Source organism: Eublepharis macularius, chromosome 10, assembly GCF_028583425.1.
Source record: "Eublepharis macularius isolate TG4126 chromosome 10, MPM_Emac_v1.0, whole genome shotgun sequence".
Lineage (NCBI taxonomy): Eukaryota > Metazoa > Chordata > Lepidosauria > Squamata > Eublepharidae > Eublepharis > Eublepharis macularius.
The window spans coordinates 20,282,931-21,436,363 of NC_072799.1; the positions used below are offsets into that span (position 1 = coordinate 20,282,931).

At 43.5% G+C, this 1,153,433-nt stretch overlaps 2 protein-coding genes across 4 annotated transcripts; both read left to right on the top strand.

Annotated features, from left to right (window-relative positions):
- Positions 1 to 41,167: 41,167 nt before the first annotated feature.
- Positions 41,168 to 142,973, top strand: MMRN1 (multimerin 1). 2 transcript variants are annotated; one of them, XM_054989843.1, is made up of 8 exons: positions 41,168 to 41,929; positions 73,609 to 73,728; positions 85,622 to 85,728; positions 104,786 to 104,902; positions 107,358 to 107,531; positions 122,101 to 124,089; positions 136,175 to 136,321; positions 139,164 to 142,973. In XM_054989843.1, exons 1-8 carry the CDS (start codon positions 41,391 to 41,393, stop codon positions 139,583 to 139,585), a joined length of 3,615 nt encoding a protein of 1,204 aa, XP_054845818.1. In that variant the 5' UTR covers positions 41,168 to 41,390; the 3' UTR covers positions 139,586 to 142,973. The 2 variants fall into 2 exon arrangements, with proteins under 2 accessions (XP_054845818.1, XP_054845819.1); XM_054989844.1 differs by having other exon boundaries at positions 107,361 to 107,531.
- Positions 142,974 to 296,907: 153,934 nt separating this feature from the next.
- On the top strand, positions 296,908 to 925,317 carry CCSER1 (coiled-coil serine rich protein 1). 2 transcript variants are annotated; one of them, XM_054989817.1, is made up of 10 exons: positions 296,908 to 297,157; positions 458,854 to 460,219; positions 462,078 to 462,265; positions 513,356 to 513,449; positions 556,316 to 556,436; positions 700,126 to 700,336; positions 781,625 to 781,702; positions 825,152 to 825,235; positions 916,622 to 916,699; positions 925,024 to 925,317. In XM_054989817.1, the coding sequence occupies exons 2-10, from the start codon at positions 458,896 to 458,898 to the stop codon at positions 925,102 to 925,104; spliced, it is 2,259 nt and encodes a 752-aa protein (XP_054845792.1). In that variant the 5' UTR covers positions 296,908 to 297,157; positions 458,854 to 458,895; the 3' UTR covers positions 925,105 to 925,317. The 2 variants fall into 2 exon arrangements, with proteins under 2 accessions (XP_054845792.1, XP_054845793.1); XM_054989818.1 differs by having other exon boundaries at positions 556,361 to 556,436.
- The last annotated feature ends 228,116 nt before the right edge of the window (positions 925,318 to 1,153,433 follow it).

Here is a 1,153,433-nt window from a genome sequence, read left to right on the forward strand (position 1 = left end):
GCTTCCCGAACCACAGCCAAATGCACCGAACCAGGCTTCTTCCGAACGCTGGTTCGTTTGCCATGGACAATCACAAACTGCAGGATCGCGATTGTGCGATTGCCAATTTTGTGGGTTTTTGAAGTTCGTAATGCGGTTCGTGCCCATGTCTACTTTAGACATCCCAGGCTGTTTCCCTGAATGGAAATGCCTCATGTCCTCCTGCCTTTCCTGGTGCATCAGAACACTTCCAATATCTCAATGACGCCAAGGTGTCCTGTAAGAAAGAGCCGGCAGCTCTGTTGAGTATAATCGTTATTCAAACACATACAAACTGTAGCCTTAAAGTCCTACTTAGGGCCTCTTCTTATATCCCCCTGATGGTTCTGGGAAGAGTTGCTTGGCAAGAGTTCCCATTCTGCCAGTATAAGTAGAGGATCTTACTGTGAGATAGATCTCCATGACGGCACTCATTTCCAAGTAATGTATGTTTAGGAACTGACAGACAGTTGTATTGAATTTGTCTGTTCACACCAGCTCTGCTACACCGTTCCTTCTTCCCGCCTACATCCTCCTTTTAAAACAGTTACTTAACTGAAAACCCTAAATGCCACTGGAAAGATGATTTGCTTCTTTCTGCTCTGCTCTGTTCCAAACTAACAAGCTCTCTGGGGAAATGAGACAGTAATTGAGTTCGTTGGTTTGCCAGTGTCACTCTCTCTAGGGGGGAGGAAATTATTCCTTAGTGTGCTGCAAAAGAAAACTTCAACTAAATATCTAGATTCTACCATCTTCATATATAATCATTTGCAGTACTCCTTGGCCCAAATAACAATTCCTGCATGTATAAATTGACATACATGAAACCTTCCAAAATGTAAAATAATATTTTAAAATGCCAGTTTGGTGTAGTGGTTAAGAGAGGTGACACTCTAATCTGGAGAACCGGGTTTGAGTCCCCACTCCTTCACGTGAAGCCAGCTGGGTGACCTTGGGTCAGTCACAGCTCTCTCAGAGCTCTCTCAGCCCCACCCACCTCACAGGGGATAATAATAACATACTTTGTAAACCGCTCTGAGTAGGCATTGTTGTCCTAAAGGGTGGTATATAAATCGAATGTTATTATTATTATGTGTATTTTACATACAACAAAGAATACAAACATGGATCACACAATTAAAGTTTGATGAAATAAAAAAGGATAATATGTATATTTATCATATCATTAATTCATAGCACGTTCACCTAACAGTTTTAATTAGGGCTGACATTTTGTTAAAAAACTATTGGGACCCAGGCAGGTCCGGAGGCAGAACCTGGAATATGTCAAGGAATGGAACCTGGAGGACGTCAGCAGGAGCAGAGTTAATAGTAATTTTTAAAAAAAAAATCCTGAAAGTAGCAGAGTACAAAAGGGTAGGTTGAGTTCTAGCTTGTCAAACAACACTATGGCTGAATCCACATTACCTCCGCGCGTCCCAGCATTGCACTAAATGTTCGCTAAACACCCGGAAGTATAGCGTCTTTCTAGTGCGATTCAGAAATCGCACTTGAAAGACGCTATACTTTCAGGTGTTTAGCGAACATTTAGTGCAACACCGGGATGCGTGGAGGTAATGTGGATTCAGCCTATGAAAGTGGGTTTAATTGAAACTCTCCACAATAGAACTGACCACTGCAGTGGTACGTCACCGGCCCCTTGCCATAATCATCTCAACAGAACCAGAGAAAGTGGCTCAGAAGTAGGATATCTGTTTTGAACGTACAAGGCCCCAGGTTCAGTCCCCAGTATTTCCAGTTAAAAGGACCAGGCAGTAGGTGAAGTGAAAGACTCTGTTTGGGAGTCGCTGCCTTTCTGAATAGATCAGATGGACCTTAAGTGGCCAAGAGTCAGACAGTATAAGGCAGCTCACCTGCTTGGAAGATGAAAAGTCCCAGGTTCTATCCTCAACATTGTCCGTTAAAAGGATCAGGCAGTAGGTAATGAGAAAGGCCATTGCATGAGACCCTGGAGACCCTCTACCAGTCAAAGAAGGCAACACTGACAATACTGATAGACCCATGGTCTGATGCAACGTAATGCAGCTTCATGTGCTAAAGCACAAACATGTGCAGAAGTAAATTGGAAGAAACCAAATGCTAGGGCTGAGGAGAAGCCAGAAGCTAGACCGCTTGCTTCCTTTCCACATTGCTTACATTTGCCTGCTGCCTACATTCCGTGGCGCCATGAGTGCAGCACACATGGATACGCTGCAGACACCAGTTGGAGGGGGGTAGATTTGGAGGGCAGCAAGTTTTAATTACTTATTTAGATATTTATTCCCCTATTTTTCTTCCCCAATGGGGACCCAAAGCAGCTGACATTGTTCTCCCCTCCTCCATTTTAATCCTCACCACCACCCTCTGAGATAACTTAAGCTGAGAATGTGTGATTGGCTGAAGGTTACCCAGCGAGTTTTCGTGACAGAGTGGAGATTCGAACCTGGGTCTCCCAAATCCTAATCTGACGCTCTAACTGTGACACAATGACTGAGATTTTCCTACAGTACATAGGAAATCCTCTCTTGCCCTTGTAGGAATTCATTCCTGCCTGTACTCCCTCCTGGTCTGAAGGCCAGAACAAGCCTCACCAGGCCCAGTCAGCCTGAAAAGAGAAGGAGGGGTTGAGGTGACAGCGGCTTCTCATGATTCCAGTCATAATAATCTCAAGGACACCCAGACAACCTGCTCTGGCCCAGGTCAGTAGTAGAGTATGGAGAGGCCAATCGGAAAGCTTCATCTCATCTGCAAGTCTTTTGATAGACAAAAAAATGGAGAATAAAAGACAAGGAAAGTGGCTCAGCCTGGCTTTATTCAAATGTGAGGACTCATGGAGCACTTCAGTGGCACCCTTCAGAGGCACTCTTTTAGTTTTGTAAAAATTGACTTAAATTTCAGTCTGACAAGTTTCAGCATAATTGATACAAGGGGTGAGGAGTGGACTGTAAAGTGCCCAAAGAGAAACCTACCTACCTACCTTCCTCAGTTTTCCCCTCATCCCCTCTTCTTTCCCTCCAGACTTTTTCTTTCTCTTTCATTTGCTGCTGCTCTACTTTGCCTTTCTTTCTTTCTTTCTTTCTTTCTTTCTTTCTTTCTTTCTTTCTTTCTTTCTTTCTTTCTTTCTTTCTTTCTTTCGTTCGTTCGTTCGTTCGTTCGTTCTTTCGTTCTTTCGTTCTTTCGTTCTTTCGTTCTTTCTTTCGTTCTTTCTTGCTTGCCTGCCTTTCCATTCCTTCTCCCCAGAAAAATTCACCACAGGTTGCAAAAAATGAAAAAGCAGTGGCCATTTCAGTTCACCCAGCCCACTGTTGTCTGCAGTCCTCCTAAGCAATCCAAACAGAATGCCTAGAACCCTTGAGGTAATCTCACGAGATCTTGCCATTTAAAACGTTTTATTTTTACTCCTCCTTTTCTTAAGATTTTTTCAGCAAATATGGGTTCCTCCCAGATTATAAAAACAGCTCTCTCTTTTGTACCTGGCCATGTTCAGAATTAGATATACTGTGAGATTCTGTGCAAACACAGAAAAAGCAAACAGCTTGCTACTGTTGTATCTTGAACAGCATGACACGCCAGCTTTATATACAATGAACAGGTTTTTATTCAGCTCTCCCTTGGGCTCAGCCTGCATTTGTAGTCAGCCTCAGAGACTTTCTACACAACATATCTTACACGGGGACGCTCAAGTGACTTACTTTCTGTGTGGTCTTATATTCAAGTGTACTCTGTCTCCCTAGCAGTGCCTGTGTATCCACAATGGGAGAACAAGTGTAAGATCTTTCACTTGAGTGTCCCTGTGTAAGATGTCTCAGCGGCCTCAGCAGCCATCAATTTACCACAGCAGCCCTGAAGGGCTAAGGCTGAAGGACATGCAAAGCAGAAAGTTGTCCCCTAGAGGCTGCTTGTATGCATTACAACAGCGTCCAAGCACAGAATTTAGCATCCTAAGAAGCTCAGCTTTCAGGTTTTTCAAAAAGCAAGCCCCTAGTCCTTATGGCACAGAGCGCTTTCTTGCTTTAATATGACCTTGTACCTGTCACTTAACACCACAGACACTACATAAGAGGAGCCTGCAGGCACAGTGACTCTTCAGAGGTTTCCTCTTGCTTTATAAATAATAGTAATCTTATCATCAGTGTAGGCTGTTATATGAACTTGTAACATCCTTAAGTCAGAACAAGCAGTGATCTTTAAACCACTGCATTAAACTGATGGTTTTCTGGCTTGGAGGTACCAATCAAGTCACTCCTGCTTTGACCCTTTATTGTGAAATAAGTATAGATCATCTCTCCTGTCATACACTCCATAGTCAGATCACTGACGTCTGTGAGGTTCACCCCACTCACCCCAGCCAGGCTGCTATTCTATGATTCGCTTTAATCATTTCCAGGCCCTGCAGTGTAAGTATCATGACGGCTTCACACAACAAAACATCGGAGGCAGACTTTACAAAACCTGGGCTAAGGATCAAGGACTGGACCCGCCTCTTCCATGTTCTGTCAGTTGATTTTCCTCTATCCAAATAATGAGAAGCTATCTGAAAGCTTTAGCAGAACATTGAGTGCTTCGTTTCTAAAATGGCAGCTCAAAAGTAGCTCAGATGTTCAAAGTTTCTAACTGTAAATGCTTTTATCTCATCTCCTGGAGTGAGGGGGCTGGAAATGATTACTCATAGGTACAGGAAAAGCAGGGGATGATCCAAGCATACAAGCCACCTAAGAGATGTCTTGGGATAATACTTTAGAGGTTAAAGGTAGGTAAAGGTAGTCCCCTGTGCAAGCACCGAGTCATTACTGACCCATGGGGGGACGTCGCATCATGACGTTTTCTTGGCAGACTTCTGTTACGGGGTGGTTTGCCATTGCCCTCCCCAGTCATCTACATTTTACTTCCAGGAAACTGGGTACTCATTTTACCGACCTCAGAAGGATGGAAGGCTGAGTTAACCTTGAGCCGGTTATGTGAACCTGGCTTCCGCCACGATCGAACTCAGGTCATGAGCAGAGCTTGGGCTGCAGTACTGCAGCTTACCACTCTGCGCCACGGGGCTCTTCCTACTTTAGAGGTTACAAAGGAACGAAGTACAATACAAGAGAAGAATCCAAAGGATTCCTTTCAACATTGCAGTGGGTGTTGAGATAGCAGTTCTCAGTCTGTAAGCAATTTTGCTTGATTTGAGAGCTGTATCTCTCATGTCTCCTTGCAAGAGGTTTACAGAGTGCACTTTTCAGATGGCAGTGCAACTGCTGGGGGAGCGAAATGTCTCGGCCTGGAAGAAAGGTACTCTGCAAAGACAGTTTCTTGTGGTCTAATGCTTGGAATGATTAGGATCTGGGAGGTACAGGTTTGGAACCTGCTTGTCGGGTGACCTTGGGCCAGTCATTCCCTCTTAGCCTGATTTACCTCACATGGTTGTTGTGATGATAAAACGGAGGGTGGGGGGGGGGGGAAAGATGTTCTAAGCTGCTTTGGGTCCCCTGTTAGTATTTTCAGTAGTGGCTTGTTGGCGATTCCAAAAAGTTAGAAAAAAATGGAAGGAGTTTCAACAATGCTGATAAAACGTTGCTAGCCTTATCAAAACTCTTGGCTTCCCTAGAAATTAGTGTTTTATTCAAGTGAAATCATCAAACAGTGCCATCCTACGAAGATTACTCCAGTCTGAGGGCCAAGCTACACATGATGAAAGACACTTGCCTGGCAAGTGGATTGAGTGGAGGGCAAGTGAACAGGGAGAAATACACTTGCCATTCAAGTGTCATTCGTCATGTGTAGCTTGGCCCTAAGCTCCATGTCTTTAGACTGGAGTAACTCTGCATAGGATTACACTGGTGTTCTCATGCTTTTGGCAGGAAATAATTTCATCTCATTGTCACGAACTGCCTTCCTTTTTTTACTGCATCTGGTTCTTTTACCGACCTGTGTTTGTAGTTTTAGCCTGACGGTTTTAACTTGTCAGTTTTATCTGATATTTATTTTAATTTTGGATTTCAAACCATATTAAAGACCTTGTGGTAGAAAGGCGGTGTGTATAACAGCACAATTCTGTGTCCTAAAGTTACTCCAGGGGGTTTAGTTTGAAGCGTCTCAGCATAGGATTGTGGAGTAAATGTTTTAAATACAATAAATTAAATGAGGATAAAACACCGGATTAGCTTCATTAATAAGAAAATTCAGATTTGAAATTTGAGTTTTTAACATCTGTATATGCTGGATGTCTGTAATTCATCCCTCTTCTCCAGCTTTGTGGATACAACCCTAGAAATCTTAATAATTACGAAAGACAGCTTCACACGCAAGGCTGAAAAGTCATTTCTTTTTCCAAAGTAATGTTTACCAGCTCCTCTCAGTCTTTGTAAGAGTAAAGCCCATTGAGAATGGAAATGCCAACAGGGGCGATTCCTTTATAGATCTTTTCATCGGAGGCTGCGATTGAGAGAGACGCTCCAGGGTTCCTGGAATTGGATCCACAACTTAGGAACTTCAAAAGAATGACTAACTATGAAAAGATTCTCTAAGGAGATTTTAAAATCAGATTGCTTGAAGGTGGTATTGATTCTTCTAAAGGCGAGATACCTGTCTGAACACTTTCAAGAATAGAGATAAAAGTAAAAATGCTGGGATCATTTTTTCCCCTGGTAGTTCTCTCATTCCTCATCCTCTCTTGGGCAGTTGGACTGGTGCAGTTAAAATACATCTCCTATATATCCTAATAGCCATTTGTGATTTCCTCACACAAATCCAAAATCTGCATAACTGGACCGCCCAGGGTACTAAGAGGCCACGGATCAGCGACAGACTATCTGCTCTGCACACAGAAGGTGCCAAGTCCCATCTTTGGAAGCACAGGCAAGTCAATGACTGACTCCTATGGACTGATAACCCCCTTTCCTCCCTTCACACCTTTAAAAAGACACCACAGCTCAGCTGTGAATAGAGAAAGGGCTGAAAAGGAGGGAGAATGTGGGAGTTTAGCTTGCCCTTCCTAAATTGGCTGCAAGTGGAGTGTTCACAAGGATGACCCACCCACAGTCACTCTCAGATGGAACAAAGGATGTTTTCCTTTGAGTCAGATCCAAGGAGAAAGCCCCAAGAGCTTCAGGAACTGTGCTTGGAAAGAGCACAATGTAGTATGGAAGTTCCAGCTGGATGCACAGGGCAGGGGGGACCTGTGGGTGGAAGCTGTCCTTGGTAAGTTAGCCCAAAGAAAAAGAACCCTCTGCTGTTGCAGCGGCTCCTTTGCTCATCTTCCTTTGCCTCCTCCTGAGTCCTGCTTCCTACTGTATCAAAGGGAGGGGGATATGAAGGCACTGAGTAGGAGGCAGAGAGGGTCTCTAGATGCCTTGTTAACACGGCCACTTCGTCAGGCACAATGAAGAGGGTGCTGGTGCACTGCAGCTTGCTCCCAGCCATTAGTGGCAGAGGAGGTAACTGATGTCCCCTCCTGGATCTATGCCATTGCTCACCAGATCCAAGCACCTGGGGGCTCAAATGGATAGAGCCTCCAGGTGGTGGCTGGAGATCTCCCGGAATTACAACTGATCTCCAGGTGATAGAGAACAGTTCCCCAGGAGAAAATGGCTGCTTTGGAGGATAGACGCTATGGTATTATACCATTCTGAGGCCCCTCCCCTCCCCAAACCCCTCCCTCTACAGGCTCCACCTCCGAGATCTCCAGCAATTTCCCAGCATTGACCTGGCACCCCAGGGCTTAAATTGGCCCACTGTGGAGTGCAGGAGCTTTCCAGGGCCCTCCCAGCAGCACTCCCAGGCACCACAGTGGGCAAATCGAGCCCATTTGGGGCCCAAATTGGGCCCACTGTGAAGCGTGGGAGCACTCCAGGGCCCATTGTGCCACCCCAGCAGTGCTCCCATGCTCTGTAGCAGGCTGATTTCAGCCCCAAACAGACCTAATTCAGACCACTGCGGAGCATGGAAGTGCTGCTAGGAGGGCCCTGGAGAGACCCTGCCCTTCACAGTGGACCAATTTAGGCCCCAAATGGGCCGAAATCAGCCCGCTGCAGAGCATGGGAGCATGAGGACCTGTGCAATGCCATCACTTCCTGGAAGTGACATCATCACACAGTCCGGGAGCATGTGTGCATGAAGATAGCAACCAAGGAAAGTGTGGGGTCTCTTATCTCCCGCCTGGAGGGTGAGGGGACCTGGCAGCCCTAGCTCCTAATGTCTCAATATTTTCTCCATCTTACTTGGCATTGCCACCCAAAATGCATAATTACTGCTGATAATTCTCACAAATATTAAGACCATAAATATTTAACCTACAAGAGTTAAGTATATTCCTGCATTAAGAAACAGGCTATAAAATGACAATAAGAAATGTTTTGCGTACCACTTCAGTGGATTACATAGAGCAGTTTTTCTTCATTTCATTGCTTGAATGTTCTGTATTGATTCTACTTGCCATATTGATTGCTTAATACGTTTGGGAGGCAAATCCAGCCACAGCTCTGCAATTTTTAATCCTATTAATTCCAAAGAGAGAGAGATAAACATGCACTTAACCGTCCTGCTGAGATTTTGAAGTGTTTTAGAACGATTACAGAAATTCATCTAAAGCACCATTCGAGTTTAAACTGGAGATTCTTGCTTTGGCCACACTTCAGTGGAAGTTCAAGGGAAGCAGAAAGATTTCGATAATAATAACAATAACATTTGAGTTATATACCACTTTTCAGGACAGATTAGTGCCACACTCAAAGCGGTTAACAAGTCAGTGTTATTATTATTATTCGAACAACAAACAGCCTGTGAGGTAGGTGGGGCTGAGAGAGTTCTGAGAGAGCTGTGACTGACCCAAGGTTACCCAGCTGGCTTTCAAGTAGAGGAATGGGGAATCAAACCCGGTTCTCCAGATTAGAGTCCTGCCGCTCTTAACCGCTACACTAAGCTGGCTTGCAACATTTCCCATAGGGGTTTTGAACACATGTAGTGCCAGGGGTCTCAGACTGGAGGTGAGGATAATCAGGATCTAGCACTTCAGTTCATGCACCAACAAGGCAATGAGTTTTTGAAAGGAATCATAACTTCAACTGTGTTGGCCAGAGAAGCCATCTGGGGAGCATGAAAAGCACAATCAGCTGATTCAACACAAGGTCAGATGAGCCAGAGATTGACAACCTCTAATCTTCACCTGGCTCTCATGCCTGCTCCAATGTCTTCAAGAGAGAAGAACCTGCCAGACTCACGACTTGCGCCCCAGAGGAGCTTGTTTACCTGCATGTTTAGTTCCAGCTCATCAGTTGCCTCTGAACCTAATCATTCCTCTCGCTATCTTCACCACTGTCTTCTGGCGTCCCAGCTGGAGGATGGCTTGCTACTTCTTACTGCTGAGGTCCTCCTAATCTTAAGCCTGACAGTTGCCACCAAACAAGGCAGCTGTCATTGGGGGAGGGGATGTGCCTCACTGATAGAGCATCTGCCTTGCATGCAGAAGGTCCCAGGTTCCATTCCCCAGCATCTTTCTATATAAAAGGCAAGCCGTATTGGCGACCACTCACTTTTTATCAGGGCTTTTTTTCAACGGGAACGTAGTAGAATGGAGTTCCGGCACCTCTTAAAAATGGTCACATGACCAGTTGGCCATGCCCCTGATCTCCAGACAGAGGGGAGTTTAGATTGCCCACATATTTTGAGAGAGAGAATTATTTTCGCAGAGGGCGATTTAAACTTTAAAAAACTCCCCTCTTGTTCCAGTTGACCCAAAGTGACGTCATTGTGTGGCCTTGTTCCACCACTGAGGGCCAAGCTACACATGACGAACGACTCTTGAACAGCAAGTGTATTTCTCCCTGTTCACTTGCCCTCCACTCAATCCACTTGCCGTTCAAGTGTCATTCGTCATGTGTAGCTTGGCCCTGAGTTCCGCCTTCTCTTTTCCCAGAAAAAAAGCCCTGCTTTTTATCCTGGTGCGCCTGGGACGTCGCTGATATGGCTGTTTTTGTTTCTTTTGGATTTGGTGTGTAGTCATTGGTTTTGGTCTGCCTCGTATTCATGGCTATCATTTATTATTCTCTTGTTTCTGTTTCTGTTCATGTTATTTTATAGACATTCATATACACACTATTTTAAGCTATTTATACAAGTCATATGCCATTAATGGACAAAAAATGCTGAAAATTCATACTTTTATGGGGGAAATTTATGAGAAAATAGGAAGTGCAGAAAAATAGATTTGCCAGACTATTTCTACTATTACTTTCACTTCTCATAAGGGAGAAGTGAAAGGGGGAAACTCAGATGAGGAATATTTGAATCAAACCAGCACATTTGTGAAGTTTGGACTTATCCTTATTTCACCTACAATAAAATGCGAAGGTAATCTGGAGGGTAACACTTGAAGAATTTCAAGGATAGCAAAAATAATTTTGATAATACTGGTGGAATTCCTATATGTGGGTCCAAACATTCGCTAGTGATACCTCCGAAATTCACTGCTTAGGCTGGAATATGAATTTTCTCAGCTCACGATGGCAGCTGATTTTCAAAGCCGCCAGCATTCGAAGTCAAGGTTAACTTTCCTTTAAACCAGTGAAGTTTACTGAGGGGACTTGAACAACAAACAACAGGGAGAAGATGAATAGTATTAATAAACTGGAAGCGTCCAGAAACCTCACAGAAAACTGGCCTATGTCTGGAAGGTGAAAGATAAGACTAACATAATGACTAGTATTACCACTGTAATTTTTGTCTCACGATTTGTTGCTTCTATGGCAAACGTACTTTAAGGCTTTCTTCAGGCATGCACTTCATTCGCGACCTTCCTCAGGTGATTATGTTTCATGAGAAACTAAATGCTAGGTTTGAATAATTTCAGTCTCCTAAGGAGAAGCTCAAGGCCAGAAAGATACAGCGGAGGTGGGGTTGTTGAACTACCGAGGAAGGCCCTGTTGTGTAGCAACAATCTTGAAAAAAAATATATACAAGTCTGTAAAGACTAACTGGCCTAAGGTCCCCCAGCAGGCTTCCATGGCAGGCTGGGTCTCCCAGATCCTAGTCTGTCACTCTAACCAATGTATTATGCTGGTTCATGTACAAAAAAACCTGCACACAAGCATTAATCAATTTTCAAATTATTCTTTTCAGTCTTAACCCCTCCTGTGTCCTCCCCCCCCCCTGAAAACAAGCAAATTGGCTGCAACTGAAAGCAGTCTGGTGTTTGCTGTCTCACGGCAGGGGCATGAAAACAATGGGGACATTAAAACAGCTCTGGTGCAAGGTGGATCTACTGGGCTTAGACCAAGGTTTGCCACACCCATTGCTATCATTGCCATAGCCAGAGGTCCAAGCCGAATGGATCTTGTAGCATTGCCAACACTGCAAGTGACGCTGGCTCAGCTGGCTCCTGGCAGTCAGTGGCTCTCTAGGGCAACAGCCCTCTGGGAGCTTTCCTCTAAGGTTAAAGGGCCACTACACCCCAATTTACCTTGACCTGGATAGCCCAGGTGAGCCTGATCTCATCAGATCTCAAAAAGTAAGCAGGGTCGAACTTGGTTAGTAATTGGATGGGAGACCCCCGACGAAGACCAGGGTTGCAGAGGCAGGTAATGGCAAACCACCTCTGATAGTCTCTTGCCATGAAAACCTCACCACGGGTCTCCATAAGTCAGTTATGACTTGAGGGCACCACACACGCACGCACACCCCTACTTACAGTGCAGTACAGTGGCAGCAGAAGTAGTATAAGGCACGCTGGAGGAAACCATGGTAGGGACGGAACAAGATTTCCTAGCCCAACCCATAAAGATAGTTTCAGGTAGGGAGCTGTGTTGGTCTGCCGTAGAAGAGCAAGTCTAGTAGCACCTTAATGACGAACAAGATTTCCAGGGTATAAGCTTTCAAGAGTCAAACCTTCCTTCCTCAGCTACCTATCCATGCAGCTTTGATTCTCAAAAGCGTAGACCCTGGAAATCTTGTTGGTTTTTAAGATGCTATTGGACTTAAATCTTGCTCTAGCATAGTCTAGTGACTGGTGAATGAAAACCTCATTAAAATATTATTGTTGCGCAAGTACACTAAGAACATGTTTACCAGCTGTTCCCGTCTTCATTTTCAGGCGCTTGTTCCTCATAAATCGCTGCCTCTGCATTTTGTGATTTTGTGGAGATTTTGTGGCTGTTAGTGGGCCTGACTGTCCAGATAGGAAGCGCTGCTGAATATGATTGACTTGCAGCAGTTCTATAATAAGCACAAGAAGATCCATTGTGAGATTAAACAGGCTTTAATTTTTAAACAAGGAAACTGCTGTGCCTTCCTGCAATTTCAGCTGTTGCTCTGGGGTTAGAGCCGAACAACTATGCTGTATTTCATTTCTATTTATATTCATTTAAATGTTTCCAAGTGATTTGGTTCTCCGCTTGGTTTGTGCTGTCTATACATGTACAATTTTTATGTGCAATCCAGAGGGTTCTTAACTCGCAACGTACAGCATTTATAACTGCGATAGGCATATCATGCCAACTTATTGATGCACAAAGCATGTTGTGCATCATTTTATGGGGAAAATTCAGCCAACATATGAATTTGCCTTCTACTGAATCTGACTTTTGGACACGCCAAAGTCAGTATTGTCTATTCAGAATGGCAGCTGCTCTCCAGGGTCTCAGACTGACATCTTTCAGTCAGATTCCTTTACTTACCACCAGATTCCTTTAACTGGAGACGATGGAGATTGAACCCCGGGTGTTCCTGCATGCCAAGCACATGCTCCGCCACTGATCCAAGTCCCCTCCTAGTGCAAGGAAACCGCAAATTGTACAAAAAGCTTCTGAGTCCAGATGACAAAAAGAGAAGAACAAAACTCAGATCAGGAACGTAAGGGTCAAAATGGTAGGAATGAGAAAGTCAGATCCCTGTTTGTGGCAGCTTGCAGAAACGGTTTCAGCCCATTTCCTACAACGATACGAAGGGCCTTTCGAGTGGGCTAAGCTTCAGATCAAGCTGTGCATATAGATTTTTGGTTTCTTTACACATTTGGAGGTTTTGCCTGAATCTTCTAAATACTTTTTGTCAATAACTAGCTTATCATTAAGCACAGACAGGTCTATTGTTGAGCTGTGCTCACAACATAATAGAAAGAGATTTACATATTTGTTTCACAAACCTGGCAGGGCAGACTGTTCTTATAGAAGTGAATTTCAAAGAAGGGGGGGGAGTGAGCATTAAGGCAGCAAAGACTGAGAAGGGAGCTGCCCAACGCCTTTGCCCCAGCTCCATCCCCTCTTGCCATGGCCCACTCTGTAGCCCCAGACTGTGAGGAGGGGATTTTGTAGGGTTGTTTGGGTTGAGTTTGTGGGGTTCCCCCCTTTTTTTCCTTCCTTGCTGTTGAGGGGATTTTGTAGTCACTTTCGTCCTCCCCCTCCCCCATCCTGCTCATTCTGTAGAGAGTGGCCAAGCATAACTTCCTCAATGGCTTCCCAGACTCTTTCAAAAGAAGCACAGCGAGCCACAGTGCCACCTTTCCCAGTCACCCAGGAAGCCCGCTGCTCAGTTGTGGTGACAGTTGGTTTAGAAGTGATTCCATTTTGTAGCACCCAGTCCTCTGAGAGAGGCACAGCTTCCGTCCTCAGAAGCCTTAAAGGGGCGGAGCAAAAAGGGCAAAAACAGCACATCACATCAGAAGTGGGAGATAGATGCTCTCCAGGCTTAGAGCCCAGACCCAAGCTGTGCCTCTAAGGATATCTTGTGCCCTTAGAGGTGACAATATTCTTGAGTATTTATCTAGACTGTTGTCTGATACTACAATAGTCTTCCCCACAATAGGTGTCATGAAGTGTAATCCTAAGCACAGTTACTCCAGTCTAAGCCCATTGATTTCAATGGGTGTAGACTGAAGTAACTCTGCTTAGGATTGCACTGTTGGTCTGACTCTGCATTGACAAAAGATGATGGCTTTATTTGCATGTTTGGATAAAGCAGTTCTCCAACTTGTCTACCTGGTCTGTTTGTCAATTGTCTGCTGTTTTTCTTAGCAGCTTCCCAGGAATTGCAGCTGAAATCTACAACCCTGTGTTTTGTTAATATCATTTTTAGGCTGCTAAAGGTTGTTTGATGCTGACTGTTTGTTTGTTTGTTTGTTTGTTTGTAGTCTACCTTTCTTACTGGGACTCATGTTGGATTCCACAGTGTCAAGTCAATACAATCAGCAGGATGGGCAGCCAATAAACAATGCAGTAGGATTCATACTGTAGAAATCTGGAACCAACCAGAATTCTAAAATCAGAACTGAACAAGCATAAATTGTTAAACAATGCAAAAATTATATCATGGAATCCTACTTGCAGCAACAGGTAGTATGAGCTATACACAGTAGTATAGACCACAGTCTCTAAACCTTTACCCAAGTAGCTTTCGCAATCGTTATGTACAGTACAACCCTATTACTTGTGTAGAAAAGCGCTCTTGAATAATTCAGTTTTGCATACTGTGGAAAACCAGGAGAGCAGGAGCCTTCTGTATAAACCAGAGAGGAAACCAGCCATAGTGGTTCAAAAGCAAGAACATCATCCACATAATGCCTTAATAAAAAGTATTATGTGGACTGTGTTCTTGGTTTTGTCAGCATCTCCTTTCCCCATTATTCTTTTGGTGTTAGGCCACAATCTAAAAAGACTCATAACTGAGAGAGTTTCTACGCCACCAAAAAAGCATTGATGCTGTTTTCCTTCGGCTCCTCCCTTCTCACTTCCCAGTGGTCTGATAATGTCTAAATCCAGTATTTGTGTGGGACTTAGCCACACTTGTGGCAAGTGCTGCTTTTTGAATGGTTTTATGACATTACTTGTTTTTATGGCTTTCTTTTAGTGATATTTTTGTGCTTATTGTTTTTAATGATTTTGTTGTTGTTGTTGTTGTTTTATTTTGTGAGCCATTTCAAGCAAGCAAAAATGATAGCAACAGTATCTATCAAAGCAATCTCCCAAGCTCCCTAAGTATAGGATTCTGTTTAGAGCTGTGAATGGGCTGGGGGCCTCCTGATGCTGTAGTGTTGCAGAAGCTAAACAGGTGTAGCCTTTACCTGTGAGCAAATAAGAGGGCATTGGGAACCACTTCAGAAAGCTTGGTGGAATGCAGACGGAAGAGTGGAAAGTAAGTACGATCTTTTTGTTGATGGCGGTGTTGTGGAATTATTTACAGTACTAACTGAGCCTTCTTTGACTGGTATTGCCCCAACTTGTATAAACTGCTGCATGATCTAGCCTTTTAATGCATTTTTCTTTTTTCTTTTTTAAATCATGGCCAGGTAAGCAAATTTCAGAGAAAGGCCTAAATTCATTATCAGTGCAATCCTTAACCGAGTGACACCCTCCTAAATGCATTAAAGTCAATGGGTTTGGAAGGGTGTAATCGTGCACAAGGTGGCAGTCTGCAGAACACTTTTGATTGGGAGCCTGTGAACGGGGAAATGAGTTCTTCCAGCAGTTTGCTGCATCTTGTTGCTTTCAGCCTTTTGAAGGAAGAGCACAACCCCCTGATATGTCAAGCAGTTATCTCAATATTCATCATTATCTGCAGGGGGCTGAGTTCCAAAAAGAGATGCACTCTTGATGCTTTGAAATAACACCTTAATATGTGCTTGTTCTCTGGAGCAGTAAATAAAAAGTAAGTAAGGTTTACCAGTAAACTCACAGAGCACTCCTAAACAGAATTACAGCCTTCTAAACCCATTGATTTCAGTGGGTTTTGAAGGGTATAACTCTGTTTGGGATTGCACTGCAAAAATATTGATTTTTATGACCTCTTTGCTTGGCTTTAAAATGATAGCAAGAAATGCACTTCTATAAAATATGGAACCACCGGGAGATACAATCTCTGTGGCGTGGCTTTTGTCCTTGATTTATATGTCTGGTAGATGACATAATCCTGCCAGTACAGCAGACCTTTCCTTGGTGAAACCTCATGTAGCTCCAGTCTCAATCATGTCAGTCCATAAAGATGTGAGGTTTGTTCCATCTGTTCATACCTAGAAGGTAGAGAGCCAGGAAGGCAAAGAATAAATTGGATCTCATATCCCTAATGGACTTGAATGGGTGTGTTGCTTTTTCTTCTCAATAGTAGGATCAGTTCATAAAAATTGAAAAGGATGGTCCTGAATCCATATTGTTGCCCTCTACTTAACAACAGCAACAACATTCGATTTATATACTGTCCTTCAGGAAAACTTAATGCCACACTCAGAGTGGTTTACAAAATATGTTATTATTACTATCCTTAGGATAGTCACCCTGTGAGGTGGGTGGGGCTGCAAGAGCTCTGAAAGAGCTGTGACTGACTCGAGGTCACCCAGCTGGCTTCAAGCGGAGGAGTGAGGAATCAGACCTGATTCTCCAGATTAGAGTCCTGCCAGCACTACACCAAACTGAGTCTCACATGGCCTGGCCCAATAAAGTGACATTTACGTCAGATCTGGCCCTCATAACAAATGAGCTCCACAACAAGTAAGTTAGTACTTCTACTGCATCACCAGGAGATTTAGATAACGAGATATAGAACTAGGTATTATCTGCATATTGATGGCATCCAATTCCATAGCTATGAATGAGTTCTTCTAAAGACTTTACATAGAGGTTGAATAACATGGAAGATAAGATCATCACCCTGCATGATAATCCCCACTATATAGATAGCTTGTGGCCAACAGCTACTCTTTGAGTCCATCCCATGAGGAATGACTTAAACTGGTTCTAGGCACATCCCCTGATACCTACTTGCAATCTTAAATATAACTGAAGATAGGGAGCAGATGAAAGGTAGGGTGGTTGGTGGGTAGGAAAGAGAGAAGGAAGCAAGGAAAGAGGAAATAGTATAGGAAAGTGGATACAGAGGAAAATGAGGTGCCCCTGTAAGTACTTACGGGTTCCCTACCATGCAACTGGGCTTGGCCCTTCAGCTGTGTCATAATTTTCCTAGGAAGCAGCTGCCAGGGAGAGGGAAGGAGGAAAAGCAGAGGACAGGAGGACAGATAAAGGTTGACTAGTAGTGAAAAGAAGAGAAGGGAGTAGGGAAAAAAGGAGAGACCCTGAGCCAAGCTACAAGTGACGAATGACACTTGAACGGCAAGTGAACAGACTCATGTGTAGGGCTGATTTCGAGGGGGAATGCGCAGGAACGCAGTTCTGGCAGTTCCCCAAAGAGGTCACATGTCAGGTGGCCCCGCCCACCTGACTCTCGGCTATTTGGGCCCATTTCGGCCTGGATTGGGCCAAAACGGCCTGGATCGGGCCTCTGACAGGTGGTGGATCACTCTCCCACTCAGCAGCAGCCTGATCCTGACCATTTTGGGCCCTTTTCTGGCCCTTTTCAGCCCCTTTTTGCTATTTTGGGCCCAATTTCGGCCCTGAATGGCCAGGATAGGGTCCAAAACAGCCAGGATAGGTGATGTCATGGGGTGTGGCATATGCAAATCAGATATGCTAATGACACATTTCTGGTGGTGTCAAGGGGTGTGGTATATGCTAATTAATTGTGCTAATGAGTTCCTCCAGCTCTTTTTCTACGAAATGACCCCTGCTCACGTGTATTCCTCCCTGTTCCCTTGTCATTCGTCACTTGTAGCTTGGCCCCCTGTTGGCTTTCCAGGAAGTAAAAGAGGGAATAATGGGGGAAGGGAAAATATGCTGCCCTCCACAAGTCCTTGCAGGTACCCTGCTTGTACTTTCCTATATGTTAAAAGTATCATTTAATACAGAAAGTCAACATGTTAGGAAGAAGCCTAAGCTTGAACCCTTTCCCCTATCCAGCTCAAGCCTGCACCACATGCTTTTTTTTAAAAAAAGTGGGAGAATTAAAATATATGATCCTCCAGTTGCAGTGCAGTATTGTCCAATAAGAGGCAATAGTGCTTTAATTCAGTCCATCTCTATGCATTGTTGAATCCCGGGTTGTACAACAGAAGGCAGCTTGGTTGGCTTTTCACACTCTGACTGCCATGTGGTAGGCCATTGAAAGGGCCTTTGGGTCTTGCTGGCTGCTTCAGTGAGTCACACCAGAGCTCTGCCTGCATGGAGACACAAGATGGAAACAAACCACATGGAGGTGGGGGTGGGGTCATGAGAATGGATCATTAAAAAAGGCTTCCTGTGTCGGGTTGTCAAGTGGCCTCTCCCCAGCAGTTGTATCAGAAGAAGCGGCCCATGATCTGAAGCAATTTCATTTCAGAAAAATGAGTACTGTGTGAACACTGTTGAATGACCTAAATCCATCACCTATCTATCTCTAGCTGTAAAGCTCAGGATTAACTGAAAAGCCCCAAGAAAGCTGTTTTTCTTACCAAGTGAGCCACTTTAAAGAAATTACAGTTAACGATGAGATGTCAAATAGAAGCAAAATAACCCTTCCCCCCAATAAAACGCTTTCCAGTTCCAGTGAAGCTCTGCATTCTGAGGCCCAAAGCTGGGTTTGGCTCAGGATGGTGATAAAATAATGACAGCAGCTTATTAGAAGATCTTCAGGCTGGGTATTTTTAAACATCTTGCTGGAGACAAAACCGTAGCACAGGATCTGCTTGCTGTGTACGAGTGTTTACCTCCTACTCCACAGAAAATCAAAGCTGTCTTTTTTATTTCGGGGCCCACTCTCTGTTTTGTGGCAGTTTGAGGGTCGGTTGTTATCCAGAGAGGGTAGATGAGGAGCCTGCGTCAATTGTCCTACCACACCCCTCATCTCAGTCGTTTCCTTCTTTGTAAACAGAGAAAATTGCTAAGCTGTTGATTCTTGAAAGTAATAGTAGATGGGCTGTCAGGAAGGACGGGTAGGAGCTTGCTGTCTGACATGTGACATGGAGGCTGGGAGGGAAATGGAGGGATAAATGGAAAACATATATGTTTATTCCAGTTTGCTTTGAGTTAGTTTCAAAAGAGAAGGGAGACCAAGGGCCGATTTACATGATATGAAGTTGTTATGGCCATCAGGAGATTTGGGATCACCTCTGCTAGCAATTCCAGGATTCCCAGGCATGTGGGGCCCCGATTCTGATCAGGAACGTGGCAAGTGTGCAGAAAAGACTTCTGCCCTTTCCCACCGCACCATTTTCCCAATCTGAAACAGCTCCAGAAGCTTCTATTTCCTCTACTAGGAAACATCTTTCTTTATTTACTTCATTTATTCCTCACCATTCTTCCAATGAGGACCCAAAGATTAGGCTGAGAGTATGTGATGGGCCCAAGGATGCCCAGTTAGTTCTATGGCAGAGTGGGGATTCGAACCTGGTCTCCCAGATCCTAGTATCCAGGGCTTTTTTTTCTGGTAAAAGAGGTGGTGGAACTCTGTGGGTTGCTCTCAGAGAAAATGGTCACATGGCTGGTGGCCCCACCCCCTGATCTCCAGACAGAGGGGCGTTTAGATTGCCCTCTGCGCTGCTTGGTGCGGAGGGCAATCTAAACTCCCCTCTGTCTGGAGATCAGGGGGCGGGGCCACCAGCCATGTGATCATTTTCAAGGGGTTCCGGAACTCCGTTCCACCGCATTCCCCCTGAAAAAAAGCCCTGCTAGTATCACACTTTAACCATTACATCACATTGGTGACACACAGACAACTTGACACAACTGTCATGATGTTGACACACTGACAACTTTTGTGGCACCATCACAGAACTCAGTTATTGGGACTTATTCAAAAAACATGACACATTTTTTTAACTAGTTGGGGGTCTAGTTACACAGCTGCTATAGGGAGTGTAATTCTAAAGCCTGCAGGAGCCCCATTTGCTGAGCATCATGATAGCCCTTGTAAGGAGCTATTTGCATAACTTTGGAGCTGCAAGTGGAGTATTCCGAATGCAGAGAACCCGGACCTGACTTGTTAAAAAACATAGTGTGACCGTACAAAGGATGTCCCAAGGAGGTCTCCCATCCAGGCAATGACCAGACTCATCCCTACTTTGCTTCTGCCATGCTGCTGCAATAGGTGTCCTCCAACCATACCTTGGAACAAATGTTCCCCCCTCTAGTTTTATTTCCACAACAGCCCTCTGAGATACACTATGCTGAGAATGATTAGTCCAGGACTGATCACCCAGCAAGCTACATGGCTGAGCAGATATTTGAACCTGGGTTTCTCCGTTCCAGCAATAATCACTACACCACACTGCCTTTCAGCAGTGCAAAGAAAATCTACATGAAGGGAGTCATGGATCTATGACACGGCACAATGCATTGGCTTTGTTTTCAATTAGGTGTTCTGCTAACTTCTGCAGGATAGCTCAGAGCACTGGTTGTGGGTGAGCTCATGTGCTAGAAATTCACTTTGAATTGGCTTCTCTACAAATCACCTTCCATTTAATCAGGAGAACATGAAAAGACAGTGTTCTACAATTAAACTGAATAAAGTTGTAGAAATAAAAGCAGCTAGCAGCACAGATCTAGTCATTTATTAGTTAAACTGGGTAATCAGGTTTTGAAAAGACACTATAAATGAGATCAAGGAGTGGAAATGTGCCGTATTAGGTTGTTATGGTAACAGGGGGGGTTGAGGGGAAAGCAGAATATATTTATAAGAGTTTACAAGATGTGCTTCCCTGTGTTTTAAGGAGAAAATAAATTAGGTAAACTGTTTTAGTTGGTTAAGTTATCTAACAGGAAAAGGAGAGTGAAGGATGTCAGGTGTCACTGGCCGCTTTCACACGTCTTACGAGCTCCGGTACTTCGCACAAAGCTCCCACAAGGACAGCGTCTTCCTGGCACGATTTCCCAGTTCTCGTGCAAAATTGCGCCAGGAAAACGCTGTCCATGCGGGAGCTCTGTGCGAAGTACCGGAGCTGGTAAGACATGTGAAAATGGCCACTCGTTCTCAGTGGGTTGCACTCCTCTTGAAGAAACGAGACCATAATATGGGGGGCTCTTGGATCCAGGACTACTGCTAGATAAGCAGGTAGCAGCTGGGGCCAGGAGTGCCTTTTACCAGTTTCAGCTGGTTAGCCAGCTGCAGCCTTTCTTGGGCAGAAAAGATCTGGCCACTGAAGTGTGTGCCATAGTTACAACTAGATTCGATTAACGCAATATATGAGGGATGCCCTTGAAAAATGTTCAGAAACTTGATCTGGGGCTAACGAATGGGCACTACATAGCCCCGTACTGTACCACCTTACCCTGAAAGACTTTAAATGCATATGGAATAAAGTGGGCATCAAAGGATGTGCCTTGGACTGGTTTAAATAATTTCTTATGGAACAGACTCAAAAGTTTGCTGTCAGAGATCAGCTATCTTCGGAATGGGAGCTATTTTGCGGGGTTCTCCAGGGTGCAATCTTATCTCCCATGTTATTCAGCCTCTACGTAAAGCCTAGGATAACTCACTCGCAGCTATGTAGTTAGATGTCATCAATCTGCAGATGACATCCAACTCTATATCTTGCTATCCAGGTCCTCACAAGATTCAGTAGAGATCTTAGATCGCTTGAGTGATAGCTGCGGTGAAATGGCTGAAAACAAACAGATTGAAATTAAACCCAGACAAGACGGAATTGATGCTTGTAGGGAAGGCAGATATCCTGAAGGACATTGTACACCCCACTTTCGATGTAGTTCATCTGACCCATGCTGTCAGTCTATGGAAGACAGGATACGTGGAAGCTGACTCCCAACACTTGCAGCAAGAAATCCAGGCCCTTGAGTAAATGGGTTTTATTGAGATATCTGGGCTTCGCCATACATATGTCCATAGGATACACAGAAGCAATTAAAAGCATCTGGCGGTACACAGGTTCCTTGTTAAGAATGACACATTGAATACATGATACACTATAACTACCCCTCCACATGTCCCCCACCCGCTTCGCCCATCAAGAAGAATTGTAATTGAATTGTAGCAGGATGGGAGTATCAGGATGGAGTTACCTCAAGGCCGCTGCGGCAAGCCATCCGAGATAAGGTCTCCACCTTACAGGAATCTGGAAAGCAACAGGGGAACAGGTGCACGAGGCTATTGCAACATCCTATCTATAATGTGTCACAGTATGGAGGGGCTGTGGGCAACAGTCCTGACCCATGCAGACTCGATTAAGAGCCTAGGGATCATACTGGATCCAGCGCTAATACTAGAAAAACAAGTTAAGGAAGACGTTAAAAAATGCTTTCTACAACCTCTCCCTAGCCTGGAAAATGGCTTCTTACTTCAACATGGCTGACCTGGCCACCTGGATCCATGCTATGGTAACATCGAGACTTGATCCAATCCACTATACATAGATCTCCCGTCTAAATTAACTAGGAGACTGTAATTGGTGCAAAATGCTGTGGCTCGACTGTTATCAGGAGCAAGCAGGAGCATGAACATCACTCCTATCCAGCAGTCACTCCATGTGTTTACTACACTTCCCACTTTTATAACAACAACAACAACATTTGATTTATATACCGCCCTTCAGGACAACTTAATGCCCACTCAGAGCGGTTTACAAAGTATGTCATTATTATTCCCACAACAAAACACCCTGTGAGGTGGGTGGGGCTGAGAGAGCTCCAGAGAGCCCTGACTAGCCCAAGGTCACCCAGCTGGCTTCAAGTGGAGGAGTGGGGAATCAAACCTGGTTCTCCAGATTAGAGTCCTGCTCTCTTAACCACTACACCAAACTGGCACTCTAGGTGTACACTTACAATATCCTACCTAGGTGCTCACCTAAAAATATTATATGGCTGTGTGTGATGTGCCATCAAGTTGCTTTCAACTTATGGTGACCCTGTGAATGCAAGACCTCCAGAACATCCTAGCATTAACAGCCTTGCTCAGATCTTGCAAACTGTAGGACATCACTTCCTTTATTGAGTCTAGCCATCTTCTTTTGGGTCTTCCTCTTTTCCTACTGCCTTCCACCTTTCCTAGCTTTATTGTCTTTTCCATTGAGTCTTCTCATGATGTGACCAAAGTATGACAGCTCAGTTTTGTCATTTTCGCTTCTAGGGAGAATTCAGGCTTGATTTGCTTTCTAGAACCCACTTATTTGTCTTTTGGCTGTCCATGGTATCTGCAAAACTCTCCTCCAGCACCACATTTCAAATAAATCAATTTTCTTCCTGTCAGCTTTTTTTGCTGTCTAACTTTCACAGCCATATGTAATAATGGGGAACACCATAGTGGTCCCCAGAGAGACATCCTTATCTAAGCAGCCCCAAATTCAAGCGGAATGCTAGCAGCGAACCCTCAGTCACCACCATGAAAATCAATGCACAACTTCAGTGCACTGACTTTGACATTAAAAGCTAATGAATTTCAGCACATATTTTATAAGTAATCAAATATATATTGCTATATGTTACAGATCCAGTCTATGTGTTCTACCGTATTTCTTCCAAAATGAAAGTGTTGTCTGTGTTCAACCTGATTATGATGATTATTATTTTGCCTGGAAACCACTTCATGGTCATACGTCGAACAGCTTCTGCTTAATTGTCAAGGTGATTTACAGTTCTGTGTTTCATTTAACTGTCAGCTAAATTATTAGATCAGTGTTAAAATAGTAGAGCAGAACCAATAAACAAATCAATCATGACAGTCTTTATGCTCTAGCACAGATTACTTCGAAAGATGGGTAGAATTGTGTATATGAGTGTATGGAACTTTGTATTTTTAATTCATAGCTTGCCCTCAAGCCAAAGACTTAGGGCCAAGCTACAAGTGACGAATGACACTTGAACGGCAAGTGGATTGAGTGGAGTGCAAGTGAACAGGGAGAAATACACTTGCCGTTCAAGTGTCATTCGTCACTTGTAGCTTCACCCTCAGAGCCAAACTACAAGTGATGCCTGACACAGGTTGGACACCTGTCAGCTTCCCTCAAGTTTTGATGGGAAATGTAGGCAGCTTGGTGGAATGTTGGACAAGTGACAGTTGAAAAGTCCATTGGACAGCAGTCGGAGAGCCAAGCTGCAAGACCAGGATGCCTACATTTCCCATCAAAACTTGAGGGAAGCTGACAAGTGTCCAACCTGTGTCAGGCATCACTTGTAGCTTGGCTCTATGGGAAAGTTAAAGTAACCTAAGATAGCCAAAATAAATGGATTAGAAGCAGATTGTTTTTTAAAACACACACACTATCCATCTCTACTTGCAACACAAATAACTCTTTATCAGCAATATTCACTTCATAGTAGATGAAAGGTACCAAAAGTTTACTGCCACAAAGGGCTGGGCATCTGGGTCATCATAACTACACAGTAGGGTGGCTGTGGAGGATTTTGCAGGGAAGAAGCAGCAGGTGAAATGTGCGTTTGTTAATTTCACATCAAACATGTTTGACAGTCAGATAATAATTAATAACATACTCTGTAAACTGCTCTGAGTGGGTGTTAAGTCGCCCTGAATGTTGTTGTTGTTGTTGTTATTTACTGTATTTGAATGGAACCAGTCTGTTCAGTTTGCACCAAATCATTTGAATGCCAGCCGAACAGTTTTGCATCAGGTTTCTTTCAAAGCGATGCAGATACAGATACTACCAATCCAGACTGGTTGGAAACCATGAATGACACTATGGACTGCTCAGGCAACCAACCACCAAAGGACAGGATTTTTTTTTTAAACAGCATTTATTTATGACTGATATTGTGGCTGATTTAACTGTCCATGGTTGCATCCACGCACTAATGCACCCCATTTCCCCCCGCTATACCATTAGAAATCTTTTTGAGAGGTTTTTCGAAAGAAAAATAGATTAGTGCTATTGTGCATTAATCTAACAAACTATTGCTACCTCTTCTGAATTCCCAGGTTTCTTTTTTTAAATGAGTTTCTAGCCCTCCCCTTTTTTACAGCACTATAAGGGGAAAATGGAAGTTGCACATTTTCCCTTGTAACTCTGCAATGAAAGGCGGACTCACTTTTATTAAATAAAAACTGTGAATTCAGGGATCATGGTAGTAGATTATTAAAACGTGTTAGTCCACAATAACATCATAGCAATTATTGCTTTTTTTAAAAGCCCTTTGGTGGCATGGCCATGGCCGCATGAAAGGTTTTCATGGTATTGGACTCTTCGGTAGGAATATAGTGAAGAAAATTGCCAAACAGCCGTGGACAGGCCGACAGTCTACTGACTCCCTGTTCACCAGTGGCAGCTAAGACATGAGCTAAACTGATGGGTGTTGGAGCATCCTGACTCAGTATTGCCATATCAAAATGTTTGTGAATTGGCTGTGTTTTCTCTGGTCTAGGGGTTTTACCCACAGAAGCTATACTCCCATAGTGGTAATTGAACATCAAGGACAATTTATTGCTGTTTAAACAGAGGAGGACACACCGAGTACGGAGCAAGAAACAAACAAACAAAAAGCGATGCAGTGGAAAAAGTAGTTTTATTCCAATATACTGTCCTGGATCATCATAATGTATTAACTACAGAAGGCCACATTCACAGTCTTGACCCAAACTCCATACCGGGGATCTTAATTACCTTTCAGTTTACTGTAGCTGAGAACAAAAACATAGAAGCAACAAGTTTCAAGTAGGTAGCCGTGTTGGTCTACAGTAGAACAGCCGGATTTGAGTCCATTGGCACCCAAGAGACAAACAAAATTTTCAGGGTATAAGCTTTAAAGAGTCAAAGTTCCCTTTCTCAGCTATGTATCTGAAGAATGGAGATTTCATTCTTGAAAGCTATCCTGAAAATCTTGATGGTCTCTGGGGTGAAGCTGGGTTCAAATCCTGCAGTGGAAGCAATACAATGAGAGGCAGTCTTTGATAATATTTTGTATTTTGTGGGTGGCCATGGATTAGGGTTGCCAATGGTTGTTTCCTGATGCTGCTCAGCTGGCCAGCAGGGTGGTGGTGGTGGAGGGAAACTGGGGGGGGGGGGGCATGGGCAGTGTCCTGACAAGCTTAAGTCACTTCCCATGTGCCTAGAATGACATCAGTGCATTGCCAGGAGACAGTGAGGATGCTCTGCCATTTAGCCAAAACTCTACAGTTTGAGTTTTACACACATGCCAGAGTGACCCCCGGATTTCCCTGGCAATCCACCAACATAATTTCCAGTAGCATGGGCAGTGATGTCAATGTGTCACCGGTGATGTAATGACATCACTGGCAAGCCCTCCCAATCCAGTAAGTCCTCCTGTCGGTTGCTGGGGGGACCTGGCAACCCTAGTTGATGACATCACTGGTGTCATTATCAGGGCTGGCACCACCATTGAGACAGTGAGGCGGGGGCCGCAGGGGCTGCAGGGCTGGAGGGGGCACCAGAGGGGGTGCTGGGGGCAGAGGCACACGCCACAGAGCTGGTGTGCCTGCCTTGTGCCACTGCCACCGCCAGCCAGCCCTGTGCCACCACTGCCACCGGCCAGCCCCGTGCCGCCGCCACTGCCACATGCCCCTGGGTGGGCGCAGCAGCCGTGGACCAGGGACAGCAGGCAGCTGGGGCAGCATGTGGAGCACGGGCAGCCTCCTTGTGCCGCCCCAGCCACCCGCTGACCAATGGCCCCGCCTTTACTGAGTGATGATGTCATCACGTGATGACATCATCATGAAGTTCCTGGGCACATGCTATGCGCGTGTGTGAGTGGCCACAGGCGCCAGAAACCCTGGCACCAGCAGTGGTTATTATGCCTCTTCCAGGTACATCCCAGAAGTGACAAAGGGTAGCTCTAGGAAACACCGTAAACTCTGTGGTAAAACTGTAGTTGTGTCTAAAAATGATGTAGCTATGCTGTGTGTTTTTTTCTCTCACCATTGCTTGCAGTGGTAATATGCAACAGGGCTTGCAGGCAGGCAATTTGTTTGTTTGTTATTAAGAATCTTAATTTGTTTGTATTATTAAGAATCTGAATAATACAAACACATTTAAGTACATATACACTTATTTACAAAGCTTTTTAAATACCTAACAAAGTTCTCTATGCATTAAGCAAAGCTTTTCAATAGCATAGCGGATAGGTTGTGTTAATCTCCAGTCTGCTCAAACCACTACCCAAGCCTCTAAGGGTACTGTTAACAGAATAACTCAATCTTGTGTATCCAAAGAGAATATCTCAGAGTATTAAAGTGCTTGTGCATTTGATACATTCAAAAAATATATTGCACAATTACATTCACAGTCAAGACAGTTGCTGACATTTCCATTGAGCTGAATTTTTATGAGCTGTCCTTTCTACCTTATCTGCACCCATGGAATCATGGCATACATAAAGCCCAACATATAACAAACGTTAATTTAACATTTCTGCTTGCTTAGGGCTGGTCAGAACATGGCGGGTTCACAGGTCTTTTCCAGAGAAGGTGTAATATGAGAGGCAAAAATGAGGGTAGAATTTAAACAGAGAAAGGACGGGGTATATAACATGTGAACTGATAGAAGGAAGCATGAGGGAAATAAAGTTTGTTTGGCTCAGGGAAACTGTGGAAGAGGAATGAATGAGGAAAATTTGGGTGATTGCTTGAAGAATATAGAATGGAAAATAGTTTCAGGCATAGAAAAGGCACTCAGAAGGCTCAGAAGTGAGCGAATCATATGAAGCAAAACAACTCGTTGTGAACGATCAGCACAAAGGAACAATGGTAGCCAATGCCTACCCTATAGCAGCGGACTCTAGTCCCATAAACTACAAACTTAATCTGTTATTATCCCAGCTGATCTGTATGAATTTATGGCCTGTTCCTGTTATCTTTCTCTTCACCACATAGTGTTATTGAAACCTAAGATTTCACATGTCTGCAGATAAAGGATGAGAATAATGCTTAGGCTCCAAAGATTTTTTTTTTTTAGGAGTCCTATTGGTCCTAAAGTAAAATCCAAAAAACCAGAACACATTATTTCACATCCCAATGAACCTGAAAGAGCCTCTCATTTTTCATTCCAGTTGCTTTTTCTTTAGAACACAAGCCACATAATATATTTTATTAGGACCAACCAAATATATAACATATGAAGATGCACAAGCTTTTGAGCTCCAAAACTCTTCTTCAGGCTGGATGTTACAATCAATAAATAAAAATGTGGGAAAGAAAAACCCTTCCAGGGATAAGTCCTTAGCCAATCAACATAGAATGTTAAATGCAGAAGTGTTTCAGATATTGCTAGAACCCAGTTACATTGAGATTCCTTGAGCAAGAGAAAATAATATGGTTCCCTGTTTTTACTTTTGTAACATTCAGTTTGCCTAGGGATCCCAGATGGCCACCAGTGGAGGGCATTCTCTCAGCGATTTACCTGCTTGTGACCAGCGGGAGTTTTTCAGCCACCTGGAGATCTCCCACCAATGGCAGGCACCACAGGAACACATGTGGAGCATGCACTCCCAGCGGCCATGACGATGTCACTACCAGAAGTGATGTCATTGCACTGGCTGAAGGAGTCCTTCTGCGCTTCGTTTGGGGCCGAAATTTGCCCCAAATGGGCCGATCCTCAAAGAATTGGTCCCGTGCAGAGTGTGGGAGCACTCCCGCAGCTGGCGCAACGTCATCACGCAAGCAACAAAAAAAAAACCCCACAGAAGGCACGCCAGAAGGGTATAGCGACCTGGAAACCCTAAGTTTGCCCTGAAGAAGAGTTCTGTAGAATTTGAAAGCTTGCATATTGTTATGTATCATTTGGTCAGTTCTGCTAAAAGGTATTATGTGGATTACGTTCTAAAGATAAAACAACTGGAATGACAAATGAAAAGCTGTTTCTGATTAATTGGGATGCCAAATACTGTTTTTTATGCTGAAGGAGTGCAGCTTGTCTTTGAGGCTCCATTAACAGAAGGTATCACTGCTTCTTTCCCATGGCTTCTTCCTTGGTTTACTGGAAAATCTTTTATTACATATATTATCTCTTTAGCTTATATACTAATAACCAAGTGGCCTTGATATACGGATACTTAAGTCTGGAGATTAGAGCCATGAATGGACAAGACAGATCTTCCTACATATCTGAAAAAATGTTCCAGGTTTGCAGAAAAGTCTAAAATCTAAAAAAACAATAACACACCATCAGGAAAACAAATTTAAAAAATCAAAAGATTAAAGGAGCACTTGTAACTTTAACCAGATGCCTTCAGGGGCTGTTGCTAGGCAACCGTAACAGTTTGCCAGTATTTTGGTTTGGTTTCTGTCAGTAAAAGGCAGGGGAAGGGCCCTTTCTGAGGGTGTTTTGGCCTTTGAGGGAGGACTTGTTGGTGCCAGGCCCAGAAGCAACCATGGGGTAACTTGTTACCACAAGGCTTGCATTGCTCACCCAGGCCTGGCTGCTGTCAGGTCTTGCCAGGTACTTCCCCAAACACTTCACTGCATCACTCAGGTGTATGAGTTAAAGTTGTTTTTTATTAAAGAAAGATACCAGTATCAGGATACTATGACAGTGGAATTGGCTGGAATGCCTAAAGGTAGTAAAGCAGGGTCAGTTATAGGGTACTGTCTCTGCTCCTCCTCTCAATGGGAAGAAGAGACTGTTGAAGGTTTTGGTGTGCATTGCCTGGGAAGAGAAAGGAGTTCTACTCAGTCTCTGCATTTAGTCCAAGGTCACTTTCCCAGGCTTCAACAGGTCTTCAAAACACCTTGCCTGAGAGAAAAGTGGTAAGCAACAAAGCAGACAGGATACAGGTTTCACTTTGCACTTACTCAGAGGCACTGCAGCACAATACTACTAATACAGTTGATGCATGGTAGATATGCTGACAGCCTACCTGACAGCTGCTTCTTACTGTTCAACAGAGCACCCCCTGCCCTGCAAAAGCTAGTGTAGTAGACTAACTATATTACCACCTGCATTAACATCAGCCTCTGAATTAACCTTTATACTTAGTTTTTCTCTTCTCCTGTGCTGGCTGTCATATAGATCTGCAGTGGCCAGACAGCTCCCGTACTGACCCAAAGACAGCAAGATGATATCAGACAAGGCTAGGGCCAGTTCTCATTTTGTTCAAGGTGCGCAGGTCATTCTGTTAGGCAGCAGCAGCAGCAGCAGCAGCCCAATGTCAGGATCCAGGCATCATCTTTATTGCTTCTGTAAGTACTGATTAAAAAAAACAAACATACCAGACCAATGCAGTAGATCTCAGGGCAATCTATAAACCGGGCTGCCACCTCTCCTTGCCCCTTCTAGAGCCCCAGTGCCTTTAATAACAAAGGATCAATAATGCAGATAAAGCTTCATCTGCTGAACGGCTGTATTTCACATAATTATTAAAAGCACAGGACAGGAGCCCTCCCTGAAAGATGGTCAGTTTTTGCACCAGCCTCTATAGCTGTCCTTGTTGCACGTGGTAACGTTCCTCTCCAGGCCATGAAAAGGTTCACTTGCCGATTTCCACATATTAAAGGGACATGAGCAGGCCAGTCTCCCCTTCCAGCCAACAGGCAGCATTAGGGAAGATTCATATATCTTTCCGTTAGACATGAGCTGATAGCTCCTCTCATTTGCCATGACTTGATTGGTTCTGTGGAACATGAGAATGAGGGGCTTCAGGGCAGCAGTTTTCCTGACCTGAAATGGTCTTGGTAGCCCTATTTTGCTACCTGTGAAGAGGCCATGAGAAGCAAAATGGAAGGGAGAAGGCTGTCCCGATTTAACAGAATGGATAAATAAACTGTATGAATATGTGTTGATGGCAAAATTAACGTCTTACAGAGATAATAGGCCAATTCTAGAATTTCAGGAGAAACGGAAAGGTTTTTTAAAAATTATGTAGCTGAAAATTAAGAATAGCGAAGAACAACAATCAGTAAAATAGATTAGTGTGTCCAGGGTCTGAGTCCCAGCCCCCAGACTTGCCAGGAGGGAACAGTGGGAGGCAACCGGGAGGCAGTGGCCCTGCCACCCCAGCCAGCAACCAGGTCCAGAACCTGCCTACTCCAGGGGGAAGGGGCGAAAGGCCAAAGCCTCAGAGGGCTGGAGGGAACAGGGAGAGACCAGCCAGTCCCACCCTCCAGGGGGAGGAGAGGGGGCTAAGCAGGCCAGAGGAAAAGGGCCCAGGCAGGGGGAATAGGGGCCCAGCAGCAGCCCAAACAGAGCCCTTACCAGCCAAAGAGGAGAAGCAGCCACGACAGCCCAGAGCCACACCCCGGCCAGAGGACAGTAGCCTGGCTCAGGAGTTGCTAGGAGCCAAGCCCCTCCATATGGAGCTGCCACAGGCATTCTGGGGGAGGAGATGGGTAGCCCCGCCCAGCATCAATGAGCAGGCAGCCCAGAAGCTGGCCAGGACAATTCCTCGCGAGCAAGGCCAGGGAAGCTCAGCAGCACAGAAGCCGGCTGGGGCAGCTCCTCATGAGCAAGGCCAGGCAAGCTCAGCAGCTCAAAGGCCTAATGGGGCAGGTCCTCATGAGCAAGGCCAAGGAGACCTCAGCTGGGGATGGCTTGCATTCAACCCCACCCTGCCAACAAGGCAAGGAAGCCTAGAAGGGATTAGTGATAGGAGGGAAACACCTGAGGGGAGGCACAGCTGGGCCAAGCCAGGAGAGGGAACAAGCCTGGAAGGAGGGCGGGGCGGAGAAAGGAAACCCTATAAAGGGTGGCTAGGAAGTGCTCTGAGGTGGTGGGTGTGAGTAAGGAGTGATGGTGTGCAGAGTGGAGCTCTGGGAGGAGGAGATGATGGAGGACGCAGGGGGTGAACAGGCCAGTGAGTGGACTGAGAGGGAGTCTGGGTGATGTATACTGCCCCTCCTTCCACAGAGCAGGGTCCTGCAGCATCCCTGGTGCCCCTCTGATGTCAGGGCTGGCCCAGCTGGTGCCCTGCCCAGCAGTGGCAGCGACATGCCCTGACATAATTATCAAATTTGTAATCAAAATGTTGAATATAAATGCATTTTAATATATGTATATATTGTTGTATCTTATAAAAAGTGTCTTAAAAAACCTAATGAAAGGGATGGTGGGGAGAAACATTTTCTATTTTATATATTTTGTTATATGTAACTATCTCTGATTTACACAACTGTGTTATATAATTCCTCTTTTCTTTCTGTATCCCCTCTTACTGTTATTTTGTTTTGCAAAATAAAAATAAACTTTTTTTTTTAAAAAAGAGGCCATGAGCAGGATTAGTTCTGTGGGGAGGGTAGAATACAAATTTGAAATAAATAAATAAATAAAATAAACAATTTGTCACCCCAAGCTAGGTGCACCCATGCCTTCCTATGCCTCCAACACTGCCTGAATGGGTCAAAAGCAAATTGGCCCACAGTGGTGCACCAGAACACGCCATGCTGCCTGGGAGCGCACTCTGGGAGACGTGTTCCCCTGCCTCCCCCCACCTCCTGTCAAGTAAGAGGGGAGCGGGGGATCCCCTGCCTCCAGTGGGAGACTAGCAACCCTATTAGCAGCAAAGGAACCTGGAGTTACAGATTGGCAGGCAATACCACAAATAACAGACTGCCGGTGAGAATAAATGCTAGATATTGGTAAGAAACGTAGTTTATACAAGGGCATGAATCCATTACTGAGGCTTTAGCCAAACACAAAATACTTTGAGCTGTTGGTTTCTAGGGGCTTAACAGTACCATCCTGATCAGGCCTATGTAGAATCCTATTCAAATCTATTCAATGGGGCAGTGAAAGTGTCTCTTTTTGTGCTGCATTGTAGTAAGAGTGGCCCCATTTCATACATAACTTTGAAGACATAGAGCGGGACCACAAGTGACGCCTGACACAGGTTGGACACTAGTCAGCTTCCCTCAAGTTTTGATGGGAAATGTAGGCATCCTGGTCTTGCAGCTTGACTCTCTGACTGCTGTCCAACGGACTTTTCAGCTGTCACTTGTCCAACATTCCGCCAAGCTGCCTACATTTCCCATCAAAACTTGAGGGAAGCTGGCAAGTGTCCAACCTGTGTCAGGCGTCACTTGTGGTCCCGCTCATAGAGAAGAAAATTACTGAAGGAAGTCCCAAGTTTGCATGAAAACCTGAAATTTAATGTACATTTGGCCATTTAAAACCTCCAAATTAATAGAAACTACAGCTGTAGATTTTAGAAACAAATGCCCACTAAGCTCTTGGAAGACATTTTGGAGGTTGCTACTCAACCAGAACAATATTGCTGACTGAGCCTTCCAAGCCTTGAGTTTTGTAAAGCAAACCCACGGGTGGGAGCAGGGGTGGACTTGGAGGCTAAAACAGCCATCCCCCTCCCCTGTCATGTCCTCTGGTGGAAGGGGGCAAGCCCAGCAATTGGTTTGCCAGCCTCCAGGTGATGGCTACAGAGTTCCTGGAATTACAGCTATCTCCAGGCCACACAGAGACCAGTTCCTCTGGAGAAAATGGCTGCTTTGGAGGGTGGACTCCATGGCATTATACTCTGCTGAGGTCCCTCCCCAAACCCCACCTTCTCCAGGATCCACCCCCAGTATCTCCAGGAATTTCCCAAGCTGGAGCTGGTAACTTTACCCAACAGAGGCGTCCAGAGAATAACTACTCACACCACTCAGCCCCGCCAAGTGGTGGCGGCCACTGCGCAGCTTGGCCTAATTCAGGTCTGCCCTAGCAGTGAACTGTGCAACTGGAACTGGCCTAGCAACAGTAGCCATCCTGAAATTGAGGGTGAGGCTGACAGGGGAAGGGAAGGGAGGAAAGCTGAAAGCAGGGAGCAGATAAAGTAGGGCTGCCAGTCCCCGACTGGGGGCAGTGGATCCCCTGCTCCCAGCCTCCACCATCACCCCGCCACCACTCACCTGTCTGGTGGGGAGGAAAGGCATGGGGGACGAGCCCGGGAGGCAAAATACCTTCTGGGCAAGCCTGCAGCGGACACTCTTCCAGTGGGGCATGGCAACGTCACTTCCAGGAGTGACATCATCACACCAGCGGCAGGAATGCTCCCGCTCTTAGCTCTGAGCCAATTTGGGCCCCAAATGGGATGATTCTTAAAGAGTCGGCCCAGCACGAAGCGTGGAAACATTCCTACAGCCAGAGCGACAAAGTCACTCTTGGAAGTGCTGTTGTAGCATCAGTGCCACGAACATGTGCCTGCTATGCGCGCATGTGAAGATTTTCAAACTAGAGGGTAAGGGGACCCGGCAACCCTAAGGTAGGTTGACTGGGGACTGGGAAGGAGAGAAGGAAGCAGGAAAGGGAAGAAGCTATGGGAGCTGCCAGGAAAATGAAGGACGAAAGAGCGGGAGAGGGGATACAAGGGAGAATGAGATGCCCCCCAAAAGTCCTCGCAGATCTCCTGCTTATCTTCCCCCTAATAATGAGATTTCATTTTAAATACAGATGCTACCAACAACCTTCAAATGTGGGAGGGCAGATGGCTGGGGGAATACCTTTTATGCAAACATCTTGCACCATTCCTTTCCCGGAAGTCTGGCTGTAAGTTCTCTTTCTCAACCAGCAACTAAATAGTCTTAAGAAATCTTGTACATTTATTCTTTGAGTGTTGCAATGCTGTAAATCATATACTATATATTTTCCCAGACTCTTTAATACATTGAAAATTCTTCACTTCCCTTTTTGTAGAATTGAAAAGGCCTACATCGTTGCAATATGTCATCTTATAACCAACTCCTAGTTGCAGACTATCACTTTCACAATCTCTCTGTCCTTGTGAAATGTAATTTCCACTTTGCCTGCGTCAATCATGTTTGGTTATAATGTGATTATGCATAATACGGAGTACTACGTCTTGAAATAAGCAATGAATGTGTACGCCAGGCCAGTGGTCTCCGTCCTTTCCATACTGAGGTTTCAGTGAGCATGAGGCTCATGGAGCTGCAAATGTGACAGGAAGTCAAGTAACATCAGAGTCATGTGACAGGAAGAGGGGCAAGCTAGAGTTATGAATTCACCAATTTTCAGTGATGGGCTGCAGGACAAAAGAGTTACAGATTGTAAAGACAAGACAAGCTCCAGAAGATTTACCTTAGAGAGGAACAAGCCGAGGTCATGGAGGAATACTTTCCTAGAGTGACCTCATCTTGCAGTCTTGCCAGTTTTCTCAGCATGCATGCAAAGGGAGATGGGAGGTATGGCATCCTTGCTCTCTACATAGCAGGTCCTTCCTATAGGCTGACTCAAAAGGCAGCTATACAGGGGCTTGACCGATCTGAGCATCCTGATCCTTGAGCTGCAGACCACTAAGCTAGGCCACAGTTGTATACCATAGCCACACTTATCCATGCTCCGACCATATTTGGACTTGTTTACTGCAATGCATTCTGTACGGGGGTTGACTCTGAACACTGTTTGAGAAATTAGTACAGAGTGCCGCAGCAAGGTTGTTGATTGCTAATGGACATGCCATGGATTCACTGGAAGCTTTCCACATGTACTAGGGTCCTTGCACAAGGGGAAGTGTGAAAAAGCCCCTTGTGCCAGATCTTTGTTCTAAGTTAAAAACAAACTGCCTATTCACTGGTGCAAATTCCAGGCACTACAGGTATTGCACAAGATCTTGTGCAAGCAGAACTTTTCTATGTCTGTTTCCACTTACGCATCATTAGATCCAAGTAGGCTTGGCAGTCCCCTGGTGAGGTCGGGCATCCCACCATCCCGCCCCCACCTCTCACCTGGCTGTCAGGGGGAAGAAAGCTGTGGGAATGCAGCCATGGAGGTGAAGCATGCTTCCATGTGCTCCAGAGTATCTCACGCATGCCCATGTTGCATCAGGAATGATGTCATTCCTCACATGACATGGAAGTTATGGGTCATGCCAGGAATCGATTGAGTGAAAATCGGTCTCAAATTAGTGTTCGGGGCTGATTTTCATTCAGTTAGCCCCTGGCGTGACCCATTACTTCTGCTTCATGTCAGGAATGATGGGGGACTCTCGGGAGGTAAGTATCCCTCCACACACAACTCCCCCCCACATCACCTGGTTTTGACACCCTCTCCGGGACCTGGCAACCCTAGATCCAAGCCTATATTGTGCCAATCTTGAAGGATTAAAATGGTTGTCAGTTTATTTTCAAGCATAGTTCAATGAGCTGTCTTTATGACTATCTTAACAACCTCTTTCTCCCTTATGAACCTGCCCACACTTTAAAATCAGGATCCTGGAAAATAATCACTTTACCAGATATGAATGACTAGCTTCATAAATTATGGCATTTGATGTTTATGAATAAAATAACAGCAAGCATTTAAGATAAAAGAAATGTTTTAGGCCAGAACTGTTTGCAGAACTGTGGTATCTTTCCATTCATTATTGGAACCAAACAAACAGATCTCACAAAGTATGGCAAGATATTCTACTTTATGCTTAAGATAGCTTGGACGTGTGATTATTAATCAATCATAAATGTTTCTCTCTGCTATTTATGAAATACGTCTTTTTTGATGCATTCTTGTACATCTTTTGTACATTTGTAAAATAAAAAATGGTTTTATAAAGATGCCCTTGTTTCTCCAAGACTCCCAACTGCTGGCCAGGTGGTTGGCAAGGCTTGAAGTGGAAAGGACCTGTGGTGCACTTTCAAACATTTGGCTAGGTACCACCTGCAATCTCATGACAAAGTGTTGCAAGATCTCACTTGCTACTTTTTTGGGTTTGAATTATGATATCTGTGCTTGTGCAGACATCGCTTCTCCGTGGGGGTGGGTTCATTTCCCTGTTTAGTTCTGGAATTTTGGGGCAAGCCTACGTTTGTAGAAAGCTCTCCCTTTTCTTTACCTGGTCCCTGTGAATGTTTTAATCCGCACTCCAAGGCCAAGCTCAGAATTAAATATATGATCATGATTGTTTATGGTGTGCTGTTATGTAAACTGGGTTTTTAAAATCCTGTGTGTGATTTTAAATGACTTTTTAAAATTATAAACTAGCTCAAGTGCGTGCAGGAGAATGGCAGCCTTCGAAGTTTGTTAAAAAAAAAAGTAATTAGGTGTTGATACCTGCACTTGAACTTCGGCAAAAGTGTGTGTGCGTGTAAGTTTTCTGTTGTCATGTTATACACAATGGGTTCAGTCCCACCACTAAGTTTATATTTATTCCAGTAGGAGTGAAGCCTTCCTCTGGTGCAAAGGGTCTTCTCTTGATATGAGTGGCTGTTCCTCTAGCAGACCAAATCTGTGGTTTCTAGCCCAATACGACACCAAAATATTCATCTTTATGCTCGGAAATATATGTCACATGAAAATCATGGCTTAGTAAGTAAGCCAAGCTATACTTGAGGCACTTTTCTCATTTCCTGTGATGATGGTTCTGTTTACCTGTGAGAAGTTAGTCTTGTAAAAGGATTTTGCATTGCAAAAGGGATAGGCGAAAGAGTGCATTTATCTTCCCTGCTCTAAGCTGTGGTGGGACAGAAGGAATTTTTCTGAAAGAATGGAGAAACAGTTGGTTTAACTCATTTTTTTCTGCAGCCCAACCCAACAGCTTGGAGTGGGAAAAGGTAAGGGAAATCACCCGGGGTTCTGATCAACGCCCCCTCCCACCCCCACCTCCCAGTTTTCTTCGTCTCAGCAAGTCTTGGAGGAGGCAACACTGCCAGTATGGGAGATCAGAAAAACCCAATTTCAAGCTGATCAACTAGGGGTCCGCTCCAGATTCCTCCTCCCCGCCCCCCAAAAGTTGCTGGGAGCAGAGCAAAATTCCCTGGCAGGAGATCAGAAGCTGACACACAACTGATCCATCAGCAGCCAGGAGTCAGCATCCAAAGGCTGCAAGTAACTCATTCCTGCAAATATACATGAAGAGGTTGTGCACAGCCAAACAGCCCATCAGTTAACTAGTTGCCTGATTCTCACTGCTGAATGGAGCTGAGCCAAACTGGCAGGTCTTTGAGCATCCATACGGGGAGTCAAACTTTGGGTCCATCTTTCTCCATATTGTCTTCTCTGTCTAGTACTGTATTTATTAAAATGGAGGACAACCTTGAATGTAAGAGCCAAGCTACAAGTGACGCCTGACACAGGTTGGACACTTGTCAGCTTCCCTCAAGTTTTGATGGGAAATGTAGGCGTCCTGGTTTTACAGCTGTAATGGAGAGCCAACCTGTAAAACCAGGATGCCTACATTTCCCATCAAAACTTGAGGGAAGCTGACAAGTGTCCAACCTGTGTAAGGCATCACTTGTAGCTTGGCTCTAAGACGACTCCTTAGAAAAGAGGTTCTGCATAAAAGTAGATGACCCTGAATTTGAACTGACCCTCCTAAAAAAGGTAGCAGTAAAAACAAAGTTTTTTAAATTACTTATTTAATCAATATAAAATGAACAATATAGACTACAGAAGAAAATACTTCTACTTTTTGCCCTTCTTTGCACTGTAACTCTTCACAAGTTGTATTGGATCATGCCATTTCAAATTTAACAAGTTAAGAGTATGATGGTAGGAATACTATTCTGTAGGAATACTATACATATTTGTATATATATGTTTAATACTATACATATGTATAGTAAATATACATATCTATACAATACGTATACATACTATACAGTAGGAATACTATACATATTATCTTAGGCAAAAGGCTACTCATAGAAGCCTTCCTTAGCCACAGAAGTCTTTAGTTATTTGCAGGGCTTTTTTTCTGGGAAAAGAGGTGGTGGAACTCAGTGGGTTGCTCACGGAGAAAATGGTCACATGGCTGGTGGCCCCGCCCCCTGATCTCCAGACAGAGGGGAGTTTAGATTGCCCTCCGTGCCGCCAAGTGGTGCGGAGAGCAATCTCAACTCCCCTCTGTCTGGTGATCAGGGGGCGGGGCCAACAGCCATGTGACCATTTTCAAGAGGTTCCGGAACTCCGTTCCCCAGTGTTCCCCCTGAAAAAAAGCCCTGATTATTTGAACAACTAACTGTGCAAACAGGTAGATGCCATGTAAGTAAAAGGCCTCCATTTATGGAGTCCTATACAAAAAGCCAGCACTATTACACCTGCTACCTTTTTATCCTTCTGCGGATTTCCAGTTGCGTTGCTGGCTAACCCAGTTGTATCTCTGTCTACCCCCCCCCATACTCTTATAATTGTCATGGGATGCCTTCCCTCTTCCCTATCCCTGTAATTAAACTCAGGCCAATTGTTATCACATCTTGTTGAAATGTGCATGAAATAAGGGGTAATTGATTCTGGCCAGAATTGTTGATCTGCCGCCCTTAAATACTGGCATGTCTGGGCTCTGACTTGACTGTTCTATTATGTGTGGCTCTCTTCTTTCTACACAGCCTGGAGAAACCTGTTTCTGCTACCGACATAGCAATTACCCTTTTGTGGAGGTGTCTACCAGGCTTGGAAAACCAAAGCGCTTTGCTTTCAAAAGTACACAGTAACATAAACATAAGTGATCTGGTACGTCTGGGTCAATTGCCGCTGTCTTGGCTTCCTTTCAGTTCTGCTCTGATCATTATTGACTGCTACAGCCCTAAGTTAGCACAGCGGTTCTGTCTGGCTAATCTGAGTTGTTTGTGTCTCCTACAGCATTTGCCTGCTCCTGAGGAGTGCCGTTAATGAGATGCTGTCAGCCGTAGAGATGTAAGCAATCTTTACGCTACCAGCAGATAAATCAGGAGGCGACTTTAGCAGCTGACCGAAATTACTCAGAGGAGATGCTCTCGTTTCAGTTGCAATTGGTCGAAGGGATGCCAAATTTGGCAGGTCACACACACAGACGCCGCCTCCATTTCGTAGTTAGGATAAACTCTGCCAACACTCGATGTTTTTACTCCTGGAGTCAGAGCCAGCCAACGACACTGTGGAATCTGAGGCAGTAAATCTAGTTGGCACCCATACCGCCATGTGCAAATACACATACACAAAAATGTGTACACCTATTTCTACTCAAACTGGTGGGGCTCACAAATTTCTGTGTGACATTCAGACCCAGTATGATACAGTCTCTAGGAGACTCGGGTTCAAATCCCCACTCTGTAGGGTTGCCAGGTCCCTATAACCTCCCAGAAGGAGAAGCGGGGACCTGGCACTTACCTCGTGCCTTGTATGTGTTTGTTTTCATGCATACGCAAACCGTGCACTCACTCCCGGCACTTGCATGATTACATCAGTTCTGGGAAGTAATGTCATCATGGCGATCGTGGGCGCACTCTCATGCTTTGCGTGGGGCTCATCCTGGCCCATTTGGGGCCAAAATTGACCCCAGCGAAGAGCAGGAGCACACCCGCAGCTGGCATGATGACATCACTTCAGGAAGTGACATCATTACGTCTCACCATGAGTGCATCCAGATGCACACTTTCCTGGGTTGCCATGCCAGTGGTAGGCAATCTCCGGGCGGGGGGGACTTGCCACCTCCTGCCAATCACAGCAACTGGGCAACTGGGAAGCCTACCACGCTGCCATGGAAGTTTGCTGGATGACCTTGGATCAGTCACACATTCTCAGTTAAATCTACCTCATAGGATTGTTGTGAGGAAAAACTGGAGGCTGTGAGAACAATGTAAGTTGCTTTGGATCTCTGTTGGGGAGAAAGGTATAAATGAAGTAAATAAGTAAAATAAAGTCATTTTCTTTTATGGTACCCTTTCTCCATCAATTTACCACATGCCAGAAGTAATTATAATCCAAAATGATGACATTTATAGTTCAAAATGAGACCCATTTTTTAAAGTTCTGTAATTGGTCTCAAAATGTATCATTATGTTTTAAAGTAGAAAAAAAAGTCAAAATGAAACAGAACACAGCTTAAATATACTTCCTCTGTTCTGGACTGTGGCTCTAGAAGAGTGGTATATAAGCACAGATCTGTCTAGAAGAGTGGTATATAAGCACAGTTATTGTTATTGTTGTTGTTGTTAATGGTACGGTGGCACTATTTGGGTTTCCCAATTGGGTGTGAAGATTGAAAGACAATGCAACTCACATCTGACTGAAAGACAAAGTGGGGAACCCAGACACAACTTAGATAAACCTTATTGTGTGAATCAGCCTGTTATTGTGATAGCTGAAATAGTAGACATCGCCCACTTATGCAGAAAGGTCTTCTCACGTCGAATAATACAACACCGTCAATATGAGCAGGGCTACAGCAGAACCATGGTGATAGTGAGAGAGACACAAACAAACCGTTAATAATCATGTACCACTCTAAAGTTGTCAACATACTGACATAACTTTATGGAACTATCCAAACAGATTTTAGGAACCGAGCGGCACATTTGACAGATCTCTCGTGTTCTCTGTTGCTGATCAACGCGAAGAGGAAGTTACTCAGCGATTCTTGGTCCCCACCCATCCCCCTTGAGCCGATTTCAGTGACAACATATTTCCATGTTCACATTATGCTGTTATTCCTCATCCTGCAGCTTCCACAAAGACCCTTTGCTTCTCCCTAAGGCATTTTGGCTCCACAGTTCCAAAAGGTCACAGGTCACTGAGGAATCCATAGAAACAGGAAACGAAGCTTCCTCGGTCCAGTTTGAAACATCAAAACCTGTTTCCTTTCTCCACCGCAGATAAAATCACCGGCAGGGCACATTTCTGCAGGTTTGTTGCAAACGCTGCAGCTGATGGGGAAAAGGCGGCACAAGCTTTCTGTGAGGAATATCTGAGAGACATTGCCCAGCGTTTACAAAACATGAGAACGAGGGAGGTATACGTGGTGCTGGTTTTAATGTTCTTGGAATGGAGAAGCACAGGAGCCAGTTCCACAGTCAGGGACCTGGAGATACCTGTGGTCCACGAAGCGGAAACAAGTCACCCTAGCTTGACTTCTAGTGAAACACCGGACTTCAGACATATGGAGGCAACACCTGCACCTCCCACTGCAGAAAATCCAATCTCTTTGGTGAATACAAGCCGTGAGGATGAGGAAAGACGTAGCATTCCTCTACCTACAAAAGAGTCTCTAGGACTGCAAACTCCATTAGCAACACAGGAGAAGAATTCCTCAACCCTTATGAGTCCCAGAAGAGGGATCAATGATAACGGCTTTCCTAATGCTAAGATGCAAGCTCTTTCTAACAGCACAGGGATCCCCTCAAAAAGCCTTCCTAGAAAAGGCCCTCTTCAAAGCGAAGTTCCTAGAAGCCAAAAAGGAGCGACAGGGAACAGATCTTCCAGGCAGTCGGACTATAGCAGCAGCAAAACACCCAACTTTGAAACTACCAGGGGAAAGTAAGTAGAATCCTTTTTTTAATTGCTCATTATTCTTAGAAACATTGTTCAGAGACGTCCCCACAGAATTCTTTTAGAGTTAAGACAGGGCCAGAATTCATGAGCAAAATAGTCCTTTATCCAAGACATTCCAGGGAATTTGTATCTAAGGAATAAGGACCACGTAGTGCAGATACTATGACAGAAATAGTTTGGGGTGAATAGCCGTGTTGATCTTCAGGAGAAAGCAAGATTCGCATCCAGCTACACCTTAAAGACCACAGAAAGCTCCTGCCCTGGCAATCTTGAGGCTCTTTAAGGTGCTACTTGATTCAAATCTTGCAATGATAGAAAGAGCGGCTGGGGTCCCTGCTCATTGTAAATAACTTACTCCCCATTGTCTTCAGTGGGATTTAAAGCAGTCTAATTTATATGCAGAGTTTCAAACATTGTATCAGCAGCACTAAGGATTCTGAACCAATGTTAGACAGCATTCGGAGGAAGCAGTGTACAACAGTTTAATGTCATCTGCAGCACATGGTTGTTGACACAGTTTGAATGCTACATTTCCAGCACACAAAGAGAGCAAAGTAATCCACTGTTTTTAGGGGTGTAAAGAGACAACCAAGGTCTTTTAAATAACACAATCGAATTTCTACAGACAGGGTGGCACAAAGCATAAAGATGTCTGAATTAAGGATCACATAGGTGTAGCAACCAGGAGTCCACCGATGCAGAGTACATAAACAAGCACATTATCTATTATATGCTTTCAATTGCATGATAAGGTTTTAGAACAGTCACTTCCTAGACTCAAACTATTGCAGCATAAATATGTGCACAGCCAGGGCTATTCTGTTGCCAGCAATGGAAAGTGAATGTTCCCAGGTGTTTGATGATGCTTTGCCATGTTTTGCCTGCGCTGGAAAGCTCATGCATTCACTATGAGTGTCTAAGAATGTTCAGGATGGTGCCAGGGCAATGCCAACTGTCAGGACTTCACCCACTCACTTGCGCACATCTTAGGGGTTGACACTGGTATGCTGGCAACCTAATTCTTCAGCATGGGCAGACCAGGATTTCAGGAGTGATGCGCAGCAGATGAGGGGAGAGGACAGGACAAGACTGGGGAGAAACAGGTGAAAAGTGTGGCTGTCTTTTCTCCCACTGTTATAGGAGACATAAAAGATCCATGTTGAAACCCGGGTTACAAGCTGCTAACCCTACTTCAGATCCATTACTACTGAATTTATCTTCAGCAGACAAACTTAAGCTCCTTAGAAGGCTACGAACTGGTTTTCCACTGAAACAGAAGTAGCAAAAAGAGAAGAGCTCCTTAGCAGTGGCAACTGAACATATTTCCTCCTGTTATTTTAAGTAATTCAAGTATTCTTTTCATGTTTGCATTGTAAAGGAACCATTCGTGTGTCCGAGGTTGCAATCCTATGCGCACGGTTGCAATCCTGTCCTATGCAATCCTATCCTACTGAAAAGTGGCCAAGCATAGGATCCAGTAGCAGGACCTGTGAGGTCCCAAAGAAAAAACTTTGGGAAAAAATTATTCCAACAAGCCACATTTTCAATATATTTTCCTAAATAAGATCAATAGTAATGATGCGCCTGCCTGAAGGAAATAGCAAAAATTGACAGAATTAAGCTATTTGTTCAGATGGTGTGTGCAGGAACAATTTGTACTGATCAGAAAGGTGTTGGAATTCTCAACGTTCCCCCCCTTGTACTGTTTTTTATGCTAAAGTAGTAACAATTGGCAAGCATAATATGGCAGAGATAAACTTAACGTCATGAACTAGACTGAGTTTTGGAAGTTTTTTAAAATGGGGATGGGTACGTAAATCCATTTTTAAAAACTCATCTCAAATGTTCGAGAGTGGTATAAACGGAACGCGGTGGAATGGAGTTCCAGAACTGCTTGAAAATGGTCACATGGCCGGTGGCCCTGCCTCCTGATCTCCAGACAGAGGGGAGTTTAGATTGCCCTCCATGCCACCGAGTGGTGCAGAGGGCAATCTAACCTCCCCTCTGTCTGGAGATCAGGAGGCGGGGCCACTGGCCATTTGACCATTTTCTCCTAGGGCAACCCACTGAGTTCCACCACCTCTTTTCCCAGAAAAAAGCCCTGGGTATAAACAAGCTGATTGGAATCTTTTGCTTGCTGCACATAGGAACATGTTTTGTAGATTTGAACGAGCTCCTTGAGTAATAGAATTGGTAGCTTCTTGAGGAAACTGAGGCTGTCATTTCAAAGGTTATTCAGAGGTGTAGCAGAAGGAGTGGTTTACCTTCTCCATCCCTTTGAGTGGGGTTGGGAAAAGAGGGGTGCAAGAGAAACTTCCAAAGCCAGGATCCCTTTTCAGACACTGTTCTGGGGAAACTGAATGCAAATGGGGAAGGGGAAGGGGAATGGCACCCAGCTCGCATGCTTTCACACGAAAATGTGTGGAAAATCCTATGGCTGTACAAGCGCATATGTGGGTAAGATCCAGAATGTTGGAGTAGGATGCAGAGCCTCAGAAAGAGGGCCGACCACAGGGTCACTTGTAAGAGAGTAGGACCTTTACACAACTTCATGTGGATCCCCATAAAGCCAGGGAGGATCTTACTACCACCTTCCTAGTCTGTTCCACCCCATGTATGCACAATATCTCTGGATTGTGAAAAGTGCTCTTGTTCCCAACAATGCAATGCACATTATAGAATTTTTAAATTCACAGCTAAAAATGCACAGCCTCCAACTTTTCAACTTTTCCTTCAACAGCAATTCTTACACCAAGAATCACTTTGTGACCACCACCCCTCCCCCACCGCCCTGCCCTTTTCACCGGTTACAACATTCATTTATTCTGCGATAGCCAGTCTTACTGTTTTAAAAGATGGGAAGGGGGTTTGTTCTTGAGATATACTAGAAAAATATACTCATCCTACAATGTTGTGGCAGTTCAGGGTGTCAGTGTTCATGCATGTGTTGATGTGAATACATACTGTGGTTAAGTGGTTGGGTTGTGAATCAGCACTCTGCCGGTTTGACTCCCATGGCTGCCTTGAGCTTAGTAGGTGGCCTTGGGTAAGCCACTCCTGTCAACCCCCCAGCTCCCCAGCTGTACTGTGAAGATAATAACACTAACTTGCTCTGAGTGGGGCACTAATCTGTCTAGAAGAGTGGTATACATGCACAGTTGTTGTTGATATTCCCTTACTCAGATATTTAACTTCTAAAGGCCTTGAGGAGCAAGCTGAACCCTGAAGTATGACAGTGCCATCAACTCACAAGGGCAAAATTTTAATAAGACATTACCATAAGGCAGAAATAGGGACAGTAGCTCTGTACTGATGAGATTACATGTGCTTAAATCAATGCATGCCCTGGCCTGGATGGCCCTGGTGAGCCTGATCTTGTCAGATCTCAGAAGCTAAGCAGGGTCAGCCTTGGTTAGTAATTGGATGGGAGACCAATGAAGAACAGGGGAAACGGCAAACTACCTCTGTTAGTCTCTTTCCATGAAATCTCCACTGGGGGTCACCATAAGTCAGCTATGACTTGAGGGCTGTCACCACCACCCAGATCAATGCCTGTTAAGGGACAGCAGGCAAGAGCACACTGGCCCCACCCTCTTGTAAGCCCCACCTTCTTGTGAGCACAACGGCCAGGAACGGTGTTCACGATTCTGGGGCCCTGCACAAAAAGCCATGATGGGGCCCCAGAATCACTGCAACCGCCTTCTGGGCCACTAGCCACACCTACCCCCTGCCACTAGGGTCTAAGAAAGGGGTAAGGTGGGTGGGAACTACAGCTGGCTTCAGAAGCCGGCTGCCTAAACCCCAGACAAAGCAGGTGCAAGAGGCTGCTGCTGCTAAGCAAGCTACCTTCTTCCATCAAGAATGTGGGGCCCTGGGTGATTGGTGCACTCTTGTGTGCGGGCTGGGGCAACAGCTGTGCCTGCTTCCAATTGGCTGAGACCATGTGGATAGGCTATGTGGATAGGAAGCATATGCACATAGATTCTGTTCCCATGATACAAATACTGCTGTTAACATTCCCAATCATGGGGACAGAGCCTAGGTGCATACGACTTCCTTCACATCGCCACTCTTTACTTGCAAGTCAGTGATTATGTAGGGATAGGGAAGTGTTCTCACACCCTAAAAACATTGGGTTAGAGCCAGTGCAAATTTCTCAGTGCAGAATCAACCCCAAATGACACTGGAGCATTTGCATACATCACGTGTGTTCCTGGGGTGCCTGCCGGTGGCGGGTGACCTCCAGGGGGCTTGCTACCTCTTGCCAATCACTGGCAAGTTGGTGGGCAAGGATGCAAACCCCCGGGAGTTTGCCTACCACCAACGAGCACCCGGGAACCCTACATTACATGCCTAACTGTAATCCTGCATGCAGATGCCTACATCTGTTTGTAAGCCAGTTTGGAGAGCCAGTTTGGTGTAGTGGTTAAGAGCGTGGGACTCTAATCTGGAGAACTGGGTTTGATTCCCCACTTCTCCACTTGAAGCTAGCTGGGTGACCTTGGGCTAGTCAGCTCTCTCAGCCCCACCCACCTCACAGGGTGTTTTGTTGTGGGGATCATAACAACATACTTTGTAAACCGCTCTGAGTGGGTGTTAAGTCATCCTGAAGGGCGGTGCATAAATCTATCGTTGTTGTTGTTGTTGTTGTTGTTGTTGTTGTTGTTGTTGTTGTTGTTGTTGTTGTTGTTGTTAGAAAGAGCCTATGTGTGTTCAGTTGACGAATGAAACCGGGGACCAGTACCTGGATAAAAGTGGGATTTGTTGAGCTGTACATGCATTCAAAGTAACATGAGAATTATTCAGTACACGTATAAACAAAAATGAGATGTACACAGTATACAGATTGGAGGCTGTGAACAGGGCTTCTGTCTTGAGTTCCATGGAAGAAAAGTGGGATATAAGTCTAATAAATACATTTCCTTCCTTTTCACTGCGCAGAACTGTTATATAACTTGCAGCTGTTAAGTCTGAGCTTTAAATAAAGAGGCTAATTGCTGAAAACATAAATGGCAGCTTAGTCAAAAACACAACTACATCTAAGTACCAGTTTTCCAAACCTCCCTCGCGCAACGAAGATTAATGGGTAGCATCATGACATAGTGTGTGTGGCTGTTCAATGTGGGAAATGCAGCCTTGAGAAGAATCTATGTGGTCTCTCAGAACTCTGTTTAGGAAGGAGGTGAAACTCTGAATGATCAAGGGAAATTTTCTCTCTTTTGGGCCTTCAGCACAAAGGCCCGCTGTGGGGTTGGCGTCTTGTTCGGGAGAGCTGCCGTTCTAATGGGTGGAGGTTACATTTGTTGTGGAATCTGCAAGTAAATATTCCTACTTGTTTCAGCAAGCTAATTACGTCCTTCCTATTGACAGTTCTCTTAAAGTTTATGACGTTTCATCTATCGTGCGAGTTGCAAAGCGTACAAAAACTTCAGCCTGTTACATTATGCTCTCCGTCTGCGCAGATAAGCCTCTTGTTACTGAAGAGCCTTGCTGGGCTGGGAATCCATTCCAAGCTACTCCAGCCAGCTCTGCCGCAAGCCTCTTCGCTGCCTTTCATACGAGGCGCACCTGCCCGATCTAGTCCCATTGGCATAGATGGCACCTTACAGATTGAAATGTCATAAACACTTCAGAAACTTAATGCACACAAAGCCCTGCAATAAACACAGAGGATAAAAAAGGAAATGCACTAAGGGGCCTTCTTAACTTCTGAAATAAGATTGCCACCTGTTGGAAAGCGAGAGCAGTGGACGTTGTTGTTTTCACGCCAAGGAGCCTTAAAATCTGCTCGCTTTCCTTGGTATGAGTGGTATGTCGGTTCACAGGCTTGATTTGAGGCTGAGGTCTTAAGCACGCTTCAAGTGTATGCGTTTATCTTTCCAAGCAGCAGTTGCTTACTACTCCCACGTGAAATCCAGCCATAAAGTAATTCACGGCTGTGCTGTTTATATAATTGTTTTACTCAGGGCTTTTTTTCTGGGAAAAGAGGTGATGGAACTCAGTGGGTTGCCCTAGGAGAAAATGGTCACATGGCTGGTGGCCCCGCCCCTTGATCTCCAGACAGAGGGGAGTTTAGATTGCCCTCCGCGCCGCTTGGCAATCTAAACTCCCCTCTGTCTGGAGATCAGGGGGCGGGGCCACCAGCCATGTGACCATTTTCAAGAGGTTCCAGAACTCCGTTCCCCCCGTGTTCCCCCTGAAAAAAAGCCCTGGTTTTACTTGAGTTAAGACCACTGTATGCCGTTCTTCTCGGTGGGACCCTGATCAGGATGTGGCTACTGGAAGTGCAGTCCTACTGGGCATCCTGCTTTGCCCAACCAATGCAATTTGCACAATGTAGGCTTTTATTCTGATGCCACAATTACTTCTGTTTCAAGAATGACAATTTGTTTTCTGGTTTAAAAAACCAAAATGGTAGTTGGCGTCCCCAGAAGTGAGAGAGTTCCGTTCACCCAACCACCCAGCGTTGACCACCCAAGATTTGTCCTGGCTTGAGGGGATTTGCAAAAGTTCTCTGTCAGCTTTATTAGGAATCATGAGAAAGAAAATTCCATTGTACATCTATGAGTCTGGCAGGGAGCTCCTCCAAACCAACCCTGCCCTAGGGATCTTTGTCTTGGAGGCTAGCCTGATCTTCACAGTCAAGGTACCACAATGTGGTCTGGAAACAGCAAAGGAAAGTGGCTGCCTCATATTGGTGCACTCAGGATGGGGGAAGACTGTCTGCAATGGGTCATCATAAGGTCAGAAAGGGAAAACAAAGCTGGACAGGCGAACCAAACAGCTTGCAGTCTAAAAATTACAGCACGTGACAGAAGGAACAAACGATGACAGACAAGAGTTTTGTAGCTACAAAGTACAAAGTGTCAAGGCCTCAGCTGTTGAAGAAAACAAATATTTTTCCTATTAGTCATGATCAAATCTGTTTGGGGGCAAAAGACCATTCTCTCTTGGCAGACGGTACCTGAAATCTTACCCATAGCTAATTTTCAGGCTACAAGTTCGTGTCTGCATTGTATTCAAGGCCTAAAAACAGGTTATGTTTTTTCCTGGGTCTTCTTTGGACCCATGCAATCAGGCATCGTGTTGCCAGTTCCTGGTGGGAACCAAATTCCCAGGTGCGCATGGGCCCAGTTTGGATCAGGGCTGTGGCAGGCAAGGGGAAGGGGCTGAAGACTCCCCCCTGCACTATTTTCTGAACCTGAAACAGGCCTGGGAGAAGCTATTTGCCTCACTGGGGACTTCGCATGTGGGGGCAAATACAGCCTTCAGGCCATTTCAGGTCAGTCAAACAGACTGAAGCTCCTTGCCAGCTCTGGTTTGAGAAATTCTTGAAGATTTAGGGATGGAACCTGGGGAGGGCAAGTTTGGGGAAAGGTGGACCTCAGTAGGCTATAATGCCATACAGTCCACTCTCCAAAGCATCCATTTCCTCCAGAGGAACTAATCTCTAGCCTGGAGGTCAGTTGTAATTTCCGGAGAAGTCCAGGTCCCAGCTGGAGGCTGGCAACCCTATCTCTTCTCCTTGGTTCTTATTCAAATACTGTTGCTAGCATCACCTCTGCAAATTCAAGGCAATTTTGAAGGCTGTGCCCAGGAAGAGTAGAATTTGAGAAGGATGTAATGTCACTTCCATTGGATGTTCTAGGAATTTCCCCTAATCTCTGTGGTAAACCATAGAAACATGAGTAAAATGTTAAGAGTGTCATTGTGGAGGCAATTTTTTACCACTTTTTCTCCCACTTCTCAGTTGGGTGGAGATTTACCTGCTAGGGTGGACAAATGGTAAAGCCTAGATCCAAAGATCCAAACTGGTGCTAGCAAGAAACTGAATTCATAGCATGGAACTCCATGCACTCCTCTGACTGTGTGGACCTGGAGAGGATCCAAGGAAACCATACCGTGTAGTTAGGCCCTTGGTTATGCATGTATTATTCCTCATGGGATGTTCTCAAAGGGTTACTATTGGAGACCAGCTACCCTCAGTGTGGGAATTATCTTGTGGGGATCCACCAGGCGCTTATCTTATCCCTAATGTTATTCAACCTCTACATGTGAGATCCCCCCATGGGTCAGTATTGACTCGGTGCTTGCACAGGGGGGATAAAGCCTTTAAGAGAACTCATTTACAGCTATGGAATATGCAGATGACACACAGTTCTGTATCCTGCTATCCAAAGCCCCTGGTGATGCAGCAGAGGCACTGAGCCACTGCTTGTCAACTGGCTGAAAGCAAACAAATGGAAATGGAACTCAGACAAGACGGAAGTGATGCTGCTTGGAAAAGCAGAGATCTTGAAGGACATTACGCTTCCAACCTTTGCTGAGCTTCCGTTGACCCTGGCTGACTCAGGGAAGAGCCATGGGGTTATACTTGATCCAGAGCTGCTGGTAGAGCAGCAGGTAAATGCCACTGCAAAGAAGGCCTTTCACAACAGACTAGCACAGAAGATGGCCTTGACAAACCTTGACAAAGCCAATCTGGCTACCTAGATTCATGGTACGGTAACATCAAGAGCAAACTACTGTGTAACACTTGGTGTAGGTCTCTCTTCTAAGTTGACTCACAGTGCGATCCTAAGAAGAGTTACCCCAGTCTAAGCCCATTGAAGTCAATGGCTTAGACTGGAGTAACTCTGTTTAGGATTGCACTGTCAGAGCACCTCATTTACTCTCAGAAGCTAGACAGAGCATGCCTATCACTCCTGTTCTGCAGTCACTCCATTGGCTACCAGGTTCAATTCGAGGTCATGGCTATCACATTCAAAGCCCTTCATGGCCGTGGCTCCTCATATCTGTGTGGTCCTCCTATTTCCAACATGGCAGCTTTGCTCTTCTGGACAGAGCCTTTGCAGATAGTACCCTACCAACAGCTGCCTGCATGCGTGCTTTCTCGATAGTGGACCCCACCTTATGGAATGGCCTGCCTGAAGAGGTCAGAGAAGCTCCCACTCTCCTGGCTTTCTGCAAACTAAGCAAAACTGAATTATTCAGGAGGCCTTTCTACCCAGGTTATAGAGCTGTGTCGTGAGAAGTAGCTCAGAAAGATGCACTGGTAAGGACAGGGTCTATATGCTACAGTGCTCTCTGCTGAAGTAGACAAGGGCCTCCTAGGGAGTTTCCACATTGCAAAATAGGCCATGTAAATTTGTTTTGCTTCGTTTCAGAAAGATTTTCTCTCCATGCATAGATTTCTGCTTGCTTTTTTTCCAGTCTTCTACTACTATACCTGACAGTGAAATCCTAAACAGATTCATTCCAGTCTAAGCTGGAGTTGGGCACGAACAGCAATACGAACCAAAAAAAGCCACAAACAGCCCAACCTGCTGTTTGCGAACAAACTGTCTATGAGGCCCCATTCTAAATGAACAAGTAGTCGTTGCAAGCCTCATTTGTTGTGTTCGTCAGCCGTTCGTCAAGCCAGACAGTCTAGCGCCTTTCAATCAATTCCTCTGGCAACATAGGCATGGACTGTCTGAACTCTGAACTCCTGCCGGCTTTCCTTCTGGCTTGTAAGTTAACCCCTCAAAATAGCTTCTAGCAGACAGTCCAGTTTTTCCACTGTGAAAAGAAAATGACAGGAAAGGGAAGGACCCATGGATCCCAGGGAGATTCTCCCCACCCCTCTGGCACATGGCCGCAGCAGCCCGGCAGCGCCAGCTCTCCCAGTGCAAGAGGGACAGGGAGAATCTCCTTGCCCCTCTCGCACTGGGCAGCAGCAGCCTGGCAGCGCTGGGGTGGGGCAGGGGGTGGGGGCTGGGGATTGTGGGGTGTTTAAAGAGCCCTGCCACTTGCAAGTGGCAGGACAGGGACCTTTAAACTATCAGCTGGCAGGAGACAGGGGGGAATCCCCCCCTGCTGCCTGCCAGCTGATAGTTTAAAGGGATCTTTAAAAGGCCATGAACAACGAACAACGAACATGTTCGGTAACAGGTCAGGTTCATCAGTGTTTGTTGTTGTTCGTGGATGTCAACGAACAACGAACAGCATGTTTGTTTTTTTTCCGTTCATGCCCATGTCTAGTCCTAACTGTTGTTCATTATTGCACTTTGCTCAGTGAACGTCCTAGCTGTTTGGTTATACTGTATTTTCATTGGCATTGTGTAATCTGCCTTGTATCTCAGTGAGAAAGGCGGTCTATAAATAGTAATAACATACAAATGTATGAGATACAAACAGGTACATTTGCCAAAGCAGAATTTCCAAACTCTAAAGTTACAGTTCTGTTGTTTTTTAAATGGAATTTCTGCAAGACTTGAGATCTTTAGTGTTTGGACGGGTAAGGCAGCGTGTATGCGGCTCTACCAGCTTATGAGGTTCTAAATTCAGAGAAGGATGATCCTCTCCAGGTCATCTGCCAGTTAGCTGTGTGTGTAATTGCTCCTTCTATGCCCACCTAGTAGCACAGCCGCATTTCTGAAAATTTTACCCAAGCTTGAAATGGTCTCTGGTGAATTTATAGATGGCTCCCGAGTCCAGAGTTTAAATAAGAGAGAAAAACACTGACAAGCCAAAGATACCTTTGAAGTTTCCACATGCTGAAGAGAGAACCCTTTTCAGAAATCTAACTTTCTGAAAAAGAATCACGGTCATAAAGTATCCCGAGTCTATTTACTACTGCATAGTATAGATCCACAAATAGATCGAACAGTGGGCCAGTCTAGAAAAAAAACACACTGTGCCTGTGGACCAGCCTCTGTGGGAGTCCTCTCTGTCTGTCTGTCTCTCCCTCTTTCCTTATGACTACTTTCAACCTCTCTTCCTTGCTTCTTTGTTTCTCCTGCATTCAAGAATTCCTCACGAGTGCCTCTGTTATATTACAGCTGATGTCATGACAGCCTAAGCATATCTAAGGGGAGGGAATGGTAGGAACTGTGTGGGTTCCTTCCAGGTGATGCTAGGCTGGTTGCCTGGCAGCCACGCATACGCTTCCCGGACACCCACCCCTTCATGTGTGAAGAAGACTCAAAGTCGCTGTAACATGTTACAAAATGGAGCTAATTCTAAAAGAAGGCAGGCAGTAAGTAGCCCAGCCTGTTACTTGAGTTGGCAGCTTCTGCCAGGCAAAATTTGGCTTCAGTGCTGCTGCAGAAATTTTCGATGCAGGGCCTAAATTTAGGCTGTGAAGGGTAAAATTCTCTCTCTCTCTCTCTCTCTCTCTCTCTCACACACACACACACACACACACACACACACAAGTCAAAAAGGCATTCTCATAGAAATGGCAACTGTCTTCTTTCACCTAGTCCAGAGCACAAGTTAGGACACGTGAAACAGATAACAGCCTTGCCAAAAACACAATCACCTTTGATGCCCACCACCCCTTTCTCCATGAGGCCTAAATTCTTTTTTTTAAATTTATTAAACATTTCTATGCCACCTTTCCACTCAAATAGGATCCCCAAGGCAGCGAATGCCAAAACATTAAAACATTTCAGCCCGGATTTAAAATAGAGTATATATAAAATATTCAAAGAATTCAATAAAACCATATTGATACAAATACCACAGGCAGGGAGGAAGGCCAATAATAGTTATTGGGGGGGGACCTCAAACAAAACATTCTTCACCCACTGGTGGAAGACGATGAGAGAGGGAGACAGCCAAATTTCCCTGAGGAGAGAGTGCCTAAGTTTTGACACCACGCCCTGAACTAGACGAGATGGCACCCGTGAATCCATCCTGGGAACGTGCCTCCATTTTGCAGCAGTGCGTTCCCACTGAGCAACTTCTTAAAAACAGTGCCGTGGGTTCTGATTTTAGTTGGGACCACCATGGCGCGAGGGCAGGAGGGGGATCCTGCCTTCCCCATGCACCGCTTTTCTGACCCCAAATGGTACTGGGAGGGGTTATGTGCTTGCATAATGCCTCCCCTGCCCCCCCCTGTCCAGAATTGGGGCCCTGCAGCACTGTTAAAAAGAGTTACGGAGTGGTGAGTCCCTGGGGACATGCCATATCTCCACAATGCAATGTGATTCTTTGTTACCTGGGGCTTTCCCCATAGTCTTTCCAGACAGTAGCTCTCAGCACGAGACCACACATATAAACCAACAAATAGCATGTACTATGGCAGATCAATGAAGGGTGTTTGAAAGTCAGTTCATTCTCACCCTGGGAACTGCTGTTGAGAAAATTAAGCAGAAGGTCTGTTCACGGATCACTTAAAGTCCAACCAGATGGACAGGAGATCATAGATCTCCATCCATCTTCTAAAGACAAATTAGAGTTGGATTACAATGATCAGATCTTCCCAGCATCTTTTAAAGATAAACTATAGCTGTACAGAACCTAACTTGGATTAGGGTGGAAGAAAAGGTATAGTGGGTTTAACCCTTCCATGCCTGCATTGTTCTAAAACCATTCTCCTCCACTGTCATCAGTCTTTTAAAGGAAAAAAGATGGGTATCTGTCTTTCAATTGTCTTTTTTCTTTTAAGGTCTATAACAATCTGGGGGTTGATTTGCAAAACTGTGGAGTGAAAGGATTAAACCTCATTTCTTAACCATGGGCCTTGAAGCAGCAACGAAACTTAACACGGCGCTGACATAATATGCTCATGGATCTCCTCATCTATTTTACATCTTATATGTTTAGCCTTAGGATTTAAGAATGCTTTCGCAACCAGATGACAAACTGGCTTTGGGGTCTTTTGTCACTACCCGGTGCAGCTATCGTTCATTTTCATTTTCATTCCACCCTGATTAAACTGAGTGTTTTGTTTTGCAAAAGCAAAACAAGGGCAATGATCTTTCTAGATCATTATCAAGGAGATTAAAGTTTTATATAAACAAAATTAATTAATAAATATATTTATTTATTGTCTGCCTTTCTCACTGCGACCCAAGGCAGATTACACAGTGAAAGTCAATGACGTTTAATGCAGAAATCTGAAATGGGCATAAATCAGAAACACAAAGATGAAACCTTGCTGAAACAAAGCATAAACAGGGACATCTTTAACAATGCAGAAACTACCCAGTAGGAGCATATCTACATCAACAGCCAGAACTCAACAGAATAACTTGCAGACCTGGTCCTTATCCAAGTCATCGCTCTGAGCCAATTCTTACAGTACAGCCCTATTTCCTGAGTTTAAAAAAGCCCTCTCGAATAATTCAGTTTTGCACAGTTTGAGGAAAGCCAGGAGAGAGGGCCAGATTTCCACCATTGTCGGGCTAAAGTTCATTCAGATCTGGGAATCGGGGTCTCTGCCAGAAGATGCAAAGCAGTGTGGAGCTGGCCCCGTTTGCAGCACAGAGGTGGCAGGTGGAGGTAGTTAACCCTTTCCCCACTCACTTGTTTCCCCTTACAGCCCCTCCTCTGGCCCTTTTCCCCTTTCAACCTGGCAAGTGCACATCTGAATGGAGGGGCACAGGGCAGAGAACGGTAAGCAATCCCCTTCCACCTACTATTTCTCCAGTACAAATCATGCCTCCCTCCTACATCTTTGCAGCTGCTCAGGCATCCACTTGTTATCCAGTTATTGCTGTCTTGAGAATACCTTCTTATTTGTTTTGCAGTCTAAACAATGGCACAAATTAGGCTTTTGCAAGGTTTGTAGAAACTCGTGTCGGAAATCCCTCGGCTTTCTGTTTTTTGCCTTTCTAAAGACTGCTCATGTTCATTTGTGTCACCATGTTGTGAGAGATAGTAACCCAAAAAGAGGAAGACAATTGTATCAAGACAATAGTATACCCTTTTGCCAGATGACTGAAAGGCTGAAATATTTGTGTGTTGGGAAATGGTGCCACCTGCTGGTTAATATTGGTAGCACATGAAGCACCATCAACTAAATTAAATGGTCCTTTAAAAAAACCCTACCTTGCCTCCTCTGTCTTTAACAGCAGAACGACACACAGAAATTAAGCCATGGAAGCTGCTCCCACCCCTTATTCCTATGCTACTTACTCACTGGGTTAGATTTGCTGATTGAAGGGATCTTCCACAAATTCTGTGCATGGAAATGGTGGTGCAGAAATATCGTTCTTTGATTTTTTGGTAAAGCATTCAAAATATGTAAAGCAGACAAAATATCATGCAGGATCCTAATTCGCACTTCCATTGAAACTACAATCTAATATTCACTGAATGATTCTTTGGTTGAAGGAAAGACTGTATGCATGAATGGAAGGATTCTTCCGCAAAGGGGGAGCCCTTTGCTGAACTGAAAGTCCTTTAAGACTTCCAGATCTTTGGAAGTTTGTTTGGAACAAACTACTGTATTGCTTTTCCTAGTGGAATTTTGTTTTCAAGTTTTAAGCCTCTTCTGAACCTGGTGGAACAGAGAAACGAATTAACAAAGGAAATAATTGATTCATCTTTCCCATGGAAGGCTGAAAAGAGTTTTCATATTGTGAAAACATTAGCTAGTCAGGGAAGCTGTTGGACAGCAGAAGGTATTTTGCCACTTCAAACATGGTGTGGAGAGGGAGAATAAATCCCACCCCCATGCCCATCCAGGACTTTTTAAGCTCTAATGAGGCGGAACATGCTGACTTCCCCCTTCTCTTTCCCTTTAACTGATGCTGGCCTTCAAGCTGATTTAACGGCATACTGAGGGAGACAGTCCTGAGCAGGCAGCGGCTGCTATTTGGATGTCCAACTCTTAAATCGGTCCCTTTAGCTGCCCCTATAATAGCAGGTGAAGTTGCTTAGCTCCATGCAAAGCTTCAGTTGCAGAGTCCTGTTTATTAAACCTCCATTAAAGGGACAGGACATCCCCCCCCCCCCCAAGTCAGCCGGCAACCTTATCACTACCTGGTAATGGAAATTGTGCTGCTTTTTATCACCCTGGCAGGGGCCAGTCTGTTTGTCGGGATGGCTGTATTGATAGCGTGTTTACTGCCCTGTGCTCTGCAGGCAGGCAGGGCTGGAGGGAGGCCCTGGGCGTGGCTGGCTAGAGTAACGCTCAGAGATTTGGAGCAGACGCAGGGCTGGCCTGTGGGCTGGTTGATCCAGCAATGCAGCCTTCCCAAGCCTCAGCCTCAATAGGTTGGAGGTTGATCGGGCTCAGCTGCATTTGTGGGCAGGTGTGGAGGCTTCTGAAACTGGGCTGTGCTTCAGGATCCTGCAAAGAAGGACGTCTCCCAGTGCTAGGGTAGCCAGATGGCCTCCCCCACCCCCCGCAAATGGACAGGGACTTCCCTGAGGTGCATGTGCCCGCACGCTCCCAACTCCAGCTGCTGGTGTCACTTCTACAAAGTGATGTCATCACTGGCCCAGCATCCAGGCATGCCTGCCGGTCGCTTCCCCAGCACTCAGGAGGAGGCTGGGCTGGCTGGGTTCTCTTCGGGTGCTCGAGAAGGTGAGCGGGGCAACCCCTTCACAGGCACAAAGGAGGGTCGCTCGTCTGGTGCTCGGGCAGGCAGGTGAGTGGGCCTACCACTTCTGGGGCATGCCGGAGGATTGTTTCTCAAGCACTCAGGTGGGCAAGCAGGCTGGAAATACGGGGAAAGGGGTTGGAGGCTGCACAGGTAGGGTTGCTGGTCCCCCAGTGGAGGCAGGGGATCCTCCACTCCCAGTCTCCAACCCCGCAATCACTGCCCCTGGCCGGGGGGGGGGCAGCAACGGGCCTCCCAAGGCATGCCCCCAGTGCAGCGCGACAACATCGGTGCCAGGAGTTTTTTTTTTAATAAAATTTTTATTGGAATTAGAATCATATAATTACATATTACAATCAATTCCCATTTCCCAATTTCTAACCCCCTCCCTTTCCCCCCTTTTCTTTTGACTTCCAACAGTTTTCCAACCCTTTGTCCCTTTTCTCTTACTCATTTTTAATTCATCTATCTAACAAACCTGTATTTTTCCCTTTAATCTAAGCAATAATTCTTTAACTATTTTTAATACTCTATACCTTATCTTATCTTTAAGTCCCTTCTTCCACATTAGACAAACAATTTGTCCCTTTTTAACATAATTTCGTAGTTTCCTGGTTTCAGATATTTCTATAAGCCTTATACCATATAACCCATACATTTATATAAGTCAACCAATTTGACTTATATTCCGTATATTACTTTATATAACTATCATCAAAAGTTATCAATCAATTTAATCCATATATTTCTTCAGGTAGACTTATTCAGTTTAACATGTTACACGTTTATACCAGAAACCATATTAATTAGTTGGTCCTTATAGTTAATTATTTTCTATCCATATTCTATATGTTTTTCTATATATAACAATCTAACAAAATAGCTGCTTAGACATTTTCACTTCTCTCTCTACCCTCCGGTAAAGTCACCCCCCTCTACATTTCGTCATATTTCAGTAATTCTCGAACTGCCACAGTTCTCTTCCCACCTCCCATTTCTTCAGCACATATTGCTTCAGCTTCCCCCAATCTGTGTTGAACTGTCCTGGGTCCAGATTTCTCAATTTTCTTGTCATTTTGTCCATTTCGGCCATATGCAGCAATTTGTAAGTCCAATCCTCCATAGTTGGCACTTCTTGTACTTTCCATTTTTGCGCATACAAAAGTCTGGCTGCTGCTGTCATGTAAAATAACAGTGTTCTATGTTGGGCTGGAATGCTCTCCATTCCCAAGTTCAGTAGCAGGAGTTCTGGGTTCTTATTAATTTGAAATTGTAGAATCTCACTTATTACTTTTATTATTTCTCCCCAGTACTGCCTGGCTACCTCACACGTCCACCACATATGATACAGAGAGCCCTCATGTTTTTTACATTTCCAGCATTTATTAGAAGTGTTCAAATTCCCTAGCGCAATCTTCTTTGGTGTCGTGTACCAACGATAGATCATTTTGTAAATGTTCTCTTTAATATTAGTACACGTTGTAATCTTCATTGTGTTTTTCCACTTCTTGTAGGAAGTCTCTATACTTCTTCCAGGTTGCATATAGGCTTTTCCGTATATAATGGTGTAGGAACATAGAGTTCACTTTTACTTTGTCATACCATAGGTATGCATGCCATCCAAATATTTTTTTGTATCCCTCTAGGGCCAATAATTTCTTATTCTTCAACGTCATCCACTCTTTCAGCCACACTAGGCAAATTGCGTCATAGTAAAGTCTTAAATTGGGTAGTTGCATTCCGCCTCTTTGCTTTGCATCTTGTAAAACTTTCATTTTCACTCGAGGCTTCTTGCCCGCCCAAACAAAATCTGATATTTTCCTCTGCCATTTTTCAAACTGCTTAGAGTCTCGGATAATTGGTATTGTCTGTAACAAAAACATTACTCTTGGTAACACATTCATTTTAACTGCTGCAATCCTTCCCAGCCAAGACAAATTCAATCTATTCCATTTAATCAAATCTTGCTCAATCTGAGTCCATAATTTTTCATAATTGTTTTTGAATAGATCTATATTCTTTGCAGTCAGTTCAATTCCCAGATATTTCACCTTAGTTGTTACTTCACAATCCGTTATTTCCATTAACAGTTGTTGTTTTTGCTTAGTCATATTTTTACATAATATCTTTGACTTCTTTTTGTTAATATAAAACCCTGCCAGATCTCCAAACTCTTTAATCTTCTCTATCACTTTTGGCATATTCTCCATTGGATCTTCCACAATTAACATTATGTCGTCCGCAAATGCTCTAATTTTATAAGAAAAGTCCTTTATTTTTATTCCGCGGATTTCTTCATCTTGTCGTATTTGTATCATCAAAATCTCCAGTACCAAAATGAATAGCAACGGAGACAACGGGCAACCTTGTCTTGTTCCTTTACTTATAGTCAATTTCTTGGTAGTCTCATCATTGACCACAATTGCTGCATTCTGGTCTCTGTAAATTTCTTTAACTGCTCTTATGAATTTTTCTCCCATTTGTAGCTTTTCCATAGTGGCAAACATAAAGTCCCAGTTCAAGTTGTCAAACGCTTTCTCTGCATCAACAAAGAAGAAACCAACCTCTTTGTCACAACGCTTATCATAGTACTCAATAGCATTAATAACTGTCCTTAAATTGTCTCTGATTTGCCTGCCAGGTAAAAAACCTGCTTGTTCCTCCTCAATAATTTCCGAAAGCCACCCCTTCACTCTCTCTGCCAGTATCTTCGCAAAGATTTTATAGTCATTGTTAAGTAAGGATATAGGCCTGTAATTTTTCACATTAGTCGGATCTTGGCCCTCTTTAGGGATCAGTGAAATGTTGGCTTCCTTCCAGGTATCTGGAATCTGTTGATCCTTTAATACTCCATTGATCACTTCTTTTAGGAATGGTACCAGTTCATTGGCCATTGTCTTATAAAATTTAGCTGTAAGTCCATCTGGCCCTGGTGCCTTTCCCAAATTTGTTGATTGTATTGCCATTTTTATTTCCTCATCCGTTACTTCATTGTTCAATCTATCTCTCCACGCTTCCGAAATTACTGGGAGCTTCATTTTCTCCAAATATGTCGCTATTGATTCTTTATTGACCTCTTTCTTGTTATACAATTTAGCATAAAATTTATAGAAGGCTCTGCTAATGGATGTCTGTTCCAAATACGTTTTATCATCTTCACATATTTTGTTTATTATTTTCTTTTCCTTTCTCTTTTTCAATTGCCATGCCAAATATTTCCCGGGTTTGTTTGCACCTTCAAACCCTTTTTGCTTTAGTCTTTTAAGATTCCACTCCAGTTCTTTATTGTTCATTGCTGTTAGCTGTTCTTGTAGTATTTTAATGTCCTGATAAATTTTCTTTTTCCCCGGTCTCTTCTTTAACTGGGTTTCTTTGGCTTTTATTTTCTCCATAATCTCCTGTCTCTTCTCCTCTTTCTTTTTTCTGGCTCTTCCATTTAAATCCATTAGTATGCCCCTAATTACCGCCTTGTAAGTATCCCAAACCTTGTTGGTTGGTACTTCTTTATTCATGTTGTATTGTATGAAGAACTTTGTTTCTTTTCTAAGCATCTCCATATTCTCTCCCTCTTGAAGTAAGTCCTCATTTATTCTCCATCCTTTCCTTTTGCTCCTTCTCCCCAATTTCCACATTATTGGATTATGATCCGAGCCTACCATCGGCATTATTTCCACTTCCTTAGTCCATAACGCTAAGTCTTTTGAGGCCCAGATCATATCAATTCTCGATAATGTAAAGTGTCTTGCGGAGTAAAACGTAAATTGTCTACTTTTCGGATTTTGTCTTCTCCATACATCTTCTAAGTTTCCTGTTGTATCAGTTCAAAAAACAACTTTGGTAGCAATCCTCTTTTCTTTTGTGCAGTTGATGATTTTTTGTCTAACTCCAGATTCATCACTCCATTGAAGTCTCCAGCAAGTATTATCTGATCATATGAAAGTTGCTTCCTTAAGTCCTCAAAGAAGCTTTCTTTTGCTCCATTAGGTGCATAAATTCCAACTACCAGCACTTTCTTTGAATTCCATACGCATTCCACTGCTATAAATCTGGCTTCCACATCTTTCATTACAAACTTTGGCTGCAGTTCCTCTTTAATGTAAAGCACTACTCCTCTTTTTTTCTTATTAGAGGTCGCTGCAAAATCATTACCCAATTTTTTTTATTTTAAATACTTTACATCTTGTTTTCTAATATGGGTCTCTTGCAAACAAACAATATCACATTTTTGTTTTAATAGCCAGTGAAAAATGCTTTTTCTCTTGTTCGGTGAGTTAAGTCCATTTACATTCCAAGATATAAATTTACACTCCATAATCATAATCTTGTTGCTGGTAAGTCCTTTTCATTGTCTCTTATAAATCGCTCCATCTCTCGTTCCGATCTGATGCGTCTTTTGGCCCCTCCAAATTCAAAGGACACTCCCTCTGGTAGTTCCCATCTGTACCTGATTTTCATGTCCTTCAAAATCTGAATCAGCGCCTTATATTTTTTCCGGTCCAATAACACCGATCTGGGTATTTCCTTCATAATGATAATCGTCTTGCCGTCAATCTCCAGTGGATCTTGAAACTGTTTAGTCACAATCTTCTCTTTCATATTTTGGGTCGTAAATTGCACAATCACATCTCTTGGTAGTTTCCTCTGGGTCGCAATTCTTGAATTTACACGATATACCACGTCCAGGATAGCCACAACTTCCTCCTCCTCCTTCCCCAGGTATTCAGCTAACACCTCCGTCATCTGTTCTTGCGCTGTTTTTCCTTCCACTTCCGGCAAGCCGCGAAATCTTAGCTGCTTCTCCATGTGTTTGCTTTCCGCAACCGCCATTCTCCCCTTCATCAGCCTCATCTCTGTTTGTTGCGTGTCAGTTAAATTCTCCACCGTGCCTTCTACTGCTTTAACTCTCTGCTGTGTTCCTTGCAGTTCATTTTGCATTATTTCCATACCTTTCTTTACTTCTGACAGCTCACTTTTCACTGTCTGTTTAACCTCTTTGATCAGCTCCGGTTTAATGTCCTTAAGTTCTTTAATCACTTCTAAGAGTTTTTTGTCTAGATTCTCTATTGCTGATTGCCACTCTTTTTTCGACATCGTGGGGCTTGCCTTGGCTCGCTCCCACGAGTCCGCCCTCTTCCTTAACTCCGTGGCGTAAAATTAAGCGTCTTTTTTATTTTTTAATTTAAATGTCCCAGTCTTTTTGCAAAGAAAAAACTTTTAAAGAATCCAAAATGTCGGGCGTCTTTTCTCTATGGTTCTTCTATGGTTTTTGTAATTCAAAATGGCTTACTTCCTCTTCCCCTGAAGCCGCGGCTATTCCCCTTTCAAAGATGGCGATTCCCTTCTTCCTGCCCTCCGGCAGGGGCCGCTTCTCTCCAGCAACTCTATTGTTATTACGTACTTCCTGTTTCCCGACTTCCCGCAGTAGCTCTCGCGATGGCAGAATTTTCTCACAGCTCCATAACCGCAAGTATTCAAAACAATAGTCCTGATTCTTTAATAACTCCTTTAAACTTAATCTTTTTTCTGTTTCGACTCTTGCCAAATCTTCTCCCCGTTATAATTAGCCTGTTGCAGTTTTAAAATCAACTTTTAATCTTCTTTACTTTTAACAATCTGTCCCGTATCAGGAGATAGTGATCTTTACCTTCCCATTCACTTTCCGTGGGTTGTAATCACTGTTTCAATCTTCGTTTCTCCTCCACTCCTCTTTCCCCTGTTGAAGCTTGGGTACGTAGGTCTTATGCCAACCGCATTGGCCCCGAAACTGCCGCAGAGATCTTTGCCGACCTGTCACAGGGTGGGACCTCAAGGGTCGTGAGGGGGCCCGTCGCGTAGAGCCCCCCCTCGCCCGAGATCAACGCGCCCTGAGGTCTTGAGCGTTCTTTGCCTGCTCTCCACCTGAGAGCAGTCGGCCGCGGGCTATTTTGCCCCCGCCGGCCGGTTAAAACTGCAGTCCGGTCAGCTCCGCAGTTGGAGCTGCGTCAGACCTCCATAAATCCCAAACCGGAAGTCCAACATCGGTGCCAGGAGTGATGTCATCACACAGGCCATGGGAGTGTTCATGTTGGGCCTCTGCAATGATGTCATTTCCAAGAGAAGACATTCCCCTGTGTGTGAAGACATTCGATAGGTGAGCGCTGGTCTCCCTCTCCCACTGGGAGGGTAAACGTACCCGGCAACCCCAGGTAAAGGAAGGCCTGCTGGCACTGCTGCCAGCTCCCAGGGCCGGCATGCCCATTGAGGCCAGGTAGGTGGTGGCTTTGGGTGTGGGGTGCCGGAGGAAGCGCCGGAGGAGGTGCAGGGGATGGGAGCATGTGCCGCAAAGCAGCAGCCGCCTATCCCTCCCACCCCGCGCCACCGTCACTACCAGCACAAGCCCCAGGCCGGGTGCAGTCGCCGTGGGCAGGCATCTGCGGCAGTGCAGGCAACTGAGCGGGAGAGCTCAGAGGGCGCCCGCCGCAGCGATCGGGCTGGCGGCAGTGGCATGCGCGCTCCCCTGATGATGTCACATGTGATGTCATCACGCAGCACGCATGTGGGGAGGCACCCGGCCAGCCGGCTGTGAGCACCACAAACCCTTGTGCCGCCCCTGCCAGCTCCTGCAGGCCAATGGCTAGCCACTCCTCCCCCACATGCAAAAATACTGGGCATTCATATATAGGTTTGCCAGGTCCCTGTACCCCATACCTATACCATACCCTATGCCTGCCATGGATGGGCAACTGGGAAGCCTATTCATATCTCTGGTGTTTTAACTGTTTTTACCCTGGACCTGCTCGTCAGATGTCAGAAGCTAAGCAGGGTCAGCCTTGGTTAGTAATTGGATATGAGACCTCCAACGAAGATCAGGGTTGCAGAGACGGGCACTGGCAAACCACCTCTGTTAGTCTCTGTGATGATTTTAACTGTGTGTGTCTTTAAATGTTTGGTGTGCTACAGCTTAAGAGTGGGGGATGAGTGAGTGAGATGATTGGTTGAGTGTGGGCGGAGCGAACTGCTGTTTATAGTTACTGAGCAGAGAGAGGACATTCAGTCTGGGCAGAGCAGGCAACCTGTGTGGAAGCCTGAACTGTGTGTGTCCGTGAGAGAACATTCATTCTATCTGAAGCAGGCAAACTGTGTGTGCTCCTGAGAGAGAAAGTTTATAAAGATCTGTGTGACTGTGCCTATGAAAAGAAACTTTAAGAACTGAGAACTATCTTTGAAACCATCACACTTAAGTACTAGTGTGAAACCGATACACTTCTTGTAAAAGTTTGTTTTTGTTTTTTAATCCCAGAGTATCTGTTATTCCTATATCCCATTCCTATCCTCAGGGCCACATAGTCCCATGAAGGAGCCTGACACTTGGACATGTTATTCACGGGGAAATTTAAATTAACTTTTCTTTCTGGAATATAATTCCTGGTGGCAGCAATCTACCCAGATAGTATAAAAAGAGGGTTAAAAGCAAAATCTAACTGGAAAAGAAAGGGAGTTGTAACAATCTCTTTCACTGAAAACCCCACAAGGGGTCGCCAGCGCTGCCATACGTCAGCTATGACTTGAGGGCACTCTCCACACCCCGGACAGCCTGATTAAAAAAACAGACTGTCCAGAAGAAAACCGGACACTTGGCAAATCTACCCAGAGCCCTGTTCTGGGTCCCTGCTGCCAGTCTGTCACTTTGCCTCCTTTGCTGTGCCTTCCCTGGTCCCCCTGCTTCCCTGGCCTTGGTTCCTCAAGCCCTCCGAGCCCTCCGAGTCAGAATCACTGGGCCGGTCAGAGGGGGTCAGGACATTTCTTGTTTCACATCCCAGTTTCGATGGCCATAATGGACGGGATCTTTCTTTTAAACCAGGCTGATCAAGCATTCCTGGATCACAAGAGAACCTCGTGGTTTTAAGACAGGCACCTGATGAGTTCAGAATTACCTGTTATGGAATTAATCAAAGGGCTGAGTTCTGTCTTGATTAATACCCAGACATTCATAAACACTTTATTTATCTGAAAGGGATTTCCTGACTGCGATAGAAACGGTTTCTTATTATATCTCTCTGTTTTGTTAACTGTGTCATTCCAGTTAGCAGCTTCAAAGACAATTATGATAATCTCTGGATTTGCATTATGAATTTGAAAAAGTAGGTTACTTGTAAAACACTAAACTGGCCTTATTTCGAGCCTGATATAGATTTTGAAAGGGGGTTGGGGAGCGTTTGTATCATGCCTTATTCACAGTGTTTAAGACAGAATGTAATATTCTTAACCAGACTAAACTCTAAAAGACATGCAAAGTATTTATAATCTATATCTATAAATGTACACCATGTGAATGTGCCATAATAAGGTCCCAGAGCTGAGACCACAGCCGCATCTGAATGTGGCCATAGGTTGCACTGCAAGTGATCTGCTACAGCTTGCCTTCAGTCACACAGAAATCCTTGTGTGCTGTGGTTTCAGTTGCTGCCAAACAAAGCAATGTTTTTGAGAATCTGCACAGCCCATCGATACTCCAATGTTCAAGCAGAAGCTGTGTTTTACAAAAGCCCCACCTGGACCCACCCATTTTCTAAAAACATTTGGCCAGCACCATGAAAGTGTCTGCAGGCATAATTGTGCCCAAGGGCATCATGTTGGGGACCCCTGATTTAGGTAGTGCTTCCCCCCCCCCTAAAAAGAAAGAGGTCCCAGCCAGTACTCATGAGATGTTCGCCACCTTGGGGTCCAAGCCCGCCAACCAAAAGAGGTACCAGTACTGTGTGCTGGCACACACCACCAGAAAAAAAAGCCCTGGCTTTAAGGGGGGGGGAATACAACTTTCAAGTCTTGATTTAATCTAAACGGACTCCCTTTTGATCGGAGATCTGTCTAGTACAGAAACTACACCTCAGTTTCAGTAAAGAAAACTGAATGCACCCCATTCTCAGACATTCAAATATTTTTCAGAGCGCTTTCATTGCTTTTTCCAAGGTCTGCTCTGGCACAACTGCTTACAATTCCTGCAGTCTTTGTACATCTCCACTATTGACTGAACTTGGATGGCAACATTTTATCCTCCCACCTTGTCACCAGATCTGCAAATGGAAGATAACTCGACTTTCCTACCTCGCAGGTGCACCATGGAACTTAGCCCATTCCAGTGACACTTGCCACTTGCCAAAGAAAACTGGCTGACGGCGTTCTCATTTCATAAGCATAAATCTTCACATGGCTAGCCCTGTGACGGGAACACAAGAGAATGGTGGCATGTTGCCAGCATCAACCCGGGTGGTCCAGAGGAGCTGGAGAAATGCATGCTGAGAACGGCTGCTCCCCAACACATCCGCGCGCAACCAATTAGTGCCTGCGCTGCCAATGGCGCCATATGTACAGAAGGTACAGAAGTCTGGCCAACCCTTAAGCCAACAGACAACCCTCCCACTGGATTATAGCTTCTGAGCCAAGGCTCCTAATATTCTCTTGCTAATGAGAGTTGGGTTTATCTCATTTTCAACCTGCAAGGGGGCTCCTGGGGGAAAAGGGCTGCGTGGTTTTCCTCCGGTACCGTACTTCTCCTAATTATCAGGTCCAGCTTCAGAGGCCGGTGAGCTCGGGTGCTTAGCAAGGGCTCAAGACGGCTGATTGCAAATATATCAGCATGTAATCAATTAGGGACTGTGCTGCCAACTGTACCATATGCACAGGAGTCTGGCCAACCCAAAGGGCTCACCACATTAATAGCATCATAATTCATAAGTAGAGGTCGCAAGCAGAGTCAGTCCAGATCTTCCAGATTTCTCCCATGCCCATCAGTTAACTGTTTCATTGATGGAGGTAGATTCAGCCTCTTTCCCTCCGCTCATAAGTAACGGGCATTGGTGCTTTAACTGGCTTTGATTTGACCATTCACTGCAGTTGCCAACAGGCCTGGAGAACAATGTCCCATCCCTTTAATAGTGGCTTAGTGTGTGGAAATGGGCAGCTGAGGCTTTTCAGAGCATGGAGGTAAACAGCATCACCTGGTAAATAACAGCCCATGTGAGTGTGTAGGTATGGCCGATGTATGTAGGCGGGTAGAGGGCTTTTGACACTCCATGTAGGTAGCAGGAAAAGAGGAAGACCGAAAACGAGATGGCTTGACTTAGAGCCAAGCTACAAGTGACGAATGACACTTGCCTGGCAAGTGAACAGACTCACGTGTATTCTTCCATGTTCACTTGCCATTCACTTGTGCTCCACTTGATCAAGTAAATAAAGCCATGTCCTCCAGTTTGCAAGATCTGAGCAAGTCTGTTAACGACGGGATGTTTTGGAGGTTTTTTATTCATGGGGTTGCCATAGATTGGAGGTGACTTGATGGCACATAACACACACACACACACATGTAGGTACAGGAGGGCTTTCGACATATGTTTGTTTTTAGGGATTTTTAACTGTACTGTATATTGTTTTATTTTTCTTGTAACCCACCTTATGTCCTGTTTTAGAGAAAGACACACTAAAACCCTCTAGAAAGAGAGTTCATAATTATCATGCACCATATCAGACCAGTGACTCTGAGTCTCTACCCGAGACGCCTCGGCACATGTTCACCAAGTGTGGGTAGACGCATTTAAAAAGACAGAGCTGGCGGAGATCGCTCCTTAGAGGGTTTGTTAATTTCATCTTTGCCTACCCGAAAGCTCTGTCAGTTTCACCTTTCCAGTCTAAAACTGTGTGGGATCGCAACCCGAGGGCAGTGAGGAATGGAAATGGGCTGGAGCTGCCTTCCAGAGACCTGGAGAGGTTATAATGACTGAAGTTTCCCTTCTGGCATTTCACAGCCCCTTCACACAGCTCCAGTGTATTGCAAAACCTTTGCCCTGCAGTCGGCTTTGTCTTTTTAAACTACCCTTCCCAGCTAACATAGCATCTCCCCACACGTGTTCTTTACGCTCAGATGTCTCCTGTAGAGAGACTCTGTGTAGCTTAATGGTATCCCTGTATTTAACAGTAAACCAGCCGGCCCTGTATAGATAATGGAAGATGCAAAGCCTACAGGTTAGAATCTGTTCCTGTTCAGGAACTATGCAGAAAACTCTGACTTTCCATATTCACCAAATGGTTTAAAAGGAGGGTTTTAAAAAAAATCTGACGAGATCTGAGGAAGTTCCAGAAGGGACAGAATGTCCAGAGCAGCTGAGAGTGAGTTAAATGGGAGAAGCCGTGAATAAACCAGCGAACTTCCTGATAGTTTATTGAATCCTGGAGGGGGGGAATTTTTTTAACGGCATTTTCCTCCCCCCTACTATTCCAGTTGTCTGGAATGATTTCTCAGCCACACACGGAGGACCTCCTCGGTTCTTCTACCAGAGATCTGTTTAAGTGGAAATGCTGGAGATCACACCCCAAGTTTTATACCTGCAAAGCTCGAGTTCTATCACTGAGTGGCAGTCTCTCACTCCAGCAGAAGCAGATATGCCGCCATATCAATATTCCCCTCTGTTTGTACACAGTTTTCCCATTAACGGTGCACATTTATGGACCTTATTTTTTACTTCAGCAAAATACGTCTATTTCTGGAAGTAGGTTACTACTCTCCTTTTTTAATGCCTTTTTCATTTGCTCCAATCTTGGAGTTTTCTCTGAAATGCAACCCAGGGGTGCTATAATTTATTATAATGATTATTACTCCACGATCATCTTAATTTTATTCCAAGGCTTGAGTTGCTGCTTCTTACATCAGCGTAAGACAAAAGCTCACCTTCAGATGTAGTTTCTTATAGGGAAAGGACATAAACAAAGCCCCATGCTGAAATATTGATTGTGATATACACATACCAATTAAAAAGAGTTATTGTCCTGCTGAAGATCCCCCCGGGTTTTGTGCAAAGAATGGAAGGAACATCGAAGAAATTAAACAGGAAAAGGAGTCTTGCCCTTGGAATTCATTCTTTGACCGCTAAAGAACAACATCTTCAGAGAGTGGAAGTGTTGCAATGATGCGTCTTGCGAGGTTCAGCAACATCTTTGTATCTGCCACCTGGGCCAATGCAGATGATGGTTTGGGATGAAAATGCACAATTAACCGTTTGGCGCAAACCCAGTCTCAGAAGTCCATATGTGCTGGTGTTCTCATCCCATGTTTTTCCAGTCTATGCCTGGCTGTCCAGGCTCCCTCTGTGGCACTGCCTGTTCCAGCACATCACTTTGTGCCAAGAGCAGAAAGGGAGGAGCTGTGGCCCAGCGGCAGAGCTCCTGCTTTGCATGCAAGAGGTCCCAGGTTCGATCCCCAATGTCTCCAGCTAAAAGGATCAGGAAGGAGACAATGAGAAAAACCTCAACCTGAAACCAAGTCAGAGTAGACAATGTTGGTCTTAGTAGACCAATTTTCTGACTTGTGTGTTCTTTTTTCTGGGGAAGTGCGTACATCAAGCATGGTATTATGTGGTGGGAATGTATGGCTGGTAGCTGGAGATCTGCCAGAATTACAGCTGATCTTCAGACTTCAGAGATCAGTTCCCCTGGAGGACATGGCTGCTTTGGAGGGTGGACTCTATGGCATTATACCCCATTGAGTTCCCCAGGCTGTACCCCCAAAATCTCCAGGAATTTCTCAATCTGGAGTTGGCGACCCTATGGGAATAGGAAGGAGCTAGGCTTCTCCTATCCCGCTCCAATGGCATCATATATGTATCTAAATCTAAATACATGTATCTAAATACATGCCTAAATCTCTTCTGGTCTTCCTTTGCTTTCTGCACAGTCAACCAAGAAGACTGGTGGCAGGCCAGCCATTTTGGCAAGTAACCCACAATGCAAGTTGTCCCATGGCTGTCTAGTGTGCAATAGACATATCTCCCCCGTGTCTTGATTTCAGAGATGGGCAGACATTCTCCTTTCTCCATCGCATTCTAAAATAATACTTTAAAAAATGCATCTGCTGGACATCTTTAAGGATGTGGGATGGAGGGGGGACTACTCTGGGATCCCATAGAGCTGAGAGCACCCAACACATTCATTCATATTGCCTGAGGGTAGTAGACAAACCTTCCATGTTTGACCTCCAAGGCAGTAGCTTACAGAGTCAAACAGGGAGCCAATTTTCCCTATCTAATGAGTTGGCATTCATGATTGTTAATGAATTTATCAGCATTAAATATACTAAGGTTGCCAACTCCAGCTTAGGAAACTCCTGGATCTTAGAAGGACAGAGTTTGGGGAGGTGATGAAGCTCAACTGGGATGTGATTCCCAGCTTTGGAGCCCCGGCTCCAAAGCAGGCGTCTTCTGCAGGGGGATTCATCGCTGTACTCTGGAGATCAGTTATGATGCCAGGAGAACTTTAGGCCCCACCTGGAGGAAGGCAACCCTAATACCAACCTAGAGAATACATTTATTATGTCAATATTCTAATTTAATAGTTTAATATTAATTTAGTTTAATTTAGTAGTTTAATATGCTAAGTTATCTACTGACAACATTTGGAGGAGGTGCAAGAAGAAGGTTCAGGACTGTCTTGTCCCAGGTTTTGGGGTTACTGTTCTTCGGCCATGGATATCTCAATCTGTTTTTAAATGGTTTTCTTTTCTGAGCTGGGGGCTTACCCCATTGCCTGCTGATCGCTGGCAATCAGCGGGAGGTGGCAAGCCTTCCAGAGGTCACCAGAGATCAACCCTGGAAAGTGTGCACCGGACAGCTTCTGGGGAGGCACAATGACATCACTTCCTGAAATGATGTCATCGTGCTTGCTGCAGGCGAGCTTCTGCGCTTCACTGGGGCCAATTTTGGCCCCAAGTGGACTAGAATTATTCCCGCACAAAGCACTTATAGCTAGCATAATAATGCCACTTCCCAGAAGTTATGTCATCACACAAGTACTGGGAGCATGTGTGTGCTTTGCGCATGTGCAAAAACAGACACACATAAGGCATGAGGTACGTGCCAAGTCCCCCCTTCCTGCTGGGAGGGAATAAGGACCTGGCAACTCTTGGCATTGACAGGCCTTCCTTGATACCCCTGTTCAGCTTGCTTTCTGGACCCTGGGTATGGCAGCAAAGAGCAGAGACCCATTTAAGAAGCGTACAGAAAGCACATGCTCCTTAGAGCTGCTCCTGCGCATATCCAAGGATGTCCAGACCATACAGGATAAAATGAAGTAAAGGTACCACCTGGAGGTTGGCAACCTAGAGGCTAACTGTTCCACTGTTTAAAGAAAGCGCAATGTTGACTTTTGCGCCTAGAGATCCCTAAGCTTGTAAGTGTGGCTTTTTTTCACTGTGTTGGGTGAGGGGTTCTAGTTTAGTGTTTGAGCTGGTGCTAGGTATGTACTAAGCCAGTTTGGTGTGGGGGAAGAGCGGCAGGACTCTAATCTGGAGAACCGGTTTTGATTCCCCACTCCTCCACTTGAAGGCAGCTGGGTGACCTTGGGTCAGTCACAGCTTCTAGGAGCTCTCTCAGCCCCACCCACCTCACAGGACGGGTGATTGTTGTGCAGATAAAGCTAACACGCTTTGTAAACCACTCTGAGTGTGGCATTAAGTTGTCCTGAAGGGCAGTATATAAATCAAATGTTATTATTTATTCATTTATATTTATTTATGTCATTTATAGTCCTCTTTTCTCACTGAGACTCAAAGTGGATTATACAGTGTAAGATTATTATGTTGTTGTTGTTATGTTATTATTATTAAATTCCTCAGATTTCCTGCAATAGCGTAGGTAATAACAGATACCATTGGACCGTAGATTCAATATAAGACAGCTCCTAATTCTTTCCTTTCCCTACTCTGGTTTCCGATCCTCCAAGTAGTTTTTCCTAATACAATATCATAGCACTTACATTCCCAGCGCTGACGGGGGTTTCCGGTTTAACAGGCTTGGACTTTCTCCTCACTACAGTCGTCTTCATAGCTGTAAAGGCACTCTACAGGAAACATGGGGCTTTAAGCAGGCAAAGTGAGAAAGTGAAAGGAAAAGAAATATTGGCCTCCATCTGGCTGTAGTCAGGAAGAACAATGGATAGCCCCAGATGTACATCCCTGTTTGCAAAAAAAAAAAAAAAAAAAAACCAAAGCACCTAGTTTGATAGGGTTTGACCACACATCATGATGAGGTTTGCATTAGCATGGGCTTGAGCTTCCCTTGAAGACCTTCCTCCGTTTTTAAAAAATAGATTTTTATTAGAGTTTTAAAATTAGATATAAAACATACAAAGACGAAAGAAAAGAAACAGAAATAGAAAACGAAAAACGAAAAAAAACACATATATAGATAGGAATACACACCAATTTTCTATTTGAAAGTCTAACAATATTACATATATTGTATACTAACTCTAAAGTTCCCATAAGTTACTACTTTTCCTTTCCATTCCTACATTTCTCCCTTTCCCCTAATCTTCACAAGCACAGATCATTAGTTCATTTCTTTCTGTTTCTTGCAAAAAGTCAGTAAGGGGCATCCAAATGCTCGAATCTCTTTCCCCTGATTAAAGACGTCAATTTGACCATTTCGACAGAGTCCATCAATTTTCCAGCCAATCTTCTCCTGTAGGTAATGTTATAACTGTCCATAGTTGCTGGTTAAAGTTCTTCATCAATTCATGTCTTCATCAATTGGGATCTTCCTTCTCATGTAAGATGTGTCTCCTCATCTCCGTACTGGAGTGGACCACTGTGATCATATTGCACTGGTCTTGAAACTATTGAACTGGTTGACCATTTGTTTTTGGACTCATGAAAATGCTGGTTTCAATGCTGGGTTCTAACCTTTAGCATTGTATGACCTGGATACCCGTGTGTGTGTGTATGTGTGTGAACAACTCTATCTAGCTGGGAGGTCCACACATTCTCAGTGCAGCTCTGAGATTTTTCTCCTGTTATGGAATAGGCAGCCTTGCATGCCTAAGCATGCAGAACCCTTGCACTCTTTGGCCTTTCAGTAAAGCATCCTTTTCCGAAGAGTATTTGAGTAATCTTTCTTGAAAGTGGCAAGTTGGGTGTTCTGCTATTCTGATTATATAATACTGTGGTATGTTTGAATTAGATGCTGTATTTTAATTGATTCGTGTGACCTTGTAAGCTACCTAGAGTTTGGAAGGAAGGAAGGAAAGAAGGAAGGAAGGACTGCTTAAATGTATGGAATAATCTTACAGGATCAAGAAATTGTCTCTGTTTTGTAGGTGGTACCAGCAGCATAGGGAAGAAACAACTTTTCCAGGTCAATACAGGACATTTTTTGCATCGCGAGGGCATGGAAAACAGATTTCTGTGGTCAGCCATGTGATTTTCAGTAGAGGCTTCCTGATCTTTCAAAATTCTAGTCATTTGTGGCTTATTGATTGTATATACATATATATTTTTTAAAGCAGATCTTTATTTACTACTTCCTTTTCTTGCTTACACAGGAATTGGTGCGCTTATGTTCATACACGGCTGCAGCCCACCATAGTGGTTGACAATGTGGAAAACTATGCCTCGGGCAGAAACAAACTATGTAGTTGGATTAGTGGACCCTGCGGATCAAGGTATGTTAATGTGGTTTATAGCCCACATATGATCTTTAATAAAGACCAGTTAAATTAAGGAAGAAGAAACAGACTGGTGGAAATCTGCTGGAATTCTCCCACCATCTCCCATGATCCAGATGTGTTGTATGGTGAGAGTGCTCCCAAATTAAAATTGGGTTGTGACATTTTGGTGTGCACTGCAGCTCAGCTGTGGCTGACACTTTGCCTTCTTGCACCCAGAGGTTAATTGTCATTTCTGCAACAACCCCCGAAACTTCCATGTGGCTTATATCTAAGACCGTAGTGCAAATTGTCCATGATGAGTGCCTTGGGAAAGGGAAGAAACTTCCTTTGACTCACAAAGCTGAAGTTGTTCTTGCTTTGTATGGTAATAAAAGTAGGGTGTGCACATCCTTGGCTTTCAGTCTACTTTAGGGAAGACTGTGATTCTGTCAATAGTGCTAGAGGCAAGGAAGCGTCTTTGTAAATGATGCTGGCGCACTGCTTTTTCCCGGTTTGTTTGTTTGAGCTGAATATGTCCCTTGGGATCGTGTACGGTCCATTAAAAGGAGGGTTCTTAGGGCTTCTCTACCAACCTTTATGCCTGTTTCACCACCCAGTGGTATGAAATGATTTTGAAAACCTTTTCCTGGATAACTTGCTTTGGAGAAAAGTGTTAAGGACAAACACACGTTTTGTTTCTAAGCTGAATCTCCCACATGCCTGTGGAGGTCAGAAGGGCTCTCAGGCTTCTGTCATTCTTCCAACTATGTAAAATGGAGTTGTTCAGGGGGGGCTTTTCTGTAAAGGTAGTATGGCTATACTGTAACAAAATGGTTCAGGAAGGCATCAGAGCTCAAAAGCTAAGCAGGGTTGGCCTGGGTTAGTAATTGGATAGGAGACCTCCAAAGAAGACCAGGCTTGCAGAGGCAGGCAATGGCAAACCACCTCTGTTAGTCTCTTCATACTGATCGTATTGACTTATACTCCATAATCCACTTTGAGTCTCAGTGAGAAAGCCGGCATAGAAATATGGTAAATAAATGAGCGCAGTGGCAAGCTCAGCCAATCGAGAGAACTATTATCCATAAGCAATGTTGTCATCTGGAAAGAGGAAATTGGGCAGCTGGAGGTGCTGGAAAAGTTGAGGCTTTTGGATGTCGGTGATAAATCTTTATGGCAAGGACACCACCAGTCCAGCGCAAGATCTCAAGGTAGTGAGCATTATAGCATACAATCAGTAACTGAACCCCGGGGCAGAAAAAAGCTCCAGAGAAGCAAGCAAACCAGAGTAAAGGCCTAATTTTGTGCCATAGGTTGGATTCCAGGCTCTTCTGCTCCTGTCGAGGAATGCCGTACGTCCTGCTGCCTTTCCACTACTGGCATCTGTGCCTTAGTGTGGTGGCCCATGTTTAGGATGGTTCCACACTGAGGCCATTCGCCATCATTAAGTCACCACTGCTGTGGCATTCACAACATGTGTAATTAAGTGGAGGATCCATTGGTTGGTGGATTATACAGTTCTGAACTAATTTACCTTCTGGGTATTCCCATCTCCACAGGGGTTTATGTTCCATTATGATTATGAATCTACTTCCCTCTTCGTTGACTGACATCACTGGCAGTATATCTCTGCAATCACATCACCGGGAGTATTGCCTAATGGTAGAAACAAAAATGGTGCTAATTCACAACAGTGTAATGTCGCCATTAAAAAAAATGATAACAAATGGTGATTGTGGCAAGCAGTTGGGAGGATAACATCCGGAACAATGCTTTCCTTTCAAGGCATGCTGAAACTTGCATTGTCCTGAAAGCAGGGCTTTTTTTCAGCAGGAACACAGTGGAACGGAGTTCCGGCACCTCTTGAAAAAGGTCACATGGCTAGTGGCCCCGCCCCCTGATCTCCAGACAGAGGAGAGTTTAGATTGCCCTCCATGCCGCTCCAGTGGTGTGGAGGGCAATCTAAATTCCCCTCTGTCTGGAGATCAGGAGGCGGGGCCACCAGCCATGTGACCATTTTCGCCGAGGGCGATTTAAACTTTAAAAAACTCCCCCCTTGTTCCAGCTGACCCAAAGTGACATCATTGTGCGGTCCTGAGTTCCACCACTGAGTTCCACCACCTCTTTTCCCAGAAAAAAAGCCCTGCCTGAAAGTATGATGAAATAGTAACACAAATGCTTTCCATACACCAGACAGGCTCCTATTCTGCACTTAAGCAACAGAATAGCACAACACATCAGCTCGTAGAAAAAAAACCAGGCCTATCATGACGAAAAACAGGAGAATGCTGAATTCATGATGATGGTGTCTGCAACCACTATTAGACCTCCATATACAAACGATGATAATTGTGCTACATTTGTCTCGTGTGGGATCACTTCTGAGTGCTTGATCCTTACAGGATCAGGTTAATATTTTCTGCTTGGAACCTTAACGTCTTGTTCTTCATTCCCGCGTTGAAAGCTTGGGCCCAGGTTGCTGGTTGAGAATGGGATGTCAAGTTAAGAAATGCCCTTTGTGTGAAGATCACAGCCACCAGCTCTCAAATTCTACGGAAGAGATTTTCTCCAGGCTTTTCCTCACCTGTTCATTCAGCTTCCCATTTTCCACTAGGTGGCAGGTTTGCATACAGATAAAATATGTTTGAAAGTCCAAGAGCAATTTAAAATCTAGTCCATCCCCTCTCATAAACCTCAAAACCTTTTCAATCTTCAACTCTCCTCCTTGGTCTGTGATATTCTCCAACCAAGATTAATAGAAAATTTGATTCCAGAGCCATTCTGTGTTTGAACATGTCTGTTTCTCAGAACATTTTCTTCTTTGAGTTTATTAGTTTGAAATTGCTGACTTTAACTTATGGAGCTGGGGACGACGGATTTACAATCCGCAGCAATCTAAGCAGCTTATTTATTCTAACAGGGATGGATCTATGTTAAAGGACTTTAAATGATAATGATGGAGGGAAAGCCCACTGAAATACTGAGCTGGTAAAAGACTTATCTAAAAATGACATACGACTCACTTTTTTTCCCTTAGTGGCAAATGAAGTCACTAAAGATGTGTATTAGCATAAAAATATATGTCAGATTTACACGTAATGCTAAATATGCTATTTCCTACACCTGTCAGGGCTTTCTATGAGAGCCCATGTGGTATAGTGGTTGAATGTCTGATTAGTAATATGCAGACCTGCTTTCAAATCCCATTCTACTAGAAAGTTTACAGAGTGGGTTTTATGCTAATTTCTACCTTGTAGGGTTATATGGTTGTTGTTGTGGCAAGAGTGGAATAAAAGTGTGATAGACAGAAAGATTATTTTTTAAAATCCTCTTTAAACAGTGCATTTTGGGGCATTGCTAAAATATGAAGAGAGGATGTATTTATTAAAATATTCCTATTCCACTTTTGCAATAAAAATTATTCAAAGTAGCTTACATATCACATCATAATAAAAACCAACAAAGCAAAATTAAATGCTAGACATTTTTTAAAAAATTGCAGAAGACCATGTCATAACTAAAACCAACCAACCAAGAAGTCAAAATAAAACAGCAGAAAAGATACAACCAAGAAACTAAACACAACCAAAAGCTTAGAGAAAGAATCAGGTGAAGAATTCACTGAAAGCACAAGAGGAGAGAAAATTCTCTTTTTTTGATGGCATCCCAAGGTCCGTAATGAAGGTGGCAAGCAGGCCTTTTTAGGGAGGGACCCCCAAAGGTGCGGTTGGTGCAGCAGAAAAGGTTATCTGAAAATGGGGGTGGGGTAGAAGAGAAAGAAGAGTCTCTGATTAATATCCAAGTAAACAGGCAGGCTCAAAAAGTTGTGAACAGCAGTATTGGTCCACACAAAACCCAGAACAAAAAACCAAAACCCATGTAATACCTTTTATTAGGCCCAAGCAAAATGACATGAAACATTGTGAAAGCTTTTGAGCCAGGGCCGGCTTGCCCATTGTGGCTGGCCCGGCAGCCGCCTCAGGGCACTAAGGCGCCAGAGGGGCGCCAGCCCAGGGGCAGGGGCGCGCACCACAGAGCTGCCACTGCCGCCGGCCAGGAGCGCGTGCTGGCAGAGGCAGCGTGGGGCAGCTGAGTGGGCAGCCTCCTGTTCAGTTGCTCTGCGGGTCAGGCCCAGCCAGTGGCCAGGGTGGCCGGCTGCACCTGGCCTGAAGAGCAACTGAACATGAGGGCTGGAAGGTCCCCCATGCGCGCACCCAGCCCTGCGTGATGACGTCACACACAGTGATGTCATCATGCAGTCTGGTGTGTGCGCGCACAGAGGCAGCCCTTAAGCTGCCTCAGGTGCTAGCAACACTGGGGCCGGCACTGTTTCGAGCGCACCAGAACTCTTCATTAGGCCTGACATTACAAATGATAAAAACACATTTTTAAGGAAAAGGAGAAAAAAACCCCGACTTTTTCAGGCTCTTAAGAATTCAGTCTTGTCAGCATTTGGTGTTAGATACTGACCACCTTGTGATTTTATTGCGGCTGGTGTTACATTGCAGCACTTGGATTCTGGGCATGTGTATCATACAGGCACTCTCATCAAGGAAATGTTTGCCAACTCCAGCCTGGGAAATTCCTCTAGATTTGAGGCTGGTGTCTGTGAAGTGGAGAATTTGGGGAGGGATTTCACCCAAAATCTATGGTATTCCTACAGTTTTCCCTCTGAAAGTGCCCTTTTTCTCCAGGGGATCTGATCCATGCAGTCTGGAGATCAGTTCCAGGAGCACTCCCAACCAAACTTGGAGTTTGGCAACCCTATTGTCAGTTCAGTCCCAAAGCCCCTTACGCAAGCACGCAGGTGTCTTTCTTGGATAAGGCAACTTTATTCAGGATCTATCAGTACAAGGTCCTTACTCTAAGATGGTCATTGGCAGAAGTGCTCATTCAAACAGAGACTAACTAGATTTAGGGAGATTTTCCCACCCTGGGGTCCATTGCATTCTGGCACGAACATCCCAGAGCTTCGGGAGAATTGATAAGAGCATTTTAGAAACAACACAGTGTTAAGCCATTTTTGTCTGTGAGAATAGCTACATGTTTCATTACACATCTGGCCTCCAAGGCCATTCACTGCTAAAAATGAAAGCACATAACTGATAACCAACCTTCCTCCAGCACAGTGCACATTAAGAACTCAGTATAGCCAGTAAAACACATATACATTAATGGCAGGGATGCAGGGATTTTTTTCTGGGGAAAGAGGTGGTGGAACTCAGTAAGTTGCCCGCAGAGAAAATGATCACATGGCTGGTGGCCCCGCCCCCTGATCTCCAGACAGAGGGCAACCTAAACTCCCCTCTGTCTGGAGATCAGGAGCCGGGGCCACCAGCCATGTGACCATTTTCAACAGGTTCCGGAACTCCGTTCCACCACATTCCAGCTGAAAAAAAGCCCTGAGGGTGACCTTGTCAATACTTTGAAGAAACTTCACATTCCGCACTCCCACTGCAGCCTCAACAGGGCACATATTTGGAATCCTAAAATCCCCCAGAATGTTCTGGAATCCAATAGGATCCATGAGCCTCTGTGGGTACCTCATTTTAATTGGGCTTCCTTTCCAGTAAGGTACTGAGGACTTGAGTTGATAGTGGCTTCAGGCTGAGTGGTGCGGAGGGCAATCTAAACTCCCCTCTGTCTGGAGATCAGGGGGCGGGGCCACCAGCCATGTGACCATTTTCAAGAGGTTCCAGAACTCCGTTCCACTGTGTTCCACTGAAAAAAAGCCCTGCAGGGCTGTATGCATTCCTGACACCTATCAGCCTGATGGTTGGCTGGCTCTAGCTCCCCACACTTGATGACAAAAGCCTACTTTAGCCTCTGTTTTGTGACGGGGCAGAACCCGAGGCCTTCTGTATGCAAAACAGATGATCTGCCTCAAAGGCTTGCACCATCCCTATTTTCATTTTAATGTCAAAGAAGAAATACCATTAGCCAGGTTTGGAGCTTGCATCCTATGAATGAAAAATCTCCAAAATGTCCTATCATTAACAGACTTGCTCAGATCCTGCAAACTGGAGGACGCGGCTTCTTTTATTGAGTCAAGCCATCTCATTTTGGGTCTTCCTCTTTTCCTACTGCCTTCCACTAGGGAACATGGCCTGAACAAAAATGGCGTCACTGTCACATCTAATTTGGCCCATCACTAACTTTGGCCACTTTAGTGCTCAGCAATTACTCGTCCATATGCTAGAGGAACTGACCGTGTTCACCTATGTTGTTCTTGCTTCTTCTTGGCATGCCGAGCCATCCCCGAGTGAGCCCTACTGATAAGGAATAAGCCTAGAGTACAAAACAAACCCTCGGAAGAAGGTCAGTTGTGCAGATCTCGGTGCTAATGATACGTGGCTCTGGAATCTGGAGTCGGTTTGTAGGGCCTCACTTGAGCAGACGTGTCAAGTGGACATGAATATTTTGGAACCCAATTCCGTTTTCTTAATGGCACACATTTGCCCAGCTACTTATTCACAGTCATGCCAAAGCAGAAAAGCATAATTGTTGCTACTTAAAAATGAATGTTTGCCCCGTTTGCTCTCATGCAAGCTTACTCTCATGCATATATTTTTTCCCTAGATAGAGATAAAGTGAGAATGCAAACAAAGAAATTCTTGCGCAAGGAGACTGAGTGAGATGACTTTGTATGTAATTTGTATTTTTTTAATTCAAGATATCATTTTCTCCCTCTAGTTTCTAATGCAATTTTTTAAAAAAGAAATCAGTACAAACCTTTTCTGCGGCACTTATCACTGTTGACTCATTTCTCTTGCAAGTATCTGTATTCTTCCCCACTGCACTTCATAAAAGGAATCCATTACTAGTTGGAGCAAAGTTCTTGATGCAGCTGCCTGCCCTGGCCGGACACTACGCAGCTGCTTTTGGGCTTTCCGGCCTGCCAGGGCTCACCAGCACCGTCTGCCACCCTGAGTAAACCCTGCCCTGCAGCTGCACTGACGACCAGTCTTGCCTCTGGACATGTGGTTAAGCCTTATGTATAGTTCCCATCCATGCAGGGCCGGATCTAGGGTTGCCGGCGGCCAGGGCAACCCAAGTCCAGCCTTGTGTGTGTGCGCAGCATGCGCGCGCGCGCTCCTGGTGCTGCATGATGACGTCACTTCTGTGATGTCATCATGCACTGCGGAGCGTGCTGCCCTGTGCGGCAAGCCAGCTGCCCCGGCACACCGCGGACTGGCGGCGGCAGCATGGGTGGCTGGGAGGCCGACGTAGCATTCGCCTGCCCCGCTGAGGGGGCGGCCAGCTTGCCGTGGGTCCCCTGTCCTGCGGGGCAGGCGAATGGTGCAGGAGGCCTCCCAGCCACCCACGCTGCCACCACCAGCTCTGCGGTGTGCTGGGGCAGCTGGCTTGCTGCGCGGATGGCACAGACGGGGCGGCAGGCTTGCTGCACCCCCCCTGCTCTCGCAGCAGACGAATGGTGTGGGTGGGCTCCCACTTCCCTTTGCTCAGCCACCCACATGCTCTCGGGGGTTGGCAGCTGCACCTGGTGCCCCCTCTTTGATGGCGCTGGGGGCAGACTACCCCCTGCCCCCCCGTCGATCCAGCCCTGCATCCATGCCCAGGAGCTGCGGTCCTGCCCTCCTGCCCCACATTTATGGTAGTCACAGGACTGGCATCAGAGCCCCCTGCTAGCTCCAGCTCTGGTCATATATCTTACTTGGACAAGTTGCCAGCTCCTGGGGATTTGAGCGCAGTGTGTGAGGAGGGTGGAATTTGGGGAAGGGGGCTCACTGGGCATGTGATGCCACCCCTAGGGGGAGCTCCATTTCTCCTGGACCCCATAAAGTCCACTCTTCTAAGCCACCATTCCCTCGAAGGGAACTGATTTCTGTCGTCTGGAGATCGGACAACAGAAAACTCCAAACCCCGCTTTGAGGCTGATAATTCTCTTCGTAAGCCAGTTGGGGGTTCCTTCAGGGAGAAAAGCAGGGTACAAATCCTTAAAGAAATCAAACCAGAAATGCTGCTGATCATGCCGTATTGAATGAGAGTGCTTAAAGGTATCAGTGGGGCACCGGTCTTGCTTTTTAAATGCTGTATTGCACAGAAAAGAAAGGACACAGTGCAGGTGTGGGTGCAACCAGCTGGAGAGGGGAGACACTGTCTGCTAAGGCCCTGAAGCTAACTGGGGACTGAGCGGACACGCAAGTTTCGTATCATTTGCATTCACCGCGGAGGTGAGAGACAAGGCCAACTTCCATTGTCCCGAGCAACTGGCACGACATGGGCCAGTTTTACATATCTTTAAAATAGCACAATATTCATGGAAGGCTGCCAGCTTCCTCGCGTGATTTTTGATGCCATCCATTTACAAAATGCCATGAAAGTGCCATCATCACTGCCTGCAAACTGATGGCGTCAAAAATCACGCAAGGAAGCCGGCAGCCTTCCGTGAGTATCACCAGGGCCGGTGCATCCATGGCAGGTCCAGCAGCCGGCTCGAGTGCTGAGGTGCGGAGGGGGGGCTTGGGGCTGGAGCGTGCACCGCGGAGCTGGGAAGCTGCCCATGCACTGCCCCGGCCACCTGCTGTGCCTGGCCCACAGCTGCTGCACCTGAGCAGGAGTGTGTCCTGGCAGCGGTAGCACGGGGCAGTCTGAGCAGGCAGTCTCCCAGCCCTCCCGTTCAGTTGCCCCATGCTGCCGCCGCCTGCCACAGCTGCAGGCCAGACATGGCAGGCGGCCAGGGCAGCGCAGGGCCACTGAGCAGGAGGGCTGGGAGGCCACCCAAGCGCCATCCCAGCTGCCTGCTGTGCCAGTGGGGCCGGCTCACAGGGGCATGCTGCATGAAAATGTCACATGCAGTGATGTCATCACACAGTCCAGGTGCATGCACATGTGGCTGCAGCAACACTATTTTAAAGACGTGAAAATGGCCATACTGTTGTCTCCTGTCTGTGCAATTTCTTAGAGATCTCGTGCCCCCGTCTAGCTAGTCCCATCATTACTATGCAGCCTCCCAGTAAAAGATACTTCCTATACATTCCTTGATCAGTGATGGCAGAGCCCTGGTCATTCTTCCACATGGAATGCATCCCAATAGTTTTGACTACTGGGCTGCAGACTTGTGTAATCCATGCCTACTCCAGGCAGGAGTAAGAGGTATGACAGGTGCCAGATGACTGAATGGTAAGAATGAGCAGATTTCTTCCATTTTGCTCGTTCCGTAGAAGGCTCTTCCTAAAAGGAGAATTTCTAAAAAGAATTCCATAACTGGAGCATGTGCTGTCTCCAATTACCATCTTTAAAAATATCATTTGCATCTCCCCCCCCATATTATTTATTTGCATGCATGGTGTGTTATCGATGTGCATGCATATGGCCATCAATAGCTCTGTGCAAAAAACAGGGGTGATCCAAATTCTTTAGGGTATAATGGTTTACTCGCAGGCATATGCACACTGAAACCAAACTCAAAAAAGAGTTTTGATACAGCTTACATAAAATCCTGTTCCGATTTAATTTTTGTGGTGCTTTATCAATGCACAAGTGCATATTAATAAGATAGAGCGGGAAAGACACCAATGAATCGGAGGAAATTCAATCTGATTTGCACATGCAGGGTACAAAATTTGGAAATGTATACCATTTAGAAATTCTTAAAAAATGGAATAATGGAGGATTCCTAATGCATCTGTTCCACTCTGGAAATAAAACAAAGTAATTCAGAACTCCAAAGCCCAGGTCGAAAATGAGGAGAACTTTAGAAGCATCCCTACTGGTTAATATCTTGCCTTGCTGTACCAGGGCTGCGGCAAGAGAATAGGAGGCTGCATTCTTTTTTTTTTTTAATAAAATTTTTATTGGATGGGTTCACATACATTTCACAAACATTTTACAACAAATATACCCCTTTTCTTAATATATGTTATCCCACCCCCCTCCCCTTTCCCCTTGTTGACTCCCAACAGCACTCTGACTCCTTTTCCCCTAGTAACTATCTCTAGTCTAAGTTGCTTTTCCCCTGTTGTTTATGGCAAAGTTTTATCTTATATTTCTAAATCTCTCAATAGTTATCACGAGACCACAACTGATCTTTCACGTCCCATTTCTTTTCTAAATATTTTTTAAATGTACCCCACTCCTCCACAAATTCCCTTGGATCTCGTTCTCTCAATTTCCTTGTTAATTTGTCCATTTCCGCCATGTGCCACAATTTCTGAATCCAGTCTTGAATTTCTGGTAGCTCCTCCTGTCTCCGGTGTTGAGCATACAGTAGTCTTGCAGCCACCGTCATGTGACTCTATCCCTAACATTAACATTTTCCATATTTAACCCCAATAATAACAGTTCTGGGCTTTTTGCTATATTACTTTTCAAAATTGATGACATTTCAGCAAAAATCTTAGACCAAAATAGCTTAGCTTTTTCGCAAGTCCACCACATATGATACATTGAACCTTCGTGTTTTTTTATATTTCCAGCATTTGTTTGACATTTGATTGTTGGCATTTGCTAGCTTTTTTGGTGTTAAATACCATCTGTAGGAGGCTGCATTCTTGCCCGCCACCCACTAACTTGATGATCACCAACACATGCAACTGGCCCCACCAGGCTTTCAGTCTGCGGCCTCGTATCTTACCACTTCTCATACACTCAAAGTAGCATCAAGCCTCCAAAACTACCTACATTCAAAATTGATAAACATGGCTTGCAAGACTAATATATGCTCAAAGTTGGAAGAATTCGACTCTGCCTACAATGGGGGAATGGTTGACAAAGATGATGGAACTGGCTGAGATGGCAAAGCTTACTTCATTGATTAGAAAAGTCAATATGTTCATTTGTTGATGAATGGAAACCCTTCATAGTCTATTTATATGAAATAGATAACAATGATTTGATGATTTCTGGCTTTCTGGATTAAGGGATTTTGACATTATAACAATAATATAATAATAACATTGGATTTATATACCACCCTTCAGGACAACTTAATTCCCACTCAGAGTGGTTTACAAAGTATGTCATTATTATCCCCATAACAAAATACTCTGAGGTGGGTGGGGCTGAGAGAGCTCCAGAGAGCCGTGACTAGCCCAAGGTCACCCAGCTGGCTTCAAGTGGAGGAGTGGGGAATCAAACCTGGCTCTCCAGATTAGAGTCCCACGCTCTTAACCACTACACCAAACTGGCTGTAGTGGAAAAAAGTGAGCTGTTAATCATTATCTAGAGAAAGTGTAGCTTTGACATGATACAAATATTTGTTTTGGAGAAAATTGGAAGCCTTTTTAGTTTACATTGTTTGTTTTGGTTGTTTTTTCTGTATTATGTATCTTTTGTATGTTGATTAGTTGTTTTTGTTTCTTTGTTTTATTAATGTATGTGTCATTGTAGTTTTTTGAGGTTCATTTTTAATTATATAAAACTTTCAATTAAAAATTGATAAACATGAATGACAATGTCCACAAACGTCTTGTGTGGTGTAATGGCCAAAATGTTGGATCCGGATCCAGGTTCAAATCTCTACTCTGCCATGGAAGCTTGCGGAGTAACCTTGGGCCAGTCACTCCCGCTCAGCCTAATGTATCTCATTGGTTGTCATAAGGATAAAATGAAGGAGGGGGGGGGAACGTTGTAAACCGCTTGGGGTCCCCATTGGGAAGAAAAGCAGGACACAAATCACTAAATAAAAAAAATGGACTAAGCTCCAATTATTTCCCCTCATTCCTGATATTAATTTCAGCCGGGCTCCTGATGACTTTATTTTCACTTGCTTTGACATACGGCCGTTCTGTACAAAGCATTTGCTTGTGGTCTTGTACGAGATGAAATCAATAGACTTCAAAAAATAATCCCTCTGTGGCCTATTACTGATGTATCATCCTGTATCACGTCCATTCATCTGAGGCAGACCCCCACTAACATTTTGCTTTCCCCAATCACCTTGCAGCTCTCAGTCAAGGACTCACCAAGCTTACAGAGTCAAACATATGATTGTGACTTCACTGGAGTGGAAGTGCTGTCCTGGATACAGTGGACAAACCTGCCAGCCCAAAGGTATGTGAAGTCCAGGAAACATTAACCCTTATTGATGAACAATCAAACAGGGCTGCAAGGAGAGCATTCATTTATCTAGTGCAGGTCCATCGAGATGAAGCCAGAAAAAAATAATTAGTCACAAGTGATCCCAGGGAAGGAGAGATGAATGCCTTCCAATTAGAATGTAGGTCCACTCGTCATGAGTCTAAGGATGTTTCCAGAATTCTCATTCAAAATCCCCACCAGATTTTGAATTGCCTGGTCTAGTTTCCTGCAGCATTCCTAATTCCTTCATTTCCCCATTTTGTATATACTACAGTCCTCTTGTGTCTTTCTTCTCCCCTCCACACATTATTGAGGCACACATGCACATTCATAAAACAAGGCAAAAAGAAAGGCAGCCTTGCTATGCTCATATGCCTAATTGCATCAGAAAGTCTTTCTCTGCAGGTTTTTTTCTGAAGGGCAGGTGCACTTGTGTGGACTGTGGAAACAGCACAAAAAGCTGGCGTCAAGATTCTCTTTGTGTGCCTTTTTACCAAAGCACAAGGATGCACACGCTTAAGACATCACACACAGAGTTTGTTTAGATAATCATACATATTGTCGGATCAAAATTGCTCTTTGTTTGTGCTGTTTTACCAATTTACATTGGTGATAGAGAAGGGAGGGGAACATGGCAAGGAAGCAAAGAGGCGGAAAACAGCACCAGTCTGGGGATTCATTCAGAAAAGCTCCCTGTTAAACTGGAGTTGCCCTTAAAGTACACTGAACCCACAAACCAATAATGAACCAGTATGAGGGGGGAAACAACCTTTTGAGACTGGAATAATTCAATGGCCAAGTTGCACTAGGGTGATCTAGAGAATGAAGAGAAATGGCTAAGGGCTAGGGGGCAGGTGAAAATCCATTGGAAATTCTTCATTTTCAAGTCAAGCTCCAACCAGTTGCGAAGACCCTTATATGAAGATCCAGCTTCTGACTTATTTTCCATCCAACCAGCTTCTGGCCTCTTTTCCACATCAGTAACTATTAAGAGCCCCATGGCGCAGAGGGGTAAGCTGCAGTACTGCAGCCCAAGCTCTGCTCACGACCTGAGTTCGATCCCAGCGGAAGCTGGGTTCAAGTAGCTGGCTCAAGGTCGACTCAGCCTTCCATCCTTCCGAAGTCGGTAAAATGAGTACCCAGTTTCCTGGGGGTAAAGTGTAGATGATGGGGGAAGGCAATGGCAAACCACCCCGTAAAAAGTCAGCCAAGAAAACGTTGTGGTGCGATGTCCCCCCATGGGTCAGTAATGACTCGGTGCTTGCACAGGGGACTAACTTTACCTTTTTTAACTATCGTGACAGGAAGGGGGTCTGATTCCCTGTGGTTGTGGGTGAGTGGACTTTCCACCAGAGTTCTAATGAGGGTGTCCACCTCTTGGTGAATTGCAACAATCTAAGTATATGGAAGAGCTCTAAAATGGTGGTAGTAGTGGTGGAGGGAAGGGGAGGGGTCTTTGTTTGCAACTTGTTTGAGAGAGTATAAGGAATGCAGAACTTTGTTACAATCAGAGGCAGGTGTTAAGAAGATGCTTTGTATTCTGTTCCTAGCGAAGAGACTTGGAGAAGCAGCTTATTGGGCTGGGAGAACCAGGTGGTTTTTTAAAAAGAGCTTGGGCTGATACTGCTTTGGCCTTGAAGGTGAATTATAAGGAACTTGAAGGGCTGTTGAGAGCACCCACGGGCTCCTAGAAAAGATTGTCCCTCATGCTTTTAAAGAAGAGGGTAAAGACAGAGAAAGGTGGGAGGGAAGGAGGGGGGAGGAGAATTTCACCAACTCCTAATGGAACAGAAGATGAAAAGCCACGCTCTAATAATTCATGAATACTCACTTCAACTCTCCATTCAACTGGAAAACATAGCAAAGACCTCAGGTGCTGTGTTGGGCCCCCAGAGCAATATGGGCCCAGGGAATTCTGTGTCCTCGTTTCCCCCACTTGGTAGCTGTTGCAGGAACAAATGGGGTCACATTGGAGCCTATAGTATCCCCCCCCCCTTTCGTTCATGGTTCTGTAAATAAAATAGTTTTCCATAAAAAGTGCTAGTGAACATGTCAGGGAGCTTGGAAGTTGAATCCTGACTACTCGATACATCAGCCTATAGCAAGGCACCCAAATTGTTGGAACTTTACTCGTCAGTTTAGCTAGCATGCTGGGTAATTTGACCCCTCTAGTGAAAACCTGCCCAGTTCAAGGAATCGTTTAGTAAAGTAATTACTCAGGGGATATTAAATCACGGACTCCTGAATGCATCTTCTTTAAAAATTAATTCACCTATAGCGGATTGACCCTTCTGACTTTTTAAGGTGCATCTTCTCTGAATATATTCCAGCCAGGGGGCATACAATTCAACACGCAACCCCGCTCCTATTGAAGTCAAAGGCAATTTATGGCCTCGCTTTCATTTGGACTAAGATTGAGGCAGATGGCATAATGCCACCCAGGCTATTGCACCAGCCTTGTGTAAAACATTGTTTCAGACACGGAGCCCGATATTTTACAATTGCCCAGTGATCAAACATATGGCAAATGCTCTGTAGTTTAACATTTCATGTGACTGTGATTACTTGCTCATGGCCTTATATGAGCTCCCCTTGAAAAATAAGATATGGCATCTACATACATATTTTAAATGGATGAATATTACAAGAAATGCCATTAGCTGTGGTAGGGAACTCAATCACCAGTGGTAGGGAAGAGGCTGTGATTAAAAATTTATGTGCAGAAATGTAGAAAAATCAGTGCCGTTCATATCCAAGGGGAGGGAAGCTTTAATACCGGCAGTGGTGGAATCCCTGTGGAAACAAGGGTCTCTTACACAGGAGTGAGAGGAAGCAGATATTTTGGAGGAAGCTGGATAGAGTTCTGTTCATTTGCCATGTTTTTGAAATTTAGCCAACGTGGATCTAACAGGTTTTACAATTTGTGTCTGGGGTTTAGCTATAAATTCTCAAAGAAGCAAAACTGTAACTTATACGAAGAAGATAGGTATTATTAAAGAATGCAGAATACCCAAGCATCTCTATGAAAAGAGGAGAAAATAAGGGCTGAATGGTAAATTTGACTGGGGGCAACAATCTAGAGACGGTTGTCTTGAAATGCCCAGAGTCTGAAGGCAGAACTCATTGGGTATTTAATTTATTTATTTAGCGCATTTATATCCCGCCTTTTCTCTGCAGGCTCCAGGTGGCTAAAAAGCTAGCAAGGACACCAACTAGCAATCCAATTAACAAGATTAAAAATGGATGGAATTAAAAATGCATAGAATTTTAAATGCACGAAATTAAAAATACAGCCAAATCTGCCAAAATAGTTTAGCATCCACTAAATGTTCTCGGAAATAAAACTGTTTCACATGTCTTCCTTAATACAGTGAGTGAGGGCATCCTCTGCAGGAGCTCTCTCTCTCTCTCTCTCTCTCTCTCTCTCTCTCTCTCTCTCTCTCTCTCTCTCTCTCTTTCCATTTCAGTGAAGCCTCCACCTGAAAATGTGGCAGATACACTTCTGAAGTAAGGCTGGCTTTAACAAGCATCTGGCTTGGACTAATGCTTGTCAAAGACAGCTCAGGTTTGTGGGTGGCTGCACTCAGATCAAGACGCCTGGGAGGTCTCAGAGTCTCTCTACATGAGACATCTGACACGTGAAGAACACGTGTTGGGAGATGCAATGGTAGCTGGGAAGTGTAGTTTAAAAAGACAGAGCCAGTGGCAGGACAAAGGCTTTGCTATACGCTGGAGCTGTGAGAAGGGGATATGAAATGCCAGAAGGGAAACTTCAGCCCAATATAACTTCTCCAGGTCCAAGCCCGGCTTTGGACGGCAGCTCCAGCCCATTTCCATTCCTCGCTGCCCTCTGGTTGCGATCCCACACAGTTTTAGACTGGAGAGGTGGAATTGACAGAGCCTTTGGGGAGGTGAAGATGAAATTAACAAACCCTCTGAGAAGTGATCTCTGCTGGCTCCTTCTTTTTAAACTACTCTGATGTAGAGAGGTGAAATTAACCAAGAGGCGAAGATGAAATTGACAAACACTCTGAGGCGCAATCTCCGCCAGCTCTGTCTTTTTAAATTACGCTTCCCAGCTAACATTGCATCTCTCTACATGTACTGAGGTAGAGAGACTCTCAGTGGCAGATCCTAAAGCCACTCCAATTTGGATAGATCAAGATGGGTGGCTGTGTTAGTCTGTTTGTAGCAGTAGAAAACAGCAAGGGTCCAGTAGCACCTATATGACTAACAAAATTTGTGGTAGGGTATGAGCTTGATATCAGAAGAAGTGAGCTGTGGCTCACGAAAGCTCATAACCTACCACACATTTTGTTAAGTCTTATAGGTGCTACTGGACTCTTGTTTTTTTTCCAGTTTGGATGTCCCTGAAGATGCGGAGAATACTTTATTTTTCTGTTAACTTGAATGAACTTTATAATATTCTCTGTGTGTGGAAATCTATCTATGCAGGAGATTGAGCCACCTAAAGGTAAGAATGATTTATAAGAACAGAGCTTTGAGGTAAGCTCATACACTGTAGGCAACCAAATCTGTTGGCCTCTCATTCCATTTGTATGGGTTTTTTGGGTGCCAGGAGATCATTATTTATGTTATGACCATATTAATAATAGATGTTATAAAGTTCAGGCGGTGTTTTTATGTTCAAAAACAGTACAGCAATGTTTCTTTCGGAGCATGTTGCTCACCAATAAAACACCACGTCTCACAGTGATGAAAATGGTGTTAAAAGTAGGGCGACAGCCTTGTCAAGTTAAATATTGTGTGTTTGTGTATGGGTGTGTGTGCGTGCACACACAGGAGTAGATAGATTTATATAATGTTTAGGGCATGAAGCTTTGATTGAAAATCAGCTTTAACTGGTAAATGTGTGGGCCTTTAAGTTAAAGACAATTCATTTTGTTTATTTGAGGCTCTTTTGGTTTGGCATGTTATTGTAATGGGGAATGAAAAACGATTAAAGACGTTCATTCTTACACATATATGGTGATGATGTAGTCTATATTTCAGAATGGTGGTTCAGATATACGGAAAAGGATTTTAAACAATGAATGACTGGCTTTCCACTCTGTTCCATATAAACTGGCTCAAAGATCTCTGGGCAGGGGGTGTCCTTAAAGGTTTATCAGGAGATCATCAATTAAAAGATCAATAATGAGCTTCTCTGAAGGAAAATTGCTATCAATCTTCTTGTTCAGTGTGTAGCCATATGGGGACATTGATTATGCTCTAGGGAAACTCTTTACATGTGAGAAGGGAGAACTAACAACCTTGCCCAGCGGTCCATGTAAACCAGATGTACAGCCTAGAACATTCTCTCATTCCCAGAATCCTCTGCAGCACACAGGTTCTTCTTCTGCCGGCAAGTCTGTATAAAAAGGGTTCTCTGAAGTAGAATATTTGGAAACTGTTGTGAATTTTAACTTAAAATCACTGATTAGGCTGTTTTGACACAGAAGAAGTGAGAAATAGCTTTTAGGGTTATGTGTAAATCTTATAAATGTGCATTTTTTCATTGTTCCAGCAAACCTACAGCTTCACTCTTAAGAAAGATAACTTATGGATCATGGGTTTCATGTCCAGAATAAATCCTAGAACAAAGGAAACAGAGTTTGCAACATTTATTCTTTAGAATGCTCGGAGGTTTCTAATATAGATTCCCCCCCCAGAAAAAAAACACAGGTGAGCAGGATCCAGGTTTCGGGGATACCAAAAAAAAGTTGATATCCCTGCTATCCGGGTCAGACTCTGTAATCCAGTTAAAGAATCCCAGATTTATTCTGCCATTATTCCCTATGGGGCATAATGGGGGGGAACTATCTGGGGTCAGTGGGGGGGGGTCATTTTTCAAGAAAACTCCACAAAATTCACAAAGAATCTATTCCTTCCTGACCACTAAATTACCCCACCCCCAGGTTTCAGGAAGATTGGACCCATGAACAATCTGCCTCCAGCCACTCTCCATTGTTTCCTATGGGGAAAACATTTCCAAAGCTTTCCAGGTAAAGGGAAATGTTAAACAAAGGCAACCCCCAGCCAAAAGACAGTCATTTAAAACGCCAGTGGCAGCTTGAAGGGCCCTTTATGAACTCGGGCAGAGCGGGGAGGATAGGATGGGATGGGAATCCACTCTGCCTGCTGTCTCCTCCACGGCTCCACCAACCCCAACCCCAACCCCAACCCCAACCCCAACCCTAACCCTGTCAATGGAGGCAAGCTTTGTTCTGTTGCGGGAGAGCAGGGCAAGGTTGGTGGAGCTGTGGAGCCTCTGCTGAGGCTGCTTGTGGTGGCTTCCTGTGGCAGAATAATACGGTCCAGCAGAATTCAGTTTCCAAGATTCTCCTACATGATCCAGCATAGCCGGATTTTGCCAGATCGGCATACATCCAGTTCTAAAGCCAGATCTCAAATCCTGGATTGCACACCTTTATCACTCTTTTAAAGATAACAAACAATATGGTTTAAGAAAGTGATGTGACACCAACACACAAGATAGCCATACCTTAAATACCCCACATCTCTCAAATCTGAGTTGTGGTAAGTCTACCTTATCTTTTATGAAAAGGCTTGATAAGAACTATAGAAATTACATTTTATCTTTAATGGAGAAGAGGTGACATGTAAGCTTTTTTGTTTATAATCTCATTTACATACTCTAGTGTTTTCTGTATAACTCTGTTTCTAGTTTATTTAATTGGTTCGAAAGTAACTAGAGTAATTTTAAATAATTTTTTAAAAGATAGTAGTGCCTGATCATTGGCTGGGATACAAGGATTTCTCCCATACCTGAAATAAATAAACTTCTGTCTTCTTTCAATTCAGGAGACTGGTACCTGTACTGAATAATCATTGAAGAGACCAATCATCCTTCACACAGCCTCATGGTTTATTTTATTTATCTATTTATTTATTCAATTTATAGCCTGCCCGCCCTGCAAGTGGGCTCAGGGCGGGTTACAGCAACATAATAATACAAAAATATATATTTGGATAACATTAAAATCACGTTCGTCAGTATAGATATATACAATTCCAAATTCCAGAATGGCAGCCCCTTCTTCTCATTCCCAACTAGAATGTAAATGTAGTGGTTAATGCATTGCTTTAAGACCATAAAACAGAATTTTGGTTTTCGTGTGGCAGGTTGGGCATAATTTCATAACACCACCATGTATAGCAACACAAGATACTAGAAATACATTGTACTCTTTCCCTGGGATTATTTGAGAACTGGGGCTGGCATTTCACTGGTATCTGATAGCTCATACATTCAACTTCCCGAGTTGTTGTTTATATGCCAAATGTCAGAAAAGAAAAATTTCCCGTGTACTAACAATGTCTCCTCACTATAGTTATTACAATCAACGATATATTTATTAATACATTTTATATTTCAACTTGTTATATAGTATACCCGAGAACCATACCACATATTACAATACAAAATTAGCTTCAATTATGTAGGCGTCATCTATGCTCCAAAACAATCAATTAAAGTGTCCCATGCTCCAAGTGCTGTAGTTATTACTATTAAAGTGCAAATGCTTTCTGGCAACACCTGACACAAATTATCATACATAGAGTCAATTTCGCCTTATATTTCAGTTCAATATGGGTACAGTCCGAAAGTAATCCCAGACACTGTGAAAGTCACAGATACCATGTAGACCTTGGTTGTATTCTTTTGGTGTACATTGAATATATTGGTGTACATTGAACTGAAATATAAGGCGAAATTGACTCTATGTATGATAATTTGTGTCAGGTGTTGCCAGAAAGCATTTGCACTTTAATAGTAATAACTACAGCATTTGGAGCACGGGACACTTTAATTGATTGTTTTGGAGCATAGATAACACTTACATAATTGAAGCTAATTTTGTATTGTAATATGTGGTATGGTTCTCAGGTATACTATATAACAAGTTGAAATATAAAATGTATTAATAAATATATCATTGATTGTAATAACTATAGTGAGGAGACATTGTTAGTACACGGGAAATTTTTCTTTTCTGTCATTAGTATTTACCGTGTTGCTCTATAACTGCTATATGCCAAATGTGACACCACATTCTTCTAAAGGCAGGTTACTTTTTCTCCACCTTGTCTTGTATCATTCTTTGAAATGCCTCTGATACTGGCTATACAATTACAGATAAACCATTTGATCCAAACCTGCCATGTTCCATTTTACAACTATTGTATTTGGAGCAATTTAGAGAAGTTAAAGGTTTGGGTTTGTTTTTTTAAGGTATGTGAATAAGACATTTTAATGTACATCTCAAAATGCAAAAAACAAATGCAGGGAGCATGAGTTCGGAGACGTGCTTTATCATACAGATGCATTCCAGCAGCATGATGGGGCATAGAGAAGGTTCTCATCCCCTCCACAATGCTGGAGGGGAAAGAGGGAAAGAGATATGGTGCCCTTACTGGAAGGCTTCAGGAGGTGATGGTGTAGGTGCTTCAGTCATGACTGCATGACACTGCAGTACACTGCAGGCATGCAGTTACTGAATGGAGAGCAGAAACTGGCTCTGGCAAGTGATGCCATTCCCTGCCCCCTTCTGAGCACAAACATAATCTGTGTAAAACAGTAAAAGAGTCCAGTAGCACCTTTAAGACTAACCAACTTTACAGTAGCATAAGCTTTCGAGAACCACAGCTCTCTTCGTCAGATGTAGTCTTAAGGTGTGTCTTAAAGGTGCTATTGGACTCTTTTACTTAGTCTTAAAAGTGCTATTGGACTCTTTTACTGTTTTGCAACTACAGACTAACACAGCGAACTCCTCTAGATCTATAATCTGTGTATCATTTCAAAGAAATAAAAGAGAAAGCTCCACCTGAGTAAACATGCCTAGTTCCGCTATCTATTCGGCAGCTGTGCACCGAAGTAGTGTTGAAGCTGCAGCCTCATTGTTTCCATTGCTACCTCCATCCTGATGCCCTCCCATAAGAGCACCACATTCCCTTCCCATTTCAGCGGATCTTAGTGGTAAGAGCAGGAACCCTCCTTGTGCCCCGCCATGTGAGCAGGTGCCGGTGCTGTCCTCAGTGAACTGTTATTGGCTACGGCACGATTTGAGTCCAGTGGCACCTTAGAGACCAGGGAGCTCTGGCTCTCAAAAGCTCATACCCTGAAAATCTTATCAGTCTCTAAGGTGCCACTGCACTCAAATCGTGCTGTTCCACTGCAGACCAACACGGCTACTCACCTAAAACTGCTATTGGCTGCAGCACTCAGTTGTATTGCTCCATGGCAGGCTCTGGACTGTGTACAAAATGGCTCACAGGGCAAGCATGAGTCTGATAAGGAAGGACAAGAAGGTAGAAGCTGCAAGGATTATGAAATTTGCAGCATACCGCAAAGCTAGCCAGCTAGTTGATTTAATAAGGAGGGTGCAGCATGTGATTGATTGTTGGTGGTGGTGGGGAACACCATCATAGTGGCAGAGAATAAATTCGGGGACAAAAGAATAATGAAGGAAAGAATAAAAGAAAATCCACTGGGAATTCCTTTATCACAGGAGAGTAACTGATTCCCCCATCACAGATTATATCGTCACATCACCGCTTGATAAATCCTGTATAATTAATTGGGAAGAATGCTAGCGTTTAACTCGTGTTGACAGCTATGGCCGTATAAAGATAACACAGGCGCTGAAACTGCGAGTGGAGCTTTCTGCTTACGCTGGAGCCCTGCCTGCCACTTTGATAGGTTTGAAGGACAGCTAGAGCTCAGCAGCCCCTATGGAGCACCTAATTGTTGCTTCCTAGCGTTATGGCATGGAGAATGTATTGGAAGCATCTTTAAATGCGAATCTTTGCTAATTACAACTATCAATCTGTGCACATTTTAGATAGACTCATCCACAATCCCCAAGGAATCCATGCTCCAACTGCTACCCTGAGAACAAATGTGGTGTAGTGGTTACTGCCAGGCTTGGATCTAGGAGACCTAAGAACTTGCAGTGCAATCCTGTGCATGTTTACTCAGAAGTAAATCCCTCTGTATTCAATGTTCTTGCACTGGACTTTGGCTATAGCACTAAAATTTGATTTACTTTCAGGTAAGTGCGGATAAGATGTCTCTGCTAGAATGTTGGACTAGGTCTGGAGGGCTCTGAATTTGAATTCCCATTCTGCCATAAAGCCTTCTAGCTTATCTTGGGCCAGCCAGCCTCTTTCAGCCTAACCTACCTCACAGGGTTGTTGGTATGGTAATACCCATTTGAGGAATGGAGTGTTCACCACTCTGAGCTCTTGGAATACAAAATGTGCCAGGTAGATAGTAGAGACATCTCCCACCAGGTGCCTCTCCCAATGACCCTGAACTGCAGAACTATCTTAGGTCAGCTGTTCTGCCAGGCCTAGAGGACAAGGGAAATCATGGCTGGGGATAAGAGGGACTATACCAGCATGTCCTTTAATTGGCTAGGGAAGACAACGTATTTTCTTTCCCCATCTCATTATCTTAGAACAGGAGGAGGCAAAAATTTGTTCCAAGTGCCCAGGGGGGTGTACTTGGGCAGGCATGCTTGGAGCAAACCAAGTCCCAGCAATACTAGAAGGCGATGACAGGCCTAGAAGGTGGCAAAGGGTCTGGAAGCAGATGGCATGCCTATGATCACTGGCCCCAACAGCGCTGCCAGTGCCTCCATCGCTTAAGCAGAGTTCTGGCCTCGGATTGGCCAGTGTGCCATTATCATCACACATGCTGGGGGTTCCTACCCTGTCCCAGAAGAATGCTTGGTACAGCAGATAAAGTGGCAGGGCGAAGACTTACATTTCTGTAGGGAAGGAAAAATGTTATGGGTTTGCACGACGTTCTAGATTCACTGCTTGCATCACTGGTTAAAACCATCTCTGGGAGCAGACTTGAGGGCTTCGACAGCCACATAGGGTGGACAACACATTGCCAGGCAGGGTTTCAAATAAATGACGGGAAACACAGTGATGGTGCCTAACTGAAAGGAACCAAAGCCCAAATATCGATGGGTAATTCACTATCTATAAATTCTCACAAACGTTTGGAAAAACCCTTAGATGGGGCAAATCAAGGTGCAGCGCAGTACCCACTGCCCTACCCTAGCAGCTACAGCCTCAGGTCTGTATATTCTCTTCGGTCATGTTTGATCCATCCAGTGATGGACTGACTATGTTTTAGAACTGGATTCCAATATTTAGACAATGTTTTCTATACAAAATAGCATTAGAGGTTAGAAATCGTCAACAGCAAGACAAATCCCGAGTCCCTCTTTTCTGTCTTCCTGGCACCCTGTGACCCCCGAGGCATTTATCTGCAAACCGCAGCAAGCTCGGTGGTTCTGCTGAAACCAAGATAAGGAGGGTGGGGGACAGAGAGTTGAACTATTTTCCTTAATCCCTTTGTATCTAAAGAAAGGTTTTTCATTTCAATTCAGTTTAAGGTCATAGCTGAGAGCCATGCTGGGTTTTCTTTTTTCCTTCCTTCCCTCCCACCCCACCTTCCTCTATAAGCTGCTTTAATCATCTTTTAATGCAGCCAATTTCAATCATTATGTATATACCAGGCCTGCATTCACGTAACGCACCAGCCATACATGCACTGAATGCCTGCAAAGTGTTTAATAAATGTCCTGCTTTTGCCACTGCCTAGGTTTGTGCAACAGGGTGGAAGAGGCAAGTACCTGGCAGCCAGAACAAGTACTGCGCTGCATTCATTTTAGCGGGGAAACTGTTAATTTACTGAAAGACAAAGGGCATGGCAACAAGAGCTCTTGAACCGTTTCCAATCAGAGATCAAGGGCTCCTGCCAACCCACACATTCATTGGCAGATTGTTGTTTGTTTAGTATATTTTTATCCTGACCTTCTTCCAAGGATCTCAGGGCAGCATTTTATCTTCAAAACACCCCTAGGAGGTAGGTTGGCCCAAGTGGGGATTTGAATCACAGTCTGCCAGATCCTACTTGGACATACTGAACTACAACATCATACTATTTTTCTGTCCTCCACAAGTGTTGCTCTCTGTTTGGATGAACACATTATCTGACTCTTCTCTCATGAACTGAACATGCCGTTTTAAATAACAGGCCAAGCCTCTATTGGGTAGGATCAGCAGAGGGCATGCAAAATTGTAAGACTTGCTCACAGTCAAGTAGATTATCACCTAGGATTGCAAGGTATCAGCTTATGGAGGGCAATCTCCTGGCATTGCCTTGGGCATCATCTAGGGAGAAACTGGGGAGGAGCATTGGCATCAATCTCAGTTTAAACAGAAAGAGAGAAGGGATGCTTTGGCATTTCTTGAAGACTCTATGGTAAAACCAAGGAGTTTTGGAGAAATACCAGAGCATCCCTGGTGTTGAGCTGATGTCACTTCTAAGTGCACAGGGAGTGACGTCAGCATGTCACTGCTGATGTAGGCAGGGTGCCATCATGATGTCGATAGCAAGCCAAGATAATAGAGACCTGGCAACTCTATTATCACTGCGTCATAAATAAACATCCTTGATGGAAGCAATAAAAAGGTTCCGGCCACATGCAGTTTAGTCTTGTGCCCCATCCTTCTGTCCAAGGCTGTGCAAGAATGCATCTTGGCAGAAATCCAATGACACTGAACTGCACGGTACAGTCCAGCGACCTATCAAACAGCCACGAATGGGTCAATGAACAGTCAAGCCAAGCATCAAAGAATCAGCTCCCTTTTCGCAACTCGCAAGCAGGACGTGAGCTAAACACGTGGGTTTTTGAGCATCCCTACAGCCTATTCTTCTCAATGTGCACAAGAACTAGTTAGCAGCAGCCAGGCTTCTTGTAGTCACGTCATGCTCTGAAATTTACCCTAACATGGACTGGACGTGCTCTTTATGCTTAGCTGCGGTACTCTTTATTCTCCTCGTAACTAGAGAAATGTCAAAATAAAGCACATCAATAAAAACTGGCATCGTGTAGCATTCAAGTGGGCAAGTTGTGAAATGGGAAATCCTCATTTCAAATCTCACCTCCATCACAGACGTACCAACGGGTCTTTGGCAAGCCACTCTTTTAGTTTTGGCCTCAGCTCCTTTGCAATGTGGGGCTACAGGGCCTGCCCAAGGGTGCTTACTAAGCCACTGAGCCCTCTGCCAGTCACACACAGAACCGAGCATGCCCTAAGCTGCTGTGCAGGAACCTGGGCAGATAAAAAGGAGCCATTGCTACCCTGTGAGCCAGGTCAGTGGAGAGCCCGGTGGCAGCAGAGTTCTCAGCCACCTGCTCTTCCTTTGTCCCTCCTTTATGGGTGCAGGCATGCAGGCATGGTTGCCAGGCTGCAGCGCCAAACCTCTGGGAAGAACTGAGTACAAGGCCTGGCTCTCTGGCATCACGCTGGTATGCTTACTTCACTTCTAGTAAAATGATGGTTTTACCATAGAGTTTTTGTGGAATGCTAGAGCATCCACTATGTCGCTTCTGATATTTTACCAGAAGTGACATGTGCAGGCCAGCTCACATCCGCCCCATTTCCTCTTGCCTGTGACCAAGGTGCCAGTGAGCAGCAAGGGAATATGCCACGAAGCATATAGCATCCCAAGTTGCAGGTGGGGTGAGGGAAAGCAATCCTAGTAAGTAGACCCTGGCAGTGTGCCTTGAATCCAGACAGCAGCACTGGGGTCAGGGGTACGATTTGGGGTTGCCACTCACGGCTCCCCTGATGCCCCCTGCTCCTCTGGTGCCCTAGGCAGTCACCAAGGTCAACATAATTGGCAGGCTGGACCTATGGGGCTTATAATGACTGTCCTACCTCCTAGGCTTGTTCTAAGGATTACTGAGATAATTCGTATAAAGCACTTTGAATGTTCAAAGGCATTATATAAATGGTAAGTACAGCTTGGGGCCATCACACCTTTTGTATTTAGAAGTGCTGCTGAGCAACACTGCAATAACACAATGCGCACAAATAAATGGAAACCCATTTCAGTACAATGGAAAACACATGGCAAATGGTGGCAATTTGCTACAGAATTCCAACTGTTCATACTTAGTGGGAAGTGCCTGTCTTAGGAGATCAGTTCGGAGTGCTCTCAAGTATCTGGAGTGCAATTTTGTTCCTTTGTTATTAAAAATGACACGGTTCTCTTGCATGCCCCTTGGGCAACCTCTCAATATAGATTTAATTATTCCCCATTCTTATCTAGAGGACTGACTGTGATATCATTGGCGATGGGCAAACTCCCCCCTCCCGGCCTGCTTTAGAATGGGCTTGAGTAAAAGGATTTGAGGTGCCTCAACAAGCAGTCAGAATGAGGTTTGTTTAGCCAAATTCTGCTCCAAACCAGGCTCCAGTGTTCTCACAGCGATGTCAGCTTAACAGGGCCCTTTCTTCCAGAGGAGTTCTTGTGGCAGGTTAAGCTTCAGCTTTGTCAGCTGCTGCAAGCATACACAAACGTATTCACTGATGATTCATTTACAATCTTTGTGCCAACTACTCTGGTCTGTCCCTTCCTATAGGAAGAGGAGGATTGTGGCAGACTGTTCCAAGGCTTTCTCAATAGGGTTTCTAGCCCTTCGCTGGCAACCAGCAAGATCGGGGCGGAGGGAGCAGAGACTTGGAAATGGTATTGCACAATGTGCGACATCACTTCTGGCCAAAAAGGTGGAAGTGACATCATTTCATTGCAGTAGTGCACTAGGAATCCAACAAATCTTAATGGTTTAATCACAGAGACTTTGTTGGACTCCTAGAGTGTCGCCACAATGCTGTGATGTTACTTCTTTTTTCTCAGAAGTGACATCGCATGTTGTACAATGCCATTTTTTCCCACTCCATTTTCTTCCATTGCTCATTCAAACAGCAGTGGGGGTGGGGACTGGGAAACAGGGTTGCCAGCTCCAAGTTGTGAAATTCCTGAAGATTTATGGGGTGAAGCCTGGAAAAGGCAGGGTCTGGGGAGGGAAAGGACCTTAGCATGGTATAATTCCTGGAGATCTGTTGTAATTCCGGGAGATCTCAAGCCACTCCTTACTGGGGTGGCAACCCTACTGGGAAAGATTGGCAAGGAAAACTCCCACTGGATGTGGGTAAGGGGCACTCTGTTTCTCAGCGATAGCTCCAGAGCTATGGAACTACTGTAAGAGGTAGGGTTGTCTCCCTCCAGATGGGATCTGGAGTCCTCCCAGAATTACACCAGATCTCCAGACTACAGAAATCAGTTCCCCTGGAGAAAAGGGCGGCTTCAGAGAGAGCGCTGTACGGCATCACACTCCCGTTGAGCTCTCTCCCCTCCCCAATTACTCCTGGCATCATTCCCAAATCATAAAAATAACAAAAGTTTATATAAAGTGGCTCTGTCTGAAAGAGCTTTTAATTTAACCAGTTGCTATTTTTTGTTTTTATGCTGTTGATGTTTTTTTTAATTTATTATTTATTATTTGAAACTAACTTGGGTTCACTATAATTATTTAATCATTTATCTAAAACATTTCTATTTTGCCTCATCTCCTCGCACTCAAGGTACCTAAAAATTCAGCAAAGTGGCAAGGACAGAGATTATAGCAATCTAATTAAACAAGATTAAATTAAATCGTAAATTAAATTAAAAGGCTCTTGAGATTAAAAACACCCAGAATTTTAAAAAACATACAGAATTAAAAGGGACATAGGCTGTATGTGTGTGAAGAAAGGTGTTATATAAGTATTTGAAAACAAACATTAATGGTGGGAACAACATTGTTGGGCACTGGCTGAATGCTGTCACTGAGAGCCAAGCTACAAGTGACGCCTGACACAGGTTGGACACTTGTCAGCTTCCCTCAAGTTTTGATGGGAAATGTAGGCATCCTGGTCTTGCAGCTGTAATGGAGAGCCAAGCTGTAAAACCAGGACTCCTACATTTCCCATCAAAACTTGAGGTAAGCTGACAAGTGTCCAACCTGTGTAAGGCGTCACTTGTAGCTTGGCTCTAAGGTTGCAAAGTTTGGCATGGGAAATTCCTGAAGGTTTGAAGATGATGTCTGGGGAGGGTGGACTTTGGGAAGGGAAGAGAGCTCGGCAGGAGTGTCAAGCCATAGAGTGCCCCCCAAAGCTGCTACTTCCTCCAGGAGAACTAATGTGTGTAGTCTGTGTCCCCCTGGCAATTATCAGGTATTGGGGGTGTTGGGGGGGGATGCCCTGTTATGATGGTGTCACACTGTCAGCCCAAAACATAGCAAAAATGCTATGTTTAGAGCCAATTCCTAAAGAATCAGCCTGACATGACACTATTGCTTCTGGGTCACACAAGAAATGACATCATTGCAGAATGCTGCGGGTTGTCTCCCATTTCTTGGTCCTGCTTCCTCCTGTTGATCACCTGGTGACCAGCAGGCAGAAGCAGGGATTGCCAGGAGATGGCCGCCATCAGCAAGCACCTGGCATCCCTGCCCCACCTAGCTGTTACACATTTGCAGCAACAGCAGCTAGGACTTGAGTCTGAGAACACTTGCCCTCTTTACCATGACCTCTCATTGGGTTCATTTGGGGAAATGGGCAACAGATCATAGATGAGCCAGATCTTCAATGGTTTCTGGGTTCATTAAAAGTGGGTTCCAGAGGCTGAACTACAGAAGTATACAGTCTGAACCCTTTCCCACAACAGGTCGTGCCCTCTCTAGCTAGTTTGGTATGGTGGACAAGAGCAGTGGGACTCTAATCTGTAGAACTGGGTTTGATTCCCCACTCTTCCACTGGAAGCCAGCTGAGTGACCTTGGGTCAGTCACAGCTCTTCCAGAGCACTCTCAGCCTCACTCACCTCACAGGGTGATTGTTGTGGGGTAATAATGACATACTTTGTAAACCGCTCTAAATGGTTCCTGAAAGGTGGTATATAAATTAAATGTTGTTGTTGTTGTTATGGTCAGTTGCTCAGTTAGAAGCTAGTTCTATATACAGATCCAGAGGAGTTAGCCATGTTAGTCTGTAGTTGCAAAATATTAAAAAGTTCAGTAGCACCTTTAAGATGATGAAGACAGCTGTGATTCTCGAAAGCTCAATAAAGTTGGTTAGTCTTAAAGGTGCTACCGGACTTTTTACAGTTCTGTATAGTTGAAGTATGCAGTTTAGCTGCATACATCAAAAATTTTAGGGGAGGGAGAGGAAGGAATAATCATTTTAAAAGAACTTTGTGATGCCTAGTTGAGATGGGCATGGACCTGAAAAAAATGAACTGTGTGGTTCGTGGTTCGTCGCATTTCATGAACCACAAACTTTCACGAACCTGCCTTGGTTCGCGAACCAGTTTGTTTGGTTCATGAAAAAGTCTCATCCAGGTCAGCAAATTGTCACTGCCAGGTCAGCAGAAGGCCACTTCCGGGTCAGCAGAAGGTCTGTAGAAAGTCCATCCCCTGTTGCCTAGGAAACTGATTGATCGGGGCCAGGGACCAAAAAACGAACCAAATGAACCAGCCTAAAGTTCATGGTAGTTTGTCAGAAATGGGCTCTGATGAACCGCTGGTTCATGAACCACAAACTGGCCTGGTTCGTCACAAACTTTGGTTCGTATTTCGGTTCGTGCCCATCTCTACTGCCTAGTCCTATGCATACATACAAGTTCTATGGTGTTCAGGGGAGCTTACTTCCATGCAAGGACAAGTGTACACTTGCAGGCATTATTAAACACTCCCAGCGAATTAAAAAAAATCCCAGCAAGCAAAGCGAAGGGGTAGAAACTTTCTCTCTGTTGGGGTGCTTTCCTACTTGAATTAAGATTTGTATGCAAAGGACCATTCCATGCTGGAATCAATGGTCTGCCATTTCAACCACTGTTGTATAATGCTTACAGTGGTAGACTGTGGTGTGCAAGATCCAGGTCTGAATCCTCATGGAAGCTTGCCGGGTGATCTTGGGCCAGCACTCACTCCGAGTGGCGCTGACCTCACAGGGTTATCGCTGTAAGAATAAATGAAGGTGGGAAGAATGATCTTATTCACCTCATTGTGAACTGGGTGTCCACTGGAGACAAAAGCATGGTAAAAATATCTAAATAAATATAAATAAAATCTAACACCTTAGGACTCTACTGCCTCATTCTCCTGCATGTGTGAACCAAGTTTAAGGGTACATTGAACTGCAATTTTAATTATTCATTATTCATATTTCATATGCTCCTGCTTCAGTCTCTGTAACGCATGATATTAGCAGAAGTAAAATGGGTATTATTTATTCTGCATATTTCTCTAGATTCAGTGACAACCATGGGGTTTTTGAATTTCAGATATAGGCGTTTTAAGGTCTCCAGAATAATCTCATTTTTAATGTGAGCCATCGTGGGCAGGCTGCCCACGACTAGCAACAGTTTTCTCATCCACACTTGCAAAGTCCTGTTTCAAGAGACTGCAAAGGGATGGTGAAATGCCACTGGAATCTCACCTGTCCGGCAAAAGATCGCTGAAAATCTCTCCTCCTCCCCTGCTTCCATGATTCGCCGCGAAGTTTTCAAAAGTGTTGCAGATCTTCAGTGCCCACCTCCAAATTCCGCAGCAGAGTTTTGAGCTTTATGAAAGGGCAAAGTCAAAGTCCTGACTGAAACCTTGAAACTTCCACAGCATCCCTAACACAAACCCACCCCAAGCCTTAGGATTATCATTCCTCATGACCACCAAAGCCGAGCAATGCCCATCCTGTACTTACTATGCTAGGCTTGCTCATTGCCCTCCCCTTAAGCCTCCGCTCTCGCATTAATCTTGCTGCTCTCCAAATGTTCTTAATGATAAGGGCGGGTGACCCTTGCATTAACGCAAGCATTGGCAAATCACAATCAATTGCAACCTGAAGGAGACACTTATAATCCTCCCTGGATAAGAATTTAAACCATTCACTACCCACCCCCCGACACATACCAATATGGTAGCACAGCATGAGGTCCAGATGGTCAGAGCAGCAAACTCCGGAATCAGTACAAATGATTAGGATTTCGCTGAGTAAGAAATACCGGGTGGGGAACGGCACAGATAGCTAAGTATCAGATGAATTAGTCATGCTGAATGTTTCACTGGCCTTTATTCTCTCCCTGCTCCCTTCTTTTAGCTCAACAGGATCAATTGCTTATTCACAGCAACCAGGCTGAAAGCAACGCAGCTGTCAACGGTGGAACCCTGGGAAACCAACTGCCGTATCAGCAACAGCAGGACCTCACCAACCCAGGTCAGCCCTTGTAATTACGATACTCCATAACACAATCATTGTCAACACTGTTTATTGAAAACAGAAGAAAGGAAATCTCCCCCCACCCTCGCCCAACCACCCAAAGCAATGTGCTGGAGCAGCGAACCCTCTCACAATCTTGTTTCTTTTGGTGGGTCTGCTCAGAAAGGTGGGGAGGGGGCAATACAGGATAGTTACAGGGGGAGGGTTTGTGCAAACACTGCGGTGATTGATGGAGGGGAGTCATATTCCAGGTCACTCTTCCTGCATACACTAACTTCATTACAAAAGCAATAAGGTCAGGTGCTCCACTGGCCTATATGGAATTATTATTAATGTCCGTTTTCATTTGTTGCTGGCACTGTTCGTAATGGTTAATCATCTCTTTGCTATGGTTGCCTACAACCTGCACTCTGGCTGCAAACCTTTTAATCTCCCATTGAAGCAGGAGATGCGGCAGACAGGGGTCTCCTCACCCATTCCCCCTCTAATCTTGTGATCCATACTCTCTCATGCCTTCTATATGCTACACCTGGAATTTTGTTCACTAGTGGGTGAGATAAGAGGACAGATGACCGCTTGGGGGACAAAACAGGAGGGAAGATATGTACGGCTCTAGCAGAACATCATATCTGGTTAAGCCTTTAAAGATCTCCATATGGCATTCTGATAGCAAGGTGGTATCCAGATGTGGCAGGTTCTTCCATGGGGAACTTGGCCCTTTCACGCTGCTTTTCCTTCCGTCTCACGTTTAAAGAGCACCTGAAGAATTTTCTCATCCTCAAGAGCTTTTGAGGATTTGCTGTTGGCTTTGTTTTAGCATTTTCACATTATTGTGTCTATTATTATTACTCATTTTAAATGGACTTTGAAACGGTTTTAATTTACACACACACAAGAGAATAGTCTCTAATTGCACTTAAAAGAAATACATAATCAAAACAGGGGTGGCTAATTTCTTTGAGCTTACAGGGACGCAGGGAGATATCCTGGCAAATCTGGTACCTAGGGCTAGACAAAATGTCATTGTTGCTTTTGTACAACTTTGTTGGAGGGGATCCAGCCCTCCAGCCCAAGTTGTCTAGCAGGTATGAAGTATGACAAGATACCATATCCATGTTATGTGTAACCAGTATATATAACTTATCCAGTGCAGTGCCCCATATTGTTCAGCCTGTACTGTGTTATTGGTTGAGATTTCCAGGAATCCAGCAGAACCCTGTAGGTTATATAGAACGAAATCTATTATATTTTTATACTGTCCTTCCCCCAGAAACCTTGGGACATTACTTTTCTCTCACTTTTTATCTTCGCAACAGCCGTGACAGGTAGGTTAGGCTAAGAAAATGGGACTGGCCTAAGGTCACCCAATGAATGTATGGCCGACTAGAGATTTGAACCCAACATTTTAACAACGATGCTACGCTGGCTGTCCTTCAGGGCTGGCTGTTGTCTACATATTGGATGATGCTCACTCCTAATGCAAGCAGAGTTCCTGTATTAGGTATACGTATCTCCTCCCCTCCCACTACCTAGTAATCTGTGATACAGCAGTAGCTTATTAATTCAAGACTCCCAGCTCCAGCATTGGGAGGAAGGGGGGAATGTATGGATACAGCCTCAGCTTGTATCATTGCACAGAACTTCCACACCAAGACATTCCGCCTCCTCATAACCAGCTTTTTCAGGCAAAGCAAAAGTTATACATGGAGGGATTAGGGGGAGGAGCTGGTGATTCATCTTGCGTGACATGCTGAGGCCTTGTGATTGATTCTTGAACTAATAACGGTCCTCATAGGGTTATCACTTATAAGAACACAAGAAGAGCCCTGCTAGTGCAGAGTGGAGTTGCTAAGTTCAAGACAGAGTTCAGGTGAAATATCCACAGAATTTCTGGAGAAGGCAAACAGAAGTGCACAGGTGGGGCCTGAGTGGGGGCTCTTTCTCTCTAGGGCAGAGCCATATGTCTCTGTCCTAATTGCCAGGGATAAGTTGTGGCATTAAGTGTTTCGGAATAAGTTATCATTGGCACTATGGCAGTTAAATAAATTCTTCGGCTGTGGATAGAATATCATGCATTCCTATAAATGGTAAAACTGAATCCTCCATAGGAGTCTACTAGATGGGGGGGGGGGGGGGAAAGGCTTTTCCTGTGCTCATTAATTTCTGCTAACTATTCAATATACTCTCCTGGAATTATAACTACTCTCTAATGAATATGGATTATTCAGCAATTATTCGCTGCTGTGCTTGTATGGTTGTCACTCATATAACTCTAGATACATGACAAAAATCAAGCTCGTTCATTCCTATTAATAACTCCAGAAACTTTTAGCTCAGTTTCTGGCAGCCACTCCGTGAATTTGTTTCTGGGTTTTCGGCTTTTCCCTTTGTGATTTAATTTACTGACTTTCTTCTTCTTTTGTTCCATTCTTTTTTTTTCCCCCTTACCTAGCAGTTGCACAAAAAATGAATGAGCAGATTAGCAGCCAGGAGATGAAACTGACTTTGCTACAGAAGAAGGTTGACAACATTTCCGTCGTCATGAGTGATGTGAGCAAGACACTCTCCTCTCTGGAAGGCAAAATCAATGAAGATAAGGGCAGGGACTTGCAGGCTTTTCTAAAAGGTAAAAGAAAGAAATTAATGCAATCAGTCACCCACTTAAAAGTGCCAGGGAAAGAGAGGGGAGGAGAAAAAGAGGAAGAAACGGTTGGAAACTGAGTTAAGAGTCTCTTCCCAATTATTTCACCTTCTGCAAAGGGAAATACATTTTCTTTTCTTTTTTAGCTTAAAAATGGCAGATGATGTTTTTGTCCCCATAAAAGCCAACATAGTATGTGGTGCAATCCCATACGAAGTGATACTCTTCTGAGTCCATTGACAAGTGGGCTTTGATACTTTGTTTAGGACTATACTGAAAGCCATCAGTGCCTATGTAGTGCACATTCACCTCTCTCTCAACCCTACCTGTTTGTTTCAGAGCCAAGCTACAAGTGACACCTGACACAGGTTGGACACTTGTCAGCTTCCCTCAAGTTTTGATGGGAAATGTAGGCATCCTGGGTCAAATCCACATTACTCATTCTAAGTCGCATGTTCCCTGCATTCCCCACGCAATCCCGAGTGCCGGTCACATTACCTCATTAAACAGACGCATTTCATTCGCATTTCTCCCGAATATGTGGTCACAGGTTTTCAACGGGAGTTTCACGGTAGCCAAGAACGGGCCAATGCACAATTTACGTGGTTTTTTTAAAAACCACCCCCCTTCCTGTCTCTCCGGCCGTTCCGAATGTTCCTATTGGCTGATTCAACTTGCAAGTGCTCCATAGTCTGCAAAAGACTGTATTTGACTTCATAGCATTGGATTTATTGATTATGCTGTTTCTGAATCAAATCTGGTAGTTTGAAAAATCATTTTGGGGTGAATCCATCCTCAGAACGGACCCGCGAAACTTCCTTTTTAACTGTTTTTTATTTTTTTTATTTTATATTACTGCAATATCGAAATTATGAAATATCGAAATAATGACACTCCAAGGAAGTGAAACTTCAGTAAAATTCAGGCACTGAACTGTCCTGCATAGGAAATGCCCACGAAAGCTTCCCACATGCTTCCAAATTTCCAAAAAAGAAACGGGAGAGAGCCATCAGTGCTGTCAGTGGGGGAAAGAGAAGCATCATTATCTTCAATGATGTTTCTTTATAAGGCAAGATCGAAATAACGGAAAAGTGCGCTCAAAAAAATAAAAAAAATGGGCGGGAAAAAAGGTCCCGCCCCCAAAAGCGGTTTTCGAGCGGCCGTGTGACCGGAGGGACGCGCGAGAAAGACGGATTGGAAGCAGGAATGTGAACGAAGAGGAAAAAATCGCGGATTGGAGGCAAACGGAAGATATCCGATAAACATGCGGGTAATGGGTGAATGTGGATTTGACCATTGTCTTGCAGCTGTAATGGAGAGCCAAGCTCTAAAACCAGGACACCTACATTTCCCATCAAAACTTGAGGTAAGCTGACAAGTGTCCAACCTGTGTAAGGCGTCACTTGTAGCTTGGCTCTCAGTCTTCAGCAGAGGCCCTTGTCTGTGTTTCCCTCTTGAGAAGTGAGGCAAGTTGTGGCCTGAGACAGGGCCTCTCCTTGCCAGAGTCCTGCATATGAATCGTAACACTCTCTCCAGAGAGATTCACTAAATATTTTTGTTGCTTGTATTCAGCCACCAGCTAAGCGATCTGGATTTTCTTGTGCCTTCACTGATTTCTGCTTTAGTTGATGTTTATCCTCCTGTTGGGGGTGGGGGCGGGTTGTCATTTTTAATGATGAGTTTTATTATCTTGTTTTGGTTTTATATTCTGGTTTTATCCCGTTATTTATTACTTTCTTTATAGTCTGCCTTTCTCACCAAAAACTCAAGCTGGATTACACAAAATAAAAACCCACCATCGATGCAACAAAAATCTTTTATAAGTTTCCCACAAACATTCAAAATCACAAGAATAGCCCGTTCATAGAAATTCCCTCTTGGAAAGTTCCATTTTGCACACACTGCGGAATGATACCCATGTGGGAGCCTGTCTGACCTCGTCACATATGTTCTTCTTCTAGTTGGAACATTCTGATTATCTTTTATAAGTTGTAGTTTTTATTGTGGATATTTTATAATTAGTTGCTTTGAGCACTTTTTAAAAAGCTGGGTGTAATTATTCAATAACCATAATATAAATACAGTGGGTTAGATCCAGCCAGCTTTTTCACTCAATCTCATTCAATTCCCCGTCTTACTGCAGTTTCTACCCAACATGGCTTTTCTCTCATGCAGGTTTCATGATCCCTAGCATAGCCAAAGAAAGAGGTCGTCAAAGAGGAACCTTTTTTTACTAGCTGAAAAGATGGGTGGGTGCAAACACATATCTGGTAAATTGGGGTGACTAGAGATAATATATTGGGACAAGAGAACTGAGTATATATGTAACAGACAATGATGCCTCTTTCATACCAGAATCAATTCAGGCTCTTGGAGATCACATGGTTATAATAGTAGCATAGTTTGTTGATAGCAAGTGTGATGGTGTGGGAGATTTTCACGTACTCTGGCTGTACCATGTGATGAGCCACTGTCCACCATATGATCACAGCATGGAGAAAACATATTGCTATGGTATTGCAAACTGTTTTCATGTGGTGAGTGTGATACACTGAGAGCCCCTAAGTCAGGGGTGTCGAACTCGTTTGTTATGAGGGCCAGATCTGACATAAATGTCACTTTGTCAAGCCAGGCCATGTGAGAGCCAAGCCACGTGAGACCCAGTTTGGTGTAGTGGTTAAGAGTGGCAGGACTATAACCTGGAGAACCGGGTTTGATTCCGCACTTCTCCACAGCTTCTCAGAGCTCTCTCAGCCCCACCCACCTCACAGGGTGATTGTCGTGAGGATAATAATACATTTTATAAGCCGCTCTGAGTGAGGCATTAAGGTGTCCTGAAGGATGGCATATAAATCGATTGTTGTTGCTGCTGCTGCTGCTGCTGCTGCTACTAAACTCCACACCCTGTTCTCCAAAATCATTGCTCTACACACAGTCATATATACATTTCAAGGGCTGTCCCAAATAGAGAGTGTTACAGTAATTTAATCCAGTTGTAACAAGTGAATGCACTACAGGGGCCAAATCTCTTCTGCCCAAGAAAGCCCTCAGCTGGCTAATGATTTTATCAATGCTGATAAAAGGCACTCCTGGCCACAGCTGTCCCCTGCTTATCCAGCAGTAGACCTGGGTCCAAGAACATCCCCAGACTACGGACCTGTTCCTTCAAGGGGAGTGCAACCCCCTCCAGAACAGGAGGCACCTTAAATCCCAGGTCAGACCTTCTGCCCACCAGTAGCACTTCCATCTTGTTAAGAAGATTAACCTTCAGTTTATTAGCTCTCATACACTCCAGGCACCTGTTCAGGGTTTCTACAGCCTCCCTGGGGTGGGCTGGAAGTGCAAGATAGAGCTGGGTGTCATCCACATATTGGTGACACAACCTAGCCCAAATCTCCGGATGACTTCCTCCAGCAGTTTCATGTAGATGTTAAAGAACATAGAGGACAAGATGGAATCTTGCAGGACCCCACGGGCTTTTTTAGAAGTGGACACATCAAAGCCTGTTTGAGGGTTGGGGTGATTGCCCCCTCTCTCACGGAGGCATTTACTGTCTCTTATTCCTATTTGGCCAGCCCTCCCCCCAGCGGATTTAAGTAGCCCGAAAGGGCAAGGGTCACATAAGCAGGGGATAGGCCTCAGACTTCCAAGGATCATATCCACATCTTCATACTGAAAAAAACCCTAGAATATCCCAAACAACTGGACAAGTTGGGCACCCTGGCACCATCCAATCCCATCACTGCTTGTGTAGAGTCCAAATCAGAACAGATGTGAGAGGTTTTATCTGCTAAGTGAACAAAACAGTCACAGCAGGCTACCGAGCAGCTTACTTCCTCCTGCAGGCAAGATCACAACAGACCTCCGGCCACCTTGAATAGCTCTGCAGGCCTACATGGTGCAGACACAACGGTGAAGGGAAACAGTTGTTTCTTTGCCGTCATCATGGCCTCGTAGGATTGCCAACTCCAGGTTGAGAAATTCTTGGAGATTTAGGGGCGCACCCTGGGGAGGGTGGGGTTTGGTGAGTGGAGGGGCTTCAGTGGGGTATAATGCCATAGAGTCCAACCTCCAAAGCAGCCATTTTCTGCAGGAGAACTGATGGCTGTAGTCCAGAAACTCATTGTAATTCTGCAAGATTTCATGGCTGGCAACCCGACTGCCATGAAGTATGCTTTAAAATGAGCTTTTGCCCACAACTTACCGCAGTCATCCTGACTGAGTCTTCCTCCTCTGTCGCTCTCGCCATCTCCCTTGTCTTTTCATTGCCTGCAGCTTCTGGGCTCTGACTCCTGAAAGAGGGTGTTTGGGAACAACGTATCAGCACACAGTAGAATCATAGATGGATCGCAAATGAAAATGACCAGGACTGTAATCATCACACAAAGTGCTGTCTACATGTTCCTGTGAAGAAAGTGATGCGAGAGCCACAGTTTTGCCTAGTGCAACGCTCTGATCACTCTATCTCAACAGCTCCCCCACTGTCCGTGAAGGCAGCCTTTCCCTTGGAGACTTTTTATTGAATTTTCATACCATATTATTTCTGCCTTCTCTTGGACTACACTAGCGTTCACTCACTGTATACTGGCTTTCCCTTTGATTGATGCTAGTCATTTACAAATTGAGTTATCCTTCTGACTAAGTTGCCTGGCGAAATTGCTACTATTAGCCTCTTTTATTAGCTTTTCATTATAAGGCTAGGGACTAGACAGGGCTTGACCCTTCCAGAAGTGGAGACTGTGTGTGTTTGTGAGTTGAGATGGGCTACTGAAAAAGCATTTTGTCTCTCCTTTCCTTTCTCTTCTCCTTGTCTCACACACAAGCTGTTGCATAAGCCCTTAGAAATAACTCCTTATTCCTGCTTTTCAGGGCATAGGACTATGTTTTTTCTATATTGTTCTGTCAATCTGTGAAGAACTCTTCTAACAAAACAAAATTGATACCCAGTCTCAACATCCTTTTCTACTGAGCCCTCTTGACCCCAAACGGAAAGTCATTCCCATTTTTCTGCAGTCTTCTCCCCCCACCCCCATTCTCTTCCAGTCAGTTCAAGGAGAATTCCTTTATATTATTTGTTCCTCAGCTACTCAGATCTTACAAAGTTGTTCTGGCTGTATGGCAAAAGGAAATGAAAGAGAAAGATGGTAGAGCTGCAGGCTTCAATAGAGAGACAGTGGGGATAGCGTTATGATAATTAGTTAATGCTAATGAAGTGCTCACCAAATACTGGGAACATTGGCGAAAATGTGACTGTAAATATGAGTTGCTGCTGAGTTGAGGAGTGAGTGCCAACTCAAGCTTTCTTCTCCAGTAGCTACGTGCTGCTTTTCTTCCCTTTGGTCCGTGCTATGTCCTATTTTCAGTCTATCCATAGCCTCATCTTTCCTACCTCTCTGAGTCCTGCATTATCTGTTTTTGTGCTTCCAGGGCCATTTCCACACGGCTTCCCGCTGCTCGTAACAACCCAGAAGATTGCGAAATTCTCGTGTGAGATTTGTGCGACGTCACGTGACGTCACACAAATCTCGCACGAGAAAACGCGCTCTTCCGCGTTTTTTTTGCGATCTTTTGGGTTGTTACGAGCAGCGGGAAGCCATGTGGAAACGTCCCAGAGCTCACCTATGACATTGTTGACCACCTTTGTATGTCCACACACAATTCTGGCCCTTTGCTCCTGGACCACTTAAGCTGAGCAGACTTTTCCCATTTTCGTAATGTGAGGTATGTTGATTGCTGGACATGTAAATAGGTCTGAGGGTGAGGATTTGAGCAATGGCTACTGAATCTGTGAAGAGATATGACTGACTTTTGTTGTGTCTGTCCGTTGTTCCATTTCACCCTCTTACTTTAACAAGCAATGTCTCTTCTTGGTCTTTCATAGCCTTGCAACCCAAGAGCCTCTGAACTAGAAACGCTTGGGTTAAGCTTCAGGTCTTATTCATGCAAAATACATGCTATATCACAAAGCAACAGCTCCTCCCCAATAAATGTTGCTGTTGTCACATAGGCACTGATGTGTCCATAAACTCATTCGTTAATGTATTGATTTTTTTTTCTGTACGTGTATGTGTGTATTTTATTATTTTAAGGGTTTTTTATATTTTTGTTTTTACATATTTTAAGTTTGCTCTGATATTTTTTAATAGTTGATTTGCCATAGGTTAAAACAAGCTACCCTAAACTGCAGTATACTATCATGTCACTTGGGATCCAATCCAATTAATTAAGCTTTGATAACTTCCATTGATTTCAATGGGAATGACTTGTGCACTTAACGTTCCCCCACTGAAATCAATGAAATGTATTAAGTGCTAAATCTGGTTGGAATTTCAGAAATAGACAAATGATACAGATACTCATGTTGGTCTACAGAGAAATCCCAATTTGTTAAGACCAAATTAACCAAAAAAAATAAATTGTACAAACTTCTGAGTTCTTAAAAGGCATGGTTCTCTTTTCCACTCCCGGCGCCAGGGTCTCTAGCGCCTGCGGCAACCCCCCCCCCCGCGTGGGGCTGGCTGGCTGCAGCAGCTGCGGGCCAGCTACATCAGCTCCGCAGCATGCACCTCCACCCCCAACACCCCCTCTGGTGCCTCTCCAGGGCCCTCACACCTGAGGCCACCACCTACCTGGCCTCTATGGGCGTGCCGGCCCTGCTCTTTTCTGCATCTTGTATGGAATACTAAGTCTCTTCTTCTCCACCCTTTTTAAAAAGCATCGATCCCCATTAACAGTTCTGGCAAAATCAAAAACTTGCACACTGTTTGTGTTATTTTGATTGGTCTCAATGAAAGTAATTATGTGATTGTTTTGTTTTGTGGGCCATGCCTTTAGAATTTATCTTATTTAATTTACATCTTTCCCTTTTAGTCTGTTTGCTCCCACCCATCTGCTCTAAATTTCTGTTTCCAGATTGTCTCTCCCGCCCTCTAAATCACATTACTTATTGGCCATACTAATGGGAAATCATGGCTCCAACAGTTTTGAAAAACATTGGGTTGTGTACAACGCATCTCTTCTTTTATTTTCACGGGTGGCAAATGCTGCTCTTGTGCCTTCCTATTTTCTGTCCATATTAGATTTGTGCCATCCATTCTCCCCCTAGATCTGCCTTGGCTTCTGCGTTTCTTTGTGCAACCTTCCACAGTACATTCAACAACGACCTTTTTGTTGCCTAATAGGACCTCTGAACTGCCCGCATCCCTCTCCTTTTCCCCCTCCTGCCCATTAAAAATCAAATACAGAAAAGCCGTGAGAGGGGGAAATACCTTCTGGGGTAGAGGATGGATGTCCAGCTGTGACAGGCCTCCATTAAACTCGATGAAGATACATAGCTGGCAGAACAGAGCTCTCAGGTTGTTAATGGCTGTTAGGGTCAAAGAAACCGGGGCCAAGTCTCTCGTGTTTTCTTGGAGAAGAAGCAGTGCTCCTGGCAGTTTAGAAACAGATTCAATATTTGATTTCCTTTTCTGTGGAAATCAAGAGAAAGGTTGAAACTGTTTTGATTTTCTCTGATTTTTTTTTCAATTGTTTCATAGTAAAGCAATTTTTGAACACCTCCGTGATCAATAGAGTATGGCAAGGGTTTATGGCCAAGGGTGAGACAAAGCTTGCTGGGCGACCTTGGGCCAGTTACTAATGCTCAGCTTTGCCTGCCTCATATTAATAAAAGTTAAGTAAAGTCAAAGGGAAGAGCAAAATATCAGCTGTCAGAGTGAGCTTTGGAGGTTAGAACTGAAGGAGATTGTTTACTGCTTGGCTTGCCTGTGATTGGTCAGGTTGGGAAGTGGTAGAAGAGCAAGATTCCCATCCAATAGCCCCTTAAAGACCAACAAGTTTTCCAGGGTATAAGCTTTTGAGAGTCAGATTACTCTGAAAATCTTGTCGGTCTTGTTGAGACTAGGTATCAATTTCGTTTTGATAGAAGACCCTGTTCACATGAGCAAAGCTGCCGTGGTGAAGCATAGGGGGGAGGTGGCCCCGTAGGTATGCTGGACCAAGGCCATGAAGAATTTTGTAAGGGATAACCAATACCTTGAACTGAGCATGGTAACTAATGGGTAGCCACTGGAGTGACTACAGGATGGGAGTGGTGTTCATGCTCCTGCTTGCTCCTGATAGCAGTTCAGCCACAGCGTTTCCCACCTCCTAGTTAGTCTCCTAGTTAATTTAGATGGCAAATCTATGTATAATGCATTGCATTGGATCAAGTCTTGATGTTACCATAGCATGGATCCAGGTGGCCAGGTCAGAAGCCATTTTCCAGGCTAGGGAGAGATGGTAGAAAGCATTTTTTTTGGTGTCTTCCTTAACTTGTTTTTCTAGTATTAGTGCTGGATCGAGTATGATCCCTAGGCTCTTAACCAAGTCTGCATGGGTCAGACAAACTGCATCAAAAGTGGGGAGTACAATGTCCTTCAGGATCTCTGCCTTCCCACCAAGCGTCACTTCCATCGTGTCTGGGGTCAATTTCAATCTCTTTGTTTTCAGCCATTTCACCACAGCTGTCAGGCAGCGATCCAAGATTTCTATTGAATCTTGTGGGGATCTGGATAGTGAGATATAGATTTGGGTGTCATCTGCATATTAATGACAACCAACTCCATAGCTGTGAATGAGTTCTCTTAAAGCCTTTACATAAAGGTTAAATAAAATGGGGGATAAGATTGTGCCCTGCAGAACCCTGCAAGGTAGCTCACATTCTGGAGATAGCTGATCTCCAACAGCAACCCTTTGAGTCCGTTCCATGAGAAACTATTTAAGCCAGTCCAAGGTACATCCTTTGATGCCCACTTCTGTCTCTAGGCACCTCAATAGGATGGCATACTCTACTGTGTCAAAGGCTGCAGATCGATCCAGGAGGAGCATAAAGGAGGCATGGCCTTTGTCTATGTTCAGAAGGAAATCATCTACTAACGCTACTAGTGCCATTTCTGTCCCATGCCCTGGTCTGAATCCAGAAAGGGTCCAGAGCACTATAGTTATCCAAGAAAGTCTGGAGTTGGTCAGCTACTGCTGTCTCAATCACTTTGCCCAGAAAGGGAAGATTAGAGACTGGGCAATAATTGGCTTCGTCATTTTTGTATAGGGATGTTTTTTTAATTAGTGGACAGATAACCTCTTGTTTGAGAGGCCATGGAAAGGTGCCCTGAGTTAGCGATTGATTTACAACAGATCTTAGTGGTTCACTTATGTGGCCATTACTTGATTTTAAGAGCCAACATGGGCAAGGGTTGAGCACACAAGTCAGGGTAGGTGAAGTCCTGGACTTTTGCCCTCAAGTCCAGTCCTGAAAGTTCCATTGATAAGTACATCTGGGCTGCTTCCACACATATTGGACAATCCACTTTCAATATGCTTTAGTGAACATTTATAACTGATTTTCCATGTGTGGAAGAAAAAATCCACTTCTAAAGGATAACTAAAGTGCATTGAAAGTGCATTATTCAGCGTGTGTGGACCCTCCCCATCACATCTGATTTGGCTCTCACCAAGAAGTTTACGTTCCTGATCTCAATCCAGTCAAAAGCTCAACAGATTGCCTTAGGCAAAAACTGTTATACCCTCAACCTCAGCCTACTAGCTATAACAAGTCACTAATATTGGCCTACACAGCGACTGTAAAGATTACTGAGGTAATGTAAGTGAAGCACTTTGAATGTTGTAAAACTTGCATTTCAGACACTTTATGAAAAGTTTCCAGCTTTCCTTTGCACTCTTTGTTGCTCTTGTCAGCTAAACTGTCAGCAATATTGGGGGTTAATGTTTTGGGGAATAAAGGGATTTTGGAAGATGATATCTAGCCTATTAAACACAATGTACTTTCTTTGAGGGTCACAGCAGGGCAAGAAAGTAAATACAAAATTATGTTATTCTACCCATGTTTTCTGAGGCTTTGTGTCTTGAACAGCCCCCCAGACATGTAGTCTTCCTGAGCAGATTATTTTATTTTTGTTTGAGGTGGGTTTCGCTCTATTAAACAATTAGGGATTGTTTAAGTTTCTGTAGCCAATTAGTACTCATTTAGGGCTTGGCAAGAGATGAAAGAATTCTTTAACTGACCCCCACAGTACAAGTCTTTGCTCAGATATTATACGGCCTCATAGACTTTCTGTCAAATCCTTACTTACACACCAATTGATAAAACTATCTCCCCCCACCCACCACCCTCCTTCACTCATGCTCTTAAGCAGGGCTTTTTTTCAGCTGGAACGCGGTGGAACGGAGTTCCGGAACCTCTTGAAAATGGTCACATGGCTAGTGGCCCCGCCCCCTGATCTCCAGACAGAGGGGAGTTTAGATTGCCCTCTGCGCTGTCTGGAGATTGGGTCGGGGCCACCAGCCATGTGACCATTTTCTCCAAGGACAACCCACTGAGTTCCATCACCTCTTTTCCCAGAGAAAAAGCTCTGCTCTTAAGTCAGGTGAAACTGTGTTTTTGTAATATTGTTATACCATTAATTAGACTGGATCAAATCTTGTTAGAATCAATTTAATGTAGTCTCTTGACACATGTGTTGCCATAGATAGAATGTACAAATATGTGCATTGTTTTATAGTATTTGATGCTTGATAAAACATTATAAAACTTCAATTCATCTATGTTGCCACCTTAATCTATAAAGATTAAAAATGTAGTTGAAGAGATTCAGATGCCTTCCTTAATAAAAGCTAATTCATCTAAATTAGACTTGTTTGTTAAATATCCTAATTTTCTGTTATTCTGTGGGTTCTCAGGTATGGTAGATTAAAAGTCTAAACTAGCAAATAAATAAACAAACCACTGCTGGCTGGGATTCATCTGAGTATGTGCTGTACACTTATGATATCCTTTCAGAAGGACACAAGATGGTCACAGTTATGCTGCCAGTTTCTGCTTGAACTTTCTGTCAGAACCTGTCTGAAGTCATGGTCATAGATCCAGAGGAGTAGCCGTGTTAGTCTGTAGTAGCAAAATAATAAAGAGTCCAGTAGCACCTTTAAGACTAACCAACTTTACTGTAGAATAAGCTTTCGAGAAAGCACAAGCTTTCGAGATGCAGAAGCATAAGCTTTCTGCATCTGACAAAGAGAGCTGTGGTTCTCGAAAGCTTATGCTACAGTAAAGTTGGTTAGTCTTAAAGGTGCTACTGGACTCTTTACTATTGAAGTAATGATGCAATCCTAATTCTGTTTTGCAGAATTACAGGGACTCTTGAGAAGGCTCAGTTTTGAGAATTTGGGTCAGCATGACTTAAGCCCTCCAAATTCCACACACGAACTAGGACCCACATCATATACTAGTAGGGGTCCCGCAAGGACTTGCAGGGGGCATTTCATTTTACTCTCCCCCACCATGTCCTCTTCCCCTTCCCTGCTCCCCATAGCCTCTCCTCTTTTTCCGGTTTCCTTCTCTCCTTCCCACCAACCTTTGTCTGCCCCTCTGCCTTCACTTCGCCCCTAACACCCTGGTAGTCTCTCCCCTGTGCCTGGTTGTGGGGTGCTAGCTGAGCCATGCCTGGTTGCATGGTGGGGAACCTGCAAGGAGTTGCGGGAGGTACTTCACTCTCCTCTGTATCCCTTCCCCACAATATTTCTGCTTTCCCTCCTCTTGGCAGCCTCCATATGTTCACCTTTCCTTACATTCTTCTCTCTTCAAACTCACTAAACAACTTACCTTTTATCTGCCCCCCATTCTTCATCTGTATTGCTTATTTTACTTCATTCATATACTGCCATTCTCTACAATGGATGCCCCAAAGCAGCTTACATAATTCTCCTCATTACCATCACAACAACCCTGAGATGTAGGTTAGGCTGAGAGTGTGTGACAGGATCAAGGCACCAAGTGAGCTGCTTCAGCAGAGTTGAGATGAAAACTTGGGTCTCCCAGATCTTACTCTGAAACTCTAACCACTATACTACACTTTTACTTGAAAGGGGTGGGGGCTACTGTTGAATGGTACAACCAGCCAGGCCTGGGTTAGTCATGCAAGTAATGTGGTATCAGGTCGCTCAGTGTTGCTTCTGGGTCTGGCCTCAATGTAGGGATGCTCACCTGGCTTGGGGTGGGAAGGCAGGCTGGGAGCCATCAGAGCATGCAGCAAAATGGTGTGCACACTCTGGAAGATCCAATGATACACTACCAGTTGAAAACTGGAAGCTACGGGGTCTCAGCAGGGCCTAACTGGCCCCAAACATAATGAAAATGCTATGCTTGGGGCCAATTTTGCCCTGCTGAGCCCGGTCACTTCTGTTTTTCAGCCAGAAGTGACATCATCAGGGCCTTCAGAGTGCATGTGTGAAAAGTCTCTGAATTGTCTCCCCCATGTGCCTGCAGACACCACCCTCCCCCACTTTGGAGGTAAAGAAACCAATGAGTCCTTCCTCAAAGGCCAAAACAGCCCTGGAAAGGGCCCTGCTCTGTCTCCCTGCCTTTTCCTGACAGAAACCAAGCCTGGAAGACTGGCTAAACTGTTAGGGTTGCCAAGCAACAACCAAAGCTACAGGAGCTCCTTTTATCATTTGGGTTTTTTAAAAATCCCTCAATGCATGTGTTTTAGAGTTAAGATTTATCTACAAAATCTGGAGCATTTTTCAGGTGTGTAGGAATATCTGTCTTGTCTGTTCATGGCTCCAATCTCCAAATTTAAGTATTCTCAGATCAGGGTCACTTGGCTATCAGTATATAAGATAATTCTATGTTATCTCTTTCCCCACATTCCTCCAGTCTGCAAGCCCATCAATAAGGTGCTCTGCTTTAAGGCAAACACCAGAAGCAGTGGAAATGTATGGTAACAAAAATCCTTGATGACTAAAAAATGTATGATGTCACAGCCTTGGATAGCCTGGAATGTCCAACATCAGAGTAATCTCACAAGGTGGATTCAAGCCTACAAAAGCTTAGTTCACAATAAAAAATAATATTTAAGCCAACATGTATCTGTTATTTTCCCCTTTTTGAAAAATCTCACTTGTTCACGCCAACCAGACTAACTCTGACAGAAAATATGCTTTCTGAACTGCCAAATCACAAATTCCACATTGTTTTTCAAATGGCTGAGAATTAAAATGTTTTATGTTTTATGATAATCCAGCCTTTCCCCCAGTAAACGAATTGTATGCCAGATAGGTGGAAAGGTCTTTTAAACATTTAATCTAGGATGCTAGAAACCTTGGTTACGTATTCCATTTAGTGATAATTGTCTATAATTGCAGTGACTGACTAGCACATTACAGCTCCTCCCGCAGGACAACAAAACTGATTAAAAGAAAAAGGGTGAATAGCAAAAGCACTATTGAAACTCAAAAACCACTGAGAATCAGCAAAGGAAATCATCCAGTGAAAGAGATGGATAGGACATGATTAAGAAGTAGAGGTGGGCACGGACCGAAAAACGGATCAAAATTTTACACGGACTGGGCCAGTTCGGCATTTGTAAGTTGGTGGGTCCTGGGACATGCCTTTTTTCACGGACGCAATGAACTTTGGCCGGTCTGTTGATCAGTGAAACCAGACATCCTGGCACAAAACCCCACAATCAATTCCCTAGACAACACAGGAGCTCCTGCAGACCTTCTGCTGCCCTTGAAACATACCAATCTTACCATGAAAACCTTGATAGGCAGCTCTGGCTGCCAACCAGAGACTGCCCATTATTCTATATGTGAGCTTTTAGTATATAAGACACAGTGTGGAGCTGTGGTTTCACTTTCCAGCTGGTTACTGGCTCAGAGGAACTGTTTGTTGTGGGAGTTTTTTTCGGATTGTGCCAGAGGGAGGCTTGGGGCTTGTGTTGCAGCAAGGCTCTGGGTGGGAGCAAGCTTATTGGGTTTCCTCGGCTGAGGGCTCATTCTTGTTTCTCCTTTTCCCCCTTTCAATTCTTATTTGCTTGTGGGGTGGTGGGATAGCCCAGGGCTGTGCCCCCCAACCCAGTCTCAGAGCTGCAGTCAGACTCTAGGTGCAAGCTTATTTGTCTTCTTAAGGGCTCTCTCTTCTGTCTCATTCTCCCCCCCTTTCAATTCTTATTTCATTTTAGGGTGTTGGGCTAGCCTAGGGCTCTGCCAATTGCTGCAAGCCAATGCAAGTCAATTGGTGTTTGTGGCTCCTGTTCTATATACTGGAGGTTTCCTGGGGGCAGCCGCTTTGAGGATCTGTAACTTGGATGTCCAAACTTGGATACAATCTTGGCCAAACTTGGAGGGTGGCTGGAGGAGAGCCTGCTGAAGACATGCTGTGAGTTTGGCATCTCTGAGTGCTAAGGGGGCAGTGCTAGAGCCCCTGGAAGTGACAGACCATGGACCAACGAACCAGTTCACAAACCAGAGCGGATCCATGAATGGTCCATGGTCCATGAAATGTAACAGACCATGGACCGATGGTCCGTGGCTTTTTCCCGGTCCATGCCCATGTCTATTTCAATCAGAGCTTCTGCCACCAAACAGAACTAGAAGTAAGAGTTCTAAAAAGCTCATACTAAAAGGGCATAAAAGAAAATAGCTTTGCTTAAATACTGGATATGTTTTTAAAGCTTTGCTGTTTGTTAATGGGATATGTGTATCTCCCTCCCCATAGGTCTCAAGTCCAAAAGCATTAATGAGCTAGTGAACGAGATTGTAAAAGAGCAGATCAAAGTCTTCCAAAATGACCTGCAAGAAACTCTAGCCCAGATTTTCAAGATTATGTCTGGTCTAACTGAAAATCTCGAGAGTACCAAAGAAATGGTCAAAAGTTTGAATGCATCTCAACAAAAATTTGCCTTGGAAATAGAAAATAGACCAGGAAAGATGGAAATCCTAGAGATAAAGACCCAGATCCTGCACACTGAAAAACAGATAAGCATTACTTGTGATCAGCCAATCAGAGATCTGCAGGACAAGCAGGTGGCTATGGAAATTGCCTTGGAGCATCAAAGCTCAAAGAGTAACATTTACTACGAATCTCTGAACAAGACTCTGAGCCAAATGAAAGACGTTCATGAGCAGCTGTTATCAGCTGAAAGGGTCTCAGATCAAAACATCCCTACAGCGATGGAAAGTAAATCAGCAAGTGATAACATTACAGATTACGTGATTGGTCTGCATGAGAAAGTGAAAACACAGAGCTTGATGGTTCTGCAGCTTTATGATGACCTCAGAGTCCAAGACAGCAAGATCAACAACCTCACTCTAGCGCTAGAGATCCAGAAAGACTCCTTACCAGGAGCATTCGAGGACGTGTTAGCCGAGTGCCGGAAGGAATTCCAAACGCAGCTGAAAGGGGCAGAAGAGAACATGCTTACTTTAAACAGAACAATGGAGAACATTGTGTTTCCTTTGGATGATAAGATGGACAAAATGACAGAGCAGATTAATGACCTCTGTTATGATATGGAGATTCTCCAGCCTTTGATTGAGCAAGGAGTGCCTTTTAGCCTCACGTCAGATGATGACCAGCAGATCAAAGTGGAAGCTGTAAACAAGAAGCTGGAAAACTTAACTAATGTTGTGACCGGTTTGAGTTCCACCATCGAGGGACTCACCAGCAGCCAAAAGGAGCTCAAAAACAAAGCTCAAGCTCACAAGGAAGAATCTGAGAGACGTATTGAGGAATGTTTTGTTTTAATGGAAGATGGCTTAAACAAGACCATGATGGTTATCAACAGCGCCGTCGATTCTATTCAAGATAACTATGTGCTGAAGGAAACACTGGATACCTTGAGAAATGAAACAAAAGCCTGCTGTCATGGAGCAGAGAACTCAGAAAGCATATTGACATGGATATCTCAGTTCCAACTCATGAATGAATCCCTTCAGATACTAGTCAATGAGAATCAAAAATCTAACTCTGTTGTAAAAAGGACTCTGCCATTTTTCAATCCTTCATCAGATGAACAGGACAAAATAAGGTTCCCTGATCTTAATCAAGACCGTCAAGTTTTCAACATAACAGCTTTTTCAAATATGCAAGAGCATAACCGAGACACTGGTCACCGGGAAGAGAGGATCTTGAACCCGACAGAGGAGCGTGAAGATCATGAAGTTCGCCTGCAGGCTGTGGAAGCAAAAATTGCCAAGTTTTTGGCAAACAACTGTGTCTCAGTACGAAATGTCAAAGCTGCTTTAGCAGAAAAGGACAAAGTGGTTTCGGGTCAGTTTCAGACTCTGAGTTCCAGAATCAGAGCACTGGAAGTCAAATCCATCCGGGTGTCCGTGAGCATCCCACTCTTAAACAAGACTGCTTATGAAGCGAGAAGCTTGTGTCGAGATATCTCTGGAAGAATTCAAGAGGTGAATGCCAGCATCCCCAGGTTAATGCAAGTTGCTCACCCAGATATTGTGCTATTTCAGAAGGGCTTGCAAGAGTTCACTGAATCTGTGCTGGAGATAAAAGCAGGAACGATCCTATCAAACCTAACCGGGTATATAGACAAGTCCCTTACTGATGCAGTATATAATATTACCAAACGTCTGAAGCCAACTCCTCCAGTTGTAAAAAAGCCAGGAACTGTGAAAAAGCCGACGGTGAACACTACTGCAAGCCAGTCTGGACGGAGCCAGAGAAATACAGATATTTTGGATGCAGGTAATATATTTTAATCATATTGCTTCTATTATCGCTTTTATGAAAGAACCTTATGTTCCAATAGTTTCAGATGGATAGCCGAGTTGGTCTGCCATAGATGAGCAAGGTTCGAGCCCAGTAGCACTTTAAAGACCAACAAAGAGTTTCCAGGGTATCAACTTCTGAGATTCAAGCTTCCTTCATTAGATATAAGTGTTGCCAAGACAGGAGGTGGAGGTACAATGTGAAATGCCGTTTGCTTGATTAAAGTAGGAGAGGAAATGCAGAAAATCAGGATATGTAGTAAGAAATGAATCCTATGTCCCTGTTCAGCCCCGGGTTGGGGGGGGGGGGTCCATTGTTCTGAATTTGTGCATAAACTCAGTTTCAGCAGGTCTCACATTGTTTCTCTGTTGAGGATTGAGGAAGGTAATTCCAGGAGATCAACAGCCCCCATTTGGAGGTTGGCAAGCCTATCTACATCGCAGGATCACATCTGGCAAGACCCCACAATTTCCCCTTGTCTCTGCCCCTCCTTGGAGCTCTCCAAAAAGTTCTCACCAGTGGCAGCATCCTCCCACCGTGCTTCATCACACTCCACGGTCTTGTTGTCTGCCTCCCCTGGTTTCTGACCGAATCTTTTCAAGGGACAGCCTACTGGATCTTATCTCTGCCCTTCCCCATACAAGACTAGGGTTTCCAGGTCCCATTACCCACCTGGTAGGAGTGGGAAGACCTAGCACTTACCTTGGGGAACCTCCTCGCGTTCAAGCAAGTGTACCTGCTACCCGCAGGTGCAATGATGACGACACTTCCAGAAGTGACATCATTGCACCTGCTGGCAGGCATGCTCCCATGCTTCACAGGGGCCAGTTTGGGCCCCTGTGAAGCATGGGAACATGTCTGCCGCCAGGTGCGGTGATATCAATTAAGGAAGAGACATCATCGCGGCCTAGGGTTGCCAGGTCCCTCAAGTCTCCCAGCGGGAGACTGGGATGCTTGCTCTTCCCTGCCGCCACTCAGGATGGTGTGACTGCATGTGTGCAAAGCGCACGCGCTCCTGCCGTGCGTGATGATGTCAGTACCGGGAGTGACGTCATCACGCAGGGTCAAAGGGAGCCCTGTGTGATGACATCACGCATGCCAGGAAGGGCAGAGGGAGCGAGCAGCTCTCTCTCTCGCCACCACTGCCACCGCACCCCTTGTCCCTGTCAGCGCAGGCTGCACAGGGGCAGCGGTGGCAGTGGCAGCGAGAGAGCAGGCCATGGCGGCTGCGGTGAGAGAACAGCCCATGGCAATCATGGTGGTGAAAGTGGCCTGTTCTTGCCACCGCCACCTGCTCTGTCTATGCTGCTGCTGCTGCCTGCTCTTGCAGCGTGGGAGCGCACCCTGCACCTGGGGGCATGCTGCACAACCTGGGGAGGGGGTGCCCCAGGGAGTGCCCCCCACCGGCCAGTTAAGTGGGCGTGGGAGGGAAAGGGTGGGATCAGGGATCCCCCACTCCAGGCAGAGGGATGTCAACCCTATCGCGGCCAGTGGGAGTGCACCTGCTGCACACTGGCCGGGAAGTTTTCTTTGTCTCCTGGGTCCGTTTCCCAGGCCTTTTCTCCCTTGCTGGCCAAGTGAGTGACAGCAGCAGGGGGGGGCAGAGGCTGGGAGCAGGGGATCCCTTGCCCCCAACAGGGGACCTGGCAGCCCTATCTCTGCTGACATGCAGGGGTACTCCAGCGGACTTCTTTCAAGGAAGAGCCTCTTTCTTGTTCTTTCTAGCTAACCTTTACTGACTCCCAGGCAGTGAAGCCACACCTAAGATTGCTTTACAGGCCAAGCCTCATGGTCCTCCTGTGATATAATCTTTTGTGAATCTGAGGCACAGTCTAGACATGCAGCAGAATTAAGTGGTAGAACCCTGAGGTGGTAGAATGGACACTAGACATTGCCAGTGAAAAGAACTAGATTTTAATGCTCCCCATAGAAAAAAACTCTGCAAATTAATAGAGTACACCAGAGAAAAAAGATTCTATCTTAGATCTTTGCATGCAGTACTAGTTTTCAATATACAGAGATTATTAATGCAGGGGGACTTTGAACAATGCCATTGCTCTCCTGCAGCCTGAAGTAATGCAGTCCATTTTATTACCTCTGTATTTTGCTACCATTCTGCTTCAGAATGGCTAAGCCTAAAACATGAGAAGGGATAGTGAGCAGCTCCTGCCCCATCCACATGCACATTATGCCTAAATGGTGCCCCTGAAAACCATTATGTGCCCATGTTTACAATTCCTCTAGCCAAATATCCAGTGGCTGGGTATTTGGCTAGAAACTCTAATAACTATTCCTTCGTTTACATTTCCCATCCAAAGCGTCTTACAAAACCCAGCTAAGCAAGCATCAGGGACATTAAAAATGATAAACAATCTGATTACGAGAAACAGCAACAATAAGTCACCCCTGTGCACTCCACAGCATGAAAACCATCATCTCCATTAGTAACTGTCATAGCCCATCTGAACAACGCAGCCTGACAGTGTTTGGGAAACCAGGCCATTATGGTGGCCTTCTTTATTTCTGAGGGAGAGAGCATTCCAAAGAGCTATTGCCACTGCTGAAAAAATGAAACCACACAGTGACAGACCAGATAACTTTGTTTATGCCAACGGAAGGGAACTCTGAGAAGGTCTGAGAGGGCACAGAACTCATACTTGGAAAGACAGTTCCTCAAGTAGGCCAGACCCAGGCTGTATTGTCAAAACCATCCCCTTGAACTTGATCCAGAAGTGAGGTAACTAGCAAAGCTGTTTCAAGATGGGTGTAATATGTTTACACCATTAGACTTTAATCAATAGACAGATAGCCATATTCTGTACCAACCTGAATGGTCTAACCCAGGCTGTTTTCACACATCTTACAAAATCACACAAAACTCCCAGAATGACGGCATCTTTCTGGCACAATTTCCCATCATGACTCCGGTTTGTGCCACAAGTTTTGCACAATTTTGCACAGCCGGTAAGACATGTGAAAACGGCCATAGCATCCTCCTCCTCTACCTCCTCCTCATCACATTTTATTGTATTTTCAATATAATCAGTGTGCTCCGCATGTATTACGACCTTGTTATAAGTCCTTAGAACAGCTCTGTAAAGTAGTTCAGTTTTATTATCTGCATATTGCAGATGGAGAGAGGGATTGAGGCAGAGTGGCCTGCCTAAGATTACCAACTGTGTTTGTGACAGAGGAAAGATTGGAACTGGGAACCTCTGGATCTCAGCTCCTGCCACTATGCTAAACAGGTCCCTGATAGATTTGCTGCTAAGGTACTTAATCTGGAGTGGGTAGAGGAAGGGAATTAAGCGTGGTTTGCTCAAAACCTATACAAAACTGTTACCCACAACAGAGCAGTCCACTTTGGGACAGGCTGTTACTCTGTGCCAGCAACACAACATCACAATTCAAATGACCTTTTGAAAGAAAGCATTTTGACAAAATGTCATTGTTTTGCACACAATAAGGTAAATTGGCGAATACTAGGGCCATTTTCATTCTTTTCTCTTTTTTTGTTCCCCCATCATCTTTTTCTTTTATTTCTGTTCCTTCCACCTCAGTGCACACGCTCAAGGCAAACCTAAAGTCAAGTGCTTGCAGTTCATCTGATAATCAAGCACGCAAGAAGTTTAAAGTGGATTCAGGCTTCAATAATATTTCCACTTTATTTCATATCTGTCTGCTTACTCATTCTGCCTTAAACCCCTGAAAGCATCTTCTGTGCGGCAGCGAAACAGCGGAAGTCAGCCGCGGCACACAGGGATGAAGTGCCTTGGTCTTTTTGCAGGCTGTATTTCCATCTTGCAGAATGAAGCCTGACTGCGTTTCAGCCAGAGCTGCTCAATCACAATTGGCAGCTTTGCAATCAACATATACGTGGCAAAGAAGATTTTCAGGAGGTCGGGAAGAATGGGTAGATTGCTGTGCTGCTAGGGAGCCTGCCGTTCTCTTGTGCCAAGCAAAAAGAAAGCCCCCTTTCGCCGCAGGTTCTTGTATAACTTGCTAGCCACTAATGAACAGTAAGTGTTTTCTTAATGGACAGTAATAGCCTGTCACGCTAGGCCTATTTGGAAGGAAGTCATACCTACCTGTAAGCTGAGGGCTTAAAGGAACAGTTTGTGTAGGTCTAATTTGGACAGCAAGAAAAAAAAAATCTGTTTAGGGTTTTGAAGCTCAGGTTGCCAACCTCCAGGTGAGGCATGGCAATGTCCAGGATTCCCCTGGAGAAAACAGCCCCTTTGGAGAGTGGACTGTATGGCATCTCACTGCCGTGGAGGTCCCTCTCGTCCCCAACCCTTGCCTTCCTCAGGCTACACCTCCCAAATCTCCAGGAATTTCCCAACGTGGAGTTGGCAACCCTATTTGGAGCTGGCTAGTAATATGCTAGCAATAGGCTTGGTGAAGCTCAGAAGGGAGACATGATATAGGGGAGAGAGTTAATGATATTGCTTTAGAAGCAACATTGCCAACATGTGTGCCTCTTTTTCTTCTTTATTTAAATATTTCTAAATAAGCACATCCTACTATATAAAAGGCTAACCAGGTTTCAGACAACTCCTACCCTGGTGTGCCTCCAGAGGGCGCTGCTGTGGAGGGAAGCCCAGAAGAGGCAGCCTGTCCCTCTGAGAGTACACCATAGTGGGAAGCCCAGGCCGGGATTAGGAATGCAGCAGGCAGCAATGCCCACCCCCCATCTTCACCCAGCTGGGATCAGTAGTGGAGCAGGTGGAAATGCCCACGCCCCATCTTCACCCAGCTGGGATCAGAAGCAGAGCAGGAGGCAATGCCCTCCCCCTGCCTTTACCCAGCTGGGATCAGACACGGAGCAGGTTTATTTATTTATATCATTTATATAATTTATATTCCACCTTTCTCACTGAGACTCAGGGCCATCCCCCCCTTCACCCAGCTGGGATCAGGCATGGAGCAGGGGGCAATGCCCACACCCCACCCAGCTTGAATCAGGCACAGAGCAGGGGGTGATGCCCACCTCCTGCCTTCACCTGGCTGGCATCAGGAGTGGAGCAGGTTGCAATGCCTGCCCCCCACTTCACCCAGCTGGGATCAAGAGTGGAGCAGGTGGCAATGCCTGCCCCCCTTCACCCGGATGGGATCAGGAGGAGAGTAGGTGGCGATGCTCACACCCCTTCACCTGGCCCGGATCAGGAGTGGAGCAGGTGGTAATGCCCGCCCCCCGCTTTCATCTAGCCATGATCAGTCACTGAGGAGGAGGCAATGCCCACCTTCCCCTTTGTAAAGCCCATTGTATTTTTTTCCACAATGGGCTTTGTTACGAGTAAGTCATAATGCAAAATGGTACTGCCTGATTATCAGTTTGAAATCTTCATAACTGAGCCTCAATTGTGTGTAGTTGTTTAAAGAACTCACATCGTGCCTATTTTTGGGTGGAGGGGCTTTTTTCTCCCAAGTTCCAAAGTGTCTTGCATTTTTAAAAAAGGGCGGGAGATCTGAATCGCAACTAAAAAACAAGATTCGGGTCCAGTATCACCTTAAAGACTAACTAGATTACCAGGTTATGAAACCAACATGGCTACTCCCTTGAAACCAAAAAACAAAAACAGACACGTCTTGCCTGGGGCTGGTCTTGCAAGTTGATTTTCAGAGGTCCCAGGCCACGAGACCCTCCCTCCTCTACTGTAGTCCCAAGAAAAATCAGGCCTCTGCAGATTATTAAAATGACATTCCCTGCAGGGGCTGGGTGGCTGCTAGAAAAGCAAGTTGGGTTCAGGAAACCCAGACCCAGCTTGTTTAACAACACTTTGTGCAGCTTAGCCATCAGTTGCCTCTGCTGCCATCCTTGGGATGGGAGAGGTACATCACTAACCTCCACACGGGGCCTGGAGATATCCCAGAATTACAACTGATCACCATACTGTAGAAAACAGCTTCTTTAGAGGGGGGCGGGGGGACTCTATGGCTTTCTATCCCACTGAGGTCCATCCCCTCCTGAAACCCCACGCTCCCCAGGCTTCATATCCCTAAATCTCCAGGAATTTTACAGTCCAGAGTTGCCATAAAAATCCACCCTCCAAAGCAGCCATTTTCTCCAGGGGAACTGATTACTGCAGTCTTAAGATCAGTTGTAATTCCAGGAGATGTCCAAGCCCCACCTGGAGGTTGGCAACCCTACATCCAGACCACTCTCCTGGTAACTCTTTTCTTACAATTACATTACTCTCCTCTAGACAGGAGGTAATAATATTAGCGCTGTATTGAGCACGGCCGATGTTTGTGTATACAACTGCAAAAGATCTCATACTTTAATGGGCATGGAAGATTCCGCAGGCGTACATGATTTTACTGCCACATGTTTCAGAATTCTGCTCATGTGAGGAAACTGACTCTGCAAAACTGCCCTGGGGCTTCTTATAGCTGGGAGGGTTGGGGATTCAAGATTTGACTTCTTCCTTTCAGGGTCTAGGGAGAGAGGAGGTAACTTCAGGATACTTTCAGGGCCTGATCCCAGTCTTTGCTTCTCATTCTGAAGTGTAAAGCGCCACCAATCCCCAGCATGTTCTCCCAGTTTTCTGTGAAGCAGGAACAATGAGAGAGGAACCCTAACATGGGCAAAATAAACATACTAGAAAGCACAGTGGAGAATAATACTTTTTGCTCTGGAAAACAGTTATGAAGAAGTGACATCTCTTTTTAAAGGAACCAGTTGCCTCCAGTCTTCATTCTGTACTCTGACAGGCACCACCCCTGAGCTGGTAGTCTCTACCCCTTTAATCAGAATCTGATTTTTTAGGAGCCCTGGCAACCCCAATGGAGGGAAACAGGGACCACAGAATATCGCATCAGCTTTAAACATACATTCTAACACACACTGTCCCAAACACCCAGGTTGTCTATTGTTGCTTTGCCATTCATTGCCAAAGTGCCTCTTTGAATATGCTTTGCTCTTGTTTTAATTGCAAGAGATTGATCGTTATCCTAATTCAGTTTGACTCTTCATGCTTCAAACTTTGCATATTTAGTGCAATAGGACAGGAGACAGATGAAAGAGGGGTTTTTGTTGTTGTTTGTAATTTAGCGTGGAAGAAAAGCACTGCACACTGACACTGTCTGCCTATTAGAGAACTGAACATTACAAGAGCAGTAGATCCTTAGTGGTGGAGAATCACGGGGCCTTCCAAACCTGACCTCTGGTTAGAGTGGTACTCTGCTCCTGAAGTTCACTGGCCCCTTTAGGTGATGGACAAAAATACCTAGTTAGGTCATAATAGCCCAAAATATCTTTCATCACTGGCTCCCAATTAGATTGCTGAGACAGAAGCAAGACAGACCTTTTATTTGTAAGCTGTTCTGTGGCTGACTATTGTACCACTTTTTGATTGATTGGTCCTGCTCTCTTTAGCCCTTTTCATATTCTCCTGGGATGGAATGAATGCATGGATGGAAAAGAGGAATCACGGCGTCAAGCTTGCCCCACCCCCAGTTGGTTCCTGGGAATAGGAGTAAAGAGCCATAAGTGTGTAAGGGCTCTCTTCATAAGACTGGGAATCAGGGAAAGATATGCATAAGCTGTCATTCCAGTGAATATGCAGAGGACAGGGGCAGAGCTTGCCACTAGAGATGGGCATGAACTGGAAAAAAAGAACTGTGCTGTTCATGGTTCATCATGTTTCACGAACCACAAACCATGAACTTTTACAAACTTGCCTCAGTTCGCGAACCAGTTTGTTTGGTTCGTGAAAACATCACTTTTGGGGCAGCCGAAGGTCACTTCCAGGGCTACAGAAAGCCCATCCCCCCCTGTTGCCTAAGAAACTGATTGATCAGCGCCTGGCTGTCTGCAGTAACAAACCAAAAAATGAACCAAACGAACCAGTGTAAAAGTTCGTGGCGGTTTGTCAGAAAAGGGCTCTGACGAACTGCCGGTTCATGAACCACGAACTGGCCCGGTTCGTGACGAATTTTGGTTCATATGTCAGTTTGTGCCCACCTCTACTTGCCACCCCTATCCTGCTTTTACACACACTCCTATTCAGTCTGTTCCCAGCAAAAGTCTGAAAATGGCTACACATTATCCTTCATGTCAGTTTACATCAGTGACTTGCAACCATACTGTTGCTGTGAGCCCTTAGCCTTCCTATGTCTAAGCACAACAGGAGCACAAGGATTGGGACCGTCATGTGGGAGGGAGGGAGGGAGGGAGGGAGGGAGGGCTCCTGCCTTCCGCCCCACACCATTTTCATCCTCTTCCCAGTGAAGGGACTCGCTAAGCGTGAACTGAGGTCTCAGGCCCTAATATGAGTCAATGACATCATTGCACTGATAGGCCAGAATAGTAAAAGAGCCTAAATGGCGTCAGCCCAATATGCTGCCATCGTGGATTAGGGTTGCCAGGTCCAGGTTGGGAAATTCCTGGAGATTTTGGGTGTGGAGCCTGGAAAGAGTGAGTTTGGAAGGGGAGGGGCCTCAATGGGGTATAATGCCATAGAGTCTACCCTCCAAAGCAGACATTTTCTCCAGGGGAACTAATCTCTGTTGTAATTTTGGGAGCTCTCCAGGTACCACCTGGAGGCTAGCAGCTCTATCATGGATGCCCGTATCCCCATGGAAGAGAGGCAGGCACAGGAAGACACTAAAAGACAATAAAGACACTTACAGGACGACTCTAAAGTCCTCCTGGAGTTACATGCGATCTCCAACCAACATTTCCCATGCAGGAAATGGCAGCTTTAGGCGGTGGATTCTATCGCGGCATCATTTCCCCAATGAGCTCCTTCCCCAAACTCCACCCTCCCCAGGCACCCCCCCCCCCAAATCTCCAGGAATCTCCCAAGCCACAAATGACAACCCTACTTCCTCACCAGCAGCCACAGCAGCTGTGACAGCTGGGCCTCTGTGCCAGGCCTGGTGAATCAACATGGGTCAGATATATAAGGAACAGAGGAGTGAAAAAAGGAACTGCACTGCACTGTAAATCCTCTTTTGTTCAAAGATCTGTGCAAAGAAGGGGACTGGGACCAAATGCAGCAGAAAGCTGTTGTAAATTCCTGCCTCTCTTCTACAAGAAGTCACAAGGGAAGGCAGCAAGTACATGAAAACACACGGGGAGTTCTTCCCAGTGATTAAATGATTGATCGGATGATTGATGGATTATACTCCACAAATGTTGAGCCTGTAAGTGCTCCTGCCGGGCTTACCACATTGAAAAAAACTTCATAACACCACATACCCTCCAATATTTCACAAATGGAAACAGGGGCAAGCTTATATCACCCTGACACTTGTCCCAAGGACACTGCCTGAATGTCTTCTTCCCCCGCTCCACACCAAGATACACAATTACAAACAGCTGAAGCCTCCTCTGCCAGCTAATGCTGTGTCCATTTATGGAGCTGCCATCCCCCCGCAAGTAGTGGGGGATCCCCTCCCCCCCAACCCCTGCCTCTGCTCATCTGGCAAGCAGGGGGGCACCTGAGGGGAGGCATGTGTGCAAAAATCACATACACTTCCTCGTCATGTAGTTAACATAATACCTGCCATGATTTCCTATGCATTTGGCCATTTAAGGCAATCGTGTAATAAGTGTTAGAGAGACATTTGACCAATTGCCAGCTCCATACAGCATCACCCCATTAATTTGAGACTGCCTGTCATTCAATACAGCATGCAGGACTGTTGCCTCAGGATCAGCTCCCCAAAATACAGTTTTCTTCCCCCCCCCCCGCACCTCCTTTTTTAAACATCCAGCTAGCTTAAGAGTTCTGTTGAACTTGAAAGCTTGCACAGTGTTTTGTATCGTTTGTTTGGTTCTAATAAAGGTACTGCCTGGCTTTGGGAAGGAGGAAACTTCCCATTCATTTTGAAGTTTGCTTGAGGCCTGTTGAACATAACCACACCGGAAATGTTGCCAGTTGTATAAAACTCTTTGGCCTTCCACTCAAACAGAAGAGTGAAATGTAGATATCACTGCTGGTTTACATTCTTACTGTGGCTGTGAACCTGTGCCTGTTTATTACCAGTTTGCATGATGGAGCGTTCCTCTATGTTAAGGGGAAAAAATCCCTCCACACAGAAAATGAGCCTGTCAAGAAGAAGAATTCAAGTCTAGCCTTCTCCCTGACTTGCTAAATCTTTTTATTCTTTTTGTTGTATGAAGGAGCATTCAGTCAGATGCGTCCCTTTGCAGTCTGAATGATACAAACCAGACAGAAGTGTGTCTGTGGGAGAAATCAGCCAGAATATGTGGTAGCATCTGAAGGTTTGCGTGTTCGTTTTTTATCAGTTGGCAAACGCTAATTGTAAAGCAGAGCAAGCCAGCATTTCTTCTTCTGTCCTCGGCATTTGAACTTCACTCTTGAGTTGCTGTATCCTGGCCTTATTGTGATCGATGGAACACAATGTGTTGGAGAGAAAATAATTACTTGAGTCATACAGAAACTTCTAGTCGTGTTTCAGTCCATAAACCTCATCAGTCTAAACTCAGAGGAGGGGGGGGGGTGCGCTTTGTAGAAAGAGCACAGAGGTTTGCATTCAGGTTGGTGAACTCAAATTCATCACTGCCGGAGTGCTGAAACAGAACGCAATGGCATCTAAAATGACTGGGCTGGAAATTAAAGATAGCTCAGAGCGCCGGTGAAGTGCTTGTGAAAAGAGGCAATTCCACACATCTGCTGGCAATCAGCACTTATTCTGAAACACCCTTTTCATCACCCACACCTACCTACCTCTTGAGCGTTACTGTGCTATTCTTCCAAGACCCAGAGGCTGTCCCACTTGCAGTCTGGTTGGAAGAACACGCACAGGCTTATTGTAACTGCTTAGGAGTCTTAAGGGCTGAGCTCGTTGAATCGTCTCCGGTAATTCAATTTGTCTAATCCTGAGATGATGGAAAACAGTGTTTTGCAAAGGACAGTTCAAGGGGTTTGGGAGGAGGGGGGAAATTCCCAATTGCCACTGACTCTTGCTTCTAACCATTTACAAGAAAACAAAACGTGCACGCTCCCTCGCAGGATAGGACGCATCAGAGATGCTTAGCACTTTGTTCTGTTGCAGCAGTACCAGAGCCAGGGCCAGAGTTTCTGGCACCTGAGGCCGGGGGCAGCTTCAGGGCTGTTGCCGCCCTGCACGTGCACACACACAGGCACACACCCCCCTCTCCACCCCCCACGTGAGGGCACCCTGGGACAGAGCAGCAGCAGCCCACCCCGGAACGGTCTTTGGGTGCCCTCGCGTCCAGCAGGCTTGTGCCTGGAAGAAGGATTTGCGTCTTCAGAAGCTCATTCAAAGCGCGCACCCTGAGGCGCAGCTGTTTCTCTAGGTCCTTCCCGCTTTCTCCTTTCCCTTCCCCTTTGCTTTCTTCTGTCATTATTCTGTCCCATCCCCCACCCCCAGTCCTCCAAAAGAAACGTATCACTTTTCCTCCGCTCCTTTCCAGTTTGTGAGGTGACAGGCAGGAGATAGGGGGGGAATGCTTGGTGTGCGTGCGTCGTCCCAGCCCTCCCACTCAGTTGCTCTGTGGCGCATGCACCCGCTCCCGGTGCCCCCTCCGGCGCCTCTGCGCCCAAGCCGATTGCCGGACCTGCCTCCGTAGATGCACCAGCCCTGAACAGGACAGACCTTTGAAAGTCAACGTTTCTGCATAACGTGTAAATGAGCCCACTGTACAAATTCCCACCTGTAAAAGGGGAACTGGACTATTCAAGTGGTATATAAATGATTAATAAACTACTATGATTAATAAACTACTAATAAACTACTATGATTAATAAACTGCTATTAATAAACTATGTTGAAGCATGCAGGCACCGGCTGAGTGTTTCCCGGTGCCTTAGGAAGAACTAGGCAAGAAGGGATACCAACAGAATCACAATGGCAAATCATATTTGGGAAACAAAGTACAGAATTGTGGAAAACAGCATTATTTGTATGCCAACAAACGACTGGTGCCTTCTCTCCCTCCCCCATTCAAGAAGGGAGTCTCCTTTAATGTAGGGAGGATTGGAATTAGGAAGCCAAGCTTTACTACAGCTTCCTTGTGTATCTGAATTCAACAGCGACTCAAGTCATTCTTTCCATTTCAACGCAGGTGATTATTTGAGCTGCAGTAGTTCCCCTTGCCAAAATGGAGGCACCTGTGTCAATGAAAGGAAGGGCTTCGTCTGTGCTTGCCGCTATCCCTTCGGAGGAGCCGACTGCAACACAAAGATGATGGAGGAAAATGCTGCTGCCATAGGCAAGTATATGCAGAATCTCTTTCCCTACCTCACTACCTGTTGTCCAGGGATTAAGAGCCACTGGTTTCCCCGAACAAAGGACCACTTTAGTCTGAACAGCAGAGTCATTTTTAAAGCACTGACTTCAAAGCCCTGTGTTTTGATGTGCCTGGCATCTCAAAGTGCAAAATTTGATCTCTTTCACTGGCCTCCCCGTTAAAAAAAGATAACAAGTAGGCCTATGGCGGATGGAGCAAGATGGTTGTTAGCCGAGGTGTACTATCATAAATAGGCCAGAGTAAGCTGGCCATTTTTGATACAAAAGCTGTGAAAATTGCATTATTGGGAAATTACATGTGCAACTAAAGCTGCTCCTTCCATTTTTCAAAAACGATAAAAACTCAGCTCCAGAGAGGTTTGTGCTCATCATGATTATAGCATTTGTGCAACGTTTGCCGTGATTAATTTTTCATCTAGAGAAATTATTCTCTTTCTCTGTGATATGCTGGAGCAATGGTTTTCAAACTGCGCTCCTGGACACCCCGGGCTTCCTCAAAATACAGTTTCCTAATAAGGAGGTTAGTAATGGCGGAGACGTTTTCTTGAAAGCAAGTTTTTCACCAATGTCCGTCTCCTTTGTAATGAACGCGTCTTGGGTTGAGAATGTTCCTGGACACAGTCACAGCCCATGCAAGTCAACAAGACTGCCATATCTAGTGTCCCAGATGAACTGTCTATGCCCCTAAATAATGTATCCAAGATCTCTGCACTGGACCTGGTTTCCCTGGAAGAATTCCTCAGCAGATGAAATCAGTGTGGGATTGGATCACACTGGGCGAATATTGGAAACCACTATTGGCTGTGATCACCCTGTCCTTCTGCTTTTTTGTTTACATGTCATGAATTTCCTCCAGGGTACCATCTGTTATATCGTAGAATAGCAATGAAAGGTAATGTAGTGTACTGGAATGAGTGGTAGACTAGGCTCTAGGAAAACTGAGTTCAGATACCCATTTTGCCATGGGTGACTTTGAGCTAGTCATGCTTTCTCAGCCTAGAGGTTCTCAGCTTTGTGCTAGTCATGTTTTCTCAACAACCAGAAGGTTGTTGCAAGCAAAAAATAGGGCATGGCAAATAATTACCTTGATAAAAATGCACTAGATAGGTGGGCTAGTAATTATGGTATTAGATAGATAGAAGTGACCAAGCATGCTGGCCCACCCAACCCAGTGGTTTCTTATGAGCCTAGAGGTTGACATACACAATTAGAGATGGACACAAACCAGAATACGAACCAAAAAAACCCACGAACCAGCCAGGTTCATGGTTTGTGAGCCAGTGGTTCGTGGAAGCTCATTTCCACAAACTTCCACAAACTGGTCTACTGGTTTGTTTGGTTCGTTTTAAAGAGCAATGCCCCTTTCCCTGCCACTGCAAAGCATTTAAACCCATGGATCAGCTGCTTGTCGGGGAGATCCCTGACAAACAGCTGATCATTTAAACAGTGGGGCTTGGCTGTCCAGCCAGGAGCCCCGGCCAGCTAGCCAAGCCCGTGGCCATCCGGGAGTTCAGACAGTAGTTTCAGACCAGGGTTGACAGACACTTGACTAAGCATTGGTAGAGTGGTTCAGACAGTCACACAAATGATAATTTGTTTAATTAAAACATGGTTTCATGTGGATTCTGAACTGAGGAACTGGTACTTAGTATTACGAAGAGAGGGGGAATCATGCATAACATATAGATTGCCCTCTGGTGTACACCTAAAAATGCATTGTGTGAAAAGCCCCTTAAAATGCAGTTTGCAGCAGCACCAACAAAAACCAATGAGAAATTTCGATCTGGATTTTAGCCCTGATATTCACATAGACTTTTCTCTGCTGAGAATTTCATTTCAGCTGTAACAGTCATGGCGATACTTGCCATAAAAATGAATAAACTAAGATTTGCATCCAGAATATATGAAATGTGTGTTTTATGCCTCTTTCAGCCACTATTTCAATATTTCTCAATCATTTTTACTGTGGTGGAGGTATTGGTTTATACACTAAGGGTGCAGGGAAAGAAACAAAGAATGTTTTTATTTCCCCATTCATTATGAGGCTTTCCAAACCTCTCTGATATTTGTTAAGCTTGTGAGCACAATTCTAGGCTATACCCCCCCGACACACATCACACACACACAGAAATTGCAGAAATTTGTGATAGTGACATGGGGGGAGACGCATGAGAGCTTTTCTTACTAATAATGCAGCACAGTCAAGACTGAAATTTCCTTGCTGTTTCTGAAGAAAAGCTTTTTGTTGGTGGTGGTGCATTTGATGCTAATTGTGGAGAAAATTGCTTTCTGTGTAGTAGTTAAGAATTCATTCCGCTTTTCTTCTTTGGCTTCCAGAGAACTTGTCAGGGGGCCTGGGCCAGGAGGGGAGGGGAAGGGAGGGGACTTTGCAACTGTCCCCATGTCTGCTGTACAGAGTTGATCCTATTTAAATCTGCAACAACTAATGAGGAATAGACAACAAAAGATGGATCTAGATATTACAATGGCATATGGCTGCTGCTGAAAATAGCAACCCTGTGTCTGGCTGTCCCTCTCCTTTCCAAAATAAGTTAGAGCCATCATGCTGATATTACTTCAATATGCTATGAGTTCTCCTGTCCCAGCTCCACATCATTGGCTGCTGGCAGATAGGGAGCTCACAGCATGACGGTGTCATTGTCATGTGGTAAAGTTGATAGACTTTACAGAACTCGATACAGGGCTGCCATTTTCAGTGGCAGAACTGTGTCTATAATAACAGCCAGTTTCGCACAAATAAATTAGATGATTGACTTCTCCTTAAACTGCTCTTTCCTCCACAGATTTCTCAAAAGGATCTTACAGGTATGCGCCAATGGTGGCCTTTTTTGCTTCACACACCTACGGGATGAATACTCCTGGTCCTATTCGGTTTAACAATCTGGATGTAAATTACGGCTCTTCCTATGTCCCAGCAACTGGAAAGTTCCGTGTGCCGTATCTCGGTGTTTATGTTTTTGAATATACTATTGAGTCACGCAGCCCACGCCTCTCTGGCTACCTAGTGGTTGACGGAACAGACAAACTGACTTTCCAGTCCGAAAACACAAATGAAGAGAAATACATGGATAGGGTAGTGAGTGGGTATGCCTTACTGGAACTGAATTATGGTCAAGAGGTCTGGCTCAGACTGGCAACAGGATCTATCCCCGCCAAATACCCACCTGTAACTACATTTACTGGATACTTGCTGTACCGTACATAAATCAGTTGCACATAGAAGCTCTCCTCCACAACGAAAACTCTTTCCTTTTGCTTCTAAGTTCTCCTTCTACCACCGCAATGTGAATCTCATTTAAAGTTGCACCATTTCTCTCAATATGAAATTTGGGACTTCAACTGTCAGAAAACAGAAATGCACAATCTTTCCCATTACTGTAATTCTATAAGGGGGGGGGAGCTTTATTTCCTCCTGCAGTTATTAAAACCCAAGGAGCCCTTGTGGACAGTAAGTGTCAACCCTTGTCTCATTAAGTACAGTCAAACTTCCTAATTTCCCAGCTATACCAACTTATCTTCCACTGGATCATTGGAAGTCTCGTCTCATTAGGTGGATGTTTTCAGCATATCCACAATCTTAGCTAGAATTTTGCACCAGTACTAAAGAAGTGCTACAGTTTATAAATTTTATCACCATTGTGAACCAATTGTGTGTCAGCAATTGCGTGAATATAGGCTGCTCACACACTAATCAGATCAGGACGCCTTTGTTCCCAATTTTTAGAGACAGTTACAGAAAAATAGAGGGCCCACTGGGTAAGGAATGATATTGAGTACATGTAGAATACATAGGCCTCCTCTGGGTCCCAATCCTATACAGAGCTATCCAGTGTGGCGCAGCAATTAGAGTGTCAAATGAGGACTTGGGAGACCCAAGTGTAAATCCTGACTATGCCATGAAGCTTTCTGGGTGATCTTGAGTCAGCCTCTCCCTCTCAGCTTACTTTGTCTACCTCACAGGGTTGTTGTGAGGACAGAATGGAGGAAGAGAGGATTATGTCTACCACCCTCAGTTCTTTGGAGGAAGGGTAGAATTAAAATGTATAAATAAGTTCAAGTCCATAGAGGTCAATGGGTTTCCTAGGTATGTGCAGGCTAAGCCTATAGATGTCAATCGGTTTAGACTGAAATCAGTAGGTTTGGACTGGAGTCATTGTCTAGGATATGTCTACCACCCTCAGTTCTTTGGAGGAAGGGTAGAATTAAAATGTATAAATAAATTCAAGCCCATAGAGGTCAATGGGTTTCCTAGGTATGTGCAGGCTAAGTCTATAGATATCAATTGGTTTAGATTGAAATCAGTAGGTTTGGACTGGAGTCATTGTCTAGGATTGCTCTGCTGGGGTAGCTTTCATTTCCCCCCCAGTATTTAAACCTTCTGGTCTCATTTTGTTCATATCACATTTTGCAATTGGTTACAAATAACAAGGACACAACGTCTCCATTTAAACACTGGAGTTTCAAGGGGTAAAAAACTCATTCACTATTGTAAAAAAATTGACTGATTTCAATTTAACAAATTAATAAATTAATCACCTGGATAAAGTAAGGGTGATACTTTTAGGATACTGGGAAATGATCATTTCTCTTGACTTTTATTTTTAACAAGATTTTGAGGGGTGGGGGGCAGAATCATCCTTAATGCTTTGTATAATTCAAGAGAAATAAATGGGTTGCATGTCGTCAGCACGCTATACCCTTCACAGGGGAGAGCTTTGATGAAAATCTGATTAAAAATCCATGTATTTAATCTGCAGTTAGTAAATTAGACAATTAATAGCATCAATTAAGGGATTAACACTTCTGTCCCGCTGTCAGTCCTGCAGGACTGAATTTTACTGTTATTGGATAAGAAATTTGTGACGATTAAAATGTCGAGCAAAAAATAAAAGGAAAAAGAAAGAAATCTTCCCACCTCTGCTTTTTGCCCATTCCATATTCTTAAAAACTGTGCCTTCTGTTTATGAGACTAATCTTCAACACACCATGAACCCTGAATGTATATATCCTAGCCCCTTCTCCCACTGATGTTCCATATCATACGTGAATTCCCTAGTTTGTCACCAGCCTATCCTTGCATATCACTGAATTTTATCAAATGTCTTGCCCACATGGCCGAATCCCTCCCCACTCCTTGTATGACTTTGTCAGCTTAATAACCTGTTTAGTCCTCTTTATTCCTGCTACAGATAGGGCTAAATGGCATGGAAATTACTCTGCAGATGAAATTCAAATGACCCACCAGAGACAGCATCTTTCTCTTTAAATACGGCTTCTTTTGCCCTTGCTGCCATTAGGATTAAATCCTTCCAGCCAGGTCTCCATCTTCAGGGAGGCTAATTGTTTTCTTCCCAACTTAGACTCCTGATTAGCTTTTTGTTTATTTTCCATTACCAAAAAAATATTAAAATCTCTCTAGGACAGACCTCTGACCTGGTGCCCCTCTGAAGCAATATGCAGGGGAAAAAATCAGTAGCTATCCAGGGTGCACAGATCATAAAAAACCACACCCAGTTTGCTTATACGATAAATACTCGTACATACGTGCACAAAAGTCTCTCTATTTATCATTCCCCTGATGCTTGTTGGTTAAGTATAATCATGTTCCTGATGAGTTTTTATAGATTTGATCAGGGTTTTTTTTCCTGGAAAAGAGGTGGTGGAACTAAGTGGTGCACAAACTCCCCTCTGTCTGGAGATCAGGGGGCGGGGCCACCGTCCATGTGACCATTTTTAAGAGGAGCCAGAATTCCATTCCACTGCATTCCCACTGAAAAAAAGCCCTGGATTTGATATTCTGTGGGTTAAGAGAGGTGTAACATTTTTAGAGGGGCAGATGTGCCCTGAGGGCCATTGCTGTTGTTAAAACAATCATACCTCTTTCTGTTCTGAGTGAGTCCAAATACAGCCGTTTCCATAAGTTTTCAGCATGGTTGGTTTTGAACTGAGGAAAAGCTGATATGGTGGGTGACTCTTGGTGCCTGTGACATCAGCAACTAACCTCCCTCTCTCCATTCCGAGACCAATTTTGCCACTACTTTAACTCTTTTTTTGTAAGATGAAGGGTGCATAAATTCTTATATGCCACTTAAAACAAAACTGCAGATAGCCTACCTGGTAAAATGATGGAGGTCTGAAATACCACCTTGGCATGGCGTAAATTGCTAGTCCAGTATTTGTAGGGTTGCCAACTGCGAGTCAGGAAATTCCTGCAGATTTGGAGGTGGAGCCAGAGGATGCTGGGGTTTGGGGAAGGGAGCTCAGCAGGGTATAATGCAATACAATCCAGCCTCCAAAGCTGCCATGTTCTCCAGGGGAATTAATCTCTGTAATCTGGAAATCAGATGTAATTCTGGGAGATTTGCAGGTCCCACCTGGAAGTTGGCAACCCTAAGTGTTTGACTTGATGCTATGTATTTCTCTAGCACACAGTGCCAAGCCAGTGTGCCTGTCCTCTACGCTCTGCTTGTCAACCATCATATTGTAAACCATTATTATTCACCCTTTCATTTTGAAATATTGTGTGATACGGGCCTACCTGAGGATGGTTTTGTAACAATGAGAAGTTTCATTAATAAAGTAAAAGAAAAACAGGTGGGTCTTTTTGTGTTTTTTAAGCAGATTACTTCTGTTGGAGTGCTGTGCTGGTATGTAGTCAGTGCCTCACTTTAAAAACACATTTACATGCAAACAGATGGAATTACTGGAAGGAAGGAACCACTTTTGTCTGCTCATGTTTCCAAATCTGAGCATGCAGAACATTTCGGTGGACATCATAAATTCTTGGCTAGGGTTCCCAGGTCCCCCGGTTGAGTCGGGGGATCCCCCACTCCTAGCCTGCTCTGCCACCACCTGTTATCTGGTCAGTGGGGGGAAATGTGCATGGAACGGGAATCGGACGTTATTCCCATCACGACAATGAAGATTCCGGAGCATTTTGCCCACATGCACGGTAAGTTTCACCTGTCCGTGCCAACCCTGTCTCCTGACTTGGGTGCCCGGGGGCCTGGCAACCCTATTCCTGGCAAATCCATCTTGCTGTGTCATTGGTTCGAGCCAATCCCTTTAACATTGCCTTCCACACACTGGATTAGGTACATAAGTTGAACCAATAAAGCTCTGTTTGTAGACGCTGGAAGATCTTTACCAGGTGAGTAGTCTTCTCGTCCTGCTTCTGTGCAATACATCCTCTACACGTTTTTGAAGTCATGCCACTGCTGGCCTCATCCAGACAGGGGAAATGGTAAAAGTACTCAAGAATGGAACCAATTAACTTGGGGTGGGGGACTCTCAAGGTCTCAAGCTAGACAGGCGTCTGATGGAAATGCAGTAACTTTGGCTTTCTTGTATTTGGTGGGTAGTTGGACTAAACTGCCTTCTACTATAAGTCTATGGAAATGACTTCTAGCATTGTAGCATCAGTGTGAGTTGCAGTGCCAGCATGACAACCTTGCTTGCCTCCCAAATGGCCCAGTTTATGACTCTGAAGCACACTAGGTTTACCAACCTCCAGGTGGAGCATGGTGATCTCCCAGAATTACACCAGATTACCAGACTACAGAGATCAGTCCCCCTTAGGGATCCCATTCCCCCAGGGGTAGCAGGAGATCCCCCACTCCCAGCCTCCACCCCCACCACTGCTTACTTGGTCGGTGGGGGGTGGAGGCATAGGAAGAGGCCTGGGAGACTAGTAACGTCTTGGGCAAGTGTGCAGTGGGCGTGCTCCCGACAGGCATGATGACATCACTTCCTCAAGTGACATCATCGTGCTCCACAGTAGGCATGCTCTCGCACTTTGCAGGGACCAATTTTGGTCCCCAACAGGCTGAATTGGCCCAACACAAAGCACAGGTCCACACCTGCTGTCGGTGGGATGATGTCACTTCCCAGTAAGTGCAACCCCCCTCCCCCGTCCAGGAGGGTATGGAGACCTGGCAATCCTAGTTCCCCTGGAGAAAATGGCTGCTTCATAGGGGGGACTCTATGGCATTATACTCCACTGAGGTCCCTCCCCTGCCCGAACCCAGCCCTCCCCACGCTGTGTCCCCACATTGCCAGGAATTTCCCAACCCAGAGTTGGCAACCCTACTGGAGCTCACATGCATGATCTTACACACTCGCTTGCTGCTGCAGTGGCTCTAGGAAAGGGGCGCGAGGCTATCAGCAGCTTGATCTAACGAAGCATTCAACAGTGAACATAAATGCAGATCAATACAATCAGTAAGCTGAACCATTATGCAGAAGAGGGTGAAATCAATCACTCTGGGCGCCTGGATCACTCTCTCCTCCTTCCACACTCTTCACTGCCACCTCCTTTCAGAATAAGTGCAAATAGCGTCTCCAGCAGCACCTTCATTTTATGTTTTCCCCAGTAATCCACGAGGGAGTGCTTATCTCTACCCCGAAGCTCAAAAAGGTATCCAAAGGTATATTGCTCAATATATAGCAAAGGAGAGTCTCCTCTGTATATTTGGATAGCCCAATTACCATGGCAACATTTTTATCTGGCTTGGCTTTGACAAGCCCATCCAATTTATTGTGGAGCTCTGCTCTATCATTTTCTCACTGATGCCAAGCGAGCCCTCCTCGAATGCGTTTGCCATCCCTTCACTTCTTGCATTCAATCGGCTAGTTTTGAAGCAAGCCAGGTAGCCCCTTTGGCTGGCTCAACAACAGCGTCAGCTGTGCACATTTTTTTACAAGCCCCTGATAGTGAAGATGAAAGGGATTTACTATCCTTGATCATCCGTTTATACGGGCTCTTAAATTCACTACCACAAAATTAATGGTAAAATGGGTGTAGCAAATAGAAATGGCTGTCACAGGAGGCAGAGCCAACCACAAAATGGCAGGGAGTGAGGTTATACATAAATCCCATAGTAACTCTTCGATATTTCAGGCAAAAGAAGGAGACAGGCAGAAAGAATTGTCCTTCTCTTACCCAGGCAGCTTCCTGTCTGCATGTTGAGAAGAGAGGAAACAGAATTTTTGGTGGACTTCAGTTTGTCCTTCAAGCCAGTGAAGAATTCCAGGGCAGAAATTTTCACCTTGATTTGAAGGTCAGCATGAAGAGACACTTCATTTGGTGATATCTCTAGGGGTTGTTTGATGCCTTCCTAGAATTCATTGCCAGAGTATTCATTGTCCCTTTAAATGAGTAAGCTTAAAAGCGGAAGGGAAGAGAGGACCGCTCACAGCGTCAGACCGTCCTGAGCTAACCAACATGGTGGGGTTCTTGAAGATAAATGTTATGAGCAAGTATGACGGATGGAGAGTTACACTGGGGGGAGTTTGGAATATTAAATAATTAGACATGTCATTTTACAGATTAATATGCCTATGAAGAAGTGAGTGGATGAAACGGGGTGGAGATTCTATGCTGGCAAAACCTGTAGGCGTGGCTTGATGTGGCTTGTCTTATTGCAAAGTTACACGTTGATTTCTGTAGGCGTATGCTACAAAGACTGCCATCCATAATACAATTGATAAAGTGTTGTTAATTCCTTGCGTACATTCTAGAGACTGTAGGATATTGATATTTCACTGTGGCATGTTTATTCAAATGTGAACTTAAATGTGGATTTCTGCAAGCGTATGCTGCAGAAACTGGTACCTACAATTCTCTTGGTATATTACTGAACACCTGCATGCATTCTGGAGAGTATATTAAACTGTCTTTGTACTTTTCCACCAGTTGGATATGTTAACAATTGTATCGATTGATGTTATTGACTGTTAGCACTGAAGCACTTTTGCACTTTATATGTATTATTAAAAGCTTGATATTTTGGTTATATATTGTTTACTCCAGATAGCTGGTTTGTATGTGAGCAAGAGTATTCATTGTGGCAGGATACACAAAGTGGGCTGTTCTTGAGTCACAATTTCTGCAGGCCTCCACAATCTAGCCATTCAGTCCTATGAGAATAACAAGATGGTTCCTTGAAAACATAGCAGAAAGGTTGTGAAGAGAAGTTCAGCGTCCACAGGGAAGGCCACACTCTGTCGAATAGATGGCAAGTAACCCTCCACATCCATTCATGATGCCTTCAAGAAGAAGATGAGGGGATGAAAGTGGACAAGATTTTTGTGGGAGGGGGCATACTATCTGGCAAGTACTGCCAACCCTGAAAGCACCCTAAACATAAGTCTTGAAAGAAATCTATGAGGAGAGAAAAAGAATAAGGACTTCCTGTCAGAGCAGTTTCCATTGGAAAAGTATAATCATAGGGAATATTATCATGGAGGAACTAATGTACCCCATATAAAGTTAATTTCTTGGGAAATGAAGTAAGGTATTCTAGGCTTTCTGGGGACGACTAAGACCTTCTTTCTTCTTGAATACCTTTGGACACATCTGTAGCTTCTGGTGAAGGTGTAGGTGTCACAGCAGTTACAGTTGCATTGATTGAATTTAGAGACAGCTGTCGCCGGGGTTTTCCTCAATATTTCCATCTCTACTGTCCATTCCTTGCAATATGAATGGAAAATGAAATCCTGCCCTCAAGTCATAGTTATCTTATAGTGGGGTTTTCAGGGAAAGAGACTTACAGAGGTGGTTTGCCATTGCCTTCCTCTGCAACCCTGGCCTTCATTGGAGGTCTCCCATCCAATTACTAACCAAGGCTGGCCCTACTTAGCTTCTGAGATCTGACAAGCTCAGGCTTACCTGGGCTATCCAGGTCAGGGTAAATCTGAGAATACAATAACATAAAAAATAGGGATGTGCAAAACTTATTTGTGTTCATCTAGGTTCTTGATCTAAACTCTAACAAACTGTTAGTGCCTATTGAGTTAGTATTCAAAGCACTGATTGGTCTGTTTAGAGTGTTGGATTAAGATCTGAGAGTCTTATGTTCAAATGTCTGTTCAGTCATCAGGCTCACTGGATGACCTTGGGCCAATCTCTCAGAGTTGTTGTGAGGGCAAAATAGGTCTTTGATAGAAGGGTGGGCTTAAAATGCACAAATATGCACAAAATGCAAAATACGCGCAAAAAATGCTGATGTCTGCCACAAATTTGTAGCTAAAAGAAACTGTGTGAAGTGACCCTTTCCTTAGACTTCTGGTTTGTTGTTACAAATCTGGTTCTCTGTGTTCAAATGAATGCTTCAGAAGAAAACAATATTTAAATACAAATTTGTACACAGGAAAACCAGATTTTCTCAATCCCTGGAACTCGCTGCACACAACAAAGCTCTAGCGAGAAAATAAAAAAGTAGCAAGTATTATATTAGCATTGTTAATTATGTGCTGACAGGGTACTTTGCATTTTACAAGACAAAGATAAAGACTCGGTTCCTGGCCTGATGAGCTTGTAATGTAAAAATCAAACTCTCATCGACTGATCATACCATGAATGTATCACCCAGTTACCTAGCAACTTCAGAGACCTGATTAACCCCTTTTTTAAGGGTGTCAAATGTACAACACTTTGGAGAGTGAATTCCCAGATGATTTTTACCTAATCTTACACAAGTCAGCTTCATGCGTTCCCCTACATTCAGCCAATTGTTAATAGGAATGATCCCTGACAGTTACTCAGACTGTGTTATTAACATCCCTACAGCAGATACAAATCAGTTGAAAATAAAGCTAATTTGATTTTTTTTCTTTAGCAAGAGTTCTTTTAATATCACTAATATAGGGAATTTTAGGATGCCCTACAATCTTTTGGTGTAACGTCTTGGAGCCCGATTCAAGCATTCATTTTGCAGCACAGAAGCATACCCTCATTTTCGGCTTGCTTGATTAACATCTGAAATTTGGCATCATATTTATTTACAGATTACATTTCTCTTCTACCTTTCTGCAGTTCGTGGTTCGGTGCCACCGACGAACCCAAACAAACGAACCGTAATGAACATTTCCCGTTACTGAACCGGTTCGCGGTTCATGGTTCGTGGGCGTCAGAATGCGCCCCCCCCCCGTTGCAGTAAGAGAGACCATATTCACAGGGAGTGTTTAGTAGGCTCTCCTCCAGCCAGCACCCAAGTTTGGTCAAGATTGCAATAGGGATCTTGGAGTTATACCCTCTCCAATCCGAGGGCCCCAGGAAACTCCCACTCGAAACAATTAGAGCCACCAGTTGACGTTGGCCCAGCGTACAAGGGGTTGGCCATCAGAACTGCCTATCAGGGTTTGCAGGGATGAGATTGGAGTGCCCATGGCTACAGAACACCCCCTTCCTCTTCCCTCCCCCGGGTGTCTTCTCCCATGTAACCAATGGTAACCAATTTGCAGCTCCATGGTTGGAAGGAAGACCTGCCAATCAAGGTAAACTGGGCTTTGATTCGGGTTTCCAGGGCGACAGAAGGAGTGCAGACAGAGTTCAGGCATTCCCCCAGCTCAATTTCCAAGGGAATTGATTGATGGTGCCTGACTGTCTGGCTTCACGAACCATGGGCAAACGCAAGAAACCGGGCTTCCAACGAACCCTGGTTCGTTGGCCATGGACCCTCACAAACCGCCGGATCGTGAACAGACGATCAGGCGGTTTGTGGGTTTTTTTGGTTTGTAATGCGGTCCGTGCTCATGTCTAATCACTAATCAGGACTGTTCTCATTTTACATCCGTGAACCGACACGGAGAGATTACTTCTCTTGTGAAATTACTTACGGCTGGGAATGAAACGGGGCTGCTCTATAACTTACTTTCATCAGATGGAGAAAGTTAGTCTTCGTGGGAAATGCTACTTTGAAGGAAAAGAATCTATACCTGAGCTAAAGTCTTATATCCTCATTTTTGATGAAGGGTAAATCAACTTTAGATGGTAGGCTACAATGGCTCTCAGTGATTATGGCCAACAGATTTATGGTACATTGAAGTGCACGTATAAGAGCAGACTGCTTCATTCATGTTGTGTGTATAGGGAACTCTACATGATCTGCCATAAGGCATGGCTATGATCAAAGAATACTGCACTTGCAAAGGGTACCACCATATTGAAAAGAACAGTATTGCCTCGGCTCATGGGTATTCATTAGAATGCAAGGCAGGCACAGTGGGACAGGGCAAAATTGTGTTATTTGCCAAAGAGCATTAATTCAATAAACATTAGCAAAATGTAATATCATGGCTCTGTGGAAGCAAGCTTCTTCAAGTGTAATTTTCCTCTACTCTGGGGAAAATGATGTCTTGTCAATCATGGCTAGAACCATCACCTATATTGTAACCAAGCATATATGCTAATAGCCATCAGTGGAAGGGCATGTGTTGTTCATGAAGGCATGTTAGAAGAATCAATGAATTAAACAAACAGCCAGCAAGGATATGAGTATTTACCCCAAACACACAGAAGACTTGCCAGTATACTTGTTATCCCATAGGATTTGAAAGCTACTGTATGTCATACATTGGGCTGGGAACAGCGTCCTCCTTGTTACTCCAGGGGAGAGATTGCAACTTGGAACGTGTCGACTGTTGTGGAGGCCAGGGGATCCCTTCGCATATTCAAGCCTGTGGTTGAAAGGACGTGGATTTGCACAGCACAACAGCACTTTCATTACTTCTTCCCCACCTGAAGGAGGACCTTCCCCTACATCTTGAATGTTTACTATCAGGTTGGAACATTCTTTGGAGTTGAGAACATATTACGGACTACTGGTGGATGTAGACAGAGAGACATTGTTTTGTATTGATTTGTACAGATGTAATTCCACATGTAGTTCTACATTCATTGACTGTGTATTGGTTTAAGTAGACTGTGTATTGGTTAAAGTATTCACTGTGATAGATAAAAATAATTTTTGCAAGTGGCAGTGATTTATACATGATGTTAGAAGGGTGATTTAGCAGTAAGCAGACACTATTGGATTTTGTATACAGTTTAAATTTGGGGGGAGACCCTCTTGGCAACAACAACATACATCTTCAAAGAATAAAAATTCTTGGTAAATCCCCAAAGTCTTCAGAAAGGACTATGAACACATCATATGGCCAAAGAAAAAGTATGTTTTGCCTCTGATAAAACTGACATAGCTTTTGTTGCACCTGGATTTTGTGTTACCTTCATCATAGGTACCTGACTAGAGATGGGCACGATCCGCATTACGATTGAATGGCGATCACGCAATCATGACCCAGTGGATCGTGATCGTCCACAGCCAACGATCCAGTGATCAGGAGAGGCCTGAATCGTTGCGTTCGGGCTTGCACCGGGGATCCAGACACTCAGGTGCCAGCAATCTATTCCCCTGGCAACGGAGCCAGGGGAATGCCTGAGCTGAGTTTGCCCTCCTTCTGTCGTCCTGGAAACCCGAATGGAAGCCCAGCTTTCCTTGATCAGCAGGGCTTCCTACCAACCATGGAGCAGCAAAGCAGTCACAAGTTGGGAGAAGACACCCAGGGGAGGGAGGGGGAAGGGGGTGTTCTGTAGCGATGGGCACTCCAATCTCATCCCTGCAAACCCTGATAGGCAGCTCTGACGGCCAAACACAGGCCTGTGTTGCTGAATGGGACCTGAGGGGAGGCGGCTTGTCGACGCCTCCCCGTGCCCACTGGGCCCAGTGGCCGCCACCAGCACCCATCTTCCCACATAGCTGGGAATAGCAGCGCGGCCCGCTTTGGCCTCCATGATCCACGATCCACGATCTACGGCTCGGGAACAGGAGATGATCGGTGTGGATCGTTAATTCGGGATCATCGCCGGCGCCGATCCACGATCAGCTGGATCGTTAATTTTTTTGGGATCGTGCCCATCTCTATACCTGACCCTGATGGGAACAGGAAAGGGGACAAATGGGAATGTCTACAGGGAGAGGCAGTCCCTCAAGATCAGCAAGGAGGTACCCAGCCGGATCACCTAGCAGAGATCTTTTGATGCATTTACATGAGGAACAGCAGGGGCTGAGCCCAGTGGCACCTTAGGGACCAACAAGATTGTCAGAGTGTAAGCTTTTGAGAGTCAGAGCTCCCTTCCTCAGCTCTGACTCTGTGATTCCCCCAAACACATGCAGTCACCGTGTTGTGTGAACAGTTGCAACAAGCTCTGGTACACATGTGAAAAATCCACTGATCAGTCTGCATGTACTGAAGTGTCTGTGTATGGTAAAGAAATACATGCATTCATTACCTTTGTCCATGCAGCTTGGCAACCATGCACATCAGGAGGAGAATGTACACCCAGTAGTAGTTTTTCTGTAGGCACAATGACTAACAAAGCCTTGACACTGGGTACATGGGAGGGTTGCCAGGTCCATGTTGGGAAATTCCTGGACATTTTGGGGATGGAGCCTGGAGTAGGCAGAGTCTGGGGAGGGGAGAGACCTCAGTAGAGTATAATGCCATAGAGTTCACCCTCCAAAGCAGCCATTTTCTCTAGGGGAACTGATCGCAGTGGCTTAGAGATCAGTTGTAATTCCAGGAGATCTCCAGCCACCACCTGGAGGTTGGCAACCATAATACATGGTGATCATGTTGGCTGCTGCCCTAGGATCTTCTTCTTCTTCATGGGAAGGATTCCAATAGGCCATGTGCTTTCTACTGCAACTCCATTTCAACAGAGAGGCTGGGCACTGGCAAATCCATTTTAACATATAGCTTTCTATGCAGCCTCCATGAGAACGGAGTCAAAACATGAAGCAGCAGGAAATGTTTGTGAGACCATCACTTTAAGTGGGCTGAGTTAGTATTCTGGAGGACCAGCTAACTACAGTGAGGCCCATCTCTTTGAGGCAGAGGTACCCATAGTGTGTCCCCCCTCAGAAGCTGGCTTCGATACAGGCCGCTTCCTTTCAAGGAAGGTTTAGTCACGAAGGCCCTTCATTTTGACTCCAAAATGAAATCTCTCACCACTGAAAAGAAATGTGTAAGCAGCAGCCTCCTACCTTGTTTTCTTGAGGCAAAGCCTGGAGAGATAGCAATTAAAAACCCACATGACAAAACTGATAGATGGTGAAAGAGAGAGAGAGAGAGAATCACTCTCTGGTCTATCTAAATAATCTGACCTCTGTAAATCGCCTTGCAAGGGGAAGAAAAGGGTTCAGTGACCCATTACTGCGGTTCTTATCTCTTTTTTATCATGTAGAAGGCCACAAACATGAGGGAAGGTTATTTATTATTATTATTACTGACAGGGAGATCGCCATTACCTGCTTATATACTACCCAAAGGCAACACCTATTAAGCCTCAGGATACAGGGCTAAATCCTGATTTAGTACAGCAAGCAACTTGTCTGTTTTAGCTGCAGTAGGACTGCAGTAGAGCATTGGTTTAGATGGGATATGCATGTATGGTTAACTCTTAACAACAGGACATCCTTTTAAAACACATTGTTTCTCCTTCAACAACACCCTTTTGGATAGTAACAGATCACCTCATTGTTTGAAAATTATATTTTAGCATTACCAGAACTGTTTGCCATGGGAAAGCGTGTCAGACAGAACAACCGTTCAAGAGAGGAATCTGAGCCCAGACGCCTTGGCAAGCAGGATTTTCCTAGAAATCCAGTTTGGTGTAGTGGTTAAGACCGTGGGACTCTAATCTGGAGAGCCGGGTTTGATTCCACACTCCTCCACTTGAAGCCAGCTGGGTGACCTTGGGCTAGTCAGAGCTCTCTGGAGCTCTCTCAGCCCCACCCACCTCATAGGGTGTAGTTATGGGGATAATAATGGCATACTTTGTAAACTGCTCTGAGTGGGCATTAAGTTGTCCTGAAGGGCGGTATATAAATTGGTGGTGGTGGTGGTGGTGGTGGTTGAGGACAATCTTGGCTGAAGTGCTTCACCACAGACAGCTGGTTATTCTTCTCAGCCTTCTGTTTAGCTGTGGGAGGGAAGGAGTAATCCTGTGGGACATGTGGATTACTAACTCCATATAGTAACAAAAGAACTATGGAGAAGAAAACGATTCGGTTTCATTTTCCCGGCCATGTCGGATGCTCCTCTCCGCAAGTCCGGGAGGAAGCGGCCGAGCAGCCTGACCAGGAGGTTGACCTGCGAGGGTTAACCCCCAGGACTCCCAGTTAGGGGGCCAGGGTCCGGAGCGCTGCGGGAAGAGCCCCCTGAAGCTGATCCAGGGGGTAAATTGCCCGTTTGCTCCTATGGAGGCCGGCAGACTTGCGCAGCGCATCGCGTGCTGCTGGGCCATGGAGAACGGCAACAAGCAGATTTAAGGTGAAAGCCTGTAAGTAAGCAGATCCCTTCTGTTATTCTAAGCGTATGCGAAGGATTGGTGGGAGTTGAAGCTAAAGAAGGTTCGGAAATCTTCCCCTTCATTGAGTTTTGGAACCTAGTTGGCGGACTCCCCCCCCCAAAGATGGCGACGAAAAAGCAGAGCCCCCCGGTGGGCAAATCGATTTTGGCTGTGTTGCTGGGGAAGGGAGAGACTCTTGAAGAGGTGGTTAAACGGTCGGTCGTTGAAGCTATGAAGACCTTTGTTGACAAGCTAAATGAAATCGGACAAAGGGTTGGCTCAGTTGAAAATGAAGTGAAAACCATTAAAGAGGTAGCGCTCGAAGCAGAGAAATCTGCCTGGGAAAATGCAACACTCATGAGAGCTACAAATAAAGAAGTAAAGCTTCTGGAGAATCAATTGATAGGACTACAAGTGGATCGTGCTCAGACAGTATTGCGTTTACAGAATGTGAAGGAGGGGGAAAGTGAAAATTTAAAGGATTTGGTGTCGGAACTTTTGGCATCATTCGCAAAGGCAACTAAAGAAGAGGTAAAAAGCGATATTCTGGAAGTCCGTCGGACATCTTCAAAATATGCAACGAAGCATCAGCTGCCTTGCGAGATTATTATTGATTTTTCATCTAAGAAGACTCGGGGCACCATCTTATACAATTCGATTAATGTGGACTTGGACTTTCTGGGCAACAAGGTTAAGATACTGAAGGACGTTCCATTTTTAGCTCGGAAAAGAAGATCTAAATACAAAAGGTTTGCAGCTCTTCTGAGAAAGCGTGACATAAAATATAAATGGTTATTTCCGGAAGGCATCTGGTTTAGATATAAAGACCAAGCCTACAAGATAACATCGGAAGTACAGCTGAGGGATTTTGTGCTTAATCATCAAGAGTTCGAGCAAGAAGAAGATCCAGAATCTGGAGGGGGGAGTGGGGAAGAGGGAGTGAGCGCAGCTAGTGTAGCTGTTCAGAGGGAATTGAGACCAAGACGCAGGGGGGGGAAGAAGACCTGATCCTGACTGTGGTTTGTATTTTATAAGATCTGCCAATCTAATAGCATATGAGAAAGTTTAACTTTAAAGAATTGTATTATGAAGGGAATTCAATACTTGTAGTTGTAGTTTGTTCTTATGTTGTTTTTTACCTTTCCCCTTGTTTCCTTTTTCCTCTTTCTGTTTGTAGTTTGGTTGTAGTCTAGATGTTAGTAATTAAAAATAAAAAATATTATAAAAAAAAAGAACTATGGAGAAGAAAACAACTGTTATGAAAACATCCTTCTAGAATGCACAGAGAAGATGTTTTGTAGACTCCCAAAGCAGGTACTCCTTGAGAGCAAAAGTGCAAGCATAAGAAGAAGAGCACCCTGGTGGCAGAGAGAGGAAATGGCTGCTATACAGTTGTTGTTGTGGTCTTTGTACCCCTTGGTTGGTCGAGGACACCTGCAGAGAAAACACACAAGTCAAGCAACATTAAGAATTAAAGGCTTTGTCTTCAAACAAGATGCTTAAAGATCCTGACTGCACTTACCTTGCCCCTCACTACGCTGCTGTGTCGCACTGACTATTGCTGCCTGTGTCTCCCTTGTGTGGGGGCTTACTTTTATGTCTGGTTCATTCCTTGGACTTTAATTCATTATTGATACATTAAATATTGTGAAATTTTGTTATATCGTTTGTTATATTGTTTGCCCTTGTATTATATTGTTAGGTTCAGTTCTTGTGAGGGTTGCTCCATAGTTGTTACGGCAGTCAAATTTGGCAGGAGTCTAGAATCCAGCCTGCCTGCCCATCATTTTCCTGCTATGGGGTAGGCTCTGACACCTTTGATGCTGGTGGCAGGGAGAAGGCTTCAGCAGGGAAAAGGCTTCAACAGGGATGGCATGGTAAGACGGAAAATTAAAAAAAAAGTCCAGTAGCACCTTTAAGACTAACCAACTTTAATGTAGCATAAGTTTTCAAGAACCACAGTTCTCTTCATCAGATGCATCTGACAAAGAGAACTGTGGTTCTCGAAAGCTTATGCTACAGTAAAGTTGGTTAGTCTTAAAAGTGCTACTGGACTCTTCTATTTTGCTACTACAGACTAACACGGCTAACTCCTGTGGATCTATGGTAAAAGGGATTCCTCTTTCATTTCTCCAAAGAGAAATCACTGCTCCTCTTTGCAATTTTAGCCCTTGCCATTGTTTTAAGTTACACACCACAGGGGGATGCTCTAGCAGGAGGATAAAAAGTTTGGGAAGACATTGCCTGCCTCTGATCGTCTGTCTGTCTGTCTGATCAAGGCAGATTACATAGAGTAAGACAATACTGTCAATGGCTGGGAAATTAAAAAACAATACAATAGGGTAAAGATAGCAGGAATCTGATGCAGAGCTGAAAAACAATACTGAAACAAAGTTAGCAGAAATCTGAATATTCAGCTTTCTTTCCTTCCTAGCCCCTGGCAATTTCTCCTAGGAAAAAGTCTGTCTGTGTTGCATATTGGCTTCCAATACTAGGCCAGGCCCAGTTAGAGTTACCAGTCCCCCAGTGGGCGTGGGGGATCCCCCGCTAGGGTTGCCATTCCCCCGCATTGTTTCTGTCATTTTGGGGAGTTTTAATCTCCCAATTTGTTTTTTTTTTAAGATTTGAGATTTTTCTGCTACCCTGGTACTCCCTTCAAGTTTATAGTGAAACCTACCCTTGTTTCCCTAGCTCAGTTTTATGGCTCTATCAATCATATGGTCCGTGGCCTGGTTGAGAAATATTGATGCTGTCTGTGCTTTGTGAAGCAGCTCTCAGAATTCTTGGCTGAATTACTGGAGTATGCTATTTGATTTGGATACAACCTAATAATGCCTGAGTCTTGTTCTTTGCTTTTGGCATAGTGGTGTTTCATGCATAGAGAAGAACCTTTTTAAAAGCAGAGCGATGAAACTCATGAATTTCTGGTAAGGATAAGTGGATGTTAGTTGTTTCTTTATTTTTATGTTCATTAATATTTTTATAAACTGTTTCAAATCTCTGCATTTTGCAGTGGGCTTTGTAGGCTTATTTGCATAATATATTCAGGTACACTTTTTATATGCCATTTATATAGTATTCATATATCCAGTGTACATCATTTATATGTGCAATATATGTATAAGGCTGATTTATTGACACAAAAGTAATGTTGGGAAATGTATGCATTTGACCAGAAGAGATTGGCATAAGGAAACAGAATCATGGTTTTGATTTTCATAGTAGTGAAACAAAACCAAAATGGAAATTTCTAGGTCAAAGGAACAGAGGAGAAATTCAAAATCAGCCCTAATTTCTGGCCACATCTACGGTTTTATGATGCACTAGTGTGTAAGCTTATGTTTTTAGTGAAACTCGGTAATGCCAAAACCAGAGAAACTTTGCTCAGAAACATACCTCACTGGATCACACTCCTTTCAGTACAATCATTTTTATGGAAAAAACTTAAGATTAAAATTCACATTATTTGCCTGCCTTTAACAGCACAATTGAGGTGCCATGAATAAAGTGAAATGTGGCATTAGGATGTCAACAGGAGACACCTCAAGGAACGGAAAGAAATGAATAGATTAGCCAACAAGCGTAAAATTCTGTTTCTTTATGCCAATTTTATTTCTGGTAAAAACTTTTATTAAGCATCAAATAAAAATGTAGAAAATAAAATTGTCATTATACACATCACTTCCATATTTTTTCTAAATCTGTTCTTTTCTTTTTTGGTTTTGTTTTCCTTATGACAAGACATAGACGGCTGAGGAGACATGTGGTGCTTTTATCCGGAAAAGAAGAAGCTACGAAGAGAGAAATGTTAACTTCTTTTGTAGAGAAAGAAACAAGCATTTCTGACAGCATATGTCTTGACAAGTAAGAAAAACACAATTTTTTGCTGGTGGACTATAAATCTGGAAAGGAGTAAAAACCAGTAACAGCCTATTGCATTGTGGGTAGAGTACAAGGGTAATTGAGTAGTACTGGCAATTCAATGGTTGATCAAAGTGTATCACAAAGTTTATATATTTGTCTCTAGATTCTTCTTAAATTTGGATTGCTGTTTTTCCTCCTATAAATCTCTTGTGCATTTAATAAATAAAAAGATAACTGTTACAACGTTGTCCCAGGCACTTCCCCCAAACAAAAACACTGGGACACACAACTAGGAGTTTAACTAATTTACTGTCTGATTTACATTATCTATTAAAATATGCTAACATGTTTGAAGAGGTAAGCTGCACTCAGAGCCAAGCTACAAGTGACGCCTGACACAGGTTAGACACTTGTCAGCTTCCCTCAAGTTTTGATGGGAAATGTAGGCGTCCTGGTTTTACAGCTTGGCTCTCCATTACAGCTGCAAGACCAGGATGCCTACATTTCCCATCAAAACTTGAGGGAAGCTGACCAGTGTCCAACCTGTGTCAGGCGTCACTTGTAGTTTGGCTCTCAGCTGCTATTCTTTGGGCAAATCCACCCGGGCTCCGAACTTGGCCCACAATTATGCCAGCCTTCTTTCTCCTTGCCTGCACATACGGTGTGTCAAGGGGTGCCAAACTCCACCCCCGCACCCCTATGCTCCGTAAACTGCTACTGGGTTTGGGACAATGCAGCTCAGCACCAAGGATACTCTTTCTCCAGACCATCATGCCCAGTGCCTCACAGTGCTTGCCAATTCTCCCTACCAATCCTGAATAATCCACCCCATTCCTGCTAACAAGTTATGGCCTAACCAGTTGATCGACCGGCCTATTTATACTCACCCCTAGAGATAGCCTATGTGGCAACCCTATGGGAGGGGGTGAATTATCCTGTTTGTGACTGAGGGCCAAGCTACACATGACGAATGACACTTGAACGGCAAGTGGATTGAGTGGAGGGCAAGTGAACAGGGAGAAATACACTTGCCGTTCAAGTGTCATTCGTCATGTGTAGCTTGGCCCTGACTCACTTCCTTTTGTGTAGTCTCAAGAAGCCAATAACAAATGTGGGTGGATCAAGTATTTGGTTGGCCCACAAACCAGAGCTGGTGAAGAGCGTTTAGTTGGGTGGCTCTTAAATTGTGCAGGCCTTCCTTAATTCACCGGGTTTCCTTGTTTCTATTGTATTTCCATCCATGTCAGCAAGACAATATCAAGAGCTATAATAGATTGTAAATATGCAAATGTCATGATAGCACCGTTAAATAGCGGCCTGTTTATGCAAACTTAGATTCCTCTTAATGGGTTAGATGATGCCCGTCCCATTTAGAGACATGAAATTGTCTTGTGTTATTATGTTAAGAGAAAGAGAGAGAGTGATAAAATATGGGCTTGTACACACAAAACACAACGCTACCAGGGTAGGAGATGCCGATGACTGGAAGCAATTTTTTTTTTGTATTAAAAAAAGACATCTAATTTGCTGCTCTTCTAGTTAAGATCATTGGAAAAAATGCTGACAATGTCAGCCCAGAAACAAAGCTGCTTCTCAACTAACAACCTTAATGAGAAATTTTCTGTCTGGGGTTTGATCTGCCCCCAGCATGATGGCTGCCCTTTTGCAGAGTTGCATTCTGATCATGAGCTCATGTATGCTGATAACAGCATGCAGCCTGCCGGTAATATTGTTGGGCCTGTCTATTGACAGTGACGGTATTGATTGTAGTAGGAACAGTGGCTTCCATAAGCCTTGATATTGCCTAAAAGTAGCAGAGGAAATCTATCATTTTGTGCAGCATATATAGATTTTTGCTCATAAGGCCCTTTCCCATCTTGCGATTCAGACCAAGGATGTTAAAAACAGAATCTTGTTTTCTGCAACCAGGGTTCTGAGACTGAAAAGTACGTATTTATCTTAGGGATTTTCACATTACTTAGTATATGTGTACAGCCTTTAGTGTGAAGGTTTTTTTGAACATACATTCACCCTAATTTTGTCCGCAGGGACAAGTTCATTGAAAAAACTACAGCCCAGACTGCATGGACTACTACTGAATGAACATGTGTATGACTGTGATTCCACATAAGTCCTTTCCCGATGTTACAATTATGCATACTGGGACCCCACAAGCCATGTGTAAGAACAGCACATTTATTTATTTCCTTCATTTATACCCCACTTTTCTTCCCAGTGAGGACCCTGTGTAGCTTGCATCATTTGGTGTAGTGGTTAAGAGCGCGGGATTCTAATCTGGAGAACCAGGTTTGATTCCCCTCTCCTCCACTTGAAGCCAGCTGGGTGACCTTGGGTCAGTCACAGCTTCTAGGAGCTCTCTCAGCCCCACCCACCTCACGGGGTGATTATTGTGCGGATAATAATAACATACTTGGTAAACCACTCTGAGTGGGTGTTAAGTCATCCTGAAGGGCGGTATATAAATTGAACGTTGTTTTTGTTGTTGTTGTTGTTGTTGTTGTTGTTATCATTCTCCTCTCCTCCATTTTATGCTCACAACAACCCTCACAGCCCTGTGAGGTCAGCTAGGCTGAGAGTGTGTGACTGGCCCAAGGCCACCCAGCAGAATGGGGATACAAACCTGGTTCTTCCAGATCCTACTCTGACACACTAACCACTACATCATGTTGGCTTTTCATTCTACCCACAATCCTCCCAGTACACATAGCTTCTACCTTGTGCGAACAGGGACAAAGCATATTTACCATAGCCGTGTTAGTCTGTCTGTAGCAGTGGGAAAGAGCAAAAGTCCAGTAGCTAACAAAAGACTAACAAAATTAGCTAACAAAAGACTAACAAAAAAAGACTAACAAAATTAGTGGTTTTAGTGGTAGGGTATGAGTGCCATCCAATGTAGAGAGTGGAGGGACATTGCTGACACGTGATGGCATAAATCACATTGGAGCAGAGCCATAGTATGAACCCAAGATGGTATGGCTGATGTTGTTGGGTCCACTGATGATGTTGCTCAGATTGATATGAGAGCAAAGTTGGCATCTTGGTTTGTTGCAGACCTTGGTACCAGAGTACATGTTGGTGTTAAGCAGTTCTCCTGCACAGGAATTTCAAAGGGAAATTAGAAAGAGAGACTGCTGAATTGCAACTGATAACGAAGCTCAAGAAGACAATGCATCCACCTCGACTGAATCAAGACAAAGACTTCCTGTCTCATTACCAATGCTAATTTCTCCACGCGCACTACCCCTCTGCATACCCCACCCTATTCGATCACACCTGCCTTTGTCATTCACCAGCTATTATCATTCGGCTTCTGTAAGCACTCCACTCTCCAAGACATAAGGACGGATGGACTCACATTCTAGCTATATCTGAAGAAGTGAGCCGTGACTCACAAAAGCTCATGCCCTACCACATTTTTTTTTAGTCTTATAGGTGCTACTGGGCTCTTTATCATGTGTGTACAGCCTCAGTATGCATGAACACAAAACCTGAAAAATTCAGAGGCCATGTATGTGTATGTGCTGTCAAGTTGCAACTGACTTATAGCAACCTCAGCAAGTGGCTTTCCAGGAAAGTGAGAAGCAGAGGTGGTTTTCCAGTGCCTTCCCCTGTGGAGTCTTCCTTGGTGGATACCCATCTTACTTAGCTTCCAAGATCTGGCAAGATCAAGCTATACCATGTGGTCTTCCTTCCCCAGCTTGCATGTGCTGAAGCTATATATGTATGGTAAATACACACATTGCCCTTGTAGACAAAACATGGCAACTGCACATAGTGAGATGACCATGAGTACTGCCCTCGTCCGCTACTCATGGTTGGTAGGCTCCCAGTACTTCTTATTCTAATATCTGAAAAGGGTTATTATTCATACATAGTCTACATGAGTTCACAGAACATGAGCTGAAAACATACATACTACACATGTGAAAAGGGGTTAAACTTCAATACTTGTTTCCCTGACCATTCTTCCATGAAAACAAGCTGAAGGCATGCACACTGAAGTTATTTCATTCAAGAAGTCTGGATCTGAACAATAACATATAGATAATAAAGGAGATGAATCACCGTTTCTATCTGCTGATGTGGTCACAAGATCCAGGCATTCTCTTCTACCAAGTCTCATGCTGCCACTCTTCCTTTCTCTGACTCATCACCAACTTTATTTCACCAGACCTCTGCAACATATATGATTATATCACTCTTCTCCTTAACATTCTTGTTAAATATCTAAGTAATATTTATAAACAACCATCAGGTGGGTCAGCAGCATTACTGTACCCATTTCACCCCTGGCAAGACTGAAAGACTGCACTGAAAGCCACCAAGTGAGTTGCAATGTGACTTTCCAACTACCACTCTTAGTCATGGTGCTATGCCAGCTCTCTTGCTTTCTCTTTGATAAGCTGTGTGTTGCCTGCCAACAATGTGTAAATAATCACCAACTAGATGTATCTAAAAGATTCTTTCACTAGAGATTAATGAAGTGTGTTTTATAACAAGTGAATGCACAATGCCATCAAAACCAAAGAATGTTAACTGAGAAATTGCAGACTGGGAGCCGGGGTGGAGAGGCTGGGAGACCCTGGAGAAAGGAGCTGGGACAGCATGTGTTCCTTGTAAAGTGGTGATGGTGGAAAGTGCCTTCAAGTCATAGCTGACTTATGGCAACGCCTGGAGTAGTTTCTATAGCAGGAGACTAACAGAGGTGGGTTGCCATTGCCTACCTCTAGAACCCTGGTCTTCTTTGGAGGTCTCTAACCTCCTCTTTGGAAGTCTTCTTTGGAGGTCACTAACCTCCTCTTTGGAGGTCGTCTTTGGAGGCCACTAACCAAGGCTGACCCTGCTTAGCTGCTGCAATACCTTTTAAAAATTAAACAAATCGATTGGTGTTGCACCAAACTTTTCTTGACAAGCATTGCTAAATTTATTTCTTTTCTACGATATTGTCATTTATACAGCAACCCAAGCCGCATGGCAGTTCACAGAGTACAAGGAGATAGAGCCCTTTGACCTAAGGGACAGAACCAAGATAAGGAAGGCCAGGGTTTTTTTTCAGCGGGAACAGGGTGGAACGGAGTTCCAGCACCTCTTCAAAATGGTCACATGGCTGGTGGCCCCGCCCCCTGATCTCCAGACAAAGGGGAGTTGAGATTGCCCTTCGCGCCACCAAGCAATCTAAACTCCCCTCTGTCTGGAGATCAGGGGGTGGGCCCACCGGCCATGTGACCATATTCGCCAACAGCAATTTAAACTTTAAAAAACTCCCCCCTTGTTCCAGCTGACCCAAAGTGACGTCATTGTGCGGTCCTGAGTTCCACCACCTCTTTTCCCAGAAAAAAAGCCCTGAGGAAGGCTGATGGAAGATGGATAAACAGGAAGCACCTCTGCTCACTTCACTGACAGTCTTTCCCTGCAGATGACTGTGCTCTGTTGTCTCCTGCTTTTATTTATTTTATTTTGGTTAGGGTGCAACCTGGGTGGAAGACTTCCTGTGCAACCCTCCACATTTTTTTTTAATTAAATCATTTCAATGCTGCCTTTACACCCAAATAGGAACCCCTGGGTGGAGAACATCGTAACATCAAAATGTTTCAACATTCAAACAGCATTTAGAATAAAGTAAATATACAATAAACAATACAGTGAAGCATATAATTTTATTAGATTTTATTAGATTTTTAATCTGCTCTCTCCGCAAGCAGGCTCGGAGCGGAGCACAACCTAATGATACACAAAAGATAAAAACAACGGTAGCAGTTACATTAAATTAAATTAACACATCATAGTACAGCACACGTAAATAAACACATAACACACATAACACAATACAGGAGGAGGGCCGATGACATCAAACCAAAAAAAAAGTCTTCTTCACCCACATCTGGAAGACAACAATAGAGGAACGGCAACATTCAGTTCCAGTAGCACCTTAAAGACCAACAAGATTTCCATGGTATAAGTTTTTGAAAGCCAAAGCTCACTTTGTCAGATGCAGTATATCTGATGAAGGGAGCTTTGACTACTGGACTCGAATCTTGCTGTTCTACTGTAGACCAACATGATGGAACAGTAGAGGAAGAAAGATTAATCTCGCTGGGGAGGGAGTTCCAGAGATTTGGGGCCATGAGTGAGAAAGCCCTTGCTTGTGTAGCCACCTGTCTCACCTCATATGGCAGGGGCACCAGAAGCAGGGCCTCTGAAGACGAGGGAAGTGAACGGGTAGGTTCATATGGGAAAAGGTGGTCCTTAAGGTATGCCATTTAAACCTTCCAAGGTCAATACCAACACTTTGAGTTGGGCCTGGAAGCAAATTGGGAGCCAGTGTTGATGGAACAAAATCTTGCGGGATGTGAACCAAACCGTCTATTACATTTGGACCACATGGATTTATTATTTATTAGTGACTTCACTTATAACATGCCTTTCTCTCCAACGTGGATCCAAAATGGAATACATCGTTCTCCTGCTCTCCATTTTATCCTTGCAAGGACCCTGCAGGCAGTAGGAGAAATTGAGTCTGTGTGACTGGCCCCAGGTGACCCAGCAAGCTTCCATGCCAGAGTGGAGATTCAAACCTGAGTGTCCCTGACCCTAATCTAGCAGTCTAACCACTACGGCACTCTGGCTCTCAATCTGAAACCTTGTTAAAAATCATATAGAGTGTTTTGGAGAGGGTGGACAGCAGGATAGCACGCCCAACAAGTGAAGCAATTGCCAAAGCACCAGCACAGATGACCCCATTCAGGAGTGAAAGTAAAGCAGTACCTAGTAATGGTAAGGAAGTGACCAAAGCGGTGCCTCCGTTCTGCTTTGAGCGGCCTGAGAGACAGTACTGGTAAGAAATTTGAGTTACTTTCTCTCCCGTGCCCCTTCTAGTACTGTTGGATCTCTGGGCTCTCTGGGAGACCTGTGCTAACTTCAAGAAATCTCCTGTGTCTTACTGGAAACAACAAGCGATACCCAAACAGGAGGAATTAATAGAGAAGATAATGGAAACTGCAGAAATGGACAAATTAACTTCTATATTGAATGGACAAGTGGAAGAAGACTTCTTTACACCTTGGAATCCCTTTTATGAATGGATAAATAATACATGTTCAGAATAGAATCCAACATGATGGCAACAATGTATGAAGTATCAGAACTTACAGTTGTAAATCTTATTGAGATTAATTAGAAGCCTTGGAGAATTATAATGTGGAGTTAAGCAATCCTACTGAAACTGTACTGAACTGTACTGAAAACTTTATTGCTTCTTTTTATCTGTTTTTCTGTCTTTCTTATCTGGAAAAAATAATAAAAATATAATTATTTTTTTAAAAAGCAATCCCCTGTGTGAGATTCCTTATCTTATTTTTAGGACAATGAAAAATAGTCTCCACTTTAGACCGCCATGCTTTTCACTCATAAGCAACAATGGTAGTTACCGGCTTTCGATTTCTGCTCACCACCACCCGAGCTCACATCCTACTGAAGATCTCATTTCCTGTTCTGCATCATCACCTGAGCTTTGAGCTCTGCTCTTGGCAATGGAGAGTTAGGGATGCTTTCCTTTTCCTTTAATGGAAGCTTTGAAATTGTCAAGATATTCACGGATCTTGATCGGAAGTCAAGTGATACGCTTCTGCCTAAATTCTAACTCATCTCTTCCTCTCCCTCATTTTAGAATTTTGCAGGTTTGCAAAGGCATACTTAGAACGTGTACGTGCTCATACTAAAACCACAGTTCCCTTTTTTTAAAAGGGGAAGTTTTGGCCTTTGTGGATTGTGGGAGAACATTTTGCCACAATCTTTATCGCTGCAGAATGCATAGTTTTATGTAAGCCCTGAATGAAGTTTGTGTGATCTTACCGAAGTCTTAAGTAGAGTTACACCCTTCTAAGCCCACTCACTTCAATGGGCTTAGAAGGGTTTAGCTATGTTAGGACTGCACTGTTACTCTCATCTCTCTATTGCCTAGATTATACACAGAAAGCATCATTATTGCATGTGACCTGGAGTTCACTTTCCCCCTAAAGGTTGTACGGAATCATAGAATTCTTGGAATAGTTGATGAGAGACACAAAGCAGGCAGGCAATACCTTTTATTGAACATATAAAAACACGGAAATTGATTCAATAAAAGGTATCTCCTTACCTGCTTTAGGTTTCCCTTTTTCCCTGGGATCCCACACTTTAATAACAAGTCTGCACAAAACAAGAAAGAGCGGAAAACAGATGTAGGAGGAGAGAGAGCCAAGAGATGAAAAGGAAAGCCACCGTTACTATGCTGAACATTGCAAAGCACACATGCAAAACAGGAAGTGTCAGAGGAAAAGCAAGACTTGGCAGCTCTCCGTAAACCAGATGACAAACAGGAGAAAAATATAGAATGCCACAGGGGAAAAATATAAACACAGGAAACATAAAGAAAGCGGGCTAAAGGCAATACTTAGCTGGCAAGGATTTCTGAAAAGACCACTGCTTTTCTAGATGTCATATTGTTTGCCTTAATTAGTTGCACCAATGACCCCTTTATTCCAGCATCCTGCTTCTATCTGTGCCCAGTTCCAGGTGCTCCAAAGGAAATGCACAACATTGCAAGCCAGTGAGTACTTCCAGTAGATTTTCTAGTGTTCCAGTGCAAGCCATGGACTTAGAGTGTCTCTACACAAGACATTTTACACGGGGACGCTCAAGTGACTTACTTTCGGTGTGGTCTTATATTCAAGTGTACTCTGTCTCCCTAGCAGTGCATGTATATCCACAATGGGAGAACAAGTGTAAAATATTTCACTTGAGCATCCCTATGTAAGATGTCTTGTTTAGAGAGACTCTTAGAAGTGTGGGACTCTACTTAGGACTCCACCATTCATTCCTGAACTCCAACAAGCATAAGTAGTTCTAAAAGAGAGAGATGTCCGCTTTTAATGTACTTAAGACTGTAATACTATGAACACTTCCCTGAGAGAAAGACCCACTGAATTTCTTCGAATGTGCCCAGTGGCTTGTTCTTTCCATAAACTACCCCTGTTCTAAGAAGTCTGGACTGTATGTGGAAGTTTTCTCTCTCTTTATGTTTGCTTCTAAGGTGTGTTTCATACCTACTGACTGATATATATGCATGCATTTGAACATATATACATTTTCTATTTTGTTCTCATTTACAGTGCAGTTCTAAGCAGAGTTACACCCCTCTAAGTCTACTGAAGTCAATAGGCTTATGTGACGGAGTGCACTTTAAAGAAGGTTAAACTTGTTTACACAGCCATGAGACAACTAGGGGTGTGTTTTTGGCAAGAGTGAGTGGGTAGTAAGTGGAGACTCCCATTCAAGCCAAGTGAAGAAGAGTTATCTTCCTAGGAAAAGAAGATTAATTAATTTCTGCCCAGTGTCTAAAGTGGGTTTAGTTTTGAGAAGGATCCCGGGTCTGCTGTAAACGGAAAACAGTTTTAAATTAACATCAGGAAACCTGACTTGTAAAAAGAAACTCTGTGAAGAAACATTGTTGCTGTAACCAAAGTATTAAACAAAACACATCTCACTATTCAAAATTAAGAACATAGAAACTAAGCTTCAAGAAAACTATTTTGCCTGTGACTTAAAGAGTATTCTGTTCTACCAACAAATTTTACCTCAGCTCTTTCATTCCCTGATTGTCCTTATTCCATCCGTGTTTGTTCAATAAAGTTGTTGCTACTTTTGAACATTATACAGTCTCCAGTGCCATTTCCAACACAGGGGGAAAGGGCTCCTGCTTCCCCCCCATCAAGTTTCTGGACTGGGCTAAAAAGCCAAAATTATAACTGCTTATCGGGGTGAGACACAAAAGAACTTTCAAACCACCAAAAGAGACACGCTACTTGGGGTTGCTCAGCCAAAGCAAGCGGATTTTGGCGGGAAAATCTGCATCAGAGTGAGGGAGTGAAGGGGAGAATCCGTTATAGCTCATAAGGGTGAAATTCTGTGGGTTAGGGTCAAAGAAGCATTTCCTGAATCTCCAGGTAGGTACCTTATTGCATCTTAAAAGTCCAAAATCTCTGTCTCCTGCTAGGTTTCAGCTTTGGGCTGGAGATGTCAGCTGACCATTTCATTGCCACCAGCATTTCTAAAGTGTTGATGGGTGAGGCTGGACAGCAATGGACTTCCCCCCTCTTGCCTGCTGTCTACTAAGAGAGGGGGAAATGGGGGGAGGAAACCTTTAAAAACTAGATGTGAAGATTTTGTACGGTTCAAACCTGCAAAGTAAAACACATTTCTCTGCAGTTTCCAATATTGCTTCTTCTGGCAGACCATTCCACAACAGTGGTGCCACAACCCAAAAGGCCCAGGGTTGGGCACATGAATGGGACCATGTCTTTCCAGGAGGGGAACCACTACTAATAGTCTGAAAGAGAATGCTAAGTATGCTTAAGCCAGCTTGAAATCAAATTTGCGAGATGTCCATATGTGACACATAATGCAAGACACAGCCATTATTCCCCAGACATGGAACCCTTTAATTCAAATTACCTTGACTGTGCATATGTTTCTGTTTATGTGAACTGACATAGACTTTAAAATGGATATTATCTGTCACTGGTTGCCTGCCAAGTTTTTCACAAAAAAACACATAAATTCTAGGCTCTCCTCTTCTGTCTGGCCTTAGCAGACAAGAAAATAACAGATCAGGCTTTAAGAGACCCCAGTGCAAGGTTCCTTTGACATCATTCTGCAAATGTAGAAAACATTTGACAAGATTTAAAGATTCCTTGTGAGAGCACTCCAGAAATACAAGCTATTTCTAAAAGATTTGGGTTTCTCAAATGATCCAAAAGCCCAAGGGCGATAACAGGATTACAAAGAACAATAAAACCATATTGGTATAGCCAAATCTGAGAGCTGGCATTAATGTAGCAATTAACATTTCAAAAAGACTGGTAAAAACTATTTTAGGAAAAACCAGTCATGTATATCATCTGTGAATGTTGATTCTGATATCCATAGGCCATCATCTCAGCATTAATCTTTTGAGTTGGATTTATAAAAAAAGTTTTGTTTTGCATTTATTGTTACAATGGTTATTTGAGGGGGGAACCAAATAAAAAGCTATTTTCCTGAAAACCAAGAGCATAAAATATCTACTAAATATAAAAGGCAATATCAAAATAAAATGACCCCATCAAGCCTACAGGTGCTGTAGAAAATTGGACACTGCCATGAAAACAGCACCTGCGTGTTTGTTCCTTCTTTTTCTCTGCATAATAAATCACAACTTCAATGTACTCTCAGGGCCAAGCTACAAGTGATGAATGACACTTGCCTGGCAAGTGAACAGACTCACTAGGGCCGTTTCCAGATGGCTTACCTGCCTCCGGAACGTCATGCCATGTTGCGGGGAAAACACGAAATATCGCGTTTTCTCGCACGAGTTTTGCGCGACGTCGCGCAAAACTCGTGCGAGAAAACGCGATATTTCACGTTTTCCCCGCAACATGGCACGACGTTCCGGAGGCAGGTAAGCCGTCTGGAAACGGCCCTGTATTCCTCCCTGTTCACTTGCCATTCACTTGCGCTCCACTTGATCAAGTGGAGCGCAAGTGAATGGCAAGTGAACTGGGAGGAATACAGGCGAGTCTGTTCACTTGCCAGGCAAGTGTCATTCATCACTTGTAGCTTGGCCCTCAGTGTTCTTGCCTCTGCAAGCTGCAGCCAATGAACTGAAGCAACTTCAGGGAAATTAAGTATAGGAAACATCACATCTCTTGTTTTGTTTTATTTGGCATTTTCACAGGGAAGAAAAAGAGGAGATGTGGGTCTCTTATCAACTTCCAGATGGTAGTGGAAAGTGCCATCAAGTTGTAGCCAACTTCTAGTGACTCCTGCAGGGGTTTTCAAGGCAAGAGACTAACAGAGGTTGTTTGCCATTACTTACCACTGCAAAAAGACGTTGGACTTCCTTAGGAGTCTCCCATCCAATTACTAACCAAAGCTGACCCTGCTTGTCTCAGAAGCTCAGATTTGATAAAATTGGGCTAGCCTGGGTTTTTCAGTTCATGGCACTTCTAGATGGAAGAACAAAATACTTCCATAAAATGTTTTAACTTGCCTATGGTGGAATAAAGGGGTCACGGCTGAGTGGTAGAACATCCACTTTGCATGCAGAAGGTCCCAGATTCAGTCCTTTGTATCTTGAGTTTTAAGAAATGGGCCAGGAAGTATGTGCTATGAAAGACCTCTGCCTGAGACCCAGGACAGCCTGTCCAAAAAGATAATAGTGACTTTTATAGGCCAATAGTCCAACAGTCTAAAACAACTTTGTGTGTTCATATGAAGGACTGTTGCTCGGGAGCAACTGCTAAAAACATCTCTTGCTGCACTCTTGTCACACAGACCTGAAGCACAAATGGGACAATTACATGGGTGCTCTTGGCAGATCTGGAAAACTTTGCTAGGATATAGGATAGAAAGCTGTCGCTATGATGCTTCCAGATAGAAGTGTTGAGACTATAAATTATACTGTTTCAGTATGCCTGATACCCACAGCTGGTCCCTGCTAGTCCAACTGGAAACTCCAAAATGCTCTCTCCCCATCCCATTGATATTAGTCAACCACGTTATTGGATGGATGCCCATTCTATCAAACTCCACCAAAACTTAGCATCTTGTTCTTTCTCTCGATTCTCTGCTTTTGTATTAGCCATTATGGCAAAGTAAGACCTCCATGTTTGGAGGCTATGTATCTATGAGTGCCAGTGGGTAAGAGTCTTAGGCCTCTGGTCTTGCTCATTGGCTGTCTGGAGTCATCTGACTGGCCACTGTGGGAAATGTTAGACTAAATGGGTCATTGATCTGATACAAAAGGTCTCTTCTTATTTGCTTATATTCTTGTTGTTTTGACTGAGCCTCCTTCCCTTTGAGTTTCCTTTCTTCTCTAACGAGTCTGGTTTTCACCTTTACATTTAAAATTTTGAATTGTATACAGTGTATAATCATCATAGCCACCATAACGGGCTGAAAACTTCGGGTGGAGATTTCTTTCATTCATTTCCAGCTTGCTGCCCTAATCAATAGGAAAAGATGCAGTCTGGGCAGAGCTTGACATTAGCCAGACCCAAGGAGCCTCTAAGTATTCCTTGAATTGTGACTAGAAGCTAACAGAGATGCTAAAGCCTAGGCTGAAGAGTGCATCCCATATAAACATAAATCACAAAAATGGACAAGTGTTAAAATAAACAGACAACTGGTAGAAAAATTAAAAGACATATATAGTCATTTATCTTCCAGTCTCTTGAACAGAACCCAAACCTGTGCCAATTAAATGAACTGAAGCTGTAACTGTGCCTTTTGTACTTCTTGAATTAACAAAATCAATCCTCATAAATTAAAGTATCATTGATCTATGTTACAATTAGGTCCTATAATCCCTCCACTGGAAAAAAAAAACGCTATCAGTGCACATAGTATCATCAAGCAAGTTCCTACACTGAATTTTAACCATCTTTGGCTACCTCTCCTTCCTCTCAGTGTAAAACTCCCATCTGGAACAAGAGAGGCTCATGTTAGGAGGATACAGTCCTCCCCCCCCCCCTTCCCCATTTTTCAATTTAGGCTGACATCTGCTGGCCTAAGCTAATGGTTAGGCAAACAATGCTGAACCTAACCCAGTTTCAGGAGGTAATTTTTTCCCTTTGTCGTTTCCGCAGCGCTTTGAAAGCCACAACCAAACCACTTAATTACGTAGGAAATTCGCTTGGAATAATAATTTGGGGGGAGTGGGGAAGGCAAGGGACGAACAATAGCGGCAGATGAAAATGACTTTGACATAATAAATTATATGCATTGCAACTACAGTGTGCCATGTTCTTAATACAAAGAGTCAATAGGCATCATCATATATTGGCCAATTAAGGGGGCCATTCAACGGTACCACACTGCGGGGTCATAATGTGCACACGCCCCGTCTTTTAGCATTGCAGTCAGATTAAGGAAAGGGGAGTGGCCTTGTGGCTGGCAATGACCGGTAGAGGTTTGATCTATAATAGGTAATTTAGGACAAATATTTGCCTTTCATTGGAGTGCATGAGACGCTTCCAATAATTAGTCAGTCGGGAGGAAGAACTATAAGTCTTCTCGTAGCAGGCTGAGGAATGGATTGGTTTTGATCAGTACTGCAACAGCTCAGGAGAGATTCCAGTGAAGGCATAAATCCCCCAAAATAGAGAGCATAAAATGCCAAAATGAAAATCATACAACACTATGACAAACAGGAAAACTCATTACAGCCAGGCAGGTTTAGTCCTCAATATTAAAAGCCAAATTAGGACTCGGAGCCCTTGGAACATGCCCCAAAGATATTCAGACATGGCTTCAGTAAGCAGAAATGTCTCTATGGGAAGTACCTACTGTAGTAAAATGGATAGTAGAGAGTTAACTGGAACCTGGTTATGGGATGGAGGAAAACTCTACCCCTAGACTTTCCTTTTCTGTGTTAGTTCCATGTTGGTTGAGAATAAAGCTGTGTTACATTCAGCAGCTCCTGTGAGTACAGCAATTACAAAACCTACGGCCACTTCTTTTCTATCAGGCTTCATCAAAGGTACCTGGCAAGAGATTATGCTATAAAAGGCAGGGGGACAAAATTCCCTGGGCCTCCGGTTAATCTAAGACCACAAGGAATCTATCTGTCTCATTTTGCTCTCATGCTGTCTGACACATGTAAACTTGGGGCTCAGATACAACTAAGAATCTTATAATCATTCTTTTTAACCGTTTGGTGGAGGAAAGTGCCATTAAATTGCAGGCAAGTTATGGCGACACTGTACGGTTTTCAAGGCAAGAGACACTGAGAGGTAGTTTGCCATTGCCTGCCTCTGCATAACAATCCTGGACTTCCTTGTTGGTCTTCCATCCAAGTTAGAGATGGGCACGAACTGCATTACGAGCATCAAAAACCCACGAAAATAGTGATCGCGCGATTGTGACCCGGCGGATCATGATCGTCCACGGCCAACGATCCAGCGGTCGGGAGTGGCCTGGATCATGGCGTTCGAGCTCGGTTCAGGAATCCAGACACTCAGGCGCCAGCAATCTATTCCCCTGGCAACGGAGCCAGGGGAATGCCTGAGCTCTGTCTGCCCTCCTTCAGTTGCCCTAGAAACTCAAATGGAAGCCCAGCTTTCCTTGATCAGCTGGGCTTCCTTCCAACCACGGAGCTGCAAAGCAGTTACAAGTTGGGAGAAGACACCCAGGGGAGGGAGGGGGAAGGGGGTGTTCTGTAGCCATGGGCACTCCAATCTCATCCCTGCAAACCCTGATAGGCAGCTCTGACAGCCAAACACAGACCTCCTGTGTTGCTGAATGGGACCCATGCTTATAAATAGCCATGGGCTGGGAATAGCAGTGCGCCCCGCTGCATTTTCCATGATCCACGATCCAGGTTCGGTTCGGGGACGGGAGATGGTAGTTGCTGTTCGGGAATTCGGGATCGTGGTCCGCACCGAACCACGATCCGCTGGTTCGATAAATTTTTTTCGTTCGTGCCCATGTCTAATCCAAGTACTAATCAGGGCCACCCTTGCTTAGCTTCTGAGATCTGATGAGATCAGGCAGGCCTGGGCCATCCAAGTCAGCTTACTTGACTTGAAATCATAGAGAGAAGATATTTTTTCCAGACAAGCCATGGGTTAAAGTGAGTAATCATGGATTCCTAGAAAGGCCTTTTGCTCTATGAAGGCTTGGTGAGTTCCTTTGAGCTTCTTCCTCTTCTCCCTCCTTCCCACCACTTGTGCTTTCTTGGTCTTTCTCTCCTTTAAATAGGGGGAGTTCAGAGGGAGTTTTTCCCCAGAGAATTGTACTGTCTTTGGGCAGCCCTCTGCAAGAGTGTAGGATCAAAAGGGAAAGTCAATTCATTGTGAAAGATTGTGGTGGGGTATGATTGAAACTTATCCCAGTGAATTCACAGTTTGCTTAGATATGTCAGTCTCTTCTGGAAACCACAAGAATGTAGAAGAAGAACAGACCTGTGGACCAAACAGGGATTATCTAGCACCTTGTTTCCATGAAATAGTGGCTGGTCAAATATTAAAATCAGGTAAGATTGTTGATGAAGCTGTATCAAAGTAAGGAAGGGAAATTTTATTCATGCAGTACTGGAAACATAAGTATAACTGTGTGTTGTTTTATTTTGTTGGCAATTTTGGGTATGAAAATTCCCTTCTGAAAAATGTTGTATGTTCCTGCTCCTAGTCATGGGCAACTGGCCTTGTGAATTCAAGACCACATGTAAGAGACAACTTTAGTCCACTTCTGCTGCATGCTCTCAAACAGTTTAAGGTGGCATGTAGCAATGAATTCAGATGGCTGGCTAGCCTCAGAGCCAGGAACACCTGGGATTTCCCCGTGGCTTCACATATTGAAATAATCATATGAGAAAACCTGCCGATAGCTCCTGTCAGCCTAAATACAAGCAATTAATGTGATCTCCTCCTCTTTTAACATATACTAACATTTGGATACAAATGAAATATGAAGTTCATTTATTCAGACTATTGGTCTATCTAGCTCAAAACTGTGCTCTGGCTCAGCTAACCGTGACAAAGGCTTTTCCCACCCATAAGATCTTTTTGACTGGAGCTGCAAGGAATTGACCCCCAGCTCTTTCTGCACACATCCACTTACACCCGTAGCATATTATCCCTCCCAAGGAACTGAGGGTGGTGTACAGGAACTCGATGGGGTCCCTTTTTTTTTTTACACATAACAACCCTGAGATAGATGAAGCCAACAGAGAGAGTCTAGCTGGAGCTCCGCGGTCCAAGCAGCAATTTGAAACCCAGGTCTTCCCATTCTACCGCTCTGGTCCATTAGTAATGCTTGTGCCTTCCTCCGAGTAATGGCCCATTTCCTACCTGGCAGTTACTCAGAATAAGTGCAATGCTTATAGCAACACCTTCTGACTTTCCTATCATTCCTTGCTTGGTTAGCTACAAATGGACCACTGAGCCAGCACTGTGAACGCCCCAGAAACGTAACAACATGCAAAAACCAGCAGGATGTATTTCAGGCACGTTATTGTCTCTGGGAATGGCAGGCAACAAGCGTCTCGGAACAGAGGATCTACACGGTCCTCTGCTTGCTGCTTGGCAGTTCTAAAATGATTCTGTAAGCCGTGTGTTTATGCTGATAGTGATAATGGGAATTCCCCCCGCCCCTCTCGCAAGCCACAATGTTTTCCCGTCCTTGGAGAAGATCGTAGTATGTAGCTAAGGACAGACTGACTACAGTCTGAAAACTGGGTAAACCATTTTTGTCAGATAAGGCCACCGGTAAACATCTGCATGGAGCAGTTTCTAATAGTGTCATCTAGTAAGAGAGAAGCAGAGAAATATAATAATAATAATATTTGATTTATATACCACCCTTGAGGACAACTTAATGCCCACTCAGAGCGGTTTACAAAGTATGTTGTTATTATCCCCACAACAATCACCCTGTGAGGTGGGTGGGGCTGAGAGAGCTCCAGAGAGCCGTGACTAGCCCAAGGTCACCCAGCTGACTTCAAGTGGAGGAGTGGGGAATCAAACCCGGCTCTCCAGATTAGAGTCCCGCGCTCTTAACAACTACACCAAACCGGCAGTCTTAACATAAACTGGTCCAGAAAACTTACAGTGCAGTCCTAACCTGTGCAGTCCTAATTAGAAGGTATGACTCTGCTTAGGACAGTTTCAAGTAGGTAGTTATGTTGGTCTGCAGTAGATGAGCACGATTTGAGACCCGTGGCACCTTAAAGACCAACTAGTTTTTCCAGCGTATAAGCTTTCCAGAGTCAAGCTCCCTTTGTTAGATACAAGTAGGAATGGAGATTTCTGAGTCCTTATATCCCAGTCAGAAGGTGGGAGGGATGTTACAAAGAAGTAAGGTAGGATGTAGAGGTACAAAGGGAAATGTAATTAGTTTGATTAGAGCAGGAGAGGAAATGCAGAAAATTAGCATCTATGGTGAGTGATGCATCTGACAAAGAGAGCTGTGGTTCTCGAAAGCTTATGCTACAGTAAAGTTGGTTAGTCTTAAAAGTGCTACTGGACTCCTTACTATGGTGAGAGAAGAATCCTATGTTCCTGTTCAGCCCTGGGAGAGGCATTGTTCTGAATTTGTGAATGAACTTAGGCCGATTCCAGACGGCCCCCCGCCTCGCGAAACGTCGCGCATCGTCGCGCAGAAAACGTGAAATATCGCGTTTTCTCGCGCAAGTTTTGCGCGACATCGCGCAAAACTCGCGCGAGAAAACGCGATATTTCGCGTTTTCTGCGCGACGACGCGCGACGTTTCGCGAGGTGGGGGGCCATCTGGAATCGGCCTTAGTTTCAGCAATCTCATGTTGTAATTGTTGCTTGAAGTTTCTCTGTTTGGGAACTTCCACTCTTAGGTCAGCAATGGAATGTCCTAGAAGATTAATATGCTCTCTCACAGTGTAGCGGTTAAGAGCAGCAGGACTCTAATCTGGAAAATAGGGGTTGATTCCCCACTCCTCCGCTTGAAGCCAGCTGGATGACCTTGGGTCAGTCACAGCCCTCTCAGAGTTCTCCCAGTCGCACCCGCCTCACAGGGTGATTGTTGTGGGGATAATATAACACACTTTGTAAACCACTCTGAGTGTGGCCTTAAGTTGTCCTGAAGGGTGGTATATAAATCAAAGCTGTTGTTATTGTTCTTCTTTGAGTATTGTGACTTCTAATGTCAGATTTATGTTCATTTATTCATTTGCGTGAGACTGACTTATTTGTTTGATGTAGAGAGTGGAAGGACATTGTTGGTACTTGATGGCATATAATGGGCAAGCGAATGAATCTGAGAGGCAGGGCTCATTTCGAGGGGGAACGCACAGGAACGCAGTTCTGGCAGTTCCCCAAAGAGGTCACATGTCAGGGGGCCCCGCCCACCTGACTCTCAGCCATTTGGGGCCTGTTTCAGCCTGGATTGGGGCCGAAACGGCCTGGATTGGGCCTCTGACGGGTGGTGGATCACTCTCCCACTCAGCAGCGGCCCAATCCTGACCATTTTGTGCCCCTTTTCGGCCATTTTCAGCCCCTTTTTGCCATTTTGGGCCCAATCTTGGCCTGAATGACCAAGATTGGGTCCAAAACAGCTAGGTGATGTCAGGGGGTGTGGAATATGCAAATCAGTTATACTAATGACACACTTCCGGTGATGCCAAGGGTGTGTGGCGTATGCTAATGAGTTATGCTAATGAGTTCCTCCAGCTCTTTTTCTACGAAATGACCCCTGCTGAGAGGTATGGCTGGTCCTGTTTGGTCCAGAGATAGTGCTGTGGCTTACAACTTTTGATGCATTTCTTCTGTTTATTGATTTCATTGGTTTTCAAGATCGCTCTCCTTTGATGCTTTTGATTAGTGACTGTTGTGACTGTTTGTTATTCTTCATTTTTGTATTGTACTGTATAAATAATGCTACTGTTTAGATCCAAAAAACACTAGAGATGATAGTGCTGGAGGTGATGGTAATGGTTTCACAACAATAACTTCTGTTATCAGGAATGACGCCGATTAATAGCAGCCAATTCCATGACTCTTCCGCATGTGCCCAGCAGCTGAGGATGGATCGCTTTCACCATTAGCAAAATTTCCCCAGGGTGTGTGCTTGTGGAGCCTGTTTGGAGGAAACATTTGGAAGAATTGGGAGGGATGTTAAACATTTTTAATAAGATTAGCAATGTTCCTCAGGGGAGTGGGCTTATGGAATTCTAAAATATTTTCTGTTACAAAGCCCATGTCATAAATATCTATCCACAGTAGTCTGTACGTAGCAGCCAGTGTATGATTCATGAGTATCTTTCCACAGGTTAAAGACTTCCCTATTATCTATGAATTAGAGTCCAATCAATCTCTAGAGTCACTTTATGCAAATAGCTCTATTTGCTCTTCTGTTCTCATCTTTCCGCACTGGTTTCCATTTTTCTCTGGTTGTCTTACTTCTCTCGGAGGCTTAATATTAACCCCAACATACTTGGGACTTCCAATGACTAGGATTAATAACAGAATGAAGAGGGACTTGCTGTGATGCTAGTACTCGAGAGAGACACAGCAGGTTGTTGATGTGTATAGTGCAGGGTTCCATCCTAGTACACCAGAGCTGTCATTTATTTTAAGTATAATATCTGGTGGGCAAAGAACCCCACAGGTACTTGACAGTGACTTTGCAGCCAAGGCCTAAGAGGCCCTGAGCAGAATTCTTAATGTCTGTCAATTTAATACCAACAAAAGTACAAAACTTGTAACACCAGTTTAGATGGAATCCTTGTTTGGGATTTTTTTTCTATATTTTTTCTGGATTAGCCAGATTGGAAAGGATGTGAAGCAGGAAATCTGTCTGTCTCTGCCTCCTCACAGTGGCAGAGTACAGGAAGGGGAAGTGATATCGCTGTTTCACTTCCTACTATAACTTCTTCCCCAGCATCTCATTGTTTCTTGGTGGCCTGGCAATGGATTCTTCATGTTGGGTTCTCAGACTACGGACTTAATTGCAGCTTTCACCAAAGGAAGTGAAGGCCACTTTCAAAAGGCCATTGAAAGCTACTTCCCAAAATCCACTGAAAACAATAAAAATGCAACAGAACACCTCTGATGTTCTGCCTACATTATGATACACACAGAGGGATCAAAAACTCCGGCTGACAATGGAGCAGCTGATAAGGAACCTGATGGCTCGGGGAATGTTCAAAAACACAGTTCTGATTTGCAGGGAAAGCTTTGGGTAGTTTCTGAATAGTGCATCTTAAACAAAGCCACAACTCATGCTTGGTTTACTATGCATTTAAAGAATGTAATGAGGAGGTTAACGATTGATGAGAAACTTTAATTGTTTTATGTTAAAAAATCATGCAAGAAATAAAAATGTCAATTATTTAAAGAATTCCTACTCCACCCCTCTGTTACAAAAGCATCCAAGCTGGGCTTTTAAGAGCTACTACTCCCCCCCCAGGCCAAAATTTCCTCTGCCCCCCTCCCCCCAACACACCATCCAGACCCAGCCTAAAGATCCAGTGAAGACAAATTACATGACAGCGGTATGGGCCCCTAGGGTGTCCCGGGCCCATGGGACTTTGCACCCCTAGCCCTTTTAAGCGCTATTGCTTCTGGGGAAGTACTGATTCATGAAGGGCACTATGAAATGCAGAAAAGGGAGAATAATACGCAGAATGTCTGCTTGGACTCTGAATGAACGTCTCACAGATTGCTGTGAGGCATGCATTCATTGGCATTTGAAGGATCTCCCATCAGTCTATAAAAGGTGAATTCTGTGTGCACGCAGCCACATCTGAGATCAGGGCTATGTGGAAAGGGAGAGAAGATTTCACTTTCCAGCCCCCTCTCAGGTTCCCAATCAGAACACAGCTCCCTGTGCTTTTATTACTATTTCAAGGATTTTTAAAAAATAAGCTGCTCCTTTTTGTCGTGGTTTTCCACATTCCGCCAGCTCGGACTAAACAAACATTTTATCCCCAATGAAGAGCAGGTTCAAAATGCATTGGGCCTTCTCTTTACTAAAATATATTCATCCCAGACATACTACCCGTCATTTTTGGATCATCTTCTTGAAAGAATTGCTTTTTTGCTGGTGGCTCCAATATATAGCTTGTGGGATGCAACAGGGAATTTTTTCCTGAAGTGTAGAGGCTACGGTTGCCAACTCTAGCTTGGGAAATTCCTGGAGGTATGCCTGGAGAGGTAAAGTTTGGGGGGTGAAGGGAGCTCAGTAGGGATACGATCACATTGAATCGTCTGAAGTTGCCATTTCCTCTAGGGGGATTGATCTCTGGAGATCAGGTGTAATTCATCAAGAATTCTGGGTGCCACCTTGAGGTTGGTAATCCTCAGAAACACTGACGGGGGCCAAGTGGACAGAGCTAGAAGTGAGCTAAAATTTTGAGCAACCCCATCTTCTAGGAGATACCAAGCACCGCCACGATGCATTCACAAGCAAGGCGATGAAAATGATGAATTCCTGTGAGCCTTTCAGTGTTTACGGATGAGGATCCATTAGTGATTATGAGTATATGGATGATTGAATTCAAGGTACATAATATACAAGGATGGGACTGTATCCTCTGTTCAAGATATCAAAGCATGAGCCCCCAAATGTAAGGTGAAACAAACAAACAAAAAAGGGGTAACAGTACCAAGTAAAAATAATGCAAAGGGTTATAAGATAGGCAAAATATCTTTTTCCTGTTTATGCAGGCATAGTATTATGTGGTAATCCAGGGAAAAGAGGAGTTGTTAAATCACTAATTGATTTGTGTGAGGAAAGACTGCTGAAACACATTAACACTCCCGAAGTTACCATGGGAATGAAATCAAGAGTTAAACAAAAAGTCGTGTGTAAACATACCCATATATTTCCTCAGATTTATTTCATACTGGGAAAGGGGGAGGAAATTCTTGCTAATCCATCCGTCAAATAGATACAGTTAGCTGTCTTTCTGACAAGGCCATAACGGAAATGCCGCATATAAGACGATTCTTTGACCATTTACAGTGCTGTAATCCCATGGATGTGGACGTGCTTATTATCAGTCTGAGAGCAATACCCATTAAAAGATTTTTACACGTATCTTGCTGGTATGGCACGTCGTATCATAATCCAAGATCACTGTCACTGCTTTGCATGTATGACTAATTTTCACTTCCCACCAACTTTCTCACACAATTATAATACTGAAATTAATCTGAGCTCCTTGCGTTAGCCCCAGCCATCTCTAGATGCCATTACAGGGGATTCCAGTGTCAAATATTTGAAATTTCAATATTTGATATTTGACATTCGGCATCCAATATTTGACATAGCCGACATTTGACAGTCTGTATTTGCTATTCTATAGTTGACATTTGACATCTTGTGTTGACATTCAGCATATGATAATCTTGGGAAAGCTTATTCTGGATCAATTCCACGGGAATGTTATGTAGGGTAAACACAAAAGGATGAGCAGTTTGCATCTTCTGGAAGGAGTAGATTCAAAATGTTTATGGAAGCCATATCCACCTAAAAAACTGTTAACACATTTACAATAGAGTCCTGTGCAGAATTATACCCTTCTAAATCCATTGAAGTCAATGGGTTTAGAAGGGTGTAAATCTGTTTAGGATTGCTGTTCATGGATTACATTTTTACATACAACATTTGGTATCAGAAGTGATATCCAACAGAACATTCATATGAATGAGTTACAGTCTTTAAACCAATAGCCAGTGAAAGCCAGTAGAAGGCATGTTAAAAACTAGCGATTGGTGAACTCTACTTAGCTTGAATCATATAATTATTAGTTTCCTCCAGAAACATTTTTTAAAGATTCATATATTATCAAAAGCTATACATTAGCATGTAATGTGCATTCTTCAAATGTCTGAACAGGCAGTGTATTGCCCAAATCATGTGCTCCACGTGTCACAGTACCTTGAAACATTTCATTGTAGGTATATAAAAACAGCCGCCCCAAATGGAGGAGGACACAGCATCAACTGCTCTGTGGTACTGATACCAGTGGCGAGGAGGGCAGCAATCACAGCTGTGAGTGGCTATCATTCTGGAGTATGTATGGCATGTATCCAATGTCTTTAACCAGAGCCAGAGCCTTCTCAATTCTGGCACCAGCTTGCAGGATTTGTTCTAGTTCTTCAGGGCCTGTAAAACAGAGCAGTTCTGCCAGGCCTATGGCTGAGACAGGCAGTCCCTTATTTTTTGGGCCCCCTACTCCTGCCAGGGTGACTCTGGCAGATCTCCTTCCGACCCGTAGTGTGCGGTTGGTTACAGTTGCTGCATTTTAATCTAATTGGATGCCATGTTGAGATTTTAACTGTGTTTTAATTGTGTTTTGATGGTATTCAGGGCTTTTTTTCAGGGGGAATGTGGGGGAACGGAGTTCCGGAACCTCTTGAAAATGGTCACATGGCTGGTGGCCCCGCCCCCTGATCTGCAGACAGAGGGGAGTTTAGATCGGAGGGCAATCTAAACTCTCCTCTGTCTGCAGATCAGGGGGCGGGGCCACCAGACATGTGACCATTTTCTCTAAGGGCAACCCACTGAGTTCCACCACCTCTTTTCCCAGAAAAAAAGCCCTGATGGTATTTATTGTGTATTGTTTGTTCTGGTTGTAACCTGACCTGAGCCCACTTATGGGGAGGACAGGCTAAATATCCAATGAATGAATGAATGCTACTCCCCACTACTATCCCGCCTTATACGGTGGTGGAACCAGATGCTTTCATGTTGTGCAAAACCTTTGTGCCTTACATTTTTAAAAACCTCATCAGTTTCATGTTATGAAGATGAGAACCTGCCCTTCCAACACCCAATTAGGGGTCAAAATCCTAAGCATGCCTTGTTTGTTTGTTTGTTCGTTTATTAAATTTATAATCCATTCTCTCCACGAGTAGGACCAGAGCAGATAACATCACGTGATACAGTCACAATAGAATCACATTAAAAGACATAACATTCGGTAGACGTAGAACTCGAGGCAGTAGCCCATATTGCTTAATCCAAACCAAAATGTCCCATGAGGTAGGAACTGGTAGCAAGCAGCTACTGATTTGGGGTGCCTGGTCTGATGAATGGCAGTGGGATAGATACAAAAGTGAGACATCACTTTGCAACAGGTCCTGTTACTACTCATTAATGGAGAAAGGATTGGATGGCAAGGGTGCTCCTATTATGAACCCAAAGCTGACTCTACTTACTTTGTCAGCATCATTATGCAAAGTTCCTGGGACAAATTTTTCCTGGAAGCCTGTTTTCTTGTATCAGGTCACAGACTTCCCTGAGCAATTCATCTGACCTGTCATATTTCAACCAGAACTATCAGTGCAGCCACATTTCCTTTATTTATTATTGTTTGTTTTGCTTACAGGCCACAGTACACCACATCATGGAATCTGTAGTTTGTAAGTGCTGAACAGGCAGTTATAGCACATGCGTATTTTGTTCACATTTACATTGAATCAGCTGTTTTAAATATATAACCACAGGAGGATAAAACCTTGATGCAGCACAACTGTGAGCAAGAGAAACAAGTACAAGAACTACATTAAATGTTTTATGTAACAGCTTTCATTAAGCTAGTGAATTGCAGAAGAGTTTGCTGGACTAATGTAGATTTTTAGTAAATCTGCATGTAATATCAGAACACTGTTCCTGAAATCTCAACTTCTGTCTGAAGTTTATTTTAGGCAGAATTCAGAAACAACCCCCACCAACAGTAGTTAACAAGAAGTATAATGTCATGGAGCATAATTCAAATTCACTTTACTAGATAAAACCGTGTTCCAACAAGCCGGGCTTCTTAGCCATTTAAATTTGAGAATACGTTGAGATTATTTCAAACCTGAGACCTTTAATCATTCGCTTTGATTCAAATGACCCACAGAAGTGTCAAAGTCTGTAACAACTATTATAGTGGCTTTGCATTTGGATCCCGCAATTTGGAAAGCCCATTTAGAATCTGATATAGATCCTTTCAAACCTGAGTCTGGCTCAAAATGTTCACCTTTGCCCAACCACTGCTAACCAGCTCTTCCTTCCTCACATACAATGTCCAAGCAACAAAAATCTACCCTCATGAAAAGTGAAGGGAGAACTGATACAGAGAGACTCGGGAACAGAAGATGTTCCTTTCACGGTTCTCATTAACGTGCAGTCACAAATCTCAGTTTCCCCAGCTATCATTTCTGCTGTGCATTATGGAATCGGTACTTTTATTTTGTTTCATGATTCTTTTCTCGGACGGTAATGCAATCACAGGCATCAGTTATGAGCTATGAGGTTAGCTACCTATTATATTTTCACCCCGTCTCTCCTCTAGGCCCTAAGTCCCTCAGGGTAAAACACGTAATTCTCCCCTCTTCCATTTTATTCTCGCTGAGCACTCACTGAACTTAGTATTGTTTTGAAGCTGGGACTTCCCATTTCCAGCTGGGACACACAGCATTGATGCTCGCTGTTAGCCATTCACTACACTGTATTGGCTCAAAGGGGAAAAACACTTAGCAAGAAAATTCAGAAATGTTGAGCCAATCCCAAACCTTACTTCACAAATCACTATTTCATGAACACACTTTTTATTCTGAAATTCCTGTGTCTGGTACAGTTTCTACCTACTTGGAATGAAACTGATTTTTTCCCCCTGATCATACCAACAAAATTGGATAAAAATGTTGCCATTAATACTGATTCCTGTTTTTATGTCAGCTGCGTATAAATGGCTTAGAAACAGGTTTAAATTAAATCAAGAGTTTTTGGCTAAACATTAGGAAGAACTTCCTGACATTAGAGCGGTCCCTCAGTGGAATAGGCTTCCTCGGGAGGTGAAGGGCATTCTTCTTGGGAGGTTTTAAAGCAGAGGCTAGTTGGCCATCTGACAGCAATGCTTATTCTGTGAACCTAGGCAGCTCATAAGGGGGGGGCAGGAAGAGTTACGTCAGTGCTTAGTTCTCATGGCCCCTTCTTACATGCCCAGGGTAAGGCTGATTGCCACCTTGGGGTCAGGTAGCAATTTTCCCCAGGCCAGTTTGGCTAGGGATCCTGACTGTGTTTTGCCATCTTCTGAGCATAGAGTAGGGGTCACTGGGGGTGGGGGAAGGTAGTTGTGAATTTCCTGCATTGTGCAGGGGGTTGGACTAGATGACCCTGGAAGTCCCTTCCAACCCTATGATTCTGCGATTCTATGATGATAAAATGTATATATGATGTTAAAGTGCTGTAAAAGAAACAAATAAATCACGAGCACCAATAAAATGGGCATTGAAAGCCTCACAAGGGCAACATATGAAAACAAAAAGAAAACAGGCAGATTCCTACATCTTGACTAATCACACAACAGCAATGGACTTACTGAAAGTATTTAAATAAGTCATCTTATGAAGCAGAAATCATTCTTACTTATTAATGGTGGGATCCTATGCATTTCTACCAAGTCCAGTTATGTTCCTTGGGGCTTGCTCCCAGATAAGTAAGCATATGATTACAGCCTTACTCCAAAGAACAAAAGCCTCATGAAGTAAAATGAGACTTGCTCCTGAGGAAACCTACTGAAGAGTGCTCTCAAGTGACTTACTTCACATAACTATTGTGAGGATGAACAAGAATCTCAAAAGTATTTTGAACACTGAGGGAAAGAAAAAGAAAGAAAGAAAGTTATCTTGCTTTTCTATCATATAAATTGCATATATAATCAAAAAAGCGGTCAGCTTCAGCAGGCATTAAAGCTGCAAAACATGATTGATTATTAAATAATAGGAATGTTGCAGGAATCCTATTCATTTCAGAGAGCAGGACTAATTGGGTGACTATAGGATTGCCATCAGAGCTTCGCTTATTTCTGGGGAGGCGGCGAAAGATAAACTACTCTTCATATTGTGTTCAGTTGACACTTGTTCATTTGACCTGAGTAAGGAAGGACTCATAGTATGAATCAGAAAGACGCTAAGCAGCTTCATTTGGGGAGAAAGAGAGATCATAGAACTGGGCGAGAGAGCTGATGTGCTCCCAGAAAGATGCCATTGTCTCGGCGAATGCCCTCTGACCCCCCGCATTAGCTCTCCATTTGCTACCAGCAAGCTGGGTTGATTGCAAGTGCGTGTGGCTTGCCAGCAGCCAGCCCCACAGTGGGGAAATAGGCTGAGGCGAGGAAGAAAGGCAAGAGATTTCCAATTAAAAGCACCAGTCTGCAACAGCTGCCCTTCTCTCCTGGCTTCACAACTTCACAAGAGTGAGAGAAACAGTGGGGTTTTCCTCACGCAGTTGCTCTTGACACTGAAGCATTTGCGGGCCTCACTGTCTTTTATAAATGACACCTTGAACAATTATAAAAAGCCTTAAGCTCAGGTAGAGATCTTTTCTTCTGTAAATATCAATGCAATTTCCTCCCAGGCACGTAGGATGAGGCGGCCTTTCAACCCTCCGTTCCTGCTCCGAGCCGTCGTGTTCTCTTTAATTGTTAGCCGAAAGACAGCCGCTCACATTCCCGAGGATTTTGTGGCTCTTAGGCTTAAAACCTCCCACAGCCACCCTCCCCACCCACCCCCCTCCCCAAACAATTCACACAAACATTTAATTTAAAGAACTGACACATTAGCTTCCACTGGCCTGAGAGAATAAATGAATAACACTATATGTTCGTTTGCCATACACCGGCAACGTTTTCTCAAAGATTGTTTTTAATTGAAACCATTCATCATTTTGAATGTAGGATGTATTCATTAGAAAGCAGTGTCTCTGAAAGGGATGGGAGGCTTAGGAGATCAGCGGTAATAGGAAATGAAGGCCCGCCTCACATCGTTACTTCCTCCAACATGGAGATTAATACGCATGACGGGGAAACTGTGTGAAATGTTATGTGTTAACAGCTGTCTGACTATATCTGTTTTACTCTAGGTATGGGCATCAGGGAACTAGCTGGAGGGGAAAGGTGTGGCTTAACTAGGGTTGCCAGCCTCCAGGTAGTGGCTGGAGATCTCCTGGAATTACAGCTGGTCTCCAGGCCACAGAGATCAGTTCACCTGGAGAAAATGGCTACTTTGGGGGTAGACTCTATGGAATTATGCCATGCTAAGGTCCTTTCCCTCCCCAAACCCCACTTTCTCCAGGTTTCTCCAGGTTTCACTCCCCAGATCTCCAGGAATTTCCCAACTTGGAGCTGGCAACCCTAGGCTTAACAGTACTTCTGACAGTGCCCCATGGAAATAATGCATACATTAAGTTTGCTTGCATTTTAAATAACATTAAGTTAAATGTAACTGTTTAGAAACCTCTCAGTATTCCATGTACTATATTGTAAATAAGTTAAACTTGCTTATTTAGATATTTATACCTCACTTTTTTCCCATTGGGGATCCAAAATCCATCAGTTTTATCATCACATCAAACCTGTGATGTAGGTTAGGCTGAGGGCCAAGCTACAAGTGACGAATGACACTTGAACGGCAAGTGGATTGAGTGGAGGGCAAGTGAACAGGGAGAAATACACTTGCCATTCAAGTGTCATTCGTCACTTGTAGCTTGGCCCTGAGAGAGAGAGAGAGCTTACTTACCCAAGGTCACCTAGCAAACTTATTGCAGAACAGATGTTTGAGCCTGGATCTTCCAGATCCTAGTTTGACAGTTAAACACTATACCATGCTGGCTGAAATAAGATGAGAACTGTGCAAGTCCTCTTTTTTAAAAAGCCAATGCCTCTCCATTTCCATCATTTAGTCCCAATTAAGGCAGTTGGTGCCTGCCCCCCAACACGCATGTAATTGCTTATGAGACTGCATAAGATTCTTCATAACTTGACAACTTCATACAGTCTCTGCCATGGGAGGGGGATTTGGTGGTGGTGGAGGGATGGGGAGGGCTCAGCAAATAATTATTGTGTTTAAACCTCATTGAAAAGGGGGGGGGGGTCTTTTCCTTGCAAGAGTTTTCCATTGTCATTCATAATTGTCCATGCCCTTTCCAGTGCAAGCCTGGGGAAATTCTCCCATTAGAGACTGTCTGAATCAGGAATGGACATTCATACATTTTGTCCCACACCTTTTTTCCCAATTCTTGTAAATAGCATGTCAAATTGAACAAAGAACAACATCCAAAAATCTTTCCTGGTACTCTAATATGACTCCATGATATCAGTTGATTCAGATTCCAGTTGTGTTATTTTATACAAATCTTAATATTGCTGAATACAATAATTGCTTTTAAGGAGTTGTCAGAAGTTTCGTTAGGCAACCTTGTTCTTGCCAGCAAAAGATGTGAGAGCTCCCATTTCAGAGGTTTTTATGTTGTTCACATGAAACTCAGCCATTTCTATTTTCCCCAACTCATCCCCCTCTTCCCAATCTGGATTTCCGATTGTCTATGTGTCTATCATCTCATATCACTTCCATGGAAAGAAGAGATCTTCCCACTAAAGCTTAGAACAAAGTATCTCCAATCACCCCACAAAGTCTGATTTGGAGCTCAGCCCAATTAAACATTCACATGCTCAGCTACTTGTTTTAAATGACAAGACCATTTAAATCCGCACCAAAAATCTTAATTGTTCTTAACATTCTTAGATATGATTTACTTGAGCAGGACCCTCTCGATTCTGCTCAAAATTCACTTTACTGGAAATTTGGTGGCAATTTTAATACTGAAAATTCTTTTTAATGCCAAAATATAGTGCTAGAAAGAGCTGTCAAGTCATAGCCGACTTACTGCAACCTCTGATCGGGTTTCAAGGCAAGAGATGAACAGAGGTGGTTTGCCATTGCCTGCCTCTGCAACTGCGGCCTTTGTTGGAGGGCTCCCATCCAATTACGAGCCAAGGCTGATCCTACTTAGCTTCTAAAATCTGATGAGATCAGGCTCGCCTGGGCTATCCATATTTAGGATGGGGGAAAAAATTGTAAGAGACAGATTGGTCCATCCCAAAGATCTAAAACACTAATATCAATTTAAATAAATAGTAACAGGGTAGAGCCCCTGGCTAACATTTACCCAAGTGATGAATGTGAAGCACTCTTTCAAGGTTACTAAATAAGTGCACTGTGTGATTTGTCTGTATGCAATTCATCATGTCAATGAACAGCAAAAAACCACTTACATTGTAACCTGTCACACTATATATTAGACACCAGACATTGATGAACCATTCTGATGAGTCTTAAACAAAACATATTTGAGGATTCCTGTCACATATAACATTCCGTTGTGAAGACACAATCACCTATAAGCCAAATAACTTTAGCTTTACAGTACAATCCTGTGAAGATAGTTTCAGGTGGGTAGCCGTGTTGGTCTGCAGTAGAACAGCAAGGATGTAATCCGGTAGCACCTTAAAGACCAACAAGATTTTCATAATATAAGCTTTCAAGAGTAAAAGCTATCTTTGTCAGATACCAACTGTATCCTACGCAGAATTACTCCATTCAAAGCCTACATGTTTCAGTGGATTTAGACTGAAGTAACTCTGTCCAGGATTGGAAATCTGATTTAAAAAAAAATAAAGATTCCTTTATTTACACTTTTTAGGTCTCTACTTTCTAAGGAACTTTGAGTAGTGATACATAAAACAATAATTAAACATACTGAAGTACGGTACATATTATATCTTGTGAGTTTGCAAATGTAATCCCAACCATTAAAAGACAAGCTATCTAAAAATATCTTGCAACATTTTTTTAAAAAAATGTCCAAAGTAAGGGTCTAGCCACTATTCTAGGAAAAAGGCGCTTTGCCAGTGTGGATCAACCACTGAAATTGCTTCTGGAAAAATTATCCCAACAGAACCACTTTTGTTTTGAAAATGCCATTCCATCAAAATGAAACAGGATGTACCTGCTCCTCAGAGAGGAACAATGAAAAGAGATATTGTTGGCTTTTTTGGTTTCCCTTCCTTAACTAAAACTAAGCCTTAGTACCTGAAATTATTATTATTCACTTCATTTATAGGTTGCCTGTTGCACTGAGACAGCAAAGACATCCAATAAACAATGGAGTAGGACTAAGATTACAGAACTGGAAAATACAACACTCTAAGGGCAATGATACTCAGTGTCTTGGGAGCTATGAATGGCTCTTTGATATGCCACCTGTTGTTCTTCTGCTTGCTATTCACCAATGTGGCACCCAATCCATGTTTCAGAAAACTGGGCAAGGCCATTGCCCAGTAAGGCTTGAGGCGAGCAGATGGTTCACATCTGGAAGCAGCTATCCCTGCAGGATCTGACGGATGGGTGAGCTGTAACCCTCCCTGAATGGCAGCCCTTGTGATAGGGATAAGGGAGCATCCTCTCCAACTGCCCCACCCGTCTCTGTAGCCTCTGCAATCACATTCTAGCATCCAGGTTGAAGAAGAGAGAGTAAAACCACCGCAATAGCCACATCACTGCAACAGTCACACAAGAAAAGAGCAAGCTGGCCACACCGGGGGTGGGAGTTTTATTCCCATTTTCCCATGACCAGCTGGTCTTCCCTGGGTGTCCTGGCAATCTCCCTTTCTTGTCCGACCTGCTGTGCCTCATGCTGAGGAGAGAGTGAGAAGGCAGAGAGAAATCCTTCCCCTCACTTCAGACACATGTATTATTAGTTGTATCTTATTATGTGTGTGTTTGGGGCAGCACACAGGGCATGCAATCATCACAAGGCTCTTTGGGTGGATAATAATTGAAAAGGTGCCTCTCTGAGCTTCACAGAGTGAGTACCACTTGTCTAAGGTAACAAAAGAAAGGAGGTTGCAAAGGTAGAGAACATTGTAGTAGCAAGAGAGGTGATACGTGCAATAAACATTGCAATAGAGTACAATACTATCCCTTATAGAAGCATCTTCTGAGCAGTTCCATTATATTATAATTCTAATAGCTTCAAAAATGCCTTTTCTATTCTGCACAGCCTATGAAATGATAGAAGTGTGGGGTCTTCCTAACCATCTCCAGCAGGCCATTACATAAGATGGGAGCCACCCCAGAGAAGGTACATGATACTGACTTGCTGATTTTTCCCACTGGCAGGATGGTGCTTTCAGAAGGCTTTGCTCAGATGAATGAAGTTGTCACAATTGCGCATAAAAGGAGGTGGAGTCCTGCAGGTATGTGAGTCCAAGGGCTTTGTAGGTGGTGACCAGAACCTTGAACTGGTTGGTAAGTGAACGGTAACCAACGGAGTGTCTACACAATGGTTGTGACATGCACGGTCCGCTTCACAGCTAATAGTAGCCAGGCTGCAGTGTTCTGTACCAGCAGGAGTGTCTTAGTTGTCACTGAGGGCAGACCCATGTAGAGTGCATTATGACAGTCTACCTTTGAGATAACCATAGCATGGACTCATGTGGCCAGATCAGTCAAATCAAAGTAGGGAGCCAACTTCCAAGCTACATGAATTTGAAAGAAAGCCTTTTTTGCAGCTGCACTGACTTGTTTGTCCAGCAATAAATCTGGATCCAAAATAGGCTCTTCACCAGGTCAGTGAGCATCAGAAGTACAATGTCTTTTAAAACCTCAGCCTTCCCAACAAATATTACCTCCATCATGTTGGGATTCAGTTTCAATTTATTCATCTTTAGTCTTTTAACTACCACCATCAAATTTTGGTTCAGGACCTCTGCAGTGTCACCAGGTGGTTTGGATAAAGAGATACGGAGCTGAGTATCATCAGCATATTGATGACAACCTACTTCAGAATTTCAATGGATTTTTCCTGAGAGAGAAGACTGAGCCTTGTGGAACCTCGTGAGGCAAGTCCTACTCTGATGACAACTGGTGTCCTGCAAGCAGCCCTCTGAGTCCTGCCCATAACGAATGATTCAAACCAATCCAAAGCACATCTCTTAATCCTGACTTCTACTTCCAAATGTCTCAACAAGATTTCATTCATTCATTCATTCATTCATTCATTCATTCATTCATTCATTCATTTATAGTCTGCCTTTCTCACTGAGACTCACGGTGGATTACATAGTGTGAGATTATTACAATCAGTATCAATGACATTTCTATACAGTGTCAAGGACATTTCCATAAACAATGCCATAGGATAAATAAACACAAGTTTACAAAGAAATAGAATTAGCAAGGATCCAATACAGAGTTGAAGAATTGCTGAAACAGAACATAATCAATTCTAGGACTGACATTAGATAACATGAAGCACAGATAGTATATAGAAGTACATCTTTAAAGCAACATAATATATAAGGCAACATAGTGAAGTCTATGGTCCCTAACTCATTAGCAAAGCATCTGAGACTCCCTCTCTACAATACCGCCCTTCTATCTAAGTAAAAAGCCTTTTTGAATAATTCAGTTTTGCATTGTTTGCAGAAAGCCAGGAGAGTGGGAGCTCTCCTGACCTCCTTAGGCACACCGTTCCACAGGATAGGGGCCACCACAGAGAAAGCCCATGTACAGGCTGCTGTTGATTTCAGCCATGTGCAGAACTGGGTCTGTACAAGAGACACTGTTGTGATGAGCGAAGCTGCTGTGGAGGGACATAGGGAGGGAGGCAGTCCCATAGGAATGCCAGGCCAAGGCTGTGAAGAGCTTTGTATGTAATAACCAATACCTTGAACTGAGCATGGTAACTGATAGGTAGCCAATGAAGTGACTGTAGGATGGGAGTGATGTTCATGTTCCTGCTCGCTCCTGATAATAGCCGAGCCGCAGCATTTTACACAAATTGGAGCCTCCTAGTTAACTTAGATGGGAGACCAATGCATTACAATAGTCAAGTTTTGATGTTACCATAGCATGGATCCAGGTGGCCAGGTCAGCCATGTCGAGGTAAGATGGTAAGAAGCCATCTTCCAGATTGTAGAAAAGCATTTTTGTGGCCACCTTAACTTGTTTTTCTAGTAGAACCGCTTGATCCAGTATAACCCCTAGGCTGTTAACCGAGTCTGCAAGGGTCAGACGAACTCCATCGAAAGTGAGGAGTACAATGTTTTTCAAGATCTCTGCTGCCACAGTATCAAAGGCTGCTGATAAGTAACATAAATAAATAATTATCATAAATAAATAGAAATAAATCTAGTAAGACCAACATAGAAGCACAGCCTTTGTCTACATCCAAATAAAGATGGTCAGCTAAGCCAACCAGCACTGTCTCTATCCAGTAGTCTAGCCTGAAACCATATCGAAATGGCAGATAGATGAGTTGTTTAAGAAGACCTGGAGTTGTTTTACTACTGCTCTTCCTTGCCATCTTGGATGGAAGGCAATGGTAAACGCCTTACCAAACATTGCCATGGCCAATGGAACTGCTCTGTTTCTCACTTGCCTTGAAAACCCCTGCTGGGGTCACCATAGGTCAGTTGTGACTTGACAGCATGTATGTATATATATATTTGGATATGATGACAGATATGCACCCTGAACATCAAATAGATATGGTGACCTTAACCTTTTGGTCAAACCAATATTAATATGTGAGAGAGGAATCTTGCGTATTTTGGACTGGAAAGGTATCCCCAAACGAAGAGAGCAAAGGATGTAACACAAACCAAGTCACGAATTTGCTGGATTTATTCAGATCAACTTGCACAGGTTACAGAGAAAACTTTCTAAAATCATGTTGCAAGGTTCTAACAAGCCAGACTATAACGTTATATGGAGATAGAGGCAGCACAGCTAAAAGGATGCTCAGTAAGAGACAATATTTATTAAACTAAACTAGCTTGGTTATATCGGTAGATAGGAGCTTCAGCAAAAATCAGAGGGCACATACCACATTAATGTAAGTCATAATGTGGCTCGTATTCTGTCACAAAGGTGATGCCATCTTCTACACTGAGTCAGATACCAAGTCATTTTATGGGTCCATCAAGCTGAGTATTGTCTGCTGTGATTGACAGCAGCTCTCTAGGACCTCAGGCAAGCAACGGTCTTTCCCAACGTTGGATACCTGAGAACTTTTATCTAGGGACTGAACTTGAGACCTTTGGAAGACAAAGCTAATGTTCTAGCATTGCACCATGTTCCCCTCCTAAACAAGTAGAAGCATGAAAATGGAGTGACAAGGAGTTGGGCCCAGATAGTAGAGTTCAGATCATGTTTAAGAGCTGACGGAAGAAGAGTGTGGAAAGACATAATGGATAGGCAGTCTTCTCTTGATGCATAATCAGTGGTGATGGTCTCTCTTGCATTGGTACTCTGGAGAGTACCAAGACTGGAATGGAAGAAATGCAAGAGAGACCATCACCACTGATTATGCATCAAGAGAAGACTGCCTATCTGTGTGTCCATATCAAAAATAAGAAATTCAGTTCCCTGACCTGTTACAGTCAAAATGAGGCCATCGCTCAATCATTTCTTGACCAGTCAGCTTCCCCCTCTCCATGCATCTTTTCTCCCTTGCTGCAGCGGGTCCAAAAATCCATTGGGTTCTTATAACAATATTCATGGGATGGCCCATATCAGCATTGCTGACGGCTGATTAGGCTGGAAAGTGGCCTCACGACCCTGCATTTAGCTGATTAAATGGCCATTGCACAGCCAATTGAATGCAAATGAAAGATAAATCTATAGGACTGTGAGACAAGCCTTGGGAAAGATCCCTGTGCAACAGAGATGGACTAATGGCTCAGTGTACAACCACCTTGTATTCTATGCAACATACATAGTGGGAATAATGGTGTTTAGGATAAGTGTTCTAAGCACTCTATGTACATTGTTTTTATCACAAACCTGTAATTTAAGTAAGTACACAAGGGACCTGTAAGGGCTTGCAGGGCAGGGGGGGGGGTCTTATCACCCCCCACTATTTTATTTGTTCCTTTCCTAGAAGCCCCCATAGCCAATCCCCTTTTCCTCTTTCTTTTCACCTTTCCAACCCCAAGCAACCTACCTTTATCTGCACCCCTGTTTTCAATTCCCCCTCCTTTCCTCCCATTGGCAGTATCTCATCAGGAAAGCTCTGGTGCATTATGCCATCTGCTGGTATCAGCCAGGGGGCCGGACCCAGTTATGCAGTGGGGAACCCTCAAGGACTTGCAAAGGGCAACTCATTTTTCCTTGTATCCCCACCCCACACTATTTCCTCTTTCCTCCTCCTTGGTTCCTTCTCTCTTTTTCCAACTCAGCTATACTTATGATTTATTTACTTGGATTGCCAGCCTCCAGTTGGGGCCTGGAGATCTCCCAGAATTACAGCGGATCTCCAAACTCCAGAGATCAGTGTCCCTGGAGAAAATAGCTGCTTTGCAGGATGGACTCTATAGCATTATAACCTGCTGAGCTTCAGCCCCTCCCCAACCCCTGCTGTCTCCAGCTCCACCCCACCCAAATCGCCAGGAATTTTGTAACCCAGTGCTGGTAACCCTACTCACTTTTCTCCACTGTGAGGACTGAAAGTAGCTTACATCATTTGCCGCTTTACATTTATCTTCACAACATACCTGAGATTAGTATGAGTGCGTGCAACTGCCCCTAGTGAGCTTTCATGGCAGAGAGAGGATTCAAGCATGCATTACCCAGATCATTCCTGGAACTTTAACTGCTAGTCTATACTGGCTTTCATGGTGTGGATGCTGTTAAACAGTAATGAACAGCCAGGCTTGGTTGAATCATGGAAGTTAGGCGGTAGTAAGTCACAGGGTGTTTGCGGCCAGGCCTGGTACCGATGAGCTATCCTTCAAAGACCAAAACAGCCCTGGAAAGGGACCTGCCTTTCACTTGCAGAACCAAAGCTTGTAAACTGGCAATACTGTTGTAGTTGCTTAGCAACAGCCACAGAGGGCATTCATTTCTTAAAGCCACAAGAACTGCTTCTATTATTTGGAGGGGTTTTAACACCCCAAAGCATTTTTTTAACAAAGATTTCAGATTGTTCTGCAAACCTGAGTTTTTTTCTTAGGCTTATAGAAACATCTGTCTTGTTTCTTCATGGCTCCAGTCTCCAGGTTTAAGTATTGACAGGTTTGGCCACATTAAGAGTGAGGTATATTGATTGCTATCATTCACATATTGGAGGTGGGGGAGAGAGTGCTACGGCCAAGACTACCTAATAAATTCTAGACAGATGTGAGGTTTGAACTGGGGACTTTCCTGGCTCATAGGTCTGTCTCTTAGCCATTATGCTACACTAACTTTCAAGGATGAGGGGAGAGGCTGATGACCACTTAGCCTATGGGTGGTTGCTTTAAATGCTCCACAGTGACAATGCTAACCATGTGGACAGCCAATCACTTGTAGGCCTCCAGCCAGCCTGAGCATTAAACACATGGCCCAAGCCATTACATACAAAATGGATTTATTTATTTGTTTATTTATATCCCACTTTCCTCCCCAAAGGAACGCTAATTGGCTTACAGCCTTGTCCCCTTCTCCAATTTATTCTTACAGTGTGGTGAGCCTGTGTTGTGTACTGGTTAGAGTGCCAACCTACTATCTGGGAGTCCCCACACAAATCCCCACACTGCCATGGAAGCTCGCTGGGTGACCTTGGGACACTCAGGCATTCTCAGCCTAACCTACTTCACAGGGTTGTTGTGAGGAAAAAATGGAGGAGAGGAATATTATATAAGCTACTTGGGATTCCCCTTGGAGAGAGAGGTGGGGTATAAATTAAGTAAATAAATAAATAACAACCTTGTGAGGTAAGTTTGGTTAAGGGAGAGTGACTGACCCAAAGTCACCCAAGAGCTTCCACAATCCAGTGGAGATTTGAACAAGGGTCCCCCAGATGCTTGTCAGATGCATTAACCACTACACCATGCTGGCTCTCTTATTCGGGCTTATTTCGAAGAACTGTTACTTATTTAGTATTAACTGAGCACTTACAGAAAAGATGCACCGTTAAGTCCGTAAAGCAATTTTAATTGAATATATTACAAGGATGATATATTCTCATAAAGTACTGTTAACACTCTGACCTGCATAATAGATCACTTCCTTATGGTCTCACCAGGTGCCTCTTGTTTTCGAGCTCTTCAGGTGGCAATACTAATGCTATTCCATAGGGAAACACATGGGCGCTTGCAATATCCATGTTTCTCGCATCATTGCCTGAGTTCTTTCATTCCATGCTGCTGGCGGCACTTTTCTTCTTACTGTACACGGTATTCATTTAGTTGCACTGCACTGATCTGGGAACGTTTTTTCTTTGAGTTAAAGACATACTAGAAAAATCGCAGCTGCTCTATAATGCGTTATCAACAATCCAAAAGGAAATCAGCTGCAGTATGTGAAATGGTGGTCTACGTGCTATGGAATGCCTTAGTGTTCATGCGCATTTACATGCATGTGCACCAGATACAATATGCATCCCCCTCCTACTCAGAGACTAGGGCCTGATTTTAAATGTGACACTGATGGTGCAAAGCAACATAACTGTGCAAGTTTTCACAAGTCTGGAATCTCATTTAAACTAGGCTGCTATCCGTGCAAATAGGTTTGCCAACTGTCAGGTGGTGACTGGAGATATCCAGTCACCATTATGCTACAATAAAATTGGTTAGTCTTAAAGGTGCTACTGGACTCTTTTTGATTTCGCTACTACAGACTAACACGGCTAACTCCTCTGGATCTATGGAGATATCCTGGAATTACAACTGATCACCTGGCCCTAGAGATCAGTTTCCCTGGAGAAAATGGCAGCTTTGGAGGATGGACTCAATGGCATTATACCCTGCTGAGAACCCTCTCATTCCTAAGCCCCTCCCTCTTCAGGCTCCACCATCTTAATCTCAAGGAATTTCTCAACATGGAGATGGCAACCCTACATGCAAACCAGCTGTGTGCACTTGGTTAGCATACTTGAACAATCCTGCTAGGATATGTATCCCTGGCATGCTATTTATCTATTTAAACTTTTTAATGTCAGGCCCTTTCCGCACAGTCTTATAGGGACGGTCCACTCATGGAACACTGGCGGCTTTTACCCAGGAATCCAGACTTCTCCATTTTCAAAATGGCTGCAGGCTATTTGGCTTCCAATTTTGGCGCCTTTTCTGGGTCCACAAAATATTCTGCATTTCCAGAAAAGGAGCCGAAAAAACGGAAGCCATAAGCACGCAAATGTTTTGAAAATGGAGACGTCTGGATTCCTAGGGAAAAGTTGCCAATATCCTGTGAGTGGGCCGTCCCTATAAGAGCATGTGGAAAGAGCCTAGCTCAGAGTCCCCAAGGAGAACAGACAAAATATTAATACAGATTTTTAAAAGCATATTTATAAAACAATAAAAACACCAAGGAAAACAGAAAATGCTTTACTCACTGGAGGAAGCTGGTGATAGGGGGTGGTGATAGAGGGTGAGAAACAAATCTCAGTGAGGAGGGTCTTAAATAATTTCAGTGCTATGACAGAAGGCTCATTCTCAGGTTGGCAGCCATCTAATTTTGGATGGCGGAGACACTCAAAGCTAGGCCTCCAATGTTACCAGAACTGCTCTTTATTATAAGGGGGAAATTAGCTGTAGCAGTCTGTAACTTAATATTAAGCGCGGATCATAACCTATGTATACGGAGGTCCCGATCCCAGACACTCTAGTGAAAAAGAGGCAGACAACAAATAGGTTCCAAACACGTGTATTCAGTGTGGCGTAAGCCTAAACTTGCACAAGCATACAAGAGAACATACAAGATCTAAGAAATACAGAGTAGGAAATACAGAGACGTTCGCATTAGCTGGTTCCCAACGATGATAGGGGGAATACTCACTTATCCTGAAGCGAAGCAGAGACACAGCAGCGAGGGGGGTGGTCCAATGCCAGCACTGGAACCACAGACGGACAGCAAGGAAGTCTGGATAGGATGGCACGTGCACCATGCGGTCTGAGAGGCCGGCTGAAATACCCCAAAACGTACCCTGGGGCTGGTGCTGTACTTGGTGGTTCTCACAGATTAAAACAAAGGGTCTAATGGGCTACTGAATGGCTTGGATGGGCCACTTTGGTAATCAGATTGTGATAAGTGACACCTCAGGAAGAGGGGACAAAAGAGGGAGGGGGAAATCCAAGTGGGCTGAAAGGATGTTCCAGCGGACAGGGCTTGTCCTGATGTCATCCGCTCTGGAATGCGGAGGTTTCTTTGAGATGCATTCTCTAAGTGCTTGGGATGGTCGGCACTTAGTTCTTCTCCGGGGCGGCTCCTAAGATATGCAGAGCGGGGCGAGGGGCTCTCGCTGCGGACGTGGTGTGCCCGCTTCGCCGAAATGGCTTCCCAAAGCAGTCTTCTTCCCAGGGTCTTCTGGCTGCCTGAGAACATGGATGCCGGCTGGGCATAGCTGGGGCTGGTTTGCAGGCTGCCCGGTAGCGAGGGCAAGCTCGGGGACCGGCCCGCGGGAGGCTCCAGGCGGGAACTGACCAGGGAGCGCCTAGCCAGGCTCGCTGGAGGTTTCCCCGGCAGGCGCCCGGCTGCTAGCAGCGGCTTGGGCCCATATGAGGCAGGCTTCCATGGAGGCAGGGGGAACAGCACACAAAACACAGTCCAAAGCAGGGAACAGGCACGGTCCGTGGCAGATGGCAATGCAGGCACGGGGCACACTTGTAGCAAAGTCCAAACATACACTGGGAAATCCAGATACAGGTCAGGGCAGGGTTGCCCAGAAAAAGAGTCCTTTGTGCAGTTAACCAAACATGGAGCCAGTAAACTACACAGTCTGTTGTAGCAGCAGGGTAATTAACACGCAGGCAGGAAACTGACACGTGTATCAGAGCACACACGTGCACGGCAAATCTTTGTGTAGCAGTAAAGCAGCAACGCAGGAAGCTTTAACACAGTTCATAGCAGGCTTTAAAGCAGGAGAGGGGGCCTACTTGGCAACAGCAAACATCATTGGATTGGTCAGGTAGATTTTAAACAGGCATAGGTGTTTTGCGCAGGTAGCAGACCATATCAAGCAGGGCCTGAACAAAGTATATTTGCTCAGGTATATTTTTTTGACTTGTCTGCGTCGTCACTAAATCCACCCCAAGATCATGCAACAGAATCCTGTGGTAAGAGTTCTGAAGAGGTAGAATGGGTGTCCGGCGACGCCGGCCTTTTGTCCACCCTCACCACCAGCCCTGCAGCAGCAGGCACCCCCTTTAGGTCCTGCAGCACAGCCTCTGGCAGTACCTCAGTTGCAGGAGCCCCTACAGGCCTCCAGGCCTCTCCCACCCTTAGGCCAGTTGCAGCCGACGCCCAGGCACAACTCTGGGGAACAGCCTGCAGCCACTCAGCAGACTCACCTGTCTCCTGCAGTTGCCCAGATGGCTACATTTCATCCAAGCTCACAGGAGGTTGCCATCAGCACAAGGCAGGCAGGCGCAGGCTCCAAGATGCCAAGGGAGCCACTGGGGAAGGTTCAGAAGCAGCAGGGGCGAGCCAGGCAGAGAGCAGACCAAATGCCACACCCTAGGTGGGGATGGAGGGGGTGGAGCCAGGAGACTACAGAGTCTACCCAGCCCTCCTATCAGATAGGCTGGGAGCAGGGCCAGTCAGGGAGACGGGGTGATGATTGGGGCCAGAGCCAGGGAGGTGGGGCCAGGGGAGGCCTTTAAATTCAGGTTCCTGTGAAGGCCGAGGAGGATTTTGCAGGGAGAGACAGCTGGAGCGTGCTGCTACTCCCAGGGCAGGAGAAGGAACAAGGTGGTGCAACCCCCTTCCCTGCCCATCTGAGGCCGGAGGACACCTGCCTGGAGAGTTGGTAGGATGGCAGGCCATCAGGAGAGGGTGCCAGTGAGGGAGGATCCTCACACAGTGGTGGAGAATGCAGGCACTGATCCTGTTATGAGGCATCCACTCCACGGCAGGCCTGTGCCGGTGCCTACTCGTGCCGTGACAACCCTGACTCACGAGGAGACTGCAACTCACGAGGAGACCGCGACTCACGAGGAGACCGCAACTCACGAGGAGACCATGACTCGCGAGGAGACTGCGACGGGCGGTCTTTCGGCGGCAACATTTACACAGTTTGGCCAGTGGCTGGTGGAGCACCAGAACCAGTTCCTCCGGGATGTTACCCAGCAGATTATGGGGACCCAAGCTGCCCTGGTCCAGGACCTTTGGCAAGTCTTCAGGTCTGGAACAGTTGGGCTCACCACAATAGGGGCTGCAATTAGGGCAGCTGGAACCCCCTGGTTCTCCTTGAGAAAGCTAGGACCTGATGATGACATTGATGCCTACCTGGAAATATTCGAGAGAACAGCGGACGCAGCCCAATGGCCCAAAGAGCAGTGGGCCTTTATCATAGGACCCTATTTGACAGGGCATGCTCAGGCAGCCCTCAAGGCACTCCCAAAAGCAGAGGGGGGCAATTATGAAACCTTGAAAGCTGCCATTTTGGACCGGTACGAGGTCTCACCGGAAACATACAGGCAGAGATTCAGGTCCATGACTTACCAAAAGGGGGACCGGCCACGGGCCTTAGTCACTGCCTTGCGAGATGCTGCGACTCGGTGGCTACAGCCAGCTACGGAAAGTGAGAAAACGATTGTGGACCAGGTTGTGTTGGAGCAACTGATGGTGATCATTCCACCCCAGGCCCAGCATTGGCTGGCTTGTAACAAGCCAGGGGGCCTGCCAGAGGCCACGAAGCTGCTAGAAAACTTCCTAGCAGCTGAGGTCAGGGATGGCCCCTGGGAGGGAGGACGGCCCGAGAGGAGGGAAGAGCCAAACCTCCAGAAGAGAAAGGCTAGAAGGCCCACAAATGGCTGGGCAAGTAAGCAGCCTCAAGGGCCCCTACCTAGGCCAGCCCCAAAGAGGACACCCCAACAGATAAGAACGTGCTCACAACTGCCCAGGCCTCTACGTTCTGGCCTGGGGGAGTTGGGGCCCAGTTCACAAAGCTCCCTTTTCACCTGCAACCTGGAGGGCCACATGCAGCCTGAACACATGCTGACTGGAGGGGGTACCAGAGAGGGGGCCAAAATACACCTTACCACAAGCCCTCCACGTCCTCTTCCCTTGTTAGCAATGGTGACAGTTGCGGGGCGCAAGCTGAAGGCTATGGTAGACAGTGGGAGCTCTGTATCAATGATTCGCACCCGACTGCTGCCACCTCGGTTGCCTATAATCCGGACTGTGGTGATCACCTGCCTTCACCGGCACACCGAAGAGTACCCGGTGGTCCGGGTGCCAATGAAATGCCAGGGCACAACCTGAGAGGTAGAGTTGGCCCGGGTGGCAGAGCTCCCCTACCCAGTCCTCCTCGGGCGGGATGCCCCGGGATTTCTCCAGATCCTGCACTCATTGACGGCTTCGCAGGAGGCAATGGCTGGTGAGGAGGTGGCAGGGCATCCTGGCCCATCAACGGAGCCCCAGTTGGACCAGCCCCCTCAATGTCCCCCGACATGGGACACTGACCCTGGATTCCTGGCAGCTCAAGGGAATGATGAAACCCTGGAGGCTCTGCGCCTTGCAGTGGCAGTGAGGGAAGGCGAGATCCAGGATGAGCGCCGGGCACGCCGGCTCCCCCGAATTGTGCAGCAGAGAGGTGTGTGGTATAGGATAGCTCAGGGACGGGGGAAGGAAGTACAGCAGTTGCTAGTTCCCCAGCAGTTCCGGAAGGAAGTTCTAGCCTTTGCTCATGACCATGCCTGGGCAGGCCACCAAGGTGTCAAGAACACTCTGGCACGTCTATTGGACCATTTCTTTTGGCCCTCAATGGCAGGAGATGTGAAAGAATTCTGCAAGACATGTGCAGTGTGCCAGCGGACCTCGACTCGACCTCCTCCCCGAGCACCCTTGGCTCCCTTACCAATCATTCAAACACCCTTTGAGAGGGTGGCCATGGACTTTGTGGGGCCCTTGCCACGGACACCAAGGGGTTGCCGCTACCTCCTGGTTCTCATGGACTACTCCACTCGATACCCGGAAGCCATTCCCCTCCGCAACATGAAAACTGCAGGGGTAGCTCGGGCACTACTCCGGTTCTTCGCTCATGTGGGGCTACCCAGGGAGATTTTGACAGACCGGGGCACCCCATTCACATCTGCCCTGATGAAGCAACTGTGCCAGACTCTGGGCATCCAACAGATCCACACGTCTGCCTACCATCCACAAACAGATGGGCTAGTTGAACGTTTCAACCAGACCTTGAAGTCCATGCTGCGTAAACTAGCACATGACAGGCCAAGCCAGTGGGACTTGTATGTGGATCCCTTGCTGTTTGCTGTGCGGGAGACCCCACAGGCCTCAACGGGGTTCGCTCCCTTTGAACTGCTGTACGGCCGGAAGCCCCGAGGGATCCTGGACCTAGTGGAGTCCCGATGGGTCGACCCCGTTCCAGTGGAGGGTATAGATCCGCCTGAGTATGTAAGACGACTACGGGACCAGTTGGACCGGGCTCAGGAAGCAGCTCGGCAGAACCTCCAGGCGGCCCAACAGGCGCAGAAGGAGCAGTATGACCGGGGAACCCGGCTACGGACTCTGACTGTTGGCAGCAAAGTTCTGGTAAGCCGACGGGTCTTACCGCAAGGCCACAGTGACCCCTGGCAGGGACCGTTTCTAATTACCCGGGTTGTGAGCCCCTTGTCATATGAGGTACAGTGTGGACCCCATCGCCAGCATAAAAAGAGGCTGCACATCAATGACCTTAGGGAATGGAGGGAGCGGGAGCCTGCCACATGCCAGTTGGCTGATGATCCTCATGCCCTCCCTGAAGGAGATCTCCCATGGGGAAGTCATGAATCCACTGACACTATGCCCCAACTGGACAAGGACCTGACGTCGGCCCAGCAGCAGCAAGTTCTTCAGCTGGTGGAGCAGGTGCCTGGCATCTTCTCCTGCAAGCCAGGACGAACGTCCTGGGTGACACATGCAGTTACCACTCCCCCAGGGCAAGCAGCCCGAGCTGTCTGGCGCCCTATCCCCCGGAAGCAATGGGAAACGGTAGCCCGGGAAGTTGACGATATGTTGCGCATGGACATAATAGAACCCTCCAACAGCGCCTGGCGCAGCCCAATAGTTTTAGTGCCTAAACCGGATGGAAGCACCAGGTTCTGTGTGGACTACAGAGAGGTGAACAAGGTGGCACAATTTGATGCCTATCCTATGCCTAGGGCTGATCTCTTGATTGACCAGTTGGGCACAGCCCAATACCTGTCTGCCCTGGATCTTACTAAGGGCTACTGGCAGATCCCCATGAAGGCATCCGATAAGGAGAAGACAGCCTTTGCCACTCCACAAGGCCTGTTCCAATTTAAAGTGATGCCATTTGGGCTCCATGGGGCTGCCGCTACGTTTCAGAGGTTGGTTGATCGGGCATTAGCTCAATGTCAGGGCTTTGCCCTGGCATATATTGATGACATAATAATTTTCAGCCCGGACTGGCCATCACACCTACAGCATCTACAGGCTGTTCTCCAGGCACTGCAGGTAGCGGGCCTGAAAGTCAACCCCAAGAAAAGCCGAGTGGGGTTTCGGGAGCTCAAGTACCTGGGGTTCCTCGTTGGCCGGGGACAGCTAAAGCCACTGCCAGAAAAAGTGGCTACATTGGAACAAACGCCTCCTCCCACGACCAAGAAGCAGATGAGACGCTTTCTGGGCCTGGTGGGATATTACAGTAAATTTATCCCCCAGTTTGCGAGCCAGGCGAGTCCTTTATCCGACTGCCTTCGAAAGGGTCAGCCCAACACCATCCAGTGGGACCCCATCCGGCAGAGGGCCTTTGACACCCTGAAAACCGCCCTGTCCCAGGCCCCCGTCCTTCGGAATCCAGACTTTGAGAGACCATTCACAGTCCACACTGATGCCTCGGGAACAGGGCTGGGAGCTGTCCTGTCTCAGGAGGTCGACGGACAGGAACACCCCATCCTGTTTATTAGCCGGAAACTGCAACAGGCAGAGCAGAAGTATGCAACAATAGAAAAGGAGGCCTTGGCGGTGAAATGGGCTGTTGGGGCCTTACAATACTACCTCTCTAACAACCCCTTTATCTTAGTGACCGATCATGCTCCATTGCAATGGATGGCTCGCATGAAAAACCATAACAACAGGGTCCTGAGATGGTATCTCTCACTACTACCATTCAGCTATTCAATCCAGCATCGCCCTGGCCGGCTACATGCCAATGCTGACTTCATGTCCCGGATGTTTGAAGACCTACCTGGACCAGGTCCAGCAACCCCACCGGAGGGGGTGTGTCCGGCGACGCCGGCCTTTTGTCCACCCTCACCACCAGCCCTGCAGCAGCAGGCACCCCCTTTAGGTCCTGCAGCACAGCCTCTGGCAGTACCTCAGTTGCAGGAGCCCCTACAGGCCTCCAGGCCTCTCCCACCCTTAGGCCAGTTGCAGCCGACGCCCAGGCACAACTCTGGGGAACAGCCTGCAGCCACTCAGCAGACTCACCTGTCTCCTGCAGTTGCCCAGATGGCTACATTTCATCCAAGCTCACAGGAGGTTGCCATCAGCACAAGGCAGGCAGGCGCAGGCTCCAAGATGCCAAGGGAGCCACTGGGGAAGGTTCAGAAGCAGCAGGGGCGAGCCAGGCAGAGAGCAGACCAAATGCCACACCCTAGGTGGGGATGGAGGGGGTGGAGCCAGGAGACTACAGAGTCTACCCAGCCCTCCTATCAGATAGGCTGGGAGCAGGGCCAGTCAGGGAGACGGGGTGATGATTGGGGCCAGAGCCAGGGAGGTGGGGCCAGGGGAGGCCTTTAAATTCAGGTTCCTGTGAAGGCCGAGGAGGATTTTGCAGGGAGAGACAGCTGGAGCGTGCTGCTACTCCCAGGGCAGGAGAAGGAACAAGGTGGTGCAACCCCCTTCCCTGCCCATCTGAGGCCGGAGGACACCTGCCTGGAGAGTTGGTAGGATGGCAGGCCATCAGGAGAGGGTGCCAGTGAGGGAGGATCCTCACAATGGGCTGAACCACTTCAGACTGCAGGGATGTGTGTGTGTGTGTGGGTCACCCCCTACAATTTTTTTTAAAACATATCAAAGAGACAGGTTTTAGCCTAGCCATTCTTATGCCGTGATAGTTTTCCACTTAGAGTGTATTATCAATGCAGAGGAACACAGAAGAATGTAATTCTTCCTCCCAAGTCTGCAGAAGAACAGTCCATTTTACCACCTCCCCACTTGGCCACCTTATTCTGCTGCAAGTGTAGAGCAGGCAGTAACTTCTAAGAATTCCAAGAAAGGGGCTGAAATCTAAAGAATGGCCATGCTAACAACACTCAAACTCTTTTTTTAAAAAAAATCACCAAACAGCAGAAGAGAGAGACAGTGATTTATGAGGAATAAGTGCAAGGAAATTGGAGTGGTCCCTGGTAAATAGGTGGTGTGTGCGCAACCAGCTGTCTGAATGGTTAAAAGCTGCCACTTGAGACTTTGCAAGTAGCCACTGCAAGGTAAATGACCATCTGTATCCACCATAGAAAAACCCTTAGCCTTAAAATTAATACAGGGCTCATCATTAATTAAGCCTTTTCTGCAGAGAAGCACACTATACAATTGAACAGGAAATTAGGATATTGATGCAACGAGGAAATTGGTCCTCATTGTGTCCAATCTCGCTCTCAAACATGCGTATCAGAAAGGCTGATGTTCCTGTATACTTCGATAATAAATGTGAACTCCACAAGCAGTAGTAAATGACATTCATCCTTCCTCAGATACATTTGATGCAGAAGCATTTAGATACATAGGCATTTTGCTGTACAGTGACAACATTGGGTTGTTGCAATGGCACAAGAGGAGCTGTTGACCTCGACCACCTCAGCTAATTGGCCATTCATAGCAGCATTTCAGATTTGGATAAAAAGTCAGCCAAAGCATCCTCATTAAAACAGAAAAGCCATTCAGGCACCGTACGCTCTAAACATCTAAACACGGCTCCAGCAGCCGGCCCTTGATGATGAAAGAGAAAGGAAAATCAGATGCGGAGGAGGAGGAGGCAACTCCAGGCTGTCGGTAAAGGAAGTGTTTATGAGGGTACAATCTGAGAGACGTACGGCAGGTTTCTCTAAGCTAATCCAAATGAATGGATCAAAGTGCTCAGACAGCCTATAAAAGCTGTCAAAGGAGCAAACACAGAAACAAAAGCTAGAGAGTGCCGTCGCAAACCCTGAAGAAGGGGAATGATTATAGTGTGTGGCAAGGTCTTCCCTTCTAAAAACCTTTTAATAGTTCTGATTCTCCCCTTACATGGCAGGGGCATATGAAATGTGCTGCCTCTTGCAACACAAACACCATCTCTCTCCTATCTAAAAGCAGATACTGCTCAAAACCGTGATTGCCAATCTGACACCCCTATTCAGAATTAGGGCTTGCATCCTACCATCTGTTTCCAGTAACAAAAGGAGGAGCAGGATTTCCACTAATTTTCCTCACACTCTGCAGATCTTCAGTTCATTCCATGTTGTTCATAAGGGCTTGCTGACCCCTAGGAACATGAGGGGGGGGGCGGCACTCAGTGGGTCTCACTCCACTAATTCTATTCCATTCATGAATCTCGTAGGATACAAGCCATTGAGTCCTTAGTCATATTTAGCAAAGCAGGGGTCAAAATTCCATCAGCAAGTGAGTGTTGGGATTGGACCTTGGAAACCTGCATTCAAACCCTGGTTCAACCATAGTGGTCTAATGCAGATCATGGTATCCCAGTCACAAGATGGGAGTATAGCTACTATGCTGTCCTGGAATACAAATGTCAGAAATTCATAATATAAATACTGGTCTAAGAACTCTGGTACTTTCTAGCATGGCCAAGAATAAGAAGCCAGGGTTGGGCTATGCATGTAGACTCAACACTTGGAGTTCTTCACTTGTTGTGTACCCTTTAACTTCTTCCTATACAGGCAAATAATTCATTTTAAGGATATATGAAATACGTATTTTTTCTTGTAATGTTTTTAATGGTCAAGAAGATCATTTTTGTCCTGCCTATTTTCTTTGGCAAATGGCCAGTTTTTGTTTGCTTGTCTTATGATATTTATTTGCCCTTTAAACGCAACTGGTGCAAAACCTGGCATCAGTTTTGATGGCAGTATTTCAACTGAAATTGGTGAATATGTCTGGGGAAAGGAGAGTATTGTCTTTTTCCCCCTACACCGTATGAACAAAATGCAGTGTAAATAGTTGAACAGGCTGAGTAGACTGCTGTTGCACCCTGAGTGTGAAGAAACCTTGAAAGAACACTTGAATCAAACTAGAGTTGTCACGAAATCTGTAAATTAAGTTAAAACACTGCAATTTTGAGGACAATGTTATGGTGAATACCCACTGCACGGGTGACAAGGGACCTACGAGCAATTGTTGTGTCATGTGTGGCTCCTTCAGTTGCACTACACAGGTCTTCTGAGCATATCCTACATGTTAACTTGATCCAAATTTTGCTAGTAATACGTAAGCAGTGTGAAAGAAGATTTTGTGAGGGAAAGAGAAGGAATAGTGATCCTGTTTCATCATCTTTATTTTTTGTAATATATTACTCTAGAGCGCTTTATGTGGGTCTGCCTTTGTAAACAGACAGGAAACTTCAGCCTGCACAAAATAACAACAACATTTGATTTATATACCACCCTTCAAGATGACCTCTCAGAGCGGTTTACAAAGTGTGTTATTATTATCCTTACGACGATCACCCTGTGAAGTGGGTGGGGCTGAGGAGTGGGGGGTCAAACCCAGTTCTCCAGATTAGAGTCCCGCCACTCTCAACCACTATACCAAACTGGCACCAATAGCAGACAGGCTATACCAACTGGCACCAATAGCAGACAGGCTACTGTTAGGGATGGGAAAGAAGGATCATAGCACCCCAGAGCTAAAAAATCTGCGCCGGCTGCCCATTTGTTTCCAGGCCTCATTCAAAGTGCTGGATCTTTCCTTTAAAGCCCTAAATGGCTTGAGGCCAGGGGACTTGAATGGCCATTCCCAAGGGTTGCCATCAAAATGCAGTGGGGTGGGGCAGCTGCCAGGGCCGTGGCTTCTGGTGGGGCCCCCTACTGCTGATTCCCTACTCATGCATCTCTTCCCATGCCTGCACTCACACTGTTCCACGGCCTCCTTGTGGGTGCTTGGTCACCTCTGCCCCCAGCTGCATATGCTGCCTCACACTGCTGGAGAAGGGCTTGTGGGTGGTATACAAAGCATCAGTGTTCCTGGTGGCTGTGGCAGTGGCACTTCTAGCTGCACCCACTGGGGAAAGGGCAGGCAGGCAGTATGGGTAGGAGGAAGAGCTTGTGAGTGGACAAAAGAAGGATGGATAAGCAGGTAGGTGAACGTGGGTGAGAGGGCAGGAAGAGGAGGCTAGTAGTGGGCATAGGGGACCCCTGGGCACTCTCTGCCCAGGGCTCAGCAAAACCCGGCACCACCACTGAGGCGGTGAGGCAGGCACCACGGGTGCTGGGGTGCTGGAGGGGGCACCAGAGGGAGTGTTGGGGCGGAGGTGCGCGCCATGGAGCTGGTGTGCCAGGCCCACAGCTGCTGCAGCCAGCCAGCCCTGTGCCGCCGCCACCACCATACGCCCCCGGCTAGGTGCAGCAGCCGCGAGCCAGGCACAGCAGGTGTCCAGGGTGCCGTGCGGAGCGTGGGCAGCCTCTGCGTGCAGCCCCAGCCACCCACCGGCCAATGGGCCCAGCTTTGCTGTGTGATGACGTCATCACGCAGTGACATCATAACGCAGGCCAGGGGGGCGCGCACACTATGTGCGTCCACACATGGGGGGGGCTGCGGGCACCAGAAGCCCGGGCACCAGAAGCCCTGGCGCCACCCCTGCCAGCCAGCCAGTTAAGATCTGCCTTTCAAGTCCTGCTTTCTGTCTCTCTGCCGTCAGAAGTGAAGTAAGTGGACAGGGCTTTTTCAGTAGTGGCACCTCACTTATGGAAAGCCCTTCCCCTTGAAGCTCTCCTAGTACCTACATTGCTTTCTTTTAGGTGCCAGGCCAAGACATTTCTGTTCACTCAGGGCTTTGATTAAGGGGTTGAGTGTTTTGAAACACTATTTAAAATACTGCTGTTTTAAGTTGTCGATGGTCTGTTTTTATGGACTGTGTTTATGCTAGGCTGGATTTTTATGCTGGATTTGAATTAATAGCTTTCATTTTTATTATTTTTGTATTGTAAGCCACCACAAGCCAGTTCCTGGAGAGGAGGCATATTTTTCTAAATAAATAAATATCCCCCTACCTCTTCTTCCGATCTAACCAGTATATAACATACATAATCTGTAGGAACGTGGTGCCCTGACCTGAATAGCCCAGGTAAGGCCAGTTTCATCAGATCTCAGAACCTAAGCAGGATGGGCCGTGGTTAATAATTGGATGGGAGACCTTCAAAGAAGACCAGGGTTGCAGAGGCAGGCAATGACAAACCACCTTTGTTAGTCTCTTGCCTTGAAAATCCAGCAGAGGTTGCCATAAATCAGCTATGACTTGAAGGCACATCCCCCTACACGTGCATTAATCTCTCTTTCCAGTCTGATCCAAACTCATGTGGATTCTGCAAGCACAAGAAACAAACCCTTCCTTCCACTGCCTTCCATGCTAAAGAAGTTTTTGGCTTAGGAGCTACAGTAATCTTAAGGAGTGCTGAGTCTGGACAGGGACACACACAAATAGCTAAACTGACAAAGTGGTAATGCTCCTGTGAAAGCTGGGAAGGAATATTGAGAAACAGGATAGAGTGGAATAAGAAGAAGCAGATTTTACTGAGGGGAAATAACATAAGCAGCTGGTCTGGAGAATGAGTAAACTCAAGCAGTTATAATTACAGAGAGGACAGCAGAGCAATAATATCCACCACTGAAATGCTTACAGTAGACATTGCATATTCTAAACATCCACAAACACTGAGCAATGTATTCATTTCAAGAAGGAAAGAGCAAAGGCCCAAAGGGGTAGTAGAAGGAGAGGGGGGAACGGGGGGGGGGGGTATTACGTATCTCTCCATGTGGGTTCGAGGAGAGGTTCAGTTTCCCATGCAGGAATCCAAACCCCTAGTCGGCAAAATACAGAAAATGGAGAGCTGCTGAGCTGCACAGTATGCACCCCACACAGATGCTTGTGTAGCACACAAACCTGAATGGTTTCAAGCCAGTCAAAATTGTACTTGCAGGATTTCAAGCCAGAATACCAAAGTAAATGACAATCTGGGAGAATGTATTGTCGAAGGCTTTCACGGCCGGAGAACGATGGTTGTTGTGGGTTTTCCGGGCTGTATTGCTGTGGTCTTGGCATTGTAGTTCCTGACGTTTCGCCAGCAGCTGTGGCTGGCATCTTCAGAGGTGTAGCACCAAAAGACAGAGATCTCTCAGTGTCACCGTGTGGAAAAGATGTTGGCAGGTCATTTGTATCTACTATTGTATCAACCCCACCCCTCCTGAGTAGATACAAATGACCTGCCAACATCTTTTCCACACGGTGACACAGAGAGATCTCTGTCTTTTGGTGCTACACCTCTGAAGATGCCAGCCACAGCTGCTGGCGAAACGTCAGGAACTACAATGCCAAGACCACGGTGATACAGCCCGGAAAACCCACAACAACAATCTGGGAGAAGTTTCTGACCACAGGTATAGGGCAAAAGACTTTAGTTAAAACGAAAAGATGAATGGGAGGTAGGCGAAACACGGTTTGGCAAAATGGAGGCGGAAAGTGTGACTTTGGGTCCTGAGGTAACTTCCACACGTGAACAAGGGAGAGGTCTCTTGGTGGGGAGTGGGTGTGTTTGGAAAGAGTTATTTTATTGAGTGTTTTTGATAAGAAATTCAAAAAAGCCTGAACTATGTTACCTGTGCTGTCTGACCTATTTGTGAAAAGTGCTCAATGAGGGATAGTTCTTTATTAGCAGAAATTTTGATTCTTCGTGGCTAACAGTACAATCCTAAGCAGAATTACACTAGTCTAAGACCATTGAAATCAACGGGCTCAGACTGGAGTAATTCTGCTTAGGACTGTGCTGTAAATGTCCTTTGATTAATTGCTTGAAGGTCAATATTGCTTGTCTTCTCTCCTGTTCTTTCCCAGAAACTGCTTTTGCTAGTCCTCAATCCTTTGACATGATAGAAACTTTGTTTCTGGGCCTCATGTAACCAGCAGATAAGATGGTTCCCATGCCCTCAAGATGAAGGGGAAAAAGAAGATAAGGCCACAATAATGGAGACTTGGTAACAATACAGAAATATAAGTGGTATCTGGTAGAACAAAGAAACATAGAGCTGGGAAGGACCCCAAGGGCCATCTAGTCCAGCCTCCTGCACAATGCAGAGAAATCTCAGCTATCTCTCCTTCACCTCCCCCGGTGATCCCTGCTCTATGCCAAGAGGACGGCAAAAAACCTCCAGGATCCCTGACCAATCTGGCCTGGAGGGAAATTTCTTCCTGACCCCAAAGTAGTGATTGGCATTACCCTTGACGTATAAGAAGGGGCCACAAGAGGCAAGTACTGGCTCATCCTTTCAGGCACTCCCTCTCTTGATCTGTGTACATTCATATTAAGTCAGAGAATCAACATTCCTGTCACCTCTTCTTAAATACCTCCAAGGAAGGAGAGCCCACCACCTCCTGAGGAAGCCTGCTCCACTGAGGAACCACTCCGTCCGGAAGTTCTTCCTAATGTTTAGCCCCAAACTCTTTTGCTTTAATTTTAACCTGTTGATGCTGGTCCAACCTGCTCGGGCAACAGAAAACAACACTGCTCCGTCCTCTATGTGACAGTTAAATCTTGATTTAACTGGAGAACCATAATTTAAAATTACCACTTTTTGTGTCAATCAAGTAATATTCTAGACAGACGCAAGAAGAATGTAAACGAAAACAAAACATCGTCTGCAGGGATGAATAGGTTGCTCAAAGAAAGAAGGAATTTGTAGTAAGGCTGCTTAAAAAGCAAAGTTATTAAAGCAAAAGATAATTCATGAGACAATTATAACCAGAAGCCCCCTGCTGCCTAGGGGCTGCAAGCTTGGGAAGGTAACACTGAGCTTGGGTGACCCAGTGGCATCGCCTCCCTTGCAAATGCTTTGCACTCCTGTGCTTTGGGTGTCTCCATTTGCATTTTTCATTTGCTTCCCATCAGGATTCCTGTAGAGATCAATAAATACATTACATGTCAGGAGGGAAAACACTGGATTCTAGCTTGGGCATTGGGTTTTGTTTTCTCCCCCAATAGCTTGCAAAACCTGTACAGACAGAAAAGTAAGAAGATCTTTTAAACCAGTAGCACAATAACAAATTTACAAAAAAAAAATCTTTCAGCCTTGGACATGTCTTGAATCCTTCAGGAAAAAGGATTTGATACGGGTAGTGAAGGAACTAAGGGTGATAAAAAGGTCTTGTAACCATTTCTCCATACAAAGAAAGTGCAGCGTCTTACCTTCCGGTGAACAACTCTTTTCCAGACAAGCTGTGCTAAGCAAAATTGAAGGTCTTGGGCAGGGGGGATGAAGAAAACATCCCAAGTTCTATCCAAGTTGACAGGGGCGCAGAGGGCAATCTAAACAACCCCTCTGTCTGGAGATCAGGGGGCGGGGCCACCAGCCATGTGACCATTTTCTAGAGGTTCCAGAACTCCATTCCACCGCGTTCCCACTGAAAAAAAGCCCTGCTTTGCATGAAGAAAACATCCCAAGTTCTATCCAAGTTGACAGGATTTGGATAGCAGGATACTTTTTACCTTTTGTTCCTGAACTCTTACCATAAAGGAAACAATCAACTTGAGTTCCTTGTATAGTAGGACTGAGAAAGGCCCAGGATGGTAGAGAGCCAATCAGAGTAGACAGTTTGGGGTTAGATGGATCAATGGTATCACTCAATGGTGTCATTCAGACTGCTGTACCCCATCCTGAGCCCGCTTGCGGGGAGGGAGGGCTAAACACCGAATAAACTAACCTCAAGTCAACATAAGACAGCTAAGTACAGTTACGTGCAAAATGAAGTCATGCCCTAGAACTCTCTATAGATCTGCAAGAGAAGAAGGAAGCTGTAGAAGAACACCAGAGACCAGACCCGACGTCTTCTAGACTGCTATGAACGGCCACACAGCATCAGAGCACGAAGCAGTGTTTATCATAATAATGTCCACATTTTTCCATATGAATGAATGGCAAACACTCATTCACTCAGAAAAAAACAACAAAATGGGACCTTGTTATGGTGAGAGTGCCAGTGACCCTGCTCACTCTAGTTTTGTGCGATATATTTCATTCCCTGCATTCAATGGGCAGCACTGAGAACTGAGCCCACCAGTCTTTGGTTCATCCTGGTCACTTCTTGTTGATGTAGTTATTCCCTGTGTTCCAGTTCTCGGTCACACTAGAACGGGGTTGGCAATCCCCTGAGCATGTACCAAATTGCGGCACACTATACCATTTTGTTCAACTCGCATGACATGTTCTCCGTCCAAGGCGACTTCTGAGATTTGGCAGCATACCATCACCACTATGTACAGGTCTCATCTCTCCCTCTGCCCAGAGTTTGATAGCCAGCACATCATCATTTTAACAGGTGTTCAAAAAGATGGCATACTCTTCCACTGCTCCATCAGGTATCCTTGGACTTTGGGTTGCCTCTGCCTTTCCTACTGGCCAAAGTTCTAGATTTACGTTGAGGGGGGAGTCATTCAATTTCAGCTGAGGTTAAATAATGAAGGGATTTTGAGGAGGAGAATTGTACTCTGCAGAAGCCCACTTATTAAATGGGTGTGTGTGCGCCTGTACCTCTCTCTCTCTCTCTCTCTCTGTGTGTGTGTGTGTGTGTGTGTGTGTGTGTGTTTTCAGCATTTGCCATGATTACCAGGGAGACATAATGGAGAATAAATTTCAGTAGAATAATTCCTTTTGTTTATCTAGTTGCCTGTAGGGGAAAATTCCTCACAAAAGGTAACAGATGCAAAACAGAGACCTGGGGGGTCACTTCTTCCTCACATGTTGGAATCACAATGTTTTCTCCAAAGAGAGTCTGCTGACACTGTGCTTTCGAGTCAGATAAGAATGGCAACCTATGTCAGTCAAGATCCTGCAGGGCTTGGAGTCCCAACTTTTTATCTTTTGTTCCTGAACTCTTTCCGTACAGGAAACAATCAGCTTGAGTTCCTTGCATAGAGAAGAACAAGCAAGGCATCCCAATGCAGCAGTTCATTTGAAGATGTTTCATACCCAGTCATGGCATTTGCTGAAGTTACTTTTTTCTCAAGGTTCCATTCCTATAAAGATATAACCCTACCACTTACTTTGTTTTCAAGGGACTCTTTTAGTATGGATTCTTATTGTTGAAAGATGGGATTATGGTCTTTTGAATTTCAATCACGCCTTCAAAAGAAGGCATTTTTTTCATATGTTACTATCTTGTGCTCCATGCAATTCAAGCATTTTTAAAAGGCCAATATGAAAGTAGGAGAGGGTCTTTTGAAAGAGAGAATTACTGAATTTGTTAAAAAATCAGCTGTTTGTATTATCCTTGTTATTTGAGTAATAGTGTTCTCAGAGGAAGTTCTCAACCCCACTCTCTGTCCGTCCTCCTCCTTCTTTATCCAGTTTAGTTGCTCACTAGCTGATGTTTCAGTCAGAAAACAAGTCTAAGGGTCAGGCATCAGTTGTCAAACAGCTAAATACTCAAGGGCCAATCACATAGTTCAGCCAAGCTGCTACATTTCTATTGGAGCAATTGTGTTGGATACCATGGAAGATTTCCACTGTTCTCACATAGCCCAAAAACATTCTACTATCGCCCCTCCCATCCTTACCATGTACCTGCCATGCTCAGTGGACAGTTGTTTAAATAGACAATTAGATGACTCAGTAATCATATAATCAGTCATAAATAAATACTTTTGTTTCAATAAAATTCTACCCTTTGATGTTCACCCAAGTAATCCTTAGAGATCCTAATGGCCAGAGCTCATTTAGAGGGGGAACGCTCAGGAATGCAGTTCCAGCAGTTCCCCAAAGAGGTCACATGTCAGGTGGCCCTGCCCACCTGACTCAGCCATTTGGGGCCTGCTTCAGCCTAGATTGGGGCCGAAACAGCCTGGATCGTGCCTCTGACGTGTGGTGGATCAGTGTCCCACTCAGCAGTGGCCCAATCCTGACTATTTTGGGCCCCTTTTTGGCCATTTTCAGCCCCTTTTTGCCATTTTGGGCCCAATTTTTGCCCTGAATGGCCAGGATTGGGTCCAAAACAGCCAGGATAGGTGATGTCAGGGGGTGTGGCATATGGAGAGCAGTCATGTTAATGACACACTTCCAGTGATGTCAAGGAGTGTGGCATATGCTAATGAGTTATGCTAATGAGTCCCTCCAGCTCTTTTTCTACGAAATGACCCCTGCTAATGGCCACCAATCAGCATGAATCAGCAGCATTTTTGCACATGCACAGTTTTGCAAAAGCCTGATGCAAACCAGGTGGGCACAAAACCAAATAGATTGGGTGGTCGACTTGCATCGAATTGAAACCTTCAAATACAGTAAATTCAACTGTCCAACATGTTCATGGTGAAATTTACAGTACTGAGTAGAAAATACTGACCTTGATGGACCAATGGTCTGATTTAGCATAAGACATCTTCATGAGTTCATGTGATGGCAGACTAATGTGCTAATTAAATATGGCAATCCTTGTGGATAAAAAACAAATCTCCAAATGGTTTACATTTCCCCTCCTCTCATCAACACTACAGTATAATATTGTTTGGTTTGTAGTTGCACTTTTGATTTTAAAAAATCAGATTTTAAAAAATTAGAGAGGGGTGCATTTTTTAATTGAAGTTTCTGCTTAAACTAGCAAATCCTACTCCTCCTAAACTAGCAAGTCCAAGTCCTTCTAAAAGATACCAGTCCAGTCTTTTTCTCAAGCTACCAGGCGAGGCAATTGTGCATTCTTTATTCAAACTACTAAATTCAGGCCATGCAGCTATTTACATCTGAATACTGATTTGTTTATAAATAAGTATTGCTTGCATGGCGTGTGTTGCAGAAAAAGATTAATTGCATGACATTTCACGTGTTTCTGGGAGTTAATGCGTCTTAAACTGTGTAATTGTCCCCTTCCGTAATTATAAATCACAACTCTGACCATCAATTTTGCAAGAAAAATCATCCATTTTTCAGTCTGCTCAATAGCCATGCCAAGCTCACATTTCTGTTTTCTGCATCTATAATTCAGCACAGTTTCCTTTTTGTGTTAGTGGGGGAGGGAGGGGGAGAATGTAAAAGAGTATCCACACATTTCATATTTTAATTCAGAGCTCCTTTAAAATATAAAACCTGTGTCGACAGAAGAAGGAATCATTGTGTTCCATTATAATAAGTGTCAACCACTGGAGTTGCTCTACTGTATATTACTGAAAGGACCAATTACATGTCATTGGCTCCTTTCATGCTACAGTTTACCTTGCTCGGAAACTGATGACTTGCCTCCTGCAGATGGGGAGTGGGGGGAAGTGTACAAACACTTCTTTAAAAATAATCATCATCCATTAATTTCTCCTCTGATAACTATCTGATTATTGTCAGACTTTATCCTTTGTTTCATTTCCTATAAATATACTCTAGATCAGGGCTTTTTTTCTGGGAAAAGAGGTGGTGGAACTCAGTAGTGGAACTCAAGACCGCACAATGATGTCACTTTGGGTCATCTGGAACAAGGGGGGAGTTTTTTAAATTACCCATGTCAAAAATGGTCACATGGCCGGTGGCCCCACCCCCTGATCTCCAGACAGAGGGGAGTTTAGATTGCCCTCCACGCAGCGGCGCGGAGGGCAATCTAAACCCCTCTCTGACTGGAGATCAGGGGGCGGGGCCACCAGCCATGTGACCATTTTAAAGAGGTGCCGGAACTCCATTCCACCGTGTTCCCGCTGAAAAAAAGCCCTGCTCTAGATTATATATATACACAAATACACTCACATACTTTTTCTCCTGACCTAAGAGCAGTGGGTTAATGATACTGTGTAGTCTTGCAATTGGCCAGTTGCCCAAGGCAAGAACACCTTCAGGGGAGTAGCTTGTCAAACCTATCAGACACGCAGGTGCACGCTACAAGGTAAGCTAGCCTAGTGGTGGGAGCTGCAATTCTCCTATGATGCTCTTGCACTGCTTTCATTCATTTCAGTGGAGCTTATGCCTGATGGATTCTGCCCTAGATCTTCATTAATGATTAGAGGAGGAACTCCATGTTATAAAAGTGGTGCTGCCACCCAAAATGGCAGCCCTTTTTGTTGAGTTCCAAGCCCCCTCCCCACCAGACATACAACCTTCCACCATGACTCAACATCACTGCACTAAATATTTTCTACCCATTCCAAATATGTTTACCAGGGGGTAGAGAAATGTACAGTACAATGACACAGGGACAAAGGTTTAAGCTTTACTTGATTGTAATGCTCATGGAAGGGAAATCTAGCATACGGCTGCCAATTTCTGTGGCAGCCCCGTGTTTCCTACAACTTAATTTTCTGTCCTAATTGTGCATCATACCTTTTTATTTCCCTTTCGAGATGGCCGATAGCAACAACTCATTGGCTCGGCTATTATGAAATACTTGCTAATTCAATTGCCCACTTCATTTATTAATATATCTACTTTCCTCCACTATCTCTCTTCTGCTTTTCTATTATTGCTGTTAGCCTTATTAGCTGGCAGTAAGTCATTATGTTTCTCCTCCTCCTTCCCCCACCTCTTGCAAGCTGTTACTGATCCTCCGTGTTTATTTTCATTCCCTGCCAGTCGGCTCAATTTTCCAATATAGCTTCATCTTGCTTTTCAGCTTTGTATGCTGGTACACGATGTAGTTTTATAGTGACATAAAAATATCCACCATACCTGACAAAACAGTGCATTCTCGGTACTGTTCTTAGGATGGTCTCACGGGGAAGGAGTTTCCAAAGGTGACTTTTACTGTAGTAGCACAGTGCAGTAAAAGCCGTTGTGATTTATTTATTTATTGTGAAGTGCTGAGTACACATTAAAGTGGTAGGTGATAAAAAGGATGCCCTCCGTATGCACTGAGGCCATCTGCAGAGGTCTTGTTAATGGTGGCCCCTCCACTATCTGAAATTTCGACATGAAAGTCCTAGAGCTAAGATATTCTCCCCTTTTGAATCTTTTCTACGTAACTCACTTCCTCAGGAGCATTGTGCCATCTGGCCATGAAGAGAATTAAAGACATTCCTTTTTAGACAAGAATTTTGGAATTTCTGGTGATGGGTTTATCAGAGTTAACAAAGAAAGAGCCCTGTTGGATTAGACCAAAGGTTTAGCTAGACAAGCATCCTGTTTTCCACAGTGGTTAGCTCAGTGATTCCAGAAAACCCCCAAACAGGGAACAAAGGCAACAGTTAGATTTGTCTCTCGCTAACCATATCCAAACGTACTTACCTCATTACTGATATATTTATTCTCCACTCTCCCACCCCCAGCCACTTAAAGCAGCTTACAACATTTTTAAAAATAGAACATAAAAACATAACATTTCATTCAACAATAAAAAAGCAACCAATTGGAACCTGGGCCCAGAATCCATTGGTCAGCTCTTTCAAGTTATGAGCTGTGAGCCAAAGGCCTAGAGACACCAACTGCATGTTGAGGGTAGTGCCTGGCAACGGTGGGGTCTGAGGAGTGGGGGACCCCAGCAGAGTATAATGCCATACAGACCACACACACACAAAGAAGCCATTTCCTCCAGGAGAACTGATCCCTGTCATCTGAAGATCAGTTGTAATTCCAGGAGATCTTCAGACCCCGCCTGGAGGTTGACAACCCTACAATGGCCACACCCAAGGCTAACTCTGAAGAAAGAAAGAGTGGGGTGGGAGGGGATGGCTTAGAACTGTTGTGTCTGGCAGCAATGATGTTCCTTCTGCTCTCCCATCCTTGCTGTTTCTGAACATGATGGCTCTGTTTAGCTGCTATTTGCCAAATATGAGTTGCTCTGGCTCCCTCCTTCTGGCCTGCAGGAATGGTAGTACATGAAACAAAAATCCCTCCTCCAGAAATGTTGCCGTTTTGATTTAATCTTGTTTGGGCTTCCTTGAAAGTTCTTGGATGTTTCGTTAATTTAAACGACGCTTGCACAGGCGAGCATCCTGATAGATGGTGCCCAGTATCTTCGTTAATGATTAAAGGAGGGACTCGGTGTTATTGACAACTGTGGGGCTGCCACCCCAAACTGCAGCCCTTTCTTGAGTTCCAGGCTCCCACCCCCCACACTGTGTAAATGTGTGTCCTCTAAGAAATTTTGCTCGCCTTTTAGCTTTTGCTGACTTTTGTCAGATTTTTGCTTGAGGAGAAATGCTGGCAGTGGCTTTTGGTGATGTGTCTGCTCACCAGTGAGAGCATCCCACCCCAAAACAGAAGTCCATTTTTCACTGGTGAGCATCATTTTGGGAAGCTCCTTAGCTGAAAGTCAAACAGGTCCAGTTGGTTTGTTATAATAAGTGTTAAATTGGCAAGCAGAATTCAAGATGAATTGGGTTGGCATTCGTGGGTTGGCTAGCTTGCTTGAGTTACCTGAAACTATTTGCTCTGTTGGCATGGTTTGTGCCCTCTGGAATGCTAATTCTTAGTCTAGAGGCTACAGAACTGTTTCGGTCCAAAGATTTTTCCATGCTGTCTATGTTAACATGTCTCCCATACTGTGTCACAACACTGGGGCCCTATTTATAAGTGCAGATAAAGAGAGGAGAATGAGCATCAATAAGAGACACGATTCCTGAACCTTACCTTCCTTGATCCAAAATGGTTAAAGCAGCAATGGACATTGCCAAATCAAGAGCTGGTAACCCTAAGTAACAGAAAGCAGGTGTTCTGTAGCAGAGCTATTCATCTGATTGCTTTACAGTACATTGTGCTCTAGATAGCACAGGGGGTCAGGGAAGGTATTGTTCAAAGCTGTGCCTTACAGCAAATTTATATTTATTTGGGCATTTTATGCTACTTTTCTCCAGGAGAGAACCAAAGCAGCACGAAAGAAAGAAAGAAAGAAAGAAAGAAAGAAAGAAAGAAAGAAAGAAAGAAAGAAAGAAAGAAAGAAAGAAAGAAAGAACGAACGAACGAACGAACGAACGAACGAACGAACGAACGAAAGAAAGAAAGAAAGAAAGAACGAAAGAACGAAAGAACGAACGAACGAAAGAAAGAAAGAAAGAAAGAAAGAAAGAAAGAAAGAAAGAAAGAAAGAAAGAAAGAAAGAAAGAAAGAAAGAAAGAAAGAAAGAAAGAAAGAAAATCTGGGCTGGTTGAGTTCTGCCAAGTTAACTATCATAGGTCCTAGCCATGAGCCAAGGGCCCTTAGGCTCTTTCGCTTTGGCTTGTGCACAAGGACTCCTGCCTTGGGCACTACCCAGGCTAGATACCTGCAGGATGAGGGGAGAAATTGTCAACTGAGATGGAATTCCGTTGTTGCTAGCTTGCTGCAGAAGGAAGAATGTGATCATCTTTGAGTCCCTCCTAACTTGATGAGTTTGAGAAGAACCTTGGCAACAGAAGCACGCCACCCATGGTGGCCTAAGGCTGGCAGATGGGGGAGAAGGAATCGCTGCTGAATTATCTATAATGCTATCCATAAAGGAGACTTAAGCCAACCCTGGTGTTGTATTATTAAACTGGAACAATTAGACAAATCATATTAAACCTTCTGGCTTTTTATTCCTTAGGTATTCCTTGTGGCCCTGTCAGGAAATGCACGGCTGATTGTCTCCCCGCCTTCCAAATACACCGAATACTGATTGATGGTAGGTGTCAGGCAGGCACAAGATGCAAGACTGCTGCTAGTAAACCTTCCCTTAGGGATGTTTGCTTCACTGTTGCTAATTCCTTTCTAGTACCGTCAGTGATCAGATTGAAATCTAGGAGGAAGACTTCTCTCAAAGGAAATCAGTTTTGCCTTCCCTCCTGTCTATTGGAAAGCTTTACAGATCAGATGGTGTCTTTTGCCTTCCAAAATCATGTAACTGTACTTTAAAAAAAAAAAACTAAAGACATTTCTGTTCTTCCAAACCTTCAACAAATATAATCAAAATGTAAGGTAAAAAGAAGACACAAAGCCATCTATGTAAATTTACTTGGCAGTAACTCCCTTTCAAGCCAGCGGGATTTACTTTTCAGCCAATATGTATAAGATCAGCCGACATCATTGTGTATGTGAGTTTTCTTTGAACAACAGGTAGGAAACCATTCTGTTCTGTAGGAGATCTCAGTGTTCGCTGAGGTCCCAGACAAAATGAACAGATGAAGCCAACTTCTAGTGAGTTATACCCTTACTGTGAAATCCTAAACAGACTTACTCCAGTCAGGATTCAGGACAGACAGAAGGAAATACTTCTTTACTCAATGTATAGAACTTGCTGCCGGAGGATATAGTGATAGATGGCTACAGGTGGGTTTAAAAGGGGATTAGGCAGATTCATGGAGGATAGCTTGATCAGCAGCTGTTAGCCATGCTGACTAAAGGGAATCTCCACATACAGAGGTAGGCGGATGCCTTGACCTCTATTCCCTGTTGCTGCCCCCCCCCAGCATAACTAGTTGGCCATTGTGTCAGACAGGATGCTGGACTAAAGGGACCACTGGTCTAATCCAGCAGAGCTCTTCATGATGGCTTTTTTATTGCGGTGCTTTTCATTGTAAGTTATCTCAAGCCGGACTCTGAAGAGGTAACATAGAAATATCCAGGGCTTTTTTTCAGCAGGAACGCTGTGGGACGGAGTTCCGGCACCTCTTGAAAATGGTCACATGGCTGGTGGCCCCGCCCCCTGATCTCCAGACAGAGGGGAGCTTAGATTGCCCTCCATGCAGCAGCGCAGAGGGTAATCTAAACTCCCTTCTGTCTGGATATCAGGGGGCGGGGCCACCGGCCATGTGACCATTTTCACAAAGGGCGATTTAAACTTTTAAAAACTCCCCCCTTGTTCCAGCTGACCCAAAGTGACATCATTGTGCGGTCCTGAGTTCCATCACTGAGTTCCACCACCTCTTTTCCCAGAAAAAGAAGCCCTGGAAATATCATAAATGAATAAATAGCGAGGTGTCCATATTGGTTCCTGTATGTTTTCTCCTTGGTACCTTTTTAGATCTGAAATCTGGTGTTAGGGGAATACTTAAGGCCCCTGTTTTTCTACCATGGTCCCAATTCAAAGGAAGGACCACACAGATTAAAAACTGCTATGTGCTGCAGTCCCAGAATTTCATCTGGTTTTATGGCACAGGCTATGTTGTGCGAACAAAACTAGTTTATAGGATCCAAGGCATCAGATGTAAAGTGGCTGTTCAGCTGCCGTAGGCACCTAATGGATAGTTCCCATGACCAGGGCTTTTTTTCAGGGGGAACGGAGTTCCGGAACCTCTTGAAAATGGTCACATGGCTGGTGGCCCTGCCCCCTGATCTCCAGACAGTGGCGCGGAGGGCAATCTAAACTCCCCTCTGTCTGGAGATCAAGGGGCGTGGCCATCAGCCATGTGACCATTTTCTCTGAGGGAAACCCACTGAGTTCCACCACCTCTTTTCCCAGAAAAATGCCTGCCCGTGACATTTCAGAAGCAGGTCTGTAATTTGCCCTTTCCCAGCATCTCTGTTAATCCACAAAACTGACTCTAAAAGACACACACTGCAAAATAGCTATAGCTACTCAAAAAGAAGGAAAATGGCCAAGGAGAAACCACCATATTTTCGCTTGGTATCAGCTGGAATCATGTCAACTCGTTCTGCATTGCGTAATTACATGCCTTGCTTTTTGCTGGCACAAGTTTCAGGACCATTACACTTCAGAGCAGACCCACATCCAGGAAGCTGTTGTCTGTAATATCAGAGAGCAGAAGCCAAACAGGCAAGCTGTCTTGCTGTTTTATGCTGCTTGCTTGCAGAGAGTGACCTTTTCCACTCCAAACAATCTTTTCTTCCTCTTGTTCTTCCTCTCACAAATAGCTCCCTCCCCTCCCTTTTCCCCTATGACTTATTCCAGTGGTTTGGATAGCTTATGTTTTGAGGCAACCATGGTGTAAACATATAAGGTTAATTGGCTGGTCAGCCCCAAACGGTAGACTGGGACACACCGCTGAGTGATGCAAACCTTGTCGAAGTCTGGTTTGATCAGGGGCAATGGAAAATGGGGCTCTTGGACCTTTAAGAGTTACTTGGTATTTGATAGGTTCGGCTTGTCAAGCAGGGACAAAGAAAATGATTCTGCTAAAGGTACCTTTTACTCCTTTGCATCTGGCCAGCCGAACAAAGCAGGGAATAGACTGTTCTGATTATTGCATCATTTCAATATTTGCTTCAAAAATAGAATATAAAACATATGCTCCCCACTGCAAATATTTGCTTTGTCTCGCTGCTGTTTGGCGCTCTTTTTGGTTCTCTGGGTGCTGCTGCTTCTGTCATTTTCTGCCTCCCCCTCCTTTGCCCTTACTTTCCCTCTACCTCGTTTGCCCTCCCCACTATCTGTGACTGTGGTGGGAGTGTGTGATTTTGCTTGTAGGTATAATTGATGTCATCCCATTGCATAGATAGACCAGCAGGACATCACTAACAAATCAGGCTGTAACCACTCTGACTGAACCGAGTAGCAGTGAGGGCAAATCAGGCTGTGGGCAATGGGATCCAAGGCAAAAACAGAAGGGTGAACATGAAGCAGCAGGCAAAACAATGGGAGGGTGCAGACGATCCTCCAAGCAATGGGGACATGTTCACAAGTGTCATGAACTGCAATAAGCAGGTACGTTTCGACACAAGTATGAACACCAAATTACACCTGTGCTTTGGCTCTGCCCGGCTTGTAGGATGCTGATGCCAGATTGGATCCATCCCAGACAATACTGACAATTTCCACCAATTCCACTTTCCCTCTGCAGACCCTTCTTATGTCATTCCCTAGAGTCCCCTATCCTGCAGGAGCAACATTTCATGGAAATCAGTGGATTGCAGTGAGAGGGGTCAGGCAGGAGCATTCCATTCTACCACTGGAAAATTTCGTCTGGATCTAACCCAATGAATCTCAGACATAGTGCATTGCTTGCATGCAGAAGGACCTAATATCAGTTCCACTGGATTCTAGTGGGCACTGCAGTAAACCAGAGGCTTGTTTAGAAGCCCATATCCTACCAGACATGTACTTGGTAGAAAAGTATGATGCGCTACAGCAGGAACTCAATCTAAGAACATGGAATCTTGAGGTTTAATTGACAGACGGTTGCTAAGAGGTTGTATCTATGCTTTTAAATGCTCTGAGACACCAAGATAGGATGCTGTCTGTGTGTTTCCCTCTCCATGCCTTCACAATAGTTCTCTTAGTGACAACTTACAGATTGTTATTAGCTGTTCTTTCTGTTCTAATTACAGGAACACAGAAACTGCAACAAGGAGAATCAGGGTCTAAATTGTGGCATGAGAAGTGGCTCTAACTGCAAGATCCCAGCCCAGATCCAATACCTAGGCTGACTGGGTACTCGCTATTTGTGGCACAAATGAAGTAACGTAGATAATCTTTCACTATTATTAATAATAACAACAACAACATTTGATTTATATACTGCCCTACAGGACAACTTAACGCCCACTCAGAGCGGTTTACGAAGTGTGTTATTATTATCCTCACAGCGATCACCCTGTGAGGTGGGTGGGGCTGAGAGTGCTCTGGAAGAACTGTGACAGAGCCAAGGTTACCCAGCCGGCTTCAAGTGAAGGAGTGGGGAATCAAACCTGGCTTGCTGCTCTTAACCGCTACACCAAACTGGCTCTCTGTTACACTATCTCCTGATCTCATTTTCAGAGGAAGACTCTTGTTCTCTCACTTCTGTATAAAACAGAAGCAGGGATATCCAGGTTCTAATCCCCACTTAGCTATGAAGCTCAGTAGAAGTGTTTAAGCCAGTCACTTTCAGCCCAACCTACCCCACAGGGTTATTCTGAGGACAAAGCAGGTGAGGGAGAGCCAGGTATACCACGTTGAACTCCTTGAATGAAAGGCGGGAATGAAAACCGGGGGATGGATAATGTAGAAAATTTCTTTAACAGCACAACAGCATGGCATGGAGGGCCTCCATATCACATGTTAGGACGGCCATTGGGTTGTCTGAGAACAAAGGTGCGTGAAATGCTGATTGCACTGTACAATTACACCTGCCTGAAGAAAAACTGGCTCCCTACTTGCCAATGGTGAGCAGAACATGAGCCGAACTGGCAGGTGCTCAAGCATCCAATATCGGTCGTTGCTCAAGATGAAGATACAAAGTGATCCTGTAGCACCAGCCAGTTACTGTATAGGAACAATCCTGCTCAACATGGTGCTTGAGCAAAAAATCATTTGGCAATCTATTTGAGAGCTTGCCTTGTACATCAGAAAGGGAGTTCAATTCAGGTAAACTTGCCTGGTGATTTGTTTTGAAATTCTCAGCAGCCATGTTTGAAACGGATGTCTCCAACCTTAAAACGGCAGATGCCATTTATGCTGCCTGGCTGTAACCAATAATGACAACCAGGAAGATTCCAAGATGTGGTGAACTCTTCACAGTACTTAATCTAGCTTGCTTTTTGCACATATGTGTTTTTCTCTGAGTTTTAGTCTGCTATGACACTGTCACTGCATAACAGCACATTATGTGATTCCGCACACGTTGGATAATACACTTCCAATCCTCCTTATAGATCATTTGGAATGGATTTTTTTGTGTGCGGAACAAAAAATCCACCAAAAACGATTGATAAAGTGCATTGAAAGTGCATTATCCAACGAGTGCGGAGTCAGCCATTGTTTTGAGAGGGCCCTTATTTGCTTAATCCTCCTCCTCTGATGCTCCCCCCTTTCACTTTCCCTCTTTCTGTTCTATTAACCCACTTGCACTAGCAGCTGAGTCCCCGTGCTCAGCAAAGAGATACGGCTGTTTGTAAATACACGATTCCCTCTCTGCCCTATCATCACGAAACAAACCTTGCTGGTTTCCACCACTGCATTCTCCCCTCCCCTTTAGTGTGGATTTTTTACCTTAAAATAAGTCACTGTAGTTTTCCTGAAGCAGATGGATAATAAACCACCCTGACCTAGATTTTTTTTCCCTCCAGTTTTTATAACAGAGCCGGTAAACAGATGTGACAAGATAATGTTCGATGACTGCAGCTCTCTTGACAAGCACTGAGCAAAACACCTGAAACCCGCACTTGTTCTGAATGGCTGATGTTTTGGAATGGGTATAGGAAGTGAACATATCCTTGGTTTGTTTTTTAATGTTAATGGGATAATGAAAGCTCAGCAGAAAGCCATAGGCTCAGCTGGTTGGATGGCCAGTTGCAAAGAAGACCTCCTATGCTTTGAATAGCAATGTGAACAAAGCATGCACTCATGTAAACTGTAGGCAGATAGAAAGCTAGCATGCTGCTGTAGTTAAAGTCAGGGAGGCTCAATCCCCCACCAGTTCAGCTCACATTCTGCCTGCTGGCCTCAAGCAGGGAGCTGATTTTTCAATGAGCTGTTCAGCTACTTTATGAGCACCTTAAGCCTGTTCAGTGGGTTACTTTTTCAATTTATTCAGACAGAGTGCAAGAGGCAGCATATTGCACTTGCACGTTTTTGCAAAGCACAACGGGAGTTGTATCCCCTGCCCATTGGCAGGCCTGTCATCACTGTGTGCTGCTTTAAGGCCAATTGTTTTAAGTTAAGAGTGGGCAAAATAGTCATTCCAGTCATAAATAAACGTGGTACAAGGGTTTTTTTAAAAAAAGAAACTTTACAGCTTCACGTTCCTCTAAGTCTATATATTAACTATATTGACGGCCGCTAGCGAGCTTGGATCAACTGCATTTTGCAAAGCCTGAAGTTTTCAGCCCGCCCCCCCCCACACACACACACACCATGCCCAAGACTTGTCACTTTGTGACACTCATAGAAGCCTGGTACATACTGGGGAATAGAAAGAGAGCAAGATAAGGCCAGACCTCCCCTCTCAGCCAGTATAACTCAGTTGCCTCCATTGCTGCTGACCATTGTATGTATAAGGAGCGCAAATCCAATGTGCATACGTTCGGACTCTGCAACAGATTCTCACAATCTATCTAGGGAACAAACCACAGGAACTGAACCTGTGAAAACTGCATTTCCCCCTATTAGAATGTTTTAGCCCCATTAATGGCCGGTGGCACAGGAACTAAGGTAGGCATGTGGGGAGGGGGGAGAGGTAAAGTAAGCTCTCATACTCTCTCTCCCTTGTTCCCTACCACACACAGGGCTGCATAATGTCCAATCCAGTTCTATCTTTTAGGCCACATGATTCTAGCTCAGGAGTAGACATGGGCACGAACCGCATTACGAACCAAAAAAACCCATGAACCACCCAATCTGTTTGCGAATTGACAGTTTGTGAGGGTCCATGGCCAATGAATCAGCGTTCGTTGGAAGCCTGATTTGTTGCGTTCGCCCGCGGTTCGTGAAGCCAGACAGTCAGGCACCATCAATCAATTCCCTTGGAAACGGAGCTGGGGGAATGCCTGAACTCTGTCTGCACTCCTTCTGTCGCCCTGGAAACCCAAATCAAAGCCCAGCTTACCTTGATCGGCAGGTCTTCCTTCCAACCATGGAGCTGCAAATTGGTTACAATTGGTTACATGGGAGAAGACACCTGGGGGGAGGGAGCGGGAATGGGGGTGTTCTGTAGCCATGGGCACTCCAATCTCATCCCTGCAAACCCTGATGGGCAGTTCTGATGGCCAACACCTTGTACACTGGACCAATGTCAACTGGTGGCTCTAATTGTATCGAATGGGAGTTTTCTGGGGGCCTCAGATTGGAGAGGGTATAACTCCAAGATTCCTATTGCAATCTTGAGCAAACTTGGGTGTTGGCTGGAGGAGAGCCTGCTAAACACTCCCTGTGAATATGGGCTCTCTAAGTCCAACGGGGGCTGTTCTATGCCCAATGAACCATGAACCTTGATCTGGTTTGTCAGCGGGAAATGTTCATTGCAATTCGCTGGTTCAAGTTCATCGTCGGCACTGAACCACAAACCGCTGGTTCATTAAATTGTTTTGGTTTGTGCCCATGTCTACTCAGGAGCACCTCAAATGCAAAAACATATTCATGACAAATGCAAATAAAAATGTACCCAATTATAAAATTAAGATCTCAAAAATGCAGAATACAAAATGAGATGTATAAGATTGAATATAGAATGTTAAGTATAAAATTTTGAGTATAAGTAATTAAGGAGAGGGAGAGGAGTAGAATTTTGTAATTTAGCTGTGCTGTTATATATCACATGTTTCTTTTGTTGTTGTAGCCAAAATCTACTACTTTGTATACTATCAAAGCTTTTTAATGCACTTTCTATTGTCCTTTTCTTTTAAAATAAAATTCTTTTTTAAAAAAATTACCCATGACAAATATACTAGGACTTTTGCCGTTTGCTCTTAAACATACTGAAGAATATTCCTTAAAACCTTGCTATGAATCTTTCATCTATGTGCTGAAATGCCTTTGCAATCCCATACCAAGCCTAACATGTCTCCCCTGCTTTTCTCACTCCTGCATTGCATGCTTCATGTTCCTGATTCCATCTTCCGCACAAGGCGCTGGTAACCTGTCTTCTTGGTCACCCCGTTGTATGAAACAAAATGTTCATTCATCGCTCAGCAAAATAATGAGCAAGAAATCTAAGAGGGCCTTGCATAATTAGTATCATTTGTTTGGCACTGAAGAATGTATTATCCATCCATTCAGCTGTGCCAAACTCGCCTCCGAACGCCTACAATTTTTTAATCGGACTAAACTAGCAATTTCAGCCAGTAGGAGTTTATTATATTCATCTTTCTGTATTTTTTTATTATTTTCTGTCAAGCGGCACTGGCGTAATATCAGCCTTCTGATCTGCAATAGCTGTCACCGGAATAGAAGGGACGAGATGGGGAATTAACTTTTTCAGCCCATGTCTATGCAACCGTATCTGGAGTTGTAGGACGAGGACAATAAATCCCATCTTATTATCTCGAACCTGAAATGTAACTAGGCTAATGACCATATGGATCAGACTAATGTGACCAGAGTTTAATTTAGTAAAGGCATGAATAAAATTGAAAATTCTTTCTTAATTATCCAGCAAAGAAGCGCATAATAACAGAGGGTGCAACAGGAGTCGTCGCTTTTAACGAACTTCACTTCGAAAGGAAGCCTGAGGGAGCTGAAGAAACCTATTCAACAGCGTGTCTGCCCCTTTATTCATAAAGTATCTTTGCATTTTAAAAAGCTTTGGCACAAGTTTGATGAACAGGGCATTTTTAAACTGGCCAGCCAGGTCCATTGCCACCTGTCAGGTCTCCTGTTTTCTTCTCAGCCCCTAACATTAGGCAACGGGCCATTTTACCATTTGCATATATTTCAATTCATTAACATGTAAATGAATAGGAGCTGTGTTTCTTTTTCCTTTCTTACCTCAAGAGAAGTAGCAAATTTAACTTGGCCAAAGCCCATCCCCTCACAAGCATATTAATATGTAAGAAAATAATCCCAAAATGTTTTTAAAAGCAGAATTTCAAGGCACATTTGGAGGTTCGTGCTTGGCCAAATATTTGTTTGTTTGTTTTTCTAAACCATTTGTTAGCCACCTTTCTACTTTACGGCACTCAATTGGGCTCACAGCAGACATAAAATTACATAAGAACCTCAATTTAAAATCACTATATAAAACTCTCAATAAATAGTAAAATTAATTATATGCAGTTCTAAATAAAATGGTCTTCAGCACCCTCCTAAAGACCAAGAGTGAGAGGGCCAGGTGAATTTCCCTGGGGAGGCTGTTCCACAATTGTGGGGCTGCCACCAAAAAGGCCCTCTATCATGTACCCACCAACCAAGCTTCTTTGCCTGATCAGGAGGGCCTCTCCCTGTGATTTATCTTCTGGGCAGGAATGTATGGGAGAAGTTGGTCCTTCAGATACGCCAGTCCCAAGCCATGTAGAGTTTTAAAGGCGAAATCAACACCTTGAATTGGACTTGGGAGTGCATTGGCAGCCAATGTAGTTGCTGTAATACTGGGATCACATGCTCTCGGTAGTTGGCTCCAACCAGCAGTCTAGTTGCAGCATTCTGCACTATCTGCAGCTTCCAAACACTCTTCAAGGATAACCCCAAGTAGAGCACATTGCAGTAGTCCAGTCAAGATGTAACTAAGATATGTGGCTAGATCTGACAGAATCAGGAACAGGTGCAGATGATGCACCAGTCAAAGTTGGTCAAAAGTACTCCAAGCCACCACTGCCACTTGGTTTTCCAAGGTGACTGCAGTGTGCAGCAGCACTCCCAACTTATGAACCTTTCAAGGGGAGTGTAATCCCATCTAAGGCAGAAGAGTTCTCAGATTCCTTGTCTGCCTTTCTACTAATCTGGAGAACCTCTGTATTATCAGGATTAAGCTTCATCTTATTCACCCTCATCCAGCCCATTACTGACCCTAAGCACCAATACAGAACATCAACAGCATCCTCAGAATTATCTCAGAAGGTTCAAGAGAAGTAAAACTCGAAAGTAAACCCAGAAAATTCTTAGGGGGCTTAGTCCGGCCTGAGGCCACAGAAAACACTAATGCAGAACATTAAATAAGTCAGGCTAAGACCATTTGTCTCTCTGTAACCAGCAATGGATGTCCTGTTTAGAATCTGGGCAGATGAAGAAATTCTCCACATTGTGGCCAAAGGTGATAAGATGTGGGACTAGAATTGCCACCAAATTTAAGGCTCAGTCTCAGATGCGATGCAAAAAGGGTTTTAATACAACTAGAAATGTTTCTCAGAGGTTTCTGAGCACCGTAATTATGAGGATTGGGTTTTTTGGATGCTCCATTTGGGATCTGAAGAAGTGAGCTGTGGCTCACAAAAGCTCATACCCTACCACTAATTTTGTTAGATTTATAGGTGCTACTGGACTTTTGTGCTTTTCTTCTGCTACAGATAGACTAACATGGCTACCCATCTTGATCAGTTTAACCATGACACGGTTCCCTTAGGGCCCTCTTACTTGCTTCCCTAGAGTTCTGGAACAACCTTGTATGGACTTTGCAGCTGGTTCCCTGTATGTAGATGGAAGGGGTGTGCATAATGGAACAAATGAGCAGAAAATACACCTGGACATTGCTGTTTTGTTTTTTGTTAAAGCAGTTTCTGGAATGCTGAACCTAATCTGGGGCACTAAATTGTAATGAGTCCCTTCCACTAAAAAGTTTGTGTGATTCATTTCATAATTTGCAGCAGCAGACAAGCACTGGACTTGCCTCTCAGGGCAGCATTTTGTTTTTCTGAAAAGCAATCACCAAGGGAAGAGACCTCTTATGTTATTATTTAGCTCTGGCCGTTTTCACGTCTTTACCCTCGTGCAAAATCGCACAAAACTCACGGAACAAGGGCGTCTTCATGGTGCGATTTCTGCCATCACCTCGTCATGATTCTGTTTCGTGGTGCAATGATGTCAGAAATTGTGCCATGAAGATGCCCTCGTTCTGTGAGTTTTGCGCAATTTTGCATGAGGGTAAAGATGTGAGAAAATGACCTCTATTGGTGGGAAGAGGGAATGAATGCAATACGCTTGAGCGTGTCTCCCCCTCCCATCGCTACCTGGGAAATGGCATTGTTTTCCTACCAATCAGGTCCTCGCAAGGGAAGACCCTCTCCCCCTGCCTATCAGCTTTGGAAACATTTGGAAGGGATCCAGAGGAGTTAGCTGTGCTGGTCTGTAGCTGCAAAATAGTAAAGACTAGCACCTTTAAGACTAACCAACTGTATTGTAGCATAAGCTTTCGAGAACCACTGCTCTCTTTGTCAGATGCATGCATCTGTATACATCTGACAAAAAGAGCTGTGGTTCTTGTAAGCTTATGCTACAATAAAGTTGGTTAGTCTTAAAGGTACTACTGGACTCTTTACTAGTTTGGAAGGGAGACTTCAATCATAGGTTGCAATTTGAAAGACCCTTCCCTGAGAGTAAGCACTATTGACTAACATGGAACTTACATCTGAGTAGACCTGCTGGCGTGCATCTTGGGTTTTTTCGCAGCACTACCTAGGCACTGGTCTGTTCCCACCCTCACCCCACCCCCCAAACCAGGGCTCTGCATTATTGCTGAGAGGAAAAGTGCCACAGGGAGTGGGGAGTGGTCTGTTCAATCAATCAAAGTCAAGAAAAGCCCTGGAAGACTTCAAGCATAGGCTGCAATTTTAAAGACACTTTGTTATTTATTTGTGTAGTGTAACTTAGGAAAATCTCAGTGGGTCAATAGTTTAGAAGGAGGGCTGTGTTCTGTGCAATTTTGATACCATTCAGTGCAAAAAAACCAGCTGCCCCACAGAGCCTGGAAGCCCACATTGCAAAGAACAGGGCTGAAACTCATAATGGGGGGGGGGGGAAGTGGATCAGATCTGAGCTGGCAATGCACCATCTGGGGGCAGGGTGGGGGGGACAGTAATGGTGCATATTTAGTTTGGAGCCCCCAGATCTGAAACTGAAATGGAATTCTCTTCAGTGCACACCTCTAGTAGATGGTCTGTATATAAATGGAAGCTTTTCTGTTTCACTTAGTGTGCTAGGTTGTATGGTCTTGGCAATTTTTTTTATTTTCATTGGCTGTCGCTGTTAGTTGTTTTTCTGGCTCTTTATATATTTAGCAGGAGTTTTATATTTTAACTTGAATTACTTGTGTATTATTATTGTGTTGTACCCTGATAAATTTTTTATGAATTCAGTAAATAAATAAGTAGCCAAATGACAAGCACGTGGAATCAATTATCCTGGAATGTCTGGAATCACCGTCGCAAGGGCGATTTCACACACAATTGCAACAACAATCCGGACTACCACGGAAAATCACCTTGGTGTGGAAGAAACCCAGGTTGAAGTTCCTTGAAACTCTGTGTTATATCTTCTCAGCTGTGCATGTGTAAGTAATTACGTGGTGAATTCACATTAAGGCTGTTCTCAGTTCATGGATTATCAGGACACTGGGCCTCCCCCCACCCCTGCTTGTTGCTGTGCAACAAATTTTGCACAGAGCTACAAAAGATGTATCCTAAAACAAGGTCAATGTTGTGACCAGTAGTCAATAATGTCCATCTTTTGGCTTCTAAATTCTTACAATCCTCTTCCAATCTGCACTTTTCCTATGAGTACCATAGTGAGGTGAGGTGAGCAGACCTTCATCTATCCCCATTGGCCCTGATCTTTCTCCTCATAGGCACCGGGTTTTCTCTCTTACTAGACAGATGCAAAGGTTTCATTCCTCCTTGGCCTTTTATTTGTGGCCATCTACCCATGTCTCCCATGCCTTGCAGGTAAATGAGCAGGCAACTGTTCACAACGAGGAGGCCTCTTGCAGGTTCAAGAAAATTGGTTGCCCGGGAATGCCAACTGCCCTCTGCACCAATGGGAGGACTGCCACTTCCCACATAGTTCCCCTTCCCATACTTTCTTCTGCTTTCTGTCCCTTCCGGTTCATATCTGGGTCTCTGTCAAGGTGTCAGGTTTCTCCACTCTTGTTAGGCTTCTTTCATTGATTTCCATAGGAATGAGGGCATTGGTCATGCTCTAAGTAACAAAACGCCATATTATCTCTGTTGAATTACCTGACAGTGACAAGTGAGGGTAAATCAAGGAGCAGCATGGTATTAGAGATGCCAAATCAAAATGATTGCATCTGGAGCTGTCTGTAAAAAGGGAGTATGCATTTTGTTCAACAGCTGGGTGCGGTGGCACGTGCCTGTAATCCCAGTCTGAGCACGGGAGGCTGAGGCTGGTGGATTGCTTGAGCTCAGGAGTTTGGGGTCGCAGCGGTGTAACGCCAGTTGACAGTGGTTTCTGTTTCATCTTGTTCAACAGTGCAGCTCTCGTGTACTGGGAAAAGGAGTTTGTCTCAAAATGATGTTCACTGGATACAGAGACTCTGTATAGAGCTAGTTACATATTGAAGTTTAACAGTCTACATGTGCATCGCAGCCACTCCAGTGTGGCCGTTCTGTAGCAATGTGATAAGGCCACTGATCCGGTGTGGCCGTTCCATAGGCCATTGTGATAAGACCACTGATCTGGTGTGGCCGTTCCCTAGGTCACTGTGATGAGGTCTCTGATCTGGTGTGGCTGTTCCCTAGGCCACTGTGATGAGGTCACTGATCCAGTGTGGCCATTCCATAGGCCACTGTGATAAGGCCGTCGATCTGGTGTTTCCGTTTCCTAGGCCACTGTGATAATGTTGCTGTTCTAGTGTGGCTGTTCTCTAGGCTACTGATCATGTGAATAAGGTTGACTGTAGCCCTGTACTGATGACCCATCCACATGTTCACTGACCACATAGGGAGAAAGAGCAGGCAAAAGTACACGGGACCCATCCCTTGCTTCTGCATGATCGCTCAGTCATCTGTGAATATGCGAAGGAAGTGTCTACATGCATCCTTCCTCCCAATGACTAGCAACATTTAGAAAGCAGGTTTGCTGGTCACAAAGAGAGAGAGAGAGCTTACATGGGGACCCTTCTTTCATATGCTTGCTGCACCCAGACAAGTGTTTGATCAGGGCCAGTATGCCCATCCCTGCTGTTCCTCCTCACATGGTCAGTCAACATTCAAATGTGTCTTCTGTACAGGGCTAACGTCATATGTCAGTCTGTGCCCAGTGACAGCAAAGATTCATCAGATGAAGAGCTGCCTGCAGGTAGCCCTCAGCCAGTAATTAATCAACTGGCTGCAGCTGACCCTGAGTCAGGAGGAGCGCAACAAGAGATCAGGTTACCAACTGATCAGCAAGCACAGCCTACAGCTGAAACCAAGCCAATGCCGTGTAGCTCTTAAGCAGTCAACAAGTCTTCAGAGCCCACTCCCAGCCCACCCACACCCCTGCAATGCCAATGCTGTCAGAGGCAGGCAGAGTTGCAGGAAAGGAGGCGTACAAGAGTCATGGGGTGTCACCAACTGTCAGCTACTGAGATGGATGAGTAGTTCCAGGATGACTGTAATTGGCTGGGAGTTTAGCTTGTTAAGACTGGGTCTGGAAGCAGCAGTTTGTGGATGCAAGAAGTACACTTGACGTCTGCTCCACTGACCTTGCTGTTACCTGATTTCTGGAACCCCGACCTCTGGATTGGACACCTGACTATTGTCTTTGCTGGAACTCGTGACCCTGGACTGGACTTGGACCTGCTGCCTGGATCCTTTGACTCTGGACTGCACTTGGCATGTCTGCTTTCTAGAACCCCTGAGTTTTGGACTGGACTCTGACTACTCTCTGCAACTTTGCCCTGACTGACTCCTGAACCCCTACCCTGGGCTCCTGGGAGTACTGCACCAGTACAGCTAAGCAGGGCATAATGCCATACAGCCCACCCTCCATAGCAGCCATTTTCTCCAGGGGAACTGATGTCTCTTGTCTGGAGATCAGCTGTAATTCCAGGAGGACTCCAAGCCACACCTGAGGACTGGCAATCCTAGCCATTTATATCAAGAAACTGGTTCAGGGACCATGTCCTGTATCTCCATACATCATGGTTCCAATCCAAATCAGGTTTGCAGTCACTTAGGAAATGCAGAACTTCAGAACATAGTTCTCTACCCAATCCAGGGGTACACCATCCACCTCCATGGAAGGTGTAAGATGTAGTCAAGCCTGAGATTCAATCAGATCAGTACAAAAGCTGCCAAAGACAGATTTCTTTTAGAAAAATGCTGCAGGGGACGGGGCAGTCCCTATGCAGCAGTTAACAACATTGTACCAATCATAAGGGATGGTGGAGGACTTAAAGAGTATATAAGAAGGGCTCTGCCTCAGTTCAGTTGGGTCAGGGAACATTTCTTCTTTATATCACACACTCAGGGACTGCGTAGCTTGCATGCCCGGAAGGCTTGGGAGTTTTCTTGTGTTGTGCCTGGAGGACTAGTTTAAGGATGTCTCATTCCCTGCAGCCTTAAAAGTCAGTCTTTGAGCGTAGCTCAGCTCCATCTGAGAAGTGATTGGCATCCAGGGCTTGGATGAAAAGTAAAGGAAGATCTTTGATTTCCATGGGATTTGCTTAGCTGCTTGAGGAAAGATTCTTGCTCATGGGGCACAGACAGATGACACACACGCACACAAAACCGTTGATTAAGATTGACGGTGGACAAACTCCCTTTGTCTCAAATTGAAGCATGTCACATAAATAACTGTGTGCTTGAATACACATGATATAACTATTTTATAGGTGGTGAAATGAAGGGGAGTAAACAAAAAACAGCTTTGGGTCCATTTTGATGTGTTGTGCCACGGAGTGGACAGATCAGATTCACTGGAGAGATCTGGCAGTAGAACATTTCATGAAAATCCCTAGGCATTAATCCCTTTCCCTAAATTAATTAAGGTTACCTGTTCATTTTATATCAGTCTTAAAAAAATAGGCCTTCAATACACTGGAGATTACTGCTGATCAGGGCTTTTCTTCTGGGAAAAGAGGTGGTGGAACTCAGTGGGTTGCCCTAGGAGAAAATGGTCACATGGCTGGTGGCCCCGCCCCTGATCTCCAGACAGAGGGGAGTTGTGATTGTCCTCTGCTCCGCTCCAGCCCGGAGTTTTCAACTCCAATTTTCAAGAGGTTCCGGAACTCTGTTCCACCACGTTCCAGCTGAAAAAAAGCCCTGCTGCTGATGAGCAAAAGGATTTCTGTCAACTGAGTTTGACTTTCTCAGCTCCCCCCCCACACACACACCTCTGCTACAATGAGAAGGCCCCCTGAAATGCTACTCACTCAGGACTCTAAGGTTGCATTGGAGGTCTGTGGTGGGAAGCGGCAGTAAGTGAAAATCGCCCTACACCTTCTCTCCAGAGAAATCCTCTCTTGCGGGACACAACCATTTAAAAGCCGAGAAGAAAAATTCAACGCATCAATGCTCCTGAAAACAAAAAAAAAATCTACAATCCTAAAAAGAGTTGTGGTTTTTCGTTTTGCAACTTAAACTGGAATTAATCCAAGAGTGGGCCACGGGATTGCACTTAAACGTCTCTCTCTCCTCCCCGCCCCCCACTTTCCTAGTCTGCAAATGAAGTCTGAAATGACACACCTACCAGCCTAGAGGGCAAAAACGGTCTACACCAAGTCCCCAACAGTTTCAGGCTTCAGATATAATATATTAACCAAGCATTATTAACAGATGGCTTAACTGGCATCTTTACAGCTTTCTACAAGCTCCCCCATCCAGCTCTCCCTGAAGTCAGATCTCCTTAATACCTTTCATTTACGGCGCCTGTGCAACCGAGAAAGCGAAGCCCTGAAGTTAAGGTTTCGCAAGTAAATTAGTTCATGCTACTATTGATGATATAGAACAATGGAGTTGCCTCAGTGCTTTGCATGTATTATCCACTGAGCAACCTTTGTGGTAATCTATATGTGGTGTTGATGATGGAACAGGAGTCAATTAGCTGATCGTCAAGAAAGATGAGCGAGAGAAATCACACCTCTCTGCTTCTGGTTATAAAACCTATGGTCATTCCCCGCTAATTATACTGTATGGATTACTTGAGCGCTAATATAAGCTGCATGAAAAAGATAACACTCAACCAGGAGATGAGTGAAAAGGATCTAACCTTCTTAGTCAAGGTCGTTGATAAGCGTAATTATTCTGAAGTGTTTGAAGTAAAGATCTCCTGTGCTATCAAGATTCCCTAGGACATTGAAAGAAATTTTCCTCTTGGTTTTACAAACACTGAAGAACACGTGCTCCTTTGCTGGCAGTCTAAGACCTGCATTATATCTTTTGATTGCTGTTACACCACTTGTGATGGGCAGCTTTAACGTGTGGACAACTTCCTTTCACCATCATAGGTGAAAGCAAGGAGATGTGAAAGTTCTACCCGCAGTGTTGGATCTACAAATCTGGTAATGGGCTCCCTGCCACGAGTATTATTGTTGTTGCTATTGTTGTTTGTTTATAGTCCATCTTTCTCAAACAGATCCAAGGTGGATTACATGTGAATACAATATAATCACAGAGCAAAAATACAATATGATCGACAGTTAGGACATTCGATGAAAACAGATACAATAGGATATGGCAGCCACAAATTTGACAACTAGCATAAAGCCAAACACAGAGATGAAACCTTTTTGAATTAAAGCATCAGTAATTAACATGACATCTTTAGACAACAGTTGTGTTCCTTTGGAATGGCTTGGGGAAGGGGCAGCCAGGAAGACCAGAGGGGGAAATTTTGAAGCAATTAGTACCCTCTGCAATGACCCATTCACAGGTACACAATAGGGCAGAGTCAATATGGAGTCCCTTCTCCTAATGCTGCAATGAGCACTCTCCTTTGGGAATATTTTTGGAGAGGTAAACATACACATACTACCTTGTACCAAGTCAGATCATTGGTTTATCAAAGTCAGTCTTGTCTTCTCTGACTGGCAGTGGCTCTCCAGGATCTCACCTACTACCTGACCATTATAGATGGCGATGCCATGGACAGAACCTGGGACCTTCTACATGCAAAGAAAATGTTCTACCATTGACACACAGCACCTCCAAGGGGTGAATTCATCACCAGGAACAAAAGCATCCACTCATTCAGAGGGAGGGCCATGCATAGATCTAGTAAGAAGAAAGCTTCTATGTATGTCAACATAATTCCTTCCCTGAATGGTTAAGTGGTTAAGAACGGCAGGACTCTAATCTGGAGAGCCAGGTTTGATTCCGCACCACTCCGCTTGAAGCCAGCTGGGTAACCTTGGGTCAGTCATTGCTCTCTCCACCACCTCACAGCGTGATTGTCATGAGGATAATAATAACCCACTTTGTAAACTGCTCTGAGTGGGCATTAAGTTGTCTTGAAGGGCAGTATATAAATCAAACGTTGTTGTTATCATCATCATTCTAGTTAAAGCCACCAGATTACAAACTATAAGTTCTGTATATCACTTGAAACTGTAAAAGCAATGGAGCCATAGCTTCGATTCTGAATTTCTTATCACTACTGTTTGACTTTTAAAGCCCTGCTTTGATGTTCCTTCTCCCTTAAACAAACTGAATTCACGATTCTTCATTTGTGTGTTTTCCCACTCTGATTTTTTGTCATAAAACAGATGCATTTTTCAACCTAATTTGTTTGGTAATAAATCACACTATGTTAGTCATGTAAATAATGTAAGTTGTATATATTAATACTGAATACATTGCGTACGAAAGGCAGTGCATGTGCATTACAACCGAATCTGCAAAAAGAACAGCAGAAAAATTTCAAATAGTTGACAAAAGTATAAATGGATGCAAAAGGAAATAAAACAGGGGACGCTCAATTCATTTCCTATGCATTGCTTGCTTTGTGAACACATGAAGCTAGTTGCCTTGTACTGTATCAGACCACTGGTATATCAAGGGCAGCATTGTTTATGCTCAGTAGCCTCCCCAGGGGCTCCAGAGCAGGTCATTTACATTACCTGGGGAGAACATATAAAGCTACTGTATATTGAACAGAGATCATTGGTCCCCATGATCAGTATTATGGTTGTTGTGGGTTTTCCGGGCTGTATTGCCGTGGTCTTGCCATTGTAGTTCCTGACGTTTTGCCAGCAGCTGTGGCTGGCATCTTCAGAGGTGTAGCACCAAAAGACAGAGATCTCTCAGTGTCACAGTCACTGAGCCCGGAAAACCCACAACAACCATCATTCTCCGGCCGTGAAAGCCTTCGACAATATGATCAGTATTGTCTACTCAGGTTGGCAGCAGTTCTCCTTTATATCACTTACTACCTAATCCTCTTAACTAGGAATGAACCTGGGCCTTCCTTGTTTCTCTGTGCCTTCTCAAACCACCATTGATCTGATTTGAGAAAGTAGGGAGAAATGGTGAAGAAACTATGAAAAAGCAACAAATGAAAAGTGACATCATGAAGAAGCTCAGAGAAGAAACACTGCAGTTTGGCACTCAAAGTGCGGGAAGCTTATGTGTCACAAGACCCTAAATGTGGAATTGCTTGGTGCAGGAAGTAACCACAAACCCCACCCTCCCCAAGGTCTATCCCAAAACTTCAGGAATTTCCCAATCCAGAATTGGCAATTCTTTTCACTGTCAGTGCACAAAACTCTCAGTTTCTTCTAAAAAAAATAATGATAACATCCGATTTATATACCGCCCTTCAGGACAACTTAATGCCCACTCAGAGCGGTTTACAAAGTATGTTATTATTATCCCCACAACATCAAACACCCTGTGAGGTGGGTGGGGCTGAGAGAGCTCCTAGAAGCTGTGACTGACCCAAGGTCACCCAGCTGGTTTCAAGTGAAGGAGTGGGGAATCAAACTTGGTTCTCCAGATTACAGCCCCGCGCTCTTAACCACTACTCCAAATTGGTTCTCAGCCTAAGAGGGGCTTGGCCTCGGCAGCCCTTCCTTCTGCTGCTTTGGCACCTCAGCATAGAGCTGTATGGAGTGATGTCAAAAATTTTAGGGGATGGGGCAGCATTTGAAGACACACCATCTTATATCACACTATCTTGTTTCTTTGTTTATAGTCTTTTCCTATTTCCTTTCTTATCTGGCTTTTGAAATAGAAAACCACTGGTTTTACTTACAGATTTTGATTCCCTGATTTAATTGCTGGTTCTGTTGGCGCCAATTATTTATTATTGTTTATTGGTGGTTCTGTTGACATCAGTTCTGTGTGTTTGTGAGTAATTTTTTAAAAAAAGAAATGGCTTTATGGTTTTAACTGCTGTGGTTTAGAAGTCTTCCCAGGAGCAAATATGTGATTTGTGCAGGGTATGATGATTTCAAACTGAAACAAAATTACATTAAGAAAGAATGCTTTTTGACCACAACCAAAGCAAAAACAAAAACAAAACAGAAGGTTTTGGTTCACTTCTAGTTCTATAAATAGCCGGTTCACCTTCCTTGCACCCCATGATAAGAAGTACAGGCAAACCAATTCTGCAAAATTGATGGACTATCTGCTCAATAAACCATGAAAAACTCAAACACGCTTGACAGTTTCAATAAAAAAAAGTTATCACTTTTTATTTTCCAACTGTGTGCAATCAGGGCAGCATTAAGTGACTGATATTAATGCCTGAAATTTTGTATTTTCTAGCTCTGTAACATTAAGGGCTGGAATCCTATGCACATTTACTTGGGTGTAAATACCACTGATCCCCATGGGACTGACTTCCAAGTATACATGCAGAGGATTAAGCTGTTAGGTTCTTCACTTACAGACTTTTCTTTCCTCTTTCTGCCCTTATTGCATGTGATGTCTCTGCCTATGATGTTTGCTTCTTCAGATCTCTCCCCCTCGGGCACCTATAAGTCTTGTTCCCTTCAACAGCTCTGCCCAGTCTTTCCTTTTTAAAATTACATTTATAGTTTTATTCAGGATTGTTTCTCCTTTACAAATAAACAAGGAAAACAATGTATCAGAACATCAAACAGAGAGGAAAGAGAAAAGAAGGGACAAAGCTCACTCCTTTTTCTTCACTGCCCTCAGACTAGAACTCTCTTCCAGAACGGCTATCGGGTGCCCTCTCCCTCCCTCCCTTCAAATCTCATTTCAAAGCCGGCCGTGTTCATGAAGCTGAACCCTTGAGTTCTCATACCAGCTGAACCAAAGCTGTGTAACTGCTTTTGTGACATTCATCCAGCCTCTCCCATCCCATCCCGTTGTTTTGATCCGAGTTGAAGTGAAGAGGGCAAATTCTCCCCACTCCCCTTCTGCTCTCTGTCTGTAACAAGGATGGCACTATATAAATAAAAATGAATGGACTGAAATGAATGAATAGCATTAGGTCACTCTTTTCAAATGGCAAATGATCCTGTTCTCCTTCTCCAATGTCATTGGTTCCCCCCACTCTTAAAGATAGTCTCTCCTGGTTTGAACTGGTGCAGCAACTCCAGAGAGTGTGGAGTAGTGGTTACAGTGCCAGACTAGGATCTGGGTTCGAATTCCCACTCTACCATAGAAGCTGGTTGGGTGACCTTGGGCCAGCTTAACATACCTTACAGTGTTGTTGTGAGGATAAAATAGAGAGAGGAGATGTAAGCCCTTTATGTCTCTGTTGGGGAGTAAATGAAGGTAGACGTGAGAGAAAATGAGGGGAAGTTGAAATGCAGTTTCCTGTGTTTATAACTTTGTCCTGATTGAAATAAGCGAGCAACTGTTTACTACTGATGGCCCTCGCTTCAGATCAAAGGTGCTGATTCATTATAAAATGTTCTCTGTTCAGGTCCAGTGCTGAACTCCTTTCTAGAGGCTATAAGTGAATCTGCATGGCACTGAAGTCCTTTTAATTATAGAAAAATGTATGTGCATAAAATCAAAGGTGCAGGCTTATTTTTAGTTCCCAGAGGCCTATTTGCATAACATTTTAGGCAATGAAAATTCTTAAAATGAACAGATTAATGCACATCAAAGAGAGAAATGGGTTGAAAGACAATTTACCCTCCTACTTACTTCGAGTTACAGTAACATCTTCATCAGAAACTGGAAACTGAGAACCAACTTCACATTTCACTGCCTGACTATAAATAGATCCATATAGGGATGGTCTCTGTGAGGTTTCTGAATCTTGTGGTCGTGTCCAAGAAGTCTGTTTACATCATATGGATGGAATGTAGACTTGGAACCACAAGCTTTGGTGGATAGACAGAGAGGGAGGAGGAGGAGACAGCCTTGCTTGGACTTTGCCCCAAAATTGGAGAAGGTAACAGCTCATGTCAGCATCTTGTCTATTATGTCAGGTTATTATGCTGGAAAACTATTATTCCTCCTACAGTAAATCACCCACTCCCATGGATCCTCATTATAAATAAGCCTTGCTTCTATCTTGTCTGCCTGACACTGTTAAAAAAAAGGCACATGGGAACTAAAAATTGCCAATCCATGTAATAGCTACCAAGCTTAATTGCTACTTGGATGTAAGGGTTGTCAGCACGTAATTTTGGCCTCGGTGTGGTTTGCCTTTCCCACATCTAGTTCTGTTGCTGTTCTCTCATGCTTGCTTCCCCGTGGAAGTGGAAAGGTTTTGCAGTGTGTTTACTTCCTTCATCCCCAAAGCAGACAGCCAGTCCTGGCTTTCCTCCATCCCTCTGTAGCAGGAAGTGCTTTAGAAGAGCTCAGGATGCATTACCTCAGTGTCTCTCTAGAGTACCCATTTGGAAACAGCTGTCTCTGTCATAAGAGGACACTAGGCTTAGAACAGCTCAATATTTTATGATTGGCCTTGCTCCCATAGCTGCCATTTTCTGGCGGTCCCCATGACTTATTTTCAACATATCAGAATTGCCCACAGGTTCAATAAGGTTCATACAGCTATTTTGGTGTAGTGGTTAAGAGGGTGGGACTCTAATCTGGAGAACTGGGTGTGATTCCCCACTCCTCCACTTGAAGCCAGCTGGGTGACCTTGGGTCAGTCACAGCTCTCTCAGCCCTACCCACCTCACAGGGTGTTTTGTTGTTGGGATAATAATAACATATTTTGTAAACCGCTCTGAGTGGGCATTAAGTTGTCCTGAAGGGCGGTATATAAATCAGTTGTTGTTATTCTAGAGTTGGAAGGGGCAGTACAGACCTTCTAGTCCAACCCCCTGCCCAATGCAGGAACAACCTACAGCATCCCCAATAAGTATTCACCAGCCACTCCTTGAAGACTGGTTGAGTAATTTTGCTTCAAATTTTACCCAATTCAGTCCATGTTATAGTGCCTGCTGCCAGAACTCATTATGATTCAAACTTATGTCATCAGCTCTGTGTAAGATGAACCCTGACCAAAGCTGAAGATGCCTAAATGACAAGTAGAGTTTTCAAATTCAGCATAAGTAACAGATTCTGTGCTGTTCTGAGTAATATTTATTTATTTATTTATTTTCAATTTTTATTCCGTCCTCCCCACATTTCCAACAGGCTCATGGCGGATTACAAAATACATAAAGGTTAAAATATATAAAACAGTTATTATAATTAACAATTCTAAAAACATCCAATTTACATAGTTAAAATACAACATAGAGTCTCAGAAGCTGTGACTTTATACATCACTGTGCCAAAAAGCTGTACCAGACAAATTTCCCTCCTTTTTGCAAGTATCGCAGGTACAAGAGCCTATATATCTCCCCAAAAGTTTATATTTATGTATTTATTTATATCCCCAAAGTGGGTTTTATAATTCTCCCTTCTATTTTATCTTCACAACAATCCTATGAGATAGGTTATGCTGAGAGTGTGTGACTTCCCCAAGGTTATCCATCAAGCTTCCATGGCAGAGTGGTGAAACAGAAATTGGGTCAACCAGAGCCTAGTCTATCACTCTAAACACTATACTACTCTTTCTCTCTCTCTCTTTCTGTCTATGTATATATAAATGTATATATAAATGTATATATATATATATATACACACATATGTGTGTGTGTGTGTATATGTGTGTGTGTGTGTGTACATACATATATATATATACACATATACACACACACACACACATATATACATACATACATACATACATACATATATATACATATATGTGTATGTATATACTTATATGTGTACACATACATACCAGATAGAAAAGCGAACCATTTCCTTACATGGTGTGAGGAAAGACAATGAATTCTAATTGATCCTAATGCCGAACAACTGTGCAACTTCTGTGTACTCCTTGCCTTGCCTTTCAGAGGTTGTAGTTCGACTTGCTACATTGGAGAGATTTGGAGTTTCATCAACACAATCGCCTCATAATTCATGATATGCTCTCTATTATGAGGAGGGTTAATTAGACGGATGTGAAAATAAACCGTGTTATTTCCTGGAAAGCTGTTTTGAAAGTACGGGAGAAAAAGGAAAGGCAGGAAGAGAGACCTCACTGGTTAACGAAAGGCAAGCCAGCCTCTACCAACCACCAGAAATCTCTCTCCTCAGGGCTGCCTATCTGTCTAGTATATTTTATCAAACCTTGTCTAAGGGCACCAAAGATGGCTTCCATTTTATCCACGCAACTATTTTATGAGGAAAGTTACACTGAGATTTTATGGTTGGAACTTCATGGTGGTACAAGGATTTGAACCCCAGTCTTCTGGGTCCTAGTCTGACATGCTAACCACTACACTTCACTGGTACTGTGTTGCCTTGGTATGCAAGCTTACTTGAAGCTAATTCAGCTTCCCCACTGCTTGAAAGTCAGATCTGTAGCAGCCACCAGGCTGCACACAGACCAAATTCTCATGAGCCAGTTGAGATCACCTGCCATTATGTGCAACGGTCAGCTTTCAACTTGCATTAGAGAGTACAGTGCAAATGAACAGGCCTGCTGAAAGCTTATTTCTGCCCATCATAGAATCATAAGACCATAGAATCATAGAGTTGGAAGGGGCCTTACAGATCATCTGGTTCAGCCCCCTGCCCAATGCAGGAACAGCCTAAAGCATCCCTGACAAGTATTTGTCCAGCCACTTCTTGAAGACCACCAATGAGGGGGGACCCACTGCATTCCTAGGCAGCTGATTCCACTGCTAGATTAGTCTTAATATGAAGAAGTTTATTCCCAACATCCAGCTGGTACCTTCCCTCCTGTAGTTTAAACCCATTGTTTTGAGTTCTATCCTCTGTTGCCAACAGCTCCCTTCCCTCCCCGAAGTGACAGCCTTATAAATACTTAGAGCAATCATGTCTCCCCTCAACCTCCTCTTCTCCAGATTAAACATTCCGAAGTCCCTCAGTCTTTACTTGTAGGGCTTGGTCTCCAGGCCCCTGGTCATCCTGTTTGCTTTTCCAATTTGTTAGCATCCTTTTAGAAAAGAGGCCTCCAGAACTGCACACAATACTCCAGGTGGGACCTAACCAATGTGGTATATACTGGGACAATGACATCCTGTGATTTGGTTGTTTTGCCTTTGTTGATACATCCCAAGACTGCATTTGCCTTTTTTGCTGCTGCATCACACTGACTGCTCATATTTAGCTTCCCATCCACCTGTATTCTAAGATCTTGTATACACACTGCTACCCAGAAGTGTATACCTCATCTAGTATGCAAGCTTCACATTTTTATTACACAGGTGGAGAACCAGGCATTTATCCATGTTAAATTGCATCTTTCTGGAAAGAATGCAGTCCAAGTGCTTTAGCAAGTCATCTGGATGGGAAGGAGCATATTTTAGAAGGTCTGGCCCACATTAGTGCCTCTTTCCTTGCCTCAGGCCTCGTGGCTGCCACCCTCCCTCACTACCAGAGGATTTCTCACAGGATTTTTTAAAATTACCACAATCTACTATTCCTCTAAATTCCCAGTTTTCATTTTTTAAAAGTCTCTCACCCTTTTTGATGTGTAAATATAAATGGAAAAGTAGTTAAGGAGTAGAGAATCTTCATTGTGTAGATGCGGCCCACAGTTTCCACTAGTCTTTGATGAGGCCACATTTCACTTGAAAGCTTGTATGAAGATGATCATGATTCTCTTCACTGTTGAATTTCTCCACCAGATTTGATCTATGAGATCCCCGGCATAGACCTTGATGGGATGTTACAGGTAGAGCACAGAAATGTACCCAAGAAACACAAGACCCAATCAGAGTGGCATCCTGAACCTATTAATAGGAGCTGTGTACTGGGAAAGAGTTGATCGTTGAAGATTTAGTGAGTTAGATTTTGAGGGCTGAAAGTTAGAGGTTGGAAGCAGTGAGTGAGAGAAGGGCTACTTTAACAGGACTGTGAATTAAAGCTCTGTGGATCTACCAGCTCTTTGGTTAAGTTCTCCTGTCTGGGCAACTGAGGTGTTACAGTGTGCCAGCAGGGTTTGCTGGGTCTATTGTGTAACTTAGCTGAAGCTCAGTGCTGTATTTATGTCATAAACTTTTTTTTTACCTTTGACTGCTTAATTTGAAATCTAATATCCAACAGCTCCTGGATAACTATTGACCTCAGATATGTGTTTCTTTCTGAAAAAACTTCAGTTTTCTTCATTTTGAAAGCAAACTATCTTGAGTCTGTCAGATTACCTCATTATTTTTCAGCTATCAATTGCTTGGGTTTATACCCAGGCCCAGATTCTTTCCCCTGAACCTTTCTAAGAGCAGAACCACAAGTGACAAAAGGCACAGGTTAGGCACTTGTCAGCTTCCCTCAAGTTTTGATGGGAAATGTAGGCATCCTGGTCTCGCAGCTTCGCTCTCTGACTGCTGTCCAATGGACTTTTCAACTGTCACTTGTCCAACATTCCGCCAAGCTGCCTACATTTCCCATCAAAACTTGAGGGAAGCTGGCAAGTGTCCAACCTGTGCCTCTTGTCACTTGTGGTTCTGCTCTAACTCTCCTGGGAACCAAAGTGCAGTGAGGGAGGTAGAAAACTGTGATGAGAGAAAAACCTTGTAGGGTGGTGTCTCCCCTGTTACCCAAATAGGAGGTCTCCTTAATTGATTGGGGGAATTAGCATTAAAGGAGACAAGAGAGGGGGGGTAATTAGGAATCTTCACCAAGGTTCCCTAAGAGAACACTCAAATAAACGGGCAAACATTCAACAGGAAAAGGTTTTTTATTGACAGAGAAATAAAAGGCAAGCATACAGAAACCCACACAGCGTACACACAGCGCTAACTAAGAAAACAGTGAGGAAATGGGAAAACAGTTTGGGGTGAAGGGCAATAATTACCAGTTTCGGAGAGGAGGAAGTCTGTGGAGGAAGCAGCGAGAATGACCAGCATTTCACAGTGAGGAGAAGAGAGGAAACCCAAACAAGTTTGGGGGTGCACAGATGGGTCCCAGAACACACATTCAGAACACATGGACCAATTATAGGGTGAAACATACCCTGGGGCAAAACTAACATCTTGCTCCCCAAAACAATAACTTAATGGCTTGTCTGGAGGTAGGACAATAAATTGGGAGAGGTGTGATATAACTATCTGGGATGGACTAGAGGTAAAAATATTGCTTGATGACCACCCTGGTAAGTGCCAGGCAAGAAGACTATCCGGTGTGTGAACAGCTTTGATTAGGATAAGTGGGTGAGGGGAGGTGCAGGAAGGCGTTGATGAGGTTAGGCAGGGAGTTTTCTCAAGAAGCCCCACTATTTCTGCTGCTCTCCAAGGCATGGAGGTTCTGCCAGTCAGTTGTCCCCCTCTTTGGCTCATGTCTTGGTAACTTTCCAGTCTCCAGGCTGGCTGGCATCCATTCTGCCTTGGGCCAGGCAGTGCCTAGGATTTCTGGCAAGAGGTTTGCGGGCCCAGCTTGATATGGCCCGGGTCTTCCAAGCAGAATAAACACACTGACGCTTGTTTGGAGAAAATAGGCCACAACTTTATTGATTACAGAATAAAAGAGCCATGGCAGCGAAGGGCATGGATCCCAGCATCGGCAGACCCGCCTGCCAACCGATGACTCTCCACCCTATCAGCCCGCCTGCTGAAAGGGGACACCACGGGATGACGTAAGAGGAAGCCACACTGGGTGGTAGCCTCTGCATGGTCCCCTGTCACCTGAACGCAGGCTTGTTCTGTCAGCCCCCTGAGCTGGGCTTACCACTGCCAAGCCTGGTCCAAGACCCCTTATGGGGATCCCCTCTATGGGGATACAGTGCACACAGGCCCTTCCCCCCCCCAAGGGCTCGGTGCCCAACGCCCAAACCGCCACAGGAGCCCCTAAATGGCTCCCCGCCAAGGCTCTCCTGCTGTAACCAACAAAGCAATCCATCCCGAATATCTTGTAACCAAATGTCCTGCCCCCAGCTGGACAGGTGCACTCCGTCCGGACGATAAAGGGCCTTCAAGCAAAAAGAGATGTCAGGGTGGACAACCACCAAACCCCCCGTTGCCAATATGAATTTTCCCACCGTTTTGGGAAGCCTCCTCCGAGCTAAATCAACCCTATCGTTATCCCAGGCCCCCCGCCAAATCCGATGCTCCAATAATTCGGACCACAAAATAGCCATGTTCAAGTGGCTCTCCCTCAAGACTCCCAAGTCCGTCTTCATCCCCTGGTCGCGTGGGACTGCAAACGCCGGCCCCGATAAGTTTGGGGCCGGGGCTTATGATATTCCATAGCCATAAACTGCCCTTACAGTGTGGAGAGGGGGTCTGACTGCTAACGCCCCCTCCCCCCGGAAATGCATCATAATGCTGTTGTTGTCTGCCTTCATTTTTCTACCAATGAAATTTAGTATATGTTTATGGATGCGTTGAGCATTGATTCTCACCAAATATGATGTCAGAATGGCAGCTATTTCCAGGTCTCCTGTTGTTGCACATTGTAGCACAGGCATGTTTCCTTCAGACATACCCATATACATTTCTGCCTGTGTATATCCTCTCTCCTCCTCATGCTATTTCCAGTCTTCAACTCATCTCCACCATCCATCTTTTCACCTATGAACACATGCCCCTTAGTTTTCTTTTCAATTTTTCCTACTCTGCTGCCAAGAAAGCAAAGGGTTTGTTTTGTTTTACCATACCCACACATACACAAGTTCATGGAGCTGTGGGTGACTACAGTGTCCATTCAGCCAAATACTTATGAAATGTCACATCTGCTACTGAAGTGAAATATATAGTCAAATATGTTCTTACAAATCACTGGAACAGGTTCTAAAGAGAGGTACAAGAGGTTGCAGGAGTGGAAAACTACACTCAGATAATTGGAGGAACAGTGATGGCATGGTGCCAGGAGAATTTGCTCGTCTTTGTGTTTGTGCACTTGCAACCTATCTGTATTACTGTCAAGGAAAGAAAGCACATTAAATAGTCAGCTTCTAGCTTTCTTTTCCTTGGACTGAGCCTCCCTCATGTTGAGTTGACCAGAATACTGAAGTAAAGCTTTTTAGTTGACCGGGATGATGAAGCGAACCCTTGTTGATGGATTGAGAGCTCTGTAAACTTTATAGTTAATGCTCCAAAGCAACAGAACAAAACTCTGTAGCTGAACTACTAACCACTGAATAAGAGAATCATGAAGTTAATGTATTATTAATGTAATGTATCAGTGCTCTAAAGCAATAGAATGATACTCTGTTGTTGAAGTATCAACCATTGAATAGGAGAATTGTGTAATCATTACCTTCTCTGAGGCACTCCAGCAGAACCTCAAAACATATATAAGCCTTGTTTGTAACCTAGCTTCTTGGGAGAACTTGGGATGGGTCTTTTTCATGGTCAGAGTAGTTCAAAAGTGGAATCAGCTGCCTAGGGAGGTGGTGAGCTCCCCTTCACTGGCAGTTTTCAAGAAGAGGCTGGATGAACATTTGTCAGGGATGCTTTAGGCTGATCCTGCACTGGGCAGGGGGTTGGACTAGATGGTCTGTATGGCCCCTTCCAACTTTATGATTCTATGATTCTATGAAATAGGCAACTCAACATGCCTTGGACATTGAGGGGGCGGGGGGCGCTGCATGTTTCTCTATATGTATGTGTAACTCTAGCAATCTGCTACTCTTTTGTCTAAGGCGGGAATGCCTCCTGAGTCTGACTCCTCCTCCTTGTCTCTATGCCCCTTGGGAGATCGCTCTCTCACCTTGAGGTTCTTGAAGGAGAAGGATGTAACCCTCCATGCTCCGCCATGAAGGCCTTGTCCACAAACTCGCACCTCTCAGCCTCGCTGCCCAGTTTCAAGCCGTGGTTTAGATTTAGGGAATGTAACTCTTTAGGATTTTCCCCTTTTCTCCAAGATATTGCTATGGAAGGAATCGACTTCAATAAAACTCTAAGTCGTATCTTTCTATGATTTTGTCTGAAGACTAATTAATGCACGTTTGGGGTTTAAATGCTTCTGCCAAAACAACTCTGTTGTGTTACCATAAAGGTATCAGTTGCTAAACTGTATACGAAATTAACAAAAATCCCAGTACTTCAAACGGTAACACGATAGCCAATTCATATGGTCTAAAGAGGTGTAATGAGGTAGAACTTGTAGAAAAATTAAATCAGGGGAGCAAGATTCAAGTCCAGAAGCACTTTAAAGACTAACAAAATGTCGAGGGTATACACTTTCAACAGTCAAAGCTCCCCTTGTCAGACACAAGTAGGAATGGAGATCTCTGAGGGCCAAGCTACACATGACAAATGACACTTGAACGGCAAGTGGATTGAGTGGAGGGCAAGTGAACAGGGAGAAATACACTTGCCGTTCAAGTGTCATTCGTCATGTGTAGCTTGGCCCTGAGTCTTGTATATCCCAATCAGAAAGTCAGAAGGATGTTTCAAAGAAAGGAGTCAGAATGCAAAGACAGAATGCACAATGTAGGGGGATAACACATATTCCAATGGAAACAACAGCGTTGAAGATGAAAGCTCCGTCCTATTCCTCACTTATTCCTCTCGTATACAACTTTTGTTTGGAATTTGAAGGTTGTGAGCAAAGGGGGCTCATGAAAATCATCTGGCAATTCCTTGACAGATTCAAAAGCTAAATTGAACTGGAATGAATGATGGGTGGATAATCCAAGATAATTCGACTGTTTTGTTGCTCTATTGCAGAATATAACAGGGCAAGTAGAAAGGAAACTAGGGATTCCAAGCCTGATTGTATTCTGGACTACCACATTTGTCTGATTAGATTTGCAAACTACACTTTCTGTTTTATGAGTACTCATAGAGGTACACCCACACAAAAGCATGCACACCTATGCTTTAAATATATTGCCTTCCTCTACTTATCCATCCCCCTTATCTACTCCAAGAAATAGTCGGCAGTTGAACTGGTAGAATAACTTTCCTATTACTGAAAAGAAACACTTTGGGTGTCACAGGAACAAATTCATGCTCAGTTATGGATTTCACAGAATTTTATCCAAAGTTCCGAAGCAGAAAAGATGCACCTATTTTTGACACTGGACAAGTTTTTTTCCCCTGTTGTACTTTTATTATGTGTGGGTTTGGGGTGGGGGGTGGGAGGGGGGTTGTAGAATTCTCAGCTGCTTTGGATCCCTTTGAGAAGAAAAGCAGGGAATAAATATTCTAAGTTACATTTTAATAATACATGGTTTGACTTTCGTGCTTCCTTCTGTGCCTCAGAATGTGGGCCTTCCTTCCTCTCTCTTGGTGCCTGGCTGGGGTGGCTCACTTCTCCCTGGCTCCGTATATACAAGTTTAATCATTTCCCCCCTCTCTTTTACAAGTTAGCAGGAGAATGGAAAGCTGTGAGATTCTTCCTATCCAACTCTGGAGCTTCTGCTCTAACGGCTTTGCTCTGTAGCCAGGCCTTCCAGCAGGGAAGGGAACCCAGCCCTGGTTAAGAACCTCCAGTCAGAGTAGGGCTTCCTCTACAGTTGCCAGGTCCCTTTACGCTCTGGGTGGGAGGTGGGAGGCCTGGCACTTACTGTAGTGCTGTCCTCGTTCCGAGAAGTGACATCATCGCACAGATTACGTGCTGCCCCTGGGAGCACACCTGTGCTCCTCAGCAGGCCAAATTGGGCCCAATTTGACCCAAATTGCACTGCTGCCAAGTACAGAAGTGCTCCCCTGGAATTGGACCTGTTCCAGGCCAAAATCAGCCTGGAGGTGCTTTCCCCACCTTTCCCCCCACTGGCCAGGTAAGTGAGGGCAGGGAATGGGAGCGGGGGATCCCCCACCCCCGAGGGGGGCTGGCAACCCTAGCTTCCTCTCAGCCCTCTTTTCACCAGTTCTTCCTCACTCCAAGCCAGCTTGTGGTTCTCTTTAAGTCTAGTAGGGATGGTCCCTGGCCTACTAGCAGCAGCAGGTAGTATTGCCAGCCTCCAGGTGGTGGCTGGAGATCTCCTGAGATTACAACTGATCTCCAGGTTGCAGAGATCAGTTCATCTGGAGAAAATGGCTCTTTTGGAGTGTGGACTCTATTGCATTATATGCAACTGAGGTCCCTGCCTTCCCCAAACCCTGCCTTCCCCAGGCTCCACCCCCAAAGTCTCCAGGAATTTCCCAACCCAGAGCTGGCAACCCTAGCAGCAGGCCACAACTTTTGGCTTGGCTGTATTTACATTTGGTAAGGCCAATAGAAATGGTGAGTCAGCCATGCCCTGCTCTCATATGAGTGGCCCTGCCACTTGCCACGAGTGCATGACACCATCTAGAGTTAGAGAGCAGTCACAAAGTATTGCTATCTGACACACAACCACAAGCATAACATCAGAATCGCTGGGATTTTTTTTCTCCGAGTGTTTTCTTTGTAATATGCTAAACAGGAGACAAAGAAATTAGACCACAAATTCATGTGCAAGTCCCAATTCAATGACGTTCCCTTTTAAATAGGAATTCAGGCCTCTTTTTTTTTTTTTTTTGAAAAATTTTTATTGGGTTAGAACATTTTTATTTTTACATTACAATCAATTTTCCCCTAATTTTTCGTTTCTAACCCCCTCCCTTTCCCCCCTTTTGTTGACTTCCAACAGCTTTCCCACCCTCTGTCCCTTTTCCCTTACTTCTATTAAATTCCTCTGTCTAAAACAGATATACATTCTCCATTATATTAAGCAGTGCATCATTAACTCCTTTAATTGTTATACACCCAAACTATACGTCTTTAGATAAACAATTTATCCCATTTTCCAGTTTTGAATAATTCTATATAAACCTATATATCATAAACCATAAAAATTTCCCACATTTAAATCAAACAATTTGATTTGTTCTCTATATATTACTCATTTCAACTTTTTATGGTAATTCTATATAACTCCTCAGATACTCAATCAATTTAACTCTTCTATACATTCAGTTTGGTGCATATAAATCTTGTCAAAGAAAGAAAATATTGTTAGTTAGTCAATCCTCATGTTTAAACCTTATCATTAATTATTCTCTATCAGTTGACCTATACATATCTATATATATCTCAATCAATTAATCTAACTGCTTATAAATTCACATTTCTCTTCCTCCCCCGGTAAAGTCACCCCTCTCTTTTATACTTTTATTATATTTCAGTAGTTCTCAAACTGCCACAGTTTTCCTCCCACCTCCCATTTCTTCTCCAGGTATTGTTTCAGCTTCTCCCAGTCTGTGTTGAACTGCCCTGAGTCCAGATCTCTCAGTTTTCTTGTCATCTTGTCCATTTCAGCCATATACAGCAATTTGTAGATCCAATCTTCAATAGTTGGTACTTCTTGTACTTTCCATTTCTGCGCATACAAAAGTCTAGCTGCTGCAGTCATATAAAAAATCAACGTCCTATGATGGGCTGGAATTCCCTCCATTCCCAAGTTTAGCAGCAGGAGTTCTGGGTTCTTATTTATTTGAAACTGTAAAATTTCACTCATTTCTCTTATTATTTCCCCCCAGAACTGCCTGGCTACCTCACACGACCACCACATATGATAGAGGGAGCCCTCATGTTTCTTACATTTCCAGCATTTATTAGAAGTATTCAAATTCCCTAGCGCAATCTTCTTTGGTGTCATGTACCAACGATAGATCATTTTGAAAATGTTCTCTTTAATATTAATACATGTCGTTGTCTTCATTGTAGTTTTCCACAAGTATTCCCATGCCTCCATTGTTATTTCTTTATTGAAATTTATAGCCCATTTCACCATCTGTGTTTTAACTATCTCATCCTCAGTATACCATTTCAGCAATACTTGGTATACCTTGGATATTCTTTTCTTGTCTTCTTTAAGAAGGGTCTGCTCTAGTTCCGAGTTCTCTGTTCGTATGCCCCCTTTTGCAAAGTCTGAGTTGTATAAGTCTCTAATCTGTCTATACTGAAACCAATCATAGTTAGGTGATAGTTCCTCTTGCGTCTTTATTCTAAGTTTAGATACTTCAATCTTAGTTATTTCTTTATACGTTAAACATTGTTGTTCATTATCCACAGCTCTCGGATCTATCACCTCATATGGAACCACCCACAAGGGGGTTCCTTCTTGTAAGTAAGTTCTATACTTCTTCCAGATTGTAAATAGACTTCTCCTTACAAAATGATGCAGGAACATCGAGTTGACCTTTACTTTGTCATGCCATAGGTATGCGTGCCATCCAAAAATTTTTTTATATCCCTCTAGGGCTAATAGTTTCTTATTCTTTAATGTCATCCACTCTTTTAGCCAAACTAGGCAGATTGCATCATGGTAAAGTCTCAGATTGGGCAGTTGCATTCCGCCTCTCTCCTTTGCATCTTGTAAAACTTTTACTTTCACTCGAGGCTTCTTGCCTGCCCAAACAAAATCTGATATTTTCCTCTGCCATTTTTCAAATTGTTTAGAGTCTCTGATGATTGGTATTGTCTGTAACAAAAACATTACTCTTGGTAACACATTCATCTTAACTGCTGCAATCCTGCCCAACCATGACAGGTTCAATCTATTCCATTTGATCAAGTCTCTCTCTATCTGAGTCCATAATTTTTCATAATTATTCTTGAACAAATCTATATTTTTTGCAGTCAGCTCAACTCCCAAGTATTTCACCTTACTAGTTACTTCACAATCCGTTGTTTCCATTAACAATTGTTGTTTCTGCTTAGTCATGTTTTTGCATAATATCTTTGACTTCTTTTTGTTAATGAAGAAACCTGCCAAATCTCCAAACTCCTTGATCTTGCCTATCACTTTTGGCATGTTCTCCAGTGGGTCTTCTACAATTAACATTATGTCGTCTGCAAATGCTCTGACCTTATATGAGTAGTCCTTTATTTTTATTCCTCGTATTTCCTCATCTTGTCGAATTTGTATCATCAGAATCTCCAATACTAAAATGAACAACAATGGAGATAACGGGCAACCTTGTCTTGTTCCTTTACTAATCGTCAATTTTTTGGTCAATTCATCATTCACTACAATTGCTGCAGTCTGGTCTCTATAGATTTCCTTGATTGCTCTGACGAATCTTTCTCCCAGTTGTAGCTTTTCCATAGTGGCAAACATAAAATCCCAGTTTAAATTGTCAAACGCTTTTTCAGCGTCTACAAAGAAGAAACCAACCTCTTTGTCACAACGCTTGTCGTAGTATTCAATAGCATTGATCACTGTCCTTAAGTTGTCTCTTATTTGTCTGTCTGGCAAAAAGCCTGCTTGTTCCTCCTCTATGACTTCCGAGAGCCACCCCTTCAATCTCTCCGCCAATATCTTCGCAAAAATTTTATAGTCATTATTGAGTAGTGATATAGGCCTATAATTTTTCACGCTAGTCAGATCTTGGCCCTCTTTTGGGATCAATGATATATTCGCTTCGCTCCATGTGTCTGGAATTCTTTGATCCCTAAAAACTCCGTTCATCACCTCTTTTAGGAATGGTGCCAGTTCATTGGCCATTGTCTTATAAAATTTAGCCGTAAGTCCATCTGGCCCTGGCGCCTTTCCTAGATTTGCGGATTGTATTGCCATATTTATTTCCTCATCAGTTACTTCACTGTTCAACTTATTTCTCCAAGCTTCCGAGATCTCTGGAAGTTTGGTTTTCTCCAAATATGATGCTATTGATTCTTTGTTTACTTCTTTTTTATTATACAGCTTAGCGTAAAATTTATAAAAGGCTCTGCTAATGGTAGTCTGCTCCAAATACGTTTTGTTTTCTTCACAAATTTTATTTATTATTTTCTTTTCCCTTTTCTTCTTTAATTGCCATGCCAAATATTTCCCAGGTTTATTAGCACCCTCAAAAGCTTTTTGATTCAGTCTTTTAAGGTTCCACTCCAATTCTTTGTTACTCATTGCTGTTAACTGTTCTTGAAGAATTTTGATTTCCTGATGTATTTTCTTTTTCCCTGGTCTCTTTTTTAACTGTACTTCTTTGGCCTTTATTTTCTCCTCAATCTCTTGTCTTTTCTCCTCTTTCTTTTTCCTTGCTCTACCATTTAAGTCCATTAGTATGCCCCTTACAACCGCCTTGTACGCGTCCCAAACTTTACTGGTTGGTACTTCTTTATTCACGTTGTATTGTATAAAAAACTTAGTCTCTCTTCTCAGTGTTTCCATATTCTCACTTTCCTGTAACAGGTCCTCATTTATTCTCCAGGCTTTCCTTTTTCTCCTTTTTCCAAATTTCCACATAATTGGGTTGTGATCTGAGCCTACCATCGGCATTATTTCTACCTCCTTAGTCCATAGCGCTAAGTCCTTTGAGGCCCAGATCATATCAATTCTTGATAATGTAAGATGCCTTGCAGAATAAAAAGTAAACTGTTTGGTTTTAGGATATTCTCTCCTCCATACGTCTTCGAGAGTCTCTTGTTGAATCAACTCAAAAAAAAGCTTTGGCAATAGTCCTCTTTTCTTTTGTGCTTTTGTAGTCTTTTTGTCTAATTCCAAATCTGTCACTCCATTGAAATCTCCAGCAAGAATTATCTGGTCATATACAAGATCGTCTAGGTGCTTCCTTAAGTCCTCAAAGAAGCTTTCCTTTGCACCGTTAGGTGCATAAAGTCCGACTACCAACACTCTCTTTAAGTTCCAATTACATTCCACTGCTACAAATCTAGCTTCCACATCTCTCATAACAAATTTTGGCTGCAGCTCCTCTTTTATATACAACACCACTCCTCTTTTTTTCTTGTTGGAAGCCGCTACAAATTCTTTGCCCAATTTTCCAGATTTTAAATATTTTACATCCTGTTTTCTAATGTGGGTCTCCTGCAAACAAACAATATCACATTTTTGTTTTAGTAGCCAATGAAAAATATTTTTTCTCTTATTCGGTGAGTTTAGTCCATTTATATTCCAAGATAATACTTTACACTCCATATTCATGGTTTTGTTGGTAAGTCTTTTTCATTGTCCTTGATAAATCTCTCCATCTCCCGCTCAGATCTGATACGTTTTTTTGCCCCTCCAAACTCAAAGGACACTCCTTCCGGTAACTCCCATCTGTATCTGATATTCATGTCCTTCAAAGTCTGAATTAGCACTCTATATTTTTTCCTGTCCAATAACACTGATCTGGGCAGTTCCTTCATTATAATAATCGTCTTGCCATCAATCTCCAATGGATCTTGAAATTGTTTGGTCACAATCCTCTCTTTCATATTTCTAGTTGTAAACTGCACAATCACATCCCTTGGTAGTTTCCTCTGGGTTGCAATTCTCGAGTTCACACGATACGCCACATCTAGGATAGCCACAATTTCCTCCTCCTCCTTCCCCAGGTAATCAGCCAACACCTCAGTCATCTGTTCTTGCGCTGACTTCCCTTCCACTTCTGGCAGACCACGAAAACGAAGCTGCTTCTCCATGTGTTTAGTTTCTGCAACTGACATCCTCCCCTTCACCAGCCTCATCTCTGTTTGTTGCGTGTCTATTAAATTCTCCATCGCGTCTTCTACTGTTTTAACTCTCTGCTGCGTTCCTTGTAATTCACTGCTAATCGTTTCCACACCTTTTTTCACTTCTGACAGCTCCGACTTTACTGTCTGTGTAACTTCCTTGACCTCTTTAATAAGCTCCAATTTCGTGTCCTTAAGTTCTTTCATCATGTCTATAAGTTTTTTGTCCAAGTTTTCTATTGCCGATTGCCACTCTTTTTTCGACATCGTGGGGCTTGCTTTAGCTCGCTCCCACGAATCTGCTCTCTTCCTCAGCTCCGTGGCGTATAATTAAACGTTTTCCTTTTTTTTTTTTTAAATGTCCCAATCTTTGCCAAAATTAATTTTTTATATCCAAAATGTCGGGCGTCTTTTCTCTATGGTTTCTCTATGTTATTATAATCCAAGATGGCCTACTTCCTCTTCCGCTGAAGCCACGACCCTTCCACTTTCAAAGATGGCGATTCCCCACTTCCTGTCCTTTGGCAAGGGCCGCTTCCCTCCAGCCACTCTATTGTTGTTACGCACTTCCTGTCTCCCGTCTTCCCACAGCAGGTCTCGCGATGGTGTCTTTTTCCCACAGCTCCAAAACCACAGGTATTCAAAACAATAGTCCGATTTTTGTAATAACTTCTTTAAACTTAGTCTCTTTTAAAATACAACTCCTGCCGAGTCTTCACCTCCTTTTCGCTAGTCTGTTGCAGTTTAAAAGTCTACTTTCTTTCCTCTCTGTTTTTGTCAATCTGTCCCGTTTCAAGAGATAGCGATCTTTACCTTCTCTCCAGCTTTCTCGGGTTGTAATCGCTGTTTCGATCTTAAATTCTCCTCTCGACTTCCCTCCCCGATCGAAGCTTGGGTATGTAGGTCTTATGCCAGCCGAATTGGCCCCAAAATTGCCGCAGAGATTATAGCCGACCCGTCGCAAGGTGGGACCTCAAGGATCGGGGGGGAGACTCCTTGTGCAGAGCCCCCCCTCGTCCGAGATCTAACTCACCCTAGGGTCTTGAGCGTTCTTTGCCTGCTCCCCGCCTGAGAGCAGTCGGCCGCGGGTTATTTTCACCCCTCCGGCCGGTTAAAACGGCAATCCGGTCAGCTCCACAAATGGAGCTGCGTTAGACCTCCATGAATCCCAAACCGGAAGTCCGGAATTCAGGCCTCTGAGGTGGGGTAAAACTCAGCCTACGACTGCCGATCCACATTTCAAATTGTCATTTAAGCAGAAGATTAGGGGCAGTGGATTCCCCACCATGCCATAAACATTGCTGTATGTGCCCATGTGGGAGCAGCTCAAAGGCAAAGATGCAGATGAAGAATATATCCAGAAGGCAAAGAAAACGTTCCTATAGCTGTGACTGAAAAGATGAAGCCTGCGATGATTTCTCCCAGTACCGGCGAGTACCCTCGGCTGCATTTTTCCTGAGCATTTCCTTGGAGAACTCTGCTAGCCTCAGTTGGAGGCCTTGCAGCCGTATGCTTTTCAATTATTCCATCGGAGAACGTAGCGAGTTGGATTCTGTTTATCACTTTTGTACCTGCTACTAATCCCCATAGGCAGAGTAAGTGGGATCTTATCTTTCAGTGTTTTATTAGACTCAGCTTTTTGGTCTCCTCGAGGAATATATAATGAAATGACACCCTGCTCTGCCTATACAGATGCCTGAATAACAGGAGACCTGCTGCTGCTATGTCAATTTGACTCGGAGCTCTCTCATCCCAAAGGCACAAAGAGACAAAAAAGAGTAATGGATCAGAAGGGGAGGGGGCAGAATAGGCCTTAGCCGAACGGCTCTCTCTCTCCACAAAGACTTCACCACGTTTTATGATTCGTCTGTGAATTAGAAGGGATACAGACTGGGGTATGATTCTTCTAGGTAATATAGCTAATTACACATATACCCCACTGTTTTTTTGAGGACCTCAGAGTGGCTTACATATAGTTAATATCTAAGAAAGTACAAAGTGGGCTAATAATGAATACGTCCATTGGCCCATCATGTATGCTGTTATTGAATATGACTGGCTGTGGGTCTCTAGCGCCTGAATCAAAACTCTTTCCCAGACCTGCCATCAGAGATCCTTTTAAACGATACATGCAAAGCATGTATTCTGCCTCAGATGTACACCTCCTTCACTTTGAAATAATGTGTGGAATCATTGATATAGGATAGATTAGGCCCAGTTCATTAAAGGGAAGAAACCATGCGGTTAAACACTGTGCAAAGTTTTGATGAAGAGCTGAATGTGTCCATTCTACTGCACTCTGCTAAAACTCCAGAGTGGATCAGAGAAGCCTGAATATGTATGATCAAAGAATCATAGGCTTCTATGTACCTCATCTATTTGGAAAATGTGGGCTAGAGCAACTCCAGGAGGCAATTTCATGTGCACTGAGCTTCTTGCACAACCAACAGGTGGTGGCGATGCTGCTTGGGGGCATGGGAAGTGGACTCCCCCCCCCGTAATTGCCTGAGCTTTTAATGCAACAAGTGGGCAATGTTTTCACCACCTCCTTGCTGCTCAGACATGAATCAAGCATGTGATGCCGTTGCCTAGAGCTTGGCCGTTTCCACATGCCCTTAAAGGGACAGCATACAAATGGAACACTGGCGATGTCTCTGTTTGCAAAATGGTTGTGGGCCGTTTGGCTTCCGTTTTTTCGGTGCTTTTACTGGAACCGCGGAAAGTGCATTCTCAAAAAAGGTGCCCAAAAAATGGAAGCCAAATAGCCAGCAACCGTTTTGCAAATGGAGACATCTGGATTCATGAGGAAAAGCCGCCAGCGTTCAATGAGTGGGCCGTCCCTTTAAGGGCGTGTGGAAATGGCCCTTCTCAGGATGTTCCCAGGAGGGTGAATCACATACCTCAAGTCTCTAATGCAACGAAGGTGCAGGATTTGACCAATTGCCAGCCACATAGGATGTGATCAGAACATGCAAGGAAATGTCCTGGATGTTCGGGGGATTTTTTAGGAAGGAGGCTATCGGGTTCCAACTGCATATTACGTAGTCACCATGTCAGATACTGAGAGTATTTCTGCAAACGGCTGGATACGACACATTCAAGACGAAGGGGCTGGTGCTGTTCAGAAAATGCTTTTGCCCTTGACAGCACTCAGGGATGCTTTCCAGTGTGCTATGGCATCTAGAAAAGGGAAGGGTCTAGAGGCAGCGTCACACAAACACACAATTTTTGTTGTAACCTTCTATGATTTCAACCACACCTTTATAGCCTTTCTTTGGGGAGATGGGGTTCATAATGACAGTCATATGCATTAGGCAGAAATCTTATTTATTCTGAGAACTGTGATTCTTCCCTACCCCTCCTGAGAAAAAAAGAAGAAAATCCTATTAGAAGAAACTGAGAGAATAGCAGGGCCGATTCCAGATGACTAACCTTAAGTCGCTTCATGCCGCCCTCTTCCGGATCGCGACGGGGAAAATGCGAAATATCGCGTTTCCTCGCGCGAGTTTTGCGCGACGACGCGCAAAACTCGCGCGAGGAAACGCGATATTTCGCATTTTCCCCGTCGCGATCCGGAAGAGGGCGGCATGAAGCGACTTAAGGTTAGTCATCTGGAATCGGCCCAGGTCTGTGATCCCTACAAAAGATTAGACGATGGATAGAATGATATCTTTGGTCCTGGTATTGTCTGGCCCTCTGTTTTGACCTCTTCCAAGAAAGGTGTTACATTAGTCCTTTCTGTAATAAAAGAAGCATTCCATCTGTTCTTGCCCATAACTATTTCTTATTTCAAGTTCTGATCCGTCAAATGAACCTTTGATAGGGTGAGCACATGTAAGAAATATGTTGTTTAGGGGTATTTGCTCACTGAACCAGGAACAACAGCGGAAGTTTGGGACTGAAATCCATCTTTGGCTAGCCAGTGATCATGGCAAAAAAACCCTGCAGCCCTGTGTATGAAGCAATAAAGTAGTTTCCCCCCTCTTTCTCACCCCGCCAGCAGTTTCTGATGCCACAAAGTAAGCATTATATTAAGTCTCTAGACACTCACCATCTTCAGATTGTAGACTGACATATGGCTTAATTATGTACTGTTTTGCACACCCCACATCCATGAGCAGTAGAATGCTCTGGAAGAACATTATTGGGAAAAAGAACCTTAGAAATGTGATGATTTTGTAAAATCTGTTTGCAAATATGTAAGTAGCATGAAACAAGAAGCGTTAGTCCGAAAGCAACATCAGTCCCTCCCCCAAAAGACACCACGGCACCCTTGCAGATCTGACCTTTACTTCTTATCTTCCAGTTACAAAAAACTACAAGCGCTTTCTCTCTCATGTTGGCTACACAAATTATTCATTTGGACCCTTACTCCACAGGTAGATCCACAATGAGGATTTTTGGAAAAGGACATGTGTCTCACTACTAAGAGGCGACTAAGGAAGTTGCTTTTATATACTAAGGTTCCCCAAAGTGGTGCCTGTGGGTACTCTGGCCCCTGCCAGTCATTCCCTTAGTGTCAGCCTAGCTTTTCAGAAAGCGTGGAGGCCACGATATGCCAGCATTTGTTATTGGCTATGCTCATTCAAATGAAATGGTTGTTCACTGGAGGCTCAGGAGAACTAGTGAGCACCTGAGCTTTCCTTAGTCAGTGTGTGGTTCCATTTCCCCTTCAAGCTTTCCTTCTTCCCAAGAGGTCTGAGGAGGGCGGTATTCCATTCAGCTTTGTCTGTGGCAGCCATTATGGGTTTGGCTCTTCTCTCTGTGGCAGCCATTTTGGTGCTCACTACCCCATCTCAAAATTCCAAATGTGCCCACAGGCTGAAAAAGGTTAGGAACCTCTGTTATACAACATCTATGTGTATACCATAGATACCAGGATACCAGGATACCATGATCAATCTATAGGGAGTGGACTGTCACTTTATGCCACACAATAGAACACAGCTGTCAGTCCCTGGCAGTTAGGTCCCCAAGTTCTCCACAGTTAACACACAGGTGTTGCAGTTGAAGTAATTTTATTAGATATCCATTCAGTACAAGGTGCATAGACATTGGAATTGGCAGAAGTGATGTATGTGGGGCTAGCACTGTTAGTTATAGGGAATCTTCCCGCCTTTGGGAAGGAAGACCGTTAACAGGGGAGGGGTCGGGTGAGACATTGTTTTACAGTAGACAGTGAGAAAGATGAACTTATCTTTGGTTCTTAAGAAGGATACATCTCGAGCCAGTTTCAGCTGGCAGTCAAGAACACTGGCTCAGCGGAGCAAGAAAGTGAAAGTAAACATTTGCAAGATAACCTACTGGCACTGCAGCAATAAAGGACTCCCTGTACTCTCAGAGACCAGGGACCAGAGGCTAATATACATTCATGACAGATATTCAGGAGGCATATATAACAATGGCTCTAACAATGCCTGTGCCAGCATTATAAAAAGAGTGAGACTATTCAACAAATTGAGAGCTGCCATTTCAAGGATGTAGGGGTCAGTGGGACCAGTGGGCACCCTGCCACACCTGGAACATTGTTTCATCCCACTTACAAATCTCCCCTGACTTTAAGTTCCAGAAGAGTTTCCATTTGAAGAACAGGACTTTGTTTGCAACTTATTTCTGCAGCCCACCCATTATGCAATTTCTGGTGCAACCCACCCATTCCTCAGCTGCCATGAGAATGGAAAGACCATATGAAGGGCTAAGCACTGGTTTCAAGCAGGGATGGTCATTTTCTGCATTCTGGGGGCGTGATTCCTTCCTGGTCAAGTGGAAAGACAACTTTGGTATGTGCTATGTCAGAGGGGGAAAATATTTTCACCCCCTTCTGACTGCAATCCCAGAATGAAAATCTGGAATAGCCACAGAATTACTTCAATGGAATTGAGCAAGATTCGGGTCCAGTAGCACCTTAAAGACCAACTAGATTTCCACAGTATGAGCTTTTGAGAGTCTCCTTCTTCTGATATGAGGAGTGGGAAAAGGAAGACGTTCTTATAATCCAGACAGAGGGTGGGAGGGCTGTGGTAAATGAGAGTGTCAGGAAGCTAGACCAACAGGGCTATCCTCCTCAAACTATCTTCAGCTGAGTTGTGTCCTCTGGTGTCAGAACGGATCCTGCATATCTATTTGGAAGTCATAATATACCTCAAATGTTCCATAAGGACTAGCAATGAGCAAAGATGATGTTTTTGACTAGCTAGCACAGGTCTCCGTGGGCTGGGATTCTGTAAAGCAAGAGAAGGAGTTGGGGACATCTACCACAGTATCACAAGCACCAGCAATTCCTGAGTTCAAATGTGACAGCTTTGTCACAAATTCACCAAGTGGCCCAAGACAAGCTGCCATGTTCTTTATTTCCCCTCTCCAGCTTGCAATACGGGGATGAGAATAAATAATCTGGTCGCCTTTATAGGGCTGTTTTGTATGCTTGACATGTACTACATAAATGCCAAGTATTACTACTGGAAAGCAACTTACTTTCCTTTTTTTTCTTTTCAAAGAATAAAAAGCTCATTGATTATTAAACTCTACTCTCTTTCAATTTTTTCACACAGTTGGGGCGGGGGTGGGGAAAACCCTGTGCTGGTTCATTGGTCTTCTCTCTTTCTCTTTAACCACTTGAAATTAAAGCTACTATAGTGAGAAGATCTCTGGTCTGTATTGTGAAAGAATATCCCTGACCTGATGTTTTTAGGTCCTATTCGTGATGTGATGTCCCCCCACCCATGGGTCAGTAATGACTCGGTGCTTGTACAGGGGACTACCTTTACCATTTTTTATTAGCAGGGTAGGGGAGAGCACATGGTAACACATGCACAATACCCCCCCTTGATTCTCTTAAGGTTCAAGCTGTAATGCTGATACTTCAATTATTTCTACAGAATAGAAAGTGATTCCAGCCATTGTATAGGTAATCGGTATTTCCAGGCGTTGAGGGGGAAAGAAAAAAAAAACACCTTGTTCATGGTGTGAAACACCAACCGAGCTGTAAAACTGGATTTCCTGTTCTCCTAACCCGATGGGCATCCTGCTGTGCTGTTGTCATTAGAATGTGTTGCAAGAACAGGCTTTCAGACAGTTACCACTCAATGTGGTTTCTAAACAGGCAGCATCACTCCGCTAGTTTAACTAGGACAAAATTGATCCATTCCTTAGCCTTGAGAATGGCTTGAGGAAAAACAGCCAGATTTACTTTTAAGGTACCCACCATGAACCTTTTAGCCACATGCTGCAATTGGGATGTTTTTCTAAAGGCTGAAAATATCATGCTTGCCTTTTTACCCACTAGCACTAAAAATACAGTTCTGTGAATCTCAGTGAGAGCTCTAGATTTATTTGCAGAGTCTATGTTTATTTGACAGCGAATGTCAAAGTATTAGGAAGACATTCCTAAGTAGGTACAAGCCATTTAGGGAGGCAGGGACAGATCCTCATGGTAGCCAAAGTGAAAAACAAACAAATGAGGGAAACTCACTTTCTGAAGGCATAGAAGATTTCAACACCAAAACAGCTGTCTGTAGCTCCATCGCTCATCTATGGCTAAGAGATGTATAGCACACAGAAGCAGCACAATTCCCTGTTCATGAATGATGCAGACAGTGGGCCAAGCTACAAGTGACAAATGGCACTTGAAGAGCAAGTGAACAGACTCATGTGTATTTAAGTGGAGCACAAGTGGAGCGCAAGTGAACAGGGAGGAATACGCGTGAGTCTGTTCACTTGCCATTCAAGTGTCATTCGTCACTTGTAGCTTGGCCCAGTGTTATCCTGTTCTGATGGGATGAGGTTCATGGGGTACCAGTTGAGACCTTGAAAGGACTCACCTGAAGCAAGTTAGTTGCTATTGCAACTAAGTGGCAACGAGTAAAGCAAGCATGTGGCCTAGAGAACAGGCGACAGGTAAGGAAGAACTTTAGGACCAAGGACAGCTCCAAAGCAGCATACAAGTTATTCTGACAGAAAGAGTAACTTGAATTTTTGCACTGCCCTGTATGACTTCAGAATCCCCACTCGCAAGCTGATAATGGAAAGGGAATTTTAAAGATGGTACCATGACATGGAACCTTCCACTCCTGTGTTGCCTAGCAATCTTGCACAGTGGAATGTTTTTGGGAGGGACATTATTCATCAATTCAATAATGAGGAAGAGGGGCACTTGAAGTGTCGATTTTCAGGGATTAGAAACCACATAGCCTGAGTAAATGGTTTGAGGTTTGGGGACTGTTATTGAGACAAGGGGAGCCATGAATTGTGTGTCAAATGCAATTCAATTGTCAAACTTACCTTGTTCAGCTGTGATGCTCAGTTCCTGAGTCTGCCACAGAGAAGTGGCACCATTTTAGAACCCTTTTTTCAAAAGCTATGTGGCCATTTTAGTTCCTGAAAATGGTGCCTGGAAATATAAGCCCCTTCCTACCCCCTCATCCCTCTCCTATGCTGCGGTCCCAAAAGGTTCTATAATGGTGCTGTCCGGACTCAGGGACATACTGTCATCTAGTTTGGCCCTCAGATGTGAGCTGATCATGGGATCTGTTTGGTTGAGCATTGAATGATCTGGACACTTGCTGATCAGGTTTGCATCAAGGTTTTCCCCCAAAATGTTGCATTTGTGAAAATGCTGCTGATTCAAACAACAAATGGTAAGATTTTTTGTTTAAATGCAGCATATATTTATGATTGATTTCTAATTGATTCCACGGTCTGTCTAAACAATTGTCTGCCAGGTGGAGCAGCAACTGGGAAACAGAGTGGGAATAGAACTCAACTGGCTGTGAGAGAATATGCGTGAATGGAAAGCCAATTGTGCAGTACTGCACTGTTGGGCAAGAACAGGCTGAAGCAACCTGCCAAACAGTCACAAATGGGTTGATAAACTTATGAACAATCCGTTGAAAAACAACAACAATCCATTGGCTGTGAGCCAAATGAGCCAGTGTTTGAGCATCCCTAAATGAGACCACCTCCTCTTGACAGTAATCCAATGGCTATTGGCACGTGAGATCTCCAGAAGTACGTTCTCTGGATCCATTTGTTGTGGAGACCATGCCTCGTTTCAGTCATGTTAACTCCTTTGCAAATGTAGTTTTATACTCAATATCCATTCATAAAGGGATTTTTAAAATTCAAGAATCCTTCATTCTTTGCATTATATTTTAATGATTTTGTCTTCACAGCTTTAGGTTGTACCACACCTGGGCAAAATAACCTGAAAACTCCTAACCTGTAAGTCAACATAATACTGTTTGCTTCAGTGTGCAGACAAGTCGAAGCCCTTTAACACTGCCAGCTGTAATTTTGAGCTGCGCGCATGAGATTGGCTTTGGCCATATTACCCTGAAAAGAAATAGCCGGCAATTTGCAGCCTTTCATTAACTGACTGTAGTTCTGCTCCAGTATCTACTTGAACAGATATGATGAAATAGACAAACAGAGCTGAACGGTGCTGAGTCAACCTTTTCCATTTATACAGCCTATGAATGAAGATAAGTTGCATCTCAAGGAATGCAAAGCACCGAATCTATCACATTCCAAGGGCATGCATATATTTGCTTCCTGATTGCAACGGTTAAATTATAAATGAACTATAACAATTTAAGCATCCCCAATGAATTAATCTGATATTGTTTCAGGACAACCCCGATTATTACCATCTCATTTGGTGCATATATGGACATTGCCTTTGTTTCCATTTGTGTAACATAATCATATGATAACATTAATGAACACTTACAATGCAGTCCTAATCAGAGTTATACCTTTCTAAGCCCATTGAAGTTAATGGACATAGAAAGGTGTAACTGTACTTAGGACTGCACTGTTGAAATAATTTACTGTGGAGTCATATATATAAAATGAGCCAATAAGAAAATAAGCTTTAGAAGAAATCAACATTTCTATATTTCACTTTAAAATATCCCCTATTTTTATATTCTTGCTTTAATTCTCAACACTTGTCAGATTCTTATCTGTGTCACAGTTAATTAAAGCTCCATCATTAATTTTAATTATAAACTACCTAATTTTTAGGTGTCTACGTTCCACTGTCATTTTCTATATGGCCCCTGGCTAAAATTTGCAGTTCAGGCTTTCACCTGAATATGTTAGTGAAACATATTTATTTTATGGCAGAGCACTAAAAGTGCATAGGACTGTAACTTGCCTGGTAAGAAACAAAAGAGAAAGTAACATTTAGACAGCAAGGAAGTGGGAGCTAAAAATATTTTTAAAGAAAATAGTGGAAGACGTTGGAAAGTGAAAAGAGAATTGATAAACAGATACCAAAGAATAACATCAAATGGAAGAGGAGAAGGTATAAGTAGTTAATGGATCAAACAGGTCTATGAAATATATTTTATTTATTTATTTAGTTTATTTCATTACACTTATATTCTGCTCTTCCCATAAAACGGGCTCAGAGTGGATCATATCAAAGTATAAAACAAGGTAGCATAATAGATAAAAACAATTCCAATCAGTAAAACACAGTGGCATTCAAATTGCACAATTCCTCAACATCCAAACCCATGGGGTGGGTGGCGAGCTGTTAGATGTTGTGCGGACTGGGGAGAGTATCCCCCTCCTGGCAGGAGACCGATGGTGGGGGGGAGGTCTGCTCACTTCACTTTACACTATGGAGTACAAACTTAGATCACATGAGTAATGGAGATTCTCCTCCTTTTTCTTGACCCTAGAGGAAATCACCTGACCTATTTACCAACAGTAGTTTAAAAACACATTGTATTTTCCAGGGCTTTCAGTTAGATAAGGCTATTGGCTCGCTGCCAGGTTTCTCTTCCAGACAAACAATAGCACATTGGGTAAACACATTAACCCCATAATAACTGAATGTCAGACCTTGCAGCCTCTATTCCAACAAAAAGGCCCTGGGCAATGGGCTCAGGAGGCAAAAACCTTTTTGGATGCTCCCCATGCGCATGATCAGGGGTCATTTCGTAGAAAAAGCTGGAGGAACTCATTAGCATAACTCATTAGCATATGCCATGCCCCTCGACAACACCAGAAATGTGTCATTAGCATAACTGATTTGCATATGCCACACCCCCTGACATCACCTATTCTGGCTGTTTTGGACCCAATCCTGGCCATTCAGGGCTGAAATTGGGCCCAAAATGGAAAAAAAGGGGCTGAAAATGGCTGGAAAAGGGCCCAAAATGGTCAGGATCCAGCCACTGCTGAGTGGGCGAGTGATCTACCACCTGTCAGAGGCCCAATCCGGGCCATTTCGGCCCCAATCCAGGCTGAAACTGGCCCCAAATGGCCAAAAGTCAGGTGGGCGGGGCCACCCAATATGTGACCTCTTTGGGGAACTGCCGGAACTGCAAAATGAGCCCTGGGCATGATGACATCACTCTCAGAAGTGACATCTTCGCACCACACTGGGAGCGTGCACATGCGAAGACTCTCAAAAATGAGTGCCAAGTCCCCCACTCCTACTGGGAGGGTTAAGGGACTTGGCAACACTTCTTGTACAACTTAGTTGAATTCTGTTGTCCTTAGCTCTGGGCTGAGCATTTTGCAATAGTAGAAATATGGACTTCAATGAATCTTTTGAACGAAGTTAGTTTTGCAGGCAAAATGACAAAGGAATAGTAAAATGATACCATCCCATTAGGAGTAAATAACTGTATATTTGTAATAATAAAATGGGTTGGATTGGCCCATGTTGATTTCAAGAACTGGAGAGCCAATTTATGCCCAGGCCATCCAGAACAGTGACAAGAACAAGGGTCTGTCTCCACATGTTCTTATGCTAAGACACTCCCAGTAACAGATGCTAAATAGTATAATTCTAACTTCCTTTGTGCAGGAATAACAAGCCAGGACATCTTCTCATTATGCTTAGTTTTATACGCATGGCTTGATTTAATGATGTACAGAGAATAACAAGATTCCAACATTTTTATTATGCGACTCTTCTGTCCCTCAATACTTTTGCCCAACATATTTGAAGAAGGCATTCTCAGATTGTAAAGCTGACTCTTGACAATTTGCTTGGCCTCATTATTGGCATCATGGTTCACTGTGTAGTTAAAGAAGTTCTGTGTCTGCTGTAGAGGGAGACTAGGCAAGAAAAACTTCTCCAAATACAGAACTTTTTAAAATTGTGGCAGTAACACCATTCAATATTCTAGTAGCACAACTGAAGCACGACTGTTTTCTGTAAGACAGTATACACTCCCGGGAGTGCTGGAGATCTCCCAGAATTGCAACAGATCTCCAAGTTTCAGAAATCAGTTCGCCTGGAGAAAATGGCTGCTTTGGAAGGTGGATGGCATTACATCCACTGAGGTTCCTCCCCTCCTCAAACCTGGCCCTCCTGAGGCTCCATCCCCAAAATCTCCACAAATTTCTCTGACAGGAGCTGGCAACCCTAGTGGGTGGGCAGGCAGAGCAGGGAGGAGTAGTGGGCAAAATGGTGAGGAGGGAGTGTGGGTGGGCAGAGTGATGAGATCATTCTGAAAGAAAAAGGCACGGCAGGAGGTCAAGGGGGAGGTGGGGGAACAATGTTGGGGTAGGGGGTGAGAAGGAGTATGGTGTAGATGAAAAAGATGGGAAGAGGTGGCAATTAGAGGCAAGTGTAGAGAAAAGTGGTTGGGGGTAGGTGTCAGAAGCCAGGGGGCAAAGCAGGGACCATTGAAGACATTTTTCTTTGATTTTCTCACGAGTCGCCAGTTGTATTTTCATAAACCTCTGTCATGTGCCTCCCCTCCCTCCTTTGTGGGCTCTTTGGTAAACTAATAATAACAACAACATTATTAGGAAGGGTAGTTTAAAAATGACAGAGCTGGAGGCAGGGCAAAGGCTTTGCTATACACTGGAGCTGAGCAAAGGGGCTGTGAAATGCCAGAAGGGAAACTTCAGTCCATTATAACCTCTCCTAGTCCAGGCCTGGCTCTGGAAGGTGGCTTCTGTCCATTTCCATTCCTCCCCGCCCTCTTGTTGCAATCCCATGCAGTTTTAGACTGGAGAGGTGAAATTGACAGAGCCTTGGGGAAAGTGAAGATGAAATTAACAAACCTCTGAGGAGTGATCTCCATCTGCTCTGTCTTTTTAACTATACTTCCCAGCTAACAATGCATCTCCCTACACTTGATGAACATGCACTGAGGTGTCCAGTATAGAGAGACTCAATGGACTCTTTACTCCTCCTGAATGTGTGTAAAATAACTCCCTTTTCAACAAACTGTAAAGTTTTATTCTCTCTTTGCCCATCCCCCCACCCCCCCCCAGGAGACTATCCTCTTGCTGCCTGTTGAAAAGTCAGTTGCCATTTTGGTATTTTAAGGTTCTATGATTTAGGTGTGACTTAGGTTGTGCACACTCAGGTTTTATTGGGGGAAACTCCCATTCAACTTGTGTTTAACATGTGACCTGAAGCTCACCTTCAAAACACTTGAGGTGGGAGGGAATTGGCTCGTGTGTGCTCGTGGAAGCAGGAGTATTATTTTCACTCTCTCCTTTGCACTCTGCATGCCTTAACTAGCAGAGGAAGGCTGTGGAGGGAGTGCTATTTATGCTACAGCCAGGTTCATGTGCTTGCCCAGGCATGATCTGGTGATATGGGCAGATTCTGGGCACACACATGGAGCTGGATGCAACACAAATAGCTCTCCACCCTTCTCCACTTGTCAAAACCCATGAGGTGCAAAGGAAAGAATGAAAGCACTCCTCCTGCCGCTGTGTGCGCATGGAAGCCAATGTGCACCCCTCACTGTTTTAATGGTAAGCTTTGGGGCACATGTTAAACACGAGTTGAGTGGGAGTTTCCCCCTAATTAAACTTTGAGTTTGGCTCATGTGTGAAGAGACCCATAGTCTGTACAGAGAGCAAACCCAAAAATTATCCTTTGGGGATGCAAATTCTGGCACTAATCCTGGGGTGGAAGGGATTTCACCACAGACCAGAGCTCTGACTGCTCCTCACAAGACAAAGAGGCAGAGCACCAGAGGGAGGCACCTGAGACATCTCTAGGAGCCTCCTTTGGTGTCCACGAGGGGTCCCAGGAGATTGGGTCAGCGTTTTTGTGCTGGAATACAGACTGCCTTACTCCTTGGATTTGAATGCTGAACCCTCTCTACCTCTAAGCCCTCTGCAGCCCTTGGGTCTCATCCCAACCCTGTTGGAGCATGTGGAGCCGTAATCAGGCATGGCAGCTTTAAGAACCAGTCATCTCCTCAAGAGGCAGGACTTTATCTCTGCCTCCTTGCATGAATATTCAAGGCCTTGACTGGAACAACATTGAAGTTAGGGTTGCCAGCCTCCAGGTGGTAGTGGGACACCTCCTGGAATTACAACCAACAGAAATCAGTTCCCCTGGAGAAAATGGATGCTTGGGAGGATGGACTCTATGGCATTATACCCTGCTGAGCTGCCTCCCCTCCCTAAACCCCACCCTCTCTGGGCTTCATCCCCCCTCCACAAATCTCCAGGAATTTCCCAACCAGGAGCTGGCTATTGCTGGCTTCAACAATAATGACTTCTGGAACTCTGCTTCCAGCAAGACAATCATATAGTTCTCTTGGAATACAGAAAATTTACATAAGTCCTGAAATCACTTGATTTCCCTGTCAGGCATTGGCATAGGCACAGCTGCACAGGGCACTGACAGGCCTGAACTCCAGCTCCCAGACACGGACAGGGACAACACAGGTTCCAGCTCTGTGGAAGGAGGAGAGGTATACATCACCCTTGCTCCCTCTCTACCACTCACCAGCCTGCTCAGCCTGTCAAGCTCCCTTCCGCCTCTGCCTCGTGCTTCCAACTCTCACCATTCTCTTCACCTCTCTACCACCACTCCTTCACAACCCACCCCATCCTCTGGGTGGACTCCCCTTATATCCCTTCACCCATTCCTGGCTCCACCTGCCAGCCACGCCCCCCAGCACTCTAGCCACGCCCCAGGCTGTCCTAGTCAGCCACACCTGGTGTTGTTCTGCTGGCTGCTCTGGCCAGCCACACCTTTGCCTCCTTTGCTGGCTGCCAGGCTCCCTTGGCTGATTGCCTCAAGCTGATTGCCTTGCTCCCAGCCTCACATGGCCCTTGCTATTCCCTTCCAACCTGCTTGTAGGTTGGAGCATGGCCCTGTGCTGCTTCTGCTGCCTGCCCCCCCCCCCCCCCGCTGGTAAGGTTGCTGTTTGGCTGGCTGTCCCTATGTCCTGTGCCCTCTCCCTTTGGTCTGGTCTCCTCCTGGCTGTCCCCACTCCCCCTGCCTTGGCTCTTAGCCTGCCACTGGAGGGTGGGGCTAGCTGGCTTCCACCTGCCCCTTCTGATCCTCTGCAGCTTGGGTGCTTCTTTTTCTCCCTCTGTTGCTGGCCTGTGTGGGGCCTGGGTGACTGTCGGGATGGCTGGGTAGCTGTCTTCCAGCTGCCCCCTGTCCCCTCCTCCCAGTAAGTCTGGGGGCTGAGCTTCAGACCCCGGACATTCCCTTAGACATCCCATATATGAGCAGAAAGAAATCACTGTGATTATCTCTTTCCAAGTGACCTATTTTTAATTATTATTTAGATAGAAACTCCTTCTTGGCAAACCTTTGCACTGTATGGCTGAGACCCAAGTCCCCTATTTCTCTCCATCTATAAAAGCATCACCTCTCGTTTTCCTTTGAATGTACATATTTACCTTATTTCTCTTAGAATGTACCTAGAATTAGAATATTTACCTGTAAAGAAAACTAGGTTGTTCTCCCCCCTCCCCATTTGCCATCAAGAAAAAGAGGAAATCCCCTTAAATCTTCATGTAGATTACTGTTATGTACAGTAATAAAAGAACCCCCTTTGTGGTTGACCTTTTTTGTAGGTGGATCTCATCTTACATTCAGAGTCGTCTTCCTTTCAGTAAATACAAGTAAGTACCTGTGAAAAATGATTCATTATGTTACACTTTAGTGAGTGCATGTGCTAGGGTGAATCTGAGTGTATTTTTCCTAGTAGGGGGTCTGATCTTTCCATAAACTGAAGAAAGAATAAACAATTGCATTTCTCATATTAAACGCAAATGCTTGGAATTGGTTTTGAGAGCACAGATACTAGTCTGTTCTCTTACCCTAGGAGATGAAGTGATCCATTCTCAAAAGGGTTTAGTGCAGTTTCTCAGCAAACAGTCAAGAAACTACCTCTCTATGTTTGACAGTCGACCTTACTAGCGCAAAAAAAAAAAAAGCAGGGGAGGGGAGACCTTATTCTGAATATTTTTACACATTACTGTTGAACCTCTAACATTGCTTATACAGCAGTGTGCTTGAAATATATATATTGTTGCAGGATAAATGGCTATAAGATCATTATATATGATTCATTTTTTCATGGGATTTAAACAAAATTAAATGGACATAATTGCTTCACTTTGCCTATTAAACAGGATTAACTATACTGAGTATTATTATGGAGTGTAACTTCAATAATTAGCATATAGTAAATACTTCTAGCATTATGCTAGTATAGATACGTTCCAGGCTGCCATCCCATCCCTTCGGATTTCAGTATATGAAGGGGAATTCCTACAGCCTTCTGTTCCAACTTCCACTGTGTGTGTGGCTAAGGTTTTTTTTCTCTATTTGACTGCTGGCTGCTATTGTGAGGGAGACTGGCTTCAGGCTGCGAGTTTTCATCTAGTAGAAGTAAATCCTGTTTTCAGACTTCTTGTAATCAGGGAAATTTTCACCTTTACTTGTTGTGGGAGTCCCCTGTCAATTTTAGTATTTTCACCTGTCAATGAGGCTCAAACATCTTGAATACGTATCTTTGCCTGTGGAGGGTCTGCTCTTCCCTCTATTGACCCTGGTAAAATCTTTGCAGGTTTTTTTGTGTTTTTTGTGGGGGGGGGGCATGGTTTCATAAATCCAGAAAACTCCCCCCCCCCTTGCAATCATGTTGGGAAGAAAGCAAAGTGTGTGTATTAACACAAGGACAACAAAGCATCTTGCACTGTGAGGATGACATTTTCACAAAGAATGGATGCCTGGAAAGGTTTTGTATTGTGCCTGCTGGCATCTGCAGCTTGCTATATATTCCTCTGCCCTTCTCAACAGACTCTGTATGGAAGGTCTGATACATTTGTGGAGGCTGGAGACAGGGCCAGTTGATTCAGTCCTGACCCTTCCCCTCTCCAGACAGTCGTTTTCCCTGGATGTGTTGTCTGCACTGGACTTCTATCATACCATCGAACGCTCTCTTAAAACAGTTGTCTCTCTGCTTCTTTACAACAGCACAAATCTTTAAAACAGCTTTATGAAGCAATTTTAGTGGCAGATAACTGAAAGCGAGTGCCATGGCCTGACTCATCCTATCACGCCTCCTGTTCCAGTATCCAACTATAAATCCACAGAGCCTGGAAGCCATCTTTGATGAAGCATCTTGTTAAATTATCAATTCTGATTCATCATTAAACAACTTGGATTTTTTCCCACTCTGGAGTATCCATGGCAGAAACTTCCTCTTCATGAAAAGGGATCCACATGGTCCTTTTAGATAAGTTTTTTTTTCACACTAATTAAAAGGGGGGAAAATTGGTGGTAATTGCACTCCCTCATTATTGGCAAGGTGCCATGAGTGCATCATAGAATGACAGATTTCCTCTCAGCTATTCTGGGTAACGTGTTTTGTGAGTGGCATTAACAAAAAATGGTTAAAAGAATTCATAACCCACGTAATCTGTGTCAGATATATGAAATCAGTGCTGTTATCTTTAAGGAACAATGATCATTGTTTTTCACCAAAGAGGAAGACTAAGGCCAAGAAACTTGCCTGCCTGTCTCCCTATGTTGCTGGACTTCACTTCTCATATTCATTCTCATATCCACACTTCAAATAAAATGCATTAGCACTTCTGCTACCATTTTTCCCTTTTCACACCATTTAGGGTGTGATAACAAGGCTAAGGTTGACAGGGGAGCCAACCCTCTAGTTTTTGCCAAAGACACAACATGGACTATCAGAGCTAATTCAAAAATCTTCACAAGTGTGAACCCTGTTGGGGAGTTTTGCTATCCTCCCCCCTTTAAGTTTACATTGACAGAAATCGCAGGCTGGTGGTTATATGATATGAGATCACGTATCTATCTGCGGGAAAGCAGAGCACAGGAAAAAATGGAGCTTGTTAAAATTCTGCTACTATTCACAGGAAAATGATTCTCTATTGTGTGTGATTCTATGCCCCCATGTGCAATTGCTTTTTAAAAAAATTACATCTTTCTATCTTCAGGATTTTTATTCACAAAAGACCCTTCTATGATTAGCAAAAGACAGTTCAGCATTTTGTCAATTATTGTTGCTTCTAATTCTCTGGAAGCAAATAAAACGGGTTGGCAGAGTAGCTCCCTTACTCATTTCAGTTCAAGCAGCGTCGAAAGCAAAGCTACAATATGTTAATCACTTTTTAACCCTCAAAATGAGGTTGCTGCTGAATGCTGGTAATAGATGAAGTGTGGCAACAAAATCGAAAGCCTGCTTCTGCAGCTTCAGAAAGACTTGGAGGCGCTTCCGGAATCCATAGTGGGTTAGAAAAGGTCAGGAAAGCTTTCTCCCTTGCTAGATTTCCTCCATCTTTTCCCCTTCCCCTTTGGCAACAGTGACAACTGCCAGATTGGGCTGAAGCCTGAAATACAAGTCAACATCATCAATATGTCAGTATGGTAAATCTGATCCTTAGCTCACACAGTCACTGCGTTTATAGAGAAGGGGAAGCTTTTCCTCCATTCCTGCTTCCTAGCAATAGAACTAGTCAAGGCCAGGCCTCATTGGGCCCCCTTCTGGGTTGACACAACACATATTGATGGAAGAAACTGTGTGCCAGTGCTCCAGGATTTAGATTAAAACTAGTGAGTAGTTTTGCTAGGTCTCAGGCTTTGGCCGGGATTCATTCCCGAGGCCTCAGGGCAACAGGCTGACATTTCAGAGCTGTCGGCAAGACCACAAACTTGGTAGCTTCTTCTGCGACTGTAGGGCATTCCTGCTTGTAGTATAATATATAAAAGTGGAGACGGAAGACAAAAATCTGGCACTGACGACGTAGTTTTCATGCTGTTTATTTCTTGTGTTGTAATATTCCAATCTCTTCAGATTTACAGGATTGTAAATACAGACATTCATATACAGGTGGAAGTAGGGTTGCCAGCTGCGGATTGGGAAATCCCTGGAGATTTGGGGGACGAACCTTGAGAAGTTGGGGTTTGGGGAGGGAAGGGACTTCAGAAAGGCAAAATGTCATTGAATTCACTTCCAAAGCTGCCATTTTCTCCAGGAGGATAGTTTAGGTGAGTAGCCATGTTGGTCTGAAGAAAGGAGCTCTGACTCTTGAAAGCTTACACTCTGAAACTCTTGTTGGTCTCTAAGGTGCCACTGGACTTAAATCTTGATTTTCAATAGGGGAACTAATCTCTGTAGTCTGCAGATCAGTTGCAATTTTGGAGGATCTCCAGGCCCCACCTGGAGGTTGGCAACACTAGCTGGAAAGGACCTCAAGACTCATCTAGTCTAACCTTTGCACACTGCAAGAAATTCACAGCTTCCCCCTCAGTCCTCCCAGTGCCTCCTGCTCAATGTCCAGAGGAAGGCAGAAAAACAAACAAACCAGGATTCCTGGCCAATCTGACCTGGGACAACCTTCCTGATCCCAAAGTAGCAATCAGCATTACCTGGGGCACCTAAAAAGGGGGCACAAGAGCCAAGCATTGGCTCACCTCTTCCTGCCCTCCCTCTCCTAAGTTCATACTGAGTCACAGAATTGGCGCTGCTGACAAGATGACCATCTAGCCTCTGCTTAAAAACCTCCAAAGAAGAAGAGCCTACCACCTCCCAAGGAAGTCTGTTGTATCGAAGAACAACTCGAATCATCAGGAAGTTCTTCCTAATGTTTAGCCTAAAACTCTTTTTGTTTAATTTTAACCTGTTGGTACGGGTCTAACCCTCTGGAGCAGCATGAAACAACTCCACTCCATCCTCTATGTGACAGCCCACCGTCTATGAGATGCAGATGACCCAGTTACTCTCATTTAGATTATGTTGATTGGCGAGCAGGGATAAGGAAGGGACTGTGTGTCAGAGGTGCTTTGAAAAGCTGTATTTCAAACATATAATTACCTACACTTCTGTGTGCACCTGCTGAGGTAGGAACTGTTGCTATAGCAGGTAGATATCCTAGTATGACAACTCCCACAGAAAAAGAACTAAATGGAAAGAAATTGTATACAGAATTTTTTAAAAATCATATTAACAATGTTGGGTACGTTCTGTTTCTAACGAACAAGGCTCGTGTATATCTTCCAGCTGCTGTATCTTTGTTGCTTGCCCAAGAGTTTCTTACCTGGAAATGAAAGGTGAAATCAACCATTCACAACTTTCTATCTTGCAAGCAGGATAGGTACACATTCTATGTGTCATTTAAATGACATTAAAACACATACAGTTGCAACATATGAATATGCAAGTTTTTGCTCTGGGACACTTATTTTGAAGTTGTTTTTCCAAAAAAATATTTGTGAGAGGATGGCACCAAGCCATTAACTTAAAAATTCCTCACGTAGACATGATTCACATGGAGCATTTTGATGCTGTAAAGTCAGCATGTGATGCTTTTACCTCATTAGTTTCACCTGGTGAAGTTCTCTTAGAATGTGCCCCCATATGGTAACACTTGGTTTTTATCACATCAGGGAGCTTGGTAGATCTCAGGCCTGTATACTGTTGGGATTGTGTTGGGTGCTCATATTTCGAGGAAATGCTCTCTAAGCGAAAGTTGTGAGGTAAAAGAAAGAAAATCACCTCACTGTGATTTTAGCTCCTCTAAAATTTACTTTTTAATTGAAGGTAAATATGCTAGCAGGGCTTTTTTCATTTGTGGGAGTGTGAACTGTTGTTTTCTTGTCCAGCACAGCACAGCAACCTTTATTGGCATAAATAATACAGACAAAACAGGAGAAATGTTGTGAAATAAATTCATAGGGCATGATCGGAATTGTCTTCTTATTTAGCTATTTGAGCAACTTCCTCATAGGAAAGGTTTTGGTTCATTCCAGGTTGTAGTACTTAAGGATAAAATAAGCTATGATTCATTAATAAGTGTGCGCTTTTGAGGAAGATGCCACTGCTGCAGAAGATTGGTAGTGATTAGACTTAAACATTTTGTCAATATGTATGTTCTTCGAAACAGCGATTGTCAGTCCCTCCAGAATCTTTTAACTTCCATGGGACCCATGACAGGAAGTCACATGATAGAAAAAATTCTTGAATTTCCTCACTGGCATTAAAGCTAGGACAAAGGGAACAGGTGACAGGAACCATAATGTAAACACCAGATGTATTATAGCAAGGAGCAAGTTAGCAGAGGTGCTTGTAACTTAATTCCCTGGTACACATGGGCCTGATTCGGATATGGATGGTAGAACACAGGGAAACGAGGTTTAAACCATTTTTCTGACCTGAAATAGCCCCAGGGGGCCGCTACTTGACCCAATGAGGAGACTTACATGTACTTGAATGGCTACACTTAGGTTTTTCCAAGAGAGTGAACAGAGGCCCTCCGGAGGTCTATAAAACTGGGGAAATGACACCATTGGAGAGGTTTAAGCTCCTACACTCTGGGGGATTAAGTTCTGAACATGAAATTCCCAGTCAACGTTTGTCAACCCAACACTGAGATAATATGAAAACCTTGTAATGTGTGAATTGGCACAGAGTCTGTCTCTTCCTATACCAGGCTTATCTACAAGTACCACCTTTGACAATTTGATCTCTCCTTGCCTCTTGATTAGGAAACCTTGGATTGAACATTTTGTTTAAAAAGGTTAGAGATTGAGATCCTTCTTGTCTTCTCTGAAAAGTGCTCACCCCATTGTGTAACAGGATTTGTTTGGTGTTGTGACACCTTGCGGCAGGTGCTGGGGGGTGGTGGAATCAAATACACTGGGATGGTATCTGAAGAAGTGAGCTGTGACTTACGTAAGCTCATACCCTACCACAAATTTTGTTCGTCTTATAGGTGCTACTGGACTCTTGCTCTTTTCTACTGGAATGGTATACCTGATTTCCCCCACCCCCACATATTACTGCTATGTGTTTGTGCCTTCTCAAGTTTTGGACAAAGCCATCTGTGATTCTCAAAGAAATACGTCTTGGTGTTAAGGTAGGATAGAAGGTACAGAAACATTTGCCATGTTATAAGAACATTTAGGAACATAAATCCATGCTGCTTGTTGAGGCATAACTTACTTGCCCGGGGGATGCAAGCACTCACTGTTTTTAATTTATTTTTTGTTAATGAACACATATTTAATATGCTGGTGGAGCTTACAAGTGGCAATGCTTATTTTCACTTCCATTTTTCTGCCTAATGCCTATTTTAAAGAATTATTTGACGAAGCTCCTGGCAGGCATGTATAACACACACAAATATTAAAAAGAGGACTGCTGACAAAGGTTTGTGTCTTTATCTGGTCTGGTACAAGGTAGCTTGGAAGAAATCTTTTTTTATTACCTAGATGTAATTCCAAGGTTGTCATGTTAACTATGAAAATCTTATTCTAGGCCACTGCAAATAGGGACAATAAATGTCAAGAAACCTATTGACATAAATTACTACAGCTGGGCAGAATGTGCAGGGAAAGTTGTGCATTTTCAGCCATGGGGTGCGGCAGATAGTAAAGGCGCATGATGAACTCCTTTGAAAGCATGGGAGTGCCCTTGAACTCAGACGCCAGCCTATAGGTTACTGCCACAGCATGCAACCATCAGGACTTTCCATCTTTTTGAAAATAGCAGCTCAGGGAAAGCCAATGTTTGAAGTCGTTCACCACATGTATATGCATAGGAAAAACATCAATGGTGAAGCTATCTAGGATGACATTACAAAGCCCATCAGACCCCCTGCTTCAGTACATATAAACTGGTCACCAGCTGTGATCTTGGGAGGGGGGGCGGGACACATTTCCCTGGCATTAGAGTGACAGTATTTATGCCTTCCTCTGAAGTCCCCCCCATTGATCAGCATTAAGTCTTTTGTTGAGTAGCTTCATCCATTTTTGCACCCCCAAAATCCTTCAAAATACCTGGGATTCTTTGCCCCCATGTTGCTACTGGGCCACGAGGTTTTGGAGGTTTTTGCAGTGCTACAAAAACTGTATGACCAGAAATGATGGTGGATGATTTTTAAAAAAAATCAACATGGGCTTTATGGTTCTATAATCTGCTCTCTGAAAAGCAACGGAAGCAACTTTACATACATTAAGGCTTATTACTCCTATTGACTTAAATGGAATTTTCTGTACACCAGAGATGCAGATATGGCTTAGTTTGACTCTATCCCAAAAGGTAGCAGATATTTCTTATTTATTGCTTTGGCTCTTGAGGAACTTGTGTAACTTGAATATTCTCAATAGAGCATAGCAATTTCTAAATCTAATTAACATACATCTGCTGCATTTTCTAATTTCTTTGTTCTGAAAAATGGAAAAATTGGCTAGATAAACAGAGAACTCTTGCAATGCAACTTAAAAAGTTCTGTATAACTTTAAACATTTGCATTGATTGTTCTTCTGGCTTGCTCAGCCCAGTCTGCATACCTAGGTTTTTAACTAAGACTGGGGTCCCCAACCTTTTTGAGCCTGCAGGCACATTTGGAATTCTGACACAGTGTCCACAAAATGGCTGCTGCAGGAGATGAAGCCAGCCACAAAACACCTGCTACAGCTTACCTTCACCCATTTTATACAAACACTTGGGGGGGGGCACCATGAAAAGTGTCAGTGGGTACAATTGTGCCCATGGGCACCACATTGGGACCCCTGAATTAAGGGGGTTACAGCAAATGTTTTAAAAGCAGTTTTTATGGTTTGCATCTTTGAGCAGTTTTATGTGGTTTCTCTGGTACGTATATATAAAGGTAAAGGTGCAAGCACTGAGTCATTACTGACCCATGGGAGGGACGTCGCATCACGTTTTCTTGGCAGACTTTTGTTATGGGGTGGTTTGCCATTGCTTTCCCCAGTCATCTACACTTTACCCCCAGGAAACTGGGTACTCATTTTACCGATCTCGGAAGGATGGAAGGCTGAGTCAACCTTGAGCCGGCTATCTGAACCTGGCTTCCGCCAAGATCAAACTCAGGTTGTGGGCAGAGCTTGGGCTGCAGTACTGCAGCTTAGCTCTCTGTGCATATATACTCTGCTGGTTTTATGATCTTATTGTATTGCATTTGCTTTACTTGGCGAGCTGCCTCAAGATCTCTGGAGAGGCAGCATATACATTTTCTGAGCAAACAAATGACACCTTACTACTTATTTTATGAATCCCTTCTCAATTTATATCACTGTCACGGGAGGGCAGTACACCTTCTTGGTGCGCTGCTCTGTTAGTACGAGATGCCCTGTTCACCTGTAGAAAGAGCCCAAGCCCCTCCCCATGCTGTTGCCTAAGTTTCTAGGTGGATCCTTGTTTTTCTTGTTCAGACTCTAGTGCTAAATTCTAAACATGGGATTTTGCAACTTGACCTAATGGCCTCTTCCAGTTAGAAAGATGCAGAAACAAGGGCTGATTTAAATGTGACACTTGCAAGGGAGACTTGCCTGTCCACATTTACACAGCAGCTTACTGGAACTGGTCTGCTACCTGGGCAGATACCCCAGACACAACTTGGGTTCTCTACAGTCACACAGCAGCTGTGAGGAATGGCTGTTGAAACATAAAGGAGAGTCTAAATGACCTTGGAACAACAAGAAGGGTGGAGGAAAAGATCTTGCCTCCCCCCTCAAGCTGTTTCCAGTTTAGCAAGGGAAGGGGGGGGGGGTCTCTGTTTTTGCTGGAATATTCTCTGCACCTGGAGCAGTAAAAACAGGGAAATGCCTTCCCACTTGTGCTATTTTGACCTGGGAAAATGGCTTGCTTGGGAAGGCAGGAGCTCTTGCTTTCTCTGTGGTTGTGTCTGAGGCCATTTGGGCTTTTTTATTTTTAACAGCCATTCTTTGTAGGTGCTGTGCAGTTGCCGGGAGTCCAAGTCGGGTCTGAGGAACCAGAATACAACTCTTTAAAAACCTGCATGTCTAGTTTGACCCATAGATAGCAGGCCAGTTTGTGCAAGTCATGGGATGAGCAAGTTGCCTTGCTTTGGACTGTGTGGACTGTGAGCTCTCTTGATGCCTGAGAAGCCCCAGGGTATCCAGAACGACCAGGGCTGCTAAAGATAACCATGGTTTGCAATAAATTGAAGATGAAGAGCTATCAGAAAGGAAGAGCAAGGGCCTAGAACAGTTCCCTAGCAACAGGTAGCAGAGAGCTCGCATGTAAATTTGCATTTGTGAATATAAATCAGCATATGCAAATTTGTTTTCCCCCTTTCTTTGAGGGCTTGTCCTCCCTAGATGGCACCCTCGGATTCTCCGTTTCTGGTCTCTGGACTGTCTCTCTGCCCCATCCTTGAGTTCTAGTTCACTGTCCTGGGCCTGCACGGCTGGTGTTCATAATTCTGGCCTTGATTCATTACCAGTGTCATATTTAAATTCTATCTGATGAGAAAAATCGTTTTTAAATTTACTTGTTTATACCCCACCTTTCTCCCCAATGGGGATCCAGAGCAGCTTATGTAATTTTCCTCTTCTTAATTTTATCCTCCTGATGGCCACATAAGGTAGGCTAGGCTGAGAATGAGTAACTGGCCCAAGTCATCCAGTGAGCTTTCATGGCCCAGCGGGCCTTCAAACCTGGGTCTTCAAGAGCCTAGTCAGACACACTAACCACTATGCTATCCTGCTCTGTGCCCTGGTAATTTTGCTATTGAGCTGCATTCTGTGTCTTGGCCCTCTTGTGTTATTCGAGGATCCTCCCAATCGCACTGTCTCATGTCACCTCCCTGTCTTTTCGCTGTTTGCTATCTATATACCTCAGCAAATACTTTCCAAGTTGCACCTTGGTCCTCCGGTGCTCCACCGTCTGTGTGCTGTGTGGCAATGTCCGAGGAGCAACTGCCAGGCATGTTTACAGAGCCCATTTTGATAATGAAACCTGGATCCTGGTTCCTTTAACTCTGTCACAGTCCCCGTTTCCCATTCATTTATTAGTCCATAAGTTGATTCTGTGACTTGGCTTGTTGCAGTATTGAATGGCAGCAGTAAGACCTAGGGTTGCCAGCTCCAAGTTGAGAAATTCCTGGCGATCTAGGGGGTGAAACCTGGAGAAAGTGGGGTTTGGGGAGGGAAAGGATCTTGGCATGGTATAATTCCATAGAGTCCACCCCTCAAAGTAGCCATTTTCTCCAGGTGAACTGATCTCTGTGGCCTGGAGACCAGTTGTAATTCTGGGAGATCTCCAGCCACTACCTGGAGGCTGGCAACCCTAGTAAGACCTAAGAAACATCTACATTTCTCAGAATGTTTTGGCCATTCTGTGACTCTTTCTGGTTGGACACCGGGGCAAATAATTGCAGATGGAAAGATCTCTGGAAGAGGCATACATCTTTTCCTTGGAACATTTCCAGCACTGACAAAAAAGATGCTGCTTGGCCGAACTGGCGACACCATGCTTATATTGAGATGCTCTCGTCTGGATAGGTGGAGGACTGGCCTAAGTGGAAGTCAATATAGACAGGGAGTAGGGTTGCCAACCTCCAGGTAGGGCCTAGAGTTCTCCCAGAATCACAACTGACCTCCAGACTACAAATATCAGTTCCTCTGGATGAAATAGCTGCTTTGGGGAGAGGGGAGCTATGCTGCTAAATCCCCAGGAATTTCTCAACTTCCAAACTAGCAACCCTAACTGGGAATCAGATGCACGTCCGGGCTGCCTCAGAACCTCCAAAGACTGCAAGATTGTGGCCTTGGTCTTCCTGAAGATCACGGTTATCCTTATTTTCCTTTTCTTTGCATGCATGGGACTGATATAACTCCACAACGCTGCTAAGTCGCATTCTATAAAGTGTACTGCAATTACAGGATTGCAAGCACTGGTAACTGCAGGCCTCTTTAGGCAGTAGAGAGACTTTCAGTGTATAAATAAAGGTAGAAGCATGCTGTACATGAAAGAATAATTACAGCTCCCCCTAGAGTTTGAGTGGACTAAACACACAGTTTCACTGTTTATAATAATCAAAAGGCTCACATGCTGTCTCCTCTCCAGCACGTCGGAGAATGCTCATTAACCTTTTTCAGAAGTTCAAGAGAATGAATGCATGAGCAAATGTTTCTTATTTTATTTCTCTGTGTTTGTCAAGGGTTTTGGCACTCTGCTTTTCACTGTCGGTTTAGTGTTTGTGTTGTGTCCATGTGCACTGTATTTGGTTTATTTAGGCAGTGGCATGCATAAATTCAATGAATTTCCACTATATGCAGAATATAGATATATTGTGTAATGCTGATTTATTGATGCATGAATAATGCTGAACAACATGTGCATTTTACGGGGAAAATTCAGAGTGAAGAAACAAAAATGGCACAAAAATAAAGACGCATGGGTTTGCTTCACACAAGGTGAAATTTAATAGAAATGGGTATTGGGGGGTCAAAATGGCAGGGATGAGAAATCTGAAATGACAAGTGAGGGACATTTGTAGGGGTCATATCATTCCCCCTTCCCCTCTATTTCCTCTTCCCCTTCCCTGAAAACCCCCATAGCCTCTCCTCTTTTCCTGCTTCCTTCTCTTCTTCCTGCCCATTAGCCAACTGGCCTTTATCTGCCCCTATCTTCAGCTTTCCCTCCTCCTCCCCCCTTGGCAGCCTCTCCCTGGGAAAACTATGGACCTGGTGCACAGTGGGGAAGCTGCAAGGACTTGCATGGGGCACTTCACTTTCCCCTATATGCTACTTCCCACTATTTCCTCTTTCCGTCCCAGCAATACCCATACCATTACCTGATTCCTTCTCTTCTTCCCAACCACCAACCTCCCTTTTATCTGCTCCCTCAGCTCCAGCTGAATTTATTATTTATTTACTTCATTTATACCTGCCTTTCTCCACAATGGGAACCTAAAAGCCTACATCATTCTCCTCTCTTCTGTCTTAGCCTCACAATCCTAAGTTAGGCCGAGAGTATGTCACAGATCCACGGTCACCCTGTGAGTTTCAGCAGCAGAGTGAGGATCCAAACATAACTCTAACCACTACACATCACTGACTTTCATGGGGTGGCTGCTGAACAGTAGCAAGCAGCCAGACCTAGGTCAGTCATGCAAGTTGCATGGTATTATTTATTTTAAACATTTGTACGCTGCCATAATTTATCGTGCTTCTGTTCAAAAAGCTCTTCCAGGCCTGCCCCCAAATCATAATCTATCCATCCAACACCACCTATTGCTCACTCATTTTCAAGCATGACTTTCAACAACCAAGATGGGTAGCTGTGTTAGTCTGTCTGTCTAGCAGTAGAAAAGAGCAAGAGTCCAGTAGCACCTGTAAGACTAACGAGATTTGTGATAGGGTATGAGCTTTCGTGAGTCACAGCTCACTTGTGACTCACAAAAGCTCATACCCCACCACAAGATGGGTAGCCGAGTTAGTCTGTCTGTCTAGCAGTAGGAAGAGCAAGAGTCCAGTAGCACCTATAAGACTAACAAAATTTGAGGTAGTCACTTCATGAGCTGTGACTCATGAAAACTCATACCCTCCCACAAGTTTTGTTAGTCTTATAGGTGCTACTGGGCTCTTGCTCTTTTCTATTCAAACTGCTGTGTGAATGTTGCTTTCTAGTATCTGTTCAGGTGCAGAGATGGCTATTAACTTTTAAAATGGTGTTACCTACAAATAAAGATTTTTTAAAAGAAGACATTCCTGCATCTCCCCCCCCCCCCCCGCTTTTTGCAGACCTGTAAATCGTAGCTGTGGCTGGCCCCCATGTGCAATTTGCCTACTGACATGTAGGCCAGCTCTTGGCTTTCAGATATAGGGGTATTGTACATTTCATAGCATACACAGGGGTTTCTCCAAACTTTATTTGCCTTGAACCTGGTCATTTCTAGTTCTGCTGTATCCAAGATATATCACCTGTGCTACAATTCAAATACCAGGTCTTTGTCTGAAGGAACTACGATTTGGTAGGCAAAGGTGCTTATGAGCAATTGCCACAAAAGCAGGACTTTTTCAGAGCAAGGATGTGAAAACTTTCCTGGAAATAATACTGTATTAATGATGGTGGTTGAGATATATGATGTGAAATAACAGGGATGGATGGGTGCAAGACAAGAAAGTAAGACAGGAAAAGCTGGAGTGGAACAGATGACTGCTGGTGGAAAAACCAGAAATACAGGACATCACTGGACCAAACATCATAAAGCATTTTTCAGAGGCCTGGGTGTAGCTTTGGGGCTTTCTCTTTGAGCTTAGGGCTAAGGTGTCTGATGACTACCATCATTTCAGGGTCACTGCGTTGTACACATCATTATCACACAACAACAGAATGTATTTGGAAGAAGCACCAGCTAGCAAGAGGTAAGGCTGAATGTGATTTCACGGGTCTAACTAGGGCTGATTCCGCACACGTTGGATAATGCACTTTCAATGCACTTCATCAATCGTTTGAGGTGGATTTTTTGTTCCGCTCACAAAAAAATCCATTCCAAATGATCTATAAAGAGGATTGGAAGTGCATTATCCAACGTGTGCAGAATCACTCTAGGACTTCCTAAGAGATCTACAGAGAATCCAGTGCTGAAAGGTAATTGAGCTTAGAGGTACAGAGGGAGGAGCTGAATCTAGTGGGGAAGCTAGTAGTGCCTCTTTTTGCCCCATACTATCAAAATTATTACTACTTCTCATGCAATCTCTTCCCCCTGCCACCCAAAGGCAGAGCAGAAACTCCTAATCGGCTCTCATGTTAGTATTGTTGTTGTTGATTTATCTTTTGCCTTTCTCACTGAGATCCAAGGCAGATTACATTCTTGAGATTTGCCTGCTAAGGCACAGAATATGTTCAGGATATTTATATGTGAGCACAGAAGTAATAATTTTTATTCATGCCTGCCTGCTTAGTGAATTAAGAATTCCTGTCTTCTTGAAAAGAGACGTGAACCAAGGTTGCAGTGATCAGAAGATAAGCAGGTACTAAACAAGGAACCAGTCAAGGCAGTGAGAGGAGAGTCAAGTGGGTCAGCGGGCATGGGCAATCTGAGAAAAGCCGAGACTGTATCTGAGCAACGTATTGTTCATTCTAAAAAGCCAGGCAAGAAGTAGAATACTAAGGCTAGTTGGAACTCTCTTAGATCCTTTTTTCACCTGACCTGATCCTTTCTGAGCTTGCAGCCACAGCACCGCTGTATGGCCATCTGCAGTGAAGGTGCTGAAGGGTAGCAGAGAGCAGGCCAGGAGTGCTTTGCAGTAACAAGCTACCATGATAGCACAGGGGGGAGTGCGTGTATCACTGCCAGAGTCCCCGGTCACTCTCCCATGGTTCCTTCAGAGTCAGTGGCAAAATGTTAAATGGTGCTAAGGATCGGTGCCAAAGATTTCTAGGAGTCGATTCCTCAAAAGTAGGTTGCTTAATTCGTTCTTTGCAGTAGTCAGGCTTGCAGCACGCAGTCTACATAGATGCCAATTTGTTCTGTAAAATTTCTGAACCTACGAAGCTGGCTTATGCTGTCAGACTATTGACCATCTAGGCCGCTCTCGCCTGCTCTGACTAGAAGTGGGACCTTCAAGGCTTCAGGAAACGAAAAGCTTTCCCCAACAACTGTTACTTATATACCTGAAAATTCCCGGGATTGAATCTGGCTCTCTGGCTTGCATGCAAAACACATGGTCCTTTACACAGCCATCTCCCCTTCCCCTCCTCCAATCTGATATGAGCCTTGAGACATAACAACAGTGGTGAATGGCTGTGGTACGGTAGGCCTGTGGGAGATGCATAAATAAATACTCACAACATAAGACAACATACAGTTATACGTTTCACCCAGGCCCAGGGTACCCACATCTTCTTTATGCTGCCCTTCACTACCATCCATGTGGATGCCAAAAGGTCATATTGCAGTAATCAGCTCAGCAGAGATCAGGTGATACAAAGAGCCAATGAGCTGCAGCAGAAATATATAGTAGATCCTACAAGCTGACATAGAGTCTATCTACATAAGACACTGGGGCACGTGTCCAGCAATTGTTGGGAGATGCAACGTTAGCCGGGAAGGATAGTTTTGAAAGACAGAGCCGGCAGAGATCACTCCGGGGTGTGGGGTGGATTCTCTCACAGCCCTCCTCTGCCTCTGACATGCCAGACTGTCTCTTTTTCCTGAGCTTTTACCCTGCTTAAAACTTTGAATTAACTGAGCCTTGGTAGGGCAAAGGCTCCGGAAGTTGAGCTGCCAGAGGTGATGGAGGGCTGTGAGAGAATCTGTCCCCTCTGCAGCAATCTCTTCCAGCTCTGTCATTTAAAACTATGTTTTCTGGTTAACATTGTGCCTCCTGACACATGAAGAACACATGTCAAAAGTATTGTGCAGAGAGACTCATAGAACCAAACTACAACAGAGCACTGAACTGCTTCCAGTTCACAGACGAAGCCAGGCCTGAACCAATGCTGTGATGAGATTGGTCTCTGTACTGCTTGCAATGAGTGGTGGATGTATTGGGGGCAAAAGGGAGGATGATTTCCTGGTGGAAGAGGAGAAGAACGGGACCGATCTATGGATGCTGATCACATTGTGTTTAACAGGTAGGTAGGTCAAAGTTTATACCAACTGCTGATTTTAGAAATGCTGTTTTGCATGCAGCACTTTATTTTTAGAAACCACTTTTACCATGCAAGTTTTAAAATGTGTAAACATTTGTGGAAATTCTTCCCTACCACTGCCTTCTTGTTCATGCTCCTGAATACTTTTAATTGCACTCTACACCAGCTTCCCCCTGCCCTGTATGATTCACCCTCTGTTACATAATCTCCGTCAGATTTATTATTCAGTACAAGGGAGAGAACTGAGCAGCAAAACTAAGACGTGTGAGGGTTGTTTCAGGTTAAGTACCTCTTAGAGTTGAACAACAGGCAAGCAGTTCAATGAGCTATTTGTGTTTAGAGAGAATTATGTATGTGGAACCTGATTGTCTAGACATGGGAAGGGGTGGGTGACCCTCACCTCAATGAACTCAGTGGAACTGTTATTTGTGTTGATTTCAGTGGAATCAGGATTCACTCCACCTCTCAATTACGATGCTCTGAAAAAATCCATACTTCACCTGTATTTTACTGTAACTGTACAGGCTCCCCCCTCCATCCAAGGCTTGATTCTCTTGCTATTCTTTGAAGACCTTTTAGTACTCCTGTGTGATATACCGCAGTGTCTGAGAGCATACAGCAAGAACAATTTTTGTGTGGATGGGCAAAATGAAAAACACAAAAGCACCGTGAACTGTCAGCATGCTACTAATATCTTTCAATTCAGGAATCCATTTGGAAGTCCTGGTGGGTTTATTATTAATTTGTACAATAAGTTTTCACCAACATAACTGCGGTGCTATCCCGTGTTTGCAAAAAAAAAAACTACTGAGAATATGCAGCACAATCAGAAGATGATGGATCTGCTTAAGAGCAGCAATATTTATTTATTTTAAAAATTTACAGGCCACCTTTCCAGAGAACCTGTTCAAGGTACTCTTAAAGGAAAATGTAATAAAATCATACAACTGCATAAACATCATTCAAATTAACTATTTAAAACTCAGCAAGAACACAAAAAAAGCACAACACATTTAGCAGCCTTAAAGGATAGACATAAAACAGTCCTTAGACTAGAATTTTAAAAACCTATAATTTTTAGTTAAAATCCTTCCAGTTTCAGAGCTTCAGTTTCACAATTCAAAATGCTTGTTCTTACCTAAATGTCTTGGGGGCAGTAAGGCTGCCAATTCCCCCAGTGGAGCTGGGGGATTCCCTGCTCTCAGCTCTCCCTGCTCATTGCTGCTGGAAGTGGCAGCAGGATAAAAATAAAAATAAAGGACTCAGCTACTTACAGGAAGTTCTTACCACAATGTTCTGGCAATCCCTAGAGCTACCTGAAGGTAACAAGGAGACCAGGGCCTGGCGGGACTTGTTATCTTTCCGCCAGGCCTGTTAGACAGAGCTGTTCCGCCAGGCGTATGGTGGAAGCTGAGCTGGGTCCCTACCAGCCAAATAGAGGTGAACGCCCTCCCTGCTAGAGGCATCCACCACCGACCTTTCTTTTAACCAACTACGCAAAGAATTTTATTATGGCGGATTCGGTGGCGGACTGAAATTGATAAACTGATTACTCCTGTGCTGCCTTCTCTGAACTTTTAAATACTTCTATTGTACTGTTTTTATATTGTTGTTTTAATTTCAAAAAAATTAATTATATTATTGTTTTTAATGTGCTGTTTTATAGAATATAATCCGCCCTGAGCCTGCTAGTTTGGGGAAGGCGGAATAGAAATTGAAGGTGAATGAATGAATGAATAAAAGGGTAGATCTAGGAAACAGACTGGTGAAGCCAGAGGTTCTTACCATAGCTTCTGGCTAGCTCTAGGAATTGCTAGAACTCTATGATAAGAACTTCCTGTAAGTAGATAAGGCCTTGTTCTTCTTTTTAATTTTTATCCTGGTCTTCCCCCCCAACCCTCCCACCAGTTGCCAGGCACTGCCTGGTAAACCTAGGGAGGCAAAGTACTTGGCTTGCCTTAGGGTTACCAGTCCCCCAGTGGGGGCAGGGCATCTCCCGCTCCCAGCCTCTGCCCTCCCTACCTCTCTCCTGTCTGGTAGGGAGAAAAGATGGGGAAATGGGCCCAGGAGACCTGGCATGACAAGGAAGTGTTCCAGATAGAGTTCCCAGGTGCCCAACAGTGGCAGGCAATTGCCCCCTTACCTGCTGATCGCCCAGTGATTGGCAGGAGGTAGCAAGCCCCCTGGAGGTTGTCCGCCAATGGCAGGCACCCTGGGAACACACGGCATACATGTGCTCCCTGGAGGGCATGGCAAAGTCATTTCCGGAAGTGATGTTGTCACGCTGGCCGCAGGAGCATTCTCGCACTTCATTTGGGGCTGATTTGGGCCCCAAACGGGCCGAATTGGCCCCATGAAGATTGCAGGATGATGTCACTTCCGGAAGAGAGCTGTGGCTGTGGCTCTCGAAAGCTTATGCTACGATAATGTTGGTTAGTCTTAAAGGTGCTACTGGACTCTTTACTATTTTACTTCCGGAAGTGACATCATCACGTTAGCTCCAGGGTGCCCACGCACAAAGCACATGCGCAAATGCCCTCATGCCCAACACGAGGTAAATGCCAAGAACCCAACCCTCCCAGCAGGAGGGGAGAGGGACCTGGCAACCCTAGTTTCAGAGTGTGTGGGAGCACACTGAGGGGCTCCTGGGCCCATTCCCCATGCCTTTCCCACTGCTGGCCAGGTGAGAGGCGGCGGGGGGCGGGGCGGGGTGGAGGCTTGGAGCAGGGGCTCTCCACCCCCACCAGGGAAATGAGATCCCTAAGCTGGGGCCATCTAGGTCAAGGCAGTATTCTATATGAAGAGATTTTTTTTCATGGAGGGGCATTCCCATATCGTCTGAACATGTTATAATTCCAATGTGGATATACCACCTTGGTAAAAAAGAAACCACTGTCTTCTATAATTAACTAAGCACCGGTCATAAATATATAGGTGACTGCTTATAAGGCAGCTGTCTGGATTGCTACAGGGACACTCATGCCATTATTATGCCACATGGTAAGCGTGAGGATATAGTTAATTGCCTCTGCTTTCCCTTAATACAGTGGCATGATTTAAAAATATATTTTTTTGCCAATTTTAAATCTCTCTCTTACATTTATTAAACAGATCAAAAGAATATACAAATACAACTTCCCTTCCCCCAGCTAAAATTTCAATACAAATGTAAAGTTAATGAAGTCACTGGGGCCCTGAGATGCATAAAGTTAACACACAATCCCTGAACGATCATGGCTCTCTGAAACCTCCACCATCACTTATGGTAAGCTATTGACCAGAAGCCAAGCGCTTTCCCTCAGCTGGGTATGATTCATATCATTAAGAATTGCCACATCGGACTCATTCAACAACCAGCAAAAATGGAAACCAAAGTACACCAACAAATCTCATGTCTCCTTTTTCACTTCCTTTTTTGAATGCATGTCTGTGTGTCTGTGCAGGAACATCAGTTCCAAATAGACTGCTCTGAATCTGGAATAACTAGATGTATGCATAATAAATATTTTGGATTTACATCAAAATGATCTTTCAAAATTTATTTACAGTGTAGTCTTAAATCCATTGCAGCCAATTGGCTTAGATGAGTGTGGCTCCTTAAGATTGCACTCTTCATTATTAATAATAGCCCTTATCGTGGCTTGTATGCTTTAAATTATCATTATTGGCCCGGTTTGTTTAAAAATCAGTATATTTAATGGAAACACAAAACATGTTGAGAATCCAGGGATGCGAAAGGGAAAGAAATGTGCTGTGTTTAGATTAATTTGTCAAGTATGGTATAGAGGTTAGTGTTGGACTAGGATCTGGGTAAGCAGTATCAATTCCCAGGTTTGCCTTGGAAGCTTGCTGGGTGACCTCGGGCCAGTCACACACTATCAGCTTAACCTACCTGATAGGGTTGTTGTGAAAATAAAATAGAGGCGAGGAGAATAACGTCAGCTGCTCTGGGTCCCCATTCAGGGAAAAGGTGGGATATAAATCAAGTCAATAGATAAATAAACTTGGACTGGACTGTTGTGCCAAGTGGTCTAAGATATTAGTAGGGTAGGTAAAGGTGCAAGCACCGAGTCATCTTCCCCAGTCAGCTACACTTTACCCCCAGGAAACTGAGTACTCATTTTACCGACCTCGGAAGGTTGGAAGGCTCAAGTCCACCTTGAGCCAGCTACCTGAACCTGGCTCCTGCCGGGATCGAACTCAGGTCGTGAGCAGAGCTTGGGCTGCAGTACTGCAGCTTACAACTCTGCGCCACGGGGCTCCTTATATCTCAATAATGTTGAGCATGAAATTGTTATGAGCTCTGCATTGTGAATTTGTTTCCAGTATAACCACAGAATAGGTGGATACCATGCTCTCACGGGGCTCTTAAGATATTAGAAACACCATCCAAAGCAGAGTTACACCATTCTAAGTCCATTGATGTCAATGGGCTTAAAAGGGTGTAACTCTGTTTAGGACTGTGGTTTAAGAAATACAGATAGCAATATTTTATGCAATCAAATTTGGAAGGCACTAAAAATAGATACTGATATCAATGTTCATACAGCACTTTTTAAAAGTGTTGCTTCCCATTCGTTATCTCAATAATCCTTATAACACTCTTGTAAACTAGGCTAGTATTATCACACTGACCCCCCATGGGTCATTAATGACTCGGTGCTTGCACAGGGGACTACCTGTACCTTATTAGCCATGAGCCCCATGGCGAAGAGTGGTAAGCTGCAGTACTGCAGCCCAAGCTCTGCTCACAACTTGAGTTCGATCCTGGCGGAAGCCGGGTTCAAGTAGCCAGCTCAAAGTTGACTCAGCCTTCCATCCTTCTGAGGTCGGTAAAATGAGTACCCAGTTTCCTGGGGGTAAAGTGTAGATGACTGGGGAAGGAAATGGCAAACCACCCCATAACAAAAGTCTGCCAAGAAAACGTTGTGATGCGACGTCCCCCCATGGGACAGTAATGACTTGGTGTTTGCACAAGGGACTACCTTTACCTTATTACAGATTCTGGCAGATGAATGATAGTAGTCACTCCTGATCTAAATTATAGTTGGTTGCATTAAAAAGTTAATGGAATGTAAGCAATGACTCAGTTTCTCTGAATAAGAGTCAGCAAGGAGGTGTTTACAGAGTATCAAATGACAAAAAATACGTTCCTGCCCCAAACATTTTACAACCTAAATTCCAACAGGGAAAGGAAACAACAGATGGGAGAGGGGAAAGGAAAAAAGGAAGAGCCTAGAGTAATAGGAACCTCTACCTGCAACTGTGGTCACATATATTCAGGTTTTGTTTAGGAGTTAACCTGGAGACCCATGGCAGAGTTAAGATTTGAACAGAACCCATTCTCTTAATAGGTCAGCTATACAGATATCCTTATTTCTACTCTGTTTTAGGGTGCTGGAAGAAAGGGATACCACTGCGCTGTGGTGTTCTATGACAACAAGTGTGTTTCTAAATATAGGTTTATTGATTTTCGATGCCTCGGGATATGAGACATTTTTTAAAAAAATAGGTTAACTGGAAGTCTTTGGATCAGATCCAACCCAATTTTGTCTGGGCCGAATTTTAATCAAGATATGGTTAACAAAATACTTCCTCATAAAGAAACAAAAGCCGAACCTCTGCCCCATGGGCATGTGTGAGAGAAATTCAACACAACACAGTTTGGTTCAAAGGTGGCAACAGCCCCACTACGCCTGAATAAGTGAACCTGAGGTAACACTGACTTTTTTTCGTGTACTCAGAAGGAGGTTAGATAGGGCAGTAAAATACACATCTGAGCAACACAGCGGAAAACAGACATTGGTTATCTCTGCTCTAAAATAAGGGACATCTGGTAATAGTACATATAGGGCATATCCTGGCTGGCAGCAAACATAAAGTTAATTAATACACTGGACTGGTCCACGTTTCCTCGGCAGGAGCTCGATTTCCTTTCCTTGCTGCTGCTTTCTAGTCAAGCAGGCTTTAAAAGAATAATTTACCCTAGAATCCATTCACTTAGGTACACATACCCAGATCTGAGTCAGAGAGCAGATAATAAATATCCCTAGGTCCCTGGGCTCTGTAGGGTAGAGATCTCTTCCCACTGCATGCCCTACTAAACACCTTCTCATTCACAACTGCTAGAGAAAGGGCAGAGTGAGGGGAGCCATTCCCTCCACTGCCCTCTCCTCAGACGCCCCCCCCCAAACAAAAAACTTGTTACTATAGATTAGGTGAGCCTCACAGGACTGCTGTGCCCACAGGGTTTGTGACCACAAGCTGAATGGAAATGCCACTCCCGCATCAAAGCCCATGTGAAAACGAGTGTGCATTTTGCCAGTCTGCCAGGCACAAAAAGGCTGTCCTGGTGACCTTGACTCTGAGCATCAAGGACACAGATAGATCGGCGGGTTTCATAGTAGAACAACACCCTCTTTCAGGTCCTCGGCTTCATATAGGCCATGCCAATGATATCCCGCCCCCCCCCCCCACACTCTCTCTCTCATTCCACCCTTTTTTGCTGTGGATTAGTTAATCTGGAATAATTACCACTTCTTGGCTGTATACATACAATCTCTACTTCAGATTCGAGAATATTCCCTCTGGCCATCAGCAAAAGAGCACCACTGGCCCGCTTTCCAATCGCACCTAGGGTTGCCAACTGCCTGGAGGAAAGTGTCCTATCCCTTTAATTCGGGCTTTAAAGGATGTTATTTAACCCCCACGCTATGAGAAGTTGCAGTTGGTCATTTCCGCACATTAAGCCTCTATGAAAGGGACAAGGCATTTTTCTCTAGGCCAGCAGGCAACCCTATTCGCACCGCTCACGAATACCGGGTTGATCCGAGCGTCAATAGGGGTAACTAATCCGCGGTGAGCGCATTGGAGTCGAAAAGGAGGTTTCCCGCCCCCCCCCCTTTGGTTCCAAATTTCCCCCCTGCCTTCTGAGTCTTTCCAAAGCGCCCGAGCAAACAAACCGTGGCCAAGAGGGAGAAGAAACGGAACAGGGCGAGTCCTAGTCCGTTTACACCACGGCGCTGCTCCGGATTCCCTCTTCTGCGGCAGACCAGTTCCTCCCCTAGCCGAGCGAGGCGCCAGAAGTCACGGCGCAAAACCCGCAGGAAAGCGCAGCAGAGCAGCCCGACCAGCCGATCCCGCCGCCGCCCTCCGCTGACTCAGAGCTCTGGGACTCCTTCGGGTCAGATCGGCTCCTGGCAGGCCGGCCGTGCGCTCGCCTCGCCGGCCGCCTCTCCCCTCCCGAGCCAGCGAGCCTCTGCGCAAGGCGCCCGCAGCGCGGTGGCAGCGCCCGGCCATCCTCTCCCCTCGCAAGCGCCTCCCCTTCAGTCCCTCCCCGCCTTCTCCTTTTCCCCGGGCTTGCCACAAACAGCGCCGGCTGCCAATCCGCCGCACAGGCTCCGCACGCACACTCGCTCTTGACACAGCCACAACATGAGTGCCTGCCAAGCTGCCGCAGAGCCCGCCCGGCTCGGGGAGGATTAATTGGCTGCCAGTCCCGGATTTGGGGGGGACCTTAAAAGGACCACGCCGAGAAGCAGAGGAGGGAGTTTGGGGGCCCACGAGGAGACTTCCAGCGCGTCCCCAAGCCAGCGCAAACCTCCCCAGAACTCCAGTGGAGGCGCCCGAAGGCGTCCAGCAGCAGCAGCAGCAGCAGCAAGGTAGCAGCCCATGACCTCCGTGCGCCCCTCGGTCGCCAAGGCGCTCGCTTGGGCGCAGGCACATACCTGCGGAGGGGAGTGGGATTTTCGGGGCGGGAGGAGACCGACTTGGGGGGCGAGGGGTTGTCTGGTCCGGATCGCCTTCGGATCTGCGTTTTTCGCCGGCTGGGAAATGCATGTGGCTCGTTGCAGTTTTTCCTTTCCACCCTTTGGGTGGGCGGGACGCGCCGCAAAAGTGCAGCGGGCGGAGAACAGATGGGCTGACAAGTGGTGCAAAGGAGGCTTTTTCGTCTTTTTCGGGGAGGCTGCTTCGAGTCCTGCAGGTAGATCCGGGGCTGGGCAGGCGGTAGTGGCCGCTGATTGGGAGAGGAGCGGCAGGAGGAGGAGGAGGAGAAGCCGGAGAGTCGGTATGTTATTGCACCGAGTAGCCGCGGCTGTTGGGGGGGGGGAGCGGGGGGGGGCAGAACCGCATAGCCTTGTGTGAGCGCGAGGGGCGGCTTTTCCAAGCTCGATCCCTGGGATTTGACCGAGTTTGGCTCTCGCAATCCGGCAGCGGCGGCTGGGATTAAGGAGAAGGCAGGTCGCTTTGTGGCGGTGCTCTTTGGGGAGGGATCAGAGGCTTGGCTGGATTTGGACTTTGCAAGGAGGAGCTGCCGGCTCTTAGACAAGGTTTCTTCCTTCTCCCCGCCTCCCTCAAGAAAACAGCCAAAGTGCTGGCTTTGCAGCATTAGCAGAGAGACTTGGCAGCCTGGGAAGTGGGAGGGGTGGCCCTGGGGACCCTAAGGCAAATGCCACATGCCAACCTGTCCCCCCCCCCCCGCATGCTGTCTGTCACCTCTTCCCTGCCACAGGAGTCACAGTCAGGAGCCATTGGCAAAAAATGGAAATTGTCTGTGCAGTGGAGATGCATAGGGTGGCAATTCAAGGGTGAGCATTGGGATAGAGAGAGGGGGAAGCCCATATAGGCTAGTGGAGTTTTTGGAGGCTGCAGGAGACACAAAGGTCAGCTAAAGGTTGTGCCCTGAAAGAGAGGATGGCCCATCTGAACAGAAGAGACTGGACCACGATGTGCAGAAAACAGTGTCGCTACAGGAACATCAGGTTTTGTTCTTTCCATGCACCTGTTTTGCACAAGTGTTACAGTGGTGGTTTCGATGCTGAGTTTAGACTCCTGTCATTTACAGAAGAAGCAGCCTTTGACTTGCCATGTGTCTCTTTTGCTTTGAATTCTCTTTTATTTAGGCAAGAAAGGGAAGTCAGAGCTGATACAGAAAAGCAAGTTCCTACTAGAGATTTGAATAGGGAGACGGCGTCGCCGGATGATGACGCGCACGTTCCTAGATGGTTCATTTTCACACTCTGAACTGTGATGCTTACCTGCGCCTTTTTCGTGAAGTAGGGGAGAAACTGTACAGTGCCGGAGATAGGATAATTGTACAGTTAATGGTTGGGGGGGTGGCTTATGAAGGCCATTAGGCTTCCAGTAATGCATCATTTTAGCCACAGTGTGGTACTCTCTGGTGATTTCAGAAAAAAACAAGAAGAGACTACTGTACCAAATACTACAGAGGATCAGTTTTCTTTTCCCATTAGAGGATGGAATTCCACTGAATGTCCTTGTGCAACAGATTTCACTCTGCTGGAGCCTTGGGAATACAGAGTTCAGAGATCCAAAATGAGTAATCTATCAAATTCTCCTTCACAGCATTAGTTTCCTACTCAGTATGCGGTAACTGTTGCCACCTTAGCCCCAGAGTGAGTAAGTCTACGTGGGAGTGTTTTTCTGCTGGTCAGAATGCAATTGAAGCCACAGAGGGAGCTGGCAAAAGAGCCATGAGTTCGGGGGCTTGCAGGTAGAGGGGAACAGAGTGTCTAGGTAAACCACATCGGGTTCTAAGGACGGCAGAAGGTACTGGAGGTCAACGGGAGCAAGACGTGGTTGGGGGGATTTCAGGCTCAGCAACTGCTACCATTCACAAAAGTGTTTGTAAATTTGAAGTTCTGCTACACTTTCAGTCTGACAGCACTTATTTTTGCTGATTTTCTTTTTGAGTCATTTTCACAGCAGAATGTGACTACAAAACAATTGTAAAGTCTTCCTTTTTGAGAGGCAATTCAAAGCCAGGCTTGTCCCCCACCCCACCTCCTTCTTCTCTCCTTCTGGTTTATGTTGTACTTGAAGTGTTAAAATTCTCAAGAGGCAGAGGTGGAGGAAACAAGAAGGGATGGGGGGGGGGGAGACTAGGAAAAGGTTTTCCAGCGCTTGCTTCAAACATTTTCTCTTGCTTATGTTTAAAAAGAAGATAAGACAGAAGCGTGTTCCAAAACCAGTTCAGGGCTATATGAAAGTGAAATATTAATGACCTGGGGAAGCTTAGACGGCAGATAACTTTGCACGGCACCGTTTTGGAGGGATTCCGTTCTCTTTATGACTCCTTGTGGTATATAAAATAGTGTCTCTGTAGTGCAAATGCAATTAAAAACTTCAGGGCTGCAGGATTTGTAATTACGGGGATAGTACTATGTTGGCCGGTGGGTCATGATAGCAAACCTAATCATCTTTTCCATTGGAGAACATCTGTGATTTGAGTTGTTTCAATACTCTGGGAGGATGTCTTAGGCCTAATTCCTGTACAAATGTTTGGAAATACCTTCCATAGGGCTTTGATCAAATACTTTTGGTTGGCCAATGAGATGCCACAGAACAGTTTGCTAACTTGATGTTTCTCAGGTGAGTGCGGTCTAGTAGTAGAAGAGAACTTGCCGTTGTCGTCCTTGTGTAGCTCCGAAACCTTTCTCCTCTTGATCACTTCCAGCAGTGTTACATTTTAAATATTAAGATCCTCGTTCATTTTGTAAGCATTCATTCTGTTAATCCCTTTAGTTTCACTGTCGTTAGGAAGTTAGTGCACACTCCGCTTCGTCAGACCAAGTCTGACACCGTTGCTTCCGCCTTCTTCATGTCCTTGTCTAGGGACTTCCTCACCCTCTTGCTATAGCTTACCTTTCAGTAAGTTTTAAAACTTGTTCAGACCTTTTTGCTGTCTTTGACTTCCTGCCACACTCCTAGTCTTTAGTTTTCCCTCCAGCTAGAGCTGTTGTATTTGTATACATCCCTTCTTGGTGTTTGGAGGCCATACACAAGCCTTTCTCCCATTTAATTTTCACAATAGCCTTGAGAGGTGGGTTAGGCTGACAAAGTGTGACTGACCCAAAAGTCATTCCAGGAGGTTCATGGCTGAGTTGGGATTTATATTAGAACTTCTTACAGGCCTAGTCCAGTCCTCAAATCATTACAGCTGCAGTAGGTATCGCAAAGACTTCCTATCTCAATAATGTTGAGCATTAAATAGTTACGAGCTCTGCATTGTGAATTTGTTTCCAGTATAACCACAGAATAGGTGATTCTTTCACACCAAGGTGGAATGGTGGCATTTCTGACCCTTCCCCTCCCCCCCGAATGTACATTGCCGTGCTGAAATACACAGGCGCCTTAGGTATTTTGTGACCCTGATCAGTAAAAAGAGTTATCAGAATAGATCCACTGGATAGAATGGAAAGTGCAATGAGTTGGGGAAAGTGTCTGGCAGATCTCATTAAGATATAAAAATTACATCTGCATATAGTGAAATTCTTGCATATAGTTTAATTTGGTTTAGTTTATTCAGTGTTTAACCCGCCCTCCCCACAAGTGGGCTCAGGACAGGATACAACAGTCTTAAAATACAATAAAATTCAGCAATTAAAATTATATATATACAAAACCCTGATAAGTTGGCTGCACTTTCCTGCCCCCAGCATACAAAGAGGAGGTAGAAAGACACACAAGTTGTACTCAAATACCGGATACCGGTGGGAGGCTCAATGATGGTCCTCCTGATGCTGGCCTCAACCGTAAGCCTGGTGGAACATCTCTTGTCTTGCAGGCCCGCCGAAATGATACAAGATCCTGGCGGGCCCGAGTGTCCACAGACAGAGTTCCACCAGGTTGGGGCCAGGACTGAAAAGGCCCTGGCTCTGGTCGAGGCCAAACGAGCCTCCCTAGGGCTAGGGATCACCAGTAAGTTCTTACCCGTTGAACGAAGCGCTCTCCGGGGCACATATGGGGAGAGATGGTCCCTCAGGTATGCTGGTCCCAATCCGTTTAGGGCTTTAAAGGTTAAAACCAACACCTTGAAACGGATCCGGAATTCCACGGGGAGCCAGTGAAGCTGCTGTAGGATTGGTGTAATATGTGTCCTGTATGGAACACCCAGGGCACGAGCAGCAGCATTCTGGATATGAATGTCTTTCCCTCACTAATATTCTGTTTTCTTCCCAGTGGGCTCCCAAAGCCACTTACATAATTCTCCTCTTCTTCATTTTTTCCTCACAACAACCCTGTAAGATAGGTTAGACTAAAAGTGTATGACTAGCCCAAGGTCATGCAGCAAGCTTCCATGGCAGAGTGGAAATTCGAACCTGGGTCTCTCAGATCCTACTCCAGCCACTTCCTCAGCATTGTGTGATCCAAGGGTTAATTCACCATACATAAAATCGGTATGTGAAAATCATGGCTGGCTGATAGGCAGTTATTCAGATTTGCTCCTGGATTACAAGATCTATTTGGAAAACTTTTATGCCCCCTCTCCTGGGAAACTGCCCAGATGACACCTCAAGTGGTCCAGGGGATAAAATATTGGATACAGACCTTTAAGATGTGAATTCATTTTTCTACTCAGCTGTGAATCTGACTAGGTCACTCTCTGGATTAGTTCTTCCATCTGTAAAATGGGAATAACAGGGTCATAAAGTTGTAAGGACAAATAGGATACAGATGGCGCAGCATTTTGTGGCTCAGATGGATTGGGAGACAACCTAACCCAAGGACACCCGGCTGAGATTTGAGCATGCTGCTCTGGTAAAAAGCCTATATCTGTTTACTGAAGCCCATACCATTACAAAAGTGTGTGCTGCAATAAGTAAAGCAAAGGGGTATGGAATTATGGTGACTGTAAAATGAACACGCGGAGGCTTTAGTTTCATATTCTTTTTCAGACATGACCCTCTCCGCAGAAATATTGTTTATTAAGATATTTACATTTGCAATTCTTGATAGATTTGTCTGTATGTTAAAATAATCTCCCTGCTCACATGTGAGTTTTAAAACCACTGGATTAAGGATTGCAGTCAAGTTCCTCAAAATGTTTGGTCACACGCAACACCTACTAAGGCCTTGTATGATGTTCCCTTTTCTTTACACAACGGAAATGGCACCAGAGGCATTTTTAAAATTCCAAAAATAAGTGACTAGTTTATTTATTTTAGAGGGGAAAGGGCAGGTGAAATCAGGGGTTGAAAATTGCTGAGGCAATATATATATGAGTTAAGAACATGCACAGACATCAGTTCTTATGCTCTTCACAGATACTTAAAGGCTTCTGTTGTGAGGCTTTTGTTCCCTTGTTTTTCCACAAGCACTCTAGTATACTTTCTTTTAGTATTCTAAAAGAAAGTGGTACCCACTTTCTAGTACCCCCAGCCCCTTCACACACCAGTGCTTTCCTTCAGTCATTAACTGAATCAGAAGGCCTCCTCAGGCACTTTCCAACCACACCTGACCAGGGATCTCTTCACTCTCTAGTTACCTCCCTGTTTGACTGGGTAGGGAAAATCTCCTTTCCTTAGAAGATCTATCCCCAACTCGGTCTCCCAACTCTTCATCTTGGATCTCCCTCTCTGCTAGGACTGAAAAACAAACCCTCCTCTTTCCAGCTCATGCTACCCAATCAGATCCCGTGGAGTAGCCGGTCTCTCAAAGCTGTCTGATTTTGTGAGGGATTCACCCTTAACAGTCCTGCAGCCGTGTGTGTCCAGTACTATTTTTAAACTGTGGGTTCTGGAGTCCCAGTTAAAGGAACAAAACCCAGGGACTGTCTTGGGTGAAATCTGCCATGAGCCTAGACTTAGGCCTGTTGGATGTTGCTAGCTTACAAGGGCTAATTACGCTTCTCAGCTAACACACACCTTGGAACCAGAAGTAAAAGGTGGCAGGTGAATGGGATGTTCTAACTGGATGCTCATAGGGGCCCTGAACTAGGGCACAAGATGTGACAGAACCGCCGTGTCTGCTTAGGGGACACCACCACCATTTTAAGGCTTGGCTTTTCTTATTTCAAAAACACCTCTGGGCCTGATTCTGATGGCACCCAGCTGGACAGAGACCAAGATGGTTTTCCTTTAGCTGATGAAGTTTGAAAATGGTGTGGGGATGGGGGCTGTGGAGGAGGCAGGAGCCCTGGCAGCAGTGGAGGTGAGTTAAGCCCCTAGACACTCTAGCAGTACCATCCAAAGCAGAGTTATACCTTCCAACAGGGCTTTTTTCTGGGAATAGAAGTGGCGGAACTCAATGGGTTGCCCTCGGAGAAAATGGTCACATGGCTGGTGGCCCCTCCCCCTGATCTCCAGACAGAGGGGAGTTTAGATTGCCCTCCGCGCCGCTGAGCGGCACGGAGGGAAATCTAAACTCCCCTCTGTCTGGAGATCAGGGGGCGGGGCCACCAGCCATGTGACCATTTTCAAGAGGTGCCGGAACTCCGTTCCACCGCGTTCCTGCTGAAAAAAAGCCCTGCCCTCCAAGTCTATTGAAGTCGATTGGCTGAGAGCAGTGATACTCAGTCTGCAGCTAATAGAGCCACTTTTACAATCATCTACTAAAAAAGCCAGAGTTATTTGCATTCTTGGCATGAGGCTGGGAATGCTCACAGCATATTTCTTCCTCTCTTTCTTGAAACATGGGGCAAGTGCCGTATAGGAGAACTGTACTCAGAAGTGCCTCTGGTGGCTGCTGAACCACTGGCTGCCCTTTTCAAGTATTCTCACCATTGTGCATTTTTGTCACTAATTTCGACACCTAAACTACCAGTCTTCTTTCTCTGCCATAGTTAAGGCAAGGGATTTCTGTGGCTTTGTACATTCTTTTCAAAACTGACCTTTTATTTCGAATTACTACCTTATTAGACCTAGTGGCTCAGAATGGAGTAAAAAAGTTAACTGTTGGAGAGCCATCTGCACAGTTTTGGAGCCAGAGGTCCTGTGCTTAACCAGAGGGAACAGGTAGTCTGAACCGAGAGAGCAGGGCACATTCCCGAGTCTTCTGAGATGTGTTCTCACTGCATTCAGGGTGCAGTTACTTGACCCACATTCTTGCATACTCTTAATCCACCATGGTTGCTTTTCCCAGAATTTTCAGGCTATCATACTTGGGATAAATGTGCATGGGCAGTCATGTTTCATTTTGCATAAGGCCACCAGGTAGATTCAGAACAGGTTGGGTGATGCCTGACTGCTCCTAGTCTACTCTGGTATTTAATATATCTAGACTGACTTTCTACCTGAAGGTCCTTAGTACAATGAGCTCAGCCTGATGGGCCTCATCGTGGTCTTTGTGCCTAAGCACGTGTCCCACTTGCTATTGCCAACATGTGCACAGTCCATATAGACTGTACACATGGTTTGTCTTTGTTAAGTGCTTGTTACGTTACTTTCAATATGTTCCAGCAGAATGTCCAGTTGAAGCCCCTCACTTATATTGGTACTGGATGAACGAATGTGCATTATTCATCCTTACAAAGAGATATACATGCATTCCTGCAGAATGTGCATGCACTGTTTATAATTTGTGCATGGAGCTTACACACATTTGGAGTGGTGCTTAGATCCTCTCCAGTGTGTTCCTTGTTTGTGCTTCTTTTGGCTGTAACATCTACCCTGCTGGGCCAAATCAAAGGTCCATCTCGCCCAGCATCCTGTTTCCAACAGTGAGCAGCCCAATAATAGTAATAATCCTTAGTATTTATATAGCGTTTTTAGAGTTCACAGCACTTCTTATAGAACAGATGCCTCATGGAAGTTCTTAAATAGAGCTAACAAGGCAACAGCCCTCCTCTATTGTCTGTTTCTCATGCTGCCACTGAACGTGGTGATTCAGTGTAGCTCTCCTAGCAATTAGCCATTGACTGAGTATCCTTCATGGAGCGGTTAGGAACTAATAGTACCAACCTAAGAAGATCCACTCAAGTTAGTGGGCTGAGAAAGGTACAACCTGTAAATGCCTCTATTACCTTTATGGTAGAGGCATGCTCCAATTCTTGCTCTCATACCCCAGAACTATCATTCTGAAATTGCCAACCAACTTCAATTTTCTGGTGTTTGGGGGTTTGATGCATTTCCGTCTTCCATGGCAACAGTGACTTGTGCTTCATTTTGTTGGCTCTCGTTGAGATCTGCTCAACTCTGCAGCGTTTTCTTTTAGCTTGGTGAAATGCAGCACGTACAGGTGCTTAGCGGTAGCATGCACGGGGCAATTTACAGTGGGCTGATTTCATACACGTCTACAGCAGCTGAGAGCCTGTAACACTGGGGTAATGGAAGCTACAGATGTGTGTATTATACACACAATTGAATAAATAACAGTCTAGCTGTTCACTAGTTAAATTTGTGGGCATGCATATGCATCGTTTTTCTCCGCTGCCTGTCATGCGGCATGTCAGCATGTATTGCTTAGATACTACAAACTCGCATGCTCTATGTGAGTGGCAAGTCTAGTGAGATTTCCCTTCTGGATTGTAACAAAATACTTGTGCTTTATATAGGAGGCTATTGCTTTTATCAGCTCCGTCATCTGTCCTATACATGATAGTCAGTTCATAATAATGCCTGAGGATTGGGTATGAGAAAGAAAGAGACTTGTCACTGAGATAGAGGGGCAGCACAGCAGATGCAAGGAGGACATCCCGGGGAGGGGGGGAAGGAGAGAGAGAAATTGCAAAAATATCTACATTAAAATCTCTTGGTCTGCATTATGCAGTTTTTTTGTAGCAAAAAATTAATTTAGATGGAGGATGACTGAATAAGTTGCCATGTGTGAATTGTTAGCATAAATGGAGTTCAAGACACACAATAACTTGTCAATTATTGCCTGCAAATATCTAGGCTTTTTTCCTCCCTGTACAGTTCAGTGCTTCTGAAGACTGGGGCCCTTCTGTTGGGGGATGGCCAGATTTGGGTGAATTAAATCTTGATATCTGCTGCATATTGTGGCTAAGCAGTGTTGATCCAGGACGAAGTTGTCGCAATCTGGCTGTGCCTTTGCATATGGGTGAGATTAAAGGCTGAGTCGCACGGGCATGTGCACGATTAGTTTGTGCGATGCCATCCATGAGCGAGGCATTTTACCGAGCAAGTTAAACGGCAGGTCCCTGCCCCAGTCAGCTTGCATTTCTTGAGAACTTGTCATTTGAATACTTATTTCCTTTGTTGAAGCATTTATAAGCCTACTTTCCCCCTAAAAGTAGTGTACCAAAAATACCAGCAGGCATCAAGTAATGACATTTAAAACTTGTCCATATTAAAACGACTATCCACATTAAAGTGACTGTCAGCAATCTACCACCAGTCCATGCTGAGAACACTCAAAAGAGCCCTCACAAAGCCATGCCCTGGGACTTCACTAAAACAGTCCCTGGCATTTCCAGCTAAAAGGCTATGGTAGTAGGTTGTGTCAGAGATCCCTACCTGAGATCTTGGCTAGAGCTGCTGCCGGCTGCAGCAGACAATACTGACTTCAGTAGACCAATTGTCTGACTCAGCAGCCCAGTATATATGACAGCCCTGTGCAACCGGACAAAGTGGCCGTGTGTAGCCCCCTTCCCTGTAATCGGCAGTGCTGCTGTCTAAATGTCACTGACCATGGCAAAGCGAGAGTAGTGCAACTACTTCTCCCTGCAGATGACATGAAGGCAGGGGGCAGGGCCAGTGTGCTCAGTGAGGCTGTTGTGTGTACAGGGCTAGTATCAGGCAGCTTTCATGTGTTCCGGCTGCATGTGCCGGAGGGGAAAGGAAAGTGTATATTCAGACAAATTGTAATTTTTAAAGAGCATTAAAGGTGCCTTGGCAGGAGACATCACTTCATGTACATATTCATCCTGTAATTGTTTTGTTCACAGGGTTTGCAGGTTTTTGTAGGATTGAAGAACCTGCAAAACCTATTTGACCACAGACTCCACTGGGCAAAAGAAATGAGGGTGCACGCCATAGATATCAGAGACTCTTTCTCATGCCACCTTCAAATTCCTTAAAACATGATAATCTATTTTCAGCCCATGAGGGTATGTACAATTTGAATAAATGTGTCCATTGCGCTGGTGCTTTTAAACTTTGCTGCTATGACATCATTTGTAATGGCACCTCCTAGTTTTCATCACCTGCTCTAGTGGTCAGAAATGTGCTGGTTGCAACGTTAGTTCCATTTTTCCCTCTGTCAATTGGAATGCTTCTATTGACTTCAGCAGAGGAGAGATTTCACCCTTGGAAACTACTCTACTATTAATCATAGCATAATATGCAGCCACCTGTTAAAGCCAGAATCAATAGCTGTCACTTTGGTAGCCATTTGTTACCGGTTCCACCAAATGTTAATGACTACCAAACGGAAAGAAGAAAATCCTTTTTTGGAATGAGGCTGTCTGAATTTGTGTTGGTAGTGAGCAGACTTCTGTGTGTCGGAGAGACAATGGAAGCAGCATGCTGGTCAGGTCCAAAATCCAGAATTACGGGAGTTCTGGTCATCGCTGACACACATTTGTGTTTGTGCGTGTGTGTTCAGTGTTCCATGTGATAAGAACATCTATTGAGGTAATTTATCTTCCAGCCACGTGAGACAATATGAAGGCATTAGATAAGGGAATAGTGCAGATATAAGGAATGCATCCTGGCATGGATGTATAAGATGTTCAGAAATGTTTGATGCATGGGGAGGATAAGAACCAGTTTGATAGCTTGTGTTATGCATGCGGCTACTGCCACATGGAGCGGGGACAACGGCTTGGATCCACCAAGATTTTCACATGCACCAACCTCTTTGCACAAGCAGATGTGGGAAAACCCCTGTACTAAGGTAACTATAGTGTATCTCAAGCTGTGTTTCTGGTTGCACACTGTGTACACAGTTTCTGGGCACTATAAGAGGAAGGAAGGTGAGTGCTAGGTGTTGGCAGAAGATCTTGTTGAAACTTAACTGTGCTAAGCCTGTTTACATTTCTGCTTGCACATTGCTGGATCCAAACCTGTATTTGAGCATACCTAGTTGAAATGTAAAGTGCTTGGTTATGACTGAATGTACAAGTTTCTGGTATGTAATGAATTTGGACCAATACAGTAACATGCTTTCCTACTGCATCTACGAAATCATCTGGTAATCTAGTCCCTGTAACGATTTCCTGTAAAAATTTCTGTCTTGGTGTGTCTAAGCAACAAAAGCACATGGTATACATAAAAGAGAATCAGAACAAATTGGGTAGACGTCACCATAACCTGGAATAATAATGATATTATTAACGACAACAGTGTGTTTATATATCACCCTTCTGGACAGATTAGTAGTACCTACTCAGAATGATGAACAAAATCAGTATTATTATTATTATTATTATCCGCACAATACAGCTGGGGAGCTGAGGCTGAGAAGAGTGGCTTACCCACCTGCTGAGCTCATGGCAGTAGTGGGATTCAAACCAGCAGAGTACTGATTCACAACCCAACCACTTAACTACTAAGCTACAGCACTTTCAGTTTTGTAAGTGCCATCTTTCAAAATGCAACACTTACAGATGTCATTTTGGTGGCTAAATATATGTTTTTGGAGTCAAGGAATTCAATTATATGATCCTTAAATTCATAAGGATGTTAGATTTTACACTACACTGGTTTTATATTATTTATTAGATAATTGTAAATATTGAGCATAATTCTGCAAGAGATTTATTATTACAATAAAATACTGTAGTATACAACATGAAGAATTTTGTCATTGTTATTCAAGCAAAAGCATACATTTGGTAAAGCATCCTTATAACTTTGACACACAAATTATCAGGGTGGAGCGAATGTGGGTGTGATAATAGTTCCTGCTTTTTATCTCTTCACCTACAATCCTTTACATTGTTCTCTACGTGCCATGTACAGTACTCTGTGCAAGCTACATACTTTTAATGACATTTGCATCTACTAGCTATGCAAGTTGGGCATGTACAAGTAGTTCATAAGGCACCCTGTTAAGACATAGTTCAAGCTTCAGGATATCACTTGATGTTTTGTACCATCCGAAGTCTGTTGGTTGTAGAGCTTTATAAGTAACGCATCCATTGGAAAGAATTAAGCGTTCCCAAAGAATAAGAAAGCATCTTCTCAGATGTCCATTTCTAATTGAGAAAGGTGAAGGCAGAAGTTCTGACATGTGTTGTTGTGTGTGCAGTGGATATCAGAGATCGTCAAATGTGTCACGCTTTATTATGGATGTACGATCTTAAGAAGATATTTCTGTGCTTGAGACAGAGCATTTTCCTCTGCAAAACCAAGTAGAAAGTTTTCCGGTACTTGAAAGTTTGTGGGTTTTTTGCACTTAGAAGTTTGGTTAAAGAAGAAAAAAAAAGTTGTAGCGTACTAATTGTTAAAAGGTTTGGATTTTTTTCTCTTAATTTGCATTTGTGTGAAAGTTTGCTTCCTAAGGGCCAAGCTACAAGTGACGAATGACGCTTGAATGGCAAGTGGATCGAGTGGAGCACAAGTGAACTGGGAGAAATACACTTGCCGTTCAAGTGTCATTTGTCACTTGTAGCTTGGCCCTAAATTAGCCAGGTTTCAGGTTGCCAGCTTTGAGTTGGGGAATTCCTGGAGATTTGAGGGGTAGAGCCTAGAAACTGCAGGGTTTAGGGAGGGGAGGGACCTCAGGAGAGTATATTGCTATAAAATTCACCCTTGAAGCAGCCATTTTCTCCAGGGGAACTGATCTCTGTAGACCTGGAAATTGGTTGTAATTCTCGGAGATCTCCACCTGGACGCTGACAACCCGATCTGGGTTGTGTGAGCAAATTCAACCTGGGCCGATTCCAGACGACTAACCTGAAGGCGCTGCATGCCGCAAAATATCACGTTTTCTCGCGCGAGTTTGGTGCGACGTCGCACCAAACTCGCGTGAGGAAACGCGATATTTCACGTTTTCCCCGTCACGATCCGGAACATGGCGGCATGCAGCGCCTTCAGGTTAGTCGTCTGGAATTGGACCTGGTGTACTGGAAGTGGAGCAGTAGGCTCTGGTGTTACCTGCGGTAGAACATGTGACCAGGGCTGTTTCTGACTGGTTCAAATCACAAAGAACAGTCTCATCAGGTAACGTCAAGAATTAACTGGAACAGGGATAGGGCATGCAACGTTGTCTGGCTCCACAGATAAAAAGACTTAACAGAATAAGGAATGGCTTAAAAAAACTTTAATATGAAGAGCAGCTAAAACATCTTGTACAGCAGGCTCTTAGCCCTGTTCTAGAACAAATTGTGGTCATGTGTTCTTAGAGAAAGTCCTCAAATTACAATTTCCTTAACATCGTAAACAGTAAGGGACAGTCTTTAAACTATGTTCTGTCACTACAGGGTGCATTTTGCATGGGGTGAAGGCCAGGCTCGACAGGCCCTGAATGAACTCAGACTGCACCCTCATACATGCCCCTGAATTAGGTTTTTTTAGATGTCCAGCTATCGCGTAAGACCCCCCTGGGAATCCTGTTGGTTGCCTGTTGGTTTCTGAAGTAATTTAATGGATGCTCTGGGATTTGCAAACACATTGTCATTTTGCCATACAGTTTTTGCAAATCACTTCCTTTTTTTAACTGGAAGTGACATCAGGGGGCTGGTGTGATGCTGGCACACCGGTCCCTGCCCCTACTGGGGGTTGCTGGCAGCAACTTGGCAATCCTATCCCAAATTTTTTGGGTTGCAGATATGCAAGGGTTTCTCATTGGACATTGAGTTTGAAAGCGACCCTACGAAGGCATTTGGAGAACTCACACAAGCTTAGCTTTTCTTGTGTGTAATTTTGCAGGGCTTTTGCTGATACAGAATTATATGTTGCAAGGTTAGAGGGGTAGGGAGGGAAGAAATCTGACCCATGTACTAGGGCGAAATTAATTAGACGCTAAATCCTCTCTGACAGTTCTTTATCCAAAGTAATTTTAAAAACGTGCAGCGAGTGAGATCCCAGAACCTCCCTTGGTAGTATTTTTCAATTTGCAGTCTATTCTTTTGGGTAGCACTTTTTTCCTGATGTTATTTAACCTAAATCTTTTCTCCTGCAGTTTAAGCTCATTATTACTTTTCCTATCTTCACTGGCAATGCAGAGTGGTGGTGGGTTACTGTTCCTACTTAACGCACTCTTGTATGTATTTGAAAACTTCTATTAGTCCTCCCAATTGCAATTGCCTTCTAAAGCAAAACAGCATGCAATAGTTTTCTCCCTGTCATTTGGGCCTACTTTAATCGCAGCTGTTACCACTCTTAACAGGTTTTTTTTACACCCTGCCCCTCCAAACTGACGTTGGTATACAAAAACAAAAAAAAGCTGAATTGTGTTGCCTGTATAAAATATGCAGAATAAACAGATGTATGTAAAATAACTTAATCTGCACATAAATTATCTGGAGAAAAACAAGATGCTCCCCTCTGGCTGGATGTTGCATGTTCACATATTGCACAGCCCACTTAAGGACTAGAAACTTAAAAAAAAAAGCTTTCTGGATGCTAAATCCTGCAATCAGTATGAATTTGTATGCTGCTCTGAAAATGTTCAGTCTTTTCTATCATCTTTGCACTGCTTGAAAAATAACTCCAGATTTTTTATACCCTATGTGCCTAGAAATTTGAAATACCTTCATAGCTCTGTGCATTTTGTTGACCTTCAATATTTTTTTTAAATTGCCATTTTGGTTAAAAATGATTAGAGATCAGTCATGTTTTGAAATGGCGTATTCAGTTGGTCCCATTTTTCATCAGGTTGATAAACCATTAATCATTTAGCTATCTGTGGATAAACAAACATTGCAGTGCTGAAAATAGTTTATTATTTCTTTACAGGAATGAAACAGTATGCATTAGAAAGTGCTTTATAGTAAGCAAACAGTGACATAGGGATGGATACTGTGTGTGGAGTCTCGCTGGTGGAATGGTGATTTTCTACCTCTCCTCTCAGGCTGTCTGCCATTAGTGGTACCCCAGGGGTCATTTTGTAGAAAAAGAGCTGGAGGAACTCATTAGCATAACTCATGAGCATATGCCACAGCCCTTGACATCATCGGAAGTGTGTCATTAGTGTAACTGATTTGCATATGCCACACCCCCTGTCATCACCTATCCAGGCTGTTTTGAGCCCAATCCTGGCTCAGGGACGAAATTGGGCCCAAAATGGCCAAAAGGGGCTGAAAATGTCCAAAAGGGGCCCAAAATGGTCAGGATCGTGCTGCTGCTAAGTGGGAGAGTGATCTACCACCTGTCAGAGGCCCGATCCGGGCCGTTTCAGCCCCAATCCAGTCTGAAACGGGCCCAAAATGGCCAAGGGTCAGGTGGGCGGGGCCACCTGACATGTGACCTCTTTGGGGAACTGCTGGAACTGCGTTCCTGCGCGTTCCCCCTTGAAATGAGCCCTGATGGTACCCTTGGGAATGGCTTGGAATATGATGGCTTGGCAGCTGGAGAGAGAATGGATGGAAATGGCAAGTTGCCTCCTGCATGAGCAGTACCTTGTACTCTACTTTGGGTCAAGCCCATTCTCTGCCAGGTTTAGGGAGATGATTTCCCCCATAGCAATCCACATGGTAGTTTTGCTCCTGAGTGGAGTTTGAAGCTAGGTATCCTTTGCCCAGACCCAGTGCTCTGTCTTCTGCAATTCCTTGGCATCTTGAAATGGGTTTGCACGGGGTGAAGCTTGGGAAGCCACAGCCAAATAATCACAGCAGGGTTGCTATAGAGTTTTCAGCGATTCCTAGAGATGTCTGACATCACTTCTGGGGAAAACCAGGTTTACCTGGAAGCGATGTCACACCATTGGCTGATGTCTATTTTTAATTTTATTTCTCTCCCGCCATTGCTCAGAGCAGCGGTGGGAAACACAAGCTGTGAGTGCGGGCTCCCGCTGGGGTTGGGGCGGACATCCTAAATCACAGTTATTGGCTGGGTTTGTCTGTACAGAAGACAGAGAAAACCCTCTGTTAGGGAAGGCTTTGAGGGCAGATTGGTGTTTTAGATCCAGGAAAGGAAAAGTTTTAAGTTTGCGGCTGCATTTATCTGGAAGGGATGGCATGTGTGGCTGGCAGAGTTCCTCCTGTGACAGTCCTGCCTTCCTTCCAGAATTTCTGTGGCTGGCTTCCAACATTGCTACATCCCCCCTCCCCTTAATACAGAATGTGGCAGATGGACTGCATGAATGATGGGAATAGACATTGCTATACTGTAGGCTCATGGCTGCAGTTTGTCTTGTACAATTCAGAAGCCTCTGAAACCAGCAGAGTTTTTTTTCCTGATGTGTATGTGGGTGCGCGCAAGACAGACAAAATACTACCTCTCTTTGAACAAGGAAACAGATTTGGTTTCTGCACCTGGAGAAAATATACTGAATTAAATGCAGAATATGTTAATCCATTGACACAAACTCACAGGGACGGTCCAATAAACTACGTACATCACTGAAGAAGTACAAGGGGTGACTCTATACAAGCAAGCTGCTTTGGTAAAAACTAGGCTGCTGTGGTACCTGCTATCAAGCAGTGGTAGTTTTGGCTCAGTGGCAGAGCTCCTGCTTTGCATGTAGAACAAGGAAGAGTTTTAAATTGTAAGTAGGAGTGATTCAATGATTGCAAATAAGGTATCAGAAAATTGAACTTCCCCCTTGTTTCCAACACCTGTTTTCTCTTGAGCATTTCCAATGATGATTGGTTCACAATTCTGAACAAGGAGCTCCGGTGCTGTGGTAGCATTCAGCATGACAACTGGCCAGTTGGCCACTGATGGGGCATGCTCACAGTTTACTTGATTGCTTGGATTACATATGCTCCAGGGTTATCATGGTTATATATCTTTTAAAAGCAGCTGCACTTTGCATGTATGTGCTACTTTTGCACATGTGCAGTTGTTAGTATTAATCATTTATTGGCATTTATCATACTGGTGCATGCTCAGAATGTGTTGGATTGAGCTACAGTTCTCAGATGGCAGTGCGAGGACATGCAAAGTAGTTTGATCCAGTTTAACACTTTCAGTTAATGCAAATGTGTTTAACTCTTGAAGGCATACAAACTGGACAAGTTTGGGATCTGAGAGAGACACTCCAATCAACTTCTTCCCCTTAATGTAACCTAGGAAAGCAGCTCTTTTGTATAAATCGATCTTTTTTTCCCCCATCGATGTGTTAGGCAGATGGTGGATGGGGAATAAGACAGGGAGAGTTCTGGGTAAGCAGTGTGCAACTGCACTTGCACAAAACATCTGCAGTTCCGTTTAAAACACTTTAGAATGTTTGAAGAAAGCAAACAGAGTTTCGAGTGTTTGAGGGTGATGCCTGCCGTTTGCGATTAAATTGCAATTTGGACAGAAGGGTGTTGGCTGCATTGCTGATTATAGCCAAATTAGATACGCTTCAACAGTGCAATCCTAAACAGAATTACGGCCTTCTATGTCTACTTTAGAAAGGTGTAACTTTGTTTAAGATTGAATTGGATTTCTTGCTAGCTATTTTTGAGCTCGGTGATAAGGACGGTAAGCAAACCTTTCAAAACCCTCGGCATTCATCTAATGTGGCTGATCCAGAAAACAGTGAAGCTTGAGCGCTTGCATGTAAGCCTGTTGGTGTTTCAGTTCTAAGCACAGTATTTGGAACTAACCTCCATAGAAATAGGTGACATTTTGGCGCTGGTATGTTAGTCTTACAGTTTTCAAACCAGTTAAGTGAAAGTTCGATATCTGCATTTTACAAGAATGTAAGCCTATTTAGGATGAATTCCTAAAATGGGTTGGTACGAATCGGTTGCCCTCTCTCACAGTGGGTTTTCAGACTTTTCCTTAGAGAACAGTTTATCTATAGACATGTTTGCAGCAGGATTCCCTGGCCCGTTCACCAACTGCTGAATACACCAACCCTGGCTGATTCCGCACACGTTGGAAAATGCACTTTCAATGCACTTTATCAATCGGTTGTTGGAGGTTTTCCGGGCTGTATTGCCGTGGTCTTGGCATTGTAGTTCCTGACGTTTCGCCAGCAGCTGTGGCTGGCTGACACTGAGAGATCTCTGTCTTTTGGTGCTACACCTCTGAAGATGCCAGCCACAGCTGCTGGCGAAACGTCAGGAACTACAATGCCAAGACCACGGCAATACAGCCCGGAAAACCCCCAACAACCATCGTTCTCCGGCCGTGAAAGCCTTCGACAACACTTTATCAATCGTTTGAGGTGGATTTTTTGTTCCGCACATGAAAAAATCTGTTCCAGGTGATCTGTAAAGAGGATTGGAAGTGCATTATCCAATGTGTGCGGAATCTTTTCTTGTGTATTATGGAAGACGACGGAGGGGGCAGGGAGAGCTGTAGGAAAGCAGAGTGAGACTCCACATGTACAACACGTTTGCAATACAGTTTAAAGTACTTTAGTGTGTCTAAGGAAGAAAAATACAAGTTCTGAGTGTTTGAGGGTGCTCTAGATGATCAAATTGTAATGCAGACAGAGGGGTGTTTGCAGGAGAAGATAGTTAGTAGTAGACAGGAGGTAGCAAGCCCCCCCCCCAGAGGTTACTTGCCACCAGCAGGCACCCAGGGAACACTCGGCGTGTGCCCGCTCCCGGGGTGTGCAGTGACATTACTTCCAGAAGTGATGTCACCGCGCCGGCCATGGGAGCATTCCTGCACTTCGTTTGGAACTGATTTGGGCCCCAAAGAGGCCAAATTTGACCCATGGCCAACACAAGGTAAACGCCAGCTTCTCTACCCTCCCGCCAAGAGGGGACAGAGACCTGACAACCCTACTTGGGGTGGACACGTGATTGGCACTTGTGTCTGTCACCACGTTGTTGTAGGTCAAAAGAAGTTTCTCGTGTTTCTGAGGTAAAGAATGAAATACCTTCGTGATCTTTAATAATCCCATTATGTCTAAGGCTGCCAAGCCCCTGGTAGGAGCAGGAGATGCTTTACCCCAGGTCTTGTTACCTGCTGCTGCTGGAAGCAGTGGCGGGAGGAGAGAATTTTTTAAAAAGGGTTAGTTTACTTAGAAAAAGTTTTTACCATAGAGTTTGGACAATTCCTAGTGCTACCCAGAAGTAACAACGGGTAGCTCTAGGAAATACTCTGTGGTAAAGCTGGAAATTCTTAACATGGTTTCTGAGTAGCTCTAGGAGTAACCAAAACTCTATGAGAAGAACTTCCTGTAATTAGACGAGGCCTTATTTTTCTTTTTAATTTTTCTTCTGAGATGCTGACCCCCCACCAATACTCTCCTGCTGGTTGTCAGATATTGTCATTTATTCCAGTGCTACTCAAAGTGGTAGTCCACGAGCCAGTCTGCGAGCCCTCAACCGCCAGTCTATGGCAACTTTAGGAAAGAAAGAACTAATAGTATAATTCTAAAAATTGCATCAGATTTTAGGGTTGCCAGGTGTTCAGTTTTCACCTGGACAGGCCGTTATTTTGTTGGACTGTCTGGGGGAAATGCACTCAAAATACCAGACACCTGGGAGAGGGAGAAGAAGAAGAGGAAGGGAAGGGAAAGATGAGGAAGGGGTGTGAGCAGCTCAGAGGAAGCTGACCCACTCTCCGCCGCAGAACAGGTGGGAGTGAACTTGTGCAACTTATAGGCCGGACCTCAGCACCCCCACCTCTTGCTTCCTATCGAGCAGCATGCCGCCAGGGGGTTTGGCTGGCTAGACTGTCTCCCCACCGTTGGCCCCCTGCTGTGTGGCTCCACCTCCGAGAAACTTGGGGGCTGGGGCCTGCACAGCCTGGTGTGATGACATCACTTGCTGAAGTGACATTATTGTGCCAGGGCCGAGAGTTTGTGCCTCAGGTGAGTACTGGGTGGCCCCCTCTTCCCAGGGTCCATTTTTGGGGGTGGGGAGACCAGCTGGCAATAGGGTTGCCAGCTCCATGTTGGTAAAATCCTGGATATTTGGGGCGGTGCAGCTTGGATAGGGTGGGGTTTGGGGAGGGAAGGGGGCTCAGCAGAGTATACTGCCATAGAATTCACCTTCCAAAGCAGCCGTTTTCTCCAGGGGAATTGATGCCTGTGGCCTGGAGATTCCAAGAAAGATTATCAGTTCATAAAGTTGACAGTATTAAATATGTTTTCAGCTGCACATAATATAATATTGATAATTATGCCATAGTGCTACACTATGTACATACCACATTAAAATCCTCTAAAAGAAAAAGCCTAAACTAAAGTGTTTTCTGAGTACGCACAGAAAAACACCTTTTCCTTCCTGCCTAGCACTGTGGCGCAGCCACGGATGCTGGGCAGTGCTGAAGCTAGATAAGGCACTTCAGAGCCACCTAGTACTGCAGTAAGCAAGCCACTCCAGTCCTGGGCAGTGCCATACCTCAATGAGGTGAGCCACCCCACTGCTGGACAATGCCATGCCCTGGCAAGCTACTTGAGCAGTGGCCCGGCGCCATGGCGAGGTGGGCTGCTCAGGGCCTGTCCTGTGCCATGGTGGAGTTTGGGCAGCATGAGCTATGACAGGACCGCTCTGGGGAAAAGTAAGGAATGGGGGTTTGGGAGGAAGGTGGGGTAAATGGTGTTCCGGAGGGGGAGGAAGGGTAGAAAGGAGTCGGGGTGTTTGGAATGGAGAGCATAAAGGGTAAGGTTGTTTGAGAAGTAATAAGAGTAACCACAAAAGGAGTCTAGGAGGAGGGTAGACAGTAATGGGGAAGGATGGCTGGGACAACTGTAGAGACAGCAATCTCCACAATCTGCAACACTTTGTTATGGGACTCGGTGTGTATGAATCTACAGACGCTGGTCATTTGGGACCACCTCTGAACACACTATTCTGAGAATATAAGTACTAATTTTATATATTCCAAAGCATCCACTGATTATTGTATGTATTTTTGTATTATATTACTCCTGTTGCTTTGCTTTTCTAATTTTGTAATTATTTTTGTATTTTGCATATCTGATTCCTTTTTCTGCTTTGTTCCTAATTTTTGCATTCCTAGTGCTGTTGCATTGTTTATTGGATGTCCCATGCTATTTGATTTCATGGTTTTATATGGTTTAATCTGCCTTGAGTCTCAGTGGAAAAGGCGGGCTATAAATATAGTAAATAAATGAAAAGAGGGTAACGGGCCCAAGATCAAGGAGCAAGGCACATGATTGTGTAGGGATTTGAACCTAGGTCTCCCCAAATCCTAGTCCAACACTCTAGCCTCTATACCACAATGATTCTCCAAATACAATTTGAATATCTGCCCCACAGTTTGTGGAACTCTGCCCTGGGACACAGTTTCCTCTCCCAAGTCTGAACTTTTTGTGCGGAAGAAGTATGCAGGTTAAACAATTTGTGCTAGTTTCATGTGCTTGGGAAGGAATGTGTTTATTTTTTCCCCATTTCGAGTGGAGTGAGATTAGATCTGTTCATTTATATTTCTTTTTAATTATGATTTTACCATATCCACATCTATTTCTCTGAACTGTAATACAAAACAAGTAGGTATACATTCATCTGCTTAAAACACTAACAAAGGGATTGCCACCCATGAACAGATCAAATCAGAAATTTGGTTGTGACACTGAGAGATCTCTGTCTTTTGGTGCTACACCTCTGAAGATGCCAGTCCCAGCTGCTGGCGAAACATCAGGAACTACAGTGCCAAGACCACGGCTATACAGCCCAGAAAATCCACAACAACCATCGTTCTCTGGCCGTGAAAGCCTTCGACAATAAATCAGAAATTGCTCAGAAGTCCCTTGATGCAATTCCCCCTGCCCCAGTATTAATAGGACAGTGTACAGCTCCAGGGATGTATTCAGCTGGTGCATATTGACATAGAATGGGCTTGGTTCTCTGCTGGCACCCAGAAGAAGGTGCAAGACCACATTCTTGCAAAATCAGCTTGCTGAGCTTGTCTGTAATTACTATTTTTTTGATACACCTGTATATTGGAATGCAAATCTGTTCCAAGATAAGTGACGATGATCCTGAACTACAGCAAATATAATCATTGGGTGGAGCAGAGCCCGGCCTTTGAACTCAAGTTTCTAGCTGAAGTTGCTGTTTTATTTGAGTTGGTAGTGTCAGTCGTTCTGAGATTATCAACCTCCTCCTGTGCTGTCACTGGGTAGGGTCGTGAGGGTGTGCAGGGGCCAGGGGGGGGGACGACAACAGGGCACTTACTTCCCACGTGTGTGCGAAGTGTGCTTATGCTTCTGCGCTCCCCCATCATCACGCTGGAAAATGACATCATTTCCTGGCATGATGGGAAACTGCAGGTCACACTGAAGCCCAGTTCATTTTTAATGAATGTTTTTTAACAAACTGGGCTTCAGCGTGACCCGCAGTTCCCCTGACATGCCAGAAAATGATGTCATGTTCTAGCCCGGCATGGGAGCAAGGGAGCATGCATGCTCCCCCAATTGCCTTCCCCCTGCCTTGCCAGGTCAGCAGGGGCATCAGGTTCCCTTGGTCCAAGTGTGTGTGTGGGGGGGGGGGGGCTGGCAAGCCTACTTGTGGGGTGAGGAGAGATTTTCAAAGCAGTGTCCTTTGCTAGGCAACCGAGGAGAGGTGTTCATTTTGCTGCACTTGCCAGTGAGACTCCCTGTGCTCTTGCTACTATACAGGGGCTGATTCCGCACACGTTGGATAATGCACTTTCAATGCACTTTATCAGTCGTTTGAGGTGGATTTTTTGTTCCGCACACAAAAAAATCCATTCCAAATGATCTATAAAGAGGATTGGAAGTGCATTATCCAACATGTGCGGAATCACTCAGGGCTATTTCTTGGGCTGCCCTTGAAGGTAATCTGGAAACTACAACTGGTTCAGAATGCAGCTGCCCAGTGGTTGCCAGGCATTAGCCAAAGGAACACATCTCTCCTATTTAGAACAGATTTCTTGGCTACCAGCATGGTGGCATTGTGGTTCTTGATCTTTACTCCACTGCTGCCCACCAACTTCGCAATGTTATCATGAAATGCCTCCCAAGCCACAAGTGAAACATTAGGACATAAAAACAGCCCTCCAGACAAGGCAACTTTATTTATATCTGTGCAAACGATACACAGATCTCAGGCATGTGTCCAGTTGAGACCCTTGTGCCTGATGGCCATCTGCCAGCTCCTTAATGTTAGGCTCGAATCCTCTCTGCTATGTGCTACTTTTAGGGGCCTGGGGGAGAAATCTGGGAGTTGGGATTTATCCTCAGAGGAGAGTGGGCCATATAACTTTTCACTGTTGACTGTCAGAAGAGGGATGAAAGGCCTACAATCTTAAAATCCCAACTGTCCCCCATTTGCACCCCAAGAGTTCTGAATTACACCCCCCTCCCATATGTAGACAATTTGACCCAGGTTAAGAATCACTGCTCTAATGTGAATTGAGAGTTCTAGGTGAATGTCTGCACAGATCAAGAGGTGGAAGAATCATGCAGACCTCCGTACAATTGGTCATATGCTTAGACATGGCTTTTTTTCAGCAGGAACATGGTGGAACGGAGTTCCGGAACCTCTTGAAAATAGTCACATGGCTGGTGGCCCTGCCCCCTGAGCTCCAGACAGAGGGGAATTTAGATTGCCCTCCGCACCAAGTGGCGCCAATCTAAACTCCCCTCTGCCTGGAGCTCAGGGGGCAGGGCCACCAGCCATGTGACTCTTTTCTCCAAGGGCAACCCACTGAGTTCCACCACCTCTTTTTCCAGAAAAAAAGCCCTGTGCTTAGAGCTGCTGATTAATACTACATAATGGAGGAAGCTTATACTGCTCTTCTTGCAAACGGAATCTTGACCCTGGGCAATTTACAACCAAAGAACAAGTATTCAGAAATACATGGGAGTTTGAGCCCTACGCTGCTGGAGCAACTTCACATCCGAACTCCAAGGTTCTTTGAAGGTCTTTCTGATCTTGATCCAGGTGCGGTCGGAATCCCACCTCCCTTCTTGACCTGAAAAATTGGCACAGTGCCGTAATAAAAGACTTGACAAATTATTTTGATAGCTCAGTTTAGCTCCTGAGTCTAGCACTGTTGGATCAGATGGGGTTGGGCCTCAAAACGAGGAGGGTGGTGGTTCCCCTTTTCCAGTGCTTGGACCTTCATATCTCTTTCAAGGATATGCTGCTTTAGCACAGTACAGCATCAGATCAGGTTTTATACCTTTCAATATATTTATTTAGCAGAAGAAAATACATGCAGCGTGTGTTTTTACTATATACATCTATTTCTTTGAGTAGGAATAAAATGCTCTTAATTGGATATTTTATTATCACAGACATTTCATTTTCCACTATATAAAATGTGTAGTGTATCTTTTTTTTACCATGGGAATTTTAATACATCAATGACAATAAGAACACTTACTGGAAAGTAGTAGATGCTTGAAAATTACTGTCTTTATTTCCCAGGGGTTAACATCTGCACATCAAAATAGAATCAAGCAACATATTACATACAGTAAAAGGTTCTTGGCTACAGAAATCAAGAAGCCAATCCATTATAAAATAAAATTAACTCTTTGAGCTCTGTAATGCTCAGCATTCTGTAGGGAAACCATCTATCTCTGGATTTTTAGGATTAGGCTGTATTCCTGTTCACTTAGGCTTTCCAAGCTCCTGTTTTTCAATCTGCAAGAAAAAAGGTGCAAAGAAGTTTAGGCAGAATATTGGGCTCTAATCACTAGCAACTGGATCTCTTCCAGTAGTTGATAGGTATCATTTTTTATTCCTTACTTCTTTTAATGGAAGGGCCAGGTGACCATCTGCCGTATCATCTGGACTAAATCATGGCCAAAAAGTGCCATTTTTATCCTGGGCATATGCAGACTTCAGTTATTAAGAATGTTCCTGGCAAAAATAGACCATTTTGTGTATAATTGTTCTGGCTTTCAGGGACATAGAGCCCTGCGGCCTGCTGGTGGCCTACATTTCACTTTTACTTGACCAGCTATTTTTAATTGTTGTAACAATAGGTGTTTTGTACACAGAATAGGGAGGAATGGGTTTCACCTGTTATGTTCCATTATTGTTGTGAGATTTTGCTCTGTGTGTATCCATTCCTCTTTAGGGTTTCCTCCCTCCAGGTGAGTCCTGAAGTTCTCCTGGAATTACAACAGATCTCCAGACTACAGAGATCAGTAACCCTGGAGAAAAGGGCAGCTTCAAAGAGTGGATTCTGTGGCATCACATCCCTGCTGAACCCTCCCCCCAACTCTGCCCTTCCCAGGCTAGGTCCCCAAATCTCCAGAAATTTCTTAACCTGAAGATACAACCCTACTCCTCTTAATTAGGGTTCTCAGGTGCCTGCTGGTGGTGGGCAAACTCAGTGGTAAGCCATCTGGTGACTGCCAGCCACCGGCAGGCAACCTAGGCCTAGTGCACAGTGAGTGTGCTCCCAGTGGAGCGCAACAACGCCACTTCCTGAAGTGATGTCATCACGCCAGCCACGGGAGCATTCCTGCGCTTCGTGAGTGTCTTGGCACAATGTCGCTTCAGGAAGTGATGTCATCGCACTGAGGCCGGGAATGTATGAAGATCATACCTCCAGTAAGTTCCAGGTTCCCTCTCCCACTTCTGCCAGGAGCCTGTGGCGACCTTGCAACCTTACTCTTAATCCTAGTTTATTTTAGAAGAATTTTAAAAATTAAGGGGACCTGGCAAGCCAGAGTGAGATCCAGATTACACTTCCTACTAATGGAAGGGGTGGGATAATTTCCACCAATTCCCTCTTCCTGATGATTTACCTGCCATGCTGATCATCGAGGGTCCCCTGACCAGAAGGAGTGGGGAGATCAGTGGACTGTAGAAGGAAGGGGGAGGGAGGAAGGAAGGAATGACAAAAGTACCTTGCATGAGCAGAAAATGTAGTCTGGATCAACACTGAAAGGCTCCTGAGGCCGTGGCCAAATTTACAAATAAAAACCAAGCATGATATAAATGTGAAAACACTGTCAATCAGTATGTCTTGTTCTTAGTAAGACTTACTAAGCAGCAGTCATTGTAGAAAATAAGCTATCAAAATAATAAGAATCCTGTAAAAAAACACACTGTGATGCAGCAGCACCTGCATACTGCAGGAGGGGTAGAGTCGGGAGATGCGCACTTCACAAGACAGACGCACAGCTCGCAGTGGGGTAGGTGGAGGCGAGAGGAGCAGAAGCAGGAGGTGACCCAGTAGAAGGAGCCAGAGACGAGAGAGCCACTGACAACTATGGGCCGGGCGCAGGAAAAACGTGGAGGAGGCAGTGGGCAGAGGCAAGCCTGGAGAATGGGGCTGGCACTCTCAAGCCAGAGGTTGGGCCTGGTGGGATGCGGATGCCCCAAAAGGATGAGAGCAGTCAGTGGGGCTGGAGGCACAGCTAGGACCGGACGGCAACAGACAGCCAGGGACTTGCCTTCCAGTCCGAGCCCAAGGGTCCATCTCTGCGGACGAACAGTAAGCATGCAGGTGAAGGTGGCTCGGGGAATTGTGGAGGCGGCCTGCGCACGAGAGGGCCAGCGATGAGATAGGGTGGCTACCTGAAGAAACAGGGCTGCACCTACACTGAGGCCCCAGGGAACGTCACACACACACACAGTGAAATAATTTCTTTAATAACACCTATCACTCATTATGTCAACAGGCAGCAAGCACCAGTTAAGCAAACATGCTATTCAGGCTTGGGGGGGAAAATCATTGGTACTATGCAAACTGTTGTGTGGAGGAAATTACAGTATTGGGCTGCCACTGCGGAGAAGGCCCTGTCTCTGGAATCCCCTCAGCTTTCCACAGAGCAGGGCTTGTGGATTGGTTAATATGGGAGTAAGGAGTCCTAAATCTGCCCAGTGACAGTTGCCAATGTTTAACATTATGCCTAAGCATTTGTGAGAACAACTTTTTGTCAGACTTGACTAGTATAACTGAGAGGGATGTGCTTTGCTTCTGATCACTATCTAAGAGCCGTGTATTGCTTGCTGTTCGAAATGAGGTTTTGGCATGGAGAAGGGTCCCCCTCCCCATTCGTCAAAATCGCACTCTGATGGTTTCCCGAGAATAATAAACAATATGTCATTAAAACCAATAATAACTTTGCTCGGCTTTTCTAAAAGTACTTCTATTCCTGAAAAGCTGGGTTAATCTTTCACTAAATCCATCAGTAATTCAGGCTTTTACTGTGGTTTCAGCATTTTTCCCTAGAAAGCATACCACAGACAAGGTGGAGGGGGGAATGGGGGGGAATGGGGGGAATTAGGAGGAATCTCTGGGTTTTAAGTACTTAGAAGAACATTGCATCTGGTTTCTAGACAAAGTATCTAAAATTCTCTCTTGTTATTACTAGATTATACTGATTTATAACAGGGATTTATTGCAGAGAGAGAGGTAGTTTTGCCACAGAATAGCCTCTTAGACTAAGGGATGCTTGTTACCTCGACTTTGTTTTGCCCTAAATTTGCATTTATTCATAACTGGTGCCTGAAACTTATCTGATGAAACTGTACAAGTCAGAACTACCCCAGTAGACCTGAACTTTGGGTTGCTGGCTTGTGCTAAGTGCTTCACAGCTGGACAGATGGCGAAGAGGAGAGGGGAAACAATTATTTCACATCTTTTCCAAAGAGCATAAGACAAAAGGGAGGCTTTTAAACTGCAGGGAAGTCATTGGAGTAAGAGGCTTGCACCATAGCACCTTTAGAGACAGATGATGTGGCCAGGAAATGGTACAAAACAGTGCATGGTCACAAATAGGATGTAGGAGCTAGGCTACACTGTGCTTGCCACAGGTCTCACGCAGATGGCATTTTGGCTGTGAGTTTTTCAGGAACTCTCGGCATGACTGTATCCCGTGATGAGTGCCAGTAGACACTATGGCAGGAAGGCAGACAGAATATTAGGAGGCCATTCTTGGCAGCAAATTCATTGTTGGGTAGCAGATAGCGTTGCTGTCAGAAGAAGGACAGTCCCTGTTACAGGATCTTCTCAAAGTACCATAGAAGTGGAATAGTACTCTACTGCCACCATTTTAATATGTTTATTCAGTTGGTGTTGGCTCCTAAATCTCAAGGGTAGGTGGCATATTGTTTAAAACCAGATTACAGTCGTTAAACATGAAAAGATAGTCAATTAAAATAATCCTTTTCCCATTTAAGCTGAGCCACCAAAGGGATTATAAAACTTTCAAAGGCAAGGGACTGCCATGAACAGAGGGAGCCCTTGCCAAGAGTGCTTCTCTGTGCACCATTTGTTTCTCAACCTGGTGCAAAAATAGTATTATCCATGTACCTACTCCATTTTTTGTGCCTCTGGTATAAAGAGCTTGTTCATTTTTTCCAGTGTTGGGGTTGTTTGCTCTCAGATGAAAAAAAGAAGGGGCTGTCTTCTTTGCAGGACTAATGGGCGGGCTGGGGGGTAGGGAGTCAGATTTGATTGGTGAAAACACAGAGGAAAAGAATTAAATGCTTCTCTCCCTCAGGGCACAACCTGAGCACCCTCATGGCTGAATTGGACCCCTACAGTCTAAAAACACTGGTATGATCCAGACTTCCAGCATGTTGTGGCAGACAGGTCAAAGTCGTGCCCATTTCCTGAAAGACACTAATCCCTTTTAAACCTGTCCAGATTGTTCATTGAACCAGTAGCAGCCAGTCAGGGCCTTTGAAACCTTGATAGTACAGATGGAAGAGGAGAATTTGTGCAAAAAATAATTAAACAGTCATTTTTCTTCACTGAGCCTTTAGTGAGGCAGGTTAAGGAATCTCTGATATGAGGAGACAGGGTTTGTCTCAGAGTCTGTCTTCAGGGGAAGCAGACTGGTAAAGTTTGGTGTCCAGGATAGATTCATACCCAATTACAACTTTTTGTTCTTGATTCTTCCTAGATTGAAGGAAGATAAAGGGACAGATTGTAGTCCTATCTTAAAGTATTCTGGCAGTGCTATTCTGGGATTTGGTAACCCTCGATCCAGGCATTTGTGATTCTCTCATAGTGAAATAGTAAAGAGTCCAGTAGCACCTTTAAGACCAACCAACTTTACTGTAGCATAAGCTTTTGAGAACCACAATTCTCTCCATCAGATGCATGGAGGGTATGAAGAAACTGTCCAGATATATATAAGTGGTGAGGGAAGGGGGGAGTAGATGCAAATCAGTTTGCTTCTGATAATGAAATCAGTTACTTCTGATAATGAGATAACCATTCATAGTCTCTATTCAATCCAAGCCTGAGTCAAATTTACATATGAATTCCAATTCAGCAGTTTCCCGTTGGATTCTGTTTTTGAAAGGTTTCTGTTGAACGACAGTGACCTTTAAGTCCTTGATGGAATGTCCTGGTAGATTGAAGTGTTCTCCCACTGGTGTCTGGATGTTGCCATTTTTAATGTCAGATTTATTCTTTTGCGCAGAGGTTGGCTGGTTTGTCCAATGTACAGAGCAGATGGACATTGTTGGCACATGAGGGCGTATATCACGTTGGAGGATGAGCAGCTGTAAGAGCCAGAGACAGTGTAGTTGATGCCATTGGGTCCTGTAATTGTATTTCCCGGGTAGATATGAGGGCAGAGCTGGCATCTGGCTCTGTTGCAGGGCCTGGTACCTGTGTTGGTGACTCTGCTAGCTGACTCATGGTTGTTAGTGAGAAGTCGTTTCAGGTTGAGGGCTGTCTGTAGGCAAGGAAAGGTCTTCCATCCAAGGCTTGTGAGAGAGAGGCATTGTTTTTCAGGATGGGCTATAGATCACTGATGATACGTTGGATGGGTTTGAGCTGGGAACTATAGGTGACAACCAGCGGTGTTCTGTTGTTAGTTCCTTTAAATTTGTCCTGGACCAGGCTGTTTCTGGGTACTAGTTGGGCCCTGTTGATTTGTTTCCTCACCTCATTTGGTGGGTACTGTAGCCCCAAAAATGCTTGTTGTAAATCTCTTCAGTGGGAGTCCCGATCAAGAGCATTGGAGTAGATACAACGTAAGGCTTGGCTATAGACAGTCGACCGAGTGGTATGTTTAGGGTGGTAGCTGGAGGCATGTACATATGCATATCGGTTGGTGGGTTTCTGGTATAAGGTGGTATTTATCTGTCCATTACGTAGTTGTACAGTGGTGTCCAGGAAGTGTACCTGTTGTGTAGAGTGGTCCAGGTCCAGGTTGATAGTAGGGTGAAAGTTGTTGAAGTCCTGATGAAATCTCTCAAGGCCTTCCTTCCCATGGGTCCAAATGATGAAGATGTCATCCAAGAACCTTAAGTACAGGAGTGGTTTCAGTGGATGGGAGCTGAGGAAGCATTGCTCCAAGTCTGTCATGAATATGTTAGCATATTGTGGTGCCATGCGTGTGCCCATGGCTGTGCCATTAACCTGTAGATACAAGCTGTCATCAAATTTGAAGTAATTATGAGCAAGCACGAAATGGCAAACTTCAGTGATGAGGTGTGCTATGGTTTTGTCTGGGATAATATTCCTGATGGCTTGCAGTCCATCTATATGTGGGATATTGGTGTACAGAGCCTCAACATCCATGGTTGCTAGAATGGTGTCATCTTATTATTATTTATTTTACAAAATGTATAACTTTCTGCTCTCATCAGGGCCACTAAGGCAGCTAACATATTAAAAACATCATAAAAACACAACATAAAAACAAATAAAACCAAACAAAACACATCATTATAACAATTAAAACCAAGGCTAAAATACACATACAAAAATATAAAAATAACAATTAAAACATAAGCAGGAAGGAGAGATCACTGAGGGAATGTCATATGGGGGGGGAAAGTGTTCACCTACAAGCGGAAGGCAACAGAAGGGACCAGATGAGTTTCCCTGGGGGAAGAGTTCCAGGGCGTTGGTGCCACGACTGGGAAGGCTCTCTCCTGGGTTGCTGCCCACCTAATCTCAGAAGAGGACACCTAAAGTAGGGTGTCAGAAGATGACTGCGGTGATTGGGTAGGTATGTGTAATGTTTTGCATGTAATTAAGTTTGAGTATTTTATTTCTGCTGGTTAATACGGAGTTTTTAATATATTTGTTACTGTGGGTTTAAATGCAGACCTCTGAAGAACGAAGGATGGGTGAATGGAGTGTCCTGTTATTGGATGTTATCTGTACCCGAGAGGCTGAACCGCAGTTTTTAGTCAGTGAGCTAAGAGAAAGTGTTCATTCTGGTCAAATCAAGCAAACTGTGCAAAGCCTGAGAGAGTCTGTGTCTGTGTGTTTCTGAGAGAGAGTTAATCAGCCAGGCATTTCTGGCCAAATTAGACAATCTGTGTGGATCCTGGGCCATCTGTGTGTATCTTAGAGAAAGTATTTATCTGTTTCAGGCAAACTGTATGGTAGCCTGACAGGATCTCATTCTATCTAGGTCAGGCAAGCTGTGTAGAACAGCCTGAACGAATCTGTGTCTGTGTGGATGCGATGAGTGTTTGTTCTGTTAGTGGAGATCTGTGTGGAAAATAAGTCTATGTGACTGGGTCTGTTTTGAAAACCACCAAGTTTAAGAACTATTCTGAAACCAGTACACTTATGAATGCTACCATCCTATATGTACCTATAAGTAAATTCTGCTTTTGTTTTGGCAAAAAGGATCCCTTTTTTACCTCACAACCACCCTCACAGGCTGACCATTATGTCAATCTACCATTTATAACAGGCCTTCCTGTAATATGGTTGAGGCTGGTCCTGAAATCATCTGGAAAGCTTCCCAGTGGGGGCAGATGGTCATCCAGCTCCCATATGAGTTACAGCTGAATTGAAAGGCCTGCTTTCCCCCTTTTTTTGCCACCCTTTGTTTGTTTATATCATTTATAGTATTACTGGTTGTAAGGTCACTGTCTGGGGGTGGTGTTATGGAAATTTTCCGTTTTTAGTGAAGTTTTAATGTAACTTACTATGTTTTATTGTTGTAACCCGCTCTGAGCCCACTTGCGGGAAAGGTGGGATAGAAGTCTAACTAATAAATAAAAAATAAATAATACCAGTTAAACATAGAAGATCTAAGGCAAAAAGTCTTTGGTGACAGCGGAAACTTTTTGAGGGAGTGAGGGAGGCAGCAATATACAGGTCATACACAAAAGGGAAGGTATTCTTAAGGTAAAAGCTTGAGTAAAATAACACCTGAAGCTTTGTTTGTGTGGAAATAAAAGGAGGGTTGATTGTGACCAGGGTCCTCCTGCAGTAAAAGTTTATGGTATCATAAGGAGGAACTGAATTAAAGGCCCAAAGGAAACATTCAAAACAAAACAAAATCATTTCAGTATGTAAAGCGGAAGGTGGTCCTTCAGGTATGGTGATCCTAAGTCGTATAAGACTTTAAAGAAACAACATTAGCATCTTGAATTGTACCTGGAAGCAGATTGAGAGCCAGCGTAGATGGGCCAAGACCATATTGACATGGTCCCTATGACTCACCTACACCTCTCAGTAAGGAGAGGGAGGAAGCCTTAAACAAACCTTCGCAGGTTACCTTATAACAGCTTACCTACCACAAGGACCTTCTTTGGTTTGTTTGTTTATTTATTTATTGAATTCATTTATAACCCACCTTTCTCCCCAATAAGGATCCTAGGTGGTTTACATAATTCTTCATTTTATCCTTACAACAGCCCTGTGAGGTAGGTTAGGCTAAGTGTGGGTGACTAGCTGAAGGTGACCCAGTGAGCTTCCATGGCAGAGTGGAGATTGAAACCTAGTTTTCCCAGATCCTAGTAGGACACCCTAACCTCTACACCACGCTGGCTGACTTATGCACGTATACCCAAAAGAATTTTATGAAACCTTTTGATTTGGTTAAGAATTACCAGAGAAGGCTCACAGGGTGGTGGCTGCAAACATACCACCAAAGATGTTATAAGCTTTTATATAGACCCCTCCCGAGTCTTCCTGCCTCATCTAGCTTGCCCCTTAAATTGCTGCTACTTTTCTTGAATAATGAACACTCCTAGCTTTTGCCCATTTTCATAGGATATTTCTCTTTGAAGGATACTGAGCGTAAATATATCAATTGCTTAGCCATTTTACAGAATGTTTTTTAAAAAGACAAGTGATCATAAACCACACATAAACTGGCATTGGGGCTGTGTTATGTGCATTGTGTCACTGGCCTCAGGTTGTGATTTATGGTTTGTTTGATGCAATGTATATAGCAGTAATGCGCTTTTTTAGATGTGGGTGATGTGACACACATTTATTGTCTAAAGACATTTAAAAGGGACGGCATGCATTTCAAATCTGAGGAATGCAAACTGTTGTGTATCCCTCCTGTGATATCATTTTGAGTGGAAAGACTCAGGAAAGCAGAAATAATGCTGACCTGACAGAAACAGCAATTCTACAAAGGGACACCCATGGGCTCGTGTAATTTAGGTCAAAGAACTGTGTAGAAATTAATGAAGTTATGCAGCCCCGTGTTGCCAGCTGAGGAACTGATTGCGGCTATCAAACTTTAAGAATATGCCTAGACCAGAGCAGTGCAGAAATTAAAGAATGATTGTTGACTAAACCTGCTTTCAAGGAATCTTCCCTTCCTCCTCCTTTCTGTGCGTCTCCCTCCCTCCCTCCCCATTTTCTGATACAAAAAGGGCAATCTTGTTTGTCACACATTAAAAGGTGGCAACCAAATCCTTGCTGAATCTTCCAGCATCTCTTTCCCAGCATCTCTTTGAAAGGAAGAAAAATAAGCTGAAAGAAGCTAAAGCAGAAAATAAGCAGAGGAAGATTGGTTGTCTTAGCATATGTAAGCTGCGTTCTTGGAGAGACAACACAAGCTATATAAAGGTGACTCCCCCTCCCCATTTTATTTTACTGTGCTTTCCAAAGTCTCAGCCAGAGGAGATAGTACTAAGCTAGATGAAGAAATGGTCTCATTTTGGGTAAGACAACCTTTTCGGCTGCTTCTGCATTCTACAAAGCGAGACTGTGGATTCATCTAGCTTAGTATCGTCTACTTTGGTTGGTAGCAGCAATTCAAAGTCTGTGGGAGGGACTGCATTCGCAGTCTAAATGTCTGAGGGCCAAGCTACAAGTGAGGAATTACACTTGCCTGGCAAGTGAATAGACTCACGTGTATTCCTCCCTGTTCACTTGCCAGTCACTTGCTCTCCACTTGATCAAGTGGAGCACAAGTGACAGAGAGGAATACACGTGAGTCTGTTCACTTGCCAGGCAAGTGTCGTTCGTCACTTGTAGCTTGGCTCTGAGATCCCTTTCTGTAAGACCTGACAGGGATAGAACTGGAACTTCCAGAGTTACAGCGTGTGTCGTAGTTTCTACTGTAAGAACAACAACAACAGTGTACTCGTATATCACTCTTTTAGACAAATTAGTGTCGGACTCAGAGCAATAAACAAGGTCAGTGTTATTATTATCACCACAATACAGCTGGGGAGCTGGGGCTGAGTAGAGTGACTTTCTCAAGGCCACCTGCTGAGCTCATGGCAGTAGTGGGATTCAAACCGGCAGAGTGCTGATTTGCGACTCAACCACTGTGCTACAGCAGTGATGTGTTCAGTGATGAGATTCTTACATTGCTTATAATTATAGATCTGAGGAAGCTGGTCATTAAAAAATTACAAAAGGAAAAACATGTTAGTTTGGAACGTGCTAGTGGTGTGAAATGGTACCAGCCAAGTTAGAATTGCTGACTGGCTTGTCCCCCTGCCCCAACTTATCACCTGTGGTTTTGTTTTTTTTCCGTCTGTTGTCATAATTTATTGTTGGTGACATCAAGATTTTAAAGATGGGGTGGGAGGATTTCTTTTGTAATTATTTCAGTGTACATGTGTGCACAGGTACAGAGCACAGGTACACTAAACGTCAGTTGGGCTGGTTTTCTGCTTCATTCTTGGATTACCGTGCTTGTGTGAATTCTTGTACATGAACACAATGCCACTGAATCACCAGAAGGAGCTTGGCGTTCCTTAGAGGCAGGCTAAGAAGGCTGGTGTCATTTTCATAGCAAGAGCCATGCTGAGTATTCACTGTGGTCATGAGCATGAAACTCTGAGCCTGGTAGGTGGGCCAACTAATTTTCTAAGGTAGGGCCCTAATGTGTCTGTGTAACTCTTTCTGCCTGGTTGGCTGAGGTTGGCTGGACTTCCCTTTGCTCCAAATATATGTATGACTGGGCAGTGCTTTTTTTTGTAAAACGTGTGTGTGTTATGTGCTCTCAAGTCGCCGCTGACCTATGGTGACCCTATGAATGAAAGACCTCCAAAATGTTCCAGTATTCATATATAAGGTTGCACAGATTTCCACCAATTCTCCACATAGAACTTGGGAGAGCCTTCCTTCCTCCTAGGGTTGCCAGGCCCCCTCAATCTCCTGGTGGGGGGACAGGGGCCTGGCACTGACCTTTTGGAGTGGGCACGTGCACCCCCACAGGCGCGATGATGTCACTTTGGGGTGACGTCATTGCGCGGCCGGGTGCTGCAGAATGCACCTGAAACGGGCCGTTCTGCCACGAATCAGGCCTGGTTTTGAGGCGCTGCGGAGCGTAGGAGTGTTCCTGCGCTCCGCAGCACCTCAAAATGGGTCTGATCCGCAGAAGAACGGGCCTGTTTTGGGTGCTGTGGAGCGCAGGAGCATTCCTGCTCTCCAGAGCGCCTCAAAAACGGGCCTGATTCGCAGCAGAATGGGCCCGTTTGGGGCGCTGCGGAGCGCAGGAGTGCTCCTGCGCTCCGCAGCGACCCTGATCCGGGCCAAAATGGGCCCGATCCCGGCGGCTGTGGCGCATGGGAGCACGCCACGCAGCGAGGGAGCACGCATGGAAGGTGCACCCCCCCCCCCCCGCTGCTCAGGTAAGTGGAGACGGGGTGTGGGAAGTCTGGGATCCCTACTTCCCACTGGGGGTCTGGGATCCCTACTTCCTCCCAAGGTGCTGGTATTCAGTACTGGTGAGTACCACCACACCAAAATCCCTTACTGGCCCATTTCTAATATAGCATCATATTTGGGGTTGATAGTTCAGGCTCACTGATGAACATACTTGTATGATACTTGAATTTCCAAATGTGTGTTTGTTATTTACTTTTGTTACATTACTTTTATAATGTTCATTTAAAAATATTACAGCCATACTGGACAAAACACGGGAAATCCATTATCGGGATCTTCCCCCTTGGAGCTTTTGGTGGGGAGGGAAGTAATTGAGTCAGTGCTGTTGTGCTTGGGAAGAGTGTTTGATCGGCACAGTTTTCTCAACACCATTTTCCTGATTTAAATCACTTTTTGCCTGGGGAAGGGAGAAAAATATTGGTGCTTGCTTGGTTTCTGTATATTTCCCCTGAAGGTCAGTTTAAGTCAAGAAAACTGCATTGGGAGAATCTCCCAATGTTCTTCCTCAACTCTGTTAGTCCAGATTTGATTCAGGGTACTGCAGCCACTTTCAGCCTTTTTTAACAAGTGAAAAATCCTGATCAGAGATTTCCTGCATGTTATCTAGTTTGGCCTTGATGTACACATCTAAAGATGTTATTCTAAAGTGTTATCTTGAGTTCTTTAAAACAAAAAATGGCAACAATTTATGCTGAGGACATCATGGTGATTTTGCAAGCCAAAAGATCGTCTAGTTAAGCCAGTATCTAATTTTTCTTCTTTTCCTAATGACATAAAATTCCCTTAGGAGGTTTGTGTGCCAAAACTGCTTGAGAAGTACATCCTTGGAAAGAAAACACAGTTCCTAGTCAATAGACAACCCATATGTTGTCCAACATCTTGGCGCAACGGGATGCATTAAGAATGTCTAGGTGTTGCTGTATTTTGCCAAAAATAATGGAGGACATATGGCATGCTTCCTAAACAGCCATCTTTAAACCTTCCACTTTTAAAATGTTTTGTATAGAATATAGATTTTTTCCTCTTTTGTTTAATGTAGGTGTTGTGTGTCCGTGATTTAATTTCATCCTATAACCTTCTAAGAGAGCACTGAATATAATTACGAAAGCTAGAATTAAACTAATATTCGCTTATAGTCTGTGCTGATTCTTTTGGACTGAGGCCATTTCTTTCATGCTCTCTCTTTAGCGTATGATTTTAGAAAAGAAAGGTAGAAACTGCTTAGCTGAAGTACACATCTAATGACACCTCTGAAAAGTGGAACATTTTAATGACTTGGAGACTTAAAAAAACATTACTCCACTTCTCCAAATATTGATTTTAGAAAATGTGGTTTTAAATACTTAATCAAATGAAAATCCGTGCTAATGAAATCTAACAAAACCCTGAAACAGATCATAATGGAAACAGACCTGCTGCATTCCCATGGAAACAAATTATTTTGCGATGTTAAGGGCGTTACTTTGAGGGTTCAAGCAAAGGTGGAGATTGTCCTCGTCTTGATGAATTCCCAACCTCTTTCCCATTGAGAACCAATACTGTGCTTAAGTTACTTTTTGAAGACGCAGAATATCTTCTCCAAGTAAATACTACAGAAAACTAGAGTGTTTATCTTCTGGTTCCCCATAATCTAGGCAGCCTAATTTGCATACTCTGAAAATTGTTTGCTAATTGTGCAAATGAAGCACATTCGCTGTGGTGTTGGCTGCTGGTGGCTTTGCGTTTAACTCACAGAGGGAGAAGGATCAGAGGAAGCATTTTTTTTACTTGACATTTCCTCGTAATGGTTTTTGTTCTTCTAAAACAGCAGCGAGGCTTGTTGAGCAGGGATACAGTAAGCACATGAGTCGTAGCCACGGCTTCTCGTATTGGCTGAGCCGTGGAAAGTGGAAGCAGGCTTGTTTCTTCCTAAATGACTGGGTGGAAGGTCGCCTTCATATTTTGTCTGGTGTCTCTGGAGCTGGGACTCAAGCAGCTAATGGTCTGTATGGGCACTGAATGGCATGCCCAGAATCCTGGCGAAAAAAGTAACCAGGCCGTATATCAACACAATGCATGACTGTGAAACTCCAGAGCATGGCTGCAGTTGAATAGACTTTTCAGGGAGTCATCGCCTGTATCCTGTGAACTATTAGTAAAGGCAGAGGAGGAACCTGAGGGCATCATCCAGGCTGGATCCAGTAGAGTGTTTCCACAGGCAGAAGAATTTCTGCCCACAGAGCTCAGTTTTCTTCTCTCCCTTTGCACCCTAAATGCCACCTAAAATGCAGTTCTTGGGGCTCGGGGCAGCATTATGGGGGTTGCATTTTGAGTGGGGAAATGAGAAAGTTGTGTTCCTCAAATGGAAGTCCATCTGCCCATGGAACTACTCTGCTGGATCCAAGCCCTTGTGTCTATATTCCGAAAACTGCAATTGCAGGACCAACCAACATATCACAAAAGAGCAAGTTTCTGAATTTCCCAGAACTCTTCATTGGGCTGAATGTTCAACACCAAAAAAGAGAGAGGGTGGAGGCGGGGAGACATTGTGGAGAAACCTATTGTCTGCAATTGGAAACTGTAGATACTGGGTGTGTAGGAGAACTTGAACGCGTTATCATTTGTCATTTTGGTTGGTCCTAATAAAAAGATATTACACTACTGTTTTTTTGGCAGTTTTTTCACAGACCAATGCAGCTACTTATATAATGTCCCTAAATAACGTTCTGTAAGAATTGAACCTCAGATGTAGGAACATGAAAAACTTTTTACAATTATTTTACAGATATTTCTGTCTTGCCAAACACTGCTTCTTTGGGACATGTGTCTGCTAAACTATAGATGCACTTTATGAGGTTAGGATTTCCTGATGGCTGGTTTTTTTGTTCCTGAAGCCATTGATAGGTTTGCATTGCTTCCTTGGCCTGACTATTGCCCATCATTGCTTCCATTGGAAGTGCTGATCAGCTTGTTATTGCATATGGTACAGGGCTGTTTCTCAAAAGCAGTTGTGGATCCTTCTGCATTTGGTTATGCAACAAACTGCCCATTCCTCTGCCCCCTTTTCATGAATCTGTGGTCACTTTTCCCGGAAACCTATCTGCCACTGCAAAGGTGCAGTTTTAACTTTGGTAATTGAAAACCACAGATTTTTGCTGCATCCCTATTAGGGGCTTTGTATGAGAATTTTCACATTCAGAACTTGTGGCTGAGTATGCTTGAGATGTGTGAAGGGCTGGCTGGAAGTTGACGTGGCACTACTTGGTGTTCAGCAGTGGAATCCATAGGAGTGGATCCATGCTTGCCATCACCACATGATAGCTGGGATCATGTGATTGGCCTTTACATTAAGACTTTAATCTCATGGCTAAGCTCATCCCCATATGAAACATTTTGTTTTAACTGACTTGGCCGATGAGGGATCAGGGAGATAGGGGGTAAGGATGTAGCAGCCAGGGGCAAGAAAGCAGGAGGATTAGTCCTTAATTTCTTTTTGCGAAGAGGTCCAGTGCCCTCTGGTTGGGTATTAGGTTGGGAAAATTGAGTTAGAGGAATCAGATATCTTTCTCCCACCATCTCATAGCAGCAGCTTGTTAGGAAGAATGTGGTCACTTGGAAAACCTGGTTTTACTTTCATTAAAAGATGTTTCTGCTCAATTTCATGGCCATCTGTCAAGATGCCCCAAGCAGCTGAGCAGATTTTGAAAGTACAGTGCAGTCTAACATGAGCTGTTGCATGGATTCACAAATGTATGTGTAATTTGCAAAAGGTATACACAATAACGTACCAGCATTCTTTTTGGTAAATGCTTAGACCGTAAATGCTCATTTGTACAGCAAGATAGTTAAGGGGGGGTGGGTGTTGTCTTTTCTTAGACTATGATTGTGGAATGTAAAACCAGGACGCGTTAGGGGCATTAGTGTTCTTCAAGGATTAGGGGACTGACTTAACAATAGTGACTCTGAACTTTCTGCTACTTGGAGAAATTTCTTTCCTCCAAGTGTGTACAAATCTCACCTCTTCCAGAGTGCATATGTAGGACATGTGATGAGAGATTAAGTTGTGAATGACAACGTCTGATTAAACTTATTGCCTCAGCCAAGAATTCACTGGGTGGTCTTAGGTAAGCTGCTCATTCTCAACCTCAGAGTTAAACTGCAGCTGGCTGGAATTCCAAAATGTGTTATTTTAGCCATAAAAAAATACAACATGGAGCATTTAAAGCAGCTTGGCTGGAGGCAATTTTAACAGAGAAGCAGCAAGCAGAGGAAGAGTTAGCCCCTATTTCTCTAGTCTCTCAGCCCTGATTCAGGTCCCAACCCTGCCCCCCGCTGGATTTTAGGATAAAATGGCATTTCTGAATTCTGATGATCGAATTCCAGCAAGATGTGTAGTTTGGCCTTCAGCAGCAACCCTTTCCCCACAATATGGGATAATGCTAATAATAATAACAACATTCGATTTATATACCTAGGGTAGCCAGGTCCAGCTTGGGAAATTCCTGGAGATTTGGGGGGGGCGGAGCCTGAAGAGGGTGGGGTTTGGGGAGGGGACACAGTGGGGTACAATTCCATAGAGTCCATCCTTCAAAGCAGCCATTTTCTCCAGGGGAACTGATCTCTGTTGCCTAGTGATCAGTTGTAATTCCGGGAGATCTCCAGCTATCACCTGGAGGCTGGCAAGCCTATATATACCACCCTTCAGGACAACTTAACACCCACTCAGAGCGGTTTACAAAGTATGTTATTATCCCCACAACAAACACGCTGTGAGGTGAGCGGGGTTGAGAAAGCTCCTAGAAGCTGAGGCTGACCCAAGGTCACCCAGCTGGCTTCAAGTGGAAGAGTGGGGAATCAAACCCAGGTTCTCCAGATTAGAGTCTCGCGCTCTTAATCACTACACCAAACTGATGTTGTCTTACATGGTTTATTTATTAATTTCTTTTATTTAAAACATTTATATGCCACCTTTCCACCCAAAATAGGATCTTCAAGGCAAGAACAACAAATATTAAAACATTTAAAGTAACATTTAAAATGTATATATAATTACAGTAAGAACATATAGACATAAAAACAGACATACAAACACACACAGCCAGGGAGGAGGCCAATAAGAGTTTCCTGGGGGTACTGCAAACTAAACTAAAAAGTCTTCATATGCTTGCAGAAGACGGTGACAGAGGGAGACAAACAAATCTCCCTGGGGAGGGAGTTCCAAAGTTTCAGCCCTACAACCAAGAAGGCCTTTTCAGGGATTATTCCCCATCTACCCTCAGATCGTGGGGACACCTGAAGCAATGCCTCCAAAAATGACTGAAGTAGATGAGCAGGTTCCTATGGGATATGGCAGTCCTTAAGGTATGGTGGTTCCAAGCTGTATAGGGCTTTAAAGGTCAATACTAGCACCTTGAATTGGGCCTGGAAGCAAATTGAGAGCCAATACAGGTGGAAGAAGACTGGAGTTGATGTGTGCCCTATGACACACTTCAGTCAACACTCTGGTTACAGCATTCTGTGCCAGTTGCAACTTCCAGACAGTCTTCAAGGGCAGCTCCACATAGAAAACACTGCAGTAATCTAATCTAGATGTTACCAAGGATGTGAAGATGGCTGAGGTAACTCATGTGCTTTGAATTTTGAAGAAAAGTATGAACTGTGTCAATATCAATGATTGCATAAATAACTTTTTAAAATCCTCAAAACCTATGTTTATAATGTGTTTTTTGAATAGCCTGCTGTAGTACTTTGTACAGAGCAAGGCGGGGATTCTAAAGTGGGGAAAAGTGTTGCTTTGTTCTCTTATTTAAAGTCAGAATATCTTTTTAACAGAAGTAGAAGTCTGATTAGACAATTGCAATGACAAATGGAGATCTCCTGGGAAGTCAAATTGGTTTGGTGGGAATGATAATTATTTTTCATTGTCTTCGTGAACTGAGAAAAATTATTCCTATGTATCTTGCAGTGTGTGAGTTACGTTCTAGATAACTGCGTTAAAACTGAGAGCTTTGGCAGTTACAAAAAGATGGTTTATTTTGATGAATGGCTTATTATGCATTTTGGGATGAATCTTGTCTCCCAGGAGTGGAACTCAGGGAAGATGTGGGTTAAATCTCTTCATTTGTGCCATACGTCAGAACAGCAATGATTGAACCCCTCTCTGATTTGGAATTAGGCTTGCCTCAAATAAGTTAATTTGGGACTTGGTTTAATTCAGGCCCAATTAAGGACAAATTATGGTGAGGTAGGTGTGATCTCAATAAACACAACATGACCTAATGATTTTGCCATTCCAACATTTCCATTGCTTCTTTTCCTTACAGTGGGGCGTCTTGCCCTGAAATATCTTTTAGACCACTAGCATTGAAGCCGTGTCCTGTGTGCAGGGAACTATGGGAAGATAGAATTCTCATAGATCCTGGATGTCCACGTAGGTCAGGATCAACAGGTTAGATCCAACCAGCTTTTGGCCACCGAAAAGATGACACAGTGAATTATGGGACCTGTATGGACAAAAGCCATGTGGGATGGAGGCTGTAGCAGGAAAGAGATTTGAGCAAGACTGAATGAAAATGGAGTGGAAAAAAACCTATTTGGATCCACCATCTCTCACAGTTGCACCTGGAACACTGCCATGGCAGCATGGAAGGTTAAATGGAGGCCCCCACATTGAGGTCTCTCTGCTGTAGCTGCTTGGTTTATTGGGATGAGAAAGGAAAAGAGCTGATATTGGCAAAAATGCCAATACTAGTTTTGGGCCATTAGGAGCCAGGTTCCAGTTTTAGAAATTGTTTGAATTCAGCTTGTAATGGGCTCAGAGGTTACTGAATTTGAGAAGTTCAATTCCAAATGTTAATGATATCGATATTTAAGAGACCCAGGCCGTTTCCACATGGCTTACCTTGTTCTGGAAAACAGCAAAATCTTGCACGAAATTGCATGAGAAGACGTGATAACAGCGTCTTCTCTCATGATTTCTCGCGAGATTTCGCTGTTTTCCGGAACAAGGTAAGCCGTGTGGAAACGGCCCCATAGTTTATCTATGAAGCACAGCATGAAGCCACAGTAGAGATTTTGCTGCAGCCCAGGGCCGTTTCCAGATGGCTTACCTTCTGCCGCTCCATGCCGCAACGTGCGGCTCGTGCCGGGGAAAACGCGAAATAGCGCGTTTTCTCGCGTGAGTTTTGCGCAACGTCGCACAAAACTCACGCAATATTTCGCGTTCGCCACAGGACGAGCCGCGACGTTGCGGCATGGAGCAGCAGAAGGTAAGCTGTCTGGAAACGGCCCAGGTGGTAAGTCAATGTTGAACAACAACAAACAACAACATTGGTTGTTGGGGGTTTTCCGGGCTGTATTGCCGTGGTCTTGGCATTGTAGTTCCTGACGTTTCGCCAGCAGCTGTGGCTGGCATCTTCAGAGGTGTAGCACCAAAAGACAGAGATCTCTCAGTGTGAGAGATCTCAGTGTGAGAGATCTCTGTCTTTTGGTGCTACACCTCTGAAGATGCCAGCCACAGCTGCTGGCGAAACGTCAGGAACTACAATGCCAAGACCACGGCAATACAGCCCGGAAAACCCCCAACAACCATCGTTCTCCGGCCGTGAAAGCCTTCGACAATACAAACAACAACATTATTCAATTTATATACAGCCCTTCAGGGCAACTTAATGCCTACTCAGAGCGGTTCACAAAGTGTGTTAGTATTATCCCCACAACAATCACTCATCCTGTGAGGTGGGTGGGGCTGAGAGCACTCTGAGAAAGCTGTGACTGGCCCAAGGTCACCCAGCTGGCTTTCAAGCAGAGGAGTGGGGAATCAATCCCGGTTCTCCAAATTAGAGTCCTGCCGCTGTTAACCACTACACCAAACTGGCGACGTCTCAAAACCTACAAAGGATGTTGGTGATGTCCGATGTTTACAGTGCAGAGTAAGCATTCAGAAATCCCTTTCCCCCACATGTGGGGAAAAGTCTTTGGCATGCAAAGCAGCTATTCTATGGCAAGATGCTTGCCTGAGGAAGATCAGATTGCTTCTTGGGAATCATTTTCATGTATATTTTTATCTGTTTCTCACAGTGAATTTTGGCCCTAACTCTGGCAAAGGAAGTTTATCAGTGCAAAAGTGACTTTTTGCCCCTTTGGCTTGTGGGTCCCTGGATACATGCATACATGCATTTTGGCTTGTGGGTCCCTGGATACATGCATACATGCATTTTGGCTTGTGGGTCCCTGGATACATGCATACATGCATTTTGGCCTGTGGGTCCCTGGATACATGCATGTGGGTACATGCATATTTTAACGAATAGTTTCTTTGTTGGGCTAGCTGCCATCTGTGGTCCACACCGTATCTGTCGAAAACAATAACTTTGTAACAGTTACACATAATGCTTATCTAGACTTCCTAATAATGTCCCTTTTACTTCCTTTTTCAAATTGCTATTTCAGTCCGGCTGTACAGCTGCATGTAAAAAAAGAAGAGATCCTAATTGCTTTTAAAAAATCATAGCTATTTGTTTGCAGAAAGTGTTTATTTAGCTGTCAGTCAGTGTAATGGAGCAATCAATAGCTTTGGCAGACTTTTGTAGATAAAGGTAATCTGTTGGTGGTAGCAGTTTAGTTTCTATTCTGAACAAAAATTACTCCCTGAATATAAAAACGTTCACAAAAACAGATGGGGTTTCATCCTTACTGTATAACTGTGGATCAATGGTTATGTCAGGAATTATTGAAGCAGTAGGAAACTCCCAGGATTTTGTACATCTATGAATACCTGAGGCTGCCTTATATTACCCTTTTACACAGGACTAGTTTACCCATGACCACTTGGTGTGTTGATTGAACATGCAGAGAGGGAGTAGGCATGAGGGTGTTGGCCCTGCCTCTGCATGATCATTGGCTCGTGAGCATGGTGCCTTTGCCCAGAGGTAGTGTCCATGTGTCCCTGACCTGGATAGCCCAGGTGAGCCTGATCTTGTCACATCTCAGGAGCTAAGCAGGTTCACCCTTGGTCAGTAATTGGATGGGAGACCTCCAATGAAGACCAGGGTTGCAAAGGCAGGCAATGGCAAACCACCTCTTGCCATGAAAACCCTGCCAGGAGTCACCATAAGTCAGCTGTGACTTGAGGGTGCTCTCCACCACCACCACCACCAGTGTCCTTTTATACTCCCTCCCTGGGATTGGTGACGCTGCTTTCAGAATGCTGATGATCGTGGGGAGGGGAGCATAAACATGGACACTACCCAGAACATGAGCTAGTGATCACAAAGAGATGGGGCAGTACCAGCGCATTTGTGTCCACTCTCCCTTTCTGCATGTTCAGACATTGCACAGAGGTGTTGCGTGTAGAAGGCTACTGAGTCAGACCATTGGTTTCTTCACATTTTCTACTCTGAATGGCAGCAGCTCCCCAGGGTCCCAAGTGGAGGTCTTTCAGATCACCTACTGCCTGATCCTTTTTAAATTGGAGATGCAGGGGATTGACTTGGTGCATACAAGGCGCATGCTCTACCGTGGCCCTGTCCTTAAAGCTCTCCTTGCCTTTTAAGGCACAGCTACATCATGGACTTAAACAGGTGTAACATTCATTTTTTCTGACTGGTGAGCTCTAGGAAATGTAGTTCTTGAAAGGAGGGAATTATGACTAAGGCTCTTGAACAGAGTATTTGAGCATTCTCACTAAAGTATACTTTTCAGCATTCTCTAGGGGAGGTCATGGCAGTTAAACTGGTATAAATTGAGAGCTGGTTTGGTGTAGTGGTTAAGAGCAGCAGGACTCAAATTTGGAGAACTGTGGAGCCACCTGGGTGATCTTGAATCAGTCACAACTCTCTTGGAGCTTCTTCAGTTCTACCCACCTCACAGGGTGGGTGATTGTTGTGAGGATGATAATAATACACTTTGTAAACCACTCTGAGTGGGCGTTAAGTTGTCCGGGAGGGTGGTATATAAATTGAATGTTGTTGTTGTTGTTGATGATGTTATCATGATTATTATAGAACTGTAGTATTGTAGATATAATCTCTGCTCCAGGTGCCCCCGCTTTCTGAAATTAGATGGGTGGCAGTCTGGAAGAGGGCCTTCTCGGGTGTGGCACCAAAAGTCTGGAATTCTCTCCCCAGGGAGATGAGTCTGTTGCCTTCTGTTGCAAGCAGGTAAAGGCTTTTTTTTTTTTGTTTCTCTGGGCATACCCTCAGTGATTCCTCCTTCCTTCCTAATGTTTTAATTGTTATATTTATGTCTTTGTACGCTTTCAGAGCTTTGGTTTGAACAGTTTTAATGTTGTGTTTTTGTTGATTTTAATGGTTTTATAATGTGATTTTAGTATGTATGTTTTAATTGTTAGCCACGGTGGCCCTTGTGAGGACAGAAAGGCAGAATTTAAATGCTGTTAAATAAAATAAAACTAATCTGGGTGCTTGCCCTGTTTAGAGTGGAAGATAATCGAAGAAAGGAGTCCATATTTCTCAGTTATTTATCCGTAAAGCATTTCTGATAGGAGAGGGGAAGATCAGATTGGACGATTTCTGATCTCCAACTTCACTAAGTTTTTTTTGGGGGGGGGGTATGTGCATCAGGAGCCCATTGGCAACTGATCCTCCACCAGCTGTGAGTTGGCTTCTGATTCCTCATTAAACTACCCTGCGTTCCAGCCCAGTAACATGAAGAGCTAAGCTACAAGAGACGAATTACATGGGGACGCACACGTGAAGGGAGTCGCAGTGTTAGCTGGAAAGCTGTGTTTTAAAAAAGATCAGAAGGCTTCGTCAGTTTCCCCTCTCTTCAGAGCCCCCAAAGATCACTCCTCAGAGGGTTTGTTTATTTCCTCTTTACCTCCTAGAAGGGGAGGTGAAACTGACAGAGCCTTCTGAGGAGGAAATAAACAAACCCTCTGAGGAGTGATCTTTGCTGGCTCTGTAGAGAGGGGAAACTGACAAAGCCTTCTGGTCTCTTTTAAAGCACAACTTCCCAGCTAACACGGCGACTCCCTTCACGTGTGCATCCCCATGTAATTCGTCTCTTGTAGCTTAGCTCTTAATGTTACTGGGCTGGAACACAGAGCAGTTTAATGAGGAATCAGAAGCCAACTCACAGCTGGTGGAGGATCAGTTGCCATCTTTAACCCCCCCCCTTTAAACAGAGCCTTCCGATCTCTTAAAACTCAGCTTCCCGGCTAACATTGTGACTGCCTTCACGTGAGCGTCCTTGTGTAATTCATCTCTTGTAGTTTAGCTCTAAGATACAGGGAAATGCTGGGAGATCAGAACCCAACTCCCAGCTGATACCCCTAATCAGCTGTGATTCTTTCCAAGGGGCAACTGCAAACCTGTTCGGTAGCTGTCCAAGTTGCTGGATGCAAGTTGAGCATATCTTTGAGTGGCTCATAGTCTGAGCGTGAGTGTTGGACAGGATGTGTTCGAGTGTCAAATGGGTTTGTGACATTAGCAGTATCCCCACCTGTAAGATCTCTCATTCTTTCAGGAACAATGAGCACATCTCAGGTTATGGAGCTATCATCCCACCCACCCCCCTCCTGTGGAGCCCTTTCATTACCTTTGCAACAGGGCTTACCATTGTGGGGTTTGTGTGTGTGTGTGTGTGTGCTGAGTTAGAAAATATCTCAGACTGACTGCAGGAGTTGAATCAAGTTGTGGAATTATTAAATGGTCTGGAAAATTTAATAAGTGGCAACAGCTTTGATGGCAGTACACATGAACGATAGAGGCTATCATGTTCCTCCATGCTCCATGCTGCTGACCAAGGGCTGTAGGAAACTGTGTGTTTCCCCTGCTACCCCTTGCAAATTAACAGTATTATGGGATTGTTTGGCCGTTAATCATGGATTTTTAGGACCAGTTGGTATGGCAGACCTGTTAGGAATTCATTCCATTACTTATCTGTAATCATGGATGGAGATACGTCTTGAAAGGATACAACAGAAAATTAATGTTTACAAATCACACTCGAGATACAGACTGCAAAATATTGTTACGTCCATTGCTGAAAACATCACTTTGCCATGCCAGTGGTGTGGGGGGTGGGGGATGGAGGAAGCAACTGCCTGTTTGTAGTCAATAGGGGGTTTGGAAGTGGATTAAGCACCCTCAAACTGTGCGACAGTGCAGTGGGGTACCTGAGAGGAGGTGAGGCAGCTGCCTTTTGGCGGAGACTGAACAGCAGAGGCTATTCAAAGACTCAATCACACAACTGAATAGATTTAAGGTAAAGGGAAAGCAGTTTATTTTTAAATGCGAAAGGCCTCTGGATTAAATGTTTGGAGGAGGGGAAGTCTCTGTTGCCGAACATGAACATGAGGAAATGCCCTCGGTTTTGCAGCGTGACAGAAAGGATTCTAAATCGGAAGCCGAAGGTGAAATAACTGAAGAAAATGTTTCTCCCTTAGTACTTGTTTGTTTGTTTGGGTGGCTGTGAGTTCAAAGAAGTTTTCTCTTGATCTGAAATTTATGAAGAGAAAGCGGATGTCAACCCCTCCTCTCTCCTCCTTCTGATCTTTAAAGGAGTTGCTACTCAGTTATTGGGGCGGGGGGGGTGAGGGGGAGAGAAAGTCAGAGTCAGCATTAAAGGGCTTTTCCACACTTGCTGATAAAATGTGCCACAGCTACATTTTCTCCTTTCCCTGCAGTTTTCCCAAGATGATGGTAATGTGATGTTCTGTCTGAGCATGGTGGATTAGGAAGATAGCAGTATGCCGCAGGGGCGGGGGAAGAGACATGCAGTGTTGTTTATCCCCTAAAAATGACAATTGTGTACCCCAGGACAGAAGAGAAAGAGCACAAGCTACCCGAGGAGTTAAACAAAGTCTCACAAAACACCAAAATGGTATTATAGAGAGGGTGAGGTGGGGGAAGAATAATTGCGCAGGATGAGAATTCCAACATTATAGTTTCACAACTGGGGAACACAAAACCCTTTATGAATAAAAGAACACCTGCCAGATTGGCTCACTTCCTATTTGCCAGGGTCGATCCAGCAGCCGCTAGACTGTTTAGCTGTTTGTGATGTGCTGTAGAAATCTACTCCTTGTAGCTATCAGAAACTTTGGGTGGCACACCATATTGTTTCCAAACACTCGGACCATGTACCAGGGAACGATGTCCAGTATACCATGTTTTGAAATTGATGTGTTCCCTTCAGGAGTAGTACAGGAGCTACTGGTGTATACATAACAAGTGTGCTTGCTCAGAAGAGCAGTGTGGTGTAGTGGCTAGAGTGATGGACTAGAATCTGGGTAACCTGGGTTCAATTCCCTGTTCTCCCTGAGTGACCTTAGGCCAGTCACATCCTCTTAGGCTAGCCTACCTCACAGGGTAGGTGAGAATAAAATGGAGGAGAGCAGAATGTTGTAAGCCGCTTTGGGTCTCCATTGGGAAGAAAAGTGGAGTATAAAGGAAGTAAAACCAACAAATAAATAAATGTACATCTAGGAATATGTTTCCCGTCTAAACAATTTCCTAGCGTGGTAGAGACTGACCCATTGCTGAATTGTCTTTGTATACCTAAAACATAAAAATGCACATTTTTTCTCACTTAAGGGATACAAAAATGACCATTTACTTCTTTAAACTCTTTTTTATAGAATCCCACAGCCAAGGCTGTTCAAGTGGTGTACAGAATAAAACATATGAAAAAACCCTCATTCTGAGGGATGAGCTGTGGTAGGGCCTAACTGTGCATTTCTTTGCCCCTCCCCCACAAGTCTTGTATCTGCCTGTTTCATTTGACAAGAAGTTTGCTGGGAGCTCATGCTTGTGGACCTGATTTGGATCAGGACTGTGGTGCGTGGGGAGAAGAGGTTTATTCCCTTCTCCGTGCCATTTTCCTGACCTGAAATGGCCCTCAGGAGGTGCTCGTTGCAACATTGAGGAACCTACATGTACCCCCATCAGGACACTAAGAGCCAAACTACAAGTGATGCCTGACACTAGTTGGACACTTGTCAGCTTCCCTCAAGTTTTGATGGGAAATGTAGGCAGCTTGGTGGAATGTTGGACAAGTGACCATTGAAAAGTCCATTGGACGGCAGTCGGAGAGCCAAGCTGCAAGATCAGGACGCCTACATTTCCCATCAAAACTTGAGGGAAGCTGACAAGCGTCCAACCTGTGTCAGGCGTCACTTGTAGCTTGGCTCTAAGTTTTCCCAGTGTGTACCAAGTGTACTGATAGGCTACATTTCTCCACTGGGACCAATAGCACTTCCTTGCGGCTGTTTCAGATCAGAAAAATTGCAGTTGCAGTCCCAAGCTGAACCGGGTATGGAAATGCCTGGGAATGGAGTTCTGAGTATGAACTCCCTGTGCATGCATGGCTGTCAGGACTGGGGTGAACACAGGGACTGTGGGCTTGAGTTGCAGTTTGAGATCTAAGGTTGCTGACTTTTAAGTTGTGTGTTGAGTGAGTACAGACAGACACTGAGGGGTGGGATTTAGATCAGACCCTCTGGGCAAGCCTTGGACTGTCGCGCATTCAAGCAAGGGCCTAAGCACACGAGCTCTGTTTGCATGACTTCCCAGTTTGTTGGGGTTCTGATTACACCCTCAGGTTCTACTTGTCTTGGCCTTTAATATCTAGATGAGAACTTGATTACAGAATGTTCAGGGCTGGTCTCAGGAGTTGCAGTCTGGACCCCACCCTCCCACCTTCATCTGCACGCACATAAATAGGGATATAGGCAGGGCTTTTTTTCAGCGGGAACGCAGTGGAATGGAGTTCCGGAACCTCTTAAAAATGGTCACATGGCTGGTGGCCCCGCCCCCTGATCTCCAGACAGAGGGGAGTTTAGATTGCCCTCTGCGCCGCAGAGTGGCGCAGAGGGCAATCTAAACTCCCCTCTGTCTGGAGATCAGGGGGCAGGGCCACCAGCCATGTGACCATTTTCTCCAAGGGCAATTCACTTGAGTTCCACCACCTCTTTTCCCAGAAAAAAAGCCCTGGATATAGGCAACACCAGACCAAAATATTTCAATTTCTCAATATTTCTTTTCCCAAAAGCTGCTTTCCCTTAATCATTGTGCTTCTTCCCAGTGCATGAAACAAACATGGAGGATAAGAATAATATGCGCTCTCGAGTAATTTGGTATTGAACTTTATTCCTCGTTAGATCTTTCATGAGAAAAGTCAGCATCAGCTTAGTTTGAGATGTTCTAATGAGCATAAAAAAGTCTGATTTCTCAGGGCAGTCACATTCCCTAGATCGGTGCGCTGCCTGAGCTGTCAGAGCCGGGTGACTCCAGGCATCTCTCCGCCTTGTCACACTCATTTGCTTTCTTTGCAAGGAAAAGTTGCAACCGGAGATCATTCATGTAGGAGGCTGAATTTAAAAGGAGAGGGGGAAAAAAAAGCAGGTTTAATTTGATCCATAGATAATCAGGCCTCTGCCCCTGAACCTGTTTTCATCGCTGTTTCTTTGCAGCTCAGCTTTGGAATATGTGAAGTAGTCAAAATGCAGGGAAACGGATATCGCTGCTTCATTCATGCATGGAGCGCGCTTGATTTCTCTCCACATGATTACTGAAGCTTTGATGAACCAACAGTTGGATGCACCAGTAGGTTTACTTGAACAGCATTACGTTTGAGGAGACGGGTCGACAAAGCGCAAGTCCTGCCTGTGTCTGAGATGGGCTGTTAGCCCATGTGGGCTCATCACTCGATTGTCACGGTCCCCAAGGGAGGAACATCCACGCCTGACCCAGTTCTAAGTGTGTGAGCTGTGAACCGAGAAGCTTCCAGTTCGGATTTCCCCTCATCCGTGAACTCATGAGGTGACCTTTGGAAAGAGACTGTCTTCTGTTGTCACACGTTTATAGGAGGGATTTATAATACTGGGCTATTTAATAGGATGGGGCTGTGATTCAGAGGTGGCATGTCTGCTTTTTATGCTGGACATCCCAGGTTCAACCCCTGCTATTGCCAGTTAAAAGGCCTGAGGTAGCAGATGCCAGGTCTCCGCCTGACAGAGTAGACGATGCTGGCCAAGATGGACCTATTGTTGGATTCAGTATTAGGGCAGCTTCCTATGTTCCTATAGAGCCCTTCATGGGTTAGTTAGAAAGCCTTGTGTCTGAATCCCTCATGAATCACTGCTAGTCAGGGTAGATTGTGCTGGCAGGGCCTCTGGTCTGATTCATGACTTTGTATGGGATCTTCTAAGAGGTAACTGAGATAATGTGTCCAAGGGTCACATATGAAGCATGAAATAAAAGCTAAATATTATCAGAACTGTTTTCTATCTATGTTAGTAGCTTTATTTATTTTATGTATTTAAAACATTTATAAACTAGTCTTTCTTCTGGGCAACTGGGACCCTCAAGGCGGCGAATGGATTGGCAGTGCCATCCTAAAAAGAGTTACAGTCTTCTGAGACCATTGACTTTAACTGTATTTAGAACTGCACTGTAAAAACCGTATGAAACACAGAGTTTATAACATAAGATTATTAAAACAGACCTAAATTAACATGAGTTCTCACTAGCTAAAAAGGATTCTTTGATTTTGTTTTAATACAAGTACTCATAAAAACTGTAACTCATAAAACTCATAATACAAGTACTCATAAAAACTGTAATGGGAGCCAGTTTGGTGTAGTGGTTAAGAGCACAGGACTCTAATCTGGAGAGCCGGGTTTGATTCCCCACTCCTCTGCTTGAAGCCAGCTGGGTGACCTTGGGTCAGTCACAGCTTCTAGCTCTCTCAGTCCCACCTCACAGGGTGATTGTTGTGGGGTAATAATAACACTTTGTAAACCGCTCTGAGTAGGCATTAAGTTGTCCTGAAGGGCAGTATATAAATTGAATATTATTATTATTATTATTAACTGGCATGTGCCATCTTAGAAGAGACATTTCCTCCTATGTGAGAGAAAAGAAAGGAATACAGAAGTGTAATTTAGAGAGACCCCCTTACTAGGAGGGCACTAATTTAGGTTATTAAGGAAATGGTAATTTGTGGGCATGCCCTCAGGTTACATGCAATTGCGGGAGCTGAAGTTTGGACTGGAGATGTAAATTTTCCAGAATATGACACTACAGTGTAATATCAGCTGGTTTTAAAGAACACTGCATATACCAAAAGAATGAACTATCTGAGAGAAATACTTTTTCTGCAAAAAGCCGTTCAAACGATGGGTTGGTATGTTACAAATGCAAGAAGGTTCAGTCGGCATTGCCATTTTGGTTAATTAGCAGAGTCTGTTGCTGTGACAAATGTGTGTATCATCTAAAAGCAGTCTGCCCTCCCTCCCAAAAGTTAATGTTTCTCTCACGTGAAAATGTATGCAGATTTACAGTGTAGTCCTAAACAGAGAATGTACCCTTCTAAATTAAACCCTTCTAAGCCCATTTATGTTAGTGGACTTAAAAAGGCGTAACTCTGTTTAGGATTGCCCTGTAAAGATTTACTAAGATTTCTTTACTCTGTGACTGCGTCTGCACCAATTAATAGCAAGAGTGCCTCTGGGCATGGGCAGATTGCATTTTCTCCCCTGTCACCTCACCTCACCTCACCTCACCTGTCACCTCACACAATAACATAAGGAGATGATCTTTCAGAACCAGAAGTCTTCAATGACTGTTTTTAAAAGATACGCTTTCTAAACCAAAGGGTAGGGCAAAGTTAGCTTAAATTGCAGCATTGTTCTGTTTTGAAATTAGGAAGAAAGGCAGAAAATATTGAAAGTGTGTGCTAAAACCTGTGCTGGAATCTAACAATGAAGTCCATTGATTTGAATTAACTTAACAGGGTGTAACTCTGTTTAGGATTACGCTGCATTGCATTTTAAGAATGGTACTTCCCAGTACGTACTAATGATTTGCTCTTTGGAGAGGCATTGTGGCTCGGCAGGAGATGCTTGCAGATGATCCTCCATTCAGTTCCTGGCATCTTCAGTGAAAGGAGGTCAAGTAACGGGAAAGACCTTTCGCTACCTGGCAGCCTGGAGGGTGGCTGCCAGGGTCTCTCTAGGTGTGCAGGTTTTTGAAGAGTTGGGTCTGGGTTCCCTCAGGCTGTTTTCCAAAGTAGGGAGCAAAAGGGTGTCTCAGTTTTTGCTGCTCTACATGGAGTATTCTGTGCACACGGAGCAGTAAAAACAGAGAAATAGCCTCCTTCTGGGCTATTTTGACAAGGGGAAATGGCTTGAAGGGGGAAGACAGGAGCCCTTTTTCTCACCACAGAGGCATTCTGAAGTCATTTGGGCTCTCCTTTATTTTTGACGGCCAATTCTTTTTTATCCGCTGTGTGGCTTCTGGGAACCTGAGTTGCATCGGAGGAACCTGGACCCAACGTGTATGTGTAGAGAATGTCTAAGTGTATGTCTAAGTACTGAACTAGAAGAACCAGTTGTCTGGCTCACTGTAAGGCAGCTTCATATTTCTGACTCAGAACACACTCAAAAGTGAAGGCTGAAACCAAAAACCCAACCAGTTATCTCTATCAAGGTCAGGGCTTCTTGGATCTCCTTGCTTTTATTCCACAATAAGTGATCCTGTAAGCCATGGTAGGATTGTAGATCCAGAGGAGTTAGCCATGTTAGTCTGTAGTTGCAAAATAGTAAAGAGTCCAGTAGCACCTTTAAGACTAACCAACTTGATTATAGCATGAGCTTTCGAGAACCACAGCTCTCTTCATCAGATGCATCTGACGAAGAGAGCTGTGGTTCTCAAAAGCTTATGCTACAATAAAGTTGGTTAGTCTTAAAGATGCTACTAGTCTCTTTTACTATAGTAGGATTGGTGTCTCCAGTGCTCAAGCTCATAGTCCCACAAAGAACATACGGCAATGATTTATGAACATCTCCAAGGCTGGAAGGAAGACTGCATGGCTGAAACGGTGGCCATTCTTCTTTGTGTGTTATCACAGCATTTTAAGCTAAATATCTGTGGTGTATTCTGATTAGATAAACAAGCCCTGAATGAGCTCAGGAAAAAAAGATCTAAGGCCCTTCTTCCTCAGCCTCATGCTTTGTGTAATTGCCAGCGGTGAGAGCATTAATTGATTTATTGGTGTGATTAATCAATTAATTCATTATTCACCATTTTGAATTGTAGATTTTTAATTGTAGCTGTCCCCTGTGGAAAATGACATTGAGTGCTGATGGCACTGGTATATATAATTTATGTGCATGATCCAGCAGTGATTTTTTTCCCAAACAATAAATGCCTTGTCTGTATCATTTAGTCTGAAGAAATTGTTATCTTCATTAAATACACCTGTATGGACAGGAAGGCAACAGCTATATTTTTTTAACACTGACAAATTAATCAATTCCTTTTTTAAAAAGCAGGGTGGTTAGCATTTGGTTGACTGCACTGTGAGACAGGCCAAATCTGAAAGGAGTACTCTCCCAGGTCAGACTGGACAGTGTTACCCCGAGATCTGATTGTTGTTTTTCCTCTTCTTTTAATTTGTACCTTGGCTTTTTTTGCTTTAATTATGTGGATCCGTGTGCTCTGTAGACAGCTTTTCTTTTAATGTTTTACTTTTACAGCATGCTGAGCCCCTTGAAATTTTGTTCCTCGGAATCAGCTAGACCCCGAGGAACAGCATAAGGGACAAAGTGGGGGGCAGCAGTAGCAGGGAAGAATCAGCGGAAATCGCTGCCCCCTCTTCCACAATTGGAAATGCTGTTCTGTGGGAGGAACTGCATAGTTAGATGCATGCCATTACATTTATATTATGGAAAGGGCCAGTGCGGTGTGGCAAAGTGGTTAAAGTGACACACTGTGATCTAGGAGACCCTGATTTGAATCTCTGCTCTGCCGTGGAAGCTTGCTTGGTAACCTTGGGCCAGTCACGTGTTCTTAGCCTCACAAGGTTGTTGTGAGGATGAAATGGAGAAGAGAATGATGTAAGCTGCTTAGGGTCCTATTGGGGAGAAAGGTAGGATATAAACGAAGTAAATAATAAACATTCTACTCCTGTGGAATTCAAGGCAGCATAAGTGGAGATTCTAGGTGGGCTTCCGTCCAGGCACTGACCTGATTTAGATGTGCTTAGCTTCAGAAGGCCATGAAAGTTCCCACTCTCCTGGCTTTCAGCAAATGATGCAAAACTGATTTATTCAAGAGGGCTTGTTACTCAGATAGGAAGGCTGTACTGTAAAGAAGTGGTCTCAGAGGGATGCATCAGTAGAAGGATAGGGACCATAGACTTGACTATAATGTGCTACTGTGTGCTGTTGGTTGCTTTGGGTAGTTCTATGCTGTTTAATGTTGTTTAATGTATTAGTCTTAGAATTCCTTATGCTCTGTTTCAGCATTTCTTGAACATTTGAATCCTGTGGCACTTTAGAGACCACCAAGATTTTCAGTGTGTAAGCTTTCAAGAGTCAAAACTTCCTTCTTCAGGTCAAAGAGTCAAAGCTCTGACTCTCGAAAGCTTACACGCTGAAAATCAATGCCTGCTGCCCTGCTGCAGACCAATACAGTTATCCACCCAAAAGCATTTCTTCAACTCTATATTGGATTTCTACTGGCTCATATAGAACAAGATATTTATTAGCCGGCCCCTTGTTGGGATCGTGGAACTTCACTCTTCTTCTGGTTCCGGCTGTACCTGCAGGGAGAGAAAAATAAATACCGATATGAATGATTTATAATATTTATACTAATACTTACTTGCTGGATTATATGTTTCCTTTGGGAACAACCTGTCTTCTTGCACCTACAGAGAGAGAGCAAGAAAGAATCAAGCTCTCTGTTGGATGTCCATTTCACATCATTGTTTATGGACTCTGTTGTCCATCTAATTGTATTGGATTGTGGATATTTTGTAGGTCTTTTAGGTATTTATTGTGAATGTATTTCTATTGTATTTATATGAAAAGCATGTAGCACTTTATCACTTACTAAATCTTTATATATATATATAAATCTTTATATGTATAAAAAGGTAAGGTAAAGGTAGTCCCCTGTGCAAGCACCGATGTCAGACCTGGCTAGGGGATTTTCTCAGACTCTCCACTTCATCCAACACGATTGTATGAGTTAAAGGTCTTTATTCAGATAAAACTCCCTAGAAGTGCACTGATGCATAGAGATTGCCTAGAATGCTGAAGCAAAGTTTTCCCCGAGAAGTTACACCCCAGTCCCCCTCCCTCCAGTCCAAAAAGTCAGTTGAAGTTAGTGAAAGTCCTGCACAAGGCGCAAAGCTGAATTTTCCACGGGTAGTTCCCACACGTTGCCAGCTGTACTGATAAGGCCCCTTAGCAAAGCACAGCTGAGTACAGTGAAGGAAGCTACACTTCAGGAAGAAAGTCCATCCCCCCAGTAGATATGCATTCACAGTTATGGCAGGTAGGCCAGCTGGCGTGCCTGACAACTAAGTCATTACTGACCCATGGGGGATGTCGCATCACATTTTCTTGGCAGACTTTATGGGGGGGGTGGTTTGCCATTACCTCCCCCCAGTCATCTACACTTTACCCCCAGGAAACTGGGTACTCATTTTACTGACCTCAGAAGGATAGAAGGCTGAGTCATCCTTGAGCCAGCTACCTGAACCTGGCACTTGTTCATTATATCCTCTCCCAGTTGTGGTTTATCACCTTTGTTCTTGGCCTGATTGCCCGGGAGAGCTTCCTTGTTTGTTGCTGGTAGTTCAAGGCAGGACACAACTTTGCAAAAGTTGCAGACTGCTGACTTAATGGTGATGTAGGTTGGGCATTGGTTGTGCACGTATGGAAGATATTTGTCAAGCCTTTGGGTGTGGTGGTTGAACTGGCTGTCATCTTCCAGCTCTTCTAGTTTTGATTCCTGATGCACATATTGTAGTTCTTCCAGTTTGAGCGACTATCTGGGGCCATCCTGGTGTCTGATTCTATCAGATACCATTTCCATGGAGGAAATTAAATGACTGGTGTGCAACAAATCGGGCAACTTTGGAAGTTTATTTACAAAGGCAAGGAAGAGCTGTGGTGAAACTGACAAGCTTCCCTCCTAATCTCTGCAAGTCCCGGCAAGCTCCTTTACTCTAGAGGTGCAGTTGACAACTCCATTGCCATTTATACCTTTATGGGGAAGGAGTTCCTCTTGATTTGTTGCAGAGATCAAGGGGAAAGCCTGTCAGTGTCACGTCTGCTTTTGTACAGCCTTTGCAAAACAATTCTGTTAAAGCAAAAGCGAGCTGTTTCACATGAGAGGGCTGCAAAGAGAAGTGCTTGGAAAGGCAAGCTTAGAGGTGCCTGTTGTGGATGAGAAACTGACAAGGTGATTCAGATGTTAATTTCTTGTCATTGTGAACCCTTTCATTTTGCCCATTTTTGTAACTGTTGTAGTCATTCGTTTATGTTGTTTACACTATTATAATGCTATATTTATGCAATTGATGCATAAACAGGAGTCAGCGGTAATGGTCATAATTCTATTGAATTTCATTAGTATGATCAGAGAAATATGATGTCTGCAGTTTTCTCCTGAGGATGAAGAACATATATCTGAAACTGGGAATTTTGGACTGAGCCACCCTATTCACAAAATTTGGAAACATCCCTATGGAATGCTCCCGATCCCAGTCTCTATGCATATGACACTCTGCATACAAGCAAGATCAATATATGAGTTTTACTGTCAAGAAGAGACTTGTATGTGCAGCAATCCTTGACAATGAATTGGAAAGCTTTCTCAAACGTAGACACTCCCACTCCTGCAAAGAACATTTTGGACAAAAGCTTATGATTAAATGGGATCCCTGATAATTGCATCCCTGATAATTTAGGGAGCAAAATTAAATCTGTGTATGGTTGCATGAAAAGGCAGGAGAGGAAATATTGTTGAACTAAAACTAAGAAGAACCTTGACTCTTGTCCAGCAGGTTACTTTGTAGTAAAGGAGTACGCTTTACACTAAGAATTCATTTGTGGCTTTTGATGAAGCTGTGAGCCTTGCGAAACGGGACAATTTAGCCAGGCAAACCCGTTGCCAATATCCTGCCGGGAGCAGCCGGAGAGAGTGGGCACTCCCCCATCCTTTTGATTTTGACCCTCGGCATTTATGAATAAAGCTTTGGATTGCAGCAGCGGTCTTTTGGCGTGTCCTTAGTGTGCCTTTGCTTTGGTGCATGAAAAGTATACCAAAGAACAGCTTAGAAAATGTGTGTATTCATTTGCCCTGTTAGAGAAAGCAGAGATCTCCCCCCACCCCACATCAGCAATCCTATTGAAATGTTTCCCTTCCTCTTTTAAAATTGCTATCAGTGTTTTGCCTGAGTAGAACTCCACATTTAGCTCTGAAGTTCAGTGGCAATTAAAGAAATCTGAAACCCCCTCGAAACTTCTGCTGATCGCATCAGGGTGCTCTCAACTATCTTCAAAATGCCTCGAAACGTTTTCCCTTAGCAGGACTTTTCAAATTTGCCTCAAATTTCACTTTAATTGAAATTCTCTTTGAAAGCAACTTACAGCTGCTTCTGCTTGTCCATAGCTGATCTCTCTGGTTTTGTATGGTTTGTTCCTTGCCAAGTGTTGCTAACAAAAAGCAGGGCACTTGCACGGGTTTCTTGGAGAATAATCTATCAGATTTCAGAGATACCCGTTCAGTTTGCTTGTTTAGATTAGGTCGGTGATAGTCACTCAGTGGCTAGGGAGCCACATGTGGGTCTTTGTCATGCCACCACGGCTTTTCTGCGCAGTGTTCCCCTATGTGGCACATGCTTCATGTTTCAGGAAAGTGGGCAAGGCCCTTACCCAGTGGGCCTTTGAAACGAAAGAAATGGGTCAGCTGAGAGTCTTCCTGAGGCACAGACCTCATTCCAGGGCTGCTTTGTAATTGTGAATGTTGCTCTCTTTGAGCTGCAGAGTGAGTACCACTGGATTAGGGGGTTTAAAAGATAGAAATGTTTGCTCTGCTGCTATTGAGGTCATGTAGGCCCAAACCTGTTCTGTCACAATAAACGTTTTGTGTTCAAGAACCCCCCCCCCCCAAGATTATGGAAAAAAAACCTTGGGAATGTGCAACTAAAGCACAGTTTGCTCTGAAGTATTGAAATCTTTGGTGTAATGGTAGTCTGTTTTGTGCAGCTTGCAAGAAGGAAACAGGATAAATAGCAGAGGTGAGGTTAGTGGCAGCTGGTTACTTTGAAGATGAGCAGTGGAATTTCTTGTTTGACCTCCCCTTTTTGGCAGCAGCCCTGTGGTGATGGTGACGTGTACAGTTCTTTCTGTGACAGGTTGGCTCAGGAGTAACTCAAACCTAGTCCCTGTATGGATCGGAATGAAGTGGCAGAGTCCTGAGATGAAAGAAGGGACTTTGCCAGCTTCAGACTGTGGATTATCTTGGAATATTTCCCTGCATTTAAAAATAACAACTCCCAAAACTCCATGCAAGCAGAAAACTAGTGCATCTGAATTAGAACATGTTTCATTGATGAACTAGTTCTTACTTACAGGGATTTTTCCAAATCTAGAGAAACATTAAATTGACATTCCCAGAATTGCACGCTGAAGTCTACTCTACCAAATCAATTTTACTGCCTTATAGAACTGCTTATGTAGACCAGGGTTCACATAGCTAAATACCCTCATGTTGCTCCCAGAGACACTTCTTGTTCCTTTTTCCCAAGCAGGAGGAAATGTGAAAATGCTGCTACTGCAAATCATCAGAAGCCATACAATGGCCAGACAGGAAGCAGCTTCCAGCCTCGAGCATGGGCACCCCTTGAGTGTGGCTCATCCTACCCTTATTCTCTGTTCCCTGACAGATGCTTCTCTCCCCACTTCAGATGGGCATTCCCCCAGTGGGACCTATGGATTTCTTTGGACTGGGGTTTCTCCTGCTCCCACACTGCGTCTTGCCCTATTTGTTCTCTTTCCGTCTTTCATTTAAGGTGAATATCTTTGTGGCCCTGATTGTAATCCACCAGGACTGCCCCGTACTGCTTCCCCTGCTTTTATTTACCCGATTTTTAAAACGTTCCGCTGGAAATAATACGGAGAGCAGCAGTCCAGAGATTGCACACACACAGGCTGGCGGCTTCAGTTGCATAACCAGTTTGACTGTTGCGAACGTACTCGGCAGGCTTTGGCGGGCGGGGAGGGAGAGGTGTGAAGAGAAGAACTTGTTAGTTCCTTGAGCCAGTGCCAAGAAGCTTTCGATTTAAACATGAGACAGGTGGATCCAATATTTCTGAAGTCAGAATGGTGACGATGATTCGAAGCAACAGGGCAGCTGCAGGGAAGCGTCTGGGCTGACAGTTCATCCAATCTGGAAGAGGCCAGGTGCACATTAACACCCTCCTCAGGTATCTTCAGGGCACCCATCTTAAAGTCAGATCGATTCCAAGGTCCTGTGGTCTGCGAGATGACTTTCATTGCTTCCCTGTCAGTTAAAACTATCAAGTGCCGTTTGGCGCAATTTACAGAATGGAACTCAGATATTAGCATATAAAGCCACCCCCCCCCCTGTCCTAATCATTTTTTCCTATGGATACAATTTTTCGTTTTCTCCAACCATTCCACCACCCCTTTCCTTATTCCCCAGTCCCCTCTGCAGAGACATCTAACCACCTCCCTAACGACACCTTAACACAAAATTAAAAACAAACCGTGCACGAATTTTCTAAATACTGTCTGTGATTCCCTCATCTGCTCTAATTTAATATGCCCATTCTCTGCTTCTCTTCAAGCTTGTATATATTCTTTATTTTACAACTCTGTAGATGCACTCCTATGCATACTTGAGTGGGAGTACGCCACTCTCAGATCAGTGGAACTTACCTCTTGGCAAATGTACATAGGATCATACTCCATGCCACCTTCCAACACTGTGGACAACAGTACTCCTCTTTAATTCCATTTTTCATAGATTTCCAGAATGCTTTTCTTAATCTGCCCTGTTTTTTTAAATGTCTTCCTTTTTTTTTTTGCTCCGTGGTTGGAAAGGAGGCCAATTCAATTAATCATGTTTCTATTCTAGGAATAGGTTTGAATTTCCTTTGTTGAAGGTATGGTAGCTCTATAGGCGAAGCTGCTGCTATTAAAAGAAGAGGTCCTCACAGGTTATTTCAGTGCATATAGCGGGGGAAGCATTTGCTGTCCCCACTCCTGACCTCTGCACAATGATCTGATGGGAAATTTGGGATGGAGTCTGCAACTGAGAGTCTCTTTCTATACAAGACATCTTATACCGGATGCTCAGGTGCAGGGAGACGCAGCGTTAGCTGGGCAGCATAGTTTAAAAAGACAGAGCCGGTGAGGATCACTCAGAGGTTTGTTAATTGCATCTTCGCCTCCCCAAAGGCTCTGTCAATTCAGCAGGCTCTGTGTTTTTAAATTGCCTTCCTATAGACAGGTGAAATTGACAGTGCCTTTGGCTCAGTCTTTTAAAACTACACTTCCCGGCTAACATGGTGTCTCCCTTCACTTGAGCATCCCCATGTAAGATGTCTCGTGTAGAGAGACTCGATCAGACTCCATGTGAATCCACAGTTTAATTAGACTACCTACAGGTAGGATGATCATTCAAACACAGACCCATTCAACAATCTGTGGTTGATTAGTTGTTGTTGTTTTTTCAAGCCAAGCTGTTTGAAGTTGGTTTATTAAACATAGTTTGTCTGAACTATGGTTTCACTTGCGTGCGAAGACAGACATCCTGGCTTAATCTGGGCTTGTTCCCTGGCACTGTCCTCTCTGGCTGCTGAGTGATGGTGACGAAACCAGCTTTTGCAAAGCAAGCCAGGATTTGAGTGGCCATCTGCAAGCTGAATCTTGGCTTCACACATCATATTTGAAGTGAATCATAGCTCAGTGTGTTATGCGTGAACCAAGCCTACGTGGGTACGGCAGTATGCTTTATTCATAACACATTAATTGTTGTGCCCCCTCGTTTGGTATAGGATATCCCTTTCACCATTAGTGTAGCAAAATGGGTCAAAAGCATTCAATGCCAGACTAAGTATAATAATACAGCACTGAGGCAGAAATACCCCTAAACTTACAGAGCTGGAAAGTACAAAACTGCATTACCCCAGTATTAGAAATCAGCCAAGCCAGCTTCTCTTTGCTGTTCCAGAGATTGACAACAAGGCTTTGTACTGATAAGGATGTTTAAAAGTCCAATTCTAGGCAGACTTACTCCAGTCTAAGTCCATTAAAATCATTTGGTGTGGGCTGGAGTAACTGCATCGAGGGTAGTATTCGAGTTCAGTAGCACCTTGAAGATGAACCATATTTTCTAGAGTATAAGACTTCGAGAGGCAAACTCCCTTTCTCAGATAACTGGTGTCTTTCTCTTCTGCGGACCAATTTGTCTTCCCACCTGAAACTATCTGCACAGGATTGCCGTGTTAAGTCTCCTTTGGAATTAGTGGGACTGAAATCAGTTCCTAAGACTTCAGGGCACTTTTATCTTCAGAAGACAGTGGGTTGATTTCCATCAGTCCCCCCCCCCCACTTGCTTCTGCAGTTTGCTCGCTGTGCTCTACTTCAGGATCTGCTGATCTGCAGGAACAAAATTTGGAGGGGGGGGGGTGCTCAATGGAGTGAAGTGAGAAAGAGAAATGGGAAACTCCAGCTTTGCAAAGTTTGTTCGGTGAGTAGATCTCATTGAATAGGAGCCATTGTACAAGACTTCATCCAGTTTAAAGTGGTAAAAACAAAATTAGCCAAATGCTATAAAAAACATGACTGCTACTTTAGATGGTAAATAGCGCTCCCTAAAGATGATAGATCTACTGACAGAGAAAACTGGAAACTCTATGTATATGATCCAGAGGAGTTAGCTGTGTTAGTCTGCAGTAGCAAAATAGCAAAGAGCCCAGTAGCAGCTTTAAGAGTAACCAACTTTATTGTAGCATAAGCTTTCGAGAGCCACAGCTCTCTTTGTCAGATGCAACTGATGAAGAGAGCTGTGGCTTTATGTATATGCTTTCAGGTTATTGGAGAGGTAAAACAGGTGATGCCTGGCTACATCATGCCTTGCTTGTGAGCATTCCAGGGGCATCTGGCTAGCCACGAGAGGAGATATTGGCTTGGATCCCGTAACGCACCAGTGGAAACATAAACAGACTGGTATCTGATGAAGAAACTTTGACTCCGGGAAGCTTGTACCCTGAAAATCTTGTTGGTCTTGTTGGACTCAAATCGTGCTGTATAAACAGATTCACAGTGAAATCCTAAGCAGAGTTGCTCTAGTCTAAGCCCATAGATTTCAGTGGTCTTAGACTGGAGTAACTCTGCTTAGTTTGGTGTAGTGGTTAAGAATGGTGGGACTCTAATCTGGAGAAATGGGTTTGATTCTCCACACCTCCACTTGAAGCCAGCTGTCACAGCTCTCTCGGAGCTCTCTCAACCCCACCCACCTTATAGGGTGATTGTTGTGTAACATACTTTGTAAGCCACTCTAAGTGGACATTAAGGAGTCCTGAAAGGCAGTATATAAATCAAATGTTATAATAATGTGATGCTTAGGATTTCACTGTTAGTGCAGTTCCACTTGCACAAGATTTTGTGGAACACCTGTTGCTTTCCTCTCTACATTAGAGTGCTGAGAAATTGGTTGCACAATGTAAGTGGGAATACAGCAAGTTTGATTTGGTGCATGTGGGTACGTACCACAGTCTTTTTCATGCACTTCTGATTGCGCAAGAGCTCTAGTGCTTTGCAAATGGAAAGTTTGCGCTGGCTCCTACCGAAAATGTGGGTCAGACATTTGGTTTGCTCCACTGAGGCCATTCACGTGTCCTTAGATTTGAGAGTTTTTGAAATGTACCAAGATCTCTGTTTCAAGTAGCATTGCCATGTATGTTTACATACGTTCAGACTGAATGACCTTCAGTATGTGTTGTCAAGTAGATCTTTTCTCTTGATGTTACTGGATGGACCTTTTTGATAAGTTGTCGCACACGACAGAAGGGTTGTGTTGTATTAACTTGGAGAAGTATTTCTGTATATGCTCTGTGTAAACTAAATTGTTCTCTTCTATGTTGGACTTTGTGTTTTTTGAAGTGCCACATACGCTGGTGCTACATTTCAGAGTTTTTGTAAGCCTTCAGTTAGACAGAATCTGGTCTCCTTTTAGTAATATGCAGAGCTTTTTTTCAGCGGGGGAACGCAGTGTAACGGAGTTCCGGAACCTCTTGAAAATGGTCACATGGCTGGTGGCCCCACCCCCTGATGTCCAGACAGAGGGGAGTTTAGATTGCCCTCTACGCTGCAGCGCAGAGGGCAATCTAAACTCCCCTCTGTCTGGACATCAGGGGGCGGGGCCACCAGCCATGTGACCATTTTCTCCGAGGGCAACCCACTGAGTTCCACCACCTCTTTTCCCAGAAAAAAGCCCTGGTAATACGGATGACAATGTGGCATTAAGGGGCCATGGCTTAGTGGTAGAGCGCATGCATTTCATAAGAAGGTCTCGGTCTCAAATCTTGGCACCTTCACATAGAAGAATCTTAAATATGAGGGCCGGAAAAGACCTTTAACTAAAACTGTTGGGAGCTGCTACCAGTCAAAATGGGATGAGATGTCCCAATAGTCTAACTTTGTATTTGGTTCTTCAGTACTCTTTATGTGGCTTTTCAGTTCAGTTAATTTCATTTCCGGTCCAGTGATCACAGCGCAAAAATCAAACATGATAGAAAAACAAAGTACTCTCTTAAATAGACTTATTTTAATTATGCTCTAACTACAATAGATAGAAATTTTGCCATTGATAATCTATTTATTTGTGATATGCATTTTTTCAGTATTCTTAGGAACACAAAGAGGTGCCCTGCAGGATCAGTCCACTGGTTTATCTAGTCCAGCGTCCTGGAGGGCCAACAAAAGGGGCACTGGGTTTCAGAGGCTGACTGCCTTTGAGCCTTTCGGTTTTCATTTTATTTAGCTCCCAGTCTTCCTTCAAAGAGCGCAGGCAGTGTCAACTGGTCTCCCTTTGTCTCTACAGTGAGAACAGAGTTTGGTGTAGTGGTTAAGAGCGCTGGGACTCTGATCTGGAGAACCAGGTTTGGTTCAACTCCTCCAGTTGAAGTCAGCTGGTTGACCTTGGGTCAGTCAAAGCTCTTCCAGAGCTCTTTCAGCCCCACCCACCTTATAGGGTGATTGCTGTGGGGATAATAACACACTTTGTATAAACCTCTCTGAATGGGTATTAAGTTGTCCTGAAGGGCGGTGTATAAATTGAATGTTATTATTATTGCATTGTCTACCCTTCCCACTTTGAGATCGGGGATTGATTTGTTTGGCTGTTGTTCACCTTGTACATACTAGGATCTACAGTCATAGTTAAGGAGCACCGCGTGCTTTCCAAACAGTAAAACCCTGCGTCATATATGGTTGAACCATGCCTCATTCTCTTTAAAAACAGATCTATCAAAATCAAGGCTGCTGCTGGATGCTGGCAAGGAACTCAGCAAGGCTGTTCATGGTTGCCTGCCTTCTTCCCCTCCCTCTACTCTCCCTCCCCAGTATTGATCTGAAGTCATGCTATAAATCATTCTATATTTAAACTAAATCATAGAGCAAATAATTAACATTGAATCTGCCTCTACTGATACAATCTAATGTCTATAAATGAAGAGATTGGTAAAAAGCAGCGAAGGCGAGAGTTGAACAATAAGCATTGTAACGTCAGGTTGGAAAACCGTAAAACTTGATGTAAAGAGCTGCATTGTCAAAAGCCCATAATATGTGCGCCGTGTCGTATGCTTCTCATTACAGCATTTTTAAGCACCTGGGTTGTCTTCAAGAGTACTAATTAAACATCTGGGGCATATTGTAAGAATCAACAAATTTATGCGTAACATGTGATGGATCCCTCCGCCCTCTGGTTCTTGATGAAGTATGCTTTTATGCATTTTGTTCTGAAAATATTTCTGTGGCACTCGAAGCTCTGTATATCACTTACAGAGGCTGCAATCCTAAGGACACGTATTAAGAAGAGTCATTCTGGCCTTCCTTCCTAACACTTTTTCATGGCAAAGCAGTAATGGAAAGGAACCATTTGCAGGGAAGAAGCTATAGATGTAGGGGAGTGCACTGCTTAATATTTCCCCCACTTGCTGCTATTCTGCTTCAGGTTGCCTGCATGTTTTCAAACCAGGTCAAGAAAAAGCAGCTTGGGGTGGGGTGGGGGGGTTGCTAGGGAACTCAGTAGGCCGGGGAAAGGGTTGAGCACCCCTTCTCTGTGCCTCTCCCCTGCAAGTCGCCCCCTTGCTGTGCTGCTTTGCAGTAGAGGAAACAGCAGAATTCGAGCCATGACTCTTCTATTTGTTTCTGACGACAACCTGATCTACATGGCCCAGAGTAGCCCAGTCTTGTTACACCTTGGAAGCTAAGCAGACAGAGTTGGCTGTGTGTGGTTAATACTTGGATGAGTAGACTATCAAAGAAGTTCAGGGTTGCTACTTGCTTTGGAAACCCTATGGCGTTGCTGTACGTCCGCTGCGACTTGATGACACTTTACACACATTTCTGAGGATGAACGCTTAGGATTGTCTCGAAAGTTAAGGACTCGGTGGTAGTTGTGGGGTCAGTGGACTCAACAGCCAGTAAACTATTTCTTTCAGAAACACATAAATGAGGTTTTTCAGCTTGTGCTCTTTCCCTCATCTTCAGCATTGGAATGTTTGTATTCTATATGTATGTTGTAAACCACCTCCAGCACTAGACATGGCAGAGAGGCAGTGTATAAGTTGAATGAATGAATAAACAAACAAACAAACAGACAAATAAAACAAACCCATCCTCAAATGCTAGTACATGGATATCTGTGTCAGGATAGCTCAGGTCTTGTTTCCTGTGTCTTGGAGCAAAACTGGATATCACCAGTTTTTTGAAAATGTCCCACCTTTTCTTTACTATACTTTATTTGCATGTGTACCCCATTCATGGATAAAGCCCGGTGGAGGGGGGAGTCTTATTTTTTACATTAAAAAAGCATACTGGAGAGGTGAACTTAGGCCTTCCTTTGCTTACCTTGCGTGCTGCATTGCTTTAACCACTGTTCCCAGCACAGCTTACATCTATTAATGATTCTGAGCAGCAAGCATTGGGGACGTAGTAAGGTAAGGTGGCGAGGAATTAGCTATTCCCTGCCTGCTTCTGACCTTGTGAAAAATAGACACCACTGACTCCTGCTTTATACGTGAATGTGGCAGGTGTGTGTGTTGTTTCCCCACCACTTCTGGTTTGGTTCTTAAACTTCTAGGAACCCCACAGTGAAAACTATTAATCAGGAAAAGGCTATTCATGGACCACATTTTTTCTGAAGTGGGATTACTCCTGACTATGTTCTAATGGCAGAACCCCTCTCCAAAAATACTGTGGAAATGATGCAAATTAGGACACTGACTGGAGGAATTGGTCCCGTCCCCCCCGCCCCGGAATGAAGAGGCAGATTCAAGAGTTGCGAACTAAAGTGTCGCTTTACTAAAATAATACAACTTATCTGTCAACATGGCAAGGGCCGAACTAGTGGTACAGGTCAGGCCATGGGGTTGCTCCTGGACCTCTACCCTGACCTGTCTGGGGGAGCCACCCGCTGCCCCAGGTGTGAGCCATTCATTGTATGGCCGGAACCCAACCTGGCCAGGCAAAGTAATTCACCCCCTTAAAGCTCCACCACCTGGCTGTAAAGCTGGGGGAGGACTGGCTTGTCTAGGGGTTCCCTACCAGGGCATCTGTCCTCACAACTGGGCTGTGAAGCAGCCAGCTGCTCCTGGCAAACCTCAATTCCTTGCCAAGGGTGCCACCAGACTGATATGCCAAGAGTGCTCACCAGTCCACTGATTTCCCCCAACTTCTAACCTACCCAGGGAGACTCAAATCGACCCACTGTAGCCAATTACCTCCCTCTTCTGACAGTGCAAGGTTGCAAGGTAGGCGAAAAACTCCTTACCCAATTGCCAGTTGTGGGAAAGTAGAAAAAAATCCTCCCTGGATCCGATAAATGGTGACTGGCTAAACCTGCACTGAAATAGGGTGAGGTGAGTTGGCCAAGCATGAGGCGCAACCGAGACGCCGAGGGGTGGAGTGGCCTTGAAAGGTCTACGGCTCTGCCCCTCGCAGCATTCCTGGATGGCAGGGAAAGCGCCACCTCCCCCCCTTCTCTGGGGAGGCAAATCACAGCCCCCAGCCAAAGCAGCTGTTGCTGCCTGCCAGGAGTGCCGCATTCCTTGAGATTACTTCCTGGGAATGCTGGCCTTCACTTCCCTTACTTGTATCACTCTCATGACTTATCATCATGAAATTCATAGCATATGAATCTTCCCAAGAATGAAATGATAGTGTGTGAATGGGGCATCTGTGTACATGTTTATGCTTCATCCTGCTGGGGTCAACCTGTTGCATTAACCAACTTCTGCATAATACATCCCCTTATGTATCTTGTGGGATATTCTGAGGGGAGAGTGGGATATCTGCTTTTATGTGGTTGGATTTCAAATCGTCACTCTGCTGGTTCGAATCCCATGACTGCCATGAGCCCAGGAGGTGGCCGTATAATAAGCTGCTTCTCTCAGCCCCAGCTCCCCAGCTGTCTTGTGGGGGTAATAATGCTGACTTTGTTCACCACTCTGAGTGGGGCACTAATCTATTTAGAAGAGTGGTATATAAATGCAGTTATTATTATTATCTTGCAACAGAAGTTTCCAGAGCCTTTTAAAAAAAAATATGGTCTCTTTTTGTTGTATTGTCAATACGCAAAGAAAGGTCAATCAGGGGTGGGGGGATCTGAAAACAAAGTCAGGGATTACAGCAATTGGTATTTGTAAAGCCACAAACCTAAGGCTTTCTTGTATCCTGATTGCATAATCTCTGTTTATGATTATTAGTAATTCATCGAACAAGCACAACCTGTAATTAAGTATGGAAGCAGCTCCATATCACAATGAAATAAGAAAAGAAGGACACACTTTAAGAACAATATTTGTTCTTGTGATAGAGCCATTTCAGTCTTCTTGAGTTCAAATAAACCATCACAGAATGATCTTTCTTGAAGAGGCCTGGAGAGTCACAAGGGAAAGCAGCCCAAGGATCATATTCTAGCAGCTATTGAAAAAACTGCTTAGCAGCTCCAGTGACCTCTTGGAAAGTATGACTTGCATATGATCCTTTATCTAAAGTGACATCTGGACATATACTGCAGAGAGAGGCATGAGTGGTTGACAGCTATGTTGCTTGTCTAACCAGAGTCCTCTCCTGGCAAAACACATCCCAAGGAAAAAAGGATCAGTTTCTCAACGCTACCACATGTGTTATTTAGCTTGTGAATAATTTTCTGCATGCAGAGGAAGGTGATGTCCAATGGTCCTTACATTTTGGAAAATATTCACATATAGATAGATGTATGATGCTTATGTTTGCAAAAAATCATACCAACATGTAAACCTGTTTTTTTCCCCTTTTCAGCATGTACGACCCTCCCCAACTTTGCCTCTAACATGCATTTCTATTCTTGAACTGCTGGTGTATATCTGAGAGCGACCTTCTTTCCCATTCCCCATTATTGTGGCTGGGAAAATTCTGTTTCTCTCCTCCCTTCCTGCCCCAATAACTGTTATTGGCCCTCCTTGCGGGTTATGTTATGGGTGGTGTGCATTTATATGTTTTTATTGACTTGTTTAAATATTTTACATATACTGTATTTTAAATGCTGTTTAATGTTTTCCTGTTTGCTGTCTTGGGGAACCTATTTAGGTGGAAAGTCACCAAAGAAATATTTTAAACAAATATTGAACATAGATCAGGGATCTCCGACATGGTGTCCATGGGCACTGTGGTGCCTACTGATACCTTTCATGGTGCCTGCCACATGTTCTTAGAAAGAGGGCAGTGCAGGGTGGAGCTTTAGCCCAGCAGGGTTTCTGATTGGCCATGGGAGCTTGGTTGGCTGTGTGGATTTTTAAAAACATTGCTTTGGCAACAGTGCCACGTAGTGTGACTGAAGGTAAGCCATTTTGAGGCTGCCTTTGGCTCCTGCCAAGTGCCAAGCCATTTTGTGGCTGAGCCCACTACCCTGTGTCAGAATTTCAATGGTGCCTCCAGGCTCAAAAAAGTTGGGGACCCTTCTTTACTCAATGAGTAACTGAACTGTGGAAGTCTCTACCAGTGGATGTAGTAGTGGTCAGTAAACCTCTAAATACCAGTACTGGGAGTTAACATCAGGGGAAAGGTGCAGGGGGAAGGTGCTCTGCGCTGCTCCCTCCCCTTCCTGGTCAGCCAAGCCTTCCTCGGAGGTGCACCATTTGATTGGGAGTGGAGAAGCAGGGGCACTGTGGGCCAGCCTGGGAGTGGTGCCAGCTCCCAGGCCATCTGCTCCCACCTGTTCCACAGCAGTGAGTGGGCTGGCCGGCTTCCTCTGTGCCATGCCGCTGCCTCCCCTTCCTCCTCTTCTCCTTCCTCCTCCAGGTGTCTGGTATTTGGTGAATGTTTCTGCTAGACAGTCCAGCAAAATACTGGACTGTATGGGTGAAAACTAGACACATGGCAACCCTAGCAGGGGGAAGGGGTGACTGCAAGAATATTAGACAAAAGACAGAGGAGTATTCTGGTCTTGTAGAGCTCTTACGTTCTTATGGAATGGTGGTATTTTGGCATTGCCTCCTCCCTTGGAGGAGCCAAGAAGGGAACAGCTCAGCAGTTTTGACGAGTCCCAGATTTGGGACTGAGTTATCCCTTTCATTTCCCAAAGAGCGCAGGCCAAATTACATACCGTGTTGGGAATCTATTATAAGTTATCTTGGCATATCTCTTAACCTTAAAAGTTTAAGAGAAGGCAATGGCAAGGATGTGGATGGTCCAAGTAATCCGACCTCGTCAGATCTCAGAAGCTAAGCAGGGTTGTCCCTGGTCAGTATTTGGATGGGAGACCACCAAGGAAGGCCAGCATTCCTACACAGAGGCAGGCAATGGCAAACCATCTCTGAATTCCTCTTGCCTTGAAAACCGTATGGGGTCACCATAAGTTGGCTATGACTTGAGAGCATGTGCAAGCACACACGCACGGTGGAGAGAGCAGCGTGGACCAGGAATGCAGTGCTGATAGAAATGCCCATCACATATTAGCTATTAGCATCTGCTCCTCCTGCTGACTGTGTTAAATCTAGATTTATGTTAGTGATTTCTGTTCGAAAACTGCATGGGGAGCTAGAGTAAAAGGGGTTCTTCCCTCCCTGTTTTGTCCTAACAGCAGTCCTGTGAATTGGAAGTAGGTTGGGTTGGCAGAAAGTCACCTTTCAATGGAGTGGCGATGTCTTGGCGAGAGGCTGTATGAACTTGTGTCTCCTTGGTTCTAGCCCCGCACTCAGATCACTGCACAGCGCCAGCTCTTCTGTGAAGTGACGACCTCGGTTTGAACCTGAGGTCACCCTGAGACACAGCATGGAGCTGCGCCTTAGAGTGCACACACATAGGACCTGGACACATTACTTGCAGGCTCATCTAATAGCCACTGTACACTGAAAGGAAGTCAAGGTTGTCATTGAGCATTGAGAGGAAGGGAAGCAGTTTGGATCGCAGGGTGGGTCAAGCGGAAAACAAATGGTCCCCATATTGTGCAGTTTGCTGCCCCAGCAAGTGTACCTCAATCCCTGGCCTTCCAGAAGTAAGTTAAATGTGTTTTGTCTTGGGGGGCTGTCTGGCTATCTGTGCATTTTTCTCTCATCCTTTCTCTTAGGAGCCCAATGCAGTGTACATGACTCTCCATTTCAGGCTGCTGCAATCTGGTTCTCTGTTACCTGGTACTCCATCTACCTGCCTGCCCCCATCAAAAGTTGTCCGCTGTACGATCTTCCCAACCTTATAATTTGCTCTAAAGAAATTGTGCTCATCTAACATAGGTGTTAACCTTGGTATTTAAAGCCCTTCACAGACTGGGACCTGCATACCTGTGGGACCGCCTCTTCTATTACGTCCCCTGCAGGGTGTTGCGTACTGCAGACAAGCAACTCCTGGTGGTCCCTGGCCCAAAGGACATCCGTCTGGCCTCAACTAGGGCCAGGGCTTTTTCTGCCGTGGCCCCGGCCTGGTGAAACGCTCTCCCACTGGAGATCCGGGCCCTGTGGGCCCTGTTACAGTTTCGCAGGGCCTGTAAAACGGAGATGTTCCGCCGGGCCTTTGGCTGAGTGCCAGTGGGTGTCCTCCCTCTTCCATCTAAGACCACCACTTCTTCTGGGGCTGCCCTTGGCCATCTGCTATGCCCGTATATGGACTCCCAATATTTGTTTAAATAGCCTGCTCCTGGACTATTTTAATGATTTTTAAAAAATTATTATTGATTTTATGTTTTTGAGATTTTAATGTATTTTTTAATGTTGTTAGCTGCCCTGAGCCCATCTGTGGGGAGGGCGGGGTATAAATCGAATAAAATGAATAAATAATTATGGTTGGTTGCCTGGGCTTTCTGGGGCTTCGTTCTACTAAGAAATTGCCTTTTGGCTTTGCAAAGAATTACCTTGGAATGGGTATGGTAAAAAAAATTGTTCCTTGGACTGGATCCTAGCTTGTAGAGCTGGTGCCAAAACTCGCCAGGGTTCAGTGAAGTCTGTCTTCAGGTGTGTCGCCATTTTGGTCTGCCCTAGAAGCACAAGATTCGGGTCCAGTAGCACCTTTGAGACCAACTAGATTTCTAAGGTGTGATCTCTCAAGTGTCATGAAGTTTGTGAAATCCATGCCTGATATGGAGTTGGAGTATAAATGTGCTGGGACTACATCCATGGAACCATTCTGGACTTCAATAATAATGCTTTTAAATGATTGTGGCTGGGGGGAGATGGTTATGGACGTGTTGGGAGCTACAGAGGGCTTTTTCATGTACTCTTCTGGCAGGATATTAATATTGCATTTGCATTAATATTGTAGTATTAAGGCTTCGCTCTTACTTTCCCAGGCAAATCTTAATAACCTTTCCTACTCTAGTCTAAGAAAACAGTGGTTGAGTCCTTCATAAGGTTTTATTTTCAGTTGCAACCCTGATAGGTTTCTATATAATTTTCTCATGTTTACTTAATTTAAGCCCTACTGTGTCGGCTAAATTAAGTTGCCTTCCCAGCAAATTACTTGCCTCAGCTTCTTTTCCCCTAAAGACAAAGATTCACTGACAAGTGAATGTCACAGGATGACCTTCCAGCTTTGTGGGGACTGATCCGAATCAATCAGAAAGATTTTTTTCATAGCGATATGGAAGCTGCAAGGCAGAAGCCAGTTCATTCTGATGAAATGCTGGGGGGAATCAATACATACCTTACTCCTCTTCTGCTACCTTCCTGCATTCATTGTATCTTGGCATTTAAATAACAAAAGAATTCCAGGAGACTGGTTTTCATTGGGGAGCGAAGGGCTTGCATTTACAAAATAAAACCTGTTAAGTATTCTTCTTTTGCAAATCCCAGTCTGCATTAAATATTGTCAGTTCCTTGGCCTATAACTTTGAACCCATTTATTTATAAGATTTGTCCCACCTTCTCTCCCCTCCTCTGCCCACATAAGCATCAAAGAATGACAGTTCTGTTTGGCACATTACTTGGATATGTAGAAACTGACCAAGTGTGGCTGACTATACAAATTTGATTCTCACTTTGTGGAAGCTGGTGCTTCTGAAGCATTGGTGGACTGTTTTCCCCTTTTCAAATGTTTTGTTTTTATTGCTGTATCAAAGCTGTAAAGAGTCAAGGGATTTTGAGTTTAAACTAACAACATTCAATTCTTCATAAATCTTATTTGTCTGCAGTTATTGTATTTGTCTTTTCCAGTAAAGAAGAAGAACCACCACTCACATTCTTCTTCACCAGTACATTATCAAAGGTCTGATTCTCTGGTTTTCATACTTTCATGATACTCATCTTTGCCATGGTTATCAGAATGGTCACTGATTTTATATCATTTGTTCCACTGTGGTCCTTAAAAACTTCAGATAGAAGTATTCTAGGTTCTGGGGGAAATAATTTCTTGTCATGTCTTTCATCACTACCTGTAGTTTTAAAAAAAGGTGCCACCAAAACGTGCATAATATTTCAGCCCTTGGATCGATCACATCAGCATTCTGCTATGTTTGCCCTGTTCGTAGTCTCCTAGGCATGAGGAATTGCCTGAAGTTTTTTAAAAGCCGAATTAAATGTTTTATTCCTTTTTTGTGACAGCAAAAGGAGACAGATAAAACAATTGCTTAACAGCAACAAAAGCCAGCTTCCTTCAAAATCTATTACATTTCCCAAGTTTTATTTTTCTTCCCAGAAACCGATTTTTAAGAATCCTTGCATTCAGCTAAAAGTGCAAACCTGCTGCCCTCAGAGAGTACAAGGTCGTTGTTCAAAATCCTGCATACAGCACATCAACATATGTTGAAATAAAAGGCTTTGTAGCAATTTGAATTGCATTTTTTTTTTTGCAGAGTAAGGGATATCTTTTGGTTGGACCCCTGTTATCTTTCTGCTGAAAGCTCATGTTTTATGAAAGATGCCTCCCTTTTTCTTTCCTTTTACATCGTAAACCACTTTGCTTCTTTCTGTATTGATGAAAGCCAAAAGTGTTTTCAGAGTGAAACTGCCTCTTTGTCAAGTCTTTCTAATCAAGACTATTCTTGGAAGCCCTTTGTAGCACACTGGTGACTGCTTGATCAGAATCACCTGAGCTGGCCCCCACCTGAGCAGGCAGGTAGGAGGAAATAGTAATAAAGAAACAAGGGGAGGACCTGAAAGTGTGGCAGCTGAGCGTTAGCGTTCTCCAGCCCTGCAATCTGTAGCTGACGGCAGTCTGTTGTAGCCTATCACCTTTTATCTATGGAGCTTGCATGTGTGGGAGTATATGTGACATTCTTCCCTCCTCAATCTTATCCTCATGTGAATTTGGATTGGTTGAGAGAGAGTGACCAGATGAGTTTTGTGGATAAGTAGAAGGCTTGAACTCATATCTTCACAGTCCTAGGCCAACTCTTCACTTTTGCTGTCGAGGTTTCCAGAGATTATGGCTGATGTGGGGAAAGGAGAACCCATGCCAGTTTTTGATGGAAAAATTTAGAAGGCCAGTGTTGTTAAAAGACTAATATCTTCCAGGCAGAATTCCAGTTTAGATCAATAGTGAGTGTGGTGTTGTGGTTTACATGTTTTCTGGGAGATCCAGGGTTAGCTTCTACTCTGCCATGAGCTGCTGTTACATAGTGGTTGGGGTGCAAACCAGCGTTCTGCTGGTTCAACTCCCATCACTGCCATGAGCTCAGGAGGTGGCCTTGGGTAAGCTTCTCAGCCTCAGCTTCCCAGCTGTATTGTAGGGATAATAATAACACTGACCTTGTTCTCTGCTCTGAGTGGGGTACTAATCTGTTCAGAAGAGCAGTATATAAGCACCTGTTGTTGTTGTTACTGGCTGATCTTGCCTCAACATAACCTCACAGGATTGTTGTGAGGTTAAATGTGTGTTTGTAAAAGAGAGTGCTGTGTATACTGCCTTGAGCTCCTTGGACGAAGGGTGACATAAAAATGTTGATAGATCAAGATTGTGTCTTGAGGGAGAAGGCGTTTGTCCTTTCTACCTCCACAAATTTTGCTCATCAAGGAGAACCAACCAGCCACCTCCACACAGATGTTAGCTACAGAAGGGAAAATAGAAGGGTTCCTTACCTTTCTCCCTTTAAACAGAGTGTGAGAGGAGAACTCCATTTCATTCAGGAAAAATGTTTTGGGGGTGGAAGGTTTATGGATCAAACAACACAGGCAGTTTCCTATCATCTCAAACAGGATAATTTTCAATGATGGCAGTTTGTTTGAATGTGATAGTATCAGAATAGGATTTGGGAGACCCAAGTTTGAATCCCTGGAAACTTGCTCAGTGACCTTGGGCAAGTCACTCTCAGCCTAATCTACCTCAAAGGGTGTTTGTGAGCTGCTGTACCATAATGATTAAGTGGTTAGGCTGCGAATCAGCACTCTGCTGGTTTGACTCCCTCTACTGCTATGAGCTCAGCAAGTGGCCTTGGGTAAGCCACGCCTCTCAGCCCCAGCTCCCCAGCTGTATTCTGAGGACACTGACTTCATTCTCCACTTTGAGAGGGGCGCCAATCTGTCTAGAAGAGCCATAAAAAAACAGAGTTATTGTTATAAAATGGAGGAAAGGAAAACAAGTCTGTTAGGGTCCCCATTGGGAAAAAAGTGGGGTAGAAATGAATTTAAATAAATAAATAGTTATATAGGTTTCAGCAATTCTTTATGGACTACAAAAATTCACGTGTTGGGATTCTTTGAATCCATCCTCTTATTTCCTACCTTCATTGTGATTTTCTGTTTGCCCATAGCTTCACCATGTTGTACTGCCTTGTTTTGTCACGTTTATTCATCTTCAATAAAATCAAATGGTGATAGATTAAATTGGGATATAAATAAATGAAATCAAATTTTAGTTTTTATGTTGGCTGCATTCATACTTGAGAATAAGCCTTATTAAACACACTGGGAATTACTTATGAGTAAGCATGTAGAGGATTGGGCTGTGTGTTTATTTGTTGGCTTATTGTGGTCACAAATCTCTGATAAAGCCTCAAGTCCCATTTATAAAACATTCATGTGAAATCACGTATAGCTCAAAGGACACTAAAATATCCATAAGACTGTTAGTTTTTTACCTCTTGCTATAATGGCCATCATAAAAAATCCCATTTCTAATAATATGATTTTGTACTTTTGAACTACATCTGATACAAAAGAAGGTAATGTAAATGTCTGTGTCATACTAACTCTAATGTTGCTGCAGCTATTGGTTTTATTGCACCAATGTTGTACTGAGAACTCAAAATGCTGCGTCTCAATTAAAACGATCAAAGGTATTACATACTTCAAACTGTCAAAATTAAGATGAAAGTACATAAGAAACATAATAAGAGGATTTCCCTGGAAATGGAGTTCTTGCCAATCCAAGCCGTAATATCTTTACCTAAAAGGGTAAAAGTGGCGACTGGAGAATTACAGGTATCATGCTATTTCTCAGTAGAGAAATGAGTTGCTTTTCAGATAAAGAAATAAGTCCATCTGACCCCAAGATCCTGAAATAGAGGCCATTTTATACAATACTTTCTGCTAAGTGTATAGCTCCTCATCCCAGTCCAGGCAACCATGAACTCAGCTGATGGTGGGACACCTGCCACAGTGTGCTCAAGGGACCTTTCCTTCTCCTGTCCAGCCATGGAGAGAATTGAAGCTGTCAGAGAGGCATTGCCAATCTATTAGGTGTTGAGAACGGGGGTGGGAGAATGCATATGACGGAGAAGAGAGCATGTGCAAGTCAGTGGTGTATCTGAGGGTCTTCTCCCCCGTGTGTAGCTGTCTTTCCCATTTGCGTGCCACCGATGTGCACATGGGTGATCTGTTTCAACATGTTGGCTCTTATTTCAGATCAAGGTTGGTATGTGTCATTTCTGACAAGCAGCAGAGATGTTCATTTCCAGCATGGCTGTGGCGGTTTAGACGATAGAGTCTAGCTCCTGCTGCAAAAGGTATCCGTTCTGCTTTTACTTTGAGAGCCGCCTGATTCTGGACTATGGTGTTCTGGAGAAAAGCTTAAGAATGGGAAGTTGGGGTTGGATCCTTTGTGGATGGGAGTGGGGAGTTTTCACCTGATTTCTCTTCCTCACCGCAGCCCCTCATGCCCCATGGCATTTTATCCAGGAGGCTCCCCCTACCCACAGCGAAAACTTTTGAAGAGTTTCGGGAGCAGCTGAGGAAGAGGGAGGCAGGAAAGATTCATATTTGTGAGTGCCACCCACTCACAGTTTGTAGGATACAACCCGGTGTCCCCCAAACATTCTCAGAAATACAGAACCCCACTGAGGGGTGTGTGTGTGGGGGGGACATCTAGGCCGATTCCAGATGGCCAGAAATTGTGGTTTTTCTGCGGAAATAATCGCTTACCGGCCACACATTCACTTTCGTCTCCATCCGCTTTGTCTCGCAGCGTGCCGTGCCATCCCGCTTCCGGATGTTCGCACGGCCAACTGAGGTACCCGGAATTGGTTGTTTCCTCCCCGTCACAGTTGACGTTGGGGGCCTTCATTGGTTCGCATTTCAGTTTTTTAAAAAAATTTTTTTACGTGTTTTGCGCAAATGCGCAAATGCGCAAATGTGCAGGTATGCGAATACGCAGCGTCAACTTTTGTGCATTTGTGCATTTGTGCAAGCGTGCGACTGCGCAAATGGCGCCCGGTTTAAAAAAAAAATTAAGGGAATATTGTTGCCGGCCGGCCGACAAAGGAAGGAGGAAAAGGGGAGGGCCTCTCCACGGCGACGAAGTGTCCAGAAGTGTGCAAACCCGCAATACGGCGTTCACACCGTCCACTTCTGGAGTGCAACACAGCGCCATGAACCGGAGGTAAGCAGGGACGGGACATTATGGGTTTTTATGAGTGAGGTCGCTGGAAAAGCGAAAGCACTCGCTTTACTTGTGCCCGTCTGGAATCGGCCCTAGTGTTTCCTCCATGGAGCAATAACCAACTTAACAAGTCTCTTCTTTTGTTATTCCTCTGCTCAGCCTTGCAGTCTTGGTAGCTATTTTGGTGTAAAAATATCAGTGATGCTTGTTGCTTTGTGTAGTGTAGCCCTTAGAGTTAGACAATTAAGCCTCTGTCACTTTGGTGTAATTTTAACATTCAAAAAGCTCCCTTAATACTTGCTTATTAACAGCAAAAGCGAGTAGTATTGTGGTAATTTAGCAAACAGTAGCTTACGTTTGAATAAGGTTGGGATCATTTCCCAACATGCTTGCTTTAGAGTGACAGCAAATTTTAAAAGGAATGCTTATTAGCAATTAATTGGGCTGACTGATTAACAACATTGATCTCGGAAGAACGGTATTGCGTTTAGGTGAGTATACCTTGTGTAGTAATGGAAGAGAGAGATGCTGGGTTTTTAAAAGATGTAATTAAAAAAAAGAATCCTGGCCATATTTATAATAACAATAACAATTACTGCGCTTATATACTGTCCTTCTCAGGGCTTTTTTTCAGCTGGAATGCAGTAGAACGGAGTTCTGGAACCTCTTGAAAATGGTCACATGGCTGGTGGCCCCGCCCCCTGATCTCCAGACAGAGGGGAGTTTAGATTGCCCTCCGCACCGGAGGGCAATCTAAATTCCCCTCTGTCTGGAGATCAGGGGGCGGGGCCACCAGCCATGTGACCATTTTTTCCAAGGGCAACCCACTGAGTTCCACCACCTCTTTTCCCAGAAAAAAACGCCATGGTTCTTCTAGACAGATCAGTTCCCAACTCAGAGCAGTGAACAAAGTCAGTGTTACCATTATCTCCACAATATAGCCAGGGAGCTGGGGAAGAGGAGTGGTTTAACCAAGGCCACTTGCTGAGCTCTTGGCAAAAGTGGGATTCAAACCAGCAGAGTGCTGACTTGCAGTCCAACCACTTAACCACTGTACCATAGCAGCTCCCTCAGAACTGATAAGAAGGGAGACATTTGGGCTGACTTTTTTTTGATAGCTTATCAAATATGCTACTTAATTTTTAAATTGACTTTTTGACAGCAAAAATAACAGAAGGAACAGATAATATGTGTATGTGGCGAGGGGTTTTCCATGGTAACAGTTCATACATGTAATCACCTCTAATTTGTATGAACTGGTACCTTCACATGGGTACTAGATCTACAGCTGCTCTAATTCCTGTGATGGCAGCATCTCAAAAAAGTGCAGGGAGATTTTCACCTGGGAGAGCTTCCAAACATGCAAAATATTGTGATATACTCTTAGAAGGGCTTTACTCTGGTCTGAGAAGTGCATATCAGTGATAGAATTTCAGGTTTTAGTCCGTGCAGAAGGCTGTCTGTGCAAACGGACTCTGGTGGCCCCATAGTGCCATAGTTCCTATATAAAAATTCAAATTGTGGTTATAATCTTCAGATCATTCATTCTCTGGGGACTCGACCAAAAGTGGTCATCTCTTTGTCTTCTGTCACAGCATCTCTGATGTGTGTGATTTATAGAACAGGCAAGAACATGTTAGATTATCAGAGCAGAGGACAAAGGCTGGGTGATAGCTCAATTGCCTTTCAGAATGACATTGGAAGAATGATAAAATATTAAAACAGTCAATTCAGGGGAAGTGACATGTGGCGGACATGTTGCTGCAGAGGGGATTGGAGAGGAGAAGCGTGTTAAATTATCATCTGATGATGCTTCTGCCACCCTTTCTCTGCTTAGGAGCCTCCCTGTTTGTGTTTTTCCCCGTTCAGTGAAAGCATAAAAATACCTTTGGCCTCACATGATGAAGAGGTAAACCTGTATCAGGATCCAACCACTACAAGCATAAGATGGGGATTCACATGACTGCATGTTGCACCAGACGGCCTGAAATAAATAAATCCTTGCATATAGAACAAAAACTAGGTATCAGGGAAAGAGGTTCTAGCATAATCTTGTTAGTTGTCTAGGTACAGAAATCTTTTTCCATGGATGGAGAATTCTATCATAGAAATTTTCAGTTACAATATAACAACAACAGCAGCAACAACAACAATTGTGCTTATATACTGCTCTTCTAGACAGATCAGTTCCCCACTCAGAGTGGTGAACAAAGTCAGTGTTATTATTATCCACACGATACAGCTGGGGCTAAGAAGAGTGGCTTACCCAAGCCAACTTGCTGAGCTCATGGCAATAGTGGGAGTCGAACCAGCAGACTGCTGATTTTCAGCCCAACCACTAGGGTTTATTTATTTTATTCAATTTATACCCTGCCCTCCCCACAGATGGGCTCAGGGCGGTGAGTTGCCAGGTTGCCGGTGGGGTTTGTGTGTGTGCTTTACATTCCTGGTTGTTTCAGGATGCTCTTTGTGCTTGTGCGGCCCCACACCGGCACAGTGATGTCATTTCCGGGAAGTGATGTCATTGTGTAAGGCTGGAGAGCATGTGCACATGCGTGCTTTGCAGCGGGTAGAATTGGGCCCCGAACAGGCCCAATTCGGTCAATTTGGGGCTAAAACCAGTCTGCTGCAAAAGTGCAGGAGCGCTCTTGGGGTGATGATGTCAGTGACGTCGCACACTCCTGGGAGGCCCGTTCTCTGCCTTTCTCCCCACCAGCCAGCTAAGCGGTGGCGGGGGGCCAAAGGTGGGTGCAGAGAATCCCCTATCCTCACTGGGGGAATGAGATCCCTACCAACCACTGACCTTATGGCAGCAGTGGAATTTGAACCAGCAAAGTGCTGATTTGCAACCCAACCACTTAATCACTGGCACCTGAGAAACAGCTTCCTCTGCTGTCTTTGTGAACTAGAAAAATGTTGTTAAACAGCTGTAATAGTCCACACAAAATCTAAAAACAAGAACAAAATCCATGTAATACCAACCCAATTGAGATATAACATTGCAAAAAATAAACTAGACGTAAATTGATCAAAATACACATTTTTTATTTTTCAGAAATAAGAACTCTGGCTGTGTTTATAACTTTTGTGAGTCGAACCTGTTTCCGGAGAGAAGCCTTGTGGTCTAAGGGGTGCGGTGTGCAAGTCACTTCCTTGGATGTCCTGAACTGTAGGATTGCATGCAGGCTCCTGCAGTTTACTGATCTGTTTTAGATCTATTCTTATGTGCTCTGCATATTCTGTCAGAATATTTGCAAGTTCCTACAGAGCATGGGAATGCCTAGCAGGATTTAGACTGTGCCTTAAACTGGCATGCTGGGATTATCACTTTTAGTTATAATTTTTAAAAGTTATATCCGTTTGTGTTTTGAAAAAGCCTGAGATGATGGGAGAAGTGCCGTTGAAATATGAGAAATCAGAGAATTTAGTGGAATTTGGGGACAGGACTTTAGTTCCTCGCGTGGATCTTTCCCCTTTCTTAGAGTACTAATTCAGTAGTTATTGTGCCTAGTTGTCCTCTTTGTCTGTTGTGAAGATTTTCTCCAGGCCTCAGAAGCAGGACGCTCTGACTTGTGCTGTCGGTGTCTCTGATTGCTCATCACTGGCATCACCTGGGTGTGTTCACTTCACCAAATTGGCTGTGCTCGAGACTCACTGAACGCTGGTGGCTTCATCGCGCGATTTCTGTCGTCACCCCATAATGATTCTGTTTCTGTGGTGCCCTCATAACTGCCTGCATCCGGGTGATGTCAGAAATTGCGCTACGAAGCTGCCAGTGTTTGGTGTCCCTGGTAGGACACTGGTTTTTCTCTAGTATTCCAGCCTTTTCATTTTTTCTTGCCAGATTCCCAAAGCTGAGTGCGTTCATGTACACTGAGCATTCTAAATTGGATCGCTAATACTTCGTGTGTTCTCATATTTGGAAACTGTAGTGCAATCCAGCTGCAGAGCTTATGCCCGTATGATGAATGCTGCTAATTATCAGCTGTACAGGGATAAAAGCATTACGTAAAGTCGAAATGTAGCTGTTTCTAAATGATCCATACCTTGTCCATTTTGATCAGGTGTGATGATACGTAAACCCAGCAAGGGAATAAATTTTGAACATGCCTCAAGATTATGAATCGTTGTAAACATGCAAAATGACTCAAAATATTGTTAAATTGCAAACAAATTGTCAGTGCAATCATATGATGTGTTCAACTTGAGAGAAAATGGGCAACATAACCAAAGTAACTTCAATCATTGAATGCCTTATTAGCAAAAATTGAATAAATTGATCTACTCCCAAATTGCCTTTAAATTCCGGATCTTGGAAAATAGAGCAAGGCTAGATACAGACAATGTTTTATAAGAGAATTGCAGTAGAGGAGATCTGTTTTTATCCATTGTACACATTTATTTCTTTTGTTTTGCTTCAATGGGGTTTGCAAGTTTGGGGAGCTTTAATGGGTTAGTCTCTGGAAGTACATGCAAGCTCTGCTTGCTAGGAATTCTCTAATTTCTTATGTTTGTGGGAAGTTCATATTCTTTGTTGGAGGCCACTTCTTAATTTCAGTAGTTTGTGGAGTAACATGGCGGTTTGCAACCAGAAGGATAGCCCCTGAAGTGCTGCCAAACAACTTCTCCAGTTATCCATTTAGATCCTTTCAAGACTTAGAAATATGGATTGACTGCCTTCAAAGCCGCTTGAATAGGACAGTTATCTTTTTTATAGAGAGTTATGCCTTGGTAATACTCAAACACTTGTGAGTAAAGTAGATGTTGTAGATACGTTAAACGATCTCTTGAGTTAGATGATACTTTTCCAATTTAATCCTGTCCAAAGCTATGTCCAGATTGTCTGTTCATTTACTAAGCTAATGCATTCCTTTCTTCTCTTTTCCTGCTAACCACTGGAAAATGGTTCCATTAATTAGTGGCAGAGTTCAGTGTCATTGTATGTGGAGATCTTTTCTAATTGCGTACGCAGGCCTGCCCATTTTCCTGGATGGTGACATTTATGAATTTATTCATTGAAATTGCCACATATCATCTCATCCATGGAAATGCTTTGTGTCGGAAACACAGCTGCATTATGATTTCTAATAATACACGTTAATTGATAAATGATAGGCACGATCTCTTGTTTGCACCTTATTACAGTTCCGTATTTAGAACTGGAGGAATATATTTTGCTAGTGAATATAAGACACCATGTGGGGAAAATGTCATTTTGGCTGCTATCCCAAGTACACCTACTTAGCGTGAATTACAGTGAAATTACTGGTTCTTACTTCCTGGTAAATGTGTTCAGGGTTGGGCGACAAGATTTTCAACATTAGGAAACATTTTAGTGGTGACATTTTCCTTTCCGCTGCACTGTTGGGTGCTGTGAAATAGACCGACAGATGTCACTAGTTTTCACACAAGGCAAAGCGGGAGAGCTCTTGCTTGCTTGGATGTCCTCAGTGCGGTTCTTTTATTTGCCTGATCTTCTGCTTTGATACGATAAGCTTTTAAAGATTCTGTCAATGCATCGTTGCCTTGTTTTAGATTATTGCTTTCCCCTTAGAGGCTTGTCAACTTCGTTTTGAAAAAATGTGATGGCCCGTTTGAAATGGGGGCTCGAGTAAAGTCAGGATGTGCGAACGTGAAGGACCAGAGTGGAAGCTTGTATGTGGACAAGGCCAGCTTCAGATTTTGGGGTGGGCGCCAAGCAAGGATGGCCTTTAATAGCCCCCCTCTACTCCAGTAGACATGTTACTTCTTCATGCATATACACAGTGGTACAGGAAGGGACACAACTCCTCCACATTCTAAGTCCAATTGTCGTTGGCAAGGAATTTGAAAGATTCTGGACTCATTTTTTTTTTAGGTGTCTGTCCTGTCATGGTTGTCTCAGACATCATTCGACCCTTGGGGGAAATCTCCAGTTCTTGGGTGGAAGTGGGCGAAGAGAGGTTGGCGGTGGGACGTCTGCTAGCCTGTGGGTTTCAGCAGATAAGTTGTCACACCACCCCTTGATGGCAGCCCCCTGTGTATGGAGAGCTGGCAGATGATGGGCACATCTGGCAAAATTTGTAGTTTTACTGGCTTTTTTTGGTAGCCCTGGCCTCATTGCCCCTGACATATCAATGGCTGAATGGAAGTCTGGTTGATAGAAATTAAAGAGTGTTGCTTTCAGTATTGTGCTGACACCCTCCTATTATTTTAATGTGTTCGCTGATACAGCTTCTTTATTCTTAGCAGATTGGGAGCCTTAATTTGCTACTGTTCAGTCAAGGAAAGAAGACTCCTTGAAGATTTACGGTGTCTTAAATGGACTTAGAAGCAGGGTGGATAAAAATCAATGATTTTTTTAAAAAAATCAAAAAAATCAGATTTTTTTTATTTAAATCGGATTTTTTTGATTTAAATCGGATTTTTTAAAATAAAATGCTTTTTGAGGAAAATATATTACCATCCAAAGGTTATTCCATCATGAAATAAAGATTAGTTTTTAATTATGTAGAATAAGGCTGTATATGTTTAATTCTTTTGGTAAATAAATTCCATTAATCCATTCACAATGCCATGCTCTTCCAGAGGTTTTTGTAAGATTATTGGGCAGTTTTTCTGCCTACAAGATATTATCACAGATGCTTGGTTTTGCAGTTCTCAAAACTGAATTTGTGTCAGCTCAGCAGAGATCACATGCCTCTTCTTCACAGCAAAAATGTTATAACATGAACAGAGTTGAGAAAAAGACCTTAATCCTATTGTTCTACAAACCTGTGAAGACAGAATCAACCCCTTCAGTGCTAAGTTTCAAGAAGTTCAGTGAATAGAAACAATATTTTTCTGATTGTTTGGAGTGGAATAGATCTGCACAAGAAGAAACTAAGTGTGAGGAGGGAGGGGCAAGCAGTACAAAATGAAAGTGAAACTTTTTGAGCACAATACTGCACAAGTCTTTGGATCTTTTGTGTGTATGACCTGAGGTTTCTCACATTCTTTCCTTGGAGGAAAAAACCTATAATGGCAGCAGGCCGTAAAAGAGACCCAGTTTGGGAATACTTTAATGAAGTTCCTTTACCTATCGGTAAGGCAGGCATGCGTGCAAAATGCAAACACTGCAACAAAGAATTGCAAGGCCTGGTGGCCCAAATGAGTCTTTATGTAGAAAACTATGATTTAAATCAAGCCTTACTGACTAGTGATTTAAATCGTGATTTAAATCAGTTTGATTTAAATCAAATCCACCCTACTTAGAAGGGTGTAACTTGGCTTAGGATTGCTCTGTAAATTTATTTACTCCATTTATATCCTGCTTTCTCCCCAATGGGGACCCAAAACAGTCTACATCATTCTCCTCAGTTTATCTTCACAACAACCCTGTGAGGTAGGTTAGGCTAAGAGAGTGAAACTGGCCCAAGATCATCCAGAGAGCTTCCACGGAAGAGCAGGGATTCAAACCGGGAGTCTCCCAGATCTTAGTCTGACACTCTACCTGTTGGCAACAGATTTCTGGGATATCTAGGATCCTTCCTTTGGCCTTCATCAAGGTTGAGACACTGGAGGGCAAGATTAGGACAGTAGTGCCTTGAAGAGTCTGAATCAGTTGTGGGATGCAGAAGGACCCAGGTTTAATCCCTGGCACCTTTAGGTAGAGAGATCTCAGCTAGATGATATTGGGAAAGACCTTTCTCTGTCTAGTTGGAGAGCTGCTGCCTGTCCGTGTATGTGGACAACACTGAGCTAGACTGAGCAATGTTCTGATTGCCTCGGCTACAGCTCCATTTGAAAACAAGCCAATTCTCTTCAGATATGACTTCTTTGAAACGTATGGATTTGAGACTCCAAAGATAGGACGTTCTTAATATACATTAAGGTGCTTTGTTGTAGCTGTGTTCAGATGACATCTTCAGGGTGGGTCAGAGGCATACGTAAGTAGGAAGGGAACCTGTGCATGTTCATTTGAATGGCTACATAAAGAATGTGTGTGCATAGCGCTCTCTCCATAACCCCATACAGACATTAAAACTGCATGTACTATACATGCTAAGAGGGAAATGGGTGTTACGCCTGCTGGCTGTACCTCCAGTGCTAACATTTTGAGCAGAACAGTTGCACTGAGCCCTTTGATCATATACACGAATATGCATGCAGATTCTTCCATGTGGAGAGGAATATTTCAGCTTTCTCAATCATGTTGAAGAACCTGTTTATAGGGTTTGCTATAGAACCTGGTTTTAATATGTGAGCCTTTGGGAACAGGGCCAGTGAGTCCGAACCAGCTAACTATGTGACATTTCGCATCTGATGTAGATGTCTTGGAAAAGCAGTGTTCACAGTTGCAGAACAAAAGCTCTGAGTACATGCACAATTGTTTGTGCATTAGGCCATGCAGATTTTTCAGCTGAGCATATACAAGCTCCCCTTCCCCCACACACCTTCAGTCACCTTGGCTGTGTCAAGGAGGGCTTCTGATCAGACCATTAATCTTGCCCTGTTGGACTGGCGGTAGCTCTCCAAGGCCCCAGGCAGAAGTCTTTCTTACCCTTGGTTCTTGAGATCCTAAAATAATGAATGGCTGTTCCTGATTTTATAAGCACAACTACCTATGCAAGCCGCTGAGCCAGACCTGTCCCAGCTCGTCCGGTGAGGACTGGATGTGCATTTAGTGGGACCAAAAGACTCCCTTAGCTTTCCAGACAATACAACAGAGTTCTTTTGTATTGCCTCTCTACTTAATGAGTCCCTGCTACTACCAAGGTATTTCCTTACCCATTAGTCGGGTTCTTGTAGAGTATAAACATCACTAAGTAGCAGTAGATCACTAGAAATATATGGAGACCTGGATGAATATGATTATAAAAAGACGACAGTACAAATGCTGTCCAGAGCAGAGCTGTGCTATTAGTAGAGCGTAATACAGAAATTCTTCTCGCAGTGGGGCTTTCTCATTGATTTCTCTCTCACAAGGTTAATAATTTATTGGAAATAACTGCTCGGCTACATCCACAATAAGTGGTTCTGGTACTGAGAGGCAATGGTGGGTGGGGGAGATAGAGGCAGGTGTATTGTTTTGCAGCTTCAACATTCAGCACATATTGTGGATCATCTAAGCATTGCTCAATTTACATATGAACCTACCTTCTGATTAATTTTCTGTTAATTTAATACCTATTGCTTCTCTTGGTTGGCCCTTTTGACTTCATTCGGTATAATCACACTTTCTGCTAGGTGGACCTTTCTATTCATGTTCGTTTTAGCTGTTTGTTCCTCAGTGGAAGCCACTCCTGCCTCTGAATAGGATAAAATTTCCTCATTTTGTGTAGCAGAGATTTTCCCTGGTGTACAATACTCCCGTCCTGGTGGGTGCATTTTGTGGCATATAGGAACCTGTACTATCGTACACAGCAATTAAATGTAAAATGCTTTCAATTAGAAAGCTCTAAGTTTCTGCATTAAGGCTTCTGTGGAGTGTTACATATGTCCTCTTAGTAAATATTGCTTTTGTTGACTCTTTGGCTGCAATCCACCATCTACTTAAACATATAGCACTTTAAGCTGATTTACTCCTTAATCTCAAATTCCTAAATTCACACTGGTTCCTGCCAAATGATTCACTTAGCACTTTGGGGTTGGCAGTCCAATGTTAATAGGATTAAACTGGCATAAATGCAAATGTGTTGGTTTAACTGTAATGTGGATTGAACAACCCATGCGTTTGTTTATAACACACGGTATTGCAGTGAATCACACTTGCCCTTTCCACAAAGTCAGGTGTTCGATTGGTTATATTGTATGTTTTCTGCCCTAAGCATATGCATATTTTTATGTCAGTTATTTAGACACTAGTAAAATGTCAAATCCTATACAGATGTTTTGAGCCTGTTGGCAGGTAGCTGGGCAGCCCATCAGCATCTCTACTTTGCCATAGTATTGAATAACTGGCAGTGGAGATGCATAACTCAAGTAACACTGCCACATTTTTTTGCATAGTTCATTAGAATACTTTCCATGGGTCTGTGTGGAAATAATACCTTTTCCTACTTTGACATCAGAACAGCTAAGCCAATTGTATCCAGTGAGGCTGTGAGTCTTGTGGCATCACTGTGACATCAAAGTACACCAGCTACTAGCATCTGGATGACACTGTAATTTTGGGGCACGCTAGTTCTTGAATAAGTCTGTGCTAGTAGGTTTTCATTAACTAAACATATCTGCCTTGGTACACTAAAACTATTTCACATTTTCCTTGTCCTTGTCTTCCCTTCTTTGCTTTTTATCTGGGGAGTCCTGAATATATTGTCATGGAGTTCCAATTCTTTCTCATTCCTAATTGATGACAAAGATTCCTATACTCTTTCTTGATGTCTTTGGTCTGATCTTTTTAGTTCTATTAAGGTGCAAATACAGCCTGAGGTGATCAGAGTGAATTAGGAATTTCTGGAACTACTTCTTGGATGGTTTAAATGAATAACAGTAGGTGGTACATCAGAAGCAAGCTTTTGCCTTTAGCTAGTACACAGTAGGCCAGAAATTCATCAGAGCACTTCTAGTTTCATAGAAAGTTTGGTTGTTTTCCATCTAAAATTGGCTTTTGGAAAAATATCAGAACTCCTTTAGATATTATCTCAGCTGTACAAGAGTTCCCTTTCTAGCGGCTCTTCTACAGCAGAGATAACAAGCAGATGACCCAATCACATGGGTGATGACAGATTTTTCACATGGAATTGGTACTCCTGAGGAGAAAGTTTGAATCTGTAGGAAAGACCTACATGATCGACTCTAACTCACATATCTGGGACATTAAAATTCTAGCCCTGCCACACACAAAAAAGGTCATGAAAGAAAGACCCCATGTGACTAGGGTAACATTTTAGGAGTGTATCTCTTGGTTGGTTTTGGAACATATATATGTAATAATATGATAGCCTTTACAGCTGGTATAGTGCCTAGAATGTTGTACTAGACCCAAAATGTCCGTGGCTCCAACCTCAACTTCCCTGTGAAGCTCACAGATTCATTATCTTTTGGCCCAAAACTACTACAATGGACTGTAGTGTGAATGAATGAATGAATAAATAATAATAACAACAACGACATTCGATTTATATACCACCCTTCAGGACAACTTAATGGCCACTCAGAGCGGTTTACAAAGTATGTTATTATTATCCCAACAACAAAATACCCTGTGAGGTGGGTGGAGCTGAGAGAGCTCCAGAGAGCCATGAGTAGCCCAAGGTCACCCAGCTGGCTTCAAGTGGAGGAGTGGGGAATCAAACCCGGTTCTCCAGATTAGAGTCCTGTGCTCTTAACCACTACACCAAACTGGCTCTCAAATAAATAAATAAATAAATAAAATAAAGGAGACCATATATGCAACTCCTGAGTTGCTTGGTGGTATATAAAAAAAATCAAAAATAATACCACCTTCACAAATACATCTCAATTCTCTCCTCAGATTTTTGTCATTATGTGTTTCCTACCAATGTACTGTCATATATATATATTAATGAAGAAATGGGGCCAAGACCATATGATTTTAAAAGTGCATTTACTAATTGAAAAGACTGCATAATTTGCAAAAAAAAATGTATCTCATCTGCTCTGTTCATAGCACCTCCTTCTGTCTCGGCTTCTGGATTTATTTTACTTTATTTTAGATGGAAGCAAATAAGCTTCTGTTATTTAAAAAATCTAAGCTGTTCTTCGGAGAATTGATTTACTATAGCTGTAGATGCAATCCCATTGTTTGTACTGTTAAACAATAGAGTTCCAATAATGTGTGGATTGTTTTAGGACATGAATAACACATTGTTTTTAATTACTTATGCCACGAAATTAATGAGATAAATGGTTGTGCTTGAAGAATTTGGAGGAGGTGGGGTTGAAAAAAAATTGAGATGGAGCAATTTTTCACTTGGGTAAATTCACAATAATTTACCCTTTTTGACCAGTGCAGATTCCTTGATGGTCATTGATTCTGCAAAGATAGTTCTTATTTACTTGCTTACAGAAACGGAAGGGATGGGGCAGAGGGAGGATGGGGGGAAAGCCACATAGCCTGTATTGACCCACTAGTATTCTTGGCCAGTGCTTGCAATTTGGCAATGATGTTAATGGCTCTTCCAACCTACCGAGCCGAACGATTCAATACAATGAGAAAGCAGTCACAAACGGCTGGGAGTAAAAGTGTTATAGTTCCTCGCAATTATAGCCGTGAAGATTTGAGCTCCTACTGCTTCATTCTCCCTTCCATCCGTAGTAATCCATTGAGGTCAATGGTATTATTCTAGAGTTAGGAGTTTTGTCGATGGCAATCTGTGGCAGCAAGCCAGCGGAACAGATAAAGGACCGGTGCTGCTTGTACCACATAGTGCTTGTTTGTTGCAAAAAAGCTAAAATAAAATGCTATACTGAACGGAGCTCAGTTCAAGTCAACAAGGTACTTCTTATGTCCTCTAGCTAATGATTAAGGGTTTCCAATTATGGCCTCTTGCTTTGTAAATTGGAAGTGCCCTACTAGATTTTAAGGGGGCAAAGCAAAGCAAAACAAAACAAAAACACAGTAAACCACACAAGACTAAAGTTGACCAACCCCAGGCGTTGAGGGAAAAGTTTAATGCCTTTCAATACTAGACACTCTAGAGATTATGTAAATGAAACAAAATGCTGTATACACAAAATACAGTGCAATCCAGTTTGTGTGTGGATTGGGAGTGGTTTCCTACACTACACTGTTTTCTCTGTTGTGTTGGAATTTTCTCATGTTTTAGAATAATAAAATCATAGAGTTGGAACGGATCTCCAGGGTCATCGAGTCCAACCTCTTGCACAATACAAAGAATTCACAACTACTTCCCCCTCCCATAACCCCTGCTCCATGCCCAGAAGATGGCAAAACACTGTCAGGATCCCTAGCCAAACTGGCCTGGGGAAAATTGCTTCCTGACTAGAGATGGGCACAAAATGGGGAAAAATGAAACGGACGTTTTGTGTTTTGTCTCATTCCACGAATCACGAATCACAAACTTGTCCTGTTTCACAAAACGATTGGTTAGTTTCGTGATTCATCAGAACCCAGGGCACTTCAATGGCCCCCTTCATATCCAGAGATGCCAAACTTGCAGGGAGACTTCAGCAGGCTCTCCTCCACCCACCCTCGCCCAACAAGCCAGCAAGAACAAATGCTCTAAACAAAAATATAAGCAAAAAATATTAAAGAAAAAAAAGGTAGGCCTCAGTCAAGCTAGGCCCCAGAGCCAGGCAGTGCCCTGAGACTAGGGTTGGATTGGGTGGAGGAAAGAAGGCACCCTCAACCAACGACCTTCCCAGCAAGGCCAAGAGCTGAAAGTAAGAAAGAGGCTTTTCAGTCTCTTTTAAAGCAGCAGCAAATCCAGTCAAATGCTCCCAATTCCACTCTCTCACTCCAAATCCCAGCAACAGGTCCTCCCTCTCTCTACTGGAACTGAAAATCACGAGGCAGAGAGCTGTGCGTTATATAAGAAATGCTCACATAGAGCAGAATAGGAGGTCTCTGGTTGGCAGACAGACCTGCCTAACAGGGTTTGGAGGGATGAGATTGGTGTTCCCATGGCTACAGAAGGCACGTCTCCTCAGTTGCCTAGGGGATTAACCCCTGTGCTTCTTGCTGTATAAGGCAGAATGGAAACTCTCCAGTTGGCAGGGAGAGCTGCCTATCAAGGTTATGTGGGCTAAGATTGGGGTTTCCAATAGAAACAAAAGGTCTGCAGACATTCCGGGCCTGTGTTGCCTAGGGAATCAATGTATCGGCACCAGCCCGTCTGGCATTACAAATAATTCACGAATCGAATGAATCGGCCCAAAATGTCGTGAATTTCGTGAAAACCTCAGCCCCACGAAACGGTTCATCACAAAATTTGATTTGTATTTCGATTCAGGCCCATGTCTATTCCTGACCCCAAAGTGGAGATTGGAGTTACCCTAGGCGTGTAAGAAAGAGCCACAAGAACTGAGCACTGATTAACCCTTCCTGCCCTCCCTCTCATGATCTGCCCAGGTTCACAGAATCAGCTTTAAGCGAGTCTTACAATTCTCAGCTTAGTTACATCCTTGATGACCAAAGGACCATGACATAGTGGTTAAATACATGCTTTGTATGCAGAAGGCCCCATGTGCTGTCTCCCACAGCTTTAGTTGGAAGTATCTTTGGTTACAGAGTTAGGGAAAATGGTCAGTGATCTTCTAAGATCTCAGGCAGAAAATACTCAGCTAAATGAGCCCATAGTCTATCAAGGCAGATTCATTTCTTAATTATGCCACAATTTCTCTGATTCAGTGATATGATGATAGATTTAATAACTTTTTGCTCTGTTACTTGGGATGCACAAATTAAAAACAAAATCATTGTCTACAAAACAAGCTAAAATTTACCCAAATGGGAGAAAAATTATCTTTCTGAATATTTTTAGGAAACAAAATGAAAATCCTTCAAGCACAAACATTTTTATAATTAGTTTCTAGCATGGTCAATTACTATCTGGCTGCTAATGCTGCTTAACAATCCGTGTGCCATTAAAATTCATTTCTAGTTGCAATGTGTTTATCACTGTCCCCAATTCACCAAAGTACTTAACCTCAAGTAAGCAAGTTTTCCAGTTGAAGTAAGTGGGGCTACTCAAGTGTTCACAGCTGGAACATTTTTAATTATCTTGCTGAGGGCAAGCAAGTTTTGTATCTTGCATGACTGATCCATTAACAACTGCTAGATTTACACAGATAACAGTATGAAATTAAGAGGATGGCATCTCTCTGGACCTTGAGATTATTTGTATAGCTCCACCACTTTTTTTTGGAGGGGGGTGAGCTTCAGTGCCAAATTGCTTAAACCAAGCAGTGCTTGCTTTGAGCTGTCTTGGATTTTTATGCGTGCACATATACCCCAAGCAGCCAAATGACTCCACCAGGCTATATTGCAAACTTCTTTTTCATCAATATATAGGGATCTTTACAGGGCACCACAAGCAGGCAGAAAGAAAGAAAGAGAAAGAAAGAAAGAAAGAAAGAAAGAAAGAAAGAAAGAAAGAAAGAAAGAAAGAAAACCCTTTTCTGTTATCAAGAAGTTCGCAGTTTATATTATGATTGGGAAAGACATCAGAGGAAAAGGAGAGAGGAGGGCAAAGCAGACCAAGTGCTGCCTCTCGGAAAACCCTGAAATTGGGGGCAGTGTTTTGAGGGGTGGAGTTAGGCAGTGGCTATAACAGGTGGAGCATGTGGAAGAGTCCTTTTCTGCAAACTGTTCCCCTTACAGTTTTGGTTGAATATATCAAAAGTTCACAGGTACAGTGTTAATCAGCAATGCCCTTGCATTACCAAGGTTACAGTGTGCACCACCATTCATGGCCAGATTCACCCACTATTTATTTATATAGAGAAGTTGTGCGTTTCCTCCGCAGTGACTTGGTTACAGAGGCTCACAGAGCAAAACCAATATAATAAAATCATTTTTAAAAAGCAATGCAAGAATGATTGGTATTAAACCAAGCCATAAGAACTAGCCAGGGGCATTTTAAAAAGCGGGAGTCTATAGTCTATTTGCACTTTTCCAGTCTTCTTAAGTTGTCCTGGAGGGCCAACAAACAGAGCAGAGGCCAAGGCTTTCCCTGATGCTCCTTCCTAGCATTGGTATTCAGAGGTTTGCTACCTTTTACTCCCCAGGGCTAGTAGCCATGGATGGACCTCTCCTCTATGAATCTGTCTTAGCCCCCTTTTCAACCCCTTTGCGGTCATGGCCATCACGACATCCTCCGGCGGTGAATCCCACAGTTTAATTCCTCACTGAGTAAAGAAGTACTTGCTTTTTCTCTCTCCATAACTTTATTGGGTTCCCCTCTAACTTCTAGCATTATTGGAAAGGGAGAAAAAGTTCTCTCTGTCCACTAACACGGCAGCAGAAACCCTTCTTGCATACTGCCAGCCGAAGCCGTCACCCTACGCCCATGACCCAGTAGGACTAGGGGGTTGTATCAGTCCATGTATTTTAGCTTGGGAGATGATTGAGAGTTTAAACAAAGGGTTAGTTTTTAGAGGACTGGTGCTTGAGAGATGCTACTCCACTCCCACTTCTGCCCTAGTCTGAGAGACATCAAACGCACACTTCGGTGGAACTTAGCATTAGAATGCAATCCTGTGCTCAGGTAGGCTTCTTCCTATTGTCTTTGGTGGTTTTTTTAGCTTCCGGAGTGTTTCAAGGTTGAAGCTTTAAATCTTCAGCTATAGAGCCAATGTGGTATAGGGTGGTGGTGTAGGATCTGGGGGACCCGGGTTCAAATTCCCATTCTTCCATGTAAGCTCACTGGCTGACCTTGGGCCAGTCACACACCCTTAGCTTAGCCGACCTCACAGAGTTGTTGTGAAGATAAAACATAGGCGAGGAGAACGGTGTAAAGTGCTTTGTGCAGGAGAAAGGCGGGGTATAAATAAAGAAAAATAAATAAGGAACTATCTATCTCTGTGTGTATCTCTGTATGTATTTGTGGGTATGTTACAGATGGCTGGATTCAAAAAACACTTTCTACCAAAACGGCAGTGTGTTGAATCCAAAGGTCACTTCTGTTAGTGGAAAAGGGGTTGTGATCTTTGCTGATTCCTCCCTTATACTGAGCTCCTTAAAATGCTATGCCTGCTGGATGGTGTAGACTCAGGAGTCCCGGAAAGGGGGGGGAGGGTGCAGTCAGGTCTGCAGTGAATTGAATTGAATTTATTTCGGTTCACAACCAGCTTTAAACTAGTAAAATAAGGCAGGGGGAATTGGCAAAATCACTCCTTCTTCCACTGATGGAACACAACCTTTGGATATCACCTAGTAAATCCAAAATTCCCGTGCCAGTTAAAATGGTGGAGGAAAATTTTACACGCTGACTACATCTGATACTAGTTGTAGAAAATGTTGGGTATTTGAGTAAAAGAGGACAGTGTATTAAATGCTTCTGACTTCTCCCGAAAGTATAGCAATGGCATGCATTTATTTGCTTTCTGACATGTTTCATCTTAGAGATGCTATATTTGCAATTGAAATGAAACCTACATCAGAGCTGCGCATGAGCCTTCTTGTCTTGAACATTTTCTTTAATAACCTTCTCTGGACAGATGCTTCTGTTAGTAAATTACTTATGGCAGGCTATGGTATACTGCGGATATAAATAATGCACAATTGATAAGGGATGCTGTTTTGTTTCCTAACAACATAGCATGTCCGAAGTCCATGGAAATGTTGCATATAAAAGTCCAAGTTTCCCCCTGCTTTCTGGGAGCTATTGTATCCCTGTTTAAAAGCTTATTTTGGTGTTTTTTTGTCATATGACGTCAAGAAGAGATTTATGGAAATCAGCTTCCTTCAATGGAATAAACGTCTTTCTCCATCTCCATCTCCTCTCTAGATGCTGCTATTCATATGTCGGTGTTCTGAACTAGTATATTACGGGACGCTTCCTGTACTTAAGGCACTCCTAAGACACTTCCTATACTTAAGGGTTAATTTCAAAAACAAGATACTTCCGGTTTTGGGAGAATAGTTCAGCATCTGAACTATGAACGAGAAAGTCCCTGGTTCGAATCTTGCTACTGTTATGAACTCATGATGAGGTAAGGGGAGGTCTTAGGGAAGCACGCTCAGTCTCTACTCTCCATTTACAATATGTAGGTAATCATTATGATCTAAGACCCACATGCTGGGAAGTCCCATGATCTTTTTTTTAATGGTGAAAGGTGTGTGTGTGGGGATAGTGGTGGAAATCTGCATCCTTAGCATGTTGGGAGGAATCTTTAAATATTGTTTTCTTAATTTTTCATAGTTGTTATTTGTGGATTGTCCTGCATGATTTCCTTCACCGTGGGCTGCAAACAGTATTTTTGGAGGTGGAACTCCAATCAGGAAGATGGGGTGAATGGCATGGGGTGAATTATTTAATTCCCCTAATCCAGAATTAGTCCCTTAACAGATACTTATAAAAATGGGAGATCTCAATCATGGATTTTGTGTATCGTATAGTTTTGCTCTAATTGCCATAGTGGACTATTATAATAATATACCTATCTACTATATTTTTATCCCACCCTTCTTCCAAGGAGCGCAAAATAGTATTCTTCTCTCTTCAATTTAGTCCTCACAGGAATCCTGGCCCAGAGTCACACAGTGAGCTTTAGGTCTGAGAAGAGATTTGAACCCACTTCCCTGTTCTTCACCTGCCATTTTAACCACTGCATCATACTAACTATCTAATGAATGGGATGTTTTGGAACATTGGGAAGTGCTATGTAAGTGCTGCTGGTGTTGTAACAGCTAAACAGAACATCTATAAGACGCTTTGTCAGAACATGAACTAGGAGTTGTTACTTCAACCTAGATTTTTCATCATCTGCCCAGTTCAAAATATGTGAAGACTAACCACAGTTTCTTTGTGGTGAGAAAATGGGTTTCAATCCTTTCATCAGTGTGAAATGAAAAGTAAGCTCATGTGATCCCCATCTGAATTGATGAGCAAACAGGACCGAGAGTTGGATCCTACCAAATTCTCAGCATGATCTTGCCTGATTCTCTTCCTCACTGCAGCCCCCATCCAGTGGGTCCCCTGATCTGCTTTTAAGCTTTAACTAGACAGATTTCATGAAGGACGGAGCTATGAGTGATGATTAATTAGGATAGGGAAAAATGGAATCTCCACGTTTGGAGGCAGTGTACTTCTGAGTCCCAGTTTCTGGGGAGAAACAATGGGAAATGGTTACCGCAGTGATGTGTCCAGAACTTTGCTTTCTGCCTAATGCTGGAAATTCATTAAGCAGCCTTGAAAGTACAAAGATGCTTTTGCTTAGGAAACAATTGACAACCAGACCCATATTTCATTTTATATGTCCTTTAATATCAGTTCACTTTAATTTGTCACATTTGTGTGCCTCTGGGGCTGAAAGAAAATTAGGCTCCCTGTAATTCAAAGACACCCCTCCCCCCATTTACATCCTTAAAATTTGAACTGTTCCTAAGCTTGGAGTATTACAAAGGAGCTGGGTTCAGTTGAAGAAATCCTATCTTAAGCAAACGGCTTATGCACATCTTTGACTAGACAAATCTTATTGATTGAAAAGGGTTTGCTTCTAGAATTTCTCTTGCAATAAAGTCATCCGAGTATTAGCAGACATTGGAAATGTTCCAGTTAACACACATCTGAGGCCATTCATCACTGAATATCAAGTAATGCCATCTGATACGCTTGGTTCCGAGACTAATAGTTTTGAATCCTGGATATTTCTGTTTTGGCTTCAGAGAGTTGTGTTGATGTTACCTTAGTTTGCAAAATGAAATAGTATTAAAACTGATCCTATAGTCTGCCATCTTCTGTGGGTATCCGACGCCTACCTGAGCAATACAGTGCAGTCTATATCACCCTTATGTAACTAGTCTCACCTTTTGCACAGTTACCAGCAGCAGTTGTTGGGGTGGTAGAAGAACAGCTGTCACGTCCCTGATGCACGGCACCATTATTCAGGACTTAGGATGATGAGCCCCAGTGATGTTGCCAGTACTGCTGGAGCTTGCCTTGGTCCCAGGCAGTGTGACCGTTGCAAGCTATATTGTCTCCTCTTACACCATTGCCCACTTTAACTTATGGTACTACAAGAGGAACTGGTTAGCCACTGTGTAAAAAAGAATGCTGGACTGGATGGACTACTGGTCTGAGCCAACAGGCTCTTCTTACATTCTTATGACAGGCAACACCTGTGCATTATGTAGACACATCAAAGCAGCAACTTCTTATTAAGCATATCCTTGGTAACAAATGTGCGTCTGTTGTTGCATAATGTGCACAGTGGTCTACCGTTAGCTGGACATGCAAGCCGTAACTACCTGCCGGCATGGTGGTTGACACCAGTGTTCTCCTTGGGTGTTTGTATATGAACATGTGCCTGAAGAGCAAAAAAGGAGGCTATTGTGGATGCAGAGAGCAATAAATAGCCCTTCTGTTGGTGCTCTTAGCTATATGAACCGATGTTGAGGGGTTTTTTACTTTTGGATTGCAGATATGCCATGTTCCCATCTGCTGAATGTGTAAATACACACGTCTTATGTGAACATTAATCTTTAGTTCTCTCTCTTTATAAGGAAGGGACTCTCAAAAAGGCTGCCTTAAATGGTATATTGTTCAGGGAAGTAGGTGGCATGAAACAATTATATGCAATGATCTTGCATACCTAAGGAGACTGTCTCCATCCTTACATTTCATCACAACCTTTATGATTGGTGGGGAACTCTTTTCTGAGTACAAATCTTGTGTCTCAAGCTGGGTCTGCAGCAAGAGGGATATTCTCATTGGCTGCCCCTCATCTTTGGAACTCTCTTCAGCAGGGAACTTGACAAAGCCTGAGCAAATGTATCTTCCAGAAACAGTGTTGTGTTCATAGCTGGGGAGGTTACTGGCTGGCTTTAAGTTAGTGTCTCTCTGTGTAATCTATCTCTTTGAATTGTTGTGATGATAATACAGGATAATCCTTCTATACACTGCTTTGAACTACTCGGAGGAGAGGTGGGATAGAAAGGTGGCATCAATTAACTGCCATTGAGAAGAGTTTCAAATTTCTCGTCAACAAGAACTAGTAATAGTCAGGTGTTCCAAAGCTTTACTGTAAGTCCGAAGATACAACCAAATTGTTTCTAATTGCATGCAGAGCACTGTGGTAAGAAGCGTGTGAGCTCCCCACTTCATGGCTGGAAAATCATCTCCATGTAAAACGGGACTGTGCAAAATGGAGTGTTCGTTAGCGATGAACAACTTCCCTTTGGCACAACTCGGATACAAGTCCCCCCCCCCATATCACATATTTTATCCCAAGCACCTTCTGTTACTCCAAGTGCCCTGCATTCCTGATGACTTCATCAGCATTGTGAGAACCCAGTTCTGAACTTGGAGGTCATTGCTTGCGTTTGCTGACATTTAAGAGAGGAAGAACTTTCTTATCTTATGGATCTTTGTGTGTCCACCAGAGCCTCCCCCTTAGGTGTGAAAGCTGCTAGATCAGGATTAATAATGTGCAGTACCAAGTTAAGGTAACAAAGGGAAAGAGGAAGAAGTCAGTCTCTGAGTCGAAGTATCCATTCTGGCTGAGCCAACGCTTGATCAGCTTTTGCAGCTGTGATTGTTAATCCCTGAAAAAGACTTCACTGTGGAAACATTGACAACTCCTTAATTAACAAGTTATTCCTGTGAAGATAGCGTCTATGTTTGTGTTGCTAGAACATCAGTTGCATTTTAAAACAAAACAAAAACACACAGACCAGAAACCCATTGACAGCACTGTAACGTACTCCTCATTCAAGATTTCATAGCCACCCCCTTTGAAAGAGTTCACTATTAAATACGTTTATCATTTCACCTGATGATTTCACTCGATCTTCTCATGTACCCAACCTTCAAGCTCCAAAAGCCATGTTAGGCTACATTATTCTGAAGAGCTGCTACTGCAGAAGACACAATTAGGGGAAGATGCACACCTGGGTGGTATGTCAGTGGAAAATAAGAATGGAGCTGGAACAGTGTGGGCAGTGGTGATGCAAGGAAGCAGAGTTGGGAGGATGCAGAAGCTGATGACTGAGAGCCAAACTACATGAGACGCCAGACACGTGATCTTCACATGTTGGGTCTCGCAATCTTACCTGAGAGAGGTAGTCTTAAAAAACAAAACAAAACAGCCGGTCGATACCAGGGAGAATTGCAAACGGAGGGACTCTCACTCTCTCTCTTAAAAATCCTTCGGGAGCTCAGGATGGGGGTGGGAGGTGGGGAACAACATAACAGGAGGCAGAAAAATAGCCGAGGTGTTTTGTGTGCAAGAGAGAAACCAAGTCCCTCTCACTGTTCTTTTCCCAGCAGGGAATAGCAGCGCTGATTTTCCTTCTCTCTCTCAGCTTTTTTCCTACTACCTGTTACATCCCCCCCCCGCCCTGTCTCTGAGCTCTTGAAGGAAAACTGAGCTGAGTGAATTTTCTTACAATGAACAGCTGCTCAGCTGGAGAGATGCTGTCTTCCAAAAATCCACTCAGCTTGGTGTTCCTTCAAGGAACCTGTAGGTTTGGGGAAGATGTTGAAAGGGGAATGCTTACACAAATACACCAGGTTTCCTAGTACTTAGTCAGGCCATCAGGCCGTCTAGCTCAGTATTGTCTATTCCAGGGTTCCCCAGTCTCATTGAGCCTGTTGGGGTTTTTGGATTTTTGAGGATGGGAAGTAGTCATCGACACAAAATGGCTGCCACAGAGGGCGATTACAAAATGGCTACCATGGGATGCTAGGAACCATCACAAAATGTTGGGAGGTTGCAAGCCTAATATGAACCTTATGGAGGAGGTAGTTGTTTCTGAATAGGTGATTCTTGTAGACACAAAGGTGATGTTGCCTATGAAGTAGAGGAAATCCAAGAAAGATTCTTTGCTTTGGAGAAGAGGTGCTTTATTAAAGCAGCAAATGGCTGCCAGAAAACTTACTGACAGACTCGCTGGTGCTCATAGGTGCTGTGTTGGGGGTAACAAGTTTACTCTAATCAGCCGTGGTTCTTCAGGGTTTTGGGCAAAGTAGGGTCTTTCCAAGTACCTGCTAGGCTGCTACTCAAAATCTTGTTTAACTGGATGTGCTGGAGATTAATTCTGAGACCATCTGCATACAAGACATTTGTTTCTGTACCTTGGAGCTACAGTTCATACACCCCTTCTCACCGGGAGGGAGGAGAAAGGTAGAACAGAACATGTTGAATTGTGTTAATATTTTGGTCTATTTCTTCTCTTCATCTGAAGGTCAAGTTCTTTATATACGCTTCAGTTGTTCATGTAGGACAATGGGAAAAATATTCTTCTGTTTCCCCCTCTTTTCTCATAATTACATGTTAGCAATTCCAGTATTCCAGGCATTTATTATTAATCATATCTTTCATTGGGTTGTTGTGGATGTTCCGGGCTGTATAGCCGTGGTCTTGGCATTGTAGTTCCTGATGTTTCTCCAGCAGCTGTGACTGGCATCTTCAGAGGTGTAGCACCAAAAGACAGAGATCTCTCACAGTGTGGAAAATAAGTTGGCAGGTAATCTATATCTACTCAGGACGGTGGGGTTGGGCTGAGTCATCCTGTAAGAGTTTCCCAGGGCCTGGTGTTTTTCAACAGATGCTACGATCAGCAAAAGACAGTAGAGACCCCCTCACCTCTGCAGGAGTATACCGCATATCCTGCAGCTGCGGACAAGTTTGCATTGGGACCAAACAGCATAGCATCCAGACAAGAATAAATGAACATGAAAGACACTGCAGACTTGGCCATCCAGAAAAATCAGCAGTGGCTTAACATAGCCTAAGTCAAACAGGACACAGTATCCTATTCCAGGACACTAAAATACTGGACAGCACTTCCAACTACTTCGTCAGATTGCACAGGGAAGCCATTGAAATTCATAAGCATAAGCAAGAATGAATAGAGCATGATTTCCAGTCCTGAAAAACACCAGGCTAACAAAATACTCTATACCCAACAATAGCCCTGCAGAGAAGATTAGCATATCAAGCACCAATCCATATGCAAAAGAACCTCCTCAGCATACAGTGAAGCCTCCCTCCATCAGCATTCCACACCCTGGGAAACTCTTACAGGCTGACTCAGCCCAACCCCACCTTCCTGAGTAGATATAAATTACCTGCCAACTTCTCTTCCACATTGTGACACTGAGAGATCTCTGTCTTTTGGTGCTACACCTCTGAAGATGCCAGTCACAGCTGCTGGAGAAATGTCAGGAACTACAATGCCAAGACCACGGCTATACAGCCAGGAATATCCACAACAACCATCGTTCTCTGGCCGTGAAAGCCTTCGACAATATATCTTTCATTGCGCTGTTGAACAAGGTATTTTTAACACAACTTGTTTCCTTTAGCTTACAGAAAGTTGTTGATGAAAGAGAACTGTGATTTTAAGTTCAAGTCCCCCCTACCCAAGTCAGCCTATTTAGTTTAAGCCTGTTTCAGACACACAACATGGCCATAGAGTCTATCCTCCATAGCACTCCATTCACCAAAGTTTGAAGCCTTTTTCCTCTGGTGATAGAGCCATTTAAGTTGGAGGGAGGCTCCTAAGCTTCAGGAACTCAACGAATTCTGCTTCTTTGTCTCCTTCCCTCTAGAGGCTTTTTCAGAGACCTTGCTGCTCCCTGTTAGCACCCTGATTGCTGGAAAGTTAGCAACTGAAGCACTGAGGACTCTGGGAAATAGATTTTTTTTCCTTTTTAGATGCCTGAATTATATGAATGCAAATGATGTGAGAAATCACATTTTGCCTGCAATGCTAATATTTCAGGCTCCAGGAAGGATGGGAGGGGATTCTTCTATGATTTCTGTCACTGAGTGTCCAACTGACATCTTTGGGGGTAATGAGGCTCAGTCAGGATTATAGTCAAGCATTATGAGATGGCAAATTTGTATTTCACAACCTCTACTCCCCCGCCCTCACATCCTGGCGTCACTAGAACTGATTCAGTGCGAATTCCATTCTTTGACCTGCATGCAGGGATAGGGTTATTCTGAAGCAAAAATATCAAACTCCTGTGCCATGGTAACTCCAAGTCTGTGCTGGGAGAAGCCAAATTTTGTAAATTGCATAAATTATGCAAAACCTGCTATGCCACTTTTGAGCACTGACTATCCATTGTATGTATGTTTCTAAGTGCATCTTCTCAGCCATAATGGCTAGCAACTGGCTAAAAAAACACCCCATGACATTCTTAAGATGCTGATTTCCAGGGCACAATTTTGCACTTGCATTGAGTGCAAGTTGTTTTTGTAGACTTGATATAATTTAACAACAGGTGACATCCTGTAGTAGACCATATTTCAAAATTCCAAAACCAATTGACTGTCTTACTCATTGGATACCTAGTTTTTGCAGTTTGGGATTGGGAAATTCCTTGAGATTTTAAGGTACAGCCTGGGAGGACAGGGTTTGTAGAGGGTTTGTAGAGGACAGGGTTTCTAGAAGGACGTCAGTGGAGTATAATGCTATAGGAACCATCCTCCAAAGCAGCCTTTTTCTCCAGGGGGACTGATCTGTGTTGCCTGGAGATCAGTTGTAATTCTAGAAAGTCTCCAGGTCCTACCTCCGGAAGTATAAGTGATATTTATTTATTTATTTTAAACATTTTAATGTCACCTTTCCACTCAAACAGGGTCCCCAAGGCAGAAAACATTTGAACATTAAAACAGCATTTAAAAAAATAAAATAAAATTACTCATTAAAAACAAGTAAATGCATAAACATGCAACAACAAAACCAAAACAGTTATTGAGAGTATGGCAAACGAAATAAAAAAGTCTTCACAAACTGGCAGAAGACAACAATAGAGGGAGACAGAGGAACCTCCCTGGGGAGGAACTTGTAAAGTTTTGGTGCCATGACCTAGAGGCCCTTTTTTGTGTTGCCACTTGTCTAGCCTCAGATGGTGGAGGCATCTGAAGATGACTGGAGATGATGGGGAGGTTCATATGGAAAAAGGTGGTCCTTAAGGATATGTAGTAGACTGTCAGATTTGGATCTGAAAGATCCAGTTCAGATCCCCCCATTGGTATGAAGCTTGCCAGATGATTTTGGGCCAGTCACACTCTCTCAGATTAACTTACCTCACAGAGTTGTTGTGAGGTTAAAATGTACTAGATACAGGGCTCATTTTGAGGGGGAACGCACAGGAACGCAGTTCCGGCAGTTCCCCAAAGAGGTCACATGGGCCTGTTTTGGCCTGGATTGGGGCCAAAACGACCCGGATCGGGCCTCTGACTGGTGGTGGATCACTCTCCCGCTCATCAGTGGCCTGATCCTGACCATTTTGGGCCCCTTTTCAGCCATTTTCAGCTCCTTTTTGCCATTTTGGGCCCAATTTCAGCCCTGAATGGCCAGGATTGGGTCCAAAACAGCCAGAATAGGTGATGTCAAGGGGTGTGGCATATGCAAATCAGTTATACTAATGACACAATTCCAGTGATGGCAAGAAGCATGGCATATGCTAATAAGTTATGCTAATGAGTTCCTCCAGCTCTTTTTCTACAAAATGACCCCGACTAGATAGATGGGTGAAAGTGGCTCATAGCCTCAGAACAATGTTGAATAGTTCCTGTTTTCAGCCAGTACTTCTGCTGGTTTACCACAAAACTGCCAAATTGGCATCATAGGAATCTCCATGTGAACATTCCTTTAAAGCAGAGGAAAGCAAAAATGTGGCATCATGAAAAAAAAGACTATCAATCTTCTCTTTGTGCATGCGACTGCTCCCTTTTTATCTAACGACGTGTCTGCTCTTCTACAAGAAAAGTAATATGACTTTAAGTGTGCATGTCATCAGAGATGTGCTTTGTATAGTACAAGGCCTGTTTGATATGAATAACTGCACCGCTCAGGGGCAAAATACTTCACCACCTGTACAGATGCAGACTCCAACTGATGCTTTCCAAAACCAAAATTCTATTTGGAATTTTTTGTAGAATCTGCCCCCTCCCACCCAAAAGTCAGTATTACATGATAGGAAAATAGGAATTTCATTCCGTGTAAACAAAGCCTCTTTAAATTTTAATCAAGAGATTTCTTTCTGTCTCCCGCTCTGAGGAGTTAATCTTCCTAAAATAGCCCTTTTGATGCTCATTCAGCCTGTGGTATTGATCACTTCATTGCTTTTGAGACACGGGCTGCACCTTAAGCGCTGATCTTTGACATTGTAAGACTTCTATGGAAAGATAACACTGCTGAATAAAATTGATTTCAGTTTTATTGTTCTAAAGCTTTGGATTTAAAATGTCCCCAAATGCCCCACCTTCTTACCATTTTTTAAAAACCTCTTTCAATATGATCGGGATTCTTCACACCCCCTCCCCCAACAGAGTTCTAATTGCCATCAATCGGTAAAATTAGTATAGCCATATTTCATTTCTTAACATACCTATTTTGCAGGCTTGACATATTATGTAATGCACATATTATTTAATACAGATACTATTCCTCTTTGATTCAGAGTACAAATTCTGTGTGTCATTTTTATTAACAGATTCTAATAGAAAGATAACATGGTTCTTTCAGTCTCATAGTTCCAAATTTCTTTACTATTGCAAAATAAGATGGAAAAAAAAACCTGTTCACAATTGATGAAACAAAGAAAAGACTAGCTGGAAAGAGGAAGCTTTTTCTCTCAGAAGGGCTGTTCCACAGTTAGTTATGTGTGATCATGCAAAACAGTATTTCCATCAGATTAGAATCTTATTAGCTGAGTTGCTGTGTTCCAAAACTTGAACCCGCAATGCCTTTCCCAGTGTAGTTCATTTAAGGGCCATTGGGAATTTTTGCTGGTGAGATGGTGGGAGTATCTTTTAAATGACTTCATTGGTGAAAATGAGAGGGTGTGGCTCCTCCTGGTGGAAGGGGGATGTTAAAGACACCCTCCGTGGCGTCAGAAACTCCCAGTCAGGCAGAGCAGTCCATGCAAACACCTTTAGTTGGTATACACAAAGTACAGCTGTCTGTAGTTTCCTTCTCAGACAACCCTCCTGGGCTCCTTTCTTCAGTGCTGTGCTCCTGCCTCCTTTCTCCTGCTTCCACTTTTATTTCCACCTTCTCTGGCTGTTTTCACACACACAGGATAATGCACTTTCAATGCACCTTAGTGGTTGTTTGTAAGTAGTGGACTTTCCTGTGTGAAACAGGAAAATCCACTTGAAACAGTCTCTAAAGTGCATTGAAAGAGCATTATCCTACATGTCTGAAAGCAGCCTCTGTCTTCTCCTTGCTCTAGCATGGCCCGCTCCCCTGGCTTGGGCCACCTCCTGCTTTCTGTGTTCTACCACTGCAGTCAGTTGTCACTGACCTACAGGCTGCCAAATTTGAGTGGTGGCTGAAGGCTTCCCTCGGCCTCTCTGGCATCTTCTGCCCCCACCCCAGGTAATGCTAGTCATTTTGTGTTGCCTCCATGAGTTTGCCACAGAGGATCTTTGACTAAGCAAGAAGTAGGGATGTGGCTGATGTATTCAGCAGGGGAATGTACAGTTTTCAACAGCTGTGATCACTCGTGAGCCAAGCCTTGGGTCTTTTTTGCTGCTCTCTGACTCAGCTACCAAACAGCTTCGCAGCTGCGCTTTAGTTGTTATAATGAAGTTTCATTTCCTTCTACTTGAGGACACTTTTGCATCTTCACAGTAGATGAAATTGATTCTCCCCAAAGGCCCATGGGCAGTTAGGTCAGGTAATTAAATGAAGAAATTAGGAACTATGATTCCTGTCAAGGTTGCAAAAATGCATAGGTGCAAAATATGCTTAATAACACAGACTTAAAAAAACACGAAACAGAGACTCTTACATCAGGGGAAGGTGCCTTGCATTGGGGGAAGGTGCTGCAGTTGGTAGAACTGTTCCAAGAGATCCAGTCCAGTAACGTGACCACTTTGGGGTGAAATGTTGATAATCGTTCTGTGCATATTCCTTAATAGTTCAGCACTGATCCATGCCATATTTGGCTATTTCCCCCAATCACTGCCAGGTATGTATTGCTGTGAGCAAGCTGAGATGTGAGCTGAGAAGTCATGGTTAGGGTGGAGCAAAAATGTGTTTTTCCCGGCAATTTTGTTTATTTGGAAACTAAAAATAGAACCCCTCTTTTTAGTGATTGTTTAAAGGAGGTATCTTTTGGATAAAAAATAGAAGGGGTAAAATGATACCTGGAAGTGCAGAAAATGTGATTGCTGCTACCAAGACCATGAAAGGCGGCAGGGGTGGGTGGGATGGAATAGGTGAGCAATAGTTTTCATTTTCATTAAACCTTTTTTGGCTGCAATATTTTAGCTCAGCTGTCTAGTTGTGGATCTCAGTTCTCCCCAAATATATGTCTTGGCATAACGCTTAACAAACACAACGAGGGTGTCTTCCAGGCGTGAATTCTGACGTCATCACACCACAATCCCATTTTTGTGGCACGATGACGTGAGAATTATGCCAGGAAGACGCCCTCATTGCATTCGTTCAGCGCTGTGCTGGGGCGTATGGAAACGACGTATGTCTAGAACAGTAAAAGTTACTGCAGTGTACTTCTGGTGTTTTCTTTAGGATGAAGAACTCCTCCTATATGTGGAGATGTGGTGGTTGTGGGAAGAGGATGATTTAGTATGAAGCTCTGAGGCAACTCTAGGGTCAAGACTTTATTATGGCCTGTCCCTCGCATCACCCTCTCTTTGTCTTTGAATCACTAACTGCTCACCATCATGAGAATGGGAGACATGAGTTTAAGATAATGGTTTGGTAGTGTGTAAACTGCGTTCCCCCACAAGCCTCTTATTCAGCTGCTATTATAAATATATTTGTTGTATTTATGAAGTCAATTTAGTTTATCTTTTTCAATATATTCAACTGGAAAAATACTGGAGAAGGTAGTTTCAGTGTGTAGGACAGCAGGATTTGACATCCAGAGACATGTTAAAGACAAACTAGATTTTCAAGGTATAAGCTTTCAAAAGTCAAAGCTCCCTTCTTCAGATACCAAGGCAAAACAACATGTTTTATTTAACAGAAAACAAGGTGTTCAACAGAGTTAGTGTTAGATATGGAATGTTTCAACCTGTAAGAGTAAAGTAATTCTCCAGTACGACCCAGCAGTCACAACCTTTCTCCCATGAGATTGAATAGTTTGTAACTGGGCTCAACTAAAGTAAATAAACACTGAGGAGAAATTCTTGCTTCCCTTCCTCATTAAACCTTTACCTCAGGTTAGGATGTTTGCTAGAGTTGGTTACCAAAGCACAGTTCCTCTCAGATTTCTTCACCAGAAAATCAAAGTAAAATCTTGACCAAAGTAAAACCTTCTTGGTTATGCTTATTTCAGTGAACTTAAAAAGAGCTCAACTTTGGTTGGATTGTGCCCTAAATGACAAATAAGGTGTCTCAGCAGTGGTCACATTACTGTGTTTATGAATCTGTCACATCGGTGTGCAAAGTGTGGGAAAGATGGCACCTAATTTTAATGTGTAAAAGGATGCCTAGGAACGATAAGGCAGAGAGGGCGAGGGGATATCACCTCACATCCATGCACCTCTGTTGATGTTGACCTTAGAACACCTCATCCCCTATTTTATATGTGAATTGGAGCAAACATATGAATAGACAAGCAAATATGGCTGTTTCCATCCCATTTAATTTAGCCATAAATTAGATTTTGCAACTAAAAGTTCATTGAAACTACTAGATTACAGATAATTTTTACTGGCCTGGCTGTCTGCTGAAACTTGTGTATGTAGTTAATGGCTCATTGAGAGCCTAAAAGAAAGGGAGGGGAACCTTCCAATTACAGAAGCTTCTCTGTCAAACTGCCTAGGGTTGTGCCACAGGTCATCAGAAGAGCAACTATTTATGAGCCTGTTACACTGAATGGCCCTGCCTATACGACATCACGCTCCAGGAATTGATGATGGTCTTGCAAGCAGATCACCCAGGGTAAATGGCTTGACAATTCCCTAATAACTGACAAAGGCTTGATTTGTCTTTAAATAGTTTGAGTAGGCAAGAGCTGTTTGGACTCCTTTGGAAATCTTGCTTGAAATGCCTAGAGATCACGGGATTGTAGCTTCCTGTTCCACCCACCATTACATCCTTGAGATACCCCTGTTAGAGTAACAGCTAAAATATCAATAATCTGCATTTTAATCATAACCCATTTCTGAGCCTTTTAATACCCAGTTGTAGGAAAACTGTGTTTACCTCTTTGACTCGTAACAGGGAGCAATGCACACAGTTCATTGTTGCTAAACCAAATAGCCTTATTGATTTTTCCCCTCTAGGTACTAGGGAACAAGCGCGTGCACAGTTCAATTTGAGACAAGTCACTCATTTCAAGCATTTGACGTTCATACCGGCAGGGATGCAATTCAGGTGGAAAAGTGCAGGTGAAAGGCTATCATGGGCCAAATAGTGACTTACTGTCAGTTTCTTGTACAGTGTTTCTGTGCAAGTTCTGTATTCTTTGGCATAGACCCTTACGATGCTGTGCTCTTTCAAGACTTGAAATGCTGCTGTGCTTCTCAACGAGTTTTGGGAATTGATCTGTCAAGCATAAGGTACAACCACCCATACATTCCTTTGCACAAGCCTTGCTGGAAGAAATGGGGGTCCGCGGAACAAGCTCATGATGCTGTTACCCATTTCAGTGGGCTTTGGTGCTGGAGAACTTGCAAGTGAATCAGGTCCATATTTTTAAATGGCATTCAATGTACTGTTTTGTTGTTTGACACACGCAAGTAAACTCATATCAGTTTTTCATGGAGTTCCATTTTGGGGGGTAGTTTATTACTATGGTGTTGTTTTAGTGATAGGGATGCTATCCCCCCCTCCGTAGTTATGGTGGGCAATCCCATTGCCCTCTGCCATTCTAAGCAGTAATGGAGGGAAATTTTGCCAGGGTCGCGTCTGCCATTACATCACTTCTGGGGAAATCCCTTGACTCAGCCTGGCAGCCCCGTTTAGTGATGATGGTAGCCGGGGCTTTTTTTCTGGGAAAAGAGGTGGTGGAACTCAGTGGGTTGCCCTCGGAGAAAATGGTCACATGGCTGGTGGCCCCGCCCCCTGATCTCCAGACAGAAGGGAGGTGAAATTGCCCTCCGCGCCGCTCAGCAGTGCGGAGGGCAATCTCAACTCCCCTCTGTCTGGAGATCAGGGGGGCGGGGCCACCAGCCATGTGACCATTTTCAAGAGGTTCCGGAACTCCGTTCCCTCACGTTCCTGCTGAAAAAAAGCCCTGATGGTAGCTGTTCAGTCAGTGCTTTGTGACTGGTTGCTAAATTGGTTATCCAATGTCTTCACTGTCAGTACTGTGATAGAAAGCAAGGAGTAAGCTTGCTCTGTTTAGTGTTTTAAGTGGACTACTCAACAGCTGTTTAGTGCTTAAAATGAGTGCTCAGGCTGGTAATCTAGGTGCTCTTCTAAAGTGTGCTCATGGGGGGTGGAGGGAGAGCGGAAGGGGGAAGCAGTTCTTCAGATGTCTTAAGTGTGTCTCTGGGACAGCCAGTAAGTTCCTATGTGCTAAAAAGAGTTAAAACTTATGAAAAACCTGAAGAATTCAGTGATTTTCTGTAGGATTGCATGGTGGGAACTTAATCCTCCATTGGTAACAGCCATATCTACGTAATCTGGTATGCCTCTGGTTTTAGTTTATTAGAGCGTAGAGGAACCTGCAGTAACAGTACAAATAAAACTTTTATTGTTCCTGGATAAATTAGGTCTAAACTACCTCCGCCAGAAATTGTGGTTTGTCCTTGACATTCCAGTATGGAAATTCTCCTGCCAAAAGACCCACTGCAGCCTTAATCGCATTTTTAGTACCTAGCCAGAACTTAAAGGAATTAGCATATCACAATTGGCCAGAGTCCTAAATGCTAAGCTAATTACCCTTGAGCTCTGGTGAGTACAGATTAAAGCAGACAATTGAAGCCATGAACATGGTAAGTAAACACCGTCGTAACAGCCTTCGAGCTACAAAAGTGTGGCTCTGAGTTCCTGTGTTCCACAAATAGCTTTTGGATTGAATTCCTTCCTTTTTCTGTTGCAGGATGTTGATTTTGACCCTGGCTCCCTAGATGTCTCCCCCTAGTATTCTTGTTTAGCTAACACTAGCATTTCACCTTTCTTTGAAAAAATCTTCTATACTTATTATTGGATGGTGGGCTCACAAGGACCTGTTCCTTCTCTCTTAGCCAGCTGCAAAAGCCTCCTTTCCCATTGAGATTATTTTGTGTAACATGGTACTGCAAGTCTCAGGAGCGCCTACTGGACTGTACAAAAGGATTTATGGTGTATAGCCAAAGGCCATTACAATCAAGCACAGAGAATTAAAAGAAAAACATAAACCGTAAGTATCAACCCTAAAATAATCAAGTCTAAACATTCTCATGTTAAAACACAACAGCCTCTGGATGCAGCTTTTTGTTGGTTATTTTCCTAGCTGCCAAGACAGACAGGTCAGCCTCCAAAAGGATAGTGCTTTTGAATTTGAATGCAAGAGAGTTGTGTTGTAAGTTTTATTGCGTGTAAGTGTATATGTTTTCTTTCCAGTAGGAACACTTCCCTGCTTTACCACACAAACAGGGCTACCTCCTTGTATAGCAGAACTTTCTCTTCTTTATATAGACAGTGGCCGTTTCCACATGTCCTTAAAGGGACAGCCCACTCACCAAACGCTGGCGGCTTTTCTCCTTCATTCCACACATCTCCGATTTCAAAGTGGTGGCAGGCTGTTTGGCTTCTGTTTTTCAGCACCTTTTATGAGAACACAATTTCCCGTGCTTTCCTGCGTCCTGAAAAGATGTTGAAAAAACGGAAGCCAAACAGCCTGCTATTGCTTTGAAATTGGAGACGTGTGGAGTGAAGGAGAAAAGCCACCAGTGCTCAGTGAGTAGGCCGTCCCTTTAAGGATGTGTGGAAACAGCCGGCTGTGGCCGGAGGAGGGGAATCGTGTGTTCCCTCCCCCCACCTCTGAAATACCAGTTTCCTGTTTGTTTTTAAATTACTATTCTTTGTTTTTGGTTTGAAACATTTACAATAAATGGATATTAAAACCTTCATTTTCAAAGGGGTAAGCTGGATTTTCAGGACAAAGCTGTTCTGGTTACATCAGGCCTCCCCTCCTCTTTCACTATCGCAGCAGGATTGGGATTAGTGCAAGCTTTATGCTGGGGTGAAAGTCACTGTTATTGTGCCAAGAATGTACACACTTTAATAATAGCTCCCTGGGCCTAAATTTGAGACTGTTGTTACATACAAATACACAAGGCTGCCTTATACCGAATCAGATCATTGGTCTGTCAAGGTCAGTATTGTCTGCTCAGGCTGACAGTAGCTCTTTAGGGTCTCAGGTGGAGGTCTTTCACACCACCTAGTGTATCATCTTTTTGAACTGGAGATGCCGGGGATTGAAACTGGAAACTTCTGGCTCCAAAGCTGGTGCTCTGCCGCTAAGCCACAGCCCTTCCCTCACATTCATAAACAGCATAGATAGAGGTCAATTTGAGCACCACAGTGGCATCTGAGGATCCAAGCTCACACTTCCAGACACATAGTAAAGCTACAAAAAGCAGCCACAGACCGCTGTCCCCAATAATTGTTTCCTCTGTGTCATTTCTCAAATTGTATGAGTCCACCTTCCAAGCAACTTTAAACCTTTGGAGAGCAAAAAGACAGGAACCCATACTGTGCCTGTTGTTACGAAGCTGAAGTTGGTTCTCAGTTCCTTATTCGCAGTCCTAGTTCCTTATTCACGAATCCAGATACAGGTATTGGGGGAAATTGAAAAGCTTTGCACCTCAAAATAAAGTTTGTAGGAGCATATATCATGTACCTCTATATTAAGATGGGGTTGCCAGTCCCCCACTGGGGGGCAGAGGATCCCCTGCTCCCACCTCCATCCCCCTCCCCCACTTACCTGGCCCATGGGGGAAAAGATGGGGGAACGTGCCTCAGGAGTGCTCCTGGGCAGCACAGTGCGCTCCCGCACACTGCAGTGGGCCAGTTTGGACCCTAAATTTGGCCTGTTTGGTGCTTAAATTGGCCTACTGTTAAGCGCGGGTGCTTACCAGGGCCTTCCTGGCAGTGCTCCCGCGCTCTGCAGTGGGCCAAATTGGGCCCATTAGGGGCCAAAATCAGCCTACTGTGAAGCACAGAAGCACTCCAGGGCTTGTTCCATCCTGGGATCGCTCCCACAGGCCAAAATGGGCCTGCTGCAGAGCATGGGAGTGCTCCCAGGGCATGAGGCCTGCATGATGACATCACATCCCGGAAGTGACATCATCGGGCAGGCCCAGGACCGCATGTACAAGAAGACAACTAAACAAGTGAATGCCAGATCTCCCACCTCTTGCCTGGAGGGTAATGGGACCTGGCAACCTTATATTAAGGAGATGCTGCCCTCTAAGTGGACCTATACTGAGTCCTCCTACAAAGCCCAGTTCCTGAGTTAACAGCTTCAAAGGAGGGCCCCCCCAGGACAAATCAACATGCAGAAACAGGGAGAGCTGCACTGGAAAAATAATCTTTGGATCATCCCAAATCACACAGTCCTGCACTCCAGAGACTGTCCCCTACAAGAAGACATGCACTGGTGCTGATCCAAAGACTGATTCTGGAGCTGTCTCCCAGAAGCTTACTTCTGTGGCTGGAAGCATCCAAGGTAGACCATTTTCCCATAACGCTTTCCTTTCTTAATGTCACGACCCTGATCCGTGTCATTCCCCCCCTCCTCTGGTGGCCGCACATCTGGCCACCTGAACCTGGATCGGCAGCATTGCACGTGCTTTGTCTCTAAGCCTTGCTTTACCCTTTCGTCCAATATTGCCAGACCATCCCCTTCCTTCCAGTACTAGTTTTCTCAATTCCTGGCTTTACTTCTTCATCTCTCAGTCCTATTTTTCTAAATTTGGGGCGGCTCACGTGGTTGAATTCTTCTGTGTGCAAGCAGGTGCTGCGTTTGGTAGAAAGGGTATTATGAACCCGTTCTCCCCAGAGGCTGCTGACAGCTGTTTCTCCTAATGCCACTACAACACCTCTCTCATGGTGCAGTGGCTATTGGCCATGCAAGTGAAATGGAACTTCCATGTTGCCTTTCTGACTGCGTTTGTGGGCTTTTGGGGAGCAGCTTCTGGAAACCGGATACACGAATGGATGGGCCCTGAGTCAGATATAGTAGGATTATTTGTAATTATATTTAGTGGTAAATAAGCAGTGCTTGTACCTGTGTGAAGCCCGATAGGCTTTGAAGTTAGCACTATATAGAGGAAAGGAGGAGTTGTGCATTGATTGTGAAGACTGGCTATGGGATTGCAACAGCTCTGAGTGTTGCTTGAGCTGTAATTAACAGCATTAGTAGTAGTTAGGAAATGGACATTCTGTTTATTCTGAGTTGATCCAGTCTCTTTGTGGATGCTATTTTTGGTTCCCTTGCAACCCTGCTGGGCCAACATTTAGCATCTTAATAACTGCCTCTCGGGTTTGGCAGTTTTTCTCCTATTTATGCTGTGCAACAGGAGAGGGCAAGGTACCTGCCTACCAAGGTCTGTTACGCTGCTGCTGCTATTTCTGTAATTCTCAAATAAGGCTGCAGTCTTCAGCGTATGGACTTGGAAGCAAGGCTTGATTTAAATCTGACCCTGGCTGAAGCCAAAGCGCTCGCCCCTGGGACTTTGCATCCAGAGGTGTCTGGTTGAAGCAGGGCAGAGACCCACTCAAATCAGCTATGGCGTTTCAGTCCAGCTGGAAACTTGAGTTCTCACTTACCAAGTATAATTAGTTTAAGAATCAAGCACACTTTTTTAAAAAATAGAGAGGCATGGAAAATGTATTCCAGTTGGCTGGAATGTGATTTTAAGCAGCGCAACTTAGGTCTCCTGTTGCTAACTTCCTCACTGCGAACTGATGAACTGCGTGAGTTATTACTTTTGACAGTGAGGAGAGACTGTTATCTTGGTCGAGGTGGAATCTGTTGGAGATTCATAGTGTGTGAGCTGTGAGGAAAAGTGACAGTGAGGAGAGAAATTATGGGTACCTGTCTTTGTCTGAAGGAAAGAAAGACTGTCTTGAGATGACAGGCCCAAACTCCAGTTCATGAAAAGAGTTATGGAGAAAGAACTTGGCCTTGGAATCTCTTATTCCCTGTCCTCTTGCCCTTAAACCGATAGACCACTTCCTGGTTTCTAAGATACCATAGATATAGATGTCACACTGGAAAGTCTTCAATCTGAGCTCCGTGTGCAGGTGGCTAGAGGGATTTGTGGAGGAGGGTGGGGCTACATAAGCCAGAGGACGGCTTGGCTTATTCTCTTCATGAAAAACGGGATTGTGTTCTTGTCCCCTGAAGGCTGCTGAGGTGCTTCAAAAAGTATACAATGTAATAATCCCAAACATTTAATCTTTCCTTTCTTTCGCATGATACTCTTTACTGGAAGGAATGATTAAAATGGCCTGAGTGGGCATGTTGGTTAGAGGAAGAAGAACAAGGATGACAAAATTGGTATAAAATTATGAATCCCGCCCCCCTCCCTTGTCGCTTGCTATCACAATCTTTTGTAGTCCTTTACGTTTTAGGGCAAATTGCAGCATAATGGTTGCCATTTTCATACTTTTAACTTTTGTAAGAAGAGCTGTGCTCAAGCAGACCATGGGTTAGATCCAGACTAATTTTCCATCAGCAGAACTTTCCTGCCTCTTCTATCCTACTGCAGCTCACTAATCTTAGAATCATAGGGCCAAGCTACAAGTGACAAATGACACTTGAACGGCAAGTGGATTGAGTGGAGGGCAAGTGAACAGGGAGAAATACACTTGCCGTTCAAGTGTCATTCGTCACTTGTAGCTTGGCCCATAGACTCATAGAGATAGAAGGGGCCTGCCCAGTGCAGGAACAGCCTAAAGCACCCCCAACAAATATTTGTCCAACCGCTCCTTAAAGACTACCAGTGAGGGGGAATCCACCACATCCCTAGGCATCCGATTCCACTGTTGAGTTACTCTTGAGTTACTCTAACGTGAAGATGTTTTTCCTAATGTCCAGCTGGTACCTTCTCTCCTGTAATTTAAACCGATTGTTTCACGTCCTATCCTCTGTTGCGAACAGGAACAGCTCCCTTCCCTCCCCTAAGTGCCAGCCTTTTAAATTCTTAAAGAGAACAATCATGTCATCTTCCCCAAATGCAGCTCCTGGGGAATACAGGATTCCAACAAATTACTTGGGGAAGGGGCGTGCGTGCGTGCGTGTGTGTGTGTGTGTCATAACAGGAAGGAGGAATAGGTGTGTCTTGGCCCTCCTCTTCTGTTAGTGGCAAATTTAGTCTGGCTCTAACCCTATTTCTAGTACATCATTCTGTCTCAGATGTGGCCAACCAGACGCCTCCATAAGCACTCAAATAGGCAACAGACCTTGCTTCTTATTTTTTGCTCTGTCGACAGGTTTTGGAGGGTATATTGCTTCTGAACACGGGCATCTCATTTAGTGGGTGGTACATTTATCCTTTATGAATTTGGCTAACCCTGTTTTAAAGCCATGCAAGGTAGTGACCATCACCTGATCTTGTGGGGAGTGAATGCCACAAGTTCGTTATGGTTGTGTGAACTAATCTGTTGAATGTCTTGGACCTCTCACCGATCACATTTGTTCATTTATGTGATCTCAAATTTGCAGTGATGTGAGAGAGTGTAAAAAATTTTCTCTACCCATCCTCTCTGCATCTTACATAATTTTATGTGACATGTCTTTCATCCCCATTTGGTTGTCTTTTGTCTCTGTACAAAAATACCCAAACGCTGTAGCTTTTCCTTGTAGGGAAGGTGCTCCGAGCTCTTCATCATTTTGCTTTTCCGTTACAGCATTTTTTCCAGATTTATGATGCTTTTTCTGAACTAGAGGCAATCAAAACTACACAATAAAGCAGGGATCACTTCTAAGGCATACATATAAAACAGTTACATCGGCTTGGGAGTAGCAATGAAACTGTTTGTTCCCCAAGTGCTGTGAAAGGAACATTGCAAGCAGAACTTAAATCTGTATTTTAAAAATAAATCCCTTCAGTGTATCAAAAAGCCATTGAATGCTGATATATTTTTTTTAGTTAGTTACATCCTATTAAGCTATTTTGTTGTTTTCACGCTCTAGCTGTGAAATAGCAGCCGTCGTGGCATTCAGCTCAGTGTTGGAAGGATTAACTAATAGGTGTTCTGAGCCCATAGCTGGGATAAGTCCTTAGAAGAATAGTAAAGGTTCCTTTTTTTGTGTGCAGGGCAGGAAGCTGGAAACAAACAAATGAAAAAAAACCATCCTGGCTCTCTGATGGTGTGAAATAGCTTTGTACATAGTCATAAAGATAAAAGTATTCCATTGGGAGCATTTGTTTAATTAACTATAGCCAGCCTGGAAGGGGTCAGAAGGCGCTCGGTAGGGCACAATTGCTTTCCTTCTTTGAAAGAATCGCCTTCATTTATGGGCTCTTAGGCCTGCATTGCTCCTATGAGGCTGGTGTTTGATGTAATATTTATAGGGGGATTAGTTACCTGGGTTATTTTCATGGTTGCCACCTGCTACAGTCTGTGGCCTTCCTGTACCCCATTCAATTGAAGGCACGGATACGTTCTGTAGAAGAAGAGGAAAGATTCTGCCAAGCAGGCCAAGCTCGGTGCGGGTGAGGAAACCATCCTTCTGTGGGTGAGCATATGAGCGTACGTATCTGCCTCCTACAGAATCAGATAACTGGTCCGTCCAGCACAGTATTTCCTATGACGGCCAGGGCACAAGTCTGATATAGCTCTCCATTCTACTACCTGAGATCTCTTTAAAGGTGATGTCAAGGTTTGAAACTGGGGGCCTTATGAACGTGAAGCATGTGGTCTAGTGGTGAGCTATGGTTTCTCTCCTTCCTTTTTTCCCTTTAGAAATGAGTCCCTAGGGTCTCTTCCCTCTTGCTCAGCATGGCAGAAGGTATAAATGAATGTGCAGAGCATGCAAGGTGAAACAAAAGGGGGACTCGGGGAAAGGAACGACCTTCCCAACCTCATAGTGGCGTTGCTTTTTCGTGACTTGGCAACAAGCCGAAGAACCAAACTTTATGTCGCAGCTGCAAAAGTGAAGATGGCTTTAAATTACTCCTTGTGGTTCGTACCACAACAGAGAGTTTTTGTGGAATGTTATCAGAGCACAGTGTACTAAAAGTATTCCACCCATCTTCCTTTCACAAGTTGCTATACTAAGGAATGGGAATGGGATCTCTGCTACAGGCTGGGAAGCAGTTCAACAGGCCTGTGAGTATGTTAGTGCCAGGCTAGGGCTGGAGAGATCCCGTTCAGCCATGAAGCCACTAGGAGATTGTGGGTTAGTCACTGGGCAATCCTGTGCAGTTACTTTAGTTTAAATCCAGTGATTTTTGTTGGGCTTAGACTGGAGTAAGGCTGTATAGGAATGCAGAGTTGCATGCTTAAAGTCCCCTGAGAGACCTTTGAGTCAAAAAGTAGCATAGAATTTAGTAGTATTTCAGAAATATTTTGCATGAGCTTGTTTGACATTTCCTTGTCTGACCCAGATTTTTTACTTTTACTGAAATGATGTGGTTGACAAACCTCAGACTTTTCACTAATTTATTATTATTATTTTAATCCAGTCCCATAGCTCTGAGAAGGGCCATAGCAGATTCAAAGCTAAAAGATGTAAATAATTCTAAAGAATATAAAAAATTAATTTCCTGCCAACCGGTCAAGACGAAGTAGAGATCCCTACTATAAAAATCTCCAAATACCATTTTAACTATAACATCTAACTGAGCATTTTGAATGGTTCCTGGATGGTAATAGGGGTTGGTGGAGATTATGAAATTCTGGTATAAAAGACACCAGTTAAAAGAATCCTTGACATTAATGTTTATCCCTCTGGTTTTGGTAGGGAGGTAAAATGTTAGTTTAAAGGGGAAGATAGCATAAGGATATCAGGACACCAGAGAAGTTCATGTTTCTCTTGGTAAATCACTGCGTGTATTTGTCAGTCAGGCTAACGGGAACGTCCTGGATTGCAGCAAAAAGAAATGATTTCCTCCCAAGAGAGAGGGCTTCCTTCTACAAGCTGGTGTTTTTCCTTCCTCTGTGGAAACAGGAGTTACTGGCTGGAGTAGCAAGTGGGTTGCCAGCAACCTGGTGAAAAAATGTCCTGTCCCTTTAATAGAGGCTTAATGATCAGAAGTGGGCAGGTGACTCTTTTAATGGCTTGACAGTAAATAACCTGGTAAATAACCTCCCATTAAGCCTATAGCAAAGGGACAGGATAGCAAAGGCACAGTCCAGCTAGGCCAGGAAGTACTCATCCTGTATGCTCATCTTCAGAGGTGGCTGTGAGTCTGGGCTGAACTAGTCAAATAAACTGTTGTTTGACTCCCAGAGATGGTGGTATGGCCCATAACCTCAGAAGCTTCTTCTCTGTAATGCTGCCTTGGTGTTTTAAGAAGTCTCTGTGTGGGACCTACTTCGACAGAAGACAGCTTGCTCATAAGTAATGTCTTTGTACTCTTGGGTCACTTTGTCACTCTTGGGTCTCATGCATCCCTGGTGGGGTTGGATTTCATTTGAATCCCTCATCTATGTGTGTAGATGAATCTCTGAAAAGATTACAGCCTTTTATACAAGAATTGTAAAATTGTACCTGCACGTTCACTGCTGCCCTATCAAAGACCTTTGTAAGAAGAAAGAGGTGCCAGGACTCCATCTTTGTTGCTGGCAGTGCCTCATCTATCTCTCCAAAAATAGCTGTCTCGTTAACTGTCTTCAACACCATTGGCATTCAGATAAACAGGCAGCAGCCCAATCCTTACGAAATCCTGTTTATCACCGTATGTGGTTGGGTGGTGCATTCTTCCATGGACAGTGTCCTTTCTTGGTGGTGTGGAGACCTTGCGTCTGAGGATGCCACCCCTTCCTGCTTTCCTTGCCTGTGAATGTCCGAGAGGCAGTGGTGGATGTGCCTGTGTGAGAGAAAGCTTGAACTCCCCAATGCTCTCCCCTCTTGGTATCATTTGGGCAGGTTGTCACTTCTGAAACTCTGCCCTTTCCTCACTATCAACAGTTTGAGGCACTGGCCTGTGTGTGTATTAGCTGCTACATTTTCCCGTCTTCTCTTTGGCTGCTGATTTACTCTAGCCCAGTCAGAAGTTTGGGTCTCTGCATGGATAAGGAGATCCAGTTTGGTGTATTGGTTAAGAGCGCGGGACTCTAATCTGGAGAGCCAGGTTTGATTCTCCACTTCTCCACTTGAAGCCAGCTGGGTGAACCTTGGGTCAGTCAAAGCTTCTACCTCTCTCAGCCCCACCCACCTCACAGGATGTTTTGTTGTGGGGATAGTAATGACATACTTTGTAAACTGCTCTGAGTGGGCATTAAGTTGTCCTGAAGGGTGGTATATAAATTGAATGTTGTTGTTGTAAGTGGCCAGGTGTCTCGGTAAGAGCTTTGAACAGTCTGAGATCCTTTGCAAAGATAAGATCTTTAATGACTAACATACAGCTCTGTTTTTCTAGGAGCACAGGAAACTAGTATCAGAACAGATAGTGGTAGTGTTACAAAATCAAAAAGAGTCCAGTAGCACCTTCAAGACTAACCAATTTTATTGTAGCATAAGCTTTCGAGAATCAAGTTCTCTTCATCAGATGCAGACACTGATCAAAAGAAATGCTAACTTGGTTCTGCAAGTCACTGGTTTTACTTTGACGTTCCGTTCTGATGAATGCACACACGTAAAGCTGGAACTTTGAAACAGAACCCGGTCAAGGCACAGTTCATTCCATTTCTCCTCATTTCCTGGTTCTTGGCCTGTGCTTCTTCACACAGTGTACTGAACCTTTTAACTCTTCTCTGACAGCTGGGAGGGTTCTTCTGACCTACCCTGAATTGGGAGTTGACTCCATACACTTAACAGGATATCCAAAAAGCCACCTATTTTGCCTCTCCCTGGCAGGTGAGAAAATGGTTATTGCTTTTCTGTCTACCTGTCATCCTAAAAGAGGGCCGGTTCCTCCTTTAGTTCCTGTTCCTCTCAGCTTGAAACCTTTCTGATGACTAGGTTCCCATGCTAGATTGTCTTCTCTGAGGCCAGAGGCCTCATGAGATGTTAAAGCATCCTGCATTTCCCAGTCACAACACCACATACTTCAATAAGCATCTACTCGTGTCACTTTGAATGCTAAGATTGGATTCTGAGGTCAGCCTCTCAGGTCCTCTGTAAGATTCTCATTTCCTAAAATATGCATACCATGCATTAGAAAATATAAGATCAAGGCTGGGGCAGAGGGACTGGGAACTGAAACTAAGAAAGTATTTGGCTTTATGGTTTAGAAAAATTCCTAGAACTTGGTCAGACAAGTTCTGGGATTGCACCTAAAGATCCAGATAATTCCTGCTTTTGCCCACTGTGAAACTTCAATATTGGAACCCTTCAGGGATGTTCGTTTAACTGTCTTTCAATTACGTTTAAATTGAAAGCATTTCCCATACGTGTTCACAATCTTGTTTTGCATTCTGAATTGTAGAACTTCTTTTACAAGTTACGTATGTTCCATTGGCAGTATTTGGAATCAAATCAATTATTTGGAATCAAGTATTTACAAATCAACATTTATTCTGCACCAGGTAACTGTGAATTCTGGCAACATGATCAATAGTCATTGTCTTGATCTTGCCCCCTGATGTCCTAGAAGAGAGGACTCTTCCAAGATCAAACAGTCCCCTTTTCCTGGTTAGAGCAGAGCCTTATAGATAAAGACAACAAAATCTCTTAGTCCTTTTGTCCCTACTTACATTTCCAGTTTTTCTATTTTCAGATTTTATTAGTGTGTATTAGAACCATCATTTCCTAGGGGCTCTAAAAAATTAATTACCGAGAGCAGGAGGGCTGGTTGTTGAATCCTGTCTCGAGATTGGTGATGGACAGTGCCATCAAGTCATAGCTATGGTTACTCCTGCTTGGGTTTTTAAGGCAAGAGACTAACAGAGGTGTTTACCACTGCCTGCTTCTGCATATAGATCCAGAGGAGTTAGCTGTGTTAGTCTGTAGTAGCAAAAATAGAAAAGAGTCCAGTAGCACCTTTAAGACTAACCCACTTTACTGTAGCTTAAGCTTTCGAGAATCACAGTTCTCTTCTTCAGATGTAGATTGCATCTGAAGAAGAGAACTGTGATTGTATTGTTGAAGGCTTTCACGGACGGAGAACGATGGTTGTTGTGGATTTTCCAGGCTGTATAGCAGTGGACTTGGCATTGTAGTTCCTGACGTTTCGCCAGCAGCTGTGACTGGCATCTTCAGAGGTGTAACACCAAAAGACAGAGATCTCTCAGTGTCACAGTCTATACAGCTCAGAAAATCCACAACAACCATAGAACTGTGATTCTCGAAAGCTTATGCTACAGTGAAGTGGGTTAGTCTTAAAGGTGCTACTGGACTCTTTTCTATTTTTGCTTCTGTATAGCCACTCTGGTCTTCCTTGGAGGTTTCCATCCAATTACTAACCAAGGCCAACCCTTCTTAACTTCTGAGATCTGACAAGATCAGGCTTGCCTGGGCTATCCCCATCAAGGCATCTCAAGATTGCATTAATATAAATACATGCACATGAATTTTAAGGTACCATACATTGTAGCGCTTACCTTTTCACACAGTAGCTGTATTAAGCCATCCACGCTTACTGTTAGGGCAATTAAGTTTTTCTATTATGTCTTTAAGCCAAAGAATAAGCGCCTTCCTGGCCCTTAAAGCTGTGGAGCGCATGCTGCTGCAGAATTAAATAAATGGAGCTGATCAGATAAAGCCTGCAGTAAAGTCTCAGAATCGTGTGTGGTTGTATGGGCAGGTATCCTTGTGTAGGCATGTCTGTACTGTCACCTGTGAAACGTTAGAGGGTATGTGAACAGCAGTCAGAGCTCTTAAACGAGGCGTGCACACGCTGCCCTCCTTCGCTCACCGGCTCCCAAAGCTCTGCTTCTCCTGACTCAGCAGTTCCTGCTACATTTTCCACCATATGTTCAGGCAAAATGGCAGATGTGCTGTGTAACAATTAACAGAGCGCTCTGATTTGGGAGTAACGTTAGGATCATTCATAATTAATTTCTGTCATCTCGTCCTTTAAGGTAGCTTTGGCTTAAATGTGTGCTCAGGCTGGTTGTTTTTTTTTTTTTAATGTAGGCACTGCCAGGGTCTAGCCAAGACTTACAACTTCCACAGAAGCAAGCTTTGGGGGATTTATACGGCTTCTTCTTTTTTTTTGCCACTATATCATGATTGGTATAAGTCCCCCACCCCAGTTTAAGAGTCATATTATAAGTTGGGCATGTGGAAGATGTAGCGAGTCTTCACTTCCCTCATGTGTAAGTCAGTTAGAAAAAAACAAAGTGGACTCTCCTCACAACAGCTAAGTTGCCCTCTTCATAGAATCATATAATCATAGAGTTGGAAGCGTCCATACAGACCATCTAGTCCAACCCCCTGCCCAGTGCAGGATCAGCCTAAAGCATCTCTGACAAATATTCATCCAGCCTCTTCTTGAAAACTGTCAGTGAAGGGGAGCTCACCACCTCCCTAGGCAGCTGATTCCACTTTTGAACTACTCTGACCATGAAAAAGTTCTTCCTAATATCCGGCCGGTACCTTTGTGCATGTAATTTAAGCCCATTGTTTCGGGTCCTACCCTCTGCTGCCAACTGGAACAGCTCCCTGCCCTCCTCCAAATGACAGCCTTTCAAATACTTAAAGAGAGCAATCGTGTCCCCCCTCAATCTCCTCTTCTCCAAACTAAACATTCTCAAGGTCCTCAGCCTTTTCTCGTAAGGCTCAGTCTCCAGACCCTGATCATCCTCGTCACTCTCCTCTGTACCCTCTCAATTTTGTCCATGTCTTTTTGAAGTGAGGCCTCCAGAACTGCACACAATACTGACCAAGGCAGTATAGAGAGGGGCTATGACCTCCTGCGATTTTGACACTATGGCCCCTTTAATACAACCCCGGATTGAATTGGCCTTTTTTGCCACCGTGTCACACTGACTGCTCATATTTAGTTTACAGTCCACTCTTACCCTAAGATCTCTTTCACATATACTACTGCCCAGAAGTGTATCCCCCATCCAGTATTTGTGCTTCCCAAGGCCTTGAAGATGATGGACAGGGGATGACATATGGAGGATAAAAAGAAAACCTGTAGAGAGGAAAGTTGAACAAGCTTTCAAGACCCACTTCCGTTGATACTCAATTGCCAGAATGCGAGCATAGCTCCTATCCGAAGTGTATGTATGAACTCTCCATCCCCACAGTTGGGAACATTTTTCTAACCTTGATCATGAGGACACAGCAGCCTTACGCATATACACTTGCAATGCGCTCAACTTTATACAATTTACCCAATATACAGATCATGGAAACAGACATATGCCTTCCTCTCCTATGCTCTAGTTTTTACAACGTAAACTACCCTCCAATGATTCCCAGATTAGTATAAAACCACTTTTCAGCACATAACCAGTGAGAAGCAAATTCTCTCTCTAGTTTCTCCAGCCATCATTTTTTTTTCTTTCTTCCTATCTACATGTTGGTGTTCCATTCCTCTGCCTTTCTGCTCTTTTCTTTAGAATTTTTCTCCCCCTTCCCCATGTTTTGCCCCCAAACACATATTTGAATATGTATTTTACTTCGCTACTCAATAGGACATTTCATATGAGATGCTGAATGAACGCTGCAGTCAATCATTGTTCCTGACAATCGGTGTTTTTTCCTACCATTTATCATTCTGTGAGTGTCAAAATGAGGAGAGTGGGGGGGGGGGGGAGAAGAACAGTTGGTGCTGTTGCACTGTGTCCTTGTGGTGAGTGGACAGAGACAGAACTTGGCAGTGGAGAATTTTCTGGGGACCCAACTTGCACCCACCTTTACGTCAAGGAGCACTACCTGAACCCCACATTTTGCTAAATGCTGTTCTCCATCTACCGCATTCTGCATTCTGTACGGGCTTCTGAAGTTGTTGTGTTAGTACACAGACTGTCATAGGGGCCCTTTAAATAAATCCCTTATTTTTTTATTCTAATGCACAATGGATCTGTCTGTTTGTTTTTTTTAATCTATTATGAAATCAACACCACTCAGATTCAGCTGGATTTGCTCTCTAGATATGCCGTTATGGAGAGTGTTCAGAGGAAGGGAAACGGTGAAATGGCATCTGGTATCTATATGAATGCACTGAAATGCTTGTCCACTACGTCCAAAATGCAGTGGATTCTCCCCCCACCCCGCCTCCCACGACGCAAAGGGGTACAATTTACACTGCTGTCCTCCATATTAGAAAAACCTGTGACCCAGAAACAATCTGTTGACGGGTTGTCAAAACCTTGGAAGATGAGCTGTGTGAGCTGTCTGAAAGAGGAGCTTTGGGGAGGGCAGGGGAGATAGCCTTTGTTTTGTCTTGCGGGTAGCCTTGCGGGATGGTTTCAGAACATGTGAAGAGTATAGAAAAACCCATTTAGCCAGACTAGTTTCAGTTTAAAAGAAAAGGAGTATATTCGGATGCTGGAAAGAGAAGTAAAGAAATGAAATTTGGAATGAGTACTTCGAGTGGAGGGACAAAATAATTTTAATGCAAATATTACCCAAAGGAAAACACAAAGAAAACTTAAAACTATTCTTCTAATTTAATGATCCCCAACATGGTGTCTCTAGGCACAATAGGGCCCACCAATGTATTTCCTTTTGTCTGCTCGTTTCTTCCCCCAAACACTCGAAGGAAAGAGCTGATCTGGGGTTTCTTCCATCTCACTGGAGCGGGAAGTGTTTCAGAAGAGGTATCACCGTAGAGCACCCCTTTGTAAGCGGCTATCTCTGCTATAGGAGGTCACTTGGCTAGGAAGCTTCTAATGCTTTGTGATTGGCCCCAGCTCCAATGGCAGCCATTTTGGGGTGGGTCTTGCTACTCGTTTTCCAAGTTCCAGATGTGTCCACAGGTTCAATAAGGTTGGGATTGAGCTACATCCTCATTTTCTATCTTGGGTTGTACTCTTCAGCTTGAATGGAAGATACAACATATGATTGAAAGCAAAGTACCACACCCTTGTGTGCCCTTGAAAGCAAAGTACCACACATAGCAAATAATGTCTCTTGCTTTTTATAACTTTTTAAAAATTTAAAACCACTTTGTTCCCTTGGCTGAGTTTACCCTGTGCTTACTCTCCCAGTGGCATAATTTTCCTGGTACTGACAGGTTTTTGCTCATCCATAGGGGTGAGCAGGGCTTTTTTTCTGGGAAAAGAGGTGGCAGAACTCAGTGGGTTGCCTTCAGCGAAAATGGTCACATGGCTGGTGGCCCCGCCCCCTGATCTCCAGACAGAGGGGAGTTTAGATTGCCCTCTGCGCTGCTGAGCGGCGCGGAGGGCAATCTAAACTCCCCTCTGTCTGGAGATCAGGGGGTGGGGCCACCAGCCATGTGACCATTTTCAAGAGGTTCAGGAACTCCGTTCCCCCGCATTCCCTCTGAAAAAAAGCCCTGAGGGTGAGAGATGTTGTAAACTTACCCCTGAAGCAAAAGATCATTGAAAATGTACTGGCTATCTAGTCCAGGGCTCTGGGTAATCTCTTTACCGCTGCTAGGGTCTTAAGCAAAATGGGGTCATATATTGGGATTTTATGGCCCTGCTAGACCTGGCTTACATTTCATAAACAGAGAAAGGTGTTTCCTGGTTCTTCTTGAAAAACAAAAGAGGTGCAAAGTGGGAGACTGTGTTATTATCAGGCACAGGTATTAGAAAAATAGGGGTCTGTTGGAGCTTATGGACTTGAAACCTTTGGGCAATGTTGACAGGAAGGGATGAAAGGTTATCTGCATAGGCCCTGTTCAGTGTTGAAATGAAGTGCAGATGATACTGGAGTAAGCAGCAAGGAACTGAGGAGTAAGCAGAGGTGGAAAAATAGCTAGCGGCAGCGGCCTGGGTTGTACCCCTTGCTCCTACATAAACAGCTGGTGCTGATATTCGACTGCCATTCTGGCTAATCAGCCTCTTTGCCTCTGAGATGGTATCTTTGCTGTTTATACTTGTTGCTTTTATTTTCTGCTCTGCCACCTACAGAGTTGCCCATTAAAGCAGGGGATGAAGAGCAGCTGGTGGAGGATAAAAGGGTGGCGGGGGGGACCCTGCTTTTTGGCAGCAGTTCTGTGCTGGCACGAGGTAGAGTCAGCTGGTGATCTTTCGCTTGACGCTTGTGGAGAGACCGAGCTAAAGCAGCGAGTGGTCTTTGTCTCATAGGTCGAGACCCTCAGGTGGTTCGCACATCTCCATCTTTTGGGCTGAGGTTCCAAAGAGCTGCCTTTTTTTTTTTTTAGAATAACCAGCTGCTAGTGTGCAAGGGTGCCATGCCTCTCTTTGCGTACACACTGAAAGGAGCCATAGTATGGCGAAATGAAGTCACTCCAACTTTTTAGTACAGGCAGGTTCAGACTCGGGTTCCTCCTATTCCTGTCACGTGACTATATGTCACGGGCTTGCCCTGACATACCTGTTGGATCCTTTCTTGCACTTAGATGGCTCACTTAATGAATGGCATTGTTGTGTGAATTTAGAGCAAGCAAAAGCTTGGCGACTTTTGTGGGAAATGGTTCAGTGGGATATGATTTGAATACCTCTACTATAGTATACTATAACTGAAATTCGGCCTGTGGTGAGTCTCGACGCAGCTGACCACTAAAAGGTTATTAAAGGTGCTGTAACGCCTGCTCTTTCATTTGCTTTTGTCAGCGATTGAGCAGCTGTGAGTTTTTGCTGTGTGTTGTTAGCTTAGATTTCCAAGCACACTTTCGTCTAAAGAGGCTATAGGACCGCAGCTTTGCTGCTCTTCATTTCCTTTGTCATGTTTCGCAGTGTGGCACGGAGACAAGCACACACACATTTCCCTTTATTAAGTGGAAAAGTAGATTCGCTTTCTTTGTCTCTTTCACTCAGTTGTTTTCCCCCTTTCATTATCTGCCTCTTGTCCTGATGCAGAATACATAAAACAATAGACAAGAAGAATCGCTGCTGTCAGACCATAGATTTCAGTGGCATTTTCCCCATGCAGGGATTTAGTCCAAAGTTTCTGAAAAACAAAAGTGTCCCAATTTTTTCAAATATAAATTATTCTTTCATCCCCCTATTCCAAATTTTTCCATAGTAGTTTGATTGAATTGCTGCATCCATTCCGTTCCATTCGGAATTGGACAAGGCAAGAACATTGACTTCTAGGCTCGAGAGGTGGAAGGATGAAAACTTGTAGACAGAAAAAATTCTCACTCATATTGAATTTTTAGAACTTTTTCTGCAAGTACGTGGTGGCTGTTGCTATTAATGTCCTATGAACATTTTGGGAGAGGAATAGCGAGTAAGGACAAGGGACAGCTTTTCTATACATTATCACTTCTACCTCTTCAAGGTAGAAGCTTTGGTATACTGATTGAGACTATTGTTCAGCCATTGTCTCCTTTGACTAGCACTTCTCCAGGGCCTAAGATGGAGCTAGGGTTGCCAGGTCCAGGCTGAGAAATTCCTGGAGATTTTGGGGGTGGAGCCTAGAGAGGGAGGGATTTGGAGATGGGAGGGACCTCAAAATGGTATAATGCCATAGAGTCCACCCTCCAAAGCAGCCATTTTCTCCAGGTGAACTGAGCTCTGTCACCTGGAGATCAGTTGTAATTCTGGGAGATCTCCAGCCACCACCTGGAGGCTAGCAACCCTAGGTAGTAGGGTTGACCTACTACCTGGTATTTTATGACAAGCCAGCATAATAGTAGGGATTAGAGAGGTTGAACAGGATCTGGGAGGCCAACTCCAAATTCCCACTGTGCTATGGAAGGTCGCTGGGTGACTTTGGGCCGGTGTCTCTGCCTAGCCTACCTAACAAGGTTGCTGTAAGGTTAAAATAGAGTTGAGGAAAATGATGTAAATTGTAAACATAGCTGAAGATGGAGGGGCAAATTAATGGTAGGTTAGTGAGTGGGTGGGAAAGAGAGAAGGAAGCAGGGAAAGGTTGCCAGGATGAGAGAAAGAAGAAATAATGGGAAAGAGAATACAGGGGATTTGAGTCCAGTGGCACCTTAGAGACCAACAAGATTTTCAGAGTGTAAGCTTTCGAAAGTCAGAGATCCCTTTTTGGGGGGAGAAATGTGGTGCCCATACAAGTCCTTATGGAGTTCCCACCAAGTAACTGGGCATAGCACCCAACATTGCACAACTGGGCCTTGCCCAGTGGCTGGCACCGTGCTTCTGGGCCATGGTTTCCCTGGGTAAAGGCGTCCAAGGGGAGAGGAGGAGGGAAAGCTGAAGATGAGAGCAGATAAAGATGGGATGTCTGGTGGGTGGGAAGGAGAAAAGAAAGTGGGAAAAGAAGAGAGGCTGGGGGGGGAGGGTTAGGGAAGCAAAAGATAATATATTGGAGGAGAAGAAAATAGAGATCCCCCCCTCCGTGTTTTTGTGGGTCCCACGCTTGTGTGTGTGTATTTGTCAAGGAAAAGCAAGAAAGCAGAAAGGGGAAAATTGGTTTTGTGAGGATTCTTGCTACAAAGCACTCAACCTGAAGAACCAAGTGGAGGCAGATTGTTGCTAGACCATGCAGATCACCGGACCATGTAAAAGGTCACACTATTCTTGAAGCCATAGAAACACGAAGCAAATGCTTCACAATCTAAGAGCCAGTGCCTCGGGGGAGGCTGATTGTAAAGCATGGTGGTGCTGCTTTAAAGGTAGCCTTTCACTCGAGCTGTACCCTTTGGAGTACCTACTGAATACATGCTCCCCCTATCAGTTGCGAAGACTTGTGTGCGTATAAATAGTTGTTTCTTTTAAAATAGTGGTTGGGGTAGGATTGGACCCCCGAATCCTTTCCTTCCTCCTCTGAAATACTTTACTCGTCATCAAACTGTGTTTCTTAAACCTTTTGAGCTCAGGAGTTCTCTTCTAAATGTCCTGGCACACCCGTTGCCTTTTCTTTAGAAGGGCAGCTCACAGAATCATTGCATAATTACCTGTGGTCCATTGTTGTGAGACTAAAAATCGATGAAATGGGTCATTAAAATTGAGACTGGCTTTTCAAAATGGAGCATCTGAAGTTGGAGACGGTGGAGGCTCTGTGTTTGAAGCACCCTGGTGCATTTTCTTTATAAATAGTGATGCGGGGGTGGGGGGGCGGGGGTCTGATCTGAATTGGCCTTATGCTGCAAGGGGTTTACCTTTCCCTCCTGTGCTGTTTTCTTGGCTCCAGGCAACTCACATGATGAGGGTGATGATGATGATCTGTGCATATATACCGCTCTTCTAGACATAGGAGTGCACTACTCAGAGTGCTGAACAAAGTCAACGTTGGTTGTTGTGGATTTTCCAGGCTGTATAGCTGTGGTCTTGGCATTGTAGTTCCTGATGTTTCGCCAGCAGCTGTGACTGGCATCTTCAGAGGTGTAGCACCAAAAGACAGAGATCTCTCAGTGTCACAGTGTGGAAAAGATGCTGGCAGGTAATTAGTTGGAATCAGTTACAGGATGACTCAGCCCAAACCCACCTTCCTGAGTAGATATAAATTACCTGCCAACATCTTCTCCACACTGTGACACTGAGAGATCTCTGTCTTTTAGTGCTATACCTCTGAAGATGCCAGTCACAGCTGCTGGCGAAACGTCAGGAACTACATGCCAAGACCACGGCTATACAGCCCGGAAAATCCACAACAACCATCGTTCTCCGGCTGTGAAAGCCTTCGACAATATAAAGTCAACATTCTTATTATCCCCACCATACAGCTGGGGAGCTGGGGCTGAGAAGAGTGGCTTCCCCAAGACCACCTGCTGCTGAACTCATGGCAATAGTGGGAGTTGAATCAGCAGCATGCTGATTTACAACATGGCCTCTATGTGCATGGAGACAGTGCTGATCCAAATCACAACCCCCTTCAGATGCTTTTACAAAGTAAAAAACACTTGAGCAATCTGAATTTGGGCCTCCCGGCATTTTGTGTCCTTTAACCTTTACATTCCCTTCTGTAACTATCCAGTCATGGAAAGACAAGGTAAAAGAGGAGCAGTTGTGGCAGGGAGATTCCATTTGTTCACTGGCTCACTAGAGTTTCTATGCCCAGCATAGCAGCAGTTTTGCTCACTTTGCTACTAACGCTTTGCTGCTAGGTGGAAAGAGTCTGGATATGGCAGGTATAGGATTCTCTCCTTTTTTGGAACTTTTTGCACTTAACAGTACAATCTTTAAAAAAAAATTAATTGAAACTTTATAATGCTCAAAATTACAATAAGATATATAACAATAAACAATACATAACGAAGTATAACAATAACACAATTTGTAACTTTCTAAAGTACAAGTAAAGTAAAGTACAAGAATTCATGTCTGGTTATTTAAGTACAAATTTCAAGGAAAGTATGTTTACAATATTTAGCATGATGGTTCAATAAATAAATATACAGCAATAACATGAAGATAATTTATACATTTATATACATATTAAACAGTTTTAGTCTTAAGCACTCTGTAACTCTGTTTAGGATTGCACTGTAACTGCCACCCAACAGTTTAGCATTGCCTTCATAGGAACCATATAAGAAGTGCAGATTTACAGAAATAGTGCATAAGGATGCAACCAGTTTTTCTGCTGGTGAAAAAGGGTCTGCTTTGAGCACCAAAAGAAGCCTTGCTCGGGATCTTGGGGCCCAAATGGACAAAGGCCTTGTGGGACAGGATCTGTAATAATAAAGAAGGTTGTTGGCAGAGATGGAGCTAAATAAGCTGGCTGGATCCAACCCAGACATCTCTCTGCCCCCAGTAAGCTAACATGTTTGGCCTCCGTCTGGAAGACATGTTAGTCTTCCATGCGCTGAGAAGGTCTGATTTGATTTGTGTTTGTTTGGGAAGAATTTACACTTGCAGTCTTCCACCTGCTGTCTGCAGCAATATGATCCAGAAAAAACCGTAGTCTGCCTGCTATTTCTGCATGTTTGAATCCGCTCAGAAGAACCTCTTCAGGTGAAGAATGTGTGTCATAGAGGAAGGATCTTCAAATTAGCAAGGTGCTGGCAAAATTGAAGATTTAAAATAGATTGCTGAAATGATAAGGTAACCCCAGTTATGGGATTCCTCTAGCCAGGAGCCTGTAAAATTTCATAATCTCTTACCTTGAGTGTATAAATTCAATTTCATCGTCAATTACCAGTAGGTTAATTAGCACAACTTCATTCTGCTTTTACACATCATGACATTTGAAAAACTCCTCAAGATCATACCCCATTCATGATGTCTGTTAGTGTTAACCACTGAGAATTTTACCTGGATTTGTACATAAACTATCCCACCCTTCTCTAAATTACAGAGGTGTTTGTGTTTGAAGGATGCCCTCTCCTTCTCTCTCATGGAGGGACTGGATTGAGTTTGAGTGGCATTCTTATGTTTATAATGATTACATTTGAATATAATTAGTGTCTGCAAATGATTTCGCAGTAGGACTCAGAAAACCCTATTTAATTTATGAAGAGCTAGACAAGTTTCCTTTACCTGCGTCTTTCACAACACCAGTTGTTGTTTTTTTTTGGAGGAGATAAAAATTCGGTACTAAAAAAGCAATGAAAATGACTTTATTTAGCAACCTTTTAATCAGGATTCCATGTTCACAGCCCAAAGTGTGAAATCTTCTTTTATGCCTCTGATTTTGGGAACTGAGAACCATATGGTATCTTGGTTTTGCATTTCTTAGATCTCCTTAATTGCATCTGCATAGCAATTAGACTTGTGCATAAATTTAAGAAAAAATAATGCATTCATTTGTTCTTGCTGTGTAAGAGTTTTTTGTTTGGGAGCGCTTAAAGTAGTACAGTTGGTGTTTGCTTGAAATTACAGTGTTAATATCTGATTTTGTAGCATTTTAGTTTCCCATTTCCCCCCTTTTAACTGTATATTTTAATGGCTGCAAAGAATCAGAGGCCTGAATACTCTCAAACCATTTTAATTAACATGGGTAGGGTGCTCTCAAAACTTGTTCTAATGTTATCTCAAGGGCTATAAAAAAAACCTGAAAATCCACTTGATGGGATGGCGAAGCAAAGAGCTTTGCGAGATCTCCAGTGACTACTTCCCATGCTCTGTTTCTGTATCTGACGGTCTATATTTGTATGTTTCATTTTGTACAGTAGGAAGAGCTGCTCCATTGTGGGCTATTTATCCAGGTACTGTGTTCCAGACTGTATGTATAGAAATGTGAAGTGGAAATTGGCCTTCAGATGCTAAACGTTCAAGTTTCTTCCCATACACTCCAGACTGCCATCCTTTCCCATTATGGTCTCGTCTTTGTAGAACAAATGTGTCACATATCAAGAATGTAGGACAAAAACACAAGGCACTTAGCACAGTCCTTTTCTTACATGTTTTCTGCCACCAACTAAAAGACAATCCCGTTTTCTCAGGCATTTGCTGGATTATATTATGTATTGCTGACAGTGGGTATTTTTCAGAGCAAAGGGTGCTTTTGGCCTAAGTGCAACATGGTGAAGATACTGGCGTGCTGGAACACAAAACAGGAGGAAGACAAGGGCTGTACTTGGCCAGACACTCTTGGATGAAGCCAAACTCCAGATGTGCTGTCAGCTTTTAAAGGATTCGCCTTGGTGTCAGCTGGTGGTCTGTGCAGGTCTTGGAGACAATTATGGGCATGTCATGCCTGTTGTGTTCTCCTGCACTGCTGGCCCCAGCTGTGCTGCCAATGCTTCGGTTGCTTGGGCAGAGATCTGGACCTGGTTGCCAAACCAAGTTACCTGGCGTGCTGCTGTTGGCACACACATTAGGCATTGCCTGCCCTTGTTTTAGATTTAATTGTCCTGGGCTGCATCCACAAATTGGACATTACTCTGTCAACAGGCTACAGCCATTGTTTGCAACTGGATCTTCTTGAATGGATAAGACAACCTAACTACAAATGATTGCTGTATTGCAAAAAACAGTGCAATATCCAGCGATCTGTGGTTTCAGGGCAGTGGTAAAATGATTGAAGCTTTTAAACTATTTCATGTTGCGTATGTGTTTTGTGTTTTTGCATGTCATCTTGGGCTAGGACAGCAACTGGAAATTGTTGTAAATTGGGTGCTCATTAAATACTCTTTCAAATGCATGGGAACTGCTTATGTGTGTGTGGATATCATGTGGTTGGGGACTACATAAGGGAGATCATACAGATCTTCCATGGAGTCATCTTCTTGCCAGGTGGCCATTTATATGGCTCCACCCATGCAAGTGGACCAGTTTGATGCAATTACTGTGTTGACTAACCTGCCTAAAACTATCATTGTGTTGGATCCAACCAGCTTTTCCATTAGTGAAAAGAGGAGAAGGAGATCTCCTTGGCTTATGGTGGGAATCGTGGGTCCTACATGGACAAAAGCCTTGAGAGACAAGAGCTGTCATCAGGATGGGAATGGAAGGAGACTGAATGAAAAAGCATCCAGCCCATTGTCTTTCCATCCACCCACTTTGCTAAGCAAGAGTTACACACGTGAAACAAAAAGATTGTTTAGATTTTTTTCACATTTCTAACAAGCTGGTCAAATCAAAGCTATGCTCTTTGCCTGCATATACTAAAGGGAATAAAACAAATAGCTCCCTTTGAAAGATGGATTGCTTTAGCGTCTGAATTTGCAAACGTAAATGCAAATTGCCCTGAGAGTTTTCATTTGGAGTACTCTTCTCTCTTGTTGGCTTCTATTAGGGAGAAGAGGGACTGAAATGGACCTAATGAATCTAGTTTAGAGATAATTCCATTTTGAATAAATCAGAAGTGGGAATTGGTTTACTTCGTGTTTAAGTCGCCGTGAGCTCTTTTACTTTAGATACATTGTGTCAAAGGTGCGGTTTCTCCTGATGAATGTTTCTGCTAGATGAAACTGATGTCCAGTGGAGTAGATTAATACGAACATAAAAACAATTAGCCTATCATCTTTCTTTTCTGTATGTTGTTAATTATATGATTAGATAGAAACATAGTTTTGGATTACTGATAACACATTTAATAAAATGCAGTCTCAGGAGAGATCGACTTGGTATGGTGATGTTGAAGGGTAATGGGGAATTAGGAGCAGTGATTGTAATCCAGTTCATTGCAGATATCCTGTGTCTAGAAACCGAGTGTGAGAAATAGCAGATATATCATAATGCCCTCTACAATGAGAATAATTTATTAAACATTGACAAGACTCGATGCAGATGGCCCCGCAATGATTTTTTTTTCTTTATGGCGTCTCATGGAGGCCGTTGTATTTTTTCTGTTCAACTGTAGACGTCTTCTATGGTTTGAATATTTATGCTGGCCTTGGCCATATTTTACAGCAATCTCATCGGAAGTGGCTTGACATGAGCCCAGCGACTGTCCTCATCAAAGGCTGATCCGTATCTTAATTTGCTTAATGTTAGGAAAGCATGAAAAGCTTGCCTGTCATTAATACTGCTGAACCAACTGACTTTGATTTCTTTTTAAAAAGGCATTTCCCCTTATTTCTTTAGCTCCTGGATAATTATCACAGTCAACTTAATCGCCGCAGTATTGAGCAGATCTGTTCGGTTGCAAGGTCATTTATTTTCCAAGAATCCAATAAACCAAGAAAACACATATACTGAGGAATGTGTGGTGGCACTTCCTGCTTTTTTTCAAACAGCCCCCCCCCAATGCCATATTGCCAGCTGTTTTTGAAACTCACCCAAGAAGCTCTATATCACTCTGAAGCAGGACAAATTGGGGGCCTATGGAAAAAAAAAAGTTACAGTGGCCTAAATTATTGAGAAAGCCCTTGCCCTTTGAGCCGTATATCCCCCTCTAGGATATAAAACCTTTCTCTTTTTTCCAGCACCCTCTCTTTTTCTCCTCTCCCCCCTTAACAAATAAATAATAAGAAGAAAACAAGCAATAATTGCCATGTAAGTAATAATTTGCCAAAGAGCCTTTACTCGATACCCATCAACTTGACTGTTCCCTTGGCACTCCTAGGGTAAAAGGCATGCTGAGTCCTCATCAGGTCATTTCAGGCTGCGTCTTTCTAAAAAATTTCACAGCAATATTGTTTCTGCATACCTAGGAAGTCCCTGGAGTATGCCGAAACCCTGACCTTGACTGCAGATGGGACTGTTGTGCTGCCTTCACAACGGGCACTCAACCATGAAAGTTGCTATCAGAGGGAATGATTGATTTTTATTTCTGCCCTTTTCATATGAACATACAAAGCTGCCTTCTACCGAGTCTGATCGCTCGCCGAACTAACCTGATAGTATCTACTCTGATAGCAGCTTTCCACAGTATCGAGCAGTGCAGTTCCCCAACCTGTTACCTGAGATCTTTGTAACTTGGAGATAGAAGGGAATGAACTTAGTTGGGACCTTCTGCGTGTAAACCAGGTTCTCTATCACAAACCAACTGGTTTTCCCTTTTAGGCTACTAGTGTTCTCATCCAGTCATCATTCAGGTCCACACATGCTTAGCTATAAAACATGCTACACCATTGGATGCACCCCGTCTTTCCACAGGCTTATACTAATTACTGTGCATATAGACTCACAATCATTCGACTGAGAAGTGCATGCACAGAAGCAATGTGCCAAAATCTTCCTGCTTCTTTTTTTCATGTTTATTTGGACTTATTTCGTGAACTTCCTTGAGAGAAAAGCTCCCCCTCCCTCAAGTTGATAGATAGATTAATGGATCCACACTTGTAAATCAATGAAATCTGATTACAATCCAGTTAACATGAGCAGGGTATCTGACCTTTGGAGAAAGATCTGAACTCACTACGTGGGGCTTGTTTTATCAAGACTGGGAGCACTTTCCTCTCCCAAAAGGTCAAGATTCAGCACTTCACAGTTTGTTTATTTAAAATATCAGTTTCCCCCAGTCACCTGGCATGGAAGGTGGCTAACATGTTGCTAAGAACTCTCTCAGAATAAATGTTTTAGAAATATGAAAACAACACAAATAGCCCGTAAAAACCTGCAAGCTGTAATGCTCATTTATTACACTGCAGAAAAAGTTAAAAAGGTGCATCAGTCAGTGTTGACTAGAGGTGGGCATGATGGCCGGATGACCAAGTCTGCAGTGCCTTTCATGTTCTTTTATTCTTGTCTGGATGCTACGCTGTGTTGTCCCGATGTAAACTTGTCCACAGCTGCAGGGTATGCGGTATACTCCTGCAGAGGTGAGGGGGTCTCTACTGGCCATCTGGAAAAATCAGCAGTGGCTGAACATAGCCTAAGTCAAACAGGACACAGTATCCTATTCCAGGACACTAAAATACTGGACAACACTTCCAACTACTTCGTCAGGTTGCACAGGGAAGCCATTGAAATTCATAAGCATAAGCACAATTTCAACAGGAAAGAAGAGACCTTAAGAATGAATAGAGCATGGTTTCCAGTCCTGAAAAACACCAGGCTAACAAAATACTCTATACCCAACAATAGCCCTGCAGAGAAGATTAGAATATCAAGCACCAATCCATATGCAAAAGAACCTCCTCAGCATACAGTGAAGCCTCCCGCCATTAGCATTCCACACCCTGTAAAACTCTTACAGGATGACTCAACCCAACCCTACCTTCCTGAGTAGATATAAATTACCTGCCAACTTCTTTTCCACACTGTGACACTGAGAGATCTCTGTCTTTTGGTGCTACACCTCTGAAGATGCCAGCCACAGCTGCTGGCGAAACGTCAGGAACCACAATGCCAAGACCACGGCAATACAGCCTGGAAAACCCACAACAACCATGAATCACATAGTTCATTTTTTTTTAATTCGTGCCCATGTCTAGTGTTGACAGGTATCCAAAGCCCTCTTAAAAATTTCAGCCTTTCACCACATATGACGCTGAGTCTCACTGAAGTTGGTTGGTCCTCTGAGACCATTCCAGAGGACCTGGCTAGCCCCTGAAGAAGCCCATAATGGGGCAGAGCACAACCTCCTGGCAGACAGAACATGTAACATGCTGTTGTGTACAGCAAAGTTGCCACATGTTCTCACACTGAGCAAGGCAGTCCTTCAGGTATGAAGGCTCTAGGCCATAAAGGGCTTTGAAAATAAATACCGGCACCTTGAATTGGAACCAGAATTGACAAAAAGACTTTAAAATGGGAGCAGTATGCACATTCCATAAGCCTATGGGCTGCTGGTGTGAATCATTTACAGTTTCTGAGTAATTTTCAAGGGCAGCCCCATGGAGAGCACATTATAAATCTTAAGCATTGTGTAGGGGAAAATGGTAACCGTAGCTTGGATGGTAGCCACGGCCAGCAGTGATTTTTAGCCATTATGTTTGCAGGCTTTCTGGTAGCAAAAAGATTGTTTCCATAAATTTAAACTAATGTTTGACAGTGGGAGGATATTTCTGACTTCTGTTTTTCTCTAGGGACCCCTCTCTCTGCATATATTCAACTAGTTACCCTAAATTGCTGCAAAATTCATGGAATATTAAACGTCATTATAAATAGAGGAAGTTTTAAAAGTAATTGTATGAGGTTAGGCATGTAGGTTTTGAAACTAGTCTTTTGATTGCGCACTCTCTTGTTTTAGATGGGAAGAATGTGATCCATTGGTAATGAAGAAAGAATAAATTACCCGAGTTACGCTCTTATTAACATTTTTGTCACAGACAGTTTTAAAATAAAAGGAAAGGTATGAGGTTGAATTTATTGTTTTCCCCTCTTCAAACATTCTCCTATATTTTGTAATTAGTTTTGTCTGTGCAATTAAAGCTTGGAGCATTTAAATCATCTTTATAGAATCAGATTCAACCAGTCAAAATTAAAGTTATTAAAAGGATTGACGTGTATTTTTAATCCACGTTAAGGCTTTTTCCTGGATTTTGTTCTGATTTTGTTTAAAGAACAAAGATATTATTTCTAACATGGATACATGGAGTGAAGTTGGAGCCCTACCAGTGGAATGCCTGCTCTATTGAAACTTAGTATTTGAACTGCTCCCTAGTAACTCATGCTTATTCCTGTAACTCTGCCCCTTTGGGGCCAGCTTCTAGGCATAATCAAACATTTTTTTTTATTTTGTATTTATTTTACTTAATTTATACCATGCCTTTCTCCCCAGTAGGGGCCAAAAGCAGTTGGTATTATTATATTCTCTTCTGTTTTATCATCACAACCACTCTGTGAGAGTAGCTTAGACTGAGAATGTGAGACTGGCCCAAGGCAGAGTGGGGATTTGAACCTGGTTCTCTGTGGTCCTACTTAGAAACTCTGACCACTACACCACATAGGCTCTCACCTTAGGGATGAACTGTGGATTAGCAGTACAGTACCTGTATCGTATGCAGAAGGTGTAATCCCCAGCTAAGCATCTCAGGTCTCCAGCTAAAGATCTCTGGTTGTTAAGTGGAACTCTCTTAATTTCTCCCTGAAATCCTGCAATCCATTTCTGTTCCTGTTCTTTAGAATTTTGAGTCAGTTTCAAATCAATTCCTCATCTGTAAACAGAAGATTCAATTAGATGTCAAAGAAACCATGTACGCTAACCACTATTCCACACTGTCTCTGATAGCTCAAGGAAGTTCTTAACCTCCGTCCCTGGTTAGGTAAAGGGTGGGATATTTTCCATTCTCTTTCTCACTGCTGCCATTCCCCTGGCTATTTGTATCAATCTCCTCTCCTCCATTTTATCCTCCCAACTTTGTGAGGTTGGTTAGGCTGAGGGTGTGTAACTGGCACAGGATCACCCAGGAAGCTTCCATGGCAGAGATGTGAGGTGGGAGTCAACATAGTTCAACATCCTAACCACTATACCACACTGTCTCAGTTTTTGTCCTCGCAACAACCCTGTGAGGGAGGAAAGGGCGGAAGGGTACATAGAAACACCATCATGTGGTATAAACTACCACATCAAAATAAATTAATGAGAAATTGAAGAGAATTCTTCTTTTGAAAGAGGGGAAAAAGAATAAGAGGAGCCAATTGCTATATTTAAAAATAAAATTTCTAAATAGTGAATCCCACCACCTGTAACAACGAGGGTTGCCCGCCTCCAGATGGTAGCTTGAAATCTCCCCCGGAATTACAACTGCTCTCCAGGCTACAGACACCCTGGAGAAAATGGCTGCTCTGAAGGATGAACTCTACGGCATTATACCCCATTGAGACTCCTCTCCCTTCACAAACCCCGCCCTCTCCAGGCTCCACCCCTCAAATCTCCAGAAATTTCCCAACCTGGACCTGGCAACCTTAGTAACAACCCTAGCAGTTAGACATGATACAGAGTGTAGATATAATGCAGAAAAATGGTATCACATCAGTAGAAAACTTCAGCAACAACAGAGTAATAAATGCAACAAATACATCGTAAACATAAAGAGCCTTTCTGAACCATTTTGTTATAGAGCCCTATTACCTTTATAGAAAAACCCTCCTGATTAATAGCAACTGTGCTTATATACCATTCTTCTAAACAGATTAGTGCCCCACTCAGAGTGGTGAACAAAGTAAGTGTTATTATTATCCCCATAATGCATCTGGGGAGTTGGGGCTGAGAGAAGAGGCGTACCCAAGGCCACCTGCTGAGCTCAAGGCAGTATTGGAATTTGAACCAGCAGAGTGCTGATTCGCAGCCCAGCCACTTAACTGCTATGCTACAGCAGCTCTCACGACACTGTTTGACATAGGTTCCAGAATGACAGAAGTGTGGGAGCTCTCCTGGCCTCCTTCAGCAGGCCGTTGCACAAAGTGAGGGCCACAACACAGAAAGGACATGTATGGGTGGTTGTTCACCTTGCCTGTTGGCAGGTGGCACCCACATAAGGCCCTAAGCAGAGGAGCGGAGCTGTTGTGGTGGAGCTGCCATAGGAAGAGAGGCAATCCCGCAGATGCGAGGGTTGATGGCCAAGCAGGACTTTGTATATGGTAGCACCTTGAACTGAAAGAACCCTTAGGTGCATAGTATGCACATAGGCTTCTGCTCCCATGGCTGGAAATGCACTGTACCCATATGAGGGGAGCAGCATGCTCAATGACAAGCAAAGGACTATGCCAGCATGCTCAGTCCTGCCCCATCTCTGTGCGTATTGACCTCATACATACATCTTCTTTGGATCATGTTGGCCACAGGGATTGGATGACTGGTGGCCGTGGAGTGGCTTCTCGCGCAATTTGAGTGGCCTCAACTTCTTCTCCTTCCCCTCAGTCTTGACTTCAGCATTCCCAAGGAGAAGGGCATGTTGCAACGTGCATAGTCTCACTGTTTCGTAAGGCTGTGCCTTTTCTATCATGGCAAGGAATGATTCTGGGAGGTGGTAATTGGGAGAAAGATGGACAGGGAGAGAATATGAAAAGGTGGGTAAAAACCACTCAGGAAGCAAGTGGAAGATGAAAATTGAAACCTCATTTTAATTTCGGTTCCCATGCAATCAAGGGGAATTTGGGATGGTGAGGCATCTTTTTGCAACTGAAAGCCAACACTTAAAGTAGCGTGGATGTGTGCTGTTTATGCATTTACACGCCAGTGCTTTGTTTTGGGATTCAAATGTTCACATTGATGTGTTCTCCCTTAATCCCACTACAAATTGTTTTAATGTAGAGAAGAATGTGCCTCTTCCCACAGGAGCTGAAATCAATGAAATGGCAAGTGCGACATTCCCAATCCCCAAAAGAGACTATTGCACTGAAGGAATGAGGAGAGAAAGAGGAGAAAGCGAATGAGGGTCAAGTAGGAGGGGAGACAATTACACTTCTCTAATCTCAGAACCAGGTTGTTTTAGGTACACCGTTTTAGCTTTTGCAGCTGGCAAGTTGAATTTATTCAGTACACATGAATGAATTTAGTATTAGGAGGATTTCCAGTGAAGTATAGTAGAGAAGCTTATTACCATAATGGCCATTTTAAAAATATCACTGCTATATATATTTTAATAGATATGTTCATTATTTTTTAACTCAACCAAGAATGGTTGCGAGCTGCTGAGTCACCGGGCAATTTTGGTTTTGGCCCTGGAGGAGCTACAACAGCCACAATGACAGAGTCTCTCTCCATGAAACCTCTTGCACGAGGACGCTCAAGTGTAGGGACACGCAATGTTAGCCAGGAAGCGTAGTTTAAAAAGACAGAGCCAGTAGAAATCGCTCCTCAGAGAGTTTGTTAATTTCATCTTCTCCTCTCCTAAGGCTCTGTTAATTTCACCTCCTTCTAGGGGAGGCAAAGATGAAATTAACAAAAGCTCTGGGGGGCCATCTCCACCGGCTCTGTCTTTTTAAACTATCCTGGTGTAGAGAGGAGAAACTGAAATTTAAACTAGGGCCGTTTCCACACTACTCACCTTCTTGCGGAACGGGGTGCAACGTCGCAAAAAAACAGCGGAAGATAGCGTCTTCTCGTGCGAGTTTTGTGTGATGTCGTGCAAAACTCGTGCGACAAGACGCTATCTTCTACGTTTTTTCCGCAACGTTGCACCCCGTTCCCTAAGAAGGTGAGTCGTGTGGAAATGGGTGAAATTTAAACCATGCTTCCCAGCTAAGAGAGGAAATGCGCCTCGGTGTTGCCTCTTGCTCTAGGATTGGTCTCCATTGTACCCACCAGTAGCCATTCAGTGAAGCAAGGAGATGCCATGTCTGTTCCACAGGAACTGGATTGTATTGCTGTCTCATGAGTATTCTGCGTTGGTTACATGCCGCTGGCAAGCTGTCTTGGCAGGGGATTGTTTGAGTAGTGCGTTCCCATACACTCAAGCACATGTGTACCATCACCCTAAAACATGAGCACTGCTTTAGAGTGCTGTGATATATAGTAAATGTTGTGGTGCAATATAGTTCCTGTTCATGGACTACTACTGTCTGAGGAATAAGGGGTCCCTGAAAATGCAGAAGTTGACCATTCTTGATAGGATAATGATTCTTGATTACGGCAGATGGGATAGCTTTCTGTGCAGCAAAGGTTGATACCGTCTTCCAGCCTAAGGAGCTTCCCTCCAATGTCAGTGACTCTTCTAGTGGAGAAAGAACCACTTAGGTTGCAAGAAAGATCCTGGGCCTAGAGGAGTACTTCATACTTTTCTGAGTGGAGTGGTAGGATATAGGGTAGGATCCCATGCAGCATTTCCACAGGTGCAAGGACTTCTGCCCTCAAAGTACAACTTCCTCAACTACTTCACTCTCCCACAGCAACGCATAATCCCCCCAAAACCCTATTCTTGGGAGTCCCCTCTCTCCCAGGAGCAGGATTTAAGGGGTCATTTTGGGCTGCTGTGGAAGGGGAGGCCTGAGAAAGCTGTTCTTTGAAGGTAGAAGTGTTGCCCAGGGTACAACTCTTAGGCCTGTTTGCAAAAGAAAACAGCTCAAAGAAATTGTTGTATGTACTCGTGCACCCTGACAGCAGCAGTCAGTGAGATGTGATGGAATGCAGTTTATAGCGGAGACTTCAGGCACTAAAGGCGCGAACCTCTCCTCCCTCCGCAATGCTACTCGTTATCAGTGCTCCTTGTTTCTTGCTTTCCTCTTCTCCTGAAGTGCCTTAGCCATGAGACTTGCTGTCCCAGCAACACAGGGCTTAGCACACACCATGAAGCTAAACGGGTGGCTTTTAACGGAATAAAATGCCTGAGTGGGTGTGATGGCAATCCTGTAATACTTACAGACACATCTTTGGCAATCTCCGTTTGTGCAAGGATAACACATGAGAGAGATGCAGGCGTTTTTAGAGGCCCTTTGAATATGCTGAGTGAGTGAACAAAGTTGCTTTGGGAAATGGAAACAATCCAGACTTCAGAGAGGTAGAGTGAAATTGTGCTTTTGAAAATGCACAGCGTTGGGTATGTTCCCTATCCATGCAATGTGAGGGAGGAAGGCATTTGCTAATGTCCACTGACACAAGCCCTTGTGTCTCTGGCTTGCATCTTAAATATTCCCAGATATCGAGATGCTAAAATTGGTTCATAATACAGAGCGCTCTGAAAGCGACACGATTTGTTTTTTAAAGGAAGGAAAAGACAAAAAAAACAAACCCAAACAAAGCTAGAACCCTTGCTCCATCTGCTGGTATAAAAAAGCACAGCAGACGTTTGGTTTACAGAAGAACCTGTACATGGATCAAAGATCGGAATATGTGTCAAATGCAAAAGGTTGTATGTCTTATTTCTTACTTATGTTACTTATAGTTCACATTTCTCACTGACACTCAAGGTGGATTACCCAGTGTCAATCAAATATGCTTACCAGCTGCGACATTCAATACACAGTACAGTAGGGTATACATTGCAGAATTTTTTAAAAGAAGCATACATTCAAATACAGAAATACAGATGCATAAATTTGAATACAGGAATACAGAGATGAAACATTGCTGGAAACAAAACATAAGTAATTTGAATATGACATTTTAAACAATGTGAAAACTTCCCAGTAGAAGCATATCCATATCAAATGGCAGTACCCAGAAGTATAGTCTACAGTCCCTGTTTCTTTGCCAGAGCCTCCCTCTGAACCATTACCTTATACTACAGTACTACTGCCTATGTAAAAAAATCACATCTGAATAATTCAGTTTTGCATAGTCCACAGAAAGCCATAGAGCAGGAGCTTTCCTGGTCTCTTCAGGCAGGCCATTCCATAAGATAGGGCCACTGCAGAGAAGGAACAACAACAACAACAACAATAATCTGGCAATAGAAACCACCCAGCTATGGATGAAGAATACAACAGTAGTCCCCATTGTCATCGGGGCACTGGGAACTATTTCGAAAAACTTTGCAACTTATATGGGAAAACTGCAGCTTTCTGACATAACACCGACAGAACTGCAAAAGACAGCATTGCTTGGGACAGCGTACATATTACACAGATACCTGGCTGATACTTAGGTCTCTGGTAGAAACTTGTATCATCTTAGTAAGGCCAGTCAATGATAACGTGATCTTTATTTATTATTGATTGTGTTGCGTGTAGTAGTAGTGGTAGTAGTAGTAGTAGTAGTAGTAGTAGTAGTAGTAGTAGTAGTAGTAAAAATGATGATGATGATGATAGAATTGCCAAGATCTCCTGGAATTACTACTGATCTCCAGATGACAGAGATCAGTTCCCTGTAGAAAATGGCTGCTTTGATGGATGGATTCCCTTTTTTCCCCAGGATCCAACCCCAAATCTCCAGGAATTTTACCAACCCAGACGTAACAAACCTACCTGAGGTGCTGGCAGAATTGTTGAGTCTGGGTTATGTTTGCACCTGGCCACCAGTGCCCCTCAGGGGCACCTGTATGGTAAATGGTCATTCTACCCCTGTCTATACTATGCAAGAACTGGTAATAGATTACACAGGCACTCATACAACCTCCAACACTGAAGAGAGAATTCAAGGAAAGGTTTTACAGTTGTACATTACAGTCCTTTAAATCTTTTCCTTGTTTCATCACATGATTTATCAGAAACAGCTAAGCGTTCAGAGAAGTGGAGAGGGATTTCCACTGACTAACAAATGGATTAGAATAATTAGGTTTTGTGTGCAGTAGAAATTCAGCAGTGGCCTTCTTTAATGATCACTGTCTTCCCACACAAACAGGTATGTTTGCCGAATCAAAGAGAAAGAAAGGGAAATCTAAAAAAAAAAAAGTGATAAATGGGACTGTCTGCTCTGGTGATTAATTGTCCTCTCCTTAGACTTTGCTTTGATTCTGATCAGGCATTCTGGAAGGGGAGTCGTATGAGGAAGGGCTGCCTGGGTTTTCCCTGCACATGCTGATCTCATGGGCCTCCTACTTTTTCTCTTGCTCCCATATCATTGTCTCTTTCACAGTCAAACTTTAAATTGTAAGGCTTTTTGCCTTTTAAAAAATATTTAGTATGAAAAGCCATGTCTCTTAACACTTCCCCTGAGGAACCCAGGATTGCACACATGGCCCTCCATTTGGGGGACTTTTTCAGTTAAAACGAGTCTATAAATAAACTAAATATCGTTGTTATTAATTTGAGGTGGGAGCTGTGCTAATTTGCAATAGAACAGCAAGATGTACCTTACAGACAAGCAACCAGGGCTCATTTCGAGGGGGATCATGCAGGAACACAGTTCCGGTAGTTCCCCAAAGAGGTCACATGACAGGTGGCCCTGCCCACCTGATTCTCAGCCATTTTGGGCCCGTTTCAGCTTGGATTGGGGCCAAAATGGCCCAGATCGGGTCTCTGATGGGTGGTGGATCACTCTCCCTCTCAGCAGCGGCCCGATCCTGACCATTTTGGGCCCCTTTTCAGCCATTTTCAGCCCCTTTTTGCCATTTTGGGCCCAATTTCAGCCCTGAATGGCCAGGATGGGGTCCAAAACAGCTAGGATAGGTGATGTCAGGAGGTGTGGCATACGCAAATAAGCTATGCTAATGACACACTTCCGGTGATGTCAAGGGGCATGACATATGCTAATGAGTTATGCTAATGAGTTCCTCCAGCTTGTTTTCTACGAAATGACCCCTGCAAGCAACATTTCCAGGATATAAGCGTTAAAGAATTAAAGCTCCCTTATCAGATACATGTAGGAATGGAGATCCCTGAAGGTGGGAGGGGTATTGTGAAGGAGTCAGTCAGGATGTAAAGGTACAGTGCAAAATGTAATTAGCTTGATTAGAGAAGAAATGCAGAACAATGGATGTCCCCCTGGACTGAATAGGGACCTCGGATTCTTATCTCACTACAGATGCTAATTTCTGCTTGGTGTAGTGGTTAAGAATGGCAGGACTCTAATCTGGAGAACAGGTTTGAGTCCCCACTCCTCTACTTGAAGCCAGCTGGGTGACCTTGGGTCAGTCACAGCTTCTCAGAGCTCTCTCAGGGCCAAGCTACACATGACGAATGACACTTGAACGGCAAGTGGGCAAGTGTATTTCTCCCTGTTCACTTGCCCTCCACTCAATCCACTTGCTGTTCAAGTGTCATTCGTCATGTGTAGCTTGGCCGTATGTCCCACCTACCTCACAGGGTGTCTGTTGTGAGGAGTATAAGGACGGGGTATGAAACCAACGCTTCTCCTCCTCGCAACACCCCTCCCACCTTCTGTTGGGATATCATGGATGAAGGAACTTTACACCCTTGCTGTTGTTATTAATTGTATCCTCACAAAATTTCTGAGTTAAGTTAGACTGAGGGCCAAGCTACAAGTGACGAATGACACTTGAACGACAAATGGATCGAGTGGAGAGCAAGTGGAGGGAAAGTGAACAGGGAGGAATACACTTGCCGTTCAAGTGTCATTCGTCACTTGTAGTTTGGCCCTGAGAGAATGACTGGCACAAGGTCATCTCACTAACCACGGCTGTAGGAATTTGAACCTGGGTCTTTCCTGACCTAGTTAGATACACTGTGAACTTCAACACCATCACCAGGTGAATTTATCTTGCTTGAGCTCCTCCAGTTACATTCAAGGAGAGCTCCTGATTGGACTGTCTGGATGGTATCCGTTGAAACTTGTCTTGAGCAGTTTTGTGTTGGGACAGAAGCCGCTTTTATTATAGAATCAATCTGCTTTTGTCTAGTACATATACTAATATCTTCTTTGCTGATAGAGAAGAGACACATATCCTCTTAGGTCATGGTCAGGTTACTAAAGTAAACAATACAATGCATTCCCTCTTTGTATTGGCACACTAAGACACTCTTTAAATGAGCAACATTAGTTAGATTATATTACCTACTTTTTCTGTGTGCACGGACAGATTAGCTGGGTTCATGGGCGGACACAGAAGGCACACAGAGAAACGGAAGTTCTAAACTTAAACTGAAAACAATAGATTTCTTTTTTGCTTTTTACTATGCACATTATAAAAATTGGAAGAGTCAGCTGAGGCAAACACATGGTGATGAGTTGTGGGGCATCTGAATAGCCTGCTGCGCTATTGGCTGCCTGCTTGTTGCCAGTCAGTGGATCATCAGCTGAACCAATGGGAGCTCATGATCAGTGTGCTAATCCGCTACCCAATTATCAAGAGATGGCTGTGATTTATTATGCCCGCAAAGCTAACATGTGGATTAATTCTAATGCCAATAGTGCAAAAGATTGTCACCTAAAATGGGCCAGGGTATAACAGGATATATTTCTGTAACAGGAAGCCATCTCAAGTTCCTTACTGTTGTTGCCAACCTGTTTGCTTCTACAAATTAATTCCCTTTGATATCCTTCCTGGTTGGTCTGTCCCAGTGCAGGTATAGTGAATATCAGAACCGGCAATATTGGTCCAAAGATTCTCAATACCCGGCAAGCATCTGTCAACAGCGGTGTCTTAAATGCTTCCTACATTGGCAGTCGGTGCGGTGGCACTCCAAGATCTCAAAAATCAGTCCAGTTTGTTCATTGCTTCTTTATATTTTCTCTGACATTTTAGCCAAAAAGAGGCACTCAAAGAAGTTCACAGGACTAAACATACAATAAAATGACCAAGTTCAGTGCAAAATGTTTCTTGTGGCGCAAGCTGTCAGCTAGAGCTGGTTTAAGCATTATGGAGGGGTGGCTGGTTGCTTCTGCTGTCCCTCTGATGGTCCTGTTGACAGCAGATGGAAACTGGAGAGAGGGCTGTAGCTTACTGGTACAGCATCTGCTTTGTATGCAGAACGTCCTATGTTCAATGCTGTCCTCTAGGGGATGCGAAAGAGCTCTGCCTGAGATCCTGGAGTGCCCTTCTCAGAACCAAGCTACAAGCGATGCCTTACACAGGTTGGACACTTGTCAGCTTACCTCAAGTTTTGATGGGAAATGTAGGCATCCTGGTTTTACAGCTTGGCTCTCCATTAAAGCTGCAAGACCAGGATGCCTACATTTTCCATCAAAACTTGAGGGAAGCTGGCAAGTGTCCAACCTGTGTCAGGTGTCACTTGTAGCTTGACTCTCAGGCAGAACAGACAAAACCGTCCTTGACGGATCTTTGGGTGGGTTTGACTTTGTAGAAGGCAACTTTGTGGGATCATATGATGAGGAGGGAGGCGAACTGCCAGCTGGATCTGGGTATGAGCACGACACACTATACCTGGCTGTTTTCTGGCCCTCTGTGCGAAGGTCTCATCAACAACAGTTGGAAGCTCAGAGCAATAAAATAAGCACATCTAGTTCCCGTGCCCCCCCCCCCAACATCAGCATCTTTTTTTCCTGGTTCATCTTATTATACTGCCACTGAAAAGGAAATTATTTTGCATGAATAACATCTGAAATTGGTAATAAGGTGAGAAGAGTGCATTGTTCTCCCTCTTTTGTTTCTTCTTCATTGGCGTTAATTTAGTGTCACGTTGTATTCAGGACTCCACCAGATCAGTGGTGTACAATCCCTTCATTAATTGTACTCGACAATTAAACATACTTTTAAAATACTGTCCTTTTTGGCTCATTACGCGTCTTTCTGTGGTTGCTTCTTGAAATCACCCTCACAATGTGCCTGATCAAAATCAGTCTATTTCTCATGGATGTGAATTGTGTGGACAATTAAGAGCACTTTTGGAAAAGCTGCCTGTAAGGGAAATTAATGAATTAAACAATGATCTTTAGCTGCTTTTGTCCTTTTATCCAATGAAAAATTTAGTGGCTGGGAAACTCATCTGTCGTTTAAATAATTTGTGTGCTGTATTGAAACCTGTAAGAACAATGTATTTAATGAGATTAGAGTTGGTAGGACAGGCCATCGGCTTCTGCTTGCTGTAATAAAATAGTCATTGGGGCTTAAAGAAAAAAGCATTAATTTTTTACTTTAAGAATAAATGAAATTAAAATAAAAAGAGCTTGGCTGTAGGAGCTCTTTATCTCATAAATTGCCCTTTGCAAACAGCTTCACAGTGTAGGAACAATAGCTTCAGGTCGGCAGCCGTGTTGATCTGCAGTAGAAGAGCAAGATTCAAGTCCTTAAAGGCCAACAAGATTTCCAGGATTTCCAGCTTCCAAGAGTCAAAGCTCCCTTGTCTGGCTCAGTGTAGGAACAACACCATTAAACACAGCATGGAAACTAAGAGCCAAACTACACAGGTTGGACACTTGTCAGCTTCCCTCAAGTATTGATGGGAAATGTAGGCAGCCTGGTCTTGCAGCTGTAATGGAGAGCCAAGCTGTAAAACCAGGGCGCCTACATTTCCCATCAAAACTTGAGGGAAGCTGACAAGTGTCCAACCTGTGTAAGGCGTCACTTGTAGTTTGGCTCTTAATTAAAGAAGCAGTCCTAAGCACACAGGGTTGGATCTTGTCCCCTGTATGCGTGCGGAACTCTTTGACAATTCACCAGAAACCCAAGCTTGCCGAGTGACCTTGGCCCAGTTACACACTCTCAGGCTATCCAACTTTACAGTGTTGTTGTGAGGATAAAATGGAAGAACAGAGAATCTTGTAAGCTGCTTTGGGTCCCTGTTGGTAGAAAGTCAGAGTATAAATGAAGTAAACAGATTAGATATATGATAATACCTGCAGGATTGTATGTATATGTGTGGAAAAACTTCATGGAACTATGTAAATTATCAGTATGATAATTATCAGTATGATAATTTACATAGTTCGCCCTTCAGGATGACTTAACACCCACTCAGAGCGGTTTACAAAGTATGTCATTATTATCCCCACAACAAACACTCTGTGGGGTGGGTGGGGCTGAGAGAGCTCCAGAGAGCCGTGACTGAGCCAAGGTCACCCAGCTGGCTTCGAGTGGAGTGGGGATGGGGAATCAAACCCGTCTCTCCAGATTAGAGTCCTGCACTCTTAACCACTATACCAAACTGATGCTCCCTGGTTAATTCCTCCCAATGGAAAAATTAATTCTAGCTTGTACTTGACTGCTTGTTAGAATTCTTTGGCTGCATTCACAAAGCAGTGTAGGAGTTTGGTGTGACCTCACCATGCTCAGGAGTGTGTATGAATAGTACAAAGGTGGTTCACATGGGGTTAGAGGTTGTCAGTCCAGAGTGGGAAATTCCTGGAGTTTTGGGGGCGAATCCTGGGGAAGGCAGAGTTTGTGAACAGGAGGGAGTTGAGCAGGGATGTGATTTCATAGAGCCTATCCTCTGAAGTGCCATTTCCTCTGGGGAAATGTATTGTTGTCGCTAGGGTTGCCAGGTCCCCTTATCCTCCTGGCGGGAGGAGAGACCCAGCACTTACCTTCTGAACTTCCTTGTGCATGTGCAGAGCGTACACATGCTCCTGGTGAGGTGTGATGACATCACCTACAGGAGTGACATCATTGTACAGACCCCAGGAGCACTCACACGCTTCACACCGTGCTTGAGGCCCACATCAGTTTGGCATGGTGTGGGGGAACACACCCCGGGCCTGTGTGATGACATCACTCCTGGGAGTGACTTGGTTGCACCCTACTGGGAGCGTGCCCCGGGAGGCTCATTCCCTATGTCTTTTCTCCCTGCTGGCCAGGTGAGTGGGGGGGGGCAGAGGCTGGGAGCGGGGGGATCTCCTGCCTCCTCAGGGGGACCAGCAACACTAGTTGTAGCCAGGAGATCAGTTGTAGTTCTGAGAGAACCCCAGGCCCCACTTACAGGATGGCAACTCTATGTGGGGCTTTCCCACCAGCTCTGATACCAAATTTTCAAGCTTACTGGTTCGATTCAACTATCCCCATTTGAATTTTGCATCTCCCCAGAAGAAACAAAGCTGTGAAATTTTATTTTTTTGCACCACTTCTTGTTTATCTTAGGCAAACATTTCCTGTAAGAATGTCCACATTTGTCACATTAGATGTGTTTCAATTACATGTAAATTATGCATAAAACGCACAAAAAGTCATCAGTGTATAAATGGTACCCAAGAAAGAAAAGAACTGTTAGTGACAGCAATGAAAACGAGGCTGACTGAAAGGGAATACAAAAGGAATGAAACCAGCCCTTTCCCTCCTTCCCACTTGTTGCTTTTCTTGGCAGCTTTGCTTTAAATGCTTTTGAAGAATATTCAGACCTTTGGAATCCTTGCTTATGCTCTCAGTGTTGGTTGGGACATCTGTTTTCAACTTATGACAGGGAAAAGAATCAATTCAGTCATTCTCTCTGCCTTCACCCATCCCCCCCCCCCTCTTAACAGCAGCAAATGGACTAAGTAGCTTTGGAGTCACTCGGCCAATTCATTTTTCCGGGTTCGGAACGATATGCTAGAGGATTTCACAGGGAGATGCTGCCAGGACTGATTGTATGATGATGATAAAAGCAGATCTGAAGACACATCTGTTGTATTATGCATGCTCCTTCACATCCTGCTACCATAAAACCTATTTCGTCTCCTGTCTGTGTAGGACTGCTGAAGTGTAGACGAGAAATTCAGCGCAGAGAAGACTCGTCGGCACAAAACTGGCCAACACATCCATAGGAAAGAATATAAATGGATATTCAAGCCCTCCTTTGACCCACTCTTCTTGTAATTCTTCCATTTCTGTAAACCTCAAATACAGCTGCGTAATGCACAATAAGGTGCCAGGGGAAAGCGATATGTAATTTCTCCTTAAAGGTTAGGAAACAGGCTCGTCTCATAAACTTGAAGGACTCTCTCTGTTTCACATCCATTGCTGTGTAATCTGGCCTTAATTGATCAAACAGTATTATAATCAAACGCTTATTTGCTTTTGATAACTTTTAAAAGCTCATTTTTCATTAGTTTAATCTTCTCAAACAAAAAAAAAGGAGGGGGAGTTGAGTTTGTATTTTGATTTCAGGAGGCTAAAACCTCAATAGAATCCACCTCAGGCTGTCTTCAAGGCTCACCGGTGGGTTTTTTAAAGATTAGCCACTGTTTTGTGCCTTCGCCTTTTATGTGAGGCTTCAAAATTGCTTTACTCATTTTTGATCTTTGTAAATCCTGACATTGTCTGTTTATTACAAGTAAGCACGGAGATTGGGATTTACAGACATTTAATGCAGGATCAAGGGAAAATGTGTATGCGATGTGTGTAATGTAGACTCAAGGTTTGTAGGTTTTGTCCATGAAGCTGACATTTTGACATCGGGGCCCTCGGATAATTTAATTGCCCAATGCAAAGCTTGAGGCTTTCCCCCCACAAATATCACCAGGTCTCTTTGTTGGGCTTGTTTAAAGTGTCTGGGATTAAAAAGCTGAAGACAAAGTTTTAATTGATGCTACTGCAGATTTTAAACCACACAGTGCTGGTACCCACAAAATGCCAGCCTCGTGGAGGCGCTTTTAAAGAGCTGATTGTGCCCAAATTTGGTGTGCTGTCGCTAGGATTGATAACCCATGGAAGTAAGTGTTTGGGGGGTTGAGGCCTGGGGAGAGGGTGTGTCACTGACATAACGATGTCACTTCTGGTGTTCGTCCGGAAGTGACATCATGGTGTCCGCACTGTTGTCTCTCCACTTTTTTTCTCCAGCAGCTTCCTTGAGCAAGTGTCGGGGAGGAAGTGGGGAGAGGCAGGAATTTGCCTGCCCTGGGTAGGCAACTGATAAGCCTAGTTGTGGCTTTTTTCATTGCCACTACTTGTCCCCTTCCCCCTAAATGTTTCTGATTATTACTGAAATTCTTTTTTCTTCCTTCAGATCGTCTCAGCGTGCTTCCTGTGAAGAAACATGCACGTTTATTCTTTTCTCTCCATAGTTACTTTGAATAGTAGCATTTGCTTTAGCGATTTCTTTGCCAGTTTTCATGACCTGCTCATCATGTCTTACCCTGGATTTTACTGAGAGCTTCTGATTTTGTTTGAAGCTGTGATTTCTGGGTTTCTGTTGTAATTTTTAAAATGTTGTTCCACTTACTCTTGTAACTTGTAAGCCCCCTCAGAAGCCATTCCCTAAGAAAACAGTCTAGCATCACTTTAAAGAAATTCATTGCATCAAAATTTGGTTTGAGGTTGAACATATTAATAACCCAGTCAAAATTATGGCTTCCCTTGAAATTTCTTGATGTTCTGGCTAAACAGAAACTTCCAAATTTACCATGTTTTGCCGTGTTTCAGTTGTTACAACGAGGCTTCAGGAATTGAATGTGGGCTGCAATCCTACGAACAATTTCTTGGGTGTAAGCTCCATTGAATAAAATGGAATTTCTGAGGAGACCTACTTAGGATTGCTCTCGAGGTTAGCTTGTGCTCTTCCATTTTTATTTGTTCGTCTGATTCAAGAAGTTTCTATCTGGAGAAGTATCTCATTCTAATTAATACATTCCTGTTTCAGAGGGGATTGTGTTAATGTTTTAATGTTGTTGCTGCTTTCTGTATTTCATTGGTTGCTGTTTTTATCTCTTTAGATTTTAATCTCCTCTGTTAGTACTGTGGATTTTGCTTTATTTGATGTTACTGAAACATTATGGTTGTTAGCTGCCAAAAGAAAACGTTTAAAATGCCCCGTTTCCTGCCTTGGCTGTATTCTGGATAGATACTGTATTTCCTCCTTTCCGTGTGAGCACCTCTATCTATACATGTGGACAATTCATTAGAAAAGTAAAATATTCCCCTTCACAAACTGCTTTGCCAGCAATTCAGTTTATTGGGGTCTGTGCTGGAAGATAGCCCCCTGAGGAATAACCTTCCCTATTTTGCATTTCTGTAGATTATATCCTGACACTATACACTCATAAGTCCTGATGAGGTATCACCTGAAAGTTAGAACTGTGGTTTCTTTCCCCCTCAGGCTGTGATTCTGACTGCTGGATCTGCATGCATAAAAATAATTACGTTGAGAAAAAATGTGCCAGAAGGGAGCCCATTGTGTCATCATAAGGTGAATTAAATTTGCAGAGTCAGCACTCAGAGTATCTTCCGTAGCTTTATGGTGAATTTTGCCGAGGAGCTACATGTTAGAGGATTCTGTGGTTCAGGAAATGTGTGCGTCTGTGTGTACATGCCTGCACGTGTGCCCAGGAAGGAGTGAGAGAGCACAAGTGTTGCAATCTTCCATCTCTCATCCTTAGTCCGTAGGGTTCCCAGGTCCTTACCGCCTGGCAGTGGAGGGGGCAGTACTTACCGGGAAGCTCTTCTTCACATGTGCGCTCTTGGTGTCAACATGATGCATTCCTGGTGACAACGTGTCACTTCCAGAAGAGACGTTGTCACATCATCTGCAGGAGTGCTCCTGTGCTCCACACAGGCTAATTCTTTGAGACTCACCCCCAAATGAAGCACGGGGAGCACTCCCACAGGCAGTGCAACAACATCACTTCTAGAAGTGATGTCGTTGCATCTGCCCGGAGCACCTGCTGGTGGTGGGCAATCGTTGGGCATTCTGAAACCTTCTGCCAGTTGCCAGTGACCACCAGGCAAGCAGGTAAACTGGCAGGCACCTGCAATCCCTATATAGTCCTCCTTCTATAATAAAGAGATAACGTATTTTGGCAGATTGATTGTGCGCTACATGACCTCCCTCCTACTGCTAACCAGTGCATCTTTGACCCCTCTGCACATGACCCCTCCAGATGTTGACAGAATATGCAGAGAAGGAGTGCAGGTATAAGAACTCTGCCCCCCCTTATGATTGGTGGCTCATGAGCATGGTGCATACATTCAGAGGAAATGTACATGCCTTTCCTGTGATTGCAAACATGCTTTCTGAACTTTGCTGATTATGGGCAGGGAGTGTATGCACAGACACTTCTTCTCCACATAGATGCTATGCTCACAAAACTGGTGTTCACGCATGGGGCTTGTGTTCAGTCAACGTGTGAAAGAGTCGTGTGTGTGGTCGTGCCCTATGACTTTGGCATCCATTCTCTTTGCACCACCATTTTTTGTGTTCATCTTTTGTTCCATCTCAAACGTACATATACCCCTCCATGTCTGTTGCTCTCATTCTCATGCTACTAGGGCCGTTTCCACGCATCTTTCTCTCGCGCAAAATCACGCAAAACTCATGGAATGACGGTGTCTTCATGGCACGATTTCCCATCATGATTCTGTTTCATGGTGCAATTTCTGATGTCATCGTGCCACAAAACGGAGTCATAACGGGATGTCACGCCATGAAGATGCAATCATTCCGAGAGTTTTGCGCAATTTTGCGCGAGAGGAAAAGACGTGTGGAAATGGCCTAGCGCTCTTCCCATCCTCATTATTCCATCTCACCATACAATTATGATATGCAGGTAGCCAACACCCATGTATATACCACATATATATCTCATATTGATACCTCCTATCCATGTATATCAACAAGGGCTCGGAAAGAGGGAGAATGGTTTATGGCAGGAGTCTCCAATGTGTTGCTCACTGACACCTTTTGTGGCACCTGCCCAGTGTTTTTAGAAAGTGAGTGGGGCCAGGCAGAGTTTTTTTGCTCAGCAGAGCTTCTAATTGGTCTTTGGAGATCTGATCAGCTCATCAGATTTTTTTTTTTAACTTTGCTTTGGCAACAACTGTCACTATAGCAATGGGATCTTTACAGTGTTGACTGAATGTATATTGTGTGTATGCAAGAAAATATTTTTAAACAAAATGTTCCTTTAAAAAGGTATCCTGTTAAACAGAGCTTCTGCTTGAAATGTTGAAGAGTTACTGTTAGAGTAACCACAACTTTGTGGTTGTGCCCCCTACTGTGTGTCAGAATTCCATAGGTGTCTGTAAGCTCAAAAATGTTGGGGACCCCTCATTTATGGCCATTTGTCAGGTTGGCCACTCTGACTTCTCTCCTCCTTCTTCCAGAGTCCTAGGGAAAGTGATTCTCAACTTTTTCTTGTAAGAGTGGCCTCCTGTCTCTCTGCTCCCGTCCTCAAGACACAGGACCAACATTCACCACGTCACTCCAGGCAATGCAACACAGGAACTTAGTTGCTAGGCATAGCCTGGCAATTGGCCAGAAATGGGGGGAGGCAGGGACTTACAATTAGGGGGGTGATTGGCGTCCCTGGTGCAATGACTTCACTTTGAGTGCAACCCAGAAGTGATGCCATTGTGCCAGGGGTGAGCGTCCGCTTAAAACTCTATAGTTTTACCATACAGTCTGGGGCAAATGCTAGAGCATCACTTGACATCACTTCCAGGTCACACTGGAAGCATCTTCGTCATGCTGGGGACACTGATTGTGCACTCTCCCAATTTTGCCAGGGAATTTCCTTTTGCTGCCCAGTGGGCAATGGTAGCAGGGGGTGAGAGACCTGGCAATCCTCAGTTGAACCCACTGCCAGAGGTTTGGAGCACTGATTGCCACCCTATTGCTGAAGCTGCAAGGCAGCATTCATATGTCACAAAAGCAACTAGACCAATATTTCGGCTACCATGTGGGGCTGTTCTCTCCTGACCATCAAGTGGATGGACTAGACTAGCTGTTCTTTCCTGCTCGATTGCCACTTAAAAGCCTTTTAAAATACCTTGCTCTCTTTGCCTCCATCTTGCAGAGGTTAATGGGTGGCAACCAGAGACAGGATTTCTTTGGTGGGGGTACATCATCTTGGGAGTGCTCTCTCTTGAGGCTTGTCTGCTTCCGACCTTCTTCTCCTTTAGGCACCAGGCCAAAGTATTGTTACTTGTTTTTTATTAACCTAAAGGCATCCATGTGTTGTACCAGTTTTATGTTGTCTTCCTAGCTGATGATCTTTTTATCAACAGAGCTATTTGTTTTATGTTGCTTTCGTGCCCTGACAGGTTTCTTGTGCCCCGTTTTTGTTAGCTTGATTTTTTTTTTACTTCAGTTGTTCTTATTTACTTGTTGACATTGCTTTATGCGTGGAGCAGGTTCTAGAAAGGCAGTGCACACTTTCTAAATAAACAAATGGATGAAATATCTCTGAGACCCCCTCTTGGTCCACCTCCCATCTAGTGCTGGCTCACTTATTCTGCTCCCCCACCGCCCCCCCCAATTCATGTGCTGTTTGTGGTAAGGAGTCCCTGCCACAAATGCAACACTATATAATATTACAACACAACATTTTACAGGGCCATTGCAAGTGTTATTGCGATAATGTTTGTGAAGTGCTTTGAACTCATGAACTGATTATGTAAATGCTAAGTACTTGATGCCTGCCTACGCCAAAAGTAACTGCTTTTGGAAGCCCTAATATATTGAAAAGCGTTTTCAGTGATTGTGGTAAAATATAATTTGTGAAATGAAAACAGCAGGAAAAAACCTCTCACGGTTGTCATAGACAGAGGAAATGAGCAACGAAGGATTTGTGGGACTGTAGTAAAGAAGAGCTGAGTGGGGTTTCGGAGTGCCATGTTCAAATCCCTTCTTGGCCATGAAGTTCCCTGGATACTCCTTTGGCAAGTTGGTGTCTTTCAACTTTAACATTCCTCATATGATTTTTATGAGGATATTTAAGATGAGAATTGTAAAGCGCCATGTGAAAAGGAGAAATAATTACGGGGAAATAGAGTACCGATAGTGAAGTCCTAAACAGAGTTACTCCAGTCTAAACCCATTGATTTCAGTGGGCTTAGACTGGAGTAACTCTGCTTAGGATTTCACTGAGAAAGACCTAACTCAAAGTTAATTTCTTCAGTGGGAAATAAACAGCCCCAAAGCTAATGTGTGATTATCCAGGCAATTTGTTCTTGCAGTTTGGGCTGGATATTGTGCATGTGTTCGAGCGGGCCCACACAGCTTGTGGCAGCTAATCCAGACATAGCCCACAGGCTATGTATTTTGGTTGTTTGACAGTCTTTTTGATTCTGCAGTCCCAAGACGGCGGCTAAGTCAGAAAGCGCCTTAACCTCATACACGGCTGGTGTGCTGTGGTTTGTAACTACCAGTGGTGCAAACCAGCTTTAGAAAGTTGGGTTCTGAGATTAAAAGCAGAATTTGGTCGCTGAGCCATGTTTCTTTGAGAAGCCCCAGGTTTGTTTACATAGGTATTTATTCTGAGGCAATAACTGCAGTTCCATTTACCCTTTGTTTTATTGACAGAGTCAAAGTAAATCAAATGCTAAAACACATAAAGGAGAAAAGATAATATATATGAGTGCCAAGAAGGTGAGAAAAGGATCAAGGATGAATACAAAACACAGTGAAACAGTAGTATGGAAAGCATATAAAAATCATTTGTAGAAAGAGTAGTTTTCTTGGAGACAGTGAAGAGAGTTAATTTAAACCCCAAAAGCTTGTCCCCTGCCCCGCATCTGCTTGATTCATTAATATTCATCTTTATTTTTGGGGGTTTAATACCATATGAGGAGTACCTCTGAGGAGCAGGGACACAAAATATATTCAGTATACTTTTAAAGGAAGTTTATCTTCATGTTCAGTGTAAAAGTTGCCTTTGTAGCTTGAGTGTTTCCTGAGGCTCTCACCTCTGGAAGCATATGCTGGATATTGTTTTAATCCTAGAGTCGGATGCTCTCAGTTGATGAGAAGAAAGCCTGTTTCAAAATCCGAATGCCTGCATACCCCAAAGCACCTTGTCGAAATGGATAAAATCAACAGCCCACTAAAACTTGGCCCCAGAGATATTTTTAACATGTGCTTTTCTAATTCTAAGGGCACAAAATATAAATGTTACCATAAAGAGAGTGAGAGGAGAAATCCATCAGTGACTGCTAGCTGTGGTCACTAAAGGGGATGTCTGCATTCGGAGGAAATACACTTCTGGAAGGACATTTATACCTTGTGTGTTGGCCTTCCCAGGGCAACTGGTTAGGCACTATGTGAAACCTTTGAACTGATCCAATGGAATGGTTCTTATCAGGGCTCATTTCGAGGGGGAATGCACAGGAACGCAGTTCTGGCAGTTCACCAAAGAGGTCACATGTCAGGTGGCCCCGCCCACCTGACTCTCGGTCATTTTGGGCCCATTTTGGCCCGAATTGGGGCCAAAACAGCCCAGATTGGGCCTCTGATGGGTGGTGGATCACTCTCCCGCTCATCAGTGGCCCAGTCCTGACCATTTGGGGGCCCTTTTCAGCCATTTTTAGCCCCTTTTTTGCCATTTTGGGCCCAATTTCAGCCCTGAATGGCCAGGATTGGGTCCAAAACAGCCAGAATAGGTGATGTCAGGGGGTGTGGCATATGCAAATCAGTTATACTAATGACACACTTCTGGCGATGGCAAGAGGCGTGGCAGATGCTAATGAGTTATGCTAATGAGTTCCTCCAGCTCCTTTTCTACAAAATGACCCCTGGTTCTTATGATTATTTAGTATTTAAAAAATACCTGTCCTATACATGTATGTGAATGTACCTTTCTGGCCTGCTGCCAGTATTAGGTTGATTAAGGAGTGGATCTAAAGTGGCCCGGTTTGAGGACTGGCAAAGTTGCCCTTTCCCATTATGGCTGATGAGGTGTCACGTTCTTGGAGCAGACAGTACAGAGGGAAACATGAGACGCAATAACGTAGGAAAGTATCGTGATGTTCTAACGAAATAAAGTACTAATACAACAATTACAAAATAATTGCCTTCCTTAGCAGCATTACCTGATGTTTGGCTTACTAGTGGTTGAATGGGATGGCTTCAGGAATGGTGAAATTGACGTTGGCTCTTTGACCATCTTTGACAAAGAACTGAAACGGGACCTGTAGCGAACCGGTCAGCCCATTGGATGGTTTCCTTTCCATCCTGCACACCTTGACCTACAATTGGCATTGATGGACTTTATGCCCCTTACATCAAGAATTGTTTATAAAAGCAATATTGAATATTGTTAAATGTCTGTTCATCAATTGTATTGAATGCACTAGCACTTTATGTATAGGTCTGAAGGTGGGAAGATTGCATGGACTGTTATGTTGATGGTAAATTGTGCACAGATGAAATAAGAACAAGTTAATTATTTTGTAATTGTTGTATTAGTACTTTATTTCGTTGTTCTGTTACTACATTCATGGAGCAGGGCAGATGAAATGCCAGGTGTCAGCTAATAGTAGAAAAGGCAAGGGGACATTCTGGAAGTGGAGAGAAAGAGAATTTTGTGGCGCCTAAGCAATATATTGTCCAGATTGATGACAAGTACAGTGGAGAGAGATAGTGAACCAGAACTGGCCATCTGGGATCATGTGATTAAAAGGACTTCGGAGTAGATCGCATTCTGGTACCTACTAGACTTTTGATTCTGAAAGTTCTTTTCATGTTTATGAAAGTTTAAGTTGAACGTGTCTGTAATAACAATAATATTTTTCTTCTCTACCCATACAGATTTTAATATTGGCTGATCCTGGCCAAGCACAAAGGATCCTGATGGGGGACTCAGGATCAAGGCGGTCAATCATTGTGTCCCGGTTGCCAATATTCAGGAGAAGTATTAGCCGCAGACATGATTCCCTTCCATCATCACCCACTTCCAACAGTACTGTTGGTGTTCACAGCTCTTCTCCCTCCAGCACCAACTCTAGCTCAGGTAGTACAGGCAAACGCCGGAGCCTCTTCCGCACACCTTCCATTAGCTTTCATCACAAGAAAGGGAATGAACAGAAAGCTGAATCTCTAAGCCAAAATGCAGCTGTTTCCAATGGTGCTCAGTCCGGCCACAACACTTTACAAAAGCTCGGTGTGGAGGAGCACGTGAAAACCAGAGGGAGGCATTCGGTAGGCTTCGGAAGTTCTCGAAGCAAGAGAATCACAAGGTCTGTGACGGAGGACTTTGAAAAGGGCAGGGAGTCTTCAGCCAATAAGAACGTCTTTATCAATTGCATACGGTCTGGGAAGAATGAAGGTGATGATTCTGGCTTTACAGAGGAGCAAAGTAGATCTTCACTCAAACATTCCTCCAGGAAACTTCTCCCCAAATCCTTCTCAACACACTACAGGTTTTCCAAGCCAGTCCCTCAAAGCCAGTCAGTTTCTTGCGTGCAACCATCTTCTTGCCTGCTGGATATTAAACCCAGTGTTGAAAGTGAAGCCGTGTTGTCCAGGTCCTCCCTGTCACATTCTCCTGAGGTTGTTGAATGTGCGGGCAGTTCTTTGCAGTCGCCAATGCTTTCTGCTGACGTGACCATGGTCCAAACACCTTCTGAGTTTCTAGCACTGACTGAAGACTCCGTCTCGGAGTTTGATGGGCTGCCCCACTGTGGGAATTTGCACCCGGAAACCTTTGCCCACGATGTTACTACCTCTCAAATCTTCCTCAGTCCTGTTGCTGCTGCTCCCATCTCAAGGACATCAGATTATGTTGAAAGTGTTTCACATTGCGCTGTTATAAAAACTGAAAGCCACAGAGTGGAGGACTGGCTACTCTTTGAAGCTAGTGCTGCATCGAAAGCCCTTGATGCTAATCAAAACCATGCAAAAGTATTATTGAAGGAACTTCCTGCCGAACATACCAGCCACCCAGAAGGAATAAGCTCAGGAGATGAAGCACAATTAAAACCCTTTGTCTTAAACCAGGGAGAAATCACGGAACGTTCTCCGAAAGCACAGGGATCGCACAGGGACCAGCAATCTGTTAGAGCGCCTAAACACGTCAGAGAAGCAATCCCCGGACCCGAGTCTAAGATCATCCCTTCATCTTCTGAGCCTCAGTCTTTTCAAACTCAGCAGGGATATGAAATAAATCACACAAAGGGTATGTGTTCTGACTCTCTTTGTTTCTAAAAAAATGTAAGTTTTCAAACACAGGCAAATAGGATTTAGAGGAGAGCGGGCGCAAAGGCGTAATCCCACATACACTCGTTCCCAGCTAAATGTTGTCTGCATTCTAGCAACTCCTTATAGAAACTTCATATAAAGTCTCAGTGGTTTCAGTGATTTATTGTCGAAGGCTTTCACGGCCGGAGAATGATGGTTGTTGTGGATTTTCCGGGCTGTATGGCCGTGGTCTTGGCACTGTAGTTCCTGATGTTTCGCCAGCAGCTGTGACTGGCATCTTCAGAGGTGTAGCACCAAAAGACAGAGATCTCTCAGTGTCAAACTGTGGAGAAGATGAGAGTTTGACACTGAGAGATCTCTGTCTTTTGGTGCTACACCTCTGAAGATGCCAGCCACAGCTGCTGGCGAAACGTCAGGAACTACAGTGCCAAGACCATGGCCATACAGCCCGGAAAATCCACAACAATCATCCACAACAATCATCGTTTCAGTGATTGTTCAGAGGATTATACTTTATCTCTACAAATGAAGGCTTTTATTATTTTCTTATAATTTGCCTTCATTAAATTGAAGGTTTTGCAGGAGGTCTGTCATCCAGAAGTTGTCGAGACCCCCTTTACTGCTCAACTTTAGCCAGGTGGCTGTATCATGTATCAAGCACAGACCTGTGAGAATCCCATCCTCCCCTGCTTACCCCATGGCAGTGGTGGCTGAAGCTGCAGCACTTCTCCCCACAGACAAAGTGATGGCAGTCTTCTTAGAAGAGGAGGACTTGTCGCTGTCCCTTTCCTCAGGTTTCAGAGGGGGACAAACCAAAGAAAGATAGACAGATCAGGGCACTGCTCTGACTATCCTTTGATGTGTAGATTGCTCTTCTGAGGACTTCCTTTTTGTGAGGCCTTCTCTTCCTGGCTTTGACACACTTTTCTCTTCATCTTGCAACCATGAATGCAGAATTTGTCCAGCCATTCATGTCCATCCTTAGATTAGATAGGTAAATAGGAATCTGTCTCTCCTCCTTTCCTATCAGAGTATGGCATTCCTATAGTAAAGAACTCTTATTTCTGTTCTAAATATATACCAAGCTTAAGTTTGTAATGTTCTCTCTCACACTCACACCAGCCATCACACAAGCTCTAACCAGCCATCATGCTTACTCTGCAACCGATATTACTCTGCTAAAGGCCCAACTATGGATTCCTTTAAAAGGTTTCTAGGGCCAGTACTCTCCCTCTTCCAGTAAATCTTACTTGCCTGCCCCCTCCCACATTCTTTCTGTCCTCTTGCCATATCCACCATCCATCCTCCTTGCCACCACTTTGCCCACACTCTTTCCATCTGCCCCTCTGCCCAGCTGTCTGTCCTCCTCACCACTCTAAGGGAAGCAGCCGTGGGGGGGGGGGCAGTGGCAGCTCATGCCCTCTTCCCTCGCCCACCTGCCTGCAGCAAACTCATGAGGAGCAGAAGTCTCACTTGCCTGATCCTTTCCTTAGTGAGCCTGCCTGCTGCTTTCATTTTACCGTTTCCCCCATCTCATTCTCTCCGCCACTCTGCCAACCCATTCAGCAGAGAAGCGTCGTCTGTGCAAGCGCGGACAACGGTCCTCTTTTTTGGAGGATATTTCTCCTCCATTTTTAATTTTTTCCCCACATTTTTCTGACAACCATGGGGTTTCCCCCAAGCTTGAAGAAAATTCCCCCTTCTCTCTATCTGACCCTGATCCATAGATTTAAGTAATCTGCAGATATAGCTGTGTTAGATATACCAATACCTCTACTATTGAACAGTTTTTGCATCGTAGGTTTTGACGTTTGTGTTTCCTGTTCTCTTCCCAGTGAATCTTGCCAGTAGCTTCAGCCCTTATCGAGAAGGGAGATTCATAGAGAAACGTCTGAGATCTTCCTCTGAAGGTACTGCTGGAAGTAGCCGGATGATCTTAAAACCAAAGGATGGAAACCCAGAAGAACTAAACAGTTTGCGGAAGCAAAGGGCAGGTTCCTCTTCATCGAAAATGAACAGCATGGTAAGTTTGCAATGACTGATGGCACATTCCTTCCAACATTTTAACTGCACCTTTCCCCCTTATTTTTTAATGACAAAATGTTACAGCAGTTTTTAAATAGGGAATCCCAAGATTTAACAGTAACAAATGAACTTTTCAGAAACGTAAGAAACGTTTTCAAAATTGCAGAAGTGTGAAATCTAGTTCTTGCCAAAATAAAGCATTAGTCTTGAGTTTAAATCTTCCATGGGCGGGTATAGGAAAGTCAGCTTTCCTTGTCAGTCTTCCAGTTTGCAAAATGGAAATACCAGTGAGGAAAGGCCACAAGTCAGTACCAAAGCACCATATACACACTTGGGTATGCCCCTTATTTAAGAACTCAAAAGGGCTATCCAATAATGTAGCTAGAAGAAAACCACCAAGAAAATCTTAGTAAGTGCTGAATTGTGAACCTTTTAAATTTTTGTTTACTATGTGTATCTGAGCAACCGCCTCTTCAGGTTACAATCCTACCTGCTCTCAGTTGGCAAATTGGTATTGACAATGGACACTGTGGTTATTTGAAGTGTTGTGAATTTCATGAAGAGGGTGGCACTGCATTTTCCTATCTTTACAGAAAGGACAATAGCATCGAGAGTTAGCCCGTTCTCAATAAAGGGGTTTTGTAGTAAATAGGCTGCCCTTCAGCCACCAAAGAAAGGAGCCCTTTAAGACCCTTTTGTTTTCTTCTTGTCACTGGTGGTATGTGATAACTTTGTTGTTTCACCTCCAATGGCAGAGGAATATCAGAAACTAAAAACATTGCTTTCCACCATCTCATGCTAAAAACCAAAGGGAACCAAATCTGTCTGGAAATAAACTTGTTTCCAGCTAAAAGGTGTTCTTAAAAACACACACACAACAGTTTGTTGATTGGAGTATTTCTTTAAGTGTTCAAAACTGGATGGTAGCTGTGGGCACTGCAGCATACACAAGCCTGATGCTTTGTATTGCGTGTTTTCGTGCCTTTTTCTCTTCGCAACTGAACTCAATGCAGAGTACTGAATTTAATCAGATTCCTAAAATGAAATCATGACTTTGTGAAAGCAAGGACCGTTACACCCCTGCCAATGATTAAATATATGTGTCAGAGCCATTTGCAGCAACTCACACAACAGCTGTTTCTTTTCAAAAGTTTTTCTGTTGCCTCTGCAGTAATTCATTTATTCCATAAGATGTCAGTGTTTCTCTGTTTCAATGAAAACCGACCCTACCTGCATTCTCAGTCCTGCTACAGACAGAGCTGTTGGTTTTAATTGGTTAGTCCAGGGAGTCAAAAATATTAGCAAGGTGAAATTCCTTAAGGTAAGCAAGGTGAAATTCCTAAGATTGTTGTTGTTTTCCAGCCAGTAAAGACAACAAAAAGGAGAGAAAAACTCTTGACAGTTTATGTAAAAGAATAAGAATGTGCTTAGAGTAAGAGATACTATGATCTATAGGTGGTAGGAAAATATAAATGAAACAGATTTAAGTAATAAGAAGGGTTAAGGGTTGGAAAGCTGTTGGAAGTCAATAGGGAGGGGGGAGGAAAAGGGTGGGGGATAGAGCAAGGGGAAAAAGGGGATTATATATGTTAAATTTGGAAAATTCTTTTCTTTTGTTTTTTTTCACTCACCAATAAAAAATTTATTAAAAAAAAGGAGAGAAAAACAACAACCCTGCAAACCAAGGGTAACAAAGAAGGTTAGAACAACAGAAAAAAATTAAACTGTAGAAAATAATTAAAAAATCTGAATTAAAAACACTGTTAAAAAGATTAATTAGAAATACATAAATTAGATGAAAAATACCATATGGTTCTACGTATACATACTAAAACCTTGTATATAAATAAAATAAAATCACTATTATCCAGGTATAACAGTAGAACTTATTGCCATATGTACAGAACCAATAAAACCAGATGCATTTCGGCCCAAAGGCCTCCCTCAATAGTATGAAAATATCACAGATAGCACCCCATTAATAAAACACTTAAATTAAAAATACATGACCTAGCACACAATGAATCTGGAATATGGGGGGGGGAGAAAAAAGGGTGGGGGAGGCAAAATGTATAAAGGTTTATACCTGGAAAATAAGTAGAAAACCAATATCAAACAAATATATTTCACTGAAATTATTCACATTGAAATGAAATTGAATATAAGATGGCATTAATTCCTTAGAAGTGCCCCAGAGCAGCAAGAAATAAAGTCAGGGCATTGTATCATATTAGAAGGTGTAGTTCTGTTGTCCATAAATCTAAAGAAAGGAGAAATACAACCAAATTCATCCCAGTTAAAAATATATATATTTTGGGGCGGAAAGCTGACCTCTTATTGACTTTCTGCATGAAACTGCAAAAAATGAACTGATGATTTGTGGATTTGATTTATAAGAAGATTCATTTGGGGAAGTTTAAAGAAAATGAGGAGATATATAGAAATGGTTAAGTACTTATATTAGTAAGACTACAAGTATCTTGTTTGTAATGATGTTGTATGTGTTGTAGAGAAAACTGGAAATGATTGAATGTATTGATACGTATTTTGCTTTTGCTTTTTTTCCCTTCTTTTTACTATTGTTTGTTTTTCTTCTTTTCCCCTCAGTGGGATTTTAATCTTTTCATTAAAACAAAAATATTTTTTTAAAAAAAAGAAAGACAAAATGTGCCAAATAAAAAATAAAATCAAGCAACTTTACCTTCTATAGCCAGGTCAAGAATATAAAATTCAAGATGGGGTGCTGGATACCAACTAAAGGATAATGAGGAAGAGGGCAGCCTCTGAAACAATGGTTGCATCAGCTCAAAAGTGATTTGTCTTTTTATCTGGCACTCCACTTTATCAAATAAAGATATACTGTAAACCCCCCCCCCCCCAAAATACAATGAGCAGCAGAAGACCATACAACCACATCAAGCTGTGATTGTGTAGGGCCCAGGCCAGCGTCCCTGGAAGCCCGCTACTCTTTGGCATCCACTGCCACCACTTGAAGGTTTCTTAAGAACTTCAGAGGACCCTGCCAAGCCATCCTAAGATCAACTTGAGCAAGTGTGTGTACAAGTGTCAGAGGATCTTCCCCTTCTTTGTAGAGCAAGTCACCTCTCCTTTCTTCTGGGCTTATCTAGAGTGTATATGCTATCAAGCCACAACCAACTTATGGCAACCCTAGCCAGGGGCTTTGAAGGCAGGTGAGAGACAGAGGTGGTTTACCATTGCCTTCCTCTCCCGAGTCTTTCTTGGTGGTCGCCCATCCAAGGACCGGTCCTGCTTAGCTTCCAAGATCTGATGAGGTTGGGCTATACCATGCTGCCTTCCCTCCCAGGGATGAATATAACCCAGGCCATATTCTCAAAAAATTAAGAGAAAAATTTAAAAGGTTTATTTTCTTAGCAGCCACAAAAACACAAGACACTAGAAACTGGGGGCTGGAAAATGCAGAAGTAAAATAAAAGGTACAGTTTGCTGCAAGATAAACACACCTGCACTGCTGGGGTGGGACAGGCAGTCCGTCTAGATGTCCAGGAGCTGACAGCTGGCTGACTGACAGAATTCAGGCTGACTGACGAAAGGTGTCCCCCATACCCTGTTCCAGGCTTACTCAGGGAGGAGTGAGGGATGCTCTTCTTGATCCAGGCAGAAAGTAGGTTTCTAGTTCAAAAAGGATTTGGCCAGTACTCTTACTTCCTTAGGATTGGGACTTGTTTGTTTGTTTTTTCAGCAAGTGTCTGTGCTGTATCTCCAGAGGACCTGCTTAACGTTTAGGAATATGTGCAAATGTTGACAGTTGTGTGCATGGGTTAATGAGGGAAAGACACCTTTGATTTCCCCCTCCCTCCCCACTGAAGCCTTCCAGCCCATTGCAATAGGAACTAAGTGTCAAAACAAGTGTCAAAACAACAACTTAGTTGAAAATTTGGTGGCATTTGGCACACAGTATAGTGCATTGCAGTGGATCCCCCAGTTCCATTCTGATTGTATTCTGTTGGTTTTCTTGTGACACCTTCGTTCTTGCGTCTTCTATTGACTTTTTACAGTTCTACCATTCAATACTCATGTGGGTGTTCTGTTGTGACATAATGTTCTATACCATATTGTAGAGATTGAAGTTGATGAACCATAGTTAAGCTACTGGAGCAACTGTTGCAATTCTAGGATTGTGGAATTGCACCCTATGTCCACCTCACCCATCCCTCCTCCTTTGTGAACACCAGTCAGGATACACATCAATTTTTTTTAAAAAAGAGGAAGATCTATGCATTCAAATAAATTAGGCTATACTCTGAGAAGCTATTGATTTGTAGAGGTAGAGGGGAGGGAGACAGCAAAATCTGATGCCAAATCGGATAGGAAGAGGATGTCCCTATAATGTACACGTTCCTGCCAATAAGACAATGGTTTCGCTCTTCACAATTGGCAGCCTTTATTTTGGGTCTGGCTTTGCACAGGTATCATTTCTCCATTCGCAGTCTGTTTTGCATCTTCTTCCCAGGAAGGGATCTGAAGGTCCTGGTTCCAATGCAAGTTGCCAGGGCTCTTTTGATAAAAGAGGCTGGGCAATATTACCTGATTGGGAGCAATGCAGAGCTTGTCGGTAAGCCCCCCTCCACTCCTCATTTATTTAATTCAGCATAGGGAGCACGAACTTACGGAGATTGTTGGTATGAAAACACTGCAAACCAGCAGTCAGGGACTTGAGCATTTTATGTGCTTCTGATTTTAAGGTCAACTCAGCTAGTAGCATTAATGCTGAAACAAGGCCCAGTAGAAAACAAATATCCTAGCATAGCTGATTAAAGTTAGATCTGCAGCTGATGGGCTGCTAAGTTCGGAGATGGGAGGAGGGGCTATCATCTGACGTGATCATGGTTTGGATCCAGGGCAAAATTTCTGCTTGCACTAGAGCGCTTACACAAGCAAAAACACAAGAGACCGTAGTAGCTGCTTGTGCTAAGTCAAACTTCTTGTATCTGCACTTGAGCTTCTGCTTGCACAAAATCTTGTCCAACCAGTTTATGGGCACTATTATATCTAGGGGCCCGCCAGATCTTGGAAGCTAAGCAGGGTCAGCCTTGGTTAGTAATTGGATGGGAGACCTCCAACAAAGACCAGGGTTGCAGAGGCAGGCAATGGCAAACCACCCTTGTTAGTCTCTTGCCATAAAAACCCTACCAGGGACCGCCATTCATCAGCTATGACTTTACAGCACTCTCCATCACCTCCATAATATATAGGGAGGAAACTGACCCTCCTTAAGTTGACGTTTATTTCTGCCTGTGCATCACTGGATCACAGTGTAATATGAAACAGGTTGCAAAGACTGTACTTTAAAAATATGTGTACGTGAGGTGGAGGGGATTAGCACTGTAATGTAGACATAAGATATTTCAAAGACTCCAATAAATGACTGAGCCAGGGTGTCCTCTGGCTTGCATGCTTCCTCCCTCTGCCTCCTCCCCTTTCCAGCAGCTGTACAATTGAAAACTTCTTGGTTTGGAACTCGCTGCAATATGTTATCTCCAAATCTGGCTAAACTACAAAGTGTGGTTTGTCTAGAGGCTAGAATTGTGAACAGTTTAGCCTTGGTTTATATTCCTGGTCGGTAGGCAAGAGAACAAATCAGTTTGTTCTTTCATTTCATGACAAACCATAGTTTGGAACAAACCAAGAAATCTTCAGTCGCGGTGCAGTGTTATAGGAGAGTTGGGAGGAGGAGGCAGTGTATCAGCTGGAGGACATCCTGGTTTGTTAGACAAACCAAGAAGTTAACACCCAACCCTCTACAGATGCCAGGATTGCAGAACTTCCTCACATTCCCCTCCCCCATGGTCCTTTCTGACTCTGGGAAATCCTGTTTGGACAGGAGTAACAAGCGGAAAGAGCTGGCGAGTGCAACGTGCCACTGAAGCAGACCAAATGCCCAGCACAGAGAGGCGGATTTGCCTGCAAAGAATCGGCCAGTGTCTCTGCAGACCTAGCAGATGCAACAGGCTTCAGTTTAGTAGCTTAATATTCATCCAATAGGGAAGTTCTTTGGAGGAACAATTTTTCAACCTGTAATATATGCACTGTTTGCAATAAAACTGACAGTGGCTTCGGCAAGAAAGCAATCTAATTTTGCTACGGTGTGCACAATAGCATATATACCTTCTATGTTTTCATTATTCACATCTGAAATGTTTTCCGCTGGAATGGAATAGAGATTTGCCATTTCTGTCTCCTCTTCTTAGGACAGATCTGACAGGGAAGGCAATTTGATCTTGTTACCAGAGGCAGATCTTACAGAAGCTTTCAAAAAGAAGCGGGGAAAAAACCAAAAGCAATACCAGAGAGAATTTCCTACCACCCAGCCACCATCTCACTGTACGCCTATTGACTGTCACACATAATGAACAGTTAAATCCTATACCAATATCACTCTCCCCAAATTCTTCTCTTCACAGATAATTTACTTATGGAACTCACTACTTCCAATATCTCAGAGTACCAGTTATTGGGGACAACAGAAAAGCTGTGGGAATCACTTTCAGGGGCTCTTTGTGAGGTTCGGGGGCATTTGGTTTGCTGTTGCTGGAAATAGGGTTAGATCCTATGACTCCTGTTAAATAAGAAAGCCGTCTTCCGATGGAGTAAAGCTGCTTTCTCAGGATCAAGGCTCCTCATTAAGCAAAAGGGTGCTGTACGGTCCAGTCCAAAGCTCTGGAACTAGGTGCTCTGATACTGCACATGTTCTCTTGTGTTCGTGGCATTATATGAGCTAGTCAAGGGCTGTAAAGCGAGAGGCAGTGAGTTATAGTGGTTAGAGATTCAGGCTAGGACTTGTTCCGTTCAGCCAAGAAGCTCACTGGGTGAGTCACGGGGTGCATGCTGCCATAAGCTCCTTGGAAGAGCAGGATCAAATAAAATATGCTTGTGCGGCCTTCCCCTTTTCTTTTGCTCTTGAAAACCGGTAAGGTGTGGCTTGTAGGTTTGTACCTGAAAAGTATAATTGTGTCCTAAATGTGCATTTTAGCTTTCAAGAGATATAACATATTACATTCTGTTCTACGTATCTGCAGGCCCCCTTCAAACATGGTTGCAGGGTTGGACCAGGGTTCATCCTGGAAATACAAAAGGTTGATCTGGACTTTTGTGTCACTGTTCCTTCTGATGCTTTGCTCTTCAAGGGAGATATTGCATTGTCTTGAGTTTTGCATTTTCATCCCTTTTGAAATAGGTAAAACTGATCATCAAATGTGTGAAACATAAAATTTTGTCCTGAACCCATGTACCAAATTTCCTTCTAATCTGCTGGCGGTCAGAATGCCAAACAGACTAGTGCTCTAAGCAAAGGCTTGTTTTCTCTCAGCAAATAATAATTTTAAGGAAAGCCTTACGCGGTATAGGAGTTCATGAAGAAAAGGAACAAAAGGTAAAACTAGAATATGTTTAGATTGAAATACTAAGCTGTGGAGGGGAATCCTGTCAAGGAGAAAGTGAGAGCAGAACCACAAGTGACAAAAGGCACAGATTGGACACTAGTCAGCTTCCCTCAAGTTTTGATGGGAAATGTAGGCAGCTTGGAGGAATGTTGGACAAGTGACAGTTGAAAAGTCCATTGGACAGCAGTCGGAGAGCGAAGCTGCGAGACCAGGACGCCTACATTTCCCATCAAAACTTGAGGGAAGCTGACAAGTGTCCAATCTGTGCCTTTTGTCACTTGTGGTTCTGCTCTTAGAAGACTCCCCTTTGAGGAGAGAGAGTCGAATGCCTGTTCCTTGGCTGAAACTCTAGAATGTTCCAAAACGTAGCTCTGCAGAGGTCCAGATTCCATACTTAGGACTGCACAGTTGGCCGCTAGAAGAACACTCAGTACGGATAAGCAATATGTATTTTATTTAGACATTTATCCACCACTTTTCTCCCCAAAGGGGACTCGGAGTGGGTTGTACCATTGTTCTCCCCTCCACTTTATCCTCATAACAACAGCCTGTGAGGTAGGTTATGCTGAGAGAAGTTTATTGGGCCAAGGTTACTCACAGCACATCATGCCTGAGAGCCAAGCTACAAGAGACAAATTAAACAAGGAGGAGCTCGTGAAGGGAGTCACAGTGTTAGCCGGGAAGCTGAGTTTTAAAAAAGATAGATCGGAAGGCTCTGTCAATTTCCCTTCTCTACAGAACCAGGGAGATCTCTGCTCAGAGGGTTTGTTAATTTCCTCTTTGCCTCCTGAAGGATCTGCCAGTTGCACTTCCCCTTCTAGGAGGCAAAGAGGAAATTAACAATCCCTCTGAGCAGAAGTCTCCCTGGCTCTGTAGAGAGAGGAAATTGACAAAGCCTTCTGATCTCTTTTAAAACTCAGCTTCCCAGCTGACATTGCGACTCCCTTCACGTGATCCTCCTCGTGTAATTCGTCTCTTGTAGCTTAGCTCTGAGCAGGGATTTGAACCTGGGTCTCCTAGATCTTAAGCTGACACTCTAACCAATAAACCATGCCCTCTTTTTTATAGGACCTCTTCCATTGTCATAAGGGATCTTTAACATTCCGATGCACCTTTGCAAAACTGGACTGCAACAGGAACTGTAAACCTGGATCTCAGCAGTTTTGAAAAGCATAGAACCTCATATAGGACATTAGTATAGCTGTTGCCACCTACAGAGAAGACACTGTAAGCCCTTATCTCTTCCAGTTGTCTCTCCAAACTAGAGAGATTTGAGATGGGAGGATGCTGATCGTCAGATCCATCCTATCCGACATTAAACACCGATGTGTTACTGTGACAGTAGAGCTCAGCAGGTTGCTGCCTTTGGTAAGCTACAGTTCGAAAAGAGCCCAGATACATGAATGCAGACCTTGAATGGATGTAAAAGAAGAGCCATCCATGCAGACATGGTTCATTAATCACAGTACATTTCTTTTTCTTTTTTTAAGTACAAATGGATTGTGAAGCTGGGACGTAGTGGGAATAGGGCCCTTTGCTTTGGATGCAGCAGTCTCCAGCAGAGTATCTACAGGTGGAGAAGAAAAGACCGAAAGCACAGAAGCTGTGCTTTCTTATTTGAGGGTTGGGGGGGAAGCGCCATTAATGCACGGTGCCAGTCTTGCATAGCATTCAGCCTTCTAGGAGGCCTCGCGTAACAAAAAGCGGTGGCGGCATTTTGAGTTTTCGCCGAGTGTTAACACCGGTCTCCTGAAGCATCTTTATTGCCACCCGGGAGGAGGCCTGTAAGGTCCGTTGACTCGAGAAGTTCAAAGACAAATCAGTGTTTCAATATTTGTTTTTTTAAAAAAATCCCTTCCAGCGGAGTGTTGGATAAAAGGTTTTTGAGACTCTCTGTTGTCTTATTTCAGGCACATTCTGTTTTATATACAGAGCGTTCCCCCTTCCTTTATCACTTCCTCTGCAAGCGAATAGGAAGAGTTAATGCTAAGTCTTGTATCGAGCTGCCTGTAGTGCAAGACGGAACTGCAGGTCCATGAAAAATGGACCACAGAGGCTTGGAGAGGAATGATAGTGCATTTTTTTTGAAGTGTGGTGAACCAGTTCATTGATTCACACTATATTGAGATGGAAATTTATCTTCCCCTTCAGTAGATCATTGGCTACCCAGGTACTGAGCGGCAGCTTAAATTGCTTTATCCTTGCCTCATTGTTTTGCAAATATGAATCTATAACTGGGCTTCTGTTGGCGCTTGTGTGTGTGAAAGTGTGGAAGAATTGGGAGCAGCCATTCCAGTGGAGAAGGAATACAGCTTATTTTAGCATTAGGGATAAAGAGTTAGGTAGCATATACTTAAAATGTATCTATCCTACAGTTTCAATAAAATAGTTCCAAAGAGCTAAGATTTCAGAGATCGTGGCGACAATACGAGGACAGTCACTATTTTATTTTATGTATGGAGAAACATTAAGCGTGTAACTTGCCGATTTACTCAGTGCGTTGGATCCAACTAGCTTTTTTGATCCATCTCACCCGATTCAGCTCCTTATTATAGCTTCCATCCCACACAGCTTTTATCCATAGAGGTTCCATGATCTGTAGCATGGCATTTTTGGGTGGTCAGGGGGGATCTTCTCACTTGTTTACCAGCAAAAAAAACATTGGTTGGATCCAATGCAATATATAAATATGTTAAACCTTGATATATAAATATTTGCAGACTTAAGTTTGTCCTTCACTGCTTCAGTAATTAGCTTGTTCAGAATTTTGCATGGAATTCAGGATGTAGGGTTTTTTACCTTTAACTTCTCAACCGAAGACTGTCAGTTTCACCTCCCCTTCTAGGAGGCGAAGAGGAAATAAACCCTCTGAGGAGTGATCTTTGCTGGCACTGTAGGGAGGGGAAATTGACAGATCCGTCTAATCTGTCTTTTAAAACTTGGCTTCCCAGCTAGCATTGCAACTCCCTTAATGTGAGCATCCTCATGTGATTCATCTCTTGTAGTTTAGCTCTCAGCCTCTGTGTACACAGAAACACATTACATCTTCTAATGGTGCTTGCAATAAAGAAGTTCTTCCTCTATGCACAGGCAACATCCATCATAAAGATGGGCATTTTGCTAGTAAATTAAGAATTGCAGGATTTCGCTGTGGCTGCTCACCTGATTTAGAGATGTACCGAAATGCCTCTGTGCTCCAACTCAAAATATTGATTAGACCATGAATACGAAGGAAAATATAGCCCATAAAGGTCAGGTATGATTTCTTCTTGCAAGGTTGTAGTAAAATATTTATTCAGTGTCAGAGAGATAATAGACTTGAGCCGCTTTGATAAACACAGGGAGGCAAGAGACTTTCCAGAACCAATTGATAGTGTAGTTTTCAATGCACTGTACATGTGAATAACACTATTCAGCTCTGTCCTCTGTGGAGAAGTGGCAGCGAAGAGAGAAATGATGGGAGGGATTGTGTCCAACTTGCCATCATCCAATTTCAGCGTGCAATTCATCCAAAAGCTGGACTTCTGTTGGGATGGAGAAAGAAATTAGAGCCTGAATTAGATTGCACCAAGGAAGGACCTAGATACCTTTTCTCAAAATACCTCTTGACAGATACTCCTTGAAGCCTTAATTCTCACACCACACCTTTTACATTATAAGCGTTTTCTCCCACTGGCAGGAAATTAATGGAAAACGTTTAAATCTGACCTGATGTGATAAATATCCCACCACAGCATACAAGAGTGGATTCCATGAACCTCACGAACATATGATTCGGTGAGCTATAGGATGGAGGGAACAGGACAGCAGTGATGCCTAGTGGAATATTTCCTTCACTAATCAAACTCTCCTTGACCAGTGAAATCTGCCATTCTTTCTGTTCTCGTTCTGGGTCCTTCCACCACCTTTATATATAAGAAGGGCATTTTTAGGAATGTGGTCATTTGTTTAATCCCCCGTTCTGGATTTTCACAAAGCAGAGAGACTGACTTGGCCTTCACACTTCTTCTGAGAGAGAAGTTCTGTCTCTCCTTTGGCACTAGGGCCTTTAGCCCAAATAAACAGTATGCAGTTCTGGCCTCGTGTGTGTCTTCTGATGGCCATTTGACTGGAGTCTCCTCCTAGCCGCTCTTGTTCATCTTCCTGCTGGAGTTCAACAATGTGCACTGTTCCCCGGGGGGATGCTGCCCAGAACAGAAATTAAGCTTGATATGAGCGAGGCATGCTTTTTCCACTTGGGTAGAAAGTTACCTCAGCCAGTGTATTAGTAAACTCTGAGGAAGTTGGGACTTCTTGAGTGTGACAAAAGACTGCTGGAAAAGAGGGAGTTTAAAACCTGGGTGGAGGTAGCTAGTCAGGTGTTAAAGATTCTACTTGGGCACATAAATGTTTATTTATTTCCCAGGTTTCCTTTTCCATGGGACTTGAGATAGATCACCCACATGGATAAACATGTGCCCAGAGCAGGAGAAAAGACTGCCCTAATCAGCCAAGTATATAATCATATATTGTTGACTGATGTAGGCAAGGGGACCTCTTGTATAAAGTTTTTATTTGGATGGGTTCTAATTATAGCCTCCTCAAGAATCTTCTAAAATTAAAATTAAGAGGACCATTGTAACAGGCATGAGAACAAGACTCCTTTGTCTCCTGCGATTTGAATGTTTATTTCATTTTTTGATGCTCCTTTGTATAAAAACTTCCTTGCAAATAAAAAGCTAACTCAGCAGTGAAAAAGATTTTCTCTTTGCCTACTGGTGTTCTGCTTCCAGGGAGTTTTTAACATAGGGGAACCATTCCAAAATGTGGTCCTCTGCAGTCATCCACCTGAAGTCAGAAGTGGTGCAGTCCATCCCAACACTTCAACTTTCTGCTATCTCGTTTTCCTAGATGTGTAAATTGGGCCTTAGTAAAGGACTAGCAACAGCTACAGATAAATTGCAAGATTGGTTGTGTTTTATGTAGCTGTAAGTTATGCAACTTTCATCACCCGCCGCCCAAAGTTCCAGGGGTTTGGGGGGAAAAGTTTGAAGAAGTTGAATCATTAAGAAGAAAGGCTGACTTTATGTGGCTATCTGTAACTGTACTAACCAATAAAACAAGCCCTCCTGTAGTTTTTTTTAAAATTACTTCTTTCAGAAATTGGCTTGCAGTAGAACATCTGAAATATAAATGAGAATAATGCTGACCTACTGGAATATAGATTTTGCAATATGCCTGTTGAAAACAAAATGAGAAAGTAGGATTGCATTGAACATGTGTGAAAGCATGGGTGTAATGTGGGGAATTGAAAAACTGGAATTCTGCTTTGCATTCTTGCTACTGTGCATTTCTGGAAGTCTGATATCCTGGCTGTGAATGTTTACTTGGCCTTTAGTCTCACTGAGTTCCAGGGGGTGGGAGTAGAATTCTTACTTTCTAGAAATCCTGTCTTTTCAGGTATTTGTTTTTCCACATGTTGGCATCCTGTGTGCAAAAGTGGAGAGGTTAATTTTGTAATGTGGATTATATAACGATGATGATGATGATGATGATGATGATGATGATGATGATAAATATTATTTATAGTCTGCCCTTTTTCACTGAGACTCAAGGTGGATTATACAATGTAAATCAACACAAACAATGGATGGGACATTCGCTAAACAATACAACAGGGGAACGATAGCCAAAATTTGAAAACAAGCAGCTATCCAATACAGAGCTGACACAACGCTTAAAACAATCAATCTGACACGACATATTAAATGACATGAAAACTACTCAGTAGGAACATACTTACAGCAACAGACGGTAGTATAGTCTCTGTGCCTTTATCAAAGCATCCGTCTGAACCATTTCCTTGAAGCACAGCCTTATTACTTGTGTAAAAATGCCATCCTAAATAATGGCAGGGTTTACAGAAAAGCAGGAGAGAATGGGAACTTTTCTGACTTCTTCAGGCAGGCTGTTCATAAAATGGGGATCAGTACAGAGACTGCACGTGTACAGGTAGTTGCTGGTTTTGCCCATTTGCAGGGTGGCACCTGCAAAAGGTCCTGTTCAGATGAGGGAAGCTGCCTTGATGGAGCATAGGGAGTATTGTGTACTGAGCCCGGAGCTCAGAATGATTGCAGCCCAGAGTGATTTCAGCCAAAACAAGGTTCTTTATTGCAAGCCAGAACAGACAGATGACAGCAGACACTACTCACTAGATGACACTACACAGAACAACGAAGCTGAACGGAAGCCCTCAATATATACAGATAAACCCCGCCCTGAAAATAGCCAGTAACCAAAAAGAACGTGTACTTTACAATACCATCATTTGCATGAACTATATACAATGTATAAGATAGGCAGGCCACTGATTGGTCTTTATTGGAGAGGACCAATTGGCTGCTGCCCCCCAAAAGTACCCAATGAATGTGCAGACAAATGTAACCAATGATAGTGAAGTGCAGGCAAATGTAACCAATGGGAATTGCAGGCATATGGAACCCTGGCATAACCTGAAGCTCAGTGCGTAACAGTAAATACATTCAATATAGCAATTACCTTAGAGGCTTTGTTTGGCCTAACTCAGCCCAATACACAACAGGGAGAGAGGCAGTCCCATAGATATGAGGGACCAAGGCCATGGGCTTTGTATGTCATAGCCCAAAACCTTGAATTGAGCCCAATAACTGATGGGGAGTCAATGGAGCAACTACAGAATGGGTATAATATGCATGTTTTGCCTGCCTCCTTATAATAATCAAGCTGTGGTGTTCTGCACCAACTGGAGTCTCTGAGTTGACCTAAGTAGAGTGCATTGCAGTAGATGAAGGCATGAGATGGAATCAGCCACAGGTGCAGATCAGAGAGCTTCAAAGACAGAATATTGAAGGGAGTTTTTGCACCCACATTCCATCTTATTAACACATAGCACTCCGGGAGTGTAGTGGTTTGTTCCCCCCTGTGCGGACGTGCCAGCTGCAGAGACGTCATAATAAGATGGGCCACACACACATTGGTTAAGTTGGTCAGGCTACATTGTGTGCCAGTAGCCTTAAAGATTGAACCCTCAGTCTAGTTCTATCCTCCCTAAAGATTAAACCTTTGTTCCTGGAAGCTATTCTTGTTGGGATGGTTGCTGGTGGACCCCTGAAGCTAATTACCATCTTGCCTTTGTTCTCTGCTCTTTGGATTTGGAAGTTTTGCCTGGACTTCTCTGCTGTAGCTGAAAGTTAACATCTGATTTAGGACTGAAAGCCTTTACAGTATTATTAGCTTAGTTATTTAGTTTGTCATCATATTGTTCTTGTTTAGCACACTTTTATAATTTTATTTTCTTGTATTTTTTAAAATAAACTTTATTATTTATATTCTTGTGGAGTTATTTGGGTTCCAATGCTTCAGTCTGAATCTAGCACCTTGGCCTATTTGCCATAGCTACCCAAGAAATTCTTTTGTAGAACTCAAATCGGCAAGATATTCTGCCTTGTAGAACTGACTGCTATTTTGCTTAATCCCCAGCAGGAATTGGGATTTGCCTCTTGGTCTCAAGTTGAGAGTTAGTCAATGAGGCTGCTGTTGGCACTGCTACTCTGGAAATGAGGATTTACTTTTCAGCCTTGAGTGTTTTGACTGTTGACCTCCATATGAAAACTGCCCTGTGGGACAGGGAGGGTTTCCACATGTTAACTTACAGCAGGGAAAATATATTGCCTGTGGGGAGTGCAGTTGGGAGCCAGTTGTACACTCCATACTGATTATTCCACATTAAACATTTGCTGTGTTACACCTTATTTTCTGTAAATAAATGTTTGTTGTTTAGTTCCACCTGCTTCTTGTCCGTCAAGTCAAAATAGCTGTGTGAAAAAGGTTATACTTACCTCACAGATAAGTACCTAATGGACTACTATTGTGGTCACAAATAAGAATCCTTTATGGAACCCAAACTATACATGCTACCAACCAGTTAAACAAAGCTTGACTCCCCTTTTCACTGATTGTGGTTGACTGAGGGGTTCATACAAATAAAAGGAGAAGCCAGAGTGTGGGATTTGAACAGCCATAAATCCAGAGGGCAAGTTACCTCAGAAGTCTCCCTTGTCTGTCTCCCCGCCCCCCCCCCCCCCCGGCTCATTATTATTGCCACCACACACACTTTTTCTATGAAGGGCATTTCTATGTTTACTGGCATTTTGTTATTACTATTATGAGAAAAGGTCACAGATTGATAATCCATGGCAGGCAGAGTTGGCAGGGAATTGAGGGAGAGTGAATTCTTAGTAACTGTTATGAAAACTCCGTATCTCACCCAGTCTACTTTGGTGTCTCACAAGTGAGACACGTGCCATGGGTTGAGAATCACTGCTGTGGAGGGAGGAGATTCCATACAGGCCAGGTGAGTGATTGCCTGGCAACAGGACAGGAGGATGGGGGAGAAAATGAGAGAGAGAAAGGGAAGAACTTGATATGATTTTCTGCTGAGAGAGTGGAAAATTTCTGAAGAATTTCCAGAGAAGAAAAGCTTGTGTAGAGTGAGAAAGGCAATGGGCAGAAGAGTTGCCATCTTTTGTCTTGGGCCTTTTGTTCTGCAACAATGTTTTCTTCTGCTGTGGCTGTGGGAAAAAGAGGCTTCTCAGAGCTTGTTGGAATCCCCATTGAAAGTTAGTATTGTCAGTCCATGCCTGGCAACCAGCTGGAGCTTGGTGGGCAAGAACATGGGGGCATGTCCAGGAAAAACGGCAAGTGGTGACTTGTCTCTCTAGGATCCCCTAGAAACTCTGCGATAAATCATAGATTGTTGATTCCTAGAGCTACATGACATCACTTCTGATGTCATGCTGTGCACAATGCCAGCATTTTTTTTAAAAAAAATTCTTCTACTGCCACTCAGAGTGATGGTGGACAGTAAGGGCTGCCAGTGGGAGGCCTCCCAACCAAAGCAAGTGTCCAGCAAGACCTGCCTGCAGTTCGATAGTCTACTGAAGAGATTTCCTTCTCTCTTTTTTTTTAACCCTGATTTTGGGACTGCTCAGTGTATTTATTATTCTCATCGTTTTGTTTAAAAATACAATACCTATTGTTTCTTCATCTTTAAGGACAGATTGGAAGGCTTTGTCAATTTCCCCTCTCTACAGAGTCAGCAAAGATCACTCCTCAGAGGGTTTGTTTATTTCCTCTTCGCCTCCTGAAGGCTCTGTCAGTTTCATGTGCCCTTCTCTGAGGCACTAATGACCTAAAGTGTCAGAAGAATGAAGCAAAACAGCAGAACCACAGTTTGCACATTCTTCTGCCTTCTATATGTGTCAGGGATTGTGGTGCTTAAATCAGAATCCTCAGGGTTGAAGGACATGGAAATCTAGAGAGCAATTTGGAACTGTGCGCTCAGGTTTCATGCACATTAAGGAACTGGGATGTGTAACATCAGCCCTGTAATTGGCAGGCAGCATGTGGCTTGGCCAGGCCACGCGTGAGTGCCAGGAATCTAGCCTTCTTGTCTTGCCTGGTCAGCAGATTAATACTTGCTCTTCAAGGCCCTAAAGTCCCTGGCTCCAGCCACCTCCTGCGGGGACTCTGAGCTGGAGAATACCTGCAGTCCCAGGCAGCCTGAAAGAAGTGTTTGCAGCCGTTCTGCAGCCAACTGCTCTCCATGTTTTCTTTGGCAGAGGGATTAACTATTAAGGATTACACAACTGTTAGAACTTGGCAAGAAAAGACTTCATTTTGTAGCCTCTGAACTAACAATGAGAAGCTACTCCAACAACAAAAAAACCCTCACAACAGGTAACTTGACATTATTGAAATCTGAAGGCCTTCTTGCGTAGAGCGTTCTATTAAAATCCCTTTTGTTTCTGGGCTTAAAATTACAGGTTCTCTTCCTTTTGCAAGTTCCTTCCGTGGTATTTATCTCACCAGAAATCTATCATCAATTTAATTATTCCAGAGTGACTAATTTAGAACCAAAATACAGTTGGTAGATTACGCCCTTCTCCTCCCATTTTTAATGAGTCCACCGCGATTGCATTTCTGCGATTGGGTAAGTTGAGCCGAAGGCCGGGTTTTGAGTCTTAATCATGACTGATACCTTCATGATTAGCAAAGAAGCTTGCAATCAACCCAGGGAGATTGCGGGGCTGCTCTTTTGTTCCTTCCCGCCTGTGCTTTTTAGTCGAAAGCAACCTGCCAGACATGCTTGGGCGAGGAGGTAGCAGGCTCCATAGCCATCACGCTGAGAAAATACAAAAAGCAGTGCTAATTACAATACAATCAAAGCACAAGTCCCCGGGCTCGCTGTGTTCGCTATGTACAAATGAGATTTTCTTTTTACCGTGAACTCTTTCTATTAGTGTATGCCACCTCACAGAGTGAACCCGTGCACCAACTGTTACAAGAGCACTTTTGGGTTGACAGTTTGCGTTAGCGAGCCTGGGAAGAGAATGGGGGATGTCACAAGCAGGAGCTTGGAGTGTAATGCAACCTGGCAGTTTTTACCTAAAAAATGTAAATGACTAAGAAGGACAAAATTTATCAAATTGAGAAAGCCGACTGTCTTCATTCTCAGCATCTGCAAATGAAAACAAACGTAAGGATCTATCTGAATTATGGCCAATGACTGGTGACCCTTTGGCTAAATGTGGTCTGTACAACTGGAGACCCACCAACCTGTATGCTGCCTGCTCATGATGTATTAGGGCCTGCCAAGGAGTTGACAAGCTCCTTTGGTCTTGTGATTCTTAGCATCAATACAAACAGGATTTTCAATCCCTGGTGGGCTGCCATACTACTTACTTATTTATTTAAATCCATTCTATCCCATTTTTCTCCTGAGACTAAAGGTGGCACACGCAGGCAACAGCATGTTGTAATAAAAATTAATATAACAAAACAGCAGAATTGAAAACTCTTGACAGTTACTTCATCCTCCACAATAAACTCCCTGAAATAAAATGCTGTTACGTGCTTTTTGAAAAGCAGGCAGGGAGGGTAGCCTTCATTCCAGCAAACTATTCCAAAGAACTGAAACCATTTTATATACTAATAGCCAAGTGGCCCTTATCTATGAATACTTAAATCCATAGAGTGGAGCCATGTGTGCCCAGGCCTGGCTGCTTGCTACTATTAACAGCAGCTCTCCCCCCCCCCCTTACAAAAGCCAGTGTAGTGTCATGGTTAGTGTTTCACAGTAGGATGTGGGAGAATCCTCACTCTGCTGTGTAAACTCACTGGGTGACTTTGATCCTGTAACAGACTCCCAGCCTAACCTTTCAGAAGAAAAGAGCAAGAGTCCAGTAGCAACTATAAGACTAACAAAATTTGTGGTAGGGTCACAGCTCACTTCTTCAGATATCTGAAGAAATGTTATCTGAAGAAGTGAGCTGTGACTCATGAAAGGTCATACCCCCGCCCTCGCCCCCCACACCCTGCCCCCACTTAACCTGGCCAGTGGGGGCGCGCGCATCCTCCATGTGCGCTCACCTGCGGAGATGTGTGCTCCCATGGATCGGGCCCATTTTGAGGCGCTGCGGAGCGTGGGAGCGCTCCTACGCACCGCAGCACCCCAAAATGGGCCCGATCCGTGCCAAAATGGCCACAGATTGGGCCCATTTTGGCACGGATCAGGCTCATTTTGGGGGTGCTGCAGCGCATAGGAGCACTCCCGTGCTCCACAGTGGCTCAAAATTGGCCCAATCTGTGGGCGCGTTTTGGGCTGCTGTGGAGGGCAGGAGCGTTCCTGCGCTCCACAGCAGCCCCCAACGCGAGCCCCTGCGGAGCGTGGGCATGCTGGGGGGGCGCGTGCGCAGCGTGATCACTTTGATTGTTTCAAACCTTTGAGAGCGGGGAGTCAGGTGTGTTTATACACACACAGACACAAGTGTTTATACACACACAGACACAAGTTGTTAGTCTTATAGTTGCTACTGGACTCTTGCTCTTTTCTTCTGAAAGGTAGGTTAGGCTGGGAGTCTGTTACAGGATCAAAGTCACCCAGTGAGTTTACACGGCAGAGTGAGGATTCTCCCACATCCTACTGTGAAACACTAACCATGACACTACACTGGCTTTTGTAGGGGTGAGAGCTGCTCTTAACAGTAGCAAGCACTTTAAACTGACTTGTGATCCTTTAAAACCAGTGCAAGTTTCATGAAGTGCTATGATTGGTGAGAGAGAACGCTGTGATGGATAGGACTGACTCCAGGTCCAACTCTCCTGAGAAACCAACCAATGAGAGGGGGCGGAATGCTGGGCCAATGAGAGAGTCAGCTGGAGGATGAGTAAAAGAGGGAAGGTTTTTGGAGCTGTTGAGAGGAGGCAGCAGAGAGACAGTGGGCAATTCAATCTGTTCTGTTACGTTAAAGCATTCCCTATTTAACCCCAGTCTGTTTCCATCTTGTAAATAAATTTTAATTCTGTTTTGTTTTAACCCTGGTTGCCTTGGAGTTGCTGGCTGAGGGAAAATACCACACACAGAGACCTCAAATACTCTGGTCACGTTACACGGGCCCAATGAAGTAAATGGTGGCAGCGTGTATAGGGAAAATAACCTCTGAGTTCCCTTTCCCCCAGTAGCCCTGGGCAATAGGTGGGTGAGGGGAGGCAAATACAGGAAACAGGCGGCCTGTCTGGTGGAGCCTCTGGAAGCGGAGACAGGAAACCCTGTGAGGATCTGGGTCGCAGCTCTCTGCCTGCTAAAGTGGAGGCCTGACAGGTGGCATGTGGCGACCAGCCTTTACCTGCCTGGGAAGACCAAAACCTGTGAAGGGTGGTTTAGGGTGTGTGGCAAGGGTGGTGAAAGGCTTGTGTGTGTATTTGTGTATAGGAAATGTCATACATGTTGTGTGTGTGTACATGGAACTGAAAGCAACTTGTGTCTGTGTGTGTATAAACACACCTGACTCCCTGCTCCCAAAGGTTTGAACCAATAAAAATGATGCTGTCAGTGATGAATTGCTGGGCAAAGTGCAGGTGAGATGGTCAAAGGGTGAGAGCAAGCTCAGCTTCCGACATGGAAATCGCTGCCCTCACATGCTGCCCTTGAAAAAGGCATTTGCATTAATGAGTTCTTAAGCAGGTAGTTCAATTCTTTTTTGTAACAATTATTCTTTAAAGTGCATTTTCTCTAAAAATAAGCAGAAACAGCAAAGAGAAGTTTTCCTATATGAAGTCCTAAGCAGGGTTATTCCAGCCTAAATTGATTAATTTCAATAGGCTTAGATTGGACTAGCTCATGCACTGCAAATATATCAAGTTTTAAGTTTTTAAAAAATTGAAGTCCGGCTACATGTCCCTCTATGCGTTTATCTCGTCCTCTTTCCCCAGGGAGTTCAAGGTCCCCCTCTCCCCCTTTGCCTCCACAACAAAAGTGTAAGGATGGTAAAAATGAAAGCCCATGATAGACTGGATAAGGATTTCAACCTGGGTTACAGTCTGACACTGTAACCAGTATAGCCCATTGGCTGTCTATAGGGAGCTGCTATTTGGTTCAGCTGGCTTGGGGAAAGCCAAGATCTGAACTGAATAAACAACTACTGTGCTAAATTGTTCACATTTATGGCCAAACGCTATTAAACTGTGCTGCCCAAGACACCTCCTGCTTTTATTATAGAAATGTTCGAAACTCCTGCAGATTGTGAATTTATTGAGTAAGCTGATTGTTAAGTGAAAGAATGCATTATTCTTCACTGACTGCTGCTGCTGGTATGGTGTAATGATTAACAAGTTGAACTAACAATTGTGTTTTAATAGTTGTAGTTTATTTCATTGTCGGTGTTTAGAAGTGTTGTTACCTTAGGGAGGAGTTAACCTGTTGCTGGGCAGACTAGACCTCTCCATACTGAAAGAGAAAGCAGGTACAGAAGGGTAAGAAAGATGGAGGAGAAAATAGAGCAAGAGGGTGTTAAGTAGGTGAGAAGAATAAAACCTTATGTTATGAATCCTGTCTTGAATAATCTCCTTGCCTGCATCAAGCTACAAAACTAACGTGTTGAAGGTTCCCAGTTTCAAATCCCTGCTTAGCTGCACGATGAAGGGACTTGCGACTCATCACTTTCTGCTTGCATTCACCTGCTTCACAAGGTTGTTGTGAGGATAAAATGGAGGAGTACACTGCACTGACATCCTCGGTAGAAAGATGTGATAGACTGAATTCTAGAAAAAGTGGGAAGGGGAGGGGGAGATGAGACCTCTGTTTATTTTCCAGTGGGAAGGTAGCTTGGTTATATTTCCCCCCTCCTTTGCACATTTACCACTTCATTTTATATTCCCTTTATATTTCTAAAGTGATTAAATACTGTGTTGTGGCACTCATGAGAATAATTTGGACAAGCAAAAGCATTACTAATAGGGAAAAATCGCTGCCTCCAGCAAATACTTTCCCTTATTATTCAAAGTGCTACCTTATGAGAATGCGATTAATTTCAGATCAGAACCTTCCTTTGATGACATGCATGTGTAATAGTGCATATGGGTCATTTGTTCTCCCAGCCCCAAATATCTGATGGGCAATGAGGTGTTTTCTCTGCTTTGGAGTCGCATTACAAACATCATTAATTGTATCCCAGCGTGTTCGCCTCAACCGTGCAGTGTCTGTTATGAGTGCCCTGCAATTAGTTGCACATTAGGACTTCAACCAGGGGTTTAAATAATCCAAAGCACCAAATTCTTTTACCCAGCAGACATCCATAGGCCAGCATGTAATATTTCTCCCCAGAATGTCACCTTCTCTTGAATTCTATTAGAAAAATGCTAATATGGGGACAAAATATTAGAAAAGGTACCTGCCTCTTTGGTGATTTTAGCTGTTCTTAAACTTCACAACATGTACAGGAGATCATGAAGATATTGGCCAGTTAGCCTCCTTATTACATCTCCCATCCATGATGTTTGTCCATGTAGGTCTGATGACCCCCGCGGTCAACCTCTCCTCCCCTTTTCACCAGGATAAATGGGTCAAATTCAGTCTATTATGTATGCATTTATTTATTTACTCTATAGTCCTTTCTCTCTGAGATTCAAGGTGGATTCCCCATTACAGCGCCATGCACTAGCAGGCAGTTCTTGGGTGGGAGATGTTTTGGCCATCCTGTATAAGCTGCTTTCAGTTCCAGGGTAAAATGCAAGGAATAAATATTCTGAGTGATAGGTTGGAGGGTGCATAGCTCAGTGGTAAGGCATTGGCTTTGCATTCTGGAGGCCCCAGGTTTAATCCCTAGCATTTCCAGTTTAACGAATCAGGTTGTAGGTGATGAGAAAGATCTCTTCCCAAGACTATGGAGAGCTGCTGCCAGTCTGAGTAGACGAGACTGACCTTGATAGACTTCGTGGCCTGAGTCAGTCTAAGGCAGCTTCTTGTTTTCATGGTTCTTGTGGCCAAAGGCTGGAGCACTTCCGGAGCTGTTTTTAAAAATACATTTGTTTTATTTTGAAGTACTGAAAGTAGCTGCTTATTAACATGGGTTTTATTCACCCATTTAACAAAGTCTGATCATCTGGATGGGAAGACCCATGAAAATGACTCCACCCATGGGATTCTTGCATACTGTAGTTTTGGGACCCCCAGAGTTGGGCCCTTGGCCCACAGTAATCAACAGTGGTTTTTGTTGGGTCCACACTTGCTTGTTGGCCAAACCAGTGGGCTAATCCTGGCCTTATTCCACTTGGAATCCGGTGCTTCAGAAGAGCCCATCTAATCATAGAATCATTGGGTTGGAAGGGATCTCCAGGGTCATCTAGTCCAACCCCCTGCACAATGCAGGGAATTCACAACTACCTCCCCTCCCCATCCCCACCCCCTGTGACCCTGCTCCATGCCCAGAAGATGGCAAAACAGCATCAGGATCCCTAGGCAAACTGGCCTGGGGAAAATTACTACCTGACCCCAAGGTGGCGATCGGCCTTGCCTTGGGCATGTAAGAAGGGTCCACGAGAGCTAAGCACTGACGTTGCCCTTCCTGTCCCTCCTCTCATGATCTACCTGGGTTCACAGAATCAGTATTGTCATCAGATGACCATCTAGCCTCTGCTTTAAAACCTCCAAAGGAGGAGAGCCCACCACCTCCCAAGGAAGCCTGTTCTACTGAGGGACAACTCTAACTGTCAGGACGTTCTTCCTAATGTTTAGCCAAAAACTCTTTTGATTTAATGTCAGCCCATTGGTTCCAGCCTGACCTTCTGGGGCAATGGAAAACAACTCCATGCCATCCTCTGTATGACAGCTCTTCAAGTACCTGAAAATGGTTATTGCACCATGTCTGCAGTCATTTGGAAGCAGCTGCCTCCATCTCAGGAGGCTGCTTGGCTTGGAACTCCTACCGTTTCGTGGGACTTTGCAATGATTTGTGATAGGACATAACCCCCATGATAGCTGTTCTGTGACTGATCTTACCTTTCCCCCATAGTAGCTATTTTATTGTGGCACCCCTTTCCTGTTTTCTAAAATTCTAGAAGTGCCCATAGATTCAACAAGGTAGCTATTGTGGCTGTATAGGATGGCACCACAGAGAAACAGCCCACATGCCAATGAAGTAATGTGAGAGGAGTGCTAATGTAGAGTGTTAGAAATCCTTGCTAATTTCATTTGCTTTACATCCCATTTTAATGATACAGTTTTATGCTAATTTCAGTTTTTTGCAATAGCCTATGATTGATGGTAATAAAACTGAACATATTTTAAAACTAATTTCACACAAAAACTAAATGATACAGTCAGGAGGAACACACTACAGTGCTGGAAACATAGATAGCATTCATTGTTCCTCTTCTCATTCTTCCTCCCCCATTCCCCAACTATTAATAGTAGGCTCATTGCTCTCACTGATGGCTGTAGAATTGCCTGACTTGGAAGGGATATCATTGGGGGGGGGGGGCGCTGTGGGAGTTGCTGATGATGGGCAATATGAGCTGCACTTTGTTTTACCAATCAGAACCTTTAAGGGTGGGTGGAATGCTATAGGGAACCATTTTTATAATTTTCCTCTTCCATTTTTATAATTTTCTCATTCTAATCCCTTAAAAATACTAGCAAGGTCAGAAGATTTTTAAGTTTTTGTGAATGGCTGAAAAAATTGAATAAACACAGGATTGGAACCAACCAGCTTTTCTGCTGGTGAAAGAAAAGGAGGGATTCCTTTTGACCAAAAACATCACAAGACCTGTAAATATAAAAAACTATATGGAACAGGGGCTGTAGGAAGAAGGGCAACTGGACAAAATTGAGTGAGGAAGCTGGCTGGATCCAATCCATTGTGTGTGTGAGTGTGTTTCAAGTTGCCATTGATTGTATTTGCATAGGGGAGTAGCTTCCCGTTTAAAAAGGGAATTTCAAAAAATGATCCTTGTATCTGATACAATTACCAGTATGCTGCTAGAACTCAGTCATGATATGTTATCTGATCTGCTGCTGCTAACCGTGGTTATGATTTGTGGGTTTTAATTGTGGCTGAGCACTAATATTTAAATTTTTATACCTTTTGCATTGCAAAACAGATTTATGATGCAGAACTCCGAGGCTTAAATGGAAGGCAATTATCTTTAAGATACCATCGCAATACCCCATTTGTCCATGCACAGATCTATGAAAATTGCCCTTCACTTGCTGTTGTGCTTTGAAATGAATTTTTGATTACAGGGTTTTTTTAACCCTCTTTAATACAAACAGACCGCTGACTGCAAATCAAAATAACTCCTCATTGGGAAATGCATCAAGGTCAGAAAGAATGGGGGGATTTCTGCAAATTGAGCCGAGATATTTACTCCCCACAGGGGAGAGCATATTTCTTTTTCGTCACTGGGTGGCAGCATGTCCCTTTTATAAGATGGAAAACATTGCTGGAAACATCCCTATAACAAGGAAAGGATTAATTTTTCTACATAGTACTGTAACTAAGGCTTTCAATTAAAGCATAAATTATGAGCATCCTTATTTTCTACTAATAACTGAGAGATAACACTTCACGAGCATTTATCAGAAGAACTTCAAACTGGAGGAGAGTAAAAATATCCTTATACAGAGGACAGAGTAAGAGAAGAAAGTAAGGAATTAAGAGATTTTCAGGGCAATCCTATGCAGAGTTATGCTGATTTAAGCACATTGCCATTCAGATACACAGATCAGCATAACTCTGGACAGAATTGCACTGTAAGTCTTTTCACTATATGAGGTTTAGGAGATGAAATCCGTGCCCCACCCCCAAGCTTTTTCTTCCTGCTGATAATATTGTTATAGCATGGAAGAAGAAAACCTGAGGTGTTATGAAACTGGCACTGTCTCATTGCAGGGATTGGAAATGTCTGAAATCACTCAGCAGTAAAGAAGCTTGACGGGTAAATTACCATGATAAGTCAAATCCTTGCGTTAAAAAAATGTACTTGGGTTGGGCATCACGTTTAGAAATTTGGTAGCTCATGTTGTGTGGAAATACAAGGAAGTAAGCCCTATAGACACCCATGAATGAATTAAACTGAGGAGATATTTTTCTTTCTGGAGATATAAGAAAAAATAGTCAAATGAAAGAGACAGCTCATCCTTTTCTCAGTTCACTTCCTGTTCTTCAATAAACTGAGGGCCAAGCTAGAAGTGACGAATTACACTTGAATGGCAAGTGAACAGACTCACATGTATTCCTCCCTGTTCACTTGCGCTCCACTTGCACTCCACTCGATCACTGTGCGTGGAAGGAATACATGTGAGTCTGTTCAGTTACCATTCAAGTATAACTCATCACTTCTAGCTTGGCCCTGGATGATTGCCTCAAGCTTGAAGGAAGGGAAGATAGGTCAGGGTCTAATTACAAGGATGATACATTTGCTCGCTTCAGTTGTGTGCTCTCTGAGGATCAAACTAGATGTTCAGGTTTTTAAAGAGATCCAGGTTCTCCAGACCCTGGAGAACTTGGCTTCCCCGCACCCATGTATGCTAGGGACTTGACAGGCTAGGAATCTGACGAAGAACATTCTTGCAGCCTCCCCTCCAGCATGGGATGCTTTCCCCCCTCCCTAGTTGTTCATCAATCCCGTTATCAGTGTTTGGGGGGGGGGAATAATGGTGCAGTTAATTTCCTCCCCAAAGGTAAGAATGGTGTGATGGTAATTGCCAGTTACAGTCTTTTACCCACATCATGGTATTTATTTACATTTATTTTGAAACTATAATCAACAGGAAGAAAATACATCGGTTCACGCCACGGCAATTATTGTATATTGGCTCTGATGAGGATTCTGTAACTGTTGGTCACGATACAGATGTGTTCCTACTAATCAGCTCTGGTAGTCTGTTGGGGAAGACACTGCTATTCTTACTAGCTTTTCCAACCATACCCCTTGAGAAATAGATTCAGCAACCAGTTGCTAGAAGCAGGTCAGAGCCAGCTTTGTTCTGTCAACCTGGAATCCTTTGAGGGAGGAGATAACCCATGATACCAAGGAAGAGAAATGATGGCATTCATTATGGCAAAATTACGGCAACACAGTCCTCTGCGTTGATTCATAAACTCTCTGAAAAGTCAGAAACCTGGGCAGTATTCATGTTCGCAGGGGTCATTTCGTAGAAAAAGAACTGCAGGAACTCATTAGCATAACTCATTAACATATGCCACACCCCTTGATCGGGCCAAAATGGCCAGGATTCGGTTGCTGCCAGATGGGGGAGTGTCCCCCGACCTGGCAGTGGCCAGGTCAGGGATGTTTTGCCTCCAATCCAGGCCAAAAGGCCCAAAATGGCTCAAAATGGCCATTTTGGGCACATTTTGGCCTGGATCAGGCCCCAAACAGCCCAGATTGGGTTGGTGCTTGCAGGGCAGGGGTCCCCACCAGGCACCAACCCAATCCTCAACATACAAAAGAGAGAGTAACGGTATGTACTTGCAAAACACCAAAGTAACCGTTACCAACTAACTAATCACTATGAAAGAATGTTAAACACGTCTTGTGCAAAAATATGAAATTTACTCACACTGTAGATATGTCACAAAGTTGTTCCAGCCACTACTATTGGAGCAACTGGAGCACTCTATATATTTACACTTCAGTAAGAAAACTCAAGGGGGCAGTAGAACATTCAATAAGAGCCCCTATTGTTTGCAGAAGCATACAAACTTGTCGAAGCTACACAGAGCCTCTATGCAATTTCATCCAATTTCATATACACAAACTCAAAGCACCCTTAGGTTGCCTAAGTAATTTCAAACAGCCATTTTCCAAAATTGTAACTGTGTTTGCAGAAGCAGACAAACTTATCGAAGCTACACAGAGCCTCTATGCAATTTCATCCAGTTTCATATACACAAACTCCATTTAATAGAGGATGCTGCCTGCCTGTCTTTAACTGGCAAGCAGACTTGGGGTTTTTTAAATGGCTGATTCTGCACATGTTGGATAATGCACTTTCAATGCACTTTATCAATCGTTTGAGGTGGATTTTTTGTTCCGCACACAAAAAAAAAATCCGTTCCAAATGATCCATAAAGAGGATTGGAGGTGCATTATCCAACATGTGTGGAATAACTCAATGTTTGTGGCTCCTTTGGAATCAGAAAGTAGAGCATTATTTCTACAGGGCCTTTGGCAAGGGTTTCAGTTCACTAGAATGCATATTTCCATCTGCCATCTTTGTGAGGGGAAAATATCTTTTTTTCCTTGCTACTTTATGTGTTTTTGCTAGACAGAATCAAGTCACTCACCATGACAGGCATGAGGTGAAGTCGAATGGTATTTAGACTAGTGTCTTAATTGGTCTCTGTAAGCAAATGTCACACTATTGTTAAGCTTGGTTTGAGGCAAGGTCAGATCGTCTTTTTTCTTGGGTTCAACAGTACTTAAAAGCTCTTTTCTGTGCACAATTAGAGACATACAAATATGACGTGTTAATTTATTTTTGTCTTTGTATGTTATTGTCAGCTATTTCATTTCACCCATTTTCTGTGCTGGCTTCCCCTATTTTTTTTTACATCATTAATGCAAAATTTTAAAAAATGTCTGTCTATTAAATATCTACCACCTCTCCAGAGACCTGTTCAATGTGGTTCTAAAATAATATCCTAAAAAATTAAAAACCATCAATAATAAACAGCCATTAAATCAAGCCAGGACATAAAATTCCATAAAACAACCTAAAATGAATGCTGCAGCCAGGATGGCAACTGGAATAGGTTGTACAGAATATATCATTCCAGTCCCAGTTCATCTGTACTGGCTGTCATTTAAATCCCTGTATGGTGGAACCAACATACCTGAAGGACCATCTACTCCCTTATGAACCCACCCACCACTGCGATCATATTTGGAGGCCCTACTTTGGGTGATTCCACATTCCAAGGTTAGGCGGGGGGCAACCCAGGAGAGGGCATTCTCAGTAGTTCTACCAAGACCCTTGAACTCTCTCCCCAGCTGGAGAGATTCGCCTGTCCCCTTCTGTTGTCATCTTCTACTAGCAGGTGAGGACTTTTTTTGTTTCACTTAGCATTCCCTCAATGATTCCTCCTCCTTCCCCAATGTTTTAACTGCTGTTTTTTGGGGGGTTGGGGGGGGTTGCATTCACTTTAAGCTCTCGTTTTCAGTTGTTTTAATGATGTATGTGTGCTCTGATTTTAATGGTTTTTAAGATGAGATTTTAATTTGTTAGCAGCCTAGGCGGCACTATGAGGATGTAAATATAAAACAAACAAAGAAATAAATAAAATGGTATTAGTAAAACAGGCTAAAGCAGACCATAAAACAGCAAAAAATATGGAACATTTAACTGGTGAGGTGCCACTGCTGAAAAAGCCCTGTCTCTGATCACCACCCAATTCCCTCTGAAGGTGGGGGCACAGAGAGCAGGGTCTGTGAGGAAGATCTTGCTGATGAGTCGGACAGTCTGGGAAGAGGTATTCCTTCAAGGCATTTAGGTTCCTGATTGTAAGAACCAGCACTTTGAATTGTGCTGAGAAACAGGAGTTTCAGTAGAGGGGTAATGGATTCTCATTATCTCACCCTGTACCCTGGCTGCTGCATTTTGGACCACATTAAATCTGTAGGCAGTTTTCATAGGCAGCCCCACATAGGGAGCATTACAGTAATCTAATCTGGATATAATCATAGCATGGATCACCATGGTCAGAGCATACTTTTTAAGGAGCAGCCTTAGATGGTGCATCAGCTGAAGCTGATAAAAGGCACTACATGCCGTGGAAGAGGAGACTTGAGCCTCCAGCCATAAGCCTTGATCCTGCAGCACCCCAAGTGTGAAAACAAAGACTAATGAGTTGGATTTTAGGTGCAGCTTTTCTTCCAGGGGTGAGAAAAGATGCGTTTGCTTAAAATTTCCATTAGGGGAAGAAGAGCTTTTCTTACCATTTGCTCTCCTTAGTATTATCAGATGACATGAAGCCACAATCTACCTGTGTTGGACAGTAGTGGTTGGGGTGGCAGAGGGCCCCAGGGAAGAAGGCTCAAAGCTTGGGCCACCATATTGCCATATAGATTATTTATTTAAAGCACAGAAGGGAAGAACTGAAAGAAGTCTTTATGACTGATACAGCGAAGTTGACAAAGCTGGTAGAAAATCAAGCTTTGTCAAATTTTCTCAAGTTTTGAAGTTTGAAACACTATCTGAAATTTACAGTGGGAGTATTTTACATCTACATGCTATGCAAATTATGTCACTTTAGAGGAAGCTGTTTTCACCTGTGGACTAATTCCAGAACTGTGCACCATTAAAACTGCCTTTTGGAGATTTAAGCATAGTTCCATAAGAAGAAGAGTTTTTGTTACAGGATTTAGACAAAAAATAAAAGAAAAAAGAAAAAAAAGTCAAAGACCTTGTTGAAAAGACAATGAAAAATTGAAGTGGTTTTAGTTGATCTTAAAATAGCATAGGTAAATTTGGGCTTAAGCCTAACCAAAGTGTATTCTGATTTCTGGAATGCTTTCTGAAACACAAATGTTGCTAAGAATTCGGGTATCCGGTAGTGTTTTTTAATAGAAAAATAAAGGGAATAATAAAATGCTGCCCTTGTTTATGTGTTGCCCTTATAAAAACAGTGTCTTGTTGTCTTACGTTGACTCTTCAGCAGCTGTTAAACTCTCAGTCTATTCTTTGTGGCTCTGTGCCACTGCCAATAAAAGCTGTCCAGTCCAATGAGCTGAAATTTGTGAGGGGGTCTTTGCTATAGTAGTGTGACTTGAATATAGTACAAGCTATAGCTCTGTTCTCCCAGGATTAGATTTGGGGGATGGAATGGTGAGTCGAATAATCCAGTTTTCAGGCAACATAGCCGTATCTGTCTATGCAGACCTTGCACGGACTCCGGGAGAATTTCTGGCTTGTAGTTCAGTGGTCCACTTTGTGATGGTGCTGAAATACAATAGCATTCCATTAGTGGCTTTCATGAAGCTCCTTTGCAAAGAATGAGCAGCTGGGGATTACATTTTCAAGAGACAGTGGGGAAACAATTTTGTGTAAAACCTGGACTTTAAAAAAAAACCTTCTGTGTGATGGAGACCCATGTTGGGGGGGTATATTTATAATGCAATCCTAAACAAACTTACCTCCTTCCAAAGGTTGAGTGCTTAGAATTGCATTGATGTTACTAAAAACCTCTCCCTACCCCGACTCTTACCTACTTTACTGCTTGCAGTATAGAGAATTCAAAGCCACAAACATAAATAATCTATATGGCAGTATGAAGCTTCTGCTCAGACTCAGTTCTGAGGAATGTTTTTGGAGGGGGAGGGAAGAATCTATTCATTCTAACAGTTGGGTAAATAATTTGGTCTGCTTCTTTGCAAACAGAAATAACTGATTTAAAGCTGACATTCATCTGTAACGGTAATTTCCTGTCTCTTGCAGTGTTTGCTTTGCAAGTTAAAATGGAGCCTTGTAAATGAAATTTCAAGTGACCCTTTACTAGGGCATTATTAATGCAATCCTATAATAGATACACTATTGCTTAATATTATTGGAATTCTGTCTGTTTCCATAGCAACTTGGGCCTATGACTGCTCCACTGGTAAACATGGTATTAAATCATTCTTTGATAAAGGCTTTTGCTCAAATGTCAGGCTTTTATCCATCATCGTGCTCCCTCCTCCACCCCACAATTGCCTTTTGTGCATGTGATTGTAAATGCAGCGTTTGTCAAGATTGAGATAACACCAGTGAGTCTTGTTGCTGAAAGTCACAAAATCGATAGTGAGAACTGAGGATTTCAGGTTGCTTTGAACCAGATTTTCTGCTAGTGAAGAAAGCATCCACTATGACCACCCAAAAAGGCTGTGCTGGGGGATGGGGTCATGGGACCTAGATGGATAAAAGCCATGTGTGGCGGAAGGATACACTTTGATAGGTTCCACAGATGGTGCTATTGCAGTCATTCGCTGACAGGGAGATTTGCAACCCTAGAGGGGAAGACTAGGAGGTGTATTTTTACCTCAGGACAATGTGTCCTCCTGAGGTACTGCATGTGTCCTGCATACTGTTTAGAATGTTGGGATGATGACCAATCAGGCCACATATGCAAATGACCTCGAGGAAGAGTGGCTGAGTTGGCAGTTGGGGGGGGAGTACCCTGCCAGCCACACAGGAAAGCTGTATCCCTATGGGAAAACACATTTTACCCCCCCTAGGGGGCGAATTTCTTAAAATCCCTTCTTAGTGAGCCTCTACGTCATGAAAGGAATGTTATCCCCAAATTTCCCGTTTCTAGGTCCAGGGGTTTGGGCTGGGCGTTGATGAGTCAGTCAGGAGGACACTTGTCTTTATATATATAAATTTACTTGATCTTATCTTACCTACTCTTCATGGCACTTAGAGTGGTACACTAAAGCCCCCTTCCTTGTTTTATCCTCACAATAACCCCGTAACACAAGGTGGGCTGAGAGACACTAATAGCCCATGGTCACCCGGTGTGCTTCATGGCAGAGTCAGTATTTGAACCCAGAACTCTTGCTGAGAAGGTAGAAACAGCACTTGGTAAAATTATAACATTTTAAGAAGATGAATATTTGTGCAAATTAATCCTCCTCTCACCAGGAAAATTGTAATTCTGCTGAAATTTTTGTGGTTGTTCCAATCTACTGCAACTGAAATACAGTCAGAATAGTTCTCCAGTTGTCTATAAGCAGTCCTTTGACTGAAACATGGCCCCATTGAAAAGGTAATACCCATATTTCATGGGTAATGATAACATTTAAGACAATCACTTGGGTTGAAGCAAACCAGGTACACAATGGCAACTTCATAAAATAAATTACTGCGGACAGTTCACCCAGCTCTCATTTGTCACAGTCAAAATGCAGGTTTGTGACATGCTTGTCTTTTCTGATGTGTACTGAGAGGCGTCAAAAAGCTGTCATTGGTGGATGATGGTCTGAATGAATGGAGAATTTAAGGGAGGGCAGAGATGACCTCAGACCTGTGAGAAGTATTTTTGTTAAATATTTTTAGAAAGCACTGCTTGGCCTAATCTGTCTCTAGAACATGATTTTTTTGTACCATAGTTATTGCTTGCACTCCTTTCAGGTTAAAAATAAATGAGCTTTCCTCAAAAGAAACCCCACCCTGTCTGATAAAGAAGCTGCTTTTTGTGTTTGATAGTGAATTCTGACAATATAGATATGGCAAACCTCCTTTCAAATCCTCTCTGTTTCTTGGGGTTGTGATGACAGCAACAATACTTCTAGACTGGAATGATTTACCTACTGCAATAGAGAAGCTATACCACAAAGCAGGCTGACACCTCTGGCTCTGTGCCATTTCAAATCAGTGCAACAGGACTAAGCGATATCTATCTGCCAAAGTGTGTAGTGTTTCAAGCAGCTGCTTAATCTTGCCAGTTCTCTTGGATTAGAGCATTGCAGGAATATAAGGGGTACTGTGTGATTTCTCTACATCCCGAAACCCCTTGCAATCATATGATTATCATGAGGCTGTGCAGTAGGCTAGAGGAGGTAAGGGCTTTTTGCCTTCTTGGCTGTGGTGGGTTAAGCTGAGAAGCCCAGGTGAGCAGAGTCACCTGGGCTCAGGAGCACATGGTCTGCAGCTGCTAGAGGAGGTAAGGGCTTTTTGCCTTCTTGGCTGTGGTGGGTTAAGCTGAGAAGCTAAGGGTGGTCCTCTCTAGCTTTGGGGCTTTTTGTGTGTAGTTTTGTGTTGATTTGAGTGTAGTTTTGAGGCTGAGTGTGTTTGGGCTTGATTGTGTTTGAGGGTGAGTGTGTTTGTAAGGCTGCTGGGGGTTGCTGGAGTACAAGCCACACACCCCCTTTGTGCTCACCTCCTGTGCTTAGCAGGAAGTGACCTTTTGCATTGAAAAGGCAACTGCTGGGCAGGGGCAGGGCAGAGCAGAGTCACCTGGGCTCAGGAGCACATGGTCTGCAGCTGCTAGAGGAGGTAAGGGCTTTTTGCCTTCTTGGCTGTGGTGGGTTAAGCTGAGAAGCTAAGGGTGGTCCTCTCTAGCTTTGGGGCTTTTTGTGTGTAGTTTTGTGTTGATTTGAGTGTAGTTTTGAGGCTGAGTGTGTTTGGGCTTGATTGTGTTTGAGGGTGAGTGTGTTTGTAAGGCTGCTGGGGGTTGCTGGAGTACAAGCCACACACCCCCTTTGTGCTCACCTCCTGTGCTTAGCAGGAAGTGACCTTTTGCATTGAAAAGGCAACTGCTGGGCAGGGGCAGGGCAGAGCAGGGGCAACTGCTGGGCAGGGGCGCGAGCCTTTGGCGCTCTTAGCCGGGGGATCATAGCCGTTTTCTTTCCTCTTAGTGTGTTATTCCTAAAACAGAATAATGAAGTCAGAATGCCAGCAGGGGGTTGGGGGCTTTCCAGTGTATTGCACTGAGTGTCACATGTATGACTATCTGCCTTCTGGTCAGAAGTCCTGGATGTGTGCTCGCTGCAAGGAGCTCCTGGTTCTCAGGGAACGAGTACGTACCCTTGAGGCCAAGGTGGCTGACCTGGAGAAGCGGAGACAGTTAGATAGGCACGAGGACAAGATTCTCAGGGACAGGACAGATGTGTCCCACTCTAAAAATGGCAGCGTTCTTGTTGTCAAGGAGAATGAGGATCTTGTGGAATCAGGGCACCGTATTGAGGATAAGGGGAACATGCCCTCAGAAGGGACCTCTTCTTCAGTTGGTGAGCAGGTTTCCTTTCGCATCAAGGAACCATCCCTGGGTGGGGCGGGAGGGAGGCTCTTGGTAGTTGGTGATTCGATCCTTAGACAAGTAGATAGCTGGGTGGCACAACCGCGTTCTGACCGTATGGTGACTTGCCTGCCTGGTGCGAAGGTAGCGGACATTACGCGTGTTATAGATAGGCTGGTAGATAGTGCTGGGGAAGAGTCAGCGGTCGTGGTCCATGTTGGAACCAACAATGTTGGGAAATGCAGTCGTGAGGTCTTGGAACAAAAATTTAGGCTGTTAGGCAGGAGACTCAAGGCCAGGACCTCCAAGGTAGCCTTCTCAGAAGTGCTACCTGTTCCACGCGCAGGGCCAGAGAGACAAACGCAGATCAGGAGTCTCAATGCGTGGATGAGACGATGGTGTAGGGAGGAAGGGTTCAAGTTTGTTAGGCACTGGGATTCTTTTTGGGACAAGCGGGAGCTGTACAAGAGAGACGGTCTCCACTTGTCCCGAGAAGGAACCCGGCTGCTGGCACTTAAAATCAAAAAGGTGGCAGAGCAGTTTTTAAACTAAATGCTAGGGGAAAGCCGACAAGAGATAAAGTGTCTCTGGTTCAGGATGGTTCATCTCAGAGAGATGAAGGGCTAGGTATAACACTTCTACAGGGAGATAGATTAGAGTTGTCAACTGAGATGGAGACAAACAGTGCAGATGACCTAACTACGTCTCGAGGCAAAGTGTGCCGGGGAAGTTACAGGTGTTTATATACAAATGCTAGAAGTGTCCGAGGTAAAATTGGGGAGCTGGAATGTTTAGTGTTGGGCGAATCCATAGACATTGTGGGCATATCAGAAACTTGGTGGGATGAGGAAAATCAGTGGGACACGGTGATTCCTGGATATAAATTATATCGGAAGGATAGGGAGGGAAGGGTTGGTGGTGGGGTGGCTCTATATGTCAGAGAAGGTATACATTCCAGTAAGATTGAGAAGGTAACTGAATTAGATTCGCTTCTGGAAATGCTATGGGTTGAAATTACGGGCCCAAATGGAAACTTAACTGTGGGAGTTTGTTATCGCCCTCCAGATCAGAAAATAGAGGAGGATTATAAAATGATGACAGGATTAAAGATGGCTGCTAAACAAAAAAACTGTGTTGTAATGGGTGATTTTAACTACCCACACATTGACTGGGCCAATGGGTGTTCGAATCGGGGGAGAGAAAGTGAGTTTCTAGACTGTCTCAATGACTGTGCTATGGAACAGATGGTTACAGAACCTACTAGGGGAGAGGTGATCCTGGATTTGGTCCTCAGTAATGCTGAAGACCTGGTGAGAGATGTAAATGTGATTGCACCACTTGGGAACAGTGACCATAATGTTATTGAGTACAACATATGTATAAATAGGAAATTGCCAAATAAGACCAACACAGCCATGTTTAACTTCAAAAGGGGTAACTTTTCTGAGATGAGGGGGTACGTGAAGAAGAAACTGAAAGGGAAAGTAAAAAAGGTCAAAACACTTGGGGAATCTTGGAGACTATTTAAAACTACAATCCTGGAAGCTCAAATTAAATATATACCGCTGGTTAGGAAAGGCACAAATAGGTTTAGGAAAAGGCCAGCATGGTTAACAAGCAATGTAATAGAAGCTGTAAAAGGTAAAAAGGATTCTTTTAGGCAGTGGAAAACTAGTCGGAGTGAGGTTGATAAAAAGGAGCATAAGCTGTGGCAAAAAAAGTGCAAGTCTGTGATCAGACAGGCAAAAAGGGAATATGAGGAGCATATTGCAAAGAACATAAAGAAAAACAATAAACAATTCTTTAAATATATTAGAAGTAGGAAACCAGCTAGGGAGGCCGTGGGGCCCTTGGATGACCAAGGCGTAAAAGGATTACTAAAGGGTGATAGGGAAATGGCCGAGAAGCTGAATGCGTTCTTTGCTTCTGTCTTCACTGTGGAAGATAAGAAGTGCATGCCCACTCCGGAAGCACTGACTTTGGGAGGGGTTTTGAAAGACCTGAGTCACATTGAGGTGACGAGAGAGGAGGTTATGCGACTGCTAGATAATTTAAAAACTGATAAATCACCGGGCCCAGATGGCATACATCCAAGAGTTCTGAAAGAACTCAAGTGTGAACTTGTAGATCTCCTCACAAAAATATGTAATCTGTCATTAAACTCTGCATCTGTTCCTGAGGACTGGAAGGTAGCTAATGTTGTCCCCATCTTTAAAAAAGGTTCCAGGGGAGATCCGGGAAATTACAGGCCAGTCAACCTGACGTCAATACCGGGTAAGTTGGTGGAAACTATTATCAAAAATAAAATTAGTGGGCACATTGATGACCAAAAGCTGATGAGGAAAACTCAGCATGGGTTCTGTAAGGGAAGATCTTGTCTCACCAATCTGTTAGAGTTCTTTGAGGGAGTGAACAAACAAGTGGACAAGGGAGACCCGATAGATATTGTTTATCTTGACTTCCAGAAAGCTTTTGACAAAGTTCCTCATCAAAGGCTCCTAAGTAAGCTCAGTAGCTATGGGATAAAGGGCCAAGTCCTCTTGTGGATCGAAAACTGGCTAATTAATAGGAAACAGAGAGTGAGCATAAACGGGCACTTCTCACAGTGGAGGGTGGTGAGCAGTGGGGTGCCACAGGGGTCGGTATTGGGTCCAATGCTTTTTAACTTGTTTATTAATGATTTGGAATTGGGATTAAGCAGTGAAGTGGCTAAATTTGCAGATGACACGAAATTGTTCAGGGTGGTGAAAGCCAGAGAGGATTGTGAGGCACTCCAAAGGGATCTGTCAAGGCTAGAAGAGTGGGCATCCATGTGGCAAATGAGGTTCAATGTAGCCAAGTGCAAAGTAATGCACATTGGAACCAAAAATCCAAAATATAAATACAAGTTGATGGGGTCTGAACTGGCGGAGACTGACCAAGAGAGAGATCTTGGAGTCATGATAGATAACTCACTAAAAACGTCAGCACAGTGTGCGACTGCCATAAAAAAAGCTAATGCTATGCTAGGGGTTATTAGGAAAGGGATTGAAAACAAATCAGCTGGTATCATAATGCCTCTGTATAAATCGATGGTGAGGCCTCATTTGGAGTACTGTGTACAGTTCTGGTCGCCACACCTTAAAAAAGATATCATAGCACTGGAAAAAGTACAGAGAAGGGCAACTAAAATGATTAAAGGGTTGGAACACTTTCCCTACGAGGAAAGATTGAGGCGCTTGGGGCTCTTTAGCCTGGAGAAAAGACGACTGAGGGGAGACATGATAGAGGTTTACAAGATAATGCACGGGTTAGAGAAGGTCGAGAAAGATGTGTTTTTCTCCCTTTCTCACAATACAAGAACTCGTGGGCACTCTATGAAATTATTGAGCAGTCGGGTTAGAACAGATAGAAGAAAATACTACTTTACACAAAGGGTGATAAACACATGGAATTCGTTGCCACAGGAGGTGGTGGCAGCTACAAGCATTGCCAGCTTCAAGAGGGGACTGGACAAATATATGGAGCAGAGGTCCATCAGTGGCTATTAGCCACAGGAGATAGATGGTATTCTCTTTGTGGGGAGGTGGTGCTCTGTTGTCTTGGTGCTGGAAGGAAGGCAGTGGGAGGGCTTCTGGTGTCCTGGCCTCACTGACAGTCCTTTAGATGGCACTGGATTTCTAGCCACTGTGTGTGACAGAATGTTGGACTGGATGGGCCACTGGCCTGATCCAACATGGCTTTGCTTATGTTCTTATGTTCTTAATGTTAGCATCTGTCAAATGTAGATATATGAAGCCTGATCCAACCAAAGTAAAAAAAAATAAATTAGTTCCATTCAGGGCTTTTTTTCCCAGTGGGAATGCAGTGGAACGGAGTTCCGGCACCTCTTGAAAATACTCAGCAATAGTGCGTGAAAATAATATTATTTCAAAGAATCCCATATGTTTCTTCCTGATTTCCCTCTTGAGCGTTCATTTGTTACCAGAAGTGGTATCCTTGCAATAAATAACTTGTGGGGGAATTAGCTGGCAAGGAGAATGGCTATGCGAGAAGGGTAACAAGCGGCATATCTCCACCAATTTCTACCAGGTCCCCCTCCCCATGGTAGCAGACAAGGCTGGTGCTTAACATCAAACAACAACTTTTATTAAATAACAAAACTGCATGCACATACACTCAGAGTTATGGGGGTAAAATAATTACACATACACACACTGAGTCCTAGGAGGCTAGCCAAAAGTTGGAATAGAGTGGGGTGGGGGAAGTATATTTACCAATCAGAGGAGCAGTGTGGTCCATGGAGGAAGAGAGCTTCAAACGCCAGCATTCTCGGCCAGGAGAGAGGGTGGGACTTAGGGAAGAAACCCTAAGGGAGCAACGCTTGGACTCAGGAAGTGCGCACGATTTGAATGAGGCCAGAGCTCTACTTTTATAAGTAAAATGTGCCCTGAGGTGGGAGAATCCATCTAGCAGTCAGAACAAAGACTCCAATGGTTAGTTCCTGGGTTTGACAAAAGGTTTGATTGCTTTGGTCGATGGCTGCTGGGGTGTATGAAAGCAAATGCAGAACGTGTTCTAGCGCTGTACAAAAGGAATAGTTTGTCTGATGAAGTACACCGGAGCTAGGTTGTTTTCAGGGAGGGGGTACATTGTGCCAGGAATGACTGTCTATACTTATGAATGTCATTTGATTAGCTCCTCAGTCATGGACAGGAGATCTCATCATGGAAGGAGGGAAAGGAATGTGCTAAGTGGGGGTGACTCTGCGAGGCCTTTATTGCACTCGGCACCAGTGAGGCTGGAGTGGAGAGTAAATCCAATAGGTCCTTAATCTCTCCGCATGCCAATGTGGCATTCCTCACATGCCTGGTTCTCCCAGGCGGGATGTAGCAACGTCAGAGGCTCTCTGGTGACCAAACAGCAGCCATTTTAAATTCCAGAGGCTTGTCCACTTTTAATATCACATGCACCTATGTGAAAACTGCTGTACAACTGGCGAAGGCTGGGCTTGACTGCTTACACCACCACCTCTTTTACCAGAAAAAAAACCCCTGGTTCCATTGATTTCCAAGGAAGAGATTTAATCAACTGCTTAACTCCCCAGTTGAAATCAATGGGACTTTTAAAAAAGGTGTATTGGATTGTGCTTTTCCATTACATTTTGTTAGAAGGGCTAGCATTTATTCGGTTCTGCCTGTTAGCTGACTTTGAGCACAAGAGCCACATGCATTCCTGGGCCGTTTCCACACGGCTTACCCTATTCTGCAAAATAGTGAAATCTTGCACGAAGATGAGATTTTGCGCGAGATTTCGCTATTTTGCAGAATAAGGTAAGCCGTGTGGAAACGGCCCTGGACTTTCTCCCTGACTTGTCCTGATGACAACAAATGCTGTATAGAACAAGAAGGAGAAGGGAAAGAAGATTCAAAATAGAAAAGAAATGAGGGTTACCTGAAAATGCTAAACGAAGAAATACTCTAGCATCATTACAGAGATGCTCGCTAGAAAGTAGGTTTAATATTTTTATTTTACAGTATTTATGAAAAACATATATTTACTAAAACAAAGATGAACTCAGGTAACAGTCAGTTTTCTAGAAGCAGACTTTATGGCCATGACATTGGGAAGGAAGGAGAGAAGGAAGACAAGAAGGAAGCAGGAAAAGGGAAGAGCCTGTAGTGGCTTTCATAGAAGAAAATAGTCGAGAGAGAAAAATAAGATGCCCCCTGCAAATCCTTGAGGGTTCTCCACTCATGATATCTAGTTAATGTAGGGATGGGAACCTCCAGGCTGCAGAATTACAACTGCAGCCACAGAGATCAGTTCCCTGGAGAAAATGGCTGCTTTGGAGGGTGGACTGTGGCATTATATCCAGCTGAGATCCCTTGCTTCCCCAAACCCTGCCCTCTCCAGGGTCTACCTCTCCAGGAATTTCACATCTTGGACCTGGTATGAGCCGCCGCCCTGCCCCCCGTCCGGTCGCCACCCTCCGCTGTCCTTCCAGGCCCCTGGTCGGGTTTTCCCTTAGCCTCAGAGTTGGGCAGGGGAGGGGGTTAGAAGCACCCGAGTCCTCCCTCTGTCTGCTGATGCGTGCTCTCCCTCTCTCTCGTCAGCTCTCACACATCAGCTTCCTTCTCCCCAGCTTCATTGGGATTTTCCCGTTTTAAAGCTCTTCTCTGTCCCGCCTCCCTTTCAGGGCTTCCAATCAGCCCTCCCCACTGCCGTCCTCCCTCCACCATTCCCTTGCTTCCCCCATTGTCATCTTGCCTTTCCAACAGCCTTGCCCCTTCCCTCTCATACTGGCGTTCCTGCCCTTCCTCCCTGCCACAGCTGCGAGGCGGCAGGCTCACGAAGCCTGGAGTGCCTGCCCCCCAAGATGGCCACTCTGCTCGCCCTCGGACTCGGGCCTGCCCCATGCTCAGCTGGGCTGGGCTGGCCACTTTCCTCAGGGTGCTGGGCCTGAGCTGCTCCTCCACCGGCCTGACCATTGCTTCCTTGCACTGCTGGGAGGCCAGCCCTGCCACTGTGGCCCAAATGGCCTGACAGCTCCGTGGCGGCGGGAATCTCCCTGCGCTGCTCAGCTGGGCTGCAGGGATTTCCCCAGCTCAACGTCATCTCCTGCGGCGGCCCTAGGCTCTGACCGAGTTGCCCCCTTGAACAGGTAAGGGGCCAGAATGAAGGCTGGGGGGCTAGCGGTGGGGTGGCGGGGGACCAGCTGAGTCAGGGCCTGCCGGGCCACGCTCCAGTCGCCCCCAAGTTCGGAGTGGGTGGGGCCTGCTCCAGGCACCTGGCAACCCTAAGTTAACTACATCGTCCCAGCTCTGGATACTAAAATCCATGGAATTGGCCTATATAGAGAGAAAGGAGATTCGTCTACAGATTTTTGGGGGACTCCCCCTTGTTTGCAAGAAAATATTAACAAATAATAATAACAACAACAACATTTGATTTATATACTGCCCTTCAGGGCAACATAACACCCATTCAGAGTGGTTTACAAAGTGTGATGTTATTATCCTCAGAACAATCACCCTGTGAGATGGGTGGGGCTGAGAGAGCTCTGAGAGAACTGTGACTGACCCAGGGTCACCCAGCAGGCTTCAAGCAGAGGAGTGGGGAATCTCCAGATTAGAGTCCCACCACTCTTACCCACTACACAAAACTGGCTTTTTAAAAATCACACCAAACAGAGGAGGGTTGTCTGCACTTGCTTCATCCTCTCCTCACAGCAGAGGCATATGGAGGGCTATGCCTAGCAAATGAAGGAAGGGGGAAGCTGCTGCCACGTGAACCAGACAGGTGGTCGAGCTGCAGGTAGAAGGAGGAGGGCAGGGAGGGAGAGCGGGAGCCCCAAGGTGAGCCACGCAGATGGAGACACAGTGCCACATGCTGGGACATGAGTGGATTGGGCACTGATGGAGCAAGGTGGGGAAAGAATGGGATTCCCCCCCCCACACACACACACTGTCAGTCTCATGAGTCCCTCAACTGTTATATTCTATAATTGTGAACTATGTAGCTTCTGCCAATTTATTTTTTCGAGTATTTCTTCTCTGCTTTTCTTCACAATGGGGATGAAAAGTGGTTTACATACAAAACAAAAATATATTTTAAATTTTTTTAAAAAATTATTTATATTATTTATGCTCTGCATTTCCCACTGAGACTCAAGGCAGCCTACATATTGTAATTCAATATAGTTGACAGCTGGGAAATTCGTTAACCAATGCAATAGGGTATATTGTGCAGAAATTTGAAAATAAGCAGGAATCTGATACAGAGCTGAAACAAACATAAGCAATTTGACACAACATATTAAACTATGTGGAAGGGACCCAGGGGGAATATACATACAGTAAGAGACAGTGCACAATAGTATAGTCTACAGTCCCTATCCCTATAGACAACCAATTGACAACAACAAAATACATAGCATGAAGCCAAGTTGGAGGCTGATCCTTGATCCTTTGGCCTAGTTCACTTAGGGATACAGGCTGCAGGCTAAGGACTGCGTCATGAACCAAGACCTCTTTGGCTCTTGCTCTTTACCGTGCTGCAAAAGGGTTGTGCCTCTGGCCATACCCATTAAATACCTGTAATATTAAGGGAAACAGAATCACAGCCCAGATCTTACTCGGTTAGCTGAAGTATTTCCAAGATTTTCCTCCCCTACCCTAACTCTGAGATTTCCCCTTCCTTTGGCTCTCACTATTTCGAACATCTTAGCTGAGCACAGAAAATTTGAGTGATCAAGTATTACAAGTATTTTCTTCCTAGACATATCATACCCATTTCACTAGAAAACATGATTATTTGATGGATGCATTCAGGAGATGAAGACATTTAATCTGCTCATTGTATATGAAAGGCATTCCACAAAGCTTTGCATTAGATACGCAGAGGCTCTTGGTGTGTGAGCAATGAATTCAGCATTTGTAGATTGTCTTCCCATTTCCTAGTTTCCGTGTAATTTTATTTTCTCTTTGAAGTATGTGGAAGAGTCCAGAAGGGGAAACATTTCATTATGCCCATGAATTATTCAGTTACGGTCCTTAGTGTTAACATTACTTTAATCTGCTTAAACCTTTTCCTTTTCCAGTGTTTAAGTGATTCTTTGTTCTGAATATACACCATACATCTTAGGGGGGAAAAACTTGTTGCTCCAAATCCTTTGCTCTGACCTGGATAGCCCAGGCAAGCCTGATCTTGTCAGATCTCAGAAGCTAAGCAGGGTCGGCCTTGGTTAGTAATTGGATGGGAGAACTCCAAGGAAGACCAAGGTTGCAGAGGCAGGCAATGACAAATCACCTCTGTTAGTCTTTGGTTTTGAAAACCCCAACAAATGTTGCCATGAGTTAGCTATGACCTGAGGGCAGTCTCCACCAACACCAAATAATTTGGTTCCTTAATTTATATAACTATCCTATTTTTAAAATATTTCTGTTATATGTTGAGGATCTTCATGCAGGCTTTGTTCCACGTACATCCCAAGGTCCCAAACATAGCATTTTTGGTGGTTTGAGGGGACCCCTTGCTTCTTTTTTTAACAGGAAAAAAGCCGATTAGATCCAACCCATAGCTGTTGTGAGGGTAAAATGGATGGGTTGGTGGGCACGGCGGTCACATACATTGCCCTGAGTGTTGACAAACATTGAGATAAAACTTCCATTGGTAGTTATAATCCTCTGTCACATATAGGTCTGACCTGTCACAAAAATAATTTGGTTAGTTCCAGTGCATTGGAGGAAGAAAGAAAATAGCCACTGGCCTTCTCCCACACAAGTGCTTACTCAAGAGATTGCACTATCCTGCAGTAGGCAACTATTACACTTCTCATGCAATAGTTCTTGTACTTCCTCATGGAGATGCAGAAGGACATCTTCGAATAGTTTTCTCATGAAGCATTTTCACTTGAGGTGTAAAATAGTCTTCTGTGAGCAGAAGATACCTTCTGTATGCTAAAAGGCACTTTCGGATCAACCCCATGACTTCTGTGTGTGCATTGTGTTGCTTTCTTAAAGCTGCACGCTATGGTTTGTTCTCCTGCCTCCAAATCAGGATTGTAAACCAGAATTAAAATATAATTTGGAATCATAAATTGGAAGTACGAAGAAGAAACTTTAGTTTGTATCTCAGACAAAATGACAACCGCTACCTTGTTTCCGTTGGATAGCCATGTTTGTCTGTAGTTGATGAGCAAAGTTTTAGTCCAGTAGCACCTTAAAGACCAACAAGATTTCCAGGTTTTGAGAGCCAGGCTAGTGGACTTGAACCTTGCTCATCTGTAACTTCTTGTAAATGTCCAAGTGATTAAATTCTGAGCTATATGCCAGAGAAGAGGGGTGGTGGAGGGGAGATATGAGCTAGAGGCTATCTGGGGCTCAGTTTGTTATGACAAAATATGGTCATTGCACTGTGTGGATTGCCTTTTAATTTTCTCTTTTTGCCAGTTTGTCAGGCTGAAAGGCGGCACATACGTATTTTCAAGTAAATAAATAAAATTTGAGCTCTCTGTGACCATCTGAGTTGATACGTCATTAAATAATTTAAGAATCACTCATTCATTCCAAGTGCAAAATAGTAGGCCAAGTTTCATAAAATTCTAATGTAGCAATCCGGATGATTGATGCTCAAAGTTTGCAAATTTAAGTTTGAGTGTTTCCAAAATTTACTGCCGAACAGGAAGCCAGGCACAGTAAAAAGCCTAAGAACTTGTTAATAAACATCTGGTATTAATGGGATGTAGATTCATTATAATGTTTGCAATCAAAGCACAGAATGTCACAAACATTAGTCAAGACTTGGTAACAACATTGCTGTAATTTGATGGTAATTTGCCTCATTTGAATAAGGGAACATTGGATCATACAGAAAGACAACAACATATTTCCTGCATTGTTAATGGTAAACAAGATGTGGCAGGCAGCCTATCATTCGTTGAACACATGAACAAAATCTAGATCACATTTTGTAAATAAACGTATTAGAAGGGCCACAGGTGGGTGCTTAAGGTCAATCTTTCTTTCTTTCTTTCTTTCTTTCTTTCTTTCTTTCTTTCTTTCTTTCTTTCTTTCTTTCTTTCTTTCTTTCTTTCTTTCTTTCTTTCTTTCTTTCTTTCTTTCTTTCTTTCTTTCTTTCTTTCTTTCTTTCTTTCTGGGTTTTGCTTGCATTCAGGCAGAGATCATCAACTAAAGCCATCAGAGCTGTCTCTGTCCCGTGTGCTTTACATAAAAGACATGTTCAGTCACATCCATTTAAAGAATATTGGATGGCAGAATTTGGAAGACTGGTAGCTGAATCTGTAAGGGAGATATCTTTGAGTATGATTTTTTTCCACAGTCCTGTATCTAAAGCATTCTTTAGCTCTACCTTACAACTAAAAGTTCCTCTGCTGCACTTGTTGGTTTCCCTACTCCAGGTTTCTTCCCAGCGAACTTCCCGTTTTCTTCTTTTCCCGTATCTATTGCTAGACACTAGGGGTGTGCAAGCCAAAAAATTTCGGCGAAAGCCGAAAGAAGAATCTCTTTCGAATAAGCCGAAAGCTGAAACGGCCAGCCGTTTCGGCTTTCGGCTTTGTTTCGGCTTTGTTTCGGCGTTCGTTTTTTTCAATGGGAAAATGCCTCCGTCTTCCCGGACGTCTGGGGGAGGCATATTCCCACCGAATCAGCCCAAAATTTGTGGGGACCTTCCTCTAACCCCTCTCTAAAAGCCCCCCAAGTTTCAGACCGATAGGACTTTGGGGGGCCATGTTATGGCCCCCCAAAGCAGGTCCCCCTATCCTCCCATAAGAAAGCGAAGGAGCAGCATATTGTTAGCATGCTGCTGCTCATCTTCTTCATTATTTCCTATGGGGAAAAATGAAGAAGCAGGCTTCCTTTGCCAGGGGTAGCATTTTGCATGCAAAATGCCCCCTTACCCTCAGGGGCCCTTCTCCCACCCCTCCTCCCACCCCCCACCAAGGCTCAGCCTGCTCCCACTTGGGGGGGCCATTTCATGGCCTCCCCAAGTAGGTGCTCTAATCTCTACCACTGACAGCTGGGGGAGGCTTGTCTTGCCAGGGGTGGCATTTTGCATGCAAAATGCCCCCCAGCCCTCAGGGGCCCTTCTCCCACCCCTCCTCCCACCCCCCACCAAGGCTCAGACTGCTCCCACTTGGGGGAGCCATTTCATGGCCTCCCCAAGTAGGTGCTCTGCTCTCATCTCTACCACTGACAGCTGGGGGAGGCTTGTCTTGCCAGGGGTGGCATTTTGCATGCAAAATGCCCCCCAGCCCTCATGGGCCCTTCTCCCACCCCTCCTCCCACCTCCCACCAAGGCTCAGCCTGCTCCCACTTGGGGGGACATTTCATGGCCTCCCCAAGTAGGTCCTCTCAGCCCCTAAAGTCCACCCCTTACAGCCCCACACAAACCCAATTCCCCCCCAGCTGCCACACACAGACCCAAATCCCCACATTAGCCCCCCACAGACCCAAATCCACCCCCACCTGCCCCACACCCATAACCCCAGGAACAGGCTGGCAAAGGCCAGCCCTCTCCCTTTGTTCCCTATGCTGGGAACTTCTAAACTCTCTTTCCCTGGGCAATTCTGCACAGCCCAGGGGTGCCGCAGTGGTGGGCACACTTCTGAGTGCCAGCTGGTCCCTGTGAAAGAGCACCTGAACCACAGACACCCTCCCTCAAATTCCCCCACCACCTACAGAGATGGCTGGTCAGCCAGCCCCATTGTTCCCTATGATGGGAACCAACTGCACAACAAAGAATAAAACACGAACAACACAAAATAAAGTTTTTTAAAAATTATTTTCTCCCTTTCAAAGTACAAGTAGGCAAAGCATTATGACACATTACACCAGCAGTCCCCCACACAGAAAAATTAACACAACTCACTTAACATCAGAGAATCACAAAACACGATTCCTGTCAAAAACACTTTATTTCTTGAACAGCTTTAGGTTACACAGCAGGGGGGCACACCAAAGGGCATGGCAGCAGTATCTTACACAAAAATAACACAACTCACTTAACATCAGAGAATCACAAAAGCACAATTCCTGTCAAAAACACTTTATTTCTTGAACAGCTTTAGGATACACAGCAGGGGGGCGCACCAAAGGGCATGGCAGCAGTATCTTACACAAAAATAACACAACTCACTTAACATCAGAGAATCACCCCAAAATATTGCTGTCAAAAGCACTTTATTTCCTTAACTGCTTTAGGTTACACAGTAGGAAGGCACAACAGGGCATGAAAGCAGTGTACTACATAAAAATAACACAACTCACTTCACATCAGAGAATCACACAAACACAACTGCTGTCAAAAACGGTGAAGTGGGTTGTATTATTTTGTGTAGTACACTTCTATCATGAACTTTGGTGTGCTCCCCTGCTGTGTATCCTAAAACTGTTCAAGAAATAAAGTGTTTTTGAAAGGAATTGTGCTTTTGTGATTCTCTGATGTTAAGTGAGTTGTGTTATTTTTGTGTAAGATACTGCTTCCATGCCCTTTGGTGTGCCCCCCTGCTGTGTAACCTAAAGCTGTTCAAGAAATAAAGTGTTTTTGACAGGAATCGTGTTTTGTGATTCTCTGATGTTAAGTGAGTTGTGTTAATTTTTCTGTGTGGGGGACTGCTGGTGTAATGTGTCATAATGCTTTGCCTACTTGTACTTTGAAAGGGAGAAAATAATTTTTAAAAAAACTTTATTTTGTGTTGTTCGTGTTTTATTCTTTGTTGTGCAGTTGGTTCCCATCATAGGGAACAATGGGGCTGGCTGACCAGCCATCTCGGTAGGGGGAATTTGAGGGAATTTGAGGGAGGGTGTCTGTGGTTCAGGTTCTCTTTCACATGGACCAGCTGGCACTCAGGAGTGTGCCCACCATTGTGGCACCCCTGGGCTGTGCAGAATTGCCCAGGGAAAGAGAGTTTAGAAGTTCCCAGCATAGGGAACAAAGGGAGAGGGCTGGCCTTTGCCAGCCTGTTCCTGGGGTTATGGGTGTGGGGCAGGTGGGGGTGGATTTGGGTCTGTGAGGGGCTAATGTGGGGATTTGGGTCTGTGTGTGGCAGCTGGGGGGGAATTGGGTTTGTGTGGGGCTGTAAGGGGTGGACTTTAGGGGAGGCTACTTGGGGAGGCCATGAAATGCCCCCCCAAGTGGGAGCAGGCTGAGCCTTGGTGGGGGGTGGGAGGAGGGGTGGGAGAAGGGCCCCTGAGGGCTGGGGGGCATTTTGCATGCAAAATGCCACCCCTGGCAAAGGAAGCCTGCTTCTTCATTTTTTCCCCATAGGAAATAATGAAGAAGATGAGCAGCAGCATGCTAACAATATGCTGCTCCTTCGCTTTCTTATGGGAGGATAGGGGGACCTTCTTTGGGGGGGCATAACATGGCCCCCCCAAAGTCCAATCGGTCTGAAACTTGGGGAGTTTTTAGAGAGGGGTTAGAGGAAGGTCCCCACCAATTTTGGGCTCATTCGGTGGGAAAATGCCTCCCCCAGACGTCCGGGAAGACGGAGGCATTTTCCCATTGAAAAGCCGAAAGAAGCCGAAACGTTTTGGCTTTTTTTCTTTCGGCTAAGCCGAAACGTTTCGGCTTTCTCCGAAATGTTTCGGCTAACCCGAAGGAAGCCAAAACACTTTTGTTTCGGCTTTCTTTCGGCATTCAGAAAGCCGAAACGCACATCCCTACTAGACACCTCTTTAGTTTGCACTCCTTTGCCCTACCCATAATCCCAGAAGAGGAGGGGACACAGTGTGCAGTTGCTGACATTAATGCTACTTACTTTCATAGCAAGGCCCTACTGGGGATATTTATTTACCTTAGGATTTTTATAACCTTTAAACCAGAACTCTTTTGGAAATTTACAGCGGTATTGGGCGAGTAATAAGTATTCTTAGATTGCCTTAATTTGCAATCCTTGGTGTACTTACTAGGAAATAAACCCCTTTGAACTCAACTGGATTAAGACCAGGCTGTGAAATGCTGTAATACTTTGATGAGACAGAACTGAACGTAAGCTTCAGCTTCTGCAACAGTGAATTGGCTTCTTTTTTCTGCAGTGTATCTAGTACCTCTTGAAGTATGTGTGCGCTAAAGAAAGACCCTGCTAAGAGGAAAGCTGTGTTTTAAAATTTCTAAGGGGCTATTTCAAAGTCAATGGAGAGTTTTATTAAACCTCTTGCTGAAACGTTTTCCTGCAGGCAATGTTTAAGTCTGGGGGCAGGGGGGACTTAAAGAAGAAAAACCAGAAAATACATGTCAGCATTCATCTGCCAGAATTTCTTTGGAACTTGGATGAGAAATTTCTTCCTCATTGCTTCCCTCCTAACCAAAGCAGAGTTATTTAATGGGGTAACCTTGATTAAAAGAGTTGTAAGGACCACTTTTCTGAAATTCTCTTGCTGTGTTGGACAGGTTCTTTGGAGAGGTAGCATAGGAATTTTCTAAATAAAGAAATAAAATCCGGCTGATACAGACTTGCCCCTTCTAGGGAGTTTCGATGCTACTGGGAAGTGATGTCATCACGCAGGTCACAGCCCACCCTGGGAGCGCTCCTGCCTGAATCGGGCTGCTGTGGAGCGTGGCAGTGCTCTCGCACTATGCAGCAGCCTGATTTGGGCCTGAATGCGGGGCAATTCGGGCTGAATCATGTCTGAATTGGCCTGGATTCAGCCTCTGTGGAGCATAGCAGTGCTCCTGCATTATGCTGTGGCCCGATTAGGGCCTGATTCGGCCCAAATCCAGGCCGATTCGAGCAGAATTGGGCCCGGATCCAGCCGCTGCTGATGTAGACATCCGGCTGATACAGACTTGCCCCTTCTAGGGAGTTTTGATGCTACTAAACATGCCATGTATATTTGTTTTTGTGTTTTATTTCAGAAAGAGCTCATCTTTACCTGTAACTTAATGCTTGCTTTTCAAATTTCTGCTACCATACTGTATCTCTTTCAATGAATGTCCTAACTGTGGTTCCTTATTGTACTTTGCTTAGTGAATGTCCCAGCTGTTGATTATATTGTATTTTCATTTGCACTGTGTAATCCGGCTGGAATCTCTGTGAGAGAGGTAGTCTATAAATAAATAATAATAACTATGGATACCGGAGAAGGAACCTAAGATCTTGTACAACAAATACACATGCAGAGTTACAGTCCCTCCCTATAACAAGCTTTCGAGAGAGATGCTGGTCTACCAAAATACTTTGCTTCCCAAGAGCTGCTTTTTTATGTGATAGAGGCAGAGTAGAAAAAGAGTGTAACCTTTTCAGTGTGTCACAAGATGAATTTGAACCTGCAACTCAGAAAACCCTTTCCTAAACACAGGCATGTGCTCCAGCTGACATTTTTTCTGGAGCCTCAATGTGTATTTATCTCTGTATTTCCTGGCTGGCCTTTATTGAAAACAGAATGCTGGACACGATACCTTCAGCTGTGATCCATCAGTGCTTTTCTTAGAGCCTCCTATTAATTAATTTGAAAGTTTTCCTGTACAAACCTAAATCATTACATCCTTCTAAGCCAATTGGTTTAGAAAAGCATAACTCTGCTTAGGATTGCACTGTTGTATGTTGCCTGATGACTCGCGCACAGTTTCCATGGGAAGTCTATGCATGCTTCCTGAACAACATTAAAGAAACAAAATAAAAACTGTCTGTGCTTTGGTTTTTGTTGTCCTTTTCTTCGTACCCTGATACAGAAGTACAGTCGTCACTGGTCCTTATCCGAACTGATGGTCAATGGCAATCAACCCTCCATGCCTTTACGGTCACGAAAAGACTTATACTACAATGCTGGAGAGACCAAGCCCATTGTAACTCATTGGACTGAGGATTTTATTAACGTATCAACATTTGATCGTATCGCATATAGACGGCAATTGCATATGGACTTATTTTTAGATATTTGGCAACCTCTGTATAGATTTGTCAACACTGTTTTTGTTGCCATTGTTTTTCTTGTTTCTTTTTTTGTTTTGTTTTGTACTAATATATACAATTTTTAATTAAAAAACTCCACTGATCCTTATCTGTTCAGCTCATTTTGTTTGCTGCTTGCATACACTGACCCTCTTTTATATTCATCTTCAGTCCTATATTCTTCCCTTGTTCACGTATTACAGGACGTTTTGAATAACTTGGGCTCCTGCGACCTGGACGAGGATGACCTCATGCTTGACTTGGAATTCCTCGAAGAGCAGCACCATTGTCGTTCTGGTGAGTTAGGCAAATATGTGACATTGAAGGGCTTTTCATGAAAAGGAATTTGCTAACTGCGCTTTTTAGGAAGTGGCTGGTAAAGATGCTCCTTACGAGAGCAGATTACGCATTTAGCCATTTAATGGTTCTGTTGCCTTCAAGAAACTTGCGAGAAAGTGATCTCTCCACTTCAGATACTGATTTCTTGCTGAAGAACATTTGTAAGAATGTTATGTTTGGTTTCCGCACTGTCTTCCTATGGTTGACTTCATGAGGCCGATTGTCAAATGGTAGAATCTCATTCGCAGATGTGGAATAATCCCAGTTGCGTGGTGACTGGAGGCTCATTGGTTTTCCAGATGCTTTTAATGTGTAGTGTCTCCAGGGTCGCTGTTGAAGAGCTGTCACAGATGTTCATATAGATCCAGAGGAGTCAGCCGTGTTAGTCTGTAGTAGCAAAAATAGAAAAGAGTCCAGTAGCATTGTCGAAGGCTTTCATGGCCGGAGAACGATGGTTGTTGTGGGTTTTCCGGGCTGTATTGCCGTGATCTTGGCATTGTAGTTCCTGACGTTTCGCCAGCAGCTGTGGCTGGCATCTTCAGAGGTGTAGCACCAAAAGACAGAGATCTCTCAGTGACACTGAGAGATCTCTGTCTTTTGGTGCTACACCTCTGAAGATGCCAGCCACAGCTGCTGGCGAAACGTCAGGAACTACAATGCCAAGACCACGGCAATACAGCCCGGAAAACCCACAACAACCATAGTCCAGTAGCATCTTTAAGACGAACCAACTTTACTGTAGCATAAGCTTTCGAGAACCACAGTTCTCTTCTTCTACAGATGTTAATGTTGCTCTGTTTTGTGTGTATGTTGGCATGGTGTTTTACCTTTTCCTCTCACTTCCTCCATTAATGTCTTTATATGAACTTTTTCTCTCTCACCCTCATTTAATTCTTATGCAGTTGCCACCTTTGGTTTAAAGTCCTGCGTAAACTAGATTCTTTCCAAACGACAAGATATTTGAGCACAAGTGCCTCATAAACAATGAATAACTAGTATTTGTTGCTTTACAGCGTTAATCTACATGTATATACAAATTTACTGTGCCCCGTAGGATTACAACATAGGAATATGAGAGAGGGGTTGCAGCTGTCTCAAAAGAGGCAGCTAGAGATTTTTTAGATTGTTGCAACCCACAATGAACCTTTAGAATCCAATGGGTGCCAAATTGGTCTAATCTCTGATGGGCTGTGTTAACAATTTTTTGAGAAACATATTGGTTCATTTGATAAACTAAGATATTTGACAACAAGGCATGCTTGAAATACCCTGGAATTGCTTGTTTATGTTGACAGGAGATAATGCCTGCATTTAAATGTCTCTAGAGGCTGCAATTATGCTCTGATTGGGCACTAACATAGTTTATCGCCGTGTTGATACATGCCCGTTGCTCCTCCCTTCTCCAGCCTCTCTCCTCTTGCACACAAATGGTTTGATTAGCTCCAATTTGACATAAAGCCTTGGTGAATTTGTTTATTCCTCATAAACTGGGGTTCTTATCTGTGATTAAATGTAACATACGGGACAGATTTACCTAAAATCAGTTTACAGGACCCAAAGCCAAGAAATATTTCAAAAGCAGACTGCAACATAATTTAATTGCTATAAAATATGAATGTATATTTTGCAAAGAAGATTAAAGCAGGCAACTCCTCATAACATTAAGCCAAATGTCACCAGACAAAACCGGGATTAAGTCTGTCACTAAATTGAGCCAAGAGGAGGAACACACACGACTCCCAGGACTATTGAGAATTACCTGATGAAAAGCCATGGCACCTCAAACTATGTTGGATGCCTCTTGAATGACTGTGTATTAAAAGAGATTTCTGAGCTAGCCCTTTCTGTTTTCTCTGACTAACAAAGCTAAGTCAGCCCCTCCACCAATATTAGCCCCCATTTGTGTGGCTACTAGTCATGATGGATGCCTGCTCCCTCCAGTTCTTCTTTAGATCCGTTCCTGGGGTGCACTGGTAGGAGGATGCTATTGCAGTCATTCTACTTGTGGGCTTCCTAGAAGCAGCTGGTTGGCCACTGTGTGAACAAAGTGCTCCAGCATGGCTCGTCTTAAGTTCTTATGTTCTGCACTGGTGCTCTGCAACATTTACTTAAGTTATGAAACCAGGGGTCATTTCATAGAAAAAGAGCTGGAGGAACTCATTAGCATAACTTATTAGCATAACTCATTAGCATATGTCATGCCCCTTGACATCACCGGAAGTGTGTCATTAGCATAACTGATTTGCATATGCCACACCCCCTGACATCACCTATCCTGGCTGTTTTGGACCCAATCCTGACCATTCAGGGCCGAAATTGGGCCCAAAATGGCAAAAAGGAGCTGAAAATGGCCGAAAAGGGGCCCAAAATGGTCAGGATCGGGCCACTGCTGAGCGGGAGAGTGATCCACCACCCATCAGAGGCCTGATCCTGGCCATTTTGTCCCCGATCCAGGCCAAAAGAGGCCCAAAATGGCTGAGAGTCTGGTGGGTGGGACCACCTGACATGTGACCTCTTTGGGGAACTGCCAGAACTGTGTTCCTTCACGTTCCCCCTCGAAATGAGCCCTGTATGAAACTATGAAAGAATAAGAGCGCTGCAGATCAATTGATCAGACAGTGATAATGGGTGTTTCTGCATGGGTTATTTATTTAGATATTTACTTCGTTTATACCCCACCTTTATCCCTAATGGGGACCCCAAGTGGCTTAAATCGCTCTCCTGTCCTCCATTTTATCTTCACAACAACCATGATTAGGCTGAGGTTGTGTGACTGGCCAAAAGTCACCCAGCAGGCTTCTATGGAAAAGTGGGGATTCAGCTCTGGGTCTCCCAGATCTTAGTCTTTCACCCTAACCACTACATCACACTGCCCCCAAATTCACTGCTTTTGGGAAGTGGGTTTTTTTTCCTGCTTCCTCACAGCATCGAGGTACATCTGTGCGCCTTCTGAGGTTTCCCTGGCTTTCCCCGAATCTTTCTGAACTCTGTTTTCCCCCGAAGTCTGGGGAGAGATCACAGAAAGCCAGGTGGCTGCTCTGTGGGTGGAAAAGATTGGATGTTCTTGGTCCTGCCCACACAGCAACCCTTTACCTCATGGTAGTGTCATGTCTGCAGCCATCCATGCCATTTATGTTTCTCTGATCTAATATATTAATCTCATGCATTGCTCATATGATTGTGTTTTGTTCATATGATTGTGCTTTGTACTGTAGTCACATAATCAAGTACCAGAGTGGACCTGCTTGAAAATGAAAGTGCCTTACTCCCAGAACAAGCAACTGTTATCTCTGAAAGTATGCTCAGTGGCCTTGCAGCTGTAATGTAACGCTTCACAGGGGAAAGAGGGTTTTTTGATTCCTTGTAATCTTCTGCCTTTCTCTGTCCAGACTAAGTTATTGTGTTCTCATGGAACTTTTTAGGATTTTCGCGCCTAAATGCTAACTGCTCAAAGGGAGGGGGGGAATAGTGCTCCTTATATCAATAGTGCATATGCTTGTATACTCATTCCTGCCAACCTTTCCCATCTGTGGATGTACCCATGAACGTAATGGATCTCTGAATAAAGACCTTTTCAACCACTGCCCTGGAATGCTTGCTGCGAGGGGTCTGGGGGTCTATCTGCCATGGACTGCCGTCCTTAGAACTGACAGGTAGCCATTTCCTCTCCCCACTGCAGAGGGCTTTTCTTTTTTTTAAATCAGTGATTTAATAACATTATAGCTGTATACCATTATATTAAAATATGTACTAGGTTCTCTGAATTAGCTTTCATTTAAAAAGTAATCCTGTAGCCCCTTTTCTTGCAGAGCTATATGGAAAAAAACAATGAAATAGGCTAGAGACTAACTTTTTAAATAAATGAAAGCTGAGAACTTGGAGAACCTGATGCATGTTTTAGTATAGAATAATGTTGATATAATGCTATTAAACTGCTGATTTAAAAAAAACACACCAAACTACGAGGGAAGCCTACTATGTGGAAGCCCTGTGAAAAATGCCTATAGAGTGCACAATGGAAAATACCTATAAACAAACATTTATTTTTTAAAATATATATTTTTAAAATCTTACCCTTCTGTGTTAATTTAAGTCTGAATCAAGGCTATTTAGTGTTAACGTGCTTTAGCACAGCTTTATGGAAGTTGCAGTGCTCTTCCTGCATCATTTAATTGCCCAACTCAACCTTTGTGACCTTGAGGGAGAATAAATTTCCCCTACTGTACAAATGCAAAAATAGTTTGCAGAGCAGAAACATGATAGCTACTGCGCAGCTGCAAAGCTGGTCATCAGTTGTTTAAGGAGAACCACAGTGAGATGAACAGATCAAAGGTTCAGCTCCTGAATTGAACATGGTATAGATATCTGCTGAACATGTTCACTGTGAGATCTGTGGCATCCCCAGTACCTGCCAGACTATCTAGCATTATTTACTTAAACTGGCAAGTATCTCTTCAGGGACTCAGGCAGATAAAGGGCTTCCTCATCAACCTATAGCCTTAAATTCTTTCAGAGAGATACCAGAAATTAACCTGAGGCTTTCAGCATGCAAGACATGCTCTCTACTATGGAGTCATGACTAGAGATGGGCATGAACAACAATATGAACTTTAAAAAGCTACAAACAGCCCAATCAGCTGTTCGCGAACAAGCTGTTCGGGAGGCCCATTCTAAACGAACTCTAAATGAACAGGTGTTCGCTGTAAGCCTCCTTCCTTGCTGTTCGGCAAGCCAGACAGTCTGGCACCTGCAATCAATTCCCTTGGCAACCGTAGGCAAGGACTGCCTGAACTATGTCTGAACTCCTGCTGTTGCAATTTAGCTTGATAAGCAGGTCTTCCTTTCAAGTGTGGAGCTCCAAATTTGTTACAAGGAAGCAAAGAGCAGGGGGCAGGGGGCTCCCAGCTCTGCTTTTGCAGACAGTGAGGGAGAGACAGTTGCTGTTGGCATTCTGAGAGAGAGAGACAGGGAGAGTGCATTGGAACTTGAATTTTCTTTGTGTGTGGTGTGGTAGGGATCTACCCCTTCAGGTTCCAGGGCTGCTGCCAGGCTCTGGGGCCAAGCTATTATTTATTATTGGTACATTTCCTGCTGCCTGCTCAGGTAGGGTTTCTGGGAATGGTGTGGTAGGGATCTTGATGGCTGGAGGAGAGCCTGCTGGCCCCCATGAACAACGAACATGTTTGGGAACACGTCATGTCCGTCAATGTTCGTTGTTCATTGTTCGTGAATGGCAACGAACAACGAACACCATGTTCGGGTTTTTTTTTCTGTTCGTGGCCATGTCTAGTCATGACATCTCCATTAGGGTGCCTTGTGCTGAGGGTTTGCTTATCTGGCTCAGCATTGTCTCCTTTGAGAGTCAGTAGCTTTTCTGGATCTCTAGTGAAGAAAGCACCTTTCTCACACCTCATGTCTAAGACCTTATAAGTGGAGATGCCTGAGGAGTGAGCCTGGATTCTTCTGGATGCAGAGAAGTTGTCTGCCACTGAGTAATTGGGTTCACACAAAGGATTTATTTATTTATTGGAGTGTTTGTGTCCTTCCTTTCCTTGTAGCTCAAGGCAGCTTCATTTCATAACAGTGCATTTAATTAAAACAGAGCACAGTCAAAACAAACATTAAAAAAATAACTTTACAAAATGTTTGCAGCGCAATTCATCCATGGCCTTGTAAATAGAATAGTTTTATGGCCTCTTTGAAATACCTCAATGGACGTTCTACTCCAGGGAACCTTTTCCATGAAGTGTGGGCCTCTCTGCAAAAGAAATGGGCTCTAGAAGCTATCATGGGTAATCCTGGGTGGGCGAACAGCGAAAAGGCGGTGATCAGAAGAGGCCAGTGAACATGGCATACTAGCCCAGCGTTGGAGGAGTTCCTGCTTCCAAATAGAAACCCCTTCAGATGGCTTTTGTATAGTTTCTCAGTAACTTTCAAACAAATCCCCTTGTTATGTTCACCTGTTTTGCAAGGCTGTTGAGGGGAATTAATGAGCTATGTTTGTAAAGTACTTTGAATGTGAAAAAATGCTGTTTGGTGGAAGTGCTAAATATTTACTTGAAGTCTTTTAGAGCTTCTCACAGTCTGTCAATACTGAAATACTTAAAACAGCCTGATATAACAGACATGATCCGCCTTAGGGGGTGCCTGTTTATTACACTACATAAATTAGAAGCTTAAATGCTGCTAATGCGCTAAAAGAGTAATCATGACAGGCAGGTTACTGTTTTTTATATGAGAGAAACTCATCGAGTGTTTGTACAAAGGAGTAGCATTAATTTAACCTTGTTTGTTCAGGGTTCCCCCCCTCTCCTAATTAAATATCTCACATTTAATCAAAGCATTGATTTTTGACTGGTGTATATTATACAAATGAGGAGCTTAATCTTCGGTAATGAAAGGAAAGATAATTAGAACAAACGGTATTTATAAGGGCGGACTTCAGTTGCACAATGTTCCGACTACATAATCTTTGATGAGCCAAAGTGAAGCAAAAAGCTTCCCTCCACTCCCAGCCTAAAGAAAGTTAAAATAAAGTTAGCAACAGTTTGGTGTTCAGATACAGGCTGTTTTGACTTAGGAGCCAGGAACAATGATAGGGAGAAAAGGAATTCTAGCAACGTGGCACCTAAGAACAAAACCAAGGTTCCTTGAAGAAATATTGCTGAAGAACAAATTCAACTTACCCATTGGCCTGATTTCCTAGAAAGAGAACTCTCTTCGTCACAGGATGTTGGGAGATTACATTCCTTCCTTCCCTGAATCAACATAGTACAAAACCAAGCAGAGTTGGACCTGATTTTTCTCCCTGTCAGGGCTTTTTTTCTGGGAAAAGTGGTGGTGGAACTCAGTGGGTTCCCCTCAGAGAAAATGGTCACATGGCTGGTGGCCCCGCCCCCTGATCTCCAGACAGAGGGGAGTTTAGATTGCTAGCGGCGCGGAGGGCAATCTAAACTCTCCTCTGTCTGAAGATCAGGGGGCGGGGCCACCAGCCATGTGACCATTTTCAAGAGGTTCCGGAACTCCGTTCCCCCGCGTTTCCCCTGAAAAAAAGCCCTGCTCCCTGTCATCTGGCTGTTAAACAGACAGGAACATTCAAAGCTGCCTCATGCTTAATATGCAACTGCAGAACTATAGTTAAGGTAGTTAAGGTCTCACATTCCCTATGCTTGCTGGCTCTGGCTCTCTGGGGACAGGGGTCTCTGGTCTTTACTAGTCTTCCTGTTTTAAATTCCTTAATGCCATTCCTGGCATGACGTGGGTGCAATCTGGAGTGCACACACATGAGGTAAGACCTTGCTGGTGCGCCTCCCCTAAGGACTCCCCGTCCCCCATTTTCAGCCTCGGAGGGCCTAGCAACCCTACTTTGGACCAGTCACACCTTCTCAGCCTAACCTATCTCACAGGTTTCTGTGAGGATAAAATGGAGCAAAGGAGAATGATGTAGATCACTGTCAAGATAATGGCAGCATTATTATATTTGGGGGGTGGGGGTGGGGATAGCTGGGAGTTGTGATGTTATGTTGATCTGTTGCAGCTGGGACTCTCAAGTCTCCCAGGACATGGATCCTGTCTGACGTTCTCTCTCTTAAAACTATGCTAGTTCCCAGTAGCTGGGAAAGAACCTTGAACTTGGATGTTTATGGAAAGGAGGGGAAGGATTGGTTTGTGAATGTTACATGCTTCTGAAATCTGAATGTGCCTCATTCCTGACAATTTTGCTCGTAATAAGATCATGATACTAGAAATTCCCAATAAAGCTTTTCTAAACCAAAGAAGACTTTTGGGAAGAGTCTTGGCAGATTTTTACATCACTTTGGGTTCCCATTTGAGGGAAAGGTGGGGGTATTAGTGAAGTAAGGCCATTTGCGCACATCCTTAAAGGGACAGCTCACTCACTGAATGCTGCCAGCTTTTCTCCTTCACTTTACACCTCTGATTTCAAAACGGTGGCAGGCTGTTTGGCTTCGGGTTTTTGGCGCCTTTTGCTGAGAATGCATTTCCCAAGTTCCCCCAAAGGACACTGAAAAAAATGGAATCCAAGCAGCCTGCTACCGTTTTGAAATCAGAGATATGTAGAGGAAAGGAGAAAAGCCAGCAGTGTTCGTTGAGTGGGCCGTCCTTTTAAGGACACATGGAGATGACCTAAATAAAATAAATAAAGCAGTGTTTTGTTCTGTGGAGCTGTTGCATTGGATTAGTGCTATGGTGCTGCTGAAATATAACCCCTCCATGCTTTTTCGCAGTGTAGCTTTCTGCAGCAGCTTTCCTATTGTGTGGGAAAACCTAAAAGGTACTATAAGGTCCTTGTATATTTCCCCCATGAGTACAAGCTGCAACTTGGGAAGGAGTTATTTTCCCTGGGAAAAAGTTAAGCCATCTTTCCCTATTGCTGCTTATAACAGTAAAAACAACCCACAACAACAGGAAGATTAATTCCTTTAGCTAGGCCACAGAGTCAGGTCAACCACTGCAATCAGTGGTCACCAAGCTCTGCCACAGTTCAGCCACATAGCAGGAAAACCTGTTAACCAGAAACCCTTCTGGCCGTTTTGGGTTGGGCATTTTTATTGGGATATAAACACAATGCAACTTCTCCCTAAGTCAGTTTGCATGAAACTGCAACGTAAATCCTATTTAAATCTGTATGTGCATCAGTGCATGGAATTTGTAGCCATGGTAGAACTTTTGATAAACTTTTTATTGCTCTGCGTGCCATTTAGAAAAAATAATAAAAATATTAAATAGATCTGGAGTTTTTTCCTGGTTTAAAGTTTAATGTTGTGGCACTGTGGCTATTTAATAACACAGTATAATGAGCTGGCAGTGTGAAATGCCAGTGAAATAATTAAGGTCCCTGGGTTATTCTTCTGCCAGGTGTTCGTATAACAGATTTCCCCCTCCCTCCGTGTTTTGTGCACATTACTAAGCACAGAAAAGTAGCATTTTATTCCTTGTTAATAGCCGGATCACTGAGAGATTCATAAAATAATCCTTTTAAGTGTTCTGGGTTCTTGAGAGCAGAACCTAAATGGGATGTTATGGGCTTGAAGCAATATGCAACATTACAGTTCTCATGTTGGAATTTGGAGGCTGTGTGCTGTCCAGTGCCAGCCCCAGGTTTTGATGGTGCTTACGACCCTTAAGGTTAATCTCTTGCCATGAAAACCCTGCCAGGAGTCTCCATAAGTCAGCTATGACTCGAGGGCCCTCTCCACCACCAAAGCCCTTAAGGAAGACTCAGTTGGACCTACTTTCTCATTTCTGTTGCCCAGTTACTCTCCCTATTGATAGGGCTAGCTAATGGCGATTGCTGGTTTTAAGAACATAAGAGCCCTGCTGGATCGGACCATCAGCTCATCTCGCCCAGCATCAGGTTGCCTTGAAGGGCCAAGGCCTTTCCTTGCTGTTGCTTCCTAACACTGGTTTCCAGAGGTTTGCTGCCTCTGGACATGAAGGTTTCCCTGCAATCATCCTAGGTAGCAGCCATTGATGGACCATTCCTCCATGAATCTGTCTGATCCTCTTTTCTTACTCCATTCCACTGCTGTTCACGTGCTGTTCGCTTCATCCCTCTTGATGGTGCAAGTGGGCAAGTGAGGGGTGAGTAGGACTTCTCCTGCAGAAGCAGCTGGCCACCAGCTTACTTGCCAGTCGGGTTCAATCTGTTGCCACCCAAAGGGAGGGAAGGATGGTGCAAGCGACAGCTGCTGTTGCTGCTGTGCTTTTCCTCCTTGCCACACTTGCTGCTCCTTGCCTCTTCCTGTAGCCTAGAGAACAGCCAAGTGAATGGGAATGGTGGGGAAGAGAAGCAGCACCCAGGATTCTTTGGTTGGTCTGGCATGTCTTTTTGCCAGTCCAGAGGCCTGTTCAGGTTTTTGATCATTCCGGCACAGAGCACCAATCAATCAGTATGTTGGATTTTCACAGAATCACAGAAGAGTTGGAAGGGGCCATACAGACCTTCTAGTCCAACCCCCTGCCCAATGCAGGATGTGCAGAACATGTGAAGTATCTTCAGTCCATGCCCATGGAGCACAAATTCCTGTCTATCTGGACCTGATCCCTCCAAAATTATCCCACCGCCACTAGGCGTGACCTCATCTTTATGTAGTTGCTTCATTGCCACGTTTCTCTCCAATGGGGATTCAGAACAGCTTGCATTGTTCTCCTTGACTCCATTTCAAAGTGGCTTACAGTGTCAAAAAACATCCCAAAACAGCAAAACCATCAAGTTCTGTAACATCTCAGTTACATAACAAAACTACAGACTAATCTACAGGGAGGAGAAGGGAGCAGAGCAGGTGGTAATGGCTTTGTTCTCTGTGGAACCAGTCTTCTCAGTCAGGGGCTGAGGCTCCTTTCTTATATACTCCCACTGTGCAGTCCAGAACAGCAAAGACACACATGGGAACACCATGGCCGTAAACACGGGAGGCTGGTCAATTCGGGCCCTTCTTACGCAGTCTGCATTCTGCCAGACTAGCACTCTTATTTTTGGGAAATGACTTCCTTTTGAGGTTGGGGTGGCCCTTAAAGGGAAAAAAATGTTCAGTTTCAGGATGTTAATCAGTTTAATAACTGGCAGCAACCGCTGCTACAAAATTTACTTTTGAAAGGAAAAGTTTTATTGGACATCCAGAGAGAATGCTCATAAGCCAGATAGCCCCTAGGCCACTGCCTGTTGGTATCCAGCCAAATGAAAGTGTTGGTGTAATGACCCAAGGATGTCAATTAGGAATTAATTAAGGAGTTGCTAAATTATTTTTGCGTTTGATGAACAAGACTGGTTGAAACACTGTAGCAATTTAGGAGCTCGTGCTGCATCTATAAATTAAAACTGGCAATATTTGTTCATGTTTTTAATGGGGAAGAAGCAGGCGTAACTGAACTGTGACGGAACCCCAGCGGCTGTGATTATGGGATGTGTCTCCAGAAGAAGACATAAGAACATAAGTAGAGCCTACTGGATTAGAACAGGGTTCCATCTAGTCCAGCAGCCAACCAGTTGCCCTGGAAGAGTTGCGAGCAGGGCAGTAAAGGCCAAGACGTTTTCCTAATGCTGCCTCTTAACATCAACATTCAGGGGTTTGCTGCCTCTGAATGTGGAGGCTCCTTTTATTCACTGTTGCTAGTAGGCATCAATGGACCTATCTGTCTAGCCTCCTTTTGAAGCCATCTTTATTTACCAGGACATACCGGAACTTGCTAGATAGCTGAAAAGAACAACTTAGTTCTGCTGCCACTCAGTACACAGTGAAATGTATAAGAAAAAAGGTATAACAATCATGTAACAAACAAAAAGATTTCATCGCAACCCAGCGTGATGCTATAGAAAGACCACGAGAGAATCCAATTACGGGGCTATGCAGACGAAGGGGCAGGGTTAAACAGATGAGAACGAGCTTCATTCTCAATAACTGTGGTTTCCAGTGCACAGCATAGGTTTAACCCCTGCTCCAATGGTTTCCCAGAGTCCATCACTTCCTTCTACAAATTAATGGCTGCCATTCACTGTTCTGGAGGAGAAGCAAAGTGCTGGATTATGAGAAGATGCAGCAGTAGGAACAAAAATACTTACTGTGAGTGTCCTGGCATTGGTTCGAAAGGATTAGGGATTCATGAACACGCGCCAGTTTGGCTCACTGCCTGTTCACCAGTTGTGAACAGAGATTTTTTTTTTTATGATCAATTCGAGAGTTCTGTTAATGGGTGTTTTGCGGATTGTTTCACTGTATTCCTTACTAACCATGTAGTACAGCATGCACAGGCTCACGCAGCCCAGTTGAATTCTACTTACCCACACATCCCTGCTGCATAGCTGCTGTGCTCAACAGGAAATGGTTTATGTAGACAATTAGATCACTCACAACTCAAATAAGTCAGTTATTAATAAATACTGTGTTTCAATAAAATCCTGCTCTTTTAGTATTCACCTACGTTGTCCTTAATGACTCTTATAGTTGCCAGTGTGAATTGGCAGCATCTTTGTGCACATGCTGTTTTGGGAACAGCCAAAGCAAACCAGTTTGGCAAGCCTTTGCAGCTGCTCAGCACAAACTGAACAAAGTGAGTGATCAGCTCGACTCTGACTGCTGTGTGTGAACAAGGTAAGTTCAACCACCAAACGTGTTCACCATGAAACTCGCAGCATCCCTAGTAAGGGTGCCATTTTGTATGTTTGCACATCAAACCTTGAAGAACCTTGCACATATTAGGCATGATTGCACTATGCACAATGCTGTCTCCTCTACCTTTGGTCACAACCTTTCACTAGCCTAGAGGTTCCCAAGGTAGTTGAACCTGTTGACACTTTCGATTTTTTAGAATAGGTAGTGGATGCTAAACAGAATGGTTGCTAACTGGGCACAATGGCAAAATGTTGAAAATGTCCACAAAACGTTAGGAAGTTCCAAGCGAAATGTCCTCCTAGAGTGGAAGTAGTTGTTTCCAAATGTCTGCTTCCTGGAGACACAAAAGACCTGGGGGCGGGGCGGGGGAGGCTTTGAATCAGTATTTGGCTATTTCAACTGTAATAATGTTAATATTAACCTATTTACAGGGTTATAAAGATTGCTTAGAAATTGCTTTGAATGCTTATAATGCTAATTTATTTCAATTTTTTTTTAAAAAAAATATTGCCTTGCTGGACCGCATAGCTCAGCACCCAGCCTCTTGGAAGTGATCCAGTAGAATAACTGAGATAAATTAGTTCTAGCCTCTCTGTTTTTCTCTCCATCCAGTTACTCTGGTTTTACTACCTCTGAACTTGGAAGATCTATTCCTGGCAGTAATTGCTAATTGTTCTTGAAAAAATCCTTTCTTTTTTTTAAATAGTGTTTTGGTGACGAGATGGCTTTGTTCCACAGCCCATAAATATAGTTTAAATTATGTTTTAAATATTCAGTTAACTTTCAATTACAATTAAGTGCGCAAACACTTAGCTAATGATCCTAAGGTCATTCTTCTGTTGTCTGTCTGAACAGCAGCCTTTACATCTCCTTTTCAGTCAATATTTGGATAATGTCCGTTGAGATACAAAGACGGCAAAGATGGCAGAGGCAGTAAATTCAGTCACTCTGAGAGTGGAAATATATGTTGCAAATTACCTGGGGATGCTCAAGTGCAGGATTTTATGTGTGGTCCTCGAATTCACATGCAGGCTTTGTCTTGCTCGGCACACACGCACACCGCTTTCATAGGAGCTAATTTTGCGTGATTGTATTTGCAAGTGACTATGAATGCCGAGTGGGGAGGGCAGAGCTCCAATTCAGCTCTGTTTTCGCAGTGTGAACTCTCAGGGATGGACACTGTAGAGCAAGTACTTTAGGCTCCTCTGACTTGCCAATTTGCATTTCTTTAAGGTGTGAGAAAGTGTCAAGATCTGCATTTTAATGAATGGATGTGTGAGGTCGGGGAAACTGGGAATATGGCAATTGTAAATAGCCTGGGATACTTTTAGCAGTTGAGGAGGAACTGATATTGAATGCATGAACGTACTCACACAGAGCAAATTGAAGTGTGACAGTGCAAGCGAGGGCATGGGAAGTTGGAGGGGGGCACGTGAAATGAGGCTCACTTGAGCATCCTTAGGTTCTTTGTAACGTGTATTTCCACCCTAAGTTGAATCCTATAAATCTCTTTTGCAAGTGGTGGGGTCTTCTGCAAGCTCAAGAAGCTCTCCGCCAGCGAAACATACCTCTTCATCTGGGACAAAGCTCCTTGCCTGTGGAAGGTGTCACCATTAGCTGAACAATGTGTACTCTCCAGCCTTTGTATCTGGATGTTCTTTTTAAATGAAGAGTATTTGGAATGGGTTGTTAACCTTGCAAGAAATGGCGACATGCTAATGCCACTATTTATACAGTAGCCGTTTCAGCCATTTACAAGAATGGAAAGGGCATAGCCAGGTCATAAGGTCAGGAAATATTACAGCACAAGAAAATCATTCGCTGTGGCTCTTCTGCTGCAATTAGATTTTTTTAAAAAAAAAAATAGCTCATGATATAAAATTTCATGGTCCCTTCCAATTACGAGATGGCTTTGTGATGCGCTATTTTGATTAACGCCAACATTATCAGCTGTCAGTTACTGAGAGCAATGCAGTAATTAAGTCAAGCTAGCACGCTTGCTTCCTTCTGGAGGTCTAACGTTCTTAAGCATTTTTTAAAGAGTTCAGCAGAAGTTAAAAAAAAACATTGAGATGGAAAATATAATCTTCACAGGTGCCCCGAGGCAGAGAAAAGAGATGCAATAATGAACACCCCCTTCATTATGACAAATTAAGATACAACCACATTCTCTTAAAACAATTGCAACGAGTTTTCAATTTTTTGGACAATAAAGTTTTAATAGCTTACCAGGTGCTAATGCGCCTTGTGTCTTTCCCAGCTTGGGGATTTAGAAAGGGCCACGACAGCCTTTTTCATCTAAATGAAAGTGCCCCAGGAATTGATTCAGTACTAAAATGTCTGCTGTTGGTTCTCGATTGTATGCATAACTAGAGAAGTTAATATATGAACTTCATAGTCACTAGAATTAATTTGCTTTTTTTTTTTACTTTTCAGCACAGTCATTCTCAATTTACAGCTAAGTGTTTTCTCTTGTCCTCTTTCTTCTCATACGGTTCTGGTGAAAATATCTCAAGATCTGCTGCACACAGGGGGAACCCGTTAGATGATGAGAGATTAATACTGAATCATTCGTCTCTCTTGTTTTTTTTTTGCTGGCTCATCCTAAGGGCACTTTCATTAGAGGTTTTGCCTAGACTGCATTGGCTATAAGAAGATTATGAAGTCCAAAACAGCCTCAAAATGATTGGAGGCAGGAAGCACTTTTGATACAATGAAAGGCTAAAGAAGGTGGGACTTCTTTGATTAAAATAAAAGAGAGACTGCGGGGGGCGGGGGGGGGGGGGAGCCCATAGTGGTTTGCATGCAGAATTCACTTCAAAACAACTCAGGTAACAGGATTAGGAAAAACCCTAGTAACTGAGTAAGATATAGCATTGCAGTTCTTATAGAGTTCAGTGAGTGTGGTTCAGCGATGGGAGCATCTTTTCCTATAAAATTTATATACTTCCCTTCAGGGCAACTTAACACCCGCTCAGAGTGGTTTACAAAGTGTGTTATTATTATCCCCACAACAATAATCACCCTGTGAGGTAGGTGGGGCTGAGAGAGCTCTGAGAAGCTGTTACTGACCCAAGGTCACCCAGCTGGCCTCAAGCAAAGGAGGGGGGAATTAAATCCGACTCTCCAGATTAGAGTCCTGCTGCTCTTAACCACTACACCAAACTGGGTGCTACTAGCATACCAAAGTCTGCAGCATGATGACTCCCTTTATAGTCTTGCCAAAGAGGCCTCTTATTCATATTGTTCAAAATGGCACCAAGTAGAGTTTCTGAGGGAAGATTGTGAAATGTGGCATGCCCCTTACTATCTGAGGCCGTTTCCTGCCAAGAACAAGCAGGACCAAATGAATGCAGTAATGACATTGATTCCTCATGCTTAATGCTGACAGTTCGGTGAAACAAGAACAAGAGAGGTTACAGTCTCACACATTGCAGAGTATACAGTCAGACATGAGTTGCATGTTCTCCTCAGTTTCTATTTATGTAATGCCCTATTCGGATTGGAACCTGGTGGTTTGTTATTTGCAGAGACACATGTATCCGAGGGAATGTGTAGTTTTCCCTAGTGAGCCAAATAGCATCTCCCTGGGACTGTTTCAGGTAGGAAAATAGCGGCGGGGTGGGGGGGAGATAGAAGCCCCTTCCCCATGTGTGTTATGGGTCCAAACTAAATTGGACATTGCACATGCAGGAACTGAAGAGAACCCACACATCATATCTGACATAGGGTAGGGATTCAAGTCCCAACCTTTGTACTCTGTAATGTGAAGAAAGATGTTCAAAATGGCCCCCAAGAGGCAAGTGTTTGTTCAAGCTTTTCTTCAGTCGTGGAGGAACATTTGAAAGCCCCCTCCCCCAAGCCAAATGTTTCAGGCTTTGGTGAGCCTTCATAAGGAAGGATGTTAATCTGTAATGCCTCTTAGTGTAATCATATGAAGATGGTACATAGTCAGGGGACAGGAGAGTCCTGGATGATAGTAACACATCAACCCCACAGGGAATACGTGTGTGTTTTCATGAAGACGGAGCAGCACTTTAGAATCATACAAGCAGGGGAGCCCTGAACGCTTGTAGGAATGGGAAATTTCCCACGCCCCCTGAGCAGGGCTTTTTTTCAGCTGGAACGAGGTGGAACAGAGTTCCGGAACCTCTTGAAAACCAATGCAGTGTGGAGGGCAATCTCAACTCCCCTCTGTCTGGAGTTCAGGGGCGGGGCCACCAGCCATGTGACCATTTTCTCCAAGGGCAACCCACTGAGTTCCACCACCTCTTTTCCCAGAAAAAAGCCCTGCCCCTGAGGATCCACTTCCTACACTGCCTCCTTGCCTCAGCTTCTTCTCTGTTTGCTTTGCCTTCCTCTCTCCTTGCTGGCCCTCACTTGCAGTCCTCTTTTCCTCCCCCTCGCAGCCCCTATGTTCTCTCCCCCTCACTTCTCATCCTGACGCAGCCTCCCTCTCTTCTTGTTCTGACTACAAGAACATTCAGGTGCCATTTTGGGCTGTCATTGCACATTGTACAAATGGTGTAGCTGTTCTCCAAGATTGTTTTTGTCTAGGGACAGTTCCAACTGTCTTATCCTGGTGCTTCCATTCCCCAGAATTCTGGTTTTGATTTTTTTAATGTCTGGTACAGATTAAACGCTAAGGTTTGCATCATGTTCTGTTTTCCTTACAATGGAATTTTTCTCATAAAATGTATGCTTCAACATTATAGTTTGCTCTGTACATAAACTATGTACATGGTGGAAATAAACTGCATATGGAAATGGTACAACTTGTGTACAAGTTGTTACAAAGGAATATATAATAATAACATTTGATTTATATACTTCCCTTCAGGACAACTTAACGCCCGCTCAGAGCAGTTTACAAAGGGTGTTATTATTATCCTCATGACAATCAGCCGGTGAGGTGGGTGGGGCTGAGAGAGCTCCAAGGAAGCTGTGACTAGCCCAAGGTCACCCAGCTGGCTTCAAGTGGTGGAGAGGGGAATCAAACCCAGCTCTCCAGATTAGAGTCCCGCTGCTCTTAACCACTACACCAAACTGGCTCTCTATTGACTCCACAAAAGCCAGGGAACTGAAATGGATCACACAAATGTAAGTGAATATAAAAAAGAACTCACATGTAGAATGTTTGCTCATTCCTGCCTTTTTGGCCCTTCTTTGTTTTATAAATCATACAATCCTCACCTCAGCAGTCTTGTTTTTCAGTTTATCCCATTTTTGATGATGTCTGCAGTGTTCAGCAATAGTTCTATAACATGTATTTATATAGACTTCCATTATGTTCTTTTTAATGGAGACAAGGATTTCTCACCCTCTCTCTTGCACAGAACAAACTATGTACCAGGTTGATATTTAAAGAGTAATGAGCCATTGCTTAGTCTGTGAAATGCTGGTTCCTTAAAAAGATTTTCCCCCCACCTTCAACTACTTATTGGTGTTAGTAGCTGGCTTGCTGAAATGCAAACAATAGGGATTCTAGTATGCAAACAATGGGGCTGTATGGACAAGTATGTATGTGTGCATGTGTATATACTACACACATTTGTGTATATATTCTCAGCTTCTTGAGACGTCAACAGTGGCTGCCAGGACCTTAATCCTCCCAAGAAATTCTGCTTCCTATTCTCAAATAAGGGGGTTAGTGTGGTAACCACACCAGGGCAAGTAATTCCAAATGATCTCAGATAGTCCTGTACTGACATCACATATTGGGGAGATTTATCTGCAGAAATGGATATGCAGTTTTCATAAGGGCAGAATTTTCTGATTCTTTGCAATATACATGTTAGAGCAGAGCTATTGTAGCCCAGTGGTTAAGTGGTTGGGTTGTGAATCAGAACTCTGCTGGTTCAGCTCCCACTATTGCCATGAGCTCAGCGGGTGGCCTTGGGTAAGCCACTCCTCTCAGTTCCAGCTCCCCATATGCATTACGGGGATAATAATGACACTATGTTCACTGGCCTGTCCAGAAGGGCAGTATATAAGCACGCTGTTGTTGTTATTATTATCCTAGTACTAGTGCAGATTTTTTTCCTATTGAACTTATTTGGAGGAACGAATATGCTAGTTTAACAGCACATAGCACACAGTCCCACATCGAATGCAGACTTGCCAGTGCTCATCGGCTGCTACTCAGCGAGTCGTCCATTCTAATTCCTCCCCAATTGATGCCCATCCTAGTTTCCCATCCAAAGTTCTGATCTGCTTGGTTTCCACAGACTGTTTTTTCTCAACAGAATAGGCTTAGTGGTACACATCTCAACCAGGGACACAGTTTGCTTGCTTGTTTAGAAATCTGTGGCTGTATTCAGAGCGCTGAGCTGGGGACTGTTCATACAATTCATGTTTGAGAAGGTAGATCATGACCTTAATGTAGTCAATTTGGGTGGTGGCTTGGCTCAGCACAGCAAGCCGAAGGTCCCTCCCAAGTTCAAACTTGAGCACCTTCAATTATAAAACTGTGTTCTGAAAATCCTCTGCTTTTGCTCCTGGAGAGCCACTGTCAGTCAGCGGAAACAGTCCACACCCTGAAAGGCCAGTGGTTTGAATCAGTATAATACAGCTTCAAGTGTCAGTTTTGTTTCTGCCCTGCCCCTCCTCTTTCTAAGGGGAGATGAGAATATCTCTGCCAGCTGAATGAGATCTGATCTGAGCTTTGAGTTCTGCTTCTCTTACAAGTATTTAGAATGGGTGTGGCTGGAGATGAGGACCTGGGGCTTGAGCTGAAGGGCAAGAGGCAAAGTCTAGGGATCTAGGTTCTCTTAACCTCCCGGCACTTACCTTTCTTTGCTTTCTGGGTGCACACATATTCCTATGCCTGTGTGATGACATCACCTCCAGGAAGTGATGTCACTTACAGGAAGTGATATCATCATGCAGGCAAGGGAGCGCACATGCACTTCTCAGTGAGCCTATTGGGGGGGGCAAATTTGCCCACTGAGAAGCACAAGAGTGCTCTCAGGGGTGGTGTGATGACATCCGGAGGTGATGTCACACTGCCCCAAAAGTGCACTCAGGAGACCTGTTCCCCTACCTTTCACCCCTCCAGCCAGGTCAGTGGAGGTGGATGGTGGGAGTGGGGGATTCCCTGCCCCCACTGGGCAACTGGCATCCCTACAAAGTATTCCTAATTTACAGTTTGCAGCCTATGACTTGTCACCTGTGGTCCTGAGTTAACCAAACCAGAACCACCCCAGGCTTTGGCTGTAGCATTGCAAAGTTAAAATTATATTTTTGTATAGTATAGTGTAATATATTTTTGTTTAAATTACAGTTTTGTATTCATTGTGTCAGTCTCCTTGAATCCCCACATGTGGGAAAAGCGTGGTATAAATGCTTAAATAAACATAACATAAATGCGAGGCCTGGTTAGGTTTCCTACCATCATGAAACGTAGGCTTTCATTTTCGCTGATGTTTAGATGTTCCGCCCTCTGCACCACCCGCTCTTCAGCCACTGTCAAATATTCTGCCTTGGGCAAAACTGTGAAGTGTGTAGGAATGAATTATGGAATTCCACACAAAAAGTATTTTTGAGCCTTACTTTGAACATTCCCTTTTAATTGAGAATAATAGATTGCCAGTGATTAGTGTGGGTCCACTGAATCCTGGCCAGTGGCATGAATGTTTGTACATGGTTGAGCTTTAATTTTTCCGCAGGAATGTTTTCAGTCATACGCAAAGCATTTTAGATGACTTAGACCTGTTCACATCCTATTCCATCCTGCTGTTTACCTGTCCTTTTCACATCAACAAACATTGTAATATGCAGGTATGCAGTCAGTTTATGAAGAAATACGGCTTTCTTTTATAGCTGCAGAACAGCATATGTTGCAGTTTTAGAGAAGGTGCATAAAAATAAAACTCAGTTTCAAGTCCCATGATCATATATTGTCTCTTAGTAGACTAAAGATTTAGAGTTAACTTACTCATTTTGTGTGTTTTATTTTCCTGCAACAGAATTGTTGCAAGTCCATGGGTATAAATAGAGAAATGATCAAGTGCATTATCTTATTTTCAGTTGGTGGCAATGTATATTGCATAGGAACAAAATGCTGGCAGAATAAATACTTGCTTAAGTGTTTGAGGGCACCAAGACCTTTATCACTACTCATGCTGCTTAGATGCCTGCCTTGCTTCTAAGTAGCCCTATGGACCTGTATATGGAAATGATCTGATTTCTGAATAAAATCTATTTGACTAAGTACTTGTGTCTTACTGCAAATGGGCCAGCCATCTGTCTGCTGTATCCTGTCATCCATAGCCTGATAGCACCTCAAGCCAATAACTCTAGCTCCTCACACTAGTCCCTAAACTATACCAACCATTGGTAACAAGAGAGTTTCCAAACTGCTTTAATCTAAGGATAAAAGGACCAGATAGAAGTGTTCTTAAGAAATAAATAAATGTGCCTATTGCTGTGGACACACAGAACCTATTGAGCCTTCTCAGAATTTCATAGGGACAGAGTTCCGTCCATTGTGTCCTGCATCACAACTGGGTAGATTCCAGAACTTGCTGGTTCTTCTGTCATCAGAAAATCCTCTTTTGTTCCTGCTGCGATCCATAACTAGCTGGGGTCAGGGGGGAACTGCAACATTGCGGATCACAATGTGATCAGAGGTACTTCCTGTCTTATTGAACTCAGTTTCAGTGATAGCCGCCAACTGGGTTAGCAGGGGAAAGATCTCCTACACTTGAGAAGCTACGAGTATTGAGGCTGTACTTTTTGCTTGGCTCCAATGGCAGTTTCGGGAGAGGGGCATTATCTTAGGCCAGATTTAACTGTGATACTGGCAGGGCAGAAGAACTTAAGATATGTGACTGGCAGCTAGCCAACATCTCTTTTAAAATGGTTCCTCTGTCACAATGCATGCAATAATTCCATTAGGGGAATTGTTAGCATCATAGTATGCCATAGCCTGGACAGGTATTTGTGTTGGTATGGTAACATTGTACATGTGGCAGCCAGTTTTCCTTGTGCCCAGCATACCATTTAAGCTGGTATCATAGAGCGATGTTCTCGTGTCCCAGCAATGTAATTAAACCTTATGTCATGGGAACGCTCAACCTCTCTGCCCCTGCTGCTGTTGGGATCACATCTGGAGGTTTGGACAACTTGTGTCCCATGCGGTTAGGGAGGCCCAGATGTGTTGTACGTTTTAGGGAGGCCCAGATGTGCTGGATGTTTTGTCTGCCATTAATGAATCCAGAAACATTCCTACCTTTAGAAGTTCCTGAAATTACTATGGCAACTGAAAGCTCTTTTTTATTGGGTTAGTATAACTGTAGCATCAGTGAGTGTTGCATCTATACATTGAGCATCAATCCCCACCCTGGGAAAAAAATGTTGTGAACAACTGAGCACAAAGGATGGCAAACAAAAGGATGAAACGAAAGCAGATCTTTTCATGCCAAGGATTCAATATTCTTTGTCTGAGTTTAAAATAGTAGACAGCAGGACAAAAAAGTGCAATGGAGAGAATACTTTTCCCCCTTCCAACCTAACATCCATGACAATGCTTAATTGTTATTTTTAAACCTGATTTTTCTACTTGTTTTTCTGTGTATCTATGCAGGCATGGTTTGTGTGTCTTAAAAAGTCCTCTCCCACCCAGTTTTTCCTGTACTAATAATGAAAATGATATTAGCACACAGAGATTTGGCTAAAAGTCTTCATTATTGAATTAGGGGACTATTACACTCTTGCTTGAGGACAAAAAAATACCAATATGGAAACTGCAGAATAGCATAATGTAAAAGCAACTTTGCACAGTTCTGTTTTACCAAGAAATGCAGTATGGAATGAGCAAATACAGAAAAACATGTAAGGCTTTGCAGATTGTATCTGGCTAAATAGGTCCCATTTTGCAGGACAGGCTAAGTGGGGTGCAATCTGTGGCACAGCTGAGAAGAGTTACAACCTTAGCATCATTATAGTCACAGGGAAAAGCAGAAACAACTTTACCCTACTCCCTGCAATGTCTCTGAGTGGCTCCTTTGCTGTTGGCTAATGGCTGCCATTTTCTCAAAAAGAAAAAACAAAATATAGCAGATTAGTTGGGAGCCATATTCCAGTGGTGGCAAAGAAGTGCCCACCACCATCCCTGACAGAAGGTGTCCCGCACCAAAGAAAACTTCACAAGGAGGTTGCATTGCACATCCTCCAAGATCCCTGTAATCCACAGTCCCTCTCTATTTATCTATACATCGTCATCACTGTTCATCTCACTTTTCCTTGTGAATGTGTGTGAACTGTACATAGTTGTGCCCTTTCCTCAGCTCATGGGAAGCCAATGAGTAGCATATTGGACTGGGATGGTAGGGGCTGGGTTCAAATCCCACTCTGCCATGGAATGTACTTAAATTAGTCCAGGAGTCATTTCGTAGAAAAAGAGCTGGAGGAACTCATTAGCATAACTCATTAACATATAGTGTTTCATAGAATCATAGAGTTGGAAGGGGCCATACAGACCATCTAGTCCAACCCCCTGCCCAGTGCAGGATCAGCCTAAAGCATCTCTGACATGTCACACCCCTTGACATCACCAGAAGTGTGTCATTAGCATAACTGATTTGCATATGCCACATCCCCTGACATCACCTATCCTGGCTGTTTTGGACCCAATCCTGGCCATTCAGGGTCGAAATTGGGCTCAAAATGGCAAAAGGGGCCCTAAATGACCGAAAGTGGCCCTTTGGGGCCTGGTTTGGGGCCGAAACGGCCCAGATCGGGTCAGTACTGGGCAGGGGAGGGTTCCCCCACCCGGCACCGATCCAATCCAGGCTGTTTAGGCCCCAATCCAAACCAAAATGGGCCCACAATGGCTGAAAGTCATTGTGACCTCTTTGGAGAACTGCCGGAATTGAGTTCTTGTGTGTTCTCCCTCGAAATGAGCCCTGAGTTAGTCGCTGATTAATCCATTTTTATCCTACCCCTCTTCCATGGAGGAGCTCAAGGTGATATATCTGGTTTTCCCCTTCTTCACTTTAGTCTCACAACAACCCCATAAGGTAGGTTAGGCGGAAAGTATCTGATTGGTCACTCAGTGAACTTCATGGCTGTGTGGGGTTTTGAATCTCCCCACGCCATCTCTGACACTCCAGTCACTACAGCACACTGTCTGTCATTGACTGTCAGCCTAAACTCTCTCAAAGGGTTGTAGTAAGGATAAAATAGAGGATGGAAGAGCAAGGTGGTACTGTGGAAGAACTGTGGGAGAAAAATTGTGAGTGTTATTTTAATTTTTTGTGAGATCTCATTACTTCACTTCATGCCAGTCTGGGAACATGTGGCATAGGTGGATTGTCGCACCCAGCTTGACCAAACCAGACACCCAGTATTTCTTGGGGAGGGGAATGTGCAAATTATGGCTGATTCCAGTAGTCAGTAGAGGAATAGACCAAGCCTTGGAGAACAGCACACTCCTTCCATGTTTTCGAATCCTCATCAAATGTTTTGGAGCGGGAATATTAATAAACCGAGTTGTGCAATCACAGCACTCTAGATACAGCTTCCATATACTTCTAGCTTGAAAAATGATGGATTTCCTTTTTCTCCTCCTCTTTCATTTTGACATTCGTGTCAGAACCTGTCACCGAAGAGCCTCGCAGGTGTCTTTGCTATGATATTCCGCATATAGGTTTCATTGCAAGGCAATTGCTACTGAACATGCTTTTCAGATTTCCTGCCATTCAGATTTCCTGCCATGGCGGCGTTGTAAATCCAAAACTCATGAACTGGAGCTTGTCAGATAATGAGCTAAATGTTAAAAGACCAAGAGTGCACGCTGTCCAGTCCCTCAAGAGGAAGATGGCTCTATTATCAAATCCCTGTAATGACCTTATCATAATTTTCTCATACATATTTATTGGTGTTCCTGTGGCAATCCAGGAGGATTATTCCTCTGTCATGTTTTTAGTGCCTTCTGCAGGTGAGCACCTTTTAATTGCAGATATTAATTTGCATTCAAATGTGAGGCATCTGGTTCAGGCTGGAAGTAAAGAACAACTCTCAAGCTTTCCAAATTGATTATCTGGCAAAATTTCCCCCACCCCGCTTTTGTATAGGTTTGGAGAACTGATTAAAACCATCAGCTCATGCTCTTCATTATTTCTGATTGGCAAGTTCTACCTTGGTTTATTGTTGTTAAGACTATGCCAGGTATTTTCCTGGTTGGAGTTTTGTCTCAAAATGAGCTCTTTCAAGCAGGCTGAAAATTCCATGCAGTCTCTCAATTCCATGCAGTCTCTTAAAAAACCACTCAACTCTGTCTTTTCTACTGCTGTTAGCTACTTTTTGCAGTCATCCTCTGCCCCTTGCTCAGATCTGGGGCAATATTTTTCTTTGTTTTATTCTTTCTCTAATGGTGTCAGCTAATTATGGCTTATGCCCCAGACATGGTCACATCAAGACATTAAGTAGCCGATCAGATTTGGCTGTATGTTGGCTTCTCAATGAGCAATTGAAGCTCATATGGGGTGAAGGAGGTGCTTCCTATATTAGTCACCTGCGTGATCCTAACTATAGATGGCCACGAACAGGAAAAAACAAACACGTTATTCGTTGCCGTCCACGAACAGGGATTCACGAACATCAATGGACATGACATGTTCACGAACATGTTCGTAGTTGGAGGTTTGTGGGAGCCAGAATGGTGCCCTTGGGACTTAGCTGAACTTGAGCCAGAGAAAGGAGAGTCCATGGGTCTCCCCCTATCGTGTCCTTTTCTCTTCACAGTGGCAAAAACTGGACTGTCTGCTGGAAGTTAATTGAGGAGTTAAAAACTGACCTTCCCAATGTTCAATACCCACCAAATTTGCAGGGGACATAGTTCTCACTGTCCTCTGAAGACCCCCCAAGTTTTAGAGAAACTGGACCCTGGGAAAGCCATGATCCATGGGTCCCTCCCTTTCCTGTCATTTTCTTTTCACAGTGGCACAAACTGGGCTGTATGCTGGAAGCTACTTTGAGGGGTTACAAGCCAGAAGGAAAGCCAGGAGTTCAGATAGAGTTCAGACAGTCCATGCCTATGTAGCCAGGGGAATTGATTGAAAGGCACCAGGATGTCTGACTTTACGAACAGCTGACGAATGCCACAGAGAGGGCTTGGAACGATTGCATGTTCGCCGGGAACAGGGCCTCACAAATAGCTTGCTCGTGAACAGCGGATTGGGCTGTCCGTGGCTTTTTTGTTGTTCATATTGCTGTTCATGCCCATCTCTAATCCTAACCAATAAGGGGTCAGTCTAATACTGGCAACCCTGTACTGCTCTGAATTCTCTTTGTAATTTTCTATTACAATTCCATGCAGTCTTTTTAAATTTCAGTCCTTGCAGGTGTTTTTTTGATGTTACGTACCACAGGGTGCTCTAGCAAGAAGATAGAAAACTTTGGGAAAACAGTGCCTGCCTCTGAGCATCTACAGTCAAAACTTGAGAAATTTTGGAGAACCTTCCTCCTTTCTTTGAATTTCTCTTAGATCAAAACAGAATTGATTTGAGAAAGATTTCGAATACCTAAAAAGAGGAAAATAAATTGATTGTTCAGGGAGAAATTGGGTAAAGAGGAATTAAAAGAGTTCTTCTTAACAATGCTAATGTTAGTTAGCTTTGAAGTGCTTAATTCTTTCTTCATGTGATTCCTCTCAGCCTTCCCTAAGTATGGAAATTGCTACCATCACAGCAGTGCTTGTTCCAGTTGTTCAGTGACAGTTCACACAATACATTTTTCCATCCAATACTGTACCTGAGGAAGGATCAGGATAAACCATGGTGTGTGTGTTGGGGGTTGGGTTTGCCAGTAAGCTTGCAGGCATCCGTTCGTGAGAACTCCATACTTTAGAGTCAGTTTGGTGTAAATGTTAAGAGTGGCAGGACTCTAATCTGGAGAACCAGGTCTGATTCCCCACTCCTCCACTTGAAGCTGGGTTTGATTCCCCACTCCTCCACTTGAAGCTGGGTTTGATTCCCCATTCCTCCACTTGAAGCTAGCTGGGTGACCTTGGGTCAGTCACAGCTCTCTCAGAGCTCTCTCAGGCCCACCCACCTCACAGGGTGATTGTTGTGGGGATAATAATAACATACTTTGTAAACCGCTCTGAGTAGGTGTTAAGTTGTCCTGAAGGGTGGTATATAAATTTTTTATTCACGGCTTTTTTTATTCACAGCTTTTGACAAAAGAGAAAGCATCTGTTGTGGAGAAGTTTGATCTACAGGAGTTATCTGGCTAGCAGTTAGTAGCTAACTTGGTCACGTGTTGTTGACATTGTTTCTTAACATATGCTACATTATTGTGCCTGGTATTGTAAGGAATCTCTGGGATGCACAAATAAACGCCTAATTGGGAAAGGTTTTTTTTTTAAATCACAGCACACTTTCATCTATGACAGTGGCTGTCAGGAAACATGAAAAAGTATTCCTCTGGTGCTTAATTAAGCCTTGAGCCTTAGCAAGAAAAACAGCCAAACAATTAATTAATGATTAAAAATTAACTGTGTGTTCTTTGTATTGATTTATGTGCATAATTAATACTGCAGCGTTTTAAGGTGTAAGCTGTCATTCGCATAAACATTGTAATGGATGGGGTTTTTTGTGGCATTACTTAAACTCTGTTTTAATATTTGTAGCATAAAACAATGGAGATTACAGTATAGGTATACAGTCCTATGTTCTTCACTGTATGTCCCTGTGTACATCGAAAGTACTTCGATTCTTTGTGTTATACAGTTCAAATAGGAAAACTTTTTTTTGTTTTTGTAATTGCCATACTTTTTCATTGAGATAAATCATTTAGCTTCATACATGTTTGAAAAGCTGCTGGTAATTTCCTAAGCTATAGCAATACTCCCAAGAGACTTAAATGTATATTGAGGCACACAAGTGAACAGCCAGCAGTCACTGTGCTATGGAAGAGATGAAGGAAGTTGTGGAAGAGTTGTGATGGGAGATAATTCTGTTTACAATGAGTCATGGAAAACTCTGGATAAGGTAATGTTGAGAAAAAATTAATAGGTGGGGAGATAGTTTGGAAAATCTCTATTTTGAACATATTTTGAACATATGTGACTTCCCATATTTGAACGAATATACTGTAAAGTATATGGAGCCCCGTGGTGCAGAGTGGTAAGCTGCAGTACTGCAGCCCAAGCTCTGCTCATGACCTGAGTTCGATCCCGGTGGAAGCTGGGTTCAGGTAGCTGGCTCAAGGCTGACTCAGCCTTCCATCCTTCCGAGTTTGGTAAAATGAGTTCCTAGTTTCCTGGGGGTAAAGTGTAGATGACTGGGGAAGGCAATGGCAAACCACCCTGTAAAAAGTCTGCCAAGAAAACGTTGTGATGTGACGTCCCCCCATGGGTCAGTAATGACTCGGTGCTTGCACAGGGGACTACCTTTACCTTTACCTTACTGTAAAGTATCTAATAAAAGCAGAATCATTCCCCTAACTGCATTACTTGGTGCTTGAAAATTTAATTACATCTTAGTGCTAGCCTAGACTAGAACATGCCTGTAGAATTCAGCAGATTTTTTTAAATGCCTCAATTTACTAGTTCTGGAGAAAGAAAGAAGCACTTTAAGTACACTCTTAATTTTAATCAGATGCTAAAATCCCACAGCATTCAGGCAGTATGGGCTGAATTCATTTTCTCCTCTGCTTGCAGATGTGTAGCCTTGGGATGGCCAGAAGTGCAGACCCTTAAATGCAAGGGGGGCTGCATTAGCCAGCTAAATGAATAAGCCTCCTCCACACACACCATGAGTGTCCTTGTTTTGTTTACTTAAAGTGTATTTTGAAAAATTCTGCAGGCCACTTTGAGACCTTTGTGGGAGAAAAGCAAGCAACATAGAAATGTCCTAGTAAACGAAATAAAAATAAATAGGGATTGGCTAAAGACTGGCGTTACCCATAAAGACCATGAGATGTATATGACTTAGGGACATTCCAGAATGAATTTGGGGGCAATGCATGTGCCAAGCTAAGGAACATGGTCCTTGAAACACAATGCCAACTAGCAGAGAGTGCAATCAAATCAGTGGTACAGTTACGCACTTTTAGAATCTAGACTTATATCCCGCTGTAGGCACTATGGTATAATGCAAATACAGAGCTACAGCTTGCTTTTTGCGTCCCCAGCTGAGCTGTTGAGCTGGGTCCCTGGAATTCCTCCTCAAAGCCTAATCAAGCACAATCAAGAATTCTCTGAAGTCTGGAGAAGGCAGGAGTGACTGGTGGAGACAAGGATTCCAGAAGATATGAAACACCCACGCACATAAACTAGAGATCAAGCCCAAAGTCTGCAGAGTAGCAATGTGGACTACTGTTCCACTGATTAGGCCAAATAGTAATTAAGAGGCTTGAGGCTCCTCTTTATGCAGTAGTAGATATGTGCTTTTCAGTGATTTGTGGTTCATAATTTCACTGATTTGTGGTCTGTGACCCCCTTAAGCATATGACTGCTTTGGGTCAGAGAGATGGGTATGAGCATGTAGATTCTGCCCCCCCCCCAATTCTGCACAGTTGCCGACTCGTCAGCACTGCACTGTTTCCAAGTATTTGCAGATTTCACCATTTGTGATGGTCCCGGGAATGGATTCCCAGAAGCAGTAAGGGTCTACTGTATTCCACAAGGCCTTCTGATTCCAGTGAGTACATAATATTCTTCGATAGGTCACTGGATTAGATCTTCAACTGCGGGTCCTAAAAACCCTGAAACATTTAGTTTATAATAGAGTGGTAGAACAGGTTTGGGGACAGAGTATTTTCTTGGAGAAATGTGCTCTGAATATAGTTCTTACTTTATATCTTTGAAGTCTTTGTTTTCATTTACTATTTCAAGGCTATCTCATGAGGAGTTGCTTCCCTTAGGTGAATTTGTGTTTCATAAACGTAATGGTGACCACATCCAGTGGAGCAATCTTACATTTTGTTGAAAAGCAATTGATTCAGAAAGTTAGCTGGTGAGTTTTCCATATAGATAAATATATCTGTAGCTCATATTGGCATGTGGATGGAAAAGCAAATATTGTACAGATCTCTGACACCTGCTATCTATTAACAGTCTAATTAATTAATAGCAATCATATTTAATGGGGGAAAATCCTATCTTGAGTGGCTTCGTCCCAGTCAGCTGAAATTACCATTGATGTCAATTGTGAGCACGGCTCATTAAGCAGTAGGGTGATTAGACTCTTAAGTTTTAATAAACTTCATTTGTTTACATCAGGTATGATTCCTGTAATGAATTATATTTCCCTTTAACAACAGTTTCAATGCTTTTAAAAAGTTGCTGTTGACTTGAATGAGAATGCGGGCACAAGTGCTTGAAGTAATTTCTGCATGATTAAACATACAGGTCAAATAACATACAATACGGCCTGAATTGCATCCTCTGCGAAACGTCGCTTTTTTTCTTTCCTCTTTTGAACATTTAAAGCTATTCTTATGCTAATATTAAGGGCATTTTTTGCATATGAACTTGCCCTTGAGAGTATCTCATTCTGGCATGGGTGAGGGAAGGAAGATGTTGCTCCCTGGCAGAACGGACGCCCAGCATGCAGGAGACCACAGGCTCACACACCTCAGTATGTATACTTCGAAAGGATCTCGGGAGGAAGATGTTTGGGAAGACTGAGTATGATGGAGGAGCCTTTGACAGTCTTCTTGCCTTGTGAGATATGAGAAGAAGTTTGACATCTGGGTTATTGTCAGGTTTCATATCATGACTTTTTCTGAGTCAAGGTTACTATGGAGTAACTTGGTTACTGTGGAGGTTAGGAATACAAAAAGATTCTGGTGAAGAAACTGTATTTGAAGAGAGATTAAACTATGATTAACCTCAGCAGAATAGGTCAGATTTTATAATTAGAAACATTTCATTTACATTTTTTTTTTACCTTACGTTTTGTTTATATCAGAACAAGCATTCATGGCTGGATGGTTCTATCTAGGAGTAGTAGATACAGCCCAGCTGACTAGATTCTTTTGTGCTGGACCCACGTTTCTAGTGGTCTGTTCCCCCTCTGAGAACAGGTCTTAGTTTCTCTGGTTGGAGTAGACAGCTCTGGATTAGATGGACCAATGGAAACTTCATGACTGAATATCATTGTTAACACAGGAAAGAAAGCTCAAGAGAAATCTGAAAAAAGAAAGCATTTTGGCCCATGTAAGTTTCAAAATGGCGTTCCAAATTGAATTGAAGCAAAAGCTGCTTTAAGTATCATGCACAAAACTACCTGAAGCTTTAGTACACGTACTATGCATTATAATTGAATGTTAGTTGATTCTAGTTTAATAATAGCAATATGTTGTATGTAAGTCTACTTTAAAGGTAATTTCTATTACACTTGGGGTTTCCCCACTGTTTCTATACTGTAATCATATTCACTAAACTGTGAAAACACTTCCTCGGGAATTCAAACTGTGTACTCCAAACTGTGAAATACTCTGTGTAGCAATCTGGAATACTTAACACTTGGAAATTGATGTTTTAAAGGCTACTCTGGATCTACTTCTCTTGACCTTGATGTCAGTTCCGTTTGGGTGTAGATGCATTGCAGAAAAGTAATTCATGGAATTTACTTACAAATGTTTGAAAGATGAATGTGGCTATGTGAAAGAGTGTATTTGTTTGTAAAAAATTAAAAGAGGTCAAATATCTTAGGGCCACTCTACACTTTATGAGTTTTCCACAGAGCCAACCTGTGCTCTGCACAGACACACATCTGCAGATGGGCTCAGAAAGCTGCAACCGAGGGAAAGAAAGCTCCAAGCTGCTTTCCCTGTGCAAAAACAGTACGGAGGAGGGACGTTTCCTCATTTCTGCGCCCCCATGTGGAGGTATTGTGTGTACGTGTGGCAGTTAGCTGAAAGAATCCATATTTTGGAAGTATTTTTGGAGTGTCAAGAAGGACCTGGCTGGCCTTCCAATGATTTTTTTATACGATCAGTGAAAATTTTCACTTATTCAATTAACTTGCCTTTCCATGCTGACTCTTTTCATTTGCCCTTTGTTAACATGGTTGGGTTGTCTAATCCAATCAGCAGTATATTAATTTGATGTTATCCCATTCACGTCTACATTATTGATTGGCTCAGATCAGTCATGTTACTGATCCAGGAAGAAGCAAAATCTAGGAGTACAGAAATGGAAGTCAGAGCAAATAGGGTGCACTGGACATAATCCAATATGGTGAACATGTTCATGTTTGGTAGGCTGGGGTGAAAATATTTCTCTTTCTACTGCACACCTCAGAAGTAGGATTTCAAGCCCCAAAATCAAAGCTGGAGAACATTCCTAGAATTTGAAATATGTTGCAGTGCTTGCATGGATGTGTTGTTAATAAACTACAGTTCCTTGGACAAATGTCAAGTATCAATTTTAGACATGTTCTTAAATTCCAATCAGTGAAGATGGTAATTGCACACTAGAGATTAAAGTAAATCATGTTCTTGTAAGTAGCGTTTTAGTGAACTAATTAGTAGTATGTTCCTAAATAAGTTCTAATAATGTGTGTGATCATGCGCTCCAAAATACAGAAGCAGTTTAATCTAAGCCATTATTAGTTTGCCAGTAAATTTGGATTGCATTTTGCAAGCATACAGATGTTCTTGGCTGCCACCAGAAATCTTTTTTTCCTCATAGCTTGAGGATTGCTGTAGTATGTGGAGGGGAAAGTCCCATACTGGTGTGCCTTGTGTGATAGTTGTCTCTCCAACCTGTGTCTGCATTAGGAGTATGATAGAGGAACTAGAATAGCCCATGAGTCTTTCTCATCTGTGCAGCCTGGTTTGTTCCAGAAAGGGGTGCTGGCTGTTATGAGGTGCTTTTAAAAGCTGTTCTACTAGTCAAAGTGATTCAGACTTTGTGTCTGCATAAATGTTGGTGTTTTTATTGAAATACCCTAACAATTAGGATACTCCTCTTGATGAGGCATCTAAATAAGCTTCCTCAGCAGTAAGAGAAGTAGGGTTGTCAGACCTCCATTGGGGCGGGGGATCCCCCGCTCCCACTTTCCACCCTGCTTACCTAGTTTTCAGGGGAGGCATGGGCCTCCCGGGGGCGTACTCCCAGGTGGTGCAGCGCAGTCCTGTGGGCCCGATCCAAACCGGATCGGACCCGAATCGGGCCGCTGTACAGCAGGGAAGCACTGCTGCACTCTGCAGCAGCCCCATCCAGCCCGATTCGAGCCTGCTCTGGCCCAGTTCAGGCCCGATTCCCCCCCCCCACACACACACACAAAGCATGGAAGCACTCCCAAGGTGGGGGAGCACTCCTGCACTCTGCAGCGGCCCAATCCAGCCCGATTCGAGCCTGCTCTGGCCCAATTCACGCCTGATTCGCTGCCCCCCTCCCAAAGCATGGAAGCATTCCCAGGGTGGCTGCGGCCTGCACGATGATGTCACTTCCCAGGAGTGGGCTTGTATATTTCACACACTTTATGCACATGTGAAGAACAACAGACCAGGTAGGTGCTGGGTCCCTCACCTCCCGCTGGGATGGCAGGGCAACCTGGCAACCCTAAGAGAAGGGGTCTGCAACCTACGGCTTTAAAGCCAAATGCAGCTCAGTACAGAATCACATATGACTTTAAGAAAAATAAATCAAATCTTCAAGGTGTGTTGTAGGGCTGCAAGAATATCCAATATGTGAAGGCATACATTCTTATTGGAACAAAGGGCTTCTTAGAGATGCATTACCCAAAGGGAAATTATGGAGGTGAACAGTTGCTAGTAATCCAAGTGCAAACCACATACAAATTTATGCCACTGCAGTACCACCATTGCACAAGATGCTCATGTGTGTATTTACTGCTTATTATGAGATTTTATGTGCATCACTTCGCGTCACCCAAATCTCGCGCGAGAAAATGCTATCTTCCGCGTTTTTGCGCGATATTCCAGGTTGTTACGAGCAGCGGGGAGCCGTGTGGAAATGGCCGTAGTTTGGCTCTTTAATTATAAATAGTTGCAACCTCATGTGAAGGAATAATGTTTTTCTTCACCACACCAAAGATAATCCAGGGGAGCTGATCTTTTATTTTTAGGAGCCCGGTGTGTTTATATGACTTTTACAAGAGCACTATAATAAAAAAATGCATATTTAAAATAGAATACTGACACAGTGTGGTGGGTGAAGCAACCATGTGGCTGCCACAAAATAGCTGCTGCAGGAGATGGAGCCAGCCACAAAATGGCTGCCACAGCTTACCTTCAGTCACACACTGAAGATCCTTGTGCTGTGGAAGCAGTTTCTGACTAAGCAATGTTTTTAAAATCAATATTCCAGTGGCCAATCGGAAGCCATGTTTTGCAAAATCCCCACCTGGCCACACCCACTTTCTAAAAACATTTGATGGGCACAATTGTGCCCACAGGCGCCATGCTGGGGACCTCTGTTGTATAGCAAATACATTTTACAAAGAAAAGTCCACTACAATATTTATTCACTTATTGTAGTGAATGGGAGTTTACATGGGAGTAAACAGACAATTTGGAAGGCAGACAGGTTTGGGTTAGTATCCTAGGATTGTGCTAGAAGGCAGGTAAAAACATAAACAATAATTTGGAGCCCACACTGGTTGATATTAGGGCTGCCAGACCCCCAGTGGGGGCAGGGGATCCCCCACCCCCACCCCGCCACCCCCACCCCTCCCTCCCTGGCCGGCAGGGGGGGCGCACACCTTCCATTCACACCCCCCTGCAGTGCTGTGCCCCCCCCCGCACACAGCAGCCGCCAGAATCAGACCTGTTTTGGCCTGGATCTGGGCCCCTGTAGAGCACGGGAGCGTTCCTGTGCTCCGCAGGGGCCCACAACGGGCCTGATCCGCGCCCAAACGGGCCCAATCCGCGCCCATTTTGGTGCGGATCGGGTCTGTTTTGGCGTGGATCGTGCCCATTTTGGCGCGGATTGGGCCCGTTGTGGGCCCCTGCGGAGCACAGGAACGCTCCCGTGCTCCACAGGGGCCTAAAATGGGCCCGATCTGCGCCGAAACAGACCCGATCCGCACCAAAATGGGTGCGGATCGGGCCCGTTGTGGGCCCCTGCCTAGCGCAGGAACACTCCTGTGCTCCACAGGGGCCCACAACGGGCCCGATCCGTGCCCAAACAGGGTGCGTCGTGACGTCACTGACGTCATCACGCTTGTAGGAGCACCCCCCCGCGCACAGCAACCGCAAGGATCAGGCTTGTTTTGGCCTGGATCCGGGCCCCTGTAGAGCGCGGGAGTGTTCCTGCGCTCCGCAGGGGCCCACAATGGGCCCGATCCGCGCCCCCCTCCAGGTAAGAGCCAGGCCCCAATCTCCCGCTGGGAGATCGAGGAGGCCTGGCAACCCTAGTTGACATAGGCCAAAGATCTTTCATTCTGTCTGAACCATGACTGTCTTTCTAAGTGAAAAAAAGAAACTCTGTACTCTCCAGAAAGAATTGAGAAGGAACAGGGAGGAAACCTACACTTTCTGTTGTTAAGCAGTTCTCTGCCATTTATTTTATTCATGGTCTGTCAGTAGAAACATTGTTAAATAAAGGCTTGGGGAAAATCTGTATAAGCTAACTCTAAATATCCAGTTAAAAGGGAATGGTTTGATAAACAAATATGCACCCTTATATTTTAAAAGGAAAGAACATTCATAGAAATATTATTTCTGTGAACATGTTGACTTTATATTGTATTGTGTATGTTTTGTGTAGAATGTATTGTATAAAAATGACAGTAGGAGCAATTACTACATCTTAATGTGCATGTTGTTATTTTTATATAATAGTAGTCTTGGAAAAGAACTGTAAAGCTTTTCTTTAAAAATGTGCCGTGTTTTCTGTAGTCCCCTTAAGTGCTCTCTCTCTCCCCCTTTTTTTTGCCTCAACCTGAGCTTTTGATCAACAGCCTGCTGAAAACAGTGGGTATCTTTATGGGCTTTCTGGATCATATTAGAATGCTTTTTCTCCAGTAAATATTCTCTTATTTCGGGGTGATGCTTGCTGTGATTTGATAGGATAACATATCTTTCACTGAACCATCTTCAGTGTTAGATAATAATCATTATCTTCTTCAAGATAGTGAGAACAGATTTCGGAAACTTCGAGTTGGATCTCGTGCATCTGTTGGGCCAATGATAGTGCCTCCCCCCGTGTTCGGGGAAATTTTCAGTTTGTACTTGGCTATTAATAATTTTTCTGACTTATATATTGGATATAGTAACTGCTACGTTTTCCATGTCTTTTTTCTTTCAGAAATAACACTTTTGTCTATTATGTTTTTACTTTTGCATATGTGTTTATTATTTCATAGTACCTTTGTGTTTTATGGTTAGGTTTATAGATTTATCTTTCCGGGCTCTTTAATAATAGGTGAAAAACTTAATATCATTTCAGACTTTTAATTTGGAATAGGGGAGAGGGGTAACAGTATCTATAATATTCTAATTATGTATAATCTTTTAGATGTACTTAATAGTTTTATAAGGTTTTTTTGTATTCTTAACTGTTCTTTTCTGTTCTTTGTTCTTAAATAAATAAAAATTAAATTAAATTTTTAAAAGATAGTGCCCTCCCTCAATGTAAAGCAAGCTCTCCTGTTAGTAGGGAAGACACCTTGAGGATCAAAGAGAAGGTGCTACCCATGGTATCCAATTCCATGTATTCATATTGCCAGTCCTGGAGTTGATGTTTATTTGCTGACAGCCTTTTGTGGGATGCCCATATAACTATCTGAATTCCAAAATCAAAATCCATATAATACCTTTAATAAAGACCAATCAAAATAACACCAATATCCAAACTACTGAGTTCTCTGTAATTCTTCATCAGGTTGGATAAAATGGGGGGTAGGGGTGGACAAAGATCTTCCTGGGTGTGATAAGTCTACCTATTTTCTTCTATCTGAATTTTAGCCCTCATTTCAAACCAATAATTTGACTGTAGAGAAGTTGCCTGACCACTAAGTGTCACTGTTTCCTTTTTAGAGTCAAAAACAACACAAAAATGCTTAAGACAGATTTTTATGAGGTGTATTAGGAATGAATGCGTATTAGGGTTGCCAACTCCAGCATGGGAAATTCTGGGAGATCTGAGGGCGGAGCCTGGAGTGGAGGGGAGTCTGGGGAGGGAATGGAGTTCAGCAATGTAATGTAATAGAGTCAACCTTCCATAGTTGCAATTTTCTCCAAAGGAACTGATCTCTATAGTCTGGAGACCAGTTGTAATTCTGGGAGATCTCTAGGCCCCAACTGGAGCTTGGCAAAGCTAATGCATATAGTCATATCTACCTAGCAAAGGTTAAAATGTGTTTTTCATAGGACTCAGATGAGTTCTCACAACCAGCTTGGGAAAGTTTCTAAGGGTATGTGCTTATTGCATTTATACATGATCTGCTTATGTTGTATCTTACTTGTACATTTAAATTCAACGGATCTACCCTACAAGTAGATGTAAGATCATTGTTTTGTCTGTTTGTCCCTCCGCCTTTCTTTGTGTTGGTTCAAATAATAAAGCACTGCGGATGTTTTCCAGAGTGAACTGGCCCCATGGCTCAATGGTATAGTATCAACTTTGCATGTAGAAGGTTTCAAGTTCAGTCTCCAGCATCATCAGTCAAAAGGGTCAAATAGTAGGTGATATGAAACGCCCTCACCTGAGACCCTGGAGAGCCAGCTAGAGTAGACAACACTCACCTAGATAGACCAATGGCTACACTCAGTATAAGGCAACTTCATGTGTTTACGGGGATTGCTTTGCTACAACTACTTTTGTGATCGTGATGACTTGAAAAAGTGTACACTAAGTATGTAGCCAAGATGTCAAATATAAGCACTGCTTGTTCATTGAACTGACTATCGGTTCTTCTACTTGTCTTATAGCACAGACCCCTTCACTGTAGACACATATACAGACAATAGATCTGGGAAGAAGCCAACGTATGCCGAGGGTCCTTAGGAACAAGTACACTGGTGGCCATGCTTCCAGACTGCTCATGGTGTCTGGAATATCAGTATGGTGCCATTGCATGTGCAGACTGACTGCAAATATTCTCATTCATGAAGACGGAAGCTTATGTGCATTGTACATGAATAGGTGACATGCCACCATTTCAGCAACTGCATGAAGGAGGGAGATGGTGCCTATGCATTTGGTGGAGAGTAGGGGTGGGCCAACACATTCCTCTCTACCTTCCCCACATTATGTTTTGAATTCTGCAGGGCTTGTGAGTCCAAGAAAGCCATAATGACTTCCAGCAGCTTTGGAACACAGTTACGGGAAGGTCCCAAATAACACTCCAAAGATTAAATCTTTCCCCAAGGGTAATGAAAGACAAAAGAGTAGTTTGAAAACACTGGCATTCCTGACAGCGAGGGACTGATGAATATGCATGATAAAATACACATTTTTAAACTGGCATTTTAGACAACTTCTTTGTGAAATAAATCACTACTTTTATTTAGGCTGGCTTGATTTTTGACCTTAAATGAAACGAGTGAGCTCCTTTTATTTGCTAATGGATAAGTCATGCTATGGAATTATGACACCTAACTGCAATTTGGCAGAATTATCTGTGATAGTTGTGGTTCAGATCTGTAATCTAACACAGAAGCCTATAACTTGCTTGCAAAAATGCTTTTTTAGCAACGAACAGGTCACAAAACAAGTCACAAACAACAACACTAGAAACATTAAACTATGGCATTATCCCTGCATAATAATAGCTTGATGAAAAGTAATCAGGGTTGTATTTCTCCTTTGCGAAATCAAAAACATGAGCACCACATTAATTCAGAATGCACCAACTCCTTAATAGCATATTCCATACTAAGCTCCATTACTTAATGATGTGATCACTTGATAGTTTAATGCCAAGTGTGGGAGCCCAGGGATGAAGGGAGAAAGTCCTCTCAGTTGATGTGTATGAGATATTATCATTTGCTACTATACTCATGTATTTATTTATGGCTGAGCTGTGCTGATGGAAGAGAGAGGATGATTTTGTCCTGTCCCCCCCTCTCTTGCCATTGGGCTCCCATGGTCCTGTGACCAGGGTCAGAGATAGGGTTGCCAGCCTCCAGGTGGTGGCTGGAGATCTCCTGGAATTACAGCTGATCTCCAAAGGACAGAGATCCATTCCTCTGAAGAAAATGGCTGCTTTGGAGAGTGGACTCTATGGCATTATACTGTGCTGAGATCCCTCCCCTCCTCAAACCCCACCCTCTCCAGGCTCCACCCTCTAAAGCTCCAGGAATTTCCCAACCTAGTCAGAGAGGAGAGGGAAAGATACACGATCCTCGTGCCCTCAGACTGCACAATCTATATCTTATTACTTATTTACATGAATTACCTTGGCCTCCATGCTGAACAATGTGTATGTGGCCAATGTGGTGCTGACTTTCTTTGCATACCTGTGGGAGGAAGTTGTGGGTGTTGCTGCCCATATAGCTACTAGGTGAATATGAAGAGTGAATCCATGTGATGGTTTGATAAAAGTCTCTCCTGGGGTTCTTGTGACTCCCATTTAATACCAAAAGTGTCTGTCCAAAAAAATTTGATTCTAACCTGATTCACATCCATAGTGGTGGCTGTGCAGGGTAGCACCACATAAAACATCTCCCAAATTGCCCGCAATGTCTACGTGTCTAGAGGAGGCCAAAAGAGCTATGGGGTTTAGGGTTTTTTCCTCTGTAAAGTAAGTAGAAATAATTGTTACTTAAAGCCTATTGCCCTAATCACTCCACTGAAGCCGGATGGTTTTCTTGCTGTAAGGCAGCAAACTTTTAGAAGTTCTTTGTAAATTTAAACATATAGGCCATTTCCACACACGTTGAATAATGCATTTTCAATGCACTTTAGCAATCCTTTGGAAGTGGATTTTTTGTTCCACACATGGAAAAGCAGTTTCAAATGTTCACTAAAGAGTATTGAAAGTGGATTATCCAACGTGTGTGGAAGCAGCCATAATCACATACACATACATTCACTTAAAAAAAACAGAAAATCACAGCAGTATCAAACAGCATTGTATATGTGTGTACTTGTTCTGTACTACAGAACTTGTTAACATTCCTGAGTAGCTTTGTATTGTTTTAATTTGAGTAATTCCTAAAAGAGTCTAGCTAATAACATTGGGTTCATGTGAATTTTAATATTCCACTGGAGGCTTGTGTTTCTCAGTTGTGACAGAAATGTCAGCAAAACCGTTTGGGTTTTTTTGTTTTTGTTTTAAATTTTTGGTAGCAAGTGTAGCAATGTAACTTTTTGATTAAATATATCTATAAGCTTTTGGGAATTAAAGTCATCAAAACACACAGAGTGGCATGGAAGGGGAATAGTGAAAATTATAAGCTTATACATACAAGGGTTTTTGTAAACAAAGTATAGTCTTAAGAAGCTGTTACTACTTTATGGATTTCTCTATAATGACTGGGCTGCTGCTATTGTTCTTGATAGCATTGTATATAAATGGTCGAAAACCTCTTCAGAACTGATATCTCTTCTGATGATGTACTCAACATTAGCCTTCTCCATTGGGATACTTTCTTGATAACCCAAAGCGTATGTAACTGCATCCTTTGTGACTATTGTTTAAAAAGGTGAAAAACAGACAGTGCTTGGTAAAATGTAATTCATTTTGCCAGTAATGGTCCTATTACAGTAATTACAATTTTCCGATTGTGGTTCTGCAGTGTTTAAAGACCCTGGCCTGTGGCTTAATTGCAGATTTATAACCACTAACCCTTTGGAGACCATTGTCCTCTGTAATCACATTCTTTTAAGTAATGGTTTAAAGAACAAAAGTTCTGTACCAATGGTTGGGCTAGTGATTAGAGATGGGCACGAACAGCAATGCGAACAAAAAAAAAGCCACAAACAGCCCATTCTGTTGTTCGCAAACAAGCTGTTTGTGAGGCCCCATTCTAAATGAACAGGTGGTCGTTGCAAGCGTCGTTTGTTGCTGTTCGTCAAGCCAGACAGTCTGGCACCTGCAATCAATTCCCTTGGCAATTTAGGCAGAGATTGTCTGAACTCTGTCTGAACTCCTGCTGTTGCCCTGGAAACCCCAATCTAAGCCCAGTTTAGCTTGATAGGTAGGTCTTCCTTTCAAATGTGGAGCTCCAAATTTGTTACAGCAAGGGAGCAAAGAGCAGGGGGGAGGGGGGCTCCCAGCTCTGGCTTTGCAGACAGTGGGTAGGGAGAGTGACAGTTGCTGTTGGCATTTTGATAGAGTGCATTGGAGCTTAAATTTTCTTTGTGTATAGTGGGATAGGGCTCTACCCCTTCAAGTTCCAGGGCTGCTTCCGGGCTCTGGGCCAAGCTGTTATTTATTATTGGTACCTTTCCTGCTGCCTACTCAGGTAAGGTTTCTGGGAGTGGTGCGGTAGGGATCTATGTCAGGGCTGCTGCCAGGCTCTGGGCCAAGCTATTATTTATTATTGGTACCTTTCCTGGTGCCTGCTCAGGTCAGGTTTCTGGGAGTGGTGCAGTAGGGATCTTGACTTGGATGATTGCTGGAGGAGAGCCATGAACAGCCAACCACGAACATGTTCGTGAACAGGGCCATGTTGTCCGTGAGTCCCTGTTTGTGGATGGCAACAAACAATGAACATCGTGTTCGGTTTTTTTCTGTTCGTGCCCATCTCTACTAGTGATTACCACCAGCCATTTCATTTGCTCCTGAAAAGCCAAAATCTAAACAAAGAGTCAGTTATGAATACTATATTAAAAATATATATTTTTAGCCTGTAATGTTCACTCCTGACAGGGCTCTTGCAGTACCTTACAAGTTAAAATTCTGTGAGTGTGTGTGTTGGCCATATATATATATATATATATATATATATATATATATATATGACCAAAGGAAGACCTTTGTTAGATTGCAGAATCTGATCAGAATGTTGACTAAGGACATCTTCCTGTGGAGTGAGTTCCAGGGTGAACATTCTACCACAGGCAAGGTTGGACACCTCTCTGCAATTTGTATTACCACAACAAATGCACGGTGAAGGAATCATAAAGATCTCATTAAACACCTGTGGTCCATGAGCTGAAAGTCTCTCTGGAGGAAATCTACCACCTGTGTACATGGGCATGGAAACCCTAAAATCAACCCTGTTTTCTAATGTATGTGGAGGTTAAAGACAGATCATGTTGTCTACACTTGGCATGTTTGCTGTGGTAAATACTAATGCAACACTACTGTCCTAGACCTCTTCACATGTCAAAGTGAACAGACGTTCATACTACATGCACACACATACATCTTTTGTACCAGCCATTGCACGTTCACTTTGCAAGTGAAACCAGGAATTTGGATAAATTTGGGATTTATATCACTTGTTTAGCTGATCATATGTTGAATGTAACATGAGAATTTATTTAGTGTACATGTTTTTTTTTAAAAAAAAAATCAAGGTCACCCATGGATTGTACATACATTCACGGTTACTTGTAAATAGGGCTCTTGTGGCAGCAGTATTTTCCTGGGTAATGTGAGTAAAAGAGACCCACTGAAAGTAATATTTGTGGTTCAGTTAATGGGATGTTTGTCTGGCAGTCACTGTGTCTTAATTGATTTTATTTAAATATATTTTAAATTGGGCTTTTACATTTAATAAATATATTTCTAGACTTATGATTTTATCTGGATTGGACTATATTATTTAAAAATACTCTATGGGATATTGTAACCAGTTTTAAAATATGCCTACAAATAGTACAGTAGGGGTAATTAAAAAGAGGGGGGGACCCAATTATCTCTCTAGCTTCTCTTCACAATGCCACCTTGGAGCATATGTTCTTTGCAGCAAGGGCAAATAATGAGACTCTATAGGACATATAAGTGTCTGAGTCGGATAACAAGTATGAGATTTTCTCCTGCAGTGGGAATGGCCTTAGTCCAGATAAGATTCCTGCCAAAAATTTGGTCCTTAGGCTGGAGTAAAGCGGGCAGAGAAGGATGTAATGAAGTCAGTCCTTGGGTTCGTGGGAACCACATATACATAAGTGTTGAGCCTTTGGAATTTGATTAAAAGCGACCCTCCAGAAGTGCCATTGGCATTGATTGGAATTGTAAAGGTCACTCTGAGTGCGAAGTTGGGGATATTAACTAGGTAGTTCTTGGTTCGTGAAATGTGACAAACCACGAACCGCATGGTTCTTTTTTTCTGGTTTGTGCCCATCTCTAGTAATGATTACTTTCTATTTGGTCACACTATTCTTGTGTGTGAGACCCTTTTAGTCACAACATTGCCACTGGAAGAGATGGTCTGAAAATGTGGATGAATGAGCCATTGGGGCCTCACCAGTCTTATTAACTCAGAAAAGAGAACCCCTTTGGAAGTTCTAGTATATAATATCTGTGGCTACCTCTAGAGCCAGTTAAAAGTGTTGAATAGGGTTCAACATAAAAACTCATGTTTATGGGGAGAAGAATAATGTGATAACATGAAAATCTTGACAATTACTGTTTCCATATTGGTTTTGCCCGGGAAAAGGATTATAGTTTAGATACATGAAAAAAGTATGAATGTAGAACCATCTACACTGCTCCAAGCCCCTGGGAATAAAATATCTTGGCTAAATCTCTGTTTTGACCCTAAGCTTCTTGGAGGAAACATGGGATGCAAATGATCTCAGTTTTGATACAAATAATGTCTGGAAACAACAGTAATGAATGTGCCGGTACTAAACAAATGCTATTTTTGCAGTTTGCCGGGAAGATTCACACCAGTCTATCGTCTCTTGTGCTGCAGTGCTGCTTGGGCCCATTGAACCAGCCGCTGAAGGGAGGAAGAAGGAACAGCCAAAAATGCCTGAAGTGACCAAACCGTAAGTGACTGATAAAATATTGTTTTTCGAATGCACTAGAAACAGTGAGAGCATATTCTGCCTTTCATTGTCCATATACTGACTAAACCTTTCTCTTTCTGATGGTAAATCCTTTATCACATGTCTTGATGATTCAGAAAATAAGTAAATCAAGTGGTTCCCTATGCACTATGGTAAACAATTTATTGGCAAGAGATATTCTGTATCTACTCTGAGTTATGATGCCCTCCTCCATGTTTTTGGAAGCAAAGGGTATATAAAAAGTAATAACTGTGTTTGTAATAACCCAAAATAATGTGGTGATATGTTCAGCAGTTTAACTTTCATATTTATATACCCTTGTCTTTTGTACAATTTTTTCTTCTGTTTCTCAGTCTTAGTCTTGCCAAAGTAGTTATGAGTTCCCAGTTAAATCATATTAATGGCACATACTTCAATAGCTTAAAATAATATGTTGGGCAAGAATCATAACCACAGCAAATGGCATGTGCAGTGGTTGTAGCTACAGGTTCAGATATGATAAGAAGACTTTTAACTGTGTTAGTCTGATGGATAGTCTGATGCTAACTCTGTGTTGGAAAATTCCTGGTGACTTAAGGGTGAAGACTGGAAAAGACAGAGTTTGGGGGCAGAAAGGACCTCAGTGGGGTATAATGTCATACAGTCCAGTGTCCAGAGCTGCCATTTTCCCCAGGGGAACGGATCTCTGTAGTCTGAAGATCCATTTTAATTCTAGGAGCTCTCTAGGCCCCAACTGGAGGTTGGCAACACAATATGTTAGAACCACTGTCCAGAAACATCTAAAAACTAACAGCCTGCTTCCATCATTTATCCGTTTCTATCCACTTGGCATCTGTATGAATATATTTGTGTGCAGTGGAGTGAAAGTACAAAAGATAGCAGAAGGGTTGTCACATTCTCAAGAAGACTTGATAGCATTTATGATGGGTCTGTACATTTAAAGAAAGCTTTGAAGGGCTGAACTCTCACATTTGCAGGACTGTTAAGAGTTAATCCTTCTCAGAGTCAGATAGATTTGAATGGCAGGCTACTGAAGGTGAGAGCACCTTCTTTGGAGGCCCATAAAACTGGTCCGCAGGGTCCAATCTTCATGAATCTTGGGGGGAGGATCTTTAGAGGACAGCCAGGAATAGGTTCCCTCCAAATTTAGTGACATTTAGTTGTAAAATGACTCCTCCAGCCCACTGGATAACTCCCAGAGTGATTTTCCTCAAAGAAAAAATGGCCGAATTTTACCGATTTTTCCTGAAAATTTGGTAAAAATTCAGGATATCTGGTTTTTGATTAAGAATACCCAGATTTTACCAAATCAGCCAAAATTCAGTATTTTAATCCAAATTCTGAACTGAACTTCATACCCCTAGTTGTTAATTCTCTGTTAAGAGATTATGGGATGCAATGTACCTACCCATTAAACATAGTGGGATTTACAGCTGAATAAACATGCATAGGATTCTGATGAAAATGTCTGAATTAGCTTCAGATTTGATATTAAAAAAATATTTTTAAAAGAAACTTACTGCATTTCTGCTTAAGGCGACAGCCATATGAGCAGTACTAGACAGACAGACAGACAGACAGACAGATAGATAAATAAATAGAAGAAACTTAGCAATGTAACTAGACTTTTTAATTTGATTTTTTAAAATAATTTCTCCCCTGTAAAGCTTTTTATTGCTTTTCCACATAAGGTACTAAATATAATGACAACTCCCAACGGCCCACCCTCTCCACACTCTCTTCTCCAACATAGCACCGTCAACAAGAGTCACCGTGATGCATGGTGCAAATGTATCAGAAGAATTACTACAGAAATGGTCTTTGATCACTGATACTATTTTTCTTGTTATACTGACTTAATCCTGCAAGACAAACAACTACTTTCTGGAGCAGGGAAGACTCTCTCTTCCCTATTCTCAAGATGAATGGAATCTAATGTGCCTCTAAATTATAGACCAGGGCCGTTTCCACACGGCTTACCTGAAGCCGGGCCATTGCACAACGTTGCAGATCATGCCGGGGAAAACGCGAAATATCGTGACGTCGCACAAAAATATTTCGCATTTTCCCCGGCATGATCCGCAACGTTGCTCCATGGCCCGGCTTCAGGTAAGCCGTGTGGAAACAGCTCAGCTGTTATATATTGAGATTATGAGCTCTTTATTATAGTACCAGAGGAGTTAGCCGTGTTAGTCTGTAGTAGCAAAATCAAAAAGAGTCCAGTAGCACCTTTAAGACTAACCAATTTTATTGTAGCATAAGCTTTCGAGAATCACAGTTCTCTTCGTCAGATGCATGATTTCCTTTACATAGGCGGGGTCGGGGAGAGTCCAGTGACACCTGGCGTGGGCTTTCGAGGACCACGGTTCTCTTTGTCAGATGCATCTGGCGGGGAGGACTGTGGTTATCGAAGGCTTGTGCTGCAGTGGAATTGTATGGTCTTGGTGGTGCGGCTGGACTCTTTTTGATTTTGCTACTACAGACTAACACGGCAAACTCCTTTGAACCTTTACACAAGCAAACTGATCCCCACATCAAAAGGAGCTGCCTGCATCTCCATATCAAAGGAGTTGTTTACATCCCTCCTCTCGTCCTCCCCTCCCCTCCCCTCCTCTATATTTGACCAGTTTCTTTCTGCCCTCCATGCATCTGACGAAGAGAACTGTGATTCTCGAAAGCTTATGCTACAATAAAATTGGTTAGTCTTAAAGGTGCTACTGGACTCTTTTTGATTTTATTATAGTAAACATCTTTATTAGAAGCTGGAAGCAGGCAGACAGCAGACAGGCTTAACAGTAACTAATTTATACTTACAGAAACCACACCCACTTTTAACCACAACCAATACAAGGTAAGCAGCTAGAATCCTTCATTTGCATGAACTATATACAAAGTAACTACTTGTAGCACAGTGATTGGACTATAAGGCAATGGTTATGATTGTCCATTACTGGCACAAAAGACCAATAGTCTTGTAGGCCTCCGGAACCTTCGTTCCTACTCGAGCAATACTTAACACCAGCAATTTCACCCTGGAGCCTCCAACTGAGGATGTTTTGGTAACAGTAACATTAGCAGCAAGTGCTCAGGGTGACCAATTCCACCCCCGCCACTGGATTCTGAATGTTGTCACTGTTGACATATTTGTGTCCATAGAGATTGTATAATTTTGAGTAATGCTTATTTTAAGCATGTAAAATATACCTGCCCTTTCCCTCTGGTTTGATTAAAGATGTTCCATTGAAATAACAACGAGAGAACAACAGTTAAAGGTTCAGCTTAATTTTGGGAAGCACTCCCACTTGAATACTTCTCATAATCTCATGCAGTTAGCTATTGATCTGTGATCAAAATTCTAAACTTTTCCCCTACTCAACTGAGAACATAAGTGACTGTTCATTCAATACTTTGTGCCTCTTCTGATTTCCCTTCAGAATAGACATAAATTGCTGCTTTGTCAGTTGAAATCTAGGACCTTAATTTTTAAGCAAGCTATTGTGGATGCTTTTTCTGTCTTCCTTAGTTGATGGCTGGAGATAGTTTTACTGGAATAATAGTGTATTTGATTGTGGAGTACAGTATGTTGTCAATTATGGTTCATAATAACAAACATAAGCCCTATTGTTTAGAATCATTGAATATTCTGAGAACTGGAGCATTCCTGATTGGAGCATTCTGATGCTGGAGCATTCCTTTTTAAAGTCATCTGGGCATAAATTCCATACTAACTTAAGTATTAAACAAAAACGGGCTTCTGTTTATAAAGAAGTAACTGCCAATCATGTGATGAAGATCTAGGGGCTTTTGTTTTAGTTTTTGTAAAAGTTCTTTATTCATAGATCATATTTATTCATACAGTTCATATTTATAAATTTTAGTTATGAGTTCCTTCCAGATGGGGGTTGGATTCAGTGCAAAATGTCTGCTTTCTCTGGAGCTGTTACAGAAGCAGAAATGTGCACGTGCGCGCGCATGCGTGCGCGCACACATACACAGAGCATTGTGTTAGTCACTTGTGCTGACTCAAATGTATTGCATCCGCACTTGTATATCCACTTGTGCAAAATCTTGTGCAACCAATTTCTGGGAGCTATAATATATATGGAGGAAAGCTCTAGGTGTTGCACAGCATCTTGTACAAACAAAACTGTGCTAATTTATGATCCTACATGTGCATTGCTGGATCCAAGCCAGTGTCAATAGAGGTTGCTACAGCCAACTTTTCTGTGTCTTTCCAGGCATATAGCATAGTTCCAGGAGCGGCTGAAGTATGTAATGGAAGGCATTATTTCTGTAAAGATGCTTTATCTGTATTGTGTTGTTGGATACAGAAAATACAGTTTTTCTTTTGGCGCTTGTTTAAATTGTAAGCTCTCTTCATGGATCTTACAGTTGGAAAAGCGGGATATACAGTATCAAAGAGTATGCCGTATCAGAGATGTTTTCTCATAGGGAAACTACACCATTCCTCAGATTCCTCAGATAATTTTTCTTGCCCTCTTCTGTCCTCTCCTATTCTCTGATATCATTTACTGAGATGGGTGGACAAAAATTGTACACAGTATTCCAAATGATTTAATAGCATCATGACACTAGGTATTTGCTGGCCTCATTATAATAGTTCATAATATGGTATTCACTTTTTCATTCCTGCAGCATTCTGTGCTGATATTTACAATGAACTAATGTCCATAATCCCATGAGCCTTTTTCTGAGTAGTTTATTTAGTAGAGATAGGCACGAAACAGGGAAAAAATGAAACAACAGTTTCACGTTTTGTCGCATTCCACGAATCACAGAACATGAACTTCCATGAAATTGTCCCATTTCATGATACGATTTGTTAGTTTTGTGATTTGTCAGAACCGGGGCACTTCAGTGGCCCCCTTCATATCCAGAGATGCCAACCTCGCAGGGAAACTTCAGTAGGCTCTCCTTCATCCACCCTCCAAGTTGCTCTCTTCAGGCTCTCTTTGCTGACTTTTCCCTCCTGTCCTCCTGACCTCCTGCTTTCTGCTGCTGCTGAAAGAAAAGTAAAGTGGAGCAGATCTGCTTGGGTTTTCTTCTCTTCAGGTTCTCTTTACTGACTTTTCCTTCCTGTCCTCCTATCCTCCTGCTGGTCTGACATGCCCTCCCCCGCCTCCAAATTCTTGAAGGAAAAGCCGAGCAGAGCGGATCTGCTCAGAATCTGCTCCAAGGAGCTTGGGTGGGTGGGTGGGAAAGCATGTCAGAGCAGCAGGAGGAGGGGAGGTAGAGTTAGGGAAGGGTTCCTGAAGCTGGCAAGCAGCGAGCAGTGGCAGAAGGAGCTGCTGAGGCTGTCACCGCTGCTACTTCACCATCCCATTCTTAAAAATGGAGAAGGGAAACAGAGAGGGGAAGGAGTCTCTGACTACAGTTCCCAGGTAAACTTGCACAGACCCGCATTGCTCAGCTCTCAGGTTGGCAGGGAGAGCTGCCTATCAAGGTTATGTGGGCTAAGATTGGGGTTTCCACGGCAACAAAAGGTCTGCAGACATTCCAGGCCTACATTACCTAGGGAATCAATGGATCGATGCTAGCCTGCCTGGCAGCACAAAGCATTCACGAATCAAACAGTGCCCATGCAAATGTATATATTTCTCCCAAAGTATATTTTTTGCCTATCTACACAAGTTTGTAGAGAACTTTTGAAACTCTTGAATTTGTGGGGGGCTTTGCCTTTTGCCATTAAAGAAGCAATGGAAGTGCTTAATCATAGTTAAGTGCTATAGTGTGGTTTGTGTTCTGTGGTGCTTAGCCCTCTGACATTTTTAGAACCTACCTCATAAGTTTGGGATCTGTAGTTCATACCTCTCTTATATCATGCCTTGAATTACTGACTTTCAGCACAGAAGACATCTCTACAGTTAGGTAGAATGACAGCATGGGTGTTTGTTTAGATATTTATACCTCTTTATTTTTCTGTAATGGAGACTCAAAGCATCTTCCAACATCATTATCTTCTCCATTTTATTCTCACAATAACAACTCAAAATAGGTTAGGTGGAGAGAGAGTGAGTAACCCAAAGTCACCCAGAAAACTTTTATGTTAGAGCAGGGATTAGAACCTGGGTCTCTCAGCTCATTACACTCTAACCACTATGCCGTGCTGAGTCTTGAGTTCCATGCTGATACCTGTGAGTATCAATATAGGACAACAAATTGCAAGTCATTTACTTTAATGTTTTTCAATCATTTGGATATGTTTACTTCAAATGTATTGGGCCATTTGGTCAAGTTCCTGCATTTTTTGCCATTGTGTAAGATCTCCCCCCAAACCATTTGCAGATAGCTTGAGAGAATCAAGAAACAGAATGCAAATGAAGTTTGGAGATCCAGCCCTTCCAGTGCAGATTATATTTCTATATACTATCTTCCTGCTAGGTGACATTTGTTTAGTGTTGATTTGTTGTTGAAATTCATAGAAATAAAACAAGTTTTAAAAGCACGCTGACATTTGGGGTAACCATTCCAGGCCTTTTGTGTTGCCATGGCGACACTTCAGCAAGCCTCTCTTAGAGGGACATGGGTTTTTAAATTGATGTGAACTTTCCTTTAGATTGGTAGAGAGGGCTAAATATATTCTATCCATTCTTAAAAATAAAAGTCAGGAACATACTGAGATGGCCACATGATGGGAGGACTCTCTTCGAGCTGTGAGCCTGGGAAAGGAGTGTCTGTTTTGGAAGGAAAAAGCCCTTTCTAAGGGTGGCTAGTCACAGAATACCTCTTGAAAGCTTGTGAGGGCCATCCTTGAAATATGGAAGCAGTAAGGTAGTGAAGATTACTATAATGCTTTAGATATCAGTGCTTTGCTGCTCGATTCCTGCAGTACTGAGATACGCTTAAAGAATGTCTTGTTGTTAGGGTTGCCAATCTCCAGGCAGTGACGGAGATCTCCTGGAATTACAACTCATCTCCAGATGACAGAGATCAGTTTCCCTGGAGAAAATGGCTGTTTAGGAAGGTGAACGCTTTGTCGTTATACACCATTGAGGTCCATCGCCTCAACAAACCCTGCTCTCCTCAGGCTCCAGGAATTTCCCAACCCAGAGCTAGCAATCCTGCGTGGTGTTTTGTTGGATGCAATCACAATGAAAGCAGATTCATGCAGTTTGCTTTTGTCTCCACAACACAACTTGAGGGAACTGCATTGGTTGCCTGCTTGTTTCTGGACTAGTTTGTTCCTGAGCCTCTAGTATGTCCCACTTGAAGAATTTTGGAACAGGCTCTTACTGCATGTCCTACTTCCGCAGAGATTTGCTTGGTAGTTGCAAGCTAGGGCTTTCTAAATTGTTGCACCAGTCCCTGAACTTCTCCCCAGTGACCTCAGCTGGCTGCCTCCCTAACAGTTTTTAAGTCTTTTTCCTTTTGGGAAAGCCATTTGTTCGGTTTTTATAATGATCTCAGCATTATTTAGCTGGGCAGCCAGACTTTTTAATGTTTTATATTAACTTTCTCTATCCTTTTTTAACTTTACTGATTATTATTATTGTTTTTAAGCTGACTCAAGAGCTCGATTAGCTAATAAGCTGTAGCATGCATTTTAAAATAAGTAATTTTGGATTGGATTTTTGGCAAGGAAATACGGCTTGAATCCAATGCAAAATCTTTGCGGTCAGATGTGGTTTCCTTCAGCAGAGCAGGACTTCATCATGCACCCCCCCCCCCCCGGTACCCCAACAAGCAGCATGAATGGGAGTTGAAAGTCTACAGCAGGAGTGGGGAGCTGGCAAAAATTGCCCTCCCTTCTGTCAACAGACAGTTTCCACTGAATCCAACCAATAGTTTATAATTCCAGGAAAGGGATTTATATATAACAAGAGTGGGTTGGGACCGGCATATCTTCGGGACCGCCTCTCCCTGTACGTTCCCCGGAGATCGCTCTGATCAGCGAATAAATATTTACTTGTGGTCTCCGGCCCTAAGGAAGCCCGCCTCGCTTCAACCAGGGCCAGAGCCTTTTCAGTCCTGGCCCCAGCCTGGTGGAACGCTCTGTCAATGGAGACCCGGGCCCAGCGGGACATATTATCGTTCCGCCGGGCCTGTAAGACAGAGCTGTTCCGCCAGGCGTTTGGTGATTGAAGGGGGCGGTGCCATGTCGGCCTCCCACCTTTGGGGTGGGGAAGGTTCTCCCCACCACTGCACCTTGTTAATTTGTTTTATTATTTGTATATTGATTTTAGTTTTTGTTTTTAATCGATTTTAACTGTTCACCGCCCAGAGCCCCTGGGGATGGGCGGTATATAAATTGAATAAATAAATAAATAAATAAATAAAGAGGACCCACACGATTTGTAGAAAAGGGAAATCCCATCCACAGCTACACTTGCGGCCAGTTTGTTTCCTAGTCCAGTTCAACATGCTGATTATGTCTTTGAAAGCCCCGAAGGACCATCTCTCCCCATATTTCCCCATGCTTCTTCAACTAGGATCTTCTGGCTGCCGCTTTCTAGTTGTTCTCCCGCTTCAAGTGATCCACTTGTTTTTATTTTTGGAATATTTTGGATACTGACACCCATTGTCAGTATCAATATTTTAATAAATAATTGTACAGTATCAAAGATTACTATTTTAAACAGGCTTCTGTTGTAAGTTTTTGCAATAGATGATGGGAGTATTTGAGTTGCTTTCATTCCCCCCGCCCCCCGTGATATAACATTTGAATAGCCTGCAGACTAACAGTGTGACTCAAGTATTGTGTAAGGAGAAGGTTATAAGTGACATAGCTTATGAGCTGTGCATTATAATCTTTTCCAGAAAGTCTGAACTTCAGTCATTCAGGAACTTAGGTCTAGTATGACTTCTTTTTAAAGGCTTAAGAGTTCAGTAAAATGTGAACGTCTTTCAATGTAACTCACTTAATGCATCTATAACTACTTGACATGAACGTCTGCTTGTCTGTTAGATACTTGAAGGTCATGGCACGTGAGACTGAGAAGTCTTTTCACTATTAAATTTGCACAATGACAAATTTAAGTTGATGTATGACCTCATGTCACCTGGAAAGAAAAGTAACTTTGGGTTCAGCACTCTTAATGCAGCTCCTAGGTATTTGGATCCTCATCTTGATTTTCTTACGATTCTTAATTTAATAGAAGAAATGGCTGAATTTTCTGCTAAAAACCTGCAGTGGTGTTCATAGGCCAGATTTTCTGTTAAAATCCTGCAGAGTGGTATTCATATAGTTGATGTTTTAAAACTGAGTGTGCTATTGCTATTTATTGTTTCCTTAGACTAATAATAATAATAATAATAATAACATTCAATTTATATACCGCCCTTCAGGATGACTTGACACCCACTCAGAGCGGTTTACAAAGTATGATATTATTATCCCCATAACAAAACACCCTGTGAGGTGGGTGGGGCTGAGAGAGCTAGAAGCTGTGACTGACCCAAGGTCACCCAGCTGGCTTCAAGCAGAGGAGTGAGGAATCAAACCCAGTTCTCCACATTAGAGTCCCGCACTCTTAACCACGACACCAAACTGGCTCTCCGACTATAGGCGACTATGTGTTAGCTGTACTGATCATTTTGCAAGATGGATATGGGGTGGGGGTGGGGATTCCCTTGGCAAAGACCTTGGCTGCCTTATAGATTGCCCTTTAATTAGCATCCTCATCAACCGGTCGGACAACCAGGTTTGTTAAAACGAGATAAATAGATAACAATTATACATAGATCTTATTTAATTCTGAAATATCTTTATCCCAGCAATGTGCTCTGAAAGATGAACATTTTAAAACATGAAATCGCTAGTTCCTCACTGGACAGTGGGGAGATATTCTAGGCATTTTGCTAGAGGCAGTGAAGTTGTAGAACATACATCAGAAATGAGACTCGTTCTTCCTTCATTTGCTTCAAAGAATAAAGTGAAGGGAAACAAATGGATCTGTGCCTGTTACTTAAGAACAGACAGAACATGTCAAAAATTGACTATGAAGAACATGACTGCAAATTTGACTGTCTTTCTAGAATTTGAATATTATGTAGAAATGTACAGTGCAATCCTAAGTAGAGTTTAAGTCAATGAGCTTAGGAGGGTACAAGTCTATTTAGGATGGCTACGTTAATCCTGTCAGAAAATGATATTTAAAACATGACATTAATGCATTGGGAAATATATGATGTATTAATACCTTCTTTTAAAACCCTGAGCAAGTCTAACCCATGATCTAGTTGAAGTCTTAAATTGTGACTGCATGACATGTCCTTTATATGTTAACGATAACTGCAAAGAAAAGAAGAAGTCAAAAAGGAATCTCATATGTCAAACTGTATGACTTGAACAAGGCAGAATGCAAGTGTATTGGCTTAATCAGTTTGTGAACAGCAATCAGCGGAAGTAGGTAAGCCACATTTTAATAATAATAACATTCGTTTCGATTTATATACCACCCTTCAGGATGACTTAACACCAACTCAGAGCGGTTTACAAAGTATGCTATTATTATCCCCACAACAACAAACACCCTATGAGGTGGGTGGGACTGAGAGAGCTAGAAGCTGTGACTGGTCCAAAGTGACCCAGCTGGCTTCAAGTGGAGGAGTGGGGAATCAAACCCGGCTCTCCAGATTAGAGTTCCGTGCTCTTAACCACTACACCAAACTTAGTCTTAGGGTAAAACATATGTAGTGCTCTAATGTCTACCCCAGCATAAATTAATTATTACCCATGAAGCTGCCTTATACTGAGCTGTTATAAGAAAGTCAGCATTGCCTGCTCTGCTCTGATGGGCAGCAGCTGTCCAGGGTCTCAGGTAGAAATTTTCCACATTAGGGCATTAAAGCTGGTACCTTCTACATTCAAAGCAGATGCTCTACCACTGAACCATGGCCTCTTCCCATTGCAAAGACCGTGAAGCTGCTACCCCCAAATGCCAAAGACCATGAAGTTGTTACTCCAGTGTCCTCCCCTCTCTCACTCTTCAGTGTTGAATTTAACTTACCCGGGGCTTTTTTTCTGGGAAAACAGGTGGTGGAACTCAGTGGGTTGCCCTTGGAGAAAATGGTCACATGGCTGGTGGCCCCGCCCCCTGATCTCCAGACAGAGGGGAGCTGAGATTGCCCTATGTGCCTCTCGGCGACGCGGAGGGCAATCTCAGCTCCCCTCTGTCTGGAGATCAGGGGGCGGGGCCACCAGCCATGTGACCATTTTCAAGAGGTTCCGGAACTCCGTTCCCCCACGTTCCTGCTGAAAAAAAGCCCTGCACTAACCAATGGTCTTGCTGTGATGGAGTTGAATTTCACAGCTTCTTCCCACCAAGTCTTCTTTTGATGAAGAAAGACTTCCTTCAATGGAAAAGATCGCTTTCTCCTGGAGAAAGATTCCCTTTGATGATGGAAGTGTGTCTCTACTAGAGTAAGATTCAATTTACTTTATTATTTTATTTTATTCGATTTATATTCTGCCCTCCCTACATCAGCAGGCTCAGGGCAGATCACAATGAATACAGTAGTATAAAATACATAAAACTTTAAAACCAATAAAAGTCCTTAAATATTTAAAAACACACAACAAAACAATGCAGCAGCAGATTTTAAGAACATATAGCAACAGATTTCTCCAGCAACCACCACCTAACCTCCTTCAGAAGTATTTGGTGAAGGCTAGGTGGTAGGTACCCTTTGTAGTGGCTCAGCTTCCTCTAGGTGGCCAGCAGGGAGGCCCAGGGGCATCAACCATACGCCTGACGGAACCGAGAAGACCCTGGCTCTGGTCGAGGCTAGACGGGCCTCCCTGGGGCCAGGGACCAGTAACAACTGTTTGTCACTAGATCAAAGCGTCCTCCGGGGCTCATATAGGGAGAGGCGGTCCCGTAGATACGCCAGTCCCAGTCTGCATAGGGCTTTATAGGTTAATACCAGAACCTTGAATCTGATCCGGTACTCCACTGAAGGGAATTGAAAGATTGTTCGATTCTAATGGGCATTTCTTTGACTCTTATTCCACATTACTGGCTGACACTGGAAAATAAAATATTATAATGGCCTCAGTACCTCAGATAATTTCATCTCGATATTTTAGAGAGGGGAGGGAAGGGAGCAAAAGCTGCCATTTTTTTGGCAGTAGCGCCATGTTATTTCTAATGCCCCGTTCTTCTGCTCTGATGCTTCTCAAAATTTCAGCATTCAGCCCGAGGTACTTAGCTGCTAACTGCGGCTTTGAAAAGACCCCTTTTCTCCTCCTCAGTGATATGGTGCCCACTTACTATTTGTAATCTAAATGGGTTGCATTAAGTCTTCAAGTGTGAGGCAAAACTGTGAAAGCAAGTCGAGAAGATTGATAGGTATTGGGTTGCAAGGTGAGATGGGTAGAAATAGATAATTAAGTTCCCTGTGCATTATCCATGAAGATACATAGAGAGAGCTTCTTTACTGAACAGCAGAGCATCTTATCAGATTTGTTATTGTAATGAACCGGTAATGCTTTTTATTTTGCTGTGTGGCAGCTGTTAACACTCTCATAAAACATATTGCCAACTAGAATAACACTAAATTGCCATTCAAACACAACTGTGTGCAGAGCCAAGGTTACCTTGATGGTGCAATGAAAATAACCCACTGATTTACTCAGGATGCCTGTTTCCTTCCGTGGGGAACTTACTTTGTCTATATCTAGTAAAGCTCTTTTCCTAAGAATATTAGAGCTTTCTTGAATTACCTTCTGCATTATTTTTTCACTACTGGATATACAGCTGCCTGCAAATTTACCTGCCACATCCTGAAAGTCCTATATTAATTCCCAGCATGCACTTGACTTCCCCTTGGCATTGCAAACAGCAAATCAAGATAACACCAAGCCAATTTTATACCTGCCTTCTAACAACTGTACAAGCCAGAATACAATAGATAGCATAAAGTAGCAATATAAAGGTACGTGAGAGGTTGCAATTCACTGTGCCCAGATCACTGTGCACAGAATTGTTTCCCCTCCTCATGCTCAGGGCTATGTGTGATCATTGTTTATGTATATGGCTCAGAATATGGCATCCCAAAAATAAGCATGTTCCTTTTTGATCAAGGAAATCTCTAGATCTTCATGGTTGCAGGTGTTAAATGTTGTGTGTCTTCAAGTCACCTCTGACCTATTATAAACATAAGGACAATGCACAAAGGAGAAAGCTAGTGTAAGAGCAGGCCTATCTGTGACTAGTAGTTGAACATATACAATTGCAGAACACCACCTTATATCAAGGCAGACTGTAGGTCCATCTCACTCAGTATTTTCTAGTCCAATCAGCAACAGTTCTCCAAAATCTCAGACAGAAAAACGTCTTTCCTAATACCTCCTCCCTGAGCTGATTTAATCGAAAATGCTAGGGAACGAATCATGGAATTCTGTGCATCATCATTTCCCATCTACAATGGTCACTGAAACATGATTTCCTGTTCCTTATTTCTGTTTGCGTTCTGACCCTATTCCCTACCTACACTTCATTAAGTATTCTTTAAAACATCTGTATTTCAGTAGCAGAGATTTATGGAAGTTAATGCATCCAGATGGGCTCTGCTTTCATAATATATTATTACTGAACATAGATCCGAGGCTGACAAAATACATGGCATATTCAAATCCTTATTATCTTCTTCTAATTTCAGGTTGGTAGCTGCATTGGTCTATAGTAGAAGAGCAAAATTCAAATCCAGTAGCATCTTAGAGACCAACTAGATTTCCAGGATATGAGTTTTTGATTCTCTTTGGAAGTCTTGTTGATTTTTAAGGTGCTACTGGACTCGAATCTTGCTCTTCCTGTGATTTGTAGTTCCTTTAACTCGATGGAAAGTACATTGTCATTGGAGGAGTAACTTCTGTGCCTGCTGATGTCCTAAGCTAGCAATATTTTTTTATTAACTAAATCATCGTTGGCAGGGCTGGCACCAGGGTTTCTGGTACCTGAGGCCGGGGGCAGCTTCAGATCTGTTGCTGCCTGTGCATGCGCCTGGACGGCGTGATGACATCACTGCATGGGTTGTCATCATGCAGCATGCCACTGCCAGCCAGCCCCATTGGCGCAGCGGGCGGCTGGTACAGCCCGCGGGCGGCCTCCCAGCCCTCCTGCTTGGTTGCCCCGTGCTAACACGGCCACCTGCCACTCCTGGCCCGCAGCTGTGTACTGATGGCAGTGCGGGGTGGCTGGGCGGGAGGGCTGGGAGGCTACCCGCTCAGATTGCCCCGTGCTGCTGACACTGGTGCACGCTCCCAGCCAGGCACAGCAGGTGGCTGGGGAGGTGCGCATGCATCCTCCCAGCCCTCCCGCTCTGTTGCTCTGCATGCTGCCCCGGACGCCTTCTGTGCTTGGCCCGCGGCTGCTGCCCCAAGCTGGGGGTACGTGCTGGTGGCAGCGGCAGCGCAGGGTGGGAGGGCTAGGAGGCTACATCAGCTGCGGGCCATGCATGGCAGGCAGCTGGGGCGGTGTACAGGCGGCTTTCCATCCCTCCCGCTCAGCCACCAGCGCTGCCGCCCCCAGCTCTGCAGTGCGTGCCCCCGCCCCGGCGCCTCAGTGCTCGAGGCAGTTGCCGGACCTGCCTCAATGGATGCGCTGGCCCTGATAGTTGGACCTGGATGCTGGGTCCTCCTTACTGGGGGAGAGCACCTCCAGAACCCAAGAAACCAGAACCTCTTTCTTACCCTGGGGAGCCACTCTTCTCCTCAGATTCAGTGCTCACTGCCCTAGAACTAGCCGCAGTCCCAGAAATCTTACCATTGTGGCCATGTGGAGACCCAGGAACTCTGGAAACATTCCACCTGTCCGCATATTACTGAAATGAAGTACAGCACCATTAATTTTTAGCACTCGCTTTCGAAGAAGCAGGGCTTGAACATAAATTTATTTATTTATTTATGTTTGTTTGTTTTATTCCATTTATACCCCACCCTCCCCACAGATGGGGAGATAAACAACTCCATCAGGACTGCTTAAGCTTCTCATCCTCCAGACTTTGATGAAACAACAACATCTTAATCTTACTGTTTGCCTGCATCTAGCTTAAGTACCTTTGCCTATTAATAGATCTGTTCATCCATGAAGACCTTGCCTTGCCTGCCGACCCCAAGAGCAGTACAGGAGCATATAATGAAGTTTTTGCATTCTGGTTCATTGAATGGCAGTGCATGTTTAGCTCATTTTAAGCAGGCAATAAGTAAATGCTGTGATATTATCTAGCATAACGATTCCGATAATTAACGAACAACCCATGGTGGTAAAAAAATTGACCTTCAGGCACTCTTACAGAATATATTCGTTTCAGATCTGTTCCAGACTTTCCAAAACAATTCTCTTTTAGTTAGCATTTTTTCACTAATTCTGGTTCAAAAGTTAACAATGATCCTGTTTTTATTCCTGTTCCTGGCATGCTCATCACTGTCAAAGTGAATTTATCACTCATCCATGAAGCTTGCTATGTTACTCTGGCTAGTTACCTAGTTTCATCCCCATATAGGATACTGAGAAAAGTGACTTTTATATAATGTGGCACCGAGCCCACCCTTTGTAATCTGCACATGAATATCAGGAAACACTTACCAGACTTCATGAGAAAATAGAGGCACTTAGTGTTAATGCCATTTATGAAAGAAGTAGACAAAATTAATTTAGTAATTTATAACTCTGAAACATTTGAATTAAAGTTCCCTCTCAGTAGTTACCAATTAGATTTCTAAACAGATTTGCAACTCAGCTGTGAGTTGCAAATCACTCAAGCACATTATTACAAGAAGTTATTTGTGAGCAATAAAACATCATAAAATTGAAATTAATGCTTCACACTCATATGCAAATACACGGCTAAGGCAGATCTTTAATTAGAGGAATGTATAGCATATAGGATTGCCAACTGGCTTGGTGGGAAAAAATGTCCTGTCCCTTTAATAGAGGCTTAATTGGATAGTATTTACCATGTGATGTTTTTTACCTTTATGCCATGAAAAACTGCCAATTTCCATACATTAAACCTTTATCACTAGAACAGGACATTTTTCTCCAGACCATTTGATAACCCTAGATAGTGTATTAAAACTTTTATAGAAAGGTTAACCCAGATGTTAGCAAAATATGTGGGTATTGCGGGTTGGGTCCAGACTTAATTGGCAGCTCATGGCCTTCCTGAGGATCTCCCGGAGTAGCATTCTGTAGAGGTCGGTGGGCTGGATCAGCAGGGGGAAGCAGTAAAAGTCCCTTCTGTCATTAGCAAAAGCTAGTCTGGATACAACCCTACAACTCCTTCCAACTTGTAAGATAGAACTTAACTTATGCTGTGACATGACATTCTGGGTTCCTCTCCTTCCTCGCATCAGCAGCCCGTGGTGCAGAGGTAGCGCAGGAGAACACAGAACGTCAGCATGCGGATGGAAGTTGTCCTGTGCATCGTGATGTGCATCCCATCCATGCCTTTTCCTAGCTAGTCAACTGCATGTAATTGGGTTGTTTCAGCAATATGGGTGCTCAGGTATTCCCTCTTCCTTCCAGCACCTACCACTTTGCAACCAGTTTTCCACCTTTGTAAAAAAAAATGCAAAAAGAAGGGAACTTGACCTGGAGGACTAAAATGGTTAAAGTTTGCATTGCATTGTTATTTTCTGCACTGGCTGTCACATTGTTTAGTGTTTGGCAACCTGTTATCAAACAAACAACCTTTCCCATATTACTGCTATTACGTTTAGAGTAATTAATTTCTGGATGGGTGTATAGCACTTTACTGACTTGTAATATTGTTTTGGCCAATGGCTTGTTTGCACCTAAATCTCATTATTATTATTATTATTATTATTATTATTATTATTATTATTATGTTTAAATCATCTTCTGTGCCTAAACAATAGACACGAAAAGTCTAAAGTAATGGGTCACAATTTTTCTTTCTTTCAGGGAATAGCTGAGACTTGGGAAATTCTAGCTATTGAAGTAAATGGAACTGAAGTATCCAGTTAAAACAGCAACAGCCAAATGTTTATACTTATAAACAAATTATACTTATTGACTATCCAATGAATATGCAAATCACATGCACAACGAATTGTTTTACTGGGAATGGATGCAGCATTGCGTCAGTTAATATATGATATTGAATTGCTCTGCTGTAAGCAGTACTTTCCAATTGTTCTGAAATGAAAAGCCTTTCAAATCCCAAACATAGCAATAATAAACTGCAAACATCCGTAGTTCTTTTTTAAATAAAACAGTATGTTCCTTAAAATGTAAAGCTGATGCAGTGAAATAGCCAAAAGTATGAACTGGGAATCCACCAGTTCAAATTCTCTTTCAGCCATGAATTCACTGGGTATCCTCTCTTCTCAGCCTCTCCAACTGCAAAGTAACAACAACTACTACTACTACAACAACAACAACAACAACAGTGTACTTATATACAGTGTGCCCTTCTGGACAGATGAGTGCCGCAATCAGAGCAGTGAACAGAGTCAATGTTATTATTACAACCTCAATATGGCTGGGGAACTGGGTCCGAGAGGAGGGGCTTACCCAAGGCCACCTGCTGAGCTCATGGTAGTAGTGGGAGTTGAACCAGCAGAGTGCTGATTCATAGTCCAGACACTTAACCACTATGCTACAGCAGGTCTCCATATATGAGGATAATAGTAAAGGTCTATGTGCCACAACTGTGATGAGTATTGCTGAAATAATATAAGTGAAGTACTTTGTGCTGTTAAAATTAGTCCTTTAAAAAAAAGGACATTAAAATTGCAGTCATGTGCCCACATACCTGGAGTAGGTGTCCAGAGTCCTCTATTCCTGGTGGCTTTAAGCGCTCCTCTGGCTCCCAAGCAAAAAGGAACTAGCACTGTAATCCTGTGCAGGCTTGCTTAGGCTGAAGACCTGCTGAACTCAATGATTCTTATTTCCCTGGTTTGGGCTTCTCAATAATTCGGGATAAGTAGCTTCCTTTTGTTCGGTCCCATCACTGTTTTTTATAAGAATTCTGAATGGTCTCTTCCTGTAGATGCTGCTGTTCTGTCAGTTTATTTAATGCATTCTGGCAAGACATTCACAGTAGTTTACACTTTAAAATATAGAAAAGTCAAAGCAATAAATAGCTGGCCATGAAATTGCCTTAGGCCCCAGGTTGTCTCATTGGAGAGGAAGCTCGTGGAAATGAGGGGGGAGGGCCTCCTCAGCTGGTTCCTCTTAGGTTGTTGCTAGTTGCTTTATGTGATGACTTTTTGGACCTGAATTTCTTTTTTCTTTAGAATCAAGGGCTTTTTTATCTATTGACTGCAAAGAGAGAATAAACTTAGATCAGTTTAATCCATACTATGTCCAATATTTTCATATCTCCAATATATTCTCATCCCCTTTTATGTCAGTAGCCAGTTGTCTAGGGCACGTAATGGTTTTTCTCGGGCAGATTGCTTCCATGCAAGGCAGCTGTGAGATACAATGAAAACTAGGTATCTTAGCAGTCTGATCATTTCAGGACAGTGTCTTACATTATTCTGCCTTAACCAGTCAAAACACTTACACTATATTTATCATCTATAATATAAAATATTCCCAGGCCCATTTCTTTTGCCCTTGTGCTCCTGAGCAGAAGATTGTGCAATGAAGTTGTTCCTTTAAAGCTTTCCCCCATCTGATTCTAGCACCTCCTGTTTTACCACCACCACCACCACCACCACCATATACTATCTCTTGTGTAAAAGTCATGCAGCAATTGCAGAGTAGATAATGTTAAGCATCCTTTCAGTGATGTGTTTATGCTGCAGGCGTCGAGTTGCCAGCTACTCGGTAAGGGCTAGGAATCCTCCACCTCCTCTTTCCTGCTAGTGGCAGGAGAAAAGTTTTTAAAAAAAGTGATTGGACTGACAGCATGTCATCACTTCTGGGGAAAACCTGGCTGTCATGTCACACCTTTCTAGGAATTGCTGGAAACTCTATGCTTTTTGGTGATTCTTAGAGAAGACTGATGTCACATCCCAGGTTTTTCTAAAAGTAATGTCAGTCCTCTCTAGGAATCACTGAAAACTCTGTGGTTTTACTGTAGTTTCCTCCAATTTCATAGATTCCTCAGTTTCCCCCAGAACTGATGTCATGCCATTGCTGTCAGCCCCTCCACAGGTCTCTTGCTGGTTGCTGGGCCTAACCTGGCAACTTTATGCAGGAGCTAGGTTTCCAAAAGCAGCAGCTTCTTTTTAACTACTGTTTTCATGACCAAAGTCATAAACGACGAGTCATCACCTGCTAAAAGGGAAAGCTAGCGTTTACTGCCGGAGTTACAACATGATTTTACTACAGCTGCCAAAAATTTAGCCACACGCAAAGTTACTTGTTTATCTTCTTAATAGCCAAGAAGATTTAGCTTCAAGAGAAATAAAATCTTGCTTAAACAGATAAAGTATAAATTTAGCTCTCCAGTCTAAAAATTCAGGACATGCCAAACCATTATGATCTATAGTGTCAGTTCAATTAGTATCCATCCCCAGAGTCTGTTAGATTATGGAATACCACAAAATCTTCCCAACTACACTACTGATGGCAAGGTGTTCAAACACGCAAGCATAAATGCCCTTCTGTACTTTGAGAGCGTTAACACAAATAAATAGTTTGTCATTTTTATTGGAGGAGGGATGCCAACTGAAAGAAAAGTGCATACTCTGTGGGCTCTAACCAACATGCTGTCATAAATAATCAAGATCCCTCAAATGTGTTATGATTAATGGACTCAAATCACTGCTACTCATAGTTTCTATTTTATCATGGGTGATGTCCAAACATGTTAATTTGTATTCCAAACCTTTATCTCAGTTACTTGTATGATGATGTAGCATAAATCATCTAAGAAGACCTGGTTTGAAGTTTGATTTCAAAATCCTAAATTTTAAGTTAAATACTTTCCACTAAGTAGGGTTGCCAAGTCTCCTTAGCCTCCCAGTGGGGTAGGGGAACCTGGCACTTATCTTTTTGATGTCCTCATGCTCAGAGTGCACACACACTCCCATGGGAGCATGATGATGTCACTTCTGGGAAGTGACATCATCACACAGGGCACAGACATACTACTGCACTTTGCAACAGGCCAGTTTGGGCTCCAAATGTCATCATGCCACCCTGGGAGCACTCCTGGGAGACCTGTTCCCCTGACCCCCCCCCTTGCTGGCCAGGTGTGTGGTGGCAAAGGGTGGGGGCAGAAGATCTTCTGCCTCCCCCAGGGGACCCGACAGCCCTACCACCAAGCCTCTGCTTCATAAGTTATCTCCCCTGTCTCGGCTCTCAAAGCTATTCCTGATACATCTTGGATTTCCCAAGATATTGTGAAGGAACTTTAAAAGTCCATCAAATATTATCTGTTACCACACTGATCCATACCCCTACAGCATACACCAGTTGTCCAGAAGCTTTAATATTGAATGCTTTAACTGCTGTAGGAACATTCTTACTCCTGAGAAATAAGCAGCTTTTTGCATTGGTGGTTAACCTGATCTACATGTTGAAACTAGTTTCTGCAGTTTTTAAATTTTTAATCTTTGTGTTCTAAGGTGTTGTGTTGAAGGACTTCCTCTTATCTATCCCTATGCAGGGAGTTAGCTTCCGCAGTCCCATAAACCCACATGAGTTTGGCATGTGAGTGGACGCCAGAACCATGTATGTGGGACCGACTACAAGGGCCTTTCCCAACTAAAATACATCCAGCTGGAAGATAACGGAGATAAAAAAGCCATGTTATCACCCAGTTCCATTATTCAGGCCCACATGAAATCTTTTCAAAAGGGAAGATAGCTCCTGCATTGCTGCAGCTGCATGTGAAAGGGGGCAATGTGGCTTGTATTTCCCAAAAGGAAGGGGAAATGCGTAGGACCCAACATAAATCTTGATCTGCATATCATCTCTAATTTATTTTTTTAATGGGTAAATAAAATTTATGGAAGGCTAGATTTAGTTTCTGCCAGCCAAGTTTTACAAATGTGTCCTGAATCACACAGATGTCTGAAATACCCTGGTAATTCTCCTAATCTTCACTGAAAATGGAAATATGATAATAGGGCCCTGTATAGAAATTTAATATAATAGCCAGAGAGATTTTCCAAAGATAAAAATGGAACATATAAAATGACAATGTGTAATCAAGTTTCTAATAGATGACTGAGCACCATTTACATCAATGAGTGGTTTTTCCCAATTTCCCCAATTCAACAGAGCACTGAAGTACATGAGCAATTCCACCCTAGTGAGCTAAGCTCTTTGAATTCGCTCTTGAAGTTCAATGGCCTTGTACAACAGGAACAAACTTGATTAAAGCTAATGTGACCCAGACATCACAGTCTTCTCCTCCAGCTAAGATGAATGCCACTCAGGTTTCTCACTCGGCAGACAGCTTGGCAACCACTAGACTGCAGCAGTGGGCAAAGCATATATACAGAGCAATACATTGTAGCTTGATAGGCAATACTTCCTTACCCCCATCATCTTAGTTCCATGCAAAAGTTTCTGGCACTCTGGCCATATCCAGTTTGGAAAAAACCACACATATGGAGCCCAGCGCTCAGTATTAAGAATGCATGTTATATATATTTTAAGTCTTGAATTCAGTTAAAGGGCACCAGTATCAACCTTGGGAGGGACCTCTGGCTCAGAGATGGGAGAGCTACTAATAAAATATAGCTGGCACTGAATCTGATGGGCTGGAAGTCTAACCCAGAGCTTGACAGCCCCTTACATCTTTATGTTCTGTCCTGCCCATTTTATTCAGCATTTTTCGTTTTCCTTGCCACAATCCCTTGCACCCCTAGGCTTGTTTGTTAATATCTGTTATATAGCTCTAACTTTCCCAGACACCCACCAAATATTTATTTATTTAGAAAACATTTATTCTGCCTCGCCAGGAACCTGCCTGAGTGGCTCACAAAATAAATCCAGTGGGTTTAGACTGGAGTAACTTTGAATAGGATCACATTGATAGATTCTTGGGATATTGAGTGCACTGCATACTTCCCCTTGAATTGCCTGTCTCATGGCAAGTGGCAACAGATAAGATGAGGATGTGGGCCTCTGGCAATGAGGCCTCCCTAGAGCTCCCTATTGTAATCTAACTGTACATCTGCAAGGAATGAAAGCATGGGAATTACTGTTAACTGACAGTGTCACCAGTTGGGGTGTTTGCTCTTCAGTAACGGTTTATTCGTCCTTTGTAACTATGCAGTGAAAAGTTACCTGGTGTTTATTGCCTTCCTGGCCCTTGTTATGCCCAGGGCATAGTTCCCATGTGCTTCCTTTGTGGATGTCATGCTAAGTGGGAGAGAGTTATCAGCGCTCTCAGCAGACAGTCAGTTGTCATCATGTCCTTCAATCTGAGCGTGACTTCTGCTCCTTAATGGAGATTGAAATCAGGATGCTTCTCTGTTGATCTCTGTGTTGTGCTAGTACTGAACATCCTGTTTCCTGCCCCCCCCACCCCAGTTCATCACCTGAGAAGGTTGTAGCTTTTATATGCTGGTGTTTCTATATTGTGTCCTTAGTATACGTATGTTTTTGCCTGTGTCTTGTGCCATGTGAAACTGTGCATTGGGCGCATACACTAGTTTTTTCCAGTCTATGCTGAGAGCAATATCAGTACACAGGGTTGTCACAGTCTTGGGATGGTGGACATAGTAATGGAGGAATGATCTACCATGAGCTGTTAGTTATGGTAACTATGCAGAACTTCCATGTTCAAAATCGGTATTGGTGAAGAGCAATGGGAGAGGGCTGTTGCCATCTTGCTCTTCTTATGAGATCCCCAAAGGGATCCAGCCAGTTGCTGTTGGAAACAGGATGCTGGGCTAGATGGATTCTTGGTCTGATTCTTATTTTCTTGGTCTGATCTTACATTCTTAGCACATTAACTGATCTCTGGGCCCTCATCTTTCTGCCCCTTTTGGCCAGTTTTTGGTGAGATGTTATATTATGTTTGTCGGATGCACAATTTGAGAGGTAAGAATAAAGTTTACTTAAAAGTAACAGTTGTTCAGTTTTTAGGCAATTTTTTAAATTGTTGGACGCATAAAAGATCATGTAAATGATATGAAATACCATTCTAATGAGAAACAATTAAAAAGGACACAAAAGGTCAGCATCTGTTATTAAGATGATCTGTGATGCCAAATGGTACACATTCCCATGGAGAAATTCCTGCTAATCAAATTCTGTACCATTAGTCCAGAGTTTAAGAGTTAGTTGTTAAATAAAAGAAATTAAGATGTAATATTAGAACTAATCACAATTCATTCTTTCAAAAAGTTTCTTTTTCAGTATAGTCAGAGATTGCAGTTCCTGCATAAATGTCCAATTTTTTTTTCTTTTGTTACATTTTTATTTATGTGGGTCTTTTTAATAAGGCAAATACAAACTCATTCTTGCCTTTAAGAGCCAAGCTACAAGTGACGCCTGACACAGGTTGGACACTTGTCAGCTTCCCTCAAGTTTTGATGGGAAATGTAGGCGTCCTGGTCTTGCAGCTTGGCTCTCCGACTGCTGTCCAATGGACTTTTCAACGGTCACTTGTCCAACCTTCCACCAAGCTGCCTACATTTCCCATCAAAACTTGAGGGAAGCTGACAAGTGTCCAACCTGTTTTAGACGTTCCAAATTCCGATATGTAAGTCTAACAGTGCAATCCTAAGAACGCTTTCCTGGGAGTAAGCCCTAGAATAGATCTGAGTAGGAGTGTACTTAGGATTGCTCTTTAAATGCCTTTTTAATACCCCATGTGGAGTTTTTTTCATACTGATACATTGTAGATGTATAAAAATTTGTGTGGTAGAAAAAAAATCTTTGGTTGTCTATAATTTATGTTCTTTACTAATTAGAGAAGCAGGTATAATGTGCGACTTCCTCCTCGGGCATGTGAAATAGCAAGTCATCTGTCTTGCTATGCAAGGCATTGCTGTAACTAACCTTTTCCGTGCCTAGGGTAGTTTTTCATTGCTCTCCCATCATTATCTTTTAACCCTGTTTTAGCTTCATTTAGCCATTCAAAGCATGTACCTCATGAGTGGGATTGTGCCTCTTTGTCCTGTCCCTAGACATCCATGTGTATGGACAAATGTCAGCAATGAGCCCTATGCAAATAACGATATGTTGGGCAACATTTTTTTTTTTGGCACAAGTGCTGAAAAAATGCAAAATCTACCTATGAAGATGCTGACTGGGGGAATTAGGGTTTTACTTGGCCAGATACATTTGCAGCAAGCAAATCCCTTAGTGATGCTGCCAACATCCCAGGGATTCTCCTTGGACTTGGCTGGTGGCTTTGCAAGTCTGGAAGGCAATGAAAGCACATGCCTTGTGTGCTTGATTATCTGACCCTGAGCACCAAGCCAAATGGTCTGGTGTGCCATTGTTGGGACACATGCTGAGGGTTGCCTATCCCTGGCGTAGATTCTGACTAGTATCCTATGACACCATTCCCCTCATGCTTCTCCCTGGCTGCATCATTGGCTGTCATCCACTGCAGCACTCAGTTCCTCTGCCACTAGCACTTCTCTGTGTGTAAGGGCTTCTTGAAAAACCTTTGTCTTGCACACACAAAGGGGCTAGTGGTGTGAGTGGTGGACAGCCTTCACAGTCAGTGAGTGGTGGACAGCCTTCACAGCAGCTAGAGAGAAACACAAGTGGAACAGTAGCATAAGATGCTTATTTACTTTTGCTGTGTTTGCAGATGTGTAAATAGTGACGAGGAACAGTCCTGTTCCTCTCTATGGGCCTAGAGTGTCCATGCTTTGACTGACTGAATGCGGTTTCTGTATATGTTTTAAATTATCGAAGCATTCTGTTCTGATCAATCTATATGCCTTCATATATTCATTTGGATGTAGAGAAACAGGTAATTTGATGAGCACTGTATTTTGCATAACAACAAATAGATTGGATTCCTTGAGTATATTATACCCCCTGTCCATTTTTAAGTCCAAGAATTAAGAGTATTACTTTCATGATTTATAATAAATTACATAGAGATTATTTTTGAATGTAGTTATGCACATTATTACATTACCAAGGCCACCACCCTATTAAAACAGCACTGGATTTAAAAAAAAATCTTTTCATATTCAGTTAGATAATATAGGCCTTAACTGGCCAATTTAGGAACATCTTTATTGGACATCTTTATTGTCCTAATTATGTGAAGTATGCTTGAAAATGGAAATTCTTATAATGCAGATGGAAATAATGAATTCATTTGGTATGAATGGTCATTTCACTTGAAAATGTGGAAACATGTCATGGAACATTAGCAAAGTATTAATTATTGAGTGCTTAAAACTCTAAATCTTGTGAATGGAATGTAACATTTGAAAATCAACCAGCTGTGATAATGTTTCAATATATTATCTCAAAATGATGACATGGCACGGCATAGGGAAGTAGCTACTCACAATACCCTGCCAAGATTGTAGTGATTCACTGGAACTGGTGGAGTGAAGATATGATGCTAATGCTGCAAACTTCTCATAGTCGACCATGTTTTTCTATCTATTCGTGGGTGGTTCATGGTCATAGTGAGTGAGTTATCTAAGTTGGTCATCATGAGCATCTCTATAGATGTTCCAGATACAGGGCAAGATGGGTGTGATGGACAGAACTGGTTGCAGCTCCGCCTCTCCCGGGATATTGCCAGTGAGAACTGGCGGAATGTTGAGGGAGTGATGGTTGAGAGTCTGTTGGGTTAGAGAAGGGGGGAAGGTTTTGATGCTGCTGAGGAAAGGCAGCAGAGATACAGCTGTCTGCTGACACCTGTTCTGATTCATTATAATCATTCTCTGATTAATCACAATGTGCATGTGTTTTAAAATCATTCACTCCAGTGTTCTGTGTTGCGATTTGTTATTCTTGTTTCAATTTTAACTCTGGCTGGCTTGAAGTTGGTGACTGAGGGGAAATAAAATACATATACATGAAACTCAATTACTCCAGTCACAATAAATGGGCCAAATTTAATAAATTGCGGCAGTGTATACAGGGACAGTAAATACTGAGTTCCCTTTCTCCAGTAGTCCTGGGTAGAGATGGGCACGATCCAAAAAAAATACCAATTAAGCTGTTCGTGGATCCGGACCGCTGCCAAACCCAGGCCACCGATTCTAACCGATCAAGTCCCATTTCCGATATGGAATCGCGAAGGCCAAAGCTGTTTCCAGCGATATAGGAACGGTGGTTGGTGGCAGCGGGAGGGAGGGGACATTCACACACACAAACACACACACACACACACTTAAGAGTAGAGGGGGGAGTTTTTAACCCAGCAACGAGCCTCCTCCCCTCAAGGAGGGGACATTCCCAGGGCCGGGTCTACGGTTGCCAGCGCCCAGGGCAACCGTAGTCAGGCTCTTGTGCGCGCATGCGCGCGCACTCCTGGGTCACCCCCCCTGCCCACGCAGGAAGCCGGATGTCCCAGTGCGCTGCGGAGCTGGCGGCAGCGCAAGTAGCTCGGCGGCTGCCCGCGCTGTTCACCTGCCCCTCAAGACAAGGGGTGGCCGGCTTGCCCGCGCGTCCCTTGTCCTGGGGAAAGGCGAACGGCGCAGGCGGCCTCCCGGCCTCCCGCGCTGCCTTTTGCCTTTCCCCAGGACAAGGGGCGGCTGGCTTGCCTGCGCGCCCCTTGTCCTGGGGAAAGACGAACGGCGCGGGCGGCCTCCCAGCCTCCCGCACTGCCTTTTGCCTTTCCTTTGTGCCCATGGCTTCAGAACACCCCCTTCCCCCTCCCTCCCCTGGGTTGCTGCTCCGTGTTTGGAAGGACGCCTGCTAATCAAGGAAAGCTGGGCTTCCATTCGTGTTTCGAGGGCGACAGAAGGAGGGCAAACACAGCTCATTCCCCTGGCTCCGTTGCCCCGGGAATAAATTACTGGCGCCAGAGTGTCTGCAATTCCGAACAGAAATCGATGTATCCGATCAAGTTCCGAACAAGCAAACCCCCGACTGCTGGACCGGTTGCCATGGACGGAACCGATTAGCTGAGTCACGATGGCACAAACGCCAAAATCGGGTTTTTTTTGAAATCATAATTCAGATCATGCCCATGTCTAGTCCTGGGCAGCAGCTGAGTGAGGAGAAGTAAATATAGAGAATGGGTTGTCTGTCTGGTGGAACTTCTGGGAAAAGGAGAGAGGGAACCCAATGAAGATTTTGATCAGGGCTCTCCTCCTGATAAATAGAGGTTAAACAGGAGGGATGTTGAGATTGCCCTTAAATTCCCTTGAAGCCCCAGATCAGTGAAGGGAGGATTATGGTTGTTGGCAGTGTGTAAGGGGCGGGGGTCACAATGTGATTTTATTTTTTAAAAAATATTTATTTATGTCATATATGCAATCTCAGTTTCTCTGACAGAATAGTGTTTCTGCTTGCAAAAGGGCAAGGAGTGATTTCAGCAATTCTACCCCTGCCCTCCACTAGCTTCATTTTGCCTCCCCTGGTGTTCCTGAGGGTACATTGACCCCTAGCAACAAAAGTCCAGAGGACTCAGTCAGCTTCAGCAGGAGGGGAAAGCAGGAAAGTCATGCAGAAGTCATGAATGGTTGGAAAGTCTTATCCATCTTTTGCTGCCAGAAATAAAAGACTAATACCAAAAATGGGGGAAATCAATAGAGAAATTGATTCTCAGCTGAGCTGGATCCAGGCACACAAAAGGTTTGATTCCTCTGGTTGTGGCATCTACTCTTGGGAAACAGTCCAGCTGATCCTTTTACCACAAGCTTAGAGGGGCCCAGCAGGAAAGGTGTAGGAATCAGTCATGCACAAGAAAAGCAATGAAGAGTTTAGCCTTAAGTGCCAAAAAGAACTTCATCGATGGGTAGCCTTCAATTGTTGTGGCAGAAGTGAAATTTAGTTATTCTTGGATTTGGACTTTCTCTTATATAATATTAAATTTTATGTGTACAGCCAGAAATATAAAATGAGAATGTGATGGACAGGTGTTTGAAAACATGTGGACCATATTGGCTGAAACACCCCTGAGAATATACCCAGTAATAAACTTGGATTTGTGGCTTTGTATTATGTACAACTGTTGCTAATAGTGCATTGTTGCTTAACAGTTTTAAAAGAAAGGATTTCTGATTACCTGGACTGAAGCTCATCAAAGTCATTGAAGGGGCAGAGGCAGCACTCCCCCTAATGATGTCCCGAACTTCCTACTCTAAGAACCATGACCGTTTTCAGTCGTCTCGGCATAGCACTAAACTCATGGAACGAGGGTGCCACGAAGACACTCTCGTTCCATGAGTTTAGCACTATGCCGAGACCTGTGAAAATGGCCCATGCTAGGTCCTCCACCACCACCCTTTGCATTTAAAGCACAGAGTAAAAGCAGAAGTAGCAAGACATTCAGACAAGTCGCTCCCATATAACACGTTCAGAAACAGCACGCATCTAGCACCATCTTTTAAGCAAAAGACTTAAACGGTGGTTCTTTTTTAAAAAAATTTTTTATTGGTGAGTACATAGTTAATACATACACTCCCCATCATACCTAATTTATTTCAACCCCCACCCTTTCCCTCCCCCTCCTTGTAGACTTCCAACAGCTTTCCAACCCTTAACCTATCTTATTACTTAACTTATTTTCAATTATATTCTTCTAAACCATATATGTATTATATCTCTTACTCTAAGCATATTCAAATTCTCTTATATATACTATATCAAATCCACTAATATATCCATTCTCTACATCACTATTTAAACTGTATATTTTTGATAAAGTCTCCTTAATAGTAATACTAGCTTAGATTAATTAATAGCTAAATTTTCCCATTAATGGTAAAGTTACTTCTCTCTTCTATTTAAAACATCACAAATTAATAGTTCTCAAACTGCCACAGTCCTCCTTTCACATCCCATTTTTTTTCTAAATATTGTTTCAATTTCCCCCAATCTGCAATATATTCTCCTGGATCAAGATCTCAAAGACTTAAAACAGTGGTTCTTGAAATCAATGGGGTTGCTTAAGCATTTATATCCATTTATATCCATATCCATTTATATTTAATCTGACTAAAAACGTCATGAAAGCTAAACAGATACTAATCGTTGTTTCCACTGTTTGGACAAAAGCAGGTCCACTTCAGAAGCTGTGGCACTCGGGGAAGGTGTAAGAAAACGGAGCTATTATTGGGAATTTGAAATGTAGATTTCCTATTGAAGTCCAGACTGAAAGCCTGCTTTTATGAGCATGTTGAATTAAGACAAAGCCCCTGGACTTCAATTTCAATGAAGTTCTGGCAAAACCTCAGCAAAAAAGAACTCTGGAAGAGAAAGTCGCCTTTAAAGCGAAGATTTTCATCTACTTTTCATTTGCAAAAATAACATTTTGTTTAAAATTTCATTATGTTTCAAAATTAATTATCTTGTACTTGATAATGAAAGAACTTAATTTACATTTTATGGGGAGTTCATTTACATTTTTTGCCATTAAGCATATAATTCTGACTTTTTAAAAGTAACTCTAACGTTTATGCCATGTTAAGTATTTACTTCGCAGTTTCAAAAAAATGAGAAATATATCTAAGAGTGAACCCAGGGCCATTTTCACACTACTAACCTGCTTCCGTAATGTTGTGCAACATTGCGCAAAAAACGCAGAAGATAGTGCCTTCTTGCGAGAGTTTTGTGCAACATTGCACAAAACTCTCACGAGAAGACGCTATCTTCCGTGTTTTTTGCGCAACGTTGCACAACGTTACGGAAGCAGGTTAGTAGTGTGAAAACGGCCCAGGTTTTCCATATGGGTTTTTCGAAGTCTGCCTCCATTTTATTCTGCTAAGGAGGAGAAACTTAACAAGATGTTACTTGAAGATCAGAGCTTGCTTTGCAGAGGGAGTCATATGGGGTTTTTTTCTGCACTATGGAACCTACTTCAAGCATGGCTTCTGCCTAAACCAGTGTTCCCCCAGTTTCCAGTAGGAGAAGGAACCATGTTATGATAAGGTAACTCCCTGCTTCTCCCCCTGCCCCTGATCTCCTGGTTCTGCCAGTTGTGAAAGGGCTGAACGAGAGAATGCCAGAAAACCCTGTTGTGGGTCCCATTCAACACTGATTTATTTCTCTAGAAACGTCTGTATTTTCAGTTTTTGATCAGAGAAGTAAGGCCAATCACCAATAGAGAACACTTGGTTAAAAGTGGGACTTTTTCCATGAACGTCTAAAACATGTACAAAATGAATCCCTTCTCTCTAGTCCCTCGCCTACAATCTCAGAAAACTCCTTTCTTCTTACTCTGTTATTTCCCCCTATTGCAACTTTAAAACAAATAGAACATTACCTGGTTGTGTTGATTCTATGTGATGATTTAGCATTTAGGTTGATGTGGAATGTGGTTGTATCCAGAATTTATTGCTTTGGATTAGATCCTGCTTTAATGTGTATATATGTATATATATGAACACACATGAAAACATGAAGCTGCCTTCTAACTAACCTGCAGCCGCTCTCCAGGGTCTCAGGTAGAGGTCTTCTATCTCACCTACTAACTGCTCCTTCTAAATTGAGAGAGTGAGGATCAAAACTGGAACCTTCTGCATACAAAGCAGATGTCTTTTCACTGAGCCATAACCCTTCAGTGGGAAAAGTAGGTCGAGTAACCAAGTAACTTTTTTCTAATTTGTGTAAATTGTACAATTTCTACGCTTATTATGTTGAGGCGAAGGAATTTGGCTTGAATGGCTGAAGAATTTTTTGTCTCCCAGGCTGCATTAAAAAGTATCCATGGTAAGAATATATCTGCCATTGTTATTGTAACAGTAATCTGTAATTAAATTTATAAAATGTCCTGCACCCATGATTGTAAGGGAAAAATGAGAATAACAATTATTTTGTTATGTTTTGCTCTTGAGATTCAGTCAGAAAATGCATGCCTCAGTTTTATCTGCATTTTCCTTTGTAAAGCAGAAAAGAAAGTGGCAGAACAGCATTTTCTGAAGGGGAAAAAAAATCCTTGACGTGTTTTGTGGATAGTAGCCCTATCATTATACCGTCGTTTTCCCTTTGTGTGGTTTAGTTATGACAAATAATCAACAGCCCCTATTTGGCATCTTATGTGTTTAGGGATGATTTGCGCAATAGGAATACTTAAAATGTCACTTTAAAAGGATGCAAATGTATAATTCCAGTTAAAAAAGCGAAATGGGATCTGTAGCAGACAGAATGATAAAATCAAATTACCTGGTGCCTAATTTCCACAGATAGTAGCAACAGCATATTGAGCCTTTGGTGCTACAATTGCTGCGGTGGAACCTCCACTGCAAGGAAAGAGGACAGGCCCACCCTTCCCTGATCATTGTTGTCTCACTGAGGACCCTTTCTGATGCAACAACAAAGAGTATCATAGAGACTTACAAATTGGTCACCGCATAAGTTTTCATGCATTCTTGCAGGGGGGATCTAACTACTCCTACAGGGAACATGAGACACTTGGGATGCTCCCAGTACACAAAGTTGCGGTTTTGTCTGAATAGAGTTGCACACATATTTTCAAATTTTGGTATGTGTGAATGGAATACTACATTTTTGAGGGTACAGGTTTGTGTATACTGAAGCTGTAAAATGAAATCTTTTCCATAATCAGACAAAATATTGACCACCAGGAGCATCACAGATACTACACTCTCCTGGTTTGATCCTCCCAAATACGACTGAAGACGTTATTGTTTTTATAGATTCATGTCCTGATTTAGGCCTAATCTTCCACCCTGGGCCTGCCAAGCTAGTTCCTTATCTGTCTAAGACTTGGGAGGTCACTACCAGCTCAGACTAGATCCCATTCAGAAAAGGTCCTCCTGCACATGGATAGACAACTCTGTCCCTAACCAGGCAGAAGCAGCTAGCATAAGGATAACCCGGGAGCTTCTTATCTAGTTCAGCATCCACAATGTCCCCTCCCTGCTGCTCATCCCTGGCAATGGGCATTCAGAGGTATATTGCTTCCAAACATGGAGGTGAACTTCAGCCATCATGGATACTAGCTGTAGATGCATCTAGCATCCATGAGTTTATCTGACCCCCTTTTAAAGACATCTTACTTGGCAGCCATAACTCATCTCATAGCAGCAAATTTTATAAGTTAATTATGCATCATGTGAAAAATTAGAATTTGTTCTTGCCTGGCAGGGGTGCTGGCTACAGCAACAGCTTCTGCTTGCTGTTTTGTTGGAGGGTTAGGGATCCCAGGTCCCTGGTAGAGGTGGGGGATCCCCCGCTCCCACCCTCCGCTCTGCTCCCCACCACCACTCACCTGACCTGCAGAGGGGAGGGGAAAGCCAAGGGAACAGGCTTCTTGGATGTGCTCCTGGGGCTGGGTGATAAAAAGAAATGTATAGAAGCAACCATCACATGTACTTTTGAAATGTAGTGGTTCAGCTAGGTTGACATCAGTGGCAAAGGTAAGGGGGCCCCCTCATGAGCCATAGACCCCTCTGCACTTACAAATAATTTGTTCCTCGAGCTTTTTTTTTACCAGTTGTTTGAACAGATGTGAGCTAACTCATCATCTCTGTATACACATCTTAGCAGGCCTGGAGAACATTTGGTTCCCAGACTGCTGTGTTGGATGTGGGTGCTCCCAACACATGATACTTTGATGGGTTGCACAAGTCAGCCCACTGACTCCATAGAGTGTCCGTTGCTCTCGTTATGTATGGCTGCTTTATGATATCACCGCAGGCTATTTTATGGCAAATAAAGTATTTCTATGTAATTTCTACAAGTACAGTAAGATCTTGTAACTTCTTAACAAATTTGTTACAATAAGTGCAGTAATTAAAGCAATCTTTTAGTCATCACTGAGCAGAAATATAGAACATAGCTGCAGATTTCTCACTGCTTTTATCATGAGAAACCGTGTAGAACAACTAATTAAAGAAAAACACTGCCACTTCAGCATAACTTATTATAGCTACTGATGGGTGTGAATAGTTTCTGCAGTGCTAGGATTTTCTAAATGTACCCTACAATGCCAACCAGAGTTACATCCTTTCAATCCCATTGGCTTCAGTGGACTTAGATGGGTATAACTCTGTTTGTAATTGCACTGTTAAGCACATTTACATTTATCGTAATATAAGCTTGTTACATTTATTATCTCTGTCGAACTGGAGCTGTAGTTGCAAGTAGCTTTAGGCTTAAGAGACTCAGTAGAAAAATATACTCTAAATACAAACCAACCACCCTTCAAGGTAGACCTATACAACTTGAGATGCTCCAAGCGAAGGATTGGATCCAGCTAGCTTTTTCACTCAATCTCACCCAGTTACCCGCTTTACTATAGCCCCCTTTCCACATGGCTTTTCTCATGAAGGTGCCATGATCCCCACCATAGTCATTTTAGTGGTCCAAAGAGACCCATTATCCCTTTCTCATCAATGGAAAAACTTGTTGGATACAACCAAATATTTTCATTCTCAGTTCCAAGAAGAAGAAAAATCACACTGTTGGTGTGTGGTCTGAACAAGGTTATAGGGTTGTGTTTGGCTAGATTGGTCAGAAGTTGTGCAAACTACTAAGATGCCATGGAAGTGTATGCTGCAACACAGTCGCTGTTAACACAGTCCCATTTTTTTAAAAAAATCCATATATAAAGAACTTTCAGAAAGTCATTAATTGAATGTTTTAAAAATACCAAAGACTAAAACGATTCTGAACTTCTAAGAGTAGATTTATCAAATGCTCAAAACCTAGCACTTGTAGAATTCCCACTTGGCAAAATGCAATTTTACACATAATGAACTGCTGGGTTTATTGTATTTTTATCCATCCACGGTAAATGAAAGCTGTTGCTTCCATTGGCCTTTATTTCCTGCGGAAGCAACAACTCCCATGGTAGCAGAACACCAAAGAAACCAAAGTTTATAATTGTTTTTGACACTTTCTCTTTTGTAATGTCATAGTTTTTTTTTTAATTTGTATAAATTTGAAATGACCGAATATTTCTGGAATACTGATTATTAAATTCTTCAGTGTCTTCACAAGTTTTTCTTTTCCCATGTAGATTGAAAGTTAAGGGGCAGGATAATAAATTGTTCTCTTTTGTTTCTAAGATAACAGCATGTTACCAGAACTGCCTTTTGAGGGGAAATTAGCAAACAGTTTGGTCAGAGCTAGCGTAGATCCTTAGCCAATGTATACTAGAGTCAGTCTTCTGGATTACTCAAGCAAGAAAGAGGAGGCCAATATTAAAATAAATAATGTTTACTAAAGGTGTTGCATATGCCTAATATAACACTCACATACACCAAACATACAAGAGCTCAGAAACAAAGATCGGAAAGGGTTAAAGAGACATTCGCATTAGCAGGTTCCCACTTGAGATCGATGAGAGAGAGGCAATATGTTACCTGATCATGGCGGAAAGCAGAGATTCCAGCAGCAAGGATGGGGGGAGCGATGTACATTGCCCGCACCATACACGCAGAGGGGCTATCTGGGTCTGGGAAGGGTAGGCGCGGCACACCTCGTGTCAGGCACAGCCTGCTTAAATACCCAAAATATGTCCTGAGGTGGGGCCCTTTGGGGCTGCCTCGGAAAGGGTTCTCAGGGTGTTTTAACAAAAGATATGATGGGTTACTGTTAGGAATTTGATGGGTCACTTTAGAGTCTTATTGTGTGACCCCTTGGGGATGGGACAAAAGTAAAGAGTGCCGGGCAGGTTGATTGGATTCGTCAGGAAGCCATATTGCTCTTGGTGGGATCGGCTCGGAATGTCAGTGCTTGATGGGCGTATTGATAAGCGTCCATTATTCATCCTATACAGTCAGAACGTTGCTCTCGTCCTGGGGCTTTCGCAAGTGATCCGCATATCAAGGCAAGGCTTGACCTCGGAATGTGACAGGAGCCTTGTGGCGAGATGGCGGACTTCGGGAAAACCATCCGTAGTAACTTCCTGCTGCCTGGGAGCATGGCTCGCCCCTAGTTCTGCATTTATGGGCTCATTAGCATGTTGCTCTGGGTAGGATGGCGGACCCAGGATCGTCCTGCGGCAGCTCCTCTGTGGGGACTGACCAGGGGGTGCCTGGCCCATCTCACAGAGAGTCCTGCTGGCTTGTACTTTGTTGCTAGCTGCCAGGTCCATGGCCCAAGGAAAGTTCATGCCCAGCATGAGGCATGCAACGGGTCTTAGGGCAAGAGAGAGAGAGTCCATAATCCAGGGAGGCAGAGGACAGGCACTGGTGACAGAGTCCATAACTCAGAAAGGCAGGAGACAGGCACAAATAGCAGAATCCCCAATTCAGGAGACAGACACTAGTAACAGAGGCCATAATTCAGAAGGGGGTGGCTGGCAACCACTAGACTCAAATGATCTTGCCATAGCAAAAATTGTAAACTGTCTGGGAAAAATGTCTTGGATGCTGCCTAAAATTTAAGTATTACAGTCTAGAAGAAATCAGGGGCAGTTCCATTGATTTACAAGAAAATGTATTGGCCAGTGCAGATCAAATGCTGGAAGATCTGTGAATGGACCTCCCAAATAGTTTTTTATCAGTAAATAGGAGTCACAGAGCCCCCATTTTGTTTGGGATATTTGTAATCTTCCCTGTGTAGATTGTTGAATGGAGATCCAGATCAGATGAGGCCCTTGGTGATAGTAAAAGAGGTTTAAACTTTTCATCGCAGCTGGGTTTTAAAACACACACGCATGGCAACTGTGAGCCCTGTAAAGACAGGCAAAGAGAGGGCGCAAAACTGAAAGCGAAGTATTGTTATGCAAAATTGAATTTTTCTGGAGGGTTCTTCTACACAGGTAATAAGGTTGGACTGTACAAAGCACTTGAGAAAGCTATTTGGGTAAAGGGTTAGGAACTGTGCAAAATACTGAGTATAACTTGTACTACCTGTTCCTATATGTAGGAGCCTACTATGACATTTTTGCACTGTTTAACGCATCATGGCAATACTTCTGCTTTGCTTCAGTCCTGTTTTCAGATTTTGGGTTGGTTCCCGATTTCTGCAGTCCAAATCCTATTGCTTTGTTTACTGGATGTTCCATCCTGTTGATTCTCTTGACTTAATATGTGTAATCTGCCTTGTTTCCCAGTGGGAAAGACAGATTATAAATGATGATGATGATGATGATAATGATAATGCAAGTTTCAGATATTTTCAACTCTCTCTCTCTCTCACACACGCACACACACACACACACACACAGAAACACACACACTCACACAAACATACTCCAGATACCATACTCCATAGAAATATTTTAGATGCACCTAAAGCCTTGGCCATACATAGTTGAACTCATTATTTTCCTTGAACCCTCATGCAGTATCATTGGGTCTATGGAACTAGTTTCTCAGCTATTTGCGCCCCAGTCAAATTGTGTATTTTAAAATTTGTATTAGTGATGTAAACACACACCCAGACACACACCCGCTGTCCTGTTTTTTTTATATATATAGAGAGAGAGAGAGGCATAGAAGGTCTTTCCCGTATCCAGTATGCTAATTTTACAAAACCGCTTCTTATCCTAGTGTGACTTTGACCTTTAACCTGTGACTCAAGTAAAAACAATTACAGGTGCTCTTGCAGCCAGTTATGCATAAGCACCATTATTTCTCCATGCTTTGCCAAAAAAGGGATCTTGAGACGTCGCTGAAGGTGCTGACTGAAGTGTTTCTTTGAAACAGCAGCAGCTGTTTCCAAGTTGCTATGGCTTGGCTAATGCTTCAGGACCAGCCGATTATTTAGATTTCATTAACATTTAATTAGCCCAAAGCACCTATGCCTTACCAATGACAGATGGAGGAAGCGAACATAATGGCCATCTTACTGTTGTTTGGTTTTTTTAATTTACTATTTACAAACTCTTCTCCTGAGTCTTGCCCTTGTATAATAATTGGGCACAAAGCTATTTTATACCCTTTTTTAATTGGCTAATGGACAGTGAAGCTTAAACTAAGAAATAATATGTCCGGGTAGCACTTGAAGTCAGAAGTGGTATGATAATGAATCGGTTGGATGTCCTTCAAGAGGCCAGCTCCTTAACAGGAAGTTATCGATGCTGGGTGAATGTCTTAAGAAGAGATATTACTGTTTCCATGTATGAGGTTTTATAAGTTTCAGAAACTACATGTATGGCTGAAACCATATTTAAATCTTATTTTATATGATTTCAAACGTATGTGATGCAAGTAGCAAGTATAAGATTAGAGCCGTGAGTACAAGTTTATTACTTAGAGCCAAACCAAACAAGAGCCAGAGCTCTCATAATTTTAAAAACTTGGTTATCAGGTAGGGTTGCCAGGTCCCTCCGGGCAAGTGACACGCCTGGACTGTGTGATGATGTCACTTCCGGGAAGTAACATCATTGCGAAGGACACATACCGCCCCTGGGCATGCTCCCACGCTCCACAGCGGGCTGAATCGGGCCCAATTCGGGCCGGATCGAGCTGCTGTGGAACATGGGAGTACAGCCAGGGTGGTGTGATGGGCCCTGGAGTGCTCCTCTGCTCTGCAGTGGCCCAATTTGGGCCAAAATTGATCTACTGCAGTGTGTGGGAGCATTCCCCACCTTTTCCTTCCTAGGTAAGAAGGGGAGAGGGTGGAAGTGAGGGATGCCCTGCTCCCAGTGGGGAACTGGCAACCCTATTATCAGGTAGGGTTACCAACTCTGTGTTAGGAAATTCCTGGAAATTTGGGGGTGGTATCCCCTTCAAAAGCAGCCATTTTCTCCAGGGGAACTGATCTCTCCAGTTGTAATTCTGGGAGATCTCCAAGTTCCATCTGGATGTTGGCAACCCTATTACCAAATATGTAAGTGCCTAATTTTGAGTTTGGGGCCGTGATAAGGGTAGATTCGTTTAAGCCTTCTCCACCTGCTGTTTTCCTGATCTAAAATGGACCTAAGGAGCCACTATTTTCCCCTTTGAAGAAACATATGAATACTGGAATATGGTTTGCCCCAGCAGCCATCACCTCAGGAGCTGTTTTGATTGGGAAAATGGTATAGGGGGTTTATCTCCCCCTGACTCATAAGCCATGATCCTGATCTGATAAACTGATTTAGGTTTTTTTTGTTTTTGTTTTTTAAAAAACAGTTTCTCATCTGGTTTGACTTGTCATTTTCAGTGACAGCTGCTTTCTAGTGTCATCCCAACTTAAGAGAAAAGTTGTTTCCTAATATAACATTATTTGTTTGTTGACAGGGATGAATTCCCTGTCAACTGATCCTGATGGAATTAGAGAAAATTATACCATGGACTTCTTTTTTTTCTGATTTTTGCAGCTAGCATGAATATTCTCCAGTTAATAATTTTTAGGTTACAAATAACATTTTCAGTGGGATTGAGATCTTTCCCAAAGTTTTTGGGAAAGATCTCAATCCCACTGAAAATGTTATTTGTTAATTATTTTTCCCAGTCTTCTACTGCCATTTTTTCCTCCTTGGTGTACTGCTTCTTCCATCTTTGATGAGTCTTATTGTGATGTTGGCCAATCGGAGCTCATGCAGTGGTTTGGATTAAGTCATTGTGTAGTCCATTAAATTTGCCTTTTATTACTATGGCACCAGTGAAGGAATCTGAACTAGTCTCTGAAATTGTGAGGAGTGTAAATTAATAGGGAGATATTTTTGCAGAGGCAGGCAATGGCAAGCCACCTCTGTTAGTCTCTTGCCTTGAAGACTAAAGCAAGAGTTGCCATAAGTCAGCTATGACTTGATGGCCCTCCTCACAACATGTTTTTGTAATAAACACTGACAAATTGAGGGAAAAGGAGTCTTTTTGACATTGACAAAATTTGAATAGTGTTGGCGCAACCTTTTTAATTTGTAATTAATGGATAGAACTAATCTCCAAAGTAAAGGGCAAGCAACCTTAGAGAGGTGGGAACAGTTGCCTGTTGCGACGTCTTTCATATCTATATGCACAGTTTGTCCCTTGGCTGATTCAAGAGGCAGAAAGCTAATCAAAGATTTTCCGGATCAGTATAGCTCAAGAGACAGTGCCCATTCCCGTGGGGTTAGATGATAGGGGTAGCTTCTCTTATGCAAACATTTTATATGCCTTCAACCTTCCTGTAAAGATGCTGTGTGATTGCTCAGATTTATCAAATTTACAGCAAGAGCTGATTAGTAATGTTGAAAGACATCAACAATCCTAAATATCGTCTTCCACTAAAGCATCAGGCATGTTTGTTCCCCCTCTGTGCCAAATGAAAATGGGAAAATACTGCAAAACAGGTTTCTTAAAGTAAAGATAGTGGTAAAAAAATACACTCCTCTGAATTTTTTAGCAGATAGCTTCCTATATAGCTGCATATTGAGAGGTTTAAGTTTCAAGATAAATTAATTTTGGATGGGCAGCTCAAGTTTGTTAATTGACAAGATCTTCCACCAGCACAGTTGTTTTTAGCAAACTGTGGACTGTCAGAAAAATAGCAACCAACATTAGGTTCTGCTCTGTCCAATGGACAACAGAATATGAATAATGGAGGGGGGGGGGTTGGTGCCAGTTATATTTGGGGGAATTGCACACTTGAAAACCAAATGTTTCCGAACAGCCTCTTAACTACGCCAATAATAGAGGATTGACTGCTTTGTCAAGTTTCACTCTTAAGTCAAGATGCTAGCAGAGAAAGAGCTTTCCCCCTTTTCTGAGTGGCAGAATAAGGACATAGGAATCTTATCTCACTACAGATGTTAAATTTCTACATTTCCTGCCCCTAAGCATTTCTCCCCTGCTCTAATCAAGCTGATTACATTATGCATTCTGCCTTCGCATCTAACTCCTTCTTTGCAATACCCTTCCCACCTTCTGATTGGGATATAAGGGCTCAAGGATCTCCATTCCTATTTGTATCTGATAAAAGGGGTTCGACACTCAAAACTTACCCCTTGGAAGTCTTGTTGGTCTTTAAGATTTTAGTGGACTTGAATCTTGCTGTTCATGCAGACCAACATGGATACCCACCTAAAACTACCATAACGTGAAACAACTGCAAGGGCTGAAGTTACAGTGCAGTGTTTTGATTTCTCCACAAAGAGAAATCAAACAGAAATGAAGACAAAACCCGTTTTTTAAGAGAAGGGGAGGAGACGAATCAATGGCTATATCTAAAAAAGTGAATTTCAGAAAAAGAAATACCCCTTCCCATAACAATGCTAGCTGCAAATGATGGAAAGTGACCAGAATCTGGCCATAGATCCCAATATGTCTGCTGCCCATGAGAGTGGCAGGCTGCTTAGATTTAATGTGTATTGTCTTTCACAGGGCTTTTTTTCTGGGAAAATAGGTGGTGGAACTCAGTGGGTTGCCCTCGGCGAAAATGGTCACATGGCTAGTGGCCCCACCCCCTGATCTCCAGACAGAGGGGAGTTTTGATTGCCGGCGTGGAGGTCAATCTCAACTCCCCTCTGTCTGGAGATCAGGGGGCGGAGCCACCAGTCATGTGACCATTTTCAAGAGGTTCCGGAACTCCATTCCCCCTCGTTCCCCCTGAAAAAAAGCCCTGACGTTTCACCTGCAGTTGCCTTCAAGACTGGAAAACTAGCACAACAGAAACATACCAACCCAATCCAACCTTTTCTCCACTTTTCTCCAGCCTTTTGTCCCTTGTACATACAGGGCTATCATATCCTGATTTCCTTCCACGAGAAGAAAAAACTCATACATGAGTGCAAAACTGCTCCAAAGTAGTTTGTTTCACACATATGCAGTCATTATACCATAGTATAATAGTATACCATGGATAGTTCTTACTTGCTATTGAAGAGGAGGGGGAAGAATCTTAGTTCTAGTTTGAAAGAACAAAAAAAGGAAAAGTGTAATGCAACCATGTAGGCAGGGATGGTGATAGAATTTTTTCCATGATGAAAGATGTAGAAATAGCCTGAAATTTCCAGTGCGGAGATTCTGAGTAGTCCAAAATTGCTGTCATTTCCCTAATATATATAAAAAATAGAATAACAACATGCAGAAGGAGACCTTATTCTTTTATTGTTTTACCTTTCCAGATTGTTTTCCCCTTCTCAATGGCTAGGCTGTGACTAGAGATTCTTCTGTTGCTGAGAATATTATTATGACAACTCATCACTGTATCCCCTGGGGCATATTTGCACATAAAATTTCTCTGTTCCTATGAAATTAATCTGTGTAAAATTGGATAGTAAACAGCAGTGGCAAAGCTCTTGGAAGAAAAAAAATCTGTTGACTCTAGCAATTACATGTGGCATTTTTGTTCTGCCAAGATGATCAAGCTACCGTCTATATATAATATGTAATGTATGATTTTCTTTCCAAAAGTCCTTAAATAACATACCGCACTTTTATTTCTTGCTTTCACTTTTGAACAGCTGCTGGATTTAACAGAAGTCATTTTTAGCATCACTGTGTGCATTCATTTGACAAGTTGGTTTGTAAACCAGAAGTTTTATTGTTTAGGCGTACTATATAAATATCTTTCTTGTTTGGTTCCCAGTGTCAAAGCTCAAGCAGGGATGTAACTCCATTTGGTTTCTTTAGGGTGGAGCACAAATTTTAATTTGTAAATTAAGTAAATTTAGATTCATGTGTGTTTGGTTTGCCATTTTCTGATTATTTTAATTCCAAAGGAACTCTGTTCCTCCTTACAGTCATATTAAAAACTGGCAGTGATAAATGACTGGTAATTAGATACAAAAGTAGTCCATCCACAGCATCCTTGGTTGTCAGCATTCTGTATTGAAAGACAACCCTCCTGCTCTCCAGATTAGATCGAAAATGCTCCAGCAAATGCAGTACAAGGCCTCCACGGATACCTGTTTTGCTCATATTTTCATACTGTAATTTTCACTCACGAGAACATACTCTTGATTACATCAACAGCTTTCCCAAAGAAAGTCGTAATTATTAGCCATTGTCCCAGTTCTGTGACCTTCAGTGAACGCTGATTGCTTCTCTCATCATATGTCAATTTGCCCACAGGTTCATATTTTTCTACCTTAAATCTTCAGCTGTTCAAATTGACCTTCGCAGCTCAGACTTATTTAATATGTCATCATATTAAACTATGTGATATTTAAATTTTATATTTATGTAAACATATGAAAATCTCTTGTACAATATGTTCTTTTTAATAATAAAGGGCAACCATTGAAATAATTTGCTTTTCACTGTTGTATAATTGGTCAATTTGGCCATCTAGCAATAAGGTATATTCCCACTTCTTTACATGAGAGGTTTTATTTATCCTTTAGGATTTTGCATAAGAGTTTTTTGATACAGAAACCCTGTACATATGCTCATAGCTCATGCTTGGTAATTATAGGCCGTTTCCAGACGGCTTACCTGCCTCCGGAACGTTGCGCAATCTTGTGGGGAAAACACGATATTTCGTGTTTTCCCCGCAAGATGGCGCAATGTTCCGGAGGCAGGTAAGCCGTCTGGAAACGGCCATAGTTTTGGCATTTGTAAGATGGGTAGATAAAGAATTATGGTTCGGTTTTAACCCGGTAGTTGTGTTTTGTTTTGTTGGGGAGGGGGCGTTGTAGGGTTGGATCCAGAAAAAGTTTTCCGCTAACGGAAGGCACTTTCCATGAGCAGAACAGAACTTTCCTGCATCTCCCCCTCCCCCTGCAGCCAAAACTGCTACTGTAACCTCTGTTGTATGGGTTCTGTGGAGCTAATTTAGGAAGCAAACTTTCACACAAATGCAAGTTAAGGAGTTAAGAATTGGAAAAAAATTAAGAATTGGAAATGGAAAAAAAACTGAGTGAAAACCCTGGCTGGATCCACCGTAATGCCTGTGCTTCATGCCTGGTCCGCACATGCAGCACACTGAGTTTTCATGAGTTGGCAGAAGGCTGAGGTGATAGGATGGTGTTGTACTTCTTTGTTGAATGGGACTGTGTTCAATGCAGTCCTTACACTTATTTTGGAAGGAAGGAACTGGAAGCTTATAATATCTTTACAATTGGCTTCTTCACAAATATACAATCTGAGCATGTTGTCACATAATCTCAGAAGGACATAAGCCACACAAAGATACATACTTGCCGGGGGAAAAAAGGAACCTTCCAGGTTTGGGGTTTGACCAAAATAGTGATTTTGTCCTGAGAACTGAGTTTGATTTGAAGGGTATTACAAGATGCTTTAGGGAGAAATAAGGCCTATTAATCAAACACCTGGTGTTCTGCATCAGAGACCATGCCCTACAAAATCTAGAAATTGGTCATCTTTTCACTTGCTTGGTAGAACAACTGATCAGTAGTTGTATCTTCCAAAGGAGAAAATAAATCAGTATGCTGTGAAGACTGAATTAATGTAATAAGAATCCCTATTATTAGCCATAATGTCTTATTTTTTGCAACCAACTACAACAATTACTTACTAGAAATAAAGTTGTCAAAATTGCCGAGTTGCATTTCCAGATGTCAGAAAACATGCTAGTAGTTTTTTTGTATGGTGGTAAATTCTTCTGTCAAGATTCAAGAACAGAATTTCCATCGTAATGTCACAAGAGGATATCATCTGGTTGACCAAATTAATGGCATTGTGTGAGCATAAACTTGTAAAAAAAATGCCACTCTGAAATAAGTACATAAAATTATACAAGTCTTTTTTTTTAAAAAAAAGCAAAACATACTTTTTTTCCATCAATTTTCTTTATCACCATATTAAATCTCTCTCCTGGCAGCTAAGAGGAAATTACAGTGATTTACAGAGTGAATCTTTATCAGTGGTTGACAGGCAGGGGGGAAAAAACGATAAGACCATACAAACAGTTATTTATAATAGCATTTAGCTGGAAAGTGTCAGTCGCTCAGTATTTGATTTATGTAATTTTTCAAGGCATTGGCAAGACCGTCCGCAGTCCATCAGGGGACTTTTTATGAGCCTGTTATTGAAGTATGACAGTGCATTGGCTCACTGCAGAAAGATCACAAGTAATGCAAACACATGGTACTTTTTGAATCAGATACTGTGATTTTACTGTTGTTGAACTGCTGTCACTCACAACCAGCAAGAGTACTCGGCATTCGGAAATAGATTTCCCTGCATGGATCTGTTCTGCCTGGGTCTCCAAAGGTAGATGTGTGTGGAACTGCATTGGTCTCCTGACAATATCTACTGGGGCTCTTGTGACTGGGAGAAAGGTGCACCTATGCACTTTTAAAATAAAACAACATTTAAAAATTAATACTCTCATGGCATCAGTTCTAGCAGTCTGGCTTCTGAAACCCCGTTTCGCATAAAGAAGCCTCTTCCTGTCATCTCTGACGTTTCAAGGATAAACATAAGGAAATGCTTCTGAGACTCCAAATTCTCATCACAAGATTCCCCTCTGTATTATTATACATAATGGAAGGCAGTGCTATATGTTGTATTTATTTATTCTGCAATCAATCCTCTTCTACAATTTAAAATTATGAAGAAGCTGCGACTCACAAAAGCTCATACCCTACCACTAATTTTGTAGTCTTATAGGTGCTCCTGAACTCTTGCTCTTTTCTACTGCTACACAGACTATCACAGCTACTCATCTTAATTTAATGTATATATATATATGATTCGTAACAAAGCCCTTTGTGGGAAAAAAATACAATCGGCTCTAGAAAGGGGAGGGCAGGCAGGCGGGCATTGCCTCCTCCTCCTTCATGACTGATTCTGGCTGGGTGAAGGGGGGGGGAAGACCTTGCCACCTGCTCTGCTCCTGATCCCGACTGAGTAAAGGGAGGGCGGGCATTGCCACCTGCTCTGATTCTGATCCCAGCCAGGTAAAGGGGGGCGGGCATTGCCTCCTGTTCTAGCCGAGTGAGGGGGGGCCAGTCATTGCTGCGTGCTCCACGCCTGATTCTGGCAGGGTGAAGGGGGGTGGGCATTGCCACCTGCTCCGTGACTGATCCCAGCTGGGTGAAGGCGTTGTGTGACGATTGCCACCTGCTCCATTCCTGATCCCAGCTGGGTAAAGTGGGGGCGGGCATTGCCACCTACTTTGCATCTGATCCCAGCTAGATGAAGGCGGGGGGCGGGCATTGCTACCTGCTCTGTGTCTGATCCCAGCTGGGTGAAGTGGGGGCTGGCATTGCCACTTGCTCCGCTCCTGATCCCGACTGAGTAAAGGGAGGGTGGGCATTGCCTCCTGCTCTGCTTCTGATCCCAGCCAAGTATAGCAGGGTGGGCATTGCCTCCAAGTTGTTACTGACCCATGGTGGGGACGTCACATCACGACATTTTCTTTGCAGACTTTTTGTTAAGGGGTGGTTTGTCATTACCTTTCCCAGTCATCTACACTTTACCCTCAGGAAACTGAGTACTCATTTTACTGACGTTGAAAGGATGGAAGGATGAGTCAACCTTGAGCTGGCTACCTCAACCCGGTTTCCTTTTTTTTTTTTTTAAGCTTTTTTATTTTTTAATATCTAACATAAAAAAACTACAGAAGACTACAAAAGTATAAAGGGGAGGGGGAAAAAAGGGGAAGGGAGAACTGGGAAAAGGGAAAATCAACATACAAACAACAAACACTACACTACATGTCTTGTATTCCCTTCATACTGCAATTTTTCTTAAAAGTTAACTTTCTAATATGCTATCAGATTGGTAGGTCTTATACAATACAGATTATATTCAGGATCAGGACTTCTTCCCCCCCCCCTTGCGTCTCCGTCTCAATTCTCTCTGCGCAGCTGGAGCAGCTGCACCCACTCTTTCCTCCCCCCCACTTTCCCCTTCAGACTTTGAACTTTCTTCCTGCTGAAACTCCTGTTGGTTGAACAAAAAGTCTGTCAGCTGCGCGTCCGATGTAATCTTGTAAGTTTGATCTTTATATCTGAACCAGACGCCTTCTGGAAACAGCCACTTATATTTTATATCACATTTCCTCAAGAAAGCCGCAAGTCCTTTATACTTGAATCTTCTTTTACGAGCCAAAAATGGAACATCCTTCAATATTTTAACCTTATTGCCCAAATAATCCAAGTCCACATTATACGAATTGTCTAAGATGGTGTCCCGAGTCTTCTTAGATGAAAAGTCAATAATAATCTCGCGAGGCAGCTGCCGCTTCATTGCATACTTTGAAGATGTCCGCCGGACTTCCAAAATATCGTTTTTTATCTCTTCTTTAGTTGCCTTTGCGAATGGCGCCGAAAGTCCAGACACCAAATCTTTTAAATTTTCACTTTGCTCTTCTTTTACGTTTTGAAGACGCAGTACCGTTTGGGCACGGTTCACTTGTAATCCTATTATTTGATTCTCCAAAAGCTTCAGTTCCTTACTTGTTGCTTTCATGAGTACTGCGTTCTCATGCGCAGACTGCTCTGCTCCGGTCGCTGTTTCTTTAATGGCTTTCACCTCGCTCTCCACTGAATCAACCTTTTGCCCCATTTCATTCAGGTTTGCTACAAAGGGCTGCACAGCATCGAAAACTGCTTGTCTCACCAACTCTTCCAAAGTTTCCCCCTTCCCCTGTAACGTCGCCGTCACCGATTTACTCATTGCTGGGCTCTGCTTTCTCGTCACCATCTTGGGGGGGGGGCGCCAACTAAGTTCCGAAACTCGGTGCAGGGGAAGAAGTCTGCGCCTTTTTAGCTTCAATTCCCACCGATCCTTCGCATACGCTTAAAAATCAGAAGGGATTCGCTTACTTACAGGTCTTCACCTTAAATCTGCTTATTGCCGTTCTCCATGGCCCGGCAGCACACACGGTGCTGCACAAGTCTGCCGTCCTCCGTTGGAGCAAGCGGGCAATTTACCCCCTGCATTACTTCCAGAGGGTTCTTCCCGCGGCGCCCCGGATCCAGGCTCCCTCACTGGGAGTCCTGGAGGTTAACCCTCACGGGTCAACCGCCCGGTCAGGCTGCTCAGACAGTTCCCCCCCCGGACCTGCGGAGAGGAACGTCCAACATGGCCGGGAAAACGAAACCGAATCACCTCAACTCGGTTTCCGACAGGATCAAACTCAAGTTGTGAGCCGAGCTTGGGCTGCAGTACTGCAACTTACCAGTCTGTGTCATGGGGCTCATATATGTGCCATATAATCATCCCCCCTTTTTTGTTTTTTTTGAAAAACAAACAACTTATAATGTAAGCTCTTCCACTATTTGTTTTTGAGCCAGCTACGCATCATGGCCTCTTTTTACTCACACCCTATTGAGAACAGTAAGACATTCTGAATTCTTACAGTGGATATTTGGTTGTATAAAATATACAGGGCTGCTAAAACAAAATCTGCTATAGTGAGCAGTGGGAACTGGCACTAAATTACTAACAAAAACTTCTTGGGAGGTTTTTTTTTTGGCCTCAGTTTATAACTGGCTTCACTGGTAGAATCCATTTTATAAATAAATAAATAAAAAGATCTGTAACCTTTCTACTACCCAGTCTCAAAACCCAGTTCTTCTCTATTGATATGAAACGTCACCTGCAGCAATTACCTACTACCTTGACCTGGATAGCCCCAGGTGAGCCTGATCTCATCAGATTTCAGAAGCTAAGCAGTGTCAGTGTTGGTTCATAATTGGATGGGAGACCTCCAACGAAGACCATGGTTGCAGAGGCAGTCGATGGCAGACCACCTCTGTTAGTCTCCTGCCATGAAAACCCCACTAGATGTCACCATGAGTCAGCTATGACTTGAGGGCACTCTCCGCCACCACCACCACTTACCTATTACACACCATCAGAACCTCCTTGACACCCACTGCTACCTCACTCACACTAGTTTTTAGTAGAGGGAGTTCATCATCTGTTGGGTCGATGATATAGACTGCACAGTCCTAGGCCATCCAGTCCACTGCCACTCCCAATGTAGTAAATCTAAGGTAAGCACATCGCTGGACAATGGCTGTTCTCCCTCTGCTTGAACTCTGATGAAGCAGAGTCCACCCCTCAACTCTGACTAACTGGTCTCATTTGATGTGATATTATGCATGTTGAACATAGTTTGTCAAATAGCAACCAACAGTAGATTATCAAGAATACTTGTTTCTCATTCTTTATCGTTTAGATGTGAGTCAGAGAACATTATGATTTTTCCCTTCTAAACTTACTAAATTCACCACCTCCAACCTCTGATTTGGATGTACGTGCCCTACTGAAGGTCTGTATCCTGCATTGCACATAGAGGGTGTTGAGTGCGAAATTGGACTGTACCTCACCACTGAGCACTGACTAGCCAAGGTTGCCAACGTAACCTGTAAAAAGCCTTTTGAATGTCCCATGCCAGAGCAACAGTCCAATGGGAAAAAAACAGTCTCCGTCCTAGGGTTGCCAGTCACCAGGTGGAGGCTGGAGATCTCTCAGAATGACAACTGTTCTCCGGACTACAGTAATCAGTTCCCCTGAAGAAAACTGGCTGCTTCAGAGGGTGGATTCTATGGCACCATACCCTCCAAAGATCACTCCCCTTCCCAAACCACGCCCTTCTCCAATGCCAAACCTTCAGGAATTTCCCAACCTAGAGGCAACCATGGAGCCAAGCTACAAGTGATGAATTACACTTGCCTGGCAAGTGAACAGACTCGCATGTATTCCTCCCTGTTCACTTGTCATACACTTGTGCTCCACTTGATCAAGTGGAGAGCAAGTGAATGGCAAGTGAACAGGGAGGAATACATGTGAGTCTGTTCACTTGCCAGGCAAGTGTAATTTGTCACTTGTAGCTTGGCTCATGGTTGTATAGAAGGTTTCAGGTTAAATGTGTGATCTCCTTTGAACAAGGGGAGAAGGAGGTATTCAGACGGCTGTCGTAGACCCAGCTTTCTCTTTCTCTTCTGCCTTATCATGCTTGAAATGAACCCCAGGGCCATTTTCCGATCAACGTAATCAGAAGCTTAATTTGACTCTACATGCCCTGTTCTCTCCTATCTGTCTGCTTGCAAAACCTGTAGGACTTACCCCCCCCCCCCAAAAAAAACCCTCAAAACATTTGTGTGCATTTATTTTAACCTCAGAGGAGGCATGGTACAAAGATTCTATGCATATGTTAATATGCCAGGTTAAGTAAACACAAATTAATTTGACCTAAAGTTGATTGAATTTTGTATTTTTTAAAAGGAAGCTTTAAATGTTGATGGCTTTGCAGCTAGAATATTTTAGCATCCTGTGCATGACATGACTTTCTTACAATGTCAGTTCATGCAGATTTCTTTTCAGATGTCTATCTCCTTGTCTTTCCCTGAGAGGCCAAATTAAAAAGAACCTGATCAAATTCTGAATAACTCCCTTAGTAACATGGCTTCTTTCAGACTCCCCACTTTGAAAGGTGGAGGTAGCAAAATATTGGTCTTTAAGGAACATAGAGATTAAAGAAAGAAAGACCATTGCTCCTTTCTTGTTTTCTTCTTCTCGCTTGGGACCATTTAAACTGGATGAATGCAAATCACTGATGGTGTTTTCTGCTTCTTGAAATTATACCCGCAGAATAAAAAATTGAAGACAAAGGCTGGCTAAAGCAACTGCAGTACATTTGTGCTGTGGATCTCCCTAGAGAAGTAGGAATTGTAATAATTGAACAGACAATTGTATACAGTGGCTTCTTCTGAGGTTGTTTCTCATGCAGGATTATTATACTGAATTAATTTGGTTGCTATTGATTAGGTTACAGTAGGGTTGAATAGAATTAAGATTATCAGTGGAAACCTAAACATACACCCTCCTATGTCCCCTGAAGTCTTAGAATGGTGTAACACTTTTTAAGTTTTTCACTGTATTTTTTCATAACCAGTACCAGTAAAGGACAGTGTTACATAAAGTGTAGGGAAAGGGATAACCTGTTGACCACAAGCCCCTCAAGTGTTGCTTAAAGCTGACAGATTTATTTATCTATAATCTATTTATTTATTTATATCATAGCCCGGTTTTCTACACGCTAGGGACTCAAAGTAGTTTACAGTGCCATTCTTTTCTCCATTTTGTCCTCCCAACAACTCTGTGAGGTAGGTTAGAGTTTACACTTTTGGGGGGTGGGGAAGTCATACCAGTTAATATTTGGGTGGGTTGTATTTTTAAGCAAAATAGGTTGGGAACTTGGAATTTGCTTTTGCCTGGACGCATTGGTCAGTAATTATAGAGATCTAAACTCAATGATGCCTTCCTTTCCCCCGACATATCAGTGTCTTTTCTCAATCTCCTTGATATGAAATCATAGTGTAAGCACACTTTTGGAACTTACTAATAGCTGCTAAACTGGGTCAGCTGTGCCGTTTGTATTTAGTTGTTGTACTTTTGACCATAGAGCTTGCTGCACCAGAATGGATCCAGTAGCAGGAAAGGCCAGAAGTATATTTGTATGTTATCCAAAAGGAAGTATGGACAAATAGAGAGGGGCTGCCCCTTTGGCTTTCTGATCTCTCGTTTCTTACATTCACAACTTTCAGGCTCCATCAGCAGTTGTAAGGTCTTGTTTTATGTATCTGTGGAATAAAGAATGTTAATGTTTGTGAATGTAAATTTTTGTTAGACTCAAGTAATAAAAATAGGCACTGTTTAATACATGGGCAAGTGCATGTGGGTTTGTTATAGTGAGTCATTAATAAGGCAAATGCATTTAAAGATAATTCACAAGATTTGGTTCATAATCCTGCCATTGAAAACTTCTATTGTAGCTAAAATAAACCTTAGACTGTCTGTACTATGACTGTAAAAGCCTACTTTGCAAGAAAAGATAGTGGATCAAGTTATAGTAAATATCCTAAACAACTGAAAAATAAATTGGATTTAATGTCAAGTTAAATTGATTTCCCATTGCACCATATTCATTTTTTTAAAAAACTCACTATTACCTTTATGCTAGTTTACATCTTATTTTTTTTTAAATGCAAATACATGCACAGATTATAGTAAAGCCTCTATTAAGATATAATTTTGGGATAATTTCTTACTCGTTCTATGTCTTTATCTGCATTAGTGCACATTATTTGATTTTGTGTTATCTAATTATAATTCAGTCTCTTAAGACCTATTAAATACATTCTTCTAGATTCTCTCGCTCTTTGTTTCTCATACGCACAGATACATTTTTCCATTAATAGCAGAAATTTAATTTATACTAAACAACATCCTGGGCTGGGAACCAAATTACATTTTCCCATCCAAGTTACAGCAAAAGGACACTTGACATTGGAACTATCGTCCCAAGTTATTGTTGCTGCTTGCAAAACAGTCGTGTTTCCAATCTAAAACCAATACCATATGTTTTTTGTACTGGCAGCTGGCTTGCCAGATTTTTCAATAAACTGTTTATTTTCATTAACTCTTCAGTTCTATAATATGTATCATGATGATTACGGGGTGTGTGTGTGAAAGAAGGGTCTTAATGGAGCGTCTTATAGGGTAGATTCCTTTCCTAATACTGTAGTAGTGAATCAAATGCTTCAAATATGCCTTTGTCAGTACTAAGTTACGATGGATCATCAAACTGCAGTGTGAGCTCCACAGTAGCATGAACAACAGGATTATATTGTACACATCATTGGCTGATTCCGCACATGTTGGATAATGCACTTCCAATCCTCTTTATAGATCATTTGGAACGGATTTTTTTGTGTGCGGAACAAAAAATCCACCTCAAACGATTAATAAAATGCATTGAAATTGCATTATCCGTGTGCGGAATCAGCCATAAACTACAGTCGGAAGACCTGGGCCTGCTTGATCATTTTTTTCCACATTGTGCTGCAGCCTTCTCCAAACTCAGTAAACTTAAGGCAAAATGATGACAAAGGCCCTTATGGGGCTGCATAAGGGATCCAGCACTTAATGGCATTTGAGAGTCACTGACCCAGATAGCCCAGGCAAGTTCCAGAAAGCTCATCTGATCACCTCCCATATTTTTGACTGGTGTCTCATCATCTTCTGTGGTGTAATTATTTTAAGTGTGTGTTTCTTTAAATGATTGGTGTGTACAGATGAAGAGTGGGGGGTGAAAGAGAGGGATGAGTGAGTGAGATGATTGGTTGATGACTGAGAGTGCGGGAGGAGTTGAGAAGTGTGACTGGAGTGAAATCTGATTGGACAGTAACAGTGCTCTAGGGGCAAAGCGAACTGCAGTTTTTAGTTACTGACCGGAGAGAAAGGGGGCATTCTGGTTTAGTCAGGCAAGCTGTATGCAGCTGAGAGTGTCTATGCATTTCTAAGGGGAAACATTCAGTCTGGACAAAGCAGGCAGTCTGTGGGGAAGCCTGAATTGTGTGTGTCTGAGAGTAAACATTCATTCCGTCTAAAGCAACAAACTGTGTGTGTGCCTAAGAGTCTGTGTATTTGAGTGAGAGATTGTTCTGTCTGAAGCAGGCAAACTGTGTGTGTGCCTGTGAGAGAAAGTTTATGAATATCCATGTGACTGAGCCTATGTAAAGAAACTTTAAGAACTGATAACTATCTTTAAAACCATCAAGCTTAAGTAATAGTGTGAAATAGATGTGCTTCATATAAAAATAAAAGGTTTTTTTGTTTTTTTTGTTCATCCTAGAGTATATGTTATTCCTATATATCCCATTCCTATCCTCCGGCCACATAGTCCCACTAAGGAGCCTGACACTTGGGCACATTATTCAGGGGAGAATTTAAATTAACTAGTTTGGAATATAATTCCTGGTGGCAGTATTATTATTACCAGATGGGACAAGAAGAAGAGGGTTAAAGGCAAAATCTAACTACACAACAGAAAGGGATTCGTAACGTGGGTACAATGGTAGATGGTGGAAAGTGCCGTCAAGTCATAGCTGACTTATGGCAACCCCTGCTGGAGTTTTCAAGGAGAGACTAAGGTGGATTGCCATTCCCTGCCTTTGCAACCTTGGTTTTTGTTGGAGGTCTCCCATCCAATTACAAACCACGGCTTACCCTGCTGAACTTCTGAGGTCTGACAAGAATGTGCTTGCCTGGGCTATCCAGGTCAGAGCGTGAGTACATTAAGGATAGCTATATCTCACAGCCTTTGGAAGATATCTAGTCCAGTAATATAAGATATATGGACAGAAAAGATTGCATAAACATTACATTTAAATATGTGTTTGTTTTTAAAGGAGATTTGAGCTGTGGCTCATGTCAGTTGACAGTATGCCCTGATGGGTTTCCTTCTAATGCAGTTTTAATGTTGGCATTTGTTTATAGACTATATTAGAATGGCATTGTTTCATTAACCTCTCCTTTATAAATTTTACGTGACTTGCCCGATGTCTCTCCTGACTTTTCCAGATGGGCTCAGAGAGTGGCTGACGTAAAATGAATGAATGAGTTTGCTAGACAGATGGAAGGTGCCAGGTCCTTGCAGATCCCAGCTTGGTGCTCAGCACAAGAGTTGATGCTTAAAAGGTGGCACTGCAGCACGGCAACATAAACCTTGTATTAACCCTTTCCACAGATATCTCCAAAACAGAACTGCTGCCCTTGGCTACAGTACTTTTCTTGGGCAACTGGGGTTTGGCACATTTCTACATTTCCTTCTTAAAACCATTCTCCAAAGCTAAGAGGGCATAAAATATCAGAACTCGCTTTGCCTACACCATGCTATTTCACTCTTTATCCCACATGGATTACAACTAGCCACTCCATTAGCAAGTAGAGGCTTCAGCCCTGTGGTCCTGCATGTGTTTTGAACGCACAGCACCCCAGGATTGTTGATCCCTTGTGTCTACAGTTAAGGGGCTATTGATAACAGGACGGGTAGAGAATCTGCTTAACTTCATGAAGAGCTGCTCCCAAAGTATTTGTTTAAAACATTTATATCCCACTTTTTGACAGACGGTACTGAACTGAATATTCTGACTCTGCGTAGGCAGTTTCATTACAGGGGAGAGGCATTCCTTATGTAAGAATGTGACAGCTCAGAGGGTGCTATCTAGCCTTTGTAACACAGTAGAGAAACAGCTAGGGACTACAAACAAACAAACAAACAAACAAACAAACAAACAAACAAACAAACAAACAAACAAACAAACAACCCAAACAGCAGAAGTAGAAAGGGTTGAGCAAAGCTTCCAAACCCTCTCTTCGGCCTCTACCTCTTCCCTTTTGCATGAGGAAGACTGTGTAGTTGGAGTGCTGCATTCAGAGCCAAGCTACAAGTGATGAATTGCACTTGCCTGGCAGGTGAACAGACTCACGTGTATTCCTCCCTGTTCACTTGCTCTCCATTTGATCAAGTGGAGTGCAAGTGAATGGCAAGTGAACAGGGAGGAATGCACGTGAGTCTGTTCACCTGCCAGGCAAGTGCAATTCATCACTTGTAGCTTGGCTCTCAGTCTCCACAAAACAGCCCTCCTCCTTCAAAGCATTCCCAGTGTCAAGTGTTGGGAATGCTATAGGGATGCAGCAGCCCAAACAAGGTCAGTGGGTTGACCTGATTCACACCCAAATGCCAGGAGGTAGCACAGGGCAGGGCAGGACCTGAAGCTGCTGGAGTGAATTTCCTTAGAGTTGGGTTGGGGCTTGGTGAAGGAAGGCTGAATTGTGGCCAACCCCAAACTCCCCCACCCCAAAAGAATGAAGCGTCCAGGTGGAAGATGGTGCCCCTTCTGCACTATCAGAACCTTTTGCCAGCGTTGGCAGAATCCCCCTCCCTCCAGTCCTGGCAAGAGCATGGCAGCTCTTCTTTTCTTCCTAGGTGCAATCCACTTGCAGTATTTGTTATCATTTGCTTTGGGTGGTTCCTGGAGGGTGTGTTGGGAGCCAGCTGGACAGTAGGCCCTGACTGGGGGCAGCCGGCAGAGGGAAGGGCAGGGTTCCTTCCTTTGCAAGGGGCAACTAAAGGCAAGCTGAGGCAGCGGCACACACGACCAGGCAGAGCTGCAAAGCAAGAAGTAACAAATATCCCCAAGTCCCTACAGCCTTTCCAACACTTGTGACCCTTGTGCTGCTGATCTAATGCTTGCAAGGCAACCAGCAGCCACCGCCCCCATGGAGATAGTGTCTTTAAAATAAAGAGGCTAAATCACATTAAGCTTGAGAGCCAGTGTGGTGTAGTGCAGTGACTAGGATCTGGGAGACCAAGGTTCAGTTCCCCACTCTGCCATGGAAGCTGGCTGGGGCTGGTCATATACTCTTAGTCTAACCCAGGGCTTTTTTTCTGGGAAAAGAGGTGGTGGAACTCAGTGGGTTGCCCTCAGAGAAAATGGTCACACGGCTGGTGGCCCCGCCCCCTGATCTCCAGACAGAGGGCAGTCTAAACTCCCCTCTGTCTGGAGATCAGGGGGCGGGGCCACCAGCCATGTGACCATTTTCAAGAGGTTCCAGAACTCCGTTCCCCCGCGTTCCCCCTGAAAAAAAGCCCAGGTCTAACCTAAACTACCTTGTTGTAAGGAAAAAAAGGGAGAGGAGAATGATGTAAGCCACTTTGGATCCCCATTGGGGAGAAAGGGGGAGTATAAATGTAGTAAAATAAATGAAATGTTAGATAGAGGTGCTTGTCTGAAAACAAAAGCTTTAAGCAGTTGGCCAGGAGATAGAAAGAGGTTTCAAAAGGAGGGTTTCTGGATCAGGGCCCAAGACATGGCCGCACTCGATTATTATAACTCTGGATTTATGATGAATTACAAGAAGGGGGAACCATCTGGAGATCTCATTCCTCAAAAATCTCCTTCTCCAGGATACCTTATATTGAAATCCTCGGCAGAATTACTCCATTACCCAATTGACTTAGACTGGAGTAGTTCTGTTTAGGATTTCACCAGAGTTTCAGGGAGAGAGCGATAATTTTTTTCCCTCCCTCATTCCTTTACGAAGTCATGTTTTTCCTGGGTAGTCCCTCAAGCAGGCCGAGATTCTTACTTTATCTGTGGGTTGCACAGTTTTGCTGGTTTTGTCGTCTGCCCATGAGCCGGCTAGTTTGTGGTTTCATTATCGGGATTGCGAGTCTCTAAGGCCTTTCCAAAACATGAGAAACCCTGGAGGAGGTGGAAGGTCACCATTTTTGGAGCAAGATTCTCACAAGAAAAACATTTTTGCAAGGAAGGATATCCCTATTCCTTGCAACAAAATGAATGAACAGCCTAGCATTTAAAAGAAAAATTGCCAGGAAACACCCTAATAGATAAAGTTAATAAAACAGCTCCGAAGGACTCGATTTTTCTCCCAAACTTGCTCTGTTCTATAGACAGGTATTTCATACAGAAGGATAGGTCGTAAATAGGAAGATTATCTATTGGGCAGAAAGTAAACTAGTGGTTATCGGGCACCTTTAAATCCTCTGCAAATAGACTGTGAATTTTAAGCATGTTGATGAGATTTATTAAGAACATTTTAGCAGGAAACTTTCTTGTAATTCCATGAGTCCATGGACAAACTTGCCGATAATTTTATGGACAACCTGAGCTGAGCAGGCAGTTTAGTTCTTGTTTGTACTTTTGGAGAATGCCGTTCCTTTGAAGTGGCGCAGACGTGTGCAGTAGTTTTGCAGAGAGCAGGAAAGATGAATGAAAGAGGCAAAAAGGGCAAAAATTTGAAGACATTAGAGCTGCACTCCAGACTGTTAAATCAATAAGAAAATAGCTATTGCTTTCAAACCTGCTTAGCTGACGGTCATGTCTATTTCCTAATGGAGTCAAGTACCTATAGAAATAAAACACAACACTTCTCTTTTGCTTTTATCTGTCTTTTATCTGCTTTTATCTGTCTTTTATGTGGTTTCTGGTTTATGAGCTTCTAAAACTCACAGATTCCTATTTATTTACTTTTATAGCTGCCTTTCCAGGGTTCTATCCCTCAAAGGGCTGCTGGACCTTTTATTGCTGTATGACAAAGAGAGGTTTAGGAAGTGTCTCAGGTCTATGACACACTGGCTTAGAGCAGGGATGGATAGCATCCTGAGCTGAAAAGCCCTTGCCAAGCTGCTGGTGAGTTGGATCATCCCCTGGGCTTTGGCACCGTTGCTGTTCTCTCTTTCCAGCAGCTGGGTTAGGAGAACTGCATGCCGCTTGGGTGGGCTGGGAAATTAAAGTAGCCTTAGAACAAGCCAGGCTTCAGGGACCACCCAGTTCAGCAATGCTGATGGCAGGCATGTGCTCACTTATGGCTTCCTCTGGCTGCAGAATGCGAGGAGGCAGTTAAGGGGCACACACTGATTGTCAGTGTCATGGTGGTCTGAACCAAGCGGCCCTTAAGGCAGTGGCAGAGCTACTGGGGCTTGGCTGTGCTTGCACCTGGCCACCAGTGGCCCTCAAGGGCAGCAGCCTACCCCTGTAAATTAAACAGCCCGTTCACCCCTACATACCACCTCTTACCTTGTAGAAACTCAAATGAGAGATCATAACAGAGACCCCTGCCTGTGATACCCCAGTTTCCAGGTTAGTTTCTCAATAATTAAATAATCGGCCTCTTTTGAGGTGGGCTCTTTTTCTGGGGAGACCTCTCAGCCAAGCCCTTCATTTCCTGCTGCTGCTTAACAGGCCAGTTGCGGGGGGTGGAGATGAAATGGGAGCCACAGTCTTATGTACAACATCACTTCCAGTGAAAAATGGCGGTGGCATCATTGTTCTGGGGCAAAGCTTTAGGAGTCGCCCAAAATGAACGGTAGGGTTCTGGGTGAATCTTAGAGTCACTTGGTACAATGATGTCATTTCTTGGTTTTGTTTTTTTTTTTGCCATGTGGTATGACATCGAGAAGATTGTCCTCATCTCTAAAGTCTCCTAGATTGTCTCCCAACATTCAGCACCTCCTCTGTATTCAACGTGTCCATTGACTCCTCCCATATCCCACCCTCTCCTGATTTGATGCCACAAGCAGCTGCTTGGCAGTGACCCAGGGAAGAAGGCTGTGGAGGCAAATCTTACGCCATTCATTGCATCATGTGCATGACATTTATTTCCTCTGAATTATTCTCTTGGTTAGTTGAGCTTCTTTACAACATTTATTTAGAAGCTTGTTTGTTTAAGAAGCATAAAGCTTTTTGCACAGACAGTAAATCATTATTGTATATTAATGATGTATGGTTGTATGCTTCATAAAAGCATTTCCCTTCATTTGGGCGGAAAGTTTAGTTCAGTCCACTTGGACTACTACAGCAAGTAAGGGTCTAAATTGGTATTAGTGACAACTTCTTTGTGGACAGCTAAATTATCCCTGGGCTCTTCCAAATTCAAATTGATGCTGAGATAATCTAAAACTCTATAGCATTCACAAAAATAAGTGACATTCTTAACTCAGAAAGGGATAGCTTCATAGTAAAAATCAAAATATACCATTAGAAAAAATGGAACCTCATAATTGGACTGCAATTATGTGGCACTGTAAGTCCATTTTACTCTCAGACATTGCAATATATATCTGAAGATGCATAGGACAGAACCATTGGAATGGTAATGCACTTATATGGGAGACACGGTGAGCAAATTCTCAAGTGGTTTCTGGGATGTTGTCCAAAATAGGCAGATATAGTAGGGCTGTATTACAGTTCCAGCATTCTGTTTCCACAAATTTCCCACTATTAACGTAACAGTTATCATGAAGGATCATACCCATATCCTTTAAAAGCGGCCCTTTATTCATTTGTTTAGGTTTCAGGATAAGAAAAATCTAAAGTATCCCACAGCATGTGCAGCTATGGCATTCAAAACATATTGGATATATTAAACATGTGTATTAAACATATTTCTAGAAAGACTGCTGTATTAGATCCAGGCCTCTGAAGGCACACAGATATAGTAAGGACTTGAGCTGCCTGTGAATGATACTCAGGGATTTGGGAATCCGGAACAGACATGCTTTTTATGGCTGGGAATTGCTTTTGCCCTGATAAACATCAAGGAGATTTAAATCCAGCAGTACAGATGCAATCCTATGAACACTTTCCTAGGATTAAGTCCCACGTCAGATTCTGAGTAGACCCATACACAGGCTTTCTCTGTGGTGGCCCCTCCCTGTGGAACGGCCTGCCTGAGGAGGTCAGGAGAGCCCCCACTCTCCTAGATTTCCGGAAATGATGAAAAACCAAATTATTCAAAAAGGCTTCTATGTTGTAGGGAGGTGGTCTCAGATGCTTCGCTAATGAGTTAAGGACTATAGGTTTCTATGTTGCCTTATGTACTATCTGTTGTTTTAAATATGTGCTCCTGTGAGCTACCTGTGCTTCATGTTGTCTAATGTCAGCCCTAGAATTGCTTGTTCTCTGTTTCAGCATTTCTTCAACTCTGTATTGGATTCTTACATAATGCTATCTCTTTGTAAATTTGTGTTTATTTACTTACCCCATGGTTCTGTTTATATGGAAGCATCCTTGAAATTGACTGTACTTATCTCACACTATGTAATCTGCCTTGAGTCTCAGTGAGAAAGACAGACTATAAAAGACATAAATAAATGAATAAAAATAAAAATGGACCTGCTTAGGATTGCTGTAGTAGTCATTGTTCCCTGAAGGGAGAGGCAGAAGGGTATTCTCAGGTGCGGTAGGAAAAACTTGTCATCCTATAAAGCTTAAAGAAGTCAAGAGGATTATAGATGTTCTTTATTCATACACACTTCAGCCACAATTAGAAGCTATTTGGAGATACATGGCTGCTATGGCGGTGGGAGAGGGCATCTTTGCACAATTTCCTCTTTGCTCACCTAGTGTTCTGGCCTCAGGCTAGAGGGTTTGCAGTTCTCCTCATGAGTCAGGACTTACCCTGCAGATGAGTAGGGTCTGGGGCGCAGGAGCAGGCAGAGTTTAGAGCAGGCAAAGGCTGGAGCTGCATCTAGTACTCAAGGTTGTGGCCTTGTGAACTGGTTGATCTAGCAAAGGCTGTCTTTCCAAGTTTCCGTTTACCTTGGCTGGGAGGGAGTTGGCCCCAGCTGCACTTCTAGTGCTAGAGTTTCTAAGGCAACTGTGCACACTGGCCAGGGTCCTGCAAAGACCCCCCCCCAGTGCACTGCTCTAGCTTTTCCTTGGGTCACGTGCAGCCGGTCTGGTGCTTTGCCTCCTCTGTGCCACTTTGCGTGCAGCATTCCTGCAGACTTGGAAAGGGCACCGAGGAATTACAGGTTCAGGTTCAAGTCCTATCTGGAAGAGGCCTGGTGACTATCTGATGTTGAGGTTTCCCTCACAGACTCTGACAGGGTGGCCTTCAGCTAGGGTTGGTAGATGGGGTCCGGAATAATACTGGACCCTGGTGCAAGGGGGGTGGGTGGAGTAACCTTTTTTATAACAATTGTGTGTGTGCGCTTCCTGTCAACATGGTGATGTTATTACTGGATATGATGTCATCGTGTTCACCCACTTATGGGTGCCTGGGTTAACTGGCCACTCTGGGCAGCCTGCACAGCTACAGGAGGGCACATGGGCTGATGGGCTGGCCACTTCCCTTGCCACTGCACCATGCCAGTGGCATGGTGCAGCTGCAGGAGCCTGGCAGCCATGCTGGACTACAGGGGAGGGGCCAGGCCAGGTGCCCAGTATTTTGGGGATGTTTCCCATGGACAGCCTCTCCAAATACCAGACTGTCCAGGTACAAAGGCAACTAATAAAGTAGGGCCAAATTTAATAATGTTTGCAGCATGCTGACCTCACATCTCTAAACGTTACCAGTGCAAAGAAGTGATACAGTCCCATGTATCTTCCATAATGTTTAATTCCAAGGGCATTTTCTTTGGATCAGAGGTCTTCTAGTCAGAAATCTGCAGTCACCAAGTCTGAGAATGACAGAGCAGACGATAACATCCCTTGCTTGGTCGCAAACATTTGTGCATACTTTTTCAGTAGACTAAAATAATAACAGTATGGTGAAAGAGAGAGACAGCTGCGTTACTAAATTTAGACATGATTGATGCTTATGATTCTTGAAGACGTGTGAATCTTCTGGGTTATCAAAACTTTAGGAGAATTAAATAAAAATCTCATGTATTTGTCCCCCTTTCTCCTTTCATATTTCTTACGTGAACCAAACTTTTATATAGCTAAGTACTGATGTGGTGGCGTTTTTGAATATTTCTGCTAAGATTTTGTATTTTAAGAGTGAGAAATTCGCCTCATATATTTTGAGAAGAACTTAATAAAATGAATAAATCATAACTCACAGAAGGATTTTTAATCAAAGAACTTTTGCTGGGGCTTTTGGGTCAACAGATAGTTCCATTCTGTTTTAATATATGCCTTGGTCTCATTTGTATTAAGGCAAATATGAAAACCTGAGGAATAGATTTAACATTATTCCCCTCCCCCCCACCCCCAGCATAGTTCAATGGTTTTCAAATGGGGGACTAAGCATAGCTTCTTTTTCATGAATAACCTGCTTTCTTATTTATGCTTTCAGTTAATTTTTGTTGTTGTGAAATTATGATGCTATCCGCATTTTGTTTTTGGATTGTGACAATTGTGGGTTAAAAGGGATGCTAGGGAAACAGGCGTTCTGTGCTGACAACATGCAGTTGTGGATTCTTGGATATGATGCTTAACATTATTTCAGACTTCCTTTTCATTTTAACTAGATGTGGACCATTGTAGATGTTTATATATGGCAGGGTGCATTATAACACAAGTAGGATGCTATAAAATATATGGCAGGTGGGGAGAGGGGGTGAAGGCAGGTGAAGAGATGAGTCTGACTTGAGCAGCAATCCAATTGAGTAACACTGAAACGCAGTATCGGAAAGCTAAAGAGCTTTCTGTGATTGCTTTAAGAGTTGCTCTATTAAACTCTTGACTGCGCAAATTATATATTATTAAATCAATATGTGAGAGCAAAACTATTTAGTGCATAGAGAATATTTGCTTCCAAACTTCTTCACATCCCCTGCTTTACTTTTATTGACATAATCTCTAAGAATCTTGGAAAAGATCAGTAGCTGTCAATCAGAGACTGCGTGTCTGAGTAATGTCCTTGAATGACTTGTCATCCTCAGCCCTGAGATCGTAGAAGGACGTGATGCAAAGATGTTGTCTGGGTTCACACAGGTCTCTAGTGCAATGGCCTTTAGTGGGGTCTTAGACAATGAACAGCATTTTTTTTAAAAATCTTTTTTTAAGTCTTATTTTTGTTCTTTTCCGTGCCTTTCCCTGATACAGTCACTGCTGACTTACTGCAGGATTTGAGTCCAGCGGCACCTTAGAGACCGACTTGTTATTGTTGATTGCTAAGGAGTTGCTGGACTCCAATCCCGGTGTTGTTCTGCAGACCAACACAGCTACCCATGTAATGCTGTCTTACCCCCATTGAAGGGTATGACCAAGCCTGTGCCAGCCCGGCCCTTTCCCTTTCCTTTATGAATTGCAACCATTTGCCTTTTGTGTCGAGAACAGCAGTACATAGTTTTAAACTAGGTGAGATGTGTGCTGCAGCGAGTCGGGGAGGTGGATTAATTATTCAGCAGAGACTGAATAGCCATCTGCTTATGATGCTCTCACACTGGATTTCTTGCACAGAGCTGGGAATAGACGGCTTATATACTGTTTTTCCTACTCATAGTCTCTTCTGCTAAGCATATGTAGCCTGTTAACGTTTCCTGCAGAGATGGCCATTTAATTTAAGATTATTAAGCACTCCAATGATTCATGTGTTTGTGTGCAAGAAATCAGAACAACAATTTTTCCCGTGTCCTCAGAAAAGATGGAGTTAGAGCGATCATCTCTCACTTCACAAAAAAAGTATTACGGCCTTGCCAGTAGCCCTTAATTGGGGCGGGGGGAGGTTGAATCATTGGAGTGAGTGTTTGTAAAGAGTAGTTATATGAGAAATGTCAGACCAGTCACATGGTCATGCTGAAAGGGTTTGTTCACAACTGGTAATAATAATCTCGATATATTGTCGAAGGCTTTCACGGCCGGAGAACAATGGTTGTTGTGGATTTTCCGGGCTGTATTGCCGTGGTCTTGGCATTGTAGTTCCTGACATTTCGTCAGCAGCTGTGACTGGCATCTTCAGAGGTGTAGCACCGAAAGACAGGGATCTCTCAGTGTCAAACTCATTTCCCTATTCCTGTCTGCTAACATGATTGTAAGTTTGACACTGAGAAATCCCTGTCTTTCGGTGCTACACCTCTGAAGATGCCAGTCACAGCTGCTGGCGAAACATCAGGAACTACAATGCCAAGACCACAGCAATACAGCCCGGAAAATCCACAACAACCACCAATAATAATCTCCTCCAGTAAAACATTTTTTCATTGTATGTAAATATGCTGTATGCATTTAATACACTTAGAAAGGTGGAAAGATTGGCTGTTGAAAATGTTGTAGTATGACAGCAAACTTGGTTTTAAAAAAAATCTGGGTTTCCCCTCTGAGATGTCAAAGATGCTTTTGAGCAGCACATGGTTACAACCCTTTCAACGAGATGTTAAGTCTTTGGAATCCTGCTTTCCTTCTGCTCCAAGCTGGCCCTCAGTCTAGATAAGCCATCTTTCTCTGGTTCTTTATATCAGTTACGACTGGCATGTGCCTTTAACAGATATTAAACTCAAAAGTGGGTTTCCGTAGTGTGAAAAAAAAGTTGTAGGGAATGTCTGCCTGTTGTGTAGGTATAGGGCAGGGACTCTTCCAAGACAACAACACTGGCCACCTTGGCAGTTACCAGCAAAACTCTTGTATCCCTGTACAGACCTCCCTGCCAGTGTAGGTCTGCTGACTCCTCCCTGCTTGCAGTTTGCTCCTTCTAGAGGGATAATTTGGCTTCTGCAAGATCAGTGACCTTTTTGTGCTTGCACCCACCCTCTGGCATGGCCTTTGGACCCTCTTCTCTGACTAGGTTTGGAATATTATGTTTTTATCAGCCCTATTTCCTTAGAACATTGACAATTAACAATTCAGGTTGTTTTCCACTCGAGCCTTTGTGCTGCTTTAAAACCCAATGTTGATGTGTTGTTTTGTTGATTAACTTACTGGATTTTGTCAAGTTTGGCGATTTTATTGAGATGTTGATATTTGATGGGACTTACGATCTCTTTACTGATGTTTTTATTGCACACATTTTTAAACTGATGTTTTTGTTCTTAGTTGCTTCATGCAAAGGAGAAGAGAGATAAATAGAAACCTGATATTTACATACAGTAGAACAAAGCTGTAGAGTTGTGAGGTGGAAGAAAGAGCTGTACTGTTTCAGAATGAAATGTAGAATGTTCCTCAATGGCCATTTCCACACACGTTGAATAATGCACTTTCAATGCACTTTCGTAATTCTTTAGAAGTGGATTTTTTGTTCCACACATGGAAAATCAGTTTCAAATGTTCACTAAAGAGTATTGAAAGTGGATTATTCAACGTGTGTGGAAGCAGCCTACGTCTTTGGAAAAAATCCAGGAAGTAACAAATGAGCACACAGGCATCAGGCTCAAGGTTTTGTTTTGTTTTCCAGTTCTGATACTTTTATCTCCCTTTTGTTATCTTGTAGGATATTCTTTTTATGAAGAACTTTTAGAAAATGGCATTCCTTACCTGCAAGTCCATACGTATCGCCTCAGGACTCATCACCTCGTCCAGCTGTTGTGAAAAGAATCAGGCCTACCATGAATTAGAATCTGTATTCTACCCATAAGCAGCCATAGAATGCAAGGAAAACAAATACCTCTTTATTAACTTTCAGACCGCCTGGGTATTGCAAGTGTCAAATGATTGTCAAAACATTAACGGTTGCAAATCCCAGCTGTGGAGAGAATTGCCAATTGTGTGTCAGATTTATCTCTGACCACCCTGAGAGGAGAGGTTGTGTGTGTTTGGTCATTTTCTCCCAGCTGTTGTAAACTCATATTTTTGGAAACATAATGTCTAAACCAGCTCCTGCACAGCTTCTTTCCTGAAATTTGCCTTTACAGAAAGAAGACATGGAAATCTAAAATATTCCAGTCATGGCCTAGGGCGTGATGGGGATGGATATGCTGCCGCCGATCACTTTGCCGTTAATTAAGTAACCCCTCTGAGGCAGGGGTTGTTTAGCCAATTAAGAAGTAGAAGCATAAAGTGACTTGGCAGAATCTGTCTTGAATCACATTAATAAACCACAGAGCCAGGAATGACGCCTCCCAGTCACAATACATCAGGATGTGCGTTTCTCAATGCCCTGGAGCATGTCCTGGGTTTACTTGTTGCTGGTAGCCCAAAGCAGTGCCTGGGGATGTAACAGAGAAACTATAAACGTATCCCTTGAGAATTTGAGATACTGAAACACGTATATGCAAGTTGATGCTTAGATGGTACGTTGGGAGAAGATCTTGCCCCCCACCTCTGGTAATCTTGCCAGCTAAGGGGAAAGATTCCTGGAGGGAGGCACATATGCAAAGTGCATGCGTGCTTCCTTGTTGTGCAGGGAAATGACACCATTTTCCAGTGCAACATGGAAGCTACGGGCCTGACAAACAATTCACTAAAGTTTGCTCCCAAACACGAAATTTAAGAGCAATTTTTACTGAATTGTTCCCTGGTGCAACCCATAGCTTCCACGTCATCCTGGAAAATGACATCATTTTCTGATGTGGCAGGTGGACGTGGGAACATGCACATGCAAGGGTAAGTACTAGGAGTTGCCAGTTCCGGAGGGTTGCTTGAGATTTGGGGGGTAGAGCCTGAGGAGAGTGGAGTTTGGGGTGAGGATGGGCCTCAGCAGAGTATAATGCCATAGAGTCCACCCTCCAAAGCAGCCACTTTCTCCAGGGGAACAGATCTCTTAATTCTGGGATATCTCCAGCCACCACTTGGAGGGTGGCAATTGTCGTAAGTATGCTGGCCCCCCACCTCCACCTCCAATTTGGCCCCTGGGGGACCTGGTATCCCAGGAGAAGTATGTGGAGTCAAGAGCTGGTGTGGTGTAGAAGTTAAGTGTGTCAGATTAGGACGGGGAGATCTGGGTTCAATTCCAACCATGCCCTGACACTCACTGGACCAGTCATACTATCTCAGTTTAGCACTGCTTCACAGGGCTACTGCACGAATGAAATGGGGGAGGGGTAATCCATGTATACTACCCTGCTCTTCTTGGGCGAAGGGCACAGTGAAACAATACAATTTGTGAACTGAATCGTGAAATGAATTTCAATCTTTTGTGTGTGTGTATTTCTTTTAAAACTATCAGGGTTCCATTTGAATGTAGTTGCAGCAGAGATTCCTGCTTCAAATCTCTGTGCAACCATAAACACAAAAGGTGTCAAGTAGTGGCTGTGCCACTGGGTATTGTGGTTAGAGCAAAGAGTCGAGGCAGCTCATGCTGGAACACTTGCACAACTTCCCAGAATCTTTCAGGCCCAGGGAATGAGGGACATCAGCTGATCAGTCAGGGAATAAGTGTAATTGTTTTCTGGGTCTGGTACAAACTTGTAATGTAGTCTTTTCCGTCATGCACGACTCCGTGCCATATCTATACTGTTTGTGAGCCACATTCACTTGGTGAAATGTCATATTATGATAATAACGAGCCACACAATGGTTGCCTGCTGGCCCTCGGTTAAGTGAGCTCATTCCCACCCCATCCTCTGTGATTGGGCTCAATTTCATGCCGCTTTTAAATATGAAACTCCGAGATCTGCTCTGCTCCCACAGTCTAGGCAATTTGTGGTTGAGGCAGGATGCCCTGATGGACTTGCCTGGATTTGAGTCTCAGCACCTGATATTAGGCCATCTCTTGGCAAACCGTACAGGCAGGGCCCTGGCTCAGTGGTACTGCTTCTGCTTGGCATAGCGAAGGTCACAAGTTCAATTCCCAGCATCTCTAGTTCAAAGGATCAGGTAGTAGGTGATATGAAAGACCTCTGCATGAGACCCTGGAGAACCTATAACCTAGATAAATCAATGGTCTTATTCAGTATAAGGAAGGTTCATATGTTCAATGTCACTCCTCTCCCCCCAGCCTATCTTACATTGTTGTTGCAAATATTGCTGATTTATTCAGATGTTTTAAATAAATACTCAAAAGCTTTCTAAATACTCTTTAGTGAAATGGAGAGAGAGACGAATACGAGGAAAATGATTTGTTCACAGATATACAAAAAAAAATGAGGAATGCTGAAAGCTGAAAATCTTCTTTGTGTTTCCCCATTTGTTTAGAGAGCAAACAAGAAGCGTAGGAGAGTCAAGGGCTGCCATTATAAGAAGACCCAGAAGCTGCATGACGGCTGTGTTCCTTGTGACACTGAAGTGTCTGCACATTTGTGTTAACATAAGCTGGCTGCTTGGGTGTAATCACCTCAAGCCAGTCACACATGGTGTTGGGGCAGATGAGAAAGAAAGGAGGATGGAGGCGGTATAAAGCAATGTGTAATTTCTCACTCCATTCACAGCAGGCATGGTCTGTGCCTGCAGAAGGAAGCCAGTTTTGACAATTCCTGGCAAATATGTCACTTAGCTACGGCTGCCTTTGGATAGATGTCTGTTTGGGGGGTGGGGGGTGGAACTTCCTCTTCCTTCATTTGTCTTGGCGATATAAAAGCAGGCGGGAGGGGGAGAGAGAACCAGCAGTAATTCAGCAGAGGTAGTCTAGTAACTAAGGAAAAGTCACTCTCCACTCCCTGCTTGGGATGGCTCTTGTGTAGTACAAATGTTGAAAACATAGAGAGCGTTGTTTTGCTGGTTTCCCTGAGTGGGCATCACTGAGAAATGATACGCTTTGTCATAGCTGAAGTATAAACCTGGCAGATACATTGGTGAATGACATATACAAAGCTTTCCTGAGCAGAATCACATTCTTCTGTCCGCTGACTTCAATGGACTAAGAAGGGTATAACTCTGTTTAAGATAGGGTTGCCACTTATCCCTTTCCAGCGGGGGACCTCCCCCATCCCCTGCCCTCGCTCAGGTTTTCTGGGGGTGGTGGTAAATGGGTGGGGAATTATTTTTCCTGTTCCTTTGAACTGGAGCCAACATTCCATCCACTACACCACACCGGATATAAAATACCTGTAATGGATGAGGAATACTTCATTTTGTTGAGCTAGTTAACACAAGTGCAGGATCCTATGTCCTTGTTAAGCCCTTGAGAGAGGAGGCCAAACTCAACACATCATGCAAATTATTTTATAACTGGTTAATGAATATTCTGATTTCAAATATTCTTCCGGAATTTCAATGTTTTTATTCAAAAAAGGAAGAAAGGGCCTGCAAAGCTGAACTGTTTCCTGGAGTTCACCAAGAAAATGGGAAGGCAGCACCAGTTACTTTTTATTTATTTGTTATATTTATAGTCCTCCTTTCTCTCTGAGAAAGCCTATCAAAGGCTCAGAGCAAAAGATTAAATCCAAGGTATGACCTTTTTCATGTGTTGGGCCTGTCACAATGAGAGAGGTTGATGCCTGCCATAGAGGCTACAAAATCCTGAGTTGCTCCCAGTAATGAATCCTTGGCATAAATATTGAAATCTCCCAGAACAGTCAGTCCATGTGTCTCCAGTAGAGGTGGGCATGATCCAAAAAAAATTACCGATCAAGCTGATCGGGGATCGGTGCTGGCGACAACCCCAAATCACCAATCCACACTGATCATCTCCCCTTTCCGATCCGTGGATCAGGGATCGGGAAGGCCAAAGCGGAGGGGGGCCCCACTGTTCCTAGCTATGTGGGAAGGTGGGTGGTGGAGGCGACCGTAGGGCCCGGTGGGCACAGGGAGGGGACGTTCACACACACACACTTAGAACAGAGGGGGGAGTGCAGGGGGGAAGTTTTTAACCCGGCAACGAGCCGCCTCCCCTCAGGAAGGGGACGTTCACACACACACGCGCACACACACTTAGAGCAGAGGGGGGGAAAGTTTTTAACCCGTCCCTACCTCTCCAAATAGCGAGAGAGAGAGAGAGACTGTCAACATGTTTCAGCCAGCTTTTAAAAAAAAGCAGGGACAGAATCCTCCATTCCTCCCCACCCGATTTTAAAAGCAAGCAACCAGTCTTCCAAACGCATATTTTAAACACACACAGAGCCGTGAATGAGGTTTTCCCACAAAATACAGTGTTTTAAAAGCAGGTTAAAAACAGAGAGTGACAGACAGAAAAAACAGCCATTCCTCCTGCAAAGCCCCGTTTTTTTAAAAAGCAAAAAACATTTGGAGTGCCCATGGCTATAGAACACCCCCTTCCCCCTCCCTCCCCTGGCTGTCTTCTCCCAACTGGTGAGTGCGTTGCTGCTCCGTGGTTGGAAGGAAGCCCTGCTGATCAAGGAAAGCTGGACTTCCATTCGGGTTTCCAGGGCGACAGAAGGAGGGCAAACTCAGCTCAGGCATTCCCCTGGCTCCATTGCTAGGGGAATAGATTTGCTGGTGCCGGAGTGACTGGATCCCCGATCAGATACCGATCGCCCGATCAAGCCCCCCCCCCCGAGCGCTGGATCGGTCGCTGTGGACGGCACTGATTCGCCGGGTCCTGATCACGCAAACACCATTATCGTGGGTATTTTTCTATTGTAATGCCGATTGTGCCCTTGAGTACCTCTAGTAATTTAGACAGGGAGTACACCAGAGAACTAGGTGGCTGGTAAACCAATAGGATGAGTATCTATTCTTGAACCCCGATGTAACAAGCATTCAGAGCTAAACTATACGAGATAAATTACACAAGGACGCTTAAGTGAAGAAAGACGCAAAGTTAGCCGGGAAGTGTAGTTTGAATTTCACCTCTCCCTACAGAGCCTTCAAAGATCGCTCCTCAGAGAGTTTGTTAATTTCCTCTTTGCCTGCCCGAAGGCTCTATCAATTATTAACAAAACCTCTGAGGAACGAAAGGCGAAAGATTCCTGGACGACCAAGGCCACCCCTTGGCCTGTCATTCAATGCAGGATTGATGAACGACAGGCATAACCCAGCAGATTTAATTGGGACGGACACACCACATCATTTCCTTTCAACCAAGTTTCAGTTACACCATTTTCTGTTTCTCCAACAATCCAGACTCAGGCATGCAGTGTTTGTCCACCACTGAATACAAGCCATCCTTTCCAATGGATGACACATAATTTATTCAAAGGAGAACCTGTGAGTTTTGTTTCTCTTCATACTGTGAACAGCTGCATTCTCACACTGAGCAATTTTTGTCCTTGTCATCTGAGACATTTGTATGAGCAGAAGCATATAGCTATCTTGGGGGGGGGGGGAGTATATGTTTATGAGTTATTGGAAGAGCCCAGAATCCTTTAGAGAGTACCACAAATCTCCCTGATGCTCCATCCTAAATTTCACATTGGATCTCTAAATTGGCTGACGAATGTTGTTGTACTTCATATATTCCAACAAGGCTCTCCTTGCCACACAGACACAAGTACTTTGGGAGCAGAAATTATTTCTACTTGGGTCAGTGGAAATTTATGTTTCTTGATTTGCTGTCATAGCTGGCTTTCTTAGAAGGCAGAAGATGAAGAATGTTGTTCTCCCTCCTCCTCCTGAAGAAAACCATCCCCTATTTTTTGTGGAAAGAGTTACAAAAGAAACTTTAAAATAAAAATGACACACTTGACACTCTTTGTTCCTGTAGTTCTGGAAACATGTCGTTCGAGGAGGGAATACACTGTTGACAGCTTAAACAGAAGTCGTTTGTAATTAATTGCTTCCTTTGGAAAAAGCTGGCCAGTTGTGAAGCATGATTTTTATGAAATCGTAAGATAAATGGGATGTACAGTAAAGATCTGCACCGCACTCTTTTTTAAAAAAAAGATGGCAAGAAAGACAATTGGGATTAGTGAGAGTTGATACTTCTGCAGATTTAGAGCACCTGGCATCTGTACCGCTCAGCAAAAAATGTTCTGCCTCTCTGGGAAAGGCTGGAAAGGTAAGCATGCTTAGGTTCAGGATTTTTTTTTCATTTTTGTAGTGGGTGGGTTATGCCTGTCATGAAACGTGCCAAACCAGGCTGCCCCACTGAAGGTAGGGATTATTTTCTACTTACCCTTGGGGTTATTCAAATGCACAAAAAAGTGACTTACAGCACAATCATAAACAGAGTTACTCCAGGTGAAGCCCATTGAAATCAATGGGCTTAGAGTGGCCTAACTCTGCATAGGGTTGCACTGTTAGTAAATTAATGAAAAGGGGGGGGGAGCAGTATGAAGAAGCCTTAACATGCTTTAGGAAATGGGGACTATTGAGAGTAGTTGAGCATCTGTCACAGGGGGGAAAGGGAGGGAGATGGGGAAATTATCTAGTTCCTTCCTGTGATTTCTCATGGTCAAGTTTCTGTTACCAGTGCAATGAATTGGGTCTGCCTGCAGACAAGTTTGAGTGACTCCCTAGTTATGCAGAAAAATATTAGCTCATATATTAACAAGAAGACCCCCCCCCCAAAAAAAACAGAAGCTAGTTCATTGCCCTTGAAATATTGCCTGCAGCTGAGAGACAGTTAAAGACGGGCAGGAACAAAAGGAGTTAGGGAAATCGACCTGCCCATGCCACTAATAACATCCTGGAGGGTGAATTTTGGATTGGGAAAGGGTTAATTTGTATCAAAGTATTGAAAACCATTTTTAATATGAGCCAGAATATCCAAAAGGCATCTCCACAGTGCCAACAAATGTCACATGTGGAAGCCTACTAATATGCATGGATTTTCTTAGCTGGATTGGAACAAAAAGCTATTATGCGATCCAACCAAAGTTAATCACTTTGAAATCCTATTAATTGGAATTAGAGTTTAGCATGCACTATTCGGATCTTTGAAACTTACAGTGTTTACCTTTGGCTGGATTGTACCCTTGTTTGCTTACACAGCACAGATGCTGCTTCAGTTTAATTCACTATGAATAAGCTGTACCTTACGACATGTTTTCAAAATTCTGGTTGGTGTTGGCGTGCCAAGATGCTGCTTGGTGGTTTTTAAACTGGAAAGCACAGTCGTATATAAAGGTAACAGGGAAAAGTTAAATAGAGTCTAGCGGCTTCCAGATCATAACAGTTTGTCCGCAAGCAAATCTATTATGCCGAAAAACCGCCAGAACTCAGGCAAACTTGCTGTCTAAGTTTTGTGGCAGTCACAGGTCAGCAAAATACATCATGCCTCTTGTCTGATGGTTTTATTCCATTTTTTGGATTGTTTTTCATTTTGCATTGCACCAATGTATCAATTTTGTGATATGAAGAATGAAGGTATATCATGTCTACAGTAATGTTTTTGAACTTGATCCACACGGGATAGCCATAAGTATATGGGAGCATCCACACAATCTTGTATTGAATATGGACATGACATTTATGGCTCCAGTATTTTCCGTTGACCTAGATGTGACGGAATGGGCATTAAATGCCTGCCAGGCCAGGTAGAGTATATTATACTAGATGAAAGAAAAACCTTAAATCCAACTCCTTGGGGGAACTGAAGGCAGCCGTGGATGGAACGTCCATGCGGAAAGTTTGCCTGTCCTGCAGCCAGTCTAGGTGGGGTGGGGTGTCGCTCAGATCCACTTCAAAACAGCAGAGCTGAGCTCTGCAATTCCCCCATTTTAGCCTTTTAACCACCTTTTGTTCTCTCACAGCTGTGCCATGCTGTATAAGGGGGAGCTGGGCCTTCAAGATCCTGATGCAGTTGTCCTTGCCTGCTTCCATGTCACTTGTTGCTGAGCAAGGGAGGGGCATTTTAGGGTTGTCAACTTCCAGGTGGAGCTTGGAGATCTCCCAGAATTACAGCTTACCTTCAGAGATCAGTGTCCCTGAAGAAAACGGCAGCTTTGGACCCTGGCTGCTTCTACACACGTTGGATAATCCACTTTGAATACTCTTTAGTGAACATGTGAAATTGATTTTCCATGCGTGGAACAAAAAATCCACTTCTAAAGGATTATGAAAGTGCATTGAAAGTGCATTATTCAATGTGTGTGGAAATGGCTTCTATAGCATTATACCTTGCTGAGCTCCCCCCCCCCATAGCCCCCCTCCTCAGGATTCACCCCCCAAATCTCCAGGAATTTCCCAACCTCAGGTTGTTTACCCTGGGCATTTCTGAACCCCCGTGAATAAACAGCCCTGGAAAAGTCAAATCTTGTGCCTCCATTAGATTTAATAGCTACATTTCTATATCTGTTTTCAATTACTACTTTTGTCCAGGACAGTATTGTTCTTCGTACTGTCACCTATGGGAAGAAACTCTCTGATCCTGGAATTTTGGCTGTGTCTTCTTTCTATTCTTATGGCTTCCCTTGGTAATTTCTATTAACCATACCAATTAGGTAATTAACAGCCCAATTCTATGTGTATTTACTTCAATGCTGACTTGAAACTAAGTCTAACTATGTTAGTGGGACTTACTTCCAAATCAGTTGCATATCATTGCAGCCTAGGCTATACAGGCTTCATTGGGGAACAAATACCAACCAGGAGGGTAGTTGTCTCAATTTTCATGCACAATAGATTTCAAATATGCCACAAGTCTCCTGTTCGTTTCTTTTGGGAAAGTCCAAAGAACATACTGGGTCTCACTTCCAAGTAAAAAAAAATGTAGTATATATACTGTTGCTAACCTCCAGGTGAATATCTACACAGGGCAAATCCCGGAGCAATAGCTCAAAAAAAGAGCGGAAAGACCGCCTGGGATACAGAAAAAGTGATATAATCTCTTTAAAGTGCTAGTGCTCTCAAATTCTTATATTCAGTGTGCATACAATTCATATAACAAGTACAGTAATCGTACATTAGATGCAATATACAAAGTTAGGAGGAGAAGGACTGCACATTCCCTTCCCATCCTACCTTTTCGGATCCCTTATATGGAACATTGAAGGAAACCTATAAGAAGGAAAGAAGAATTAGATGAGACTTGCACTTTTGCAATACAACTCAGCACTTACCTAATTACTGGACTCGGAGTTGGCATCCTGTTTCCTTGGATTGAACAGGAAGGGAATGTGCAGTCCTTCTCATAATTTTGTATATTGCATCTAATGTATGATTACTGTACTTGTTATCAGGGGTCATTTCATAGAAAAAGAGCTGGAGGAACTCATTAGCATAACTCATTAGCATAACTGATTTGCATATGCCACACCTCTTGCCATCACCTGAAGTGTGTCATTGGTATAACTGATTTGCATATGCCACCCCCCCGACATCACCTATTCTGGCTGTTTTGGACCCAATCCTGGCCATTCAGGGCCAAAATTGGGCCCAAAATGGCAAAAAGGGGCTGAAAATGGCTGAAAAGGGGCCCAAAATGGTCAGGATTGGGCCACTGCTGAGTGGGAGAGTGATCCACCACCAGTCAGAGGCCTGATCCAGGCCATTTCGGCCCCAATCCAGGCCACAACGGGCCTAAAATGGCTGAGAGTCAGGTGGGTGGGGCCACCTGACATGTGACCTCTTTGGGGAACTGCCGGAACTGCGTTCCTGTGTGTTCCCCCTCGAAATGAGCCCTGCTTGTTATATGAATTGTATGCACATTGAATATTTATAAGAATTTGAGAGCACTAGCACTTTAAAGAGATTATATCACTTTTTCTGTATCCCAGGTGGTCTTTCCACTCTTTTTTTGAACCTCCAGGTGAGGCCTGAAGTTCTCGAAATTACAACTGACCGACCACTGATTTCCAGAGATCAGTTCCTCTGGAGAAAATGTCTGCTTTGGAGGGTGAATTATGTGGCATTATACTCTGCTGAGGTCTTCCCCCCGCAAAAAAACCGTGCTGTCCCTGAACTCTGCCTCTAAAATTTTATAATGTTTCCAATTTGGAGTTGATAACCCTAATCATATAGAGACTGGTAGTCATAATTTGCGAAGGTGATTGTTTGCTGACTGTCAGAAATGACTGGCTAATATTTTCTCAATGGGTAAGCTAAGACTTTTAAGAAAAGAAACAATGGTCCTTATCATGATTTGGGAATAGCCCCCCCCCCCCCTGCCCTGGAAAGTCACTCATTAGCCATTAAGGAATTGGCATAATTCAGCTGAAAGAAACGAGAGAGAAATAGCTTAGAGCCAATTAGACAGTTTTGAATTTAAAAGAGAAAGAATTTCTAGCTGGATCTAGTTGAAACTGGGAACAAATCCTTTGATGTGCATCTTTGCTTTGTGTGGAAGTTAATGAATGTTAAACACTGTGCTGTGTACTGAGGGAGTCTGCGTGCTTCCAGTGTGTACAGCTCATATGCTTGTAAGTAAAGCAAATGTTACAAAGACATCAGTGATCAGTCATCAGAAGGAAAATAAGTCATGTAGCACAGTTCCTGGAATAGCATACCACTTTGGGGATTGGGGGGGGGCACATCTTAAAAGAGGGTTGGGTTGTTCAGCCTGGTTTCATCCTGTGTGTACTTTTAGGTGAGGGACTCCAATGCTCACAGGCTTTGCAAGAGACAAATTTGTAGCTTATTAAAGTTATGGTAGAAAGAAAACAACCCCCCTTTATTCAACACAATCTCATGCAAAAGTCAATGGGCAATGAGGGAAAGGTCATAGAACAGTACTTCCTAGAAAGTCCCTACTGTTTTAGATGCCGGGTGGAATGCAAGCCAGCTTTTAATATGTCCTTTCAGATGTTTCTCGTGCAGGGAGGGGGGGAGCCATTTGGCCGGGTGAGATTTTCCATTCTATACCAAAATGTTAAAGTTACCTTATGAATATTCATTTGGTATATATTTTGCTGTGACCACAGAGCTTTATTATTTTCATTTTTAAAAAACTAGCTGTCTTTTTCATTGGGACAAAACAAAAATTCACAAAACCACTTCCAGAATATCACATTTTAGATATGAATACAAAGGGTTGGGGAGGCACCAGTGATAATGGATTTCATGTTGAAATGTGTTACTTCAAGACATACTGTCTTAGTGTAAGGTTTGATTCCCCACTCCTCCACTTGAAGCCAGCTGGGTGACCTTGGTCTAGTCACGGCTCTCTGGAGCTCTCTCAGCCCCACCCACCCCACAGGGTGTTTGTTGTTGTGGGGATAATAATGGCATACTTTGTTAACCGCTCTGAGTGGGCATTAAGTTGTCCTGAAGGGCGGTATATAAATCAAATGTTGTTATGTTATGTATGTATGTATGTATGTATGTGCTTTAAAGTTCCAAAGGGCTTTCAAGGCAGGGGAGATTCAGAGGTGTTTTGCCATTGCTTTCTTCTATGGAGTCTTCATTGGTGGTTGCCCATCCCAGTACTGATGCTGCTTAGCTTTTGAGAACTGATAAGACCAGGTTATATCACAGTGCCTTCCCTCCCACAATGGTAATACAACTAACCAAAAAAACCCTAACAAAAGTTTTAAAAAATATTTTTTAAAAATGAAACAAAAATGAAACAAAAAAGAACACCTCTACTAGTCAGAACTTTTATATAAACTTTATTTTTCCTCATCTTTTGCTGCATTTTCCAACAGTTTCCTTTAGATTTGTAGCAGTTTGGTAGCAGTATGACTCATCAAGAGACAGGATCTTTCATTTGTTGCTGCTTTCCTCTTTTCATAGAAAGGGCATAGGATAGGCCTGGAAAAAGACAAGCTGTGGCTTTTGTAATCTTGTTTGCATAGGCTGAATTTTCTCATGGATCTTCCAGATAGTTTTATAAATGAAGAGTTCCCAGTTATGCACAAGAATCTTATTTTTGTTGTAGTATTCTCAAAAAGCAGTACAAGTTTGTCATTTCCAAAAAAAAAGCAAGGCGCTTAGGAAAAGCAGAGTAGCAAAAAGGAAAAGGTCAGATTGCATCTTCTATTTCATGTTACAGCTCTTTCCAGATCAATTATTGTGCAATGTTTGATACAACTGTTGCTCAGAAAAGCACATTGCTTAGGGATGTGCTTTTATTTTCAAGGATATCACAATTAATTCCTACTACTTAAAATACAATATATATTTGCTTGAAAATTATTATTCCTTCCCCAGCAAGCAAAGCATCAGAGCTGTTTTGATTGCTGTCTCAAATATTTTATGTATTTGAACATTTACGTCCCACTTTCCCTATGGATCAAGACAGCTGTGCTTAGGCAAGGGTCAAACGGACGAGCCTGTAATTGACCAATACTTCATGGGCTGGATTCAGTCAGGATTGTTGTTCAGTCTCAGCCAGTTCCTCTCCTTATTCTGTCCCCTATTCTATGTCTTTTGCCCATGCAGGTCCTGTGACTCCCAGGGTATCCTTTTTGATGGTCAAAGGGACCCCTTCCTAATTTTTTTTACTAGTGGAAAAGCTAGAGTTGCCAACCTCCAGAATTACAAGTGCTCTCCAGATGACAGAAATTCCCCTGAAGCAAATGGCTGCTTTGGAGGGTGGGTTCTGTGGATTTATACTCCACTGAGATCCCTCTCTTCCCCAAACCCTGCCCTCCACCCCCACCCCCCAAATCTCCAGGAATTTCCCAACCCAGAGATGAGTTGACAATCCCTAGGAAAAGGTGATTGGAACCAACTCATTGTGTACCTAACCTAGACTCTGTAAAATACTAGATGCAGAGGAGTTAGCCGTGTTAGTCTGTAGTAGCAAAATCAAAAAGAGTCCAGTAGTCTTAAAGGTGCTACTGGACTCTTTTTGATTGTAAAATACTAGATCTCCTAAGACTAGTTCAAAGGAAACTTTCTTGAATTTTCCAAGACGGAGAAAGCCAGTGTGTGCTGGGCAAATGTAATGCCAGAAAATCCAGTAGAATTTACTTCTGGGGAAATGTATTTAGAACTGCATGACAAATTAGGATGACTTCACACAAACACCCCTGCCAATCATCCGTGTCAGCTTCAGGTGGTTCGGTACTTTAACCTGTTACTGGAAACGGAAACTCAGCAGGAGCTCATTCAGGCATGACAGAAAGAACCTTACATCCCCCCCCAAAAAAAAACCCGCACAAGACTTCTGTATGCCAACTGCATGTGCAAAACAGTTTTTAATTATTTGCTCCTAGCCTTCAATTTTATGATTCGATATTGGCCCTCTGGTTGCCTGCACTGTTGCTAGCTGGAGAGCGCTGGTTTCCCCTGCTGTCCTGCTAGGAAATCTTTTTTGATTGCTAAATTGATTGTCGCATTTTAAAAGAGTGCTTCGTTTAAATATTTAACATGGAAGAAGTTTACTTCAAAAGTTACCTGTGACAAGGGATTCTTTTAATATAGATTTCTGGCAGGCCTCCCTATTTTCCTGGTTGGCTCCAGAATGCAAGAAATGAAGGATAGGCTATATTTTATTGACTGTGCTGTGGTTTACAGCCACCCGTCAGACACAGTCCCATTGCTGTCTCCGCTGTATGACCCTAGAGAATGCCACAGTGACACTTCTGACATATGCATTAGCATTGAGAAGAATAAATACGGTTTGAAGTGCCTTACAAAGTGGCTGTAAGTGGAACATCTCTATATTTCATTGAGACTGTCCAGCAAACAGTGGGCTGCATCACTCATACTGCTACTTATTTCTTGTTTGTTACTACAGTCACCTGTAAAATACATGCACTATTATAAATAACAACAACATTTGATTTACATACTGCCCTTCAGGACAACTTATATACTGCCCTTTAGGACAACTGCCCACTCAGAGCAGTTTATGAAGTGTGTTATTATTATCCTCACAACAATCACCCTGTGATTGCCAAATCACACAGCCCTCAACTCCTGAGACTGCCTCTTACAAGAGCTCATGTGCTGGTGCTGATCCAGTCTCTGGTCCTCTTGTAGGGGACAGTCTCTGGAGTTCAGGGCTCTGTGATTTGGCATGATCCAAAGATTGTTTTGGGGTGCAGAGGGCTTATATTTTCCCCAGTTCCCTATTCACAGCAATGTCTAATACAAGGTTCTTGGAGGCAGGCCAAATAGGAGGCCTTTGCTCCAGAACCAGAGACTGGATCAGAACCAGCACATATCCTCTTGTAGGGGCGAGTCTCTGGAGGACTGGGCTGTGTGATTTGGGGTTATCCAAAGATTGTTTTGGGGTGCAGCGGGCTTATATTTTCCCCAGTTTCTTATTCACAGCAATGTCTAATACAAGGTTCTAGGCAGGCCAAATAGGAGGCCTTAGGTCCTGAACCAGAGACCGGATCAGCATCAGCACATGCCCTCTTGTAGGGGACAGTCTCTGGTATTCAGTTTTGTGTGATTTGGGGTGATCCAAAGTTTTTTTTTTGCCATTGCAGCCACCCCCCTTTCTGCTTATTGATTTGTTCTGGGAACACCTTACTTTGAAGCTGTTAACTCAAGAACTGGATTTTGTAGGATGGCCCAGTATAGGTCCATTTAGAGGGCTGAGTCTGCTGAATCTGGAGGTATGTGATATGTGCCCCTGCACCCTGCACATAATTTGGGCGTAGAGCTTTTCAGTTTCCCCATATTTTTCTTTGGCTTTGTGAATAAGGAAGTAGAAACTGCGAATAAGGAACTGGGAACTAGGAACCAACTTTAGCTTCATCAGTTATATGGCTTATATTTAGGAATTGCCTGCATGAGCCTGACAACTGACAGGAGGGCTTGAACTGGGGACAGGGGGGTGGCTGTGATGTCAGTGACATCACCTGGAAGTGACAAAGGGTAGCTCTAGGACTTGCTATATTTACCATAGTTTTACCATAGAGAGAGGGCTGGCTTTGGTGGGTGGACTGGCAAGCCTATGCATCAGGCTCCTTTTAGGGAGGAACAAACACTTGGTGTTTCATCTATTTTTTCTTACAAAAACATATCCATTTATATTTTTGTCAGTAGTTTTGGTCCTATGCTTTTTTCTTGTCAGTTTTATAGATGTTTGTATTGTGCTCCTTGTATTGTATAATCCTGTTCTACCTGTTTTTATATCTATGCCTCATACACTGTTTATGCATACAAGGGATACACACACACACAAACACACATGATTTATTGATAGAAAAATAACATTGCAAATTGCATAAATTGTAAGGGGGAAATTCAGTGCAAAGGAACAACAAAGGGTACAAAAATAATGACAGGATTAATTCACACAAGGGAGAAATGAAAGTGAAAGATTTGCAGGTCACAATAATAGGGCTGAGAATTTTTAAATCAACTCTAACAACTTCCTAAAAGCCACTTTAATGGTTTTTAGGTTGCTGCTTTGGAAGGCTGCTGCCACTTCTGCTTCTTTAGAAATTGGTGGGATGGCCAGACTGGTTGCCTTTTTATCTTTGGCTTATTTTTCAGATTACTGGTTACCATCCTATCTAGCAACAATAGCAATTCTTTTATAGAAGAAATGGTCTGACTCTAGGCAAATCCTCAGGTTCCCTTTTCTGGGGACTGAATGGAAGACACAGGCAGTGATTCAATCAGGCACAATCACTGTAAAGACCAAGAAAGGGAAATTTGCTTCTAGTTCTGATCAAAGCAAGATTCACTCTTCCTTCCCACGAAAGCAAGTCCCAGCATTGGATTGCTTTCCTGTTCCCCTGAGCTTAAGGAAAGTCTTCTGTCTTTCATTTCATGGGACAAATGGTGTGCAAAGCGAAATACGCAACTTTCTTCTTTGCAGCAGCAGCTTTTCGGTATTGTTATTATTATGCCTTTATCTGAACAGCCTAGATTTGCCAGCATTTGGCAGTTCTGGTAGCTGGGAGGAGGGGCAGTGATCGAGAATGGGAAATGTCACACAATATAGTGATGTTGTTTCTGGGAGAACCTGGAAGTGATGTCACCATGTCATGTGATGCTCTCCAAATTGGTAACGGCCACAGAGATCAAAGAAATACCTAGAAAATTATGTACTCCATGACCAGAAATGATGTTGCTGCAACCATTACATCTAACACACACCCATTTTCTCCTGCTGTAAGATTGGAGGAAAGCCAGTAGAGAAAAACAACCCATAAGCCTAGAGCACCACTGTCCTACTGTGAATGGTGGGGTGATTGCTTCTAAGGTACTACACTGACTATACCCCTCCTCCTTTTTTGATCACCCCTAACCTTTCAGTGCCCAGTGATACCATGGGCTGCTGCTAGATGGTTGCCTTCTACTTCCTCCAGGAGATTATACTTTCATGTCAAAAGCAAATGAGATAGTTCTACATGTCTAGACTGTACTGCCCTGCCCTGGATAGCCCAGGCTAGTCTGATCTCATCAGAACTGGTAAGCCAAGTAGGATCTGCCCTGGTTAGTACTTGGATGGCAGATCACCAAGGAAGTCCAGGGACTCTACAAGGGGCTTGCAATAGCAAACCGCCTCTCAACATCTCTTGCCTTAAAAACTCCGTGGGTTCGCCATATGTTGGCTGCGACTTGATGGCAAAAGGCTGTATCTATGATATTTTCTTCATGTTTCTGTCACTGTTTCGATACAGCTGACATTTGGTTTTGTATTCAGTATTGCACATTCTCAACCATGGACAGTGTTCTTGTGATCACACAAGAGTATGATTCCCCCCCCCCCGCCCTTTTAAGATAGCTTGCTACTTGTGGGGAATTAAACTGTAAGAGGGCTTGACCACATAATAACTGAGTGTGCAGTCACTTGACATGCTTCAGGAAGACTTGAAATGAGGCAACTGTTGTCGTGCCTGTGCTGAAGCTTGCAATAATTTTTTCATAACAAATAATCTGCATTCCAGATTTAAATGCTGTTCTCTCAGCTGTCATGTGAAACTGATCTTAAGTATTGATGCAAAGCCTTGCTGATCATATTTTCCCAGTGCCTTTATTGCTTATGAACAAAATGCTTTTCTAAATGAGTTTTGGCTGTTGAAAGAATTTTTCTTCATTTATCTTGAATTGTTACTTGATCAGCAGCAAACCTTCTGCACCATTCTCTCCCCCTCCCCCATACAACTGGACAGTAATCTTAGTAAGATGACAGGTTCTACACAAGGCAATTTGTCTTTTCTTTGTGTCTGTTCATCATAGGTTTTGATTCTTCTTTTCATAAACAGGCATAGTTAATGTATACAAATTCTGGGCTTTCCACACATAGAGGAAAGTTTTTTATCTCAGGTTCCCAGTCTGGATCCCCACAGGTCTTGACACATTGCACTGGCTTCGCACAAACCAGAATTTGCTAATTGAGACCCAGTCTCATGAACGTATGCTTTCTCTCCCCTTTGGTAGCCATTGTTTGGAAATAGAGATGGGCACGAATCGAATTACGACCCAAAAAAATGCACGAACCAGGCTGGTTCGTGGTTTGCGAACCAGTGGTTCGTGGAAGCTCCTTACCACAAACTTCCACGAACTGGTCTACTGGTTCATTTGGGTCGTAAAGGGGCAGTTTAAATGGCCATTTCCCCAGGGAAATGGCCATATAAACTTTTCCTGTGGCTTGCAAGTGGCAGGTCCCTTTAAACTATTAGCTGGCAGGCGGCAGGAGGGGAGGGCCCTTTAAACTGCCCAAACCACAGCCCCCACCCAGCCCCAGACCTTGCCCTGTGGGCCTGCGGCATACTCCCCCTCCTCCCACGAGGGGCGGGAAGGCCATTTTTGGCCACAGCAGCCATTTGAGGAGCAGGGAGGCCGTTTTCAGCCTCCTCTGCTGCCCTGCGGGCCCACGCAGCGGCGGAAGAGGCCAAAAATGGCCTTCCCGCCCCTTGTGGGAGGAGAGGGAGGACTCCGCAAGTCCGCAGGGCAAAGTAAGTGTGAGGTTGGGGCTGGGGAGTGGGGGTAGGGGCTGGGGTTTGGGCAGTTTAAAGGGCCCTGCCACTTGCAAGCGGCAGTTCCCTTTAAACTATCAGCTGGCAGGCGGCGAGGGGGGATCATAAACTGGTTCGTAAACTGGCCCCAGTTCATGCTTGTTCGTTGTTCCTGGTTCGTGAAAACCCACCAACCATGAACCTCATGGTTCAGTTTTTTTGTGGTTTGTGCCCATCTCTATTTGGAAACCCACTTTGACCATTCTTTTAATCTCTCTTTTGTGAGGGAACTCTGGCTTGTATTAATCATGGTTATGTTGGTACATGTATAATATGAAACCTTGGTAAGCACAGGAGTAGGGGAGCGAGGGCCACTGCAGATAGTTGCTTGGCCTTGAAGATGCAGTAGTACAAGGTCATAGCAGTTCTGCTCTACGTTTGCTGTTGTTCATTAGCAGGGGCCCTGTGTCTCTTAAACTATGCCTAAGTTGGGGAGTCAGAAAGGCTTGAATTTGTGGCTTCCAGTAATATCTGTAAATTCTGCTTAGTAAGCCAAAAAGCTAATTTGTAGAAACACAAAGTTAGTGCTCATTCTGTATTATGTTTATGCGCAGGGGTAGATTTTCTGACTAGTAACTGAAGTGGGAGGTGATTTCCAATCTCACAGTGGCAAGTATGAGTAAACACTGGAAGAAAATGTCTTCGTCTCACTTGAGAATGTGCATAATGGAGGTGTGTGATAAATCACTTCCCACCCAGTTGCTTCTCACTGGCCTTTGTGTCATCACTAATTCCCACCTTCCAGGTTGTTAATCAATAAGGACACACAGCGAGAGAGAGAGAGAGAGAGAGAGAGAGAGAGAGAGAGAGAGAGAGAGAGAGAGAGAGAGATGAAATACTCTCTCCGCCCCCTGTACTATCCTCTTTGCCATTTTGGTTTTCACTTAGAAGGATTTTTTAAAAAAATCTAGTCAGGCAGGCAAGTTGGTTTTATACTTTATTTTTATGTGCTAATAGGATAGATTTGTTAGCTTCTAAAAGTTTCTGGAACTTGAAGGTGACATTTATAAAATGATACCAGGTGTTCATAGGGTGAGTTCCTTTTTCTAAGCCATTGGCTGAAAGCACAGGAGATGAATGGCCATGCCAAGGTTAGAGTTATTGATTCAGGCAGGTAATAAGGGTTTCAGCCACAGCCTCACTAACATTTGTTTCCATAGAAACAGGTCAGGTTTACTCTGCAAGTTAGATGAGACGATACCGACATTTTCAAGCAGGAAGGAAAGCAGAGACTGTACAAACCCAGAATCATTTCTTCTTCTTTTAGTATAATACATAAATCTTTTTCGGGGGAAGGAGTTTCAGAGTGTGGTATGGCTGAAAGGGATGTAAAGGTCATCTAGGCAAACAAACAGCCATTTGGGCATTAACATCCATTCATACCACAATTGAACAAGTGTAGAGGTTGTCCCACAACTTTTTCTAAGATGTGGTCTGCTACCAGAATCCCATACGAGAATAACAAGATATTTGCTGAATTTTGGTGTGGCTTAATTACTAAGAAGATGGATGAACTGCAGGCTAAGAAGTTGCCATTTCAAATTTTGTCACAACCACAGCTCTAGTAAGTGTTGTTCATGGTTGAAAGTAACTCCCTTTTTCCCACTTGTAATTTTGCCCTTGGCTATTTTTGTACCAGTACTCAGTGCTCTAGGGTTCACACAAAACTCTGTGGTAAAACCATAGAGTTTTGTATGTATCCTAGAGTGTCACTCTGGCACAGCAATGTCACTCAAGTGTGATGCCGATTTCCTGAGGCATTTTCTGGAGTGGTCTTCCTAATTTTAGTTCCCCCATCTGCAATTTTGGGATAATAGTAACTGTAGTAACAATATCCATTATAATTTATAATATAATTTCACTGAACCATAAAAGCACTGAACAAATGCAAAACTTTCTAATCAAAAGTGTGAAGAACAGTTTAATCGAGCAATCTTGATGTCTCAAGCAAATGAGCCAAACATTGTGCATTGGGAAAACAGTGGCATAGGAAACATAAGAATACAGAAAGGATGCCATGCTGAAAAGTTGGGATAAAGACAAAATATGAATTATTTGGTTTAACATTGGTTTAGAATAATAAATCACTTGAATGTTGTTGTTATTTGAAAAATTTAATAATAAAAAAGAAGAAATCACTGTGCTTATATAACATTCTTCTAGACAGATTAGTGCTCCATTCAGAAGGGTGATTATCCCCGCAATACAACTAGGGAGCTGTGGCAGAGAGCAGTGCTTATCCAAGGCCACCTGCTGAGCTCATGGCAGTAGCGAGTCGAACCAGCAGAGTGCTGATTTGCAGCCTAACCACTATGCTAAAGCATTAATGCTATGTATGGACAGGACTGGGCTCACACATTTCACCTTTAGGCAGTTCAGGAACATTCCTTGTAGTTTGCTATTTTTGTAGTAATCCACCTATACCTTTTAATCTTGGTTCTCTAAGAAGCCAAAACTGCACTGGAATTACCTAGGTGCTTGAGTTGGTCTGTATTCCAGTGCTTCATTATACAGCCTTTACAAACAGAAAGGTTGTTGCAATTTCTCTGTTGCCTGTGTCCTTAGGGTCTCTCTAGACGTAAAAGTTGTTAAAGAGTTGGGTTTGCGTTCCCCAGACCCAGCTTGAGTTCCTGCAGCGACACAGCAGTTAAAAAATAAATGGCTGTGCCACAAACCCACGTCAAACTCAGGCTTGGACTGACCTTCCCCTGCCCTGAGGTAAAACCTCCTCCTATGTAAGCTTATGACGCTGTATACTGGGCTGGGCAGCCTTTGGTAACGTGGTTGATACTGAGCTTCAACATTCTTCTTTGTCCCACCCTTATGAATATTACAATTTGGTTACCCAGCCGAGTCTTAATAGGGGACAGATCAGGGGTTTGTGCTTCCTTTTATCAGAAACTGGCACACGACGCTTGGGGAGATTCAAAAAGGTAAATGAAGGTTTATTAACAGAAGTTAAACTCAAGAGGCAGGTAGGCAGGTGTTTAAACGTAATGACAGAAAGGTTTATGTACAACAACTTCACTGGTGTGAGGCACAACACATTCGGTTACTGGCTACTTTTAGAGGCACACACTGCTTCACAGATGTTTCACTTTATATCCTTCAACGCAAACACAGCACACTTTTCCCTCCTCTCCAGACTTAGAGTCGCTCCACTGAGACAGACCCTTCCCAGATCCTGGGCAGGTGTTATAGCTGTGAACTATAATCCTGGTCCTGGCACTGAAGGGGAGACTCCTTGCTACCTCCTTCCTTGGCCCTCTATACTTCCCAGATCTATTGAGTCTACGTAGGGGGTTTCTGCTGGTTTTCCCCACTTTAGTCCTAGGACTAAAAGTGCTTCAGAATCACAGAGAACTCTCTGGATGACCCTCACTGGTCAAAAGCCCGGCTCCAACTCCCTTCTGAGGGCCAAGCTACAAGTGGCAAATGACACTTGAACGGCAAGTGTATTTCTCCCTGTTCACTTGCCCTCCGCTCAGTCTACTTGCTGTTCAAGTGTCATTCATCACTTGTGGCTTGGCCCTCACTCAGCAGTTTCTCTCTCACTCCCAACTGACAGCTTCCCCCCAACATTCCATCCCCAACTGCCATTCCAGGCCAGCCACCAGGGGGGAGGATACCTGTCAATCATAACCCTCTGACTAGGAATCTCAGCGTGTAAAGCTGAGTTCGTCACAGGCTGTAAAAAAATAAAAAAAATAAAGGAGAGCCCAAATGGCCTCAGAACTCCACTGTGGGGGAGAGGAAAGGCTCCTGTCTTCCCCCTCAATCTGTTTTCCAAAAAAGCAAACCAGCAGGGTGTGTGTGTGCCTGTGTTTTTGTTGCTCCCTGTGGAGTATCCTGTGCATGTGAAGCAATAAAAACAGGGAAATAGCCACTTCCCCTGTTACTTTGATTTGGTGAAATAGCTTAAGGGGGGAGGGGGGAGTCTTTCCTTCCCCTGCAGAGGTGTTTTGAGGCTGTTTGGGCTCTCCTTTGTTTTTTTTTTTCACAGCCATTCCCCAAAGCTGCTGTGTGGCTGTAGGAACCCAAATTGGGTCTTGGGAACCTGGACCTAGCTCTCTAAAAACCTTCACATCAAGAGAGACCCTTAGAATTTTGTAGGCCCTTTCTAAAATTTGCTACTCCCCTTTCTGACCACTGCGGTATTGCATGAGAACTGTAATTTGTGTCTAAGCATGTATAATGTGTGAGTATGAATGCTAAAGCAGTGGTTAGGATTAAGTATTAGCCGCTTAACAGTCCAAAACTCCAGACGTCCAGGTTAGGAGATAATGCATGGCAGTTGTAATTAAAAGAGATTGTAGTTGATAGGGAAAGCAAATCAGGCTTGGATAGTTTGCAGCAGGAATCATTGTGGCTGACTTTGCTATATAAAGGCTGTGCTTGAAGTCATGTGTCCCAGGTGCTTCATGCTGATTCCAGCAAATAGAATATAGTTACCAACTGATGGAGTACATTTGGACAAGCTCACGCACACACACAAAAAGAATTCATAATCCAAGGGCTGAGTGGTGGTAGAGTCATCTTGCCTAATTCAGAATCTTAGTACTCTGTAATAACCTAATACAATAACATGCGCCAGATTGCTGCTGGCTTATGGCAAAGTGCATTAACTGGGAAGAATTGACAAGAAGGTCAAATTCATTCAAACGATTCTTTAGGGGTCTCTGAAACAGGATTATGAAAATTGTTTCTTTGCATTTTCAGCGGCACCACACAGGGAAGGAATCTCTCACTGGTGATTCGTTCCTTGCTAACTTGTATATTTTAAAATGAGTTGTGGGTGGAATAATTGGCTTTCCATCACAAGACACTGGAGGGGCGGGGGAGAGCACCCGAAGAACAACTTTTAATGTTCAAATCACATTTTAAGCATAACATTTTTTTAAGCAAATAGGAAATTGGTAGCTAACACTGCAATCCTAAAGAGATGTCTAAGAGTAACACCTGATACAGAAGGATATAACTTTGTTTAGGATTTTCCTGGTAATTACTATATTAAAGAGTTGGGCCGAGGTCTCCTTTTAAAAGAGAATTCTAATGAAAAGCTTAGACTCCTTGAGAATTTCTGAAAACTTGGGAAAACCTCAAATATGAGTAATTAACAAATGGGACATCTTGCCTCTCTGACAAGGCATGGAGCCCCCACTCCCCAATCCTATTTCATGGCTCCCTCCTTGCTTTTCTCAGAACATACTGCAGTAAATCAATGGAATATAAAAGAAAATATTGTTCTTTGGGCTTTCATTAGAGAATTCCCAGGAATTATAGTCAGGAATAGAGGTGGGCACGGTCCGGAAAATGGACCAAAATTTTGCATGGTCCGGCCTGGTTCATGGTTCACGAACACACAGTTCACGAGACTCACCTTTTTCATGAATTTTGGTCTGTTTGAGCTGGTCCGTGGTCTGTGAGTCCAGACATCCTGACACCAATCTATCAGTTCCCTAGGCAATGGAGAGGACATCCACAGACCTTGTGCAGCCATTAAAAACTTAATAGCTCTGCCTGCTGAACAGAGAGCTCCCATTCTGCTCTATGGAGCAAGGAGCAAGAATGAATTCCCTAGGCGTCGGAGGGGTGGACATTCTGCAGCCAATCTTAGCCCTCAAAACTGTGATAGGCAGCTCTGCCTGCCAACCAGAGAGCTCTCATTCTGCAAGGGTGGGATGGATGTTCTGCAGCCAATCTTAGCCCTCAAAACCGTGATAGGCAGCTCTGCCTGCCAATCAGAGAGCTCCCATTCTGCTCAACGGATCAAGAAGCAAGATTCAATTCTCTAGGTAATGGAGGGGTGGACATTCTGCAGCTATGGCAACACCAATCTTAACCCTCAAAATGTAGATAGGCAGCTCTGCCTGCCAACCAGACAGCTCCCATTCTTCTCTATGCGAGCAAGGAGCAAGAATGAATTCCCTAGGCAACTGGGAAGATGTCTGTGTGGTGAGTGAGGGGTCTCTTCCCTCATCCTTTTCTGTTTCATTTTGCCTCATTGAAACTGTTTGGTGCTGCTAGCCAATGCAAGTCAATTGGCATTTGCGACTCCAGTATCTACTGGAAGTTTCCTGGGGGCGGCCTCTTTGGGGGTCTGTAACTCAGATGTCCTAAATGCAATCTTGACCAAACTTGGAGGGTGGCTGGAGGAGAGGCTGCTGAAGAGTCTCTGTGAGTTTGGGCACTCTGGGTGTGAAGGGGCAGAGCCAGGGCTGCCAGAAGTGACGGATCACAGACTGATGAACCGGTCTGTGAATGGTGCTGGTCCGTGGAAAGTTCGTGGTCTGTGAAAATTGACGGACCATGGGCCGGTGTTCCATAGGGTTTTCCTTGTCTGTGCCCACCTCTAGTCAGGAATCCTTACAAAGGGCCAGGAAGCTGTTACATACAAGTCCTATGCATCTTTGTTAATGGAGCCATTGGATGTAATCGATGTTTCAGGAGCATCCCTCCTCTTTGTGCCCCCTTCTGTCATTGGGGCTGTGAGGGGAATTTTGGGGAAAGATGGTATCTAACGAAGTTGTTGAGGGATAAAACAACAGCCAACTTTGTGAAGATCTGGAAACCTTTCATGGACTTTCTGTATGTAAAAGAAAAGTCAGAGCTAATGATTTGTGGATTTGAAAATTAGAATTGTAAGGTAGGCAACAAATAATAGGCTGAAATATGGAAAAATGTGTATATCTTCACAGTAAAGTCTAAGTTACATATTTAGTAAAGATATGGGTAATACGGAAGAGTTATTAAGTAAGGAGTTTAAAGAAATTCTGTAAAATGTCCAAAATGGTATGTCTCCCTCTATGATTTTACTCATTCATTTGTTTTTGTTTCTTTATGTAAATCTTTGTTAGTTGTTTGTTGTAACAAAAATAAAAATTAATATAATCCAAAAACAATTGGCTGAAATTATTTACGAGCCAAATCAGAATCCAAACGTATGGTGTCTTGGAGTTTTTAAAAGAAGTTTGTTATTTCTGAACTGGGGAGATCCATTTGCAAGCCCTGTCCAGGTTCCTTAACCCAGTAACCTTGCTACACTGTATTGATGGCTTTGCTTTCCCTTTTTGTTCTCAGAGAATCACTAACCACAAAGGAAATGGGTATCTGTGTTTCAGCTGAACTGCTAAAAGTAGAAGGAAGAGCAGGTGTCTATAGTGTTATCTCCTAATAGGCATCTCTTTGCTTTCCCCCTTTGTAACACTTAACTCACGGGGCCCTGTAACTCTTGTGTAATTCTAGCTCATTCTAAATTTACTGGGGTTTGAGATCATATTTTCGTAATTAACTCAAGTCATCCTGTTGAGCCTGCTATGTTATAGTCATCTTGTTCTCTTTGCCTTTCCAGTGTTCTGTTACCCTTAAAATAGTTTGGAATTTGTTGATGAATGGTGGAATTTCTACAGTGAGAGCTGGGGGTGGGGTGGGGGTCAAATATATAAAAGCAGAATTACTGCTATCTGTTCTGAGTCAAGTAGGAAAGAATGATTACTTGGTCTTTTAATCCTTGGAATGCAGTTACGATGTCTTCTTTTGTCTGACTATATGCTGTCTGGCAGTCAAGGAGACGATGATACTAAATGGGGGTTCTCAGTATTTCCACAATAAAAGATAAGAGCGATATTGAAAAGATAGTGGATGTGATGTACGAGCAGACGCGTGCATCACACCAGAAAATCAACACAGCTGACTTTGAAAACAATATTTTGAGAACAGCGAGGTGTATGTGGGAAAATAATAGGGTGCCATAAGTTGTTTTTTCTACTTCCAGTGAGATTCCTTAAAGATCACTTCTATTTTGGCAGAGCTCCCATCGACATAGTTTTAAGCAGCATCAAGGGGTACCTGTGGGAAGTGGTGATTGGATTGTACTTAAGATAGACCTGCTTGTTGTAAGGGTTTTTACCCAAGAGTTGTTTTTGGATGGCATATCGAAATCAGCAGATCCATTGGTTGAGCAGCTATGGTCAAAGGGCTCCATTGCGAGTGGTCATCACGAAGATGTGTTTATGGTGGGATCTCTGCCCTAAGTCTCCAGAAGGACAGAGGAAGTAAGGAGGAGCCTGTAGGCTTACGGCAGAACTGTGTGTCTTGATCAACCGGAGGCTGCATCCAAGAGAACAGTCTTCCCATAATAAATAATGAAACTCTCCCATGTCCTGACACAACCATGATGTGTATTTATTTCCCCACCTCTTATTCCACTTCGTTGGCTGCCTCAGCACATGGGCAAGTTTCACCACATAGTACGGAGCAAGGGAGAGATGTGTTCCCTTTAGGTGAACAACCAAGAGTGCAAAATTAAGTTGATCTTAAACTGACAACCATAGGTCAGTGCTAGTTAAGCAAGTTGCTAGTATGGCAGAGAGAACTGGGCTGCTCGGAGGGAAGAGAGACAAGGACGTGTGGGACTTAAGCAGGCTTATCAGACCAGGAAAGACTTGAGTATTCATGAAGTCTCAAGGGCTGATTCAGACAAATTTTGTGGTACAGCTGTGCTAGACTGCACTATGTCAGAAGGAGAGAGTAATGGTGGAATTTGGATGATTCAGTGTGCCTGCCTATTTAAAGTGTGGAAAGCCATCCAAGCATTCTCTCTAACATACTAGCTTCTTGTTGGGTGGGTGAGGATTTCTTTTTTAATGTGTCTGACAGAACATGAGGTCAGTCACAGCTCTCTCAGAGCTCTCTCAGCCCTACCCACCTCACAGGGTGTCTGTTGTGGGGAGAGGAAGAGAAAGAGATTGTAAGCCTCTCCGAGACTCCAACTCTTCTTCTTGTCTTTTCAGCTACTAACACCACACACTATTTTATTTCTAGCTGTTATAAAATTAGCATTATAATTTGCTGTCATGGAGAAATAGCTGCACAACTAAAACTAGTGACCTGTAAGCCAGATCGCTACCCTAATGGGCATTGTGGCACTGAGAGATAGTGTAGCACAGTGGTCAAGCTACAAATCCAAAAGTCCTCGGTTCTGATCTCGTCTGTGCCAAGCACAGACTAGGTGGCATTAGTTCAGTCCTCTCTCAACCTAAACCCCCACATTGCAGTTCAGGGTTACAGGGTTGTTGTAAGGATTACAAGTTGACATATGAGAAGGGTTTTTTTACACTTCAAAGCGTGACATGATTGCTAAATGCAATGACTATGCTTTTGAAAATAGTTGCTGTGTTTTAAGATCCATTCTTCTTGTTGGGCAAGGCAGAGAAAATTCTCTTTAATGTACACACTTGGTAGAAGCATTTCTTCACTTCTGTCTCACACAGTTAAGCATGTTTCCATAGCTAACCATATAAGCAATATTAAAGTTGTCAGTGCCGGGGGGTTACCAGTTCAAAACAAGCTTGCAAGTGTTTGGTCAATAAGCCAGCCTGGGAACATAATTTACTGCTCCAAAAGTTCCTAATGATGTTGGGATCCAATCAATATAGAGTAATAAATGAACCTTTAACAGCCAGGTTACAAAAAAAAAAATCCAGACAAACAAACAGAGATGCATTGAAGTGGGTTACCTGGAAGCTACATCCAATTAGATTGGATTTCACAGTCAAATCTGGGCCCCGTTCCATTGATGTGTTTTTCGGATTGCGTCTCATTCCAAAGTACTTCCAGTAGGCAGAGAAGACTAGCTAACAGTGTAATCTTAAACAGAAATAAGTTCCAAGTCTGAATTTATTTTTCTCCCCAGTGTCTACAGTCTCTTCTTCATAAGTATCTGCTAGGGTTGCCAGCCTCCAGGTAGTGGCTGGAGATCTCCCGGAATTACAACTGGTCTCTAGGCCACAGAGATCAGTTCACCTGGAGAAAATGGCTACTTTGGGGGGTGGACTCTATGGAATTATGCCATGCCAAGGTCCTTTCCCTCCCCAAACCCCACTTTCTCCAGGTTTCTCCAGGTTTCACTCCCTAGATCTCCAGGAATTTCCCAACTTGGAGCTGGCAACCCTAGTATCTTCAGACACTGTGAGGGAAAGATAGATAAAGGGCAAAGACAGAAGTAGACCATTCCATGCCAGTTCTCCAGGTTTTGATCTGTTGAAGTTCACTCCACTGTTGGTTCTTTAAGGGTCTGGAACACTCCTCTGAGCTCAAAGAAGCAATCCGAGCATTTAAAGCTGGGCTTTTTTTCTTGGAAAAGAGGTGGTGGAACTCAGTGGGTTGCCCTCGGAGAAAATGGCCTTGGAGCGGCGCGGGAGCAATCTAAACTCCCCTCTGCCTGGAGATCAGGGGGCGGGGCCACCAGCCATGTGATCATTTTCAAGTGGTTCCGGAACTCCGTTCCACCGTGTTCCAGCTGAAAAAAAGCCCTGATTTAAAGAAATATTATATGCCAGATTGCCCCCCTTCCCTCTGTTTCTTTTTTCTCTACGGACGTTAGTGGAAATAATGACTAGAAAAGGGGGAGAAAAGACGTAGACCATTCCCTCTCCACCCTTCTGGTTCTGCTTCATCAAAATTTACTTACTTCGATGGAAGTGCGGCGTAGTCTGAAATGGGGCTTGTATGGTAAAAACTCCAAGGTAAGTGGGGCATGGAGTACCATTGTCCTGCTTCACGGAAGCGCTAAAATACTTGTGTGCTTGAACAAGCCATTGGAGAAGTGCAGTACTTCACTTTTTCATTATAAGTGTCCATATTTAGCTGAGATCAAGAGGGTATCCTAAAATTCCAAAACGTTTCACACGAATTTTGGACACGGATAAGATCATCCACTCCAGATTCATTTTTTTTACACTTGAAGAGATGCTCTGGAACCTGTATGCTTTTAAGGGGTCTTGCATTGGACTGGGCTCTGGCATCACAGAGATTGCCCCAAAGTAAGAGTGGGGCTTATTTGATTTTCCTCATTGTGTGCAACCCAATTCTATGCAGGTTTGGTGGTGGAGAGTGCCCTCAAGTCATAGTTGATTTATGGCAAACCTCTGGTGGGGTTTTCATAGCAAGAGACTAAGAGAGGTGGTTTGCCATTGCCTGCGTCTGCAACCCTGGTCTTCATTGGAAGTCACCCATCAATTGCTAACTAAGGCTGACCCTGCTTAGCTTCTGAGATCTAACGAGATCAGGCTCACCTGAGCTATCCAGGTCAGGGTTGCTCTGAAATAAACCCTAGATTAAGCCTGGCAGATGAAGGTCTTCTGAGCTGCAATACCCAACTCTGCCTGAACATGCCAGTTGTAGAGCCTAAGGACCTTGTTCACCAAGCCCACCTAGACCTAAGCACCAGTCTGAGCATCTTGTCCTCTGGATCAAGTCATGGCTTGACTAAAGCAGCTGCTCCGTTCTCTCAGCTGCCTTGGATTTTGACCACAGTGTAGTTCTTAATTGCCACTTTGTGCCCCTTTGATACTCAGTCATTCATCTTCTCCCAGATTCCAGTTACACTCACTAATAGTTCAGTTAGATTGACAGCCACTTCCCCACCAGTCCTGGAGTTTTGTTGAAGATTGACACCACTGTAGATTGTAGAGCAGAACATGGCACAGGTTAAAATTTTTGTGAGTTGTCCTGCATGGGGAAAGGAAACTCAGAATCTCTAACAGACAATATATATTGCCTTTAGCAAAACTATAATGCCCAGAATCTCTTGGAAAGAATTCACAACCAGAAACAGACCCACATTTCTCAGTGGAAACCCAAAGTGAATTACAATATAATTCTCCTGTCTTCCATTTTATTCTCACAGCAACCCTACCAGACAGGTTATGCTGAGAGACAGTAACTGGGCCAAGATCACCCAGCAATTTTGGATGGTAGAACGGAGATTCAAATCTGGGTCTCCCAGATCCGAGTGTGGTACTCTAACCACTACACCACTCTGGCTCTCCGTGTTCCCTTGTAGTTTAAACGTTTTAGATGTCATGCAGCATATCCGCATGGGCTCATTGACAAATGATGGTGCTAGATTTTGGGTGCATAGTTTATATTTTTTTCTCGTGGGGCAAATTTTAGTGCTTCCAGACTGCTGAATTAAAATGTATAACAGGCTTACATTTTAAATGCATTGCATTCAGCAGAGAATAGTTAGAATTGATCTACAGCATTAGTAAGTCATCTTTATCCATTCTCTTTTTGGATTTATATTGTTATGCGGCTGATGATACACCCGCGTTGAGTAAATGTTCTGTTTCTTTCTTTTTTTCATTGTTATGAATTTGAGCAAATTATACTTCCTCGTATGTAGCATAAATGATTTCTTATTACTTTTATTCTTGGAGCACGGTGCCTCATTTCCCATCAAACCAACTGCATGGCAATACTATGGAAAGGGGAGGGAGATGGAAGGAGTTAAAAAAATTCTAATTTGATGGTTCATTTCCTGAAATTATTATGTGTCTCAGAGGTAATAATGATCAGTGGTGTATGCATTGGTTCTTCAGGAGGGAGACAGGGGGCATCTCAAGATGTGTGGGTTAATGTGCTGCTCAAATAGATAAACTCAGTCATAATGTAAAAGTATCATGACTGACATTCTTTATACCAGGCAAGGTAGGGAACTTGATTGTCTAGCCTGTTTTCTTGACAGCCATTTCGTTGGGGGAAAAAAATAAGCCTTGGCCAGAGACGCAGCTTGTCTTAAGAAGAAGGAAGGGAGGATTGCCAGAACACTGGCAGGGTTCCTATAATGTTCAATGGCAAGGGAAACATATAGTAATTATGGTATATTTAGTGCCATTACTTTCCAATCCTGTGAGCCAGACCTCTTTTATGCCCATTTTACAGGTATATTACTGAGGCTGAGACAGAATTTGGCTTTAGGCAACACTAAAGCATCTGGAGAGTTTTGTAGTGCAACAAGCCATCTTTGCCTACAGGGCTTCCTGAACTCTCATTTTAATTACTTCCTTAAGGGGGAGGTCATTATCGAAGTTCGTAAAATTATCCATGAGAAGGAGGAAGTGAATAGAGGAAACATTTTCTCCCCCACCTATAATATCAGAACCTGTAGACACGTATTAAGTTGATGGCAGTAGGTTCAGGATAAAGAAAGGGAGAGACGTCATCAGGGAGGACTGTTCCATTAATAGATGGCTACCAGAATGACATACTGGAACCTCCCTGTTCAGAAGCAGCAACCCGTGGGATACCAGTGCTGGAGGACAAGAAGAGGGGGAGACTCGCACCTCTATGCACACTTGTAGGCTTTCCGGGCGGATTTCATTGCCCACGGTGTGAAGTAAGATGCTGGCCTAGAAGAAGCATTGCTGTGATCCAGCACAGCTTCTTTATGTCCTTCCATCCTCTCACAAGAGCTTGGCCATCATTTTGGTTGCCTGGCCAACAACAACTAGAAACGTTGGCCTACTGGCATGTGATGTTTTTAAAGAGGCCTGGGGAGTGAGAAGGAGGATTATCTCATTCGGCTTCCGAGAAGAGCAGCAGCTCAGTGGGCATGTGGATCACCAGCCAAGGAGAATCAGGAAGTTGTCACTCCCTACCCAAATCTGCTGCTTGAAATGACTACCTGCGGTTGCCATATTATGTGGCCAGCCCTGCAAGAGATTCATGGTTCCTTCTTCTTTTTCTTTTGTTTCATGGGACCTACTGCAGCATAGGAGCTTCTTCCCATGCTGCCATGATAGCATCAGAAGCCACAGGTCATGTGGGGAAAGCCTACATTGCAGCTCCATGCCAGTATCACTCCTACTAAAAATTGAACTAAGAGGGAAGAGTCATGAGACAACACCCTCCATTCTGTGAAGACAACGTGGAAAGGGAGCCAGGCACTCTGCAAGAGATCATTTTGTTGCATTTATTGGCTTTGTTCCTGTTGCACCTATCTGCCGTGTTCCATAGCTTCAAACACCAGTCAGCCTGACTTCAGCCATTCAAATGATTCCACGCCTGCTGTTCTGCTTGAAAGCTGAAAATCATTTGGATTTACTGGTCCTGTTGTAATTATAGCTGCTTTATTTCTTTAGGCAGTTCACTGCCCTTCTTTTCTCCCTGGTGGGGGCTAAAAGCAGCTTACGTACATAACTGAGTATAATTTTAATTAAAAAAAATATAATTCGAATAAACAATCTGAAGCACAAAACCACATCCCAAGCCTGTTCTGAAACTGGTTCATTCAGGAGCCCTTGGCCATGGGCTAAGAGCCTTTGGCTCTTGCTAAAAGCCTCACACCATTGGCCACACCTACACTTGATACCTGCAGATAGGAAAGGAAACATCGGCCTTGACGTTATAAAGCTAGCAGCTTTGTTCCCACATTCTCTGCCATGCTTTCAAATTCCTTCCCTGAATATGCCGTTCTGAGCCAAGCCATCCAGAGTGTAGAATGGAACTGTGTGTACCTTCTTTTCATCCATTTCCATTGCTATTTCTTGGATTGGAAGGCAAAGTCACTGGATATATCTTAGAATGTATATTATCATTACATGAGTGCAAGGAAAGTACAGAATGCAACACATATCAAAAACATGCAAGATACTTAACAAAATGAGCACTGTGTGAGCAGACACACAAGCAACGTTCACAGTCATCTTGCGTGTATCATTGGAAGTCCTTGAAGCAGCAAAACTGTGGAACCAGATGAGAAACAGTATGTGCAGGGTTCATCCAATCCTAGTTGTGAATCTCAAGACTCTGCAAAAGACATCAACTATCCAGAGTTCCAGATTAATACCATAGGCTGATTCCAGCCAGCTTTTTTTGCTCAATCTTGGTGGGTTCCCCTGCGTAGTACAGCCCTATATGGCTTTTGTATATCTAGGTCCCATGTTCTCCATCATAGCCTTTTTGGTGGTCAAAGGAAACCTCCTCCTACCCCTTTCAGCACTGGAAAAGCAGGTCAAATCCAGTGATGTGTTTTACCTGCACCTGTAGGCCAAACTAGACATGACGGCATTCTCATGACCCCCTCAAGGACGCTGCCGCCATTTTCAAATTGTTTTAAAATGTTGTGAGCACCTGATCTTGCACTGTGGTGCAACCAAGTGCTCCTGTTCCTCTAACACCTTATCAAGTGCCCTAGCATCAGTGCACGCATGCACATGCACACATGCAAGTGCCCTAGCATCAGTGCACGCATGCACATGCACACACACTACTACTGCTGCTGTTTGGGCACTTGATAAGGCAGGGAGTGGAAACAAGAGTGCTGCCCTGCAGCATTTTAAATGACTTGAAAATGGCAGTGGTATCCTTGTGGCAGCATCTAGTTTGTCATGGCTATTGCATTCAAAGCCTAGGCCCCTCATACCTGTGAAACCGCCTCTCTTCTGTGTTCTGCCATGGCAGCTTCACTCATCTGAACATGGCCTTCTGCATATACCACTCTGCAGCTGGGCAAAATCAGCAACTGCCTGTACATGTGCTTGCTCTGTGGTAGCCCCCACCTTATGCAATGGCCTGCCTGAGGAGGTTGGGAAAGCTCTCTGGGCTTTCTGCAAACTATGCAAAATTAAATTATTCAGGAGGGCTTCCTACCCAGATTATAGGGCTGTGTCATAAGAAATAGCTCAGAGAGATGCTTTGGTAGGGACAGGGCTATTTGGTACTGTCTACGGATGTAGATATTCTCCTACTGGATAGTTTGATGTTGCTAGAGATGTCATCTTAATTATTTGCACTTTAATTCAGAAATCTCTGTGTTCAGCTTTATACTAGTTTTCTAATTTGTGGCTACCACACCTTATTGTATCTGTTTTAATTGAATGTCACCATTGTTGTATTTTTGCTCTGAGAATGTCCTAGCTGTTGATTATATTGTAGTTACTTGTACAATGTAATCCGCCTTGGAAAGGCAGACTATAAACAAGCAACAACGGCAATAATAATAGTCTGGCTATGTTTTGATTAGGGATGTGCATTTCGGCTTTCTGAAAGCCGAAAGAAAGCCGAAACAAAACTGTTTCGGCTTCTTTCAGGTTAGCCGAAACGTTTCGGGCTAAGCCGAAACGTTTCGGCTAGCCAAAAGAAAAAAAGCCGAAACGTTTCAGCTTTAGGCTTTTTCAATGGGAAAATGCCTCCGGCGTCTTCCCGGACGTCTGGGGGAGGCATTTTCCCACCGAATCAGCCCAAAATTGGTGGGGACCTTCCTCTAACCCCTCTCTACAAACCCCCCAAGTTTCAGACCGATTGGACTTTGGGGGGCCATGTTATGCCCCCCCAAAGCAGGTCCCCCTATCCTCCCATAAGAAAGCGAAGGAGCAGCATATTGTTAGCATGCTGCTGCTCATCTTCTTCATTATTTCCTATGGGGAAAAATGAAGAAGCAGGCTTCCTTTGCCAGGGGTGGCATTTTGCATGCAAAATGCCCCCTCACCCTCAGGGGCCCTTCTCCCACCCCTCCTCCCACCCCCCACCAAGGCTCAGCCTGCTCCCACTTGGGGGGGCCATTTCATGGCCTCCCCAAGTAGGTGCTCTCATCTCTACCACTGACAGCTGGGGGAGGCTTGTCTTGCCAGGGGTGGCATTTTGCATGCAAAATGCCCCCCAGCCCTCTGGGGCCCTTCTCCCACCCTTCCTCCCACCCCCCACCAAGGCTCAGACTGCTCCCACTTGGGGGGGCCATTTCATGGCCTCCCCAAGTAGGTGCTCTCAGCCCCCAAAGTCCCCCCCTACAGCCCCACACAAACCCAATTCCCCCCCAGCTGCCACACACAGACCCAAATCCCCACATTAGCCCCTCACAGACCCAAATCCACCCACACCCATAACCCCAGGAACAGGCTGGCAAAGGCCAGCCCTCTCCCTTTGTTCCCTATGCTGGGAACTTCTAAACTCTCTTTCCCTGGGCAATTCTGCACAGCCCAGGGGTGCCACAATGGTGGGCACACTTCTGAGTGCCAGCTGGTCCCTGTGAAAGAGCACCTGAACCACAGACACCCTCCCTCAAATTCCCCCACCACCTACAGAGATGGCTGGCCAGCCAGCCCCATTGTTCCCTATGATGGGAACCAACTGCACAACAAAGAATAAAACAAGAACAACACAAAATAAAGTTTTTAAAAAATTATTTTCTCCCTTCCAAAGTACAAGTAGGCAAAGCATTATGACACATTACACCAGCAGTCCCCCACACAGAAAAATAACACAACTCACTTAACATCAGAGAATCACAAAGCACGATTCCTGTCAAAAACACTTTATTTCTTGAACAGCTTTAGGTTACACAGCAGGGGGGAACACCAAAGGGCATGGCAGCACTATCTTACACAAAAATAACACAACTCACTTAACATCAGAGAATCACAAAAGCACAATTCCTGTCAAAAACACTTTATTTCTTGAACAGCTTTAGGTTACACAGCAGGGGGGGGACACCAAAGGGCATGGAAGCAGTATCTTACACAAAAATAACACAACTCACTTCACATTAAAGAATCACCCCAAAAATTGCTGTCAAAAGCACTTTATTTCTGTAACTACTTTAGGTTACACAGTAGGAAGGCACAACAGAGCAGGAAAGCAGTGTACTACACAAAAATAACACAACTCACTTCACATCAGAGAATCACACAAACACAATTGCTGTCAAAAACGGTGAAGTGGGTTGTATTATTTTATGTAGTACATTGCTATCATGCCCTGTTGTGCCCTCCTACTGTGTAATCTAAAGCTGTTCAAGAAATAAAGTGTTTTTGACAGGAATTGTGTTTTTGTGATTCTCTGATGTTAAGTGAGTTGTGTTATTTTTGTGTAAGATAGTGCTGCCATGCCCTTTGGTGTTCCCCCCTGCTGTGTAACCTAAAGCTGTTCAAGAAATAAAGTGTTTTTGACAGGAATCGTGCTTTGTGATTCTCTGATGTTAAGTGAGTTGTGTTATTTTTCTGTGTGGGGGACTGCTGGTGTAATGTGTCATAATGCTTTGCCTACTTGTACTTTGGAAGGGAGAAAATAATTTTTTAAAAACTTTATTTTGTGTTCTTGTTTTATTCTTTGTTGTGCAGTTGGTTCCCATCATAGGGAACAATGGGGCTGGCTGGCCAGCCATCTCTGTAGGTGGTGGGGGAATTTGAGGGAGGGTGTCTGTGGTTCAGGTGCTCTTTCACAGGGACCAGCTGGCACTCAGAAGTGTGCCCACCATTGTGGCACCCCTGGGCTGTGCAGAATTGCCCAGGGAAAGAGAGTTTAGAAGTTCCCAGCATAGGGAACAAAGGGAGAGGGCTGGCCTTTGCCAGCCTGTTCCTGGGGTTATGGGTGTGGGGCAGGTGGAGGTGTATTTGGGTCTGTGAGGGGCTAATGTGGGGATTTGGGTCTGTGTGTGGCAGCTGGGGGGGAATTGGGTTTGTGTGGGGCTGTAAGGGGTGGATTTTAGGGGCTGAGAGGACCTACTTGGGGAGGCCATGAAATGGCCTCCCCAAGTGGGAGCAGTCTGAGCCTTGGTGGGGGGTGGGAGGAAGGGTGGGAGAAGGGCCCAGAGGGTTGGGGGGCATTTTGCATGCAAAATGCCACCCCTGGCAAGACAAGCCTCCCCCAGCTGTCAGTGGTAGAGATGAGAGCACCTACTTGGGGAGGCCATGAAATGGCTCCCCAAGTGGGAGCAGTCTGAGCCTTGGTGGGGGGTGGGAGGAAGGGTGGGAGAAGGGTCCCAGAGGGCTGGGGGGCATTTTGCATGCAAAATGCCACCCCTGGCAAGACAAGCCTCCCCCAGCTGTCAGTGGTAGAGATTAGAGCACCTACTTGGGGAGGCCATGAAATGGCCCCCCCAAGTGGGAGCAGGCTGAGCCTTGGTGGGGGTGGGAGGAGGGGTGGGAGAAGGGCCCCTGAGGGCTGGGGGGCATAACATGGCCCCCCAAAGTCCAATCGGTCTGAAACTTGCGGGGTTCGTAGAGAGGGGTTAGAGGAAGGTCCCCACCAATTTTGGGCTGATTTGGTGGGAAAATGCCTCCCCCAGACGTCCGGGAAGACGCCGGAGGCATTTTCCCATTGAAAAAGCCGAAAGCCGAAAGTCAGCCGAAAGCCGAAACGGCTGGCCGTTTCGGCTTTCGGCTTATATGAAAGAGAATCCTCTTTCGGCTTTCTGCTTTTTTGGCTTGCACACCCCTAGTTTTGATTTATCAGTTATCCCTTGAAATCTGGATTCGCTGGTTTCTACCTTTTTTGCTTTGGCAAAGGAAAGTGATGGTTAGAGGATGTGAAGTAGCTTGGCTTCAGTCCAGCCAGATAATGCCCCTACTTGTAATCTTGGTTCGTTTTCTCATAGTTCTCATTTCACATATAAATTGAGTAATGGTGTAAGAACCAATCCCTGTTTTACCTCCTGCTGTTTCCTTCTCTTCCTTTCATGAACGTTTTCTTTTTTTAAAAGCCTTGTGAGGCCCTCTAGCATACAATGCCAAATGGCCAATTTACATGCTGGTGGTGGGGGAAAAAAGAATGAATGAAAAGGGTCTCTCAATTTGAATTTCTAACGTTCTTTATTCAGAGGAATATGTTTGGCACATTTTCCACCAGGAGCAAACTGGACTGTGTTGGCTGCTGTATATTACATTTAGAAATGTGCCTCTGTGTGCTCTTTGATATTTATCGTACAGACTGAAATGATAAAAGTTGAAATTTTTTTGCTGCTATTTTTACTGTAATTGCACTCTGCTTTTTAAAAAGAGCCTGATAGAAATAGCTTATGGGAACTGTTCTAACAAGTCTAGGAATCCTTCAATTTAGGAGTGTGAAATGTGTTTTTTGTGGAATGGGTTTGAAAGATATTTATCCGGCTTGTTTTCCAAATCTCTCTCTCTGGAGTTCCACGAACAGAAGCTATATTGTTTATGAAAAATATTAGCATAAAGGTAATTCAGTGCATTTATTGGATTTTTTTCACATTTACTGATAATATTCAAGGTAGTTAACAAGTCCAAAAAATGCATAATGCATGTCAATTCACAGATTGTTTCTGTGTAGCAGTTCTCTTGTGATATGTACTCAACTTGGGAGAAGGAAAGCAGAAGTTACAGAATAGAAGGGCCTGTTTCATGCCCATCAGAGGTGGTTAAATCTTGATGCAGACAGAGGCCGTTTTCACACTACTTGCTTGCTTCCGGAACATCGCGAAACGTAGCGCAAAAAACGCAGAAGATAGTGTCTTCTCGCAAGAGTTTTGCACAATGTCACGCAAAACTCTCGCGAGAAGATGCTATCTTCCACGTTTTTTGCGCTACGTTTCGCGATGTTCCGGAAGCAAGCAAGTAGTGTGATAACGGCCAGTGTCATTAGGCACCTTTGTCAGAATATGGAAGTTGCCCAAGAACGATGACTAGTGAAGATCAAGGCTGTCAGGTAGCAGGTGTTGGGAAAGACCCCTATCTTCTGGAGACCCTGGGAAGCAACTTTCAGTCGGTGTGGATAATACTGAGCTAGATAGAAAAATAGTAGTATAAGACAATGGCTCAGACCCATGGCCCATCTATCATCCTGCATCATAGTGGGTAACCAGTTGCCCAGAAGGGCCAGCAAAGAGGGCCTGGAGGTCACTTTCTTTCCTAGCACTGGTATTTCATAGAATCATAGATCACAGAATCATAGATTTGGAAGGTACCTCTAGAGTCATCTAGTCCAACCCCCTGCACAATACCAAAAATTCACAAATACCCCCCACACACACACCCAGACACACCCAGTGACCCTTACTCCATGCCCAGAAGATGGCAAAACACTGTCAGGATCCCTAGCCAAATTGGTCTGGGGAAAATTGCTACCTGGCCCCAAGGTGGCTATTGGCCTTACCTTGGGCATGTAAGAAGGGGCCACAAGAACTAAACACTGATGTAACCCTTCCTGCCCTCCCTCTCATGATCTGCCTAGTTTCACAGGCTAAGCCATCTAGCCTCTGCTTAAAAATCTCCAAAGAAGGAGAGCGCACCACCTCCCAGGGAAACTTGTTCCACTATGGGACCGCTCTAACTGTCAGGAAGTTCTTCCTAATGTGTAGCCAAAAACTCTTTTGATTTAATTTCAACCCATTGGTTCTGGTCCAACCTTCTGAGGCAGCGGAAAACAACTCCACACCATCCTCTATATGACAGCCCTTCAAATACTCGAAGATGGTTATTTAGAGCTTTACTGTTTGTGAATTTACCATGGCTAGTAGCTGTTGATGGACTTTTCCTCCATGAATCAAATTCCCTAAAATGATCTATGTTTGTGGCCATCATTACACCTACAAGCAGTGGATTCCACATTTTAATTACTTGTTAAGTAAAGAAGTGCTTCTCCCACCATCTTTAATCTGTTGCTCATCACCTTTTTTGGGCACCCCAAAGTTCTAGTATTATGGGGGAGATACAATTATAAAAGCCTGGTGTCTGGGGATAGCCTGAACATCCCCATAATTACTGGAGGTGGGCAGAAGGCCAGCTGGAGCAGCCCACCCAGTAGCAGCCTGCATATTTTGGAGATTGGCTCTGCCTCTGTCAGCTGATGCAGCAGGACAGTCAACCCTCTGAGCGTCTCTCTACATAAGATATCTGACACATTCTTCATGGGTTGGGAGACGTAATGTTATCCGGGAAGTGTAGTTTTGAAAGCCAGAGCCAATGGACAGCACTCCAGAGGAGACAGATTCTCTCTCAGCCCTCCACCGCCTCTGGTGTCTCCCCTTCCAGAGCCTTTGCCCTGCCAAGGCTTGGTTAATTCGAAGTTTTAAGCAGTGAAGGAGGAAGGGTAAAAGCTCCAGAAAGAGAGACAGTCTGGCACACCAGAGGCGGTTTAAAGTTGTGAGAGAATCTGTCCCCTCCAGAGCAATCTTGGCCGGCTCTGTCTTTCAAAACTACACTTCCTGGCTAACACTGCATCTCCTGATACTTAACAGACATGTAGAGAGAGAGAGTCTCACAGATGGGCCCATTAAAACTGGACCTGACTGAGAGGCCGGGGGCATGCCTGACCCAAGACAAGGAAGGAGTGGTTGCCACTTGTGGTCATCCTGAGCATTAGTCCCCTGGTTGGATGGAGGTGGGGCAGAGTCTCAAGAGGGTTGGAGGGCAAGGCTGAGGCCAGCCTAGCTCCAGTTACACCTGATTGGTAACAGTCTCCGCTCACCAGTCATTAAAGATGGGGCAAATTTGCAGGGAGGGAAGGTGAAGGGAGAGAGAGGTATTCATATCCCAGGGAGTCTCCCTCAGAAGTGCCAGGGACTTGGGCCTGGGAGGGAATCACACACCCTAGTTCTCCCACTAGCTAACATTTTACAGGGAGGGCTGTGGAGAGAGGAGAAAGACTTAGGGTGCTGTCCATCCCTTTCCCCTCAAGTCTAACATCTGCCAAGGCCTGCATGAGGGGGGCTCTTGAGGGCATATTGGCCCAACCAACCAGAGTGATGCCACAGACTCTCACACATGGTGTAGTTCTTAGAGTGTCAGACTTGATCTGGGAAACCCATGTTTGAATCTCTACTCTATCATTAAAAGCACATGTAGTAATTTTGCGTCAGTTACTCTGTCTCTCAGCTTAAACCTACCTCATGAAGTTTTGTTGTTGTGAAGATAAAACGGAGGAGGGGAAGATGATGCTTTGGGTTTCCCATTGGGGAGAAAAACAAAGTATACATTTAAATAAATAAATCTAAATACATTTTAATAAATCAATAGAAATACATCTAAATAATAAATACATCGAACAAAAGATCTCACCAGGCATTGCGGGGCCCAAACCTGATCCCCTTTTCTCCAGAGTTTACGTATCATGGTATTGAAAGGTAGAAAGATCTCTTTATATTCATTATATATAGATCATCTGTGATGAAACAAGCATGTAAGTGGGCTTCACGCTTCCTGGCCCCCCTCATTTGGCACTTGGTACAGTGTGCCTAGGCTGAAACTGAGTAGTCGGTGTCTTCCTAGGTGTGATGCTGTCATGCTCTCTGTTAGATGCGGTTAAGTTGCTTGTACTGTAAATTTCATTTCTGTTCCTCTTATTGATTGCCTTTTTCCTTGAGCACTTTGTCTTTTCTTTTTCTTTTTAAATGGCTCAGTAAAGGGCTTTTTTTTTTAATTTCAACTTCCATGCTCCAGTTCATTTTGAGATGCCTGTTTCGATGTTTATTTGTCTGCGCTTTCCAGTGATTAATTCTAGAAGGAAGCAGCTGTGAATAGTAAATTGGCAATCCAGAGTGGCTCTGGGGCTTTGGCAGTTGGTAGGATTTTCAAAGTGAAGAAATAACAGGTGTCCCATGTCATCGCAGGTTTGGAAAGAACTTTCAAAGCAAAAAATGCCGCATTCTCTTCTCTTTTTTGCTTTTGTACTCTGAGGTAGCAATTAATGGGCTTGATTGTTCTGTCACTCGCTTCAAAGGGGCTTTGAATTCAAAGGAGTGAATATTGTCATTCACCTTTTGGAATGCTCTATGCAGATCTGAGTGTACATCAGGTGATTGAGGGCCAGACCACAATTGACACTGGAACTTCGGCTGTGTAGCTTCATCCTCAAATTTCATCCTGGGAAGAAGAGGTGGGGATATGGATTGGGTCACTGACGCTGGAAAATAAGAGGATTAACGCTTCTCCGTGCCATTTACCCATTAAAAAATGCCCTCCCTGCTGTTTTAAGCCGTTTCTTTTTCCATAATGGGGCTAAAGCAGCCCAGAGGGGGAGCAGTTTCCTTTTTGGGGAAATAGGGTAAGGGAAAGAAATAAAACTCTTTCCCCAGCACTACAGCTCTCATCCCGTTCTCCTTCGCCTGGCTGATTTTAAGGCTAAATTGTATTCAGAGGTATAGTGGCGATGAACATGAAGGCTACAAACTGTTGTTAGAGCTATCGTCTATGAATTTGTCTTTCAGCTGTTCAAACTATCAGCTGTCAGGAGGGCTTTTTTTCTGGGAAAAGAGGTGGTAGAACTCAGTGGGTTGCCCTCAAAGAAAATGGCCACCAGCCATGTGACCATTTTCAAGAGGTTCCAGAACTCTGTTCCACTGCGTTCCCGCTGAAAAAAAGCCCTGGCTGTCAGTAGTGGCAGTGAATTCCATAAGTTTATTTCATTGGGCTCTTGAGTTAAGTATTATATGAGATGGCCCAAAAGTTCTCTGTATCAGCAGCACCAATGTTTTCCAGCTCTCCTGTAGGTCTGTACTCTCAGCTCTTTCATGCCTTGACATAACTGACAGAGAGGGAGAGCCACCATGAGCGCACTGGCTGTATCACCGTGGTCTTGGCATTGTAGTTCCTGACGTTTCGCCAGCAACTGTGACTGGCATCTTCAGAGGTGTAGGACCAAAAGACAGAGATCTCTCAGTGTCACAGTGTAGCACCAAAAGACAAAGACAGAGATCTCTCAGTGTCACAGTGTAGCACCAAAAGACAGAGATCTCTCAGTGGCCATTTCCACATACGTTGAATAATGCACTTTCAATGCACTTTCGCAATCATTTAGAAGTGGATTTTTTGTTCCACACATGGAAAATCAGTTTCAAATGTTCACTAAAGAGTATTGAAAGTGGATTATCCAACGTGTGTGGAAGCAGCCAGTGTCACAGTCTGTGACGCTGAGAGATCTCTGTCTTTTGGTGCTACACCTCTGAAGATGCCAGCCACAGCTGCTGGCGAAACGTCAGGAACTACAATGCCAAGACCACGGCAATACAGCCCGGAAAATCCACAACAAATCACAGAGGGGTTATGCATATAGGGCTTCTGTCTTTTTTGCTATCTAAATCAAATTCCATACTCTAAATGGAGTAAAGCAATAAATCTATATGAAATCCAGCTCCAGCTATCAGAACAGTACGTGCCATATCAGAACTAGAAACTGGCCCTGGATGAAGGCTTTTGACCACAGATTAATGAGCCTGCAGGGTCTGTTATTACAAAAGTCTGATTAACACCGCTGCCAGGGGAAATTACTTTGTCTAAAGGTCTGTACAGCTTGTATATTGCGCTAACAGCCTTCTCTTTTTTTATCATTCTGACCATGTCCATCATTGTATGAACCATAGGATGTAAATCCATGGCACTTCTGTGGTCTGGTGCACTTAAGGGGACCACAGTATGGCGACTTATTGCTCTGCGACTCCCAGCAGGATCAGTGAGGCTTATATAAATCTCGGCTCTTGGAGATTTATGAGCCAAGTGATCTTCATCTTTGAAAAAATGACTCCCCTCTTGTTTTTCAGTTCATGGAACAACTAGAATTAAAACATTTAGATATCTTTATTTTTAGCCATCTTTCTTCTTCTTCTTTTTAAAAAAATCACAATTTATCTTGACTTTCAAAGGAAATAATTTAGTGTGACTGGATTGTGGGCTGGGCAGGTTGAGGTTTGGACTCTTTTTATAAACCTTAAGTTCAAAAATACAGAAATATATTTCTGCTACTACTGACAGACCTGAATACCATCATATATCAGAAAACTGAAGCTTAAAAGAATTTAACGTTACTTGGATTATGGACGGTAATGACTCATACAGTTGTATGAGTTTTAGGGCTTCATAGAACCATAGAGGCAATTCTTCCCACAAGTAGAATTATAAGAAGTTGAAGCTTCTCCAGTAGCAATGGACTTAAGGTTGCCAGCCTCCAGGTGGTGGCTGGAGATCTCCTGGAATTACAACTGATCTCCAGGCCGCAGAGATCAGTTCCCCTGGAGAAAATGGTTGCTTCGGAGGGTGGACTCTATGGAATTATACTATGCTGAGGTCCTTTCCCTCCCCAAACCCTGCCTTCATGCCCCAAATCTCCAGGAATTTCCCAACTTAGAGCTGGCAACCCTAAATGGACTAGTCCAGTGTTTCCCAGCCTGTGGGTCGGGACCCAAAAATCGGTCACAAAGTCTCTGAAAGTGGGTCGCAGACCAACCATTTCTAATGGTAGCGTCTGCCCTTTGCACCCTTCTCTTTCTCGCATCTCCTTCCTTTCTAGCTTCTCACATCCTCACCTTGCATTCCACCTTTGTAACAATAATGAGCTGTGGGGGGAGATGTCTGGCAACTAGTAACTTTACAGTAGTCACTGATAGAGGGAGGAAGGGCTGGAGCGTGGGCGGAGCTGTTCAGCTCATGGAAAAGTGAGAGGAGAAGAGAAAAAGGTGCGTGGGAGCCTAGAGTTCTACCTTGGCACTGCTCCTTAGCAGCCCAACCTCTTGCCCAACCCCCTGCAATGCTTCACTGCCCTCTACCTGCTGTGGAAGATGTACTACTCTGAGCCACTTGCCACCTACCTATTGGATGTCATCTGACATATTCCCACATTTTCTCAAACACGTGCCTCTCCCAGCACCTTCTAAACCTCTTGTGCCAGCCCTGATGTGTCACCGTACAAAGTAAACTTGCACTTGTCGGTCACCATACCAAAACATTTGGGAACCACTGGACTAGCCAAAAGCAATCTCCTTTACTGTATTGTTTGCTTTTATCTCTCATTCATTTTAATTAGCCAGTTTCCGATTCCATTCCTAACCTGAAATAGATATGGGATCGAGATCTCAAATCCTCAGTTCTGGAAGTTTGCAGATGGACCTTAATTTTATATAAATATTTTACCCGTTTAGATAAGATAATTTAAGTACTTCAGATTATACCAAACATTAGCAAAAGTTAATTAAAGAAAAGAGTGTGGCTGCAAAGAAGAACAATCTGCTTGACAAAAGAAAAATGCAACTTGCGTACAATTTGCATTCCCCCCACTCCACCCATAACCAACCCTGTCTTCTCAGGACAAACATTATTGGATCCTTTCAGGTCTTTCATGGGTGCAAAAAGGTAGAGAAACCATCCCCTTCGCCAGCTGAAAAGACTCTGCCCCGGATCTTGTGACATGCTTGGACCCAAACCATGTGGGACAGGACAGGAACTATAACAGGGAGGGAAAACAGCCCAAATTGAGTCAAAAAGCAGGCGAGATTCAACCATTTTGTTCCATTGATGCTCAGGCATTGCTCTAGTTAAAAGTCATTTCTTCAAATATAGGACACTCTTGAGCAACTTTTGCCAGCGGAAGGTAGGTTGTAAGAGAGGAACGTGTGAGTGCAAGTGGAACAAAACAATTGGATCCAATCCCACGAGATCAGGAATCATTTATACAATATAGTTCTGGACAGATTAATTAGGGTGGTGCTCTTTTATCAGCTAATCAGATTTTTTAAAGCCTTTCAATGCCTATTCTGCCGTAATGCACACCAGGGTTTTTGGACTCACAACCGTGTCTTTGAATAAAATGTGGATGTTTTCTTTGAAGACTTTGAGACATCCCGATAATAAAAAGGTTGAATTAATTTGCTGTTTGCCGTATCATTTTTATCATCTCACTACAAAGCAGTTATTTATAATTCTTTTTTTGTAAGACCCATCATAGGATTTGAACTTTCTCCCTTAGTGGCAGGTGTCTTTCACTGTATTTGTCACTCATTGTTTGGGTCTCTCTCTCCTGGGAAAGTGATAGCAGAATAGGATTTTTATCATCTTTCCCCTCTTTGTATAGAACAGTCTTTTGCATCCTTGGCTTTTGTTTCAAAGACAATTGAACACTGATAGTGATCAGTGTTTATGGCACCAAATATGAAGGGAAGCCTTCCCCTTTGCTTCCAGGCAGATTCTGTTATCGGGTTTGAAATGTCGAGCATTCTTCAGCGAGTAGAAAAGAGAGCAAGAGATAACATTCAGGGTGGTGTAAAGATGGAGCCAGATACATAGGCCAAGGAAATTGTTTCTCATATATTCTATATGGAGATTTTAATGGAATCCTCTAAAATGTCTCCGGATATATATCCCTAAATGTAGCCTTGTTATTATGCATTACATATAGGTGTTGCAATTGCAAGGTCTATACAAAAGTGTACATTCAAGGGTGAATGTAAGCCAGTACGGTAAGGAAGTGATGGAAGTGGTACCTCCCATCTTCTGCTTTGAGCATCCCCTAGCGAGACAGTTTCAAGTGAGTAACCGTGTTGGTCTGTAGTAGAAAAGCAAGATTCGGGTCCAGTAACGCCTTAAAAACCCAATTCTTGTTCTAGCAACACAGTATCTGTATGAAATGGAGGGTACTCAGACCCCTGGGCACACATCAATAGAGTGAATATTTATTTCATTTTGTTAGCAGCCTTTCTTCAAAAATAGGACTCTGTTGGGTTTGCATCCATGACTAGAGTGCTCATTCACATTTAAATGTGCCTCCTCAACATTAACTTCTGTATTGGCAACAATAACATTAATACATGGTGGTGGTAGAGAGTGCCGTCAAGTTGCAGCTGACTTATGGCGACCCCTGGTGGGATTTTTATGGAAAGAGACTAACAGAGGTGGTTTGCCATTGTCTGCCTCTGCAACCCTGGTCATCACGGAAGGCCACCCATCTGATTACTAACCAAGGCCAACCTGCTTAGCTCCAAGATCTGACAAGATCAGGGTTGCCTGGCCTATCCAGGTCACATTAAAAAAACCCAGCAATATGCATATTTCAGTTAGATACCTATAGATCACTTGCATCTGAGATTCCCTCAGCACTGCTTAGAGTGTAGAGTAGAGATCAGAAGGCAGTGTTATGGTTAATTAGTATAAGATGGAGTTCACTGCTTGAGGGGATGGGGCAGACCCTAGACCCAACCAGTGAACTTCCTCATAGTCGTACGTGATTTGTATCTCTTTTTCTCTTCCTGTGCATGCTATTTCCGCTGCATATGGGATCATGGAATGCATGCAGAAGGACCTTCAGCCTTCTCCCTTTTCCGTACTGTTACCTATAACAGAAATGGTCCAGGGAAAGAACTATTTGGCCCATGGTCTAAACGGTGGGCCAAATAGCCTCTCCCCATCACTGTTTTTGTTCAACACAAGAGCGTTTGTGTGCATGTGGGTGGGGAATTCTGAAGCTCCTTTTACATGTGCACCATGTTCTCATCTGGAGTGGGAATGCTGGGCATTAGAAGAGAAGAGAATATGCAAATAATGTATGACGGTGTTCACAGACTGAATCTGAGATGCCCAACATGTCCTACCTTCGAACTCATGGAATTTAACTCACAGAGAAACATAAACAGATGAAGAGAGAGACAAAGTAAAGGGAAAGGGGGGGGGTGCTGGCTAACAGATGGTGTCTGCCAGAGGGGAGGAGAGAACACTATGCAATACAAAGAGAAAAGGCCAAAGTTACAGAGGGGCGGTTGCTGAGAAACTAGTGTTAATAGAGAGAAAGAAGAGAGTGCAGAGGAGGATTAGAATAGGTTAAAATAGAAAACAGTGAATTAAGATACGGTAAAAATGCTTATCCTTGTTAGCATAACTAAGTGGATCACTTGAGTTAATAAAAAATCTAAAAATGTATGCTCAGAACACTTGATGCAGCCAAACAAGCACTGAATGGAAAGAGCAACTTTTCTCCCACCTTACTAAAGATTTCAGAGCTGAACTCAGTCACTCCGGGGCACATTCTGCAATTTCACAAAATGTGGTGTTCAACATGCAGTTTGGGTAACCTTTTCCTCGTTATATCGGCCTTTCCTATTGTACATCCTGTTACCTCTCCCTCTTACCATTTCTTCTGAAGCTACCTGCTTAAAATGAACCGGTTCAAATATGACCCTTTGCATTGCAATTTCTATAACCAAAAGGAGATGTGTAATTGAATGTAGTAAATGTAACTAATAGTCACTGTTAGGCAAGGGTCTGGCTCCTGTGTGTTATGGCACCAAATATGAAGGGAAGCCATCATTCTAAACATTACTTCCTTCATGAGTTCGCCACGGAGTCAACCCAGGTTCATGCAGACACATAGCAGCTCTGGGGAATGGCTTGCATAAAAAACGAGAGCCCAAATCATCACAGGGCCAAGCTACACATGACAAATGACACTTGAACAGCAAGTGGATTGAGTGGAGGGCAAGTGAACAGGGAGAAATACACTTGCTGTTCAAGTGTCATTCGTCATGTGTAGCTTGGCCCTCAGAAGGCTGCCGCTAGGGGAGGGAAAGCCCCTGCCTTTCTTCCAAACATTTTTCCCTGTGCAAAAACAGTGCAAGGGGGCGCTTCCCATTTCTGCTGACACACATGCACACAATACCTTCATGTACAGTAGCAGAAATAGGTAAAACTCTCCCCCCAGCACTGTTTCAGGTCTAGTAGCACCTGAAATACCAACTAGAGAAGGGAGCTTTGACTGTCAAAGGCTCATACCCTGGAATTCTAGTTGATCTTTAAGGTGGCGCTAGACCTCAAGCTTGCTCTTCTACTGTAGACCAACACAGCTACTCACTTGAAACTATCTCAGGAAACCACCAGTTTCCTAGAACATACTGAAGTAGTGCATGCAGTTTAAGTTAAAATGCCGTGGATGGTTCCCTTTCCTTGAAGACAGGTGAAGATTAAAAGGGCAGCAAGCCCACAAATGTCTCCTTGCTCTTTTACAGGAAAAAAAGCACCTCCCACTGTCCTACTAACCAATCCTGTTCCGCACAGCAATATTGTCAGGGGCTATATACTCCCACCAACCAACAATAGTGAGCCACCTTGGATAAAGAATCTCCATAATACCCTTTTACCCTCAAAATGCACTCCCAAAAGTAGTTTCCTCCCCTGCCAGAGCATCATACCAGAGGGATGAAACCCTCTGGTCTGCCCCAATAGCATCCACACAGTGAAGAGGCAGGGAGGCCTGGAATCCAAGGCTCTCATCCAATTCTGGACCAATGACTAGTACCTCAGGCACAGGAGAAGGTGGGGTTGCACAGGTAGTGATACGGTATGCTAGCCAGAATACATTCCATCCCCTGAAAGCAGCAGCAGATTTTTTTATATGAACCAAAAAAAAAAAAAAAGCCCACCAGTAGCATTTGTATCTCCCACATTTGTAGTCCGGATGAGATTGTAGGAAGACAAGGAGAAAAAAATATCTCTAGTATCATACCCCTTGTAGCTGTTTGCAGAGTAGTATTGACTGCTAGTAGTGCTAGAACGCCCTAATTTGGAAGGTTCATATTAATTTACAAAGATTATCATCTTCCATAATTGACAGAGGTGAAAATAAGGCTCTTCAATCCTGCCTCTGTTGAAATGTTTATTCCAGTATCTAATAAAAAGGGATCAATGGCCTAACAACATATTTATTTGGCTTCTCCCCTTCCTCAGATGAACCCTTACAATTAATGTGTCTATCTCTGCTACAGCTAGCCTTTTCAACCATCCAATGGCGAAGGGATGGCACTGGATTTCTAGCCACTGTGTGTGACAGAATGTTGGACTGGATGGGCCACTGGCCTGATCCAACATGGCTTTGCTTATGTTCTTATGTTCTTATGGAATTTGGGAGGGTTTCAGTGTTTTGCAATAATTCGTGACCATAGCCACCAATCCATTATCTTTGGATTCTTATAGGACATCTATATGGATTCTTATAGGACATCTATAATATCAAATGATAGGTTTGAAGATTGTAAAGTTGATGAATGTAAAGAGGATGGGTTTGAAGAATGTAAGAACAGTGGATGTAAAGATGGTTGCCCTAATCTAGGTGCCTTTCACACCTAGGTGCCTTTAAAGCATTTCAGTACCCGCTCCACATCCCATGTTTGCAGGGGTTTCACACTTGAAAGGTAGTCGTGGGACGCCGTGCTGCTCTTTGTCCACGGCATCCCTGATTTTTCTCCCTGCAGACATACCGCAGTGTTATTTTTGAAGCCGCTGCCGAGTTGTGACTGGCCCAATTTATGTCAGTGTGAACACTTTTGTCCCCTTTTTGCTTCTCTTCTCCCCTCCTTTTCCTTGGGAGCTGATTGGTCTGTGCGGAATTAACCATTCTTACCCTGCTCAGCTATCTGAACTCCTTGTCTGCCATTTTTATCAGTAAAGCGACGTAAGGGTCATAAGGCTGCTTCTCCATTGGCTCCCTTCCTCCTGGGTTTGCTCTCTCTCTCCCTTCCTCCTGGGTTTGTTCTCTCTCTCTCTCTCTCTCTCTCTCTCTCTCTCTCTCTCTCTCTCTCTCTCTCTCTCTCTCTCTCTCTCTCTCTCTCTCTCTCTCTCTCTCTCTCTCAAAGCTAGGAACCATTCCTAACCTTGCTGTTTATTCCCTGCTGGCTTTAAAAGTCAGGAAAGGGTTAAATGGCTGCTTTCCCCTTCCTCCTTCAGTAGTATGAGCTCACTCTTTTATTATTTTTTTTAAAGCTAGGAAGATGTTGTAATGTTACTGTGTTGTAATGTTACTGCCCTTTCCTCCTGGCTTTAAAAGCCAGAAAAGGGGTAAATGGCTGGTTTTCCTAGCAGGGAAGCTGCCGGGATGGAATGAACCAGCAGCATTTTAACCCTTTCCTGGCTTGGCTTTAAAAAAATAAAATAAATGAGATTGGAACAAGCAGGAAAAGTACGAGTTTCCCCCCAGAACTCAGCCACCAATTGCCTCTCCAGGGGGCATGGGATAGCCCAATCAGCAAATACAGGTGAAGGATGGGTTCCAACATTGTGATGTTATTATGCATGCTCAAAGTTTTTTTAAAAAAAATGAGTGATGTGAATTGCAAAGTCCCAAAAGCCCCAAACTGTGCCAAGGCTTCAAAGCCAGTTTAAAATGAAAAAAAGAGCCCAAATCAAAAGTGCCTCAGACAGTGTAGAATGTGGAAGTGCCATGCTGAGGCCATTGCCATGCAGGCAAATGCTCATGAATGGCGATTTAAACCATAAGTGTGAAAGGGGCCCTAGGCCTGTCTGAACTGGATTTAGTTTGGGAGAGATCAATGTGACACAGTCATTTCAAAGCTCATTTTCTATAGTAACAATCTTTTACAATGTAGTGGAACCTAAAAACAATCTATGCTTATTCAGGATGGCCACTACCACCCGCCATGCAAGCACTCCAAGTTATTTCCATAGAATGTGATGTTTATGCTTTGGCCTCAGGTAACGGTGGAATGTAAGAACAAAGCAATTATTTTAATTTGCACACTTATTTAGTTCATTGCTATGTTATCCTCAAACATCTTTGTTGAAAATTGAGCTAGACTGCTTTGATTTCATTATTTAATAAGGATATGCCTATTTTTCAACACATACAGTAAAGAAAATCTGGGCTTTAATTGGAGAACTTAAAAAAAATCCCTGATGGCTCAGATGAATGGTCCTTCAAATTCAGCATCCAGTCGCCGCCATGCAAGTTTGACAGCAGAAGCTCTGGTTAAAGTCTCCTCTGTTCTTGCCCCCCACCCCCAGCAACTGACATTCGGAGCCACACTTCCTTTTAACAGAGGCCCCATTTAATCATCATAGCTATACTTTGATGGATGTAAATAAATCCCATAGTAGTCCTGCATTTTTCTGTATGGAGTTTCTGTATGGAGTTTCTGTATGGAGTTTATTTTGTTTGTCCTGAATCTACTGCATATTAACATCATTGAATATCCTCAAGTTCTTGTATTTTAGGAAGGGATTACTTTTTCTGCAACATGCAGTTTTATGAACCTCCATCATATCCCCCTTATTTGCCTTTGCCTTTTCAGCTTAGAAAATCACAAGTGTTCAGGTACTCCAATCACTTGTTCATTTTTGTTGCCCTTATTGGTATTTTTTCAGACTCTAATATGGGCAACCAGAATTACACATAGAGCAGAACCACAAGTGACAAAAGGCACAGATTGGACACTTGTCGGCTTCCCTCAAGTTTTGATGGGAAATGTAGGCATCCTGGTCTCGCAGCTTCGCTCTCTGACTGCTGTCCAATGGACTTTTCAACTGTCACTTGTCCAACATTCCGCCAAGGTGCCTACATTTCCCATCAAAACTTGAGGGAAGCAGACAAGTGTCCAATCTGTGCCTTTTGTCACTTGTGGTTCTGCTCAGAGATTCACAAAGACTCTCATTTACCTGGATGCACACCTTTATCACAAAATGATGCTGCACCTTCTTTTACATTCTGTTTGCATAACACTGTGTATCTTGCCAGATCTCCCTTTCCATTGATGGCTTTTGTTGGCTTGAGGAAGTGGTGCTTTTAAGTATTTTCAGGGCTTTTTTTCTGGGGAAAGAGGTGGTGGAACTCAGTGGGTTGCCCTTGGAGAAAATGGTCACATGGCTGGTGGCCCTGCCCCCTGATCTCCAGGCAGAGGGGAGTTTAGATTGACCTCGGCGCGGAGGGCAATTTAAACTCCCCTCTGCCTGGAGATCAGGGGGCAGGGCCACCAGCCATGTGATCATTTTCAAGAGGTTCTGGAACTCTGTGTCAGGGCTAGCAGCAGCCACCACTGGGCGGGGCACTGGGCAGTCTGCTCCTGACATCAAAGGGGGGCCAGGGATTCTGCAGGACCCTGCTCTGTGGGAGGAGGGGCGGTATACATCACCCGGACTCCCTCTCAGCCCACTCGCTGGCCTGCTCAACCTGGCCTGCTTACCCTCTGCATCCTCCATCACCTTCGCCTCCCAGAACTCTCCTCCAAGCTGCCACTCTCGCTCTGCTCTGCTCTGCTCTGCTCTGCTCTGCTCTGCTCTGCTCTGCCTCCACATCCTCACTCCTTACTCACACACACACACACACACACCCCGAGCTCTTCCCAGCCACCCTTTATAGGGCTTCCTGTCCCCACCCCGCCCTCCTTCCAGGCTTGTTCCCTCTCCTTTTTTTTTTTTTAATAAATTTTTTATTTTTCATAGCTACAAAACACCACACAAAACCATCACAAGGAAAGGGGAGAGGGAAGGGACAAAGGGGGGGTGGAAAAAGAAAAGGGGGGGAATGAACTACAAACACCAAACACCACACTTCAATGTTTCCCCTCATACCGCCAATACAAAAACAGCTCCACAAAACAATGATGGAGTGGTCAACCATACAGAGAACAAACACCTCAAACCCTGGCCAAACTCTCCTCCCCCCTCTAGGTCCCGGACGCAATTCCCTCCGCGCAACCGCTGCCGCGATGCTCTCCTCCTCCCCCCCCCTCCGGCTCCTCCCCCTCCCCGCTCCCGGTGCAGCAGAGTTCCGGGCCCTCACTCTCAAAATCCTCTAGTTGATCTTCCGACAACATCCCACAGGCCCGATCTTTATATCTGAACCACACTCCTTCCGGGAATAACCATTTGTACTTTATTCCATGGTCCCTCAGAAGTGCTACAAACTTTTTATATTTAAAACGCCGTTTCCGGACTAGAAATGGAACGTCCTTCAAAATCCCGACCCCCAAACCCACAAAGTCCAAATCCGCACTGTACGAGCCACATAGGATGGTGTCCCGAATCTTCCTAGATGAAAAGTCAATAATGATCTCACGAGGCAACTGTCGCTCCGCTGCACACCCTGAAGAAGCCCGACGGACCTCCAAAATGGCGCTTCCAACCTCTTCTTCAGTCGTCCTCGCGGGCGTCGCCAGTAATTCCGAGACCAAATCCCACAGATCCTCATCTTCCTCCTCTTTCACGTTTTGGAGACGCAAAATTGTCCGCGTTCGTTCCACCTGTAGCCCGATCAGCTGGCCCTCCACCAACTTCAGGTCCTTTTTTGTAGCCTTCACAAGTGACGCACTTTCCAGAGCAGACTTTTCTGCCCCCCCCCCCGCTGCTGCCTTAATGGTTTTCACCTCGCTTTCAATTAAGCCCACCCCTTGATCAGTCCCGTTCAGCTTGTCAACAAAGGGTTCCATAGCTTCCACCACCGCCCTGCGCACCAACTCCCCGAGCGACTCCCCCCTCCGCAAGGCAGCCGAGACCGACCCACCGAGAGCGGGACCTTGCCTCTTTGCTGCCATTTGGGGGGGGGCGCCAACAAAATTCTGGAACTCAACGAAGGGGAAGAGCGAGTCCCCTCCAGATCAACCTCCCCCCCACAAACGCCTGCAGAACAGAAGGGATTCGCTTGTTCACAGGCCTCCGCCCGTTTCTTCTACTTGCCGTTTCTCGTTGCCCGGCGGCACTCGAGGCGCCGCGCACATCTGCCGGCCTCCATAGGGACAAACGGGCAATTCCCCCCCCCCCCCGCACTGATCCCGGGGAGTTCCTCCCGCCGCGTCCCGGACCCTGGCTCCCTCCCTGGGAGTCCTGGGGGCCAATCCCTGCGGGTCAGCTGCCCGGTCAGGGTGCCCGGTCGTCTCCCCCCAGACCAGCCGAGAGGAGCGTCCGGCACGGCCGAGAAAACGAAACCGAATCAGGCTTGTTCCCTCTCCTGACCGGGCCCAGCTGTGCGTTCCCCCAGGTGTTTCCCTCCAACCACTAATCCCTTCTGGGCTCCTTTGCCTAGCTGGCAGGGTGGGGTTGAGTGTGAGCCATCCCCAGCTAAGGGCTCCTTGGCCTTGCTCACGAGGGGCTGCCCCAGCCAGCCTCTGAGCTACTGAAGTTGCCTGGCCTTGCTCACGAGGAGCTGCCTTAGCCAGCTTCCGTGCTGCCTGCTTGGCAATGCTGGGTGGGGCTACCCATCTCCTCCCCCAGAATGCCTGTGGCAGCCCCCCCTGTAGAGGCTTGGCTTCTAGCAACTCCTGAGCCAGGCTGCTGTCTTCTAGCCCTGGCGTGGCCCGGGGCTGTCTCAAGCTGCTGCAGCAGGGGTAGCTGGCTGGGCTGCTGGGATCAGCCACAGCTGCACCATGTTGGCTGGCTACTGGGCTTCTCTGGCTGAGCTGATTAGGGAAGGTGGGCCCAGCTGCAGCCCCTTGGCTGGCTGCCCAGTTCTTCCCACAGAGTGCCCTCAGCAGCTCCACCTGGAGGGGCTGGCTTCTGAGCACCTCCTGAGTCAGGTTGCCCTCTTCAAGCTGGGGTGGATGCTGGGGCGTGGCTCTGAGTTGCTGTGGCTGCTTCTTCCCCCTTTGCAGGTAAGGGCCCTGTTTGGGCTGCTGCTGGGTCCCAATTCTTCCTGCCTCTGCCCTCTCCCATGGTGTAGGCAGGTTCTGGCCCTGGCTACTGGCTGAGGTGGCAGGACTGCTGTCTCCTGGCTGCCTCCCCCTGCCTCCTCTTGTTGAGGCCGGGGGCTGTGCCTCAGACCCTGGACACTCCGTTCCCCTGCATTCCCCCTGAAAAAAAGCCCTGAGTATTTTCCAGAAAGTGTAAAGTAACATACTGTTGGTCCAATGCACTCTAAAAAGCTGGGGGAGGATTTCATGTGGATTAAAGAAAAATAGCCAGCCCCACACACACCTTCTGATCTGGAAGTCTGTTTCTTAATGCCTGGTATACAGACAACTTCCTGTACTTATTCAGTTAAAAGAAAATACTCTGTTTTCCTGCCCAGGGTCTGTTTCTTCTTTTCCTTAGATGTTCCAGGATGGAACCCTTGGCTAGAAGATGCGACTTGGGAGGACCTAGCAAAAAATTAAGTCTCCAGTTCCGTTGGAAACACGTCATATATTTATGGCCTCTTGTCATCTTCTTTTTCAAATTTATGATGAGGAGATTAACATACAAAAACTCCATAGAACAAGAACTGTACTGAACTTGGCAGCGGGAGGAGAGTTACATTATTTCATATTCTGGGCAAAGCACGTCCATTTCTGGCAACTTTTTCAAAAGATTAAACAACATGAAAATAATTATGGAGATACCATTGGGTGGGTTTTTAAATCAGAAATTTATAAGCTTTGATTTTCAGCAAGAGAGCTGTTTATTTAAAAAAAGAAATCTGCACGATCAAGTGGATAAACTCACAGTAATGGGGCTGTAAAATGGTAGATGGAGTCCTTTTGAGTGAAGAAAAAAAAAACCGTAGCCCAATTCCCTTTCAAGAAAAGCAGTGGTGTGGCAAGGGGACAATGACTATGCAGAAAACATTTACAGAAGAGTAGAAGGTGCTTCCCCCCCCTTTTTACAGACCTTTTCAGACTCTTCAAACTGGCAGTTTCTTGCAATGAAAATTGAATATCACAAAAATTCGGCAATGCATTACGTAGAGCACCCTGGAAGATAGCTTTTCTGCAGTGTCAAAATATTTGACTCTTCAGACAGGAGTTCCATTTCCTGTCATTCACTGTACCTTAAACCTTCGGAATCCCTATTCATTCATTCATTCATTCATCACTGTTGTCAGTTGCTTGCACCAAAATATGCACTCCCTGTGACATACTGGGCAGAAAAACACCATGCAACTCTGCCTGAATGTGGCAACAGCAGGAGCCCTGACTAAGTTTAAAAAAAATACTTCAACAGGGGGCTCGTTTTGCCATTTAGTTCTTACCTGAACTCTTAATGCCTATGGATTTTCATGCATCTGAAATTCTGTTGAGGATGCAGACAACTGTTTAGTGTGTGTTTGGAGTAAGGTGGGAGAAAAATTGAGGAACAACCATAGCTTAGTGGTAGAACAGATGTCTTGCATATGTAATGACCCAGTTAGAGAACAGCTAATGTCCCCTGAGTCATTTTTTTCCATTTTTGCTTGTATTTTCGTCAACAATTGTAGTTCTCTGCTTTTGGCAATTGGTTTTGTAGATTCCTTTGTATCGTTTACACAAGTTGTGAAGTTAACTCAGTACTTGTATGTGTGGTGTGCCTCATTTATGCATATAGTATTACCATAATGTATAATGCCAATTTGTGGACGCACTATAACAATGCCAAAATATGTACATTTTATGGAAACAAAACTGTATGAGCCAATTGAAAATCGTTTAAAAATGAAGAATCACAGATTTGATTCGTGGCAGGGATCAGTGATATCAAAATAGGATTTGTGGCTTAAAGTGACCATGATGAGAAAGTTGAAATCATCCTTAGACCCAATACGAACCTTTAGCATCATGATGAGTAACATATAATTTCAGGTGATTTTAGAGTAGACTATAGTGAGTAGCACTGCAGAAGAATTTTGCACATTCAGTTGGAGCTGCACTTCGTTGGCTTGGATTATTTTAAGTTTAGAGATAAAATTGTGTCAGTGAATTATAGGCAGACTTTGACAGAAGAGAAAACATCCATATTGCTTCCTGTTTGGGGATTAAGCAGTGTTTCTCTTAACTTACTGCTCTCTGCGGGGTGACCACATCTTTGCTATGTTATGTTAGGCTGGTGATTCAGAATCATTGGCTAATGTCTCTGTAATGGCTATACGTTAGAGGGCATGTGTTTGTGGCTAAGAGGGCAAGGTATTCAGTGATTTAGAAATACTTAATTAAAAAGAAATCACTCTGTAGTGAGATTGGGATTTTCTATCCTCTAACTCTAACTAATCATCTGCAAACTTTGTTACCTCACTTTTCACCTTGTTCCAGACTATGCCCCCCGCACTGTTCCCCATGCAGATCTTAGGGGCTTCTACTAACTTCCCTCCACAATGAAAATTACCATTTATTTCTCCCTTTTGTCCCAATGTTCTGTTTTTAACTAGCTTTCAATCTACAATGTAATTAGTTTTAAGGTTTTATTTTTGAAAACGTTCTTCCCCTTTGATATGAGGATTTTAAGATTTTTTTTTAAATAGTCCATGGTCTTGTGTTGTACATTCAAAGTTTGTGGAGAAAAATATTGGATTCCTTGGGTAGGGGTGACTAAAAATGCCAACATGTACAGGATCATGCATCCTCGGTACAGAGCAGGATAGACCAATGTCCTGGTTTTGTACGTTCAAAGTTTTAGGCATTGCATCTATTTGGGTTTATGGGAATGTTATGAGCATTAGAAGTTATTTGTAAAAAGGTAGATAAGATGCAAAAATGTCTGGTGCTTTCCAAGCAAATTGCCTCTGTATCTTCCCTCTTCCCATCACTATTATTCTTTTACTACTTCAGCCTCTGATCCTAATGCTGTTTCTCAGAATCATATTTATGTCAAATTCAACTCTCTCTTTTGTAAAGTAAAATCTCAATAAGGTGCCCTCAGTTGGGTCTCATTGCTAAGGAAGACAGCATGGTTCAGTGGCAGAACACTTACTTGCCTGCTGAAAGTTGGCAGGATCAAACCTTGCAACTTCAGTTTAAAAAAAGGTCACTTCTAGTAAGGGTTGGGGAAAAATATCTTTCTCAGTCTGTGGTGCTGAAGACCCACTTGCCAGTCAGAATAGCAGCTAGTGAGCCAGATGTACCAGTGATCTCATGAATTCCAACCCTATGATTCTAGATAGGCAGCAGCATTTACTCATAGATGCCATTAGAGATGTGTGCTGAGAAAATTTTCATTTCAGTTTTGAATATGGGGTTTCCTGATAAACTATTTACCATTATTGGTGTTTTCAGGGTGGGGCATTGCTGGTTCAGATATAGTGTTTCATTTCTTCGTTATCATGAGTTTCGGCCCCATTCTTTGCAGTGAGGACTTTGAGGTTTGGGGGGGGGGCAGCTTTTTTCGCACTTCACAGCACCAAAATCTCACAGAACACAGTCTTTCCTCTGAACCATCAATCCATCAAGTTTGCGCACACACAACAACAGAGTTTGGTGTTTACAGACCCTGAAGAATGTTTGAGGAAGGTGAGTGTCGGCTGTATGCGCATACACTGTTCTTTTTAGAGGGGTTTTAGGGAAACAAAGCTTTGGGGCAGCTGTCTTCATACTGAATAACACCAAAATCGCACGGACCCTAGTCCTCCTTCTAAACCATTGATCCACCGAGTTTTTCATCATATATTACACACACGCACACACACACAGAGTAACATACCACAAAAAGTCGATGCATTTACACTATGGCAGGAAACTGGCAAAGTGGTAGTAGAGCAGTGGCAGCAGGACAGCACTCAAACAGGAGAGCGCTCCAGCCAGTGCAGCACAACAATATTTTTATAAAAAACTTGCTTTTTTCACTTTCTAAGTAATGATAATGCCATTAAATCATGCATCCCAAGTCAAGCTTTCTTTGTCCATCTGTGGTGAAACAGCTATACCGACTGTGGCTGAAGTGGTAGGAGCTGTAAGAAACAGCTCCAAGGGGCTTCACGCTCCAGACTTGCTCCACCTCACTTATTTGGGATGTAGCCGCCAGTATCCATCTCACCCCACCAGTAAGGGCTGATTTATCCAAGAGAGCCAGAGACAAAGTGGAGACATCCTTGGGAATCAGACTCCAGAGGAATTATGGAGCAAAGGCAGCAGTTTTGTTTGGGTGAATTTCAGTATTCAGTTGCTGTAATTGTTCTGGAGCAAAGGGAGGGGGAGGTGACAGTAGAATCTTCTTACACTACTAAATAACCCTGAGGCACGGTCAGCTCCACAATTCTAATAGAGCCTAAACTGTATTTATACTAAGATGGGTAGCTGTGTTATTTTGTTTGTAGCAGTAGAAAACAGTAAGAGTCCAGTAGCACCTATAAGTTTAACAAAATTTGTGGTAAGGTATGAGCTTTCATGAGTCACACAGATGGTATCTGAAGAAGTGAGCTACAACTCACGAAATCTCATACTCTACCCCAAATTTTGTTAGTCTTATAGGTGCTACTGGAATCTTGCTCTTTTCTACTGTATTTATACTAATTCGGGATCCACTGGCCAATATTTCTTTCCTTCAACTTTGAATGGACATATTTGCATAATCACCCCCCCCCTCCAAGAACACTGTGGTGGGAAAACTTCTGTAATTAATAATTATAGTTTTGCAGGAGAAAAGTAATAATAGGTGTGTAGCAATGTAAACAACAAACCCTACTGGTGAGTTTAATTAACACCATGTCAAAATCCTACAGTTCTGTAACTTGTTTCCTTTATAGAGATATAAAATATATAGTGCAGATTCACATAGAGATTGATGGAGCTGTACAAGCCAATAATGTTTAGTTAAATAATGTCTTCTAAAACAATCAAATATTAACCTGCCAAGGTACGATTTAGGAGGAGAAAAAATGCCTGCTGGCTTAAGCTAAGCTTTTGAAAAAGGCATTGACAATTTATACATATTTTATGAATTATGACATCAAATTCATTAAGGCTTTTCCTTAACTGGCTATGAAATATGGGCTTCACATAAAAATTCTTTTAACAGTAGCATTAACTTCTTACAAATTTATGTGATAATGAAATAGGGTGGCTTTTATAGTTGCAGTTTTCCTTTTGACTGACTAATCAAATTACCCAGGTTACAGATGTGACGTGTCTTCAGCAATTAGACACAAGCTCTTTTGCAGTTTGTTATTCTTAGGAAGGTGCGGAATTTGTCTCTTCTTTACAGTTTTCCAAATTTCTGACCCAGAATTCTGGGCATGTATAGTATCTCCATGACATGCCTTGGCTTTCCTTGCCTAACAGAACTGCCTAAATTGGAGTCTGCATCTGCCACAAACCCACGTCCAACTCAGGCTTAGGCTGTCCTTCCCCTACCCAGAGGTACAACTTCTCCTCTTTAAGCCTATGAAGCTGTATACTGAGCTGGGAAGCCTCTGGTAGCATGGTTAGTGTTAAGCTTCAACTTTCCTTCTTGTACCACCCTTAAGAAACATTTTAAAAAATGGTTACCCATTCAAGTCTTAGTAGGGGACAGATCAGGGGTTTGTGCTTCCCTTTAGCAGAAACTGGCACACAAGGCTTGGGGAAGTTCAAAATGTAACTGAAGGTTTATTTACAGAAGGTTAAAATCAAAAGGCAGGTAGGCAGGTGTTTGAACTGAAGAAAAACAGGGTTAACATACCTGTAACTTATGTTCATCGAGTTCTTCTGTGCTGACACACATGGAGACTGCGCAGGCGCAGGCCAGCCGCCGGAGAATTTTCTAGAGCTTCCAAGGCTCCGAAGGGGCCGTTTGTCGCGCGCCTCAGCGACCGTCTTCCCGCCCAAACGGTCACGTGATCCTACAGCGACCAACGGCCCCTTCCCTCAGTTCTCCTTTGCCGCCGCTTGACCAACACACTTCAGCCATAACACCTTAAAAACACCAATATCCGTTACAGCCATCACAGTATTGTGCATTGGAGTTCACAGCGGGGTAGGAGGGAGGGTTGTGTGTCAGCACAGAAGAACTCGATGAACATAAGTTACAGGTATGTTAACCCTGTTTTCATCTTCGTTCTTCTGTGCCTCCACACATGGGAGTGTACCAAGCTTCACACAACAAGGAAGGCGGGGGTGAAGTCCAACACAATTTTATTGAACAAACAAGAACAACAATAAATAGATATGCATATATACATCTATGTAAAAAACTGTGTAAGGACACATAAATACTCAATATTTACATATATATACACCCCCAGGTACATATACACACACTTTCACTCAAGGGTACCCAGCAGGTACGCCAAGAAAGTCATCCCAAAACTCCCTCAGGAAAAGAGGGAGTGTAAGACAGCCTTGGCCACAGATACATCCTGCTCCGCATTGACATCAACGGCGTAATGCCTGACAAAGGTGTCTGCAGAGGACCATGTGGCTGCTTTACAAATGCTAACCAGGGGCACCCCCCTGAGGAGTGCCGAAGAGGATGCTTGGGACCGCGTGGAGTGGGCTCTGACATGGAGCGGGCAAGCCACCCCTGCCAGGGAATAGGCCTTGCTAATGGCCGTCACAATCCACCTAGACAGGGTCTGCGAGGAAGCCCTGTTACCCTTGTCCTTGGCCCCAAAACAGACAAACAGGTGAGGACAGGTGCGGAATCCCTTCGTCCTATCAAGGTAATAGGCTAGGGCCCTCTTCAAGTCTAGGGAATGGAGGGCCTTCTCCCCCTTAGAGGAAGGCTGAGGAAAGAATGCAGGCAGTGAAATATCCTGCGAGAGGTGGAAGGCGGACACCACCTTGGGCAGGAACCCAAGGCAGGGACGCAGGACCACCTTGTTGGGATGAAACACAAGAAAGGGAGGGTCAGACCGCAGTGCAGACAGCTCACTGACCCTTCTGGCCGATGTGACGGCCACCAAGAATGCTACCTTGTAGGATAGCATATCCAAGGGACATGTAGCCATAGGTTCAAATGGAGGCAACATGAGACGTGAGAGCACCAAGGACAGCGACCACTGAGGCACTGGCGCTGATACAGGTGGGTAAAGATTGTACATGCCCTTAAGGAACTGGCGGGATTGTGGGTGAGAAAACACCGTAGCACCCTCAACTCGGGTGTGAGCAGCTGATATCGCTGCCAGGTGGACCTTGAGGGAGGAAGCCTTCAAGCCTAGGCCACGCAAGTGGCACAAATACTCGAACACAACCCCCAAGGGACTGTTGTCAGGCACCACTCCTCTGGCAAGTGCCCAGAGCTCAAACCTGCGCCACTTGGCCGCATAAGCGCGCCTAGTGGATGGCCGACGAGCATTCAGGAGGACCTTCTGTACCTCGTCAGTAAAGCCTATCGGGGAGGAACGATCCGCCAAGCCGTTAGGTGCAGCTTCCTGGGATCGTGGTGGACCAGGCTCCCGTTTAGGAGAAGGTCTTGCCGAGGGGGCAGACTCACATACGTCCGTTGGGACATCTGCAGGAGCTTCGGGAACCAAACCTGCCGTGGCCAGAAGGGGGCCACTAGGATGCAGTCCGTCCCGTCCTCCTCTATCTTGCACAGAACCCTGGGAATCAAGGGGAACGGAGGAAACATGTAGTGCAAGCCCTGCGTCCACGTAAACTGGAAGGCATCCCCAATAGAGAGGGGGTCGCTCCCTGCCCTGGAACAGAACGTGTGGGCCTTGGTGGTCGCCGCAGTGGCGAACACGTCTATCACCGGATGACCCCACATCCGGAAGATCGGCCCAATGCACTCTCCGTTCAGTTCCCACTCGTGGTCTAGTAAAGGGGCCCTGCTGAGGGCATCTGCCCGGGCATTGTCTGACCCAGCCACGTGTATAGCACGGAGCGACACGCCGTTCTTGATAGCCCACTGCCAAGTGAGTGTGGCTTCCCGGCACAGGGCCATGGACACTGTGCCCCCCTGCTGATTCACGTAGTACATGGCAGTCGTGTTGTCCGTCTGCACCAGGACATGACGATTTCTCAGCAGTGCTGTAAGAGACACAAGTGCGAAACGAATGGCCCTTAGTTCAAGCACATTGATATGGAGGGTCTTTTCCCTGTCAGACCAGACATCTTGCACCGACACATCACCACAGTAAGCCCCCCATCCCAACAGAGAGGCATCAGTGGTAACCGTGATGTCATGGTGTTGATACCCGAAAGGGGTCCCTCTAAACAAGTTGTCATCAGACAGCCACCAGTCCAAGGAGGAGAGGATGACCCTCGGGATAGAGAATTTGAGGGACGGAGGGTGCAGTAGAGCATCATACCTCCGCACAAACCAGTTCTGGAGAGGGCGCATACGCAGCCTAGCGAAAGGCACCACAGAGGTGGCCGCTGCCATATGCCCTAGTAAGCACTGGATAGTGCGCACAGACTGGAACCGGTTCCTTTTAAACATGGACACAAGACCCCTCAGGGACCGAGCCCTCTCCAAGGGGAGCAGGGCCTTACCCTCTACAGAGTCTAAAAGCGCACCAATGTAGGACACCTTGCAGCTGGGCACCAGCTTGGATTTCTCCAAGTTCACCAGGAGCCCCAGGCGTTGGCAAGTGCTAAGTACCAAGCCAATGTCCTGCACCAGCCTAGACTCTGATTCAGCCACGATGAGCCAGTCATCGAGGTACGGAAAGATGGTACAGCCTTCTTCCCGTAGGAAGGAAACCACAGGGGCCACACATTTAGTGAACACTCGTGGGGCAGTGGACAGGCCAAAGGGGAGCACCTTATACCGGAAAACCCTATGCCGGTAAACAAAACTCAGGTACTTCCTGTGCTCCTCCCGTATGCCCACGTGAAAGTATGCGTCTTTTAAGTCAAGAACCGCAAACCAATCCCCTTGCTTCAGTAAGGCGATCACCGCCGCCAACGTAACCATTTTGAACTTGGTCACCTTGAGGAAGGCATTAAGGCCCCTCAGATCTAAAATGGGACGTAAACCCCCATCCTTCTTAGGGACCAGGAAGAACCTAGAGAAGAAACCCTTTACAGAGTCCTCATAGGGCAATTCTTCCACAGCACCCTTGGCCAAGAGCGACACGATCTCCGCATCCAGCTCGGCCATAGTGTTATTGACAGCTGTCAGGGGTGAACTGCATCTAGGCAGCTCAACGAACTCCAGCCCGTATCCCAGTTCAACAATAGTTAAGACCCATGAGTCAGATGTTATTGACTCCCACTCAGAGAGGAGTGGACTAAGTCTGTCCGAAAAGTTCGGGGATACGGCTGGCGCGACCCGTCAGTACTGCCTCCCGGCGCCCTGCTGATCTTTCTGCTGGGCCGGTTGCTGTGCCTGACGAGGCTTGAAGGGCCGACGCCTCCTCTGCTGTTGTGCGGGAGGGTAAGGCCGCTGCTGGTAGGCAGGATACTGATGGTAGCCCGGCCGCTGCTGTTGGTATCTGCCCTGGTAGTGGTAAGGGCCAGACCTGGGAGCGTACCGTGACCTGGAGGAGGGCTTGTCCGCTGGAGCCAGACCCAAAGACCGCGCCGTCTGCCGGTCCTCCTTCTTTTTCTTCAGGGTCTCGTCGGTCGACTTGGAGAACAGCGAGTCCCCCTCAAATGGCATGCTCTCCACCCTGGAACGTACCTCTTGGGACAGGGCCGTAGACCGCAACCAGGAGTGGCGCCTGAGGACCACCGCCGACGCCATACCTCTAGCAGCAGTGTCAGCAGCGTGGCTCCCAGCGTTCATCTGCTGCTTAGACAGCCTCACAGCCTCTGTCTGCAGCAGGGACACCACAGCCTTCTGCTCAGGAGGGAGGTCTCGTGTATAGGATGCCAACTTCTCCCAGAGGTACGGCTGGTACCCTGCCATGATGGTCTGATAGTTGGCAATCCTCAGACCCAGGGAAGAAACAATGTACTGGCGCCTGCCCATGGCATCCAGCTTCTTGCCCTCCTTATCGGCAGGCACCGAGGAGTGACCCGATCGCCTGGGGTTGAACTCCTCTGTGACCAAGGAGGAAGGTGGAGGGTGTTTCACCAGCGCCGGCCAGGTACCCTGCTTGATCTTGTAGAGCTGCTCAATCCTCTTGGATGTTGGAGGCTGATCACAGGGCACCTGCCATACCTTCTCCACGATTTCCTCAATACCCTCGAGCATGGGGAAGCCAACGTACGCCGGGTTGTCTCCGTAAATGCGTTTGAGGAGCTTGTCCTTGGTCTGGGGAACTGCCGAGGAGATGTCCATCTCGAGAGCCTTGGCCATCCTTGCCATCTGGTCGGCGTAGATGCGGAGGTCCTCGAATGGCGAGTCCGCCGATGGCACTAGCTCCTCAGCCGGCGATGGTTCGGACCAGGACTCCGACTGGTAGCCGCCAAAGCTCTCCACATCCTCCTCATCGGAACCGAGCTGGGATTCCGGAACCTGGAGCGGAGGGGGAGCCCACGCCGACCTCGATGTCGAAGGCCTCGGTTCCGACACGGAGAAGCCCGCAGGTGCCCCCTCCCATTGGCAACGGTATGGCGAGGGGAGGTAGGAAGCCTGCCGATGCCGGGACGCAGTGGACCGAACTGATCGGACACTGTCCCCGGAACCATGCCGCTCACGACCGACCGGAGGTGGAGACGGACGGGCAGGCGACGGACGGCTCCGACGAGGAGACGGGCTCGGTTCCAGCCTCGGCGACCGAAGGGGAAGCGATGGTCGGCTCCGACGGTGCGGGCTCGGCTCCGGCCCCGACGAGAACTCTGCGGGCACCGTCTCGAAGGCCATCGGATCCGGCACAGGAACGGTGATGTCTTCTGGCTCCGGGGAGCCCAGGTGAGGGGAAGGCGTGTGAGGAAGCACGATGACCTCCTCCTGAGGAGCGGGACGCGGTGACCGATGGTGCTTGGTCTTTTTATTCTTCTTCGCTGGTTCCGAAGAAGACCTCGGAACCGACGCGCTCCTCACCTCCGAAGGGGACCTCGGCTTCGACCTCTTAGGCTTCATCGGAACCGATCCGGACGTCGGTTCCGACCGGGGACTCGGTACCAGGATCCTCGGTTCCGACGTAGGTCTCGGATCCGACCTGGTAGATGACGCGCTACGGGGCGGCCGCACCGGTCCCTGCGCTGGAGAGGCCGCTCTCGACGCCGAGGTACTCGGGGGACGCGGTTTCGACCCCGACCTCGCGGAGGCCACTGAGCCAGCTCTGGAATGCCGTTCGGCAGAGGGGCTTGGGCCGGCCTTGGAGGAGGGCAACGGAGCGCCTCCGGACATGACCTTCTGCCACAGGGAGGAGTTCAGTCGGGCCTTGCGCTCCTGCCGGGCCTTGCTGGTGAAACCCTGGCAAATTTTACAGGCCGTCACATTATGGGTCTCCCCCAAACAGAACAGGCACAGTTCATGGCCATCGGTCTTGGCCATTTTCGTGTGGCATTGGAGGCAATGCTTGAAGAGAGCCTTTGAGGCCATCTTCAGGGGCATGCGAAAGGAAGGTCAAAAACAGTCCGAGTCAAATTACCGAGTCCACAACAAAGTCCAAAACGAGATCCGAAGAATAGTCGAGGTCACGAAGTCCGAAGTCAAAAAGCCAAGCAATCAGTCAGAATAAAGCACGAAGCACAAAAAAGCACAGAGCAACGAAGCTCACGTTCTCTCCAAGCGGCGGCAAGAAGAGAACTGAGGGAAGGGGCCGTTGGTCGCTGTAGGATCACGTGACCGTTTGGGCGGGAAGACGGTCGCTGAGGCGCGCGACAAACGGCCCCTTCGGAGCCTTGGAAGCTCTAGAAAATTCTCCGGCGGCTGGCCTGCGCCTGCGCAGTCCCCATGTGTGGAGGCACAGAAGAACGAAGATGAACAGAAAGGTTTTTGTACAGGAACTTCACTGGTGTAAGGCATAAAACACTTGGAATAACACTAGGTTGCTGGCTTTGTTCCGAGGTTGACACTGCTTCACAGATGTTACACTTTATATACTCAAACACAACATGACTTTCCCTCCTCTCCAGACTTAAGGGTGCTCCACTGAGACAAACCCTTGCTAGATACCGGGCAGGCTATAACCCTGTTCCTGGCACTGAAGGGGAGACTCCTCTCTACCCACTTCCTTGGTCCTCTATAATTCCCAGATCGCTCAAGTCTAAGCAGGAGTTAGTGCTGGTTTTTCCCACTTAAGTCCAAGGACTAACAGTGCTTCACAAACATTATTTCCTCTCCCAGAGGATTCTCTGGCTGACCCTCTCTGGTCTAAAGCCAGGCTCCAACCCCCTTTTACTCCCTTGTTTACTCTCCAACTCCAACTGCCAGCTTCCCCAACATTCCATCCCCAACTGCCATTTCGGGCTAGCCACATGGGGGGCGGGGAGGAGACATGTCAATCACAGCTCACTAACTGGAAATCTCAGCATCTGAAGCTGAGTCCGTCACAGCATCCAAGCATGGTGCTGTCCATAGACTTTGATGGGATGGGATACAGACGTGTTTCCCCATGCAGCCCTTTTCAAATCAGATCCACTGACTTTGAATCTGCTTCCAGGTTCAGTCCATGCTCCGCTGCTTTTCACATTGTCCGACTGATGCTGCAGTTTTGCATGCTTGAAGTACTATGGCAAAATGGGGGCAAAATAGGGTGAATATTGATTTTCTTAGATTTAAATGGTTCCCTAATGAAACCATTAATTCCATGAAAGGTTGGTCTGAACTCTGCCACACCTTTGTTTGAATGACTTTTTTAGGGACCCTGGGTGACTTAAGAGTGGAGAACAGCTAGTAACAAAATTGAAAGGGCTGTGAATGATGTCTCAATGGTGTAGAGGTTAGAGTGTTGACTAGAATCTGGGAGATACAAGCTAGAACCCCCCCTCTGCCGTGGAAGGTTGCTGGGTGACCTTGGGTCATTTCTACACTCTCAGCCTAATCTACCTCACAGTGTTGTTGTGAGGATAAAATGCAGGAGAGGAGAATGTTGGAAGTCACTTTGGGTTGCCGTTGGAGAGAACAGTTGAATTTAAAATAAATAAATAAATAAATAAATAATGGACATGTATTGTCGAAGGCTTTCACGGCCGGAGAACGATGGTTGTTGTGGGTTTTCCGGGCTGTATTGCCGTGGTCTTGGCATTGTAGTTCCTGACGTTTCGCCAGCAGCTGTGGCTGGCATCTTCAGAGGTGTAGCACCAAAAGACAGAGATCTCTCAGTGTCACAGTGTGGAAAAGATGTAGGTCATTTGTATCTACTCAGGAGGGGTGGGGTTGAGCTGAGTCATCCTGTAAGAGTTTCCCAGGGTGTGGAATGCTAATGGCGGGAGGCTTCACTGTATCCTGAGGAGGTTCTTTTGCATATGGATTGGTGCTTGATGTGCTGCTGGCGAAACGTCAGGAACTACAATGCCAAGACCACGGCAATACAGCCCGGAAAACCCACAACAACCAAATAATGGACATGATACTGTCATCGTGTAAAAAAAAAACCTAGGGTGAATATTATTCTAAATACCCTATCCAATTCCATTAATAATCTGCATGTACTGTAAAGTCTCACGGTCCTTTGAATGGAAGCCATAGAACTAAAACCCTCTAAGTGATGGCCATGTAAGACTGGGGGTGCTGTATGGGATTTCAGCTGATTCTTGCTCCATGCCAATTTGATGTAGTGGTTAAGAGCAGCGGGAATCTGGTGAGCTGGGTTTGATTCCCCACTCCTCCACCTGAAGCCAGCTGTGTGACCTTGAGTCAGTTACAGCTCTTCCAGAGCTCTCTCAGCCCCACTCATCTCACAGGGTTTTGTTGTGCGGATAATAATAACATATTTTGTTAACCGCTGTGAGCAGGTGCTATGTTGTTCTGAAGGGCATTATATAAATCAAATGTTATTATTAATGTTATTATTCCATGACATACTATTCTTAAAGATCTTGCAACCTTCAGCAGCCTCTTCTGGTGGGACACAGGGAGCTTGTGTGGGAATGGGAAGACAGTAGAAAAAACTTCTGAACATTTGTTCCGAGTAGAGAGGACTGGGATCCAAGTGCTTCACTCTAATAGTTATCTAATCAGTTTTTAAAAATGATAATAATACTTAACGTATATCACGTGTAATGCTGATTTAAAAAGTATTTTTTAGAAAAGGTCTTATTTAAGACACCTGACCACTAGTTTACTGGTCAATTCACCAACTCCTTTTTGACTAGTCAAATTACCGACCCTTGAGATGGTCTGGAGAACCATTATCGTCTTTAAGAAAGTGCAATCTGCAGGAGGCATTGGTTTTTTAGACCTCCTTACTTGCTAAAAGCAAGAGAGCCTTTGATCAGGTTTTCCTCCTCATGCTTTTCCAAGGCATTTACAGTCTCAGATTATCACACACGGATTAGGGTTGCCAGCTGCCTGGAGTAAAAACCTCCTGTCCAGTACAGGTTCAGTGGGATGTTGCTTACCTACATGTTGTGCCATGAACAGTTTCAGGCGCTCATTTCCTCTGTTAAAGGGGCAAGGTATATTTTTCTCCAGGCCTTTTGGCAACCCTGCACATAATACACTATTGTGTTATGTATTGCATTTTAATGGATGCTGAGAATCCATCCTTTGTTAGTCTTGTGGCTTGTTAATTTCCCAGGATGTTGGTTAAAGTTTCCACAATGGGAGCTAATGAGAGGAGCAGTTTTGATAGACGGGAAATCTTTCCCAGCTTTTGAATTGTGATGTCGATCTAGAACAGGATACCTTTCCAACTTGGAAGAAAAGACAGAGAAAAAGTTTGGAAGCAGTTCTGCAATTTCAGTTGAGAGAAGCAAAAAGTATCGTCGGGGACCGCAGCATTCTTTAGGTTATAGTTGTTCTCTTTGTGGGGTCCTGCCATCTGCTTCCTGGAATATATTTGACTCCATTATTGCTCTTCTTCTACGTTTATACATAAACCAACTCTGTCGGTGCAATCCTAATTAGAGTTACTGTAGTCTAAGCCCATTAGAACCAGTGGGTTTAGACTGGAGTAACTCTGCTTACGATTGCACAGTAATTCTCCTGCTAAAAGAAATTAACAGTGCAATCCTAAGCATGTATACTCTAGTTCCCATTGAGTTCAATGGTACTTACTTTGTAGTCTTTCTCCCTAGGCTTAAATCCTAAATGCCATAGTGCTGTCTTTGGAACTTTCCTTTGCCTAGAAGCAGGGGACATATAGTTTTGCACTTTGGAATCAATGCACTTCAAACATACATCATTGCTCAAGATGGACCAGATCTGGGTTCTTATGGCAATCCCATCTAGTATATTAGCCCTGTTTGAGTTTGATGTGTGACAATAAGGACTTCTAAATCATCTAGGACAGAAAAGGCAAACTCTGGCAAAGCAGTCATGTTACACCCTTCTAAGTCAATCGAAATCAATGAGCTTAGAAAGGTGTAAGTCTGTTTAGGAGATAGCACTGTGAATGTTGTAAATGCTAGTTTCATATAAGACTTGATTATTTTATTTTTTATCTATTTTACTTCATTTTTACCCTGCCTTTCTTCCTAATGGGGACTCAAAGCGGCTTACATCATTCTCCTGTTTTCCATTTGATCCTCACAACAACCCTGTGATGTAGGATGTAAGCTGAGAGCATGTGACTGGCCCAAGGTCACCCAATGAACTTTCATGGCAGAGTGAGGAGTCAAGCCTGGGTTGCCCAGATCCTAGTCTGTCACTGATCCAGAGGAGTTAGCTGTGTTAGTCTGTAGTTGCATCTTTGTCAGATGCATCTGACAAAGAGAGCTGTAGTTGTCGAAAGCTTATGCTTCAATAAAGTTGGTTAGTCTTAAAGGTGCTACTGTACTCTTTACTAGTCTGTCACTGATCCAGAGGAGTTAGCCGTGTTAGTCTGTAGTTGCATCTTTGTCAGATGCATCTGACAAAGAGAGCTGTAGTTGTCGAAAGCTTATGCTACAATAAAGTTGGTTAGTCTTAAAGGTGCTACTGTACTCTTTACTAGTCTGTCACTGATCCAGAGGAGTTAGCCGTGTTAGTCTGTAGTTGCATCTTTGTCAGATGCATCTGACAAAGAGAGCTGTAGTTGTCGAAAGCTTATGCTACAATAAAGTTGGTTAGTCTTAAAGGTGCTACTGGACTCTTTACTAGTCTGTCACTGATCCAGAGGAGTTAGCTGTGTTAGTCTGTAGTTGCATCTTTGTCAGATGCATCTGACAAAGAGAGCTGTAGTTGTCGAAAGCTTATGCTTCAATAAAGTTGGTTAGTCTTAAAGGTGCTACTGTACTCTTTACTAGTCTGTCACTGATCCAGAGGAGTTAGCCGTGTTAGTCTGTAGTTGCATCTTTGTCAGATGCATCTGACAAAGAGAGCTGTAGTTGTCGAAAGCTTATGCTACAATAAAGTTGGTTAGTCTTAAAGGTGCTACTGTACTCTTTACTAGTCTGTCACTGATCCAGAGGAGTTAGCTGTGTTAGTCTGTAGTTGCATCTTTGTCAGATGCATCTGACAAAGAGAGCTGTAGTTGTCGAAAGCTTATGCTTCAATAAAGTTGGTTAGTCTTAAAGGTGCTACTGTACTCTTTACTAGTCTGTCACTGATCCAGAGGAGTTAGCCGTGTTAGTCTGTAGTTGCATCTTTGTCAGATGCATCTGACAAAGAGAGCTGTAGTTGTCGAAAGCTTATGCTTCAATAAAGTTGGTTAGTCTTAAAGGTGCTACTGTACTCTTTACTAGTCTGTCACTGATCCAGAGGAGTTAGCTGTGTTAGTCTGTAGTTGCATCTTTGTCAGATGCATCTGACAAAGAGAGCTGTAGTTGTCGAAAGCTTATGCTTCAATAAAGTTGGTTAGTCTTAAAGGTGCTACTGTACTCTTTACTAGTCTGTCACTGATCCAGAGGAGTTAGCCGTGTTAGTCTGTAGTTGCATCTTTGTCAGATGCATCTGACAAAGAGAGCTGTAGTTGTCGAAAGCTTATGCTACAATAAAGTTGGTTAGTCTTAAAGGTGCTACTGGACTCTTTACTAGTCTGTCACTGTAGCCACTACATTGGCTTGATGATTCTATAATGTTGAAATTATGCTGAATGTTTATAGAAAGAAGACGGTTTCCAAAACATGTGGTTGCAAAGTCTTAAGGATTGTATTAATGGCCTAGTTAAATCTTTTAAAATACAGAATGGTAACCTATGAAATGTTTCATATCAAACATAGCTTATGTTTATGTGCATGCACGCATAGTGCGATAACAATGAGATATTTTTTCCACCTGTTTTTCTCCCAGAGGTGACATTGAAAAGTCATAGCAAGAAAATTGGCAATAAATGATGTTCAGTGCTAAAAGCTGTAAAATGCCAAATAACATGCACCTAACCCTGTATTGTGCATTTTAATCTTCTAGCATTTCTGCTGTACACATTTTTTTTAAGTATTGGAATTTAACAAAAAAGAGAAGTATGGAGATGAGGAGCCTGATACACAGGCTTGGTTATTTTGGACTTTGTTTGACTTAGTTCCATCAACTTTAGCCAGTGGAATGTAATTGGACTTGGTTTTTGGATCCGGGTATAAATTAGCTTAAATCAAATTCAGTATCATGGAAAATTAAAGGAACTACAACAAAGAAAGGGGGAAAGGTATCACATGGTAAAACGAGTTGGGGTTTTATAAAATTGTGGTAAGCATTTAAAAATCACCCCCGGACCATTCACGCAACACCAGTTTGTAAATCCTGCCACATGCTATCATGTTGTCATTCAATGAACCCTACCACAGACTCGGATGACGAGTTGTCTACTGTAGTCCTTAATAAAGAGCCAGATTTTTGTAAGGAGGAGGCAGCTGTGGAGTGTCCATATGTTCTGGCTAAGGAAGTAGCTCCATCCAGGGAAGGACAAATGCGGGTAAAACCTTTAGAGCTGAACCCCAGAGCCATCTCTCCTGCCACAGAGACCACAGAAGACATGCCCTCCCAATAGCCTCGCCCAGTCACCAGGGACCCCAGAGGACCTACTCAGGGATTGCAGAGTGTCACAGGAGTTCAAGACTCCAAATGGCGCTTTAAGAAATATTCCTTGACCATAGGAGAGTGAATCCGGCTGGAGCAGTAGTTAGAACAGCTACTGCTACAGTCCTACAACCTAGTCTGGTTTCTGTGTAGATGAATTCACTGTGCTCCATAGACTTGTTTCTGTGTGAGCTTGACTCTGCCCTGCAGGTACCCAGACAGAACATCATTTGAACCCAGTAGAAGTTACCTGACGTAGGTCAGGCTTGTCCCCAGGAGTGCATATTGCTTTTTTTTTTTTAAAGGAAGTTGGTATTTGACCTTATCTTGTTTCAGAGCCAGTTTTGTGCAGAGCATCGGCATTGCTTGCACGTCGAAGCAAGCAGCACTTAGCAGGGTTTTTTTAAAAAATCATATTAAAACAGAAAATAACATTGAACTGCAGGAAAAATATCGAAAGCAGACTATTTAAGTGAAAGTGACATTAGACAGTAAACATAATATCGAAATAAAATTTGTAACAAAGTATTAAAACAACATAATTATATAACAAAAAGTAACATCAGAGAATAGACATAATATCAAAGACAGAATATATAGTAGATTATTAAAACTACATAATATTTCTCCTCTCCATTCCCCCATGTATGTTAAAATACATTATACTTGCCATTTTATATTCAGCATTTTTTTTTAAAAAAACTTACCTTTCTGCCACATAGTCCAAAAAACTTTCCATTTTTCCTGAAATTGGCCTGTTATGCATATAAGTACTTAATTTAGCTATTGACACATAAATGTACAATTAATTCATCCATTCAGTAGGTTTGAGTCTATGCAGCAGTTGCAATTCTGCATGGTGACTGATCTGGTAGCTGCTATTGATGCATAGTCTCAGTTACTGGCTTACTTGGATTATGCATGCCCCTGGCCATTCAGTGACAATTAGTGTTTGCATGTTGCTATTGTGCCTGCATTCATCAAACCAGTGCATGCATATAAGTGGCTAGATTGAACTACAGTTCCCAGGCAGCCATGTAAGGACATATAACTTAATTAATAAAAGTAAGAGCATGAACAAGCAGAGCCTAAACATCTTCATCTATTGACTTAATTGGGGGTGGGAAGCAGTTTGTGCAGAACATTTTTAAACATTTGAAAATGCGCATTTTTTATTCTTTGGTGCCATTCAATCTGAATGGAAGAGTGATTGAGCATCCCATTTTTATGGGTGACTGTGGCTAGATAGAGAATTCCTGAGATTAGATTGGGGGTTTCTTTGAATGCAGAGCACATTCTTAACTACTATGGTACATTGGCTCTCATTTAACTGTTTAGTGTTTAAACGGTGGATGTCCTGCTCTTTTTTATGGACTTCACCATAATGCTGGTTCTCCATTACTAATATGGAAGCCTCCGTAACTGGAGGCGGAGCCCATCCATGCAGAATGCACTCTTGAGCAGGGGTCGTTTCGTAGAAAAAGAGCTGGAGGAACTCATTAGCATAACTCATTAGCATAACTCATCAGCAGATGCCACGCCCCTTGGCATCACTGGAAATGTTTCATTAGCATAACTGATTTTGCATATGCCACACCCCCTGGCATCACCTATCCTGCCTGTTTTGGACCGAATCCTGGCCATTCAGGGCTGAATAATTGGGTCCAAAATGGCAAAAAGGGACTGAAAATGGCCCAAAATGGTCAAGCTTGGGATGCTGCTGAGTGGGAGAGTGATCCACCACCTATCAGAGGCCCGATCCGGGCCGTTTTGGCCCCAATCCAGGCTGAAACAGGCCCAAAATGGCTGAGAGTCAGGTGGGTGGGGCCACCTGACATGTGACCTCTTTGGGGAACTGCCAGAACTGCGTTTCAGCACGTTCCCCCTCAAAATGAGCCCTGCTTGTATCACCAATTTAAAATGTCGTGGAGACTTTTTCATTGGGAAATCCATTTATTATTTCTGACCTTTCTTTTAATTGTTTTGTGGTTTACTAACCGAGTTAATCTGTGACAGCATGTCACTCACTTTTCAGAATAGGAAGGCTTAGATAGAGCAGTAGTTGCTCTGAAGATGATTTTTGTAGAACATCTTAATATATCTATTAAGTCAGTGGATCATAATGGCCTCATTCTAAATCTTTTGTTTGTTTGATGCATACAGTCCTTTTTAAAAGGAAGGAGGTAAGCCTGTAGGTTTGATTTTTATCTTTTGATTTGCAAGTGCCTTGGAAATATATATTACTGTTATCTAGTTAGTGCTGAAGACTACTTATAACACGTGGGTTCTAAGGCTTTGCCTACAACTCTTTTTTTATGATTAAGACCTCTGCAAGGAGATAATTCTTGCTGTTTCCTTTTGATCTGCTCAGAGAGCTTCCTGAGGCAGATTTTTGGTGGTCTCTCTCGCTAAGCTGATAATCAAGAAGCGCAGACACCAGGAGTCCATTGTGTGTGTTCCGGCTAATTCTACTGTGGCAGTGATGCAGGCCCAGTTGATGAAAACTAAGCAGATTAAATGAAATAATCCAGGAATCTTTGTTGGTGAACTTTACATTCTCGTAAGCTAACATCATTGGCATGAGGATTAGTAAGATTTTTTTTAAAGAGTTCCTTTTTCATTTATCCTCACACCAAAAGGTCTCCTTTTTATTTTCTTACACTCCTCAATGTGGAAAGAGATAGTAATACAGTAAAGAGACAGTAATACAGTGAAATGTTCAGGTTTGTTGTAAAGTTGCTGCTACATTTCCTTTCCATCTTTCTTTAATAATATTTCTCAGATGTTCTGAACTCCCCACCAAACCAATATTTGTTCTGCTTTCTGACTCCCACCCCTTGTCACGCTGCAGACCCTTGTGATAATCATGGACCTTGTTACATTCTGCTACTGTAAATTAAAATCTGTGACTGCTAGGGATACCACGTCCCCCTACCCTCCCGGTGCCACCCTGGGAGTGCGTCTGGGAGGCCCATTCCCCCACCTTTCCTCCCCCGCCATCCGGGTGAGTAGAGGCGGGGCGGAGGGTGAGAGTGGGGAATTCCTACTCCCAGCAGGGGAATAGCATCCCTAGTGATTACTAAATATTTTCTATATGAATATTTTAGCAAAAGTGCTCTCTCTTTATATTCCTAGTCCTAAATAATGGGGAGAGGGGCAAAAATCACAGGGGGGATTTCGAGCAGCTGTTCTAGGCTACTCCCCACCAGTTGCCACCCTCTTTCCTGCCCTGTGTTTCTTACCTCTCCATCTTGCCCCCTAACTTTGCCTCAGTGGTGACTTCCCTGCCTCTTTGCCCTCCATTTTGTCTGTATCTCTTCTCCCCTCCACCCTCCACCCCTTTTCTGTTACTTCCGCCTCTCTCCCATCCTTCATTTTTACCCCCCCACACACACCTTTTTTTCTCTTCTGGTGTTGGAAAGTTAGGGAGACAAACTACAGTGGACCTGGTGTTGGACAAGATCAGGAGGAGGTGAGGCCTACTCCCAGCCTCCTGACACAGATTCACTTTGGAAGCATCTGGCAGCCAGGATGGGCCCAGCTCCTACTGGCAACATAGTACCACTTATAGCCTGGGCATTTTCCCCTGTGGCTGAGCCATTAGGTGTGCCCATCTCCGCATATATCTCAAGAGTCTTGGGGCTCTTGCTGCAGCAGTGGCAGAGGCCTCCAGGCATTGTGGTGTCTCCTTCATGGACCTGCCTGTGACTTAAGTTTTAACCCTCCTCTTCCTCTTCTTTCATGCACGTCTGCCATTCACAGTTCTCTGTGCCTGTGTAGTGAAGTGTTACGGGTTTTTTTGGATTTTTTGTAAACTTCCTTTTTTTAGTTTTCAGGTTTTTCTGTAAACCTGGGAGGTGCCCCAAGTTTGCAGAACCATCTGGTTTGTAGCCGGGTGAGCCTCTGTATCTGCATGTCAGGGCCACTTGGCTATCACATCTACGATAACTCCTAACACCTCCATGCAGCCTTACCTGGCAACAGGGTTCAAGTGACTTTTCTAGGAATTGCTATGATAGGTGGAAATGGAAAACTTCTTTCCTCCAGCTATTGCTTGGCATCTCAGAGAGAAAATGATAGATCTTTCTCCCAGCTAGTCTATCAGAAACAGCAGGTAACTCCCAGAACTCTGTCACCTGTGAGTGTCTTATAGCACCCTCTCTTCCAGTGTCCTGCCCTACAAGCTGAGAGTCTAAGTACTATGGAAAATATTTCTTCTGGATATGCTGCCATGTGGTGAGATAAAAATGGACATATCCTGGATGAATTTACCTTTTGATGCATCTCCAAAACTCAGTGGCTCCAGAAGCTTATTAGAGCTCCAGTGGCTCTAATAAGATTTGCTTGATAAATCCCCGAGATAAGGTACAACAATGGTCTCAACATGTTCAGACAGAATTCTTTCTTCCATGGCTGGAAACTTTCTACTGCTCTGTTAGTTCACCATTTTAACTAAATGTACAGGAAAGCAATGTACCCTTGTGGGCAATTACTTGCTTAAACAAATCTTAACTATTAGAGCTTTCGTCACTTAATAGATGGCTTAATTACATTTGCTTATGTTTTTATTTTCCTATGGACTCTGCATGGTGAGATCCAGGGCTTTTTTTCAGGGGGAACGCGTGGGAACGGAGTTCCGGAACTTCTTGAAAATGGTCACATGGCCGGTGGCTCCGCCCCCTGATCTCCAGACAGAGGGGAGTTTAGACTGTCCTCCGCGCTGCCAAGCGATGCGGAGGGCAATCTCAACTCCCCTCTGTCTGGAGATCAGGGGACGGGGCCACCGGCCATGTGACCATTTTCTCTGAGGGCAACTCACTGAGTTCCACCACCTCTTTTCCCAGAAAAAAAGCCCTGGTGAGATCAAATGCCTGTATTTTCTCATAAGGAATGATCACGGTTTGGATATCACCATCCTCTGATGGTTTTTTCTCCCCTGCCCAGAAGCTAGTATACATCAAGGGTAGATGTCATTTTCAGGCATACTAATGGGAGAGAATGAACATGTGTGCGGAGTAACACAGTTGTGGCAATGTATGATCATTGGAATGCATAGGACCAATGAGTTGGAACCAGACTACATGCTCTACTAATGGAAAAGGAGATGTGATTTCTGCCCGTTCCCCCTTCCTGCTGCAGACCCCTGATTTTCCTCTCATGCCATCACCGAGGGTCCCCTGTCCCTCAGGAGCAGCAATTTTAAGAGATTCAGTTCAGTTTTATTTGTTACAATCCTTGATCATCTATGTGCTACAAAGAAGTCAAAAAATGCATAAAAAGTAATGCATAAATAATGCATACTATAAATGATTCATAGCATTATTAATAGTTATGAAATTGTTAAAATATTAGATTACCTGTTTCCTGGTTGAGCATGCCAAGACACAACATTTTGCCTCCTTAAAGATGGTTTCATCAAAATGATCATCAAGGAGAAGGGAAGTATTAAAATTGTCAGATCTGCCTGGGTACAGGGACAGGATTGAGGTGCTGTATATTTTCTCAATGTCCTTGTAAAATGAGCAGTGCAAAAGGACATGTTTGACTGTTTTCACCATGCCAGATTGACAAGGGCAGATACGTTGCAATATGGAGTATGTGAATATCTCTCATCTAGAAGGGCTGAAAGTAACATGTTAAAGCAGGACAAGGTAAAAATGCTACAGTATTTAGGGAATTCTAATGTATAGAGGAAGTCTGCCAAGGAATGGTGCTCTCTATGCAATTAGGAACCTGATCAAACTAGGAAGTTTAGCATAAAGCTGCATGCATAAGGGGAAAAGGTAGGAAGGAAGGGGAAAGGAAGGGTGGACGCAAAACAACAAGCCAGGTCCATGCCCAATTTGAACGTGACATCTGAAAACAGAGAGGAGGGAGGGAGGGAGGATGAAAGAGCAGAGGACGGATGCATACAAAGCAACAGTGTTCGTGCGGGGCATCTGAAGGCACACTAAATGTTTCAACACATCTACATATCAAGTAACAGAAGCTTTTGTCTACTCTGATTACCAGAAAGATGCAACTTTTACAAATGTTATACCCTTGCCCATTGTTAAAGTTTGTTTATTTACTTGTACATCAAATCTCTCTCCCGTGTATTCATTTTCTATTCCAGTGTTTTGTCCCTAGTGCACACTGCAGCTTTACAGAAACACACACATATTAGCATGCGCATATTCCTTCCCATGAAGATTCATCCATCCATGGAAAATTGTCATTCTAATTTTTAAGGTGATGGGGAACTGAGAAAGTTGTCACTTATAAAGCTACCTGTTCTTTTAGCTGTATTGTGCAATAACAGGAAAAAAGACTCCGAGTGGATACTGATGATATATACATCAGAGACAGAGTGGAGGGACTGTTGTGATGGTAGGAGATACTACCCAGGGTCCTATTGGGAGGTTAGCATGTGTCCTTGATCATTTTCTTCCCCCTTGCACTGCACTGTACTGATGTTTTAACTTACCAAAATATGAACCGCACATAAAGTTGCCTTTGTATAAGAGTTAGACCATCAGTCTGTCATAATCAGTAGTGTCTACACTGACCGACAGCATCTTTCCGGGGTCTCAGGTCAAGGTCTTTCACATCATCAACTACCAGATCCTTTAAAATGGAGAAAACATGGATTGAACCTGGGACCTTTAATATGCAGTGCAGATGCTCTGCCTCTCCCCTGTTTGGCTTGTTTACATGACAGAAGCCTTGCTATAGTACAATGTGCAGTATTTTTGTTTAACGCACTCAAATAATTAGCATTGACGGATTTTAAAAATATTGTTTTGTCAGGAATCTTTCACTCAAACTATCGAAGGATGTGGATCGAGGAGAAGCCAGGTGCCCTCGTGTTAGTCAGCTGGCCAGCAGCCCATCTGTGGAGTGGCCTTTTGCAACAGTGGAAGAAGGTGGAGGGATGGAGGCGCTGCCTTTCCGGCTGATGATGCAGGACTGTACGGCTGTGAAAACGTTGCTACTGAAAATGAAGAGAGTTCTTCAAGAGGTAGGGGTTTAAATGGCCAAAAGATTAGTAGTATTTTCTGTGTTCATGTTAATTTTGTAAGTTACCAAAATAATTATGTTAAAGAGCTGTCTTACTTTTATGATGTTTCTTTCTGCAATAATTATTTTTCACATAAGTGCAGCTAAGGATTTTATGCCAGACTCACACATATTACCGACAGGTCCTTAATTATGAGACATAAATCATGATTCCACCTGATTTGCATACTTTTGACTGCCGGAGGGAAGAGAGTGAAATAAAGTGCAGTTGGGTGTGTACAGGGATGAAAGCAAGATGGAAAAGTGATAGGAAAATGAAATTGAAATAAAACCGTTAGAACTGTGGAAGAGAGATGAAATGGTAAATAAAGCTTACTGAAGGTTGATGATCTTGATTGAAAAATACTTCCTGGCCTTGTGAAATGCCCATGTGCTTGCTGCATGGCGAAACAGTCCTCTGATCACTTATTCCTGCAGCTAGATTGATTTTTTTCCACCATTGATGTAACATTGTTTAAGCATACTATCGGAATTGGTCTGATAAGCTAGAAGGGCAATTGGACAGCTGCATCACTGCTGCTTCCATAGGCATCATGTGATAAAGAATATCTGACTATGGCTGGTAATGGCTCATTCACACGTAACTAACATCACTTCGTGTTGCAGTCACGAAGAGGTAAGGATGTGTGTAGAAACAAACCCTGCTTTTTCATTATCTTTATATTATAAATCATGCTTCAGTAAAGTATTATGAAGATTCTTAATATGACATAAAGTTCATTCAAAGTCAAATGTGTAACTGTGTTCAAGTTCAGAAACAACATTGAAATTTAAACTTACAAAAATTGAACCACCACCGATATTTGTGGGTGTTTCAGTTGCATCAGAATTGTGGCAGAAGGGGAAGTTACAGGAATGTGTTGGGAAACTGGAGCATCATGGTGGGGGAATCATTTCTGAAGACTATGGAAAAAGACACCAAAGGTTTTTTTACATTCATTATAATGACCCATGATCATATATACACCAACATGATGTCTAGAAACTGGGATGAAAATGAAGCCTCCAGATGCTACATGAGAAACAGCTCTGACCACACCTAGTGAGAAGGTTCAATATTCGCTGTATATGTTGCGGCCTCCCTGTCAGCTGAACAAATATTCCAAATTGCTGGCAAATTAAGAGGCAGTTGTAAATGTAGCCCTCCCCAGGTTCCTTCGGCTAACCAAGTTTGCAGTTGACTAGTGTAGCATTGCTGATTGATTCAACAAGTGTGCATTTCAAGTCATTTTTTTTTTAATGAAAGAATCCGTGCTAGAAATGGGTAGTTCCTTCATTTCATGCTGCTTTGACACTCATTTCAACTGCATGTGAATTTAAATAAAAAATTAAAACGCAATGGATTTAGCATTGGGATAAACTAAAACATTAACTCCTTACATGATAATAGCTTAGAAATGTATCTTTGGCAGGCTGTTCCTTTCTTTTTGATGGTTCCCTGTCTGCCATTTACACAGTCAAAAGGTTCGCTGACAAGTAATTCAATATCTTGGCATTCCCTTTTCAGATGGAGCAGTTAGGAATGAGGATTGTAAAGGCTGGTGGGGGGAGGGGGGCATGTTTTGATAAGAGACACAATCTTTTTTGAAGTTCGGATCCTGGAACAGAATTTAAACCTTACTGAAGGTTCATGCCACTCAGTGTTCTGGCAGGTATATAGTGGGAACAAAACATTTGAAATGATTCTTGATTGTGAGTGAGTTGCAACGTCTGCAATGTCTGTATCAGTGATACAGTGCTCTCTGGTCGTAGATCCAGAGGAGTTAGCCATGTTAGTCTGTAGTTGCAAGATACTAAAGAGTCCAGTAGCACCTTTAAGCACCTGCATGCATTTGACGAGGAGAGCTGTGATTCTCGAAAGCTCATGCTACAATAAAGTTGGTTAGTCTTAAAGGTGCTACTGCACTCAGTGCTCTCTGGGCAACTGATCAGGGCCAAAGAATGAGCCCCTTAACCAATGCTTTGAATCTGCTTTCACTCTCTCGTTGTGCTGTACTGGGACTGAAAGCGAGCATAAGAAGCTCTGTTGGCTGGTAGGCAGTACGTCTTTGTGGGTGGAACTTAAAGAAATCTAGCTGATGGGTGTCAGGCTGGATGATTTGTTATGGCTTGGGTTGATGAAAAATTGACGGTAATGTGTAGGTAAACGAGGAAATTCTTATTCCAGCCTTTCTACAAGGAGTTTACACTGGAGGCCTAAGCAAAGTTATACCTTCCTTAGTCCTTTGGCTTCTATCAATTATGGTCAGGGGCAGCGCCAGGGTTTCCGGCACCCGTGGCTGGGTGTATCACACAGTGTGCGCTGCAAGCTGGCCCCATTGCTGCGGCGGGCGGCTGGGACGGTGCACGGGTGGCCTCTCAGCTCTCCTTCTCAGTTGCCCTGCGCCGCCCCAGACGCCTGCCGTGCCTGGCCCATGGCTACTGTGCCCGGCTGGGGGCATGTGCTGGCAGCGGCGGCAGTGCGGGGCGGGAGGGTTGGGAGGCTGCAGCAGCTTCAGCTCCCCATCCCTCCCACTCAGCCCCCAGAGCCTCCTCCAGCGCCCCCTCCACCTCCCCAGCTCCCGTGGCAACCGCCTACCTGGCCTCAATGGACGCACCAGCCCTGATTATGGTATGCTGAGAAAAAATGACTGGTCCAAGGTCACCCAGTAAACTTTATTGCTTGAGTGGAGATTTGAGTGTGCATCTTCTTTGTTTGTCATTCACACTATACCACTCTTGGCTCCAGTTCCTGTCAAAGCCTCCCTCCGCCCCCCCTTTTTTTTAAGATACTAGAAAAAGGACGTATCTTGCTGGGCCAGAACAGATCTAAGCCTGACTAGTACCTATTCTTGATCAAGGGATTGGGAACAAGCCTCAGGGTTGCACGTTATCAAATGTAGATTTTTTCCTATCCTGCACCTGCGAGCCTACTGCTCACCAGAGTTTCGATCCAAGTTTAAAGCCTGGTTGGCATTAACCATGGCTAACTGTGATGTTGATGAAACCTTTGACTGCAGTTAATATTTGCAGGGGAAGAACAGGGGTAATTCACACTCTAGAGAGAAGGGCTTGAGAGAGGAAACTAGGGTCTTGGCCTTCTCTTTTACCTAGTCAACAAGCACGCTATCTATTCTGCAGATTGTGCCTCAGACCTTAATTCTGCTTCCAGATCCTTGACGACTGTTTATGACTCTGTTTAGCTTGCCTGTGTGCTTTGTTGACAAGACCAGCACTCATAATATCAGTCCGGTAAGCGTTGTGCTATCATTATTCCCCACTTGCCCATTGTGAATTTTCAATTTTTGGCCACACCAGCTGTGGGAATGAGCCAGTTCCCTAGTTATCCATTGTCTTCCTTCACTATTTTGCATCAAGCTAGTCATTCCAACCCCACTTGATCCATTTCAGCAACACCGTTTTCCCTGATCAGTGTGCATATACTGAAGGTTACAAAGCACAGAAATAACTAACATAGAAATAACTTGCGCGGAAAGAAGTTTTATGAGGTTTTTTTAAGCCTAGAATGGAATATGCACCTTCCATTCTATGATCCTGTGAGTAATTTTGAGCTAAATTATGTGGTGCTTAATGATGGTGGAAATAAAACTGTTACTGATAATGGTGAAGACAAAGTTTAATAATGTTAATGATAACAAGGTTCCTAATGAATTCTCCAACTCTGTTAATAAAAGGATATAGAAAATAGAAGTGGGATAAGAAGGAGGGCACAGCAGACAGAGGAGTTCCCGACCCATGTTATGCAGTAATTGAATCTCCTAACAACTTAATTGGATTGAAGAAATTAAAATGTCAAGTTGTCAAACATAATTTTCTAGCATGTAAAGCGACCACTAACTATGTATGCTAGAACTTAAAGAAGTAATGTCCACTGGTGGACTTGCAGCTTCCCGCAGAGAAATAAGGACGTATTAATCTGGTTTGTTCTTGTTGCAGGCATCAAAGGCGTAATATCACCTGGAGGAATGGGCTCACTTTATAGGGTGATATTTAAAAACTAATGGTACCGGAACTAAAGAGAAAAAGTCCAAAGCAGATTTTTCCCAAGCATTTGGAATTATTATAGAACAATTAGTGTAGCCCGTATTGGTGTTGGACTTTACCATTAGGAAACTGAAGTACATGGAGGTAATTCTCTTCAGATGGTCTACAGAAGCTAATACAGCAGGATTTGAGTCCAGTGGCACCTTAGAGACCAAAATAGTTTTCAGGGTGTAAGCTTTAGAGAGCTATAGCCCCCTTCCTCAGATACAGATATATGAAGAAGGAAGCTCTGACTCTCGAAAGCATGGTCTCTGAGGTGTCACTGGACTCAAATCATGCAGTTCTACTGCAGATCAGCACAACTACCCCCTTGAAACCATAGAAGCTAATGGTTGTGTACATTACAGAGTACACAGGCTGGGCCTGGGGTCCAAACCGTGTCCTGTATAAGAATCAGATGTGAATTGTGGGTTCTTCTTGATTCTGGCATCTCTGGTGCTGCTACAATTGTGATGTGTAAGAGACTTCAGTTTATATTATCTTTTGTGCATTGATGTTTTCTTTATTTTTGAACCATGTTCCAGGCAAGCTCTTTTTGCATGTACAGAAGTTTATTGAAGTCAATAAAATAGTCCTTATGTATTAGCCACTGAGAATCTAGCTCTCATCAGATGTGGCTCTCATTCGTAACATGTGCTTTCTAGCACTACTTGTTAAATCTCTGAGCATGAACACCAATTATCAACGTATGAAAGAGAAATGAAAGTACAAAATTAATCCTTGTCTCTGTTTCAGTGTTTGAAAGCTTTGCTTTCTCTGCTGACCCTCCCCCACCTGGTTTCCTTTTCCATTCCTGACAGATTGTCAAGTGAGAACGCTCTCATCCAGCATCCACATCTGAAAGACAAGATTCCTATTTCTCATTTCCCCCCAACACTTCTTATTTGAAATCTGCCGAAAGATAACTGACATGGAAACAAAGATACACTCAAGCATTGCTGCCATTACTCCAGCCGACTTCGAGACACCACAAAGCACAACTAGCCAGTGATACAGCTAGATGATTACCAGTTCCCTTATCTCTCCTGAGCAGAACAGAGATAGCTAAAACTAAATATCTACCCATGAATCACTGATATTCTTGGATTCTTTCTTCTAAGAAGAACAGTTTTCTTTCTCTTTTACTTTGGAATGGCAGCATTACTTTTACAAGTGTTGGGAAAACTCTTTAATTCTGTCTAATATATATATATAAATAATGGTTTGCTGACGATAGGAGGTTTTGGAGTGTCAGCATCTGTTACCTTGGTCTTACAAAAATCGTTACTCTGATTTCTCTCGATCCCCTTGGGTGGCTCTTGCATACCAGTTTGATTCTTTATTGGCATTAATATTTCAACACCCTGGGATGTGTTTAAGATGCACTAATTATTGCTTCAATTTGCATCTCAAATTTCACAGTGATTTTTGGGGGGGGATGTTGACAGCTCCGCATTTACAACTATACACCATGGATGGCACGGGATTCTTATTGGTGATTTTGTGTTTTTCACTGGCAACTCTTACATGTTCATGGATATAAAGAGGAGAAACTGTATTCTTATTGACACAGCTTGCCTGGTGGTGTACCACCAGCTGTAATCTGATGCCTTGATAGTATACAGTTGCGAGAACAGAAATGGCTTGTGTCCACAAGTTTATCTTTGAAGATAGTTAAAAAGCTCCCATTTGACACAAGTTTAATGCCATTAGTAATTTGACGCTATTCCAACATCATTTGGCCTTATTCTGATGGAACATTTAATCATGGGATCACACTGCGCCCTTCTTCTACCCCCATTTCTGCCTCTGATGCAACATGATTTCTGAGAGAAGGGCTGAATTAGTTTGAATTATCTGTAAATTTCCCCTCCCTGAAGTCTGTTCTATGACTTTTCTCCAGTCCAAATCACTTTTGCCCCAGAGCCCGCAGGGGGAGTGGGGGGATGCTTATGTGACCCACTGCAGAAAAGTAAAGGAGAGAATGCTTCAAGTTCTGTAACCCGTCAACTGGTTTTGGACACACACACTGTTTTATGTGAGAGAGACGTACCTGTGGACAATAAACATGGGTGCCTGTCACATCTAGTTTCACTCTAAGATACACCTTTGCTGCATGAGACAAGGTATATCGTGCCCTATGGATTCCTTTTTATGCATTCTTCTCCCAAATGTATGTCCTGCTATCCATCTCTGTCAAGTACCATACCCTGAGGATTAGACCGACATCTATAATTGTTCTCACAGTATCCTTTTCTAGCACAGATAATGCCATTCTGTTTTTATCTTGCATTGTTATGCTTCCCGTCACTGGGATGTCGTCATTATGTTTGGCAGTGAAAGATTCATTGGTGTATTTTCTCTGATGGGTTCAACTCTCCCATCTCTTACTTGTCAGTGATATTGAGCAACCTTGTAGTTATGACTTTACGTCTAAGGCAGTGATACTTAGTCAGTGACTCAGGAGCCATGATGTATGGCTCTTTGAAATGACACCTGTGGCTCTTCTGAGCACCGTTCCCCAATGTGGCACCCACCCCATGCACTTGGAAAGTGAGAAGGCCATTGCCTGGCAAGGCTTGTGGTTGACCTTTGAAACATCTATTGGAACATCTGTGGATTGGCGGATGATGAGCTGCAGGCCTCATGCTAGGGATAGAAGGGCTCAGAAAATCGTGTGTGTGTGTGTGTGTTTGGAAGGGTGGTGCACAAGGCACACAGTAATAATCTGGCTCCTTTGGTTTGCGATAATTGCAGTTGTGGTTTTGTGTAAGCCACAGACTGTACACCACTGATCTAAGGTTTTGCCTATCAGAAACATTGATTGATAGGAATGGTTTAGAAATTCTAACGTTCTGAGTTTTGAAGCTAGCTGTCCTTTTAGAATTCTCACAGTCGGAGGCTCAATCAGACTTTTCCCAAGCAAGATTTATTCTTTTGTTGAAAGGAAATATTGATTTCAGGGCTTCTTGTTCATTTTCCAGTAGCTTTCCAGACACAGAAGCTAACTTCCTCGTTCTTCTTCAGCGGAATAACCAACCTACTATTTTATCAATACAGAACTGAGAACAAACTCTGTATCTCTTGACTGTTGAACCTAGGGCACCTCTAGAAAATACATTTCTGTACAGCATGCTATCGTTTTAATGTGCTTCTTGTAGTCATATGGCAGTTATGGGGAACTGCTTATTTTTAAAAAGAAGAGCCCAAAGGGGCTTGGAACAGTGCTGCAGATGGGAAAGTCTCCTGTCCCCCCACCCAACACATGAAAACTGCACAGAGGGAGAGTTATTTCACAAATTTTGCAGCTCTACATCTGTGCACAGATTTTCCATGTCGAGCTTCAAATTTGGCAAAATGACTCCTCTCCCATGCAGTTTTCATGCGAGAAAACTACATCGGGGGGAGAGCAAGAGCCTTTCCTCCCGCCCCCCCACAACACTGTTCCGAGACCTTTGAGCTCTCCTTTTTTCCCCTTAGCAGCCATTCCGTGCAACTGCTAAAGTGACTGCAAGGAGCACATTAAATGCATGCTTGTGCAGAAAAGCAGGGCTTTTTTTCAGGGGGAATGTGGGGGAACGGAGTTCCGGAACCTCTTGAAAATGGTCACATGGCTGGTGGCCCCGCCCCCTGATCTCCAGACAGAGGGGAGTTTAGATTGCCCTCCATGCCGAATGGCGTGGAGGGCCATCTCAACTCCCCTCTGTCTGGAGATCAGGGGGCGGGGCCACCAGCCATGTGACCATTTTCTCTGAGGGCAACCCACTGAGTTCCACCACCTCTTTCCCCAGAAAAAAAGCCCTGCAGAAAAGTATTTTCTAGAGATGCTCTGAGCCTGGCACTCTTAAGTCATCTTTTGTAAATCATGCTAAAATTTCAACATTGAGCACAATGTGGACTACCCATTGTTTCTTTATTTCTAGAAGACTTGCCTTTCTTTCTTGCTGCAAATAGTAAGCTAAGAAACTATGGCCGTCGTCACAAGGGCTTTTATTTAGCGCTAAAATGGTACTATTTCCCGGCAAACACCCATCTTATTCCAACACTGTAGCGATTTTCTCTCTTCTGCTTTGTGCTTGATAGTCGCGCTATTTTGTGCCTCAGTGTGAATGCCTCACATCGATGTATTTCGCCTCGCAACGTCCTATGCCCTCCCTTCAATCCCAGAATCCATTTCTTCCTGCGACTCCCCTTTTTAAAATTTTATTATGTCCTTATAACGCCATAACGACATAACACAATGCAAACTTTCTGCTGAAGTAAAAATGACTCAGTCGCCATGGCAGAGTCTTCAGTGATGGGGATCATGTCGGACAGGGAGTTTTCTGTGGGCAAAGGGCTATTTATATAATTTCAAAGTTGGAAAAACAAAAGGGTCGTAATGTTTTGCTCTAACGGAATGTTTATATGCTGTTATTCCGTTATAGCGGAATTAAACGCCAGAATAATAAAAAAAAGGGGGGGAGGAGCTGCTTCTGCGCGGTTAGAGAGAACAGAACAGAGTGCTTCGGTGTGGACAGCTGGTGGCGCGAAGAGCCGTTAGGTGACCCAAAGAAACGTTACTGTGCCGATAACAGGTAGGACGCTATATGCTGTAAATTTAACGGAAGAGATGCCCGTGTGACGACGGCCTATGTCCAACAGCGAAGCATTGATTTATTATTGTGCACAAGTCAGACTGCAATAGAAATAAAGACCGTCTCAGGAATGTGAAGTAGCCTTGCTTGAGAGTGTGGAAGACAGGTTCTGCCTCAGTTCAGAAGTCTCACAAAAAAACAGACTCAAGCCTGGGCATGTAAGAAGACTTCTCACTGAAGAGGGAGGACAGCAATACTTGTTTCTTATATGACCCGAGAGTGTTGTGTCTCTCAAAATATAACAGATTTGGCACCGTCAATTAAACTTTTTGATACCCTCTATTGAATCACAGTTGTCATGTTCCAAAATTAGTACTAATTTCTCTTGTCAAGCTGCAGGCAGTAGCTGCTGCTGGATATCTATCTACGTACGCTTGCTGTCTTGTCCGCTCCTAGGAAGAATGAAATAATTGTCTGCCTCTAGTCTGTCCGTAAAATTATTGGGTTGTTTTTTTTAGCTCAAGGCCTACTGTTCAGCAGTCAAACTTGTGTTGTTCAGCTGTAAGGACCAATGGGTCTGTTCATTTTGGCTGAATGCAAATGCCGGCTGAACAGGTTTGTTCCAGGCCCCCCACCCCACCCCCCGTGTGTACCAAAGCACTGCTGATCCAAACAGACTGACAGCCATTAATGTTGCTAAAGTTGACTTAGATGAGCTCAAGTCAATTAAAAAAAATTCTCTATGACTGATTTATCTGATATGAGACTGATTTAATGGCAGGGCCGGATCTAGGGTTGTCAGCGCCCAGGGCAATCCCAGTCTGGCTTTCATCCTGCGGGCATGTGCAGCATGCACACTCCCGGCACTGTGTGCCCCGCGGAGCTGGCAGTGGCAGTGCGGGCGGCTGAGTTGAGGGCTCGGAGGTCACCTGTGCCATTCGCCTGCTCCGCTGATGGGGCGGCTGGCTTGCTGCGCAATCCCTGTTTTGTGCGCATGGCCAGCCAGCTGCCCCATTGGCGGGGCAGGCGAACAGCACAGGCGGCCTCCCAGCCCTCCACTCAGCCACCTGCGCTGCCAGCTCTGGCACGCTTCTGGTGGTTGTCAGCTGCACCTGGCACCTCCTCTGTGGTGGTGCTGAGGGGCCAACTACCCCCTGCTGCCCCCCCCAGTCGATCTGGCTGTGTTTAATGACATGACTTTCCATGTACAGGCAGAGGATTTTTTAAAACTTTTTAAAAAGAGGATGGACAGTTGCTATTGCACATTAACATTCATTTTCTGCAATCTCTCAGTGTCTCTAAACTTCCAGTCTCTTGCCCTTTTCATTACAGAGATACAAGGTGCAACCTAATATCTTCAGAAGGGCTAAAGAATTTTTCTTTAGAAAATGAAGGCTACAAATTCAGAGAAGCAAACAGACAAACAGTTCTGGCAAACAGGATGTGAACTGACTTGGTTGCTGGGCAATACTTGTACATTTATTAAGGTTGCTGGTGGATCTCTTGCTCTGGGTAGTTCCACTTCCAGAAATTAAGTGGGTAGGTACCAGGCATAAGGAGTTTCTTTCATGTGTCACATTTTCAGACTCTTAGCTGTAATTCAGAGAAGAGAACTTCGAATATGTGGCTTTCATTTTGTAGTAGGAGTTTTCTTCATACATTTCATTGTTGTAACTCCGACAACCTATGAGATAAGCAATACTTGCTTATGTAGAAAAATTAAATGCTACCTCGGCAAGTGTCCAAGGTAAAAACAATACAATAGAACAATAATAAATTCTATATAATCAGTATTAATTATATATGTATCAGTGTTAAAAATCAGTATAAAAACAAACCATGAACAGGGGTGGCTCCTTCTGTGGATCCTGAGCAGTGGAAACAGCCCCCTCCCCACCCCAAAAAAACCACTGTATGTGTGGTTCCCTTGGGTTAAATGAATCTAGCATCTCTAGGTCAGGGATGAAATTTCTGGGTGACCTTGGGCCAGTCTCAGTTTCTCTCAGCGTAATCTACTTTACTGGGATCTTCTGAGGACAGAATAGAAAAGGAAGGAGACCATATATCAGTGATGGTGAACCTTTTTGAGCCCAAGTGCCCAAACTGCAACACAAAACCAACTTAATTATTTCAAAGTGCCAGCACTGCCATTAAACCTGAATACTGAGGTTTTAGTTAAGAAAAAACAACTCATACAGTTGTCCCAACTAATTAACATCTCTCTCTCTCTCACTCACTCAGGAGCCACAAATGAAAGTAAAGCAAGTTAAATCAAAGCAGTTCGCCCTTCTTTAGACCAGCAGCCCTGCTTGCAAGCACTCTCTCTCTCTCTCCCTCTCTCACTCACTCAAGAGCCACGACTGAAAGTAAAGCAAGTTAAATCAAAACAGTTTGCCCTTCTTTAGACCAGCAACTTGCAAGCTCTCTCTCTCTCTCTCTCTCTCTCTCTCTCTCTCTCTCTCTCTCTCTCTCTCTCTCTCTCAAGAGCCACGACTGAAAGTAAAGCAGCTTACTCTTCTTTAGAAAGCCAGCCCCAGCAGCCTCGCTGCTGCCTCCGCTTCCTGCTGCTAAAGAGACGGGCAGCAGGGAGGCAGTCTTGAGGAAAAGGAATCACGTGGGCAGGTCCAAAACCCATGTGATCTCTGCTCAGAGCTACTGGAATGCCGTTGCAGGCGTTCCCGCTCCAAATGAGCCCTGGACCTAGCGATCGGCGACTTAGTTCGCGTGCCCACAGAGAGGGCTCTGCGTGTCAGCTGTGGCACACGTGCCATAGGTTTGCCGTCGCTGCCATATATCCTATAGGCAAATATTTTTACTATACATTGATTACAATTTGGCAGTGCTGGTGCTTCACTTCTGGGGCCAGATTTGGTCCCATATGTACAGTTTGGCCATCCTCAATCTATGCTGTTGGCAGAGAAGTCATGCAAAATGCCAAGTTTTTGCTCTGTGGCTAAGAGTATACAAGTCAAGTCTGTAAAATCCACATAAATTAACAATTAGAAATTTTAGAAAGCTTGAATTTGCCAGCAGTCATAAATATTCTAGACAATTTTTTTTAATGTGTGCATACATATATTGTTAGTGGCCTTTGTGGGCCAACAGAAGTTTTGGCAGCTGCTCTAAAACAACTTCAGAATGTTGTTTGCTGGTGGCTGTATCAAAATGTTCTAAACAATTATACTCTGGAACGATAAGAGAGTCTATTACAATGCAAATTGTGATGCCGTTTTGTGACAAACTGCTCTCTGTTCTTGTAAGAAAACGATTTACACATTATCTGCTATTAAATTAGCCTTTCTAATTTCAGCCAAATATGATTACATTTCAGTTTGTGTTTCAAATAATTATTTCTAAAAGTGTCCACATTCCTTTTAAAAGACGGTCCTGCTTTATGACAAGCGCAAATGGATTTTTTTAAAAAAAAGAGAGATAAAATTAGTTGTCCTAATAGGGCAAAAAAATCCATGGTGACAGGGACACAGTGCTCCTGAGTCTTCAATTACATGTAAATGTCTCTTTGGTATAAGCAGGAAGAAGCATATGATGTGTGAGGTTCAGTCGATTATGCAAAAACACAATTAAAATTCCAGGAAAGGACTGGAGAAGTATGTCTCTAGAAAAGAACACCATATCCAGAAACTGCACACAATCAAACTGTGCAGGGTTGTAATATGGCAGTGTGTATTTTTCTCTTGTCCTCGTGGACACTAAAAATAATTAGAATTTTTAAAAAATGATGTTGTCATACATTTATCTGTTTCCCTGCTCTGCCCCACCCATTCAGAAGGTTGCCTTCAAGTACTTGCCCTTCACAGATCCAAAGCAGGAATATGGGGGAAGAACAATCCATGACATATTGTAGAAGAGAGCTTAGTAGAGTTTAGTAGCACCTATAAGACTAAAAAAAATTGTGGTAGGGCATGAGCTTTTGTGAGTCACAACTCACTTCTTCAGATACCATCTTTGATCTATCTCCATGAAATATTGGGGAGAGCCCATTCATTTGTATGAAGTATTCATATCCCACCATTCTCCTAGTACGCTCAAGATGGCTTACAATTGCATGAATTCAGACATTCAGACAAAACAATAAAATCAATATTAATACAATGCCAACTAATCTGTCCTCGTTTGGGAGCGCCAGCCCCCTCCTGCTTAGGTGGTGAGCTAATTTACGCTCACCCGTGGAGACTAATGGATCCAATTGGTTTCAAGGATGCTTTGCGGGATCCAGTGCCTCCTGGCGGTTCGCTGGATGAGCTGGTGAGGGACTAGTATGACCACCTCTTTGAAGTCATTGACGAAATCACTCCCCATCGCCCTCCCCGTTCCCGTGCTAGACTGACCCCCTGTTATATGGAGGATCTATGTCAGATGAAGCAGGAACTGAGACGGCTTGAGTGAGTGTGGCAGTGAAATCAGGATGAAGAGGCAAGATTGTTTATGAAAGCCTATGAGGTGGCTGTGAAGGCAGCAAAGAAGGATTTCTGTGCTGCCTCCATAACAACTGCAAGCTCTTACCCGGCAAAATTGTTTCAAATAGTTTGATCCCTGGTCTCCCTCTCTCAGGGAGACTGCCAAATTAAAAATTTGACTATTAGCTGCAAGGCTTTGGGGAGCTTTTTCACAGATAAAATTTTCTCTCTCCACCACCACGGTTGATACAGTAGGGGAACTGGAGACTCCTTTGGCTTCTTTTTTAGATCACTTCAGTCCAGTCTCCTGGGAGGAAGTTGACAGGAGGCCCACCACGTGCTCCCTGGAGCCCTGCCTTTCGTGGCTGGGTGAAGGCCAGTGCGGATGGATTGGGGGCCCAACTGGAGGTTATTATTAATCAGCTCTGGGGTGTTCCCTGGAGCGCTGAAGGAAGCCGTGGCGAAGCCTCTTTTGAAAAAGCCATCTTTGGATCCCACCGATCCATCCAATTACCAACCAGTTTCAAACCTCCCGTTTCTGGGTAAGGTAATTTAGCGGGCAGTGGTGGAACAGCTGCAGGTTTTCCTGAAGGACTCTTTCGTCCTGGACCCATTCCAATCCAGCTTCCACCCAGGCCATGGGGCAGAGATGGTGCTGGTTGCCCTCACGGATGAGCTTCGCAGGCATCTGGATCTAGGTGGGTTGGTGCTGCTTGTTCTGTTGGATCTTTCAGCAGCGTTCAACATGGTTAACTATGAAGGGTTGACACACCACCTCTCCGATGTGGGGATTTGAGGGACTGCCTTGCAGTGGCTTGTCTCCTTTCTCCACGGCCTGGGACAGAGGGTGGCACTTGGGGAGAGCTTATCTGCATGTCAAGCATTGGTGTGTGGTGTCCCGCAAGGGGTGATACTCTCCCCTCTGATATTCAATCTTTATATGCACCCCCATGCCCAGTTGGTGTGAAGTTTTGGACTGCGTTATCACCAATATGCGGATGACACCTAGTTGTATCTGTTGATGGGTAGCCAGCCTGACTCTGCCCCGAATGTCCTGGTGAGAGCTTTGGAGGCCATAGCTGGATGGGTAAAGCAGAGCTGACTGAAATTGAACCCAGCAAAAACAGAAGTTCTGTACTTGGGCTGGGAATCCGGCTCCTGGCCTTTGATGGGGCACCGCTAGTGCCTGTCTCATCGGTCTGGAGTCTCAGAGTAATACTGGACTCCTCCTTATCAATGGAGGGCCAGGTCACAGCAGTTGCCCAGTCTGTGTTTTTCCTCTTTGGAAAAACCAGGCAGTTTGTGCCTTATCGGTCAGCCCACGACCTAACTACAGTGATCCGTGCAACGGTCATCTCCAAAATAGACTACTGAAACTTGCTCTACACAGAGCTTCCCTTGGGCTTGACCCGGAAATTACAGCAGATCCAGAATGCTGCTGCACATGTCCTGATGGGTACACCATACATGGCTTCTCAGTCCTGGCCCCAACCTGGTGGAATTCTCTGTTGGAGCACATCCGGGCCTGCCAAGACCTTATATCTTTTTGGCGGGTCTGTAAGACGGAGATGTTCCGCCTTTGGTTGTCTTAGGAGCCTCCCTACCAGTCTCCTGGTAGGGGGGCTATAAAATCATCCGCCCCCCTACAAGCACAGTCACTGAAATGTTATTAACTGTGGCCCCCACCCTCCCCTCTTTTGTTTATATTATGATTGGGGAAATTGGAGGGGGCCGCTATCTGAGATGTTGTCTACATCTGTATTGTGGTTTTTATTTTAAAATGTATTCTAAATGTTTTAATGTGTATTAATCATTTTATTATACCCCACCCTGAGCCTGTTCGTGGGGAGGGGCTAAAAATTGAATTTAATAAGTAAGTAAGTAATCCACTGACTACAAATTCTCAAAAAGAAAGGGAAAACATTTCAGGGAGAAAATGGGTAAAGAGGAATCCAGAGAATTTCACTTAACAGCTCTGTTTTCAAGGCAAGAGATGATCAGAGGTGATTGCTTGGCTCTGAATAGCAACCATGGATTTCCCTGGTGATCTCCCATCCAGTTACTAACCAGAGCCAACTCTGCTTAACTTCCAGAATTTGGTAAGATCAGGCTAGCCTGGACCATCCAGGTCAGAGCTTGCCAAAATAACAAAGTTTTCAACAAAAATTATTTACTTAACTTTATTTATGGGAGGGAAGGCAGCATGGCATAGCCTTCCAGAAAGGCAGCATGGCATAGCTAAGCAGGGTCAGTACTTGGATGAGTGGTCACCAAGAAAGACTCTGCAGGGAAAGACATTGGCAAACCGCCCTTGCCTCTTGCTGGCCCTGACAGCCCCTTGCTAGGGTTGCCATAAGTCCATTGCAACTTGACAGCACATACACACAACTTCATTTATAGCTTACCTTTCTCACTTATGTGTGCCATGTCTCCCAGCACTACCAACCATTGTAGTTTGGGCTAGCTCTCCATTGGGTAGACGTGATGTCAAGTAAAAGGTGGGCCCTGGAGATCTTCCAGAATTGCAATTTCTCTCCAGGTGACAGAGATCAGTTCCTCTGTAGAGGATGAACTCTATGACATTACCCCCTGCAGAAGTCCCTCCCCAAATTCTGTCTTCCCCAGGCTCTCCCCCCCCCCAATTTCCTAGTCTGGAGTTGTCAACTCTATCAAGTACTTATGAGCAATCAGTAAGGTGTCTCATTTTCTTACTAAAAGCGGAACAGTGATAAATTATATCTATTCTACCTGACGTGCATGTTCGTATGGTCTGTGTTTTGCTTTTCTCTCTGTAATGCATCATATCTTTTTGCATAAACCTGTCTGATTAATTTCATTGCTAGTTCCTTTTCCTTAATGAGCAGTTGAAAGTTTCCAAGGAAAACCATGCCATATTTTGCACATTAATTGGGATTCTGCTTCCATTTGTGTCCATTTCTGTCACCAAAAATAATGTTACTGTTCATGTAGGTTTTTGCTCTCAAGAGCATAGATAATGCTTGGGTCTCTGAATTCCAGATTTATTGCTGCGGTTCACTCAGTAATTGCATTCTGTGGATTCTTAAGGGGTCTTTAGATCCAGAGCTGGAAAATCCTCTGCATATTCTGCAGATCTTCACTGGACTTCTTTTTGTATGCCTTCTTTCCTGGTTATATATGTATATGCTATCAAGTCACAACCAACTTATGGCAAATCCCCATGCCACGGACCTGGGCAAATTATTACTGAAAGTGGAATCTAGATGGATATTTAAATTGGACACTTTGGTCCCGCACGGGCTTAATCAGGAAATGGACGTATCGTGCTATTTATAATTTTTCCTGGATGTTTCCTACTTTTAAGTTTCTACGGGATCTCACTCATAATTTATTCAGTGGAATTAGACCCCCTTTTGGGACTATAAAATTGTTGAGTCCCAGTAATTGGTTACATAGTCCGCAGACCAACCTTTGGAGCGGTAGGAGAGCAGAGCATAGAACCGTTGTGGATTTGTGAGTATAATTTTATTAATCAGGAGGAGAGATATGTTTGTTTTTGTTTGAATTATATTTGCAACAAGTTTCTTACGTCTTCCATGTTACAGCATAGTCAGTCCTAATTGCTTCATGCCCGATGATGAAGTGAGTTTGCCTCACGAAACGGGTTAAACAGAAATATTGCTTGCCTAACCCCGTTGGCACCATAACGTGTTTATTTTGGGACTGTGAATCTCCATGAGAAGACACCCAGTTGGCTCTCCACCAAGCAGCGCTTTTCCACCTTGCTGGCACATTGCAATTTACTCCAGTAATTCGGACTGTGACTGGTTGATTGTATTTATTGCATCTTGTACATAATGTATGGACTCACCTTTTGCATTTGAACGCTAATTAAAACCAAAAATCTTTAAAGAGATGAGCAAAAAAAAAAAGTAAGGAATTTAAGTAGATTTACAAAAACATTTATAGTGCAATCCCATGTGGGGTTAATCTAGCCATTGAGTTGGATCCCAGGAGCAGCATGGCGGGGAGGGGGCAGCTCCGGCTGGAGGGAGAGGCAGGAACGTTGCAGCTCCGTGAAATGAAATCTTTCCATCCACAGGAACTGTAGACAGAATCCAAGCCATTGATTCCGATGGTAGTTCCATGCTGGATCACACCACTGCCTGCCTTCAAAATTCCTTGTATTCCTGGAACTTTCAATTTTACTTTGGATGAAACTCTGTTGCAGCTTTCTTTTTAAGTGAAGAAATAGAAAGAGGAGCAGGAGTAAAAAGGTTTTATTTAGGATTAATTTCCGAGTGGTAGCATTTGCACTACTTACCCATAATGTTTAAACTGTCCTGTGAGGCCAATTGTTCAGCTAATCTCCCTCTTCGACAAGTGTTTGGCATTTGCTAAAGCAGGGATTCATCTTGACACTGACCCCCCCCCCCTTGCCAATGTTTCAAGGGCTCCATTCCATTTTCAAAACAGTAAAGAGTCCAGTAGCACCTTTAAGACTAACCAACTTTACTGTAGCATAAGCTTTCGAGAACCACAGCTCTCTTCGTCAGATGCCTTCTGGATCTATTCCGTCTATCCCATTCTGGATCTACTCCATTTGCAGGTTCCCTCCCCTTCATAGCTTTCTGCCTAGGGCAGCTTTGCAAACAACAAGGAATCACACGTTACTTGGGCCTCTTCATACGTCCTTCCCTGTGCATTGCATGGCATTAATGTGCACCAGGATCTGAGGCATCTAAATGAAAGGAGAGAGCCTTGTGAATTTGCTTCATGGGTTATGCAGAGGCACACGAAGGAAAAGAAAAGCGTAAATCTCTCGCACAAGCTCTGCCGGTCTCTTTGCAACATGCAGCTCTTCCCTGTAAGATTTCCCATTTCTGCAGTTTCCTGAGTCAGCATCATCTCTTGCTTTCAAAGCTGCTGTAATGTTAGATGCTGTACAGTGAGTTGGTAGAAAAAGCACAACCTCAACAGAGTCATGTGGCCCAAGAGAGGCCCCCACCAGCTCACAGGGAACGGGCACCCCTGCAACAGATAGGTTACTTGCCTCTTTCCTGGTAAGGGCCCAGCAGGCAACAATAGTGTGGGCCTTATGCAAACATCCATGCTCTGAGCCACAAACATGCTTCCTCTGAAAAGGGGTGAGAAGAAAGATAAAAATGACAGAGGCCAGGCTAGAGCATCCTAGCCACTGGACCAAGAGGGTAGGTTCAAAGAGGACATGCTGTCAGGCAATATGTACCCCACTGCAGCTCCGATGTCACCACCAGCAACACTGGGGCTCAGTAGAAAACAGTGCACAGGGAGGCATGGCTCAGGCTGTTGATATCTAAGTGTCAAAAGCCAGTGTGCAGAGGCTTTAGATCAGAACGATCAGTATGACAGGTAGACACATCAGGTGACATAGAGTCAGATGGTTAAGTTAAGAGTCAGGAGACCATGAAGTGAATGACTCAGCTAAACTCATGCATGCATCTGATTGGGTGTCTACATGTATAAATAGCTACTATGTACAGTATGGTAGGGGCTTCTTGCAAGTCCAGGTGTAGGCGAAGCACTTTGTCTCTCTGGACTGTAACCTGTATATATTGCTCTATATCCACCTGTAAATAAATTGTATTATACACCTTTACAAAACAAACGAGGTGTGGACTCTTTGTGGATCCTCCTTAAGCTGGTGCAGTCACGCTGAATACACACTATTCAACACAGGCAGGCCTACTATAGCAAAGTGGTTAAGTGGCTGGGATGCGAATCAGCACTCTGCTGGTCTGAGTCCCGTTTCTGCCAAGAGCTCAGCAGGTGGCCTTGGGTAAGCTGCTCCTCTCAGTCCCAGCTTCCCAGCTGTATTGTGGGGCTAATAAGAACATTAACTTTGTTCACCGCTCTGAGTGGGCCCTGGGCACTAATCTGTCTGGAAGAGAGGTATATAAGCGCATTTATCATTATGATTAGTGGACAGGCACTGGATTAGTATGGCTGGTTCAATCTGCACATGGTAGCCTTAGAACTGATGTTTTGCCCTTGCAAACCACAGAAAGGGGAATGGGATAGCCCAGCTAATGGGCAGCCATGGAGATCCATCTTTTGGCTGGGGTGCCACCTCATGCCTCCCCATCCACTGCGCCCATGACAGCAGCTCCCTTACATCCACCATGGGTCCCCTTGGCTTGCACTGCCAAGCTGGATGGCCTATGAGATGCCTGCAGTGTTGTGGGGGATTGCAGGACGCAGACACCGTCCCCCCCCCCCCATGCTTGAGCCACCATATGCACCTGCCACCACCCGCCAGCCCATTCCCCATGTGAGCTGCACACAGCAGCCAGCAGACTGTATCTGACCTATGTGTGGGGACAGCCTTCAAGGTGCCACTGGATCCCAGATAAGTTTTGCAGCTGAACAAAACTGAAGTCCAGTAAGTCCAGAAAGACCATCAACAGCGATCCCAGCATGAGCATCCCAGATTCAGCACCCACTGGGTATGTGGAGGGGCGGCCTTAAGGGGAAGTCAGAGATGCAGAGAGGAGATGGGGCAGGGAGAGGCATGGAGCCAGTCTCAACCAGACACAAGGATGGAGTTGTAGAACGCACCAGACCTTACTGAAAAGCAAACTACAAAGAAGTCTGATGAACTGAACTGCCAACCCCCTCTGCAACTGGACTGTTGTGAGCCGCTCCATGGCCCATGAGGAGGCAGGCAGAGCTGTCCTCAGCCCAGCCTGCATCTGAATGAAGCAAGCTTGTGTTCAGACGTGCTGTTCAAGGCAGGACACTCTTGGAGCTGGATAGCAACCAGGGACTGAGCTGAGTGGCAGGAACTGCCATGGTCTTGCTCCGCGTTCTCCCTGTTCAATTACCTCCTACACAGATGCTGAAGAGAAACATGTGCAGGGATGGCAAAGAGCACATATGCCATGCCAGCCACAGCCATGCCTCTGGTGCCCTGGCAGACACTCAGTTCCACTCTCATGGGGGGACCCCGCTGAGGCACATGCTGTACCAGTCCCATAAGGAAGTGCTCTGCAAGTGCAACTGTCACATCTGCTGCTGCATAAGACTCTCCTCCCACAAGGCAATGAAGCCCATCGTTGCTTGGCCAGCTGATCCGCAGGGCACAGTGGGGCAGCTGCCCAGTGCCCCAAACTGCTTGAGTGCAGCAAGGGGTATCCCTGGCAAACAGGCATGCTAACAGCCCTGTATTGGGGCTGTGACTGTCCCTGCCCCCCATAGTAGCCTTCCTGGGTGCACGTCCCTCGGAGTATGGCCCATGGCACGACATGAGGGCATGGTGTCTGGTGGACCAGGCTTGGCTTGCCACCCATGTGCACACAACACTGGCCTCAGTTGTGGAAGCCAGAATTGCTGGGGTGGCATCCAGCCTCATGCGAGGGGAACAGTCAAGGCAGGTGAGGAGTCCTGGGTCAGGGCAGCTGGAATCCTACCACTGCTTGCCTGTCAGTGCATAGCCAGCCCTTCGAGTTGAGCCTCCAGAGACAGGGTTCCTGCTGGAGTTCTGTAATGAGACACATTAACCACACAGCATGGCTTAGCTTCTGGTAACGTTCCAACTCCAGTCGGAGTTGGCATCTGTTCTGCCTTGCCAGGAAGTATGTTGAGCTTAAGGCACACAAAGAAAAAGGGTTTATGATATTCCATATTTATAAACTGCCCTTTCAGTGTGAGGAACAAGTCTGACTGCTAACAGGGAATGTATGAGTGGGAATGAGATGCCACCAATCAAGCCTGCTGACATTTTTCATTGGTACATGTGGCTCCTAAGTTTGCTGCCAGACATGTGTGTTGTCCTCAGTTACTAATTTATAGGGAAATACTTATCCATACATGTATATACACTTATGCATAAACTCATGTAGTTGTGGTACTTGGTTTTGTGCCGTTATCAGCTGCTTGTGCCTTGATTGTATTCTGGAATTAGTCAATTAACCATTGTAACAGTGAGTAATTCCGCACACGTTGGATAATGCACTTCCAATCCTCTTTATAGATCATTTGGAACAGATTTTTTTTGTGTGCGGAACAAAAAATCCACCTCAAATGATTGATAAAGTGCATTGAAAGTGCATTATCCAACGTGTGCGGAATCAGCTAGTGTTTCTCAAGCATTCTAACTTCCAGCTCAGTCTGTAAACCTCGACTCGCGTGTACAATTTCGCACATCTTCAGGAGAACAGCAGGGAAACTGCTACCTTAATGGATTGTCTGCAGTATAATAAGTGGCCAGCAGATGGAACTCTTCATGCTTGGACAATTGTTAAATGGCTACAGGATTTTGCTTTCCTGCTTGGAGACCACAGGAAAAGTAGGAAAACAGCAGTTATGTTTCTAAGAAATTCTGATTTTCAGTGACAAAATGCTTTGGTCTGTTTGTTATTTTTCCTTTTAAATACACAACAGAAACACAATTTGTTTTGTTGACGAGTTTTGCTCCTTACGTTTTCTTATGTTTCTTGCTACTCTGTGAAGATATTACTCTTGTGAACATTATTCCTTAATCTATATGATTTTTAAAAATGTTAAGCAGAAGACCTGAGCAAGGGGCCATAATTTCTTCTGGCTTCTGGATCCGAAGGAAGCCACAACTGCTGGAACGTGAAGAAATTCAGAATAACTTTGGTGGCTGCTCTTTCAGTTGATAGTATTAAAAGTGACAGCGTGGTGTAATGGTCACAGTTTCAAATGATTATTAGGAGGTCCCGGGTTCAAGTCCATGCTTGGCCATGAAGTATAGTGGGTGTACAAGTCACTCTGTGTCATCCTAATTACCTCGCCAGGTTTTTGTGGGGTAACATGGGAGAAGGTACCTTGTATGGCATACTGAGCTCCTTGGAACAAGATAAAAACCTTAATAATGAGTAAGAATGTTGTGTTTCAAAGGAATCCAGGAGTTACACATACAAATTTTTGTTTCATTTGTTTATTGAACATATGAGGTTGCCTCACCTGAATCAGGCTGTTGATGTGTCGTGGTCAATTCTTTCCACCCTGGCTGGCAGCAGATCTTGAGGGTCTTAGGAAGAGTTCCTTCATATCACCCACCGTATGATCGTTTTAAGTAGAGACGCCAGGGACTGAACATGTGTGTCCTCTTACATGCAAAGTAGATACTTTGCTACTGTGACATGGACCCACATCCTTTTTAAATCTGAAGAAGTGAGCTGTGATTCATCAAAGCTCATACCCTACCACAAATTTTGTTAGTCTTATAGGTGCTACTGGACTCTTGCTCTTTTCTACCCTTCTTAAATGTTATCATGGTCAGCCTTCTCATTTTGTCCCAAACATCCCGATTAAAATTGTGGCAGTATTTGTTGCTTGCGTTCCTGCTTTTGTTTTGTTTACATCATGTTTACACCCTTTTAATGCCATTCATGCCTTCTGTGCCATCTCTGTATCTGAATAACACAGACTTGAAAAATGTCATTAATTTTAGTGGGGAGAGCTGGACGTAAAGAAATGAAGTGGCACAGAGCTAAAGATGGATTCAATTCAGAGAAGAAACTTACTTTAAACGAGGGAGGTGACAGCATTCGGTAACATTCCTGGATGTAGTATGCTTCTCAACAACAGATGCTGCTGACAAAGAACAGGAGAACTATATTGTCTTCATATCTTCCTTGAGAGTTTCCCAGAAACATCTGGCTGATCGCTGTTGGAGAGAGCATGCTGATTAAATGGTTGTTTCTGACATCTAAAAGGGCTGTTCTCGGATACTTGCATCTTATCATGAGACGTATTCATGATGACTTGAGCCCATCCTATTCAAGGAGCTTCACTCCATATGTCCCATCTAATTAGAATGGGAAGAGATGTTCATTTCAGCATCTTGCAGCTGGAGGTTTTCTAAAGGCCGATCTGTTTCAATCCTTCCGAAGGATGAATCATCCTCCATTTAGCCACAGAAGCATTTGTACAACCCAGATGAGAGTTTGCCTTAAACAGAGCAGGTAAATAAATTTTTAAAAACTCATTTACAGAACAAAGAGTTCAAGGTGATGTGTGAATAACCCAAGTTACAGGCTGAAGGTGGACATCAAAATTACGCAGTTCGTCCAGTCCCAATGGCCAGTCTCACCGGATGCTTAGCATGATCAAAACCCCTATTTGTTAAGTCACATCAAGGCAATTTGTAACTAGGAGAATGTGATTTATTTCCATGGCACCAAACATCCTGATAAAAATTGTCGCAGTTCTTGGGACCTTTCCTGAGGAAGCAAGGGGGATATCTTACAATCAAGTGGAGAGTGGGAGGGAAGGGAAAATCTTTGATTTCTGCACCACAGCCATTCTGATGTTGGATTGTTCTTAGCCTGTAACATTACCTCGGAGATGATGTCAGCAAACTCAGTCCTCCCTTCTGTCCCTTTTGGGAGAGGCTTCCTAAATTAAAATATTTCAGTGGCATTGAGCACAGAATTTCCCTTTCAAAGGGAATTTCCCTAACAAAGGGTTTTTTTCCTCCATCAAAGGTTCTGTGCCCAAGAACTGCAGCAATGATCGTCAAATGATATAATATAGTGCTGGCTTTCTCATGTTTAAATCTGAGAAATGTTCAGAGGTTAATGCAGCTAAAGCTGAATTTATGGTGGTTTTATGCCCCTTTTCTCTTGCCTTCAAGGTGCCATTGCCAGTCCAGATATCATTTTGGACAGCAGCTCCATTAATGTCTGCTTTAAAAAAAATATGGATGAAGTTATCCTTGATCTAGGAATGTCATTTTCTTTAACCACATTCTTTCTGTCTCCATCTTTTTGAACATCGCTCAAACCCATCTTAGCATTCATGGATACAAAATCTGGCATCCATTCATTTACTGCATCCCAGTGGAATACTTCAGTTCTCTGTTCTCTCAATGCTACTTCCTTTTTTCACCTTTAAATCCTTGATGCTGGTGCTTTCCATAATTTGTGCAATACAGAGAATGCTTCTGTGTACCGTTATTTCCTTGTTAATAGAGATTAGCAGCTATTAAGTGGTGTTGAACATATTAATTGCGCTGTTGGCTATGTCTGTATTTTCTTAAATAGCAAATTCTTTCGAACATGACACAAATCAGGTGTCCCCTTGATTCTACACACTATCAGTGAATATGGGCAATGCACTTACAGGTAGTTGCACAGTGCAAGACTTTATACATACACACACATCTTAGATACATCTCAGATTCAAAGATCTTCAGTAGGTACTGCAAGGCCTGTCTGTTGACCATGGCTTTGGTGGGGGTGGGGGAGTGGGGATTGAATGACAAGTATCTTTTGCCGGGGGGGGGGGGGGGGAGATTTCAAGGATTGTTATTTTACTTCGTTTTAACTGTCAGTGTTTTAATCCACTATTGTAAGCTGCCTTGCACTACAAGGAAAGGTGGGTTTAAAATGTTTTAATAAATAATAAATAAAATAAGTAAGTAAAAGGTAAAGTTTTGATCATCATCAGAAAGCGCAGCCCAGGCCAGGACTCAGTATCAAGTTCTGCCTGTTCGGCTGGCTTTGTGTTTAGTTTGTGGTAGAGAAATGGTCCTCATTCTAAACACATGCTGAAGCACATTCTTCAGCATTTTAAGTGGGTGAGAATGCTTTAACAGTAGAATTAAGTAGATGAGTAGTTGGTTTGTGGCTTTACTTGCCTGTCCGTTTAAATAAACTATTTTCTTTATCTCCGCTCTCTATTTCCAGTGTAAAACTCTGGATCTCAAATCATTCACGCTTCAGATTGCTTAACCTGCTCAGTTCCCATTCACTTCAATAACTTTTATGTGATCAAGGCAATGCATTGTATGTATGTAATAACATTTTTTAACACAACCCTCCCCAATAGGGTTGCCAGCTCTCCTTACCCCAGAAGCTATTTGGCCCTCCTGAGACCCTATAGCTTCCAGTTTTCCACCAGAAGCGTATCCTCAGGGCTTCTGGAATGGACACACAATTCATTTTGCTGCATGTTCTGATGGCTCCTGCCCTGCCTCCGCTCTCCTTTCCCCCCTACTGGCCAGGTGGGTGGGGCTGTGGGTGGGGGCAAAAGGTGGGGGCTGGCTGGCATCCCTACTCCCAAACAACTCTCCTTTTTAATCTTATGGAGCAATAGGTATTTCAAATCCTTTTAATAAATTTAAAATTCCAAAATCACTTGAATGGGGGCAGTCTCTTCTTGCCTCTTTTACACGGAACTGGGTTTTGGAATACTGATTCTGTGTGAAAGAACCATGTGGTTGGCCCTGTGTGCATGGTTGTGGGCCTGTAGTGATACAGTGCCATCCTAAGCAGTGTGGCACCCTTCTAAGCCCATTGATGGGTGCAACAATGGGCTTAGAAGGGCACAACTCTGCTTAGGAAGGCACTAATAGTGTGATAGGATTAGTCCACAGAAAAGTCCTTGCACAAAAGTTAAAGGGCACCTGATAGGCTGTGATCGGATGGGGTTCTTCCTTTTTCTGTGGTTCACTGAAGTAACAGCATGAGTAAACAGGGACTCGGTGCTCTTCCTGGAGGGAGGAGGCATAACTCCTGGTATGTTGATGGCTGCAAAAAGTATTCTGTAGCTTGCAAGTGATGTCAACTCCCCCCACCCCAACCTCATCGATCACAAAATAGGCTGCAGGATATATTTGGAACAGAGGCTATGAGTCACCCATGCCTTACACAAAACTTTGCTAGATGATAGCAATGAAATAAAATGGATGCAACTTGGAGCCACTTGGAAATCCTTCCCTATATTTAATTTATATGAAATGTTAATACCCTCACCTCTTTTAAAAACTGCTGAGCGGCGTACAACTAAGTTAAAACCTTTAATAATCTGAATAAAATTAACAAAGGTGTAAAACAAGATTTATTACCTGTGAGAAATAGGAATTGGGTGTTTTAAGTGCCAGATATAAAACACAGACCCTAAAAAACTATCGTTTTTAGTTAGTGAAATCATAATAAAAACAGTGGAGTCATAATAAAGCCAAGTAAAATTATGTAAAATTGAAATATCAGAATATATTGCAAGGCAGCCTCAACCAAGGGCTTAGGAAACGTCTCTGTTTTCACCTGTCATCTAAGGCTTAATAAGTTAGATACAAGGTGAACAGTTGTGAGAAGGATGTTGCAGAATCAAGACACTGTTAGAGAAAAGGCCCCATAGCTACAGTTTGTACCTGTTTGATGTGAGAAAATCTCACATCAAATATTTAGGATGGAATTGCCAGAAAATTTCATTTTCATAGTGCAATCCTCAGAACACGTTCTTGGTATAAGCCTTGTATATTTCTCAGGGGCTCTACACATACCCCTATCAAGACTATGTTGAAAGGAAAATAATAGAGCAAATTGAAGACTTTCTTCTTGAACAAACTATTGGAACTCCAAGGCAAGCCACAATAATTCTAGTGTCTAGTGAATTTTACACACACCGTTCTCTTGAAGTGGTACAAAAACTCTGCCCTTTCCCACCTCATTCCTAACTGCTTCCCATGAACAGTTTCACTTTGTGGAAACTAGACAATAATAAAATGACCTGTATGGAGGTCAGTTAATGTGCACTGATGTACCTAAATTTTAATATAACCAAAATAGACTGGCATTGGGGACCATAATGAATCAAGTCGCATCCTTCAAGGAAGTTAACATCCTTTACAGGTGCTAATGAGCGAGATAGCTGAAGATAAAAAAAAATCTATCACCTTGAGTATGGTGAAAGATTGATATTATTAAAAATGAGTCTTGTCTTGCCAAAGATCATCTTTATGCCAATGAGTATTTTTTTAAAAAAATTGCCTATATGTAATTAGAAATTATAGCAGAAGGGGCATAGCCTTGAGTTCACATTAATAAAGAAGTACCAGAAAGCAGTTTTGGTTCTTTTGTGCATTACTGCCTCTGAACCTGCTGGGGAGAGAAATTACCGAGAAGACCTCCAGTGCTGAATTCTAAACTGACATGATAGGGTGGAAGGAAGAAAAATTCTTGTTTTTCTTTAAAAAAATTTTTTTTGTTATATCAGTAATTCAAGTTCTGTATTGGCTGATTATTTTATAGATTTGTTTCTATTGTGTATGCATTTTGTACACAGAGTTGAAAACAATTTACATTTCCTACTGATACTCTCTTGGAGACTGGGGGCTGAAAGCAGAAGGTGATAGATACCACTTTGACTTACTTACTTGCTTACTGATACACCATATTGACCCATACCGACTGACTTTCTATTGCTTGTACACTCTGCATATAAGATTTATATGCACAATGTGTACCATTTATATATAATCAATATATTTGTTTCTGAACTGCACAATAGATGATATGAATAGAATTGCAACATGGAACTAAGTACAAATTTGGAGGGATTTCTCTGTAAACCTGAAGGATTACGGTTTCAGAAAAATCTGAAATCTAAAACAAAACAAAACCCCAATGCATTAAAACTCCCCCAAATAACAGATACAATGACTTTAGCTTTTAAAAAAGAATGCCTACAGATGTTTCAGTGGCTGTTGGGGGTTGCTAAGCAACCGTAAGAACATTGCCAAGCCTTTTAAGCCTTTGATTCTGTAAAGCAAAGGTGTCAGGACAGGGAGGGGAACACCAGTGAACTCAGCCCAGTACCAACCATCATGCAACAGGTTCCAGCCACTGTGTCATGGGCCAGCTTGGTGCTAGTGTTGGCAGCCACCATGATGCTGGGCTGTGTCCAGCCTGCATAAGCAACCAACCTGCAATTTGGCCAGTCTTTCCCGGGGAAAGGCTCCAAGCAGAAAGGGAAAGAAGAAATGGAGAGGGGGCAGATAAAGGTAGGTTGGCTGGTGGGTGGGAAGCAGGAAGAGGGGAGAGGCTATGGGGCTACCTGGGAAAGGAAACAGCAAGGAAGGGAGATGTAGCGGGAAACAAAATTCCCTCATAAGGTGTTGCGGGCTATCCATTTGTATTTATATATATATTAATAATACATTACAAATGTGGTGAAACTGCACATTTTACAAGAAAAATTCATGTAAAGGAAAGGATAATCGAAATGGGAAGTCTGGGGTTAAGACAACAAGTTTATGAAATTAAACATTATTCTTGTTCTTACTAGGAGGATAGAAATTGATGTGTTTGTTGGCTCATATTTGGGTCTCATTTTAACATGGTGGATTGGATCTTACAGTCGCACAAGTAGAAGAATTTTTTACAGTGGGACTTTCCTTCCCTGCCTCCTTCTTGCTCATGGGACCCTCCAAAATGCTTTGAGGGTTGAAGTGCCCTTGTAGACATTGCCATGGAAGAAGAGAGAATGGTGCAAAATCACCATGTCTTTGTTTTGGCTTGAAATCTGCTCATGACTTGCTGTGCTTGGGCGATAGTGAGAGAACCAGCCAGATATAAATGAAGAAATGTATTTTCTTCTAAGTCATAGCTTGAGTCGTTGCAATTATTATGGAATTGTCTCATGTTCACCATTATTATTTTTTATTTACAAAAGAATGGAAATAAATGGGATAGTAATTTATGCTGGTACTTATCTATCCAGATGTCACGAAGTATCCTTCTGAAATTGGAATAAACTTTTTATAACATGTATATATCCCAAAGCTCATTTGGAAGAATTTCCACACTTCTTGTTCCTTTTTAAAGGGAAAGACAGCTTGCAACCATTTTCCAAAGCAAGGCTTTTCAGAATCAAGTTTGTGACAGTCAGTAGTCCAGCAGTGCAACTCCCACATGTGTGGTGATCTGGACCATGTTGCTTTCAGGTTGACCTGGCAAAAAGCCACTTCCATCGTTTATTTTTTATTCTGTCTCTCCCACAGGCCAAGGTGGAAAACTGGGAGCCAAAATATTGTTAAAAACAAAAATAGAAAAACAATACACTGCAGGCAGCAGACTCTATAGATTATTTTGTTCATGATACATTTCATGTAAAAGAGGATTTGGAAATAAAGCTATATTAGTTTTCATTGTCAGAAGGCCATGTTGAAGTTCAATTGAGCACAATGTAGATTTGGAATGTAAAAGAATGTAGCATATTCTCAAGCTCAAACTTCGGTGGCTGAAGTTGATGTTTGGTTGTGTGGGGTGTGTGTTTGTGTGTGTATGTGTGTAAAAGAGAATGAGAAAGAGAGAGATGAGGGATATAATTGCTGCTAAATTACAGCTGAACGTCAACAGAAAAGAATACTTGCTGATAGTGATTTCTATTGTTTAGGATTTGGAGATTAAGTAGCTTCTTTTCTAATTTGCAGCTGAACTTTGGCAGAAAAAATATGTGTTGATAGCGATTTCTATTTTTTAGGGGTTGGAGATGGTTTCTTTTCTAATTTGCAGGTTACCTTTGGCAGAAAAAATATCTGTTGGTAGAGACTCCTATTGTTTAGGGATTGGAGATTTAAGTAGCTTCTTTTCTAATTTGAAGTTGCTGACATGGCATTCTTTTATTGTGTTGTTGATTCAGAAGGGTCCACTGATGTTTCTCAGTGGATGTTAATTCTTAGGAAAGATAATTCCCTGGTCACTGAGAAAACATTTTACATTTTAGGTAATAATAATAATGACAACAACAACAGTTCATTTGTTTACCGTTCTTCTGGACAGATTAGTGCCCACTTACAGCAGTGAGCAATGTCAGTGTTATTATTCCCACAATACAGCTGGGGGGAGTTGGGGCTGACAGGAGTGGCTTACCCAAGACCACCTGGGGAGCTTATGGCAGTAGTGGGATTCGAACCAGTGAAGTGTTGCATCACAGCCCAACTGCGCCACAGCAGCTACAGGAAGGAAACAAATTCAGCAATTTGGAGATGTTCAGCTGCAAGGAAAGTAACTTGTATTGTCACAGACTTTGCTAACACAATTTACACATCACAAGATTTTACAATTAATTTGAACAACTAATTCTAAAAATGACAAGCAAAACCAGATGTATTTAGTTAACAAAGATTCAGCAAAACAGTCCAACACTGACGCCATGAAGTCACTTCCAGTGTGAACGTGCGACATCACCACATTGGCATGGCCTTCTAGGATCCACCCAAAACTCAAGAGGTTTGAGCAGATCCTAGAGTGTCATACCAATGCAATGACGTCAATTCTGCAGCATTTTAGGTTCTAGTTGGTGCTTAGTTGTATATATGCACCTGTTAGCTTAGCATGAGAACCATTTTCCAGACTCTTCATACAGCCATGTGGCTTAACAGAAGCAACTTACATTAATAAACACAGGATTTCAATTTGTCACCATGTTCTCTGTCACCTTTGATTAGGGTTACCTCTGTGCTCAAGCAATAGACATAGCGTGATTTGATGGAGCAAATATCTCAAATAAGTTCAAACAGCTCATTTTACACAAACATGGCTGACAATGTAGAACTGCAGATTAAAAGCAGAATATAATATTTGATCTAAATGCGTTCACTGCTGTCAATCTACTCATCTGGAAGCATTTGTTCTTCTTTTTTTGTGCATACATGAAACAGAAAAGGATAATAGGCTTTCTTAATGTTTTCTCCTTTTGATGTATTCTGTCTGTTTGGAGAGCAACTAAACAGACATTTAAGACAGAGCGCAAGATCATTTCTTTTTAAAGTTGCGGCACACAAGCTTACCTTCACCTTTTCTCAATAACATAGTTTACGTCTCCCTTCTGCAGCACAGCTAAGGAACCCATAAAACGATGCAGCCACAAGAGTTAATGCTGGTATCAAGGCCTCACAGCTTGCCTATATCTTTTAAACGAAGGTTTTCATGTGATGCTCAAGTCATGCGGAAATGGAGCATCTCTCAGGGCCATCAGTGCTTGCGTGCAAAGTTTAATCTCTGAAGTTGCCAAGCATGGCTTTGGGAACTCAAATTTCAGCCTGAGCGTTGTTTCATTAGTGAATTGTTTGATTTGATGTCCAAGGTATGAGTCTGCTGTGGACTCCACTGACAGTGTAATCCTAAATAGAGTTACATGCTTCTAAGTCTGTTGAAGTCTGTGGGCTTAGGAAGGATAGAAATGCACTGTTTGACACTGAGAGATCTCTGTCTTTCGGTGCTACACCTCTGAAGATGCCAGTCACAGCTGCTGGCGAAACGTCAGGAACTACAATACCAAGACCACGGCTATACAGCCCGGAAAACCCACAACAACCAGCACTGTAAGTCTGTTTGCTGTCTCTTCTTCTAATATCTTCTTGACCCATACCACTTGTAATATAATGCTACCGTTGTTCTGTGCATTTCCTACCTTTACCTTGCATTTTTAGCTACTGGGGCAGATGCCACAAATTATGATGTCACGTAGCACATTACTTCTATTAGTCAACTACACAAACTCCTTTAGAGTGGGATAATTTTTTTTTATTTACTTCTTTTATACCCTACCTTTTCCCAAATGGGGACTGAAAACAGCTTATACTATTTTTCCTCTCCTCCATTTTATCATCACAACAACCCTGCGAAGTAAGTTAGGCTGAGAGTGTGTGATTGACCCAAGGTCACCCAGCAAGCTTCCATGGCAGAGTGAGGAATCGAACCTGGGTCACACAGATTTTAGTTTGTCACTCTAGCCACTAACCACACTGGCTCTCAATAAAAGATATTTGGGTCTTCTGGATTCTAGTCTGACACTGTCAGAATACACTGCCACTACATTCCATTGGCTCTTGAGATGGATGAATTTAAAAAGGATTGTTCACACCATGTGTGCATGTTGTTTCATTTTATATTACATATGGTGAATCATCAGGAACTTTGTTTTTTTTTTCTAAAAAGCTTTCGAGGTGTTGAACATGAATTGAGCTAGAAGACCTGCCTGCAATTCAACAATGTAAATAAGACAGTGAAAGTGAAGGAAAATAACTTTATGAAATCAGTTGAATGCTAAGGATACTTTCCAAAGTTTGCCTTATCCAATTTCTCCCAACTTTGGAATTCTGAATTTCATGTCTTGCTTCTGAACAATGAATCGGGGAGTTCTTCACTCTTCCAGAACTTCTTTCTGAAATGTGTAGAGTGTTGTGCATGTGAAATTTGTCTCAGCTTTTTGCACAAAGCTTTTTGAAACACTTTATTCATCTTGCTGCAGCATCCATCTTAATGCCAAATCTGTGGTGGCAGCCCCTGAGAGCATTGGGGGGAGGGAACTTGGGAGGGAAGTGTCAGTGACGTTACTTCTGGGAGAACACCCAGAAGTAACATCACAACCTCTCCCACTCTAGTAATTCCCCCAGTCTCTATGGTAAAGACCGTGGAGGTTGGAGAAATTCTCAAGGGATGGTAGACAGTCGCCTGGAAGTTATCCCCCCATTTTCTTCTGCTGCCTGGTCAGCAAGCACGTACAGTGGGATGTGGGGATGGGAGCTTGCCAACATGGGCAAGCTACTGGCAACCCTAATCTTAACTGCTTGACTTATTATTCTTTTGGATCCTGACACCTAAGCAGTGACTTTTTGTGGGGCTCAGGGTGCTGTATGGTGAGCCTAAAGAAGAGTTTCAGTTACTACAAATACTTTACCTTGGAGAGAAATATTTACTACCTATGAGAATGGCTCTAAATCATAGCATTTAAGTGCCTTAACACTTTGGAAGCACATCAGAAAACTGTTGAATTGGTTCGATGCCAGTTGCATTTACTTTAGCGGGGGTTTGCATTGTGCTACAGTAAAGCAAAAATAAGAGAAACGTCTAGTTTTGACCACTTGAGAGATGCAAAGCACAGAAACATAAGTTGCTTTCTTGTGTGCTGTATGAAGTGAACAGAAATTATGTGTGCTCATTTGGTTCTTTTATAATAAGTGTGACTGTACCAAATGATTGACACTGGCCCTATTAAAAGAAACAAGATTATTTCTTTTGAACTTTTACTGATACAATAATTATTCAGGGAAGTCAGACTAATAAGTTTGATACAAAAATTTAACTCTTACTTACTATACCATTTTATCTTATCTTTCCTTCTTTTTAATTTTATTGTATGATCTAATTACTCCTCTGGTTGCAGTAAGAATTTCATGTTTATTTGAATAGGCAGAAGAACAACATCATATTTAAGCCTCAGTGCTAGGCTTACTGTTTTCCCGGTAGGGACAAGGATCCCCTATTCCCAGTCTCCTCCTCCCCACCACCACTTACTTGGTGGGGGAAAAGGGGTGGGAACAGGCCTCCCAGGTTGTGCTCCCAGCGTGGTGTGATGACATCACTCCCAGGAGTGCTTTGCACATGAACAAAGATGTAAGAAAAGTAAGTGCCGAGTCTCCCCCTCCCGCTAGGAAGGGGACCTGGCAACCCTACAACACAGTTATAAAACTGTCGGTTGAACTCCGGGATGCTTGTCAGTGTCCATCAATGTCGCTTGTTCAAAAGATCAATGCATAGTGGTTAGAGTTCTTGGTTATAATTGAAGAGAACTGAGTTTGAATTATGGTCGCCAGGCATGGCATACTGTCAGGAAATTTTAGGGGGTAGAATAGGTACACTGCCGTCATGTCAGCACCTGACATCACTTCAGGCAAAAACCAGAAATGATGTCATGATGTTGGAGGGATATTCTAGGATTCACAAAAACTCTATGGTTAAACCATAGCCTTTATGGCAAATCGTAGAATGCACCCCCATGTCATAATGTCTCTTCCAGTGAAAAGTAGCATGTTGGCATGCATATCCCATTTTTCTCCCACTGGCATTTGAAGTTCCAGGGAGCAACACTGTGCATTGCCAGTGCATTACTAAGAGACCCTAGTTTGAATCCCTGCTTGGGCCTAATTCAGTCTTGATGCAAAGACTGATTTCTGCTTTTAAAAAGAGAGCAAAATGCTAATTTGCAGTCCCAGGAAGAAGATCAGGGAAGGGTCACTAGGGCAGAAAGTGTCTACAGTTTTGGACAGGTGTATTAAATCATGGAATAGACATGGAAGAGAAGGGTTGAATATTCCCTCCTTCCAAAGTGGCCTGTTACGACCCTTTCTTTCTCTTGGATAGATTTTGCCTTTAATCTTTCCCTTACACCCTCTGAGTAGATTGCTGCCACCAGGAATATTATATTCCAAGATATTTTATTTACGTTTTCCCTTTAGTAATGTGCCCAAGCATCAGGCTCCTTTGTGGTTCTATGTGGCCCTGAGAATAGGAATAGGATAAAGCAATGACATACTCCGGGATATAACAAAAACAAAGTATACTTTTATTTTTTTAAGAAGCGTATCGGTTTCATGTTATTTCTAGAACTTGATGGTTTCAAAGAGTAGATCTCAATTCTTAAAGTTACTTTCTTAAGCCCAGTCACACAGATCTTTTCTAAGGTTTCACACACAGTTTGCCTGCTTTTCCCTGACTGAATGTCCTTTCACAAACATAGGTCAAATCCACATTCACCCATTACCCGCATGTTTATCGAATATCTTCCGTTTGCCTCCAATCCGCGATTTTTTCCTCTTCGTTCACATTCCTGCTTCCAATCCGTCTTTCTCGCGCGTCCCTCCGGTCACACGGCCGCTCGAAAACCGCTTTTTTGGGTGGGACCTTTTTTCCCACCCATTTTTAAAAAATTTTTTGAGCTCACTTTTCCGTTATTTCGATCTTGCCTTATAAAAAAACATCATTGAAGATAATGATGCCTCTCTTTCCCCCACTGACAGCACTGATGGCTCACTCCCGTTTCTTTTTTGGAAATTTGGAAGCATGTGGGAAGCTTTCGTGAGCATTTCCTATGCAGGACAGTTCAGTGCCTGAATTTTACTGAAGTTTCACTTCCTTGGAGTGTCATTATTTCGATATTTCGTAATTTCGATATTACAGTAATATAAAATAAAAAAAATAAAAAACAGTTAAAAAGGAAGTTTCGCGAGTCTGTTCTAAGGATGGATTCACCCCAAAATGATTTTTCAAACTACCAAGTCAAAAACAGTCTTTTGCAGACTACAGAGCACTTGCAAGTTGAATCAGCCAATAGGAACTCTCGGAACGGCCGGAGAGATAGGAAGGGGGGGTGGTTTTTAAAAAAAACGCGTAAATTGCGCATTGGCCCGTTCACGGCCACCCGTTGAACTCCCGTTGAAAACCTGTGACCACATATTCGAGAGAAATGCGAATGAAATGCGTCTGTATAATGAGGTAATGTGACCGGCACTCGGGATTGCGTGGGGAATGCGGGGAACATGCGACTTAGAATGAGTAATGTGGATTTGCCCATACTCAGTTCAGGTTTCCACATAGGTTATATTGCTTTCAGAAACACTTAAACATGCTCAGGCTGCACACAGCTTGCCTCTCTTTCCCTGACTCGATATTTTTATCAGAACTGCTTAAAATTACTCAGGCTGCACACAGCTTGTCTGCTTTCTCCTGACTGAATGTTCTTTCTCCACTCTCAGTCTAAAACTGCATTCACTCCACCGACTCACTCATGCCTCTCTTCACCTATATCACCCCAAGCATTTAAAGACACGTACACACATTTACTTAAAATCATTACATGGGCCCTCTTTCATCTTCAAAGCAGCTTCTTGGGACAGCAAATTAGCATTTTTGAATGCTTAAAATCCCAAGTCTTTTACGTTGCTTTAACATTGTTTTTACCCTCAGCCATGAAGCTCACTAGTTGACCTTGGACCAGCCATACTCTCAAGATAAGCTACCTCTCAGGGTTATTGTGAGGTTAATACAGGGTATAGAGAACATGTGTACTCCCCTGTATTATCATCAGATGAAGGGAAGGGAAAGCTAAAAACTTTCCAAATGCCTTTATTGGTACACATATGAAGGGGGAGGGGGCTTCTAATACAGCTAGCAGATCGGAGTCTGGTTGATGCCTGAATGGGAAATCTGACAAAAACTTTATGTTTCTGCTTCAGTTCTGTTGGATCAGGAAAAGCGAAATATGCATTTACTAAATGAACTGCTTTATTCAGGATACTTTCAGGGGGGGTAGCCATATTGGTCTGTAATAGAAGAGCAAGATTCGGTTCCACTGGCACCTTAAAGACCAACCAGATTTCCAGGGTATGAACTTTCGAGCTTTGACTCTTTGGTCGACCTTTAATATGCTACTGAACATGGACCTTGCTTAAGTTGGGAGTTTGCAAAAGGAGGCATGTTGAACTTTCTCTGCAAGGCAATACTGACCTTGAGGCAGGCACAGATATGGACTGATGCATCCCTCCATGCTATCCAAATGTATGTGTAACTCACCACTAGATAACTATTATGCTCTGCTCTCAATTAAAGAAAAATTATATGGTTTTATCGTTTCCAAAGCAGTAATAGATTTATTGTCTTTACTAAGCTGTTTAAATATTTCAGGAGAAACAGACTCACCCACTCTAGATCTGTATACCCATTTATAAATCAACATGAAAGCATAGGTTGCAGCCTTTCAGTGCATGTGCACCAGACTGGCACATACACCAGGCCTGATCAGGTTGTTTCTCACTTAGCAGGTTCTCCTGCCAGCTCTTCAAGGTGAGCTCTTCAAGATGGCAAATATTCTTTTATTGAACGTGGAAAATGTAGACTTAGGTTCACTAGGTGCTGTCAGGGTGGGGTGGGGTGAGGTGGGGTGGGGAGGGGTGGGGTGGGAGTGGGGATGAAGTTTCTATTTCTGACATCAAGTCTGTGGCTTCTCTTCTACAAAGAAAATTTTTATTCTTTATATTAGCTAATCCTACTAGAGAGACAGGTTTATTCATTATTATTAATGAAGTTGTCATTCATGTCCAACCAAAGATACATTAGTCTGTTGACAGCTATAAAAAAATGGGAAATGTTCTATATTTTTTGCTAGTCCATGCAGTTTTTGCAGTTTAATTGATTGTCTTTTCAGTTTCTTTAAAGAATCCTTGTCACACTCCAGCCAGATTTAAAATTATTTTTTTAGCAAGCTCCATTAAGCTTTTCTACACTGAACTATTGTGTGTGTGGTTTACTCTGTGAGTAAACAGAACCGTTACATAAAAGCATAGAAATTTCTTGAGCCTACTGTATTCAGTAGTGCCAAAATCCATTACTGGCAGTGTTCAAAACTCTTAAGGAAGAAAATGATCAAAAGAAGATGCAGGACTCTTATATGTGGCATATAATTACAGGTCGCCTAATGATGATAGATAATCATTTAAGTTACAAAGGGAAGCCTAGTTCACTTGCAGGCATTCAAATTCTCAGCATCTGCTGTTGGGAAGTTCTGCTAGTGGGCATGTTTGATTTGGTTATAAAACAGTGAGTTGTGATTCTTAAGTAACAGGATCACAAGTCCACCAGTAATGTGTGGATTCAGTTAGGGGGAAACAATTCAACCAGCTTTTTCTCTCCATCCAGGCCAATGCCCCTCCTTCTTACACCTCCCATCCCACTGGGATTTGGTCCGTGGAGGTCCCATTATCTTCAGCACAGCCTCTTTGGTGTTCAAAAGGTACCCCTTTTCACCAATGGAAAAGCTAGTTGGATCGAGCCCAATATAGCATTTGGGCCTTAAAACAGATGGGAGTGCTGCAGTGTATACGTCCAAGAGAGCAACAAGTGTGACTAGGAGAGGCATTTGGTTACCTTTGGTTGATGTTTTCCACAGATTGTTCTCAGTGACTACTACTCCTGTCCATGTGATGAAATTCTCTTTTGTTCTGCAGGTCTTTTAGCCCTTGCTGATGTGTTCTTTAGTATCTTGGTTCCTTTAGTATCTTGAGACACTGACTCTCAATGCTTTACAAGCATCTCAAAAAGAAAGCTTTAAAATCATATAAAAACATTTTTACAACAGCACCATAAAATCAATTTTAAAAACCCAAAACACATAGTGACAGGAGCAATACAATGACCAACCCCCCCACCCAACAACCCCTGCAGCATGTTAAAACCAAAGACACTAATTATTTAATTATTCAAAATATATGTAGCCAGCTTTTCTGCATGAGAAGTAGGATAACAATAATTTAAAACAATACATTAAAATGCTATTTTAAAAAAGAGTTTAAAACCACACTAAAATTAGAGTGCCAAACTACTATAAATCATAGTATAAATCATAGTAAAGGTCTGCTTATTCTTTCCATTGAGGGCCTGGGAGATGCCTTTGAGAAGACACAACTAAGTGGTGGCAGCCATTTACTAGTGTAATCTCCCTCTAGTTCTGTCTAAGACAGTGACCATTACAAGTATTTTTGTAGTACATCCCGTAAATCAGTTATCTGTGGTGTGGAAAAATCATCCGGAGTTTTGTGACACAGTGGAACACTTGCCACAAAGGGCTAGTATCTTGCTTTGCAGGATCTTACAACACCACATTGCACGAGCTTTCTACCAGTATTATTTCTGACGAGTAATCAAAAAACGAGAAGGGAAGCGGCTTGAATTTGGACCCTGAAAGCATTAATAGAATGATGTAAGGTTACTTATTTAATTCTTTAGTAGATTCATCCCAGTTATATATATTTTTGAGTTATTGAGAAGAACTCATAGTAGGTTTATTTGCACAGAAACAGCTGATGGTAAGGATAATCAGCTGTTCATTCAAGGTTATCAGTTTCAGTTTCGCAACAGCAAGTGTTGAGGATTGGAGAGTAATCCCAATATAAGACAAAAGGGATGGAGAGTTATCAAAATTTATGTGCATAAGCACTACTTGGATACACTGGCTAAATAATCTGGCCTGTTAATGCAACACAGTGCTCTGCAGGTTATCTTAAGGTGCTCTGGATGTTCACGTTTCTTGCAAATTATAACATAATTGCTAGATAGTGGTTATATTTGTCATTACGGAGCAAACAATGCTGTCGAAGCATTTGTTGGCTGTTCTGTTGATTGGCTGTGCACACATTGTTTTAGAAGCTTTTAATATTTTTTTCTGCAACTGGAACACGGAAATTCTAGTGCAGTTTAGCATCTTGAGTCTTATCTTTCCATCCCCAGGACTAAAAATTCTGTGGATTGTACATTTTACACCAGCAGTAAATTACAGCTCTTTGTTTATGACTTTCTTCCATCCTGGTCAGTATATATTACATTTTCAACACAGCTGGAAGAATCTGGCACCCCTGATCTCATTCTTGCCAATATCAACACAGAGTTTGGAAAGGAGAATAGGCACAATGTGACTGCCATTAATAAGTATTATGACAATATGCTGACAATATGAGTACCATCTGAAATTTAATGATGATTTAAAGCTTGGATATCGTACTGCTCTAGGCTATTTACTCAGAAGAAGCCCCAAGGAAATGAATATGCCCTGATCTAAGAGGTTTGACAACTGGAGCCAAAGTCTGAGTTGAGAAACATGAAGTTTGGTGCTGGTGTGCTGAGAGAAGACAATGAGAAACTCTTCCTCATACAGCACACAATTAATTTACTTGTGTTAACTCTATTGATTTCTTGTAACCTTCTGAGAAACATTTGTCTTTCTACTGCTGGAAAAAGCAGTGGTAGACTAGGGTCACTTCCTGACTGGAGCCATTCTCCACAAAGTTCCAGCAATAATAGTTGCATGTAGAATTCAACAGAGGAGCCAACACTTCAGTGTTTGAAATGGTTTACCTCCTGGATTTTGCTGTCCACATGGGGTGGTTCTGTCCTGATTGTGACTTTGCTTGTTCTACTGTTTGACAACCCCAGTAGAGTTATGCCTTCATATATATTTTCAAGTGAGCCCACCACCTTACTTCTGTTAAGCAGCAAATTTTCTACCCTTGTATCCTGTTCACAATAAGTAAGTTATGCAACTCCTTGTAGCCCAAAACAAAGTTCCACCCAAGTCTCATTTAGTTCTAGCTAGAAGCTCAATGCCAGGGGTCCCCAAACTTTTTGAGCTGCTGGGTACCTTTGGAATTCTAACACAGAGTGATAAGCACAGCCACAAAATGGCTGCCACAGGAGGTGGAACCAACTATAAAATGCCAAAGAGACATTTCATGCATAACTCTAATAGTAACTCTTCCACATTTCAGGCAGAAGTTCTCTTTAACAGGATGCCTTTTAAAATGAACACATTATTTAAGAATGTTTTCTTGCATATAGACAGCTTACCTTCAGTCACACAGTGAAGATCCATGTGTTGTGGTGGCAGTTGCTGTAGAAACATCTTTTTAAATATTTGCACAGCCAATCAGATATCTAAAGGCCACTCAGAAGCCCTACAGGGCAAAACACCAACTACCCCCACCCACTTTCTGAAAACACTTGGCAGGTACCAGGAAGGGTGTCTGCAGGCACCATAGTGTCCTTGAGTACAATTTTGGGGACCCCGACTCAACACTCTCCAGTTGAGATTTTCCCCCTTTGAAACTACACATTGAGAAATTGCACCAATTCTTTATAGTCTTACAGTGCCTATGATTTTTTAAGGCAACTCTGGTAGCTGTTGCACTGCTTGGAAAATCAAAAAGAGTCCAGTAGCACCTTTAAGACTAACCAACTTTACTGTAGCATAAGCTTTTGAGAATCACTGTTCCCTTCGTCAGATGTATGAAGTAACAGATAATTGGGCAGATAGTTGGAATGAACAGGAAGTATCTGTTGGAATAATAGCACAAAGACTACACAGAAGTGGTATTTTTATTGCACAGCCATAGAAAACAGTTACCATGAATTGGTTCCTTGAAAAATTATGGAATTGCAGATTGTTACTAATGACATCCGATCCATCGTTGTAATTGCACATGGAATTGATAGCAGCAGAGCTAAAACTGACCATTGTGGCCCTTTTATCAAGCTGGCCAGAATAGCCTCATGTCCCTAAATGCCTGGTTGTTAAAAAATAACAAATATTTGCAGCATCTTGATAGCAAGAAGTACTAAAGAGGAAAATGAATGCTAGTCTGTTGGATGGGAACAGAAAAAAGAAATACATGCTAAACAGTTAGGTGGAAGTTGAGAAAAATATTTTAAAAACTTAAAAGCTTCTGATGTGGGAGTATCTTGCTGCTGCATAATAGATGATCACTAGACTGCATGATATAGATTTGAAACCTTTTCAAGCACTTGGTTCAGGACCTACACTTCATTAACTGACACACTCATTCATTAGGCAGGTTTAATGAATTGCTGAATTATTTCTTTCTGTTCTTCATTGGAAGGAGAATGTTGGTCAACAAGTACAAATGAAAGTTTCCTGGAAAGATTGGACGTGTTCCATAAATCCTTAGTAGCTGGCAGAGTTTTAATCATTCTTACCTCATGTAAAGAAGAAATAGAGTAATTTTTAGGAAACCAAATCAGCCCAAATGGTATGTATGGAGAGAAGATGGCCCCCACAGGAAGGCCAACAAGGGAGCCCTGGTTTTGAAGCTGCCAGCAGGAGCCAATGTGAGCCTTAGCAGAGAAACTCGAAGGATGAGGGATGGCCAGTTGTCAGGGCAATCAAAGCGGACTCTGTCATGCCTGTTGACTTTGGAGGATTGAACAATTTGACTGTGCCAGAAGGGCGAGTTAGAGACAACGCAGCAGCTGAAGTAGGCTTACCATTTGCCCGCTGATGCTGGGCAATCTCCAGGTAATTTTCTCTGTTGTGTGCTGCTGCTCGGGGCAGTAGTGGGAGAAAAATAATAAATAAATAAATAAATAAATAAAGGCTTCATCTTTGTCTCTGGCACATCACTTATGGGATACAATGCAGAAGTGACTGTGGTAGCTCCAGGGCTCATTTGGAGGGGGAATGCGCCTGAACAGCGTTTCTGTAGATCTGAAAAGAGGTCACGTGGGTTTTGGCCCCGCCCATGTAATTCTTTTTCCTCCCCACTGCCCGTGTCTTTAACAGCAGGCGGCGGCGGAGGCAGCAGCAGCTGCAGCACCACCCCCACCACCTCCTCAATACCTCCTGGATTCCCTGGTAGGAACCCAGGGGGGGGGTCACACAGCGGGGGAGGGGCAGACGCAAGGGTGGGAGGGGCGGCCGCATGGCCCATCCTCCAGGCCTGCAAGCGGTGAGGGCTCTGCAGAGAAGGGTAAGCTGCTTTGAATTCATTCTGCTGCTTTATTTTCGTGAGTGAGTGAGTGAGTGAGTGAGTGAGTGAGTGAGTGAGTGCAAGCCGGGCTGCTGGGGCTGGCACTCCAAAGGAGGGTAAGCTGCTTTGAATTAATTCTGCTGCTTTATTTTCGTGAGTGAGTGAGTGAGTGAGTGAGTGAGTGAGTGAGTGAGTGCAAGCTGAGCTACTGGGGCTGGCATTCCAAAGGAGGGTGCTTTAAATTCATTCTGTGTTATTTCCGTGCGTGCGTGCGTGCGTGCGTGCGTGCGTGCGTGCGTGCGTGCAAGCAGGGCTGCTGGGGCTGGCTCTCCAGAGGAGGGTAAGCAGCTTTTAGTTCATTCTGCTTTATTTTCAGGAAATACCTGGAGATTTTTGGAGAAAGGTGCCTGAGGGGTGGGTGTTGCCTTCTGACACACTTCCAGTGATGTCAGGGGGTGTGGCATATACTAATGAGTTATGCTAATGAGTTCCTGCAGTTCTTTTTCTACAAAATGACCCCTGGGTAGCTCTCAGAATTTCCAGAAACTCTATGGTAAAACCATATATTTTTACTATACAATTCTACAATTTCTAAAGCTACCCATTATCACTTCACTATCCTAAAGTGATGTGCCAGCAACTAGGCTGGAGCAGTATTTTTATTTATTTTTCTCCTACTGTTCTCTGTCCCCCTCCCACTGGTTGCCAAACTCCACCTGGCAACCTTAAGCTAAAGCCAGAACTACCAGGCAGAATTTAGCATGGTGATCATGGTAGGGCAGTTGAGGTATGCTCAGATGGTGCCATAGGATTGTGAAAGGCCTCAGGGGAGGCCAAAGTTGTGTGTGAAAAACTGAGGGAGTATCAGATAGTTTAAGGATGATTGGCCAGAGAGGATTTGCCTCACAGCACCTAGAAGTGCTGATGAGGAAAGCATGAGAAACAAAAGGTGCTGGAATCCTCTTCCTTCTGGTGCAGGATAGGCTGCTCAGGAGAACAGCCTATCTTACACAACAGGGTTTTGAAAGCATTTCAGGAATGAAGAAGAAAACACATAGTTAGGGGCATGTTTTTGTTTGTTTTAATTGTATGGATTAACCTTGCAGGAAGGTAAAAAGGCTTAAAGATATTACTCAGTTCACATCTGATAAGCATTTCCTTGAACTTCATATCCTGTATCTTATTCTGGCCTCAGAATGCAGGGGCAAGTTTACGAACCAGTTCGTGGTTCATGGCTCGTGGGGTTTAAATGCCCCTTTCTAGCCACTTAGCAGCAGCAGGGAAAGGGACATTTAACAGTTTAATGGGCCCTTTCCTGCCTTGCAACTGGCAGGGCCCTTTAAACTGCCCAAACCCCAGACCCCACCCCCAGCCCCACACTTACCTTGCCCTGCGGGCCCGTGACGTCTTCCCCCTCCTCCTGTGAGGGGCAGGAAGGCTATTTTTGGCCTCTTCTGCTGCTGCGTGGGCCCGCAGGGCAGTGGAGGAGGCTGAAAACGGCCTTCCTGCCCCTCAAATGGCCACCGTGGCCCGCAGGGCAAGGTAAGTATGGGGCTGGGGCTGGGGGGGTGATGGTGGGGGCTGGGGTTTGGGCAGTTTAAAGGGCCCTGCATCTTGCAAGTGGCAGGTCCCTTTAAAATATCAGCTGGCAGGCGGGAGGATCAGGCCTAAAATGGCCAGATTGGGCTGCTGCCCAGCGGGGGAGCACTCTCCTATTTGGCAGCAACCTGTTCCAGGCCAATTTGGGCCCAATTCTGGCTGTTTCGGGCACCTTTCAACCTCCCTTGCCACCTGCCAGCTGATAATTTAAAGGGACCTGCTGCTCGCAAGCCACATGAAAGATTTATATGCCATAGGATTGCCATTTAAACTGCCCTTTTACAACCCAAACAAACCAGTAGACCAGTTCGTGCAAGTCCGTGGAAACGAGCTTCCATGAACCACTGGTTCGTGCATTTTTTTGGGTCGTAATTTGATTTGTGCCCATCTCTAGTTCTGAGCATATATACTCAAACTAAATCCCATTGAGTTCAGTGGGGTTTATTTTCTAGAAAACGTGTTTAGAATTGCAGCAGCGCTTCAATATGACCTGTATCAGCAGTGCTTTTTTTCTGGGGAAAGAGGTGAGGGAACTCACACCCAGGGCAACTCCTGGGAGGAGATGGCACCACTGTCAGTACATGCACTCCCAGGACTGCACGATGACATCACCACTGGGAAGTGATGTCACCATGCAGGCCATGGCTGCCCTGGGAGCACTCCCGGGCTCCATGAGGGGGCTGATTCAGCCTGGATGAGGCCAAATTCAGCCCAGATCAGGCCGGAATGGGCCGCTGCGGCACAGGGAAGCACTCCCCCATCCAGCAGCGGCCCGATTCAGGCATTTTCCAGCCCAAATTGGGCTGGATTGGCCTGAAATGGCCCGGATTGCGCTCAAATCTGCCTGAAATGGCCACTGCTACACAGGATAGCATCCCCCACCCAGCAGCAGCCCAATCCTGGCCAATTCAGGCCCAATTCTGGCTGTTTAGAATCCAAATTGGGTTGAAAGGGGCCAGAAATGGCCATAATTGGGCCCAAATTGGCCTGGAACAGGCTGCTGCCACATGGGAGAGCAGTCCCCCACTAGGTAGCAGCCTGATCCTGGCCATTTAGTGCCCAAATTTGGCCGAAATGGGCCCGAAATGGCCAGGATAGGACCCGAATCAGCCTGGAATGGGCTGCTGCTGCACAGAACAGTACTTCCCCACCTGGTAGCGGCCAAATCCTGGATGTTTTGGGCCGAATCTTGGTCATTCAGGGCACAAATTGGACCAAAACACGCCTTAAATGGCCAAGATTAGGCCTGAAACAACTTGGAACTGGCTGCTGCCACACGAGAGAGTACTCCGCCACCTGGCAGTGACCTGATTCTGTCTGTTTCGGGCCTGATCCTGGCTGTTTCAGGTCCAAACTGGGCCCAAACAGGCGCAAAATGGCCGGGATTGGGCCCGAATAGGCCTGGAACAGGCCACTATCATGCAGGAGAGCCCTACCTCACCCAACAGCATACTGTATCAGGCCATTTGGGGCCCAATCCAGGGCATTTCAGCCCCAATCTGAGCCATTTGGGCCCCGATTCAGCTTGGATCAGGCCACTGCCAAGTGGAGGAGTGCTCCCCTGCTCGGCAGTGACCCATTCCAGGCCATGCTTCCCCCCCACCAGGACCAGGCTTACCTTAAGGGCCCTTTCCTCCAGGGGAACTTATCTCCATCTGGAGATCAGGGGGCGGGGCCACCACACACCGAGAGGTGCCAGAACCTCATTCCAGAGTGTTCCGGCAGGAAAAAAGCCCTATGTATCAAACAAGAAATTTGCCAGTAGCCCTACACATTCCCATAGGTGATCATGTAAGAACTAATGGTAGTATTAACTGGACCTCCAATACTATTAATAGCTAGAGACATTTACATTACTCTGCAATGACATACGTACTGTTTAAAGTGCTCGATGTTGCACAACAGTGAAAATATCCCACTACAAAAGACTTCTGATCTACATTTGTGATTAATTGTTGGTATTTTATCTTTAGCTGAGTGAAGTATTCTGTGTGATCTAGAAAAGAAAGTAGAGGTTTTCTTCTTGTAATTGAAACATCTTTAAATTGTTGGCTTTTTTTGCTTTGGAACCAAATACAAGCTGTTTCAAGGTCGACCATTAAACTTGCCAGTGTGATAGGGGAAACATTAGCTTACTGTGTGTTTGATGCATTGACAAAAAAAAATCCCTAGCTAGCATTTATATTTCACGTAGGAAGGGAAACGACAAATCTTCTTGGTTCAGTACTTGATGTCAAAACTTGAAAATAGCAAAAACTGTATTGTTATTGGATGATAGATGGATTGCTGAGATTATGCACATAGTAAATAAGACAATATATCATTTCAGATGTTTGTTCCAATTTAAATGGTAGTGGTGCTTAGATAAAAATCGCATATTACTTTCATCTTGAATCTGTACTCTGAAAGTGAAACAAGCTGATACTGTGGGAAACAGAGATGCATTAGACAATGCATTTCATGCTTGTCTTGGGGGCGGAAATGGGAAGATTGGAAGCTCTTCTGGGTCCTCCTTGCCTCATTTAAATGTCCCCTACCTCATTCCCTTTCTTTCTTAACACGTCTCTTACTGCAGGAAGTCTTTCGTTAAGTACCTCATGATCTGGAAATGGCTGTCATGTCTGACTGTACCCATTCATGCCAATGATTTTTGCTGTCAAGTGTATACTTTATTCTGTCAGAGGTGACTCCATTTTGGATGCTTGGATGTATTCTTGTCGCTAACATTCCAGTAAGTTCTCACCCATTCCCAGGTGGCCGGGTGTTTACCAGTTTGAGGCTTTCTTCCTGCTTGTGATATGTCTGCTCTCCGGGTAGCCTGATAACCCAAATATGCATACTCTTCCCACACAGATCAAACAACACTAAGAGCCTTGCCACAAGTGACATTTTACACATGAAGGATAAAGGATCATTTTCGCAAGTCTTTCTGGGAACTGAAGTTCCTCTCCCCCACCCCTTTTCCTTTTGTTCCTTCCCCTCGCTGCCTGAAGAGACCGAGAAAGCCTGTGGCAACAGCAACTTTTGCAAATCGTTCCTCCAGTCACAAGCCTGCTCTCAATGATCTTTGGGGCAGGCAGCTGCAACTTTCTCAGCTTTCTCTGGAGCATTCCCCCCCCCCCAGCAAGACGATTTGCAAAAGCTGATGTTGCCGTAGGCTCTCTCTGTCACTTCAGGCAGTGAGGGGAAGGAACAGAAGGAAAAGGGGTGGGGGAGAGGAACTTCAGTTCCCAGAAAGACTTGCGAAAATGATCCTTTATCCTTCACGTGTAAAATGTCACTTGTAGCAAGGCTCTAAGTTGTTTGGAAATTGGGAGGGGGGAATGGAACAGAGGGTAGAAGAGGGATGTAATTTTCCTATGTAGCCATTCTGGTCAACTTTCTACTAGAACTGCTTAGGTGCTTACCTTGCTCTTAAGTAGACCTTTGGATCTGATTATGGAAAGAAATGATTGCTGAATAAAAGTCATTTAATCGAGAACCAGTGTCTTGTTACAATGAACCAGGGATCTGTCTGCTGTAATCCATCATCCAGAGTCTGACAATAGCTAGAGAATGTGTGTTGAGGTAACTTAGCTGCCACAGAGAGGTCTTCTCAACCCCTTTGCCTGGCTGTAGTTAAACAGAATGGCCCCAACATGACACTCCTTCCATTTGAGAATGTTGTTAACATTGAGAGTTATTATAGGGGAAACTCTTTCAATTAAAATTAACAGTTCCAGGTTTGGGGGAAGGAAAGTTGATCCAAATCCAGGTTTCAGGGGTACAAATTTTTTTTTCCAGTATCCCTGAAATCCAGGTAAAATTCTTTAATCCTGTTCGGTAAGATTAGAGATTAGATTAGAGAATCTTGGATTTATCCAGCCATAATTCCCTATGGGGAAAACTGTCTGGATGGCCGGGGGGGGGGATTTTTCAAGAAAACAACACCCAATTTGCAGGGAAACTACTCCTGACTGTCCATTAAAGAACCCCCTCCCATGTTTCAGGAAGATTGGACCACAGGGTGAGTAATCCCAAGGCCAAACCAACAGCATCATACAGTCTTTTCTTCACAATCTCCAGAAAACCAGACCACACAAAATGGAAGCTGTGCTGATGAGCCAAGCTTCCTTTTTTAACTATTTGCACGCAGTTTGAAAAAGGCCCTCTCCTTCTCCATTGGCCACTCAAGGAGAGTTCCTTCATGGATTGGCCACTCACTCCCTGTCCCTGCCTCACACCTCCTTTCTCTGCCTCCCTATTCCCCTTCCCCTCTTGGAAAAAAAAGTGGGAGAAGCCCTGGAAGCAGCCAGTTAAGAGGATGAAGCTACATTTCCTGAATTAGCCAGATTAACCCGGGTAAATTCAACCCTTTTGATCCGGCTTCCTAAATCAGATCCGAGGTACTCTTATGTGATCTGACATAGCAGGATTATGCCAGATCAGCATAAAGCTGAATCCCAGATCACACACCCCTAATTCTGAACAACTACAGATCTTGTTACCACACTCCACCAGACTTTCCTGCTGAAATAATATGTGAGGTTCAGTCAATAATATAACAGGGTCCTACCCTTTGTGGCTATGTACACATTTTTGCCACATGCATTAGATGACAGTTGCTAAAGTCAGCCCAGCCTTTATGTTCTGAAGATACTTCCTATTTAAATAATACAAAGAAAGTGGTCTACACACAGTCTTATGTGCTTTCTTTGCTTCCTTCCCTCGCCTGTGTCAAAGTACTTAAAGACTTCTGCTTCTGCAGCAAACTACTGTTTACCATTATATTTGAATCACCAAGTATAGTTTGCTTACTACTGTGAGCCAGGATTCCAGACAATAATTGAACAATAGTTCTGAATCCTGTTTTGCAGGGATGAGCACAAGTCTTTAATTATGGTGCTGACTGCATGAAGCGGAAGGAGAAGGAAGCATGCGAGCTTGACAAACACCATGGCTTGTTCTCATAATGTTGGAATCATGCCTTAGGTATAACATGCAATTTGCTGTGATAAATATACCATAATTCTTTATCAAATAGCAGTGTTCTCAGTCATTCATTTTACTACTAACACTTGAAGTCTTTTGTATCATCGCAATAATGTTTTCTAACAGGGCAAGCAAAACTTTCCTTGGAATCATCACACACATTCCAAGAAGTTAACAGTAAACTAGTCAAACTTGTTTGGATTGTTTAGATCTGTTCCAGTCTGGTTTCAGGCTGGGTTATGGGACTGAGATGGCCTTGGTTGCCTTTGTGAATGACATACAATCGAAGATAGGGAAGGGAAATGTGACCCTGTTAATTCTCCTGGACCTCTCAGTCCCTTTTGGTAATGGTATTGACTGATTATGGTATCCTTCTGGGGCTGCCTTTTGGGTCTGGGGATGGACACACTGTTCTGTGGTGATTTTAGTCCTCCCTCAAAGGTAGGATTCAGACTGTGATGTTGGGACACTGTTGCTCTGCACCTTGGCCCTCTGGCCGATGGGGTTCTGCAAGATTCTATCTTACTTTTCAACATCTACAGAAAGTTGCGGGGAGAGGTCATCCAAAGATTCAGGCTGAGTTGCCAGCTGCAGCCCTTCCTAAGCAGGAAATATCTTGTCATAGTGGTGCATGTCCTGATAGCATCTAGATTAGATTACTGCACTGTTCTTTAAGCAGGACTGCCCTTGAAGACTGTACAGAATCTGTAGTTGGTACAGAGTGCTGTGGCCAAAATGATAACTGGAGTCACCATAGACACCATATCATTCCAGTCTTGTTCCATTTATGCTGACTCCCAGTTTACTTCCAAGCTCTATACAAAGTCTGGTATTGACCTTTAAAGCTTCAGGCCAGCATACCTTAGTGTCCGCCTTCTACCATACGAACCCACCTGTCCTTTCTGATCATCTTATGTTGCCAAAACGGTGAAGAATGTTCAGGCCTGACTTGGAAAACAATCTGGACATAATATGGTGTAACTGCAGCACACCAAAGCTGACTCTTTGAGTTCACAATAGTCTTCCATATGTACTGCTACACCTTCCCCAAAGAATTATTCCCATTATGAAAGGTCATATTGAAATAAATGTTGTTAGTCTTTACGATGTCACTGGGCTTAAAAAAAACCCTATTGATACGCATCACATCCTCTCCCATTGTCATGTAAATTAGAGGAACAGTGCCCAATATGTGAAGCTCTACACCAAAGTCAGAGATCGTCCAAATTTTCAGTAGCATAAAACCTTCCTTTCTTACAATGGTATGATGCTGTTTTTTTCTTGGTACATTGGTGTGTTGCTTTATTAGCTCACCTTGTGCTAAGTATATTTTCAGTAAATTGCTTCCGTGCTTCCTTTTATTTGCAGGGAGACAGCAGGTCCAATTTCTGAGTTCCTAATCTCCATTTACATTCTCAGTCCATTTGACTAGCATACAATTGGCCATCTGTCTAGATAGTATAACTTGGAATGCTGCTCCGCACTGCATCCGACATGGCCACGGCTGGCTTTGCAAACATTATTTTGTGGTTTTCTAAATCATAGTTGGTAATGAAAGCAGTCCACCTGCCATATGGAACTCTGTCAAAGATGTCTTCTAATGAGCTGCTGCACAACAGCACCCACTTTCCCTAGCTAATTCCATAACACTGCAGGAATTACACGCCCATCCTTTCCGAACCAAAACAATACAAAAACTCCCTTTTTTCAGTATGTGGAATTGGGAGATATGTCATCAAAAAAGGGGCTAAACTTTACTGGCAGGACAAAGCTATTCAGATAAAGTGTGTGGGTGTAAAGCTGTGATACACTGAAAAAAAGCTTAAGAGTGCAATCCTATGCAGAACTACTCTGTTCTAATCCTGCTGCAATTAATAGGCCAGGACTGGAGTAACTGCATAAGATTACATGCTGTAAATGTATTTATTTCACCGGAGACGCAACTTCACTTTTTAAAGGTATGATTCACTGTACTTCTGTTCTATCTCTGTGCACTGAAAGAGGACTTTGTACAAAGGTCTTTCCCCTTAGGCTACAATCTTGCTCATTTTGGTGCTGATCACATTGAGGTTTGTGAAGTCTGGGTTTTCCGACTTGAGTGATGGTCTAGTGGCATGTACATTTGAAACCTGCAACCCAAGCCTGTGTAGGTTTGCTTGGAATCATATCCCACTGAATGCAGTGTAGCTTACTCAGAAGTTGTGATACATAGGATTGCAAGTTGCAGCCTTACACTTTTTTGCCCTGATTTAAAGTCCCAATAACTCCAGTGAAGTCACAGTGATGAACTACCAAGAAAACCAGTCCTAGTGTTCTAGTCATTCACATTGTACATTTTTAAAGTCCAAATAATGTTTCTGCAACTCCAGTCAAAGAATTCCAGCACGTGTAGTTTAATCCTTATCAAAGTCCAAATCTGAAGCTATTTTAATGTATTTTGAAAATAATAACCACATTTCCCCATATAAGTGCCCACATATATTTTTTCGCACATTTTCCAATAATTTAGAGCAAATATGTTTGTACACCCAAAATATAGCAACCATGTTTTCCACATTTCCCCCCTTGGGCATTTTAAAGAATAAAACTACTGAAAGAAATGTATTGTACATAGATTAACAATGAAATACACAAGCACTTTTCTGAGGCTCTGTGGAGAGAGCATCGGTGCAGCTGTGATGTGCACAAGAGCATTTTTTCAGGGGAATATCCGTGAATTCTGGCCATAATAGAAATATCATAAAATGAATTTGCAAAACAGCTGAAAAATACAGGAATTTGTCCCTGATATATTGGGTAAGATTTGGATCCAGTAGCACCTTAAAGACCAGCTAGATTTCTGCAGTATGAGCTTTTGAGAATCAGAACTTCCTTCTTCAGAGTCCATCTTTTCTGAAGAAGGGAGCTTTGACTCTTGAAAACTCGTACGCTGGAAATCTAGTTGGTTTTTAAGGTGCTACTGGACCCAAATCTTGCTCTTCTACTGCAGACCAAAACAGCCACCCACCAGATGTATTGATTGACTCTACAGTGTCTATGGTCCAGTAATCAGAAATATGACTTTAAATGCAGATTCCTCTAAATAGTGATCAACCAAGTATCAGAACCTCAGTTTGGGGTCTGCTGCTGGGACTAACGAGAAATATATTTTTGTTTGAAATAAGGCAGAGACATTTGGCTCCTGAAGCTATGCCGTGTAGACTTTTCCCTACGTTACATGAATCTAGCAGCACCTTAAAGACTAACAATATCTACACCAGCATGAGCTTTCATGAGTCAGACCCCAAGAAAGGAAGAAAATAATTTTCCTCATTTTAATGTAGAAAATTATTGAAGATTGGGGAGAGATGATCGAAGAGACACATTTGATCATAAATCAGGTGTGGTTCTCTATGTTCAAGACTTGAACAATTCACACATAACAGATGATGACAGAGGTCAAGGGTTCAAACCTCTCCCTCCCATCCTGAGATAAACATAAACAAAACGGCAATAAAAATGAGGTCAGCAACAAACTAATTAAGAAAGAAGTTTTCTGAAAGCAAACGATTATGGTATGATACAACATGTTAGAACAGGGTTGCCTGCATCCCATTTCGAAACAAAACACGGGAGTTCACCGGTACCAACTGACTAGAACAATATGCAGACCGGGAAAAACAATAAATGCTCAAGGCAATGATTTACACTTTTTATATATATTAAAGTGCCAGAGTGAAATAGTGTTAATAAATAGTGTGCTAATAAATACAGAATAAATATTCAAATATTACAAATATCCGCAAGCCACACAATACGAAGTCATCCAATACAGTTTGTAATTTTCATGAACTAATTTTGTAAACAGAGTCCATCACTAGAGCATGAGGAGCACATAGCTGTGACCTCCGATGTAGACAAACACCAGTCCTCAGAAGAGGACCCCAAATACAGCAATTTCACTATCTTTTGAGCCACTTTGACCCCGCTGAGCTCTCATCATTTCTGTTTTAAACCAGAAGTGACATCAGCAGAAGGGCCCTGGAGCAAAAAAGCTTCTCCCACCCTGACTGCACTCCACCCCCCCCCACCCTCCGTTTTGAAGGTAAGGGGGATGGCAACCCTATGTTCCTAAAAAGTCAAGGGGGTGGGAAGTTCTTCTCCAGCTTGGATTAAAATTCGTCAAAGAGCTAGTAATTCCTTTAAATTTAAGATGAGCCTCCCAAGTCACAGAAGTTCATTACTCTGACAAAAGAATCATAAACTATGGAATCATCCCCTGAGTTGAGGAACCTCTGATGAGCTTTTGAGAAAACGCAGGACTTCCCAAAATACAGATGAGAAGTCACTGGTATACAAAGGCTGATGTGCAGGGAACAAAAATCTAGGGGCCCTGACCGCCCCGGATTCCTATGGAACGTGGCAAGTCATGTGGCTTGTTGCCGTATGATATATGATTATTTAGTTAGACCTGGGTGTCTGAAAGGGAATTAAAGAAGATATTTGCCTGGGGGCCAGTCGTGGCTCTTAGGACTCACCTCTGCTGGAATAGAGAACCAGTACTGTAAGAAAGCCTAGAGCTTAGGGTAGCATTGAGGAACCCTGGGCAGAAGTCTAGAGTGCACTAAATGTAGGAGAGACCACTAAGCCATTTGAACCAAGGAGTGACAAGACATTGGCTCCCCCCGCCCTTGCCTTCCCAAAGTTCTGCATGGAGTGAGGGTGCATGGTGCAAGCAGCCACAAACAAATCTGTGGTTTATAATGGAACTAGACAACCCAGCAATCTGTTTAGTTAGTCTGGGTGTGGCCAGGGGTTTGAGCTAAAGGGGCCTTGACTCTCAGCCTGTGGTTTGCACCCTGAGGCCCTAAGTGACTGGAGCCGGCCAATCAAGGTGAGTTCAAGATGTGCTTTCACTGTATGTGTCTGTTTGCTCATGTAAATGCTATTGTATTTTGTAAGTAACTTTGGATCCTCGCTGTGGTGAAAAATGTGATAAAAATACTTAAATAAATGGATAAGACGTTAAGAGCTCTAATCTGGAGAACCAATTCCCCACTCCTCCACTTGAAGCCAGCTGGGTGACCTTGGGTCAGTTACAGCTTCTAGGAACTCTTTCAGCCACCCCCACCTCACAGGGTGTTTGTTGTGGGGATAATAATGACATACTTTATAAACCGCTCTGAGTGGGCGTTAAGTTGTCCTGAAGGACACTATATCAACTGAATGTTGTTGTTGTTAATATTATTATTATTCCAACTTGTGGATAAGTAGTGAACCTCAGTGGCAAGGCTACTGACAATTTTGGAGCCCAGCTAGAACATCGTTGTATCGATTCTGTCTTCTCTGAAATCCTGTCTGAAGTGAAACTATGACCCCATTTCCTTTGGAGCAGTGCCTGTTGTCTGGGGTCTGGGTCCCAGCCCCCAGACTTGGTAGGAGGGAACAGCAGGTCAACCGGGCTGACGGGCAAACAGAGGGGGCAGCCAGCAGGCAGCAGGTCAACTGGTCAGCCAGCAGGGAGCAGGTCAACTGGTCAGCCAGCAGGCAGCAGGTCAACCGGTCTGACTGGCAGGCAGAGGGGGCAGCCGGGGGACAGCAGGTCAACCCCTCCCACAGGCAAATGGAGCCAGAACCTGCCGGTGCCGGGGGTAAGGGGCAAAAGCCCAGGGCTTCAGGAGGCAGGGGGAGACAGAAAGAGGCCAGCGAGTCCCACTCCCCTAGGGAAGGAAAGGGGACTAAGCAAGGCGGAAGGGGGCAAGGGCAGAGGCATTGGGAGCCCAGCAGTCACCCACCCAAAGCCCCAAAAACCCAAAGCCACGCCCCAGCTAGAAAATAGTAGCCTGGCCCAGGAGTTGCCAAAAGCCAAGCCACTCCAGGTGGGGCTATTGGAGGCACTCTGCAGGAAGCCCTGGGCAACCAGCCAAGGAGCCGCAGCTGGACCCACCTTCAGCCATCAGCCAAGGCAGGGAGGCTGGGCAGCCAGGGAACAAGGCACAGCTGGTGCTGGTCAGTGGGGCCAGATCAGCTACCCCAGCTGCAACTGCTTGGTGCAGCCCAAGACCAGGCTGGAAGAGGGGTGGGACAGTAGAAGGAAGCCCTATAAAAGCTGGCTGGGAAGAGCCCTGTGGTGGTGGGTGTGAGTGAGTAGTGATGATGTGGAGTGAGAGCAGTAAGATGCAAGGGTGGAGGCTTGGAGGAGAGTTCTGGAAGGAGGAGATGAAGGAGGACGCAGAGGGTAAGCAGGCCAGGTTGAGCAGGCCAGCAAGTGGACTGAGAGGGAGTCTGGGTGATGTATACCGCCCCTCCTTCCACAGAGCAGGGTCCTGCAGAATCCCTGGCCCCCCTATGATGTCAGGAGCAGACCGCCCAGTGCCATGCCCAGCGGCAGCAGCGGCAAGCCCTGACACCTGTATCTCAAGGACTTGCTTGCATTTCATGCAGGATGCTATCCACGGAGATCAGAAGCAGTGATGAGAATATTCCTTTTGACCTGAATGACATTTCATCTAAAGAAAAAAGCATGCTTCTGAGTTCCATGTGCAGGACTTTGTCCAATAGCTTGGTTATGTGCAATGTGATAACATGGGTCATGGGTGTTCTCTAATTAGTGTTTTGTGGCCACTGCCACGTGGTATAATAAATTTTGTAATTAAGAATCGCCTGCTTTTATTTCTTTGTAATAAATTCTTTTATAATGGTGGGATGGATTTATACTTGAGGCCTCCAGTTCCATTTAAGGGAGTGCCCGGATTGCAGTCTCAATGATTTACAATAGTAGGAAGCATTTACTCTTGCAAACATGCTAAATGTTGCAAGATTTACTACACAATGACTTGGTACTGCACCAGAGGCCAGTGGGGAAACTTGTGGTAAAATGTTGCTGTGACAGTTGAGCACAAAGCAAGTATATATTTCTTCTTTCTCTTCTATCCACTTGCGATACTTAGCGGTAAGTCTGCTTTATCTTTTGCCATTAATGAATATTCATTGCTGGTACAATTAGGTGTCAGCAGGGGCCAGAAAGAAAGTTGACCAGCTATATGTGTAGTTTGCTTTGCACATAGGAAACGATTGAGAGAGGGTGCTAGTCACTTGTTTGGGGGAAGAGGGTTCCAGGACTCCTACATCCCAGTAATCCAGGATGTCCAAGCCGACCGAAGAAGAACATCTGTCTGATAGTTTGCATGCATGCGACGGTGCTGGGCGCAACTGCTTTGCCGCCTAGGGGTGAGACCGGGGAGGGAGTGCGCGTCGAGAATATAAACGGACAGATACCGGGCTGGAGAAAACAAGGCCACAACTTTATTCAACAGTATAACAAAGAACAGCAAATGAGGAGTATTGGCGCAGCATGAGGATCAGATCCACTGCATCGGGTGACCCGCCTGTCAGCCGATGAACCACATCCCCCTCAGGCCCCGGGCCGAGGGAGGGAACCAGGAGCGGCATGAAAATGGGAGATCACCCGGTGTACACCCCTTGGTGATTCCCCATGCCACCTGGGGGTGGCGCACCCTGGCAGCCCCCGAGCTGGGCGTGCCCCTCACCGCTCACCCCCAAGACTCCATAGGGGAGTCCCCTAAATGGGGAGGCTGTGCACGCAGGCCCAGTCTCCCCAACAAATGGGATCTGATCCGATGCTCCACCGCCACAAGAGCCCGCCGGGCTCCCGCCAACACTCCTACCGCTGTACCCATTCCAGGAGGCCATCCCGCACGTCCTGCAGCCATATATCCATCCCCCAGGTTGACAAGTGCACGCCGTCTGGCCGGAAGAGGGGGGTCACTGTATGCGAAATGTCCCAGTGAGGAATCAGATATCCCCCGGACGCCTCGATGAAATTGCCCATGGCCCGGGCCAACCTCTGCCGCACTCCGTCCAACTTCCTGGGGCACCGAGCCCCCCGCCACACCAGTCTCTGTAGCAGGTCTGACCAGAGGAAGACGGTGCCCGGAAAGCTCCCCCGCAAGTAGTCTAAGTCAGCGCACATGGCCCGCCGCAGTTCAGGGCCCTCTCTCTCGCCCAGATCATTCTCGCCCAGCTGTATGAGGATAGCATCCGGCGGACCCCACTGGCGCACATGATGTAGAAGAGTTGGAACCAAGGCTGCCCATCGCATGCCGCGGACTCCCAGCCAACGCAGTTGAAGATGATCCTCCAGGCCCAGGTGGGGGCCCCAGCCAGATGATTCGGCGTACTTTCCTGCCCAGTGGACGATACTGTGGCCGCATAGCCACACCGACTTCCTGGCACCTGGAACTGGAACACAGAACAACCCTTTTTTAGTGAGATAGTCCCGCAGCGGGGCGAATGTAGGTCCTGAACGCCCCTGACCGCCAGCGACCGATGGCCTGGATGGCAGCCGCGGGGAGGCCGAGATCGGCAGCCACGGTAGCCGCCCCGATGCGGAAGGAATGGGTCCCGAAGTCCCGGGCCGCCAGCCCACACACCCGGAGGCCGGCCCGAAGGATCGCAGAGAACTGGAACCGGGTGAGGGGGGACCCATCCCCATGCATCAGGAATGGGCCAGCGAGGGAGGGCCGGAGCGAGAGGAACCTGTCAACCGCCCGCACCGGGCACAGGGAATGCCGCCGTGCCGCCCGAAGGTGGATGACGTGGCCCTTGCCCTGCTGTACCGTCTTTGAGCGGCGGAGCCTGATGGACACCCGCCGGGGGGACCAGGACACGTCTCTAAAGGCTACCGCGCGTCCGGACAGGTCACCCTTTGAACCGGCCACTAGCTCGCTGACCCTGAATGCCCCGTAAAAGGCCAGAATGTAGGCTGTGCGGAAGAGCTGGGCCTCGTAAGGGGACCTGCAGAGGGAGGGGACCGCCCGTAGTACCTGCCCCAGTATGTCCAGTGTAATGGGCCGCCTGCGGTCCCGCCGTGGCGGGGCCGTGCGGGCCCAGCCCTCCACTGCCCGCCGGGCAAGGAAGCAAGCGCAAGGGTCGGGGAACCCCGCCGCCTTACTAAAGAAGGAGATGGCCGCGAGATCCCTGCGCATGGTGCGGGGGGCACGCCCCAGGCCATGCAGGTGGGCCAAATAGCGGAGGACCGCGGCCTGTGAAGGGGGCCAAGCCCCCCCAGCCTCGCCCCCCTTTGAGAAATTCAGGAACCTGGAAGCTGCGGCAGAATAGGCCCGAAGAGTGGACGGGGCCACCGAGCTCAATACTCCCTGCATTACGGTGCTGTGCCAATCGTCCAGAGCTCCTCCGGGAACGGGTCGGGAGTGCGCCTCGCCTCCGGGGCCAACCTGAAGAACCTCTCCATCTGGAAGCGAGACAAGGCATCCGCCAGGCCGTTATCGACACCTGCTATGTGGCGTGCTGAAAACGTGATGTTAGTGTTAAGACAACACAAGACAAACCGGCGGATGAGCCGCATGACCCGCTCAGAGCGAGAGGATTGGCTGTTGATGACCCTGACGGAGGCCTGGTTGTCACACCAGAAAGTGACCCGGCAGTTCCGCAGGGAGCCGCCCCAGATGGTGACCGCCACCAGGATGGGGAAGAGTTCCAGAAAGGTCAGGTCTCTGAGGATTCCCGACCCGGCCCAACTGGGGGGCCACCGCTGGGCGCACCAGCGACCCCTGAAGTAAACCCCAAAGCCGAGGCTCCCCGACGCATCCGAATGCACCTGCAAATCGGAACCCAGGTCCAGGGGGGCTTGCCATATGGAGACCCCGTTGAAGCCCCGCAAAAAACTGAGCCACACGCAGAGGTCGGCTTTTATGCCCTTGGTGAGCCTGATGAAATGATGAGGGGCCCTGACCCCCCTGCATGCCCTGGCAAGGCGGGCGCAGAAAGCCCTGCCGGGGGAGACGACCCTGCAGGCGAAGTTCAGGTGCCCAAGTACCGACTGGACCTCCCTCAGTGTGCACTTCTTCTGGCGCAGTAAACCCGAGATCAGCCCCGTAAGGCGAACCAACTTATCCCCCGGGAGACGGGACACCCCGGCCACCGAGTCGAGCTCGATGCCCAAATACGTCAGGCGCGTCGTGGGGCCCTCGGTCTTATCCTGTGCAAGGGGGACCCCCAATTCAGCTGCCAACTCCTGGAAGACCTTAAGGTGACTGGCACAGGCTGGGGATCCAGGGGGGGGCAATTATCAAAAAATCATCGAGGTAATGACAGACCAGGGGGGAACCCATGCGACCCTTAGCCGCCCATTCCAGGAATGTACTGAAGGTCTCGAAAGCAGCACAGGCGATAGAACACCCCATGGGCATGGCCTTGTCATAGTACCACGACCCCTGGAACTTAAAACCCAGCAGCGAGTGATCGAGGGGGTGCACCGGCAGCAGGCGGAAGGCTGACTGCACGTCGCATTTGGCCATAAGGGCCCCAGCCCCGCAGCCCTGTATTAAGCGGACCGCGTGATCAAATGAGGAGTACTTGACCGAGCACAGCTCAGGCGGGATGAGGTCATTGACCGACGACCCCTTGGGGTACGACAGGTGGTGGATCAGGCGAAATTCCCCTGGCGCCTTCTTAGGCACCACCCCCAGTGGGGAAACTCTCAGGTTAGGGAAAGGTGGGCGAGGGAATGGGCCCGCGACGCGGCCGGCGGCCACCTCCTTAGCGATTTTTGCCGCCACCACGCCAGGCATCTCGGCGGCGGACTTGAGGTTGCCTGACGTGGTAGCCACGCGTGGCCCCGTGAAGGGGATGCGAAATCCAGAGGAAAACCCCTCCCAGAGGTACCCGGCCGCAATGCGGTCGGGATAGCGCTCCAGGAGGGGCGCGAGGGCGTGCAGCCGAACCGGGGTGGGGGCCAGCCCGAGGTGCCGAGGGGGGGTCTCAGTTTCCCGCGCCCGCGCCCTGGGAGGTGCTAGGGGCCGATCCTCCATCCTTGCGGGAGGTGCTGGTGGAGGATCGGCCCCCCCGAAAGGGCTGGGACCCCGCCTGGCCGCGGGGGCAGGAAGGGCGCGAGTGAGGGCCCCCGCATGCATCGCAATTGTGCTCGAAACGGCACTTCGAGCGGTGACACCTGCCCTGATTGTATTCCCAGCACAGGCCGCGGGAGCGGTCCCGGCGTGCCGCCCAGCGCCCGGAGCGGGGGGGGGTCGCCCTTTCCCTTGATGTTGGGGCCCACCAACCATAGCCACAACTTCTGGCTGATCAAGTCCCATCTAGCCCTGGGGTTGTGGGATGCCCTCTTGCGGAAGGCCTCGTCATAGTCCATGGCCGGCCCCTCCCCCGCCAGGGCCCGGGCCCGCAGCACGTTTCCCAAGTGGTTCGACAAATGCCACCCCCTGTCTGGGTACGCCGCCTGGACAACCCCCATGTATACCGTGAAGCCCTCAAGCCAGTTAGAGAATGAGCGCTCGGCCAACACACCGCGGGCCCGCCGCTTGCCGCGCTTGGCCGCGGGGCTCGACCTCCCGTCCTCCGCCTCCGGCCTTAGCAGGGAGAACACATCCACATAATATCCATTTAAAATACGCTCGCGGGCTTTGCGTGCGAGGTGGATGCCAGGGGGGTCCTCATCATCCAGAAAGGAGGGGGCCGGGGCTTCCCCCTCGGATCCCCAAACCTCGGTGGGGGCACCCTCCCCCTTCCCTCCCCGGGCCCTCCGCCGGCGAGCCCAGTCGGGGAGCCCAGGGACCTTGGCCGCCACTTCCCAATACTCATCCCCAAGGGGCTCGTCCCCCGACGAGGAGGACTCACCTGAGCTCCAATCGCTGTCTGAGTCCTCCACCCTCGCGCGGCGGCTGCGTTTTTTGCGAGCTGCCCTCCTTTTCTTGGCCGGACGGCGCCGCTCGCTGCTGCTGGCCCCGTCGGTGCTAGAAGAAAATGCCTCCTTGCGCTGCCGAGGCACCACCTTTCTCTTTCCCGCCCGGCCCCCCCCCCGGGGCTGGGAGCCTTCTGACGGAGAAGGAGCAGATTGGGTCAGGGTGGCCCCTTGATCCGGGGACCCCAGGCTGTCTACCCGTGCAGTGAGGAGCTCCAGAGCCCGGGCGATGCTCCGCATGGAGCTCATGGACTCGGAGCCCGGGCCCCCCCCGGCCCCCTTCGCCCCAGGTCTCTCCCCCCTCTTGGCTGGGGCCCTTGCCCCACGAGGTGCCGGCTTGGGCCCGGCCCTGCCCCTGGAGGGCCTCTTGGCCGGGCCCGCTGCAGTGCCCGTGCTGGCCTTGGGAGGCGCGCCGGCTCTTTTTTGGGTTCGCTTAGGCCTGGCCGGGCTTCCAGAGGCCTCCCCACGGGAGGGGTTGCCTCCCGGGGGGCGGCTGGGCTGCGGTCGCGCTCGCCCCGTGGCCCTCCCCACCCGGGATGTGCTGGGCCCTGCCCCGCTCCCCTTCTTTGGAGCCATTCGTCCTATCCCGAAGCTTGGTGGTCCGCCCCGAGGGCTAGCTTCCCTGGGCCCCCCAAACTCCCGGCCGCGCCCCCCTTGAAAGCGTGGAGCCGAGGCCCCAGGAAGCCGCTCTCCTCTTCCTCCGCCGACGCTGCTCCCTGTCCTCTCTTCGCCGGAGCTCAAGGGTCGGCCCGCTCGCGCTGCGCAGGGACGAAGCTCAGCCCCAGCTTCCCCTGCCGCGGCCGCGTGCCACCTCGCTCCGGGCTTCAGCGTCTTCGCCGGAGCCGAAGGGATCCGGCCCGATCAGGCGCTCAGAGGGGGGAAGCGAGGCTTCGAGTCCCCTGCTGCCGCCGCGTGCCTCCCTGCTCCGGTCTTCCGCGTCGCTCCGGGACGATCTCTGAAGCTCCGAAGTCCAGAGGGGGCCGGCGCGGAATGAGGGCCCGGCCGGGCGGCGGCTGGTTAAGTACCCCGCCGCCGGACCAGAGGGAAAACTGGCCGGCCGCGCAAGCCACGCCCCCCCTGGAAGGACCCGGGCGCCGCGATTGGACGCCCGGGTTTAAACTGATTGGCCGCGGGCTGGCCGTGGGCGCGACGCAGCCCGCGGCCACCTGAGCTCGCCGCGAGTCGCCTCCCCGGCCCCGTCGGCGGCAAAACGGGCCCCCCGGTAAGCCGGGGAGGGGGCCTCGCCTTCCCCAATGCATTTATGATGCTGCATCTAGAAAAAAAAACTAGATGCAGTTTTCACAGATGGACAGCCTTTACTTGTTTACAGGTAACATCTGGAAAGTTATTGTAATATGGTTCTGTGACAATTAAGCACTTCTGTGCCCATCTGCCTGGGTTCCAGCACATTGCATAGCCTCCCCCAATTAAAATGTATACTTTATTAATCTAGTGTAGAAGTTGAACAGACCTTAACAACAACCACAAAAGCCTTTTTAAGAGGTCCTCCGTCTTTCACTAATGGAAAAGCTGGTTGGATCCAACCCATAGGTTTACTGTGATTCTATTCACACTTGTTTGCAGGCAAACTCCTCTGAATATAGAGCCCGACTAGAGAAGATCGCTGGGAAAGCTGTGATTCTTGTTCAAAATAGGAGCCATGGGAGGCCCTGATTTGGATTTGGACCGCAGTACTAAGGGAGGGCCCCTGCACCATTTTGTTGCCCCCAGGTTGCCCCAAAGACATGCTATCTGTCCCACTGAGGAAAACTTGCAGGTTGCCTGTATGGCTCTAACGGGGATGCTAGTTGGCCTTTGAAATTGGGAAAATGGTATTGGGGAAAGGGTTAACATTATGGTTTCCAATCTCCAGCTGGGGCCTGGAGAGGTCCAGGAATTACAACTGATCTCCAGACCAAAGCAATCCGTTGACCTGGAGTAAATGACTGCTTCAGATGGTAGACTTGATGACATTATACCCCACTGCAGTCCCCTCTCCTACCCAAATCCCTCCCTCCCCACACCTCACCTTCAAATCTCCAGGAATTTCCCAACCCAAAGGTGGCAAGCCTAGTTAACCCTCCCCACCAGCACCATTTGATGTCATTGTCCCAATCTGAAGTTTCCCAGGGTCCTATTTTATAAAGCACATTCAAAATCTTCTAACATAATTTTAGTTAGGTCTTCACTTCCAAGTAAACATGTGCAGGATTGGACCATTAGTGTCTTACATGATGCTGATATCAGTGGGCATGTCGATAAACACAGCACAGCCATAATGAGGCTGATTCCACGGCCCTGAAATGTTACAGGATTAAGAGCCGCATAAGGAACTAATTAGATCAGTAGCAACTAGAAGGAATTTGGCCAAATTTTCATGGGTATAAACTCTCCATTTACTTTAATGTATTTGTGTGTGTTTATGCCAGCAGTGAATTGTATTTTTCCATGGCATTTACACCCACTACAAACTGGCATCTGTATGTTATTAGTGGATGTTTAGGCATATGTGCCAGTCTGGAACATCTAAAATGCTAATTGCACTCTCTGCAGCTACTAGGTTGAATGAAGAAAATTAGAAGAACCTTGTAGCCCCATCATTTCCTGTATTTTGTTATGTGTCTTATCTTGTATCCATTCTTTGTGGGGGGACCTGATAACAAACTGAAATGTATGATCACCTTTCCATTAATTTCACACAATGTGGGGTTAAGCCCTTGGCCGCTCCTATCTACAGGACCCCTCTCTCCCTGTGTTCTGCTGTGTCAGCTTTGTTCATCTGAATACCACTCTGTAAATGGGTAAAATCACCAACTGCCCATACACTTGCATTCTCTGTGGTGGCCCTGCCTGGAGAGGTCAGGAAACCTCCCGTTCTCTTGCTTTCCACAAACTATCAAAACTGAATTCTTCAGGAGAGCTTTTCGCTCAGGTAGTGGAGCTGTAAAGTAAGAAATGGCATAGAGAGTCAAACAACACGTGACAGTGGTCACAGCCCCATTCTATGACGGCTGGTGCCATGATAGAAGCATTTGTAGTTTGTTTATGAATGCCACAAGGCTGCAATTTGGGGAGTGTGCGCAACACAGCAGTCCCAGGAGCTCCTCCCCATCTGCACTTTTCAGGGGCCAAAACTGCAAAAAAAATGTCCTCCGTCTGCTGTATCTTTGAAGAACAGATTACTCACTTTTAGGGTTGCCAGCTCCAGGTGGGGACTGGAGATCTCCTAGACTGCAGGTAGACTCCAGGCCACAGAGATCAGTTCCCTTGGAGAAAACTGATGAAGAGAACTGTGGTTCTCGAAAGCTTATACTAGAGTAAAGTTGGTTAGTCTTAAAGGTGCTACTGGACTCTTTGCTGTTTTCCTGGAAAAAATGACTGCTTTGGAGAGTGAACTCTATGGCATTGTAATCTATTGAGGTCTTTCTCCTGCCTAAATCCCACCCTCCCCACTTTGCACCCCCAGATCTCCAGGAAGTTCCTAACCCAGAGTTGGCAACCCTAAGTCACACTGTTGACCTCTCTGCTGGATTCAATGGCATTATGTTCAATGAGGCCCCTCCCCAAACTTTGCCCTTCCCAGGCTCCCACCCCCAAATCTCCAGGAGTTTCTCAACCCTACTCACTTTCCTGAATCACATTCTCCAACAATTCAGCATCAAAATGATTCCTTATAATTTAACTTGTTTTACTGGGCAGTCCTAAACAGATTGACTTCAGTGGACTTAGCAGGGTATGATTTAGGATGGCACTGTTAACCTACAAGCTCATTCACAGTTAGGACACTTGACTTCATGACTGCAGCTGCGAAACTCTCCAACTGGCATCAGACCATCTGGCTTAAACTTTTGAGAGGCAAGGCCTCGGAAATGATACGCTTGCATCTTGAAAAAAAGGACCATAGCCAATCTGTTTTGTGTATTAGAAGAGTACTTGTGGTACAGGCTAAATGAGGTAGTTAATGACCAAACTGGATAATGTTAAAACTTAATAGCAGATTTTATGGCTCTTCTTATGTTTTTAACTGCATTTTATTTATCTCTAGTGAGCCCTCCCTCATGCCCAGCCCACACTGAGAAAGACAGAAGCAATGAGGGCAAGACCCAGTCAAGTGAGGAGCTGGCATATTTTGTAAACAATTTTTTTTAAAGGTCTGGAAGGTTTAAGAGTTGGTATAGCCAATGCAGCTCCAGGTCTAAGAGCATTTGAGGCACTCAGACAATCTTAATATATATATTTTTTCAAAGACTACTCAGATCTGCTAGATGGCAAAATCTTCACCTTCTCTCTCAGATTAGTTTTGTTTGTACCATACTGTTGTCAACTGCTTGCAAGTAAACTCTATTTTCCATAGTCACAAGTAGAAATGGGCACAAACTGAAACACAAACCAAAATTAAGCACGAACCAGGCCGGTTCGTGGTTCGCGATCCACGGTTCGTCAGATCCCATTTCTGATGAACCGTCATGAACTTCAGGCTGGTTCGTTTGGTTCGTTTTTTGGTTCGTGACTCCAGACAGGTGCCAATAAATCAGTTTCCTAGGCAACAGGGGATGGACTTCCTGCAGACCTTCTGCTGACCTGGAAGTGAACTTCTGCTGGCCCGAAAGTGATGATTTTCTGACCTGGATGTGATGTTTTCATGAACCAAATGAACCGGTTCGCAAACCAGGGGCAGGTTCATGAAAGTCCGTGGTTCGTGAAATTTGATGAACCACGAACCACATGGTTTGGGTTTTTTTCCGGTTCATGCCCATCTCTAGTCACAAGACCTTCTTTTATTATATTCTGTGTTTCTCAGGGAAAGGCATCTGTATAATGGAACTGGGTGGAGATGAGCCAACACTTCCTCTTTCTAGGGTTGTCATCCTACAGGTGGGGGCTGCAGATCTCTCAGAATTACAGCTGATCTCCAGGTGACAGAGATCAGTTCCCCTGGAGAAAATGGTTGCCTCAGAAAGTGGATTCTACGGCATTATACCCAGCTGAAGTCCCTCCCCTTCCCAAATCCCACCCTCTCCAGGCTCCACCCCAAATCTCCAGGAATTTCCCATCCAGGAGCTGGCAGCTCTGTCACTCTCCCATCTCATGTCAGGAATGCAAAGATCTTTTTTTTTGTGCCAAGGTCACCCAGGGAATTGGCTGGAGGATGGGCCAGCAGTGCAGCTGAGCTGTCTTGGCCTATGGATGAGTAGCCTTGCTGCATCGCTAACTAGTGAGGCATAAGCCCTACTCTGAGGTGTTGCTTGAGCAGGGGTAGCATCCATTGATGGAGGCATCCTTGTCTCCATACTTGCTGGCCCCTGCAAGTCCATGGGGGTGAGGGTCGCAAGCTTGGAGGATGGCAGCCTCTTGCAGCAGCCTTGGGCAGTCACCACTGCTGCTTTGCCACCCCTACTGTGGGCAGAGGCCTCGCCACAGCACTCAGCCACAGCCTGCTGCATCTGATTCAAAAGGAAGACAAATTGCCACCCAGCTCCTCCTCAAAAAAATGCTGTGGCCTTGGAGGCTCATGCAGGGCTGGAGGCAGGAGGTGGTCATGCATTGGACGGAACCAGACCTGGCAGGAAGCAAAGACCCCAGAGAGAAGAGGCCTCAAAGACCACCACTTCAGTTAGGGATAGATGGAGAGAAGTCTTTGTGCCCTCTACCATTGGGTGGCCAGAAAGTGGGGGGTGGGCAAGCCAGCCTGATACTGAGGTGGGCTGTAATTCCTCCAGTGGGGGGTGGGGCAGCAGAGGAGTCCCAGGGAGAGGGACTAGGCCCTGAGTCCACAGGATACCCTGGAGGAGGCTTGGGGGCAGAGGATTGAGGAGAATCTGGGGTCTCTCCCAGGTTCCCTTTACTGGCAGCACCAAGGAAGCTGGGGATGATTTGCCACCCCCCACAGATGCTGTAGGGTTAGGGATGCCAGTCCCTCACCAGGGGAGGAGGGTAGCCCGCTCCCAACCTCCACCCCGCACCCCCTGGCCAGCATGGTGGAACATGTCTCCCAGTGTACCCCCAGATGGTGTTGTACACTCCCAGGCAGCTCGGCATGCTCTTGCAGCAGCAAGATTTGGGCCAATTAGGCTGAAATTGACCTAGATTTGGGCCAAATTGGGCCTGAATCGGGCAGCTGCATAGCGTGGGAATGCTGCTGTGCCCCATGGCAGTCAGGTTCGGGCCTAATAGGGCCTGATGACGTCCTGGAAGATGACGTCCTGGAAGTGACATCTTCTTGGCCAATGCCAAATTTTTGATCTTCCCTTTGTTTTCAGGCAAACATGAAAAACACATAGGTGCAGGGAATGTGCCAGCTCCATACAGGCTTTATCTGTGTCTGACTGGCTTCACTCATCTTCCTCTTGATCAGTTACAGAATTTCATATGATTCCATGAGCTGTATTGAAATTCATTCTTCATTTGCTGGATGTAGTAGAAGTCAAAGTAATATAGGTGGCTTAAGTTGCAATACAGCACATGATTATGCTCAAATCTATCTCCTGCATCATAGTTTCATGTAACAGTTGGAGAGGTGAGGATTATCAGTTGACCAGTTCCATCCAAGTCTCAGACCTGTCACTTGTGCGAGTGAATTGTCCTTTGTTTATAATGGCATGGTCTGATCTTTCCACCTAAGGAGAATTTTTGCGTGATGGTGATCTCTGTAATCTCTATCCCTTCCCAGAGATCTGTCATAACAACTTGCATTTTACTAGTTTCTCATTAAACTCTGTGACCTTCTTGCAATATTGTCCACTGGTTGTATTCTCTGTAGTTTCCCCTGTTTTATTTTACTTGCACGCTTCAGCCTTGTGGCAAGCACTGTGTTAATTTGCACAGTGCATCGATATCTGGGCAAATAATTATTAGTTTTGATACAATCTGCTGCTCTGAGGCATTTGGTTTTCTCTCTGAGCAAGTCTTCATCAGCTATCTGGCCTCAGAGGATAGACTGCTTTTCAGTTGCCAGGTAAATTTTTTATGAACACATTTACTTGCAGGTCACGAATCAGTGGTCCATGCTGAGAAAGAAATCTTTGTATAATTATCTAGTTAATTGTAGCCATGTACATGCTTCGGTTGGGCTCTCAGAAGTCTCATAAGGCATAACAATAGAGAATCACGTCTGTCGAATTCCCCATTCTGTGGTGTAAAAACATTTGTTTTACTTAGGTCAAACATTGATGAGCAGTGAAGCAGATCTGGTGCATGGAGCGATCTTTAGTAGGGAAGAGCTTTGGGCAACAGCATTGTGCATATGTTTTCTATTCATGCTATTTACCTTTCTATTATTAGAACTTTCCTCTTCCTCTTAGCTGCTCCCGGCCAGGAAAGAGATTTCCGCACCACCACCACAGAGCCAGAGTCTTCCACCCCATTTACCTCTGAGTCAACGGAAGCATAAAGGGAAAACTCTGAAAGTACATAAGGCTGCCAGAGGAGACTGCCTTCTCCTGCAGTGACTGCAGCCCTTTGGTCTAGCTTTCTGTGACTCAGCTCTTAAACCTCCCTCTAACAGAGACTTTGGCTCCTTTGAAGCTAGAACGTGACAGTGGTGTAGACAGCGGGGCAAGATCTGAAGTGCGCATTCTCCAGACTTCTAAACATTGGTAGTCATGTTGATCCATATTAAAATCCAGAACCAAAATTTGTGTAATACTTTTTTCTTGGAACCAATCGGAATAACATAACACTTTCTTGTTGTTTTGGTTGTTCCTGATACAAGGTACTGCGTGGGCTTTAATGTGCAGTTCTCCAAACCAAATTCCTTGTAATCAGCAGGCGTGGGGTGAAGGTGAGAGTTGAAGTTGGGGCTTTGTTGAAAGTTTTGTCAGGAAAATAGTAAAAAAATCCAGTAGCACCTTTAAGACTAATCCACTTTATTGAGGCATAAGCTTTTGAGAACCAAGCTCTCTTCGTCACATGCAAAAGCTGTGGTTCTCAAAAGCTTATGCCTCAATAAAGTGGGTTATTCTTAAAGTTTCTACTGAACTTTTTACTATTTTGCGACTACAGACTAACATGGCTAACTCCTATTGTCTATTGCCAGGAAAAGACTTGTTTGCTTACAGTCTGGCATGGAGCTCTCTAACCCAGCACCAGGTTCATTCTTCTGGAAGATCAAATATTCAGGAAGACGCTGGGATGTTTGATGTCTGAGTAACCTTGGTCAGCATTATTCAGACAACCATCTGGAGAAAAAGAAAAGATGCAAAGATCAGCTATTTCTTAGATACATGTTCTACGACAATATAAAATTACATTTCCGATTTTCAGGATACAAAGTCATTTTAACGGGTCATAAAATGTGTGTGTGTTATTTGCTGTCAAGTCGCCTCCAATCTATGGAGATGCTATATGAATGAAAGACCTCCAAAATGTCCTATCATTAACAGACTTGCTCAAATCTTGCAAGCTGGAGGCCATGGCTTCCTTTATTGAGTCAAGTTATCTCATTTTGGATCTTCCTCTTTTCCTACTGCCTTCCACTTTTCATACCATTGTTGACTTTTCCAGAGAATCTTGACTTCTCATGATGTGACCAAAGTACGATAGCCTCAGTTTTGTCATTTTAGTTTCTAGGGAGAATTCAGGCTTGATTTGGTCTAGAACCCACTTATTGGTCTTTTTGGCCATCCATGGTATCCACAAAGCTCTTCTCTACCACCCTTCTTCCAGCTGCTATTGTAAAGTTACTAGTTGCCGAACAGCTTCCCCATGCCCCATCATTATTGGTGAAAAGGGGGAAGGCAAGGCAAGAATGTAAGAAGCTAGAAAGGAAGGAGAGGTGAGAAAGAGAAGGGATGGCTGACCTGAGATCACTTTCAGAGGCTTTGTGACCCACTTTTGGGTACTGACCCACAGGCTGGGAAACACTGCTCTAATCACTACACTAAATTGGCTCTGTGTGGGAGACGTAGCCATCTGTTTCTTTAGTGAGGGTTTACTCTGTTTTCCTCAAGATCTTGGCCATTTGTATAACCTTGATGAAAATAGGGAAGCTCAGTTCCCCTCCAGTTTGGGTCCGGCAGCTACCTCGAGAGCTGAGGCGCTGGAGGGGGTGCCAGGGGTGGAGGCACACGCTGCAGAGCTAGTGGTGGCAGCACTGGCGGTTGAGTGGGAGGGCTGGGAAACCACCCACCACCTCGGCCGCTTGCCGCACCTGGCTGCTGCGCCTGGCTGGGAGCGCGTGCTGGCGGCAGCAGCATGGGGCAGTCTGAGCAGGCAGCCTTCCAGCCCTCCCGATCAGTTGCCCTGTGCTGCTGCCATTGCTGCCACCTGGACACAGCTGCAGGCCAGGTGTGGCAGGCGGCTGAGGCGGCACAGGGCAACTGAGCGGGAGGGCTGGGAGGCCACCTGCACACCATCCCAGCTGCGTGCTGCGCCAATGGGGCTAGCTCGCAGCGGTATGCTGCATGATGACTTCACAATCAGTGACATCATCACGCAGTCCAGGTGCACACGCGTGAGGGCAGCAACAGCTCTGAAGCTGCCCCCGACCTCAGGTGCCAGAAACTCTGGCACCGGCCCTGTTTGGCTCACATTCTGCTCATCAGTCACAAGCGGGCACCAGTATTTAGTTGGGCATGTTGGCTGTTCTTGAACACTTTAAGCTTGTTTGATGGGTTAGTTTTTGCATATTTAACAGTTCAGTACAGTTCAATTGACACGATTTTATGCATACATATTCTCACACATCCAAGTAGGACTTCTCATTCTGTCCCTTACTCCTGACTAGACATGGGCACGATCCAAAAAATAATCCCGATTTAGCTGATCGTGATTCCACGGTGGCGCTGAACCAAGGTACCTGAACCTCACCGATCAAGTCCCGTTTCCGATACAGAATCGAGAATCAGGAAGGCCGACGTGGGAGGGTGCCCCACGGTTTCCAGTGCTAAAGGAATGGTGGGTGAGGAGGATGGTGGCCACCGGGCCCGGCAGGCCTGTGGAGGTGGCGGTGAGCCGCCTCCCCTCAGGTGGGGGGGTCTATCCCCATGGGAGTGTGCCGGTACTGTCATGGGGGGGGGAACCAGAGGAGATAGCTCCTATTCCCTAATTCTCTATTCGCTGAAGCCCAAAGTTAAAGCTCCCTCTCTCTCTCTCTTGCGCTTTCTCTCTCCAAAAGCGGCAAGCGAGAGCTCGCCTCTGTCCCACTCCACCTGCGAGCAGAAAGTGAAACTTTGTTGCGCAGCACATGGCTATTTATAAAGCCTGGGTCTGCTACGCAGGAGGGCTGTGTTTGGCCGTAAGAGCTGCCTCTCAGGCTTTGCAGGGATGAGATTCGAGTGCCCATGGCTACAGAAGAACACCCCCTTCCCCCGCCCTCCCCTCTCTTCTCCCAAATGGACGAGATGGGCGCACGCTTTTCTGGCTGCTCCATGGTTGGAAGGAAGCCCTGCTGATCAAGGAAAGCTGGGCTTCCATTTGCGTTTCCAGGGCGACAGAAGGAGGGCAAATAGCTCCGGCATTCCCCAGGCTCCGTTTCCACAGGGCTCCATTCCCTCAGGAACAGACGGCTGGCGCCACTCTCTGCAGACTTCAATCCCGAACATAAACCGATCGATCCGATCGAGACCCGATAGAGTGCCCCACCCGAGCGCTGAACCGGGAGCCAAGGACGGAACCGATCAGCCCGGTCCCGATGGCGCAAACGCCAAAATTGGGGCAATTTTCAGTCAGTAATTCCAATCATGCCCATGTCTACTCCTGACCTCTTATTGCCGTATAAATGAGGAGTGAGCAAACCAATCAGTTTTAAATGAACACTGTGACTGTAAAATATCTTAACATTTGCATTCATCTAAGACCATGTTATTGACATCATTTCATGCAAGCACGTTTTATGGAAGCTGTAGTTTCCATCTTCCCCAGCATCATTTCATTGTCCAACAAAACCTTCCATGTCTCTGAGTGGATGATGAATTTCACCTTCTTGCGCAACCCCCGAAATGGCTTCAAGGTAGAAAAAAACAAAACCATCACAACGGCACTACCACAATGTTATTTGGTGCACTTTGTTGGTCTCAGCAAGATGAGGTGCTCCAAGGCTTGGCTTCCAAGTGACCGCTGCTGTTAAAAATGGTATGTTTGTTGTCAAGCACTCAGCATCCCAGAATGAAAAGCAAAAGTGGGATTTCACAGTAGTATTACCCACATTGAGGCTTAGTGTTTTAAGTATGTTTTTGCACAGTAACAGTAGGATGGCTTGTACATGTATTTTTTATGTAGTACATATTTCTTTTTGCATCCCATGTAGTAAATTTTGAGATGTGTAAAAAAATGTTTCGTTCTGCAGGCTCCTCCAGTAACCTTGTTGTGGAACTCTGACTTTCTCTCTCCTGGGAGACTCATCTGTTCCCTCCTGTTACCATCTTCCACCAGTGGGCGAAGCCTTCTTTGTTTTGTTTGGCATTCCTTCAATGATCCCTCATTCCTGACCAACTTGTTAATTGTTGTTTTTATGTTTTTGTGTGTATTTTAGGTCTGGTTTTAATGATGTGCATTTTGTTGGTTTTAATGGTTTTTAAGATGAGTTTTTATTATGTTTTTAATATGTTAGCCATCTTGGTGGCCCTGATGAGGGCAGAAAGGTAGGGTGTACATTTTGTTAAAATAAACCAATCAGTAAAATATAGGTGACCATTTGTCGAGGGTTGCTTGGTCTTATGGGTTTGCAACCGCTTGGGAAGCTGGCTATTGTGCCGAATGGTAAGGCGAATTTTACCTCTTCTTCTTTCGGTGTGTCAAAGTGTAACCATATTTTCCTCACCACTGTGCCAAGATGACATAGTGGAATTAATTCAAGTCTGTTCTTTGCGTATCACAATATTTTACCACCTGGCAAATGATTGTCTTCATTTACTCAATGTCAAAACCGAATGCAAGAATGTAGTGGAAATAAATCTAATTATCCTTTCAGAAACTGGAAAGTATCTTCACAGTCCTGGAGAACTAGAATCTTAATTGCAATTTTGTAACATTCAAGCTATTAATTGAGAAAAACTTCATTTTCATTGGTATGACTGGTCCTGTCAAGTTTTATATCTAAGACATTAACTAGCTATAATAGATTCTGACGCAATTATATGTTCAGAGGAGGGATATGAGCGTTTTTGAAGCAGCAGTAATTCAGTTTCTCTTCAACCTAGACAGCTTTGGGAAGGTGATATATTAGAGATAGTGTTGGAAATTAAAGATTCAAGCTGTGAACCTCAAACACAGTTGTAGGAATGTTTCATTTATTTGAGGAATTCTTGTATCAACACAGTATCTTGAAAACTGGACTGGTGACATCTTGATTACCTCTAAATCTTTTGAAGGATTCATACAATATGAGAATGACAAAGGTATGTACAGTTAATCAAATTTGTCTGTCTCAAATTTGTATATCCCTTTGTCCCCAAAGGAAACAAAGAACAGATTTTTTTTTAAAAAAGTGACTGTCAAATTTGGTCTCTGGAGTAAGCTCATGGAATCAAAGGGAAGTTACATCTGAGTAGACCTGCTGAGTAGACCTCCACTCTGAATCCCCAGGGATAGGAGCAATGGCTCCAGCATTGAATGATGGTTCCAGGAAGTAGAATGAACAAGTGGGGCCCCCACAAGGATTTCCAGAAGAGTATTACATTTTCCCCTGCATCCCCTTCCCACTATTTCCTCTTTCTCTCCCTTCCCTGGCAACCCCCATAGCCTTTTTCTGCTTCTATCTCTCCTCCTTACCTATCAGCCAACTCTGACTCCCCCACCACCACCAGTTGCTTTCCCCTCCCCTGGCAGTCTCTCCTCAAGAAAAGTCTGGCCAAGTTGCAAAAGTATTGTGGTGGCCTCCTACTGAGCCAGGACTTGAGTCCTCCTCCATTAGGGGACATGACAGGGAACCAGGAGCAAGACATTTTCCAGGGTTTTTTTTTGGTCAAGTCTGCCTTAAGCAGGTCTACCCATAAGGCATAAGAAGAGTCCGGGTGGATCAGAACAGCTGTCCATTTAGTCCAGCATCCTGTGTCACACAGTGGCCAGCCAGTTACTCTGGAGACTATCAAGAGGCTTAGAGGCCGAGGCCTTCCCTGGATGTTGCCTACTGGTCCTCAGAAGATTCCTGTCTCTGAATGTGGAGGTTCTCTTTAGTCACCATGGATAGACCATGAATCTATGAATCTGCCTGTGGCCATCATTATATCCATTATAATTCTACATTTTAATCACTCATTAAGTATTTTCTTTTATCCATCCTAAAACTACTGCCCATCGATTTCATCAGATAGTATCTTTGTAGATAGAGGAAAAGTTCTCTCTGTCCAGGGCCCAAGTGTAGAGAGATCAGAGGCTAAACTTTCATCCCGTACCATTTGCTTAATAGAAACAGATTCCTCTTCCAGGAGGTACTTTTATCTCTGCTGGGAGAAATGACAAGTACCTATTTTGGGCCTGTCTTTTTCCTTATCAAGGCTAACGGTTTGGGGACAAAACTGCACGAGTGAGAAGGTTAATCCCCTGTTCACCATGCTTTGGTCTAAATCCAAATCAGGCACCTCTCTTGCTCCTTTTTAAGCCTAAACAATACATTGGAAGATCTTACTATGGATCTCCAACATCTAATGTAATTGCACTCTTAAGTTGGCTGGTACTGTGTTTTTCTGTATATATTTGCGTCATGTACTCTCACCTAATAAAAAGCTAATTGATTCTAACCTGGGGATTTTTATAAATAGCTCAATTGATTACCCAGCCATAATTGTATTTTCGAGTGGGAACACATGGATTTGCCCAGCACAAGGCAATAAATGGCATCCATGATGACTGTTCATATTAATCCTGTCTATCATTATTGGCTTTTAAACATAACAATATTTTACTGCCATCCAGCAGTGTCTCTGGATAACTGATTATTCTTATTACAAACACATCAGTCACTTTTCCCCCCAATGGTAAATCATCTATTGAGCTATCAATAACAATTTATAGGCAATGTAAATTAGCGCCTGGTTAGCTTCCTGCTGATCTTCTTTATTATTATTTTGCTATTTTCTGTCTGACACAAACGAAAACAAAGTTCACTTCCAGAATGAAATGTGTGCACCTGTGTGTTGGTGCTAATTTCTGCTGCGCTCAAGACTAGGTGATTAGCTCATGTCAAGAATTCAAAGTATAATTATTGTTTTAAAATGATTGTCTGACTATATTTGGCTTAGTTAAATCAATTAGGATGCCGGGATAGATTCCGACTCTGTTTTCCCCAAGGCTTGACTTGGTATTTGTGTGGAGAGAGATCCAAGAATGCTGGTCTGCAATGCTTACGGCCATCCCCAAATCCCAGTAATAATTAGAGTTGCCTCTGGGCAGTTCTCATTTGTGCCACCAAATTAGGGTCTATAACACAGCTTACCTCTCATTTACAAGGAATATGAAGTATAGATCGGGTGTCTGTTGCATTAGCTATGGGTTATTGGCACAAAAGCAGTCCCATAAATCAAAAAAACGAAATATGGGAAAGTGTAGTGAAATGAAATGTCTTTCACCTGCACGGGTTCCAGGGATTGGCGACCACGAATGTTTTCTTTTATGATGATGGAGAAAAATCATCTGAGGCCATCACTCCCACATCAGGAAATACTACTTAGCGAAGACTGCAACACTGTTTTTTAAACCAACTATAGATGTTTTCACTTAGAAACTTGCAATGGCTTAAAGCCAAGTTTTTGACAAGTGTGTTGCAAGTCAAGCACAAATGAGGTTTCTTTACCATAGTTCATGCTACTGTACATGCTCATACAGACTTCCCTGTCTTGGTGTAGCTTTATCTGTTATATTTTATATTGCCTTTCCTCCAAGGATCTTAGGGCCATGTACCACCATTCTCCCCTCTCATCCTTCACATCAACTCTATTAAGAAGGTTAGTCTCAGAGAGAGTGACAGACCCTCGTGGCCCCTTCTTAAATGCCCAGGGTAATGCCAATCACCACTTTGGGGTCAAGAAGCAATTTCCCCCATCGTCTGGACATGGAGCAGGGGCCACTGGGGGTGTGGGGCAGAGGTAGTTGTGAATTTCCAGCACTGTGGGGGGTTGGACTAGATGACCCTGGAGGTCCCTTCCAACCCTATGGTTCTATGATTCTGTGATCCAAGGTCACCCAATATGCTTCATGTTTGAGTATTTCTACGTTATCTTGTTTGTCTGTTTTGTACTGCCGGTTAAATTAGATGTTTAAAAACTGAAATTATATTTAACGCTTACAGTATACCTTTGCCATTTGTGGGGGATCCATTCTCAAGGTCACCATGAATCAGCGAAATCTGTGGCTACTGGGAGGCAGGGGTCTGCTTCCTCCCAATATCAGAACAACCATATTTCTAAATGTTACAGTGGAATGATTACATTGATGGCATAGTGAGGAGAGGCTGGAGGCCACATTGTATGATCAAACCAAGAATAAGTAAAATCACGAGTTATGAATCCACGGATAGTAAGGTTTAGTAAATCTCATCACAGTCTTTTACTGTGTTTACTTCTGAGTAAATATAGCTGGGCTCAGGCTACAACTATTGTATCAAAATCTAAATTTAAATCCCAGCACTTTCAAAAGCAACTGCACTGGGAACCTGCTGTTTTTACTTTTTTTCTCCCTATATGTGCTGATAGATCCATCACAGTGTGCATATAGACATGCAAGTACACCCAATATACAATAATTTTCTTTGTTGTCTATTTTTTAAAGTCCAGAAGTTGACTTCTTTTGCATTTATAAAAGTCAGGAGTGATGTCTATGCCTGTTAACACGAAAAGGAGATGTGGCATGGAGGTTATGCTTTGTTTTCTCCAAAGCTTTCAGAAAAGAATTAACTTCCTTGAGTTGCAGCATATTTCACCAAAGCTTTTAACGAGATATTTTGCACGTCTTAAATGTTGTGACTGCAATTATTCTCACTGCTTCATCTGTTCTCCAGAGAGCCTTTGTGATTTAAGTATGGAACCACTTTTGACAGGTCATTTTAACATTTAGCTGTGGAGGCTTCGTTCTGATCCTCCTAGTACTTCAATACAAAAGCATGCGGGTCAGGCATCTATAGATGACATAACCCCTTTTCTCAAGGAGAAACTGCAGTTGCAGAGTGTGAATGCCATGCCCTATTATACGTATGAGTATTAGGTATCTTTTTTATTGACGCACAGATCCTCTTGTAGCATGTTTTGCAATTAACAAAAGCTCACCAAATTTTGTAACTTGTTTGCTATGTAACATTTTGTTAACAAATTCATTACATATGCAATTCTCAGTGCATTTCCAGTGGAGTGTCATAGGGATTGATGAGAAATTTGTTTGTTTGGGAGGTTATGAATTGTTATTGATGACGTCCAACATCTCAAATGATATTTTTAAAGATTCATGTAAAAAAGGAATCGCTGTCAGCTTCAGTCAAGTTTACCTTGGGCTACATTCTGTCAAGCTTGGCATGTACACACTCATATTCTGGTCCTCTGTATTAACAGAAGACACCAGAATAACTATGTAGTCCTCATGTTTTAATACTTGATTCTCATGTCACAAATTGGTGCTATAATCTTTTTCTTTCTTTCTTTCTTTCTTTCTTTCTTTCTTTCTTTCTTTCTTTCTTTCTTTCTTTCTTTCTTTCTTTCTTTCTTTCTTTCTTTCTTTCTTTCTTTCCTCTTCTAACCTATAAGACTTCAGTAGTGTTTTTGGAAAGTAACTGAAAATATGAGGAAGAAAGGAAGAATTCAGGCCAGAGAGGGTTAATATGTAAAGTTAAAAAAGGCTGTTTTTTTATAAGTTGCCCGAACTCTCCAACTAAACTAAACATTTGGCTAAAATGAGTATATTTTCCACTCTTGAGTCTGTTAGCAATTTAGGAACTAAATTATCTATTGTAGACTCTGTCCAGTGTTTGATCCATTTCTATCTCACCTTTTTGTACCAGGGACATTCATTTAAAACAGTGCTATAGCCATCATCCCTCAGCCTGCACTGAAATGGCAGTAGAGGAAATATATATATTTCCTCTACTGCCATATATATATATATATATAGAGAGAGAGAGAGAGAGAGAGAGAGTTGTAACAAAGCCCATTGTGGGAAAAATACAACTGGCTCTAGAAAGAGGAGGGTGGGCAGGCAGACATTGCCTCCTCCTCCATGACAGATCACGGCCAGCTGAAGGCAGGAGGCAGACCTTGCCTCCTACTTCGCACCTGATTCCAGCAAGGTGAAGGGGAGACAGGCATTGCCACCTGTTCCGCGCCTGATCCCAGCCGGGTGAACGAAGTGCAGACATTGCAAGCTGCTCCATGCCTGATTCTGGTAGGGTGAAGGGGGGTTGGCCATTGCCACATGTTCTGCTTCTGATCCTGGGCAGGTGAAGGGAGGGTGAGCATTGCCACCTGCTCTGTGCCTGATCACAGCTAGGCGAAGAGGGGTTGGACATTGCCTCCTGCTTTATGCCTAATCCCGGCCAGGTGAAGGCAGGGGGTGAGCATTGCCACCTGCTCCGCTCCTGATCCCAGCCGGGTGAAGGCAGGGGGCAAGCGTTGCCACCTGCTCCATGCCTGATCCCGGGGGAATGAAGGGGAGCAGGCATTGCCACCTGCTGCACACTTGATCCCGTCCGGGTGAAGAGGGGTTGTACATTGCCTCCTGCTCCGTGCCTGATCCCAGCCAGGTAAAGGCAGGAGGGCAGGCATTGCCACCTGCTCCGGGCCTGATCCTGGCCAGGTGAAGGGGTGTCATTACTTCCTGCTCTGTGCCTGATTCTCTCCAGGTGAAGGGGGTGGACATTGATGCCTGCTGTGCTCCTGATTCCAGCTGGGTGAAGACAGGGGGTGGGCATTGTCACCTATTCTGCTCCTGATCCCAGCTGTTTGAGGGGGGGGCATTTCTGCCTGCTCCGCACCTGATCCCGGCATGGGCTTCCCACTGCAGCGCACTCTTGGAGGAACGGGCTGCCTCTTCTGGGCTTCCCTCCACTGCAGCACCCTCTGGAGGCACACCATGGTAGGAAGTGAGTTCTCTGGAACACAGTTAGCCTTTTATATAGTAAGATACCTGTATATAATGTGTATACAGGGCTAGGGTCATTGACAGTGCAATCCTAAGAAGAGTTATTCCAGTCTAAACCCAATGGGCTTAGACTGGAGTAACTCTGTTTAGGATTGCACTGTGAGTGACCCAAATTGTGGCAGGCTTAGAGCAGAATGCCTGATGAACCTGTTCAAAGATGTTTCATCTTGCTGTTGGAAGAGATGTTTGTCCCCATGGCTTGAGTCAGCCATAACACAAAATTATGATTAGTATGAGAAACTAAGATTTGGTGGCCAGTCACTCAAATCCTTGTTCGCCTAGACAAATGCTGCTTTTGTTGCCTTTACTCTGGCCAGGTGTTTATGTCGCCGGAGAGTTACAAAAAGTGGCTTCACAAACTGGCCAGGATGAAGCCAAGATGCCCATATTGATATGTCTTGGAAAACCAACATCAGGACTAGCTTTAGTTAAGAAACCCACTTCAAGCGATAGTTTCTTATCCTAGTTTGACAGACTCTAACCACAGATTAGGAAGAGGCCATGTTCAGTGCTTCACCTCGTTTTCTGCAGGCAGAAAGTTCCAGGTTCAGTCCCTGATATTCCCACTGAAAAGGACCAGGCAGTAGATGATATGAAAGATCTTTCCTTAAGCCCTGGAGACTCACTGACAGTCAGAGGGGACTGGGGTCCCAAACATGGTACCTGTGGACACCATGGTACCCTCTAACATCTTTCCTGGTGCCTGTCAAATATTTTTAGAAGGTGAGTGGGCGTGGCTTTTGCCCAGAAAGGCTTCTGATTGGTCATTGGAGATTTGATTGGCTGTGCAGGTTTTTCATACCATTACTTTGGCTGCAGCTGCTACCCTAGCACAAGGCTCTTTATTGTGTGACTGAAGGTAAGCAGCAGCAGCCATTTTCTGGCAGTGCCTGTCACACTTTGCCAGAATTTCAAAAGTGCCCAGAGGCTCAAAAAGTTTGGGGATCCCTGGAATAGACAGAACTAACCATGAGAGACCAATGATCTGACACAGCATAAGGTAGCTTCATGTGTCCATAATTAACAAGTGGCTAGAATTCAGACAGTCACGCTAACCATAGTTGGTTTAATTAAACCATGGTTTTGTGCAATGTCTGAACTGACCCACTGTCCTAAGTGTTCTTTATTCATGAAAAGGGGTAGGACTGTTGGGCAACAGCCATACAGAGGAACCTTTATGATGCCACATGAGATGGGCAGACTCACCTGAACAGCATAAATGTCCTGGAAAAAAATGACACAACTATTCAGATTTAATACAGTAGTTCTAATCCTATAAGGCCAATTCACACTCAGCATTTTTTCACCTAAGATTTTTTTTTAGTAGGTATGGCGTAAATGCTTCTACCAAGCATGTATGTTCATCAACTAGTTGGGACTCGCTGAAGCTCCCTATTGAATATATGCATGAGGGGACCAAGTAAGGCTCGATGCCACATCAGATGGGAACTGGCTTAAACCTGCTGTGCGGCTTAAACTTGCTGTGCGTCCTTGACTCTTTGCGTCTGAGCAGCTCAGTATCACTAATCAGTGAACTGCCATATTTTCCTTCGGAAAAGTTATGGGAGCAAAGCAGGTGACACAAGAATCCAAGAAAATAATATGTGGCTTCCATGTGAATTTGAAATTTTAAACATAGAAGCATTTATTTGATCACATTCCATTTCTTAGCTATCTGCAACTCATACCAAGTTAATAACCAACAACACAGCAGAAGCAATCACCCTGAAAATAAGTTGAAAATAAGATTCGCTCACCCCACCTTTTTAAAAAGCTATAAAGTACACAGATCTTCTCCTTTCTTTAGTTATCAAGATTTATTTGTTCTCTTGCTTCTAATATCCAGTGAAGATATTTTCTGCCAGTGTTAACTTCTTGGATCAATAAATTTTGATAGTGATCTTGAGGGAAGTCAGTATCTGCCAGCTATCATAGCTCAGCACGCTCTTGCTGAAAAGTAGCTGTTACAAACAAAATTGGCCATATCTGAGGGACTGATATTCAAGTCATTGCACATATTTTATGGCACAATTATCTAGGGTGGCCGTACTCTCTCTAGAAAAAAACAGGTTCAAGGCAAGATGCTACAGCTCAAACAATCCTGTTTTATGAGTTGAAAATGATCACTTTTCACTTACAGTTTAAATTTTCACAAAGATGTATTTGAAACTGTTGCGGAATGTGGACTTTCAGTTGGTAAATTAGGTATGTTATTCTTAAGCCAGCCCACACAAGGTATAAGAAGTCACTAAGGGCTCCATAGGCCTAGACCCCTAATATCACTAATATCTCCAGCTCTGAGCACACAATAAAACCAGGAGATCTCTTGATGCCCTGGTGGGCTGAGTTCATCTGGATGGTTTGCAAGTTGTTCATGCCTCTTTTTGTTGATGCATAATAAATACCCCGTAATAAATAACCCATAGAGAGACCCTTCTGCACCTACTCCATTGAACTTGATAGGGACTATGCAGGAGAACTCATTGGCAGAGCACGTTATTTCCTCTCAGAATGCCCCAGGTTCTGTCCCTGACATCACCAATTAAAGCATCTTAGATACGGGAAAAACTGTTCTCTTCCTGAGACGTTGCAGTGCTCTTGCCAGTATGAGGAGGCAATAGTGGTCTAGATGGACTAATGGTCTCACTCAATATAAGGAAGTTTCATATGAAAAAAAAATCTCATCCTTAAAAATATCTCACCTGACCGCCTTTACGTTTTTCAAGATGTCACTCTTAAGATCTTAATCACTATTTTGTGGAAAGACTTCTGATGTTGTTTATAGAAACACATAGAGGAGAAAATTAACAGCTGCGGGGCACCTCCTAGTTTTATTTAAAATTTTTATATCATTGGTTTTCTCTCAGTTTTAGTAAATGATGTGTTGCCTCCTTATTTTCCATTTTTAAAAGGATCACAGCCACACTGTGCTCATAAATAGTGTCAAGATAATGTTAATTTCTCTCATGCTAATCTAGATTTGTTTTCTCTTTCTCTCACTTAGAGTGCTGATATGAGTCCTGCCAGCAGCACCAATTCACTTCCTGTTAGCCCACTTACTGAAGAACCATTGCCCTTCAAGGTAAAGCTGTTTCGTTACAGACTCAGTACTTCATACGATCTGACAAACTTCAGCATGCTAGAACTATTCTTTCTTGAAAATGACGAGCATTGTGATGATATACCCATTTCCAGAATAACAACAGTTATTAAATCAAGATTTTATTACTTGAGATACTAACATTAGTTGGGGTCAGTGGAGGTGGGGGATCCCACGCTCCCACAATTTCCATTGAACAGGTGTCACATCACTTCCAGTAAAAAAAAAACAGAATTGACCTAGATAGTTCTATGGTTTTACCTAGAGATGGAAACAAACCGAAATACGAACCAAAGTTCGTCACAAACCGGGTCATTTTTTGGTTTGCGAACTGGCAGTTTGTCAGAGGGCATTTCTGACGACCCACGATAAACTGTTGATTTTTAGCCCGGTTCATTCGGTGCATTTTTTGGTTTGTCACTGCAGACAGCCTGGCGCCAATCAATCAGTTTCCTTGTCAAGAGGGGGATGGGCTTTCTGCAGACCTTCTGCTGCCCCAGAAGTGACATTTTCATGAACCAAACAAACCAGTTCGTGAACTGGGCAATTTCATGCCAATTCATGGTTCATGGTTTCTGAAATGTGATGAACTGCAGTGAACTATCATTTCCCCGGTTTATGCCCATCTCTAGTTTTACCGTGAAGTTTCTGGCAATTCCTAGAACTACCTTTGTTACTTACATTTTTTTTTAAAATGAAGTGAGGTAGGATTGTGGAGGGGTATCCCTACCCACAGTCCTCCTGCCGGTCAGCAGGTGCTTCCTGACAATCCTGACATTAGATGAAGTCATAGGTCCTGGTTTACAAAGATTCACTTCTACTTTCATAAAACCATATGTCATTGGAGACTTTTAGTTGGATCCTCTGATGTGTAATTTATCCTCAAAAGCAGCCAGAGGGCCAAATATGATTCAGAGCCATAGCAATGGGAAAGAAGTGCTTTAACTCTACTCCCAGTGCTATTTCCCTCATAAAAATTGTTCATAGCCTTCATTTAGCCCCAGTATGAAAAAAGACAGACACAATACAAGTAACTGTCCTTTTCTTCTGTGGGGTGGCCTTTCAGCTGGGGGAACAGAATTGGATAAGGAAGAGGTAAAGATAAAAGTTTGAAGCACAATGGCCTCAATCAATATGCTTTCCAACAGTTCTTTGCAGCTAAGATCAATTCCAGACAACTAACATCCAGGGAAGTTTGCCACTTAGCTATTATTTACTTACCTGTGCATTAAAAAACAAACAAACATGTATTGGTGCTAGCCTCCTTTGAGACCTAATTTCCTTTTCTAGAATTCAGGTGAGACTTGGAATGTCTCTCTGTGTGATGGTACTTGGCACTACCAGGGCCACCCTCTGGAGAAGAGGAATGTAGGGATTCCAAAGACTGAGTACTACAAGAAGGAATTCCTGGATCTGGGAATTATATAATCCTGGATATTGGAATCACATAATCCAGGAGAGTCAGTTGTGGGCCACTGTGTTTTATGCAGCTCAAAACTCTGGGTAATTTATTGCTGTGGGAAGCCACAAAGCTATACCTCTGTACTTTCAGACGGCTCTCTGCCTGTTATCGTCCTGATTGCCTGCTTCTCTTCTAGACACTTGTGTTCTGGATGACTCTGGTCAGGCCTGATTCAGCCTTGAGCGTCTTAGATTTCCTATATCAAATCATTTACCTCCTGGCTAGAGGTATGCCACAGATAACGTTTCAGGTTTTTTACTGGGTATAGTACACAAGTAATACAGTGATGGAGTCTTTGCTTCCATTTTAAGCTTTTATTATTACAACATTTTATTTAGTATTCTTAATAAGAACTCAGTTAACAAAAACCATCAGTTTATCTTGTCATATTTAGGGTTTCAGAATCTCCTCTTAACAATAGCTCTTTGTCCTGCTTCAGAGACTCAAGTTCTTGGCCAACTTATTATCTTACGACTTCATACATGAAACAAGGTTATCCGTATTGGAAACATCTTTGTCTTCCACACCACAAATTTTTTAAAAAGATGAAGAAAATTGGGGTATGGTAGCAGAAACATTATAGGTTCTGTGAGTTTGGAGGGATTGCACAACTTCTTTTCTCCAAAGTTTGTGACCGTCTGTGGACTTGTCCACAGGTCTCTGAATCCCCTTTGGTGTAGTGGTTAAGAGTAGAGATGGGCACGAACAGAAATACGAACTAAAAAAAGCCACAAACAGCCCAATCAGCTGTTTGCAAAGAAGCTGTTTGTGAGGCCCCATTCTAAATGAACAGGTGGTCGTTGCAAGCCTCGTTTGTTGCTGTTCGTTGCTGTTCGTTAAGCCAGACAGTCTGGCACCTTTAATCAATTCTCTTGGCAACCGGAGGCAGGGACTGCCTGAACTCTGTCTAAACTCCTGTTGTTGCCCTGGAAACCCAATTTAAGCCCAATTTAGCTTGATAGGCAGGTCTTCCTTTCAAGTGTGGAACTCCAAATTTGTTACAAGGAAGCAAAGAGCAGGGGGGAGGGGGCTCCCAGCTCTGGTTTTGCAGACAGTGGAGAGGGAGAGACAGTTGTTGGCATTTTAAGAGAGAGACAGGGGGAGTGCATTGGAGCTTGAATTTTCTTTGTGTGTGGTGGGATAGAGATCTACCTCTTCAAGTTCCAGGGCTGCTGCCAGGCTCTGGGCCAAGCTATTATTTATTATTGGTACATTTCCTGCTGCCTGCTCAGGTAGGGTTTCTGGGAGTGGTGTGGTAGGGATCTTGATGGCTGGAGGAGAGCCTGCTGGCCCCCACGAACTATGAACATGTTCATGAACAGGTCATGTTTGTCAATGTTCATTGTTTGTTGTTCATGGATGGCAATGAACAACGAACACCATGTTCATTTCCCCCCCTGTTCATGCCCATGTCTAGTTAAGAGCAGCAAGACTCTAATATGGAGAACCAGGTTTGATTCTCCACTCCTCTGCTTGAAGCCAGCTGGGTCACCTTGGGTCTCGAAGCTCTCTCAGCCCCACCCACCTCACAGGGTGATTGTCCTGAGCAAAATAATAACACACTTTGTAAACCACTCTGAGTGTGTGTAACGTTGTACTGAAGGGTGGTGTATAAATCAAATGTTGTTGTTATTATTATTATCCTTAAAATCCCCTTTTAGTGGTAGAACAACGCTCAAGTTTAATGAGCACTTTAGAGATCAGCAAGATTTCCAGGGTATAAGCTTTCTAGAGTTAAAACTCCCTTTGTCAGATCTGATTAAAGGAGCTTTGACTCTCAAAAGCTCATAACCTGGAAATTTGTTGGTCTCTAAGTTGCTACTGGACTTGAATATTGGACTTCAACTTCAGACCAACATGACGACCCACCTGAAACCTTTTAGTGGTGTTTGCTTAACTCTGTCTGCTGTGACTTGTGTTCAGAACTTGGACAAAAATATATTTAAACAAAAAAGGACGTGGAGTTCATGTGCAGAAACTCATTTTACACTATGAGTCAATTCAGAACACTTAGAAAGAAACAAGTGTTGGGGTTTTTTTAGCAGTCTTTTTTGATGCTTGTAATTACTGACCCAATTCTGAATTGAGCTGTAGGGAGTTTGATCCCTAATTATCACTCCTTCCTTTATAGCTTCATTGATTTCCTGGTACAAGAAATGCCTTGCTATTTGGGTGGGGTGGGGAGTATGGGACTTTCCCCTTATACCACCTCAGTTTTCTTCAAAGATGTCCCCAGTGCCCTTGTGAAGGTATAAAAATGATGGAACAAACATTTTGAAGGAAGCCATATTTGAGAATTCACACACAGGAGGACTAATCAGTCCCCAAAGATAAAATATGAATTCCTAAAGACCATCTGCCAGGCACTGTTTTTTAAAATTAAAAATATATATTAAAAATAAAGCCTTACATACTTTTGCTAGAGCACCAATTCTTCCTTTCATTTTTAGACACTTTTGAAGGACAGGGATCTCCCCGTTCCTGTGGAACTCATGTAAACATTGATATTGGGCTTCAGGGAAAGTCAGATGCATCTGTGAGCTGGTGCTGTTAAGTGGAAATAAGAATGATATAAAATGCAACAGTTTCTGTTATTGCTTCCTGACTCGCTCCAGGAGAGAGCAATATTGTTTCAGTAGTAATGTGAGTGAGTGATTTTATATGCAATAACCCTTTCCAAATACTGTCAGTCTGTAACATTGGTTTCTGATGGCAGGAAATGTATTACTCTGGCCGACATGATCGTAATACTTCCCACCTTCCCGCTCTCATGAAGTCAACAGAAATGTTTTAGATTTTTAACTTGATTTTCTTGCGTAGTGCTGGGAAGCCCCATGTTACCAAACAACAGAGTGTGAGCGCTGAGTCTCAGCAGAATAAATGCTGACCTTTTATATACTAGGATTTACTTTTGAATCTTAAGTAAGTCCAAGCTGTCTTCATCACTTATCAGTACTGAGATGTCACAAAAATGATATCAACTTCAAAGGACTTTCACTGCAAAGATTGCAGAGGGGGGGGCACTTTCTCCTCTCCCACTACTTCTTTCATTTTCCTGAACCAAACTACCTTTGTCTAGCTCCCATGTAGAGCTTTCTCTCCTTGTCTTTCCCTAGCAGACTGTCCTTTGGAAAACTCTGTGCAATGCTGGCTGCAGGTTCGGCCAAGTTGCGCAGTAGGGAACAGGCAAGAATTTGCAGGGGGCACCTCACTTTTCCTTCTATACCCCCCCTCCCAAACACTCCTCTTTCCCTCCTTCTGGCAGGCACCATATGCTCACACTTCCTGCTCTGCGTTCCACCCACCAAGCAACCTGCTTTTTATCTTCCCCTCCATCTTCAACTAGATTTATTATTTCATTTATACCCCACCTTTCTGCACAATGAGGAGCCAAAGCAGCCTACATCATTCTCCTTTCTGCCACTATTTTCCTCACAACAACTATGTGAAGTAATTGATGCCACTAGTGTGTGACTGGCTCAAAGTCACCCACTGAGGTTCCGTGGCAGAGTGGGGATTTAAGCCTCGGTCTCCCACATTCTAGTCGGAAACTCTAACCACTACACAACACTAGCTTTCATGAGGTTGCTGCTGTGGAACAGTAACAAGCAGCCAGGCTTGGGTGTGTCATGCAAGTCACACAGTATCATGTCACCCGGTGGTTGCCGCTGGCCCTGATGAGGGCCTTGCCCTCTCCAGCCCTTTTCGGACAGACACCAATGCTGGAAGACTAGCAGTAGAGTGTTGGTTGCCTAGTTCTGAGAACATCTGTTCCTTAAAGCTACAGGCTCTGCTTGTATTCTTTTGGGAGATTTTAACCCTCCAATTTTTGTTGTCGTTTTGTTTTTTTTCTTTTTGATAGAGTTCAGATTTTTCTGTAAACCTGGTTGTATCTTGTCTGTTCCTGGCTTTCATGTCCAGATTTACACATCCACAGTTGAAGCCATATCCCTCCGTTTTGCTCTCATAAAGGCTACCAAAGCAGCTAAGAAACTAAAACATGCGTACTTAAATCACATTATAAAATCTATTAAAATCAACATAAACACCTCCTTAAGACAGTTAAAATCAGAGCTTTTAAAAACATACAAAGACATAAAAACAACAATTAAATGTGTTTGGAGATATAGTATTTTCCACAGAAAGAGATTGTCAGTTAAAGAACCAGAGAGTGTCATGTTTACAGACCAGACGTGAAGACATTAGTTCAAATCCTCACTCAGCTATTAAGGAGAAGTGAGGTGCAGCTGGAATTGGGGATGAGTCTTTATAGTAGTAGTAGTAGTAGTAGTAGTAGTAGTAGTAGTAGTAGTAGGTTTAATTCCATATGGCCAAAGGCCGTCACAATACAAAGTTAAGAACAGTAAAATAGAAATTTATCATACAAGCATAAAATACAGTTATTAAAATAACAAAAATAAAATACAATTAAAATAGAACCTTAATAAATACCAGATAGTTAGGGGGGAAAGTTAGTTTTCTGAGAGTCTTTATAGGCCACAGTTCTTAAAGGGCTCCCAGCTTCTCCTTTTCTTTCTACAGCCTCTTGGAATAACTGGTACAGGGAGTATAGGGTTGCCAGGGGCCCCAGGGTCCAATGCAGGGAAGTGGGCGGGGCAGGGTGCTTACGTCGTCGTCCCCCCGCCCCCCCGTGCTTGCTCCTGCTCTCCCCCATCATGCTGAACTGGCTTCAGCATGCCCTCCAACTCTTCATTTGTGCATGAAAACAAGATCAGTTTCCAGCACAAAGGAGGAAAGACCAGGCACGCTGAAGAACTGGGGAGACCAGGATGGTGGAGAACATGTGCTTCCTCCCCCATGCCTTCCCCTCTGCCAGTCAGGTGAGCAGGGCTGGTGGGGGGGGGGAGATGGGGTTGGAGAGCTTCCCCCACCCCTGTTGGGAGGTGGCAAGCCTGGGGGAGGAATAAGAATTGACAAAAGTCACTTGCCCCTGTCATATGTCTCCTGTGAAACTAATTACAGGTTTTGCCTTTATAAACAGGCAGTTTATGGTTTTCTTTATGTATTTAAAATGTATATACTGCTTTCCCAATGTTCTATTGGAACTTTAAAAAAAAATTGCTTGTTTGCAAAATGGCTTTTTCTTTGTATACTGTGGCTTCTAATTGTAAGCCACCTCAAGCAGGACTCCGAAGAGGCAGCATAGAAATATTCTAAATACATAAAATTAATGTTCATATTGTTTTAGCACAGTATTACCAAAATACAGAAAATTTCAATGACACAGAGTCAAGCTACAAGTGACGCCTGACATGAGGAGAACACGTGTCAGTTTTCCAGAAGTTTTCACAGGAAGTGTAGGCATCTATTTGACTGACAAGCTCTCAGAACTGTTCAAGGAGGAGGGGGCATTTAAATCTCCAGAGCCGGACTGCAGCGTGCCGGTGGTGGTGGCCAGCCCCACTCCCCTGCACTCTGTTGGGAGGAAGGGTTCCCCTGCCTTCAACAAGGCTTCAAACCCTCCCACCTTCCAGGCACGCCCTGTCCACCCTCTCCAAGGGTGAGCCAGGGTACCACGGGCTGGGAGGCCAGCCGGGAGATGGGACCACTGCCTGTGCTCCGGCTGGACTGCACACCTGCTCCGTGGCCTTCCAGCTGGGTGCCAAGACAGCAAGGTGGAGCCATGCATGCCGAGGCAGCAAGCTGGAGCCACGCGCATCCAGCCCCGCTCCCTGCGCACTTGCCCCAACAGTAAAGCCAGCAGTTGCGGCACCAGCCAGATCCTTATGCCAAGCTGCCTGGGAGAGCCGGGGATGGGTGCACGCCATCCTGGCGGATGCACAAGGCTCCAGGTGAGCTTTAGCCCGTCCTCTTCCGTGTGCAAGTCCCATGATTCCTTGGCATAGCCTTCTGGGTGTCAAAAAGGGCCTTGTGCCAGTGGAAAAAGTGGTAGGATCCCATCCAAGTTAATTAGTTCCTAAACAATAATTCAATTTTATTAATATTATCTTGCTTTACTAAATGGATGCTTAAAGAGACAAAGGTTTGCCTTCTGCATATAATACTTGGATGCATCTGATCACTCTTTCCAGTTTTTATTATCTTGGTTACTCTTTTCTCACTTCAGTAATTAGCTTAGCTGATGCTAATCCCCAAAGTGAGAAACAGCACCATTAATAAAAGGGAACAATCCTTGACAGTAATGCTGAAAGAAAGCGTGGGAGTTTGGTGATAGATCTCTCATCTAGTTCTTTTTTTTTCACCCCTTCTGTATGTCTGTTTATAGGAAACTTGTAACTAGGATACCACCTTTATATAACATCCTTTAAAACAGATAATCTAGCAGTCAGGATTTCTAAAATACCCTTTGAATAAAAAGGATAGTCATGCATGCTGGGTAAAGGTGGTCCACTCATTTTGAACACTGGGTGCAATTTTCTGCCCATGGCATACATGGGAAGACATAACTCCCGGATGCTTCCACTTTCAGGCCTTGACAGAAGGTAGAGTGAGGAGAACCTCCTTTCTATATTGAAAGTCACGGGGTGGTGCAACGGGATGCGTAGCTTGCCTGCAAAGTTTCCTACAGACTGCACTGAAAGAAGGATGGCCTGAAGCTGCTGCCAGGCAAGGCACAATATTGGGGGACATTTTTGCAGATAGAAGGGAAGGTGATTGATTCCTTACTATGGGTGCAAAATTGAGGGACTCTGTTGAAAGCAGAAAGGAAGGTGATTGGTTCCTGATTATAGGAGCAAAATTTTCCCAGTGAAACTGTATCTAGGGAACAAACAGCATGTCAGCTTTTACCAGTAGTGCTCAAAAAGGGATAAAATCCAACACTATTATCAAAAGCCTTTCCTCTGTATGAGCAAGCTTGTACACTGTAGTTAATGTGTCAGAAATACTTGCTGATACGTTATGTGAATCAGACTTCTGCCTTATTGAAACCAGTGGAGTTAAAATGCACAAAACACTTAGGACTACGTGATTGCATTGTGGTTCAGAGTGGTTAATAATTTCCACTGCTTTGGGCCCTAGGTCACTTAAGAGTGTTGCTTATTAATGCAGTGGGAAGGTGAATAAAATTAAATGTCTTTGCACTTTTAGGGGGAGTTAATTGCAGAGATAAATCACAATCTTTAAGCTCGAAGAATTGTTTGGAAATGAAGCCAAAGTTTCTGTAAAAAAAAAAAAGTTTCCATGAATTTAGATGTTAAAATATTGTACAATGCAGAGCACTTGACACTGCTTGATCTCAACCTAAAATTGTTTGCTGATGCAGATGGTATCATCCAACGGGGAGATGAGGATTAATAGCAAAACTCTTTACATCACTTTTTCAAGGTAGCCGTCACTGGAACTTTCAATAAATGTCAGGAAGATGGAGCAGATTTATTTTGGTATAGACACCATAGATGAATTAAAATGAAGTCACGGTAAAGTCATCTGGTGCATTTTCATTGTGTTGATTTGGGAATGTGGGCCATTACCTCTCCTTCCGTCAATGATAGATGGAGTCAAGAATGATAGAAATGACCAGAAGTTTGTCTTATCCACATTTAGGAATTCCATTTAGTTTTTATACATAAGATTCCTTCAAAGAGATAAGTCCAGTAGCACCTTTAAGACTAACTAACTTTATTGAGGTGTAAGCTTTCGAGAACCACAGCTCTCTTTGTCAGATGCATGCATCTGACGAAGAGAGCTGTGATTCTCGAAAGCTTACGCTTCAATAAAGTTGGTTAGTCTTAAAAGTACTACTGGAGTTTTTACTAGTTTGCATCTACAGACTAACACGGCTAACTCCTCTGGATCTTCAAAGAGATGTCATTTATAATAGCCAAGTTCCATAGAAGCCCCTTCTTTAGAACAGACATAAATGAATTGAACCTGCTCATAAGATTCTGGCCCTGACCCAAAGAGACATTTATCGTTCTTAAGTCCTGTTGAAATTAATGAGGCTTAAGATAATTACAGCTAATGTGTCCCATTGATTTTAATACGACAACTTTCTCTGAATTGGAGCTTTTGCATTTTATGGCATTTGAGATTTAGTTGAGTGAAATAAAGCATAGCATGCATCTGGAAGTAGGGTGGGTAGAAGAAGAGGGAGACAGTTGTGTCATAGTGAGAAAACAGGCAAGTTTTGTTTTCAAGACTGTAGCAACACCCAGCCAGCTGCTTCAGGTTATGGTGCTTACACAGGAAGGGAGATGCTACCCCCCACCCCCACCCCGGTATCTTTATCAGTGGTTATTGTATGTTTCCCCAGTCTGTGCTGGGAATCAGCAGTATCCTTATTGAGATTGTTATGATTTTTCTCCCCCCCCCCCCCCGCCATTCCTGCTGTAGAGGATGAATGTTGAAACTTATTTGCAAAAATGGTAATTTGTTATCATGACAAGACAAACAGAACTATCATTCCATAAATTAGAATGAAAATATTATTGGATTTCATTTCTTTTTTATAAAGCATTCTGTTCCTCTCAGACAGGTCCTTGGAGTAAATAGGAATTAATTGGGGGGCGGGATTTCTGAATATCATGAAGCTGTCATTTCAGCTTTTGTGATCACTGCCATAGATATTAGACATGCTGGATGCTTACCAAGCATACAGAGGGTTTCAGCATAGAAAATTTGAGTTTGGATGTGGATCACTACCCATTTTTATTTACTCTACGAAGAAAGCCTTGAAAATGGTGCTTCCTTTAGCTCTTTCCATGGATATGAAGCAGTATTATTCTCCTTTCAGAAGTGTGCACCGATAAGTCTATGAATCAGCTTGATGACAGGACAATTTTCTTTGGCAATTTCAGGAAATGAGAGTGTGGTGGGCTGCCTGGTAATGATTCATCTGGTGAGGCAGGACATGCTCCTGTGTCCAGCAGCCAGACTCCCATGAGTGGAGCATGGTAGGACCAGGGGTAGGAGGGCACTGCCAGGGTGGCCTCACCTCAGCTTTGGCAGTCTGCTACAGGGATGTTCAGAAGGTATGGTGGTACCAGGTGAGCCTGGATGGGGGAACAATGGCTCTTTGAGCCCGTGTGGTTTAAGGCAGGGCATGGCTATGGAGAGGAGCTGGCTAAGGAGCAGGAATGGAGGAGAGGAGGGTGGAACTTAGCACAGGGAACCGGTGTCGGGTGGGGCTATAAAAAGCAAGGTAGCGAAAAGGGGACTGGCTGCAGGGAGAGGATACAGGTGCAGAGGCTGAAAAGGAAAGCGAGGCGGAGGTGGGGATAAGGAGGTAATTGTGTGTTCATGGTTGTCTAGCTTCTCTAGCAAGGGAGCAGGTTAAAGGGTTGTTGTTCTTCTCCCCTGTAATGCATTGTAACACTGAGATGGGTGAAGCTTCAGGTACTAGGATCAGTCATCTTTCATTAAACCACCCTAGACTGTGCAAGAAAGTAGTGACCTGGCTGGTGTTTTCAAGGGCCTCAAGAACATCAGGTATGCTGTTCCCTGATTCCCAGAGGGCATTACAGTCAGACACAAAATGGATAGGAGAATTTTGACAGGTAAGATTTTTCCGTGAAAGTTGTATTAGGCTTCAGTCTCACACTGGGTCCCAACACAGGAGTCAACCCTATGCCATACCTTGGAAGCCAGCATCAGGCACAAGGGACGTCATCTCCAGCCCCTCTGCCTCTCTATCTGTCTCTCCTTCTCCCTCAGTAGACCGGACCATGGCACTTAGACTATTAGAAAGCAACACAAAACCCTCCTATGAGTTATTTTCCATAAAAAATAGGATTGGGCTAGAAGGAGGAGAACTATCACTTAACAGAAGATCTATGGAGTGGCACGAGAAACCAAGGCCAGCCAGCCATTCTTGCCCTCAGTGTTTTTTTTTCAGCCTGTTCTCAAGTTTGTAGTAATGCATTATTGGTTTTTTAAAGTATAGCATTCAAAAAACAATAAAAATCCATAACAGTAAGCCTCTTTGAATTCAGCTATCCCTCAGTACTTCTCAAGACTCAGCAGTTGTGGTTTTGATACAAAAGAGACTGATCTGTGGCAATCAACAGCAAGGGGAAGTGCTGCCCCAGGGGACAGTCTGATGTAACAGAAAATCCTCCCCTCACACAGGATGTATAGGTCCTGCGTGATCGGGATACTTCTTATTATTTCATGATATCCCCCAAAACTAAAAAGAAGGGGCAAAGAGAATCTCATATCCTTTTTAAAAAATCTTATTATACAAATGGATTATCTAGTACATTTTTATCCGATCCTTCTTTCCAGGGTAGCATACATGGTTTTCCCTTGTCCATTTACTTTGGAGACCAAGGAATGCTGTTTATGGACACACTGTGGATTTGGGAAATTGTTATACATGTGATTTATGGAGTACATTAGGGAAGGTGGCATGGTATAGCCTAATTAGGATTGGACCTGGTCAGAATTTGGATGGGAGACCACCAGGGAAGACTGGGGTTGTTCTGCAGAGGAAGGGAGTGGCAAACCACTTCTGCTTCTCATTTGCCTTGAAAGCCTCTTTCTGGAGTTGCCATAAGTCAGTTGCAACTTGATGGCACATACATACGTAATGGAGTTCAATGGATTTCTATTTTGCAGGCAGGTCCCATTTGGCTGAATAATCAACGTGCTGAGTAGAAGCAGCAGTGGCTTGTTTTAACTGCACATGACGCAAGCAGGATATGCTCTGCCTTTAGATACCAAGAAGATTATAAGTAGCAAGCATGAATTGTGTCCGTGTGACCAAATGATTGATTACTAATTGTGTAAGGATAAACCAGCTCCATAAAGGTTTAGACAGCTATCTGTTCGCCTGCTATAAAGTTAATTATTTAACCAAGTTCTTTAACAGGTGTACATGCAAACCATAAGTGTCATGAGTTTACATGAGAAGCATTGGAGGTATCTTCTCTTTGGCAGCTCCCTCTTAATCTGTCTCCTTCAGTCGTGAAGGTAACAGAGCTTTCAGCACACTGACAACTTATATTATGGGGAACATGATGCTTTGGTTCTACTTAATTTCATGCATATGAGGAATCATGACTGGCTGACAGCCTCAGTAAATCCAAATGACATTTTCCCATTTTTTTAAAAGAATAATAAGATTTCTTATAAGCAAACTCCTCTATGAAATTTAAAAATGAAGAGATAATTTCAAGAGCCCGCCCCAACACACAATGTCTTTGATTCAATATCCCCCCCTCCCTTCCACACACACTTTCATACTTGCATTTTGGAAAAGTAATATCAGAAATGGCCATAAGATAAAATAGAAACTGTTATTCTCATTACTATTTTAGTATTGATTGCATATTTATAGTGTTGCTCAAGAAATTGGCCTGGATCTTAAGCAGCATGAGTGGAATATCACTAAAAGAAGGCAACTTCCCTGCTCCCATTGTGTTTTTTTTTGGCACCATAAAATTGGGCTCCTGTCTAACAGTGGACCCCAAGGAACAGTGTATGTGGTGTATTGGGGGGGGGGTTCTCCTTCTTCCATAAACAGAAATTCTACTCCATCAGTGGAGCTGCTGTTAGCAGTAAAATATGAAGCAGATGGGGTGAGACAGGATAGAAAAGAGTCCAGTAGCACCTTTAAGACTAACCAATTTTGCTGTAGCATAAGATTACGAGAACCACAGTTCTCTTCGTCAGATGCATCTGACGAAGAGAACTGTGGTTCTCAAAAGCTTATGCCACAGTAAAGTTGGTTAGTCTTAAAAGATGCTACTAGACTGTTTTCTATTTTGCTACTACAGACTAACACAGCTAACTTCTCTGGGGTGAGACAGGATTGCCATCCTCCTGGTGCGGGGACTGGGCATCTCCCAGAATTACAATTGACCTCCAGGCTACAGAGATTGGTTCCCCTAGAGAAAATGGCTGGTTTGGAGGGTGGACTCTGTAGAATTACATCCATTTTGAGGTTCCTGGTTCCACTTCCAAATCTCCAGGAATTTCCTGACCTGGAGCTGACAACTCTGGGGTGGGGGATTATCATATGGCAAACCATCTGACAGATTCGGAGGACAATGATTTCCTATGAGACCAGTAAGATTCATGTCCAGCATCATCTTAAAGACCAACTAGATGACTGGGGTATGAGTTTTTGGGAGCCAAAGCTCCCTTTATCAGATATGATGAGAAGGAAAAGGAAGGAGTCCTGATAATTCAGGCAGGGAGTGGGAGGGGTATTGTAAATTAGAGTGTCAGCGAGCTAGCTATAATAAATACATCATCATCAAATTTGAGGTAGTTGTGGGTGAAGACAAACTGGCAGAGCTTGGTAGCAAGGTCAGCTGTGGTATTGTCAGAGATGGTGTTTCTAATGGCTTGTATTCCGTCTTTGTGGGGGATGTTTTTCTATAGAGAGATTCAACATCCATAGAGGCTAAAATAGTGTTATCTGGAAGATTGTCAATAATTGTATTTTTCTTAGAAAGTCTGTGGTGTCACACACACAACTAGGAGCATTGATGGCATAGGGTCTGAGAATGGAGTCTACATGTTCTAGCACCCTTACAGTCATAGTCAGGGCTTTTTTTCAGGTGGAACATGGTGGAACAGAGTTCCGGAACCTCTTGAAAATGGTCACATGGCTGGTGGCCCTGCCCCCTGAGCTCCAGACAGAGGGGAGTTTAGATTGCCCTTTGCGTTGCCTGGAGATCAAGGGGCGGGGCCACCAGCCATGTGACCATTTTCTCTGAGGGCAACTCACTGAGTTCCACCACCTCTTTTCCCAGAAAAAAAGCCCTGGTCATAGTGCCTATCGCCTTGATAATAAGATGTCCTGGGTTGCCAGGCAAAAGATAGAAAGTGGCTAGTCTAACTTCCTGTGGTGAGTCCATACAGATTTGTTATTCTATGGGTGTGGGAAATTCCTTTATAATATAGTTCTTTTTGATATTCCTGAGTAGGGTCTGAGGATTCGTAGTAAATCATTTGTCGTAAATAGTGTTGGAGATGTGTCTTTCAGCCTCCCAAATGTAGTCCGATTTCTCCATGATAACAACTGCTCCCTCTTTGCCAGTTTTTAAAAATTATGATGTCTGGATTTTTTCTGAGACTGGTTATGCCTTTCTTTCAGCGTTGGTGAGGTTGTATTGTGAGAGATTCATTCTCACATGCTTCTGTGTTTCTTGCTTCCCCTGCCCACTCAAGCTTAACTAACATGGGAATGTTCTGAAACCAAAGAGTGCCAAAGTTTCTGTTATTTTTGTTTCTCTTCTTTGACTAAATTCCATCACCATTTGAGCATTGCTGGAAAGGAAACCTTCACACTACTGTGCTAATGATTTAAATGAGTGCTTTGCTGTCTGAGTTGTACCGAAGGACAAGCACACACTTCCACATGGAAGTGTGGCTATTGTCCCGCTCTGTCCATGGGGGATATCATCAATGCCCATTTACATAGAGAGAGTACTCCCCAGAAGGCTTTTGTCTATGAATAGTAGATGCAGCAAAGGGGTAAATTACTTCTGGATCAATTCTCTAAGTGTGTGCTATTATCAAGAAAAAGGGAGCTCTATGGAATTCTTTTAAATTAAATAGTCAGGAGAGAGGAGACCGGAGTTTCTAAACGAACTGCAAGGAACTATGAAGATCCTTTTTGCAAGTATCAAGTGGGATTTTTTAGCAGGCCCCCCCAGAGAATTTTTATTCCTCATAGGGCTTGTGCACGCAGTACAATGAAGCAATTATCCTGAGGATACTACTACTATTTCTTCTTTCTTTTTTAATGCTGAGGATACTATCAGTATTCTATCCCTTCATCCTTTTAAACAAGTTCCCCACAATGTTTCTTCATAGTTCCTATGCTTAATGATGTCTTCTGAATAAATTGGACCTAGAGTCGTCTGTAAAATAAAAGATGGTGTAGTGTTTTCATAATTAATAATAGTTATTGTTGTCTATTACATATTTATCTTTCCCTTCTTCTAAGGACCTCAGGGAAGCGTCACAGTCCTATTCTTCTCCTCACTGCAACCCTTGTGGACTGGACTGGGGTTGAAAGTGATCCATGGTTTCTCATAGGCTTTATGACTGAATGGAGATTCAGACTTGGATCTCACCATTCCTAGTCTAGCCTTATATCGTGCTCCCCTTTTCAAGGTTAAAAATACTGGAAAAGAAATTGTAGTTGTAAAATATAAAGATTTTCCATATCTCATATGTATTTTCTGGATGTATTTGGCTATGTTTTTAAATATTCTCTAGTTCACATGGTATAATGCATGGGCTAAAAATAAATTTACATGATGTAAAAAAGAGTCTTGTATGTGTATATAAATGAACAAGTAATGAATGTGTGTATGGAGCTTCCATATGTGCAAGGGCTTCAACAATCATTAGCCCTGTTCATATGTTATAGTGAACACAGATATATCCTACATGTACATTCGTACTTCTGTTGGTAAGAAAGTACCAGTGCATATTTCCATACAAATGAAAACGGGGGCCAATACCTGGAGAAATGTTGGGTTGGAATCACATATTGGTCTGTATATGAATCAAATGTAACATGAGAATTACTCAGCACATATAAAGAAAATTCAAGTGTACACTGTAAAGGAATTGTGTGTGCACTTATGGACGTGGCTATTACAATACTGGGAACAGTTCTCCATTGCAGTGGTAGAGCTTCTCCCTGTAATGCCATGAATGGGCAAGCATGTCATATTGAGGACCATTATATGAGCAGTAGAATACCTGTGGAGTTCAGGATTAGGCTGACCAGGGCTTTTTTTTCAGTGGGAACGTAGTGGAACGGAGTTCCGGCACCTCTTGAAAGTAATCACATGTCCAGTGGCCCCACCCCCTGATCCTGTTTCCTCCCGTGCGCAGCCCAAGGTGTCCAGCTCTTTAGCTTAGGGCAAAGAGCAACACTTTTCTTGCCACTTGCAAGTGGTAAGAAAAATGTCAGTTTCAAAGCCAGCCACTTTTCAGCTGATGGGAGAGGGATCCCCTATCCGCTGAAAAAAAGCTGGGGGCCTTGAAAGCAGCAACACTGCTTTCAAACACCCACTTGCATTTTTCAGCTGAGGGGAGGGGGAGGGGGACCCCCTCCTCCCCCTCAGCTGAAAAAAGCAGTGGGGCATTTGAAAGCAGCAACACTTTTCTTCTGTGTTTCTCCCTCATTTCCCTCTTGAGAGTTCCACCACCTCTTTTCCCAGAAAAAAAGCCCTGAGGCTGACCAATACAGAAATCCATCATTTGATCTAAGGAAGTGAAATCAAATTCCACCAAGCTCTAAAATAGCTATATATGTAAGGACATGACTCTTATAATTCACGAAAAATGAAGCAGATCTCATGAATCTCATCTTCTGCCTTTCTCCGTGTCAAGCGGAGAGCAGAGTGTGCAGTGATCCTCTCATTTTATAAAGCACCGATTTTATCTTAAGTCACAAAGGATGGATGTTTTGGTGATCTGCAAAGGGAGCAAAGTGATCCCTTGCTAGTTTCAGGAGGGTGTCGGTTCCAATTGCATTCTGCCTTTAGAACTACAGCAAAATTATTCTTAGCAGATAAGTAATAGTTTTTTTCCAAGGCTGATAATTGGTTCTGACATTCTGTACTGTCAGGCCCTTGCATGACAATGATTGTTGAAAGAGGGGAAGCCTCCATGGTACCAGATAAAGGTTTGATGAGCACAAAGACTGTGTTCATTTGTCCTGTTAAGAGGAATTTTCCCTTTCAACCTTCTTCATGTGGTTCCAGCTGCAGGCTAATATTTTGAAACATTTTTTTAAAAAATAGTATTTAAACTTGAGCATGACCAGATTTTCCAAATGTGATAATATTACAAGGTGATTATTATGTGTACTGTGTGCACCATTGACGGTGATAACAGTGAAAATGTGTGTGAAATGTTACCTTCAACAGCTAAAGAATTGGATATTGGAATGGAAAGTAAGGCAATCAAGTACCATCGATGAACAAAGGCAAAGTGAATAAGCATTATTTCAACTTCCGGCAACATTGTATCTACAAATTGATTTTATTAGTAGCTGGTCCACAAGCCACATATTTAGTTTGCTTCCTTGTTTATTCAGGTGGGTGGTTTACATTTCCAGCGTTGAGTTTGTATGTTGTGCGTGTATGATGCATGGTTCAAATACTGGGATACTTTGGTCTGTTGCACTAGCAGAACCTTTAAAATTAAAGGCATTAAAGTCATGTTTGTGGTATGATTCTGAGACTGGACCCGGCTGCAGTTACGTTCACTGTGTAGTTGCATGCATAGTTACCCCTGCTTCAGTAGGGGTAAACACTCCTGCAACAGTTAACAAGTTGGAGGTGGTAATGTTCACACATACACAAAACTAGAAAATGTGGGAAAGCTGGCACACTTCTGGTAGCAAAGGACCAAGATCAGGAGCATGTGTATGTTGGTTCCAGCACAGGACATCACTTGATGCAACACTCAAAGGGCTGTGAATTCCAGCAGTCAGACCCTAAACCCCAGAAGGCAGAGCTGCTGATCTTGGAGGCCACCCCCATGCAGATTGGCCAAAAGATAGTACTTCAGTTTATCAACTCTGCAGTTGTCAGATGACCCAAAATGTCAGTGAAGTTCTGCCTGGCTCTGTAAAGCCTTAAGCTCTGACCTGGTTCTTCAGTGTGAATGAAGGCCAAGATGCCATCGGGCAGATCATATGTATTCCTCTGCTCACATTCTTTAACAGCCTCTGGTCATAGGTTTAGCAGCCTGTCAGCTTGCCCAGCTATCCTTACTTCATTTCTCACTCCCTTACTCTACGGTGACTGATACCTTTCTTCTTGTCCAATGCTCTTCTCAGCCACCAACACTGACACTCAAAAGTGTGAGGGTGTAATCTAGATATTTGCATCACCACGATTAATACAGGTCCATAGGATTATCACCATTTAACGTTCTGAAAAGCATCCATTCTTTACTGGGTGCTGGTATCATCCCGCAATCTCAAAATCTAGCAAAGCATGAAATAAAAAAAGGGGATCAGCATCAAGCTGGGTCATGCTTCTAGTCCTCCTAATGAGAAAATGCAAGGTAAAGAATATCAGAAAAGAGGAAGGAGACATTCCCCCCTTCAGAGTTATGATATAATGGAACACATCAAGTTGCCTTTTTTCTGTATATTGGTCTAACACTCTATCTGGCACTTACTTTTGCTTTGAGGGTTACATAGGTCAAGATAAATACAGATATTACCTTGTCAACAGCAACCTGCTTCTAGCTGATATTGATTCCTGCTATCATAAATACAGTTTGGGGTTAAAAGGGATCAAATCTCTAGATTTATCACATGACAGTCGTGCTTAGCTTGACAGAATCTCACAATACCCACAATCCCATTAAGGAAATGCATTCAGCATATATTGTGTACAGGTTTTCTCTAGTTATTTTGTTGCCATTATTTCCCCCATGTTCTAAAACTAGATTAGACCATCTGTTGAAATAAACCACATGAAAGGATAACTCGTAAACCCATTTCAATCAAATCTTTGTATTTTACTTGAATTCTTCAGATATGTCCAAGGATTTGTACAGGGAAACACTGCTGGCTTTGAATAGCAGAACCTGTGCATATCACAAAGAGAATTTGAAAGCTCACTAGAAGAGTAGTGGTGGGGGTATCCCTCTCTAATTTTTTTATCCTACACTCCCTCCACGGAACTCAAACCAGCATACATTGTTCACTCCTTCTTAAATTTATCACAACAACCTTGTGAGGTAAATTCAGGTGAGATACGGTGATACCGAAGTTATTCAGTGTGTGTTTGAGCAGAGGTCTGGAGCCAAGTCTCTACCATCAGACTCAACATTAATGTCCCATGTTGGTTTTCACCTCAACTACACACTAAAATAAGAAACTTACTGTAGAGATTAGTTTCTTTGCGTTTAGCGTTTGAGTAAAACAGCAGCATAAAGGATAAGCATGTATGGTAATCCTTATCTTGATTTAATTCCAGTTCCATCTGTCAAATCCTCCCAAAGGTTTTATTATATTTATGCCATCTCAGTACACACAAATCCTTCCCATAAGTTATAGTCAAGTCACTCATTTACCATTCCATCGATATTGAAATAGGTACAATATAAAGTTATAAAACATTTATGAAGTCTAACTACTCAAAGCCTGTGCAGTGAAGCTCATAGGAAAGGGTAATCTATCTTGCCTGTCTTTTGGAGGCTGAGGTGTTTTAAGGATCATGTTGGATTTAAGGGATATTGCTTGTATAATATGACTGTACCGGAGATTGGCTGAAGGAGAGGTCTGCCCGTTGTGTGTAAACTGGCCTTTTTCATAGGTGCTTTGCCTTCTCGAGCGGAATCCAGAAATCCAAAAATAACCAACCTGGTCTTACAATCACATCATTCTGTGATTGGAAAGCAGGACAAAATTGTAGAAGCCGTCTGATATGTAAAAGCGATTCCCCCGTCCCCATACAAAGAGCAGTATACGTCTGACTGCCAGATGATGGAAACAAATGAGTGACTATTGCCGTCATGCCAGCTTTTTATTTACTTTATTTGTAATCTGCCTTTCTCAGTGAGATTTGAGGTAGATTCCAAAATGCAATTAAAACTGTGAAATGCATACAACAAACAAACCGATAAAATTAGAATTGACAGAATTGTGAAAACCTTCCTGACCTCCTCAGGCAGGCCATCCTACAAGGTTGGAAAAACAACAGAGAATACATGGGTACAGACAGCTGCCAATCTTCTCCATTTGCAAGGCGTTACCTTCAGAAGGCTGTGCTCAGAAAAGTGAAGCTATTATGACAAAGCATAGTGGAAAAGAGGCAGTCCTGCTCGTGTGTGGGTTCATGGCCAGGAGGGGCTTAATAGACAGTAACCAGTACTTTAAACTGAGAGCTAGTGTGATGTAATGTATTGAGTGGCAAGCTATGACTATGATCTGGGCAATCCAGGGTCAAATCCTCACTTGACTTTGGAAGCTTTCTGGGTGATCTTGGGCCAATCACACAGCCCAACCAATTCACAGAGTTGTTTTAAGGATAAAAATGGAGAAGAAGAAAATTTTGTAAGCCAGTTTGCCTACCCATTGGGGAGAAAAGTGTACAAATAAAGTACAATAAAAATAAAACCCACAAACTAACCAGCAGCCAATGATTCAGCTGCAGAATAGCTGTAATTTGCGTGCATCCTAAACCCCAGTAGTGACTGAGCTGTGGCATTCTTTACCGAATGCAACTTCTGGGTTGTCTTCAAGGGCAGACCCATGTAGTGTACATTGCAGTAGTCTAGCCTCAAAGTTTATTGTGGCATGGATCCATGTGGCCGAATCTGGGTCAGTCTAGAAAGCCATCTTCTGGACTAAATAAATATAGAAGAAAGCATTGTTGCAGCTGCATTAGCTTGCTTCTCCAGCAGTAATGGTGGGGCTGAAACCCTAGACTCTTAAATGAGTCAGCAAGGACTTGGTTGATATATCTGACTGGCTACTGGCTAGAGATGGGGTGCTAGACCACGTGGGTCCTTGGTCTGATCTGATTCTTGCTTGTTTGTCTATGTTTTTAATTGGGATCTGTCTCATCTGGTTTCCTAAGGCTATAATTTCTAGATCCGTATTTCAAGAAATAAGTGTGGAAGGCAATGCATACAGAGGTATGTGCTTCAGCACATGGTATCCAGGCCATGCAAGTGCCTTGCCACAAAATGAGGGTTGCCAACAAGCAAGTTAAAAGTCCCCCATGCCTTGGATTTGTGGCCGTTAGCCCTTAATTACTGGTTAAGCTGGTAACTGAGCCCAAGTTTAACAAGTATCTTGTGAATGACATCAACTCATCTTTTTAAACACGAAACATGCGTCTTGCAGTCAGTGAGTGCTAAACTTGCTTTGGATGCAGAAGGTCCCAGCTTCAGACGCTCAGTGGCCTTATGATGTGACTTGAGAAAAGACAGCTTCATATTTTCATGTCTTGACAAGTTGACAATGAGATTTTAAATGACTGCACAAGCATACATATATCTATGTACAGATCCCAAGTAACCCAGAAATTGGAAACTTCATATACATGTAAAGCATGCACACACACAAATGTAGAATGGTTTGCAGTTTAGGTATAGACATATTTAAGCTAGCCCAGATCCAATAAGTAAATTAACTGCGAGCAAGAAAGCTTTAATATTGTTGGACGTAGACTTGGTTACTTAGTTGCCACCAGGTGTTTTTTAAAAAAAATCCCAGAAGGCAGAGCTGCTGATCTTGGAGGCTTCCCCAATGCAGATTGGCCAAAAGTAGGGCTTTTTTTCAGCTGGAATGCAGTGGAACAGAGTTCCGGAACCTCTTGAAAATGGTCACATGGCTGGTGGCCCCGCCCCCTGATCTCCAGACAGAGGGGAGTTTAGATTGCCCTCCGTGCCACCAGAGCGGCGCGGAGGGCAATCTAAACTCCCCTCTGTCTGGAGATCAGGGGGCGGGGCCAACAGCCATGTGACCATTTTCTCTGAGGGCAACCCACTGAGTTCCACCACCTCTTTTTCCAGAAAAAAAGCCCTGGTAGCCACAAATACATCCCACTCGCTGCCCAGTTGGCTCTTCTAGCTAATTTTGCAAGTCTAGAATGTTTTAGAAGATCTCTTTAAAGATTTGGTCCCTGGATATTTGCTTAGTTGGAATTGGTTGCAGGATTAGAAGGGAAAAAATACCTTTGAACTATTTAAAGAAAACATTTTTTTAAAGCTATCTCAGCGGAAGGTAACAACTGTACATTATAGGATAGTTCCAGTCAGAATTTATAATAGTGTGAGTGATCTATCTTGGCGTTTTGATGCTTGTCTAAATACATGCTGTCTTTTTACTCTGTTTTTGGCACTATTGTGTTTTCCTTCATTCCGTGAATCCGAGTTATATAATTATTCCATCACATTCTACCCACAATCAAAAGCCAAAATCCAGTATTCTGTCAGCAAATAATAACTGGGATAGGCCAAACTGAACTTGTGGGCTTATTTTGTGGAGCAGGCTCATTCAGAATAGTACTGGGAGGTAAAAGAACGAAAAAAGAACAGGAAATTGTTTGGGACATTTTGAGTTGCAGGTTCTCCTCTCGGTTTTCCCTGTCTTCCTTTTCTGGCACTCAGATGCAGCTGCAAATTGGGGAGTGATAAAAATAGCAAGAAGTATATCATGGCTAATTTTGAGGTCTGGGGACCATGGAACTGATTGACTCAGAGATACATAATGTTTGGTTTGGGTCTAGTTATTGGAGGGGGCAGAAACATCTTTTTCTTGATGGGCTTGTGGTTGCTGTGTGAGATGGGAGAGGAAGTCCATGTCCACATGCAGGGTATTCTACCCTGCCTAAAGCGACTGTCTGTTCCTGAGTCTTCGTTCATATTATTCTGAATGTCTTAATTAAAATGTGTTGGGTCCATGTAGTGGAGGGGTTGATAAACTGGCTGTAACTCCTCTATCTTAACATTTTAAGAATTTTCTATCTGTTGGAATTCTTATTTGTTTCATAATTCAAGCTTAACACAATTATAAATAAAAAGATAAACAACTGCATGTTGTGAAAAAAAAGCATCAATGAAAATGAAACAATGAAAATTTTCATTGTTTTTGTTAAGTGTCTGGTCTTTTCATTTCAGCAGCGGTTGGCAGGCTGCTGCCCTTCAGCCTCCAGAAATCTTAGGATTGTCGTTCCCGTCTGGTGTTGTTTTTCAAGGAGAGTAATGATGATTCAGTGTGTCACAGATAAGATTTCTATATCTGTTTATGTGGGCAATTGTTTTCGATGTCTCAAGTTAGGTACTACAGAGGAGTAAGAAAAACACACTCTTTTTTTTTTTGCAGAGCTTCCGGTTACTAATTAACATTTTCATTAGAATATTTGAGTCATGGATGATTTGCATGAGGATTTATTATCAGGGTAAACCTGACCTGCTAAACCTTCAGAAGCTATTACTGTCAGCCTGTTCGATAATTACAGGAAGAACTCTGTCTGTGCCATATCAACACCTCTGCTGTACAACATTTCTTTTCTTGAAGATCATTGCTGCCTATTTCACTCCAGAAATATTAGATATGATAAATTATTTCATGCCAGCTGCTGTTGCGTCCATCTTTTTTAATACCATCCTTGCTCATAATATGTCCCTTTAGCTGTACCGGTTTAATGAACGGTTCCTCGTATCGTCTGATTACTACTCTAATGTTTTCCAGGCATGCTTGTCGATGAGCTTGGCATATGAAGCAATTTCCTTCAGTAATAAAACTAATTAAAGTAGGCAGTCATCCACGCAACACTCTTTAATGAATGATAATGAGCTCATTAATCCAGGCTCTCTCACTCACCAAGTCCACTAGCTGGACCTCTTCACAGGTCTGCCTGAAGAGAACTCTTGGCCGGAAAAAAGGACAATTACCTCAGGAGGAATTCTTTTTTTAAAAAGCCCTCTTATTACCTTTTATGGATCAAAAATAGAAAATGGTGAGGTACTCTGTAAAGTAAATTATATATCTAAAAACTGTGTGTAGGCTGGGTTGAAAAAAAAATCTGAGGAAGGGTAGTAAGATCATTTGCAACTGAAATGGATAAAAGCAGTTTAGCGCTTTAGACAAATATCATTCGTATTTACAGTTATGTTGGGTCCGTCCACAGAATAAGATGTGTGGAATACATAAAGCTATACCTTAGCTGTCCCAGCTAGATGTTTAAAAGTATCCTTTAGAGTATTAGTATTCCATCTCATGTATTCAGAACAAAAATAAATAACATGGGTAGAATCAGCTCCAGATTTGGCTGTTGTTTATCAATCTCTGCCAATTCATTGGTAGTTTGAAACATCATTTTGGAGAACAAGCAACCACTGAATAAACTCAAACCCAATATCCAGTCATTTGAGTTCCCGTGTAGTGTGCAGGGTTTTAGTACACCCCTAGTCAGTCTGCCCTTTGTTATTATATGGCAATATGGTGTAGTGTGGCTAGAGTAATAGATAAGGATCTGGGCGGCCCAAGTTCAGTTCCCCTCTCTGCCACAGAAGCTCACCGGGTGACCTTGGGCCAGTCACATACTCTCAGCATAACCTACCTCACAGGGCTGTTGTGAGGGAAAAAATGAAGAGAGGAGGAGGATGCAAGCGACTTTGGGTCCCCATTGGGGAGAAAGGCAGGGTATAAATGAAGTAAAAATAAAATAAATTATGTAGCCCAAGCTGAGGAACCACAAGGAGACTTGAGAAGGGGAAATAATTGGTAAATGGTGCCTTATAAAATCTTTCCTGAAGTAAAAATGAAGTAAAATAAAAATGGATAATTCTCATGTTACATACAAAGAATGTACAGCTCAATGTGTGGTTTAAATCCTCTGTTTATTCAGGTACTGGTCCTTGGTTTCATTTGTAAAGTGAAGGTGTGTTGGCTCTTTCTTATTAACAAATGTACACATGTACAGACAGGATGTATGTGCATTCAGTTTGGTGTAGTAGTTAAGAGCGTGGGACTCTAATCTGGAGAACTGGGTTTGATTCCCCACTCCTCCACTTGAAGCCAGCTGGGTGACCTTGGGCTAGTCACAGCTCTCTGGAGCTCTCTCAGCCCCTCCCACCTCACAGGGCATTTTGTTGTGGGAATAATAATAATATACTTTGTAAACCACTCTGAGTGGGCATTAAGTTGTCCTGAAGGGCGGTATATAGATCGAATGTTGTTGTTGTTGTTGTTGTTGTTGTTGTTCACTGTGATTTGTGGACAGAACTACTGAGCCAATTCATTGGCTTGTCAAAATCAGTACTGTCTAGTCTAACCTACGATGGCTGTCTAACAAGACATCTATCTTCTCTATATAAAGACAAGTGTCCTGACTGACTCATCAACGCCCAGCCCAAAACCATGGGCCTAGAAACATGAAATTTGGGGAAAACATTCCTTTCATGATGTAAACACCCACTAAGAAGGGATTTTAAGAAATTCACCCCATAAAGGGGTAAAAAGGGGTCAAATGTGTTTTCCCAAAGGGATACAGCTTCCCTGTGTGGCTGGCAGGCTGCTGCCTGCTTGCATCCCGCCCACTGCCAGCTCGGCCACTCTTCCCTGATTAGGCCAGCCTTTCAAGGTCATTTGCATATGCGGCCTGATTGGTCCTCACCCTCCACATGCAGTTGCTATTGGGAGTCATTGAATGTGTCCTGAGGCAAACTGCACCTCTCAGTCTTCCCCTAAAAGTTCACTAGGGTTGCTAATCTCCCTGTGGAGTGTGGCTGGCAGGCTCCTGCCTGCTTGTACCCCCCTTTCTCTGATTGGTCAGCTATGGAACTCTGTGTTCTGTGGTAAAAATCAGGTAAAGGAAACTGCAAACAGTTGAAGAAAGACAATATAAGACTCCTGAATAGGGATAACCACTTTGCTTTATTCAAATACCTTTGTGAAGCTCGGGTACTATGCTATTATACTACAAAACCAACAAAAAAAACCCCACAAAGCAAAAAATGTTACATACTCATACATATTATAACTGGATTTAAAGTAGTTAAATATCTTTTTGAGGATTAATGTCTAGGGCCGTTTCTACACGGCTTACCTGAAGCCGGGCCATGGCGCAACGTTGCGGATCATGCCAAGGAAAACGCGAAATATCGCGTTTTCTTGCGTGAGTTTTGCGCGATGTCGCACAAAATTCGCGCGAGAAAACGCGATATTTCGTGTTTTCCCCGGCATGATCCACAACGTTGCGCCATGGCCCGGCTTCAGGTTAGCAGTGTGGAAACGGCCTAGGTAACAGTGGCTTCTGTGTACCCTCATGCACACAAAAGGACTGCTAACTCTGAGGACATAACCACTGACACTAAGCGTGTTCTACAATTAATATACAGAACTCTATTCACATTCATATTACAATAAATGAATACTTCCTCTTCACAACTGAAAGGTTTTGATATATTGTGCCATTTGAACAAGCCTTCGCTGACATACTAGTGAAATTGTGCATTCACTGTTATAGCCAGCTTTTCTAATCTAAATAGATTAATTTTCTGGTTTTTTAAAAAAGCTTCTAAAATCCATTTTTTCTAGTGTAATGATCTTCTTAATGACTGCATAAAAACTGGGATTGTCTACATTTATCCAAAACCAGTGGCATTTAAAAATGGATAATAGTTGCACCAAAAGTAGCAGCAAAGCGTCACATTAACTTAACAAAGGTATACTTTTCAATGAAAAATGCATTTCAGTGTAACGTCATCTTGTAACTGGAGTGGAGTTGGTGAGTGTCAGTTATAGAGAAAACATCTCAGAATTTCAGAGGTAATGGTTTGGTAAGTCTGGAGATGGCAAAAGGTATATGAAAAGTTCATAGATCTAATTTTAAAGAAACCTAAATATGTGTATTGTTTTTACATTTGTTACATATGTGTATTGTTTTTACATAATTTTACATTTTCTCCTTTTTTTAAGCAAGTAAAAATGTTTGCATATGGTGGTTAACTCAGAACAAACAAAAACTAAACTACAAATATTATCAGTGGGACTGCTGTCACTTCTATGTACCCAGAATTGTATGTATCCATGAAAAGACCACAATGATATGTTTGTTCTGATACAGAATCCCTTTTGAGTCCCAGAGGTAGTTCCAGGCAGTTACCCAGAATGGTAGTAGGAATACTTCATGGCCTAGGAAACAAATTTTCAAAATTTTCAGGCCGCATCGGGCTAACAACCTATCTGGCCATTAACATCACTATGAAACCAATGAGCACCAGTGAGATATACTAAACTGAGTGTTAAATATGCATTGTATTATATAGACAGGGTTCTGATCCCTGATTAGCCACAAAGGTCACTAAATGACTTTGGACTGCTCATGATCTCTCAACTTAATGTCATAATGTGTTGGATCCAAGAACTTTCTTCAGCGAGGTGAGGGCCTCCTCACACCATTACACAAACTCAAGTTTGTTTTGGATGAAACTTCAGCCCACCTCATGATTAATGTGTGACTGCAAGGTTACTTTAAAAGAGGGATGAGGGGGGCAAAGGCCTTGGGGAGAGAGCTGTGTTTGTTACTGATGATTCTGCATTTCAGCCAAGGCATGATTAAACAATCCATGAAGATCCTTGGCAGACACGTGTAATTGTCGGTAATACAAATAGCCCTCCCTCATGACCTTTCTTGGCTAGTTAAAGCATGGGAGTTACAAGAAGGAACGAAGACTTTCCTTCAGCCTCCGCATGTGCAAGGGAGATGATTCCCCCCGCCTCCTGTTTTAAAGGTAAGCTTACAGTCACACATTAAATATGAGGTGTATGGGGTTTCGTAGAAATCAAACTCAAGTTCATGTAATGTGAAGAGGCCCTGAGGGGGGCAATGCGCACGCGCTAGCGTTTGGACGCCTTGTCTCCACTCTCCCGAGGACATCCAAGTTAACAGCTTTAAAAGAATGTAAACTGCTGATTGAAACTGCTGAAACTGATTTATGAGACGTCTGGCACAACAAGAAGCTTGGTGAAAAGAATAGGTGAGAGGATAACAGAACTTGTTTAGTTTTAAAAAGGAAGGGAGGACGAGCCGAGACAGATAACATGGCGGCTACTGTGAAAGGCTTATCAGAACAACTGGCACAATTTCAAGCACTAATGCTTGACTCCCAGACCAAAATACAAACTTCTTTAACTGAGCTAACAGCAGAAATGAGAAATTTGGGCTCAGAGGTTAAATTGGTGGCAGGCATTGCATGGGAAGCCAAGGCTCTTGCGCAACAGAACAAAGTGGAGATTGATTCATTGAAAAAACAATACGTAGACTTATCCGACCGTAACAGGAGGGGGAACATTATTTTCTTTGGTATTTCTGAAGAAGTTAAAGCATGTGATTTAGAGCGGACCTTGGTGGGATGGTTATCACAACAGGAGCTGGAAATAGAAGAAGAAGATATTGAACGTGCCCACAGACTCCAAACAAGAAGAATGGGGGGGGAACCGCGCCCAGTGATAATGAAGCTTGTGAGGGAGAAGTTACAGCAGAGGATATTCAAAACACTCAAGAAAAATAAAGAGCTGACATTTAAAGGCAGAAGGGTTTATGTGAAGGAAGATTTTTGCAAAGAAACGCTTTATCAAAGGACTCAAATGAAACCTTTTGCACAGAAACTTAACCAAAGCAACATTAAATTCAGCTGGGCGTACCCAGCATCCCTGGTTATTTACCAAGAGGGGAGGAGGCTTTGTGCGAGGAACCCTGAAGAGGCACGGGACCTATTAGAAACTTTGGGAGTAAATGTGAGGAATACTGAGTCAATCCCGATGGATGAAACGCATCAACCTCGGCCACAGCAACCGGACTCTGAGGAAGGTCCATCTAACCGTCAGGACAAGAGGCCAAGACTGTCTCGAGACTGAGACATATTAAGGGAAGTATACAAACAAAATTAAAATAGTATTAAAATGGTTATTAATATAACTCGGGGAGTGGAGGGTGCGCTTACCCCAGATGTGTAGAGAAGGGATGAGTACTCATCCCCAGCTCATGGCTCTACACAAGGGAAGGGGAGGGGGAGGGAGGGGGAAGGGAAGGGAAGTTGGGTATACAAAGGGGAATATCAAACTAAATATCGGGCCAGGGGAACAAAGGGAAGGTAAATCTGAGTTTGAAAATGGATAAAACGCTACAGGTGCTGACACTGAACGTCAATGGTCTGGGTTCGGATTTAAAAAGGTATAAACTTCTTAGATTTCTTAAACAACAGAATATAGATATAGCATGGCTCCAGGAAACACATAAATCAAAGAAAGATAAAAGACCTTTATTCAGAGACCCTAATTGGGGGATCTTGGCAGAGGCACGTGGATCATCAAAATCAAGAGGTGTGGCAATTCTGGCTCACAAGAGGAATGATATAAGAGTAATAGAAGTGATAAGAGATGCTGAAGGGAGGTTCATAATGGTTAAATGCCTGGTTGAAAATAGATTAACAACATTGATAAACATATATGCTCCAAATATGGGACAGAAAACCTTTTTATTAAAGGTATTAAAAAAAGCGCGTAGCTTCTCTGAAGGAGAGGTAATTTTGGCAGGAGATTTAAATAAGGATTTTAATAAAGATAACATAATTAATTGGAAACAATGGGATCTGACTGAAGTACACAAAGTTCTTAACCTAGTGCCCAAACCCACATATTTTTCAAGTAGACATAAAACCACCTCATGTTTAGACTATGTACTTATAAATAGAATGAGTACCTGGGAGGTAAAAAGAGTAACCACCCATCCAACATGGATTTCAGACCACGCCCCGGTAAGTGTAGAAATAATACTAATGCATAAACAAGTTAGAAGACCATGGAGATACAACAACATGATTATGGCTAGGGAGGAGGACAAGCGATATATTACGGATCAAATAAAGCTATACTTCAAAGAGAACAGAGGAACAGTGGAGACAAATACACTATGGGATGCGGCTAAGGCGGTAATTAGAGGGCAATGTATTATGAAAGAAAAGGAGATAAGGAAAAAATGGCATGCCGATAGGGAAGGGAAACTACAGGAATTAAGTAAGTTGCAAGAGGACCAAATAAAGAAATTTTGCCCCAATAGACATAAATTAATTAGGGAACTGCCGAAAAAACTGGATGTTCTTGACTCCATGGCATTATGGAAAAAGCAGGTTATGGTAAAAAACGAATACCAGAGAAATACACTTAATTCAGCCAAGAGATTAGCAAATTACCTGAGAAGGGAAAAGGAGAGACAAAGGGTGAGGAGTATTAAGATAAATAAAAAGGTGACACAGAATCCAGAGGAGATAAAAGGAGCATTTGAGAAATTTTATAAAAGTTTATATGAGGAAAAAGAGGTGAAGGAATTTGAGGAAGAGATAGGGACAGTGTTAACGGAAACTGAACGAAGGAGGCTTGAGGAGGATGTAAAGTGTCAAGAGATTGAGCAGGCGATAGGTAGCTTAAAGACAGGTAGATCTCCAGGGTTAGATGGTTTTTCAGCTGAATTTTATAGGGAAATGGAAGAGGTATTGATCCCTGAATTACAAGAAGTATTTAATAATATACTAAAAGGAGGAAAGGCCCCGGATACCTGGAGGAAAGCAGAAATAACGGTGATTTTGAAACCTAAGAGAGACCCCCAAGAAGTGGGTTCATATAGACCGATTAGCCTGCTGAATCAGGATTATAAACTCTTTGCCAAAATATTGGCAAATAGACTTAAGAATATTATTCGGAAAGTGATAAAAGAGGATCAATACGGTTTTATGGAGGGTAGAAACATTGCACACCCAATAAGAAATTTAATCAATGTCTTGTGTCATAGTAAATTTAGGAAACTGGCTTTATTAAAATTAGATGTTTATAAAGCTTTTGATACACTGTCATATCAATTTTTATGGACAGTTATGGCCAAATATGGAATTAGTCAATCAATTATACAAGTATTCCAGGAAATATATAGAGAAGGCACAGCGGTAGTTAGACTCAATGGGGAACATACCTCACAATTCTCAATTCAGAGAGGAGTTAGGCAAGGATGTCCGCTTTCCCCGTTCCTCTTCATAATGGCTATAGAACAACTAGCTCAACGCATTAGGAACTCTGGGAGGATAGAGGGATGTCAAATAGGCAAGGAAGAAATTAAATTAAACTTATTTGCAGATGACCTGATCATAGTTATATCTAATCCGAAAGAAGGAGTCAAAGAGACAAAAATTATATTAGAAGACTTTGAGTTAAACTCAGGATTAAAAGTTAATATGGCAAAATCAGAGATAATGTATATTAATGTGAGGATGGAAGAAAGGAAAGCGATACATAAATGGACAGGAATAGGTTTAGGGGTCAAGAAATTCAGATATTTAGGGATAGATATAGTTAAAAATGTTAATAAGATGGTAGAGAGGAATTATAATCGGACGTGGAACACAATATTGAAAGAAATGAGGAGGTGGGGCAAGAAGACATTAAGCATAACAGCTAGGATTAATATAGTGAAAATGTTCTGGACCCCAAAGTTATTATATTTGTTTCAAACGATACCTTTAGAAATCAATAGACAAAAAATTAACAGTTGGAATGCGAGAATAAAAGAATGGGTCTTTGGCAGTAAAAAAAGTAGGGTTTCTAGATATTTCATATATGCTCATAGATCTGACATGGGATGGGGTGTCCCAGAACTGGGAAATTATTATGAAGCATTTCAAATAAAAACATTAATGGAAATAGGGGAGAGAAGTGAACAAAAATGGGTTAGAATCGAGAATGAGGCAAATAAAGGGGTTGGAAGATTTGGAGTATTTACAGGAGGAAAGTTTAAATACAGTATGTTAGAACCGGGACCAAGAAAAACAGCATTAATGATTTGGAGGAAATGGCAACCGAAATGGTTAAAGGGAGTATCTAAACAAGTATTATTAGAGGCATTGGATGAGGAGGAGGAAGATGAGAAGTGGTGGAGATTACTTAAACAGAAAGGGTACACTAGATTGCAAGATATACTATGTGGGCAGTCACTTAAACCACTACAAACATTACATGATGAAATAGGAAGGCAATATTGGTTGAAGCTAATAGGTTTACATAATAGACTTAAAAAGATAATCGAAAATAGGACTCTGACGGCGGGGGAACCAATGGAGGAGTTATTAAAGGTGATGATAAACACAAAAAGAGGATTAGCAGGCAAGATATATAGAAGGATGATGTCTGATAAAGATCGGACAAGAACCCTCCTTCAGGGGAAGTGGAGCGTAGAAATTAGTCTAGCGGATAGAAGGGTTGACAGAATTATAAAAGGTATACAGGAGATAAAAGTGCATAAATTCAGAGAGCTGGAATTGAAATTCTACACGAAGTGGTATAGAACCCCGGCTATATTAGCTAATATGTTCTCAAGACTAAGTTCAAACTGTTGGCACTGCAGAAACGGGAAAGGATGGTACTCCCATATGTGGTGGGAGTGTGCAGAAGTTAAAGCTTTTTGGGAGAAGGTAACAGAGCAACTTTATAAGTTCTTCGCAATAAGACCAAAGATAGACCCAGAATTGATGTTAGGTAGTACTTTAGGTCATAAAGATATCAGAAAAGAAGGACAGGACTTATTTAAAGCAATGGTGCTAGCCGGTAAAGCAGTAATAGCATTTGGTTGGAAAGACAAAACTAAGTGGACGGAACTAAACTGGCAGGATTATTTATTTGAATACATTCAATCAGACATTATAGCCATAATTAATCAGGATGAGTCATGGGAATTAAGAATAGGAAAGATTAAGGAAAAATGGCATTTATATTTAAAATGGGTCATGGAGGGTCAACAACGGGACGTTCGGTGGAAGCTCCTAAGCTTGTGCCCCTGGCTAGAAAGGATGAGTAGCTAAAGGGAGGGCGGGAGGGATAAGGGTATGGGAATAAAAAAAAAAAAGAAAAAGAAAAAGAAAAGGAAAAAAATAAAAAAAAAGAAAAAAACCTAACAAAAGGAGGTGCTAGAATATCCACCTCTTTTTTTCGTTGTATTTTGCACTGAACATACAGCCTAGTGAAGATTTCTAGAGGACTCAAAAGCTTACTCACAATTTTGTGATATTTGGTTTGTGTTAATAAAAGTGACTATCATTTCATTGTATGGGACTTTAACAAAAAGAGTAAATGATATCAGGTGAAGTTCTTCACTGTTAGGAAATGGCTGAATATTTTAAGTGACTTCTGTTTTAGAAGAACTGCTTCATTTAGATCTGTAATTCAAAATTGTTTTTTTTTAATTACTTTATAGCAAACATGGGTAAAGGGATCCTCCATCCAGAGTGAAAAAAATTCAGTGCCAATGACTGGCATGCTATTCAGCAAGATGGAAAGAGCATGCTTTTATCTGGCTGGCTGGCTGCAAGGAAAGAGAAAACCTGAGGAGGAAGAGGAGAATTCACCCAACTTTGTGACATGTTGCATGTAGTATTTCACTTATAGTGTATGGCCTATGGGCTGTTAAATTTGAATAAACTGAAACTAAACTGCAAAAAAAAAAAAAAGGAATATTTTCTTTTAATATTCCATTTATCTATTTGTTAAATCTATCTTCAGATGTAATGTGGAACATTTTCTCTTGTTGTTATGGCTATAATACTATTGTTAATGTTAATTTGCTTAATACTATTAAAAATATTTTAAAAAAAAAACAGTTTAGCAAATAAAATCTAAAGAGCTTGGCCCTCCAAAAAAAAAAAATAAATAATGTGAAGAGGCCCTGAGAGTCTGCTATAGCACAGTGGTTAAGTGGTTGTGTTGTGAATCAGCACTCTGCTGGTTCGAACCCTACTACAGCCATGAGCTCAGCAGGTAGCGTTGAGTAAGCCGCTCCTCTCAACCCCAGCTCCCCAGCTGGGGATAATATTGTGGTGATAATAATAACACCAGGGGTGCCATTCCCCACCCAGGGTGGAGGATCCCCTGCTCCCACCCTTCACCCCTGCATGCACTTGCACTCCCTGGGGCGGCCCCCAGGCGGTGTATCCCCACACCCATAGCAGCCTGATTCAGGCCAAAACGCCCCACAGCAGGCTCGTTTTGGGCCGAATCGTGCCCTGTAGCAAGTGTGATGATGTCACTTCCCAAAAGTGACATCATCATGCAAGCCAGGAGCGCATGCGCGAAACAAGACCCATGGGTGCAGCAAGGTAGGTGCTAGGCTCCCAATCTCCCACCGGAGGAGTCAAGGGACCTGGCAACCCTAAATAACACTAACTTATTCACCACTCTGAGTGGGGCACTAATCTCTTTTAAAGGATGGTTTATAAACATACTGAGGTGGTGGTGCTGATGGTGGTGATCTTTCCAATGGGATTGGATCCAAAAATGCTTGCAGTAAGGTCCTTAAAGGAAATGTAGGAAATATATGATAAATTTCCGAAAATATTCCAGTGCCTGTATTGCTACTCAAAATGTTTGATACGGCAAAATATCAATGTTTCCTACAATGGCTTTAATACCTAGCATACACTTAAATTTGAAGTCCTGCTGCAATCGTGATGCATCACTCTGTATATTAGCTTATATTGGCTTTTAGTAATTTAAGTGGAAGCTAATCCCGTGTAACATGGCATAGAATAATTTTACCATTTCACATTACCATATCATATATATATATTATTTAGAAATATATATATGATGGATCTTGGGGAATATTTCCAAACAATATTTGTGTTGATATCTATGAACTTTTAAATGTGAACGTGCAGTGTTTCCCAATTTTTTTTGTTCTTATAGTATGTATAGAAGTCATTATTCATGCCGATGCATGGAGAATAAGCAGGCATTTATGCTATGTAACTTACCACCTTCAGTTAAGAACTGATAAATGAGACTAACTGTAAGCATTTGTTCAAGGAACAGCAGCTGCAAGTAAGGTACAATAACTAACTTCAATCACCAGGCCTCCCCCCCCCCCAAGTGTACTGGCTTAGTATATGGCTTTTAGAAAGATTCTCTCACAGGAATGTAGAACCCTTCATTTGTTAAGCTGATGCTGGAAGTGTCTTGTAGTCATTGCTAACCATTGACCACTGGGAGCAGGGGACACACTTCTGTTTTTGGCAGCCAACACAAGAGGATCCAGGCATCAATGTTTCCTCATTAAGAGGGTAGGATGTGAATTGTCCCTTAACCAATGTGTGACTAATGCGTCAAACTCCTTTGCAGTTCCAGATTAGGGAAGGTCAACATAATGCCTCCATGTCCTTTAATTGGATTTTGTAGAACTAAATTTACGAAGCCAAAGAAGCATTCAACTAAAATAATTTTTTGAAAATGGGTATCAGTTTCAAGTACAGTCAGAAATAAATGAATGTTTAGAGCTCGGTGGTGAATACCTCCTTCATCTGTTGTAATATATGCCTTCCAAACCATAGTTGTTTAATTTTAAAGTCTCTGACAGCATATCACATCTACTGATGACAGACATGTGTCCAATTATATTAGTCAAATCTTTTACAAATATTGGTACAATGGTTTGAATGAGGAAATAACACGTGAGGTTAAGAAGAGCCAGGAAATATTTAATCTTCTTTCTGAATGTTAATAATCCTTTTGGGAGTGATAATGGGCTAAACACACTTTCCATGCAAGTTCCATTGAATCACACGGAAATCTAACAGTGTAAGTAGTCAGCAAATTTTCTCAGTTATTCAGTAACAGTTCATGGAACATATCTCACAGTGTATGATTCCCGGGAAAGATAAGCAATTCATCAAAGCACTGAGATGGTTCTTCAGTTCCCACAATCACGTGTTCCAGTGAGAAAGATGGTACTTTAAAAAGGTTGGGGAATAGGTGTCAAATAAGTCGTCTTTATAACATAACAGTTCTGTATCACTGCCCACCTCATAACAAGGAAGCATAATGCATGAAATTGTTTATTTGATGTATTTATCTTATTTTTATTTATTTTTATTTTATTCTACTTTTCTCCTTAACTTAGCTTGCAGCAAAATTAAAACCACAAGAACAAAATGTTTACAGACACACAAGATTAAAATAAGAGCAGTTCCGCCTCAACTTCCTTCTTAATGTCCTGTGGCCCAAGAGGGAGATGGCTGCTTCTGGAGGCTAATTTAAAAAAAAAATGTAAAGCTTTGTTTGGTTTTGGGCTGCCAGTTCTGGGGTTGGGAAATTCCTGGAGATTTTGGGGGTAGAGCCTGAAGAGGGCAGGGTTTGGGGGGTGGGGAGACCTCAGCAGGATATAATGCCATAGATTCAACTGTCCAAACCGGCCATTTTCTCCAGGGGAACTGATCTCTGTGGCCTGGAGATCAGTTGTAATTCTGGGAGGCTTGCAACTCCAGTTTGGATATAATTAGAATGGAAGAGTATATTTTGAGTGCTGTAGGTGAGAGGCCAGCCAATGATTCGGATGAGGCCTGGGACACATTCATGTGATAGGCTTCTCCAAAAGTCAAAGAAAAGTTGTGAGCACATTAAAGCGAGATAGATGGAGGACTTGATTTGGGGTATTGTAACATATTTCCCTCTCATCATTTTGAACTAAGTTTAAGCCAGGATAAAGGATTTCACATTTAGTGTATGTCTTAAATTAACTTAGGAAAGCTGGAAAAACTTACGTTATCATCATTATGGTTGTGCTATGCTTATCTCGTATAAATCTGACATTCCTATAGAAATGTCAGTCTCTGCTTTGTACTTTATAATCTTTTGACTACAGTTAACATTTTTTTCTATATTTGTCAACTGAAGCCATGCTTTGTCTATCAGATGGAGTGGTATCTAGACTCCACCCCCTCAAAAAAGCACCTTATACCATGATAAATCTGTCAACCTTTACAGTGCCACCAGACTCCCTGTTGTTTTTGCCAATGGAATTATTAATCTAGTGTTGGTCTGTTGATTTTGTGATGGCTGGGCTCCCAAACATGAAACTTCTTGGTAGCTGGGGATTAAAGTATATGTTAGAACATTTTCCCCCAAAGAACACATTTTCCAGGGGCAGCAGTGATATAGATCCAGCAAAAATCAAGTAGTTGTAAATTATATTCTGTACCTCTGATTTACAGAGTGAATAGCTTTAGTGGGATGCAGTTTCATCCCCTGAATCTACCAATCTGTATTTCAACAACTAATTATGTTCTCAGTTGCACCTTGTCCAACAGTAAGCCACTAAACAGTCTGCTTAACTTTCTATATTCAGAATGAATTGCTTTTCTGTATCATTCTAATTTTACACTAACCATTTTGGCAGTAAAAATCATGATACATCCCTTCCCTGCAGTGCCAGGTTAAGTCTGTTTTATACTCATTTATGATGATGGTATAAGCACAATATGTTTGCTTGTACCTAAATACTATTTTAGAAGATTTTACATACTCCATATTATTTTGCTTGTTTGTATACATGTGTACCCTGCTGCCACCATTCCCATTTCAAACATGGTGCTTAACTTCAGTTCCCAGATGGGCAAGATTAGACTCAAGTAGAATGGCAAGTGGAAAGCAAGTATTTTATTCCAAGTCTTTGGGAACTTTGGGGACATCATTAATAGCATTAAAAGAATGTTCAGAAAACATACGACAAAATGGCTGCCATGTGGTGGGACAAATCATAAGATGTCTTCCACGGGCCAATAAAAATGACTGCCATGGAACATGGGACTAGTCACAAAATGTTGAGAGGTTCAGAACAGGACAGTCTTTTCCTTGTTTCATTTCTCCCTTTTTTAATATGTGAAATCTTGTTCATTATGAAATTCTGAAATACATATTGAATTTTGACTAGAGATGGACACAAACTGGGAAAATTCTGAACCGTGCGGTTCATGGTTCATCACTTTTCATGAACTATGAACTTTCACAAACTTTCCCCGGTTTGTGAACTGGTTCGTTCAGTTCATGAAAACATCATTTCAGGGACAGCAGAAGGTCTGCAGAGAGCCTATTGTCTAGGAAACTGATTGATCAGCGCCAGGCTGTCTGCAGTGACAAACTGAAATACGAACCAAATGAACCGGGCTAAAATTCATCACGAACTGCAGTTCGTATTTTGGTTCGTGCCCGCCTCTAATTTTGACATTTAAAAGACAGCTGTGGTGTTTCTGCTATCCCTGAAATTAGGCCCTTTTATAATATCCCATCTGGATTTATAAAACGCATCTCCGTAGAATATCCAAGATCTTTCCCATCAGTTTTGCTTTTAGTAGAAACTTGCTATTTTTGATACATGGAGAGGTGAGGTTTTGTGTTTTTAGGCTAGCCTTGTTCACATATTTTATTTATGTTTTTTTTTTAGTTTGGGGGAACTGCTGTCGACCTTTTGCCATTAACAAGACCCATTATTATTTTTTAAACGTTATTATGCCAACCACGATCCACAGGAACTCCCTATGCAAACATGTCCATAATCCTTTCAGATATGGGGCTAGGTTGTAGCAAATGGATTTGAGATATTATTCATGTTGACTTCTGTGGTGGAATTCCTGGTGTGCCTAATCCTCCCCCTGCCTTCTTAACATGAATCTGTTTGCTTGTGTCTTTCTTTTCCCCTTTACCTTAAAAGCTTCCGTAACAGATTGTGATGTATTTGACAGTAATGGTCCAGGACCAGCAAGCCTTGAAATGATGGCCTGTTCTTCACCTCAGGTTTCCTGGCGCTTGCTACTTTTAGGCCTTTCAAGGTACATGTCGATCCAGCAACTCTTGTGCATTGCTGTAGCTTTTTGACAGAGATGTCGCTCTTCTGTTGCTCCCCCAGTATCACCTTGCGCAGTTTTCTTGTCCTTCTCATTACGTCCTTGCTTTGTCAGTTCCTCATTGTTACATTTCTGTGGCAGTGTTTATATTTTAAAAGCTCTGTAATGTCATCGTGTTTTTTAGACTCTTATTTTATTTTTAGAGGCTTATTTTTAACATTTTGAAAATTCCTTGCAGTATTATTTAGTCAGGAGGGTGTTTTTGAACACTCTAGAAGGATCAAGGATAACCAGTGTTCATCTGGTACTGGTTCCTTTTCCCAAAAGTGGTTCAGATTCTGTTTATGTGTTGCTGGGAGTGGCGTGGTTATTGCCAACCAAGCCAGTGGTTTTGTTTCTACTTGAGCTGGGCAGTGGCATTGCTGTTATGCTCTCTTAATTTGGTTCAATTTTGATTTTACCCAAGAAAGTGTCCCTGTGCCATTCTTAATGTCTACTACCCTCCTTCCCTTGTGGTTATGGAGGATTATGGTGTCACCAGGAGCAAATTGGCCATTGTAGCCACCGGGACTTTTCCTAATAGGCCAATGGCCAGCTCCCACTGCCTGGACCTGGGTAGCCCAGTGACAAAGGAAGGCACTGCCCAACCTAATCAAGTTATATACAGCACAGGGAAGACACTGCCTAGTCAAGTTGCATGTGATGAAGGTGCAACCACCCCAATTGATTCCCATGCACAGAAGGCACTGTTTAGCCTGCATGGGCTGTGTTGGAGTGGGGCTGGCTGGGCAGCCCAGGAGGATGGCGCTTCTTTTCTTCCTGCTGGCTCTTCCTTCATGCCTGGGGGTGGGGCAGGTCAAAGACAGAGCCATTCTCTTCCTCCCATTCCACCCCTTGGTGATCACACTGTATGTTGGCATCATACCTAAATGGACAGATTTTATTTTATTTTACTAAGTTTATAGTTTGTCTTTCTCGCTGATACTTAAGGCAGATTACACAGTGTAAATTGATGAGATAATATGATAAGATGCCTAATAAGCAGTGTGATCAGACTAGGATTTACAGAAATCTGGGACAAGCATAGGATATTAGATATGATTCAGAATGATGGTTGTTGTGGGTTTTCCGGGCTGTATTGCCGTGGTCTTGGCATTGTAGTTCCTGACGTTTCGCCAGCAGCTGTGGCTGGCATCTTCAGAGGTGTAGCACCGGTGCTACACCTCTGAAGATGCCAGCCACAGCTGCTGGCGAAACGTCAGGAACTACAATGCCAAGACCACGGCAATACAGCCCGGAAAACCCACAACAACCATCATTCTCCGGCCGTGAAAGCCTTCGACAATACATGATTCAGAATGTTGATACAATGCAGAAAAATGGTATTATATCATTAGATACAAGATGTCACCAATGTGGCAAATAATATGTAATAACCTTAACTATGTGGGCAGAAGAAACATATGTTATGCAGAGTAGTTTAGGAGACAGTGGTTATGCCAATGTGTACAATGTATACAGATCGTATGTGTACCCTTTCCACTCACATTTAACCACAAGTGCACATGACTACCATATTTATGAAGGGGACATGGCTCAGTGGTAGATCATCTGCTTTGTAAACAGAAGGTCCCAGGTTCAATCCCCAGTATTTTCTGTTAAAAGGATCAGGTAGTAGGTGCTGTAAAAGACCCTGAGACCATGGAGAGCCACATCCAGTCAGAGTAGACAGTATTGATCTTGAACAGTGAATGGGCTGACTAAGTACAAGGCAGCTTCATGTGCTCAGAGATGGCTCGCCCACCGAGAGCTAGCAAACCCCAGGAGCTTCTGGGGGCAGGGCTGAGTGTTATGCAATGCCATGACATCCCTTCCTCTCACTGGAAGGGAGGTTGTCTGTCACCAGAACACTTGGATTTCCCCTAGAACTCTGTGGTAGAGTAGGAAACCAAGTTGTGACATCATTGCAACATCCAATTTCTTTTGCTGTTGCACCAGGTGACAGCAAGGGACGGGGGTCCACCTCGTTCAGGGTTCATGGCAATGATAGAAATGAGCTCTGCACACCATCTTCCCCTTCGCAGTCAGTAGAGGAGAAAAAAGTTGTACTGCCATAGTGGTCCAGAGGATCCACTGTTTTGAGGTATGGAACTTCCTCAGTGCACATGTTTGCACATTGGAACGTCACACATGATGGTTATCTACTTTCTCATTTAAATGTTGTGAAGCAGCTCTGGAGAACCATTCACTGAAAGCAATGTTAGTAAGATTTAATCCCCCTCTTTTATGTAATAAAACATAATGAAGGGGTCCATTTTAAATGCTCTGAAGTTACTAAATTTTTCTTTAGACAAGGTTTTAAAATAATTATGATATTTGTATGAACTTCAGTCCAATCTTTTCAATATAATTTTGTGCATCCTGACAGAAAAGTGTGCTCCTCTGAGGTCTCTTCCCTGAATAACCTACTTATTCACTGAGACGGTCTTGAAAAACCCTTCACTGGGTATCTTTTCCTTTGGAAGAAAAGAAGACAATGACCTAGAATAGTTTTTTTCTCTGTTTCTTTGATTTTTCCCCAGTTGGAATAACCTTTATCTGGAATATCCTTCCCAAGAGCCCCACCATATATCTTGATTGTTGGTGTATGTTTCAGGCGAAGAATTTGGTCTTCTGCTTTGGGGTTTCATCCATCGATAGATATTGTGCTATTGTTATGCTATAACAGTCATTCACAACTGGACTGTATTGTTCATACATGAAAATCCAGTTGCTGTCTTAAAACAGCAGTGCAATATCCTGTGTTGCATGAATGCAGCCATGTTTGTGTCTGCCTATGTTTTGCTCTAGCTAGTTTAGCATTGGTTTCTAGCTGTTATGAATTGTTACCAGGCATTGTGATAGCTGTGTGTTATTTATGACTGCTTTAAATATTTGTTTATGTTTGTTTATCTGATGTTAGCTATTCCCTTGTATATTGCATATGTTCTTGGATTTCAGGATTTATTTATTTATTTATTTGCTTCATCATCTGCTATTCTTGTGGAGTCTCAGGGAAAATTACAGAATTAAAGAAACAATACAATATGCACACAATAAACAATGCAATAAAACTGGATCATACTATTATGCAATGAATAGTTCAATTGAATTGAATTACACACGATCAAAAGAGTTTATTGTCTATAGCCATAGGCCGTCACAATTCACCATTGACTAATAAACAATTAAGTCCCTTATCACAGTTTATATAAGTTACTAAAATTAATTAAAACAATACAGTATGCTAAACTATCCCATTTATTTTTGAAAAGTAAAATTAAAACATAAAGTATTAATGCATGGGGCGGGGGGGGGGGGGTTTGATCCCTACAAAGATTGCAGCTTAAATATTGTCTACTGTTTTTTGTCATCATCACAAACTTGTAACCTACTCTCTTATTTAAATATTATATATTTGACATATGAAAAGCGAGTTGTTATTGACTTGCTGATAGCATCCAGGAATGTGTATCTCTACATGCAGAATGCAAGCTGAATTCAATTGTTTTGTGAGAGAAACTTTTCAAACATACATTCTACCTGCAATTCTACCTGCATTCTAGAGAGTTACAGTCTCAGGTGAGCGAGCCATATCACTGCTTTTTCCAACCATATAAAATCTCCTTTAGACAGGAAATATATCTTTCTGCTTGCTCAGATTGTTTTACTTGAATAACTAATTTGTAGCATACTCACTATGATGCTGGGTGACACTGTTAAGTCATAGTTACTCACATAGAGTACAACTAACAGAGCTCAGTTTTTGAGGGCATTAATACACTACAAGGTTATGTAAATTCCCCCCTCCACACACACACACCTCTGAAGTATAGTTTGTAAAATTCTCCAATAGCAATAGAGTTGGCCTATAATAGGGAAGTGGGGACAATAAAGTGTTGTAAGACCATAGAGTTTCATGTAAATCCTAGAGCACTGGCTGACACATTGACATCACTTCTGGGTTTGTGCTGAAGTGATGTGGTGCCAACACAATGCTAGTGAAGCTCCCACTGCTTCACCGAGCAGAAGTGGACATCAAATCAACTCTTCCACCCCTGGGATAGGGGATAACTTCAGTTCCCAGGGTTCCCTAGAGAAGGAAAATTATTGTTCAACAAGTTTGAGTCTGTGGTGTAGACATCCTGCTGTGTTTAAGAACCTTGTCCTGGCTTTCATCCTCAGCATTTTTCTGGATACCTTTATATCAGTTTAATTTCATGCTCCTTATGAAACCCTGACTGTAACCTGTGTTGTTTGAATCTCATTTAGAAGAGCACCAAACTCACCCGCAGATCACTAAATTTGACTTTGTAGCAATATTGTTGACTGTCACGGTGGGTTATTTCCTTCCATGAAAGAGTTGCTTCATTTCTGTTGCTGAATTTCTGCCTGTGCCTCTGCTTACCTTTTCCATCTGCAGCCTGATTTGGTTTATTTCTTTTAATCCCCAGTAATGCATCTGAAGTGAAATTTCTGCAATGCTGTTTTGCGCGAGCAGAACTATGAAATTTTATGGCCATCTGTTCCTTCACTGAAATAAAGAGATGCCTGACAGGGGCTTCAATAAAAAGCTTAAAAGAATCAGACACTAACAAAATGGACTTAACACACAGGGAGCTGTTCCCATTTCTATATATGTAATATCTATGAATGCATTAGGTTGTGTATATGGCAAACTTAGAATTTGTTATCTAAAAAAAAAACATTCCACCTGATAGAAGGGGGATTGAGTTTCATAACTTGGATGTAATTATCCTGCACTGTGTGAAGCTGCCTTTTCTTGTCAGGAGCAAAGGAAAACCGCTAAGTCTATTATAGCATCTCTTTTGATGTTTTTATAGGATATAATGAAAGATGAATGCTCAGTGCTGAAGCTGCAACTGAAGGAGAGAGATGAACTCATTTCCCAACTCCGTGAAGAACTGGTAAGCAGGACTCAACATTTGTTTTCTTGTAGAGTTCATTCCACGGGACCAAGAAATGTGTGTGTCACACACACACACACACACACACACACACACACACAAAATGGAAGACTAGGCCCCTCCCCCCCACACACACAGATATGCCATAAAAAGGAAAAGAGGGGGTTGTCTTACATTTTCATATGTGTTACAGTTTTGGTCAATCACAAAAATGGTTGCGTGTGTATATAACATTTTTATGGGGTCATCTTACATTCAGGGTTGTCTTCCATTTGAGTAAATATAGTATATGATATACAGTACCATCCTATGCAAAGTTACTCCAGTCTAAGCTCATTGAAATGAATGGGCTTAGATTGGAGTAACTCTATTTAGGATTGAATTGACAGTTGTGCCTGTTGCAGAATAGATTGTCAAGAGCCATATTAATCATTCATTCTGATTCAAGGAGATTTACAAGTTCTCGGTATCTGGGGACTTGTCTATCTCAGAAAGGACTACTGTGCAGGGACGCTGATAGCGGTAGTTTGTTTTAGGAGATTGTGTTGACAGTTGTCTTGCAGTATCAACGAGGCATTAGTCACTACTGAGAGAAATGCCATAGCTTTATGTAGATCCTATCTAGCATAGGGAGCACACACATACACAAAAACACATACACAGAATCTTTGAAAAGATATTTGACTCTTCCGGTTTTCCTGCTCAATAGTACTTTTTTATGACAAATCATAGTATTCTTTTTCATCTCTTCTGTAAAAAAAATGTTTCAGCTGCAGCATCCACTACCTAAAAGGGTTCTTTGTTTCCATTATGCTGCATTATAAAGAGTGTGCTAAAATTAAAAGTAAATGAATTGTCTTCATGTAGGGCATACCATACTGGACAAAGGATGGATAAAGTTCACCGTATCTGCTATAAAGACTTTTAACATTGTATTTTATTTTGTTTGTTGAAAACTGCATGTTGGGTCCAGTAATCCCTAGGCATTAGTCCTTTTCTACCCCAGGAAACTTGATTTGCCCAGTCACAGGACCCATGTGGTGTATTAGCGACTAGGTTGGAGGGAGACAGTGCAAAGGGGAAAGGGGCAAATTTGCCATGTCCTCTCTCTTCTCCCTATACAGAAAATACTTCAGCTTGAAAGTAGCATGTGCAGAGTCTGAAATGCTTTCTCGAAACATCTTTGCTTGCTCTGTTTGCTGCTTGATCAGCTGTGCCTTCCGTACTATTTTTTTTAAAAATGTCGATTTCTCTGCACTGAATACAGCCAGTCAGGGATTATGGCCACGATGTCATTGCACTGCCACATAAACAATTTATGGTTAAAGATTCTTCTGAAATTAGTAGTAGTAGTAGTAGTAGTAGTAGTAGTAGTAGTAGTAGTAGTAGTAGTAGTTTATTGTCTGTGGGCAAAGGACGTCACAATCTGAAATCACAAAACAATCTGACATAAATAAGTGAATCATATATACAAGTATCAGCAATTAATCATATATACAAATTATTCAAGAAAGATCACATTAGAGCCTACTGTTTGGTTAACATCCTTTCTGACAACCTTAGAATAGCCTTTGCCTCAGCTTGGTTTTATACTATGCCAACAGCCTTGTAAGCTGGGCGCTACTCTAAAACACCTCAACCCCTTTGAGATTGCATTTGTGGAGACCGAGTTTAGAAGATTTACCACACTATTTATTATTCTGTTCTCTTTATGCAGAGCCAAGGACGAAATTTTTCGCAGAGCGTTTAATGGGTCTAAATCTTTCCTCACATACAGAGAAGCTGCTTTTCCTTCTCTCAGACACTGATCCATTTGTTTCTTACACTTTTTGCTTTAGCAGCCAAAAAACTTTCTGCTAGAGCTAGAGCTGTATCTAGAGAAAGTAATGTTTTTATTTGATGAGTACTTCCTGGTTAGATCACTTTAATCATTAATTCTTCTGAAATTACTTTCACCTGAATATCTGCTTAGATTTTGTAGTTTGGAGTTTTCTGGCCTTGGGTTTGGAGTCCAATCGGAGTTTTCAGCTTTTGTGAATTCTGTATAGAACTCACTTCAAGTGAAGTTTGCCACAACCCTCAATTCCTGTGTATCTTTCCCCACCTCTGAGAATTCCTGTGTATCTTTCCCCACCAATGAGAATGCACACATTGATAACACACTTAACAAGCAGGCTTGTTTCGATTATAGGTGCATGTGCATGCCATTGAAGCAACATGCAAAAAGAATCTTGATGTATGATGTATAATCACTTTGCAATGTTTTGTCAATGTTTATATTTATGAGGGCAGTGATAACATGGGGGGTGGAGATAAAAATGAAATGAAATAAAATTGTACCAGTCTCTGAATGAAATAATTCTAATATTAAATTTTAAACAATTCTCTTAGTTGTATTGGAATTAAGGATGAGTGGAATTAATCACAGAGAGAAATAAAAGAAGCAGTGAAATTTAATAGTAATAATAACTGTGCTTGTGACATAATATGTGCTTATATACCGCCCTTCTGGACAGATTAGTGCCCCACTCAAAGCAGTGAACAAAGTCAGTGTATTATTATCCCCCCAATCCAGCTGGGGAGCTGGGCTGAGAGAAGTGGCTTACCCAAGGCCAGCTGCTCAACTCATGTCAATAGCAGGATTCAAACCAACAGTGCTGATTGCAGCCCAGTTACTTAACCACTATGGAGCATAGGTTTTGTCCATTACTCATTAGTGTTCAGCTTTGATTCAAGGTGAGCGCAGTTCTTCCTGTTCTTACTCTGAACACAAAAATATTTTGTCAATTAGCAAGGGCCCCCCCATTTCCAAAGACTGGGGATGCTTTTTGCAGCTGTATAACCTTTGACAACTCCCCCACAACCAGCTATAATAGAAGAATATGACTGTGATTTTGTCATGCTCTGATATATCCAGTTCAGTAAAAGGAGACAAGAGGAAAATAGCTTGCTGAAGCAAGACTCAGGGTGACAGTCTAATGAATATTTGGCTGTGGTTCACGGTATCTCTCTTTGAAAGTTCCACCATGTTGTCAAAGGTTAATGTTCTCCAGAGCAGTCATTCCTCTATTCAAACCAATGGTCCATCTAGACTTTCTCGGATGTGCATTAAGTATTAGTTAAATCTCCTGTCAAGGGTGCCTGCTACTTTGGGTTTGTTGTTTGTCTCTTTGTCAAATGCAGTCATGTGCACAAGTTTCTAGAGGATATACTGTGCTTTACAATTAAACAAGTATGAATAAATTTGCAGAAGGCATCCTGATTCCGAAATGAAGGTCTTGGATAGATTAATTTCATCACCAGATCCTTCCCTTGATATTTGTTGGTTGGTCAAAGACACATATTTCCAGCACTCTTTAGTTTACCTATATTCTTTGTTATCCTATACAATTTTGTCCTTTAAATCTATTCTATCCTCTATTTTTTTATTCTTATTTATTTGTTATTTACAGTCCACCTTTCTCAATGAGACTCAAGTAGGATTGCGTAATGTAAATCAATACAATCAACAGGATCATACATCTAATAAGCAGTTTAGTAGGACTAGGAATTACAGAAATTTGAAATGGAGCTGTCATGTCAGTAGAAGCACAGTTCATTCTCCTGGACCAGTCTTCTATTTCTTTTATTATAAAAATGCCTTCTTGAACAATTCTGTTTTACGTAGACTGCGAGTGTGGGAGCCTTCCTCACTTCCTCGGGCAGGTCATTCCATATGGTGGGGGTCAATGCAGAGAAGACACGTGTACAGGTGGTTGTTAATCTTGGCCATCTGCAGAAGGCCCTGCTCAGATGAGAGAAGTTGTCATGGTGGGACATAGGTGGAGAGGGGGTCCTCATGATATGAGTGCCCAAGGCTACAAAGGACTTTGTATGAGTCAACCAATACCTCCATAACTGATGGACAACAGTGGAATGACTGCAGATTGGGTGCAATATGCATATTGTGCCTAACTCCTGATAATAACCACCAAGTTGTGGCATTCTGTTCTAAGTGGTATCCCTGAGCTAATTTTGAGGAGAGACCTCATCCAGACTATTTTGACTGGGATGGAAGGTCACTACCCCCACTGCAGCTATTCCGTAACCTTGGAGCTAAGGCTAAGGCTCAGTTGCCTGTACTGAACTGAGCTGAATCCTGGTAAAGTATTTGCCATGGCATTAGAAAATACCTTTTGTTCTAATGCAAACTTTAATTTGAAGTTACTTGCATTTTCTTTTTTTCATTTTGTAGACCTCAATTCTATTTTCCTTTTCAGAATTAAAATATATAATTTTGAATAATTATATGTTGCTGCCATGTTTCTAGCTTCAGGCTACGCTTTCCTTCCTGGTTTTAAAATAGGAGATAACCAGAACAAGGTGTTGACAGTGTCTTAACCATAATTAAATATTGGCTGTAAATCAAGATATGCAACCACTGATTGAAATGAGTTTGCAGATCTCCTTCTGGATCATCCATGGTTAATTACTCTCTCTGCTCTGGGCAAAACCATGATTGAGATAGTTTCCCTATCTTTCCAGTCTCCCTGCTTCTACTATCTCACTGTGTCTCCCTACAGATGTTGTAGGGTTGCAAACACCAGCGCAGTAAGTAAAACCGTGTGTTCATTGTACTTAAGCCAGGTTGAGGCAACAAACATCTACCATGATTTGATTTCTTCATTTGGACTTTGTGAAAAACACATGGCTGGTATATAGTTATTGGTAAGTCATTTGTTAAGATAAATCTTTTTTCCCCCCAGGAAGTTCTTCATTTTCACTCTCTCTTCATGACCTACCTGTCTCAGCAAGGTATTTTATTTGTTCTATAATGCAAAATCTTTACGTAGCCTAATTAAAATTGGAAATTAATACTGCTATATTTTGGCATGGATCCAGAGATCTTGCTGATGAAGCAGAAGGCACAAGTAGGTTGCCTGTTTTCTCCTCTAGCCTCAGTCCGCCCCGGACAATTTTCTGCAAAGTCAGGGGGGTGCAGCTATAGGTAGAGGAGGTAATCATTAGCACCTCCATACACCAGCTGTAGTCACTTTTACACCGGGGATCTTTGGTGGTAACCTATAATTGTCACTCCAAAGGCGTTTCACAGACAAGCAGTTTCCTTTCACTCGCCATGGTATTGATGGTTTTATGTAAATATATTGAACATTCATACACAGAAGGCACATGTTAGCTTTGGAAAAGAGAAGTTCTTTGCAAGAACAAAAAAACTCAGCCCCTTTTCAGAGCCTCTGCAATAAATACTGGTTATCTGTGTTGTGTTTCAGATGTGGTTACATTAAGGGATGATGTATTATGTAATTAGTATATAAAATTAAGTGACAAAATGGAATACGGAGAGCATCAAGCTTTTGTGCATTGGTGGAGTTCTGATGTAAAATCCATCTTGTCTGAAGCATATATTACAAGGCGGCTGGCAGGTCTGTCACTGCAAAGTTATACTTTGTTGATAACAGTGAGCTTAGCATACTTGATGGCATAAAATTTGTTCCAGTGGGTAGAGAATGTATTAGTTTTAGAGGACAGCAATGTTTGAGTTTCACACAGGAGTTTATTTATCAGGTGTTAGGTGTTGTTTGTCACTATTTATTTCTGGTTTGTTACTATTTACTTCCGGTTTTCATTATTTCTGTTGTTTCTGTTGAGATGCTACTTTCCGAATTTGCTACTCCTAGAGCTGTGTACAACAAAATTAATGCAATACATTCCACAGTGATGATTACCCTAACAATCAAAATGTAGCAGGAGATGTTTTAAAGCACGTCAGCACATGAAACTGCCTAATACTAGGGCTGTTGAGAGAAATTCTCTTAATTCTTTTTTACCCAGTTTGAAATGCAGCTGAGTCAGCCAGGGCTGAGTGTTAGCAAGGACTCCTCAGGGGAAGAGGAGCTCCGTGCAGCCAGCCTTGAACTGCCAGAAGCTAAGGACTCCTCAGAGGAAGGGGAGCTAACAGAAGCTGACCAGAGGGAATACCTGCTGGTCAGCCAGCACCACCAACAGCTGAGGCAGAACCAACACCCTCTAGCTCTGATCCAGCAGGTGAAACCCAGTTAGCCAACCCCAGCCCTCCAGACTCACTTCCACCCTTTGAGCAGCATAGATGGAAGCTGAGATCTGAACTGCAGGCAAGAAGTGCACGCCTCCTGGCCAGACGCCAGCTGCTTGTTGAGAGTGATGAGGAGTGAACACATGATAGCTCCCAAGCAGCTGGCCACAAGCCCAGCCTGTCTTTAAAACTCGGCCACAGACAGCTAAGAAACATGGAAGCAATACGTCAGTCCCCACTACTACCACTCCATTGAACCTTGCCTTGCTGTGCTTTTTGCCTTGCTCTGTGACTTTCGGACTGGACCTTGACTTTGCTATTGTATAGCCCCCAACTTATGGGTAATTGACCTACGGACCTCTGAACTTGGATTTTGGACTCTCTCCTGGCTTTGAACTTGTGCTTTGACTTTGGACTGGACTTTGACTGACCCAGTCCATGACACCAACCATCTTTTTCTTTTTCTCTGTTTAAGAATTGGGAGTCAGTTTCTAATCAATTCATTTTTGATCAGAGATAAAGTTGAAGGGTTGAAGGGTAGGAAGGGAGGTTCTGCAGAATTTCACTCTGAAGATGCTCAGAGGCACACAGTGTCTTCCTAAGCCACCTTATCTTCCTGCTAGAGCACCACCCTGGGTGTATAACATAAAATACCTGCAAAGGCTGGAGTTACAAAAGGGCACCTTGACTTCTCTTCAAAGAAAACTGAAAGAGAACTCCAGCTTTTAAAAGAGAAAAAATAGAATAAGAGGAATCAATGGCTGTATCTAAAACATACCTCATAACAACCCTACCTAACACCAAGTTGGACAGTTGGTTCCGTCTAGTTTATGTTGGCACTCTCTGACTGTCAGCAGCTCTTGGGACCTCAGTATATGCCCTAAGAAGCGCCTGTGTACTATGTTGCTTTAAGTATGACCCTACTAGGTAGTTCTGTGTTGCTTAATGTTAGTCCTAGAATTGCTTATGCCTGTTTCAGCATTTCTTCAACTCTGTATTGGATTTTTGTTAATGTTATATGTTCGTAAACTTGCATTTATTTACCCTGTGGCATTGTTTATTGAAATGACCTTGGTATTGACTGTACTAATCTCACACAATGTAGTCTGCCTTGAGTCTCAGTGAGAACAGCGGTTAAATAAATAAAATAAGTCACCTACTACCTGCTCCTTTTAACTGGAGATGCTGAGGACTGGACCAGGGGCTTGCTGCATGGAAAGCAGAAGCTCCGTCATTAAACTAGGTTGCCTTCCTGATGTCTTCCTGTAAAAGGAGCAGGGAGTAGGCAACCAGCTGCTGCTAGTTAGAGGCAACATTACTGACTTTGATTGACCAGTGGTATAAGGCAGCTTCATGTAATCTTATTACCCAGACCCTGGCAATTTAGAGCTTTCAAGGTCAAACCCAGAACCTCGACTTTGGCTGCAAAGTGAACTAGAAATCCGGGGGGGGGGGGCTCTTGAGTTAATATATATACCAGATGAATAGCAAAATGGTCCGCCACGTTCTGGACCAGATGAAGTTAAAAAGCCTGATTGAATCCAAGCTAGATTTAGCCCTACTGCTTGACATTAAATGAATAAAAACCATATAGAACGTATGTTTTTTCATATTAGTGTGACACCGTAGTGGGTTGGCAGGGATAATGTTAGGGAACAATATTGAGGCAATAAAACAGGAATACAGGATTAATACAGGAAATAACTTAAATATGGACTATGAAACGGCTCTTCTGAAAACTGCCGAAAAATATTTGTACTGGCTTCAGTGACATCTTTGCATAGTCAACAGAACAATCCGGCTTGTATAAAGTTTCTGATGAATGCCTGCAGCCACTATAGTTGCATTTGAGAATCCTGTTGTAACAAATCTTAGCAGCTAGAGAACCTATAGTGTGCATGGATTTATTATTAGTGTGTGGAATTTTAAAGTGAATATTTATTTTATATAAATATTTATATCTCACCTTTCAGCCATGTGGCCAACCCAGTTAATTAAAATAATAAGAATACAGTAACCAAATACTAAATAAAGCAATTAAAACATCAGCAGCACAATACACTAGAAGGCTTTATACTGCTGTTCTGCAAATGCTTGGCTAAATAAAATGGCTTTGAATGCCAAAAGGAGAAAAGGGTGGGGCTTTAATCAAACCTGGCTAGGCTGGGAACTCCAGAGTCAGAACAAAACCATCAAGCCTAACTTCTAAAACTTAAACAGTGCATTCCTAAACAGAGTTACTCCATTCTAAGCCCACTGAAATCAATGGGCTTAGGTCTGAGTAATTCTGTTTAGGATTGTGCTGAAAGTAGACCACCTGGCATCTATTAGAACCTGTGCTTTTTCTGTAGTTGCTTTCATCTTATAGAACTGGCTCCCTAAGGAGGTGCTGCAAGGACTTTAATTGAGTGTTAACTAGGGAGGAGAGTTAATTGGCATTTTATTGTGCTTCAAATATTTTGAAATTTGGAATTGGACACTATCTTGAACCATCTTGGAATTGTACAGGCATCTGGCACAGGGCCTCTGATGAACATCTCAGTAAGCAAGCAGATTCACAGGGAAAGGGAGTTCTTTTCCAGACCTAGACAACATGTGATTTAATGAACAGATCATTGAGGTTTCTCTTGTGAAACACAGGTCCAATCCCTGATCAGACATTAAATTCACTTGGATTAACTCAGTATTTCAGTCTGATCTTTCATCACATTATTGTAAAGATAAAAATGGTAGGGGGGGGTTAGATTATACCTTTAGCCCTTCAAATGTTGACTTGGGATCTTTAGTTGTACCCTTAATACTACTTGATGTTTCACTCTCACTTACGGTTTTAATTTCACCCCAAGTAATAATTTAGGTTAGTTCTGTAGTTGAGCAGCCTTTTAACTCACTCAAAAAATTATTAATCAAACTTGAAGCTATTTAGTTTCAGGACATTTAATTCATACTATAGGAACCATCACAGAGATAGATATATAGTGGAAATAGGCAAGTGCATTAATAACCAACTAAGAAAATATATCAGATTGTCTGTGTGACCAAATCTGTGGATACTTAAATCCAGAGACTGGAGCCATGAACAGACAAGTGAATTCTTTCTACAAACCTGAAAAATACCCCAGGCTTGTTAGAAAAAAATCTGCAATCTAAAATAAAATATGTTGGAGGGTTAAAATTCACCCAAATAATAAAAGCAGCGCCTAGCTTTGATGAATGTCCTCAGTGACCATTACTAGGTAGCCACAACAGTATTGCTGGCCTCCAAGCTTTGGTTTCTAGCATTAAAGAAAAGGCCTTGTCCAGGGTTGTTTGGGCATTTGAAGGAGGACTCATTGGGCCAGGCCCATCAGTAATGACCAGTTGATTGGTACCCCTTGACTTGCATGACTTACCTACGCCTGGCTGCTTTCTGTTGTTAAACAACAGCCATCCCATAGAAGCCAGTGTGATGGTGATAGAGTTTCAGACTAAGAGTCAAGCTTGACATGCATGTTTTTAAAGAGTTAGGTCTGAGTTCCCTGCGGTCACACAGCAGCTGTGGGGAATGTCTGTTAAAAAATAAATGAGAGAGCAAACAGACTCAGAATGCCATGGGGGGGGGGGTGTCCTACCTCCCCGCTCAAGCTGTTTTCCAGACTAGCAAGTATGGGGTGGGGGTGGGGGGTTGACTGTTTTTGCTACTCCACGTGGAATATTTTGTGCAATAAAAACAGGGAAATACCTCACCCCCAGTGCACTCTGCCTAACCTCAAATTCAAAGGGTTGTTGTAAGGATACCATTGAGAAAAGGAGACTGTTGTAAACTGCTTTGGGCCTCCAGTTGTGGAGAATGGTGGGGTAAAAATAATAAATATATTTGAAGATGTGGGGCAGATTGCTAGATAGGAAGCAGAGAAAGAAGCAGGGAAGAGGGAGGATATGGGGGTTGCTAGGAGGAGGGAAAGGGGAAATGGTTTGAGGAAGCAGGTACGGGAGCAATGAGGTGCCCTACACAAATCCTTGTAGATTCCTCACTGTACAACTGGGTCCGGTCTGGCAGCTGGCACTGCACAAATGGTTTTCCTGGATAGAGGCTACCGGGGAAAGAGTATTAGGAACAGCTCAAGTGATAAAGGTAGGTAGGCTGGCAGGTAGAAGGAGAGAAGGAAGCAGGAAAAGAGGCTTTCAAGGAAGAAATAGAGGAAATAGTGGGGGAAGTGGAAGTGAGAGTGTCCCCCGCTTGAAAGTTTTCTTTTGCTATTGTGGTATATTGATTGAACAATCAAAAGCCCTCACATGCCACTGGATTCCAGTTGACTCTAATTCATCTCCGTTTGCAGACTATCAAAACTAGGTTTTTCACCTCAACAGAAGGAAAACAAAATATCTCCATTTAAAAGCTGGCCGGCAGAGAAAATACCTTTGCTACAGCTGCTTCATAGGAGATGCTTAATGCCTTAGGATATTCTTTTGGGACATATGCATTAGATTTGGAAGTCCTGGGGTTTAATCTTGGAGAATTAAATAGATGATATGCATTAACATCTTTTAACTGGGCAATTTGTCTGAAATCATTAGAATTAGAAATGCTGTATAAATTTATCTTGAGAATAAAGCCTATAATCTCAAGACTCTCTCTTTTTTTCTTACAATAACCTCTAAGTAGGTTTCTACTTAAAGCGGCTATCCAGTTGATATGTCTGCTGCTGCCCCAATGTTGTACAGGGGTGCACATTAATACTTGCTATCACATTCCAAATATATGATTCCCCCCCCCCAAACAACCAGTTCTTCCTTAAACATGTGCCCCATAAATATGGCATTTGGGAAAAATCCTGAGCATTCTAATAAAATGCACTCATGCTCATTTACACCAGCCATAGCTCTACTTCCTTCAAGTGTAGTTTTTACTAGCTTATTTAAAAGGTTTTTAAAAGATAGGGAAAGGTAGGACTGGATGAGGATCCCACTAGTTTTTCCACTGGCACCTCCATGAACAAAAGCCAAGTGGCATCAGAGATACAGGGGACCAATTTTAATTTCTCTCTCTTTCTGAAATTGAATTAAATTTCATGCCCTTGAAACTTTAATGCCGTGATAATCTCTGTTTGATAAGAGTAACGGTGGTACGCAAGGAAATCATATTGTGTATTCATCTTTATGATAATTGCGTACTTGTTCTGCATTCTATTATAATTTGTGATCTTATTTCACGTTTGCTATTTTATGATAGAATATTACAGGTCCGTGGATGATTTACATAAAAAGAGACAGCTGTAAGTACTTTCAAATCCTCTTTCTTCCTCATATTTAGGAAACATCTGAGCAGAAAAGAAATAGATTAGGTGTACTTAAACATTATTAAAGTGTCAGATTCTTTTCCCCCTTTTTTACAGGGAGAATTAATTGCACATATTCCAGAAAAAAGGCTTATCTCAGCAGTAATTACTCTTCCAGTCAACTCTGCAAGGCAGCTGTAGAGTGTGAAAATGACAGTATCCAATGATACACAATGCGGATTAGCCAGTCGTTCCTCACGCTCTCAGAAGCCTTGGCAAAAAGCTGCCAGCAAGATAGAATCTTTAATATTCCCTTGCACTTGTGGAGGTGATTCTGCATATTAGTTTAAGTCTCTATCACAAAGCGGCGTCATTTTGGGCCACTCAGCATCGGATTCAGATAAATGATTGTCATGCTGTCAGCGCAGGAAGAGGTTTGGGGTCTGATGCGCATTCCGCTAGACATATTTGCATAGCAATAATATGGCAGGAGCTGAGTGCACCGACAATAAAACTCTGTCCTTAAGTGCCTTGAGGGATGTTAGAGTATGACTAGCACACCTTTAGTACGAATGCATCACATATGCTGGTCTTCTGTTCAGGAGTCACGGGCAGACTCCTAGCTTCAGAAGAGATGCATGATTTTACTGACAGGTCTCCTTGCAGGTTAAGATAAATACGTCCAGGCTTTTATGCTGAAAATAACTTCTTTTTTCTCTCACACTGAAGAAATCATAACCTAACTGTGGTTGGATAGATATCATATTTCCTATTGGCTGTAATGTTGTAATAATAACGTGTTCAATATTAAGAATATAATAAGAGCTCTGTTCATCAGCATCTCGTCTTAAACAATGGCCAACCAGTTATTCCGGTCCGGAGGGCCAACAACAAGGTATAACGTCCTCCGGCCTTCCAAGGACAATGAACATGTTTAGTCGTCAACAAACCGGAGCTTGTAAGCAAGATATGTTTTGATTATTTAGAAAATGTCTGTGTTGCCTCTCATGAGGCAGTGTACAACTAAGATAATAAAAATAAGCCATTAAAACTCAACTGTTAAAATCAAAGCCATTTTTAAAGGCCGGTGGTATTGAAACAAGCTACTAAAGCCAGGCTGACATCATTAAAAACAAGTCAGGGCATAACAACAGCACAAAACATACACTGAGCAGCCCAAAATGATGTAGATAAAATGATCCTCAGGCCAGAGCAGACTGTAAAACGTTTACAAGATATAACCCCTTCGTTAAAAGCCAGAGATCAGGGCTTCCAAGGAAGTTCTTGGCTTTCAGTCTGGACTGTATTGCAGTATCCTTCAGTTACCCTGGCTCCAATTCATTTAGGGTTGTCAAGAACCAGCCCTTTGAATTGTGCCCAGAAACAGATGGGCAGCCCTCGTAGATCTTTCAGCGCAGAAAGAGTTATTTTTTATGATTTATACTCTAACATTTTTAGGCATACCTATGCAGACCGCAGCATATGCAGGAACCTCTTCCTGGGAATGGCCACAGTTCGCTGCCATTCTGAGAGACTCCAAGGTCTTTGTCTTTGGAGGAATGATTTAATTAGTGCTTGCAAATGTGTTCCTTTTCCCTACAGTCTTACGGCATGCTTGAGCATAAATCCATAGTGAAGCTAAATCTTATGACTTCCCCAGGGCCCATTCATTGTGCCAGGGACTGAGACGAGATCTGAACTCGAGTCTTCTGAGTATCAGGAGTGCTGTATTCTGGCACATTCGTTCTATATGTGGTGGGGCATGAAAGCAGTTGTCAGAGTTTCTTGCTTTTTCTGCCATATAAGAATGTTTTGGGTGAACAAATGCTGACAGATTGTTATTTATTTATTTGTGTTATTGTCCACCTTTTTTGCTGAGACTCAAGGCAGATTACACAGTGTGACTCAGTACAGTATTTGAAAGACATTTCAATAAACTGTATAACATGGTATATAAATGCAAATTCACAGAGATTTAAAACTAACAAAGATTCAATGCACAGTTGAAGAAATCCTAAAACAGTGCATAAGCAATTCTAAAACTGACATATTAAGCAACATAGAAGCTATCCAGTAGGATCATACTTACAGCAACAGACAATACATAGTAATAAAGTCTGTAGACACTGTCCCTTTACATATGCACCTCTTTTTAGATCACTTCCATACAGTACAGCACTCCTATCTGGGTAAAAAGCCCTCTTGAATAATTCAGTTTTGCATAGTTTGCAGAAAGCCAGGAGAGTGGGAACTTTCCTGACCTCTTCAGGTAGGCCATTCCATTAGGTAGGGGCTGCCACAGAGATTGGCTGTGTACGGGCAGCTGTTCATTTTGCCCATGTGCAAAGTAGCACCTGCATAAGATCCTGTTCATTTGAGTGAAATTGCTGAGGTGGAACAGATGGAGAAAGGCAGTCTCTGTAGATAAGATGGCCCAAGACTGTCTGTCCACCCCAAAATAGGTGGAATAATCAATTTGATTATTTTATGTCTGTGTATCGGTATGTTTAGTTTAATAGCCGTTTTGCTTTATTTTCTCTTTTAAATTGCTCTGAGCTACAAGAATCTTTTAAGCAAGAAAATCAGGTTTTAGAAGATGAGAAATAAATGGTATATTTCAGTTAGGCATGATTGGAAGACCCTCTCAGTGTATGGTGGGCCAAGTATGACTAACAGGCTTGACCAGTACTTTAAGTCCCCTGGTCCTTAACTAATTGTATAGAAGACCAGCAAGATGCCTCTTTTGCCTTACCTAGTAGTACTATCTTTTCATTGAAAGAATTACCCCATGACATTTAACACAAGACTGAAGGCTAGCCATAATCAGTTAATCAAAGTGTCTTTGTTATTTGTTTTGCTTTCCTGGGATTGGCAATGTCACATCAGTGCTCTGGGATTAAATGATGCAGGCAGAAATCCCAAATTAAGTATTTATGTTTAATAATTCTTGAACATGAATTCCCAGGAAGCCCTATATATTTATAAAATGGTTCTACTGTGTTACCCCAAAAAAGGGGGGTCTCCTTGCGAGTTGGAGGAATTAGCATACAAGGAGATGCAGTGAGTGCGGGTGAGTAACAGGGTCTCTACCGATGTATACCAGGATCGTTCACTTAGAGAACTCTCTGAAACAACCAGGCAGGGGTTCAACAGGAATGGTTTTATTAAAGGAGCAGCAAAAACAAACACACAAGAAAACACACACAACATATGCACAGAGCTAACTAGAAAACAGGGAGAAAGAGGGAGAGACAGGTTAACAGTCAGGTGATATTTACCAGTCAAGGAGATAGAGGATATCCGTAAAGAGTAGCGGCTGAGCAACCAGCACTTCGCAGCAAGAGGGAGGAGAAGGCTCAGACATGCATCTGAGTTTGTGTATAGGATCCCAGGAACGAACGAACGAATTAACACACACACACACACACACACACACAGAGCACATGGCAGGGCAGTCCAGTTATACTATAAATTCTCTACCCCCAAAACAATAGTTTAATGGCTGTCTCCGGAGGTGAAACAATAAAATGGGAAAGACTTGATTAAAACTTCCTGAGTATTACTGAAGGAAAGAAAGGCGATTGATAACCCGCAATTGTTGGATGGGAAGGGCTATCAGATCCTGAGTAGCTTTAATTAGGAAGGTGGGTGAGGAACTATCAGAAGGATGTGGAGGAGATTAACTCAGGAACACCTGGAAGGTCCCTTTTGTCCTTCAATCTTTTTACATCACCAGGGTGTGGGGCTGCTACCCAGTCTTGCTCATGACTCACGTTCAAGTGATTTCCCCTTCCAGCTGGAGTTAGGAACTGTTCTGCCTAGCCAGACAACGAGCCATGTGCTTGAAGCGCATGAGGAGAGTGGTTTATGATTTAGCCATATTCTCAGATCTCAAGTTAACAGTTTTGAATTCTTTGATTTATTTATTCACACCCTTCCTTTTCCCCCAGTGGATACCCAAAGCGGCTTATGTTGTTCTCCTTGTCGCCATTTTATCCACACAACAACCTTGTGAAGTAGGTTGGGCTCAGAGTGTGTGGCTGACTGAAAATCACCAGCAAGCTTCCATGGCAGAGCATGGATTCAAACCTGGGTCCCACACGTCCTAGTCTGACATTCTAACCACCACTCCACACTAGTTACATGATGATAAAGGCATCTTTAGCAATATTTGCTTGACTGAAGAGAACCTCAATTTAAATTTTAGCATATTGTTTCACCTACAGTCAACTGTAAATGAAGTGCAAATATCCAGTTGCCAAGCAGTAGCCAGTGACAAAAAACAAATTCAGCTTGCTGCAGAAGTTGAAAAACAGCATTTTCATCTTTTCTGGCTCCTACAAGTTCCTTTGTTTTGAACTAATTCTTGCACTTCTGCGTATCTTTATAACAGCAGCTGCAGAATGAAATGGTACTATTTCCTTTATTTTTCTCTGTCTCCCACAATTATAAAACTGTCTGTTTTGTCTCTCAACACAGGCCAGGGTTCAAAGACCTACTTTATCATACCCTAGTTCTTGGGTAGCCCTAGAAGCGTGGAATCAGCTGCCTAGGGATATGGTGGGTTCCTCCTTATTGGCAGTCTTCAAGGAGCAGCTGGACAAATACTTGTTGGGGATGTTTTAGCCTGTTCCTGCATTGGGCAAGGGGTTGGACAAGATGGTCTGTAAAACCCCTTCCAACTCTATAATTCTATGATTCATTTAAAATGATGGAGATAATAATGGTGCTTATATACTGCTCTTCTATACAGATTAGTGCTTCACCCAGAGCAGTGAACAAATTTGTGTTATTATCTCCCCAATACAGCTGGGGAGCTGGGGCTGAGAGGAGGGGGCCTTCCCAAGGCCACCTTCTAAGCTTGTGGCAGTAACAGGATTCGAACCAGTAGAGTGCTGTTTTGCAGCTGAAACACTTAACCACTGTTCTACAGATAAACTACCCGTTGCATATTATAAGTTGTATATAGCACAGGAAGAAGGAAGGTTTCTATTTCAGATATACAAGTACAATTTTTTTCTGGGTATTCAGAAGTAATCATGCTGTTCTTTGGATCCTGGCCACTATGCTTATTTTTAATAAGTTGTTAAATTAAAAGAAAAGTTTCTTTATTGCTCAGCACTTTTATGGATTCTACTGTATTTTGTGCTCATGGGGATTCACAGAAATATCTGAATGCATACTTAAAGATAGAGTATTGGGCTTGAATATTATCTTTGCTTTATGAGAAACCCACGCTACCTAATCTCCTTCAGCAATCTTGATTGGATCCAGTATTATTCTGTGATCCCAATCTGAATTTGTTCTGTTAAGCGACTGTTGGATCTTTTTCTGAGCGCTTTTGCTGGCTCAGTTATTTTTTTGTAATCTTTATTTCTATACAAATATTTTTATCATCGTTAAAATATGAGGATGTTTTGTACAATAATAAATCATCTTTCTAGAGATGTAAAATTATGGACATCAGTCTGACTTACTGTTGGCCTGGGGTGGGGGAAAAATGATAAAGCTGTAAAGAAAATTAGAAAGTCGTTTTGGTCTCCCTCTAGATGGGTTCCCCGACAAGTTCTGAAATATTCATTAGAAATTGATGATACCATTTCACAAGGCAGCTTTCCCCTCTAATAATCTCTTCAAAATGTATTACTCCAAAACTTGGTTGTTATTTTGTTTTAGATTATATATAGTATAAAAAAAGAATCTTCATGACTAGTGTGGCGGTTTGAATAGTACGGATGCTCAAATAAGGATGCAAAAGGTGTTCATATGCCTCTATAATCTTGATGATATTCTTTTCATTGTATGAATGTGTAATTCGTTCTAATCAGAAAACCCCCCATCTTGGCTCTAGTACTAGAACTTCCTTGCATTAGGAGGAAACTTCTGCTCATTCAAGGTGCTTTCTGTTACTAGCTCCAGAAAAGAAAAACTTGTACTGTCGTGTTTCATATAAAACCATGACAGCCGTTTTGGGTATTCTGGCTTGTAAATTCTGAATACAGCCATGCTCTCGTGTGTCCTTCACTTTGGGCATTAATAGCAAATGGATGAACACAAGCAACGAGGACCAAATACACATAGATATACACACACAGTAGCCCTGTTCACATGTTACAGTGAACACACACATATCATTCACCGATACACTTACGGCTGTTTGTAAGAACGAGCTAGCATGTTCACTTTATAAATGAAACTGGATAAAATGAACTTGGAAAAATGAGAGGTTTCAGTCACAATGTTCAGCTGCACATACATTGGACGTAACATGAGAATTACTCAACACACAGAGAAAAAAAATCAAGGGTAATACTCTGTACACGGATTATGCGTGTGTTCACTGTAACTTTTGAACAGGGCTTCTGTCACTTAGGTTAACCTGCACACAATTCCAGTTTGCAAAGAAATCCACAAAATGTCTGAATTTTTAGAGTTAGAATTGGGCTCAGAAGTCCTCCCTTCCTTTCTCGCCTTGTGGTGGCATGGAATAGTGTTGGTGGCAGCTGCAATCAAGAACATCTGACGACAGCAGATAAACATAGCATCCTTTCCCAACACTTCAAATGCTCTTTTGGCTGCATCTAAAGTACGCCTATCAAACCCTGAGAAAAGCAGATTATAGAATGCCTCACATGTGAAGAATCCTGTCAACTTCATTTCCCAGAGTGTCCTAGGTGCACCTACAAAAAAACTTTGCCTGAGATTCTGGAGATGGAGGGACAGGCTAGGAAGAAGAGCCTCTCTTCCTGCCCAGCTTCTGGCCAGAGAAGATTTGGAGCAGTAATGTTCATCATCAGGTGAGCATTGCAAGTTACTAAAATTTGTACTCCGCAGAACTATACTAGTCCTACTATATAAAAGGCTAACCATGTTCCAGACTACTTACTTCCTACCCTGGTGCACCTCCAGAGGATTTTGCAGTGGTGGAAAGCCCAGAAGAGGCAGCCCATCCCTCCAAGAGCGCGCCCAGGCCAGGATCAGGTGCAGAGCATGTGGCAATGCCTGTCCCCCACATTCACATAGCTGGGATCAGAAGTGGAGCAGGTGGCAATGCCCACCCCCACTTCCGCCTTCACCCTCCCGGGATCAGAAGCAGAACAGGGGGCAATGACCTCCTCCTACCTTCACACAACTGGGATCAGGAGCAGAGCAGGTGGCAATGCCCACCTGCCACCTTCAGCAAGCTGGGACCAGGCATGGAGCAGGTGGCAATGTCCGCCCCTCCCCTTCACCCAGATGGAATCAGGAGGGGAGCAGGTGACAATGCCCACCCCGCCTTCACGCAACTGAGATCCGTTGCAGAGCAGGTGACAATGCCAGTTCCCCCTTCACCCAATTGGGATCAGAAACGGAGCAGGTGGCAATGCTCGACCCCCAACTTCATCCAGCTGGGATCAGGCACGGAACAGGAGCAATGCCCACCTCCCTGCCTTCACCCAGCCGGGATCAGGAGCAGAACAGGTGCCTGCTCCTCTTTCAACCCACCAGAATCAGGTGTGGAGCAGGCAGCAATGCACGCCCTCCCTTGTTGGAAAAATGTTTCCTTTTTACCATGGGTACACCCCCCTCCCAATCAAAGGACATACGGTTTTCGTAGGTCAAGAGGGTTAAAGTTTATTGCAATAAATGGAGTTCCAGCCAATTATTTGCCCCTTGGAATTCAAAAGAATCAATGGCTCAGTACCCAATATTTATAGAGCATACATGTGTTGAACCATAGGTATCTCTTCCTCATTGGTTAATTTCTTACTGGGTGTTTTTTCCCCCCGTTGTTTGGTTTCCTATTATGTTACACTCTCCTACACATTTTATGTTAATGTAACAGTTATACGTAAACTACAAAATCTTATTTTATCTAGTTAATATATCAACTGCTAACTCCTACCTCTTTGCTTTGAAAAAGAACAGGTTTTCCCTCACCTAATCTCCTGTACCAGATCACTATGCTTTAAACTACAAAGTCCACCTTGATCTGTTTTTAGCGTGTTTCACTCAACCTTTACTATATTTGATCGTTATTTAGCTAACTTTAGGACTACGTAAGGAAAACTGACCGAAACTGGCTCCTTTTTAGTCAGTTAACATGATTTTCTTTATCCAGTCCCCAATTACAGCTTTGTTGTAACTATTTCCTTATCTGATTGTCCTTCCTTGGTTACCAGGGCAATTTTTAACTTGCTGCCTACTGAACTTGTACATTCCTCTGGTTATTCAAACTTAACAAAGCAGATGGTTTGAAAACCTAAGAAAGAATATATCCTTATATTCTATGTTTAATTCTAACCCTATGTTTAATTCTAATTCCACAACTTTTATATTCCATAAAATATTTAATTCTAAATCCACACCCTCATCCAGCTGGGATTAGACACGGAGCAGGTACAAATGCCCGCCCCCCCTTTCCCCCTGTCGGGATCAGACATGGAGCAGGTAGCAGTGCCCGCCCCCTTCACCCAGACAGAATCAGGTGCAGAGCAGGGGGTAATGCCCACCCCCACTTCATGCAGCCGGGATCAGGAGTGGAGAAGATGGCAATGCCCACCCCCCTTCACCCAGCCTGGATGAGGGGCAGAGCATGTGGCAATGTCGTCTCTCCCTTCAAGTTGCCGGAATCAGGCATGGAGAAGGTGGCAATGCCCCCCCCTTCACGTGGCCAGGATCAGGCGTGGAGCAGGTGGCAATACTTGCCCTCCACCTTCACCTGGCCGGGATCAGGAGCGGAGCAGGTGGCAATGCCCACCCCCCTTCACATGGACGGAAGACGTAGAGTAGGTGGCAATGCCCGCCCCCCTTCACGCGGCCTGGAGCAAGCGTGGAGCAGGTGGCAATGCTTGCCCCCCGCCTTCACCCGGCCAGGATCAGGAGCAGAGCAGGTGGCAATGCCCACCCCTTGCCTTCACCTGCCCAGGATCAGTCACAGAGCAGGAGGCAATGTCCAACCCTTCTTCACCTGGCTGGGATCAGGCGTGGAGAAGGTGGCTATGTCTGCCCCCCGCCTTCACCCAGACAGGATCAATCACAGAGGAGGAGGCAATGCCCACCTGCCCACCCTCCCCTTTCTAGAACCCATTGCATTTTTCCCCACAACAGGCTTTGTTACTAGTACTACTATAATGAAGAAGTGAAAGCTGTGGTCTTGTTACTCAAGTAGTAACAAATGAGGGAGAGGTTGAAAAGATTTGCAATGCTTTGAGCTTGGTTGATTTCTTGATAGTTGTTCTAGGTCAACACCAAACATGTAGGAAGTTTGTTTCTTTGTTTGTGTGTATGTGTGTGTGTGATTCATAGTCTGCCTTTCTCACTGAGACTCAAGGCCAATTACACTGTATGAGCTTAGTACAATTAGTATCAAGTACAATCAGTATCAAGTTTACTGCATCCATCTTAACATATAGGGTCTCCATAAGGCCCTAAATTTCCAGAGACTCGCAATGCAGTTCTAAGCAGAGTTACACCCTTCTAAGCCCATTGACTTCAATTGACTTAGAATTATATAACTGTTCTTAAGATTGCACAGTAAGAATGTAAAGCATGGAGAGACATTTCTTTTGGTCCTCTGTTAAAAATTCCTTGGCACCTCTGCATTTGAGCTTTGATTACTGTGGGAAAAAACAAATTATTATCTGTTGTTTTATCCTTCCAGACTATTACCTCTGTAATAATTTTAGCTATTGTATGGGTTGAGTACATTGTTGTGGACTTTTCTTTCTGAAGACTCTAACAACCCCCAAAGTTAGTTTAGGAAGAGTACATCTTTGAATGTGGGAAAAGGTGATCCCAAAGGGACCTTCTAATATTAAGATTCCGTAAATAATGAAACAGAATCATAGTGTTGTGTTTGAAATGATGAAGTGAATTGTTGATAAACATCTTTTATAATTAAGCAGTTTCCTGGTTGCCCTAAAGGAAATTAAGGTTCAACCGTAATTGCTGTTTACTTTTTAAAAATAGGATATTGAATATATAGATTTCCTCTCCTGAGACAACTGGACTTCATGAGATTTTGATGTTCTATCACACACCAATTTGTAATAACTTAATAACGATCTACGACAATTCTTTGAAAATCTGGTTAAAGGGTGGCAGAGCCTTCCTCCTCATTTGAAAGCATGTTACATTTACATTATAAAGAAAGAAAAGCCTCAGCTACTGGCTCTCTGTAAATTATGGGATAATCTTACTAATTATTCATTATACAATTGGTTGAGTTTGCCTAGAATATTATCTATGTGATATTACAGCTGTTTTGTTCTCAATTAGTTGGGTTTGCCAGGAATATTATCTATGTGATATTACAGCTGTTTTGTTCTCAATTAGTTGGGTTTGCCAGGAATATTATCTATTTGACATTACAGCTGTTTTGTTCTACGGAGCTGTCAGAGGAAGCCTTTCACTGATATGGTGCTCAATGCTCTCTGTTATAGAGAACATGGAACCAAGATCCCATTGCTTTGCATTAAAGTTTTATATACACTTTAATGAAAGCGCTTCAAAGAGCTTTCATTGCTAGGAGTGACTATATTTACACTGAATCAGCAAGTAGATCATTTAATATTTACTTAGTAGCTGAATGTCCCCCATGACCAGGGGTCACTTAGTAGAAAAAGAGCTGGAGGAACTCATTAGCATAATGCATTAGCAGATGTCACGCCCCTTGACATCACCAGAAGTGTGTCATTAGCATAACTGATTTGCATATGCCACACCCCCTGGCATCACCTATCCTGGCTGTTTTGGACCCAATCCTAGCCATTCAGGGCCGAAACTGGGCTCAAAATGGCAAAAAGGGGTCTTAAATGACCGAAAGTGGCCATTTTGGGCCTAGTTTTGGGCCCGTAACGGCCCAGATCAGGTCAGTGCTGGGCAGGGGACGGTTCCCCCTGCCCGGCACCGATTCGATCCAGGCTGTTTCGCCCCCAATCCAGACTGAAATGGCCCCCAAATGGCTGAAAGTCAGGTGAGTGGGGCCACCTGACATGTGACCTCTTTGGAGAACTGCTGGAACTGTGTTCCTGTGCGTTCCCCCTCAAAATGAGCCCTGCCCATGACAATGGGTGGATTATATGTGATGGGCAAAATGCCTCCAGCTCAATTTTGAACTGGGTTTAACAAACCAATCTCTTCTTTAAAAAAAAAATAGAAAATCACCCCCTCTAAAATGGAGATCCCAACTCCAATCAAAATCAGGCTCGAACCTACCAAATGATTCACAGACAAACAAGCAAAATGTTCATATTATGGGTTGGGAGTGCCATAGGGTTCTGCGTTCATGCAACTTATAATCCTCTCTCTCTCTACCCCAATTTACTGCAGCTGGCAGTTTTGTATTGGCTGCAATGGAAAACACCAGATTAGCCAGCCAGTTGAGAGGAGGGAAAATTCTCCCTGCCATTCTTCTCTCCTTCCCTCATGTTCCATGGGACAACATGGCAAGTGGAAAACTGCAGCATGCCTGTGAGCCACTTTAATTGCCACGGGACAGAGGACTCTGCCAGAGCTGCTTGAGCAGATTTGTAAGATCGGATTTTAAGAACAATTAAATCTTCCTGACTCAGTCTGGAATTGCTCCTTGAAGTGCATGTGGGGGCCGGAGGACATTGTAAGATCATAGGACCTGATGCAGCGATGGATCTTACCTATCAAATATGTCTGTCTGCTGCTAAAGTTACATTTAATGCCTTGGAGCAGAGTTTGTCCCATCTTGTTTAATTTATGAAAACAGTATTCATCCCTTAAGGGACAAAGATATTTGCTTGCTTGATTCCTGTGGTTTTTAAAACAGCGGGAGGATGTGGTTCATCAACAATCTCCTGCCAATTTTTTTAATAAATGAGGTTTTCTGTCTGTAGAACTATCTGATCCTTATTATCCCAAGGCAATGTTAATAATGCTGTGACTTTCCTTTAGGTCATTAGTCACAACTTCAGTTGTATAACCTGTTGTCCAATGTGGTTAAGTATACATGATTAAATACGCAGAATGATGGTGGGCTGTGAATTTTGGCACACAATGGGGAGGACCTTGAAATGCCCTACAAAAGATCTCCCCTAAATTTGACTGCTGCCCGGCCAGTTTGCTCCTGTTCATTGCCTCTCTTGCCAAACACATCAGAGAGTTCTTGTAGGTCATAGACTCCAATCTGTCAGATATTACATGAACAGTGTAATGACCTCATAGCACCATAGGATGTTTACAAAGGCAAGTCTGTGAGGCTGAGTAAGCAACTTTATTGCACTTCAAGTACAAAAACATAAATGAGATATAAAACTAAGATGGCTTGGAATCAGAGACCAATTCTACTTTGCAAAATTAGTCTGGGACCATGAACAGTTTAGATTTCCTTAATACAATCTGTGCCCTGACCTGGATAGGCCAGGCAAGCCTGATCTCATCAGATCTCAGAAGCTGAATCAGTCTTGGTTAGTAATTGGATGGGAGACCTCCAACAAAGACCAGGGTTGCAGAGGCAGGCAATGGCAAACCATCTCTGTTGGCCTCTTGCCATGAAAACCCCACCACGGTTCGCCATAACTCAGCTATGACTTGACAGCACTCTCCATAGCCAATGCAGTCTGTACTGTCAGTGACTGGATCTCAAACTCTGTCTCACCCATCAAGACTTTCCTCTGCAGCATTTTTGCAACTGAAATGTGAACTGAAGTCTTTCAGGAAAGATCACTGTGGGCTATGTATGCCCTGTATCCCTTAGGATGACTATTTCACGTTCAGAGGAAATGCCCTTTTAACTACGATGTGTGAAAATGTTTGTGCACTTTCAGAGGCAGCTGGTTGGCCACCACTGGAAACAAAATGGTGACACAGATGACTTTGGTCCGACCTGCGAAAGCAATTCTTTGGCTCTTACCACTGGACTATGGTGTCCTGCCTTCAGCTCTAAACCAGGCAGAGAGTAAAGGATTAAAATTTATATTCTATGGAAATATGTAGCCTTTCCCAATCATACAGTTCAGGACTTGCTGGAACTTGTGACAGTACTTATTAACAGGAACTTAAAGCTATTATCATACTTCTGTTCTTTCATGACAATTTATATGGCTGATTTCAGAGGGATGAATCAGCTGATTGCCTTTGTCTTCCTTGATTGATTAGTTTTGAAGTATTAATGTACTGTGCTGTTAGCACTAAGGCTGCAGCTATTTTTCATCCTTGTACATCTTTTTAATAGGACTGTGAAATTACACTACCTGTGTTATGTATAGGCTGCTGGACAAGCTTCTTTTCAGCGCTTAATGTACTAATTCTTGATGAAAGAATCTGCCATTAGAGAAAAGAATGAGCTTTCTTGGAAGGCCATTAAGGCCAAATGATGTGTTTTTAAAATTCAGACAGCATCTTAAAATATCCCATCTATTTGGACACTGCTTTAGAATGTGTTTATTAAACATTGCACTTATTAAGTGTGAAATTTCTCCCTCCACTTTAGTATGTGCATCAATCAAAAGTCTGCTCGCTTATTTAATTTCCATCATTTTCTGCCTTCGGATCTGAATATGGGCTACTTTCTCGGTAAATATCAGAATACAAATAAGTCCTCAAAACACATCCCTTATTCCTTTGAGCAAACAGGCTTGGGTATTAATATCCATTTTTAAAGAGCTCATAGAATGATCGATAGCATGTCAGAGCAAATTTGACTAAGGAGATTAAAGAATGGAAAAGAAGCCTCGATCTGAGTTCCAGTATTTCATTTATTATATTGATTTGAGGGTTGGGTTTTTGTTTGTTGTTCCATTAATGTTGCACTTGTGAGTTCTGCTTTCTTTGTCATCAAAACACCAGTAGGAATAGCCTTAGCCCTACATTGATTAGTAATAGCACATTGCAAATGTCGAGCATTTTTTGTGTTAGGGACTGTTTCCCAGATATATTATGACTATTTTTCATTTGATTCCCTATTTTTGTTAATGAAAATGTGCCATCAGCCATCATAACGTTTTACTGTGGCTTTTTTCTTTCCTAATAAGAATGAGTGTGTTTTCAAATTCAGCTAGGAAAAATCAACAACAGGACTGGTTACTAAGGGCATGATCCAGCTATAGTGAAGTGCTTCAAAACTCCATAGATTGCAATGGGAAAGAATTTGCTGTGTGGCATCCACTGAGATACTGAACTCAATATTGACTTATCTCCAGGTGTGAATAGGGTCGCACCCCTTAATGAGTGTTTATGGCTGTTGCTGCTTACCAGAATAAAACAGTACCAACTGTTTTTATATCTCAAGAAAGCATTCAGTTGTTAAGATGGTGATGCCAACCTATGTAATTTGCAGTTTGAACAGGATAACAAAAGATACTGTGCACACACACATTTGTGAGAGTTATTTCTAAATTTCTCTCTGATTGAACTTGACCTAGGAATATGCTGTGTCAAAAACCAGAGCTGTATGCGTGATCTTTTTTGCCTGTTTCCTGTTGGTTTCTCCTGGACTGTTTTGAGAGGGTGGGGAAGCATTTGGATATATGCGATTGGTACAGAAGTGCCTATGGTAGCATGGATTGCAGCACATGTTGAGTTGGATCCAATTAGCTTTTCTGTTGATGAAAAAAGAGGCCAAACAGCAAAAGGGTTATACTGGGGATTCTGGGATCTGCTTGGACATTAGCCATGTGGGACATGGGATGTAATAAATAAAAATATTGGGTAAGAATGAATGAAAAAAGTGGGTTCAGCCCACTGACTAAATATGAACAGTATTGCAATTTTCATAAGTAGTTCCTTTATGGCAAGTCACAGCATTTGTGTACGCTGATTGGTAGTGCACTCTCCAAGCTAGAGTCTTGAGTAACAGTCTTCCACACTTCCTACTACCCTATTCTCTTAACTTGAGATGCTAGTTCTGTATGCAAAGCAGAAGTTCACAGCTCCACCCCAAATGAAATTCACAGAAATGAGTAGAGAAACATCAGAAATAAATAGAACACATCATTCTTACATACTGTAAAATAAGTGGGGAACAGAGTGAATGATGTTTGTCCCACCTGAGCCTTGCTGAGTGCTGGGAGCACAGCAGTGGTTTTTCCCACCTAACCCCAAAAGTTCAGCCATAAGTAGTATTCTCTGGTCTAAATGCACCTGCACAAGATAGTGCCAATGGCATAACAGATTACTGGAGCACATAATAGTAGCCATTGGCAACTCAATTTCTTTACTCTGCTAAGGGCTCTGGCTTCCTAGTCTTAAGATGATTCTATTTTGGTTCAGCCCAGTTTCACTGGGGTAGATTCTTCCGATGACGAGAATTCTCTCTCCGGACCGGAGATCTGTGAGGCGCAACCCCCTCTGATAACTTTACAGGCAGACCTCATGACTCTGCCACAGCAACAAGTTGTGGACTCTGCCCCCAGTGAGCCAGAAGACCAGGAACCACTTGGAAAGCCCAGCACCCTATCAGCACCTTCTAATAACCTGCCAAGGTCCCATCCCTGCAGAGGTCCTCTCAGAACCTCAAGATGAGAGAAGAAGGACCAGGGCAGAGACAAGGACCTGATGAAGGAACACATAATGAGCAGTCTACAGTCTGCCATTCTCCAGTCCCTCCTAGGAAGGAGATGAGATGAAGTAGTCCTTGACAGGACCCTGGAGGTCAACCAGGTCATCAGAAGGGGCAGGAATCAATCCCAGCTTCTTATATAAGCCTGCAGAAGTGTGGAAGCTTTCCTGGTTCAGCAGCTTCCATAAGGCTTGGAGCTGTTGCCTTGACTTCTGCCTGCTTGACACTGGCTTGCCTCTGTACCCTCATGCCTTCTCTGCCTTACTCCTGCCTGCGTCATGCCTGCCTGCCTGCTCTTTCTCTTGCCTGTTTGCTGGCCTCAGGAAGACTGCTGCCTACTGCAAAATGTGACAGATTCACTAGTTTATGTGGTGTATGGAACAAGTGCTGTACTTCACAGCACTCCCAGAGGCCTAATGAACCTTATGTTTGATACCACTGCTTTAAGAGATGCATAAATGGCTCAAATAATTAGAAGAAAGGATGCCTCTAGCTATATTTTCTATGAATTATAGGATTCTGACAGTTGAAAAGGCTAGCTGCTAGATACACGTTTCTGCATATTTGCTGTATTCCAAAAGAATCTGGCCACGTGTTTTTCCAGTAAAAAGAATGGAATGATTTTTAAAATTTCTCTTTAAAAGCCTAACAGATTTTTGTATAATTTCCGTCTTTTACTCATTATTGGTAACAATCTGGAGAATGTCCCAGAGAAATCATGAAAATGTGGGATGGAAAAAGAAACATTGTTATCTGTACAATTTTCACAGTACAACTAGGTTTATCATTACAACTTCTAGTACTTTGGTACTTTGTTTTGTTTGGAAATAAAACATATCAGCATGCTACCAAAAATGCATCCCCGTGTTAAAATCTCTGTTTTCCCTGAGAATGTCAACAATGATTTATTCTATACTTGGTTGTCATCATCTTGTGAGATTCCCTTCATCTACTAAACACACATGGTAGCTAGCTTGGATCCAACAATGAGATAGCAGAAATGGACTGAGAGCATTTGCATTTGCATAAGATCTTCTGCAACACCAAGTGCTCCCCCTCATATATCATATAGGTTGCAAAACTTGCTAGCACAATGTCACATGTAATCAGAAAAATGGTTTGGGATATACTATGTTTAACTTAGTATGAGGAGAAGGCGTGAGGGTTTTTTTCACACTTCAACTTGGGCAAGGACCGTAGTGCATACAGACATTTTCCAGTTAGAGACGGGCATGAAACGGGGAAAAAAGAACTCTGAGGGCCAAGCTACAAGTGACAAATAACACTTGCCATGCAAGTGTCATTCGTCACTTGTAGCTTGGCCCTGTATTTCGTAGTTCACCGCATTCCACAAACCACGAACTTTCACAAGATTGTCCTGTTTCGCAAAACAGTTCATTAGGTTCATGATTTGTCAGATCCTGGGTCCCTACAATGGCCCCCTTCATACCCAGAGATGCCAAACTCGCAGGGAGACTTCAGCAGGCTCTCTTCCAGCCACCCTGCAAGCAGCTCTCTTCAGGTTCTCTTTGCTGACTTTTCCCTCCCGTCCTCCTGGCCTCCTGCTTTCTGCCACTGCTGGAAGAAAAGTCAAGTGGAGCAGATCTGCTTGGGTTTTCCTCTCTTCAGGTTCTCTTTGCTGAATTTTCCTTCCCGTCCTCCTGCTGCTCTGACATACCCTCCCCCTGCCTCCAAGTTCTTGAAGGAAAAGCTGAGCAGAGCACATCCGCTCAGGATACACTCTGGGGAGCTTAGGGGTGGGGGTGAGTGGGAAGGCATGTCAGAGCAGCAGGAGGACAGGAGGTAGAGAGTCAGGGAAGGGTTCCTGACACTGGCAAGCAGAAAGCAGTGGCAGAAAGAGCTGCTGAGGCTGCCACCACCACTGCTACTCCATGATTTCGTTTGTAAAAACAGAGAAGGGAAAGAGAGATGGGAAGAAGTCTCCGACAGTTCCCAGGTAAACTTGCTCAGACCCACATTGCTCACCTCTCAAGTTGGCAGGGAGAGCTGCCTATCAAGGCTATGTGGGCTAAGATTGGGGTTTCCACGGCAACAAAAGGTCTGCAGACATTCTGGGCCTCTGTTGCCTAGGGAATCAATAGATTGACACCAACCTGTCTGGTATCAGGAAGCATTCATAAATTGAACAAATCAGCCCTAAAAGTTGTGGATTTTGTGAAAACCGCATCCCCACAAAACGCATTTTCGCGATACATGAATCAGCCTGATTCATCACGAAATTTGATTCATATTTCATTTTGTGCCCATGTCTATTTCCAGTACATCGAACAATGTGATGGCATCTGAATGCAGAGCAAGTGTTTATCAATGTAACAAGAAACACTAAGATCTCAGCATAGTGTGACAATGTTTTTAGTGGCTTTCCCGTGCTTCATGTAACATGGAACTCACATGGTTCATGTTCCAATAATTTCAACAGACAGACCCTTCAGGGTGACCATTTCTTTACATTTCAGAGACGTGATATTTTTGTGGCACATTTCTGAAATTTAAAGAGGGGCAACAGAAATGTCACTTGCTCTGAAGGGGTCCCCCCACATCTGTATTTAGGAATGTGGATTGTTAAAACAAATGTTAAATAGCAATATGAAGTGGACTTAAAAGATTCAGACTTCTCAGTTTGTTGCTTGGCGCATTTGGAAAACTAGTGAAACCAGGAGTTTGTAGGCTCATTTCTTTCCTTTACGCCTTACATTACATTGCCATTACCCTTTACATCCTCCCACTTGACATTTGATGTAGTACACTACCTTCTGAAAAGGTACTATAAATAGCACGATGCTTCTCAAGGAGCCTGGGAGTGGAGGTTTTATGCTTATGACTAATTAAGCAATTGAAAATGATTACATACAAAGAAGATGTCTTTCACAGCTCATCTGTTTTATGTGGAAATAAGGAAGATCCTCCCTGACTCAGTGAGGAGTTTAGATAGCACCAGTAAGCCCACCACATAGTCTTTGCAATTCACTCCTCCATAATTGCTACTATATGATACAGTAGTAAACAGTGGGATGCCGTTTTCATTCTACTAGAGCTGGGCAGCAAAGGAGTGGATATTGGCAGAGATCTTTATTCTGAAACGCTTCTCTTAGCACAAGGGGGACTCATTGAACTTTGTTCCAAAACTTAACATTAATTGCCAAATATGATTGTTTCTCTGTCCAGATAGTCGAATAATAATTGGGATAGAAACTTTTTTTCTTGGAGGCAGAGATTCTGTTCTGCTCTCTGTGAAGGTTTTTTTTTCCAGCAGAAGGATTCTTCTGTTTGCAGAATGTGCCTCTTCTGTCAAAACAGTCTTTGTGACTACAGAAGGGTCCTTTAATTGGAGAAAGGCCCCACTGTTTGTGGAGCAGATGCTTTGGGCCCAACCCTTAGATTCTGTGAATATTCATACATTTTTATTGGGGAGGTAGTTCTTCTTTTTTTTTTGGTTTTGTATAGTTTGAGTATGATTATAAAAGCTTACATACAACTCCTCCACTTGTTGACTGAACACATAGGGAGTTAGAGTGGTCATGAGCATAATGGCCCGGACCTAGGCAATTGCTGCATCATCTGCATTGTGCAGATGTATCCATATGTACACTTCCTCCCCATGATTGGGGATACTGCTAAATCTTTGCTAAGCTAGTGGCTTTAAATCCAGACCGAAATGCCGTTCAGGCAGAGAGTTTTGAAAGTCTTGGGCTTTGTTGCGTTTCTAGAAAATAGGTGACTGACAAGCCGCCAAGAATACCTTTCCTTTCCCTCACTGTCTAATTTGATTCATGGATGTTAAGGTTATGAGACTGGTCTTGGACATTCTTTTCAGACTCATTCAGACATTAACGTAATTAGTAGAATCATGCGACAAATCTAATCTGCATTGTGTGAATACTTGAATCCTACATCGATGCACAGATGGCAGTGGTCCATGACTCGCCGGTAGAGCTTTGCATGCAGCTTCAATCCCTGGTATCTACAGTTTCAAAGAACTCAAGTAACAGTGCTGAGAAGGACCGCCTTCCTCCTTTGCTTGAGACCCTGGAGAGTTGGTGCCAGTCATATGTCCTATGATGACAAATTTCATACCCAAAATGGTCAACTGCAGAAGTGACATCGGCATCAAAATCTAAAAGATGAGGACAGCTGCTCATAGGGCCATTATGTTCAGAGGGTTAATTGCAATATTTCATTTATATAAGAAATATTTATTAACAGGTTAAGCCAGTTAATGCTGGAGTAGGAAGAGAGATGCAATTCAGCTGCATAGTTTAATGAACTTCATTAGCATTTCACGGCTTTTCAGCTGAGTTCCAAATGACCATAAGAGATCTTTACAGCCATTTAAAAAGATGGCAAAGTGTCCACATTCCCATCCATGCCTGTGCATACTGTTCAAACCATGGGGGATTCTTCAATTAAAACAAATCCACTATTATCTAGGACGCTATTTTTTTCACTTCTATAGACTGCAACCAAAAACTTGGTTGTAAAAATGCATTCTTTATATCAAGAAACCATTAACAGCAAGGAAAATGAATTATATTCTTAGTTTAATTTCTGCTTGTGAAAATGCTTTGTGCTGGCTACTTTTAGGTGTAACCAGTTCAGCAGATTTTTAAGATACTTGTGTTATACTTCCATGTACAATCATATGCTTTTAGGGAACGAGAGGTTTATGGTAAAAAATTATCTAATTCAGCAATATATGTCATTGTTGCTATTAGCATCTAGTTTTTTAAAAAATATGGTGGGGCATAGCATGTGCTTTGCATGGAAAAGATACCAGATTTATTTTTAAAATCCAGTTGAAGGATTTAAGGTATCAGGGCTGGGAAAGATCTGAGTCTGATACTCTGAACAAATGCTAAAAGTCAGGTGAGATAATAGTGAGCAAGATAACTAACAGCGCAATCCGTAGAAGAGTTACTCCAATCTAAGCCCGCTGATTTCAGTGGGCTTAGACTGGAGTAAATTGTTTCACTCGTCATATATATAGATTCAAGACTCTAGGATAGAGAGGATCTTTACATCACATATAATCTAATGTACAACAGGGCATTGTAGAAAGCCACAATTCTAACCTATAGTAGTCTAATTTCACATATTTTAATTGAATATTCTGTTGATGTCAAATGTTCGTTCTCAGTAATGAAATATGCAAAACATACCTTGAAATACATGTACATTGTTAAAAATATAATGGATATTCATGGATTGTGAAAGAAATATATATACAATTATATCTATCTTCATTTATTAGATGATTTTGTTTACTTTATTAATACCTCACCTTTTCCCCCAATGGGAACCCAAAGCGGCTGCATCATTTCCCTCCCCTTCATTTTATCCTCACAACAGCCTTGTGAGCAGGGCTTTTTTTCTGGAGGAAGAGGTGGGGGAACTCTCACCTGGGGCAACTCCTGGGAGGAGTAGTGAGCCTCTCACTACATGAGCGCGATCCTCGGACTGCATGATGACATCACTTCCGGGAAATGATGTCATCATGCAGATGTGGCTGCTGACAGTCTATGGAATTCAAGTTACTCTGATTTCATCTCCCACCCCTTGCTACAAGAACTCCAAGGTCTCTTGAGTCAAAAGGGTCTTTATTGAAAGATTATGTTTAAAGTACAGGTGTCCATAATAAATCCAAAGGCAAGAAAGCTTCTGGCTGAACACAAAGCTTTGTTGAGAATGACATGTTACATGTTACAATATATCAAACCCTCCTTTCTAATCCCCCCCCCATAGTCTAGAGAAAGCAGAGGTTTGGGAATGCGAAAGTAAGACTCCTCCAGGGTCTGTGGCTAGCCATGCTAGATAAGGCTGTCCTGGGAACACAGCTGTCTCTGTGAACCTGCAGACAAACAAAACTGGAAAATACAGCAGTTATAAACAATATGGCAGTACTGTGACTAGCAGGCTTGACAGCTGCCCTGGGAGCACTCCTGTGCTCCGTGGGGGAGTCCGATTTGGCCCAGAACGGGACGCTACATGGTAAGGGAGCACTCCCCCACCCAGCAGTGGCTGGATCTGGGCCATTTTGGGCCCCAGTTGGGCTAATACAGGCCCAAAATGGCCCATATCAGCCTGGAACAGGCTGTTGCCACACGGGAGAGCACTCCCCTGCATGGCAGAAGCCCGAACCTGGCCGTTTAGGGACCAAATTGAGCCAAAATAGGCCAGAAATGGCCTGGATCGGCCTGGAACGGGCTGCTACCACAAAGGAGAGCACTCCTTTACTGGGCAGCTACCCGATCCTTGCCCGAATTGGGCCCAAAATGGCCAAAAGGGGCCCAAAATGATCAGGGTTGGGCAGATGCCAGGCAGGGGAGTGTTCACCCACCTGGCGGAGACCTGATCCTAGTCATTTTGGGTCCGATCCTGGCTATTTTGGGCCCAATCCTGGTCAAATTGGGCCCAAAATGGCCCAAAATGACCAGGATCGGGCTGCTGCCGGGTGGGGGAGTCTTCTAAATGGGCCCCAAATGGTCAAAACCGTGCCAAAATGGCCTGGAATGGGCCACTGTTGGGTGGGGGACCCTCCCCCACCTGGCACCGGCCCAATCCTGGCTGTTTCGGGCCTGATCCGGGCCATTTCAGACCCAATCTGGGCCGTTTCAGCCCCAATCTGGGCCATTTTGGGCCCATTTTGGGCCCATTTAGTGACCTAAATGGGACCAAAAGGCCAAAATGATGCCAAAATGGCCCCGATAAGGGCCGAACCTGGAACAGATTTCTGCCGGGTGGGGGACCCCTCCCCTGTCCGACACCAGCCTGATCCTGGCCATTTTGGCCCCAATCCAGGCCGTTTCTGCACCCTTTTGACCATTTTGGATCTACTTAGGGCCCAAAATGGCCTGGATCGGGGCCAAAACAGCCAGGATCAGGCTGGTGCCAGGTGGAGGAACTCTCCCCCATCTGGCAGCAACCAGATCCAAGCTGTTTTGGTTCCAGTCTGGGCCCAAAATGGCAAAAATAGGCCCTTTTAAAAATACCCACGTGACACCAGACACATGAGTATTTTAAAGAGCTGCCAGAACCCCGTTCCAGGGTGTTCCAGTTCAAAAAAAGCCCTTCTTGTGAGGTAGGTTTTGGATGAGAGTGTGTGACCTTCCCAAGGTCAGCCAGTGAACTTCCATTGCAGAGTGGGAATTTGAACCTGGGTCTCCTAGTATGACACTCTAACAACAGCACCACACTGACTCTCTTCTATTATATATAAAGTTGCTTCTAAAAACCATGAAAACACAACAATAAAATGGTGTAACAGAAAACAGTAAAACTCAGCAATAAAAAGGATAAGCATAACTTTCTACAAAATTCAGCCCCTCAACCTTCAAGGCCAATAACAATAAATCATCAGACCAGTAAGGAAACTTCACAAACTCCACAGCAATATGTCAGCAACCCCAATGCTCCATAATTTCCAAAAGCTTGCTGCAAATGTTGACCTTGCATAATTTCCAACACCTTACTACAAAAAGGAGCACCTCCACGGGTATTCCTTTCCAGAGGGTAAGTGCCACCAATCCCAAGACCATTGATTTCCCAAAAGCCCTGATGGATCAGACCAAAGATTTATCTAGTCTAGTAGCCTCTTTCTCACTGTGGCCAACCAGAAGCAGAGAATGATCACTACCGTCTCCTGCTGTTGGCCCTCAGTAGCCAGTATTCAGGAAAAAAACCCAAATATAATCCAGTTGGTAACTCACTCAAATGTTCCCCATGCAAATACATGTACATGACAGTTGTATATTTCATTTTTTATGTATTCTGATCCATGTTACTAGACTGAAAATCATACATCTGACTTGAAAAACAACTGGTGCTAAAGTCTGTAACTAGTCTTTAAAAGTGCCATATGGGAGAGGCAGTGAGTGGGCATTATTTGTGGTAAGGTTATTTAGTGTGTGCTTTTCGAATTACTCAAGCATAAGAGTTATACTGGGAAACGATTATTTTTGTCATTCTTATTAAACAGTGTTTGCTTTCAACCCTGTGCTATTAAGTCTGTTGATTCGTATACCCTTGCTATTCCATTGCAGGAAGAGACAGTATACATGTGTTATTTTTAAGAGAGTTATGGAAGTACGGGAGAGGACTTGGTTTCAAGTTGATAGATGTATTTTTTTAATGGAGGAAGAACACTGCTTTGAAAACTGATAATGGAATGTTTCATTATGGGAAATCACCAGTGTAAATGTTACTCATGTTCGATTCCAGCAGAGCGTTGTTGACCTTTCTTGCGGAGTAGGTCGACTCTGCTGTGCTGGTTTTTTCATGGCTTTTTTTCCCCGCTTAGAGCCATTCCGTGACAGTGGGCTACATGCATTGTTAATGATGATTGTTTGTCTTTGTGCCTGTTGGAGGTAATATAATCAGTGTAATTGGGAAGTAAGGAAATCTGTACTTCACGTGCTGATTTCTCCTCAGGGTTTCTTTGTAGCTCGCTGTTCCCCGTGAAGCAGATTGTACCTCGACCTTCTGTGTACAGATTATTTCAACCGGCAGCTGAAAAAAAAATCTGTCATTATAAGCGGAGACCCGTAAGACAACCATATTGTACAACGGTAATTGGAAATGTTCAGCCCTGCTCGGAGTCTGAACTACTTGAGCGAAGAGAATGAAATTGTACTAGGAAGCTGCTTAAGTGACCTGCAAGTGTCCATTCCAAAGACAGCACTTAATCAAACTAACTTATTCTACCTTTTCACCCCTGTGCCCTCATCTTCAGCAAGTGAACATATGCAGAGGATTTAACTTCACAGTCTTTTTACAGGCATGGGAGAGAGCATGCCCAGGCAATGCTGTACCTGTAATCAGCAATTTACTCGTTTAATTGCTATTTTATTTTTAAAACATGAATTAACAATTGTTTAATTGCTGTTTTATTTTTAAAAAAATGAATTAACAATTGTGACTCTATCTAATGATTTAAATGAAAATTCTTGGTGGTGGTGGAGAGTGCCGTCAAGTCATAGCTGATTTATAGCAATCCCTGCTGGGTTTTCAAGGAAAGAGACCAGCAGAGGTGGTTCGCCATTGCCTGCCTCTGCAAACCTGGTCTTGGTTGGAGTTTTCCCATTCAATTGCTAACCAAGACCGACTGCTTAGCTTTCGAGGTCTGACAAGATTGGGCTTGCCTGGGCTATCCAGATCAGGGTGGGGACCCTCTTACCACTCACAATAATTACCATTTTTATCTTAACAGCCATTTATACTGACATAATAATAATAACGTTAATAATAACATTTGATTTATATACCGCCCTGTAGGACAACTTAATGCCCGCTCATAGTGGTTTACAAAGTATGTCATTATTGTCCCCTCAACAATAATTACCCTGTGAGGTGGGTGGGGCTGAGAGAGCTCTCAGAAGCTGTGACTGACCCAAGGTCACCCAGCTGGCTTCAAATGGAGGAGTGGGGAATCAAACCTGGTTCTCCAGATTAGAATCCTGCTCTCTTATCCACTACACCAAACTGGCTCTCATCCTCTTCTGATGACTCAGATTTTATTGAGAAGTCAGCAATATCAGTTTCCTTGTTTTTTATGGGAGACCCAAAGTGGTTGAAATTGGGTGGAGCACTGTTGGTACTTGACAGCTTTAACACTCTGCTCAGCTAAGTGTGGGGCCTTCCTCTGTTCCCTGAAGGCTTCTTCTGGTCTAAGAGATTCTTCCTCCAGAAGGAAGCTTCTTGCACTGGAGGAGGGTTCTGCATTTAGGTTCCTCATGCAACTGAGCAGAGAGGTACAATACAATTTGACATGTACCAACTAGCAAATTGCAGGGTAGTTTAAAATAATCTATTGATAATCCTTCCCCTAATGCTTGAAACTTCTGCCTTCGTAGAAGAGCTATCCCATTGTAAGTAACACAGAGGAGAAAATTTTCTTGTTTTGACATCTACAAAATAATACCTAGAATATAAGGATATGGGTGGTGAGGGACTTTTTTTTTACATCATTTGCCTTGCGGGTATCTAATGCTTTTGGTTTGAATCTGAGGCTATAAAGTATGAAGTATAGAAAAGGCTGTTTCTTGTCCACTTTCAGTTGACACATTTCTACTAATACAGAGGTATGTTTGGACAGATGGAATTTAGTAATTTTGAGTTGAACGCCTGCCCCTTTGGGTGGTAAAAGCCAGCTGGAAAAAGCTGGGATCTTTTCAAAGCCAGGTGATCGGAGACTTATCAGGAAGACAATGTGCCAAACAGTTTTAAGCTTTCAATTGTTGGACCTCTGTTCAAAATTCCTTGAGAACTGCCTCAGATAGTTCTCAGGCAGGTGGTCCCTTCAGTGTTCTGTTACCAATAAAAGCCTTGAAAAATTAAGAGGGAGAAAGCAGCCGTTAGAAATATGACATTCTAAGCCATGTGTAGAGTGTTAAGGCTTGAATTATGGAGACAAATGTTCACGTTCTCACTCAGCTATAAAGCTCCCTGACTGGGTTCGGCCAGTGCACTTCAGAATCCTCTATATTCTCATAAAAGGCATTATCAGTGTTGGGCAGCTAACTGGAACAGTAGTAGTGCACAATTCTTCCATGTATTACTTTGGACCGGGCTTGTGCTGTTGTTTGGCAAAAACCTCCCTGGCGTATGCTGTGAAGATTTGGGGCACACTGAGAACTAGAACAAACCAGCAAACTGGCAAAAGTTTCTGTGCTCTGTCCTGTTCTGGAAATCATATTTTATTTGTTGTAACAATAAGCTATATTTGTTGGTTGTGGCAAGAAGCCATAAATGTTTGGAAAACATGAATAGGGCTCTTGTGTTGCTTTACTTTTTCCCCCTCAATGTTATTAAAATACTTTGCATAAAAAGTACATGGATGTGGTAGACATTGGGATTCCGCTAGTGATGAATTGTACCTATTTTTTAATATGGTTTGCTATATTTGCATGTAAAAAAGGTTGTTTTGATAATTTACATGACATTAATATGAACATAGTAAGTGGCAGGACTGGGCTGATGGAAAACGTGCATATCTTTTTGTGAAGCCATTTGTGCAATTTCCGGAGTAAGATTAAAAGTGGCAGTTCTCAGGATGTTTGGGAGTTGATCATCTGTCATATGAGATCTCATTTTACACTTGTTAAGCTTCTGCAATGAAAATATTTGCTGACAAATATACACATTTCCACAAAGCATATGTTGCAGAAAGTTTGCATATGTTAATATGGCTGAAGGCCAGTGGAAAAAATTTCAGTAGTTGACCAGACATTTGAACTGTGGGGTGAAAACACTTCCAGTACATCCAGTGGGAGATTTGCCATTGACTTCAATGGAGAGTGGATTTGTGTCCCAATAATATACTGTTTCACTTTCCTGGCTTTCTGGAATCAGCACATAGATTTTAGAGTTTTAAGGTTTGAAAACATTGTGCTAATTTGTACGAAGCGTGGCTCAGTAGTAGAGAATTCTCTTTAGATGCATAAGATCTCACCTTGTTGTACTATTTTGTACAACAGTTTCTTAGCCTTTAAAACCTATTCTCACTACGTATTCAAGATTATTTCTACAATTAGATAGGCTAACTGTAGCACTTTACTTCTCCTGCTCTTGTCACTCTTCCTTCAGGCCTACCACTGAGTAGAGATGGGCATGAACCAAAATACAAACCAAAGTTCATGATGAACCGGGCCGGTTCGTGGTTCGCAAACCAATGGTTCATCAGATCCCATTTCTGATGAACTGTCACAAACTTTAGGCTGGTTCATTTGGTTTGTTTTTTGGTTCATCACTGCAGACAGCTGGGCACCAATCAATCAGTTTCCTAGGCAACAGGAGATGGACTTCCTGCAGACCTTCTGCTGACCCAGAAGTGGCCTTCTGCTGGCCCAAAAGTGGCCTTCTGCTGACCTGGAAGTGATGATTTGCTTACCTGGATGTGACGTTTTCACGAACCAAACAAACCAGTTTGCAAACCGGGGAAGGTTCATGAAAGTTTGTAGTTCATGGTTCGTGAAATGCGACGAACCATGAACCGCACAGTTCATTTTTTTTCTAGTTCGTGTCCATCTCTACACTTACCTTAGTCACTATGAGTACATATTTATCTTTTTCAAAACAGTTAAGACTTTGGAAAGTATAACCAGAGCTGGCAGTCCACACACAAGTCCTTCAGGGACAATATGCCACGTATCTCATGGATCATATGTTTCTGACTCCTGAGAATTAGAAATGTAAAAATAAGAAATAGTATCCTAAAAGGAAGTAAATACTAAATATTTTGGGTTCTGGCCAGAAGCAGAAGATCCATGGAATGAAAAATTCATTATTTTCAGACTGAAAACATCTGAATAAGAAGATAAGACTGATCTGTAACTTACATGCTTGATTCTTACTCGGGAAGACGTTTATATAACTCATGGGAGAATCACAGGACCTCCACATCAAGTGCCCTTCAAAGAGCAACCTCCAGTAGTCATATGGAACTTTCCTGTAAAAACACTATTTTTTTTTAAAGTTGGATATTAAGTGTATGTTGCAGGCCCAGCATCGGGGGGGGGGGGAGGGACGAGGGCAAGGCAACAGAAGACACAGATACTTGTTGGGATTAAAAAGGCCACAACTTTATTGGTTACATCTTATGGAGCCTACGCACTGTATAGGGTGCAGATCCCAGCATTTGCTGACCTGCCTGCCAGCCAATGACCCCTCACCCCTCCAGCTCACCTGCTGAAGGGGGAAAACTGCAGGATGACAACTGTGAGATTCCACATGGGTGCAAACCTCTGCATGGGTCCTCCTGCCACCTGGGAGTGAGCATGCCCCAACAGCCCCTACCTGGGCTTGTTCTAGCAAAGTCTCAACCCCAAAATCCTTCAAGAGGATCCCCAAGTCTGGGGAACCTGGGCCCATGGCCCTGTTTCCCCTTAAAAGGATCCATGCCCAATGTCAAATCTGCCACAAGAGCCCCAAAATGGTTCCTGCCAAAGCTGCAACCAACTCTGGAGTCCATGCCAAATTCTGAGCAGCCAAACAGCCTGCCTAGCCTGACAAGTGTACCCCCTTGGGATCACATGCCCCCCCAATGCCTTCACGAGGCATCCCACAACCCTGGCTACAACTTCCTTCCCACAGCAATCCTGTCCAGTGACACCATTCCCACAATGGGGCAGGCCCCTCCAACCAGTCTGCCTGAAGGCTGCATGCCAGGAAGGTGTCCAAGAAGGAAGAATGTCCCCAGCCACAGGGGGGAAATACCCACTGCACGTCACATAGCCTCTGAAGTTTCTGCAAGGCATCCCATGGCCCAGGCCACAACTTTTCTTGCCACATCAACCCTGTCCGCTCAAACTGCCCCGCTCAAGCCAGAAAAAGGCCCTTCCAGCAAGTCCAGCCTGAAGGCAGTGTTCCAGAAATGTGTCCAAGCAGCGAGTGCAGATGGGCCAAGGCTAACGGTATCAAGTCCAGGCCTTGCAAGTGCTTAGGCTGTCCCCCCACCAAGCCAAGTGTCCAGGGTCCCAATCAGCTGGCATAGTGAAGTACTGTTGTTACCAAGGCACACCCTCTGGAGCTGGCCCACATAGTGATGATGGCCCCAACCCACCAAAGTGACTTTTTATCCCTGCAGAGACTAGCCCAGTGCCAACTACTGTGCCCTTGGTCAGGATCGAGTTGCTTCAACCTGAGGATCTACAAAAGAGAAAAAATAAGGAAGGCCTCAACCCTGGTGTATGTAAGACCTGTATGCGCCAGCCTGCCACCAGCCTGTGGCCTGGATTCAGGAAGACAGGAGGCCAGGGCATGTAGCAACCCCAGCTAACCCATCCTAGCAAGTGGGCCCCACCTTGGGAATGAAGACGTGAAGCTGGAGAGGCAGAAGGGACATCTGGCCTACCCCTGCACCTCATAGTGTATTAACGGGTTTCCACCCGACTCCTCCTGTGACCCATGCTCTGTGCCCCGAGGAAGATGAAAAAAAACTGCAGGCTCTCTCAGCCAATCCAGCCTGGAGGAAAGTTCCTTCCTGACCCCGAAATGGTGATCGACTTCCCCCTGGACACATAAGAAAGAGCCACAAGAACCAAACCTGCTCATCCCTTCCCATCCTGCCGCTGGAAAGCTAAGGCAGCTTTACATGAGCTGAAAACAGAAATAGATTGAAGCCTGGGGGAGGGGGGCAGGGGCCACTTACATGGATGAAGAGAGGATCTGGGAAACAAGGGAGGATGGGAAAAGGCTGCAGTGGCTGGAACTGAGCCTGGGAGAGGCCCCTCTACAGACCCTGTGCAAATCACTTCCCCCATCCCTGCTGGCTGCAAGTCACTGCCCCCCAGAAAGCGCACAGAGAGATGAATCTGGGACTTTCTGTACCAAGCAGATGCTCAACCACTGAGCTGCAGCCCTTCTGAGCCTATCACAGGACTTGCTGGAGGGACACAGCCACCTGGTGACTGCACATGGTCCTGGGTGTGATGACCTGCTTTCCCCGGGAGGCAGGTGGCAGAAGGCCATGGCCTCAGATGGTGGCCAGACCAATCTGCCAGCGCCAACTGTGACCAGAAACTAGAACCCACCGCTGGGAAGGCTTGCTGAGTGGCGGGTTTATATAACTCATGGGAGAATCACAGCAAGTACCTTTCAAAGATCTACCTCCAGTAGTCAATCATATGAAACGTTTCTCCAAGAACACTGATTTTTTTTTAAAGCTGGATATTTCTAGTCCAAAGCATTTTTGACAGATGGTGTTGTGTGAGAGTGTTTGTATGTTAGGTGAGAAAGCATCATAAAAAACACTTTTCAATCATTTTGCAGAACATGTACAAGGCACCTTGTCAAATTCAGCTAAGTATTTGCCAGGAACTTCCTTCCTGTCTAAAGAAAACATATATAGAATTTTAGGATCAATATAAGTTTGAAGCCAGGAAGGAGGAGTTCCAGCACAGTTAATTTGTTGTTGTGTGCAGCATGCCATAAGAAGTTCACCTTTGTGATCAAGATTAATGCAAGTAGAATAATCCAAACACCTGTTCCTAGCTGCTTCAGAAGCACTCTTCTGATATCTACCTGTGTGCAGGCGTGGAGAGGGACCAAGTCTATTGGTTCCTCCCTGATGGCTGCACCTTCAGCCAAATGTCTGCAGCCACATGTATTTGTGGCTGCATGCAGTTGGTGCCAGTTTTTCAGAGTTCCCAGTCGCATGGAGGAAGCGTCTCACTGCAGATGTTCAGCTGAGCATGTCAGAGGCAGAGCTAGCACTGTCCTTCACCTGTACTCAATGAAAGCACTGCTGAATGCTGATTGAATTCTCAATGTTTTATTGGTTTTACGTCCAGAGGAGTTAGCCATGTTAGTCTGTAGTAGCAAAATAATAAAGACTCCAGTAGAACCTTAAAGACTAACCAACTTTATTATAGCATAAGCTTTCGAGAATCACAGTTCTCTTCGTCAGAACGTGATATTTATTATGGTTTTAAGTGATGTGCTCTGCCCTGAGCCTGCTTACGGGGAGGGCGGAATAAAAGTTTCAGTCGTAGCATCAAAACTTTGATTGTCTCTCCCCAGGGAGAGTCATCTGTTCTGCTGGTGGAAGATTTGTTTCACTTGGTGATCCCTCAGTATTCTCTCCTTCTTGTCCTATGTTGCATTTTTTTAAAAAAATCGTTTTTGTATGTATTTTACTTCTGGTTTTAATTGTTTTAACAATGTGTTTCTGGTTGGTTTCAATGGTTTTAAAGATGCGGTTATATTATGTATGTTTTTAATTGATTAGCCACCTTGCTGGCCTTCTGAGGGAAGAAAGGTCAGACAGACAGACAGACAGACAGACAGACAGACAGACAGACAGACAGACAGACAGACAGACAGACAGACAGACAGACAGACAGACAGACAGACAGACAGACAGACAGACAGATAGATAGATAGATAGATAGATAGATAGATAGATAGATAGATAGATAGATAGATAGATAGATAGATAGATAGAAGTCTCTGGAGCTAGGCTGTCTTGGGGAGGTACAATGGCTCAATAGCAGAGCATTCACTTTGAATGCATAAGATCCCAAGCTCAGTCTGCAGCCCCTCCAGTTAAAAGAAGCAGGTGGTAGGTACTGAGAAAGACGTGAGACCCCAGAGAGCCACTTGTAGTCAGAATGACCTTTGTAGATCAGTAATTTGACTCTGTAGTCCTGTTCACAAGTTACAGTCTGTGTAGAGTGGACATTTGACTTTTCTTTAGATATGTGTTGAGCATTTCTCATGTTACAGTCAACGCACGTACAGCTGAACGAGTGACATAAATCCTACATTTAGCCGGGTTTCATTTGTTAAATGGGCAAGTGTTGGCTCTTTCTGACAACCAGATGTATGCATCTACCTGCAGGATGTATATGCATTCACCGTGACATGAACAGAGTTTGTATAAGGCAGCTTCATGAGTTCAGTGAAGAGAGCTAGAACTTCATTCAGTTACATGGATTGCCAGACCTACACACAGCCATAATTCATTCTATTTATAAGTCTTTGTTGTTCAAGACAAAAGAAATGTATTTAAAATGGCATTAATAATGACTGTGACAGACATTATTAGTGCATTCTGCACTACTACAAGGGAAAAAAATGTTCACTGTTTGTATTGAACTCCCTTGCTATTGTTTGTAAATTTTATTAGACATTTTCACATTAAGTAGTTCTTACCTTCCTCGTGCATCCTTATCTTTATGTACCAAGAGCATATGCTTTTTTGCTTCAAGGGGAAAAATGAAACCTATAATCTGAACTGGTGAAATTTAATAACCACCCTAACAAGGTGTGATAAGAAAATGGATGGTTTTTTTCTGAATAATCTTCCCACACAGAGGACGAAAGATAGGCCCCCTTTTAAATAGGAGAATATATTTCCATTTGCTAAGGGAAATTCTCAAGTTATAAAAATGATTAAATTATTCCAATTTTGGACCAAATATGCTAACTTGCTTCATTATTGAAGTGTTGTGTCAGTGTTGGTGGAAAGATGGTTTTTCAGCACTCCTAGCTTCCTGGTTGGATACTGAATTTACTGCTTCTGCTGTATAAGGCAAATGGGTAATAATTTTAATGAATATTTTAACTGGAGAAAACTAACAGAGGGCTAATCTTCTTGCTAGATCTTCAGAAAAACTTATACAAGTAGTACTTTCTTACAAGTGATGCTGCAAACTACGCAAAAAAGATCAACATTCGAACTTTTCAGAAGGTCCATTTTGTATTGACTTGAAGCACTTTGTATGATCTCCTCGACAAGTTGCTTGCAATTGAAATAGAACAATATTTTGAGTAGTGTTGTGTAGAGATGGGCACAAACCAGCAAAAAACTCAAACTGTGCGGTTTGTGGTTCATCGCATTTCACGAACTACAAACGTTCACAAACCTGCCCTAGTTCACGAACTGGTTCATTTGGTTCGTGAAAACGTCACATCCAGGTCAGCAAATGGTCACTTCCGGGTCAGCGGACGGTCACTTCCGGACCAGCAGAAGGCTACTTCTGGGTTAATGAGTTCACCACAGAGCCAAGTTGTGTTCCTCACAGCCTCACAGCAGCTGAGATGAACGACTTCTTTTAAAAAAGGAGAGCCCAAAAGGCCTCAGAATGCCACTATGGGGAGAGGGCTCTCTTCTTTACCCTGACCTGTTTTCCTGTGCAAAATCAGTTCAGTGAGGGGAGCAGATATTGACCAGTTTTTGCTGCTACACAAGCACAGAGTTCTCTGTGTGGAGCAGCAAAAATGGGGAAATAACTTCCCCTGTGCTGTTTTTGCATGGGAAAATGGCTTGGGAAAAAAGCCTTTCCTCTCCCCGCAGTAGGATTCCAAACTCATTTGAGCACTCCTTTTTCTAAAGAAGCCAGTCCCTGCAGCAGCTGTGTGGCTGAGGAGAACACAAGTTGGCTCTGTGGCAAACTCGTAAAAAGGCAACGTTTAGTTTGGCTCACAGTCAATGAAAAATGCAAGAGTGCGTATAGCTTTCTCTGCTAGTGGCTTTATTTCAATGCAAACAAGTGCCCGGACTTCAATAGTTAAAGCTGTGAAATATATTTGCAATTTGAACAAATGATATTCATGAAAATTTACCCTTAAGCATCCATTTCTATTTTTGTGGATCTGTTGAACTAGGGGGGTTTCTCCCCCTTTCACTAACATACACAATAAAAATAAAATATCTGTCTCTGTTGACCAATCAAGTGGGGAATAGATCAAAAATATCTCCAGGGCAAGTCTTTACTTTGCCTCAAAATAGGGGAGGAAAACGGCGGAATAAAAAGAATCTTTCAGGAAAATATCATTTGTGATGCTAGAAATTTCTTACCAGTAATTTTATTTCAGAAGCAACTTGGCCAGTGTCATTTATGTCAGTGTGGGTGTATGTGTGTGTTTATTATTGCTGGAGAATTTATTTCTGATAGAATCTACCAAGCTGCTAGCTCATCAACCAATAAAAGACAATTTGTTAGGAAGAATTCCTGGACAATTTCTGTTTTCTGGACTCCATCTGTGGTCTTTGCTTAATCCCCTTCTATGCTCATTTCAAATTTAACCATGAAGTCTGATATTAAATCACACCTTGGCCATCATCTAAAACATGGTACTCTTTTTCTGTAGGATTGTGTTGATATACATGCAAGTTAAACTGGAAAGTCCCAGTACATGTTACATGTTTCAGAAGCATAATATGAAGGCGAGGGGGCATGAACATTCTGGCCCTGCACTGGCCCAGCCAAGTAATCAGTACAGCAGTGCCCTGCCCAGCGACAGCATTGCTAAGTGATATGCCCAGGATTGGCAAGCACAGTGGCCATTGCCATGCTACTTAATGTGCTGCAACCATGTTAGGTGCCACTTGTGACCTGCCTGGGACAAGCCTCCTTCCATGAGGGGGATATGGTGGAGGAAGGAGTGGGGCCATCCCAGGGCCATTTTGACCTTACATTCTGCCCCTGGAGGCAGCAACCCTTTCCTCACAGCATCCTTTCTCATCCACCTCTCCTCCACATATGCACACGTGCTTACCTTTGCTCCAGGCAGGAAAGAATCATGTCCTCAAATCTTTCCCCCTCTGTCGAAAACTGAGTTTGCACAGGTCAATTTTTCTGGTTCAGTTCCAATACTGCAACAATTTTTTTGTGACTTATCTGCACCAGATTTGCTGCCATGAGTAGTCACTCTGGCCACTATGAGGCTTTCTCCCGGCTTTCCTGGGACCGCTTATACCACTTCTTTTTAAAAAATCCACTTTGTAGTAGACTGTTTCCCCATGCATACTCTTTATTCCATTTTTGGTGTTCCACCCTCTTGCCACCCCCCTTCCTGCCCACTGCCAGCCCACTGCATTGTAATCGGCTACTCTCATCTGGCCAGCCACTCCCTCGCTCCTCCTTTCCATTCTTCCCCCTCCTCTCTTTCCTCTTTTTATTTTTTTTTTTAAGTCCAGCTCAAGATCGCTGGTTTGAAAGCAGGCGGGGGAAGTTCCCTTTTTATTCTTTTTGTTTTTGCACTGGTGGGCATATTGCACAGGGGGCTAAATATCTGGGTATCAGAAATAATTGAGTTTTAGATTCTCTTTTTGTCCCATGGTGGTGAAACAGATGCTTGGGGGCAACAGAGAAGGAGGCAGGAATGGAGCTTTGCCAGTGATTCATCACTGCTCCGATGAGAGGTGCGAACGGCCACATACAAGCTGATTCTGTCTTTTGGCTTGACTTTGGGAGTTATGTCTCCAGTGCAGAAGAGGCTAAAGCTGTTATTTGCTTCTTCTGGGGAAAACATAGAGGTACCTTTATATTTTTCCACAGCAGGGCAAGTTAAAATTTGGTGGTGGAGATTTACTTTGGGAAAACAGCAGACAAAAGGTTTCCCCACCTTAGCACTGTAGACCTGCTCTGAAATACTGTAATTTTAATACAAACCACCATTTTGTGACTGGATCACCCATAGTGCTGTCATTTTATTACTTGTAGTCCCAAGTTTCTTGAAAAAAAAATAAGCAGCTGCCAGAAACATAAACTCTGCCCTTCCCTGCTCAAGAATGTGTATGGTTTGCCACACTACTTTTTTTAGGGGGGCGGGAATTGGTCTCGCCTCAAGCAACGGAGCAACTTGAGCTGCTACTGCTTCCTCATACTTTTTGAAATCTTGAAAAGAAATTTTACTTGACATGATTGTGGTACTTTGGTTCTAAGTTAACCATAGTCATATCTCGATCCTAAACATACTTTCTTAGCTATTAGATACCGCTGAGGTATGAATAGGAAACTGCATTTTCCAACTTATCCTATGCATATCTTGTCAATAATAGGCCCCACCCAGATAACAGCAGATGAGGTGGTAAAACTATTTCCCACTTCAGAGTCCAGATGGCAGATCATGTGGTTGAGTTCTCCCCCATAAAAAATGCCTTAAATATACAAGACTAGCATATTGTGTAGAATGCCAAGATTGAGCTAATACCTGTCACACAGCTAGTTTAATTGAGGGTGAGTTAGTCTCTTTGTGTTTCAAAAATGTTTTTTAAAACTATCACTTGGAAGGCAGTTGCTGGGGGGGGGGAGGTTCTTGAGCATTTTTATGTTATAGCCCTTTCCTAAATTACCATGGTAGGATTAGATCCAGAGGAGTTAGCCGTGATAGTCTGTAGCAGCAAAATAGAAAAGAGTCCAGTAGCACCTTTAAGACTAATCAACTTTACTATAGCATAAGCTTTCGAGAATCACAGTTCTCTTCGTCAGATGCATGGTAGGATTCAATCTTCTACAGACCATCACATTCCAGTGCTACTAAAGCAAGACAAGGTCTTGCAACTACAAGATCTTGTGGGAGGGGGCATCTCATTTTCCCCTCCCCCACATGTTCTCTTTCCCTTCCCTGCCCCCATAGCCTATCTCCCTTTCCTGCTTCCTTCTCTCCTTCCCACCCATTTTGTCTGCTCCCCTTGTCTTCACTTTTCCCCTCTACCCCCCACCCTTCCAAGCCAACTCTTTCCTATGGCCCAGTTGCATGATGTTGACTGAACTGGGCACAGTTGCATGGCAGGGAGCCTGCAAAGACTTGCTGGGAGTACCTTACTTTCCCCTGTATCCCCTTTTCCACACTATTTCCATATGCTCCCCTTTCCCTACATCCTTCTGTCCTTCAACCCCACTGAACAACTTACCTTTTATCTACACCGCTTCTTCATCTATATTTCTTAATTTACTTCATTTGTATATTGCCTTTTTCCACAAACCAGCTTATGTTGTTCTCCTTGCCTCCATACTATCCGCACAACAACCCTGAGAGGTAGGTTAGCCTGACAGTGTATGATTGGATCAAAGTCACCCAATGAGCTTCCACAGCAGAGCTTCCTGGGTCTCCCAGATCTGACTCTGAAACTCTAACCACTACACTAAATTGTTGAGGGGGGGCTGATGATAAACAGTCGCAAACAGCCAGGCCTGGGTGAGTCATGCAAGGCATATGGTATCAAATATCCCAGTTTTTGCCCTCGTGCTGGCTCCAATGAATCTTCCTCAAAGGCCAAAACAGCCCTGGAAAGGCCCTGCCCCCTCCTCCTGCCTTTTGCAGACAGAAACCAAGCCTGGAATACTGGTTAAACTGTTATGGTTGCCTAGCAACAGGCATTGGGCATCTGGTTAAAACTACAGATGCTCGTTTTATCATTTTGCTTTTTTTAAAAAAAAATCCCAATATATATTTTTTTAGATTTCAGATTTTTTTCTGGGGCATTTTTCAGGTATGCAGGAAGATATATCTGGTCCATTCTTGTGATTTAAGTATCTTCAAATTTAAGTATTGTCAGATCATGGTGACTTGGCTATAAGTATGTAAGATGAGAATCTAAGGAGATTGTGGGAAGAGCCTATGCTGTAGCTCCTCCCAGTGCCTATGGTTCCTATCGGTTTAAAATTCCTGGAAATTGGGGAGTTAAACCTGGGGAGAGTGGGGTTTGGGGAGCGGTGGGACCTCAGCAGGGTATAATGCCACAGAGTACACCCTCCAAGGTAGTCTTTTCCCCCAGGGGAACTGATCTCTGTAGTCGGGATCAGTAGTAATTCTGGGAGATATCAGAGCCCCCCTTGAAATTGTCAACCCTACCTATGCTAGCATCACCCTGGTTCATGTAGAGTCAATGGCACAATGGGACCTCCTTTCATGTGTCCCAGAACTTCCCACAATGCCCCATTGATATAGAAAAGAACCATGCTTTTCATCATTCTAGCATTTACCAGTGTATGGTAGCTGTTTCTCAGTCTGTAATGAGTCACTCCCCAAAAGTCTGTGAGAGCCACCACATTAGTTGATCAGGGAGATCTTGGTTATCCAGTAGAAAAGAAACTGGTAGGAAATCTCTATAGTTCCAGGTATGTTCCCTTTAATTGTGCTGCAGGAATGTTAAGCAAAAAAAAAAAAGTGATAAAGTAAAACACAACCGGTCATTTTTATTGAATAGAAGTTAAAGTGTTGAACATGTGAGAAATTAATAGATGTAGAGCCAACAACAAAATAACTCTTTGCCCATCAGCAAAAATAAAAGCTATGCTTTGTGTGCAGCGTTATCTAAACTCTCAGCATGGAAAAAAAATAAATTGTTTTCTCAGCATGGAAGAAATTATATTTATGTCCGTTTTGTTTTCTTCCACAAACTCAGTTATTTTTTTAAGTCCTTACATTCTTTGGGGGTAGGCAACACTAAATAAATTCTCCGAGCCACAGGGGGTTGTCGCCACTAATGTTCTTTTGTGGAAAAAGTTGTGTGCTAACTTCCACATCCATTTTGATTTCTCCCATGGACGTATTTCTGGTTCTCAAAGAAAAGGCTGATTAGATAATAAAATCATGTTGCACTGAAATTTACCTGTTCTATTCACTAGTTGCAATCCTGTGTACACTTAACTGGGAGTAAGTATCCATTGTACACAGTGAGGATACTGAATAGGTTTCTTATGTCACAGATAAATTTATAAAATGTTAATGATGTTTCAAATTGACTGGTAAAATCTAGTATGGAATTCCATTTTTAGTGTCGTACTGTGAACGTGACACCCTACATTGTCACATGAACATTGCCCATATTCTGGCTATCAAGCTTCCTCCCTCCGTTCCCTGGGTTTCAGGTCTTCAGGGTTCTTATGTTACCTCAGGTGAAGCACATGGTGACATGTGGTGGCTCCCTGCCTGTGGAATCCCCTGATGAGGGCTCGCTTCGATCACTTCATTTGGGACCGTTGAGAGCCTATTTAAAAAGCAGCATAGAATCCTGAATCTAGGACTTTGCAAGAACATGAAAAGAAGAAATGAACATCAGAACACAACAAGAGCCGGGGACTTCCGGTTTGGGATTCATGGAGGTCTAACGCAGCTCCATTTGCGGAGCTGACTGGACTGCCGTTTTAACCGGCCGGAGGGGTGAAAATAACCCGCGGCCGACTGCTCTCAGGCGGGGAGCAGGCAAAGAACGCTCAAGACCCTAGGGTGAGTTAGATCTCGGACGAGGGGGGGCTCTACTCAAGGAGTCTCCCCCCCCCGATCCTTGAGGTCCCACCTTGCGACGGGTCGGCTATAATCTCTGCGGCAGTTTTGGGGCCAATTCGGCTGGCATAAGACCTACATACCCAAGCTTCGATCGGGGAGGGAAGTCGAGAGGAGAATTTAAGATCGAAACAGCGATTACAACCCGAGAAAGTTGAAGAGAAGGTAAAGATCGCTATCTCTTGAAACGGGACAGATTGATAAAACCAGAGAGGAAAGAAAGTAGATTTTTAAACTGCAACAGACTAGTGAAAAGGAGGTGAAGACTCGGCAGGAGTTGTATTTTAAAAGAGACTAAGTTTAAAGAAGTTATTACAAAAGTCGGACTATTGTTTTGAATACCTGTGGTTTTGGAGCTGTGGGAAAAAGACACCATCGCGAGACCTGCTGTGGGAAGACGGGAGACAGGAAGTGCGTAACAACAATAGAGTGGCTGGAGGGAAGCGGCCCTTGCCGACGGACAGGAAGTAGGGAATCGCCATTTTTGAAAGGGGAAGGGTCGCGGCTTCAGCGGAAGAGGAAGTAGGCCATCTTGGATTACAATAACATAGAGAAACCATAGAGAAAAGACGCCCGACATTTTGGATACAAAAAAATTAATTTTGGCAAAGATTGGGACATTTGAAAAAAAGGAAAACGTTTAAATATACGCCACGGAGCTAAGGAAGAGAGCAGATTCGTGGGAGCGAGCTAAAGCAAGCCCCACGATGTCGAAAAAAGAGTGGCAATCGGCAATAGAAAATTTGGACAAAAAACTTATAGATATGATGAAAGAACTTAAGGACACGAAATTGGAGCTTATTAAAGAGGTCAAAGAAGTTACACAGACAGTAAAGTCGGAGCTGTCAGAAGTGAAAAAAGGCGTGGAAACGATTAGTAGTGAATTACAAGGAACGCAGCAGAGAGTTAAAACAGTAGAAGACGCGATGGAGAATTTAATAGACACGCAACAAACAGAGATGAGGCTGGTGAAGGGGAGGATGTCAGTTGCAGAAACTAAACACATGGAGAAGCAGCTTCGTTTTCGTGGTCTGCCAGAAGTGGAAGGGAAGTCAGCGCAAGAACAGATGACTGAGGTGTTGGCTGATTACCTGGGGAAGGAGGAGGAGGAAATTGTGGCTATCCTAGATGTGGCGTACCGTGTGAACTCGAGAATTGCAACCCAGAGGAAACTACCAAGGGATGTGATTGTGCAGTTTACAACTAGAAACATGAAAGAGAGGATTGTGACAAAACAATTTCAAGATCCATTGGAGATTGATGGTAAGACGATTATCATAATGAAGGAACTGCCCAGATCAGTGTTACTGGACAGGAAAAAATATAGAGTGCTAATTCAGACTTTGAAGGACATGAATATCAGGTACAGATGGGAGTTACCGGAGGGAGTGTCCTTTGAGTTTGGAGGGGCAAAAAAACGCATCAGATCTGAGCGGGAGATGGAGAGATTTATCAAGGACAATGAAAAAGACTTACCAACAAAACCATGAATATGGAGTGTAAAGTATTATCTTGGAATGTAAATGGACTAAACTCACCGAATAAGAGGAAAAATATTTTTCATTGGCTACTAAAACAAAAATGTGATATTGTTTGTTTGCAGGAGACCCATATTAGAAAACAGGATGTAAAATATTTAAAATCTGGAAAATTGGGCAAAGAATTTGTAGCGGCCTCTAACAAGAAAAAAAGAGGAGTGGTGTTGTACATAAAAGAGGAGCTGCAGCCAAAATTTGTTATGAGAGATGTGGAAGCTAGATTTGTAGCAGTGGAATGTAATTGGAATTTAAAGAGAGTGTTGGTAGTCGGACTTTATGCACCTAACGGTGCAAAGGAAAGCTTCTTTGAGGATTTAAGGAAGCATTTAGACGATCTTGTATATGACCAGATAATTCTTGCTGGAGATTTCAATGGAGTGACAGATTTGGAACTAGACAAAAAGACTACAACAGCACAAAAGAAAAGAGGACTATTGCCAAAGCTTTTTTTTGAGTTGATTCAACAAGAGACTCTCGAAGACGTATGGAGGAGAGAATATCCTAAAACCAAACAGTTTACTTTTTATTCTGCAAGGCATCTTACATTATCAAGAATTGATATGATCTGGGCCTCAAAGGACTTAGCGTTATGGACTAAGGAGGTAGAAATAATGCCGATGGTAGGCTCAGATCACAATCCAATTATGTGGAAATTTGGAAAAAGGAGAAAAAGGAAAGCCTGGAGAATAAATGAGGACTTGTTACAGGAAAGTGAGAATATGGAAATATTGAGAAGAGAGACAAAGTTTTTTATACAATACAACGTGAATAAAGAAGTACCAACCAGTAAAGTTTGGGACGCATACAAGGCGGTTGTAAGGGGCATACTAATGGACTTAAATGGCAGAGCAAGGAAAAAGAAAGAGGAGAAAAGACAAGAGATTGAGGAGAAAATAAAGGCCAAAGAAGCACAGTTAAAAAAGAGACCAGGGAAAAAGAAAATATATCAGGAAATCAAAATTCTTCAAGAACAGTTAACAGCAATGAGTAATAAAGAATTGGAGTGGAACCTTAAAAGACTGAATCAAAAAGCTTTTGAGGGTGCTAATAAACCTGGGAAATATTTGGCATGGCAATTGAAGAAGAAAAGGGAAAAGAAAATAATAAATAAAATCTGTGAAGAAAATAAAATGTACCTGGAGCAGACTACCATTAGTAGAGCCTTTTATAAATTCTATGCTAAGCTGTATAATAAAAAAGAAGTAAACAAAGAATCAATAGCATCATATTTGGAGAAAACCAAACTTCCAGAGATCTCGGAAGCTTGGAGAAATAAGTTGAACAGTGAAGTAACTGATGAGGAAATAAGTAAGGCAATACAATCCGCAAATCTAGGAAAGGCGCCAGGGCCAGATGGACTTACGGCTAAATTTTATAAGACAATGGCCAATGAACTGGCACCATTCCTAAAAGAGGTGATGAACGGAGTTTTTAGGGATCAAAGGATTCCAGACACTTGGAGCGAAGCGAATATATCATTGATCCCAAAAGAGGGCCAAGATTTGACTAACGTGAAAAATTACAGGCCTATATCATTACTTAACAATGATTATAAAATTTTTGCGAAGATATTGGCGGAGAGACTGAAGGGGTGGCTCTCGGAAGTCATAGAGGAAGAACAAGCAGGCTTTTTGCCAGACAGACAAATAAGAGACAATTTAAGGATAGTGATCAATGCTATTGAATACTATGACAAGCGTTGTGATAAAGAGGTTGGTTTCTTCTTTGTAGACGCTGAAAAAGCGTTTGACAATTTAAACTGGGATTTTTTGTTTGCCACTATGGAAAAGCTACAACTGGGAGAAAGATTCATCAGAGCAATTAAAGAAATTTATAGAGACCAGACTGCAGCAATTGTAGTGAATGATGAACTGACCAAGAAATTGACGATTAGTAAAGGAACAAGACAAGGTTGCCCGTTATCTCCATTGTTGTTCATTTTAGTATTGGAGATTCTGATGATACAAATACGACAAGATGAGGAAATACGAGGAATAAAAATAAAGGACTATTCATACAAGGTTAGAGCATTTGCAGACGACATAATGTTAATTGTAGAAGATCCATTGGAGAACATGCCAAAAGTGATAGATAAGATCAAGGAGTTTGGTGACTTGGCAGGTTTCTTCATTAACAAAAAGAAGTCAAAGATATTATGCAAAAACATGACTAAGCAGAAACAACAATTGTTAATGGAAACAACGGATTGTGAAGTAACTGGTAAGGTGAAATATTTGGGAGTTGAGCTGACTGCAAAAAATATAGATTTGTTCAAGAATAATTATGAAAAATTATGGACTCAGATAGAGAGAGACTTGATCAAATGGAATAGACTGAATTTGTCATGGTTGGGCAGGATTGCAGCAGTTAAGATGAATGTGTTACCAAGAGTAATGTTTTTGCTACAGACAATACCAATCATCAGAGACTCTAAACAATTTGAAAAATGGCAGAGGAAAATATCAGATTTTGTTTGGGCAGGCAAGAAGCCTCGAGTGAAAGTAAAAGTTCTACAAGATGCAAAGGAAAGAGGCGGAATGCAACTGCCCAACCTGAGACTTTATCATGATGCAATCTGCCTAGTTTGGTTAAAAGAGTGGATGACATTAAAGAATAAGAAACTATTAGCCCTAGAGGGATATAAAAAATTTTTTGGATGGCACGCATACCTATGGCATGACAAAGTAAAGGTCAACTCGATGTTCCTGCATCATTTTGTAAGGAGAAGTTTATATACAATTTGGAAGAAGTACAGAATTTACCTACAAGAAGGAACCCCCTTGTGGGTGGTTCCATACGAGGTGATAGATCCGAGAGCTGTTGATAATGAACAACAATGTTTAACGTACAAAGAAATAACTAAAACTGAAGTATCTAAACTTAGAATAAAGACGCAAGAGGAACTATCACCTAACTATGATTGGTTCCAGTACAGACAGATTAGAGACTTATACAATTCGGACTCTGCAAAAGGGGGCATACGAACAGAGAACTCGGAACTAGAGCAGACCCTTCTTAAAGAAGACAAGAAAAGAGTATCCAAGGTATACCAAGTACTGTTGAAATGGTATACTGAGGATGAGACAGTTAAAACACAAATGGTGAAATGGGCTATAAATTTTAATAAAGAAATAACAATGGAGGCATGGGAATACTTGTGGAAAACTACAATGAAGACAACGAAATGTATTAATATTAAAGAGAACATTTTCAAAATGATCTATCGTTGGTACATGACACCAAAGAAGATTGCGCTAGGGAACTTGAACACTTCTAATAAATGCTGGAAATGTAGGAAGCATGAGGGCTCCCTCTATCATATGTGGTGGTCGTGTGAGGTAGCTAGGCAGTTCTGGGGGGAAATAATAAGAGAAATGAGTGAAATTTTACAGTTTCAAATAAATAAGAACCCAGAACTCCTGCTGCTAAACTTGGGAATGGAGGGAATTCCAGCCCACCATAGGACATTGATATTTTATATGACTGCAGCAGCTAGACTTTTGTATGCGCAGAAATGGAAAGTACAAGAAGTGCCAACTATTGAAGATTGGATCTACAAATTGCTGTATATGGCTGAAATGGACAAGATGACAAGAAAACTGAGAGATCTGGACTCAGGGCAGTTTAACACAGACTGGGAGAAGCTGAAACAATATCTGGAGAAGAAGTGGGAGGTGGGAGGAAAACTGTGGCAGTTTGAGAACTACTGAAGTACAATAAAAGTATAAAAGAGAGGGGTGACTTTACCGGGGGAGGAAGAGAAATGTGAATTTATAAGCAGTTAGATTAATTAATTGATTGAGATATATATAGATATGCAAAGGTTAATTGATAGAATATTGATAGAGAATAATTAATGGTTTAAACATGAGGATTGAGTAATTAACAATATTTTCTTTATTTGATAAGATTTATATGCACCAAACTGAATGTATAGAAGAGTTAAAACGACTGACTATGTGATGAGTTATATAGAAATACCATAAAAAGAAGAAATGAGTAATATATAGAGAACAAATCAAATTGTTTGATTTAAATGTGGGAAACTTTTATGGTTTATGATATATAGAAATATTCAAAACTGGAAAATGGGATAAATTGTTTATCTAAAGAAGTATAGTTTGGATGTATAATAAGTAAAAGAGTTAAAGATGTACTGCTTAATAAGTTAATAGAAGTAAGGGAAAAGGGACAGAGGGTGGGAAAGCTGTTGGAAGTCAACAAAAGGGGGGGAAAGGGAGGGGGAAAATTGAATGTAATGTAAAAATATTAATGTTCTAACCCAATAAAAATTTTTATAAAAAAAAAAGAACACAACAAGAGCCCTGTTGGATCAGAAACAGTGACACTCTTGTCCACAGGGTTGCCAGGCTGCATCACTGACAAGGAGGCTGGAAAATATCCTCTCTGTGACAAAACAACAGGGATCTAACAAGTTCCCTGCCTAAGAAGACCTGTGTGGTATAGTGGTTAGAATGTTAGGTTAGGATCAAGGAGATCCAGGTTCAAATCCCCTCTCTGCCAGAAAGGGTTTCTGGATGTCCTTGGGCCATTCACACACTCTCAACCAGACCTACCTGACAGGATTGTTGTGAGGGTAAAATGGAGAACAGGAGAATGATGTAAGTCTCTTTAGGTCCCCACTGGGGTGAAAGGCAGCACAGATAATGAGGTGGAACATATTGCCTCCTTTATGACACAAAGGAGGTATGTGTTAAGAACCTTACTGAGTAATCATGGCCAATGTGGTGCAGTATTCAGTTTCTGACTAGGAGCTAGGAGAATCAGGTTCAAATCCCACCTCAGCCACAGAATAAAGGACATTTTCTTAAGAGGGTGCCATAATTTATGTTAGTTTCTGAAGCTTTCAGAACTGTCTGAGATACTGTATTATTACTGCTGAAAGAAAAATAGCCAGGTGTCAACCTTAATAATATATTTAGGCATTTTCTCCTCCACTGGTATCTTTTTTTGCTTCCATCGTGTTGCCCTAACATAGAAATATAATTTCACCTAATTCTTGAAGTGATAGGCATACTTTTCAGCAATTAGTTTCTGTGAGGAGAGCAGCTGAAAAGAGATTGGAATCATGATTTCATCTTGTATTCTGAAATGTATAGATTCCACATTATGATCAAATAATGAAGCCAAATATGTAGAGACTTCTCTCTAAGGGGAAAAAAAACAGAGCTGGAAAAGCTGCAGATCTATATTTAGAGAAGGGGTGGTGGTGGATGCTTTTCTATAATACACTTTGGTAGGAGTAATAAACACTAATGACAGAGGATGATTTAGATGAAGCAGGGTGCAGTTTCCCTCGTACTTAGTTCCACATTTTGGTACTGCTGTAACATCCAGCATCAGTAATCCCCAAAGATATTATGTAGTTGTAGATCATAAACTTTTAGCTTAAATTAAACATCACAGCTGGTTGCTTTAATGCAATGCATTATAGCACAAATGTTTCAACAGCTTGAATAAAATGAACCATGCTGCAGATTCAAATAGAAGAGAAGAGTGAAGGTCAGCTCACACGGTGCGGAATGGCTCGTGTGGGGTTCTTTTGTTGGTTTGGCTATATCGTTTTTTTCAGAGGGGTGGTAAACAACCCGTTAGACTAGAACAGCCCACGAGAGAATGTTCAGGCAGAGGCTTCCTGTAAGGAAAAGGCAGATGGGTCTTGCTGCTTCATAACTGCATCTTGCGGCTTAGCAAATGAACAGGCATATAGAAAAGCAGTTTCTTTTATTGTAGCTATGCTTGTTGTAGCCATGCACACTGGTTGTTTCTGGTTGTTCCTAGGTACAGTAAACATAATTCTGTCACAAAGAATGCTGCTGTTGCTCTCCTCACAAGCCACAGGAGGGGAATGTAATGCCTTAGAAACCCCAACTTCACCAATTGGGCTCAGTAGCTGGTAATTACCCTGCATGAGCCTGATGTTCAGGGCCACCAAGAGAGAGAGACTAGAGGGACAAAATTCCCTGGGCCCGTCAGCTTTCGAGGGCCTCTGAAGCTGGAATCATCTTGCATTCAGTGAATGCATTTTTTCAAACTTTTCTTGTAGTTCTGCTCTCAGCCACTAGGGGCAGAGCAAAGCCATCAGACCTCCTAGTTAGTGGTATTTGCCGCCATTGTTTGCAGCCAGCAATTTTTTTTCAGAAAATTCTCCATGTACTGTGACATGCAAGGAGGCTGAAGGAAAATGGGATGTTGCTAACTTGGTATGTCTTCATTCCTTTCTACCCACTTTTTGAATTATTCTGTATTTGTTCCCCCTCCCCTTCCAACCTCATACCAGGCTGAGAAGTATTTTTTTAACGTAGTTAACAGTAGAAGAGAAAAGAGTCCAGTAGCACCTTTAAGACTAACCAACTTTACTGTAGCATAAGCTTTTGAGAATCACAGTTCTCTTCGTCAGATGCATGGAGGGTAAAAAGAAACTGGTCAGATATATAGGTGGAGAGGGGAGGGGGGAGTAGATGCAATCAGTAGCTTCTGATAAAGGGATAAAGTAGAAGAGAAAATCTCTGTTCATATTATGATCATAAAAGTGTGTGTGTGTGATAAAGATAGTCTCTCCCAATAATCTATCAAAGAATGGTTCCCCCCTCCCACCCTTAAAGTGCATTGTGAATAATAGTGAATGTGTTAATGCCAGTTTATATCAAAGCAAACCGTACTCTAGCTTACCTATGACCAAATAGCTTCGTGTTTAGGCGGTGTTATACTCTTGAATGCCAGTTTTTTTTTGCAGGGGTGGGGGAATGTTTTCTGGTGACTGGTGCCTTCAGTCTCTGCTGATGAGAAGCAACTGGCTGACTAACATGGGAAATAGGACAGTGGACTACAGAAACCTGTGGTGTGATAATGCTTATTTTATTCTTATGAAAGGTACCAGGCATGTAGTTATCCTAGCCTCATTTTCACAGAGGGGGTTAAAATATTATTTACTGAATCCCACTAATTCCTCTGCATCTTTCAGTTTCCTACTGAATTATTAAAGACTAAAAGGTTGGTTAGTCTTTTTTGTGCACGCGCGCACACACTCTCAACAACTGAATGCGAGCGAAAAAGCCCACAAAACCAAAACATCCCCCAAACCCATTTCTACCTTCTTATGCTAGAGGTATATGCATAATATGCAAACTAGACTAATCAATATGCACACTTGGTGCGTATGTTGATCAGGATTGGGTCAGGGCAAATAATTCTAGAGTGACTGGAAATCTAGGATGTTGAAGTTGCAGCAGCAAAATGAGGGAATGTATGTATGATTGAGGGAGGAAACATCTGACAGGAATCTGGGAACCTGGGGGATTAAAGTCAGCAATTGTACATGGCAAAGATAATTATTTGTAAGTGATACATCTCTGCTACAACTTGTTGTTGGATATGGTAACAGAAATGGAACCTTGGAGGATGAGAATTGTGATTGTGAGAAATTCGTGAAGTTCCCACGGTTTTAATGTACACGTTAAGCTAGAGTAATAGAATGTACCTTAACGTAAGTGGGGGGAAACTTTGAAATTCATCAGACTTGATGGTCAAACTATTTGTGTGTAGCATGGCAATCCACTTCCTCAAAATGTTTTAAATACATCTAGGCAATTGAGACCCAAGGTGGGTGTGACTGCAATAACAATAGAGAAGGGAGGGGGCATAAGGCAGGAAAAAGTCAGTTTGTTTCCAACTGTTGTGTTTTCTATGCAAGCAAAAACAAGGCCACATTCACAGAGCGCTGCCTTCCCCATAGCCCTTGGTGGTTTTAATATCTGCCCACAGAGCTAGGTTATACTCAGACATCAAACTTATTCCGTAGACATATGGAATAAGTATGTCAGTGTGAAGTGAGGCTGTCCCTGGGCTCACAGCTTCTGGGTGGCTGATGCATATTTCCTGGAGTTGTATTAAAATAATGCTGCAGCACTGCAATATGGATGCTGTGACGTCGCAAAAGGACGATCTAATATAAAATGGATTGACTCCATAAAGGAAGTCACGGCTTTCAGTTTGCAAGACCTGAGCGACGATAGGACATTTTGGAGGTCATCAATTCATAGAGTCACCATAGGTCAGGAGCAACATCAGAGCACATAACACATACACAGCTTCATTCCTGGAAGGAATTAAGTATTCCCTCAGGGACTATGGGTATAATACTAAGACAGTATGGGGTAGTGGTTAGAGTGTTGGTCTGGGATCTGGGAGACCAGATACATATCCCTGCTCTACCATGGAAGCTTGCTGGGTGACTTTGGGCCAACCACACTCTCAGCCTAACCTACCTCATAGGATTGTTGTCAGGGAGAAATGGAGGAGAGGAGAATAATACAAGCTGCTTTGGGTCTCCACAAGGTAGAAAAGGCAGAATATAAATAAATAAAAGAAGAATAACATTTGATGATGCTAGATTGGCTTGCATGCCTAGGAAATCGAGCAGAGTTTACTAAGATAGTAGCAACATACTTGTTGCAGTCAAATACTTTGGGGTGGAATTTCTTCGGGAGGAGGGGTCCCCTTTGACTTCCAAGATGGCTATGATATGAATCACAGGATGTTCATGAAGAAAAGTCATGTGGGATAAAGGATGAAATAAGGAAGTGAATTGGGTGAGATTGAGTGAAAACACTGACTGGATCCAGGTTTACCAGGATTCCCACTGTGATGGGAAACCTCACTCCGTCCGCCTGGTATCCCCACCACCACTCAGCAGGGCGGCAGGGGGGGGGGATGGGGTGAGAGGAATAATTGTGCCACAACAATTCCATTGTAAGCCCAGAAGTTCATGGTGTCAGTGTGGCATTCTCAGCCTCCCTCCTTGCCCTGTTCCAAAGTAACCTTGGCTGGATCCGACCCTATAGGTGTGTTCTTCTGAATGTGGGATGGATCCAGATGTGGTTGTGTTGGGGCATGCCAGCCTGTGTTGGCTTTTGGGGTCCTGAATGGGGAAGAATGAGTGGAACTCAGATATTTTCTTAGTATGCTGAATGGACTGACAGTTATCAAAAATTATTACTGTTCAGGAAAAGCAAATAAATAGAGAGAAAAGTTTGCTATGAAATATTTTTATAGGTAGAAACAAAAAACATAAAAGGGAAGAAGTGACAATATCTTTGACTTTCAACTGTTCACTGAGGCTATAGCTAAACTTAGAATTGTCCAGTAAAATTCATGAGCCCATTATCTCTGCTGACCATGGGGAGGAAAGAAACCTGATTTCGAACCATTTTCCTGCCTCGGTATATGACAAATGGTTTAAGAGTTCAGAGCAATATAAAATTTGACCAAGTTTGCTTTTTGCCCAGTGGAGTTATATTGTGATGTAAATTTTATCAAAATCTTCACAAATGGTAAGAATTTAGATGACTTCACAAACACAGTGTTCATGAACAAAACTTTCCCACCATTTCGCTCAATTAAATCACAGGAAAAGGGGTAATTCATTTCTCCCTATCTATTATTGGGGTTGTGACTATGAAAAAAAATCTGTAAAGACAGTTCCTCTGGGAAATCCTCAAAAGGATGAATATAAATAGTTTTTAACCAATATATTTTAAACAAAACTTGAACATGTTCAGAAATCCTCACTTTTAAACCGCTATAGAGGATAGCTATTGCTTTTTTTAAAAAATCACCTGAGCAGAAATGGGTTTTAAAATACTAATCCTTTTAATCAAAGAGTAGCTCAATTGTGCTATGGTTTGAAGCTAGGCACTCACATAATCCTTTTAGCCCTCTTGTTGTGGCTTTCCTTTCTATTTCTTCTTTAGCTTTAACCACACTATGCCGAAGTGTCAAAATATGAGTAGCACCTTTCTCCTCAATCACAGTCTAAATCCACTTCAAATTTTGGGTTCTGGTTTTGGTTTGAAGGGGGAAAGCAAATCATAATTTGTCAATTTGGACCTCCTAATAAACTACGGTTAGCATAAAAAGGGAAGCTGTGTGGAAATGAGGGGAGGGAGAGAGCTTACAATCTGGGGTGCTCGAACACCGTGCAATTCACTTCCCCTCCTGTTCTCCAGTCACAAATAGAGATGGGCACGAACCACAAAAAAAACAAACCATGTGGTTTGTGGGTTTCCACGAACCAGGAACTCCCACAAACTGAGGCAAGTTCCCAAACCAGTTCGTGGTTCATGGGGTTTAAATTCCCTTTCTGGCTGATTGCAAGCAGCAGGTCCCTTTAAACTATCAGCTGGCAGGGGGCAGCAGGGCCCTTTAAACGCCCAAATCCCACAAAGTTCCCATAAAGTTCTTCAACCAATGCATTTGTTTGCTTGCTGTGAGGGGCTTGGGGATCTCACTGCCAGGAACTGACACCCTAGGACTGACACTTGGAGAAGGGTTGGGAAGTCAGCAGTGCTAATTGTCTTTGTAGGAGTTCCAAGCATTTTCACTGTAACTAACTAGTTAGTCTAGGCTTCTTTCAAGCAACCAACTTTCTCCTGCTAATACAAGAACCAAATTTATGCATTCTAGGTGAATTGAAACCTTATAGTTTGGATTGGCTGATACACATTTTTTTCTATCCAGTCAAAGAAAAATATTAAGGCAATCAATAAGGTACTGGAAAGTAATTTCACACTAAGCATCAGTGAATGACAGAGAATCAGCTTGATGGGGCAAGGTGATGAACTGTTCACCCTGATCAAAGACCAGGCACAAGAACATTCCTACATCTGGTAAAAGAAAAGGTAAATTTGGATAGATTTCTAGGTTTGCAGGAGAGAGTGAAGCACAAAAGAAAACTCCACATTTCACAGGTATCTGACAAAGGAGAAAGTGTCTGTCTGTCTGTCTGTCTGTCTATCTATCTATCTTCCCTTTCTTCCCTCAGAAGGCCAGCAAGTTGGCTAACCAATTAAAAACATACATAATATAACCACATCTTTAAAATCATTGAAACCAACCAGAAACACATTGCTAAAACAATTAAAACCAGAAGTAAAATACATACAAAAATGTTTTTTTTAAAAAAATGCAACTGGACAAGAAGAAGAGAATACTGAGGGATCACCAAATGAAACAAATCTTCCACCAGCAGGACAGATGACCCTCCCTGGGGAGAGACAATCAAGAGTTTTGAGGCTACGACTGAAAAGGCCCTCTCCCATGTTGCCACCTGCCTAATCTCAGAAGGCAGGGACACCCAAAGCAGGGCCTCTAAACATGACCATAGTTGTCAGGTAAGTTCATAAGGGAGTAGACACTCCTTCAGATATGTTGGTCTCAAACCATAAGGGGTTTTAAAGGTCAACACCAGCACTTTGAACTGCACCTGGAAACAGATTGGGAACCAGTGTAGATAGTCCAAGACTGGAGCAATACATTCCCTATGACCCACTCCAGTCAACATCCCGGCGGCAGCACTCTGCACCAATTGAAGTTTCCAAACACTTTTCAAGGGTCGCCCCATCTAGAGTGCATGACAGTAATCTAATCTAGATGTAACCAGGGCATGCACCCCAATGGCCGGATCTTTTCTCTCCAGAAAAGGCCACAGCCAGTTAACTAATCAAAGTTGATAAAAGGCACCCCTGGCCACAGCTGCTACCTGCTTATTCAGCAGTAGGCCTGGGTCCAGGAGTACCCCTTGTTTATAAAAACTGTTCCTTCAAGGGAAGTACATCCCCATCCAGAACAAGTGACACCTTAAATCCTGAGCCAGATCTTCTGCTCAGCAGTAGCACTTCCATCTTGTCACAATCAAGCTTCAGTTTATCAGCCTGCATCCACATCAAAACTGCTTCCAGGCACTGGTCCAGGGTTTCTATAGGCTCTCGGGGATCCGCTAGAAGCTTGAGAGAGAGCTGAGTGCCATCCACATACTGGTGATAATCCAGCCCAAATCCGACACTTCAAATCGGATTTTGAAATAATTTGACTGAACTTAGAATGTCAATTCAAGTACACAATATAAAACAAACAAATGTTTCTGTCAGTAAAGTTCATGGTTTGTGGCAATGCTATGTCATATATGCTACTAGGAATTTCCTGATATGATTAATAAACATGATAGTACTTGTTGCTGAATATTCGAGTTCTGATATCATGTAGAAGTCGGAATTATATTAGATTTCATTCTAGAAAACACGGTACTGCTGTTGGCAGTTCTTTTTAAAAGTGAGATAGGAAAAACTGTGAGAGGCTGGTGTCTAGTGATATGAAACATTTCAATGAAGCAGCCGTGTTCTGGAAGGGTAGCATCCATTTTCTTGTCAAGGAGGTGCTCTGGAATAAGATATGGCTCTTCAGAACAAGGATCATGAGCAAGTTCCAGTGCAAATGAAAATATGCGGAGTTGAGTTATGGTGTCCTGCTCTATAAAGCTGCCTTACATTGAATCAGACCATTGGTCCATCAAGGTCAGTATAGTCTACACAGAGGTCTTTCACATCTCTTTCCACCTGATCCTTTCAATTGGAGATGCCAGAGATTGAACCTGAGACCTTCTGCATGCCAAGCAGATGCTCTGCCATTGAGCCACACACCCCTCTAGAGGTTTAAACCAAGGAAAAGAGATTTGTGGAGTCACTAACTAGAAGAGATGCAGAGGAGTTAGCCATGGCACCTGGCGTGGGCTTTCGGGGACCACAGATCTCTTTGTCAGATGCATCTGGCAGGGAGAGCTGTGGTTATCGAAGGCTCATACTGCATTGGAATTGGATGGTCTAGCTGTTTGGCTGCTACAAACTAACAGGGCAAACTCCTTTGAAGCCAACTGATCCCCACACCAAAAGGAGATGTTTACATCTACTAGCAAAGGAATGTTTTGGTTTCTCCCCCTAATTGCCTCTTCTCTCTCCTCCCCTTCTTTCCCTCCTCTCTGTATTTGACCAGTCTCTGTATCATGTATCATGCATCTGACGAAGAGAACTTGATTCTCGAAAGCTTATGTTACAATAAAATTGGTTAGTCTTAAAGGTGCTACTGGACTCTTTTTGATTTTACTAACTAGAAGAGTTTCACTATTCTTATTGAACCTCCTCTTTTCAGTATCTGACATTTAACCTGAGAAGTAGCCCCAACTTTGTTTCAAATTATGCTTCTAGTAAGCATTAGTATCAGCATTACAGAGCAGCCTGAGCCAATGCATTTTTATTTTGAAGTAAGTTTCACAGTGTTCAGTAGGGCTTACTTCCATGTAAGCGTATCTACAGGATCTACAGAGGACTATGGGACTTCTGTGCTGAAACCTTTACAGTGAACTTTTTTAAAGATGGAGGGGAAGGAGGAAGGGCTGTAATATAATTGCTTTTAGACAAGAGAAAGTAGGTACATTTGGTGACTTGGTAACTGCAGCTATTTGCAGACTTTATAACAAAAAGACTCCCAAATTCCGGTGGCATCTTAAGCACATTTAGCTTTCCTAAACAGCAGCCTGGCTCATCAGTTTTAAATATTTATATCTGCAGGCTGTTGCTTGTGAAAGCTTGTGCCATAAGGTACTAGTACAATGTGTTTCTTTAAAAAAAAAAGAACTAAAGAACTTTCAACAGCAACACAAAAAGAGAGATCAAGGTTCTTAGCAAGAAAGCAATAGCTTATTATGTACCAAAAAAACACCCTTTTCATTGGCAGGGTGTTAGCAAAGACGAGATAGTATTTGAAAAGGAAATTTTAGTGCACTAGTTCTTGTTCAGGAACTTATGGCTTTGTAGCAAACCTTTGATGAAGGGCCACCCATGAAATGTACCCACTACTCAAAACCAAAGGCCCAGATTTTAGATTCTTCCCTCCCAGTCACTGCCGGCGCTTCCGTTGAGGCAGAGCCGGCCCCCACCTCGGGCGCTGAACTCTGAAGGAGGCGCCGTGCTGGCCCCCCAACGATCAATCGGCGTTCCCTGCAGTGTGTGCGCTCCTGTGTGCTTGCGCAGGAATTCTCCTCTCTTGGCGCAAGGCATTTCTTCTGGAGTGCAGAAGGGCAGTCCTGTCTTCCTGCTCATCGAGCGCCCGAGGAGCTTCGAGTTCAGCCCCATCAGCGGGGACATTTCTCTCTCTCTGCCTTTTTCCCCTCCTCCTCTTTCTCTCTCAATTTAAGCCTTGGGCAAAGCTTCCGCGAGCGAGAGAGACTCTAGCTGGCTGGGGAGCGGCAAGCTCCCGTGTGACCTTTTGTCCCCCTTGTTCCCTCTTTTCTTTCTTGCTCTCCCCCCACCACCACCATGTACTAAAAGGAATGACAGGATTGCCCATTGGAAATAATAGGAGAGGCTTGAAGGCCCATTGGAGATAATGGCAGCCAGGGATGCCAATTTACTTACCTGGGCTCCATTGAAATGCATCACAACACAAAAAAAGTTGCAAAGAAAATGTGGAATGGATTTTCCATAAAGGTCTCTGGGACCAGATGGAATTCTCTGGGAGTGGAATAACAGCCCCCAGAGTGCAATGACTGTCCCTAGGAATAGAACCTGTGCTCAGGGACTGGAATGACAGGTCGAAGAGTGGAACGAGTGCTCCTGGGAATAGGCTCAGGGCTCTGGGACTGGAATGACACCCCCTGTCATTCCATACCCCCTGCCATTCCAGTCCCAGACCACTGATTCTTCTCCCAGGGACTGTCATTCCACTCTGGGGCCTGTGTTGATAGATCAAGATGTGTAGCCGTGTTTGCCTGCAGCAGCAGAAAAAAAGCAAGAGTCCAGTAACACCTATAAGACTAACAAAATTTGTGGTAGGGCATGAGCTTTCATGAACCACAACTCACTTCTTCTCTACTGGACTGTTGCTCTTTTTTGTGTTGTAATGCATTTCAATGGAGCCCATGCAAGTAAGTTGGCATTCCTGGCTCCCATTTTCTCCAATGAGCCTTCAAGCCTCTCCCATTATTTCCAACAGGCAATCCTGTCATTCCTTTTAGTACATCCCTTTCCCTCTCCCCAGCTGGCATTAATTCTACTTCTCACCTTTCCTCAGGCTTTTGAGGGGGGAGCTGCTTTTGGTGGAGAGAGTGGATGGTTGTGTGTGCACCACCACAGAGGAAGGAGATGGTGAGGTGAGACACACACAATTCCCTTTCAGTCCCTGTGTGACAGGTAGGAGCAAATCGTTGTTGGGTTTAAAGTTGTTGTTTTAAATTCTATTACTTTCCTCCCCCCCCCTTCTCCCTTTCGTTCTCCCTCCCCCTCGCTATTCTCCAGTCTCAATGCTGCTCCCCCTTCACTCCCGCAGAGCAGTGCCCCACACTGTGCCCCCCTCTTTATCGCCTTCCTTCTCTCATTCCCTAGTTTACATATATCACCCCACCTTCCCCCTCTCCCCAATAGTTTATTTCAGTATTTATACACCACTTACTTAGCTGTCAGCTGCCGTTCACTTCAAACCCAAGGGTGGGGGAGAAGGATGAGCATGGAGGGTAGTTCCCGAAAGGGATCTCTGACAAAGGTGATCATTATTTTAAGGCTTGGAGAGGGTCGGAGAGAAAGAGAAGGCTTCAGCTGTAAGAGAAGCCCTCCTACTGCCAAGAGTCTGGGTTCAGAGAGAGGTGGGAAGAAAGAGAGAGGGAAACTTTTTTACACACACACAAAAAGAGGTGTGCTCAAAACTTCAATGCAAGTTGCTGTTTCTGCTCACAAAATAGATTTTTGGCTCACAATGAGAAAAACAAAGATTGTTGTTATTCTCACACTTAAAATTCACACTTAAAATTTAAATTAAGAAATAAAAATTAAATTAAAAATGTAAAAAGTTCCAAGTTTTGTGCTTTTCATTTTTCCTACATTTCTTCTGTTTTTTTAAATTGGTTAGCGGGGGGGGGGGGGTGCAAGTAAGTATCTCGCCTCAGGCTCCAGAAACCCTGGCCCTGGCCCTGCTCCCAGTTGCATATAGGATGTATGCAGTTGGCCCGTGGATTAAGACATCCACCACGGAAAAGAATCCCATAAACGCAACCAAACGTAGCAAATGATGACATAAAATCTTGTAGGAAAAAGCAGATGTAACAGCATGATCTGTGTGTATTCACACTGTGGCTTCTAGCACTCTTATTCCAGCTCAGCACATTTCCAGTATCAGAACCAGGCAGAGAGGAAAATCCTTAAAGTAACAACAGCAAGGTAAGGGCAGGTTAGGTACAGTTTGTTCTCCTTGCTGGACCGTTCAGTTTTTTAAAAAAACTAGAGCCCTATCCTTTGCTTTACAGACAAATGAGTAGACGTGTTAATATCCATGCACATACCCCCCCCCCCCCACACACAGTCCCATATAATGATTAGCAGATAAGTGTGGGATGAGCTTTTATGATCTTGAGGTCAATTTGTCCTGTGTTTGGGTCTAGAAAGGCTTTTGCCATTAGACTTTAATTGGAGGTATTATTACCCAACTCCTGGAAGATGAAACACTGATGTCTGGGTGGGGTCATGGCAATGGGACAAAAGACAGACCCCTGGGGATGGAGTCTGGGCTGAGGTCAAGAGGCAAAGACCATGGAAGAAATGGCATACCCCAGCCATCCAGATAACTCACCTGCTGTTGGCATGCTGTTGTGTGCTACTGGATGGCAGCAGACTAGAAGATTTACCTGCAGCTACCTGGCTGTCTGCTGCCAGATGCTGCAACCTGCTTGTAGCCTGCAAAAGGAGGCACTTCTGCAGCAGGTGAGTGGGGGCTCACAGGGACAGGCAAGCGACTGGGAGCTTGACCCACTTCCAGCCATCACATAAAGCAATGCAGAGATCAATGGTTGCAGGGGGACCTGATCTTTGGGAGCAGAAAACCAGGAGGCTAAGTGAGGCTGGAGTGGAGATTAAAGATTGAGATTAAAAAATTCTCCTACATTTAAACCCAATGCCTATTTTCTGCTGTGTCTCATATAGAAACCCACCAAGGTATTGTGCTTGGCTGGAATTCCCCATTGACATTATCCTTAGTAACTCAAGTTTTAAAACCAACACACTTACTTGGGTTGGCTCCCTTTGGAAGAACAAACACTGGGGATTTGTTGCTGCCCCATATCACATTGTGAGAGAGAGAGGTAGAGATCTTACCTCTCCCAAATGCTCCAGCCAACTCGCGGCAGTGTGTGTCTGCTTCTTGCTCTGTCACTCGTGGAATCTAAGCTGCTGTTTCTTCATACAACTGCCCCTTTCCTTCACCTAATGGGGTCATTTCCTCCAAGCCCTGATGGGAACTTGGGAAGAGCCATTTCCTAACACTTAAAGTCCCCTGAGACAGTATCTGCAGTCATTAAGAAACATAGCTGTTCCTTTTGTCATCTGATCTGGATCCCCCAAGGTTGCTGCTTTAGACCAAGCCCGAGGATAGACTAATCCATAGTAATCCAGCTCTGAGATCACAACAATTTAATTTATCAGTCTGTCTGAATGTATCTGATGACTCAAGTAAGCCTGATCTTATCAGATCTTGGTAGCTACATAGATTCCGCCATTATTAGTACTTGGATGGGAGACCACCAAGGAAGTCTAGTGTTGCTACAAAGAGACAGGCAATGGCAAATCCCCTCTGTTCATCTCTTGCCTTGAAGACCCTACCAGGTTGCCATAACTTGGCTGTGACCTGATTGGGTGGGGGGGAGAGAAAATATCATGATTTTATGCCAAGCTAGAAAGCCTAGCTATGTCCACATGTATGTACCTTGACTTTGAGCAAGATTTGGGATAATCTTGCTCTTCTACTACAGACCAACACTGCTACCTACCTGAAAATAACTTGACTCCCTTTAGGAGTTTCTGTAAAAAGCATTGACTTTTTATGCAAATCAGATGTGAAACACTGCAAAAGGTCCTGGCAATGAACATTTGATTACCAGGGCCTTGGGGACACACAGCATCTGCCGATGTTTTTTAAAATGTAAAAATCGAAACAAAATTTGTGCATATGTTTAAAATGTGTTATTTTGACCTTGCAATCTTTGTGCTCATAGGAATGTTTTGAATTAGAGAACAGGGAGATAGAGGGTTCATCACTTTGTTGGAAGAGACGGGCAAAGTTTAGCTCAGGATCCCTTAAATTAAGCTTGTTTTCTCATAGTGTTATGCACATCTCAGCATAATATGGCTGATACACACACACACATACACACACACAAAACTAAGCATGCCAGACACACCAAATGAGTTTTTGAATTTCAGCTCCCAAGATAATTTTTGTTTTTAACTCCATGGCTCCAAAAGTTTGTTCTTTACCAAATATAATTAAACCTCTCAGTGGGTTGCTGTTAGAGAGCAAGAACCAAATCCTCTCATACTGAAAGGGAAATGTGCCTCCAAGAAGTCGCACAAGTAACTGAATGCCTGCAACATTGCAGTCAGAACTGAGCAGAAACCACTGATTTTTTTTCTTAGAGCCATAGAATTGGAAGGAACTTTGTAGGCCATCTAGTCCAACTCCTTGCTCTCAAAACTAATTGTGTCCCTGAGCATCAAGTCTGAACTCCAGTGAGGGAGAGCTTGCCAACCACTAAGATAATTGGCTCAATTGTCAAAGTACTGCCGGTGCAAGGAAGTTCATCCTAATATTCAACTGAAGTCTACCTTCCTATAATTCTCCACCACCTGTTTAAATATATTCTTTCCCTTTGGAGCAGCAGAGGAAAAGAGGCTGCCCATTTCCCCATGGGACAGTCCAGATAATTTGAAGAGCTTATAGTGTCTTGCCTCAGTCTTGTATCCTCCAGATTAAACAAATCCAGTTCCTTAAACCTTTCCTCAAAGGATTTGTTTGCCATACTCCTTTCTTCCTTGTCCTCCTCTGAATGTATCATACATTTCTCCAGTCTTCATAAAGTGCAACATCTAGAATTAGGTATGTAAGGGGCACGTAAGCCCTATATTCTGCTAGATATTTGCTCTTCCCTCTCCATTGAAAGTTTTTGTTAAGCTTCTGGAATGGGGAAAAAAGATAATTCAAAGCGTTACTAGGCTAAGTACAGGAAGATCTGCAGACTTAACCCAAAGGTCAATGCAGTCATTGATTGAGCTTCATAGAGACCCAGGGAAGCTCCATGGCCTTGCCTGAGAGAACTGAACAATCCCTAGCTAGCATATAAAGGGCAATAATTCCTAAGTTAAATCAGTTTAAGATATGAAAGTTAGAGAATCACCCCACCCCCGGTACTTGTCTCCTCCCAGAAGAAGAGTTAAATAATGTCGGGAATCCATCCTTTCACCATCTTGTTTTCAGCAGGACAGCCATATTTTCCAGATCTCCCTCCAAACTTCCTCACTTTAAAACATCAGTGCCATTTATTTATTTTTAATGTTTGCATCGTATATACCTATATAGATATCAGACTAGGTGTTACATGTTAGGCTATTCAAACAGCCACTAGCACATAACAACAAACACAATATAACAACAACAAGGTTTCTGAAGAAGGGAGCTGTGACTCTCAAAAGTGTACACCCTAAAAATCGTGTTGGTCTCTAAAGTGCCACTGGTCTCAAATCCTGCTGTTCAACAACAACAACAACAACAGTGTGCTTGTATACTGCTCTTCTAAGCAAATTAGTGCCCCATTCAGAGCAGAGAACAAAGCTAATGTTATTATCCCTACATTACAGCTGGGGAGCTGGTGTTGAGAGGAGTGGTTTACCCAAGGCCACCTGCTGAGCTCATGGCAAAAGTGGGATTAAAACCAGCAGAGTGCTGACTTGCAACCCAACCACTTAACCACTGTGCTACAGGAGCTCTCCTATCCCATGCTCTCCTTAACAGTTGTGTTCAGGAAGCCTTCCTCTTGACAAGTTATTCAAGAGGGGCCTGTTTGTGTTCATTTTTGAAGGTAGCTGTCCCATACCACTATTGAAGCTGGTCAACCCATGCCACCATCGAAACTCTTGTGAACACGCTCATTCTCACAAGGAGGACTAAAGTCACAGCACCCTCATCATTACATGAGTGTTTGTGTGTGTGTATCTTTCTGGGGATGCCTGAAAGGTTATGGTGATGCCTTAATACTATATTTGTTTATCCCATAACTATGTAAATCCCCCTGATGCATATAAAGAAATAGCATAAATACAATTTTCTGCTTTTTTTGCACCAAGTGCTCATCCCCCAAGCTCCTCAACATTTAATTGCAAACATCTTTATTGTGAATTCCTTTCTTCTCCTAGCCCATTCAGATTGTGAAGCCAACTGGTTTAGCAACAGAAGCTTGCAAGGAGGAGGCATAAGAGGTGGGATGGAGACAGTAGTGAAGATAGGAATTGAGTGAGACTGAATGCTAAAGCTGATAATAGCCTCTGAAGTATCTCATCCAAGCTCTGATCAGATCCATGCCTGCTTAACTTCAATACAGTTGGTGGATTCCAATTATACCTGTTATGACCCTCTTTCTGCCCTTAGTTAGATTTTACCTTTAACTCTTCTTTTACACCCTCTGGGTAGATTGCTGCCACCAGGAATTATATTCCAAAATAATTCATTTACATTTTCCCTTTAATAATGCCTGAAAGGTAATGGTAGCCCTGAGGATAGGAATGGGATATGGGAATAACAGATACTCTGGTATGAAACACCCCGCCCCAAACTTTTGTTTTTATAAGAAGCGTATCAGTTTCACTCAAGTAGAGGTGTTCAATTCGGGTTTCCGGGTCGGGATAAATGCCCGAATCGGAACTGATTCGTAAAGATTCAGGATTTTCGAATCAAGCCCAGCATGCTGGCTATAATTCGGAAATCCCGAATCAAAGCTTTCCAGAGCGACCTGAAGCTTCGGGCACTTTCAAATCCTGGCTGGCTCTAGCTGACTGGTGGAGGAGGATCCCCCACTGGCCAAATGGAGTTTAAAGGACCCTTTCCCTGCCACACAAGCAGCAGGGGAAGGGCCCTTTCCACGCTTCAGCTGGCCTGCGGGGATCCCCCCATGGGCCAGCTGTAGTTTAAAGGGTCCTTTCAATGCTTCAGCTGGCCCGTGGGGGATCCCCTCACAGACCAGCTGGAGTTTAACGGGCCCTCTTGGTATAAACAGACTGTTCTCCTGTTCTCCTTTCTGCACTTCAGCAGGAGCCCCCTGCGGGCCAGCTGGAGTTTAAAGGGCCCTTTCTCTGCTCCGAATCATCATGGAGCATACTGAAGCAGGGCAATAAGTTGTTTATTTCAGATTCTTTTTCCCACCAGATATTCCAAAGCGGGAAAACTGAATATTTCCATCTCTGCACACCCCTACACTCTAGTACTTAAGCTTGATGGTTTCAAAGATAGTTCTCAGTTCTTAAAGTTTCCTTACATTGGCTTAGTCACACAGATCTTCATAAACTTTCTGAGGCGCACACAGTTTTCCTGCTTCAGATAAATTAATCTCTCACTTAAATACACATAGACTTTCTCTCAGGCACACACACAGTTTGCCTGTCAAAACCAGAAAGCAGGATGAATGTTCTCTCACAGACACAAGCAGTTCAGGCTTCCACCCAGGTTGTCTAAAAGAACTAAAATGAGAATCACCTCAGGCTTCCATACAAATTGCCTGCTCTGCCCAGTTCTCTCTCAGAAATATATAGACACTCTCAGGCTGCACACAGCTTGCCTGCTTTGCCCAGACAGAATCTTTTCTCTCCACTCAGTGACTAAAAACTACAGTTCATTCCTCCAACATTCTCAGTCATCAACCAGTCATCTCTCACTCATCCTTCTCTTCCACCCCTACTCTTCATCTGTACCACACCGAGCATTTAAAGACACACACACACATTCTTAAAATCATCACAGTACCATTGAAGTTTTGCCAATGAAAGAGCTTTGTTATGCCTCATTCATAAATCTGCACATCTTAGCTGATTCATAAAGAATCAAAATTAGTGTAAAAAATTAAAATGCCTGCTTCCGCTGCACTGATAAGTTTGTTTTTAACACAACTTTGTTTTGTTAGGTAGTTTCTGGAATGATGGAAAGGATAGTGGGGGAGAAACAGAAACTACAAGTGGGTTTGTACGGGGATGAGATTCTTGTGTAACTGTGAATCATAGACAAATTGGTCATGAATTCTAAGTATATGCACGTGAAGGCAGATAATTACACTTATTCACTTGTGAGAGAAAGATACTCTGCACATTCTCAGAGATACCTTTCCCCAGACTCCCTGGAGTGTGAGGGTGTTGAAAACAGAATGTTAGGCTAAATCCTGGGGAAATCTTGGTACAGTCAGGAGTAGGAGGGAAACATGGAAAGAGTTCTTGCCTAAAACAATCAAAGTGTGATAGGGTTGTTGGAAGGAATACCTTTGAGTTTCTCCCAGTCAGCTTTCTAATGTATTGCTAGGCTGGAGGGGAAATGAATGCATTAGTGTGGACAGCTGTGTGGAAGAGAATAAACTATGTGTTTGGTTTATGGTTTGCTGGCTGTGGAGTTTGAGTTAATGCTTATAGGGGTCTTGGGACTTAAATATTTGTTGGATATAAGTGTGTGAGGGAAGCACTCAATGGTTTGGGGAAAATCACGCTGCAGTTCCATAGAGGGACTTACTAGGGTATGCACTGAAAAAGAATCTGTTTCAGTTTCGAATTCGGGGGTTCTGAACCAACTACGTGCTGTTACTGGTTTTTTCCGGCTGGGGCATTGCCAGATCAGATCTAATCTTTTTTTTTTTTTAATCATGAATTTTGACCCTGCTCTTAGCAATGATAGTGTCCAGGCTCTTTGGGGCAGCTGTTTTTGCACTTAATAGCACCAAAATTGCACAGAATGCTGTCCTCCCTCTAAACTATTGACCCACCAAGTTTTCCCTTAGTTATTCAGTAGTGCTTACTCCCATAGAAGTGTGTGTCAAATTTCAGCCTATGATTGTCCACATTCCCCCTTCCAAATGTTTCCGAAGCTGAGAGGAGCGAAGGGGTCTCCTCTTCCAATTGGCAGGGAGACGATGCAATTGCCCTGATAACGACGAGTGGGGGATGCACTCATGGGCATTGCGAACATTTCCCCTTCCTTCCAACAGAGATAATTAATAAGGTAAGGGCTGTCTGCCCTTGGAATCTGACTGATGAATGCTGGTAAGGAAAACAAGATGCAACTAAGGGAGCCCGATGGCTATCTGCTGTTGCTGTTGCTGCTGCTGCTGCAAAGCACTAACTGAAATGAAACACATAAACTTTTGGGTGGGAGAGTGTTGTTACACTTTGGTTTGCTGGTTTTTTTTTTTCACCATTCCAGAAACTGCTTTAAGAAAATGAAACAGTGCTTTCCAAGTTTATTTCCGACTTGTTTGTTTGGTTTTACACACCCTTAGTAGATATTGAGTTTTGCAGGGTTTTTTTAATGAGGTTACTCACCTTCCATGTTGTTGCCCACTCTTCCAATTTGGAGAGATCCTCTTGGAGTTCTTCACAATCTGCCCTGGTTTTTTTTACTATCCTGAATAATTTGGTGCCATGTGCAAACTTGGCCACTTGGCCATATATATATATATATATATATATATATATATATATATATATATATATATATATATATATATATCTCCCAATTATCGATAGGTGTCTGAAACATACATGGCAGTAGCTCCATGTCACTTCAGGCACATGGGTGTTTACTTCTAGACATACTATTGAAAATAACAAAGCTTATCTGGGTACTTGGCCGCCCTTGGTTTGCTTTCATTTTTATTTATTTTATCTCTTTATGTGCTGATGAAAAAGATCCATGAGTCAGCAGCGGCCCACAGTCTGTACTTTGGGAGTTGTAGGATCTAATCTACAGTTCTGATTTTAACATTTCTGTGTGTTCTGGAAAGACTTATGCTAGAACTTGCATGTCACGTGCCTTGCATGATAATTATTCATTCTTTTTTTGGTACCATTTGTACCTGTGGTGTTCCTGGTGGGCTTCAGTATAAAGCTGTCATCACTTTTACATGAATGAGACCTCTTGGTACCATTGAGCTAATGATATACTTTGGCATGGAGCTCTTTGTCTATCTGTTGATGGTAATCAAATATTCTAAAGCCTTGTCTAAAATTATTTGCACAGTTTTCCACAGCTAATGGTCTAATCTTGCAACCTGTTGTCCATGATCCCTATTAAACCTTTACATATTGTTGTTGGTTTCATTCAGGCTGTTTCAAATTATAATGGAGAGCAGATAGCCATCTCTGTTTCCCGTCCTTTCCATTTTGGTTTTGGAATAAATATGCTGGTCTTCTGTGTTTAGTTATGCTATCCCTAAGGCATTGTTTTAACTACAAACATACATTCTGTCTTTTCACAACGGAAGTCGAACACTAGAGTGCTTACACCTCACCCTGCACTAGAACAGCACATTAACAATATGTGTGTTCCTATGTCATTAAGAATTGTACAAACATAGAATAATATCTTAATACTTTAACTAAATTTAGCTCAGGCAGCGAATGAAAATGATCATGTAATTAACTACCATAATCTAATACAAGTGCACAGGGAGCAAAATTAAGATTGCCTGGATAACTTCAGTTTTGATGCATTTCAGCAGCGTTATGTCAAAATAATCTTTCTAGATGAATGTTGTCTGTTATAGGCTATGTCCTTCAGAGTTTGTTGAAGGAAAACAGTGACACCTCTTTCTGTGTTAAACAAATAGGCTTGCCATCCCCCCGCCAGGGGCGGGGGATCTCCTGATCCCATCTCCTCCTCCCACTCCCACTTACCTGGCCAGCAGGGGGGCGCCCCCCCAACTGCCCCCTGATGGCACGGTGCACACCCAGGTGGCGTGGTGTGCCCCGCACCCTGCCACGGCGCGCTCCCATGCCCCACAACAGGCCTGTTTTGGACCGAATCAGGCCCTCACGGGGGCGATTCAGCCCTTTGGGGAGCACACGCGTGCTTCCGGGCCACCCTTTGACCCACGTGATGACATCACTTCCTGGAAGTGATGTCATCACGCACGCTGGGGGCGTGCACGAGAGAGAGAAAAAACTCAGAAGCCAGCGAAGTATAAGTGCCAGCGTCCCAGTCTCCCCACCCAGGAGACTTAAGGGACCTGGCAACCCTATAAACAGGAGATGTGTATTCCAAGGATCTAAAACCGGGCTCAATGAAAGAATCTCAAGAACTAGGGCTGTCAAAAGAATATGTTTAATGGTCTCATTTTAACCCATTAATCAGTCTTGTGTAGTGGTTAAGAATGGCAGGACTCTAATATGGAGAACTGGGTTTGATTCCTCAGTCCTCCACTTGAAGCCAGCTGGGTGACCTTGAGTCAATCACAGCTCTCTCAGAACTCTCTCAGTCCCAACCAGTCACAGGGAGATTGTCGTGAGAAGAAGAATAACACAGTTTGTAAACCGCTCAGAGTTGGTGTTAAGTTGTTCTGAAGGGTGTTATGTAAATTGAATGTTGTTGTTGCTATTATTATTATTTAATTAATGTTGCATACTTCAGTGTCTTGTTGAGATATCAAACGGCATGCAGGATAATTGATGCTAGCTTGGACGATCCTTCATCAAATCTGGAACGGACATGACTTCTGTGTATATATAGCTAAAGACCACTCAAAGGGTGATAAAACAGAAGCAATAGAACACAACAAACCTAAGCACCTGAACAACAGATATTTCTGTGGGTACTATGGAGTAAGCTGAGGGCCTTCAGTAACAAACAGGTAGGAAGGAGGAGGCAATTGCTTCCCTAAACAACCTTGACTGACGAATCTCGCCTATTCATGATGGACACTTAGGTGATTCAGACGGGTATTAATCCACCTCCAAGAGTTACTTGGTCCTTTTATGAGTAGGCCACTTTTTCCAGGTTGGAAGCTGTTACATTTATTAATGCTTTGCTTTCCAGTGGTGTTATATTGTTCTTTAGAGAAGGGACCATGGCTCAGTAGTAGGTCATCTGCTTGCAGGAAGCAGGTTCCAAGTTCAGTCCTTTCACAGGAGACCTTGGAGAGCTGCTGCCATCCTGAGAAGGCAATGCTGACCTTGATAGGTCAATGGCTGGACTCACTCTATGGCAGCTTCATGCATCCTGATTATTCAACTCGTTGAAGTAGATTGTAACTCAAACTTCTTTGACTTTTTTCTTTCTTTCATAATTGTGCTTACACAGTCTTGATTTTATCCCCTTTCTTCATCTAGGGAAGCAGCAAAATATTGGAAGCACATAACAATGAGATTTAATTAATGTCAAGAGTCATCAATAAACATTAGTTGCCATCGGGATCAGCTTAGTGTAATGATTCCTGCAGTCTAACTGACTAATGCAGCTGCCATTAAAATCTATGTGGAAAGTGACTGGCACTGGCCTTGGTTCTATCACATTCAGAGATCAGTATCAGACATCAGAAAAGACATACAGAATATACCACACCACTTGTCACCACCTGTGTGGTGACACATATGCCCCCAGATGCTCATCTCTAAGAGTAGAGCTGTAGAGCCCGCTTTCCAGTTTGAGCCCAAATCCATATTGAAACTGCTGGCAGGGTTCCTATGCAGCAGAGCACTGAACTGAGTAACAAAAGCTTTATTTATGGAACTGACAAACTGGATAGAAAAGAAAGAAATCTAGCTGCCTTGCTTGTTTGTGTAGAGTTCTAGAAGAAAAAGCCTAAGAATAGCATTCTGCAGACAGACAAGGAAAAGACCCTTTTGAAAGAAGGTACTCACACTACAGTCCTGTCTAGCTACAAATTGCTGCCCCCTGTATGATCTTCTCTACACAGGACATTGCTATATTCCAACAACAGCCCAACAGCTGCCTGCCTTCCACTGCTTTGCACTCTTTGCCTGTAGAATTGCTGGCTTAGGTTGTAGATTGAACCCGGCCTGCTTTTTTGGACAGGGCATGCAGCTTCCATGATCCCCAGCATAACATTTGGGGGGGGGGGGGGGGCTCAAAGGTGATTGCTTCCTTTCTTTAAAAACTGGTTGGATCGAACCTTTAAATTCTATAGTTGGCTTTAGAAGCCCTTACATCCACACCAGTAATAAAGAATCTTCATGACCAAGTGAATAAGAGCCACTGCTAATCTGGGGAAAGTATTGACACCACCGTCAAGAGAAATCCAGTGAACAAGTTTATTAAACCTAATCTCAAAGCTTAGAAGTAATTACTTACCTCAGGCAACACTATTCCTGCAAAAAATCAAAAATTAGGTGGCTTTACCCCTTCAGGACATTGCCACAGGCAGTCTGCTGCATTTCCTATAAGAAAATTAATTGCCATTTATCTTTTTTTTTCCTGTTAGCAAAAAAGTACCTATGGTAGAAATTAGATTTAATGGGCTTGAGTTAGAAGGCAGCAGGTTTCTGTTGAATGTGAGGAGGCAGGAGGCCCGCAATGGAAGCCGTTGCCTGGGGAAGGGGAGAACCGCCCTTGCTGGAGCTTTTATGGCAGAGGCTGGTCAGTCATCTGTTGGGGAGGGTCTCTGGATTACTTGCGCTGAGCAGGCCGTAGGACTACATAGCCCTTCCAACTCTCTGCTTTTGTATTTAGAAATATTTAAGGGATGGCTAGAATTCTTCAGAGATTATTAAACATTTAGCTGGGACCCCCCCCTTCTGTTTTCAATAGCACTATTATTTTTTTATAAAAGAAGCACGATTGTTACTAATTATTGAGTTTGCATATGGTAGAGTAAATGTACACCAGAAGTCTCAATCATTTGTGTGTAAGAATGTGTGTGCTTGCGTAACTTGGGGAGATAGACTGTGTGTATGTCATGAGCACTCCATCTGTATGCTCCTGTAAAATAAATAACTTCAGTTGTCAGATTAAATTTCTCTGGGGTTCATTGGCCATAAAATGGATCTGGGGTCGCCAGTTTACCTCCCTCTCCAAAGCAAGGATGTCTTTTTTTCCACCCTGTGACTTGGTCAGGGGAGGATTGTACAAATACTTCAGCTGGGGAATTAACAAGTCCCAATTAGTCAAAATAATATCTGTCACCAGGGCTTTTTTTCAGGGGGAATGCAGGGGAACGGAGTTCCGGAACCTCTTGAAAATGGTCACATGGCTGGTGGCCCCGTCCCCTGATCTCCAGACAGAGGGGAGTTTAGATTGCCCTACGCGCCGCTCAGCAGCGCGGAAGGCAATCTCAGCTCCCCTCTGTCTGGAGATCAGGGGGCAGGGCCACCAGCCATGTGACCATTTTCTCCGAGGGCAACCCACTGAGTTCCACCACCTATTTTCCCAGAAAAAAAGCCCTGTCTGTCACCTAATGACAATATCAAACATTATAAGGTCACTAAAGAGCAAGTTAATCCTGGCATCCAAGTGTTAGGCAAGGCTATAGCTATCAGCCCTTGAAGGTCAATTTGCATTGAACACATGAAGCTGCCCTCTACTGACGCAGACCCTGGGTCTATCAAGGTCACTGTTGTCTACTCAGACAAGCAGGAGCTCTCCAGGGTCTCAGGCAGAGGTCTTTCACATCACCTGCCACCTGACCCTTCTAACTGGCGATGCCATGGATTGAACCTGGAGCATTCTGCATACCAAGAAGATACTCTACCACTGAGCCATGGCCCCTCCACATGTAGGGTCCAAGCACCAAGGTTCTAAATGGATTTAGAGGTACGCAGAATAACTTAACTGGACTTGTAAGGGTCTAACTCAGGTTGCCAACTCAAGCTTGGGAAACTCCTGGAGATTTTTGGGTGGAAGTTGGGGAGGGCAGAGTTTGGGGAGAGGAGGAATCTCAGTGGGGAATAATACCGTAGACGCCACCCTCCATAGCAGCCATTTTCTTCAGGGAACTGATCAGTGTAGATCAGTTGTAATTCCAGATCTCCAGGCACCACCTAGAGATTGGCAACTCTAGGTGTAAATCTGTTTAGGTTTGTACTACAAGTTACCCAGGAGCTTTTGTGAAAGGTGCCTTCTAATAAGGAGACACGTCTGGCTTCATGAAAGCCAGTACTGCATGTTTCATGAGTAAACTTTTCAGAACACTTGTGTAAGCAGCTACTAACACATATCAGATTTATAATGCATGAATCAGCTTTAAGTCTTAGAAAGCAAATTGAGCTGGAAAATTGGACTTTTTCAAATGTTATATAGAAATACATTTTAAAGAGTGGTGCTCAGTTGGGATCCAAAATGGAAGGAAATTGAAACAATTAAAATTTGAGTGTCATAAGACTGAAGATTTAGTTGTAATGGCTTCTAAATTATTAAAGTGTCTAGTTTTCGACTACCCAGGGTTGTTAAAATGTATAGAATCAGGAAGCATGTCTAGTAAAAATGAAAGATCATAACACCATTTTCTCAGGTGTTTTCAAAAGTCTGGCCTAAGTGGATTGTCTCTAGTCCCTGATGTCTGTGGTGAGTTGCTGAGCCCTCTCCTTTTGGACCTAAAAAAACCTAGGTTCTGTTTCCATGGCCATCTGAAGCAAGTTGGTATTAATACAGAGCATTCTTAATATTGGGTGCTAAGCTCCAATGTGACCCCAATAGGAAGTAGGGTTGCCAGGTTTCCCTTGGCAACCGGTGGTGTGTGTGTGTGTGACTTGCTGGGCCATAGGGAGCCTCATCGGCGATGTCCTTGTTGTTCGCTATGTGCTGTCATCATTTGCCATGTGGCCAGGAGTGGCGTCAGCATGATACGAGGGACATTCTAGTAGCTGGGCAAAACTCTATGTTTTGCCCAACAAGCAGAGCGCCCCCAACATCCCCCCCAGCAATGTGCTGACAACACTTCCAGGTGCACAATAGTTACATCAGCGTGTCAGGATACTGCTGACATTGCCCCTCCCCAATTTCCTGCCATTCTCCACTACCTCAGTGGCTAGTTGAGGAGGAGCAGGAACCACATAGTGGGAGAATAGTAATCCTCATAGGAATCCATGTTTCTCCTCAGAATCTGGAGCCCTTTATTAGAGTCATTTTTCTGGTCACCAGCCAAAGTCATTCTCTCACTGCAGCTCCTTTTACAGACTCACTGGAATAGTTTGCTAGAAAGTGAGGCAGGCCATCCTTGGACTTTGGTCAAAGTCCACAGGCTATCCTTTTCACTTAGGCCGATGATTAGTGTCTGGTTCGGCTGCTGATGTTTTATATCCTGTGAAGTTTTTGGTTTTAGTATTTTGTTGCTGGTTTTGTAAGCCACCTTGATTTGCCTTTTATGGTGAAAAAGGCAGAATAAAATGTTGTGTTACATACATATAAATAAAATTAGAAATGAAGGGTAGGAGAAAGCAGGGTGTTTGAAAGGTATTAATATCCTTCTGCCCTAGTGTTGCCAGGTCTCTATACCCTCCCGGTGGGGGAAGGACCCAGCACAGGCACGATGACATCAGCTCTGGAAGTGACATCATTGCACTGGCGGTGGGCAAAAAATGCGGAACATAGCGTCTTCTCATGAGAGTTTTGTACGACATCGCGCAAAACTCTCTTGAGAAGACGCTATCTTCTGCGGGTTTTGCGCGATATTTCGCGACGTTCTGGCAGCAGGTAAGCAGTGTGAAAAGGGCCCAGGTGGTTTTCAAGATATGGAATGTTGTTTGCCAGCTTGATTCCAGGTATGTTCTTTTAAGCTGAAAATTCCTTTGCAGATCCTAAGAAATTTATGAACATGTAACTATTATCTATTTTTTAAAAAAAAATTATGAATGTTTGTATTTGGTATGTGCTGTTTATTTTGGCATAAAAATTTTCTTCTAACATGGTCAGAAATTTTGAGTTGTGGGGTTAGGCCATCATAACTCAGTGAAAAATAGTAAATATGATAGGGTAGCCAATGGAGTAGTTGGGGAAGGGGGCTCTGTGGGCCCAGCTGTAGCTATGGTCCTTTCCACCACAGAAAACATCATTGGCGATTATACAGTGAACCAAGTATTGATCAATATCCTTAATAATATAGCTAATTATTGCAAAGAATGAATTTTCAAGCAGCACCAGATGGCTTGTTTTGTGCCAGCTATGGAGAATAAATTTTCTGTTTATTGCAGAGACACTGGGCAGTCTCTTACCACTCTGGGAGCAAAATGTGTAGTTTCCTCACATTTCTCTGTATTGCTGCAACTCAGAGCCAAGCTACAAGTGAAGCCTGACACAGGTTGGACACTATTGGACACCCAATATTTTTTCCTGAAGTACTTTTGTCAATTTCAAGTGACATGGACCATGAATTTACAAAACATAGGAAATATATATTGATTAATTATCCCCTGTTCATTTAACTGGTGGCAAAATGCCTATACATTTCAGTAGGTTCAATGGTGGGGTGATTACAGGGGACCTTGCTTTCCTTCATCTAACAAGGAGGCCTTCCATTGAAATTAGCAGACTTTAGAACTGTATCTTACAGTTCAATTTTAAGCAAAGTTACTCTCGTCTAAGCCCTTTGATTTCAATGGGCTTAGACTGGAGTAACTCTGCTTAGTATTGCACTATTAATCACCTAAAAGGTTTTTTTAAAAAAAAAAATGACTGCAAATTATACTAATGTGCCGATTTGAGCAAGAGGACCTAAGTAGGTTTTCCCTCCACCCTTCCTACAAGGTGCTAATGGTGGTGTCCAGGATTTTTCTTCCCCCACAGGAGAAAGTAACTAATTCATGAGAGAAGTGTCTACAAATGGCTAGTAGGCATTGCAGAGTGACTTTAGCGTGCCCACACTAATTATATCTATGTAATTTCTGAAGAGCAATTAGAGAATCCCACAATTTATACAATTTTTACTTCCTCTAGACATCCAGACAAAAGCGAGATAATGAATGGGACTCGTTTTTTTTTACCCTGTCCTTGTTCAATTTACTTCTGCTATGGTAACTTTTCACCTTATCTTATTAAGTTGTCTCAGAATGTTCTCTTCTGCCTCCCCACACTTTGAAATTGCTTCTGTTTTCCACATTTTCAAAGCAATGAGTCAATGATCAATAAGACCTCTGCTCACCATATTAAGTATTAGGTTAAATCCTGAAGTTTTGTTTTTCTTGTCTGCTCAGTTTTATTCTTTAAAATTGGTCCGAAGCAAGAATCCCCAACTTGATGCTGATGGGCACCACAGCACCTGTCCACACCATTCCTGGTACCTGCCAAGTGTTTTTAGAAAGTGAGCAGGGCTAATAATAATATAATAACATTTGATTTATATACCGCCCTTCTTAATGCCCACTCAGAGTGGTTTACAAAGTATGTTACTATTATTCCTACAACAATAATCACCCTGTGAGGTGGGTGGGGCTGAGAGAGCTCTGAGAGAACTGTGACTGACCCAAGGTCACGCAGCTGGCTTCAGGCAGAGGAGTGGGGAATCAAACCTGGCTCTCCAGATTAGAGTCCTGCCGCTCTTAACCACTACACCAAACTGGCTAGATGGGGCGTTTGTGCACCTGGATTTCTGACTGGCCACTGGAGATCTGATTGACTGTGCAGATATTTAAAAACATCACTTTGGCAGCAGCTGCCACCGCAGCACACAGATCCAGAGTATTGCAGTCTAGTCTATGGCATTATTGTGACGAATAAGGCCTTGCCTGAGAATAAGTGACCATTTCAGGTAGAATAAAAAAAACAATGTTTTCATGTAATGCACTGTAATATTATTCGCTGTAGTTTATATCTGCATTATCAACCAGTTTTGTTTTTTTAAACAACAGAAGGGAATCATTGGAGACACAACTTTTATAATTTAAACTTCACTAGTTTAGTCGATTAATTAATGGAAGTAATTGATTAAAATCAATGCATTCAGCTTAAACAGTTGGCCCACTTAATCAAGCAGCAGATAAAAAGAAAATCTTGCAAGCACTCACAAAAACACAGACTGGATGAGGCAGTCCAACGCAAAAAAGAAGGAACACCCTTCTTACCTGACCGTTATTGTAAGGGTGTATAAAGACTGTGTACACCCACTTGAACTTACCCAACCACCAGAGTTATCTTCAAAGGGCCTGCCTGCAGTGTTCCTGTCACCTACAGCTGGATCAGTGTTAACCTGGGAAAGAGCCTTCTTGATGTGGCTCAAAATTAATGGAATTCCCTTCCCAAGAAGAGTCATTTGCCTCCTATCAATGTCTTCTACCAATGCTTGAAGATGTTTTTTTGTTTTGTCTATAGTTCCCTCACTGATTCTTATTGACCCCCCCTCGTTCATATGTTTACTTATTTGTTCTGTTTCAATTGCTTTTCATGTTTTTATACATGTTTTAATCTTGTTTTTTTAAAAAAAAATGTTTACCACACTTGGCAACCCTCAGTTTAGGTGAAAGACAGATTAAAATGTTTTAAATAAATAAATAAATAAATAAATAAATAAATAAATAATCTATTAAGTAAGAAAGCATGTTTTCCCCTTTATTATTTTTGCTTTCATTCATAATCAACATATAATCAATTAGCTGAGTAATCAAGTAAAATGCTTAGAATTAATCCATATAGATTTCTTCAATCATACAGCAACCCTACTTGCATCTCTTCAGTTTCTCACAAGATGTAAAGAGCTGAGTTCTAGCCTGCACTCAGCACTGGATCTAGGGTTGCCTGTGCCCGGGGCAACCCTAGGCTGACCACCTTGCATGTGTGCGCTCCACACGCTGCGTGATGATGTCACTTCGGTGACGTCATCGCTCAGGGTGGAACGGCAGAGGCAGCGTGCGGGGCTGGGAAGCCGACTGCGCCATTCACCTCTTCACAGGCGAATGGCACGGGCGGCCTCGCAGCCCCCCACGCTGCTTTCACCTGCCCCACAGGACAGGGGTGGCCGGCTTGCCGCGCACCCCCTGCCCTGCAGGGCAGGCGAATGGCGCAGGCGGCCCCACAGCCCCCCGCACTGCCTTTTGCCTACCCTGCAGGACAGGGGGTGCGCGGAAAGCTGGCCGCCCCCTGTCCTGCGGGGCAGGCGAAAGGCAGAACGGGGGGCTGCAAGGCTGCCCACGCTGCTGCCTGCGCCATCTGGCTGCTGGCAGCTGCTCCCGGTGTCCCCTCCCTGGTGGCGCTAGGGGCAGATTACCCCCCTGCCCCCCCTCGATCCGGCCCTGCCTGCACTGAATGAAGGTTGAGCTCTCCCTTCTCCCATGGAATGTAATTAGGGAGGACCATAGAATAATAAAGTCCCAGGCAGACTCTCGTCCTGGTTTTCTCCATGTACTCGGAGCCTTGCCCATATATAGGAGGAGCCTTTAGACACATAAGTGATGAGAATGTTATGCTATGGCTGTGCAAGCAGTTTATTAAAGGTGTCCTTGGTTTCCGGTGGGATTTGCTTTTTAAGCTCTTTTTTTTAATGCATCCAAGTCTGGGGATGACTTCTGGGGTACAAATATGTGAAGTTGGATGCAAACATCTTTTGCATTGGTAGAAAAGGAGGAGTGTTCCCTTTGCACTATAGAAAACACTGTGCTGGAGATCAAGGGACCTGCATGGACAAAAGCCATGTAGGGGAGGAGCTCTAGTAGGGTTGCCAGGTTCCCTTATCCTCCTAGGGGAGTGGGGGACCTGGCACTCACCTTTGTTGCTGTCTTCGTTCACGCACAAAGCATGGGAGTGCTCCCAGGGTGGCTCAATGAGGTCACTCCCGGGAGTAACATTGTTGCGCCATCGTGAGAGCATGCCCAGCAGGCCTGTTCCCCCGCCTTTCCTCCCTGCTGGCCAGGAGAGTGGTGGCAGAGGGTGGGAGCAGGGGATCCTCTGCCTCCATTGGAGGACCAGAGATCCCTAGGCTTTAGTAAGGAGGGGAAGTGTGCAAGACTGAGAGAAAAAAATGGTTGGATCCAACCCTTAATATTCAGTTTATGACAGGTGTTAAATAAAATTAGATTCAGGTAAAGAATTGCTATGTTTGTGAAGTGCAATCCAGTTGCAGCACCTCATAGAGTTTTCAAGGCAAGAGGCAAACACAGCTGGTTTCTTGTTGTTTGCCTCTATGTAGTAACTCTGGTGGTCTCTCTTCCAAATATTAACCAAGGCCAATGCTGTTTAGCTTCCAAGATCGGACAAGATCAGGCTAGCCTGAGCCATCCAAGTCAGGTAAAAGAATTTTTACCCTGAACGTAAATAGTTAAAGGAGTATTTAATCCATCAAGCAGAGTGACTAACGTTCATGAAACAGAGCAGGTCGCTCCTATTGACTCACTACACTGGCATTTGCAATACCACAACTGCACCAGCAATACAATGTCATATAATGTAGTTAAAATCCTACACTGTACCCTTGGCAAACCCACCGCTAGAAACAAGAAAGAGCAAAATGAGATTGAGCACTTGGAGCAAAGCATATATAATTTTAAAAATACAATTTAAAATATATGACAGAACGGATAGAATGCCCAAAGAATTCCCAGCCCAACCATGGGTATTAAATCCATGGCCAAATAAAAATGTCTTACATTATTTCCTGAAGAAGCATTTTTTTATAAGATGAGCATTCATTGATCATAGTTGGGTGCAGTGGCTTTTGCGTGAAGTACCTTTTATTTTGATTCATTGCTTTACCCTGAGCACAGATTTTTCACCACACTGCTACGAAGACCCCACAAAGCTTTCTAAAGCCAATTTCACCTCAGCTTGTTTTAAGAGCCAGACTTAGATGTGATGTTTGGGGATTTGGGGATTGTTCTTCTGCTGAAGAAGAAAAAGAAGACGAAGAAGAAGAGGAGGAGCAGCTAAGGGTAATCCTCAGTTGAGATTGGTGCCAGGGTGCAGGGGAAGGAAATGTAACCCTTTCCAAAGTTCTTTCTTCTTTTCTGACTTCAGCCCCTCTGCCTCCAGGAGCTGCTTTGTACCTTAAAGGGAGAAGATACTGACACCCGGCTCGTTCTTGTATGTTTCACAGCAAAGGTCAAACAGCAGCTCCACGAGGCAACATGAAAGGTTATAGTCTCTCATGCCGCATCCTTATTGCACCCCTTCCCACAGCTGCAATTTTTAAAGAATTGTGGAAGAACCCTTCAGCGACCCGTCAAAGCTGCTTCGTGTTTGGCCCTTCTGCTGTTCTCTGCCTTATCCACATAAAGACCAGGTTTGATTGAGCCACGATATTGACAATGTATCGATACTGAGCAGGTAGCAGAAAAATACATTTGCAGCCATGTTGTCGCTTTTAGGAATTGCATCTACACCAAGGAAACCCTTTATGGCCGTTTAGAAGACAGAATACATCTCGATGCTCCAAATATCCACTGTATGCATGTAAAAAAAAAAATTGCTGTCATTTCATCTCCAGCAGTCAACCATTTAACAAGCCTCGGTCTAAAACAGAACAAACGAACAAAAGGGCACATAATTGGTTTGCATCTGAGAACACTCTTTTATAAAGGGGGTCTATAATGTATTTAAAGGGTGAATTAAAAGTGCTGCACCTGAGTCTGAAAGTTCTGCACAGATGGTAATCAGTCCGTCATTGAATGCACTGCAGGAGACTAGCTCTGAAGGTACTTCTCTGAGATTACAGAAAGGAGATGCTGTAGTTTCCCAGTGCTCCTTGTACTGAGCTTGGACTACAAGTGATTCTCAACGTTCAGCTAGTGCCCCTTCTTTCTGCCGGCAGCCAAGCACTCTTCAGAATTGCCATCAGCATTGTCATTTTTACGGTTGTTTTTTTAAAAAATTGCTCGTGGTAAATTGTAACTTTTTACCGTAACAGTGTTTCCATAATCGTTCATCACTAAGCATTCCAAATCCTCGTTCCCTCTGGCTGTTTCTCCTGTCTTTTATATGCTAAACCTCAAAGCATTTAAGCCATGGAAACTGTCCTGTCAGCAATACCTTTCCTTCTTCCACTGGAGTCTAATCTGTTAATCTGCCTAGGTAGGGTTGCCAGCCAATAGCTGGCAATGGGTAGGAAATGCCAGGGGTCAGGGACAAGAAAGGTGGCATTGCACCAACACCACAAGGTCACTTGCAGAATGAACCTGGCAGTGACATCATTGGTTTTACTAGTTTTGGATGAATCTTAGAGCTTTGCCTCAGCATGGTGACATCACTTTCAGGTTTGCACTGGGAGTGGTAATGTCAATGCAGCACTAGTTTCCCCCCAAAATTTGATCCCATTGTTCCACCAAAGAGCAGCAGGAGTAATGGGGCCCAAGTAGGAGGTTCACAGACTCCAAATTCTTTTGGTTTGGGTTAGTTCTCATCTCATAGCCACACTGACTTCCAAATTGACTCCCTACACTAGATTATAATGGATTTGCACTTGCATAAATGCAATGTGACTCCTGTAGGCTTCTGAAGGCTATATTAGGCTCTGTTTGAGAGAAAATGCTTCAGTAGTAAGGGTTCCACTCTCTTAAAAAAAGCATGTCAGCTGAGGACAAAACTATTATGATTCTGGGAAGGTGATTTAACTCTTTCCTCTGTGCCTACTTTCCAGACTTGCATCAGCCCTTCAAATTGGGATCCCATAAGCATTTTTAAAGGAAAAAACCACCTGGGAGCTTTGGGCAAGGAACTCCATGGAGTATCTGTGTTTTTCAATAGCAGTTAATCCAAGAGATCAATCTAAAAATCTCCAAGAATTTAGCTAAGAGTTTAACCCAGGTAGGATTCAAAGAGGCCAGACAGGAACAAAGGTCAGAATAGATGGAGGTGTCACCTCATCTTGAGGAGACAAGGGCCTTTTTCGCACTTACGGTTTAAACCACCATTTCTGAGCATTCGCCCTGATCACAGTGGCTTCAGCATTGCACCTGTTCATTTCACACTGTCCACTGCAGTTTCAATTTGGCATCTATACTTCATTTGCTTTGAAGCCTCGGTACAGTTTTGGGCTTTCGGGGCTTTGCAATTCATGTCACTTTTTTTTTTTTAACTTTGAGAATGCGTAGAAACATTACAATGTTGGAACATCCCCTCCCTGCTTTTGATGATTGGGCTGTCCCCTGCCTACTGGAGAGGCAATTGGTGGCAGCGTTATGGGAAAAACATGTACCACTCATTTATTTTTTCAAAAGGCAAGCCAGGAAAGGGTTAAACGCTATGCTTTTTTTTTTTTTACACATTGGCCAAAGACACTGGGAGGGAAGGAAAAGCAGCCATTTAACCCTTATCTGATTTTTAAAGCCAGCAGAAAGTAGGTGTAGCATCACAACACTTTCCTAGCTTTGAAAAAAAGAAGAGTGTGCTCATACCACTGAGGGAGGAAGGGGAAAGCAGCCATTTAACCCTTTCCTGGCTTTTAAAGCCAGCAGGGAATTAGCAGAATCATTCCTGGCTTCGGGAAAAAAAATAACAAGCTGGCATACCTGGGAGGAAGGAAGCCGATGGGGAAGCAGCCTTATGACCCTTACCTTGCTTTACTAAAAAAATGGCGGATAAGGCGTTCAGAGAGCTGAGGAGGGTGGGAGTGGTTAATTCTGCACAGACCAATCAGCTCCCAGGGAAAAGGAGAGGGGGGAGAAGAGAAGCAGAAGGGGAGTATAAAGTTCACACTGACATTAATCGTGCCAGCCACGACTTGGCAGCGGCTTCAAAATAAACTCGTATGTCCACAGGGAGTAAAAGTGAGGATGCCGTTGACAAACATTGGTCCTGCGTCCCATGCGAGTGTGAAACTCCTGCAAACTTGGGAAGCAGGAAAGGTGCTGAAATGCTTTAAAGTCCCAGTGTGAAAAGGACCAAGCTGTTGGTAAGCTTTCAGAAAGGCAGCAGTGAAGGCGAAGTTCCTCTATCACTTCTCCAAGTATTGGAAGGTGATCTGGAATTATTTGTAGGCAATGTTACCTCAGCAGAAGCCAGTCAGTTAAATAGATGGTGGTGGTTGCACTGGCAACACTTATGGAATCCAGGGTATCCTTGGGAATTTTGTCATTTTTTTTGCTGTGTTATGTTGGACTTGCTATGGAGACTTCTGTTGGCCAATACCTATGAATCTCTGATCTCATATAAATCTAATCCTAACCGAAAGTCATGGAGATCTTTTAACATTTGTAACATTACAAAGGCAGACACAACTGTACTCAAGAATAGACATGGGCACGAACCAAAAAAAATTACAGAACCAGAGGGTCGTGGTTTGGTGCAGACCACGATCCCGAATTCCCGAACAGCAATGAACATGTCCCGTTCCTGAACCCGGATCATGGATCGTGAGGAAATTGAGTAAAGCAAGTGGTACAGATGTAAAACCAAGATGGTAACAAAATTAACAACTTCTATGTTTGTATTTTCTCCCTTCTCCACTACAGAATCATATATTTAATTTACATTCTTCATCTTACGTAATTCTGAGAGGATTTTTAAATATATATTCTTGCAATTGAACAAATGGAAACTAAGAGTTCATTCATCTTCCCATTCAATAGCCAATAATGGCCTTGGTGTGTAAAGTTGGTGTAACTTCTAGAGAAGGTACATTTAAAAAAAAAATTCTGTGTCCACGTCTTAAATCTGTTTCTTCAAAAACGACCCTCTGTATACCGCACTATTGTAGCCTTTCTTTAGCTCAGCTGAATTACGCACACTCCATTAAATGACTTCAGCAATCACCTAGTAAATGGACCAGCAAGATAACAGCATCAGGAAAATGAATCTCTCTTTCATAACACCTACTGTTTCTCAAACACTGTTACTGTTCAATATTTGCTCTTATTGTAGGAAACTAGTAGCTGAAAAACCTGTATGGATGAACATGTCTGACCTGGAGTCTATTGTTTTTGTTTTATTTTGCAGGAAAAAGCCCAACATTTGCAGCGGTCTCTTGCCACCCAAGTAGATAAATCCACACAGACTGAACTTGTAGGCCATGATGTAAGTCGCTGTATTGTACAGTTTTTCTTTTATCTTCTTTATTGATACGGTTTTCAACCAGCCTCCCTTTCTTTGCTACTGCTGTGTCTGTATGTTGTTATAGAAGTGTGACGCCATTCATCTTTTGCTGTTAAATGATTCTTCAATACCTTCTGCAATGGAAAAAAAAGATAATAATAGCTACCTGCCAGCATACCAATATCCTATTAATTGCTTGTTTTACCAACAGCTCCCTGATATTTTCTAGAATTTGTACAAGCAGGAACATGGAGAATATTTATTAGTAGAATTTGAAATCTTTTTTTTTTATAAAAAGCATTTACCTACTGATTAACAATTTAATGAACTTATTATGTTTGTAATCACCAAAGACTAAGCACATAATTTTTATATTGTGTTACATAATGAAGGCTTCAGAAGTTTGCAAAGAAGTTTGCATTAATATTTTAACTGTTGGCTATCAGCAGGGGATGTTGCCAGTAATTTAATTGAAAATTAGAATTTTTATCCTGGTGTGATAATGAACTGTGACTATCAACAAAGTACTTGTTCTTACAGACTGACTAGAAGCTCTGACTTGCATGTGCGTTATAGCCTGTCTTGGCAACCATGGTTTGGAGAACCTCAAACAAAATTATTATCTGATTCAAGGAACATCATTCTGTTATCTTTCACCAATCACAGCCTATAAAGTTGATCTCTTGCTTTTGATGTAGCTTCCATTGTGCTTTTGAGTGGCTCTACAGGTACATGTTGCTGCATATACCGTGTTTTATTGTATTTATGTTTCTCATGATTGTAAATTATGGAATAGCCCCCTTCTGTTTTCTGTAGTGAGCAATAGCTTCAAAAGATGACTTCTCTCTCCTTTTTTCCCTTTCTTGTTTCAAGAAAAAACTGTAGTTCTTATGACTGTAAAAGGTTGGGTGGGTCCTTGTGCTAGCTTACTGACATATATTTTCCATATAGAAGGTGGTTCTGATTTGAAGGTAACTTCAAACTACTACTACTACTGGTGGTTCATTTGTGTGACATTACTATACTGTGTGCTTAAACGGACCTTTGAATTGGTTCTGAACTCATTAATTATTATTATTATTTACATTCACACTCTGCTTTTTCTTTTGTCTGCCACAAGGTCTCAAGGTGGCATCAAAATGGCATTAAATTGGCATCAAAGTGGCATTAAAATGGCATCAAGGTCACCAAAACCAACAGTTAAACAACATACATAGGCCTCAATGTAGATAAAATTATTTGTGCTTAATTTTGAGTTCAATCAGTTGGATATGAAGTTTCTGTGGAACATCTTTATATTAGCCTCAAAAGCTGACAGAAATGGATATGATAAGGATTAAACTTATTCCTTAATATATGACTGTGTTGCACTCTCATCAGCGTTCATGTTAGGGTTGCCCGTTCCAAGTTGGGAAATTCCTGGAGTTTTGGAGCCTAGAGAGGGTGGGGTTTGGGGAAAGGCGAGAGGCCTCATCAGGGTACAGTACCATAGTCCACCTCCCAAAGCAGCCATTTTATCCAGGGGAACATCTCTGTGGCCTGGAGATCAGTTGTAATTGCAGCTCTCCAGCCACCACCTGAAGGCTGACAACCCTAGTTAATGTCATCACTTTATGTCATCACTTTTCAACCAGATTGCCTTCCAGTGCAGCTTTAAATTCAAATCCATGCATGTACTACACATAGTGGTAAGAATGGAGTTGTTTGCTAGTCTTCAAAAAAGCCCAATAGAATAGGCCGGATGGGCTTGCCTTGAAAGGAAACTCTGTTTGTAGGGTTGCCAGGTCTCCATACTGACCCATTTGGGGGGGGGCACCTGGTACTCACCAGCAGAAGCACATGCGCACTCCCAACACCAATGCAATGAACGTCGCTTCTGGAAGTGGCATCATTGCGCGGGCTGCAGGAGTGCTCCCATGCTTTATGCAGGGCCGATTCTTTGAGAATCTCCCCATTTGAGGCCAAAATCAGCCCTAAGCAAAGTGCAGCCCGTGCAGTGATGACATTGTCGCGCCTGCTGGGAGTGTGGCCACCGCACTTGTGCTCAGGGTGCATGCCCGTAGTGGGAGATCACCGGGTGGCCTGCATCCTCCTGCTGGTCACTGGCGAGCAAGTGGCCAAACTGCCAGGAGATTGCATGCCTCTGGCAGGCACCTGGGATCCCTAGTTATATGGCAGTTGCCATCTTGGAAGAGTTCACTGTAGCTAGTATCCTTGCATCCTCCACACTTTTGTGGTCACAAGTTTCCAGTGACAGAATTGATATTTCACTATGTGCTTTACTACACAAGAAGTTTAAGGTCACCTTGGGATCATTTTCCACCTAAGAAATGGCAACATAAACAGGACAACTTCTCAGATTAATCAGATCTTTGAAGTAACCAGCAAACATTATTCTGTGGCTTTATTTTGCTTCATGACTTAACAGTATTTTTAAAAGATATTTTGTGCCAGCCAAGTTTCCAGATATCCTAGTGCCAAATCCCTAGTGCTTCATGGTCAGGATCTGCAGTTGTGTTACCATATGTTTTCCTTATCCAAGTTAACAAATAGCCAGCTGTGCATATGTCTCGATGTCACAAAGCTTCGCCGATTTGGATTATTAAGGAAACTGAGAGAAAAGGCAAAGTCAGAAAAAGATCATCTGGAAAAAATTACTGATGCTTTCCTTAATATGAACCAAGAAAGTCCCTTTTTATGATATACATGATGACGTCCACTTCCATCAGTGGAAATGACTGCTGAATTCTAGCCCATGCTCCTGTGATTTTCTTATGTATCAGACAGGTTTTTTTTTATTGTACTATGAGGGAACATTTCTATATTAACTTGTCAAAAATGTGCAAGAATTTGCCACTGAACCCTTGTACGTTCTGCAGCATGTTTCATGGTCTGTTCTGAACACTGGCTAAGATTGTTTGACTTCACAAGGCATCCACATTGGTTGAACATGTGCTCTACTTGATTCAGTAGGCCTTGGTCTTCCAGCAATGCCTTTTTAACTCTTACATTAAACACGTACTTATTCAAGATCACCTGACACAGATTTGTCGTCTTAACAGTTAAGAAGCCCTGCTTATGTTCTTCTGATTTGTGAATTTTAAAAACAGAGCTAATCTGTCCCTGCAGTAGAAGACACACTAGAGTGTCTTCTAAGCTTTCCACAGCAGTGAAACAGCATTATTTGTAGGCCATCCATCAACTGGGATAGCTTCTGTACCATTGTTGGGATAGCTTCTGTGCCATTGCTTTTGGGATTCCTCAGAGAAGTTTGAAAATAACTGATCAACAAAAATAGAGTTTGTGAAGAAATAACGGAGATCTCACTAGACAAGAACTGTGAGAGACCTGTTTTACACACTAAATTTTGGAAGACAATGCACTTGTGGTATTCTAAATATACACGATACCATAAGTATTTATAGATGGAACAGTTAATAATGTGGCATTTACTTTTGAGTACCATACATGAAATTCTGCTGTATGTTGAAACTAAGTTTTGCTAGATTGTGCCTGGTAGCTGTTTCGGCTAAGCAGCCCATCTTTTCTCACTGGATCCACATGAAAATGAGAGATGGTAAGGTTACCAACTGTTTGAGGATCGTACCTTCTGGAAAACCTTTGGTTCAGGCTTAAACTCTGAGCCTACTTTGGATATGAAAAGATCATTCAGTAAGTCATATCTCAGTAGTAGATACTTCAGACTTGGTGTTGTCCCATATATGTAAACTGAGGAATATAAGTCATGTATTTCCAGAGTTTAAAATTGTTTTAGTATCCTGTGAGCATCACTATTACATAGGATTTGACTGCCATATAATAGCTTTTAATAATGGCTTTTTAATTGTGTTTCTTCTACCATTAATGCTCATAGTCTAATATGTCTATAGGAGCAAAACATTCAAATCAGGATCCAAATGTATAGAAATCATTCCTTTCAGCATCTACATTCATTTGCTCATAAATAGAAGTGGGCAAGGACAGGGGGAAAACCATGGGCCGTTGCTTTGTGGTCCGTTGTGTTTCACGGACCATGGACCACGAACTTTTCATGGACCCGCCCATGGACCATGGACCGGTTTGTCGGTCCATGGTCCATCACTTCCCGGGGCCTGTAAGCTGAAGCCAGCCTTGTGGGGGAGCACTTGTTTCTGTGCTACTTGCAAGCGAGGGGCAGGGAAACAGGCCACTTTAAACCCTGCACCTTACTTCAGCTGGCAGGCAAGGAAGTCCGCACCAGTCAGCTGAAGCCAGCCCCGTCAGGGAGCTCCTGTTTCCATGCTGCTTCCGGGGGGCATGGAAACAGGCGCTTTAAACCCCCCGATGGGGGGGGTCCTCCTCTGAAATATTATTTATTTGCATAGCAATAGGAGCATTCCAAAGAAACCTATAATTAGAAATTATATTTAGGTACAGAGTATTTACATTTAACTTGTACCTGTTTTATATACAGTCCAAGCCAGATTTCCCCAACATCTATACTAATTACTAGTCAGAAATACATGCACGTTTACTAACAGAGCCTTGGGTTCTTGCTTGCTTTTCTAGTTATTTGTATTTCTTTATAAGATCTTAATTTATTTTTTATTTATATTTCAATTTATATACCGCCCATCCCCAGGGGCATCTTAGCAAGCATGTTGTCATATGATATAATAAAAGGGAATTCGTAAAATTATGTCCTGCTGAGAGCAGTGCAGGTTAGGTGATGACTGTCGGATGTCTTGCAACTACATTGCGACACCCACAGCTCGTTCAGAGCGACATAAATGCTCAGCAGTTGAGTTCCTAATCCTATAATTGAATGATGAACTACTGATGGACTAAATTTTACTACGGCTGTTGATATAGATCTTTAATTAGCATGAGTATTAACGTAATGAACATGTTTGTGCCTTTGTTCAGAAAGTTTCTGATAAACTATTCTGGTGCTGTTAACCACCAGTATTTATGATACTTTTACTGTATACCATCATTCTGCAACTTTGCAGAGATTCCCTGCTTGGCTTACTACAGATAGGGACAGTTGTAGAGATAGCAAGATGAAGGCAACCTTAATCAACTACAAGATATAGGTGAGCACCATTCCATGCTCCATCGCTGCTGTTTATGTTGTATGTGGCTGCGTCATATCTCAACAACATGAATGCGAGAAAATTTGATCTTTTTTATACAGCCATGGACAGCCATGTTCAACTGTTTGACGAAGATGAAGAATGGCTGCAGACATTGCTTTCAGCCCAGAACGCTTGAATGAGTCCTTATTCGAACACCATAAGCTCTACTTATTCCAGAATGTTAATGGTTTTGTAGAAAATCTTGTTTCTCTCCCACTTATTTGCTTGCTTCCTTCTCATTCAGTCATCTGGAGAGCTATGTTTACATGCTGCCTCTTTTACATGATTTCCTAGCATGTCCCATATTTCCCCCCATCTTCACCATTTGTCTTAATAATTCAGCCCTGACTAACCTTCAGGGAAATCAAGGATATGGGGGCTGAGGAGGCAAACTTTTACAACAGTGAGATGAGGACTAATTAGAAGTGATGGCTGCCTTGCAGAGGACATTTTAAACAGCTTAACACTTACCTTTCTCAGATGTGGTAGTTCTCACCATATTGCTTCAACTTTCCAGAAAAAAGTGTTGTGTTGGGATGTTAAAAAGCTGCCTGGTGCTCTCCATACAAGTGGCTTACTACATGGCAACAGCCAACCATGTAGTTTTCCATATCTCTGTTCTTTACCAGCCCCACCCCAATGCCATTTCCCAAATCCAAACTTCTTTTAGCACTTGTAAAAGAATCCTGTGTTCCTATACAAAATGAAGTAAAGCTGTTTGTACACCAGTGAGCCATTCTTTCATAATATTCTAATGGGTCATTCATTTTCTTCCTGATGAGTACAGCACATTTATAGTTAACTCCCTTGTGGTTCCCTGGAAGAGGAACAGAGTGTCTCATCTCCACCACCTGACAGAAATTCTGGTTCTGCTATGTGTTGCCAAAAAAAGTCATTATGTTTACATATGATAACATCTGTTACTGCCATTGTTCATCTCCCCAGCTGTTGGTGGCACTTCTTCCTCCCTTATCCTCCATATTTATTATGACAGTGTTTTCAGTGTCTAAAATATGCCTAGCTTGTCAGAACATATGTGTGGTTGACGCATGTATGCTGTACTTAATAATTCGGTGGGCACTTATTTTTTTATTATCGTTTACAAAATTTATATCCCACATTTCAGCCCAGACAGGGTCAACAAGGTGGCTAACAAAAAAAAAAGTGGAACATTGTGAAAAGCCCGTTGTAAACTCATTTAATACCACAAATCAAACTTGGATAAAACGTAACAAGTAAAATGTAAGGCAGGGAAACGAGGTCATTAAGGAAATGTCTAATGAAACAAACAAACAAAAATTCACTTGCCCAGTGGAGATAATGATGGAAGAGGACAGATGAATATCCCAGGAGAGACAGTTCCACAGTTTTGGTGTCATGACCAAAAAGGCTCTCTCTTGGGTTGCCTAATTTGGAAGGTGGGGGGCATCTGCATCAGGGCCTCGTAAGACGGATATAGTGGTCAGCTAGGTTCATATGGGAGCGGGGGGGGTCCTTAAGGGATGCTGATCCCAAACCAGATAGGGCTTTAAAGGTCAGCACCAGCAGCAACTTGAATGGAGCTTGAAAACAATTGGGTCCCAGTGATGACACTGGAACGATATAGTTCCTACAACCCTCCCTAGTCAATATTCTGGCTACTGCATTCATCACCAGTTTCCAAACACATTTCAAGGGCAGTCCAATATATAGCACATTACAGTAATCTAATCTAGATGTTACCAGGGCATGCTCCACAATGGCCAATTCATTTCTCTCCAGGAATGGCTGCAGCTGGCTAACTTACCAAAGCTGGGAGAAGGCACTCCTGGCCACAGCAGCCACCTGCTTATCCAACTGAAGGCCCAGATCTGGAAATCCTAAGCTGTTACTTTAGGGGGAGGGCAACCCCATCCAGAAGAGTGGGTTGTGTCAGTCCTACTACTCACCAGTAGCATTTCTGTCTTGTTGGGATTAAGGTTTGGTTTATTAGCCTCATGCATCAGTTCAGGGTTTCTGCAGCCTCCCTGGGATCTACTGGAAGCATAAGATAGAGCTGACTGCCACCAGCATATTGGTGACAGCCCAGCCTAAATCTTCAGGTGACTTCAGCCAACAATTCCATGTAGATGCTAAAGAGCATAGGGGACAAGATGGAGCCTTACGGGATCCCACAGGCCAAAGGCCAAGAAGTTGAGCAACAATCTCTGAGTGCCACTTTCTGAAACCTGCCTTCCAGGTGGGACTGAAACCACCACAGAACTTACAAGTATGTTCGGCTAGAGCTTGCCTATAACATATGTTTGTATGTGGCCAAGGGTCTTTGATCCTTGCAAGCTTAGTAGGTTAATTATATTATACAATGGTTCTCTTTCCATTTTTTTTAAAGAAACTCAAACTGCATCCTGCAGATCATCATTGTTTTCCCCTTTTGTGGTCATCTGGTGAAATTCCGTCAAGTAAAAATGGCTTGACTTCTGGTTTTCATAATCAGTTTCTAATGATAATATTTAGCACTCTATAAAATTTGTGCATGCTTTATCTTCCCTTCCAACAAACTCTGTAAGACATGTCAGTCATTATCCATGTATTGGAGATGGAGTGTGTATGTGTGTGTGTGTAAAAGCTAAGAGAGATGAGTTTGTCTAGGGCTTTCTAATGAGTTCTTGGCTGGGATGAGATTCAAATTAAAGACGTCATCTCTGCTAGCCCAGTCTCTTAACTACACCAGTCCTCCACCAGCTTACCACCAATTGCTAAAACTTTGCACTGTGTATGGAATACAGCCAGATTTCATTCACAGTAGCCGGACAGTTGGATTCTGAGTGTGACAGGGAAGACCATTCTAATATAATTCAGTGAATTCTCATCAATCTCTCTTGCTTACCTTTGGCACTCAGTTCTCTCCTAATTATATTTTTCCTATTGATGTAATTTTTTCCCCCTAGGGCTTCCCCCCCTTTAAATGTGAAATTTTTTAGATAAATATATATATTAAGAGTATTTCAGTGATTATAATTATAGCATGATTATACTTATTTCAATCATTTATTGTTATGTTTTTGGCTTGAATATTTTTAATTTAGCCTTCTCCGAGCACAAAGCATCTGTAATGCAAATAATGTTTTATGTCTCTGCTACCAGCGATGCATGCTACTTCATCTTTGAGACTTCATTTATCATTTTCCTTTTCTTTTTGTCTTTTTAAAGGCCCTGTGGAATTCTTCCTGTACTGAAGGTTCAGTTTACAAACCAATCAGCATCTCATTGGTACCAACATTATTTAATTAAAAAAGAGAGACTTGGATACAGACCCATTAGTTTACTGATTTTGCATATACAAAGAATCTCTTTGCCTCAGGTGTTGATGATTTCACCATAATTCTAACATTCCAGGACAAAAGGCCTTATTCACATCAAACAAAAGTATTTCCATTGCTCTTTACTGCATTAAACAAATATTTTATTAAATTATTGCCAATAAATTATTATGACAGGATTTTACATTCCCAAAATAAAATATAATTACTCTTCCACAATGTGTACAGTTGTATTATCCTTGGTTGGGGGTAGGGGGTAATAGTAGCATATTCCAGTGGTTATTAATGGCACCATAACTTTGTCTACATTATGATGGGGGGAGGGTCTTACAGCCTTTATCCCTACAGGGAATCAGAACTTGCCCTGGGTGCATGAGTAAAATTCTTAATGGGCAGTGGTCTCAGTGGATGAGGAGTGCCCACCAGAGAAACTCCCTTATAATTTCATTGGATACTCCACTTATCAGAGAAGGCGCTTCCAAGTACTCCTCAAAGGTTTGCTTTAGTTAAGAGTATTCTGTAATGCAGTCAACAAATACTTGCAGTTTATTGATTCTGCACAGCTATATCCAGCCGTTCTTCCAAGGAGCATATAATAATGCACCAACAACCCTATTGCAATTTTAGGATATATTCTGCACATCTTTGTTCTGAGAATTTTGAAATTCAACTGGAAATCAAACTATCCCTTTGTGTGCATAAAGTGACATTGCTGATTTTCTCTGGTCAGCAACTGATTTTGCCAGACTGCTGTGTTACCAAAAGAGGGGGAAGGGTTGCATTTTGTCAAGTCCCAATGGCACAAACTTTGTTCTTCTATGCTTTTCTTATGCTTCTGGGTTCAACAATCAAGGGCTTGATGACACCTCAGATTTAGCTACGGGGTACCAGTTGCCAACCCCTAATGGTATGGGCCCTACCCCTATCCTCCCACTCCACTGAGCAAAGTTTGAAGCTTTCTTCCAGCCTAAGGAGTCTTCTTCCACTTTTAAGCAAGCTACAGCTTAAGTTGGAGAAAGACTTCTTAGATTGGAGCAAAGCTCCTTAGATAATGGTTGGAAGCACTCCACTGTTCAGACAATTTTATTGAAGCAACTCAACTTACCATTTTTACCTTGTACGGAAATGTAGATTTGGCTGAAGGTAACAATGATTAACTTGTATTGAAAATACTAGGGCAAGTTAGTTGTAATTAGCTTGTTCATTGGTTTCAGGGAGACTTAGTCATTATTGGCCTGCTGAGAAACTCTCTCAAGTACAATATTTCAAATTGCAATTTTTATTGTGTCAAACAAGCCGATGGGTAGGAATGAGTGAATTAGAAGCTATTCATAAATACCCTGGTTGTATACGTGATTGTATAGTAATGTGTGAAAAAAATGCCCTCTTCAAGCCTTTACTATAAACCAGGCAACATTATGTAGCTGCAGGAGATATCTCATTATCTAGCTTTGTGTTCTCAGTGCAATGTAGTGACCATGATATATCAATAGATCTTTTCATCTTTCATATTTCTTTCTTCCAGTTCATTTGCTGCTCTCCTAACTGTAGATTCCTCTTTGATTTGCGGGTCTATTGTTTGGTAAAGGTATTATTTACTTTCATTGTTCTCTTTCAACCTCTCCTTCTTTGTTGATCTTTGTCTTTTTGCTACACAGTATTTAATGAATGCTATGACTTTATAAACTAAATACTAACCTTTTCACAGTCTAATAATGAAATTTGTGACAAGGAGTACACCCAGGGGGAAAGTATTACTCTATTGGGTTTCTTCTTATCCTCTGCTGAACACGTCTGTTGCTATGCACAATGGATCTGCTATTGTAGCTGAGAATAGACCCTTAATTGGAAAGAGGCCCAACTGGCCTCAGATCCACTTCATGGAAATAAGGCAAGCTAAACTACATCTAAGGCATCTCTGATAGCTAGCTTATCCCTCCTTTTCTTAGAACATCTCCATTATCTATTTAGATCTGTCTGAACAACCAGCTCAGTCATCAGTAGTAAAATTGTTCTGTCTTTACCAGTATAGTCTGCAGTTTTTTGCATTATCATACTCTAACAGTGCAATCCTGAGCAGAGTTACTCCAGTCTAAGCCCATTGAAATCAATGGGCTTAGACTGGAGTAACTCTGCTTAGGATTTTACTGTAAAGACATTAACACTGTGAATGTCATTATGATGCAAATCTGAATGTAATATTGAACCTTTCCTGGGATAATGAGCTTAAGCAACAATTTCAGTCCTCACCAGTAATCCTATAACAATTCTGATGTACTTAATTCCATACTTATTAATGTTGTACTCTTTTTTTAGCTCTTCCCAGCCCTTGTAGGATAGGCTGAATTAATAAGATATAGAAAAATCAGATTCTTCTTCTCAAAGGAGCAATCCTTGTTCTATGTTCCAGATTTCTTAAAGAAAGTTAGTGATATTCCTGCTTCAGTGGTATTCTCATATTTGTCCAAGAAATATTGTAATAAAAGTATTAATAAATCTTAATAAAAATACATTTTTGCAAACTTTTTTTTTTTGCAAAATTACCTTGGAATATTTAATTTAATTTATTAAATTTCTAACCCACCTTCCCCACAAATGGACTCAAGGCAGGTAACAACATTGTTAGATTACAATAATAATAAAGTACAGTATAAAATTAATAATAAAATACAAAGCACAAAACACAATTAAAACCATAAAACCATAGTCAACAGTAGCAAAGATATTAAAACTATACACCACTTCAGCAATCAAAGGGGGAAGGGCAGGCAGATCATAGATGTTTCAGATAAACAGTGGACCAAGGCCACAGCAGAGAGGCAGATCAGGTAGCCCACCTAATCCTTAACCACTGTCATAGGCCTGACAGAACATCTCCATCTTACAGGCCCAGTGAAACTGAAATAAGTCCTGCAGGGCCCTGGTCTTGACAGAAAGAGAGTTCCACCAGGCCAGTGCCAGGGCTGAAAAGGCCCTGGCCCTAGTTGAGGCTAGTGAACGTCTTGGGGCCAGGGACCACCAGAAGATGTTGATCGGCTGAACAAAGAGCCCTCCAAGGAAGAGGCGGTCTTGCAGGTATGTAGGCCCCAGTACGTTTAGGGCTTTGAAAGCCATAGTCAATACCTTAAACTTGACCCACTGGAAGCCAGTGCAGCTGGCACAAGATAGGTCTAACGTGTCCTAACTGGAATCCCAGTGAGGATACGTGCTGCTGCATTCTGGATCAGCTGTAACTTCAAGATCAACCTTAAGGGCAGGTCTTTGTAGAGTGAGTTACAGTAGTTCAGTCTGCAGATGACCAGTGCTTGGATCACTGTTGCCAGGTCACTAGTCGAGAGATAAGGAACAAACTGCCTGATCTGCCGACGGCACCCCATCCAGAGCTGGGAGCTGTGTTCCTAAACCTGTCGACCCATACATGACCTCCATCTTCACAGGATTCAACTTCAGTCAACTGTTTTTCAGCCACCCAGTCACAGCCTCCAAAGCCCCAGCTGGCGTATCCAGTGCAGTGTCCAGTTGACCATCTAACAGTAGATATAATTGTGTGTCATCTGCTTATTAATAACACCCTAAACAGAAACACCAAGCCAGCTGGGCAAGGGGATGCATATAACTCTTAAATAACAAATAAATAGCATTAATGATACAAGGGAGTTGTTTCTCTTATTTATTGCTTGTATTGGCTTGGATCCTGCAAACTGAGAATTGAACAGTGCTTGCAGAAGTGGATTTTTCTTACCTCTGCTTTCCCCAGCTGTCTCATGGGAACCACATGATGATGGGGATCAGGAAAGCTCCATGGACAAAATACAGACCTCACAAGGAGCCTGCAATTGCAAGGCCGAAATTAGGAACCAAAATTGCAAGTCATTTGTAATTAAGAAATTTCATTAAGTCACAACTTTTCAACAGTCAGAACAATACACCTAGATTTTTATAACTGAACACATAAGGTGTAACAGAGAATAGAAACTTTCAACAAATAGTCTTTGAATTCACTTAAGCAGCTGAGAATCATAGAATTGGAAGGAATTCTTAGATACCGTCTAGTCCAACTCCCTGCCTAATGCAGGAACAGCCTAAAGCAGCCCTGACTAGTATTTGTCCAACTGCTCCTTAAAGACTCTTTGTTTGTTTCTTGGTAACACTTCAGGGTTAGTAAAGTCCCAACTTTTTTGGCCCACCAAGTGCCAGGGTCTTTTGATACTGTCCTCTTGATTAAAGGAACAAACTGGAACCCAGGCTTCAGGCTTCAACTTAGAAATTACAGCCCTGCAATGATAACACGATTCCAGTAATAATGCCAAACTAAATTTAACCCTCCCTCCTTACTCATTCATTTTCACATACAACTTGTTTCCAGTTACCTTATTCAAAGTGATAAGAGCATATACCATTTTATCAAGCTTCCCAGCAGCAACCATCCTCTTCCTCAGCTTCTCAGCTCCAGACACTGGCTCTACCGTACAGGGCTAGTCCAACTAGCTCATGGAGGCTACAGGGGCAAAACAAGCTTTCTGCTGATGCAGCTGGGAACATGGTTTATCCCAATTCCCCCTCACTGCAACTCCCTGAGCTACTTTTCGTTTTGTCCAGAAGACTTTCCCTGGCCCTGCCAGCACCAGTTTTTCAAGAATCACAGAGGGTGCAGTGGGAGAAAGGGGTGAAAAATTTCAACACGGTTCATAGTATCCAACTCAGTAGTTTCATGGGGCGGGGGGGGGGGGTGTATTTTAAAAGAAAGAAGTAGAGGAATTGGAGGTAAAGAGAGGCAGAAGAGATTGAAAGAGTAAACTAGAAGTTGGCTGTTGTGGATTTTCCGGGCTGTATCGCCATGGTCTGGAAAATCCACAACAACCATCGTTCTCCGGCCGTGAAAGCCTTCAACAATATATAGATGTTGGCTCATGGGCATTTCTGAGGGTAGATACTACCGTGCATTATGGTAGTTTTTATTCTGAACATGGTGAATTGATGCATGGAGAAGAAAGATAAGACCTCTGCACACAGGAAAATCAAGAGCCATTTTTTGTTCCAGTATTGCAGTTGGAATCTCTGGGCAGGCAGTGCAGCTTGTAAGGCCCATTTTGGTTGTCAAGAGCCCTCTTTCTGGGAATGTGATTGATGCATTCAAAGGAAATTTACATCCAGTATTAAAATTCCTAAATTGCGAAAAGTTCTATGGCTGACAGGAAGTCATGGCCTCTGCCCTCTCCTCTACAATCAAATAAATTGTTTCAGGTGGGTACCCATGTCAATTTGTAGTAGAAGAGTAAGATTCAGGTCCAATAGCACCTTAAGCACCAACTAGATTCTCAGAGTATGAGTTCTTGAGATGAACTCAAAAGCTCATACTCTAGAAACCTGGTTAGCTGTTAAGATGCTGTTGGACCCGAACCTTGTTCAGATAAATTGTGTGAATGTTCATTTCATAAATGGACATTTTGTACATGCCTAGAGATACTCACACTCGCAAATGATCTGCACCTACCACTAAAAACTGGCTTTTGTGGCTAATCTCTGCCATGACAAAACTCTTGGCAGATCTGATTCTGGTGTTTGCCGTTTTTATAACATTAATAATAAAATTTGATTTATATACCATCCTTCAGGACAACTTAATGCACACTCAGAGCGGTTTACAAAGTATGTTATTATTATCTTCCCAACAATCACCCTGTGATGTGGGTGGGGCTGAGAGAGCTTCAAGAAGCTGTGACTGACCCAAGGTCACCCAGCTGACTTCAAGTGGAGGCGCGTGGAATCAAACCCAGTTCTCCAGATTAGAGTCCTTAACCACTACACCAAATTATTGTTATTGTTATTGTTATAAGATGGAGTGTTAAAGCAATATGATGTAATATGCAGCCAGGCCAAAATCCCAATAAACTTTCTTAAATACGTGCTTCTTTTTGAGAAAAAGGTATGAAACAACAGGAACTAAAATGAAGGAGTCAGATCTCACCATCCTATCATAAGGTGAGAGACAGTTTTGGCAACCATCCATCTTCCTAAAATGATGGGCATAAGTGTTCTCTCAGTGACTTGGATTACATCAGACTACATTTCCTTTGGCTGAACAGGTGAAGGTGAGAGGTATACTATAATATATTTATAGATACAAAAGTTTCTGAAGATGTAAGTTGCTTGGGTAGAAGATTTATTACAAATTTCCATTTCCCAAGGATAACAGTGTGTCCAACAGAATATATCCTAAACATCAACAAGAGAAAGATTACAGCTTCTTAACAGGTTTCAGCTGTAAAGTATTAAATGCTGACCCAGGCTGCTGAAATCCATGCTTACCCAAAATAAGAGCATTCAGTTTTTACTTCCATCTTTTGTCTGAGGAGGACACTGTTGTGAGTTCTATTTGTCCCGGACAGATTTTAAGACCAGAAAAGTGTATTCTTTTTCCTTATGTGTCTATGAGATTTCTGAAAAACAATAGCATTAGGAGCAGAAAAGAATTTCAAAAGAGGGAGGGCAGGGCTTTTTTCTACTGGAATGTGACAGAACAGCATTCTGGCACCTCTCCAAAGAGATCACGTATGTGGTGGTTCCGCCCCCTGATCTCCAGCAACAGATCAGTTCCCCTGCAGTAAATGGCCATTTTAAAAGGTAAGCTTGCTCCTGCGAGGAGGTGAGCACATGTGGTGGGAGGATGGAGGAACTGTGTGCAGTCCCATGCCAGATGCCTCCCCCCTCGGCTCCATTGGGGAGGTGGGTTGGGACTCCACCTCCAGCTGGCTGTGTCTCAGCTGAGCAGCACATGCACCAGCCCCCGCTGCTGCTTTGCAGCGGGCCATAGCACGCTCGCTGGCATGCCCAGCCGGCCTCCCCTGCTGGAGTGAGGTGAAGCACCAGGCCACAGCTCAACTGAGCAGTACACATCAACCCCCGCCGCTGCTTCTCAGCAGACCGTGGTACGCTCGCTTGCTCACCCATCCAGCCTCCCCCGCTGGAGCGGGGTGAGGTACCAGGCCATAGCTAAGCTGAGCAGCATATGTACCAGTCCCCGCCACTGCTTTGCAGTGGGCCATAGCACGCTTGCTCACTCGCCTGGCTGGCCTCCCCTCATGGAGCAGGGTGAGGCGCTGGGCCACGGCTCAGCTGAGCAGTGTGTACACCCACAGCTTTGGGCCGCAGCCTAATATAAGGGGCCGGGGGGCAAGCCAGCGCGAATTGCGGGAGCACTCGGGGTGCAGGCATGTGTGCACAATGATGTCAGTTCCTGGCAGGGACATCATCGTACACGCAGGTGGTGGAAGGGGTGTCACCTCCTGCCAGGAGTTGCCCCAGGAGAGAGTCCCCCCACCTATTTCCCCAGAAAAAAGCCCTGGGGGAAGGGATTATCAAACTTCACCCAAGATGGCACAGCCAACTCCCATCTGAAATTTGTACTTGTATGGAATGTCTTGATGCTGCTGGTTTTCTTTAGGTTTGCCTGCTATGGCAGGAGATTTCTCTTCCCACTGCTGCTCAGAGTTTCTGGTCTGGGCCATTCAAGCATCAGAGAGTTTGCCCCACTATTAGGAATAAGAGACAGACACAGTATTTGGATTATAAAAATGGGCCGCTTTATTAATAAACAAGAAACAGAAAATATTAACTACGGCAAGGGCCTAACTAGCGGTACAGGTCAGGCCCTGGGGTCACTCCCTACCCCGCCCTGACCTGTCTGGGCGAGACACCCGCTGCCCCAGGTGCGAGCCATCAGACAATGGCTGGGACCCGGACTGGCCAGGCGAAGTGGTTCACCCCTGTAAAGCTCCCCCACCCGGCCGTACGGCAGCGGGGGGAGACTGGCTTGTCCAGGGGTTCCCCACCAGGGCGTCTAACCACGCAACTGGGCCGTACGGCAGCCAGCCACATCTGGCAGACCCCAATTCCCCACCAATGGAGAGGTGCCAAGGGTGCTCACCGGCCCGCTACAGATTCTTCCCTAACTAACACCCTGCCACCCGTGGCGTAAACTCCGACCCACCAACAAATTAATCCCCCTCCCAAGACAGTACGAGGTAGGCGAAAAAACTCCAGCCCCAAGGCCAATCGGGGACTGTGAGAGAAAAAATTCCTACCTGGCTCCGAATGGCAACCGGCTAGTCCCGTACTGAAATAGGGAGAGGTGGGTGGGCCGAGCACGAGGCAAGACTGAAGCCACGGGGGCGGAGAGGCATAAAAACGCCGCGAGACTCCGCCCCCCAGGCTGAATCCCCGGATGAGGCTGAAGCTGTCTGCCTCCATCCTTGCAGTGGGGCAAATGGCTGCCACCTGCTTAAAAGAGGGGCGAGCCCCAAGCAGGATTGGCAGTATTGCCCCACTATTAGGAATAAGAGACAGACACAGTATTTGGATTATAAAAATGGGCCGCTTTATTAATAAACAAGAAACAGAAAATATTAACTACGGCAAGGGCCTAACTAGCGGTACAGGTCAGGCCCTGGGGTCACTCCCTACCCCGCCCTGACCTGTCTGGGCGAGACACCCGCTGCCCCAGGTGCGAGCCATCAGACAATGGCTGGGACCCGGACTGGCCAGGCGAAGTGGTTCACCCCTGTAAAGCTCCCCCACCCGGCCGTACGGCAGCGGGGGGAGACTGGCTTGTCCAGGGGTTCCCCACCAGGGCGTCTAACCACGCAACTGGGCCGTACGGCAGCCAGCCACATCTGGCAGACCCCAATTCCCCACCAATGGAGAGGTGCCAAGGGTGCTCACCGGCCCGCTACAGATTCTTCCCTAACTAACACCCTGCCACCGCCGAGGCCAAGCCTCTGCTTAGGCCTCAGCGCCCCACAAGTGGCTTAAAGCCAGGCGCAGCCCTTGCCGCAGGTCGTTCAAGAAAATGGCATTACCACTGTTGGATAAGTGTACCCCATCCCCTCGGTAGAGGTCTGCAGACTCGGCCCGTATCCGCGGATGGGGCAAATAGATCCCAAGACCCTCCGACAGTGCTCTAAACAGAGCTCTATTGGCCATCCGCCTCGCCCGTTCCACAGCCCTATGGTCCAATGCTTCCCGCCACACACGACGCGGAAGCATCGCCGACCAAAAAATGAGAACACCGGGCCATCTCCTCCTAATCTCACGGAGGTCGTCCCGCGCTTGGCAAGACAGGGCCACGCCCTTCATGAGACCCAAATCGTTGCCACCCAAGTGGACAACCAGAATATGAGGGGGAGGGAGACTCCGACCCTCAAACAACAGCGGCAGCAAACCTGCCCAACGCAGGCCTCTTCTGCCCTGCCATTCCACTGTGGCCCAACGGCTGAGTCCAAGCTGGGACCCGATCCGCGTCCTCTTCGCTTGGTGCGCCGCCCAAAAGACCATACTATGGCCACATATGAGGATGCGTATCCTATCGCGCCACGCCACAGCACCTGAAAGAAAAACAAAGTCAGCATGACTGCCCACCAGCCAGGGGCCTCACATAAGACTTGTAAGCGGAGGAGCGCCACCGCCCCACCTTCCGAATCTCGGCTCCAGAATACCCCATCGCTGCAGCCGTGGAAGCCGCACCTATACGAAAAGAGTGGGTCCCAAACTTGACCCCTTCTAGCCCTAACTTTGAGAGAGCCCTGCCGGTGACAGCCCAGAACTGGTATTTCGTAAGCGGGGAGCTATTCTCATGGCAAAACAGTGCCCCAGGCGCTGAGCCCCGCGCTCTCAAATACTTTTCCAAAGCCGCCACCGGGCACAAATCCTTAATCGCGCATCGCCCTATTGACAAGTCTACCCCTTTATGCATCTGGTCGGTCTTAGAACGCCTAATGCGAATCTTCACCTGTTCCCCCTGAATCTTAACATCAGAAACGGAGATGGCGCGACCAGAAACGTCCCGAAGGGACTGGGGAACGAGCTCGCTGACCCTAAGAGCTCCAAAAAATGCAATCAAGGACGCGGCATGAAATAACAGCTCCTCAAAAGGGGAATTGCAGACCACCGGCCACATGGCCCTCAAACCCTGTAAAATACTAGGGGAAATAGGCTGCCTGGCGTCCCTCGTAACAGCGGCCTCCCTGGACCAACCCTCCAGCATTTTCCTAATGCGGAAGTCACCCGTGGGGTCAACCAGGCCCCGAGCCTTCGAGGCAAAGCCCAAAGCCGCAAGCTGGCTACGGATGTATTTAACCCTGTGCCCCTTACCTTTCTGAGCAACACAAAATTGGGCTGCATGCTCAACTGGAATTGGCCAAATCTGCGGAAGACCAGCCTCCCGCCTGAAATCCGCAAAGTACCGCACCGCCCTGTCGTAGGATCTCCTGGTACTAGGGGCCAGGGCTAACTGGATAGCCCTGAATGCCTCGGATTCCCAATCCTCCATAGCTCCAAAGGAACCTGGGCGGGCAGCAAATCCGCCTCTGGGGCAAGCTGTCGAAACCGGTCCATCTGCAGACGAGATAAGGCGTCTGCCACTTCATTATTTAACCCGGGTACGTGTCTGGCTAAGAACAAAATATTAAGGTGGAGACACCTTAAGGTGAAGGCTCGGACCAGCTTCATTACCCTGGGGGATCTAGAAGAGAGGGAATTCACGACCTGCACCACTGCCATATTATCGCACCAAAAGTGCACGGAGTGGTTGGCCATTTCCCCACCCCACAGGTAAACAGCCCCTAGAATCGGGAAGAACTCAAGAAAAGTAAGATCCCTGCACAGGCCAGCTTCCCTCCAGCTAGCAGGCCATGGTGCAGAACACCAGTGCCCCCTGAAATAAATTCCCAAACCAATGGAGCCTGCTGCATCGGATGAAACCTGAAGGTCACCTTCTAACAACAGCTCTTGTCTCCAAAAAGAGACACCATTGAAATTGCCCAAAAATTGGGACCAAACTTCCAAGTCCTGTCTCATACCTGGAGAAACCCGAACCCTGTGATGCGGAAGCCGAAGTGACCTCATTGCATCACAAAGTCGTCTCAAAAAGGCTCTACCGGGAGCCACCACCTTGCATGCAAAGTTAAGATGGCCTACGACCTGTTGGAGCTCCACTAGGGAAACTTTCCGCTTGCCCAAGAGGGCCCGCAAACGAGACCGCAACTCCTGGAGCTTTACCAATGGCAGCCGCGAAGTCTGCTGCTCGGTATCCAATTCTATCCCTAGGAAGGTCAAAACCGTCGTGGGACCCTCCGTCTTTTCATGTGCTAAGGGAACACCCAACTCGCCAGCTAAATGAACAAAATCGTCCAACAGACGAGCACACTGACCCGTGCCTGAGGGCCCAACCAGGATAAAATCATCCAAATAGTGGGCGGAGTCACGGCAGCGTTGCCTGTGACGTAGTGCCCACTCAAGGAACGTACTAAAACGCTCAAACACTGCACAGGAAACGGAGCAACCCATGGGAAGGGCTCTATCCATGTAAAAGTTGCCCTCAAAGGCAAACCCCAGCAGTTCAAAGTCATCAGGGTGCACAGGTAGAAGGCGAAATGCGGACTTGATGTCGCATTTCGCCATCTCTGCACCCCGACCGCAACGTCTAACCACTTTGACCGCCTGGTCAAAGGAAGTGTAACGCACCGAGCAAAAATGCTCAGGAATTGCGTCGTTAACCGACCCGCCCCTAGGGTAAGACAGGTGGTGAATAAGACGGAATTCACCTGCTGCCTTCTTAGGCACTACCCCCAAGGGAGAAACCCGCAGATGAGGAACTGGAGGGGAGGGGAAAGGGCCTAAAACCCTGCCCTCGACACATTCCTTCCGGATCTTTGCCCGCACAACATCCTCCATGCCAATAACTGAACGCAAATTGGCTGACATGAAGGCGGTCCTGGGGCCTTGATAAGGAATACGGAAACCAAACAAAAAACCTTGCAACAGAAACTGGGCATCCACCTTGTTAGGGTAGTCAGCCAACATGGCCTCAAGGACCCTCACTTTAATTGGGCTGGGGCCCTTTACTAGGCCCCGGCTGCCCTGGGGGGCCACCCCCTTTCTTTCCAAACGGCCGCTGCCTTTTACAGGCATTGAGGGCGTGCGGACCACGACAGGTAGGGCACTCATGCCCAAAACGACAGTTTTTTCGGCTGCAAACCCCTTTTGAGGTGAACTCAAAGCAAAGCAGCCGGGGCTGAACCGACTGCCCCGCAGAGGTGCGGGAGCCGTAAAAACCCTGGTTGAAACCCCCAGAAGCCTGCGATGAACGCTGCACAATGTGACCACTATCGGATCTGTCCCCAACTGACGACTTAGCCGGGGTCATCAGCTGCAACCACAGGTGCTGATGTACTTGATCCCAAGGCAAGGACGGGTTCAATGCTGCACGCATCCGGAATTCTTCATCATATTGCAGCCAGGCTGCACCTAAGAATTCAGTGTGTGCCCTATAAATAATATCTATATACTGGAAGAGTGGGGCAGCCCTCCAGGGCTGCGCCCTTGCTATAACCCCCGCGTATATGAGAAAGCCAGGAAGCCAATTGTGCCAGGTTCTATCTATCTTGCGCCTCTTGAGGCGCTCCTTGTCCCGGTCTTCCAAATCCTCTTTATCCTTCTTCTCCAGGTCTCTGAAGAGAAGGGTAAAGACATCTACATAATCCCCACGCAGGATCTTCTCTCTGGTGGCCGGGGTAAGATGATCACCTAAAGGCATCGCCGTATCCCCAACTGGGAGGGCCCTATAGGGGACGGTTCCATAATTGGACCAGGGAATACCAAAAAATGCTCCCCACGGCGGAACCTGGCCCATGCCTTGAACCTGGGCTGGGGAAGCCGCCCAAGCGGCTGCTCCCTGGCCTTGCCCAGGAACAGGCGACTGACTCCAGTGCCCCCAATCAGGAGCCAACCCAGCCCCTGGTGAACACACAGGGGCTGCAGGGTGCATACATGTGGTGTGCTGCGCAGATTGATTAGCCTGGCCCCAAGGCCAGGCGCCTGGTTGCTGGGGCCAAGGACACTTACCCTCAGGTTCGGCCGGCTGCACCACCAGTGCCACCTGCCCCGCATCCTGGGCCCAGCTTCCTTCCGCGTCAGTCGCTGTAGCTTCCATCGATTCCTCCTCTAAAACCTGACTGGTCACGGCTGCTTGACTGGCCACGGAAGTAGACGGAACCGAGGTGCCTCCGCAAGACCTCCCCTCTAAAGCAGATAAACGAGAAAGAATGTTGTTTAAGGATGCAGCCTTGGATGTCACCCTCAAAGGCCTCTTTGCAGCAGGTTCCCCTGACTGCGCGGCAGGTGACTTTGCTTGCTCTAAGGCAGCAATCCTGGCCAAAATGTCACGTCTCAGGGAAACATCATCGTCCTCATCAGATGATAGCGTAGCAGCCGTGCGCTTTGCAGGACGCCTGGCTGGCTGCTTTCCTTTTGAGGTGCCCACTCCCTTTTTGGGCCCCATCTTGTCCCAGCCAAGCAAGCAAACAGCAGCCTAGCCAGCTAAAGCCAAGGGCTGCGTGCTTAACCCCTTGCAATGGGAGAGGCTGAGAGAGCTCTGAGAGAGCTGTTACAAGCCTAGCTCACTCAGCTAGCCTGCAGATAAATTATTAAACAAGCCACCTAAAATGTCACCAACACGTTAAGCACTAATGGCAACCCGGAGGGAGATAATCTCAGGAACCTCCCCAATGAGCACCAGGCCTAACCCCAAGAAGGATCTAAGATGGCCGCTGTAACGGCTACCCAAGATGGCGCCAAACGCGCGGGCCGAAAAAACCCCTGCCGCTCCTTAAAGCTACTTGAGCAGCAAGTCCCCAAAACAGCAAAGAGCCTGCAGGACAAACCCAAGCCAACCCAGGGCGGAGCGCCCAACAGAACAAAGCCGGCCGCCGGGAACTGAAATGCCTCGCGAGGCCAGCGGGCCCGGCGAAAGGAAACGCGGCCGCGAGGCGCACACCCAACGGGCGAAAAGAGCACCCGGCCGAGAGGCACACGCTCCCACACGCCGCTTCCTGAATAAACGGGCGCAGCACGGAGAAACGCGGCCGAGAGGCGCACGCTCCAAAGCGGCGCGGGAAAAAACGCGGCCACGAGGCGCACGCTCCTACACGCAGCTTCTCCCAACGAAGGAGCGGCGCGCGGAAGGAGGCGCCACTCGCACAAGGGCGAGACGGCGGCGACCAGCCGGCCGCGGCTGCGACCTGTTCCCAACGGCTCAACGGCCGCCGCGAGGAAAGGACGCGGCAACTACGGCCACAGACCAACCCCACCCCGCCTGCCCCACGGGGAACGGCGGGTAGGAAGAGACCCGGACCCCGCCCAGCCCAACCACCCAGCAGCCAAACGCCTGAAAGATGGGAAGGGGAGCGGGTGGGCGTCCTAGAGCTGAACGATGCTGCCTCACGCCCCAAGTCCGCCGCTGAAGGCCTCGTGCCGGGGAGCAACTCCGAGGTGTTGCCTCCACCGAGCACGAGGCAAGACTGAAGCCACGGGGGCGGAGAGGCATAAAAACGCCGCGAGACTCCGCCCCCCAGGCTGAATCCCCGGATGAGGCTGAAGCTGTCTGCCTCCATCCTTGCAGTGGGGCAAATGGCTGCCACCTGCTTAAAAGAGGGGCGAGCCCCAAGCAGGATTGGCAGTATTTTTGGGACATGCCCAAGGTTCCCTGAGATTTAAGGGCTGGGAGGAACCTCAGAGAAATCAACTTCATTCTGAATTAAACTGGAGGATTTTGCCCATTATTAAATGCAGCTGCTTTGTTAGAAGGAAAGGCAATTTGAAGAAAGTGGCTTAAAATGGGGGAAGTAACAACATATTTTGTTGTGCCTCTAGACTCTTTCTGCACAGTCATCGGTCTTTCTTAGAGATGGTAGCTGAGCTTACAAGCAACTGTTTGTACACGTTCCCTTACACAGTTTCACTTAAAAAAATTATTAGATTCTGGTGCTAGTCTAAAATTCCTCTTCTTTTCAGTCTCTGTTTATCACCTCACATGTGGAAATGTGAATCCAACCATCCTCCAAGAAACTTTCATACAGTTCCAATAGCCTTCTTCCAACTTCCTCCACCATAAGAGCTGCTTAATTTGGAGAAAGGCTCCTTAGATTGGAGGAAAGCTTTAAACTTGAGCCAAAAGGAAAGGTGAGGTGTTGATATTTTAATAAATAAATGACTTTGCTCAGTGGAGTAGTAAGATATGGTAGGATCCATCCACCCCAGTATTCTCTATAGACTATTTGATTTGTAACACTTAAAAGATGTTTTGTGAAGAACTGTCCTATGTAAATAGAACTGCATTTCTGCTGTTATTGAAATGAGCAGATGAACAAGGTAAGTACCTCTGCTCTTTCTGGTTGATTGACAGGTGAATTGAGATAGCAGCGGATTCATTGGTAGGATTAACCTCAACTTGCATAAAAATGATCTAAATAAAAATAGGTTAAATGCTATAAAGTGTTTATTAGTAAAATCTCCAAAGTAAGAAAAAAAAATCCTGTATCACTTCTATCCAAGCTGACCTTGGAGGAAAATGTGTTCGTTTTCCAATAATAATTGGTCCTCCTTCCTCCACTTGACATTTCAAACTGTACAATGTGATCCAAAGTCTAAATTGGGGTCCCAGATTTTTGGCGCAAGCTGTTGGATCTCATTTAAAATTTTAAAGAGCATCTCTTATCTAAAACCCAAGCACGATGCAAATCCAGTTAATAATGTTGCAAATTATTGCTTGTCACGTGGATGTTAAAGTCAATGGAAAAATAATGGGACTAAAATAAGAGAACTCTGAAAAGTGAATACGTAGAAAGAGATAAAGGTAAGAATGTGAAGCTTCAATTGAAAAGTCTGTTTTGGTACAGTCTGCCTAGAATACATCATTATGGATCTTGCTACTTTTGCCTTTTTCTTTCTGAGCTCTCACCCTCTGATCTTTTAAATTTAGTTTCTCTGAGATTGACTAAAGAGGGTAATGAATGAAACATACTCTTTTTTATTTTACTGATTTTGACTTCGGAAGGTCAAATTTATATAGTGGTACCACTGAATTAATGTAGAGTTTAATATTCCTCCCCCTAATCTTATCTGTAAATGTGTGATTTTAATGTCACTCTGACTCTTATGCTGAGAAGGATGAGGCAATGGAATGGATTGCACCATTGAAACTGCAGGTGGTGAATACTAACTTTGAACGCACCTTCATATATTGAAAAAGTCCATCTATGCAGAAAACCAGCACAGGAGAATTCTCTTCCCCCCATTCCTTTGCTTGCTGTGCCAGATTTCTATTTGCAAGGAATTTTTTAAACGTAGGGGAACATTCCATGTGATCGTCTACATGTAGAGTGAAATGGGACTGTCTATTCTACCACCTCAGCATTTTACCATCTCATTCTCTTGCATGTGTAAATGAGGGCTAGTCTAAGAGCTGTGAAGAGTTTATGATACAGCATAGCATACTTGAAGTACCCTTAAAAGTGTGGAAGGAGTGACTGAATTCACTGAACATAACCATGTGACTTGGTGTGATGATATATGTGAGGAATGGATTTTGCATGTTTAAGACTTTTCTGCCTGCCCTTCTCCAACAAAGGGCTCAAGGAGGAAATCACAGCTAGTGCCTGAAAATGTGATATTTATCATGCTGTTCATAAAAGTTTGCTAGCTCGCTGTTGACTGTCATTGTTATGGTATGAAATACTTATCCTGGGCCTAACTGGACTCTTTCCTGGATTTTGTGGGTTTGGGGGAAATTACTTGTGTTCCAAAAAGAACATTCTAGGATGATTTTTCAAAATATGGTAGTGATGTTTAGACATGGGCACGAAAGGGAAAAAAACGAACATGGTATTCATTGTTCGTTGCCATCCACAAACAACGTACATTGACGAATATGACCTGTTCATGAACATGTTCGTTGTTCGTAGGGGCCAGCAGGCTCTCCTCCAGCCATCATCCAAGTCAAGATCTCTACTGCACCACTCCCAGAAACCTGACCTGAACAGGCACCAGGAAAGGTACCAATAATAAATAATAGCTTGGCCCCAGAGCCTGGTAGCAGTCCTGGAACTTGAAGGGGTAGATCCCTACCGCACCACTCCCAGAAACCTTACCTGAGCAGGCAGTAGGAAGGGTACCAGTAATAAATAATAGCTTGGCCCAGAGCCTGGCAGCATCCCTGGAACCTGAAGAGGTAGATCCCTATCCCACAACACACAAAGAAAATTCAAGCTCCAATGCACTCTCCCTGTCTCTCTCAAAATGCCAACAACAACTGTCTCTCCCTCACTGTCTGCAAAACCAGAGCTGGGAGCCCCCCTCCCCCCTGCTCTTTGCTCCCTTCTTGTAACAAATTTGGAGCTCCACTCTTGAAAGGAAGACCTGCCTATCAAGCTAAATTGGGCTTAGACTGGGGTTTCCAGGGCAACAGCAAGAGTTCAGACAGACTTCAGGCAGTCTCTGCCTCCGGTTGCCAAAGGAATTGATTGCAGGTGCCAGACTGTCTGGCTTGAAGAACAGCAACAAATGAGGCTTGCAACGACCACCTGTTCATTTAGAATGGGGCCTCAGGAACAGCACGAACAGCTGTTTGGGCTGTTCCTGGCTTTTTTTAGTTTGTATTGCTGTTGGTACCCATCTCTAGTGATGTTACAGTCCATGGGATAGGCAAATTGCTGTGGCCAAGAGAAAAAGTGGGCTACGTAAATCCAAATAAATAAGTCTGGAAAGATCAGAAAGATGAGTGATCTAAAATAAGTAGTGGGAATAGATTGTAGATCCCAGTGAGAGCGATGGTAGAGGAAGTCCCATCTGCTTCAGAATGAAATGGAGTTTGAGAGTTGGGTGAGAAAGGGAAGTCAAGTGATAGGAACCTTTTTCGTAGAGGGGGGAATATGCAAAAAAGGAGTGGCCACAAGAGCCATGATGATAGGATGTTTTGGAGGTCTTTCACTCATAGAATTGCCATAGGTTGGAGGAGACTTGACTTGACACACACACTTTCCTGAAGGTAGGAAAGGTGCTTTTGCCCCCGTGGCAGTAAAAATGTGGCACGCTTCTGTTACTGCGTTTACGAAAAAATAGCTGTATATGAATTCTACTGAAAGAAGAATTCAAGGACTGACTGTGTGCTTCCTTTTCCCTATCAGTCTGCATAAAAACAGAAAGTAAACCCTGGGGTCAAACTGAGGACTACCGCTTTTCCTATGCAAACCTCGAACATTACTCAAACGGCAACACATGCTGCTAACACAAACTGATCGCAGACTTGAAGACATGAGGAATTTCACTCTCTGATATATTAAGAACCTTTTATGACACCTAGTAGTTTTAGCCTGGAGTTAAAACAGGATTCGTATTACGCATATGATATGGATTTTTCTAAGTTGGGCAGTAGGTTATGCTTTTCAACACCCCTTAAACTATAAGCTTATTTAAACTGTAAAAGCTTAGAGGGATATTATCCCACTAGCATACATCATACCTTCTGTGACATACATAATGCAAATAGCGGATGCTGGATAGATTATCTTGATTTTCATCCTTGACCTGCTTCTAGCTAGCTAGCTATCCTAATAGAAATATATATGATCACTTCATGCCAAATGTGTATTGTAATTATAATATAGTGCAGTTTTAGAAGTCACTTATTTTTTTTTCTCCCATGGCAATGGAGCTTCTAGCTTGTTAAGAATAAAACAGAACAGTAACATTAATGATACAACAGGAAGATGGCGCATGAAGGTAACAGATTATAAAAGGGATTTGGGGAACAATAACACTTTCTTCTGGACAATGAAAAAATATATCAAAAGGTACAGTATTTAGATGTTTCCAAGAGTACTGCACAGAAATATGAAATAATAGTGATGATTAATTCCCAACAATTGATTGCACTTTGAGGCTTTTGTACTAGTTTTGTGACGGGAAGAGATCTGCCCCCATTTAAAGCCATTAAATAAAGACTTAGAACTGATTCAAACTGGACTGCATATCACTTGCTCACTCAACAGTGTCTCATATCTGAGAGTTTTAGAAAACAATTGCCTCTGAGCTGACATCTAAAGAAAGCTCTGTTGGTGGCATTTGTTCAGGGATTGCTGTTTCTCACACATGTAGATGATTACTTGTATGAACCAGCTTTTGGTGCTGACAGAAAACACAGTAGATCCTAACAGAAAAAATAGGCAGCCAGATTCCACTACCTCAACACAATATAGGCCGTTTCCCCACATCTTAAAAATAGCACCCCACTCATGGAACGCTGGCAGCTCCTTTCACGCAATTTCTGACATCACCATTTCCAAAGTGGAGGCAGGCAGTTATGATTCCGTTTTCGTGGCACCGTGTCTCGCCTTGACCAGGGCCCGGCCCTTTTCGACCTTGGCCCCAACCCGGTGGAACTCTCTTTGTCTGAAACAACTCAGGCCCAGCAGGATCTATTATCATTCCAACAAGCTTGCAGGATGGAGTTGTTCTGCCAGGCGTTGGGTGGTTGAGGTGAGCGGGCCTCGTCTTTGGTATCCTCTCCCTCCCAGTCTCTGCCTTTTGCTGCTGTTGCCATCACCCACCCTGGACCCATTATGTGTGGGACTGTACTATAAGTGCGGCTGAAGGAGGGTTGTGGAATCACAACTTCATTGTTGCTGCTACCAGTTTTTAATTGTTTATACTGCATATAATGTTATACATTTTATTTGTTATTGTATATTGTATTGTTTTAATCTGTATGTTATCCACTCTGAGCCTGCTTCACAGAGAGAGTAGACTACAAATCCAATAAATGAAATGAAAGAGCTGCCAGCATTCTGTGAGTGGGGCACTATTTTTAAGACATGGGGAAACAGCCAATTAACTTGCAGCAAGAAAAGAAGCCAGGGGTCTTAAACCAGTATCTTTTGCTGTAAAACTTAAGCAACATATACTGTTCACCACTGTGGTAGCTTGTTGGAGGAAGAAAGTGCTAACCATCTGTGAAAATTCACTGATGTAAAGTTTGTATCCCTGGTCTGTTTTTATGGAGGTTTCATGAGCCCAACTCCCAGAAGCCCAACTGAATATTAGCAATCCATCAGCAAGGCTGTCCTACTCCAGTGTAGTCTGAATTATTTTTGTTTGGTAGGTCCCAGAACTAGGCCCAGGTATTTTGTTCAGTTCTGTCTGTTCTGGGAGAGAATGTGGCATGGTATAAGCCTGATCTCACCAGATCTCTGAAGCTAAGCAGGGTCACTACTCAGATGGGTGACCACCAAGGCTGTGCTGAGGGAAGCAGTGGCAAACCCCCTCTGCTTCTCACTTGCCTTGAATTTCCTCCTTGCTGGGATCACATAAGCTGGTTGTGACTTGACAGCACATTCACACACATTGGGCCATTTTTGCACTTCCTTAGAGGTGCAGTTCACCCACGGAACTGTGGTAGCTTTTCCCCAAGCATGTGCATGTTGTGTACCAGCCATGCGCATATTGGTTTTTTTAAAAAACCAGGGTTTCTGTGTATTTACCGGGACCATACTTACTCCAATGTTTACTTTTGTTGCAGGTTTCTGAGTTTTCTTTTGTTGCTGGTTGTTGGTTTTTTTCATTTTCTAGCATATTAATTTGAAGTATTTCAAAGAACCCTCCTACTCCTCTCAGTTTCCTTCCAGTTCTTTCCCTGAAGCTCTTGCCCTTCCTTCTTCACACTTCTTCAGCAGCAGAAGCCTGCTTGCAACAGTAGCTGCCTGCAATCGTGCATGTGCAAAGTTTTAAAAAAATTAAAAGCAGGATGGGCACATTTAGTCTATGATGATAAAAGTGTCCGACGTCCCCACCAAAACGGCTTTTTAAAAACTGTTTGGGGGTTTCCCTGTGAGCACACAACCAAAGGTAGGTACTAGTGGGTACTGCATGTGGAGGATGAGTTGTTGCGGCGACTCAGCAGAACACAGACCTAAAGCGGGGAAAAGGCTGGAACAATGGGCTGTGCAGATGGGCATTTTCTGTTCTAGAATAGCTGTTGGAAGGCCTCTCATTGGAAGGCCCAGAGCTTTTTTTCAGCAGGAATGCGGTGGAACAGAGTTCCGGAACCTCTCGAAAATGGTCACATGGCTGGTGGCCCCGCCCCCAGATCTCCAGACAGAGGGGAGTTTAGATTGCCCTACGCGCCGCTGCAGCAGCACGGAGGGCAGTCTAAACTCCCTTCTGTCTGGACATCAGGGGGCGGGGCCACCGGCCATGTGACCATTTTCTCCGAGGGCAACCCACTGAGTTCCACCACCTCTTTTCCCAGAAAAAAAGCCCTGGGAAAGCCTCTCTTTTTTTGTCACTCTCAACATTGATATGGCAGCAATTTCTGCTTCCTAACCACTAAGTGGCCCTTTGCTGTCCAGGTGGAGGTTTTCAAGAGTTCTGCTAGCTAAGTCCTTTCTAACCTGTGACAGCATGGATACAGCCTTTGATTTATGCATACGAAACATATGCTCTAGCAATGAGCTTTCTCCCTCTACCCCATCAATGGATCAGTTTATGTCAAACCCAGTCTTTAAAATCCATCGAAATTAACTTGGGAAAGTGTTCAAACACAGGAAGTATTTTACATGATAGGATCCAATGTTCTTTTTGCATGTGACACACCATAAAAGTTACCAAGTTTACCAAACAGTCCTAAAACTTTCTCTGTTAGCTACCAATAATTTGTTCGCCTAAAGTCAGAACAAGCATGCTGACCTCTCTTAGGTCGTCTTAGCCAGCAGAAATAAAAGAACATCGTTCCAAAGCACTGGAAACCTGAGAATCAATAGGTATCATGAGAAAAAAGTTATAGTTTATATTCTGCTATGGCAGAGTTGTCTGTTTCAGTTATGGACTCCAGCATTGCACATTGATTGGTTTTGCCTTTCCACTTTAAAGTCATAGAGGGGGAAAAAATCTCCATGAAAGCCCAGTTTGTACTTGGGCTTCCACATTTCAGTAAATAGCTTTTACTGATGCTGTGAAAATACCACCAACATGATGGCATGGTTTTGTTATTAGGTGGATAATTCTTTTGTTTTCTTAAGTCAGGCTCAGCGTTACATCCAAAGAAGCATACCCTGGATAATTTTCATCTGTAAAGCTCATATAAGGATATAGGTTGTAAAAGGAAATGGCTATCCACTTCCAACTGTGTTAACCACTGCTTGAGACAGCCAAGGAAGCAGTTTGGGGGGAAAGCATTAAAATAAGGAAGGAACAGGATTTTTCCCATTGTACTAAGTTTTGCTTTGCAGGCAGAAACCTGCTTTGCCCTTACATTATAGCAACTGGGTTGAGAAAATGCTCTTGAATTTAATGAGGCTTCAATATTATGTCTAAGCCAAGCAAGTGTGGTTTTTAATAATTATTTAAATGGTTTGCCTTCAGTGAATCTCTTACTCCAACATTCAGAAGAGATTCAGGGTTCAGTCTCTGGCATCTCCAGTTAAAAGGAACAGACCCGAGACTCTGGAGAGATGCAGCCCATCTGAGTAGACAATACTGATCGTGATAGAGCAATAGTCAGATGCAATACAAGACCGCATTTTGTTTGTGCTCTTGACTAGGTCTGAGCCAGTGGTGGCCTCTGGAAATATCAGGTGTGCAGGACAGAAGACAACATCAGTTCAACAGGTTAGGGAGTGATGGTATGCTGGCAATTTGAGTAATATTTCCATAACATGCACTTTGGGGGAGGGGGCATTCTGTGTTTTGTGATTCAAGTTGGGGATGGAAATTTTATCTATCTATCTATCTATCTATCTATCTATCTATCTATCTATCTATCTATCTATCTATCTATCTATCTATCTATCTATCTATCTATCTATCTATCTATCTATTTAAAGGAGGAAATGTATCTTGCCAATGCATTTAGAATATTGCAAACTTCCTGTTTACCTCCAGACACACTTCCAGATGTTGAGCAAGGTCCAGTAGCACCTTAAAGACCAACTAGATTTCCAGGGCACGAGCTTTTGAGAGTCAAAACTCCTTTCTTCAGATACATTTAGAAGAGAGCTCTGACTTGAAAGTTCATACCCTGGAAATATAGTTGGTCTTTAGGGTGCTGCTGGACCCAAATCTTGTTCTTCTACTGCAAACCAACATGGCTACCCACCTGAAACGAACTTCCAAATGTTGGTTTTGAATTTTGATCCACAAAAAATAATTGGATAGGAATATCTGAAGGATCACTTGATTCTCTATAGATCTGCTTGGCAGTTAAGCTCTTCACTAGAGGCTTGTCTCTGGGCATCCTTGCCAGGTGAGACAGGATCCACCTGGGATCAGTTCTTCTCTGTGATGCTGCCTCATCTGTGTAACTTTCTGCCTCTGCCAGTTTGCCTAATACCAACTCTGAAGATCTGTCAGTGTGAAGTGATATCTGCATTGTTTTTATAGGTATTTGGTAGAATTTAATTAGATTTTGTTGCTGTTTTAGCTAGTAATTGTATGATATTTTATAAGTAAGGCATTTGAAAATCAAATTTCCCTTGTTTAGCCTGTTTTTCTCGTGTCACCCCAAACACATGTATTGAAGGATCTGTTTTTGCAGCTTAAAATGCTGTGTATTTCGAGAAATTTTATGTCGGTGCAATTGACAGCATTCAGCAAGCTGGGTGGCCAAGTGGCTGCTCTTTCATTTTTTTTTTAAAAAATACTTTAATTAATAAGTTATTTATTTTTAAAAAATTATTTAAAAACTCATCTGTCTCCTTAAAGCTCAAGACCCAAGGCCAGAAACACAATAAATATAAAATACATGAAAATGTGTACATTAAAATCTAAAATACATTAAAATGAATAATAAAAGATTTAAAACTACACCAAAATAATTAGTATGTGCTCCCAGGTCATGACGAGAGTTAAAGGTAAGTGCCAGCATTTTGAATTGGATCCAGAAATGAAGAACCAGAGAAGGAACCTTAGACTAGGTGTAACATGGAACATGGACCCTATGACTAACTCTGTCTAATGAAGGGGTTTACAGTTGGCACATGCTTACAGTTTACTGTTTTGCATAGTTTATGTATAGTCAAGGATAATCAGAGGCATAAAAATCTGGTACATTTTGAGTGTATTGACTGTTTTTGTGCCTATGCAATAATCACTCATTGGCACTAGGTCACATGACAGATCTGAGGCTGGCACAGCAAGAATGAACAAAGTATTTGTGAGCTATTTGGCAACACTTGATTCATACAAACAAATTCAGCTTTAGGAGTCAGGCATGCAAAATGTTCAGAACTAGAATATTAGACAGGAAAGCCATACAGCTTCCTATCCACTGTTGTCGTCATGCCAGCAGGGTTGTGGCAGTCAAGGAAATCGCATGTGTTGGGGCATGGGCGAGTTTGAGGGAGGGAGCCAAGGCAGCCATGGGAAATCAGTACAAGAAGATACTTGGGCCGGACATTTACAGTCATTTTGAGTGTTCAGTAAAAAGTGAACAGTTCTGCAGATGTTCAAAGTGATGCTTAAACCGAGGAATGTTCGTCCATCTCTGGTAAGAGCATTCTGTTGGTTGTGCTTTCTGTTTAGTGAGTATTGGTTCTGAATTTTATTTTGTATATACATTTTAACACTCCTTTTTAAAATCAGTCTTGAGAATTTGCTATAAGGCAGATTAGAAATACTTGAAATAAATGAAATGTGAGATGAGCTAGTTTTACAGAATCAGCAACCACTTAAGATTTTATTTATTTATTCATTTGTTTGTTTCAATTTATAGTCTGCCCTCCCCACATCAGCAGGCTCAGGGCAGATTACAACCGGTATAATAATTTAAAATACAAATAGCTTTAAAACCAATAAAACCATATAAATATTTTTTTAGAAAAATTTAAAAAATACAGCAGCAGACTTCTCCAAAGACCACCCCCCCAACCATCTCCAAAAGTATTTAACAAGGCTGGGTGGTAAGTGCTTCCAGTAGGGGGGGCACGTTCTCCTTTAGTTGGCCAGCGGGGAGGCCCAGCCAGCAACAACCATACGCCTGGCGGAACAGCTCCGTCTTGCAGGCCCAGCGGAAGGATAGCAAATCCGGACGGGCCCTGGTCTCTTTAGACAGAGTGTTCCATCAGGTTGGAGCCAGTACCAAAAAGGCCTTGGCTCTGGTCGACGCTAGGCGGGCCTCCCTGGGACCAGGGACCATTAACAGCTGTTTATCGCTGGATCTCAGCATCCAGATCTGATGGTCATATACATGAGTAAAGAAAGTAATGACTGATCTGTGTGCAAACAGCAATATTTGACCTTGCATGAAGAATTACTACAGTTTCTCTAATAAATTAAAAGCAAACAGTAGTTCCTTCATAGCCATCCCATTTTGATTTTGTGAAGCAAAAAAGGTATCAAAGAAGACTATAACTCATTTATTTGTTCATATTCCAAAAAACTCAGGTTACCTGACCTCTTGCGTTGCGTTGATTCAATGTATACACATTGAGCTAGCGAAATTGCACTACCAGCTCAGCAGGCACTGGCACATGTATAAGCAATTAGACACAGAAATGATCATAATTGAATATCTCAACACTTTCTCCTGCCACAGCTGACATGTCCCTCGCTAATTCATCTTCCTCCCTCTGTCCTAGAGAAATAGTCAGCAGCTGTGGCATCAGACAGAACTTAATTTGGCAGCTGGAAAACCCAGATGCCAGAGTCTGGAATTTACCCATAAACTTTGGAAATCTATAATTCTGGAAGCCTCGTTGGGATGCAACACTAATGGCCCTACTTGGCATTATAAGACAAGCTTTTGCTAGTTAAATGCCTGGCTTCCCTTCTGGAATCTAGGCAATTGTCCAAGCTGATGAGAGAGAGGGTGTGTGTGTGTGTGTGAGAGAGAGAGAGAGAGAGAGAGAGAGAGAATGGCCTCAGTCTTATGCCATTTCCACACATTCTAAAAATACCACCATACTCACCGAACACCGGCGGCTTCTTCGTGCGATTTCTGATGTCACCATTTCCAAAACAGATGCAGACGGTTATGATTCCGTTTTCATGGCGCCATGAAAATAGAATCATAACTACCTGCATCCGTTTTGGAAACAGTGATTTCAAAAATAGCGCAAAGAAGCTGCCGGCATTCAGTGAGTGTGGCGCTATTTTTAGAACGTGTAGAAACAGGCTTATACTCAGTTGGGAGTAAGACCTATAAAATTTAGCATGGCTTACTTCTGAATCAACAAGAATAGGTTCACACTGTATTGTGACAGCAAGTACCACACAGAATAGGTATCTAAACATACATATTCTGCTCGGGAGAGGGCGTTGACTGAAGAGGCATACAAGTGAAGCAAAAACAAGTTTTCCCTTTTTAAAATCCCCCCTCCCAGCTTCCTTGAGAAGTCGTTTTTGTGTTTAGGACTTAGATGAAAAGTAACAAAAATTGATCTGCATGTTGAAAATAAGGAATCTATCCCTGCTCCCTTTCTTACTATAGCCCCAGACCCACATGGCTTTATCCTTGCATGTCTAGTGATCCCCAGCATTGCCTTTTCAGTGGTCACCAGTGGAACAGCTTGTAGGTACCACTACGCAATACTGGCACCTGTTTCCACAGTACCAACATACCAGCCAGTGGGCTTGGGCCCCCGAGGCTGCGAACGTGAGCATGGAATCTCCTCCTCTTAGAGAAAAGGCACTGGATCCATTTAGTGGAGAGTGAGTTTCAGCCATATTCAGTTCTCACATTCCCACCCACCCATCCTGCAGCTGGACATCCTTACCAGAGCACAGGCACTAAAATGAAAATTGGGGTTCAGACTGTGCTTACTTACATGGCACATTCCAGCATGATGTGTAGCTTAAGGAAGCACATGAGAACTCTAGCAAACTAAAAGCCAGATTGACAGTGCGGTGCCCCATCTACTTCCCCACCCCCGTTCCTTCCCTTTTCTCTTTATCTACTGCAACTATGTGGGCGTGAGAAGGGAATCGAAACCGTGTACTTCAGGGAGGAAAGAGGGTGCCAGGGATCTCTCTAACCCTGTTCACAAGTTACAGTGGATACATGTACAATCCCTGTACAGTGCACACTTGATTTTCTTTAAATACCTGTTGAGTAATTCTCACACTATATTTGACTCAAGTACAGCGGAATATGTGATTGAAGCCACACATTTATCCAGGTACTGGTCCCCAGTTTTGTTTGTAAAGTGAACACTCGGCACTTTCTTACGAACAGACGTACACACAACATTTCATTTAATTTATTAGATTTATACTCCGCCCTCTTCACATCAGCGGGCTTAGGGCGGATAACAACACAATTTAAAACATATTTAACTATCATTAAAAATTATAAAAATTTCTCCATATTATCATTTAAAATTACAGCTATGTAAATATAATATATATATATATAAATATACATATAAAACAAAGAACGAGGCAGCACATAATTTGATTTAGACGTTCCATACAGCAGTTCTTCCCAGAACAAATATATAAAATATAAGAAGATGGACAACAACATTTACATGGGAGGGCATATGGTTTAACCCCCCCACCTGGAGGGGGGCACTGCCCAGCATCAACCACATGCCTGGTGGAACAACTCCACCTTACAGGCCCAGCGAAATGTTAACAAGTCTTTCCGGGCCTTGGTCTCATGAGACAGAGCGTTCCACCAGGCTGGGGCCAGGACCAAAAAGGCTCTGGCCCTGGTTGATGCCAGGCGGGTCTCCCTAGGGCCAGGGACCTTTACATGTGAACAGATCTTTTATAATATCCTTTCTGTGTTCCCTCTGTGAACACTGAGGGGAGAAGCATGGCTCCATTGAACCACATAGGGATTTTTGTACTCACAAGGGGCTGATAACTTACTCGAAATTGTAGGCAGAATTCTAACTCAAGAATAAGGTTTGCTCCCAGAGACGCTGTGAGGCCACCACTATGAAACTACCATAACCCAGACTGGTACGATGTGCCACAAGCACAAAAGCAGAGCCAGAAATCAGAAAGAATTCTAATAATAATTAGGCCCGCCCTTTAAAATAACCAAGTAGACTGGACTCACTGGGGCGTCCCACCCTCCTAGAAAGTATTTTCTACCTGATTGTTAAGAAAAGTGAAAAAGAAAAAAGATCATGTCATTTTACAGCCTCCTTAAGAAACAGACTGAACGACAGACATCTTTCCCCCCAGCTTATAACATGATAACTTGGTTATTTTTATGTTGTCCCAATAGGATCAGTTTTTATACATTTTCTCACCTTTCCTCCATTACTGTTATTAAAGAAAGCACTAAAGTAACATTTGTACCATTGGGCTTTCCATTCATTTTATGGGAAATTGTAATGAAGAGGCGACATTGACTGCCTTCTGCCTGCTCCAGGATCAAGCAGGATTCAAGATTTATCTCTGCTTGCATATGTTATTACTAGAGCTAATTAATCCCATTTGCAAAGGCAAATTATGATTGGCATTTATCCTTAAAAATTAAGAGCTCATTACATAGAATATAATCTTCACATTTGTATAAGTAGCAGCTATGATTTTGTGTACTCATGACAAACTGTTTAAGCGAGCTGGCTCAATGTATACAATATTTGCGTATGCTGATTAGGCACAGCTTCATTGTGTTTGCCCTGGCAAGCAGGTGAAGTTCTCGTTCCTCAAGTTGCTCCTTTGTGAGCCAAGGTTGTCAGCAAGGCAGCTTTGATGGAGGTCTAGAACACAGAGCCTGCTGTGCTATGATTTAATCTCGCCGGCTAGCGCTCATACGAAAGAGCGCTGCTTTTACAATTAATGGCCTTTCTAGATTTAAGTGGAAAGGACTCAGATGTTTCTGAGAATGACTTTCAAAGAAGCAGGCAACTGTTAAGGAATCAACAGATTGATCAGCAAGCTAGTTCAATCAGTGCTATTGTTGCAATGAACAGCTGAGCTTAAATTAAAGTTATGCTTTATTCCAATCTCATTCCTTCCTCCTGCATTTATGAGCCCAAGAATATTAAAAGCCTTTTGACACTATACCTGCAACATGGATAATAATTTGGATATTAGCTATAAAGGCCTGGGTAGAAAATATAATGGGAAAAATGCAGTCTGATGCAGTGTAGAGTAAGAACTGTACTGAAATTTAAGAGATTTCAACAGTCCACAGTTTGTATATCTTGGCCACTTTAATAACAACAATAACAATATTTGATTTGTATACCACTCTTCAGTACAAGAGTATACCACTCTTCAGTATGTTATTATTATCCCCACAACAATTGCCCTGTGAGGTGGGTGGGGCTGAGAGAGCTCCAAATCACCACATGTTTCCTGGAGGTTATTGCTGGACCACCATAGCCTGTGAAATCTGCACATCCAGTTCAGGCACATTCCTTGGTAAAGACTGTCGACATTCCTACAAATATTGCCAATGTGTTAGGAGCTAGGAATTGGGGCATCTGCCATAAACACGATGTCCCAGAATATTATAATAGCACAAGAGAACTTTTTTTGCTAGTATTAGGAAGTCTAGTCATTGTTATTTGCTAATTGTGTTCAGTATCAGTGTCCATTTATAAATACCACCTCAGAGTTCTTCTCAAGCTGTCTGGATTACTGTTGTCTTTTCTGGCTGGTAGCATGTTCTTTTGGATCTCAGGATAACTTGGAACCTTTTTGCATGCAATATTATATGCACTTCCATCTTCTCCTTCTCCTTTCCCTTACTGCTCAAGCTTGGTATTCTGAGAACTTTGCTGGCAGCCAAATATATTGATTTTGACTGCCACAGTCAGGTGCGAACCGAATCCCAGATCTCTTCACTGCAAAGCTGCAGAGCTCAAGGAGCTCCACCTGCCAAACAGGTTTCCTGCTGCGCTTCCCAGGGTTGAAGATCAAATGCAGAGTCTCCGCTGAGTGAAGGAAGCAGCTAAGAAGCAGTTCTGATACCCCCTCTCTCAATTCTTTTTCCTGAATCCCCACAAGGCTGGAACACAGCAAGAATTTCTGTTGGTACCAAATCGATGTGAGCAGCTGAACAGCCCATTGATAAATGGTTTCTCTGATTGCAACCGGTGATCAGAACATGAGCTAACTCCGAAGTGCTGGAGTATCCCTAATGCAAATATTGTGGCTATCCGCCAAACCCAGTGGAGAGCAGACCTAGAGCTTTTCCATCATGCCCCTAAGCATAGGGTTTTTTCTCTTTTCCCTCCTTATCTCTCTCTCTTTTTGAAAGGAGGGTTGTTTGTTATCCTGCTAAATGAGAATTCTGGAGAACTTGAGAACTCTTATGGCATTTTGATCAGTCCTGATAAAAGGTAGTGGTTTGGGTTTTTCCCCCCCAAATAGATCAATACCATTACCTGCAATCATTGGTGGTTTTCAATGTAACAGTTATGTTTTTGCGCTTCCAAAAATCATCATACCTAGCTCCAAAAAGGTAGGTTAGCATCGTGAATATTTTCTGAAAACGTCAATTCCCTTTATCAGCTTACATAAATAAAAAGCCATGAAAGTAAATTTAGTTCAGGAGTTTGCATCTGTAGAGTTCTCATTGACATCATAATGACATTTGAATTTCACCTGCATGCATTCTTTTAAAAAGGACTTTCAAAATTTCTCTCTAAAGGCTTCTAACTGAGTAGGTTATTATTTGCATAATATTTTGCTGCCAAGCCTTCAGGGTTACACAAATTTAATCACGATGGGAAAAGACTTCAATAGTTATTGGCAAAAATCTTCACTTATTAAAGCTTATCTAAGACTCCCAGGACAGATCCTTAATATTTTCGGAGCTTCTCATGAATATTGACATCTGCTCTTGTATATTTTTATCTACTCTGAGTCTCTTCTTCTCCTATAAAACAAATCTACCCAGTAAACCAGTCTAATTGGCTGGCTCAGAATTAGAATCTGAGATCAAATCAATTCTTTACAAAATTTCAACAGATGAGTATCTTTCGGTATTGATTAATAAGCCAGTCATATTCTCAAATACCCCATCTTAAATATTATTTAAAACATATTGATGTCTTGGTAGATGCAGTAGCTACCAATGTGTGTTCTGGCATCCACATTCTCCTTTCCCAAAGCATCTCTATCCCCAAGCAAAGAGCCAGTCTTGCCCTTCCTAAGAACAATCTTAGTTATCCTAGGGCCCTGGGCAAAAATCAAGGATGCCCCCCCCCAACCACCACCTCCTTCATTCCCACCCAACTCACCAACTTTAACCTACCTCACAAGGCTGTTGTGAGGATAAAATGGATTGGGGAACATATTGTAAACCACTCTGGATCCCCGTTAAGGAGAAAACTGTACCATATAAGTGAAATAAATAAATCATTAAGACAGATAAACTTCTGTGATCCCGCCCCTCTTTGTTTCTGGAGTCCTGGTGACTGGGGAAGAGGAGAACCTGCCACTGATTATTGCCAATGGAGGGAGAAAGGCAAGGGGAGAAATGGTAAAAAGAGGACTAGTTCTCAGGGGCAGCATGCCCTCCAAACTGACTTTGGAAACTACTGTACTGGTTTTGTAACAGTGATATCCTTTTAGCCTGGAAACTATAGGGCAGGATGGGAATTTAAGTCCTTCATTATGCCCTCTGGGAGTATTATTTATTTCATCATGCTGGTCACAGGAACACTTCTGCTCTTTGCACAAAGATTCAGCCTGTTTGGGGCCAAAATCGACCCTGCATCAAGTGTGGGCGCACTCCCACAGCCAGCACAATGACATCACTTCCAGGAGTTATGTCAGCACATTGGCTGTGGGAGTGCCCCCTGAGCTTTATGCAGGGGCGATTCTTCAACAGTTGGCCTGCTTGGGGCCAAAATTGGTCCTGTGCGAAGTATGGGAGAACTCCTCAGCCAGTGTGATGATGTTATTTCTAGAAGTGATGTCATTGTGTGCCGACCAGGAGTGTGTGGACCACCTGTTTGCCCGGGCTGCCTGCTGGTAGCAGGCAATTGTTGGGCAGCTTGCCTCCTCCCACCGATCACTGGTGGCAGTGGGATAAACCTCGAGGAGTTTGCCCACCACTGGCAGGCACTTGGCTCACCTACCTAGAGGGAATGATGTAACAATGAGCCCCAGCCTTCTACCAGTCCATTCCCACAGCCAAGCTCTAGGATCTGATTTTTTTTGTTGCCCCTTTATTTCTCTCTTCCTTTCTGTTTTAAACCTTGACCTATCCCCCTTAACTCTGTCCACTTGGAATTGCCTGATTCTTGGAACTCTTGGAACTACTGCACCCCTCCAGCCCCAGTACCTCCCATTATCAGGTCTATTGACCCCGGAGAAAAGACTATAGACTTTGGTTTTCTCTTTGATTGTCCTTATGTTTGAAGCTAGTATATTCTTTTACACTCTCCAGGGGTCTAATTGTATTTAATTTTGTATACTTTTTTACATGAATAATTTATAAAAAAAAATTTAAATAGTGACCCAACTGTGGCATACACCATCATGGCAGATCACTGCAAGGTGGTGGGGTGGGTGTGTCTCCAGTCCCCTCCCTCAACTCAGGTCCCAGGCCAGCTGTCCCATATGCCTCATGTCTAAGACTGTCCCAGGCTTTCATCCACCTTATTTGAGCAGGAGGTGCTTCTGAAGAGCCCAGGAGGAATTACCTTTTTGTCTACAGGGAGCTCCTATTCAGAAACAGCTGCCTTCATGATAGGATGATACTTGGCTTGAAACTTTCCGACTTTCATGGCAGCCATTTTGTGGATGGCTGCTCCCTCCCCCCATGGTAGCCATTTTGTGATGACACCAACCATCTGTTCTCAAAATTCCAAAAGTGTTGACAGGCTCAACAAGGTTGGAGTTCCTAGATCTAGACAAACAAATTTGCAAAATTCTCTCTCGCCTTTATTTGTAGGTAACTGATCACATTTCTGTGGTTCATGAATCTTCTTTTGGGCTGCAATGGGTGCTAATGGGCATGACTGAAAGTGCCATTCCCACTGTTAGTCCCCTCCATTGTCTGGTCATAGATACAAGTGCTTACCATTCAAATTGTACTATAATAGTATGACTACTGCCTCCTCTGGACACTGGGAACATGGAATGGAACTATGAAGACTCAGAGCATGGTATCACTGATTTCTGTGATTAATACTTGTGGATGCTATGGCTTTGCCTGGTGTAACTCACCACGTGAAGATCATTTTAGTGGTCTCCGTTGGACTTGGGTGGGGGCTACTCCAGTAGTAGCATTTTTTTTCTTCCATGAAAATTTTCATTTTTCTAAAACTTTACATCAGAATGCAAAAGATACATGGAATACTATTCCAAAATCGAAAGGACAATGGAACCAATTTGTGTGTGTTTTTCACTTTTTCTTCCTTCTGAAGAAGGAAGCCTGATATAAGAGAGAGTATTTCATATTATTTAAGCTTAAACTCTCCTCCCCCTTGGATGGAATTATTTTATAACTAATATTGAAATATGGAAAGTAGGGATTATCATGGGAGCTGCTATGCACAATAGAGTGATAAAGAATATTCCTTTAGGAATCCAGAATGGGTACTTGGCTATTTATTTAAAAATATAAAATCACCATGATTTATTCCAATCTATAACTTTCATAAAATAAATTTAGCCAATCTGTATTCATTTTCTGTACATCCAATACTGCCTAGAATTTTAATTTTAATCCAGTACTGCCTAGAATTTTAATTTTAAAAGTACAGCTGGAATTTAGATTTCCTTTTCAAAAGAAAGAAAAAAATGGTTCATTCGGAGGATTTGTTGGGTCACTGAGATCATGTGAACTGTATTTTAAACTCTGAGGCTACTGAAACAAACAAAAAAAGAAAATGTAGTGTCTGTTATAAAAATCAAGAACTGATTATTCTCCTTTTGCAGTTCATGCTTGGGTACAAGTTGCCTGACAAAATACACTGAAGGGAATGTCCATGCAGAATTTGGTGCATTTACTTCCATGAAATGCTGAAGCAGGGGTTCTTACTGAGAAAGGAGTCACTGGTGCCCTGTGGACATTCTTCCAGTTGCAAGGAAGCTTTTTGGCTAGAGTAGTTCCTATAAGACCTGCAAAACTAATTGCATGACCATTCCTTTGGAATCAACCTACTTCTGAACGAAACAGCTGGTTCAATAGGAAATACCTATATGATTGGTTTCTCTTCCATGTTCATGGTTGGATCTTTCAGTGTTTTCCAAGCTATGCCAGATTTAATAATACATTGTGATGAAAGAGAGACATTCTCATGTACCAGTTACAAAAACAACAACAAACAAACCTAGAATTCCAGACCTGGAATAGGTCTTATAGGCCATCAGGCAATTCTAAGGATATTTTTCTAGGAAGAAGTGTGATTGAACAGACTTAAATCGAATTTTGAGTTGACCTGTTTAGGATTGCTCTGCTAGTCCTTCCCTCTCTCAATACAGCCCATGTAGTTAGTGGCAGCTGGCAAAGAGAAAGTTGAGGAGAAGTCTAAGGGAAAATTCTGTTAAGAAAGTAAGTCCTTGGATTCCAGAACACTCTAGGAAAGTGTGTGCGCTATGGATGTAAATGTAATAGAAATAGAAAATCTTAACGTATCTAAACAAGATATATAAAGTTACAATAGTTGGAGTAAGCACACCCTAACTAGGGTAGCCAGCTCCAAGTTGGGAAATTCCTGGAGATCTGGGGGGTGAAACCTGGAGAAACCTGGAGAAAGTGGGATTTGGTGAGGGATAGGACCTTGGCATGGCATAATTCCATAGAGTCCACCCCCCAAAATAACCATTTTCTCCAGGTGAACTGAACTCTGTGGCCTGGAGACCAGTTGTAATTCCGGGAGATCTCCAGCCACTACCTGGAGGCTGGCAGCCCTAACCCTAACCCAGATGGTCACGGATAGAACAATCTTATCAGATCTCAGAAGCTAAGCAGGGTTGGCCCCAGTTAGTACTTACATGGGAGACCATACAGGAAACCATCTCTCACTATGTAGAGGCAGGCCATCTCTGTTTCTCTTTCCTTGAAAATCCATGGAGTTCCCCTGAGTCAGCTGTTACTTGATAGCACCTTATACACACAAAGATGAAGTAAGTGGTGTATTTTTTCTTGGCTTGTTATACCTTGTTTAAATGTGTTTAATGATTTACATATTAGTAAGTCAATGTCTTAAATCAGCCCCTATCTGTAGCACTTCTATCTTAATAACAATACTATATTAATATCTCCCAAGATACACTTGAGGGTACCTCTAGTTTAAAGGAAAAGAAACCTCAAGTGGTGGCAGTAACTAAATACTCTTCTTCTCTAAGCTAATCTTTCCCAGTTCCTTCAACCTGTCTCCGTAGGACTTGTTTCACAGTTTTCCAAGAATCAACCATATTTTTTATGGTTGCATTCTGCTCTAATGCATAGAAACGAATGAAATTTACATCCAGATAAGTGTATTTAAGATTACAGTGTTAGACTAGGTGAATTAGATGTGTACAGAGGTACTGCTTTTAATCAATATTTCATTACTGTGGATGTATCTGGGTTTCTCCAAAGGTATGTGTTATTATTTTGATACCACAATCTCAAATATGATATCCATCACATAAGCTCTTGGGGCAGCTGGTAAGATAATTTTTGTATAATGTGTGTCTGTTTCTAAGTATCCTCACTTTCATGCCAATAGTGAAATAGATTGAATCTGTCTATGAGGTGACAGATTATGGTGCTCCTTGCTGACTTAAAAATAAAAATCGCTAGTTTACGAACAGTTTTTGGCCAAGAACATATCAACAGAGTACTCTTTGCCAGAAAGTGTAATAGAGCCCAGAACTTCATGTTCTGTGTTTCTACTTCCTGACAGAAAGGTGTTCAGTTGAGTAATTCCTTTAATCTTAGAGCTAATCTTTTCACTACACCTTGAAGATCCATATGTTCAAATGGATTCTAATTACATCCTCACGTTGTATTTTCTGCTGCACTGTTCCTTGGACTTCTGTTGTGGCCAAAGCTACACATGTCTTGTGTCTATTACACTCGGTCAAAGCTGGTTGCATACAGATAAATGGAGATGGGGCAGCCCAAGAGAAGGTCAGACTGTCCTGAGAATCAAAGAAGATAAGGCAGTATAAGACCATCCATTCGGGGAGTGGGTTCAGTTCAGATTCGTGGCAAAGCACTGGGGCAAGGTTTCAACCCTCACAGTTTTCCCATGCATATCACTCCCTGAAGCAGCTAGAGTAGCCATACTGGATTAGCTTCCTGCTTCACACAGCTGCCAACACAATTGACGCAGTGGCCAATCGGACGTTCCTTGGAGGAATTACAAACTCACCTCATAAGTCAAAGCCTCCACTTGTTCCTGTCCCCAACAGTGTTATCCAGAGTTTATTGCCTCTGAACATGGAGGTTCAATTTTGTCATTGTGGCTAATGGCCATTTATAGATTTATTGATTAATTATTTAGAAAATTAGTAGGCTGCCTCCCCAGAGACTTGCTCAAGGCAGCTTATAATTAAAAGAATAAAACAAAACTGTTAAAAACAGCCAGTAAAAACCAGTTGAAGCCATGAAAACAAGCCGTTCAAAGAACAAGCCAGGCTTAAGTGCGGCATAAAACATAAACCGAGCAGCTGGAAATGATGTAAATACAACAATTCTCAGGCTAGACCCTAAAACAACAAAGAGAGAGAAAAGCAAAAAAAGAGTCTGGTACCTAAGGAAACATAAGGTAGGCACCAGCAGGACATCCCAGGCGTGACCCTTGAGAAAGCCCTGCCTTTGGTCACCAGCGATATCACCTCTGCTGGCCGGCTCACAGAGAGAAGGCTTCAGAAGATTCTTGTTCTCCTCCATAGATTTGTCTGACCTAGTTACTGAGTTTATCTGCATCTCCCCCTTTCCCATATTTCATCATGAGAAATTGAGAGTGGCTGTTTGAGCCTTTTCTTCAACGGAAGTAAGTTAAACAGAAAGAGAAGTGGGCAGAGCAATTTGGTAGTAAACCTAGACCATAGAGGTTAGTAGATCATATTTCCCATGCAGAAGATACCAGATTCAGTCCATGGCATCTCCTGTTAAATATCTCAATATTTCGCTGTTGGCAAGAAAGTGAGGATACTCTGCTTGAGTGTCTGGAGTGTCTGCTGTCAGTCAGAGTAAGTACTGAGCTAGATAGACCAATGATCTGGCTTGGTATAAGGCAGCTTTATACATGAATTAGCTTGATACTGTGCTTTGCTATGGTATTTAATTACTTTAAATCCAGTTATAATATTTATGTAACATTTTTTGGTTTGCGGTTTTATTTGAGTTGGCAACCCTAGTACACTTTTAAGGGAAGACTGAGTTGTACGTTTTACCTCAGGACACATTCAATGACTCCCAATAGCAACTGCATACTGTTTAGAACGTAGGAGGTGAGGACCAATCAGGCCGCATATGCAAACGACCTCTGTGTTCCAACTGTCTTGGGTGGGGGGTGGGGGGATGAGGTGTGGAATGCTGTGAATCCCAATCAGCCAGCATATGCAAATGACCTTGAAAGTCTGGCCCAATCAGGGAAGAGTGGCTGAGCTGGCAGTGGGTGGAGGTGCAAGTAGGCAGCAGCCTGCTAGCCACACAGGGAAGCTGTATCCCTATGGGAAAACACATTTGACCCCTTTTGGGGTCGAATTTCTTAAAATCCCTTTTTAGTGGATGTTTACATCATGAAAGAAATGTTCTCCCCAAATTTCATGTTTCTAGGTCCAGAGGTTTGGGCTGGGCATTTATGAGTCAGTCAGGACACTTGTATATATATATAGATATATGTGCAAATAGCCACTTCTTTGTAGAGCAACTTCATTTCATACTAAAAAAACACAGGGGCAGGCCACTGCAACTTCTTGTACCTGCCACAAAGTGCAAGTTGAGAGATACAAATATGTATTTTCGTTTTTAAATATATGATTAGGAGGATTCAGGAACCCATTTTCATTCAGTCTGTTTTATGTGGCAAATGGCCCACTTTTGTTAGTTTCTTTTATGACTGTGCTTTTTTATGCCATATATACACAGTTAACATTGTTTGTATTGATAATTCTTTCAATGACAAAGTCTCTCCATTCACAAATTTCTGACTTATGATTTCACTTATTCGCGGTCCGCAGTTTGACCATGATGTAATCTACAGCCGTTTTTTTCCCCTCCCACTACACCATCATTGTAACCATTACATCATTAAATTTTATGTGAAATTTGGTATTGGGAGACAGCAGATGCCCTGCTTCCATATTGTTAGATTTTGCCATTTGTGGTATTCCTAGGAACGGATCTCCTTGAATAGCCAGGATCTACTGTATTAAAATCTGTTAATCTGGCTGGGGAGACCACAGATGGCAAAACCGTCTGAGAGACTTAAATTCTCAAATCAAATCAAAGTTGTTTTAAAAAAAACCCAGTAACATCTCTACACAGGGGCAAATCACCACCAGTTCTGTTCCCAGCAAAGCCTGCCTCATGATGACCTGTCCCTATGTCCCAGGTTTTTTCTTTTAAATTGAAAGTTGGCAGTCCTACTCTTTCTGGACCCATTACCTTCGCCGTATTTATCCAGTTTGGTGTAGTGGATAAGAGAGCAGAACTCTAATCTGGAGAACCAAGTTTGATTCCTTGGGTCAGTCACAGCTTCTAGCTCTCTCAGCCCCACCTACCTCACAGGGTGTTTTGTTGTGGGGATAATAATAACATACTTTGCAAATCACTCTGAGTGGGTGTTAAGTCATCCTAAGGGGCAGTATATAAATTGAATGTTATTATTATCTTATGAGCCACTCCAAAATAGGGATCCTCTTTCTACCCAGTAAACCAGTCTGATGAATAACAATGATGTCTTGTAACTTGTTCCCAAGAAGCATATTACAGGACCCTTTTGAGAAAATTACACGCCAGCTCTGACTGAAATGTCAGATGAGTCATTGATGAATGGGACCTTTAGTGCACAGTTGATGCCAATCAGACTGTCTTTCTGACAGCCCTTAAGTAAATCATAAGCAAGATTGGGAACTTTTTAAAAAAAATATTGCCCTTCAGTTATGGGCATCTGTCAAGAGTAAAGGGCAACAGCATAATGATACGCTTTCAAGGAATATAGCAAGATAAAATCATCATCTCAGACTTGAAATCATATATCTGCCATCAGAAAGTTGCACAAATTACCACTTCTTGGATGAGATTATCGTAAATAATGGTAAGGGGTCAGTGGGGAAAAATAAAGGAAGCTTTGTATGTGTTGTCACAACTGGGCTAGAAGTTGAGCTCTTATTCTAGAGGTTGTCCATCTCAGAATGGCCCTGAAGTGCAGATTTACATATACCAACAGAAGGGATACCAGGCTTATGCCATAAGTGCCGCTGCAAGTCCTTCATGGATATAAAAATGTTTTTTGTGCTTAGCTCAGTACTTGAATAGATTAAGAGCTTTGGACTGGCCTGAGCAATGCATATATAAAATAATTAAAAGTGGCCGGGCGTATCGCTGAGACAGGCAGGTTCTTTCTCTGGGATCTTTTAAGTCTGATTGTGGTCGTATAAGGGGCTTGTGCTAACTTGTGAAGTTTTAATTTTTTTTCCTTTGAACAGTCCCCATATCACAAACCATTATTTTGAAACTCCCCTTCATTTCAAAGTAGTGGTTATGCGTAGAAGTGGGTGATCCTCAAGACTCCTTAAGCATGCCGAATTATTTTCAGAGTTCTTTTGAGTGTTAGCGTATACATTATGCGGTCACGAAGGGCATAATATACCGATGGATAAGTATATATTTCTTATTTCACTATCAACATTTGCCAGTGAGATAACTGCACAGGTATATTGTTTAAAGTCTTTGAATCCAGTTCCAGAAGATGTGGGGTAAATTATCGTAAAAATTAATACAGAGGTTTTACTGCTTCTTCTTAAATGTTTTGGGTTGGGTCTATTTTTAAAACATGTTTTATGATTGTTTTATTTCATTGGCTTTCATAAAGTGTTTTATTATGCTGTAAACTGACTTCTGGATCCTGCTGTGGACTAAAATTATTATAATGAATAATAAGAAATAATATTATTAACACAAAAATAAGTATTAATGTTTCTAGTCTGTAATGAGATACTGAAATAGAGAGAAGGAGAAGGAGGAGGAGTATTCCACAATAGTTTATTTGGCTGCACAAAAATTATGTTTAAATTTAGCACTAATCATTATCATGCCACCAGGGCCTTGTAATCCTTATAGAGATGGTTGACGTAATGCTACTAAATGAGTTTATTGTACATGGGACTGTCCTTGAAATGAGTTCAGAGAAGTCAACTGGTCCAAAATATGGCAGCAAGGCTGTTCACTGAAGTATGTCACGATGACTATAAAATCCCAGTACAGGTAGTTCTTCATTAGTTATGGGCCGAATCAAGGTATTGGTTTTGACCCATAAAGCTACAATAGACTGGACCTAGAAATGAGATTTGCAAAATCAACTCTTGTCCAGGTGTCCCCAACTTCTGAGGTTAGATGGAAGCCTACTAGAAAGTCTTTCTCAGTCAGTATATCTTTGTGAAATATACCTGAAACTATGGCTATTATTTAGATGCCTGGCTAAGTCTGTCTCTCCCCCCACCTCCAACTTTTACAAATAATTTGCTTTTATGGTATTTGCTGTTGAGTTAGATTTTGCTTGTATTTTAGACTGCTGCCATTTGTGTTTTACCACTTTATATTGTTGCTTGGAGATTTAACTGTACAACACTATGCAGACTTCTTTTCAGTGGGCTTAGGCTGGAATAACTGCATAGCATTGCATTTTTCATATTGCTGCCCTCTTTGGTTTCCTGCTAGATTTTTGCTTCCTATCTTGATTTTCTGCTGGCTATTGGCTGCTGTTTCAATTATCACAAGCTTTTTATAAAGTGAACAGGTGGGTGAAAATGTCATAAATAAACAATATCAACTCAGGGTTGGTCCCATGTGGAAGCCAGCTGGAACTGATTGGTAGGAACCAATCCTTATCTACCAAACCCCAGACAGACACAATTGAGACACAACCTATACCAGGGGGTTCCCATTGTGGTGCCTGTGGACATCATCACACCCACTGACACCTTTTCTGGTATATGTCGCGTGTTTTTAAAAAGTTGGTAGGATATTTGCCTTTGGAGATCTGATTGGCTGTTCTGATTATTTAAAAGTTGCCTCTGGTAGTTGCTGCCACCACAGCACAAAGATCTTCACTGTGTGACTGAAGGCAAGGTAAAGTGTGTATATGCAAGAAAATATGTTTAAACAATATGTTTATTTTCAAAGCCACTCTGTTAAACAGAGCTTCTGCCGGAAATGTTGAAGAGTTATGCTGCATGACCTCACTCCTTGACATTTTGTATTTGGCTCCGCCAGCTGTGGCAGCCATTTTGTAGTTGTACCCACCACTACCCTGTGTCAGAATGTCAAAGGCGCCCACAGACTCAAAAAGATTGGGAACTCCTGGTCCGCACATTTATTGGACTGTTTCAGAAAAGGAAGATAATTGGGATTGCTTTCCAAAGCTGCACCAACAGAGTGATGACTCATAAGCAGAACCATCCCTGAGAGAAACAACTATCTTGGTCAGACAACTGCCAGTTAAGCAGCTTGCAGTGGTTCAGGAGCCAACCTAGGTCAAGATATTTGGCAAACCACAGCAGTGCAGCAGGCTACACACTGGTCACATGGGCCTGTGGTAATAATAATAATAACTGTGCATACAGCTCGTTTAGACAGATTAGTGCCACAGTCAGTGGGGTGAACAAAGTCAGTGTTCTTATTATCCTCACAATACACCTGAGGAGCTACGGCTCAGAGGGGTGGCTTACCCAAGGCCACTTGCTGAGCTCATGGCAGATTCGAACCAGCAGAGTGCTGATTTGCAGCCTAACCACTTAACCACGATGCTACAGCAGCTCTCTAGCCTCAACAAATAGTTAGCACTGCATATGAATTAAGACTGCATGCGGCCCCCTATACCACTGGCCAGTTGCCTGAAAAGGACCAGAAAAGTAATGAGTAAAGTTCAGCATTAACAGCAAGTGGGCTACAGAACACTGCATATGATGCTCTTGCAGTTTTCCTATCCACCCTCCTCTGGGGAATGCCACGTGGACATATTGTGGCTGTTGAACCCATCTCTTGTAGGAAGCTGTATTGGAACTGTGTCTGTGCAGACCTCTGGAGCTGCTCTGTGGGGTTCATGGTCTTGTCACCACTAGTTGGTGGAGCAGAGGCTCCCCTTTGGGGTTCATGACCTGAGATGGAGTACCTATAAGAGTTGTGAGCAGAGCAGTGTTAGAAATACACTTTTTAAAAGAAACCCAAGTAATAAAAGCAGTGCCATTAGCTTTAAGAAATGAATGCCCCCAGTAGGTGTTGCTAGGTCAATAATATCATATCGCAGCCTAAGTTACCTCACAGGGCTGTTGTAAAGATAAAATATGGGAGAAGAGAATGATGGAAGCTGCTTTGGGTCTCCATTGTGGAGAAAGATGAGATATAAATTAAGTAAATAAACAATATTTGGTTGTGGAGAGATGTGCAATACCGCTGGGTTTTATTAATCAGAACTGTTTTATTATGCTACCTTGTTTTTATACCTTATGTTCTGCTCTGAGCCTGCTTTGCAGGAAGAGTGGATTATAATTCTACTATACAAAAGGCTAACTTTGTTTAAGACAACTCACTTCCTACCCTGGTACACCTCCAGAGGGTGCTGCTGTGGAGGAAAACCCAGAAGAGGCAGCCCATCCCTCCAAGAGCACACCACAATGGGAAGCTCAAGCTAGGATCAGGCACAGAGCAGGCAGCAATCCCACCCACCCTGCCTTCACCCAGCTGGAATCAGGACCGGAGCAGGTGGCAATGGGATCAGGAGCGAAGTAGGTGGCAATGCCCACCCCTCCCGCTTTCACCCAGCTGGGATCAGCAGCGGAGCAGGTAGCAATGCCTGCCATCAATTTCACCAAGCTGGGATCAGGAGAGAAGCAGATGGCAATGCTCGCCTCTGCCTTCACCTAGCAGGGATCAGATGCACAGCAGGTGGCAATGTCAGCCCCCATCACCCAGCTGAGATCAGGAGCAGAGCAGGTGGTGATGCTCACCCCCCATCTTCACCCAGCTGGGATCAGGCACGGAGCAGGTAGCAATGCCCACCCCCATTGTCACCCAGCTGGGATCAGACGCACAGCAGGTGGCAATGTCAGCAGCCCCTTCACCCAGATGGGACCAGGCATGGAGCAGGGTGTGATGCCCACCCCCTACCTTCACCCAGCTGGGATCAGGAGCAGGTGGCAATGCCCACCCTACCACCATCCAGCTGGTATCAGGAGCGGAGCAGGTGGCAATGCCTGCCCTCCGACTTCATAAGCTGGGATCAGGAGCGGAGCACATGGCAATGCCCGCCTCCACGTCTTCACTCAGCTGGGATCAGGCGCAGAGCAGGTGGCAATGCCAGCTCCCCGTTCACCCAGCTGGGATTAGGAGTGGAGCAGGTGGCAGTGCCTGCCTGCTGCCTTCACCCAGATGGGATCAGGCACGGAGAAGGTGGCAATGCCCACCCACCCCATTACCCAGCTGGGATCAGGAGCACAACAGATGGTGATGCCCACCCCCCACCTTCACCCAGCTGGGATCAGGAGCAGAGCAGTTTCCAGTGTCCACCTCCCCTTCCCCCAGCTGGGATCAAGAATGGAGCAGGTGGCAATGCCTGCCTTCTCCCTTCAACTGGCTGGTACCAGTAGCAGAACAGGTGGCAGTGCCTGCCCCCTCTTCACCTGTCCCAGATCAAGAGTGGAGCAGGTGGCATTGTCCTCCCCGCCTTCATTTGGCCTGGATCAGTCATGGAGGAGGAGGCAATGTCCACCCTCCTCTTTCTAGAACCCGTTGTATTTTTTCCCACAATGGGCTTTGTTTCTAGTTAATAATAATAATAATAATAATAATAATAATAATATAGCTGAAAATGAAAGGGTAGATAAAAAGTTGATGGATGGGGAGAAAAGGAAGCATGGAGGGGTGACATATGGGGGTTACAAGGAGGAGAAAAATAGGAAATTGTATGGGGGGGGATACAGGGTGCCCCAGAGTTTACAATCTGAGGCTGGCAAACAGTGGGAGACTGACCTGTTGGCGGGGCTTGCCAGTGATATATTGACATTGCCAGCAAAGTGATGACATCACTTCTGCCATGGCTAAAAGTAACCCCACCACATTGCTGGCAGCCCTCTAGCATTTAGCCAAAACCCCTATGGCTGCCTTAACCACAGAGTTTTGACTGAATATTATAGCATCACTGGCACTGTGATGACGTCACTTCTTGTCACAGTGGAAGTGATAATATATCAAGATGTCAGTGATCATCTCCCCATTTCTTCCCATTTTTCTTCTGATGCCCAGCTGAGTGGAGGCGGGAAGACCCCTCCAGCGGTGGAAGATTCCCCCACCTGAAAAGAGAAGAGAACCCTATGCATCCCTCAAGTCCCATTGCACAACTGGGTCTAGCAGCTGGCAGCCAGCACTGTGCAACTTGTTCTGGAGTCTGGCACTGCACGGCAGCTGGAACTGAGCAGAGTTTTCCCCAGGAGAGGCTGCCAGGGTGAGGGAAGGAGGGAAAGCTGAAGATAAGCCGATAAGCATAAGTTGGCTGGTGGATGGGAAGGAACAGGCTTTCATGGAATGGAAAGAGGAAATAGTGGGGAGAAGAAACGAGATCTCCCTCCTTGCAAATTCTTGTGGGTCCACACTTGCAGATCTCTTATTTCATTAGTAAAATGAATAATGAGAGTTAGTGTAGAAGCCATTCAGAAATCTTCCTTTTCGTTGAATTTGTTGCATGTCACTGGGATATACATTTTCAGGGCGAGGTTGACTTCTGTATATCTTCATGATATTTCAGAGAAGGACCATTTGAGGGTTTCAGGAATCATAGAGAATCAGCCTGTCTTTCATCTTCCCCTTGTTTATGTTCCATTTTTCTTGCAATGACTTCCAATTCTTTGAAAATAATGCTGGATCAGGGGCCGCTAAGTGTGCTGGTGAAACAGGGACAGTAAACAAACAGTCTGCTGAGGCAGCACATCGCTCAGTTCCTTGCACTGTGTGGAATGATTGATAGCAGGAATTAGCTTGCTAAGTGTTGCCTACTGACAGCATTCAAAATGGCAGGGCCTGAAAAACACCTTGGGCTTGGTGAGTGTCTCCTGCTGTGCTCAATGCCAAAGGCCTTCGGGTAAGAAATCATTTAGGAATTTATTGTTTGGATATCATATCCAGGTGGAGATTCATTTTTAATCTAATTGCTACAACTGCGTTATCTTCATGAAAAATGTGGGCTTGTCAGAACAAATGGTTACTTTGGTTACTTATGCTTTCTGTTTTTATTTTTTATTTTTTTACCATCCGGTCACAGCCAACTTATGGTGACCCCATAGGGGTCACCACAGTGTTTTGAAGGCAAGAGCTCAGAGGTGGCTTTCTATGGCCTGCCTCTATGTAGCAACCCTAGACTTCCTTGTCGGTCTCTCATCCAAGGCTGACCCTGGTTTCCTTCTGAGATCTGATGAGATTGGGCTATCTTGGTGAGGGCATGCTTTCTGTAATATGCTGTAGTTAGGAATATCATGTTTTGTATACTACTAGTAGTAGCAGTACTACTACTACTACTACTACTACTACTACTACTAAGATTACTGTACTTTCTTGTTTAATTTTATCTGTCATTTCCTTCTTTTGTTCCTAATTGTAGCATTTCTCTTTCTTTCTTTCTTTCTTTCTTTCTTTCTTTCTTTCTTTCTTTCTTTCTTTCTTTCTTTCTTTCTTTCTTTCTTTCTTTCTTTCTTTCTTTCTTTCTTTCTTATTAATACAATATATGTATATTTAATTACAGTGTACACTTTGATATTCAGCATGGATTCTCAGACTTTTATTTCCTGTTGCGTATTCGCAGCTCTGCCCCCTTACAAGATGCTGGGCTAAGTGGCCCACTGGTCTGATCTAGCAGACTTTTCTTATGTTCTTACAAGCCTTCCTCCAGCCAAAGGAGCCTTACTCTAACTCAAGTGGTTCTTTCTCCAACAGAATAGCCATGTACTTTGGATGAAGGATCCTTTGGTGGTGGAAGGCTTCAAAACTTTGCTCAGTAGAGTGTTAAGGACAGGGGCAGGATCTACTCCACTGCTTCCTCATCTTCTCCACCCTCCCCAGGGTAACTTTTATACAGGAAGAGTGTTGAGGAAGGCAGATGGCAGAGAGTTCCCCTGGTCCCAATTCATAGTGGGCTTAAATTTGCAGGAGTTAATCTGAACCCAAGTCATATTCAGCTGAAATTAATTTATTTTAAATTGTCCATTATGAGCTGAGAGCCTACCCATTGCTACTTATAACTGTAATACTGAGAAAGTATAGTAATTGCAGAAATATGTGAGAAATTGCAAAGTGCACTATTTTATACCGGACAATATGATCCTGCAGTGTTGGATATCAACAACAGTGTACCTTCTTGTGATGTATTTGGATAAAAGTGAAGCCATTATATTTGGCACAGTGTAAGACAGATGTCTTACCTTAAGGATTTCCTGCTATTTGACCTCTACATTCATCTTTGGAGGCCCTCCTTCAGTGTTCCTGCCATCTGAGGTTGGATGGATGGCAACCTGGGAAAGGGCCTTCTTGGTTGTGGCACCAAGATTATGGAATTCTCTCCCCATGGAGATTTTATCATTGTCTTCTGCCAGCAGGTAAAGATTTTTATGTTTGTCTGGTGTTCCATCACTGATTCTCATTGACCCTTCATTCCATTTGTGTATTTATTTGATTTTGGTTTTGTATTCTAATAGCTTTTATGTATTTATATGTGTTTTTATTCTTGTTTTAATGTTTTTATTGTTTGCTGCCTTGGCAGTCCTCAGTGGGATTGAAAAGCAACTTTAAATGTTTTAAACAAATAAGCAAGTAAGTAAGTAATATTCTATGCTTGATTTTCTCAAAATTCAGTCATAAAGTCCACTGTGTTTTGCAAACTGTTAAGATATCCGCTCAGATGAGTTTGCCACATAATTTGATTTGTGGTAAATGTCAGCTATAATCCACATAAAGGTTAGGTTCAAGTGAACACATTCATTATTTATTTAATACAGACATTTCAAGCTATAAGAACTAGAATGTTGTGGCACACTATGAAAATATGAAATAATTCTGAAGGATTTTTTGTGGGGGGTTATTGATGTTCCAACTTTGAAGAAAGTTAATGTTCCTTTCCAGTAAAGTTCATAGAAAAAAGAGCGTGAACTTTACATAGGCACATGTGGGTATGTGTACATGAAGGACAATCCATGTCACTTGCAGTATGCATCATATGATTTTGCAGTAATTACCAATTGATAAGCTGCTGTCTAGCCCTCAGGTTGCAATTACATTTTATCTTGATGTGGGCCTGCCCTGCTGAGCTGATCCAGTGTCATGCCTCATCAACTTGCTGATGGCAGTCAAAGGAGAAGCAAGAACCACAGGCGTTACTACTGCTGTGGCTGGGATGCTTTCTGATGTCTTGTGAGAGACACTGATCTTGTGAGAGGCTGGGAAAGGGCAGACACCCTGCATAGCTTGCCAATCTTACTTTGATGCAGACTGGGAGGCAGCTGAGGAGACAACCGTTGACCCACTCCAGGCAAACCAGGCTAGGTGCTGGCAAGAGAAAGAGTGCATTCACAAACAACTTCCCCTCCTGCTCTGAGACAAGGGAAATGGAAGCAATGGTGAAACCACACCCCAGGGCAAACATCTGAGAATGGGGTGGGCTGGAAACCCCTAACCCGCAGCTATTGATTTTGCATTCACACCTGTACATGGTGAATTACTCCTGTGTGCTATATAGAGGCAGCCTTCTGGCTACACAGTGGAACGTGTAGCAATTACAGAACCTTTCATTTGAATAAGACTGCTCTTACCTTTTCTTTAATTGTAGATTGTACTCTGCAAGTAATTGCAATAATATAGTTTTGCCCAGTGTCACATTTAAACTAAGATAACTATTGCAGCTTATGCCAAGGAATACTGTCATTAGGCTAGAATAATTAGCATCCCTAACACAGAAGTCTCCTTCTCCCTATAAAGCCAAAGGGGCAAGTGTGTGCAAGAACATTCATAAAAACGTTGTTCGTGAAATGCATCCCGTTTGGGCCATGTTGGGTATGTATGCTGCTGCAAAACAGAGCAAAAGTGTTCTCAACAGAACAAGTTGCCTTGACTGTGGTTATCATGCAAATCCTGTTGGCTTTCTAAAAATATGATCCCATTGCAAATGTGATCCCTGATTGGTTAGGATTACCTAGAGAAGAAGGCGAGTTTAAAAAAAAAATGGCTTCAGATTTATAGGTAGGAAAAGAAACAATTGAAAAAAGGCAGAAAATGTGCACATAAAAAGCAAGCGAGGGTATTTTGTGAACCTTGCCCTTCCACAGCAAATCCATTTCGCCCCACTAGTCTTGTGGCTGAAAATTTGACACAACTGAGTTAGGATTGCTAGGTGTGAAGAAATAATGGCAATGATTAGTTTGTAGTATGGATCTGGGCTACAGACAAAACAAAGATTTATGTTGTGAAAACCAGCTATCCACACTGAAGCTCCTATAGGATTTAAATGGTGGCATTTCTCAAAGGAAACAAGTATCGAAATTTAAATTCATATATTATAAACCTAATTCCTTTTACTTCTGCTGACTTGACTGCGGGTGGAGTAAATGATCACCCAGGGGTTTTCAACTGACATAGCACCTATGCATAAACTTAGCCTCTAGAATTGTTTTTGGCTCGCTCCCTGTATGAAAAGAGGTCTCCCCAGAATCCATTCTATTACTACAAGTTATTGTCAGATGCACTCTGTATTTACACTGTGATGCTGTTTCTGCCGTCCCATCCCATCTGGGCAACAAAACTCCTCGAGGTGGCCCTGTTTGCACACATTTACTGTGGCATTAAAGAATAAGGAACATTGTTATTGATCTTTTATAGCTCCAATTTCTTCTGTTGCCTACACTGGACTTTTAGATTCCATTGATTTTTATAGCTCCAATATTCTTTGATGTTTATAGCAAGGGGTATATTATACTAAGTTTTGCATGGAGCTGTATTCAGATTTTCATACCATGCAGCAATTTTCATGAAAAATACTTATTTCCTAATGAATTTCTAAATGTACATAAAACTCTCTTTCTGTAGGTTTTAAAGCAGATTCTTATTGTGCCTCAATTACACCTCATTGTAGCATTTTAATACTTGTTCTGTAACTACTTTCAGACTGAATAGCTCAGCATAAAGTTTAAGGGGCTATTAAGCATGTTTAAATGCTCTTGTTTGCAGCTGGAAGCCCTGTTTTTGCACACTATTAATTATAAGGTGTGAATAAAAAAGTATAGTTTATTAGGCAATAATGAGGAAAATAGAGGGCATTACAGGTAGCAGTAGCTTTGCCAAGAAATGTTGGTAATTGTTCCAAAGGAAGGCAGTGGAGCATATGAACCTTTTAGGCCATATCTGCACAAAATATGACGATACATTGTGCTTTGATGCACTCAGGTGTGTAGTGTGATGCATGCTGTACGGTGCAATGATCCTGTCTTATCCTGGCTGTCAAGCACCCAAGAAAAAAGGCAGGCAGTAGGCGGTAATAATCACAACTAAGGAAAGCAATCATATTTTTATTTGAATTCTTTAAAGCCTGCCATTTCAATCTGGTAGCACACAAAGTGGGTTCCAATTAAAAATCCTAAAATTATCGAATCTAACAATCAAGACTAAAATGTCAATATAACAAAGCAGAAAGAGTCCCCTCCCCCAAGGATAATCAATAATTAAGTTTCAGCCAATGATACTTTATAGCGAGTTCCATCCAGCCCTTGAAACTCCTAAAGGATATTAGTATAGTAGCCAACTGGACCTTCCCTGTCCCCCAAGAAGGGTCTCTGTGACTTTGAAAGAGCTAATCTCCAGTTGCTACATACCTTCAGTGGTGGGTGCTGTTGAAGCATGGTCTCAAAAGTTGACCTGTGTGGTCCAGTTGGTTCCTATACAGTAGGACAGTCATCAAGAGATCCAGATCGCAGACCATTTTAGGGCTTAAAGTGAGCAACCCTAAGAAAGTCTGCTCAGAATCGTACTCAAGTCTGTTCAGCGGGGCTTACTCCCAGGAAAGTGTTCTTAGGACAGCACTATAAAGGTTCAAGATGGCACTTTAAATTGGGCTTGGAAACCAACTGCAGATCAGATAGGTTAGTCTGTAACAGCAAAATACAACCGAAGTCCAGTGGCACCTTAAAAGACTAACAAAATTGATTCTGGCCTAAGTTTTCATGAGTCAGCGCTCCCTCCATCAAATGCATTTTTTTCTGGAATCAATTTTATTTGTTTAGAGATTCACAGAACTCCTGTTTTATTCAGCTGTAAGCCAGTGAAGCTGTTTCAACATGGGAATAATATAGACCAAAAGGTGTACCCCTGCAGCGACCAGGCTGTGACATTCTGGATCTCCCTTTCTCCTTGAACAATTTTTCAAAAGAAATACTGTACACAGGATATTGCAGTAATCTAATCTGGATCCACATTCCAGTTTGTATAAAAAGTTCAGTGCAAGCACATACTTCTCTCTGCTGTTCTTTCTTGCTAAAAAAATAATGAAAAGGTAACAGTCTGCTTAAATCCCTTTCTTTATCCTATCCTATGAGGATCCTATCCTATCCAGATGTATCCTATCAGCTTCTCATATTCTTTGTGAAATAAAATAAAGACCAGCATGAAGCAGACTCTAAAGTGAACTAAGGCAATCACAGACACCAATGTGGCCTGCTGTTCCAGAACTGTTGCGAGCATAAGGTCACGTTGCAGCCCAAGTCACACTGAAGTGGGGTGCCATTGCTGTGAACAGTTACTGTATGATTTCCATTCATTTCGGTCGAGTTTGGTGCAGGCAACCTGCACACGGATGCAGAAATTAGTGGAATGTGTCCTCTGGCTTTGGGGGCAAGACAGCAATTGAAAATGTCCACGAGTAATCAGTCAGATGTGCAGGGAGGGAGGGGCTTCTGGGTACAGAATTGTGTGAAGGCAGCAGCACTAATTAATTCTGCCTTTGAGCATTACTGCTTCTGTCTGATTACTTCATTCATCATTCTGTGCATCATCTCTTGGTTTTTCCTCCTTCTCTCTCTTTCTCTATCTCTCTCTGTGTGTGTTCAGGAACAGGTTAATTATCTAACAGTCTGTCCTTGCAGGAGTCCACTACTGATCCGATCTGATGAGAAATTAGTTAGTTTGCAAATTCACGCCCATCGAATCTATAATTGCAGTGCACTCTGGTTGCTGATGAATGTGACAATAGATGCAGCTTCTTTCATTTTTCCTAATGCTGCGTTTCCAAAAGCAACAACCAGGGTGGTTAATGATACAATCCCACATTCTTTGTACTTCTTATTAAATTCTTCTGCCTTTTGACAAATGGTCATGATGTATTTGAGAAACACTTTGTTCTCCTATTTTATAAAATGCCCAATTGTGTAGAGATGATGTTTTCATATCAGTGTGTAGCAAGGCTTACTTAGAATTCTGTATGCTCTCTCCTTGAGATAGATTTTTAACAACCCTGCCTCTTCCGTGTCAATATCAAGATCACTAATGCATTTTATGGTGCCAGAAATTGAGTTACCTGACTAGTTAGCCCATGGTTAGCCCATGAATGTGCTAAAAGGCATTATCCCCCTCATCATATGCACAATAAACGTACCTGAGCACAGGACCCAATAGAAATAGGTTTCAAATAGCAAGAGCCTGAACAACACAAAAGGAATGCTACTAGACACAAGTGTGACTATAATGAATAGCTGATGAGGTGTCCAGATGTTTCTCTTGGAAGTTGCTGGGTTACGTGCTCATTATTTTAACATGCTATGATGGACCCCCCCATTCATTCCCCCACTCTGAGGCAGATTTTTCCATAAAAGTGAGCCCACTTGTGTGGGGAGGGCGGACTATAAATTGAAGAAAATAAAATAAATAAAAATCCAAGTTCACCTGCTTTGACTGAGCAGCCTGAAGTATTGTGTCTCTATTTGTGGTTTTAAAGTTCTTTTACATCCCACCCTGATAAGCAGTTAGAATGTTGGCTTTTTAAAGCACAACCTAGAAACTTGATGAGAGGGGAAGCAGAAGGCCCCTTCTGTGTTTGAAATGGCACTGGAGACTGTATAACACTCAAAAGAAACAATAACTTTATTGAACAGGCAGGGATGGAATAAGGGCAGTCAGGGAATGAAAGAGCGGAGGTAAAATTTGTTGATAGAGCAGTATACTCATTAAGTCACAGGCAAAATAGTTTCCTTTAAGCTTAGTTTCTATGTTCTTAATCCTTAACAGTGAGATATGCTTTGTTTACTACGTTGGTTACAGCAACAATATTTCTTCACAGAGTTCACTTTTAAAACTCAGTTTTCCTGATATTAGTTCAAAACTGTTTTCATGTTACAACAGAGTGGAGTCCTCCTCAGAGCCAACCCCCCTTTAGACACTGAACTGGAATTAATCTTTTTCACCTAAGAAAATATAATCCTTCACTTGGCTAGAATGGGAATCTGCACTTACTACCCAATCACTCTTTGCAAAAAACACACACCTAGTTCTATCATGGCTGTGTAAACAGGTTTCAGCTTGCGCTGGCTTTTAAACCTGGAATTCTCAACTAGAATTCTTCCTCAAAACAATGATGTTACAGTTAGGGCAAAAGATTTCTTTCTCCTCAATCCAGAGGGGAACGTGTCTGACCTTCCCTGTCAGACTCTCACACACACTCCACTCAAAATCCTGTCAGCAACCAACTGTCATCCTGAAGACTGGTTCTGACTGGCCAATCAGAGAGAAGGGGGCAGCCTGTCATTTAAGTTCTGATTCTAGGCAATTGTTACCTCCTTCCCTTCCAGCTCTCTGAGTGCTGCACTTAGGAAACCTTCTTTAAAGTACATCCCATCACACATGCACATGAAGGTAGCCGTGGAAAGTTAACCTGTGTATCTTTACTTGGGGGGCGGGGGAGATACTGGAAGGAGAGAGCTGTTGCAACCAGCCATTTAGCAGAAGATATTGTTGAGTGCACCTCTAACTGCAGGCAACTTCTGATGAGCTGAAGTTAGCGAGTGAAAAACTCAGAGGCATATTTTCATTCTGTGGTAAAGTCTTGGACCTGCTTTAGATCAGACTGCCTCTGTATGAATCTAACAAAAGCTGCTTATTATTAGAAAGCTTTTAAAGTTCTGTTTCGGCCTGAGAATGTCAGGCTCCCAGATGGAGGAACTGCCCAGGTCAGTGTTTGGACTGTGATGTACTAGGCAGGCCTACCAAACAGAGTGGCAATTCAAATGCCTCCGGCTGCTTGGAAGCAATCACATACACACCCCTTCTCAGAAGTAACTGATTTTCTTGTCACAAATTCACACATAGCGCAAATGTCTTTTTTCCAATGTCTCCATTTGTTCTACTCGCTAGTGACTTCTTTCCATCCGACCTACTGATTATAGCCAATCACAGGTGCTCAAGACTGTGATTATGGCAGCTGTTGACTGAGCAGGGAAAAGGCCCATAGTTAACATACAAACTTACAGTTCATAAACGTTGACGTAATCTGCTCCTGGGAAGGAGGAAATTTAGTTTCAGCCTCTCATGTGGTTTAAATGCGGTTAAGAGTGCCTTTGAAGAATGGTGCAGCAGTTCAGCTATGAATGAGATATATATTTTGGAGTTAAGTTCATCTCTACCTTTTTACTAACTATCATTTAGTTTTTCCATTGAACAGTATTCGTCCTAACAATCAGTAGTTATTTCCTGTTAATAAATTCAGAATTATCTGCCTAAAAAGTTGTGAATAATTGGGCTATGGAAATAAATTGGGCACACACACACACCAGTCACAGGCCACTACTGTCTTTTTCTACATTGGGAAGTTACAGTGGGTAACTCCAAGGTCACCCAGAAAGTTCATAGTAAAGCAAGAATTTGAACCAGGATCTCCCAGCTGGGCGTGCACTAGCTCTAATAATGCAACGTTGCTGAGTTTTGGAATTAAACAACTTCTTTCCTGCTTCCCGTCCCAGAATCTCTGTACGTAATTGCTCAATAGTACTGACCTCTAATAATAAAATCGTTTATCAAGTCCCAAGCTCCATTGCGGAAGGGGAGAATTTTTACTTCTTGCTCCCGCTTCTGTATGGGAGAGTTTAGGTGGAAGCATTGAGTTTTGTCATCCCCCACTTTAACTGTAGTTTAGTGGTTGGGTTGCAAATCAGCACTCTGCTGGTTTGAATTCCACTACTGCCATGAGTTCAACAGGTGGCCTTGGGTAAACCACTCCTCTCAGCCCCAGCTCCCCACCTGTATTGTGGGGATAGTAATGCTACTGACTTTGTTCACTGCTCTGAGTGGGCACTAATCTGTCTAGAAGAACAGCACATTGTTTTAATATTATTATAACTTCCCTTCCACTTTCCAGGATACTATAAGCTATTAGGGGTACTTCCTCCTTCACAAATCAGAGACCATTTATACACAGGCTATTTGACCCCCATTTGGCCCTATACTGTGTCAGATGGTTTTTTTTGTGATTTATGCAAAGCATTCAATACTTTCAATGGTGATCCTGACACTGTCTCGGGGTGTGATGGACTCAGCTTCAAATGCTCGGATTGCCTGGTAGTAAAGAGGGGAGGATGATTGACATGTTCCTTCTTCCCCCCCTTTTGTGGCTAGCCTGAAATGGCAGTTGGTGATGGACTGTTGAGGTGACAATTGGTGCTACCAGAGGGAGGAGTGGACCATTGGAGTAAACTGAAGAGTGAAAGGAGTTGGAGTCTGGCTTCTGACTAGAGAGGGTCAGCCAGAGAGTCCTCTGTGTGAGGAAGTAAAGGGAAGGTGTATCCTTAAAAGAGAAATCATAACATTTATGAAGCACTTTTAGTCCTTGGACTAAAGTGGGAAAGACAGCACTAACTCCTGTGTAGACTCAAGAGATCTGGGAATTATAGTGGGCCAAGGAAGTGGGCAGAAAGGAGTCTCCCCTTTGGCAAAGAAACAGGGTTATAGCTTGGGCATAACTATAACTCCTGCCCAGTATCTCAAATGGGTTTTGACTCAGTGGAGTACCCTGGGGTCTGCAGAATTGGGGGAGTCATGCTGTGTGTGTGTTAAAAGTGGAGCACCTAACTTGTGAAGGAGTACCAACCTCAGAAAGAACTCACTTTAACAATTTAAAGTCTGATAACACCGACATCTCTCATACAAGCCAGCAACTTAAGAACCACACCAAGTGTTTTGTGCCTCACACCAGTGAAGTGTTCGGTCCAAAAACATCTAAGTTACTTCAGTTTTAAATACCTGCCTACATGCCTTCATATTTTACCTACTTGTAAATAAACCTTCTGTTTCATTTTGAATCTCCCTAAGGCTTGTGTGCCAGTTTCTTTACAAGGGAAGCGCAAACCTTTGATCTTTCCCCTACTTAGACTTGGCTGGGTAACCATACAATTGATATGTTCCTTAAGGGTGGGACAAGAAAGAAAGTTGAAGCTAAACCTCAACCACACTACTAAAGTCTTCACAGCCCAGTATTCAGCTTCATATGCTTGGTGAGGAGAAGTTTTACCTCAGAGTAGAGGAAGGTCAGCCCAAACCTGAGTCAGATGAGGGTTTGCGACACAGAGTTTACTGGATGCTGGTTTCCCATGATGTTTTCCTCAATGCAAGAACATGCTGGGTCTGACTCCCATGAAGATGTTTACATTTGCCTTCCCTTCACCTGCCCTGGACCCACCCCTTGCATGATGATTGGTCTGTTTGGCTCCTCTCCCTCCTTTTCTCCTCCTCTCCTTGCCCTCTCCCTCTGGCTCCTTGAGGGTGCTCAGTCTGTCCATTGCGCACTGAAGCCCTCTCGCCTTGTTTTGACCATCCTGAGGAACATCTCTCTGATCGGCACCTACATTCTATCTATACACACGTAATCTAAACGTTTCTGGATGACTTGAAACCCAAGTCATCTCTGCTACACAGTGCAGTTATAGATCACTGTGCTTACAATTACAGCAATTAGGATCACCCAAAGCAAGAAATGCAAAATCGATTATCAAGGCTCAGCAGCTGTGTCGTGAGATCCCACAACAGATTGTAGCTTTTTGTGGCCAAGAAGATATTGCTTTAATTTCTCAGAACAAGATGGTTTTAGCCAGAAATCATATATGCTGCAGTTGTGGGAGGAGAGAGAGGAGGAAAGATTCCCAGGCAGGATATTGGCAATTGGTTGCTTTAGCAGTTAAACAATTGTGCAAAACGAATGATGTGTGTAGTGAGGTAAGTATTTTCACAGGATCTTTCTTCCAGTCAGAATTTTTTTCCCAGTAGGCGGGGGGTGGGAACTGTGCAGACAATTTTTCTTTTTATCATTTGATCACTCAGTTTGTCATGCTCCTGAGACAGTAGTAATGACATTTGACTGAGGTGGGGCTATGTGTTAGGGCAGGGAATGCTCCAAAATATGTGTGATACAAAATGCTTAGTTATAGCATATAAAGAAATAATACTCATTTCACTGAGTGAATCCTAAAGTGTTTGTTACAGAATCAGAGCTGGTTTGATTAAATACGTTGTGATGCAGACCAATCCCAAAGGAGATTGCATACCAAATATTGTCCCAATCAAACTTTTAAAAAAACGTAACAAGCTCCACAGGCCATTGTGTTATAAGAGGGTATAGCATTATGTAACATAACATTACCTCACAGTTTTTGCCAAGGTCATTCTCTACGATCTAACACAGGTCAATGAGGTTTCTTTTTAAAGTTGTTGTTGTTAGGGTTGTAATGAAGGGATCTGATTAAGATAAAGGATTTGAGTAGAACTTATCCTGGACTGATTTTGAGAATACAGTGAATACCAAGGAATAAAGAAATGTTAGAATGCTATGAGTCATCATGCGGTTTGTCTATCCTTGACTACTGAAAGTGCTACATTATCACCTGTTAGTGTCCACAAAGTTTTGTCAGATACTACTATTAAAGTATAAGCTGTAAAATATTGCAAGTCTCCCATGAGGAGAAAACTCCAGATTCAGAACACTCCATATGCCGTTATGTGCAAAATCCCCAGGTATAGATTATGCCATAGCCTGAAATGCATTACTAAGCCATGACAGCTACCAGGTGTTTCATTCCCCATTTGTTTTCAAACAACAAAAAAAGACCTTTGAGGGACTTTTGTAAATGAAGCAAAACCAATTCTGCCCGGATAAAATTCCTGTTTCGAAAAGTAAATCCCAGCTGTTGCTTCGCTGAGGGTAAGGTAAACTGCCTCAGTAGAGATTAAATGTAAATGTAAAGCTGCCAAAGTCTCACTAAAAGCAACAACAGCCAAAACAGGTGGCCTTTTGTCAAATGTTAGAAGAAATCTTGCAAAGTTCTAAAAAGTATTGAGCTGATCATAAACAGGAAATGCAAGTTCTCAAAAACGATGGGAGTCGGCCAGTCTTGCTTCAGTGCAGAGTTATAAACTATGGTTGTTGCGGATTTTCTGGGCTGTATAGCCGTGGTCTTGGCAATGTAGTTCCTGACGTTTTGCCAGCAGCTGTGACTGGCATCTTCAGAGGTGTAGCACCAAAAGACAGAGATCTCTCAGTGTCAGCTATACAGCCTGGAAAATCCACAACAACCATCGTTGTCCAGCCGTGAAAGCCTTCGAGAGTTGTAAAATGTTGATCCAAGATACTGAATGATGCTTCATGAGAACAAAGAAAGCAACAGGTCAAGAATCTGGTAAGAAAGCTAGAAACAGAAGTTTTCAATCCAGAAGACACTGCTGATTGCCAACAGAACCACATATCATGGACAAATGAGAAATGTGAGACATTATTCCATTTATTTATATCCCAGGAGTGGACTTTCACTACATTACATTTATGACTTACTCTACAATACACATGTCTGAAAAAGGTCTCCCTTTGTTCAGAGAAGCTGGATGATCCTTCCCCAGTCTCTAAGATGCCTATCTCACAGAGGGTTATATGTTCACTATGCATTGTGGCTGGTGTCCTACACATATCGATCCCTCTGGCAAGGCTTGTGTATATTGAGACATTGTGCTCTCTCTTCTTATCCCTCTAAGTAGAATTATCCTGTTCCCTCCTCATCTAGTCAGTTAGGGACTGTTGCCTCTTTCTGTTTTATGGATTTCTGTGTTCTCCTTCCTTCCTCTCTCTAATTTAAGGAAATCTGTGCCATTTTAAAGACAGACAACAGAGAAAGCAGGGATGCTCAATCACTTTTCTGTTTGAACCAACTCATGGTGACCCCTGCTGGCATTTTCAAGGCAAGGGACTAACAGAGGTGGTTTGCCGTTGCTTACCTCTGCCTAGCAGCCCTCGACTTTTTTGGAAGTCTCTCATCTAAGTACTATCCAAGGCTGACCCTGCTTAGCTTCCAAGATCTGACAAGATCAGGCTTGCCTGGACTATCCAGGGTAGGGCATTCTGTAACATTTAAAAGGTGCATGTTCTGCCCAGAGTGACCCCGGTGCATACATGATCCAAGCAAGCCAATAAATCATGAGCACGCTTCAGCTGAATGTTACCATTGGTGCAGGTGCAAAACTATTCCAAATGTTCTATTTGAACTGCAAACTAATCTTTGAGGCAATTGTGTGAGTTGTTTGACTCAACACAAAGTGAGCATTGCAAATAACTGTTGATCTGAACTAATTCATTTTGGCTCTTTTTCTCTCTCTTTAAAATGGCTTGTATCATCCAATAGTTGCTGGTGTCAATTCAAATGTTTTTAACATTTTGCACAAGTTCAACATCTGGCTAATTTTTAAAAAAATTCTGTGTGCATGTCATTCCTAGGATGGTGGCACCTCTGTTGTGCTATAAATTTGCAGTGTTGTTTTATATTTGTTATCTGAGCTACTCTCAGCTTCTTTTGGGAGTGAAAGCACTGTCTGAATCTTAAAACATATTCATGAGTAGGTTTTAAGGCATAATGTTTGATATGTTTATTTACTTTGTTTACAAACCACTATTCTATTGACAGAAGGCCTCAACCAACAGACGAGTGTTAAAGTAACATAAAAAAACAAGAACAGAAACCAGATCTGAATCTTAAATATTTATATAAAATATGGCACTGAATAGAGATGGACACGAAGCAAAATACGAATCAAAGTTTGTCACGAATCGGGCCAGTTCGGGGTTCACAAACCAACAGTTCATCGGGATGCATTTTTGACGAACCATGATGACTGTTAGGGCGGTTTGTTTGGTTCATTTTTCAGTTCATCGGTGCAATTTGCCCCCTTATCCGCTGATCACTCCGTGTGGTCCCAAACAGCATGGCGACATCACTTCCCGAAGTGACATCACCGCACCATCTCATGTACCGGTGTGGCGATCTCACTTCCGGAAAAGGCGTCATCACGCCAGCTCACGCATTGGCATGGTGATGTCACTTCTGGAAGTGCCATCATCACACCGGCTCGCACATCAGCATTGTGAAGTCACTTCTGGAAGCAATGTCATCACATGGGCTTACGCGTCGGCATGGTAACGTCACTTCCAGAAGTGATGTCATCACGCTGGCTCCAGAGCATGCACAGTGCTTTCTGCAGACCTTCTGCTGCCTCGTAACAAGTGACGAACCATGAACCAAATGAATCGGTTTGCAAACCTGGCAATTTCATGCCAGTTCATGATTCGTGGTTCATAAAACATGATGAATCACGAACCGCAACGAACTGTCATTTTCCCAGTTCATGCCCACCTCTAGTGCCGAATATCAGTTTGATGTCTAAACTTCTGAAGTCAGTACCCACAGCCCATATCGTTCGGCATATTGCGGTTAGATTGTTGGACTAGTATCGGGAGACCAAGTTTCAAATCCCTACTTGTCATGAAACATACTGGGTAATATTGAGACAGTTATTCCCTCTCAGCCTAACCAACCTCACAGGGTTTTTGTGAGGATAAAATGGAGGATGGGGGAACCGTGTTATGTCACCCAAAGCTCCTTGGAAGAAAAGTGGGATAAAAATGCACCAAACAAATCAAACAAGCTACATATGTAAGTTATGTGTTGGAGCTGGTGGCAGCTTTTGCATAAAATGGTTTAACAATGTGCCTTTTAATAGCCGTGGCAGAAGAAATGGTGGCAGAGTGAGGCAGCTGCAGAGAAGCAATACATAATTGCACACGTACGGTCAAACATCCCCAATTAACACTCACAGGTAAATTTCAGAGGCTTGGACTCCACATAGATTTCTTCAGGCACGGGATGTATGTGCTTTTTGCTGGTTCTGTTCTCCTGAGGAGCCCAAAATACCCTGAAGTGCTGGGAACCCCTGAAAATTGCTTAGGGGAGTCAGAGGTTTCTGGCAGGGGGGCCAGCGAGGCCTCCTTCCATGAGCATGTTGAAATTAGGCAAGATGCAAGCCATAGTGGCACCTTTTGGGAAACTAATAGGTCACTCAAATATTGGTTTAATATTGGTTCCCTGTGCAATGACATTAAAAGTATGGTTTGTGAAGATGTGGCCTGGCAGTTGTCGATGATATATCCATTCTCCTGTTGTATACCCTTGCAAAAAGCTACTGTCACTGAATTGCTGGGAATGCTGCCCATGCTCAAATCGTATTTGTAAATCCAGGTTAGGGAGAAGTCGACATTTTTGCTTCCTTTTAATTTCAAACAGTGCTTCCCCGTTAGAACCCACCCCATATTTGTTATAGTCATTGATTCTTTTATTTTCTTTTATGCCATTTCCAAACTATGTATTTGGAACTGTTACTTCTATGCTGTTTTACAATGTTGTTTATATGCTCTTTTTACATATGTGCCATTTTATGTCATTTATACAAGAATGATGAGCAGATCACATTGAAAAATATGTACATTTTATGGGGGTATGATTAAAAAGACTCACCATTTCTCATGAGGGAGAATCAAGATCAAAATGGGAATAATCCAATCAAACTAGCTTATTTGCAAAATGTGGTCTCAGCTGTAGCTTAGATAAACATCCTTGGAGTCCACAACAACCATCCACAACAACCATCCTTGGAGTGTTTCCAGAGGTGCTTGTCTCCTTTGGGTTGACTGTGTTCACTCCTGTTTTTGGAAGATCACTGTGATAAATGTCTATTGAGCATCGTCTCACTGATACTCAAACTGCTTGGAAAAGAATGGAAGCGGTGCACTCGGTAGAGTGTCCGGTGTTTGGAAGCAAGAATTGCTGGCATAGAGCATATGCTCTTGACTGCTTAATACTGACTGGCCTTAACAAGAGCTTTAATAAAAGACACTGATGAGATTTATAATTTCCCAATACAATCCCTATTTAAATTTATTAGAACTATTACCATGAGATTATTAAAATATATTAGTGCATTCATTGGAATTGCAATCCTTTTGTAATAGTTTAAATACAATAAATGTTTCTAATTAACTAACACTGCAATAGCATGTAAATTTTTCTTACATCTTCTGTTTCAGATTAAATGAATTGGTTGCCTTGTTAACTATCATTATAAAATATATATTAAGGGTTAACAACTATATTCTGGTGACTCATTTATTAGCTAATTTCATAGGCTCTGCGAGTGCTTTAATTATACTGAAGGAGGAAGCTCTCAAATCTTCCTCTCGTTGCAAGCCGGGGTAGTCTCTTTTGGGAAGCATATAGCCTGAAACCCAGAGGAGACATTGGCCATGCCTGAGTAGATGTCCTAGTGGCTAAATGGATACTCCTGAAGATTCCAAAAGCTCACATCGCTCCAAATATTATGGATTGGGCTGCTGATTGTCTAGATTTAGTGTCTAAGGAATGAATGATACCCATGCAAAGAAATGTCCTAAATACATTTAAAACTGTATAGAAAGGGGTGGTTCCTATTTCCTACCCCTGTCCTAAAACTCCATTGAGGAAAGTTTATTTATTTATTAAGATGTATACCCTACATTCCCTTTGGGCTCAGGGTTTTTTTAAAAAAATATTTTTATTCAATTTTAGAACTGTAACAATAATCAAACAACAAACCAACATAATACATTGCATTTACAAATATTAACACAGTGCTTCAACTTTAATACATTAACAATGAGTGGTGTGAAGAGGGAGGTTGCAGATCTCTTGCTTCTATGAATTCGTAAAATGGGATCCATTTTTCCCAGAAGTTTGATCCCGAAGATTGATATTCCGTCTGATGTAGATTGTCAGTTATTTTTTCCATTATCAAATGGTTCCAGATTTTTGTAAACCAAAGTTCTGTAGTAGGTGGAGATTGGTCTTTCCATTTGGTTGCTATTGCACTAGCTGCCACCAGGAGAGAGTTGATGGGCTCAGGTTTAAAGCTTTTCTTCAGTCTAAGGAGACTTCCTGCGGCTTAACTGGCTCTGCCACTGGAGAGAGAACCACCTTAGCTGAAGGGGAAGTTTCTGGCCCGGTAGCATCTGAATCTTGCTCTTCTCCTACAGACCAACACAGCTATCCACCTGAAACCTTCAGCTGAAGGAAGGCTCCTTAGGCTGGGGGAAGGGTACTTGAAAAATGTTTGGATCCAGCCCACGGTCTCCACGCACAAGTATTGCCACAGGGAAAGTTCTGCTTTAGTAAGATCTCAACTGCAAAAAAAGCCATGATTTTATAAACTGGCCTAGATCTGTGTTTGAGCATTATAGTCCTGAAAGCACAAGGTCTTCTATTCCTTATGAAGAAGTGGAAATCTGCAGTGTCTTACAATAACCTATATTAGTAATAAAAGACTTGAATCACAAAGGGATGTGCTCAACCACAGCCATGACCTTGATATCTACCCCATGTACTACTCCAGTATTATTAATCAGTGTCCACAGTTAGGAAGAACCAATGATATTGCCCGTGCTTTGCATGCACAAGGTCCAGTGTCCTATCCATGGCATCTCCAATCTGAATAGCGTTTAGAAAAACCTATTTTTCACACCTTGGAGAACTAGTGGTTCTCAAGAGGATTTATGGATTAACAGACAGGCTCAGTGTAAAGTAGCTTCCTAAGTTCATGAGGCCTTCAGCACTGAAGTAGCTACAAACTAGTGGACCTTCCAATACTCAGCCTTGCTAAGCTAGGTTTGGACAATATTGTTCCAGCATGTTCCTCCTCCTCAAAAGAGTTTGTAAAACAGGAAGTCATCAATCTTGCTGTAGGAAGGGAGAAAAAAGGAGCCAACACAAGGAGACTTACTGGCGAGGGGTGCTCACCGATGATGTAATGACATTGCTGGCAACACACTGAAGTCACTTCCCTTGCACCCAGAGTGATGTCATGACACTACCGGGGACACTGTAGCATTTGGGCAAAACTCTAGAATTTTACCCAGACTACAGTATTTTTAGTAAGTAACTATAGCAAGAGAGGAAGAAAAATAAAGATGGATTTTCTTTCTGATCATTTGTTTATTAACTGTAAACTAACTTTGTAATTCCATTATTTTTAAGTTAAAATGAGGTTATGGAAATGTACACATTCATTTAAGCTATATTTTACGTATTTATTTAGATACATATTTACTTACTTTTCTTCCCAAATGGGAACCAAAGAGGCTTACAATGTCAATCTCACATTCAGCTGTGCATAAGCTGACTGCAACATGAGATTTACACAAGGCACATATAAAGAAAAATGAGTGTACACTTTATATTACAAATTGGGAGAATAATCTTGGAGAAAAGAGAAGCTTTTTGTTAACACCAGCTGAGAAAGCTCGTTAATACCAAGCTAATTCTGAAGAGGTTTGTCCATCAATGGAAGATATGAAATCACCTATGATGAAATGTAACACAATGACTAGAAAAATTTCATCGTAACAAAGGGCAAAATATGTGGAAAGCCTGTATATTGTAGACATTATAGGTTTGAAGAAAAGGAAACTTAAATTTGCTCTTATTCCATGAGGTGAAGATTATTCATTGTCTGTTTTTTATAGAGGATTTCTTGTTTTACTGATAGTTTCATTGAACACCTCCTGGCAATGAGTATTCATATTCTAGTGCCAGAGTGAACAAATATTTCTCACCTAAATCTATCCAAGATCTGAGTGAATTTACTTATGTTAAACAGTAGCATGTCGGATGCATCTCTGTCTGCCTTCCAGGTTTGGAGCTTAACTTTCTGAGACATGGAGTGCCTTTGATCCCCGAATGTGAACCTGTCAGCCTTATTCTATTAAGGTTTCATAAGAGTTATATAATAATTTCTCTTTCACACTATGCATGTAACCCCAGGCCTATTCCTGCATCTTGGGAGGGATGTAACAGATCTAAAAAAGAAAATTCTCTAATCTTTGCCAGTGGTTAAATGCAGCAGTATGGGAGAACAGGATCTTTTTTATTGTAAAAAAAAAAAGAGAGAGAGAGGTTAACTTGCACAAATTAATATTCTTTGATGAGTTACTAAGACTTTATCATGAGCAATTATTGCAAACTTGAACCAGAATCTGTCAGGCCACAGCAAGAGGGATCAATCAATTAGCAATCCTATACATATAAGAAAAATATTAATAGAAAATAGACAACAATAAAATGCAACTATAATACACTATCCAGAATTTATGTAAGTTCTGCTCAAAAATCACCTATTTTTATCACAGGCAGAGGTAGCAACCAATTAACAGTTGTTAAAATGAACACTTGGCTTTTAACTGATCAATTAAAGCCAGTATTTTGGAGAGGCAGTGTTGCATAGTAGTTAGAGTACAGGACTTGGATCTGGGATATCCAAGTTTGAATCCTCACTCTGCAATGAGAGGTCACTGGCTGACCTTAGGCCATTCATTCTCTCTCAACCTAACCTACTTTATCGTGTGGTAGTTGTGAGGATAAAATGGAGGATGAGAGAACGAAATCACACATTTATCCAGACACTGGTACCCAGTTTCATTTGTAAAGTGAATGAGTGTTGGCTCTTTCTTACAAACAGAGGATGTGCAATTCATGATGTACATGCCTTCACAGTACCATGTGGCATGCTATAATTGCATGACCAAGAAGCCCAACGAGTGGTGTTGCAGTTATGCTAATAGGGGCTAGCTTCTTTCTTGGTGGCTCCCATTGAGGTTATGGGATGAAGAAAACATTACAGAACTAAGGGAATCTATTCATGAGGCCCAAGGTGTTGGTGTTGCTGAAGAGTGGGACTGGAGAACAAGGAGAATGATTTTGGAGGGTGTGTTGGAACTCTTTCATCCTTCTCCCTTTCATCCAGTGTAATTGATCTTTATATAGTTAACGAGAAGAATCCGAGATGCTCGAACACTCAAAAGTTCATCATGCATCTTGTTCACTGATTACGAACAGAGAGATGATTTTTCAGTGATCACCTCAACTGTCTGTTGACTTATTTGTAGCTGTTTGGCAGGTTGCTTCACTGCATTCCTTCCTAACTAAGCCGTACTGTGCAATTTGTTTTTCACGCATGTGCATTCTCACACAGCCCACTGCCCTTGCTTCCTAACTGCACCACTGTTTAAATAGACAATTATATGATTCAGAAATTGTATATCAAATCAGTCATGAAATGCTGCATTTTAACAAAATCCTACCATCCATTGTTTGTCTGTGTAGTCCCCGCTGATGAAATGGCTGCCAGTTGGTTTGAACTGGCAATGTCTTTGTACATGTGCAAAAATCCAATACAACCCTATTTGGCAGAGATTCATGGCTGTTTGGCTGATGACTGATCAACACCTTCAAAGATGATAAATTCAACTGTTGAACAAGTTCATGGAAAACTTTATAGCATCCTTGATATCAATTACTTGATGTTGGAGTGCCTTTTAAATGATAAAACTTAGGGAATATTTATTTTTGTTTGTGCTGGGCTGAAGTGTTGTGGTTGAATATTCTTGATGCATTAAAAGGTCATTTAGAGGTACGTGAATTGTTCTCCAAAGGACCCCCAAAATGCTTTATCTTTTCCACAGGTTTTTTTTTTCAGATTAGCCCCTGGCTCACTTCATCAGATGCTGTAGTATTTAAAGGGGGGGTGTCGTCTTATTTTCTTGTATACAATTGAGACAACACAGGAACATGTAGCCAAGTGGGACAATATTTTCACCGAATTCCACTCCCCCACCCCCCGCCAATGCTAGTTATTGCCAAAATGGGAGTCCATAATTTATAGGAAGCAAATTTTCTTTCAGAAAACCTGTTCCCCATCTTGGCTTAGCCTAAATATTTGTACCAAATAATTTCTTTGCTGTCTCTTGCTCATGGTAAGAAAGCTGAATATTTTGCCGTTTGCCTGGCCATTGAACTAGATCATAGGAAATACAAAGTGACTACCATCCTCTGTGGCACACAGACTAGTTGACGTTTTAGTATAACACAGCTGCCAAGAAAGAACTGCTAACATGCATGACAGACTTCTAGGGGTGGGGGTGGCAAAATTTCCCTTCTTTCTTTTTTTCCAAAAATTTTCATATATCTTAGCAAGAAACTAATTATTGGAAAGTCTGAAATGACTGCAGCTGCCAAATGGTCTCACAGTTAGTGACCAAGTATATAAATTAAAAAGAGAGCTTGAGGCCTTAGGCAAGCTTGCCTGGCCTCTTTTGGAAGCCAGGTTTGTTCCCAGAGTGTCAGATGACAATTAAAGGAACTCAAACGTAGTGAATTTTAGAGGGCAAACTAAAAAGTACAGGTTGCCTAACTGTGTCACTCTGTACTGGGGGTGGGGAAATTAAGGAACAGATTTATCCAACAGGATACTTTTAATGGACTGAACAACTTCAGAGTCCTAAATGTCTCGGGAAAGGAGGAAGTTCATTTTGGGGGGTAATTAATGTAGTTGTGACATCTTCATCCTCTTTTTTAGCACCCCCATGCTACTCATGGATATGGATATTGCTCTGAAATATCTCACTGCAAGAGCTTAGCAGCTAACATCCACCCATTTCTCTAGGTTTCTTACCTGTATTTCTTGTGTCCCTCCTACATTCGTAGCCTTATGTCTCCAGCTGAGCCCACACCTGCCTCCTCCAGCCTCAAACTATGCCAACTATTCCATGACACATTCCTAGTAAAGCATATGTATGAAATATCCTTTTCTTAAATAAAAAAAAAACTCACTAATTTTTGTCTCACCTGTCTTCCAAGAAACTGAGGGTAGTGTATATAGATCTTTCTCCACACATTTAATCCACACAATACCTCAGCAAGGTAGGTTAGGCTGAGAGAGAGTGACTGGCTTGAGATGGCAATGTTCGTGGCTAAGTGGAGATTTAAACATGTTTCCCTTTTCCTAATCCTGAACTCTAAACTGCACAGGTATTTTCTCTACCTAACCTCACCCCAAATTTAGCAGTACTAGAGTACGTGCCCTTGTTTCTGAAGTAGAACTGATACATTAGAAATCTTCTATTGCTCTGGTTTTTTTAAAAATCTAAATGTTGTACATTTCCTCCCAATTCTTTAGCATTTAGTTCTTTCACTGCCCTCTGAATTACCATTCTCTTTATACATACTGGCAAAACATTTCCAAATGTATGTATCGAGAGAGATTGGGTCTCTGTTGGGTCTCTTTTACCAGTGCACAGGAGCTCATGAGTGCATCAGTAAAATATCCAGAGGAGTTAGCCGTGTTAGTCTGTAGTTGCAAAATAGTAAAAAATCCAGTAGCACCTTTAAGACTAAGCAACTTTATTGAGGCATAAGCTTTTGAGAACCACAATTCTATTAGTCAGATGCATGGAGGGTATGAAGAAACTGCCTGAAAGGCAATTTGGTTCAACAGAAACATTTCAAAAGCAAAATCCAACAGGAAGCTGCTGAATTGGAATTCATATGTAAATTTGACTCAATCAGACTTAGATTGAATAGAGACTCTGGATGGTTATCTCATTATCAGAAGTAACTGCCTTTCAGGTATTCTATTCAGATTCAGCAATGGAGGGGAGGGGTGACTCACACCCAGCCTGGATTGTGCACCCCACCTCTTTCATGACTTTTGCAACTGATTTGGGTCTCCATGGCCCTCACTCCCTACACCCTCTCTCCCCCCTCCCCTCACCACCTATATATCTCTGGCCAGTTTCTTCATACCCTCCATGCACCTGACAAAGAGCGATGTGGTTCTCGAAAGCTTATGCCTCAATAAAGTTGCTTAGTCTTAAAGGTGCTACTGGATTTTGTTACTATTCAGTAAAATATTTCACACTGAAAAAATCCTCATCACACATATATGTATATCTCATGGGGTTATTTACAGCATTTTATCAATATGCACAGCAGTAATATGGTTGATGACAGGAGAGAAATATAACAAGAAACCAGAAAGTTCCACCCTTTTAGAAATCTAAATTCTTTTAGAAATCTAAATTTAGTCATTCAAAATGGACACACCACTGGAGATCCATGATCAGGTCTTCCTAGATTTTTTGGGGAGGACCCTGAATTGAAGCAGTATGTGAGGACATGGGAGGTTCATCCTTCCACCTTTGCATGATTTCATCTAATGAAACTTCCCCCCATGTCCCGAAAAGGGAGAAAAAAAGATCAAGCTCACGCGTTGCTGCAATTTCTCTTTAAAAATGCCAGAGAGAGATGATAGCAGGTCTCCCGACATCTCGTGTCAGTGTCAGACTTGGCGCACACCTGAGTCTCAAATACTGGCTTAGTTCCGATCCTTCCACGTCAAGTTAATTTAGGGAAGTGCCAACTATTGAGGACTGGACTTACAAATTGCTGTATATGGCCGAAATGGACAAAATGACAAGAAAATTGAGAAATCTGGACCCAGGACAGTTCAACACAGACTGGGAGAAGCTGAAGCAATACGTGTTGAAGAAATGGGAGGTGGGAAGAGAACTGTGGCAGTTTGAGAACTATTGAAACATGACAAAATGTAGAGGGGGGTGACTTTACCGGAGGGTAGAGAGAGAAATGAAAATGTCTAAGCAGTTATCTTGTTAGATTGTTGTATATAGAAAAATATATAGAATATGGATAGAAAATAATTAACTATAAGGACCGACTAATTAATATTGTTTCTGGTATAAACGTGTAACATGTTAAACTGAATAAGTCTACCTGAAGAAATATATGGATCAAATTGATTGATAACTTTTGACGATAGTTATATAGATGTATAATTAAAGAAAGAAGAAATTAATAATATAATTAAATATAACTAAAGTAGAATGAAGATAAGATATGTAGAAAAAGTAATATACAGAATATAAGTTAAATTGGTTGACTTATATGAATGTATGGATTATATGGTTTATATGGTATATGGTTTATAGAAATATTTGAAACCAGGAAATTATGAAATAATGGAAAAAGGGACAAATTGTTTGTCTAACACGGAAGAAGGGACTTAAAGATAGGGTACAGAATGTTAAAAATAGTTAAAGAATTATTGCTTAGATTAAAGGGAAAGTATATGTTTGTTAGATGAATTTAAAATGAGTAAGGGAAAAGGGACAAAGGGTTGGAAAACTGTTGGAAGTCTACAAAAAAGGGGGGAAAGGGAGGGGGTTAGAAATTGGGAAACGGGAATTGATTGTAATGTGAAATCAAATGATTCTAATTCCAATAAAAATTTTATTAAAAAAGAAAAAGTTAATTTAGGGAAGTGTTTTTTGGCAGCTTCCACCTTCCCAGCGCAACTTCCTGTGCACCCCCCTCCCCGCAAAACACTCTGAAGGTTAGGGACCCCTCAGGAACAGCATAGATGTGAGAGAGGGGGTTGCAGCTGGAATGGAAAGTTGCCTGAAATCATGGTGCAAGTGAAGTACATGGTGCAGAATAGCTTGCTCGTGTGTGTGGGGGTGTGATTTCTGCCCATCCCCTCTTCAAGCTGCACACCCCAGTGCCAAATCCCTTGCTATTCCTGAAGATCTCCACCTTCAGGATAGCTGTTAGGATTTGGGGGAGAGGGCAGTTTCCAGAGGAAGGATGGCAAAGATCCCTTTTGCTTTGTTCTGCAAATTAGTTACCATTTGCAAAACAGCTCACATCAGTGGTAACCATTACAGTAGCTTCATACAAACCAAGCGACAAGTGAAAGCAATCCATTTCTGAGCAAACTCCCGCAGTAGCTACCAAGCCTGCCTACCCAATCTGAGAAATGTAGACCAAGGAGGTGTAAAAGCAGCACATAAATGCAAGAGATGTCTCATTTTCTAAAACTGGAAACAGAATGGAACTGACTTGTGGAGGTGGAGATTGATAATATGAGCCCCTTTTTTCAAACTTCGTGGAATCGCTCCACATAGTACATGGTGCTGTTAACCTGAGGTTAAAGCTTGCACTCCCAAACCTATGGTTTCTATATGTTGGAGTGAATGATGCCATTCATTCCCATGCAAACTTCAGTCCACCTCTAGGTTGGAGGGTGTTTCCGTGGAAAAGCACCATGTCAGCTGCAGCATTTAAATCAAGCCTAAGAAGCCAAATCTTATTTGCTGACTTCAGTCCATTGACTCTTTTCATTGTGAGCCTCTATGTTTAAATTTTTTTGCTCACACTATGTTAAAATTATGGTTCTAAATCATTGGTGCAAATGAGATAAAAAACAGAAGAGCAGCTGAAAATTGTGTCTATGCAGTAGCATTGATTTTCTTTTAATCTTGACTTGCCTTGAGAAACATTTAATTGTAATCAATTTTTCTCCTTATCTCATGGAATCAAGAGTTTGACATAGTGAAAAGACAATTTATTATAAAAAGTATGAGAACACTTAAACACTTAATTGCTCACTGCAAACTCACAGTATCCTTCTTGAGCTCTCAGAGGGGCTTCACATTGGATCTTGGGGTGTGCTGTAATAACCCCTTTGCTATTACTTGCTGCCATCAAAAAGCACAAATGAGGAAAACTTCACAAATGCTCCACAGTGCAAAAAATGCAATGAAATAGGTTTATGGTGGGGAAATGCTATTGATCTGGGTTTTAGTGGCTCTGGTCATTTCCCCCAGAAGTTCTTTCCCTCTCATTACTATGGCACTCTAAGGTTTCAGCACATCATGTGTCTAGTTCTTAGAGCTGTCAACCCCCAGATGTGGTCTGGAGTAGACTTGGGCACGAATGGAAAAAAAACTCCGAACAAGCTGTTCGTTGTTTGTTGCCATCCATGTACAATGAACGAACACTAACTAACATGACTCTGTTCACAAACATGTTCGTTGTTCATAGCCCTTTAAAGATCCCTTTAAACTACCAGCTGGCTGGTGGCAGGGGGGATTCCCTCCCTGCCACCGGCCAGCTGATAGTTTAAAGGGCCCTTTCCTGCCACGTGCAAGGGGCAGGGCCCTTTAAACACCCCACAAACTGACCTTCCCAATGTCCAATACCCACCAAATTTGCAGGGGACATAGTCCTCACTGTCCTCCAACCCCCCCCCCCCCAAGTTTCAGAGAGATTGCACCCCGGGAAAGGCATGATGAATGGGTCTCTCCCTTTGTTGTCATTTTCTCTTCACAGTGGCAAAAACAGGACTTTCTGCTGGAAACTACTTTGAGGGGTTACAAATTGACCTTCCCAATGTCCAATACACACCAAATTTGCAGGGTACATAGTCCTCACTGTCCTCCGAAGACCCCCCAAGTTTTAGAGAGATTGCACCCTGGGAAAGGCATGATCAATGGGTCCCCCCTTTTCTGTCATTTTCTCTTCACAGTGGCAAAAATGGGACTCTCTGCTGGAAGTACTTTGAAAGGTTAAAGCCAGAAGGAGTTCAGACAGAGTTCAGTCCCTGCCTCCAATTGTCAAGGGAATTGATTGCAGGTGCCAGACTGTCTGGCTTGATGAAGAGCTGACGAAGGCAACGAATGAGGCTTGCAACAACCACCTGTTCATTTAGAATGGGGCCTCATGAACGGCTTTTTGTGGTTTTTTTCCGTTTGTAATGCTGTTTGTGCCCATGTCTAGTCTGGAGTTCTCACAGAATTACTGATCTGCAAACTACAAAGATCAGTTTCCCTGGAGAAAATGGCAGCCTCAGAAGGTGGACTCTACGGCATTGCATCCCTGCTAAGCCCCGTCCTCTCCCCAAACTCCAACAACCTCCTCTTGCTCCACTCCCGCTCCCCAAGAATTTTTCAACCCAATATTGGCAACATGTTCTCTCTACTTTCAAAATGCTGGATCAGAGATGCTTCGACAAAACACCCCAAAATATCCCAGTGTTAATATTTGGAGATGCACAGAGGCAGATAAGTTACTCCCAGTGCACTCTTATACAAAATAACTCTGTATAGGTCTGTGTCTTAGTACTTAATGATTCTCAGTTGCCTGTGTGAGTTGCCTGTTCTTGTGACATTCTCTGTTTTCTAGCACCTTTTTCCGCCTCATAAAATATAGGTAACTTTCAGTTTTTTCCCTTAGGTGCTGATAAATCAGGTGTTGCACATTATATTTACCAGTGACATACACTGCATGTGCAGGTATCATATAAAACCACTACAACATGCTTACTCAGGACAAAGCAATCCTTGAAAATAGAGGCAAGAAACAAATAAGGAAAGCAGTTGGCCAGTAAAAAGAAACCAAGCAAGGAACGTTTCTCATCCTTAGAACTGCCTAGACTGAAAGGCATTGCATTGGAGAGGAAAGCTCTAGAATGGTTGATCCGTGATGAGTATTTCACAAATGCTGTGGCACACATTTGGTGGTATGTTTCTAGAGGGCTGCACATTAACGTTGCTCTGACAGTTCTAGATGTGAAATGTGGTGCTTTAGCCTTGTCTAACTCTGTGGTAACAATAAATTTCCAATAGATGTGAAAGCTGAATAAATGCAGAGCTGACCTTTTGTTTACAGGATGCCCGGGGAAATCTTTATTAGACCACTGAAGTGCTTCAAAAGGTTTTGAATCATTATGCAAGAGGAAAATGTGTCCCTTGTGCATAGTTTTGACAGCAAAGATCTGACTTTTTGTCGCTGAGCAATGCCCTTTCCTCCCAGGTTTCAGGCTGTCGCCAGGTAGTGGCATTGGAGAGGGATTTCACTGGTATAATTCATGAACGATGTCTTTTTTTTCCAAGAAAGGATTTATTTTAATGTTCTACATTTCCCCCCCTCTATTGGTATGCCCGACATGTCAGCAGTTGGTCCCATTAAAGTGCAACTAAAATATGTTCCTCAATTTTTTTCCCAAGAAAAAGCTTACCTATAAATGGTGAAAATTTATTTTTAGCCGGTATTTAACAGATAATTAATCTAGCATGATTCCACTAAGCATTAATAAAAATTTGTAGAGCCCAGCCATGTGGTGTGGTGGTTAGAGTGTCACACTAGGATCTGGGAGACCAGGTTCGATTCCCTGCTCTGGCATGAAGGTCACTAGGTAACTTTGGGCCAGTCACACTCTCTCAGCCTAACCTACTTCACAGGGTTGTTGTTAAGATAAAATAGTAGAGGGAAGAATGATGTAAGCTCCTTTGGGTCCCCATTGTGGAGAAGGGGGAGCTATAAATAAATTTAAAAACAAATAAATAAATAATGTGTTCAGTTTATCCCTGAAAATCACTGGGACTTAAAAGTGGCTTCCTTTAGCTTGATCATTCTCTTAAAACAGGACAGTCAGCATGAACATAGATTTGTAGTACTGTGATGCAGTAGTCAACTCTGCTTTTTAGGGTTGTCAGGGCCCTCAGGGGCCAAACTGGGGAGGGGCAGCAAGATGTTTGCCTCCCGCACACTCACAAATTGTGCTTTCATGTCATGTCAGAAAATGTGATCGTTTTCCAGCACAACCAAGGAGCTATGGGTCATGCGGAAAATAGATTAATTAAAAATCACCTTCAAACAAATGATTTTAAATGAATCTGGCTTCAGTACAACCTGCACTACTGCATTGCTCAGTGCAACAGAGGAGTAGTGGAGCATGTGCGCACCCCCCCCCCCCGTGCTTTCCTCCTCCCTGGCTAGGTGAGCAGGGCCACGCAGCGTCTTGTGCGGGCAGGGGTTCTCCTACCCAAGGCGGGGGAGTGGGAAGACTACTGCTTTGGTAAAATAGTTCATTTTATACTACAGTCTTGTTAACTGCCTTAAAATGATCTTGGATTTGGGTATCAAGGTGGCATAGGGTTCCCAGGAGGTCATCATTATTTTATTAATTTTATCAATGTCTCCAAGCCCAGTTTCAGTAGTAGAGTGATCCCAGCATGTGAACAAGGGACTCTGTGGTGTGCGATGATTGTTGTGGATTTTCTGGGCTGTATAGCCGTGGTCATGGCATTGTAGTTCCAAAAGACAGAGATCTCTCAGTGTCACAGTGTAGAGAAGATGTTGGCAGGTAGTTTCCCAGGGTGTGGAATGCTAATGGAGGGAGGCTTCACTGTATCCTGAGGAGGTTCGTTTGCATATAGATTGGTGCTATAGAGCATGGTTTCCAGTCCTGAAAAAACACCAGGCTAACAAAATACTCTACATCCTACAATAGCCCTGCAGAGAAGATTAGCATATCAAGCACCCTGGGAAACTCTTACAGGATGACTCAGCCCAAACCCACCTTCCTGAGTAGATATAAATTACCTGCTAACATCTTCTCCACACTGTGACACTGAGAGATCTCTGTCTTTTGGTGCTACACCTCTGAAGATGCCAGCCACAGCTGCTGGCAAAACGTCAGGAAATACAATGCCAAGACCACGGCTATACAGCCTGGAAAATCCACAACAACCATCGTTCTCTGGCTGTGAAAGCCTTCGACAATATATCTGTGGTGTGCATTCATGCCCAACCAAAGCCGCTTCTTAGCAGACTGAGGATCAGTTCAGTGTGTGAGGAGCAGTGGGCAATATTGGTGTGTGAGAATAATCCATGGTTACGTAAGTAAAAAAAATGTTTTGGTATTGTGACTTTGATTTTGAATAGTTTAGTATGCATAATGTACTAGGTCAGTAGTTTAGGCACTGTAAGTCCTTGAGGTAGTCATCCAAACTGCAACTGCCCCTTTATAAATGGCAAAGACAGAAAAGAGGAATTGATAAATAATATCAAAATTATATTTTGTTTTCATCATTCTTCAGTTCACTGGTTAATATTAAAATGTAGTATTTTGCATTCTAAGCAAAACTGAGTAATTGTTATGATCAAACGCATGGAAGGCACAGCTATAAGTATCAGCGTGTTGACTGAAATTACTTCTTGTTGTCATGCAATGTGAGGCTTTGTCACAGCTGGAGCATGGCACGAGTCCTCTGTAAGATCCAACCTTGGTTGTGATGGTGACCCTCATAAAAAAAACCCTCACATTGCACCATAGTTACCCTAAAAGAAGACAACCTTGAATGTAAGATGACCCCCATAAAATTCAAAGGGTTTTTTGCTACTTTACATACTTGTAACTTGTATGTAAATATAAGACAACCCCCTCCTTTTCTTGATGGCACACTTGGAAAAGAACCCAGTCGTTCTTTTGGGTCAATACAGTAGAGAATGTAATGAGGAGGGAATCAAATAATCATCATCAGTTTTTGCCATAAGAGCAGAATCCTGAAACTCTCCTTCCAGTATGTTATCTTTTGGCAAATCAAGGATTTCAACTTTGGCAGGATATGTTTGCCATTGATGCCATTGCTTCACTGAGAGAGGTCTCACAATCTGTGCATTCATCTCAGAATGTTCCAGACCAGGGGAAAATAGGCTCTGGCATGGAAAGTAAATGCTGGATGATATCATTGGAAAGAGAACGCTTCTCTTCCATCACCTCAAGTGGCATTTCTCAGTTCCAAGGACTGGCCTAAATTCTGTTGGTGAATCTGGAGCTTGCAAAGGAAGCTAGCAACATGTCACTTACCTGTTTGTCGAGTGCTTACATGGCTAACATAGTTCCTGCTTCAGCTAGCAGTTGTTGTAGGAAGGAAACCTCTTTCCTTCTTCCACTCTCTCTACCTCCAGGCACTGTGAATGCTGCTTTAGCAACATTTGAGGTGCCACCAGGTGTACCTTGGGAAATGTAGGCTGCTTGAAGAAAATGGCTTTCCACAACATGCTGTCAACACCACCATGCATGCCTAACTTTATTGTCAAACACCCTGGGGGACTGCATTTTCCAGGATGCATGTGACAGCATTTCTGATGCTGTTGAAAATGTTCAAGGCACAAGGGGAAGGAGGGGAGACACAGAGGGGCTCTTTGCACATGAGCCAGACTTGAGTTTGGTTGAAGGAAACCTCAACTCAACTTGTGTTTCATATGTGACCCTGTGCACACGCAGAGGCAAGAAGAGCATTCCCTCCTTTGAAGCCAGGGCACTTTAATTAGCAGAGAAAGGCTGTGAGGGAGGACTATTTGTGTTACACTCCATACCTCTGCCCAGGTGTGATTAGACAATATGGGCAGATCCTGGGTACATGCGTGCAACAAGCAGTAACTAACACAGATAGCCCTCCCCCGGCCCTTCTCTGCTAGTGTGTGGCATGCAAAGGAGGGAATGAAGACACTCCTCTCGCTTTGCGCATTCACAGGGCAAATTTGCACACACACACACACACACACACACACACACACACACACACACACACACACACACACACACACACAGCTGTTTTAAAGGTAAGCTTTGGATCATATGTTAAACAAGCTTGTGTTGGGGTTTCCCCCAATCAAACTTGAGTTTGGTGCATATGTAAGGAGACCCAGCCCATTTGTGACTTCAGCAGCCAAGTAAGTGAGACTGAGAGAGGGAAGAGAGGATGAGAAAGATTTTTTCCCCTCAGTGTTAGATATCCAGTTTGATATGGAGAAGAACGCAGGGTCATCATGTTCACCTTCATATGAATGGTGAGCATTATAAGCCACCGAGATTCATATTCCAAATTAGTAAACTTGAGGTGACGTAAGGTTTATTCCCCCCTTCCAATCTAGGGCCGTTTCCACACAGCTCCCTGCTGCTCATAACAACCCGGAAGATCGCAGAAACGCGGAAGATCGCGTTTTCTCGCACGAGATTTGCGCGACATCACGTGACGTCGCGCAAATCTCGCGCGAGAAAACTCGATCTTCCGCGTTTTTTTCACGATTTTCCGGGTTGTTACGAGCAGCGGGGAGCAGTGTGGAAACGGCCTAGATTTTCATTTATGATGACTGAGCAAAACTATCTAAATATTAATACTGTGGAAACAGTATGCTAGTGATTGTAGGTCTCAGAGCGCTTTCCTCCCCGAATGGTGTCTTTCTGTGGTTTCGTGAGGGGTTTTTTACCTCGATGGCTGCAGTAATTGTAGCATACACAGCCATTTCAGCTGTGTGCCTATTACAACAGGTTGCCACAGCAACAGCGAGCTGCAGAAAAAGGTCTATTTGGCAAGCAGTGGTGTTTGCTTTATAAAGCTGTTTACCGAGGAATTAGCAATCTCTTAACACTGCAAATAGAAGGCAATCGCTTGGGCTTCTTCTATTCTTTTGCCCTGCATGCTAACCTCTGCTACTTTATGTAACATTACATAGGTGGGAAAATGGGTAGAACTTCATTTCAAATAGGTTAGTTTAAGAGGAAACTTGTGTAAATTTGCCCCAGTTTACAAAAAGCCTATCGTCCCAACTTAGCAAGGATCATTCTAATGTTCTAGTATCTGTCCTAGTAAGTCACCATCTCTCTTTTAGGTTAAAATGTTGTTAGTGTGAGTTGCTCGTCTTGTCATTCCTCATGGCTGTGCTCCTTTCCTGAAGTCTCTTGAACTTAAACTTCTGTGCTGAGATGGAGGCATCTTGTCTCTGGAGCACATCCATGAGTGAGCATGCATGCTGAGGTGCCAGGCCTGCCATTTCACACCACATATGTGGAGACGTAGTTTGAACTTTGATTGCATATTGTCAGACAATTATGATTTTATAACATAAGCACCGTGCCCTGACCTTGATGGTCCAGGCTGGCCTGATCTCACCCGATCTCGGAAGCTAAGCAGCAATGGCCCTAGTTAGCACTTGGGTAGGAGATCACCAAGGAAATCGAAGCTTGCTATGCAGAGGCAGGCAATGGTAAACCATCTCTGCTCACCTCTTGCTTTGAAAACCCTCTGGGGTTGCCATAAGTGAGCTGCAACTTGATGGTACTTTACATGCACAAACAGCATTTTACAGTACAGTATAGTACATACATATTGTACAGTTCAGGACAATGCATGCTGCATATTGTACATACAGTACATAATGTACATAGATACATTCAGTATATAGAGCGGTGCATATTGGGAAGCATTTATGTCCCTATTTTCAGTTTTGAAATACTGGAAGATATGTAATATTGGAGGATATGTAATACTGGAGGATATTGTAGCCAACCATTGCTCTGGGCTACCTTTAAAATGCTGTTTCCGTTAGGGAGTGGAATTCCTCTTTTCTTCCTTACGCGGCGTAGAATTTTGCAGTTGGTGTAAAGAGTGGCTTGGAATTTATTTCTCTTTTGCTCTTGCACCTGTGTGGATGGCTAGATTCATGCCATCTTTGATTTCTTTTTGTGCTCGTTACAGGCGTGCATCCCTGGATCACCAGCTCTGAGTGACTCTGACTTATCTGTCTAGAGACATTTCTCTTGACTCTTATTTTGTTTGTTTCATGCTTACGTGCTATTGGAATTGAATCTAGCAATTCAGCTGCTACTGGCAGATGAGTGGTCCTGAGTTGCTGTGCACGGGATTTTTAAACTATGATTTTTTTAAAAAAAATGTGTTTAGAATTTCAATTTTACATGTTAGTAAATATAAGGAAATGCAAAAGTCTTCTGTTTGAGAAAAATTCCTTATGTTGTTTTATTTAGATATCTATCTCATTCTCAACATAATCCTATCTGTGGATGCTCTTATCCAGAGATTGGGGCCATGAACAGATAAGACAAGCTCTTTCTACAAATCTGAGAAAAGCCACAGGTTTGCAGAAAAATCTGAAATCTAAAAAAGGAGGTTAACCCCGCCCCCAATAATAGAAGTACTGCATGTAGCTTTAAGAAATGAATGCCCTCAGTGGCCATTCTTTGGCAACCACATCAGTATTACCAGTCCTCGAGCCTTGGTTTCTGTCAGTATAAGGCAGGGGAAGGAGGCAGAGTTTGTTCTGAGGCGGTTTTGGCCTTTGAGGGAAGACTCATCCAGACCATGCCTAGCAGAATCCACTGAGCCACTTGATACAGTGTGATTTGCATGACTCACTCAGGCCCGGGTGCTTGCTACTGTTTAACAGCAGCCACTTTACAGAAGAGAGTGTTGTATAGTGGTAAGAGGTTCAGACTAGGATCTGAGCAACATGGAAGCCCACAGGGTGACCTTGAGCCAATCACACATTTTAGTTTAAATTATATCACAAAGTTGTTGTGGGGATAAAAGGAGGAAAAGAGAATGATGTAAGCTGCTTTGTGTCCCCATTGTGGAGAAAGGCAGGGTATAAATGAAGGGCAGTCTGGGCATTGGGCATGGATCCTTTTGGGTAGAAACAGGGCCACAATCCCAGTTTCCCCATACTGGGGATCCTCTTAAAGGATCTGGGGAGTGAGGCATTGCAGGGACAAGCCCAGGCGGGGCCTGTTGGGGCATGCTCACTCCCAGGTGGCGGGGGGGGGGGGTCCATGCAGAGGTGCGCACCCATGTGGAACCCCACAGCTTGTCATCCCGTGGTGCCCTCTTCAGCAGGTGGCCTGAAGGGGTGAGGGTGTCATTGACCAGCGGGGGAATTGGTTGACGTTTGGATCTAGCCCTATGCATGCCAAGACTTCCTAAGCTGCAGCCAATAAAGTTGTGGCCTTTTAAACCCCAACAAGTCTTCTGGATCTACTGTTGCCTTCCCTTCACCCCTCCTCCCACTTCAACGCTGGGCCCACAACCCCAGCAGGGTCACCAGAAGTCAGCAACAGCACTCTCCACCTCAACATACAACACACATACAACTCCACAAACAACAAATGGTACTTCTATTGGCCATCCAGACTCTAGAAAATGATGTAGGACTATTAATAAACTATCTCAAGGTCTTATGACTGTGTGCATCTACAATTAATTACATGAACACATGAAACTGCCTATAGTAGCTTTGTTCATGTTCCGTGTACATCCTGCCTGTGCATGTCTACGCCTGTTAGTAATCCATGTTCACTTTAAAAAGGAAGTAGGGGACCAGTACCTGGATAAATTTGGGTTTTAAAATCACATGTTCAGGTCTACATATATTCAATGTAATTTGATAATTAGTCTACAAACCTTTAAAGAAAAATAAAGAGTATACTGTACATAGGTTGAATGTGCATTTAATATAACTCGTGGACAGGGCTATTAAGTTAAACTGTTACTTATCAAGGTCGATACTGTTTACCTTGGAGAGTGGCTTCCCAGGTATCCAGTGGAGGTTTTTCATATTACTAACTACCTGATCCTTTTAAAGGGAGGTGCCAGGAATTGAACATGGGACCTTCTACATTCAAAGTAAATGCTCTACCAGTGAGCCACAATCCCTTCCCAACAAGAGGAGGAAGCCATTACTGTAATAGGCTGGCAACGTTTGTGCTATGGGAAGAAGCCTTGTAACATTCATGAAGTCCATCTGTCCACTGGTGGTTCTCTGGATGGTGGGATGGTGTCACAGCCCTAAAGCAAGTTGGGCAGATCCTTTTCCTACCACCACACCATGCATTTCATCATGATGTGAAGCGCAAGATACAGGGATGATCTGCAGAATGAGTTTTGGGCCGTTTCAACACACATTGGATAATCCACTTTCAATACACTTTAGAAATCCTTTGGAAGTGGATTTTTTGTTTCACAGGTGAAAATCCAGTTCCAAATGATCACTAAAGAGCATTGAAAGTGCATTATCCAATGTGTGTGGAAGCAGTCTTGGTCTGCACATCCTGCAATTGCTCTGCCTCTTGTTTTCTGCATGGTCATACCAGAATTCTTAGTCATGCTTGAGTGTGACCCGGAGACTCCAGCTTTTGTGTACATAATAATATTCCATGATATATGCAATAGGGCAATGCTTTAAAAGATAGTGCTCTGTAACTACATGCCCCTTTGCAGCTACTGAATCATCTAACAATCTTGTTTAAAAGGGGAAAGCGGTTTTCTATAGTTACATTCATGAATTTATTCTTTTCCATGTTCCTTGAAAAAGCAGTTATTCAAATGAAACATTCAGTCGATGCATTAATATGCTTTTCTAATAGAACCTAAACTTATATCCTTCCATCCTCTGATATGATTCATTCTGTGCTTGGTTTTGCCATTTTGGAAAGCTTTTATAGTAATTATTGCATCTCCTTCACTCTGCAACTCTTCTCCAGCTTAGAAGCCATTTCAGGCCCTCTCCATTTGCTTGCCGAGTTCATCCATTATCCATGTCCCTGCTTGCTACTTGAATGCTCCAGCAGAGCTGTCGACAGAGGCTGGTCTCCACTCCTGCACACACCACACACAGACAGACAGTGATTTCCAAGTAGCAAAATTTGTTCAGAAGAACTGGCATGTTGAATATTTCATATTCCTTGTAGAAGAAAGAGTGGCTAGGTGAGCTACACAAAGAGGAGTCTGTTCCAGCTTTGTTCGTGTTATGGTTCACCAGCGTGACGAAGCTTCAATTTTAGAAACAAAATATGCAAAGTTAGGGGGGAGATATTTTTTTAAAAAAGAGCTCAAGGTTCTCATCGATGTGTGGACTGTTCAGAAATAGTCATAGTTGGTACGACTCGTGGACATAACTTGTTATGACTTGCAGCCTATTATGGAGATGTTTTAATAGAGATCTTTTGGCTGTTCATCTCCAAGCCCTGTGGCTTATGGATTGGGGGCATAACCATTCTGACAGCCATTTACACCTTGCTTTATTAGGTTTTTGTGGTGATGTGCATTTCTGAAAAGCAAAATGAATAATAACAACAACAACAACATTCGATTTATATACTGCCCTTCAGGACAACTTAACACTCACTCAAAGTGGTTTACAAAGTATGTTATTATTATCCCCACAACAATAATCATCCTGTGAGGTGGGTGGGGCTGAGAGAGCTGTGACTGATCCAAGGTCACCCGGCTGGCTTCAAGTGGAGGAGTAGGGAATCAAACCCGGTTCTCCAGATTAGAGTCCTGCCGCTCTTAACCACCATACCAAACAGACATCAAGACATAACTGACATCAAGATTCAAATTGTGAATGTGTGTGTGTACCCATAAGCAGAAGACAATTCACACGTTGCAAGACTTCTGACGGGCTTGCAATTGTTTTTACACTTATTCCAAATTGTGCATTTGGTAATTTCTTCTTTAAACACGGTTATTCATTACACATTTCACTAAAGTCAAATTACCATTGCTTTTAGATCAAGTTGATTTGTGTCTCTTTGTGACAACTAGAATTGCTTATGAAATTATTTTCATGCAACTTTCTCTGGGATTTTAGAGTTCTAAGTAATTTGGTCTTGCTCCTGCGATGGGACTTGGAGCAGTGCACTACAAATGTTTTCCATAGCCTCATTGTTTAATTTCTAGATTTTGTACATATATCTATACAATTTGCCAAAGTTTTAAATATAAATTTATATTTATTTTCCCTTTATGTTTCTGTGCACATTGATAACATACTGCAAAAAAAATCAATGTAATAGTAAGAGCACTTCTATCAAAATTAGTTTTGTGCACAGAAGTACATATGGTCAGAAGTACATTAAACACTGCACAAAAGAATGTGTATGTAATCATTTGTATGGTATCAGGGTTTTTTTTTAATAAAGATGAATGCACATCGGTAATATAAAGATAGAGGTGGGTGGGAGATGTCCAAATGAACAGAAGGAACTTAAAACAGCTGCAAACTATGGGAATGCACAGTCCAATTCTGGAATTACGTTCCCAAACAAAATGATTTGCCATACTGAGACTGTGAGCATGGCAAATTTCTTAAAGGACTGATAGATATTATTATTTATTTAATGAACATGTTGTTATAAGGAGGTAGAATATATTTTTTTTATTTAGCAAGGAGTACATTTATTTAAAGGCAAAGACAGAATGGAACGGGAAAGGCACAGAAGAAAAGAAAATATTTTGTTATAGAATCTCTATTCTATTCTTGTACCTTGGAGAGCTCAAGCCTTTTATTTTATGTCAGTGGGTAATTTAAATGAGATTAAAGGATTATTCCAGATAGGCTTCAGTGGGGAGTTGATAAAATTAGACCTGCTAAGTGCTTTTGAGATATTGCTGAGTTTTCCCCAATTTGCACTGAAGATTGAGCTGTTTCTCAAAGGTACAAGTATTAGTTTTTGAGGTAGAAAAAAATTTATACACCCGAGAAATCTGCTAAATCGGTCTGTTAAGCAATAAAAGAGTAACAGTCAAACTGAGCAAATATGAGGCATGTAATCATAGTATTGATAGGAACAAACAATTGCAGCAAATTCAGACGGGGAAGTACCTCAGATACTCTGCTGAAATGTTTGGGAAATGAGGCTGATTTGTATTGGATTTGAAATAAGAGTATACTGATGTGCTGGTTTGTATTTTTATCCTGTCCAACTGTCTTATCTGTGGTTGAGGCCACCTATGTGCAGGCCTAATCCACACATTTCACTGATCCTGGCTGGTTTTTTCCTGCCTCTTGATGTTTTTTATAACCTGCTTTTATGGTGAAGACTGTTTTATGCTGTTAGTTTTTTAAGGACTGTTGGCTGTTAACGTTCTACCAACTACACCACTGACTTTCCACTGAACGAATCATGCCTCTCAGTAGTGTGTTATATTATGCTTGATATGGAGGAGAATGTGTTCGCTGCATGCCCTCTACTGGGACAGTGGCACAGGTGAGCATTCTTACCATACTCTTTGCTAAATCTGGAGTTCCAAAGGGACTATTGGTGTGACACCAGAGAGATACCAGTTCACTTCTCTCTTTAAAATCCTGGAGAATCAAAGGGCATATTACAGTGACAAATGTCAGTGTGGTGTAATGGTAAGAGTAATGAGGTAAGACTAGACCTAAGTACAAATCAACACTAATCCAAGAAGGGTTGACCTTGGGCCAGTCATTCACTCTCTCAGTATCACCTACATTACAGTTACAGACAAAAATGAAACAGGTGGGAACTGTGTACACTGTCTTGAATTCTCATCCTGTTATGAAGGATGCACAATGGTTAAATGTTTGGGTTGCGAAACAGCACTGTGCTGCTTCGACTCCCACTACTGCCATGAGCTCAGCAGGTGGCCTTGAGTAAGCCTCTCCTCTCAGCCCAGCTCTCCAACTGTATTGTGGGGATAATAATACACTGACATTGTTCACCGCTCTGAGTGGGGCACTAATCTGTCCGGAAGAGAGGTATACAAGTGCAAGTTATCATCATTATATTTACACAACATGAGACAAGTGCCTGAATTGCCATCATTCAAGCAACCATCTTACAAAATTTGCTTTTGGTTGTTCTTCCCAGATTTCCAGTACAACAATCCAGGAACTGTCAACCACATTACACATCTAAGTTCACTATATTGCGCTCGCTTGCACGTGAACTTACATGTGCATTTCAATGTACATGGGCCAAACTACAAGTGATGCCTGACACTAGTTGGGCACTTGTCAGCTTCCCTCAAGTTTTGATGGGAAATGTAGGCAGCTTGGCGGAATGTTGGACAAGTGACAGTTGGAAAGTCCATTGGACAGCAGTTGGAGAGCCAAGCTGCAAGACCAGGATGCCTACATTTCCCATCAAAACACGAGGGAAGCTGACAAGTGTCCAACTAGTGTCAGGCGTCACTTGTAGTTTGGCCCCATGTATGAGTGTGAGTAGATCTGGATCAGGGCTTCAGAGGGAGGCTGTCTGACTTCCTTTGCCCTCACTGATACCCCATGATGCCAGATCACATCATGTCATCGTGTTCACTGTGCAATCACTGACTGGCTGGGATTATGCCGTGAAGGAGAAAGTAAAAGACCTCTTAATTTTTTTATTGAAAAATTGCACTAAAGCAGCAGCTCTGGGGCAAAATGACTGGAAATGTGTTTGAAAAATATTTCAAAAACTGGAAAGTAAAAGGAGTTTTTGTCCCCCTCACCATCTCATTAATATGTATTTTGCCTCAAACATTCAGCAACTCTGAGAATTTGGGGTATATTTTTTCTGTTGGAAAGTTCATGATACATTTGGCTTTTGCCTCTGTCATAATATTTAATCCGTACAAAGTTTTGTAAACCATGTTCATATTAGTGCAGCCTATTGGCCTTTTTTGCTGTGTAACATTGGCCTTTTTTGCTGTGTGGACTCGCATTGTGAACTCTGAGACTTCCCACAACTAATTTGGACTGATCTTCATGAGTTCAAAGAGTGTCCTTGACACATTCAAGTTTTGTTCTTAATTGTGATAGAAGTAATAGAACCTCCTTTTATGAAATTTTCTTGTATATTTCCCCCCAACAGTGACTGATTTACTTATGGAGTATGCTGGTAATGAGAAGGGCCTGTCTTTCCTGTAGACACATATCAAGTGTGATATTTGCTTAATTTGTACAGCAGAAGTGACAATGTTCCATATCTATCCATCAAGTGTGGAACAGAAGGACTGCAAATGATAGAGATATTCACAGAAGTGAGTTTGTTGACAGCCTACTTGCACAACTAGAACATTCTTTGCCAGTATAGATGCCCCGTGTAATTTGGCCTGAGATCATTAGTACAGCCAGCAGTGATTTCATTGGCAAATGAAAAAGTTGCATCTGAATTTGTTCTCTTCTCGAGGCTGGGAGCACACCAATAAAAAAAGCCAGTCAGTTAAATAAAATTATTGTATTTGGATGTGTGTACATCTCTAAATCTAGCTTCAGGTCTATAGTATTTCCATGTTATTTGGGTATTTAGACCTCAAGCCCTGATCTGGATAGCCCAAGCTAGCCCAGCCTTGTTAAATCTTGGAAGCTAAGCAGGGTAAGCCCTGATCAGTTATTTGGATGGGAGATTGCCAAGGAAGTCCAGGTTTGATACCCAGAGGCAAACCACCTCTGAATGACTCTTGCCTTAAAAACCTGACAGTCAGCTGTGACTTGACAGGGAAAAAAATGGGATCTCCAGAGAAAAAGGTATTTAGCCAATATCTAATGCTGAATATGATCCCAGAGTATGCATGAAATACTCTGCGCAATGGGGCCGTGTACAGATAGGGGAGACATTTTTACGAACTGGGGCAGCCCCTAGGTTTGCAGAGGAATCTGAAAAGTAAATGAAAAGAGGTGTTTTGACATTGCGGGGAGGGAACAACACAAGATCAGAGAGAGCGGCAAGAAGATGGAGGGAAGGAGGTGATGGCCCCATCAGCAATGGGAGGGGGGCAGCAGTGATGGTGGCAGTGATGTTGGGGGGATAAGGAGGAGGCAGCCTAGAGAGGAAGCAGGGACCAATGTGGGCGGCTGGAGCAGAAAGTGTCTCGGCCCCTGCTTTCAGCTCACCCCTCCATCACTGGCCAACTAAACAGGCTCATTTTAATCAGAATCACACCTGCTGGGCTTTTTAAAAAATGCTGGATTTGGTCCTATGGCATTGGAATGGAATGGTGTGCACATTGAGGGCACCGTTGTTTCAGATGGGAGCACAAGCCTGCCAGTTGCACCCATTTTCAAGGAACTCAGTGAAATATATCACAGCTGGGCAATGTGGAAAACTAGTATATATTTATTTATTTAACTTATATACCACCTCTCCACCATTTTGGTGCTCGAGGCGGTTTACAGCATACATATAAAAACGCTACAAAAATACTATAAATACAAACATTGAAATCAGTCATACAATATTAAAACAGGGATACAAACATTAAAAACCAATAATACAGTAAAATACAAACATTAAAACCCGTACATCTAAAAGAACACTGCCATGTTAAGGAGGTGATCATACATTTCATGTTCATACCCAAGGCCCACCCCTGGACTCACGTTCAACCGAACGAATGAGATATCTTGACCACTGTGCTTTACAAGTAATAATTTATTACAGCATCCCATTTCATGGTTAATTCCCTTTTTTATATTCTAAGTGCCCATTTACTATCCAAAACCACTTATCCCCCAAATTATTTCCCATCTCCAGGCCAAGCTAATGCTTTAGAATGTGATGGAGATTTAATATGCAGAGTTTAGGTGGGTAATAATTGCTTGTTATAATGGACTAATTTGCTCCACTTCATACAGGGGCTGAGTTCCCATTGGGTATCCATATGCATATTATTAGGCGTTTATTACCAAATGTTCATAATAAGATGGTGCCCTGTGTCATAACAATGTTCTCCTGTTTGATTACTGGAGGTGTGCAGGCAGTGATGCGCCATTTAGCAAAACTGGTAAATACCATTAAGGAACTAATTGCTAGGCAGGATGTCAAACTTTGAACATTACAGGCAGTATAAATGAAGTAGAAAGGGGAAAAAATGTAATTTGATTTCTTTAAGAGGACCAGTGGATGGCTCCTTACTCTGTCAATGTTATTACTGCCAGCAAAATCAAATTACGCGTGTTCAATGCCATGTACACGATAGATCTAAGTCTGTCTTGTATGGAGTGTTGTTGTGTTTTAGGACATGCTGTGGAAAGGTTAAGCATGTCAATTATGTATTAAAATAACGTTGGCTAATTAAATTTATCTTTGTATTCATAATTAAAATTCTTAGCACCCAGCTTGTTTTCATCTCCTTTTATTCCAAAGAGAAGCCCTGCCCTCATCTCTCAAACTGCTGATTCCTATTTTTAAAATGTATAGTTGGAAGCTCTGCATAATTATTACATTTATCAATATGTAGTAGTATAGATAAAGCCCCCTTGGCTTGATTGGGAACTGGACTTGGCAAGCAGCTATTTAGAGAAAAATAAATCTGTCAGGTTTGCATCGCTAAAAGAAGTTGTCAAACAGGTATATGAAAAATGCTCACATTCAAGGTTGCCAACTCTGGGTTTGGAAATTTCTGGAGATATGTTATGGGCATGATTTGGACAGGGGAGGGACTTCAGCAGGGCTTAATGCCATAGAGTCCACCCTCCAAAGCAGCTATTTCCTCTAGGAGAACTAGTAGCTGTCACCTGGAGATAAGTTGTAATACTGGGAGATATCCAGGCCCCACCTGGAGGCTGGCAACCCTACTTATATATTCTTACAGTATACCAGTGATGTGAACTTAACGTGTGCCAAATAATTACAGGTGATTTTATTTTTGTAAATTACGTGTTCCAAAATCGAGGCTACCTTGCTCACAGTGCTTGTTTCCTCTAGTACCGCCCCCGACATGCATCATGATTTATTTGCAATTTAAAATGAACAATATTTCAAGCAGCTTTGCATTCATCTTTCTAGTACATTGTTACTTCACCATTCCTCCAAAGAGCTCAAGGGAGCACACATGGCTCTCCACTCCTCCATATAACTTGCACAAGAACCCTATGAGCTGGGTGAGGCTGACTGGCCCAGAGAGTCACCCAGTTAGCTTCAGAGCAAAGTGAAGATTTGACCCCGGGTTCCTAGATCCGGATCGGACACTAACCACTATGCTATATTTGCTCTTGCATCTGGGAACATCCTGCAGCATAGCATGAGTTGCTCATGGTTGCCAGTCTCCAGGTGATGGCTGGAGAGCTCCTGGAATTACAACTGGGCCGATTCCACACTACTCACCTTCATTCAGAATGCTGCGGAACGTTGCGGAAAAAACACAGAAGATAGCGTTTTCTCGCGCGAGTTTTGTGTAACATTGCATGAGAAAACTCTATCATGAGAACTCGCATGAGAAAACGCTATCTTCCACATTTTTTCGCAATGTTCCGCAGCTTTCCGAATGAAGGTGAGTAGTGTGGAAATGGCCCTGATCTCCAGACTACAGATATGATCCTTCCCCCTGGATAAAAGGGCTGCTTTGGAGGGTGAACTCCACAGTATTATACCCTGCAGAGGTCCCTCCCCTCCCCAAATCCCGCCGTCTCCAAGCTCCACCCCCCCCAAATCTCCAGCAATTTCTCAACCTGGCAACACTAGGGTTGCCACTGCTGGTCCAGGCTCTCATTTTGTTGGCTAGTTCGAATTACTTTTATCGCAGATTAGTGTGGCCAGGTCAATGCTTCATTAAAAATCAGCGACATTTTAATATATGTGATACTTTGGTACCAGTGTGTAACCAATGACCAGGGCTGGTGCCACCATTGAGGTGGGGGTCACGGCGGCCGCAGGGCCCGGTGTCGCTGCCGGCCAGCCCCGCGCCGCTGCTGCCACCACACACCCCCGGGCAGGCACAGCAGCCGCGGGCCAGGGACGGCAGGCAGCCAGGGCGGCATGCAGAGCACAGGCAGCCTCCTCGCGCTGCCCCAGCCACCTACTGGCCAATGGCCCGGCGTCACTGCATGAGGATGTCATCATGTGATGACATCATCACGCAGTCCGCTTTGCGCGCGCGTGAAGATGGCCTCAGGCTCCAGTAACCCTGGCGCCGGGGCTGCCAATGACATCAATTAGACAGTAGTGTTAATTGTGGTGTTCATGCTCAGAATCTACTGAATTAAACTATAGTTCCCAAGGTGCCGCTGTGAGGAAGATATATCCCTACCACCGCTACCACCATTCCACAAAGCTCAAAACAGCACTTGTTCTGTAAGTTAGTATTTGCTTTTGGCAGGTGGTTTGGACAAAAGACAGAGTTGCCGTAGCATATTGGTCAAGTGGATGGGCTATGAATCAGCACTCTGCCAGTTCAACTCCCACTACTGCCATGAGCTCAGTAGGTGGCCTTGGGGAAGCCACTCCTCTCAGCCCCAGCTCCCCAGCGGCATTGTGGGGATAATAATAACACTGGCTTTGTTCACTGCTCTGAGTGGGGCACTAATCTGTCCAGAAGAGTGGTATATAAGCAAACTGCTATTGTTGTTGTTATTGTTATAGAGTGGGACAGAGATACAGTGTAAGGGAGCAGTACAGAAACACGCATGCATGAAACATTGCAATACAATTTAGAACTATTTCAAGAGTCCAATACAAAATAAAATAAATGTTTGCACATTCAGAGTTTCTGCTCTCAGTTTGCAACCAAACTGCAATTCAGGTAGAGGTGTGTTTGCCCCTTACTGTATATCTTTCAGACCTAGGTGATAAACATTTTTGCTTTGGAACTGATCTGAAGAACTGGAAATCTTTGGCATAGCAAAACAAACAAAGGATGTTTCATAACTAGTAGGAAGGGGGGAAATGTACATTGAATTGAAGATTTGTAATGTTTGCAATGCCAGGATTGTATCTTGTGACATTTGTTAATTCTGCTAATATAATACAGGTGTATGAACACTGAATGATATGAATGTTTTGTCTGATGGGAACAATATGAGGCTTATTTGACATGAAATCAAACTGCATTAATTGGATGCATTTCAAAAAGAGCAGTTTCTGAACAAATGGCCAATTTCTGTTCTTAGAATATTGTGTCATCAAGGTACTAGCTTTTGGAATCACTTATGTATCCTTATGAGGATCAATCAGGGGAGAAACTGGCTGATCAAGCAATATATGGCTCCTAGTCTCATTAGAGGCTTACAGAACTTCCTATCCCATAATGTCCCACCACAGCAAGAGACTCTTCCTGCAATGGTGTAAAAATGGTGACTTGCTGCTCATTCTAGATCAGCACTAGTTCCCATCTGGTTGCCAGTTACTACTAGGAGAGATCCTATGCTGTTAGGAAGTTTCGAAAACAGCCTTTAGGAGAGTTTTACTAGCCAAGGCTGACCCAGCTTAGCTTCCAAGATCTGAAAAGTTTAGGCTTTTCTGGGCTATTCAGATCAGGACTTGAAGCCAATAGAAACTTCCAGTATTGCGAAGACTTCCGGTTTGGGATTCATGGAGGTCTAACGCAGCTCCATTCGCGGAGCTGACCGGACTGCCGTTTCAACCGGCCGGAGGGGTGAAAATAACCCGCGGCCGACTGCTCTCAGGCGGGGAGCAGGCAAAGAACGCTCAAGACCCTAGGGTGAGCTAGATCTCGGACGAGGGGGGGCTCTACGCAAGGAGTCTCCCCCCCGATCCTTGAGGTCCCACCTTGCGACGGGTCGGCTATAATCTCTGCGGCAGTCTTGGGGCCAATTCGGCTGGCATAAGACCTACATACCCAAGCTTCGATCGGGGAGGGAAGTCGAGAGGAGAATTTAAGATCGAAACAGCGATTACAACCCGAGAAAGCTGAAGAGAAGGTAAAGATCGCTATCTCTTGAAACGGGACAGATTGATAAAAACAGAGAGGAAAGAAAGTAGATTTTTAAACTGCAACAGACTAGTGAAAAGGAGGTGAAGACTCGGCAGGAGTTGTATTTTAAAAGAGACTAAATTTAAAGAAGTTATTGCAAAAATCGGACTATTGTTTTGAATACCTGTGGTTTTGGAGCTGTGGGAAAAAGACACCATCGCGAGACCTGCTGTGGGAAGACGGGAGACAGGAAGTGCGTAACAACAATAGAGTGGCTGGAGGGAAGCGGCCCTTGCCGACGGACAGGAAGTAGGGAATCGCCATTTTTGAAAGGGGAAGGGTCGCAGCTTCAGCGGAAGAGGAAGTAGGCCATCTTGGATTACAATAACATAGAGAAACCATAGAGAAAAGACGCCCGACATTTTGGATACAAAAAATTAATTTTGGCAAAGATTGGGACATTTGAAAAAAAGGAAAACGTTTAAATATACGCCACGGAGCTAAGGAAGAGAGCAGATTCGTGGGAGCGAGCTAAAGCAAGCCCCACGATGTCGAAAAAAGAGTGGCAATCGGCAATAGAAAACTTGGACAAAAAACTTATAGACATGATGAAAGAACTTAAGGATACGAAATTGGAGCTTATTAAAGAGGTAAAAGAAGTTACACAGACAGTAAAGTCGGAGCTGTCAGAAGTGAAAAAAGGCGTGGAAACGATTAGTAGTGAATTACAAGGAACGCAGCAGAGAGTTAAAACAGTAGAAGACGCGATGGAGAATTTAATAGACACGCAACAAACAGAGATGAGGCTGGTGAAGGGGAGGATGTCAGTTGCAGAAACTAAACACATGGAGAAGCAGCTTCGTTTTCGTGGTCTGCCAGAAGTGGAAGGGAAGTCAGCGCAAGAACAGATGACTGAGGTGTTGGCTGATTACCTGGGGAAGGAGGAGGAGGAAATTGTGGCTATCCTAGATGTGGCGTATCGTGTGAATTCGAGAATTGCAACCCAGAGGAAATTACCAAGGGATGTGATTGTGCAGTTTACAACTAGAAACATGAAAGAGAGGATTGTGACAAAACAATTTCAAGATCCATTGGAGATTGATGGCAAGACGATTATTATAATGAAGGAACTGCCCAGATCAGTGTTACTGGACAGGAAAAAATATAGAGTGCTAATTCAGACTTTGAAGGACATGAATATCAGATACAGATGGGAGTTACCGGAAGGAGTGTCCTTTGAGTTTGGAGGGGCAAAAAAACGCATCAGATCTGAGCGGGAGATGGAGAGATTTATCAAGGACAATGAAAAAGACTTACCAACAAAACCATGAATATGGAGTGTAAAGTATTATCTTGGAATGTAAATGGACTAAACTCACCGAATAAGAGAAAAAATATTTTTCATTGGCTACTAAAACAAAAATGTGATATTGTTTGTTTGCAGGAGACCCATATTAGAAAACAGGATGTAAAATATCTAAAATCTGGAAAATTGGGCAAAGAATTTGTAGCGGCCTCTAACAAGAAAAAAAGAGGAGTGGTGTTGTACATAAAAGAGGAGCTGCAACCAAAATTTGTTATGAGAGATGTTGAAGCTAGATTTGTAGCAGTGGAATGTAATTGGAATTTAAAGAGAGTGTTGGTAGTCGGACTTTATGCACCTAACGGTGCAAAGGAAAGCTTCTTTGAGGATTTAAGGAAGCATTTAGACGATCTTGTATATGACCAGATAATTCTTGCTGGAGACTTCAATGGAGTGACAGATTTGGAACTAGATAAAAAGACTACAACAGCACAAAAGAAAAGAGGACTATTGCCAAAGCTTTTTTTTGAGTTGATTCAACAAGAGACTCTCGAAGACGTATGGAGGAGAGAATATCCTAAAACCAAACAGTTTACTTTTTATTCTGCAAGGCATCTTACATTATCAAGAATTGATATGATCTGGGCCTCAAAGGACTTAGCGTTATGGACTAAGGAGGTAGAAATAATGCCGATGGTAGGCTCAGATCACAATCCAATTATGTGGAAATTTGGAAAAAGGAGAAAAAGGAAAGCGTGGAGAATAAATGAGGACTTGTTACAGGAGAGTGAGAATATGGAAATATTGAGAAAAGAGACAAAGTTTTTCATACAATATAACGTGAATAAAGAAGTACCAACCAGTAAAGTTTGGGACGCGTACAAGGCGGTTGTAAGGGGCATACTAATGGACTTAAATGGCAGAGCAAGGAAAAAGAAAGAGGAGAAAAGACAAGAGATTGAGGAGAAAATAAAGGCCAAAGAAGCACAGTTAAAAAAGAGACCAGGGAAAAAGAAAATACATCAGGAAATTAAAATTCTTCAAGAACAGTTAACAGCAATGAGCAATAAAGAAATGGAGTGGAACCTTAAAAGACTGAATCAAAAAGCTTTTGAAGGTGCTAATAAACCTGGGAAATATTTGGCATGGCAATTGAAGAAGAAAAGGGAAAAGAAAATAATAAATAAAATTTGTGAAGAAAATAAAACGTACCTGGAGCAGACTACCATTAGTAGAGCCTTTTATAAATTCTATGCTAAGCTGTATAATAAAAAAGAAGTAACCAAAGAATCAATAGCATCATATTTGGAGAAAACTAAACTTCCAGAGATTTCGGAAGCTTGGAGAAACAAGTTGAATAGTGAAGTAACTGATGAAGAAATAAGTAAGGCAATACAATCTGCAAATCTAGGAAAGGCGCCAGGGCCAGATGGACTTACGGCTAAATTTTATAAGACAATGGCCAACGAACTGGCACCATTCCTAAAAGAGGTGATGAACGGAGTTTTCAGGGATCAAAGAATTCCAGATACTTGGAGTGAAGCGAATATATCATTGATCCCAAAAGAGGGCCAAGATCTGACTAACGTGAAAAATTACAGGCCTATATCATTACTTAACAATGATTATAAAATTTTCGCGAAGATATTGGCGGAGAGACTGAAGGGGTGGCTCTCGGAAGTTATAGAGGAAGAACAAGCAGGCTTTTTGCCGGACAGACAAATAAGAGACAATTTAAGGACAGTGATCAATGCTATTGAATACTATGACAAGCGTTGTGATAAAGAGGTTGGTTTCTTCTTTGTAGACGCTGAAAAAGCGTTTGAGAATTTAAACTGGGATTTTTTGTTTGCCACTATGGAAAAGCTACAACTGGGAGAAAGATTCATCAGAGCAATTAAAGAAATTTATAGAGACCAGACTGCAGCAATTGTAGTGAATGATGAACTGACCAAGAAATTGACGATTAGTAAAGGAACAAGACAAGGTTGCCCGTTATCTCCATTGTTGTTTATTTTAGTACTGGAGATTCTGATGATACAAATACGACAAGATGAGGAAATACGAGGAATAAAAATAAAGGACTATTCATATAAGGTTAGAGCATTTGCAGATGACATAATGTTAATTGTAGAAGATCCATTGGAGAACATGCCAAAAGTGATAGATAAGATCAAGGAGTTTGGTGACTTGGCAGGTTTCTTCATTAATAAAAAGAAGTCAAAGATATTATGCAAAAACATGACTAAGCAGAAACAACAATTGTTAATGGAAACAACGGACTGTGAAGTAACTAGTAAGGTGAAATATTTGGGAATTGAACTGACTGCAAAAAATATAGATTTGTTCAAGAACAACTATGAAAAATTATGGACTCAGATAGAGAGAGACTTGATCAAATGGAATAGACTGAATTTGTCATGGTTGGGCAGGATTGCAGCAGTTAAGATGAATGTGTTACCAAGGGTAATGTTTTTGCTACAGACAATACCAATCATCAGAGACTCTAAACAATTTGAAAAATGGCAGAGGAAAATATCAGATTTTGTTTGGGCAGGCAAGAAGCCTCGTGTGAAAGTAAAAGTTCTACAAGATGCAAAGGAAAGAGGCGGAATGCAACTGCCCAACCTGAGACTTTATCATGATGCAATCTGCCTAGTTTGGTTAAAAGAGTGGATGACATTAAAGAATAAGAAACTATTAGCCCTAGAGGGATATAAAAAAATTTTTGGATGGCACGCATACCTATGGCATGACAAAGTAAAGGTCAACTCGATGTTCCTGCATCATTTTGTAAGGAGAAGTTTATATACAATCTGGAAGAAGTACAGAATTTACCTACAAGAAGGAATCCCCTTGTGGGTGGTTCCATACGAGGTGATAGATCCGAGAGCTGTTGATAATGAACAACAATGTTTAACGTACAAAGAAATAACTAAAACTGAAGTATCTAAACTCAGAATAAAGACGCAAGAGGAACTGTCACCTAACTATGATTGGTTCCAGTACAGACAGATTAGAGATTTATATAATTCGGATGTTGCAAAAGGGGGCATACGAACAGAGAACTCGGAACTAGAGCAGACCCTTCTTAAAGAAGACAAGAAAAGAATATCCAAGGTATACCAAGTACTGTTGAAATGGTATACCGAGGATGAGATAGTTAAAACACAAATGGTGAAATGGGCTATAAACTTTAATAAAGAAATAACAATGGAGGCATGGGAATACTTGTGGAAAACTACAATGAAGACAACGACATGTACTAATATTAAAGAGAACATTTATAAAATGATCTATCGTTGGTACATGACACCAAAGAAGATTGCGCTAGGGAATTTGAACACTTCTAACAAATGCTGGAAATGTAGGAAGCATGAGGGCTCCCTCTATCATATGTGGTGGTCGTGTGAGGTAGCTAGGCAGTTCTGGGGGGAAATAATAAGAGAAATGAGTGAAATTTTACAGTTTCAAATAAATAAGAACCCAGAACTCCTGCTGCTAAACTTGGGAATGGAGGGAATCCCAGCCCATCATAGGACGTTGATTTTTTATATGACTGCAGCAGCTAGACTTTTGTATGCGCAGAAATGGAAAGTACAAGAAGTGCCAACTATTGAAGATTGGATCTACAAATTGCTGTACATGGCTGAAATGGACAAGATGACAAGAAAACTGAGAGATCTGGACTCAGGGCAGTTTAACACAGACTGGGAGAAGCTGAAACAATATCTGGAGAAGAAATGGGAGGTGGGAGGAAAACTGTGGCAGTTTGAGAACTACTGAAGTATAATAAAAGTATAAAAGAGAGGGGTGACTTTACCGGGGGAGGAAGAGAAATGTGAATTTATAAGCAGTTAGATTAATTGATTGAGATATATATAGATATGTATAGGTTAACTGATAGAGAATAATTAATGATAAGGTTTAAACATGAGGATTGACTAACTAACAATATTTTCTTTCTTTGACAAGATTTATATGCACCAAACTGAATGTATAGAAGAGTTAAATTGATTGACTATCTGAGGAGTTATATAGAATTACCATAAAAAGATGAAATGAGTAATACATAGAGAACAAATCAAATTGTTTGATTTAAATGTGGGAAATTTTTATGGTTTATGATATATAGGTTTATATAGAAATATTCAAAACTGGAAAATGGGATAAATTGTTTATCTAAAGACGTATAGTTTGGGTGTATAATAAGTAAGGGAGTTAAAGATGTACTGCTTAATATAATGGAGAATGTATATCTGTTTTAGATAGAGGAATTTAATAGAAGTAAGGGAAAAGGGACAGAGGGTGGGAAAGCTGTTGGAAGTCAACAAAAGGGGGGGAAAGGGAGGGGGTTAGAAACGAAAAATTAGGGGAAAATTGATTGTAATGTAAAAATAACAATGTTCTAACCCAATAAAAAATTTTTTTTTAAAAAAAAAGAAACTTCCAGTATTGCAAACCAGCCACTTTGGAGTCAACCACTGGGAAAGGTTTGATGTGCATCATTGTGTGTGCAATGCCCCATGCTGCAGTACTACAATTTCAAGCCAGAATACTCCTGGGGCTCAGCTTTCCTGTACTTCTGCCAGGTGAGCAAGAGCAAGGTTTGCCTTTGGCAAAATCGGTGAGAAATCCTCTCAGCCAACCCTTGAAGTAACTCTTTATAACTCATTGTACTTACAGGGGGATTTATTTATTTAATTTATTTATTTCAGATTTCTATTCTGCCGTCCCCGCAAGTGGGCTCAGGGCGGATAACAACATATTAAAAATACAATTAAAAATTCATGTACATTAAAAACAACACAGTATGGTAGACAGGATAATTTTAATGGCAAATGCTCTTTTCAGCGTTTAATAAGCATGAGAATTTTGGACATTTGGAATTATTCGGTGTTAATTATGTTACTAATAACAACAATGCCCGTTGTGTGAAATAATGCAAACTGATTCGGCGGGCTCCCTCCTGGCAGCAAGCAGGCACTTTGCAGTGGCCTGGAGGCCAGAGCAGAAGGGTGCTGAGGGGAGGCGTGGGGAGGAGGGCTCAGGTCATTGATTCGGCAGGCACCCTCCCAGTGTCAAGCAGGCGCTTCACAGCGGCCTTGAGGCCAGAGTCGTCAGCAATGCCCCTGCGTGAGGATAGAAAGTGAGTCGTTACCAATACGGCTTGCCTTTTATATAGCAGGATATGTCACACTGCAGCACACCATTCTGGCTTCCAGTTATTGATGATGCCATGACAGCACTCTTCCCCCTTCTCCCAGTTCGCTCACTATGTGATCTTGTATCTTCTGTTTCTGGATGACTGTAACTATCATTTTGTAAGTAAAATTTTGTTGCCCTGATCACACAAAATGGCAACTGCACATTTCAAGAGAATTGCCTCTCCCTTTACATGTGGTTTGATCACCAACACTGTAAAGACTGAATGGATACGTTTTGGTCATGCGCTGTGATTAGGGGCTGGGGAGATATCCCCCTCCTGACACAATGGTCTTGGGAGTTTTTGTGCTTGAGGTTTGCTTGTTTACTGACTTAAGTGAAAGTTATTTCCTTTGGAGGCATTTTCTGTTCTCTCTTTGCATGTATATACATTGTAGTCTCAGTTGTGGAGCTGATTGATTGGTAGCCAGAATTAATATCAAAAGTTGCCTTTGTATAACTTCTGGTCATTCTAACCAGCATGGAAGGTATGACTATTGGGCAATCTAGTTTAGTCCTGTCTGTTTTGACTGCCAGAAGTGTTCTGACGATTTTCAAGCAAAATTTTCCCATCTCTGCTACCCAAGATTGTTTTAACTGAACATACCTGGAAATGAAACCCAGACATTCTGCATACAGAACATATGCTGTTATCATTGGACTTTGTTTCCCCCATGGTTTACTGGTGTATTTTTGCTTTTGAACAAGTGATTGGACTTGTTTGTCCATTTCCCCTGAAGGAATCTGTTAAATGTACCTGCAGTCCAAAGTGATGGAGCTGCCCTACACACCTAAGCGCTCCTCAGCGTGGGCTGACGCATAAACTCCAAGGTACCCTAGAGACACTGATTAGGGAGTCTTACACTCACATTTTCACTGGAGTGGTAACTATAGTATTTGAAGCTCCAAATTGTAAGTTGCTGGCTGAGACCTAGAGTAAAGAAGAAAGACTTGTCAATCAATCTCTCATAAAGGAAGGGAGGTAAAATCATATAGCTGAGATGGTTCAATGGAGCCTCCATGTTCAGAGATTGCAACCAACTGCCGGGGAGCAAAGACAGGGAGAAGTCTATTGTCTTCATGCTTGTGGACTTCTAAAAGGTCTCTTTCAAAGCAGAATGCTGAACTAGATGGATCTTTGGTCTGATCTCGCACAGGGCTTTCCCCTTTTTTAAATATTGTGATTTCCACAGGATATCATACCAGAGACTTTAAGTGGAACCAATGGGGTGGTATATTCTACCTTTTTGCAGTTGCTGTGAAAGGCTTTTTCTCTCTTTTTGTTTCCATCTCTCATATTCTGCTTCCCTCCTTTTGATTCCTTATGTAAATAATAGCAGTAGCTGTGTTGAGCCATGATCAAAAATCCCATAACAAGGGACCTGCAGTTCCTTTTGATTAGGAACAACCAAAAATCACAAGATAATAAGCATAAGCTTAAGAGTTCGCTATCGGTCTGGCTGTTAAACATGAAAGGGGCTGGATAGGGGGTGCATTGGCTGAACCCCAACGTTTGCACATTGCAGCTTTCTTCTGTGATATTTCTTAACGCATGTGGTCCATGGAACTTTTTGATATCATTGACATGTTTTTCCTTTGGCATTAATTTGGTTACATCTTGATCTGAAAATATGTCATGTTGGTTTATTCATTTTCTCCCAAAAAGATTTAATTGGTTTTAGGCACTGATTCCTGAAGAACTGACCTCAAAAGTTTTCGAGATGTGAATAAGTACACCAAGGACTTGTTAAAAGTTCAAGGATCTGATTTAGTGAAAATCCTTGGAGGAAATTCAGACTTCAACAGCCACTTAGGAAATTAGATGTATTTTTGATGAATGCCAGAGGGATAGACAGAGTGAGTGAGTTGTGGAGGGGGTGAGGATGTAGTAAAAATAGTTATTAAACCAATTACCCTCCTCTCCTAAAAGTGTTATCACATGGGAGTTGAATTTTAGAAGCAATCTCAATCGCTTAGGTTGAAGGTACATGCTACCAATGAATTAGAAAGTGGCCTATATCTGACAGTTCTATTTCTAATTTTTTGAAATGGAAACACTGGACAAGCCAGGCAAGTCCTTTCAGTTGGATCAAAGAGTCTTAAATGCTGAAAGGATTTTTTTTAAAGTTACACAGAACTTCCTTTCAGGCTCCAATGCTCAGAACTAGCAACTCCTTTTCATGTAAAATTGAGAAGATGATATAAGATGATAAGTTTAGTGGTTAGGGTGTTATCCAGGTTTAGAGGGACTGAAGGGAAGGTGGTAGAAAACTCAGGTTCCCTGCTCAGCTCACTAGGTTAATCAATCTGCATAACCTACTTTAGAAGGCTCTTGTGAAGATAAAAAGGGAGGAGGGGAGAACCCTATAGACTGGACTGCTTGGAAGAAGGGTGAACTAAGGATAGATGTGAATGGATGCTTTACCAAGTATATGTGATATTTTTTCAGAATGAAAAATAGAAAGAATTATAGCAAGTCACTTTGCTTATTCTGTTAAAGTGATGGGCTCCCTTCCCTCTCATTTTTCATCCTCATGTGAAGAGGGGAGTTGCATAATGGCCCAGTAGTGTTTAGTACATCTTGTAAGGGAGTACGGTTGCCAGTCTCCCGCTGGGGGTGGGGGATCCCCCGCTCCCACCCTCCACCCACTTCCCCCACTTACTTGGGCAGTGGGGGAGGCATGAGCTTCCTTTCGGCATGGGCTTCCTTTCAGTGCACTACCAGGTGGCGTGATGTGTTCTCGCAGACCCCCTTCTGGCCTGGATTGGGCCCGAATTGGCCTGGAATGGGCACTTCACAGCAGCCTGATGTGGCCCGAACTGGCCTGAATCCGGCCCAATTCAGGCTGATTCAGGTCCAATTCCCCCCCACCCCCGCGCAGAGCGTGGGAGCGCTCCCGGTGGTGGCCGCAGCCCATACAATTATGTCACTTCCCAGAAAGTGCTAGGTGCCAGGTTCCCTGCCTCCCACTGGGAGGACAGGAGGACCTGACAACCCTATAAGGGAGGCATGCACTTCTGCTCTCCTTATGAGAACTGTAGGTGGAACAAAAGAAAGCAGAAGTCACTCGTGCTTGCTCTGGCACTCCTTCTATAGAGTATGCCAGACCGCTCTCTGTTCATTTGATCAAATAGGTCTTGAAAAAAGCATCTGAGCAGTGAAGACCTCCCCAGAGTCAAAGTGATAAATGAGAAAAATGTTATCTTTAGGAATGTGACAATTCAAAGTCAAATTATTTATAAGTACCTGGAGTGATTGATAGCAGTCAACATAGTTTAAGAAGGAAAATTCATACTGGACCAATCTACTTTCCATCTTTTTTGATCTTTCCATCTTTTTTGCTCTTAATTGTGAAGACATGCCATCTGCAGAGATATGTCATCATAAGGTGGACCCCTCAGCAGTTGGTCAAGCTTGAGCCTTTATTCTATTAACACACCTTGCTAGGGATTAGACATGGGCACGAACAGAAAAAAACAACAAACAGCCTAATCTGCTGTTCTCGAAAAAACTGTTCATGAGGCCCCGTCCTAAATGAACAGGTGGTTGTTAAAAGCCTCGTTCGTTGCCTTTCGCAGCTGTTGGGCAAGCCAGACAGTCTGGCACCTGCTGCAATCAATCCCCTTGGCAACCGGAGGCAAGGAGGGACTGAACTCTGTCTGAACTACTTCTGGCTTTCCTTCTGGGTTTAACCCTTCAAAGTACTTCCAGCAGAGAGTTCCGTTTTTGCCACTGTGAAGAGAAAATGACAGCCAACGGGGAGACCCGTGGATCATGCCTTTCCCGGGATGCAATCTCTCTGAAACTTGGGGAGTCTCCAGAGGACAGTGAGGATTATGTCCCCTGCAAATTTAGTGGGTATTGGACATTGGGAAGGTCAGTTTGTGGGGTGTTTAAAGGGCCCTTCCCCTCGCATGTGGCAGGAAAGGGCCCTTTAAAGGGCCAGGTAAGTGGGCTTGAGTGGAGGGGGGCTAAGTGGGGGGGGGGGTTTGGGGTGCGGGGATTCTGGCCCCCACAAACAACGAACATGTCTGGGAACAGTTCATGTTCGTCCATATTCATTGTTCATTGTTCGTGGATGGCACCAAATGACGAACAGGGTGTTCGGAGTTTTTTTTCTGTTTGTGCCCATGTCTACTAGGGACAGCATCTTCCTTTGGGGATGGTTGCCAGTGGACGCCTGCAGCTATGCACCATTGTCATGACCTGGGCCTGATTGCCTGGATAGGTGTCAGCTTGGAACTCTTGCCTTCTGAATTTTGACGTTCTGCCTGGACTTTTCTACTCTAGCTTTACAAGCTAACATCCGGTTAGGATTGAAAGCCTGTATAGTTTTGCTAGGATAATTTATTTAGTGTTTTATTCTTTTCCTTCTCCTGCTTGCACACTTCTATAATTGTACTCTTTGTACTTCTTTTTTTTTTAAATTATTTTTGAATTTTTTAACAACATGCAATAGTAAAAAATCCAAATATATAACCATATAACTATATAAACAGTATGAATATAAACATGTGCTCGAGACAGCATATCAATTACCTTGGCAGTATTTACAATATATGTGTACTTTTTAAAATATAATCTTGTAGTTTTATTGGGTTTCAGTGATTCAGTCTGAACACAGCACCTTGGCGTGTTTGCCACAGCTACTCAAGTAACTGGTATGTGGCCCTCAGTTAGTCCTACCTTGCAGGGCTGACTTTTTGCTTAAGACCCAGTGGGACTTGAGATTTGTCTCCCAGTCTCAAGCTGAGGGTTAGCCAGAGAGACTGGTGGTGGCTCTCTGAGGATTCACTTGCCAGTTTTGAGTGTTTTGACTATTGAGCCCCATTAGAAATACCCTTGTGGGACAAGGAGGTTTCCATAATTTTTTGTTGTTTATTGCATGTCGCAGGCAATGATCCTATTGAGTTAGAAAGGTGGGACGATAAATAAAGTAAAAAAAAAATAAGGTGTTTAAGCAGTTAGTTGACTTGAAAGACATCCTGCTGAAGTTAGCATTAGGCGGATCAATGTTTCATTCTTTCTCTTTCCTCAGGACTTTTTGAGAGAAGCTTTAGGAAGGCAACTTGCATCGACACTTTAAGTACAGAGTAACCTGCCTGAAGTTAATAGTTTGGGCTAGTAAAGCCATTGGACCTCCCCACCCCAAACAAATATATTGGCAGGGCTGCTGAATTTTGTCTAAAATATATACTGAGCTGGTCAGGCCCCACCTGGAGTATTGTGTGCAGTTCTGGAGGCCTCACTTGAAAAAGGGTGTGGACTAATTGGAACGAGTACAGAGGAGAGCAACCCAGATGATCAGGGGCCTGGAGACCAAGCCCTATGAGGAAAGACTGAGGGACCTGGGAATATTCAGTTTGGAGAAGAGGAAGTTGAGCGGAGATATGATTACTCCCTTTAAGTATTTAAAGGGCTGTCATTTAGAGGAGGGAAGGGAGCTGTTCTTGTTGATAACAGAGGATATGCCTTGAAACAATGGGTTTAAACTACAGGAGGCTCTATGTTAGGAAAAACTTGTTTACTTTAAGAGTAATTCAGCAGTGGAGTCGGCTGCCTAGGGATGGGGTGGGCTTCCCTTCATTGTCAGTCTTCAAGGAGCTACTGGATTAATACTTGCTGGGGATCCTTTAGGCTGTTCCTGTATTGGGCAGAGAGTTGGACTAAATGATCTGTAAGCCCCCTTCCAACTCTATGATTCTATGGTTCTCAGGGTTTACAATTTGGAGAATTTTGAGATAAGACAAAAGGGTTTTGTCATATTAGGCTCATCCTGCATTGAGCAGGGGGTTGGACTAGAAGGTCTGTATGGCCCCTTCCAACTCTGTGATTCTGTGTTTTAATAAGACCTGTTAAATGTGTCGAGGAGAGGGGATGCATATCTCTAAATTAATTATGGTCAAGAAGAAAAAAAACCTTTGGGGTGTTCATTGTCATAGATATGATGACGATGATGATGATAACTGCGCTTATATACCACTCTTCTAGACAAATTAGTGCCTCACCCAGAGCAGTGAACAATTAGTGTTGTTATTATCCCCGCACAACAGCTGGGGAGCTGGGGCTGAGAGGAGGGGCTTTCCCAAGGCTACCTACTGAGCTCATGGCACTAGTGGGATTCAAACTAGTACAGTGCTGATTCTTAGCTGAAATACTTAACCACTGTGCTACAGCAGCTCATACTCTTTATCCTTTTGCAAGCATTTAATGTTCCATATTCATATTAATACTACTGTAGTCTGATGGTTTAGATGGAATCACGGGAGGAGGCCACTGTGGAATACTCTCCAAACCATGGTTATGCCGATGTACCCATCTCCCCCTGTCCCCCCACCTTAAATTACTCTCAGCTGTTTGCTGTAGTCCACGCTTGTCCATCATGGCATTTGGGGAAAGGTCCCCTTTCAGTTAATTTAGTCATCTGTTTTACATTCCTGGGGGATTTTCTGAGTACATTTAAACTCCTGTGTTGATTGTGGGTGGCTTAGTTATTTTACTTTTTAATTGACAGGACTCTCTCACTGATACAGTGATTTAAAAGAGAAGTGCAACATGGATTTATCATGATATGATCTATTTTAACCCAACATTATGATAGAACATCTGTTCTTGGAGTTTATGATGTTTCAGAGGAATGGAAGTAAATTCAGTGCACATCTGACCATCAAGGTCTTTCTGATTTACATCATCCACAACGACAGCAGCTTAAAACCTGCATTCTTCACTGCTGCTTTCATGTTCAGTGATGAGGAAGTTCTTACAATGTAGTTCCCAGAACGCTAAAAGAGCCCAGTGCAGAGAATGCCACCCTCCTATCTGTGGAGTTTATAGTCAGTCGAGCTGAATAACAAATAATGACCTGAGATGTTGAAAAACAGGAATGTTGAACTCCAGAGGTTAAAAAAGAAGTCTTGTCAAGGTTTGTGATGTAGTCATTAGCATCAAGAAGGTAAATTATCAATGGCATTCTAGAATAAACACATTTCGTCTAAATAAATACAAATTATCTTCACATGCTTTATTTTCGGAACACTGCTTTTCCATTGTTTGAAAAGGTTATTGAATTTTAACCTCTGTTGTCATCAGAGAAAACAATTGGAAATGAGGGGTTTAGAAACAGGTTCTCGTACTTCAGAGTAGACAATGCAGTACAATTAGAGCAGGGTGGAGAACCCTGAGCCTTTGGCAGAGTCTAAATAATGTAAATAAAATTAAAATAAATGAATAAAAATTTATATCCCAGCCAGAGGGTGGGAGGAGTCAGGATGCAAAGGTACAATGAAGCTTGATTAGGTCAGAGAGGTGGTGCAAGGAAGGGTGTCAGGAAGGATACAAAGGTACAATGGTACAATGCAGAAAATTAGAACAGAAATTAGCATCTGTTCTAACCAAGCTGTGTTGTACCATTGTAACTTTCCATCCTGACACCCTTTCTTGCAACATCCCTGCCATCTTCCGCTGGGATATAAAGGCTCTAGGATATCCATTCCTGTTTGCATTTGAAGAAGGGAGCTTTGACTCTTGAAAGCTTATACCCTGAATATCTCGTTGGTCTTTATGGTGCTACTGGACTCCAATCTTGTTGATATATACAGTTTTCCCTGCCAGTATTTTCATTCCACCCTAGGCCTGCCAAGTTCCCATTGCCTGCTAGCACTGCAAAGGCCAGCGGAAGAATTTTTTTAAAAAAATTGATAGCAATCACTAAAACCTCTGGGTTTTATATTACACCATTGCCTGATGGTGTCCCCTCCCCCCATTTCCTGCAGATTGTTCACACTGGCAATGGAACATTTGACATATTATTTGTAAGGCTCTCTGCTTCTGTTTGGCCGTGAAGAATATTTGCATTTTAAGAAGAAACCTCAGCCAATAAGATTTCTGACAATATTGGTTTTGAGGGGCTTGCAAGATGAACAACATTGATATTATTTATTAACAAAAAAAAAAGCCCTATAAACACGCTGGTCACAATTAGAGATGGCCACAAACAGCAATACGAACAAAAAAAAGCCACAAACTGCTCAATCTGCTGTTCGCGAACGAACTGTCCATGAGGTCCCATTCTAAACAAACAGATGGTCATTGCAAGCCTCGTTCGTTGCTGTTTGTTGCTGTTTGTCAAGCCAGACATTCTGGCACCTGCAATCAATTCCCTTGGCAACTTAGGCAGGGATTGTCTGAACTCTGTCTGAACTCCTGCGGGTGCCCTGGAAACTCCAATCTAAGCCCAATTTAGCTTGATAGGCAGGTCTTCCTTTCAAGTGTGGAGCTCCACATTTGTTACAAGGGAACAAAGACCAGGGGGGAGGGGGGTTCCCAGCTCTGGCTTTGGAGAGAGAGAGAGACAGTTGCTGTTGGCATTTTGAGAGAGACAGGGAGAGTGCATTGGAGCTTGAATTTTCTTTGTGTGTTGTGGGATAGGGATCTACCTCTTCAAGTTCCAGGGATGCTGCCAGGCTCTGGGGCCGAGCTATTATTTATTATTGGTACCTTTCCTGCTGCCTGCTCAGGTCAGGTTTCTGGGAGTGGTGCAGTAGGGATCTTGACTTGGATGATGGCTGGGGAGAGCATGCTGGCCCCCACAAACAGCCAACCACGACCATGTTCGTGAACAGGGCTATATGTTCGTGGTTGTTCATGAGTCCCTGTTCGTGGATGACAATGAATGAATGTGCTTTTGAGGCTGTGGCTGGTTGGTTGAGACAAAGTCGGCTGAAATTGAATCCCACGAAGACGGAGGTCCTGTATGTGGGTCGTGGGGAGATGGCTTTGGGACCTCGGCTTCCTACACTTGATGGGGCAGCACTTACACTGGCCCTGAGGGTTAGGAGCCTGGGGGTGATTCTGGATTCCTCCTTGAAGATGGAGGACCAGATCACTGCAGTTGCCAGGTCTTCCTTTTATTATCTTCGGCAGGCCAGGCAGCTTGCCCCTTATTTGTCTCCCCGTGACATGACTACAGTGGTCCAAGCAATGGTCACCTCTAGGTTGGATTACTGTAACGCGCTCTACGCTGGGCTTCCCATGGGCCTGATCCGGCGGTTACAGCTGGTACAGAATGCAGCAGCGCGGGTCATTGCTGGAGCACCGGTGTGGGAGCATATTACACCGGTGCTACGCCAGCTGCATTGGCTGCCAGTGGAGTACCGAATCAGGTTCAAGGTTTTGGTGTTAACCTACAAAGCCCTACGCGGACTGGGACTGATGTATCTGAGGGACCGTCTCTCACCATATGAGCCCCGGAGGACTCTCCGCTCTGGCGGAAAACATCTTTTAAGTGTCCCTGGCCCTAGGGAGGCCCGCCTGGCGTCGACCAGGGCCAGGGCCTTTTCAGTCCTGGCCCCGACCTGGTGGAATGCTCTGTCTTGCGAGACAAGGGCCCGGCAAGATTTGCTTGCATTTCGCCGGGCCTGTAAGACAGAGCTATTCCACCAGGCATATGGCTAACGCCGGGCAGTGCCCCCCCCGTGAAGGGGGGGTTAAACCATCACCCCTATGCAAACACAGAAGCATATATGAACCACTATGCAGCATGAATTGTTATATTTAATGTTTTAAAATGTTTTTTAAATGTATTATTTAATGTTTTTAAATGTTTTTAAACATGTTTGTATTTGTTATCCGCCCTGAGCCTGCGAAAGCGGGGAGGGCGGAATATAAATATAATAAATTAAATTAAATTAAATTAAATTAAATTAACAACAAACATCATGTTCAATTTTTTTCCTGTTCATGCCCATCTCTAGTCACAATCCAGTTAAGAAGATATGCATCCATATCTCCTTAAGCACATTTACTTTGTGTTCATAGTACCATAGTTGTCAATTGGATGTGCACCATTTCCGGCATCGTTTTCAGTGCAGTTGCCTAACACAGAATCTATTTGGCTGCAACGAGTCATATGAAAATATCTCTTGAGGGCATGAAGAGACTGAGGATGAGACGGCTGTATTGGGGATATGCATTATATGTTTTGCTTGGTGATCTCTACAGAGCACAGTGTCATACATCAAACTCACAGTTCCTCTAACAGAACAACATGTTCCAACAACAGAGCAGATGGTGGTGATTTCTGCCAATTCCTCCAAATCCCTGCCTTGTTACTGGTGGTCCTCTAACACCCAGGAACAAAATGGAGGGCGGGAGGGCTCATTGGCAGCAGCAGAGGGGAAAGTTGGAAAATCTAACTCTGCAAAGTCCATGGACAATTGGGTAGACATCACTAAATCAGATTGACCATTCAAATTGCTATTTTGTTCTTATTCCTATACAACTAACAAAAACAAACTCAGTAATTATTGGGAAAATATGTTATTGTAGTCAGAAAGAGAGGTGTTATGTGTGTATGTATTATAGGTACGTGTGTATAAATTATTGTAAGATTGCACATAAGGTTGTATATGTGTACAGCACACATACTTCCATAAAATTTTCAGTATACACAAAAGCATTGTCACAGATGTGAAAAATACATTTATCTGGCAGTATGTTACACATCAATAAATTCCTGTGGTCATAATATTTCTTCACCATATAATTATTATGGTTCCACATAATATCTTTGTTGACAAGTTGGTAAAATGTGGTTTGGATCCTATTACTATTAGGTGGATCTGTAACTGGTTGACAGATCACACCCAAAGAGTGCTAGTTAATGGTTCCTCATCCTCTTGGAGAAGAGTGACAAGTGGAGTTCCTCAGGAATCAGTCCTTGGACCAGTTCTGTTCAACATTTTTTATAAATGATTTGGATGAAGGGATAGAGGGAATGCGTATTAAATTTGCAGATGATACTAAATTGGAAGGGGTAGCAAATAAGGTTGAAGACAGTAAAGATACAGGGTGATCTTGACAGGCTAGAAAACTGGGCTAAAACAAATAAAATGAATTTCAACAGAGATAAATGCAAAGTTCTGCATTTAGGAAGGAAAAATCAAATGCATAATTATAGGATAGGGGAGACTTCTCTTGGAAGTAGTATGTGCGAAAAGGATCTAGGCGTCTTAGTAGACCATACAGTGAACATGAGTCAGCCGTGTGACATGGTAGCTAAAAAGGCAAATGCGGTTTGGGGCTGTATCAACAGAAGCATAGTGCCGAGATCATGAGAAGTGATGGTATCACTCTACTCTGCTCTGATTAGACCTCACCTAGAGTATGGTGTTCAGTTTGAGGCACCATGATTTAAGAAAGATATAGACAAGCTGGAATGTGTCCAGAGGATTGGTGAGGAGTCTGGAGACCAAGTCCTATGAGAAAACTTTGAAGAAGCTCAGAATGTTTAGCCTGGAGAAGAGACAACTGAGAGGTGATACGATAACCATCTTCAAGTACTTGAAGGGATGTCATATAGAGGATGGTGCAGAGTTGTTTTCTGCTGCCCCAGAAGGTCAGTCCAGAACCAACAGCCTGAAATTAAATCAAAAGAGTTTTTGGCTAAACATTAGGAAGAACTTCCTGACAGAGCGATCCCTCAGTGGAACAGGCTTCGGGAGGTGATGGGCTCTCCTTCTTTGGAGGTTTTTAAGCAGAGGATAGATGGCCATCTGACAGCAATGCTGATTCTGTGAACCTGGGCAGATCATGAAGGGGAGGGCAGAATGTGTTACATCAGAGCTTAGTTCTTGTGGCCTTCTTATATGCCCAGGGTAATGCCAATCACCACCTTGGGGTCAGGTAGCAATTTCCCACAGGCTAGTTGGCTAGGGATCCTGGAGGTATTTTGCCATCTTCTGGGCATGGAGCAGGGGTCACTGGGGCAGTTGGGGGGGTAGTTGTGAATTCCTTGCATTGTGCAGAGGGTTGGACTATATGACCCTAGAGGTACCTTTCAACCCTATGATTCTATAATTCTATGATCAGAAAATGATTTTTTTTAACAAAGTAAATATTTGTTGTAGCAATTGAACACAGCAGGAGAGCCAGTTTGGTGCAGTGAGTGGCAGGACTCTAATCTGGAGGGCCAGGTTTGATTCCCCAGTCCTCCACTTGAAGCCAGCTGGGTGACCTTGGGTCAGTTTAGCTTCTTGGAGCTCTCTCAGCCCCACCCACCTCACAGGGTATTTGTTGTTGTGGGGATAATAATAACATACTTTGTAAACCACTCTGAGTGGATGTTAAGTTGTCCTGAAGGGTGGTATATAAATCGAATGTAGTAGCAGTTGTTATTATTATCCACAACATTTTATCAAGTACATTAGTTAAAAAAATATTACCTACTTTATGTGTTGGGCATAAGGTGGATTAAATGTAAACAAATAAAATCAATTAGTGTCCTATGCTTCTTTAGAATTCAAGTTTGCATTTTGTTTGTTTGTTTTTTAATATCAGTGGCCAAGTGAATGTAGGGTGAACCGAATACACTTGCCCCTAAATAACATTTTTTAATTGGCAATTTAGACCAATGTTCCAAACCACTGCACTCTTTTTCAGTCCTTAAGACCCTTTGTTCCCTCAAAATTTTCCAGAGTTCTGTCTCTATTAAGAAGAATGGCTTCTGCTTAAGAAGATTAAGCCAGAGAACATGCATTCCATCTTCATCTCCTCTCATTAGCAGAATGAAAAAAAATGTGATTCCCCTCCCCCCATCTGTCTCCTTGTAGACAGGTGACACATTGTAAATGCAGTGTGAGAAAAAAAAATCACTCCCAGCTCTTCCCATTTCATTATTAGTAAGGTGATATGTTTTGTTTTAATTTTTTGACCTTTCATGACAGATGTTAAGACATGGCAAAGGAGACATTGCACTTGATATCACCATGGGAAATGGGGAAGGATATGTACAAATGTATTTCCTATTTGTATCACCTGCAAGAGTTGTAACTCTGTATTTTATTTTTCAACATGCAAGGTGTGTGGTGGACATAACCCCTGAGGTACACATAAATGTGGTATAGTAGTTTGAGTGTCAGTCTACAGTCTGGCAGACCTAGGCTTAAATTCGCATTGGCCCATGACACTTCACGATGAATCCTTGGGCTGGTCACTGACTCAGCCTCCCCTACCCCACAGTATCGTTGTGAGGACAAAATGGGGAAGAGAGCCACGGAGATCACCATGAACTCATTGGAGCAATAAAAATAAAATTACTGCATGGGATGCATGGATAGATAAACTTGATGCAAGTATCTAATGTTACATCGTATGAAAAAGTAGATTGGATCCCACTGATGGTCAAATATCTTTCTGCCTTTTGCTCCACTCATAGAAGAGGAAGATCAAGGTGGGTAGCAAAAAGAGCAAAAGTCCAGTAGCACCTATAAGACTAACAAAATTTTTGGTAGGGTATGAGCTTTCGTGAGTCACAGCTCTTCTTCAGATACAGCTATAATGTGAGTCCATCTGTCCTTATATCTTGGAGAGTGGGGTGATTACAAATGATAATAGCCAGTGAATAACAATAGCAAGCATAAATTAATAGGGTGGGGTATGTAGGGTGGGTGTGTAGAAATCAGCACTGGTAATGAGACAGGAAGCTTATGTCTCGATTAGAGATGGGCACAAACCGGGGTGGGGTGGGGGGGTGGGAAGAACCATCATGTTCGTGGTTCATCGCATTTCATGAACCATGAACTTTCACAAACCTGCCGCGGCTTGCAAACCAGTTCGTTTGGTTCGTGAAAATGTCACTTCCAGGTCAGCAAATCGCCACTTCCGGGTCAGCAGAAGGTCACTTCCAGGTCAGCAGAAGGTCTGAAGAAAACCCAACCCCCATTGCCTAGGAAACTGATTGATCAGCGCCAGGCTGTCTGCAGTGACAAACGAAAAAACGAACCAAACAAACTGGCCTAAAGTTTGTGGTTGTTCATTAGAACTGGGCTCTGACGAACAGCTGGTTTGCAAACCACGAACCAGCCCAGTTTGTGTCAAACTTTGGTTCATATTTTGGTTCGTGCACATCTCTAGTCTCGATTCAGTCCAGGTGAATGCATTGCCTTGAGCTTCGTTATCAGCTGCAATTCAGCAGTCTGGTTCTCTATCAAATCATGCCTGCTATTGTCATTCACCAGCTGTTGTCATTTGGCTTCTGTAATCACCCCACTCTCCGAGATATAAGGACAGATGGACTCACATTCTAGCTGTATCAGAAGAAGTGAGCTGTGACTCACAAAAGCTCATTCCCCACTACAAATTTTGTTAGTCCTATAGGTGCTATAGAAAAGGAAGAAAAGGATGGTTTCACCTCTTTTCCCCTCCCCACTGCAGGTGCTATTAGTCCACACAGCTCCCTCAACCCTAGGAATAAATTTCCCTGGGGTCAGAAAGGGCTCTGCGGGTGGCAGGGAAGAGTCTGTGAGGTGAGCCTTGTCCTTGCAGCTTGTGAGAACCAACTCCATGGGTTTAATGTCATATTGTGAAATGATCGCTGTACTGTTTTTATACCTAAAGTGAGAAGAGCCAGGAAAATATGCTAAACCTATAATAAAACAAAGCGACAAAAGCTATTGAATGAAGAAGGGATGGGATTCTTTAAATCCCAAAGGTAGCAGTCTCTCTCCAGTCATTAATGCTCGATATGTCTTGGTAATTTCATACAGCCCTTCTCTGACCTTGTCTTAGATGCTGTCTTGATAACATCCTGGCATATCCAGTGCAAAGGAAAATATCACATACTGGTTACTGTACAAAACTGGCACTTGAAGATTAGACATGAGGCAGCAGTTCTGTCTGTCAGCAATACAGCATCTGCAATATATGCTGCTGAGCCGGATCCCCACAGACTTGTGGTCACAGGAAGTCAATGTGCATTTTGGTTAAATGCCGGGCAGAGCAGAGCTGGTCTCCACACAGAGGGTACATCTCAAAAGGGATGCGAGTTCAGATGAAAAATGCTCGTTACCCTTGTGAAATCTGATAGGGCACTTTGATTCTTCCTGCTTTTGCCAACATGACAATAAACAGACCTGCCAGTTTCCCATCCGTGTTTCACTCTACACAGAGAGCTCCAGATGTGCCAACCCCAGTGAGATTAGACATTCATCATACATGAAAGAATAATACACTGCTAGATTTGAAAAGCCCATTGAAGACAACGGGAGGCTTTTTATCAGCTTCAGGTCTCTCTAGTTATCTAAGGTTACATTATTCACTAATTGCCAATGACTGAAGGGCAAGTAATCGTTTCATTCAGTTAAATGGTTATACCCAGAACTGCCCAGCAGCAAGAGAGCTAATGTAAAATGGTCAGCACTGTGGACTCTTCGATCAGATCTGGATTACTGGTTTGGCCAAGCCCCTAAAAGAAGTTGCTAATGAGCTCCATGTGCAATTGTCTTGGTGTATAATTGGGTTTCAGGCTGTTCAGTGGATCTGTGGAAATCTCATGCAGTAATTATAATTCAACAGGTCATCAGCAAATGGGGTCGGAACCAAAGTGGCCATCTAAAGAGGTTGGATCCAAGACAGCAGGAGATAATGGGTTAAGAGAGAAAAGCGGGCAGACATGATGAGGACGAATGCAATAGTGACAGGAAAGAGGATACAAACAAGGTCAATGCAACCTATTGTCTAGGCTAGGGATGTAAAATTCCCACAAATTTGGAAGAAAATGGGAAAATTGAATGGGGGGTGGGGTAGAGGAAATATAAGCAATGGTTCTATAACATGTTATAACATATATAATGTTCTATTCAACATATTTATGGAACTGAAAAGAATAAATGCCTTTGTTTTCTATGAAACAAAATCATTAATATACCCAGTAGTAGTAGCCAGTTTGGACTCAGTAGACAGCCAGTTTGGTGTAGTGGTTAAGAGCGTCAGGACTCTCTCTACAGAACCGAGTTTGATTTGCTGCTACTCCCCTTGAAGCCAGCTCGGTGACCTTGGGTCAGTCACAGCTTCTAGGAGCTCTCTCAGCCCCACCCACCTCATAGGGTGATTATTGTTGTGGGGAAAATAATGACAATTTGTGAACTGCTCTGAGTGGGTGTTAAGTTGTCTCGAAGGGCAGTATATAAATCGAATGTTGTTGTTGTTATTGTTGTTGTTAGGAAGAGGAGGAGAAGGAGGAGAGAGAGAGAGAGACCACCCTTAGCACATGTGTGTTTTCCAAACTGAAACAAAGTATATTAATTGGGGAGAAACAGTCTTAATATACTCATAATATGACTACCAATGTAACTGGATAACCAGAAGAGAAGAACTACTTGAGCTAAGTTGGTTTGGGCAGGATAGGGGAGGAAAGGTAAGGAGAAAGCCTCAAAGAGTTGTAGAGCTGGGCACAGAGAGAAAGGACTTGAGGGGGGATGGCTAAATTATATGTTGCCCCATCCAGATGCATGAGTGTGATAAAAATACAGCTATGTGATGATGAAGGGCAGTTTGGGGCTAAAACTGAACCTCGTTTGCCAGTTTGAATCCTGGTCTCTTTTACTTCTAAATTCACGGGCTTCTGGTCACGTGATGCAAGAAAAGGGGTAAGTATCACCTCATAACCACATTTGATTTATGTACTGCCCTTCAGGACAACTTAATGCCTACTCAGAGTGGTTTACAAAGTGTGTTGTTATTATCCTCATGACAATCACCCTGTGGGGTGGTTGGGCCTGAGAGAGCTCCTAGAAGCTGTGACTGACCCATGGTCACCCAGCTGGCTTCAAGCGGAGTGGGGAATCAAACCCAGTTGTCACCTGTGTGCTATGTCAGACTGCATTGTGGCTAATGAACCACACCAAACACTTGTTTGGGTTAGAAATGGCCACAACTTTATTGATTACAGCTGGATGGAGCATTGGCCTGGCATCTGGGCATGGATCCCCATTGGCATTGGAGGCCTGGCTGCCGACCAATGCATCACTTGCCAGCCTACTGCTGGCATCTCGGCACGCGTTGTTCCATCGCCAGCCCTCCCTGGCGACCCTTGCTTCCAGATCCGTCAGGGTGAGCAGTCCCGAAGGCCCACTCACCTTGTTGGGATCCGGCCCAATGCCTCAAAAACCGCCAACCTATAAAGTTGTGACAGTGACCCCCCAATAGTCCTGAATCAGCGGTGGGTGGGAGGGTGACTAGCTGCTCCTGCGGATGCTCGGGTAGAATGGTGCTGGCCACACAGTTGGACCAGCGCCAGATGAATGCTCCTCCTACTCCAAGGAATCCCGCCCCCACTGTGTCCTGCACCTGGTGCCAACCCAGCTTGCCGGTAAGTCGTCAGCTTCCTTTTTTCCAGATTAGAGTCTTGCTGCTCTTAACCATTACACCAAACTGGGTTTCAGAAACTAATCTGTGGGCTATGCTAATTTGTGATAGGAGATGATCTTGTATTTGCTAATTAACTCAAGAAGGCTATTTGATTGCCCTGGCTGATGGTTAAGTATTCTTTTGGGTATTTGCTAAATATGTGGGACCAGTGTATTATTTCATAATCCCATGTAGCGTATTATTGTAGAAGTTCCATCTCTAAGACTAGTTCAGGCATTTTTTTTAAAAAAGCCATTCTTTCAACACCTCGTGGGAACAGCAGAACAGAATTTTGAAACTCATAGATCTCAGCTGCTTCAACTTTCACGAACTGGTTTGCACATTTCAGAGATTCAGAGATGACAGTTTAGATCTGTAAATTTGCACCTTACACATTACATCAGTTTCCCAGATGGACTACTGTTGAGAATGAAGAAGGCATTTCCCAAGGTAACAAGTGAATCAATCTCCTCTCTATTTATCATTGTCTAATCTATTTATTTCTATTTCTATAGACATCTATTTGGTCTTTCTGTTTAATAGCATAACTGGGGAGAAGCCAAGACTGTTCCGGAATGTTCATGTTGTAAAACAGTTTAACTAACTAGACTGCCCAATTGAACTGTGGTTAATAAATCAATTCTAACACATGGTTTCAGACCAAAACTAACCGTGCTTAGTTGACTTCTTGCATTAAGACAGTAAACTAACCCCAGTTCGTTTAATTTAACCCTGGCTTCTACTTATTTCTGAACGTATCCAATCTACCTTCAAGTGCAGAGTGCACAGAAAGGCTTTGTATTCCCAAGGTCTATGCCATAAATGGGAATTCTGTCTCCTTCCCTGTGCATTATTTCAACAGGTAGCTAGCTATTGAAAAGTAAAATGAATGGAAAAGAAATAAATGAGTACATTTTAGAAAGATCCCTTTGAGCAACAATTTCCTCCTCATATTTCTTCCAACAAAAAATTTCTTGGAACAAATCCTTCTTTTGGTCTTGTCAGCCTATAACTAATTGCGATGACTTTTGGCTCTTTCCGTCTGGTCTCTTTCAGGGAATACTGGAGAGACGGGCCCAGCTGCAGCTGTTAATTAGGACTCAGCTAGCAAGCGGGGTAGCTTCTCTTATGAGAAATGCTATGCAAAAACATGTTTGGTTTTAATATACCTTTATTATTCCAATTACACACAGGAAAAAAATGACAAACTAACACAGACAAAGAAGCAAACAGCAACAAACTGGAAAGGAGGCTTGAAATCAAAGTGTGGGAAAGAAGCCGATGGATGGCTGTATTATGTGGTAAGGTTGCCAGGCTCCAGGTTGGGAAATTCCTGGAGATTTAGGGGGGGTGGATCCTGGGGAGGGGAAGGTTTGGGGAGAGGAGGTACCTCAGAGAGTCCACCTTCCAAAGCAGGCATTTTCTCCAGGGTCCTGGTGATAGTTGTAATTCCAGGAAATCTTCAGCCACCACCTGGAGGTTGGCAACCCTAGAAGGTAGTGATATGTGAAATTATACTACACATTGGAAACACACTTGAATTCCCCTAACATCCTGCAAGAGAGGAGCCAGCTACTGACAGGAAAGCGAATGGTAATCTGCAACAACTACTCTCTGTTTTATAAGTTCCAGCTGTCTTGTGCCCATTTTTTCAAGAGAAGTTAAAATCAGTGACCAGAGAAGTCTAGCTATTGCTCGTTTTTGATTCTGTAACCCCTGTCATCTTGTTGAGCTCTGTATTCCCCTTGCCTTGGTGTTCTTAGATGACAGGAGTGTTTTCTGGTTAAATATCTTTTCTTTCCCTTTTAAATATCTAAGACTGTGCCCAAATGTTCACCTATAGGCCTAGCAGTTCATCCATACAGAGATCAAACACATGGCCTAGCTGGGGGTTAGCAGGCAGGGAAGTGGCGGGGGGAGATAGCAATCCTACACAAACACAGACGCACACACACACTTTTTGTGAGTCAGACCACTGAGAGAGCGAATGCAAGTAGTGGCAGAAAATCTGCCCAGGGTAAAACCTACCCAGGATAGGAATCCCTAATTTTTATGTATTTATTTTTATTTATTTATGTCATTTATAGCCCACCTTTCTCAGTGAGACTATAGCCCAGGGTGGGCTATAAATTAAATAACAACAACAACAACAAGGTGTCTGAAGAAAGGAGCTCTGACTCTTGAAAGCTTAGGCCCTGAAAATCGTGTTGGTCTCTGTGGTGCCACTGGATTCAAATCCTGCTGTTCTGCTGCAGACCAATATGGTTTCCCACCTAAAACAGTTTCTCAGAGACTCATAGCCTGGGAAGGCAGGAAAGGAGGGGAGGAAGATCAGGATAGCAGAGAGGTTTCTCAAATGTAAGCCATACACAGCATTACAATACAGCAGCCATAGGAAACAGAGTGTTGGTGCTTGCTGGACTCATACTAATGACAAACGGGGCTCATGCTAATTGCCCTTCTGTCTGTTTTCTATTGAAATACATTTCAGCTCTTGCTCACGAGCTGGGGCTATGCCCCAGACATGCTGAAAAGGAATGGCCCAGGGTCAGGAACGGACTCGGAAGCGGAGCAAGTCAAATGGAGCAGTTCCTGCAGTGCTACAAGCCAGCACTGCTGGGCCACTGCCCAGTGGAGCCGAGACTGGGCATTATTAGCTCATCCTCTGCATCAGCCCCCAGACTGGAAGCAGTGCAGGAGGAGATGATTGGTGTGGCATGGCTGATGAGGAGCATGGGCCAGGGCAGCCCCAGAGGCTTAGGCAGGGATGTTGAGGCTTGACTCTGCTTGCTCCTGCCCTGACCACCAGGGGCCTTCTAGGGCAGTGACCACCAGGAGATTTACCAGTAAGTTAAACGGCCAGTCCGCTCCTGCCCAGGGTCTAATCAGGATGGAAATACTTAGTAATTTGTTATTCTTCATTTCAGATATTTCTGTTCCACAGTCTGTGTTTAAGGCTTCTTACAAGAATACAAGAATACAAAAAACACTAGTAACAGCAGCAGTATACAACTGTGGTTCTGGCAGCTGCTCGGGAAAAGACAACTTGCTCTCTCTCCCTGTCCGATGCTGACAGACCAGACAGTGCAGGTCATACTGAAGCAAGAAGCCTTGCTTTGTCTTTCTTTTGGGGCATGGCTTATCTGCTCTATCCCTGTTCTTGGTCTTCAGTCAATTGGGACATACTACTATCCATCACACTGAGATATTGCCTTTATCCCAACTCGCCAGATGGGGAAAATGTACTCCTAATTCCATTGATTTAATTTGATTCAAAGTTTCTCTCTCTATATATATTTAACAATTTGGGGCTCAGGTTTGGAATATGTGAAATAAAGACTAAGGTGTATTGTCGAAGGCTTACACGGCCGGAGAACAATGGTTGTTGTGGGTTTTCCGGGCTGTATTGCCGTGGTCTTGGCATTGTAGTTCCTGACGTTTCGCCAGCAGCAGTGGCTGGCATCTTCAGAGGTGTAGCACCAAAAGACATTGATCTCTCAGTGTCACAGTGTGGAAAAGATGTTGGCAGGTCATTTATATCTACTCAGGAGGGGTGGGGTTGAGCTGAGTCATCCTGTAAGAGTTTCCCAGGGTGTGGAATGCTAATGGCGGGAGGCTTCACTGTATCCTGAGGAGGTTCTTTTGCATATGGATTGGTGCTTGATGTGCTAATCTTCTCTGCAGGGCTATTGTCGGGTATAGAGTGTTTTGTTAGCCTGGTGTTTTTCAGAACTGGAAACCATGCTCTGTTCATTCTTAACGTCAGGAACTACAATGCCAAGACCACGGCAATACAGCCCGGAAAACCCACAACAACCAAAGACTAAGGTGGTTTAGAGCATGTTCAGACTGCCTCTGTCGTTACCATTGAGTAACCATAGCCAAGCCCTGCATATATGACATTTAGGATAGAGCTTCTGGACTGGAAAACTTGGTTCATCCTCTTTAAGAAACTAAGCATCACCTTCTCACATCTTACGTGTTACACTGTTTCGAGATGGCTCATTGATTAAGGAGAGCATATCAAGGTATTAGGTATGTAATATGTCTCTTCTGTCCCTTTCTTTAAAAAACCTGAAGCAATCACTTCATTGTTTGGCCTCACTGAGTGTTTACAATCACTTAGTTATTATATATTCATGCCATTTTGTTCAGGAAAATATAACTATCGAAAACAAGTGAGTCGGATGACAGCAAGATTCATGCAGGTACTCGGAAAAGACTGGAGCAGGTCAACATTTAAACCCGCTATCCTCGACGATATATTAATTATCCATTAGTCATTAGCAGGCATCATGGGGCAGTTTTGCAACAGCTATTATGTAAATAGGGTTTTAATAGCATCCTTGTATAGTAAAAATGAAAACCAAGTCAGTGGTGTCAACTGGGGCACAGCCCTGCTTTGTTGGAGCGGTTTTTGTTTGTAATTTAAAAAGATGACTTGCACAGTAGTCTTAAAAGCACCATCCTAAGTTCTATTTAATAGACCCAAGTAGGATTCTAAGTAAGCTTGCTTATAATATCACGATTGTACAATTTGTTTGATGTCTTTAGCTCTTTTTTATTTTAAATTTTTGCTGATAGCGACTAATGAATGCAGTGGTTTTTTCTTTCTTTTACAGGGAGGAGTAGGGTTGCCAGGTCCAGGATGGGAAATTCCTGGAGATTTTGGGGGTGGAGCCTGGAGAGGGTGGGGTTTGGGAAGGAGCCTCAGAATGGTATAATACCATATAGTCCACAATCCAAAGCAGCCATTTTCTCCAGGGGAGAAAATCTCTGTCAGCTGGAGATCAGTTGTAATTCCAGGAGATCTCCAGCTACCACCTGAAGGCTGGCAACCCTAGGGAGGAGAGAGAACTTTTTTGGACAAACAAAATGTATTTTTATAATAATCATAATTTCAAAATGAAATATAAGAATAAGGAACGTACTTTGATGGATGGACTACAGGGAATTCAGTCCAAAAACAGACAGCTAAGATCACAAATCCAGGCAGGAAGATTAAGCCTTTCCCCCCTAAATGTGGAATTTATTTTAGTTGTATACTTAGCTTGACCACAGAGATTCTGTTTAGCTGTAACATACCATATATTTTTAATGACCTCTACTAGTTCTTCATATGGCAGTCCAAACTGTTTAAAAAAACAAACGAATTCTGTTTGAATAATGGTGGCAAGGAGCCACAGAAGAGACTGTTTGAGGTTTCTCTGAAGGCCAATTTTTCCTTCAGTAGCAGCAATTAAGATAGGTATTGTTTTGTCACTCTGAGAACTTAGAACTAAAGATGGGCACAAACTGAAATACGAACCAAAGTTTGGCACAAACCAGGCCAGTTCGTGGTTCGCGTATCGGTGGTTTGTCAGAGCCCATTTCTGACGAACTGCCACAAACTTTAGGCTGGTTCATTTGTTCATTTTTCGGTTCATCACTGCAGACAGCCTAGCACTGATCAGTTTCCTAGGCAATAGGAGATGGGCTTTCTGCAGACTTTCTGCTGACCCAGAAGTGGCCTTTTGCTGGCCCGGAAGTGACGTTTTCATGAACCAAACGAACCAGTTTGCGAACCGGGGCAGGTTCGTGAAACGTTACGAACCACGAACCACACGGTTTGTTTTTTTTCTGATTCATGCCCATCTCTACTTAGAACTGCTTTGAATGTGATACAGACAGGGTGGTAGAGACATTGTTCATGTGCCAGGATCTCACGAAGAGAGAGAACACTCGCATCAGGCAAATGCTCAGTTTCTTCCTTTACATGATATCCTGAAAGCACGGAAATAGGATGCATCCTCTTCTCGTGCTTCTGATTCATCAAGCTGCCTTATCCTGCATCAGACCATTGGCCTATCAAGGTCAATATTTTCTTCTCTGACTGGCAACTGCTTTCCAGGGTCTCAGGAGCATGCCTTTCACATCACCTACTACCTAATGCTTTTAACAAGAGATGGTGAGAACTGAACCTAGGACCTGCATACAGAGCAGATACTCAACCACTGAGCAGAGTTGCCAGATTTGGGATGGGAAATACCTGGAAATGGGGAGAGGGGGTTGAAGCCTGTGGAGGAGGTGCTGGTTTGAGGAGGTGCTGGAGCTCAGCAGGATATAATGCCATAGAGGCCACATCCATTTTATCCAGGGGAACTGATCTCTGTTGTCTGGAAATCACTTGTAATTCTGGGAGATTTTCAGGCCCCATCTGGAGGTGGATAACTCTACCACTGAGCTATGGCCTTCTCCATTCATGTTCTCTATGGACAATAGCTGTGTTCATAGAGCTGGAAGTGCATATGTCCAACCCTCTAATTATCGGATACTTAAACTATCTTCAGAAGTTTCTTGACAAACCGTTTCTTAAAAACCTCCAAGGAACAAGGTTCCTCATGCAGCTTGTTTCACTGGTGTATTGTTTCTACAGTCAGGAAGTGCTAAATATTTACCTTCTTGTTAGTTAAAACTGTTGCTTCATGCACCCCCTTTGGGGGGGATGGTTGAAAAATTTCTCCTATTCTTTCCAAAGTCTTTCTCACTATTTAAGAACTGTCAACATATCCCTTAAAATTCTCACCTCAATGCTAAAAAAAAACAGCTCTTCAGACTATCTGCATCAGATTTGCTTTGTGAACTTTTTTTTTGTTCATTTCAGAATCTTTTGCATTTTTGCCAACAATTGGCTCGACCTAAACATACAACTCTGAGATATTGAGCCATAATTCTGGATTATGCAACAGAAATACTGACAAAAACGCTAGCTTTGTTATTTTCACAACTTAAGAGCCACTTAATAGAAGCAGGTGAGAACTCTTGCGAGGAGTGCTAATCTTTTAAAACAAATAAAAATGTGCTCGAGGGAGACAGAGAAATCCCCTTCATATGAGACACAGCGCATGAAGGCTGTCTCCTTCCATTTTATACTTAGCATTTTTTCATAACCAAACCAGCATATAGTTTGTTGTCAAGCCCTGTGCTTTTTATATATTTGGAAACTGTTGCAATGAGCATTTCGAGAAGGAAGAGGTTTGTGCCTGCTCTCTTGGTCATCCATGCATCCATCAGCTCTGTATGCACAAAAGTTTCATGCTTACAAATGTACTGGGTCCCTGATCCTACGTATATCACCTGTGTACATACGGTGATGTGCATGGAGCCAAGGGTTGGGACAAAGGACAGGCTTTAGCTTGCCCTTCCATGCTTCCCCTCATGGAAGCTCGTTTGAAGGTTTGCATTAGTCATTCTCTCTTAGCTTAAGCTATCTCACCGGATTGTTGAGAGAATAAAGTGGAAAAGAGCAACGGGCCCGTTTTGCAGAGAAAAGCAGAGTATACATATCTAAACAAATAAAAACCAGAAACAAGCAGGGCTTTTTTTCAGGGGAAACGCAGGGGAACGGAGTTCCGGAACCTCTTGAAAATGGTCACATGGCTGGTGGCCCTGCCCCCTGATCTCCAGACAGAGGGGAGCTTAGATTGCCGTCCACGCCGCTGAGTGGCGTGGAGGGCAATCTCAACTCCCCTCTGTCTGGAGATCAAGGGGCAGGGCCACCAGCCATGTGACCATTTTCTCCGAGGGCAACCCACTGAGAATATGGTAGCATCCATATCCTTTGCCAGGAAGATTTCATTGTTATGCATCCATATGTATAATCATGTTTTTTTAAAAAACATTCACTTTTTCAGTTCTTTTTTACCAACTCATCTGTTCCAGTTCTTAATGAGAATTGTTTGTAGAGAATTTATTCCCTTTGAATGAAGGGATACATTAGTTGATTCTGTTAATAAGTAAATAATCTTCATTATCTAATTTTAGCACTGTCATACCAAGCTACATTCTGCAACCAAAACTTGTACAAAATATGCGTGAGATAGAAATAAGCATTTATGAGAAAAACAGAGTGCTGATACAGGTTTAAGAATGTATAGCTTTAAGATCACATGACGCATTGTGGCCAAAATCAAGATGATCTTTGCCGTCTTAAAGCAATAAAACCAAGGACATATTGGATTGTGATAAAAATGCAAGCACAAATGAATTAAATTGATCACCTAAGAGGATGGGAGCACAATAGGAACTGACCCAAACTTGATTCTGGCAATGGTTTTTGTGTGTGTGTAAATATGAAACAGGGACAGGAGAATGGAACTGGAAAATCTCTGACAGGCTTTCCATATGGATAGCCTGAATAAGTGTGTGGAATGTAGATCTCCAACACCTAAATTAGACAGTTCAGTCACTGCACTACACCGATTCCCAATTCTATTCTCATTGTAAGTTGTGCATGTAACAGCCTGACTTGCGGACATGGGCATTACATTGGCCTTCCGTTAGCTTTCTGGCCTGCCAGCTAACCCCTCGGCTCTCTCCATTGGACACTGGATCCTTCACCCATGCTGCCCCTACCATCTGTGCTCCCACTTCTTCCATTGTGCCTAATTAATTCCTTGGCTCTTTCCAGTGCTCAGCTCGTGACCCCGTCTAGACCCTGACATCTATTGCTGTCTCCGAAGCAATCAAATCCTGTTCCCCAAGGATGCTGGTTGTTTATGTTCCCTCACTAGCCACACATTTCAGTGATCTTCCTAGATGTTGCCATATCAAATTATGCAAAGTAAATCGAGAGTGGGGGTGTTAGTAATTTCTGGTTGCTGCTCACTTGTATTTGCAATTTAAAACGGTTGTTTATAGAATTGCACACTATTTTGAAATGACACTCTGCATGGGAGTTTTGAACTTGGGAAATCTATGCCTAGCTGTACGAACATAATGATTGGCGCGAGCATGTGACAGTCTTTTTTTCTCCTTTTTTGAGAAAAGAAGCCTCCACTAACGGGCCAAAGGATTTACATTTGTTTGGACAAAGGATGTTTTTGATAGCCTTTTAGCATTCATCATAGCTATTGCATGTTCAATTTACAAATTATTTTATAATTCTTATCTGCTTTTCCATCACAATACTCCTGTAACCATAGTAGGGTTATCAGGTCCCCCCAGCCTCCCAGTGGGAGGCGTGGGACCCAGTGCTTACCTTACTGTTGTTCCCATGACCCTCCTCATGCATGACATCATCACGCAGGCATGAGGGTGCACACATGCTTCACTGCTGCCTGATTTTGTCCTCAAATGGGCCAAAATCAGCCTACAGCAAAGCGCAGGAGTGCTCTCAAGGCAGTACAATAACATCATTCCCAGAAGTGAAGTCATCGCACCATCCCTGGAGTGCGCCCAGGAGGCCCATTCCTGTGCATTCCACCACCACCCCCGCCAGCCAAGAGAATGGTGGCTGGGAGCAGAGGGTGAAAGCGGGCAATGCCCCCACACCCACTGGGGGAATGGGATCCCTAAGCTACAGTTTTCGGCCAGTCACTTTGCTTCTTGTCAGAAAAGAGAGTTAAAGCTGCCTGCTGGTTGTATCACTGATCAGGGTGACCTGGGAGTTCGGGAGGTGTCATTTGTGTCCTTGTCATGGAGAAATCAGGACTGGGTGGGTTGGGTTTTGGGGGGGGGGGCGGGTTGGGATGTCCGTTTCCTTCTAGCTTCTGCATAGAATGGGCAAATATGATGGTTTGGCTTCTATGACTGAAAACCCCTAATGGTTAAGGAAGACTGGAAAATCCTGTTAGGAAGATTTCAAACTCTTGATCCTTCTCCATTGGACTGCTGTTTGGATATTAAACTGAACTATGGGAAATCTGATGAAGAGTTCAGGAGGGATTCCCATATATTTCTCTGTAGGCTGTGCATGTGGGAGAACTTTTTTTCTTTGAAATTCCAGAGTTGTATATATCTGCAAAACCAATAATATTAATATATTATATATTATATTGATATTAAGAAACTTCATTTCCTGAAAGGTGTTTTTTTTTAGTTTATTTAATTTTTCAGCAGACAAAGGATAATCGTGGAAGGTTTTGTTTCTTTCTTTTGTTTGTTTCTTTGTTGCAGAACTACCCAACTGTACTCTTCTGTACCATGAAAATAAAGTAATGGAAGCGCCTTCCAAAAAAATCCTACTTTTAAAAAATATTGACAAACGACTTCTATTTTTTCTTATTTTGCAACACATAGATACATTTTTACCAAAATCTGCTGTCTTTCTGGTTTGAAGAAACACTCACCCAATGGAATTTAAAAGTTCTTCCACACTATCTGTGATTTTTATAGACCATGGTGTAGTAGGGAGGAACTTTCTCTCTTTAATCCTTGGGTTTGTTCATTGACCCATGAAATTCTTTGGAAGTTCATGTGAGTGAAATTTAAAGATGAAAAAAATCCTAATGGGAGCAGAGAAATCACCCCTAACAATGGTTTCATAATATAGCAACTGAATTGGTAACTGAAGATTACCATAGGTTGAGTTTGTTTCCAGGCTAATTTGAAAGTGGCTCTTAATTTCCTGGGACACTTAAGGAATGGTTATTCTCATACAGTTCCCAGCTGTGCTCAGATTCAAGTGCTGACGCTACTTGCTTAGCATAAGCAAGGTTGCTTCATAATGTGCCCTCAAACTTTGACCGAGAACTATTGTTAGATATATTGTCGAAGGCTTTCACAGCCAGAGAATGTTAGTTGTTGTAGATTTTCCAGGATGTATGGCCGTGGTCTTGGCATTGTAGTTCCAATGACAAGACCATGGCCATACAGCCCGGAAAATCTACAATAACTAACTATTGTTAGCATTTACAACCATGTATGTATGGCAGTGCCTTCTCAGAGAGCCATATTTGTGGCAAATAATATTGACCATCTCTGGAAAATGAACTGATGTCTGGTGGTCTGAAGGCACACTTGATAGGGGTTTACCTTCTTATTCTGGCAAGATACTTACAGTCTTCTTAGCTCACCTTCTTCTGACATGCTTTTTCCTTCTTCTCCAAAATGGCTCATAGCTATCAAGATGTAATCCATTTTTATGACAGCATTTGGTATTAAAACAAATTCACATTTACCAGTATTAAGAAAACTTTTGATAGCCTCTCTCACTCTCTCTTAAAAAATAGCATTTTGCAACTGTGTAATTGTGTTTCCTTTAAAAAAAATTGTTTAATTAGCTGAGACATAATTCTGCACAAAACCACTCTTTTCACAGTGGGGAATTCCACCAGTGAAGTGTTTACAGAAATGAATAAAAGTTAATTGAAGTCACTGTGAATCTCTTAGAACCACTGCATTACAAATGAATCTTTGACTTAGTTTAGAGTGACTGTTATGCATTATTATTCTCACTGTTTTATAGAGGCGTCTTGCATTGGACTATATAACTGAGAACTGAACCTACTAGTAACAGTATATCATTTCATATCAAAGAGAGAATGGATTAAGAGTCCACCAATACTGCAAAATGGCTTGCAAATTGGAAGTCACTGGAGGATTTCACACTGAAACTGTGTACCTATATGTCTGGATCCAGGGTGTTCAGCAACTGCATGCTTTAACTCCACCTTTCATCGGTTCCAAGGGGATTTCCTGCCTCCCTAGAGAAGCATTTGGAGGGCAGTTGTAGCAGGAGGAAGGGCAGTGAAATTACATTCATCAGTGGAAAACCCATCCTTGGAAGTTACTAGTGGCTCTAAACTAAGGTGTCTTAAAAATATATATATCTAAAACTCTACATTGTAACATGACGGTGGTAGTAGTGGTGGTGATGACAATGAAACCTCTGGCAGTAACATTCTTACACTACCGTCTTACATGCTGTACCCCAGAAGGGCTCATTGTGGTCAACAGTGCCAGATTGCATTGCTGATTGCCTTCAGGTCACGGGGAATCACAGCAAGCACAGGTGTACCTGGCTTTGTCATTGTCTTAGCTACTCTGGCAGGTAGGAGGAGCCTAGGAATGGTTAGTGTAGAAGAAGTACGGTCCATATGAAAGGAAGGATGTAAAGACTAAGAGGAAGCAATTTATTATTTATGTACATAGTCTATACTTCGCTTTCCTCCTCAATGGGGACCGAAGCAGCTTACAACATTCTTCTCTCTTCCTCTATTTTATCCTTACAACGACCGTGGGAAGTAGGCTAGACTAAGAGAGAGTGACTAGCCCAAGTTCTTGTTGAGCCTGTGGACAAGACAGTTTGGGGATTCTGAGAACAAGGAGTGGGCACCATTTCAATATAGTTGCCACAAGAGGCAATTGTAGAATGGCTGCCATGAGGTACTGTTCCCAACCACAAAATGTTGGGAGGTTGCAAGCCAAGCAACTTCCCATCTCAATTCAGACACAAAATTTCTGGGTTGCAGAACCTCTCCTGGATTCTTGAGAAGCATGTCCTACTCCAACACAGAAATGGAAAACCAGGTCTGGCTCTTTACTTGGGAGAAATAAAAATTGGATACCAGGAAACCCATCAACACAACACCGGGAATCACTTTTCATTCCCCCTAACGAATGTATTCATATAGATGTCCCCCATCTTTACATTTGTTGTATAATACCTGAAATTGATGTGTGTGTTTTGTGACTATAGATCCATCTAAATTAAACACCGTGTTCTTAAACTGACATCAATATCTTGCCATTATAACTGAATTCAACACAGTAAGGACGCGCCTGAGCCAATGTGTCCCCCCCCCCACCAATCCTGCTTGTGGATAGAAATTTTATGTGAACCAAATTCTAACATGCTTTAATTTATTTTCAAATCACAGCTACACCACAGGAGATCGCATCATCATTTTTATAGGGGAAGAAAATCAAGCAAAACGGCAAGCTCGTGCCACTCTTGAATTACAGAGGCCCCTTCCATTGAGGGATGAGGAAAACCTAATTCATTATCACTCTTTGAATGAAAGGGCAACCAGCAAGATTAAAGTACTTCAGTGTTGACAAGTTGCAGAAGAAGAGCCTTTTCTAATCAATTCTGACTTCCCAGTTCAGCCAGTCCTTATAAAACCCCAAGTTATCCAGTTTTTACAAAATGGGCATAATGCCTGTTACAGGTTTTTGATTTTATGAAGGATGTACTGAGCAGCAAATTTCTTAAACAATGGGATCCACGCTTGTTTGTCTGCTAAAGAAACCGGGTACATCTTCCTACAAGTCGGTCTTTAGAATCTTAGGCCAAATGGAGAGCCTTTTAAAAGATACCCCAAGATTCTTCTACAGTTACACATTATAATAATCTTCTACACAGGTATTAAAAAGGGATGAGATTCCTACTCCTTTTAGTCCAGTCAAACCGTAAGGATTAGGATGGTTTAAAATTTTGGATGTTTCAACCTTGAAAAGACCCATTTCAATTTTTCATTCCCTCTTAGTTATTTTTATGCCATTTTCTGTGTCCTAGCATTTTGCTTTTTACCCATAAACTCTATGCATTTTCAATGTTGTCTGTGCTTTAATGAATCTGCACTATATACTATATGCAGGGCTTTTTTTCTGGGAAAAGAGGTGGTGGAACTCAGTGGGTTGCCCTCAGAGAAAATGGTCACATGGCTGGTGGCCCCGCCCCCTGATCTCCAGACAGAGGGGAGTTTAGAATGACCTCCGCGCTAAACTCCCCTCTGTCTGGAGATCAGGGGGCAGGGCCACCAGCCAGGTGACCATTTTCAAGAGGTTCCGGAACTCCGTTCCCCCTGAAAAAAAGCCCTGACTATATGTATGTTGTACGTATAAATAATTTACGTTGTGCATATAAATGAATTTAAATGCGATTTGAAAGCTGTACAATATACAAACATACCACAAATAGAGAATTGAAACTATGTACAAAAACATATAAACAAATATGGAATAGGGAATAATTCACGCATCTCATATAAAGATTTATCCCAGGGTTTAAATGAACGATTGAATTAAATGTGTGTATGCAGGAAGAGAATAGGGAAATTAAAGGTATATGAATATCATGTCAGAATCTAAATTTGGAGCCATATTGAGACAAAAACTCTCTTTAGAAACAATTCATGCAAATGGAAATGAGATTAAAATACTAAACAAAGTTAGATAGAAATGTGGTTGGATCCCAGAATGCAGCACATCTTGAATAATTCATGTATGGAAAATGCTCCGTGATGGAAGGTTATGTACTGGTGCTGTTATGTAATTTATTTATTGTTACTGTTAATGGGAGTTCTGCTTGCACAGAAGAGAGAATATATTCCCAGTGGCTTTTCATATTTATGCATGACACATTTCTGCATCATTCCCTTGTGTTATCACAATTTTAAGCAGTGTGACGATATTTTGTCTCTCCAGCTGCTGGGATCCAAAATGCCTGGGCATGAATTGATGGTTCCCAAATGGCCATGCAAATGCAGGATCCATGGTAGCTTTTTATTTAATTGTTATTATTGAGTTTTATATGTTGCACATTCTTCAGAGTTCAGAGTAGCTCCTCTCCATTTTTTCCTCACAACAATCTTGTGAGGTGGGTTAGGCTGAGAGACAGTGACTGGCCCAAAGGTCACGTGCAGTATCATCTTAAATAGAATGACAGCCTTGTAAGTCCACTGAAGTAACTGTTTGTGAATTCCTTCTGAGTAAAGATTTGAATGCAGGTTATTTTAGTTGGTATTCATATTGTGATCAATGGGACAACAGAATAATGGCTATTAGAAAGTTTTCAGGTCTGAAAAAAGGACTGGATACATTCACTGTGTTCTGATTTAGTCGACTTCTCCAGACTGATCGACTATGATAATACAGAAGTTGACCATGCCAGATGTAAGCAATTAGGAACACAACATAATCCCCAGGAATAGCAGTTGCTGGCATGAGAGCGCTACTCAGGCGTGGGGTAAAACCTCTTATCAAGTGCCTTGATATGTGACAGGTATGTGTGGAAATTTACGAGTGCCCTGTGTCCTGGCTGTTTGGCCCTCAGTAACTTTACAGATATAGACTGTTTCCACACATCCTTCATTTTCAAAACAGTTGTGGTCTGTTTTGCTTCCATTTTTTGGTGCCTTTTCTGTGACTGCGGAAAGTGTGTTCCCAGAAAAGGCACCAAAAAACCAGAAGCCAAACAACCCACAACCATTTTGCAAACAGAGACATCTGGAGTCCTGAGGAAAAGCCACCGGTGTTCTGTGAGTGGGCCGTCCCTATAAGTGTGGAAATGGCCATACACATTCTCCTATGTAGAATAAAATGTGTGTAGGAAAACCATCTGTAAAGTGAAATGCATGTTCATTGATTAAGAATCAAGTAAAATGGGGCCTGATGGTTACAAGAATAGGTTTCTTAGAATCTTAAAGGGAGTAGAGGGAATAATGAAGAAGAAGAAGGCAGTCAAAGGCTAGAATGTAGCCCTCATATACAAAGGCTGTGTATTTCAGGATGCCCACTTGGGATCATAGTAGGATAAAGTGCTTGTTGGTTTCTCAAAAACATCTGGTTGCCACTGTAGAAAATGAAATTCTGCAATATATCAACACCGATGTCATATTTGCCTAGGGCACCAGAAAACTGGTTTGACCCTGATTGGATCTCTGTACTAAGTAAATTTGAACTTATAGGTCAAAAAGTTTAGGAACCACTGATCTAAACAATGGTAGTACAATTTAGTTAAATAAATAGAGAAAAGTAAATTGCACTCCTCGGAGCTAGCCCAGTGTGTAGCTCTTCTGCCTGGCTCAGATGTCCCCGACTCCTGCCCTCAGGCACTGCACTCTTGCATACTGTTCCTAGAAGCCAGTCCATGTGTGTCACTCCCTTTCCCTCACCAAATGTTTAGCTGCTAAGTTCAGCATCTATCTCTTCAGATGATCCCTCTCCCAAGAGCTGCCACCAAAGGCTTGAGGCTCTGGAACAGCTTAAGCTTCATAAGGAGTTTTTTCAAAGGTTACCTGCAAGAAAGAGGTGGGGCAGATGTTCAAACACAGGTTTCTCATGGCTTACTGGTGTTCCAGTTGCCTCTCTTCATGCCATAGTTACAGGGAGTAATGAATGAGAAGTGTATGCTGTTGAGCTTTGTTGGGCTCATTTCATTTTTTCATTGTTCACACACTTCCTTTCCCCTCCCTTTGTTTTTTTCCCATTTTGCATTTCTCGGAAGGAATGTAATTGTGTTGGGCAACATATTTGCTCAAAACTGTATGGTTAAACCATAGAGTTTGGAGCAATGTTAGAGCATCATCCTGAATTGAAGATATCACTTCAAGATTGCACTGGAAGTGAGATTGCTGCTAGCTGCCCCACCCTCTCCTTGGAGGTCTTCCACCAGTTGTCAGCCTTGAGTTGGCCCCTAATGGGGACAGAGCCTACAGGTGTATATTTGGTAAGCATATAGCCCTTGTGCCCACTGTCCAGCAACTACATGCAGACGGGGGGCAGCGGTGGTACGATCAGCTAGCATGCGTATTACTGCTTCCCTTCTTCACATGTTGGCTTCTACCAAATAAGTTGTCTGTACAGGGATGGAGTGGATTTGTTCATCAGGCTCTAAAAACAGCTGCTTGTTTAAAAGTGCCTGCAGTGAGATATAGTAGAAACAATTATTCTAGTGACCGTTTCAAGAGGGAGGTGATGTGTTGGTAATAAAGGGGATCTTTTTAAATCTTTGAAATTGTTACATTCAGGGATTTTTTTCTGGGAAAAGAGGCGGTGGAACTCAGTGGGTTGCCCTAGGAGGAAATGGTCACATGGCTGGGGGCCCCACCCCCTGATCTCCAGGCAGAGGGGAGTTGAGATTGCCCTCCGTGCTGCCAAGTGGCGCGGAGGGCAATCTCAACTCTCCTCTGCCTGGAGATCAGGGGGCGGGCCCCCCAGCCATGTGACCAATTTCAAGAGGTTCCAGAACGCCATTCCCCTGCGTTCCAGCTGAAAAACATGCCCTGGTTAGTTGTTGTGGGTTTTCTGGGCTGTATTGCCGTGGTCTTGGCATTGTAGTTCCTGACGTTTCGCCAGCAGAGGCATAATGAAAGAAAGAGGCATAATGAAAACATTAGTGGATCGTGCAAGACGGATATGTGAGCCGCACTTTCTCAATGACGGAATTAATCATCTAAACCACGCACTTCAGGCAAATGGCTACTCCAGAAATGAAATCCGAAGAGCAATCAAACCTAGGATGAATCAAACAACCAAGGAAAAACAGTCTCCTACAGGAAAAGTGTTTTTGCCATATATCAAAGGAATTACTGATCAGATGGGAAAGCTTATGAAAAAGTATTCAGCTTATGAAAAAGTATTCAGACCCACCCGAAAAATACAACAGATGCTACGATCAGCAAAAGACAGTAGAGACCCCCTCACCTCTGCAGGAGTATACCGTATACCAGGGGTGGGCAATTGTTTTGGCTCGAGGGCCACTTTGTGGGAATGGAGGTTAGCGGAGGGCCGCACCTTTTAAAATGATTGCATTCATTAGTTAACTTTCAGTGCCAGGTGCCTGGTAGGTGACTGTCTTGGCGGGCCACATGTGGCTCTGTAGCGGGCCGCATGTGGCCCACGGGTCGCAATTTGCCCACCCCTGCCGTATACCCTGCAGCTGTGGACAAGTTTACATCGGGACCACAAAGCGTAGCATCCAGACAAGAATAAAAGAACATGAAAGACACTGCAGACTTGGACAACCGGAAAAATCAGCAGTGGCTGAACATAGCCTAACTCAAACAGGGCACAGTATCTTATTCCAGGACACCAAAATACTGGACAACACTTCCAACTACTTTGTCAGACTGCACAGGGAAGCCATTGAAATTCACAAGCATAAGCAAAACTTCAACAGGAAAGAAGAAACCTTAAGAATGAACAGAGCATGGTTTCCAGTTCTGAAAAACACCAGGCTAACAAAACACTAAATACCCAACAATAGCCCTGCAGAGAAGATTAGCACATCAAACACCAATTCATATGCAAAAGAACCTCCTCAGGGTACAGTGAAGCCGCCCGCCGTTAGCATTTCACACCCTGGGAAACTCTTACAGGATGACTCAGCTAAACCCCACCTCTCCTGAGCAGATATAAATGACCTGACAACATCTTTTCCATACTGTGACACTGAGAGATCTCTGTCTTTTGGTGCTACACCTCTGAAGATGCCAGCCACAGCTGCTGGCGAAACGTCAGGAACTACAATGCCAAGACCACGGCAATACAGCCCGGAAAACCCACAACAACCATCGTTCTCCGGCCGTGAAAGCCTTCGACAATACATGCCCTGGTTACATTACATTACATTCCTTCCTTCCCTGACATAGACATATGCCACTTGTCCCATTGACTCCAGATTTTCCTCCTCCGCTGACTTTTTTTGCATGTTAATTTATAGGACTCCAGACATAACTAGCATAAGGTACTTCACAAGCCTAGATCTAATGTACTCGCAAATGGACTGGGGAGGAAAGAAGAACCAAGCACATTCTCCTGAGCTCTTTTTTTTAATGAAATTGTAGGATCACGTCAAAACCACTTTTAAAAGGGAAAAAAAATCAATTTCCCTTCAGAATTTAAAAATGAGGAGAGCATTCTTCCTTGTTTATTATTCCTGTCATCTGTACTGTGTCTACAAGTCTATACTTTATTGTTTGATATGGGAGGGGGAATGAGGATGAGATGCCATATAGAGGAGGAGTGGGAGGCGGACTGGAATGCCAAGTGTATCTGGTTTAGGCTTAATAGACTTGTGCTTTACTTGCTGCTCTTAATTTAGTACGTTTTGCTGAAGCACAAGAGAAATAACAATAACCATATATAACCTAGCAAGTTCATAAGAAAAGCTCTACCCAAGGATACATATTATGGGCAGTGTTTGATTGGTGCCATGGCTTGGCGGTAGAGCTTCTGCTTTGTATGCAGAAGGTCTTAGGTTCAATCCCCATCATGTCCAGTTAAAAGGATCAAAAAGTAAGTGATGTGGGAGGACTGAGACCCTGGAGAGCTGCTGCCAGTCAAAAGTAGACAGTTTGGATCCAGAAGGAACAAGGGTCTGATTCAGTTTAAGGCAGCTACATGTGTTTCAACTTTGACCATGCAGCTAATTTCTTACATGACATTCTTACATGTTACATGCAAGGTATTCTATATGGATCACCTCTCTCCTCTGCTGATTTAAAAATTACTTCGGAGAGGCAGAATAGCTTCACCATGTGACTTGTACAGGATCAAAGTCTCCTGTAAATTGTTCTTTGTATGTGCCGTCAAGTCATAATTGACTTACGGCGAGCGACCCCAGCAAGAGGCTTTCAAGGCAAGTGAGAAAACGAGGTGGTTTGCCACTGCCTTCCTCTGCAGAGTCTCTCTTGGTGGTCACCCATCCAAGTACAGACCCTGCTTAGCTTCTGAGATCTGACCAGATTGGACTATACCATGCCATCTTTCCTCCCGTAACTTGATCTACAAATGGTAAAAAGGAGATCCCTATGCTCCGATTGCATGCCCAACATTTGTAGCCTTGTAGCTGTCGGGTTGGGCCCGACTACTTTTCTGCTGATGAAAAGGGGAAGAGGGAATCCCATTTGCTCACCAGAAGCTATGGTGGGGATCAGGGGTTGCGCTTGGGAAATGACATGTGGGACAGGCACTGTAGTAAGTAGGAGAATGGAGCAAGATCGAATGCAAAAGCTTGTTGGGCTCAACCCATTGTGCAAATGTGCTAAGCACACATAGCTACTTTTTGCACGGGATACAACATAGTTTGAATGAGACACTGAGCCTGTGCAAAGTCTTTGCTTCACTAATGGCATGTTTAAATCCAGCCTGAAAGAGAACATGTGATGTGATGTCATTCCATTCTGAGTTTCCCCACGTCTAGACTAGAGGAGAATGGAGGAGGAACAGTTAGGGCTGAGATTTCATTGGCAATTACACAGCTCCTGTAATGTGCAGATGTGTTCAAAGCACTATGCTCTAAAATGGAAGGCCTATCTCTTCTCACAGAAACATGATGGCTACAGAAGGAAAAGGAGATGTTGCCTGGTTTGGTACCTGCTCTTTTTCTTTCTTCTTCTGTTGTTATCTCTATTATTGGATTTGGTTCTTTGAAGGGAAGGGTTGTTTTCAGAATTCAACTATTCCATTGTTATTTTGGGATTTTGTAAGCTACCTCCAACAGTGTGAGAAGTAGGCCAAAATAGTTTAAAATTATCAGTAAAATGAACTCAGCTGTTTCTTCTGAAATGTAAATGGTTCCTTGGGTGAGTTCAAGTGACTGTGTGGATTGCCTCATCCTTGCCCCACCTATTCCAATTCAAAGCTCATGAAACTTCACCACTAGTGCATGAGCAGGCCTTTGTCTCAATAACCATTAAAGAAGTACTTGTAGGTCATTCATTGTAATTTTTTAAAACTACCTTCTTGGAACGATTCTTCAAGGAGTGCCAGAAAGTTTTCAGAAATGTAATAGTGTTGGAAATCTTTTCTGCCAAGAAAACGTCGTGATGCGATGTCTCCCATTACTGACTCGGTGTTTGCACAGGGGACTACCTTTACCTTTTACATTAGAGCAAAGCTCTAATGTGTTAGACTGACCGCTCTGCAAACTTCAGTTAAATGGGCTTTCACACAGAAAGCCAAGCTGCAAGACCAGGATGCCTACACTTCCCATCAAAACTTGAGGGAAACTGACATGTGTCCAACTTGTGTCAGGCATCACTTGTAGCTTGGCTCAAAGGGTCCTTGAACTTAGGTTCCAACTTGTGTCAGGCATCACTTGTAGCTTGGCTCTCAGGGTCCTTGAACTTAGGTTCCAACTTATGTCAGGCGTCACTTGTAGCTTGACTCAAAGGGTCCTTGAACTTAGGCTCCAACTTGTGTCAGGCATCACTTGTAGCTTGGCTCTCAGGGTCCTTGAACTTAGGTTCTTGGGTGCATGCAAGTTAAATAAACTTTCTGTTCTGTTGCAGCTATTTGAGTGGGTCATGATTGTTTTCCGGTTCAGTCATGAAGGATAACCTGGCATGTCTCAAATTTCCATCACAATGGCTATGGTACGTTCCTCATTAGATGAGAACAGCAATTATTCCTTAAAATTACCCATGCAAAATGTGTCAGCTTTTTTAATCTTTAATGAATATCCAGTGTACTTTTAAGGCCCTGAAATGTAGAGACTCGTCGTGGCTACATAGAAGAAGGTGCTGAGTGTTTTTTCAAGAGGCATAGAAAATTTTCATGTTTTCATTGACTACATCTGGGTGTTGATAAGTGACCGGATCCTCAGCTGATGTTGGCAGGATGAGACTTTAAATACCATTTAAAATAATTGCAATGGAAACATTTCAATGTCCCTGCTAGGCTTGATTTGCAGCAAAGGGGGGGGGAAAGCCCCCCTCTTCCTAATGCTTTCCTATCCTAAAATAGACATACCTGAACGACAAGGGTTTTTTTAATGGAAAAATATGGTTCTTACATTATTATTGATTGCAGGTATTTGAGTTAGCATAAAATCCAATAACCAGCTTTTGTACAAAGCAATTTGTGTGTAGCAATAGGGGAAAAAATGCTTTTAAAGGTGCAGGTAAAATTCGATGCACTTCAATTTGCCTTCTTTGGTATGGTGAAGGGGAAATCTGCCGTGCCCAGCAATAATTTTCAAGCCATTTTCCACTCCTTTGCAACAAGAAATATGTAAGCACTTTGAAATGAATACATTTGGAAGTCACTCAGGATTTTTTTTTGAAAGAAGAAGGCTCATGAATGCTAATAATTTTTAGTCCACTTAAATACCACCACCACCACCGCCCCACACAATTTGGCCAAAAATGTTATCGACTGGAAGTGGATTTTCCTGTGGATTCCTAAACAAGTTTCAGGCGCTCTCTGCAGTATTAAACTCCAAAGAATGGGAGTTTCCCATCTCCTCCTAAACAGGAACAAAAGGAATACAACAGTCTCTGAACTAGTAAAGGCAGTGTATATTTTGCCAGGGTTTTTATTTGGGGCAAGGATGAATTCATTTCATGTTAGAAAATGAGATGGAAAATGGACTACAAAGAATATCCTCATCCCTCAGTCATTTGATTTGGCTTCTTCTGCAATAGCTAGATGGTTCTTCTGTTATTTCTTTCCCCAACAGCTTTGGTTTTCCAGCTGGCCCAAAGCTAATATCAGCCATGCATGTTTATTTCAGAGCCAGTTCCACTGTGCCTGCTCAGCACCTCATAGATTGGATTGAGCCAGATTTTTTTGCTCCAACTCACCCAGTTCTGCTCCTTATTCCCACAGGGCTTTTGTCCGTGCAGAACCCATGATCCTCTGCATAGCCTTTTGGGTGGTCGAAGAGGACCCCCTTCTCCTTTTTCCACCAAAGAAAAAGTTGACTATTTTTTTCCGTGTGAAAAACTCACTTATCAAGACTCATGTAGCATATAATTTGTGATTCTTTTTTTCAAAGTTTTTCTTTAACTGATTACAGTTGAAAGGCTTGAGATGGGAATTTATGGCAAAGTTGAGGAGGCATTTTACTTTTTGCCCTCATTCTGTTTTCCTACATAACTGTAAAAACAGCAAGAGAAATGGCCAGTTAAAAATCTCTCCTATCAATAGAGTTAAATTTTGATGTGATTTTGGAATTTTTAAAAGATCTGATGGGGATCCAGAGAGGAATCCTAGCCTACCCACCCACCCAAACTTTTGGCATATCCAGTGAGGTTGCCATATGTCTTGGATCGCACAGAAAATTTATACAAATTGAAGGGCAGGCTTCCAATTCACCCCTTATGCTGTTCCTAGGTGGTCTCTTATCCTGGAGAGCCACTTGAGGGGACATTTCAGGCGACAGATGAAGGGGAAAAGGAAGGAAGTCCCATTCTGCGAACGGAAATGAGATTTACTGCAAAAATCCAAGCCATAAATTGCTTTTAAAAGGATTCTCAGTTTCAGAAGCAATTTGCCATTTAAAAAAATCTAAGAAGCACACGGCTAGACTCCCCTTCAGTGCTAGGAACCAGTGGTGGTGGTGGTGGTGGTGTGTCTAGAACTTCAAAGACAATACAAACATTCATGCAATACAGTAACTTTTAAATTGCAGTTAAGAGGTGCATGTTGAGCGAGAGAGACAAATATGTCTTTCAGAGGAAGTGATAGAATAAGTACTTTGTCTTTTGAGGCACCAAATTGGTCATGAGAGATTGTTTGGATGGGAATGTGTGCATATAAAGAAAGTATATTTCTTCTCATTGTAAATGTAAGTGTCCCCATAGATCCTGCTGACACAACTACATCTGAAATGTGAATTTTGTATACTTATAAAGTAAGTTTGGTTTGCGTTTAAAAGATAAATATTATAATTCTTTCTTGCAATATTTCGATGTTTTCCCCCTCTCTTCCAATAGAATTCCGTGGCTCAGAACTCATAATGAACTTGACAATGTGTAAGCTGACAAATCTAAGCTTAAATCTTTCCCTACATTAAGTTCTTGCTGTTGCTTCATTGTAAAAATTACGTATACAGTAAATCGAAGTGTAAGAAAAAGTGGAATTTTTGGCTTGAAAATGATCCGGTGTTATAGCATGACTGCAGATCACTAGTTTACTAGGTGGAAAATTTTGGGAAGTTTGGTCACTCCTTAAATATTTTCTGAAGTTCTCCAATATGGCTGTTTTTTAAAAAGCTAATGCATGGGTTTTATTTACTTCCTTTAGATATGAAATAATTATTCATTCTGAAACAAATGAATTTACGTGTGTGTGTGTGTGTGTGTGAAAATTGCACTTGCTGCATACTCTAAAGCATGCTTTTCTATATTAATTACCTTTCATCTGAAAACACGGACTGTTAATGTACAAGGTCAAAGGAAAGCATTTATGTGCCAGGTCACCATTTGATGGTACAGTGATAACCACTTTGAAAAAATCCAAGGTACAGGAAAGGTTATGCAACTGGAATAATTAGTTGAGATTGCTTTTCATCAATTAACCAGTGAGGATTTGGGGCAATTTTCATTAGATGCTTTCCGCAGATCAAATAAAAGGAAAATTAAGAAATTAGTGAAGAGAGAATAGAGGGCAGACAAAGAAGCTAAAATGGGTTCTTTTTGGTGGTTGGGATGATGAGCCAAAGAGGTTTAGAGCTGTAGAGATGCAGATTCAAATCCCCACTCAGTCATGAAACTCATTGGATGACTTTGGCTCAGCCTAACCTGTTTTTCCGGGTTATTTCAAAGATAAAATATGCAGAGAAGCTTCTTGGAGGAACGGTAATATTAAAAATGTAGTACAAAGAACATTATCTTTTTGCTCCCCCCAAAGCTATGGGAATTAGATATCAAAAACTCAGTGGCCGTATTTCTGTATCTCAGAAAGATCCAGACCAATAAAATCCCTGATATCTTCTATGGGGTGGGAGAGCCCTGTGACTCTCATTTGCAGAAAATTAAGAGGAAACTTCTCCGTATATGAGCATCATCGTTCCCCATGTACAACTGCACACATACAATGCAGCATATCTTGCAAAGATTTGGTTTTCTTTGCCCTTGCTGATCAGCAGTTGAATTTCTTCAGTCAGCTGTAGAGACACCTATATGTTACTGATTTGGTTTTCCTGAACTTATCTAACATCATTGGGAAAAAATACCATTTTAAAATGGGAAATGTTGTCAAGTTATTATCAATATGGTGTGCCTATTGATAACATAAAGGAGGAAAAGAAGTATATGAACTGTAGGAACTGAAAGCTGCCGCAAACTGTTGTGCATACTCCAATTTTGGGAATGAATTTTAGAAATGCAACTGGAATGGAATCTAGAATAGAGAGGAATGAAATCCAGCACAGAGACAACTTCCAAAACAACAAACATTCTGAATGGGGCAAATCTGCCCATCTATAATGGATAATGTAACCCACACAGTAATGTATGTCTTCTTGTTTTATCAGTTCACTCCTCCTCTCTCTTTGTTGTTTCTCTTTACCATCAAAGTTTCTTAGGGCAGGACCATGTTCTCTTGCATGCTTTATCCTGTAAAGCACTGAAGATGCAGCATAGCTAATACTAATAATAATCATTGTTTGTTGTGAGTATGCATCATCATTTAATTTAAATCTATTGTTTAATCTTCAGAATCTTTTTCATATTGTACTGACCCACATAATGCGCACAATAGGCAATATATTTACACTTAGCAGCATTGTGTTGATTTTTGAGTATCATACACATAACTACACTACTGGAGATAGATTCAGGTAGGTAGCTGAGTCGGTCTGCTGTAGAATAGCAGGATTTGCGTCCAGCAGCACCTTAGATACCAACAAGATCTTCAGGGTATAAGCTTTCAAAAGGGTATAAGCTTTCGTATCTGAAGAAGGGAGCTTTAACTCTCAAAAGCTTATACACTGAAAATCTTGTTGGTCTCCAAGGCTCTAGTGGACTCAAATCCTGCTGTGCTATTAGAATGGAACTAGGGTTGTTGGGTCTGATTCTTCAAGTTTCATAGCCACATGTCTAAATAAAAAAATGGTTGCTTTGAAAATGAATGCAGTTTGAATCATATTCATAACTTCTAAAGACAAAGGGCACAAAATGCATCATTTCATATCTGACAACTGGTGCCTCCTCAGTGCAATCCTATGCACAGTTACTCCAATATAAACCCACTGGATTAGACAGGAATAACTCTGCATAGGATAGCAAGATTCAAAACCAGTAGCTTCCTTCAAGGCCAACGAGATTGTCAGGGCATAAGCTTTCAGGAGTCAAAGCTCCTTTTGTCAGATACAAGTAGGAATGGAGATCCCTGAGCCTACCTGCACAGGATTGCTCTACTGTAACTCTGGTTTGTAGTGGCTCTTTATGGTTTCAGGAAGAGGCCTGTCCCAGCCCTGTACCTGCAAACTGTACATGCTCATCACTCCACAGCAAATTTTAGAAGTAAAAACAGGAATTATAGAGAATTCTCTTTTTTTAAAAAAATTAAATTATTTTAAAAAGACAATAAAAAGTAACAAAAATTAATACAATATAAAAAGAATATATATATATTGCCTTCTTTTTCTTTTTTCCTTTCTTTCCTTCCCTTTTCCTTCCTTCCTCCTCCTTTTCTTTTTGAATGATGGAGAACTCCTGTGTTTTGAGTCTATATAACTTACAAGACCAGTTCATTCAGAACTCCAGAATTCAGATGAGAAGAATTTTAGAAACTGAAAATGTTTTATTCAAGACAGACAAAAAGAAATACAGTCTTACACATAATTCGGTTTATTGAATTCACTGTGATGGTATTAAATGAATATGAGACATATTCATGTTGGATAGGCAGTCCATCAAGGACTATTAGTCATGATGGTGAAATGAAACTTCAAGTTCAGAGGCAGTGTCCCTATGAATGTTAGCTGCTTAAAAAGGGCATTGAGAGAGGGAAGCTAGGGTTTCTCTCTCTGTTTATAGGCTTCCCAGAGGAAACTGGGTCAACCTTTGGTCTGATTGGGCAGGACTCTTCTTATGTCCTCGTGTTGCCTCAACATTCCAGGGGTTGGTAGTAGGACTGTGCCACAATCTACCTCTTGAATGAATATTATATTTAAAACTGGATTAGATAGGCTGAAGGTTTCAAAAGGGATACCAGTTTAAAAGTTGGCATGATAGAGCCTCAAATTGTATTCCTCTGGGTTTATAACATCAGTCAGAAATAACTCGGCAGAATAAACAACACCACACTCGTGCTTCTCTGTGCATGCATCTATTTCTAGCCCTTGAAACTCTCGCACTGAATAATACAGGATGAACACTTGGCATCTGATTGTTCAAGTGCCCTGTTCTCCTTTTAGCAAACATTTGAATCAAAACATCTTTATCTTCCCACTCTTAGCATTACATAAAGCACTAGACTGAAATGTCTTTCAGGGAGGTCAAAGCCAAGCATTGCACTCGGGTACAATATGCCATAATATTTTCTTTAACCTGTAATAACTGCCTTGAGCGGATCCAGTTTATCGTGATGAAATGGGCTTCGACAGTCCCATTACACCTCTGTATTGTTGTGCATTAGTAAAATGTTTGCAAGAAAGGCTTTGCAAATAAATCAGCCAGCAGTTTACAAGGGAAAAGAGCGTCGTCCAGGAAAATGCAAACTGGGAATCTGCTGTAAAAATGTGTCTTTCCCCGCTAGAAATTCAATCTGGCATGGACAAGGAAAAAGATGCAAAAGGCAGACACAAATGTAATCTCACAAGGCTTGTAGAGCATCTCAAATCCACTATATTTTCCAGTGGGTTATGTTTTAAACTTGTATTTCTCAAAATAATCCTGCAACTACTCTTTCTGAAAGTTTCACACAAATCCAAAATGTCTCCAGTTGGCTATTGTAAATGTTCTTAGTTTTAGAAAGGCAACTGGTGAGACAAGAGTGAGCCTACTGTGGAGTGATTCAAGTGCGGTAATGTCAGGCCTGTCATCAGCTTTCCTTGAGAGTAGGGCAGATACCAGAGCCCAGGGCTTTTAGCACAGCCCCGCTGCTGCCAACTCCCAGTCCACGTTGCTGCCTTGCCACCTGCCAGTGCACCTTTCTCCCATCCACTTACCACCCATGCTCGCTGCATGTACTGCCTAGCACTGTTCAGGAGGGTTGTGCAAGTGGTGTGTATTGTGGTACTTTTAGCAGCGACAGCAGCAGCACTCACAGTCATGCACAGCTTGGCACCATTGGGGAAAGGGACTGTAGGCAGCTTGGAGAGCTTTTGTGAGGAAGCGGAGGAAGGATGCTCAGGCAGGTAATGGGGGATACAAGTGAGTGTTGGGGAGTAATGCTGTAAGTGGAGAGCAGAGGAGGGGACGGGGCCCCAGAGCACTTTCTCTCCAGTGACCTCCACAATCCAGTGCCGCAGGGCTTAGTTTTGGGCCTGGAACTTTTCAATATTTTTATCCATCATCTGGATGAAGGAGTGGAAGGGCTGCTCATTAAATTTGCTGATGATACCAAATTGGGAGGGGTAGCAAACACCCAAGAGGATAGAATTAAAATTCAACAAGACCTGAATACTCTGGAGAAGTGGGCAGCTGTGAATAGGATGCAATTCAACAAACACAAGTGCACAGTATTACATCTGGGCCACAAAAATGGGAAGCACAAATACTGGATGGGGGATACACTTCTGGGCTGTAGTATATGTGAAAGGGATCTTGGGGTAAGAGTGGAGTGTAAACTAAATATGAGCAGTCAGTGTGATGCAGTGGCAAAAAAGGATAATTAAATCTTAGGTTGTATCAAAGGGGCCATAGCGTCAAAATTGCAGGAGGTAATATCCCCTCTCTATACTGCCTTGGTCAGGCCTCACCTGGAGTATTGTGTGCAGTTCTGGAGGCCTCACTTAAAAAAGGATGTGGCCAAAATCGAGAGGGTGCAGAGGAAAGCGACGAGAGGAGGTTGAGGGGGGACATGATTGCTCTCTTTAAATATTTGAAAGGCTGTCATTTGGAGGAGGGCAAGGAGCTGTTCCAGTTGGCAGCAGAGGGTAGGACCCGAAGCAATGGGCTTAAATTACATGCACAAAGGTACCGGCTGGATATTAGGAAAAACTTTTTCACAGTCAGAGTAGTTCAAAGGTGGAATCAGCTGCCTAGGGAGGTGGTGAGCTCCCCCTCACTGGCAGTTTTCAAGAAGAGGCTGGATGAATACTTGTCAGAGATGCTTTAGGCTGATCCTGCACTGGGCAGGGGGTTGGTCTAGAAGGTCTGTATGGCCCCTTCCAACTCTATGATTCTATGATTCCACCATCCTTGGTACAAGTCCTGGTCCATAGGGATAAGTGGAATTCTCTTAATTTCTCTTTGCCGAATCTCTCCCTGAAACCACACAATTCTTCGAAAATGGTTTAAAATAAAATGGGAAGATGAGCTGGCAAGTTCTTAAATATATGCATGGGGGGAAATACAACAATTGTTAGGAGGAATGCAAGGCTACTCTTCAGAGCAAAGTTTTTAATTGAAGAGCTGCCTGCATGGGAGATATTGTAATTTTCCTTAATCGGACAGACTCTGCCAATGTGATTTGAAAAAGGCTGACGTTCTGTCCCATATGATGTTGGAATGTCCTCATTATAACTTTTATTGCGAATTATGGATTGCCCCTATTTTAACTAAACTACCTCCTACTGTATTAAAAGATAATATAGTTCCCTACTTGCTGGTGGATTGTGACCCAAGAATTATACCCTCTCCACCATATTTTCCTTAAAGAAATAAAGACTCCCTATCCGTTGCTCAAGATCATTGGATCAAAGGAGTTTGAAAGGAAAAGGAAAAGAAAGGAATTGAAGAGCTGTTTCCAAAACCTTGCAGCTGTACCACATTCAAAGGATAAAAGTTAACATCCAGCAGCCCCCCTACTGTGGTGTTGTGGGGTAAATTTGATTCTGCCAGTAGGGATGGGTCCATTGTGCTTCAAGTGGAATAAAACATGTTGTGAGATTTCATAAAGAACCAGAACCACAACAGATTCCTTTGCAACCATTTCTGTGACTCATTTGCTATACTGGAGAATCATTGCAGACTGAATGCATTCCTGCTAGAGCATGTTTGGCCTTTGGCCTTTATTTTGTTGAAACTCAGACTCCTTTGGAAACTACAAAAAGACAAATAATATCAGTAGTAGCAGTGGAGGAAGGGAATGTGGACAATTGGATGGCCTGTTGGACAATGGCCAGAATTTGAATTCCAGTTTAGCCATGAATTCTCTGGGTGACCTTGAGACAATCATCCACATACTAGCGTACCTTAATATGGCATTTAAAATAAAACTGAGATAACTCCCATAAATGTTACCTTGAAATCTCAGTAGAAAAAAGCTGAAGAAAAAGAATGCCTTCCACCCACATTTTCATATCACGTTAATAAAAAAAAACCCTCTCTATTTTGTTTTCTGCACTGCAAAAGAGATGAGTATTTCATTGTGAAGACCGGATCTTATGCACAATTCTTATAGTCATTCTTAATATTACCAAAATACAGCGAACTAATACATTTCTCTTACTACATCAATTTGAGTGTGATTAACATACTCACTCATAGAAAGAGCTGATAGTTACCATCTCAGGGCCAAGCTACACATGACGAATGACACTTGAACGGCAAGTGGATTGAGTGGAGGACAAGTGAACAGGGAGAAATACACTTGCTGTTCAAGTGTCATTCGTCATGTGTAGCTTGGCCCCGAGTGTGAATGCTAGTTTTGGTTCCCCCCCACTCATTAAAAAGGACAGCTGCATATGCATTTACATAGGAACTTCATCTTGATAAACGTCTTGGGTTATTTTGTCAGTAACTTGCTGCCATAAGATCTGAATTTTCTTTATTAGATCCGATTATGCCAAGGGGGTGTAAGCAGCTGCAGAGCACAGATTTTGCCTCCAGAAGAGCCCAGAAGACTCCAGGTTCAATCCTCAGCATAGTCTAAGCTGGAAAAAGATAGCCTGCCTTCAGTGTCTTTCTTCCTTTGCCTGTAGATCACTCTCTCTTGCAGACTGGCTCACCAGAGAACAGTTCCAGTTCTATACGATATTATTGCAGTTACATGGCTTGGTCCTGAAATAAACATTAAGATAAATTCTCAGACCCTTTCCAACTCCCAGCTTCTTGCGTATACTTACAGCCTATTGGCTACTTTTCTGAACAGTCACTGTTATGGAAATGAAGAGAGGGTAGTAATTGTGCCATTGAGGATAATGAAGGTCAGAATAACCCTCTTTATCCTTATCTATTCTACAGTTGAAGAGTAGATGATCCAGATAATCTCTAACCTATGCTTCCTCTAATTTACATTTAGGCTTCATCGGTTGAATACTTACGTCATGCGTTCTGACTTCCTTGTGGAAACAGGCATATGTCCTATTGCCTTGTAACAGGTTTGGGATTCCATTCATTGAGTTAGAGCAGGGCTTTTCCACCACCTCTTTTCCCAGAAAAAAAGCCCTGAGTTAGAGCAATGATGACCTTTTGTTAAATAATGAGTCTTCTTCCAGAGGAAAGAATCCAATGGAGGAAGAGTTCTTCCATTAGAGGAAGAGGAGGTGATCTGGTCCACCTTTAGATCTGAAACATCAAATCAAACTTTGAGTGGTTTTAGTTTGGTCCACAGATGTTTCAAAATACAACATTCCCACATGCATTTGAGCAGCTATACAATCTTTCTATTGTGATCAAAACCATCATTGTATCTATCTTACAGTCCAGAAGCTAGAAATACCAAAGTGATGATTTGCTGTTACATTAAATATTGAAACAAATAGATATGCAGCTACTTTGGTGGATACCTCTGCTCTAAAGAACCTTAAGTATTTTGAACAATTTAATTATCTCTCATTTTCATGCATGTAAGACAGGGATGCATTTTCAGAGACAAACATCTATTTGTTGTGATGATTAGCTCCAATGTGTCATATTTCAGGCAACACTTCAATATCCAAAAGGTCATCTAGCAAGCAAGGATTTCCAAATAGACTTGCTGTACTTTGAAATGCAATCTACTTAAGTCCCCAAATTGTCTAAACATCAAATAGGATTTCATTCAACAGGTGTGCGGTGGTTCATTTATATTTATATCTCAATTTATATGGTAATGTCACACACCATACTTAGCAGCTTATGAGAGCCAGGTCTCCTCTGAATTAGAGTGGTCTTTTTCAGCGTATGTAACATTTATTGCAAATGAAATGTCAAGTCAGATGGGCCATAGTATGGATCCCAGCCTTGGGTCATTGTCCCCCGTAACTGACTCTTGCTCTTAGAGATGAGTATCTCCATCTCGCGGAGATTAAAACTCCCTTGTAATTTTCTTAAACGTTGAGCCTAACTTTTCCATTATTCCTATACCTTATTTCAGGGAGATAATAATGGAGGTCTGCTGAATAGATCAAAATAATCTTCAGCATGACTTAGATAAGGAATTGGAGTTACATAAAAAATGAGTTTGGCTCTCTATAATTTAATGTTCTGGGGCTGTGCATAGGGAAACCAGTGAAATGGAAATTATCCATTTCCTCTTCCACATTCAAGACTATATATTTGCTGGTGTGCTGTCTTGGCTACCATTTCTGGATTATTCAGTTGAGCCAAACTTTTTTAAAGTGTGAAAAAGTGCAAACTGTGATAGAAAATTCCGGAGCATCTTTGGCTGTTATCTGCAGTGTTGAAGCGTCAGAGAAACTACCAAAAACTTTTATATGGCTATAGTAAGCAGTGTTCTCTTTGCTGCCATTTTTCGTGTTTGATTGATGTCTGCTCATTCTTTTCTTGTGGGACTGACTTTTCTTTTCTGTATAAATAGCAGAAAAGACATTGCTGGCAAGTGCATATAGGACATCAGAGAGTATATCGAAGGAAATCGAAATAATAAATGTAGAGATGAAACAATTGTTGCTAGTTGGTTACTGCTATTGGCTCCATTAACAGAGTGCTAGAATATTTTGACAGGCATTCATAGCACCAGGATATGCTAAGGGCTTTACTCTTAAGCTGTTATCTGGACAGTACACTGCTGTTGTTGAATAGCTTTCCATTTGGAAGATGAGTTTATCTGTAGGGAAGCATCCATCTTCCTGTATGACACAGTCACTGTTTTCTAGGAATGGAGTAGGTCTGGGGTGTCTAAGCTTGTTAATCCTATGAAAGTTTTTGGAATTTTGAGGATGGTAGTGTGTGCCACTGCAAAATGGCTGCCAGGGGAGGTGGAACTGATCACAAAATGGCTACCATGGAGTGTGTGCAGAGGGAATCACAAAATGTTTGGGAGGTTTCAATTCAAGCAGTCTCCTGTGGTGGGGCAGCTATTCTGAATGTGTGTTCCATGCAGTTCCAAAGAAGATGCTTCTTGGGGTCTTTTGATGCACCTTCTGCTCCAGTGAGGTAGAGGGAAACCATTGGCCCTGAGCTTTAGATGAGAGATCCTTTAGGGAAGAAGTAACTGGGAGCCAGTAACATCAGCAAGCACCATTGCATCCATAGGTAGTGTGTCTGGTAGGGTTGCCAGCTCCAAGTTGAGAAATTCCTGGCGATCTGGGAGGTGAAACCTGGATTTCACCTGGAAACCTGGTTTGGGAGGGAAAGGACCTTGGCATAGCATAATTCCATAGAGTCCACCCCAAAAGTAGCCGTTTTCTCCAGGTGAACTGATCTCTGTGGCCTGGAGACCAATTGTAATTCTAGGACATCTCTAGCCACTACCTGGAGGCTGGAAACCTTAGTGTCTGGGATCACTGGACTAGGGCATTGAAAGTATTCTCGAGGCTTTACCTAGGAACTGCAGGCAAGCTTAAGAGGCTTTTTATTGTTTGACCTTTTGCTTATATTTGCGGCAGTCCTTTCATGAGTAGAAAGGTCCAGTTGCCTTTCACCTTGCTAGATAGAAATTGCACATCCAAGAAAGCCCCTTTGAACATTCTTCTCTATCTAAGATGCCTTGCCATTGTCATCCCAGAAAATATTTCCAAAGAGATGTGATCATGTGGGTGTCATCAAAATGAAGACAAAAGCATAAGCTTTAGGGTAGGGAAGGGTTTAACTTTTTCCATCCTCTTTTTTCAGTCCCCTAAATCCTCTTTTTGATATTGCATCTCCATTGGGCAAAATGAACCGTTGACTCTTTTTTTTTCTTGCACTGATTTTTCCCTTAATATGAATGCATTTTTCAACAGTAATAAATCAATGTTGGATTAAATTATGTGTATTTTACACATAAATACTGCAAAGCTGCACACATCATATGTGAAAATATAGGGCATGTGTACACAATAGAATCTACAAACCAACAGCAAAATATGGAGAACTGAAACTGCTGACAAAAATATAAATGAAATAGGGAATATTTGCTCATTTCAAATTGGAATGAGCTCTTGCTGTCCTCATGTTGTAGCCTATGTGGAGAGTAGGGGAAAGAATTAAAAACAAAGAACATCTCCAAGTTGAATAGTTGAAACATCACCCTCGGGCATATTCAAGAAATATTGCCTGAATATTGGCTAGAAATGAAGATACTTTGATTTCTTTGGGGAAAGAATAAGAGTCACCAGTTCAAGGCCTGTAAAAAATTCATTAGCCATCAGGGACTTTTATTATACCAGGATACTCCTGTAAAATGAATCAGAGGCATAGGGTAGGAACTCAAGTAATCACAGAAAATCTCCAGATGGTTTCTAATAGACCTCTCATTGTTATGTGTCAATACTGTTAGTCTTATGACCCATCTTCAGCTACAGGTAATATTTTATGCATTTCTGATCATGCCTTTGCAGTTCACCATCTAATTTCTTCACGAAAAAAATGCAAGTTGTTTTTATATTATTTTAATTCTTTCCACCATAATTTGCCCTGCAGATGCTTCCCAGTTTTTATATTTCCCAGGAGAAAACAATCAGGTAGATTCTCAACAGCATGTGAAATAGATATGATGGCAAGGGCAGGTCTTCTTGACTATCCTGGCTAAACTGCTTCTGGCCTTGAGAGCACTGAGGTCTAGGGATGCTTGAACACCTACTGGTTTGGCTCATGTCCTGTTTGCCAGTTACGAACAGGGAGCTGATTTTTTCATCTGACAGTTTATAATATCAACACATTCCTAACTATATGGCAGGTTGTGTTTCCGTATTTCTTTCTAACAATGCAATCAGGTGTCCATTGCCACCATAGTTGGAATAAAGAGGCAGACACATAAACTGGAATCTAAAAGGCTGCTTTATTAATGTAACAGCAGCATATTATCAAACACAGCAGGGCCTAAACTAGCGGTACAGGTCGGGCCCTGGGGTAACTCCTGGACCTCCGCCCCAACCTGGGTGAGTCACCCGCTGCTCCAGGTGCGAGCCATCCATTGTATGGCTGGGACCCAGCCTGGCCAGGCTACGTGGTTCACCCCTTTAAAGTTCCCCCACCAGGATATAAAATTGCGGGGAGAGACTGGCTAGTCCAGGGATTCTCTACCTGGGCATCTGTCCTCGCAACTGGACCATAAAGCAGCCACCACTCCTGACAAACCCCAGTTTCCCCACCAAAGGGGATGTGCCAAGGGTGCTCACCAGCCCGCTCATCTTCCCCTAACTTCTCACCTGCCCCCAGTGACAGTTGACCTCATCAAGCCAATTACCTCCCTCAACTAACAGTGCAAGATAGGTGAAAAACTCCCTTCCCAGAGGCCAGTTTGGGAAGAAGGAGAAAAAATTTCTACTTGGCCCCATATAGGCGACTGGCTAATCTTGCACTGAAATAGGGTGAGGTAGGTGGGTCGAACACGAGGCACAAGCTGAGCTGTCAGGGGCAGACCAGCCTGAGAAGGCCTGCAAGCTCCGCCCCTGACAATTACCCCAGATGCCCGGGAAGTTCCTGCCTGCCTCCCTTCTCCTGTGGGGGCAAATAACGGCACCCAGCCAAGGCAGCAGTTGCCACCTGTCGGGAGTGCCACATTCTCACACAGCCCATTGAGTTCCTCTACCTTCCTTGCTGTCCCACTGCTGTAGTCAGCAGAAAATGGTTTAAACATACAGTTAAATCAGCCACAAGTGATGTAAATAAACACTGCATTTAAAAAAGCCAAAACCAAACTCCTGCTATTTGGTGTTAATCTGCACCAGGCCAGTGTGCTCCACACTTTGTATATCCCTGCTTTAAAAACAAAACAAAACCTTGTGTATATTTTTTGCTATTTTGATTTTGCTGGTGTCATAGATTGCACTGTAATCTATGGTGGCAAACCCCACATACTGCTTTTCATGGTCCTGTTTTTCTTCTGGGTTGACCAGCTTGCTCTTGTAGCGCATGGCCGTGCTCATAGATTACAGTGCAATCTATGTGTGTGCTCATAGATTGCACTGTAATTGGCATTTAAAGTACTGTATGCAGTATATAGTATAAATAAACCTAACCAAAAAAAATAATGTTGGTTTCCCCATTACTTTGGTTATGGGAATATATGCTAGCACAGGACACTGCATCATAGCACAGAGGACAGAAGAGCTATGACACATCATCAAGGTACACCACCACCCCTTTGTACAGAAATTCGTGTAGAACTTCGTTTATCATGGACATGAATACAGACGGGGCTCCCGTCAAACCAAAAGGCATAACTAAGTATTCATATTGTCCGAGGGGCGTATTGAAAGCGGTTTTCCACTCATCCCCTGCTTTGATACGAACGTGGAAGTAAGCATCTTTTAGATCTAATTTCGTAAAGATCTTACCTTGGGCCACGACGTTGAGAAGGTCTCGGATGAGCGGTATAGGATAGGCGTTGTTGGTGGACACCGCATTCAATCCTCGGAAATCTGTGCACGCAGATTAGCGACTGGCTAATCTTGCACTGAAATAGGGTGAGGTAGGTGGGTCGAACACGAGGCACAAGCTGAGCTGTCAGGGGCAGACCAGCCTGAGAAGGCCTGCAAGCTCCGCCCCTGACAATTACCCCAGATGCCCGGGAAGTTCCTGCCTGCCTCCCTTCTCCTGTGGGGGCAAATAACGGCACCCAGCCAAGGCAGCAGTTGCCACCTGTCGGGAGTGCCACATTCTCACACAGCCCATTGAGTTCCTCTACCTTCCTTGCTGTCCCACTGCTGTAGTCAGCAGAAAATGGTTTAAACATACAGTTAAATCAGCCACAAGTGATGTAAATAAACACTGCATTTAAAAAAGCCAAAACCAAACTCCTGCTATTTGGTGTTAATCTGCGCGGTCATCATTTAGGGTAGTTGGATCTGTTTGGACTGGTAGCATTTTTTTGTGTACTTTTTGGAAAAAGACATGATACAAACCTGTTTGGCCCACATTTGAGTTGTTCAGTGCCAGACTAAACAGACTGAGTGACTGGCTCACAACTTAATGACACGGTTGAGCATGGTAAAGTTTAATATTTGTTGCAAAATTTGCTGTGTCCCTAATGAAGATTGGGTTCCCTCCAGAGCACATTTTCTTTCTTGCAGTATTTTAAAACTGCAAAGTGTACCCGCGCCCTAAGGGAGGGGAGTCCTGGTCCGGCCCTCATCAGGGCGGCAGGAGCGCCTTTGGGTAAAGCCAAAATCCGTCTCAAGAATTGGTTTTGGATTACCTCAAGACTGGTTAGAATGTCTTCCTTCCAACCTCACACTTCAGCTCCATATAGGAGGTGTGGGACAACCTTGCTCTTAAATAATTTCAGTGCTGGATCTATCAGTCGACCCCCCTTTGTATAAAAGAAATGTATAATTGACCCTACAATTCTTGATGCTGAGGATTTAACCAACGCAAGATGTATCTTCCAATTCAGAGTCTCTTTAAAGGTTGCCCCTAGATATTTAAAGGAGCTTCATTGTTGAATTGGGTTGCCAAGGATGCTCCAGCGGGAGATTTTTGGCTTTCTCCCGAAAACCATTACTTTTGTCTTTGTGTAGTTGACATTGAGAGCTTCTTCGTTACAATAACGGCCTAACTGATCTAAGAGTCTCCTCAAGCCGATCTTGGTCAGGGAGGTTAGGACCATGTCATCTGTGTCATCTGCCCTGTGGCGCAGAGTAGTAAGCTGCAATGCTGCAGCCCATGCTCTGCTCATGACCTGAGTTCGATCCCGGCGGAAGCCAGGTTCAGGTAGCCGGTTCAAGGTTGACTCAGCCTTCCATCCTTCCGAGGTCGGTAAAATGAGTACCCAGTTTCCTAGGGGTAAAGTGTAGGTGACCGGGGAAGGCAATGGCAAACCACCCCATAAAAAGTCTGTCAAGAAAACATTGTGATGCAACGTCCCCCCATGGGTCAATAATGACTCGGTGCTTGCACAGGAGACTGCCTTTGCCTTTATTATATTATATATAATATATTTTAAATATATAATAGCTAATTTTCTTACTGAAGACTAGACTAGTTTACTAATTGCTAGCTAAATAAGCAAATAAAATGAATTAACTCACTGCTGACAGAGGGGAAAACTTTTTTTTTTTAGTAGTCTATATATTTGATTACTTATATACTTGTCTAGAGTACTTGTTAAGTTTTTCTATTCCTTTTCTTCCTTTTGGCACATTTCATTTCTGGCATCATGCCAAACCAGGGAAAGATACTATCTAAGGTGGTCTCCTTCCCACTTAGAGTCTGGGGGCAGGTGCCCTAGTCCCTACTGTTCCATTCTACTACTAGTTATAATAATAATAACATCCGATTTATATACCACCTTTCAGGACAACTTAATGCCCACACAGAGTGCTTTACAAAGTGTGTTATTATTATCCCCACAACAAAACACCCTGTGAGGTGGGTGGGGCTGAGAGAGCTCTGAAAAAGCTGTGACTGGCCCAAGGTCACCCAGCTGGCTTCAAGTGGAGGAGTGGGGAATCAAACCCTGCTCTCCAGATTACAGTCCCACCGCTCTTAACCACTACACCAAACTTCTTCATTCATCCTCATGAGTAAGCAAATGACTAGGCAGACAGGTGATGGTGGCAGGAAGCAACATTTCTTTCTCATCCCCTGACTTCTGGGTAACAGCTTCAGGGTATGGCTGCTGCTGCAGAACAGTAGTGGTCATTGGAGGTGGGAAACTGCTGCCACAGCCAGCACAGTGGCACTAAAGGTGGGACAGGGTGTGGAGTGCAAGTGAGCACCACTTGTGCTGGGTACCACTTACCCTGTATGTGAATAGTGATGGGGGACAGCCATTGTCACTTGTGATAGCATCACAGTTATTGGGGGGATCCCAGAAGGATATTCTGCTGAGTCCCCCAATACTTGGAGCCGACCCTGACCTCTAACAAGCCTAATTTCAAATGATACCCCATTGCCACTATGTTTAGGATTCATACAATGTTCTCTGAGTGTTCAAAATTCTTCTGCAGCAACACCCCCATCGGAAAGACTGATAATGCACACATTAAAAAATATCACTATGTATCAAAGAGCACATGCGGCACCTACATCACCCACAGCCACCTGCAATTCATTCCAGAGATTAAAAACCAAGTGGAGAGACATCAGGTGATGTTCACGCATGCATCAGACCCAAATTTATTGCTTCTGTTTATTTGCTTAAATATTTTATTTACAAAGCAGTGTTGCAAAATGATGAAGAACACAGCAAAATTACAAATTAGCGTTGGATTTTTCCCAGTGTCTGATTCAGTGGAGAGTGATAGGAAATGATTTGTTTAGTCTCTGTGGAGGAGCACTCCAGATGTCTTGCTGTTTCTGCTGTCCCTGACAATTAGAACATGGGATGGCATTTTCAGTGTTTGTTAAAGAAACGGCCGGCCGGCCCCCCCACTCACTCCTAGCGCGCCCAGAGGATCTTCTTTCCTAAAAATGGAACTAGTGATCAAAATATAGAGGGCTACAAAAGATAAACGTGCTCCCGGAACATTCATGCCCTGATCCTGCTAGGTACTTTGCCTGTGCGGAAGCTAAACAGCATGAGGAGCCTGGAGAACAATGCAGATGTGACTCACCTCTCTGACCCAGCCGCTGGAAATGTAGAAAATGAGCACTTTCTGAAGGTTACAAATCCCAGCTGTTGGCTGTTTAAGAGGAAAACCAGGGGCTGGATTCAGCCCCTCTCAGTCCCTTTCTCTTCCCAGTTACTGATGGGTCTAGGGATGTGAGTTGGGTAGAAAGCCAAGTGCTGAAGTTCTGTGGGTCACAGATATATGCATGTGGGCCTAAATTGGATTGGGACTATGGCACAGAGAGAGCAGGCTTAGACCTCTCCCCTGCCCCCATTTTGCTAACCTAAACCATTTCCAGGAGATGCCGTTTGCCCCAGAGTTAGGGTTGCCAGGCCCCCTCGATCTCCCAGCGGGAGATTGGAGCTTGGCTCTTACCTGGAGAGGGGGGGGGGGTGCGCGCGTGGAGTGCGCGCACTCCTGCAAGCGTGATGACATCAGTGATGTCACCACGCAGCCTGTTTGGGCACAGATCGGGCCTGTTGTGGGCCCCTGTGGAGCACAGGAGCGTTCCTGCGCTCTACAGGTGCCCCAATCCAGGCCAAACCAGGCCTGATCCTCAGCACCACAGGGGGGGCGCTCATGGAAGGTGCGTGCCCCCCCACCAGCCAGGTAGGGAGGGGTGGGGGTGGCAGGGTGGGGGCGGGGGATCCCCTGCCCCCACCGGGGGTCTGGCAGCCCTACCCAGAGTGGAAATATAATGTGAAGTCCATCATTATACATGCAACCTCCAAGTGGGCAAATAATGCTGGAGTGGAAATTGGTGGAAAGTGTCCCAGCGTGACCTCTTCTGAACAGAGGAAAGGCACAGCATGACAATTTCCCCCTCTATACTACATCCTATGTCATTCCTGAAGGCCCCCTAAATCTTAGGAGTAGACTGGGGAGGGTTTAGGAAGTGCAACTGGAAAGGAGGTAAAGTATGCTCTACTCCATTCATAGTTCAAAGGATCCAAACCATTGTCAGCACCAGCTCCATACATACAATAACTTGTGTTTTAATAGCTGTTGTTTGTTTCACTGTTGATGTTTAGAAGTTAGGCAGACCATAGTGTGTTGCTGGGCGTACTAGTTCCTCTATACTGAAAGAGAAAGCAGGTACAGAGGGATAAGAAAGAGGGAGGGGAAAGTAGAGTAGTGACTATAAAAGGGACAGGAAAAAAACCCTTATGTTAAGAATCTTGCCTTGTGTTGTCTTGTTGCCTGCACCAAATAACGCAACACCTCTGTGTGCCTGTCTGTCTCATATTTTTAAAAAAGGTAAAGGTATTCCCCTGTACAAGCACTGAGTCATTACTGACCCATGGTGGGACGTCGCATCACAACATTTTCTTGGCAGACTTTTGTTACGGGGTGGTTTGCCATTGCCTTCCCCAGTGATCTTCACTTTACCCCCAGGAAACTGGGTACTCATTTTACCGACCTTGGAAGGATGGAAGGCTTGAGCCAGCTACCTGAACCCGGCTTCTGCCAGGATCGAACTCAGGCCGTGAGCAGAGCTTGGGCTGCAGTACTGCAGCTTACCACTCTGTGCCACAGGGCAGAGTGGTAATATTATTATTATAATAATATAATAATAATAACAACAACAGCATTCAATGTATATACCCCCCCTTCAGGACAACTTAACGCCCACTCAGAGCAGTTTACAAAGTATGTTATTATTTTCCTCACATCAATAAACACCCTGTGAGGTGGGTGGGGCTGAGAGAGCTCCTAGAAGCTGTGACTGACCCAAGGTCTCCCAGCTGGCTTCAAGTGGAGGAGTAGGGAATCAAACCCGGTTCTCCAGGTTAGAGTTCCACACTCTTAACCACTACACCAAATTGGCTCTCAAGGGATATTATTATTTCTCCAAGGAGCTCAGGGGGACATACGTGGCTCTCCCTTTCCCATTTCATCCTCACAAAAATTCTGTGAAGTAGGTTAGCTCGATTAGGCAAACCTGAGAGGGTCTGACAGGTTCACGGTTCATAGTACAAAGGAGATTTGAACGATGGTGTCCCAGATCCAAGTCTGATATTCCAACCACCATACCACACTGGCTCTCAGTCTCTGTATCCTTTTAGTGTCTCTCGTTCCTCATTCAAATGTGACAGTCTTGTAGTTTTCTAATAAGCCCTCCAAATCTGCACTCCCTCATCATCACTATGAACTTCATTGTGCAGGATGATTTGTTGGAGTTTGCATTAATTTGCCACGTTACTTTGGGCAATGGATAATTAGCGCATTGTGCTAGTTTTTCGCTTCCATTCTGTCTAGAAACATAAAAGTGTGAAATATTGTTTACACAATTGTTGCTAATTGTTTACTGTAAATAATTGCTCTGCAGACACTCATTGTAGCCAGCTGTTGGCTTAATTTTAGAAAGTTTCTCATGAGTAGACTATGCAAATTGATGCTGAAAAGAGTAAACACCAAACCTATCTTTTAACTAGACGACAAAATTGCTGATGTATTTTGAGCATGACTGTTTAGATGATGTTAGATAAATTAATAAAGCATATAACTCACTAATATTTGATCTTGCACAAACCAGAGATGCTTCCAAAATTCTCCTTATTTGAATTTCTCCCCATATCTTGGAGTTTTGAAATGCCTTCTCTTGTTTCTGAAGTGGAAGAGATGCATCGTCCATTGGTTTTTTCCACCAAAACTTGTACAGGGCACTGTGCATGTATGTTTGCCAAAGTTTTCTTGGTGTTTTACCAATGCATGTGTGCTGTTCTTTGCATTGGTAACAAAAAGCAACATTGATGCAATACAAATGATCGTGGCAAGGTCATTTTTTGGGCTGTGTTTTACCAATTAATGCAAGCACATCACTAGTGCAAGATGCAAAAAAGATACAACTGGTGAGAAGAAACTCATTTGCAACAAATGGCACACATTCAAGTTCTGGAATTAATTTCAGAAATTCTCATAGTTGTTCCAGAATCAAGAAGTGCAATGTAATGCGGTATGAACTTCTAGGATGGTAAAAGAATGGAACGGGGGAAATTGACCATCCCTATTACAACCTTCTGTTCTTTTTCTGTTGGGTCAGCTTTGGGTGTTTTGAGCCTCAGGTTACACTAATGCCATGATGAATCTTTGTTCTTTCTTGAGAATCACCTGTCTCAAATTTTCTCTAGTGTATGGAAGACATTTAATTTGCATGTGTTGTGTGGTTCATCTGTGATGGAGAAAGGGAAGGTAGAGGAGGCTTATTTCTACCCCGTCTCTACAAAAAGGATGCAAACCTATCCTGAAGGTTGCTAAGGTAACTGTCAAGTGCTGTAGCCGGACATTAGTAATTTATTTTCCTTTTCATAGTTGTTGGCCTTAAGTGTACTATATCTTCCTACATATTTTGTGGTCCAATAAACATCTATCTTTGGTTAAGAACAAGCTGTGTCCAAAAGGTGACCTCACCCACTGGCCTAACTGCTCATCCATTTGCAAGTACTTTGTGCATGGTCAGAGGTTTACCAGTTTCCAAAAGGGTTGGAACCTATACATTTGGTGATGGCAGGAAATGGAGGGAACTATGATGGGGGGAATGGGAGAATAAGAAGCCCCCCCCCCGGCCATACTAGTTTCTAATAAGGTTCGGTATGTGTCATGGTAGCTCCTTCTCAAGAAACAGAAGTCCATAGTTCAGTTCTCTTTGGTGTATATATGGCTAGTGGCACGCTGCACTGATAATTCTTTCCAGCCATTCCCCCAAGGAGCTCAGTAGGGTGAGCACTAGGGCATCTCTCATTTCATGGCTACCCTTCAAAGCAGATTAGGATGAGAGATGTGTTGCCCAAAGCCATTTAGAGAGAGTCACAGGTGGGCAAAGATTTGAATCTAGGCACCCATCGTGTACCTCCAACCCTCTGTCTGCCATACCATGTTGACTTTCACTATGACTTCTTTGATGGCCTTGGGCATACTGTCTACAAATTCCATGTACAAAATATGGAGATAGCAACATGTTTTGATAGTAAATAGGATAACACTTGTACAGCAATTTTTCCAGGAAAAGGAGGGGGGGATCTGCAGTGGTTTACAAAGAAAGAAGAAAAATCTAAACAAAATTTTAAAATTTGTGTTTTGATGAATACCAGGTACCCCCATTAAATTTTTTCTAATATATCTAATTATTTTGTTACTCACTGCCTTATAAAGTTGCCATGAATAGGAGGGAATAGAATTGTAACAAAGATGGTTTATTGTGTTTTAATAGGGCTTTATTATTTCCATCTGTCTTTTTGTTCATGGTGACAATAGTTTTTCTTTTCTTATCATTCCTAGCTCTGTTTCTTGGCTCGGTCCCAATAAAAGAAAAGGATAATAATTTAGGCTAAATTAGGAAAACTAGTTTATTTTGCATAAATACTTGATTTGCTTATTGTGTTTTGATAGCAAGATGATGATTTACGCAGAGTCTCCATTCTGTCTGGCAAGAACTTGGGAGGAGACGATAGCTCTAAGCAATGCTGAAAACATATTTTAAGCACTGTACAGAGCAACTCTAGTTTGAAGTCTCAATCAGTTGTCAAACAATGTTGGAAACTTTACAGAAACAATACAAGTTTAAATTCTCAAGATGAAGGTGATTTCACCAGATTCTTTGAAAAGGAGACGGATGCCCCTATTCTTCCTAGATATGCAGGTACCTTACTTTAGAATCAGGACCTGCCAGACTCTGGTTTGTAGGCTGTCTAAGAAGAAGACAAATTGCTTGGTGCTTGTTAAGGTTTAATGTGTTACAAGCAGGGTAGTGGTTACATAGCTAAATCAAGCAGAGACAGGCTTACTACGTCCCCCCTGAAGTCTAGGTATCTCTGGCGGTCCTCTGGAGATGTCACTCCATAGGTTGAATGTTGGTCACACACCTGCACAGCTTCCCATCAACTGGCGAGATCCAGCAAGATCTCTCGTCTTGCCTGGCTTTGCAAAAGTTTCTGCAGACTAATTGCATGCAAGCGCCAGTACCTGTCCTTGGGATGCTTTCCCACAGCAGGCTGTTCGCTAGGGGAGCACAGAAAAAAATTCCATCCGTTTGGGAAAAGAGTGCTGCTATTTTTAATCTTTATACAATGTTTTTAATGTTTTATGTTTAATGTTTAATGGAATGTTTTAAATGTTTTAATGTTGTTATCCGCCCTGAGCCTGCTTGCAGGGAGGGCGGAATATAAACACGATAAAATAAATAAATAAATAAAAATAAATCCAGAGTTTACAAAGGATCTATGTGCCATTATTGGCACAGAAGCCCATGTATGCAAGGGACTGTTATTGCCAGATAATGTGGATGAAGTTCTGCATGGGAGCACATCTGCATGTTAAAACTCACGCATTTTCCTGATCCTGGCCAATAAGGGGAAATTGTTCCTTGTCAATGGATCATTACTACCTGTCTGTCTGCATCCAACTCAGGGCTGCCACAAGGCATTGTTGCCACCCCAAACAGATCCAGGTGTCAATGCTCAGAGGCAGCTGGCATCCGTCACCCCCCCCCACCAACCCATGCAGCCTGCAGCAGAAAGGAAGGCAAGCCAGCTAGAGCCTCCCAGGAAGCCAATAATGGGCCAGTTCTAAGACATGAGGGTGGATGCAAGCTGCACTTGTCACCGCCTGATGAATATAGCACTATCCTCAAATTCTTGTGCCATGTGTGGCTGCTTGTCTGGTGATCCATCCCTAGACAACTGGGATATACTGATAGATATGTTGTGGCCAGTACAGTCTAGGAAAAGAGTAAGACTCCTTGAGATGTCTCATATTCTTGCTTTAGTAGCCTTGGCCGCAATACACCTCTTAGTGCAATTTCCCTATTTGTAAAACAGGAATAGCATTATCCTACATCTCAGTACTGATGTGACAGCAAAGAGGGGAAAGCTTGAACAGCACTATTGCCATGAAACAATTGTTGGAATTATGCTCACTACTAAGAACTATTTGTACAATAGCATCCATAGGCATCACGGTGTACAAATTCAGATGAAGGCACTTTGCACAGGAGATGAGGAATGGGAAGCTGCTCCTACTCATACTGTTCTCACTGGGACTTGCTGTACTGCTGAGTTTCCGAGGAGGGGTAGTTTGGGAGGGAAAAAATGGCCCTGGAAAAGGAGGGACAGAAGTAGAAAGAGGACCCACCCTACAATAGCCCTGATAGAAGGAGGGAGGGAAGGAGCAGGCTTGCTGCATGGCTTCCACTGGAGCCAGGGACACTATCTGGGGCTGCCACTTGCTGAGATAGACCTGATGCTGCAGGCAGGTAGGGCAGTGACAGGGCTGCTTTGGTACCTCTCCACCTCTGGTGTCCTAGGCAATCCCCTAGGTACACCTAATGGACACGCTGGCCCTGCAATGCTGTGCACAGTTGCTCTAAATCTTTTGATTTCAGCATCGGATTGCATTCTAAATTGCAGACTTCACTGAAGAAGTGGATTTTAAGGACATATTAGAAAGAAGAAAACCCAGCAACTCATGAATATGCTCTCATTTTCAAGAATCTAGACTCTCTTACCTTCATAAAATCTCCAGGGAGAATTCTACCTTCTGAAGCCTGGTTGCATTTTTTCTGTTTTCTAGGAAATATTGGAACTTACATAGCTGTACTGAATTTGCACACTTCTGCATAATGTTGCCTCCTTTCCCTCTAGCAAACTTCACTTTCCACTGCAGGAGAAGTGAGGACTGGAGGCAGAAAGTGATGGTGGGCAGCAATACTTAAATTGGGAGAAGTAATGTCTCTCACATTTTGGTTGCATTCTTAATTTGAAACACGGGGATTAGCTTGACAGGTACCATTTTCTGCATCAGATTTATATTCCCAATGTCTTAAACTGGCACGGGCTCAGGTTACAATTGATTAGTGGAGACTTGCCCTTGCTCTCCAATTTGGCCACTGGTTTATTGCCCAAATCAATGAAATGCACGCTATACTTGCCAACTCACATTCAGCTTTTTCTTGCGGAGAAAGCAAGCCTGTGCAACTCTACAGTATTAGAAGTAATTGCACATCTCATAAACAGTTTTAGTTTGTACTTTAGTGGATGTACCAATAAAGGTGAACTCAGTGTGTATCTCTTGGGTCAATAAATCTTGATGACTCCATTTGAGAAGTCAATACCTGCTGAGAAGCACATTTTTTTTTTGCACACGTTGCGATGGAGGATGCTAAAAAGGGCCAAATACAAAGAAGTCAGAAAGGTCCAAGTGTGAAATCCTTTTTGGAGAAAATAAATAAAAGGTCCTCAGATGTTTTTTCAAATATATATAGTGGCACTTTAATAGGGTTGCCAATTCTCCTGATAGGGCAGGAGCCCTCCTGGCAACCCCCTCCATTGCTTGCTGGTGTCTGAAAGGCCAGCAGAAGGAAAAGGTAGCAAGTTGAGGTGACATACTGGCATCATGCGGGCACACAATGTTGGGGGGGGGGTGCACTGTAGGATTTGCCAAAAACTAGAGCTTTTGCAACTCCTAGAATGACCCTCTCCCAACATAATGACATTACTACCCATTTTTGCCAGAAGTAATATGTGCTGGCGCGATGCTGGCGCACCTGCCCCTGCCCCCCAAATACTCACTGGCATTCCAGGCTGTATCCTGGACCTTTAACCAATATACCAAATTCAGCCCACAGATACGTGGCAGGCAGTTATCCAGCAGTTATGCAGCAGCTCTGATGTACGCATGTGGAAATTGGCAAGTTTGATTGACTCACTGTTCTCTTCTGTGATGGCCCATGGGCTGCTATTTGTATGTATAGATCTAGATTGATCACAATAGATGCCATTCTGCTGGCTTTTACCAACTTCTGTTGATATTGTCCCTGTATTGTCATAGCAACAGATACCTTCTATTTTGACCTGGTGTTTAGGGTTTAAGGATGTACACCAGGGGAAAAAACACATTGAACTCATGCCAGCTGGGAGACTTGCGCCTTCCTCAAAGCAGGTAAGATGTGCCAGCTAGGAGCCACTTTCCTGTTGCCCAGGAAACCTGTTAAATGAGAAAAAACTGGCCTTTAAAATGCTGGTGCTGGATATTCCCAAAATTTTCTGGAAATATACAAGCCCTAGATACTGGTATTCCTGAGAATCCCAAATACCACTCCAGATACCTGAAGGCATTTTTCAGGTATAAATTTGGACTGGATGTCTCTGGATCCTTGAAACTTTGTTTTTATTCTGTGCTTAGAGCCCATTGTTTTCTGTTTTTTTTAAACGTTGCAACTTCTCCCTGGGATGAAACTACACAGTCTCCTGAATTATCTCCTCTAGCTTGAGGTGAATGTCTAGGGTTGTCAGGCCCTCTGGAGCCCAACCCAGGGGAGGGGGGGCATGGAGGGAACTTACCTTGCATGTGTGCAAGGTGTGTACGTGGTCTGGAGCTCTTCCTTGTTGCGCCAGGAATGATGTCATTCCCAGTGTGACAAGGAAGGGAAGGCCTTGTGGGGTACTGACTTGATGAAAATCAGCCTGATGTTCATCCTGTCCGCCCCCTGTGGGCCCCCCCTTTCTTTGTTGAACTGGGAATGTTTTCATTCCTGGTACGATAAGGAAGAGCTCTGGAACATGCAGGAATGCACTCCGGAACTCCTGGTCCCATTTCCTGTGCTGTCCGCCCCCCCCCCCCGCCAGCCTGGTGAGTGGGCAGGGCAGGGACTCCCCAGTCCCCACTCCCACTGGGACACTGGTAACCCTATGAATGTCTGACTGTCTTCCAAGATTCAGGATGAACACTAAAATCTTGAATGATCATGGGTGTATTTACTTACAATGGAAACTCCTTTCTTACATTTCTATTTCCTAGGCATGTACTGCTTTTCATTCAAAGGTCTGCTTCAGTAAGAAAACACTTAAGATATGTGCAGATATAATGTGCGAGTAGCAATCAGTTTTATGCCTTCTCTGGTGAGTGGGTGCACAAGCTACCCTTGCAGTTGTTTTTACGATGGGACCCCAGTCTGTGATCCTGCATCTCCCCAATTTGACAGGCAAATGGATGTAGGACATTTAGCAGCCTCTTCCTGTGAATTGGTATAAGCCACAATAACACACGTAATAGAGTGCGCTGCTGTAGCTCAAATGAGATCTTATAGCTGAGTGAATGGCTGTAGTGAGCCTGGCAGTTGGTGCTTTCCAGCAAATATTTTCTTCCTACTATTAGATAGGTTGAGAGAATGAAGCAGAACAGCCCACGAGAAGCCCCTTAGTGGGGGGGGGGGGACTTGATCAGCTCAGTTGCACTTGTACAGCACAGCTAGACTTTGTAAGGACTGGGTTAGGACCAGGGCTTTTTTTCAGCTGGAACGCGGTGGAATGGAGTTCCGGAACCTCTTGAAAATGGTCACATGGCTGGTGGCCCTGCCCCCTGATCTCCAGACAGAGGGCAGTTTAGACTGCCGCCGAGCAGTGCAATCTAAACTCCCCTCTGTCTGGAGATCAGGGGGCGGGGCCACCAGCCATGTGACCATTTTCTCCAATGGCAACCCACTGAGTTCCACCACCTCTTTTCCCAGAAAAAAAGCCCTGGTTAGGACTGCAAAAAACCTGAAAGGAAGCTACGAGCTTGGGGAATTTTCTGAAACATCTATGCACCATCTTCTGAGCTCTGGAGGCAGAGTAGTGATTCATAGCATCAGCCTGGAAGATATAATTGTAATCAATCATTTTAGCAATTTTAACTTTTTAAATTATGCATATGAATGGCCAATGGCTTCATAGTCCTGGAAGATATATAATGTACTTTAATTTACTTATTTATTGCCTACCGTAATTAGGCATATTTGAAAGAGCTGAAGGAAACCCCTTGCATGGTAGAATTGTCTGTCGCTTTTGGGATCTTGAATGAGTTCCATTTGGAATGGATCAGGCTGACTGTGGCCAAAGATAAGTTGCTCTGGTGATACCGGGTTATCTCATGACGGTTGAGTTATTGATGTGTAACACAGATGCAAGAGACCGAAGGAAATCTGGTTGTGTAATAATGAGACAAGAGATAAGAGACAAGTTGTCTAAATAGAAAGGACACACTGCCTGGCCTACAGGAAACATATAATCAATTGCACCTGCCTCTAAAGTTCAGCAATGACTATATACCTAGAAAAATCCCTGTTGTACAGGGAGGCAATATATGCATCCTGTCCATTTGAATAATCTGAGTAGGGCTCTGTTGTATGTTCCTTTCCTGTCTGCCGCTTCGACCCCATCTGTCTTTTCCCTTAGACCCAGTTGTGCTGTTACTCTTTCACTAAGTTGGATCCTACAGCTTCCTTCCTCTAAACCTTTCCTTGGAGGAAGTCTTGATAGAAGGTAGTTGTAGGGTCTAATTTAGCATAACGGAGTCATAGGGTTTAACCAGTTGTTTGAGTCAGTTTTGCTATTCCTTCCATTCACTTCCCGTTCCATTGCAAAAGGCATCATTTCTTCCAGAATCCAAAGACATACACCCTGAGAGCCACCTCATCGCCAAGAAAGCCAATGCGTTAAAATTGCTTTCCATGTCACTGGCAATAACGAACTCCCAGTGTGTTGCTTATTGAGGCAGTGTTGCCTGTTCCGCAAACTGACCTTTAGTGTTGAGAAAATGTTACTCACTGATTTCCATAGTTGTTCTGTAGTTTTGGTAAAACAACAGTTCTGCATCATTCTGATGACCCCTTGCAAATTTCTGTGAACTTTTTTTTACGCAGATGTGCACATTTTGATATATCTGCACTGCAGTCTTCACATCATCGTCCATCCATAGTTTCATAATAATCATAATAATCATCATCATAATAATTCATCAGTTAAAAACAGGAGAAAATAATACCAATGTTGTGCTGTTCTGAACATGGACAATTGGGATTGGAAAGGTACATTCTGAGGAAAATGCCTACAGGGCAGGAATTTGAAAGAATCTTTAATCACCTGACCTGTAAGCTTGCCTTCTAGTTAAGGTCTAAACTGCCCCATTATCATTGCTGATAATTGCTATGAATGATTAATAATCCATAAAGTTTCTAGAGTCCAGACACCGGTTGCTATGAGTCCTTATTAGGAAATGGTATGGACAAGGTCTCACAATAAATAATAAATATGCAACAAATAAAAATATGATAAAATACGCAGGGGCAACCTGTGCAATTATTTTAGTGTACTGGCATAGATCTGTGTATGGTTCACACTTGAATTATGGGCTATTGATCATTTCTATCTTTTCCCTTTCTGTACAGTTTCTCTAAGATGCTCTTTAGTGCCATAAAAATCTCCACCTGCCACTCCTTTCGCATGCTGATTATTCTAGCATCCCCTACCCTTCCAATACACTTTAATTCAAAGATTTCACTCTCTTTTTGAAAAAGCCCTGTCCCACTCTGTTGAGCCACAACTGGGTTCTAGAGCCCAAGGTTGCAGAGTCCTCCTCTAGAGCTCCTCTCATGCACTGTAGCCTAAGGGCCTGAAGGAGAAGCCACAGAACTGAGAAAGTAAAATATGAATCCAAGCACTGTATACGTATCTCTAAATCAGATGGCTGGTGTTGTGTTTTAGTCTCATCACAGTTTCCTTGCATGTTACTGTCAGAATCAATGCAAGTTTTTTTCCCAGTACAGCCAATAATTGGTGAGATCTTGCTTGCCTCTGTATCTAATGGCACTGACAGTGCTCTTTGTCATGGCTGCCTCTAGCCGCTGGCTCAGCTCAGGACTCGTTCCATTTGGTTTCATACTTGCTTCTTTTGTAGGGCCTCTGATGTATAGTGCCAGTGTTATGACACTCTTGATCTTGTGATTAGACTGCTGTCAGGCCAGAGCTGATTTCCTCCTAAATGTCAAAAGATCACTGTAAGCAAGTAGGAGTTTCTAGCAAATGGGACTCAGCCACCTTTCTCTACACCCCTGTGGCAGCTTGTAACAGGAGAGAATGGCTGGCATGTTCTCTGCTGCACCAACACTACCATTACAGGTGGCCAGAGGGTGATTCATGTCACAAGGCAGCCCCAGGGCTCTGTCTTGGCTTATGGAGCTGCCATGGTTTGTCAGGCCGAGAAACGCGTCAAGTGAGACACAGACTTTGCCCTTGAAGACTTGAATGACTGTTTGCCTGCCTGTTTGCCTTCTGCCAACTCCCGTGCCCCCAGCACTGTCACACTCCATTTGATGGAGCTCCATCTCATCAATGCTGAATCATCTCACAGGGCTGGTGGACCCTGCACATTACAAGGGTTCGTAACGCGTACAGACGCCTGATTTCATTATCTGCCCTTTTTACATGGTTGAGAGACAGCTTACATTACAAGTAATGAATTTCTTGCTATCATAATAGCTGCCTGTCCTGTCCTAGACAGTACTTATTAGTGAATCTGAGGGGAAATACTGTTTCAATATAGACAGTGTTAGGCATATTTCACTGTATAGAATGCATGCAGTGATTTCTTTTTTGAATGATATCTTTCTATCCTTGCATTCTAGGTAAAAACGTACATAGCTTAGATGATATTTAAGGTCATTCTGTTGCATGGAGAATCTGACATGTTGACATGACAACTTGTGACCTGTAGAGTGTATCAGAGAGTTAAGAGAGTGAGCCGTGCATGGGTGACTTGGAAGCAGATGCCAAAATATCATCAAAAGACCAAAATGTATAATTTGAACTTTGTAAATCAGAGCAGAAAACAGTTATTTTCTAAATGATTCTGTTTCCTCAGAAAGGTGATAAATTTGTATTGCAATTTTAAAAAAGAAAAAAGCTTCCAAGCCACTTACTGGGAAGAGTCAGTGTTCCGATTACTTCATTGTGATTTTCTGGGTGGTTCAAGGAGGACATTTTTATCAAATTGCATTGAGGGGAGCTTTCAGTAAATATAAAATATCTGTGGTCACTCACTCTGCAGAAAAAAAGTTGTTTTCAGAAGTTAGGGAAAAAACAGAACAGCAGAAGTATAGTTGTCTTTTTTTGTCTTTCTATCTTATTGTCTAGTACAATGCCACTAACAAAATCATTAAGAAGTTTTGGAACGTTGTTCCAGATATATGAACGTAAGCAGGGCCAACATGTCCATTGAGGTGGGTCTGGCAGCCGCTGAGGCGCTGGAGGGGGCGCTGGGGCGGGGGGGGGGCACATCGCGGAGCTGGCAGAGACAGCGCTGGCGACTGAGCAGAAGAGCCGGGGAGCTGCCTGCCTGCCACCCCGGCCGCCTGCTGTACCTGGCCCGCAGCTGCTGCACCCGGCAGGGAGCACTTGCTGGTGGTGGCAGCGGGGGGCAGTCTGAGCGGGCAGCCTCCCAGCCCTTCCGCTCAGTTGCCCCATGCTGCCACCACCACCTGCACGCAGCTACAGGCCAGGCACAGCAGGTGGCCGAGGCAGCGCAGGGCAGCTGAGCGGAAGGGTTGGGAGGCCACCCCCGCACTTTCCCAGCTGCCTGCCCTGCTAATGGGGCCGAAGGCATGCTGTGTGATGACGTCACATGCAGTGACATCATCACACAGTCTGGGTGCAAGCACGTGCACGGAGGTGGCAACAGCCCTGAAGCTGCCCCCAGCCTCAGGGGCCAGAAACTCTGGCACCGGCCCTGAATGTAAGAGGTCTATTAACTCCAGTAACCCATTTTCCACAGTGATCAACCAGAACCCCAGAAGGCCCATAAACAGGTCAAATACCCGCCCCCCCCATTACTATCCCACTACCAACTGGCATTCGCAGGTTGACTTTATCCTCCATGAAACCATCTCAGCCCTTTTCAAAGCCATTTATACTCATGGCTAGAGATGGGCCCGATCTGAATTACAATTTCAAACCCCCCTTCCCCCGATTTTGGCGTTTTCGCCATCGTGACTCAGCTAATCGGTTCTGTCCATGGCAACTGATCCAGCAGTCGGGAGTATGCTTGTTCGGGACTTGATTGGATGGGTCAGTTTCTGTTCGGAATTGCAGACACTCTGGCGCTAGTCATTTATTCCCGGGGCAACGGAGTCAGGGAAATGAGCTGTGTTTGCCCTCCTTCTGTCGCCCTCGAAACATCAATGGAAGCCCAGCTTTCCTTGATTAGCAGGCTTCCTTCCAAACACGGAGCAGCAACCCAGGGGAGGGAGGGGGAAGGGAGTGGGCACAAAGGAAAGGCAAAAGGCAGCGTGGGGGGCTGGGAGGCTGCCTGCGCTGTTCGCCTTTCCCCAGGACAAGGGGTGTGTGGGCAAGCCAGCTGCCCCTTGTCCTGGGGAAAGGCAAAAGGCAGCACGGGAGGCTGGGAGGCCGCCCACGCCATTCGTCTTTCCCCAGGACAACGGGTGCGTGAGCGAGCAAGCCGCCCCTTGTCCTGGGGAAAGGCAAAAGGCAGCGCAGGAGGCTGGGAGGCTGCCTGCGCTGTTCGCCTTTCCCCAGGACAAGGGGCGCATGGACAAGCTGGCCTCCCCTTGTCTTGCGGGGCAGGTGAATGGCGCGGGCAGCCTCCGAGCCACTCACGCTGCTGCCAGCTCCGCAGCGCACCGGGACAGCCAGCTTGCTGCGTGGGCAGGGACGACTCAGGAGCGCACGCATGTGCAACAGCCTGACTACGGTTGCCCTGGGTGCTGGCCTCCCTGATTCCCGATTTCGGACCGGAAATGAGACTTGATCAGTTAGAATCGGGAACCTGCGTTCAGCGGCAGCCCAGATCCACGATCGGCTTAATCGGGATTTATTTTTGGATTGTGCCCATGTCTACTCATGGCCATCACAATAGTCACAGGCAGCAAATTCCATGGTTTAACTACTCAGTGACTGAAACAGTACTTCATTTTGTCCTCCTTGAATCTATTGCCTATCAACTTCCTCCCCCCCCGCCCAAGTTCTAGTATTATGTGAAAGGGTGAAAAAATTCTCCCTAGCCACATTCTTCACACCATACATAATTTCATAAACTTTTAAGATACTCTCCTTTATGTATTGTTTTTCTAAACAGGAAAAGTCCAAACTCATTAGCCTTAATGACAACAACGACAACAACGTTCGATTTATATACCGCCCTTCAGGGCAATTTAACACCCATTCAGAGCGGTTTACAATGTATGTTATTATCTCCATAACAATCACCCAGTGAGGTGGGTTGGGCTGAGAGAAGCTATGACTAGCCCAAGGTCACCCAGCTGGCTTCAAGTGGAGGTGTGGGGAATCAAACCCAGTTCTCAAGATTAGAGTCCCGCACTCTTAACCACTACACCAAACTGGCTTTTAAGTCACAGGAAAGGTATTCTGACCCCTTTATTTATCTTTTCTGCACGTTTTAACTCTAAACAATACAATGGCTACAAGTAGAGATGCCAGAGACTTTGTGAACATACCATTTTTGACAGATGTGATCATTCATGAGGCAAGCTATAGATCTCCTCACCTCACCACCATCCCATTTGAACAGCTGTCAAACAGTTTGTGGTTGTACAGTAGCTGTGGCAACTGGATTTCATTTCCTTGTGCCTTGCAAGCCACTTTTACATCTTCTGAATAGGTTCATAGATCCAGAGGAGTTAGCCGTGTTAGTCTGTAGTAGCAAAATCAAAAAGAGTCCAGTAGCACCTTTAAGACTAACCAATTTTATTTTATTGTAGCATAAGCTTTCGAGAATCAAGTTCTCGAAGAGAACTTGATTCTCGAAAGCTTATGCTACAATAAAATAAAATTGGTTAGTCTTAAAGGTGCTACTGGACTCTTTTTGAATAGGTTCAATTTCCTCCCAGGGTCATGGGTGGTTGGGAAGGGTAATTAAATGACCTGAGGGGAACTATGGCTGTAAAAATAAACATGTGCAAAACAACATAAATGACAGAGTCGTAGATAAACACCAAATGGTATAACTTTATTTTAACAGCTTGGTGCTTATTTATAATCACTGTCTGGCTATCGAGTTTCTCATTCTTTATTTAAACAGTTGACCGTGGTGCGGTACGCAGCAACAACAGGTCTGTTGAGTAGTAAACTGGAACACCCATTGGGCTGTGTAAGAACACGCTAATTGCACTGTACTGTACTGTTTGAATATGCAGAGAGTAACTCAAACTGCCGCGCTCTTTTTTGTTTGTTTGTTTATAAACTTTTTATTAAACGAAAACAATTACAACATACAAACTTGAACATGTACAACAAACAAACCATCAATTCAATGCATGGAATTTTGTTACAGAAGGAGAGTCAGCACATGTCAACAAAGTTATATACATTGTGGAACTTTATAGTGTAAAACCCTTTGACATAATTGTTTGAAGGATTTTTGATTTCGGCTGAATGTTATGTTTTTCAACATATTCAAAAATGGGAACCATTTCTCCACAAAATTAGAGCTCACCGGAAACTTCTCTGCTACATAGAGATCGTTGTGTGTTTTTTCCACAATGAAATAATTCCACACTTTTTCCAACCATGCTTCAATTAAGGGAGCTGAGTTTTTCTTCCAAACCAAAGCTATCTCATTCTTTGCTACTACAAGAAAAGTTGCAATCAGATCTCTTCTAATTTTAGATATAGGTAAATCACCCCACTGATTCAAGAAGATAATCTTGGGGTCTAACGGGATTATATACTCTGTTATTACTCTGATTTCTTCAAGCACTTTACCCCAATAATTTTTAATGTGCACATTCCCACCAACAGTGGGCGAACGTTCCTACCTCTCCACATTTCTTCCAGCACTGTGGGGAGGCCAATGGGTATATATGTGATATTCTCTTAGGGGTAAGATACCACCTGTGCACAATCTTGAAAGATTGTAACTTAGTTGAAATAACATTTGATTTGAAAATGTCTGATGTCCAAATTTTTTTCCAGGTTTCCAAGGATTGGTCTACCTTACTGTCTTTGGCCCAGCTGGATTGACATGAAATCTGTTTTTTATTCACCGTGTTTAGAAGGATAGAATAAAGTATCGATATCATACCCTTTTTTTGCGTTGTATAGGAGCGTAGCACCATTTCAAATTCTGTCAGTGGTTCTTTCATAATTGACTTCAGACCTATTTGTTCTGACATGCTTTTAACCTGTAGATATCTGAACCATAACAGTTTTTGTTTCAGTTTACGTTCTAGTTCTAGTCTTCCCAGCAGACCCGCAGGTGACGCTAAGTCAATTAATCTTGTCAAGTTGGCTTGTCGAAAAATGTTTTGGAAAACTGGATCTTTACCTGGAGAAAACCAGGTTTGATTTATGAAGGAAGAGAATCTGGATATGTCTGGAACCAGTTTATTTTTATGTTTATCCCATGAGTTCAGTATTGCAAATAAAAACCTATTTTTATGAATGCTATTGGGTCTGTTTGTTTGCTTATTCCACATTAGATCGTTGATAGTGTATGTGTCTATAAGCGTCTTGAAGAGAGTGACCCAGCCTGCTGTATTATTTACGGAGATAAGTTGAAGTAAATTGAGAAGCCTGATTGCTGTTTGGTATAGGTTGAGGTCTGGGAAATTAAAACCACCATCTCTGGATTTCCGACGTAGTGTGGAGAATGGGATCCTGGGGTGTTTATTTTGCCATAGAAAGTTATTAATTAATGTCTGCCATTGAAACTGCCACACTCTTTGAAGAAAATGGCTTCCCTCTCATGATTGGCAAGGAGGATGTGAGACAAAGTGGTTGGTGTTTAGGCATCGCTGTAATGCCCCCAGCCTTTTTGGAAGGCGGATATCTTCCCATTCCTCTTTCCTAATGGGTTTGCCCTTGTCAAATGGGAAAGGTAGAGACAGATGTTCATGTATTATTACAATATCTTTATATAATGACGTCCTCAACAAATTTTTACGCCAATTTTAATACATTTCCCGGGAAGATCAGAGTAATTTTATACTTCTGTTCTCCTTTCAGATTCTTGTAATGAAACAATCTATAATGTAGCAAATTTTTGTGCAATCATGTGTAATACAAAAGCAGCTGGTCAAGTCTTCAAATAATTAATATCTGTATTATGAAATGCATGCTTAATCTTAGAATGCTTGAATATAATGGCAGACATAAGTCCTTTTACTGTATATGGCAGTCCTATTGTTTCTTTTAAAAGTGTCCTTTTAAGCTAGGTTTGCCAGATCCCGGTAGGAGGGGGAGAGCTGGCACTTACCTAGTGTTTTTTTCCTGTGTGTGTGAAAGCATGCACACACTCCCAGCACCAAAAAAATGATGTCACTTCTGGGAAGTTACATCACTCCAACATCGGGCATGCTCCCATGCTTCACACAGGGCCAGCTCAGTCCGTTGGGGGCAAAAATTTGCCCCTGCAAAGCACAGGAGCATGCCCACCACCAGGCGCAATGATGTCAGTTGGGGAAGTAAAGTCATCTCACCCACCAGGGACTTGAGCGTGCCCACTGTGTGCTTGCCCTGGAGGCTCCTTGCCTCCTGGGTGTGTTTCCTGTGCCTTTTCCCCCCACTGTCCAGGTAAGCAGTGGCGAGGGGCAGAGGCTGGGAGCAAGGGATCCCTGCCTCCACTGAGAGACTGGCAGCTCTATTTTAAGCCTATGTTGTATCGAAATAAACTTTAACTAACTAAGGCTACTACCTGTGAGCTACCTCCTTTAAAGGCTAATAACAGCACATTGTGGTGATAGTTTTGATTAGTAAAGTACGCAGAAGTTTCCATTTAAACCTTTTCTCCTTTTCCCTTGCAACTCTGATCCACATTGCTCCCATGGGGCTCTAATTTCCCTTTAAAAATGTCAGAGATCCACAATCTCTGTCATTTCTTGTCTGACCCTCAATTACCTTCTTCTATTTTTCTCCACTGCTCTGCTTTACATAACCTGCTATTTCTCCTTCACAGTGGGCATTAAACTTGTTATAAGATTTCTTTCTTAGATATGCATTTTGTACTGGAGTAATTGGCTTCACCTACTCGAACCTGGCTTGTTTCTGACTTGTTCAGCTTATAAAATATGATGCTTCTCTTAGACAAAGACAAGCACTATTTGGGGGAAAGGGTGCATTACATCACTTCTGAAAAAGAATGGCCATGTTTTTTTGCTTGTACACAGGTCAGGGACCCAACATTTGCATTGCTTGTCTTGATATTTTCTTCCACCTTTCTTGATAGAAGAATGCCTTTCATCACATACTACCCTTTTCCTTTCCTCCCGCTCAGAACTGCCAGAGAGAGGGAAGAACTAAATAATGCCATGTAGGTAATAGAGTAGGACCAATTCTGTATTTCTTTCTTAAAAATTCTGGGTCAGGGCTCAAACCTGCCTTGAAGTCCTGCTGTTGGAGCTGGGTGAATTTTTTTCTAACGGCTAGTGTTGGCTGTGATTACAGATGCTTGATTGTATGCTGGTTTGATTCCCAGTCTGTCCTTAGATTGCAGTTAGTACAATCAAAATGTACAAACAGCTTCCCTTGTTGTGGATTTCATGGTCAGGAAAAGATTGTAGTAACCATAAGCCCATTCAAATGTATGCTGTAAACTGCCTCAAGCACTAAACATGATGGAAAGGTGGTATACAAGTTAAACAAACAAATAAATAAAAGCATTCTCTCTTACTTCTTCACTGATTCCAGAGTATTGAAAATATGATCTGAGGGTAAGGCCTGGTGAGCTGAATCCTCAGTTATACCTCAGATCAGACCACCAATATGATGACTATCTTCACAATGAACGCTAACTTAGAGTTATAGGTAGCCTTGTTAGTCTGTCTAGCAGTAGAAAAGAGCAAGAGTCCAGTAGCACCTATAAAATTTGTGGTAGGGTTTGAGCTTTCATGAATCACAGCTTCCTTCTTCAGATACATCTAGAATGTGAGTCCATCTTAGACATGGGCACGAACCGGGGGAAAAAGAACCGGGTGATTCATGGTTCATCACATTTCCATGAACCAGGAACCATGCACTTCCATGAACTTTTCCCAGTTCACGAATCAATTCGTGGTTCGTGGAATTTCAAATGGCCGGCACCAGCTGCTGAAGCCGGCACCGGTCCTTTGAAACAGACAGCCCCCTTCTCCCGCTGCTTGCAGCGGCAGGAAAACGGGGCTGTCACTATCACACACCCCAAGGCATCTTCAGCCCATTGGCTTCCTTCACCCTGCAAGGGCTGCAGCTGAACCCGGCGCAGGGTCTGTGAAACTGACAGCCCCCTTCTCCTGCTGCCCAGGAAACTGACAGCCCCATTCTCCTGTCACTGGTGCGGCAGGAGAAGGGAACTGTCAGCTTCACTCATCTCACACGGGCTTCAGCCCATGGGCTGAACCCGGTGAGGGGTCTGTCAAACTGACAGCCCCCGTTCTCCTGCCACCCAGGAGAGCTGTCAGCTTCACTCACCCCGCACTGGCTTCAGCCCATGGGCTGAACCCGGTGAGGGGTCTGTCAAACTGACAGCCGCCATTCTCCTGCCGCTCACTGGTGGCAGGAGAACGGGGCTGTCAGTTTCACACACCCCTCAGCAGCGCCAGCCTGTCTGGCTTCTCGAACTGCTGACGACTCTCACGAACTGGGCAGAAAAGTTCTTGAAAAATGTGATTCCTTCATATTGCAATTGTTGCCCACTTCTAGTCCATCTGCCCTTATATCTTAGTGAGTGGAATGATTTCAGATGCCAAATGACAACAGCAGGTAAATGACAAAAGCTGGTGAATGACAATAGCAGTTGTGATCGGATAGGGTGGGGTATGCAGAGGGATGGTGAGTGTGGAGACAGGAATGAGACAGGAAGCCTAGGTCTCGTTTCAATGCAGGTGGATGCATTGTCTTGAGCTTCATTATCAGTTGCAATTCAGCAGTAACTTAGAGTGCAGTTTCTTTTAAATTCCTGAAAGTTCCGAGTTGAAATCTTAGGGGATCTTGTTCAGTCATCTATTTATAATAAATTGGCTAATATGATTATGAGTATCTGTAAGTAAACCATGACCATAGCCAGATGTTGAGTAGGATGGAAGTATCAGTGGTTTTATTTTCTACTTCCTTTTTACCCATCAAAGCACACAAGCTGTATATTAATCATCACGGTAGAGTCAGCCACAAAGGGGAAACTGTATTTCCTTTTTGATTTTTTTAATGAACAATTACAGCTGCCTATGTTTAAATGTTTATCTACTGCCGTATATTCTTCTTAAATGTAATGAAGGTGATTGTTCATAGCGTCTATATAAGATACAATCATAAGACAGCCTAATAAAATGTTTGGGAGAGAACCTTTCTCTCTTCTGTCAGTTTCTTCATGTAAAAATGACCAGATTCCTTGGTCTGGAAAGACAGACCCTCCCATGTTACCTAAATTGGTCTCCTTGCAATAAGAGAATGGGGGGGGGGGATTAGCGGCAAGGAAGATGGCTATGTGAGAGGTGGTAACTACAGGATCTTTGTCACCAATTTTATGGGGTCCCTTCCCAGATAGCAGACAAGACTGGTGCTTTAAATTCAAAGAGCAAACTTTTATTGAAGAGGAAAAACACACGCACACACAGGAGTCCTAGGAAGCTAGCCAGTAATAGAGTGAGGGAGGGAAAAGTGTATCTGCCTATCCTGAAGAGTAGTCCAGTCCTCAGAGGAAGAGAGAGTAGCTTCAAATGTCCAGCATCCTCAGCCAAGAGAGCAAGAGGCTTAGGATAACCTCAAGGGAACAGTGCTTCAAATCCAGTAAACATGCTCGATTTGAATGGGGCAAGGGCACTACTCTTATAGGGTAAAACATGCCCTGAGGTGGGAGAGCCCTTCCAGTCATTGGAACAAAGGTCCCAATCTTCAGTTCCTGGGAATAACAAAGGTTTGATTACCTTGATAACTTGCTGCTGGGGTGTGTAAAAGAGAATGCAAAGTCTCTCCTGGAACTGCACAAATGGGGCAATTTTCTAATGGAGTCCACCAGAGTTCAGTTGATGAATTTAGCTGTGGAATGTACCTTTCCCAGGCATGAATTATAAGAGCTGATGAATGCTAATTGATTTCTCCTCAATCATGGGCAGGAGATCTCATCATGGCAGGAGGGGAAAGGAATGTGTTAAGTGGGATGACTGTGAGACCTTTGTTGTTCTGGATTCCTTTCAGAGCTGAGATGACTGTAAACTAATCGCCGCTGGTCACTCTGCATTTACATTTGGCATTCCATTCATACCTGGGGCTCCCAGGTGGAACTCAGCAACTGCTGGCTGGAATTCCCATCTACAAACCAAAATGCATTTTAATTCAGAGGCCTTGTGATTTTATATCACAGGTAGCTATATTAAATAGCTATTAAAGATGTCGGAGGCCGGGCTGACTGCTTACACCCAGATCACATTTTATAATGATCCCACCCTTGAAGATCTTGGCATAGAAAGTTCCAGGTTGTCCTCTTACTTCACACAGAGACTCCCTGGTTGGAAGTGAGAATGCTGGTGGAGAACAAGGTAGGAAATTCCACAGAGTTTGAACAGAGGCTGGTTTTAACTTAACTATTGACTTTATTTATTTTATTAATTTAATTTATAGTACGCTCTCCCGCAAGCAGGCTCAGACCAGATTTACAACGCAAATAAAAAAAAACAATTTAAAACATTGGTAGCAATTGTGTAAGTACAGCATTAGACATAAAAGGCTATACCTCTAGCCAAGAGGTAGGTGAATCATGCCTTGAGCATGCATAGACTATCCAGTGGAGCTTCTGATGTGGCTCTTGATCAGGAGCACCAGCCCCCTGGACTGCAGCATCATGGAGTCAGCCAACGCTCCTCCATAATGAGAGTTAAGTGCCTTCAAGAGCATCAAAATGGAACAGATGGCCCCATCTGGGCCTGTGCCTGCAGAAGGCACAGCCTTTGGTGGCTTCCTGTTACTGCCGGCTCACTAGAATGTAAACATGAACCAGGCAAGTGCCAGAAATTAGAAGAGCCAGTGTCCAACTGGGACTCTCAAAAGCAGCCGAAGACCTGACATGGCCCTGAAAGAAAACATTTGCCTGCCCTTATTCTAGCCAATCTCTCAAAGACCATGAGGGCAGTGTCCCACTTAGCAGCAATTCTCAAATTCTTCCCAATCTAGTTTTTAATTGTGCCTGGGTTCTGAGATACAAAACCAAATTAGAAAAATCTCTTCTGAATAATGAAATTTTAATGGCTCACGCTGAGTGTTCATGTTTTGTCTGGTGGTTTACAAGCATTAGTATTCATGCAGCTTGCAAGTGGCCTTTAAAATTAACATTTTATGTAGGATACAGAAGGAGAAAAAAACTGTCAGCGCTGTGATATTGTTCCACTCAATGTAACTGAACCAAAGACCACTGTTGTTGCTCTCATGTTTCATCGACAGAGATGGAATTTAGAGGAAAGCAACATTTCTGCACTAGAGAATTCCTTTCCTCTTGCATTCTTCTTCTGCAGCTTTGATTAAATGGACAGATCTGAACCTTATGTTAAGCCTCATGGGATGATAAAAACCACAAACTATGGATGTTTCTATCCCCTCACAGGAACTACTGACTAGTCTTGATTTAGTTTTAATTGGCTGACCTGTATTCTGGACCTTGGCTTTAGCCAGACATAAAAGACACTCTTAGGGATAAAATATGTTACGTTGGAGATCCCTGACTGGTTCTTCCAGTGTATTTCTTTTCGCCTAAAAATCAAACACAGGGATTCAAACTGGTATTGCTGGAAGGAGGGGTTAATTCCAATTCAAAACAGACCGCGCTGATCCCATTGTGGAAAAAAGACAGGCACCTCATCTTCTTCTGTCTTATTTCCTCACTAGGGTTACTTGTTTGTTGTTCTTTCTGGTTTTCAAACACAGGACTACTGTCTAATTGCCATATGTTCTATTCATTCAGTCTGCTCAGGCATCTGAAGAAATGTAGTGAAGTTTTAATGAATGGTCCATAATGATATATTCCCCTCCCCTTTTAATGAATACCTGAGAATGTCAACTAGAATGTTCTTCTCACAAAAAACGTTGTTGTTTTTGTTATTCAATACATGCAACTGAAACCTGTTTAGCAATGTTTGCTATTATCTAGGTAGTTGTTTTATGTGTGTATGTGCATGCAAGTTCATCAATGCATTCCCACATTTCTGCTCACAGAGCCTGACTTTCACATTCACCCCCCCCCCCTTCTGCACCCCAAATGCTCCAGGCAAACAAGTTGTCCTCTGTGAACAAAAATAGTTCTGTCTGTGGAAATGTTCTGGTGGGTCCAAGCCATTATCTTAATAACCAGCATAATAATAATACTTAGAGTGCAATTCTAAACAAAGATGCAGAGGAGTTAGCCGTGTTAGTCGTTGGTAGCAAAATCAAAAAGAGTCCAGTAGCACCTTTAAGACTAACCAATTTTATTGTAGCATAAGCTTTCGAGAATCAAGAATCAAGTGGCACCTGGTGTGGGCTTCCGGGGACCACAGTTCTCTTTGTCAGATGCATCTGACGGGGAGAGCTGTGGTTATCGAAGGCTTATACTACATTGGAATTGGATGGTCTGGTTGTTTTGCTGCTACAAACCAACATGGCAAACTCCTTTGAAGCCTCACACAAGCCAATTAATCTCCATACCAAAAGGAGATGTTTACATTTACTAGCAAAGGAATGTTTTGGTTGCATCCTCCCTCTCCCCCCCCAATTGCATCTTCTCTCTCCTCCCCTCCTCCCCCCTCCTCTTCTATATTTGACCAGTTTCTGTACCATGCATCTGACAAAGAGAACTAGATTCTCGAAAGCTTATGCTACAATAAAATTGGTTAGTCTTAAAGGTGCTACTGGACTCTTTTTGAATTCTAAACAAAGTTGCACCTTTCATTAAAGCCAATGGGCTTAGGAGGATATAACCGTGTGTTTAAGATGTCAGTATTCTACTCCTGGTGATCTTGTCCAGTCTTTTTAAATATGTGAATGGGAAAGAAGATGAAATGGAAGCTCCTGGAGACTATGAGCATTATAGTCTCAAGTGTGTTTAATTTTAAGCATGTCCCAGAACTTTGAGCAAAACAAAATCGTTTTGTTCCTGAGGGTGTTACTGTTATTACTAGTATACAGGAATTAGGAAATGATAGTCCTCTTGTTTCTTTATCTCACTAATATTATGTTTGATGTATTGTCGAAGACTTTCACAGCCGGAGAACGATGGTTGTTGTGGGTTTTCCGGGCTGTATTGCCGTGACCACGGCAATACAGCCCGGAAAACCCACAACAACCAATATTATGTTTAATGCTTTGCATTTTTCTGATTATTATCCCTCCACTTTATATTACCATCTGGCAATACTCCTTATGTATAATAGGGAATTAACGGATATCATTACAGCTTTTTGAACAGCTAGTTATAGGCTAAGGTGTAAAACATGAAATAAGATAATCTCAAAAGGTTTTGTGATTTTTAAAAAACCATTTAAAGTCCTGCTGTCAAAGTGTCTTTAAAAAAAATGCTGGATACTCTGCTCTTAAGAAAATAATTTATGAAACATGTATTCTCATTATTTTTTTACAGTGAACAAAATCCCTTCAAAACAACAATAATTAAGGAGGTTTTTGGCATGCAGAGATTTTCCTCTGAGTATCTTACCATACTCAGCAGATGTTGATTTTATTCCATTATAAAAATATTTTCCTTTTAATGATGAAAAAACTTTTTTTGTTTACCATTGAAAAAGTTCTAGAGAGTTGCGTATATAAAATACTGCACTTTGCCTAGTGCTGGTTGGGAAGCAATCTGAAACAGGTCTACTCAGGAGTAAGTCACATTTTATTTTGCAGCGCTTACTCCCAGGAAAGTGTTTTTAGGATTGCAGCATTATATATGCAAAATGACCTCCTTGTAGATATTTCAAAAATACCCTAGCTACAGTTACAGTGGTGTGAAACCCACTGAAGTAACTGGGGCCTTAAGTGAAACACGATGCTAGTTTGTGGCCCGTAAAGTGTAATTGTTTTCCCTTGCAAGCTGTTGGGATTTCCTATAATTTAGGGATGTGGGGAGTGTGACTAAAATGTCAATTCTGGAATTATAGTAATAACCATTTTACATTTCTTGAAGGAAATTATGACTGAAAATTGTAACAGAGCTAGCTTAAGCAGAGTCTGTACTTAGGATGGCACTGTTATTTTCTGAATTCATATTTTATTCTCCATATATCTTTTTTATTGGCTTGTTATTTGTGGTTGTTTCCAACAATTGTTTCCCAAAGAGGCTTACATCTGTGAAGAGAGTCTGGAATCACAAATATACTCTCCATACCACATTCCAACTTTCTCCTTCTAGAGAGAGGTGTGTGGAGAAGGAACGTAAATAGCCATCGCCATAAATGCTACTTCAAAAAAGTCTATATTTTTCTGTCAATTGTTTTGTTTTGATTTTTTTTAATACAATACAATCAAAACTACCCTGGAAAATAAAGTCTTCCCATCACACTCGATTCCAGAAAATGTATACCATGTTTACAGTATTTGCAGCCAGTCTGGTGTAGTGGTTAAGAGCGGCAGGACTCTAATGTCGAGAACTGGGTTTGATTCCCCACTCCTTCACTTGAAGACAGCTGAGTGACCTTGGGTCAGTCACAGCTTCTAGGAGCTCTCTCAGTGCCATCCACCTCAAAGGGTGATTGTTGTGAGGATTGTTGTGAGCCCACTTGGTTGGGGAGGGTGGACTATAAATCTAAGTAAATAAATAAATAAATAATAACAACACACTTTGTACACTGCTCTGAGTGGGCGTTAAGTTGTCCTGAAGGGCAGTATATAAATTGAATGTTATTATCTTTTTAACAAGCCAATGGGAAGTTTGCTGGAGCAGCAACTCTTCTTGCCCAAGTAGGTTAAAATGCCCTTTTTATAGAGTTATAGAGAACTTCTTAAGAGAGAGAGAGAGAGAGAGAGAGGTGTGTGTGACTGGCTTTTTATTCTCTTCATGAGGTCATGAGGCAGAAATGAGGTGATAGAATAGACTGCACCACTTCACACTGCATGCAGGGGAATCCAGACGGGTACACCTGAGGTCTGAAGATTCTACCACCTCATCCCCAACTCATTTTGCTGCTTGTATGGATGCAGCCACAGACAGAATGTGTGGAACCAGTACCTTTTTTTCAGGATGTGTGTGTCAGAACAGAGTACCGGCACCTCTTGGGCATTCAGGACTAGAGATGGACACAAAACAAGAAAAAACGAACCCTGAGTTTTGTGGTTCGTCGTGTTCCACGAAACACAAACCACAAACTTTCACGAAATTGTCCCATTTCGCAAAATGATTCATTAGGTTCACGATTTGTCAGATCCCAGGGTCCTACAATGGCCCCCTTCATACCCAGAGATGCCAAACTCACAGGGAGACTTCAGCAGGCTCTCCTCCAGCCACCCTCCAAGTAGCTCTCTTCAGGCTTTCTTTGCTGACTTTTCCCTCCTGGCCTCCTGGCCTCCTGCTTTCTGCCACTGCTGGAAGAAACGTTAAGTGGAATGGATCTGCTTGGGTTTTCCTCTCTTCAGATTGTTGTTTTTTCCTTCCCATCCTCCCGTCTTCCTGCTGCTCTGACATGCCCTCCCACAACCTCCAAGTTCTCGAAGGAAAAGCCGAGCAGAATGAATCTGCTCAGGATCTGCTCTGGGGAGCTTGGGGGCAGGGGTGGGTGGGAAGGCATGTCAGAGCAGCAGGAGGACAGGAGGCAGAGAGTGAGGGAAGGGTTCCTGAAGCTGGCAAGTAGTGAGCAGCAGCAGAAGGAGCTGCTGAGGCTGCTGCCACCACCACTACTCCACCATCCTGTTCTTAAAAATGGAGAAGGGAAACAGAGAATGAAAGGAGTCTCCGACTACAGTTAGCAGGTAAACTTGCGCAAACCCACATTGCTCAGCTCTCAGGTTGGCAGGGAGAGCTGCCTTTCAAGGTTATGTAGGCTAAGATTGGGGTTTCCATGGCAACAAAATGTCTACAGACATTTTGGGCCTATGTTGCCTAGGGAATCAATGGATCGGTGCCAGCCTGTCTGGTATCACAAAGCATTCATGACTCAAACGAATCGGCCCCCAAAGTCGTGGATTTTGTGAAAAAATGGCCCCACGAAACACGTTTTTGCAATACGTGAATTGGCCTGATTCGTCACAAAATTTGATTCATATTTCAATTTGTGCCCATGTCTATTCAGTACTTGGGCTAAGAGGGGAGAACATCCAGAGTATCTCTTGTTTTAGGAAAAAAGCACTGTGTGGAGCTGTAATCCAGTTAGTCCATGAAACCTCGCCTGTCAATAGCTCTCAATCCTGATGAATAGAAGCCCGTTTCTCTTTCCAGAATTCCAAGTAAATCAAGAAGTCTTATGCATGTGACAGAGAGAGAAAGTCTGAACTGATATGAAGTTGTAAAGATCCTTTACTTTCCCACCAACTTTTCCTTGTGCAGTTTGTGGCTTCTTTGCAAACATGGGCCTGAGACAATTTCTTGGCAGACGTGACAATTCTTAACAATGTGCTCATCTTCATTAGTGGTTGTTTTGAAAAAATTCTTATCAGTGCAGATCTGCATCTTAGCAGCACCAAGACAAGTAGTAATGATATCCTGACATGATTTCAAAATGAAAACAAAAGACTGTTTCACCTGTCAGTGTTCTCCTTTTGGATGATGTCTCAGATACACCCCTTATCCCCACCCCCTTATTCTTCCATCTTCACACTTCTTGTAACTGTGACATATCTTTTTTTTTTTTTAACTTTTCACTCACAGATACAGGGAATAGGTATTGAAATGCCAGTACCAGAATATATTCTTTGAGGAAATTGAGGCCTTGATCCTTAAATCACCAATATGGCAAATTAGGTTCAGTATGAATAAGTATCAAGTGATGGACCTTAGAGCAAAAAACCCCCAAACAAACCTTGACTTGATATGTATGCTGATGGGGCCTGAACTGGCTGACTGAACTGGCTGACCAGGAAAAACGATCTTGGGGTTGATAGCTTGATGAAAATGTCAACTCAATGTATGGCAGGGGCGAAAGAGGAGAACTCTTTGCTAGGGATTATTAGGAAAGGGTTTAAAAATAAAGCAGGCAGTAATATAATGCCTTTGTATACATCTGTAGTAAGGCCACCTTTGGAACACTGTGTACTATCCTAATTGGTATTCCTTAAAGAGTATATTGTAGAAGTGGAACTGTGAAGAAAGGGCCAATTGGAACAACCAATGGGTTGAAGAAAAGGTTAGAATATTTGAGGCTTGTAAGTTTACAGAAAAGATGACCAAGCCATGGATAGAATAGAGGTTTATAAAATTATACTTGGTTCCGAGAAAATTGATAGCGAGAAAGAACTTTTTCTCCCTGTACTCAAATATTAGATTTCGGGTCACCTAATTAAACTGATGGACAATAGATTTAGGACAGACTGAAGGAAACACTTCTTCACACAGTTTATATTAATTTATGGATTTCACTTTTATGGGATGTAGCAGTGACTACCTGCTTGGCTGGTTTTAAATGGGAATTGGATAGCTTTGTGAAGGAAAGTTCCATCAGTAGTTAACAACTATGACGGCTGAATAGGAGGGGACTGAATTGAGTTTAGGCATATCGGACTTACATTTAGGCTTTTGCTATTTCAAATGGACTCAGATAGCCCTTACACTCTCCCTCAGTGTACTTTTATGCCCCATGCAGTAAAATTTCTGGTTATAGGCCTGATTAAAGGTACGAAAAACTGTGGCAAACTCCATGTGCACGATGCGCTGTACAAAACTTGGAAATAAAAGATAGAACCATGGAGTATTCCTAATGTATCAGTTCAGGTTATTCGGTACTACAAAATCTGTAAAGAGAACTGAATGAGAAGAACTTTGAAAAGACACCCACCTAGAACATCCTAAGGAGAACTCACGGGAAGCTACGCAAGCAGAAGGCCCCAGATTCAATCTCCAGCATCTCTCACTAAAAAGATCAAGCATTAGGTGATGTGAAAGACCTCTGCCTGAGACCCTGGAAAGCTGCTGTCAGTCACAGTAGACAATACTGACCTTAACAGACCAATGGGTTGACTCAGTTATATGGCAACTTCTGTTACCAGAACTGCTCTTTATTATAATGGGGAATTAGCTATAGCAGTCTGTAACTTAAAATTAAGCGCGGATCATAACCTATGTATACGGAGGTCCCGATCCCAGACACTCTAGTGAAAAAGAGGCAGACAACAAATAAGTTCCAAACACGTGTATTTAGTGTGGCGTAAGCCTAAACTTGCACAAGCATACAAGAGAACATACAAGATCTAAGAAATACAGAGTAGGAAATACAGAGACGTTCGCATTAGCGGGTTCCCAACGATGATAGGGGAAATACTCACTTATCCTGGAGCGAAGCAGAGACACAGCAGCGAGGGTGGCCCAATGCCAGCACTGGGACCACAGACGGACAGCAAGGAAGTCTGGATAGGAATGGCCTAAGCACCGAGTGGTCTGGGAGACCAGCTTAAATACCCCAAAACGTACCCTGGGGCTGGTGCTGTACTTGGTGGTTCTCACAGATTAAAACAAAGGTTCTAATGGGCTACTGAATGGCTTAGATGGGCCACTTTAGTAATCAGATTGTGATAAGTGACACCTCAGGAAGAGGGGACAAAAGAGGGAGGGGGAAATCCAAGTGGGCTGAATGGATGTTCCAGCGGACAGGGCTTGTCCTGATGTCATCAGCTCTGGAATGCGGAGGTTTCTTTGAGATGCATTCTCTAAGTGCTTGGGATGGTCGGCACTTAGTTCCTTCTCCGGGGCGGCTCCTAAGATATGCAGAGCGGGGCGAGGTACTCTCGCTGCGGACGTGGTGTGCCCGCTTCGCCGAAATGGCTTCCCAAAGCAGTCTTCTTCCCAGGGTCTTCTGGCTGCCTAGGAACATGGATGCCGGCTGGGCATAGCAGGGGCTGGATAGCAGGCTGCCCGGTAGCGAGGGCAAGCTCGGCGACCTACCCGCGGGAGGCTCCAGGCGGGAACTGACCAGGGAGCGCCTAGCCAGGCTCGCTGGAGGTTTCCCCGGCAGGCGCCCGGCTGCTAGCAGCGGCTTGGGCCCATATGAGGCAGGCTTCCATGGAGGCAGGGGGAACAACACTTTAAAACACAGTCCAAAGCAGGGAACAGGCACGGTCCGTGGCAGATGGCAATGCAGGCACGGGGCACACTTGTAACACAGTCCAAACATACACACTAGGAAGTCCAGATACAAGTCAGGGCAGGGCTGCCCAGAAATAGAGTCCTTTTGTGCAGTTAACCAAACATGGAGTCAGGGAACTACACAGTCTATTGTAGCAGCAAGGCAATTGACACGCAGGCAGGAAACTGACACGTGTATTAACACACACACGTGCAAAGCAATCTTTGTGTAGCAATAAAACAGCAATGCAGGAAACTTTAACACAGTTCATAGCAGGCCTTAAAGCAGGGGAGGGGGCCTACTTGGCAACACTTCGTCTCTATTAATTTAGGGACTCAGTAGCAGATCACCTGCTTTGCATGCATCAGTTCCCCTTGTTCAACTTCAGACATCTACATTTGAAAGGATCAGGTTGCAGGTGATAGGAAAGACTTCTGCTTTGAGTCCGTGGAGAGCTACTGCCAATCAACGTAGATAGCACTGACCTTGACTGACCAATAGTCTGACTCAATATTAGGCAGCTTCATGTATTTTCATACGGACAGGATATTTCCTCTATTTGCTCTATCCAGTCAGTCTTGCCTTCCTTCTTCCAAGCTAGCTCCTATATAATGAGAATAATCCTAAGCAGGTTTTTAGTTTTAAATTTTATTTGAGAGAGGAAAAGAACAGTAAAGACAGTAAACAATGGCGTAAAATAGCATAAGCAAAATATGTAACAGTATACAAAGACTATAGAAACAGACTATATAACAGCATATTATACTAAAAACTATTTCTCCTCTCCATCCCCTTACTTACATACACTTAGCATTTTATATTCAAAATTTTAAAATGTTAATTTTATGGTTGATCTACTTTAGTAATAGCTATTCTTAGTTTTTTCTTAATTTTTAACTACATAGTCAAAAAAGTCTTTCCATTTTTTTAAAATTCTAAGATTGGTCTATTATGAATATAAGAGGTTAATTTGGCTATAGACGCATATTCATACAATTCATACATCTACTCAGTCACATCTGAACAAGATTCTGTCTTCTATTTTGCTGCATATACTATTCTTGCTGCCGTAACCATATATTTAAAAAGAGTGTTATGTGCTTTTATAATATTACTGGGTAAAGTATTTAATAACATATTTTTAAAGTTCAGCTCAAAGTGTAACTTTAATAACAACTTCAAATGTATATACTGCCCTTCAGGACAATTTAACACCCACTCAGAGCAGTGTACAAAGTATGTTATTATTATCCCCCCAACAAACACCCTGTGAGGTGGGTGGGGCTGAGAGAGCCCCAGAGAGCTGTGACTGACCCAAGGTTACCCAGCTGGCTTCAAGCGGAGGAGTGGGGAATCAAACCCAGTTCTCCATATTAGAGTCCCACTGCTCTTAACCACTACACGAAACTAGCTCTCTTTAATATCTTTTGTATCTCTTCATGTATTTTTGTCCAATTCAAGTTTATTCAATGTGGCTTACTTCCAGAAAAGAGTTGTTAGGGTTACACTGAATGCATTTTTACTTGCTTCCTGAGGATCAGGGCATTTTTTCAGCGGGAACGCAGTGGAACGGAGTTCCGGAACCTCTTGAAAATGGTCACATGGCTGGTGGCCCCGCCCCCTGATCTCCAGACAGAGGGGAGTTGAGATTTCCCTCCGTGCCGCTCAGCGGCACAGAGAGCAATCTCAACTCCCCTCTGTCAGGAGATCAGGAGGCGGGGCCACCAGCCATGTGACCATTTTCTCTGAGTGCAACCCACTGAGTTCCACCACCTCTTTTCCCAGAAAAAAAGCCCTGCTGAGGATTATAGTGGTGAAAACATGTTAATTTGATATAGTGAGCAAATTAGAGAATAGTGAATTCCCTCATTTCTCCTTCTTCAGTTACTAGTGGTAGCAGCCGGGAGAGACTACACAGACCTCCTTCATTTGCTTCTTGGTACGCCTGCTGACAAGTCTGTGGTTCAGCCATACTCAAGTTGTCACTGATTCAAGATCAGATGTTTTGAAAAACCTTTATGAATGAGCTTCTTGTAAATGAATTCCCCACTTCTGGAAAGGATTTACTATCAATTATCTTTACAATTATGCTCTCCTTGGAGATGGCAAACAGATCTCGTTCCATGGCAACCTGAACAAAAACATCTTTCCAAATCTTCCCTTTACGTTCAAACAACAATCGATAAATGCTATTTACCATCTGAGGTAATAGTTTGTTGAATGTTATTGTAAAAGAGGGGGAAAATAACTTCATGCAGTGAACTTGTATCATCATTTGGTAATCAGTTTTGTATTGTAACGTTCATGCAAGGGATGAAACAGTAATCCCGCTTCAGAATAATATCATTAGTCGCTTGCCTAATGAAAATCAATACCCTTGAAATGTTTTCTTGGCATTACCCTGGAATAATTTATATTTTGATCTTCCTATGAAAAGAGATATTTTGTAAAGACAGAGATATTCTCAGATGGACCAAAAATCTATTTAATTTCACTTGCACTTCATTGCATATGTACTATTTTAACCAACAGTTTAGGAATATATTAATCTAAGACCCTTTTCATCCTCTTGTGAATGTCAGTAATCAGATATCAGACCTCTTTTCTTCTATCTTTTTATGTTGCTAGATTTTCTAACAATGGCAATTAGCATAGTAGGCTTAACAGTATAAACAGGTTGTTTGAATATCGACTTCTGATGAATCCTGTTGCCATTGTCTCAGGAGTAAAGCTTGCTTGCAAACATGCCATGTGATGCATTGGAACATTCTAACAACAACAACAACAACAACAACAACAACAACAACAACAACAACAACAACAACAACAACAACAAAAGACAGCTTCACCAATTCATTTATCTACTCAGCTGTTAGTTTCTTTATGGATTTTATTTGACTGTATAACCCACAATTCCATAGTTTAGCTTTTTTCATAGTTCATAGGTTTCCTGTAATTTCATACTATGATCTGAATAGAAGCTTTTTTGGCCCTTAACGTTTTAATTGCACATAGAGAGCACATTGCTATTTTCACCATTTCAGAAGTCAACTTTGTTGACTGTGAGTAGTCGTAGCCGCTATGAACACTATAAAATCCCTTGTAGAACCATCTTTCTATTTTCAGTACAACCGTGTCATTGAGACACCACCTTCCAAAGGTGAAGTGAAAGTGAAATTCTTAATGAATTTTTAATTTTTACATAAGTTCTCTTGTTCAAAGGAGTCCCCTTGGATTTTACAAGCAATTCTTGGCAGGGTTTGTTATTTGTAAAAATTATCCAAGGGAACATATTACTGAGTCTCTTGGGCACAAAACACTAATATCTAATTTTCAAGCACATTTTTGTAAAATGCTAATTAGGCCATTTACAAAAATACACAATTAAATTTCCATTAAGGAATGTTTTTTTGGTGGGGAGGGGGCTGCTCAACCCTCAATGTGCTGGGCAGTCTTTTTTTGATGAAAAAGTGAGTTGTAAAGTATATCATTATTTTATTTGTTTTAAAATTATATTTAAAGTCCTATGTGCATAATTTCAATACAAAACTGAATTTACCTTTAGTAGGGTAGCCAACTCACACTTGAAGGTGGACCCTGGAGGTGGACCCTGGAGATAGAGGGGTTTGGGGAGAGCAGGGACCTCAACAGGTATAATGCCACAGAAGTAGGGCTGCCAGACCCCCGCCCCCACCCTCCCACCCCGCCCCTCCCTACCTGGCCAGTGGGGGGTGCGCACCTTCCATGCGCCCCCCCCTGTGGTGCTGCGCACCCCTGCGCACAGCAACTGCCAAGATCAGGCCTATTTTGGCCTGGATCGGGGACCCTGTGGAGTGCGGGAGCATTCCTGTGCTCCGCAGGGGCCCACAACGGGCCCAATCCGCACCCATTTTGGCGTGGATCAGGCCCATTTTGGCATAGATTGGGCCTGTTGTGGGCCCCTCTGGAGCACAGGAACGCTCCCGTGCTCCACAGGGGCCTAAAACGGGCCCAATCTGCACCGAAACGGACCCGATCCGTGCCAAAATGGGCGCGGATCAGGCCCGTTTGGGTGTGCATCGGGCCCATTGTGGGCCCCTGCAGAGCGCAGGAATGCTTCTGTGCTCCACAGGGGTCCACAACGGGCCTGATCTGTGCCAAACAGGCTGCGTGGTGATGTCACTTCCCAGCAGTGACATCATCACGCTTGCAGGAGCGCGCGGGCACACTCTGCACGCGCGCTCCCCCCTCCAGGCAAGAGCCAGGGCTCAATTTCCCGCTGGGAGATCGAGGGGGCCTGGCAACCCTACACAGAAGCCACCCTCAGTAGCAGCCATTTTCTCCAGGGGAACTGATCTCTGTCGGCTGGAGTTCAGTTAATTTAGCCAATAGTCAAGGCTTGGTTTCTGTCAGTGTAAGGCAGAGGGAGGGGGCAGGACCCTTTCCAGGGCTGTTTTAGCCTGGGAGGGAAGACTCATTGAGGCCAGGCCCAGAAGCAACCACCAGGTGACTTGAAAACACATTACTGGCATGACTCACCCAGGAGCTGCTGTTTGCTCTTGCTACTGTTGAACAGGAGTCCCCTTGCCCCCCCCCCCAAAGCCAGTGCACTGTAGCAGGTAGAGGTTCAGAGTAGGATCAGGGACCCAGGTTTGAATCACCACTCTACTCTGGAAGCTCACTGGGTGACTTTGATCCAGTCACCCACTCTCAGCCTAACCTACCTCACAGGGTTGTTGTGGGGATATTGTGGTGTGGAGAAAGGCAGTATATAAATGAAGTAAATTGATAAATATACACGAAGATGGGGTCAGATAAAAGGTAAGTTGTTGAGTGGGCGTGAAGGAGAGAAGGATGTAGGGAAAGGTGAGCATATGGAGGCTACCAGAGGGAGGGATAGAGGAAGTACCATGGGCAGGGTCGGTGCCTCCATTGAGGCAGGTCCAGCATCCGCCTCCAGTGTTGAGGTGCTGGAGGGGACGCAAGGGGCGAGGGCGAACACTGCAGAGCTAGTGGCAGCAGCATGCGGGCAGCTGAGCAGGGGGGATGGGAAGCCACCCGTATGCCGCACCAGCTGCCTGCCATGCCTGGCCCGCAGCTACTGCAGCCTCCCAGCCCTCCTGTGCTGCCGTCGCCGCCAGCACACGCCCCCAGCCGGGAGCAGCAGCCATGGGCCAGGCGTGACAGGCGTCTGGGGTGGCTCATGGAGCAACAGAGCAGAAGGGCTGGGAGGATGCACGCACGCCTGCCCAGCCACCCGCTGTGCCTGGCTGGGAGCGCACACCAGCGGCGGCAGCATGGGGCAGTCTGAGCAGGCAGCCCTCCTGAGCAGCCACCCACCGCCCTGCAATCCGGGTGCACATGCACACATGTGTGTGCACAAGGGGGCAGGAGCAGACCTGAAGCTGCCCCCAGCCTCAGGTGCCAGAAACCCTGGCACCGGCCCTGACCATGGGGAAGAGAAAAGTGAAGTATCCCAGCAAGTCCTTGCAAGTCCTTCACTTGTCCCACACAATAATCTCAGACTTTAACCGCTACACCACATAAGTGTGTAGACTTGTGTGATAAATGGTCCAAGGACTACTGTTGACGTCCTCCTCCTCTCTCTGTTTGAAAAGTCTATTGTGTGGGAGCATGAGCCAAGACCTGTACTTCCAGTCCTATAAGCCACTGCATTACTGTGACTCATAAGTATGGGCTGTAAGAGAGGACTGTATAAGGAAATAAGAGCTTGACAAATTGCTTGCTCTGGAAATGTAGCTGCAGGCCTGTGGAACTTAGGAATTTATAGGTAGTTATGGGCAGTGTTGATTGGGAAGTCAAATGTAAAACCATCAACCATCTGCAGCTCCTTTCTTGTTTAGAAGAGCTCTATGTGACACTATACACAATGATTCCTTTTTAATTATATTGGAACCTGTTTTCCCTTCAGGATAGGACATTTCCTGTGATTCAGTAAGATGTTCAGGCAATGTTTAAAATTACTGCCCCTAGTCACTTTTTCCACAGTGAAATGAGAATGATCCTGAAGAACCTTACGTAACTGTGAACTATATAGGTACATGAGGTGATAACTGCATAACCAAATTACCCATTGCCCTTTCACTTTGTTCCTTCCCAACTTCCTGCCCTCATGAAATAAAATCAGATAGCACGAGGGATTTAAAATTCATCGAGCATCGTTTGAAATATTCTCTGCATCCTTACATGTTTCTTTAAATCAGTTTGACAAGTGTTTTTCATCAAGTACAATGGATCGTTTTAAAAGAGAATTTTACCTCCGATCTAAAATATTTATATTTTGTGACAGTTCTTTCTGATGGAAAGACAAATTCCTGCTGCTATGGCGTCAGCATTAGATGCACTTCATTGGTTTTGGCACCTTGAAACTTATGCTTATGTAGTTAAAAATCATAACTTATTCAAATTAGGCCTATTAAATGCTTCAGCTAAATGCAGCATTAGAATATAGAAGTGAGTGAGGCCATTCGTCTTTCAGTTTCCTGGTGCCACTTGGGAATCAATTCAGCATTCTGCAGATCCATTAGCAGGACATATGCACTGTGCCCTTAGCTCCGGTCAGCAGTCTTTAACAAATATAAGCTAAGGTTCAAGACTGCTGTGTCGCCACACAGGCTGTTGCTAGCTGTCAGGTCTACCTACGCTCTTTCGTATCACCTATTTTTCATCACACCTTTTTTCTTTTTCACATTTCAAGTGGGGAAAGGTGGGGGTTCGAGCTCTCTCTCTCTGTCTAATCTGAACTTCTCTTTTACACAGAGCAGCTACTGAGAAGCCCTATTATTTTTGTGGGATGGCTCATTTATCTCTCCACAACCCTCTCAGCCCACAACCCTTTTTAGAAACCATAATTGATCGCCTCCACCTTTTCCCCGAGGACCGATTATTTTCATCCGTCCCCCCCATCCTCATTGATGTCACCTTAGTATACAACATGAATTAATCTCTGTCTATCTAGCTACATTTTTAACCTAAACACAGTGATGAAAATGACTACCTCTCGAAACTAGAGTCTTATCAATAACAGATTGCAAAAAATTCTTAGGAAGAGTTCATACTTTGTATTTAAATTATAAATTTGAACGGTAGCTAGACATGGTATAGTAAACGGGGGTACCCTTGGCATGCTGTCTCCTGTACCCATTAATGTGGCTGTCTTGTCATTCATCATGCTTGGATGGCCCTGCACAGTTAAAGGATAGAAGACATCTAAAAAAGTCTAAAATGATGGAGAAACTTGCAGCTTAGCAAAAAAAAAAAGTATTATGTGGGCAGAAGGATAGGAAATAACTTCTCACTCCTTTCAAGAGGACAGCTATTTATATACTTTCGGCCACAGGGATTCTCCTGGGAGTCTCTGCTACTCTTTTGAAGGGTTAGAAAAGAGCAAGAGTCCAGTAGCACCTATAAAACTAACAAAATTTGTTATAGAGTATGAGATTTTCTGAGTCACAGCATAGTTCTTCAGATACCAGGGTTAACAAGGACAGGTGTTGAGTATACTGCAATGAAGTGATAAGCAGAGATACACCCTTCTAAGCTTATTGACTTTGAAGGGTGTAGCTCTGTTTAGGATTGCACTGTTAGGGTGGTAGGAGGAGGAGATAGCCTGCTGGTTGCTCTCATAACCCTAATCAAATTGTCTTTTCCTTCCATAGCCCCTAAACACCCCTAAATATCCCTAAAGACAGATGCAGCAGTCATGTCTTAATTTGTGATGGGGCATGCTAAACTTCTGCTCAGCCTGATCACCTTTTTTGCCTGCTTCTTCTGTGACTCTGAAAAGATTAAGGTGCAGCTTCCCTAGATAGCCTAGCATCATTCATAGCATCATCTTGTGCTGGGTCCTTTCACCCACTTTCTCTAAAGAGCAAGAAAAGTTCTCCTTTTCTTGAGGCTGCTACAACCTGGACTCTGTCTTTGACTCTTTTGGAAAGGCAAATGCTTCCAAAAGGGCTGGAGCGCAGAAAGGTATGGTGTTCCCCCCACAATCGACAGTTTCGGGATATGGGAGGGGGGAATAGGAGAAAGGACTCCCTTCCCATCCCACTCCACCATCATTGCCATGAGACTGGGTTGCATTGCTTTTCCTGAAGAAAGCAATTGGGGAAGGGATATGATTTGTCACAGAAAAGCAGTACATATTCACAGGGGTCATTTCGTAGAAAAAGAGCTGGAGGAACTCATTAGCATAACTCATTAGCATATGCCATGCCTCTTGCCATCACCAGAAGTGTGTCATTAGTATAGCTGATTTGCATATGCCACACCCCCTGACATCACCTATTCTGGCTGTTTTTGACCCGATCCTGGCCATTCAGAGCCGAAATTGGGCCCAAAATGGCAAAAAGGGGCTGAAAAGGGTTGAAAAGGGGCCCCAAATGGTCAGGATCGGGCCGCTGAAGAGCAGGAGAGTGATCTACCACCTGTCAGAGGCCCGATCCAGGCCATTTCAGCCCCAATACAGGCTGAAACGGGTCCAAAATGGCCAAGAGGTGGGCGGGGCCACCTGACATTTGACCTGTTTGGGGAACTGCCGGAACTGCGTTCCTGTGCATTCCCCCTCGAAATGAGCCCTGCATATACAAATGGTTAAGTGCCATATTTTCCCCAATCTGTCATACCTATTGACTGCTGCTTCAATGCAATTCACAAAATGAATTTCAGAAAGAAAGAAAAAATGGTGGAGGCTGCATTTGTTTCTCTGTTGTATATTACTTTCTGTTCCACCCTTCCTTGGAGCTCCAGATGACATATATGATCTCTTATTTTAGTTTTACAATTGCTCTGAGAAGTTGGGTACATAGAAAGAGAATTATTTGTCCAAGCTCACCCAGTGAACATCATGGCAAAGCCAGGCCTCCTTAGTCCTAATTCAACAGTCTTACCACCACTCCTAAGAGATAGATCAAGGTAGGTAGCCATGTTAGTCTGTAGCAGTAGAAAAGAGCAAAAGTCCTGTAGCACCTATTAAGACTAACAAAATTTGTAGTAGGGGTATGTGCTTTCGTGAGTCACAGCTGATATCTGAAGAACTGAGCTGTGACTCATGAAAGTCATACCCTACCACAAATTTTGTTAGTCTTATAGGTGCTATTGGACTCTTGCTCTTTTCTACCACCACTCCTAGGGTTGCAACTTTCAGGTGGTAGCTGGACAGCTCCTGGAATTACAACTGATCTCCACGCCACAGAGATCAGTTCCTTTAGAGAAAATGGCTTCTTGGAGGGTGGACTTTATGGCATTATACTTTGCTGAGATCCCTCCCCAATCCAAATCCTGCCATCTTCAGGATCCACCCTTGAAATCTTCAGAAATTTCCCACTCTGGAAACCAGTGGCAATCTAGCACTAAGTAAATAAAGTGGCTTTAAGTCTGACAGAGTGTTTTACGTCTGAGAGCCCCATGCTCAAATCTTCAGTCTACCATAATTGTGACAATGGGCCAATCACATTCCCTCAGCCTAACCCACTTCAGCAAGGTGGTGGTTGTAAAGATAAAATTTCATTTACTTACTTTATTTACCATCATCCTTTCTTCTTGAGAATCAAGGCATATTATAAGTTATTGTATGTTATATACGCAATGCAATAAAGACCAATATAATACATACATTGAGTAATGCAATGAAACTGGATTACACAATTGAGAGTGATGTTGTAAGTCACTTTTGGTCTTTGTTGTGGACAAAAGCAGGCTATAAATATGTAAATATATTTTTAAAATACCCAAAGTCAGCTGGTTTGTTCATGGCTGAGATTTGTCCCAGCTCATACTTCTGCAGTGCAATCCGAAGCATCCTTTTGTGTGTGTGGCATGCACACGACATCAAGTCACAACTAGAGGTGGGTATGAACCAAAATATGAACCAAAATTCATTACGCATCAGGCCAGTTCATGGTTCATGAACCAGCGGTTCATCAGAGCCCGTTTCTGACAAACCGCCATGAAATTTTAGGCTGGTTCAGTAGGTTCATTTTTTGGTTTGTCACTGCAGACAGCCTGGTGCCAATTGATCAGTTTCCTAGGCAATGGGGGGATGGGCTTTCTGTAGCCCCAGAAGTAACCTTCTGCTGCCCCAGAAGTGACGTTTTCATGAACCAAACGAACTGGTTTGTGAACCAGGGCAAGTTCATAAAAGTTTGTGATTTGTGAAACGTGACAAACCTGGTTCGTGCCCATCTCTAGACACAACCGACTTATGCCAATCCTGGCAAGGGGCTTTCAAGGCAAGTACTGACCCTGCTGAGCTTCCAAGTTTGGATGAGATAGGGCTATACCATGCCTTCTTCCCTCCCAAGCACCCTTGTAAATTCATTGAATTCAATGGGCTTAAAAGGGGGTAATTCTACTTATGATTGCACTGTTGATCATTATTCAGAGACTAGATTTTATGACTGTATATATGTGATTTTCAAAAGACAAATCAAATTCTTAGAGTTCTTTGTAAGATAAAAAGACAATAAAACAAAAATAAAGAGTTGACATACATTTCTACTGTGTTTTGTTTGGAAGCTGGGTGCTTTATGGCAATGAAATGGCAGCATGTAAAGGAAAGAGGAGGGGGGGGGACCCCTACAATTGTTTTTAGATGAATGATGGGGAAAGCAGTAACAATGAGAAGAACAGAAACATAATACCCTAAAGCAGAGCTAAGCTTCATCAGCAAGGCAGCACAAAACCAAGTTAGTATTCTGACAGTAACTCCCAAATAGCTTGGTTGATGAAACAGTCCCCTATAGCCATATGAACATTCTCTATTACGTGTGTGCGGATATGATTTCTGGTTTTTTTGTTTGTTTCATGTTTTGCAGTGACCTCTCACTACAGCTAATGTACTGTTTAAACTGTACGCTGAAGGGTATTTCAGCAGGAGGATGATAGACAGCCTGACTTAAAGGGATCTAAAAGAGAATGATTCCGTTACTGAGACTACTGGGAGACAAAACAGTCTAAAATAATCAAGCCCATGTGGTGAAAGGAACATACGAAGGGGTGGAATCAGACAATGGCGAAGCATTTCAAAGTTGTTGTTCAGTTGGTGCCATCTGAGGGTGTCAGTCATGCAGTAAGCCCACTGTCACTAGACTTCTAAGACTCCTTTCACACAAAGAGCAAGTTGTTTCTTTGAGATGGCTGGGATATGTGACTAACCTAGTGGTGAGCCCAATATTATGATGAGCAGTGGCCCATCCTGTGGCCATGGATGCCATTTTACAGACTTTTGCCATTTAAAAATTGAACTCACAGCAGTTTTTAAATGTCTCAGTTTTCCTATACAATAGTGATGGTAGCCACAGATTGGACCTGTGGTCACCATAATGTGTAATTTGGCCTAGTGTGGAGAGCCAGTAATGCGAGTCTTTCTTCCTGTTGGAGCACTAGTTTGATGGAATGAGGCAAACACTGAACTCAACCTACTTGGTTGCAGTATTCCAAGCAATCTGAAATATCCTTAAGAAGCAGTTCCCATGTAGTGCAAAGTATCTGTAAAGACTGTAAACTGTTCAGAACATGACTTGTAATTTTAGTGTTCTTGCACTGGCTGTATTTTATTTATTTATTTGTTACTTTGTTTGGTGTGTCACGGCTAGCAGCGGCCACCACTGGGCAGGGCGCTGGGCAGTCTGCTCCTGACATCAAAGGGGGGCCAGGGATTCTGCAGGACCCTGCTCTGTGGAAGGAGGGGCAGTACACCTCACCCAGACTCCCTCTCAGTCCACTCGCTGGCCTGCTCAACCTGTGCCACTCACCCACTTTGGTTTCTGTCATCTCCTCCTCCTCCTCCTCCTCCTCCTCCTCCTCCTCCTCCTCCTCCATCCACTCTCCTCCTAGCCTTTGCTCTCACACTGCTCTGCTTCCACACCATCACTCCCTACTCACACCCAACCATCCCAGAGCTCTTCCCAGCCAGCTTTTATAGGGCCTTCTGTCAGCACCCCGCCCTCCTTGCAGGTCCTGCCTGCCAGGCCACGCCCCTCCTTGGCCTCCCAGCATTGGCCTGGGCTCTCTCAAGTTGCTGCAGCTGGCGTAGCTGGTGGGGCTGCCTGGATCAGCAACAGCTGTGTTAGGTTGGCTAGCTGCCAGGCCTCTCTGGCTGAGCCAATTACTGAAGGTAGGCCCAGCTGTGGCCCCTTGGCTGGCTGCCCAGCTCTTCCCACAGAATGCCTTCAGCAGCTCCACCTGGAGGGGCTTGGTTGTGAGCATCTCCTGAGCCAGGCTGCTGACTTCAAGCTGAGGTGGAGGCTGGGGTGTGGCTCTGAGCTGCTGTGGCTGCTTCTCTTCCCTGCCAGGTACGAGCTCTGTTTGAGCTGCTGCTGGGCCCCTATTCCCCCTGCCTTGGCCCTTTTCTTCTGGCCTGCTTAGCCCCCTCTCCTCCCCCTGGAGGGTGGGACTAGCTGGTCTCTCCCTGCTTCCTCCAGCCCTCTGAGGCTCTGGCCTTTTGCCCCTTCCCCCTGGAGTAGGCAGGTTCTGGACCTGGTTGCTGGCTGGGGCGGCAGGGCTGCTGCCTCCTGGTTGCCTCCCACTGTTCCCTCCTGGCAAGTCCAGGGGCTGGGTCTCAGATCCCGGACATGGTGTAGTGGTTAAGAGCACGGGACTATAATCTGGAGAACCGGGTTTGATTCCTCACTCCTCCACTTGAAGCCAGCTGGGTGACCTTGGGTCAGTCACAGCTTCTCGGAGCTCCCTCAGCCCCACCCACCTCACAGGGTGTTTTATTGTTGGGATAATAATAGCATACTTTGTAAACTGCTCTGAGTGCGTGTTAAGTCATCCTGAAGGGCGGTATATAAATAGAATATTGTTATTATTATTTGTTTATTTCTCACATTTCCCTTGTGGTTTGGCTTGCCAACTCACTTGCTATGGCAAGTGCCATTGCAAGCCGTCTTTTGCTGCTGCTCCTTCCGCTGCTCAGATGAATAGCAGAGGAGGGTGCAATGAGGAGAGGAGACATTGTGTATGTGCCAACGTCATTTCTGACAAGCTCTCCAACTGCTCTCCAATGGACTTTCCAACTGTCACTTGTCCAACATTCCACCAAGTTGCCTACATTTCCCATCAAAACTTGAAGGAAGCTGACAAGTGTCCAACCTGTGTCATTTGTCACTTGTAGTTTGGCCCTGAGTCATTCGATACTCTAGTAGATCACTTTCTGACATCACAACTTCCTAGATCTGTATCAGTGCATCAAGTGTTGCGAGTCCTACAGCTTGTGCCTACAGTTGTCATCACTGGCTGGCAACTGGGGGGAGACAACAGGTTGGGAGCACCTTACTGGAAAAGTAATGACATTGCTGGCGATGCACTGGCGGTACTTCCTGTGCATCCGGAAGTGACATCAGCTTGTTGGGATGCTGCCAGTTACCCCCTCCTTTTCCTACCATTTTTGGGAATTCCTTACTACTGGCAGGAACCTGGAAGCCCTGCTCAAGCTAGAAATGGATCTCATATATATGTATGAGTCCTCAACTTCATTCACTCATGCAAATGCAACCCTAAGTCATCTCTGAGGTCTTGAATCAATTCCATCTCAGTAGTCTATAGACATTTGCTAAACTCAAGTTTTATCGTCAAAATATATTTTTAGGATATGTCACCTCAGCTTCAAGAGCAGATTGCTGAAAACTGCATGCAAATGTTTCTTCTTTTAGAGCTGAAAACATGCCAAGAGACTTCTAGTAAAATATTTACAGCTAACTTTAAGATGGAAATATGTCTTCCTTATTGAGCTATAACTTTGCATTGAAAGATATTTGTGGAAGGAACAGATTTATTTTAGTTTACTTGACGATTATGTTTGTAGTATTTTCTTGAACTGCTATTTTGAATTAATTTTTATTCAAGTGTAATTTTTATTTTAAAAATCAGAGAAATTAAGAGGAGCAATTATCAGCTATTTTCCTTTTTTATCCGCTGTAGGACATGGATGTTTCAGAGGTACTAAGTAACAGTCATGAAGGGTAATTAAGAGTTATAATAGGTTACTTTTTCTGTTAACATAATTGGGTAGCAATAAATAGTATGCTATGGATCAAACTGCAGATTTCTTTGGAAAACAAGTGTTTGCCCGTTAACTAGAGGTGAAATAAACAAAGTAGAGCTCTACACGTGAAGGACAATCAGGGAATGTACATCACCACCAAAACAATGTGGAAACATCTCAGATAATTGTTTTGGACATTTACTTGAGAGACTTACCTGTTATGTTTTTTTTTATGAACTTGGAATCATTGTATGACTGAGGTTTAGTGCACACTAGTGGGGAAAGAGTGCACAGCTTATTTCAATTAGACATATGTATTGTATATATTTATGACCATTATAGAGGGAATTTGTCTAGTTATGTTAAATTAACTGCAATAGATGGTATATTTTGATGATTATCTTGAGTTGTGACTCATTTCTGGAATGTGTTTGATGAAGGGGAAATTGTGACTGCATAGTTGTGGCAAAGTGTATTTCCACATTGTTTTGGTGGTGATGTACGTTCCCTGATTGTCCTTCATGTGTAGAGCTCTACTTTGTTTATTTCATTTGTGAGTGAAGGGGCCTCTTACAGATTCTTAGTTAACTAGAGGTGGCAGAGAGCTTATGCCTTATCCCATCTGCTGTTTCTTCTTTGCAACACCCCCCATCCTGTTTCTTTCTTGGATGAGCTTGTTTCTGGACTGGGAGGCAACAAGGGAAAAACTCTTTTAAAAGGCTGGCAATAGGGACGGTTTGTAGAAAATCAAAGGACAAGGAATCATTAAATACCCTGCCTGCTAGCTCTCTCTGTAAAATGAAGTGTGATCGGGATTAACCATATACAATAACTTAGGTATCGATAGGCTTTCTCTGGCCTCAGTTATATTTTATAACATTATGATTTCTTCATGTAGTCATTTTCAGACAGCCCTCACCGAGTCGATCTTAATTTTCATTTATTTATTTTATTTAAAACATTTCTATGCCACCTTTCCAACCAATTCAGGCTGGGTCCCCAAAGTGGTGAACGTTAATGGCTGTTTTGGGGAGTAGAATGTATGACATTATACCCCGCTGAAGTCCTTCCTTTCTCTAAGCCCAGCCCTTCCTAGGCTTTACCCCCAAATCTCCAGGAATTTTCCAACACAGAATTGGCAACCCCACAAGAGGCTCAGGGGAAAGTTCATTGTGCCAGAGGAAACCATCAATGGTAGCAAAACAGATTTCTGGGAGCCAAGTGATTGTCTTTACAAAAGATTAATTCTTCTGAATTTTCACTGCAATAAAAAAATGTAATCAATTGTAATTTGAGTTGTTAAAATATCTTGCTCAATATGCTGTAGTTGCTTCTTATAAGAAAATAAGAGCAAGTATTCATTTTTTAAATTACTATTTTAAGGAAAACAAAGTTACATAGTGGGTTTTTATTTCTTCTTCAAAGGCCCACACGAGTTTTACAAAAAAAAAGATTTTTTTAAAAATGGAACGTAACACAGTAGACCAGTATTCTGTAGGAGAGAGCCAATTTAGCAACGTTGATTTGATATTTTGTGTATTGCTGTTATGCTTATGAACACACAAATGTGAAGAAATGAAGTTGCTTTATATCATTAGATCTTTGGTCCATCCAGCTCACTAACCTTTCAGCTTCTGTCTCCTGAGCTCATATGGTTGTTATAAGGATAAAATAAGGAAGGAAGGATAAAATAAGGGAGAACTCTTTAGAGGAACAGCAAGATAAAAACGCACTTGATAGGAGGTTACTCTGGTTGCAGCAGCAATAGCTTATGCTTGTTGTTGATGTGAATCACAGGACTGGGTTCTTTAAGCATCCACAGGCTTCCTAAAAAAATTTCTCTATGCTATAGACAGGACTGAGAGGTAAAAAGAAATGTTTGGAGGGAGTGCTATAAATGATTTGGGTGTGTGTGTGGTTGTACACACAAGCGTATTATATAGCTGAAAATGGATGCAATCATAACTTTGAAATGAGAAGAGCTTATACAGTAGCTGCAGTGTTTTGCTGGCAGCACCCTAAAGCAATTTAATACACATCTATTGCTTCTTTATTGAACAGAATGTTTCATGAACCCCTCTCCTTCCTTTTTAAGAATTTCTCTTCTTTCACTCACAAAAAGAGCTAAACTGGGCTAAATGGCGCCATTGAATCATTCGTGGAGAAAGTGGCAGGAACTTGTTTGAGTGAAACAACAAAACTGTGTATAACTTTGCGAAATAATGTTAAGTTCCTGATTTCTTTGCAGCAGTGATTTCTTTGCAGCAGTCCGCAAGTGACATTGTATCTTCTGAGCTGTGAAGATAAAAACAGTGCTATGCTTTGGCCTTGCGCAAATTAATAATTGATGGTGCTTTCAAAAAGATGATCTGAGGTTTGTCTCATGCCAACTGTCTTTATTTTTTTTTTTAAATGACTGATTGGATGAATGAATCCGAAAAGAGAAGTAGACTAACCTGCTGCTTTGGTGTATAGAATTCTCATTCAGTCTGGCATGTCTTGGGTAATCAGACATACTTGCTTTAATACTGAGTGGCTGCTACAAGGAGAAGATGTACAGTTGGTTCAGCATAATTAAGCAGAGAGTGAAGCAGAGAGACAGTGCTTGCACACGCTCCTGTAAATACTTAGATGGTTGGATCCAGCCAACTTTTCTGCAGTGGTTACACAAGAAAGAGAGGTCCTCACGCCACCCCCACCCCAAGGATATGCTTAAAATCATGGAACCTTCATGTACAGAAGCAATGGAAAAATTAGTAACATTGAGTGAAAATGCTGGAGGTTGGATCAAATAGACTAGGAATGCTCGAATGCTCACTGGTTTGGCTCACAGCCTGTTCACCAGTTATAAAATTGGACAGACGATTTTTCAGTGAAATGTTCATCCACTCATTGACTCACTTTTGCTGTTTGGCAGGTTGTTTCATTATATTCCTTCCTAATGGTCAAGTATAGAGAAATCTTGTGTGTGTGAAGGCATATTCTCACACATAGTCCAACCGTGTTCCACATCCCCCTTTTCATTTTTGTGCTGCTGCTTTGCTCAGCAGCAATTTTGTTTAAAAAATAGGAAGTTAAACCATGTACATGAATTGTTAAATAAATGCTGAGCTGAATCCAGCCAGCATTTTGTCTACCCAAAAGCTATATTGGGTATCATGGGACCTCCCTGAACAGCAGCCATGTGGGATTTGGGATGTAAAAAAAAAAAATCCAGTGGAAAAGTTGGCTGGATCTAACTCACTATGCTTTAAAAAATTGCTAATCAGTATTGATATAAGTTCTTAATGACAATAATAGCTGCCAATCTGTTTGAAGCAGCGATATTTTCACACATGAGCAGTTCTGGGGGGGAAATGCAAACCTGTTTGGCAGGTATTCAGATTGAATAGATGCCAAATTGAATAGATCCAGTGATCAGCTCAGCTCATGACTGATCAATGCAAAATTTGTAATGTAGACATTTACAGTGAAATCTTAAGAACATTTTCCTGGGAGTAAGCATCACTGAATAGACTTGAGTAAGATTCTGAGTAGACCTGCTTAGGACTTCTCTTGTAGCTAAAGTTGGAAGGGGGGGAAATGTTAATGGATGTTGACTTTAGTCCTGTGCATGCTTATAAGGGACTAACAGTGTAATCCTAAGAAAACTTCCCTGGGAGTAAGCCTCTTTGAATATACTGGCATAGGACTCTGAATATATGTGCTTAGGTTTGAACTGTTATAGTGTAAACCTGTGCAGACTTGATTTTTAGATTAGTGTAGTACAGCATAGCATTAAACTGGCCATCCCACTGAACAAGAGGAACTTGCTACTCAGCTAACTTTCATTCAGTTGTTTGGAGGCTAGTTTAGCGCTCATTCCCATCACTGCATATGTTATTTGAAATTTGAAGGTAGATACTTTTTGTCTAAATTCATCTTAACAGCTAAAATAAATGAAATTTATCCAACAGGAAACCACTAGGAAATGGATTGTTCAGGATGTATAATTGCATCGTGTTTTGTTCTAAGAGAGGTGGGGTTTTTTTTTGCTCTCTCTCAAAACACTAGAATTCAAATCCATCCAACCAGAAAATTGGATGCACAAAAGAAAGTACTTCTTTACCCAATGGAGTATTAATTTAAGGAATTCACAGCTTCATCTGTGGTGATGGCCACCAGCTCAGATAGAAGACAAATGCTTGGAGCATAGTGCAAATTAGTGCATTTATCCATGACAGCTAAATAGATTGCATATGAGATGCTGGTTATAAACTAATGAGAGTTCATACCATTACTGAAAAGAGTCCAGTAGCACCTTTAAGACTAACCAACTTTACTGTGGCATAAGCTTTCGAGAATCACAGTTCTCTTCGTCAGATGCATCATTACTGTGAGCTTCTGGAGGCATCTGAGTTGCCAATAGTGACAAAAGAATGCTGTGTCCTTAGGGTCCTTGTTTTTTCTCAGCCTACCTACCTCACAGGGTTGTTGTGAGAATAAAATGGGGGTGAGGGAACACAAATAGATATTCTTAAGAAGATGATCTAGATTTGAGTATCAGACCCACTCTCATGAGAAAGAGTTCCAAATGTTCATTTGTAACATAGCAAAATGTTTGCCTCAAAAGAAAAAAAAATTGTCATTTCAATCTAGACACTGCCTACATCCATTTCTATCTTGTTTAAATCTCCCAGTATGCTCAAATGAATTTTCTGACTCTGTCAAGGTTTGTTTGATGTAGATCCTTTTTCAACTTGGTTGCCAGATTCACAGTGTGTACCACTGAGATTTTTTAACTTGCCTAAATTCCTAAGGCAAGGCTAAGCCAGTAACAGAGTAGCCAACGGCTTCAACAGGTAGCTAGATAAACCAACATTAATTCCAAATTAGCACATGTACATATAACATTGAACAAGTTGAACCCAAATTATATTTTGCACCTTTTGATATCCAGTACCTTTTTATTCACACTCTTTCAACTACTATGGATCAAAATTTAAAGTGTGAATTGTGATCTAATGAAACATTTTAGACTGCTCATGTGTTCCAAACTTTAAAGTTTATACATTCTGTTATCTTTGGCCATTGTGATTTATGTAATTAGATGCTAACTGGTTCTCTTAGTATTATTCCTTTTTATTATTTTTCTTCTGTATGTTCTTGTCTTCTGCATGTTTGAATGAATTTTATGCATACAGTGTTTGGGTTGGATCCAGCCAACTGTTTCACTCAATCACACCCAATTCTCCTCTTTACTATAGAACTTGTTATACATGGCTTTTGTCCATGCAAGTTGCATGATCCCCACCATAGGAGTCCCACTGCCTTTTTGGTGGTCAAAGAGGATCCCTCCTTCCCTTTGTCACCAGTGGAAAAGTTGGTTGGATGCAACCCTATGTGTTTCAGGTAGATAGCCATATTGGTCTGCAATAGAAACAGCAGGATTTGAGTCCAGTAGCACCTAGAGACCAACAAGATTTTTCAGATCTATTAGCTCTCAAGAATCTTGTTGATCTTTAAAATGTCACTGAACTCGAATCCTGCAACCCTATGTGTAATGAGCTTGCACTCATTGGCCCCCCCCCCTCAGATGTCTATAACTATAGTTGAACGTCTACAGCAAATCTTGTGCTTGTATAACTACTATACACACATTGACTTTGTACATGTAGTTGGGAGAACATTGCAGAATGCAGGGCTGTGTACACTTACACACGCAGGGCTTGTTGCAGACATCTGGGAATAGGGTCAACAGCTGCAACAATGTACCTCTCAATACATGTACATAATTTTGAATGCCTGAACATAGCTTGTTTTGCATGCATGTACCCTTATAGTGAAATGTGTAACTATTACTGCCATAGTCAACCAAAGCATTGCGTGCAGATATTTTTAGTAGCACACCTGCCATAATCTGAAACTCTTGCTTTGTAGTAGTCTTTATCAGAAAGGACCATTGATCCTTTTTTGAAGAGCACCAGATTTGGCCTTGGCATTTCGGTAGATATGAAAACATCAGTAAACTGTCCTGTGTATATAAGTAGGTTTAGGCTGTAATAAATTAATAAAGTAAACAAATGTTCAATTGTTATCTTCTTGTTTTTACTCCATAAAAGGGCAAGGACTTCGAAAAGGCTAGCAAGTATTAATACTTGCTGTTGTTCGCTGTTATTTATTATTTATGTTATTATTTACTTCATTTGTACTCTGCCTTTTCCCCCAATGGGGACCCAAATTGGCTTACATCATACTCCCCTCCTCCATGTTACCCTCACAACAACCCTGTGAGGTAGGTTAGGCTGAGAGTGTGATTTGGCCCAATGTCATGAAGAATAGAGATTTGAACCTGGGTCACCCAGATCCTAGTCTAATTCTCTAACCACTACACCACACTGGCTCTCAGATCCAAATGTAGCAAGATTAATATGGAAAAATTCACATGACTACGTTCTAGAGAGTAAGTCTTATTCAGGCTGATTATTTTGGCCATAGCAAAGGTGCCTGATCTCGTTCTTGACTGGAGGGTCCCCATGTCTGTTCTACAGAAGGAGGTGGACAAAAATTCACACTCACATTTTTTTTAAAATTCTCATTCTGGTCTGGAATTGGCTACTTTCAGAAATATGGGGTGGAAAAATAATCGGTGCTTCATTTCTTCTGTAGAAGATTAATCGTTTGATAACAGTAAGAGTCATTGTTTTGTAAAAATAGTAACAATGAATGGATGTTATTACCAATACAGTGTTAGGCAAGCCTGGTAGTTTCAAAGTTGTAATTAATGTTTTTCAGGGGATGATTGTCCCTAAGAATAGAATATATTTTTGGTATTTTTTATTTGTAAAGTGAGGGGACAATCAATTAAATAATGAGCTATGAATCCACTTAATTGTTTGAGCGTGGCCAAATCAAAACCACCATAGTGGTTAAGTGGTTGGGCTGTGAATCAGCACTTCGCTGCTTTGAATCCACTACTGCCATGAGCTCAGCAGGTGACCTTAGGTAAGCCACTTCTCTCAGCCCCAGCTCCCCAGCTGTAATGTGGGGATAACAATAACACTGACTTGTTCACTGCTCTGTGTAGGGCACTAATCTGTCTAGAAGAGCAGTATATAAGCACTGTTGTTGTTTTTATTTGTCTTCTCTCATATAGTTCCACATCAGATTGGTGATTTGTTAAATAGTGGGTTCAGACACGAGGTGATTCAATAGCTCTTTATTTAGCAGGAACACAACACACACTGACAGACTGAACAGAAGTCCTCAATATATATACAGCAGCTCCACCCCCAGAATAACTGATAGCCAATGAGAATACATATTTTAGAATACCATCATCTGCATAAACTATATACACTGTTTGAAGTAGACAGGCCACTGATTGGTCTTTATTATAGAGGACCGATTGGCTGCTGTCATGAGAAAGTAACCAGTGATATTGCAGGGATTATGGACCAATGAGAATGCAGGCTTTGGGAGCCTTGACTGAACCTCAAGCTCAACACAGTATAGTGCATTACAATCAATACAGTAACTACTTTAGAGGCCTTGCTCGGCCCAGTACACAACACCCCTCCCCCCTTAGTTTGGAATACCCTGTTGTTCGCAGATAGGCTGGGGAAGGTGAGCCAGAATACATTAGAGGCCCTGAGACCAATACATCACACCCCTTCCCCCCTAGTGTGGAACTACCTGATGCCAACAGAGTCCTGGAGTGGGAATGGGGAAAGGTGAGCCTGCCAGAGCCTGCACGGTGCAGTCGCTCCAGAGTTCTTTGGGGCCGACAGCCCCGTGTTCCTTGCTGGCTTTGCTCTGGAGGTGCAGTCTCTTGTGGGAGTTTGCGAGCCACTTGAGGCCGTGGATTGCGGAGAAAAGTCCCGGTTCTGTTTCTGCTCCCATAGCAGCCAAGGCAGTTTAAGCTGATGTAATTGAGTGCAGAGTGGACCTGATGCTCCTTCCAATGGCTTGTCCTCACTGCTGGCGTGGAGACGGGCGGCCCTTTGCGGCGCCCTGATGAAACGTGCCTGGCAGGGAACTTGCTGTGTGCCGCTTTGCTTATGGCTTGGCTGCCTTGTTGGACTCCGGTAACGCGGATGCCCAACGCCTTGAACCAATCAAGTCCCAGCAAACTCGTGCAGTGCCCCTTAACCACAACAAGAGGAAGGAGGCCGTGAAAGTCCTTGTAGCCGACCACAACTCGGCCAGCTCCAACCACTGGAACCCGACGACCCTGGAGATCCATCAGGCGTAGACTGCTGGGCTTGAGCGGCTGGTTCTTGCCCTTGGAGCACAGGCGGTTGTAGGTGTCCCTGGAGACAATTGAGAGCGCTGACCCGGAGTCAACCTCCATGACACACAGTGTTCCCTCAATACAAACCGTGGTGTAGATCTTATCTTTGTTGCCTGCTTGTGTGTGCATGATGACAGTTGTGGTGTGGCATTCATTCAGCTGGCACTCTCTTCCTCCTGGCCTTTGGCAGCGCGGAGTGAGGCGAGGAGACTGCTGCGGAGAGCCTCCTTTCCTGACAGTTATGCAGGCCCGAGCGATGTGGCCCTTCTTTCCGCATGCCCGGCAGTTGGCATCCCGGAACCGGCATTTCCTTCTTTCGTGGTCTCCCCCACAACTAGAACAAGGGGAACCGTAGTATGGCTGCCTCTCAGAGTGCTGGGCTTGCACTGCATGGAATCTGTGCACACCGTCTTCTTCCTCAGAGCCACTGTCAAAATCTCCATAGTGGACTGGCTCCTCGTTCAGGGGCAGGTCTGGACTCCGCCAACGTCGCACCTCCCGGGTGGACTGGTCTGCTGCTTCAGCTGCTAGTGCTTCTTTGAATGCTGTTTGGAAGTCGAGGTTCTTCTGCGTGAAAAGCCGGCGCTGTAGCTTCTCATCACGAAGGCCACACACCAGGCGATCACGTAGTGCCATCTCAAGGTCAGGAAAGTTACATTGTCTGGCTGCCTGTCGGAGGGCTGTGACAAATGCCGCTATCGATTCACCTTGCGCCTGGTCTCGGCTGTAGAACGCATGTCTGCAGGCTATCTCAGATGGCTGTGGTGAGAAGTGCTCCTTGAGTCTGTTTTTTATTGTGTTGAACGCTGTAGTTTGAAGCTGGGCTGGCGCCACTAGTGCCCGTGCTATATCAAACGTGGAACGCCCACACACGCTGAAGAACGTTGCTCTCGCGAGATCTGTGTCTTCAATCTTGTTCACCTCAAGGTAGAAGTCGAAGCGGGTAATGTAGGATTCCCAGTCCTCGGCTGTTGAGTCAAACGGTTCGAAGTGGCCCTTAGCGGCCATGTCTGCCTTCTGGACGACGCGAGCGTATGTCGGATGGTGGAGGTGACAATTCCTCACGCTTAAGATTTCAGCTTAGGTCTTGGGGCTGCCTACCCAAGCACCTTGTTAGTGATATCGCTCTGGTATTGGGGCTGCATACCCAATCAGAGATCCCATCCTCGTCGCCAGTGTTAAATAGTGGGTTCAGACACGAGGTGATTCAATAGCTCTTTATTTAGCAGGAACACAACACACACTGACAGACTGAACAGAAGTCCTCAATATATATACAGCAGCTCCACCCCCAGAATAACTGATAGCCAATGAGAATACATATTTTAGAATACCATCATCTGCATAAACTATATACACTGTTTGAAGTAGACAGGCCACTGATTGGTCTTTATTATAGAGGACCGATTGGCTGCTGTCATGAGAAAGTAACCAGTGATATTGCAGGGATTATGGACCAATGAGAATGCAGGCTTTGGGAGCCTTGACTGAACCTCAAGCTCAACACAGTATAGTGCATTACAATCAATACAGTAACTACTTTAGAGGCCTTGCTCGGCCCAGTACACAACATGATTACAACAGCCTTTCTACTAAAAGTAATGTAAGAAATACTACAGAGAATAATGGTGAAACTGAAGTGTACTGTGACCTATATGGAAGAGAGTTAAATCCTGTTGAAATAGATGAGTGGTCATTAAGTTTCTTCCTAGTTCCGCTCCTATCTCTATGAATTCTCCAAGCCACTCTGTCTTGATAATTCCCGTTTCTCTTGGCTGGCATCTCAACTGGTCTGCAAAACGTCAGGCTATCACCTGGCTAAAGTTTAAACCAAGAGCATTGCGCCACACCCCTGTAGCCTGGAAGACCCAGGCAGACATAGGAATGGGACTCAATGGCAACTGGTAGGGATTTTGTAAGCAGCTGTAAATGGATGGCTTGGTATATAAGGGGAAGGAAGGAATTGTATAAATGATTGCAGTGAACAGAAAGTTGGAGCAATTGGGAGAAGCATGGCAGCCATAAAAACGTTATTATCATCCCTTCCAGATGTCATAATTTCAGGATCTTCTTCATAAAGAAGTTAACATAACCAGCAAATGCAGGCGGGAGCAAATAGACCTGTTAAAACTTCTGTAATTACATTTTACAGAAGCTCCAAACTAATAAAATGTGTGCTGACATTGGTCACTTTTCAGGAATTGGATGAGAGCCCATTCAATGTATATTTGAGACACATTCCACATATGGCAACTTTGCTGTCTACTCTGTTCTTGTAATTTACCTGTAGTACAATAAAGGGAGGATCATGGAGCCATCAGGCTAACTGGAGGAGCAATGCAAATGTGGGTGCCTTTTGTACTGTATTGTTCCGGCTTTTTCACACTGGTTCTTGTGCTCTACCTTTAAACAGTATAAGCATGGGAAGCTTCAAGTGTTGGGGCTCTGTAAGGCCACTTCATGCCTTTTCCCTTGCAGTCCACCAGGGCTTTTTTTCTGGGAAAAGAGGTGGTGGAACTCAGTGGGTTGCCCTAGGAGAAAATGGTCACATGGCTGGTGGCCCCGCCCCCTGATCTCCAGACTGAGGGGAGTTTAGATTGCCCTCCGCGCTGCTGAGTGGTGCGGAGGTCAATCTAAACTCCCCTCTGTCTGGAGATCAGGGGGCGGGGCCGCCAGCCATGTGACCATTTTCAAGAGGTTCCGGAACTCCGTTCCCCCACGTTCCCCCTGAAAAAATCCCTGCAGTCCACTATCCTAGTGATACCACCACATTTCATCAGTCACTTAAGACAAGTCTCACTGTACGTTTACTAAAAGTGAATTACCATAGACTGGAGGCACCAAATTGTTCACAGAGTACAAGTATCTAATGAATGTTCAAGTGGTATCAATTACATGCTCATGGATAATTAGTTTCATCAATGTTTAACGCTTACTTGACTACCTGAGTTGAGTTGTTAACTGTGACCAGCCTACAGCTGAAGCCAGACATGAAGGCAGATTTCTGTCTTTGTACAGCATTTATAACTTCTGAGTTTGTGTAATATTACATTGGGGCAACATTTCCTTCAGGCTTCTTCTTTCCTTTAAACCCACAACAAACCGTAGCTGTCTGCTTCCCTATGCCCCACAGATAGGCTGCAGTCCCCTGGCACCTCCTGCTCTATCTAAAGTATATTAAACATTTGCCATCATTGCTATAACTTCCAAAAGAAAGATTTTGATTGGGGATGGTACAGAAATGAGCAGCTCTGTTTCGATTTGAAAATCCGTTTTGACTTTGTTTCCCTCATGTATGAATCGATCTGTTATTTTTGCGCCTTTCTCTGCTTCCCAGTGTTGAATTATTTTCCATTTAATACACACATTTTATTATCTTGGTGCCTGGGCTTACAAATATTGTATCTGTTCATGTGTGTGTGGTGTCTCTAAAACAGTACAAAACGGACACATTAATTGGAAGAATATCAGCAATGAAAATGGATGAAACAGAAATGTTCATAATGATGACCTGTGAAGACAAAAAGAAATGAAAAGAGTATGTTTGTACCTCTCTATAGTTGCCAGTTAACTACTACATCCATGTCTAGTTGACATATGAACCCATGCACCAATTATACACTCTGGTCCACATCGGCTTGTGGCGTGATCTCATATACATGTACAGCCATCCTCTGCTTTTCTATTGCCGTTTTGATGATTGGACAAATGCTGGACCAATAGAATCGTCTTCTGAAGGCAAAGCATTATCCTTCTATCATTTCCTATCCTTAGGAAAGAAGCACAAGGGCATTTCAAAGGGTGTTTAAATAAGGGCTTGCTCTTTCATGAGATTTTTATTTTTATTTTATTCAATGTTTAGCCTTCCCTCCCTGCGAATGGGCTCAGGGCAGTTTATATCAGACATAAATACAATTTAAAATCACAGTAAAATCACGCAGTCATAATATACATAAAATGTACAGTTTGCAGTTTGTAATCGTCAAGATGGCGGTCCTCATCCTTAACATCCATCTCTGCTGATATTACACAGGGGGGGGGGCGGGAGGAAGGGAAGGGAAAGAGGGGGCAACGTAAGAGTCAGAGTGATTTGTATGGGGGGGGGCAGGATGATAACACAGCCCCCTCCCAACAGGAGACTGGTAGGGAGGCTCACCAGATAGCACAGATGTGCAAAGGATAGCTGTAGGGCTGTAAAGGAGTTTTTAAATTCAGGCCACGTATTTATTGATATACTTTTTTTGTGATTTTACTGCATTTTCTTTGCTTCATGGCATTTCATTAGACATCTTGATTCCTTAGGAAGATGGGATGTAAAAGATTAAACAAATGTAAGGGAGATGGATAAAGGTCCACATCTCTGTTGGCTCACCTTTTGATGTCTTCTGGGAGAACCTCAGAATCAAGAAGGAAAGGGACTATCCAGCATCTCATTCTTCCTTCTGGTTTCCTCTTCTGCTGCCTGTAGAGGGACAGCCAGGTGCCATTCTCATGGGCCCTCCCCTCAGGCCATTTTAAAGTCAGCATGGCGAGTTTTTCAAATTCCCTAGCCACTTCCAACCTTTTGCAAATGGAGAGGCCCTTGTGAGAGGTTAGAACTCGGAGTTGTCCTGGTCATGTCTGCAGTCTCCATCTTGCAAGGGTCTGCCTGGGCAGCAGCCACCCAAATGAGTAGCGAGTAGCGACCTCTTCTCCTGTTTTGCAGAAGTTCAGGGTCCTCCTTGCCTCCATTCCCAGAAATAAGCAAACAAATGTAGTTGTAAAGCTTTGGTTGTAGTGGTAGGATTGTTATCATCTCCGTTCTTTCTATAACACTTGGTAACGTGATAGTATTCTTCCCTCTGCTTCTGCCCGTTTTTTCCCTAGGCAAAACATACTAATTCCTTAAGCTCTTCTGTCATCTAGCAATAACAAATTCACCTTCTTGGTCTGTTTTCTCCCCTCTGACCTCCTTCATGTCCATCTGCCTTTTTTGCTGCGATGTTGGCTACAGCTGAAGTGGATTGGGGAAAAAGTATGACATCCCAGCCAACATCCACCTGTGACTTGAATATATACTGAACTGTTCAGTTGGCTTGTTCATGTCAGTGTTTGTCACAGTGACAAAAAAGGGCCAAGTTTGGCGATCCTTCTTCTACCTTGGAGGGTGAGGATTCCTCATTTTATACAGAGTATCCAAAATTGTGTGATAATTCCAGATGCAAATGTACATAGTAAGACAATCCCAGATTAATTTTATGAATGCTGAAAAATAGACATATATTTATTACTTTTCAGGTGTGTACAAGTGAATGCTAGCATTGAGAGAATTCTCCAGGTTATGTTACCTCCTTTCTCTGATGACCTCTAGATAAGCATTCCATTCTTTTGGGCTTTTGCTTCTTTCTTTTGATTTTTTTTTTAGCATTCTACTTCAAAATACATATTTGAATATATATTTTACTTTGTGATTCAGTATGACATCCCATAATGGTAGTGAACACCATAGCCATGTTCTGTATGTATATGTATGGGAAGAAGCTTGTTTGAAATAGAGAAGATGGGAAGCACAAAAGCTTGGCTTCTGAAATTAGCCCCAGTTCCTCAGTCTGTCAGGATTTATGAGCTTCTGTGCATTTCACTGAGAAATAAATAAAGGGATATGGAACCAAATACATACGTGGTTGAATCCAGCCATCTTTGCTGATCAGTCTCAGCCCATTCCCCTCATTACAGTCCCCTTTTCCTGTGGGTTTTGTCCATGTACATCCCATGATTCCCAGAATAGTAATTTTGGGGCTCAAAGGGGACCCCTCCCTCCCCTTTTCACCAGCAGAAGAGCTGATTGGATCCAACCCATACTGTATTCATTTCATAGGGAGCACAATATGAAGAATGAAAGAAAGCACTAGTGTATCTATTTCCATGTGCCATGCTGGCACAAGGGCACAACAAATTTGGCAGAGTGATCTAACAGCAAAGTATTCCGTGAGCATTCATCCTTGAATAGTGACACATCGCAATGGGTTTTTGTACATTAACAGAACACAAAATGAGATTGTCGACGTCCACATAAGAATGTTGGTGGTCACCAGATTTTGGACATCACCATAACATGTGCATTTAAGAAAGCTGAAGGGAAAGGAAACCTGACTGTTGCATTAATTCTGTTAACTGGTATAAATGCTTGAAGCAAACTGAGCCGCACTGCTTCAGCGAAGCAGCCGATCTAATGGAGTCTGTTTTCTTAAGGAGGCCACATTAATATGTAATTCGTGCATTCTACTTTTCACCCAGCCTAATTTCTGACAAGTTTGAAAGTGCCTGTCATATGCTGTAATTTTTCTTTCTTCAGTAAACAACAAAATGCGTTATTTATCTGAAGTCTCTCCCTCTCCAGTGCCATCATTTCCCTGCCATTTTTATTTTGCTATGACTATTAATGCTGACACCCTTCGCTCCAAAACCAAATGTGTTTTGTTTACAGGGCACAGCTTATGGAAGTGCTCCTCTTCCTTCTCGCAGACAATTATGTGAGTCCCTTATAAATTCTGCTCTGTGTTGTAAAGATGACTATATGTGTTTATGATGTGCTGTAGCATGGCATGCTGGTAGAGTTTCAATGCCCCAAGGTCAATATACAACCGCTGAGTGTTGCATATTGCCTAACGTGTCTGTAGCAAATGGTTTCTGACGCACCCTTCTTTCCTCGCCTCATCTGTCCTTTCTCCAGTGCAGCTGTAAACGAAGGCTGCCTTGACAGAGTTGTGAGAGAAGTTGGGGGACTCCACAATGACTCAAAGTCTGGAAGGAAGAAAGATGCTAGCTTGAGTTTCCTTATCCTGCGTACCGCAGAAGGTGGCAGATGACCCCATCCTTAGCTCTTCACCAAATTGAAGCGAGTTAATGACCTCATTTCTCGTTTTATGTTAAATTTTCTATGCAGTTGCCCTTTGTCAGGCAAACTAACTGAGAAAGCCTAAAAATGATACAGAATGAAAGCGCTTCCACCCAAGGCTATGGCGCTGTTACCACTTCTGAGCCATTGCTTCTGATTAACCCGTAAAGCAAACTTAAGAGAAGACAGAGTCACATCAATAACCTGCCTAAATTTCTTCTCTCACTACCTACTCCATACAAAAAAGATGAAATGTGCAGGATGGCGGAATTAGGTTTTCAGTTCTAATAACTGTGGTGACAGCATAAAAAGAGGGTAAGAAAGAGGTCTCTGGCACTCTTTCAGTTACAGATCAGTGCTCTGCAAGTGAGATCTGGATAAGTTAAATATGCAAAGTCTCCCCAGGGCCGTCAGACTTTGAGATTAGAATTTTTCTGCATTTCCTCAAGCCTATCCCGTCTCTCTTCTGCCTTCTCCCATCCAACGGTCCATCTGCAAGGCATCTGTTTTTGTTCCACATGCACATAAGCTACAGCAATGCACCGCATTAATGATAATTGCGCAATACCATCCCAGTGATGAATGCCAAGTTGATTCCTCATCACATGACATTACTGGCTTATTCACCAAGCACAGTCCAATCGAGATAATGCTTTTATTTCACCGCTGGCAAGTCTTGAACATGTTGCTTGCATCACATTCACTGAGGCTGATACATGAGTAAATGGGGTTAAAACAGCTTAATCACGCTTGTCTGCTTAACACGGGTCTTGTGAAAACAGCGAGAATGTAATCTGTATAACGATGGTCTGTGTCTCCAGTTACTATGGGAAGGGTTTAAAATCTGTTCAGTGGAAAGGCTGAAAGGATTCACTTTGCTCTTATTAATGATGGTAGAAGGTGAGGAATGGCTCGTTTAAAAGTCCTTGCTTTTGAATGCCTGCAAAAATGAAAGGAGTTGAGTATTCTGTGTAATGTGCGATAGGTGTGATAGGTGTCATCAGGGTGGAAGTGACAGAGTTTCAAAAGAACAAGTTTCTGAGATTGATGATGCTACTTTCAGCCAAAGCAGAAACACACTTGATAGAAGTTCCATGTTCAGCTAGCAGGGTCAGCTGTGATTATTGACATATGCCTATGTGATATTTTTTTCCTGCTGTCTCCTGGTAACTCCTGCCACTATTAAAAGATTTATTTCCTATAAATAAACAGCAGCTTTTCTTCTTTGGGAAAAAAAATTGTCTCTTCAGTGCACAGCATACAGCAAAAATGACTCCCTGGTGCTGTATTATACATTTCATTTGTGAGCACAATGAAATTCAACCAAGCAGAACCACAGAGAGGTCATCTGGGGCAAAACAGTTTGGGGGCACGTTTCTTACCTTCTCCAAATTCTGTCAATAGCATGAAACATCAACATCATAAAGGTACAGGATTGGATCCCACCATCCTCCAAGTAGCCTTCCTCCTATCCACTGAAGGAAGAGCCTGTACATTTGGAGGAAGTATCCTTAGATTGAGAGGGAAGGCAGTATGGTATAGCCTGATCTCATCAGATCTCAGAAGCTAAGCAAGGATAGGTACTTGGATGGGTGACCACCAAGGAAGACTGCAGAGGAAGGCACTGGCAAACCACCACTGCTTCTCACTTGCCTTGAAAACCCCTTGCTCGATCGCAGCTTGATGGTTTATGGAGTGGCCTGCCTGAAGAGGTCAAGGAAGCTCCACCTCTCCCTGCTTACCCCAAACTGTGCAAACTTGAATTATTCAGGAGGGTTTTCTTATACAGGTAATAGGGCTGTGCTATAAGGAAATGGTTCAAGGAGATGTTTCAATACAGGGATAGGGACTACTACTGTCCACTGTTACTGTCATTAATTATGTTGCGTCAAATTGCCTATGTTTTGTTCCATACTGTTTTAGCCTGTTTTCAAATTTTTGTTTCAGCTCATTTTCCCATTTCTGCAATCTTTACCCTATTGTATTGTTTATTGACTGCCCCAGTGTTTGATTGTATTGGATTACATTGTAAAATTTGCCTTGAGTCTCAGTGAGAAAGACAGACTAGAAATAATGTAAAGAAATAAATACCATTTCACTAGATAGGCTTTCTGTTTGACTGTGTAACCCACAATCCTGAAGATCACAACTGAAAGGCAAGATGGGTGCAGTCTTTTTTCCTCCACTAATCATAGGCAACATGAACCAATATGTCAGTTTGGTGTAGTGGTTAAGAGTGTGGGACTCTAATCTGGAGAACCGGGTTTGATTCCTCACTCCTCCGCTTGAAGCCAGCTGGGTGACCTTGGGTCAGTCACAGCTTCTAGGAGCTCTCTCAGCCCCACCCACCTCACAGAGTGATTGTTGAGGTGATAATAATAACATACTTTGTAAACCACTCTGAGTGGGTGTTAAGTTGTCCTGAAGAGTGGTATATAAATCGAATATTGTTGTTGTTGTTGTTGTTGTTGTTGTTGTTAAAGACATCACTAGCATTGTAATGGCAGTCTGCTTATGCTCTTGTTTTTGTTGCAAAAGGTTGCATGCTCCCTGTTCCTACCCTTTTAGGGTGACCGTATATGTTATCAAGGGCTAGGAAAGAATAAGGGAGCCATCTTAAATCGGTCTACTCAGAACCGTAGCCATGGCTATTCAGTGGGGCTATAACCAGGGGAGCATTTTTAGGATGGCCCTGTAAGTCATATAAAATGCTGTTTTGAACATCATGCTAAACAATTTGGTAGTGTGATTCACACGAGCATCTCTTTAAGTGCTTTCGGATGAAATAAAAGCCACCATATGGTGTTCAAGTTCTGGTGATTAGTATACTATCTGTAGTGACCCCGCATACCTATTTCAAGAAATAGACCTTCCTGTTTTTGCTTTTCATACACACTTGTGAGATTTTTTTACAGGAAGGCTGGAAAACAGTTTGCTTTAAGGGCTTATCTTTTGCGTTTTTGCTTTTTTAAAAAAGTGATCTCTTAACTTTAGCAATTTTATTTGATTTTTTGTTCTGCATCACCTTGCTTGTGAGGTCTCCTAAGCAATGTTATTACCAGCTATGACAAATTACCTAGTACTTGATCTGATATCTTCATTCTCCAGGAAACTACAAGCTTTTCAGTGTACATTAGTAAGCCAACCTCACCGAATGTGAGGTACTAGGCTCAGATCTTGCAAACTGATCTTCCTAGCTAGTCTAGTAACGTTTTCTAATCGGCAGTTAATTGGCTTCTTTGCCAAAATCTTTAAATGCAGATGATTAGATAAACACGCATGTACAGCATCTTCTGGTCATCCTTAAAGATTATTTTCTTTATGAATAATATATATGGGGGAATGAGAGGGAAGGTGGCATGATATAGCTACACAGGGTCGGTAGTTCAATGGGAGACCACCGAGGAAGGCTCTGCAGAGGAAGGCAATGGCAAGCCACCTCTGCTTCTCACTTGCCTTGAAAGCCCCCTTGCTGGGGCATCTGTAAGTTGGGTGTGACTTGAGGACACTTTATACACACACAATAGGGGAAATGGGGATGTAAAGATCAGACTTGACCTTAATAAACTTAGACGGGTGTAACTGTGCTTGGAGTGTGCTGTAAATCTTCCTCTTTGTTTTCCAACGTTGGCAGGTATGGCATTTGAGTATGTATGTATGTATGTATGTATGTATGTATGTATATTTGTGTTCTGCTTGCCTAAAAAAAAATGACCTTAATTAATCGAGTTTCATTTGGATACAACAAACACCAACTTCACTGAAGATGTAAATCATGTTTTAGAAAATGATGCTCACCCTTGTTCCATAATTCATGATTATTAGAGGAAGTCGCATGGTACGTTTGTCTTCAGTGCCTCTAATTATATGTCTTTCTACATGACAGGGGAGGGGAAAAAACCTTTCTGTTCTATCAGTCACTTTTTGACACAGCTATCCTTTCTCTAATGGGAATTTCCGAGAATAATATTTCTTCTTTCTTTTAATGTGATTGCTGCAGATGACATAAAGCAGTCCGTTTTGAAAACTTTTTTCACTTGTGTCTTCAGTATTACATAAGGTCCTCCAGTCTTGGAACTACTTTAATGAATTAGAAATCAGAGAGAGAGAGAGCAACCCCATCCCTCTGTTGTCAGAAAGAGAGAGAGAGAGACTATAAGTTTATCTTTTGAGCAGTATGACTCAATTCAATTCATGGTGGCTCCAGATGTAAGGACTTCCATCCGCAACTTGTGAAAGTCTCTATTAAAAGGATGGGTGGAATCATCTATCCCTATGACAAAGGAACCTGACGAATTCCAATAAATATCTCACTGTAAAATCCTCCCTCCCTGTCCCCGATCCCATTTGTCTTCAAAATCCAATAAAGTTGATTAATGTGTACATTTATTTTGGGTGAATTCCTCCAAATCTTGTTTGCAAGCTTTGTGTGTGGCCTAGTGTGATGGAACAGGAAATGGGGTCCCGTCAGGCAGGCAAGTCAGCCTGCCTGCCATAACTGTAAATGCATATATTTACACGGTAGGTGGGTGGGTGGGCTTTCTTCCTGTAGTGTAGCTTTCTGCTTTCAGGAAGATTCTGCTTTCAGAAGATTGAGGGTCTTTATTCAGATAAAACTCCCTAGAAGTGCACTGTTACATAGAAATTGCCTGGAATGCTGAACCAAAGTCTTCCCTGAGAGGTTATACCCTCAGTCCCTCCCCTCAGTTCAAACAAGTCAGTTGAATTCAGCGAAGAAAAGTCCTGCAAAGCTTACGTTCCCAAGGTCACTTCTCATACTGATAAGACCTCTCTGTAAAGCGAAAGCAGAAAGCTACGCTACAGGAAGAAAGCCCATCCCACCCCCCGCCCTAGTATATATGCATTCACAGTTACGGCAAGCAGCCTGGCTTGTCTGCCTGACAGGTCCAAGGGAAGATGTGATTTTCATTACAGCCCTTAATAGACTTTCCGCCCCCCCCCCCCATTCCTAAATTTGAGGGTTCTTTTTTTTTCTTTCATGTAAACTTTGGGTTCATTCCAAGCTGAGAATTAATTTTCAAGTCTCTCTATTCATTCTTGCTCCCATGGAAATCAAAGGATAATTTGCTATTATCTTAGAACATGCCCTCTTATCTCCCTCATACTAGACAAAATATGTAGACCCCTCTAATTCCTCTCCCATCTGCAGTAGTGTTCTTTCCTGTTTCCATGGAAACTGCTATTAGCAGAATGAAAGTTTTAAAACAGCTATTATTTTAAAAACACAGAATGTGGGAATACACTTGAACAGATTTAGAACCTATTCATAAAAATGACAGAATTTACCTTCAGTCAGAGGTTCTGTAACCTCCTGTTTGTTTTTATTCATTAGGGTATTGTTGTGCTTTTTAAATCCCTCTTATTGGGCCTAAAGGCAAGCTAATTTAAAAATAAAATTGTGTTTTATTCATCAAACAGGTTTTCATTTAGCGCTTCATGCTTCTTAAAATTAAATTTCCCCAGAAAATCAATGATTCATAATAAGGGAAGAGACAATTTTGTTTAATCCGTACAATATCAGTATCGTGTTCCCTGCCCCTTTGTTTATTTTTTAAAAAACCTTCTTGTATTAGTTGAAAAAGTGTGTCTTTAAATGGAAACGGAAGTAGAAATAGCATTTAGAATCTGCAGCCGAGTCGTTCATTCTCTTTGCAGTTTCCATGGATACAGATACTGCTTGGGTGAAAATGGAGTAAATCTCAGGGAGGAGTCCTAAAAAAACGGATCAGAGTGGAACAAATGTTAATATGAGGCAAAAACAAAACTGTACATTTAAAGGGACAATGCAGCATTTTATTTTAAACATTCTGAATCATCTTATGAAATTCTATGGAGAACCAAGCCTGTATTCTAACCAGTGTGCATGGTATATCACAAACACAAAGGGGCTTTCAGCTTCCAGGGGTCAGAGGTGGCTTGTTGCAACCCTGGCTCCTAGCCAGACTTCTTAGACATCACTGTTAATGCATGTGAACTGAGAGAGTGGTCTAGAACACACCCAATCGTGTCTGTACATTGCAGAGGGAAATTGTGAACAAAGTATCTTTCAAGTATGCTTCTCTGTTTTTCCTTCTCTTCTTAATGACCACTTGATAAGTGGTTAGCTTTCTATAATCGTGTTACTCTCATGGTTGTTGCAGCAAATAAAATAATTTTTTCCCCTCACCAGCAAACTATGACTCCCAAATCATAGACCCAAGGGCCTTATTATTTTGGAAATACAGACATTTTTCTCTTATATGGACATTAGAACCAAATATGTGTGTGGTTGTGTGGGTGGGGATGGGATCTGAATTTTTAAAAAGAGTGGGAACCAGACTTAACTTTCCCTCAGTGGAGAAGTACTTCCCCCCCACCCACCTGCACCACTACAGCCTATTGATCTCTATTAAATACTACGGGATTGGAGATTCTGAGGAATAACATGAGGGGATTCTGCAGTGAGAATTTGGGAAGGGGGATATAATGTCCCCTTGTTCCTAAACAGCTGAAATGGCACCAGACGCATTTTTAAAATTCAAAAATAACTGACTAGTTTATTTATTTTAGAGGGGAAAGGTCAGTGAAATCAGGGATTGAACATTTCTGAGGCAATTCAACATCTAAGGTAAAATCAGTATATGCACACACTTTAGTTCTTATGTTCTTCACAGATACTTAAAGTCTTCTGTTTTGAGGCTTACGTTCCCTTGGTTTTCTTTTAGTAGTCTTTTTCTCTTCTGGAGTTAAAAATGCTGGTTCCCTCTTTCTTGTACCCCAGTCCCCTTCTCTCCAAATACCAGTGATTTCCTCCATTCATTAACTGAGGGCCAAGCTACACATGACGAATGACACTTGAACGGCAAGTGGATTGAGTGGAGGGCAAGTGAACAGGGAGAAATACACTTGCCATTCAAGTGTCATTCATCATGTGTAGCTTGGCCCTGAGTCTGAAGCAGTTTCCAAACACACTCGACCAGGGATCTCTTTACTCTCCAGAGCTACCTCCCTGTTTTACTGGGTAGGGAAAAATCTCCTCTCCTTAGAAGATCTATCCCCTTTCTTTGGCTCATTTGGGAGTCTGTACCTACTTTCCAAACCTCCTTGCCAACTTCCCCCAGTTCTTCTGCCTACGGCTGATTCCGCACACGTTGGATAATGCACTTTCAGTGCACTTTATCAATCATTTGAGGTGGATTTTTTGTTCCGCACACAAAACAATACGCACCAAATGATCTATAAAGAGGATTGGAAGTGCATTATCCAACATGTGCTTCAGCTAGGACTCCCTCTCACAACTCTTCACGCTGAATCATTCTCTCAACTAGGACTGAAAACAGAATCTTCTCTTTCCAGCTCATGCTACCCAATCAGATACCTAGGAGGAGCCGGCCGCACAAAGCTCTCTGATTCTGTGAGAGATTAACCCTTAACAGTCCTGCAACTGTGTGTACAGCATTTCCGGGCTTTTTAAAATGTGCAGTCTCTCACAGGGGAATAGATGGAAATTACCAATTTACTCTGGATTCAACCCCCACTCTGATGATGCTATGGACCCCCGCCCCCACTCCCCACATCCTGCCCCCACTTACCTGAGCAGCGGGGGGCGCACATCTTCCTTCCATGCTCCCCCATAGTGCGGCACGCTTCCATGCACCGCAGCCACCCGGATCGGGCTTGTTTTGGCCTGGATCAGGGCTGCTGTGAAGCCATGGCAAACTGGTCCCATTTTCCGCAGTGCCCCAAAATGGGCCCATTCTGCCACGAATCAGGCCCATTTTGAGGCGCTGCGGAGCGCAGGAAGGCTCTTGTGCTCTGCAGCATCCCAAATGGGCCTGTTCCGGCATGGATTGGGCCTGTTTTTGAGAACGCTCCTGCGCTCCACAGCACCCAAAATGGGCTCGTTCTGCCACGGATCAGACTCATTTTGAGGCACTGTGGAGGTCAGGAATGCTTCTGCACTCCACAGTGCCTCAAAAACGGGCCCGCTCCATGGCAGAACGGCCCATTTTTGGTGCTGCAGAGCACAGGAGTCCTCCGCAGCACCTGAAAACGGGCATGCCCAGGGGCCGCGCGATGACGTCACTCCTGAAGTGACATCATCGCATCTGTGGGGGTGTGCGCATGTGCTCTGTGTGTGTGCACCCCCCTCTCCCCAAAGGTAAGTGCCAGGCCCCTGTCCCCCGCCGGGAGGTTGAGGGGGCCTGGCAACCCTAGCTGATGCAGTCTGAAAGAGAAGGCCTAGGGCTTATTGTCTCTCTACCCAGCCTCCAAGTGGTGGTTGGAGATCTTCTAGAATTACAACTCATTTCCAGGCCACAGAGATCAGTTTACTTAGAGTCAATGACTGCTTTAGAGGGTGAACACTATGAAATTATACCCTGCTGAAGTCCTTCCCCTCCCCAAACCCCGCCTTTCAAGCCTACACCCTCAAAATCTCCAAGAATTTTCCAGCTTGGAGCTGGCAATCGTACGTCTCCCCCTCATACTGCAGGGTAGCTGGCTGCTGATGGATTTGGAGAGGTAGGGGGCAGCTATCCTGTAAAAACCATATTAAAAGTGTTGGTGTTGCCTCAGCTGTTGGGAATAAGCCAACTGTTTTTTTAAAAAAATACGTTGAATAATTAGTTGTAACTGGTAATATCTACAAAAACACTGCCTTTAGTACTTCCATGACATAACAGTAATATTTATGGGGAGGGGAGGTATTTCAGCTTACAAAGCAAATATATTTTCACCAAATATTTCCAAACTGAATGATGTCAAAGGGGTAACAGTATTATGTAACAGAACAAATAATATTCCTTTATAGCTTTATGCTGTATAGGCATATACAAATTATATCAGATTCTTGGCACAGGAATTCCCCTTGTATCCCCCCACCCTCCATCTGTCAAGTTCTTGGTAGGCACAAGTTTTTGTTTTTGTTTTAAGCTGCAGTCATAAATGCAATGATGAAGAAAAAGAACTAGCTAGTAACTAGTCAATTTCTGGACTAACATAATGCTATGTGGAGGACAGGGTTACAGAATGGAAAGTAATGTCACCAGAGGAATATTTGAAAAGCAGCAGCTTTCAAACATAATAGGTACAATCCAGAGGAAATTAGGTGTGCCTAAACCGCATGAAATCAAGGAGTCCTTAAAAATACTGAGCTTCTCCTGAATTGTACCTTTAATGCTCATTGTATACCTTCTTTTGAAAATGCATCATGCAAAATTGTGCCCATTTAGGTCTAATAATATAAGGCAAAAATATTTTATTGGTATATTCTTTTGAAAGCTTGTCTGAAGGTTAAACAGAATAAAAAAAGAAATAGGTGTTTGAGTTTTTTCACAGGAACAGTGGTTTTCCTTTGAGTTTTTTCACAGGAACAGTGGTTTGTATAGGATCCAGTATAAAAATCCTAACAAGGAGACATTAGCCTTCTGCTCGTGCTGGGACTCAAGATGTCAGTGAAGTTCATACTCCCTGTGCATGGAGTATGACTTTTGGTTGCTTGTAATTCTCTATACAAAAGTAAGAACTGCACGTCCAAATTTTTCTCTGGCTCAACTGTATTTTGCAAATACAGAAGCGAGAGAGGGAGAGAAATTCCCTTCCTAACTATTGGTATGTCACCTGCCACCCTGAGACAATGTTTTTGATGTACAGTTCAGATTTCCCAGGTAGCCTGCTGCTGTGTCTAAACAGACAAGCAACACAGGAAGCCCCTGAGTTTAATGGGAGTGTCACATGCCCGTTGTGAGCATGACTCGTGTGCTTCGCAGAGCTTTCCCTTTTGATCTGGCTCAAAGGAAGAACTGAGGGGTTGGCTGCAACCAGTATGGGGAAAGGGTGGAGCTAAGTTCCATCTACAGAAAATGGAGGAGCCAAGTTCCTCATTTCCTCCCTCTCCTTTTGGCCTTTTAAAAGTCTTTTTTTTTCTTTCCTGGCTGAGCCATACAGAAGCAGCAGCAAGAATGAGGATGCTATGGATACCGTGATGGGAGAGATGGGTTTTTGCACCCCCATTGTGGGACCAACCCAAATACAGTATATTTGCTTCTCTCCCACCCACCCCCACCCCAAAAACCCTTAAAATGCACTGCCTGTTTTTGGAGAGGATGCTCACATTGACATCACTTAAATTTTCTTCTGAATTTTAGCCAGGCTTTTGCCCAAAAGATCAGAATAATCAAAATAATTACCAAATTTTTATGAAGAATGAAATGTGTCCCTGCAAGGAAATTGCTTGAAAAGTGAGGGGTGTAAAGAGTTAGTTTGAAGGTTCTACAACATTATTGGACGGATATACTGTTCTCTTTTGTGTGCACGTGATATTCTCTTTTGCCTTACCCAAAAATGCAGTCTGTCATGCAGACAGAAGATGAAACATCTTGTTGTTGCTCCCAAACTGCCCCATGTTCAATACTTTGATTTTTGTGATGAGGAGCAGACAGAGTGAAAACTCAGCATATGGTTTTGGGGTAGGAACAAGGTAACTTATGATCATATTTTTGGATTGTGATGTGCAAAGACTTTTCCTTTGATTCAGGAAAGGGTTCGCATGGGTTATATATATTCTGTGTACATAAAAAGCAAGGTACACAGATTTCTGATGCAGCCTTTTCAAAACAAGTTTAGAGGTCATGCATAGAACACCAGAAGAGACCTAGAATCCTGTGCGCAGACATTAAAAAAAAGTCACTCGTGCTGTTCTATCATTGCACAAAATTATAGGAGGGGAAATCCTTGCATAGATAGAAGCAGCAGTCTCCAGTTGCGAAACTTTATGAAATTCAATCAGGGAAAATGAAGCATTAGCCAGCTCCTGCTGTGATAAGGTTTCAGTGAAACCAGAGGGACTATATGAATTGTGATTGAAGTTATATTCGCTCTTGTAGAAAGAAATATTCTAGGGACGAGCTGAAATGGCCCCTTGACCTTGAAGTCAAATTTGTAGGCTGTAATTTGGACATTGTTCAAGCCACCCTGCAAATGAAAAACATGAGACAACCATTATTTGGCTTTATTAAATGTTTGATAGCCCAGGAGAGCCTGATCTCATCAGATCTCAGAAGCTAAGCAGGGTCGGTCTTGATTTGTAATTGGATGGGAGACCTCCAATGAAGACCATGGTTGCAGAGGCAGGTAATGGCAAACCACCTCTGTTAGTCTGTTGCCATGAAAACCCCACCAGGGGTTGCCATAAGTCAACTATGACTTGAGGGCAGGATTTCATTTTTTTCTTGCACCATTACAAATCTCTTCCTAACTTTTAGAACAGGTTACAGCTAAGGCAGCCCAGTAGCTACCAATGTTTTGGGCAGCTCCACTCTGGCTCTATGTTTGTTCATGTTCTTTTTTGTTTTGTTTTTCTTTGCTTGCCCATTAAGTGTGTGAAGAAATGTGGAGCCTCATTGTCTCCCCAACATGCACAGACACCATAGGATTTGTTTGCTGTTGCTCAGCAACCCACTTGGCCATACAAAAATTATGGGTCATTTCAGAAAAACTCCTTCATATTCCAATGCCTCAGTGTGTGCATCAATTATCCCTACCTTTGTTAACTCACTCTGTTCCTGTCATTTCTAGTTTTGGCCTACACAAGATTTATTTATACTACAGAACAACAAGATGTAGGCAAAAGATGATCCCAGACTGAACAAGATATAGGAGATGTAAAAATTCTTACTCAGTTCCTAAAGTGAACTAGCTAATCTAGCACTTGGGGGGCAGAGGCAGTCTTCGGTGTCATACCAACCTGTGGTGTTACTTCCAACACAAAACTAGGTTTGGTTAATCCTAGAGTGTTCTCCTGGCACAGTTCCAGTTTTGCTCGGGAAGTGATATCACACATTGGTGCAATATCATGCCCTCATTTCCCCCCTGTCAGTCTGTCAAGCGGTGTAGGGAACAAGGTCACTGGCTGGGAGGTCTCCACTAGACATGGGCATGAACCGCATTTCGAACCAAAAAACCCCACGAACCGCCTGATCATCTGTTCGCGATCCGGCGATTCGTGAGGGTCCATGGCCAATGAACCAGCATTTGTTGGAAGCCCTGTTCGTTGCGTTCGCCCGCAGTTCGTGAAGCCAGACAGTCAGAAACCATCAATAAATTCCCTTGGAAACGGAGCTGGGGGAATGCTTGAACTCTGTCTGCACTCCTTCTGTTGCTCTGGAAACCCGAATGGAAGCCCAGCTTACCTTGATCGACAGGTCTTCCTTCCAACCGTGCATCTGCAAATTGGTTACAATTGGTTACATGGGAGAAGACACCCGGGGGGAGGGAGGGGGGTATTCTGTAGCCATGGGCACTCCAATCTCACCCCTGCAAACCCTGATAGGCAGTTCTGACGGCCAACCCTTTGTACACAGGGCCAACGTCAACTGGTGGCTCTAATTGTATTGAGTGGGAGTTTCCTGGGGGTCTCATATTGGAGAGGATATAACTCCAAGATCCCTATTGCAATCTTGACCAAACTTGGGTGCTGGCTGGAGGAGAGCCTGCTAAACACTCCCTGGGAATATGGGTTCTCTAAGTCCAACAGGGGCTGTTCCGACACCCATGAACCTCGAACTGGTTCGTCAGCAGGAAATTTGTTGTGGTTCGTTAGTTCGGGTTCGGCGGTGGCACCAGACCATGAAACGCTGGTTTGTTAAATTGTTTTGGTTCGTGCCCATGTCTAGTCTCCACTATTATGGCCCCTCTAACCTAATTCCATGTTATTGCAATAGAACACTTGATTGGTCATCATCAAGTAGAAAGTGCCTGCATTAGGCAAGTGGACTCCCCTTTTCAGGTATACCTTCTAGCCTTCCAAATGGCTGGATTCCATCCAATGTTAATGATAGTATCTCATGCCCATGATCTATGAACCTTGAATGAACTTCTGGGAGATTTGAGAACAGGGACCAAATGTTCTTTCATCTTGCTGGACCAGGAGCCCCTTGCTGTTAATCATCAAGGGCAAAGAGGCTTTACTTTCGCTCTGTTTTGCCTTTACCCTGTTATTATGCAGTTGCCAAGTTTGGCCATATGATGGTATCATGAAGACAATTGCGGCTTGAGACGATACGTTATGCCCTTATTCTGGTATAATATAGCTGAAGAAAAAAATGGCAGTAAACACTAGCAGGGAGCAGATTGGGGAGACAGAGCAGTGATCCAGCAGATAGAAGAGGCAAACAGCTATGTAAGAAGGTGTCTATATGAAATATTTTATTCCCAAACCCTCCTTTGCTTTGAGAATATTTGCTTCAGGACAGTCCTAAAATATTGATTTCTATAAAGAGATGGAAGAACCTGTTATCCGCATCTATGCATTTTACAAGAGAACATTTGTGCATTGGGAAGATGGTTGAGTTCATGCTTGAGATTTTTTGCTCACTAATTAATGGTCAGTTTTCACTATAAAGGGAGCTTAATGAATTCTTAGGGACCCACCATGCACAGTTGAGGGGCAGCCTGTTCTAGTGTGTCTTATGGTACAATCCTTAGTAAAGTTACACTCTTCTAGGTCCTTTTAAATCAATGAGTTTAGAAGGGAGTAATTCTGATTAGGATTGCAGTATAAGAAGCAGAATCCAAAGCAGGGCTTTGGAAATGAAGGAATGGGGCTAAAATGCAGGCAGGATTGATCTTAGTTCCTACTAGCTCCTATTAAGTTCTGTAGGACAAATATATAGAATGAGTTAAGCATGGCTTTGGAGAAAAGATCAAGAACCTGCTGGGGGAAAATTTCACTTAAACTATTTCCATGGTTACTTTCCTTTTTCCCTGTGATAAATAGATGCCATTAATTCAACTGGGAAAAAAGACAGTGCTGGACACTGGGATGTGGAACAGGGCTTGTTCCATGTGATTGCAGTAAATAACCTGATCCCCACATACCAGGACTTGTTGTGGTTGCAGTGGCTGGCTAACAGCCCTTTCCCCAGACCTCCTACATGAAATGGACTTTTCCTTCAGAACTTAACACTGCTGATTATGTTGATAGGCATTTTGCTAATGGAAGAGTAAGGTTAAGTAAGCATCTGTATTCCTACAGGCCACACATAAGACCCCAGTACTAGTGTATCTCTAAGAGTCTCTCTGCACGATGCTTCTTGCAGGAGGATGCTCAAGTGAAGGGAGACACTATGTTAGCTGGGAGGCGTCGTTTAAAAGCCGAAGACTCTGTCAATTTCCCCTCTTCGCAGGAGGGTAGTTTAAAAAGACAGAGCCAATGGCTCC

Excerpts from the sequence above, each read along its gene's own strand:
- MMRN1 (XM_054989843.1), top strand. The coding sequence starts at position 41,391 with ATGAGAACGAGGGAGGTATACGTGGTGCTGGTTTTAATGTTCTTGGAA. Across the intron at positions 104,903-107,357 it reads GCAGGACCTCACCAACCCAG|CAGTTGCACAAAAAATGAAT; the intron begins GTCAGCCCTTGT and ends CCCCTTACCTAG. Across the intron at positions 107,532-122,100 it reads CTTGCAGGCTTTTCTAAAAG|GTCTCAAGTCCAAAAGCATT; the intron begins GTAAAAGAAAGA and ends CCCTCCCCATAG.
- CCSER1 (XM_054989817.1), top strand. The coding sequence starts at position 458,896 with ATGGGGGACTCAGGATCAAGGCGGTCAATCATTGTGTCCCGGTTGCCA. Across the intron at positions 462,266-513,355 it reads CATCGAAAATGAACAGCATG|GACGTTTTGAATAACTTGGG; the intron begins GTAAGTTTGCAA and ends CACGTATTACAG. Across the intron at positions 700,337-781,624 it reads TGAAGAGAGTTCTTCAAGAG|AGTGCTGATATGAGTCCTGC; the intron begins GTAGGGGTTTAA and ends TCTCTCACTTAG.